The sequence below is a fragment of the Schistocerca cancellata genome, chromosome 1 (assembly GCF_023864275.1).
Source record: "Schistocerca cancellata isolate TAMUIC-IGC-003103 chromosome 1, iqSchCanc2.1, whole genome shotgun sequence".
Lineage (NCBI taxonomy): Eukaryota > Metazoa > Arthropoda > Insecta > Orthoptera > Acrididae > Schistocerca > Schistocerca cancellata.
This window is the reverse complement of record NC_064626.1, coordinates 421460870-422614302: the sequence shown is the minus strand read 5'-3', so window position 1 is coordinate 422614302 and position 1153433 is coordinate 421460870. Positions and strand designations below refer to the sequence as shown.

Here is a 1153433-nt window from a genome sequence, read left to right as displayed (position 1 = left end):
ACCATTAATTCAGGGTGTTTTTTCTAGAAAAAAATGAAACATGCAATTGTTAGGACACTATAAACTCAACAGGTGTCAGTAACAATTCTCATTTTAGTAACCATTCCCATTTTGTCTCCTATATCATTTTCTAAAAATTTTGGGAAGGTAATGTACTCCAGGGTTCCCACCCACCTGTGTCACAATGGGATACTTAGCCAGTCACATTTCATAAGGGCCATTCTACTGTGTCAGCTGTTCAAGCAATACAAAGACAGACGCAACATCTCTGTTGAAAGAAATTAAAATGGGAGCCCTCAAAGGGTCCGATCATTGGCCTGTAACTGTTCTTGCTCTATGTTAGTGATCTGCCATTTTATTTGAATCAGGAGGCAGACTTATTCCTATTTGCAAATGATACAATCATTGTTGGGAAGCTGAGCAAAGAAGCATCAACAGAGAAAGTAGTAAATGATGTTTTCATGGAAGTTACTGAACTGCACAAAAGGACTAGCTTTAAACTTGGAAAAAACAGAGTTCATCCAATTTTGTATTGTCAGAAATATTGAAGTAACCTTGTTTATTGACCAGAAATAATAAATGGGATAGAAAATTATAAGCAGTTAGGTGCGCATATCTATGAAAACTTAAAATTGTAATCACCATATAGTAGACATTCCAAAAACTTTAGTTTCAGTTGCTTTTGTCATAAGGATAATTGCCAGCTTTGGGGATACAGAAGTCAACAAGTTAATGTATTTTGCATATTTTCATTCACTGATATCTTATGGGATGATATTATGGGGCAACTGCTCACTCAGGCACAAAATATTCATTGCACAGAGTATAATAATTAGAACTATGTATGGGGTTCACAGACATACCTGTTTCAGGCATCACTTTAAGCAACTGGGACTATCAACCACATCACAGCCTCACAGTAAATTTATTCAGTTATGAAATTTGTTATAAACAATACTTCTAACAAGTAAGTTGGCGAGTAACAGAGATAACCATTACCCTTTAATGGATATAACATCGGCACAGAAAGGGGTCAAATATGCAGCTATAAGAGATTTTGACACACTGCCCAATATTTTTCAGATATAGATTAAAAGCACTAGGGTATAAAAAGTGCACACTGAAGGGTTTTTAGGGTTAGTGGTTCATTTGTCATGGTCATCAGCAATCGGATGGCTCTCAGGAGACCTGTTGCACACTGCAGGCAGGAGCTGTGCTGAATTTAGAGGTGAGTAATGTTGGCAACATTCATTCTGGGGTACAACCATGCCCCACCCATAAATATATATTCCTACTGAAAAGCTTCAGCCACTTGGAGATTGTCGCATTGTGGGCCTCTGGGTAGCTGGATAGAAGTATTGAAGGATTGCTGCACATGTTAGGGACAGTGTCTCAGTGTTGTGTCACTGCTTTCAACAGTGGCTGCGGAACATACACTTGAAGAGTAGGCTCTGGACATTCATGTGGCACAGGTGCATGCCAAGATTGACACATTCTTTGAGCAGTGGTGGCTGACCGAGCATCATCCAGGGATGAAATTTGGACATGTTTACTTGCTGTGTCATCAGGAACCATTGGGAAATAGTTAAAATCATGTGTATCTCTCTTGGTGGGTTACTACTGACACCATGACACCACCAAGCATGGCCGCTCTGTTGTCATGAAAAGAGTACACTGTCTGAGTGCGAGTGGTGGACATATACGTGTGTGATGTAGAGTTGGTGAGCTGCCTATTCGAGAGTGCATTGGTTCATGGCAAGGCAAAGTTACCAGTGCCCGCTACATTGCACAAGCTGTTATCACCACGCACCGGTACCGCGTGCCACAGATTTTGAGTCCATGCCAGATGGCAAGGATGTCCAAGACCTCTAGAGTTCTCTGCACCATCGTGCCATAAGGCGTGGTCGTGTGCGCCTCCTGGCCCACGTTTAATGTGAGGGCGCCACAGTGGGAACACACGGTCCCAGTGGCCAATAGCGGTGTCCCCAATCATGTATTCAAGCACCTGTCTCTCGCTCAGCCAGTCAGTGTAATCTTTGCATGCGTCTATTGACATCTCGCCTCACACAGTGTATTTACGTTACTTTGATCCATGTACGAGTGGACGTGGTTGATTTGTGAGGTCTTCTTGTGACTCCATTGTTTCTTGCTTGTTGTGGTTTGTAAGGTCTCACTCGGTTGTCCTTTGTTGTTTGTGTCCGTCCTCTCCCGTTTATGTTGTTCGCGGGCTGCTCTGTGGGTCCCATCATGCTTTCCTTCACGGCAACCCCGCGGCGGTTCCGGTAGCAGTTACAACATTTTTGGTGACGAAGTAAACGGTGGTCATTGCTAGCATGGAGGCGAAGTTGGTCTGTCTGCTGGAGCAACAGCAGCAGCTCCTGCAGCAGCAGCAGACATCTTACAACAGTCGCTGCGGTTGCTAACGGACAAAGTCGATGCCCGGGATGCATTACCACAACAGCTTTTGAGTTCTCGGGTGTCCAATGCTTTCCCCCGTCCACCGTTATTCCCACCATTTAATGACACGAAAGAAGACTGGGAAACATACTTACATCAGCTGAAAAAATGTTTCACGGCTTTTCAAGTCACAGATGACTCCTTGCAGTGCTCGTAGTTTTTGTCTTGGGCCTCCCCAGACACATTCTCTCTTTCCACGTGCACTAATCAGGAGTGTAAGGCTTCGTATGCGGACTCCCTGATCCGGGATGTGGTGGTTCAGCTGGGTCCCAATCCTGAGGTCCGCACTGCAGTGTTGAAACTCAATAACCCCTCCTTGGAAGAGATTCTCCGCATTGCACACTCCTTTGAAAGTGCTCAGGTGGCTAACGAGCATCTTATGGCACGATTGATGCGTCTCGGCGGGGTCCGCCCTCACGCCGTCGATGTGGCCATGCCAACAGAGGCCAGCGCCGTCGGGACTCCTCTTTGTCTGACGTCTCTATGGCATTGGCATGTCTGGTCTCCCCTCGTCACAGGTCACGTGGCCAACTTCCATCTTGCCCACAGTGCTTTATCGCACATTCTCGAGCTGATTGTCCGCACCGCTGGAAAACGTGCACACTGTGTAACAAGGAGGGCCACATCCGATCGGTTTGTCGTAGTCGCTCGACTCGCTCCAGTCCTGCCCCTCCTGGGCCTCAAGATTCTGCCCATGCTCTGCAATCGGTAGTCCCACAGGATGACCCATCAGTGCAGAAGCTTTTCCTCACGCCCTGCCTTTTAACTGAGGATGTCAGTTTTCAGGTCAACACTGGGGCCACCATTTCCCTGATTAATATGGCGACGTATACCCTTCTGGGCTCTCCTGAGTTGTCACCTCCCTCTCAGTGTTTGGTCGCCTACGTAGATGGTTCCATTCCCCTTCACGGGCAGTTTGTCGTCCAGGCAACTTACAAACGTGTTCCCGGCTCCTACCCATCCGTTGGCTTCAAATATTTTTGGCCTGGATGCGTTTCAGCTGTTTGGCTTTTCAATTTCCGATGAATTTAAAGTCGTTTCCACGGCTGTTCCTTTTCAGGAGTTGGACGATCTGTGCTCCGCTTTTGCATTGTTGTTTGCTCTGAATCTCAGATGTGCTTACGATTTTCAGGCGCACTTCACACTTCGGCCGGGTGCGCAGCCTCACTTTCTCTGGGCCTGGCCCCTTCCAGTAGCCTTACGGCCAGTGGTCAAGCAAGAACTTGATCAGCTCCAGGCTGCTGGTGTTCTGGAGCCTGTGACATACAGTGCCTGGGCAACACCATTGGTGGTCATACGGAAACCCGATAGGTCCCTTCGGCTGTGTGGGGACTTTGGCACTACTGTCAATGTTCAGTCCCTCGTCAACACTTACCCATTCCCCTACAGGAAGACCTTCTTGCCAAGCTTGCTGGGGGCGAGTACTTTTCCAAAATCGACCTGGCTGAGGCATACCACCAGTTACCCTTGGATGCCAAGTCCCAGACCATCATGGTTATCAACACACCTTTCAGGTTATACAAGTACAAGCGCCTTCCGTTTGGTGTCTCTTCAGCGCCAGCCATTTTCCAGTGGTTCCTGGAGCAGCTTACGCAGCCTATCCCCACCTGTGTGAATTATCTGGATGACATCTTGGTCACCGGGCATTCCCTTATTTCACACTCTGCAATTTGCAGGTTTACGCTGTTGGCTGGACAAGTGTTGTTTTTTTCAACCGGAAGTGGAAGACTTAGGCCACTGGCTTAGCAAGGATGGCCTTCGCCCTTCGGGTCACAATGTCGTGGCTATTGAGGTCATTCCTCGTCCCAAGGACTCGTCTGAACTCCAGGTGTTTTTGGGCAAGGTTACTTATTACTTAAAGTTCTTGCTCCAGGCTGCCTCTGTTGCTCAATGCCTCAATCAATTGCGTCGCAAAGGGGTACCTTTTGATTGGACTCCTGCGTGTGACCAGGCTTTTCTCCGTTTAAAGACGATGCTGAAGTCCGCCCTTTGCCTTACTCCCTTGTCTCTGGACTGCCCTTGGTTGTGGTGACCGATGCATTGGCATACGGCATTGGGGCCATCCTCACATCATCATGCATCGGGATGCCGATGGCTCCGAAGAGCCCATCGCTTATGCCTCTAAGACGTTGACCCTAGCAAAACGGAACTACTCCCAGATTGAAAAGGAGGCCCTGGTAATCGTGTTCGCAGTCCAAAAATTTCACACCTATCTCTTTGGGGCAAAGTTCATCCTCCTGACAGACCATAAACCCTTGGTTATGCTTTTCGGACCCCACTCTCACCTTCCAGAGTGGACGGTTCAACATCTCCAGCGTTAGGCATTATTTTTATGAAATTACACTTATACCGGCCCTCCTCGCCGCCGGGTGGATCGGCAGCTCCCTCCCCCGCCCTGGACTCTGGGTCGGCCATCATGGATACCTCGGCCATCATGGATACCTCGGCCATCCCTTCCTCCCCGCCCAAGGCAGTCGATGAGCGCGGCTCTTCTTCCCACTACTGCCCACCTCGGCACCATCCAGGGTGGGGAGTTATTGTGTACTGATGCAACTGTTGGGTCCCCTTTAGTGTGACATGTGTCTCTCAGTTGGTCTTAATTTGTCATCATGTACTCCTGAAATGATTAATTACCTTCACTTCGCTTGTGAATAAAATGACCTTGTCCTTGAGGGTGTTGCATCTTTTTTTCTGACAGTGTAAATATTATCTTTTATTTTTTTATATTTAGTTGTATGTAAGTATTTTATGTTTTCTGTTGGCACATTTCACATAATAATGTTTATTGTGAATTTGATCCATGGAACAGGTAACTGACTAACTGCAAGGATGTATACCATGGCAATACATTGTATTTAATCTTGTGATAGAGATGCTAGATAATGCAGGGGTCTCAGTGATACAGAAAAGTTTTGAAGTTTGCACATACACCCACACCACCTCCAGTCTGAGAAGTTACTAGCAGAAAGGTTTGTTCTTTGAGAGAAGATGAGAATTTTATCATTTTACCTGTCAAAAAGGGAAATACCTCTGTCGTTCTCTCATCTACCAAGTATAATGGCAAGGCACAGCAATTGTTTGACTGTACTGCATGTTGCTATTTACATAATGATCAACTGGCAGCTTTCAGAGGAAAAGTGTGGCCCTCATCAAGAAGAGTTCTCTTTCAGGAGTTTTGCCAGCAGGCAGTTGGTCTTCCTATACCTATGGCTTACTGAGCAACAGAAGAAAAATTTTGAGAGATTTTCGAAGCATATGGATGATTCGATTCCAGGCATTTCACGTACAGCTGTCAACCTAAATAAATTACTACTGGCTTCAGAGAAAATATATGTCTTTCAAAAAGGTGGGAATTTGGCTGTCATCTCCAGAACTTTAATTATGAAGAGTATAGCTGCCAGCAGTGAAATGACAATCAGGATCTTCCATTATGAAAAAGCTGAGGAACGCATACTGAAACCAAAGGGACATTGCGTTGAGCAAAACCAGCAACTGGGAAACAGAAGAGTCACAAGCTAACAACAGCGTTTATGCTTGCAAGAACATATTGGTTCCGCCTGCCAACAAGAGATATGTATGTGACTCTTGTAACGAGGACTGAAGATTATGAACCAAAGATACATGACATACTCGATTTGACAACATACCAAAAACTAGACAGATATCAGACACATTAGATGACATGCAATACAGATCATTTAATCAAGGTATCTTCTCTCCAGGGGCATGTGCAACACAGCAGCCCTACTGCCACAGTTGTATTGGTTACCAAAAATGTACAAAGATAATGTACTGTTATGGAACTGTCTCCATAGCAACTGTACATGGTGTAAAGCTGTCATGCATTGGGAGTGGTGTCCGGGCTGATGTTAAATGAGAACAGGAGATTTGGTCAAATAAAGAGGGTATAATTCAGTGTACAGAATATTTGGGATGTTTGCAGAGTGAAGTTATTTGATGTAGGTCAGTGTGGGAAACATAACAAACTAAAAATGTAGGCAATGGGAGAGGGGGCACTACATGTTAAGATCAGTTTGTGGTTGGTCATGGAGTGCACAGGCTGTGTCTCCCAAGAGAGACATGTGCTCTAGTTGAGGTCCTCTGGATCACAAGAGAGAAGCAACATTTTTTTTATCTCCAGAAGCCTCCAACAACCAAACACATGACTCGCCTCCCATGCTTGCTAAACTGATGGCATGAATTCGCCAGCATATTCAGCAGAGAGGTGAGGGCACCTCTTGTCAGTTGCTTTGACTGGACAGAACTGGTTCATTCATTGCGTATAGGCTTTCACGGCCGGCGTCTTCAGTAATTAAAACTTCCGGGCTAAGAGGCCGTGGTCCAATAGTAGAAATACTTCTCCCTGACGTTTCGTTGCCCGCAGCTGGCAACGTCAGGGAGAAGTATTTCTACTATTGGACCACGGCCTCTTAGCCCAGAAGTTTTAATTACTGAGAACTGGTCCAGTTCTGAAAGTCAGGCAGCTTTAGTCACAAAAGCACAGCAGACATTACCCTAGGAGAAATCTTGTACAGACTTGACTGGTGCTTTTGAAATAATTTTTTAAAAGTAAATCCCTAAATATTCCTCAACTGGGTGACACCTTTTATACAACATTAAATTTACCATTGAAGCAGAAAAGGATTACCGATGACCCTTCCTACTTGAGAAATGATGAGCACCTGGGCCACAGTGTAATCAGAAACTGACCTGCATGGACAAAGCTTACAAATCATCACCTAAACCAGAAAAGCATTATAATAAATATGTGAGTCACAACACCCCAGATGTGAGATGCACCACATGTATGTTCTGAGGGACAATGACTAGTCTACCAGCTGTATAAGAAGGGTCATGAAATGTAAGACCTCACTGTGTGACTTGAAGAAATATAGGGTACAACTTGAAGAAATATTGGGTACGACCTTTCTGACATACATCACCAGGTCAATGTAGAGAATCAACTGTTTATTGCACAGCAGCGGCATAAAAACTATGGTCAATGTAGAGAATCAGCTGTTTATTGCACAGCAGCGGCACAAAAACTATATACAAACTGACCAAGAAAATAAAGAGTGTGTGTTAGTTTGGCAAAGGACAAAGGGACCCACTTGCAGGGTTGGGAGTATACCATATACATGGTGGATTGGCAAGATGATCCATCAATACCAGGATCATCAAACAAAAATAATATCACAGGTTGGGACAGATGGAGAAATCGGTTGTGGTAGAGCACATGCTATGAGAGACTGACTGTATATTTAAATTTGCTGACATTTAGTTTCTTGCTGTGGAGAAAAGCTTCCACACCCATTTGTTTGGGGAAGCCAGTGAAATTCAAAAACATAACCACAGTTTTAGCAAGAAATAAGAAAAACCTCAAGATAAATAGATATTGGATTCCCATACGGTTACGAACAACAACTGCAAGTAAAGATGGATGTGTTACAGCAATACTACCCATGGAAATGCCTCCACAGATGTTAGTGCAGGGAGTACATCGAAGTTCCAGCCATAGGCTTGGGTCCAATCTACCACCAGTAATGGAAGGTGAATCTTTGAGAGCACCAACCACTGGTGATGGCGAAATGTTAGAAAAATCATTAAACAAATCTCAGCCAAAGATTCTGAGACAAGAGCCAAAAGGCAGTATCTTTTTACTGTTGACTGGTGTTATTTTGACCAAAAATAATTACAAACTTTGAAATGATTTTATCTAAGTGAAACATAATGTTTTTCTGACAAAACATTCTGTTGTTGTTGTTCCATATAGAAAGCATATACTAGTCACATCCACTCTTTATAGTAATTTCTGTTTGGTATGTATTCCTGAAGCATTGGCTGAACATAATAGTATTGAAGTTGGATGAGCTTTAGTGAGTAGACAATTAAATTGGTCAATAAGACATGTTGAATGTGTTGTTGTGTAGTTTATTTTTTCATATTTTGTAATTGTAGAATAACATGTTTGAAATGACCTGAGTCTTTGTAAATGTGCGTGTTCTTTATAAAAGAAGTTAATATCAGCCAAATCAGAGACAATTTCTCACTAACTCAAGTAATTTGATGAACTTTGTTCCAGAGTAATACTGCAGCCACACCTGAGGGTGAAGAAGATTCTTTATTGGAGCAGCTGCAGCAGCTGAGTGTGCCTCAGTTCTGCACACTAGTAATTCAGGTGGCTCTTCATCTCCCTCCAGCAGCTGAACTCTGTGGATCTGCTGTTATGCTCCTACGTGAATGTGTTACTCCTCAAAGTTGGAAGAGTCAAGACCCAGCAGCTACTCATTTGAGGCAGGATGTTCATCATTTGCTACACCAGTGTGCAATTTCCCTGCAGCGTGTTTCAAAGTGAGTTGTGTGCCAAACTGCAAACTGTTTTGATACCTACATGCTACTTACAAGATCATGTTAAAAGTCTGTTTAAATCTCTGGGTGAAGGAAGAATACGAAAACAATAATTTCTTTTGCTGTGGGAATGTATAAAAAGATGGATTTGTAATGTATCTTTCAAGAGGAATATTAAAGGTATGAATGGGGATGGGATCATCATGACAAAAGGAAGTAGCCAAATGTGTGAAAGGCTTTTCACATGGGAATGAAAGGTATTTGCAATTAGGCCGAAAGGAATATTCCAGGCTCCATTAATTATATAGACATATACAGGGCTATTACAAATGATTGAAGCGATTTCATAAATTCACTGTAGCTCCATTCATTGACATATAGTCACGACACACTACAGATACGTAGAAAAACTCATAAAGTTTTGTTCGGCTGAAGCCGCACTTCAGGTTTCTGCCGTCAGAGCACTCGAGAGCGCAGTGAGACAAAGTGGCGACAGGAGCTGAGAAAGCGTATGTCGTGCTTGAAATGCACTCACATCAGTCAGTCATAACAGTGTAACGACACTTCAGGACGAAGTTCAAAAAAGATCCACCAACTGCTAACTCCATTCGGCGATGGTATGCGCAGTTTAAAGCTTCTGGGTGCCTCTGTAAGGGGAAATCAACGGGTCGGCTGAGCGAAGAAACGGTTGAACGCGTGTGGGCAAGTTTCACGCGTAGCCCGCAGAAAATTGGCTCATGCCAGAACTGGAGACCGACAGCACCGACTTCATCTTTCAACAGGATGGTGCTCCACCGCACTTCCATCATGATGTTCGGCATTTCTTAAACAGGAGATTGGAAAACCGATGGATCGGTCGTGGTGGAGATCATGATCAGCAATTCATGTCATGGCCTCCACGCTCTCCCGACTTAACCCTATGCGATTTCTTTCTGTGGGGTTATGTGAAAGATTCAGTGTTTAAACCTCCTCTACCAAGAAACGTGCCAGAACTGCGAGCTCGCATCAACGATGCTTTCGAACTCATTGATGGGGACATGCTGCGCCGAGTGTGGGAGGAACTTGATTATCGGCTTGATGTCTGCCGAATCACTAAAGGGGCATATATTGAACATTTGTGAATGCCTAAAAAAACTTTTTGAGGTTTTGTATGTGTGTGCAAAGCGTTTTGAAAATATCTCAAATAATAAAGTTATTGTAGAGCTGTGAAATCGCTTCAATCATTTGTAATAACCCTGTACATATGCTAACAGTACAGCTAGTTGAGAAACGTGTCAAAGAAACTTATCCCATTTTAGAAATAATTGTAGTTGACAACGTAAAGTAATGTGAAATAGTAATAGGTGACTTACATACCATTGGGGGAGAGGGTATTGGAAGAACCGTAGTTAATGAACATGGACTTGTTGTAGGAACGAATGAGGTGGACAAATATAAAATTACAAGGAGATAGAATTGCTGGTTATGTTACCTATTCATTTTACAATTGCTGGTGGCAGAATGTGGAACAAAGCTTTGTTTACATACTGATGAGGTGAAGGTGTCCAGCAATACTCAATGATACATGAGTTAGCAAGTGTCTTGGGATTGTACAGGCTTGTTATTATCATATTGGGTTACTATTACTGTGTATTCTTAGCGTCTGCTGAAATGGATAGTATTTGTGCAAATATACATTATTGAAGAGTATGCTTAGATTGAAAAGTCTTGATTAACAACATAATTCAGTTCTGTTGAGAAGAAAAATGTAAAGGTTTGTTAATACCATTAGAAAGAGCTCTGGAGAGATTAGCAGCAGCTGCAGTAGGGAAGAGGATAAGGATAGTTAACAACATTGTGAATGACATTAAAAAAGCCAGATGGAGTGTTCAAAAAATTGTGGCACCAAGGAAGAAGAAACGGAGGAAGAAACCAAAGTGTCTTGTTGACTTTGATAAGTGTTTACTGAAAAGAAAGTTCTTGAAATATTACAATGTTAAAAAAGAGATACCCATTCTTGGAAAGCTTCACAACGAGGTGGAGGAGGATACAGACATTAATTTCTTTGGGAAAAGCATCACTTTTTGAAAAATTTTGGAAGATATAGGGTATTGTTTAAAAAAATATAAAAATAGGCAAACATTTCTCTTTGAGAGGGAGGACATTGTTGTGCGGTATGCATGCTTTCTTGCAAAGAAATCTGTCACATATACTGATGAAACATGGGTACAAACACACTATACTGTCAGTAAATGTTAGCAGCATAACGGTGTACCAGGTTTACGGAAAAACGAAAGTTCTGGACAGAGCAATAATGGTTGATGTGGGAGGAGAAATGGGGTTGATTGAGGGTGCAGAGTTCATCTGTGATTCAAGATCAACATCGGAAGATTTTCACAACAAAATGAACAGTGAAAATGGTTGCAAGAGCACCTAATATCAAATATTCCAGGTGGAAGTATTGTGGTATTAGACAATGCACCCCACTATTTTGTTCACAAAAATAAGGCGCCTAACACATCATCTCATAAAGCAGTACACAATCATAGCTGATTAAGCATCAGATTCCGTTCGGTGCAGATTTAACATGCAACAAGCTCTTGGAAGTTGTGAAATTTTACAAACCTGAGCCATAATGTGCTGTAGATAGAGTTTTAAATGAATCCAGGAAAGGACTTAGTGTTATGCCTTCCACCCTACAACTCTGATCTGAACCCCATTGAACTTATCTGGAATTTAATGAAACAGAAAGTTTCATCAAACAACTTAAAAAAATGACTAAGGCTGCAATACAGAGCATTACGAAAGATGACCAGAAGAAGGCTTATGATAAAGTGAAAACTATTATGGAAGAATACTAGCACAGAGAGACACTGATGGACAAAGCTACTGAGAGCATAATTATTCAACTTCGACCAGCAGACAGTGGCAGTGGAATTTCATTGCGTGGTTCTGAGGATATATTGGACAAGGCAAATTTAGACTCATTGGAGATAGCTGCTTTCAACCTCAGCAATAGCTCTGCCAAGTCAGCAAATGAGGCAGAACTGTGTGCAGAAGAGCTAGGTATTCAGTCCTTACATATGGGTTAAAGGTTGTTGAAAATATTGTATTAACTTTTTTTACTAGATCACATTTTTTGTTCCTGTCTCTCTTTTTCCATTTGGAATCCTTGTGTGTGTGATTTTAATTATTTTTATTTATGCATTACAATATTTAAATGTTTGAAACTGCTGATGTATTGATTAAAAAACAGAAGTAGAATAATCTGTTTCCACTGAGTGTGCAATGCGGTCAAAAATGTATCTTCTGGTACAAGATTTAATAATGTAGCGATCAAAGTTCATTTCAATAAAGATTTGAAAGTAAAGAAAATGTTCCAGTACCTGGAAAGATTTGAATCCACAACCTGTTGCACAGTATGCAGATGTGTTGTCCTCTGCACTGCTTCAGCTGATAACATGTGCTCTCTGTTGCAATGGTATTGATCCTCGCAAAGAATTCTGAAACTTTTTCTTTTTTTTTTTCCCCTCATCTATTATTTGCAAACAAGGACCCACTAGGGTGAATCACTCCAGGGTGTGATACATAGGACCCTAACCTACACCACTGTTTCAAAAGTTGATCCCCCCACACACACACACACACACACACACACACTTGGGACTTCTCTTTGCTAGTTATTAGATTGTACAGTAAAATTTCATTTTTATTTCTTATGCTTTCCTGTAGAGTGATGTCTTAACAGCAAATGTATTTTTATCTGCTGCATGTCCAATTCAAATTATTAGATCTAAAAACAAAAGCTTTATTTTAATTTCATATGATTCCCTGTAGAAGAATGTGTTACTAGCAAATGTGTTATGCATTCATTTCAGTTACTAGATTGTAACACAACAGTCCCCCCCCCCCCTTCCATAAAAGACAATATTAAAAGCGAATGTACCATTGTCTCTTAAATGCATACACAGTTCGACCGTAAAACAACAGTTTTATATTATTATTGTTCATTTTGATTGTTTTTCTGTACATGAATGTGTTAACAGAATGTATATTTGTTTTATCTGCTGCATGTATACCAAGTACAGTTCACAAACCACGTTTCATTTTTGTTGAGCACAGTTATGCCATTCGTGTATCATCCAAAACAACCCATAGCAGCACATATTGACAGTTCATAGTGTGCCCAGCTGAAACAGCAATTGTAGACTGAAAGGGGAATATTTACTTTCAAAAATTATTAGTTCCTTCCTTGGGAAGGGGAGCAAATGAAGATAGCTTGGTGGAGGTTAGAAAGGAGTGGCACATTATGAAGACCCTAAGATGAGAATAGAAAAAGATGAAGGGGCGATTAGTGACCTGCCCCACCTTTCTCACCTTTCCAAACCTGTCTCTCTATTCTCCTTGGGCATGGAGCTAATAGTTCAGAAAGGTAGGATGGTTTTTGGTACTTTTATACCTGTCTATTAGCAATACTCAGAATTTTGCCTCCTAAAGGTAAATAATTTTGTCTGCTTAAGGTACACCTAGTGCAGACATTGATATTAATCACAATGTCATGATGATGGAAGTCAAAAGAAAAAGAAAAAGCTGAGAAAAGCACAGAATAGGAAAGGAACCTAAAAAATTTTGAATGGAAGAACATAAAATATAAGCCCAGTCTCTGTCGTTAATAATAAACTGTAAGGAGTAGAATTTCCTGTAAGAGTTCTGTAAGATCTGACTAGATAATAGAGATGTATTTAAATGCTTGACTGAAACACACTAAAAGAAATAAGTTTTCCAATTAAATATTTGACATTAGTGAATAGCCATGAAGACTTACTTAAAACAGTAATGATCACCATCTCAAAGAAACAAGGAGCTGAGAGATAAAGTGAACAAAGAACAACTATCTGTATCTCACATTCAGCAAAAAATTGTGCTAAATCGAGCAGAAAATTGTGCTAAGAATTTTAAACCAAAGTATTGAGAACAGAATACTTAAGAATGCTGAGGAACAAATTGGATTCAGAAAAAACAGAGAGACATGAGATGTGATAGCTATGCTGTGGTTCTCAGGAGAAAGACTGTTTGTGAAGGAGAAGATCTTATGTTTTTAATTTTTGGGGTCATTGATCTTCTGACTGTTTTATTGCAACCTGACACAACTTCTTCTCTTTTTGCCATAATCTTCATCTCAAAGTAGCAATTACACCCAATATCTTCAGTTATTTATTGGTTATATCTCAATCTCTGTTTTTTTTTTTCACAGAATTTGTGGACTCTACAGCTCTCTCTAGTACCATGAAAGTTATTTCCTCACTTCTTAACATGTATTCTCATCCTGTTCTTCTAGTCAGTGTTTTCCACATATTCATTTTCTCACTGATTCTGCATTGAACCATCTCATTTATTATCTTGTAAGTCCACTTTTTTAATTCTTCTGTAACACCACACCTCAAACACATCAATTCATGTATTTCCCAAGTTTCCCACAGTATATGATTCTATTTAATACTGTGCAATGTTCTAGACATACAGTCTCAGAAATTTCTCCCTCAAATTAAGGCCTTTGGTACTAGTATACTTCTTTTGACGAGGAATGCTCTCTTTGTCTGTGCTAGTCTGCTTCTAATGTTCTGTCTTCTCTCTCTGTCATTCATTATTTTGTTTTCAACGTAACAGAATTCCTTCACTTACACTACTACATGGGCTCCAATATTGATTTTAAGCTATTTTCATCTTTGCTACTCCTCAGTGCTTTTGTACTTCCTTAGTTTACTTTCGATTCACAGTCATTGTACTATTCGTCTCATTCAACAGCTATGGTAACTGTTTCTCACTTTAATAGAGGCCAGCAATGTGATCAGCGAACCTTAGTGTTAATCTTATTTAATGCTGAATTTGAATCTCACTTCTGAACTTTCTTTTTAATTCCTCCATTGCTTCTTTGATATACAGGGTTGAAAGCATAGAAGGAAGGCCGTACCCTTCTCTTACATCTTTTCTCAATCTGAGCAGTAATTTGTCAGTCTTCCTTTCTTATTGTTCCCTTTCAAACATATTGCACTATTTTATGTTGCCAATGCTTTTTATATGTCAACAAATCCTATGAAAGCATCTTGATTTTTCTTAAGTCATGCATTGATTATCAAGCATAGCATTAGAGCTTCCTCTCTTGTTTCTTAGTCTTTCATAAAGGCAAACTGGTTGTCACCTAACATATACTCCATTTTTTTCCAATCATCTGTATATTATTCTAGTCAGCAACTTCAATGTACAAGCTGCTAACCTGATTATACAGTTGTTGTTGTTGTGGTCTTCAGTCTTGAGACTGGTTTGATGCAGCTCTCCATGCTACCCTATCCTGTGCAAGTTTCTTCATCTCCCAGTACCTACTGCAACCTACATCCTTCTGAATCTGCTTAGTGTATTCATTTCTTGGTCTCCCTCTATGAGTTTTACCCTCCACGCTGTCCTCCAATGCTAAATTTGTGATCCCTTGATGCCTCAGAACATGTCCTACCAACCGATCCCTTCTTCTAGTCAAGTTGTGCCAGAAACTTCTCTTCTCCCCAATTCTATTCAATACCTCCTCATTAGTTATGTGATCTACCCATCTAATCTTCAGCATTCTTCTGTAGCACCACATTTCAAAAGCTTCTATTCTCTTCCTGTCCAAACTATTTATCGTCCATGTTTCACTTCCATACATGGCTACACTCCATACAAATACTTTCAGAAACGCTTTCCTTGCCATTGCCAGTCTACATTTTATATCTTCTCTACTTCGACCATCATCAGTTATTTTGCTCCCCAAATAGCAGAACTCCTTTACTACTGTTGTTGACTGGAATACTCTCTTTCAACTTCTAAAGGTGGCAGGGATTATACAGTAATACTCACATTTATATGGTCGTGCTACCTTCTGTGTTGTGTGGATGACATTCTTCCATAAGTCTACTGGTGTATCTCCAGTTTCTGCAATGACTTTAGAAAGTTTGGATGAATGTTATCTTTGCCTTTGCCTTTGCCTTTTTTCAGCACAATCCTTTCAAAGATTGATGAAACTGTGACTCTAACACTGGATCCCTTATGTCTTCCAGATCACCACACATCTCTTCTTCTACCATGTTAGAGAGATAGTTTGTCCCATTTGTAGAGATCTTCAGTGTATTCTTTCCATTTACTTGCTCGCGCGCTCTCTCTCTCTCTCTCTCTCTCTCGTTTGTCTAAAAATTGCTTTGCTACTCTCAGTGTTTATGTTATTGTCTTTAACTTCTCCAAAAGGTATTTTAACTTTTCTGTATGCTGAATCTGTTGCTTCAAAGCCCATTTCCTTTTCAATTTAGCCATATTTTCCCTGCAGCCATTTTACTTTAGCTCTCGTGCACTTCCTTTGACTTCAGTAATAAGTGACTTGTGTTGCTGTATCCTTTTCACTTTGTAAACATTTTTGTAATTACTTCTTTTGCTGATCAGTTGCAGTGTTCCTTTTGTGACAAGTTTTCTTCACAATTACCTTTATTGTACCTATATTTGCCTTCTCAGTTTCTGCAATTGCCCTTTTTAGGGATTTCCATTGCTCCTTAATCGAATTGATAGATCTTCCTGTGTTCTAGGGCCTCTTCCAAGTGTACGTCCTTGTTATTCTTGAACAATGTATGACTCGCTGTAGTTAAAATATATGGCAGTGCTTAGACTGAAAGTGTGGTGTTACCTTTTTTTTTATTATCTCTTCTTCTCATTAATTATTGAAACAACATCACTTTGACATGTAATTTTAATTTTCACCAAAAGCACATTCAACACAGCGGGAAAATACACGTCTTTCGTCTCAAGACAAGAGAGAGAGAGTCCTCCATTAGTTCTTAAAAACAAAATACTACGCAAAAAAGGTAAAAAAAAAAAGAACAAAATTATTTACAAAACCGGTCGCTGGCGCAGCGCTCTTCTGCGTGCGCGATCGTAAATTATAACTTTGTATTGCGGAGGCGCGGACGTCAAAGTACCATTACAATGCCTCCTCTACTGACACGCTCCGCAAGCGAGCGTGGCAGTATAGAAAATTTACATAGATACATACATATAAGAGGAAATAAGAAATTTACATATTACAAAAAAATATTTCTGAGCACAATGCGCTTTGCATATCAGTCTTTGTATACAGTCTTTTTTGGTGTGTATCTTCTTTAGGAGTCGTAACATTAATGTCTTTGAATTGCAGCGTTGCTTAGCACAGCTTTTGAATTCAGTCCACATGATTCATGTTTACAATGGAATTAATTCTAACAATAAATGTTTCTATTATATTGCTCCAATGTCTTTAAACGTAGTATCGGATTCTGAGTGTGTGTGTACTGCCTGGATCTCTTACGTGTGACTTGAAGAAAATCCAAAGTTTGTTCAATGTGTCAACACGAAATTGTGATCTCCAGCAGTCGAATTTTGGTGGCGTCTACCGGGGTATAAATGGTCAATGAGGGCACAGGAAACACCTCACTGCCTACGACAGGTGATGAGCTTGTCTTTTACACCAACCTGAAGACCTGCCGGCTTCCACAACACCATACACTTCAAAGCATATTGACACTACGTAAATATTTCTTGACCAGTGTTCCATCACGTTGGTTTCTTCTTTGCATTTTCAGTTCCATTTATATGAATCATGTGCTACATGCACAAGTCCTTTGCAGTTCATTAACATCTCCTTAAAATACATCTCTCGATACAATAAGTACATGAATATACAAATATTTACAATTAATCATTACATGAGATACATTGTTGTCATATAGTACATATACGGAATTAAATGAAAAATATAGCAAAATTTTTTTTTTTACATTCAATATCATTGTGCTGACATGTGAATTACATTACATTCAGATTGAAATATACATTTTATTTGTTAGCTCATTCTTTTTCTGTTACACTTGCAACATTTGAAGATAATTGTGGCAACTCGCTAGAATATTCAACTTAAAATTCATCTTGCCTCCTGGAATAAAATTTACACATATTTCAAGCTTCAAGACAGCCCTCTGTAGGAGGATAGGTTCATGGGATGGTTGCTGACTACTTCGTAAATACTAGTAAAGTCATCTCCTACAGTGGACTACACAAAATAAAATATGCTAAATAAAAATCATGTTAACTTAATATAACGTAAAAGTTCCTATACCTAATACCGTTTCTAAGTGTGGTGTCCCCACTATTGCTGTTTCTAAGAGTGGTACCCCTCTATTACCGTTTCTAAGAGCGGTGCCCCTCTAAATATCTTAGGATCCTACAAGTATGTACATCAGTGTGGTAAGTGTGTGTGTGTATATATATATATATAGTTCAAGTCAATCATGTTCCTATAAAGTTTGTGTAGTTCATCTCCTTCCTTTCATGAGTATTAAGCAATATAAATAAATGTTTTACTTAATAAATAAATAAATCTTCTTAGATAATTGCTGCTGCGTTCCATGCTGTATATCCATTCTGTATTTACCTTGTGGTACCTGTAAAATTCTATTCATAAATAAATATTTGTGTATGTCTCTCCATACTGTCAGATAATCACTAATTATATAATGTCAAATATTTCATCGACATGTATAAATTTTTCTAAGGAAGGGATGAGAGTATGAGCCGCAACAGAGGACTGACGTTTTGTTTTCTCCTTATTCTCCTTTCTATTTAATGGTGCATCAGTTCAGTTCAGTAGATGAGCTTTAATTATGTCATTAGATGACTGCTAAATATGTTCTCTTAAATAGTTCTTCCAATCTGAAGTGTCAAGCCTACATAACTCCAAAAATTTCATTACAAGTTCCCATTAGATTAGTGTTAAAGTGTTATAGATTTAAATCTTCTGGTATATTTCCAACAGTGGCTGCTGTAAATAATTCTTTCCACATAAATCTATACTTTCACCTTTAGTTATAAGAATATATAAGACACCACATAAGTTATTATCTCAGGCATACCAATCTTTCAATAAATAATATTCTTTCCACTACTTTCATTTGTATTCCATGAGTACATGTGATATAGTGTTCAAATCTAGTTTCTCTCCTCTCAACATATTCTCAATTACTCATAACATTCTCACCTACCCATTATTCATTCTTCACAAAATAACATATACTTATTCCCTCAGCATTATATATATATTTTCCTCTCATTCATCATCACTTACTTTTTACTTCAACAACAACAACAACAACAATAATAATACCCTTTTTTCATCTTATATTCCATTTACCTCTCTCCATATTACTATTCATCCTCTTATTAGACTAAAATTACATTCACTCATCTCATTCAGTCACTCACATCACTCATATCAACATTACTATTATCACATGCCTCCTAAAGAAAATAATTCTGTTCAGTTCTCTGCCTCCTCTAATGTGTATATGCCTCGTCTAATGTGTATATGCCTCAATAGCAACTCCTCTTATAACCAAATATCTTATTAGCTATTGGATGGTTCACATTGCTTTCTAGACTTACCTGCATTCATTAGATTGTAAGTATCTGTATAACTTAAATGTAGGCTCATCATAACTGTATATCATATTCATTATCTTCTCCTCAGTATCTAACATTTTACTGTATGTATTTTTTCAAATGTCTGTGTGGGTGTAGACCTCTAGGTTTATGTGTTAATGGATATTCTAATGAATAACAGCCAGGGTGTGGAATATTTGCAATTCGGTATGGTCCAGAGTATAAGATCTGCCATTTCCTGTTTAAATGTTTCAGTTTTGTGGGTTTAGGATGTGTTCTTAGTAAAACTAACTCATCAACTTGAAATGTTTGTGCATTCCTGACACCTCTGTCATATTTCTGCTTTCTTTCCTTAGCTTTGTCACATAATGTCGTGTAAGCTTGTCTTACCTTCTCTTCTAAACTAACATGATTTGTTGTTGCTGTAAATTTAGGTAGAGGGTCTGTCCATTCATTTCTTTCTGTTTTATCCATAATTAATTCAGTTGGCGTGTACCCAGTAGAAATGTGAGTTAAATTGTTCACTATTTGTTCAAATGGTGCTAGGTATTCTACCCATTTTGTGTGCTTCTCTGGTGTGTGTGTTCTCATAAACTGTCCAAATTCTCGAAATGTTCTTTCTACTGGGTTACCTGCTGCATGAAATCTTGAAATTAAAATATGTTTAACATTCTGTTCTTCAATAAATGTCTTCCATTTTAAACTGGTAAAATATGCTGCATTATCCGTGATCATAACTTCAGGTTTTCCTATTCTTACAAAATAATCTGTTAATAGACGTCTGGTAATAGCAGTGGTAGAAACTGAACGTAAAGCATATAATTTTAAATACTTTGTGAAAACATCTAACACAGCAAGGATGTATTTCATTCCTCCACGTGCTTGTGGATAGGGTCCTGCAATATCTAAAGAAATTAGCTGTAATGGCCTCTTAGGTATGATTGGGTGCAATTCATTCATGCTTGTGCGATTAGAATATTTGGCTTTCTGACATATGATGCATTTCCTAATATTACTCAATACTCTTCGCCTTAAATTTGGAAAATAGCAATATTGTATAATCTTATCTGTACATTTGGTTACACCATAGTGTCCCCAAGTTCTGTGTGTAAATAAAATAAAATCATCAACATGAGCTTCAGGTAAGCAAACACACCAATGCTGTGATTCAGGGTTTCGTCGGTGAAATAATACTTCTTTGTGTAACGTGTAATATTTTTCAAGATGTGGGTCTGCTCCTGCACGTAATTTATTCTTTATCTGGATCCACCTGGGATCATTGTCCTGCAATATGGCTAACTTCCTGCACATGTTTTTGTAGTAAGGTGCAAATGTACCATCATACATGAGTAAAATTTTGAAATCTGATGTTTGTTCTGTCACATCTGAAAATTCTTGTAGGCCTTGTGGCAAACGAGATAGAGCATCGGCTATAATGTTGGATTCTCCTTTTATATATATAATATCAAAATCATATTCTTGTAGTGATGCACACCAGCGTGCAAGACGTGGATGTAATAACTTGCATGATAGCAGGAAAGAAAGAGCTTGATGATCAGTATAAAGCTTAGTACGTTTTCCCCATAGAAAGTAGCGAAACTTGCGAAACGCCCATACTATGGCAAGTGTTTCGCGCTCGGTCACTGAATATGACTTTTCGCATTCAGTGAGAGTGCGGCTAGCAAAACTTATAGGTTTGATGACTGTTTGTTCATCTTCTACATGAATTTGGAATAAAAATGCTCCGAGCCCATAGGAACTTGCATCTGTTACTAGGCAAAAGTCTGACGTCATGTCAGGATGACATAACAACGGTGCATTAACTAAAGCATCCTTAATCGCTTCAAAATCTGTCTGACAGAACTCTGTCCATTTCCAAATATTATTTCTTTTGAGTAAAGATAGAAGATGTGGGCTGTTAAGAAGGTGGTAGGGTACAAATTTCCTGAAGAATGAAGATAGACCAAGAAAGGCTTTGAGTTGTTTACGATTCTGTGGGGATGGAAAATTCTTTATTGCATCAATTTTTCTTGAGTCTGGATAAATGCCTTCAGTTGATATGATGTGACCAAGGAATTTGATTTCTCTCCTCCCTAATTTCGTCTTTGATAAATTGATAGTGACACCTGCGTCAGAAAATTTAGTCAGAAGTTGCTTCAAAAGATTTACATGTTCTTCCCAAGTAGTGGTGGCAATGACAATGTCGTCAACATAAACTGTGATTTGCGATAACAATTGTGGTCCAAGAACAGCATCTAAGGCTTCAATAAATACTGCAGCACTCACTCGTAGACCAAAGGGTAGAACACAAAATTGATAACTACGTCCCTCACATAGAAATGCAGTGTATTTACGACTATTTTTATGGAGGTTCACCTGCCAAAATGATGAGCGGAGGTCGATATTGGTTAAATACTGTACATTATAAAATTTTAAAAGTTGTTCTTCCAAATTAATAGGTCGTGTGTTGATTGGGATTATAACTTTGTTAATTTCTCGTGCATCCAACACTAACCTTACACTACCATCCTCTTTATTAACTGCTAGGATCGGACTGCAATATGGTGAATGTGACCTTTCAATGATACCCCAAGCTTGCATTTTTTCAATCTCTTTCAAAACTGCGGGTTTCTTTGACCAAGGAATATTATAATATGTTCTACAGTATGTTTTGTGTGGTTTAACATCCATCTCATAAGTATAGCCTCTAATAATTCCAGGTTTCTCCACAAATACCTCAGCAAATTGCTGCAAAACTTCAAGTAATTCAAGTTGTTGTTCCTTCGTCAGATATTCAGATTCTGTGCATTTCTCATATAAATTATTAGGTTTAATTCCCTGATATACAGCTTCATTAAAAGTTAAATCACATATGTTTATTGCTGGTGGATACACAAAATGTAACTGTTCAAATTTACCTTGTTTACTGTTTAAGTTTTTACCCTGTGTTAACTCTATTGTCAGTTGTTGTTGGTTTACGGTTAAATGACATTTCCCTTTTCCTAAATCTATGATTGCTTGATATTCATTCAAAAAGTCAATTCCTAATATGCAATGCATAACTAATTTGTCTACTACTAGAAAACTGTAATTGAGTGGTATATTTGAAAACGTGAAGTTAATTAGCACTTGAAATTTCACATTCTTTGATTTGTTACCGGTGGCACTTATAATGTGACAATTCTGTACTGGCAATGTTTGTATGTTCATTATTTGTTTGAGTTCATTATATAAGGACATTGAAATTACACTTGCTGCTGCTCCTGTATCTAACATTACTTCCACTTCATAGCTACCAATCATAACTCGTGTTATAGCCTGAATAATCTTCTTTGTTTTACTGGTACTATTAAAATCTACATCCTGATATAATTCTTTTTCTATTTTCTTACTGTCATCATATCGGAGAAAACAAATCGTCGGTTCCGTTGCGCTCTGCTCCCTACTGATCGTAACTCGAGCGCTTAGCTCGGTCGTCGTTCGTTTTCCGGCAAATTCGGTTGTTGCTGCGGGTTGGGTCCATTGCCCAACTCAATAATATTTACATTTCTGTCGCGCGTCACCCAAGTATCAGCTGTTTGGTTGTTGACATTACCCCGCGTCGCATTGGGAGTTCCGTTAGGTACAAATTGAGGGTTGCTGTATTGCATGTGTCGTGGCGGTTGTCTATTGTGATTTCCCCATACATTATTTCGCCCATGACTGTAACTGGTGTTGTCATTACTGTTATTCCTGCAATACATGTTTGGATGTTGTTGGATGTTGTTTCTCTGAAAATATCCTGGATGGTACCTGTTATCCTCTCTTTGATCTCTATAATTTCGGTTCCTCCTTCTGTTGTTGTTATTTTGAATATAACTGTTATTGTTCTGATTGTAATTATTGTTCGGATAACCATTATAGTAATAATTACTGTTTCCTTGCCAATGCTGCGAGTTGTTTCTCCTAATATTGAATGGATTTGTCCCAGTGTAGTGTGAAGTGTTTCTTTGAGTGTTTTGTTGTGGTGTCGGAGGCGGATTCCAATAGCCTCTGTCATTTCTGTTGTGCGTACGCGAATTGCTTGGATGGATCGGATACAATTGATTGAAATTCCTGATCTCATCTCTGTAAACAACATCTATCTCATCAACATAACTGAAAAAAATTCTTTATGTTGTCCTCGGACACTCCTATTAATTTATCACGGTAAGGAAATGGTAAGTGGCTTTTAAGTGTTCTAATTACATCTGGTAAATCTGCTGGTTTTGCCCAATATAATGTTTTGTCTAGGTAGCGTTCAAAATATTGTCGTAAAGTCTCTTTCTTCGGGTTGTAAATTTCTGGATTGTATACTTCTCGTTTTAAACTTTGCTGTTCTGTGATCGACCAGAATTCCTCAAGAAATGCTTGTTCAAACTGTTCAAATGTTAAACATCGTCTTTTAATTGCTGCTCCCCACTTAGCTGCTCTTCCACGTAACAAATTTGTAACATATCGAATTTTGTCGGCTTCTAACCAATGTCTCGGGAAAATACCATCAAAAGAGCGGATGAAAACAATCGGATGCACTTTGTCTTTCTCATCACATGAAAATGTCTGAAAGTATCCATGTCGTACTAATGTTTCATCAGCTACTCCCGATGGTATTATGGGTCCTGTATTTTGTGTCAAACTGTGCATAATATGTGGTGATGTCTGATAGTAATTTTGATCTTGTGGTGCATTGAAAATGGTTCATTGGGATTTGTATCACTCATTGGTAATTCTACTTCCGGCTGTGTGCTGTGTCTAGCATTATTATGATTCTCATTTATGTTTTGGTTGTCTGTTATGGGTTTTGGTATCACTGACGAACTTGGTATTACATTCTCTTTAAGTTTACGTACCTCTTTCTGAATATTATCTGTTTCTCCCTTTACTTGTTCCTTTGTCTTATCTAAAATGATCTGTGTCATTGTCTCAAACTTCTCATCTAAATAATCATCACATAATTTGCATTCATGTACAAGTTTTTCTGCTAGAGTAGTGTCATTCTTTAAAGATGCTACATCTGCTCTGTCTTCAAGCTTTTCTAACTTTTCCTGTAAGGATTTCTGCTCCAATGTTACATCATTTAATCTGTCTGAAAGGTCTATAATCGTCAGGTCTAAGTGTTCTTGGTTTATTTTTACAGAATTGTGTGACTGTCGTAATTCGTCAACTTGGGTACTGGTTTTCTGTTGTTCAAAAACTACTGTTAACAATTTCTCATTACATCGTTGTAAGTCAGTTTTTGTCTCGTCACTGAATTCCACAAATACCTTTTCTTGTCTCGTAACCTTGTCTGATAAGTCAGTAAATTTCCTTCCAAGACTACTGGTGGTTTCTGTCAAGTCGGCAATTTGTCTCGATTGTTTTTCAAAATTTTGTTTTATGTCCCGTGTCAGTTCATCGAATTTAGTGTCAAATTTCCCAATGTCACGTTTTAAATTGTCATTTTTCTCGTCTAAAGCGTCAAATCTTTTGTCTAAAGTGTCAAATTTTCTGTTTTGGTCACCAAGTAACTTCAGAATCTGGTTGAGCATGTCAGAGTCCTGTGTCTTAGTTTCGTCATTTTTTCGTGTCTGATTGATGTCTGGTTCTGAAGTTGACGTTGTCAATGTCACGTTTTGTCGCGTAGTACTCACTCTCCATTCGCCTGTATATCTGTTTAAATATAGGGGTTGTTGTCTTAATCGATCTGGTAGAATTGTGTCTTGAACATCCTCCCTATTAAGTTCAATATTCATTTGACTGTCGGACATGTTTTGCAATGTGTCACTTTCACTAAGCTCGTCCGCGGAAACAATTTCTACGCGTCTAGCGTCCATCTTGCGATTTTCATAATTAATTGCAAATAAAATTTTCCAATGGTAAAAAAAAAATTTTTTAAATATGATATGTTGAAATCTGAAATTTCTCTTATGGAAATGGATATTTCTATATGATTTCTAATTAGAAATTGACTTATTAAATTGGCACTGAAATTTCCCTCGCACAAATAAATGACTGCGAATATGCTCTTCACTTACATTTGCAATAATAGTAGTAAATCAATTTTAACTACAATTTGAAAAAAATAATTTCGAAATAAATGGATCGGAATAAAGGAAGTACAGATGGCTGCTTGAAACTGGAAAAAATGCAAATTGCTGTACTCACCATTTTTTCTTTGTCAGTCTTATGTTGCAAATGTAGCGTCAAATATACAGTTTTCAATCCAAAATTTTTCTTTCGCGTCCGTGCAAATTATTTTATGGAACGTTATTCTTTTCCATTTTTTTTTACCAAATTAATTTCCTCAACATGAAAATGAAAATTAACACAAATTAATAACAGGAAAACAATATTGTTGTAAATTTCATGCACGTAACATTACAATTTAAATGAATGAGACTTAGTCCAAATTCATTTTCTGATGCTATTAAGTGGTTAAAATTAGATAAAATGTCCAAAATTTATAGTAACTGCACTTGTATCAAATCCGAAAATTGCACTTGTATCAAATCCGAAGATTGCACTTGTATCAAATCCGAAGATTGCACTTGTATCAAATCCGAAGATTGCACGTCCTGTCACTAGGACGCCAATTGTGGTGTTACCTTTTTATTTTATTATCTCTTCTTCTCATTAATTATTGAAACAACATCACTTTGACATGTAATTTTAATTTTCACCAAAAGCACATTCAACACAGCGGGAAAATACACGTCTTTCGTCTCAAGACAAGAGAGAGAGAGTCCTCCATTAGTTCTTAAAAACAAAAAACTACGCAAAAAAGGTAAAAAAAAAAAGAACAAAATTATTTACAAAACCGGTCGCTGGCGCAGCGCTCTTCTGCGTGCGCGATCGTAAATTATAACTTTGTATTGCGGAGGCGCGGACGTCAAAGTACCATTACAAAAGGACAAAATTACAGCTTAAAATAATTGGGTAAAGGGTGTAAGACAAGGTTGCAATATTGAAATCAGCCTGAGAAAATCATTAACAAAATATTTCGTGTAGAGTTCAATTATACGATGGAAAAATTATGATCTTGAGGAAGGAGGAGAGAAAAAAGATGCAGGCCTCTGAAATGTGCGTGTGGCATTGAATGGTCAATATGTTGAGAAATAGAGATATGTTAAGAAAATTGGGAAAAGACAGGCAATTTCTGGTAGTAATAAAAACAAGAAAGGAAAATCTTCTTGATTGTACATACCTGTATGGTAAATGGGATAATAAAACAGAAAAGAAAATTAAAGTGAGGTGCTCAGAAGGTGTGGTTGGATGTCATTGTAACTTTGTACAATTATTCTTCATACAGTTATTCTTCGTACAATTACGAGAGTTGCAATTCTCTGTGATAAGTAGAATGGCCATCAGACTGTATTAGTGTTGCTAGTGTTTAATGTTGATACAAGGCCTGCTAAGATATGTAAGGGGTGTGAATTGCATCAGATGTTGCGTGATCACTGAAGAACACATAGATACTGCTTACTTGTGTGAGGCAGCATTATCAGCACTTGATTCAGTTTAATGGGGCTTCATTGTGGGTCTCCCATTTGGCCAGCTGGTTGAATTGTGCACTGCTCAGATTTCCAGGGTAAACACACAAAACTAGCTGTAGAAAAAGCAGATGTCAGATTGAATCATTATAATTACTGTTGTTGTTGTTGTTGTGGTCTGCACTCTGGAGACTGGTTGCAGCTGACCATGCTAGTATATCATTTTACCATGACAGTTCCCTCCATTATCAAACTGATTATTCCGTGACGCCTCCAAATGTATCCTATTAACTGATTCCTTCTTTTAGTCGAGTTGTGCCATAAATTTTATTTTCTTCACTTCGGATCCTGATTAGTTATTTGATCTACCCATCTAGTCTTCAGCATTCTTGTGTATTACCAAAATTGAAAAACTTCCAGTGTCATCTTATCTGAATAGTTTCTGTTCCACATTATAAAAAGTTAAGCTCCAATTAGTTGTCTTCAAAAAAGACTCAAATACATCAATTTATATTTGATTGTAACAAATTTCTCTTTTTCAGAAATTCATTTCTTGCTCTTCCCAGTCCGTGTTTTGTATCCTGTTTAGTTTGATCATCATAAGTTATTTTACAGCCCAAATATCAAAACTTCTCATCTACTTTTAGTGTCTCATTTACTAATCTTATTCTGTGAGCATCATCTTATTCAATTTGACTACATTCTATTACCATTGTTTTACTTTTGTTGAACTTCACCTCTTTTAAGGCACTAGTCATTCCATTCAACTGCTTTTCCAAGCCCTTTGACAGAATTACAATCATGTAAGTAAATCTTATAATATTTTATTTCTTCTTCCTGAACTTTAATTCCCTTTCCAAATCCATGTCACAGTACTGTACAGAGTGAGTACCATCAGGGGTAAGCTACAGTCCTGTCTCACTCCCTTTACAACCTCTGATTCACGTTCATGTCCTTCCAACTCTCTTTAACTGTTGTCTGCTTTCTATACTAGTTTTAAATATCCTTCTTCTCCTTATACTTTATTATTGTTGTCTTTAGAATTTCAGAGAGTGCAGTCCGATCAAGACCATCCAAAGCTTTCACTAAACCCACAAATCCTATAAACTCGTGGGATCAGTATTACCATGTGTGTATCTACATTTCTCCAGAACACAATCTGAACTTCTCTGAAGTTCTACCATTCTTCTGTAAATAATTCATGACAGTATGTTTTAACCATACCAATTAAGCTGGAGGTTTGGTGATGTTCACACTTGTCAGCCCCTGCCTTTTTGGAATTGATATTATTACATCCTTCTTGATTTTTGGGGGTATATCATCTGTTTCATTTATCTTGCACCCCAAGTGGAATAGTTTTGTTATCCTCTCCCAAGGATCTCAAGAACCACGAGGAAACATCGTCTACTTCAGGGGCCTTATTTTTGTCACCGAAGAGATCTGGACAATAGCAGATAAATAATCTGCACAAATAGTCTGTAAACATATATTTATGAAACTTTGATCAAACCAGAAACATAGTCCGATATACTCAGAAATAGACATCGACACTCAGCGATACAGTAGGAATACTACGTAGTCTGGTCACTAGCTCATGAAGAACTGTTCTGACTGCCACAGGGCTGTCCTACACCCAGTCTACAGATGTTTGCTTTTATCGGCACCTGGTGGAGGGAGACTGAGTAGAATACATCATTGGCTACAGTGGCATCCAGTGACTGCTATCGGCATCTATCGAAATTTCTCAGTATGCTACCAACTGTCACCGGATGGCAACTGCGGTAGTATTGATGGCAATGACACCACACTTATATCCTAACTTCATTAATTTCCTCTTTCCTTTCTAAAATATTGTCTTCAAATTCATTTCCCTTTCCACTTCCACCTTTCGGCATGCCTTTTTTCTTAGTACTGTTGTGGCATATGCGTTCTTGACATTCATACAAGTGCTGCCCTATTCTCTATAGGTCTCTCTAGTTTTACAGTATGTGGTGTCTATCTTTTCCTTAGTTTGCTTTCTTCTACAGCATTGCACTTGTTCTCTAGTCATACCTCGACATAGCTGTTTTGCACTTTCTGTCTGTGAAATTCAATATATCTTGTTCTGTCCAAGGGTTTCTGCTGAACCGTGTTTGTCTGCGCATTTGATCCTCTGTTACTTTCACTATTTTGTCTTTCAAAGCTACTGATTCATCTTCTGTTACATTCCTTTCCATTGTTTCAGTCAGTTGTTTCATACTGCTTCCGTTGAAAGTTTCAGCGACCTTTGGGTTTTTCAACGTTTCCAGGTTTTATCGCCCTAATTTCCTGCCTTTCTGTAGTTTCTTCAGGTTTAAACAGCAGTTCACAAAGATTTCATTATGGTCAGCCACTGCATCTGCTCCTCAAAATGTGTAACTGTATATATTCTGGTTTGGAAATACCTATCATAGAATTATATAATCTTTTTGAAGCCCAACAATGTCTCCGGGTCTCTGCCATGTACAAGATCTGTTCAAAAAATTCCAGAACTTTGTCCACAGACATTGTAGTTAGGGCAACCACAGCTATGTGTTGTCACCATGGGAGTTAATAATCACTTCAGCTGTATTTAGTCCTATCTTATTAGATCACTACTAGTTTTGTGGCACTAAAAATCATGTCTTTAGGTGAACATCTGTATAACAAAAAATCCAGAAGGAGTAATAGCCCTGAGATACAGACTTGTATGGCAAATTATTAAGATTTAAAAATATATATATTAAAAACTTTTACATGAGAATATGTTAGTACTGACGTGACTAAAAATTAGAGTGGAACCCGTTTACCCAACATTTGTTGTCCGTCAGAACAAAACACCACTAAAAGGCTGTATGACATAGAATAAAACACCCAGATTCCAATATAGTGGATGGGTCCTAAACAAATTGTACCATAGTGATCCACTGGTAAGGAGAAAATAAATGAAAACTATTAAGACATAATTTTGCACCACAATGAAAAACGAGGAAGTGGTTACCACAAAATGGAGGGATTTTCTACCTGACCAAAAGCATCAAGTAAATAGCTATTGGCGGAAAAGCAGAACCTGAAAACCGCACTTATTGTTTCTCTAATCTGTACGGAATTGCAATCAGGGATCATGACCATATGCTCTGTCATACTGACGGCAAGAAAGTCAACAGCTTGCCTGTGGATGGCTCGCAAGTGCACTGATGATGCTCGGGCTTGAGTGAATGAGTGGCGATCTCTTGGGGGATACACAAATGGTGAATGAGAACAAGGAATATTGGGATAAAAGGTACAAAAATGTTTTTGGAAAACCGTCTATAGAATAACAGTATGATAGTGACAGTTGACATAATTTTCGTTACTAATGCCCGTAAGTTATGCTAAAGCTAGGGCATAAAAGAGGAACAACATATGCATATATTATGGCAACAAAACAGATTTGCCAGAAGAGTCCACTGAATAAACCTTCAAACTTTATAAAACTTTTATACATTATAATACACTTCACCTCCCCACCTCCTGTGCATCTGCCTTGTTATCTTACAAGGGGAACTCCCCATTGCACCCCCTCACATTTGTCCGCCGCTCGTGGTCTCGCGGTAGCGTTCTCGCTTCCCGAGCACGGGGTCCCGGGTTCGATTCCCGGCGGGGTGAGGGATTTTCACCTGCCTCGAGATGACTGGGTGTTTGTGTTGTCCTCATCATTTCATCATCATCCAGGAAAGTGGCGAAATTGGACTGAGCAAAGGTTGGGAAGTTGTACGGGCGCTGATAACCATGCAGTTGAGCGCCCCACAAACCAAACATCATCATCTCCCCTCACATTTAGTGATAAGAAGGCCCAGTGGAAAGCCTATTAAAAACTCATCGCAGATCAAGCATGAAAACAAGAAGAAGGTGTACTGGACTGTGAAAAAAGAAAGCAAAATAGAAACAGTGAATGGTCCAAGTACAAGAAGTGCAATATATAGCCAGCTGGGAACAGAAATGGCACCGTGGTTAAGTGGTTACAATGCTGCATTGCCAAGCAGTTGGGCCATGTTCAAACCTCCTTCATGCCATTCGTCCCCCCCCCCCCCCCCCCTCGCTGTTTGCTGTGTTCAAATTTGTCTGTATCATGGTGTAGTGTCCATTTACAACAGCAAGTTGTGAGGTAGGGGCCTATAATGACAGACAGTTGTTTCTGCACAACTACACTGTTAGCAACGGAATGGAAGTGGCTTTCGAATGGGAACTGCAACTGTTTGATGTCAAGGCGACAAGTCGACTGAATCCTCCACCGGAAAACACTCCTGGTTGTTATACATGGGATTAGTGACAGTAAGTACGTCATATGGTAGGGATCTCTCTTCGTCAAACCTAATTTGTATGACTGGTGAGTGCGTGAGAGAGATATGCTTCCTTTCCCAATATGGGTGTTCATGTGAATGTGATCACTTCCAAGGTAATGATGAAAACATAATAGTTTACCTCATAAGCTGCAACAAATGAACGCTACAGTTTCACAATCGCACAGTTTCTCTGTTGGCTGTCAAAACTCATGTTTTCAACATTTTTGAAGTTGCATCCCGTTTTAGAGGTCTTGACTCTTGAACTCCTTTTTTGTAACATAGTTCACACCTGTTTATTTGTTGTTTTAATTTCTGTGAGACATCTGTGTGGTATTCGCCTGATCTCACTATTCATCACATTTACTTGCGGCTGTAACATATTCTTACCAGATGACTCATATTCTATAACTAATCTGTAGGATGATAACTGCCAAGACTATAGAAAGAGAACAAACATTTCAATGACCAGATGGACAGTTCATAATGTTGCAAAATAAGAAGAAAAATGGCACGAGGCAGTTTTGAACACAGCTAGTCTGCTTGGCAGTCCAACACCATGACACTGTTACTGTTTCAGGCTGCTCATTATTGCTCTTCATTTTCTTGGGCAGTTCACTGTTCCTATTTTACTTTTTTTTTTTTTCACAGTCCAGTACCCCTGCTTTTTGTTCTCTTGCTTGATCTGTGTTCAGTTTTTAATGGGTTATTCACTGGGCCATTTCACCACTAAATCGGAGAGGGATGCGATGGGGAGTTGCCCTTGTTAAGTTTTTCATGTCTTCCTTTCAAGTATGTTTTAAATTCTTTATAAATTTTCTTTAGTTTTATCTACTCTTGATAAGCATCAAAATTCACTAAAGTCTTGGATCCTTTTTATCTGTCAAAGTGAAGAATTTTTAAAATCATTTTTATGAAACATAATATTTGGTATTTTAATGTGCTTAAAATTTTTTTTTAAGTTTTAAGGTTTATTCAGTGGACTCTGCCAGCAGACCTGTTTCATTACCATAATATATGTGTATGATGATCCTCTTTTATGCTCTAGCTTTAGCATAACTTACAGGAGTTATTAATGAAAAATATGTCAACTGTCACTATCATATTGTTATTCTACAGATCGTTCTTCAAAAAAGTTTTTTTACTGTTTGTCCCAATATTCCTTGTTCTCATTCACCATTTGTGTGTCCCCCAAAAGACCACCAATCATTTGATTGAGCCTGCACATCATCAGTACACATGCGAGCTGTCTGCAGGTGGGCTGTTTATTTTCTTGCCATCAGTATGACAGAGCATGCAGCCTTGGCCCCTGTTTGAAGTTTTGTGTGGATCAGAGAAGCAATGAGTGTGATTTTCGGGTTCTGCTTCTCTGCCAGTGGCTGTTTGCTTGACGATTTTGTCCAGGTGGAGTGTACCTCTGTTTTGTGGCAGCCACCTCTGGTTTTTCATTCTGGCCCAAAATTGGGTCTTAGTGGTTTTCATTTATTTTCTCCTTAACAATGGACCACTATGGTACAATTTGTTTGCAACCCATCCATTGTATTGGAATCTGGCTGTTCTGTTCTGTGACATACCACCCTTTAGCAGCGTTTTGTTTTGACAAACAGCAAATGTTGGGTAAAAAGGTTCCAAGCTTTTCCATTCTAATGTTTTAGTCACGTGAGCACTAACATTTTGATGTTCTCATGTGAAAGGTTTTAGTATTTAAAAAAAATTTTTAAAGTCTTAATAATTTGCCGTATCAGTGTATATTTCAGTGCTGGTATTCCTTCTGGATTTATTGTTATACAGATGTTCACCTGAGGATGTGGCTTTTAGTGCCACAAAACTGGTAGTTACCCAATAATAAAGGATTAAATACAGCTGAAGTGGTTATTAATACCCAAGATTTGTCAACAAAATTTTTCTTTGCTAACCTATTACTTATTGTGAATGGTCTCATTCAAAGTATTCTCCTCTTCAATTAGTACACTGATCCAAACACCATTTCCATTTCTGGAAGCAGTCTGGGTATGCTTCTTGCTGGACCACACGAAGCACCTTCTGCGAATCTCCTTTTATCTCATTCATCATTTCAAATCTTCGTCCCATGAATGTGGTTTTCAACTTTGGAAATAAAAAAGAGTCCACAGGGACCAGGTCCAAAGAGTACAGAGGACGAGGCAGAACAGTTATTTTGTTTTTTGTGCAGTAGTCGTGGACCAACAGGGATGAATGTGTAGATGCACTATTGTGATGCAAGAGTCACGAATTGTCTCGCTGTATTTCAGGTCATTTCCTTCTCACATTTTCTTGCAGGCACCGCAACACATCCCGATAGTGCCATCTCATTTTCCCCGGTCTGTATTATCCAACCCCCCCCCCCCCCCCCCCCCTCCCCTCTTACTTTTTCTTGTATCGAATTTCAGTGCCCCATCACAATTAAATTTTTGCCTCCCTTAACTATCTGAATAATTTATTTCTTTCTCATTGTTCATTTGTTCAATCTCTTTATCAGCTACAGAGCAGTTAGGCTTATAAATGTGTACTACTATAGCAGGTAATGACGTCTCTCCTGGCTAAGATACAGTATTCATTATGCTGTTCAGCTGCATTCCTATTTTCATATACAGTATTAGATATACTTCTGCATCACCTTTATTTGATTTTGTATTTATATTCTACACTCATCTGATCACAAGTCCAATTGTTCCTGCCATCACACTTCCCTAATTTCCACTATAAATTCTCTAATCTATGTGCCTGTTTAAGGAATCTTAAAACTGCATGAGGCAACCTGTAGAAACCCACTTTTGGTTTTTCCAAATGACAACGTCCTACAGACATGGTGAGGCCATGACATTGGGATCACAGATTTACTTCAAACTTCGTACACTTTTATTAGGCCATAAAAACAAACACTTTTATTATGCCATAAAAACAACATGATATGTGAGTAGTAAGGTGAACTACTCTGGCAATTGCAAAAAATCACAAGAGAAGTTTTATGCGTGTATTACATAACTAATGTATCTGTGCATTGGTGGTGCATGTTAGAGTTCATGGTGCTGAAGTGGTCAACATTCGAGCTTCATAAGCTGAGCATGTATGAGGCGACGGTTTGAATCCCACCTAAACTTAATTTTAATCTATATTTTTCTTCATTACTGCCGGACATTAGTGTTCAAGGTGGTCAAGCAGTTACCGTTCGAGCTTCATTAGATGAATGTGTACAAGCTGATGGTTTGAGTCCCGACTCCCACTCAAACCTTCATTTTTGTAGTACAGGTGTAAATGCTGTCATATGCAAAAAATTTGCACGTGCACTATTCGTTCTTGCTACATCAGTAACATCTCACCGCCACACGGGTTAACTGCAAATGGGGCTTGCTTCTGTGTCTGCAACTCAAAGTGTTGAGGTGCAAAATAGTTCTGGGCACCTTACCAGATTGTATGTATAAGGGATTTTGCAAATCACAACAGGCATACATTTTCAGGAAAACTCTATGCATTTCTTCATTTACTTGTCGATAGTTATAAATATGTTTGTTCTAATAATTAAATTTAATTAAAAATAGTAAGTAGTCAAATAACATGATATTCACTAAAACTTCATGCACATTCCTGTGTTTTATTAAAATTATATCACCTCTCAAATGTCATATAAATTAAATAATGTGACCAGTGTTGAAAAATATATAGATTAAAAATTAAGTTTAGGTGGGGAGTTGAACTGTTGCCTCATACACTCACAGTTTACAAAGCATACATCCATTACATAATGGACACATAGAGCTTTTCTTGCGATTTTCTCGGAATTGCCAGAGTAGTGCACCTTACTACCTGCACATTGTGTTATTTCATTGGCCTACCAAAGGTGTATAAAGTTTGAAGTAAATCTATGACCCCAACATCGTGGCCTCCCCTTATGAGTAGGCTCTGCCCGGAGAACTGAATGAGGGACTGTTCGACTTCTGGGATATTTTACTCAACAAGATGCCATCATCATTGTGCTGCACAGTAGTTTCATGTTCTTGAGAAAAGTAACAGCTGTTAGTTTGCCTCATTCTTTCAGTCATTTACTGTATGAATTTAGCAAAACCATGTTGACTAACATTAAATGGCAAAATCAGTCAATCATCCAATGCAACAATTAATGAAAAGTGTGCTGCCCCTCTTCAGGAACTACAGGTTTCTCTTTCTTTCTTTTTTTCCCCTCCAGTCCACAGATACCCTTCTCTTGTCGTTTAACCTCTGTTATGGGCGTCTCTTTGGTTGAGGCACACAAGCCATCCTACTTTCGCAAATTCCATGGTTTATGGTAAAGAGTATGGGGTGGAGAGAACGAATAATCATACGGAAAATAGAAAACAAAATGTGATCTCCTGGATGGAATGATATGTAAAATAAGAGAAAGACAACTGCTCACCTAAACAGACAAAAGTAACAGAAAACAGGATTCAAATAGCTAAACAGACAAAAGTAACAGAAAACAGGATTCAAATAGCTTTTGAGCTTTTCCTCCTTTTCTAGCAAAACACACACACACACACACACACACACAAACACACATGCGCGCGCGCGCACGCGCGCTCCTGTGGCAACACTGATTACCTATTTTTGAGAGCTGATGGAGGTGGGGAGAGAGTATGGAAGAAAACAAGAGGCACAGAGGTAGATCTTTCCACAGATGACTCCGTGGCTGCACAACAAGATGAAAGGAGCTCAGAGGATATAGGATATAAGAGATTAGAGAGGGAGAAGGAAAGGTGGGAAGAAGAGGAACATGGAGATGAAGGGGGGGGGGGGGGGGAGGGCGGGAAGGTGGAGAGAAAGGGAAAAGGATGGAGAAGGGTGAGTGACACACACACACACACACACACACACACACACACACACACACACACACACACACACACAGAAAGAGAGAGATTCCCCAAATTAGGGGGTGATTGGTGTGTGTGTGGGGGGGGGGGGGGAAGGGAGGGGGGGGGGGGGAGTGATGGTAGAAGGCAGAATACAATCTGGACAAGGAAGGAGTGGAGTGGTGTGGACAGGAGGACAGAGGGAAGGGGAAAAGTATCGTGGGTGATGGCTGCGTTAGTGTATGGGACAGATCTTGCACCTGGACTAACTACAACGGAATGAACCATGGGGTGTAGCACTGAAAGAGCTAAGGTTTTCCATGCCAAGAGACCAGATCATGGCAGTAGTTGGGAGGTGTTGGTCAACAAAGGCAGAGGTTCATTACTGTGGAATGATGACGAGTAGGGAGGGCTATAGGTTTGGGTTTATGGAGTTTGAAGAGTAGGTAAAATGTAGCAGTGCAGGTGGTGCAAGGGGGCGGATGGATTCAGATCCTAGATTTTGGAATGGACCTAAGGCCTTGACAAACTGCTGAAAGTCATGACTTCTGGGATGGGATCATGATTATAAGCCAACGGCTTTGCCGCAGTGGTAACACTGGTTCCTGTCAGATCACCGAAGTTAAGCGCTGTCTGACTGGGCTATCACTTCGATAGGTGACCATCCGATCTACCGAGCACTGTTGGCAAGTGGGGTGCTCTCAGCCCTTTGAGGCAAACTGAGGAGCTGCTTGATTGAGAAGTAGCGGCTCCAGTCTCATAAACTGACATACGGCCAGGAGAGCGCTGCTGACCACATGCTCCTCCATATCTGAGGATGAGGATGACATGGCAGCCAGTCGGTACCGTTAGGCCTTCCAAGGCCTGTTCGGACGGAATTTAGTTTAGTTTACTCTAGTATCATGATTATAAGGTTTGTACACAAGTCCTTTACGAGTCCAGCAAGGTTACACTTCGCTTTTGGGCTAAAGATGAGGCCTTTAGAAACAGAAATGTTCACAACAGTGTTACAGGATGTGTGTTCAGGTGCAGTGTGTTTCGTGCACGGTGGAGGAAGATTTTGGGAATGTGGATTGCAGAGTAGGTCACTAGAGCATGGCTGGGGAGCTCCGAGGGGTTGACAGGGTGGTTAAATCAGAGTTCTAGGCTCTTTCTTGGGTCTAGGCAGTCCCTTGTGGGCATAGAACAGGAGTAGCTGAGATAACTTCCTCAGATGGTGCTATGAATGCAGTTCCAGGTGTTGTCGGGAAAGAGTTTCTGTTGCAGTGACAGCATTCAGAAAGTAACGGAGTAAAAAGATTTTACAAAAGGTTGTCAGGTATGGTTTGAGCCTGGACTGTATGATTATGGAGGACCAGACTGGTGATGGTGAGGGACTGGTGGAATTGGAGGTGGTGAAGGTTCTTGTGGTAGGATAGGTGACAACCCAAGATGATACTTTTAATGGCAAGCTCATTAGGTGGGATGCCATTGCTAGACAAGTTTCAGAAAGATCATGTGTGATTGGAGTTATGCTAGAGCAAAGGAGAGTTTTCAGAATTGGCAGAGGTAGAATGAGTAGTTAACTGTTTATTCAGTCACTTCTTTTTTCTCCCAAACATCCACTCTGAATCCACCCTCATTCAACCTCTGCCAGTTTTGAAAACTCTCATTTGTCGTAGCAAAGCTCCAGTCGCACATACTTTTTTTGAAATCTTGTGTGCACAAAGTATCCCACTTAATCGGTTTACCATTAAAATTGGCATCTCTAGCTGACAACCATTTTACCTCAAGAAGCTTCAATTTACCAAATCCATCAGTCCCTCACCCACACCAACATGGTCCTTCATAGTCATAAAATCCAAGCTCAAAGCACTCTCTCTATTCACTACTCCTTTTTCAAGATCCTTTTACTCTGTGATTACAACTTCCTGAATCCCATCACTGCAGTACAAACTGCAGTCAACAGTTGGAACAATGTTTCTAGCAGTACCTGAGGAAGCTGTCTGAGTTACTCCTGCCTTATGCCTGTATGGCATTACCTATAAACAAGAAAGAGCCTACTGTTCTGATACTGCCTCCCCATCAACCCCTTGTAGCTCCTAAACCACGCTCTGCTGACTTACTCCGCCTTCTACATCCCCAAAAAGCTTGCTTCACCCTCCATGAAACACACTGCCCCTGAACACTCATCGCATAACAATGTTGTCAACATTTCTGCCAAAACTCTGGCCCCTGTGGAAGCCGCAGTACTTTCTAAAGACCTCATCTTTAGCTCAGAGACATTTACTCATTATTGTCTGTGGAAATATTTCTTTGCTATGCACTCCACAGACAACAGCCAACCAAAACCACAAGTAGAACTTCATTTAAAACTGCTCCAACCTCCCTCCAATTGTAATCCTCCTTCCCTTCCACCCAATCATCCCAAGTCAATCTTGCAGGGATTCAACATCACTCCTATGGACAGTGCACAGCTATCTGTAACATGAAAACCAATCCATATCTTTGCATCTTTCCCACAGACAAAGACATGGCCATGAATTATAGTGACTATGTGGCTGAGGCAACTTTCTGACACCTCTGCATAGAGACTGTATGAATGTGATCCAATACCAAAAGTCTCTCTCAGCCCCCAGCAGTTTCTCAAGACCTTAGGTCCACCCCCAAAACCTGGCACCGGAATCCATTTACTTCCTCACACCAACAGTTCCCTGCATTGTGACCTTTCACTTACTTCCCAAGATCCATGCACTCAACCCCGTAGGCCTACCTATTGGTCATCCCATTGTGGCCAAGTACAATGCTCCCACAGAAAAAAGTCAGATGGAAAAACGGAATTGCAATGGACATGCAGTGTTGTTCGCACGCTTGTGCCATTCTTTGATTAATTTCTGTTCTCTGCACTCCTTCCATCAGAAAATGCACTCCATCCTTTTGCCCTTCTTTTGAAGTCCAATAGATGGTTGACATACGTGCAGTTTTGGTCTGTCGTCACATGGGTGTGTGCACTTGTTCATGTAGTGACAAGTTTAGAGTTTCAGCACTCTTATCGGGTTGATGCCTTCTTCCATATGTAATGACAGTACGCTTGTTTCTGTAGGTCATTTTACTTCCTCCATCTTGGAAAATTAGAGATAATATGGTGGCTTAGCAACAGTTGTCCTCCATATACACACAGGTTTGCCACAAAATCTGGAAATCAGGGAATTTCAAATGTATCGGGGAAATATCAGCAAAATTTGAAACAAAAACAGTGGAAAAATCTCATTGTCTCATTTCATGAATACAGTGTCTGTGACAAGTGAATAGCTGGACTTCCACCGCGGGCCAAAACTGAAAGCCATTTTTGTGGATATCTCTTAACAGATCGTGCCTGCCGATCTGAAGCCCATTATTTTCCACTAATGTGTAAGCCCTGTCCATCACATCTAGTCTCACCAATCTGCCTGCAGTCAGAGTCCATTTTTGTGTGGCATAATGTGGCAGATTTTTGTGGTTTATCCAAGGACCCAGGACTGGTGCTCCTCGGCAGGCCAGAGGCCACGGGCAATGGATTTCAGGAATTGTGACTGTCTCACCCCAAGTACAATGTACAGTGCAACGTTTTATTGACTTTTATTTATTCCAGGAAATTTTGGCACTTTAAAAATAATTTCTATTTGAGAAAGTATGGACGATAAGAAGCAGAAAATTGTGGCAGTCACTGGCAATTTGTACACGATGTACTCATATATTTCTCAAAAGAAAAATCACACACTACCTGTAATATAGTAGACATAACACAGTGACTAATAACTGACAATAATGAACATAGTAGAACCAACATTTTATTGGTGGTCACCCATAGTGTTGGTTTACACAACTCTTCCCTGCCTTATACACTTCTTTCAAGAGGTCTACTTTTTTCTGAGGTTATTTCTGAAATCAGTGAAGGTATTTTAAATCTGCCTTGCACCTCCAAGGAAATGTGTATTTTTGTCACAAATGTGTTTCATTTTATTGAAATAAAATAGCAAGAGTGGTCTCAGTGGGACACACCATTTGCCTTGCTTTCTCCATTTAAAAACAGTTCATTACGAAAGATGTTGATGTTAGTACTTAAGATATGTGCTCACACGGAGGAGAAATCTACTACAGGGCCCCAGCTTTTGCAGCATCTTTTCCCTTCCGTGCTGCATGTCTATCCTCTTGCTGTTCTTTTTCCCCTCCCTTGGGGAACATGTCTGGGGTGTTTTTGGGTATGTTTTGCACCATCCGTAGCTGACATAAAAACAATCTTACCACTGTTTTTCATTCCTTTTTCATTTTTTCATTTACCTTCTTGTATCCTTCCTCTGCTTCAGCATTTGAGGCTCCTCTTTTTTCGTCTTCCTTCATGTGCACACCTGAAGGCAGCCCCATGCGTCTGACGTATAACAGGTGACTGGGTAACATATAATTCCCAGCCCCGGGTCAACAGGTAGGGTTTGCACATACCCCCTGCTACAGACCAGGCCCAGAGAGGGGGGTGATTCCCTGAGCTGCTACCTTCCCAAATTGCCAATTGGTCCCTCTGTCAGGTGTTTGGGAGGTGTGACCTGAGGTGTGAACAGTTACCTGAGGCGGGTGCACCCCCTTATGAAGGGGGACCCCAGTTGAAAGGAGTGTTCCATTGGACCTGCTGGCAATCATGGGGGATGTTCTCGTAATGAGCCAATTATCTTCACAATCGACGTGTACAAATTATAAATGGAATGAGGCTAATGATTTAAAGACCTTCCTCGTGGTTTCGTTTATTGAAGACAGTCAGTCCTTCACAATGGTAAATCTGTTTATTATTCAGAAAGGTTTTGATGCAGTTGGCAGCCCTGTGAAATCCTGTTCTTGTTTATGGAATGACCCGTTGCTTTTGGAGACCAATTCTGGTTCTCAAGCACAACAACTGCTGCCACTTCATTTCTACACGGCTGTACTGTTTGTGTCAAGGCCCATCAAACACTGAATTCTTCCTGTGGTGTTATTTACACTAGGCTGCTCAATGGTCTGACCCAGGCCGAAATCCAAACATACCTCTCTGATCAGAATGTCATTGCCGTCCATAGGTGATGAAAAAGGTAGATGCCTCTTTAGTGCCCACACACACTCTTTTTCTCACCTTTGATAGAGTGTTGCTTCCATCCAAGATCAAAGCAGGCTATGAGGTCTCACAGTCTAACCGTACAGTCCAAACCTGATGCGCTACTACCAGTTTCATCATTTCAACAGCAGACGAATGTCTTGTCAACACCTTGTCCACCTCCTTCTCCCTGCTTTATCAACTGCATTGGCGACCATGCTGCTTCCTCTCAAGATTGTCCCATGTGTGTTGATGAGCGGGCTGTCCAGGAGATCTGGGTAATGGAAAAAGTTCCTTACCCAGTCACTCGCAAGTTATTGGCTTGTTGCAAACCCTGCACTCTACTGTCTGGCACTTATAGTACTTTTCTTGCTACATCTCACGCCACGAAGGTCATAACCACACAGACATGTGACCTCAAATTCAGCTCTGAAGCTGTGAAATCACCCATTGTCATGGTAGCATTGCAATCCCCTCGTCCAGCTGTGCAACAAGCTATCAATCTTTCACACAAGGGCAAAGTTACCAGCTACATAACCGGCAGGCCAGAAAGGACAAGAGGAATACTCCCATGAGGACTCCCCATGACCCTCCTGCCAACCAGCACCTGAGTCTTTCTCTGCTAACCAGAAAGGTTAGTCCAACAAAGGCAAATGGTCTTCTTTTTTGCCGACTTGAAGATCCTCATCTATGGTGTCGCCATATGATACCTTGCCCGGCTCGCCTCCGTGTTGCCGGTGCTTACCACCAACCGTTTTTCTGCGTTGGACTCCGCAGGCCAACAGCAGAAGAAAGCTGATGCTTCTGTGGACCTCATGGAGCAGGATCCTCATGCCTTGGTGCCCTGTGACGGTGAGTCTTCGCAGGCTGGTACTCAGCGGTCACCGAGATGACACTGCTTCTTTTCCTCATCACGACTCTATTCCAATGGAATGTTCACGGCCTTCAATCCAACAAAGAGGACTTATGGCTGCTTTTAGAATTACAGTGTCCACTTGTACTCTGCCCTCAGGAAACAAAATGTGTCCTCAAGACCGCTTTGAGCTTTCGCGTTTCTTCCTGGTACATTTTGACTTCCACCCAAGGTCAGAATTCGATCTTGTGAGGGAGTCTTGATGCTCATACGGGATGACGTTCATAGTCAACCCATCTCCCCTACTACCCGTCTTCAAGCTCTTGCAGTTTGCCTTTTCTTTCTCACTTGACCTTTCCCTTTGTACCATTTACATCCCTCCATCATTCAGTGTCACCACAGCCAACTTCCTCCAGCTTATTGGGCAGCTACATCACCTATTTCTGCTGCCCACCATTCCATTTGGGGTTCTCCCAGTAATCTTTCTTGAGAGGTGGCTTCTTGGCTGACCTTCTTAATCAACTTAACTTTTCTGCCGTAACACAGAAGCACCCATGTTATTTTCAGACTCCTCACACATCTATTCCCATTTGGACCTATCCTCCTGCACAGCCCATCTTGCCCATCATCTTCTGTGGTCCTTCTGTAACCTACTAGAGTGACCGTTTCCCGTGTGCTCTCCGTTTGCTGACTCCTACCGCACCTCCATGCACACCCGAATCACAGCTTACTAAGGCTGACTGGAGGCTTTACTCCTCCCTGGCAACCTTCGACGAACACAGTTTCCCCAGTTGTGATGACCAGGTGGAATATCTTACAAACATTATCCTTACTGCCACAGAACATTCCATTCCTCGCACATCCTCTTTACCGTACCATGTACCAGTCCCATGGTGGACTGAGACATGCCATGACGCAATTCTTGTGTGTAAACATGCTCTCTGTGCTTTTAATTGTCACCCTATGGCGGCAAACTGCATTCATTATAAACCGACGTGTGCACAGTGTTGTCACGTTCTTCGGGATAACAAAAAAGCTAGCTGGATTTAATTTACTAGTTCTTTTAACAGTTCCACCCCATCTTCCTTCGTGTGGGCCAACCTCCGACGGCTCTCTGAGACCGAGATCCATTACCCAGTTTCTGGCCTGACAGTAGCAGATGATGTCATCATGGACCCTATTGCTATCTCCAACACCTTGGGCTGCCATTTTGCAGAAATTTCGAGCTCCTCCCACTATCACCATGCCTTCCTCCATTGGAAACGAGTGGAGAAGGCTCAGGCGATACTTTCTCTTCTCAGAATCCTGAGTGTTACAATACCACCTTTACTATGAAGGAGCTAGATCATGCTCTCACTTCATGCAGATCCTCTGCCCCAGGGCCAAACGCTGTTCACATTCAAATGTTGCAGCACCTTTCTCTTAAGCACTTTCTGCATAATATGTACAAGTTTCCCAGACACTGGGGTGAAGCCACTGTCATACCCATACCCAAGTCCAGTAAGGACAAACACCTTTCTTGTAGCTACTGCTCCATCTCTCTCACCATCTGTTTTTGCAATGTGATGGTGGCTCGAGTCTTGCATTTTACTAACCACTGCACAGTGGATTTTGAGCTCACCGTTCTGCAGTTGACCATCTTGTCACTTTGTTCACCCATGTCATGAATGGTTTTGTGCAGAAATCCCAGATTGTGGCCGTGTTTTTCGGTTTGAAGAAAGGCTATGACACCTGCTGGAGGACTGTGTTGTTTCCGCGGTTGCCTCCCCGTATTTTTTTTAAGAATTTTTTTTGAAAACTGGGGTTTGAAAGTACGGGTGGGTTCTGCCTAGTTGGACGCCTTTATCCAGGAAAACGGTGTGCCTCAGAGTACTGTCCTGAGTGTTGTCTTCTTTGCTATCGTGATTAACCTTATAATGGCCTGTCTCCAGCCGTGCATCTCCGGCTCCCTTTTTGTTAACAATTTTGCCCACTATTGCAGTTCTTCATAGACCTGTCTGATTGAGTGGCGTCTTCAGCTATGTCTCGATTGTCTTTACTCATGGAGCATTGACAATGGCTTCCGTTTTTCCGCTGACAAAGTCATTTGTATGAACTTCTGTCTGCACAATTGATTTATTCCACTATCTTTACGTCTTGGGCCTATTGCTCTTCCATTTGTTGAAACAATGAAATTCCTGGGGCTCATGCTTGACAGAAAAGCCTGATTGAGAGTCTGCATGCAGAATCCATTGAACTACTGCTGTCCTATCACCATGATAGCCCCCTCAGCAGGTAAGCATGCCATTTGTCTGCCATGCATGGCCATCCACTCTACGCCTCCTTCTTCGATGACTCCTTTGATTGCCAGTATGCGGGGCATCCCTCTTCTCTGTTACCTCCTGGAGTTCACTTTTGGCTCGTGCTCTTTCAGGTTAACTTCACGTTCCCTGCAACTTTCCTGGTGGGTGTGGACCCCTCACCACCTTGGCTTCGTGCAGCAGCCCGTGTTCACCTTGGCCTTCATTCACTTCGTAAGGACACTACACCAGCCTTGCTCTATTGCCTTCAGTTTCACAACCTTCACATGGAATTTCGCAATAGTACCTTTGTGTACACTGATGGCTCTCAGACTGATCGTGATGTCGGGTGAACCTTCGTCATTGGTGCCAACGTTTTTTGGTATCGGCTTCCGGCACACTGCTCAGTGTTTATGACAGAACTCTTTGTCCTATGTCAGGCCGTGGAGTACATCCAGCGACACAGACTTTATCAATTGTGTCATCTGCTCAGACTCTCACAGCACTCTTCAAAGCCTCTGTGCACTGTACAGTGTCCATCTCTTAGTGCAATGGGTCCAGGAAAGCTTGCACTTGCTCATTCTTGATGGAGGCACTGTGATGTTTGTGAGTTCCTGGTCAAGTCGGTCTGACAGGAAATGAGGCTGCTGACGCTGCTGCCAAGGCTGCAGTCCTCGTCCCTCATCCCCCTAGTTCTTGCATTCACTTTGATGATTTCTGTGTTGCCTTCTTTCAGAAGGTGGTGTGACTTTGGCATCACCACTGGTCATCCCTTCATCAGAATAAACTCCAGGTTATGAAGCCTCTTGCAGCGGCTTGGATGACCTCCTATCGCCCCTCCCACCATGAGGAGGTCATTGTAACTAGGTTACGTATTGGGCACTGCCATTTTAGCCATTGCCATTTGTTAAGTGGTGCTCCCCCACCTCTTTGTGCACATAGTGCCCAACTTTTAACTGGCTGCCATTTCCTGACAGAATGCCCTTTATTTGACCAGTTATGTTCTTGTTTAAGTTTGCTGTCTGAGTTATCGGCCGCTTTAGTGAACAACACATGGGCTGTCGACTGTGTTTTTCCTTTTTATTCGTTGTAGAAATATGGCGAAGGCCATTTAATTTTTAGTTCTGGACCTCCATTTCTCTATTGTGTATTTTATAGACTTTTCTCCATGTCCCTGTTTTTAGATGTCTTCTCATCTGTCATTGGGGTTTGACATGTTGTCATTTTTAACTCCTCTCTTTGTCTTAATGTTCCACAGTTTTGACATGGGTGTGTATGACCCTAGTTGTTTTTGCACCCTAAAACAAAACAAAATGGGGGAGAAATATGGAAGTCCTTACATTTTTTGTCAACTTATGTCTTTACTTACCCTTGACATCTCTAAATTTGTCAGGGAAAAATGCTGGAAATCAGGGAAATATCAGGGAACTTCACTTGGAGAAACATGTGGCAACTCTGGACACTATTCACGAAAAGAACAGGAAGGAGAGAATGATAGTGGTGCCAGAAGTACCCTCCACCAAACACTGCTTGGTGGCTTCTGCAGTTTAGTATTAGATCTAGAAAACAGGTGCTTATATTTACCACTGGTAGAAAAAATGATATGGTAGAGAGTGACTTATTTACTCACGGATTGGTTAGCAAACATTAGACTTCATGTCTAAACAGCTATAATAGTTCATGTCTATACTAAATCAGATCTGATGTGACTTGCCAACCTGGAATTTAGCTTTCAAATTCTAGCAGCTTACAACTAATACATCCATGATAAAAACTTAACTAGTGCTATATTGCTGGCTACAATTAATATTCATAGACATTGATGGGTGTCTACTGAATGAAACAAGCTGTATAAAATTCCATGTCGTCCAGCTGGATGATGAGTTAAAATGAAGTCAACACACAGATAAACTAATCAAGAATCTCAGTTCACCCTTAGAAGCATGTCTCATGGTGTAGAGGCAGAGGTGTTGACATATTTTGCATATTTTCACTTTGCATTGTATTATTGAAATTATCTTCTGGGGCAGTGCATGTAAGGGAAATAAAGTGAGAATAATTGAGTAAAGCAGATAACTGAAAATGTTGCAGAAACCTTTAGAAGGACCTTGGAAGTCTTACATTCTTTTCTCAGTGCATTAAGTCTTTAATGGTTTTTGTTGCTGATGATAAAAAATCAGTCAGCTGAACTGTGATTTGCATACCACAATGCAGAACACAAAAATAATTTTCATATTGACTTTGCCACCTTGTGTAGTGTTCAGAAAGGAACTATTTGCTATGGCAAGAAGATATCTGACGAGCTCTCATCCAACATAAAAGCAAGAAATTGGGATTCTATAGCAAGTCAAAAGAAAATTAAAAACTTACCTCTTTAGGCATTCTTTTTACAAATGATCCGAATATCTAGATTAAGACTATCTGAATATCCAGATTCAGGGATTTAAAAGTTACATTAGCTACTTGGCAAGTAATAGTGCTCGCAGTAAAGCAGCATGACTGGTCGTAATGTACTGTTCATGGTGCTCAGTATTTACAATAAAGGTTCTTTGAATTATATTACATCAGGTAAATATTAAGGAACTAATAGCAGATAAATTGTAGTTTTATATAACAACTGAGAAGGCAGCAGCTTATTTCAAAGTAGCAGCGTTCTTTCTAATTTACTCTATCAGATACAGAAGGCTTAAATGTGAATAGCAATATAGTGATAGTTTAAAGTTTGCAGATTAAGTTTCTATGATTTCCTTGTCTTTTCATAATTGATACCTTGGCTTATTGTGCATCCTGAAAATTCTCCTCCATGATGGGATCTACAGAACATAATGAAAGAATGAATGAATGAATAAGTTCATGTTTCTGATCAAAGACAGTGCAGTTTCATGTTTCATAGCTATACCTATCCAGAGATTCTTGTTGTTATGTTCAGATACTACAATGAATTCTGAACCAATCAAGAATGGTTAGACAGTTGGTAGTACCATATCACACTGCCATCGCATCTGGGCCCAGAGCTGCAGAAGTATAATGCCTCTGCTTGTTGGAGTTTTGATATCTATGTGGGTCATGAGCTTTGCCTGAGGAAGGCTGTGCTGCGCCCTCCACATAAAACAGTAGCAGTCTACATCTGCAAGTTTTCAGCATTAGCCATTCAACACATAATGAAACTGCTAACATCCAGTCTTGTCACTAATGTTGAACAGATTTTCATAAACTGTGTACTGTCACACTTTCTATATTGCAGTCCTTTAAAATTCATTTATTATATATTTTTTATATTAGTCATATTAGCTTTAACTTTTCTTTGTCTTTTTAGAATTATTTCTCCTGGTTCAGTTATTTATAATTTGTGGTTTATTTTTCATTTTTTTGTATGGGTGTACTATGATAATGTTAGCTTTATGTGTGACTAGCAGCATCTGATCTCAGTGTTACTCATCTTCCTTTTCATGTTAGTAACAATTCTGTCTTGTTAACAGGTCATTAGCAGCAGACTCGAAAGTTATATACTTGCAGCTGTTATCAATAGTGAGAAATCTGTTGGTATACTTGATACCTGTGGAATCTGGTGACACAATACCCAGAAACTTGAAGGAGCAACTGTTGCTCAGTCTTTCTGATTTTTCAGTAATGAACTTCTACCCAAATCTGCACAAGGACATCAAAAATTACATTTTGGTTAGTTTTTTGATATTATAATTTCCTTTGATGTATTTTTGGTACTTTTATTACAGGCTTAAGCGTGTTCGCAGAAGTTTTCCATTTTATAAATAGTAACAAGTTGTTTCTGTCACATGATTACTGGAAAATAAAATCATTTTTAATTTGATGTACATAGAGGGAATGGGTGGTGGACAACATTGTTATTGATATTTGCGTATTGAATATTTATTTTGGTTTATGTTTACGTAAGAGTGAAATAATTGCAAGGTTCTCTTCTGACCCTGTCTTCAGTCCTCCCCCATAACCCTTTCCCTCACTTTTTTGATGTTGTTCCTACCCCTCCCCACCCTCACCCCTCACCCCCTCTCTTCTTCTTCTTCTTCTTCTTCTTCTTCTTCTCTCTCTCTCTCTCTCTCTCTCTCTCACTCTGTCTCTTTCTCTTTCTGCATTAGTGTTACCCTTCATAGCACCAACATAAACAAAAGAGATTGCAAGTCTTTTCCGTATCTCTTTCCATCTCACCCTAAGATGTGCTGTATGGAGGTGACTTCTTGTTGGGATAATGGTGTGATTTAACTTAAAATTTCTGGCTTTGACATGTATACAAATGCTAATGCTTAAAATTCCAGTTTCATAATTCCAAATGAAATTTTAGTAGTGAGTAATTAGTAATTAAAAGTGTTTCAACCATGACAGGATATTGGTGGGCTTATCTTGTTAAACTTATTCCCTGTATAACACTGTCAGAGATCCCCTTTACACATCTCATCACTCAACCATCTCACATGTGCTTGTAGAAATAGCAAAAATTTGAGCAGATACTGTTAAACCTACTGTGGTGGACCGGTAATTTAACAATACTTCAGCTGAAGCTCTGTTATCTCTTGACTTATACAGGTGATACGGGTGTCATTTTGTGAGTGACTGAGCAATTGTAATTTCAGTAAATCCCTTATGTGCTGCAGTTTCTTATCAGAAACTACTTGAACCATATGTAAAGGACTGACTTCATTCAACTTCTGCAGATTGATTGAATAACGCACTTTAGTTTTGCTGAGACATAGTAATCCTTTTGTGATGTATTTTACTACTTGTGGACAAGGATACACATAATGCAAGAATTCTCCACCAGAACAGAATGTGTGTGTGTGTGTGTGTGTGTGTGTGTGTGTGTGTGTGCGTGCGCGCACGTAGTTTTTTTTGTGGGGGGAGGGGGGGATAAATATACTAAGCTGAACTGCAATATTCTAGTTTTTGTCTGTGTGCCTGTCTGCCACTCATTACCAATTTACACTTGTGCTACCACACATTGATTATAACATTTTTACAGATACTACTTTGGTTTTGATGTCTTATAGGCCTCATGTCACTTCCCCTATTATCTCCAAGATGTAACAAACTTTCGTGTATGCCATAACACCAGTTTATTACTATTTTACTGTAGAAGTTCTGAAGGAGCAGATATAGATATAATGATTGATAAGCCTATAGCCATACAGTTGTCTTAGGCTAAAGAGAAAACTAGTCTGGGAACATTCCATGTAGACAAGTCTTTAGCTTATGTTCTGATGTCTGAGCTACTAGCAAAGAACCAAAGAGAAAGCCAAGAGAAATCATAACACTGGCCATGATCCAATAACTGGTATAGGAAAAAGGAATAGACATCACTCATATTAGACACAGCACTAATAGTACCCTACAGTGATGGCCGCTTTATCTGCAAGCAACAGCTAGAGGTGTTACCTACAAGATGCAAGGAGACCGCCACTAGTGGTGGTGTGTCAGTTCTCACACTGGCAGTGCCCTCAGTGGCGTGCAAACTCCGCATTGCTGTCTGTAAGGGATGCTGGACAGTCTCTTTACAAATGGTAGTGTGCAAACAATATAAGGAAAAATTGAAAAATCTAGCTTAAGAGTTATAGTGAAGTGAAGTTGAAGTGTATGTGCTTGATTCAGAAAAGCATGTAGTAAGGGGGAACTGAAGACCAGAACTGATAATGGTTTTTGTATGTGAAGGAAACGTAGCTGAGTGTTCAGCATGGCTGACTACCAAGTGGAGAACCCGTGTTTGATTCCCAGTACTGGCAGGGAGTTTTCCTTTGCGGGAGGACAGGAGGAAATTGCACTCAGCAATGATGGCATTGGCAAAGGATAAAATGCTGCTTGGTCAGTACCAATAGAATGAAGGAAATGATCTTTGTGTGCACAACAAATAAAAAAATTGAAGAGTTCAGATGCCACCTCTTTTTGCTGTATGAAGCTTCATTAAAACTATTAAAACTAACATTTCATCAAAATTATTTTTCTACTTTTGACAGGAGCAATATAAAGCATTACAAACAAATACAGTGGATATATGTCTGACAGTGTTGTAAAATTCCTGAGAATTTAAAATCGAAGAAATATTCCCAGGGAATATTGCCAGCAATATTCCCAAAATTCATAAATTCCTGGGTATTTATAATTAATTAGCAAGTTAGCTCAAAAACTGTTAATTAATAGGTAAAAGCAGTAATTATATGGTTAAATCAAACTCAAAAACAGAAATATAATTTAAGGTAAAGTTATAATTGAATAAAATTCCTGGGATTTTATAATTTTAATAATGAACTCGGTCAGATTAATAGGTCACTGTGATAATTTAGTTATTAAAAAAAACACGAACACTCTTGTTGTTGATGTGGTCTTCAGTCCTGAGACTGGTTTGATGCAGCTCTCCATGCTACTCTATCCTGTGCAAGCTTCTTCACCTTCCAGTACGTACTGCAGCCTACATCCTTCTGAATCTGCTTAGTGTATTCATCTCTTGGTCTCCCTCTACGATTTTTACCCTCCACGCTGCCCTCCAGTGCTACATTGGTGATCCCTTGATGCCTCAGAACATGTCCTACCAACCGATCTCTTCTTCTAGTCAAGTTGTGCCACAAACTCCTCTTCTCCCCAGTTCTATTCAATACCTCCTCATTAGTTATGTGATCTACCCATCTAATCTTCAGCATTCTTCTGTAGCACCACATTTCGAAAGCTTCTATTCTCTTCTTGTCTAAACTATTTATCGTCCAGGTTTCACTTCCATACATGGCTACACTCCATACAAATACTTTCAGAAACGACTTCCTGACACTTAAATCTGTACTCTATGTTAACAAATTTCTGTTCTTCAGAAACGCTTTCCATCCCTTTGCCAGTCTACATTTTATATCCTCTCTACTTCGACCATCAACAGTTATTTTGCTCCCCAAATAGCAAAACTCCTTTACTACTTCAAGTGTCTCATTTCCTAATCTAATTCCCTCAGCATCACCCGACTTAATTCGACTACATTCCATTATCCTCGTTTTGCTTTTGTTCATGTTCATCTTATACCCTCCTTTCAGGACACTGTCCATTTCGTTCAACTGCTCTTCCAAGTCCTTTGCTGTCTCCGACAGAATTACAATGTCATCGGCGAACCGCAAAGTTTTAATTTCTTCTCCATGGATTTTAATACTTACTCCGAACTTTTGTTTTGTTTCCTTTACTGCTTGCTCAATATACAGATTAAATATCATCGGGGAGAGGCTACAACCCTGTCTCACTCCCTTCCCAACCACTGCTTCCCTCTCATGCTCCTCGACTCTTATAATTGCCATCTGCTTTCTGTACAAATTGTAAATAGCCTCTCGCTCCCTGTATTTTATCCCAGCCACCTTCAGAATTTGAAAGAGAGTATTCCAGTCAACATTGTCAAAAGCTTTCTCTAAGTCTACAAATGCTAGAAACGTAGGTTTGACTTTCCTTAATCTTTCTTCTAAGATAACTCGTAGGGTCAATACTTCTTCACGTGTTCCAACATTTCTATGGAATCCAAACTGATCTTCCCCGAGGTCGGCTTCTACCAGTTTTTCCATTCGTCTACAAAGAATTCGCGTTAGTATTTTGCGGCTGTGACTTATTAAACTGATAGTTCGGTAATTTTGACATCTGTCATCACCTGCTTTCTTTGGGATTGGAATCATTATATTCTTCTTGAAGTCTGATGGAATTTTGCCTGTCTCATACATCTTGCTCACCAGATTGTAGAGTTTTGTCAGGACTGGCTCTTCCAAGGCTGCCAGTAGTTCTAATGGAATGTTGTCTACTCCTGGGGCCTTGTTTCAACTTAGGTCTTTCAGTGCTCCTTCAAACTCTTCGCGCAGTATCATATCTCCCATTTCATCTTCATCTACATCCTCTTCCATTTCCATAATATTGTCCTTCAAGAACATCGCCCCTGTATAGACCTTCTATATACTCCTTCCACCTTTCTGCTTTCCCTTCTTTGCTTAGAACTGGGTTTCCATCTGAGCTCTTGATATTCATGCAAGTTGTTCTCTTTTCTCCAAAGGTCTCTTTAATTTTCCTGTAGGCAGTATCTATCTTACCCCTCGTGAGATAAGCCTCTACGTCCTTACATTTGTCCTCTAGCCATCCCTGCTTAGCCATTTTCACTTCCTGTCGATCTCATTTTTGAGACGTTTGTATTCCTTTTTGCCTGCTTCACTTACTGCATTTTTGTATTTTCTCCTTTCATCAATTAAATTCAGTATCTCTTCTGTTACCCAAGGATTTCTACCAGCCCTCGTCTTTTTACCTACTTGATCCTCTGCTGCCTTCACTATTTCATCCCTCAAAGCTACCCATTCTTCTTCTACTGTATTTCTTTCCCCCATTCCTGTCAATTGTTCCCTTATGCTCTCCCTGAAACTCTGTACAACCTCTGGTTCTTTCAGTTTATCCAAGTCCCATCTCCTTAAATTTCCACCTTTTTGCAGTTTCTTCATTTTTAATCTACAGTTCATAATCAATAGATTGTGGTCAGAGTCCACATCTGCCCCTGGAAATGTCTTACAATTTAAAACCTGGTTCCTAAATCTCTGTCTTACCATTATATAATCAGTCTGAAACCTTTTAGTATCTCCAGGGTTCTTCCATGTATACAACCTTCTTTCATGATTCTTGAACCAAGTGTTAGCTATTATTAAGTTATGCTCTGTGCAAAATTCTACCAGGCGGCTTCCTCTTTCATTTCTTAGCCCCAATCCATATTCACCTACGTTTCCTTCTCTTTCTTTTCCTACTGTCGAATTCCAGTCACCCATGACTATTAAATTTTTGTCTCCTTTCACTACCTGAATAATTTCTTTTATCTCATCATACATTTCATCAGTTTCTTCATCATCTGCAGACAAGGTGTATACGACCCGGAACATCCGGGAGATCCGGGAAAAACCCGGGAATTTTTTCGTCCGGGAGAAAACCGGGAAAAACCCGGGAATTTTTTGGAATTCCGGGAACTTTTCCTTGTTTTAGTTACCAGTTAAATTTGTGTTATTTTGACTGGTAAGAACCAATACTCCAACAAAGGGTATTACTGTATTCCACGTCTGCAGGATAATATTGCAGCAACAAAACATTAACAAGAGGAAGAAAAACGAAAATAAAACTTGAGCGGCAAAGGAATTGCGCCATATACAACAAAACACAGTGCTCATACAAGCGTCTGCCAACCAAAGTGTGTCAAAGGCTTTAGGAAGAATATGCAGTGCTCCCTAACAACAAATTGCCTCCGATGAGTGTGGCATGACAGTTGTTTACATTTGATTCATTTGGGCAGTTGCGGGCGGGCTCTTGCGCATGCGCAGTTGAGTCGCCTATGGGTAGTACCTTCTCCCTCTTCTGGCTACAGATGTGTGGCTGAGCGCCACTATCTAAATTGCTCCGGTTTGGAAATATCGTAGATCCAGGGCTGATGCACAGAGCAGTCTGAGTTGTAGTGGGGTGGTGGGTAGTCTCCACGTGACCTGTGTTTACGTTTAGTGATTTTGCTGTTTCTTCTTCGTTTATCGCTCTCACATTAAATGAACACAAAATGGATTTCTGTGGCTGGGAGCTACCAAATAAATTAAAATACGTTCGCATAATTACGGAAGGCTAAAATATGTTGTTAGTTCCAGGTTTTATTTCCACCTTTCTGACAGTCAAGCATTAATCACCTTGCAGAACAATGAAGTTATTTTTGTCAGTTTGCTAAAGAGATTGGGCTTTTATTAATCTTTTGCGCTCAGGAAGTCAATTTATTTTAAACGAAGTGTTTAATCTCACGCTGTTGGCTAGTTTCAACTATTCGCTGCATTTCAAGTGCACGTTTTCTATCTTCTAGCTCGTATGACATTAGGCCATAATAAAGAACCAAACATGAGATAATACAGTACTGGTACTCTAGAAAATTTACATCCGAATCTGGACATACGATTGCGCACTTTAAGCCAAATTATGCATATTAGTATGGTCCACGAAATTACGATGCTCCTGAAGTATCCTTTGATGTCTTGTTTCTTTGGCGACATAATGCAAGATCGCACGTATGAACATACGGGCTTCCTGCATCATCGTAACTGCGCTGGCGCGGTGACGCCTGTTATCTGGCGCTCTCTGGCAACTGCTGAAACGAACCAGTTTCTAACAGGTCACGGGAAAATATTGCGAATGATGGTTTGAAAAGTGTTACTTTCAAAGTAAATTTCCTTTTACGCAAGATGAACTATGTGCGAGAATGTACGATGAATTTCTTAAACCACAGAGCGTTTGACTCTCATGTAAAAATCAACTCCTTGAGGACGACCATCTAGAATAATTTAGAGCCCAGAAGATCTGACGTTTACGTCGTTATTAAAAATTTTACTGGCACATTTGTGTCATGTATCTTAAAGTGTAACACGCACAAAATGATCAGCATTATATGTGGAAGCTTAGCTTCTCTTGCAGCTTATTAATCTTAGAGACCAATATTATTTGTGAAAGCTTTGTTTTTCTTCTATCAAAACTATGTGTACTTATTTAAACCGTTAACTTTTCTTTTTGTGTGTTCGCGCTACTTAAGAGTGATCTTGCTATTGGTTGACTACACTACGTGTCTTGTACTGTCGTCAGCTGTCGAGATCACATGACATGAGCTATGACTGGCTTAAAAAAGCACGTCGCAATCTCGATTTCATTGCTTCAGAAAGTAACATGCAGTGTTTGGTGGAATTCGAATTTATACCTCCGTAAAATGAAGAAATGCAGCGTACATGTTGCTGCACATCAAAGATCTTTCCAAAACGTGTTTTTTCCCCCTGGGTTTCGTTTTCTGAAGTGCCGGTAAATTCTATGTCTGTTTAGAAAACCATAAACATTCTAAGGATTGATAAGTTTTACAGTGCCGAGGAAAAGTATACTGTCATTTAACATGGAAAAAGTGTATTTTCATCCGGGAGAGAGTGTATTTTCAACCGGGAAATCCGGGAAAAATCTGGGAATTTGTTTTCCTTGTCCACGTATGCACCCTGTGCAGAGCTAGTTGGCATATAAACTTGTACTACTGTAGTAGGCGTGGGCTTCGTGTCTATCTTGGCCACAATAATGCGTTCACTATGCTGTTTGTAGTAGCTTACCCGCACTCCTATTTTTTTATTCATTAATAAACCTACTCCTGCATTACCCGTATTTGATTTTGTATTTATAACCCTGTATTCACCTGACCAAAAGTCTTGTTCCTCCTGCCACCAAACTTCACTAATTCCCGCTATATCTAACTTTAACCTATCCATTTCCCTTTTTTAATTTTCTAACCTACCTGCCCGATTAAGGGATCTGACATTCCACACTCCGATCCGTAGAATGCCAGTTTTCTTTCTCCTGATAACGTCGTCATCCTGAGTAGTCCCCACCTGGAGATCCGAATGGGGAACTATTTTACCTCCAGAATATTTTACCCAAGAGGAAGCCATCATCATTTAATCATACAGTAAAGCTGCATGCCCTCGGGAAAAATTACGGCTGTAGTTTCCCCTTGCTTTCAGCCGTTCGTAGTACCACAACAGCAAGGCCGTTTTGGTTAGTGTTACAGGCCCAGATCAGTCAATCATCCAGACTGTTGCCCCTGCAAATACTGAAAAGGCTGTTGCCCCTTTTCAGGAGCCACACGTTTGTCTTATATGTTAAAAAAAATATTATAATTGAATAAAAACATCAGAAAAATAACCAGAATGTAAAATGTTATAAAAATCACAATAAAACTACTAAAAGGCAAAAGGTTTAATACAGCATCTTTACTTTCCATATTCAATCTTTTTATTTAAGTCCCCTAGTCATTGTCATTATCATTGTCACTGTCACTCTCAATGTCCTTCTGCTTGCTTGCTTGTTTCTTGCTTCTTCTCATTTGGAGATGGAGCATTCATGAGTTTCCAGTTGTAAGAAAGAAATGTCAGTTTTGCTGCTCACTCAGAAGAAAGATGGTTCTTTGTTTGGAATGCAACCAAGAAAACGTACTAAATGTATGCTCTGTTGCAGCCGAAGTTACTGGTGCCCCCAATATTCTTATGGCTAGATCTGTCAAGTCACAAGTACCTCTCAACCCCCTTCACCATGACAGACGCCTGATAATTTTTTCCTCATCGTCCATCTCTTCCCAAAGAAACTTTCTGAGAATAAGCCTTCCTTGTAACTGTAGTCAGCTAAACTTTCTGTTACTTTTAAGACGTCCAAACCCATATGCTGAGCACAATTACTGGATTGTTCCAGTGCCAAAATTTTTTCTCTTGATTACCTTCTCCATGATTGTCTTGTCTTCGGATTTTTGCATGGGTGATGTTGGTAAGTTTTCCTTCATACTTTTATGTAGTTCATTTAGTTTCCTGGCCACACTGTTTTTGTGGGTCATTTGATTCAATGGATGTGATAAGATCAACAATTGGTTTCAGGAGATTTATCATTTTTTCTGTTCTAACCCAAAACACAGCATCGTCTAGCAGTTTTCTTTTAATTGATGGGTCTAGATGAACCTTTTCATTGACGGCCGATGTTTGGAGGACCACTTTGTTTGATTGGAAGCTCTCCAAACAAACAAAGGTGGCTGCCTCATCTGGTGTGCCCAGGCAGCTTCAGAGATATTCAGTCTTTGAATCTTTTCTCAGAAGAAATTTCATCAAACAAAGCTTTCAATATGTGATTGTTTTTGATAGTCTATACTGCAGTTATTACCTCTGCAAAGAAACTTCAGTCTGACATCATAAGATGTCAGCACAAAGTAAATGGAGAAAGTGAGCAATGCAGCCTAATGGTACTATATGAGGCTACTTTTCTTTCAACAGTGTTAAGGCTGCCTTCATGTTCGGAGCAATGTCGGCAATAACCACCAAAACACCAAAAACTTATCAAGACCGTAATTCTCGATGACAGATCTAATGATCTCTGCCAGGTATTCGGCATTGTCTCTCAGTTTTGGTCAGTTTGAAATCTACGGAAAATGGTTCGGGCTTTGAAATCATAAAATTAATTATAGACTCATTCCTGATATGATTCCAGCCTTCACATTGAAGATGTAATTTTTTTTTGTTTTCTGAATTATTTTTGTTTTTTCTTCTCTCATTTCTATATACTGAGCCTCAAGATAAGTTGTAGACATTCGAAATCTTGATGGTAACTTATATGCAGATCTCAATTTTTGGAAGAAAAAACCATCCACAGTGAGTGCTCTACGAAAGATAATGGGGGTCCGCTTACAAAAACCACTTGAGCTACAGATTGGTTCATCTCCTGGGGGGGGATAATGGTAATGAACCATTTAATAAAAGCACAACAAAGAATAAAAACTATTAACTTTTGACACCTAAAAAGTTTTTATTACTTTTGAGAAATGGAATAAACAAAAAACTACTTTTTACTTTATTCCCAATCCCCAGTAAAATTTTTTTAAAAAAGTAATCAATATATGACAGCTATACCTACAGCGTATCCAATTAAAATATTTCTATTGTACAAAAGACACAATACACACTACATTGTAAACTGTTTTGAGATTCGAAGGAGCAGTTTCAACCTAGGCCTACTACTCCTAAAGGCAAAAATAGTTATATGCAAACGAGAAATGAAGCCATATTCTATTAGCATGAGGGTTCAGTCAGGAAAACTTAACTACTTTTGTTTTACAAACTATAATGAACCTACTTTTGTTTTTGTGGTATTTAAATGGTGGGAAATAATTAGGGTAGGAGTTGCTAATGTATCTCTTTGATATGCTTAAGGAAAGTTACTAGAGTTTCCAGTTTGGCTGTTGATTTGTAATTTGCCTTCTTAATATAATGGAATACATACAACATTCTTACTGTTTAACACCACAAAAACAATTTAGGCCTACAATATAATAGGCTACAAAAAAGAATAATATAAATCACCCATTTTCATAGCAAAGAATAGTAGGCCTAAAATGATTTAAACTTAAATTTGTTTGGTTATCCATGTGATCCAAAAATGCATTTATTCCTATTGATTAACCTGGGTTGTAAATAGTTGCAGATCTTGAACTAGAAGAGTGGTTAGATAGGGGATTTTGGCAAGGCTTTGGTGGAGGTGGTGTTGGTGACTTAAAAGGAGATGTAGCTGAACTTAAATCAGCTGAGGTTAAAAAAGCTTGAGCTTGGATAATCTGGCCTACATTTGAATGTGCATTCACTGTCAATGGTTCATCGATATCCTTTGTGGTTGATGGTCTTGTCATTGGTGTACTGACAGTGAGAATATGTTTCAATCCTGCAGGACATTTGATACGTTTTTTTTTAATGTACTTTTCCATTTCAACTGAATCACCTAGCTTGTTTCTTGAGTGCAATACTTACAAACAACACCTTTTCCTTTAATATTAAAGAAGCCCAAACTGCCCCTTTTTTCCTTGACCATTTTGCAACAATGAATGAAAACACAACCATGAACAAAACAAGAAGCAAGCCTACTCAAAGTTATTTGATGCACTTGCCACTTAAATGTTAAAATTTCGCACTCTCATCTCACACAGAGCTCTAATGAAACTGGTTCTTTAACTTTCAGACACAACTATCAACTAAAAAAAACAAAAAACAATATGGCTATCTCTCTGAAACCTCTAAATGTTGTAGTTTTCAAGGGGGAAGGGAAAAATTCCCTCTTTTGTCTTGTAAGAACTAAATTTCTCCATTTCAGCTCATCATAATTATATTACCCTTAAGACCTAAACCATGGTTACAATTAACTTAATTAGCCTTTTTTTCCATTTTAATGCTGTTTTTTATTTGAGCACTCCTACTTTCTATTTTAAATTGTAAATGAAATATTTGGATAGGTTTTATGTTTAGTTTTATATGCTTAGTTTTATGTTATATGCTTAGTTTTATGTTATATGTTTAGTTTTATATGCTTGTTAGAAATAAAGACATTTATTGGTTTTCCATGTTTTAAATATCAAAGAATTATCCCTAGAACAGCCAAGCATTGAAATTTTATAACTATTACGTTTCCTAGAACTGCCAACATTGAAATAATTTATCTTTAGAAAAACTGAGTTTATAATATAGATATGCCATATAGTGAGTACCTAAAGATACTAAAATACACAGGGAAGTTTTTTTGTTCAGTTTGTTAAGTTTTCTGTCGATGTTAGAGATATTTTAGACTATAAACTTTACCTAAACTTGTGCGAATTTTGTAAACATTTGTCATTGAAAATGGAATTTTGGGGAAAAATTATGCAAATAAACCGCTCGAGATTTATAATTTACTTTAAAATACAAGTGATTTTATTGACATACAACTTGATAAAATATTAATTAATGATTCTAAAAGTGAAAGTGATAGCAATATTTTGGAAAATAAATTTATAAATCATAATTCATTGCAGGAAATGATGTTTTGCATGGAAATTAATGAATGGAATGATAAATCTTGGATTAAAATGTATGAATTTACTTAGGTAACCTAGTTTCAAGGTTCTTTTTCTGTTATTAAGTGTTGAAACGTTCAAAATCCAAACATTTTCATAAATTCCTCATATTTGGGAATCTTCCTGGGCCAAAGACATATTCCCAGCAATATTCCCAGTTTATAAGTTCCCTTCCACTGGGAATATACATGACCCAAACCCCTAATGGCTGAGAACCTAATTCCATGTAAAATCTTTGGTTGAGTTTAAGGTGGAGAGCCTCCAGGACCACAAAAGAAGCCTATAGAGGAACACACACACACACACACAGAGGGAGAGAGGGATAGAGATATATATATAGAGAGAGAGAGGGGGAGGGAGAGAGAGGAGGGGAGGGGGGGCTAGCATATATTCAAAGGATATGTTGCAAGGACAGTTCGACAGTTCTGATATATGTAATTCAGAGAAGCTGGTGTTCAGGTAAGAATCCAGATGGCACAGGCTGTAACACAGCCGTTGCAATAAAGTTACACTCAACAGCAAAATGCCCTACTGCTAGGTCGAGTCTGCTCTGGGCCACAAATTGGCAATGGTGTTTATTCTTATGGTCCACTGGTCGGTGGTCAAGCCTACATAAAATTCTGTGCAGACGTTGCAGCAGAGATGATATGGTATATGATATGGCTGCTTTCACAGGTGGTACTGCCTCTGATGCGATAAGTGACGGAACTGTAGTAGGATGTGCTGGGCAGGTGAATCGGACTGGTGTTGCACATGGGTCTTCCACAGAGATATGACCCATGTGGCAAGGTGTAGGGAATAGGTGGAACATAGGGATGGACTGGGTTGTTTTTTAGATTGAGTGGGCAATGAAATACAACTTTAAGAGGAGTAGGAAGGATTATGCGTAGGATGATCCTAATTTCTGAGTACAATGATAGATAGTCGATGAGCTGGTTGAGGATATGCTTCAATTGTTCCAGTCTGTAATGATAGTGGGTGATATGGAGTACTTGTTTGAGGCTGGTTCTTGTGGGTGCTGGGAGGATTTGGGGTTTATGAGGATATGGCACGGAAAATCTGCCTGAGGGTTAATTTTGGGGCATAGTGCTAGTCTGTGCAGGCCTTAGTGAGACTTTCAACATACTGCACAAGGACATTCTTGTCATTCCAGCTGCCAAACTGCAGGTATTGTTGACAGATACAGGGCTTGATATGGACAGAAATATGGAAGGCAGCACACTGAGCTGAGGAGGGTGGGGTAAAGTGAATAGGAGAATAGTATTGAGGTTGTGCAGGAATGAGGATATGGTGTTTTGATTCTGTTCCCAGATAGATTGGCACAGGAGGGTGCCATGCAGGTGCCCATGGCCATTCGGCAGATTTTGTTTGTGACTGTCTGCCTCTCCCACCCATCACCTCCTGGCTACCCTCCAGGAATTCCTTGCCTCCTACCTAGCCCCACCATCCCTACCAGGTCCCATCCCAGGAACACAGACCCTCAAATGAAGAAGGAACAGACAGGAAGAAGAAGAAGAAGAAGAAGAAGAAGAAGAAGAAGAAATGGGGGGGGGGGGAGACTCTTATTTAATCATTCTCTCTGCAGACAAAGCTTCTATGGCTGTCATCATAAATCACAGTAACTACTTGACAGAAGTCATCCACCAACTTTGTGACGCCTCTGCTTACAAGCCTCGCCAGTGTGGTACCTAGTCAACCTGCAGAACTGCAATCCTGTGCATTCAGCCAGTGAATTTAGTGGTGAGGGTAGGTGTGTGTGTGTGTGTGTGTGTGTGTGTGTGTGTGTGTGTGAGTGCTGCAGCTGAAAAATGGGTTCATCTGAAAGCAAAGTTTTTCGTCTTTTTTCTGTGCCTGTCAATGGCATATACTTTCTTTTATTTATTCTGTTCAGTGGAAGCATTCATTTACCATCTAGACTAATGACTACAGTTAGTCTGAAGGATACACTACACTTTTTTTTTACTCACTTCGATCTCCTTGCAGCTGTGATCCACATTCCTTCCATCTGGTCACGTTTTGCATCTTCGAAAACTCCTCACGTCACATTTGTTTCCCATATCATTTTACAGTGAGTCCAGTACCATAACTAAGTACATTAGTATTGGAAGGTGTCTTGTGGGGTGCCCATGACGGTGCTGCAGATTTGTTTATGAGCTAAAAATCAATCATGAGCTTATCAGTCTTTCAGTTGGCAAGGGTTCCAGCATTGTGGTCATGAACTTTACTGACCACTGAGCTAAGAGCTCTTACAACATTTGTCTTCTCTCTGTATAGATCTTCCCATTAGACCCCATCCCAAAAGTTTAACTTAGCCTCCAAAAAATCCTTGGGACCTGAAACTCTCACTTTCCACTGGCAATGTGCCAGGAACCTACCTTACTTAGAAAAAAACCTGTGACTGGTGACAATTCCCCAACAGAAAGATGCTTTGTCCACAACCTTGTTTCTTACGACCAAGAGACTTTTTACTTCCTTCACCACCTTTCCACAGTTCCTATCATATTACCACCAAATTCCACACTCTTAATTCCAGATGCTGCATGGTTGTGCATCAGCATTCCATATTCCTATGATCTTACTGTATATCACATGTCTGTCTCTTATCTTCCCCCAGATACAGAATGATCAATCTCCTTCCTAATCTTTGGCTGATCACATGCAGACTCACAATTATTAAGTGCCAAACAAATAAATCTACATAAATGTGATAAATGTTTAGATGCAATCTTCATTTGCCAATATGTTAATGGCTCTTATAAAGAGAGTTTCGACATTTATTCAACATTTTAAACCTCTTGTCTGGCTCAGATTTTATAATAATATCTTTGTGATCTAGGTGCATTGCAAGCCCAGGCTCTGCTCTTTCCTCCAGAATTACAACACCTAATTCCAAATCAACTTCACTTACCCCTTCTCAACTAAAGTTGCTGCCTTCCTGGATGCTGATATCCACCTCTCCACAGAAATCTCTATCGATACCAGTTACCAGCAGTACCCTTACTTTGAAACCTCTGACTTGTGCCCTATCAAAACACCACTCCTCTGCAACCCTGAAATGTGTTAGTGCCTCATGTGCGCTGGTAAACAGCAGTTACCCAGATATTCTGATAATTCTTCCAGAGCATTTGCAGGCGGACAATATCCTACCTAGCTAGACCCAAAACAGATGTTTTGCTCTGTTTCTTCTTGTGGCATCAACAAGTCTTTTGTCACTGTGAATCAACCAATGAGAGATTCTTCCATTAGTGCCCATTATCACTCTTACTTTGAAAAACTCAGCCATATCCTTCTCTAAAAATTTTACCATGTTTCACTAAGTTGTCAGGTTGGGGATATTCATCCAAACTGCTACCCTCAGCATCCAGTTTAGATCTCCATCACTCATCCAATGTATTAAATATCTTAGTTAATAGCTCCTAATTGAGTGTCCCAAGCATTATTCCTCTGTGCTGGAACTAGGTATAAGATGTGTCTCGTACAGCTCTACATATTGGTCTACATCTATACTTTGCAAGCCATCTAGAGGTGTGTGGCAGAGGTACTTCATATATCATTGTCAGTTATCCCTTTTCTGTTTTGCCCACAGATGGCTGGCAGCAAGAATGATCTGAGATTGAATCTTTCAAATTGTCCTTTGTGGGTAGGAGGAACCAAGATATTGGTTAGCTCGTTTAGGAACTTACACTCTCAGAATTTAACACACTGTTCCTCCTTTGTAGTGTCTGCCACCAGAGTTGACTGAACATATCCATAAAGCTTTTGCACTTACTAAATGAACCTATAATGAAACATGCTGCTCTTCTTGGAATCTTCTCCATAAAACAGCATCATCTGATAAAAAGCCTCATGGGACCTCTGATGTTATGCTTTACAACTGGTCTGATATTCCATACACTCATATTTTGTTCATTAATCGGCAGTCTGGCACAGTATAAAATGCCTTCTGGAATCTGAGGAACACCTTATTAACCTCAGTGCCAGGATTTACTGCTATAAGAGAATGTCTTGGACGAACCCACTGCCGCCTACTGCATTTCAGTTACATGCATTTCCTATCCAATCATAGGTGAGCAGTTTTTTCCTATACCACCTGGGCTGACAGTATCATGTAGTGTTCTACTGGGTGTACCAATGAACTAGTTGTACTTTTGCATGAATGGTCAACACCCGGCAGTGGAGAATGCAAAACTGACAACAGTACAACCTCTGTAATCCATCACCTTTTGGACTGGGATCTGGATTGAAACACAAAAATGTCCGATTATCATTGGATTTACATTAAAATAAACAATCTGTGAACCCAAAAATGAATACTGTACGTGTGTACATTGTTCTCTATAGGAAAAGCATTGCAATAAACAACCCAAAAACTTGTATTATTACATATTGAAGAAGACCAATACTGTATAGTATGTATTTACTGTATTGTACTGTACTGTACATACAGTTCATATGTACATTAATGCAAAAATTGGAGGTAGCTTATACACTAGCAAAAATTACTCAGGAAATGAAATGATATGATCATGTAGCATTGATGGCCAGGAGGCCCTATCCGGGGAAGTTTAGCTGCCAGATTGCAAGTCTTATTTCAGGTGATACCACATTGGGCTACTTGCGTATCGGAGATGATGAGGTGGTGATGATGACAACACAATACCCAGTACACAAGCGAAGAAAACTTCAAACCTGGCCGGGAATCGAACCTGGGCCCACTGCATGGTAGGCAAACAAATTACCACTCAGCTAAGCAGGCGGACATTACTTTGGAAGAAAGTCAGTTTTAGATTTTTGTGTAACAGATGAAATTGTAGACTTAGCTGCAGTATTCCTTCATTTCATGATCCCAGTTGAGTTCTGCTCAATGTACTGAATAGCAAAATCAAAAACATTCTTGGCATTGCCATGTTAAATCTGGGTAGGAGGGTTCATCCATCGTCACTGCCCAAGTCCTCATTCACAGTTTCTTCACAATTTTTTTTCCAAAACACTGGCAGTAATCTGATTGTCATTGAGCTCTTCACTGGTTTCACAGTTTTTGCCACATTGAGCAATCCACTCCTCAACTTCACTGGCAGAAACATTTGGCTGTATAGTTTGCAGATATTTAACAATTTCCTGCAGGTCTTTGTTTTGCACGACTTTGATCTGGTCACTTTTGGTCATAATTTCTGACCAAAGCTTATGCAAAGATTTTCTCAGCATGTCAAGTTTTAGTTCCTCCCAATATTCAACAGTTTTATAGATACCATCTATACTGTATACCACAGTTTCAAGTACATTAGAACCTTCTTGGGACTTTTCTAAAATTTAGCTTGATGTACTTTTTGCAGTACTGCTCTTTAACCATTCTATCACTCCCTGAACCATTGACCAGATAAGTGATACAACATTTGGTGGAAGGAAAATAGCTTTCATGCCTCTTTCACTAAATCCTCCTGAGATGAATGTAGTGGTGCATTATCCAACAGCAATAGAGCACAAACAGGGAGCTTTTTTTCTTTTGAGTCTTTTTCAAAAGAGGGAACAAACTCGTTGAAAAACCAAGATTTGAAAAGATTGCAGTTTATCCTAGCAGATTTTTGATTTCGGTATAAACCTGCAAGGAAGATATGTTAATAATGTTTTTGAATGTCCTAGGCTTCTTACATTTGCCAGTAATGAACAGAGGAAGCTCATGTATACCATCAGTGTTGCTGTATGGAGCAATGTTTAGCCTGTCCTTTTTAAATTTCGTTCCTGCCACAGTTTCATCTGATGTTTTGGCAGCATTTTATAGGTTAGACTCGACTCATCTATGTTAGACTTGGCAAGGCAACAGTTCATTTTCTTTGACAATTTCTTGAAACTTCACAGAAGACTCCTTAGACACCTTGGCATTATCAGATAGTTTTCCACCAGTAACTGAAACAAACCAAATGCATGAGAGGTTTTCCAGCTATGAATCCAGTCTTCTGTAGCTGCGAACTCAATTTTGGCCTCGAGATTTATGTGCAAACTTATTGTGTTTTGAAACTTCCTGGCAGATTAAAACTGTGTGCCCGACCGAGACTTGAACTCGGGACCTTTGCCTTTCGCGGTCAAGTGCTCTACCAACTGAGCCACCAAAGCACGACTCACGCCCGGTCCTCACAGCTTTACTTCTGCCAGTACCTCGTCTCCTACCTTCCAAACTTTACAGAAGTTCTCCTGTGTTTTCTTCTATAATGGGCCCAGATATCAGGGTTCCTTTCTTTCTTTCTTTCTTGGTGTAAGCACATCTACGGTGCAATGTCAGGCAGTTCAAGTTTAGGTTTTTTCAATGTTTTGTGATTCGTAAGAGGATATATTGTCACTGTACGTGATTTAATGTCTTTCCAATTTCTTCTCCAATATTTTATTATCTTAGTGCCTACATTGAGTTCCTTGGCAATTTATTGGACTGATTCCCCCTTTGATAGTCTTCATAGCACTGCTAATTTTTCATTTAACAAAAGAGTAACATGTTTATCTTTCACTTCTAACATCTTGAAAAAACACACACATCTGTACAATGTACACAAAATAAAACAAATACATACACTACTGCAATAAAAACAGAAGAACAGTGTCGTAAAGCCACAAACGGTAAGCACTAAAAACTTCACAATGCCGTACTGTACAAGAAACATGAACAATGACAGAAATGATACGAGAGATGGAGTACTCAACTGGACAAACTATAACAACAGTTACTTGTAAACAACAATACAGTAAGTAACAATGGCACAATTAGTAGTGAGTCACAGCCTTGAGTCAGGGCAAGTCTGACTTGAGCAGGGTCAGATCAAACAGAGCAATGGACCAGCCGAGGGTGGACAAAAGGGTATTTCTGTCACCCAATGGAAAATGAAGGTTTTCCATTTGTATTGATTATTTCATTACCACTCCAAGGTGACTGTTGAATCACTCCTCAAAGTAGCCTTGTTGCCATCAATCCCTGTTCCCTGGCAAATGTAATGATGGAGTCAGGAGCCAACCAATGTGACAAGCAATTCCAAACTAGGTAAGGCGACTTTCATGGTTGGTGCCAATCGCATCACAGAACACATGTTCTTCTGCAGGATCACTTGTGTTTATCATACCTATTCATCTGGGAATTTACAACAATTGTGAGTGATGAAGCTTAGAAAACCAAGAGTGCTACCTACGTACAAGATCTGTGGGCAGAACTTCCCTTTGCAAGACTTCTCAGCCATGTGTCTTGGAAGATGAGTTAACAACAATCCAATGGGTGTGAACAGGCCAAGAGAGTTGTAAAACTGAGCGGCAGCTCCAAGAATGTTTCTCTTGGTTGCCAATTTGTTGGTTGGGTCTTCTATTATCCTTTGGTAGTCAGTGGAGGTGGAGTTATCTTCTGTATTCTAGTCGATTCCAAAGAATCATGTTGCGAGCTTGGTTCCAAGGCTTTGGCATTCCATATTACCTAAAGTCTTTTGAATTAGTTTTCCATTTGGTAAATGCAAGTCTTATTTGCAGGAAGAGTACTGTCAGTTCCTGGTAAACAGTTGCAGTGTCCTCATTGTGTCTCACACTAACTACAAAATCATCTGTGAATGTAGAATTGTCAACGTGTGCTGACATTCATGGATATTTGCCACTATTTAGTTATGCTAGCTCCCTTACAGCAGCTGATAAAAGGAATGGGCTTGGCGCAAGTCCAAGTGGTAAGTGTTTGAAGCAATACGTTGTTACATCATCTATGATGGTGTAGGCACCATACTGAGTTTGTTCTACACGATACTAAAAGAACCTAGTGAGATCTCTGTCTTGTTCATTCAAGGATATCTGCAAGGAGGCTTGGTCCACATCACAGACTAGCACCATTAGAAGTTTGTGGGATCATAACAAGGTTGTGAATACGTCTGGCATTTGATTTGGTCCTGTTTCGAGAGTATCATTCAAAGATGAAGAGTCAGGTTCATGTGATGATGCATCAAACACAATCCTGTATTTGATGCATCCACTGCTGCACTTCTTCACTACATGGTGTGGCAGGTCAAATATGTTTCCCACTGTCTAGTCCTCAGGTGCAACTTCTGCATGAACCCTCTTAATGTAATTTTACATGGTCTCATGATAAACAAGCTTCAGCTTCTCATCCCCTTGCAACTTGTTTCGTAAGGAGCAAAGATGTGCTTCAGCAATTATGTCGATATTGGAGAAAAGTATATCCTTCTTTCGGAGCAGGCATCCAACCCTACGGCCATTCTCCATGCGGTGTGACTTGAAACTCTTGCCAGAGACAATGGTCCATGTGTATCAATACTTGCTCTTGACGCTTTGTTATGCCAGTTGCCTACAAGTCCCAAAGAAGTTGCACTGACTTGTCAGGGATCTAATTAAAGCTATCCTGAATGAAGCTGATGGTTGCCTTGTTAACTGCAGTACTAGTTGGTTTCTACTAAGAAAATAACTGAACATTGTAAAAAGGAGAACCAGTGAATGTGATACTTTAGTTGGTTGTTCCAAGGTAACAATTTCCCAGTAATAATCTGCTCAAGTCAGAACTTCAGTAGGGTAGATCTTCAGTGTCTCGTCTTGGATCCGCCAGCTGTGTACAATACAACAAGGCCATATCTACATCTACATCTACATCCATACTCCGCAAGCCACCTGACGGTGTGTGGCAGAGGGTACCTTCAGTACCTCTATCGGTTCTCCCTTCTATTCCAGTCTCGTATTGTTCGTGGAAAGAAGGATTGTCGGTATGCCTCTGTGTGGGCTCTAATCTCTCTAATTTTATCCTCATGGTCTCTTCGCGAGATATACGTAGGAGGGAGCAATATACTGCTTGACTCTTCGGTGAAGGTATGTTCTCGAAACTTTGACAAAAGCCCGTACCGAGCTACTGAGCGTCTCTCCTGCAGAGTCTTCCACTGGAGTTTATCTATCATCTCCGTAACGCTTTCGCGATTACTAAATGATCCTGTAACGAAGCGCGCTGCTCTCCGTTGGATCTTCTCTATGTCTTGTATCAACCCTATCTGGTACGGATCCCACACTGCTGAGCAGTATTCAAGCAGTGGGCGAACAAGCGTACTGTAACCTACGTCCTTTGTTTTCGGATTGCATTTCCTTAGGATTCTTCCAATGAATCTCAGTCTGGCATCTGCTTTACCGACAATCAACATTATATGATCATTCCATTTTAAATCACTGCTAATGTGTACTCCCAGATAATTTATGGTATTAACTGCTTCCAGTTGCTGACCTGCTATTTTGTAGCTAAATGATAAAGGATCTATCTTTCTGTGTATTCGCAGCACATTACACTTGTCTACATTGAGATTCAGTTGCCATTCCCTGCACCATGCGTCAATTCGCTGCAGATCCTCTTGCATTTCAGTACAATTTTCCATTGTTACAACCTCTCGATACACCACAGCATCATCTGCAAAAAGCCTCAGTGAACTTCCGATGTCATCCACCAGGTCATTTATGTATATTGTGAATAGCAACGGTCCTATGACACTCCCCTGCGGCACACCTGAAATTACTCTTACTTCGGAAGACTTCTCTCCATTGAGAATAACATGCTGCGTCCTGTTATCTAGGAACTCCTCAATCCAATCACACAATTGGTCTGATAGTCCATATGCTCTTACTTTGTTCAATAAACGACTGTGGGGAACTGTATCGAACGCCTTGCGGAAGTCAAGAAACACGGCATCTACCTGTGAACCCGTGTCTATGGCCCTCTGAGTCTCGTGGACGAATAGCGCGAGCTGGGTTTCACATGACCGTCTTTTTCGAAATCCATGCTGATTCCTACAGAGTAGATTTCTAGTCTCCAGAAAAGTCATTATACTCGAACACAATATGTGTTCCAAAATTCTACAACTGATCGACGTTAGAGATATAGGTCTATAGTTCTGCACATCTGTTCGACGTCCCTTCTTGAAACCCCCCTGCGGGTTCGGGGGTTAGAATAGGCCCGCGGTATTCCTGCCTGTCGTAAGAGGCGACTAAAAGGAGTCTCACGTGTTTTGGCCTTATGTGATGGTCCCCTCTCGGGTTTGACCTCCATCTTTCTAAATTATTCCGAAGAGCGAGCCAATTGGGGAAGGGCGCCTTACGTGGTGCACTGTATCCGTCGTGCAATTAGACCTTTAGCCGTCTTTCTCGTCGTTGCAATGGTGTCCCACTCGTTTTCGATCTCTTGGGCGATTACCACACTGCACTCTGCAGTGTTTCTTTTAACTGCGACGACGACCTTGGCCATTTTTGCACCTAAGATCCAGCACGGTAGCCAGTCCGTTGTGGTGGGGCCGCCATGTACCCTCTTGGTTGTAGCCCCCTGACAACACAGGGATCGCTCTACTGATGCCTGCGCCGTTCACTCCCCACGTATGCCAAGGAGTAGATGCCCATCTCCCTGGGGCATCAGGACTCCCGGCAATGGACATCCTGCCAGGTGGCTATTGCTGCGGCTGGGTGGCGCCCGTGGGGAGGGCCCTTGGTCGGAGTAGGTGGCATCAGGGCGGATGACCCGCAATGAAGCGTGGTACATCATCTCTCGCTGGCGGCCAGCCGCCAGCAGTCTCTAAGCGTTCTCGGGCTCAGTTTAATGCACAGAAGTACGATCCGAAAACGTTCCCCTCCCTGGCCACGCCGTGGGAAGAGCGTAAGTCCCAGGATGGAGGTAACAGTTATTCGCCCCGATTCTTAGTTTGCACGAGAGCTGATGGGGAGTCTTTTCTCTCCACAAAGCCTCAGTTCTTCGTCGAGCATTTAGAGGACAAGTTTGGGGAGGTGGAGGGCTTGTCTAAAATGCGCTCTGGCTCAGTACTGATACAAACGGCATCCTCCGCCCAGCCACGCAGGTTACTTCCTTGTGACAAGTTGGGGGATGTTAACGTTACTATTACTCCACATAAGAGTTTAAATATGGTCCAGGGTGTTATTTTCCATAGGGACCTCCTTTTGCAGTCTGATGACGAGCTGCGCGCCAACTTAGAACGTAGAGGTGTTCATTTCGTCCGGCGCGTTCATCGGGGTCCGAGGGATAATCAGGTTGCTACCGGTGCCTTCATCTTGGCCTTCGAGGGTGATACGTTACCGGAAAAGGTCAAGGTGATGGTCTACCGGTGTGACGTCAAGCCCTATATCCCTCCCCCGATGCGGTGCTTCAAGTGCTGGAAGTTCGGCCATATGTCTTCCCGCTGCACTTCCAGCCTCACATGTCGAGATTGCGGACGCCCATCTCATCCCGATACTCCATGTGCCCCGCCTCCCATCTGCGTCAACTGCGGGGAGCACCATTCACCTTGCTCGCCAGACTGCAGAATATTCCAGAAAGAGCGCAAAATCATGGAATATAAGACCCTGGACCGCCTGACTTATACTGAGGCCAAACGGAAATACGACCGATTACATCCAGTGCGAATGACAACTTCCTACGCCGCTGCTACAACACCTGTGCTAGCCCCATCAGTTTCGCGCCTTCCGGCCGGATCGACGAGTGGTACAACTCCTCCTGCCCCCTTGCCAGTGGGGGGCTCTACCCACCGGGTTGCTCCTGTGCCACCTACCTCAGGAGCAACACCATCCCCCCCATCGGGGACGTCGGTCCCCGCTTCTAAGCCGGAGAAGTGTCCAACTTCTTCGGCTTCTCACGCTCGCAAGGGGTCCCTTGGGTCCCTCCCTTCCCAGGTTTCCACCGGCGGGAAGGCTGACGATCGACAGTGGCGTAAGTGCCCACAATCTGCAGGTCGAAGGGCTTCCCGATCCTCCTCAGTCCCGGAGACTGAATCGGTGAAGCCCTCCCAGCCGGTTAAACCCACGGAGCAGCGTGAGAAATCAAAGAAGAGCAGCTCTAAGCCCAAGGAACGCGCGGTGGTAGCCACCCCATCGCAACCTTCTAGCTCTGTGTCTGGGGACGAGGTGGAGATTCTGGCGTCCGCTGAGGACCTCGATCTCGCCGGTCCCTCAGACGCCGTGAATAGCAATAGCACTAGCACGGGTGCTCAATCGGAGGCAGCAGGTGACCCAGCGGCGTAATCTGCCGTCCCAGTCCCAGCATGCCTTTCTCAGCCATGGACAAAACCATCCTCCAGTGGAACTGCAGCGGTTTCTTCCACCATCTAGCTGAGCTCCGCCAACTTATCAGCTTTCACCCTTTCCTCTGCATTGCTCTGCAGGAAACTTGGTTTCCAGCAATGCGCACCCCCGCCCTCCGTGGCTATCGGGGTTATTATAAGAACCGAGCAGCTTATGAAAGGGTGTCTGGTGGCGTCTGCATCTATGTCCTTAACTCTCTTCACAGCGAGTCTGTCCCTCTACAAACAGCTTTAGAGGCTGTCGCTGTTAGGGTGTGGACGCCGCAGGCTCTTACCGTCTGCAGTCTTTACCTTCCACCGGAGGGTGATGTCGCGCAGCATGTCCTGGCTGCACTGATAGCCCAATTGCCGCCACCTTTCTTATTACTGGGCGACTTTAACGCCCATAACCCTCTGTGGGGTGGGTCCGTGGCAACAGGTCGAGGCGCCACCGTTGAGCGTTTATTGTCGCAGCTCGATCTCTCGATTTTGAATGATGGTGCCTCCACACACTTCAGTGTGGCGCATGGCACCTACTCCGCCATTGACCTTTCAATCTGTAGTCCTAGCCTCTTACCATCTGTCCACTGGAGTGTGCATGACGACCTGTGTGGTAGTGACCACTTTCCGATTTTTCTGTCACTACCACAGCGTCACTCTTCTGGGCGCCCTAGCAGATGGGCTATGAATAAGGCTGACTGGGACTTGTTCTCCTCCACTGCCGCTATTGAGCCTCTCTCAACTGATGCCATTGATGCGGTGGTTACATCGGTCACCGCCGGCATCGTCACTGCCGCCGAGTCTGCCATTCCCCGTTCTTCTGGGTCCCCTCGGCGGAGGGCTGTGCCTTGGTGGTCGCCTGAGATCGCTGAAGCGATTAAAGATCGCCGGCGGGCGCTCCAGCGTCACAAGCGACATCCCTCCATGGACCACCTTATCGCCTTCAAACGGCTGCGTGCGCGGGCCCGCCTCCTTATCCGCCAAGGCAAGAAGGAGTGCTGGGAGCGGTATGTGTCCACCATTGGCCTCCATATCACTCCATCGCAGGTCTGGGCGAAGATTCGACGCGTCTACGGCTATCGGACCCCTGCCAGCGTCCCTGCGCTCTCACTGAATGGAGCAGTTTGTACAGACTCCGACGTCATTGCAAGCCGCTTGGCAGAGCATTTTGCTATGAGTTCCGCTTCTGCGAATTACCCCCAGGCCTTCCGCTCCATTAAAGAGCGGATGGAACGTCGGAGCCTTTCTTTTCGCACCAACGCTTCTGAACCCTACAACGCTCCATTCAGTGAGTGGGAATTTCAGAGTGCCCTTGCCGCTTGCCCTGATACCGCTCCCGGGCCAGATCGCATCCACTGTCAGATGCTGAAACACCTTTCAGTGGACTGCAAGCGACGCCTCCTCGACCTTTACAACCGTCTCTGGGTCGAGGGTGAGTTTCCGTCGCAATGGCGGGAAAGTATTGTCATCCCCATTTTGAAACCTGGAAAGAACCCTTTGGAGGTGGACAGCTACCGTCCCATTAGTCTCACCAACGTTCTTTGCAAGTTGCTTGAACGGATGGTGAGCCGGCGCTTAAATTGGGTGCTGGAGTCTCGGGGCCTTCTGGCTCCGTCTCAGGGTGGGTTCCGTAAAGGCCGCTCCGCCACCGACAATCTGGTGAGCCTTGAGTCGGCCATCCGTACAGCCTTTGCCCGCCGTCAGCACCTGGTCGCTGTCTTTTTCGACATGCGGAAGGCGTACGATACGACATGGCGTCATCACATCCTTTCTACGCTTCATGGATGGGGTCTTCGGAGCCCTCTGCCCATCTTTATCAGAAATTTTCTGTCGTATCGTACCTTCCGCGTGCAAGTCGCGGCCTCGTATAGTTCCTCCCTCGTCCAGGAGAATGGGGTACCCCAGGGCTCTGTCCACAGTGTCTGCCTGTTTTTAATTGCAATAAACGGTCTCGCTGCGGCAGTAGGAAATTCTGTCTCCGCTTCCCTGTATGCTGACGACTTCTGTCTTTACTATAGTTCTATTAGCATTGCAGCAGCTGAACGTCAGCTACAGGGCGCAATCCGCAAGGCGCAGTCTTGGGCTGTAGCGCGTGGTATTCAGTTTTCGGCTGCCAAGACCCGCGTTATGCATTTCTGCCGGCGCCGAACGGTCCATCCTGAGCCGCGGCTTTATCTTGCCGACGAACTTCTTGCTGTGGTGGAGACCCACAGGTTTTTGGGTGTACTTTTTGATGCCCGGTTGACTTGGCTGCCTCATATCCGGCAGCTTAAACAAGCGTGTTGGCGGCATCTCAACGCCCTGCGTTGTTTGAGCCACACCCGCTGGGGCGCCGACCGATCTACCCTGTTGCGGCTCTACCAGGCGTTAATCCAGTCTCGCCTGGATTATGGGTGCTTAGCTTATGGCTCAGCATCCCCATCTGCGTTGCGGGTGCTGGACCCAATTCTCCACAGCGGGATACGCCTTGCCACTGGTGCTTTCCGCACCAGCCCTGTGGACAGCGTCCTAGTGGAGGCAGGTGTACCTCCACTGCGGTTCCGACGCCAACGTTTGCTGGCCGCTTATGCTGCCCATGTTTTTAGCTTGCCCGGGCATCCAAATTATCGTGTCCTGTTCCCGCAGTCAGTCGTCCATCTGCCAGACCGTCGGCCCCGGTCGGGTTGTCCGATCGCCGTACGCATCAAGGAGCTTCTCTGCGGGCTTGGGTTTTTCCCAGTTCCACCTCCTTTCTGGGCACCTCTGCGTACACCCCCGTGGTGTGTTCCTCGCCCTTGCCTTCGGCTCGACTTGGCACAGGGCTCGAAGGACTCGGTCCCTCCAGAGGCCTTCCGCCGCCGCTTTTATTCCATCCTGGCCACGTATCAGGGCTCTGGAATTGTTTACACCGACGGTTCGATGGTTGCTGGTCGTGTCGGGTATGCGCTAACTCTAGGGGACCATTCCGAACAACGGTCCTTGGCGGCTGGCTGCAGCGTTTACACTGCTGAGCTAGTCGCCATCTTTCGTGCCCTAGAGTATATCCGCTCCTGCTCAGGTGAGTCCTTCGTTATCTGTAGCGATTCCCTGAGCGGTTTACGAGCTCTCGACCAGTGTTTTCCTCGTTCTCGTCTGGTGATGGCTATCCATGAGTCCCTGCATACTCTTGCGCGTTGCGGCCGTTCTGTGGTCTTTGTGTGGACCCCCGGTCACGTTGGTATCCCAGGCAATGAACATGTTGACCGCCTGGCGAAAGAGGCCACGAGTAAACAGTCTCTGGACGTTGGCCTCCCAGAGACTGATTTGCGGGCAGTCCTCCGCCGAAAAGTTTTTGCGCTTTGGGACGCTGAATGGCGCAATCGGATCGTGCCCAATAAACTCCGTGCCATCAAGGAGACGACGACTGTGTGGCGGTCATCCCTGCGAGCCAACCGCAGGGACTCTGTCGTCCTTTGTCGGCTCCGCATTGGCCACTCCCACCTGACACACAGTTATTTACTGCGCCGGGAGGACCCTCCTGTATGTCGCTGCGGGGCGGCTTTGACAGTGGCCCACATTTTGTTGGCCTGCCCCCTTTTAGCTGTGGTCAGGCAGACATTTGCGCTGCCTGATACGCTCCCTGCCCTTTTATGTGATGACCCTGGTATGGCTGACTTAGTTTTCCGTTTTATTCGGGCAGGGGGTTTTTATTATTTACTCTGAGTGTTTGTTCTGTTCTTTTGTGTTGATTCTGGCCATTGGCCTACGATTTTACGCTGAGTTTTTAATGTGTTCTCAGTGGTTGGCTTCTCCTTTTTATCTCTATGGTCGGCCAACCACTGTCACACTCTGTGTGATTTTAATTTGTTTCGTCTGATCTCTGTAGGAGTATTTCTTGTCCTGTGTCGTCTGACGTCTTTCCTGTTGTTCGTTTTTTTTTATTCTCTTTGGGTGGTTTTACTTTTTTTTTGGAAAAAGGGACCGATGACCGTCGCAGTCTGGTCCCTTTAATCCCCCCCAAACCAACCAACCAACCTTCTTGAAAACGGGGATGACCTGTGCCCTTTTCCATCTCCTGTGCCCTTTTCCATCTCCTGCATCTTGTGGTACTGACAGCTGAAATGAGAGTTTATTGCTGTTTTGAAAAGTTGTTACTGAAATGCAGGCATTGGAGGAGTTATACCATCATATCAAAATGAACCTTTCTCCTTGAGGGGTATGAAGCGCAGGATGACTCAAATGTCATCAGCTCCATAGCTGTGGTTTAACGACCTTTGGTTGGAGAGATTCTGTCAGTAAATGGTGTATAAAACTTGACATGATCCCCTGTGTCTAAGACGGCACATTTCAATTTACTCTACAGCTTGGTTCTTTGATACCTACGTGAGCAGTCTGTAAGTATTTGCAATTGGAAGTCATCATTTTGATATTGTTTACTGTCATGAGGTGGCTATTGCAAATGGAAATGTGGTGCTCATGCTTGCATTTTGCACAGGATTCCTTTCTCCATTTAAAGCTCTGAATTTTGTTGTGGCATCATCTAAGTCATAAGAGGTAGCAGTTCATTTTCTTCAGGGTGTGTATTCTAGCCTGTAAAATTGCAACATTTCGGCAACCTTGACACCAGTGCTCCCTTTCCTTACAGTACACACAGAAAGGGTCTGAGCTTTGTTGTTTCTTCTTCTTGTCACCTTTTGTCTTAACTTGCACATGAAAGGCAGATGCTGTGGGTACATATTTCATTTGCGGAGCGGTATCTCTGTGCATTTTGCGTGTGGTGAGGGCTCCCTCCTCCTCTTCGTTGAGAAACTCCATGAGTTGCATCAGATTCACTTTTTGAATCTCTTGCCTTCTTGTATGGAGAAGCCAGTTTTTGCAAAAGTCTTCTGGGAACGTATGTAGCAGCTTTGAGGCGAACACTCTCCCAGTGTTCTTAGTTCTTGAACCCATGTATGATATTAAATGTAGATGGTGTTGAAAGCCTCTGAAAGCATTAAGGTTCTTCAAGAAGTCAAAGTAGCTTTATATAATTCTGTTCTTATCTCTTTACTTGTAATTCAAAATGTGCTTTGTCTACTCTTATGTGTCAGCTGTAACAGCAATCCCATTGACAAAATCCTTAGGTTTCCTGTTTAAATATCCACAGGTGACTATGTGATTATTCATAAGCAGCACCATGAGTTTTCATCTATTGAGGCAGTGAGCTGCTCACAGAATAGGGGCCATGCTCCTGTGTCACCTGAGAAAGGGTGCAGCTTAATAGAAGACAACTTGATGTCCTGTAGGCATGCTGGTGAGCTGCTGAGATTGGCAAATGTGTATCTGCTGTATTTTTATCCCTTGAATGTGATCCTCCTAAAAGCCCTTCCTTAGATGGCATATTTGCATTTGTCGGTGTAGTCTTCACAAGTTTCTGTGTTGGCCTCGCATTATGCATCATCCATTAGATACTGTGTTGAGTCACTGAGTGTGATCAGCACTTTTAAGGTTTCTGCAGGTGCTCCTGACAATGTCTGCCTTCCTCTGATGACGTACAAACATCAAACCCATTCATCTGGCTCATGAAACACTTAGCATTCTTGAGTGGTGTGGCCCACTTGCATCATAGTTTGGGCAGTATTGTAGCTGCTGTCTCTGCCATGGTGTGGTTTGCTTGGTTGCTGAAGGGGTGCGTCTGTCTTTCTCAGCCCATAACGAGATGTCTGCGGTCACTAACTAAGAGACGGTGCTGCTGTTCAGTAGTCACCTTTAGCAGCCCCACGAATGCCCATTCTTACCAACAGACTGTGCTGCAGTCTACTAACGCTTTAGCAGTTCTCTTTGTACCATATAAATATTATGGCAAATACACAATATTGCTCTGCCACCAACAAGCATGCACCAATTAACACCATAGAACAGAACCAATGAGTAATCTCCTTGCGAGTGTAGTACAGCAATGTTGCAACTTACTTGAGTGTTCTGAATGTGATGTGGTGTGATTGTATTTTGAGACTGAACTAGCTCAGAATCTTCTCTGTCAATATCAAATCCTCTTGAATGTGTAGTAGCACCTATTCTCTTCATATATTCTCTGGTTTTGGCACCAAAATGTTGCTATTCGCTAGCCTTTTAAGGAATTCAACACAATAGCTTCTGCTCACACGTTTATTCACTGTCCACTACTAAAAGATACTAGAAGGTATCAGATAGATTATATAATGGTAAGACAGAGATTCAGGAACCAGGTTTTAAATTGTAAGACATTTCCAGGGGCAGATGTGGACTCTGACCACAATCTATTGGTTATGAACTGTAGATTAAAACTGAAGAAACTGCAAAAAGGTGATAAATTAAGGAGATGGGACCTGGATAAACTGAAAGAAGCAGGGGTTGTACAGAGTTTCAGGGAGAGCATAAGGGAACAATTGACACGAATGGGGGAAAGAAATACAGTAGAAGAAGAATGGGTAGCTTTGAGGGATGCAATAGTGAAGGCAGCAGAGGATCAAGAAGGTAAAAAGACGAGGGTTAGTAGAAACCCTTGGGTAACAGAAGAAATATTGCATTTGATTGATGAAAGGAGAAAATATAAAAATGCAGTAAATGAAGCAGGCAAAATGGAATACAAACGTCTCAAAAATGATATCGACAGGAAGTGCAAAATGACTAAGCAGGGATGGCTAGAGGACAAATGTACGGATGGAGAGGCTTATCTCACTAGGGGTAAGATAGATACTGCCTACAGGAAAATTAAAGAGACCTTTGGAGAAAAGAGAACCACTTGCATGAATATCAAGAGCTTTGATGGAAACCCAGTTCTAAGCAAAGAAGGGAAAGCGGAAAGGTGGAAGGAGTATATAGAGGGTCTATACAAGGGCGATGTACTTGAGGACAATATTATGGAAATGGAAGAGGATGTAGATGAAGATTATATGGGAGATATGATTTTGCGTGAAGAGTTTGACAGAGCACTGAAAGACCTAAGTCGAAACAAGGCCCCCGGAGTAGACAAAATTCCATTACAACTACTGACAGCCTTGGGAGAGCCAGTCCTGACAAAACTCTACCATCTGGTGAGCAAGATGTATGAGACAGGCGAACTACCCTCAGACTTCAAGAAGAATATAATAATCCCAATCCCAAAGAAAGCAGGTGTTGACAGATGTGAAAATTACTGAACTATCAGTTTAATAAGTCACAGCTGCAAAATACTAACGCGAATTCTTTACAGACGAATGGAAAAACTGGTAGAAGCCGACCTCAGGGAAGATCAGTTTGGATTTCGTAGAAATGTTGGAACACGAGAGGCAATACTGACCTTATGACTTATCTTAGAAGAAAGATTAAGGAAAGGCAAACCTACGTTTCTAGCATTTGTAGACTTAGAGAAAGCTTTTGACAATGTTGATTGGAATAATCTCTTTCAAATTCTGAAGATGGCAGGGGTAAAATACAGGGAGCGAAAGGCTATTTACAATTTGTTCAGAATGCAGATGGCAGTCATACGAGTCGAGGGGTATGAAAGGGAAGCAGTGGTTGGGAAGGGAGTGAGACAGGGTTGTAGCCTATCCCTGATGTTATTTAGTCTGTATATTGAGCAAGTAATAACGGAAACGAAAGAAAAGTTTGGAGTAGGTATTAAAATCCATGGAGAAGAAATAAAAACTTTGCGGTTCGCTGATGATATTGTATTTCTGTCAGAGACAGCAAAGGACTTGGGAGAGCAGTTGAATGGAATGGACAGTGTCTTAAAAGGAGGGTATAAGATGAACATCAGCAAAAGCAAAACGAGGGTAATGGAATGTAGTCGAATTAAGTCGGTTGATGCTAAGGGAATTAGATTAGGAAATGAGACACTTAAAGTAGTAAAAGAGTTTTGCTATTTGGGGAGCTAAAATAACTGATGATGGTCGAAGTAGAGAGGATATAAAATGTAGAGTGGCAATGGCAAGGAAAGCGTTTCTGAAGAAGAAAAATTTGTTAACATCGAGTATAGATTTAAATGTCAGGAAGGCGTTTCTGAAAGTATTTGTATGGAGTGTAGCCATGTATGGAAGTGAAACGTGGATGATGGATAGCTTAGACACGAAGAGAATAGAAGCTTTTGAAATGTGGTGCTACAGAAGAATGCTGAAGATTAGATGGGTAGATCACATAACTAATGAAGAGGTATTGAATAGAATTGGGGAGAAGAGAAGTTTGTGGCACAACTTGACTAGAAGAAGGGATCGGTTGGTAGGACATGTTCTGAGGCATCAAGGGAACACAAATTTAGCATTGGGGGGCAGCGTGGAGGGTAAAAATCATAGAGGGAGACCAAGAGATGAATACACTAAGCAGATTCAGAAGGATGTAGGCTGCAGTAGGTACTGGGAGATGAAGAAGCTTGCACAGGATAGAGTAGCATGGAGAGTGTTGTGGATTGGCAAGAGAGCCAACCCACTATGATAGGAAGCCGAAAGGCACGCGTTTTAGCTCACGCCGGCTGGCGTGAGGTCTGGAACAGGCCAAGGAAATTAGACTAGCAAAAAAGGACGTAGCTGTGGAATACTTAACTTTAATCCATAAATGGTGAACATCGCTCTTGACGGTATATGTTTTACAGCATCAATAGTAACTGGTAATGGCGCCTTGCTAGGTCATAGCAAATGACGTAGCTGAAGGCTATGCTAAGTATTGTCTCGGCAAATGAGAGCGTGATTTGTCAGTGAACCATCGCTAGCAAAGTCGGCTGTACAACTGGGGCGAGTGCTAGGAAGACTCTCTAGACCTGCCGTGTGGCGGCGCTCGGTCTGCAATCACTGATAGTGGCGGCAGGCGGGTCCAACGTATACTAACAGACCGCGGCCGATTTAAAGGCTACCACCTAGCAAGTGTGGTGTCTGGCGGTGACACCACAGAGAGCTGCATCAAACCAGTCTCAGGACTGAAGACCACAACAACAACACTACAGTTTCAGTCACAATTATATTACATACACTGCAGAGGTCAGCACATTCTACAGTTTTGTATACAATTGCCAAAAGATGGCATAAATGTCTCTTATTCCCTACCTGCATCGTGAAACAGGCACTGAGGTCACAACTGTCATGTTGTAGAGCATGCTCTGCAGCAGGATATTGTAGATGTGTGCCCAATATACACTCTCTGTCTATGCTATTCATCCTAACTGATAACTTGGTGGTAGTCATACCGATGTAGAAGGCCGAACAGTGTGTACTTAAAACTCACCCAGTGCAGTCCCCAACAGTCAATCTTTCCTTCTTATCCCATCTTATAAGTCTCCTCTGACCCAGGGTTCAGGGTTCTGTAACTCTCCCAATTTCTTAAACCTGACCAGTCCTTTTCCTTCATCCCTCGTCCTTCCCCCTTCAACCCTTTTGCCATAAGAAGGAGCCAGTGGTTCTGAAAGCTTGCACGTTTCCTTAACTTTTTATGTGTGTTTTCTCCTGCTGCCACTTGGGGAGTAGACTTTTTATCTGTCCAATTACGTTATAAATTTAATATCTTGTGTGTTACTGAAGCATTTCTACTAGGTCTTGTCTGATTGCCTACCTGATCTTCTGTTGCCTTTACCATATCATCTCTCAAAGCTACCCATTTATCTTTTGTTATATTCCTTCCCCCATTTCATTCAATTGTTACCCAATGCTTCCCGTGAAACACTCAACAATTTCTGGCTGTTTAAACGTATCCAGGCCCTATCTCTTTAATTTCTTACCTTTTCATTAGTCTTCCGTTTTAATCTACTGTTCGTAACCAATAAATTATGTCAGTGTCCACGTCTGCCCATAGAATTGTTTATTAAATTTATATGAAACCTTCTTGCTTCTCCAGGTCTTTTCCATGTATATAACCTTCTTTCATGATTCTTAAACCAAGTGCTAGAAGTGAGTTTCTCCTAGGTACCTTCCCCTTTCATTCTTTTCCCACAGTGCACATTTCCCTTTTTTTTCTCTCTCTCTCTTCCTCTTCCTACTACTGAATTCCAACCACCCTCCCCCCCATCACTATTAAATTTTCCTCTGCTTTAACTAAGTGAATAATTTCTTTTATTTCATCACACATTATTTCAATCTTTTCATCATCTTGGGAATTAGTCAGCTATGGTGGATATTGACTTTGAATCTATCTTGGCTAGGATAATTTATTCACTATGCTGTTCATTATAGCATATCCACGTTCCTATTTTTGTATTTATTATAGATCTAGTCATAAATTACCCAGGTTGGTCTTGTATTTGTAATCGTGCATCCACCTGACTAAAAGTCCTCTTCTTCTAGCCACCACATTTATCTAATTCACACTATATCTAACTTTAACATGTCCATTTTCCTTTTTACATTCTCTGATCTAACATCCTGACTAAGGTATCTAACATTCCACACTCTGACTTATAGGGCACCAGTTCCGTTTTTCCTGGTAACGATGTCTCCCTGAGTAGTCCCTGTCTGGTGATTCGAATGGGGACTATTTTACAGCTAGTATGTCCTACCCAAGGGGAATACTGTCATCTTTATATCATACAGTGAAGCTGCATGTCCTTGCTTTCAGCAGTTCACTTCATCATCATACTAAGACCATGTTGGCAAAAGTTACAAGGCTATCCATCACATCATCAGATTGTTGCCCTGCAACTACTGGAAAGGCTGTTGCCCCTCTTCAGAAACAGATTTGTCTGGCCTCTTCAAAGATACCCCTCTGTTGTGTTGCACCTGCAGTATGGCTGTCTGTATTGTTGAGGCACACAAGCCACCCCACCTTGGCTAGCTGAATAGATATAATTACACATGAACGAAATTTACTATATTATCTTTACCAGTATGGTTCTAATCATATACATTTTTCTGTTTATAACTTCAGATTGTGACATTTACATTTCTGTCATTGGGCTATTTCTTTTTAATGTATGAGTAACTCAAGTCCACCTGCTTCTTTTTTCCAACCGCATGCCCCACCATCCTCACACTCCTACCTCCTATTTACTTCATTACCCACCATGACTCAAACTACTGATATTACGTAATACAGAATATATTAGCATTACTAATTCAGGACGCCACATAAATGGAAACATCATCTTTCAGTTATCAGCAGTTTGATTGTAACAGCAATCTTTGTAATTAGTAAGCAGCTGTGTGGGATGGATAGCGTATTGTGTTGCAATCATAACTGTCACGCTGTATGAATTTCACACTCTGGATTCTCAGTTTTCATTTTGTGTTACAGGTTATCAGTGATTCAGATCTTCAAGCAGAACTGAATTTACAACTGCAGTGTTCTGCAGTTTGCAAATCATTTGCAGCAGCAGTGACTGTTTTGAAGAAATCTTACACATTTAAGGAAGAACAAATTATTACAGTGTTCTGTGATGCTTTGAAAGGCCTTGAATTTCATAAAAACTTGTCCTATGTAGATCTATTCATGGACAAATGTATCAGGAAGATGCACAGGTTAATATTTTTAATTTCTTCAAAATGGTTTATTCCGATTTACAGGATAATGTAAAAAGTATGCCTTTACACTCCTAATATTCTTTGACTAGTTCTTAGTGATGTGTGTAGATTTTATCGCTGTACAACTGTGTGTCTGCTCAAATAGGTGGTCTCTCACAGAAAAATACCACAACATCGTTGTCGATACAACACTTGGGCTATTAGCACATTATGATGTGGAAGTACAGCAGGCAATTTACGCAGGCTTTCATCAACTGATATTGGACGTTGTTGGTGTTAATTACACCCCTAACACATCTAGTCCTTTGTTATTGAAGGTTGCATTCCATACAAAATTTCTTACAGAAATAATTTGCTTTGGATTAGCTCATACTGACAGCAAGGTAATTTTGAACACTTGTAAATTTTAATTAAAGTCTTTCATATATTTGTAAATAAAATATTTTGGTGTAGAATTCTATAAACAACATATTAAAGTGAAATTAACAAAATTCCTCATTTAATCATATTGGAAAGCAATTTCTCTTCAGGTGAAACAGAGTGCATCTGAGATGATAATCCATTTACTGAAGAGCAAGCTCATTGTGAGTGATGATTGTTGGCAAATGTTCCTCTCTGGTATGCTTCCAAATCTTCCATTACTTCAGTGCTTTATGGAGAAAGAATCTGCATTAGGACGCTGCATAGTGGGTATATTTGATCCAAGAAAGAGTGACAGTATCATGATGCCAGAAAATGAGGTTTGTTTAAATAATTATTAAACCATTCATTGTGCAAATAAGTGTTTTTGAAGATAGTTATGTCTGTATGCTACAACTACTCTTGTTTTGTATCGCTGATTGTACGAAATCAAAATCTAAATTTCAGTCACTGTTACAGGTCTTGAAAGCAAATATCCGTGCACTTTTTTGTGTTGATGACTTTGTCAGAGAAGATGCAATTTCTTCTCTTACTTATATGCTATCAAAGGAGAATCAATCATTTGAGAAGCTTCCGAAATTGTCTTCAGTTAATCACAGTGTTATGAGAAACATATGCATCATTGAAAAGAAAGTGGATCTTTTCAAGACAAGAACTGTTGAAGGTGTCTACCAGGTAAAATAATATTATGGGATGATGAAAATGTATTTGAATGTGAAATTTAAATAAAAAAAATTATTTTTTGAAGTACAGCAGAGATTCCTTAGAACACAGTAATCTAAATAAATAAAATACAGCTTTACAAAACATGCGCTAGAGTTCATATCTGATTAAAATATTTAAGTTGGGAGCTTGTCGTAGTAAATGTGGGGTAGCCACCAGAAAGATTTATAATGTTGGGTTTACCCACAAGGAAGCCTCATGGTATCATTAACACTCAAACTATACATAAATGATGCAGCAGCCACTGCCATTTGTATTTACAGAAAAATTCTAAGTTTGATTGTTCTCAAGGTCTGTATAAGTTTGTGGCGTCAGAAGAAACTTTTTGAGTCTTTAGAATGAGTGGTCAGTTCATGATAGGTCTACTTAATTGCTACACCAGTGCACTGTCACGAAGATGGGACATACTTTTGAGAATAAGTTCCTTGTTCCTTAATCCAAACTAAAATCTGTGATCACAAATAAATATATAATGTTGCTATGCCTCTCATGAAAAGCTTTCTAGAAACGTTCTGTGAACCTGATCTAAATAATGTTTTTAACAGTAAATTGCTTGTCTAAGTTTACTTATAATTTGTTTCTAAGGCATATAATGAAGTAAACAGGAAACTGCTCTTTTCATGTCCATACCAGCACAGAATTTGAAGCTAGCTATATAACACAGTTGCTTGCTACAATTCAGTTGCACACAGCAAGACATTTTACATGTAGATATTAGTAAAAATTTCTTTAATGACTCAAGCCTTGCAAATTAATTGTAAGTGCATTTATTTAAATCTTGTTACAGGTGGGCAGTCTGTGCCAAGTAATGGAGCTTCTAACTAACACAAACATTGAAGCCCGTATTCGAAGGTCAGCCTTGACTCAGTTAAGTGTGATGCTTGAAGACTCGAATTTACAGACAGTATTCCTTGATCAAGGAGGACTTCTTCCATTGTTAAATATTTTTTATAACTCATTAGTAAGTCTACTTACAATTGTCTTGTTCCTTAAGCCAAACTAATATCTGCAATATGGGAAGAAACAGTGTATGATATCGTGCCTGGAACCAAAGATGTAGTTTCATGACCAGTACATTTACATGTGTTTGTTTATACCTAATTTTTCCTCAGTTTGAGTGACAGTGTTGGTGTGGTAACCCAATTCACATACTGCTTCTCATTGTCGTAGTATACAGAAACGCTTCAGTATCTAGTTGCTGTGACTTTTTGTCATGCTCTTGTAAATTCTCTTTATTCTTGTAATTTTTAGTGTTTTCAATATACCTGATTCTTTTGTTCCTTCCAGGTAGCTGCTTCCTTGTGACTTTGGATTCTGTGCTGCAGAAAAGTCTACCTTCTAAAAAATCTCAGGACACACTCATTTAAATGAAAATGTAAAAAAATTTCCCCTTGCTATCCATAGGACACACTCCCCACCTCTTATCTGTGTAGAACCGAAAATACATCTCACATTAATGTTAAACTTTTGAATTAAACATGGAAAATAGCTGTGATATAACATTATCAGCAATAATTTCTTGCAGTCATTGGTTTTTGATCGTATCTACATCACCTCATGTCCACAAAGCCACAGGTTTTGCTTATCAACCAAACCGAAATTTCATGTTATTAATCATATCTTTACCAAAAGCAGTACTGTTATTTTGGTTAAACAGACATTTCTGTAGTGATAATTGCTTGAAAATTCCCTTTCCAAGATAACAGCCAACTTCCAATAGTGTATCAAGTCAAATGGTGGCTTATAGGACAAAGACAACTCTCACCATCTCTACATCAAGGTCAGAGACAGAGGTGGATCACATTCTAAATCTTCACCCACTTGCAACAAAGTGTTTGTCCCTTACACAATGAGGTGGATCACATTCTAAATCTTCACCCACTTGCAACAAAGTGTTTGTCCCTTACACAAGGAGGACAATCATTGTGTTGTGGATTTCAGTCCCCCCACCTCAATCTCATTTCAAAGCTTTTCCTGATCTAACTGTTAAACAAGCTCTGATAATATACATACATGGCTTCAGAACATACTCTACTCAAAAAACATGACTAAGATGTTACCTAACACAGGCACAAATCAATCGATATGGAATTCCTCACAACATCCAACAAGTGTATTCAACTCTAGAGAAGTAGCTTGATGCTCTGCAGAAATCAATACACACTGAATAAAGTGTCTCATACATAGCTGAATGTAAAATGCAACTTCACCATACTACTGTTGGGCTTGAAACATGTTAACGTTTTTAAAAATGCAAATACATATGATCTATCACTAAATAATGGAAAATCCAAGATGGAATAACAACATTGTTCTGAAAAGGATAGATTACTACTAACCATATAAAAGAGACATTGAGTTGCAGCCTTTTTCCCCTCCTCCACTCCTCTCCTCTTCCACTGACCCCTCTGCACGTGGGATGATAATTGAGTTCTGCTGCCCTTGCCTCTGCTCCCAAATCAGACCAGGCCATTTAATTTGTATGGACATTAAGCATATAGAGTATGATGCTCCAACAGTGAACTATTTAAAAACCAATTGGCATAAAATAATTAGGGCACCCACAAAGTATGAGAAAATTCATAAATTTGCTGATAAGCTCATGGCTCTTTCCAGGAAACATGCTCTTTGACAAATGCAGATGAACAGAGATGCCGTTCATTATATTTTAAGTCAAATCTCACCCATGGGGGAAAAAAAAAAGAGGAGATAAAGCAATATTTAACAATATTATGAAAAGAAAAGTTGCTACGCACCATATAGTGGAGATGCTGACTTGCAGATAGGCACAACAAAAATACCGTCACAATATAAGCTTTAGGCCTACAAGGCCTTTGTCAAAAATAGACACCCCCCCCCACACACACACACAAATGCGCAAACGCACACACACACATGACTGCAGCCTCTGGCTGCTGAAGCAATATTTGTGCAATGTCAAAATCAGACTTGCTTGTTCCTTTACATACAGTGATATGAGCATTGCAGTTCTATGGGTAACCCCAAACCACGTACCTAAAACATACATTTTCCACCTAGACCAAATTGCAATAAACACAAAAAGAAAACAATAATGAGAATCTCTGGTGGAGCTATAAGTAATGACAATGTAAGTGTAACTATGTTCAAAAATGCAGCGAAGAACTTAATACCAGCCCTGAAAGACATTAAATTTTCTCCTAGTGAATGAAATACATCCAGCTTGATGGAAATGACCTATCCCTCAGAAGGAAAACCCACATCAACTAGTGATGACTAGAAATCATCATTTACTTATTGTACTCTTGGAATATATCATTCATGATATATATTCTCCTTGTGTCTCTATTTCTTCTTATCAGTTCTGTCATCTTGTAAATACCATTTCTGTAGTGATGATATCCAGCTACTTTCACTTGCAAGACATAGAAATATTAATGCTGACCACCATCAAAATGAACTATGACCTGCCTTCAGATGATGTCGTCCAGAAGTTTCTTAACTCATTTTTATAGGTCGTGAAAATAACCTAGTACCATCACTCATTTTGCTGGACCTTCATTGTTGTGACGTAATCTGATACAGTATGTGCAGTGAAAACTCTAGTGATTTTAACTAACTATACTTGAGTTACTTCAGTAGCCATGTATTTGATCATGTCAGTGTTTCATATGCCTAGGTAGGATGTTTATGTCACGAAAGTTATGTGACTACAATACGCTATGACTATTTCAACTCCTTGGTGTGCAAGTGCCCTAGTATCTTGTATCACCTGTCATCTTATCGTAATAGTAACCCAAGGTTTCATTTACCTACTGTCCAAGTTCCACCCATCCATAAAATAAATTTCTCAGCTTGCTTCTCCATGGCCTTTGGAACAAGGTACCCTATGCTAGGGTGACCAAACGTCCCGGAAAACCGGGATTGTCCCGGTTTTCATCCCTGTGTTCAGGTGTCCCGAAAATTTGTTTCGAAATGCTCAAAAGTCCCGGAATTCAGTTTTTAAATACATTTCGTGAAACTTTCTCAAATTTTTGGGATTTCGCTATATTAAAGGAAATACAACCCAAAAAATTAATATATTTTAGCTTATTTGCCTAAAACCTCGATTGTCCCATACTAGTAATCACAGTATCAGTATTGATAACACTCAGGCAATAATTTACTTTGACCGGTACTTTGGCCAACAATTAGTAAGTTGTATTATTGTAACAGAGCTATGAATCCGTCCGATTGTCGCGCCACTTACTCACAAACTCATTGTCAGAACAGTGTAGTAGTTGATGTTTCGTCAGACAAACTGCAATAGTTTTTCTCATATTAGTGGTATTATTGCTGCAGTACTGTAAAATGCAATGCCGAAACATGCCTGCAAGTTCAGTCACCGTTATTCCAAGGAATGGAATTTCATTAAGAAAGGTCGTTTTGATTATGAAGCAGAGTGTTCCGTATGTAACTGTTTTATTAGTATAAGTCATGGTGGACGTTCCGACATAGTTGATCACATCAGGTCAAAGAAACAGATATAGTGCACCGAGCTGCAGTAAAACTCTACAAAATTATCTTGTGAAACATCAGTCAAGTGAAGAGACGAAAGTTCGAGGAGCCGAGCTTACACTAGCGTACCACACGGTAAAACATCACCAAACTTATAGATCTAGGGATTGTACTAATAAGCTTAACAGCATTATATTTGATGATTCTTCCATTGCAAAAAAGTTTAGTTCAGCAAGAACTAAAGTGTCAGCCTTAGTGAAAGGAGTTATTGCTCCCCAGAGTGAAAAGGAAAGGCTTGAATACATCAAAAAGTCTTCTTTCTACGGGATATCCATTGATGCCAGCAATCATAAGGCCACTAAAATATTTCCGTTTGTTGTTCAGTTTTTCGATATTAATCAGGGAATTCAGACCAAACTTTTGAAGGTGAGTTCCCTACCTAATGAAACATCTGACGCAATTTCAAGATTTTGTATGAATACTATTGAAATGTTTGATCTTGAGAAAAACAAATGTGTGGCATTTTGTGGAGACAACACCAACACAAACTTTGGTGGTTTAAAAAGATACGGCAAATGCAACGTATTTACCAAATTAAAGGCAACATTGCATGAAAACATTGAAGGCATAGGGTGCCCTGCACATGTTTTACACAATAGCATGCAGACATCTGCTGACAGTTTAAGCTGTGATGTTGAAACTATCGTCATGAAGTACTCACACTTTTACATATATACTGTTGGAACAGAGAGGCTTAAGGAGTTCTGTGATTATGTGGGAACTGAATATATGAATGTAATGTGTCTCTTGAAAACTCGCTGGTTATCACTGTTTCCAGCAGTTGAAAGACTAATCCGCCTGTTTGAACCGTTAAAAGATTTTTTCCTAAATGAAGACCAAGCCCCCAAAATATTGGTTCAGTTTTCCAGTAACCCTTTAAGTGAATCCTACTTGTGGTTCATTCAGTCAACTTAGCACTTTGCAGAATGGGATGTAGGAAATTGAGGTAAGCACGGAAAGTGTAATAGAGGTAAATGATGTTTTGAAAAATACTCTGGAAACTGTTACTAAGAAGAGAGAACTGCAGTTCATTTCTTTTAATGTTAAATCTGTCCTTAAAAGAGTAGAAGTATCAGAAGCAGCGGAAAGGAGTTTTAGAGAAGAAGTTAACAAGTTTTATGACACTTGTGTAGAATATCTCAGCTAGTGGAGCGCCTCATATTTACCCTCATCGCCGGTGTTTGATTGGATGTTACTGAAGAGAGTGCCAAAATAGGAAAGTGTTGAAGAGACAGTTTCTTATTTGAAGAGTAAAGAGATTGAAATCGATAATTCCATTCTCTTTGATCAGTTCGGCATACTGACAAATTTTGTTGAAGAAAGTCTTCACAAGTGGAATGATGAAAAAAAAAAAAAAAAACACCATTGGAATGTCATGAGAAGTGGGTGAGTTTTTTTTAAAGCTGTGACTGTCTTCAGCATTACTCTGAGTTGGTAATAATTGCAAGGTATTTATTTGCAATCCCAGCCCATAATGCCAATGTGGAAAGAATATTTTCGTTCATGAATATCCAGTGGAATGATGAAAGAAACAGAATGGAGGTGGACTCTCTTGAAGCAATCCTGCAGATCCTGTACAACTACAAAATGGATTGTGCCGAGTTTTATCACTGTGTCTCAAAGAACAAAGACATGATCAAGAAGGCTGGAGGCAGTGAAAAATACCCTTTTCTCTAAGGACAGTCAATTCCATCTACAAGTGCTCAGTAATATTAAAGCTCATGTTAATATTAATTGATTAAAAGTTGAATGGCTGTAAAATTTTGTAAAATCGTAATACATTTCTTTATTACCGTATACGTTTATTAAATGTCATTAATTATACAGATAATCTAGATTATATCAATCTTTTGTATCCTCTTATTATTTATAATAATCGGGTTAACAAAATGTATCAACAAAACATTAATATTTAAAATTAAGAAACCTGGGTACATGTGGAATGAGGTGTCCATTGGCACCCGGGTGAATGTGTCCCGGTTTTCACCGAAAATAATTTGGTCACCCTACCCTATGCTTTATTCACGATCTAATGCCATTCTGCATTAAGAAAAATTTATCTTTCCATCTTCGTTATGTTTCCATAAAAAATTAAAATATATACTTATTTTTCTCTTACTTCTACATGCTGTGCCTCTTCCGCTTTTCATTTCTCGATCTATTTTTGTCTCCTGTCTTCCTTACTTGTGCTCTAGTACATTTGTCTTATGTTCATTGTTGCCATGACTCATAGTGTAAATCAGCCTACTTGTTATAATTCTTGTAATTATATTTTTCACAAATTAATTATATTTCTTTTACTAGTTTCACTATTATTGTCATAACTATTTCTAAATATTGGTTTCTGTATTAGGGGTGAGAGCCCTTATAACATGTGCATGATAATGAATGTAGTGTAAAGTACAGTGCCGGTATGAAGAATGCATGGTATTATATTGGAGAAGGTCTTATGACTCATCTTACCTGTATAAATAAATCAACAAATAAAATAAAGTAACTAAATTATCTGCATTTTCTTTCAGATAGAAAAGAACTACACATACTTTCCTGATTCAGTTGTTCCGATAATTAGTATTTTAAAAAATTTGTGCCTGAGACATACCCGCATCCGACAGGAACTTAGTCATCAGTCATCATTACACTATGCAATACTACGAGGTAAACTGTCAAGATTGTTTCTATTGTATGATACCGGGATATATTTAACAGCAAAAATTTTATTTTTTGTGAGGGGCACTGGAGTTGGGGGAATTATTTAAGTAAGATTCTGTGCTTGCAATTTATTTTAATAAATGAGTTAATAATCTGCGTTTAAACTGTTGTATGTTTGGTTGTTCTTAAAAATTGAGAATGTTTATATCATAGTGCCATCCAAATAAAATTTTCTAATGATCTATGTTTGTCAAACTGAACAATTCATTTTCATTAAAAACACTAATTTTAATGTTCTAAACTGTAAATATAGTATGAGCTGTTAAACTAAAATATGTGCAAGAACTATATAGTATTTCTACTTTAAGCAACTTGTCAATTATAAAATTAATGAAATCTGTAGCCACTACATAAATAAATAATATTGCAAAGTTAAAAGCAAGTCACAGTAAAACATTATTAATCATAAGACTAGAGCTTAAATTTGCCGTATTTGTTTTTAAATTTCCTTCTGAAGTCAGCTAGGTAATCTGCGGTGTTACTTTTTATAATTTTACTTTACTTGTGCATATGTCTTCACAATATTTGCTGTTTATCAGTGAGGGGTGTGGGAAAAGTTCTCACACCACTGAGGAAGGCTTTTGAATAACCATGTTCGTGCAGATAAAATTCCCTTATTTACATATACTGATTAAGATACTGTTAGTGCAGGTTCAGTGCGTGTGTGTTTTTCATTACTTCTCGAATAATCTACACTTCAAAGTGATTAAGACTTCTATATTTTAATGTTTTTTTTTTTTATGATGGAAAATAAAGATCCGTAATAATGGACTGAATGGCCGGCAAACTAATTGTATTTGCTTGCTTCTTTTACAGGCTTGTTTCTTTTTGGCAGTGATGACACATTCCGTATTGATGCTGCAATCCTGCTTTCTTTATTGATGTACAGTGAACATATATTGTCTACTTGGCCTTGTGACTCTCCTCGCTCTGATTCAAGTTTCTCTGTTCCTGAAATTGTGGCCATACGTATGAGATTACCTTTTATATGCAAAACTCATTGGAAAGAAAGCCATAACAGACAACTAAGTTTGAAAGGTAAAAGAACTTCCAATTTATGATTACATGGAAAATTAGGTGCAATATTATACGTGTATACAGGAAACTGCAAATTTTGTGTTATTTGACATTTATAGTAGGGTGGGATTTAGCGACACTAAATATTGAACATCAGTGACAGAGGGAAGCAAAGGTCATTATTTTGTCAGGCATGGCAGGTGGAATGGGTTCTTTACTTGGCTCAGTTGGTAATGTGTGAGAGAAATGTTGGTGGTTCCACCAACAGTCATTTACTGAGACATAAGGCTCTTTAAACAAACAGGGTAATACAATGTGTTTTTAACCCACTCAATTCCTCACGATGGCGGAGTAGTAGCTTGCAGATTCCATTAACTGCTGATACGGTGATGGCTCGTATTGCAGCAGTGCGCCAGCAGCATATTCTTCCTTTCAGTGCCGTATCCGTGATTCAGTGTGATGGCGGTGCAGTCTTCTCCTTGTGAATTTGCTCGTTGCGTTATTAACAAATGGCTATGGCATGGTCCAGAGTGCTCCATCCCAGAATAAAACCAGTGACCCTCATGTTCAGCATCTTCTGGTGGAGTTCATCAACCTCTAGGTTCACAGGTGACGCATTTGGTGAGGCCACAGTCCCTTTGTCCTTACCAAACCTGGTTAAGTACCACACAAACTTCTTTCTGGTTACATTTGGGATGGCATCTTCTGCACTGACCTATTGCCGCGGTACCGACATCTTTTGTCGAGCAGTGTAGCTGTTAAGTCATCATAGCGAAGTATGATGTCCACTGATTAACCATCGATCCATCTGTCCAGGCGACATTTCTTCATGCCTTCTTTCTCCACTCGAAGGACCGCCTCCTCCCATTTGTCGGAGATATTTATTTGATATTTTTTCCAATGTTGCAAAGTTTCTAGGGCGGTGACTGACTCTTCGGTCGTTGATGTATGATTCTCACATTGGGCACAAATGTGACCAATGTCAACACACGTGCTGGCTTTCCATTGTTTTACCTCTATGCTGGCGTGGTCAGGCATTGCCCTTTCGCCCTCCGTCACATCACCAGATACATCACGCACCTGAGTTCCGTATGCTGACAATTCCAGAGCATTTACCGTGATGTGCAAACTGCACTTGTAGTTGTTCTTTTGGGAAACATTGCCTGTCTACTCGGTCATTGATCTATCGAAGTGCTGACTGCTGCTGCCAAAACCGCACTGGTCATTGGCCTTCTCACATTGGGCAGAAATGTGACAAATGTTGACAAACCACTGGCTTTCCAAATATTGTGGCTTATCATGTCAAAGTCTCTAAAATGTTAACTTATAATAAGTCTTTATGTATGTGAACAACCATAAATAACACATAAATACTATACATAAATATTATACACCCTACATTCCTCCCCCAATCCGAAAAATTCATCCTCGAGTTTTCTCCCATGTTCATCTGAAAATGACTGACAAACAAGAAACAAAAACGTAGTGGCAACCTTAGTCTGTCAGGAAAATTATATAATACATTCATTCCATAATAGGAAGTACATCAGCATTAAGAAAACTTCTGAAAGTGATGTTAGAAATATGGTAGAATGACAGTCAGTAACAATACACTGAAGTAGTATTACACATGTAGGCTCTGGATTTCTGTAGCCATTCAACTGGAATTTGATGTAGTGATGTTGTTGTTTGTCTTGTGTTTTTGGTCTGATGCACAGGAAAGCAGTACAAAGTATGATTATAAACAAGAAGGATCCAGAAATACCTGTGCCCAATATCATAATTCGTGTTTCATGTTCCTCTATCAACTGTACGGTACGTTGCGTCATAGTGTTGGCATCAATCTTGGCTTGTTGTACAGCGATAAGAACATCTAATGACTGCAGGATAGAGAAATCAAGGGAATTGTTTAGGTAAGACAAATTTTGAGGAGCCTATAGTTGCATAGGTGATTCTAGCCAGTAAATATGTGGGTACAATGAGGTGGCAGTGGTTGAACTGGTTATAGCTGCGGGTAAGTGAAATTTCAGGCCTGAGAGAGAACATAATGTGTCTCTAATGTGGGAAGTAATATTGCTAATTGTGTCTTACATAATTGTGATTTTACAGCAAAAGAAAAATTATTGTGCACTTTGTACAACCTAGATACTTTTATCAATACATTCTACTGTAGGACTCATACTTCTTTAAGCACATGGTATCTAATCATATGTCGGTACTTCCTATTATCTAAAGCCCAGAATTCCCTTTTGTGTAGTTTGCTAATTCCCTTTTCTGTATCTGATTTCCTGCTAGCACATTATCGTTATAATCTGTACATTTGCATTAGAATGGTAGATTTTTTATTGTGGATGCGTAATTGACTGTGTGCGGATGAAGATTATATGGTGCCAGTTGCGTGTTCTGCATTATTGGATCAGCAGTCTTCCGGTTCCGGGGTCCAGCACGCTCCAGAACAGTATTTGCTACTGATGATGACATTACATCTGTTACTCCCTTAAAAGATTTCAACCGGCTTGCATGAATAATAGTTGCTTTTGTGGATAACTGTAACTTGGCATTAACAGGTGATGTGATTTCGACAACTGGTAAGGACCCTGGTAATTTGTCATAAATTTTTCATATTTCCTTTAGAAACATAGGGAGCGAATAATTTTGAAATCCGGATACTTAACGTGTACATTGCCTAATTTCTCTTGCCGTTCTAATGCTGTGGTATTTGCCTTCTGTATCTTTTTCCACACATCCTTAATGATTCAAGCAAATTCCCTAACTGCTTCTCCAATCTTTCCTTTCTTGGGCTTAATAACATCGAATGGCAACAGCATCTTCCTGCCATAAATAACTTCATAAGGTGACATGCCTGTTCCTTCATGTGTTTTGGCATTGCATATGCTTACACAGTATGGAATGATGGTATCCCAATTGTTGTGCAGGACATTGATAAAATAATTAAGCATTTTCCTGACACTGCAGTGGACTCTTTCTGCCCATCTGTTTGCCTGTGGTTGTAATGGGGTGGTGTGTAATTTACATCCCTTCAGTGAACGGCAAAGTTGTTTAAATGAGGTCGAAGTTATTACCAAGGTCAGTTATAAGTGTTTCTGGTATGCCAGATTTTAAAATCCAATTATTGACCATAGCCTGTGTTGATCAAGGACACGTATCATGGTTATAGAGATCTTGAGTACTGATCTATAATTGTTAGTACATACCTATTCCTGGCTAGTGTTCTATTAAAGTGACCATCATGTCCGTTCCTGGTATTTGAAATGGGTGTGATGCTTCCAGGAGTCTTTGTAACTGTATACGTTGATGGCAATAGTCTGCTTGCTGGGTGCATGGTATGCAATTGCGCACATATTGTGCCAGATCGTGCTTTCTGGTCTCCCACCAGAATTGTTCACCAATGCATCTTTCAGTAGTTCTTTGACTACCTTGACCTGAAAGAATGTGATCATGGGCCTCTGGCGTGACTTCCTGTCGGAGGTGTTTGTGTACCCCGACTCTCGATCTGAGTCTAGTTGTTCGACACAAGACCCCACACTGTAGGCAAAACTGCTTTTGTGTCGCAATCTGCATCTGGAGCCTGTGCCTTTTGTCATTCTTCTGCATCGCAACCTACTACATCAAATAACACTACCTTTCTACTAAGACAATTCGCTTAGGAATGTTTCTTCCCCAGTTAATGAATGACTTCAAAGACCATTTTGGAAAGGCACAGGGGCCAACACGTCAAACAACTTGATGGGTCTTTTAGTCAAAGTAACAACTTGAGAGTGGCATGGTCCATGATTATATTGAATTTATTCCCATACAGAGAGCATCTGAAATATTTTATACCACAGACGACACTCAGTAACTCCTTTTCTGTTGTTGAGTAATTCTTTTCTGCTGTATTTAATTGTGTGGATGCGTAGGCTAATGGATGTTCTGCACCATTAATGTTTTTACCCAAAACTGCTTCGATAGCATGTCTAGATGCATCACAGGACAGGATGAATTCTTTGGTGAAATCTGGATAGATTAATACAGAACTACGTGTTAATATGTATTTCAGTGTTTCAAATGCTGTGTTGCATTCTGTTTTACAGTGAAATTTAGTAGCTTTTTTCAATAACTGCATGAGAGGTCGTACTACTTCTGCATAGTCCTTTACAAATTTTCAATAATAATTTGAGAGGCCTAGAAACATCTGTATTTCCTTGGTAGATTATGGTGTTGGAAAATCTTTAAGTGCTGCTATTTGCTGTGGATCGGTTTTGATTCCATGTTCGCTGATAACATGGCCTAAATATATTACTTCCTTTAATGCGAAGTGACACTTTTCCAAATTTAATATTAATTTAGCATCCCTGAGACGTTGGAAAACTTCTCATAAGTGAATCGCGTGCTCTTTGATGTCTTTTGAAAATACGATTACATCATCGAGGTATATCATGCACTGTCAAAGTTTTAGTCCACATAACCCACCTTCTAGCAATCTTGGAGTGTTTCATTCTTTAATCCAAAAGGCATTCTTAAGAACTGCCAATGACCTGAAGGGGTGGAGAAAGCAGTTTTATGTCTGTCCTCTGGTGCAGCTTCTATTTGATGGTACCCGCTCCTCAAGTCAATTGTGGAGAAATATTTACTGTTGCCAAGATGGTCAATGGTATCTACGATATTCGGTAATGGATACACAACTGAAATTGTTTTGCTATTTAAAAGCCTGTAATCACAACAGGATCTATGATGTTTTGCTCTGTCAGCAGGTTTCTTTGGCACAATTATGACATTTGCGCCGCATGGCGAAGTCGAATACTCTATTACACCACATTTAACTGCCGATCCAAGAATTCAAATAACGGCTGTAACTGGTGAGGAACTCTGTATGGTCTCCTATAAAATGGGGCATTATCTCTTGAAACTTCCTGACAGATTAAATCTGTGTGCCAGACTGAGACTTGAATTCAGGACCTTTGCCTTTTGCAGGCAAGTGCTCTACCAACTGAGCTACCCAACATGGCTCATGACCTGTTCTCACAGCTTCAATTTTGCCAGTACCTCGTCTCTTACCTTCCAAACTTCACAGAAGCTCTTCTGCTAACCTTGAAGCTATGGGGATGGGCTGTGAGTCATGCTTGGGGAGCTCAGTTGGTAGAGCACTTGCCCACAAAAGGCAAAGGTCCCAAGTTCAAGTGTCGATCCGACACACTGTTTTAATCTGCCAGGAAGTTTCATATCAGCACCCACTCTGCTGCAGGGTGAAAATCTCATTCTGGTGTTATCTCTTGTTGGAATACTGCATTGTGTGGTGTTCATTGGTGGTAGCGGTCCCTGTGAACTAAACATATCCTGAAACTTGTCCAACACTGCTTTTAACATATCACTTTCATTTCCTTTAAGTGCAATATTTTCTGGTGCTATGCGGTTTTGCAAGCGGCTGGTTTGTCGTTATTGTGTACGTCAGATCAATCAAAATCATTTCCTCTAAGGAACCTATGTTAGCTATTAACATTTCCATTTGTAACTCTGTGTTCTGTCCCAAAATTATCTTTTGTACTCCATCAATTGTTGTGGCACAAACTATACTCCGCACACAAAACAATGTGCTGTGTCTAATTCAGCATTTTCCTCTTAATGGTTCAACTGTGCATAGTGTAAAGCAACATTAATGTCCACCCAAAGTAGCTTTCCTGTACCAAATGGTATTTTATCCCACGAATCTACATTCAAGGACATTGCTTGCAGTTTACTTGATTCCTCTTTCTGGGGAGATTTATTGCAGCAAAGCATCCTTGGCAGCTGTGTCATCTAATTGAAACACTGTCCCGCTATGCTCCACTGTTTGCTGCCCAAGGTTGATTATAGAATGATGTTTATTCAGGAAATCTAATGTTAGGATAGCATTGTATTCATCGTTTACCCTTGATATGACTTCCACAACCTCCTGGAATCTTACACCCTCAATGTAAAAGGTTAGTGGTGTACAGACTACTGAACGTGTATCACCTCCGCCTATACCACTTAACTTATATCTTGGAGGGTCATATCTCCTGACCTCAGTGCACTGTTTATTTATGATTGACACTTGAGCCCCAGTGTCGACTAATAGTCTACATGTTTTACCAGTAGTAGTGCCTGGTAACCATCACACCGCCTTCGCATGCGCTCTAATACTATAGAATTTTAATGGGAATGGGAACAACTGTCGGCGTTCCTGTTTAATGGGCCCCTGTTTCCAAATTTCACTCTTCTACTACACTCACAATATGTATGGCCCAACCTTTGACAAGTTGTATACTGTGGTTGGCAACTCCTTTTTGAGATGTGTCCCTACCGATTGCATCTGAAACGATGAACCCCTGTGGAAAATCCATTTTTTCTTTCCTCGTACAGCGTCACCGTGTCTATTTCCTCTAATTCTGTAGCAATGTTCACTCCATCAATGCTGCTTAACAAATGGTTATTCCCACAAATATACTTCCTATGGCCACAAGAACAAAGATTCAGTTATGTAACAAGTAACATTTGAAATCTGATTACAATTTCAATCAAAGTAAAAAGAACATCTAATACTATCTGACAAGAAATTTTCTAGTGTGAAATTTCTTTGAAAGAATGAGAGCTGTCTGCAGGTTGCCGTCTGCTGTCTGTGGGTTGTTCGTGGCCCGTCACTGGCGATTGCGTCATGAATTTCTTGTACCACAAATTCCCTACCATGTACACCTCAAGATAGAGCCAAGGTTATCTGACACCAAATATAGTACGTCGGGGTTTAGTGACACTAGATATTGGGTGTGAGTGACAGAGGGGAGAAAAGTGTTGTGACTCGCCGATTATTCAAAGTGCCGCCGCACAAATACGCACGTCCTCTACTTGCGGCGCTGTCTGCCAGCCATGCAGCAGCTGCGCCACCTAAGCGGCCAGCCGAGCAGCGGCCGCTAGACTGAGGCTCAGTGTTTAATCGAAGGCCGACTTGCACACAGGTCAACATACTCATTGACTTATCTGTGTTGTTGTGTTGTCCGAAATATGTGTTAAATTTGAAGATTTAACAATTGGCGAAAAGGTAGTGGATTTTTCCTTTTCACCGTTGACTCACAGGGTTCCATGGCTACTATCGAGCAGCTCTTGCAAAATCTCCTTGAACAGCAAACGCTTCTAACAGCGGCGATTCGCGTTTTGTCGCGGCATCAAATGCTGGGCGTTTCTCGTCGTTGGCTGTACCTCCTTTTCCACCTTACGACGAGACGGCAGAAGACTGGTCAGATTATGAAAAACGTCTTCAACAGCACTTCTTGGCATTTCATGTCACGGACGAACAACCATGTAAGTCTCTGTTCCTTTCCTGGATTTCACCTCAAATGTATCGGTTGTTGTCACAATTGGCTCCTTTGAAGGATCCTGCGTCTTTGTCCTTTGCTGAAATGTGCTCCCTTCTGTCTGTCTATTTTCAAAAGCAAACGCATGTGGTAGCCTCTCGTGTTGCCTTTTATTGTTGTCAAAAATAACCAAATCAGTCCTATTGCGCTTGGGCTGCTGAACTTCACGGCCTCAGTCGAAAGTGTCAATTTGTTACTGACGTTCACAGAGAATCCTATGCTGATTCCATGGTACGGGATGCTATTATCCGGTCGGCGCCCGACAAAGAAGTTCGGCAACGTGCCCTTCAGTTGGCGAATCCGACTCTAGATGAAGTTCTCTCCATTGTGCAGTCTTTTGAAATGTCTCGCGCTGATGGGGCGCAAATAGAAGCGTGGGGTGACGTCTAGGAAATACAACCTCTGTGCGCTGTTGACGACGCGTGCGGCACGTCCCCGCCGGCCAACGTGGCCGCAGTATGCTCCCACGCGCAGCCTCGGCCTAGCCGTAAACAACCCACTAAGAAACTGCAGCAAAATCCCCGGCAACTTCCTTCATGTCCGCGGTGTTTTACGAAACATTCACGCGAGGATTGTCCCCAACGTTGGGCTGTGTGTCACAATTGCAAAAAGAAAGGTCATGTGTCTTCCGTTTGTAAATCCGACTGCATATATGATGTTCATGAACATGACGATGATTCTGATTCTGTGTTGTCTGTCAATTGTACTTCTTCCCTTTCAGGGAAGTTATTACTCACTGTCCAAATCCTTGGTCGAGATGTTCGCATGCAAGTGGATACCGGTTCTGCTGCCACTATAATTAATTCTCAGACGTATCTTCAGCTGGGTTCTCCACTCCTGTCCCCAGTCACTCGGCAATTACGGACATACAATAAACAGAAGATTTCTCTCTTGGGACAGTTTAATGCTGAGGTATCTTACAAATCCGTCGTTCGCACTGTTCCCATATTTGTGGTCGACCAGAGCAACGCAGAAAATCATTTTGGTTTCAATGCCTTTCGCGTTTTTGGGTTCTCCATAGATGACTCTGTCAATATTGTCTTTGACGCTATTCCTTATGCTAAACTGGATTCCTTGTTGACGACATTTTTGTCCCTTTTTTCTCCTGGGTTAGGCCGTGCAAACGACTTTGAAGCTCATATCACGCTCAAACCCACTGCTCGGCCTAAGTTTTTACGGGCCCTTCATGATCGGGTAAAACGGGAGTTGGATCGTCTCACTGCTTCAGGGGTCTTGCTTCCTGTCACTTCCAGTGAGTGGTCCTCTCCTGTCGTTGTAGTTGCTAAGCCCAATGGTGATATTCGTCTCTGTGGCGATTTCAAAGCCACTGTAAATGCTCAATGCCTCATCGACACTTACCCTATGCCCCGTCCTGAAGAACTGTTCACTAAACTCGCTGGAGGACAGTATCTTTCTAAAATTGACCTGTCGGAAGCTTATCATCAACTTCCTCTCAACGCTGCTTCCCGGCAGTTTCTGGTCCTTAACACGCCTTTCAGCCTCTATCAATACCAACGCTTGCCATTCGGGGTTGCTAGCGCCCTGCTCTCTTTCAGCGATTCTTGGAACAATTATTGCTCCCTGTCCCGGGGTGTATCAATTACATGGACGACACTGTTGTCACTGGCTCCTCGTAATTGACGCCTACTCTAACTTTCCTTTCATTGTCCGTTGCACGTCACTTACTACCGCGGCAACCACCAGTGCTCTCGCCCGCATTTTTTCTTTGGAAGGCCTCCCCTCTACTCTTGTTACTGATAATGGTCCGCAATTTGCCTCTTCCGACTTTGCGGATTTTTGTGCTCGTCACGGCGTTACGCATGCCACGGCCCCGCCGTTCCATCCACAATCCAACGGTGAGGCTGAATGACTGGTCCGCACATTTAAGGCTCAGATGCGGAAACTTCTGACTTCTTCTGCTGCTGATGCGCTTCTCCAGTTCCTGGCGTCTTACCGTTTCACCCCCATGGGCGATCACAGCCCGGCTGAGCTCTTACATGGCCGACAGCCCCGCACGCTACTTCATCTTCTGCGGCCTCCCACCTCACGGCCGCGGGTGCCTTCACTTGGCCGGTTCACCGCCGACGACCTCGTCTGGGTACGGGGATATGGCAGGCGGCCAAAATGGAGCCCGGGCCGCATCTTACGACACCGTGGCAGACGCCTGTATGAAATCCAGACGGACACGGGTGTTGCAGTGCGTCATTCGGACCAGCTTCGGCCTCGGGTGCCAGCAACGCCTGTTCCGAATGCCGCCACACCACCTTTGGCTCTACCTGATGCTCGGGATCTTGGCATCTCTCAATACTCACAACACAGCCCTCTCACCGTCATCGCGATGCCAGCACCAGAACGGACGCCACCAGGAGACGTGCCAATGCAGGAACCAGAGGACCATCCTCTGTCAGAGTACATCTACTCGCCTCCTCCTCCAACGGACGCTGACACATCGCCCATGTCTCCTGTCATATCAACTGGACTTGCCGCAACAGGCAGATTGGGGCATGGGGCCCCAGCAGATTCGACCCCTACGTCTCTTGTCATCTCGACCCGTTATCATCAGGGACACTTCCGTCCGTACGGGAAGCCTCCTCCTCAAGACTTTACAGCGAGCCAAACAACGCCTATGGACGTTAGCGATCTCCAGGACACCTCCATCAAGACCAGTGCAACAATTTCAAAGGGGGGAAAAGTGTTGTGACTCGCCGATTATTCAAAGTGCCGCCGCGCAATTACACACGTCCTCTACGTGCGGCGCTGTCTGTCAGCCATGCAGCAGCTGCACCACCTAAGCGGCCAACCAAGCAGCGGCCGCTAGACTGAGACTCAGTGTTTAATCGAAGGCCGACTTGTACACAGGTCCACTTACTCAGTGACTTATATGTGTTGTTGTGTTGTCCGAAATATGTGTTAAATTTGAAGATTTAACAAAAAGGTCGTTATTTTCTCAGGAATAGTGGTAGAGAAAGCGACACTTTGTGGGTGGAGGAATGGGTTCTTTACTTGGTTCAGTGGGTGAGGTGTGAGAGAAACGTTGGTGGATCCACTAATGGTCATTTGTTCACATAATTTCCATTAAACGAACATAGTAATACAATGTGTTTTCACTTGCTTATTTTCTTGCAGTTGTGGAGCAGCAAAGTTGTAGTGTGCACATTCCAGTGACCACTTTTACAATGACAACTCATGTTGCAGCGAGGCACCAGTGGTGTATTCTTCCATTGACTACCGTACACGTGACTCATTGCGATGGTCGCATGGTCTTCTCCTTGTGAATATGCTCGTTGCATTGTTAACAAGCGGCTACAGTGTGGTGCGAGTACTCTGTCCCAGAACCTTGAGGTTCAGCATCTACATCTACATCTACATCCATACTCCGCAAGCCACCTGACGGTGTGTGGTGGAGGGTACCTTCAGTACCTCTATCGGTTCTCCCTTCTATTCCAGTCTCGTATTGTTCGTGGAAAGAAGGATTGTCGGTATGCCTCTGTGTGGGCTCTAATCTCTCTGATTTTATCCTCATGGTCTCTTCGCGAGATATACGTAGGAGGGAGCAATATACTGCTTGACTCTTCGGTGAAGGTATGTTCTCGAAACTTTGACAAAAGCCCGTACCGAGCTACTGAGCGTCTCTCCTGCAGAGTCTTCCACTGGAGTTTATCTATCATCTCTGTAACGCTTTCGCGATTACTAAATGATCCTGTAACGAAGCGCGCTGTTCTCCGTTGGATCTTCTCTATGTCTTGTATCAACCCTATCTGGTACAGATCCCACACTGCTGAGCAGTATTCAAGCAGTGGGCGAACAAGCGTACTGTAACCTACTTCCTTTGTTTTCGGATTGCATTTCCTTAGGATTCTTCCAATGAATCTCAGTCTGGCATCTGCTTTACCGACAATCAACATTATATGATCATTCCATTTTAAATCACTCCTAATGCGTACTCCCAGATAATTTATGGTATTAACTGCTTCCAGTTGCTGACCTGCTATTTTGTAGCTAAATGATAAAGGATCTATCTTTCTGTGTATTCGCAGCACATTACACTTGTCTACATTGAGATTCAGTTGCCATTCCCTGCACCATGCGTCAATTCGCTGCAGATCCTCCTGCATTTCAGTACAATTTTCCATTGTTACAACCTCTCGATACACCACAGCATCATCTGCAAAAAGCCTCAGTGAACTTCTGATGTCATCCACCAGGTCATTTATGTATATTGTGAATAGCAACGGTCCTATGACACTCCCCTGCGGCACACCTGAAATTACTCTTACTTCGGAAGACTTCTCTCCATTGAGAATAACATGCTGCGTCCTGTTATCTAGGAACTCCTCAATCCAATCACACAATTGGTCTGATAGTCCATATGCTCTTACTTTGTTCAATAAACAACTGTGGGGAACCGTATCGAACGCCTTGCGGAAGTCAAGAAACACGGCATCTACCTGTGAACCCGTGTCTATGGCCCTCTGAGTCTCGTGGACGAATAGCGCGAGCTGGGTTTCACATGACCGTCTTTTTCGAAACCCATGCTGATTCCTACAGAGTAGATTTCTAGTCTCCAGAAAAGTCATTATACTCGAACACAATACGTGTTCCAAAATTCTACAACTGATCGACGTTAGAGATATAGGTCTATAGTTCTGCACATCTGTTCGACATCCCTTCTTGAAAACGGGGATGACCTGTGCCCTTTTCCAATCCTTTGGAACGCTACGCTCTTCTAGAGACCTACGGTACACCGCTGCAAGAAGGGGGGCAAGTTCCTTTGCGTACTCTGTGTAAAATTGAACTGGTATCCCATCAGGTCCAGAGGCCTTTCCTCTTTTGAGCGATTTTAATTGTTTCTCTATCCCTCTGTCGTCTATTTCGATATCTACCATTTTGTCATCTGTGCGACAATCTAGAGAAGGAACTACAGTGCAATCTTCCTCTGTGAAACAACTTTGGAAAAAGACATTTAGTATTTCGGCCTTTAGTCTGTCATCCTCTGTTTCAGTACCATTTTGGTCACATGTGAACCTCTAGGTTCACATGTGACACATTTGGTGAGGACGCAGTCCGTTTGTCCTCACAAGCCACCTGGGTAAGCACCACAAAAAATTCCTTCAGGTAACATCTGTGATGGCATCTTCTGCCTTGACCTATTGGCACAGTACCGACATCATCTTCTGTCGAGCAGCATAGCGGTTAAGTTATGGTAGCGAAGTATGACATCCGCTGACTAACCATCGGTCCATCCATCCAGTAGACGTTTCTTCATGTGTTCTTTCTCCTCTCAAAAGACCTCCTTCGGTCCATTTGTCAGAGATATTTATTCAATATTTTTACCAATGTCGCGAAGTTTCTAGGGCAGTGACTGACTCTTCAATCATTGATCTATGCTTCTCATGTTGGGCAGAAATGTGAGCAACATTGACACATGTGCTGCTTTCCATTGTTTTGCCTCTAAGCTTGTGGGGTCAGGCATTACCCTTTCTTCCTCCTCCGCATTGCCAGGTACATCATGCACGTGATTTCAGTATGTTGACAGTTACTAGAGCATTGGCTGCTGATGTGTGAACTGCTCTGGTCATTGTTCTCCTTGGAAGCATTGCTGGTCTGCTCAGTTGTTGATCTGTCGAAGTGCTGACTGCTGCTGTGAAAACTGCATCTGTCATCGGCCTTCTCATGTTGGGCAGAAACGTGACCAATGTTGCCATTCCTGCCTGGTGTTCCTTGTCCGACTGCTGCCGCTTCCAAAGATTGTGGCTTAGAGTGTCAGAGTCTCTAAAATGTTCACTTAACGTATAAAAAGTCTTTACATATTTTTCTGCTTTGAACAGCCATAAATAATGCATAATAATTATACATAATTTTTATGCACCCCACACAACCTTGCAAAAAGTATTAGTCATTTGTTTGATAAATATTTATGTAAATATAAAATCTGAGGTCTTTATTACAATTTTGTGTCTGCCTGAAAAAAGCAGTTTTGAAGACGATTGTTGAGTGATCAGATTTTTGCTTTTGGAAGGCATACAACCTGTCAGCAGTATTATCGCAGATGAACAGACAATTCAGTAGTGGCACAAACCATACATGTTTTTTACGTGCAGGTGCAAAAAATTTAAAAGTGAGTGGAAAAGCGTAACTGACGGTCACTAACAGTATTGACCATGACATTGTAATGCCTTATTGATCCACTTAGCCAAGAAGATTGACATCTTAGAGTTGCAAAAATTGCTGAACAGTGCCAGGTAAGTGTAAACACAACTCACTCCAGCATTCAAATCAAACTGAACTACTGTAAGACTTGTGCATTGTGGATTCCCAGAGAGCTTACCATTCATCTCAAAGTAAAGGGATTTAGCATTTGCACCAAGCTTAGAAATCATTCTACTAGCAAAGGTGGTGGATTTTTGTACAGGTTTAACCTTTGATGAAATTAATACATTATTCTGAACCAGAGTCCAAGAGTGAAAACATGCAATGATAACTATCTTTTGTATTCCCCATTCTCTGATTTTCAGTGTTTTTTTTTTTTGGAGGAGCCATACATGGCCAATGGCTATGTTACTCATACATGATTGAGAAGAAAGTCAAGCAATGAAAAGAGGAAAGACACTCTGCTTCTTTGAGACGATGCTTTGACTTATGTGGGACAACTGTTATTGGAAACTATGGGAAAAGGCAGCTCTTACTTCATCCTTTTGCATTCTTGATGTGCCCTCTTTGGATTTTAATCTGTTCTGATGAAAGAAACTTTGCATGACTTTAAGTTCCATGGCGATGAAAAGCAAAGAAATAAGTACAAAACTGACATTGAGATCAAGGTAAAGAATTTTTTGCTGAGAGGACAAGTGCCATAAATTTGGTGGGGATTACATGGAAAAATATACAAAAAGTTGTATTGATTTAATAAACCACCTTTGCTGTACAGCTATTTGTTTAATTATTTATAACCACTGAAATTTAAAGTTACCAGTCCCACATTCTACTTTACAATTTTAATATAACTTTTTCAGTGTGTATAAATCTTTGTTGCTTGACATTTAGTTAGTTCCTATTAAAGTTTTACTTGTTATTTTAAGATCATTTCCACAGAATGGTAGCTGCAATATCAAATGGAAGATCGTGGTTGGTTGAGAAAGATAGCTCCACTTGTTGCTTGCATAAGCCTCTGTTTGGTGTGTTATATCTCCATTTCTCCTCACAGTTATCATTGTAAGATAAAATAGTTATAGAATCTATTTGTATATAAGCTGTCTACAAACTGAGTGTGACAATAACATCACTGTACCCACTGCATGTATTAAATTATATACTTGTTCAGTTTTTCCAGGGTATTACAAAAACTGCTTCATTCTTGTTGTGATAAAAATACTTCATTTCCCTCAGGAGAGGATAAGACAAGATAAGATAATTTTATTTTCATTAGATCTTTACAGCAGTAGAAAATATACAGGGTGGAGAAAAATTGTGTTATGAAATATTAACCCGGGATAGCAGATGCCAGTAGGAACCAAAATTAATAATGAAACTTCCTGGCAGATTAAAACTGTGTGCCGGGACAAGACTAGAACTCGGAACCTTTGCCTTTCGCGGGCAAGTGCTCTACCAACTGAGCTACCCAAGCACGACTCACGCCCCGTCCTCACAGCTTTACTTCTGCCAGTACCTCGTCTCCTACCTTCCAAACTTAACAGAAGCTCTTCTGCGAATCTTGCAGAACTAGAACTCCTGAAAGAAAGGATATTGCGGAGACATGGCTTAGCCACAGCTTGGGGAATGTTTCCAGAATGAGATTTTCACTCTGCAGCGGAGTGTGCGCTGATATGAAACTTCCTGACAGATTAAAATTGTGTGCCGGGACGAGACTCGAACTCGGGACATTTGCCTTTCGCGGGCAAGTGCTCTACAACTGAGCTACCAAAGCATGACTCACGCCCCTCCTCACAGCTTTACTTCTGCCAGTATCTCGTCTCCAAATTGGTAGAGCACTTGTCCGCGAAAGGCAAAGGTCCTGAGTTCGAGTCTTGTCCCGGCACACAGTTTTAATCTGCCAGGAAGTTGCATATCAGCGCACACTCCGCTGCAGAGTGAAAATCTCATTCTCAAAATTACTAATATTGTGTAAGTCGACAACACATAATGTTTTAAACCATGGAAACTTGGCGCCACGTGCTCCGATTCGCCATGGGATTGCCCTGTTGCCTTTCTTTGGTTGACAGGCAGCGCTATGGTTGTTGGTTCACACATAAAAACGTCCCTCACTCCCTCACTGTCCCAATGTGATACGCACATGTGTCGTATAGGTCTTGCTGTTTGCCTCCACCTTACATCAGAGGCATTCACACCTAAGCTTCACTTTGGAGCACACACGTCACCTGCGATTTAGTCATACAGTAAACATGGCAGCACAGTATTCATTTGAAGAACAACAAGATATTGTTTTTGTTTATGGACTAGCTGATGGTTAATTTGCTTGAAGCTCCATGGTTGTATGAGGAACAATACTTAGCAAGATGCCACCCACACCTGCAAATGTTTACAGCAAGTCACTGGCAGCTTGGTGAAACAGGCTCGTTAGTGGGATATCAGGGTGATGTTGGAAGACGTTGAACATGACGGGATGCTGCATATGAAGAGACTGTTCTCGAGTGCTTCAAGGAAGTACCTGCGACAAGTACTCGAGCGGCTGGACACGGCATGGGGGTCACTCATCAGTTAGTCTAGGAGGTTCTGAGGGATGATGGCCAGCAGCCATTTACTTTCCACCTTTTCCAAGACCTAAATCCTGTGGCGGACTATGATCACAGTGTAGGTTTTTGCCAGTGGTTTCTGTGACGTGTTGCGTGGGATCCCAATTTCCACACCATTGTGTTATTTACCGACAAGTGCACCTTCCATCGAGATGGCCTTTACAACACTCAAAATGTTCATTACTGGGCAAGAGGAAATCCTCACGTCATGTACATCCATGGACACCAGGAACGATTTTCAGTCAACATTTGAGCAGGCATTGTGGGTGACCATCTGATTGGGTTAGTCCGTCTACCTCCTCAACATACTGGGGCAAATTACCTTCACTTTTTGCAAGAAGACCTACCCAGCCTGCTGGAAGATGTTCCCTTGGACATATGGCTACGCATGTGGTTGCAGTATGATGGGGTGCCCACATATAACAGTCATGCTGTACGCGGATATTTAAATGAACTCTTCGACGACCGGGGGGAATTGGCAGAGGTGCTTGTAGGATATGGCCCCCACGATCACCAGACCTCGTGCCACTGGACTTTTTCCTCTGGGGATTTTTCAAAGTTCTAGTTCACCCACTTGAATGCAAACCACCTAGAAACAAAGAGGAATTAATGGATCACATTCAGCGTGCTGTCAATCACATCAGAGCAATGCCAGGAATCTTTGAAAGAGTTCGGCGTTGCCAAGTATGTGTCATGTCAGAGGGTCGCCAGTTCAAGCACCGCTTTAAGTACACAATGTCGTATCTACAAAAAAGGCCCTTTTCAGAGCCAACACAATTTGTAAAAGACTTTCTGTATGTGAACTAACAGCTGTTGATGGGTTTGTTCCCAGTACCTCTTATCATGAAACTTAAGTGGAAGTGTCAAGACCCTGACAGATTCGCCCCCAGAGTGGAAGGCCGACGCGCTACCACCGAGCATGCGGTCTACCTTGTATACATCGCGATCTCTGGCAGGCAAAGTATTCACTATCATGTGTTGTCCAGAGCATCTGGCAACAGTGCAATCCCGTGGTCAATTAGAGTGTGGGGCACCAAGTTTCTGTAGTTTAAAAATTGTGCGTTGTCGACCTACACAACATTAGTCATTTTGGTTCCTACTGGCATCAGCTATCCAAGGTTTATTACATTAGCAAATAGAACTGTTTCGCCATATCAGTATTTAGCTTACAATTCCATGTTGCAGTCAAAAAATTCCTTTAATTCATAGAATGGGTTGGCAACAAGCCATTTATTTAATGTTTTCCTAAATTCACACTCTGGTAGGTCTTGTGCCATATGCAGGAGCTCATTTAGTTTGTGGCCCACTAGCTCATAGCTATTAATTGACTTTGGTAATCTATGGTATGACATGTGTGGAATTATTATTTCTTGTGTTGTGACCATGAATATTATTTATAAGTTTTATTTCCTGTAGATTCTTTTTTACATAGGTTAACACTTGGTATATATACAGATTTATAACAGTCATTATTTTACATTCAGAGAACAATGGCTTACAGTGTGCTTTATGCTGAGAACATGTAATGTCTCTGATTGCTTTCTTCAGCAGAAATAATTTGTTTTGAACATGGCTTGAGTTTCCCCATAGAATAAGTCCATATGAAATAGTACTTTCAAAAAGTGCAAAATAAGATGTTTCAACATAAGCTTCTGGTACACATTTCATAAAGCATCTAAATAAGTAAATTACTCTGGATAATTTAACGCTAATGTATTTTGTGTGTTGCTCCAAGGACAAATTGTCATCTAAGTATACCCCCAAGAACTTTATATAACAGGGATCGTTAAAAGGACTTTTGTCCTTAAGGCTTAATACAATTTTTTGTGTTTAGTTGTCGTTCAGGACAAATCCATTTCACCTGAACCAATATGACATTTTGGCAAGTGTACTGTCAGCAGGATCTTTTAACTTATTTAGATCATTGCTGTAGTTTAGGAAGGTAGCGTCATCTGAAAATAACGCTGTTTTGGATCTCATAAAGGAGAGTAGGTCATTGATCATTACCAAAAACAGAAATGGTCCCAACACAGATTCCTGCGGAACTCCCACCTTAGTTTGTTTCTCAGTAGACTTTTCTGTGCTGATGCACACAACTTGCCTACAGTTTTGGCGATAAGACTTTAGTAGTTTTAAGCTGTTCTGCCTAAAGCCATAAAAATGGAGTTTCTCTAGAAATGTGTCATGCCCTACATAGTCAAATGCTTTACTCAGGTCACAGAATGTGGCATGAGCAAATCCCTTCTCAAATACTTTAAGAACATATTTAATTACAGAGTCTATTGTGTCTGCTGTTGATGGTTTTTTTCTAAATCCATATTCTGCTACATTAAATATTCCATGTATTTCAAAATGAGCAGACAACTGATGGTAAATGATGTATTTTATTATTTTGCCCATGACTGGAACTATTGATATTGGTCTGAAACTTGCAGATTTGTCTTTGTCACCCTTTTTGTACATAGGAACCATCCTAGATAATTGCAGCTCCTCTGGAAAGTATCCTTCTGATAAACATTTATTTACATAGTGAGTCAATGGATAAACAATGGAATCAATGGCTTTTTTCAGCAAACTGCAAGACATATCATAAATATCAGCACCATCTGATGATTTAATGTTCCTTACTATTTTTAATACAGTACTATGCATAACCTCAGAGAAAGCGAAAATATTATTGTAAGGCATCCCATGATAATTTTTTTCTAAGAGTTCTAATGGACTTGTATTACTTTTACTGATGCCATTTCTTACTTCCTTGATAGATTTAATAAAATAATCATTAAACTATTGTTGAGAGATATTGATTTTGACCTTATGTGACTCTTTGGCAATACTATTTATGAGATTCCAAGCAGCTCTGCATTTATTGTTAGAAGTCTCAATGTACTGGGCATTGTGTGACTTTTTCGATTCAATGACTGCTTTTGTATAATCAATTCTCGATCTTACATACAGAGATTTTTCACTTTCAGACTTGGTATTGCTGTGTATATCTAACGGCATCATTACATGCATATCAGACAGCATTTTAGTGTACCAAGAATTTTTCTTTTTTGACACCTTCTTTTTACAACCTCTGTCTGTTACCCTACATTTCCTAATGGGAATACAATCATTAAATATTTGCAGAAATGAGTTAAAGAAACGTTCAAAATTTATCTTAGCTGACCCATTATTTGATAGGCAAAGATTACCATCAATTCTCTGGCAGAACCAATTTCTATCTGCAAGAGTTTTCCTGAACTTGTCAATTTTTCCATTGGTCATTGGCCTAGTGATCACCATTTTTGAATTGGCCATGTCACTACTAACATTAACTGAACTGGTCCTGCCAGCATATGTTAGGGACATTGATTTGTGGTCAAAAAAGAGAAACATTGTCACATCACATTGGACTTGGACACATTTAAAATTAACAAATATATTGTCTAAGCACGCTTGTTCCCTAGTAGATTTCATTTAGGAATTTATTTGGATCTATGAACACTGCCCTAAATCTATCACACTGTTCTTTGATGGCACAGTTTATTTTGCAGACATATTTATCATTACAGATCATCTTTTTATTATTCCACTGATTATGAGCTGGGAACCTGGATAGACTGAACTGTCGTAGGAGGTTTTTCAAATCACTAACACTGCGCTTGGCAATTGACACGTCAAAATCAAAATTAAGATCACCACCTATTGTAATGTAAAAGTTGGTAAATCTTTTCTCAGTGAGTGCACACAAAAGGATGTCCAATTTTTCTAAGAGTACACTGCTAATACCATTGGGAGACCTGTACAATGATACTACTATTAGCTTCATACTACTTACGACTATACCAATGGCTTCAAAATTCAGTTCTTCACATAAATAATTTAGATCTAAGTTACCAAAGGTGCAATTGATTAATCTAACAACACATATTGCTACACCACCTCCATTTTGGGCCCACTGCTATTCCTCATCTTCATTAATGATCTTCCTCTTTGTTCTGAGACAAACAGCAAATTTATCCTGTTTGCTGATGATTCCACAATTCTAATTGACATTTTGATAGATCACAATCTTGAACAAACTACAAATACTGTTTTTAATGACATCTTAAATTGTTTCTCCTCAAATGGTCTCTCACTCAATCCAAATAAAACTCATTATATGAGGTTCCATACATCACAAAGTAATCTCGATGAAATTAACATAAAATGTAGAAATCAACCAATACAGAAAGTTGAAGATACAAAATTCCTGGGTGCTTATATAGACAGTAAATGTAATTGGTCAGTTCACATTCTTCATCTATGTAAAAAACTTGCTCGACAACATTTGCATTATGGATAACTTCTGCAGTGGCTGAAGTTGGCGCCATTATGGTTGCCTACTTTGGCTACTTCCACTCACTGATATCATATTCGGGGGAACCAATCACTTGCAAAAAAAGTTTTCACCGTCAAAAAAAAAAAGAGAATAATGTGTGGAGTCCATCAAAATCAAAGACACACTTTCAGTCACTTGTTTTGAAAGATAGGTTTGCCAATAACTGCCTCACAGTATATTTTTTCCTTGCTGACCTTTGTGTGCAAAAATTATTCTATCCACCAAGACAACAGTAAATTCCATGGCTATAACACCAGAAACAAAAACAATCTACATGTCGAAATGAAAAAAGGAGTTTACTACTCCAGCATTAAGCTGTTCAATGCTCTCCCACTACATATCAAATGTGTTCATACAGAACTGCCAAAATTTAAACAAGTTCTCAAAGATTACCTGACAGAGAAATCTTTTTATACTGTGGATGAATATTTGAAAGAAAATATATACCATCACTAAACTTATTGTGTCTAGAACTAGTTCAATTGATTTTATTGAGCATTATCACACTTTTTGTAACAACAGATTGCCTGTACTTGCATTTACTCTTGTAGGCCTAATATCTGATTTAACTTTGTGCTCTTATTTATAACCTTTATTTGAAACTCCTTTTTCTGTTAAATGGTTGTTATGTTATCTAGCTGACATTGTATCTATTACTGTATTTATAGTATGTCTTGCTTAAACTATGTACAATTTGGCATTGAATTGCCCTTGTATTTATTGTAAGTTTAAATTGAAACCTCTACAATTTGACACTTTCCATATCCTTATGATTGACTCACTAACTGGATCTATGGAACATGAAATAAATAAATCAATCTTGTGAACGCTTCTGCAGTAACTGTTTGATAAGCCATAATTTTTGAACTTAGAAACTGGAATTTCACCTTACGTGAACATTGGGCCACTGAAACACAGTAAGTCAAATTTATTCACTGATGAGAAGTCATTCAATACCATTGCCTTGTCATTCAAACCTTGAATGTTTTAAAACCCAGTTTTCAGGTCTTTATTCTACTCTCCTTCGGTTTTTAGATGATACCTGTTTTTGGATTTTTTTTCTTTTTTTTTCTTTTTTTTTTCTTTTTCTCGGGTTTATCCAGTTTGTCATCCCCATCAAGCCATTTTAGTTTTCCTTGTTTTTTGTTATTTTGCAAACATCTGTAAAATTCTGCTTAATGTTAGTCCATCCTTTCCTAGCCAGTTTTCATTTAGGAATTTATTTGGATCTATGAACACTGCTCCAAGTCTATCACACTGATCTTTGATGGCAAAGTTTATTTTGCAGACATATTTATAGTTACATTTAAGTTCACTTTCTGTAGTATGTTGCTTTGAGTTTTCCATATTTTTTAGATGGTTGTTTAGCTGTTGTATTCTAATTCCAAGTCACATGTCAATTTTCCATCCTGGAACAGCGACTTTTTCAGTAAAGAATCGCCTATCAATAGGAGTTCATTTTCATTTCTTGGTACACTTGAGCCACTGCCTTTCTCTTTAGTATATGTTACAGACTTCCATTCATATTTATGTACTGAATTTTTGCTTACTGAGGTTATCAGTAATTCACCAAGTACATGTGATACATTAGACCTAAAGTTTTGATTGTTAGTACTGCTTATACATGCATGCAAGTATTCATGTATTGTTTTGTTTCCATTTTCACCACCCACACACACTGGAATAGTTCTTTGTGACTAATCTACTATTTGTTTTACCTGGAGTCATCGTTTTGTTGTCTACCAACTTACTGCTGATGTGCAAACACGGATTGATGCATTGTTGTTTTTGTTTCACAGCTTTCTGACACACGGAACTCTTCTTCTCATAATAATTTACCGTTATCTCTTTTTAAAATCGAGATTTCACTTTTCAGCACTTCAACATCATTTTAAAGTATCTTGATAATTTCACTTTTGGTTTTCACTGCTTTTTCAAGTTTGGATGTTTCAAAATGTAAACAGCCAAGACATGTCCATAAAAAATCAACACTGACATATTTTAAGTTTATTTTGACACACTTTTCATACAACCAGTAATTACACTTAACACACAAGATTTATTTTATCACTGTCTTTTTACATTCTTTACATAATGAACTGTTCAATCTTTCCGTTTTTGATGAGAGTGAAACACTGACCGTTGTATGGGTGCCATCTACACTTACATTAAAAAAATAGCTGAAAACAAGCTTTAAAAAATGTGATTATTACGAGGGCAGTTCAATAAGTAATGCAACACATTTTTTTTTCTGAAACAGGGGTTGTTTTATTCAGCATTGAAATACACCAGGTTATTCCCCAATCTTTTAGCTACACAACACTATTTTTCAACGTAATCTCCATTCAATGCTATGGCCTTACGCCACCTTGAAATGAGGGCCTGTATGCCTGTACGGTACCATTCCACTGGTCGATGTAGGAGCCAACGTCGTACTGCAGCAATAACTTCTTCATCATCCGCGTAGTGCCTCCCACGGATTGCGTCCTTCATTGGGTCAAACATATGGAAATCCGACAGTGCGAGATCGGGGCTGTAGGGTGCATGAGGAAGAACAGTCCACTGAAGTTTTGTGAGCTCCTCTCGGGTGCCAAGACTTGTGTGAGGTCTTGCGTTGTCATGAAGAAGGAGAAGTTCGTTCAGATTTTTGTGCCTATGAACACGCTGAAGTCGTTTCTTCAATTTCTGAAGAGTAGCACAATACACTTCAGAGTTGATCGTTTGACCATGGGGAAGGACATCAAACAGAATAACCCCTTCAGTGTCCCAGAAGACTGTAACCATGACTTTACCGGCTGAGGGTATGGCTTTAAACTTTTTCTTGGTAGGGGAGTGGGTGTGGCGCCACTCCATTGATTGACGTTTTGTTTCAGGTTCGAAGTGATGAACCCATGTTTCATCGCCTGTAACAATCTTTGACAAGAAATTGTCACCTTCAGCCACATGACGAGCAAGCAATTCCGCACAGATGGTTCTCCTTTGCTCTTTATGGTGTTCGATTAGACAACGAGGGACCCAACGGGAACAAACCTTTGAATATCCCAACTGGTGAACAATTGTGACAGCACTACCAACAGAGATGTCAAGTTGAGCACTGAGTTGTTTGATGGTGATCCATGGATCATCTCGAACGAGTGTGTTCGCACGCTCCGCCATTGCAGGAGTCACAGCTGTGCACGGCCGGCCTGCACGCGGGAGATCAGACAGTCTTGCTTGACCTTGCGGCGATGATGACACACGCTTTGCCCAACGACTCACCGTGCTTTTGTCCACTGCCAGATCACCATAGACATTCTGCAAGCGCCTATGAATATCAGAGATGCCCTGGTTTTCCGCCAAAAGAAACTCGATCACTGCCCGTTGTTTGCAACGCACATCCGTTACAGACGCCATTTTAACAGCTCCGTACAGCGCTGCCACCTGTCAGAAGTCAATGAAACTATACGAGACGAAGCAGGAATGTTTCAAAATATTCCACAAGAAATTTCCGGTTTTTTCAACCAAAATTGGCCGAGAAAAAAAAATGTGTTGCATTACTTATTGAACTGCCCTCGTACACGCTGGCAGCGGGTTAGTGCTGGTACTGCTGTGCTCTAGGGCTATGACATCTGCGGGAATTATATTCTTAGTCATGACAAGCTGCAGATTGGAGTTCTAGGTTTGTTAGTGACTCATTTTTATGTAATACGCTCTTTGCGTTTTTATCACTATATAAATAGCAATTTGCTTGTACCCTGGACTTTCCATTGTTTAATTTGTTTGTCCAAGTTTATGCTTTGTACAGGATCTCAACTCACATTTACTTTCCAACACAGTGTTTCTTTCTCATGTTTTTTTTTTGGATTTATATTTTTTTCCGAAATCCCAGATAATTTTCAGAATCTCCTTTCAAAATGGAACTTTTGTTTTGAGATCTGATGAAGGCAGAGGCGATGAAAGAATAAACTGAATATTTAGTAGGGTGAAAAGTGAACACACAGTATGAATGAATGTGTTAGTAACATTCGTTCAGTGATATTTTTCTTTAATTCATCGTAAACCTAGCGTCACCTAAGAGCAATTTGTCAGAAATAAAATGTATCATGACATTTATTTTTATGAAGTGTTTTTTTAAACAGTTAATTTTGACTTTTGTAGGTGTTCTAATGCAGAGAGGTGAGTTCAGGAAGTTGTTGCGGCTAACATGGTCTTCTGAGTGGTTTGGTAGCATTGAAAATTTGCTCAAAGAAAAGGATACACTGGAAGAACTACAAGAATTGCCGTTCTGCTCAGAATTAAAAGCAAAAGCATTTGACATGGAAGAAGTGCAGATGTCGTCTTTTACTGTTTGCAAGCAGTATATGTATGATATACAGAATGCTACTACTCACGAGAATGCAGAGACTGCCTTATATGGTCTAACACGGTATTAAACAATTTATTTGTCTGTAGAGTAGTTATAATTACGATTTTGTTATTTGAGCCAGTGTAGATATAAACTACTGATCATATGGGTACCCAGCGTTATAGGAATGATGATCAGACTGTGCACTGCAGAATGTGAATTTGTAGTAATGTTGGTGTCATGACTTGCCGTTAAGTGCCAATATTGGTATGGTGATGTAGTGTTAAACTGCAAGCATCAGTGTACCTTACAGTTGCAGACAGTCAACATGGATTTGGACAAGGTGAACAGGGCTTAAGCTGTTTTATCAAAACAACAGCAATAGTGCTGCTGCTCTTTACAGGTATTGACGTGTTAAAAGAATATGGAGAGGTCATCTGTCAGCATGGAGGTTGAAGAACATGATTCAGAAGTTCCAATTACCATATTTACTCGAATCTAAGCCGCACTTTTTTTCCTGTTTTTGTAATCCAAAAAACCGCCTGCGGCTTAGAATCGAGTACAAAGCAAGCGGAAGTTCTGAAAAATGTTGGTAGGTGCCGCCACAATTAACTTCTGCCGTCGCATATATATGTAGCGCTACACTGGCATCCTTTGTAGGCACAAAGATAAATACTGGCGCCAAAACCTCTGCGTCAGTAAATAAAATTTAAAAAAAAATTGGAAGACGAGTTTCGACCACTGCATTTTCATACATTATCCAACGAAGTAAATACAAATTCCGTATTGTTCATCTTCGAATGTAGCAGAATTTCAATGTACTACGAAAGTCCGACTGGCAAGACTGGGATTTTTGTCAATATGGCCAACTCTACGTTCTGAATTTTTTCCTACCTGTGAGAAGAGATGGTTGCTAATAGGAACCTGATGAAATGTGAATCACATGCAGTATTCTCTTCACCAAAAGAATAATACGAATATAAACATTTTGCCATGTATTCTTTCGTGTTTGTTTCTATCTCATTTAAATCCTGTCTGCCTAATAAACTACGAAACTAGAGTGAGTCAACAGCAAACACGGAAGAATATACGTATCGTGTCATGTTTATATTCGTATTACTCTTATGCCTAATAGTGATACAGTCAGAAATGAAGCACGGCAACTGACTAGATTTTTAAATCGAAGATGACTAATTTCTGTGCAGAATTTGATGTACTAAAGAAGCGGCCGCAAAGACTTTCAAACGGAGAAAAAATTTCGCCAAACTCTCGTTCAGAACATGTTCTATCATACGCAGTCTATTATTTGGTTCTTGTTGATCATTATCAAAGAAAGCAGCAGTGTAAGTAACTACAAATAGCAGTCTCTTGCCATTGCTTCGCTAATGAGACGATTCCTCTCTTTTTTTTAATTGTAGGCGGCTGTAGCGCGCACAAAACCAAGCCATGCCGCGAGCAGCGACAGGCCGTAAACACGCACTATCAGAATGCGACAAACAATGCATGACACAATATAGTAATGCATTTTCAGCTTAGAGTGACTGACGTAAACACCTATAACACAGAAAACGCCACTTACCAGATCAAAGCAAAATAAGCAATTGATTCAAACCAGACGAAGCAAGTGAAAAAGGAAGAGTATCCGTGTAAATACGGACGGAGCGCCTGACGCATAGCAATGGCTACCTGGTAAAGCTTAACTGCTAAGCTTACGACTCGAACCAAACTACTGTAGCTGTATCGTCATTCATTCAACCTAAATTGTGTCTCATATTACAATGGACCAACTTTGTTTCGATTTGGAGGTGCGGCCTAAAACTTTTCTCTCCCCTTGAATATCGAGTCTCAAATTTCAGGTGCGGCTTAGATTTGGGAATTTTTTTTTCCTTTATTTCGAATCTCATTTTTCAGGTGCGGCTTAGATTCCAGTGCGGCTTAGATTCGAGTAAATACGGTAACTGGTGATTTGGGAATTGCTCCTGGAAAGAGGCCGACGGCCAACTGAACAACAAGTCGCTGAAGAAGTTACTGTTGCAATGGCTGAGAATCTGTATGCAATGTTCAATCTTTAAGCAGTGAGTGAGCTATATTGTGACAGCTGATCATTCCATGTCCACTGTTTGAAAATTGCTGTGAACAATTGCGAAATGGTATCTATAGTGTGGTTCCAGGCTGTCGTGGATGCAGATGGTCATCACATTGAACAGCATTTTTAACATGGAACGTTAATACGGTATACACCTAACATATGTCTCATGTGGAAATTAAAATTTGTTTCTTGCAATGATTTATTTATCATATCTCTTCCGCGTGTCCCTACAAGTGTTTCCACAAAGTTTCATTGTCCTGTGATCACTTGTTTTTCATGGGAGCCCTCTCAAGTAATGAAATCTTAATTATAGCTTCTCTGCATATTAGATTTATACTTCCCATAGTTTTAAAATATGAATGATGATAAGTTTGTGACAACATAAGATATTTCACATTTGTTTTTGGTTAATTTTACTTTGTTTCACATTCTAAATTTGAGTTGATTTCAATGGCTGCTTCACTACTTGAGTCATCTGGATCCCCCCTTCACCACAATCACTTCTCCTTTGAAGGCATTGCCCACAAACAAATCCGCGGTACGGCTATGGGCACCCGCATGGCACCACCCTATGCTAGCCTATTCATGGGCCATCTAGAGGAACCCTTCCTAAAAGCCCAGAATCCTAAACCCCTCACCTGGTTCAGATTCATTGATGACGTCTTTGCTATCTGGATTGAAGGTGAGGACACCTTATTCACATTCCTCCGAAACCTCAACAACTTCTCCCCCATTTGCTTCACCTGGTCCTACTCAACCCAACAAGCCACCTTCCTAGATGTTGACCTCCACCTCAGAGATGGCTACATCAGTACCTCCATCCATATCAAACCTACCAACCACCAGCAATACCTCCATTTCGACAGCTGCCACCCATTTCATACCAAGAAGTCCCTTCCGTACAGCCTAGCTACCCTTGGTCATCGCATCTGCAGTGATGGCAGTCCCTCTCTAAATATACCAAGATCTTGCTGAAGCCTTCACTGACCGTAATTTTCTTTCCATCCTTGTACAAAAACACCACCTCCCAAAGTCCCACAGAGGAGCGTTCCACTCGTAACTCAGTACCATCCGGGACTGGAGCAACTGAATTACGTTCTTCACCAGGGTTTCGATTACCTCTCGTTGTGCCCTGAAATGAGAAACGTCCTACACACTATCCTTCCCACCCCTCCTACCGTGGTATTCCACCGTCCACCGAACCTACACAATATACTCGTCCATCATTACACAACCTCTGCTCCCAATTCCTTACCTCGTGGCTCATACCCCTGTAATAGACCTAGATGCAAGACCTGTCCCGTACATCCTCCTACCACCACCTACTCCAGTCTGGTCACTGACATTACCTATCACATCAAAGGCAGGGCTACCTGTGAAACCAGTCACGTGATCTACAAGCTAAGCTGCAACCACTGTGCTGCATTCTATGTAGGCATGACAACCAGCAAGCTGTCTGTCCACATGAACGGCCACCGACAAACTGTGGCCAAAAAACAAGTGGACCACCCTGTAGCTGAACACACTGCCAAACATGATACCTCTCATCTCAATGACTGCTTCACAGCCTGTGCCATATGGATCCTTCCCACCAACACCAGCTTTTCTGAATTGCACAGGTGGGAACTTTCCCTGCAATACATCCTACGTTTCCGTAACCCTCCTGGCCTCAAACTTCGTTAGTCACTGTCCTCACCTATCCAGTCCCCTCCCTGTTCCCATTCCAGCACTACACAGCCGTCATTTCACCACCACACCCAGTCTTTTAATTTCTTTTATTTTTATTTCTCTCCTACCCTCCGTCTAAACTGCAACACTTCACTGTCTGCCACTCCCACCATACTATCCCTCCCCCTCCCTGCCCCAGCCTCCTCCTTACCCCCACCCAGTCGCCACTTCCATCATGCACTGGTGCTGCTGCTCACAGTGTAGTTTCAGCTCTCTGAGACTGCAGACTTGGGTGCAAGTTGCGCTTGCGTGAGTGTGTGTGTGTGTGTGCATGTGTGTATGTGTGTCTACTGCTGACAAAGGCCTTAATGGCCGAAACGTATGATTGTGTGAATCTTTTCATTGTGCCTATCGCGACTCAGCATTTCTGCTATATGGTGAGTAGCAACTTTCCTTCTCTCGTATTGTTCCCTTGCTTTTCTTTTGTTGATGTGCATCCTATAACCTCCTTTCGAGACACTCCACTCCATTCCATCTCTAATAGATTTACAATGCCATCAAGAAACCTCAAAGTTTTTATTTCTTCTCCCAGAACATTGAGACCATTTCCAAATTTCTCCTCGGTTTCTTTCACAACTTACTCAATGTCCCTTCTCAACTGTTCTTCCTGTTCATGTCCTTCAACTCATAACTACATTGTAGTTTCTGTACAAGCTATAGATAACATTTTGTTCCCTGTATTTTATCCCTAGTATCTTCAGAATGTCAATGAGTGTATTCCAGTCAACAATGTCAAAAGCTTTCTCTAAATTTACAAATGCTGTAAATGTAGGTTTGCCATTCTTCAATATGTCTTCTAAGGTAAGTCATAGGATCAGTATTGCCTCGTGTTTTTACATTTCACCAGAACCCAATCTGATTTTCCCCAAAGTTATCTGCATATAATTTGTGTCAATACTTTGCAACCATAATTTATTAAACTGATGCCTCTATAATACTCACACCTCTCCCCACTTGCCCTCTTTGTAATAGGAATAATTACATTCTTCTTTAAGTCTGGGGGTCACACCTGTCCCATAATTCCTGCTCATCAGATGGCTGGCTCTTCCAATGATCTCAATAATTCTGACTCCAGACAGCTTGTTTTGTGTTAGGTCTTTCAGTGCTTTGTCAAATTATTCTTCCAGTATCATGTCTCTCATCTCATCTTCATCTACTCTCCGCTCTCTTGTAGACTGCATATATTCTTTTCATCTTTCAGTATTCTTTCAGTAAGTGAAATTTTTAGTACTTTGAATACACACATATAAGAGATACAAGTATACAAAACTATCCTAGCTTTCAGAACTATTACCTGTAGTGCCTTTTTCAAGAAGAAAGGGCGATAGGGCATGGAACATTAAAAAGATGGGTAGGTTATGCAAACCCCAAGATGAGAGGGAGTCATCTGCCCTTCCTTTTTAATCTTTCGCAAAGTATTCCTCTTTTTTCTCCAAGGAACAAACTTATAGTTTCAGAAGCTATCACCTCCTAAAGATAAGATGACTTCAATGTAGTCTTTTTATGATTATATTAAACGATTAATTCAATTAATTATAATTAATTGCAATAAGACTTAATGCCGTGAGCTTAGTGCAGATGGTTCCAGTATATTCTGTTAACACGTCTTCCTCATTTTTCCTGGTTTAGTGATACAATAATAGCTCCCTTTATGGCTGCTCAGAATAGTTTTTGGTGGTATGAAGTAAGTTTTCTACTATTCTGAATTATGCTAATGGAAGCTGTAGGATTTATGTATGACTGGTCAGCCAGAAAATTCCAACCACCTACCTAATAGCTGATATGTCCACCTTTGACAAGGTTATCAGCAGCAGCATCTGGCATGAAAGCAGTGAGGCCTTGATAGGTCACGGAGGGAACTGGCACCACATCTGCACACACACACACACGCCACCAAATTCCCATAAATTCTGGGTAGGGGCAACGAGTTCTCATGCCATCTTCAATCATGCCCTAGATTATTTTCGATCAGGTTCAGATCTGGCAAGTTGTGGAGCCAGCACATCAATTGGAACTCGCCACTGTGCTTCTCGAACTACTCCATCATACTCCTGGTGTTGTAATGTGGTGCATTATCTTGTTGAAAAATGCCACTGCCTTCAGAAAACATGATCGTCATGAAGAGGTGTACATGGTCTGCAAACGGTATATGATACTCCTTGGTCATCAGCTCTACTGAACCCATGTATGCCCACATGAATGTTCCCCAGAGCATAATGGAGTCTCCGCCAGCTTGTATCCACCCCACAGTACAAGTGTCAAAGAGATGTTCCCCTGGAAGGCAACGGATTTGTGCCCTCCCATTGGAATGATGAAGAAGATATTGCGATTCATTAGATCATGCAACGCTCTGCCACTGCACCAATGTCTAGTGCTGATGGTCATGTGCCCATTGCAGTCTTAGTTGCCGATGTCGTGGCATTAACATTGACGCATGCAAGGGTTGTCAGCTGCAGAGCCCCATCGTTATGAGTGCTTGGTGCACTGTGTGTTCAGACATGCTTGTAGACTGCCCAGCATTAAAGTCTGGTGTTAGTTCTGCCACAGTTCCCCTCATGCCCTATTTTAACAGTCTGCCCAGCCTATGACATCTGACAGGTGTAATGAGGGGTGGCCGCCATAATGTCTGGACATGATTTCACCTTGATTCTGCCACATGTTGAAGACACCACAGCAGTTTTCGAACACCCAACAAGTCGTACACTTTTTGAAATGCTCTTGCCGAGCCTCCAGACCATCACAATCTGCCCTCAATGAGACTCAGATAGATCGTGCACCTCTCCCTTTCTACTCACAGACAGCATGCTCACTGATACTAAATGCATCATTTGTGTGTTTGACTGGCAATCATTCCTCACCAAGTGACGCTGCTATCACCAGGATAGGTTTATGTCGATAGTAGCTCAGTGGTCATAATGTTCTGGCTGTTTAGTGTGTATCCTTCAGTGTGCCAACAGAGTTTGAATCATTACCATATTTTCCCATGTGCTGTTTGTATAGATTTGGTTCAAGTTGAGTTGAAAGCTTTTCAAGTGTCTACAGATCATAGGAAAAGTGCTAATTCATGTGCTTTTCTCCTTCATTAAATTTCATTCACTGCTTACAAATGGTCTGTTGTGCTATATCTCCACCTAAATCCAGCTTATTCCTTATACGGTTAAAAATCAATGTTTTGATGTGGTTGAGGATTAATTTAGAATATATTTTGTATATTTTGGGGTGGAGGCTAATATTTTTGTAGGATTTTCTTTATATATCTTGCCCATCTAATTTTTTGGGGAGAATAGGAAATGCAGCATTCTTACTGTTTTGTAAATAATTTTGCAAGTTGCTTAGTAGTACTTGCGGTCAGACTTTATTCATTTCCACTAAAAAACAGTCACCTTCATGCGCTTTTCCTTTCTTAATAGCTCAAACGGCTTTACAAACCTCATCAGTCATTACTTCCAGAATGTCATTATTTTCGCTAATAACTATCTGTGTTTCTTTATTCATCTGTCGACTTTCATGTTCCCTTTACTGGACACCTCTTTCCATTTGAAATGTTCATTCCTTTGCTGTCTTCATATTTCCAGTATCTTTTTCTGTTTGTTTAAGTATTTGCTGTTATCAGTATTTCTCATGATGGTAAACATATTGCTAAATTTAATTTAGGACATACATCACAGAAGAAATTCTTATAATCCACATGGAAACGATTTGTTCAACCAGAACTACTCCCAACAGACCGAGTCTGTTATTGAGTAAGAGGTAGCCTCGCATAACCTAAATATCTGCAAAATTCACCATTGTGTAGTCATAAAGCTTTGGATAGATTTGTAGGTTTATGAAGTGTCGGCAGAATTGCCAACATTGTTTTTAGAGGAGACCGAAATGCACACTATAAGCTCACGCCGGCTGGCGTGAAGTCTGAAACAGGATACGTAATGAACGTTACTGTACAGGCTTTATCATCACAATATCAATTGGTAATGGCGCCTTGCTAGGTCGTAGCAAAAGTAGCTGAAGGCTATGCTAACTATTGTCTCGGCAATTGAGAGCGTAATTCTCAGTGAACCATGGCTAGCAACGTCGGCTGTACAACTGGGGCGAGTGCTAGTACGTCTCTCTAGACCTGCCGTGTGGTGGCGCTCGGTCTGCAATTACTGACAGTGGCGACACGCGGGTCCGTCATATACTAGCGGACCACGGCTGATTTAAAAGCTACCACCTAGCAACTGTGGTGTGTGGCGGTGACACCACATTCCTCCCCCGCAAATCGGCGGACGGTTGTGTTATAAGGCTTCCGCCCGCCGTGGGGAGGACCCCATGTTGACGTATGCGTCCACTGCGGGCGGCGCCGGCGAGAGAACAGGCGGCGGCGGTGGCGGCGGCGCGTCGCCATGGGGCAAAATGGAAGGCAGCGTCGGTAACACCTGGGGATGAGGCGAGCCAGTAGATGGGTCCCCAGGGTGCTGACCGGACGGCACCGTCGCTGAAAGCAGATGGGGAGCGGCAGATCCCGTGCGACGACAGAGGCGCAGCTGATTGAGATGCCGACGCACCTCACCAGAGGCCCCCAAAACCAGATACATAGCGCGGCCGAGGCAGCGAAGAATGCGCCCTGCGAGCCAACACCGTGAACCTCAAAAGTTGCGATAGTATACAACATCGTTGGGAGCAAAAGCAGGTGTCTGCCGCTGCACAGGAACTTGATGTGGCGGATGCAGCAAAGACATCAAGGTTCAATGAGGACGACTGTGGAGCAACTCAGCCGGCGAGTGACCACCTCGGGGCTGAGAGCGATACGAAGACAAAAAAAGCAATAACGCGTCCTCCCGAGAATGTGACTCTTTCAATTTCAACATCTGTGACTGGAAAGTCCGGACCAAACGTTCAGCGGCACCATTTGAGTGAGGCGAAAAGGGCGCGGATGTCAGATGTTGAATACCATTGGCCTCGCAGAATGACTGAAATTCTGTGGACGTGAATTGTGGGCCATTGTCGGAAACAATAGTCTGTGGAAGACCTTCAATGCAAAAGACAGCGGACAACGCTTGGATGGTGGCAGAAGACGTCGTGGAAGACATCCTGACAACAAAAGGAAAATTACTGAATGAATCGACCACAACCAACCATCGAGCATTCCAGAATGGACCAGCAAAATCGATGTGTAAGCGTTGCCAAGGGGAAGTGGCTTTTGGCCATGCAAAGAATTTCCGCGGTGGTGCGGATTGTTGTTCGGCACACGCCATGCAAGAAGAGCACATAGTCGTAATCGCAGCATCGATTCCGAACCAAGTACAGTGCTGACGAGCAAGTTGTTTCGTTCGCACTATACCCCAATGTCCTTGGTGGAGAAGCTTTAAGACAGAGGACTGTAACGAACCTGGGACCACGACCCTAGACTGATCATTATCCGAACGCAACAACAAAACACCACATCGTACAAAAATTCGCTCCTTGTGAGCAAAAAATCGGCGAACCAATGGATCCTCGATCCGTGACTTTGACAAGGGCCATTGCATAGCAACAAAACGCAAAACGGTAGCAAGGACAGGGTCAGCAGCTGTGGCTGCAGCTACACGACGAAAATCAATCGGAAACGATTTGACCACATCATCGGTTTCCGCATCAATGAACATGCAAGCAAGTTTGGAAGAATCGAATGCGTTATCCTCAGCAACAGGCAAACGGGACAACGCATCGGCGTTTCCATGCTTAGCAGTGGACCGATACAAGATATCGTAGCGGTACTGCGAGAGGAAAATAGACCAGCGAATGAATTTCTGCGCTGTACGTGGAGGTACAGGCTTCTTTGGATGAAAAAGTGACGTCAAAGGTTTGTGGTCTGTGATGATGGTAAAGTGACGACCATACAAGAAATCATGAAACTTGGTAACACCAAATACGAGAGCCAAAGCTTCTTTCTCGATCTGTGAATAATTTCTTTGCGCAGACGACAGCAACTTGGACGCAAAGGCAATAGGGCGATCATGCGAACCATCTTTGTGTGCAAGCACAGCACCGATCCCGAAATCCGATGCATCTACCATCAACAAAAGGGGTTTCTGGGGATCAAATGGCATAAGGCAAGTATTGGAAAGCAACACCGATTTCAGCTGGCGAAAGGCGCCGTATCCCATCCTCGTCGCCAATATGAAGTGTCGGCAGAATTGCCAACACTGTTTTTAGAGGAGGCCGAAATGCACGCTATAAGCTCACGCCGGCTGGCGTGAAGTCTGAAACAGGATACGTAATGAACGTTACTGTACAGGCTTTATCATCACAATATCAATTGGTAATGGCGCCTTGCTAGGTCGTAGCAAAAGTAGCTGAAGGCTATGCTAACTATCGTCTCGGCAATTGAGAGCGTAATTCTCAGTGAACCATGGCTAGCAACATCGGCTGTACAACTGGGGCGAGTGCTAGTACGTCTCTCTAGACCTGCCGTGTGGTGGCCCACGGTCTGCAATTACTGACAGTGGCGACACGCGGGTCCGTCGTATACTAGCGGACCGCGGCCGATTTAAAAGCTACCACCTAGCAACTGTGGTGTCTGGCGGTGACACCACGGTTTATTCATCAATAGAGAGGCTACAGGATCGTACACTTCTGATATGTCAGCAAGAGCTGTTAAAAGAAGAAGAAAAAAGACTATCCGGGAAGCTGCCCACTTCACACTCAGTTGCATTAAAAAGGTTGTGAGTAGATAAAATATAACTTCATTGAATGGCTTGACTCTGGTGAAATCAAATGTAATATTGAGTGAAAATTAAAGGAAGTGAAATGATACATTACTACTTTGTATTAGGGTTGGTTTCAAAAGCACTTGCAATATTTTCTGAAGCTTGCTGGATATGAAGCCAGACAAAGATATTCGGGATAATATCATTGAATAGCTAACATGATTGTAAAACTCAATATGTGCAACAGTAATAGAAGTGTGGGTGGCAGCATAAGGGTAAATGTGGAGCGTGAAATGTCCTCTAACCGGCAGTAGTAATCCCATTTTGAGATGTCTGCTTCAGCGATTCAAAAAGGTAATTAGCTATATTAGATATGTATCATAACTTGGATCCCGTACTGTCATTTATCGTAGTCTAATACAAATGTGAAACAGAGGCAGGAAAGTAATCAACAGCAGCAGCTTTACAAATTCCCAACCTTATGTTAAACAGCCTGTGAAAGATGAGAAAATCAGTTCTATTGTAATTTTTCAGAAGGAAGTAATTTCATTTTATTGTAACAGGACTAGCAAAGGAAGGTCAACTTTTTCAGAACTGCATCACCATTTTTATATACACTCCTGGAAATTGGAATAAGAACACCGTGAATTCATTGTCCCAGGAAGGGGAAACTTTATTGACACATTCCTGGGGTCAGATACATCACATGATCACACTGACAGAACCACAGGCACATAGACACAGGCAACAGAGCATGCACAATGTCGGCACTAGTACATTGTATATCCACCTTTTGCAGCAATGCAGGCTGCTATTCTCCCATGGAGACGATCATAGAGATGCTGGATGTAGTCCTGTGGAACGGCTTGCCATGCCATTTCCACCTGGCCCCTCAGTTTGACCAGCGTTCGTGCTGGACGTGCAGACCGCGTGAGACGACACTTCATCCAGTCCCAAACATGCTCAATGGGGGACAGATCCGGAGATCTTGCTGGCCAGGGTAGTTGACTTACACCTTCTAGAGCACGTTGGGTGGCACGGGATACATGCGGACGTGCATTGTCCTGTTGGAACAGCAAGTTCCCTTGCCGGTCTAGGAATGGTAGAACGATGGGTTCGATGACGGTTTGGATGTACCGTGCACTATTCAGTGTCCCCTCGACGATCACCAGTGGTGTACGGCCAGTGTAGGAGATCGCTCCCCACGCCATGATGCCGGGTGTTGGCCCTGTGTGCCTCGGTCGTATGCAGTCCTGATTGTGGCGCTCACCTGCACGGCGCCAAACACGCATACGACCATCATTGGCACCAAGGCAGAAGCGACTCTCATCGCTGGAGATGACACGTCTCCATTCGTCCCTCCATTCACGCCTGTCGCGACACCACTGGAGGCGGGCTGCACGATGTTGGGGCGTGAGCGGAAGACGGCCTAACGGTGTGCGGGACCGTAGCCCAGCTTCATGGAGACGGTTGCGAATGGTCCTCGCCGATACCCCAGGAGCAACAGTGTCCCTAATTTGCTGGGAAGTGGCGGTGCGGTCCCCTACGGCACTGCGTAGGATCCTACGGTCTTGGCGTGCATCCGTGCGTCGCTGCGGTCTGGTCCCAGGTTGACGGGCACGTGCACCTTCCGCCGACCACTGGTGACAACATCGATGTACTGTGGAGACCTCACGCCCCACGTGTTGAGCAATTCGGCGGTACGTCCACCCGGCCTCCCGCATGCCCACTATACGCCCTCTCTCAAAGTCCGTCAACTGCACATACGGTTCACGTCCACGCTGTTGCGGCATGCTACCAGTGTTAAAGACTGCGATGGAGCTCCGTATGCCACGGGAAACTGGCTGACACTGACGGTGGCGGTGCACAAATGCTGCGCAGCTAGCGCCATTCGACGGCCAATACCGCGGTTCCTGGTGTGTCCGCTGTGCCGTGCGTGTGATCATTGCTTGTACAGCCCTGTCGCAGTGTCCGGAGCAAGTATGGTGGGTCTGACACACCGGTGTCAATGTGTTCTTTTTTCCATTTCCAGGAGTGTATTTCAGTAATATATTGATGTTAAAAACCCATATTTAATACGCAGACAAAATTAGAAGTATTTGAACTTCTGTAACAACTGTGGCTATAAATCATTTCTGAAATATAATGCTATCAAAGCTAAAATTGTTTTAAATCCTTTTAGCTTTTAACAATACTCAGTTGTTAGTTTAATGGCAATTCTTGATTTATATTCACAGATACTTTAATTTGCTGCTGCTCTTGCCTCACAAAGAAAGCAAATGTAGAATAGATGAGCTTAAAGGGCTCCCTTGGACTGAAACATTTTCAAGATTTCTATCAGCAACACCAGCATCACCTGAAGATGAACATTTACTTGCTACGATTTTGCGGTTGTTCAATCTACATGCAAAGCTGCTTCTGTACTCGGGTAGGTCTGTATGTGTGTGTGTGTGTGTGTGTGTGTGTGTGTGTGTGTGTGTGTGTGACAGTTTTATGTTATCTATAATTACAGTAATTGTTATCTTGAAAATTACAAATTACTGAAAATAGTAATGAATGTTTCACGTGATAATATATTTTACATTTAGTTTCTGCTCCACTCTTCTGTGCTTTCTCTTTTGGAACTTTGTTCTAAACTTGTCCCTCCATCTATCCTAAAAAGGACCTCATGCCTTCCATTTCCTTTTTCCCTCTTCACCGTAGAGGTGGAAATTGGTTCTGTGAATGCTTGGGATATAACATATTATTTGTGTTTCTAGAATTAAAGTCATCTGGTACAGGTGTCAGACAAAATAATGTGAGAAACCTGATACGTGCATCTCATACATGTGACAGGTTTTCTAATTTTTTGTACTGAATTTCTTCTTTTATTTGTATTATAACATCTCCGTAAGTGATCAGAGTTCCAGTATATCTATGACTGTTTTATGAGTTTGTAGGATTTTGTCGCCCTGTGCAGACCTTAGACACTCAACATCCTTGTTAGTAGAGATGTGAAATTTTGTTTCTTGCACAGAAACCGTTGTAATAAAAACAGTTTGCAAAGCTGACACTAGGCAAAAAGTCAAGTGTACAAGTGGTCTGGATATCAGATAAATCACTCTGTTTCTGCACTATGACAATGACTGCACTGCTTTCCATGTCACCCTGACATGACTTCTCTACTCTCCACTGCTAGTGCTGCCACCTGCCATCTGTGAATGGTTTCTGCATATTGACATCAAACATAGGTGGTGGTCACATTAATGTAAATATATGTAATTGGGTGTTAGTGCTATCTTTCAACCAAATATTGTTGTTGGTGTTGTTGTGGTGGTGCAAGCTTCCCCAAGTACCTACTGCAACCTACATCCTTTTGAATCTGCGTAGTGTTTTAGTCTCTTGGTCTCCCTTTACGATTTTTACCCTCCACGCTTCCCTCCAATACTAAATTGACGATCCCTTGATGCCTCAGAAAATGTCCTACCAACCGATACCTTCTTCTAGTCAAGTTATGCCACAAATTTCTCTTCTCACCAATTCTATTCAGTACCTCCTCATTATTTACATAACCTACCCATCTAATCTTCAGCATTCTTGTGTAACACCACATTTCGAAAGCTTCTTTTCCCTTCTTGTCTAAACTATTTACTGTCCATGCTTCAGAAACGCTTGCAATGCCATTGCCAGTCTACATTTTATATCCTCTCTACTTTGATCATCGTCAGTTATTTTGCTCCCCAAATAGCAAAACTCCTTTACTATTTTCAGTGTCTCATTTCCTAATCTAATTCCCTCAGCATCATCTGATTTAATTTGACTACATTCCATTATCCTCATTTTGCTTTTGTTGATGTTCATCTTATATCCTCCTTTCAAGACACTGCCCATTCCGTTCAACTGCTCTTCCAGGTCCTTTGCTGTCTCTGACAGAATTACAATATCATCGGCAAACCTCAAACTTTTTATTTCTTCTCCATCGATTTTAATTCCTGCTCTGAATTTTTCTATTTTTTCCTTCACTGCTTGCTCAATACACAGATTGTATAATATCGGGGATAGGCTACATCCCTGTCTCACTCCCTTGCCAACCACTGCTTCCCTTTCATGCTCCTCAACTCTTGTAACTGCCATCCAGTTTCTGTACAAATTATAAATAGCCTTTTGCTCCCTGTATTTTACCCCTGCCACCTTCAGAATTTGAAAGAGAGTATTCCAGTCAACATTGTCAAAAGCTTTCTCTAAGTCTACAAAGGCTAGAAACATAGGTTTACCTTTTCTTAATCTATCTTCTAAGGTAAGTCGTAGGGTCAGTATTGCCTCGTGTTCCAATATTTCTACAGAATCCAAACTGATCTTCACCAAGGTCAGCCTTTACCAGTTCTTCCATTTGTCTGTAAAGAATTTGTGTTAATATTTTGCAGTCGTGATTTATTTAACTGATAGTTCGGTAATTTTCACACCTGTCAACACCTGCTTTCTTTGGGATTGGAATTATTATATTCTTTTTGAAGCCTGAGGGTATTTCGCCTGTCTCGTACATCTTGCTCACCAGATGGCAGAGTTTTGTCAGGGCTGGCTCTGCCAAGGCTATCAGTAGTTCTAATGGAATGTTGTCTACTGCTGGGGCCTTGTTTCGACTTACGTCTTTCAGTGCTCTGTCAAACTCTTCACGCAGTATCATATCTCCCATTTTACCTTCATCTATGTCCTCTTCCATTTCCATAATATTGTCCTCAAGTACGAGGGCTATCCACAAAGTACATTACGTTTTGGAATTAAAAATAAATAAAGTATTGGAATTTTTTTTTATTATATACAGATGAAAGCCACACTTAAATACTACTTTTCTACATAGTTGCCATTTAAATTAAGGCACTTATCGTAGCGATGGACGAGCTTGGAAATTCCTTCGTCGTAAAATTCAGCCGCCTGCGCCTTCAACCACGTGGTTACCTCTTCTTGAAGCTGTGCGTCGTCATCAAAACATTGCATAGCCAACCACTTCTTCATTGCTGGGAATAAGTGGAAGTCGCTCGGTGCCAGGTCGGGACTGTACGGCAGATGAGGAAACAACTCCCACTTTAAAAAATTTGAGAACTTCACGAGTGGCATTTGCCGTTTCGGGCCCGGGCGTTGTCGTGAATCAGCAAGATCTTTGAGCCTAAATTTCCCCTGCGCTTGTTTTGTATTACTCTTCTGAGGTTGTGCTGAGTTTGGCAATACCTTTGAGAGTTTATTGTAGTTCCTCTTTCCAGGAAATCCACAAAAATCACACCTTTTCTGTCCCAAAAGAGGTAACCACGTGGTTGATGGCGCAGGCGGCCGAATTTTACGACGAAGGAATTTCCAAGCTCGTCCATCGCTACAATAAATGCCTTAATTTAAATAGCAACTATGTAGAAAAGTAGTGTTTAAGTGTGGCTTTCATCCGTATATAATTATTTTTAATTCCAAAACGTAATGTACTTTGTGGATAGCCCTCGTACATTGCCCTTGTATAGACCCTCTATATACTGCTTCAATCTTTCTACTTTCCCATCTTTGCTTAGAAATGGTTTTCCATCTGAGCTCTTGATATTCATAGAAGAGGTTCTCTTTTTGCCAAAGGTCTCTTTACTTTTCCTGTTGGCAGTATCTCTATTACTCCTAATGATATATGCCTCTACACCATTACATTTCCTCTAGCCTTCCCCGCTTAAACATTCTGCACTTCCTGTCGATCTCATTTTTGAGACCTATGTATTCGTTTTTGCCTGCTTCATTTACTGCATTTTTATATTTTCTCCTTTCATCAATTAAATTCAATATATCTTCTGTTACCCAAGGATTTCTACTAACCCTCATCTTTTTACATATTTGATCCTCTGCTGTCTTCACTATTTCCTCTCTAAAACTACCCATTCTTCTTCTACTGTATTTCTTTCCCCCGTTCTTGTAGATTGTTTCCTAATGCTCTCTCTGAAACACTAAGCAACCTCTGGTTCTTTCAGTTTATCCAGATCCCATCTCCTTAAATTTCCACCTTTTTGCAGTTTCTTCAGTTTTAATCTACAGTTCATAATCAATAGACTGTGGTCAGACTCCACATCTGTCCCCAGAAATGTCTTACAATATAAAACCTGGTTCCTAAATCTCTGTCGTACCATTATATAATCTATCTGAAGCCATCCAGTGTCTCCAGGCCTCTTCCACCTATACTATGTTCTTTCATGATTCTTGAACCAAGTGTTAGCTATGATTATGTTATGTTCTGTGCAAAATTCTACCAGGCGGCTTCCTCTTTCATTCCCTGCTCCCATTGTACCTCTGGAATATTTTACCCAAGAGGACGCCATCATCATTTAACCATACATTAAAGCTGCATACCCTCAGGAAAAATTACGGCTGTATTTTCCCCTTGCTTTCAGCCACTCGCAGTACCAGCACAGCAAGGCCGTTTTGGTTAATGTTACAAGGCCAGATCAGTCAATCATCCAGACTGTTGCCCTTACAACTACTGAAAAGGCTGCTGCCTCTCTTCAGGGACCACATGTTTGTCTGGCCTCTCAACAGATACCCCTCTGTTGTGGTTGCACCTACAGTATGTCTATCTGTATCGCTGAGGCACACAAGCCTCCCCACCAATGCCAAAGTCCATGGTTCATGGTGGCAGGGGGATGCAAACATTATTATATTCAATTAAAATCCACAAATTAACTGTACATCAAAGTGCTACAAAGGCAGTGTGGGAATGTGATGATTTATTGGGAAAAGCATGAGTTCTGACACAGCCTCTTAGAAACTGGGTAAAAATAATATGCTTTGTGTCAATGAAGGAAACTATGGAAATATGTTGGAATATTGTTGTAGGAAAGAAACAGAAAGAAAAATTAAAAATAACCATGAGGATGTAGACATACTATTCCTTTGAAGATCATTATCATATAGGTGGAACACGAGCAGCTCATGAGTGTGCATCCGGATTCAGGTGGTGCATATCATGAATGACATTGCAACTTCTAAACAATGATCCCAATAAAAGTTTATTTCCAAAGGTGGGAAAACAATCAGTGCAAGAGAAGGGTTGATGTGGGGAGGGGAATATACATATATATATATTCTCTAAGTTCCTCCCATGGAAGGTGACAGCATTCAATAGGAGAATTGGAAATGTGGGTATTAACAGGACGAGCATTGGATGGCAAGAAAGTGATGTGCTCCCACATAGTCCCTTGAAAGAGGAGGTTGAACAAAGTCCACTGAAAGCACACCCTGTTAGCACTCCTCACTGTTGGAAATTTCATTCCACGGCATTCCACACTGAAAGCATGCAGCTGGGGCGGCTGTCCAGTGTCCAAGCTGGCTACCTCATCTCAGTAAGGAGCAATGGGAAAAATAAATAAAAATAATTTTTGTACTATTAAATGGGGTCAGTCTTCTCTCACACAGGGGGCAACTGTACATTATGTTGTAGAAGATAGCCAGTTTTTGATTAGAATTGATCCACATATCTGAGAAAAACATTTGAGAGGTGAGAGTTATGTGAAATTAAATACAGTAAGCTACATATTTATTTTGCCATATTTATAATGTAACAATATTATGTTAAGAATAGTTGCTACTCACTATACAGCGGGGATGCTGAGTCGCAGATAAGCACAACAAAAAGACTGTCTGAAAATAAGCCTTGGATCAACAAGGTCTTCATCGGAAATAGCCAACGCACACAGGTTCGCGCCCCCACCCACAAAAACACACACACACACACACACACGATCTCACTGTCTCTGGCTGCCGTGTGTGTTGTCTACTTCTGATGAAGGCCTTGTTGGCCGAAAGCTTACCTTTTGACAGTCTTTTTTGTTGTACCTATCTGCAACTCAACATCTCCATTATATGGTGAGTAGCAACTATCCTTTTCACAATATTATCATATTCCATCCTGGATTTTCCATTGTTTTACTTATAACATAAATTTTGCACATAAATGTATTTAAAAAGAATATAAGAAAGAATTTACTTCTCATTCAGAACTAGTCATTTTACACTTATTTTGGTAGTACTATGGAAAAGAAGAGACCAAAGCTGTTGAAACATTCACTGAAAGATTAAGTTTTAGAACTGACTGTGATCTCTCTTTCATAGATCTATCACATGGAGTATCTTTCCACACTCTTGCAGCTATCAGTTATGCAAGGTGTATTGGGAAAGCCTTTATTGCTTAAAAAAGTTTACATTTGTGATAAATTAAAATTATAACCACACTTAGAGAATGATGTGTATTTTTCTAATCACTGTCTATGTCAGAGGCCCTTCTGAAGCCAAAGTGCTGTATCTTGATTTTAACGAGAACAATCAATGTTTGAAACTATAGTATAGACGATAAGACATATACTCCCCATGTGGAGGCAGAAGAAAACATGTGGAAATGCACAAGTTTTCAGACCCAATGGCTTCTCCTCCTCCTGTTTGTAGGGAAAGGAAGAAGGCTGAATGGAAAGGACTGATAAGATTTAGGAAACGGGGAGACTTGGGAAAATTTGCCCAGAACCTGGTCAGGGGAGACTTACTGGAGGGGATGATAAGGAAAGACGTGATTGATGATGCCTGCAGTGCGCGAGGTAAAGAAACCTGAGAAAATAAAGGTGGAAAGGTTAATATTTTATATGTATTTTTATTATATGTACTGTTGTATTATATTATGAGTAATTGTATTATGTTATATTTAATTGTATTTTATGTATTTGGATTTCGGTATTCTTTCAATAGTTTTATAAATATCAAACAGTGGGGAATCCTGGGTGGAATAACGACAATATGTGAAGGATAGATTGCTACTCATCACATACAGGAGGCGCTGAGTCATGGACAGGCACATTGAAAAAGACTGCTAAAATATTAAGATTTTGAGCAAAGTCCTTCCTCTGAAACTGAAGACACATGCATGCAATTGCTTGCACACACATGCACGGAGCCACTGTCTCTGGGCACTGGAGCCAGTCTGCAACCACACTTGCACCCAACGTGAACAGCAATCTGCTGGGGTGATTGATGGGGTAAGGAGGATGCATGGATTTGGAAGGGGATGGATAGCAGGGGAGAAGCATGTAGGGTGCAGAGACTAAATAAGGACAAGATAGGGCTGCAGTGTTGCCCCACACCCCTCAGCACAGCCTCTTGATAATGCACTTATCAGCCCTATCCCCACCACATTCCTGCACATCTCCACGGGCAACATAGCATCTCCCCCCACCCCTATTGTGCTATCCCTCTTCTTCTTCGTCCCATGCCTCCTCCTTTCCTGCACCAACCATCCATATGGATTGCTATTCACATCAGAAGCAGATACTGTAGTTGTCAGGCTCCAGTGCCTGGAGACAATGGCCATGAATGTTTGACTTGTGCTTGTGTGAATGAGTGTTTGTTTTATGTTTTAAGAGGAGCACATTGTCTGAAAACTTAATATTTTAACAGTTTTTTTTCATTGTTGTACCTGTCTATGACTCAGAGCCGCCTCTGTGTGATGAATAGCAGTCTATTCTTTCCATATAGTTTTGTAAATATCAGACTGTCAGTTGTGATATATCTAACGTTGCTTTACAAAAACTGAAAATTCATTTATGGTACCTGTCTCCTGTTCTGTCAACTTCACCACCCTTGATCCTGATTAGTCTCCAGAGTAAACAGTGGAAATGGTCAATGCATTCAACCATGAGGCAAACCCATCAGATGAAAATGTTAGAAGTATTGAAGTAGAATCAATCAAATCCCACAAATTATCAATGAAGGGATTGAACATTTTGTTTACAATAAAGTATTTTATCAGATTTAGTTAATTTCTTAAGAAAGTTGTCCACATTTGAATGAAAATGAAGATTTTATCACTACTCTACCCTAGTCATTAAGGTGAAGTTGTAAATGATCTGACTGATAGATGACATTATTAAAATTAATATCACAGTATTATTAATTAGACTTTACACATTAGATATGACCGGTAAACCCTCACCACTGATTCAAACACCCATGAATAAAACATCATATCTCCTGAACTATATGCTGTACGGTGATATAATTTGGCATGTAAATTCAGTTGTACATGTGAATAGTGTTGCGAAATGTGTATCAAATAGAGCTAGCAGTAAAGGAGTAATAAATTAAAACATCATGCCTGATGCTGCTGTTTTACTCCATGAACATAGAAAATGTAGTAAGTCATAAACTTTTTTCCTCATCATTTTGTGGGAGAAAAAGTAAAGATTTGAAGTTATGTGTAATGGTTGTTGGAAGTCACTGAGTAGTCTGTCTCAAATTCTGAATGAATATAGTCTAGTTAATTTCTGCACCATGAGTTCTGCAGCCTCAAGATGGTATACACAGTTTCTAACTGTAATATTTGTCTTATTTTGTCAAACCTTTAACACAAGATTATACCTCCTAATGAATATATTATGACAACATTTTACATTTTAGATGGAGTCAATAATTATATGAAATATTGAAAATCAGTTGTTTTCCTCTCCCTGGAAGCCATTAGATAGGCAACTTTCAACTGAGACTGTGCACCATGGATGCAGTAGCCACCAAACAGATTGCGGGATGCGCAAAATGGCACGGCGCGTCACGGACGGTTGTGGCTGCAAGTAGAGTCCCGTCCACCAGAGGGCACGCGAGAATTCGGACGCGACCTCTGCCGGCTGAACAACAACAACAACAACTCGAGCAGCACGGGCCGGCCCAGTCAGTGATCATCGCGCCTGCCCAGGATACAGTCCCGATCCACAGAAAGTGCAGTGTGTGAACAGTGTTATTACACAATTGGCGACGAGTAAGGTCGTCCTTTCGCGTGTTGCGTCGTTGTTCCGGTTTCGCATCTTCTCCACGGCATTGAGGATTTGGTGCGAGTTTTGGTTGCGCAGCAGACGGAGCTCTTGGCCACCATGAAACAAGTGCTTCCGGCATTGCTCTCCACGCCGTCTGCTCCGGCACAGTTCCCTCCTCCCTTTCCCCCGTATGACGAGACGGCGGAGGATTGGGAAGCGTATGAGCATCGCCTTCGGCAGCATTTCCAGGCGTTTCATGTTGCCGATGCCGAGGTATGTCGTGCTCTCTTCTTGTCTTGGATATCTCCCTCGCTGTATCACATTTTGCGCCAGCTCACGCCGTTGCAGGAACCCTCGTCCTTGTCTTTTGACGCGTTGTGTTCATTGCTGTCTTCCTATTATTGCCGCTGCACGCATGTTGTGGCGGCTAGGGTCGAGTTCTATCAATGCAAGAAACAGCCCCATCAGTCTTACCGGGCGTGGGCCGCTACCCTGCACGGTCTTAGTCGCAAGTGTCACTTTGTCACAGAGCAGTCGCGAGAGTCGTATGCCCACGTTATGGTCCGCGACGCCATTGTTCGTTCGGCCCCTGATAGGGAGGTCTGGCAACGGGCCCTACAGTTAGAAGACCCTTCCCTCGAGGAAGTCCTGTCCATTGCTCAATCGTATGAAGTCTCTCACGCAGCAGGTCAACAGCTGGAAGCGTGGTGCGACGTCGCGGAGGTTCAGGGCGGCACGGCCGCGTCCGGGGTGGACGACGTGCGAGCGGTACAATCCGGCCGTTACGGCCGGAAGTTTGGTCCAAGGTATCGTCAACCTTCCTCGGCCCTCTTCGCTGAAAGAGTTACAAGCTTTTTTAGGCAAGATCGCCTATTACCACCGGTTCATTCCCAGGGCTTCCACTATCGCCCACCCCCTGCACTGCCTTCTGCACAAGGGTGTTCCTTTTGATTGGTCGCCTGCATGCGAGCGAGCGTTCACCTCGTTGAAGGGCCTCCTCACATCAGCCCCTTGTTTGGCTACTTTTGATCCCCATAAGCCGTTGGTCCTGGCTACCGATGCTTCGCAGTATGGGGTGGGGGCGGTCCTGGCCCATCGCAACGCAGATGGTTCCAAGCAACCACTGGCGTTTGCGTCTAAAACGCTCAGTCCCGCGCAGGCCCATTACTCCCAAGTGGAAAAAGAAGCTTTGGCCATTGTCTACGCTGTTACCAAGTTTCACCCTTTCTTGTATGGCACGAAGTTTCAGTTAATCACTGACCATAAGCCGTTAATATCGTTATTTGGCCCCGCCTCTCAGATTCCGGATAGGGCGGCCCACAGACTACAGCGCTGGGCCTTGTTCCTCTCTAAGTACCATTATGACATTCATTTTCGCCCTACGGGACAGCATGCCAACGCCGACGCTCTTTCCCGTCTTCCGGTGGGCCCGGATCCTACGTTCGATCGGGAGGATGTTATGTGTTTTCAATTGGATGTGGCGTCCCGCCAAGCGGTTGATGACTTTCCGATCACTGGTTCTCGAGTCGCCAAGGAAACGGCGGCGGACCCGGTTCTATGGCAAATAGTGCGCCTCATTCAGCAGGGGTGGTCGTCCCGCCCTCCGGGCCAGGCCTCTGACCCTCTTCGTAATTATTTTCTTCTACGAGACCGCCTCTCCATCTTGGAAGGAGTTCTCCTTCTGGCTACCGATGATGCTGCACCTCTCGTGGTTGTTCCTGCCAGTTTACGGAAGGAGGTCCTCACGTTATTACATGCGGGACACTGGGGTGTTTCCCGTACTAAAACCTTGGATCGCAGACATGTGTACTGTCCCGGTATTGACAGAGAAATTGAGCACTTCGTGGCAGCCTATTCCCAGTGTGCGAGCCAACAAGCCTCTCCCTGGGCAGCGTTCTTTTCATGGCGCCGGCAACCCAGGCATGGGAACGTGTTCACATCGATTTTGCGGGCCCGTTTCTCAATGGCTTTTGGCTCATTGTCATTGATGCTTATTCCCGATTCCCATATGTGGTTCGCTGCTCCTCAACCACTTCCGAAGTTGCAATCCAGGCACTCGCCAAAATCTTTTCTGTGGAGGGCCTGCCAATTACCCTGGTCTCGGACAATGGACCGCAGTTTATTTCGCAGACCTTCCAGGATTTTTGTAGGCGCTTCGGTATTCGGCACATTTGCTCTCCCCCTTCCATCCACAATCGAATGGGGAAGCCGAGCGCATGGTGCGCACATTTAAGACGCAGATGAAAAAGTATGTGCACGAATTTCCTGCGGAGGAAGCATTGACGTTTTTCTTGACGGCGTACCGGACCACACCAATGGGAGAACGTAGCCCAGCGGAGCTCCTCCATGGGCGTCGACCTAGGACTCTGCTGCACCTCCTCCGGCCTGGTCCTCGCCAGTCTTCACAAAACGGCGTCCCTGGTTTTCCGCTGGGTATGTCAGTCTGGGCCCGTGGTTTTGGTCGCAATCCACGTTGGATACCGGCGGTGGTCCTGCGCCGAAATGGCCGCTGGCTCTATACCTTGCAGGCGGGGGACCGGGTGATACGTCGTCACCAAAATCAGCTCCGTCCACGTTCAGGCCCCCACCCTCCGACCTCTCGGACGCCGACTTCCCCATTGCCGGCACCTGTGTTGGATTCATGGGGGACGTTACCTCCTTCCCTCGCTGTGACTCTGTCGCACTGCATTGGTTCTCCGCCTTGGCGGCCTCCAGTGGCTCCAGTACCGGCATCGCCATCATTCGAGATGCCCCAGCGAGAGCCGGCCACCCTAGCAGGCCCGGTTTCTCAGGAGGCTGGTTCCCCTGTGGTCGTCCCTTCCCCTTCGTCCTCGCCACGGGGTCTTGCCCCTTCCGAGGTGGAACAGGATCAGGAGTTCGACGACCTGTCGCCTGTTCTGTCCTGGGCCCCGGTTGTGGGACGACGGGGGCCTCTTCGTGTGGGTCACTTCCAGCCGTATTCGAAAGTTCCATCTCAAGGGTTGGCAGATCCCCTCGACTCCGGCCATCCAATGGATGTGGAGGTCATCGCTCCTGCCCACCGCTCCGCCTTCCGCCGCAGTGGCTCACAGTGGCGTCACCCCCCGAAGGAGGAGGAGTGCAGTAGCCACCAAACAGATTGCGGGAGGCGCACAATGGCACGGCGCGTCACAGACGGTTGTGGCCGCAAGTAGAGTCCCGTCCACTAGAGGGCACGCGAGAATTCGGACGTGACCTCTGCCGGCTGAACAACAACAACAACAACTCAAGCAGCACGGGCCGGCCCAGTCAGTGATCATCGGGCCTGCCCAGGATACAGTCCCAATCCACAGAAAGTGCAGTGCGTGAACAGTGTTATTACAATGGACATGTTCAGTAATATAGATTATATTGAAAGTAATAATTAATGGTATCAGCCTTTTCTGAATGATTTTTTAAGGTAAATGAGTAAATAAGATTTTTATTCATTTATCATTTTTATTTATTTACCTGTAAGTGCCAAGGGGTTAGCTTTTCCATTTTCCTATATAACCAGAATGACACACAACTCACGTTTTGTACAATGGAATCAAAAAAGGTTGGGGGTAATACAAAGAAAAAAATCAAACTTGTAAAATAAGAGCCACCTTAGTGACCTTGTTCATTCAGTGGTGTTGGGATTGTTTCCAGCAGAAGTTATATTTTCCAAGGTGATGGTCTCCTGCTCACAAAACTGGAAATGATTGGTTTGACGAGCATGAAGGGAACAGCTAACTAAGCTATATTTGTTTCATTTTATTAAAAAAATCAGGTACTCACACTTTAAGAGAGCTTATTTATTTATTTTCTGCAGACAAATACAAGATTTATTGTGGGCACAATTCAGGTCATATGATCAATTGCAAAAACACAATATAACTCAGTTTCTTATAAATAATATACTAGAAAAGAACATAGTATATTCTCCTGAGAGGAATTCATTAATGCTATTAAAACACTTGTTAATACAATACTACTAAAAAGCAGCTTCCCTTTAAATTTTAATGTACTGCACAAGTTTGTTAAACAATATTGTTTGCAGTTTTCATATTACACCTTGCCAGATGATAATCACAATTGCTCTTAGTGTTATAAATATGTACATATTAGTTTAAAATACTACATATATGTCTTAACATTAGTTTACAGTTTTAGAAATACAAGCACACTGGACACAAAAAAAGAAAAAAGTCACACCCAGGAAAAATCCCACTGGTACCGAGTAACACCACCCTTAAGCCTTGATAATGACCTCTATTCAGTAAGAAAGAGAGTTGTGAAGTTTCTTCATTTATGTCATATCCATCTGAAGCTACACATGATTAGATCCTGTAGAGGTACAAAACTGTAGGTATGTTGATTGTTATGTTTCAATCACTATTCCAAATAGTCTCAGACACATTGTGTGGGATTAAGATCAGGTAATTTAGCAGGCCAGTTGAGGAGTGCTATAGTTAATGAGTGTTTGTCAAACCACGACTATACCCCTGTAAACACAATTGCCCCCATCTTGGAAGTTGGGAGAGAAGTGTCCACAGCATTCTTATCATGAGAACATGGAAGAAAGGGCAACACTTGGACACCAACAATACCGAAATAAACAGCCTGCCTGGTTCATGTTCATGGTAACCTGAATGAACAGGTCTTTATCGTGGTATATGAAATAGCCCCGAAACCACATTGGTCTGAGCTGCCCCCTCCTCATACTACAAGTTAAATGCCTCATAGGACCATTGGTCCACTTGATGCCTTGCATCTTTTGAAATAAGGCAAAATTGTCTCTCATTGGACCACACTGCACACCTCCAGTCACCTGTTGTCTAGTTTCTCTGTTATTTGGCTCATTGAAGACATGCTGCTTTATGTACCAGTGTGAGCAGTGGCCAGTGGCTATTAAGGGATATTGTTTGTGTTACTGACATATCTAAATGAATGACAAGCACATTAATTATAAATATAACATACATGGTCTGACCAGTGCCTATATTAGATGTCAGTGTTCAGTAACTACTCATGGATGCAGCACTATCAGTGGATAGTATATAAAATGTTTCTTGGGGGGGGGGGGGGGGGGGACACGGAAAACAGTGCAGTTGTTGTCATAATTCGGAAATGGACTGATATATCTGATGTCCAAAACGGCATGATCATTGGGTTCATGGTCAAGGGTGGAAGCATTTCCGAAATGGCTACATTTGTAAATTGTCCGTGTGCTCCTGTGGTTAAAGTATACTGTGCAAGGCAACATAGCACTATACAAAACCGGCACTGAGGCGACAGATGACTGGAGTAGATGATGGCTGCAGAGATGCAGATGGTGAATAGAGTGAACAGACATGCTTCTGTTGAGCAACCCAGATGAACTAAGGGGCTACCAACAGTATCTCCTCCATATTGCTCAGAGAACATTGCTGCATATGGGATTCCACAGCAGATGCCTGGTTCATGTAGCTATGCTGACTGCTGCTCATCAGTGCCGAAGGCTGCAATTTGCATACCAGTACCTCAGCTGGACTTCCACTGAGTGGCAACGGGGGCCTTTCCAGATGAATCATGTTTCATGCTCCATTGGACAGATGGTTGTTGGCACATATGACCCTGCAACAATTGTTGTGAGGGTTCAGATTGGAGGAGGGAGGGTTATGGTCTGGGAAATGTTTTTGTGGCATTCCTTGGATGTTGTCATCATTCCAGAAGGTGCAATGGATCTGGACAAGTATGTATCTATCCTTGGGGACCATGTCCAACCCTACATGCAGTTTGTTTCTTCTTCGGCAGAGTGGAATCACCAGGAGGACAATGTAATGCGTCACACAGCTTGCAGTATATATGCATGGTTCAAAGAACACCAGGATGAGTTTATTGTACTCCTCTGATCACCAAACTCCCAGGATTTATAAACCGAACTGAGAATCTGTGGGACCACCTTGATAGGGCTGTTCATGCCATGGATCCTTAACCAAGAAACCTACACAGATGACCATGGCACTGGAGTCAGCTTGGCTGCAAATCCCTGTTCATATCTTCCAGAACTTCACTGGCACTCTTCCTGCAAGCCTAAACTCCAAAGGTGACAGGTGGTCACATAAATGTGACTGGACCCTGTATAAATTCTTACTTTCAGGCTTTTTTGCCCTACAGCTCATTCACATCTGCTACAAATTTCTTATTAAGTAGCTGTGCCTGATAGATTCCCTGCATAAAAATCTGCAGACTTTAATATATACTATTTTCTCTATGTAAAGTAACTTTAGAACACCTGCTAATATAGTATTCTGCACAGCATGCTAACTTGTGAGACAGTACGGTGAGCCTCAACCGGATCAGATCCGCAAGGCTGGTTAATGACTGTGGTTGGTGCATTGGACAGCCTAGGTGTGGTTTTAAGGCAGTTTCTCACACTGGTTTAGGCAAATCCTGAGCTGGTCTCCACCGTCGGGCTCAAAGAATACAATACACAGGCAGTTAAAATGTGATCACCCACACACAAGTTTCTAGCAACAAAATTAAATAAAATTTTAAAAAATGCCAGAACTTTAATTCAGTGGAGCAAGTACTAGATGGGGATAAACACTAACAAAAAAAGAAACAATGTAACTTTAAAGCCTCATTATATCACAATAAATAGCACAAATATTGATTAAATTTCGTTTGAACTAACAGAAAGCTCCATGGCTTATGTCAGATGAGAGCTCTATGTTCCTCATGTCTTTTGTTTGAACCAGTTTAGTGTGTAGTTCTGTTGAATACTGTTTAAACTTAAAAGACGATTTTTTCAATATTTTCTTGTGTTTTATGTTTAGTAGACAATTCAACAATGTTTTTTCTTTACAATGTTCTTCATAAATAACTGTGGTTGTTACATCGTCTGTGATATTTTCTGTCCAGGCACAGATGGCTCTGCATGGTGCATTTGGCTGTCAGATTTCTTTCAGGAGGAACGTCAGCCTCTTATTGGACTTCTGTTGTTGGATATGAGTAGTGACCATGACAGTAGAGGAGTCCAGGTGGAGCTTTGTAACTTACTGTTGTTGCTGTACAGACAGTGCAGTCTGCTTGCAAAACATTTGGAGCCAAGAAAGTGGGCAGCAGTTATTCGTACAATCATACGCAGCCTCCACTGCAGTGACACGCAACATTTCTACAATCTAGGTAAATTCCATTATTTCAGAAGTTAAATTATCTAAGTAGTGCCAATGTACACACATACTAAGAATTTCAAGATAATTCTGAATATTTGATCAAATATCTTACTGTCACAAAATTAGCCACTATCCTACTTACAGCATCTAACACTTCAGAAGCCTTTGTAACAGCTGAAGCTTTTGTAACAGCTACAGATTCCTATAACATGAACCGCACAAGATTCTGGGTGTAAGAAACAGCAGTGTCGAACTGTTTGTACAACACCCACTCTAGGGGATTTACCCGATAGAGTTAATATTGTCCCTGATGGCAGGTGCATTACTCCAGAAAATCCCAAAGATTTTCAGTGAAATTGAAATATGAGTACTTTGTGAGGCACTCAAGATGTGTTATAGCTCCTGAGCATTCCCTACATCAGGTGATCTCAATTTCAGCCTGGTGACCACAAAAATTGCCTTGCACTTCATTAAGGGGAAAAGCTAACTGCAAAAAATTATTTCAGCACTTTGATGTAGCCGTTCACATTAACTGTACTTGTTACCTGAACCCATCTGTGTCATTACAATCATGAACATATTATGGTCTCTTCCAGCTTGCTCTACCATTTTCATACCATCTTACCTTGAAGTTTCCTATCACAGTATCAGTCCTCTGTAACCTGCACAACAGTCACTACATCTACCATAAACACTGATGTCTTCTGAGAGAATTAATTTGGCCATTCTGCTTGTTCCATGACGGGAATATCGAGGGTGAGGGGGAGGGAGGTTGGAGTGTTTCTTCATCAAATAAACTACGTAAGGAAGCAGTCTTTTTAAGCGGTGACCACTACTCAGCAGTGTGCTTTTTAGACCAGTAAACAGATGATAACTAGTTCGAATAAGCTTTTATAATTCAGCTATTTTTTAACTATTTTCACCCCAGAGTATGGATTCTCTTCATTGTAAATCTATATGCCAGGAAAGGGCTGTGGATATGGAGAGTCATTTCTGCTGTTTCCAAGAGCGGAGTGTTAGTCATTGGGAACGTATAACTCTGATGCAAGTTTGAGTACCGAGGTACTGTATTTTATCTAATGTGGTGAGTGCTAACTTAATCCCACTTCGATGAAAGGTAACACTGTAATCTGATTGCGACCAGTGATCAGTGCAGGGTGAGCTTTGTGGCATGATGTGCACCCCACAAGGGATCAGCCAGTGCACAAAGATTACTTATTGCTTGTTCTAGCCTCAAAAGATGATGGCTGATGTGGTATACCATGTCTATAATTTGTGTGGCCCATGTCAGGAGAGATTATGTAGGCCACATTTCACTGTGGATGCTTAGCTGATGTAATGCTTCTTGTGGCCATTTTGTGATTTACCATGTAGCAAGTGTTGTAAATCCTATTGTGTTGTAAATCTTGCTGAGAGGCAAAGTTATGAAACTGTAACTGAACTACCTATTAATTTTATGCATACTGCACTAGTTCCAGTGGTATTTGTACTGTACACAGTAATGCAGTTACTGGTATTCTGTAGTTTTGTGGAGAAATGAAGTGGTGCCTTCATTCCCATCTATTATTTCTTCTTTAATTATTTTATATTTGGAGTGGCTAATATGGGAATTAGACTTGAATCTTGCCTCTGTAATCGCCACGGGCAATGGATAACATGTAAGCATCACATAGAACAACGTTGCTCTATTAGATCTCACTGATCATGTGTTCCATTGGAGGTTTCTAAATCTCATCGACTGTATGTATGTGTAGGAAAAATTGGATTGGGGTTCCTAGCTTTGTTGGATGTACACGTTGGAGTGAACTCTGGATTCTGCTAAGATTTTCTGACATTTTCAGGACTGGTTGAATAATTAAACATTTATTCATTTTGCGAATTAATTATTCATAATGCCTAAGTTACCGGAAAAGTGTAAAATGAGGTGTGTAACAAGATCAAGCACTGTACACAACCTTGTCTGTTTATGAAGACCATAATAATGCAGTGTTGCATATTTGCGATGAACATATAACTTCACTTATATATGGAAAATGATATGTCATGAATAAATCTTTCGCATTGTACAAAATGCTAGTATACCTGGTGAATGCAGTGGCAGTTCACATAGCACTCTGTGCCAGTTTTTCATGCTTGGAAGCTGAATTCATTTGTACATATCATTGGAAAACAGCTGACAGATACTTGCAACACGGCTGTCGTCCATAGTTTTTGAGAACTTGGAGAAAAGCAGCCTGGAATGTACCAGCTGTACAAAACTGTTAACTTTCAGAATTTGAGCATGAAAATGTATGGAGCTCAGTGAGGGTTTCGAAACCACAGTCTGTAACTACAGGATATATTGATTACTTTTTAGGTGTGTTGAGTCCTATATCCACTGCATGATTTCACAACTCATGTTTGTATTAACATTACTTTTCCCTTTCTTTCCATATGCAGTAAACTGCTATATCCTTTTGAAAAGCAAACTAGTTGGTTTACTATTATGTCTGAATATATATCAGTCCTTTCTCAGCATCCTGTTATGATGAATGAGGCAAAATGTGTACACATAACAGTCTCTCAAGAAAGAGATTTTGAAATTTGCGTCACAATAATGCCAGCATCTTGTCAAAGATCAAAGCAGGCTATGAAGTTGATCCATGTTGTCCTGCACTGTGATCTGTTACACATTAAACTATGCATTTTAGAAGTTGGATCTCCAAACTTGAACAACTATTTATAAAAAAAATTCACTGTAACAAACACTTCCATTATAGATGGCCCTTAATTCAGGGCACAGAATTTCAGGAGAAAACCTTGTATTGAATTCAGAGATAAGCAATACATACTTGCATACAGACTAATTTTTAGTTTTTATTGTTCTTCAGTCCATTCAAATCTCTGACACTTTTTGGATCTGTATACTTTTCTGTTTCTTTTACAGCATTCCTGAATTCAATGCTGAATTGTCTTACACAATTGACAAGTGTACGAGGCTGGTCTGATTCTGTGTCTGATCATCTGAACTCATTTGTGAGATGTCTTGTGGAACTTGTTAAGGCCTTTCATTGTGGCAAGGGTGGTGATGGGTCTGCTTCCTTCATGGGCTTAAGCATATCACAGAGAAGTATTGTGTGTCTCAATCACACAATTTCTGAACTGCATCACTTTCCACCAAAGAATGAAGTAAGTAATCGAAATTAAGTATTATGTGAATGTAAATGTTTCCTGTAACTGTGATACAAAGTTTATTTAAAGTTTTAATTGTAAATTACTATGCAAAGTTTTGATATCAGGAGCATCCAATACTTATTACCTCACAAATGCAAGCCTCAGAAATGAGCATGTGAACTCTGATCAATTTTTTTTACTTTTATGATACAAGGCAAGAAATCACTTTTAGTTTCATTACGTCAGAATAATGACCTCCTTCATAGATTACTTTCTCAGTTAAAAACTAGTTGGATACTTCTTATTTTGTTACAGGTTTAGTCATAATCAGCGATAGTGTCCGATATTGTATGTTACCACATGGCACTCTATGGTGTACTTATTTTAAAGTGATCAATAACCAAGATTTATTGTAATTAGGAAATCTGCAGTCACATGGAGGGACCTTTAACTTCCAATGAGAGAACTGGGTAGGCCAACCTGGAGGATGTAACATTGAACAATGTACCATTTGTTTTTCTCAAGTTAGAGGATCCTCTTAGTGTGTACTGCTGCCTTCAAGTTTAGCTAATGACTGCACATTATGATGTGAATTTATTTTATTTAATTTTAATTTTTTCCAACCCAAATGCCTTTCTAAACTTTCATGAGAGAAGTTGCAATGTGGTGCAGAAAGACTGGATCAGCCACATTTATTTTAGTTCTTTGTCAGCCCCTCATATTAAAAGCTTGTAAAATCTGCACACAAAGGTGAAAGGAGGTATCCTGTGTGTTGATTGAAATTGCTAGTACCATGACAGAAGTGTCAGAGTAAATCAGAAAATTATAAAAAGTGAACATAAATTGACATGCTGTCAGTGCATAGAAAGGCACCACAAAAAACAAAATAAGAAGATCCTTCCCCCATGAAAATGAAAAAATAATGTATGTGATAGTCAATTCAAAATATCCAGAACTTCTGATGGAGTGTCAAGAGCTTGAAAAGAAATATAAATCACTTGATTGTAAACATCAACTATCCCTAGCCAGTGTTGTCATTCCTCACAGAAAATGGGGTGTGGCACTAGGACGTGATTCTGATAATACTATCAGTTAGGCAAACCAAAAAACAGTAACAAAACTTCTAATACAGATTCAAAAAAGAACTTTACAGTGCAAAACAGCACTTCTACTTTGTGCTGAAAATCAATCAAGAGAAAGCATTTCCACACACATTCAGGTCAATATATGTACAAAACATTGCATCGTTGTGAAAGGTAAGCCTAGTGCCAGATTAAATGCAGTGATGTATAATTTTACAACAAAAACATTTCACCTGAAAGAAGCCAATTGTATTGTGATTATAGGTGGTGGCAGTTATGTACATAATAGTGATAGCAAGAGAGCTCTTCAGTGTTTTAGAAGTTTATTGCCAAAACTTGGTAATATGAATGTCATTATCACAAATGTGCTGGTGTGACATGTTTCGCCACAATGGCTGTTGTGATGTAATCAAGCCTAATGCACATTATAAACTCTCTGATACTGACGGGTAATGATATTTACATTTGTAAGGTAAAAAGCTCACACAAAACTATGTATACTAAAATTCCATATTTGTTGCAGGGCATTTCTGGTAGAATGTGCATATTTCATTCCTTGCTATTTCCATTTTATTTGATTAGGATAATTTACAAGTTTTAATGCAAAAATACATAAATCTATATTGTGCTAAGTTTTGTTGAATATTTATCAGTTAATCTAAATAATGTCTTTGGCTGCAATATAAGTAATTTAAATTCTTTGTCATACAAATGTAATTGTTTATCTTTCTCTCCTACAACAGGAAGAGTTGTAAGAAGAAATTATGTTTTAGATGCTTTAGGAAACGAATGGGTGTTTAGTTATTCTAGGGAGTAGACATGTTTTGTGTACAGTTTCAGTTTGTAACTAAAGGTAGCAAACAGATGATAGTTGTTGTCAACCAGTTGAATCAAAGATTTACAATCTTGGAAAAATACATAATTCTTGAAAGAGAAGAACTTGAGACCATAATACCCATGAGAAGAGACAATGAGACCAGTAAAAGAATCAACTAAGTAATAAAACTGTAATTTATCCAAGTGGATACATCTTTCAATTTGACCCAAAAATGACTTAACATCTGTGCAGTGAATATGTCATGAGTTAGATACTCATTAATGAAAGAGCATGTTACATTATATGTAAATAAAGAAATTCAGTACTAAAATTTAAGCTAAAAAGGCTGTGTGATAAGTTCAAATGTGCACATTTGCTAGACATAAGTAAAATGAACCCTGATGAACACACAAACCATGGACTGCATATACAGACGAAGGGAAAGATCAAGCTAGTTACCTGTATAAGTGAACTAAGTAACCCCCTGATTAGGAGGAGGGTCCAATTGCTCAAGGCTACAAACATGTTACTCTTTTAGGATAAAGGATCATTACACTAATGTTGAACATGTAGTTCAGATGCACCTTAATTCTGTTAGTTTGGAGAACAGACAGGCCATGGAGTAAATAATCAGGCATTGTAATGTGTCCTAAAGGCACAGTTAATTGAACAGGTTATATATTTCACGTGTGTGTGTGTGTGTGTGTGTGTGTGTGTGTGTGAAGTAACTTAAATAACAATATTATGAAAAGAGTAGTTGCTACTCACCTTTTAGTGGAGATGCTGAGACGCAGATAGGCACAACAGGAAGACTGTCACGCAATAAGCTTTCAGCCAACAAGGCCTTTGTCAAAAATAGACAACACACACACACACACACACACACACACAAACACACACACACACACACACACACACAAAGGACAGCAGTCTTCCAGCTGAAACCAGACTACATTCCATCCTGGATTTTCCAATTTTTGTAACTTAAATAATGTACCGTGAAACGGGATGATTTCGGACACCGGGGCAAATTCGGACAGTATGGCTTATTTGCTCTTTGCCACTGCATAGAAACAAAGAGTTACTTATTTTAACGTCTGTGCACCAGTTATTTTAAGCGCAAGATTGCATTTATCACTTTCCACAACTTTTATTTTGCGTCATTTGTTTCCCTAGGTGAATAATTGACGAACAGTCTCAGTGTTAAAAAACCATGTGTTATCATAAAGTGGAAACTTTCTATTGTTGCGTCGAGTGGGAAGTTATTGTAACCATAATTGTTGAAGCACTCATTAGCTAACAGCATTGAGACAATTTCTGTACAAGTTTGTCGAATTTCTCATGCGAGGTTATAAAATAACGACGGTTTTTGTAAAACTGTGTACTGTGTGGGGTGATTTCGGACAATGCCAAGAACGTATAAGAGCAGGAGAGGTGCTACAGTATGGTGTAATTATGACCCGGAACTTTTACATAAGTGTAAATTATCGTACAGAAAAGCGTGTGATTTGTATGGTATACCTAAATCAACCCTACAAAATAAAGTGCAGGAAGCACATCAGAAAAAAATGGAAGGACAGCCAGTGCTAAATAAAGAAGAAGAAGAAATGTTGAAGCAAGGTATCTTGAGGGCTGCACATTGGGAATTTCCCTTCACTAAATTGGATATTAGATATTTAGTTAAAGGCTACCTTGATAAATCTGGCCGAAAAGTGAAGAAATTTTGTAATAATTTGCCAGGAGAAGAATGGGTGCATTTATTCCTCAAACGAAAGTGAGAAGATCTTTCCGTTCGCTTAAGCGAAAATATTAAGTGAACAAAGAGACTGTTTTTCTCCAATATCAAGGCAAAGCTGGAAAATCTCCCACCTAGCAACATGATCAACTATGATGAAACCATCATTCCGTATCACTTATTCGTAACAAAGGGCTACCTTAAAATGTGTAAAATGTCACCAAAATCAAATAAAAAGCATGTTGTTGTTGTGGTCTTCAGTCCTGAGATGGTTTGATGCAGCTCTCCATGCTACTCTATCCTGTGCAAGCTTCTTCATCTCCCAGTACTTACTGCAACCTACATCCTTCTGAATCTGCTTAGTGTATTCATCTCTTGGTCTCCCCCTATGATTTTTACCCTCCGCACTGCCCTCCAATACTAAATTGGTGATCCCTTGATGCCTCAGAACATGCCCTACCAACCGATCCCTTTTTCTAGTCAAGTTGTGCCACAAATTTCTCTCCTCCCCAATCCTATTCAATACCTCCTCATTAGTTATGTGATCTACCCATCTAATCTTCAGCATTCTTCTGTAGCACCACATTTCGAAAGCTTCTATTCTCTTCTTGTCGAAACTATTTATTGTCCTGCATGGGATGACTTCAGACACTTTATTTAACTGCCTCAGATAAATATACCTACACATACACTTTCTGGTTCTGGGATATTTTATTCGTTACACATATACCCTACCACTTCCATAACAATCAATTTAATCTAACAATATATACGAAAGTTACAATCAGAATAACAACAAAACCATCCAAAATCATCCCGTTTGACAGTAACTCAAACAATGTTCTTTATTTCAACAAGAACTTACTGCATGCTCACCACTGTACACATCACAGTTTCATATGCTGATGATCTGGAACAGAATCCATGGACATCACTCAATCATAAGCTTGGCAGTTTGTCCATAAGACAGAGTCCGTTAGGCAATGCAGGCCAGTGTGTGACACAAAGCAATAAGTCATTAGTCTGAAGGTTAATCTATAAGCAGATTCCAAGTCACACTGATGTCAACAACAATATACAAAACTTGATGCAGGTGATGTACAGTGAGATTCAAACACTAATTGGCTGCAGTTGATGTCAGACCTCATATATAGCCCTGAATGAGTGGAACTGGCCAGCTCGAATGGTGCTGGAGGCGTGTCCTATGGTACGATTCCACTGATGCAACAACAAGCAACATGTGGCATGCTAAACTTATTATTTTGTTGCTAGATATTGCCATCCATTTCCATACTTTCATTGCAAGTCGAATGTCAACCAAGAATCTGGTGGCAGCTGTCATTTGCTACTTGTTTCCTTTGCTTGTAGCATGAGACAAAAGCATTTCAAGTTATTCAACATCTGTTTGTCAATAGTGTGCATCATGTCGTCTGAAGCAGAGGCAGCTGCTACTTATTTTATCCCCACAAATGGCAATAAAACAAGAAAATGAAAGAATGCTATGTGATGGAGCAGAGATCCATTTGTTAAAAGTAGTGAAAATTGCAAGGAATTTTTCAAATTTTGTATTTGTAATCTCAAAGGGGATATAGCTTCTGTTCCATCACTAGTTAAATTATACCATTAAAAATAATTAGTTAGAAATGTTAATTAACATTCTTTATAGTTTTCATCTGTTGAAAAAGTTTGCCATGAAATGTCAACATCTAATGAAAATTTCAGTAGATTATAAGCAAAACATTTCTCTATTTTAGGAGATGAGCCACTCCTTGGCTTAGTATGCCTTTTATGTCCCTGATCTCGTTCTCGATTTTCTTTTTTATTTCAGCTACTGAACACCCATACCTGTTACCAAGTAGTTTTAATTTGTCACCTTTCACATCCTGTCTTTATATGGAGCAGTTTTGTTGTTCCACAACTCCAGTGAAGTATGGTAGTCCTCAGTAAATAAGGTTGTTTTCTGTATATTCCACTCCATGTCACAAATTTTCTGTCACTTCTTTCCACCACCACTTGGATACTGGTACCACTGTTCAAAACATTTTACCTATGTTGCATAGTGGCCTATGCGCCTGGCTGCATGTCGCAACATGTGGCATACATCATTGTTTCCTGTTACATACTGTACCCAGTAGCTTCACCTAAAGTACTCCTTGTCATGTGTGTCAGTGCCGCATGCCATGTGTTGCCCAGAAGTTGCACCTTTATAGACCACATGAAGATTGGCAGCACCCTCTCAGCCATGTTAAGATAGTTTGCGAACCAACATCATGTTGTTGTTGGCAATTTCCATAGCCACCTCTGTGTTTATGTATGCTGGCTGCACACCTGTCTTGGTGGTGCCCTCTCTGTTGTTGGGGTCTGTGTCTGGAACTAGTTCCATATTTTGTGTCTGCAACTTATGGTCTAGAGGGTAGTATCTTTGATGAGTTATCATAGCATCCTGGGTCCCAGGTTTGAACCTTGCCACTGCTTAAATTTTGAATAAATATCATTGTCAGTGGCAGCCGAAAATTTCTGGCGTAAGAAGTCACCCCATTCTGCCAAAAGCATCATCAAAGAGGGCGGCAGAGCAGACAGAGGTTTAGAGCACTCTCTTGTCCTTGGGGTGGGAAACTGCCTGTAAAGGTGGAAGAGTCAGCAATGATCAGTGGAATGAGGATACAGAAGGCAATGGGAACTACTGCATTAAAGACACACAACATGTATCCACAGCAAATTTGGTCTATAATTGAAAAAGTGTCATGATGATCTGTCCATTGGCAAAAGATTCCAGAATAGTCCCCCATTTGGATCTCCAGGAGGGGACTGCCATGGGGGAGGTAACCATGAGAAGAAGATTGTGTAGCCAATGAAAGGATAAGTTTCTACACGTCAGGGCACGGAATGTCAGGAGTTTGTATGTGGTAGAGAAACTAGAAAACCTGAAAAAGGAAATGCAGTGGCTTAATCTAGATGTAGTGGTGTCAATGCACTAAAATGAAAAGAAGACAAAGATTTCTGCTCAGACAAATATAGGGTAATATCAACAGCAGCAGAAAATAGTATTATTGGAGTTGGATTTGTTATGAATAGCAAGGTAAAGCAGAGAGGTGGGGAGGGAGGGGGGGAGAGAGAGAGAGAGAGAGAGAGTGTGTGTGTTACTGTGAACAGGTAAGTGATAGTATGTTTCAACGTTCTGTGATTTGTCCAACATGTTTCTGAAAATTTTAGGGAGGTGTTTTTAACGTGTTAACATGGAGACTGTCTCACCCATGTTCATTGTAAGTGGTCAGCCAGTCGCAGTTCTCTGCACCTCTCTTTTAGCTCCTCTGTTGTTTTATTTCTGTTCTAATCCCAGGTATAGCACTTGCCACCCTTTCTCCATTGTCTTAAAGTGTGTGAAATGGACTGATTGTGTGATCAACGAAAGTGAGGCGGGAGTGAATACATGAGTGTCATTTTATAGATTTCCTCCTCACTGTGCAATACATTTTCATAATTTTATCTGCATTTTTTTCTTTTAATGTGCATAGAGCAATGATAACCTCGCCATTGAATGGATGTTGAATGGCCAGTTCAATGATAGGGTTGTTGTCATCAGACTCAACAGCAAACCAACACCGACAATACTCCCCCCCCAGAGGGCTCGCCGCTTGTTGGCGGATTCGTGCTTGGCTACCAGGGCGCTAGAGCCTTTGCAGCATCTTTTCCCTTCAATGCTGCACGTCTATCATCTTGCTATTACTTTTCTCCTACCTTGGGGAACATGTATGGGATGTTGTAGGAAATGTGTCCTGTGTATTCAATAGCTGATATCAGAACAGTCTCTCCACTGCTTTTCTTTCCCTTTTTTTCCCCTTCTCCTATCCTTCCTCCACTTCTGCGTTTGTGGTTCCTCTTTTTCTTCTTCCTCCCTGTGCTCTCCTGAAGGCCAGCCTCTGTGTCTGACACACAACAGGTGACTGGCTAACATGTAATTCCCAGCCCTGGGTTGACAGGTATGGTTCGCACGTACCCCCTGGTAAGTGCCAGGCCCAGGGAGGGTGACTGCGTGTGCTGCTACCTTCCTAAATTGCCAATTGTTCCCACTGTCAGGTGTTTGGGAGGTGTCACCTGAGGTGTGAACAAACACCTAAGGCGGGTGTGGCCACTTCTGAGGGGAGCCCCCAGTTGGAAGGAGCGTGCCATTGGAGACGCTGGCAGTCATTTCATGTACTGAAGATGGTCAGTCCTTCGCTATAGTAAATCCATTTATTATTCAGAAAGGTGTTGATACAATTGCTGGCCCTGTGAAATCCTGCTCTCATTTACGAAATGACACTTTGCTTTTAGAGACCAGAGATTCTCAAGCACAACAACTGCTTGCAGCTTAGCTCCTCCACAGCTATCCTGTTCATGCCGAGGCCCATCGAACGCTGAATTCTTCCTGTGGTGTTATTTACACTAGGCTGCTCAATGGTCTGACTGAGACAGAAATCCAAACTTACCTCTCTGATTAGGGTGTCTTTCCAGTCCATCGGGTGATGAAAAAAGTAGATGCATCCTTAGTGCCCACGCACACTCTTTTTCTCATTTTCGATAGAATGGTGCTTCCGTCAAAGATCAAAGCAGGCTATAAAGTTGTCACAGTACAGCCATACATTCCAAACTCAATGTGGTGCTACTGGTGTTATTGTTACAACCACACTTGAGAGTACTGTTGGCACCCAGCCAAATGTGTAACCTGTGGCAGGGATGCTCACAAGGTCAATTGTCTGCCTCCTTGTCCCCGCTGTATCAACTGCGATGATGACCATGCCACCTCCTCCTTAGATTGTCCTAGATAGAGAAGATCCAATGGAGAGCACCACGCTTTGTTACAGGACCATTTAGTAATTGCAAAAGCGTTATGGAGATGATATATAAACTCCAGTGGAAGACTCTGCAAGAGAGATGCTCAGTAGCTCAGTACGGGCTTTTGTTGAAGTTTCGAGAACATACCTTCACCGAGGAGTCAAGCAGTATATTGCTCCCTCCTATGTATATCTTGCAAAGAGACCATGAGGATAAAATCAGAGAGATTAGAGCCCACACAGAGGCATACCGACAATCTTTCTTTCCACGAACAATACGAGACTGGAATAGAAGGGAGAACAGATAGAGATACTCAAGGTACCCTCTGCCACACACCATCAGGTGGCCTGCGGAGTAGGGATGTAGATGTAGATATAGATATCTCAATGAGCAGGCTGTCCAGGAGATCCAGGTGAAAGAGAAACTGCCTTACCCAGTCGCTCGCAAGTTGCTTGCTAGTCGGAAACCCTGCATTCTACCATCTGGCACCTACAGTACTGTTCTTGTTCCATCTCACTCCATGAAGAACATGGTCATACAGACATGCGACCTCAAATTTAGCACTGCGGCTGTGAAATTGCCAAGTGTCATGGTTGCATCCCCGTCTTCTCCAGCTGTGCAACAAGCCACCAAACTTGCACCTCACGAGGAGAAGTCACCTACTATACAACCAGCAGGCCAGAAAGGAGTACTCCCACAAATACTTCCTACGTCCCTCCAATCAAGAAATATCTGAGTCTTCCTCTGGCAACCAGAAAGGCTCCAGGAAATCAAACAGAGGGTAGCAGTCTTCTCCTTCACCATCTCTGAGATCCTCTTCAACTGTGTCACCATGTGATGCCCTTGCCTGGCTGACCTGTGTGTCGCCGACATGCACCAACAACCATTTTTTCTGCCCTGAACTCCACAAACTGACAGAAGGAGAATGCCAATACCTCAGTTCACCTCACCAGTGAGTCTTCGAAGGGTGGCATTCGGCAGCCACCAAGGTGACACCACTTGATTTTTTCCTCATCAGACTCTCCTCAAATGGAACGTTCATGGCTTTCGATCCAACAAAGAGGACTTACTGCTGCTCTTAGAATTGCAGCATTCCCTTGTACTCTGCCTCCAGAAAACAAAGTTGTGTTCTCATGACCGCTTTGAGCTCTCGCAGTTCTTCCCGGCCTGCTTTGACCCTCCCCCGAGGACGGCATTCCATCTCATTGGGCAGTCATGCTGCTCCTCCGGGATGGTGATCATAGTCAACCCATCTCCCTGACTACCCAGCTCCAAGCTGTTGCAGTCCTTGTTTTCCTTCCTCACTTGATGTTTACCCTTTGTACCATATTCATCCCTCCGTCATTTGATGGCACCAGGGTAGACTTCCTCCAGCTTATTGGGCATGGGGCTCACCCAGAACCTGTCTGATACGTGCCCTCTTGTCTGACCTCCTCAGTCACCTTGCACACCCAAATAGCATCTTTCTGAGGTTGACTGGAGGCTTTACTCCTGCCTGGCACCCATAGACGAACAACATTTCTCCAGCTACGATGACAGATGGAATATCTTAGAAATGTTATCCGTACTGCTGCGAATGTTCCATCCCTCGCACTTCTTCTTTAGCATGCCGTGTGCCCCTTCCTTGGTGGACTGAGCTGTGCTGCAATGCCATTCATATGTGGAGACATTATCTCTGCAATTTTAACCGTCATTCTACAATGGCAAATTGTGTTCGTTACAAACGGTTGCATGCAGTGTCATCACATTCTTCAGGATGGCAAAAAAGCTAGCTGGATTTCATTTACTAATTCTTTTAACAGTTCCACTCTCCCTCTTCCGTCGTGTGGGTCAGCTTCCGACAGCTCTCTGTGACCTAGGTCCATTCTCCAATTTCCGGACTGACAGTAGCAGACAACGTCATAGTGGCTGCCATTTTGTGGATATTTTGGGCTCCTCTCACTGTTACCCTGCTTTCTTCCATCGGAAATGAGTGGAGGAGATTTGGGCAATACCCTTCTCTTCCCAGAATAGTGAGTGCTACAATGCCACCAATGAGGGAGCTCCATCATGCTTTCACTTCATCCTAGTCCTCAGCCCCAGGGGCAGACAGAGTTCACATTCAGATGTTGCAGCAGCTTTATCTTGCAGGCAAGCACTTTCTCCTTTGCATGTACAACCGCATCTGGGCAGAGGGCACATTTTCCAGATGCTGGCGTGAAGTCACTGTCATACTCACACCTAAGCCCAGAAAGGACGAATACCTTCCTTCTAACTACTGCCCCAGTTCTCTCACCAGCTGTTTTTACAAGGTTATGGAACATATGATTCATGCCCAACTGGTATGGTGGCTTGAGTCTCGTAATTTACTAACCACTGCATGGTGTGGATTTCGAGCATGCTGTTCTGCAGTTGACCATCTTGTCCACCCACGTCATGAATAGTTTTCTGTAGAAATACCAGACTGTGGCCATGTTTTTCTATTTGGAGAAAGCCTACGACACCTGCCGGAGAAATAGTATTCTCTGTACGCTCTACATATGGGGCTTCCGAGGCTGCATTCACTGTTTCCTTCAAGAATTTTTAAAACACCGAGTTTTCAAGGTACATGTGGGTTCTGCCTTGTCGTACACCTTTATCCAGGGAAACAGTGTGCCTCAGGGTTCCATCCTGAGCGTCTTCATCTTTGCTATCACCATCAACCCTATAATGGCTTGTCTCCTGAGGGGCATCTCTGACTCCCTTTATGTTGATGATTTTGCCTTCTAGTGCAGTTCTCCACAGACCTGTCTCATTGAGCGGCATCTTCAGTGATTGATTGGCGACTCCATGTTGTCTTGTGCACTACGACCAGGTAACAGGTATACTTGAAAAAAGAGACAGCATTGGTCGTATATTTTTCTATTGCAAAATCGATTTTCTGTCACTGAGTGACCATCTTCAGTGCTATATTGTATAACAAATTGGGATGCACTGTTGTTACTAGGCTTACGGCAATCACATAGACTCATGTGATTGCCGTAAGCCTAGTAACAACAGTGCATCCCAATTTGTTATACAATATAGCACTGAAGATGGTCACTCAGTGACAGAAAATCGATTTTGCAATAGAAAAATATACGACCAATGCTGTCTCTTTTTTCAAATATACATCTTCAGTGATGTTTCTATCATCTTTACCCATTGGCAGTGGCTTTCATTTTTCCACTGACAAAACCGTTTGCATGAATTTCTGGCAGCGCTATTGGATTCTTCTACCGCCTTCACGTCTTGGACCTCTTGCTCTTCTGTTCGTAGAAACTACAAAATTCCTGGGGCTCACGTTTGATAGGAAACTTTCTCGGTTCTGCCACATGGCTTACCTGGCAGCCTGCTGTATGTGGTCCCTCAGTGGCGTATGTGTCCTCAGTAGTACTTCCTGGGGAGCAGATCAAACCACCCTCCTCCACTTGTATGGGTCCATTGTCTGTTCGAAACTAGACTGTGGGTGTTTCGTTTATGCATCTGCACATCTGTCCGTCTTACACCGTCTCAATACTATCCGACATCATGGCACCCGTTTGGCCACTGGCACCTTTTACAGTAGCCCAGTTGAGTGTCTGTATGCAGAAGCTGGCAAACTACCGCTGTCCTACCACCATGATTTTCTCCTCAGTTGATATGAATGCTGTTTGTCTGCCATGCGAGGCCACCTATCCTGTGCCTCCTTCTTCAATGACTTCTTTGATCACCGGTATGAGGTGTGTCCCTCTTCTCTGTTACATCCTGGAGTTCGCTTTTCCTCTGGCAGCTTAACTTCATGCTACCTGCCACTTTCTCAATGGGTGTGAACCCTTCACCACCTTGGCCCCATGTGGCAGCCCGTGTTCACTTTGGCCTTTGTTCACTTCCTAAGGACACTACTCCAGCCTCGCTCTATCGCCTTCAGTTTCACGATCTTCGGATGGAACTTTGCAAAAGTACCTTTGTGTATACTGATGGTTCTCGGTCTGACCATGGTATCAGGTGTGCCTTCATCGTCACCCATGTATTTTGGTATCGGCTTCGAGAAACTACTCAGTATTTACAGCAGAGCTTGTCACCCTGTATCAGGCCAAGAAGAACATCCAGTGACATAGACCTTTAAATTGCGTCATCTGCTCCAACACTCTCAGTGCCCTTCAAAGCCACTGTGTGCTGTACACTGTCCATCCCCTAGTCCAGCGGGTCCAGGAAAGCTGTCACTTGCACACTCTTGATGGAGCCACTGTGATGTGTATGTGGGTTCCTGGTCACATCGGTCTGACAGGAAATGAGGTAGCTGCAGTCCTTGTATCTCAGGCTGCTAGTTCTTGCATTCCCTCCCATGATCTCTATGTTACCATCTGTCAGCAGGTGGTGTCACTTTAGCATCACCGCTGGTTGTCCCTTCTTGGGAATAAGTTTCGGGTTATGAAGCCTCTTCCTGTGGCTTAGACGACTTCCTCTCGGCCCTCTTACCAGATGGTCCACCATTTCCTGAGGGAATGCCCTTCTTTTAACCACTTACGTTCTCATTTGTGTTTGCCGTCTGAGTTATCAGCCATTTTAGTGAACAACGTGTGGGCTGTCAGCCGTGTTTTACTTTGTATCCATTGTGGCAATAATAGCAAAGGACATTTAATCTTTAGTTCAGAACCTCCGTTTCTCTATGGCGTATTTTATGAACCTTTCTCCACGTCCCTGATCTTAGCTGTCTTCTCTTCCATCGATTGGGATTAACGTGTTGTCATTTTTAACTCCCCTCTTGTCTTCGTGTTCTGCAGTTCTGACAAGGCATGTAGGACCCTAGTTTTTTTTGTGCCCTAAAACAAAACAAAACTAGCAGAACCAACAACAATAGTTTAGGTATACGCCTCAAGCAGAAAATGAAGAGCTGGAGGAAGTATATGAGGATACTGAATGGGTAACTCAGTATGTCAAGGGAGGTGAAAATCTAATCGTCTTGGGAGATTGGAATACGGCTGTAGGAGACGGAGTAGAAAATAGGGTTATGGGAGAATATGTGCTTGGTACTAGGGATGAGAGAGGAGAAAGACTAATTGATTTCTGCAGTATTTTTGTGGTAGTAATAGCGAATACTCTGTTCAAGTATCATGAGAAGAGGACATATACTTGATAAAGATCAGCAGGTACGGGAAGATTTCAGTTAAATGACTTCACTGTCAGGCAGAGGTTCTGGAATCAGATATTGGATTGTAAGGCATACCGAGGAGCACATATAGACTCAGATCACATTTTAATAATGATGAAGAGCAGGCAGAAGCTCAAGAGACTAGTTAGGAAGGATCAGTGTGCGAAAAAGTGGGACACAGAAGTACTAAGAAATGAAGAGGAGCACTTGAAGTTCTCTACGACAGTAGATACTGCAGTAATGAAGAGCTCAGTAGGCAGTTCAGTTGAAGAGGGTTGGAAATCTCTGAAAAGGCAATAGGAACATAGGAAGGAAGGTAACTTCGTAGAAACCATGTGTAACAGAAGAAATAATTCAGTTGGTTGATGAAAGAAGGAAGCACAAAAATGTTCAGGCAAATTCAGGAATACAGAAATACAAGTCTCTTAGTAATGAAATAAACATTAAGTGCAGGAAAGCTAAGGCAAAATGGCTACATTAAAAATGTGAAGAAATTTAAACAACCTTTGGTGAAATTAAAATTGTGGCTGGTAACATTAAGAGTGCAATGTGAAACTGTTAAATGCAGAGGAGAGAGCGGATAGGTTGAAAGAGTACATTGAAAGCCTCTATGAGGGGGCAGACTTGTCTGATGACATAGCCGACTGGCAGGAGATAGTAGATCCAATATTAGAGTCAGAATTTAAAAGAGATTTAGATGACTAAAGATCAAATGAGACAGAAGAGATACATAACATTCCATCAGAATTTCTAAAATCATTGGTGGAAGTGGCAACAAAATGACCATTCATGATGGTGTTTAGAATATGTAGACTGATGATATGCCGTCAGACTTTCGGAAAACCATCATCCACACAATTCTGAAGCTAGACCTGACAAATACAAAAATTATTGCTCAGTCAGCTTAACAGCTCATGCATCCCAGTTGCTGACAAGAATGATATGCAGAAGAATGGAAAAGAAAATGAGAAGCTGTTAGATGACGGATCAGTTGGCTGTAGGAAAGGTAAAGGCACCATAGAGGCAGTTATAACATTATGGTTTGTAATGCAAGCTAGGCTGGCAAAAAATTAAGAAACATTAGCAGGGCTTGTCCTGGAAAAAGCATTTGACATTGTAAAATGGTGCAAGATGTTCAAAATTCTGAGAAAAATAGAGTTAAACTATAGAGAAAGACAGGTAATGCACTACATATATGACAACCAAGAGGAAGCAATAATATTGGAAGACCAAGAACGAAGTGAATGGATTAAAATGGTTGTAAAACAGGGATGTAGTCTTTTGCCCCTACTGTTCCATCTACATATCAAAGAAACAATGACGCAAATAAAAGAAATGTGCAAAAGTGGGATTAAAATTCAAGGTGAAATGATATCAGTGATAAGATTTGATGATGACATTGCTAACCTCAGTGAAAGTGAAGAAAAATTACGGGATGTATTTTGAGAGGAACGAACAGTCTAAAGAGTATAGAATATGAATTGAGAGTGAATCGAAGAAAGACGAAAGTAATGAAAACTAGCAAAAATGAGAACAGTGAGAAACTTGGGAGTCATGAAGTAGATGAAGTTTGGGAATTCTGTTACCTAAGCTGCAAAATAATTAATGATAGATGGAGCAAGGAGGATATAAAAAGCAGACCAACACTGGCAAAAAAGACATTCCTGGCAAAGAGAATTCTATGGCATCAACATAGGCCTCAATTTGTGGAAGAAATTTCTGAGAATGTACAGTTGGAGCACATGAACTGTGGGAAAAGCAGGACAGAAGGGAACTGAAGTATTTGATATATGGTGCTACACAAGAATGTTGAAAATTAGGTGAACAGATACGGTTAGAAATGAGAAAGTTGTGTACAGAATCAGCAAGGAAAGGAATATATGAGGAAAACGTGCAAGAAGAAGGGACAGGGTGATAGGACATCTGTTACATCAGGGAACAACTTCCATGTCACTAGAGGGGGCTGTAGTGGATAAAAACTATAGGAAAAGGTTGGCACAGGAGAGGAATTCATGGTGGACTACATCCAACCATTCAGAAGACTGATGATTCAAAAATTTTTTTATTATTATTTACACATCAAATTCGGTGGGACCAAATTAAGGAGCAGATCTCCAAGATCATGGAACATGTCAGTACATGAAATTACACCATAAAAGTAATAACAGATAAAAATAAATGTTAATGAACCCAAAAAAGGTCAGTCCATAAGTTTAAGTAAACACAATCAACAATACAACACAATAAGAATCAGATTAATTTTTCAAGGAACTCCTCAACAGAATAGAGGTAACTCTTCAGTTTTGATTTGAAAGCACTTGGATTACTGCTAAGATTTTTGAATTCAAGTGGTAGCTTATTGAAAATGGATGCAGCAGTATACTGCACGCCTTTCTGCACAAGAGTTGAGGAAGTCCAATCCAAATGCATGTTTGATTTCTGCCAAATATTAACCGAGTGAAAGCTGCTTATTCTTGGGAATAAGCTAATATTGTTAACAAGAAATGATAGTAAGGGATATATATACTGAGAGGCCAATGTCAAAGTACCCTGACTCGTGAAAAGGGATTGACAAGAGGTTGCTAAACTTACACCACTTATTGCCCGAACTGCCTGTTCCTGAGCTATAAATATCCTTTTAGAATGGGAAGAGTTACCCCAAAATATAATACCATACAACATAAGCAAATGAAAATAAGCAGACTAATTTTCATGTCAAACGATCACTCACTTCAGATACCATTCAAATAGTAAAAGTGGTAGTACTAAGTCTTTGAACAAGGTCCTGAACATGGGCTTTCCACGACAGCTTACTATCTAGCTGAACACCTAGAAATTTAAACTGTTCAGTTTCGCTAATCATATGCCCGTTCTGTGAAATTAAAATGTGAGATTTAGTTGTATTGTGTGTTAGAGACTGTAAAAACTGAGTCTTACTGTGATTTAGTGTTAGTTTATTTTCTACAAGCCATGAACTTAGGTCATGTACTGTTCTATTTGAAACTAAGCCTGTGTTGCACACAACATCCTTTACTACCAAGCAAACAGAAATATTTTAGAGTTATCTGTAATACAAGAGGGCATATGATTATATAAATAAGGAACAGGAGCAGCCCCAACACTGATCCCTGGGGCACCACCCACTTGACAGTACACCACGCAGACCCCACATCACAGCCATTATCAACATTGCGAACAATGACCTTTTGCTGCCTTTGCTAAAGTAAGAGGTGAACCAATTGTGAGCTGCTCCTCGTATTCCGTAATGGTCCAACTTCTGGAGCAATATTGTGTGAACAGCACAGTCAAATGCCTTAGTTAAATCAAAAAAAGCATGCCAAGCATTCGAAACCTTTGGTTAACCCATCCAGTACCTCACAGAGAAAAGAGAATATAGCATTTTCAGTTGTTAAAGGACTTCTAAAGCCGAACTGTACATTTGATAGCAAATCATGTGATATAAACTGATCAATTATCCTTACATACACAGCTTTTTCAATAACTTTTGCAAACAAACATGGCATAGAAATAGGTCTAAAATTATTTGCATTATCCCTTTCTCCATTTGTATAAAGCGGCTTTACTACTGTTTTAATCGCTCAGGAAACTGACCATTCCTAAAGGAAAAATTACAAATATGGCTAAAAACAGGGCTAATATGTGCAGCACGGTACTTTAATATTCTGCTAGACACTCCATCATAACCATGAGAGTCTTTAGTCTTCAGTGATTTAATTATTGACTCAGTCTCCGTCTTGTTTGTATCGCGGAGGAGTATTTCAGACATCAATCTCGGAAAGGCATTTGCCAAGAAAGTTGTATGATTCCCTGTAGAAACTAAATTTTTATGTAATTCACCAGCAATGCTCAGAAAATGATTGTTGAATACTGTACATATATCTGATTTATCAGTGACAGAAATATTTTTACTGTGAACTGACTTTATATTGTCGACCTTGTGCTGCTGACCAGACACTTCCTTCACAACTGACCATATGGTTTTAATTTTATCCTGGGAATTGGCTATTCTATTTGCATATCACATACTCTTTGCCTTCCTAATAACATTTTTATGCACCTTACAATACTGTTTGTAATGGGCTACTGTAGCTTGATTGGGGCTACTTCTAACATTTTGATATAATTCCCACTTTGTTCTACAAGATATCCTTATCCCATTAGTCAGTTACTCAGGCTGCCTATTACTGCTAGTGTGCCATTTAGAATGTTCTAATGGAAAGCAACTCTCAAAGAGTATGAGAAATGTGTTAAGGAAAGCATTGTATTTATCATCAATGTTATCGGCACTATAAACATCATGCCACTCTTATTCCTTGAGAAGGTTTAAAAAACTACCTATTGCTGTTGGATTAACTTTCCTTCATAGTTTGTAATTAAATATGACATTTATAAAAAAAAACACACAAACACACACAAAATTTCAAGCTTTCGCAACAAACGGTTGCTTCGTCAGGAAAGAGGGGAGGAGAGGGAAAGACGAAAGGATATGGGTTTTAAGGGAGAGGGTAAGGAGTCATTCCAATCCCAGGAGCGGAAAGACTTACCTTAGGGGGAAAAAGGGCAGGTATACACTCGCGCGCGCGCGCGCGCGCACACACACACACACACACACACACACACACACATATATACAGACACAAGCAGAAATATTTAAAGGCAAAGAGTTTGGGCAGAGATGTCAGTCGAGGCGGAAGTGCAGAGGCAAAGATGTTGTTGAATGACAGGTGAGGTATGAGTGGCGGCAACTTGAAATTAGCGGAGGATGAGGCCTGGTGGGTAACAGGAAGAGAGGATATATTGAAGGGCAAGTTCCCATCTCCAGACTTCTGATAGGTTGGTGTTAGTGGGAAGTATCCAGATAACCCTGACGGTGTAACACTGTGCCAAGATGTGCTGGCTGTACACCCAGGCATGTTTAGCTACAGAGTGATCCTCATTAGCAACAAACACTGTCTGCCTGTGTCCATTCATGCTAATGGACAGTTTGTTGCTGGTCATTCCCACATAGAAAGCGTCACAGTGTAGGCAGGTCAGTTGGTAAATCAACTCCGGGATTGGAATGACTCCTTACCCTCTCCCTTAAAACCCACATCCTTTCGTCTTTCCCTCTCCTTCCCTCTTTCCTGGCGAATTTTGTGTGTGTGTGTGTGTGTGTGTGTGTGTGTGTGTGTGTGTGTGTGTTATTGTGTTATTGTGTCTATCTATCAGCACTTTCCCGTTTGGTAAGTCATGGAATCTTTGTTTTTAATATCTTTTTCCCATGTGGAATGTTTCTTTCTATTTTAAATATGACATTTGTTTGAGTACAAAAGCCTTTAGTTAAAATTTGTGCATCATGGTCTGAAAGGCCATTCACGCAATTGCTAACAGAATGCCCATCTAGTAATGAAGAACGAATAAAAATATTGTCTATGGCTGTGCTACTGTTTCCCTGCACCCTAGTTGGAAAAAAACGGTGTCTGCATAAGATCGTATGAATTTAGGAGATCTACCACCACCTCTCTCTCTCTCTCTCTCTGTGTTTTTTTTTTTTTTTTTTTTTTTTTTTTTTTCACCATCAGAATTGTGTATTCTGTTTCTGACCATACAAGATCCCTCCTCCCCTTTAACTAGTATGCTCAGCAAGGGCCAGCATGGCACTTATGTCTTTGTGGAGGGACAGAAGTTGCTGGCAACCTGGCCAGAATCTGCATGGATGTTGGAGCAGTTCCAGAGGGCCTGTTGCTGCAGCAGGGTTGGTGGTTGGTTGTGGGCAGGTAGTCTCTGCTTTCGGAATAAGGACCTGGGGTGGTTCCCCCAGCACCTGAATATTGGCCTGCACTTCACTTGTGGTAGTGGTTGTGTGGTTGCTAGTAGGTCAGGTAGTGCCGTGCCTGGTAGTGTCCAGTTGGAGGAGAAGGAGGTGCCTCATGCAGCATGCAAGTCCTGTGGAGGTGGCAGCATGTGAGTCTCCCACAGTAAACAATACAAGTGTGTTCCTGATGCCAAATTATTATCGCCAGACTCTGCCTGTTGTGGCACTCTGTGTAGGCCTGTACCTTGGCCATCATGTAATAGCCAAAAAATGGGAAATGCATCTATGCAACCAACCATAAGGACAACATGAGCAGTTGCAGAAGGGAACATGGTTGTTGATCATGGAATACTTCAGCAAGGCTGCAATCGTTTAGTAGCATTGTCCTGAAAATGTGAAGAAATAATGTTAGCCCTGCCTCAAGTCACATTTCTCCCATTGCCTTGACATTCGTTGTTTGAATATAAGCACCATTCTAAATGTCTTGCTGTGAGATGCTAACTGAAAAGGCGCCACTGTGACCTGCATTATGTGATTCCAGGTGTGGAATTCTGTGAAAATTTTGAATGTAATTTGAGGTTGTTTCCCATTACTATGGTGCAGAGTAAGCCTTCTATTGCTAATATTTTTGCCAGCACCCGGGGCATAGCTCCTTTGATGGTGGACCTCATATCAACCACATAATGATAGTTGAATGATGCTTTCCCCATTACGAGCCATGCTGAATATAGGACAGACCCTGCAAAGTCCAAGTGTATCCTATTCCACGGATGTTGTGGTGGTGGGCATACTTGATGTTTAGAGCACTTGGTACATGCACAGAACATACATTTGATGCCTCCATCAATCTGAGGCCAATACATATTTTGGCATGCTATGTTCTTCGTGTGGGTGATTCCCAAGTGGCTCCAACAATTGGGGAATGACAACATAAAAGCCATTGGTGGCCAGTAGTACAACCAAAAGATGACCTTCAGGTGAAAAAGTGTCCGCAATGGAGAAGCTGTGGAGGCTGGTAATGTGGGAGGCCAGCCTAGACAAAACCAGTGTAGGATGTGCTGAAGCATTGAGCCCTGTCTTGTTGCTGTGTTTGTGGCCATTATTGGAAAGTTTTGCACAGTATCCTGGGCTGACAAGTTGATATGGAAGCAGACCTGTGCCCTACTATCAAACAATTGATTAGAATCCACAGGCAGGTATGACAACACATTGGAGTCAGCATGTTTAGTTGTGAACTGGTTAATTTCGTAGCTGTATATATGGAGGAGTAAGGCTCATCATTGCAGGTACTGTGCTGTCTGCTTTGATAGCCTGTAGGGTCTGGCAAATAATGATAACAAGGGTTTATGATCAGTGATTAAGTGGAATTGTGCTCCATAGAGATAAGTATTGAATTTCATTACATATACACTTTGGCTCTACTCTAATTGTATCTAGAAGTAGTTTCTTTGGACAGGTGCCGACATGTTTGAAACATATTCAATCAGTTTTCTTGACACAGTACTTACCCATATGTCATCGGGTGATGCATTGGCTGTCAATATTAATGCTTGGCCAGGTTTAACACTTAGGCGCCGACGCCCGTAAAAATACGGGCGTGCGCGACCTGCCCGAAAGCCCGGCGCCCGTAATTTTACGGGCGCATGTTCTCGTTCTTCCCCTTCTTTCCTTTGTGTGTTCTTACGGCTCCCGCTTGCCTGGAAGGCGCTGCATGGACTGTAGTTCGAGTATTGGCCACTAGATAGTGCGGGCATGCTGTGGAAGGATGTGCTTCCCTATTTATTTGTCGGGTTTGGTAAACAGCGATTTTGTCCCGCGCAGTCTCAGTAGCGTCGACATGGCAAAGCGTGGCTTGACAGACGAAGAAATTGCTCGTGAGTTATATCGTGACTTAGAAGCAATTGATGTTGATTTGTCAGAGGAAGATATTGTAGATGACTCTGATGATGATGTGGACTATGTTCAAGAAGAAGTTTCTGGCAGTTCAGGTAAAGAGTTCTGACAAAAAAACATCTATAATTTTTGTTCAGATTTTCACTGAAAAAACTCTCAGTACGTAATTATGATTTTATTCGCAAATACTACTCTTCTGATAGACGCAGAAGAGGAGAGCAGGTGTCCAAGCACTTGCCAGCAGCAAGTAATCCCGTCGATATTGTGCCTGAAGAACAAGTGAGACTAACAGCGAGGGAGAAGCCAAGACATGCACGCCACACCGATTCTGAGGAAGGTTGGACGACTACTGATCGTGCACCAGATATCGATCTATTCTCAGGACAATTTGGAATATGCAATGTTGTCAGTTTAGACCATAACAGTGCACCTCTAGAATTTTTTTCATATTTCCTGAGAGACAGTATGATGAAACATATAAAGGAACAAACTAATCTATATGCTCAATAATGCATCAGGAAATTACGAAGCACAAATTCCCTTTCACCCACCTGCTCATTATCAAGGTGGAAAGGAGTTACACTTATGGAAATAAGGAAGTTTCTGGCAAAGTGTGGCGAAAAGACAGAAGCTACCAGGGTAGTGAATGTAAAGTAGCATTATGCAAAATGCCGCGCTTCAAAATTTACCACACAAAGAGCAAAATTGGATCCTACAATAGTTACAGGAGGTTACTGTAGATGAGACATACTGTATCCATCATAATTACAATTTTTGTGTAAAATTTAAAAAAAAAAATCCTTCTAGAAAATACAGTGAATATACCTTTGACCAATTTTTCCTTTTTTCAAAAACAATGTTATAATAATAACACTTGTCAAAAATATGTATTAATTCAAGAGATAGATATTATATATGGTTTTAAACAAGAAAGTCTAGGTTTTTCAATAAGAGTAATTTTATTAATGATATGAATATAATAGAGGGAAACATTCCACGTGGGAAAAATATATCTAAAATCAAAGATGATGAGACTTACCAAACAAAAGTGCTGGCAGGTCGATAGACACACAAACAAACACAAACATACACACAAAATTCAAGCTTTCGCAACAAACGGTTGCTTCGTCAGGAAAGAGGGAAGGAGAGGGAAAGACGAAAGGATGTGGGTTTTAAGGGAGAGGGTAAGGAGTCATTCCAATCCCGGGAGCGGAAAGACTTACCTTAGGGGAAAAAAGGACAGGTATACACTTGCACACACACACACACACACACACACACACACACACACACACACACACACACACATATCCATCCGCATATACACAGTGACTGTGTATATGCAGATGGATTTGTGTGTGTGTGTGTGTGTGCGTGTGCGAGTGTATACCTGTCCTTTTTTCCCCCTAAGGTAAGTCTTTCCACTCCCGGGATTGGAATGACTCCTTACCCTCTCCCTTAAAACCCACATCCTTTCGTCTTTCCCTCTCCTTTCCTCTTTCCTGACGAAGCATTCGTTTGTTTCAAAAGCTTGAATTTTGTGTGTATGTTTGTGTTTGTTTGTGTGTCTATCGACCTGCCAGCACTTTTGTTTGGTAAGTCTCATCATATTTGATTTTAGAGTAATTTTATTGTTATAACTGAAAGCTTTCATGAGTTGTAGTAGTTTAAAATATGTTAAAATCAGCCAGTCTTTATGGTAGACAACTGCACGCAATGGCTCAGGACCCAAAGTGTTAAATGATCCTAGGGATGAGGCAGATTCGAGATATTCCTTCAGCTTTTCATAGGCTCTGTCACAGGTTATTTATTGTCCACTTCAACTGTACCCTATTTTTCCATAGCTGGTTGAGAGGATGGGCAGTAGTAGCTACATGTGGCATAAATTTAATATTATAGTTTATTTTGCGCATGAAAGATTTTAACTTCTTTATGTTTTTGGGTATTGGCAACTTGTCAGTGACTTCTAAATGATGCACAGTAAGAAATATGATGTTTTTGTTTAGTATATGGTTTAAATATTCAGCTTCTATCTGGAAGAATATCTTTTGCACAAGTTGTAGTGTTGCCTGGCTGCCTGCAGTTTCTTCAACCAGATGTGTGGGTTTGATATGTGTTTCTGAAGATTAGCTCCTATGATGACGGTGTCACCCACATAGTTTATGCGTGATGGTATGTCTCTCATCAGTTCTTCTAAACATTGTTGGAACAGTGCTGCTGCATTAGCAATTACTGAAACCAGGCACTGAAACTGGTAGAAACTGAATGGTGTATTAGCCACAGCTACTTTTTGAGACTCTTTGTCCAAGGAAAACTGCAAATATGCATCTACAAAGTCAATCTTTGAGTAGCAGTGGCCACAAGGGAGCTTGGCTCAAGAGTTATCCTGGGCATGGATGTTGGTTGACATCAATAAGTCCAAAAAAAACATCCTTACCTCCATCTCCCATGCTAGAAAGGAGCAGTGGATGAAAATGATAACAGAGCTGGACCTGAGCAGGAGCAGCCAAGAAGCGTGGAGATTGCTAAGATGACTCAGCAATTATCCTTCCCAAATGAACTCACATCTAACATGAAGACCAACCAAATACATCATCACTTTCTGTTAAATGGAAAGCCAACTACAACCACAAAAATAAGAAAGAATACTGTTGTGACTCGCCGATCTTTCAAAGTGCTGCCGCACATTTACGCGCGTCCTCTACATGCGGCGTTGTCTGCCAGCCATGCAGCAGCAGCGCCACCTAAGCGGCCAGCCAGCCAGCGGCCACTAGACTCGGACTCAATTATGATTTGACTGTTAAAGTGTACACATGTCTTACTCTGTTTACTTGATCTGTGACTTCCATGTATTGCTTCTTCCTTGAAATATATTTGTTCAACTTGAAGTTATAACAATTGGCGACGAGGATGGGATTTTTCTTTTCCATCGTTGACCCACGTGTTTCCATGGCTACTTTAGAGTAACTATTGCAAGGTCTCATAGAACAGCAAACGCTTTTCACAAATGCGATTCGTGATTTCGTCGCGGCATCAAATGCGGGGCGTCTCTCATCGTTGTCTCTACCTCCTTACGACGAAAGGGCAGAAGACTGGTCTGATTACAAAAAACGTCTTCAACAGCACTTCTTGGCATTTCGTGTCGCGGACGAACAAACATGTAAGTCTCTGTTCCTTTCATGGATTTCACCTCAAATGTATCGGTTGTTGTCGCAATTGGCTCCTTTTAAAGATCCTGCGTCTTTGTCCTTTGCTGAAATGTGCTCACTTCTGTCCGTCTATTTTCAAAAGCAAACACATGTGGTAGCCTCTCGTGTTGCCTTTTATCATTGTCAAAAACAACCGAATCAATCCTATCGCGCTTGGGCTGCTGAACTTCATGGTCTCAGTTGAAAGTGTCAATTTGTTACTGAAGTCCACAAGGATTCCTACACCGATACCATGGTACGGGATGCTATTATCTGATCGGCGCCCGACAAAGAAGTTAGGCAACGTGCCCTTCAGTTGGCTAATCTGACTCCAGGTGAAGTCCTATCCATCGCTCAGTCTTTTGAAATTTCTCGCGCCACTGGAGCGCAAATAGAGGCATGGGGCGATGTCAGGGAAATACAACCTCTGTGTGATGTTGACGAAGCGTGTGGCATGTCCCCACCGGCCAACGTGGCCGCAGTACGCTCCCAAGTGCAGCCTCGGCCTAACAGTAAACAAACCTGTACAAAACTGCAGCAAATCCCACGGCAACTTCCTTTATGTATGCAGTGTTTTACGAAACATTCACGAGAAGATTGTCCACAATGTTGGGCCATGTGTCACAAATACAAAAAAAAAGGGGTCATGTGTCATCCGTTTGCAAATCCGACCACATACATGATGTTCATGAACATGACACTGATTCTGATTCTGATTCTGTGTTCTCTGTCAATTGTACTTCTTCCCTTTCAGGGAAGTTATTCCTCACTGTTTAAATACTTGGTCGAGATGTTCGCATGGTTCTGCTGCCACTATCATAAATTCTCAGACGTATCTTCAGCTGGGTTCTCCAATCCTGTCACCTGTCACTAGGCAGTTACGGACTTACAATATACAGAAGATTTCTCTCTTGGGACAATTTGATGCTGAGGTATCTTACAAATCTGTCATTCACACTGTTCCCATATTTGTGGTCAACCATAGTAACGCGGAGAATCTTTTTGGTTTCGATACCTTTCGCATTTTTGGGTTCTCCATAGATGACTCTGTCAATATCGTCTCTGATGCTATTCCTTATGCTCAATTGGATTCCTTGTCGACGACATTTTCGTCCCTTTTTTTTTTCTGGGTTAGCCCATGCAAACGACTTTGAAGCTCATATCATGCTCAAACCCACTGCTCGGCCTCAGTTTTTTCTAGCTTGGCCCATTCCTGCGGACCTTCGTGATCAGGTCAAACGAGAGCTGGATTGTCTCACTGCTTCAGGGGTCTTGCTTCCTGTCACTTCCACTGAGTGGTCCTCTCCTGTCGTTGTCGTTGCTAAGCCAAATGGTGATATTCGTCTCTGTGGCGATTTTAAAGCCACTGTAAATGCACAATGCCTCATCAACTCTTACCCTATGCCCCGACCTGAAGAATTGTTCACTAAACTTGCGGGTGGCCAGTATTTTTCTAAAATTGACCTGTCAGAAGCTTATCAACAACTTCCTCTCGATGCTGCTTCCCGGCAGTTTCTGGTCCTTAACACGCATTTCGGCTTCTATCAATACCAATGATTGCCATTCGGGGTTGCCAGCGCCCCTGCTCTCTTTCAGCGATTCTTGGAACAATTATTGCTCACTGTCCCTGGGTGTATAAATTACCAGGACAACATTGTCGTCACTGGCTCCACCACTGACGAACATCTTCAAAATCTCCGCACACTTTTTCATGTCTTACAGACTGCCGGTCTTAAGTGTAATCTTCAGAAATCAAAATTTTTTCAGGCATCTATCCCCTACTTGGGGTTTCAACTCTCTCGGGATGGTATTCGTCCGCTTCAGCAAACTGTCGCAGCGATCCGATGCCCTTCCTCGCCCTACATCTGTTAAGGAACTGCAGACCTTCTTGGGGAAAATAGCATACTATCACAAGTTTTTACCGTCTGCTGCTTTGGTGGCTCAGCCGTTGCATCGCCTGTTGCATAAAAACGTGCCTTTTCACTGGTCTGCGTAATGCGATGCGGCTTTCGAGAAATTGAAGACTATGCTGAAATAGGCCCCGTGCCTGGCTACTTATCGACCTGGCTTGTTCTTGCCACGGACGCCTCTCAATACAGGGTCGGTGCAGTCCTTGCGCACCATTTTTCTGACGGTTCTGTACAACCCATTGCTTATGCATCCAAAATGCTCACGGATGCCCAACAAAAGTATTCTCAAATTGAAAAAGAAGCTTTGGCCATTATTTATGCTCTTCATAAGTTTGGTGTTTTCCTCTATGGATCCAAATTTCATCGTGTTACGGATCACAAACCACTTATTTCCTTGTTTCATCCATCAACGTCACTTCCCGACAAGGCTGCACACCGCCTCCAGCGTTGGGCTCTTTACTTGTCTCGTTTCAATTATGAGATTCATTTCCAGCCGACGGCGCAACATGCGAATGTTGATGCACTGTCTCGCCTTCCCATGGGTCCTGATCTGGCATTGGATAGGGACGAACTTTTGTGTTTCCACCTGGATGTTGCCGAGCAGCGGGTTGTGGACGGGTTCCCCATTACCAGGACTGGCTGGCAGCTGCTACGGGTTCTGACCCTACCCTCTCCTGGGTTTTACGCTGTATTCAGAAGGGTTGGCCTGATCGTGCGTCCGCTAAGACTTCTGATCCGTTGCGGAACTACTACGCTTTGCGTTACCGCCTCACGGCTAGGGATGGTGTTATCCTCCTTTCCACCGAAAATGCTTCGCCGCATGTTGTGGTACCTGCGTCTTTACGTGCTTTGGTCTTGCGCCTCCTTGACCAAGGGCACTGGGGTGTCTCTCGCACAATATCTCTGGCGCGCCGTCATGTGTACTGGCCCGGCATCGACTCTGAAATCGCACACATGGTCGTTGCCTGTTGCCCTTGTGCGTCACAGGCCGCCGCCCCTAAGCCATCTTTGTCACCGTGGCCTTCGCCTGAGAAGCCCTGGGAGCGTATTCATGCTGACTTCGCGGGACCTTTTTTAGGTACTTATTGACTTCTCGTTATTGACGCCTACTCTAACTTTCCTTTCATTATCCATTGCATGTTGCCTACCACCGCGGCAACCATCAATGCTCTAGCTTGCATTTTCTCTTTGGAAGGCCTTCCCTCTACTTTTGTTACTGATAACGGTCCGCAATTTGCCTCTTCCGATTTTGCGGATTTTTGTGCCCATCACGGCGTCATGTATGTCACGGCCCCTCCGATCCATCCACAGTCAAACGGTGAGGCTGAACAACTGGTCCGCACATTTAAGGCTCAGATGAGGCAATACCTGACTTCTTCTGCTGCTGATGATGCGCTTCTCCAATTTTTGGCTTCTTACCCTTTCAGCCCCATGGGCGACCACAGCCGGGCTGAGCTCTTACATGGCCGACAGCCCCGCACACTACTTCATCTTCTGCGGGCTTCCACCTCACGACCGCGGGTGCCTTCGCTTGTCCGGTTCACCGCCACCGACCTTTTATGGGTACGGGGATATGGCAGGCAGCCAAAATGGAGTCCTGGCCGCATCTTACGATGCCTCTATGAAATCCAGATGGATGCAGGTGTTGCAGTGCGTCATTCGTACCAGCTTCAGCCTCGTGTGCCAGCAACGCCTCTTCCAGATGCCGCTACACCATCTTCGGCTCTACCTGATGCTCGGGATACTGGAATCTCTCATTACTCACAATGCAGTCCTCTCACCATCATATCGGTGCCAGCACAAGAACTGACGCCGCCAGGAGACGTGCCTGTGCAGGAACCAGATGACCATCATCTGTCGGAGCAACTCTACTCGCCTCCTTCTCCTGCTGTCGCGGACACATTGCCCATGTCTCCTGTTATAACAGCCGGACTTGCCGCAATGGGCAGATTAGTGCACGGGGCCCCAGCAGATTCGACCCCCACGTCTCCTGTCATCTCGACCCATTATCATCGGGGACACTTCCGTTCGTACAGAAAGCCTCCTCCTCGAGACTTTACGGCCAGTCAAGCAACACCTATGGACGTTAGCAATCTACAGGCCACCTCCATCAAGACCTGTGCAAAAACTTCAAAAAGGGGGGGGGGGGGGTGAAGTGTTGTGACTTGCTTATCTTTCAAAATGCAGTGACGCGCATCCTCTACATGCGATGCTGTCTGCCAGCCATGTAGCAGCAGCGCCACCTAAGCAGCCAACCAGCCAGCGGCCGCTAGACTCGGACTCAGTTATGATTTGACTGTTAAAGTGTACATACGTCTTACTCTGTTTACTTGATCTGTGACTTTCATGTATTGTTTCTTCAAAGGAGCAGTTGGAGGAGAAAGTGTGTTGGCACCAATCTGTTTCACATCTATACTAATGACCAGAGCCCCCCCCCCCCCCTCCCACTCCCCCAAGAGAAAAAAAACTTTTGTGCAGATGATCATGCCTTCAAATCTCATGGAAAATCCTTTGAAAGCATTGAGCAAAAGCTGTCAAAAGCCCTAGGCTGCATGCTGTCCACCTGCTGGAAGATGAACCAGCTGAAGCCAAATCCTTCTAAGAACCAAATGTGTGTAGTCTGCCTGAAGAACAAGGAGAGCACTGTAGTCCAATTAAAATTCCTGGATAATTGATACCTCATGCATTGAAGTTGATTTCCTCCAACCAGAGCACTCAACGTCATGCCCGAACCACTCATTGTTGCCATTCTGCCACAACATGTAGTCATTTCACTTGCAGTTCCTTATCTGACTTTTTTTCTTGATGTCTTGGATCCCAAATCATCGGTGTGCGGTGTGGCACTTTTATTTCATATTTCATCACACATGATAACCAAAAACCGTGACGATTTAGTGTCACATATACAGATATCACAGTCACAGAGATGGAATTGCAGTAGATAAGCTTCAAGTGACATTGCATAATGCCAAATTTTTGAATGCTGCAATTCATCATTGCTACTAGGTCATCCCCAGTTATAACTGCATAACCCAGTGTTGTGGCATGGCGCAGCGGTTAGTGTACAAGCCTGATGTGTTGAAAGTCATGCGTTAGAATCTATCTAATGTAGGAAAATCTTTTATTTCTAAAGTTAATCAAAAAACTTTGGTTAATGTTTTATTCAGTAATTGGTTTAAATGCAATTTTTTATTTCTAATACTTGCCCAAATGATTTTCATCATTCTATTGACTTTTTAATTTGGTCTTATTTTTCTTCTTCTAGTACCTTTTTCTTTTGTAATCTGCCTTTGTTGCATATAATCTGCAGCAACTGCCAGCGAGGACTGCTCATTGGTTGGTAACGCAGTGTATACAGTCTCGAGCGGTGAACGATGTAGCTATAGTAATAAATGGCAGCTCATGTAGCCAGTGTGGAGATAGTTTCAGCTAACAAAGGATAAAGAAAAATTATATTTTGCTTTTAGCACTGAAACTGAAGTTTTTCTGTATTGAATTTGCTTGTAGAGGTTGGCTTTAATTGCCATGAACAAAGTGATCATGATTTTAGTTCTGCTGCAGATTGTTGACTGCCATTTTCATGGGTATGTTGCACATGACAAAGTTGTGGTTAGCTTAGAACATGAGTTTAAATTCAGGGCTACAAAACACATCATCTGCTGCAGTTTACTCATTGGTGACTTTAAATCAGCTGTCGACAGAGCGTCTCGCACATCCAGCATACCTCACGGTGGCCACTTCCAACATTGCTCCAAGTTACATGTTAACAGCATTTGTGTAGTGACCAACCGTGTTTGTGTGTCACCTACAACTGAGCAGTAGTCAGCAGCAGATGGGCAACCCTATAGCGGCAAGTAATGGGCATCAGCTATCAAATAATTTTAATCAGACTATAGAAACCTACACTTTACCTGAACAGGAACTCTGCTAGAACACTGTGCAACCCTTCAATATCTTGGGGTCTGTTTAGACAGAGTGCTGACCTATAAGAAACATTGCATAAATACCATCTGGAAAGTGGCTGCAAGGAACAGTGTGGTACAGAAGATCACGGGAACATTTTCGGGATCACAGCCAAAGACAGTAAAAACATCGACATTGGCCTTGTGCTGCTCCACATCAGAATATGCTTGCACAGTGTAATACCAGTTTTGCCACTCTAGAACTGTTGATTTATCTCTTAATGAAGCATTCAACATCATCATAGGCTGTGTCTACCATACCCCTCTGTAGAAGTTGCAGTGCCTTGCTGGAATAGCAACCCCAGGCATACGAAGGCTTTCAGCAGCCAGGAAAGATAGGACTAAAGGCTTATCATTTGCAGCCCACCCACTTTCTGGATACCTGCAAGCACAACCAACTGTTGGGTATATGACCAAAGCTTCAGCCAACACCCTCTCTGTGGCCAAATATAATTTTTTAATTAGGATTACACATGTACATAATTTTTCATATATTTTTGTTTTAATTATTATGGCACATGTAACTAAGTTGATGTACGTTTACTTCTGACGCAAGAAATAAATAAATAAATAACTGCTTATCAGCTGACTGTTACTTTGAAGTCACCATGAGGTGATAGTTTCCCATTTGACTCTTTGATAGTCAGTAATGGAACTGCCCATTACCTGGAAGAAATTTGTTTGTGAGTGCCTTGCTTGCCTAGTCAGTCCAATTTAGCTTTAAGTTTGTCTTTTAATGTAAACAGAGTGGGTTGAAGATGAAAGAAATGTGGTATAGTTAATGGCTTTAAAGGGAAATGGGCTCCAGTGTTAGTTGCACAGCTCAGTTCAAGTAAAAATACGGCAAAAAAGTCTGTCCGCAATTCCTCTTAATTATTGAAATGAAATTGTGTCCAAAACTAGATTTACTGTATAAGTGATAGTAAACCCTGAAGCTGAAAAGGCATCTAGTGTAGAAGTAATCTCTGATGTTAAGTGATCTACTATCAGAATGTCTACACGTCAAGTCACATTCTCATGATCACTGTTCACTGAAAACACTGTCCTGAGTGAGAATTGATGTTTACCATGTCCAACTACCTAACTTGGAGATTGTCACAGTGCTGGGGATACTGTATGTTGGATAGCGAGCATAGTAGCTTTATATTATACAACATGTACATTATGCAACAAATGGTGTGGAAGTCTGGATTAAACACACTGAAGTTTATATAATGCATTGTATTCATTATCTCGTGACACATATCAACCAAGAAAATCATTTCACAAATACGATAAAGTTGAAAGTCAAAGAGTAAATGTTTTTTTTTTTTTTTTGTTTTTTTTTTTTTTTTTTTCCAAAGAACAAAGATTTTTTCCTAATTCGCAAAAAAAATCTTCAAATCAGTAATTATCTTGTACTACACACTATACCCATCAAAGATTCTATAAACCTGCTCTCTCAGTTATTTGACAGCACCATTGTGGATTTATTTAAGCACTCTCTGATGCCATCACATTTTTTGTATGATAGAGAATATTTTAGCCAGAGAGACGATGTCACGATGGAAGCCCATTACCTTCATTTATGGACAACCCGTTTATGGAGTGGACATTGCCTTGGACACTCTCCTAGTGTTGTTTTTATCATTACGTCCCCAATGACACGTTTGTTATTTGGTGTCGTGGACATGAAAAGCTGGGAGAATTCTTGGACCGCATCAACAGTATGCATGACAACGTAGAGTTCACGATGGAGATAGAAACAGGTTCCTTGAGGTCCTTGTCCCCTGCTAAGAAAATGGATATCCCAGCCACAGTGTTTACTGGAAACCCATGCACACTGACTGGTATATACATACTAAAAGCTATCACCATCTCTCACAGAAATGTTCTGTTGTGATAACCTCAGTGCCATCTCAGATGCTGAAAACTCACTGAAGGAACTGAAACACTTACAGAAAGTATTCAGGGAAAAAGACTACAACAATAATCAGATTGTGGAAGCCATCTTTCTGAAAACACACAAGCAGAAGGACTGCAAGGAGCACTTGAAAAAGCTTGCATTTTTGTCATTCTGTAGCATGGTAACAGGAAAGATTAGCCGACTCCTAAAAATACATAAAATCATTTTAGTCCCCAGGGCTCCAGCAATAATTCAGCAATTTGTAAGGTCTGTGAAAGACAATGTAGTCCTCAGAACACAAAGATTATATAAAATACAGTGTGGGTATGCACAGTTTTACATCAGACTCGGTGTATGTACTACTGAACAGCACTGTGTAGAACATTAGAGATGCTTTCACCTTCGATACCCTGCAAAATCAGTGGTAGGAGAGCATGCCCTAGAAAAATGGACATGGTATTGCTTTCAATGAGACTTCTGTTATTACATGGACTAATAGTTTCTGGGATAGCCTAATAAAAGAAGTGATAGAATAAAAATTTGTGACAACACTTCCAGTAAAGATGGCGGCCTGCAGCTAAGTTCATCTTAGGACCCAGCCATCAGATGCTTGAAGCGGGCACAGTGGGCACGTAACTAAAACATTACCTTATGTGGTGCTGGAGGGAGCACCAGTGATGTTGCAGAAGGCAATGTGACTGTATATGGGTGGTTGCAGCAACTAAAAGACTTTCATCACTTGAGAACTGACAAGGAGTGCTTGGCCAAAAGCTTGTGGATTTTAAACCACTTGACACAGTTGGAAGTTTGAAAGAATTTTATCTTGTACCACACACTTTCTCAAGCAGTCTATGTTCTTCCTCAGGGTTCTAGCTATTCCTTAGCATATTTCATCAAAATCGGTTCAGCATGTTGGTAATAATAAATGTAAACATAATGCATGATGTGGTAGTTTTTCACACATCTCAGTGTTTATGACATTGTATCTCCTGAACCATATGTCATACAAGGCTATAATTTTGCATATCATTCAGTGGCATATGTGAACATTGTCTGCAAAATGTGTGAGAAATACAATCAGTAGTAAAGAAGCAATAAATTAAAACATCATGCTTGGTGCGAAAATGAACAGTGAAGATGTTGTAAGTGATAAACTTTTTTCCTTTCATCATTATGGGGGGGGGGGGGGGGTCAGTGAGGAAAAGTCTCATAAAATTGCAGTCACTAAGTGGTCTCGTTCTCAAATACAGGATGACTAATATCTGGGTATCAGCATGCCGTGCTGTGGCCTACACTTCATTATTACCCAAACCCTTCTCTGTTTGATGGGTAGGTGGTTCTTACCCCACAGCGATTCTTTACAGACATTAAGTGATATGTACATACTAAGTTTGGTCAATATCAGTCCAGTGGTTTCAGAGAAAATGTGTATCTTAAAACATACACACAGACATACATTTTTATGATGTGTATGGATATCTTTTTCTCTTTGATCTGATTTTGATAAAATATAGCCTATACAATCCCCATGCCTATGCTGAAGTTACCAGTGAAAACCTATAAAAATCCGTCTAGTAGTTTTGGAATTAGCATTTTCAAACACACAGACAGACAAGAAAGTGTTAGTAAAACTTTATCTTTTTTCGCCATGATCCGATTTTGATGAACTAAAGCCTATACAGTGCCCCAAATTGTGCTCAAGTTACCATGAAAACTCATTTAGTAGTTTTGGAGATTAGCATGTTCAAAGACAAACAGACTCAACAGTTTTACAGATTTATTGTTGGTATAGGATGGATAGAATTATGGAGCAGTACAGCTAATATTCATTTAAAAAGATTATAGCTGTTACGGAAAAGAGTAATAATATTTATACGTGGGGTTGACCACAGAGAATCACAGCATGAAGTGTTTGAACAGCGCAGAAATGTAATATATGTTATTTGTACATATTTACATTAACTGCACTTTTGTTGTTGTGGTCTTCAGTCCAAAAAATGGTTTGATGTAGCTCTCCACACTGCTCAATCCTCTTCATCTCTAATAACTACTGCAACCCACAGTCTTCTGAATTTGCTTATTGTATTCATCTCTAGCTCACCATCAACAATTTTTACTCCCATCACTTCCCTCCACTACTGAATTGGCAATCCTTTAATGTCTCAGAATGTGTCCTATCACCCAGTCCCTTCTTTTAGTCAAATGGTACCACAATTTTCTTTTCTTCCCATCTGCATTCAGCACCTCACTAGTTATGTGTTCTACCCATCTAATTTTCAGCATTCTTCTGTAGCACCACATTTTGAAAGCTTATCTTCTCTTTTTTTCTAAACTATTTATTGTCCATGCTTCACTTCCATAAATGGCTACACTTCATGCAAATACCTCCAGAAAAGACATCCAAACACTTAAATCTATATTTGATGTTAACAAATTTTTCTTCTTCAGAAATACTCTTTTTGCCATTGCCAGTCTTCATTTTATACCCTCTCTGCTTTGGTTGTAATCAGTTACTATGCTTCTCAAATAGCAGTCTTTAATTTCCTAACCAAATTCTCTCAGCATCACCTGATTTAATTCTACTACAAGGGTTGTACCAAAAGTAAGGTTTCCAATGAGCTACAGCCTCAAGGGAAGATGCGAGGCTAAATCTTACAACAGTGCCATGCGCATTGGTTCCCCATCTCTTGAGCCCGCCTATCCGCAATTCGCTACATCGCTCAGTGTTGACTTGGCAGCTGTCAGAGATGGAAGTGTTGATAGCCACTCCTGCCAAGTGCAAGGTTTGAGCAGTAATCAGGTTTCTCCACGCAAGGAAGTTACTGCCTGTGGAGATTCATCGGCAACTGACTGAGGTTTGTGGTGAAGAGTGCATGTCAATTCAGCATATCCACAAATGGTGCAGGACTTTTGCTGAGGGTCGCATCGAAGTTCACAATGAAGAATGGGCTGGAAGACCACCGGTTTTGGATGCGATTGTCCAGAAGATCAACTCCTCATCGATTTCATACAGCCTGGGATGAAAATAAATTCAGACGGATATTGTGAAACATTGACCAAACTCCAGTGAGCAATCAATAATAGCCAGAGAGGACGACTGACGGAGGAAGTAGTGCTTCTTCATGACAACACTCAACCCCACGTTGCTTGTCAAACACAGGAGCTTTTGAAGAAATTTGGGTGGACTGTTATGCCCCATATCCTGTACAGCCCGGAATTAGCCTCCAGCGATTATCATCTCTTCCCCAAGCTAAAGGAACACTTAGGTGGCAAACACTTCAAGAGCGATGATGAAGTCCAAGCAGAGGTCAGACACTTCCTCAAAGGGTTGGCGGGAATGTCGAAAAACAAAAGTTGGAGCCCTGTCTTCAAAAATGTGTCGAAAAAAATGGAGACTATGTTGAAAAATAGACAAAAGTGTAAGCTTTTCAATGATGTATAAATTAATAACAATAAACAATGTTTTCTATTTGTAAAAAATATGGGAACCTTACTTTTGGTACAACCCTCATACATTACGTTATCCTAGTTTTGCTTTCTTGATATTCATCTTATGTCCTCCCTTCAGGACATTGTCCATTGCATTCAACTGTCCTTCCAAGTCCATTACTGTCTCTGATTTTCGAAAGAGAGTATATCATTTAACACTGTTGTAAACTTTGTGTAAGTCTATAAATGCTATGAACATAGTATAACCTCTCCCTAACCTATCTCCTAAGAGAAGTCGTACGGTCAGTTTTGCATTGTGTATTCCTACATTTCTCTGGAATCCAAACTGATATTCCCCAAGATTGACTTCTACCAGTTTTCCATTCTTCTGTAAGGAATTCGTGTTAGTATTTTGCAGCCACAATGTATTAAGCTGATAGTTTGGTAATATGACACCTGTCAGCATATGCTTTCTTTGGAATAGGAATTATTACATTCTTAATATCTGATGGTATTTCATTTGTCTCACACATCTTGCACACCACATGGAAGTATTTTGTCATGGCTGGCTCTGCCAAAGCTATCAGTAGTTCTAACAGAATATCGTCTATTCTAGGGGGCCTTGTTTCAGCTTATGTCTTTCAGCGCTCTGTCAGATTCTTCTTACAGTATCATATGTCCCATCTCATTTCATCTACACCCTCTTCCATTTCTATAAAATTTCATTCAACTTTATCTTCCTTGTACAGACGCTCTATATACTCCTTTCAGCTTTCACTTCTTTGCTTAGTACTGGTTTTCCCTCTGAGCTCTTGATATGCGTACAACTGATTCTCTTTTCTCCAAAGGCTTCTTTAATTTTCTTGTAGGCTGTATATGTTACCGGCCAAACCCAATTTTAGCATGAACTACTTTCACCTAGGTCATACTCATTCATCCTGTTACCGATAGGATAAAACAGTTTAGCCTAGGTCGAATCAGTTTATCCTAGTTAGAATTTACATGCTTTAGGATAAACTGGTACGTCCTAGTCTGAACTGATTTCACCTGGTTTGTATCTTCTATAAGCTTTTTAAAGTAAACTGAATAAAGCAATAGAAATAAGATAGTCAATATGAGTCAATAAAGTTATTTATTAACTAATCAGTAATTGCACATCTATCACTAGATCAACTTACATATATCCATCCACAGAAATCACCTTATCTACAATTTGCTTATTTACTTATTTTTGCAAGGTTTACTTTGGTGACACACGAAGCCTTGTCTTGATCCAGCAGAATATTTGGGACAGCAGTTATTAAAGATATTTCAATATCCTGGTTAATATCTCCCACATCTAAAAACTTCTGAATTCAGACGTCGAAATCGGTTCTAAAAAAATAAAAAATAAATTAAAACAAATATTTTTTAATATTTTGTTACAAAAAATTGTGGAAAATTTTAATAAAATTATATCTGCAGTAATGTTTTTGAAGTATGCCATGTTTGGTGCCAACTTCGTAGTAGCACTCATCAGTCTTTTGAAGTATTACTCCAATTATGTTTCGAAGGTCACCTCTGTCTTTATCTACATCTGGAATAGGTATGGTTACGTTGTCTCCAATGTAAAGCTGGTGGATGGGATTTGTCAGAGGAAGCTTTCATTCTTTTAGCTTGTTTTTTAAATTTTCTGTCACAATTTTTCTAGCGTTTTGAATGTCGTTTGTGTCAATTTTCACAATGTTATCGTCACCACTGTCTTCGTACTGTTCGGTATTGCTGTCATCTCCAGTTGTTTCTTTAGGTCATCTTTATCGTGAATATAATTTATGATTTCTTGAGGAAATGAGGAAGTGAAAAGTCCTACTCTAGGTGATTGTTTTATGCCAGAATGGTAAGCTCGATTTTTCATGAATTGGCATACCTTAATCCTTCCGACCAATTCATCAAATTGTTGTCCTTTAACCAAGAACTTATCATATTTTCAATGTCTTGGCTGGCACGTCCAACAGACTGTGCCTTGGTTTTCCATGCACAATTTTTAGTTCTGACAAAATCTTTAAGAGTTCACTTGTAACATTATTGACAAATTCCCTGGCATTATCAGAGTGAAGAATGCACGGCACTCCTACAGTTAGGAATATGTCATTCAAATGGGAAGCCACTTCTTCAGCCCTCTTTGATGTTAGCAAATGAAGGAGAACAAATTTTGTGAGATGGTCTTGGTAAACTAGAGTGAATTTTAAATTCCCGTCTGATTGTGTTTGGAAATCAATGAAATCGACTTGGCATCTGCTATTCATTCCCAAATGGAGGATTGGCTTTGAAACTAGCCCTCTTTTCTTTTTGTCTTCTCTTATCGACAGACATCACACATTGATAAGTAGAGGCATATCATTTCCTTTGTGATATTGGCATATTTTTTTGATGTCGCGGCTAACATCCTATCGCAACTACCATGATCCACAGCTACATGAGCTGCGTCAATCACATCATAAAGTGCATCAACTGGAACAAACTATTTTATATTCATTTCACACCGTGCAATGAGTTTTTTTCACATCACCAATTTTCAAAACAGCAAATCGCTTCAGTCTTCTTTTTTGTAATGATGTTCTTTTTTTCCGGCTTTTCCGCATCTTCTACTTGTTTAACCTAATTCGTCTACTGAGAACATGTTATAATGAGAATTCTTTTTGTTTTCACTCTGCAAAATTTCCTCCAGAAACTTTTCTCTCCACAGCTTTGGATTGGCTTGTCTACTATACGAAGGCTCGTCCGTAATGAAATGCCTCACAATAATTATACTAGGATTATAATAAAATCTTTTAAATGCAACCGTCAATGAAAAATACCATTCAAAACAAAGAACAGTGCAAGCGAAGAACGGTTGAGAGGCGTGAGGGATGAGCCAGAAATGATTCAGGGATTCTCTGTTCATACAGGCAGTGACATGCGTTCCGACTAGGCAAAATTAGCTCAGACTAGCATGCAGCAGTTTATCCTAAAGCACGTAAATTCTAACTGGGATAAACCGATTCAACCTAGGCTAAACTGTTCTATCCTATCGGTAACAGGATGAACGAGTTTGTCCTAGGTGAAACTAGTTCATCCTAAAATCGGGTTTGGCCAGTAACATATATATTTTTCTCTATGTGATATATGCTATATATGGTTCTAAATCTTTGCATTTGTCTACTAACCTGCTTAGCCATTTTGCACTTTCTGTATTTTTTAGAGGTTTGTATGCCCTTTCACCTGCTTCATTAGGTGCATTTTTATATTTTCTTCAATTAAATTCAGTATATCCTCTGATAGCCAAGAAATTCTCCTAGGCCTTGTCTTCCATTTCATTTCTCAAAGCTATCCATTCATTTCTACTGAATGTCTTTCCCCTGTTCTCGTCAATCATTGCCTAATGCTCCCTCAAAAACTCTCAACAAAGACTTGTTCATTCAACTTTTCCAGGTCCCATCTCCTTAATTTCCTACAATTTCACAATTTCTGTAGTTTTAATCCATAGTTCATAACCAATAAGTTGCAATCAGAGTCCACATTAGCCCATGGAAATGTCTTACAATTTAAAATCAGGTTCCAAAATCTCTGTATTGCCATTATATAATCAATCTGAAACCTTTCAGTGTATTCAGGTCTCTTCCATGTATACAACTTTTTTTCATGATTCTTAAAGAAAGTATTAGTGACGGTTAAATTATGTTTTGTGCAAAATTCTACCAGGTGTTTGTTCTTTCAATTTTTCCCCCAGTCCATATTCACCTACTATTTTTCACGCTTCCTTTTTATAATATTGAATTGTAGTTCTGCATCAGAATTAAATTTTTGTCCCCCTTATTAAATCTCCTCCTGCATCACCCCTAATTGATTTTGCATTTAAAACCCAGGATTCTTGTGACCACAAGTCCTGTTCCTCTTGTCACCAAACTTCACTAATTCCCTTTATATCCAGCTTCAACATATCCATTTCCCTTTTCAAATTTTCTGCTCTTCCTGGCCAATTAAGGAACCTAACATTCCACATTCTAATCTGTAGAATGCCAGTTTTGTGTCTCCTGATGACAACATCCTCCTGAGAAGTCTCCACCCAGGTGTCCAAACGATGGACTATTTTACCTCCAGAATATTTTACCCAAGATAATGCCATTATCATTTAACCATACAGTAGAACTACATGTCCTCGGAAAAAAATTACTGCTCTAGTTTCCCCTTGCTTTCAGCCGTTTGCAGTACTAGCACAGCAAAGCCATTTTGGTTGATGTTGCAAGACCAGATCAATTGATCATCCAGACTGTTGCCCTTACAACCACTGAAAAGGCTGGTGTCATTCTTCGGGTAGCACACATCCATCTGACCTCTCAAAAGATACCCCTCAATTGTGGTTGCACCTACAGTACAGCTGTCTGTATTGCTTAGGCACACAAGCCACCCAAGCAGTGTCAGGGCCCATGATTTATTTTTATCCTCCATCAGACTGAAGGTACCCACTACAGTGACATCAAGACTAAATATAAGCACTTTCAGAAAAGAACAAACTTAACAATAGCAGGTCAAAGACCATACATAAAGTGTTTTATTTGGTTTAACAAACTATCAAACTCTCAAATAACATCTGAGGGATAATTTCTACACAAAATTAAAATCTTTTCTGGTGGAAAAGTGACACTGTTTGTGGTATGAATCAGTACCATGTCTACTGTAAAGCAATAAATGTATAAAATAGTGAAAAGTTGTGATGCATGTTGTTATGAAAAGGGTAGATTGCTACTCAGCATGTAGAGGAGATGCTGAGTTGCAGACAGTTGTGCATGTCTGTGACTTAGCATCTCCTCTATATGGTGGGTAGCAATCTATCATTTTTGTAATGTTGTAAATGGATAAAATAAACATAAGATGCAACATATGTTTTATGTAAGATATTCTGTAAGTGCAGTTATTGTAATACTATTATTTCTCATGTTTGCAAAAGCCATCATTTAGACAGCTACATGCAAAGAAAATGTAAATAAATAAATACAGCATTTCTATTGTATTCTCACCTTTATTTGTATGATCATTATTTAAGCAAGTGTAAAATAGTGGACTTTCGTGCCTCAAGCGTAATGTATAAAAATTGTGATCTACTCTTGTCCAATATTTAAATAGGAAACCATACACTAGGTAATCAACATTCTATTTACTTTCCCTTCTTCTTCTTCTTCTTCTTCTTCTTCTTCTTCTTCAACTGTTTCCATTTCTGTTCAAGTTCTTTGTGTGGTCAGCATTGTTATATTGTTTGTTTGAAGCAATGCTAGCGTCAGTTGGTGCCCTTCCTAATGTCACAGAATCTGCGTACCCGTTGGGACAGAATCTGTGTACCCCATCTACCTGCATCTAGAGTAAACCTCATTTCAGATGTGAGAATGCTTTCAAAATGTGTGTTAACATTTATCTGAGATGGGATGTGGGTACCAACCCGGTATTTTTGTAGTCAGATGTTGGTAGAGTGCTTATATATAGAGAGAGAGTGGCCATTGCCCAATTGTAGCTTGTTATTTAATATATGGTTTCTATACATTTAATGTGGAGTAAATTGAAGTGTAGCGTGATGTAACGTATTAGCATTTATCACAACATTCTGGGGCAAAAGTAATTGACCAGGGGAAAAAGAGTTTCATTTGTATTATTTTAGATGCACTGAAGTGATTTCAGAATTTTCTGCTTGAATATTCATTGTTGAAGTTAGTACTACTTTCCTTGCAAGCTTAATATATTTTAAATGAGATCATTGCAGATCTAGAAACTGTGTCTTATACTGTAAAAATCTAGGCAAAGTAATTGTATAATGATGTTTAGAAATGTTAAAGAACAGAACCATGATAAAACAATTTCACAGTCACTGATTTTTGAAAAGGAAGCTGCTCTTATTGTGGACACACACTTTCATGAGATTAGTAACTAAACATAAAAAAAATTATTTTGCAGGGTTTGTTGATTGACATTTCGCCTCAATAAATCCAATTCAGGTAAAAGTAAAAATAAATAATTTGGTGACAGCAAGAATCAAATTGCTGATGGCACGATTTAGAATATTGAATACTACTTACTGAGCTACACACAACATTAGACCAGATGGGCAGATATTTTGTACGTACTAGTGCTCAGAAATTTTTTAAGTTTATTCTTTTCTTCCCAACACAAAAAAATCTGTTGATGTAGCATGCTATAGTCTGAAACAGTTTTCTAAATGTCTCCAAAACAATAATCCAACTCCAGGAAGCACTGTGGACATATGGCTCATGAAAAATATGTGGCAAAAAAAAAGGGGGGGGGGGGGTGCGGTACAGCTGTTCAGCCAGTCACATGTGATTTCACCAGTGGCCATTCTGACTCTGTATATAGGCTCTGTAGGTGTGTGAAGGTGCTTAAAAACCACACCCACACTGACCAGCTCACCAGCTGTCATGGTTTATCCAAGAAGTGGGTTTGACCCAGGATAGGCTCATCTCCCCAAATCCTAGAAGCGGAAAATTGAAGCAGTTGGCTATCTGGGGGGTCAAAATCCTGTTGTGAAATATGAAAGTAATATGGAATGTTATAGAATATCTTCTGTTAGCAATCTCACTTACTTCACACATTGTTAGTGTGTGTTCTGGGCACCACAGCTTTTATTCATGATTGGTATTGACTTACTAAAGCTGCTCATTAGCCATGACACAAGGCTTGTATTTTATGTAAATAAACTTCCTGTTGGTTTTGTGTGCAGACAGTCCATTAATTGAAGGTAATGATCATAAAATATCATGATGTAATTCTAACTCCTTGAGTGCCCTATAAAAATGTTTTCATCCAAAGCTGAGAAATGCTGCCATCACAAAATTCTTGTGGCACTAGCAGTTTCTAATTTTATTTTCATTTTAATCTGCTGATAAGCATTTAAAGGTGTGGTTAATGATACTGCCACATATGTTGGAAACGAAACTTCATCATTAGAAATGAGCAACCAACTTTGTAAATATTTGGTATAATTTATAAATTACGCTGCATAGATGTTTAGACTCCCTATTCCTGTTTCATGTAAGTTTTAGGGTATCCAAAAAATGCCGGACTCTTAAATAAAGATAAAGTAAACCTGCAGCATAATGATTGGGAGATTTTTTGTAGTGTTTCTGTCAGGACCAACAGTTATCATATTTCCATTGGTTCTGCCCCTGACCTCAGATCACAACCTGTTATACGGTAGTTTAGCTTTGGTAAAAAAATGTAATTTGGATAGTGTCAGTACTTTGCAGCACTCTAAGTAAGTACAGATTTACAGCAACTGCATTATTTTCATAAATTGTTCATTCCTTAACTGATGAAAATTTGTAGTATCATACTGTTTGACTGGTCACAGTTGCACATGTAACAAGTGTTTTCGCAATTATGTTTCAAATATCTTTCTGGGACCACTTTGTGCCATCCAAAAGTTTTATGACTGTGCTACTTGTTCTACAGATAGGAAATTTGTTGTAATGCTCTTTGAAAAGATGCAATTTTAATTAAAAGAATGAATAATACACCATTACTAATTGGTTTATGAGCAATGTTTATCGAAGTTACACTTACATTTGTGTCTTGCGGAACATCAGAAGAAATTTTACTGTGATGTATTGTATGAAAAATTTTTATACAGCTGTATACAATACTGGTTCATGGCATTCCTATATCTCCTAAAAATTTAATTAGTGACTATTTGAAGACTATTGTGCTTACCGAATGGCTTTATGAGTTTCTTGCCTCGCTTTTCATCGATTGTTAGCCAAATTTCAGTATTCACTACAATATTTATGTTTGAATATATGCTATTAACACAATAATTTTTGTTCAGGACTGGCGTGAGATGTTGACATCTGCTATGGGGGAGGAAGATTTCTTGTGGCTTGCCTCTTTATGGACAAGTAGAGATCCAGTTCTTCGTGCAGGAGCTATGCAGCTACTGGCTGGACTAAGCTTAAATCGTCAAGGATGTATATTTCTGCTGCACAGACTTCGCAATTTCCTTGTGTGGGAAGCTTCCCTGGGGTGAGTGAAATGTTTTTGGAATGCAACTTGTTGTTTATAGGCAATAATAATTCCTTTTTTGTGTTCATTGAAGGTATTAGTTATTGTGACGATAGAGTCACATACTTCCCTGTTGTCATAGAACTGTTAAACTCTTGTGGATCATAGAAGCAATGCAGATTTACATAGAATATTAGCAGTCATACACGCAAACCATTTCCCAAGCTGAACAGAGGTTACATTCAGGTCAGTCTCCAAATCCATAAAAGATATAGTATCACAGTAAATTGGAGTGCGGACAATCCTTGTCAGGAAGGAAGTGGGCTTTCGCAGAAGAAAACTACAGCTGTCATACAGGAACACTTTTCCATCGAGCGGGGCACTGCTTCTTGCAGTGCTTTATGTAAATTATGTTTTTCTGAGCGATGTTTCTTGTGCTATTTCTGTATTTCATGTGGTGTTAACACGTTTACTGAAAAGATAGACACTCTTATTCATATTAGCACACTGCGTCACCATCGATGTAAATGTTATGCTGAAGAAGAGTCGGATGTAATCTTGTGAAGCAGCTTGTGACATAGTTGAGTTGAGTAGGAACTCACTTGTTCATTCTTCAGATTGGAGACAGGCTGGAGATGGCACTGCTTGATAGCATTTGAAACATCTAAACAATAATTGCCATCCTTTAAAAGATTGATACCTAAGTTTCCAAAATATTTTCCTTGTGATAACTGATCATTTCTCCTATTGTTCTGTATTACATCTTGCAGAGATGACTTTTGGTAAGATGAAACGGGAGTGCGGGGTGGGAAGGATTTACATTTCCTGAACAAAGGAAAAATTAGTAACTGAGGGTCAGATTCTCATAATCGTAAGTAACAGGTTATAGTTTATGAAGAAAGAAATAATTGGGGGAGAGGGGGGGGGGGGGGGGGCACACGAATCAAAGGGAGAAAAAGTAGAAAATAAAAAAAGAAAGATAATAAAGAGAATACATTTAGAGACGGGATAAATGCTAGTGTATAAAGAGAAGATCAGTGGGGGAAAAAATGGTTCAGATGGCTCTAAGCACTATGGGACTTAACATCTGAGGTCATCAGTCCCCTAGACTTAGAACTACTTAAACTATTAACCTAAGGACATCTCATACATCCATACCCGAGGCAGGATTCGAACCTGCGACCACAGCAGCAGCGCAGTTCCGGACTGAAGTACCTAGAACTGCTCGACCACAGCGGCCGGCTATGTGGGAAAACAGGGAGGGATGAAATATAAATAGGAAAAGGAATGAAACAAGTCTGTAGAGTACGGTGGAGAAGGCCGTAAACCTTTTAGTTTCTCTTTCAGCTTGGGTAGTATGTTAGAGGTGAGTTTTGGACCAAATGTTTGTAAAGAGAGTAACTGAAGTGTTCCCACGATATTGCATTTGAATTCTCTATCTCATGTATGGAGTGTTCACCTCATATAAGGCATCAGCTTGTGGCAAGGCTTCTCAGTCAAAAAAATAGCAAAATCTTATTCTTACAATCTTATTACAACACAGCAGTCATACTATTTTGAAGATACTATTAAGTCACCTTATTTGTATTTAATTTCATATTTCTGATGACTTCAGGTTTATATGTTCTTTTAGCAAGAGTAGAATAATTGTCTTTTAAGATTAGTGCCAGTTAAAGTTCAGCCAGGATATGTGTAACTTCCAATTTATTACAGTTATTCCTTCCAATTTTTTAAATTATTCAGTCAGCAATTACCGATCAGTTTCCATTTCATTGCATTAATCCCCCCCCCCCCCCTTCAGCCACTAATCAATAGCGACCGTGTAAAGGATGGCGCCTAGTGGGATATGAGCAGACCTTTCAATTGTTGAGATAAAAAAATTTTTTGAAATAAATTATCCATTTTATCGTTACAAGAAACTAATGAGACTTTCGTTGTATTTGTTACATGCCATGAGATTGGGACCATAAATACTTGTAGGAGCAAATTAAAATTAAATTCTACCTACAAATGAGACACATCTAGAATGCTGATTTCAGTGGTAAAGGTAGGAAGCTGCTATGCTGTATGTTTATATGGCTGCGCTTGGCGGCGTCTCTTTCTTGCAGTAGATAATCTCTTATCCTTCCAATTAATATCCTTTATGGAAAGTGCATTTCTAAATGAAAGTCAAAAATTTGTATAAAGTCAACATTTAAGTACAAGACAGCTCATCAAGTTCTATGAGACTGTATCAGAAAATAATTAGGTTCATTAGCGAATACGCAGATATATCTACTATAATTGAAAAGTGCTGATACAGGCATAGCACATTTTTGGAAAAAAAAAATCATAATTTTGTTAAACACTATTCACAATAGAGTCAAAGGAATTGGCCATTGTTGAAAAATCATCAAAAAATGCAATATGCCAACATGTCAGAAATCCAAGCTTGGCAACAGTTGAAAGTAACATGCCAACTTGTGAACTGGACAATGGCTACCAAAAGAAATAGATTGTTATCCCACTATTATAAAATGATGACACTGGTAATATAACTAATCAAGATGTCACTTTTATTATGTTCGCTGAGACAATTTCTCAGTTCTCACAGGGAAACATTTTTTCAAATACTGAAACTTAAGCATGCGACAGCGAAACTTTCTCTGACTATTTGCTCACGATGTTGTGAACGCAAGAACAGGAAACAGTTCGTAAAAGCAGTGTGAATACTAGTGAGACACACAGTTTGACACAACTCATACAACTTACAACACAACAGTTTACAAAACACAGCAACTTGAAGGTATAGGACAATGGTTCACACACCAAAATCAGGAATTTAATGTTTTCAAGTGTAGTATTAGTCAACAGTTCATTGAGGTGAGCAAAACTATATGCACTGAATTATCGGACGTACTATCCGGGAAGTTGGCAGAGCTAGGTAAACAGCTAAAACAAGAAATAATTACAGACATGTTAACAATGTAAATATGTTAATGGAAAAATTATCATCCATAGACGATAAACAGGAACAACTTGTAGATGAGTTACAAAACCTAGTAAAGCATGTTCTCAAATTCAGGAGGCACAATCCCAAGTGGATGCTTTGGTAAAAAATGTGATGAATGCAGTCATCAAGCTGCAAGACGTATGCAAAAACTTACCTACATACATACACAAGTTGAGTCTAAGAGTAAACCAATAAAGTTTAGAGTCAGAATTTCCCAAAAAATGGAGAGATAAGATATGTGCAGATGTAAAGGAAATAACCAAAAAAGCTGAACCTGGGATGGTGGATAAGGGCAGCACCCTTGCTCAAAAGGTAGTGCCGGAGTGCAAAATTTATGTAGATACCGTAGAAGCAGCTCTAAAAGACAAAATATAAGTCAGCTTGTAGCTAAAATAGATTCAGGTTTAAAGGAAGCAGAGGAACAGTATGAGGCAGTGCTAAAACTACTGGCATTCCAAAACAACAATTTACAGAAAACAAACCCATGCTTATGGAGAAGTTAGATACCCGCAATATGGGGCTAGCCCGACGAAGGAAAATAGTAAAGGTTGCATGACACGGCAACACTTGCCGGCAGCTGTAACTGTCAAGCAAGTGCAATTGCCATGCACTGCACCACAAGCAAACATAAACACGTCTGTCACTGATAGCACAGTGTGTTTGTCAACATTACTTACAGATGAGGGATTACTTAGGCATCGACAACTTCCGATATTTACCTCTGAAGGGAAAAGAACACACCCCACACTCTTTATCAGAGCATTTTGAAATGTTTCACTTTGTAGCTAGACCAAAGCCCAGAAAATTAGTTTGTTGTTGGATATACACAAGGTGATGCTCTGCTATGGGCTACAGACATGGCAGAATGTTGCCACTACTATGAACAATTTGAGAGAGCCTTTCTGTATAAATATTGGTCTGAGTCTGTACAAGTGAGGCTCACGTGAAGTATTCAACACAGCTCTGTTCAGTAGCAAACATGGAAGCTTAAGGGGCAATTTTGAAAACTATTTGAATAAAACCAGATACTGGGCAAACCTGGTATCTCAAGTAGACATGCTGAAAAATTTAGAGTGTCATCTTCCTGCCCACATTAGGGAGAAACTCATTACTGTTCCAGAACACGATACTGAATACTTTCTATCTGTACTGGACTCAATAAATTTGATACACGAAGAGAGACCAGTACAATCCTAGCCTGTTAATATGCAGATAGTGCCTCAAAGATTTACAGACCAACAAGTAAACAACAGATTGGTAGTACAACATGAGTGGCCACCTTACCTACATGAAACTGTGGTAAAGGTAACAGTAATCACAACAGAAATGGAGAAAGCCATAAATTCAAAGGTAAATATAAAAGAAATGAGCAAAAATTTAGCAAAAACAACTACAACGGGCAAGTAGCGTATGGCCAGCCTGTACAATATGTATGGAGACAAGTTACCGGCAATAATCAGACGATTGCTTGGCAAACACAAAAGAATACCAGACAGCCAAATAACCCACAGACAGCAGGATTCGGCCAGCAAAATAACGCACATATGCCATATAACACGCAGAGGCAAATAGAATTTCAGTCGAGAGCTTCACGGGTTACTAATTGGCATAATCAAACAACAACAATCCATATAGTGGAAGTTATGCCTAACCCAGGAACCGATGCCACCACAATGCCAGAAAACTTGAACTGGTCACAGTAGGCCCCCCATCGGTGACCTTGCAGGAGAGTGGGGGCACAAGCTAGATCGACAGTTGCTTTATCAGATGTGATCAAGGTAGTGATGTGAAAGATGATCTGTATCAAAGTAATGAGGGTACACAGGAAAACTTGACAGAGAGCAAGGGGCAACCTACTACACTCCTGGAAATTGAAATAAGAACATCGTGAATTCATTGTCCCAGGAAGGGGAAACTTTATTGACACATTCCTGGGGTCAGATACATCCCATGATCACACTGACAGAACCACAGGCACATAGACACAGGCAACAGAGCATGCACAATGTCGGCACTAGTACAGTGTATATCCACCTTTCGCAGCAATGCAGGCTGCTATTCTCCCATCGAGACAATCGTAGAGATGCTGGATGTAGTCCTGTGGAACGGCTTGCCATGCCATTTCCACCTGGCGCCTCAGTTGGACCAGCGTTCGTGCTGGACATGCAGACCGCGTGAGATGACGCTTCATCCAGTCCCAAACATGCTCAATGGGGGACAGATCCGGAGATCTTGCTGGCCAGGGTAGTTGACTTACACCTTCTAGAGCACGTTGGGTGGCACGGGATACATGCGGACGTGCATTGTCCTGTTGGAACAGCAAGTTCCCTTGCCGGTCTAGGAATGGTAGAACGATGGGTTCGATGACGGTTTGGATGTACCGTGCACTATTCAGTGTCCCCTCGACGATCACCAGTGGTGTACGGCCAGTGTAGGAGATCGCTCCCCACACCATGATGCCGGGTGTTGGCCCTGTGTGCCTCGGTCGTATGCAGTCCTGATTGTGGCGCTCACCTGCACGGTGCCAAACACGCATACGACCATCATTGGCACCAAGGCAGAAGCGACTCTCATCGCTGAAGACGACACGTCTCCATTCGTCCCTCCATTCGTGCCTGTCGCGACACCACTGGAGGTGGGCTGCACGATGTTGGGGCGTGAGCGGAAGACGGCCTAACGGTGTGCGGGACCGTAGCGCAGCTTCATGGAGATGGTTGCGAATGGTCCTCGCCGATACCCCAGGAGCAACAGTGTCCCTAATTTGCTGGGAAGTGGCGGTGCGGTCCCCTACAGCACTGCATAGGATCCTACGGTCTTGGCGTGCATCCGTGCGTCGCTGCGGTCCGGTCCCAGGTCGACGGGCACGTGCAGGTACGTCCACCCGGCCTCCCGCATGCCCACTATACGCCCTCGCTCAAAGTCCATCAACTGCACATACGGTTCACGTCCACACTGTCGCGGCATGCTACCAGTGTTAAAGACTGCGATGGAGCTCCGTATGCCATGGCAAACTGGCTGACACTGACGGCGGCGGTGCTCAAATGCTGCGCAGCTAGCGCCATTCGACGGCCAACACCGCGGTTCCTGGTGTGTCCGCTGTGCCGTGCGTGTGATCATTGCTTGAACAGCTCTCTCGCAGTGTCCGGAGCAAGTATGGTGGGTCTGACACACTGGTGTCAATATGTTCTTTTTTCCATTTCCAGGAGTGTATTAAGACCAAAATATTTGACCTTGATGTACCCTTGGTGCTTGACACAGGTGCTACAACTAATTTGATGTCACAGGGATTCTTTCAAGAATTAAAGATATGTGGGCATATACCCACATTGCCAGTGCAAAATTGCAAGGTATAAACTGCCACTGGTCAGAAATCAAAAGGAATCAAGATACAACAAGATACAAGCCTTAATCCCATACAATTAGAACAGTTTTCTGTACGATGCAATTTTTGATAGTAGATAAATTAATAGTTGATTGTTTAACTAGTATAGATACATTTAGGACATATCAAGTACACATCAATATAGGAAAAGGCCAATGTCATTTCACAGTAAATAACCAATTATTTAAAATAGACCTAATCAGGGGAAGTTACTCACGACTTTCAAGATCAATTGGTAAATCCTATAGTTATATTTATCGACACATACAATAACGAACAGTTGGCAGCAGATTAAGTAAATGTCAACACAATAAGCACAAAGGTAAGTGAATCAAAGTGCTTGTCTCAAGAACAGCAAGCAGAACTTAGGGAACTGATACTTGCCTATATACATGTATTTTGGGGGGGGGGAGTATTATTAAGGATTTTGTGTACAAAATGGAAGTATATCCTCATGAAACTTTTAGTTCTACCTCATACCCTCTAGCATGGACAAAGAGGGAAGCAGTAAGAAAACATATTAATGGGATGCTTGAATGGGGCATAACACAACCATCATTTTCCCCTTCCTGTAGTCCTATTTTGGCCATGAGTAAGTCAGATGACGAGGTGCGCTTGGTCCTTGCACACGTAACATTAATAAGATTACTGTGCCAGTCCGAACACATCCAGACAATTTAGAGGAACAGCTTACGAAATTCCATAATACTAAATTTGTTATTGCAATTGACCTCTGGCTTTCATATTGGCAAATAAAGCTGCATGAAGAAAGTTGGAAGTACTCCACCATCATATGTGGGGGCAGGAGCTTCGAACTTAAAGTATTACCATTTGGATTGAGCATAAGTGCAGGTGTATTTATCTTTGCACTGGACAGAGTGCAAGGGCCCAAACTTTTTAGTAAGGTAACAGTATAAGTGGATGACGTTTTAGTCACTACACCCACTTGGGTAGTTTTATATCTTCAAATTTAACACATATTTCGGACAACAACACATATAAGTCACTGAGTAAGTTGACCTGTGTACAAGTCGGCATTTGATTAAACACTGAGTCTCAGTCTAGCGGCCGCTGCTCGGCTGGCCGCTTAGGTGGCGCAGCTGCTGCGTGGCTGGCAGACAGCGCCGCACGAAGAGGACGTGCGTAATTGCGTGGCGGCACTTTGAATAATCGGCGAGTCACAACACTTTTCCCCCCTTTGAAATTGTTGGACTGGTCTTGATGGAGATGTCCTGGAGATGGCTAACGTCCATAGGCGTTGTTTAACTCGCCGTAAAGTCTCGAGGAGGTGGCTTCCCGTACGGACGGAAGTGTCCCCGATGATAACGGGTTGAGATGACAGGAGACGTAGGGGTTGAATCTGCTGGGGCCCCCTGCACCAATCTGCCCGTTGCGGCAAGTCCAGTTGATATGACAGGAGACATGGGCGATATGTCGGCGTCTGTTGGAGGAGGAGGAGGCGAGTAGATGTACTCTGACAGAGGACGGTCCTCCGGTTCCTGCATGGGCACGTCTCCTGGTGGCGTCCGTTCTGGTGCTGGCATCGCGATGACGGTGAGAGGGCTGCGTTGTGCGTATTGAGAGATGCCAAGATCCCAAGCATCAGGTAGAGCCAAAGGTGGTGTGGCGGCATTCGGAACAGGCGTTGCTGGCACCCGAGGCAGAAGCTGGTCCGAATGACGCACTGCAATGCCCGTGTCCGTCTGGATTTCATACAGGCGTCTGCCACGGTGTCGTAAGATGCGGCCCGGGCTCCATTTTGGCCGCCTGCCATATCCCCGCGCCCAGACGAGGTCGTCGGTGGTGAACCGGCCAAGTGAAGGCACCCGCGGCCGTGAGGTGGGAGGCCGCAGAAGATGAAGTAGCGTGCGGGGCTGTTGGCCATGTAAGAGATCAGCCGGGCTGTGATCGCCCATGGGGGTGAAACGGTAAGACGCCAGGAACTGGAGAAGCACGTCATCAGCAGCAGAAGAAGTCAGAAGTTTCCGCATCTGAGCCTTAAATGTGCGGACCAGTCGTTCAGCCTCACCGTTGGATTGTGGATGGGACGGCGGGGCCGTGACATGCGTAACGCCGTGACGAGCACAAAAATCCGCAAAGTCGGAAGAGGCAAATTGCGGACCATTATCAGTAACAAGAGTAGAGGGGAGGCCTTCCAAAGAAAAAATGCGGGCCAGCGCACTGGTGGTTGCCGCGGTGGTAGGCGACGTGCAACGGACAATGAAAGGAAAGTTAGAATAGGCGTCAATTACGAGGAGCCAATAAGTACCTATAAAGGGTCCCACAAAGTCAGCATGAATGCGCTCCCAGGGCTTCTCAGGCGAAGGCCACGGTGACAAAGATGACTTCGGGGCAGCGGCCTGTAACGCACAAGGGCCGCAGGCAGCGACCATGTGTGCGATGTCAGAGTCGATGCCAGGCCAGTACACATGACAGCGTGCCAGAGATTTTGTGCGAGACACACCCCAGTGCCCCTGGTGAAGGAGGCGCAAGACCGAAGCATGCAAAGACGCAGGTACCACAACACGCGGCGAAGCATTGTCAGTGGAGAGGAGGATACCACCATCCCTAGCCGTGAGGCGGTAGCGCAAAGTGTAGTAGTTCCGCAACGGATCAGAAGTCTTAGCGGACGGGCGATCAGGCCAACCCTTCTGAATACAGCGTAAAACCCGGGAGAGGGTAGGGTCAGAACCCGTAGCAGCCGCCAGCCTGTCCCCAGTGATGGGGAACCCGTCCACAACCCGCTGCTCGGCAACATCCAGGTGGATACACAAAAGTTCGTCCCTATCGAATACCTGATCAGGACCCGTGGGAAGGCGAGACAAAGCATCAGCATTCACATGTTGAGCCGTTGGCCGGAAGTGAATCTCATAATTGAAACGGGACAAGTAAAGAGCCCAACGCTGGAGGCGGTGTGCAGCCTTGTCGGGAAGTGATGTTGATGGATGAAACAAGGAAACAAGCGGTTTGTGATCCGTAACAAGATGAAATTTTGAGCCATAGAGAAAAACACCAAACTTATGAAGAGCATAAATGATGGCCAAAGCTTCTTTCTCAATTTGAGAATACTTTTGTTGGGCATCCGTGAGCGTTTTGGAGGCATAAGTGATGGGTTGTTCCGAACCGTCAGAAAAACGGTGCGCAAGGACTGCACCGACCCCATATTGGGAGGCGTCTGTGGCAAGAACAAGATGTTGGCCAGGTCGATAAGTAGCCAGGCACGGGGCCTATTTCAGCACAGTCTTCAATTTCCGGAAAGCCGCGTCACATGACGCGGACCAGTGAAAAGGCACGTTTTTATGCAACAGGCGATGCAACGGCTGAGCCACCGACACCGCAGACGGTAAAAACTTGTGATAGTATGCTATTTTCCCCAAGAAAGCCTGCAGTTCCTTAACAGATGTAGGGCGAGGAAGGCCATCGATCGCAGCAACAGTGTGTTGAAGCGGACGAATACCATCCCGAGAGAGTTGAAACCCCGAGTATGTGATAGATGCCTGAAAAAATTGTGATTTCTGAAGATTACACTTAAGACCGGCCATCTGTAAGACATTAAAAAGTGCGCGGAGATTTTGAAGATGTTCTTCAGTGATGGAGCCAGTGACAACAATGTCGTCCATGTAATTGATATACCCCGGGACAGGGAGCAATAATTGTTCCAAGAATCGCTGAAAGAGAGCAGGGGCGCTAGCAACCCCGAATGGCAAGCGTCGGTATTGATAGAGGCTGAAAGGCGTGTTAAGGACCAGAAACTGCCGGGAAGCAGCGTCGAGAGGAAGTTGATGATAAGCTTCCGACAGGTCAATTTTAGAAAAATACTGTCCTCCAGCGAGTTTAGTGAACAGTTCTTCAGGACGGGGCATAGGGTAAGTGTCGATGAGGCATTGAGCATTTACAGTGGCTTTGAAATCGCCACAGAGACGAATATCACCATTGGGCTTAGCAACTACGACAGGAGAGGACCACTCACTGGAAGTGACAGGAAGCAAGACCCCTGAAGCAGTGAGACGATCCAACTCCCGTTTGACCCGATCACGAAGGGCCACAGGAATGGGCCGGGAGGCCGAGCAGTGGGTTTGAGTGTGATATGAGCTTCAAAGTCGTTTGCACGGCCTAACCCAGGAGAAAAAAGGGACGAAAATGTCGTCGACAAGGAATCCAGTTGAGCATAAGGAATAGCGTCAGAGACAATATTGACAGAGTCATCTATGGAGAACCCAAAAACGCGAAAGGCATCGAAACCAAAAAGATATTCTGCAGTGCTCTGGTCGACCACAAATATGGGAACAGTGCGAACGACGGATTTGTAAGATACCTCAGCATTAAACTGTCCCAAGAGAGAAAACTTCTGTTTATTGTACGTCCGTAATTGCCGAGTGACAGGGGACAGGAGTGGAGAACCCAGCTGAAGATACATCTGAGAATTAATTATAGTGGCAGCAGAACCGGTATCCACTTGCATGTGAACATCTCGACCAAGGATTTGGACAGTGAGGAATAACTTCCCTGAAAGGGAAGAAGTGCAATTGACAGACAACACAGAATCAGAATCAGCGTCATGTTCATGAACATCATGTATGCGGTCGGATTTACAAACGGAAGACACATGACCTTTCTTTTTGCAAGTGTGACACACAGCCCAACGTTGGGGACAATCCTCGCGTGAATGTTTCGTGAAACACCGCGGACATGAAGGAAGTTGCTGGGGATTTTGCTGCAGTTTCTTAGTGGGTTATTTACGGCTAGACCGAGGCTGCACGTGGGAGCGCACTGCGGCCACGTCGGCCGGCGGGGACGCGCCGCACGTGTCGTCAACTGCGCACAGAGGTTGTATTTCCCCGACGTCACCCCATGCTTCTATTTGCGCCCCAGCGGCGCGAGAAATTTCAAAAGACTGTGCAATGGAGAGAACTTCATCTAGAGTCGGATTCGCCAACTGAAGGGCACGTTGCCGAACTTCTTTGTTGGGCGCCGACCGGATAATAGCATCCCGTACCATGGAATCGGCATAGGATTCTTTGTGAACGTCAGTAACAAATTGACACTTTCAACTGAGGCCGTGAAGTTCAGCAGCCCAAGCGCGATAGGACTGATTTAGTTGTTTTTGACAACGATAAAAGGCAACACGAGAGGCCACCACATGCGTTTGCTTTTGAAAATAGACAGACAGAAGGGAGCACATTTCAGCAAAGGACAAAGACGCAGGATCCTTCAAAGGAGCCAACTGCAACAACAACCGATACATTTGAGGTGAAATCCAGGAAGGGAACAGAGACTTACATGGTTGTTCGTCCGTGACATGAAATGCCAAGAAGTGCTGTCGAAGACGTTTTTCATAATCAGACCAGTCTTCCGCCGTCTCGTCGTAAGGTGGAAAAGGAGGTACAGCCAACGACGAGAAACGCCCTGCATTTGATGCCGCGACGAAATCGCGAATCGCTGCTGTTAGAAGCGTTTGCTAATCGCGAATCGCCGTCGTTAGATGCGTTTGCTGTTCAATGAGATTTTGCAAGAGCTGCTCGACAGTAGCCATGGAACCCTGTGAGTCAATGGTGAAAAGGAAAAATCCCATCCTCGTCGCCAATTTTTATATCTTCAAATTTAACACATATTTCGGACAACAACACATATAAGTCACTGAGTAAGTTGACCTGTGTACAAGTCGGCATTCGATTAAACACTGAGTCTCAGTCTAGCAGCCGCTGCTCGGCTGGCCGCTTAGGTGGCGCAGCTGCTGCGTGGCTGGCAGACAGCGCCGCACGTAGAGGACGTGCGTAATTGCGCGGCGGCACTTTGAATAATCGGCGAGTCACAACAGGTAGAACATTTAAGATTAATTGAACAAGTATTGAGCTGCTTTTCCAAATATGGAGTAACAGTAAATCTCAAGAAATCTAATTTCGTACAAGAAAAAGTAAAAATTTAGGACACTTAATCTCTTTGGAAGGCATACTGCCAGATCCTAAAAAGCTTGATGCCGTTAGGTGCTGCCCTGTTCCTCAAAACAAGAGAAAATTAAAGGCATACGTAAGCAAATGCCATTTTTCAGGAAAATCATCCCTAACCAACTTATGAACAGTGTTGCTTTATTCAATCTTCTCCAGAAAGACAGACCTTGTTTATGGGACAAGCGATGTCAAACCGATTTCAAGGACATTAAGCAGGCCTTATTAAATGGTAAAATTTTATCTCAACCAGACATGAATTTTATCTCAACCAGACATGAATTTTTGTTTATACACCAACACATCTTGTCACCGTCTGGGTGCATGCCTTTTTTAAATGGTAGAACAACAGAGAAGTCTCATCCCAAAAGTAATTAGCTTTGCCAGCCACACTTTATCTGAAGCTCAAAATTTATAGTCAATTACGGAGTTGGAGGGTTTGGTTGTAATTTTGTCCTAAAATGAAGAAAGATAAATGCTTGTAGTATGTTAGGTACCATATAAAAATAAGGAGGACTGCACCGCAAGAAAAATTTAGTTAAAAGTTTATGATACATATTAATGTGAAAGTGTGAAAGTATGTGAAGAAGAAAGGAGTTGCAGTACGTCACATATCATGATGCTGAACTAAGTTTGAGCTCTACCAAGTAATCAAGGGGTCAAAACCAAACTATGGTGAACGTCGACTACCCATGAAAGCATGATTTACATTGAACTTTTTTTTGCATGTTTGTTACTTATGTAAACAATGTTTTACACTCATTGTACATAAGATGTTGTATTGATGATACAACTCTGAACACCTCAGTATATGAAATGGTTATCCTTTATACAATGAACATAACAAGTAAATGTTGAGCTGCACTTTAAACACTGAATAAGTACTTGATATGATTGGTATCGTCAGATTTGCATTGTATTTATAAACAACAAACCATTTTGTTCTTGAGATCACTGTTAAGTCTAGTAACGAGACATAACTGAGCACATAAATGCCTTTCCGTGGAATTTCACCAACCCTGTAGTGTGTAGATGCTTCCTGGAGAATGCTAGAGAAGTGAGGCCAAGTGTAGTTATTTGAGTAGTGCGTAGTGTCTATTGTAATGACTCTTGTTTACTTCATTAATTCTTTGCAATAGATAAATATGCTCCGACAAGAAGTTACTGTGAGTACAAATGAAATGTACATCAATTTATGCCATAAAGGAAAGTGGAATCTATTATTGTATCAATGTTATGTAAAGAATGTAAAACGAGACAAGAGTAAAATGTGTAGTCATGTATTAGGAATTGAACAATGTAACAAAATTATAATTTAATAAAATGTACTAAAACAAAACAACAAGCAGATAGTAATGTGTATAAGCGATGATAATGGCATGTTAGCAAATGAATAGGAAAAGTTTATTTTTGTAATTGAAATATTATTTTTTTTTATGCTATGTGTGTAGTATTTGGAAAAGACACTGCAGGAACTTTATGTAATGCAACTGTATGAAAGACGCTCAAAAACAAAGCGCAAAAACATATGAAACTTGGCTGCAAAGTGTTGAGTGTGTGTGTGTGTGTGTGTGTGTGTGTGTGTGTGCGCGCGCAATAAACTAAAGATGACAATACTTCGTGTAACATGAATTTTCTGTGCTCGAACATGTTGTAAAAACATGAATTTTCTGTGCTCAACAACGTCGTAAAAACATGAATTTTCTGTGTTCGGAAGTGTCATGAAAGCGGCAAGAAAGTTACCTTGTCAGTGGATGTACGGCTGGTGTCCCCACTGAATAAGTGAGAGTGATGAAGTGAAATAAATTCCTTGGGACACTGATATGGAAACCACTTGTCACCACATCGAAGATCACGCCACTGAACCAACACCACCTAAATCACGTCATTTAGATGGCATTGGCTGAACACAAGCTTCATGAATTTGTGCAGTGAAAGCTACTGTGAATGCACAACATGGACATTCTGGCTTTGTATTAAACATGTGAGAGCAAGCTGGGATGGTAACGGGCGTCGATCTGCACATGCAAGCTTAGCAAGCTAAACGCTGTGCAGATATTGACTGACAGTAATGGGACTATGCAGTTACAGCAAGCACTTTTTTATGAAAGAAAACATATGTATGTATGTGTTAAAGGAAGCTGACATGCCCATATAAATTGATAACCATACGGGGTAACTCCAATGCCTGGAAATAAAGGCTATGCCCACTGGCCAGTGTTATGAACCCCCATAAAGGGAAATAAGCTCAGACATGGTGGACCTCCATACAACGTCAGTACACAGTGGGGGGAGGGGGGGGGGGGGGTAAGAAGCCAACGGCAAAGTAATAAGTTATTTTATGGAAAAGATAATGTTTTTATAGAAAGAAGAGCAGAGATACACTTTTCAATTGATTAATTTCTGTATCTTCACCTAGTTCATCATTTTGCCCGCTCTGAGAACCCTGCAGCATTAAGAAGATTGAAGCAGACAAGAGGAATTTGCATGAGCAGCCGAGAAAGCAATCTGCTAAAAGCATTTTCATAATCAGCTTTATGCACAGTGGAATTGTTGAGGAGAAGTACATCACTTTAAATAATGAATGTTGATTTAAAATGTATTGACATTGAAGGGTTGTTTATATTAGTGCCAGTTAAACTTCACCCAGGATATGTGTACCTTCCAATTTCTTTCAATTGTTCTTTCCATTTTTTTAAATTATTCAGTCAGCAGTTACTAATCAGTTTCCATTCCATTACATTATTTTGCCTGCCCCTCTATTCTGCCACTATTCACTACACAATCCCCTGACAAAACGTACTTCTTATAACTGAATCTTCTATATCTCCCCTATCAATCCAAGAATTGGTTCAAGAATCATGAAAGAAGGTTGTATACATGGAAGAATCCTGGAGATACTAGAAGGTATCAGATAGATTATATAATGGTAAGACAGATTTAGGAACCCGGTTTTAAATTGTAAGACATTTCCAGGGGCAGATGTGGATTCTGAGCACAATCTATTGATTGTGAACTGTAGATTAAAACTGAAGAAACTGCAAAAAGGTGGCAATTTAAGGAGATGGGACCTGGATAAACTGACTAAACCAGAGGCGGTACAGAGTTTCAGGGAGAGCATAAGGGAACAATTTACAGGAATGGAGGAAACAAATACAGTAGAAGAAGAATGGGTAACTCTGAGGGATGAAGTAGTGAAGGCAGCAGAGGATCAAGTACGTAAAAAGACGAGGGCTAGTAGAAATCCTTGGGTAACAGAAGAAATATTGAATTTAATTGATGAAAGGAGAAAATATAAAAATGCAGCAAATGAAGCAGGCAAAAAGGAATACAAACGTCTCAAAAATGAGATCGACAGGAAGTGCAAAATGGCTAAGCAGGAATGGCTAGAGGACAAATATAAGGATGTAGAGGCTTATCTCACTAGCGGTAAGATAGATACTGCCTACAGGAAAATTAAGAGACCTTTGGAGAAAAGAGAACCACTTGTTTGAATATCAAGAGCTCAGATGGAAACCCAGTTCTAAGCAAAGAAGGGAAAGCAGAAAGGTGGAAGGAGTATATAGAGGGTCTATACAAGGGCGATGTACTTGAGGACAATATTATGGAAATGGAAGAGGATGTAGATGAAGATGAAATGGGAGATACGATACTGCGTGAAGAGTTTGACAGAGCACTGAAAGACCTGAGTCGAAACAAGGCCCCCGGAGTAGACAACATTCCAGTAGAACTACTGACGGCCTTGGGAGAGCCAGTCCTGACAAAACTCTACCATCTGGTGAGCAAGATGTATGAAACAGGCGAAATACCCTCAGATTTCAAGAAGAATATAATAATTCCAATTCCAAAGAAAGCAGGTGTTGACAGATGTGAAAATTACCGAACTATCAGTTTAATAAGTCACTGCTGCAAAATACTAACGCGAATTCATTACAGACAAATGGAAAAAATGGTAGAAGCCGACTTCGGGGAAGATCAGTTTGGATTCCATAGAAATGTTGGAACATGTGAGGCAATACTGACCTTACGCCTTATTTTAGAAGAAAGATTAAGGAAAGGCAAACCTACATTTCTAGCATTTGTAGACTTAGAGAAAGCTTTTGCCAATGTAGACTGGAATAATCTCTTTCCAATTCTGAAGGTGGCAGGGGTAAAATACAGGGAGCAAAAGGCTATTTACAATTTGTACAGAAACCAGATGGCAGTTATAAGAGCCCAGGAGCATGAAAGGGAAGCAGTGGTTGGGAAGGGAGTGAGACAGGGTTGTAGCCTCTCCCCAATGTTATTCAATCTGTCGAAGTAGAGAGGATATAAAATGTAGACTGGCAATGGCAAGGAAAACGTTTCTGAAGAAGAGAAATTTGTTAACATTGAGTATAGATTTAAGAGTCAGGAAGGCGTTTCTGAAAGTATTTGTATGGAGTGTAGCCATGTACGGAAGTGAAACATGGACGATAAATAGTTTGGACAAGAAGAGAATAGAAGCTTTCGAAATGTGGTGCTACAGAAGAATGCTGAAGATTAGATGGGTAGATCACATAACTAATGGGGAGGTATTGAACAGAATTGGGGAGAAGAGGAGTTTGTGGCACAACTTGACAAGAAGAAGGGACCGGTTGGCAGGACATGTTCTGAGGCATCAAGGGATCACAAATTTAGCATTGGAGGGCAGCGTGGAGGGTAAAAATCGTAGGGGGAGACCAAGAGATGAATACCCTAAGCAGATTCAGAAGGATGTAGGTTGCAGTAAGTACTGGGAGATGAAGGAGCTTGCACAGGATAGAGCTGCATCAAATCAGTCTCAGGACTGAAGGCCACAACAACAACAACAACAATCCAACCTGGTAATAGTACCAGACTGATGACAATACTCAAGAATAAGTTGAACAATAAACCTCTTCCAATCAGTCTCATACTGATGTGTGTTTCCCACTAGCTTTCATTATATTTTTTGTTTATTACTTTTTCCAGTGATTTATCGCCAGTAATGTATTTAGACAGTAACTGATCTCTTCACCTGTTTCTGCATACAATGTTACTTTTATTTATGTTCTAAATGAACTACCTGCCAGCCTTGTGAAGATTCTGTTATTGTTCACTAGCTCTTGTATAATATGCTTATTATCCTGGAAGGTACTGCTATACTCAATAAATCACAGCTTTGTCATCAGGCAACTGTTTGGCTCCAGTCTTAAAAAGATGTGGATATCAGTAGGTGTGGGGTCAGAAGATGGTTGAATGTCATACCTGCAGGACCTTGCTAATGCTAGGGTTGCATGTATTTGTTGTTAGGTAGATCCTTACTTCATAGAAAGCATATGCCTAAGATCAGCACATATGATCCACCAATCAGTTTCAATTACCTATAGTTTCTCAGGCAGTGAAGAAATAGTCTAGTAAATATGATAACATATTCTTACAGTGAAGGAAGGGTGAAGGTGTGGTGCAGAATAAATTACTTGTGAGGATCGAGAGATTGGTTGACTGGGGTAAACACGTGGAATGGAGGCCACCGTTAATGGTTTCTTACTCTCACAGATATCATAGTTAACACAAGCTACAATATAATTCTACTCTGGATTCCATAGTAGTCATTATTAACAAGTTCAACTATTTCAAACTGCTGATCCCTACCCAATTGCCCAACTATCACTCTCAACCTGCTGCTGGTAGATGCTAAAATCTCTGCTGCCAAATACAGACTCCCCTGTCTTTGTGCTATCCTCACAGATGAGTTGTCTCTGTGACACCAGGCAGCACCACAACATGGTGATGCCAGTGTATTGGCTGTGCTCTAAATGAGATTTTAAAATGTGGTGGAAGATTTGTTAGAAATGGGAGGGGATAAGGGCGACTGTAGACATCTCAAGTGACCTGCCCCTTGATTTCTAATATGTTATTGCTGGGGTTAGGTCAGGCCAGGAAGGTGTCCAGCATCACTACTTAGTGCTGAAATAGTGGCAACTATTTATTCACAACCGATACAAAAGAGTTACATGTTTGCACATGTTACTGTCTATTAAAAGCAGTCACCAGCGTTGTGTAGAACCCATTGCCAGCGATGTGGAAGGTGTAGTATACCGTTGGCAGAGCCTGTTCTGTTGATGGTGCGAATGGAGCAGTCTACTGCCTGTTGAATCCCTGGAACAGTTCTGAAGCGAATGCCACAAAGTGGTTCCTTCATCTTTGGAATCAAATCAGAGTCACAAGGACTTAAGTCCGGGGAGTATGGTGGATGGGACAGTATTTCCCAGTCCCATCGACAGAACCGAGCAGCCACAGCTTGCACTGTATGTGCCCGCCCATTGTTGTCCAAAATGATGGGTGTGTTGCGCAGAAAGTGTCGCTGCTTCTGTCTTAAAGCTGGGCGCAGGTGATGCTCCAAAAACGTGCACTGACCATCTGCCATGGAGGAACATAATGCATTAGGATAACACCATCACAGTTGTACACGAGAATCACCATGACTTCAGACTGCTCCATTCACACCATCAACAGAATAGGCTCTGCTAACAGTATACTACACCTTCCACATCACTGGCAACAGGTTCTACACAATGCTGGTGACTACTTTGAAGGACAGTAACAGGTGCAAACATGTAACTTTTTTGTATCACTTGTGAAAAAATAGTTGCCACTATTTAAGTTCCAACCCTCACATAATTATTTTTTTTCACTTGACATGGAAAAACAACTGTGAATGATGCCATATGTAGTATGTTAATGAAGCCTATAAACTTGCGATCAGCTCTTGTCTCTGGGAAGGAATAATCTGTTGTTATAACCATTACATGTTGACATCTCAATGCTGTCAATTGCTCAATGTCATTTTTTTATTTTCCATAGCTTCAACTCTTACATAGTTTCAGCTAAATTGTGAGGAATTACACAGTGAACCTGCAAGATAACATTCTCCATTTACCACCCAACCACCTAATGTTATTAGCCACATCCCATAACCAAATAGCCCTTTTCATTGAAGACAATCATACTTGGAGCTCTGAGTATACATTTATACTCAGCAGTTCACCTTGCAATGTGTGACAGGAAGTACTTCTATTGCCACTGTCATTTATTTCGTTCCCTGTTACAATTGAAAAAGGTGCCAGGGTTGCCACAAGTTCTGGAAATCAGGGAATTTCAAACATACCAGGGAAATTTGAAGAAAAAAAATACACTGGAAAAAATCTCGTTTTTATCTCAGTTGCCTGAAATTGTTTGTATACTGAGATGCCATTCTTCGTTGGTGGCTGGGCACGGCTGAGTATGTGCGCCATTCCTGACTCTCTCATTCTTACTGCTTCTCCCCTTCCCACCCTCCTCTCAGCTAGCAATCAGTGCTGCCACCACTACTTGCTGCTAGTCTAGCAGCTGCCAATTAGAGGCAGGGCGGCGTGAGGAGTGGTTTGTTTGTATTTGATTCTCAGAGCTTGTTGACGCAGCAGCCAGAGACAAAGATCATATGTGCATGAGGTGTGTCTGATTGAATGTGTGTTCGCTCTTGTTTTCTGACAAAGGCTATGGCCAAAAATTTAGTTGTGAGTGTGAGATTGTCTTTTCTATGTGCCTGTCTGTGATTCAGCGATCATCTTTATGGTGAGTTGCTACCTATGCTCATTAGTATTGATTCTCACAGTATTTGCGTATGCCATCTGTTGCCTGGGTGATCACCACGGTCTCGTTTCATCAACATGTTGTCTGTGACAAGAGAATAGCTGGCCACATGAGTGAACTTTCATGACAGGCCAAAACCTCAGGCCATTTCTGTGGGTATCTCTAACGGATCGAGCCTTCTGATCCGAAGCACATAGTTTCCCACTAATGTGCAGCCCCTGCCTGTCATATCTAGTCTCACCAATCTGCCAGCAGGCTGGGTCTGTCTGTGTGTGGCATAATGCAGCAGATTTTCACGGTTTATCCATGGACCCAGGACTGTGGTGCTCCTCGGCAGGCCAGAGGCCACAGGCGATGGATTTCAGGAATTGTGACTGTCTCACCACAAGTACATTGTACAATGTGGCATTTTATTGACATTTTATTTATTCTAGTACATTTTAGCACTTCAACAGTAGTATATTTGAAAGTATGGACGATAAGAAGAAGAAAATTGTGGCAGTCACTGGCAGTTTGTACGCTATGTACTCGTGTATTTCTTGAAATAAAAATTACATAATACCTGTTGAATAATAGACATAACGCAGTGGGTAATAACCAACAATAATGAAAAGGTAGAGCTAACATTTTATTCGTGGTCACCTACAGTGTTGGTTTACACAACTCTTCCCCAGCTTATACATTTCTTTCAAGAGGTCTACTTTTTTCTGAGGTTGTTTCTGAAAGCAGTGAAGGTATTTTAAATCTGTCTTGAAACTCCAACAAAATGCGTATTTTTGTCACCAGATGTGTTTCACTTTATTGAAATAAAATAACATCAGTGGTCTTAATGAAACATATATACAATTTGGCTTCTTTCTCCATGTAAAAGCAGTTCGTTACACAAGATGTTGACATTAGAACTTAAGATTTTTGCTCACACATTTAGAAATACAGAAGTCCTTACATTTTTTTATCAGGGAAAAATGCTAAAACTTGTCTGAAAATCAGGGAAACATCAGGGAATTTCACTTGGGGAAACTTGTGGCAACCCTGGGTGTGTGGTAAGGACAGCTATCAGTAAGTTTCTGTATGACCTCTGATTACTCTCCCTCCCCTCCTACCCCAGTTATTTAATCACCATTGTATAACTTATTCTGTGACCACAAAGAATAGCATCTACAGCATTGGAACTATTTCCAAGAACCAAATACAGAAACATGGTGGCCGTATATAACATTGAACCAGTATTTTATTGATATAGAAAACGCTTTTTCTCTACAAAAAGGAACTGTGCTTATCAAATGCTAGGAGTAAGAAAAAAGCCTGCTTCTTTCCACCTTTTTTTCCTTTCTGTAAGTTATGAGTCGGTCTATTTTCAATATTTTCTGGATTTGAGAAGTACAGTTATTATATATGCATGCAGTCACGCAAGTAGTAAAAGGCATTTGTTGTTGTGTTCTTCAGCATGAATACTGGTTTGATGCCACTCTCCACATTATTCTATCATGTGCAGGTCTCTACATCTCTACATAATTAACACAGCCTACGAGGGTGACTCAAATATAGATGGGATTTTATTTTTTTAAATTAATTTATTGAAAAACAAAAGCCAGTTTCAATTTATTTTTCCACATAGTTTCCTGCTTTAGAGACACATTTTTTATAGCGAGAAGGAAGGTTTTTCATTGCAGCATCGTAGTGTGAAGCTGGTTGTGTCAGGAACCAGTTGTGCACAAATTCCTTCATACCTTCATAATCTCCAAATTGGTGCCGACTTGTAGTGTCCATAGGCAGTCGAAACAAATGGAAATTGCAGGGTGATAGGTCTGGGTTGTAAAGGGGATGACCACATTGAATCCAGTGCATTTCCTGTATTTTGGAGACTGAGAGAGATGGAGTATGGGGTCCGACATTGCTGTGGATGAGGATTACCCATCGAATTGATTGGTCTCATCTTTTGTGGTGAAACTTGCCAGCTGACAGTGAAGTCTTGACTCTCACTGGGACTTCCTCCCCTCTCCTCCACCATTCTTTACTGGCTTGTTTGGATTTTAGAGTGTAGTAGTGGACCCACATTTCATCGCAGGTGACAGTCCGACTCAAAAATGCATCACCTTCTTTCACAAACTGTGCTGTAAGCCTCTCAGGCCTCCAAACATCTCAACTTATGATTTTTTATCATAATTTGAGGAACCCATCTGGAGCACACTTTATGGAACTGTAGGTCATTTGTGATGATCACTTGACATCTCCCATAACTTATTCCTGTGCTGCGATTTCTGATATTCTCAACCATCAATTGCCTTCAAGAATGCCTCAAACCACATGAATGTTTTCGTCTGTGATGCTGGTCCGAGGATGTTGATCGTGTTGTTGATTTTCCACATGTTTTTGTCCCATACAACTCTTTATGCCGGGTAAACACAGATGTCCTTGGCAATGTTTGTTCACTAAACTTTGCAGTCAATGTCTAAAAAATTTCTGTCGCTTGAACTCCTTCATGAGCAAGAAATTTTGTAATTATGCCTTGCACAGTGGAGTGGGTGCACGTGTTGTTCAGACATTGTGTGTGTTGCTGATGAAGCTGTTGGAAGTATGTAACATCCGGCTCTCCCACTCCTAATGGTCCCACCCAACACTACTAGAAGTGCGTGTCCAGTCTGCCCAACTGCTTATACTCAGGAACAAAACTCCCATTTATATTTTATTCACCCTCCCACATACACTTTAACTTGCTTACTGCAGTCATGTGTTGGTCTGTGTGTACAGTTCATAACCACCCACACTTCCCTCCCTTAGCAAATTAACTATTCCATGATTCCTCAAGTTGTGTCCGATCAAACTATCCATTCATGAAATGAATTTCTGCCTTAAATGTTCTTTTCTTCTCAATTTGATTTAGTACCTCTTCATTAGTTAATCTGTCCATCTAATCTATAACATTCTTCTGTAGTACCACATTTCAAAAGCTTTTACTCTTTTGTTCTCTGTATTGTTTGTCATTTACGTTTCACTTCCCTGTAAGGCCACACTCAAGCAAATGATTTCAGAAAAGTCTTATCGTTGACCTATCTTCTAACCTATCATTGCACATGTTCCTACACTTCTCTGGAATCCAAATTGATCTCCCTGCCACTTGTTTCATCCTTCTGCTTATAATTCATGTCAGTAACTGGTGACACCTACTTACTAAACTCATAATTCAATAATTCTGATATTTGTTGACACCAGCCTTCTTTGGTAGTAAGAGTATTACATTCTTCTTGTGATATTTCTTCATCTCGTATATGATATGTGCTAAGTGGAACAGTTTTGTCATGGTTGATAGTTGCAAGGATCTTAGTGATTCTATGATATACTCCTGGTGCCTTTTTTTGACTTAGGTCTTTCAATTATCTCTCAAGTTTGTCTCGCAGTGTTGCATCACCTATCTCAACTTCAACCCTGTCCCTTTCCATAACACTGTCTTCAAGTTCCTTTCCTCTATATAACGTTCTTATGTATTGCTTCCCCCTTGCACCCTTGCCTTCTTTGTGTAGTTCTGTGCCACTATCATAGTTTTTAATGTTCATACATCAGCTTCTCTCTTCTTCAAAGTTTCTTTAAATTTCCTTTACACAGCATCTACCTTTTACACAGTCATCCATGCCTCTGCAGCTTAGCACTTCCCCTCTAGTCATTCCTGCTTTGTCAATTTGCACTTTCTATGATAGCCTCATTTTTTAGACATCTGTGTTCACTTTTGCCTGCTTCATTTATTGCATTTTTATATTTTCTCATTTCATTGATTATATTTATTATCTTGACTGTTATTCAAGGTTTCCTACTGGACCTTGTGTTTTTGTCAACTTGTTTCTCTGCTGTCTTCACAATTTCAATTTCAGAACTGCCCATGCATTGTATTTTTTATACCTATGTCAGTTATATTTGGTTGTTTTAAATTATCCATGTCCCATGTCTATAATTTTCTACCTTTCTCCAGTTTCTTCACTTTGTCTACATTTTGTTACTAATAAACTGTGGCAACCGTCCTCATTTGCTCCTGGAAATGCTTTGCTGTTTAAAATTTGGATTATAGATCTCTATATTAACATGATGTACTCTAAACCCTTCTGGTGTCTTCAGATCTCCTTCACCTATACAGTCTTATTTCAAGATTCTTAAACTAAGTATTAGCAAATGATTAAATTATGCTTTGTGAAAAATTTTATCAGATGGCTTCCCCTTTCATTCGTTGCTCCCAGTGCATGCTCTCATTCCATTTTTTCCTTCTCAGCCTTTTTCCACTTTCTAATTCCTTTCCTGCCAACACATTTACACTTTTGTCTCCATTAATGTTGTGAACAATTTCTTTTATCTCACCATCCATTTATTGCTGAACTGGTGAGCATACATACTTGTATTACTCTGGTGGGTAATGGCATTGTATCTATCATAACTGCAATAAGCTGTTCACTGTGCGTGCATAGAAGTTTCCAAGTATTCCTATTTTCTTGTTCATTTTTAGGTCTGCTCCTGCATTACATTAATTTGAGATGACCGCCTCTTGTCAGCAAGTGCATGCTAATCAGGCCTTTTAACAGATGCCCATCTAATGTGATTGCACCTATGCTATGGCTACCTGTTTCATTGAGGCATGCAAGCCAGCCCACTGCAGTAAGGTCTTGAAGTGGGGGGTGAAGTGGTGAAATGTACAGAAATATAATTGTTTTGTACCTACTTTTATTAACTTTTGTGTGTGTGTGTGTGTGTGTGTGTGTGAGAGAGAGAGAGAGAGAGAGATTACAGCAATTACAGCGGTTGGAGTTATCCTTCAGTATAAACTCTTTTTTCCATCAGGCACGAGTTTGGATCAATTAATACATAACATATTTCATGGTCATATATTACAGCTTTCTGTTAGACCATGCTGAAGCCAACATTGTAAGAGAGCAGTCTGCAATTGTACTAACAAATCTGAGCAGCCATATACGAGGAAAAACATCAGCATCTATTACTGCCCTAAAACAGGTAAGTACAAAGTTCAGACTCTAAAGCAGTGCAGAATATCATTGTAGTTTCCTGGTGTCATCATTTCATTCATACTGATAAAAATTATAACCATTGTATTCTGTATCCTAATCATTCCAAGCATAGTTTAAATTGTAAGCATATTGTTTTGGATTAATGACTTCTGTTTCCCATTCCAGTACAGTCACTTAATAAATTGACAAATAACAGATTTTTTTTTAAAAAAGATTGCTTTTGAAACTTGTTCAGCTATAGTATATACCTCCAAGCATTTCAGAACCCATATGCACATGTAGCAGGATCTACATTGTTTTCAACCTTCATGACAGGTTAAAAGTGTGTGCTGTACCTATATTCAAGCCCGGAATCTTACTGTTCATAGGCAGTGCTCTTTGTGAATGGGTGATCCAAGCATGACTCATGACTTGCCCTCACAGCTTTAATTCCACTAGTATCTCTCTTGAACATTACAAACTTCACAAAAGCTCATACATTAGAAAAAAAGCATTATCTTTTGAAGCCTAGGCTGTAAGCCAATAATGCACTGAACGAATTAAGACTCCTGCTCAAATTCATCAGTGTCACTCCATGTCAGAAACCACCTTTCTTTTTTATCAGTCACATGACCATTTTGATGCAGCCCACCACGAGTTCTTCTCCGGCACACACCTTTTCATCGCAGAGTAGCACTTGTAACCACACCATGAATTATTGGCAGGATGTATTCCAATCTCTGTCTTCCTTTATAGTTTTATCCTCTACTGTTCCCTCAAGTACCATGGAAGTTATTGATTGATGAATTAGCAGATGTCCTATCATCATGAACCTTCTTCTTGTCAGTGTCTCCTGTATATTCCTTCTCTCACCAATTCTTCAGAGAACCTCCTCATTTCTTACCTTATCAGTTCACCTAATTTTCAACATTCTTCTGTAGCACCACATCTCAAATGTTGCAGTTTTCCCACATCCTTCACTACCATACAATGCCATGCTCCAAACATATATTTTCAGAAATTTCTTCCTCAAATTGAGGCCCATGTTTGATACTGGTAGACTTATCTTCGCTGGGAGTGCACTTTTGCTTTTGGCCAGGTGTAGTCTGCTTTTTATGTCCTCCTTGCTCGATCCATCGTGGGCTATTTTGCTGCCTGGGCAGCAGAATTCCTTAACTTCATATGCTTCGTAATTCCCAGTTCTGAGTTTAAATTTCTCACTGTTCCCATTTCTGCTACTTCTCATTACTGTTGTCATTCCTCAATTTAATCTCAATCCATATTCTGTACTCATTAGATTGTTTATTCCAATCAACACATTCTGTAATTCTGCTTCACTTTCACTGAGGATGGCAGTGTCATCAGTGATCCTTATCATTGGTATCATTTCACCTTGAATTTTAATCCCACTCTTGAATCTTTCTGTTTTTCCATCATTGCTTCTTCGCTATATACATTGAACAGTAGGAGCAAAAGATTACATCCCTGTCTTACACCCTTTTTAATCTGTTCACTCATTCTTAGTCTTCCAGTCTCTTTGTTCCCTCTTGGGTCTTGTACATATTGTACATTACTGTTGGGGATATATGAGTAGTAATTTTGTATGTGACTGTGTATGCAGCAAAGTGCTGTGCACGGAGTGTAATAGACCTCTATGACTGTTTTGTATGCTCTGTGGCGTCACCTGAACTATCAATTGTGAATGCACTCTTCTGTGTAATGGATATTAAAATATAGTTTGCCTTGTTCCCACATTTTCCGTGTTCAGATTTACTTATTTCACTGCGCTAGCTCCAATAATTACCCATCTCTCCCTACTGCTTACTCCTATTTTTCTTCTCAGAATTTTGAACATTTTGCACCATTTTACATTGTTGAAAGATTTTTCCAGGTTGACAAATCCTATGAACATGTCTTGATTTTCTTCAGCTTTGCTTCCATTATAAATCATAATGTCAGAACTGCCTCTCTGGTGCCTCTACCTTTCCTAAAACCAAACAGATCATCATCTAACAGACCCTCAGTTTTCTTGTCCATTCTTTTGTATCAAAGAGTAACCACTCTAAATGGCAACATGCTGAACAGTAAATACTCTCGGGTGTTCTCAAAGAACTGTAAAAGCAGTGTTCACAAAATAAGTGACGGTATTTCACACAGCTGTGTTTTACCCACTTCTTTTTAATACGACATTCCAGAATCAAAGTCCAAGAAATTTATTTGCGCTGATGATATCGCTATGATTGCTCAGGATCAAAGCTGTAGGGAAGCGAAACAACGCTAACATCAGACCTGAAGATGTTGAATGAATACCTCAGACACAACTCTCTCTGACCGGATCCTCAAAACACCATTGTATCAACATTCCACCTGCAGAGTAAACAAGCAAACTACAAACCTAACATCACATTTAGACACTTGACTCTCCAATACTGCAACACTCCAAAATACGTAAGTGTGGCCCTAGACAGATGTGTGGCATATAAATTCCATCTCCAAAATGTGGCAGCTAAAATCAAGGCTCAGAACAATGTACTCCATAAGTTAAAAGGAACTGCCTAGGGTGCCACTGCAACAGTCCTCAGATCATCAGCTGCAGCACTTTCACACTCAGTCACAGAATACAACTGTTCCAGCACTGATTACCAATACTAACTAGTATTCGGCCACTATCCATAAGAAGACCACAGTCATTGCTGAACATGTGGACAAGAATCAGAATTTATAAGTAACAATCCAAAGTTACCAATTCATTCAGGAATTTCATTATCAAAACCCCAGTGACTGAGGTCTAAAAAACCATCATGACAAATTGAATCAGTTTGCAGGACAATAATTTCAGCATGTAAGAAACCTGGAATGATCAATGGCAGGAGTAGTCTTCCATGAAGTATCACCAATACTCAAATCTCTCTGGGAGTGACCAGGAGGTTTTCACATACGCTGATGACACTAGTGCATACTAAATTGGATCAGAATAGACTGGGGCAGATGTGCAACTTTGCTACACCAATGGGTATGGAAGTCCTCCACTGAATGTTTGCTCAGGGCATTCAAAGGGACAATGGAAGACCTTCACAATTTGTGAAGCTGCAGAAGCTTCTGACTGGATTTCCATCTGGATTTAGTGCTATGAACCATTTAAGTACTTAAGAATGTAACATCAGAAGTCTTTGATGCCATGTGAAGAGAGAAGGGATGAAGCTGTTAATTGTAGTGCAGTTAGGCATTGGGCAAGCAGGTAATATGGTGACAGCTGGCATTCCAATACTGGGAACATCCTATGTAGCAGCGGACTCCTGACTAAGTGTATGAATTGTCAGTCCAAGTGGAAGTATGAGAAATGAGTGTGTGCAGAGTATTGAGAGAGATGAAGTGCAAAAATAAAAGCCACAAACCACATCATTACCTTCACCTAGCCCACTAGTAAATGTGTATGATGACAATGCAACCCATGTTGGGCAGGACCAACAATAAGATAATTTTATAAGAACCATTGCATTCAGTGTGTTTAGATCAGACACTTCTTTACAAATACCTGTCTACATCAGATAGTGTTCCTATGGAACATAAAAGAAATACTGCCAACATTGTGAATGAAGCCTTATGTATTGGCTTATGCATATAATCTTGAAATGCAGTTTGATTGAATGGCAGTAATGTATTTAAATTTGGCATAAACAATTCAGTGTATTGTTGTTAGCTAATGATTTTCACACAGTTCATCATCCAAAAATAGTATAACTGAAAATCATGTCCTGTCATAATTGCCAAATATAACAATTTCTCAGTGCCATCCTTTGTACTTTACCAGGTTTTTCTAAAGTAACTATCCCTTTTGCAGCTATCTGTTTCACTGTTGAATGGACCCATATATGGTTGTTGAACTTAAAACTTGTGTCCAAATTTTCCAAATAAAATATTAGTTTCTAATGATGGTGTCTTTGCAAATAATAATGTCACATGAAGTAAATAGAATTTAATAACACCAGTTTTTAGGAAGTTAAATTTTCTCTCTGATGTATCACTTACTGTTAGTACATTCACTGTTTGTGTGATCTAAGGTTTTCTGGCATACAGAAATCTTCAAAATTTCTCAGATATTCAGCGGGTAGCGTTACCCAAAAGGCACGATATTTCGGCAAGCAGACTTCGTGCCATCTTCAGGCATTCTTGGCGCCGTCAAAAAGGCGCAATATTTGGGCAAGTAGACTTCTTGCCATCTTCAGGCATTCTTGGAGTCTGATTGATCTCTGATGGATGCCGGCTTTATATAATGTCCACCCCTCTCCCGCATCCTCCGTCTGGGCACTTCCGAGCAGTCCACAGCCGGTGGTGGGGTAAGAGTGGCACTGGGTGGGTGGGAGAAGTGCGGCGCCCCACGACAGATCATGGGCCAAAGCCCTTCCGCAGCCACGGCCACTTGCGGAACTCTGCCATTGTGGTAACAATGCTTCGCCTTCTTCTTCAAGTGTCCTGACAGGAGTGGATTTCTGTGTAGACTCTCGTGTTTGAATCATTCTCAAAGCTGGATCCCAGGCCTTGCTTTACTGGAAACTGCTGTCTTTATTTATTAGTTCGTCATGCAGCTGGATCTACACTGCCTCTTTGAGGATACAGTCCCAGAAGGTGTTCGATTGCTGTAACACCTTTGTGCCATTGTAGTTCATGTCATGTCTATGTGAGATGCAGTGCTCTGCCATGGAGTACTCAGTCGGTTGTGTGTTGTCTGTGTGCCATTTATGTTCAGTAAATCTCTCCTGTACTGTCCACATGGTCTGGCCTACATACGTTTTCTCGCACTGGCAAGGGATGCTGTAAACTCCCGGTTTCTAAAGTCCTAAGTCGTCCTTGACTGATCCTAATAATGTTTATGTTTTTGATGGAGGGTGAAACACGCTCTGGACATTGTATTTTCTGAGTATTCTGCTGATCTTTGCCGATGTGTTCCCGGCATGTGGTATAGTAGCTGTTGCAACCGGTTTGTCTTCGTCTGTACGGCCTGTTTACGAATGTGTCGTCTACATATCAAAAAAAGCAAGAGGGCTTGTAGACTGCCAACTAGAGAGCTTCTTCTCCAAAAGCCTCCATAAACATATTGGCCAATACTGGTGATAGCGGACAGCCCGTGCTACTCCATCTGTTTGTCCATAGTAGTTCCCATTGGACAGAATGTATATTGACATAATTATGAATTTGAAAACTTCCGTTACTGTTTGCCAAATTTTTCTCCTATGAGGCATAGGGAATCTCTTAAAGGTACCCTAGTAAAGAGGGATACCAGGTAAAAGCTCACCATGAGGTCATCTCGGCCCAATCGCAAGTTCTGGAGCTGCTGGATGAAATGCGCGGAGTTTCTGGTGTGGCGCTGACATTTGCCCACAAAGGGACTGAGCATCAATGTCAGGATAAAGGGAATTGCACTGTCCTACTGCCATGTAATGTATACAAGCAAAAATTGTACGACCTATTAGAAGATGACACCCACCAGAGAATCAAAGGCAATCCTACCGACAGAGTGAAAAGGAAGACTATTGAGCTTCTCCAGCACACCTTCGAAGATAAGAAGATGCTGAAGAAACTTTGTTCATGAGCAGCTGCACCTCCTAGACTTTATGGACTACCTAAAGTCCAGAAGGATGAATCACCTCTCTGCCCAATTGCATGCAACATTGGAGCACCAACATAACAATTAGCAAAACATCTGGTGCTCAGTCCCTTTGTGGGCAAATGCCTGCACCACATCAGAAAGTCCACGCATTTCATCCAGCAGATCCAGAACTTCTGAATGGGTCAAGAAGACCTCTTGGTGAGCTTCAATGTGGTATCCCTCTTTACTAGGGTACCTATAAGAGATTCCCTAAGTCTCATATTAGAAAACTTCGGACCAAAAGTAATGAAAGTTTTCAAATTCGTACTTACGTCAACATACTTTCTGTTGGATGGGAACTACTATGAACAAACAAATGGAGTAGCGACGGGCTGTCCGCTATCATCAGTAGTGGCCAATATGTTTGTGGAGGCTTTTGAAGAAGAAGCTCTGTAGTCGGCAATCTACAAGCTCTCTTGATTTTTTTGATATGTAGACGATACATTAGTAATCTGGCCGCAAGGACAACAATGCTTCCAAGACCTTCTGCTGCACCAGAATATCAAGTTCACAATCTACTGTAAGCCGACACATACAGATTTGTACCTGTACGCCTCCAGCTGTCATGCTCCTTCACAGTGAGTGGTTGTTCTGAGCACACTGGTGCACAGAGCACGCGAAATCTCGGACTGTGAGAGCCTAGCAGTTGAATTGCAGCCCTTGTAGGCCATGTTCTGCACCAACGGTTTTAACAACCGGCAGATAAAATGCACCTTAAGACCGAAGAAGCCGAAACCCCCAGCCTTCCGAGAATGAAGATGAACAGGTTGCGACGACGATTATACCATATGTCTGGAACACATTGGCAAAGATTGGCCGAATACTCAGAAAATACAATGTCAAGTGCGTGTTTCGCCCTCCATCCAAAACAAAAACATTATTAGGAACAGTCAAGGACGACTTAGGACTCTGGAAACTGGGGGTTTACAGCATCCCTTGCCAGTGCGGGAAAGTGTATGTAGGCCAGAACATCTGGACCGTACAGGAGAGATGTAGTGGACATAAACATCACACAGACAACACACAGCCAACCGAGTACTCCATGGCAGAGCACTGCATCTCACATGGACATGACATGAGCTACAATGGCACAAAGGTGTTTCAGCAATCGAACACCTTCTGGGACTGTATCCTCAAAGAGGCAGTTGAAATCCGGCTGCATGACGAACTAATAAATAAAGACAGTGGTTTCCAGCTAAGCAAGGCCTGGGATCCAGCTTTGAGTATGATTAAAACACTATGACAGTCTACACGAAAATCCGCTCCTGTCAGGACACTTGAAGAAGAAGTACAAGAAGAAGAAGAAGAAGAAACATTGTCACCATGACGGCAGAGTTCAGCAAGCTGCCGTGGCTGCAGAAGGGCTGCGGCCCATGATCTGTCGCAGGGCACTGCACTTACCCCACCACCCAGCGCCGCCCTTCCCCCACCACCGGCCGTGGACTGTTTGGAAGCGCCTAGACAGGGGATGTGGGAGAGGAGTGGAGATTATATAAAGTCGGCATCCATTAGAGGTCAATCAGATTCCCAGAATGCCTGAAGATAGCAAGAAGTCGGCTTGCCGAAATATCGCGTCTTTTGGACGATGCTACCCGGCTGAATACCCGAGAAATTTTCAACATTCAGCGTTTCTTCCCTAGCTAGGTATCACTTTTATCATTTTAAGTTTGCATTAGACAAATGACCAAATTCTTTGTCACATTGGAAATAATCTTTAAACTTCTGAGAAATATATTAAATTGTGAAATATTTTTACCATTACTCAGTATATGCAGAGGTACAAATAATACAATACCATTTCTGTGCACTTTTTTACAAATTATTACTAATTCTGATATATTCACTCGTGGACTGCAGTGCTAACAGACAATGTTGTTCCAACATTGTAAACTATAACTGGTGTCACACTACCATGAATCTGACTGGTTACCTACCACTACTGGCATGAACAGTGTGGAGGAATCTTCACTTTCGTTTACACGTCCCATCAAGAAATTTGCCTGCGCAGTTTGCAAGCCAGTTCACCCTACACAACTCCTGATACTGTCAAATTTTAGGGATTACGTACATCATAGGAAAAGACATCAACTTTTTCTGTAACCCACCACAACACCATAGGTGCTCTAACTATCAGAAAAGTAGGAACTTTATGGAGAGGGAAGGTGACAATATTGATAACCTTAGAACTTTCAACATTCACATCACATTTAGACATCACTGTTCCTGAAAATTACGCTAACAGCTCTTAGCATTGTGGAATTGGTAAGATTTATGGGCCTTGTATTCTTGGATATCAGCCATAAGGGATTTAAAAGCAGTGTCTCTTAAGGCACAGAGAATTCTAAAATATTTTTCAACATTATTCTACACTCAGTTGGAGAAGTGATTATCCAGACAAATTCAGTCTCTTTTTCTTTCTCTCTTGTCCCCAGTATTGTTGAAGCTGTTTCCAAAACTGTGGATAGAATAGCATTCATGCATCTCAAATAGAGTATTATTAAATTATGTGTGTTTCATGTCATGTTTCAGCCGAAAACCCATTCTTATCTTTTGTGTGCAGTACAAGGAACAAGCCTGAAAAGAATCCGGGAACAGTGAGCAGACTCTTCAATTTAATTATGCACTTTATTGTATCCACAATAGTGTAATACTTAATATATTAGATCATCATCAATGTGTCTTTTAGTGCCTTTGCTTTACATTTTGACGACATGGGGCTAGATTGTCCAATGTTTTAAACTCTTCTTTTTACCATTGAAACATATGTGAACAAATAAAAGCTCTAAACATTTCATGGTATTGTGAAAAAAAGTAGTAATCAACCAGTACCATGGTAGCGACCTCATTTCTGGAAAATTGCTTTCATTAATGACTTGGCTGGTCTGATTCATAATGGTATTAGATAGAGCTGGTCTGATTCATAATGGTATTAGATAGAGATATAAGCTGTAAGTGCTTGTCTACATGGTCATTTCACAGTTAAGCTGTTGATCCAAACACTGCCGTGGAACTCGCTACTGTTCTTAACAAGTTTCCTCTACCTGTTGTGGTATTAAGGGAGCTCCTCCGATTTGTCATATTTTGCAGTTGATATTACAAGGGTTGTCCAGAAAGTAAGTTCCGATCTGTTGCTAAATGGAAACCACAGTGAAAATCAGAAACATTTTATTTTCAAGAGTTAGCTACACCTTCCTGATACTTCTCTACACAATCGCTGCTTCGACTTAGACATTTGTCGGAGCGTTATACCAAATTTCCAACACCATTGTCATAGAAGGCAGCTGCTTGTGCTTTCTGATAATTTTCTATGCTGGTCTATAGCGCATAGCTTGCACCCAAGTGTTGTCTTCGTATCTAGCGTTTCATGTGAACAGAGATGATATTCAGGACGAGCCAATTAGGGCTGTGTTGTGGGTGATCGAACACTTCCCATCGAAAAGGCTGCAGGAGCATCTTTACTGCTCCTGCAGAGTGCGACTGAGAATTGCCATGAAGAAGGAAGTGCATGGCAGTTGTGTTAGGTGGGCTGCATTCATTAAGGCGAAGCATCTCAGTGGGCCCTCCTACTTGGCGGGAGACATCATTGTTCTAGGCACCTTTACTCGCTCAAAGTGTGCTCACAACTGAAAAGAGCACCTTGATGCAATTGACAGTCATACTAGAGACACTACCCAACACATCTGTGCAAAGCTAAATCAGGTTTTCACTGTGGTGTCCATTTCGCGACCGATCAGAACCTCCTTTCTGGACAACCCTCGTAAATGCATTGATATCATGCTTGGCACCAATCTTCAAAGCAAAGTGCTTGTTTCAGGCAGTCTCTTAGCAAATGCTGTCTCACTAAGTAGCATGTGTCAGGGAAAACAGAAATGGTCCATACGATGTAAGCATCATAGCCATTGAAGGTGACTTTCCTTGAGAGTGGCACTGATACTCGGTACCTTCACAGTATTCAGCAGCATCTCTTTTGTTACATGGTCACTTCATGTTACATCTAGGAAGTTTCTTAAGCACCACAGGCAAAAGGTGTTGAACTTACATTCTAGTTTAGCATTGATGCCCAGGTCTCAGCACCATACAAGAGGGAGCTCAGTGCACATGCCTGATAGTGTGTTTTTGTTGTCAACATAAGATGTATGTTTTTCCACACTCTTGTGTGGAGCTTCCTGAAAGTATTCGCTGCTTTCCCAATTCTCGCATTTATTTTGTCATCCAGAGAGAGATCTTCTGACACTACCAATCCAAGGTAGCATAATTTGTTGACTACATTCAACAGAGAGCCATCTAATCTTATGATAGGCATATCCATGTATGCTTGTGCCATGATCACAGTCTTCTTTACATTCAGAGACATAGACAAGAGCTTGCATGCAGCAGGAAATTTGTCCATAAGACTTCGAACATCCTCTTGTGTAAGAGCTAAAGTTATGCATTGTCAGTGAATAAGAAGTTGCTTACATTAAGTCCTCATCATGATAGCTCTTGGATCTGAGTAACAATATGTAGTAAAGTTCCCTGTCAATTGTACTGTGTAGTTGGATGTCCATATTTGTTGTGCTGAATATGACTTTGTGAAGTAACGAGGAGAATGCACTAAACATTGTAGAAGCCAGTAAATCCTGATGAGCTCCTGTTTGCACAAGAAATGGATGTGATGTGCTTCCTGTAAATGTCACAGTACCCTCCATATTGCTGAGAAAAGTCCTGACCATCTTCAGGAGTTTTGGAGGACACCCTGTTATCACTTGTAAAGTATACAAAGTATACAGTTCCTCCCTGTTGTCTGTGTCATACGCCTTATTCAGGTCAACGAAAGCAGTGGACAATGAGGTCTTCTGGTTGTAGCGCTTTTCTTGAGTTTGCCAGAGTGTATCAATAGTAGATCACTGAGCTCAAAACCCACACTGAGACTCAGGGTAGACACACTGTGCAAGCTTCCCCAGTCTGCCCAGCCCAGCTTTTCCGAAGATACTCAGCAGTGAAATTCTGCAGTAGCAGTCACAGTCACCACTGTCGCCTTTACCTTTGTACAGAATGACAATGTTCACATTGTGCACATCCCCCAGCATAGTGATGTCAGCCTAACATTTCAATAAAATTTTGTAGAGTGTTGGGAGAAGTGATGTCAATGTGATAAGTTGTGTGTGGATGTTGCCTTTACTGGGGCATTTCCTGCATTTAAGCCATGCAACAGTTCTCTGAAGCTCTCCTTTGTAGGTGCAGCTCCCATCTTGTGAGAAGTTTACAGTTGAGAAATTTCTCCTGTTGCCTTTGGGGTTATGTTTTCCAGATCCCAGAAGAGGCTGGAGTAGTGTTTGAACCATAGGTGCAGTTGCCAATTGCAATCCATGTTGGCTGTTCCATCAGTCCCCTTAAGTAAGACATTTGATTTGGGGATGAGCCCTTTGGCCCTTTTGATACCCAGATACATCTTCCCAGCATTGATACACTCCTTTATACAACACTTACACAACGTTTTCCCAATATGTGCTTTTTTTCATGCAATAAAAATGATGTACATTTTATCTTATGATGCACAGCTATAGTTGATTATCAGGTTTTAACTTAGAGCTTTAATAAGAAACAGAAGTTGTATCTTAGGAAAACTTACTTTGTTACATGCAAGATTTCTTCATGGAGAGTTAATTTCATTAGCCTCTTTAAAACAGGAATATAGTGCTAAAAAATTTTTCACTGTTATGTACATTTTTATAACTGCACTAGCAAACTTGGGAATGCTTTGCAATTGCTAAATATGTATGGGAATTAGGTATATATACTAATAGAACCTTCATTAGGATGTAGTTGCTTAAAATGACTGGAGTAAATCTATTGGAATCGTTGATATGGAGGCATGAGAGAGACCTCTCCAGCTGCTGGGTCTGTGAAGACAGTATTCTACATAGTTTTAATCTGCGAATGAGCAGGATTTAAACAATTTCCGACGTTCAGATTCCATAATACTTTCCAGATAATGAGCCCCTAAGCTATAAATTCAACTTTCCTGTATTCTGTTAAAATCTGCCGTGAGGAAGCAATCAAAATAGCACATAGCTGTGCATACAATTTTTGTGTTAAATTATATGTAAGAAAAATGAATATATGTGTGGAAAACAATTTGTCTAATGGTTTACATGACTTGCTGTCATAGTTGAAACTGACTGCAAGGAAGAAAATGAAATTACACATTTTCAAAGAACAACATTTTCTTTTTCACAGTCGATTTTAAATAAACACTTTACATTGTTGTTTAAAGATTTTTTTTAAATTTTATTTTAGTTTACACTGTCAACAAATGATCACCTCATGATTTTGTTTTGTAATATTCTGAAGTATTTTTATTTTAGTTTTCATGGTCAACAAATAATCATTTCAAGATTTTGTTGTTTTTTTACTGTAATAGTACAGGCCATTAAAAATAAATAAAAGTAATAGAAAATTTTAAACAGTCATGTAGTAGTTTAGAAAGGAATGAATACTGTGCAGCTGCTGTTGAAAAATGAAATTGAAATTCTTTTATTGTGTTTTTCAGCCTCAAGTCACACAAAAAGTACCATGACCAGTTTGAAGTTCTTAGAAGGTCATCATAAGATGACATTAGAAGCAGTTCACATGCTGCCCACCTACAGACATAATTGCACAAGTTGAAGTTGAAACCAGTTAAGATATTGTTTGTGTGCCCTGAGCCTGAAAATGCAAGAAAATAAATTTATTTATATTAATCACTGTGCTCCCCTTAGGCAGTATACATAGTCTCTGTAATTTTGTGATTGTCTACTGATGTTATGTCTAACATGTTACCTTATCTTGTGGTAAGTTTCAAGGATTATGTTGACTTTGTTCCAGAACATGTTCTTGAAATCTTTCATACTGTATTTTAATTTTCTTCTCTGAACTGAGCATGTATGTTGTCTATTGATAGGATGCAGTATCTAGTATGCTAGAACTGCTTAAGGAAAATAACTTCTATAGGGAAGCAGGAATTGTAATATCCAGACTGTTTTTGTGGTGACAAAATTACTCCAGGAGGATATGTTCCAGCACCAGTCGAGGCATATCAGCAACAGGATGTTTCTGGTTCTAACCACCTCTTTGGCCATTACCTGATGATATATGGAGGTACACCATTGGCCGAAGGTCAGTGACAATTCAGTGTTAACTATTCCATTTCACATATTTATTGTATCATTAATTTGAAATTAAAGGAGATGATATGACAGAGGGGATGGAAATTGTTGGACAAAGTTTGGGGGGGGGGGGGGGGGACACCTGGGTAGGCTAAAGCCAGGATAATTTTCAGAGATGTAAGGACATCTTCCATCTGTGCAATTCAGAACAGCTGGTGATGGGATAGAAGGATTGAGATAACCTGTGTTATGAAGCAGCCAATTGAAATCAACCATGTTACATTTCAGCACAGGGTGGTCCACTATTGCTTTTAGCCACAGGTTTGGCAGTGGCCGTTCATCCTGTTGGACTAGCTGGTATAAAAGATGACTGCTTTCACATGTGGCCTGGCTTCTGATGGGGGTTAAGATAATCCAGTGTCAGGACTGGAATAGGAAGTGCTGGGTTAGTGGATTGGGCAGGTCTTGCACCTGGGTCTTCCACAGGGATATGATCTCCTTGGCAAGGGATTGGGAATGGCATAGCAATGGATTAGGATGTGGAGATTGGTTGGGAGATGGAAAACCACTTAAGAAGGGTGGGAAGGATCTTAAATAGGTTGTCTCTCATTTCATAGCAAAGCAGTGATAAAGGATATGGTGGAGTTGTTTCATTCCAGAGTGTTATTGGGTGATGCTGGTTCTTGCTGTTGTTGGAAAAGATTGGCAGTATGTGGTGGGATACGACGGACTGTGTCTGAGGTTAGTGCCTGTCGGTGAAGGTCTTTGTGAGACCTTCAGCATACTGGGAAAGAAAGGTCTTGTCAACAGATACGCCATCCCTGGCTAGTCAAGCTGTACGGGAGAGATTTTTTGGCATGGAAGCTGTCGAAATGCAGATATTGTTGGTGGGTATAATGTGGACGGGGGTGTGCACGGAACTGTCAGAGAGGTGGAGGTAAGTGTCCAGGAAGGACGGGGGTGAGAAGGATCAAGTGTTGCGAAGGGGAGAGAAGGCATTGAGGTTGTGAAGGAATGGGGATACAGTGTTTTGGCCCTGAGTCGGGATCATAAAGATATCCTCAATTAACCTGCTTCGCAACCTGGCCCATCTGGATCCTTCTCTCTAGCATCAGCTTTTATTAACTGTGCAGATGGGAGTTATCCTTACAATACATTCTCCTCTCCCGAAATTATCCGGACTTCAATCTACAATAACATACCCCACCACCGCCACCACCACCCACCTAACATTCCCCCCCCCCCCCCACCCCCCCACCCCCTCTGTCCTATCATCTTATCCCATTTCATGTCTCCTCACCCTCATTGTGCACTGTTCTCTAGCAATGTACCCATCTTTCTTTCCTCCTTCTCTTCTCCTCTCCTCTCCTCTCCTTTTCCACTCCCCGTATCCCCCATCACTCCCCCAGAGCCTCCTGATGAGGACCTGGCTGCCTTGTCCTGTTGCTATCAGTCTCTGCATGCTTCTCCAGACAACAGTTTCTCTCCCCCCACCCGTACTCCTGCTATCCCTCCCCCTTTCCCAACTCATTCTGGATTGCTGCTTCTGCTCAAAGTGACTGTTTCATTGTGGCTACAGCGGATGGAGATTGCAGTCATGTGTAAGGTTTGCTTACTTGTGTAAATGTGTGTGTGTGTGTGTGTGTGTGTGTGTGTGTGTGTGTGTGTGTGTTTTCTTTTCAGAAGAAGTCTTTGGCCAAAAGCAAATGTGTAACAGTCTTTTCATACTGCCTGTCTACGACTCAGCATGTCATCTTTAATACGGGTAGCAAGCTATAATTTTCACAATATTCTTGATATTCCAAATTGTACATTCCTTTGTTTAGTAGGTACAGTAAAACTTGCTCAGATTAGCGTGTGTATAATTCAGAAATCTGCCCAAACTGTACAAGTATTTCAATCCGGACGCATTCAGTGCACTTTTATATGCTGATTTTTTGTATAAAGCAAAACGTACCTAACATGGAAATGGAAAGCAAATCTTAGAACATACTTAGTAATTCACTGCATAAAGTGGAAAAGAGCCTATACAGTACTACTGTATTACTTCATTAGTTATTCACAACTCTACAAGGGCGTTACTTTAAATACCTCTGTTAAGCGACACAAAACCAAGAAAAGAGGTCGAGCACAGCTCGCCGCTGCTGGTGTGGACCTAAAACCGCACCGCTCTGTGCAACAATGAATAAATTATGCTCAGTGTTGGTACAGTACATCAAAGGAAACGGTTCGTTCATCAGCGCTGTTTTTACCGGCTTTCTTGTTTTCCTCATTATTGACGCACGCCAGCACATACAGGAACATTGTTGCGCATCTACAAACATTCTGCTGCAATGTGCGCAGTGAAGGAGATGGATATTGTTCCATTAAATGATGGTTTAGCCCGGCAAGGTCGTCATTTTCTGTCAGTTTCAGTTGACTAGTACTGTAGCACTTTAAGAGACACAGTAACATGGTGTTGAACAAACGGTATGTGTTGTTAACACTGAATGAAAAGATTAATGTAATCAAGACAAGTGTGCGCAAAATTATGTCACGTTTCATATGCAGTAAAACACAAATTTATAAGAATTTAAGAAACAAGGATAAAATTTGGGACAAATGTATGAAAGAGAATGGGCAGATGAAAAGAAAGGCAAAGAAGACCGGAAATGAACAAATTAACGAATTAATGTGGGAATGGTTTTTTTTTTTAGGGCGCAAAACTTCAGTGGTCATTAGCGCCCAGACTACGTTAGGAATGCACCGCCAGGCACAAGTTTAAAACAGCAACTAAAAGGGAAAACACGATAAAAGACAGACTGACAGGCATAGGATTAAAAAAAAAAACAGCATAATCAAAGGTCCTTAGAGAGGTTGGTCGAGTTGATAAAATGAAGAACGCGAGCAGCTGCTCATGGGTCATCCGCTAAAATGGCATCTAGACTACAGGGCAGGCCAAGATCAAGATGCAGTGTGTTAAAATCCGGGCAGGACATTAAAATGTGGCGGACCGTCAGCAATTGCCCACATGGGCAAAACGGCGCAGCCGTCAGCAGATGGCGATGGCTGAACCGGCAGTGTCCAATTCATAACCGGGCCAAAACGACCTCCTCCCGCCGAGAAGGGCGGGACGATGACGTCCAAGCCACGGGAAGAGGTTTCAAGGCCCGAAGCTTGTTGTCTGTAAGTGCAGCCCAATCGGCATGCCACAGCGATAAAATGCGCCGACAAATGACCCTGCTTCAATCTGATGAAGGGACACAACAAGAAGCTGTCCGAGGCTGGAGGACCGCAGCCTTGGCCGCTGCATCTGCAGCTTCGTTCCCAGGGATACCGACATGGCCAGGAACCCACATAAAGCTAACCGGAGAACCGACGTCCACCAGCTGCTGAAGAGAGCGTTGGATCCGGTGCACGAAAGGGTGAACCGGATACGGATCACTGAGGCTCTGGATGGCGCTCAGGGAATCGGAGCAGATGACATAAGCAGAATGTCGGTGGCGGCATATGTAAAGAACAGCCTGGTAGAGGGCAAAGAGCTCAACTGTGAAGACCGAACAATGGCCATGGAGCCGGTATTTGAAACTTTGTGCCCCGACAATAAAAGAACACCCGACCCCGTCATTGGTTTAGAGCCATCTGTATAAATGAAGGTCATATTAATGAACTTCGAACGAAGTTCGACAAAACGGGAGTGGTAGACCGAACCGGGGGTAGCCTCCTTTGGGAGCGAGCTGAGGTCAAGGTGAACGCGAACCTGAGTCTGGAGCCAAGGTGGCGTGTGGTTCTCGCCCACTCGAAAGGTTGCAGGGAGTGAAAAATTAAGGTGTTGAAGGAGGAGACGAAAGTGAACTCCAGGGGGTAGCAGGGCAGAGACATACAACCCGTATTGACGGTCGAGCGAGTCGTCAAAAAAGGAACGATAAGACGGGTGGTCGGGCATTGACAGTGGCCGACAGGCATACCGAAAAAGCAGTATATCGCGCCGGTAGGTGAGTGGCAATTCACCAGCGTCAGCATGAAGACTCTCGACGGGACTAGTATAAAACGCTCCGATCGCAAGACGTAAACCCCGATGTTGTATGGAGTTGAGGCGGCGTAAGATGGATGGCCGTGCAGAGGAGTATACGAAGCTCCCATAATCCAGCTTGGAGCGGACGATCGACCGATAGAGACGAAGTAGGACGGTTCGATCCGCTCCCCACGACATACCACTGAGAACACGGAGGACATTTAGAGAACGGGTACAACGGGCAGCCAAATATGACACATGTGGAGACCAGCTAAGTTTCCTGTCAAATGTAAGACCTAAAAATTTTGTTCTCTCCACGAATGGGAGAGCAACGGGACCGAGTCGTAAGGACGGTGGGAGAAACTCTTTGTAATGCCAGAAGTTAATACAGACCGTCTTCTCGGCAGAAAAACGGAAGCCATTGGTGACACTCCAAGAGTAAAGAAGGTCAAGAGAACGCTGAAGACAGCGCTCCAGGAAACATGTACGCTGAGCGCTGCAATAGATGGTAAAATCGTCCACGAAAAGGGAGCCCGATACATCAGCTGGGAGGCAATCCATTATTGGATTGATCGCTATGGCGAAGAGAGCGACGCTCAAAACGGAGCCCTGTGGCACCCCATTCTCCTGGCGAAAGGTGTCTGACAGGACAGAACCCACACGTACCCTGAACTGGCGATCCATTAAAAAGGAACGAATAAAAAGAGGGAGGCGACCGCGAAGGCCCCATGTATGCATGGTGCGGAGAATGCCCGCCCTCCAACAGGTGTCGTAAGCCTTCTCCAAATCAAAGAACACAGCTGCGGTCGGGTGCTTCCACAAGAAGTTATTCATGATGAAGGTCGACAAGGTAACCAGATGGTCAACAGCAGAGTGGCGCCTACGAAATCCACATTGTACATTGGTAAGGAGGCGTCGAGACTCGAGCAGCCAAACCAAACGAGAGTGAACCATTCACTCCATCACTTTACAGACACAGCTGGTAAGCGAGATGGGTCGATAAGTGGAAGGCAAGTGCTTGTCCTTCCCCGGCTTAGGAATCGGGACAACAATAGACTCGCGCCAGCATGCGGGAACATGTCCCTCAATCCAGATGCGATTGTAAGTACGAAGAAGGAAACCTTTACCCGCAGGAGAAAGGTTCTTCAGCATCTGAATATGAATTGAATCAGGCCCTGGAGCGGAGGACCGTGACCGGGCAAGTGCGTTTTCGAGTTCCCGCATGGTGAATGGGGCATTATAACTTTCACGATTCGAGGAGCGGAGGAAGGCAGGGTGGTAATGAGCGGAGCTAGAAACCTCTGCGAAAAAGCGGCTGAAGGCATTGGAGACATCCTCAGAGGCCACAAGGACGTCATTCGCGACCGTCAAGCCAGAAACTGGTGAGTGGACCTTAGTGCCAGATAGCCGGCGCAGGCTACGCCAGACAACAGAAGAAGGAGTAAAACTGTTGAAGGTGCTTGTGAAAGCAGCCCAGCTGGCTTTCTTGCTTTCTTTAATAATACGACGACACTGTGCACGTAATCGTTTATAATTGATACAATTCGCCACTGTAGGGTGGCGTTTAAAGGTGCGTAAAGCACGTCGACGAGCACATAAAGCGTCTCTACATGCTGCGGTCCACCAGGGGACCGGTACGCGACGTGGAGAAGAAGTAGGGTGAGGGATGGAATATTCAGCAGCAGTGAGAATGATTTCAGTGAGGTGTGCGACCTGATGATCGCAGCTTGTGAAGGTTTCATCCTGAAAGGTCGCCCTGGAAGAGAAGAGCCCCCAGTCTGCTTTCGAGATGTTCCAACTAGATGAGCACGGAGATGGGGTATGCTGCAGGAGATGGATAACACACGGGAAGTGGTCGCTCGAATATGTATCAGAAAGTGCATACCACTCAAACCGGCGTGCAAGTTGGGTAGTACATATAGAGAGGTCTAAATGGGAATAGGTGTGAGATGTGTCCGAAAGAAAAGTAGAGGCGCCAGTATTGAGGCAGACAAGATTGAGCTGGGTTGAAAAGGTCTGCTAACAGGGAGCCCCTCGGGCAGGATGCTGGAGAGCCCCAAAGGGGATGGTGGGCATTGAAGTCTCCAGTTAACAAAAATGGTGCAGGGAGCTGAGCTATAATTTGCATCATGTCTGTCCTGGTAACGGCAGACAACGATGGAGTGTAAACGGTACAAATGGAAAATGTGAAAGTGGGGAGAGTAATTCGGATGGCAACTGCCTGCAGGCCGGTGTGCAATGTGATGGGATCGTAGTAAATATCATCCCGGACCAGCAACATAACCCCTCCATGAGCCGGAATACCTACCACAGGGGGTAGGTCAAAACGCACAGAGGTGTAGTGTGCCAAGGCAATTTGATCGCATGGGCGTAGCTTCGTTTCCTGGAGGGCTACGACGAGCAGACGGTGCAAGCGGAGCAGCAACTTCAAGTCCTCTCGGTTGGAGCGAATGCTGCGAATATTCCAGTGAATAAGTGCCATCGTAAGAAGAAAAGGAAGATGAAAGAAGGGGTCACCTCGAAGGCCGCTGAGGGCCTGGCTTCGAGCGAGCACTGCCGCCGCTATCAGTAGGTGGACAGTCATCGTCCATTGGGTCTATAGGTTCATCGGCCATCTCGGTAAGATGGCCGGGAGGGGGAGCTTCCTCCGCTGGTGAACGGCCAGATGTTCGGCTACCAGCGGTGCGACCAGGCGAAACGGATGACGGCCTGGGGCGGCAACCGCTGGGTGGCGCAGGAGAAGAAATGCGCCGTGGCGGAGAAGGAGAACTGTGCTTCCTATGAGCCTTCTTGGAAGGTCGTTTGGTGGAAGTACTGGTCGATGGCTGGGAGGTCGAGGTACGTAGGAAGTCTGCACGGGACGGTTCCTTCTTCAAGGCCCGTGCATCTGACTTCTGGGTCTTCGTCTTAGCAGAAGCTGATGAAGGGGCTTGTGTCTATGGGGTGATGGGAGGAAGAGGAGACGTCGACCACGCGATCTTAGCACTGGCCGAACGGACGACCGTGGTGCTGAAGGTCAGATCGCATGTCTGGGTTGCCACCTCCCTGGTAGTCCGAGGAGAGGCGAGGACAGTACTGAATTTGCCCGCTGGAAGCAGCGTGGGCTTCCTACTAGCAAATAGCCTGCGAGCAGCCGAGGTGGACACTTTCTCTTTGACCCGAATTTCTTGGATACATCGCTCTTCCTTATAGATGGGACAGTCACGGGAGGACGCTGCATGGTCACCCTGACAGTTCACACAACGAGGAGACGGAGGTGGACAGTCACCCTCATGGGCGTCCCTGCCACAAGTGACACATTTAGCCGCATTGGAACAAGACTGGCGAGTGTGATTAAAACGCTGACACTGGTAGCAGCGCGTAGGTGTCGGGACAAGGGGCGAACAGAAATAACCTCGTAGCCCGCTTTGATGCGCGATGGCAGCTGAACACTATCAAAGGTCAAGAAAAGCGTCCGGGTCGGTACAAGGTCATTGTTGACCTTTTTCATGACCCTATGGACAGCCGTCACGCCCTGCTCAGCGAGGAACAACTGAATCTCCTCGTCAGTCAATCCGTCGAGAGATCTAGTATAGACCACACCACGAGACGAATTCAAAGTCTGGTGAGCCTCCACCCGGACAGGGAACGTGTACAGGAGTGTGGCTCGAAGCAGTTTCTGTGCCTGAAAGGCGCTCTCAGTTTCTAGTAGCAAGGTACCATTACGCAACCTTGTACAAGACTTAACAGTACCGGCTATGGCATCTACGCCCTTCTGGATAACGAAAGGGTTGACAGAGGAAAAATCCTTTCCATCCTCAGATCGAGAAACGACGAGGAACTGTGGGGCAGGCGGTAGTACCTTTGTCACTGGTGGCTGGTCATGTTTCCGTTTGTAGGCAGAAGTCGAGAGAGAAGAAGAGAAATCCATTGCGGAGGAATCCCCCATGATTGCCAGCGTCTCCGATGGCGCGCTCCTTCCTTATGGGGACCCTCTCAGAGGGCACTCCCGCCTTAGGTGAATGTTTACACCTCACGTCACACCTCCCGAGAAACAGATGGAGGGACCAATTGGCATGGTCAGAAGGTATCAGCTCAGGCAATCACCCCTCCCTGGGCCTGGCCTTTACCAGGGGGTACGTGCGTGCCTTACTTGTCTACCCAGGGCGGGGAATTACGCGTTACCCCGTCACCGGCTACGCGTGCGAACGCGTGGGTCGGCCTTCAGGCGCGCACAGGGAGGAAGGAAGAAGAGGAAAAGGAAGAGAGAGAGGACAGACTGTCTCAAACGCCGAGGCGGAGACCAGAGAAGGCAAGGAGAAGAAGGCAAGGGAAAGAGTAAGGAAGACAGTGAGATGGAGAAGAACAAAGAAAGGAACCTACCAAAGGAAGGAAGAAACGAGAAGTGAAAAACCAAAAAGACCACAATTATAGGTCGTGGAACCGTCCGTCTCTGGACGCAGGCGCTAACTACCCCCGTGACGGGGATGGACTCCTTTTAGTCGCCTCTTACGACAGGCAGGAATACCGCAGGCCTATTCTAACCCCCGAACCCGCAGAGGGGTGGGAATGGTTTGTAAGTATGCGGTCAAAAAACTTACCTTTATCTGGATGCATGTTGCAGAGTGAGACTCTGAAAGTCACTAAAGAACTTGGAATTATAGAGTTTAAGGCATCCACAAGATGGCTGGACAGTTTCAAAGCTAGGCACAATGTGATGTGGAAATGAAGTGTGTGGGGAAGCTAAGGATGAGCAGGAAAGTCTAGCAACAGGATGGAAGACAATACTGTCCAACTTAATTGTGAATTGTGACCTGAAAGACATGTTTAGTGCTGATGAGACGGGACTGTTTTATCATGTGCTGCCCTCAAAATTGTTAGCAACTCAAGGTGAAAAGTGCAGCGGAAACACTCACATTGCAAATTATGCCTCCAAACTTGTCGCTTATATTTTTCTCTTCATCCCAACCATGTGTAATTATGGTGTGCACAATCTGGTTGTTCCCCATCAGAAGATTCTTAAATTTTACTTTCCTTTCTTCACCCTCAATTCCAAAATCCAAGCACCTTCCCACGCAGTGAAGCGAAGTTTTATATTTACATAAGAAATTTGTTCCCAGCACCACATCTTTTACAAGTCCATTCACTACAAAGCATCCTATACTAAAATGATTCTACTCGCACTTGAATTCAAAGAGCACTTCTTGACCTATGGGTGTACTTAAACAACCAACTGCCGTTTTGATTTTTATACTATTTACGGGTAATAATACTAATTTCTTATTCTTTACCCTATGTACAAATCCTTCTGACATTGCTGACACATTACATCCAGAATCGAGCAGTGTGTCTACTTTCTCGTCATTTACTTTAATTTCAATGATAGGCTGAACATTAATCTTTTTTTTTTCCGCTCCAAACACTGTTCCCTCAATAAATCATTTTCTATGTCCCGTCCCTACTCTTCCATCTCTAGAGTACACATATCCTGTTTGATCCACCCCTCAATTTCATATTCGTCCCAAAATAATTCATTAAATGCTTCTTTCGCCCCAATTTCTTTTATTCTCTCTTCTAGGCCTCTCACTACCTTAAACTTTTCTCAAGTCCACAAATGAGGCAATAACGATCATAATGTTCTACCGTACCATCACCAATCAGTTACAGTAAAATCACATTCCTCCTTAAGATACCATTCTGTCCAAATATCACTTTCTATATTAGAATCTAACTCACTGTATTCTCCCTTAAAATTATTGACATTAGTAGCTACATCATTATCATGAAATAAAGCATTAATTTTTACTTCCAGGTCATTACAAACACCTTCACAAACAGCACTTTCAACAGCCACTGATATATCATCCAACTCGCTACATAAAACCTCATTTACCTCTGTCGACAAATCACCAATATAAGAACTGCCCATAGTTTCACCATCCTCTGCCATTACATAACATAAGATTTAAACATAAGCATAATACCTTTTCCTCTCCTATACGCTCCTGCTCCACATTAATTGCAGATCACACATCAAATTCAGGTCCACATTCATTCTGAAACAAACATTCACGATCCATAGATCCATCCAGAATTTCGGCTTCACCTCCATTAGTAGAAAGATATGCACAGATTTCTTCCTCTGAAATATCAGTACTAGCAGCCTCAACTTACATAAGTTCAACACATAAAACATCATTACTACCTTCCTACAAAAATAATTCACCAATCTCCGTCAGTACACACACAGATTCAGCAAGAGCTGATGAGACTAGTGCTACGCTGGCTTTATTAACCTCCATAACAACTTTCATCATCACAATATCACCTGAAACATCGTCACCTTCATCACTATAATCATTACCACTGGTTAGTATCTCTTTAAAATTTTCTATACCGTCTAACTCCACCAAATTCAGCTCCACCTCAGTCTCCTTTTGGCACATAGAATCTTTCATTGTATTAACATTCACATAGTCTATCATCTCACATTCATAAAACAAATAATTTAGACCTAAATCGTCATCATTGCCTTTACCTTAGGATTACACCTTTTACATACGATCTGATTTGAAAATTTACCTATTTAATTCTCATCTCTTACTAATTTCATTTCAGAATTCTGTCACTTTTCTGCCAATTTATTTACACATATCACATATCCATTTACTCGTGTCCTATTCATCACCGGTTTATTGTGCCGTCTCCGGACCTGAGATGCGGTGAAACCTAGTTTCCTGAACTCCCATTACGTTGGTTCATTTTGCCAGGTGCTGTTCCCTCAAATCTAAGTTCTTGGTGCTGTTCCTTGTCAAGAAAGTATCTGTTCCCATTACCCCTTTGAAATTTATCATTGGATTTGTACCTGTTACCGTTTCCCTTATCAAACCTGTTGTTTGCATTCTATTGATACCTTCCAGGATGTCTTTCATAGTAGATACTCAGACTGTAGTTATGAATTCCACTCTGAAAACTATTTGTCTGCTTACTTTACAGTTTAAATTTCAACACCTGTTCTAATTTTTCTACAAAGTCCAAAAATTCATATATTGAGTTGCTAGGACTGTGCACTAGATCCTACTGCAAATTTTCCGGTAACTGCCTTTTCAACATTGTAATTTCAGTAAGCACTCACATGCATTAATCTCACAAGTCCATGTTTACAAAATTCTCGCATCAACTCGTCCCCTTATTTAAATGTTGGCCGTTCAGAAACTCATTTTGGAGTCACGTTTGCTTTGCTTCACTCCAGAAGTTGTTCAGGAAACTGCTCTCAAATATTTCATAGGTAGTGAACGCATCACTGTGTATATTTGATTGTGGCTCACCTTCCAAATTTCCTTTCACAAATTTTATGTTTGGCTCATTGGACATTCCCCTTATAAAACCATCCCTGCATGCTGCTAGAAAATTTACTGGGTGATATTTCCTGTTGCCTCCAAAACATTTGACCGATCCTGAGTTCATCCACACAGCTAAAAAATTCAATTCATTTTTTATTTCATTGATTTGTTTTTTAACTTCACTATTTTCAATTTTAATGCCAGATTCTAGTTGTTCCTTTATTTTATCTACTTCTTTCTCCCCTTTCCCTATTCAAACAGATAAGTTACTAATAGCCTATGTCGTCTCAGCCATTAGAGCATCTTGTCTACTCATACAATTTCTTATGTTGCCTCCCAGATCTGTATGCAACTTCTCCACCTTATCACTGAAATTTTTCTCCATTTGAGCTACCTTAGAGTCAAGTATCCCAACTTCATCTGAAATTTTGTCCATTTAATCTCGAATGGTTTTTAATTTTCCATCTATCAATTCCTCGATTCCACTAGCCATTTTACCTACTTCGTCTTTCACAACCAAAGCTATTTCGGATTGAACTCAGTCAATTTTTAAATTTACGTGAACCATATCGGTTCTAACAGAGTCAATTTTTATTAAATTTACGTCACCTGTATCAGTTTTAACAGAATCAATTTTGGATCCCAATCCTCTTATCATTTGCATTAACTGTGACATCATGTCTCCCCCAAATTCATCTCCCTTGCCTGGTTTCGGACTATTTGCCCTACTAAATTCACAGCCGATCATGCTCTCCTGCTCCGACTTCAAACTAAGTGACTCACTAGTATTTTCAGACCCACACAAACTGGCCGACTGCTTAATATTAGCGATGTATATTGTTAACAATTGAATGACAGAATTATACACAATCTCACTATCAGTGCAGGTACTTAGCTTTGTCCTGCTGGATCCTACTGCACTGGTATTTCTGCCGATGTTGCAGTTGAAGCCGACACTGAAGATCTCGTACCCTCTGCTGTGGTACTGCAACCGCCGCTGCACGATGAATTGCCGTTGAAGATGCCACTGCTGGCTGGAACCATGTGCTTTCAATGTCACCTCTTCTTCCGCGCTACTTTTTTATCACTTCTAACCACTGCTAAACTCAGTGCACACAACTGTTGAAAAATTCATAGCTCAGAGCCCCCATGCAAACTGCCGCAGACTTGGGGCCTAGATCACAGTATGTTTTTAACTGTGAGAATTACAATTGTAATCTCACAACTATTAAAGAAACCTAATATTCAGTCCTGAACCGAACTCACATTTAACTTTTGCAAGAGGTTCTACCTTGCAGAATTCAAATCCAATTCCAAACTTTCCAGAGTTCATATTCTGCAACTAACCCTTTCCAAAATCAAATCCTGTTCCAACACTTTGCAAGATTCTTATCTCTCAACTAACACTTTCCAAGTTCCTATCCCAGATGTCTTGGCTCAAACTCATGTAGGGGTTGAACCACACGTGTCACATTACACACCCTAAATTAGACACTTGTGACCCTTTGGTTAAATTGTCTGGCTGCTGGCAAGTTTGCGAAATACAAAGTTAATATAATATATCATAACAGTAATAATAATACCGGGAACTAAATCTACAACCCATAAATGATGTAAGCCACACAGTTGCGATTTGTTTAGAATAATGTTTATTCAGAAAGCAAACTAACAGCGAAAGTGGTTGTATTTTGAGTTACTGTTACACTCGAGCGCATATCCATTTGACACAGTTTGATCATTCACATTCTCATCGCGAAATACAAGTTATCTACATGAAAAGTTAGAGTTCACACCAGGCGCACAGCTTGTCACCGCTCAGAGATAAGTCCCGCGATGCCACACAGAGCAAAGACTGACAGTCTGCTTTCACATCTGCATCCGAACTGTACCCTTTAGTGTCTCCAGCCAAACCGTCCCTTTCCCGTCTGCACCAGCACTCTCTCTGCCCATCCCTGGCCGCGTTGCCAGCGCGATGAGCATCATCGCTCAACTGACTAGTGCAGTTCCCTCTCCTGAAGCCATCCATCTGTTTGGCTACAATTTATTCTACATTATTTTACATTTTAACATATTTAAATAATCAAAGCTTGACCACTTTCACATTCTAAATAAAGTAAAAATAACATCTATTACATAATAAATGTTTAATTCCTTCTTAGCTTTGAATGCCACAGCCAGTAGCCTTGCACCAATGTGCTTTCTGATAAATAAATAAAGAACAAAAGTAACTATTATGCACTAAACTTTACAACAAATATTCTATTACCTAATGATTCAGTAAGGTGTCATGCTGTCATCGCTCAGTGTGTTTTGTGTGGAGGAAATGATGATCTGATGCTTAACTGAAAATAGTGATAATTTAAATTTACTATATCTTTTAAAACATATAAAGTTACAGAGTTGATATTTACAATGTTTGTCATTTTAATGATTCACTTCTATATGAAATGTCAGTCATTAAGATCGACCAAAGCATTCAGATTTTATCATTCAGGCCTTTGCTATACAAAACTTGTTAATTTCACTTTAACAGTAAATCCTAAACTATTATAGATATGACCAGTATTCAAGTTTTATTTTGATCCCCACGAAAATTTATGGAGGATGGCAGATTGAAATTACTGTGGCTTCATTCCCTGCATCACCACATAATTAAATAGTTTCCACAAATTTTTCCCTTTGTAGCCAATCTTAGGTCTGCCATATTTAACACTGCTGCGTCTCCTCGGCCACAAACGGCTTCTCATGGGTTTCCCTATGATGTAGGTTCTCATCTGTCTCACTCGCACACTACGGCGCTTAGGCCTCAATAGACAATAGACAGCTGTGAATTTCCCCATCTTGTGGTGAATCTGTACCCCCTGTGGCACGTGGTCCCGGATGACAGGTTATGTTTCACAATTCCTGTAGGCTGACTTTTTCGGCCATATATTTAAATGAGAGCACAATGTTCACCTGACCTCATGCCATGCAATTTTTTTCTTTGTGGTTCTTTTAAAAGATTGTTTCTATGTTTCCCGAGGGCATGCAGCTTTACTGTATGATTAAATGATGATGGCGTCTTCTTGGGTAAAATATTCCGGAGGTAAAATAGTCCCCCATTCAGATCTCCGGGCGGGGACTACTCAAGAGGATGTCGTTATCAGGAGAAAGAAAACTGGCGTTCTACGGATCGGAGCGTGGAATGTCAGATCCCTTAATCGGGCAGGTAGGTTAGAAAATTTAAAAAGGGAAATGTATAGGTTAAAGTTAGATATATTGGGAATCAGTGAAGTTCGGTGGCAGGAGGAACAAGACTTCTGGTCAGGTGACTACAGGGTTATAAACACAAAGTCAAATAGGGGTAATGCAGGAGTAGGTTTAATAATGAATAGGAAAATAGGAATGCGGGTAAGCTACTACAAACAGCATAGTGAACGCATTATTGTGGCCAAGATAGATACGAAGCCCACACCTACTACAGTAGTACAAGTTTATATGCCAACTAGCTCTGCAGATGACGAAGAAATTGAAGAAATGTATGATGAAATAAAAGAAATTATTCAGATAGTGAATGGAGACGAAAATTTAATAGTCATGGGTGACTGGAATTCGAGTGTAGGAAAAGGGAGAGAAGGAAACATAGTAGGTGAATATGGATTGGGGCTAAGAAATGAAAGAGGAAGCCGCCTGGTAGAATTTTGCACAGAGCACAACTTAATCATAGCTAACACTTGGTTTAAGAATCATGATAGAAGGTTGTATACATGGAAGAACCCTGGAGATACTAAAAGGTATCAGATAGATTATATAATGGTAAGACAGAGATTTAGGAACCAGGTTTTAAATTGTAAGACATTTCCAGGGGCAGATGTGGACTCTAACCACAATCTGTTGGTTATGACCTGTAGATTAAAACTGAAGAAACTGCAAAAAGGTGGGAATTTAAGGAGATGGGGCCTGAAAGAACCAGAGGTTGTAGAGAGTTTCAGGGAGAGCATAAAGGAACAATTGACAGGAATGGGGGAAAGAAATACAGTAGAAGAAGAATGGGTAGCTTTGAGGGATGAAGTAGTGAAGGCAGCAGAGGATCAATTAGGTAAAAAGACGAGGGCTAGTAGAAATCCGTGGGTAACAGAAGAAATATTGAATTTAATTGATGAAAGGAGAAAATATAAAAATGCAGTAAATGAAGCAGGCAAAAAGGAATACAAACGTCTCAAAAATGAGATCGACAGGAAGTGCAGAATGGCTAAGCAGGGATGGCTAGAGGACAAATGTAAGGATGTAGAGGCTTATCTCACTAGGGGTAAGATAGATACTGCCTACAGGAAAATGAAAGAGACCTTTGGAGATAAGAGAACCACTTGTATGAACATCAAGAGCTCAGATGGAAACCCAGTTCTAAGCAAAGAAGGGAAAGCAGAAAGGTGGAAGCAGTATATAGAGGGTCTATACAAGGGCGATGTACTTGAGGACAATATTATGGAAATGAAAGAGGATGTAGATGAAGATGAAATGGGAGATACGATACTGCGTGAAGAGTTCGACAGAGCACTGAAAGACCTGAGTCGAAACAAGGCCCCCGGAGTAGACAACATTCCAGTAGAACTACTGACGGCCTTGGGAGAGCCAGTCCTGACAAAACTCTACCATCTGGTGAGCAAGATGTATGAAACAGGCGAAATACCCTCAGACTTCAAGAAGAATATAATCATTCCAATCCCAAAGAAAGCAGGTGTTGACAGATGTGAAAATTACCGAACAATCAGTTTAATAAGCCACAGCTGCAAAATACTAACACGAATTCTTTACAGACGAATGGAAAAACTAGTAGAAGCCGACCTCAGGGAAGATTAGTTTGGATTCCGTAGAAATACTGGAACACGTGAGGCAATACTGACCTTACGACTTATCTTAGAAGAAAGATTAAGGAAAGGCAAACCTACGTTTCTAGCATTTGTAGACTTAGAGAAAGCTTTTGACAATGTTGACTGGAATACTCTCTTTCAAATTGTAAAGGTGGCAGGGGTAAAATACAGGGAGCGAAAGGCTATTTACAATTTGTACAGAAACCAGATGGCAGTTATAAGAGTCGAGGGGCATGAGAGGGAAGCAGCGGTTGGGAAGGGAGTGAGACACGGTTGCAACCTCTCCCCAATGTTATTCAATCTGTATATTGAGCAAGCAGTAAAGGAAACAAAAGAAAAATTTGGAGTAGGTATTAAAATCCATGGAGAAGAAATAAAAACTTTGAGGTTCGCCGATGACATTGTAATTCTGTCAGAGACAGCAAAGGACTTGGAAGAGCAGTTGAACGGGATGGATGGTGTCTTAAAGGGAGGATATAAGATGAACATCAACAAAAGCAAAACGAGGATAATGGAATGTAGTCGAATTAAGTCAGGTGATGCTGAGGGTATTAGATTAGGAAATGAGACACTTAAAGTAGTAAAGGAGTTTTGCTATTTGGGGAGCAAAATAACTGATGATGGTCGAAGTAGAGAAGATATAAAATGTAGACTGGCAATGGCAAGGAAAGCGTTTCTGAAGAAGAGAAATTTGTTAACATCGAGTATAGATTTAAGTGTCAGGAAGTCGTTTCTGAAAGTATTTGTATGGAGTGTAGCCATGTATGGAAGTGAAACATGGACGATAAATAGTTTGGACAGGAAGAGAATAGAAGCTTTTGAAATGTGGTGCTACAGAAGAATGCTGAAGATTAGATGGGTAGATCACATAACTAATGAGGAGGTATTGAATAGAATTGGGGAGAAGAGAAGTTTCTAGCACAACTTTACTAGAAGAAGGGATCGGTTGGTAGGACATGTTCTGAGGCATCAAGGGATCACCAATTTAGTATTGGAAGGCAGTGTGGAGGGTAAAAATCGTAGGGGGAGACCAAGAGATGAATACACTAAGCAGATTCAGAAGGATGTAGGTTGCAGTAGGTACTGGGAGATGAAGAAGCTTGCACAGGATAGAGTAGCATGGAGAGCTGCATCAAACCAGTCTCAGGACTGAAGACAACAACAACAACCACTACCTAATGATTTTCCAGAGTTGAGACACAGTGTGAAAGAGACTATTGCTTGTGTTACTCCCAACTTGTTAAGTGAAGTGTGAGAAAAATTGGGTTTTAGTTTGGATGTGCGCCATATAACTCAAGGTGCACATTTTGAAAGTTTGTAAGAAAAACTACATTACCTTCAATTTGAAGTATAATTTGTTGTAAATTGTCTCAGTTAAACTGGTATAATACATCATTGAAACCAGGACATTCTTTTATGGGCACCCTGTACATAATATTTTGAGAATTGTAATTGTTGATAGTTAAACTATTATTTTGTTGTATATATTTTTTCAGGATCAAGTAGTTGGTCAGATGGCAATGAGCCTCATTTGCTCACAACACCTGGTCTAGTTAAGTCATTGTGTTGGTTCATACTGAACATAGTGACAATAAATCCAGAGGAAACTTTGTGCGAAATTAACCATTGGGGACTTATACGAATTTTATTGAGGTAAATATTCAATGGCTTTATTCAAATATTTTAGTGTTATTTGTAATGGATTTAGTTTTGTTAGCCTTTATGGAACAGTAGTTATTGGTTGGGTGCTGAGTTGTATATTTATATGTATAGTACACTTTTGAATGTAACACTAGCACTGGATATTAAATTATATATGGCAGATTTTCTGCTTTTAGAATTTTATCCTTGTACTTCCTTTGTCGTGAAACAAAGGCCAAAATTTTATACATATTGTGCTGCCTGTAAATTGTTCCTTCACCTCTCCTCCTCCTCCTACTCCTCCTCCTCCTCCTCTCTCTCTCTCTCTCTCTCTCTCTCTCTCTTCCACTCTCTAGGAATGAAAATCAGGCACCTGACTTTAACACTGTCTTATTATGTCATTCCTGCCTCAGTTTCTTCTTCAGCATTTGTGTGAGGGATGTAGTTATCAGCATCAGTTGAATTTATATGCATTTTTATGACGTGGAAGGTACATACTGTCCATTTTGTTAGAAACCACGTTCATGAAACAGATGAGGCTTCTTTAACAGAAAACAGAACAACATATGTGCAAAACCTGTTCATGCAACTGTGATAAAAATGTTGAATAAGTATTCCACAAACTGGAAGAGGTAGACTATGTCAGTTCATGTAGCACTATTAATTGTTTAAGACTTTTATTGGCAGTGCCATTGTAGCTCTGGTCAGAGCGGCCAGAGATAGGTGTACCTACTTGTGTTTGTGTGTGTGTGTGTGTGTGTGTGTGTGTGTGTGTGTGTGTGTGTGTCTTTTTTTCTTTTCTGAAAAAGACTTTGACTGAAAGCTTGGTGTTTCTGTTTGTTTTGCACGTCAGTAACTCAACGAATCATATTTATGGTGAGTAGCAGTCTATCCTTTTCATAATTTTTAAATGAGAAGAATATTACAAAACTAGGCTGTCTCCATGGTCTGGTGGCTAGAATTAGTGTCTGCTAATGCAGAAGCTACGGATTCGATTCCTGTTGAACCTTTCAGATTTTTTTGTAGTAAAGAGGTCTGGCACACCTTCTGAGGTGAAATAAGAAGCTGCTCAGTAATATAAGAAGCAACATTATGTGTAAAGGATAGACTGCTATTACCACATAGAATAGTTGTTGAGTGGCAGACAAGCACACTGAAAAAAAGACAGCTAGATATTATAAGCTATTGGATGAAGTCTATCAACAAAGACAAAAACATTCATAGATGCATAACTCTTGCGCGCGCGCGCGCACACACACACACACACACACACACACACCACTGTCGTTTCCAGGTGCTAAGGCTCGGCTGTGATTTGTGTGATTGTGCCTGCCTTGTTTGTTTTTTAAATAAGAAAATTGACACACAAGCCCCTGGAGGCTTGTACCAGGATAATTGCAACATGATTATTATTTTATCAGAAAAATTGATGTAGGGTAATTGGTGTATGCCATAGTGCCTGATGAGCCTATTATTTAAGCGAGTTTGACACTATTTATTGACCAAAATGAAGCTTTATTGCTACTTGATACACTACTTTAAAGACAAGTAAATGGTAGAGTAAATGGTATGTGTTTCAAAAAAAAAAATAATAAATAAATAAAAAAACTTATCCCCTCTTATTTGAATTTAGATTTTTCATTTTACAACAGCATCTGATCTGCTGCATTTTACAATTTGTTTTCATTTTATCGGTAGGCTCAAGCTATAGATAATGAAAAGGACTTTAAAAGTATTCAGCACTGTCAGCTCTTGGTAAGGTACAAGTAACAGGATTTATAACTTCGCAGGCTCTCAGTAAAAACTCAGAATGAAGTGATTGAATTGTCCATTTGATTTGCTTCCAGAAATGACACAAAACACACTCTCTCTCTCTCTCTCTCTCTCTCTCTCTCTCTCTCTCTCTCTCTCTCAGTTGCAGTGAATCACCTTCCCTTCCTCACGTTGTTCTGTCCTCCTTTTTCCTTTCATATAAAAAATAAAAAATCAGTAGCTCCTAAATATTTGATGTTACTGACTTCAAATTTGTTTGGCTTGGTCAAGAATTTTACAAGGTCAGTAACACACTTCTGAATAAATTAGTAAAGGTAGGTGCTGTACAGAAAAAAAAAATCTTTAATTGAAGGCATTGCTGCAATAACCTGATATGTCCACTTCTGGCTGAAAATAAGCATTTACTACTATTGCTTAGTATGAATATTGCTCAATCATCTGGTGCAAGAATGAGACTTGTATATGGGACCAATTGAGAATAATGTAGGGACTGGACGTGTAGATGTCAGGTGTTTGGGGCAAGAATCAGACATGTCCCTGGATTGCCTTGTCATTGCACCAAACAGTAGGTAGATTATGGCTTGTGAAATACACCCAAGGAGTTCACTATGGTTGATGCTATACAAGATCCATTTGTTTAGACTTCTTGTCCCACCTAAGAAAGCTTTTCCAGTCTAACATTAAGAGTGCTCATAACAAGAAGTTTACTATATCAGATCACAGCTTCTTTGAGTACTCCACTGCACACAATCATGTACTTCACGGTAGTACATCATTATCACAACTTAACCATAATGATTTTGTCATTCAGTAAGCCTCAACTACATTGACTTTTCCTGATGAAAAACTTTACAAAGCACCTCTGCCAATTAAAAGCACCACTGTCAATTAAATCTCAGAAATATAAACATGTAACCAAGCTTGCCAAAATTATGTGCAGTTTGAGACATGTAATTCTATTGTAATTTGGTCAGTAAGAGAATTGTTACAGAGACTACATACAGTTCATGTGACATGCTAATATTTGTTGTTTCTTTAGTTGTTTGTTTATTTATTTGACATCATACTAAAAAAAAAGTTGTTTTGTGTAAGTGAGAGGCAAGTGCAACATTTTAAAAGTCAATTAATATCATAATAAAAACTTTGTTGGCATTTTTTCCCCATTTTTGCACTGATTCTTGTGTTTGACTTGAAATTATGTAAAGATGATTTACTTGGTTATTGCACCAGAACATTCATTTAATTACAGACCCTTTTAAATAGAGGTTTTCTGTACTGTTAATCATACACAACTATATTCTAACAATGAAAAGAATCAATTATTGATAATACAATGTAAATGGGTAGATAAAATATCTACTCACCAAGTGGCAGCTGAGGAACACACACACACAGGTGGCAGCTGGGGAGCACACACACACAAAAGGATTTAACTTTTACAAGCTTTTGGAGCCAGTGCTTCTGGCGGAAGAGTTGGATGGGAAGGAAGAGGGTTGAAGGAAAAGGACTGGAGAGGTTTAGGGAAAGGAGTACAGTTCAGAAAAGTCACCCAGAACCCCGGGTCAGGGGAGACTTACCAAACAGGATTTGAAGGAAAGACTCAGTTCCTTCTCATCCCATCTGATAAGTCTCCCCTGACCCAGGGTTCTGGGTGACTTTTCCGAATTGTACCCCTTTCCCTAAACCTCTCCAGTCCTTTTCCTTCTCCCCTCTTCCTTCCCCTCCAACTCTTCTGACAGAAGAAGGAGTCACTGGCTCCAAAAGCTCACAAACTATATTCTGCAGTAAAAACGTATTTTAGATACACTCATTCTATGTCATGTTATTTTTTTTTTCTCATTTTCATCAGCTTTCATGGTAGAATTTAGTTGTGAAAATTAGACACAAAATGTAAAAATTTGAAGTATACTACATATGTTTTCATTTCTCCTATCAAGTTTTGTATTTAAAATGCAGTAATTCTTTTTAGGAGCATCAGTGATGTACCAGCCTGTGGAGATTATCAGTGGAATAAAACACTGTACAGAGATGTTTTGGAGATGTACACAGCAGTGTGCACTGTGTTATCAACATGTGTATCACTCAATTCCAGCAGCCATGATGTCGCTGTGCATACACATGGCTGTATAAACACTTTAATTGGTCTTCTGAATCCCAGTGCATACTGTAAGTGACATATTTTTCTTTACTTGAATTTGGCCTCTCCCTCTTTTCTTTCTTCCTCCCTTCCTTCATTCTTCTTCATCTTCCTCTTCTTCAAAGCTCTGTAGATAAAGAACTTTCAGATTGTATCATGTACATGTTTTGTGTAGTTTCACCTGTTGTGTGCAACAGTTTTTAGCATGAAAAACATGCTACACTGATGAGTCAAAACATTATGATTACCATCCACTGTGAGGCAGAATGCCACCTGGTGGTGTTGTGGACATGTGATCTGGTAATGGAACTATATAACCAAAACAGAGATGAAGGAGGAATCATTCTTACAATGATCTGGGCCACAAATTGGGAAATCCACTGTGATAAGCAACTTTGACCAAGGACATTATGTTATAACCCAACACTTGATAACAAGTACTTTGGAAGTGATGAAGCTAGTTGGCTGTCCAAGACCTACTGCCATAATATCTACAGAAAGTCATTGAAGGACAAAGAAATATTGAGTAGATGACAAGGTATTATATGTCCAAGCATCATTGTAGAACGTGGATGTCAGGGTTTTCATTCTGTAAACCAGTGCCAGATCTGACAACAGAGTACATTGTAATGCTGGTACAAGCACAAGTGTTTTGGAGCACACCTTTCATCATATATTGTTTAACAAGGGCTCCACAGCAGATGAGCCCTGCATATACACACAGGGACAACAATGACATTGTCAATTACGATAGCAGTGAACACATGATCATCGAGATTGGATTGTGGATCAATGAAAATCTGCCACCTGGTCAGATGAATCAAATTTCTTGTTACACCAGGTTGGTGGTTATGTCCAGATACATGATCATTCAAGCAAAAAGCTGCTTGAAACAAGCACCACAGCATGGGTGCAGGCTGATGGGGATGGTATTATGCTATGGGAGATGCTCATCTCTGTCTCCATGGAAGATGGGGTAGTAATCGAAGGCAACATGATAGCTGTGGACTACGTAAACATCATTGCGAACTGCATGCATCCTTTTATACGTGATGTCTTTTCATCAGCAATGGAATCTTCCTGCAGATTAACTAACCAAGTCTCTGGGCCTGAATTGTGCTGTAGTGGTGTGAGGAGCTGAATAGTGAACTAAGACTGATGTCTTGACCTTCAAATTCGTGTGATCTGAACCTGATGAAAAACATCTTGGCTGCTATTTGGTGCCAGCTGTGTGCCCACAAACAACTGACCTGTAATTTACGGGAATTGCATGGCGTCTGCATAGACATCTGTTGCCACATACCTCTGGAAACCTACCATGGACTCGTTGAATCAATCCCACATGGAATCAATGCTGTATTGTTCTAAATGTGCTGTTCAGCAGACGGTCATAATTTTTCATCTTGTTGGTGTATGTTGGGGGATCGTAGACAGAAAAAAACAGTAGCAGGATAGTACATGTACTGGTAATCCGTACAAGTTCCTAAACTTTGAGTGTTACAGGCATATCTTTTTCACTGAGCTGGAACTCTCAGTCTCGCTTTTAGACTCACACTTTACTCAGCCTAAACTTTTAATACTTTCATACATCAGTGAATCAGATTCTGAGCACTTGCAGGGGCAGTCACGCTCAGCAGAAATGCTTGATGATAAATACAATAGTTGAAATATGGTTATATGTACGAGAGGAGGAGTTGAGAGTGACTGAAACATGCAAGTATTTATACTCATCAATTTGGCTATTGCACTGGTACATTTCACACGAATTTAAGTAAAAACACATTCAGCAACATGTCTAACGCACAAATACTTAAAATGTATGATTTCCTCAAAAGAAACATCATACTGCAATGAAGAAGGCAGATAAAAATTGTGGCACTGTTATATGTTTATGATCGTGAAACATGTGATGTCAGTAATGTGAAAAGAAAGCTAACAACTCACCATATAGTTGAGACATTGAACAGCTAGCATTCACATAAACAAAAGTAAAAATTTTGCTAAATTTTCATGTCTTTTTCGGAGCTCGTTAAAAAACACACACACACACACACACACACACACACACACATTGACCTAGTCCTGGCTTTACAGACATACCTTTACAGGCGTAAGACAATGAGACTTCAGGAAGTGCATACAGCTGTAGGAGTGTTATCAGGTACAAGACAGGAAACTAATATATAATCAGTTTCCTGTAAAATATGAGAAGCCTCCACAGTAACAAGGAGGAGGAGGAGAAGAAAATAAAGACTTTTGTACCAATCCAAAGGTGATAAGAAATAGAAAGAAATGCCAATAAACCAAGATATTGAGTATGAAATTAATAAATGTCAAGCAGAAATAAGGCTTGGAAAGAAAGAGAGAGAGTAGTTTTACAGTTACAGTACACTTCCTCCTTGAAATATGTGGCAACATGCTAATGATTTACAAGATTGTGTTAAGCTATGGCTAGACCAAGTAAAGCATCACATGAGGAAAAAAGTCCAATGCGCCCTTAGTCATTTGCTGGGAGGCCTCATCCAAATCGTGAAGGTGTGGTTATCAAGGGTGCAGGTGCAGTCATCATCAAATTGTGGCTCATGTTAGCACATATAACACCTGTCAGTTGGGTTCTGTGGCTGTACTCAGTTCATACAGCTGGTGGTGAACACTGCTAGCCTCACTTCTGGGTTGCAAGCAGAGCTTACAATTTGCAGTATTATACCCAGAATTGATGTGGGTCCTTTGGTTAGGAATCAACTGGAAAGTTTCAGCCAGAGGCTCCATCGATTTTGTGACAGTCTTGGCTGCAGCTTTATGGACCTGCTTTGTGGGGCAGAGAATTGTAACATTCCTCCTGATAGGTCAAGAGTGCACTACACAGAGGAAGCAGTTGCTTGGGTAGCAAGATACTTGTGAAGTGTTCATGAAGGCTTTTTAGGATAGGCAATGGTTTGAGGTCCTCTGATGAATGCTCATTAGTTGGTACTCAGAGAGCGAAATCAGATCACAAAGTAAAGACACTCCAGATGTCAAAAGTTCAACAGAAAACTGCCAAAGCATTCATAACAAAGTCACTGAATTTACTGCCCTCCAGGAAAGCTGTTGTGTACAAATTATATTTGGAACAGAGAACTAGATGATACCCAAAGTGGAAAGCCCCGAAATGTTTGACAGATCACAGAAGATATATCAAAAAAGCATGTTAGATGCCATAGGAGGAGAAGTTTTCGTTGCATTTGACATAAATATTGTCTCTTATCAGGGTAAAAATTGAGTCTGATTATGAAGTTATCTGGATGCAACTAACCTGCTTAGGGGAACTCAGGTTAATTACCATAAGTTTTTATCATTCATCTGATTCTAATGGAACAATTGCAGAATCATTCAGAGAAACTCTATGCTCAGTAGTGCAGAAGTATCACGATCATGTCACATTTATTTCTGACAACTTGATTGGGAAGTCTATGAATTAATTAGACTGTCTTGTGAAGTTGTTCTGAACACTTTTCTAAAAACCGTCTTAAGCAGATAGTCAACTCAAACATAAGGGAAATATTTTAGACCTTGTAGCTACACTCAGTCCTGCCCTTATCACCTGTGTCAGTATTGTAATGACAAAATTTAGGCAAGTGGGTCTGATGCCATACAAACAACACATCCCGCAACACACTGGCACAGCATTATGCCACGACACCTGCTGGGTATCAGCGCCCACTCCAGTCAGTGCCCAGTTAGTTACCACATTCAAGCACTTTCTAGCATGTGGTATACACAATTTGTGCATAAATACTGGGTGTCCAACCATGCATTTCATGGATTTGGTGTCCATCACAATGTTGGCTTCCACCATGAAGTCGCTACTGCTCCACTGCCATCCTGAGAGGACTGCAGGACAGGAGATTCAGCTGCATTGTTGATGGGTGGAGGGTTGAACAGAGGCCCTTCTAACCAGTGTGCTACTGGGTGTCCACGTGTATCAGATGCTAGCAGCCAGCCAGCAGTCCATATTTTGTTCCCAAGGCACTTATATTCCTGTCAGCCACCGCACTGGGGCAGGCTGCCAGCATGTCACGCACTCTAGCTGGCCGTGCCAGTCTGCCACACCACTTCGTGACACAGCTCTGCTACCGGCTGGGAATGCTTACCACACAAGATCACACTGTGACCGGGCTGCACTGGGCATAGTAGCTGCAGGCACCTTCATATTTCACTGCCGAGATCTGTGCGTTGATGCCCACCTCACCGCCAAGGCCAGATGTGGGCATAAGCTACTAATATGAGCTGTTGAAAACTGATGAAGGGATTATGCTGTCATCAAGTAGCTTGTGACTCTCATCAACCCATACCACACCATCTACTGTATAGAGACAGGAATTAGTGGTCATGAACTAATCATGGCAAAAATTATAAATAAATTCAGTAAATCCTAGAACAGTTTTTATGCTGAAAAAAGCAGATAAGCAGTTGTTGTCATCCTACTTAGACAATAATGGACATTATTTAGATCCAATTTGATGCATGTAGAGAAATTATGGTTAAAGTTGAAACTGATTGTAAGTCATGCTGTGGAGAGTATATGCCAAGTAAGTGGATTAAGGATGGGAAGGTCTACAGTGGTTTAGTATCAAAAATCGGTAAATGCTGAGGATACAGAGATTGTTGCACACACTGTTCAAAAAAGAATGCGGAAGTGATGGCAAGAAAAAGTTAATACAAATTCATGTGTCTTTAAAAGCATGATGCATGAAGCATACAACTTCCACCATCATATACCATCAAAAGATCTTGCTGAGAACAAAGAAAATTCTGGTCCTATATAAAATCTCTTAAGTCACACAAAGTCACTTGTCAACCAGTCTGGTGTGGCAATATAATACAGTAAAAGGAAAGTTGATGCTTAAAATACTCATGCAGGATGCTTGCACAGACACCATTGTTTGACTATCACACAGACTCCCATATGGAGAACATAGAAATAAGCATCCCTGACATTCAGAAGCAAGTAAAGGAGTTTAAAACAAGCAAGTGCCAAGTCCAGAGGGAATCCTTATTCAGTTTTACAGTGGGTACTCCTTGGCATTGGCCCATTACTTATCTTGCATTTATTGTGAATCTTTCACAACGTGCAAAGTCACAAATAACTCAAAGAAACAACTATTTCTTAAAACTAGAGACTAAATCTTTAACATGGTTTTGCTGCAGAATTATGGAGGGTATTGTAACTTCAAATTTAATAAATTTCCTTTAGACAGAAAAGGATCTCTGCACAAATCAAAACAGATTTAGGAAGCATCGCTCATGCAAAATTCAGCTTGCCCTTTTCTCATGCAGTATCCTGTGAACTACATAGAAAGGACAAGAGACAGATTCCATATTCCTCAATTTCCGAAAGGCATTTGACACAGTGCCCAAGTGCAGACTGTTAAGGAAGGTCTGTGTGTACAGGATAAGTTCTCAGATACGAGAGTGACTCTAAGATTTACTAAGTACTAGAACCTGGTACTTTGTTCTGGATAGTAAGTGTTCATCAGAGACAAGGTTATCGTAAGTAGTGCTCCATGGAAGTGTGACAGGACCACTCTCTATCTCCCTATACATAAACAAAATGACAGATAGAGAGATCAGTAAGCTGCAACTGTTGCTGATGCTGTAGTGCATGGGAGAATGTTGTGGTTGAGTTACTGTAAGTGGATACAGGATTGCTAAGACAGGATTTCTATTTGGTGAGGTGAATGGCAGCTTGTTCTACACACAAAAAAATGTGATTAATACAGATGATAAGGAAAAACAACCCTGTAATGTTTGAATACAGTGCATCGATTAAATACCTATATGTAACATTGCATTGCACATAAGGTCGGTACTAGGGTTGACTTTGATTTTTTGGAGAAATTATAAGAAAGCGTAACTCATCTATAAAGGAGACTGCATGTAGAATACTGCGACCCATTCTTAAGTACTGTCCAAGTGTTCGCGATCACCTCCAGATCCGATTAAAAGAAATCATCAAAGCAATTCCAAGGCATTCTTCTAGATTTGTTGTAGGTACGACAGAATTTCTCCGTGAACTGAAATGGGAAACCCTTGAGGGAAGATGACATTGCAAAACACTATTGAGAACATTTAAAGAACCAGCATCTGAGTGAGGGAAAGATTCTACTGCTGCCAATGTACATTTTATGGAAAGTCTGCAAGGATAAGATAAGAAAAATTTGAACTCCTAGTTAGGTACACAGGCAGTCATTTTTTCCCTCAGTCCCTTTGCAAGTGGAACAGGAAAAGGAATTACAAGTAATGGTACAAGATACCTCCTGATGTATGTAGATGTAGATGCAGAGGTAGATATAGATATTGATTTCATTATGGTCCCATTTCTTTTGAAGGGGATGACTTAAGGCTGAGGCCCAGCCTTGTGATAACATTTTCTTTTCCCCTATATGTTCTGAATGATTTCATTGCATTATTAGTATACAGTCAGTTGAAACAGTAAAAACTGTAAAATATGTAGGAGTAAGCATCCAGATATATCTGAAGAGGAGGAGGAACATGAAAATAGTTGTTGAAAAGGCAGGTGCCAGACTGAGAGTGGTTGGAAATGTCCTAGTGGAACATAATTCAGCCACAGAATAGGTGGCTTAGAACACCCTTGTTTGAGTGATTGATTATTGCTCATTAGTCCAGGTGCTTAAAAGATAGAATTAATCGAAGTAATGTTGTGGCTGTGTCCTCTTGTAATGCCTGGATAAGGAGAGGGTGGTATGATACGTGGGTGGCCAGTTTCCGCTCACTTCAACACAAAATGCACACATGGTTAAAATACACTTTAATACTGGAACCAATGGAGTACTTAACTTCAGTGATGTTCAATCTGAAGTTCTGTTGTTAACAGCAATCAGATTACATGTACCAATTCTTGAATTTTGTCCGTGTCCATATCACAACTATATACAATGACTAACGTTCCCTCACAGCTAGCTATGGTGCGAGGTGATGACTATCACTGTGGAAGACTAGAACATCATTCCTAGCTCTCAGTGCCAACCGGTGTGCTGGAGGAGGTGTATGCCAGTATGCCACCACATTCCCCCCCTCCCCCCCCCCCTCTCAAAAAAGCCACTCTGTTGTCATGTTCTGGAGATAGGAACCACAATGGGGGAGGCAGGAAGCTGGACAGAGAGATGAGCTGGGAGCTGGAGCTGTAGAGAATGGTATACTCACGGCCGTACCCTGCCATCTGGCTTGTGAGAGCACAGGAACGTTCTCCCGAAAACACTGCTCAGGATACATGTCCAGTTCTGGGGCGATGTTGACGATGACGGAAATGGTGGGTCCAGGTCCATTGGGTCGGAGAACAGTGACAGAAGACGCGAGGGCATGACGTCCATTGGCTCATCCTTGGGTTCCTTGGCAGTAATAGGGACGGCTGAGAGGGCCACATGGTCTCGTAAGGCTGTGAATCTGGGGGAAGAAAAGCAGCAGAATCACGAGGCAAACGACAAATGCGAATTTGATTCTGGTGATAGTGCTGCAAAAACCATCGGGACCTGCAATTAGATACATATATGTGCCAGTGCATTTCTGGATCTCACCTTGCTCCCAGTGCTGATGGCAGCCAAAAACCCTGTAAAGAACAAGATCACGTGGTGCAAAGTGTACTTACGGACCATCGGTGGCGCCAAATGCTGCAGTGGGTGGAGCAAGTGAAGCAGCATCCGATGGCGGTGCGCATGCAGAAGTTCCACCTTTGATGGTACATGGCATGGGTGGGAGCTATAGGAGGTGAGAAAGAGTTGGCAGCACCTGTTCCTGTGTGTGGGAGGCGCGAAGCTTGGCCATTTGTTGTTTAAAAGTGCAAACAAAGCATTCCGCATCTGGCAGGGGGTGAAATGGAGCACTTGTTAGATGACGAACGCTATTTCAGTCACAAAACTGTTCAAAGTCATGTGACGTGAACGAGGTCCGTTGTCTGTAACAGTGACTTCAGGTAATCCTTCATTGCAAAAAATTGAGGAGGCCAAGAAGTACAAATTTAATGCAACAAAATCTTCAGGTCAGCATCCACTTCTTTGATCTGTGCAATTGTTCTGTAATTTGTTGCAAAAGATTGCAGCAATTCAGAGTCCTGCACATCGATCTGCCAATAAGATGCAACAGAGGAATCAAAATCAGAGTCAGGGCCAATCGGAAGGTGAGAAAGGGTGTCAGCATTGTCGTGCTTTGCTGTAGTTCTTCTAACAATGTTTGACGATAAGAAGCGATGTGAAGTTGGATTGCAAAATTCACACCTCTCGTACATCTGTTGAGTTACTTGATCTGCACAGACGATCTTCTTCTCTGGATAGCTGGCTATGTTGATCTCCAAAAACTTCTGCTCCGAAGAGTACTGTTGGTTAATGGAATTTATCACTCTCTCTCTCTCTCTCTCTCTCTCTCTCTCTCTCTCTCTCTTACTCAGTCACTCTCTACTCTTGAAATAAGTGGATACTTGCAGAATACTTTTAATTTAGTCTTGGTATATTTCAACTTCCACAGAGAACAAATTCTCCACTTCTCGCATAAATATTCGAATGTTTGCAAGTCAACTGATTCATCTAGCATTAGACTCAATTAAATACATTTACAATAGCGTAGTTTTTACAATCAAGTAATTTATGAACATGTCTTGATTCTAGCAAGTCCAACACATGAAGTGCAATTAACAATTTTTCAACTGTTCTTCTTTTTTCTCATTACAATAGTCAACGATATAAAACACCATAAGATACATAAACACTCCTTGTTCTTCCAATACGACTTCCGTGGCGTGAGCAGCAAACACTTGTCGATGCCGTTTAACTGTCGCATCTACCTTGTGCTCGTGACTCCTTTCCAGCCTGCACACAGAAACATGTGTCACCCAGTATGTACATTCTCTCACATTTATTTTTAAAATATCATGTGTCCGAGACAGTAGAAGTACGAGAGGTTCTAGAATTTATGCGGAAATTCTCGAAGCACTACATATTCCTCCCCTCAGCTCGAACACGCGATATTTTATACATACTCATTACATATATTAGTATTACATGTAATAACAATTCATATTTCAAAAGTATGCATTCCACATTTTTTTATTAACTGTGCATAACCCTTTTATTTACTATTTCGCTTTTCTTTTTTCATTTTACTTTGATTATAAAACGGGAGTATTTCACTCAATGTTTGAGTCAATTCTTTTATATCTAGGAGTCATGGGACCTAAACTTTTGGTTACCAATCGTAAGCTGAAGGTGTTCATGACGCTTTAGTATTTTCTCTTGTACTGTTTCTTTAGTACGTAATAGTCTCATTAATTATAGGCTGGGACTGATGACCATAGATGTTAAGTCACATAGTGCTCAGAGCCATTATAGACTGTTTGTGGTCTGGAGGAACTCTGGGCAAATGAGAGCGTTCTTCTCGACACTTGTAAACTCACATAAAACATAATAATGCTAGTGGAATATAGAATTCAAACTCACCAGAACAATTCCTACAAAATGTGTGACTTCTGCCACGATTCTGTCCTTTTCCCCTAGGATCAGCACCTATACCTTACATGTGGGTTGACCCCATGGGTAAACTTCCTCCATCTGTTCCAGTAGGTAGGCCCCTTTATAACAAATCCCTATTCTTCAGGCCACAGATCGTCCTATCTCTGTGTAAGTATGCCTGCCCTAAATCTTTAGCAATGCCGGGTATGCCCCCATTTTCCTTTATGAGTAGACATCATGGTTCATTGCCCTAGTATACATTTTATGGACACTACAATTAAATATTTTCAGGAAAAAATAAAAATCTATTTCACACTACACACTCACTTCTTAACACTTCTTTTAATACCCTAGAGTCCTCCTCTACTTTTCAACTTCTGTAATCCTTAGTAGATACTATGTCTACACCTAATGATCAAGTCCCACTACTGTATGACACATAACTCCATCAGAGTATTTGCTACACTGACTTTACTTAATTAAGCATCATAATTAACCCCAATCTGACTTGCATTCTCCTTCATTACTCATGCCTCCATCTTATGTATACTCATAAAATCATCATACTTTTTCTATACTTACACTTGACGGTTTGTACCTCTCGAGCGGTTTCTAGGTAGTAGTTTCATTGTTTGTGTACTCGTATATCTTTGTGTGTATGATGATGTGTGTTTTTGTAGCCTGATTCTTCGGCCTTATTATCTAAAGATAAGTTGTAGGTTATTGGAAACCACGGATAATATGAAGGACTTCTGTGACAGAAGTGGATGAATATGGAAAGAGGGAAAAAATAGGCAGGTACTCAAAAGAGAAGTAGGGAAGGAAAAAATAGAAATGGTTGTGAAGATCGAAGAAGAGAGAGAAGATAGCCCCAAAGACACGAAAACCTTCCCAACCCCCTTCCCCAGGATCCCTACCTCGCCGGTACTTGAGTGAGAAGCCGGAGGAGGTATGGTGTTAAATTGTCTCCTACAGAATGAACATTCCCACCTTCACCCTTGAGGTCCCCAAAGAAAACATTAGCAACCCCTATGGAATGGCAGATGGTGAAGAATCAGTCACATCTGTTTGCGAGGGTTGTTTGAAAGGTGTGGTGTGTTTTCTGTGTTAGACATGATTTATATGTTGGTGTAAATCTTGTTTTAATCTATAATACCCACCCCTTCCAAAAATTATACAAACCCTCCCATTTACATCACATTTCATAAAAGGTATAAAATATTCTATACCAAATAGAAAATTATACACTACTGTAAAATAGTTGTCTAGTTAGTCACTTTATATTATCTTTTATACACACATGAAATCCTCTATTCAGTTTATGTCGTCTCGACATCACTCTGTTTAAATAGTACCATCATATTATACTTTTTGCTAATATAACATTCTATTCGTTTCATTTCATGTCTAGAAATCACTGTTCATTCGTGATTCTCTTAAGTTTTCTATTTGACTGTTATATCTGCTTTCCTACACACTAAAATTATAGGATAGTTTAAGATTTTAAGAGAATTCAGTGCAGGAAAATTATCTTGGAAGAAACACCCAAAACAACTCGACATCCGATGGTCATCACTCCGCCCATTAACTCGGAATGTTAACGTCCCTGGGGGATAAATGTGACTCCGTCTGGATCCCATGGATCTGATATTAACTCCACTTGTGCAAGTGCAAACCAGTACTTCTTATGAAATTTTGTGTGAAAGTCTTCCCACAACAAAACAATCACCACTTTACTAGGCAACATAACATCAGGTAAAGTTATTCTATTTTCTACTCTATCCTGGTCAAATTTAAATCCTTTCCATACCTCTCTTGGCATTACTAAACTCAGAAGATAAAACAGGAGATGCGCTCTCAGAGATTACTCTCGCGGCAGCTTTTCGGTCTATCATCTCTTCTACCTGTTCCTCCAGGCTACTTATATTTTTCATATCTAAAGTTGCTTGCTTCTCTTTAAAGTTTCATTTCACGTTATCTACTCAAGTGTTAATGCCTTCAATTTGCAATTGATCTACTGGTATTAACTTGTCCTGCTTTTCAACATTTTCTTTTTAGGTATGCAATCTATGTTTTACAGCATCAAACGTAACATTACAGACACTTTGAAATGATCCTAAATTTTCACCAAGTCCAACTCCTACAATATTATATTTATCTTCAGTATCCAATTCTAACTTTTTAGCTAAGCCCCAAAATTGGTTACTCTGTGTCTGACTAAAATCAGTGAACAGTTTGTTTACATGACTCCTTAATGAACCTGTTAATTCCTCTTTCAAATCTATTTTAAAATGTTCTACTTCAGTAGTTAAAGCGTCAAATTCAGTCTTCAAATTTCCCATACCTTCACATAAATTACTAAAGTCTTTACTTTGTGAATCTACCTTAGCACTTAACAATCCTAAAGTTTCATTCTGAACATCCAATTTATTGTTTAATAGAGTAATTATTGAATCTAATTTAAGACTTTGAGCACTTAAAGTTGTATTCTGATCATCCAATCGAGAATTTAAAGTTTCATTTTGAACATCCAATTTATTATTTAATTGAGAATTTACTGCGTCTAATTTAAGACTTAGTTCCTTTCTTAAAGCCTCTGAGTCTGCCCTTTGTGCTTTTATTAAATTTACTACTCCAGACCAGTCAGGCAGCACCTTACTCACTTTCATTGCCATGGCTGGTTCTGAAGTGTCCCCAATTCTCTGTGTATTATCCATATTTCTCTTAATTTTTGAAAGAGTAATCATCAAAAAAATTCTACATTGAGTATAATAACTATACTAACAGTCTATTATTCAACAGTTTCTTTAACTTTACACTCCAACAATTATTGTTTTGCACTCACCCGGCATAGAGTTCTGGCTGCATTGGTGAGTGGATGCGTAATCAGCACTGGTGAACAGCACTGCCACTGGCGGCGTCAAATGCTGGTTTCAGTGTCGGAATCAGCAAGCGTATGTGGAATCAGCACTGGTGATCAGTGGCTGGTGTCGGCGCAGTCAGACATAGGCTGGTTTCCACATCTGCGTCCCTGTGATGTGGGTGAGAGCCGCTTATTCCCCACACCGGATCTTCTTCGATGAATTATTTTCGTCGTATTTCTTCTTAGTCTAATATGTCAGAATCTTCTCTCTTTTCTTTTACCATAATATATTTCTTACGTCTTATCTTTTATTGCATTTATTAATTCTCACCATTTGCACTTTTAATCCGAATCAAATTCCATAAAACAGTTCTCTTGTCTTGTTATGTCTGGTTGCTATGACAACACATATCTTCTGCTTTGATTTCCTCTCAAAATTCCCATTTTTTTGGGTCCTTTTCACTGGTTGCCACGTTCAAACGTTGTCGACGACCTGGAGTGTGGTGCGAAATTGGTTTGCGTGCAAAATTCACACCCCTCTCACATCGATTGACTTACTTGATCTGCATAGACAACCTTCTTCTCTGGATAGCTGGCTACGACAATCTCCAAAAACTTCTTCTCCGAAGAATATTGCTTGTTAACGGAACTCTCTCCCGAACTCTCTCTCTCTCTCTCTTGAACTCTCTACTCATGAAATAAGTGGATAGTCGCAGAATACTTTTAATTTAGTCTTGGTATATTTCAACTTCCACAAAGAACAAATTCACCACTTCTCACATAAATATTCGAATGTTTGCAAGTCAACTGATTTGTCTAGCATTAGACTCGTTTAAATACATTTACAATAGCGTAGTTTTTACAACCACGTAATTTGTGAACATGTCTTGCTTTTAGCAAGTCCAACACATGAAGTACAATTAACAATTTTTCAATTGTTGTTCTTTTTTCTTGTTACAATAGTCAACAATATAAAACACCATAAAATACATAAACACTCTTTGTTCTTCCAATCTGACTTCCATGGTGCGAGTGGCAAACACTTGTCGATGCCGTTCGGCCGTTGTGTCTACCTTGTGCTTGTGACTCCTTTCCAGCCTGCACACACAAACATGTGTCGCACAGTATGTACGTTCTCTCACACTTATTTTTAAAATATTGTGTGTTCGAGATGGTAGAAGCACAAGTGGTTTTAGAATTTACCTGAAATTCTCAAAGCACTACAGTTTGTACACAATTTCGTTCTGATACTGGGATAGAAGCAAAGCCCAATGTTGTAATTTTTCGGCGGTACATGTAGGAACTGGCTTTGACAGATGACACGAGGACTCCAAAGGCTTTTGATCTGTCACCAAATAGAACTTGTGACCAAACAGATAGTGATGGAATTTTGTCACACCGTACAGAATAGTGAGAGCTTCTTTTTCAATCTGTGAATAATTGCATTGAGTTTGAGTTAACAACTTTGAGGCAAAAGCAATAGGTCTGTCTTGTGCAGCAATTCTTAGCAAAAACACAGTGCTGATTCCAGGGGAAAGCTTCTACTTGCAGAATCACTTGTTTGGCAGGATCAAAATGTAGTAAACATTTGTCACTGAGAAGGCATTTTTAAGGTTCTGAAATGTGTCATGACACTCTTTGGTCCATACGAAACGCACATTTCTCTGACGCAGTGATGCAATGGGGCCGCAATCTGTGAAGCATTTGGAATGAAATGAATGCAGTGTGTCAACTTACCTAGCATGGGCTGCAGTTCAGATACATAGCGAGGAACATGTAGGTCACAGATTGCAAGCAAATATGTTGGAGAGGGTGCACACCCTGACAGTTGATCACATTACCCAAATACTGTAGTTCCGCCTGAAAAAAGTCACACTTTTCGAGATGACACTGGAGTCCTGCATCTTACAACACTCAAAAAAGAGTAAGCAAATTAGCAATGTTTTCCTCTTTCATATGACCTCACACGACAATATCATCAGGGTAGTTCGAACAGAACAGCACTTTAGCAGTCACTGTTCCAAGTAATGTTGTAAAATGGCAGGTGCGGAGGCACTGCCAAAGGGAAAACGCAAATACTTGAACAGGCCTAAGTGTGTAGTAACAGCCAACACTTTTTGCGATTCTTCAACTAGTGGTGTTTTCAAATAAGCATCACGCAGATCTCTCTTAGAAAAGTAATGGCCTGTGCCAATCCTGTCCGTAAGTTCCTCATAGCAAGGCAATGGATAAATGTTCATTTTTGTGTGTGGATTGACTGTAGTTTTCAAGTCAACACAAATGCGAATGTGACGAGAAGGCTTGGGCATCAAAACCAATGGACTTACCCTGACTAGCTTGTATCAGAGCAATCACACGATTGTCTTGCAATCATTTTAATTCACTGTCTACTTTGTCTCATAAAGCAATGGGAACGGGCTGAGCCTGGAAAACCTTAGGCTTTGCATTGTCTCTCATGGTAATGTGTGCTACAAAATTATTATCTTTTCCAATGCTATCAGAAAAGAGTTCAGGAAATTCCTTAAGCAAACTAACTAACTGTCTTCTGAATTAAAAACAGTCACTGAAAGTACATTGTCTTGGATGCTAAGGCCCAACAAGTCAAACGAATCTAAGCCAAAAATATTTTCATGGCTGTTGATTGCAGCATGGTAAATTTCACCATCCTAGTGTGAGACTTGTAAATGGCAGGCAAACTACACTGTCCAACTATTGGAACTTCCTGTCCATTATATGCAGTGAGGTGCATGCTAGATTTTGACAAGCGTGGTGAGCCTAACTGTTTGTATGTGAGAACCTGTAGTTGGTTTTGAAAACACTGCATTCACAGAATGTGCATGAGACCAATTGTTGTGAGAGTGGGCAGAATCGGTGTTCTTTTACCGTTGCAAGCAAACTGCCTGGACATGACATTTCTTTCCACATGAGTAGCATGTCATGTTGCCCAACAGGCAATCTTGCCACTTATGGTGAGCAAAACAGTGAAGACAAGACTTCATTAGATTTACAGGCCTGGCTACTTGTTTACTAAGCTGTCTGCACACCTCTGTGCATGCCCATTGTGGCAGCTGAGGGGGGCCGGTCACGGGCAAGAGGAGACTTGACCCAACAAAGGACCTGATCAAATTTATCGGTGGCTGTGGCATCAGAATCAAATTGTTCTAATATTTGCAACACTCGATGGAGCAAAGGATCTGAGTACTTGAGAATCTGTTCTTAATTCTGCTGTCAGGGACTATGTATGTGATCGCATCACAGATCATCATGTCACTATAAAAGTTGCCACAACTACACTTGAATTTACACTTCCTAGTGAGGCCCTGTAAGTCAGTATACCACTGACAGTACATGTATCTCGGCTTTTTCTTAAGGGGAAAGAACTGAAATCTGGCAGCCACGACCTGGATCTGCTGCTTGTAATACTGACTTAATGCACCTACTATTTCATCATAAGAGAGTGTGTCAGGATACAACATAGAGAAGAGTTTTTGAATTAAGGAAAACACAGGGGTTCCCGCGACAAACAGGAAATAATGAGATTTCACAGTACCGTGAATTTGATGGGCTCGACAGTGGGCCTGGAACTGGGTGAGATATTTGAGCCAATCCTCTTCTTTTTCACCGAAGTGCCAGAATGGTGGAATGTTGTTTGGTAGCACTTGTTGGATTGGTTGGTTGGTCAGTTGGGCAGCAAGAAATTGCTGTACAGTGGACAGCAATGTGGCAATTTGCTGGTTCTGAAACTAAAAAAATCTGATTTAGCTCCAGAGCAGGAGCAGCCTGCGGCTGAGGTGCCAGCAACCTAGGACACATTAAAGCAAACAAAACTCATTGATCAAAGCCATCGCCACTTGTGGCTGTGCCCTCTTGTAATGTTTTGTGGATTCTAGCTGGATGAGGAGAGGGTGGTATGATATGTGGGTGGCCAATTTCGTCTCATTACAACACAAAATGCACACATGGTTAAAATACACTTTATTACAGGAACTGATCATGTACTTAACTTCAATTGTATCCAATATGAAGTTCTGTGGTTAACAGCAATCAAATTACATGTACCAATTCTTGAATCTTGTCTGTGTCCATATCACAACTATATACAATGACTTACGTTCCCTCACAGCTTGCTAAGGTGCGAGGTTACAATTATCACTGTGGAAGACTAGAGCACAATGCGATGTATTGAAGTGCAATGGGAAGTGAGTCCCGATGTGATGTACTGAGATTGAGACAGCTCAGTCTGCAGCAGTGGCCTGTATGCAAGCTGCCCAGGGGCCATTTCAGCGCGTAGCGTGTCTTGGTATTCTCTTGTCATAGATGCGCCTAGTTCAGCGCCTGCTATACAATGTTTTCTAGTGTTCTAGTGCTGACCAGTGTGCTGGCGAAGGTGTATACCAGCACAGATAATAGAGTAGATCAAAACATGAACATGTGCTTCATCATGGGTTCATACGGCACGAGCAAGTGTATCATATGGACACTCATTGAACTCCAACAGCAGTGGAATTATACATTACAAAAAGTTACAGTGTTAAAATACTATGTGTTTGCAGTCCAAGAAAAGTCACTCAGTATTGCTTCATCTCATAAACGTGTCATGAAAGGACAATAATGAGAAAAAATGAGAGATATTTCAAGTCATTTGGAGACCTAATGTCAGTATTTCTTCCTTCCTCTGTCCAAGCATAGTCATGGCCTTTCAATCTTCCACTACTTATTTCCAACTTCGCAAACTTCTTACAAGTTCTCCTATCTTCTGTGATGGATTGGTACTACTAGGAAAAAGAATTAGTGAAAAAATGTCATAGCCACAGTGTAGTAGTTTTTCCTAGATTGAATATTTCTCTCTGTGATGGAGTGCATGCTTTATGACTTGAACATGATATCACAACAACAACTAATAAATATTTCCAGTGAAATCTTTTTTTTCTGGCTAGCCACACACTTACACACACACACACACACACACACACACATTGTTAATTTCTGTGTATGATAATTTTTGCCACAGATGAGAAAGAAGAAGAGTTCCTGCATCTTCACAATGATTTGTGGTCCAAAGTATTTCACTTGCTGTCAGCACTGGCTACAAAATATGAAGGATATAAGATGATTTTACAGGAATTGTTGGATTGTGGTGAAAATACGTATATTTGTGCTCTGCATAAGTGCCTGAAGATAGACTCTCCTCCAGATCTTGTGAGCAATGCCCTTGGTTCCCTCACAGCCCTTTTGTCACAGGAAATGGAAGAGCTGACCAAGGTAAATAATTACTCCTTACTGCTAGTCTAAACATTTTAGGCCTTAGATGTTCTTTCACAGGAAAAGAAAGTAATGTAGAAAATCCACAAATTAATTTGTTTTCTTAAAACATTATGTTGAGAAATACAATATGTTAGCTCACCACTTGCCTGGTTCAGTAACCTCCCATGAGATTTAAGATGATTATGAATGCTGAACTTGCGATGAGGTTGAGTTTATGACAGCTAATCTTGTAAGTTTACCTAGTCTGCACTTTGCTAAATTGATTGCAGATGAAGGAATTATAATGCAGAGTAAATTAACCAGTATTCCTTCATTTATTAATTGATTTTATGTGTTTTGGTAGTAGCTATGATCAGAATCTGTACATAAAAATTAATACATATGTAAAATAAAATATGTATGGAGGCACTTAGAGATAGCGTACAGCAAAACAGAAGGTATGTCAAAAAATCTACAGATGAGACACATGTAGCAAAATGGAACCATACTACATATGAAGACTAGAAACATTCAGAATCTTGCAAAAGATACCTCCCCTGATTCAGAAAAAAACCAGAAGATTACATTTTTATGTGGTCGACTTGATATGAACGAATTCAGATTGCGAGTATAGAGATGTACAACAGCTTGGTCACTAGGTGGTGCCACTGTACGATCATGCTGACAACTAGCACCACCCAAGAAGAACAAGAGCAATGCTATTAACTATTTATAACTGTAAAATATGTCATCAGTTCATTGGATAATCAGGTTAGGTAAAGTGAAACTAGTGGAATGGCCAAAAAATTAAATCATTGTAACCTATGGTTTACAGTTAGCTAATGTCTAAAACATTTCTATAAAGAAAAACAAAGAAACTTCTTTATTCCAACACAGCATATGTACAGTAATAGAATTTGTCAAATTATGATAACAATAATTATTATAAATGGCGGGAGAGGATAAATATAATAGAGGATATATTGTCAAGTAAAAGAAGGTGTAATTAGATGAAGGACAAACACTAACTTTCAGCACTTTCACATACAAGAGTACGGAGCGAACTGCCTCCGGCCAGAACACATGCAGTATATATACTGTTGTGGCGTAGCAAGACAGCCACGCCACTCGGAGGTAGCCGAAAGGCACGCTAACTAATGCAGACGGGCGTGAAGTCTGAAACAGGACGCTCAATGAATGCTAATAAGAAAAGGACATATATAAATTAATACTCAACTTTTACTTTATCCTTGTGGTACATCACTATTGGTTATACAAGCACTGTAAGGCTAATGGCGCCTTGCTAGGTCGTAGTCATGGACTTAGCTGAAGGCTATTCTAACGGTGTCTCGGCAAATGAGAGAAAGGCTTCGTCAGTGTAGTCGCTAGCAAAGTCGTCGTACAACTGGGGCGAGTGCTAGTCCGCCTCTCTAGACCTGCCATGTGGTGGCGCTAGGTCTGCAAGTACTGACAGTGGCGACACACGGGTCCGACACGTACTAATGGACCGCGGCCGATTTAAGCTACCACCTAGCAAGTGTGGTGTCTGGCGGTGACACCACATTCCTCCCCCGCAAATCTGCGAACGGTCGTGTTATAAGGCTTCCGCCCGCCGTGGGGAGGGCCCCATGTTGACGTATGCGATGAGGTGGGGAGCCTAACAACAGGCGAGGCTGTGCCACCCGCACCCGGCCATTCGGTCCGAGGGGAGCTAGGAAACGCCTGGAAATCTACTCCAGGGTGCACATCAACATGCGGCGTATGCGCCCGTAAGGAGACAGGAGGGGCCGAAGGGTCGACCTCCATTGCGTCGGGGCATCCGACGCGCGATGACGCCATGTGGTCCGGAGCGGGCAACAGATCCATGGCGGAGGACAGCTGGTCACGGGAAGCGATCGGCGGCGCGTGACCCAGGGAGGCGGTTGGCGGCTGCAGCGAAGCGTCCACTGCGGGCGGCGGCTGCGGCGGCGCGACGCCATGGGGCAGAATGGAAGGCATCGTCGGTAACACCTGGGGATGAGGCGAGCCAGTAGATGGGTCCCCAGGGCGCTGACCGGACGGCTCCGTCGCTGAAAGCAGACGGGGAGCGGCAGAACCCAGGCGACGACAGAGGCGCAGCTGATTGAGATGCCGACGCACCTCACCAGAGGCCCCCATAACCAAATACCTCGCGCGGCCGAGGCAGCGAAGAATGCGCCTTGCGAGCCAACGCCGTGAACCGCGATAGTTGCGATAGAATACAACGTCGCCTGGAGCAAAAGCAGGAGTCTGCCGCTGCACAGGAACTTGATGCGGCGGATGCAGCAAAGACATCAAGGTTCGATGACTACGACCGTGAAGCAACTCAGCCGGCGAGCGACCATCGCGGGGCTGAGAGCGATACGAAGACAAAAAGAGCAACAACGCGTCCTCCCGAGAATGCGACTCTTTCAACTTCAACATCTGTGACTTGAAAGTCCGGACCAAACGTTCAGCGGCACCGTTTGACTGAGGCGAAAACGGCGCGGATGTCAGATGTTGAATACCATTGGCCTTGCAGAATGACTGAAATTCTGCGGACATGAATTGTGGGCCATTGTCGGAAACAATAGTCTGTGGAAGACCTTCCACGCAAAAGATAGCAGACAACGCTCGGATGGTGGCAGAAGACGTCGTGGAAGACATCCGGACAACAAAAGGAAAATTACTGAAGGAATCGACAACAACCAACCATTGAGCATTCCAGAATGGACCAGCAAAATCGATATGTAAGCGTTGCCAAGGGGAAGTGGCTTTTGGCCATGCAAAGAATTTCCGCGGCGGTGCGGATTGTTGTTCGGCACACGCCATGCAAGAAGAGCACATATGCGTAATCGCAGCATCGATTCCGAACCAAGTACAGTGCTGACGAGCAAGTTGTTTCGTACGCACTATACCCCAATGTCCTTGGTGGAGAAGCTTTAAGACAGAGGACTGTAACGAACGTGGAACCACGACCCTAGACTGATCATTATCAGAACGCAACAACAAAACACCACGTCGTACAAAAAGTCTCTCCTTGTGAGCAAAAAATCTGCGAACCAACGGATCCTCGATCCGGGACTTCGACAAGGGCCATTGCGTAGCAACAAAACGCAAAATGGTAGCAAGGACAGGGTCAGCAGCTGTGGCTATAGCTACACGACGAAAATCAATCGGAAACGATTCGACCACGTCATCGGTTTCAGCATCAATGAACATGCAAGCAAGTTCGGAAGAATCGAATGCTTTTTCCTCAGCAACAGGCAAACGGGACAACGCATCTGCGTTTCCGTGCTTTGCACGCATGGGTTCGTATCCCATCCTCGTCGCCAATCTGTTGTGGCGTAGCAAGACAGCCACGCCACTCGGAGGTAGCCGAAAGGCACGCTAACTAATGCAGACGGGCGTGAAGTCTGAAACAGGACGCTCAGTGAATGCTAATAAGAAAAGGACGTATATAAATTAATACTCAACTTTTACTTTATCCTTGTGGTACATCACTGTTGGTTATACAAGCACTGTAAGGCTAATGGCGCCTTGCTAGGTCGTAGTCATGGACTTAGCTGAAGGCTATTCTAACGGTCTCTCGGCAAATGAGAGAAAGGCTTCGTCAGTGTAGTCGCTAGCAAAGTCGTCGTACAACTGGGGCGAGTGCTAGTCCGCCTCTCTAGACCTGCCATGTGGTGGCGCTAGGTCTGCAAGTACTGACAGTGGCGACACGCGGGTCCGACACGTACTAATGGACCGCGGCCGATTTAAGCTACCACCTAGCAAGTGTGGTGTCTGGCGGTGACACCACATATACAACTACAGAACATTCCAGTACAACGATTCTTGACATTTGTGGATACCTCTCGAAGGTACTCAAACCGAATATAGTAATTAAAATTGTACAGTCCAGGTGAGTTTTGAACTCATGACCCTCCATGCAACAGTTTAGTAACATAACCACTACACCATGCTGCTATTCAGCTTCTTCTGTGACAATATTACTAAAAACATAATTACATGATTCAAACCATACATAAAAACTAATTATGTCATGAAAAATACAAATGGACAGCAATATTAAAAGAGGGATTAGCTGTACATATGTCATGTTATAATAAAGAAGTATCTTTGTTTTTCTTTATACAAATGTTTTAGACATTTGTCAGCTGTGTACCATCGGTTAAAATAATTTTGCTTCTGTTCTTCTTGGATGGTGTTGGTTGTCAGCTTGAATGTACCATGGCACCACCTAGCGACCATGCTGTTGAACCTCTCTCTTACTTACAGTACGAATTCTGTCATTCTGCTCATGTTTGTTGCAAGTCAGCCATGTAAGTATGTAATCCTGTGGTTTTTATCTGGATCAGGGTAGCAATTTTTTGTGAAATTTTGGATGTTTCTAATCTTCATGTATAGTATGGTTTCATTTTGCTACATGTGTCTTATCTGTAATTATTTGGTGTGCCTGCTGTTTGCTATGTGTTAGCCGTAAGTGCCTCCATACATTTGTATTACAGTGTATTCACTTTTTTATATACAGATTCTGTTGATGGCTAATACCAAAACACGTAAAATGGATTAATAAGTGAAGGAATACTGGTTTCTAGTTTTCTCTACATTATAATTCCTTCATCTGTGACCAATTCAGCAAATTGCAGACTAAGTAAATTATTCACAATGGTCGCCTCCCTCCTGGATGCCTTTATGGCACACCTCTATCAGTCTGACAAAATCATACTGTATTACGAGTAGTTACTTTGCTTTTTGGAATTCTGTCTCTGCTTACATTGCTGGAGATTAAATATAATTTACAACAAAAATGGCTCTAGCACTAGTGGCAGCTGTACACATCTCCACTGTTTTGGTAAGCTCAGAAGTGTGTATGCAGTTCCATGTCACATGGGGAAGTGAGTCTATTAGCTGAAATGTCCACATTGATTAGTTAAACAGGTGTTAATTTGTTAGTTTTATTCATTGTAATCAACATTTTTTGAAAGCCTGTGGCTATGTCAAATATTTAATAAGAAAACACTGCATTTGTTATGTTCTTTTCTCACGCATGGCACAAGCTGTTTCAGGAATTTGTTCCCCTTATGAAGTGCACCTATTTACATAACATAAAATTAGTGCTGTAAGTAGTTGCACTCGATAGTGGGAGTAAATTTATGAAACACGCCATGCTATGCATGAGGAAAAAATGCAACTGGTGCAGTACTTCGTTTTTAAAAATTAGTTTTTAATGTCAATTATTTTCTTAAAGTGGTAGTATCTGTTAACACTGTAACTTTGTGTATCGTTGTGAGAGTCAAGGGACATGAGACCATTGGTATCTCGTGTATCCCAATTGCTTTCAAGATTGTTCCCTTTTAAAGTTTTTTATTTATTTATTTTTTCAGAAAAAGTTCATGAGGCATAAAAAATCCAAGGAAAAATTACTGTACATAAAATCAGAACTTACCTAAAGATGCTATGTACAAGTTATTACTGTTTGTTTTGAATTGGTGGTGCCCGATGGGTGTACTTGTTATTTATTAATGTTCATTGCCATCTAATAACACATTTCTTTATGCCATCACTGAAACATTTACTGTGTACAGATACTTGAATTCTGCTCCATTCAGCATCTCATCTCTCCTTTCATAATTTTTTAGGCCATTGACTTAAATTCTGCTTGCCAACATTTGCTTCAGCCTTTCATCGCTTTCTTTGTCAGCACCTTCACACCCTTCTCATTCTCATTGTCAGTAAAATTAATGACATTAAGAGCAAATTGTTACGGCTTCCCATGAAGATATTTTCTGCAATCAATTTTAGCATTCATAGTCCAAAGTAACTATGCACTACTTTGTATTGGAACGTGACCATACCTAGTCATGTGACCAGATTAGTTCCCACTGTCACCAGATAAACAGTTGGCCTTACCGAGTAATGCACATACTATTAATCATCAAAAACTAGAACCAAATTATTTTGACTTGCCCACATTTTAATTATGGAGTAGTGTATAATTTATCGCATGTGTCATGACAGTAATTTATTTTTGTTTGGACAGTCAATCACAGTTGTTAGACACCCCAGTTTGGCAGTAGCTTTGGATCCTACAGTAAGAAATTGTTCTACAAGCTTCCAACTTGAAGCGACTTATTTTGATTTACCTGTGTGCTTTCCGTTTTAAATTCTTTAATTGTTTTGCAGGTTTGCATGTATACTGTACACAGTTTTAATAACTGTGTAGTGTTTCGTTCTATCGCTCTGTAGACTTCCAGTGTCTTTAGTATGAATAGCCTCTGACTGTTGTATTCAAATGCAAGTTGAGTTGGTGACCCATTACTCATAGCTCCGTGCAGTTCGGGCTTTAGTCACGCAGCTTGAGGCTGTTGCCAGTGGGCATCACTGTGGGGGTCTTCACCCATGGTCAAGTGGGAGGTTGTTTGAAGGTGTGGTACACAGCAAAAGACTTTGGTGAGAGGGGGGATATAAATTCTTTTTCAATGGTAAACTGGACATTTTCATGGATGGAATTCAGATGTTCTTATAAATGCTGTAGTTGTCAGGTCCATATTATCCAAATAACAAAAGTGTCATTAACATACTGAATTCCATCCATGAAAACATCCACAGAGCATACTCTGTCTGAGGTAAATAAAGTCTGACAACCATGCTGCGGCACCTGGAAACCATCTTCCACGTGAATGGATGCAGCAACTGACAGATTCGAGTGGCTTTGTGATGCCAGAGCCCTAAGAATCACATAGAACATGAAATCACGGAGGAAAAAGAAGAAGACAAAGAGACCACTTTTGTACCATTTTCTGGCAATGTATTATCAAAAATTGACAGACTGCAGCAAAAACACCACAGAACACAAATTTTCCGCCTGCCAGCCAAAACATAAGCTTTCTTAGTGTGACCTGGGTCTCAAAAAAATGGAAATGGGGGTGTACCAAGATTCAGAGGACAGCTGACCATTGATGAACTTGTTACTGGAAGTTACGTAATCCAGTTGATTTTGCCCCCACTGCACTCGACTCTTGTGGTTGCACATGCTGGTTTATTATGCTTAATAAGGTGTAGTGTTTCCATTTCAAGACTCCATTGGTCTTTGTCATTGTCGTTCATACATTGATGGCAGATTATGCTTGGGGCCTGAAAAGTGAAGTTTTTTCACATCAAAACTGGTAGCATGTATTAAATAAATGATATTTGAGTTACAATATAGCTGTTGGTTTCAGACTGTATTATTCAAATACTTAATGTCCCGCAGCTGTCCCACCATCCTTAATGGATTACCATCCACTAGGATGTTCTGCTGGATGTTGGGTGGGAATGGGCAACACTGTAGGTGGGGTGGAAAGGACCTTGGGTGGGAAATTCCTCATTTCAGGACATGATGATAGGTAATCCAAGTCCTAACAAAATATGTGTTTCAGTTATTCCAGTACAGGGTGGTATTAACAGGTTCATGGGTGGGGGTGTGTGGGGAAATGGGAAGGGGGATCTGTTTGGCTACTAGATCTTGGCAATTGTGTCTGTCTGTGAAGGCCTTCTTGGTGTGAAAGGGATGACAGGTGTCGAAATGCAGGTGCTGTTGGTGGTTTATGGGTTGAATTTGGACAGACATGTGGATGGAGCCATCAGAGAGGAGATGATCAATGTTCAAGAAGGTGGCATGCTGGTTTGAGGAGAACAAAGTGAAGTGGATGGGAAGAAGGTGTTGAGGTTATGAAAAAATGAGGATATGGTGTCTTGGTCGTGTGTCCAGATCATGAAGAGATCATCAGTGAAACTGAACCAGACCAGGGGTTTGGGGTTTGGAGGGACTAGAAAGGTTTCCTCTAGGTGACCCATAAACAGTTTGGCATAGGAGGGTACTATGTAGGTGCCCATGGCTGTGCCATGGATTTTTTGTATGCCTTCTCTTCAAAGTAGACGTAGACGCGTGTTAGGATAAAGTTGCTAAGATTTATGAGGTATAAGGTAGTGGGTTTGAATGATGTTGACAAAGGTAGTGTTCAATTGTGCAAGACAGTGAGTTTTAGGAATTACGGTGCATTGGGATGTGGTATCAACAGTGGCAAGTACAGGTCCAGAAAGGAAATGGATGGGGTTAGTGGAGAGACTGTGTAGGAGGTGGTTGGTATCTTTGATGTGGGAGGCTAGATTTTGGGCAACTGGTTGGAGGTGTTGGCACCTATAATGGGGTGGCCAGGATTTTTGGGTTTGTGGAATTTGGGAGCATGTAGAAGGTGGGTGTGTGGGGTGTCATAGGAACAAGGAGGCAAATGGATTCAGCAGAAAGGTTCTGGGAATGGTGTAAGCAGGGACTGGAGGTTATGTTGGATGTTTAGTATTAGATTACTCTGGCAGAGTTTATAGGTGGAGATATAAATATCAGATAATTGGCAGATGACTTCTGCCAGATAGTCATTGCGATTAATAATGACAATGGTTGTACCTTTGTCTGCAGGTAGGATGATTAGGTAAGGGTCAATCCAAATGAAGTGGTCCAATAAAAATTAAGTTGGTTGCCCTTGACCATTTTTAAATATTTTAATTTTTTATATGTGATTGCCCTATAATTGAGATGTTCAAAACATTTTTTAAAAAAATTTTACCTTTCGCCTTTACTGCATGGCGGCCATTTTTGTTTGAAAGCACGCGACGATGTTTCAGTTTAGAGACGTTAGCAAAAATATGAATATCTCTGCACTGCGCATTGCAATTGACACCGCGCGGCATTAGCCGAGCAGTCTAAGGCACTGCAGTCATGGACTGTACGGCTAGTCCAGGCGGAGGTTCGAGTCCTCCCTCAGGCATGTGTGTGTGTGTGTGTGTGTGTTTGTCCTTAGGATAATTTAGGTTAAGTAGTGTGTAAGCTTAGGGACTGATGACCTTAGCAGTTAAGTCCCATAAGATTTCACACACATTTGAACTCTCTCTCTCTCTCTCTCTCTCTCTCTCTCTCTCTCTCTTTTTCGGTTGACATGATTGTTTTTAGAAAAGTGTTCTCTACAACATTGTCTGTTACCCAAAATACCCTACATTCAAAAATAACCAGTCAAAATAACCTCACAAGTTTGATATCCAAATTAAAAAAAAAATAATAATTAAAAAAAAAACTTTTTAGGACCAAAACTAACAACCAAACAGTGATTTATGAGAGTCTAGTTTTTCCTATAGTTACATATCACACACTACTAGCCTCATATAGAGCAAGAACACTTACAAATGTTTCCTCAATTTTTTATGAATTTTTGAAATTTGAAAATTTTCATTTTTTGTAAAGTTTAGGGTTAATCATCTCAGGTGGGACTGAATGTAAAAATATGATTTTTGCACAGTTTGTACACCTATGTGATAGCAAAGTACTGTAAAAATTTCAACATCGATATCTGACTGTGAACAAAGATATGAATTTTTTAAAATGAGGAGATAAATCACATTACTCTACAACTGATCTTATGGCTGTTGTCTATTCATGTGTGATATTGGCGGGATATAATCAGTTGTTATTGAAGTAAGGTATTAAATTACATACAAAAAGTGGAAACATCCCTGAAATTAACATTTATATTATTTTGACACACTTAAAATAAATATTTTCAATTAACGTCCTTCGAGATGCAACTGTTCCTAAACCTGGTGGAGCATGTTACAAAAACATATTACTTCAGACAGCTTCTGTGATATAGAAGAAGACCTCCCAGTTGCTGTGGTAAGTTCATGTACAGAAAGTTTCCTTAAAACATTTTTCATTGGTATCCAAACTTTGTCACTAGTAGATTTCTTGAATTATGTTCTTGGGCCAGCTGAGTGATGATAATGCACAAAAACATCATTGTTTTCAAACTTATTCTTTCAGCGTCTGCAAGCCACCACTGTCCATCATGCACACATGCCACTATGTCATTCAACATTAAAGACAGAAATGTAATTTTACTGACACAATTATCCTCAGAAATTTCGGTTTCTGATGTTACATAGCATCAAACTAAGTTTTCTGCAATGTCACGGAATTTGTGGAAATGTCCTGTTTCTTTTATTGCTGTACACTTTTCAAATCTGGTTTGAAGTGTTGTTTCATATGCAAAACCCCTTCTTCCTTGATCAGAAAATAGGTAATGCCTTTAATATTATCCTTGCAAAAGATGTACATGTACTGTACTGTGAGAATTTGGTCTGTGGTTGGTCTTTGTAGGCTGGCTTTACTTACTTTACGTTTTGTTGTACCTCCTGCTCCAACACATGCATTTTTACCATGGCAAGATGCAAAAAAGTGCCATTCAGCCTCCAACCCAAAGTCTACTTTATGGTTGCACAGATTTGAAAAAGTCTTTTTGTTCTTATACTGACTACCACTTCCATCTGAAAAGTATATCAGCTTCTCAACACTGGGAAAGTTTTATTTTATGTAATTTATTACATACTTTTGAAACACATGTACAGCCAAAGTTTTGTGCTCCAAATAGTCACTTAGAATGCAAATTGAAGAACTGCAAACTTCATCTTTCGCATTTTTAATATAGAGAATAAATGGATGCACTGTTGCCTGGTCATTGACCCAGTGGTACTTTTGTATTGCATCCTGAATCACACCTGTAAAATATTCTGCAAAATCAGCTAGCACTATGAATTCACTTTCATGAAGTTGTGCTTTTTTGTCCTTCAAAAACATACTTTGGATTTTAGAAACATAGTGGTGACTTTTGAGTTTTTGTAAGTTATCAGTTGAAGATTCCAAGTGCTCTTCCTGAGATTTAACCACTGTTATCATTTCTGCCCTGTCAGTAGTGATCCACTATTTGAAGGTAATACTGTCTGGCATTTCCTCATCATATTTGTGAAACAATTCACTAACGGTTTCCTTACCGGGGCATTTATTACACAAACTCATCATGCAGTCATAACTGTTAGTGTCACAGACCATTAAATCTAGTAACTCTTTGTAGTTAAAGATAACTGAGTTTTGCACCCACAATCATCAGTTCGACATTTTGATGATATAAACAAACACATACGGAGTGTGTCCCTGAGGATCCAGCCAAAATACACCATTTATGGTGGAAGTCACAAAATTTTGACCTTCCAGTTTCACATTCAGGATGAGAATTTTTGAAAGCTGCATAAAGTTCATTTAAATTTGACAGCACTAGTCATTTCTGCTTTGTTACTTTAACTCCATTTATAACAATTCTTTTGCTATCTTTGCAAGTTGGGCACATTCTACTGTTTTCATCATCTTCAAAAAACTGTTGGATCTTTTTAATTGTTTCTTCACTTATACCTACTCCTTTCTTCTTTCCTAAAACTGGCAGAATGCCTTGCTCTTTCACTAATTTTCAGGTTAGTTTAACCAAACAATGAGAAACGTTGAATCCATGAATAATTTTTCTCTTGACCATAAGTCAGGGAGCAAACTTAACATTTCCTCTTTAGAAGTCAGTGAAAATTTAATTTTTAATTTCTCTATTAAGCTCAAATATTCAGTGTCAGATGATGCTAGTGGTAGGTTTTCTTCTTCTTTCGAAATAATGTTGGTATCTGTATTATTAAAGCATGATTCCAAATCTTTTCTAATTTTGTCTAAAATTTATTGTACCTTATTTTCAATAGCTGCTTTTGTTTTTCTGCTATTTATTATTTTCAAAGCAGGAGATATGTCTAACTTAGAACAAGCAAAATCCAATATGCTAACAGCTTCCTCATTAGGAATATAAATGTCATTTACAAGGTTACATGATTCTGATTCTAGATTCACAACAAATATTTTTGAGTAATAATTTGGGCACAGGGAATTTCCAGGAATCACATTACGTTTCACTTGGGAAGCTGTTTCACTCTCTCATAACAAGGACAAATTTTTAGGTTTTATTTCCCTCAAACCTTTCGTAACAGGCTTTTTATGAACTTTAAGTGGATCACAGCACTTTCTTCCAAAAATTTTGTTTTAGTTCAGAATATATTTCTTCTCGTGATACTCACACACTGATGGTACTTAAGAACTTATGCGAAATTTAAACAAAGTTTGTCTAACTTCATCAAAGTCATTGACATTTTTCAAGTTTTTTGAAACTGAACCATAAACTGTTTTGTGACAAACTTCACTTGCTATCTGTCCAACAGAGCACTGTTCATCCATGTTATTGCATTCCAGCTAATCTCTCAAAATTAATTACAAATTACACACAGAACAAAGCACGTAACACATTCTGCACTCTCGATGAAGTATGTACATCCCCTCTAACAGAGGTTTCAGAACAGACTGACTACGACAATGTCACACCCAGCAATAATGTACTTCTACAGTGTCACACACAGAAATAATGTACTTCTTTATTGACAATAAAGTTAAATGTAAAAGGGGCATTTCATTACCATAGAAGAAAAGCAAAAGCTCCTATTGTTTAATATTGCATTATTAAAAATAAATAAACTAAATTAATATTGGGTGATAGTGTTAACTAAATAAATGTCACAAATAAATTTTATTACAATGAAACAATATACCATTTAAATAGGCAACAGCCCTAAGATCAGTTGTAGAGTAATGTGAATTATCTCCTCATTTTCAAAATTTTTATCTTTGTTCACAGTCAGATAGCAATGTTGAAATTTTTGCAGTACGTTGCTATCATATAGATGTACAAACTGTGCAAAAATCATATTTTTATATTCAGTCCCACCTGAGATAACTAATGTCAAACTTTTCAAATTTCAAAAATCCATAAAAAATTAAGGAAACTTTTGTAAGTGTTCTTGCTCTATATGAGGCTAGTAGTGTATAATATCTAACTATAGGAAAAAATATACACTCGTAAATCACTCTTTGTTTGTTATTTTTGGGCCTAAAAAGTGGATTTTTGAAACTTTGGAGGTCATTTTGAATGGTTATTTTTGAATTTAGGGTATTTTGTTTAATAGGCAGTGTTGTAGAGGACACTTTTCTAAAAAGAGTCACATCAATTGCAATGGTGTAACTTAACCCAGTGCAGAGATATTCAAATTTTCACTAATGTCTCCAGACTGAAAAATTATCGCACACCTACAAATAAAAATGGCCACCATCCAGTAAAGCTGAAGATAAATTATTTTAAAAAACTGGTTTGAATTTCTCAAATGTAGGGCAATCACATATAAAAAAGTTAAAAAATTTAAAAATGGTCAAGAAACCATCACTAGACCACTTCATATGGATTGACCTGTAAGGATGTGTTTTGTGGATGTGTGTGGCTGCCTTTGTGCTGGTGAGAGGTTGGTGTTCTGAGAAGTGGACTTAGGGAAGGATGGTGAGGCCAAGTTGGAGGTAAGGAATTCCTGGAAAGTGACCAGAGAGTGGTTAGGTGGGAGGGGATAAGGATCACAGTTGGATGGTCATATGAACTGGGAGATGCAGGGTTCAATTTTGGAGCTATATCGCTTTGGTTGTAGGGATTAATGGTGAAGAAGTGTTTCCATTGCAGGAATTGGGAGAAGGAGAATAGATCTTTGACATGTACAGCATGGTTAAATTTGGGTGTAGGGCTAAAGATGAGGCCTTTGAGTAGGGCTGAAATTGCTGTGGGACTGAGGTTTTTGGTGGAAAGGTTAACAACAGAGTTCTGAAAATGTTTTGGATCTGGATTTAGTGAGTGTTTGTAGGGAATGTTGTGGAATATGGCAGCAAGACAGTGTCTGGTTGTTATGACGGTTTGATGAGGAGTAACACTGTGTGTAGAATAGGGATTGGCTAGTGGTGCCTGAAGGTGGCTGTAGGATCTCAGCAGGTTGGATAACTTATGGAGGTGATGTCTAATAATGCTCATACAGGTGTTTGAAAGCAAGGGGTTCAGTTTCAGAGATGTATGTTGTAGAGATCAACAATAGCTCTGTCTTGTGGAGGAGCAGAGGTGTATCTGGTGGGATACCTATGCCATGGTTCTTCTTCTCCCCTTTTTTTCCCAGGAGGTTTGTGATTGCCAGGGTCTGGCAGAATCTGAAAAGGTGAAAGTCGTTGTGAAAGGAGGAGTGATCCCATCCAAGAAACCAACCATAAAAATTCCTGTACCTACAAACTATGCCAGAATAATCCCATCCCAGAGGTCCAGCATAGCCTCCAGTCCTTGCTTAAACTGTTATGCTCTTTCCAGAACCTTTCCTCTGAATCCATTCCTCTCCTTGCTCCTATGACACCCCACACACAAACTTTCTACATGCTCATCAAAATTCACAAGCCCAACAATGCTGGATGCCCCTTATAGGTGGTTATTGTGCCACTACTAAAAGAATTTCAGTCCTCATTGACCAATACCCCCAACCAATTGCCCGAAATCTACACTCTTAACATCAAAGACTTTCTTCACCAACTCTTCACCATACTGACCCTTTTACTTCATGGATATACTCATTACTGGTGATGACACTTCCTTATATACCAACATCCCTCGTGCCCATGGTCTTGCCACTATTTAACCCAACCTTTCCCAGTGTATTTCAGACTCCAGAGCCACTACTTCATCCTCATACAACTTACTAACTTTATCCTTAAACAGATCTACTTCTTCATTGAAGGGAATGTATGCAAAGAAATCCACAGCACAGCCATGAGGATCCACATGGCACGCTCATTATGTTTCAGGTTCACTGATTATATCTTTATGATCTAGACTCAGGGCCAAGACATCCTATACTCATTCCTTCACAAGCTCAACACCTTCTCTGGCATCCACTTACTTGGTCCCCCTCAACTCTGCATGCCATCCCACATTATACCCACCAACCACCAACATCCCCATCTGTCGTATCACCTCCTCCCTACTCATATGACTTCATCTTCATTGAGCCACCCTCTGCCACTGCACCTGTGCATCTTTCTCCTTCTCCTTCCCCACTCCTCTCCTTTTCCATACCCACTTCCCTGCCACACAGCCTCCCAATGCTGCAGCTGGCAGACTTGTCATGCCTCCATCCATGCATGCTCTGCCAGACAGTGCTCTCCCCCCCCCCCCCCTCCTGCCACCACCACCACCACCACCACCCATGTTCTCTTATCCCTCACCCTTCCCTGCCCAACTCCAAATTGCCGCTCAACGTGACAGTTGCATCCCGGTCCAAGCTGCCGGTGATGGCAGTCATGTGCATGAGGTGTGCTTGCTTGTGGGAAAGTGTGGGTGTTTTCTTTTGTGAAGAAGGCTTGGTCAAAAACAAAATGTATACCAGGTGTACAAGTATGAAATCCTGATGTTTCGGTTAAAAAACATGTTAAATTCAGAAGAACAATAAATAGTGTTTTATTCAAACTATGCTCCATCATTTGTTATACATTTTTCACATCTTTGTACGAACCATCAATGCAAATAAGTGGTAATAAGAAGGAGCCAAGTCAAGTGAGTAAGGTGTGTGGGTTAGAAATCCCCAGCCGAGTGCTACCTACGAGTCGCGAACCTTTTTTCCGTATGTGAAGCAGTTGGTAACGTTTAATATTAACCATTTACCCAGGTTTTAACAGCTCATAATAGACCACTCTCCCCTGGTCCCACCAAACGCAGACCATTGTTTTTCTCCCAAAGCGATTCGGTCTTGCGGTCGATGTGGATGGTGTGCCTGATTTTTTGCACTTGGAGTTATCAGTGGAAATTTAATTTTCATCCCCTGTAACTATACGATGCAAAATTGACTTCCTTTTGTACCGGATGAGCAATATGTCACATGTGTTTTTGCACTTTTCTATTTGCCTGTCATTCAACTGAAGTGGTACATATCTACTGGTCTTCTGAACCTTTCCCATGTCTTGTAGCTGACTGCAAACAGCTTGTAGATTAACGCCCACTTGCTCAGCAAGTTGTTTTTGTGTTTGCAAATCACCTTTGTTCAACAATACTTCCAATTCCACATTTTCATAATTTTTTGGTAGTTTTCCAAGTTCCTTATCTACAACATTGAAGTCATCATTTTTGAAGTGCTGAAACCATCATTCACACATACCATGTGATGGAGCATGTTTACCATAAGCTTAATCGGTATGATTCAGCAGCAGTTTTCTTCAAACGAAAACAAACAATTAATGCTGTCTGCGAGTGGTCTTTCGTCAGTATAAATTTTGACATACTGAACACAACAGGACAACACTATGTACAAAGTTTTCCAATTTATCACTTGTGCACATCTGACTCTCATTGATGACTCAAAAGAATGGTGCAGTGTCAAATATTTATAGCACAAACTGCATTGGTGTGACATCTGTTGTCTGAAATCCACATTTCATACTTGTACACCTGCGAACAGTCTTTTTGTTTTGCATGTCTGCAACTCAACATGTCATCTTTATACTGAGTAACCATATACTGTTTTCCTAATATTGTTGATATTCCTAGTTGGTGTTTAATTTGGTGTATCTTTAACATGACTGTACTGCTTTTGTTCTTTAGTGTCTAAGTGTGGACACTTAGACATCACAACCATTATCTCAATGAAATTTCCTTTTGATCATGACAGTGGGACATTTAAATTGATTGCTATTATCTCACATTGTCTCAAAGGAATAGAACTGTGCATGAAACTCTAAACTCATCTGGTGGTAACCTCCCTTTCCTGGCATTAGTTATAGGGTTTTGGTGTTGTGGTTACTTTACTGGCTGCGTTCCAATATTCCTGCACTAAATACTTCTTTGTTCCAAAGTAGATGAAACTCTCATGTATATATCGGATAAGTTATTCTACTCTCTGGTGTTAGGAATTGGCTCCAATGATTTGAATTCAGGTTCACTCTTTAATTCAGTGTGTAATGAAGTAATTTGTGCCATTAAAAGGAACAATGTCCTGTGAGCAACTATAACTACGATACATTGTCCCAGCAAATAACATTAAAATTTTTTTGAAGCTCCATACAATTGCTTTTACAGGGTGTCCATACTTAAAATTTCAGATTTCTGTGGAAAGGGAACCACTGTTCAGAAAGATGTCAAATTTGAACAGCATATCATTGATGCAGAGAGAGACAACAAGTGTGTGTGTGTGTGTGTGTGTGTGTGTGTGTGTGTGTGTGTGTGCGTGCACAGGACATGACTCTTCCTCAGTTTGTGTGCCAGATGCCCGACATAACTGTCTCCATGATGAAGGCTTGCATGCTGCTGGTGAAGCTCTTTTACAGGAACAGGACTGTGCGCCAGTAGTCCTGCAGAAGTTCTGGACACCAAAGGGTATGGAAAAACACATCAGTCTGATGTCTGCTTCTAGAGGAAATAATTACGAAATTTGAAAAGACATGTTCCTTTGAAGAGAGGAAGGAAACCGGTAGCCACAGCATTACAGGAGGGGTCGAGCAGTGGTGTGCTAACATGCAGTGCAAGGGAAATTGCATGAATGTTGGACATGCTACCAAGCACAACACATAAAATCATAAGAAATATCCTGCATTGCTATTCATACAAAATCACCCATGTTCAGGAGTTGCATCCTGCTGACCTGCCAGCAACACATATGTTCTATCTGTAATTTCTTGCTTGCATGGAAGTGGACAGAATGGCTATGGAACATTCTGTGCACAGACAAAGCTCATTTCCATCTCCAAGGATATGTCAGTATACAGAATTTCAGAATATGGGCAATGGAAACTCTACACACACACACACACACACACACACACACACACACACACCAACCATTACCACTTCATTTTGCAAAAGTGACCGTGTGGTGCGAGTTGATGGCATCATTTATCAAAGGGCATATTTTTTCGAGGAGGCAGGTCCTGTTACCTGTACCGTCATTGGTAAGTGCCATGAGTCTTTTGCCCACAAACAATGTCCCAACCATTCAGTGGCCTGGATGTGTGTAGGATTAGTTTTCTATGCAAGATGGCACGCCTGTGCACATTGCACAGCCAGCGAAGAGGCTGCTTCCGTGATACTACTAACCATGGTGTTATCTGAAAGATGATGTCTTCAGTGCTTGAATTACAATCATAACTAAGTTGTAGGCATTTATAGCGCAACATGTTCTGAGCGTGACCCCCGAGATGCTCCAATCTGTTGTGTAACATGTTGTTTCTCATTTTCAACTTGTGGATGAAAACGGGAGACAGCATATTGAACATGCCATGTGCCAGCCTCATGACGATTAAAAATCAATGTCATTTTGCTTTTTGTGCAGTTTTAGGCCTCTGTACAATTAAAAACCAATTTTTGCCCTCCGATGTGGTACAGTCTTGCTGTGGTCCACGGTGCCACAACTGTTGACTGCTGAACTTGTGTAGTCATGCACACTGAACTGTACATATGGTGTAATGTGCAACTCAGCCCATACCCATTGTATTGTGGTTCATCTGTCAGTTGTATCCAACCCCATTTACATTAAGACCCTTACAGCACCATCTATTGGTAAAATTTTCATCAATAATATGCCGTTCATCAATAATATGATGTTCAAATTTCATGTCATTCTGAGCAGTGGTCCTCTTTCTACAGCATTTTCAAATTGGAACTTTATCATATCAGTTACTGTCAGTGTGTAGAAAATATCTTTCTACCAAATCAGAGATATATGCAATTTGTGCATAGCATAAGTATGATCTTTGTGCCTGCTACTTGTTCTAGATTCCACCTTCAAAGAGTATTGTCTTGAGAAATTTGAATAATATTGGTTCTACTAAACATTGCTTATCAATAAACTCCCTATGGAAGCCAGATAGACCTAAAACTTCTTACTCTTAGAACAGCAATATCTGAAAAACAATTATAACACTGGTCTCGGTATACCTGATGTGCTTCCAGAACATGTGCAACTCATGTTATATGAAAATTAAAAGTTAACTAAAATGGACTCCAGATGTAAATATCCTTTTTATTCATTGAAATAATTCTACAGGTTTATACAAAATAAAGAGAAGCTTGTAAGGAAATTATAAGCTTTAGAATATTAATTATGTTGATGAAAAATGAAAATGAAAAGTAAATAGTTTCATGCGAATGCTTTGATGTTGTGTCCTCTGCAGTAAAATAGGAAAATTAATGTTCTTGCTATGCCAGAGTAGCGGTTGTAGAGCTACAGTTTACAATAATTTTCTTTCTGCATGCAACTTTGCTTTCAGGGCACTGATAATGTGAAGACTACTGGCTGTGTAAGACTGCAATCACTGCTAGATGAAAGCAGTGAAGGAGGAGATTTATGTTTGCTGCTTATACATGTGTATGACACAGTTACATTACAGCAGACCAACTGGAATGTGGGACACGTGGAAATATGCCAAGCCTTGGGAGGATTGCTGGCAGTGTCTCAGGAAGCAACGCGCATGGCACTTGCTCGAGGACTCCTTGGCTCATTACTGGCACGTCTGCGAGATCACCATGCCTTTCTGAGCCTAGAAGCAGTGGACAATTTGCTGAATAAGAGCAATAAGAAAAAGGTATTTCTGATTATATACTTAAGTTCTATACAAAAACAAAATTGCTGCTATTTTGAGATCACATGTAAATTCTGTAGCAATTTCCATATCTTCACTTAAACACACTATTTTGTATGTTGTTTTCTTTGTTTAATTTCTACTTCACACCACAATTTGTACAATTGTCTAGAAGCATCCAAATTTGCTATATAATAAAACTTTTAGTTGGTATTTGCTAACCCTTTCTTTAACTTGTATAATTTGCAAAGTCTGCTACAGTTGCCTATATTAAAATGGTTAAAAGTCACCTGACACTTGTTTTATTTTTGTACATTTATAACATTCTCATGTTAATCTGTACCATAGTAGTTGCAACTGCCTCCATTTAATCCTGATAGAAACTAGTGCACAACTCCACGTGTAGTAACATATTCTGGTACCTACCACCATACTCATAAAAAAGCAGCATTTGCAATATCATCTGCTGATGCTACTCTCACCTAACCAGAAATCTTTGCCCTGTTTTCATATTACCTTACTCATTTCTACTGACTTTTTGAGACCATGGCTGTATACAAAATACTAGTTGCTGCTTTACTTGTTTATTTTAATTGTAACTGATGCTCATTCATGGTAAACTGCATATAATGAAATGTATATAAATTATAAATTTTGAGTACTCACATCGGTGTACGTATCATAACACCACTGAGAAATTCTTTGGCACTGTTTTATATGTTATATCACCATCTTTGTTTACTGTCTCCCATTTGGCAAAAATAATTCACTGTGTGTGGCTATTGCTCTACACTGTATGCCATGTTTATATAACAAAATAATTTATTATGTATTTTTTTTATATTGTAAACACAAGCAGTTGGCATTGCAACATAATGGTGCAGGAATTTTGACACAAGTAACCTGAAACTAATCCAATTCTTTCTGAGAGATTTGTTTACAATTGTTTTCATTCATCATTAGGTACAGTTACAATTAAATGGGTTGTTTTATCATCACATTTTGCTGTAGGACACCACAACCCCACAGCTCTTTCATAGGTACTGTGTGGCCCAATGGGTCCACGAGCTGTTGCAGCCTGTCTTCTTTTGTGGGCCGCATTCCCTTTCCCATATCCACTCCTTCTCATCCTGCTTCTGCTGCCCCCCCTTTCCTACTTCTGTGTTTGGTATTTCCCTGTCCAACGACCTGACTGTTCCCTAGCTTTTGCTGTTCCCTTTCGCTCTTGTGCCTTGTGTTTCCACTCTGCCTTCTTTTTTTTTACCTTTCTGTGGTTCCTCTTGGGGTTTGACCACCCTTACTAAATTGTTTTTGTAGAGTGAACCATTTGGGGAAGAACTCCATTCCTATGGTGCGGATCCCTCTCCCACATTCTTCCTTCCCTGCCATAGCACCTTCCTGCCCCCTCGCTAGGTCACCAGCATTTGTAGCCAGTCTGCGTGGTGGAGCCGTTATGTATCCATCTGGCTGAGCCCCCTGACAACACAGGGTTCACACTTCTGGTACCTGAGATGTCACCACCTCGTGCCTGCTTAGGGGTGATTGCTAGTCTTTTTGGGGCACTAGAACTCCCGGCAATGAGCACCATGCCAGGCAGCCCTAGCCATGGCTGGGTGGCACCCATGGGGTGAGCCCCTGATCAGAGTGGGTGGTACCAGAATGGACACTCTGCATATGATGTGTGCTAAGCTCCATACTACTGGCCACTCTTCTGGGGCCATCTCTTCAGACGGTAATAGATCTCTCTCTGCTCATACTTTTACTTCCTCGGTCTTACCCTCCCTGGCGACTACATGTGAGGAGACAAATCTTCTTTGCAGTGACTGTGGCTCCCTTTCCATGAGGAGAGTCCTTGCACCCTACCGTCCAAGTGTGTGAACTGTTCTGACCCACATTCTCCTCACTCACCAGATTTCCTGATTTATAAAGAGGAAAGGAACATTCAGGTATTCAAAACTCTTCAAGTGTCTATCCTCCTCTGTGGCCCAACAGCAATCTGACTGTCTCCACCCAGTATCTTTAATGTCTACCTTTGCTTCTATTGTGTCCTTTCCTCACCTTCCTTCCTCCCTCCCTCTCTCCCTCCCTCCCTCCCTCCCTCCTTACCTATGTCCTGTCCCCCTTCCCTATCCTCCTCCCTGGCGGTTCTCATTCCTTTCCCTTTCGAAACCATTCCTTGTCCTCAGCCAGAGAAGAAACCTTCTTCTCTAACAACACTCAGGGGTGAGGCTTCGTCAAGAAGAAGATGATGATGATGATGATGATGACTTAGGAAGAGGCCCCCTCCCGCCAACATCCCAGGTGATGTCGCCCCCTTCCTCTCCATAAGGATCTGATCTTACATGCGTGATGGATGTCACTCCATCCTTACCAGCGACGAACACTGAATTGGCACAATGATTAATTCTGGCCTGTTTTTTGTCCATCCGCCCTCTTGTACTACTTTCCTCCAGTGGAATTGCAATGGTTACAATTGTCACCTTCGGAATTACAATCTCTTCTTTTTCTCTACTCCATAGGTTGTGTTGTATTGGAGGAATCTGATTTTGTGATACTCATTTGCCGACTCAAAGTTTCCAAGCCTTCTGCTGGAACCATGTCAGCCCTTTGCAAGCCTCTTGTGGTGACTGTACATTGGTCTGCACAGACATTGTTTACTTCCTGGATTCCTCTTCATACTGCGCTGGAAGCGGTGGCTGTTTGGATCCATTACAACTCTGTGGTAATGATTTGCGATCTTTACCACCTCTTCTCTGGGCCTGCTAGCATACACATCTTTGGTGCATCTTTCGTCCACAGTTCTGTCTTGACCTATCACAAGGTCCAAAAGTCTAGGCTCATCCTGAGGCCTTCCACCCACAGTTCTTCTCCATTTTTGATGCATTTCGGGGTTCAAAAGTACTCTATACTGATGGCTCAATGGGTGCCGGTGAAGCTGGATTTGCTTACATTAATGCAGGATGTCATGGACTTTGCTTCTTGCTGGATGGCTGCAGTGTTTTCACTGCAGAGTTGGTAGTCATCTCTCATGCTCGTGTTTATATCCATTTCAGCACTGGTGAGTCCATCCTCATCTGTAGTAACTCTTTGAACTGATTTACAACCTCTTGACCAGTGTTACCTTCACCATTCCTTGGTCCTGACTATCCAGGATTCCCTTTTTATCCTTGGACAACATGTATGCTCCATTGGTCTTTGACTGGACACCAGGTCACATTGGGATCCCGGCGAATGAACTCACTGACAGTCTGGCCAAATTGGCTGCTAGCAAGCCACCTTTTGAAATCATTATTCCAGAACCAGAGCTGCAGTCAAGTTCTAAGGATTAGTAATAGAGAACAGCATACTGTGACATTGCTGAACATACTACAGGCAACAAAGGAAACCATGAATTTGTGGGCCATGCAAGCCTCTTGCAAGGTCTTCACCGTCCTTTGCCAGCTCTGCATCAGCAGTACTTGGCTGACTCATGGTCATCTCTGTTGTGATGATCCTCCTCACTATCATTGTGGTGCCCATTTGATAGTGGTCCACATTTTGCTGGGCTGTCCTAACTTAGCTGCCTGTGGTGGACTCTAAATTTTCCTGAGTTGTTATCCCTTGTGCTAGATGTGATACCTCAGTGCCTGACCTGATTTTACAGTTTACTCATGAAGCAGGTTTTTACCATTCTCTCTAAGCAAGGGCACCGCTGCCTTGTTGGTCTATTGAGGAATTGGCAGGATGCCCTGTTGCTTCCTCTGGCCCATACGAGCAGTGGCTGTCTGGTCCTGGTGATTTGCCCCAGTCTTTGCCCTACTCACTCTTTTGCTCTTCTTCCCCCTTTTCATGTGTTCTAATTGGCTTGGTGTTCTTCCTCTCCCTGTGCTTCTCTTGTCCTGTCTGTGTCAGTAATCTTTTCTGAGTATTGTAGGGTGGGGTGTCTTGTGTCTTTGGTAGATTTGGGGGGGGGGGGGGGGGGTGTATGTCCCACATTGCACTTTCTGACTTTGGGGCATCCAGCTGCTCCCTGGGCAGGGCACCTCGCTTCCATTCTTCTTTTCTCCCCTTTTCTTCTAATTTGTTACTTTCTCTACGCTTTATTGACCTTTGGTAGACTGGGATTTTTTTCCTTGGATTTCTTTGGTATGCAGTTATTTTGACTTTCCTGTTCCAGGTAGATGGGACTGATGACCTCATAATTTGTTCCGTTCAATCAGTAAACCAATCAACCAACCAAAAGCCCAAGGAACTTCCATCACAAAGGGGGAAACCGAACCAACAACTAATACAAACAACAACAAATGTAATTTAAATGTGAACAGCCATCAGGTGATGAGCCTGTCATCTCGAAACTGGTGACAGTCCTTTTTGCGTACATAAATTGCATTATTAACATGGCTGGTTGCTGTTTTCTCCTTTGCAAGATTCAACATTTACGTCCCCACTGAGTTTAAATACAACTAGTCAACTTCTGCATCTTCCTCTCATTCCATCTAGGTGTGTGATGCAGGAAAATGAGTGCTTAAATGCCACTGTGCACCCTGTAATTAGTCTAGTCTTGTCCAGTGATCCCTATTGGAGCAAGGCATATAGGGGATTTGTAATATAGGATAATCCAAAAAGAAGGAATAAATTTCAGCTGTTGCCTGCATATGAAGCCTTAAGAAGTTGGTTACTGCCCAGTGACCTAACAGAAGGTGCAAATTTTCATTTCAATTCTCCGTGATATGACAGAGAGCACTTTTTCCAAATGACTCATCTTTGCAAATGAACTGACGTTTCATCTGTGTATTGGCTAAAGTAAACCACCATAGTGTAAAAATGTGGTTATCATAGTGTAAGAATTTGGGTCACAGAATCCTGCCATCATCATTGTACACAAAAGACAGCCACCAAAACTGAACAAGTGCTGTGCCATTTCTGTTCACAAAATTTATGGGCCTTTCTTTTTTGCAGAGGAAACTGTGATGGGAGTGTCATACCCAGACATGCTGCAAAATTGGTTGTTTCCTCAACCTACAAAGATTCCAAGGATTTCATTTTCATTCACGTCAGTGTCCCACCTCACTTCCATCTTGAGATGTTGTGGTATCTTAACGACACCATCCCACAATATTGGATTGGAAGAGGTGGACAAGAAGATCTTGTTCATTGCTTTTGACCTCCCAAGTCACCAGACCTCACACCTTGCAATATTTTCTGTGGGGATACATAGAAGACAGAGTCTTTGTCCCACTTACAGCAATTACTCTTCAAGAGCTGAGAATCGTATTCTTGCAGCTGTCAATTCAATTAAGAGGGACCTGTTAATTCGTGTGTAGAATAAGATGAACTGCCATTTCAATGTTTCTTGAGAATTGCATGATGCCCATGTTGGGTGTATGGTATATTGTCTGTGTAAACATTAAACTTTGAACTGCCCTCTATCCAGTGGCATGCACAGTGTGTTTCTATCTGCCATAATATGTCTGTAATAAACAACTAAAATCTGTTCTTTATCTTTGAATCAGCATGTATATTTTTAAATTCCTTACCTAATGCTGCTTCTTGACACTTTTTAAGTAGTCTCTTGCAGTTTAGTTGATGTCTGTATTGCCGGCTGCGGTGGCCGAGCAGTTCTAGGCGCTTCAATCCGGAACCGCGTGACTGCTACAGTCACAGGTTCGAATCCTGCCTCGGGCATGGATGTGTGTGATGTCCTTAGGTTAGTTAAGTTCAAGTAGTTCTAAGTTCTATGGGGCTGATGACCTCAGATGTTAAGTCCCATAGTGTTCAGAGCCATTTGAACCATTTTTGGTGTCTGTATTTAAATACCTGTCACTTTTTTTTAGCGCCTCCTTTACACTCTCCTATATCAAACTATAAACATACATGGTATCCTTCTTTGTATATGTTCATTGTCTCATGGTAGTTCTATTTGGTATTGGTCTCCACAACTTAAACAGTATTCTAGGAGAGGTCACATGATTGTTTTGTAAGTGACATCCTGAACAGATTGATTGCTTTTTCCTAGTACCCAAACGATGTAGTCTGCCCCCCTGCTTTACCTACCTTTTTTTTTATTTATTTACAATTTTACATTTCTCAAACAATAGAGCTGCCAATGTTTGCAACACTACTTTGTTATGGATAATTGAATCATAGACAACATGCCTGAGATTAATATTGTCTGCCAGACTATTAATATACAACAGTAATTAGAAAGAGTCCTGAAGCATTTCCTGCGACATGCCTGAAGGTATTTCTATATCTGTTGGTGACTCTCCATTTGGGGTAACAAGCTCCAACCTCCCCAACAAGAAATTTTCAGCTCAGTCATAAATTTTGTTTGATATCTGTTACCATTGTTCTTTCATTAATAAGTGTTGGTGTGGTGCTGAGTCAAATTCTTCTCAAAAGCCAAAAAATATTCCATCTACCTCACTGACTTGATTATGGCTTTCAGGATATCATTTGAGAAAAACCACAAGCTGGATTTCACATAACCATTGTTTTCAGAATCGATACTGACTGGCATGGAGGACATTCCATTTGACATACCAAATTATGTTTGAACTCAGAATATGTTCTAAATTCTCTAAAATTCTACAACCTGTGGAAATCAATGATATTGAATAGTGGTTGTGTGTCATTTCTTCTATACTTCCTTTTTTCCCCCTAAGGTAAGTCTTTCCGCTCCCGGGATTGGAATGACTCCTTACCCTCTCCCTTAAAACCCATATCCTTTTGTCTTTCCTTCTCCTTCCCTCTTTCCTGACGAGGCAACCGTTGGTTGCGAAAGCTAGATTTTGTGTGTATGTTTGTGTGTCTATCGACCTGCCAGCGCTTTTGTTTGGTAAGTCTCATCATCTTTCTTTTTAAATATATTTTTCCCACGTGGAATGTTTCCCTCTATATATATATATATATATATATATATATATATATATATATATATATATATATATATATATATATATATATATATATATATATATATATATATATATATATATATATATATATATATATATATATATATATATATATATATATATATATATATATATATATATATATATATATATATATATATATATATGCAATGGCTTCTACTATTTACTCTGCATGCATTACTGATACTGTGCCTTCTTAGGCAATTTTTCTCCAGTTGCAAGGGATAGTGAGTGCCCTTATCATTATTCGCTCTCCTGTCTTCCTTTGAAAAAAACTCCTGCTAGAATGATCGTTACTATTCCTTGCATTTCCCTGCAGTAGGACCTGTCACCCACGATAATACATAAAGCTAATTCATTATATACACATTGTCTAGGTTTGCTATAATATTGCTACTGTCCACCAGTTAGCCTGATTTATTGCAGTCCTAAACACTGTTGATATTCGTTCAGTGACAGTGATGAATATCAACAGTGTCGAAGATTGCTATAAGATAAGGTGACTAATGGACAATTACAATATTTACATGTTGAGGTAGAGCATAAGAGCAGTAGGGAATTGTGGAATACTGTCTTGTTTATCTAAAGTGATCTGTCCCAACTTCGGAATCCTTACCAGTATTACTCTACTTCCAGTGTAATTCCTTGCTTGATGTGAACTCTCATACTGCCCCATTCTCACAGACATATTAAGTTTTAGGTATTGTCTGGTAGAAAAGGCACAAAAATATTATTTGGAAGCAGATTACTGTAAGTTACAAATTAATTTACCAGTATCTACTAGGGCCATCTTTCAAGATTTTATAGAAACAATTAAAGATTTTTTGTGCAAATCATCTGTGTGTGTCATATATGTTCAGATCAATTCTGGAACTATTTTTCTGTTCTGATGTTAGTACCTCAGAACATGGATCTGAGTGTTTCATATATGTTCAAATCAATTCTGGAACTATTTTTCTGTTCTGATGTTAGTACCTCAGAACATGGATTTGGAAGGATTCAACAGCTTCTTGAGATGATGAAAATCTCTCTTCAAACTTTTTGTTTGATATAATGGAATAAAGAGATGTCATCATGCAATAAATCTGGTGAACACAAACAACAACGCCCCCTGCAGGTCCGGGGATTACAATAGGCCAGAGGTATTCCTGCCTGTCGTAAGAGGCAACTAAAAGGAGTCACACACGTTTTGGCCTTTATGTGATGGTCCCCTGTAGAGTTTGACAATTTTTCAAAATTTCTGTGAACAGCGAGCCAATTGGGGAAAGGGCATCCTACATGATGCACCATGTCCATCATGCCTTGAGATCTTTAGCCCACTTTCCCGCCATCACACTGCAGTCCAGCTCATTCTCCATCTCTTGGGTGAGGGCGCTTTCCTGGGTGCGTTTTCCACCATGCACTATGCAGTGTCGTTTTTTGTGCCAACAATGACCATGGACTTCTTTGCACCTCATATCCAGCACGGTAGCCAGTCTGTTGTGGTGGGGCTGCCATATTCCCTGTTGGTTGTAGCCCCCTGACAACACAGCGATCGCTCTGCTGATGCTTCCACCATTAACTCCCCACGTATGCCAAGGAGTAGATGTCCGTCATCCTGGGGGATCTGGACTCCCAGCTGTGGCCATCCTGCCAGGTGGCCTTTGCTGCGGCTGGGTAGCACCCATGGGGAGGGCCTCTGGTCAGAGTGGGTGGCATCAAGGCAGATGACAAGCGATGAAGCATACCACATCATCACTTTCTGGTGATCAAACACCAGCAGTCTCTAAGCATTCCAGATCTCAGTACAATGCAAAAAAGTACGACCCTAAATCACTCCCCTCCCTGGCCACACCATAGAGGAACACCAGACTAAGGATGACAGCAAACCTTATTCACCCCGGTACCTCGTATGTACAAGAACTGATGGGAACTCCTTTGTTTTGAAGAAGCCACACTTTTTTGTAGATCATTTAGAGGACAAGTTTGGGGAGGTGCAGGGCTTGTCCAAAATGTGATCTGGATCAGTCTTGATTAAATCAGCATCCTCTGCCCAGTCACAGACTTTACTCGCTTGTAACAAGTTGGGTGATGTCTCTGTTACCATCACACCACATAAGAGCTTAAATATGGCCCAGGGTATTATCTTCCACAGGGACCTTCTTTTGCAGTCCGACAATGAGCTGCATGCCAATTTAGAGCGGCTAGGTGTTCATTTCGTGCAGCACTTCCATCGGGGTCCAAGGGATAATCAGATTGCCACTGGTGCTTTCATCTTAGCCTTCGAGGGTAACACCCTACCCGAGAAGGTCAAGGTGATGGTCTACCACTGTAATGTCTTCACATTGCGATGCAGTGCTTTAAGTGCTGGAAGTTGTCTTCCTGCTGTACTTCCAGTGTCACATGTCAAGATTGTGGACATCCATCACATCCCAATAATCCAATTTGTCCCTCCTCCCATCTGTGTCAACTGTGGAGAGCATCATTCACCTTGCTCACCAGACTGCAGGATTTTACATAAAGATGGGAAAATCATGGAGTACAAGACCCTGTACTTACTGACCTACACTGAGCCTAAGAGAAAATATGAGCGCCTACATCCTGTGGCTATTATCTCATCATACACCACCGTTATGAGAACAGTTGTAGCCCCATCAGTTCCACTAATTCCAGTCATCTCTCAGAGCCAGATGGCTACACCTGCCCCCTTGATGGTGGGGGGTACTTACCCCCTGTTGCTCTCATACTACCTGCCTCGGGAGCATTGCCCCCTCCCCTCCACTCCCCCCCCCCCCCCCCCACAACCTTTGGGGACACCAGTCCCCACTTCTCAGCCAGAGAAGCGTAAGTCTTCTTCAGCTCCTCTCACCAGGAAGGGGTCCGTTGGGTCACTCCCTTCTCAGGTTTCTGCTAATGGGAAAGATGACTCCCGCTAGTGGCTGAAGTGCCCAAAATAAAGCTGGTCTTAGGGCTTCACGATCATCCCCAGTTCCGGAGACTGAATGAGGAAGCTCTCCCAGCCAGAGAAACCCAAGGAGCAGCGAGAAAAGTCAAAAACGAAGACCCCTAAGACCAAGGTAATCGGCGGAGGCACCCACACCACTGCTACCTACACGTTCTGTGTCTGTGGATAAGGTGGAGGTTCTGGCTGGACCTTCAGACACAATGGATATAGACTGCTCAGGCAATAAGTTGGTGGCAGCAGGTGACCCTGAGGCAGAAACTGTCTCATTGAATGTTCCATGCCTTCCCAGTCTCACCAGGACATCATCCTCCAGTGGAATTGCAGTGGTTTTTTCCACCACCTGGCTGAGCTACGGCAACTGTTAAGCTTTACACCTGCTTGCTGCATTGCCCTCCAGGAAACCTGGTTCCCAGCAATGCAGACCCCTGCCCTCTGTGACTATAAGGGATATTACAAGAACCGTAGCAACTATAATTGAGTCTCTGGGGCAGTTTGTGTTTATGTCCTAAACTCAGTCTGTAGTGAAACGGTGCCCCTTCAAACCCCTCTTGAAGCTGTGGCTGTCAGAATTAGGACGACACAGGAAATAACGGTCTGCAATGTATATCTTCCTCCAAATGCTCCAGTACCCCTGAATGTATTAGCTGCACTGATTGATCAACTCCCTAAACCTTTCCTACTTTTGGGAGATTTTAACGCCCATAACCCCTTGTGGGGTGGCACCTTACTGGCCGAGGCAGAGATGTTGAAACTGTACTCTCTCAGTTCGACCTGTGCCTCTTAAATACTGGGGGCACCACACATTTCATTGTGGTTCATGGTAGTTACTCATCCATTGATTTATCAATTTGCAGCCCAGGACTTCTCCCATCTATCCACTGGAGAGCACATGACCTGTGTGGTAGTGACCACTTCATCATCTTCCTGTCACTGCCCAGTGTCAGGCCTATGGATGCCGGTCCAGATGGGCTTTAAACAACGCAGGCTGGGAAACTTTCACCTCTGCGGTCACCATTGACTTTCCCCCGCACAATAACATCGATGTAATGGTTGAGCAGGTGACTACAACAATCGTTAATGCGGCAGAAAACACGATCCCTCAATCTTTAGGGTGCCCCCGATGAAAGGCGGTCACTTGGTGGTCACCGGAAGTCACTCAGGCAATTGAGGAGTGTCGGTGAGCTCTACAGTGGCATAAGCGGCACCCTTCCCTGGAGCACCTCATAGCCTTTAAGCGGCTCTGTGCCCGTGTTTGTCAGCTTATCAAAAGACGGAAGCAGGAGTGTTCAGAGAGATATGTCTCAGCCATTGGGTGCCATACGTCACCTTCCCAAGTCTGGACAAAGATCAGATGTCTTTTTGGGTACCAGACCCCAACAGGTGTCCCTGGCATTAACATCAATGGCATCTTATCTACTGACACAAACGCGATTGCTGAGCACTATGCTCGAGCCTCTGCATCAGAGAATTACCCCCAGTGCCATCATTGCAGTGCTTAACCCCAATAAAAACCCGCTTGATGTGGATAGCTGTCGGCCCATCAGCCTCATCAACGTTTTTTGTAAGCTGCTGGAACGTGTGGTTTGTTGGCGTTTGGTTTGGGTCCTGGAGTCATGTGGCCTGCTGGCTTCATGTCAGGGCAGCTTCCACCAGGGTCGCTGTGCCACTGATAATCTTTTGTCCCTCAAGTCTGCCATCTGAACAGCCTTTTCCAGATGCCAACACCTGGTTGCCATCTTTTTTGATTTACGTGATTTACGAAAAGTGTATGACATGACCTGGAAACATCATATCCTTGCCACATTATACGAGTGGGATCTCCTAGGCCCGCTCTCGATTTTTATCCACAGTTTCCTGTTGCTTCATACTTTCCGTGTCCAAGTTGGTGCCGCCCATAGTTCCCCCCATATCCAGGAGAATGGGTCCCACAGGGCTACGTATTGAACGTATCTCTATTTTTAGTGGCCATTAATGGCCTACCAGCAGCTGTAGAGCCATCTGTCTCACCTTCTCTCTATGCAGACGACTTCTGCATTTTGTACTGCTCCACCAGTACTGTCGTTGCTGAGCGGCGCCTACAGGGAACCATCCACAAGGCGCAGTCGTGGGCTCTAGCCCATGGTTTCCAGTTTTCGGCCACAAAGTCGTGTGTTATGCACTTCTGTTGGCATCATAGCATTTATCCGGAACCATAACTTTACCTTAATGACGATACACTCACCGTAGTGGAGACATATCGATTCTTAGGACTGGTTTTCGACACCTGATTGACTTGGCTTCCTCACCTCTGTCAGCTTAAGTGGAAGTGATGGCAGCAACGCAATGTCCTCCACTGCCTGAGCAACAGCAACTGGGGTGCAGATCGCTCCACACTGCTGCAGCTCTACAGAGCCTTTGTTCAATCCCGCCTTGACTAAGGGAATGTGGTTTATTGTTTGGCGGCACCCTCAGCACTGCGTTTACTCAACCCAGTGCACCATTGTGGCATTTGCCTAGCAACAGGAGCTTTTAGGATGAGTCCGGTGACCTGCGTCCTGGTGGAGGCCGGAGTCCCTCCATTGCAGTTTAGGCATGCACAATTGCTCTCCAGTTACGTTGCACACATTTGTAGTTTTCATGTGCATCTGAATTACCATCTCCTTTCCCCCATGGCGGTTCATCTCCCTCATTGGCGGCCCAGGTCAGGGCTTACAATTGCAGTTCGTGTGTGATCCCTTCTCTCCGAACTGGAGATCTTGCCTTTACCACTTATACTTGAGGTTCATTCACAAACACCTCCATAGAGTACAACTAGGCTGTGGTTTCACCTGGACCTTTCACATGGCCCTAAGGATTCAGTTAACACTGCGACTCTCCGCTGTCATTTCCTCTCGATTCTCGACATGTACCGGGGCCACGAAATGGTTTACACCGATGACTCAATGGCTGATGGTCACGTTGGCTTTGCCTATGTTCATGCGCGACATATAGAACAGCACTCCTTACCAGGTGACTGAGTGTTTTTACTGCAGAGCTGGCGGCCATATCTTGTGCTCTTGAGCACATCTGCTCATACCCAGGCGAGTCATTTCTCCTGTGTACTGACTCCTTGAGCAGCCTACAAGCTATCAACCAGTGCTACCCTTGTCATCCTTTGGTAGCGACTATTCAGGAGTCCATCTGTGCCCTGGAATGGTCCAGTTGTTCAGTGGTGTTTGTCTGGACCCCAGGTCACATTGGAATCCCAAGCAACGAACTTGCCACAGGCTGGCCAAACAGGCTACGCGGAAACCGCCTATGGAGATCACTTCTTTGAAACTGACCCGTGTTCAGTATTACACTTCAAGGTTTTGCAGCTTTGGGAGATGGAATGGTATAACCTCAGTACGCACAACAAGCTGTGTGCTGTAAAGGAAACTACGAATATGTGGAAGACCTCCGTGCATGGCTCTTGCAGGGACTCTGTGGTTTTCTGTCGGATCTGCATTGGCCATACGTGGCTGACGCATGGTTACCTCCTCCGTCGCAAGGACCCACCTCGGTGTTGCTGTGGCTCACGAATGATGGTCGTCCATCTCTAGCTGGACTGCCCGCTTTTAGCCACTCTGCGGCAGACTTTTAACTTTCCCAGCACCCTACCTTCGGTGTTGGGCGACAATGCCTCAACAGCAGCTTTACTTGTACGTTTTATTCGTGAGGGTGAGTTTTATCATTTGCTCTAAGTTTTAGCACATGTCCTTTGTCCCTGTGTGTTCTCCACCCTAGTTCTTTCAGGGTGATGGTTTTAATGTGTTGCAGAGTGGCTGGCTTTTCCTTTGTTATCCTCATCGTCTGCCAGTCATGGTAACATCTTTTCTTGTTTTAACCTCTTCTACCTGTTCCTTGCATCTTTGTGGTTTTCGAGTCTCCTTTTGTCCATTTAAGTGTTTGTTGCCCTTCAGTCGTTCTTGTGGTTTCTCCTTTCATTCTGTTTTCTGTTGTAAGTGTCATTGTCTTATTCTCACCCTTGTGGCATTGTTTCCTTCAGAACAAGGGACTCATGACCTCATAGTTTGGTCCCTTCTCCCCTCTTTTAACCAACCAACAAACAACAAGACACTGATTTTTCCCCATCAAACTATCAATTGTTGGATAGCATGTATTGTCATGATTGAGAATGATTTGACATTTTTGCTTGTTTTTCCTGATTTCATTTATGACTTGTGGCAAAACAAATTACTCATTCTCTTCATGTAGGGAACCTCACCCAGGAATATGTTAAAAGATAGTGTCATAGGTCTACCACGGCTATTCCTTAATTAAAAAGTATTTACATTATTCTGTTTTGCATGATTGGCCAGTTGTGCAAAATCTAAACCATGATAGTATCCTAAACCATGATAGTATCCTTCAGCAAAACAAATTGTTGGACACTATTCAACATTAACTGATTTTTGACCCTTTAAGGCCAAGCAATACTTGCAACATGTCCAGTTGTCCAATGTGACCACAGAAACCTGCTGTCATTGGAAGTGGTTTCTGGTTTTGGTTCATCTTGGGATATTGAAACAATTGGTTGTTACATATTTTCTGGCTTGTAAAAATACATAATGTTTCGCATCCTGTTACAATGTAGTATATAGATTTTGCATTCCCTTAGTCAGACCTCTTCCCTCCCTCCCTCCCTCCCTCCCTCCCTCCCCCTCTCCCTCCCCCTCCCCCCTTTTTTTCTTTGTAGTGATTAATAAACAGAGGCTTCTTTTGAAGCTTTGGTTAAATTGTGCAGAATTGGTTGAAAACAGGTATTTCTCACAGACAAATGTTCAGGTAAAGTTGAATGTTCTGTAGTTTTCAGTATGCGTAAAGATACTACCTCTGTCTCACAATAAGTCTTGGGCCAATCGTCTCGAGTCATGTTGCACAAAACATGAATGTTTCTTTGGAACAACACAGTTTGGTCAACATTCATGTAATTTATTGCTTATACAAGATGACTATGACCAGATTCTGCAATTGTACCATTTCAGGGGAAATAGGTGGTTACCAAAAGTTGAACAAGACAATTTTAGGCACTGTTGTTTAGTTAGACCATAAAAAACATCATAAACAATTATCCATCAAAAACCTTCAACTGTTTCTTTAAATGCCCCCAGTAAACAAACTGCTTGTGTACTGTCATTGTTGTCCGCCGCTTGTGGTCTCGCGGTAGCGTTCTCGCTTCCCGAGCACGGGGTCCCGGGTTCGATTCCCGGCGGGGTCAGGGATTTTCACCTGCCTCGAGATGACTGGGTGTTTGTGTTGTCCTCATCATTTCATCATCATCCAGGAAAGTGGCGAAACTGGACTGAGCAAAGGTTGGGAAATTGTACGGGCGCTGATAACCGCGCTGTTTTGCGCCCCACAAACCAAAACATCATCACATCACACATACTGTCATTGTTTTAACAATAATAAATGCGAAATTTTAAAGCAATACTAATGTCACACCTCAATAGCACCATCTAGTGGTCATTTGTGTAAACTTAAAGTCACACTTCGATTTATGGTTCACTTTTCAAATAATCGTGCTTTGTATTTCCTAGGCATCCGGAAGATACTCTAGAGGAATGTAATTGCATTAATCATTAATTTCATTTTCTAATGTGACACTGTCAATGTTTTTCTTTATATGTTTTAATGTGTTTCCTGATTTGTCCTTTGTTCCAGCTTGCACCAGTGCTACGAGATGTAGAATTACTATTAGAGCTCCTCACAAATTTCCTGTTTGGCTCAATAAATGTGAAATCAGAGGCATCTGAAGCAGGGATGGCAGATCTAATTCATAAAATGTGGGTTTGGTTTTCATTTCAGTCAGCATGTTTATTAAAGGCCCTCAAACTGATGTGTACATTTACAACAGATTGTGTTTCTGGTAAGTATTAGTGTTCAGAATTATGCAGCTGCTGCTAATTTTTGTAAATGTGCTATGCTCAAAATAATATTCAGAAATAGATATGAAGGTTGTTCACCAAAATATGAAGCAGATTTAGTTACCAAACTTACAAGTTACTAATATGAGTCATCCAATGAAGATGGTATTCAGTAGCCAACAGGTTCAAAACTACAAGTTGATTATTATAGCTCAGTTATTGTACCCTTTTGACATGCTCTCCTCCATGGTTCCACCCCAAATACATCTTCTCTCCCGCTCCTTACTTATCTCCACTTCTGCTCTCCACCCTCTCTTCCTCCCCTTCCTCTCCATTCCTCACCTACCCCCACCCATCACCTCTTTTGGAATGACCTTACCTGGAGTGGGTATGATGCAGACATGATATAGAATACATGGTAGTATTATGCCTTTTCAAGGTCATATTTATTGAGAATGTCTCACTAATAGCCATACCTGTGTGACAAGAAGAGAACAAGCTACTGTTGTTTATAAGAATGGTTAAAGATCTGAGTCACAGAATTGTCTCTAACGTCCATCTGTTGCATGATTTTAATGGACATCCTAAGTTTTCAAGAACTAGAACAAGTTCAGAATCATAGAAAACTTCATTCACATCCATATTTTGCAAATAGTACATCAGCTGAATAGGTAGATACCATTTCCTAGATTTTTGAAAAGCATTGAACACCATTGACTAATAATGATGAAATCCTCATACAGATTATCTTCTCAGTAATATGATCCTTTCAAAACATTTTTCACTGATAGAATGTTCAACAGAAATGAAAGTCCATTGTACGTGTTCCAAGTAATAAGGAAAATAATTTAAGAATTAAAGATAACGCCTCATCAAATAGGATAAGTGTTGAGTCAGCACATAAAAAAGGCTAAGAAGTTTCTAGCTTTCAGACGAATACATTCAAAGTTTTCGGTCTTACATATTTACCTCTTTATGATTCAGAGCTTCTACTGTAACTTTGTAATTTTGTAATAATTTAATTAATAGGGTCAGCAGGACCTTCACTGGTTGATTGTATGTAACTGCAGAAATTAATGGACAACATTTCCATTTGCTATCCTCAAAGGAAGCTCTTTAAGTGCGAGCAAATGCAATATATTACTCGTAAAACCCAGATACAACTAATTATTGCGTGAATGTTAAGGTTCCCAACACTTTGTGATTGTAATAATACCTGTGAATAATACTATTAAAGGGATATGAAATTGAACAGTCCATTTAAATCAGTTGTAAAGAAGGTGAATGGAAACTTGTAGAGGCTTCTGGAAAAGTGAAATCTGTCAATGAAGGAGACTGGATTACTAGGTGTGAATATAAGTTACTCCACAGTATTGCTCCATTGTTTGGGGTCCATATCAAATAGAGCTGTCAGCAGACATAAGTGGAATTCAGAGATATGTTGCTATAAGCATAATAATGTCATATAGTTAATAGAATAGGGTAACAGTGATACTCACTGAACTTAAATGAGAATTATTCAAGTAAAGCCGGTGATATTCAAAACCATATCACAGAAATTTAGAGAACTAGTGTTATAGGTAGGCTTGCAACATTTCTGCTCTTTCCACCATATAACTCAGGGAATAGGTTGCCTAGATAGGTAGATAGGCACAATTCCAAATGACATGGAGTTGGAGGGAGAATGAGGGTAAATACAATATAACCTCTGCTATCAGTTACATTAGCCATATGAGGATATTTGCAGAAGTTCAAGAGAGGAGAAAGAGAGCTGTGTGAAAATACACACATAAAAAAGGTGACGTGCATAGGGATGACAAAGAACAGTTTCAGAAATGCCCACTGGAAGACAGGCTAGAGGAGATACATTAAGAAAACAATGCCAGAGGAGTGTAGAGAATCCATAATGGAAGACATAACAATGAATATTATAAAACTTCATTTAAAGCAGTGTTTGGAGGTTTCCTATAATAGTAGGACTTGACATTCCACATTGACAACATGGTTTCAGAGATGTTTCTCAGTGTGCTTGATTGTCCAGTAAATGGTCTGTTGCTGATGTGCTTTTGTTTGGAATATAATAGCAAAAGACACAATATATGACAAACATGAAAACAGCTCCTAGATGGATGACAGAAGGCTAGAAAATTCAGAAGGTAGAGTTATTTAAATACCTTACTGGTAGAAACAGGTCTGGCAGAAAGTGAAGTTACGGAAGCATAAATAACAAGGTGAATTAGCATACAAACTTGCTATGCACATGGACAATAAGAGGAATCTTTTGAACAATACTAAATTGAGACACAATTAGACAATAATCAGTCCTAAAATTTTATACACAGGCAGAAAGTCAGAACCTAGTAAGAACATGATTGCTTAAGAGGCTATAACTTATGGAACAAAGGATTCTCAGGAGGATATTTGGTCTCGAAGAATAAGAGATGGTCAATCCAGAAGATATAGATAGAGAGGAATTTGGATGTCATCAGGGAAATGAGGACTATGTTCTTCAAAAGCATCCTTAGAATGGATATGGGGAGGTTGACACATATTGCAGTTTCTTGTGAATAGCAGAACCAAAGTATACTAAATCCAAGAGATAAAAAGGAATCTAAAGAAACAGGAATGCAAAAAAACTGACTTTCAAAGAAAAAATCTGGTTGTCAAAGGTTTTCTTGTATTGATTTGCCATTAATAATTATTTTAATGATAAAAGACATAATATGCAGAGGAATGAAGAATGTTGTGTAGCATGAGAATGAAAGGAAATTGTACAAGGATAAAGACGGAATAAATTAAATTCATCTGCATTGATGTAGACTGCCAATGACCAAAACAAAAGAAGAAGAAGAAACAATGACAAAATCTTGTATGACAAGACCTGAATTGGACTATAGGTTCCAAGAATCTGAGTAAGTAACCTACCAAAATAAATATATTAAAAGGCGAATTCACTTTAGGAAACTGTAAAATTACCACGTGGCAGAATAGATGGCCTAGAAGACAAAATTCCAGTACTACCATTAGACAGACTTAAAAGTATAAAAAATAAATATATATTCACTATGTAGCAAAAGACAAATTGCTACTTCTTGTTGTTGTTGTGGTTTTCAGTCCAGAGACTGGTTTGTTGCAGCTCTCCATGCTACTCTATCCTGTGCAAGCTTCTTCATCTCCCAGTACCTACTGGAACCTACATCCTTCTGAATCTGCTTAGTGTATTCATTTCTTGGTCTCCCTCTATGATTTTTACCCTCCACGCTGCCCTCCAATACTAAAGTGGTGATTCCTTGATGCCTCAGAACATGTCCTACCAACCAATCCCTTTTTCTAGTCAAGGTGTGCCACAAACTTCTCTTCTCCCCAATCCTATTCAATACTTCCTCATTAGTTATGTGATCTACCCATCTAATCTTCAGCATTCTTCTGTAGCACCACATTTCAAAAGCTTCTATTGTCTTCTTGTCCAAACTAGTTATCGTCCACCTTTCACTCCCATACATGGCCACATTCCATACAAATACTTTCACAAACGACTTCCTGACGCTTAAATCTATATTCGATGTCAACAAATTTCTCTTCTTCAGAAACGCTTTCCTTGCCATTGCCAGTCTACATTTTATATCCTCTCTACTTCAACCATCATCACTTACTTTGCTCCCCAAATAGCAAAACTCCTTTACTACTTTAAGTGTCTCATTTCCTAATCTAATTCCCTCAGCATCACCCGATTTAATTCGACTACATTCGTTGTTTTGCTTTTGTTGATGTTCATCTTATAACCTCCTTTCAAGACACTCTCCATTCCTTTCAATCGCTCTTCCATGTCCTTTGCTGTCTCTGACAGAATTACAATGTCTTCGGCATACCTCAAAAGTTTTTACTTTTCCTCCATGGATTTTAATTCCTACTCCGAATTTTTCTTTTGTTTCCTTTACTGCTTGCTCAATATACAGATTGAATAAAATTGGGGATAGGCTACAACCATGTCTCACTCCCTTCCTAACCACTACTTCCCTTTCATGCCCCTCAACTGTTATGACTGCCATCTGGTTTCTATACAAATTGTAAGTAGGCTTTCGCTCCCTGTTTGAGACCCCTACCACATTCAAAATTTGAAAGAGAGTATTCCAGTCAACATTGTCAAAAGCTTTCTCTAAGTCTACAAATGCTAGAAACGTAGGTTTGCCTTTCCTTAATCTATCTCCTAAGATAAGTCGTAGGGTCAGTATTGCCTCAGGTGTTCCAGCATTTCTACGGAATCCAAACTGATCTTCCCCGAGGTCAGCTTCTACCAGTTTTTCTATTCGTCTGTAAAGAATTCGTGTTAGTATTTTGTAGCCATGACTTATTAAACTGATAGTTCAGTAATTTTCACATCTGTCAACACCTGCTTTCTTTGGTATTGGAATTATTATATTCTTCTTGAAGTCTGAAGGTATTTCACCTGTCTCATACATCTTGCTCACTAGATGGTAGAGTTTTGTTAGGCTTGGCTCTCCCAAGGCTGTCAGTTATTCAAATGGAATGTTGTCTACTTCCAGGGCCTTGTTTTGACTTACGTCTTTCAGTGCTCTGTCAAACTCTTCATGCAGTATCATATCTCCCATTTTATCTTCATCTATGTCCTCTTCCATTTCTATAATATTGTCCTCTTTCTTACTCCTTATGATATATGCCTCTACATCCTTACATTTCCTCTAGCCATCCCTGCTTAGCCATTTTGCACTTCCTGTCGATCTCATTTTTGAAACCTTTGTATTCCTTTTTGCCTGCTTCATTTACTGCATTTTTATATTTCCTCCTTTCGTCAATTAAATTGATTATTTCTTCTGTTACCCCCTCATCTTTTTACCTATTTGATCCTCTGCTGCCTTCGCTATTTCCCCTCTCAAAGCTACCCATTCTTCTTCTACTGTATTTCTTTCCCCCTTTCTTGTCAGTTGTTTCCTAATGCTCTCTCTGAAACACTCTGCAACCTCTGGTTCTTTCAGTTTGTCCAGGTCCCATCTCCTTAAATTCCCACCTTTTTGCAGTTTCTTCAGTTTTAATCTACAGTTCATAACCAATAGATTGTGGTCAGACTCCACATCTGCCCCTGGAAATGTCTTACAGTTTGAAACCTGGTTCTTAAATTGCTGTCGTACCACTATATAATCTATCTGAAACCGTCCAGTGTCTCCAGGCCTCTTCCACATATACAACCTTCTTTCGTGATTCTTGAACGAAGTGTTAGCTATGATTAAGTTATACTCTGTGCAAAATTCTACCAGGCGGCTTCCTCTTTCATTCCTTACCTCCATTTCATATTCACCTACTACTTTTCCTTCTCTTCCTTTTCCTACTATTGAATTCCAGTCACCCATGACTATTAAATTTTCGTCTCCCTTCACTATCTGAATAATTTCTTTTATCTCATATACATTTCATCAATATCTTCGTCATCTGCAGAGCTAGTTGGCATGGAAATTTGTACTACTGTGGTGGGTGTGGGCTTTGTGTCTATCTTTGCTACAATAATGCATTCACTGTGCTGTTTGTAGTAGCTCACCCGCGCTCCTATTTTCTTATTCATTATTAAACCTACTCCCTCAATACCCCTATCTGATTTTGTATTTCTAACCCTGTATTCACCTGACAACAAGTCTTGTTCCTCCTGCCACCCAACTTCACTAATTCCCACTATGTCTAGCTTTAACCTATCCATTTCCCTTTTTAAATTTTCTAACCTACCTGTGTGATTAAGGGATATGACATTCCATGCTCCGATCTGTAGAATGCCAGTTTTCTTTCTCCTGATAGCAACATCCTCGTGAGTAGTCCCCACCCGGAGATCCGAATGGGGGATTATTTTACCTCCAGAATATTTGACCCAAGAGGACGCCATCATCATTTAACCATTCAGTAAAGCTGCATGCCCTTGGGAAAAATTATGGCTGTAGTTTCCCTTTCTTTCAGGCATGCACAGTACCAGCACAGCAAGGCCATTTTGGTTAATGTTGCGAGGCCAGATCAGTCAATCATCCAGTTTCCCCTGCAGCTAGTGAAAAGGCTGCTGCCCCTCTTCAGGAACCACACGTTTGTCTGGCCTCTCAACAGACACCCCTCCATTGTGGTTGCACCTATGGTACGGCTATCTCTATCGCTGAGGCACGCATGCCTCCCCACCAACGGCAAGGTCCATGGTTCATGGGAGGGGGATTTTCTATTTACCATAAAGATAACACACTAAGTTGCAGACAGGTACAATTTAAAGACACCTACACATAAGTTTTTGGTCGCAGACTTCAACAGAAAAAGAGAAACACACATCATTCATTCACACAAGCAAATACCTCATGTACACATGACTGCCAATTCTGACAGCTCAGGCCAGAATGCAACTATCAGGTGAGATGGTAGTGGCAATGTGGACGGGGCAGGGAAGGTGAAGGGATAGGAGTATATGCGTGGGAGAAGAAGAGTGCTGTCTGGCAGAGTGTACAGGGACTTGAATGCCAAAAAGTGCAGTAGGTTGTGGGGGAAAAGGAGAGGAGTGGGAAAAGATGGGCAGATGCATTGGCAGAGGGTGGCAAAATAAGAGTGTAGGAGATGGAAATGGGGAGGAGGTAATAGGACAGAGGGGGATGGAAACTGTTGGCTGGAGGGATGGCAACAGTATATTACTCAAGAGCATGCAGCTTTACTGTATGGTTAAATGATAATGGCGTCCTCTTGGGTAAAATATTCCGGAGGTAAAATAGTCCCCCATTTGGATCTCCGGGCGGGGACTACTCAAGAGGACGTCATTATCAGGAGAAAGAAAACTGGCGTTCTACGGATCAGAGCGTGGAATGTCAAACCCCTTAATCGGGCAGGTAGGTTAGAAAATTTAAAAAGGGAAATGGATAGGTTGAAGTTAGATATAGTGGGAATTAGTGAAGTTCGGTGGCAGGAGGAACAAGACTTTTGGTCAGGTGAATACAGGGTTATAAATACAAAATCAAATAGGGGTAATGCAGGAGTAGGTTTAATAATGAATGAAAAAATAGGAGTGTGGGTAAGCTACTACCAACAGCATAGTGAACGCATTGTTGTGGCCAAGGTAGACAGGAAGCCCATGCTTACTACAGTAGTACAAGTTTATATGTCAACTAGCTCTGCAGATGATGAAGAAGTTGATGAAATGTATGAGGAGATAAAAGAAATTATTCAGGTAGTGAAGGGAGACGAAAATTTAATAGTCATGGGTGACTGGAATTCGAGAGTAGGAAAAGTGAGAGAAGGAAACATAGTGGGTGAATATGGATTGGGGGAGAGAAATAAAAGAGGAAGCCGTCTGGTAGAATTTTGCACAGAGCATAACTTAATCATAGCTAACACTTGGTTCAAGAATCATAAAAGAAGGTTGTATACGTGGAAGAATCCTGGAGATACTAGAAGGTATCAGATAGATTATATAATGGTAAGACAGAGATTTAGGAACCAGGTATTAAATTGTAAGATATTTCCAGGGGCAGATGTGGTCAGAGTCCACAATCTATTGGTTATGAACTGTAGATTGAAACTGAATAAACTGCAAAAAGGTGGGAATTTAAGGAGATGGGACCTTGATAAACTGACTAAACCAGAGGTTATACAGAGTTTCAGGGAGAGCATAAGGGAACAATTGACAGGAATGGGGAAAAGAAATACAGTAGAAGAAGAATGGGTAGCTCTGAGGGATGAAGTAGTGAAGGCAGCAGAGGATCAAGTAGGTAAAAAGACGAGGGCTAGTAGAAATCCTTGGGTAACAGAAGAAATATTGAATTTAATTGATGAAAGGAGAAAATTTAAAAATGCAGTAATGAAGCAGGTAAAAGGGAATACAAACGTCTCAAAAATGAGATCGACAGGAAGTACAAAATGGCTAAGCAGGGATGGCTAGAGGACAAATGTAAGGATGTAGAGGTTTATCTCACGAGGGGTAAGATAGATTCTGCCTACAGGAAAATTAAAGAGACCTTTGGAGATACGAGAACCAGTTGTATGAATATCAAGAGCTCAGATGGAAACCCAGTTCTAAGCAAAGAAGGGAAAGCAGAAAGGTGGAAGGAGTATATAGAGGGTCTATACAAGGACGATGTACTTGAAGACAATATTATGGAAATGAAGAGGATGTAGATGAAGATGAAATGGGAGATATGATACTGTGTGAAGAGTTTGACAGAGCACTGAAAGACCTGAATCGAAACAAGGCCCCATAGACAACATTCCATTGGAACTACTGACGGCATTGGGAGAGCCAGTCCTGACAAAACTCTACCATCTGGTGAGCAAGATGTATGAGACAGGCGAAATTCCCTCAGACTTCAAGAAGAATATAATAATTCCAATACCAAAGAAAGCAGGTGTTGACAGATGTGAAAATTACTGAACTATCAGTTTAATAAGTCACAGCTGCAAAATACTAACGCAAATTCTTTACAGACCGATGGAAAAACTGGTAGAAGCCGACCTCGGCTAAGATCAGTTTATATTCCGCAGAAATGCTGGAACACCTGAGGCAATACTGACCCTACGACTTATCTTAAAAAATAGATTAAGGAAAGGCAAACCTACATTTCTAGCATTTGTAGACTTAGAGAAAGCTGTTGACAATGTTGACTGGAATACTCTCGTTCAAATTCTGAAGGTGGCAGGGGTAAAATACAGGGAGCAGAAGGCTATTTACAATTTGTACAGAAACCAGATGGCAGTTATAAGAGTCGAGGGGCATGAAAGGGAAGCTGCGGTTGGGAAGGGAGTGAGACAGGGTTGTAGCCTGTCCCCGATGTTATTCAATCTGTATATTGAGCAAGCAGTAAAGGAAACAAAAGAAAAATTCGGAGTAGGTATTAAAGTCCATGGAGAAGAAATAAAAACATTGAGGTTCGCCAATGACATTGTAATTCTGTCAGAGACAGCAAAGGACTTGGAAGAGCAGTTGAATGGAATGGTAAGTGTCTTGAAAGGAGGATATAAGATGAACATCAACAAAAGCAAAACGAGGATAATGGAATGTAGTCAAACTAAATCGGGTGATGCTGAGGGAATTAGATTAGGAAATGAGACACTTAAAGTAGTAAAGGAGTTTTGCTATTTGGGGAGCAAAGTAACTGATGATGGTCGAAGTAGAGAGGATATAAAATGTAGACTGGCTATGCAAGGAAAGTGTTTCTGAAGAAGAGAAATTTGTTAACATTGAGTATAGATTTAACTGTCAGGACGTCGTTTCTGAAAGTATTTGTATGAAGTGTAGCCATGTATGGAAGTGAAACATGGACGACAAATAGTTTGGACAAGAAGAGAATAGAAGCTTTTGAAATGTGGTGCTACAGAAGAATGCTGAAGATTATATGGATAGATCACATAACTAATGATGAGGTATTGAATAGAATTGGGGAGAAGAGGAGTTTGTGGCACAACTTGACAAGAAGAAGGGACCGGTTGGCAGGACATGTTCTGAGGCATCAAGGGATCACAAATTTAGCATTGGAGGGCAGCATGGAGGGTAAAAATCGTAGAGGGAGACCAAGAGATGAATACACTAAGCAGATTCAGAAGGATGTAGGTTGCTGTAAGTACTGGGAGATGATGAAGCTTGCACAGGATAGAGTAGCATGGAGAGCTGCATCAAACCAGTCTCAGGACTGAAGACAACAACAACGACGACAACAACAACGATGACAACAACAAAGCCTAGATAATTACTAGAACGAAGAATGTGCTGTAAGGATGACTCCCATCTGCACAGCTCAGAAAAGCAGTCGTGGATGGAGATCCAGATGTCTCAGGTAGTGAAGCAGCCATTGAAATCAAGTGTGTTATGTTCAGCTGCGTGTTGTGCCACAGGGTGGTCTACTTTAATCTTGGCTACAGTTTGGCGATGGCTGTTCATCCTGGTAGACAGATGGTTGGTAGTCATACCAATATAAAGAGCAGTGCAGTGATTGTAGGATAACTGCTAAATGACATGGCTGCTTTCGCATGTGGCCTGGCCCCTGATGGGGTAGGATAAGCCTTTGACAAGACTGGACTAGGAAGTGCTGGGTGAGAGGATTGGACAGTCTTGCACCTGAGTCTTCCACAGGAATATGATCCCTGGGGCAAGTGGTTGGGATTGAGAATAGCATGGGTATCAACTAGGATGTTGTGGAGGTTTGGTGGGCGACTGAACACCACTTTAGGAGGGGTGGGAACAATCTCAAGTGGGTGTCCCGCATTTCAGGGCATGATGATAGGGAATCAAAGCCCTGGTGGAGGAGGTCATTCATTTGTTCCAGTCTGGGGCGGTATTGTGTGACGGATTGTGGCTGGTTCTTGGTGGTGGTGGTGGTGGTGGACGATTGGGGTGTGAGGGGAAATGGCATTGGAGATCTGTTTATGGACTAGGTCTGTGGGGTAGTGCCTGTCTGTGAATGCGTGAGACCCTCAGCATACTGCCCAAGGGAGTTCTTGTCACTGAAGGCTCTATGGGAGGGATTTTGTGGTGTAAAAGGTATGGCAGCCGTCAAAATGCAGTACTGTAGGTGGTTGGTGGATTTAATGTGGACAGAGGTACCATTTGAGCCATCAGAGAGAAGGAGGGCAACATTTAGGAAGGTGACATGTCAGGTCGAGGAGGACCCGGGGCAGAGGATGGGACAGAAGTGTTGAGGTTGTGAGGGAATTAGGATAGGGTGTCTTGGTCCTGAGTCCAGATCATGAAGACATTATCAATGAACCGGAACCAGGCTAGGAGTTTAGCGTTTTTGGAGGCTAGGAAGGTCTCCTCTGGATAGCTCATGAACAGGTTGGCATAGGAGGGTGCAATGTAGGTGCCCGTGGCTGTGCCATGGATTTGTTTATATATCTTCCCATCAAAGGAATAGCAGTTTTGGATTGGGATCAAGCTGGTAAGGTGGATGAGGAATGAGGTAGTGGGTCTTCAGTCTGAAGGATGTTGGGAAAGGTAGTTTTCAGTAGCGGTAAGATCACAGACGTGAGGTTTGTTGGTGTATAGGAAGGTGCTGCCAACAATGAGTAGGGATCCATGAGGTAAATCGGTGCAGATGGTGGATAGTCGGTGAAATAAGTGATTGGCATCTTTGATGTGGGAAGCTAGATTATGGCGTGTTGGTCGGAGGTATTGGTTAGTGAGAGCCAAAATTCTTTCAGTGAGGGCGCAATAACCAGTTGGAGTTGGCGGTCATGTGAGTGTGAGGTGCTTGCTTGTGTGAATGAATGGTATGTGTTTCTCTTTTGCCGATGAAGGCTGTGACCGAAAGCTTATGTGTAAGTGCCTTTTCATTGTGCCTCTCTTCAATTTAGCTGGCTATCCTTACGTAAGTAGCAATCTATCTTATCCTACATTGTTGAAATTCCAACCTGGAGTTTCCATTACTTGATTTTGTTGAATGTCTCTTCTTCCATCCTACAACTCTGCGATGTTTTCCTTTGTTACTATTCTCTGTGGTATTACTCTTCTCGGTGTCCATTCTTTCTCTTCTATCCTGTGGGTTTTTTTTTTTTTTTTTTCCCCTCCCCGCCAGACTAGAGCTACCTTCAAGCTACATTGTATCTTAGATCATCTGTGCATTGCACAGGCTTTGTGATCATGCAGATTGTTGATGCAGTGTCTGATGGCTCAGACTCTTCCCTCAAATAGTTGTTTGTAATTATTTTTATTCCTATTGATCCCACTTCATCCTCATCCTGAAGTACTTTGGTGTTTTATTCTCCACACCTGCTTGTGCCACACAACTCCTTACTGACACTCCACCAACTCCAGAGCCGAAACATTCCCATAACACTGTTGTTAACCTTTCCACCAAAATATTCCCATAACACTGTTGTTAAGCTTTCCACCAAAATCCTCAGCTCCACAGTTGTTTCAGTCCTACCCAAAGGCCTCACCTATATAGCCCCACACCCAAATTTAACCAATTTGGACTTGTCAAAGACCTACTCTCCTTGCCCCAAACTCTGCAATGGAAAAACTTCTTTGATGCAAATCCCTCCAAGCAAAGCCAACCTGTTTCCTGCCTCTCCCAGTTCATACCACTATCCAACCGTGATCCCCCCCGCCCAACCTCCTGCTAGTCACCTTCCAGGAATTCCTTACCTCCAGATTAGCTTTGTCATCCTTCCTTCACCAGGTCCCTTCCTCAAAATGCCAACCTTTCAGCTGAAGAAAGAATAGCCATACACAACCTCAAAACATCACTGGCCTGATCCTCCTAACTGCAGACAAAGGTTCCACCAGTACTGTCATGAATCACAGTGACTGCCTGATGGAAGGCCTTCACCTTACCTGGCTCCTCCACCTATAAACTATGCCACAGTGATCCCATCCCAGAAGCCGGACATAACCTCCAATCCCTGCTTAGAGCCTTAGGCCCTTCGCAGAACCTCTCCCCTGAATTCATTTCCTTCCTCACCCCTCTGACCTCCTACCCACCCACCTTCTACATGCTCCCAAAATCCACAAATGCAACTATCCCGGACGCTCCATTGTAGCTGATTGCTATGGATCCCCACTCATCACTGTTGACACAACTTCCCTATATGCTAACATCATTTATGCCCATATACCACTATTGAACATTACCTTTCTCAATGTCCTTTAGACCCCAAACCCACTACCTCATTCCTCATACACCTTAACGACTTTATCCTAACCCTAAACTACGTCTCCTTTTAAGGAAATATATACAAACAAATCCATGGCACAGGCATCGGTTTCTACGTGGCACCCTCCTATGCCACCCTGTTTATGGGCCATCTAGAGGGGACCTTCCTGGCCTCCCAAAACACCAAACCTCTAGTCTGGTTCAGGCTCATTGATGATATCTACACAATTGGACTCAAGGCCAAGACACTCTATTCTCGTTCCTTCATAACCTCAACACCTTCTCTTCCATCCACTTCACTTGGTGCTCCTCAACACAATGTGCATACAGCCTGGCTACCCAGGGACAGTGCATCTACAAAAACAAGAATCCTTTTCCCAAGTATGCTGAGGGTCTCACCTGCCTACACTGGCAGGCACTGTCCCCAGACTTACTCCACAAGCAGATCTCCAGTGCCATTTTCCCCCATGCCTGAAGTCCTCCACCACTTCCAAGAACCAACGACAAAGGAGTGTCCCTTTCATCACCCAATACCTTCCCGGACTGGAACAACTGAACCACAACCTTCAGCAGGGCTTTCATTACCTATCATCATACCTTGTAAAGAGGGTCATACTACCTAAAATCATTTTGTAAAGTGATGTTGTGTTGCCCACCCAACCTCGACAACTTCCTAATCCAACCCTATGCCACTCCTAATCTCAACTCCTTGCTACAAAAATCATATCCCTGTGGAAAACCCTGATACAGACCTGCCAAATCCACCCACCCAGCACTCCCAATTTCAGTCCTGTCACAGATTTATCCTATCCCGTCAGGGGTCACAGGCCACCTATGAAAGCAGTCATGTCGTTTGGCAGTTCTGCAGCAGTCATTCACGGCTTTTTGTATTGGTTGACTATCAGCCCCACTGTCTACCAGGATGAATAGACACCACCAGTCTATGGTCAAGCACAAAGTAGATCATCTTGTGGCACAACATGCAGCAGAACACGACTTAACTTGATTTCAATGGCTGCTTCACTACCCCAGCTGTCTGGATGCTCTCCTCCACCACCTGCTTTACTGAACTGTGCAGATGGGAGCTATCCTTACAACACTTTCTCCACGCCAGTAATTATTCCATCCTCAACCTACGTTAACATACTGTCCCCACCCCCTCCACCCAACAGTTTTCACCCCCTCTACCCTGTCACCTCCTCCCCATTCCCGTCTCCTACACTCTTTGTTTGCCATCCTCTGCCATCACACCCAACCATGTTTCCCCGATCCTCTCCTTTTTTGCTTCGTTTTTCTCACCTCTCTTCCCCACAACCTCCTGACACTGTGTCTGTTGACATTCTAATATCTGCACACTCTGCCAGACAGCATTCCTCTTCCCCCACCCATACACTGCTATCCCTTCCCCTTCCCTTTTTCCCTTCCTTACTGAATTGCTGCTACCATCCCACGTGATAGTTGCATTCTGGTCCAAGCTGCTGGCGATCATGTGTACATGAGGTGCTTGCACGTAGGGAATGAAGGGTGTGTGTTTCTCTTTTACTGCCAAAGGCTGTGGCTGAAAGCTTATATGTAAGTGGCTTTTAATTGTGCCTTTCTGCAGCATAGCACATTATCTTTATGGTAAGTAGTGATGTGTCTTTTCTTACATTGTTGAGTTTGTTAACTGGAGCTTCCATTGTTTAAAAAATATATTCTCATCTTTTGGAACTCTTGATTCCTTCCATGCCCTCACAACAGGTGGGTTTCTCTCTTCCTGGGGTATGAGTGGCCTAACACTCCTTTCTTTCTACCCTGAGGAACGAAGGAACAGTTCCCAGAGGTAGCAATAAGGTTTTTTAAAATACTGTTAAATGTATCTATCAGCAACGCTAAGATTCTTCATACATCATGTGTTCTATGTAATTTTACAGTAACAAGGACATCAGACTATCTTATTAACAGAGATAGGCATTAAATTTAAGTAAAACTTGGGAAATGGTAATCGTTTTTTAATGTCTCATTGGTCATTCAGTTCGTAAGTGCTGAAACAGAAGGTGTACACTTTTCATAGTAAAGGCATAAACACAGGAAAACAAACTGCATCGACAGACATAATGTCTGTTGACAGACCCAGGTCTGGTTTAAGGTCCAAGTGACGTAATTCACTGCTTGGGTTGCCAAGCTGAGAGGAGCACCAGTGGTGCCACAACTGTAATGTCAGTTAGTATGCAGGATGTAACACAATTAGAAGAGGCCACTTGGGCACCGAGATAAGAGGGGAACCAGGTTAGCCGAAGTGTAAGATTTATGTACAGTGTATTTCACAATTAATAGCTACAATTGACAGATGAATGTGTATGGGGGGAAGGAGGGGAGCACCAAATGATAAGTGGCTGTGTAAAAATGTTCTCGAACCGGCACTGGTTAGAACTCAAATATAAATGACAGCACAACACCAACAATACATTTTTCTGACTTCAGAGCATCAAGCATACATTGTACCTCTGCTTATCCCACCTAAAGAAGATGACTAGTTCTATCATAAAACTATTGTACACTAAAACGAATTGTCAACTTGGTTAGAAATTGAAAACATCAGTCAGTCTAGAAAAACTGATAATTGTAAATGTCTCTTTGCAGGACTCTACCTAATTTCCTTGAGCTAGTCTCTGTTAATGAATAAATACAAAGGAAAGGCGCTCATGGTCAGTACATGTATTATTCATATAAGAATAACAAAAATAGTATATGTCAATTTAAACTCTTAAACAGTGATAACCTGACTCAACTACAAACAATCATTGCTGTGGGTGATCGCCCAACATAAAAGTGATCTTGTAGGTATGTCTTGCAATGTTATAAGTGATCATCATCATGAACTAATTTTCCACTCATGCCAATATTTTGTGAGCTCGCCAAGGCTCCCCCACGTGATTGCAGCAGATCATATTGCTTGACAAAATGTGATCTACAACATCTGCTTGACAACCTGTGTGGTCAAGATTCTCCAGGTACCCTCTCTCTCTCTCTCTCTCTCTCTCTCTCTCTCTCTATCTATCTATCTATCTATCTCTCCACGCTGATGAGCAAAACACTATAACCACTGCTCATCACAAAATTACATGCCGCCTGGTGGTATTGCAGGCAAATGTTTCTGTAAAGAAAGTATGTAAGTGGAGCAGAGATAAATGGGAAAGGATTCTAGTGCTGATACAGGTCACAAATTGGTGTCGACTAACATAAGTGGCTTTAAAAAGAGCAAATTGTTGTGGCCCAGCTCCTGGAAACAAGGAGCTCGGAAATGGCAAAACTGTTCGGCTGTTCACATGCTATTGCCATGACCATCTATGGAAAGAGCTTAACCCTTTAACTGCTCTGGACGTTTTAACACGCCTTTGTACCTGTCCCTGTGTGCTCTGAATGTGTTTACGTGCGCTACCAGTCCTTCTACCTGGTACTCTGAACGTGTCTACGCGTAGACACCAGGTACAAAGGTTTGTGCGTTAACATGTCCAGAGCAGTTAAAGGATAGTGAAAATCAAGTAAGTGACAAAGTACTGAATGTCCACGTCTCTTCACAAAATGTGGAGGTTTTCTGCTATGGGGTACATTCACTAGGCTCCCATGGGATCTGTGGTAACAATCAAAGCCACCATGGGAGCTGTGGATTGTGTGAACTATTTTGTGTGCTTTAGTAGCTACAGCTGTCATTGTAATTTGAAGAAAGAAAAAGGAAACTTGCTGTCAACATCAGGCCATCATTGTTAAGCAATACTTTAGTGCCTATTTTACTTTGTAGCCTAGTTGCAGTGGCTGTATATTATTATTATTATTATTATTATTATTTCAAACACTTTCATGCAGTTTTCTTGATGATAGCTTGCAGGTCTTTGATCTTAACAAGTACTGTTCATGGTGTGGGTCTGAGGAAATCACCAAGCTCCATGTCTCTGCTCCACACAGTTGTGAATTTAGTTCTTCAAGAAATGTCATTGACACCACAGTCCAGTAATTTGCTACTGATGAAATTTGCTTTACATCTTCTGAAAAATGCCTGCCAATCCCAGGAATGCAGGACAGCAATGATTAAGGTATTCTGTGAATGTCATTTGTTAAATTGTTGATCAATTAAGTTTGTATTTGTCATTAACTCGTTTGTGTGTGTGTGTGTGTGTGTGTGTGTGATTATGAAGTCATACGAAAATACCATGTGATCAAAAAGTCAGTATAAATTTGAAAACTTAATAAACCATGGAATAATGTAGATAGAGAGGTAAAAATTGACACATGTGCTTGGAATGACATGGGGTTTTATTAGAACCAAAAAAAAAAAAAAAAAAAGCAAAGTATTGCTAGACGCGTGAAAGATCTCTTGCGCGCGTCGTTTGGTGATGATCGTGTGCTCAGCTGCCACTTTCGTCATGCTTGGCCTCCCAAGTCCCCAGACCTCAGTCCGTGCGATTGTTGGCTTTGGGGTTACCTGAAGTTGCAAGTGTATCATGATCGACTGACACCTCTAGGGATGCTGAAAGACAACACCCGACGCCAATGCCTCACCATAACTCTGGACATGCTTTACAGTGCTGTTCACAACATTATTCCTTGACTACAGCAATTGTTGAGGAATGATGGTGGACATAATGAGCATTTCCTGTAAAGAACTTGATCTTTGCTTTGTCTTACTTTGTTATGCTAATTATTGCTATTCTGATCAGATGAAGCGCCATCTGTCGGACATTTTTTGAACGTTTTTTGTTTTTTTTTCCCTAATAAAACCCCATGTCATTCTAAGCATGTGTGTCAATTTGTACCTATCTATCTACATTATTCTGTGATTTATTCAGTTTTCAAATTTATACTGACTTTTTGATCACCTGGTATATTGGAAGGACAGATGTTTCTTCACTAAAACTTAATGAACAAACAAGCAGACCAATTATACATTGTGACACTTTCAGAACTTTGTGTGACCATTGTATTAACTTGTCTCCCTCCTCTTTCACTTTTAATAGATTACTTACTTATTTATTTATTTCATTAGTCAGCCTTCTAGGGAGCACTGTAATTTTACAGCTTTTGTGACAATTGTTCACTGGCCACCATGTTTGTATGGCTTGAGCATGCTTTGGAGTAATTATTCACTCCTAATACAACCAGAATTGCCAGTCTTGTTTTTAATATTTTTTCTTGTGTAATGGAAATTCTACGAAGTAGGAAGACATGTGAATTGTGAAACATTCATGTTCAAAGAAACAAGTATAGCTTTGTGTTATTGTGTTCTTATTAAATGATGTTTGATGAAGCACAACATATATAATTAAAACAATATCAGGAAACAAGATTTCTTGCCAGTTATTCATTAGGAAAAGTTGGACTCTTCACTTATGTGTTAAATGCTATACAAACTATGGATTTAGTAATCCAGATACTATGCAAACTTTCTTAGTGAAATTCTTGCACAAAATGTTCTTCAGCTATTGGCCAACTAATAAGTTTATCCTGATGCAATGTTTTAACAGTTTTACCACCATTTGTATTTTGACAAAGTGATAGGTTCTGGTCAGAGATAGTGGGAACATGTGTGTGAGGTGTGATTGCTTGACTGTGTGTGTGTGTGTGTGTGTGTGTGTGTGTGATTTCTCTCCTGAAGAAGGCTTTGCCCGAAAGCTCAATGTGTAATGTTGTTGATATTCCAGCCTGCACTTTCCATTGTCTATTGGATTACCGTACACAGAAGGTTACCATTTATATATTCGAACCATGTCTCTTCTTTGCCAGGGAGACACCTGGAAAAATTGTGTTTAGAAGCAGAAGTCCAATCCATTAGTTCATTAGAAAAAACATTAGTTGAAAGTTTTAACTACATGGTAAAGGTCTATTTCAGCATAGTGTTTTTGGTATGGTAGATTGAGTGTGTGTACCATGTTTCAAGCTTCATGCAGTGAAGACATTAATGGAAAACTTTGTAAGCACTCCTGAAAGTCAGTTATAATAACACTAAAGTAATGTGTGATCGACATTCCAAAATGAAATAGTAATATTTGGTAATGAAGCAGTAGAACCAGTTGAGTTTTTGCGATTATGACAGTTTAAATCAGTGCGTGAATAAACTGCAAAAGAAATAAACAGATAAGTAAAAATCGCCAGGAACATGGTAGAGGAATTGAGCAGAACTTGCCAAATATCCAGTGCAGCACTGTGAAATGGCTTCAAAAAGGCGCTGACCCACACACCAATGGAAAGAGCGGGCACTGCCACATCTCCAGGAAGACAGAGTTCAGCACCCCCTTCCAATGCTGATTTAACCAGTTGCCCATCACCGGTTGGCATCAGATCTGTCGCAGACTTCAAGAATATAAGTATTGAGTAGCAAGAAGACGTTACTTAGTTTGCGTTCTGTATTAGTAGAGAGTAAAGTACTTGTAGTAGGAGGCACAGGAAGAAGTTAAGTTAATTTTCTTTTTAGAAATAAAGTGATCAATTAATTTTCAGGTGTTACGTACAGATCATTTTGCATTCCTGCCACCGGCCATCGCAACTTTGCTCCTTCCATGTTTATGTTGGTGCTGACTCTCACAGTGGCCGACACAACAAAAACAACATATAGAGTGCAGTGCCCAGAACATTAAATACTTACAGAGTGACTGCCATGAAATTTTGCGTAATTTTCTCACTATAGTCTGTAATGATGTCACTTGAATTTTAAGTTGCATGCTCTATACAGTTTCTTTCTTTTTTTTTAGAAGTTTAAAACAATAAGAAATGAGAAAGCAGTGTCACTGCTAGTGTATGTTATGTGGTAAATACACTTAATTTTGTATTTTGCAAGCTGCACATAGCGTATGATGATAGCATCTCATGTTACAATCACTTGATTCCCCCTCCTCATCCTACTCACAGATGAATAGCTGTATATTATTATACATGCTTTAATGTCTTTGATTTTATTACCGCCATCGTTATTGGATATATACTCCGATGAGCCAAAACATTATGACCACTGCCCACTGCGACTTTGGATGCCGCCTGGAGGTGTTGTATGTATGTGATACCGTAACAAAAGTATTAAAGCATAGCAGACACAGATTGGGGATCACTCTAGGGAAGATATGGGCTGCAAATGGGGAAATCCAATGAGATAAATTACTTTGACAAAGGGCAGATTATTATTAGAGAGAGCCTGTGAAAATTATCTTGAAAACAGCAAAGGTGGTGGAATGTTCCCGTGTAAGTGAGCATCTATGGTTAGAGGTAAAAGGACAGTGAAGCTGCCACCATGTCTTGTTTCTTTTCTCAGGGAGGAGATAGAGAGAGGTTGGGGAAAGTTAGATATGAAGTGTAAGTCACTTATATGCCAGAGAAACCCACTTTACATTACATTTATCATTTTCCATGGATCCCTTGGAGAGGAGTCTCTGGGATGTGGAAAGAGTCTTACTCAGATACATGGATATTGTACAATCCTAATGCAGACAGGGTTATTAGCTATAATCCTTGTGAAGATGTTCATCAATGGAGTAGAAGGAGTTGGCCAACAGAAAATTCTTTTATTCACTCTGAAATCGATCTTTATCACTTACAAGACCTTAGATATGCTCTAGTAAGTTATTGAATATATGAGTACCCATGTATTTGACTCCTTTTTGTACTAATGATAAACTTTTATAGTCCTTATACAGATTGTTTTTGGTTCTGGTATTATAATCATGTTTTGCACTATTTTGTGTAAAAAGAGATGTGTTGGAAATGACAAAGGGCATCAGTGAGTATATGTAATGAGAAGTACTAGATAGAAAACCAAGTTTCTTACAGAGGTTTCTGCATGATGATCCAGGACTGACACCAGATATAATTCTAATGACTCGTTTCTGAATTTTGAAAATGTTCTCTTTGTGACAGGAGTTTCCCCAAAAGATGATTCCATAACTCATTAGTGAATGGAAGTAGGCTGAATAAATTAACTTCTTCATTTTTAAATCACCTATTTCTGTTATCATGCCTACTGTCAATGTAACTGAACTAAAGCATTTCATTAAGTCTAGGGTGTGAGTTTTCCAATTTAGATTGTGGTCAATTTGTAGCTCTAAAAATTTAACACTGTCTACAGCTGTAATTTCATTGTTTGAATACATTATACTTACAGGGTCAGGTATTCTTTGTGAGGTACTGAACTGTATGTACTGGGTCTTGTCAAAATTCAGTGACAGTCCATTTGCTGTGAACCACCCATTGATACTTACAAATATTTCATTAGCTGATTGCCCAGTGAGATGACGGGTACTGTTTTTTATACCAATACTGGTATCATCTGCAAGTAAGAAAAAATTTGCATTTTGTGACACTGCATATGGAAGGTCATTAATACACTCCTGGAAATGGAAAAAAGAACACATTGACACCAGTGTGTCAGACCCACCATACTTGCTCCGGACACTGCGAGAGGGCTGTACAAGCAATGATCACACGCACGGCACAGCGGACACACCAGGAACCGCGGTGTTGGCCGTCGAATGGCGCTAGCTGCGCAGCATTTGTGCACCGCCGCCGTCAGTGTCAGCCAGTTTGCCGTGGCATACGGAGCTCCATCGCAGTCTTTAACACTGGTAGCATGCCGCGACAGCGTGGACGTGAACCGTATGTGCAGTTGACGGACTTTGAGCGAGATGGTATAGTGGGCATGCGGGAGGCCGGGTGGACGTACCGCCGAATTGCTCAACAAGTGGGGCGTGAGGTCTCCACAGTACATCGATGTTGTTGCCAGTGGTCGGCGGAAGGTGCACGTGCCCGTCGACCTGGGACCGGACCGCAGCGACGCACGGATGCACGCCAAGACCGTAGGATCCTACGCAGTGCCATAGGGGACCGCACCGCCACTTCCCAGCAAATTAGGGACACTGTTGCTCCTGGGGTATCAGCGAGGACCATTCGCAACCGTCTCCATGAAGCTGGGCTACGGTCCCGCACACCGTTAGGCCGTCTTCCGCTCACGCCCCAACATCGTGCAGCCCGCCTCCAGTGGTGTCGCGACAGGCGTGAATGGAGGGACGAATGGAGACGTGTCGTCTTCAGCGATGAGAGTCGCTTCTGCCTTGGTGCCAATGATGGTCGTATGCGTGTTTGGCGCCGTGCAGGTGAGCGCCACAATCAGGACTGCATACGACCGAGGCACACAGGGCCAACACCCGGCATCATGGTGTGGGAAGCGATCTCCTACACTGGCCGTACACCAGTGGTGATCGTCGAGGGGACACTGAATAGTGCACGGTACATCCAAACCGTCATCGAACCCATCGTTCTACCATTCCTAGACCGGCAAGGGAACTTGCTGTTCCAACAGGACAATGCACGTCCGCATGTATCCCGTGCCACCCAACGTGCTCTAGAAGGTGTAAGTCAACTACCCTGGCCAGCAAGATCTCCGGATCTGCCCCCCATTGAGCATGTTTGGGGCTGGATGAAGCGTTGTCTCACGCGGTCTGCACGTCCAGCACGAACGCTGGTCCAACTGAGGCGCCAGGTGGAAATGGCATGGCAAGCCGTTCCACAGGACTACATCCAGCATCTCTACGATCGCCTCCATGGGAGAATAGCAGCCTGCATTGCTGCGAAAGGTGGATATACACTGTACTAGTGCCGACATTGTGCATGCTCTGTTGCCTGTGTCTATGTGCATGTGGTTCTGTCAGTGTGATCATGTGATGTATCTGACCCCAGGAATGTGTCAATAAAGTTTCCCCTTCCTGGGACAATGAATTCACGGTGTTCTTATTTCAATTTCCAGGAGTGTATATAATTGGAACAACAAGGGACCTAAAATGGAGCCCTGGGGCACGCCTTGTCTGATGGTTTCATATTTTGAATGACTATTGTTATATGGAAAGCCTGATACAGACACACACTGTTTTCTATTAAAAAGATAGGACGAGAACCATGAGCCTGTCACTCCTGTTACCACCTAATATTTTAAATTTTGTATAAGGATATCATGCTTAACACAATCAAAAGCTGGCTTTAGCCAGATCACATAATATTCCAAGTGGTAATAACTTTTGATTTATTGATGCTAGTATGTTGTTGTTGTGGTCTTCAGTCCTGAGACTGGTTTGATGCAGCTCTCCATGCTACTCTATCCTGTGCAAGCTTCTTCATCTCCCAGTATCTACTGCAACCTACATCCTTCTGAATCTGCTTAGTGTATTCATCTCTTGGTCTCCCTCTACGATTTTTACCCTCCACACTGCCCTCCAATGCTAAATTTGTGATCCCTTGATGCCTCAAAACATGTTCTACCAACCAATCCCTTCTTCTAGTCAAGTTGTGCCACAAACTTCTCTTCTCCCCAATCCTATTCAATACCTCCTCATTAGTTACGTGATCTACCCACCTTATCTTCAGCATTCTTCTGTAGCACCACATTTCGAAAGCTTCTATTCTCTTCTTGTCCAAACTAGTTATCGTCCATGTTTCACTTCCATACACGGCTACACTCCATACAAATACTTTCAGAAACGACTTTCTGACACTTAAATCTATACTCGATGTTAACAAATTCCTCTTCTTGAGAAACGCTTTCCTTGCCACTGCCAGTCTATATTTTATATCCTCTCTACTTCGACCATCATCAGTTATTTTACTCCCTAAATAGCAAAACTCCTTTACTACTTTAAGTGTCTCATTTCCTAATCTAATTCCCTCAGCATCACCCGACTTAATTTGACTACATTCCATTATCCTCGTTTTGCTTTTGTTGATGTTCATCGTATATCCTCCTTTCAAGACACTGTTCATTCCGTTCAACTGCTCTTCCAAGTCCTTTGCTGTCTCTGACAGAATTACAATGTCATCGGCGAACCTCAAAGTTTTTACTTCTTCTCCATGAATTTTAATACCTACTCCGAATTTTTCTTTTGTTTCCTTTACTGCTTGCTCAATATACAGATTGAATAGCATCGGGGAGAGGCTACAACCCTGTCTTACTCCTTTCCCAACCACTGCTTCCCTTTCATGCCCCTCGACTCTTATAACTGCCATCTGGTTTCTGTACAAACTGTAAATAGCCTTTCGCTCCCTGTATTTTACCCCTGCCACCTTCAGAATTTGAAAGAGAGTATTCCAATCAACATTGTCAAAAGCTTTCTCTAAGTCTACAAATGCTAGAAACGTAGGTTTGCCTTTTCTTAATCTTTCTTCTAAGATAAGTCGTAAGGTCAGTATTGCCTCACGTGTTCCAACATTTCTACGGAATCCAAACTGATCTTCCCCGAGGTTGGCTTCTACCAGTTTTTCCATTCGCCTGTAAAGAATTCGCGTTAGTATTTTGCAGCTGTGACTTATTAAACTGATAGTTCGGTAATTTTCACATCTGTCAACACCTGCTTTCTTTGGGATTGGAATTATTATATTCTTCTTGAAGTCTGAGGGTATTTCGCTTGTCTCATACATCGTGCTCACCAGATGGTAGAGTTTTTTCATGACTGGCTCTCCCGAGGCCATCAGTAGTTCAAATGGAATGTTGTCTACTCCCGGGGCCTTGTTTCGACTCAGGTCTTTCAGTGCTCTATCAAACTCTTCACGCAGTATCTTATCTCCCATTTCGTCTTCATCTACATCCTCTTCCATTTCCATAATATTGTCCTCAAGTACATCGCCCTTGTATAAACCCTCTATATACTCCTTCCACCTTTCTGCCTTCCCTTCTTTGCTTAGAACTGGGTTGCCATCTGCGCTCTTGATATTCATACAAGTGGTTCTCTTCTCTCCAAAGGTCTCTTTAATTTTCCTGTAGGCAGTATCTATCTTACCCCTAGTGAGACAAGCCTCTACATCCTTACATTTGTCCTCTAGCCATCCCTGCTTAGCCATTTTGCACTTCCTGTCGATCTCATTTTTGAGACGTTTGTATTCCTTTTTGCCTGCTTCACTTACTGCATTTTTATATTTTCTCCTTTCATCAATTAAATTCAATATTTCTTCTGTTACCCAAGGATTTCTATTAGCCCTCGTCTTTTTACCTACTTGATCCTCTGCTGCCTTCACTACTTCATCCCTCAGAGCTACCCATTCTTCTTCTACTGTATTTCTTTCCCCCATTCCTGTCAATTGTTCCCTTATGCTCTCCCTGAAACTCTCTACAACCTCTGGTTCTTTCAGTTTATCCAGGTCCAATCTCCTTAAATTCCCACCTTTTTGCAGTTTCTTCAGTTTCAATCTGCAGTTCATAACCAATAGATTGTGGTCAGAATCCACATCTGCCCCAGGAAATGTCTTACAATTTAAAACCTGGTTCCTAAATCTCTGTCTTACCATTATATAATCTATCTGATACCTTTTAGTATCTCCAGGATTCTTCCAGGTATACAACCTTCTTTTATGATTCTTGAACCAAGTGTTGGCTATGATTAAGTTATGCTCTGTGCAAAATTCTACAAGGCGGCTTCCTCTTTCATTCCTTCCCCCCAATCCATATTCACCTACTATGTTTCCTTCTCTCCCTTTTCCTACTGACGAATTCCAGTCACCCATGACTATTAAATTTTCGTCTCCCTTCCCTACCTGAATAATTTCTTTTATCTCGTCATACATTTCATGCTGGTATATCATCTGTAAAAGTGAATATAGCTTGATCAGTTGACAATCCTTTCCGGAATCCAAACTGATTGTGAATGAGAATATTTTTCTATATTAAGTGTTTATAAAGTCTATTGTACATAACCCTTTCAAACACTTTTGAAAATATTGCCAATAATGAAATTGGACGGAAGTTTTCCACTGATGATTTGTCTCTTTTTTTGTGTAATGGTTTGACAATAGCATATTAAAGCCTATCTGGAAAAGTACCACTGTGGAGGGATTCATTACATAAGTAACTCAGTATGTCACAAAGTTCTGAGGAGCAACATTTAATTATGGTAGTGCTGATGTCATCATAACCACGGGAGCATTTGTTTTTAAGAGAGCTAAAATATTAGAAATCTCTTTTGGTGAGGTAGGATATAGTTGAATTATGTCAAAATGTTGTAGAATTGCATTTTTTAAATATTTTAAGCTGTCTTCTGAGGAACTATGCAAACCTAAGTTGTCTGCTACTGAAAGGAAAAAAGTTGTTTGAACTGTCTGCAATTTTGGAGGTTGTTATTAGAGGCATTTGTTTTTTCTTGAAAATAAATACATTTTGAGGTTCTGATTACTTTGTTTAGAATTTTACAATATAATTTGTAATGTGATTTAGCTCTGTAGTAATCGTTTTCCCTTGACATTAAGTAGAGTCTTCTTTTTCGTTTTGCAAGATACTTTTATTCCATTTGTAGTCCAAGGTTTTGAAACATTTAATCTATTTGCTTTGATTACTTTCTTAGGGCAGCAGTTTTCAATGTGACCTATGCCCGTATTTGAGAAACAGCTATATTTTTCATTTATCCTGGGTGAATTGTATACATCTTTCCAGTCTGTATTCCTCAAACAGTTTTTTATACCTCCAATTCCTGCTTCATTTATTATTCATATAGTTTCCCACTTCCTGTTATGAGTTGAATCAGACCCCACTATGTTAAATGTATGCAACTATGCATGATCTGAAAGGCCATTAAATATTGGATTTATACTATGATTTGCTAGTGTAGTAGTATCTACGAAAATATTATCAATGGTACCCGTAACCCTGGTTGGAAACTGTACTAAGGGAGTGAGATTATAAGAAGTCATAGGAGACTCTAGTACGGATCTAGAGTGACTATCCTCCAGAAAATTTAAATTAAAATCTCCACTTAGTATGAGTTCATTATTTTTAGAAGTTAAAAAATTTATACTGCATCAAGCTGTTTAGTGAATAGCTGGAAATTACCAGTTGGAGCCCTGTATATTGTGACTATAATTATTTTTCTTTTGTATGTTTCTACTTGTGTGGCACATGCTTCAAAATGCTGAACACTACAGTATTTAAGAATGTCAATGTTTTTATAATTGTGACCCTTTCTAATGTAAGTGGCAACTCCTCCTTCCTTCATCTCTTTTCTACAATACTTTGAAGCTAAGCTATACCCTTCCATATTAAGCATTTCAATTTCACTACCTAAATGATTCTCAGAAATACAAATAATATCAACAGGATTTGTAGACTGTAGCTCATCTAAACAAATTCGAAATTCATTAATTTTGTTTTATTTTGATGTAAATTTACTGTAACTCCCCCCCCCCCCCCTCTCTCTCTCCTCCCCCCCCCCCCCCCCACTTGAATTACGCTTAACATTTTCAGATACATCTTGTTTCAGTATTGAATGTGTAGATAAAGAGCTTAACCTAAAAAAGAACTACTTCGATGAGTTGCAGTGTCCCCCCTTAAAGAATTCTCAATCAACCTAGCCAGTATAGTCCCTATTTTATTGAGATTCAGGCGATGAGAAGTAAAGCCCCAGCTACCAATAGTGTCAACAGGAACCAAACCATTCCCTGACCCAGCACCAGCCCGAAGCAGTCGATCCAACTTCATATTGACCCTCTTCACAGAGCTGTTCAACTGGGGTCGATCGTACCGCTTGAAAACAGGCTCAAACTCAACATTAGTATGGTTCGTTGCTGATGCTATTTTTACCAGGTCACTGTTCCCTGCTCCACCCACTATTACAACATGATCCACCTTGGTGAAACCTTTACACAAAGATCCTATGCCCTCGATCACTTGAATGAGATATGCACTAGGCTTGAAAAAGTTTGAGACCTGGCAGCTGTCACCTAATTTTCCCTGCAGAAGTTGGCCTACACCTCTTCCATGACTGCTACCTAACAGGAGAATTTTCTTCCTACTTTTTGTGAAGCAACAGAATTCCTAACTGAATTCTGCTGAGCATCAGCTACACCTACATATACCTGAGGCTCTTCATTACGTAACTGTGGCAGCAGGGCAAATCTATTTTTTGTGCCAGCAATGAAACTGTCAGATACTGTCCTCTTTCTGTGGCCCCTGTTCCCTGCTACCACTTCCCACTTCTCTTCACCCTTCTCCCCCCTGAACCTAATTAGTTCCTCTCTAGCTTTATCTAATTCAGCCTGAAGGGCTGTAATCTTCCCCTCCTGTTCTGCTATTTTCATATCCCTTGAACACACTCTACAGTACCTAGGAAGAGTCTCATTTTGTTCCCCAATTTCCATGCCACTACATTCCCCCCAGTGAAACAATCTGTCACAATAGCTGCATAGCATCCCAGAACTAACTTTCCTACGGCAGCTAAAACACTTCACACTCATGATTGCTTACAATATAGGTCTACTTTTTAAGCTTTTGCTAAATAAAGATTATTTCCTATTTACTACGCTCTGTAGTGCTCTAATAGAAATATAATATTAATGCACTTACTTAATTACACTTCGAATCACTTAACTTTCGCACACAAAATTTAGGCCTAAAAATGGCTGTTAAGCAGTAACGGTTTTATGCTATTTTCTTTAAAAATGCAGCAGAGAACTTGAAATCTTCACTTCCCCAAACAGATATTACGCTGCTGAATGCAATTAAACCTAATAAAACCTAGACAGTGCACTTAATACTTCCTAAAACTTCAAAAGTAAGCACACACGGAGTAGGCCTACAAACGGCTATTAAGCGGTAACGGTTTTATGCTATTTTCTTTAAAAATGTGGCACAGCACTTAAAATCTTCACTTCCCCAGTTATTACACTACTGAATGCAGTTAAACCTAATAAAATCTAGACACTACACTTACTACTTACTAAAACTTCAAAATTAGCACACACGAAATATCAACACAATCGGTCGGTCCAAAGAGCTTAACTCACTTGTGAGGACAAGTGGCAACAGAAGGTTTTTCATCTGGTTTATGTTGCTTTTAATGTGCCTTCAAAGTATTTGCTAACCAAGCCTTCGACTGATGTATTTCACACAGTCATTATACAATGTTGTCAATTCATTTTATTTTTAAGATCACATTTATAGCACAGGATAATTCCTAATTTATATTCACTCAAATTACTTCAGTAAAACTAATTCAAGTAATGACATGTTTTGTTCTGCTTTAGTAAACATTATTTCATAAAAGAGCAGTCAATTACAGAAATTGACATTTGACTTTTAGGTGTGATACACTACTCCTATCTCCTTTAATGGCTGCTGTGAGAGTAAAACAAAACTGTACTAGATACAGGAAGAAGCAAGATGGAAATTATATCTAACTATATCTTTACTGCTTATCATTGACCGAAAGTTTGATTTGAAGATAAATATTGTGATATTTTTTTATGATGCAGTCAAAATTTATAAAAGGTTGATTCACAAACTTGTCTTTTTTTGTCCATTAGAGCAATTTGCTTCGAGGACTAACATATCTGCATACACACAGCCGAAAACCCAGCACTGAGATTGACTATTTGCAGAATATGTGGCTTGATTTCTTGACTGACTTTTCGTCATATCCAGAAGGACAGATTACAATTTCCAAGGTAAGCAAAAAGAATTTTGTAAAATTTTACAATTTTCCTTTTGTCAATATATTTTTCAGAATAAGTTTCTATTTACAGTGATTTTTGTTAATTTCTCAATGTTGTCAGTAATTTTTTGTTGCCCACATGTGATCATGCCACTGGTAGTTTCACAAACTAGGGCAAGGGATAATGACTTGGATTATGGACAAATTGTCATTCAATAGAAAAAAAATGTTAATGCAGATAACTTGGCTTTCAATATCTTACCAAACAGAAGGAAATACTACTGTGTGCCTTTGTATATACTGTACACTCACCCTTGTATTACGTAACATTAGTGCTACAGGTCTACTTTTCCAACATGTTGTTTTAAGTATTCTGCAGCTGACTCAGGCAGTTAGTTCTGTAACATGGCCAACTGTGATTTGAGCCTCCATGATCCGGGACCATGCAGAGACAGTCACTGTTTGAGTCTGCATGTACTTTAAGCTATGTATAATCTTGAAAGTAACTTTTTGAGAAAACAATCATGTTAACAAATCCCCAAGGAACTGTACAAATGAAGATAGTAACATTAAATATATTTCATGTATTTGTTAATTAGTATTCTTTATGTCATTAAAATACATATATCCTTTCCCACACTACTTTCAGTTATTTGCTGCGGTGTTATACATCACTTCGCAGGAATGATGGATATTCCTATATATTCTTATTGACAAATGATACTCATGAATGAAAAGCTGTAAAACCAATTATTGTGTAAGAGAGCCCACCCTAATGTTTTATTTTCAAGTGGAGAACCATGCTGTGAGTAGACGCATGTGTTCAAGGCAGGACTGCCATGGCATTAACTTTGCGAGCGGCACAAGATAAGGGCTCCATGTATCACTGGCCTATTTTGGGGAGGTGTGATATCACTGGAATAAATGCAAGGAAAGAGGACACTGACAATATTGATATTGAAACAAATGAATATGAATTGAACTTTTATTCTGAATTCTGAACCCATCGCCCTATGTAAGAACTTATACATAATTTTCTCAGTTGGACATTATGTTTGAAGTACTTCCTTACTGTTTAATAAGGTGTCAAAGGCCAAATAAATGTAAGGAACATATAAGGATTTTGCACATATTTGTGGACAGCATATGGAGTATATATACGAAAGTATATGACTGATTATCGAAGAAAAGTAGAAGTTGTTAAGTTAAATTTCATTCTAGCAGTAGTACTTCAATCATAATAAGAAGCATTGTATTACTACCCAAGGCAACAGTCAACTAAGCAGAACAGTATTAATTCTCCATTGAATACAGTAAATAAAAATCCAGCAGGGGACACTACATTGCATACATACAGTAATTATCATTTTATATTAAAGTTCCCTCCAGTAATAATCTAGAAGCCAGAATGACCTATACATTATAAAGTAATATTTTTATTAATAATTACTGTGTTCTCATATCTTAACAGCAGTGTCTGTTCTTTTGCCATAGTGTTTTTATGAATGTTGATGTCTGTCAGTACATTTTTATGTAAACAACCTTGGGTGCCAACGTTCCAAAATTTCATGAAAATATGTAAGCACATTGTCATTTCATTAATTATGTGGCAGAAAGACTGGCTATTTTAGAAGGTCCAGAAGCATTAATAAATTTTCCCGATATTCCCTACATTTCTATTTCATCAAGACTTTACCAATAGTTTTCTCAAAAAGGTAAATGTCACTGTCACCTCTTTGGTGACAAAATTCAGCTTACATTGCAATTTCAATTTCTTGTGACTCCAAAATTATCTACTCTTTGAGTGGAGCTTTCTGCTTGGTTTTTATTACACAGATATATTTAAAGCACTTTTTCTCACCACCCTGCAGAATAAAAAGAAAGTTACACATTGTAGCTTTTGGCCAAAGCCTTCTCAGCAAAGAAAACACACACACACACACACACACACACACACACACACACTTTCACACAAACAAGCACACCTCCCGCACATGTGACAACTACCACCAGCTTCTCCGGCCAGAATAATATTGTTATATATTGTTTGAATAATATTAATATTATATAATGTCATTGTGCCCTGCACGCCATGGAAGCAGGGATGCCCCTTCATGAAAAGGACAACCTCAAGTGAAAGCCTGTGTCTGCTGAGTGTATGGAGAGGACCAGTATTTTTTATCATGACATAGAGAAGCACACTCACCCCAACACCACCTCACTATATTCTACACTGGCATGACAATCAACAGGCTGTACGTCAGCATGAATGGCCACCAACAAACTGTGGTCAAAAAACAGCCTAACCATCCAGTTGCTGAGCACACTACCCAACATGACATTCTTCATTTCAATGACTGCTTCACAGCCTGTGCCATCTGGATACCCACTACCAACTCCAGCTTTTGTGAACTGGCCAGCTGGGAACTCTCTCTGCAAAATATCCTACATTCTCATAACCATCCTCGTGTCAACCTTCTGTAGTCATTGTCCTTTACCTGCTTATTGCCTTCCCTGTTCCCGTTCCAGCACTACACAACCCTCCATTCCACCAACACACCCATAGTCTTTTTTCTTTTTACTTCTATGCTTCCCCCCCCCCCCCCCCCCTCCCCCATCTATCTGCCCTAGCCTCTCTCCACCTCGTCACTGTACACCCTCAAAAGCAACACTTTACTGTCTCCACCCCTATCCTGCTATCCCTAACCCTCCCCACCCCAGCCACCTCCTTACCCCCATCATCCAGATTGCTCTCCCACCATGTGCTGCTGCTCACTGTCTGGCCTCAGCAACCACAGAGTCTGTGATCATGTGTGTGCGTGCGAGAGTTGCATTTGCATGGTTGTCTAATTTCAGTGACTCTGCGACTCAGCATCTCCACTATATAGTGAGTAGCAATCTGTCCTTTTCTTTATATTATAATTATTCCACCCTGGATTTTTCCATTGTTTAGACATTAATTTGTAGCCATTTTATTTATACATGTTTCTTAAGTCATGCTGTTATTGGCCGGTGAGATCATATGATGTGAGATATGACTGGCTGACAAAAGCACATCGCAATCTCGGTTTCAGTGCTTTGGAAGCAACCTGCTGTGTTTGGTGAAATTGGTATTTATACTTTCGTAATACAGAAATGTCTGCCCCTTGTGGTCTCGCGGTAGCGTTCTCGCTTCCCGAGCACGGGGTCCCGGGTTCGATTCCCGGCGGGGTCAGGAATTTTTCCTGTCTTGAGATGACTGGGTGTTGTTGTGTCGTCTTCATCATCATCATTCATTCCCATTATGGTCGGAGGAAGGCAACGGCAAACCACCTCCATTAGGACCTTGCCTAGTAAGGCGGTGCGGGTCTCCCGCATCGTTCCCCTATGCTCTGTAAAGAAGCATGGGACTTCATTTCCATTTCCAATACAGAAATATGCAGTGTACATGTTGCCACACATCATAGATGTTTCAGAACCATGTTATTTTTTGTGAGTTTCATTTCCTAAAGTGCTGGGAAGTTCTACACTGGTGTATGAAAACTTTACCATTCAATGGATTGATAAGTTTTAGAGCTCTGAGGGAAAATGTTATCACTTAACACTGAAAAAATGTCCCTCGCCCTGAAAAAAGTGTATTTTTAACCAAGAATTCCAGGATTTTTTTTTTTTTTTGGTCCACATGTACACCCTGACTATTGTAATCAACCCAAATGTATGTTTAGCAACAGAAGACATGGTAAATAATGTTCTTAAAAGTATTATTGTGTGATTTTCTGTAGGTGGCTTCACTCCCAATTTAAATAAATAAATAAAATTAAGTAAAATAAAATTTGAAAAGTTAAAAAATAATTAGTTCTTCATACCTAGGTGTATTACGCCATTAATAAATGTAACACATATTAGAAAGTAATAATGAGGGTTGAAACAACAACATTTTTAGGTGTCCATATTTATGCGAATTTAAACTGCATAAAACACCTTTTTGGAGTCCTAAAGTGTCAAACCATTGCAAGTCTTGGGGAGAGAGCAATCATTAAGTTACCATATTTTTCGTATTTTCATTCATTACTGTCCTGTGGACGATGTTCTGAGGGTGACTCGTCTTTAAGAAAGTATTAATTGCTTAAAAGCTGCTTGTAAGAGTAATATAAGATTTTCACCCATGATTGTCTTGTTCAGGTATGTTCAAGGAGTTATGCATTTTCACTATTGCTTCATCACATATGCATTTCCTCATAATGTTTGTTGTAAATTGTAAGAATAATATATGGTGTTTACTGATGGTCATCTTTGACAGGTATGTTCAAGGACTTGAGCATTTTGACTACTGCTTCACAGTAAATGTATTTTCTCATGACATTTGTTGTAAATAATCCACTACAGTTCAAAAGGAACAGTTGTGTACATAACTAAAGTACCAGAAGAAATAATAATATTCATTATTTCACATTAAGGACTTAGGACCAAAAAGGGGTAAACAGCACTGCCACCAAAATTTTTACCCACTGTCTGACAGACAGATGCATTTAGTGGTGCATACTGCTCGAGGGGAGTTAGGCATATCCCTGTGTCTTCTCAGCAATAAATGATACTCACAGTGAAAGTAATTTATATAGTAAGAAAATAATAACCTAAATAATATGGAAGGTATACATATGCAGATATTGTGTGTTGGTTTTATTTTTATTGTGCTTGTGGTTAATCATATTGTGAGACAATGCGTGTTTTCAGCAAGGGATGGCAGTCACAGCAACTTAGCAGGAGGGAATACCTGCTTGGATGCTTTTTGGATTTAAAGTAGTTATTATAGCTTTGTTGATGGAGTCCAGAAGATCAGTATGGAAAGCACATGGTCAAACTACTGTTATACAGATGTAATAACAACCCAATGTTTGACACAACACATAAAAACTAAAAAAAATTGCATCTTCTTTTGATGCTCCTTTCCTGAAGCTAAACTGTGAATTTTGCAAAATTTATGTTTGCTGAAAAGTGTTACTACACTTTGATACAAAGCCTTTTAAAACAATGATAGTGATGCAGTTGATACATAAAGAGGCTTCACTAATGAATCTCTGAATTTCAAAATTGCCTGTACCTATAATACATTCTGCATGATATGGGTATGGTGCAAAAGTATCTTTAATACCTTGCTATTTTGTCTTACTTGTGTGACCCACTATAATCTGATTTAAACTAGTTGTTACTTGATGTTTAAGCTCTAAAGCTGTAGCATTCTTGCGTCTAGTACAGTCTGCAGGCAACCTCCACAGCGCATCGCTCTCCACAGAGATAGAAAATTGCTTTAAAGCCTTTATCTTCCCCAAATCTCAACTAAAAAACCTCAAATTCACATACAATGTAGACCTCTATAGTCTCTCTCGGCATGACAAACACCTGTTCTTAATGTCAAGAATCTGTTCTTAATTTTAATTAGGAAAAGAGATATTAATTTTTTTTTAAGAGATCAAATTTTCCCATTCGTAAATAGCTTCAAACTTATCATGTCATATCTCAAAAACCAATGCTCTCTCAGCCATACTTTTTTTTCTGTTGATTACTAAAATATTTTTATGCAGTTTTCAGTATTTAACTCCTAAGAAGTCTGAAGTTTAATGTCTCAATCTGCTTTTTTTTAAAAAAAAAAAAAAAAAAAAAAAAAAAGAAGCAAGCTCTTAGATTACGTATAGTGTTCTTCTCAGTGTTATCTCTAAGCACGTCATTTTTTTTTTTTTTCATAGGGCCATTGTTATGTTGGTTATTTTAAAAAGAGAAATTTTTGCATCTAGAAAAGTTCCCTTCTTATCTTTGCATATCCTGAAAACTATTACACATGTGAAATAACATCTTGGAGTTTACACAAAATGAAATATTTAAAATGTAGTTTAACTTACCGTAAGGATATTATGGGAGGTGGCTGAACAGTATTCCTTAGTCTCACAACATCAAGAGAGAGCGATCAAAACAAAGTCACAAGCACAAGATTTAATGAAAGTAAGACAATGGGAAGACAACACTTCATTCAAAATCAGAATCAGTGTCGGCGCTGCTCGTTGTTACAGATATTATCCAGTCCTTGACACACTGTTATAACACCCCTTCATTATTCCATGCTTCCTGTATCACTCGTTTCACTTGATCCACTCCGTTTTGTCAGCCTTTGGCGCCACTTTTTCTACTGTCTCCTACAAAATCCATTCCACTTCAACCATGTAAATTTATTATTTTCTGAATCAACATGACACTTAACCGGGGCCAAAATCAGTTCTGTTGTGTTGAAGTGGCAATGGTAGGGCAGCAATCCGAGCACTTCATGCTGATATTTTTCTGCTGTTTCATCCACAATGTAAACTAGCTTCTTCAGCTTGTGTTGCAACACAATTTCTAATAGTTCTGCCCTTGCGAAGATATTGTTAAACTGTGTCTTACGTTTCTCTAGCCAGCAAACAATGTATTTTTCTTCATTTCCTTTGTGGGCACCTTGTATAACTGAACAATATGGAGTATTATGCATGGTAATTACAGAGTCTTTCATTAAGTTTTGAAGCACAGTGACTTCAAACCTTTTCACAAAAGTTCTTGGTGGTAGTTGGAGTCTTGTTTGAAGTGAATAACAGCAGACAATTAGGAGTCCTTTGAATTTATGGCATGTGCTACAATTATTCTTTCTTCTCTGCTGATTGGAGCTGCCATACTGCCACTGATGGTATCGTCTCTCCAAACTTTTTTTTTTAAATTGCCTCCAGTATTCACCCATGTTTCATGAAGCCAAATGATACTATCATAATTTTTCCCTACTAATTCTCTAAGAAAGTGACATGCTGCAATATCTTGGTGTTCCATTAAAAATTGTGCTCAGAAATGCTTTTGTAGCAGAATCCTAACTTTTTCATGACTAATAACGAGGACTATTTACTATTCTGAATTAGGACCACTGCTACAAAGGTAGCATGTAGCTTTTTGACTGTTAAATACACCTTCCTCCAATACTTTGCATATATCTGATGACAAATTGCACCTTCCTGAAAAGAGTCGAGATTTATTAACCTTTTCTCGACAAACCTCTTCTTCCAACATGTCTCCAGTTTAGATGACTCACATAATTCTTCCTTCACGAATTTCTCCTTGCAGATTGTTATCAGTGATAATTCACTGATTTGCAGAGCAATTGCAGTTTGCTGCACCAGTTTACCAAGAGGAAGTAGAGGCACCCCTGCAACCCTCTCTCTCTCTCAGAACACTCTGTCATAGAATACACGAATTCACATGACTGACTGCATAATCACACCATGTCCGACATTTTCCTAGGAGTGTGCGGTCTGCCCCTCTTTTGGCAACTTTCACCACACATCATAAGGTATGTGAAGCTGAGAGTCACTCAATGTGTCACTACAGTGGATCGTTGAGGACTGGCCGGCACATTGCTTTAAGGAGGACAGCTCTAGTGGCAACAGAGTGGCAGCCAACAGTACCAGGCTCCCTTTGCTTTGTTGGTGGTGGGAGACTCATAGCCTGTTACCTATCAAGTGACAAATAGTTTAAATCAGAGCATAGTCTTCAATGATTCAACAATCATATTGATTTTGTTTCCTCCTCACTAGTTTCTTTTAACCATATACAGCATAATCTATACCTGTAACATCAGCTTGTAAAAATTCTGCATAGTTGCCCATACAAATAAAATTTTCATTCAAGTTATCAGCTGTTGGCAGAGAGAATTTATAAAAAAATTTCCACAGCTTTAGTAGTTCACTAACAGTTTCATGAAGTTTCTACAAGGACTAATATTTCTGGAAATTTTTTTGCTTCATTAACCTATGTGTGTTGTACATGTTGTATGTGTACATTATCTAAAGGTGAAACTGTGTCTGCTTTATCAGGGATCATGGAATATCTATGAAATTTAATTTTGTTAGTAATATAACTGTGTGTAATAGTATTTAAGAACTGTAGTAGTGTCAGCCGAGAACCGAACACGGTATGTAGAGAACCTGTAGAAGTTAGAGATGTATCAAATGATGAAATATACAACACATTGATCTTGTCAAAAGCCAAGGAGTGATTTCTTCTCTTCTTTTTGAGTTACCCTGGGCCCTCATCACCTAAATATCCTGTCCTGTGGGAATCTCTGTAAACTCAGTGATTACATAATCTGTTGCGGCATGTTGATCTTGGCCACTGATAGCCATGCCGTACCATGCCAGCAGGAGTTTCATGTAACATGTTAAGATCTCACAGTCAGCCTTGATAATTCTTTGTAAACTGACCATATAGTTTTTAATTTTTCATGGGCCCATCTACTCTCTTAGTATATTGCATGGTTGTAAAGTTTTAGTGGCACTTTTCAGTGCTTCATAATATTATCGGTAGTGAAACTCTGCTGCTGATTTGTGACTTTCCTTCATACTACAATGCAGTTCCTATTACTCCTACATGATATTACAATACTCTTAGTTATTATTGCTGATATAAACACTAAAAAGTAGGAAGAAACTATACTTAGCTTTCAGAACTTGTATGTAACTTCTTCACGGAGGAAGGAGAGAGAGATTGGGAAAGTTTGGAAAGGAGTAGCAGGTCACTTGAAGTACTTGTGTTTCTATCCACAACTACATTGAATTTTGCATCCTATTGGTAACTACTGGCCATCCTTTTGCCTCATAATTTTTTGGTTTTCTAAAAACCCTTAGTTATAAGAAGTGATAGTTTGTAGAGTTACTCATATGTTGATTTTTAACAAAGTATTCATACAGTTTTTACATTCTGTGATACATGTTCCTGACAGGCAAATTATTTATTTATTTATTTGTTTCAGGCAAATGACTCATTAGATACACTTATGGTATTTGCTAAAACACTCAAAGAGCCGTGTCAGATTAAAGCCCTAGAAGTACTTCGCAATGTTACTTTCAGCCATTCAAATAGAGCTCGTCTGGTTGGGCATGGTAAGCATCTAATATTCTGTATAAAATGATTTATATGTTAATACCACACCAGCATCTGCCTGCTTAGATGAGTGGTAATGTATTTGCCTACCGTGAAGCAGGTCCGGGTTCGATTCCCGGCTCGGCTGGGTTGGAGATTTCCTCCACTCATGGACTGGGTGTTGTGTTGTCCTCATCCTTTTCACATCATCACCGACACGCAAGTCACCCAATGTGGTGTCACATGAAATAAGACTTGCAACCTATCGGCCGACCTTCCCTGCATGGGGCCTCCCTGCCATCAATGGCACATGATCATTTCATTTCATTTGCCACACCAGTTTTATTATTAATTTATGTGTGTTCATTCATTCGTTTGCCTGCTTTTGTGCATATGTGTATGTGTGTGTGTGTGTGTGTGTGTGTGTGTGTGTGTGTGTGTGTGTGTGTAAGGGGGGGGGGGGTTGGCAGTGAAGGGAGAAGTTAGATTTCCAGATTGAATGTGAACAATTGTTAGATAATTTAGAATTTAGAGAGTGGACATGAACATTATATCAGTGTCACTATGAGTGACACTTTTTTTCTGAGTCTGATATTTTTTCCCCCCAAATTGATTTGTCCATTGGTATCCTTCAGATAAATAAGGTATACTAAAATTTTCATTGGTCTCATCATTTCATGCTGGACATCTGCAGAGTATACATTTATCAGGAGCAGTCAAAATAATAAATCATTTGTGCATCTTAAGGTACTGTTCACTGTTACACATTTTTAGTGTTTCAGACCTCCTTCTTACTACATAGTAATCTTGGAAAAATAAGTTAAATAATAATTGTTAGAGTTGGCAGTGACTAAAGAGTTATATATAGATTCTGAATCAAGATTAATTTATGAACAGGATGAGTTAAGTATCAGCATGTGATAAATTCTTTGGTGGTCCCGTCTACACATTGTCTCAGCATTTAGAACCCAGTATCAAATGTCAGTGAGTTTATGATGTGTCTTTCTTGGAAAGTATTAAAATCTTGGAAACCAAGAAAATGATACAGCATTGGCCATTAAAATTGGGTAGTGAATATATAGTACAGTAGGAAGACTACATGATTAAATTTATAGGCAATTTGATGGTATACAGGGTGCAAAATTTGGCACACATGTAGTGGCTCTAACTTGGCTGGGCATTGCATCAAACTGAGCTTGGATGCCATATGTGGGTATGTCATTTCATGTGACTTCCACTGTACCAAAGTTCATCAGTGATAGTGGCTGGTGAGTGATAGCATACATGTCTCTCTCCAACCCATGACCAAATGTTTTCAATTTGTGGGAAATCTGGAGAGTGTTCTGGTCAGGGCAACCATGGAACTACCTCTCATTGAGGTCAGTCAGGAGAGCATGGACAACATGTAGCCTTCCATTATCTTGTTGGAAGACAGCGTCATGTAGACTCTGAAGACATGGAACAGCCACTGGCCTTAAACTTCAGAAATGTAATGGCTGCTACCCAAGTTACCAGCTCTGTGAATCAAAGGCAATCATGTTACACACTACAAAACCATCATTTCATATGCTTGGCCCATATAATGATGATGAGTACTATATGGCACCATTTATTCTCCTTGAAGCCTCCGGACATGGATACCTCTATTACAATGGTGACACAGAACTGAGACTGCTCTGAAAAGGTAACATCCTGCTCCGCCTTCATCCATTGTTGACAATGGATATGTTACTGTTAGTACATCTCTCTGCTGCCACATCAGGAGAAACCAGAACAATGGTCTCCATGCTGACAGTCTGTGATGCTCCACACAGTCACACTGTGAGCGCAAATAAGCCCATTTCATGACTTACAGGTACTTGACATGGTTGTATGCGATCTGCATGACTGAGTGAACATTCTGTCATCTCGGGCACTAGCCTCATGGGGCTACTGATACCCTGGTTGGCCCCCCTGAACCTGTCAGTGTCACATTTACATGACAGTAATGGGATCCTGACCAACATGAGCAGCATTATCACAGAATGATAAACTGCAGTCTCAGTAGACCATGCAGCTGCTGCAGTTGATTTCCAACATGTGCTAGTAAGTGTTTCTCCTTCCTAACACAAACTTTTCACAAACAACTGACATTCAGATAACAATGAAGACAATCAATTATTTACAAAATTATTTAATTGGATAGATAAAAACTCCACTCACCAAGCTGCAGCAGAACACACGCATAAAAGACGGTTGTAATAGGCAAGCTTTTGGCACCAGTGGTTCCTTCTTCAGGCAGAAGGGTTGGAAAGGACTAGGAAAAGGGGTAGGTTCCAGGAAAGTCACCCATAACTGCGGGTCAGGGGAGACTTCCGTACAGGATGAGAAGGAAAGACTCGCCAGTCCTTTTCCTTCACTTGTCTTACTTCCCCTTCAACCCTTCTGCCTGAAGAAGGAACCACTGGCTCCAAAAGCTTGTCAATTACAACCATCTTTTATGTGTGTGTTCTGCCACCACTTGGTGAGTAGATTTGTTTATCTATCCAATTAAATGACATTCAGATAAGATTTATGGATGACAAACCTACTGCATAATCTCATACTTTAGACAGAGTTACACCTACCTATTTTGCACTGAAATGCTGATCATTTGCATATCCAAGTGTATTTGGCATTTGTTCTTTATGTTCCAATTTTAGTGGCCAGCAGTGTATGTATAAATAACAGACAAGGTGGTTGCTATCCTAAAAAAAAATTCACTGAAGAGTTGAATGTTCAACCCTTCAAAATATTGGCCGACAGCCTGAATTATATTTTACAGAGGGCAAAAAGGCAAACAAAGAAGGTGGTTTATTTTAAGTGCCTGTCAATGCAGAAGACCTCTGAGCAAATCATGGGAACTTTTATGTGTGGAATTGAAATGAAAATACTGATAATTAAGTAGGTCAAGCATATCCTTTTGGGAAGGGGGTGGAGCTATTCGGTGTATTGTACCAAGAAGATTGATTTTACTACGTGGCAAAAACACTTAGGGAACTATTATCCTTTACAAAAAGAGAATGAAAATTATTAGAAGCAAGTATGCTGAATAACTGTTGTTAAGCATTCTTAATAAGACTAGAGTCGGATAAAAATTCATCTACAGTGTGGTCAGAAAAAGTCTGAAAAGCTTCTAAAGGTATCGCAAGCTACATTGTGCTGATAAATATTTGTGAAGAAAAAAAATTAATACATTGCACCATTTCCAAGTTAATTAGCATTTACGTTAGCCTATCAGGCTGTTGTGAGCCCAAATTCAAGCAACGCACCAGAGATTGTGTTGGCCAAACATATTCTTTGTTTGATTTCCTAAAACTGAACAAGAGAGTGATACAAAAATTGGGCATGGGATGGTAGTAAGGATTGAACCCAAGCCAAAGGCTGAGCAGTCTAAAGCACTACTATTTATGCTACGAGAACAACTGACATTAATTGTATCTGGCAGGCCACTTGAATTTGTGCAAGCAGTAGCTGATTTGCTAACATCAGTGCTAATTAACTCAGAAATTGCACAACATATCAAATTTTTATCTCAATGTTTATTCCTCAGCACAACCTACCCTGAAACACTCACACAAGCTTTTCAGATTGTTTCTGAATACATTATATATTAACCCAAGTGGAGAAGAAATGCCATCCCTGGAATAATGTGGTAACAATGGTGAAGTGGGCAGAACTGTTGGATTTGTAAGTTCTAAAAGAAAAGAATAACATAAATGACAAAGAACTCATCAGAAATGATTATGTATGCTCTAAATATTGATATCCATTACCCATATTGAGCATATTCCTTATGAATGTAAGGACACAAATAATTTTTTAAAATAAGCTACAAGGTTCATCAGACATGTACGCATTGCACTGATATACATTAACACAAGTTTTGGAAAACACGCAGATCAATTTGGACTTACAAAGAGGTATCAGCTTTGCCAAATACTAATGATTCCCAGCCATCTAGAAGGACAGTCAGAATCACTCTTTAGTGTTTTTTCCCTCTATATTGACCCTCATATATTTTCAGATACTCATTGGGGTAGAGCCAGGCATCTCAGCTTTCATACTTGCTCTTGCTCATCACACCCTTGTTCCATACGCGAAGTCACTGACAACCATGTGAGGTGCAGTGTGGCAAGAGCTGGCAATTGACATTGGTCAGTAAGCCTGCAATTTTACTCTGTGCTTGTAGAGCTTGTTAGACTCTTTGACACTCAAGTGTCATTTGTCACAGTGCTATGACTACTAAGAAGGACCTTCTATGAATATTACCAGACATAATGTACATACTGCTCAACTGGCCCATGATAAGCAAGAATAATTTCAAGCAACTAGTTCCTTAATTTTATTACGACTTTACATCATTTAATGTCAGATGAACAAAGCGCCCAATCTACAGTTATCAGATTTTCCTGGAGTTTTCTTCCTTCCCTCTTACTTTCATTGGAAATTAGAGTACTTAAGTTTATTTTCACAACTTACTTAGTTTGTGAACACTGATATGATAAAATTACAAGATCTGTGTATTTCTTTTGCTCATTGTATTATTTAAATTAAGTAATCTCTGTTCCACATCAAGCTGTAGAGTTCAGTTATGGCCAAATGTTTGGGAATATTGCAGATGTCAGTGAAAATGGAAGCTGTAGGGAATAACAAATTTTGAGACTGAATTTAGAAAACATGTTCCTTTGATTTCATAAAAAAAATTGAATAATGTTTCTTATCTGCTGAAGCAACTTTTCACGAAGTTTCATTTTGTGACCATAATCAGAATAATTATAATATTATTTTCATTTCTGCTTTTTTTCCTTTCTCATTAGTTATAAAAGAAGTTAGCTTCAATGTTTTAAATAGGTAAGAGAAACGGGTAGGACCTGTATTCAACAGAACAATGGTTATAGTGAAATTTTTAATTTCTGGTGGATGGTGAAACGGATATAGTGGTTCAGTGGGCTATGTTTAGTGCCAGAGAGAGGGATGCAAAGCATTACTCATATGTCACATGTGAAGGACTACTCACTGAACTCATGAAATGACTTCATGTATTGAAGATGACTAAACAGGACAAATATTTTCCTTACAGGCACATATTTAACAAATGAAAACTACTATGCTGTTTGTAACCAAGTTCACAAGAAAATGCAAAATTGAAAATATTATGATGATGAAATAATGACTTCACTACTTGTGTGCTTGTCATGCATGCAGTTTTTTTCCTTCAGCAATTTCCCTTCTGCTATGGGTATGACCAAATTGTCTTGCACATGAGCACTTGTGCACAAGCCATAAGTTCATTCTTAACCAACTCCCTAACAGGTGTGAAGGCCACAAGTAATAAGTGAGTTTTATTTAAGTCTGACCATCTCTATTCCTAGATTCCTGTCTGGCACCAGACTGCTAATATACTTTTCTTAAACAACATCTGCAGATGTTAAAGTCAGCATTCAGTTTTACTAATGGAAGGCTGCTCAGTAAACTTTTTGGACCTTCCTTTTTTCTATGTGAAGTGTTTCAGAAAGAAACTCAAACATTTTGTATGTTTAGGATCATATTATCACTTCTTACATCACTCTTTTTTGTCTTTAAAATTTCATATTAGTGCAACTTTTGCAATCATTTTCTGAGATCATTTTCTAACTTTAAATTATTTTTCTGCACTCGTTACCACAGTCAGACTCCTATTACATTTAACAAACACAGTCACAAATTACTCTTTTGTGGTGTTGCAGTAAATGACTTCCTTTATATATTTTGCAATGCATGACATTTATTGAATTTTTCTTTACAGGTGAATACATAAAACTTCTATTCAATAAGCTGTCTGAGGGGAGTTTAGAACAAAAATATTTAGTTGTGCTAATGGTATGGGCTGTGACTGCTAACAATCAGAAGGCTAAAATAACCATGAAATCAGCTGGTATAGCTACAAAATTGCAAGACATTGTGAACCAGCTCAATCTGTCATGCCACAGTGAAGAAGATGAGAAAAAGGCTGATATATTTAGTTATGTTCTTAGTGTTTTAAATGCTGATGACAAGAAAAATTTGATGACTGAAGATCTGTGAAGAAAAATGGGTATTAACTTCTATGAAGGTACAGATTTAATCTTCATAACTTGTGCACTGTGCACATGCACCTTAGTCACCACAGAGCTGTAGTGGTACATGTAAATGTTGATGAGTTTATACCATTTTTTATCTTTTTTATGATTATGATAGTATGTTTTACCTACTTCATCTGTGATAATTGTTTTATTGTGCTTCATACTATAATGATTATAACCTTGTTAAACGGGTATTTTTATGCATTGTGCCAACAGTGTAAAGAGATTGTAATTTTCATATTTTTTTATAAAATAAAATTTCTTTTATAATAACCGGAATTATATTATTTCACTGTCTTCTGTTATTGTTTGAACTGTCTACTGAGCAAGGAAAAAGTCATCAGATTCATATCAGAAAGTGTAAATGAAGAAACAGTTAGTGGTCTCATAATACATTTTTATGGCAATGGGCAAACATACTTTGATAGATCAAATCATTGTGATCACATGCTTAATAGCTTGCTGGTCCACCTCTGGACTGCAATAAAGCACCAGTTTTGTATGGCACGGATTCAACAAGCCCTTGGTTGAGCTATGGACGTACATGGCACAGGTCATGCAATTCCTGTAAATTATGAGCTTGTGGATTTAAGGAGAATGTGTCTTGGATACAATATGCAAGTCATTGCATCAAGATCTTTTCACAAGACTGGGTGTTTGTGTTGTCCTCATTTCATCATCATTCGTGAATGTGGCGAGATTGGGACTTTGTATGAGCGCTGATAACCGTACAGTTGAGTTCCCCACCAACCAAACTTCATCATCTTCTTCTTCTCTTCACGAAATTTCAATCTCCAATGTTCTACTCCTAACATGGAAGTATTTTGATGACACACACCTACAGAGGGAGAAATCACCATTCTAATAAAGCAAGAGAAATCGGAGCTTGCATAGAAAGACTTGCACAGAAAGACTTGAGTGTTCTTTTTTTCCGCATGCTGTTTGAGAGTGGAATGGTAGAGAAAAAGAGTGAAAGTGGTTTGATGAACCCTTTGCCAGGCATTTAAATGTACATTACAGAGTAGTCATACAGATGTAAAAGTAGGTCACTATCATGCTTCAGTTATTCTGCTGGAAGATGCCACTGCCATTGATACAGACATCAAACATGAAGTTATGCAGGTGATTCACAAAGGTGTTTACATAAAAAAATAAAAAATAAAAAAAATTGTAATAATAGTCCGCAGCTGTTATGTTGCTTAGGATTACTACTGCAGGTCCCTTGAAAGTTCATGGGGATGGCACCCATAGTGTAATACTGCCCCCACCAGCCTGTGTACATGGCACAGTGCATGTTCTGAGCAACCCTTCACATCAATAATGGCATATCTAGACATGACCATCAACCAGGTGTAATAGGAAAAGTAATTCAGCTAACCAGGCCACATGTTTCCATGGTCAAAGTCCAATGATCCTGTGCCCACTGCAGTTGTAATTGATGATGTCGCTGGATCAACATGGAAATATGTAGGGGTCGTCTGCTGTGGAGCACCACACGAAACAATGTGTGCTGATTTGTACACTCCAAAACACGTGATTGAACCAGCACTGTTCTCTGTTGTCAGATCTGCCACAGATTGCTGACTTTCCTGTTTTACAGGGCAGGGAAGGCTCTGAGGTGTGGACATCCAATATCTTGCCACCTACCCATGGTTTCATCATCCTTCAATTACTTTCCTTATACCCATGACAGTAGAAAGCAAACAGCCATCCATTCGGGAGGACGACAGTTCAATCCCGCGTCTGGCCATCCTGATTTAGGTTTTCCGCGATTTCCCTAAATCGCTCCAGGCAAATGCCAGGATGGCTCCTTTCAAAGGGCACGGCCGACTTCCTTCCCCGTCCTTCCCTAATCCGATGAGACCGATGACCTCGCTGTCTGGTCTCCTTCCCCAAACCAGCCAACCAACCAAACAGCCATCCAGCTTTGCCATTGCGAGATGTTCATTCTCAGGCACTGAGCCGTAACAATTTTCCCTTGTCAAAGTTGCTTAGGTCAGTGGATTTCTCCCTTTCCATACCTTACTATTGCTAGAATGACTCCGCATAGGCTCTGATCTGTTTATATACTTCCCTTATCACATGTGCCTGCAATGCCACCAGGTGGCGTACGTTCTTACGGTGGGCAGTAGTCATAATGTTTTGGCTCATCAGTGTATTTTCCAGTGACAAGTGGTACTGTTGTTGAAAGTTCATTTTATATCATGACAAAAAACTTCCTATAAATAAAAATGGGGCAAGGCAACCACTCACCTATAGGTGATTTGTGTGTAATGCATAGATACACCCAGAAGTACATGTACTGAACGGTAGTTGTATTTTATTTGAGTTGTTTAGTAATGTTAACTGAAATAACTCACTTCAAAGAAAGCAAATTCAAAACTACAACAAACACAAATGTGCATAGTAATCCACCTAGATTTTGTCTCACTGTACAAATTTAAATTTAAAATAATATTCCAAAAAACAGAACAGTGATGTAGATACTACTGCATGGAGTGACAACCTAGCTGTTTTAGTTACAACCTAGCACTGGTATCCAGTTTAGTTAATTATTATATATTATTCACTCCACTAAATTTTTGCCCTGCATTCAGCTGAAAAGATTATGACAATGTTTCAAACCTTGCTACACATCGTAAAAAGAATACTGTCACTGCCATAAATATAAATACTTTTAATGATGAGGTATTATGGAAATTGCAGAAATAATCTGTGAGTGCAGAAAATAAAAAGTAATCGCCATAGTTCTATGTGGGTCCCCATTTTCCAACTTAGTCATTTTTTATTGATGTAGCTGGCAAGCAGTACCAGACAAGGTGATGGATAGATATAATAGTAATTGGAGTTATCAGTATTGATACAGTGTCAGATTTTTTAGCATCTCATATGTGTAGTTAACACTAAATTAACTGGATTTAAAGTACTACAAAACAATGGTTTCTAGAAAGACTGGTGGAGTCTGTACATGCCTTATAATATAGCAACAAATAACATAAATTACACCAAAAATGCATCAGTAATAAAGATTTCCGTTCAAAAATGTTCAAATGCATGTGAATTCCTAAGGGACCAAACTGCTTAGGTCATCGATCCCTAGACTACACACTACATAAACTAACTTTATGCTAAGAACAACACACACACACCCATGCCTGAGGGAGGACTGAATCTGTTTCCAGCTAAAGGAAATAAATATATGACAGAAACAATATTGAGATGATGACTTCTTGCATTAGAGGGCGTAACGAAAATCACAACAACTTACAAAAATTGAAATCATTATTTTTCTTATTTCTTTGTTTTATTTGTCAACAGTCCAGCTACACACAGTCATAAAATAAAAAATAAAAAAACACTGTAAATATAATGAACTGACAATAGTCAGATAAATGCCAACATTATACCATTACACTATGCAAATGATAGAAAACTTCTCCAATTTCATGTAGAACTTAAGAAGTATTAACATAACTGCAAAACTTCCCTGGTACAGACAAGAGGTAAACATGCATTTCATAAGTTAAATCTTATTAGCAGTATGTAAGACATCATTTTAACTATGTAAATAAAGTTAGAAAATTTTTCATCCAGAATGACTCTGCAGGAATGGTTAAAAGTCTTTTCTGTAGAACCACATGTTCTCCATGCATCAAATATTCCTCAGTTACAAGTTCACAAAATGTGATCAAAAATTTCCTCTAGGAATTAACGTGTATTCTGCAACCAGCGATCATATGAAACTCAAACTGTTCTATTCTATGAGAGATCACTCTGGATTCATGAGATGCAGAAAGCAGTAAAGAGATAGCAGTACTGAAACTGATGAGTTTCCTTTTCTTCCAGAAGGCATTCCATGTGGTGATGCACTGTCAGCTAATAAACAAAAAAAAACTTATATATTGTGATATTCTCAAAAGGGAAAAACGAGTATATGTGAAAATAGCTGAGTGATATTTCAAGGGATATTTTTCTTACTAAAGAAGTTCACTCCACTCTCAAATCCTGTTGCACTCACTTTTGAGGATGTGCATTCCTTGCTTTAAAATTATTATTCACAAGGACTCCATGTGGTTGCAATGCACCTCATGTTCCATCAATACCACAAGCAACCTGGTCAGTCATATCACTTGTGGGTGAAGGATTTGCAAGGACTGAGTCACCATTACAATTTTGCTTCTGTGAACCTGGCTTGCAAAACTTCAGATACTAATTCACTGATCTGCAATGTAGTGGTACAATTGTCTCCCGATCCGAAAGTACGCTTGGCAGCCCTCAAACTGGATAACCCTTTCATGGACAACACTTTGAAAATTGCATTCCCTTTCAAGGTAACACAGGCAGCAAATGAATGTTCCATGGCTCAACCCCAAGTAGCAATGATCCAGCTGCCACCCTGGCGATAGAATTCTTGTAAGTAATTTTCCCAACAACATCGCTGTGATTAATCAATTTCGGACACGTCCGTGGCCTCAGAGAAGCCAGTCACATCCTGTCAGCATTGGCAGCACAGTCTCCCATCATGTATGGATTGCTGGTGCACCTGGGAGCAGACTGTCTGTATCGTTAGGCGCACTGCCCCGCCCCCTCTGTGGGAAAGATGGGCATCTCCGAACTGTATGTCAGAAATCGTTGGTTCACTGGGATCCTGCTCCCCACATGCATCAGTCGACATTTGCAGGAATTTCAAGCAGTTATTTCCTAGAGCGATTCTTCTGCTACAAAGATGTTTATCAGTCTTGTGATTGCAAACCACAATGTTTTTTCCAGTTGGACACAAGATCTACAGTTTCCTTGATAAATCTCCACATGTATGCTCACCCGGGATGCTGTACTTTTGCCCTGCCCTCCTATAAATTGATAATGAATGGTAACAATTTGATTCCCCTCCAGATGAATTCATAATCATTGCTGCATACAAAAAGGTCACATAGCTGATAACTCTGTTTGTTGTTAATAGTCACTCAGCTGGCAACTTTTTTGGTCTGGTTGCCTTCTTGCTGTTTGGATTCTCCATTACTGATAAGATTCAGGTCATCTGAGACATGGTTCCCTTTCAGCATCCTGATAACTTTTGTGCCACCTTCACATCTCTGGTTATATCTGACTTAGAGTGTGCCACAGATTTCCAGGCTTATATCTCCTTATGTCCAGATGCAGTACCCCGTTTCTGGCTGGACAGTCCTGTTCCCGTCTTATTGCGGATGGCCATTATGCACAAACTCAATCACCTCCATGAGCTGGAGTCATTGAACCTTAGCCACATCCCTAGTAGTGTTCAAGAAGCCCAATGGCTCGCCTTGGCTGTGCAGTGATTTTAAATCGACAGTCTATGTCCAGGAACAAGGGCAAATCTACCCCTTCCCCCATTAAGAGGACCTCCTCATATAGCTCATCATAGGCGAATATTTTTCTAAGATGGATCTCGCCGATGCTCATTTGCACATCCCACTGGATGAAGAGACACAAAGATTTATAGTCATTAATATTGCCTTTGGCTTATATAAATAACCAAATGCTTGCTTGTGTTGCGATCTCACTCACTCTGGTGATCTTCCAGAGTTACCTGGAACACTTAACCGTGTCCTCTCTGCTTGCACCAGCTATCTCAATGACTTAATTGTCAAGGGCACTACGCGTCAGAACCACCTGTACAATATTTGTACCCTCTTTAGTATGTTGCATGATTTTTTGAGTATTGAGTCTTCTGACTGGTTTGACGTGGTCCGCCACAGCTTCCTCTCCTGTGCCAACCTCTTCATCTCAGAGTAGCACTTGCAGCCTATGTCTTCGTTATTTGCTGGATGTATTCCAATCTCTCTCTTCTACAGTTTTTGCCATCCACTACTCCCTTTATTATCGTGGAAGTAATTCCCTGATGTGTTATCGGATGTCCTATCATTCTGTCCCTTCTCCTTGTCAGTGTTTTCCATATATTCCTTCCCTCTCCGATTCTGCACAGAACTTCCTCATTTCTTATCTTATCAGTCCACCAGATTATCAACATTTGTCTGTAGCACCACATTTCAAATGCTTAGATTCTCTTCTGTTCCAGTTTTCCCCCAGTCAATGTTTCACTATCATACAGTACTGTGCTCCAGTTGTACATTCTCAGAAATTTCTTCCTCAAATTAAGGCCTATGTTTGACACTATTAGAGTTCTCCTCACCAGGAATGCCCTTGCTGTCAGTGCTAGTAGATTAGATTAGATTAGATTAATACTTGTTCCATAGATCATGAATACGACACTTCGTAATGATGTGGAACGTGTCAGGTTAATAAAAGGTGTCTGTACAAGATATTACGCTACACAAAATATTGCATGACACTAATGTTTAAGGTTCTCTCCCCCCCCCCCCCCCCCTCTTAATTTATATCTAAAAATTCAGCCAATGAGTAGAAGGAGTTGCCATCTAGAAATTCTTTTAATTTATTTTTAAATGTTAGTTGGCTATCTGTCAGGCTTTTGATGCTGTTTGGTAGGTGACCAAAGACTTTTGTGGCAGCATAATTTACCCCTTTCTGTTCCAAAGTCAGATTTAACCCTGCATAGTGAAGATCATCCTTTCTCCTGGTGTTATAGCTATGCACACTGCTATTACTTTTGAACTGTGTTGGATTATTAACAACAAATTTCATAAGTGAGTATATATGCTGTGAGGTTACTGTGAGGATCCCTAGATCCTTAAATAGATGTCTGCAGCATGACCGTGGGTCGGCTCCAGCAATTATTCTGATTACACGTTTTTGAGCAATAAATACTTTTCTACTAAATGATGAATTACCCCAGAATATGATGCCATACGAAAGCAGTGAATGAAAGTAGGCATAGTAAGCTAATTTACTGAGAGTCTGCATTTGATGTCCTCACTGCTTCATCCGTCATTGATTATTTTGATGCCTAAGTAGTAGAATTCCTTAACTTCATCTACTTCATGACCATCAATCCTGATATTAAGTTTCTCACTGTTCTCATTTCTGCTACTTCTCATTACTTTCATCTTTCTTTGATCTACTCTCAGTCCATATTCTGTACTCACTAGACTGTTCATTCCATTCAGCAGATCATGTAATTCTTCATCACTTTCATTCAGCATAGCAATGTCATCCGCGAACCATATCATTGTTATCCTTTCACCTTGAATTTTAATTCCATTCCTAAAACTTTCTTTTATTTCCATAATTGCTTCTTCGATGTGCAGATTGAACAGTAGTGGTGAAAGACTATATCCCTGCCTTACACCCTTTTTAATCCAAGCACTTCGTTCTTGGTCGTCCACTCTTATTATTCCCTCTTGGCTCTTGTACACATTGTATATTACCTCTCCCTCCCCATAGCTTACCGCAATTTTTCTGAGAATTTCAAACATCTTGCACCATGTTACATTGCCGAACGCTTTTTCTGGGTTAGCAAATGCCATGAACATATCTTGATTTTTCTTAAATCTTGCATCCATTATCAAACACAACACCAGAACATCCTCTCTGTTGCCTGTACCTTTCCTAAAGCCAAACTGATCGTCATCAAATATATCTTCAATTTTCTTTTCTGCTATTCTGTACATTATTCTTGTCGGCAATTTGGATCAGGGTGTATATGCTCTGGGACAACCGGGAAAAACCCAGGAATTTTTTTAGAATTCCAGGAATTTTTCATTGTTTTGCAATTTTGACTGGTAAGACGTGATAAACAGCAAAATGTGTTAAAGGCTTTAGGATGAAGACTACGGAATACTTCATAACAATAAACTGCTGCAGACGAGTGCGACGTCACAACTATTTACAGTAAGTTTGTTTGATCAGTTGCCCGCGGGCTCACGGGCATGCGCAGTTGTTGCGTATGGGCTTCTCCTGCTATCGGCTACTTGAAGTGTAGCTGTTAGCTGTATCAGCAATAACACCCAGATGCTATGCAAAAAAAAAACTTTCTGGATCATCCAAGCTACCAGATTTGTGCATGCGCATAGCAGTCTGGGTTGTAGTGGGGACGGGGTCCACATAAGCCATGTTTACGTTTAGTGATTTTGCTATTTTATCTTCATTTAGACTTATCACATCAAATGAAAACGGAACAGTTTTCTATGGTTGGGAGCTATCAAGTGAATTAAAATGCATTCACTTAATCACGTGAGGCTAACATATGTTATTAGTTTCAGTTTTCTGATTTGATTTTGTTTCCTAGTTTTTGGCAGTTATTTGCCTTGCAGAACAATGAAGTTATTTTGGTAGATTTGCTAAATAAATGTAGCTTTTATTAATCTTTTCCCTAGATGCAGTCAATTTATTAGAAACAAAGTGCTTCATTACCCACTATTGGCTAGTTTCAACTGTTCATTGAATTTCGAGAGCACATTTTCATCTTTCAGCAGTATGCCGAAATAAAGAACCATACAAGAGATAATATAGTACTGACACTCCAAGAAAATGTGCGTGCTGAAAACCACACTTAAAAGCTTAATATCAGGTTGGGGCCTACTTCATTCTGAATCTCGACATATGAATGTGCACTTGAAGCCGAATTACGCATTTTAGTATGGCTTATGAAATTCTAATTCTTGTGAAGTGTCCTACTTCTTTTATGACTTGTGTAAGATCTGTTAATACAACCTCTGACAATCAACTTCGGTGAATGAAGTCAGAACAGTCAATCGGGCAACACTGGTGACTCACAGCAGTGCACCTGTGTAGCAGCCAGTGTTGACAACCTGCTCCCACCATAGTTCAGTTGAGCGTCGTTTGTGTTCCGTGTTAGACCTGTTGGACGAAGTGCTTGTTTAGTGTGTCGGTTCTGAACTCAGAACAGGACAATGAATGAGCAAAGGATCAACTTGTTTTAAGCTTGGCAAGACACCAAAAGAAAGGCATGCAGTGCTGGTATATGTTTATGGGGATCAAGCACTGTGAAAAGCGTTAGTTTCAAATTAACTTTACTTTTTACACAAGGTGAATTATGTTACAAGTCCGAATGTGCAATGAATTTCTTAAATCAGAGTGGGTTTGACTCTCATGTAAAATTTAACACATCGAGGACTAGCCACTTAGAAGAATTTCGAGCTCAGAATACCAGGCATTAATGTCATTATAAAATATTTTACTGGTATGTTTGTGTGATGTATCTTAAAGTGTAACACACGCAAAAAGACCAATATCATATGTGAAAGCTTAGTTTTTCTTATAGCTTATTAATCTTTAAGACCAATATTATATTTGAAAGCGTAACTTTTCTTGTAGCTACACTATGTACATTAATTTAAACCATTAACTTTTCCTGTTTGCGTGTTTATACTACTCAACAGTGATGTTGCTGTTGGCTGACTCCATCACGTGTCTTCTGCTCTGAATATATGCTGTCATTGGGTGGCAAAATCACTTGACATGAGCTATGATTGGCTCTCAAAAGGACTTAAATCTTGATTTCAATCCTTCAGAGATTAACATGTTATATCCAATCTATACTTTCGTAACACGAATACAAAAATATGCAGCATATCGTAATATTAAAATATGCAGCATAAATGTTGCTACACATCACAGATCTTTCTCCAAAACTTTTTTTGACAAGTTTATTCGTTCTCTGAAGCTCCACGCTTGTGTATAAAACCTTTACTGTTCAAAGGATTGACATTTTTACCTTGGGAAAAGTGTATTTTCATGTGGGAAAAAGTACTTTTTCACCAGGAAATTCGGGAAAAACCTAGGATATTTTTATTTTATTTTTTTTATTTTCTATATATACACACTGTTGGATGCATGAACTGTTAAGCTGATTCTGCAATAATTCCCACACTTGGCAGCTTTTGCAGTCTTCATATTCTACACACCAACATGAATAGTCATTCTCTTGCCACTTCCCCCAATGGTTTTAGAAATTTTGATGGAATGTTATCTACCCCCTCTGCTTTATTTGATCTTAAGTCCTCCAAAGTTCTCTTAAATTCTGATTCTAATACTGGATCCCCTATCGGTTCTAAATCAACTCCTGTTTATTCTTATATCACATCAGACAAAACTTCCCCCTCATGGAGGCCTTCAATGTACTCTTTCCACCTATCCAATCCATCCTCTGCATTTAATAGTGGAATTCCCATTGCACTCATAATGTTACCAGCCTTGCTGTCAATTTCACTGAAGGTTGTTTTGATTTTCCTATATGCTGAGTCAATCCCTTCAACAATCATTTCTTTTTCGATTTCTTCACATTTTTCATGAAACCATTTCACCTTAGCTTCCCTGCACTTCCTATTTATTTGATTCCTCAGCGACTTGTACATCTGTATTCCTGAATTTCCCTGAACATTTTTTTACTTCCTTCTTCGTCAATCAACCAAAGTATTTCTTCTGTTAGCCAAGGTTTTGTCACAGTTAACTTCTTTGTACCTATGTTTTTCTTTCCAGGTTGTGTGAGTGCTCTTTTTAGATATGTCCATACCTCTTCAATTGTACTGCCTACTGAGCTACTCCTTATTTCTGTATCTATAGCCTCAGAGAACTTCAGAAATTATCTCATCAGTCCTTAGTACTTGTGTATCTCACTTCTTTGTGTTTAGGTTCTTCCTGACTAATGTCTTAAACTTCAGCATACTCTTCATCACTACTGTATTGTGATCTGAGTCTATATCTGCTCCTGAGTACGCCTTACAGTCCAGTATCTGATTTTGGAATGTCTGCTTGACCAAGACGTAATCTAACTAAAATCTTCCCATATCACCCAGCCTTTTCCAAATATACCTCCACCTCTTGTGATTCTTGAACATAGTATTTGATATTACTAGCTGAAATGTGTTACAGAATTCAGTTAGTCTATCTCCTCTCTCATTCCTTGTCCCAAGCTCCTGTTCTCCTGTAACCTTTACCCTGTAACCTTCCCTTCTACTCCTTCCCCTATAACTGCATTCCAGTCTCCCATGGCAATTAGATTTTCATCTCCCTTTACGTACTGTATTACCCTTTCAATATCCTCACATACTTTCTCTGTCTCTTCATCTTCAGCTTCCATACCTGAATTATCATTGTAAATGTTGGTGTGCTGTCAATTGTGATAAGAACAACCCTATCACTGAAATGTTCACAGTAAAACACTCTCTGCTTAAACATCATATTTATAATGAATCCTACCCTCATTATACAATTTTCTGCTGCTGATGGTATTACCCTATATGCATCTGACCAGAAATCCTTGCCTTCGTTCCATTTCACTTAACTGACCCCTCTATATCTAGATTGAACCTTTGCATTTCCCTTTTGAGATTTTCTAACTTCCCTACCACGTTCAAGCTTCTGACATTCCACATTATCCTTTGGTTGGTTATTTGATCTTTTTTTCGTGTCACCTCCCCCTTAGCAGTCCCCTCCCAGAGACTCGAATGGCAGAATGAGGGTGACTTCTTATGCCAGAAATCTTCGGCCACAAATGCTGATTAGTAATCAAAATTTAAACAGTGGTGGTTTCAATCCCAGGACTGAGGATGTTTTTTGTTAACTAATCAAAAATGCTACCCTTAGGTCATGTGATACAGAGCTCAAATGCTGCTTACAGAAATGCGAGTTTTTTCAGGAGCAAGTGGAATACCTCGGACACTTGCTCAACAAAGAAGAGATACAACCCACTGACTGAAACATATCTGTTATTGACTCTTTACCCCACCCGCAAAACTTGCAGCAGCCACAGGCTTTTTTGGGGAGAATCAGTGTTCCTGAAGTTACCTATTTGGAATCAAGTTTACTAAGTTCCTCCCACAAGCAGCCCACATTATCAGTCAGTCAATCAGTTGCAGAAGAAGGGTATTCAGTACATGTGGAGGTCTGCCTGTGAGCATGCTTTCACACAGCTGAAGCATCTGCTATGCTCTGCACCATGCCTTATGCCCTTTACTCCATCACATCTTCTGATTTTGGCCTCTGGTGCTTCTCCCTATGGCATTGGTGCAGTGCTGACACATAGGAACAATAATGGTACTGAGCAACTGATTTTCTGTGTGTCAAAGACACCAACACCCGGTCAAAACAACTACTCTCAGAGTGAAAAAGAAACTTTGGCAATTATCTTTGCCATTAATAAGTTCCATGTTTACCTATTCAGGATCAAGTTTACCCTGATTACCAATCACAAATCATTCCTATCACTCTTTCCACCATGCTCCCGGCTTCCAAAGCGGACAGCATAACGGCTCCAGCATTGGGCATTTTTCACAAGCTCCAACAATTATACAATTAAATACAAGCCCACGGCACAACACGCAAAAGCAGATGCCCTTTCTCATCTACACTCGGGACCCAACCTGGTGTTTGCCAACAGGAAATATCATGTTTCCACATTGACATGGAACAGCAGTGCACCTTGGGTGGGTTTCCCATTACAGCCATTCACATCACTGTAGACATGCTCCTCAACCCCATTTTATGGCAGGTCTTACAGTATGTGCTCCAAGGGTGGCTTGCTTATTTTTCAGAGTCCACCAGTCCAGAGCTTGAGGTGTGGACTCACCTCTTCCACCATTTGTCAGTGATTTCCAATGTTCTCCCTCTTGACACAGAGGTGGATACTCATCCCTACCCTGCACCCCTCATGTTTTGCAGCTCCTCCCATCATGCGTATTGGGGCAAGTCACAGATAAAAGCCCTTGCCAGGTGATATGCCTACTGACCAGGACTAAACATGGACATGGAGACAATGGTGTGCAGCTGTCATGCTTGTGCCTGCCAGCAGGCTGCTCCTCTATGATCTTTCACCCCCTCACCTACACCCATCAGCCCAACCCCATCCCCCCCCTCCCCTCTCCCCACCCTCACCCCATTGCTATGGGACTGCATTCACCTGGAGTTTGCTGAGCTCTGTGTGGCTCATTGTCATCAGCTTGGCGAGCACCACCATCACTGACGCCACCTTCAATGTACTCGTCCAGATTATAACCATCAAAGGGCTACCCTGCACCATCGTGTCAGACAATGGGCTCTAGTTCACAGCAATGGTTTTTGAATGGTTCTGCACCTCTAATAGCATCAAGCATCTGTTTAATTCACTGTTTCACCTGTCCTCAAATGGCAAAGTGAAGCGTATGGTGCAAAAATTTAAACAAACATTAAAGGCAGTGGGCATTTCCACCACCTCTGCTGCACTCACAGTGTTTCTGAGCACCTTCAGAGCCACTCCTGTCCTCAAACATAAGCTGGTAAAGCTCCTCCATGGGTAGCCATGTATTCTCCTCCCACCTCCTGGCACCACAGCCCAAGAAGCCCCGGATCTGGCAAAGAGGGTGCTACCTGCTGGGCTCAGCTGTACAGGCACATTCATACAGGGTGAAACCCTCATGGATGCTGGCTATGATTGTTGCCACCCATGGGAGGCACCGTATGACAGTTCACACGCCAAAGGGCATGGAGAACCATCATAACAATCAGCTCCATCTGCTTTCTGACTGCACCACCATCAGTGGCTCTGCCAATCACCCACCTGCACCAATACAACATCCACTCCAGGGCACCTGTGGCACTTTCTGTGGATGCAGGCATGGAGGTGGATGCCTCACTACAGCTTCCACCCCCTCAGCCATCATAGCCTATACCATCATAGCCTACTTATCCATGCTCCAATGGGGTTCTTCCCACCAGCTTACAGGCTTTGGTACCACTAGTTTGCCTTCACCAGCATCACTCTGGGTGCTTCCAGCCCGGCACTGTCGTTTCATGGGTGGGGGGGAAGATCTTTTGCCTGCTGGGAAGGCATGGGCCTCAATGACATCCACTAGATGTCACAGATATAACCTGCAATTGCTGCCTATGGAGACACACTTGCCCTACTGGCCTATCAGATTTTGCACCTTAGCTAGTCAGTCAGTCGTGATTTCGATTCACTGTAGTACTGACTTTGCTACATGTCATTGCTTGGTTCTAGATTCAATATGTCATAGGTTTGTCGTGATTTCGATTCACTGTAGTACTGACTTTGCTACATGTCGTTGCTTGGTTCTAGATTCAATATGTCATAGGTTTCGGATCTTGCCGTACTTGCTGGACTCGTTCTTCCACAATGTCACCACCATTGTTTGTCCTTCTCTGTTGTCTTTCTGTTTACTTTTGGTAATTCGCTGTTGATATCCTCGGCTAGTCCTGCAGATTCATGAGTCGTTCCTGGTTTTTTCAGGTCCCAGTTGCTATACTGACCTTGTGTCAATACAAATTCACACTAAAAATAAAATAGTAATACAGATTGTATAAAAATGTTTGTTACTGACTGTTCATGCTATCTTCACATCATAACTTTTTTTTATTCTGTCAGAACTCTAATACAGCTGACAACAGTGCTTATATGCTGAAAGAATGCACACAGCCAAAGGTGTTGTGACAGTGCCACGACATTTAACAGTGCCGCCACGACAGTATGCGCAAACGGTGATAGAGGCGCTCCGCAACTCGGCTGAGCGCGGGAGCGCCACCTAGCTACAAACGGCGCCGGCTGCATGTCACGGCACGGCAGTCGAATGAGAGATACTGAGTTGTTATGTAACCAGCTGTTGTTTCTAAGTGAGCGTGTTTGAATATCCACGCAATTATTGGTGATTAAAGGTTATAACACTTTTTGGCGACGAGGTTGGATATTTTCACTGCGTTGTGGATTTGTGTGTTTGTGACGGGGCAGACATGGAACAGCTTATGCAAGCGCTCATTGAACAACAAACACAGCTGACGGCTGCTATTCAGGCGTTGTCGATGTCGCTTACTCATCATCTGTCTTCCTCTTCTCCGCCTCCATTCCCTCCTTACGACGAGGCCGCTGAAGACTGGGAGGATTATGAGAAGCGTTTGCGGCAACACTTCTTGGCTTTCGGCGTTGTCCATGTTCCTATGTGTAAATCTTTATTTCTATCTTGGATTTCCCCACGGATCTATCAGCTGCTATCTCAGTTAGCCCCTCTGCGGGAACCTGCCTCCCTGTCCTTCCAAGAAATGTGTGATTTATTGTCTAAATATTACCGCAAAAACACACACGTCGTTGCCGCCCGCGTGGTGTTCTACCGGTGTCGTAAACAGCTCCATCAATTTTACCGGGCTTGGGCGGCGGAACTACACAGTCTGAGTAGGAAATGTCAGTTTGTCATGGACACTCATCATGAGTCTTATGCTGATTCAGTGGTTAGGGATGCTATTCTACGGCTTGCTCCTGATAAAGAAGTTCGGCAACGTCCCCTACAACTGCCAAACCCGTTGTTGTCGGAAGTTCTAAGCATCGCTCAATCCTTTTAAGTGTCTCACGCTGCTGGCGTGCAGATAGACGCGTGGTGTGATATAGGCGCTGTACAGTCAACTTTCGACACGGACAATTTGCCTGTTTCACAGGAGAACGAAGATGTGGCGGCGGTTCACTCGCGTAAACAATGTCGCGTTGGGCCGCAACACTCTCAGCGAAAACAGCAACCACAGAAGCAGGTTCGTTCCACACTTCCTTCTTGTCCACGTTGTTTCGTACAGCATGACAGGGCCGTGTGTCCAAAACATTGGGCCACGTGTAATTCATGTAGGAAAAAAGGCCACATTGCTTTTGTGTGTCAGTCCCCTACAGTTCCTGTCGATGAGGACGTGGCATCGTACACGGATGTTAACTGTGTGCTTTCTCAAACAAATAAGTTGTTTGTTACTGTTCGTGTTCTGGATAAAGACATTCGCATGCAAGTGGACACTGTCTCTGCAGTAACTCTCATTAATTCTCGCACGTATTTGGAGTTGGGCTCCCCTCCCTTGTCTCCAGTTACGCGAAATCTGAGAACTTATAATAAACAGAAAATTCCTATCATTGGCCAGTTTGATGCTTCCACTGCCTACAAGTCTGTTGTTAGGCCCCTCACGTTTTATGTGGTGGATCATGCGGGCACTGAAAACCTGTTTGGTTATGAGGCTTTCCAGTTGTTCGGGTTCTCCATTGATGATGATGATGTGCACCTCATATCTGAGGATATTCCATATCAACAGCTGGATAGATTGTGTTCTGAATTTTCGTCCGTGTTCTCTGCTGGTCTGGGTCGTGCCAAGGATTTTGAAGCCCACATTACTCTTAAACCTAAAGCTCGCCCTAAGTTTTTCCGGGCACGCCCTATTCCGGTGGCGTTGCATGCACCTGTCAAGGCTGAGATAGACAGGTTAACAGCTTCAGGGATTCTCCTTCCTGTTACCTCCAGCGAATGGGCATCGCCAATCGTGGTGGTTTCTAAACCAAACGGGAGTCTGCGATTGTGTGGTGATTTTAAAGCCACTGTCAACGCTCAGAGCCTCATTGACACTTATTCTCTTCCCTGTCCAGAGGAGTTATTTACCAAGCTCGCTGGGGGCCAGTTCTTTTCCAAACTTGACTTATCGGAGGCGTACCATCAGTTGCCGTTGGATGCTTCTTCCAAGGAATTTCTCGTCATCAACACTCCTTGTGGGTTGTATCAGTACCAGCGGTTACCATTTGGCATCGCTAGCACGCCGGCCATTTTTCAGCGGTTTTTGGAACAGCTCACGGCTTCCGTTCCCGGCTGCATAAACTATCTGGATGACATTGTTGTCACGGGGGCCTCCACTGAAGAGCACCTTCGCAATTTGCATTCACTGTTTCGGGTTTTGCATTCGGCTGGGTTGAAGTGCAATCTGGACAAGTCACATTTCTTCCAACCCTCCATTGTGTATCTTGGTTTCCACTTGTCCCGTGAGGGTATATGTCCTCTACATCAGCACGTTGCGGCTATTAACGCTCTACCCCGGCCGTCTACGGTCAAAGAACTTCAGGCGTTTCTAGGCAAGATTGCTTATTATCACAAATTCATTCCATTCGCGACAGTGGTAGCTCATCCTCTGCATCAGCTGTTACGCAAAAACGTCCCTTTCTGTTGGTCCGACGAGTGTGAGCAGGCTTTTGTCCGCCTGAAGGCTCATTTGCAGTCGGCGCCTCGTCTTGCCACATTCCGTCTGGGTCAGCACTTGGCTCTGGCGACTGACGCGTCACAGTATGGCCTAGGGGCTGTTCTCGCCCATTGGTATGAGGATGGGTCGGAACGACCCATCGCCTATGCTTCCAAGACCCTCAACGATGCGCAACGGCGTTACTCTCAAATCGAAAAGGAGGCGCTCGCTATTATTTATGCTCTAAAAAAGTTCAGTGTTTTTTTGTATGGTTCTAAGTTTCACCTCATCACCGACCACAAGCCGCTGGTCTCTCTGTTCAGCCCATCGGCGTCGCTTCCGGATAAGGCAGCTCACCGCCTGCAACGTTGGGCCTTATACTTGTCTCGTTTTCACTATGAGATTCACTATCGCCCCACGGCCCAGCACGCCAATGCTGATGCATTGTTGCGATTGCCGATGGGCCCCGACCTGGTTTTCGATCGTGATGAACTACTCTGTTTCCACATTGATGAGGAAGAACGTCGTACGGTCGAGGGTTTTCCACTTACAGGTTCGCAGGTCGCGTCGGCTACTGCGCAGGACCCAGTCCTGCGTCAGGTGATCGGTTTTGTTCAACGGGGTTGGCCGGACAGGACCAAGGGCCGGGCATCGGATCCCCTTCGCAACTACCATGCCTTGCGCCTTCGTCTGTCTGTTCGTGATGGTGTTGTTCTCCTGGAGACGGATGGCGCATCTCCACAGGTCGTGGTGCCAACCTCTCTTCGCAAAGATGTTCTCAAACTGTTACATGAAGGCCATTGGGGATTTCTCGGACTGAGTCCCTGGCCCGCAGGCACGTTTATTGGCCCGGTATTGATTCGGACATCGCCCACATGGTTGCTGCATGTGGTCAGTGTGCTGAACACCTGGCTGCACCTCGTACAATGCCCTCTCCGTGGCCTGATCCAGCGCAGCCATGGGAATGGGTGCACGCTGACTTTGCCGGCGCCTTCTTCGGTACTTATTGGCTACTGTTGATTGATGCCTTCTCGAAGTTTCCGTTTGTTGTTCGATGTCCGTTGCCCACCACTGCGGCGACGACGCTGGCTTTGTCCAAAATCTTTGCGCTAGAAGGTCTTCCATCCACGATCGTCACCGACAATGGCCCTCAGTTCTCTTCACAGGCCTTTCGTGATTTTTGTACTGGACAAGGGATTCATCATGTTACAGCACCGCCCTTCCATCCGCAATCGAATGGGGAGGTCGAGCGCCTTGTTCGCACTTTCAAAAGCCAGATGAAAAAATTCCTTAGTGATTTTTCCACAGATGACGCTCTGCTGCAATTTCTGAGTTCTTATCGCTTCACGCCTCTGGGTGATCGCAGCCCTGCTGAACTCTTGCATGGCCACCAATCGCGCACTCTCCTGCACCTGCTTCACCCTGTCAGGCCTTGTGCTGTGTCCCCTAGTGCGGGAAAATACTCGGTGGGCGCCAACGTGTGGGCACGAGGGTATGGATCTCGCCCTAAATGGATTCCAGGGGCGGTCAAGGCTCTTCGCAGCCACCGGCTTTGTGAAATACATATGGACGACGGCATGGTTGTTCGCCATTATGACCAGATGCGCCCACGAGTGGTGGCCACGCCGGTGCCACCGCCTCTTCCTTCGCCTCCACCAGCCCAAGAAGCCAGTCCTGTCACTGCTGCCGATCTACCGTACGTGTTGATGCAGCCGACGTCGCTACCGCTTCCGAGTATGCCGGAACCGGCCCCAGTCGCGACGCCGCCTTCTCCGGGACTCATCTCGCTGGAGCACACCCCCAGGTCCACGACACCTATGGATGCTGGTCCGGAGTTTTCACCCAACATCTCGTCCAGGAGGCACGTCCCACACATGAGCTTTCGTCCTGGACATTTTCGACCATACTCTCGTGTCTCTCCGCGGGATCTTCTCAGGGCCTCACAAGAGGCCATGGATGTCTCCGCACTGTCCATGTCTCCAAGGAAGTGAGTGGTTTTTTTTTTTTTTTTAAGGGGGAAAAGTGTTTTGACTGTGCCACGACATTTAACAGTGCCGTCACGACAGTACACGCAAACGGCGATAGAGGCGCTCCGCAACTCGGCTGAGCGCGGGAGCACCACCTAGCTATGAACGGCGCCGGCCGCATGTCACGGCACACGGCACGGCAGTCGAATGAGAGATACTGAGTTGTTATCATATAACCAGCTATTGTGTGTTTGAATATCCACGCAATTATTGGTGATTAAAGGTTATAACAAAAGGTGCTCTTGAAACTTATCAACTACAAAGATATTACAAAACCACATGAAACAACACATTATAGTAACATTACATCCAAAGATCATACTAAGTGCAGCCACTTGCTATGTTTCACTACCCTTCACTTGCTATTACTTTGGACTATTTTAAACACGACACTGTAAAAGTCAGTGCAAAGGAAAAATTTTGTAGTTACCTGGAACAATATAGGAGTCCATCCAGAACATGTCATACTAATGAAAAATTTAAGTAATACCATAAATTTCCTACCAGTACCTGAAATTTCTAAGTATTTAAAGTCCTTTCCTTATACTCCACCTAATTAACACTTACACATACAAAAAGTATAAAAAATATACATTCATGTTTTCAATCACCCTACACCATTTTAGTGATAATATAAATTTTAATAAGACTTGACGAAAGTGGTACACCAAATCCATTGTTTCTAACTTTCTTCTCTCTCTGTATGTTGAAATAGTCTGTCAGTACACATAAGCCCTTAGTTGGTTTCTCCATGTCATCAGCATTGCGGTAGTTACTTGCTCATCATCAAGCTCTTGTCTCATACCACTTCCAGTGATTCAAGAACATGAAATACAACCAGTGTAGGAAAGCACTGGCATTAGTATCTGATCTATCAATCCACTAAAGATGAATAGAAACTTTTCTTGCATTAGCCCCTATTAGTAGTACAACGTATACTCTTTATACTAAACATAAACGTGTAATGAAATGGATCCTCTTAACCACACAGAGTATACACCCCTTCAAAGGAATTAATAAGCAAAGCATGCCAATAAAAATGCCTATTCCCATCAAACGCAGCCTCCAAAATAATTTATGCAGCATTTCAACCTTTCTCAATGTAGGAAAGCAAGCAAGCAAAATAAGTGTATAGCCACTAATGATTGTCACAACACATGTAACAAAAATATCTTATACTCAACTTTAAAAACTTCACTGAGTCTGTTAGGCAAATATATTCACAACTGTTCGAAGAGATTTCGGGATTGCAGCTGATTGCCATAAACTTCATTCCACAATATTTCAACTGGACGACTATCAGTTATCTTCAGGTGAGCCATTGAAGACTGATGAAGATGTTCTCTGCTCCACCTTATATAGTGTGCTGATAGTATTGCTGTGCATGTGTCAGAGTCATGGTGACAGACAGACCACACTGCCCAGCAGCAGTGTCCTCACTGGTGGAACTACAAGGATCAGCTGTCTTGGGCATTGCCACTTCCAACAGTTATTGGAGTATTCTGGCGTCTTTGTCTGGAGCAAATCTCGGAGATGACGGGATTCCTCGCATTGTCCAGCTGGTAGCTGCTGTCGTGGTTCATTAGAGTTTCTGTGATGTGTATTTCAATGGATTATTTTATAACAGAGTCCCAAAAAGATGTTGCTGTGGCCAAAATTAATGTTTTACCATACCCCATTGAATGTCTGTTGGAGATACAATGTTTTCCGCAACTGCAGACTTGCTGGGTTGCAGAAGGCAAATGCAACGTTTTTGTTCTGTGCAATGTTCTTCCATTGTGCATGTTGTTTGTCCTATAAAGACCATACCACACTGTCAATGTATTTCGTAAAGTCCTGCCTTCCACAGTAACAAATTATCCTTCACTGTTCCCAGCAGGTCCAAAATCTTAAGGCGGTTGACGGAAAATCACTTTGAGGTGAAAGCGATTTTCCACCCATCATCTAAGTTTTCGGATCTGCTGGAATCAGTGAAGGATAAGGTGCCAGCACAGGGCTGCAACAGAGTTGCCAGGTGGCTGCCAGGAGAGGTTGACAGCCTGGTGGCCACATTTGACAGCTGAAAGCACATGCCCCAGGCACTGCGAGTGTGAATCACTGATGCCTCCAGCATGAGAGCATGAATCAAATAATGCTGTTATGGAATGATGGAGGCTGTGATGAGGCATTAGAGCAAAATCTCTGCATCAGGCATAGGCTGCAGAAGATGTAGAGTGGCAGGGGGCCTGAGCAACCTTTGCATCGGGGATGTTGGTGCCTGTGATGTGGACGGCCAGTGGAGCCGGGGTGGCACTGATGTAGCACGGTGGATTTCCCATGGTGTCCTTGGTCATAGTGTGGTAGGCAAGCATTTTGGGGGTTCAGCGGTGGGGGTGATTGGTGCAAAGCTGGTGTTGGTGTCAGCAGTGGTGGCACTGTTGGAGGCCCTGGCATCAGCGCAGGTATTTGATGATGATAGTAGATGGGCGGGGTGGTGTGAGATCACACAGCATATAAGCAGGCTTCAGCCTGTCAATTTTAACACTGGTGGGGGGTGCAGGGTAAATGTCTCCTAGTCTCATTTCCGGACCTGGTGCAGACCAGAGTAGTGTGAGTGAGGTGGGGGCTGGTAAGCATCAATGTGCGCAGCAAAAAGTGGGTGTGTGACACAATGTCACTGTGAATGATTGCTCTCATTCATTGTGGCCACAGGCAAACCATGCAGTCTGCAAGCCAGGCAAACCATGCAGTCTGCAAGCCGGTGCCAAATTCAGAGATGACATCATTCGTGAGCACTTAGGTGGGCTCCAGAAAGTCACCAGATACACTGAATGGTGAACCATAAACAAGGTCACTGGCAGACATCTCAAGATCAGTCTAATGGATGTCAAGTGCAGGTAAGTCAGGTCTTTCAGCACACAGAAAAGGGCAGATGTAAACTGACATCCACAGTCTGTAGTGATGTGGCACGAGCAGCCAGAATGGGCAATTAAAGTAGACACGAAAGCGGCGGCTCCTGTGGCAGTGGTGACATCAGGTATTGGCGCTTCCTTCAGCCAGCAGGTGAACCTGTCCCACATGGTCAAGAGGTTGTGACAGCCATCAGAGGAAGGTAGAGGTATGAATCTGGAAGAAGCGATGCCTGACTTCTGGGAAGGCAGAAAAGGGCGTGTAGGTGGTAGCCAACCTTGACGCATTAACAGGTGATGCAGGTGCAAACCCAGCTCCTGCTTTCTCTCTGAATACCTGGCCACACAAAACATTGCATCACCAAAGTGGCTGATGCATTCGTGCCAGGGTGTTTCAGGTTGTGTAACAAGGTGAATGTGGCCTTGCAGAAGCCAGCAGGCAGGAACAGACGTAGTGAGCCAGTGGATACATCACACCAGATACTGCTGTTTAAGCCAGGACCTGACATACGTTGAAGGCAGCGTCTCAAAGTGGCATCCAGGCATAGGCAGGAGAGTCCCAGATCATGGTCCTGGCTGATGCTAAGTGCATTGTAGTCCAGGGAAGAGGCAATGGCACAGATGTGGCTGAGGCAGTTCGCAACAATGTGAATTCTGGAAATGTGACATACATCAGTAGTAAATTATAAAATGACCGATAACTGCCAGAACTGACATGGGGAGCATTGGTCAAAGCGTTTTGAGAGGGCAGACATTATTAAGGACTGTGAAGTGACAGGCCTCCACCAATAGCCGAAAGTACTCTATTTCCTCGTAGATGGTGAGGAGCTTGAGATGGTGTAAGCTGTTGCCAGCACACTGGTCAGCAAAGACGTATGAGGATTGGAACTTAAATAGTGGCAACTATTTATTCACAAGAGATATAAAAGAGTTACATGTTTGCACCCGTTATTGCCCTTTAAAGTAGTCACCAGCGTTGTGTAGAATCCATTGTCAGCGATAATTACTTTTTTATAGTATGACACATTACATAGCTTATAGTAGCCATTCATACGACATAAATAATGGTGCATAGTTTTTGATGCTTTCCACAACATGGCACATCCTGGCATAGAGGCTACCATCAGACTTATTAGGAGGAATCTCATATGGCCAGGAATGAAAAGGGATTGTCGCTGTTGGGAGCAAGCTTGCATAAGGTGCTTACAACGCAAATTTGGACGACATGTATTGGTGTTTTTGCGAACCTTCAAAATGCCAATAGCTCACTTTATGCGTAGGCCTCTCACTGGGTGCAAGTCTTTCGATTTGACGCCACTTCGGCGACTTGCGCGTCGATGGGGATGAAATGATAATGATGAGGACAACACAACACCCAGTCCCTGAGTGGAGAAAATCTCCGACCCAGCCGGGAATCAAACCTGGGCCCTTTGGATTGACAGTGTGTCACGCTGACCACCCAGCTACCAGGGGTGGACCCGAAGGGAGGCCCTCGTCACACGACTTTATGCGTATTCATATTGATCTACTCAGGCCAGTGCTATGCTCCACGTCAAATAACTATGTACTGATCATGATCGACAGATTCACATGTTGCCTTATAGCCTTACTGACAGCTGATGGGGTAGTGGCATGGGCCTTAGTGACAGGCTTGATTGCGAAGTTTTAAGTGCCACAAGCTATAATGACGGAGCACGGAAGACAGTTTGAATATGTGCTTTTTCATGAGCTTTAACGTTTGTGTGGCTGCACTCATTTAGGAACCACCAGCTAGCATCTCACCAGCAACGAGATGGTAGATAGATTTCAAAAAACCCTTAAAAGGACCTTAACATGCAGCAGGAAGAAATGGATAGATGCACTGTCATTTCATCTCTTGAGTCTACGAAATGTGATTAAGGATGACGTAGGCTGTTTAGTGACACAATTCGTTTACAGCGAACAACTAAGGCTACAAGTGGAGCTCCCTTCTGTAAAACCAATGCAGATCCCCGACATATGAGATGATGGTCTTCAACTTAGAGCTACTACACAGAATGGCTCAGCTTCAGCTAAAATCGCTGCAGCTATATTTGAGATAAGCCTCTTTTCTTCCATAAGGATCTGTGCCCCTTGTCACACGTCTGGCTCTGTGATAATGGTGTAAGGCCTTCACCTCGACCAATGGATCCGTACAAGGTACAAGTACTTCACTGGCACGACAACAAGTTCATCATTGATTGGCGCAACAAACAGGAAACGATCTCCATTGAAAGATTGAAACCACACTACTTGGACAACGATGCAAAGAAATGGCATCAGACAATCCTGAAGAGGTTCAGGAGTTCATACACAGAAGCTAATCTGAACGTACCATCTTGTAATCACCACGGCTGGCAGAACGGTGAGACAGAGTATTTCAGACATTCTCTTTTTTTTTTCCTTTATTGTGATTTTAAAACCTGTACAACAGGCAGGCTGGCAGCAGCAGTCTACGCTGCTCTTCAGCCATAGAATAGACAATGAGAAAAGACATAAGGAAGACATATAATTTACATAATGGTGGGTAATAAAACAGTAGACACATAAATACAAAAACACGGAGCCCTTCACACTAGACGATAATCCACTCTATACCCGGGCCGCTGAAACATTGCATTTGACGTTTGCGTATGAAGTTGGCAGTGTAACAGAGTAACAAGTGAAGAACAATAGGTGCTAGGCGTTCAGCGTGGGGTGCCAGCCAATCACAGCGCAGTGAGCACTGCTGTTACGCATGTGCTGTGACGTCAAAGTTCCTGCGTTGCCGGCTTTGTTTAGTGAATGTGTATAAACGTGAATTGTATGTTGTTTACCGCGTGTTTTCGTTGTACCGTGTGCTATATCGTTGTGACTTTTGTTACATTGTGAGTTTACATACTTGGAAAATGCCACCGAAAAGACTTTGTTCACCTAGTGCCAATCCTTTGCATCGAGGGGTGCCGCTAAACAGCCAGGCACTGGAGTTACTACGCAGAACTCGTGAGTTTTACGAGCAGGAGAAAAACTATGTAAGCATTCATGGACAGCCATCAATTCCTGCCGACAAAGTGGTGGAACGTACGTCAAAAACTCTTGGAATTAGTGCAAGAACCATAGTAAGTAAGGGAGTATAACTACAAAACTTGGAAGATACTGAAGTGAGCCATAATGATTCCGAGCTGTCTGGATCAAATAATACATTTTTATCAACCCCGGGAAAGAAGAAGAAGCGGCCTAGTCCTATCACAGATTTAGATTCTTTCCAGACATGCAATTCTTAGGCATGTTTATGCTTACTACAGCAGAAAAGAGTATCCGACTGTAGCTAAGTTATTAATCTCTTTAAAAGAAAGTGAACTCTTCAGGGTTGGTAAAACATCACTAAAAATTGTGCTAAAAATATGGGTTTCCGTTACAAAACGCTAGACGGACGCAAAGTACTGTTAGAGAGGGCACATATTGTTACCGCTCGTAGCATTTTCTTGCACAGAATTGTGGGCAGAGACATTCATTCCATAATTTGGCTAGACGAAACGTGGGTTAATGCCGTGGAAGCTGTCAGTAAATGCTGGATGGATAACACACCCAGCAATAGCGGCCATCAGCCGACGGGGAGAGGAGCTAGATTAATTGTGGTCCGTGCAGGCTCCTCCAGTTGTTTTGTCCCTGACGCACGTTTAATTTTTAGATCAAAACAGACTGATGATTATCATGAAGGTATGGATCATACACGATTGTTGAGTGGTCCAGGAACCTTTTAAAACAATTTCCTGTCCTTACAACAATTGTAATGGACAATGCTCCATATCATTCGGTGATACAGAACAAAGCCCCAACCACAAATGATCAGAAAGAAGTTATGGTGCAGTGGTTACAGGCTCAAAATATTGCAGCGGATATTAGTATGACAAAGGTTCTGTTATATTCTCTTGTTAAAGAAAATAAGCCTACGACACCTGCATATGTACTAGACGAAATTGCCAAGGAGCAGGGTCGTACTGTAATAAGGCTACTGCCATATCACTGCCATTTCAACCCTATTGAGTTAATATGGAGTGATGTAAAAATGTATGTAAGGAACAACAACAAGTCCTTTACAATAACAGAGGTGGAAAAGCTGTTGAGTGAAGCTCTTGTGACTGTGGATGCAGCCTCATGGAGAAAAAAAGTAGAGCACATCGAGAAGCTTATACGAGCAGCACAGACAATAGAAGGCATTATCAGTGGCCATGAACAATTAATGATTTGTCTTGCTGATGACGACGATGAAGACGGTTTTGGCGATGAATCGTACAACAGTGACGATGGCGAGCTGGATGGAATTTTGCCATTATCGCTGTAAATTGGTGAGTGAAAAATTACTAATATTGGTTATTTATTGCAATCTCGGTTATTATTTATTTTGTAAACTACGTACATTATTGATTTTAAAGTACCAGTCGTCAGATGCTTGTTTTTTGTATTTCTTTGCTCCGTTATCGAAAGGGTGCGCATTGTTATGCTTTTACATGCTTTATTATACGGTTGTTTACTTCCTGTCATTGTAGTACAACTAAAAACGAGTTTTTATATACACTGTAATTGCTCAATCGCTTGCATTTACGACACGGGACGGCAAACTGTATCGTCTACTGTGTGTATAGAGGCTGCTGTTGCAACATCGCTATTACAGTATAGCCAACCTAACTAGACGAAAAGCGAACTGTCAAGTGCAATGTTTCACCGGCGCGGGTATATAAACTGTTGACACGACGCACAAACACTGGAGATGTCGATGGCACATGTGAACGATGGAGTGTGACGGTGAACAATAAACACAAAACACGACGGCACACACGAAAAACAGATGGCGGTGATCTCCAGCGCACTAATGTTCACGTAATGTGTGAGAGTCCGGGGACCTGTCAAGAGGGGGAGAAGGGCGAGGCGGAGGGAGATGGGAGTGCAAAGATGCCAATGGCAGAGGAGATGGGAGGAGGAGTAGAGGGATGGGGGTCGGGGAAGCCCAGGGGAGGAGTGGGAAGAAAGGGAGGAGGGAGGGAAGGAGGAGAGAAGGGAGGGAGGGTGCCCAAAGGAAAAAACACAGGAAGTGTGAGGGGAGGATCAAAGTTGATAGGAGGGGTAGATGGAGGGGAGGAGGGAATCATCAGGGAGGGGGAGCTGGCGGAAGCCACCTTGGGAGAGGGTAAGGAGGGTGGAGAGATGGAGACCGGGTGGGATGTGGGAATACAGGCGCGGCAGCGGGCAGGGGTGGAAGAGGATGGGTGAGACAAGCGGGTGAGGAGGATCGAGTTTACGGGAGGTGTAGAGGATCCATATCCATTCGAGGAAAAGGAGGAGGGGGGGGGGAACAGAATTAGGTCATACAGGATCCGCGTGGGGGGGGGGGGGGGGGGAGATGGATGCGATATGCGAGGCGGAGAACATGGCTTTCAAGGATCTGAAAGGATTTATAAAAGGTAGAGGGGGGGGGGGGGCGGAGATCCAGGCCAGATGGGCGTAACAGAGGATGGGGCGGATGAGAGATTTATAGGTGTGGAGTATGGTGGAGGGGTCTAGATCCCACGTATGGCCGGAAATGAGCTTGAGGAGACAGAGTCGGGAGCGTGCCTTGGGTTGGATTGTCCAGAGATGGGGGCTCCAGGAGAGGCAACAGTCGAGGGTGACACCAAGGTACTTAAGGGTGGGGGTGAGGGCGATAGGACGGCCATAGATGGTTAGATAGAAATCGAGGAGGCGGAAGGAAAGGGTGGTTTTGCCTACAATGATCGACTGGGTTTTGGAGGGATTGACCTTGAGCACCAAGCGGTGAACTGGTCAAGATGGGATTGGAGAAGGTGTTGGGAACGCTGCAGGATGGGGGCAAGGGCAAGGAAGGCGGTGTCATTGGCAAACTGGAGAAGGTGGACGGGGGGTGACGGCGGCGGCATGTCCGCCGTATACAAAAGGTACAGAAGGGGGGAGAGGACGGAGCCTTGGGGCGCATCGGCAGAGGGAAAAAAGGTGTAGGAAGCCGTGTTATGGATGGTGACATAGGAAGGATGGTGGGAGAGAAAGGAGCCAATCAGACGGTCGTAGTTAATGGGAAGGGCGAAGGTTTGGAGCTTGAAGAGGAGACCGGAATGTCAGATGCGGTCATAGGCTTGTTCGAGGTCCAGGGAGAGGAAGATTGCGGAACGACGGGAATTAAGCTGTTCGGAAAGGAGATGAGTGAGGTGAAGGAGAAGGTCATTGGAAGAGAAGGACGGCCGAAAGCCACACTGGGTAACGGGAAGGAGGCGGTGCTGGCGGAGATGCTGGTGGATGCGACGGGTGAGGATGGATTCCAGGACCTTGCTGAAGACCGAGGTAAGGCTGATGGGACGGTAGGAGGAAACAGCTGACAGCGGTTTACCGGGCTTAAGGAACATCAGGATACGGGAAGTTATCCACAGGTCGGGGTAGTAGCCGGTGGACAGGACCACATTGTAGAGCCTGGCCAGGGTGGAGAGAAAAGAGACAGGAGCTTCACGAAGGTGGCGGTAGGTGACAAGATTGTGACCAGGAGCGGTATTGCGTTTTGTGTGTAGTGTAGCAATGAGATCCTGTGTAGTGATAGGGGCATTGAGTTCCGAGTGTGCAATGTTGTCCAAGTACTGAAAACCAGGTGCGAGGGGAGGGACAGAGGTGTCAGTTCAATCGCGGACATCCGGGAAGAGGGAGTAATCGAACTGGGGGTCGTCGGGGATGGAAAAGACATCGGAGAGATAGGAGGCAAAGTGATTGGCCTTACTAAGGATGTCTCAGACATTCTCGGCGCTACGGACTTTAAAAAGAAAAGGTGAAGGGGCGGGAGAGGAGGCGGTAGCGACCGCAGCTATCGATTTGCGAGACAAGGGCAAAATAACTTAATTAATGTCTTTGATCTTTCGTTTATCCCTTTGTTTACTGTTTTTCGCGGGCTTTGCCCATAACCTGTTCGTTGTAAAACGGGCTTTTATTTGTTTTCTGGATGTGTATATTTCACTTAGGATTGCCTCTCACATTTCTTGCTACCAAATAATAATCGTATACACGCATTACACACCTTCTGAGTACCGTTACAGATACTTCTATTCCGTCTTCATCCGCAGTCAAGGCAGCAATCCACAGAGCTCCTATGTCATTCCCGAGGATGATGGCTGACTTTCCATCTGAGGAATGCTAGTAAGCTTTTGCAGAATTTCACCTTCACCGTTAGAATTCGTGTCAGGAATATCTTCCTCGTTCTCAAACTTCTGCAGCCACATTAGAATTCGAACTTCTCGGCTACGATCCATGCTGTTGCTACAATTTAACGAAATTACACGATTATTTCAACGTTTATGCATTTTAGAACAAAATTAGTCAAAATAATAAAAGTATACTTAAAATCAAAGTTGAAAAAGGCAATAAGATAAAACTGTTTAAAAAATACTGACATAACTGGTCGCGCAGATTACAGTGGTACGTCGCAGACTCCTGTGACACAACTAAACGTGAAATGCTCTCGCACTAAGCCGAGAGCGGCCGCCAGTAATCCACCTTAAAAGTACAAAGAGGCCCGAAGCATAATCGCCACCCCACTTTCTATTTTATTCTATTTCTCTTTTTTTTAATTTCTGCAAGTGGACGTATACAATTACATGGATAACGCGACCACAACAGGATTAATATTTGACTGTGACATACTCAAACGGCTATCATAATAATTTACACGGTCTACTAAGCAGCGTTGTAGTATTTTAATTAAACAAATTTTGGAAATTTGTGTTAAGGTTCTATGGGACTAAACTGCTGAGATCATCGGCTCCTAGGCTTACACACTAATTAATGTAACTTAAACTAACTTACGCTAAGGGCAAGTCACACACGCATGTCCGAGGGAGGACTCGAACCTCCGACGGGGGTAGCCGCGCGAACCGTGAAAAGGCGGTCTATATAGATTGCACGGCTATCATGCGCGGCTAACTATCCAACATTGCTCATTGTCACATCTATTGTTGACACCACTGACATTTCTGTTAAAGAACAGACGTTCTCCTTATTCAAAAGACTCCTAGTTTGATATAGGCCTTAATGAAAATACGGATACGGGAAGAGAGCAGCATTTCTAACCAACAACGTAATCATAACTAAATTCCAATGGGATGAGGATAATTTGTGTGATTTGACGCTCTTGTTTACGCTACGCGTTCAAAATTATTTCTGCACTGATCTCGGTCCACGGAGCTTTCTTTACAGCTTGCTTCAAACAAATTCTATGTAAATTATGCAAACTATCCGAACTCACGACAAAGTTTGAGGAGAAAATGTGCTTATCTCTATTCATACACTGTCGTCATATCAAGAGATGTCTGAAGTATAATAGTGAGCCACGATACCGTATGAAGAAACAATATTCTTCAAGGGAGAATCAGTCATCGAACAATTCATATTTAATAGCAACGAAACCTCTAAAAGTAATAAAGTCACTCTTCTGTCTTCCTAATCGTGGTAGTATTTTACTTAATAGTAATCAGAGTAGTAATTTGCAGAAGCGGTGTTCGTTTCACTCAACTTAAAATATTTCCACATTCACTATGCTTCTGAGGGTGCGATATTTACATGCGTCAGTATTATTGCCGTTGCGTCCGTTTACACTTACGAGAGAGGAACATGGAAAGAAGTTATTTTTTGTGAAGAACGTTCTGTGGACATACAGAATAATATACCACGTTTTGTTATATACAGATGAAGGAAGCTATGTTGTCACTAGTAGACCAACTGCATTGGAGAAGAAAACAAACAATAGCGTCAAATGCTCGCTACTGTTTTATTTCCGAAGACACATGTGAACGACATTTACGAGAGACTATTGATGACTATGAGACTAAAGCTTCATGCAAGGAAAAAATATATTGTAAGCACTCATCATAAGAAAAACAGCGCGATTAATAATAAAAAAGATTGTTCTGCTTTGTGTTCAAAATACATGCTGCATAGGTAGTACAGAACTGGTTCGCGTTTGTCAAGTACCCTACATTTGTTTAGGGTTTGGTCTGACATCTCGCGGAAAGCATCGAAATTAGTCAGTGCAGTGTTTGCTACGATGGCATCTGTAGCGACTCAGTTCCCGCCTCCAACATATTCGTCTTCGTATTTTATACGAAATATATTCAAAGAGGTAAGCATGGGTATTTAACCCATATAAATATATACTAACAATCTGTTTCCATCTCATTACAATATTTGTTCTTTTTTCTTCTTTTGACATTGGTCGCTAACATGGTACTCTGCTGTCATATTTACACACGTTTGTTTTTGAATTGTCACAAAAAAATCCGACTTTACCATTGCAGTGTGTAGATTAATAAGCTGCTTCTTATCGGATTGATTTTTTTACACATTTTGTATTGACCGTGTTAATTAGCAATAAGGCGACATTGTTGATATATTCTTGTAATGTTGTCTTTGATTCATAATCGAAGAAAACTTAGTAAAGTACTTTCTTTGATGTCCTCTTACATTGGAGTCTTTCCCTTGGTTGTTTACATAGGCCTAAATTTGTTTTGGCATGTATATGTCTGGGGTGAATGTAGTTGACATTGAAAGACTTACATTGAATTTAGTATTAAAGAAACCATAAAAGTTCATGTAAAATGCTTACCGTATGTGTTGTCACCTCGTTTTGAGTCTGATTACATGATTTTCGTTGATACTTTAAAAGTGCTATAAAAACAAGCTCCGCCGCTACCCAACGACGAAATTGGTTTGCTCCAGTTAGTTGATAAGCGCAGACACGCCAAACAGTAACCACTACAGCAAATTAATTATATTGTCTATTATACCTAGCAGTTTCACTCAAAGTGTCTCGAAAGTTTCTGACGTTCTCATTGGGCTGCTGATATGTTCTAATTTAATCAATCAATTTTAACTAATTATTATAAATCTGGTTAATTCTCGATACTTAAATGCAATTTTTATTAGTATTTTAGGCCAAATCGCTTTGTGGCTAGTTACCATAACTATGATCATATCATTGTTATTTACTAAGTAAGAGAACCAACTTTTCCTCATATACAATGCCCCTTATGTGGCCAATATGTACAAACTACTGTCATCTTCCATAGCTATCTGTACGGAAATACGGAAGCGTCCGATCCCGCCCGTCTGCTTTGACCCATGACGTCACAAATATGGCGGAAACAAACACACACACACTCCACAAGAAGCCTAATGACACTAACGGGACAAGCGCGGGAAATGGGGTGTTTTGGGTGGGGGGCAAACTAAATAAAAACAAATTTAGACGCCTTGCGTAGCTACAACGTGTAAGTGAAGACAGCCATGCATGAATACCCACCCACCTCCCCAGGGGTCGTAACCCCAGCAACCCATAGAAGATAAAGATGCTTCAGTAGCTGATAAGTGTTTTTTGTCTTTTTAAAAAAAAAAATCTCACGGGATAGAACGAACAGATCAGAAAGATAAATATAATAAACTAAAACAGAAATTGGAGGAAATAGATAATTAAAATAAGTAATAAGCGTTTTTAAATTTTAAAAAAAATCTCACGAGATAGAACAAACAGATCAGAAAAGTAAATAAAATAAGATAAAACAGAACTGGAGACAGCCACACTCAAACCAAACTCCGTACCGTCATGACGTCACACACAACACCCTTACGTCACGGGTCAAAGCCGACGCGTGGGATCGGACGCTTCTGTTGACCCATCTGTACTCATGCCAATATTTTCTTTGTGTACTGTTTGGACAAAAGAATGTTTCAATAGAGTCATATTCTGTGAAATACATTAATGCCATCACAGATTTAGGCTACCCAAGTGAAGTTCCTTGGCATGTTACACCTTGCAGTATTGTTTGATATGATGACATTTCATCTGACTGTGCACTTGAATCTGAAATTTATGTGTGCAAGTTGGGGATAGTGTTGACACATGCTATTTAAAAGTTGCATTTTACAGATTAGTCATTTACCAAACAAAGGCTGATTTGAATATAGTAGTGTATGTGTTAACTACGAACAATCTTATTTATGCATTTATTAAAATCATGAATATAGTATTGAATGCGTATGACAATGTGATTTGGCATCACTATGTAACGTAAGGTTATTGTCCACTTGTCTTAAAATATTTATAAGACATTCGTACAGCTTAAAATGGCACCTGAACCTCTGGATAGGTGTCCTGACTTCAACCATATGAGACAGCAAGTTAGATAGCTATAAAAAATGCTCATGACGTTGAGTGTTTTCAAGAATGCAATGAGTATCAGTTTGCCTAACTCTCTGAGTCAGTGAGGAAGGAGATTACCAACACCATTCTCTTTTTGAGCCAGTAAGTTTCTTTTCGTTTCTGCTATGACAGCAAGCTAATTGACTCAACTGTGAAGTGTGGATGAAAGTTCCTGTGTGCATAAAGACTTTGAACAGTTCCCACTAGAAGGAACTGGTTATTATAAAATAGCTAATTTGTGATTTATAAAATGCAATAACACCTGTCTCGAGGCCCTAGTGTGCCAATGAAAATTGTAGATGTGGTGTAATCTTCACAGTAAACAACAAAGTAATACAGGTTTGTTGAATAAAAAAAAACATTTGATTGTCGAAAGGATATTGCGGAAAGCCTTTAACAATTGCTGTAACTTAATTTGTTAAAAGACCTCTCTTGAAACCCAATGAAGTAGAGGTTAAATGCTATAACTATCAGTTGTTCCACAAATGTGTCTGGACACTCATGAGTGCACTCAGGAGCTGAAATCAAGGATAACAAAGCAAAAGCATAAATGCTGAACTTCATTTTCAAACTTTCCTTTACAAGAGGGACCCAAGAGTATTTCTCCAGTCGAATTATTGAATTACTGCAAAGTTGAGTGATACAGATATTAGTGTCTGCACTCTCGAGAAATATCCAAAATCACCAAACTAAAACTTGCCCCAGAGTCTGATGGAATATGTTCTGGATTCTGTGCAGAATCTGAGACTGAATTAGCTCTGTTAACTTTGATATACTGTAGATTCCTCAAACAAAACAAAGTGCCTTTTATTTTAAAGGAAGTGCAGGTAACAATCATTTTCAAGAAAAGTAACAGAAATTGTAAGACTCTCTGTCGCCAATGTGATAAATGCTTTTCAATGCTGCAAAGCACAGTCTAATGAGACTAATGCCTCAGAATGTAATGATGGATGTTAGCTGTCAGTCCTTGAAGTGCACTTATCAGGTACCCATAGTGTCACTTGAAATATGGCTTTAATGTTCTATAATTTTAAATTAGTTGGTCATGAACATACATCCATCCATCCTTGTGCCCTATATCCAGCCAATGCTGGGTCAGACTGGCATGGTACTTCTCTAGCTTTACGGAAAACTATACCTGTATATATAGGCTGTTATTACGATGGGAACGCAACTCCCAAAGGCATTTTGAAGCTGCTGCCATAATGTCATTTTGATTACCCTAAGGAAAGTAGTTGCTTAAAAAGACTTGACTCTGTTCATTTGCTGTTTGGTTTTGCTTTGCAGTAATTAATTTAAAGATGTGTTTATACTTTTAATAACAATATGGAAAGTATTGATTGCTGCTTGCCATGAAGATGAAGTGTCGACTGGCAGCCAGGTGCACGAGGAAAAAAAAAGAGAGAGAGATAAACCATTGGATATTATTTAACGTAACAAAACAAAACACACATGCCAACAGTCATCTCCAGCCATTAGGGCCTGACTGTGACTGTGTCTGATGTGAGCAGTGATCTTTGCTGGGGTGGGTAGAAATGGTACAGAAGAGGTATGGATGGGGTGGGAAGGAGACGGATAGCAGGATCAGGGTGGGAAAAATGCTAGTGCTGCCTATGAGTGTGCAGGGATGTGGTGGGTGCAACATCGTATGCTGTTCTGGGGCGGGGGTCACGTGAGAAGAGAAGTAGAGAAAGGGAAAAGATTATGCAGACTGGAAGGTGCATGTAGGGCTATAACAGGAACAGAGAAGGGGATGGGCAGGACAGGAACTAGTGAAGGTTGAGCCTTGGGGGAACTAGTGAATGTTGAGCCTAGGGGGATAATGAGGACAATGAATATGTTGCAGGGAGAGTTTCCACTTGTGCAGTTCAGAAAATCTGGTATTGGTGAGAAGAGTACCGATGACGCAGGCAGTAGAGCATTCATTAAATTCAAGTACATCATGTTGGAGGGGCATGCTCAGCAACTGGATGCTCCAGATTTCTCTTAACCACAATTCAGTGATGGCCATTTATGTGTACAAGCAGCTTGTTAGTGATCGTGCTCACGTAGAATGCTGCCCAATTGCTGCAGCTAAGTTTGTAGATCACATGGCTGCTTTCACAGGTGATGCTGCGTTTGGACGGGTAGGAGAAGCCTGTGACAAGACTGGAGTAGATGATGGCAGGTGGATGTATGAGACAGGTCTTTCACCTAGGTCTACTGCAAAGAGATGAGCCATGGGACAGGGATTTAAAGCAGCAGTGATACAGGGATGGACAAGGTAATTACATAGGTTTGGTGGGCAGCAGAATACAACTGTGGGTGGAGTAGGGAGGATTTTCTCACTTCAGTGCACATTGAGAGGTTATCAAAACCATAGACAGACAACATGATTACCCAATTCAGTTGCTCCTGCCTGGAGACTCTGAATCATGGGGATCTGCTCCTTTGTAGCTGATGAGTGGGTAAGTGAGGGACTGTAAGGGATGGAAGACAAGATATAGGAGATCTTTTTCTGGACAAGGTGGGGTGGTTAACTTCAGTCTGTGAAGTTTTCGTGACACCCTTGGCATATTTAGAGGGGTACTTCTTGTCACTACAAATGTGACAAGTGGCTAGGCTTTATGGAAGGGACAACTTAGTGTGGAATGGGTGGTAGTTGTCAAAGTGGGGGTTTGTAAGTTTGATGTGAATGGATGTACTGATCTAGTTGTCCTTGAGGTGGAGGTTGGCATTAAGGAAAGTGGCTTGTTGAGGCTGAGGACCGAGTGAACCAGATTATGGAGGAATGTGGACAGGATGCCCTAAACCTCAGTCCAGACCATTAAGATTTCATCAATGAATATGAACCAAGTGAGAGGTTTGGGTTTCTGGGTGGTCCTTGGATTCCTCTAGATGGCCCATGAACAGATTAACATAGGGTGGTGCCATGCGGGTGCCCAATGCTGTATCTCAGACTTGTTGTAAGTGATGTCTTCAAATTAAAAGTAATTATGACTAAGAGGATATAGTTGGCCATGGTGAAAGGAAGGAGGTAGTGAGTTTGGAGTAACTCAGGCATTTGGAAAGGAAGTATTCCATAACACGAAAGTCATGATCACGTGGGAAATTAGTGTTGGGGGGGGGGGGGGGGGGGAGGAAGCATCAACAGTGACAAGCAGGTTGCTGGGTGGAAAGAAAAAGGAACTGCAGAGAGTCAGTGGAAGTGGAGGGTGTCTTCTATATAGAAGGATAGATTATGGGTAATTGGTTGAAGGAGTTTTTTTCACAGTGGGAGAGATTCTCTCTCTGGGGGGGGGGGGGGGGGTGCAGTAAACAGCCACTATGGGGCATCCTGTATGGTTGGATTTATGTACTTTAGGAAGCATGTTGAAGGTTGGCATGAGTGGATTGATGAGGCTGTCACCTTCTCTTGTGGCAAGTAGCATTCTATCCTTTTCATATTGTTGTTGGTCCATCCCCGATTTTACATTGTTTGTTTTGTTTGCACTGTACTTTTAAACTAGACATTAAATTCACTTTTTAACCTGTGCAAACACTGATAATTCCAATGTTGGTTGCTTGCTTCAGTGCTGTGGTGATGCAGATGCTACTAGTCAACAATAATACACTATCCTAAATTGCAAATTTGAATTTTGTATTGAATAGTGCTGTTGTTAATGGTTATAATCCAGCATTCTGTTTTCGGGAACTATCTGTTATAAAAGAGCAGACGATGGTGTGCCAAATTTCATGTGTGCAGTGTGTGTGGCCCAAGGGCTGGTCTGTCACACGGCCTTACTCATTCCTTCTCGAAAGTACCCGCAGCATCATAACACCATTTCATTTAGCTTTGCGGTGGACCATGTTTCGGTCGGTAACATTCTGAGTTCGGCAGAATCCTGTTGTCAGTGCTGTTTAACATTCACTATTTGTTTGTGGTTTTTAAAGGATATCCATAGGTCCAGTAACTGTTTGAACAAAAAGAGGCAGTCTAGTGCACTATTGTCACAATCCTTTAAAATGAGTGGAAATGACAGAATATAGGGACAAGAGTTCTCAATTTGCGTAAGTGACGGTTACTGCATACATGCTGAAACAACATTACAGTATGATGCGGAAAGAATTTAAAGAATTAGTTCACAATGAAAGACCAAGAAATTACAACAGTTCTGCATATCAAGAAGGACTTTATGTTAAATTTACAGGCATAGAACACGTGAAGAAATTGGTGGTACAAATAGTAAAATTTCTGAAGTTGCATGCATTATTCCATTGTCATTTGCAGTAGTTTTAAGTATAACTGAATGAAAAGTATGGAAACTTCATGTATAACTGCAAATTGCATTGTTTAAATCAAGGGGCATGCCTGGAGCAATTTTTTCGTTTAAAACTCGTTATTGTTGAATTAGTGAAGGGAAAAGGAGTGCAGGAATGAAAATAAAAACATCTGGAATGGATTACAGAATTCTGACTTTAAGTAGACGAGACTGCGCCTTGCCAACAGTAAGACATTGCAAGGTAACTTGTTTCTGATTTGATGGGGATGCATTTAAAAGCAAAATCGCATTGTACAACGGACACGTTCTGACAAAGACAGTCCAGTTCCCTAATTTCTCTGACATTAAAGAAAACACAAGGTTCAAAGAATTCATTGCGGCCTTAAAAGAATCATGAGAATAGTTTTATAAAGGTTTTGAGGACATTGTCAGCTTTGTATCTGTTTTCAAGCTCATTTACTATTTCAGTTGAAAGCGCTCATGTGCAAGTGCAAATGTAACTGCCTGACCTGCAAGGTAATTTCATTTTAATAACAAATCTTTTTGTGTTAAAACTGTCCAGGACATCTGCATTGCTTTCCTCAGATAGAGATCCATAACAATGTTGCCAAAGTGTTACACCATTTTGCTCAACTATATGTGTGAAAGACATTTTGTCAATTATGGAACTAAATAAGTCACAGTTAGTGGCAACTTGAGTGCGAAGCACTGTGAAATTTTCTACATCTGTCTGTATGCCGATAGTGTGTAACAAATAAAATTTACATCTTCAGTGTGTCAAAAATAAATAACTAATACTGGAAATTTGTTTTGTTGGTGATCTTTAATGTTAAGAAATGTGAAATATAAAAGAAAGTCATATGCAGTGTGACTGCTCTTCCATTTAAATTTGACACGTTCATGGAATTCCCCTTCTTCCCCCCTTCGTTCTCAGATGGCATTGTGTGGCAGTGGGGGAAACATGCCAACCAGGCTGAGTGCTTTGGCATTCGGGCTCAGGCATAGCCCATGAGCCGAAATCTTGGCTGCCCCTGTGTTATAACATAGCATTACGAATAATTTTCATAAAATGATGATGACCATACCACACTTTATACATAGCCTATCAGTTGTTGTGTACCTCTGTCCAGAAAGTTTGGTGAATGTGTCTGTATTGCAAAGGGGTTGTTGCCTTACCTGAAACAGCAGTAACTGTCATTTTAAATAAGCCCATTGATGGTAATGCACGTCTGGGAATGGTAGTACATTTCCTGGAAAGCCGGGCATAGTCATCTTTAGGGACAGCCTTCAGTTGGGTCATAACATTATGTTGGATGTCTGAAATGTTCAAAAACTTTTGGCATTTAAGGGCTGATCTCAGTAGGGAGATCAAGAAAAGGTGTGAGCAACTCAAGTCTGGGGAACAGGGTGGGTGATGGAGCGTCGGATCTCCCCTGTTGGCCAGGAACTGCTCCACCAGAAATGCAGAGTATGGCCTGGTATTTTCATGGAGCAGGGTCCAATCACTTTGTTTGGTGTACAGGGGGTGTACCCGCTTGATCCATCATGTGACCTATTTCCATTTTCTGTGCTTTCATTTGCACTGTTACACAATGATGCTGGGACAAAAGTTCCTTCATTTTCTGTACATTGCCCAGGGTGCGTGCAATGCAGGTCATTTTGAGGGTCATCTTCGATGCTGTTGTGCTCTTGTTGAAAGTGTTTAAACTACTCATAAACACTTTTCAGAGTAATAGTACTGTCTCGGTAAAATGTTGCTAACATTTCATGAGCCTCTTTCACTTATTTTCCAAGTTTGAAACAGAACAGTATATTTGTTCACCGATCCATTTTGAGTTTCAACCACTGCATGCACTACACCTTTACTCTAGCATGTGCTATTTACAAACGAGAAACACACTCGCAGCACTGCCCCTTGAGAACTTGTACAGGGGTACTGCTTTGACATTGTATCCTTCCAGTGTATGTTAGAAAAGTGATTTCCCATTGGAGTCAGAAAATTATAGTTAACCAAATGATTCAAAGGAAGAGAGGGACAGATTATTAAATATAATTTGTAAATTGCGAATAATGATCTTTTGAAATACATTTTCTCTCTTAATTGTTTCAACTATCAGAAAATTCAGAGAAAATTGTTGACTGGATGTATATGGTCCACAAAATTACATACCTGTTTCTGTCTGGTGGGTTAATAGTTTTAAGTGCTCATTGTGTTCTTTGGTGGCAGGAATTAGAGACAGATTATCTTTTCTCACTTCTTTCTCTTTTTCTTTTTTCCATTTGCTTTTTCAACACTCCAAGAAAAGATAATTGACGCTTTGGGAAATGGTTTTGGGATCATCAGTATGTACTCCAGTTTATGCAAATTCATGTTGTTATTAAGTGTTAAAATAAGCAAAACCTATTTGGAAACAATGAAGACAAAAAGCAAACTGCACCAAATTTTTAGCAAATCCAAGTTTATATGACAGAAATTGGTATTTGAGTATACATGTGTTGCAGGATAACACGAACGTGTCAGGAACAGATTCTAAAGCAAGACTTTCACAGCTTGGAGATTATTTAGCAACGGTAAGCAAATGAAGTTTGATGAGCGTTTCTCTTAGTAGTAGTGTCTTTCATATCCGTGATGTGTATTTGGTGGTATTTTTTCCTGGATAGTTCTGGGTTTCTCATTTGCTGTCAGCATTATATGTCTAATTAGAAAGCACTTTTCTAATTACTTTGCTGACTGTTGTGTTTTTTTGCCTGTCACTTGTGCATGTAACTTTTAGGAATTCATGCCTATGATGGTGTGTGACTATATATTCTATACTGGTAAATCACTTTTCCCCTTGTGAAACTATTCTCATATTCATAACTTCATTGTAGAACCATTCCTGTACTTGTGAAGATTCAAATCCTCGGAAATGAAGCAGTGCGTTTTGATTGACTACAAGTATTGAATTAGTATTATTCACTAGGGGTTGGGGGACATCATTTTGCAATCTGTAATGAAGAATATAATTGTTTTTTTCTACAAACTCTGGCTAGTCACAGATACCATAAAAATTTATCATTTTGTGAAAACCTCTACCAGAGAAAAGTGAAAAATGAAAACTGTAAAAAATAGAATAACAAAGATATGAGAATTTTATAATGTATAAATGTTTGATAATGACATTTTGTGGGACCACAAAGCTATTTATGGATCTGAGATAACAGGTGTATCCACCACTTGCGTACTCTACATTTAGCCTGCAGATAATATAAATTTGGAGTTGTTGGTATCACTGCATGTTTCCACATATTTGATAGTGTCTGCTGTATAAGACAAAGGATGATAACATTTCACTCCAATACAGACTGAAAATTAATTCTAGAAATGTTATTTTAAATTCATATTTTTATTTTTCAAAAGAAAAGGGGGGGGGGGGGGGGAGACTGAATTTACAAGTTGATAGCCAACTAAGAGAGACCGTGCATATATTTAACAGTAACAAGTATATTTTTTGCAGTGTTTCTTTTTGTGCAGTCACAATTAATATTGTTAAACAGGTCATATGGCTTAAAATACCTCAAAAGGGAAGACAATTTAATGCTGTATAAATGAGTGGTTGAACATGGAGTGTAGTTTGTGGCAGTATAATTAATAGAGTAGTTGAACAATTGTAACCAGAAAGCCAGTTGCATAAACTGTACAGAGCTGAGAAGAAGGACAATTGTAAATTGTTAGTTGTAAGATAAATTCTAGATGGGGAAATAAAGAAAGAGTCTTTCTGAAAATAATATTGTAGAGAACTTTGTATGCCACGTGATAATGTGGAATTGTGGATCCCCCTTGATTCATTGCACTTTTGAATGTACATACATCAACTTTCACTATAGCCAACATATTTGTGAGAAGAAAATTAATAACTGTGTTGATATATATAAAAAAAAAAATTGTATGATTTGTAGTTTCGATCACACTTTATGATCTTCAGATCTAAAAGCCCGTTGAATTTAACTTTCATCCCCCCCCCCCCCCCCCTCCTTGCTCCATCAGTTACTTGTTTAAGCCATAGACAACAGTTCGATGCCACAGTATTCTGTTGTATAGTTTCAGTACAGTCAAAACGTGTTACTTAACCAAAAACTAAGTATTCAGCAGCTGTGTACTATACTTTTCTACTTATTGTAAAATGATGGAAAGTACATCTTCTTGGACATTTTCCTTTGCCCTGCATTGACACATGGTGGTTACTATGGGTAAGTCATCATTCATTTAAAGGACAGCCAGAAGTCCTTCCTGTCACCACTCCATCATTTCCCAGCAGGGAACATGTTTAGCCCAAGTGCCTGCGTGCAGTGTTATCCATGTAAAAACATGTGGACAGTTTCTAAATGTTAGCAAATCATCTGTCTGAGGTGGGACTCAAGTACCAAGCTGCTGTTTACCTAGTCAGGTGTAGAAATGTCTAGAAACCACATCCAGGCTGGCCAGCATACCGACCCTCACTGTTAATCTGCCAGGTGGATTTGAACTGGGGCTGGTGCACCTCCCCGTCCTAGATGTAGAACTTTTAACAGGCATGGGTATCTGGGCAGGTTAAAATAGTGGAAAGTAAAAATTCAGGTTTTTTAGTTTCTTTTTAGATCTGAAGGTGGTCAAGCGTAATCAAACCTAGTCACATTGTTATAACAATGCAACTGAGATGGAAAAATAAATTATACAAATCATTTTTAAACATCAACTTTGTTTCCATATATACCTGCATCAAGATTAAAACAAGTTGGATTGTTACTTGCACTTGTAAATTAAAATGTTCTGAAGATGCTACACAGTAACTGAAATCAGTAATCGCCTGTAATAAATTGGAACTGTGATTGCAATAAATAATCAGTTATATATTTTATTTTAAAATACAGTCTGAACTACAGCATTTTAAACAAACAATATTGTTTTCAGTTTTTAAAATTCTGCTATATTTTAAAATAAAATACCTCCTAAATTAGAGTCCCTAAATAGCTTTAATAGTTATTTTTGATGAGTCATTTAAATGTGTGAGTAGATTATAATGTCATCTCAGTGAAAAAAACCTGCAGTTGCATGATTTTATGTAATTAGGTATTGCGTAATAATTCAAACAATCCAGTTACTTTTTTATTTCAAGACAGGCAACTGAATCTCCCAGCAAACTGAGCAGGGCTGATATAGTTCAGGGTTTACACTCCATCAGACCAAAAAGTTTCAAGACTGAAAAGTTAAGAGGGTAGTTTTAATACAGGTGTTCTATATAGGTTTCCCCCATTTGAATACAATATACAGAGTCCTCACATAACAATGTGAAACTGTCAGAAAAGTCCTTTATGTCAGTGATGTTGAACCAGTTGTTACAAAGACTTTCAGGACTATATAGAAATGGAGATATCACTGTTGATTGTATGCAGTACCCTAGTAATCCAGCAGATAAGAGCCATATCTTTCTAGATCATCTTGACCTACGTAAATGTACATACGGACACTGTAAATGTTACATTTTGCACTTGCATTGGTTTGAGTTTTAACTTCTTTGATTAGTAACCATGCTCAACAGCTATGATACTTTGAAATCTGTATTATTTGTAGAAAAGCATGGTCTTATGAAAGAATTGAGATCGTATATAATTGTGTGCTGTTATGTTTCAGATCTATTTTTGTGTATAAAAGTAGTAGTCTTTATATATTACAGTACTACTACAAATTTTATTTAATAGTGACTTATAAAAGACCAATTCTTAAAATGTAGGAGTTTATAACATGGTCTTTGCACATGGGGAACATAATCAACAAGACCTTGTGTCTGATTGGAGTCCTGCCATTGGGAGATGGACACCCAAAAATATATATAGCAAGACCTTTTATGCTGAATGAAAACTGATGTTCTGAATTTCAGAATCAAGATTTGATGGCTGTGTCAGCTTGTTCCTTTGTTCCATCATTGTGACGATTTGAAGAAAGAGTTAAAATAAATGTTCAGTATTTCATAGTATGAGGTGTCATTTCCAAGCTACCGGGGCATACTTTCATAGCAGTGGTAAGTCTGATGTAGGAAAGGAATATCTCCTTTTCCATCGTCAAGTAGTCTTTGATCAGTCTTTTCCCTAATTCGAGCATGGTTGACACTTAACACAAGCTTCAGATGCATTCTTGGAGTAACCCGTGTGTGATTCTGTGTCCCACAATATCCTTATAAACACTAGAATGTACTGAAAACATAAATTTAGTGATGAAAGATCCAACCAGGAGACAGCACAAAAATTGACAGAAGAGGAGTCAGCACCAACGGGAATGAAATTAATGAAATAAAAACTCTTCTATCTGTGAATAAGTTCTTAATGGCCGAGAAGACTTCTGTCAAATAGTATGTTTGGACGATATTTTACATGGTGTCCTTTGTAGATCCTTAAGAAGAGTAAATGGCTTGTTTTAGCATAGACTATAACTGCGAGAGTAAATTCCTAGTGTAGAGTGTTAACATGATACCTCAGTTACATCTCCTAAATCAAATAGCTGCTGTGTATGATGTCATTAGAGGGACTTGATTGTTTTAGTTTGCTGGGCCTTCCAGTGGCAAATCTGTGTTAAATTGGGGAGTTCATGTCTACTAGGTAAATAAACAGCATTATTCTGTATAAACTGACAAGTTTTGGAGTTGAGGAATGATTGAACTCAATTAAGTCACTGACTCTTGTACTACTGTAATGTTGACATTTTTCTGTTCCGAGATCCGAGGACATTGCAAGAAATCAGTTGGGACATAAAGCAGAGTTCATACAGTACCAAAAGCATGGAGAAGTAATCTTGATCCATGAGTGCTCAACCACCATCCTCAGCCCATGGAGATTGGTTTTAGGTGGCTGCAGCTGTAAGCCACACTCATCTTACACAGTGGCTTCCAGCATGTACTAAGTAGGACTGAAGATAGGTGGCTTGAGACCCCACAGCAGAGTTCTTTTGGCCTCTGAAATGTCTCTCAAATCATTCTGACACATTTGGGAGCAGTGGGTTGGTGAACTGTCTTACAGATGGTATGTGTTGCATGTGGAATCCTGTAGACAAATGAAGGGTGTACATAATCAGACAGTAGGTGAGGGATGATTCCAGGTGCAGCAGGGGTTCCATTTCATCTCGTATAAACATCCACCTCATGAATATACCTCAGTATGTAGGTTGAATGGGTTATGGGCCAGTCAGCATTAATCCCAGATTGTTGATGATGTATCAACGATGTCATTATGCAGCGCTACCAGGTTTTGCCTTCCTACCTCTGTGACATTACATGCCAATTGTCCTATGTAGAAAATGGCAGGAAATTCAAAGTAGCCCAGATGTGCTATAGGGTCCCATACCATCCTGACGTCACAAGCTACTCGTGCTAAGAGTCTAGTTATCCTAAGAGGTAAATGGTGTGAAATTAAAAAAAAAAAAAAAAAAATCCAAGATGGGAAATTGTCCTACTGGTAGGAAATCCGAGATGACGGACATAGGGACACTGTACCACACTGCGTGGTTGTCAGATTTTCTCAATATTACGATGTCAGAATACACAATGGCGGACCTGAGGATACTGAGACAGCCTACACAGTTGCCACATCACTGGTCGTAAGTATAGAGTGCAAGACGGCCTCTGGGTTTTCCCCTAATGTCACAGTGGAACTAGACCACTTGTCATAAGATAAAACCTCAAAGCTCAGTTTAAAATGCCTGGAAGTTAAAAAATCTTACTAGATTTCCCCAAGCCAGACTGTTCTAAATATAAACTGAATCACGTTAAACATTTATGGTGTATGTGTATTACAAATATGATAGGAACGATTACATCTTTATTTAAACAAATGCAGTGTCAGGGAAGGCTTCTGTGGTCTGTGTGCCATGTCCGCACACATCTCAGCCACCCGTGCACTGATGTAGATGCCTCAGTCGCCTCTGCGTAGCTGTAGATCATGGGCATCTAATCTCACATTGAGAATCCATGTCAAAAGTTAAAAGTTGCGGGCAATTCCAGTTTAGAACCCAAGAGACCACTTATGCTAAGTGTAAAATAGTGGGAAATTCAAAAATACAAGCCGGCTTCCCCAAGCCCAGTTGCCCTACAATTAATGTGATGTCAGTTGTATAATGGCCCACACATACTTTCTATAGCTCACTGTTATTTTATTTGTCCGGGAAGCAAATTCAAAGACTCACAGACACACATTCGTTCTAAAGTAAGAATGTGTACAATGACGCAGGAGTTAAAAGGTCCAGATTCTATGTTTTTTAAATCCACCACCAAAAAATTAAAATGCAGAGGGGTGACAATTATTAAGGGCAGGTGTAGGGAAAAATTGTGAAAAAATTTGAATTTTTTTCATTGCGTAATTTATTATATGGATTCTTTAAGAATAACTTCGCAGAGTTTAATAATTGATTTCTGGCTAGAGATATGTTTTAAAAAAAGTTTGTTTGGGCATCTGTGCTTGCCACGCCTCCTGTTTCTATGTTGTGGTCCACACCTCTACACTAGAAATTCTTTGTGCTTTAATTTTTTGCTCATATAATCGAAACAAACTGCAGACGAGTCTAGAAGGCTGTGAGAAAGATTATCTTTTTTGCTCGAAATGGGTCCTAACAGTGGACACATATTTTTAAAAAAGTGAGAAAATGTCAAATTTCACGTTTAAAGGGTACAGGAAATTTAAATAACAGTGTTACAGATGCTGCTCCTAAGTGTGAATCCTCAACATTCTCTTTGTGACGTGTTGTGATGCAACATTGGTTTGCCACTTGCTGTTATAGATGTTGTAAAGCCAACTTTCAGGCACCTAGCCAATCCTGAAACGCTGAAAAAATGGGTACATGGGAAAACAGAATGCAAATGAGACACCAACATGCATTGTCCAAAAACAGTATTTGTATCCTCAGCTGCATGTGATGCCTCTCCAGTGTACAGCAGTGGATGTGTAGGTAGGAGACTAGGCCTCCATCCAGTAGCATTCACACTGGAGATACTCAGAAGCATTGATGAAGCACTACTGGACAAAGCTCAGGCAGCAGAAGAAAAAATTCAAAAGTTGGCAAGGCAAAGGACGCAGGGTAAGAGGTTATTCCAGAAAGACAAGGAAGAGAATAAAGTTTTTGGATGTGGACAACATTAGTCACTAGAGGTATAGCAATATTGTCAAAAACTGAAAACAAACTTTAAATGCGAATTGCTGTAAACTAACTTTTGTGCTATAATGTATCATTTCTCAGGAACTATGAAAGCTAACATCCTAAAATTTGGCATAGTCCTTAAGAATTACTAACTGAATAATCCTGTGCAGCACTTTTCCGTTATCTTTTCTCTGAGAAAAGTTATCATTTAAGATTTGAGAAACATGGAGCTGTCACGAGTAACACAAAACTAAAAAATTAATTTCAAAGCAACTATGACCTTCAACAAAAATCTGTTCCACACATTGTATTAGCCTCCTATGCAGATGTAAACTGCGTAATTCCAGCTTTATTGCTTGATTAGCTTACGCGAAAGAGTACATTATAAAAACAGTGGTAATTAGAAATTCAAACCCGTATAAAATTAATGTCGACGCACATTTTCAAACAAAAATTGCACGGAATACCAAGCATTATGTCGTGCATAATAGTCTCAAGTTTAAACTATTTTAGCTGTAATATTTTTGGGGATATATATATGTTGAAGTACAAGGATGCGTAAACGCTACCATCAAAAACATCGCAGATATATGTGGCAGAGAGAACGGCGTGTTACGGAAGTGATAATCCGTACCCCTGTTATGGGGCAGTCCACAGCTCGTGGTCGTGCGGTAGCGTTCTCGCTTCCCACGCCCTGGTTCCCGGGTTCGATTTCCGGCGGGGTCAGGGATTTTCTCTGCCTTGTGATGACTGGGTGTTGTGTGATGTCCTTAGGTTGGTTAGGTTTAGGTAGTTCTAAGTTCTAGGGGACTGATGACCATAGATGTTAAGTCCCATAGTGCTCAGAGCCATTTGAACCATTTGTCATTTGAACCATTTGTTATGGGGCACATTTCCAGAAGAAAAAGTCACCAGTGCTTGGCGCACTGCTGCCTCCTAGCGAACGCTGTTGCCAACAGCCGGGGAAGGGTTCCCTATGCGTCACGCAGCCGGATCACAAGCTTCTAAAAATGGGTGTACCAGCGAAGATCACCACACTCTTGTCGAACATCCTCGAAAACCGCCCATCCAAGGTCGTCGTCAACCATGCGGAATCAGACCCTTTTATGCCAAAAGCGGGAGTCCCACAGGGAGCCATCATCTCTCCCCTGCTATACACATTGTACACGGCAGACATCCCACTACCCAACAAATGGAACGAGGGTCTGGCGCTGTACGCAGACGACACAGCGTACTGGTGCCATGCACCAACAACACAGGAAACCAATAGACAAACTCAAGACTACCTATCCCTACTGGAAAGCTGGCTCGGCCAATGGAAGATCAAGACTAACTCAACCAAGGCACAACTTATTCTTTTCAAACATAAACGAGTTCGCACGCGCCAACAGAAGCAAGAAGGCTGCAGATTACAACTATGGAAAAAACCCTTAAAGGCGAAAGATATGGCAAGATATCTGCGCATTACCCTCGATAAACATGTCATCGGAGGCACACAAGTGACATCACGACAAAAGCCAAAACAAGACTAGACCTACTCCGCCTACTCAAGAGGCAGTACAAACGGAGCCAAAAGGGAAACAATGATCAACACATACAAAGCTTTTGTTCGCCCCCATACTAGAATACGCCGCTCCAGTTTGGATGGCGATCAAAACGGTGACACGGAGGTTAATGGCAACTGAAAGAAAAATACTAAGGATAGCAGGCCAGATGAACCCCAGGACCCGAAATGAATTAGTATACAGAAATGCGCAAGTGCACCCCCTTAGGAGAAGATGGCTAGAATTAACCGCTAAAATCGGCGCCAACAGATTACAGAGTGGAACAGCCACAACAGACATTTTACTAAGAAATTACACAGTCCTGAGCTACACAAAAACAAAATACCCCTATCCACCTATAGTAATCAAAACCAGCATAAAGGCAATAGATGCGAATTCAGCAGCAAACTTTCCCAACAATGACGTACAACAGGACATGATAAAACACCTTCAGGAGGACGAATAAGAAGAGGAAGACGACACTTAAAAAAAAAAAACAAGAACGAAAATCACGACCACACACTAACCAGACACCAAAGAAGATAAAACAACTAAACACAAGAAAACGAAGATTCAATAGATCGTTGCTGAGGTTTTAGGGAAGTTTCCCTCAGCACTCGGGCAAATGCCAGGATCTTTTTACCCTCCCACGCGGCAGAAAGCGATGATATATGAGACGGGACTCAGAATAAGATTATAAAACCCACACCCCCTTTCTCCAAATAAAAACTGCCACCACAGCACACCTAAAGTTAATATAAGGCACCAAAGAGCAATAGGCTCTCCATGTGCCCCCCTCACCCCTTCAGGGTAAGCAATAAAAAAAATGAAAAAAGCTAAGGCCACCGTAAACGAGCAAACTTGCTTGTCAAATGCGCCATTGCCTAGCCGCAGATTTCTCAAAATGCCCGTACACGTACAAACGAAGTTGTCAGTTTAATCTCACTTTGAAGTAGACGCTGTTCGTGACTATTTTGACAGTAGTCAGAATGACCACAAATGCAGACAAAACAGTCCTAGCACTGACTTTGACACTGTGTTTCAATAAGAAGAAAAAACAAGACGCTGATCCAGGGAATGCGTTGAAATGAGAGAGAGAGATATGCCCATGAATTCTGCTGCTCTCAGAACCTGATTATTACATCAACTTTCTTCGAATGGAAAATGACAGTTTTAAAAACAAGTAAAGACCGTCGTAAAGGAGCAAACGTATCTGCCAAATTCGCTTTTCTCTTGCCACAGATGTGTGAAACAAGCGCCGCCCGTAGTGGCCGTGCGGTTGTAGGCACTACAGTCTGGAACCGCGCGACCGCTACGGTCGCAGGTTCGAATCCTGCCTCGGGCATGGATATATGTGATGTCCTTAGGTTAGTTAGGTTTAAGTAGTTTTAAGTTCTAGGGGACTGATGACCCCAGAAGTTAAGTCCCATAGTGCTCAGAGCCATTTGTGAAACAAGCCCATACACCTACCAAGAAACCTCGTCGATTTAACCTTACTTTTGAAGCAGATGCTTTTCGTGTTTGCTGTATTTTGGCTCTAGTGGGAACGGTTATAAATGCAAAAAAGCATTTCAAACGTTGACTCTGCTACTGTGTTTATAGAAGAGGAAGAAAGCAATACACGGATCCAGGATATGGTTTAAAATTAGAGAGAAATATACATGTAAACTTGTAAATAAAAATGTTATACTCAGAAGCTCGTGACTACACCAATTTTTTTGCTGATGGCCTGTGAAATGTTTAATAACGCGCTCAGATTTACTTCGTCCTCACATTGAAAAAGAAAACATAAGTATGCAAAAATTTATCTTTTTATACTTGGTCTTCTAATGAAAGTTCATTAAAATACTACAACGTGGGAACACATGTTAACGTGGTCTGTGGAAGAATCAGAGAACCTTTTTTATTTAATTGCTTTCCCGCTTGCATGTTATGCGTAAGATGCTGATTTTCTTCTTCACCTCTTCCTACGTAATACGTATATGGCAGAGGAAGATGTCACACTTGTACTTTTTTGGTGACGGTCAGTGCTATTTTGTTTCTCTCCTTGATAGTAATTTCCATAATTGTGGAAACTCACGATACAGTGAGATAAACTGTAATAAAACTATTGTTCACTAAACATACGCGACGAAACAGCGACACAAACAACGTCCTCCATCTTGTCATACTTTCCGTCAGTCAAAATTTCTCGAAAACATGTATCAAACACGATGTGTGCTTGGTAAACACGCCAAACAGCAACGCAGTACAGTTTGATCGTTTACGGGGGCTTCTGGTGTAGTGCACATGGCCTCGCGTGTTGCGGCTGATGTCCACCGCTGGGGCCGTCCACACAGTCAGGTGAGTCAACAGCCAAAGGATCGCATGCGAATCTAAGTGCAGCCTGCTATCAGTGTATAAGGCTAACGGGGCTACAAGTGTTAGTCTAGTGGAATTTGCAATCTTTGCTGGAGTGTGCATTAACGTGCACTGATGTATCGGTTTGTTAATATTTTTGCAATAAAAATTCTCGGAAAAAGAGAAAATACGATGCCCAAACAACGGTTTCTGCATCCACTCAATTCTTGTATAATCATCCACCGGTTTCGCGTCGTTGTCAGGTAGAAATCATAACATTTATTGACGAAAACAGAGGCAGGCTAGTAATATTATAACAGGTCAGTGCACCCATATGAAAATGTAACAAGATATGCTCTGAGAACTCAGATGAGGAAGTTTGGAAGAAAGGGAAACCGTTATCATAAAAGGGAGGTGCTATTGTTAGAAACTTGTAATGACGAAGATATATACACACTTATCCGGAGGACTTTCAGAAGACGACTAGGTCAGCTGTCGAAGTATTGCGAACTGAGTGAAATCGTTCGTACAGAAATCTGGAAACATACGATTAGTTAGCCACGCCGACAGAATTTCAGATATCACGTGGTTCATTTCGTCATTGCGAACACGAGAGTGAAGAAACAAATATGGTTGTGAAACCACCTATGGTGAAGTGTGGAAGAACGAAATATTTAGGGGTGTAGCTGGGAATAATACGATAATTTCGCATGTTTAGTGGTGCTTATCTCAATTATACTGTATTTACGATGATGTACATTTCTAATCTCGGATGACAATTATCATAGGGTTGTGATTCTTGAGTTTCTCCCGGCGTATTTGATAATCAAAATATCCACGGGTGTGCTGCCGGTCTATAGTGTCCAACGGGCACAATATTTCGGCGATCATACATGTCGCCATCATCATGTGAACTGACGGACTGAGCTCCTGTGAACGTGCCGGCACGGAGATCCGTACGCTATGGCTGCTCAGAGGGAATCCCTCTGAGGCACGTTCACAGGAGCTCAGTCCGTCAGTTCACCTGATGATGGCGACATGTATGATCGCCGATATATTGTGCCCGTTGGACACTATAGACCGGCAGCACACCTGTGGATATTTTGATTATCATAGGGTTGTTATCTAAGATAATTAGCAGTGCAGTACACCCGTTAGGAGACGTCACAGATGATGTGCAATGAGTTAATCGTGGGATATAGACTTCAGACTTTTCCGCAGGATTTCTAAATCATTTCTGATAAACACTGGTGTTATTCCTTGAACAAGGTCACTACGAATTTATGCGCTCCTCATTGTGAGCTAGCATCGTGTCTTAACAGTCTAGGTGCAGACAGTACGTTAAACTGGGAGAAATTGATCTAGCGTTCGGGTTAGCATGTGACTTTCAGGCGATTTCCCACATAAACTGTAATGAACGACTCAGTCACCGGACTTTTTACTGCATTTCTAAATTATTGCTGACGAATTCAGGTGTATTTCCTTCAACATAGGCTCATGTACTGGAAGTCTTTTGCTGATCAACGTTGCGGATGGTAATGATAACGAGTGTCAGAAGATGAGTGGTAAATGGCCGTGCGTGCGGACTTCGACGGGTTCTACGGATCTACTAGATTGTGGGACATTGAAATATGTTCGATTGTGGTCAGAATTTGAAATGAAACTTCCTGGCAGATTAAAACTGTGTGCCCGACCGAGACTCGAACCCGGGACCTTTGCCTTTCGCGGGCAAGTGCTCTACCAACTGAGCCACCGAAGCACGACTCACGACCGGTACTCACAGCTTTACTTCTGCCAGTACCTCGTCTCCTACCTTCCAAACAGTTTGGAAGGTAGGAGACGAGGTACTGGCAGAAGTAAAGCTGTGAGTACCGGTCGTGAGTCGTGCTTCGGTGGCTCAGTTGGTAGAGCACTTGCCCGCGAAAGGCAAAGGTCCCGGGTTCGAGTCTCGGTCGGGCACACAGTTTTAATCTGCCAGGAAGTTTCATATCAGCGCACACTCCGCTGCAGAGTGAAAATCTCATTCTGGAAACATCCCCCAGGCTGTGGCTAAGCCATGTCTCCGCAATGTCCTTTCTTTCAGGAGTGCTAGTTCTGCAGGTTCGCAGGAGAGCTTCTGTAAAGTTTGGAAGGTAGGAGACGAGGTACTGGCAGAAGTAAAGCTGTGAGTACCGGTCGTGAGTCGTGCTTCGGTGGCTCAGTTGGTAGAGCACTTGCCCGCGAAAGGCAAAGGTCCCGGGTTCGAGTCTCGGTCGGGCACACAGTTTTAATCTGCCAGGAAGTTTCATATCAGCGCACACTCCGCTGCAGAGTGAAAATCTCATTCTAGAATTTGAAATATTTCCGATAATTGTCGAACTTAATGATTACGAGGTTTGATGATTGAGTTGTTCGTTACAATTTTTGTGGAAAATCACTTAAAAATCACGTACTAGCCCGAACACTAGATCAATTTCTGCATACAGAAATGATGAATTTGGCTTAACCTACGTTTTACAGCCAGTTCGTTGGACACACAAAGCTAGCTCACAATCAAGAATGTGACCTTGTAGAAGGAATCACGCCAGTGTTTGTCAGTTATGATTTAGCAATCCTGCAGAAATGTCCGATGTTTGTATCTGACAGGTAACTCAATTCCAAATAGGTTACTGTGCCGCAAGTTATCTTGATCCATCCTGGGAATTGAGAATCTCGACGATTTTTACCCGTAATCGATATCGGCAAGATATTGGTCCCGAGGTCCTGGGAATTCCAAGGCCGTATCAAAATCTGTTCAGTAGCCTGGACATACAAGAAGAAGGAAGCAGGGGTTTTCAGTTTATATATGTAAAGATTTACTCTTAAGAAAACATTTTTATTTGCTACTAAAACGTGACTGCAACTTACATTGTGTGTTTGCGTGCAGTAATATTCGTCGTTTATGCTTTTGACAGACAATGAAAGCATTGCTCAAATTGCAGAAGATATTTTTTTGTGTGGTATAATTACAGTTTAGCAAGTTTCAGATTTTTACTTACCTTGTGATGTGAAACCTTGCTTCCTGCAAGATTTCGTGATTCTATGTCAATGGGAAGCACCGTATGGGTTTTGGTGAGTGAGTTTTCGAGTGTCAAAATATGTGACATAAATAGCTGTATCTTTTGATTGTTTCGACTTAAAAGCTTACAATTTTTGCGCCAACAAGGGACCATATACCTTAATATGTGGCCTAAATTTGAACTTGATATGCCAAACTGTTACAGAGAAAAAAGTCTACACTGACGGACAGATAAATGGATAAAAAAGTGACAAAATTTTTTTCGTGTTGTATAATTAAAAGTTAACAATTTTCTGATTTTTCGCTTTACTTGTACTGTGGAAGCTTGCTTCTTGCCGAATTTCATGAATCTAGACCCACAGGAAACACCCTATAGTTTTGGTGAGTTTTCGAGTATCAAAATTTGTGACATAAATGCCCATATCTTTTGACTGAAGTGACTTAGAAGCTTAAAATTTTTACATCGCTAATAAAACCTAGACCGTAATATGTGACATAAATTTGAACTCTATACGAGTACCTGTTTATAAGGGAGAGACACAGACAGACAGACAGACGGAGTACCAAGCGATCCTATAAGCGTACCGTTTTTACAGATTGAGGCATGGGACCCCAAAAAAGTAAGTAAATGGTTTGTTATTTCAAAATTAATCGCCATAACTCTTAATACGTTTGTCCCACTGTGAGAAAAGACATTCGTGGTCGTCAATTTGCTTCGGACCAACAGGTGTGGAAGTAGATACAATCATTGTTCCCTATATTTTCTCAGCCTGAGTGACTGCTTGTATGTTTTCGGATTTTTGTACAAGCTATTTTACTCAGGTCCCAATATTTCAAGAACTGACTCACAAGGGGAAGGCCTCAGACACGGCCAACCGATTCGGCTCAAATTTTGCAGGTGGCTTGTGTACAACATAACACGAAGGACTCTAAGATATTTTGGGTCAACACCCCCGCAATTTTGAGAAAATCACCCCTAAAGGTTATGACGAGCAATCGACTCAAAACTGGAGGGATCGATGGATAATTGTAAATAGAGCATTTTTCATCATCAGGTATGGGGTCCACAAACGAAAACTTTTCCATAAATCGAGGTAAGAAACTTTTACAACTGTCACTTCCGTACCCTCATGGTAAACGCTGTTCACCGATAGCGGCGATAGCGCAACGGCCAAGGTAACTGGCTGGGAATCGGAAAACCCGGGTTCGAATCTCGAAGACAACTAGTGGATGTTATTCTTTTCGTTTGTATTTTCCCATATCTCAATTGTTAGGGATATTATGGTTAATAATAAGTAAGTCAATAAGGAATGATATAAATAAGGGTAGGCAAACTAATTTCCCAAACGCCGTGAGTTAGTTAAGTATTAAACTTTTAAACCTTGTCGCATGAAAACAACTGCGAGTAAGAGTGCTGCGAATTCCTCACGATGGATCACAGATAGCCAACTGCGGGACGCTTGTTTACAGCGAGGCACGGGATGGAATGCACGGGACATATGACGAGTACTGTATGTAGTTTGTAGTAATTAGCTCGTCTGTTTATGCCGTAGTAACTAGTTATTGTTTGTTGTGCTATATCTTTCAGGTGCATAATCTGAATAATGGAGGATGTACACTCTTCGACTAGCGCTGTAGTATATAGTTGGGAGCCTGTCACAGACGATGTCAAAATTCAAATGGCTCTGAGCACTATGGGACTCAACTGCTGTGGTCATAAGTCCCCTAGAACTTAGAACTACTTAAACCTAACTAACCTAAGGACAGCACACAACACCCAACCCTCACGAGGCAGAGAAAATCCCTGACCCCGCCGGGAATCGAACCCGGGAACCCGGGCGTGGGAAGCGAGAACGCTACCGCACGACCACGAGATGCGGGCAGACGATGTCAAGCTGGAAGTTACTGACGCTGTGTTTTGGTTTGTAAAAGTGTTGCAAGACAGATGCATTATCAATGCACTACCGGAAGCAGGCAGTTCTGTTTCTTGGTGTTCCAGATTGATAGGAGCGGCTATCGTCGAGCGATTTTTGGAATTGACGAACGAAATGACTTTTGTTGATACTGAAATACTATACCATGAAGACGAAGCAGAAGGTGATTCAGTGAAAGATATCCCGAATAGTGAATCGCAAAATGGTCATAACATTTTGGAAATCTCCACGTCACTGGGAATATGTGCTTCATCTGTTCCCGATGAGTATTACGAACCGGTTACTAAACGATTGAACTACGGCGCTATATCCCTTGAAGTAAAAGTAAAGGCGGTAGCGCTAGACAGGAATCATCCAAATTGGAACTTACAAACACGGCAAAAGAATGGAGCAACAACAGCCCTGAAAAGGAAGAAGGACTTGAAATTGTGGGAAAGTGATATCGTTAAAGGAGGGACAAGATACGACAAATACCAGGCGATAAATAAGTGGACATACGACCGATTTGTCAAATCTCGTTGTCGTAACGAGAATGTAACAACGAGAATTCTTCAGGAGTGGGCTGCAGGTGCAGCGCTTCAATATACGGCCAACAAGGATTTTACGTTTGCTGCATCATTATCTTGTGCAAGAAATTTCAAATCGGAGTATAAAATTCGTCAACGGCACGTCACTAAATACGTCTCTCATAAGGAGGTACAAAATATAGAAGATATACAGAAAGTGGCGGCTCTTTTCAGCATGAAAAAACGGCGTCACTTATGACCGGTTTTATACGTGATTACGTGATCAACACTGATCAAACAGGATGCGAGTATGGGGTGAACATTCGACGCACGTTATCGCATAAGGGAGAAAAACGACCCCTTGTCGCAGTTGGTAGTTTATTTTTTTATTTAGCGTATGGCTATACATGCAACATTAATACATCAAGTGTTAGACATTAAAATCTTATAACAATCATGAATATAATTTATGTTTATATTGGTCAGTTAAAAGGTTATATCGAGGTTTGAGATCCATTCTAGCGCCGATGGGGATGCCTCCAGGAAGTCGGACCAGTTCCCTGCATATGCTCGCAAGGAGCATTCATCATGGATGTGTTGGATCGTCTGTCTAGGGGCACCGCAGTCGCATTCTGGTGACATCGCTCTTCCCCATTTGTGTAGTGAATCCGCACACCTGCCATGTCCAGTACGTATTCGATTTAATGCGGACCATGTTTTCCGTGTTAGTTCCATTCCAGAGATGTTGCAGTTATAGCTCTCAAACCAGGCCTGTAGTTGGTCATTTGTCTTTTGGTTCCAATCTAGTCTCCATTGTTTCATGTGGTCATAGTTATAATTTTGAAGCTCCTCAGCTGTGCATATGGGTGGCTTTCTTCATTTCAATCGAGTGTGTCGCAGTTGTGAGAATTCTTCTTTAATTGGTAGTTCTGGTTTTGTCTCAATCTTTCTGAATTCGTGCAGTAGGGCCGCTTTTCTACGCAGGTCCGGGGGCAGGATATTACATAGCACCGGTAGCCAGTACGTGGGCGTTGATTTAACGGTTTCAGAAATCAACCTCATTGTGTTATTTAATTGCCTGTCAATAAGTTTGGTGTGACAGCTATTAATCCAGACTGGAGCGCAGTACTCAGCCACAGAGAACACTAAGGCGATAGATGAGGTGCGTAATGTTTTTGCGTTAACTCCCCAAGTAGTACCGCAAAGTTTTTGAATGATGTTATTCCTTGTTCCAATTTTTGCAGTGGTGTTCTCCAGATGTTTTCGGTAAGAAAGAGTGCGATCCAATGTTATACCTAAGTACTTTGGAAACTTATTATGTTTGAGGTTGGTGTTTCCGAGTTTTATGTTAATAATTTCATTTGCCATTTTGTTATTAAGATGGAATGTAGATACTTCAGTTTTGTTAGGGTTTGGCTTGAGTCTCCATTTCTTGAAATAATTGTATAGTATTTCGACGTCATTATTAAGGACTTCCTTTGTATTGAAGAGATACTTGTCTCTGGTAGCCAGTGCTATGTCATCGGCATAGCAAAATTTTCTTGACTTTGTGTTTGGGAGATCTGCTATATAGAGGTTAAACAGAAGAGGGGCCAATACGGAGCCTTGCAGAAGCCCGTTGTTAATAAGTTTTGTTTTGCTTGTCTTTCCGTTTAGGGGTGACCTGGAAGGTTCTGTTACTCAGCATATTATGTATTAAGGATGTTAAAATCTGGCAAGGAATCACTCTTAAGAGTTTGTAAATTATTCCATCTCTCCAAACAATATCATATGCAGATGTTAAGTCTAGAAATACAGCACTTGTTTTCAATTTCTGTTGAAAGCCAGCCTCTATGTAGGATGTTAATGCCAGAACTTGGTCACAGCAACTACGGCCTGGTCTGAAGCCTGCCTGTTCTATAGGTAAGTTCTCCATAATGATGCCGCTAATTCGATTATGGACAAGTCGTTCGAGAAGTTTGTATGTACAGCTAAGAAGTGCTATTGGTCTGTATCTTAGCGGTTGGTCTGCTGGTTTCCCTGGTTTCAGCAAGGCTATTATTCTTGGCTTTTTGAATTCTCTAGGGAGATGGTTTGTAGTCAGAATGTTCGAAAATAAATTTGCCAGCCATTTGACTACGTTCTTTCCAGCGTTTGTTAGAAATTCTGGATGTATGTTGTCAAAACCTGGGGCTTTGCCCGGTTTCATATCCTTGAGGGCAGTAATGACATCATCCTCAGTGAATGGTCTGGAAAGCTCTGATATATTTGGAGTATTCTTTTTTAGTGTTCTGAGTTCGCGCTTAATCATCCTGGTATGTGGTTTGTAGTAAAAACAAACTAACACATTCGTACACGGCGTAATATGCCATCACAGCCTTTGGAAAAGTGTTGCCTGTGTTCCTGTGTTTACAAGAAACGAACGTTACATTTGGTCGTCGGGTTATAGAAGAGGTCAATCGTTTAACTGACTCGTTGAAAAATGTTTACATTACCTGCTCCAAATCCGGGAAACTGACGAATGCGATTTACAAAACATTTCTTGAGAATGTTTTAAAACCATACGTTTCTGATACCAAGTTTTGTCTAATCTTGGATTCCTGGAGTGGACAAATTAATACTACAATATATGACACAATGTTTATAGATGGCGAGGTTCAGCCGATGTGCACAGTAAAAGTACTACCGCCCAACTTACTTTCCAGGTTTCATAATTGCAGTGTGCTTCTGGAAACCCAGCGGGAATTGAACAGTCGCACGGATGGAAATAACTATTCACAGCATAATTCATAACCAACTTTCAGCACCGATTTTTCAGGCAGTGATATCGTATGTGTGGCACGCATCAAAATTAATTACCGAAAAAGACGTATTTTTCAATGTAAACCAAGTTTGTTTTCCGCTGACTCTTCGGAATGAACAGTGTAGCTGTCGAAAGATTGCATTCATTAGATGTTCTTGGTGCCGTGAGTACATTTGTTTCGAATGTGTATATGACAAGTACCATCCATCTAGTTGTTCGAAGAAAAGTGAGAACACGTAACAGTGACTGGAAAGGCCATTGTAAAGTGACCTGGAGTATCATTTTAGTTGTTTACTATCTCAAAAGGTTTGAGAAATTTATTTGCCTACCTTATTATTATCATCATTCCTTATTGATTTACTTACCTTATTAACCCTCCTATCCCCATCAATTGAGATATGGTAAAATACAAACGAAAAGAAAAACATCTGGTAGGTTTCTTCGCGATTCGAATTCGGGTTCTCCGATTCCCAGCCAGCTACCTTGGCCGTTGCGCTATTATTTTTTTTTTAAATCTCATTTTGTTCTATATTGTTCGTTTGATTTGTTCGTGGCGGACGTCCGATGATACCCTTTCAGGTTCTTTGTTGATCCGTTCACTCAGTTTTTTTTTTTTTTTTTAATTACAGAGGGTAGCTAACCCTCTGACCGAGCACGCTAAGCTACCGTGCTGGCACCCTATCGTCGCTGTCGGCGAAAAAGCGTTTACCATGTGGGTACAGAAGCGGCAGTTGCAAAGGTTTCTTACCTCGATTTCTGGAAAAGTATGCGTTTTCGGACCCCATACCGGATAATGAAACATGCTCTATTTACAATTGTCTATCGATACCGACAATTTTGAGTCGATTGCTCGTCATAACCTTTAGGGGTGATTTTCTCAAAAACGCGGGGGTGTTGACCAAAAATATCTTAGATTCCTTCGTTTTAGGTTGTACACAAGCTACATGCCAAATCTGAGCCGAATCGGTTGGCCGTGTCTGAGGCCTTCCCCTTGTCAGTGATCTTCTGAATGTATTCCTACAGGGTATGTTTGTCTCTGTTTCGCTAAGTTTCCAGCTAGGACCTCCCTGTATACAGCTACAGGGCACGAACAAAAATATGGAAACATCAAATACCCTCCGTATTACCATGCCTCATACAGTGTAGGAAAACCGTTGGCGTTCTAAACAACTTCCATTCATCTCGGAAATGATACATACAAGTCCAGTATATTTATCAAGGATATCCTCTACCAATCGTTCTGTGAAACAGTGGTAAGTCCAGGTAATAGTGATGGAGGTGGATAGTGATCAAGCACACTTCTCTTCTAAGTAGACCTGAAAAGCTCAGTAGGACTGAGCGAGGTGGTGCATTCGGGAGGAGTCACATTCGGGAGGACGGCGTTCAGTCCCTCGTCCAGCCATCCTGATTTAGGTTTTCCGTGATTTTACTAAATCGGTCCAGGCAAATGACAGGATGGATCCTTTGAAAGGGCATGGCCGACTTCCTTCCCCGTCCTTCCTGAATCCTATGAGACCGATGACCTCTCTGTCTGCTCTCCTCCCCCCCCCCCCCAAAAAAAAAGTCTCAATAATATTGAAATCCTGTGTCTATGGTGGCCAGGGCAGATACGTCAGTACATCCTCATGCTCACAAAACCAGTTCTGGATGATACTGGCTTTGTGAACAGGGTGCCTTTCATCTTGGAATACAGCATCACCATTGGGGAATAAACATTGCAGCATCGGATGAACCTGATCAGTCAATATGGTCCCATAATCCTTGGCAGTAATGCGACCTTGCAGAGTAACCATGGGGCACATGGAATGCCATGATATGGGTGCCCAAATCGTCACTGTACCCCCACCATGTTTTACTCTTTGGACATCAACTCGGCCAGGAGTTCGGAACAGGGTTAAACAAGACTCATATGTGCAAATAAATTTGTTCCTTTGCAACATAGTCCTCGTTTTGTGGCTTCAGCGCCATGTTTTCCTATTATGAGCATTTGTATCACTATTGAGTGGTCACAGAGCTCTTGTTGCGGCACGGTAGCTCAGCGTGTTCGGCCAGAGGATTAGCTGCCCTCTGTAATAAAAACTGAGTGAATGTATCAACGATGAACTTGAATGGATGTCATGGGATGTCCGCCCTGAACAAATGCAATGAACGATAACGAACAAAAAAAGGGGGTAGCGTCTTTGATTAGAAATCAAAACGTCCTCGGTCTTGGGTTCAAAACCCGCCACCGCTTAAGTTTTGATAAATAATCACCAGTGGCGGCCGAAGACTTGTGGTTTAAGAAATCACCCTCATCCTGCCAACGGCCTTGCAAATTGGTTGGAGGAGCGGACAGAGGTCCAAGGCACTATCTTATCCAGTGGGGTTAGTAACTGCCCCTAAAGGCGAAAAAATCAGCAATAATCAGTGGCATGAGTATGCAAAAGGCAATGGAAACTACTGCATTACAGATACACAACATGTATCCACAGAATATGTGACCTGTAATTGAGAAAGTGTAATGATGATCTCTCCATTGGCACAAGATTCCAAAATAGTCACCAGTTCGGATTTCTGGGAGGGGACTGCCGAGGGGGTGACCCTGAGAAAAAGATTGAATAACCAACGAAAAGATGATGTTCTATGAGTCGGGGCATGGAATTTCGGAAGCTTGAACATAATAAAGAAGATAGAAAATCTGAAATGGGAAATGCAAAGGCTCAATCTAGATATAGTAGGGGTCAGTGAAGTGAAATGGAAAGAATACAAGGATTTCTGGTCAGATGAGTGTAGAGTCATATCAGCAGCAGCAGAGAATGGTATAATGAGGGTAGGATTTGTTATGAATGGGAAGGTAGTGCAGAGTGCATGTTACTGTGAACATTCAGTGATAGGGTTGTTCTTACCAGAATCGACAGCAAACCAACACCGACAGCGATAGTTCCGGTACACATGCCAACATTGCAGACTGAAGATGAACAGGTAGATAAACGATATGAGGACATTGAAAGGGTAATACCATACGTAAAGGGCGATGAAAATCTAGTAGTCATGGGGGACTGGAATGCAGTTTTAGGGGAAGGAGTAGAAGAAGAGATTACTGGAGAGTATGGGCTTGGGACAAGAAACGAGAGAGGAAAAAGACTACTTGAGTTCTGTAATAAATTTCAGCTAGTAATAGCGAATACTCTTTTCAAGAATTACAAGAGGAGGAGCTATCAGTGGAAAAGGCCAGGTGATGAGGGAAGATTTCAGTAAGATTACATCATGGTCAGACAGAGATTCTAAAAAGAGATACTATATTTAAAATGTGCCCAGAAGCAGATAAAGACTCAGATCACAATGTAGTAGTGATGATGAGTAGGCTGAAGTTTAAGAAATTAGTCAAGAAGAATCAATACGCGAAGATGTGGGATACAGAAGTACTAAGGAATGACGAGATAACCTTGAAGTTCTCTATATATATACAGCAATAAGGAGTATCTCAGTAGGTCGTACAATTGAGGAGGAATGTACATCTCTAAAAAGGGCATTCTCAGAAGTTGGAAAGGAAAACGAAGGTACAAAGAAGTTAACTGCAAAGAGACCATGGGTAAGAGAAGAGGTACTCCAGTTGATCAGTGAAAGAAGGAAGTACAAAAATGATCAGGGAAATTCAGGAATACACAAATACAAGTTTCTGAGAAATTAAATAATTAGGAAGTGCAGGGAAGCTAAGACGAAATGGCTGTATGAAAAATGTGAAGAAATCGAAAAAGAAATGATTGTCAGAAGGACGACTCAGCAGATAGGATAGTCAGAACTACCTTCAGTGAAACTAAAGGCGAGGGTGGTAACATTAAGATTGCAATGGGAATTCCACTGTTAAATACAGAGGAGAGAGTTGATAGGTGGAAAGATTACACTGAAGGTCTGTATGAGGGGGATGATTTGTCTGATGTGATAGAAGAAGAAGAAACAGGAATCTATTTAGAAGCGATAGGGGGTCCAGTATTAGAATCAGAACATAAGAGAACTTTGAAGGACTTAAGATCAAATAAGGTAGAGGGAGTAGATAACATTCCATCAGAATTTCTAAAATCGTTGGAGGAAGTGGCAACAGAATGACTATTTACATTGGTGTGTAGAATAGATGAGTTTGGTGACATACTGTCTGACTTTGGGAAATACCATCCACCCGAGGACTGTAAAAACTGACAAGTGTGAGAATTATTGCACAATCAGCTTAACAGCACATGAGTCCAAGTTGCTGACAAGAATAATACTCAGAAGAATGGAAAAGAAAATTGAAGATGTGTTAGATGACGATCAGTTTGGCCCTAGGAAAGGTATGGGCACCAGAGAGGCAATTCTGACGTTGCGGTTAATAATGGAGAGTAATAAAGAAAAATCAAGACACACTCATAGAATTTGTCCACCTGGAAAAAGCTTCCCACAGTGTAAAATGGTGCAAGATGTTCGGAGTTTTGAGAATAATAGGGGGTGAGTTTAAGAGAAAGAGACGGGTATTATACAGTGTGTACAAGAGCTAAGAGGGAATAGTAAGAGTGGACAACCGAGAATGAAGTGCTCAGATTAACAAGAGTATAAGGTAGGGATGTAGTCTTTCGTCTCTATTGTTCAATGTGTACATCAAAGAGGCAATGATGCAAGTAAAATGAAGGTTCAAGAGTGAAATTAAAATTCTAGGTGAAATGATATCAATGACACAATTTGCGGATGACATTGCTATGCTGAATGAAAGTGAAGAAGAATTACATGATCTGCTGAATGGAATGGACAGTCTAATGAGTACAGAATATGGACTGAGAGTAAATCGAAGAAAGACGAAAGTAATGAGAAGTAGCAGAATTAAGAACAGCAAGGAACTTAACATTAGGATTGATGGTCATGAAGTAGATGATGTTAAGGAATTCTGTTACCTAGGCAGGAAAATAACTAAGGATGGATTGAGCAAGGGGGACATCAAAAGCAGACTAGCACTGGCAAAAAGGGCAATTCTGGCGAAAAGAAGTCTACTAGTATCAAATAGGCGTTAATTTGAGGAAGAAAATTCTGAGAATGTACGTTTGGAGCACAACATTGTATGGTTCTGCAACATGGACTATGGAAAAACCGGAACAGAATAGAATCGGAGCATTTGAGATGTGGTGCTACAGACGAATGTTGAAAGTTAGGTATTGATAAGGTAAAGAATGAGGAGGTTCTTCGCAGAATCGAAGAGGAAAGGAATATGTGGAAAACACAGACAAGCAGAAGGTTAGGATGATAGGACATCTGTTAAGACATCAGGGAATGACTTCCATGATAGTAGAATGAGCTTTAGGGGGCAAAAACTGAAGACGAAGACAGAGATTGGAATACAGCCAGCAAATAATTGTTGATGTAAGGTGCTAGTGCTGCTCTGAGATGAAGAGGTTGGCACAGGAGAGGAATTAATGGAGAACCGAATCAAGCCAGTCAGAAGACTGATGACTCAAAACAAAAGGAAGAAAAAGGTTTGTGAGTGCTGCAATCGTCTTTACAGTGACTTTTGCAGCTATCATCCTCTTATTTTTCGTCACAGTCCTCTTAACTGAGAATTTGTCACAATCACTTAACACACACTTTCCTCTGTTGTGACTTAGCAGACGGTGTTCCTCTGTTTTCCAAGTGTGCAATATAAATCTTCAATACGGTACCGCTTGAAACATCAAACACTTCAGCTACCTTGATTGTGGAAGCACCCACCATGTGGGCACCAATCATGTACCCACATTAACATGCACGTGGCTCTGACATAATGTTTCCATATCTACACAAAACACTGTTCTTATCACAACGGACACTTGTAACTTATTGAGAATATTTCACAGACGCTGTTCGTGAACAAATACAATAACACAACCTAAAGGCTTGGCTAGCATCTGCATTTATGTTCAGGCATGCATTTCCATATTCTTGTCCAACCTTTGTATTGTCTTCTGCAAACAGTTTCCATTCCCTCCAAACTGTCTTGTTTGAGTTCTCTGTGTACCTCTTCATCTGAGAAATGCTATCAGGCATTGATAATTATACCAAATGATGAGCACTCTAGAACAGAGTACACATAGAAATCAGTGATTGGAGATCACATTTTCTCATTATCTGCCTTTTCTTCCAAGAACTTACATTGCCAAAATGTTAACAAGTCGTTATATAACTGCATGTTAACCCAGACTTCAACAGACATTATAAATTCTGCTAGAATACGGCTTGCAGCGCCATTAGCGTCACACTACCGAGTGTGGGCTGCTCTTAACGTATGCATGTTATTGTATGGCTGTTTGCTCACTTGAGTGGGTGTATGGCCCCAGCGACAGTTTCTGGCCACATGACACCTTGAGCTCCTCCCAGAGGGTTCAAAATTCTTTTCTGAGTACGTGCTTGGTTGCCATGGTGCCTCTGCCTTTGCAGCATTACTTCCTTTCTGTGCTGTAAGTGTATGCCTCCAGTATGCCGTTCCCCCTCTGCCTCCCTGTTGGATGGTTTTCTTGGTGCAGACCCTGCTTGGACCTGGTTTATGATTTGGGACTCAAGTGTTCACTTTCAGTGTTTTCTACAACTTTTTATTAAATAGACACATAGTCACATTGTTGGATTTGACCTGTCCCAATTTTCAAAATTCTCCAGAAGTGCAGATCGTTCAGGGAAGGTGACCTAATGCAGTGTACGCTTCACCTTTGTGCCTTTCTGTTTGCACACTTAGCTTTAATAAGGTGATACATCCAAATCCCAACACAGAAGCCATCCCATTGTAGGGATTCTTCAAGTACCTGCGGGGTGGTAGCCTCTCGGCCATTCAGGGATGGCACTCTTGGTGCCTGAGCTCAACCCCCCCCCCCTCCCCATATGCCAAGGCATATATGCTTTTCATGACTAGGGCACAGGGACTCTGAGCAATGGATTACTGGCCAGGTTGCTTTTGCTGAGACTGGGTGGTACTCGTGAGAAGAGCCTCCATTCGAAGTGAGTGGCACCATGGCGGATAAGCTGCAAATGAAGCTGATGAAGTTATCTCCCACTGGTGGCCATACAGACCCAGTAGCGTCTATGGAAGCACAGTCCTCTTTTAATGCAGAAAGAGATGGCCCTGGCTACACAATGAGAGGAATGTAGGGCTAAGCAGCAAGCAGAAAAATACTCCGCCCAATACTTGGTTTGCACAAGGACTGATGTTAATTACTTTTTGGCCACAAAGCTCTTACCTTTTGTGAATAACTTAGAAGACAAGTTTGGGGAAGTGGTAGCCATCCCTAATATGAAAAGTACACTATGTGATCAAAAGTATCCGGACACCCTGAAAACATGTTTTCCATATTAGGTGCATTGAGCTGCTACCTACTGCCAGGTAATCCATCAGTAACCTTAGTAGTCATTAGACATCGTGAGAGAACTCACGCACTTCCAACTTGGTCAGGTGATTGGGTGTCACTGGTGTCATACGTCTGTACGCGAGATTTCCACACTCCTAAACAGCCCTAGGTCGACTGTTTCCAATGTGATAGTGAAGTGGAAACGCGAAAGGACACGTACAGCACAAAAGTGTACAGGCCGACATCGTCTCTTGACTGACAGAGGCCGCTGACAGTTGAAGAGGGTCGTAATGTGTAATAGGCAGACATTCCAGGTATTCCAAACTGCATCGGGATCCATTGCAAGTACTATGACAGTTAGGTGGGAGGTGAGAAAACTTGGATTTCATGCTCAAGTAGCTGTTCATAAGCCACACGTCATGCCGGTAAATGTCAAACGACGCCTTGATTGGTGTAAGGAGCGTAAACATTGGACGATTGAACAGTGGAAAAACGTGGTATGGACTGAAGAATCACGGTACACAATGTGGCGATCTGATGGCAGGATGTGGGTAAGGCGAATGCCCGGTGAATGTCATCTGCCAGCGTGTGTAGTGTCAGCAGTAAAATTCGGAGGCGGTGGTGTCATGGTGTGGTCGTGCTTTTCATGGAGGGGGCTAGAACTCCTTGTTGTTTTGCGTTTCTCTTAATTTATTATGATGATCATTTCTCCCTACGTTGGTGGGTGTCAACAAAATATTTACGCATTCGGTAGAGAAAGCTGGTAATTGAAATTTCGTAAATAGATCTCGCCGCAAGGAAAACTGCCTTTGTTTCAGTGACTGCCACCCCAACTCGGGTATCATATCAGTGACACTCTCACCCCTATCGCGCGATAACACGAAACGGGCTGCCCTTCTTTGCACTTTTTCTATGTCCTCTGTCAATCCTACCTGGCAAGGATCCCACACCACGCAGCAATATTCCAGTAGAAGACGGATAAGTGTAATGTAGGCTGTCTCTTTAGTGGGTTTGTCGCATCTTCTAAGTGTTCTGCCAACAAAGCGCAGTCTTTGTTTCGCCTTCCCCACAAAATTATCCACGTGGTCTTTCCAATTTAAGTTGCTCGTAATTGTAATTCCTAGGTATTTAGTCGAATTGACAGCCCTTAGATATGTGCGAGTTATCGTATACCCAGCACCGAGCGAGGTGGCGCAGTGGTTAGCACACTGGACTCGCATTCGGGAGGACGACGGTTCAATCCCGTCTCCGGCCATCCTGATTTAGGTTTTCCGTGATTTCCCTAAATCGCTTCAGGCAAATTCCGGGATGGTTCCTTTGAAAGGGCACGGCCGATTTCCTTCCCCATCCTTCCCTCACCCGAGCTTGCGCTCCGTCTCTAATGACCTCGTTGTCGACGGGACGTTAAACACTAATCTCCTCCTCCTCCTCCTCGTATACCCAGAATTTATCGGATTTCTTTTAGTACCCATGTGGATGATCTCGCACTTTTCTTTATTTAGTGCCAATTGCCACTTTTCGCACCATACAGAAATTCTTTCTAGATCATTTTGTAATTGGAATTGATCGTCTGATGATTTTACTAGACAGTAAATTACAGCATCATCTGCAAACAATTTAAGGGGGCTGCTCAGATTATCTCCTAGATCATTTATGTAAATCAGGAACAGCAGAGGGCCTATGACACTACCTTGCGGAACACCAGATATCACTTCTGTTCTACTCGATGGTTTACCGTCTATCACTACGAACTGTGACCCCTCTGAGAGGAAATCACGAACCCAGTCACACAACTAAGACGATACTCCATACGCACGCAATTTGATTAGTAGTCGCTTGTGAGGAACGGTATCAAAAGCCTTCTGGAAATCTAGGAATATGGAATCGTTTTGAGATCCCTTGTCGACAGCACTCATTACTTCATGGCAATAAAGAGCTGTGTTGCACAAGAACGATATTTTCTGAATCCGTGTTGGTTATGTATCAATAAGTCATTTTCTTCAAGGTGATTCATAATGTTCGATTACAGTATATGCTTCAAAATCCTACTGCAAATTGAGGTCAGTGATATGGGTCTGTAATTCAATGTGTTACTCTTATTTCCTGTCTTGAACATTGGTGTGACCTGTGCTACTTTCCAGTCTTTAGGAACAGACCTGTCGTCAAATGAGCGGTTGTATATGATTGTTAAGAAAGGCGCTATTGTGTCTGCATACTCTGAAAGGAACCTGATTGGTATACCATCTGGACCGGAAGACTTGCCCTGCTTAAGTGGTTTGAGTTGTTTCACAACACCTGGTTTCGAATTCTGGAGTATTTACTTCATCTTCTTTCGTGAAGGAATTACGGAAAACTGTATTTAGTAACTCCGCTTTTGTGGTACCATCATCGGTAACATTTCCATGGCTATCGCACAGTGACTGTATTGACTGTTTTTTGCCACTGGTATACTTAACATACGACCAGAATTCTCTTAGGGTTTTCTACCATATTTTGAGACAATGTTTCATTGTGGAAACTATTAAAAACATCTTGCATTGATGTCCACACTAAATTTCGAGCTTCCGTGAAACTTGGCCAGTCTTGGGGATTTTGCGTTCTTATGAATTTGGCATGCTTTTTTCGTTGCTTCTGCAACAGTGTTCTGACGTGTTTTGTGTACCATGGTGGATTAGTCCCGTCTCTTATTGACGTATGCGGTTTGAATCTATACATTGCTGTCGACACTGTATCTTTGAATTTGAGCCATATCTGGCCTACACTTACATAATTAGCTTGGAAGGAATGGAGACTCTCTCTTAGGAAGGCATCAAGCGAATTTTTATCTACTGTTTTAAATAGATATATTTTGCGTTTATTTTTAGTGGCTTTGGTCGATATGGCTTTGAGGCTCGCTACAATGACCTTTTTTTCACTAATCCCAGTATCCGACACAACGCTCTCTAGTAGATCGGGATTATTTGTGGCTAAGCGGTTAAATGTGTTTTCGCAACCATTTACAATTTGTGTGGGCTCATGAACTAATTGTTCAAAGTAATTCTCAGAGAAAGCATTTAGTACAATTTCGGAAGATGTTTTCTGTCTACCACCGGCTTTGTACATGTATTTTCGTCAACAAATCGAGGATGGATTGAAGTGTCCACCAGATGTAACTGTATGAGTGGGGTACTTATTTGTAATGAGATTAAAGTTTTCTTTGAACCGTTCAACTATCATATCTCTTGAGTCGGGGGGTCGGTAGAAGGAGCCAGTTATTATTTTGGTGCGCTGTTGAGTATAACCTCTACCCATAGTAATTCGCAGAAACTGTCTATTTCAATTTAACTACAAGATAAACTACTACCAACAGACACAAACACACCACCACCTACTTTATTTAATCTATCCTTTCTGGACACGGTTTGCGCCTCTGTAAAAATTTCGGCAGAATTTATCTCCGGCCTTAGCCAGCTTTCTGTTCCTATAACGATTTCATGTTCAGTGCTTTCTATCAGCGCTTGAAGCTCTGGTACTTTCCCAACACAGCTACGACAATTTAAAATTTCGGCAGAATTTATCTCCGGCCTTAGCCAGCTTTCTGTTCCTATAACGATTTCAGTTCCAGTGCTTTCTATCAGCGCTTGAAGCTCTGATACTTTTCCAACACGGCTACGACAACTTACAACTACAGTACCGACTGTTGCTTGGTCGATTCTTGTCGTTTCTTTGCCGTGTACCCTTTGAGACTGGAGCCCTTTTTGATCTTTCCCGGAATTGCCTAACCTAAAAAACCGCCCAGTCCACGGCACGCAGCCCCTGCTACCCGTTCAGCCGCCTCCTGTGTGTAGTGGACACCAGACCTATTTGGCGGAACCCGAAACCCCGCCACCCTATGGCACAAGTCGAGGAATCTGCATCCTACACGGTTGCAGAACCGTCTGAGCCTCTGATTCAGGCCGTTGACTCGGCTCTGTGCCAAAGGTCCGCAATCGGTCCTGTCGATGATGCTGCAGACGGTGAGCTCTGCCTTCATCTCACTAGCAAGACTGGCAGTCTTCACCAACTCAGATAGCCGCCGGAAACCAGAGAGAATCTCTTCCGACCCATAGCGACACACATTATTAGTGCCGACATGAGCCACCACCTGCAGTTGGCTGCACCCTGTACCCTTCTTGGCATCCAGAAGGACCCTTTCCACGTCTTGTATGACTCCCCCCGGTATGCACATGGGAAGAACATTGGCTTTCTTCCCGTCAGTGTAATGTTCCATTCATCGAGTGGTAATTTATCACTGTCCTAGCCCACTGCCCGAATACAGCCCGAGGGCTGGATGCATCCACTAAGAAATGGCCAAGCACCTATTGGTTGATTGTCAGCATCGTATCTGTGTCATCTTTAACTGCATCTGGAGTGAGGGACAGTTACTATTTCAGTGGCGATATAACATAATCATCCCAATAGTGAAACCGGGTAAGCACCTTGTAGAGATGGACAGTTATCGCCCAATTAGCCTCACCAATGTTCTCTGTAATTTGCTTAAATGTACGGTGAGCTGGCAACTGTGTTGGTTCCTTGAGTCTCCAGGTCTTCAGGCCCCGTCCCAGGATGGTTTTCACCAAGGCTGTTCCATTATTGATAATCTGGTTTACCTACAGGCTGCCATCCAAACAGCTTTTGCCCAGTATCAACGCCTTATAGCCATCTTCTTCAACCTGCAAAAGGCTTATGACACCATGTGCCAGCTACAAATCCTCTCTACCTTACTCAAGTGGTGTCTCTGGGGTCCACTTCCAATTTTTATCGAAGAATTCTTGTCGCACCGTACATTTTGGGTTCATTTTGGTGCTTCCCACAGAATCCCCCATTTCCAAGAAAATGGATTGCTGCAAGGCTCTGTTCTGGGTGTCACTTTGTTTCTAGTAGCCATCAGTGGTCTAGCATTAGCTGTGGGGTCCCTAGAATCACCCTCTTTGTATGCTGACGACTTTTGGCTCTGCTATTGCTCCTCTAGTGTGGGTATTGTTGAACATTGACTGCAAGGTGCCATACAAAATGTGGAGTCATGGGCCCTCACTCATGTCTTTTAGTTTTTAGCAACCAAGACTCACGCCATGCACTTCTGCTGACCTCATACTGTTTGCTCATAAACAGAAGTTTACTTCAACGTCCAACTACTCAGTGTGGTAGAGACATATTGCTTCAATGCTTGGTTACCATGGATTCCCCATTTTCTTCAGCTTAAGTGAAAGTGCTGGCGGCACCTTAATACACTTCCCTGCCTGAGACACCTCTCTGCCTGAGTATCATCAGCTGTGGTGCAGATTACACCACCTTTCTGTAGCTTTACAAAGCCTGATAGTGTCATGTCTTGATTTTGAGAGTCTGGCATACAGTTGGGCATCAACCTCAGCATTGCAGATACTGGATCCGATACACCCCTGCAGGGTTCGACTTGCAACAGGAGCCTTTCGAAGTAGTTCTGTAACAACTTATTTGCGAGTCTAGGGTCCCTCCATAGTGGGGCAGATGTCAACAACAGCTTTTCAAGTATGCTATACACGTTTGCAGCTCTCCTAAGCATCTGAATTACCATCATCTCTTTCCAAACACAGAAATCCATCTCCCACAGTGGCAGCCCAGATCAGGGATTATGATGGCAGTCTGCATGTGGTCCCTCCTCTCTGAACATACACATCCCTAGTGCATCTCCCGACCACAGCTTCGTTTTGACCTATCACAAGGTCCAAAAACCTCGGTTCAGCCCAAGGCCCTCCGCCACCCATTATTCTCCATCCTTGATGCATCTTGGGGTTCGAAAGTAGTCAATACTGATGGCTCAGTAGTTACTGGCCACATAGGTTATGCTTATACTCTTGTGGGACATACTGGACTGCTCTCCTTGGCAGATGGCTGTAGTGTTTTCATTGCAGATTTGGTAGCCCTCTCTCATGCTCTTGAGCATATCCATTCCTGCATCAGTGAGCCCTTTCTCATCTGCAGCGACTCCTTGAGCAGTTAGCTCTTGACCAGTGTTACCCTCGCCATCCTGTGGACAGGGCTGTCTAGGAATCCCTGTATGCTGTGAAACAATGTGGATGCTCAGTGACCTTTGTTTGGACCCCAGTCCATATGGGGATTTCAGGGAATGAACTCGCTGATAGCTTAGCCAAACTAGCTACAAGCCGACACTTGAGACACATATTCCGGAAACAAACCTTTGATTGGTATTATGCTATCAAGTTTTATGAGTCTGGAATACTGAATGGCTCAGTACCACTTCACCAAACAAACTACAGTTGATGAAGGAGGCTATGAATTTGTGGAGGGCCACACTTGGCTGACTCATAATCATCTCTTCCATCGTGAAGACCCACCCCACTGTTATTGCAGTTCACGTTTAATGGTGGTCCACATTTTGATGGACTGTCCCAACCTAGCAGCCCTTAAGTGGACTCTCAAACTCCCTGACTCGCTACCTCTGGTATTAAGAGACGATGTCTTTTCCAATGTGCCCCCTTTCTTCTTTTTTCCCTTATCTTCATTGATCTTTGGTAGATCTTGTGGGTTTTTTCCCCTGGGTTCTGCACTGGAGGCCATCTCTGATACACGGTCATGTAGAACTGTCTGTTCGAGGAAAAAGGGACTCATCACCCAGAAATTTGGACCCTTTAATTATCCAGCCAGACAACCAAATTCTTGAGTTCTCAAGCCAGCCTGTAACAATCCAAACTACATTGACGCATAGTCACATATGTCACTGAACCACCGCATTCTTCCTGATAGTAAGCTTCAGCATCCATCCTTTAGAAGGTGCTAATGATACTGCATCTAACACTGGAACTGTTTTCCTCCTTGAAATGTATCGCATAACAAGGCTACAGGCTATTACTCCTGTAACATGTTCTTCTTTTCGTCACATTTATATGGCAGAGATTCCAATTGGCCACTACATATAAATATGTTCAACTCTCAAATGCGACATACGTGCCTGGGGCATATAACTTAAACAGTTTTTGACAGAATTGATTGGCGGCTATTGGCGAGACTAGTTTCTGTAATAGCTGCCACCCCACCACCACCACATTAATTTTTTAGTGGTGAATTAAAAAATGCATAGATCCTGAATCTTTCAGCTCCTGAGACATTGCACAAATTCTTACTATAGGATGTACACTCCTGGAAATTGAAATAAGAACACCGTGAATTCATTGTCCCAGGAAGGGGAAACTTTATTGACACATTCCTGGGGTCAGATACATCACATGATCACACTGACAGACCCACAGGCACATAGACACAGGCAACAGAGCATGCACAATGTCGGCACTAGTACAGTGTATATCCACCTTTCGCAGCAATGCAGGCTACTATTCTCCCATGAAGACGATCGTAGAGATGCTGGATGTAGTCCTGTGGAACGGCTTGCCATACCATTTCCACCTGGCGCCTCAGTTGGACCAGCGTTCGTGCTGGACGTGCAGACCGCGTGAGACGACGCTTCATCCAGTCCCAAACATGCTCAATGGGGGACAGATCCGGAGATCTTGCTGGCCAGGGTAGTTGACTTACACCTTCTAGAGCACGTTGGGTGGCACGGGATACATGCGGACATGCATTGTCCTGTTGGAACAGCAAGTTCCCTTGCCGTTCTAGGAATGGTAGAACGATGGGTTCGATGACGGTTTGGATGTACCGTGCACTATTCAGTGTCCCCTCGACGATCACCAGTGGTGTACGGCCAGTGTAGGAGATCGCTCCCCACACCATGATGCCGGGTGTTGGCCCTGTGTGCCTCGGTCGTATGCAGTCCTGATTGTGGCGCTCACCTGCACGGCGCCAAACACGCATACGACCATCATTGGCACCAAGGCAGAAGCGACTCTCATCGCTGAAGACGACACGTCTCCATTCGTCCCTCCATTCACGCCTGTCGCGACACCACTGGAGGCGGGCTGCACGATGTTGGGGCGTGAGCGGAATACGGCCTAACGGTGTGCGGGACCGTAGCCCAGCTTCATGGAGACGGTTGCGAATGGTCCTCGCCGATACCCCAGGAGCAACAGTGTCCCTAATTTGCTGGGAAGTGGCGGTGCGGTCCCCTACGGCACTGCGTAGGATCCTGCGGCCTTGGCGTGCATCCGTGCGTCGCTGCGGTCCGGTCCCAGGTCGACGGGCACGTGCACCTTCCGCCGACCACTGGCGACAACATCGATGTACTGTGGAGACCTCACGCCCCACGTGTTGAGCAATTCGGCGGTACGTCCACCCGCCCTCCCGCATGCCCACTATACGCCCTCGCTCAAAGTCCATCAACTGCACATACGGTTCACGTCCACGCTGTCGCGGCATGCTACCAGTGTTAAAGACTGCGATGGAGCTCCGTATGCCACGGCAAACTGGCTGACACTGACGGCGGCGGTGCACAAATGCTGCGCAGCTAGCGCCATTCGACGGCCATCACCGCGGTTCCTGGTGTGTCCTCTGTGCCGTGCGTGTGATCATTGCTTGTACAGCCCTCTCGCAGTGTCCGGAGCAAGTATGGTGGGTCTGACACACCGGTGTCAATGTGTTCTTTTTTCCATTTCCAGGAGTGTATATGCATTGAATTTCCCGCCTGGGCAATTGAAATAATGCTGCGCTGCAAAAGATATGGGTTGGTCGTTTACATCTGACATCACGTTAAACTTAGAGCAACTGGGGAGGTCTGGTTGGGTTTCTGAATTTACTACTATTTTAAACTTAGCAGAAATGGGCTCTTGGCTTCTACACTTGGGGGCTCAGTGACTTTGGTCAGGGGTGGAGGCGATGCAGGAAGGACAGCTCGAAGGATGAGCACAACTGTTCAAGTTTCACCTTCTTGGATTATGAATTTCCCACAGTTTTTAACATAGAAAATGTGGCTTCTTGGAGTCTAAACTTGGGACGGGATGCGCAAATTACAGCTACATATGGGTGACATGTGTCTACGGCGATCCAGGGGTGGCATACAGACTGCAGAAGCCTTCCCCATGTCGCATTTGTTTCATTAAAGATATAGTGTTTCCTACCATATTTGCACTGACATGCACGTAAATGTTTAATGTGATACTATTTTAAACTTAGAACAGTTTGGCTTCAGGAAAGCCAGTGTGGTTTTTGAACCTGCCATGTTAAACTGAGTTTATGGATTTTGTATTCATGACAAGTGGCCTAGTTCCATTGTGGCTTAAGGGAAAATCCAGTGACCATCTCGGTTCTATACTGAGGACAAGTGACCTGGCAACTATGCAGGCTGGCCCAGTATCCACAGGTCTGCCATTTTGGATTCTGATGTCAAAGGGCTGAGGAAAATCTAGGACATATGGCAACTATGAAGACTTAACACAATATTGTCAGGACTACCACTTTGGATTTAACTGACCTGGCAACCATGCAAGCTAGGCCAGTATCGTCTGATCTACCATCTTGGATTCTGGTATTATAGGGTGCGGAAAACCCAGGAAATCTGAAAACCATCCAGGGTGGTACAGTATCCACAGGTCTGCCATCTCGGTTTCTGATGTCATAGGATTGCGGGAACCCAGGCAATCCGGCAACTGAAGGCTGACTCAATACCCACAGGTCCGCCATATTGGAACTTAATTAACATGCAAGCCATGCAGGCTGGCCCAGTATCCCATCTTGAATTCTGATATCATAGGGTTGGGGAAAATGCAGGAAATCTGAAAACCCTGCAGGATGGTCCAGTATCCCCAGATCCACCATCTGGGAATTACCACCAAAAAGGACAATTGCTTATCTTGCATTTTTTTTAATTTCCCTGCCATTTTACACTTAGGACAACTGGACTCTTTGCACAAGTGGTCAGTGACGTCAGAGGTATGGAGGAAACTCTGTAGCCAATTGTGCTATTTTTTATTTCGTGCCATTTGGCCAGTGACGTCAGAGGGGTGGGTGGAGAAATCTAGCAATGTTGCAGAGTTACATCATTGATGATGTCGTGAGAAATCTGAAATCAGTGTAGCCTGGTCCAGAACTGGTTCAGCCCGCTTACCTCTACCACTTGTGTGAACAAAGTCTCATGTGGCATGCTCACCTCACTTGTCATTGTGTCACATTCACTTTCATGACACAGACGTTTGAGTAGTCACAATCATTCTTGTTGTGGATCCATTCTTCTTCAGTAATGATTCCTTGTCGTGTACCTTGCTCTCACATTAGAAACTGTTGCTCACCTTATTCCGCCAGTATTGGTACAGTTGCTCAAAATAATTAACTATCTGCCGTCGTTCGAAATCGGCTATCATTCTGCCGAGCTGCTTCTGCTCAGTTGCGTTGATGACTACGAAGAAAGTATGAAATTTTCTCGCTCTGGCTGTGACTGTTTGCAGAAGTCAATGAGGCACTTATTATTCGACATAGACCATACATTGAAGTAAGTATCAGCTCGCCAGACAAAATATTAGTCACGCACACTGGCCACTTTGGCGGACTGTGTGTAGTGTAGAACTGGCAGCTGGCGGGCATATGATCCTCCACCACTGACATAGGAGAGTCACAGCAGTGAAACATGTATGTACAGGGTGTTTCAAAAATGACCGGTATATTTGAAACGGCAATAAAAACTAAACGAGCAGCGATAGAAATACACCGTTTGTTGCAATATGCTTGGGACAACAGTACATTTTCAGGCAGACAAACTTTCGAAATTACAATAGTTACAATTTTCAACAACAGATGGCGCTGCGGTCTGGGAAACTCTATAGTACGATATTTTCCACATATCCACCATGCGTAGCAATAACATGGCGTAGTCTCTGAATGAAATTACCCAAAACCTTTGACAACGTGTCTGGCGGAATGGCTTCACATGCAGATGAGATGTACTGCTTCAGCTGTTCAATTGTTTCTGGATTCTGGCGGTACACCTGGTCTTTCAAGTGTCCCCACAGAAAGAAGTCACAGGGGTTCATGTCTGGCGAATAGGGAGGCCAATCCACGCCGCCTCCTGTATGTTTCGGATAGCCCAAAGCAATCACACGATCATCGAAATATTCATTCAGGAAATTAAAGACGTCGGCCGTGCGATGTGGCCGGGCACCATCTTGCATAAACCACGAGGTGTTCGCAGTGTCGTCTAAGGCAGTTTGTACCGCCACAAATTCACGAAGAATGTCCAGATAGCGTGATGCAGTAATCGTTTCGGATCTGAAAAATGGGCCAATGATTCCTTTGGAAGAAATGGCGGCCCAGACCAGTACTTTTTGAGGATGCAGGGACGATGGGACTGCAACATGGGGCTTTTCGGTTCCCCATATGCGCCAGTTCTGTTTATTGACGAAGCCATCCAGGTAAAAATAAGCTTCGTCAGTAAACCAAATGCTGCCCACATGCATATCGCCGTCATCAATCCTGTGCACTATATCGTTAGCGAATGTCTCTCGTGCAGCAATGGTAGCGGCGCTGAGGGGTTGCCGCGTTTGAATTTTGTATGGATAGAGGTGTAAACTCTGGCGCATGAGACGATACGTGGACGTTGGCGTCATTTGGACCGCAGCTGCAACACGGCGAACGGAAACCCGAGGCCGCTGTTGGATCACCTGCTGCACTAGCTGCGCGTTGCCCTCTGTGGTTGCCGTACGCAGTCGCCCTACCTTTCCAGCACGTTCATCCGTCACGTTCCCAGTCCGTTGAAATTTTTCAAACAGATCCTTTATTGTATCGCTTTTCGGTCCTTTGGTTACATTAAACCTCCGTTGAAAACTTCGTCTTGTTGCAACAACACTGTGTTCTAGGCGGTGGAATTCCAACACCAGAACAATCCTCTGTTCTAAGGAATAAACCATGTTGTCTACAGCACACTTGCACGTTGTGAACAGCACACGCTTACAGCAGAAAGACGACGCACAGAATGGCGCACCCACAGACTGCGTTGTCTTCTATATCTTTCACATTACTTGCAGCGCCATCTGTTGTTGAAAATTGTAACTAATGTAATTTCGAAAGTTTGTCCGCCTGAAAATGTACTGTTGTCCCAAGCATATTGCAACAAACGGTGTATTTCTATCGCTGCTCGTTTAGTTTTTATTGCCGTTTCAAATATACCGGTCATTTTTGAAACACCCTGTATCAGCCGATTGTATGGGATCATCGTACGAAGAGTGCTCGACGTGGAGATGTGACAGAATGCCAGAAAGTAGCTATCGTTTTTGGATGTACCCATGACCACACCATGAATATAGTCACTTGATTTGTTGACGCATAAATGTGGTGTCCAAGGTGTCAACAAGGAACGGTATACCACTTGGAGCCACGTAACACTGCATAAGAACAATATTCATAAAGAGCTCAGAACCGACAAGATCCAGAGACTAGTGGCCTATGCTATCAATGACAGTCGTTTCTGACCCTAAGGCGCATAGCGTCCACTGCAGTGGAGAGAGCATAGCTCGGGCTACAACTTTGTACTAAAATCACCGCTTCCGAGTATAGGTCGAGCCACGCCACCTGTCGCTACAAAACTTGATTCTTTCGTATGAGAATAGTGTACGGACGGCTCGCTACCTGCCCGTGTGTGGTGCTGCCTTCTGTTGTCAGTTTCTAGAATTATTTTGAAAGAAACAGTATACTCCGCTCATCATAAGAATAAACCTCATGTAAGCATTACACTATGTATTATTCTGCGTTTGCTGGAACCTCATTGGACTTCGTTTCACGTGGAGCGGAAGCCAAGCCGTATCGAGTACAGTCAAGTACGATAATGAGGATACGTTTTATGCTGTGCGTTACGTCGACTCAGTGATAATAGGGGCAACCGTATTACCGCCGCATTTAACGTGGACAGCACTGGCCACACAACTGATCAAACTAACTTGCAGTGATGGGAACAATTGTAGTAAAGACGTAAAATGAGACGAGCAGAGAACACTATGGCTTTGAATGTCATTTAATTTTTAAACAGCAGGAAATAATATATGGCAAAACTCAGGCGATATGCTTCTTAGGTGACCGGACGGAAACCATAACACGTTCTCGATGTTAGCTAACCTAGTATCGTAATTAAAAATTGCTAACATAGTATTTTAATTAAAAACAAGAGTGCTGAACATTCTGACTTAAACAAGGGCAATTTTTCTGCATAATTATGTGTAGCATAAAAGCGCACTGCTGGGATTTCATCATGTAGTTAGTCCGCAGCTTGTGGTCGTGCGATAGCTTTCTCGCTTCCCGCGCCCGGGTTCCCGGGTTCGATTCCCGGTGCGGTCAGGGATTTTATCTGCCTCGTGATGACTGGGTGTTGTGTGCTGTCCGTAGGTTAGTTAGGTTTAAGTAGTTCTAAGTTCTAGGGGACTGATGACCATAGATGTTAAGTCCCACAGTGCTCAGAGCCAATCATCATGTAGTTAAATATTGAAGCTAGTGAAGGTATTATAGTCAGTCGTCTCAGTACTCTCTGAACTCCTTCCATATCGGACTCCGAGGAATACGTTTCAGTACTGCTACGTTGATAACGACGTGATCAGCATAGAATCCAAAGCCACCAAAAAATCCACATTTCCTCCTCTTCCTTTATGACGTGCTCTTCTGCATTTCGCTATCGTTCGTAAGTGACATGTCAGAAAGCGTCGTGCATTAGTGCCAGTACGTTTGGCAGCTGAAATGTCTTGTTATTTCTCGCGACAAATCCCTGAACTTGGCCCCAGATCAATACTGTTGCAGTGTTAAGATGACAACCGTAAAAATGCAGCTTTTGTACAGATTGCTTGACGCGGTGAAAAGTGTTTTCTAAGTTTCTACGATGATTCTCACTCTGGCTCTTGTGAGACCACATCTGTCCTACAAAACAATGGGCATATTCAAACAAAGAGTATCTGATTTTTCATTTTTCTCCAAAACATTCAATTGCGTAATGTTTTCTTAAGTTCAGCAATCTTTAACAATCTTTTATAAAATAGAGACAATTAAGAATGTGTATTTGCAATGAAAACCAGACTTTTTCATGCAGTATGTAATTAGAAATTAGAAGACGTGCATTTTTCTTGAAAAATCGAGGCTAAGTATGAGTTAATTACCAGATATTTGATTAATTTCATACGTAAGTGATTTAGGTATTCAAACCGAACAACAACAAAAAATCATAGAGATCAAAGAGCTTCGAAACGCCACCCGCCAGCACACACGATTAACAATGCACGACGCTGCCTATTAGGCCACGCATATAATTAAAATACGCTACTTTATTTTTATTATATACTGTTTCTCGAAAAACGTTAAAGCTGATTTTTTTCTCTGTAATCTTGTGGAAAACATTAACGACAATTTGTTTCTCGCCACTAACGGGACTGATGACCTCAGATCTTGAGTCCCATAGTGCTCAGAGAGCCATTAACGCTGTTCCGCGCGTTGTGTTTCACTACGAAGCAGAGCCCCGCGGTTTGAGGCGCAATGCATGGATTGCGCGGTCCCTCCCGCCGGAGGTTCGAGTCCTCCCTCGGGCATGGGTGTGTGTGTTGTTCTTAACATAAGTTAGTTTAAGTAGTGTGTAAGTCTAGACACCGATGACCTCAGCAGTTTGGTCCCTTAGGAATTCACACACATTTGAGCTACGAAGCAAGAAGCAGTGCCATTCATTTTAACAGTACGTATGAGCAGCGAGACAATCAGAGCACAAGTAGCGTTTGCAGAGACTGTGACTATACACGATTTTTGTAATAAAAATGACGTAGCTAAAGTATGATTAAGAAAAACTGTGATAGCTGTTAATACAAAATGGTTCAAATGGCTCTGAGCACTATGGGACTTAACTTCTGAGGTCATCAGTCCCCTAGAGTTAGAACTACTTAAACCTAACTAACCTAAGGACATCACACAACACCCAGTCATCACGAGGCAGAGAAAATCCCTGACCCCCGCCGGGTATCGAACCCGGACTATTAATACATCAGAATGTCTTTAAGTTTCATTTACAGTGACGTAGTAATAAGATATTTAATACATAAGTTGGCCCTACTTCCAAGAGCGGAACAACACCAGTATGAGAGAGCTATGCTTGCTGACCAATCATCGCGGTTGTGTTTGTTTACGTCAGGTTTATTCTTATGATGAACAAAATATAGCGAACATAACAGCTGGTGTCGCGGCTGGCTGAGCCAGTAACGATCGCATTGATGTGACTAGTGCGTCTACTTGTTAGGTTTCGAATTTTGCTTTAATTCTGCTACAAATACGTCAAGTTTGCTGAGAGTGAGCAAGAAATTTTGGAAACTCAAGAAGGAGAAATTGCTCAATATCTCACCTCACACTGTTTATTTGGGAGGATGATTGTACTTTCTGCCATCATTATTTTAAAATTTGTAATCTATCAAAGAACTTAAGTAAATGTGAGAAATAAATCTTGAAGCTTGCTTTACTTTTGGTGTGTACTGCTCGTGAAAGTACATCAGTTACATATGTGCCAGTAACGCTTCGAATAACGACATAAGCGACCGTTTCCTAGGCCCATTATTCTACTAAGTGTCCAGTCTCCAAAGTATTAACGGTCGGTTCTTTGATTTTTCAGTCAGTCATGAGGCTGCAAATGCACATAGTTCACTGCAGTGGGCACTCTCGCTAATGGTGTTGCGCCATACATGCATTTGCAGCCTCGTGACTATTGAAAACGCCAGGGAAATGACCATCAAGAGCTGTCCACTGCAGTGAAAATCAAGCACCACAGGGGTAAACTCAACAGGAATTCCGTCTGTCAGTGAATGCAGGTACACCTCAACCAGTTTCCTAGCGAACATTGCAAAGGGGACAGCATGCAACGGACATTTAAGAGTCGAGTACCTCGCACAGCGGCACATAAAGCTAAGCTTCTTAACCACACAGAACTGGACCCTAGCTGACTGGACACGTCGTCCAAAGAGTCGCGAATTCGTCTGTTTTCAAATAATGCAACGCGGAGAGTGCTGCTACGCCCCAAAGATGCGTTAATCCTTTAATGTCTAGAGGGTGTTGTTTAGGCCTGGAGGTGGTTGTGTGGTGCTTAGGGGGTGTTTTTCATACCGTAATTTAACCACACATTCAGTTTACCGTGAAAATGAACCATAATGTTTAATTTAGCACGATCGGTGGCCAGATGTTCCCTTTCTTCTGCATCTTCATGATGAACGCTGTGGATTCTCGTGCGTTCCAAAATTACAGCATCTGTCTTCACAGTGGGAATATGACATACCCGAAGAAATTTGTACACGCACTTCCTCGCTGAATTGAAGCCAGGTTAGAGATGATGTTTCGAAGTATTAATGTCAGTTTCATGGGGTAGCTAAATTTTTGTCTGATTTACGTACTTTGCCTAAAGGTCACCGTAAACAAGCAGTCTTGTTTATCAAATTGCCCTATTTAGTAGTTGATTTGTCAGTCAAGCCCGTAAACGTATAGAGTTTGCCAGTGTAACCTCACTTTGAAGTAGATGCTGTTCGTGCTCGTGAGTATTTTGATTGTAGTGAGGATGGCCACAAATGCAGACAAAGCATTTCTGGCATTGTCTTCGACACAAGACACCGGTACAGGGGAATGGTTTAAAATGAGAGAGACGTTTACCAATGAAAATCTGCTAAAAGAAATATTACTCTCAGAATCCGACGATTAATCATCTTCCTTCGATTGGACAATGAAACTTTTAATAACTTGTTAATGCTCTCGTAAAAGAGCAAACTTGTTCGTCAGATTCGCTCTTACCTAGCCATGGATGTGTCATAAAAGCCCGTACACGTACCGACAACGCCTATCAATTTAAACTTACTTCTGAAGCAGTCGCTTTTCAGTTTGATACTAGTTGCACCGGCTACAAAAGCAGATAAATCATTTCAAACATTGATCACAACATCGCGTTTAAAGACGAAGACGCTGCTCCAGGGAGTGGTTTAAAATGAGAAATGTATACATGAAAACCTGTTAAAGGAAATATTACTCTCAGAACCTTGTGAGTACATCAACTTTCAGCGGTTGGGTAAAGACACTTTTAATAACGTGTCTAGAGTTACTTCACCTTCACACTAAAAAACACGATAGTAGTATGCGAAAACTTATTCTCTTCTAATTGGTCCTCGAATTACAGTTCATTGTTGTTCTCGTTGATGTGGTCTTCAGTCCTGAGACTGGTTTGATGCAGCTCTCCATGCTACTCTATCCTGTGCAAGCTTCTTCATCTCCCAGTACCTACTGCAACCTACATCCTTCTGAATTTGCTTAGTGTATTCATCTCTTGGTCTCCCTCTACGATTTTTACCCTCCACGCTGCCCTCCAATACTAAATTGGTGATTGGTGATCCCTTGATGCCTCAGAACATGTCCTACCAACCGATCCCTTCTTCTAATCAAGTTGTGCCACAAACTTCTCTTCTCCCCAATCCTATTCAATACTTCCTCATTAGTTATGTGAACTACCCATCTAATCTTCAGCATTCTTCTGTAGCACCACATTTCAAAAGCTTTTATTCTCTTCTTGTCCAAACTATTTATCGTCCATGTTTCACTTCCATACATGGCTACACTCCATACAAATACTTTCAGAAATGACTTCCTGACAGTTAAATCTATACTCGATGTTAACAAATTTCTCTTCTTCAGAAACGCTTTCCTTGCCATTGCCAGTCTACATTTTGTATCCTCTCTACTTCGCCCATCATCAGTTATTTTGCTCCCCAAATAGCAAAATTCCTTTACTACTTTAAGTGTCTCATTTCCTAATCTAATTCCCTGAGCATCACCCGACTTAATTCGACTACATTCCATTATCCTCGTTTTGCTTTTGTTAATGTTCATCTTATACCCTCCTTTCAAGACACTATTCATTCCATTCAACTGCTCTTCCAAGTCCTTTGCTGTCTGTGACAGAATTACAATGTCATCGGCGAACCTCAAAGTTTTTATTTCTTCTTCATGGATTTTAATACCTACTCCGAATTTTTCTTTTGTTTTCTTCACTGCTTGCTCAATATACAGATTGAATAACATCGTGGAGAGGCTACAACCCTGTCTCACTCCCTTCCCAACCACTGCTTCCCTTTCATGCCCCTCGACTCTTATAACTGCCATCTGGTTTCTGTATAAATTGTAAATAGCCTTTGGCTCCCTGTATTTTACCCCTGCCACCTTCAGAATTTGAAAGAGCGTATTCCAGTCAAAATTGTCAAAAGCTTTCTCCAAGTCTACAATTACTAGAAACGTAGGTTTGCCTTTTCTTAATCTAGCTTCTAAAGGCGGGTCCACACTGAGCGCGCCGCGCCGCGCAGCGCTGCTGCACTCCGCGCACAGCTGTGGCAGAGAGGAGAGCGCCGTCCGCGCCCCGCCGCGCCGCTCCGAGGCGCGCACTGTGTTCCAGTTGGGTCGCGCGCACGGTCTGAAGATCGAGCGAGCGAAGCCCCGTCTAAACTGAGCGCGAGCAAACGCGCCACTTGCTTTGATGTACCGACAACAGCCGGAACACTGCGCGGCACGGCACGACGCGGCGCAGCGCGGTTCGCCGTCCACACTGAGCGCGCAGAGCCGCGCACAGCCGTTTTGCGCAGCGCGGCGCGCTCAGTGTGGACCCGCCTTAAGATAAGTCGTAGGGTCAGTATTGCCTCACGTGTTCCAACATTTCTACGGAATCCAAACTGATCTTCCCCGAGGTCGGCTTCTACTAGTTTTTCCATTCGTCTGTAAAGAATCCGCGTTAGTATTTTGCAGCCGTGACTTATTAAACTGATAGTTCGGTAATTTTCACATTTGTCAACACTTGCTTTCTTTGGGATTGGAATTATTATATTCTTCTTGAAGTCTGAGGGTACTTCGCCTGTCTCATACACCTTGCTCACCAGATGGTAGAGTTTTGTCAAGACTGGCTCTCCCAAGGCCGTCAGTAGTTCTAATGGAATGTTGTCTACTCCCGGGGCCTTGTTTCGACTTAGATCTTTCAGTGCTCTGTCAAACTCTTCATGCAGTATCATATCTCCCATTTTAGCTTCATCTATGTCCTGTTCCATTTTCATAATATTGTCGTCAAGTACATTGCTCTTGTATAGACCGTCTATATACTCCTTCCACCTTTCTGCTTTCCCTTCTTTGCTTAGAACTGGGTTTCCATCTGAGCTCTTGATATTCAAACAAGTGGTTCTCTTTTTTGCCAAAGGTCTCTTTAATTTTCCTGTAGGCAGAATCTTTCTTACTCCTAATGATACATGCCTCTACATCCTTACATTTGTCCTCTAGCCATGCCTGCTTAGCCATTTTGCACTTCCTGTCGATCTCATGTTTGAGACGTTTGTATTCCTTTTTGCCTGTTTCATTTACTGCATTTTTATATTTTCTCCTTTCATTAATTAAATTCAATATTTCTTCTGTCACCCAAGAATTTCTACTAGCCCTCGTCTTTTTACCTACTTGATCCTCTGCTGCCTTCACTACTCCATCCCTCAAAGGTACCCATTCTTTTTCTACTGTATTTCTTTCCCCCATTCCTGTCAATTGTTCCCTTATGCTCTCCCTGAAACTCTGTACAACCTCTGGTTTAGTCAGTCTATCCAGGTCCCATCTCCTTAAATTCCCACCATTTTGCAGTTTCTTCAATTTTAATCTACAGGTCATCACCAGTAGATCGTGGTCAGAATCCACATCTGCCCATTTAAATGTCTTACAATTTAAAACTTGGTTCCTAAATCTCTGTCTTACCATTATATAATCTATCTGAAACCTGTCGGTATCTCCAGGCTTCTTCCATCTATACAACCTTTCATGATTCTTGAACGAAGTGTTAGCTATGATTAAGTTGTGCTCTGTGCAAAATTCTACCTGGCAGCTTCCTCTTTCATTTCTTGCCCCCAATCCATATTCACCTACTACGTTTCCTTCTCTCCCTTTTCCTAAAGCCGAATTCCAGTCACCCATGACTATTAAATTTTCGTCTCCCTTCACCATCTGAATTATTTCTTTTATTTCATCATACATTTCTTCAATTTCTTCGTCATCTGCAGAGCTAGTTGGCATGTAAACTTGTACTACTGTAGTAGGCGTGGGCTTCGTATCTATCTTGGCCACAATAATGCGTTCACTATGCTTTTTGTTGTAGCTTACCCGCATTCCTATTTTCCTATTCATTATTATACCTACTCCTGCATTACCCCTATTTGATTTTGTGTTTATAACCCTGTAGTCACCTGACCAGAAGTCTTGTTCCTCCTTCCACCGAACTTCACTAATTCCCACTAAATCTAACTTTAACCTATCCATTTCCCTTTTTAAATTTTCTAACCTACTTGCCCGATTAAGGGATCTGATATTCCACGCTCCGATCCGTAGAACGCCAGTTTTCTTTCTCCTGATACCGACATCCTCTTGAGTAGTCCCCGCCTGGAGATCCGAATGGGGGACTATTTTACCTTCGGAATATTTTACCCAAGCGGGCGCCATCATCACTTAACCATACAGTAAAGCTGCATGCCCTCGGGAAAAATTACGGCGGTAGTTTCCCCTTGCTTTCAGCCGTTCGCAATACCAGCACAGCAAGGCCGTTTTGGTTAGTGTTACAAGGTCAGATCAGTCAATCATCCAGACTGTTGCCCTTGCAACTACTGAAAAGGCTGCTCCCCTCTTCAGGAACCACACGTTTGTCTGGCCTCTCAACAGATACCCCTCCGTTGTGGTTGCCCCTACGGTACGGCTATCTGTATGCCTGAGGCACGCAAGCCTCCCCACCAACGTCAAGGTCTATGGTTCATGGGGTTCATTAAAATACCACAATGTGGTATCGCGTAGACCATATCGTCCGTACCGAGCGAGGTGGCGCAGTGGTTAGCACACTGGACTCGCATTCGGGAGGACGACGGTTCAAACCCGTCTCCAGCCATCCTGATTTAGGTTTTCCGTGATTTCCCTAAATCGTTTCAGGCAAATGCCGGGATGGTTCCTTTGAAAGGGCACGGCCGATTTCCTTCCCAATCCTTCCCTAACCCGAGCTTGCGCTCCGTCTCTAATGACCTCGTTGTCGACGGGACGTTAAACGCTAACCACCACCACCACCACCATATCGTCCGTGGACGAGCGGCAGGACTTTGATTTTTTTTTTTCCATACCACTCTCGCTTGTCTGTTGTGCTTAGACTGCTGATTTTCTTCCTAACGTCTCTCTGAGTAAAATATAGCAGGGAAAGATGCGACACTGCTTCCATTTTGTGCAGCTGATCCCGGCAGAGGTTCGAGTCGTTCTTCGGGCATGGGTGTATGTGTTTGTCCTTAGGATAATTTAGGTTAAGTAGTGTGTAAGCTTAAGGACTGATGACCTTAGCAGTTAAGTCCCATAAGATTTCACACATTTTTTTTGCTACCATTTTGGTAACTACCAGTGCTATTTTGTTTTTATCCGTGATCGTACTTTCGATAGTTGTTGAAGCTAACGATAAAGTGAAATAAATTGTAATTATAATAAAACTATTTTTCACTCAACATGTGCGGCGAAACATCGAAATAAACAACGGCCGGCCTCTTGTCAAACTTTCCGTCAGTCAAAGTTTCTCGCAAACACGTGAAACACCATCTATGTTTGATAAACTTTTCAAACAGCACTGTACACGGCCAGTGTTTGGCAAAGTGAAGCCTGACAAATTGTTTGAACATGTACGGGTGGCTTAACAGTATTCCAATGTGACAATTTTGACCTTGAAGTGAGATTTGGAAAGTCTGCTAAGTACCCACGTACGGCTGCCATAACCTACTACTTGATAAAGTTTTCTTATATTAAGATGTGAGATTAAATGAAAATTTGGTGTGACTAATGTGGTGAGAAAATTTCTGTTGACAAAGCATGATTTTGAAGGTAGTTGCATTGCCTGAAGAGACAAATTTTCTTATCATTTTGCTGTCCAGGGCCCTTCGCATGTATTGGTAGTCCATAAGACTTGCATTACATCCGTCAATATACCACCCTTTGCTAGCAGTATTTAAGAAGATCGCCTTTTGTTTCCCAGAAAACACTGGTCAGAATCGTTCTGGGCGATTAGATGGATTTGTCCTTTTTTGCGCTGGGCTGTGACTTCCATCCATTGCTTCCACTGCTGTTTCGGTTTTGGTGTAAACTGCTGGCTGGCATTACATCTCATTCTGACTAACAAATCGCCTCACAGAATCGGTTGGATTCTCATTAAATCATTGATCAATAATTCATTTTCACGTTATGTTTCAGATTAACTTTGAGCAAATGCGACACCTATCTTGCAGAAAGCTTCCCTATTGCTAATTCTTTACGTAGGAAGAACAGTACTCTTTGCTTTGCCTTACTTGTGCCGCTAGCCATTTCATACAACTTTAATCGCCAGTCATTTACTAGCACATTGTGTGCATTTTCTGGGTGTTCTCGGTCGTCGTCGCAGTTTGGGGACGCTTTTCAAGTGGATCTACTTCACAGAGAAGTTCGACCAAGTTGAATTTAGCTATTTATTCCTTTTCAGAAGGAATTTTTACTGTGCAGCGGAGTGTGCGTTGATATTGAAACTTGGTGATAAATTAAAACTGCGTGCCGGACCGGTACTCGATCCTGGGACGTTAGTCTTTTGCGATTAACTGCTTCCCAAGAGGTATGCAGGAGAACTTTGGAAACTAGGAGAAGATGTACTGGAGGAAGAGGAGTTGTGTGGATAGAGCGTAACTCCATGATAGCGTTAGGTCGCAGGTTCGAATCCCGGTCCACCACACAGTTTTATCGGAAATGTAGGAACAAACTTCTTACCAACTTTCCTTCGCCAAGTTTAGATGAATTATCGTTTATAATATATGAAACACACAAAAGATCCTCAGTAGAAAAAAGCCGTACAAACAAGGCTACTCCGGTGACAGAAAAACACTGAAATTTACACTATTGTTGCGGTCGGCTGATAACATGTTCACATCACACTCTTAGTTAACATGCAGCATGTAGCCAGTCCTGTGGTTTACCGTGCTTTACTGCAATATCAAACTACTGCCATATTGCACGATGATGATCGTTATCGCATCGCAGTCATGGTGTTTTGTAATATTCGTATTCCGATTATTCTCATACCATACAATGTACGTGGCATTTTTTAAGTAAAGACGTTAGATGACGGTGGTGATGACTCTAGAGCGCTCAACAGCATTATCTTCAGTGCCCGTAAAAGCACACACCTCGTGGTCTGAACGAGATCCAAAGCGCCGTAGAAATCGGCGTCCAGATTGATGCCGTGCTCCTTTAAGTTCGGGGAGGCATATGGTATGGTTCCCCACTGTCGTATATAGTAAATACGAGCTTACCGAGTGCCGGACCAGATTTGTGACTGTATACAGGACTTCCCTGCAGAAAAGATGTAAAGGTAATTTCAAGAGTACCGCAAAGGTGTGTTATTCTACAAATTTCCTTTCTCCAGAACTCGCTATATCAGAAAACATCTCTCTTGTACACCTGTAAATTCATTTTATATCTGCTGCTATCATTATTGTTATTATCGTCTCTATTAGTGGCAGGAGCTGCAATAGCACAAGTACTGCCAGTATTAACTTTATTAGTTCTTAGTATTATTCACCCATACTGCTGTTTCAGACATTCGCATCACTTTAATACTATTTATCACATAAAAATTGTTATTTATTAGGAAACTATGATGTAAAAAAAGGTACTGAATGTGTGAAACCCAAGTCTGATGTAAGAGGGGCCTGGCAGCTATAATCAAATCAGGTTAAATGAGTAAAAAAATAAATAATCCCGTAGATAACGTCAGAAACTCAAGAAGACGTCGGAAACTCAATGAGGCTGTTTACAGATCGCATTGCACATAAATACGTGAAGAAATAATAAATGCACCATGGTACGAGTACTCTGTTGGTGGCAAATCACTGGTAACAGTAACTACCGTAAAATACCTAGGAGCGACCTAAAGTGGAATGATCACATAAAACAAATATTAGGAAATGCAAATGATAGGCTGAGTCTTAGGAGGAATCTTAATGAGGTGTAATTAATTGAGAAGAGTAGTGCCTTAAAAATGGTTTGTTTGATCGATTCCGGTGTATTGCTCTCAGTCTGTGACGCTTACAAGGTTCGATTAATAGAAGAGATGGACAAGCCCAACACAGAGAGCGGCGCGTTTCGTTGCGGGATCGTTTAGTCGTTGCGAGGGAATTAGAGATCCTCAACAAACTGTAAGGCTGACTCTACAAGAGAGGTGTTTGCAGTATCCTCAGGATTAATAGTTACCCTCTCTGTTCATTTGTAATTAAATCTCAGATTATCAGCTTACGTTTCGTTAATAGGATAAAGTTTTTACTCTCTATACTTCCTGAATTGTTCACAATAGGACGCCCTAGTCTCTCTTTGAGTGAAAGTAACTTTCACGCAAGTATTTTATTAAACTTCCTGGCAGATTAAAACTGTGTGCCGGACCGAGACTCGAACTAGCGACCTATGCCTTTCGCGGGCAAGTGCCCTACCAACTGAGCTACCCAAGCACGACTGACGCCCCGTCCTCACAGGTTGGAAGGTAGGAGGCGAGGTACTGGCGGAAGTAAAGCTGTGAGGACGGGGCGTAAGTCTTGCTTGGGTAGCTCAGTGGTAGAGCACTTGCCCGCGGAAGGCATAGGTCGCTACCAAGCTACCCAAGCACGACTGACGCCCCGTCCTCACAGCTTGGAAGGTAGGAGGCGAGGTACTGGCAGAAGTAAAGCTGTGAGGACGGGGCGTGAGTCTTGCTTGGGTAGCTCAGTGGTAGAGCACTTGCCCGCGAAAGGCGAAGGTCCCGAGTTCGAGTCTCGGTCCGGCACACAGTTTTAATCTGCCAGGAAGTTTCATACCAGCGCACACTCCGCTGCAGAGTGAAAATAATGAAAAACTATAGATACATCATATCGTAGAACATGGATGCAATTGTAATGTCACTGATGAACGTAATAGAAATACAGAATTTTTTAGAACTGAAGTACATGTTCTGCGTCACTGAGAGGTTTACTATTGAAGCTCCGAGAGAAAACACTCGGGGAAGAGTCGGGCAAAATATACTTCATCGCAAATTCGCCTCGCAAAATAAGAAAAATGAGAAAATCCAACAAATTAGAGCAAACGTGGATGTTTACCGATGCGCCATTCGCAAATGGAACAGGGAAACGGAACAGATAGTAGGTGGGCGCTAATGACCATAGCAGTTTTGCGCCCTAAAACCACAAACAAAAAAAACAAAAAAAAAAAAGGAACAGATAGTGGTAGCAGAAGTACTCTCCACCACACACCGTAAGGTGACTTGCAGAGTACTGATGTAGATATAATTGTCTGTTCTGACAAGAGATATTTCTGCGCTGATTCTCCAGGAACACACATTAGTAGTTTTATTCAGAATGGCTGGCAGTGTCGACAGAAGTATGTAGTTCGGACGTGTTACAATCCTTTAATCTGTTGGAAAAACGCCCTAAGGACTCAGCCCTTGTTATATGGATGGCTGACTACTTAAAAAAAAAAAAAACTGGCTTTCTCTCCCTACACTTGTTGTAGGAGACTGACAATTCACGAAATTCTAAAATTCGCGTTACACAGTTGCCATTGAAGTAAATGATACGACTCACGTGCGGAAAATATTGGTACACAACTGAGACAGAAAGTTTCCGATATCGATTTGGTGCAATGACCGTCGATGTATGTAGGTTCTCGGATTAGCACCTGTAGCAATAGTGTGGAGTACGGTACCACGCAGCTGCCGACGGTGGAGTCCAGAATGCGTCTCGTCAACTTTGTAATGCCATCTACCGAACAGCAGGCGATTTTCGATTCTATGTAGTGCTGTGGAAACCATCATTCATCAAGAATCTGCACTTATATGACAGTTACTTGCGGAAATGGGATAGTGTTTGTTTGGTACCAGCGGTGTCGTGACGGTCTCGTACGTACTGAAGCACGTTTATCAAGTGCGACATGTCACAGCATATTCTGGATGGTGTTTTTAACTAGTATCGTAGGTTTTTGCGCATTCTTCCGAGAATGCTGCCTCTTAATCAGAAATTAATTGTGATGTCCGTGATAAGTGGTTTCATTATAGTTGCAAGTGCAGATGGCAGCTGTTAGAGAACCGTTGTGACACATTAAACCACCGTTTTTCTTCCACGATCCAGTGAAGAAATATCAGTCAATCCAGTGAATGACTAAAACATATCAAGGTAAGTAAAAAACCCTGAGTGGACGAGAACAGAGAGTGCCGTTAACGAAAGTGCCACAACTTATTCATCGCAGAGAGGCCAGACAGTGGTTGAGACATTGTGTGTGGACATATTCTGCCACCTTCGAGACTGTAAGGCAGGGATTCTCAACCTTTCTTAGGCCATTATCAATGAGGCATTAGGTAGTACCTCCGCCCCTACTGCCACCCCCCCCCCCCCTCTGCTGCATGTTGACGCCCACTCCCCTCCCCGTCCTCCACACCATCATCAACTTTAGCACCACCTAACTAAACTGTAGAATGAAAGACTTGGAATTATCTTTAAGATAACGAAAGATGAATGATGTGTGTGTGTGTGTGTGTGTGTGTGTGAGAGAGAGAGAGAGAGAGAGAGAGAAAGAGAAAGAGAGAGAGAGAGAGAGAGAGAATGAGGAAGGAATTCGAGGTGCATCCCAGGTGCTCCCGATAACTTCTTCTCATATAAGAAAGCTAACTATCCACATTGAGGATAGATACTTTTGCAGAACATACTTCCCCAGCATTACTCCTCTCCATTGCGGCACTTGCGTGATCTGCACACTGTAACCCCACTTAAAATCAAACAAGTTAAAATGTGTGCACTATTTTATTGTTCGTAAATCACGTGATTGCTGCTCTCCTTACTTCTGAACTGTCAGAATTTGGAAGGCTTCAGGCTGTTACTGCTTTGTGGCTGACCACAGCCACTAATAGTAATGATAATAATAATAATAATAATAATAATAATAATGTATGTTCTGCCAGTCGTAAAAGGCAACGAAAAGAACAAACCACTAATAGGGCTAACCCCCCTTTTAGTGTGATTACTTGGTTCAGGGCAGAACTAAAGAAGCCTCGGACAAGCGCCGTCATGGTCGGGGACGACGCTTGAACCCTATGCCCGCCCACAATTGTAACGACACTGCTAGCCAACTGGAAAATGATTTAAATCCAAATAGAGGTGTTTTGCAGGATATGCTTCCTGCAACCACCCTAGAAGGAAAACAAAGACAGAGGATGAGATGGTCAGATGAAGTTAATCGACGCCTCATGTTCTGTTATTACCAAGCAACAAACCTAGGAACCAACACAACTGGATACACATCACAAGTATACACAACATTTATTACCAGATACCCGGGATTAAAATTTTTAACAGAACAACGACTAGCTGATCAGATCCGTGCAATAATAAAAAATAACAGGATACCCCAGTCAGAAGTAGAAAACATCAAACAACAAGTACAACAAATACTGGAACAAAATAATGTGCAATCAGAAGAAGAAGAAAATACAGTAATGGACTCAAACATCCCAGAGCAAACAAACAAAGACCAACACGCATCAATTAAACAATCAGAGGAAAACGAAATCTTAAGACAGCCACCAGAACAAGCACAAATAGAACACGAAGAGACACACGTGTTAGATATAGAAGAGAAATTTCAGGTGACATATATAGAATACAAAGACACAAATACAGACAGTAGACCATTCTTGTATAGACCGCCAAATAACCCACAAGTCGAAACAACAATAAAAACTATCAACACAACCATACACAACAAAATAAATGAAAATACAACTATGGAAGAGTTACAACTACTGGTTTATATAGGAGCACTCACTACACTAAATATACACACTAGGCAAAGATCAGAACAAACCAACACACAGAAGAAACCCACAAAACCAGCATGGCAACACAGGCTACAGATCAGAATAGAAAAACTAAGAAAAGACATTGGACAGCTAACACAATTTATAAGAAATGAAATATCAGACAAAAAACGAAAAAGGTTAGGTAAAATCTCACAACAAGAAGCAATAGAGCAATTAGATGAAAAGAAGCAGAAATTACAAGCATTGGCCAAACGACTTAGAAGATACAAAAAAAGTGAAAATAGAAGGAAACAAAACCAAACATTCAACACAAACCAAAAGAGATTTTACGAAACAATAGATAACACACACATTAAAATAGACAATCCACCAAACATAACAGACATGGAACACTTCTGGAGCAACATATGGTCAAACCCAGTACAACATAACAGGCATGCACGGTGGATACAAGCAGAAACAGACTCATACAAGATGACACCACAAATGCCTGAAGTGATAATTTTGCAACATGAAGTCACCCAAGCAATTAATTCTACACACAATTGGAAAGCCCCTGGAAATGATAAAATAGCAAATTACTGGCTAAAGAAGTTCACCTCAACACATTCACATCTAACTAAATTATTTAACAGTTACATTGCAGACCCATACACATTCCCTGATACACTTGCACATGGAATAACCTATCTCAAACATAAAGATCAAGCAGACACAGCAAACCCAGCTAAATATCGCCCCATAACATGCCTACCAACAATCTACAAAATATTAACTTCAGTCATTACACAGAAATTAATGACACATACAACACAGAACAAAATTATAAATGAAGAACAAAAAGGCTGCTGCAAAGGAGCATGAGGATGTAAAGAGCAACTGATAATACACTCCTGGAAATTGAAATAAGAACACCGTGAATTCATTGTCCCAGGAAGGGGAAACTTTATTGACACATTCCTGGGGTCAGATACATCACATGATCACACTGACAGAACCACAGGCACATAGACACAGGCAACAGAGCATGCACAATGTCGGCACTAGTACAGTGTATATCCACCTTTCGCAGCAATGCAGGCTGCTATTCTCCCATGGAGGCGATCGTAGAGATGCTGGATGTAGTCCTGTGGAACGGCTTGCCATGCCATTTCCACCTGGCGCCTCAGTTGGACCAGCGTTCGTGCTGGACGTGCAGACCGCGTGAGACAACGCTTCATACAGCCCCAAATATGCTCAATGGGGGGCAGATCCGGAGATCTTGCTGGCCAGGGTAGTTGACTTACACCTTCTAGAGCACGTTGGGTGGCACGGGATACATGCGGACGTGCATTGTCCTGTTGGAACAGCAAGTTCCCTTGCCGGTCTTGGAATGGTAGAACGATGGGTTCGATGACGGTTTGGATGTACCGTGCACTATTCAGTGTCCCCTCGACGATCACCAGTGGTGTACGGCCAGTGTAGGAGATCGCTCCCCACACCATGATGCCGGGTGTTGGCCCTGTGTGCCTCGGTCGTATGCAGTCCTGGTTGTGGTGCTCACCTGCACGGCGCCAAACACGCATACGACCATCATTGGCACCAAGGCAGAAGCGACTCTCATCGCTGAAGACGACACGTCTCCATTCGTCCCTCCATTCACGCCTGTCGCGACACCACTGGAGGCGGGCTGCACGATGTTGGGGCGTGAGCGGAAGACGGCCTAACGGTGTGCGGGACCGTAGCCCAGCTTCATGGAGACGGTTGCGAATGGTCCTCGCCGATACCCCAGGACCAACAGTGTCCCTAATTTGCTGGGAAGTGGCGGTGCGGTCCCCTACGGCACTGCGTAGGATCCTACGGTCTTGGCGTGCATCCGTGCGTCGCTGCGGTCCGGTCCCAGGTCGACGGGCACGTGCACCTTCCGCCGACCACTGGCGACAACATCGATGTACTGTGGAGACCTCACGCCCCACGTGTTGAGCAATTCGGCGGTACGTCCACCCGGCCTCCCGCATGCCCACTATACGCCCTCGCTCAAAGTCCGTCAACTGCACATACGGTTCACGTCCACGCTGTCGCGGCATGCTACCAGTGTTAAAGACTGCGATGGAGCTCCGTATGCCACGGCAAACCGGCTGACACTGACGGCGGCGGTGCACAAATGCTGCGCAGCTAGCGCCATTCGACGGCCAACACCGCGGTTCCTGGTGTGTCCGCTGTGCCGTGCGTGTGATCATTGCTTGTACAGCCCTCTCGCAGTGTCCGGAGCAAGTATGGTGGGTCTGACACACCGGTGTCAATGTGTTCTTTTTTCCATTTCCAGGAGTGTAGATACAGAGGTGACATATAAAGCTAAAACTAAACAAAGATCGCTACACTACGCATACATTGATTACCAAAAAGCCTTTTATAGTGTACCCCACTCATGCTTACTACAGATATTGGAAATATACAAAGTAGATCCTAAATTGATACAGTTTCTAAACATAGTAATGAAAAACTGGAAAACCACATTTAATATCCAAACAAATTCTGATAACATCACATCACAGCCAATGCAGATTAAGCGTGGAATATACCAAGGAGACTCATTAAGTCCTTTCTGGTTCTGTCTTGCTCTGAACCCACTATCCAACATCCTAAATAATACAAATTATGGATATAATATTACTGGAACATACCCACACAAAATCACACATTTGCTGTACATGGATGATGTAAAACTACTGGCAGCAACCAATCAACAACTCAACCAATTACTAAAGATAACAGAAGTATTCAGCAATGATATAAATATGGCTTTTGGAACAGACAAATGTAAGAAAAATAGCATAGTCAAGGGAAAACACACTAAACAAGAAGATTACATATTGAATAACCACAGTGACTCCATAGAAGCGATGGAAAAAACAGATGCCTATAAATATCTAGGATACAAACAAAAAATAGGAATAGATAATACAAATATTAAAGAAGAACTAAAAGAAAAATATAGACAAAGACTAACAAAAATACTGAAAACAGAATTGACAGCAAGAAACAAGACAAAAGCTATAAATACTTACGCTATACCAATATTGACCTACTCATTTGGAGTAGTGAAATGGAGTAACACAGACCTAGAAGCACTCAATACACTTACACGTTCACAATGCCACAAATATAGAATACATCACCATACATTCAGCAACAGAAAGATTCACATTAAGCAGAAAGGAAGGAGGAAGGGGATTCATCGACATAAAAAACCTACATTATGGACAGGTAGACAATTTAAGAAAATTCTTTCTAGAACGAGCAGAAACTAGCAAAATCCACAAAGCAATCACTCATATAAATACATCGGCTACACCACTGCAATTTCATAACCACTTCCACAACCCTTTAGATCACATAACATCAACAGATACGAAGAAAGTAAATTGGAAAAAGAAAACACTACATGGCAAGCACCCATATCATCTAACACGGCCACACATTGATCAAGACGCATCCAACACATGGCTAAGAAAAGGCAATATATACAGTGAGACGGAAGGATTCATGATTGCAATACAGGATCAAACAATAAACAGCAGATATTACAGCAAGCATATTATTAAAGATCCCAATACCACAACAGATAAATGCAGACTTTGCAAACAACAAATAGAAACAGTAGATCACATCACAAATGGATGTACAATACTAGCAAATACAGAATACCCCAGAAGACATGACAATGTAGCAAAAATAATACATCAACAGCTTGCCTTACAACATAAACTTATAAAACAACACGTTCCCACATACAAGTATGCACCACAAAATGTACTGGAGAATGATGAATACAAATTATACTGGAACAGAACCATTATAACAGATAAAACAACACCACATAACAAACCTGACATCATACTCACCAATAAAAAGAAGAAATTAACACAACTAATCGAAATATCCATATCCAATACAACAAATATACAAAAGAAAACAGGAGAAAAAATTGAAAAATACATCCAACTGGCTGAGGAAGTCAAGGACATGTGGCATCAGGATAAAGTTGACATTATACCAATTATACTATCAACTACAGGAGTCATACCACACAATATCCACCAGTAGATCAACACAATACAGCTACATCCAAACTTATATATACAATTACAGAAATCCGTAATTATTGATACATGTTCAATTACCCGAAAGTTCCTAAATGCAATATAACATATACCGTACAGTTAAAAGGAAGTGACGCTTCATCAAGGTCCGCGTCACTTCCCATTTTTAACCAGACTTAACGTCTGAGAAAGTAAAGAAATAATAATAATAACGCTATGTACATCACTATAGTAGCCCTTATGTAGTTACTGCCGTGTCGTGCTGTCAATTAATTCATTTATCTGTTTCGAAGCGAGTTATGAAGCAATTTCTAGACTATTGCAGATATTATGTACAACTTGAAGAAGTCATTTTCTTGAAATATTTAGCGTTTGTTACCCTTTTATCATCAGCGATGTATGGGACAAAGCACAACATATGTGCGTAGTGGGTGAACTATGAGAGGAACCTGTAACCTCTACTGCATTAATGCTACTAATTGAGAAAAAGTAAGTATTGATAACTTACATAATCACTATTAGAGTCTTACAAAATTATGATAATAGCAATGAGCTTTTCAAAATAATTTAGTTTCGTGACTGTAACAGAAACGAATAGTTTAATTTTTACCCCTCAGAAAATTTCATTTTGCTCTCAGGGGGTAATTACCCAAATTAGGAACCACTGCTCGAAGAGTAAGCAACTTTGTATCGGAATTTGCAAGCGCCTCTATACACTTCTCATTACTGGTTAAAATGTACCTGATAAACAATAGCAGTTCTACGCTGATACGTCCACCCTTCTCGCCCTAATTTGAATCTATGAACTTCGACCTGGTCCCGCAAATAAAAATGTAGGGGTCCGCTGATTTTGAGGAAGTGACGGAGGTTGCAATCCAGTATCTGAAGCCATTTCCTGCTTACAAGTACAACGAGTATTTTGAATAATTATGTCAACGTCGCTGCGTGTGTATGGATGCAGGAAGGGAGTACTTTAAGTGAAAAGTCGTGTAAAGTGATCTAAGTACATCAAAATACTGTTTTTAATCACTTACTGGATGTTTCTGACTCTTCTTTATATGTCCTTCATTGCTCAGGTTGTTATTAAATGCTTCTGGGCAAAGGGTAGGATAGTTTTTTGTAGGCATGCCACATCTGATTCTGTGATTCATTCTTGTGAGGCTGAACTGTTGCTTCATCTCTGCCCATTCCTCCGTCGCAAGAAATTTGAACATTACCTAAAAATTACCCAGGTTACAGAAGTCAGGGCATAGTAGCGCCAACTGATAAAATGTGAATCATGTATCCCAAAGAAGTGTTAAAGGCTGTTAAAGCAGTGCATTAACTATTGTGTATAACTGATTTTTTTAATGAGTGGCTGACTGTACTAAATTATAATTACGGTTAATGGTTCTTTTGAAAAAAACTGGAAGCGGAAAACACTTCAGGAAGTTTAAAGCGCGGCAAGTTGACCACGCTACGTAAAAATTTTTGTGAATAGCGAATAAAAAGCCTACTAGTAATTTCTATAACGGAGTTGTTCCAACTAGTTACGATTATTCCAAATGTTTCTATTTTCTTTTTGTTGTAGGCACAGTATTCGGGAATTCGGTCTTACTCAGGAAGTATCAAACTATTGTGTCATACTTTGGTTGTGGGTTTCTCACTCATAAAAAAAAAAGAAGAAACTGTTTAGAGCAAACTGGAAAGCTCTTTGTTTATCGTTTAGTATTGAAATAACATCTTCTGTGATGTTATCAACGCAAAACATCATGTTGGCAAGCTCATTGTTTACTGGACGCTGCTATGATGCTATTTCGAGTTGTTAGCAATTTTCTATGCATTACGAATACATCTTAGTCAAACTGTTCGAGACGCCAAACTGCGATTTCTCCCGTGTCAGATGGGTAGTTTGTGGTGGATCTGATGCTAATCTTGCTTCTTTACCTGATACAAATGCGTAGAATTTTTAACTACGGCGACACAAAAAAGACTTAGTTAACATAAAAGATCATCTAAATGCATGGACGCGTTATCCACCTGTTAAAGAATCCAGAAAAACTGTTCGACGCCACTTAAGGAGCTTTTTTATTGTTATGAAACTTATGCAATATCCTATGATCCGATCAGTATGCGGATCTTTAGGAGCAAGAGTAAGATATTTTGTTCGCGTTCATACAAGCTACCGAGCGAGTTTGCATAGTGCTTAAGCCTCTGGACTCACATTCGGGAGGAGAGGAGGCCGCTCAGATCTGGGTTTTCTGGAGCTTCTGCAGCAAATGCTTTGATGCTTTCTTGGAATAAGACACAGCCGATTTCCTTTTCCTTCCTTGTCCATTCTGAAATTGAACTCCATCTCTCTTACAGTCTTCGTCGACGGCACGTTAAAACCTACGGTACTAAGCAGATTATGTGCCATTCTACTCGGTCAATAATAATGGAAAAAAAGTTTCCGAACTTATACGTTAATCTGACACTTTATTGAACCGTTTGGATATGAACAGCCTGCTTCCAAAGTTTCCCTAGAGTATTTTGTGTATCTTGTGTGGAAAAAGACATGGGCGAACTGTCGTAAGCAAGCGCAGGCATGCTGACACAAGGTGTTATTGGCGCTTATATGTACCATTGCTAACCGGCATGCTAATGACAGAGGGCAACTGAAGTCACTTGTAAAACAAGAACGCATACAAACGGGTGCGTGCAAACGTGTTGTGATGAAGTGTCTTGTGAATGGAGACATAAAACCAAGTGCAGTTTGCAAGAAAGATCAACCACAGGACGATAATGGACACTTAGCTGCTAAAAAATATTTGAATGGTGCGAATGGACGAAACTACGTCATTTGAGAAAAGTCGTATCCGAGTTGCTTGGACAACGCCAAGCTCGGTGCTGTGAGCATTCGACACATACACCAATTTACCCTTGTATCCGATTTGCTGCGGACGTGTGTAAGCGTCGTTTATTAAAGCATTTGTAGTCACGGACATTTTGTGCACGTTGGTTACCGACTAAGTGGGAAGAACGATAGCGAGTTTTCAAGTACTTCGGTCGCTGTCACTCGATGCATCCTCCACCTCCACTTCAGCTTTACGCTTAGCCCATTTCCGCCGTACGCTTAGCACATTTTCGAGGCTTTATGTAATTTTCGCACTCACCGGAGACGGTGTTCATTTTTCGGATCGTTATACTTCTCACATGTTTGTTAATTTATATATTATTCAGCTGATTGTACCATTCCAAGATGTAGTGTCTTCGATCTTAAAGTACAATTTCAACGGTCGCGCGGTCTGCCGCGTGGTCGTCTGTCTTTTTCTGGGATTCCACTCCGGTACTGCCTTTGTCCATCTCCGGACATTTCTTCGTGCGATACGCCCTGCCGATTTCCATTTTAGAGCCTTTGCCCTTCCACCTCCTGAACGCCTGTAATTGCTCTCATGTTGTCATTTATTTTCCGAACTTTCTTAGTGAGACCTAGTAGTGACCTTTCCTTAACACTCTGGTCTGTTCGTTGTTTCCTTTTAAAAGACTTGTTTAAAATCCAAGTTTCACAGCCATATGTTAGTACTGGAAGAACACACTGTTCGAAAACAACCCCTTTTTTTAAAGTTCGTTGGCGATTTAGATTTCAAAACGGTTGCGTTTCTTCCATAAACCCACCAACCTTTGATTCGGCGAAAAATTTCGGACAAGTCTCCTTGGATATTAGTAAACTGTTCCGGATAAACATATTCGTTAACATTCATAGGCGGGTGTTGTTCAGTATTATTTGTCTTGCAGTTGTGCATAGTATTTGTTTTGGACAGATGTATTTTAAGGCCAAGTTTTACGCAACACTCTGGTAAATCCTTTATAGAGGACTATTTTTGGCAAGGATCACTATTAGTCATCTGCAAATCTCAAGTTAATGAGTCTCTTCGCATTTATTCTAATTCCTCCTCCTTTCCAAGTAATTTTGGACGTAACCATCTCAATGACTGCAGGGAACAGTTTCGAGGATAACGTGCTTTACTTCTCTTTCAGTGGAAAATTCCGTCATGTGTTTTCATATGCTGACAGGAGCCATTGAGATATCATAGATGTTACGTAATATGTTTATGTATTTTGTTTCTACACCTTGTTCGGTTAGTGTATATTATAGTTATAACTGCAGTGTAGCTGAGCGGAATGAAAATCTTATATGATGAGTAACGCTAACTTATCACAAGAATATTTAAGTAAACTTCAGACACTACATGTTATTTACTTCAGGGACCAGAGGATTCTCCCGGCACTTTCGGCTTCAAGCTTGTGATGTAATTCCATTGAACGCGCCGCTCTTTTCATAAATCCGATTGCGAGCGCTCGGTCTGTTCCGGATCAATTGTTTCAAATGAAAACTGATTTTTTCGACTTAATCTAAATTCTATGCAATAACAGTTTGTTCTGATGTGTGTATTTACTTTATCGGCTTTTCTCGTTTAGCTAAAGTTTTCGTATTTGGTCTCTCTTTCAGTAACTATCCCTAGTTTTACAAACATGTATTAGAAGTCAGAATCACATCTTATTTAGAATAACGTAATACGGTTTGTGGGGGATAATTTCATCAACTAACCCAGCAAAGCCTTACATGATAACGCTGCCATCTTAATTTCGACACGTTTTGGAAAAGATTTTTTTAAAGCTGTTTATGAATTTCAATGGAAGCACTAGGTCAGAATACCTCAGTTATGATAGTTATACTTAATTAATTTATTACCTTATTCAGTCAATTATAACTTCGATAAAGAGACATCGATACCGGTAATTTTTGTAATACTAGACAATATAAGGTTTCAGTTTCGTAATTCTGTAATCAGACGGAGTCGTTTGGTGTACATTGCAATAATATTTTGTTTGATTTTTATTTTGAAAGTTTTCTGGTGATTTTCATATTTATATGTTAATATCCCTTGCATTCCCTCCCAACCCACTTCAGTCAATATATTATAACCAGATTTGCATGTGAAAAGAACGGGCAATTTGTAGGGCTCCCAGTGTTATTTGAACGTACTGAATTGTCAATTTAATTACCCGTCAGTATAGTTCAAATTTACACGGAACCTTATTTGATTTGGCCGGCCGTGGTGGCCAAGCGGTTAAAGGCGCTACAGTCTGGAACCGCGCGGCCGCTACGGTCGCAGGTTCGAATCCTGCCTCGGGCATGGGTGTGTGTGATGTCCTTAAGTTAGTTAGGTTTAAGTAGTTCTAAGTTCTAGGGGACTGATGACATTAGAAGTTAAGTCCCGTAGTGCTCAGAGCCATTTGAACCATTTTTGAACCTTATTTGATTCATAAAACGCATCACAGTTCTGACGTAGGGCTTGTCTCACGCCATGGGAATGACGTTCCTATGTAGAATAAAAACAACAGTCTCGGCTGAAGTAAGGCAGTTGTGGTGACAGTTTTGACACGCTAAAGAAGAGTGTAGCCGACAGACGCTTTGATAGCTACAGATGTGCCTGTGCTTTCAAGATGACAATGTATTGTTTTTGCCTAGGGTGAAGGTGGCAATACTTAGCGAGGTGGTTCACTGCATCGATCCCGTGTTATTGTTTTTGTACTGAACAATAATAAACAATCATTACTAGTAGAAACTGGTCGTTTTTGATAAAGTTAAAAAAACGACCCAGTCAATCCGTGGAGCTGCAACCCTGGACCTCGAACGACTAAAGCACATCTACAGGAGTTACGGATTTGGGGATCTGCGTTATTAGTGTGGGGGGGGGGGCGCCTGTCAATGCCATTTCAAGTAAAATATACACTGATCAGCCAGAACTTTATGACCATCTATCTAACAGCCGGTATGTCCACCTTTGGCACGGATAACAGTGGCGACGCGTTGCGGCGTGGAGGCAATGAGGCCTTGGTAGGTCGCTTGAGGGAGTTGGCACCGCATCTACACACATACAAGTCATCTAACTCCCGCAAATTCGGGGGAGGGGGCCGATGAGCTCGGAGGCCACGTTCAATCACATTCCAGGTATGTTCGACCGGGTTCAGATATTGCGATTTGGGGTTCCAGAACGTCAGTTGGAACTCACCGCTGTGTTCGTCGAAGCACTCCATCACACTTCTCTCCTTGTGACATGGCGCATTATCTTGTTGAAAAATCCCACTGTCATTGCGAAACATGATCGTCGTGAAGGGGTGTACTTGGTCTGCAGCCAGTGCACGATACTCCTTGGCCGTGACCGACCGTGCAAGGTGGCGCAGCGCTTAGCACGCTGGACTCGGATTCGGGAGGACGACGGTTCAATCTTGTGTCTGGCCCTCCTGATTTTAGGTTTTCCGTGATTTCCCTAAATCGCTTCAGGAAAATGTCGGGATGGTTCCTTTAAAAGGGCACGGCCGACTTCCTTCCCATCCTTCCCTAATCCGATGGGACCAATGACCTCGCTGTTTGGTCCATTCCCCCAACTCAAACAGCCAGCCAATCTTGGGCGTGAAGGTGCCTTGTACGAGCACAATTGGACCCATGGATTCCCACGAAAATGTTCCGTAGTGAGTAATGGAACCGCCACCAGCTTGGCTCCGTCTCGCAGTACAAGTGTCAAGGAGCTGTTCTCCTGGAAGACGACGGATTCACGCCCTCCCATCGGCATTATGAAGAAGGTGTCGGGATTGATCAGACCATGCAACGCTCTGCCACTGTTCCAACGTCCATTGCCGATGGTCACGTGCCGATTTAGTCGTAGTTACCGATGTCGTGATGTTAACCTTGGCACAGGTATAGGTCGTCGGCCGCGGAAGCCCATCTTCAATGGTGTTACGGTGCACTGTGTATTCACACTTACTTGTACTCTGCCCAGCATTAAAGTCTGATGTTGGTGCAACGACACCTGGACGTGGTTTCACCTTGGTTTCGCCACGTGTTGAAAACACTCACCACGGTATTCCTTGAACACCCGACAAGTCGTGCAGTTTCCGAAATGCTCGAGACGAGCCTCCGGGACATCACATTCTGCCTTCGGACAAACTCAAATAGATCTCGCGCCTTCCGCATTCTACGCATGGACAGCACTCTCACTGATGCTACATACGTAGACGGGTTTATATCGATAGTAAGTCGGTGGTTATAATGTTCTGGCTGATCGATGTATGTAGATGTCAAGTTCAATGCCTCGCAGCAAATTTCGTACTGTGACTCTTCCGGTTTTCCCGGCGGATATCTGTTGGATATACGGCTCCCAGATATGCCGTCGCTGGATCGCGTTGTATCTCAAATATCTCTTCGAGGCAATTGCTTGACATCGTCAGGTGGTTGTTACTGTTTACTGCCAGCAAGTAGCAGTTGCCAGTGTCCACACTGCGGCCGTCTCCTCATGAAGACATTGTGCGGAAGCCGCACGTGAGCGACCTCGTTGCTTTCGAAGACCCCTACCGGGAGCACCTTCCCACGCGTACGATGGCTCACCAGTTTTGCTGTCGAGCTTCGCTACGACCGGTGGCTGAAATGAAAGTGATAACCATGAGGATCTGCCGCTATATTATTGCGAAGCTGTTGTCGGGAATTCTTTTTCTCTATATCTAATGGCAGCAAGCGCGGGGTTCCAGGCTGCACTTACATTGAGCCCTGAGTCCCTATTTACAAGGTTATGAATCGCGCAAAAATGTTTTTCATACTTTAAAAAATGTCTCAGAAGAACGAAACCGATGACACAATCTTCTTCTTCTCGCACGTCTTGCGATCTCTAGTGCTAAGGCAGATTTCAGATTGCCTGATTGGCCTGTGTCGAGACTCGGAACCAAGGTTCGGTTCTGCAGCAGGGGGTGTCAGCTCATTGCTGTGTCTTTCCCTTCCTTTCCTTAAATGTAACTTGCTATCACCTTCACTTTTAACGTGCCACAGATGCATTCGATTTTAATAAAAATAACAATAAATAAATGTGTATTATAATAAAACAGTAATTTGTTTATATCAGTACTAAGCACTTCGCTTTAACACAACGTCGCAGGACTTTACGTCCGAAAATTTCAGAATTTCATGTGTCATGCAGTTAATTTAAGAAGTATTATGGTAACAAGTAGTGATAAGTAAATGAGTAAATGGGGGGAAGGGGGGGGATAGGATAATTATGAACGCACGAGTTTAAAAAATGGTTCAAATGGCTCTAAGCACTATGGGACTTAACAAATGGCTCTGAGCACTAAGGGACTCAACTTCTGAGGTCATTAGTCCCCTAGAACTTAGAACTAGTTAAACCTAACTAACCTAAGGACATCACACATCCATGCCCGAGGCAGGATTCGAATCTGCGACCGTAGCGGTCTCGCGGTTCCAGACTGCTGGGACTTAACATCTGAGATCATCAGTCCCCTAGTCTTAGAACTACTTAAACCTAACTAACCTAAGGACACCACACACATCCATGCCCGAGGCAGGATCCGAACCTGCGACAGCAGCAGCAGCAGCAGCAGCAGCGCGGTTCCGGACTGAAGCGCCTAGAACCGCTCGGCCACAGCTGTCGGCTCGCATGAGTTTACGTAGCTGGTATGTTGCCGGTCAGATAGCATGTCTTAACCACGAGGTCCTGCCATGATGGAAGTAACTGAAAAGTTTTGACACTATTTTATGCTCCGAAAGTTCGCAGTGAAATTTGGAAATTGCTAAATGTGAAAATATTAGCTCTTTTTTTCCGTGAAAACGTCTATTCACTCGTCGGTCTAACTTTCTTATGTGTCATAATACCGTCAGATTTGAATTGCTATTTCTACGGGACATAACTCGTCAAGAGTGCTTGGGCCCGTAACGGATAGATCATGTCTTTTACCTGCGACGTTATCGCACTATTGTAGCGCGCGCTCGAGATTGTTGAGTATTAGCCTAGTGTGAAGTTTTAAATTGTTAAGGCGGTTTTTTGTAACCAAGAAATCATAAATCTTTTCTTTATTTGCGACAATCGGTGTCGACAGGCTGCTGTCATCTTGTGGTCGTCAACAACTTTCGTTACAAAACGTGTTCATTGTTAGTTGGAAACTCATGCCAAGTTGTCATGTTAGTGGATAACATGTAGCAGATTATACAAAGATTCGTCTAAAATAAAACATTTACAATCAAAAAGCACCTTGTACACATGGCCATTCCTGTGTATGAGGCGCTTACAGATAATTGTTAAGTCTTAACCCTTTCAGACCCAATGGATATAATTGTGTACGTTAAGATCTATGTCTGTTAGTTGTAAAGAAAATATTTTCCCCAATGAAAACCTCATGTCATTATTTGTGAATGTTCATTACAAGTGCTGCTATCTGTTGGGCTTCACTGCAAAAATATCAACAACTTTGCATGGTTGTTATTAAATGATGAGTTTATTTATCCAGCAGTGAATATATCAAAATTAGTTATTTTAATCCATAAAAAGAAAGCTAGTGTAGGAAGTATAATTTGAAAACAGGTACACATTTTTGTAGAAATCTTACATCTGTCATTAAAAAATCACCTAAGAGTATAAAGTAAAGAGCATAAAGTAAAATTTTCCTTGCTCCAGAAAAAGTTCAATTCTGAAAGGGTTAAAAATTACAGTATACAGATACTAACATTAGGACATCTGTTTAACGTTAGCTTAACATATTACATTCATTGACGATCCACATTAGACGGCGTATACGGTGCAACTGGACCGTAAATGGATGTACTAATGTGCAAAATAAATGGATGTGCTAATGTGCGTTTGATGTATGTTGATTTGCTGTATGTTGTGATTTTTAAGACTTCAATCATCTGTGAGCGCTACATACACAGTGATGGGCATGTGTACAAGATGCTTTTTGATAGCAAATATTTTATTTCTGACAAATCTTTGTATAGTGTACTACATTTTATCCACTGACAGCAAAGTATGTCGAAACCGGTTGTCGAAAATAAAGAAGAATTTTTGCGAGCCGGCCGGGGTGGCCGAGCGGTTCTAGGCGCTATAGTCTGGAACCGCTACGGTCGCAGGTTCGAATCCTGCCCCGGGCATGGATGTGTGTGATGTCCTTAGGTTAGTTAGGTTTAAGTAGTTCTAAGTTCTAGGGGACTGATGACCTCAGAAGTTAAGTCCCATAGTGCTCAGAGCCATTTAAATTTTTGCGATGTTGGCTATAGAAAGCTTCGTACCAAGTGAAACAGATTACTACTCCTCATTTCTCAACAAGCGAAAATTCAATCTTCTAAACTGTTGTAACGAGGAAACGCGTTTAGTCAGAACAGTGATTTAGGTGTTAGGAATAGTTTGAGGAGCACAATTAGGGACCAAAGTGAGACAATAAAAATATTCACAAAGTACTGAAAGATGTCGTCTCATATGACTCATAATATGCTCGGAATTATAGAAAAAGCAAATCAGACGAAAGCGCGCGTTGAAAGAAATCAAAAAAATCTACTGCCGAGCGAATACGTGAGCTACGGCGGCGTCGAAAAGAAAATGAAAAAAAAAAGGCGCAAAGCAAAGATGCTTCTACTGGGGCCATATTTTATGGCAATATTTGGCTGCAGTAGCGTCGTCGGCAACATGACTGCAATGTGGCTGCAATACACCAGAATTTTAAAGTGTAGCCTGGCAATACTGCTGATGTTGCCGATGGATTGCCGGTGTTGTCTACCAAGGGTGGAGATTATTTCGTTTTGCAAGGCAACAAGCGGGGTGGTCAGAAACAGTCTGAAAAACTTGTAAGGGAGTTGCAAGGGACGTTGTGCTGAGAAATAATTATTAAGAAAGAAATTCCATATGTTGCACCGTTTACGACTTACTTAGCATTGAAGTTAGTTAATCAGGTCGTCGCGCGCGCAAATTCAAGCAGCCTGCCATAGACGAACGTGTATTACGTTTCATTTCCTCAAACCGAAAAACCTTGCGCTTGCTCATCTAGCTTAAATTCATCACTTCCGAAAAAGGCACATTTTAATTAGTAATGTACATTACAGCATTTTAGCACGTACAAGTGCTTGAATTTGCGCCACAACGATCTAATTGTCTAATTTCATTGCTAAATAACTCTGAAACGGCCCCGTAAGGTATTGAATTTTTTTCTTAACAATTATTTCTCAGTTCTACCTCCCTTGCAACACCCTTACAAGCTTTTTATACTGTTTCTGATCATCATGTATATATCTGTACTTGTCTGTAGATGCTTCCCTCAAGCTCTTCCCGTTAGACATTGTTTCCTGGTACCCTCACCAACAGTGCTTCAGTCACATTTCTGATTGTGAGCCGAGCTTGGTCTGAGAGAAAACAATATGGTTTCGCTTTTGTTCGAAAGTTTCTACGCACATACATATAGCCATCTGTTTTGTTAGCTGTTTGTTGTTGTGTATACCAATGGAGACCTAGATAAACGAGAGGTCTATAGAATTAGTAAATGCGATTCGTCTGCGACCAGAACTATGGGGACGTCGAAAGTAATGTATAAAAAGTTCGCTGTCTGAAAAAGGACAATTGGCAAGCTATTGCCTATGAGCTCGGAAGCATGCTTCCTGCAGCACACAAAAAGTTTGAAATAATTAAACTTACGCCAAATGCAAGGCAAAAAAGTTGCATAGGAAGAGGAGAATTGCAAGTGGCTCTTCACCCCCATGGTTTGCATTTAAACCCATGAGTTTCATACTATCTCGGGAAGTGCCAGATGCGGGGATTGGTAGTGTAAACGGTTGTGTGTGTCGGTGAACAAAAATGAAATATAAATAAAATTGTCTTATTATTTCATATATAAATCGATACTAGAGAGCTTAGTTGTGTGTAGAGTGAAGACGTGGGCTGCTAATCTGAACCCCCCCCCCCTCCCACAAAAAAAAAAAAAATACTGCAAGTGGTAGAAATGGACTCCTGGGGAAGGACAGGAAGAATTTCTAGAAAAGAAAAAGTAAGAAACGACGAAATAATAAAGAGAATGGAAGTAAGAGACAGGTTCGAATCCTGCCCCGGGCATGGATGTGTGTGATGTCCTTAGGTTAGTTAGGTTTAATTAGTTCTAAGTTCTAGGGGACTGATGACCTCAGAAGTTAAGTCCCATAGTGCTCAGAGCCATTTGAACCAATTTTTATTTATTTATTTATTTTTTTTGGGGGGGGGGGGAGTAAGAGAAAGAATACATGAAGTGGTGGATAAAAGGAAGTTACAATGGTACGAGGATATAAGAAGAATGGAAGAAAATTGATCTTGGAATGGGAACCGGAGGGAAGGAAGGGAAGAGGACGCCTTGTGACCACCCATCCCAATTCAAAAATAACAGAGAAGAGCATAGATACAACGTTAGAAGAAAGAATGATCTTCACTATTCTGGATTAAATCTCTCTTTGGCACAGAAAGGGGTGAATTATACTGCCACAAAAATCTTTGGTCATTTGCCAAATAGCATTAAAAGAGTGACAGATAGACAACCAACGTTTAAAAGCAAATTAAAAGAATTTCTGACTGACAACTCCTTCTACTGAATAGATGAATACTTAGATATGAAGTAGTAACGGTAAAAAAATTAATTATTTTGTGTAAAGAAAACTTATGCTAAAGTGACACGTTCCACATCATTACGGAATGTCGTATTCATGATCTATGGCACAAGGATTAATGTATGTATGTATGGCTCCAAAATGTATAGTTAACAATGAGAAGTTTTAGCGCAGAGGAAGAAGGTATAGAAGATCGAAACACGTGGAGGGACATCCTGAGGAGATAAATTAATATCCTATGTAACAGATGTAATAATTTCTGGGTATTTGTTATGTTGGAGAAAAACCTTTGTTTAGAGAAAAATATCAGTAAATAATAAAAATTCTTATTTGAAAATTACCCTAATCCTTTAGTACATCTACCAAAGCATTGCAGACTTCTGGTAAACTAGAGGCGTATTGACGAGTAATGCACTTAAAAAGGTACATTAAATTTATGTACGAATCAGCAGCTAGTTGGCTTGTAATTAGCATACACTGACTCACATTTATATCGGTTTTAGCAATCATTGACCAATTGTTTGTACGAGATATTTTAAGTTTTGTTTCGACATTCTGGTAAAGTTCTGGAACAGATATATGCCCAGCTTCAGTGTACGAGTTACGTTTTCCGAAGCATTCCACTTACTTAAAAAACAACGCACTCACAATGCCCCATTTCTCTTATTCTTTCTGACGTCATTCCCTGTATGATACAAAAGCAGGAGAGCCGCACTCACTCCCATATAGCTTGCGTTCGCCCATTTTATGTCAATATTGTGGCCCCGTGTAAACACTTCTAGTCCTAAAGTGTACTGCCGTAAACATCACTGTGGAACAATGGCCGTTACATTCCCGGACAACTTTCTCTGGATGTATTGCGGGCAACATTCCCGTGTAATCGTCCGTTTACGTAGCTGGGCCATCGGGCATACAGCAGCCAGCCACAGTCCAAGCTTGTGATTTATCTATTATGTAACTATTATACTTTTCTGAGTATTCTTTATATTAAAGATATTGATTATTAAATTATATATTAATATGAATCATTTGTAATAAAAATATTCTGACGTTTTAACGAAAAATGTATGTTGTGGACCCGAACCGCGCGCACAGATTTTTTTGCGGGTGTTTATGAATCCCCGCTCCCGTCCTCTTGGTTCCGCGCCTACATGTATGGTGATGGTGCTCAAAGTATTGATTTTGCGCCGTACGTCTTATCTGGTCAATATAGGAAATTCCAAATTCACGCGAAATTTTTTCTGAGACCGAGATCGTGTTTGACAGCGCCGAACAGGTTCGTGAGCTTCGCTGGGGGACGAAAGAGACATGTTTTGTCTATTGAGAACTCTGCCAATTCTTGACAAGATTCCTCCAAAATATTGCAAGAGCTATGACAATGAGTGGCCCCGTTTCTTCGTTTTGTTTCCTTCATCTGGAATCTTTTTTGCTGGAATGCGCGATGGATTTGTTTTTGAGAATAACTATTCTGTCGGAAAACTGTCGTCAGATGTTGAAATTCACCCTAAAGGGTACCAGGATCAGACACAACGCATTCTGTGGAAAGGTGAGTGTGCAGTACACAATAGCATTGTGAACGATGCTGAGAACTAGCATCCGTCGAGTATAAATCGGTAGTAATTGACCCGCGATGCACGCTATGTCTCAGTTGTCTGTTGGCTTTCCTTTGTGCCACGACCCCTTAGAAGGGTAAAGTTCCATCTTTCTCCATTCCCTTCGTTCACTGCATTTTGAATAATGCGAATTTAAATGCCGAAGATTTTAGGGAATAGGCTCACTTCTTCGTCTTCCTAAAACGTTTCGGCTTATACGGGTCAATCACAGAGCCTCTTCCAAGCTTCTCTTTTCTATCAGTCTTATCATTTAGCATTTCCTCCCTGCAACTTCAATATACAGTTTGGGATAGGAAACAAATCACATGGAATTTTGGGACCACAATCCTTGCATCATTTGTCCTTTGAATGATTACATTTAGTTACAGTACACGTGATAGCACAAAATAAAATGCAGTAAACACCAAATGTCTCTGAACTTAAGAGGTGTATAAATGAAAATAGGTCTTTTTAAATTTTAACCACACATTGACATGACTAAACTTTCGATTCTTGCTACCCCAAGCACTCAGTACCAGCAACGAATAAAAAAAATCATAATAAAACCTTTCTTAAACAGTAAGTAAGTAAAAGATCTTTTTAAATAGTCTCACGGTTATTAAGTTAAGAACTGGTAATTTTGAATAAACACCCAAACATGGTAGGTCTGACAAATTTTCTTACATCAGTAGAAGGGATACAATGATAAATTAAGCTCAGGCAAAGAGTAATGAGTTGTAATTAAAAATAGAAATGTAATGAGATGGCAATCCACAGAAAGTGTATACGCAAATACAGGCAAAGGAACTACCTCAAAATTTAATTACAACATCGCTCACATATAGGCCTTTAGGCAGAATATTGAGAAGTTAAAGCATGTACGTCAGAACCTAAAGAAGGGAAAGACGAAACTTAAAGAAGGCAAGCCGCCAAGGTAAACAGTTGCAGTATAGCAATAGCGGACACGCCTCAAACACGGCCGGAAGGAAAGTGCAGGGGCACAAAAGCAACAGGCCCTCACGCCCGGCAGCCGCCGAAAAATCGGCCTCGTGCTTCACGAGGCCAGGAGGCTCTGTTTACTAACGCCGTATAGGTGAGACATTGGATACAGAAATGCAAATTACGTGAACAACAATCACCATCTCATTAAGAGATCACGGCTATAAGACCAAAAATCCATCATAAAATTAGGTACCAAATATTACTCGCAAAAAAAAAACTGCCTGAAGGAAATAGATTGTTAATCACTGGTAAGGGAGCATAAAAATATAATAATTAACGTCTCCCCAAACAATTTATGTAAACTTTACACCAAAATTGCATGGCCAGATGCTTACTTGAATGAAACAGAAAAAGCAAATAAATGATTAAGCTTACCCTTCCTAGGAAATACACGGTGATTAGCTATTAGAAACAGTGTTTCTTAGAACCAGTCCTCAGGCTTGACAGACATCTAGAACCTAGTTTCAAAACACACATTAATAAAGGGAATCCCCCATAAAATAATTAACAGGTAAAATTACAAGCCTTTCAAAATTCTCAAACTCAGTGAATGCTCTTCGGTTCACATCATCCTTCCCCTGGTCTCTCCACCTCGTTCGTGATCTTCCAGTTGGTCTTCGTCCGGATTCTGCCCATACTAGGGCTCTTCTCGGAAGGCTTTCTGGTCCCATTCTGTTAATGTGGGCAAACCATGTATGCCTATTACTCTCCATAGATTCTTTTAGGGGCTTTATCCGCAGCGTGTTTCTAATTATTTCATTATTTGTCCTGTCCCTTCACATCTTACCAAATATCGCTCATAGAAAGCGCACCTCTGTTACTTGTATTCTGCTCAGATATATCTTGCTTCATGCCCAACATCCTGATCCATAGTTTAAAATTGGCATATAATGACTTGTACATCGTGTTCTTTGCTTTGGCAAATATGTTCCAATTCTAATTACGACTGATACACAGTGATAAAATTTCGAACACTTTTATATTCTCTCGAAAATTTCATCCTCGAGGTTTTCTTTCTTGGTTAATTTATTGCTACATACTAGAAAGTATCTACTTCTTTAATAATATTTAAGTTGCAGGTTACACCCTTCATGTTTTTCGTTTTTCCTGTTGATTTTCGCCGGCCAGGGTGGCCGAGCGGTTCTAGGCGCTACAGTCTGGAACCGCGCGACCGTTACGATCGCAGGTTCGAACCCTACCTCGGGCACGGATGTGTATGGTGTCCTTAGCTTAGTTAGGTTTAAGTAGTTCTAAGTTCTAGGGGACTGATGACCTCTGAAGTTAAGTCCCATAGTGCTCAGAGCCATTTTTTTGTTGATTTTCATTACTTCACTTTTTGTTAAACTTAATTCCATGCTTGCTTCTTCAGTTACTCACTGCCAGGTGTTTAGTTGTTCTTCCAGTTTCTGCTCATTTTCTTCCCAAATCATCACATCGCCTGCATATGCTATGATTTTCATATCAGCTGCTGTTGACCCTTTGCGAACTTTCCTTGTGATGTTGTCTATGACTATATTAAAAAGCACTGGTGAGCGCACACTTCCTTGCCAAACATCTCTGACCGTTATAAACCGTACTGTTTTCTTGCCTGATTCTCAGCTGCATGCCTTTCGACAGTTCCAGTCTATTCAGACATTGCCATATCTAACTACAAAGCCGATTTTTCTGTTCCCGGGAACCATACTGCAGAGTAACGTGCTTACAAACGTCGGACGACCAGCTGCGGGGTAACTTCCTGGACATTGTGGCGAGATCCTGCCAAACCCACCATTTCCATACAATCAGTGACGTCAGTGGTTTACTCATGCGGCCACTTCCTGCCCACAGGGCTCAGGAACTAGCGGCGATTCGTGCGTCCCCGTGCCGACGGCGGGAGGACGCGGAAGGTGAACGGCATCAAGTAGGGCCCGCTCTGCTCTCTTGCAGATACGTTATGGAAGGGAGACAATGCTTTCTATTGTGACTGATAATTCACAGCGTGTGAGTACTTTTCGTTCAGTTGAAGATGCAAGAGAATACATTAAAAATGTCATTCCACAAAGCTTTAAGCAACTAGTAGTAGCACCAACATCCTGTACCGAAATTAATGGAATCACAAAAATTCGAAAAAACAAAAGCTCATATGTTGTTGATGAAATTTCAAACAGAATTCTGAAAAATTATTCTAAGTAATTAAGTAATGTCCTTAGTGACATTTATAATGCATCACTGGTACAGCGATTTTTTCCACGCAGATTAAAATATGGAATTTTCAAACCTCTTTATAAGAAAGTTAACAAGAATGACAAATTAATTTCTGCCCAATTTACTTACTTACATCTTTTTCAAAAATATTTGAAAAAGTAATGTACTTAAGAGTAGTCACATATTCAAGTAGAAACTATTTATGTAGCATATCACAGTTCGGATTCCAGAAGGGTTGCTTGACTGATTTGCTGTTTGTATATTCACCCACCAGATATTACAAACCTTAAATAATATCGCCAGTTGCTATTTTTTGTTATCTTTACAAGGCGTTTGATTGCGTAGATCATGTTGCACTCTTAAAAAACTTAAGTTTTGTGAATTTGATGGCTTTACACACAACTTTTTGAATCATTTGAAACAAAAAGAAAGCAGAAAGGTCTGCTGAATAATTGAAACCGTGTTTGAAAGGTAGAGAATTCTAGTGACTGGGAAGGAATCACGAAAGGAGTCCCACAAAGTTCAATTTTGGGTCCACTCCTAGTCCTTATGTATGTGAATGACTTTTCACTTAACAATCAGCTAGTAGAATTGGTACTTTTCGTGGACGATGCTAGTGTTATAATAAATTTGATTAGAGAGGAGGCAACAGAAGATATCGTTAATGATTTTCTTCTTTCAATGATGAATTGATTCTCAGACAATGGAATCTTCCTGAAATAATAATAAAAAAAAGAAAACCGCGCTATATTGAGCTCTGCACAACAAATAGTGATACCAAAATCGATGTTGAACATGAAGAGGAGTCAGTAAAAATAGTGGAATGCTCCAAATTTTTGGTAGTACATATTGATGAAAACTTGAAATGGAAGAAGCATATTACTGAGCTGAGCAAAACATTGTGTACGACCACCTTAGCCCTTTGTACAAACAAAAGAATCAATCTCCTTAAATATTTTGCGTATTCCCACTCAATAACGCTTTAAGGAATAATATTCTAGGGTAACTCATCACTTAGAAAGAAAATACTGATGACACAAAAGCGAGCAGTGAGAATAATGTTTAGTGTTCACTTGCTTCTGTGATGTAGGTACGTGTTCAAGAAGTTAGACATTTTAACTGCACCATCACAATAAATATTTATTCGTTAATGAAATTCTTAATAAATAATCCACCAAAATTTGTGAGGAATACTGATGTCCACACTTGCAAAACTAGAGGAAAAAATGACCTTTATTACTCATTGTTAAAGCTGTCAGTGTCTCAGAAAGCCGGCCGAAGTGGCCGTGCGGTTAAAGGCGCTGCAGTCTGGAACCGCAAGACCGCTACGGTCGCAGGTTCGAATCCTGTCTCGGGCATGGATGTTTGTGATGTCCTTAGGTTAGTTAGGTTTAACTAGTTCTAAGTTCTAGGGGACTAATGACCTCAGCAGTTGAGTCCCATAGTGCTCAGAGCCATTTGAACCATTTTTTTGTCTCAGAAAGGACTTGAATATGCAATAACAAAAATTTTTGATTATTTGCCCAATAACACAAAAGTCTGACAGGTAGCAAATAAAGTTTTAAATCGAACCAAAAATCATTTCTACTGGACAGCTGCTTCTATTCCATGGACGAATTTGTATTTAAAAACTATTAACCTTTAAAAACATCAAAAAATCCTGGTTTTTGTGAAGTTACAGGAGTAGGGCTAAAAAATGTGTCCACTGATGTTAACACTAAACTGTAAATTGACATGTTACCCATCATAGTTCTTTTAAACGCCAACAAATACCATAGGACCAACTTTTCAAAATAAAATAAAAAATAAAAAGTCCAGGAACTATGCGATACATTATGATTATTTGTTCACATCCTCTTGATCGCTTTCCCTTTGACATACTATAGAGTATGCAGTATGTTCATTCATTCACACATCGTGTTCCATAATTCCCGTCACGAAGGATATTCTTCAGGGATGTGGAATGAGTCAAGCTATACATTAACAGACAGGAGTAACTGATAAAGTAAATTACGAACAAATTATGGTTAGCACTAATCTTCTCAAACTGATAGTTTTAGTACTTATTTCGGAGAAATCTTTGTACTTTCAAAGGCTACAGCTTCTCCTCCGACATTATCAGGTTTATTGGTTTGACAGTTCTGCTGTCAGATGTTTTTATAACAAAAGAAATGTGATATTCAACTTGACAGTTCTGCTGTGACATGTTTTCATAAAGGCAATAAATTCCGCATTGAATATTGATATTTTCCAAAAAAAGAATCTAGTTGAAAGCAATAGTTCAATGTGCTATCGTTGATGATCATATCTTTGGCTTATTACAAAGATTGAATTGATGTCACTTTGTGGTATTTGGTGTGTTCTAAACATTCAACTGAGGTCAGTTAGTGGTTTCTTTCAATGGAGAAACTGCCACCAATGAGGCATCAAAATAGTTCTGTTTCAGTTCACACAAATTCAAGAAATGATTCGGTTGGATGAATCCCTTCTCGACCAGCTAGCCGGCTGACTGACAGACAACGCACAGCCTAAACCGCTGGAGATGTAGGCATAAAATGCAGGGAAATATTCGGCTGCATGTATTTCTTAGCGACACCCAGGCTGACTGACAGCCTAAACCACTGAAGAAATAGACGTGTTTTACAAGAAACACTGTCTGTTAAACTGGCTGTGAGGAAGAACGTGCTAAACTGTGCTGTGAAATAGTGATGTTTTGTTTTTCTGGAGCCGAGCGACCGCTACGGTCGCAGGTTCGAATCCTGCCTCGGGCATGGATGTGTGTGATGTCCTTAGGTTAGTTAGGTTTAATTAGTTCTAAGTTCTAGGCGACTGATGACCTCAGAAGTTAAGTCGCACAGTGCTCAGAGCCATTTGAATCATTTTTGAACCCTGACAGCAACGCCACCATGTTGAATAATGCTTTTCGTGCAGGCACAGGACGTCGTGTTACGACTCAGACTGTGCACAATAGGCTGCAGGATGCGCAACTTCATTCGCGACGTCCATGGCGAGATCCATCTTTGGAACCACGACACCATGCAGCGCGGTACAGATGAGCCCAACATCATGCCGAATGGACTGCTCAGGATTGGCATCACGTTCTCTTCACCGATGAGTGTCGCATACGCCTCCAACCAGACAATCGTCGGAGACGTGTTCGGTGGCAACCCGGTCACACTGAACGCCTTAGAGACACTGTCCAGCGAGTGCAGCAAGGTGGAGGTTCCGTGCTGTTTTGGGGTGGCATTATGTGGGGCCGAAGTACGCCGCTACTGGTCATGGAAGGCGCCGTAACGGCTGTACGATACGTGAATGCCATCCGCCGACCGATAGTGTAACGATATCGGCAGCATATTGGCAAGGCATTCATTCGTCTTCATGGACGACAATTCGCGCGCCCATCGTGCACATCTCTTGAATGACTTCCTTCAGGATAACGACATCGCTCGACTAGAGTGGCCAGCATGTTCTCCAGCCATGAACCCTATCGAACATGCCTAGGTTAGATTGAAAAGGGCTGTTCATGGACGACGTAACTCACGAACCACTCTGAGGGATCTACGGCGAATCACCGTTGAGGAGTGGGACAGTTTGGACCAACAGTGCCTTGATGAACTTGTGGATAGTATGCCACGACGAATATAGGCATGCATCAATGCTAGAGGACATGCTACTGCGCATTAGAGATCCCGGTGTGTACAGCAGTCTGGACCACCACCCGTTAAGGTCTCGTTGTATGGTGGTACAACATGCAATGTGTGATTTTCATGAGCAATAAAAAGGGCGGAAATGGGTATGAGACACGAATTTAGAAGTGGTTGATTTTACAGCCTAACATTAATCCAAATATAACGGAGAAAAACTAATTTATTATAGTGAACAGTAGAACACATTATTCGCTCATGTGTTAGGTTGCTTACGTATAAGCTTTCATCATTAAATGAACGAGCAAATACTTTGAACGTCTCCACAAAATTAACTGTACCATTTTACCATTTATGCCAGTGTCGGTTTCCAGCATTTATATCATTAGACAATTGTACACATTCTTTAGTTTTGCACAGTCGCAAAATTTTTCAGCGTTGGGATGTACCTAGAATTATGCTTTTGGTGGTCAAAATTGCGTACAATGTGAATTATGTATTTTTGTGGTAGAAGTCTCACACTTGAAGCGGAGTTGCCTTCAAAACTGATGTCGAATGCGTATTTATGATATGGGACAAGAATTGTAAAGCGAAACCTGTGAACAATGGATTACTGACTGGGAAACTCGTGGGCAATTATAAAAAGTTAAGGCTCCCGGCGGAGTTGGTAGAAGCGTATATGTTAAGTACAAAACTCGATCATGACGTTTTCTGAACCTGTGAATGGCATACGGGATGTGGCTGCTATCTTTGTCCGTGTGTTGGGTGCTAAACATAGATGACTGGATTAAGAAGTCAGAAATGCTTAAGAGGAGGGGATTAGGAGATCAGTGTTAAACGCCTCGTCAACAACGAGGCGATTAGAGGTGGATCACAAGCTCGGATTAGGGAAGGATGGAGAAGGAAACCGGCCGTGCCCTTGTAAAGGAACCAATGCCTGAAACGATTTAGGGAAATCACGGAAAACCTAAATCAGGATGGCCGGAGACGGGTTTGAACCGTCGTCCTCCCGAACGCGAGTCCAGGAGGTAACCAGTGCGCCACCTCGCTCGGTAAATGCTTAAGAAGTCGAGGATCAATAATAAAAATTGTCAGTTGTTCTTACTTTAGTAAACGATATTCATATATAATGAAAGTTGACGTAAAACCAACAGCGACCGAGTTCCAGTTGCCAAGTGTGATGGAAATTGAACTGTAAGCCATTAGACGTAGAAACACGAGGAAATATGAATGACTGCAACCAGGACGGGATACCAGTTTTAAGAAAGGAAATTTCATTTGTTGCTGGCAGCGGCCTGCGAAGCAGTATTGTGGCAACTGTGGATTACAGATATTTAAAAATACTTTACATTTACTCACAGCCTACTGAATTTCCTGTAATCTGCAAATGCGCATTGAGGTGACGAAAGTCATGGGATACGTTCTAATATAGTGTTGGACGTCCTTTTGCCCGGTATAGTGCGGCAACTCGACGTGGCATGGACCCAACAAGTTGTTGGACTTCCCTTGCAGAAATATTGAGGCATGCTGCCTCTGTAGTCATCCATAATTTTCAAAGTGTTGCCGGCGCAGGATTTTGTGCAGGAACTGTTCTCTCGATTATGCCTCATAAATGTTCCGTGGGATTCATGTCGGGCGATTCGGGTCGCCAAACCATTGGCTCGAATAGTCCAGAACGTTCTTCAAACGAATCGCGCATAGATGTGACATGGCACGTCATCTATAAAAATCCCGCCGTTGTTTGGGACCATCAAGTCCATGAATGGCTGCATAGGTTCGCCAAGTAGCTGAACATAAATATTTAGTCAATCACGGGTTCAGTTGGATCACTGGACCCCGTCCATTCCAAGTAAACACAGCCCACACAATAATGGAACCACCACAAGCTTGCATACTGCTTTTTAACAACTTGAGTCCTTAGCTTCTTGGGGTCTGCGCCACACTCGAACCCTGCCGTCAGGTCTTAGCAAATAAACCAGGCCTCATCTGACCAGGCTACGTTTTTCGATATTGTCACGGGTCTAGGAGAGGCGCTGCAGGCGATGTCGTGGTGTTTGCAACCGCACCCGCATCGTTCGTCTGCTTGAATAGCCCATTAGCGTCAAATTTCGCCGCACAGCCCTAACGGATACGTTCGTCGTACGTCCCACATTGATTCCTGCGGTTATTTCAAGTAGTGTTGCTTGTCTGTTAGCACTGATAACTCTACGCAAACGCCGCTGCTCTCGGTCGTTACTGAAAACCGTCAAGCACTGCCTTATCCATGGTGAGATGTAATGCCTGAAAATTCGTATTGTCGGTACCCTCTTGACGCTGTGGATCTCGGAATATTGAATGCCCTAACAATTTCCGCAATGGAAGTCCCATGGATCTAGTTCCAACTACTATTCCGTGTTCAAAGTGCGGCCACAATCACATTGGACATCTTTTCACATGAATAACCTGAATAAAAACGACAGCTCCGCCAACGCACTGTCCTTTTATACCTTGTGTATGCGATGCTACCGCCGCTTTCTTTGTGCAGCCGGCCGCTGTCGCCTAGCGGTTCTAGGCGCTTCAGTCCGGAACTGCGTTGCTGCTGCGGTCGCAGGTTCGAATCCTGCCTCGGGTGTGTGCTGTCCTTAGGTTAGTTAGGTTTAAGTAGTTATATGTCTAGGGGACTGATGACCTCAGATGTTAAGTCCCATAGTGCTGAGAGCCATTTGAGCCATTTATATGTGTATATCGCTATCCCATGACTTTTGTGACCACAGTGTATTTCGTATCTAGCTAGAGAGATGAATTTTAAATTAGTTAATGAGGTGATAAAAACTAATTTTTGTTTCTTGCATTTGATATCCTCTAGTTATAATTCGTGAAACTTCAATACTAGCAGCCACTGTTTACTATACTTACTGACGCTTCATTTTTACGTACTTACGATAACTTGACTGTCCTTCTCTCGAAGTGTTGTATCGGAGGAGATTCGTAAAATAACTCGCGATAAGAACGAACTTCGGCCGTACACTGTTCAGTTACACTTGCGTGTACTGGATAATATTCCATTTCTTACGTTTTGTTCATCGAAAGTTACTTCTTTCGTTATGGTGCGTTACTTCTCTCATAATTAGTTCGCAGTGTATACTCACAGTTATGGCGAAATTCCGTTTCTTATAAAAGATTTTCCGTTGTTATTTTTGTCGATTATTTTCTCTATTTTTTTATACCTTTACGAATAAGCATACAAATAAGCTACGAATGTGTTAGTAGTGTAAATATGCATAAAATTATTTTCCGTTCTGTGTGTCGCATATGTGCATATAAATTTTAAGATTTATTTCGCATGTCGCCGAATTTAGACACTGAAATTACGTGGGGTATTGTAATGAATTATTCATTACGGTAGTCCTTTCAAGAAGCAGTAGGATAATGGCAAACTTTGTATTTAAATACAGTGTTTTCAAATGTATAGCCAAGACAAGGCTGTGAATAGTCTCTTTTGACATCATTTTTGTAATTTTAATTACTTGTGTGGTATCCCGTCATTGGACTCTATATTGTTAGTCCAGCATTAATAGCATCCCCTACGTGAGAAAGATTAGTTATGCCGCGTAATCACAAAATCCCAGCGGTACAGTTAGCAAAGATCTCGGTCTGTTGAAACTGCGATATCGACTTTATTACAACTTGGAGTCGTCTTGGTTGCTATGAATGTTTTCTCGTGACCGCACACGAGGGAATTAGAACACCAGTTGTAATGTACGCATTGATTCATTTTCATGTATACACCGTTTTCCGTAGTTTTCGCCGGCGGCGGTGGTCTAGCGGTTCTAGGCGCGCAGTCCGGAACCGCGCGACTGCTACGGTCGCAGTTTCGGCTCCTGCCTCGAGCATGGATGTGTGTGATGTCCTTAGGTTAGTTAGGTTTAAGTAGTTCTAAGTTCTAGGCGACTGATGACCACAGATGTTAAGTCCCATAGTGCTCAGAGCCATTTGAACCATTTGAACCGTAGTTTTCATGAGTGGAAACCTCCCAGGAAAATAAAACTTGTTGGAAAATACGTTACCACAGAAATGTAGCTATAATGAATTCCATCCGTAGGATACATTGGTAACTGTATTGTAGTCATTTTGTATTATTGTATTTATAATCGGTAGAGGACACATTTGTTCAAAGAAGCTGTTACTTATCTAATTACACAATTAAGCTGATGTTCCCCAACCTTGCGATTATAAAAAATTGGAAATGCAAGCAAATAAATAAGTGGAAAAGTGCGGTTGGTATGGAAAGTCAGTTATACTATCGGAATCAGTGCCCAGTGATCTTTGCTATAACATGTAGTACCCAGAACTGACAAATCTCCAAATAAGGAGGAACATTGTGTATGAAAACTATAGGCTACCAAAAAGCGAGGCACGACTCGGAGTGCAACTGTAATACTATTGCTACTCCAAGTGTTCAGGCGCAATCCGTACCTTGGAGTTGTGGCTTGCGGTAGACGTTTTATGAGTGTCACAACCCTACTCCGGATCATGCTGTAACCTTATCGATCCGCTGTGATGCTGATTTGACTGCCAGTACTCACATATTTTCCGTTCTGAATGCACGAAGCAGTGCCGTCCATGCATGGTACTCTAATAATAATGTACCACCTCACGACAGCAGTAATCGTACAATAGAGGTTTTGACGGTAATCATGGGCTTCCGCGGACGTTGTCACAGTCAGTACAATTCTTCTGGATATGTGACCGCATTGTCAATGAGTAAAATTCTCTAACGTGCCGGCCACTGTTCCAAATGGCCTTCCTCAGTTTTTTCTCCCCTCGCTGAGCGTCAGTGCGCTCGCGTACCCAGAATACCCGGAAGAATTGTGTTGAATGTTTTCCTATCGTGGCTTTAGTACTCTCTTTGTATAAGAGTTGTTCCCAGCTTTTCTGAGACCATTAACCTTTAGTACAGTCAGATGTTAACTAGTACCTCCACACTCCACATCCCCCCCCCCCCCCAAACCCCACCCTCCCGCCAACCTCCACCTTCATCATTAGCATCTAACTAAATTTTGAAATGAAAATAATTTGCTTTACACAATTTCATTTTATAAATGACGAAAGATAAATTAATATAAAGTTATTGAAAATTAGTGAGACAATTGGTACTACTTATTTCTAACAATCTCTTTTTATAGCATGATCAAGCAATTCTAAGTGCTTTACGAATGATATCTACAATCCCTTCCCAAGAAAGAAAGCTAGCTACCCTTATTGAGCGTAAACACTTGTAGCAAAACATGCTTCATCTTCACCACAGCCTCTCTAGCAACATTTGCTTCACCCACAGGCTGCACCCCATTTTAAAGTTAACCAAATTAAAACGTGTGCACAATACTTGGTTCTAGTGTCCGTTAACCACTTGATTGCTGGACTTCCCGCTCCCGAACTGGCGGAAATTGGAAGACGTCAGACTGCCAACTGTTAGTTTCTCACTACTGGCAATAATAATACGAATAATAATAAATTGTAGGTCTTACAGCAGTGTAGTACTTGTTATGCTGTCAGTTAGTTCGTTTATTTTTGCGAAGTTAATAATGAAGCAATTTCTGGTCTATTTGGGGTACTATGTACAACTTGGAGACGACAGTTTCGTGGTATACCGAAGCACTTGTGATGTATATATCTCAAGTTTACTACCATAGATGCTTGGCACAAAGTAAAAACTGTGCGTGAAGGGGGTGGACTACGTGAGGAAGATGATGTTCATATATTTGTTTCACAAACTGTAACCCACACAACATTGTGTGACGTGTTAATGTTAGTATTTGAAAAAAAATTAGTCATTGGTAAATTTTGTGTTGAGTATTACAGTCTTACGAGGTAGTGATAATGCTAATGGTTTTTTGAAAATAATTTAGTTTCATTACTGAAACACAATGGAACCCTTTTGTTTTTCACCCCTCAGAAAATCACATTTTACCCCTTAGTGTGTGTGTAATTACCCCCAGGTTGGGTTGGGAACCACTGCTCTATAATTATCATTCTGATGAACTTGAAAGAATCGTAAAACCTTTATTCACGCAGCTGTACCGATATCTCGTCTGACGTCCGTGTCCCACATCCGTTATCGCGGTAGCAGTAAAGTTAAGCTGTTTGCCGGACTGCAAACCTACAATAAAAAATTTGTATGTATTGAATGTGGATTGTTGTTCGCTACCTCAGTGGTTAATTATGTAACTCTTGAACCCCAGTTACTGAATTCCAGACGATCCTTCTTTTTGCATCCGTATCATTTGTAGCAGAGTGCTTATCCGTCAAATCCTGCTTTTTCTTTATTTATGTATTCCTTTTATTAATCATTATAGAGAAAGAGAGGTAGTATAAGGTACTAGTATCAGTTTGCTGCCTTAGCTGGCGGATAGTGCTTGAGAAGAATCAGCCCCATAATCATTCACGTAAGATGAAATTTCTCTAAGTTCATCTTCAGGATCGTCGTTCGTATATGATGTAACTCGACAAAGTGTACAGCGTGACAAAAAACTGAAGAACCAAGAGGACATGAGCATATGCCAATGTTATTTCGTACCCATGCATACCCTCGGCTGTATGTAAATGATTAAGAGTTACGTTTGTGTGTAACACGTAGACAAACTGCATTAGTGTCTTTCGTGTTTAGAATTGTTGCGAGGCTTAATAGGGTATTAAGGAACGTTATCAGATTTAAATGTTGAGTGATCACTGTGAAGGACACGAAGAGAGACAGCGCTATCAGCACCGGAATGAGTTTGAAGGGGGCTCATTGTGGATCTCCATTCGGGTAGCCGCTCGATTTGTGCTGTATGAAGATTTGTACGGCATTCGAGTGCGACAGTGGTGCCATGTTGGTCCACATGGGAGCGTCAAGGCAGGCACACTTGTCGTCAAGGTTCCGATCGACCACGTCTGACCACCGAAATGTGGGCTCGCCTGATTGTGCACCAACCACAGCATAAAGCCTTCATACCAGCGTTATCATTCGAGTACAAGTAGTGGACTTCCTACAACATATGGTACTGCCCCGCACCATTGGTTGTAGAACAGCAGCAGTCAGACGAGGCAATTACCGCCCGTTGCGTAGGTCGCCATTAACATCACAGTACAAAGGGCTGCGTTTGCAGTGGTACCGTGGCTGGGAAGCAAGGATTGTTGATGAATAGGTAGCGTTCAGCGATATATCGCGGTTCTTCACTACCGTGGATGACCATCGTCGCCGAGTATGGCAGAAATCTTCCCATTCTTCCCATCTCTTGTAGTGGCGGTATTACCCCTGGCATCATCGTACCGGAAGGCATCGGGTATTGGTCGAGGAAACTCTGGCACGACAACGGTACGTCACGGACATCCGTGCATCGTGGTGCCACTTTTCAACACGATGATGCTCGTCCACACACGGCATGTTTCTCTATAATTTTTATGGCTGACCTTGAGGTAGCCCCATGGCCAACGAGATCTCCAGATCTGTCCCAAATGAAAGATGTGCGGGAGCAGCTGGACGTGCACTCTGTCCCTGTGCCAGTGTCCAAGGCATCACGGACCAGTTACAACAGTCGTGAGACAGCTTGCGTCAGGAGGAGACTCTACGGCATGACACACTACCCAACTGAATCGGTGAATGCATCGAGCCAGAGGGTTGCAATGTCGCACTGACAAATCGGTCCATACTGCCATGTTCTTTGTAAATTTGAGTCAGTTTTGAAATCACTGTAGAAACATCCCCTTCTGGGTGCTTCACTTTTTTTTTGTCATACAGTGTATTATGTATCTTGTTCTTCAGCTTATGAGATGAGTAGGAATGTTCGCAACCTGGTACACGGATGGCGTTGATACAGTAAAATATCGTTATTATTGTGTTGGTACGTGTCGATCAAAAATGCAAACCAGTTGTCAAACTCGATCTGCGAAATAGATTCTATAGTCTCTCTCTCTCTCTCTCTCTCTCTCTCTCTCTCTCTCTCTCTCTCTCTCTCTCTCTGTGTGTGTGTGTGTGTGTGTGTGTGTGTGTGTGTGTGTGTGTTAGAGAAACATTAATATCACAAAATCTAAATCTACATCTACGTGGATACTCTTCAAATCACATATAAGTGCCTGGCACAGGGCTCATCAACCACCTTCACAATTCTCTATTATTCCAATCTCGTACAGCGCGTGGAAAGAACGAACACCTATATCTTTCCCTACTAGCACTGATTTCCCTTATTTCATCGTCGTGATCGTTTCTCCCTATGTAGGCCGGTGTCAACAGAATATTCTCGCATTCGGAAGAGAAATATGGTGATTGGAATTTCATGAGAAGATTCCGCCTCAGCGAAAAACCCCTTTGTTTTAGTGATGTCTATCCCAAACCCGAACTTTTTCGATGTACTCCGTCAATCCTGTCTGGATGGATCCCACACCGCCCAGCACTATTCTAGAAGAGGACGGACAAGCGTAGTGTAGGCAGTCTCCTTAGTAGATATATTATATTTTCTAAGTGTCCTGCCAATAAATCGCAATCTTTGGTTAGCCTTCCCCACAACATTTTCTATGTGTTCCTTCCAATTTAAGTTGTTCGTAATTGTAATTCCTAGGTATTTATTTCAATTTATAGCCTTTAGATTTGACTGATTTATCGTGTAACCGAAGTTTAACTGATACCTTTTAGCACTCATGTGAATGACTTCATACTCTTCGTTTTTTAGGGTCAACTGCCAATTTTCGCATCATTTAGATATCTTTTCTGAATCGTTTTGGAATTTTTTTTGACCTTCTGATGACTTTGATTGTCGATAAACGACAGCGTCATCTGCAAACAACCTAAGACGGCTACTCAGATTGTCTCTCAAATCGTTCATATAGATAGGGAACAGCAAAGGGCCTATAATACTACCTTAGGGAACGCCAGAAATCACTTCTGTTTTACTCGATGACTTTCCTTCAATTACTACAAACTGTCACCTCTCTGACAGGAATTCAGTCACATAACTGAGACGATATACCATAAGCACGCAATTTCAGTACAAGTCGTTTGTGTGGTACAGCGTCAAAAGCCTTCTGGAAATCCAGAAATACAGAATCGACCTGAAATCCCTTGTCAGTAGCACTCAACACTTCATGCGAAAAAAGAGCTAGTTGTGTTTCACAGAAAAGATGTTTTCTAAATCCATGTTTTCTAAATCCATGTTGACTGTGTGTCAGTAGTCCGTTTTCTTCGAGGTAATTCATAATGTTCGAACACATTTATATGTTCCAAAATCCTGCTGCATATCGACGTTAATGATATGGGCCTGTAATTTAATGGATTACTCGTACTACCTTTCTTGAATATTGGTGTGACCTGTGCAACTTTCCAGTCTTTGAGTACGGATCTTTCGTCGAGCGTACGGTTGTTTATGATTGTTAAGTATGGAGCTAATGCATCAGCGTACTCTGAAAGGAACCTAATTGGTATACAGTCTGGACCAGAAGACTTGCTTTTATTAAGTGATTTAAGTTGCTTCACTACTCCGAGGATATTTACTTCTACTTTATTCATGTTGGCAGCTGTTCTTGATTCGAATTCTGGAATATTTACTTCGTCTTCTTTTGTGAAGGCATTTCGGAAGGCTGTGTTTAGGAACTCTGCTTTGGCGGCACTGTCTTTGTTTTGGACGCCTGTTCGTCAACGGAAAGCCACATTAAGAAGTCTCCTTCATTCTCAAAGGATAATACCGAGGGAGCTACAGCAATGGTAAGACAAAAATGGTTCAAATGGCTCTGAGCACTATGGGACTTAACTTCTGAGGTCATCAGTCCCCTAGAACTTAAAACTACTTAAACCTAACTAACCTAATGACATCACACACATCCATGCCCGAGGCAGGATTCGAACCTGCGACCGTAGCGGTCACGCGGTTCCAGACTGTAGCGCCTAGACCGCACGGCCACTCCGGCCGGCAATGGTAAGACACTGGGCACATATTCGGGAGGACAGCGGTTTAAACAGCTGATCGGAAGTCCAGATGTACGTCTCCGATATTTCCATAAATCGCTTCGTCTAATGTTGGCTTGCTTCCTTGAAAGGACACTAACTCGGAATGGGGAAAGAAACCGGCCGTGTCCTTTTCGAAGCTATCATTCCGAAATAAGCTTTAAGCGATTTATGGAAATAACGGGAAACCAAACTGTGCCTGTGGCGCATAGCGTCCACTACAGTGGACTGCTATTAATGGTCGCTTCTCTAGTGTTTTCAGTCAGTCGTGAGAAATATGTGCCTGTGTATTGCCCACTGCTACAACGGTTACAGGAACAGATGTAAGAGGTACGGTCGGTTACGCGACAGACTCTGCTGACGTGACATCAGACACTGGTAACGTAATTGCTCTGGCGACTGTCTTATCTCATTGCACTCGGGCGCCGTGTTATCTACGTCGTTCTGTTTGCATTCTGACATCGTGTGACCCTTCCAGAATTAGCTGCCCTCGAGCTCCGCGCTACACGGAGTACCCCAGGTTTATCTCGATATTCTTCAGATGGCAACCTGAATTACTACGGTTCTCCGCGTTTAAATGGGGAGCCCTTTGTTTCCGAACGCGGACAGCAACGACAGTTAAAAGTTTTCTCCATCCATACCGTCCGGGTGACAGTGGAGACGAAGATGTTTACTGTCATCTCTTCATGCCGATTTTATTAGTTTTTGTCGTGAAAATATCGCACTCATTTCGGCAGTGAAGCTTCCAGAATGTCATATTGATGTCGAATTGCATGGATGTACAGACTTGATATTGCTGCAGGCCGTAAGCCGCTCACGGCGACTAAGAGCTACAAGCATTTAACGATTTTTGTCCGTTATCAACGTTAATATTGGCAAGTTATTTGTCCGGAAAATTCCAAGACTTACGACAGTGTTTTGATTTTATGTTTGAAGCAGTTTAACAAATGACAAAAGAAATATTTTTTCGTGTGACATAATTTAAAATTAACAATTTTCTGTTTCTTATTTTTTCCGTTCACTCACACTGTGTAACCTTGCTTCTTGCAAAATTTTATGTTTCTAAGGCTATGGGAAGTATTCTAGAGATTTTAATGACTAACAGTGAGTTTCCGAGTACCAGATGTCGGATTTAGAAGCTTACATTTATTATAACTTCAAGATACTATAAACCTTAGCATGTTACATATATTTCAACTTCATACGTCTACCAGTTTCTGAGAAAAACGGACGGATTGAAATACAGACAATCGGATGACAAAAACAAGAAAAGATTTTCCTCGCCTGATATAACTACAAATTAACAATTTTCGGATTTTTTCATTTATTTTCTTCTGTGAAACCTTGGTTCTTGCGAAATTTCACGATTCTATGGCAACGAGAAGTATCCTATAGGTTTTGGTGAGTGAGTTTTCGAGTACTGTATCAAAATATGTGACGTAAATGGTCGTTCCTTTGATTGTGTTGACTTAGAACCTTCAATTCTTTACACCGCCAAGGGACCGTGCGTCTCATATGTGAGGTGAATTTCAACTTGATAGTCTACTTTTTCCGATAAAACGGGATTTTAACAGTTGGACAGATGGACAACAGTGCTCCTATAAGAGTTCCGTTTTCACCGATTGAGATACGGAAACCAAAAAAATAAAATATTCATACACATAATTAGCTCACATCATTTGTTTCAAAAATTTTCGTTTTATTTAACAAATATATTTCCGGCAATGTATTTGTACCGAACCATTATTTACACAGTTTAATTTTAAAGCTAATACTCCACTGATTTCACAATTGCTTTAATGGATGGATCAATTTTTGTCGTATACAAGCGCGTAATTGACACTAAATTGTCATCCGTCAACGATTCCCTTTATTTATTTATTTATTTATTTTTGTATTCGCTGTCTACCAGTAAGTTATAATTATTTCCACAAAAACAACGAAAGAAATTCAACAGATACGCTTCATAGCGAAAGAAGATTGGGGCAGTGCAAATCGCTGGTTAGAGGCTAACATCCTAAGTTATTGAAACGGTCGTTCTGTCGGTGGCGGTCGCTGGTAACAAATAGCATTATACACATGATGCTAGGAGGAAATCAGTTTCCGAATAGTCCTTTTTAGGGTTCCATACCTCAGTCTTAGGGGATCACTTTGTTTCCATCTGCATGTCTTTTTCTCACGAACGAGTAGACGTGTCAAGTTAAAATTTATGTCACATGCTAGGGTCTAGGGTCCTTTAACGTTGTAATAAATGTAAGCTTCTAAATCAGTGCAAACAGAAGATAAGGCCATTTATGTTACGTATTTTGATACTTGTAAACTCACTAGTCAAAACCTATAGGGTGCGTATTATTGACCTAGAATCATGAAATTTGGCAAGAAGCAGGGTTTCACAGTACAAGTAAAGGGAAAAAATCTGAAAATTGTTAATTTGTAATTATATCACAGAAAAAACTTTTGTCGTTTGCTATCAGACTGCCTATCTGACCAGTAAAGGGAAAAAATCTGAAAATTGTTAATTTCTAATTATATCACAGAAAAAACTTTTGACGTTTGCTATCAGACTGCCTATCTGACCAGCCTATCTGAAAATTGTTAATTTCTAATTGTATCACACGAAAAAACTTTTGTCATTTGTTATCAGACTGACTATCTGACCGTCTGTCTGCCAAGACCCCTTTTCTCTGTAACGGGTTGACGTATCAAGTTGAAATTTATGTCACATACTGAGCTCTGTGTTCTTTTGGCGGTACTAATGTTTAAGCTTCTACGTCAGTGCAATCAACTGGTACGGCCATTTATGTCACATAATTTGATACTCGCAAACTCTCTATTAAACACTGTAGGGTACTCCCCGTGATGTGGAATCTTGAAATTTGGCTGGCTGTGAGCACTGTGGGACTTAACATCTGAGGTCATCAGAACTACTTAAACCTAACTAACCTAAGGACATCACACACATCCATACCCGAGGCAGGATTCGAACCTGCGACCTCTGCAGCAGCGCGGTTCCGGACTGAAGAGCCTAGAACCGCTCGGCCACAACGGCCGGCTGAAGTTTGGCAAGGAGAAAGGTTTTCACAGCACAAGTAAAGAGAAAAAAATCAGAAAACTGGTAATTTCTAATTATATTATCGAAAAAATATTTTTTGTCACTTGTTATCTAACTTCAAGCAACAATTTAAAACATTATCGGTGTCTTTTAATCCGTGGAACTGATATCTTGTTAGTATCAATGGCGATAACAGGCAAAAATCGTCGAGATTGTCGATTCCCGGAATTGGTGGACTGTCTACAAACATAAATAAGTTTTCACCGAACCCTCAATGCGCGAGGCCTACTCACACCTGGCCAGTTCTTTTTTTAAACTACTGTAGTTCTCCCATTCAGGCTAAAGATGCATCTTGTTCTGGGACGAGTGTGGCCAGTTTTACCTTACAACATTCCATAGCTCTGCACTCGGTGAACGTCGCTGACTTTCCAACACGAAACATACACATATGTGCAGTAAACATTCGACTCATGCTGCATCCACAAGGTTGACGACTTATAAGTAGAATGGCTTCTTTTAGGTAATAAAAAATGCCTTCTGTTATTTGCAGACCTTTCGGCTGAATACGCATTGTATTGAAGTAGTGTTACGCACGAACAGGAGAAGTAGTGCCATTGAACTTTAACATCCCGTTGACGTCGAAGGTATCAGTGACTCAGTGACTGAACGTCTACTGAGGTGGAGTAGACTGGGAACGAATATCGGTAGTGACCTGGGTTAAATTAATCATCTCGGCGTTCTCCATTAAGCGACCTAAGGGTAAGCACAGCAAACCTGAATCTAGGTGGTCCAGATGATGATTTAAAGTCTGCTCGTTGTGAATGCGACTCCACTCAACCATCCCACTCGATAAATGATTTGTCGTTCGATCGCCACATGCTTCCACCAAGATTGCTAACGTTTGCATTGTCACACTGCAAATGTGTTGTTTCGTCTGAGGATTAAGTATTTTGTTTTTTTGACAGAAAGCAATGTGATCGTAAACGCGGTGATTCATCCACAGACGTAGTAGGTTGACTGAAGTGTGATAAGACCTTTGCTAACGAGCGAGGTAGCGCAGTGGCTAGCACACTGGACTCGCATTCGGGAGGACGACGGTTCAAACCCGCGTCCGGCCATCCTGATTTAGGTTTTCCGTGCTTCCCCTACATCGCCTCAGGTAAATACTGGAAAGGTTCTTGTGAAAGGAAATGGCCGACTTCCTTCCCCATCCTTCTCTAAACCGTTGGCACCAATGACCTCTCTGTTTGGTCCCCTCCCCCAAGCAACCAAGACCGTATTAAGCATAATACATACCAAGAAATTGACCTAATATAATATTCGCAGTAACTGGTTTCTCGAAGAAAACGCGATTAACTAGGATGACCATTCATCCAAAGAAACGTGCATTAATATAGAGAACTGGACAGAATTGTCATCTGTCGCCAGAAATCATGAGTAGTTCTAGATGCGAGTGGAAAGTATAATGTTGCACATCACTAGACGTAAAACAGTAGTAAACCTTGATTACAGTCTTATACCGAGAACCTTTCAAGTTACCGTGAGTAGGCGTCTTTTGCGATTTTTACATCGCAATTTGTATGGTAGTAACTTACCATAATCATAGAGAAATTTTTCTCTTAGAAAAATTTTCGTTAATATTATCATTTATTATAGAAAAAGTTTTATTGTAGAAAACATTTTCGTTAATATAGTCATTTAAGTGTATTTTACTGGAGAAAAACGAGAATTTTATAAATAATATGAAACATATGATGAATCATACATAAATTCGTCAGCTTCCAACCGAATTTCAATTTCACATTGAACACTTGTGTACGATATGTACGATATTGCGGTGGTGTATTGTTAAGAAGTGCTATACAATGTTCTTTCGGACATGTAATGCATGTCTGAAGGAACAAGCACTGCGGCGACTACAGCCGTCAGGAAATACATGAAACGTATTCGCAGTTGCAAATACGGACAACCATCAACTGTATAACTGAATGACGACAGTGAAAAATGATACCAGACCGGGACTCGAACCCGGATTTTCAGTTTTACCCGAGCGATCGCCTTAACCGCTTTGGCTATCCGTGCACGACTGATGATCAGATCCAAACTTGTGTTAGCAAACAGAAGGTTGGACGTCGTTTTAATACATGATCGGTGATCGGTCACTCAATTACTATTCACAACCATCAGACCGAGAGCGAACAGGATCTTGGGGGGATTTACACTAGCGTCGCCATAACATCAAATAAAACGGGACTACAAATCAATAAACAAAAATCAGATCACATGAATCGGGCAGAATTCAATACGAGCAAGAGCACTTCACAGCTGATGAAGACAAGTTCAAATCTTTTATCAGTTCACGTACCTGGGTAGTGCATTTGTTATAATTAAATACTCATTGATGAAAATGGAAGAATCGCTCCACATGTCTCTCTGTCCTTAGAGGTACGTTCAAGTCTAAAGCCATATCACATTCTGCGAGAATTAAGATTTACAACGCCGTGAGACGCCCCATTGTCCTCTGTTTCTATGGTTCAGAAAGCTGGACACTAACTAAAAAGGAGATGGAAAAACTTGTAACATTGGAAAGAAAGGCGATAAGAAAAATCTCGAGCCGTGGTAGGAGGCGGAGATACTGGGAGAAGAAGAAAGAATAACGAAATTTATGAAATCAAGAACCAGCCCAACTTTTACAATATCAAACTATGAGGTTCATTCAATTGAAACCTGGCCAGTGCGTTTACCTTTGCTGTAGACGTAAGGTGGCACCACATAACTGCAGGGATAGTGGCCCCATCTATTGGTAGAGAGACTGACGCGTGCGCATAGTTTGATGTTGCATAGCGCCGAAGAGAAGGTGGTCACACAAGTTATCGTCCACTACCGAACATGCAGGAGAGTAAGCGGGAACAACGAGGAGTGACTCGAGTTTTGGCGGCGGAGGGAGTTGGAGGCCGTAAAATGTATCGACGGGTAAAGGCTGTGTACGGTGAGTACAGCCCGCAGCTCGTGGTCGTGCGGTAGCGTTCTCGCTTCACGCGCCCGGGTTCCCGGGTTCGATTCCCGGCGGGGTCAGGGATTTTCTCTGCCTCGTGATGGCTGGGTGTTGTGTGATGTCCTTAGGTTAGTTAGGTTTAAGTAGTTCTAAGTTCTAGGGGACTGATGACTATAGATGTTAAGTCCCATAGTGCTCAGAGCCACGGTGAGTACAGCCTGAGGCGTTCATGTGTTGTGGAATGGCGCAAACGATTCCTTGAGGGGCGCGAGTCACTGGAAGAAGATGCTCGTTCTGGACAGGCTCATCGTTTCATCACACCAGAAATGGTTGCGAAAGTGAATGCTTTAGTCTTGGACAGTCATCGTGGATGAGATCCATCGGTTACTGGGTGTTGGCGTGGACATCAACACTTGAACTTTCGAAAAATCTGTGTGCAGTGGGTTTCCCACCAACTGACCGCCGAACAGCGCAATACTCGAATAGCGTTGTCTTTGAGTCATCTGCAACGTTATCATGAGGAGGAATACGGCTTTTTGTCGCGTATTGTCATAGGTGGCGAAACATGGTGTCACCATTTTGAACCGGAAAGCAAGCGTCAGAGCAAGCAGTGGAAACATGCGATTTCACCACCTCCAAAGAAATCAAAGGCCTTGCACACCAGTTCTGGTAAGGACATGATGTCCTTTTTTGAGCACAAGAGTCCACTGCTTGTCGAGTTCCTGGAACGTGGAACCACTATCGATGCCCAGCGTTATCAAGCCACTTTACAGAACCTTAGACGAGCCATCAAGTCGAAACGCCGAGGCGTGTTGTCCAGTGGCGTTATCCTCCTGCATAATAATGTCCGCCCACACGTGGCCAATGCGGTGAAGACGACATTGCAGCAGTTTCTGTCGGAAACGCTGGAACATCCACCGTACAGTCCCGACCTTTCACCGTGTGACTTGTTTGGACCTCTAAAACAAGCAATTCGCGGACACTGATTGACAACGGACAACGAAGTATGTGACTGGTCCAGGCCTGGATCTGACAGCAGTCTACTGGCTTCTTCAAGGATGGAATCGACTGGCTAGTGTCGCATTGGGATAAATGTACCAACGGTTTTGGCGACTATTTTTGAGTATATGTACTTTGTGCAACTACATTTTTGAGTTAAAATCGTTACCGTTAGTTTACACTAGTGACCGGGTTTCATTTGAATGCCTCTTATAGCAGACGACTCCAGTGGGCAGATCACATAGTCTGTATGGCAGGGACTTGACTTCCCTCTGAATGTAGTCAGTTGAGAGGAAATAGCAACGAACCGACTGTTGACATAGTGCGTGGCGTACAGAGTCTGTGATCGCTGAATAAGTACCAAATATCTAGGAAAATATACGAGTGTTATCCAAAGACTCAGTTTACAAGGCATGTAGCTTTAGCATGGAATGCCCGTGGGGGAAGCTGGTACCACTGCCGTGTAGCGGGAAGCCAGCGGAGGGAACTGACATTCCCAAAATCAGTAGCTCGTCGATTAATGTTGTGGTTATTGTTAGAAACGAGCATTCTCATTCCTGCTCCCGCTCAATGCGAAGTGCGCGCTGTAATTCGCTATCTAAATGCCAAGGGCATGAACACCGCTGCGATTATTCGCGATATTGCTTTCGTTTATGGAGAGGACGTAACTTCAAAACAGCATATGACGAAATGGATACGGAATTTCAATTTTGGAAGGACGGAAATTCACGTTGTTGAATGAAGCGGAAGGCCGTCTGTTGTGACTGATGACGTGGTGCAGAAAATTGAAGAACATCATCTCTCTGATCGCCGTTCGACAATTGACGACCTGCAAACATTTCACGAACTGTTGTTTATGAAATAGTAACAGATCGACTAAATTATCGCAAGCTGTGTGCGTAATGGGTGCCCAAGAAGCTTCCCGAATCACACTAAATGAAAAGTCAGTGCCGCTCGCGAATTTCTTGAACGTTTTGAGACTGAAGGCTAGGCTTTTCTTGACTCTGTAGTGGCAGGAGATGAAACGTGGGCTTATCACCATACTCCAGGGAGCAAAAGACAATCAATGCAGTGGCGCCATACTCATTCTCCTTCAGCCAAAAAATTCAAAACTCAGCAAACAGCGAAGGAAGTCATGGTGTCAAGTGTTTTGGGGCAGAAAAGGGTTCTGTTCGTTGATTTTTTGGAACGAGATGAAACAATAAATGCTGCAAGATACTGTGAGATCATGAAGAAGCTTCGCAGAGCCCTACGAAACAAACGTAGCGGGATGCTGACAACAGTAGGCTCTCCCCTTCACGACAACGCGCGTCCGCACACCGCTCATGCAACGCAAGAGTTGGTGACTTCGTTTGGTTGGGATGCTTCAAGCCACCCCTCTCACAGCCCCGATCTCGCACGTAGTGACTATCTTCTCATCACCTTCGTGGAAAATCCTTTTCCGACGATGACAAGGTTGAAATAGAAGTGAACAACTGTCTGAAAAAGACGGCGGGAGACGTCTGTGACACAGGAATCGAAAAGCTCGTCCCACGGATGACAAAATGTATTGAGCTAAATGGTGATCATGTGGAAAAATAATGCCAGACCTATACTAAGATTTTATTAAAATAAATTCATTTTTTGTATTTCAAAAAATTCCTGTAACCTTAGTTTCCGGATTAGCCTCGTATCTATCTGAAGTGATTTAACGCAGAACGACCACCACATAAATCTAGTCATGGAGAAGACAGATATGTGGCAGTTTCATCGGTATAACCTTAAGGATGTGTAAGTCAGCCACGGAAGTGGTCGGTTACAAATCTTTCGTTCGACTACTTTCTTAGTTGTGTTCGTCTGCGTGAGACCCTTGTCAAGCAGAATTAACGGAAGAGATAGCAAAGATTCAACAGAGGTTTGTGTTAGCTTAACGAAAGAGGGTCACAGAAACGCTCAACTAACTCAATTGGCTGACTGTACAAAACGGGGTTTGTGCCTCAGGTGAGCCTTACTCTCAAGATGTAGGAAGCCTACGATCCCATATGAGTCAACAAACGAGTGAAGAGTTTACAGACGGAGCACACGAACGTGTTATTTTCTCCAGTTTATATCTCGACCGATGAACGCGTGAGTAAAATTAGTGATGAACGCTTGAGTAAAATTAAACAACTTGTCACGGAAGGAAGATCAGATTTTGTGTCACGTCAAGGATGAGTTTAAAGACAGAGCACAGTCTTGGATGCGATAAAGGATAGGGATGGAAATCGACCATGTTCTTTTTAGAGAAACTATTCTGGTCTTCACGTAAATAGGTTTAGCGAACTCACGGAATACCTAATCTAGAATCCGTTCCTCCCAAATGTACTACCTCCTGCGGGGAGAAATGTGGGAGCATAAAGAGGGGTACTGACAGTCTCTAATCTCACTCACCACGCGTGAATGGAACAGGAATGAGGGAAAACAATTCGGATACATCATGTATCCTTCACCATAAACAATATGTACATCTACATCTACATGGATACTAAAAATTGAAATTTATTGTAAGGTCTTATGGGACCAAACTACTTAGGTCATCAGTACCGAAGCCTACACACTACTTAATCTAACTTAAACTAACTTACGCTATGGACACACACACAACCATGCCCGAAGGAGGACTCGAACCTCCGAGGGGGGGAGCACATGGATACTCTACAAATAACATTTAAGTGCCTGGCAGAGAGTTCATCGAACCACCTACACAATAATTCTCTATTATTCCAATCTCGTACACCGCGCGGAAAAAACGAACACCTATATCTTTCCGCGCGAGCTCTGATTTCCCTTATTTTATTATGGTGATCTTTTCTCCCGGCGTAGGTCGGCGTCAACAAAATATTTTTGCATTCGGAGGAGAAAGTTGGTGATTGAAATTTCGTGAGGACATTCCGCCGTGACAAGAAGCGCCTTTGTTTTAATGTTGTCTACCCCAAATCCTGTATCATTTCAGTGACACTCTGGTGACCTGTGAAGCAGATGTAACGTACTAGCGTCGAAAGACGACGTCAGTGGAGGAGGGTGACAAAGTAATATGCATGTACAGCGTTGTCAGCGAGGTCATGTCGCGTAGTTGCGTTGATCAGTTACAGCGACGCTTAAAACGCACAGCATAATCAGGACGTCACTCTTTTCTGGCCGTAAAATATTTGCATCTGGTGTTTTTCTTTCAGTTATTGTTGCGATGTTGATGTTCCTTTTTGTAACCCTGTCCTTAAAAAACCAACTAAGAAATTTACGGCAGACTCAGAGTCCAACATGGATTACCTGCTTATTTCCAGAAGCGACCTAAACCTTTCCGCTGTCTTACCAAGCCTCCACACCTGTCTAAAACATCCATTGTCACTGATATCCCTTTGTGGTGTGCGAGGTTGGCCCCACTGGGAGATCAGATTTGTTGTTGTGTCGTGGCTTACCCTGCCAGATGTGTTATATACCGGTTAAGATAATTTAACATATTCGCTACATTATAAGTTCAATATTTATCAACATATTTCACTAATAATATTTCATGTCGTTGAGCCTTCATTGATTTCATCACTTTATTTTCCCCAATCATTTCAGTGAATTTAAATTAAATATGTTACGGTATCCCATATATCACGACCTGAAGAAATTTCTTTTTGTCCAGAAGCAACCATTGACCAGTCTGAATGCCCTCCTTGTGCCTCTGTTCATTATGAAGATATGAACAGCAGTGCGTGATTTTTAATAGCGCCTTACACTGAGGCGACTAACGTAATGGGATAGCGATATGCACACATACAGATGGCGATAGTACTGCGTACACAAGGTATAAAAGGGCAGTGCATTGGCAGAGCTGTCATTAGTACTCAGGTGATTCATGTGAAAACGTTTCCGACGTGATTATGGCCGCACGACGGGAACTGAAACAGTTTTAACGCGGACTGGTAGTTAGAGCTAGCCTCAGGGGACATTCCAGTTCGGAAATCGTTAGGGAATTAATATTCCGAGATCCACAGTGTCAAGAATGCGCCGAGAATACCAAATTTCAGGCATTACTTCTCGCCGTGAACAACTCAGTGGCCGACGGCCTTCACTTCACGACCTAGAGCAGTGGCGTCTGCGTACTGTCGTCAGTGCTAAAAGACAAATAACCTTGCGTCAAATAACCGTAGAAATCAATGTGGGACGTACGACGAACGTATCTGTTAGGACAATGCGACAAAATTTGATTTCAATTGGTTATGACAACAGACGACCGACGCGAGTGCCTTTGATAACAGCTCAGAATCGCTTGCACCGGACTCGTGACCATAACGGTTGGACCCTAGACAACTAGAAAACCGTGGCCTGTTCAGATGAGCCGGCCGCGGTGGTCTAGCGGTTCTAGGCGCGCAGTCCGGAACCGCGCGACTGCTACGGTCGCAGGTTCGACTCCTGCCTCGGGCATGGATGTGTGTGATGTCTTTAGTTTAGTTAGGTTTAAGTAGTTCTAAGTTGTAGGGGACTGATGACCACAGATGTTAAGTCCCATAGTGCTCAGAGCCATTTGAAACATTTTTTTGTTCAGATGTGTCCCGATTTAATTTGGAAAGAGCTGATGGTAGGGTTCGAGTGTGGCACAGACCCCACGATGTCATGGACCCAAGTTGTCAACAAGACACTGTGCAAGCCGGTGTTGTCTCCATAATAGTGTGGGCGTTGTTTACTTGGAATGGACTGGCCCCTCTGGCTGAACTGAACCGATCATTGATCATTGACTGGAAATGGTTATGTTCGACTACTCGGAGACCATTTGCAGCCATCCGTGGACTTCATGTTCCCAAAGAATGATGGAATTTTTATGGATCACAGTGCGCCGTGTGACCGGGTCACAGTTGTTCGCGATTGATGTGAAGAACATTCTGGACAATTCGAACGAATGATTCGGTCCCCCAGATCGCCCAACAAGGCTCCCATCGAACATTTATGGGACGCAATCGTGTGCCAGCCGGAGTGGCCGAGCGGTTAAAGGCGCTACAGTCTGGAACCGCACGACCGCTACGGTCGCAGGTTCGAATCCTGCCTCGGGCATGGTTGTGTGTGATGTCCTTAGGTTAGTTAGGTTTAAGTAGTTCTAAGTTCTAGGGGACTTATGACCACAGCAGTTGAGTCCCATAGTGCTCAGAGCCATTTGAACCATTTTTGGACGCAATCGTGAGATCAATTCGTCTACAAAATCGTGCACCGGCAATACTTTCGCAATTATGGATGGCTGTAGAGACACCACAGCTCAATATTCCTGCTGGGGACTTCCAACGACTTGTTGAGTCCATGCCACGTCGCGTTTCTGCAATATGCCGGGAATTAGGAGGTCCTGTACGATATTATGAGGTATCCCACCACTTTTGTCACCTCAGTGTATGTTTTTCGTTCAGTATCCACGACCGCTCCTCAGGACCTATTTAAAATCATATCACGCATTCACGTAAACACAACATTCAATTTAATAAGAAAAGCAAGTCGCGATCTTTAAGACCATTTTTTGGTACTGTATTCCACTGTGGGCACAAGAAGATATAGAACATACGAAGGTGCCCAAAGTGGCGTCCGTGGACAGTGAAATACTCTTCAACACGATGGATTGAAGAATTCATCGCTGCTTCAACTGTTGTCTGCTGAAGTGAATTACAAGCAAGCTTATACGTTCCTGGAGTTGTTGGAATATCGTGATAGATAACGTCTTTTATGCAACCTCGAAGAAAAAAATCCAGATGAACGAAGTCAGGAGACAGAGCAGGCCGATCCACTATTTCTCTACGACCAGTTCGTCTGGCAGGATACCTTCGATTCGGAACAAAATGTGCACGCATGACATTATGTACGGGACATCCACCGTGTTCGTATCACATAAACTTTCTGGTTCTTAGTGGCACTTCATTTAGAAGACGGGGAAGAATTTGTTTGAGAAAGTTTACATATGCCCTGCTCGGTAGATTACCATTGAAGATATAAAGGCCAATAATTGCAGTACAAATCATCTTGCAACAGGAATTGTCTTACATCAGATATTGTCTACATTGACGCTGAAGTTCCACCTGACTTAGCCCTCGTGCGTTTCGGCTGTACCAATAACGTATATTCTATGATTTACATGTGCTTTGCTTGAGAAGAAACATTCAGCGATAAAAAGCAAGTCGACGTTCTGGTTGGCGAGGATTTGCCGCTGTGCTCACTGATAAAACTGTACACGAACTCGAAACCGTTCGCTTGCAATTGGTGACTGTTTACACAAGGTTGCAACTTATGACGTGTTAGTGGCGATATGCACTGGTTTAAGGAATGCCAATCTCCTGTGCAAACTGTCGTGTTCTCACATCCGCAGAAGCGCGAACAGTAACTTCGGCGGTTTCGTCTGTGCTATTTCTACGACTGTTGCGTTGTCTTGGTTGGAAACTTCCCGTTTCCTGAAGCGCCAAAAGACGAGAAATTTCCTGAAGCGTCAGAAGACAAGACGGGAAAACATCCTTCAGAAAGGTGGGATCTGTTAGGATATCGCCGTAGAGTTCCTCTGCCTAACATTACGCCTACCTTCACCCCCAATAAAACAGTTTTTACTCAAGGACTGCCTTTACTGCACGCAGCACATTGTCTAAAAGGTTTATAGTACTGTACTACATTTGCCAGTATAATGAATAAGAAAACATTTTTGCAGTTATCGTTCTGCTAATTTGTTCTCCATTTGCGAGTAGCATTTCGACAATCTCTTCGTTGGCGTACATTGTTTGTTTGTTTATTTACAGCATGCTCCATTACAACTTTTTTGTAATGCGTCATGTAGGCATTTGTGTGTGTGTGTGTGTGTGTGTGTGTGTGTGTGTGTGCGTGTGTGCGTGTGTGCGTGCGTGCGTGCGCGCGCGTTTGAGTGTATACGTGGAGTATAGTGTAATGTTTTTGTTATGTGATGATGATGATCATGATGATGATGAGAGAAGGGAGAGGGTGAAACATGGTGCCGGCACATAGCCAGCTGCTCGCGAATAGCGCCAAAGGGAACGCCACGCTTAATTTCCCCATCCGACAGACGGGTCAGTGTCAGTGTCAGATGCCCTCACTTCATGAGACACTGCGGAGAGGTTTGGTGTCCACACCAGTAGAATCGGCGCAAAGTCTGGTGATCAGGAACTTTACACCACCACCTCTCCTCCACTTGCCGGCCACATACTGGCAGTGAAAATTTGGTGTACGTTGTACCCACACAAACGTAACTGAAGACGTTTGAATGAATGAACGCCTTGTTTACATGAACGGTACACTGTGATACGTTTTTGGACAGGTGTTGAGGAGAGGAAGTGATTAATGAATAAGAAATGTAGGGTGCTATTTTTAAAAAGGCGTAATGCTGTTTATATCGTCGTAACGTACAAAGTTATAATACAGCCTGTTAATGCAGGTTAATTAACTATCGATGGTTTGGGTTCACAGTCATGTATAATTCTTTAAAATACATAATTAAATGTAGATATTATTTATTTTAATCATTGCTGTTCTCCGACGTGTACATACGTCATCGTCGTGTCCGAGTCTTTTAACAGTGTTAACATCCACTGTAGTCCACCCACTCGTTCCTGCAGTGGTGCTATTCCCACATGTTCCGCGGGAGAACCTACGGTAGTGGTATTCGGAAATCGTAATTGGAAATATCAGAGCCAAGTCTGTAGGTATGTAGGGAGTAACTTGGCGGTGTAGGTCATAGGTTTCTGAGTTTTGCTGGAACTTTTGAAACTTTCCGACCAAAGACTCAGCATATGATGGAGTAGCCGGCAACGGTGGCCGAGCGGTTCTAGGCGCTTCGGTCCGGAACCGCGGGACTGCTACGGTCGCAGGTTCGAATCCTGCCACGGGCATGGATGTGTGTGATGTCCTTAGGTTAGTTAGGTTTGAGTAATTCTAATTTCTAGGGGACTGATGGCCACAGATGTTAAGTCCCATAGTGCTCAAGAGCCATTTAAACAATTTTTTTATGGAGTAATGTAATTGTTAAGGCGACTATTCACGAAAAGTAGGGAATCCAAGCTCGAATCGTGGTGTGGCACAATTTTTTGTTAAGTCACGACATTTTTGCCTGGTTTTCGCTGGTAACATACCATTTTAGGACGAATTCATTTTTTCCATTCTCATCATTCATTCATTTCATCGCTGCTGCTACGGTCGCAGGTTCGAATCCTGCCTCGGGCATGGATGTGTGTGATGTCCTTAGGTTAGTTAGATTTATGTAGTTCTAAGTCTAGGGGACTGATGACGTCAGATGTTAAGTCCCTTAGTGCTTAGAGCCATTTGAACCATTTGACAGATATAACTGCCATCCAGTTGCACCATATAACTCGTCTAAGGCGAAGCCTCAATGTCTGGAACAGGTTACGCTAACGTAAACAGATGTACAAGTGTGCGTTTTTCCGTATATTATGATTTAAAAGAGTGAACAATCGTCTGTGAGCGCTACGTATATGGGCACGGCCATTTGTACAAGGTGCTTTTAACAGTAAATGTTTTATTTTTAACAAACCTTTGTGTGAAGTGCTATATTTATGTGCCATAATGACAACATAGCATGAAGCTCTAACCTAAAATGAACACGTTTAGTAACAAAAACTTTTTGAAGACCAGAAGATGACAGTTATATCTGCCGAAACCGGTTGCCACAAATAAAGGCGAATTTTTGTGATTTTTGGCTATTTAAAGTTTTTTTTACGGCGTAAAACAGATTTCTGCTTCTAATATCTCAACGTGAGAAAATCAGTGATGATATTTCCTTGTCGCAGCGCTCATTTTTGTCATAAATCGGGTGCATTCCTTCTATGACACGTATGTGAGGGTTTATATTTTCTGTAGCCGGCCGATGTTTTCTCTTCCTCGTAGAACTTCTGCCACAGAACGAACCACTTGATGGACCAGGCCGATGCATGGCGGATGAGCGGTAATTACGCTGACGTTCCCCAGTGCTCAGCTGTGTACTTAGACAACACGTGAACGCAACCGTAGACGGCAGGCTAGCGTGACGCCAAGATAGCGCACAGTCGCGCCTCACGACACAGGAGGACCGCGCGCTCTCGTGATTGGCGGGCGTAGGAGACAGACTTTCCGCCTGGTGCTACCTACAGGAGTTAAGGCTCACTGAGAGAAGCGATTTCTGAATGAGGTGGCCGTGCACTCCATAAAGATTCAATTGTCACTGTGAGCTGCTCCTAATCGCCTGACAAACGACAAGATTGTCAGAAATTACACATCTGTGACTCGGCGCCATGATCCGTTAAATCAGCTGAGTGAAAAAATTGAATTACTCCCAGAAAAATTGCAAAAATATGTGTGCTTCACACTTACCACGAATATTGAAAAAACATTGTAAAGATGGCGGAAGCGTGAAATGACATAACAACGGAACTGAATATTACCAGTAAGTACCATTTTTAATAGCAACGAAATAGTTATAGTAAAAAGGGACTTAGCGAAGACCAGAGGACTACGGACCGCCGTGTCAGGCTCTGCTGATTGGCGTCATTTGTCTGCGGAATGGAGGGGCATCGTGTCATCCACAGATCTTCTGGCCATACTAGTAGTAGTAATACTTTTATTCATCAGTAGACCACTTTCACAAGAATATTACATATTCTTCAATTACAGTCGAAGGACAACAAAAATGAGGTAATTCATATGTACACGTCTAGCTTGACAAGCAAGCAATAGATAGTAGGCAGGGGCGTTGTTGTGGGAACCAACCCGACATTTGCTTGAAGTAATTTGTGGAAACCATGGAAACATAAAGCAGGATGACTGGACGAAAATTTGAGCTTCCACCCTCCCGAATACAAGGCCAGTCTGTTTAAAATAGTACCACCTCATTCGGTTTATCCCTAGTGTACAATACTGTTTTTCAAATAAGTTCATTTAATATAATGTAAGAGACTAATGCGACACTGTTCATTCATTTCTCTCTCCCAGTCACTGCATACGTTACACATATGTTGTTTCGTAATGCATTCGCTAGCTTGAGAAACTGAGTCAGCAGCCCTCCATAATGAGTGAGGTATTGACCTCAGAAAGAGGATAAGCTGTTGGTTTTGTACACTGCATAGCTTTGGGAGGAAGTTTTGTCAGAAAATAAAGAAAGAAAAACCATATTGTAAAAGTGTTACGTGAAATGATACATGTTTTAATATCGTATAGTAATTAAAATTTCAAACTTAGAATTGCTTTTTCTTATTTTAGTTTGACCAGCTAGGATCACGTAACAACCTCAGTTACTCTTCCTTTTTGTTTTTCTGTTTTTCCAGTACTCCTTCATCTTCATCCCATGTTATCTTTTCCTTTCTTCTGTCCATGCTGTTCCCGATGTTTTATTTCTTCTGAATTGAAAGCCTTCTAAATTTTATATTTTATTCCTAAAATTTCCGTGTGGTATTTCCGATTCTTTAATACTGTTTCTCTCCTCTCTAGATAGTCCTCATTTCTGTAATCCATGCTATTGTCGACTTCTTCTTCCAGAAACACAGGAATATTTGTTCCTTGAGCCAGTTATCATTCATTCGTTAGATGTGTCCAAAAAAGATTAATCATCTTTGAGCCATTACTTCTGATATTTTCTGTATATTTTTGTAGATCTCCACATTACTTCACCTTTTCCAACCATCTGTAGTTTTGATTGAACCCAGTATTTTTCTAATTACATGTCTTTGAGGTACCTCTATCCTGTCCTGCTCATAATTCATTGTTAGGCATTCACGTCCATATAAAGATTATGGTCATACCACTGTAGTATAGTGTTTTAGTTTTGTTTTTCTAGATGCGCATTTCTTGTTGTAAATGTTCTTTGTCAATCCATATGCTCTCTCCATTTTGTTAACTCTTACATCTAATGCAATTTTTCTAGTCCATTCTGTTGTATAGTTTTTCCAAAATATTTGAATTTACTTACTCGTTCTATTTTAGGTATTTGAGTTTATATGAATTTTGGTGCATTTTTTATGTTTGTCATGAATTTTGTTTTTTTGAGACCAGTTTTATTGGCTATTTTTCCCAGAAGATTTATTTGAATAACTGCACCTGTCAGGTGTTCTGAGAGTATTGCAAAATCGTCTGCAACAGCCAGGCAGTTTACCGTTATTCGATTTGTTTTCCTTCCTAGAATTATTGGTTCAATTTTGTGTTTCTTTAGCTCCATATTCCAGATCCTTACAGTTTTTTCTAAACACCGCTAAACAGTAGATATGATAAACCACCCCCTTGTCTAACACCAATTTTTATTTCAAATGGCTGAGATACTTCTCCCATAAATTTAACTTTAGATATCATATTTGTAAAAGTTTCACGAATTATATAATTTTGTTTTAACACTAAATTCTGTAATGATTGTATCTGTTGTTTCTATGTCTACCGAATCAAATGTTTTTTTGAAATCAATAAATGTTACTGTTATAGATTTGCTGGTTAGCATTCTGTGAGAATTATTGAATTTAAGTTAAAAATCTGTTCTGTGCAGGATCTTCCCTTTCGAAAACCTCCCTGATATTTTTCCAATTGTTTATCTAAGGTTTCTCCAACTCTGTTCAGGAGAATTTTTGATAATATTTTGTATGCCACTGGCAAAAGTGACACTCCTCTGTAATTTTTGGCATTTTGTTTGTGTCCCTTTTTATGTAGCGGATGAATTAACGCGATTTTCCTCTCGTCTGGAATCTTTTCAGTTCTCTAGATGTTCTCAAGAAGCAGTTGTACATCATTTATAATCTTTGGTTCTAACTATCTCAATAATTCTGCTGTAATGGAGAACTTCCTCTCCTCTCTTGCTTTGTTGTGTTTGAGTGTTTTGATGGCTTCATGAATTTCTTGCTCTGTTAATCCTCTTATTACTGACAGGGTGTCTACGACCCGGGAAATCCGGGAAAAACCCGGGAATTTTTTCATCCGGGAGAAAACCGGGAAAAACCCGGGAATTTTTCGGAATTCCGGGTATTTTTCATTGTTTTAGCTTTCAGTTAAATTTTTGTAATTTTGACTGCAGAATTGATACTCTAGCAAAGAATGTTATTGTATCCTGCTACTGAAGAATGATACTGCAGCAAGAAAATATAAACGAGAGGGGAAAAAATAAAACTTTAGTGGCAAAGGAAATGTGCAATTTACAACAACAAAACAGCGTGCACGCACAAGCGTCTGCAAATAGCAAAAATATGTCAAAGGCCGTAGGGCGCAGACTGTAATTCTTCGTAACAATAAACGACTTGCTATGAGCATGACGTCACAACTGTTCATGTAAGGTTCGTTTGACCAATTGCCAGCGGTCTGTTGCGCATACGCATTTGACTCGCGTATAAGCAGTATCTTCTCCCGCTACTTGAAGTTTGGCTGTTAGCTGTATCGGTAGTAGCAGCAAGCAGCCAGATGCAAACGAGAAAATTTTTTTCCCACGCCCTAGCTGCCAGATTCACGCTTGCACAGAGTTGTAGTGGGGAGGGGGTTCTCCACGTGACCCTTGTTTACGTTAAGTGATTTCGCTGCTTCTCTTCGTGTACAGCTCCCACATGAAATGAAAACAAAACGGATTTCTGTGGCCGGAAGTTATCAAGTGAATTAAAATACATTCACATAATTACGGAGGGCAAAAATATATTAATAATTTCAGTTTTCTGATTTTATTTTATTTCCAAGTTTGTAGCAGTCAAGCATTAATCGCCTTGCAGAACAGTGAAGTTAATTTTGCAAGTTTGCTAAAGAAATTTGGCTTTTTTAATCTTTCCGCTGAGGCAGTTATTTTATTTGGAACGAAGTGTTTCATTCTACAGTACTGCCTAGTTCCAAGCGAAGCTGAATTTCAAGTGCACGTTATCATCTTCTGCCATATATGGCATTATGCCATAATAAAGAACCAAAAATGAGATCGCAGAGTACTGGTACTCCAAGAAAATTTACATTCCAAAAACCACACTGACAAACTTAATACACACGAACATGCAGGCTTCCTACACCAACACAGTTGCACTCGCACAATAATGCCTGTTTTTCTGGCGCTCTCTGGCAACTGGTAAATCGAACCTATTTCTAACAGTCTCCGGATAGTATTGCGAACGGTGGTTAGAAAAGCGTTACTTTCAAAGTAAATTTCTTTTTACGCAAGATGAATTATGTTACGTGTGAGAAAGTGGGATGGATATCTAAATCACAGGGCATTCGAAACTGAACAGTTTGAGGACCAGCCACTTACAAGAATTTCGATCCGAGACATTTATGTCAGAATTTTAAATTTACTGGCACATTTGTGTGATGTATCTTAAAGTGTAACACACGCAAAAAAAAAAAAAATTACATGTGAAAACTTAGCTTATGTTGTAGCGTGTTAATCTTAGAGGCCAAAATTATATGTGAAAGCTTAGCTTTTCTTGTAGATAGACGGTACTGTGTACATTAATGTAAACCGTTAACTTTTCCTCTTGCGTGTTCGTGCTATGTAACCAGTGATCTTGCTATTGGTTGACTATAACACGTGTCCTATGCTCTGAATAACTGCTGTCATCGGCTGGCGAGATCTCGTGGCTTGAGATACGACTCGCTTACAAAAGGACATCGCAACCTCGGTTTCAACGCTCCAGAAACTATCGCGCTGTATTTGGTGCAATTCGAATTTATACTTTCGTAATACGAAAATATGCAGCATATATGTTGCTGCAAATCAAAGGTCTTTCCAAAACATCTCTCCTTTTCTTTTAAATTAAAAGTCTCTCCATAACTTCTCTGCCCCGTCTTTTCTTTTTTTTTCCGGGAAGTTCTGCGCGATTGTATAAAACGTTAACCATTCAACGGATTGATAAGTTTTACAGTTCCGAGGGAAAATCTACGGAAAACCTACTGTCACTTAGCACAGAAAAAGTGTATTTTCGCCCGGGAAAAAGCATATTTTTTAAACAGGATATCCGGGAGAAATCCGGGAATAATCCGAGAATTTTTTTCCATGTCCCCGTATACACCCTGTACTATTAATGTCATTATTATTTAAAGTCATTCGAAAGAAAGTCTACAGTTGCTACGAAAAGCACGTAGGGGTCAACAGTGTCCATGAGCTTGAGCAGCTATGTATTGTTTATTAACGTTGTTCCATGTAACGTATTTGACTTTCCGCGAACAAATTTCACGAGAGCAGGTTGACGGAGTAATTCACGGGGTTCCGAGTGATACTGAAACATTTGGAACATTCTGACCAATGACTCAAACTACGACGAAATAACAACTTTTCACTCAAGTCTCACAAAGTGAAGCGAATTAACTATGTGAGATACATCACCAGCAACTCCGCCAGCACTTTCAAATAACTCTTCCAGTCTTCTTACTGTGTGCAGTCCTTCCCCAACGTATTACAGTAATATAACTAAGTATGAAAGTTCCGTAAGGTTGCAGGAGAACTTACGTGAAGTTCAGAAAGTAGCAGACGAGCTACTGTCGGAAGGAAAACTGTAAGGACAGGTTGCAAGTCGCCCTTCGATAACTAAATCGGTACAGCACTTGCCCGCGTAATGCAAATATCCCAGGTTCGAATCCCGATCCGGTGCACAGTTTTAGTCTACCAGGAAGTTTCAGGATATGATAGTACGCGATCATCTTCGTTCAACAAATGATACACGTATTTGTGGCCACGGTATGTAGGAATCCTTGAATATTTGGTGAGATTGTTTGTGATCAGACCAGCTTGTATCTCATTATGTAATTTCTGATTTTAAAAAGTGATTATAGTTGATTGAGTCAATAAATATATGTCTACATAATCCACCTTAAAGAAAATGGCGGGTTTTTCCGTTTTCTGCTTTTCTCTAATTGTGGGGTTCTGAATGTTTAATTTTATTGGGTGATGCAGTTCCTCGAAACATTCTTGTGACGTGCAAGATTTCTTAGAAACTATCTTAAGGTGGTTACGTTTCAATACAAAAGCAGTAGTATTCGCCGAACTGTTTTTCCATCGTACTGGTATCATACACCCAACATCGTTATCGTATAATTTCGAAACCCTAATACAAGGAGTTGCTTCTTGTCTAAACTACTCATTACCATATAAAATATAAAAGAAACACTTAACCAATATGAAAAGGCTAGGTTTTTATACGTTTCCTAAAAAAAAAAGCAATCAGACAGGGTCACTAAACAGAAGTGTGGATGACACCGAGTTAACGTTGCAGTATCGTCCACCGCCACGACAGATCGCTTCCGGTGTAGCTGCGACTTTTTATTTTTAGATACTCTGCTCTGCAGAACTTAAGGGCGAGCTAGATAAAGGAACATAAATTCTTAACTACTCGGCGGAAATGAATGTAACTTCTGGAGTATGTCGCCAGAGGTCTCCCTGTAGGGCATAGAAAGTTGGACAAAACACGATGTGCGGTCAGCATGACTGGAATGCCAAATAGGACTGGCGCCGCAACACTAGGCGAAAAGCGTTTGTAAAACGGAAAACACACAAAGAACATTTAATAGGTGGGCGGAGTGCCCTCAGAATGCGAAAGAAGAAGGATCAGTCAAAACAAAGCATGAGTAATAACAAAATATATACGTAAAACATTTTGCCACACAAAAATCATGTTTTTAAAAATCAAGGTATGGGTTAACAAGCTGATAAAATTCACATTTAAATCGTTTGGTTCGCAAATGACAAGCTATCAATGCAGGACACCATACAAATGGTCCTGCAAAACCATATAATGCAGAATCAAGGTAAGGACAGATACGAACAAAAACTCTCTTTAGGACTTATTTTTATCTTTATTACAACCTATAATTAGTTCGCTTTCTACAATTGTTCTATAAACAAAACCCACTGATGATACCACAGAGGTACCGAGATATCTTTGGCTAACAAGAAAAAATAGTGCTTAGCATAAAAGGCGGAATTTATATCCAATAATTTTAAATGCAGACACGAAAAAATACAAGAGCTGCAAATAAAAAAGACGAATATTTGGATGACTGCAAACGGAAAGAACCATGGGAAAATCGGAAGATGAACGAGGTGTCAGGACTGTATCCCAGGAATTTGGTAACGCTAACAGCATTGTTTCATGTGCGTGGGGAGCGTTCCGAACCCTAGGCTCTGATGCCCGAAGGAGAGGAAGTGGTCAACCATAGCAGCAGATGATGGTTGGTACATTATGTAACAGGTAAGAAGAGACCCACGCCAAACAGCTGGTACAGTTGCAACTGCCACGAACTGGTATCACCAGCCAACCCTGAACTTCATCCCAGTTTGGAGAGACATGGCTGTAACGTATGTGCTCTTTACTAGGTTGTTTACCCACACTTCCAAGAACATTTAAGAGGATTGTAAAGTACGCAACCTTACGCTCCACATTGGCATGGCGACTACGTTGGTTTGGTCATTTTGCCCGACCAATTGTGTTCCATTGACGCCCGCACATCGGCAGCACCATAGGGACTGGGCCAATGAGAAATTGGGTTGCGTGCTCTTCTCAGATGAGAGCAGATTCAGAGTAGCTATCCTGGACGTACGCTCCAATGATGGGAAGCGGGAACGCGTAATTCACCCAGTAACATTGTCGAACATAATCGTTTTGGTGATCTAAGTGTTATGGTCTGGGGAGGGATGGTTTGCATGGGCGTTTTAAGCCCCCAAATCTTTGAAAATGGTACACAATTCGATCAGCCTCATTGTGACACTGCACTCCTTTCACATGTGCATCTTTTCAGGAGTGCATTCGGCAATGACTTGATTTTTATAGATAACAATGCGCGAGAGCATCGAACAGAGCAGGTGGAGGAGCTCTCGTAACGAGAGAATAAGCGGCAAATTGACTAGCCTGCCAGTTCCCCCGACTTAAACCCCTTCAAGCACGTGTCGTATGCTGTGGGGAGGCGTGCTACAGCACACCCATATGCACCAGCGATAATCCAGCAGTTGTCAACCGCTTTGGTGGAGGAATGGAACGCCCTACCACAACTTTTGCGATGAGAATAATTGCCAATTTTGAGGAAATAGAAATGAGTAAGCTAACATACTTTGCATGCTTTCACTCTCTGATGTCATACGGAATAATATTTTGGGGTAACTCAACATTTAGACAAAAAGTATTCACTTCTCAAAAGAAAGTGCTCAGAATAATGTGTGGGGTTCATAGTCGCACATCTTGTAGGCATCTTTTTAAAAGATTGGGAATTCTTACAACAGCCTCACAATACATCTATTCGCTAATGAAATTTGTTCTCAGCAACATGGACCAGTTTAAAAACAACAGTGACATTCATGATTATAATACCAGAAAAAAGAAGGACTTACGCTATCCTGTGCTCAACCTATCTTTGGCACAGAAAAGGGGTAAAATATGCTGCTATAAAACTTTTCGCCAAATTACCGGGTGAAATAAGGTGTCTGACAGACAGCAGTAATAGCTTCAAAAACAAATTGAAATCATATCTCCTTGACGACTTCTTCTATACCATAGATGAATTCTTGAATAGGAATAAATAAATCTATAAATATAGTATATGCATTTTGTGCCATTTAAGGGAATGGGGTAAATAATAGAAATATTAATCTTTAACTCCGTATTGTAATATATATTAAAAATTTTGTTTCATATGTGCATTTCTTGTGCACTTAACACGTTTCACATCATAACGGCTACTGTACCATGGGATTGATCAATGGAACACGCAACAAGCTAACTAACTAACTAACGTGGTGCGTAGTATGGGAGCACGTTGGAGAGCGTACGTTGCCATCCATGGTGATCGCACACCCTGTTAAGCACAATGTCTTGCCTTTCGTGATGTCCAGGGGCCCATCATAAATCGCGGTGACTGGGGTGTAATTATTCTCTTTGAATAAAAGGACATTTTTGTTTGTCTCATTGCGTATTTCTTTCATTTACCTTTTATATGATACTGTTGCATTTCATTGTGTGAATGGTCCTAGTTCCACCGAGCTATGTTACTTGAGAGTGACACAGCATGCGGAAGTTACTTTCGTCCTTAAGTTTGCACACCAGTGTAGTTCTCATTCTCCAGGTAGTAATCAAGCACTATAGTAGAGTCAGGGACGTTTGGGACCACATATGGGTAAAGAAAGTCGCGCTTTTGTTCCTTGATGGAGAATGGGAAAACGTAGCTTGTCTGCAAAAGAGTTTGCTGTGAACATGGGTGCATATGATTGAGTTTGTCTGGTTCCATACGAAGTTGAAGCAAGAGGGATTGGCTAGCGTAGCATAGGAAGGGTAACGTGTGTGGTACCAGGTATGATTTGAGGAAGACGCCCGATTTCTCTCGAAGAGAGACCATTATTACCTCACGAAAAATTTGATAATATGATTTCAAAAGCTGGTTTTTATTGAGGATTGTAGGAACACCTGCCGAGTGACGCTATTACGACCACTATCAGTAGCGGTGTAGCTCATGTTGTATGTCACGTGACGTGCACTGCTGGGACTGATAACGGCTGTCTGCAAGCAAGCCGCATGCAGCTATTATGGTTAAAGAAATGGAAATATGCGAGTTTTAAGAAGAGGTTGTCATCGCTTTTCGTGGCATGGAATACAGTGTTTTTAAAACAGCTGAGTTGTGTGTGAACAACTTCGCTGCGTCTGCGCCGAAAACTTGTAGAGAATAGACTAATGGCACAGTCGCGGATTATTTCGTGAATACTGAAGAGATCCACATGCCGCTGGTGTCACAGGTGAACAATTACGACTGTGCGTGGAGTCCAACCAACATGATGTGTTGAAACCGTCCACCGTCGATATGAGTTGGGATGCAGCCAGATACGCACAAGAGCACGGTGAATCGTACTGCTGTGAGACGCCAACGGGAAAAAACTCTGGTAAATTTTCTCCGTAACTTGGCCACACATTGACACCCTCCCAAGTTTGTTAGCTCTCCTTATCCTCCTTCTTGTTTTAAGAGTGTGGCGGATCATCGCCGCCGAGAGCTAAAAATTGTTGTGTAGTGTTTCGCATAGTGTCGCGAGCGAGTATCTGCTTTGTCTTCAAAGTACAACTCTCTCGCAAAGCGTCCCCTCGCCTGGTAATGGCGGCTTGTGCGTTCATTCTAATGGCTACAGCTGCGCAAATAGACTTCGCCCTGCTTGTATATATGGCTTTAGCGAGTTACACTACTGAGGCAGCACTGCGAACTTTTCCTAGTTGACTGCGGGGGAGCAAACGAGAGAAAGCAGAAATCGACCTCTACGTTTTGATTTCGACAGATCGAAGAAAATTTCATTCTAAAGCGAGTCACAGAAGCGTTTAATACGTTTTCACTCAACAAGTTAAATCTTGAATAAAATCAGACACCAGACGAAACATCCACTAAAAGATACTACATGACAACTATATTCCTTTGAAAAAATATATATAGCCGCGCGGGTAGCCGTGCAGTTTAAGGCACCTTGCCACGGTTCGCGCGGTTCCCCCCGTCGGCGGTTCGAGTCCTCCCTTGGGCATGGGTGTGTGTGTTGTCCTTAGCGTAACTTAGTTTAAATTAGATTATAAGCCTAGGAACCGATGACCTCAGCAGTTTGGTCCCATAGAACTTACCAAAAATTTCTATTTTTTTCCAAAAATATAAAAAAATAAAGACACATCGATGCAGGGCGCATGTCGTAGCTGTGCCGAAATCGCAAATATTTGAGATGATTTCAGGTTACCTGAGCTCGCCTCCAGGAGTGGTTGGATCTTCTAAGATTGTTGCACACGAAATGTCGAAATTCGAAATAGCTGAGTATCGGGATTCCGTTGAAGATCTCATGTATTATCATTGCGTCGGGAATCGATAAAGTCCTAACATGCAGTGTACAGTTTGATATCTTGAACGTGGAGTCAGGACTCTCAGTTTTGCAAAAACGGTTTAAATTCGCCTGAAAATGATGGAGACGCATTCCATCGAAACGTTGCCACGAGACGACGACGTTACTCGGCTCACAACCCGTGAAGACTTCATAAATGCAATTCGCCGAGAAAGCCTGCACTCACATATGGTTTAAATTTTATTGTAGCGTTGCGAAGTAACCTGGAATAACAGTCCCTTTGACAGACTCATTTCCGATAGAGCAACTGAGCCTTACACCTTTAAGGTGCTAACCAACGGGAGACGGATTAAAAAATACCTTTCCGGTGATACGAACGTTGAAAGGAACGCACTTACACAGGTATTATTATTAGCCGTCAACTGCTGCGAACTGGTATCACCAGCAACCTTGACCTTCAACGCAGTTAGGAGAGACACGGCCGTAACGTAGGTGTTCGTTACTACGTTGTGTACCCACACTTCCAAGAACTTGCAAAAGTCAAGAGGCTGGCCGAGTAGGTAGCGTCTGCGTGCATTGGCAGGGGACGACAGCGATGAGATGCCTCGTCTTCGACAGACTGTAGACGCTGTTGCTGAGTGTGCATTGTTCCGCAGTTCCAAGAATTGGAGAAAGTCGAGTAACTGGATAAGCGGCTTGCCCCTGGTCTTATTAGTCAAATGAGAGGCGCTTGGAAATGCGCATTTTTCTGCGCTCCAAGAACAGTAGCTTCACCTTTCTTTACACACGTAATTGACGTGGTGCGATGATTGGATTTTATGCGACGACATTGGTAGCTGTGAGCATTGAATAGACAATGCGGCAGGGTTAAACCTATTCATTTACTGGAAAACGCTTCTGTTATTGATTCTTCGTCCTCGATATCTGGCGGAGTAGTCTTTACTGGTAAATACTGGGTACAACTGAATGAATTGCGCAGAAAATGAAAATTAATGGATGTAGGTTGCTAGACGCAAATGATAGTGGAGGCTATAGTCCAATTACCTTCGCCGTGTGCGACGTTTCTTTGTGGGAACATTTTTTTGTATTTGGAGTACCAGTGGAATCTCAAGCACCTTTGCTAGTTTTATTACCGTGTTAATTTGTTGGTCTGTGTAAATCAATTTCCACTTTCGTTACAACCTATTAAAGCCGTTCACCGTATTGCTTTTTCCAATAGTTGAGACAGTGAATTATTTTTGTGGAAGAACATTTCATGTCTTTATTCCGCCAGAACATCTTTGTTCTTTTTTTTTTTCATGATGTCCTGGCCATTTTAATTACCCTCCCATGCGTTTCAACTTAAATAACAATTGGGTGATGATTTCCTACTTTAAAAAATCGCGAACCCATGACTGGGTTAAGTAACGAAATGTTTTCTATGTTCTGAGTCACTGAAATCTTTTCACATCGAACTAGCACATATTCAGTAAGTGCTTGATGCTTTATTTAGCATTGCATTTGAGGGATTCTGCAGTATCACAGCAACGCTCAATCATGCCACTCTCCTCTCAACGAATAACGCGATTAGTGTAGCTCTTTCTGTTATCTCTAAATGTAGCTCTCAGCCATAAAAGTGTCTTAGCTATATAACGTCAAAGTGAAGGAGTAACTTGGCTTGCGGCCGTTATTTCTTCAATACGATCTCTTTCGGTGGCAGTGATGTTCTCCTTCGGTGGCAGTGATGTTCTTTAAATCTGCTACATATAAATTATTAGTTATTCTGCAGGACGAAACTGTGACTGAAAAAATGGTGAAACTATATATAGCTTACACGGGGTATCTTTTCGCATCTAGCCGGCCGGAGTGGCCGAGCGGTTCTAGGCGCTAAGTTTGGAACCGCGCGATCAGTACGGTCGTTGGTTCGAATCCTGCCTCGGGCATGGATGTGTGTGATATCCTTAGGCTAGTTAGATTTAAGTAGTTCTAAGTTCTAGGGGACTGATGACCTCAGAAGTTAAGTACCATAGTGCTCAGAGCCATTTGAAACTTTTTTTTTTCGCATCTACCGTTCTCTCGAGTTTTGTTTCAATTTGGAGTAATTTTGGTTGTAAAAATGCTTCACTAACGGAACAATTGTCAGAGACGCTTTTACGCTATTGCCGAACTTATTAGAAGATGCACTAGTTTCTCCGAAATGTATACCACTCAGTAGGCCTTATATTCCCTACAGTTGATTTGCTGGTATCTGAAGTCTCGCTGCGAAATGGACATTGCATGTGAAATAACCTGAAAAATTGTACAATTGTGCCTGTTCTCGAGGGAAACGACTCCCAAAATGGCAAATGAAACACCAGCTAATGCTTTTCAGAAGAAGAAAGGAAGGTTGTAAGCTCGTTTTTTATTTATTTATCTCATTTTTTAGTATAGTCGTCATCTAAGTCGTCGCAGATGAAGCACAAGCTTAATAGGACATTTGAGGGGCAAGAAATCGCCTGAAGTTGTGAAGGGAAACGTAAGAGATCTTAAATAAGTTACGCGGGGATTTTAACTCCCGTCTCCTAAAGTACAACTCTAGTTCGTAACCCGTGTGCTGTCTTGGTTGAGATGTTTCTGTTTGGATTCGCCTACTCCAGTTGAAATGCAGAGATCTGGTTATCTTTCTCCTCTTGGATTTTCTTTCTTACGGCAGTGTAAAAACACTGTACAGGTAACTGCAGACAGCGTTAACTGCGACTATTTGCATGAAAGTAAGTACATCCACGAAGAGGACTTTTTTTTTTGCATATCTGAACATTTAAAGCAAGTTTCCAGAAGAAGGCCACCGTTTTCGATATACCTCATTGTGTTTGAGCTCAGGATATGTATAGATGTCACTGAGTTTCCACATGCTATGTTTTCCCTTCATTATCCACCCTCTGAGGTGACTCATGATTGATTCTACTTCCAGAACATCGTACATTGGACAAACCAAACGTTGTAATTGGTGATGGCGAAATTCGGTTACAATTACCAGTCATTTCTCCTCTTTTTTTATACAACTCGGTAATGAACATCCCTACGCGCTCTCTACATCCCAGAGAGTACCAGCTGTGAAAGTCATTTCTTCGCTTGCAATTTTCCCGGGCTGTCTCAGACAGAAACACGTAGAACCTATGCGTTTGGTTGTAGGAAGACAGACGTGATGTAGAGCAGGACGCCAACATTTCAATTCATCGTTCCCAACGGACGCTGTGCATACTTGCATCTCGCGTTTTCACGACTCCATTCCAGTATGCTTTCCATTATTAAATATTTTCTTACAAGTGTGCTGCGTTACACATATCTGGTTTATCGAGCGAGTTGGCGCTATGGTCTGGCCACAGTATTCTCTTTTGGGAGTAGCAGGGTTCAAATCCAGGTTTAGGTTATGTTTCGATTAAAGTGAATGTTAACATGGATCACATGTAAAGGACACCTCGAATTCGCTTCCTCATCCTTGTCCTCCAACTTTAAGACCCACGTCATTGACGACGAGGTATTAAATCTTAGTCTTCATTGATTTCTTTGAGCCTAGTAAACGGAGAATGGCTCCTGGTGGTCGTAGAGGTCTAAATATATATAAACGCAAGGAACTACCCATCTTAACTTGCGAAGTATTGGTAATTTATCGGCGGGCACAAAAATTAAATTAATGTCGTGCCAGAACACATTGATCAAAGAGTCTGACCGAGCTGGGTGCAGAAGTGGTTAAAGCTCTGGACACGCATTCGGATGTGACACGATTCAAATACCTGTCCGACCTCAAGTCCAGATTTTTCGTGGTGCAGCTAAGGCGAATGATGGGATCGTTCTTTGAAAACGACGCGGCCTGTTTCCTTCTCCTTCCTTCCCAATGCTTCTACCCTAATAACCTCAATGTTGACGGGCCGTAGACTCTACAACTTTTTTTATTAGTCTTCTGATTGATTTTATGCGGCTCGCAAAAAATTCCTCTCCTGTACTAACCTCCCCATTTCAAAGTAGCACTTGCACCCTACGTTCTCAATTATTTGTTAGAAGTATTCAACTCTCTGTCTTCTCTTACAGTTTTTACACTTTACAGCACCTTCTAGTACCATACAATTTACTCTCTGACGTGGTACACATGTACGATCATCCTGCCACTTTGTCTTGTCAGTATTTTCCATATTTTCCTTTCTTCGTCGATTTTGCGGAGAAATTCCTAATTTTTTACTTTATCAGTCCACCTAATTTTCGACGTTCTTCTGTAGCGTCAGATCTCAAACGCTTCGATTCTTTGCTGTTCCAGTTTTCCCACTGTCCATAATTTGCTGCCGTACAATGCAGTGCTCAGAAATTTCTTTCCCAAAGTACGTCATATGTTTGATGCCAGTAGACGTCTCTTGACCAGGAATGCCCTCTTTGCCTGTGCTAGTCTGCTTGTTACGCCCTCCCTGCTTCGTCCACCAAGGGGAATTTTGTTCCAAGGGAGCAGAATTCCTTAACTTCGTCTCCTTCGTGATCACCAGTGTTGATGTTAGTTTTCTCTATTCTCATTTCTGCTACATCTCATTTGCCTTTGTCTTTTCCTGTATACTCCCAGTCCATATTCTGTAAGCATGAGATCGTTCATTCCATCCAACAGATCCTGTTATTCATATTGTGTGAGGATAGCAATGTCATTAGCAAAGCTTATCATTGATTATCTGTTACCTGCGGCTGCATTCACATAGCAGTTGTCTTATTATGATAAGTTGTGGTCGGGAAATATGCTACTTTACGTGCAATAACATCAGCTGCCCTCACTTGTCTACCTGTTCGAGTAAGCACAGCTCATGACGTGCGCCCCGCTCTCTCCCCTTCCAAGCTGTCCCAACGAAGCATTAGCATGTGCAGTGTTGCTGCCGAGCAGTGTGAACAGAGGGACATGTGCTGGAACGCGGTGCATTGTGCTGCTGACGTAGCTGTGCATTATACAACGTGTACACTATGCAAGAAATAGTGTGGAGGTGTGGATTAAACACACTGAAGACTGCAAAAGAATTGTATTCATGACTTTGAGTCGTATCACGTAGCACATATCAACCAATAAAAGCATTTTTACAAAGAGTAAATATTTTTCCCTAAATTAGCGTGATATTCTTCAAATCAATAAGCATCTTTTACTGCACCCTTCCTAAAGCTGCCTGTTTTCTTCCTCTGGATTCAAGCTATCTCCATACCATGTTTCATCGAAATCTGTTCAGCAGATTAGTCGTGAAAATGTAATAGATAGAGATACTTTTGCATTTATAACATGAGTATGGATAAATCTTTCAATTACGGTACCTTTTTACATTACCCGATTTTGATGAAATAAAGCCTGTACGTTGCCCAGGCTACGCTCAAGTTAACTGTGAAAACCTCATGGAAATACGCCTAGTGGTTTTGAATATTAGCATCTTCAAAAAGAGAAAGAGACATACGACTGATTTAAATGAAACTTTAAATCTCGATGTCTCGAGCTATGCTCAAGTTGCCTGCGTAAACTCCAGAAAATTCTTGCGATAGTTTTGGAGAAGCGCGTTCAGACAGACAGACACGACTGTTTCACATATCTACTATTAGTGTACATATCTTTTCACCCTGAATTTTAATCCCACTCTTGAAACTTTCTTTGATTTCCGTCACTGCTTCTTCGATGTATAGATTGAACAGTAGGGGCGAAAGACTACATCCCTGTCCTACAACCCTTTTAATCTGCGCTTTTTGTTCTTGTCTTACAATATTATTATTTCCTCTTGCTTCTTGTACATATTGTATATTATCCGTCATTCCCTATAGCTTGATCCTGTTTCCTCAGAATTTCGAACGTCTTGCACAGTTTTAAGTAGTCGATTGCTTTTTCCTAGGTCGACAAATCCTATGAACGTGTCTTGATTTTTGTGTCAGCCTTACTTCCATTATCAGGCACAACGTCAGAAATGGCTTTCTGATACCTTTACCTTTCCTAAAGCAGTACTATAACTTACATCTCTCAAATTTACGGACAGTTCGTAATAATGGACAATCGGTGTGGACATCTTTCAGACACTTCGTCAATGCCATTTATTTGTCTTGTTTCTAAAGACGATTCTTCGTAGGTTAACGAAACATTGTGTAGTCGGTGTAATTACTTAATTTAGAAGACAAAAAAAAATGCACACATTATTTCATAGATATAGAACTTAATGCGAAATGTGTTATGCTTCAGTTTGATTATACTCTTGTACGCTATGGTTTTGTAGGTAAAGTTAACCTTTATATAGAGTGTGCATTTATACCAGCCATGCCCATTTTGCGTGTTTTATACGTATTACGTTTATAACCTCATTTAAAAATAATTAATTTTGACCGCGAAGTAGACCATCGTAAATTGTCATGTTAATTGACTGACTGTTGCCCCTGTCTTAATATCGCTACACCGGCCACCCTAATTGATGTTTGAAAGAGAAAATAATCGTTACGCGTTACTTAAGGCCCCTTGAATGGAGGTTTATTACAAATTACTGTCTTTAACTAGGTGCCTTTAAAGGCACTTTCAAAATTCGGGTCACTGCATATTTAAGAAGTGTTATTTGTAACTGTACTTCAAAGCGCCGCGCCGCCTAGACTGGGCGCCTTTCTCGCAGACAGTTCTCTTCCTTGTTTCTGAAATATGAAATGATGTGCACTCTTAGGCAGTGCTTCCCAACCTTTCTTAGTCCATTACCCCTTAGTGCAATCAAAGATTAGCTATTACCCCCGCCCTCCCTTCACATTATCACCAACTGTAGCACCCAATTAAACTGTAGAATGAAAGGCTCTTCTTTTGGAACACTAGTATTTGTAAAGTAATGAAAAATGATATTTAATGTGTGTGTTGGGGGGGGGGGGGGGAGGTCAAACACTTGTTACAAAACATACTTCCCCAGCATTACTACTCTCCATTACGGCACTAGCTTGACCTCCAACCAAGTTAAAATGGGTACATTATACTTAATGTTCGTAAATCGCTTCATTGCTGCATTCCTTACTTCTGAACTGACAGAAATTGGAAGCCTTCAGGCTGTTAATGCTTTGACTCCGACCACAGCCATTAATAGTAATAATAATAATATTGTGTACAGCACTGTAATAGCCCTTATATAGTTAGTGTTGTGTCGTTCTGTCAGTTAATTCATTTATATGTTTCGATGCGAGTAATGAAGCAATTTATGGACTACGAGGTCTGTTCAGAAAATTCCGGCACATTCGTAATTTCGTGCCAGTGGTTTGTTGGAACGAAACACGCCTGTGTTTAATGTATAACTACCGTAACTTTCAATGTTATAAGTCTGTTAGTTATTGTTTAGTGCTGTGCCCAGTAGAAAGTTGTGCCGCACAGTTTGCTAATTTCGAAATGGCAGAGTCAGAGAAGCAACGCGTGTGCATTAAATTTTGCGTGAAACTCGAGAAAACATTTACGTGACAATTGAAGGCTGACTGTCCGAGAGATTGGAGAAGAATGTAACATTTCAGTTGGATCATGTCACGAAATCCTGACACAGCATCTTGGGTTGCATCTTGTTGCCACCAAGTTCGTCCTACCGGTCGTGAGTCAAGATCAGAAAGACCTTCGGTTTGCAATCTGTGACGAGCTTTTGGATCGCGCAAATGAGAACGAGATGTTGCCTAAGAGTATCATAACTGGTGACGAGACGTGAGTCTACGGTTATGGTGTTGAGACCTAGGCTCAATCTTCACAGTGTGTCGGGAAAGGTTCTTCGAGTCCAAAAAAAGATCGTCAGGTCAGGTCAAATGTCAAAGCCATGCTGGTAGTTTTCTTTGACTTTGAAGGATTACTTCGTCATGAATTCGTGCCGCAGGGACAAGCTGTTAATCGACGATAGTATCGGGACGTGTTGCGACACCTGCGAGAAAATACCAGAAGGAAATGGCCTGAAATGTGGCGAGACAATCCGTGGCTCTTGCATCACGATAACGCATCCTCACATTCATCCTTGCTGATGCATGACTGTTGCACAAAAAATGAAATCACTGTGCTACCTCATCCTCCGTACTCTCCACATCTGGCCCCTGCGGACTTTTTTTATATCCAAAGTTGAAAATCCTGTTGAAAGGACGAAAATTTGCAACGATAAACGAGATGAAAGAAAATTCGCAGATGGCGCTTCGCGCAATCCAGTAAGACGCGTACCAAGACTGCTAACGGAAGTGGAAACGGCTTTGAGAGCAGTGTGTCAATAGTGGAGGAGAATATTTAGGAGACCATACACAATAATTAAAAGGTAACAGTAGAAAAATTTTGTGGACGAAGTTCCGAAATTTTTTGAACAGACCTGGTATTGCAGGTATTATCTACTTCTTGGAGAAGACATTTTCTTGGGATACTTAGCATTTGTTACGTATATGTCTCACTCTTTATCATCAACGAAGTACGGGACAAAGCACAACGTATGGGTGTATTATGTGATGAACCTGTAACCTCAACCGCATTAATGCTACTAATTGATAAAAAGGGATTATTGATAACTTACATAATCAGTACTAGAGTCTTACAAAGTTGTGATAATAACAATGATCTTTTGAAAGTAATTTAGTTTCATGACTGAAACAGAATCGAATCGTTTAGTTTTTATCCCTCAGAAAATTTCATTGTACCACTGAGGGGGTAATTATCCGCAGGTTGGGAACCACTGCTCTAAGACAATAAAAACGACGCACCACGAAGGAATGATCCGAATGGAAAGAAAATCGGTAGTTGTGGTGTACATGTTCAAACAAACTGATGGTTACAGTTTCAGAAAAAAACGATGATTTATTCAAGAAAAAGACCTTCACGAATTGAACAAGTCAGTATTGCTTTGTTCCACCTCTGGCCCTTATTCAAGCATTTATTCGGCTTAGCGTAGATTGATAGAGATGTTGGATGTTATCGTGAGGCATATAATGCTGAATTCTTTCCAATTTGAGCGTTAGATCGGCAGAATTCCGAGCTGGTTGGAGGGCCCTGCCCATAATGCTCCAGACGTTCTCAATTGGGGAGAGATCCGGCGACCTTAATCGCCAAGGTGGGATTTGGCAAGCACGAAGACAAGCAGTAGAAACTTTCACCGTATGCGAACGGGCCTTTCCTACTGAAATGTAAGCCCAGGATGACTTGCCTAAAAGGAAACGAAACAAGGCGTAGAATATCGTCGAGGTACCGCGTGCCGTAAGGGTGCTGCTGATGACAACCAAAGGGATCCTGCTATGAAATGGAATGGCACCCCAGACCAGCACTACTAGTTGTCGGCTCATATGAAGGGCGACAGTCAAGTTGCCATCCCACCTCTCTCCAGGGCGTCTCCAGAAACGTCTTCTCTGGTCATCGGGGCTCAGTTCGTAACGGGACTCACCGTTGAAGACGTACTCACCGCTGAAGACGTACTCCAATCAGTGTGATTCCAGGCCTAATGTGCCGGGCACCACTGCAAACGAGCTTATTGGTGTACAAAGGTGCAAGGGGCGGCCTGAGTTCTGCCCCCTTTCTGTGAGCCGCCTATTGATGGTCCATATGGTCACTGAAGCCCCAGTTGCACGCCGGATCGATTATAATGATGAATCCGGTAGGGGCTCTGAGTGCCTCTCTGACGGTTTCTCGGTCCTCACATTCTGTCGTCTCTCTACGTCGACCCTTCCTTCTTGACGCTGTGTTGGGCCATTGTTCACCCATTCCTGTCAACATCATCGAATAGTGGCATCATCCCTAATCAAATATCAAGTGATTCGCCGATTACTGCAACCGGCTTCTTTGAGCCCAACAACACATCCTATCTCAAATCAGCTTTTATTTTTCACGCTCCTGTATGTAAGGTACAATTGCTGTTCAACTGAATATGCGGATTGTGATCCACAAAGACTTTATGCCCTGGTGTCGGCATGTAACCTGTTTACTATCCTTGCGACCTGCGCGATGAAATTGCGCTGCAGCGTCACACATGCATCCATCAGCCGCCGAAGTTCACAATTTTGCATTTTCCGTCGATACCTTTATGAATGTCAATTTGTGACCAGTTTACGTAAGTCCTTCTTGGTGCTCCGACTGATTTTAGATTGTACTCGTATATAAATACACATTGGCGTAAATTTATATTTTTTTTACACCACGAAGCAACAGTTAAAACTTTGTAGAGATATTCATCACATAACGGGTATTAAATGAATAAAGGTTCTTTCCATTCATAACTTGGGTCAGTAATCAATATCAGTATGAGATGTGACCACCACGGACATAAAGACAATCTCTATATGCTATCTTGACGAATTTATTGCCATACTTGCAACACATGCTGTGCCAGTTTATTTATATTGCTGGATAGAGGCGCATGCGAACGTACATATCTTTCCATCATGATAATGTCATCCGCTTTGCTCTATAAATCAGGGGACTTAAGGGGAACTGTCAAAGACACGTACATTCTTCAAGGCCAGGTCGTGTACGGACACATTAGCGTAGATCTGGCCACTACAAACAGAAATGAGATCCGTCGCTGACACCACAGAATCCCAGTCATTGTCCCAGCTGACTCTGGCAGTACCTAATGAAACTCTGTTGTCTGTGGTATACCAGTGGTAAACAACGCATGGCAACTCGCGATCTCGACGAAGCTCCAAGCAATCTGTTCCCGACGGACACTCTGCTTGTAATCTCTGTCTAGTTATCAGCTGTTGTCCTCCGTCTGTTCGTTAGGTCCAGTCGAACCATCCTACGATCTTCATGCCTTGTAGTCGTTTCAGAGGGACCTGCACCTACTCATTATGCCAAACTCTTCTCCTGAGTTCACCTCGTCACACTCGTTCTGCAGCCATTGCACTAAGGTCACTGTCTCTGCGATCTGTTGGTATGAAACTCCTATGTTCGTTGTGCTAAAAGTACAACCCCATGGATTTGAGGGTATCTTCAGTGCGACTATTCATTCTCGTGCTCACCAGCTCTGCACGATACGACCTGTGTGTTCAGGAACTCTCTCTTGTCTCCGGCCGAGGTGGCCTAGCGGTTCTAGGCGCTATAGTCTGGAACCGCTACGGTCGCAGGTTCGAATCCTGCCTCGGGCATGGTTGTGTGTGATGTCGTTAGGTTAGTTTGGTTTAAGTAGTTCTAAGTTCTAGGGGACTGATGACCTTAGAAGTTAAGTCCCATAGTGTTCAGAGCCATTTTTTCTCTCTTGTCTTGGAGCGCACATCACCATTGACGAACAAACGGTATACCACTGGATGCGTCACATCAGCTAAAATGGTCATATAAGGCAGTAATACGACCTTGCAGAGTAACCATGGGACCCATGGAATAATTCACTATTGCTGCTAAATGATCACCGAACACCCACCATGCTTCACTTTTGGGACGTAAACGCGACCATATGTTGGAAACAGTGTGAAACAAGACTCATCCGACCAAATGACTTCTATTCATTGCCGCATAGACCAGGTTTTAAGGCTTCGGCACCACGTTTTCCAGTTACGGTTATTTGCATAAATGATTAATGGTCTTGGAATTCCAGTTAACCCTGGAATTCCCTGATTATGGAGTTCCCTTCGTGTTTATTTTGGCGCTGAAATTGTTCGTAAGTGCGACTTTTAGTTTTACAGCTGTCGTCCTCTTATTTTTCATCACAATTCACTTCAATGACCGTTTGTCATAATAACTCAACGGACACTTTTGTTCGCTGTGTGACTTAGCGGCTGATGTTTTTATACAGTATGGATCTTCGATACGGTGCCTTTGGAAAGAGCAAACAGTTCGGTTCCCTTGGTTGCGGAAGCATCCACCATATGCGCACTAATAGTTTGCCCTTCACTAAGCTCCGACACAATGCATTCACACGGAACACTGTTTTGAGCATCTGCATTTGTCTTCAAGCGTGCATTTCTCGCGGCGTTCCCATATTTTCGTGCGACCCCTGCACATCCTACTCGCACAGAAGAGAGCGGAGTGTGTTAGCAAGAGGAAACTGTTGGATGGTTGCAGAAGGAGAGTGCTGCGACGGATTTCACGGCGGCCAGTTCTTTTACATAACACTAATAATGCTTCTTATCTAAAGATGAATCAGGCTTCTTGTAACCTTTCCTGCAACCTGTTTCCAGAGCTGTGATTGCGGGGTGGATGGAAGCAATCAGAGGGATCTGATAAGTTGTTCATAGCAGTTGCAATATTCGCATGGGCAACATGGCATGAGCTTAGAAATCCTGCTTTGGCCAGTACTGTCACACCTATTTGCTAAGCTAACGGTTCAATGTTTCCAGAACATCGTATAGTACAGTATAATAGACAAAACGCGTTTTCACGATGCGATTTATTATCCGTTTCTCTCTTTCCTTCTTTATTTTTCATAAGGTCATATGGAATTTGAGGGAGCGTGTGTCAGAAAATAGGTAATTTTAGATATTCGTTGCATAATTGGAACGATTGCTGTTCAGGTCACGTTTGACTGTAGAAAATCTGCCCACTTTAGTTGGTTAACTTTCGTCGTGTTTGGCTGCTGTGACACTGCACACACAGTCAGAAGAAACATTTAGTTAACAATGAAGAAAGCGTTCGCCATCATCATCTTGGCGAATAGCATAAAGGGAGACGTGATTCACAACGATGTAAGGAATTCCTGTGCTTTTATATGTATCATGCGGACTGCAATTATAGCTATCTGACGTGAGCAGCCTATGTAGATCAACAGTTAGTGCGCCACTTTTATGAACCGAAAATTGTAATTGTGATGCAGTGAGAAGTGTTTTCTTCCGATGCTTTTACAGCTCTCTTGCCATTCATTGTTGCTACCGGAGTCTTTCTAAACAATAAAAACAATAAAAATTTGTTTAAGGTCATGGTTTGTGTTTGGCATTGGCAGATTATTAAGAACCAGTAACCCCCAGCCGCACCCTCCCCCCGAAAAAAAAAAAGAAAAATAACTCAGGTCTTTAAAAAAAATAGAACTCTCATGTACAGAAATCATGTCTCCCCCTTCTGTGTGTCGGACTGTGACATGGTTCTGCAAGTACATTCAGTGTTTTACGTGGCTACTGTCTGCAATTTGTGTTCCGAATAGATTTAGTAGTAAAACAATAGTACATTAAAACGTCGTGCCTGATGCTAAAGTTTTACTGTATGAACAGCGAAAATGTGCTAAGCGATAACATTTCTCCTTTCGTTATGGCCACCGCCTTAGCTGAGTGGTCAGCGCGTCTGACTGCCATGGAGCGATCCCGGGTTTAATTCGCGGTCCGGTCGGAGATTTTTTCCGTTCGGAGACTGCGTGTCGTGTTGCCCTCATCATCATTTCATCATCGTCACAGATACGCAAGACGGCCATTGTGGCGTCAACTAAAAGACTCGTTGGCCGAACTTCCAGCTCCTGGCCATCAATGCCATACAATCATTTCATTCAATTCCTTTCATTACTATGTATGGAGGAGGATTTAAAATAATGTGTGAAGTCTGTTGGAAGTCGCTGAAAGTTATCATTCACAAGTTATGGCTAATTTGCGAGCCGTGAGTTTCGCTGGCACAAGACATATACACAGGTTGTTGCTTTAATAGTCGACTTATTGTGTTAAACCTGGCACGAAATGGTTCAAATGGCTCTAAGCACTATGAGACTTAACATCTAAGGTCATCAGCCCCTAGAACTTAGAACTACTTAAACCTAACTAACCAAAGGACATCACACACATCTATGCCCGAGGCAGGATTCGAACCTGCGACCGTAGCGGACGCGCTGTTCCAGACTGTAGCGCCTAGAACCGCTCGGCCAATCCGGCCGGCAAACCTGGCACGATTCAGTTTCTTAATGAGCAGATTATGACAGCATCTTAAATTTTTAAATTTGGTCAATAATTAGGTGAAATATTGAAAATTAAATTTCTGTTATCTCTGAAAGCCATTTGATAGGCAACTTGCTATCGGAGCCGTGTGCCCTGCACAGTCTCAGCCGTTCGTAATACAGATGCTGCCCATTGCCGAATGGTGCAAGATGATCAGATGATCACCTCATCCCAGTACTCGCTGTGGATACATCATGTGCGTAATAAGGTGAAAGCCGCTGAACCTTGTCATATAAATCGCAGGAGTCTCTGTGCGTCCTGGCGATGGCTGGGCCTCATGTGACTATAGTTCAGTTGTCTTGGAAGACACTGATCCATTTGATACATTCTCGGAAGTTACGTTGCTCAATTGCGATTTTTTTAACTAACTGCAAGAGTAACAGTCAAGAACGTACGACAAAATAAACCTTGCCATGAATGAATTATTTGGAACACGGTTTACTGATATCACGAGTGGATGATTAGGACGGATTCGGAATGCCTGCAAATCTTGTGTAACATATGTTATAGAATTTTAGGGTATCACTTCTCCCCTGCCATACCCAGAGAAGACTGTTGACAGTTAACTGAAGAATTAGAAATAAAAAAATTATCTGTAAGATGCGTGCCGCGACTCTTGACGCTGGATCATAAACGCATGAGAATGGACATACCGTAACACTGGGCAATCCATTACTGTAGAATAATATGCCAACCTCCTGGACAAACTGCAACAAAAGATACGTGAAAAAAGGCCAGGTTTAGCAAGGAAGAAAGTCATCTTCCATCAAGACAATGCGCGCCGGCACACATGTGCCGTCGCCATGGCAAAATTACACGAACTAGGGTATGAATTGTTGCCACACCCGCCTTATTCACCTGATATGGGTCCGTCAGACTTCCATCTCTTTCCAAAACTGAAAATTTTTCTTGGTGCACGAAGAACTTTTCAGACCAGCCTCGTATACGTTCAGTGTTCCATGTTAGCATCACTTTTTACTTGTGTCACATACTACAGTAATATTCTGGGATGAGTCGCACGAGTGTATTGGAAGCAATCTCCTTCGCTGACTGATTGCATTTTCCTACTATTCTGTATGTGAACCGAATTCCGCCAACCTCGTTTATCTACTACGAGCCCATGTGATCGTTCCATATCATTTTCCCAAAAATTATATACGCAGGCATTTGTAGGAGTTGCCCGATTGCAATTGTGACTCGATTTTTTCGTTTTGTCAAGTGCACCATAATACAGAGTGCGGTGCAGGAACTTCCTTATTTTTTAAAAAAGTAATGAAACAAAGTATTGAAGATGTCCGTTTAATTCTCTTTTCTTTAAATAGAGGTACATTTAAGGAGTTATTTCATTAGGTTTTGAATATGATATCACGATTGAGGCCTCCGTTCCGCTCAGTGCATTTGGAGAATCGAAATCGGAAGTTTCGGTCCACATTGTCCAGCAATTCTCCGTCTCTGTTGGCAATAGCAGCACGAATATTGTTCCATAGCTCGTCCAGGGTCCTTGGACCATTGGTATGCTCCAAGCATTTAAGACAGCACCGCAACAAAAATTCGCAGGGTGCTAAATCTGGTGAGCGTGCTGGCCACTGAAGATTACCCTTCAAAGAAATGATACAGACATCGCCCACGTCTATTTATTCAAGTTCGGGAAGAAGAAATTCTTCAATTTTCTGGGCGTTCTCTTCGGGAAACCGTGGGCGAATAATGCCAATTTTGGATAATACGCACCAAACAGCCACGAGTTTCTGTAACCAGCGGTCGCTCATGAAGTAATCGGGGGTTCGTGCCACTCCAACATCCCAATATCTTGACAAAAAAAATGTGCCTCGCCGCTGAGCGTCATGAGGCAGGTTTTCGACCGTCGCATGAACGAAATGTGCGCACCACTGCCAGTTTTCGTGGATGAAATTTCAGGTCGTCATGAAGAATTCGTCTCACTATATGTTTACGTGCAGATCTCCTAACGGAATTCAAAATCGTGAGCTTCGGCTTTATCGGGTGTCCTGGTGGTTATCGAAGGCCCTGATTACTTTTTCTTCATATTGTCGGTACACATAACATTCCCACCCACATAAAAAGTAACTTTCGGTCATTAACACGACCTGGACGCACGTAACCTGAAACATAACATAAGGGCCCGCCCTTTCGAATGTGCTCATCCTCACATAACTATAAGTAACATCCGCCTCACCCTACACATTTCTGAACGTTTAAAATAAGTTGCCAATCTTTGTACAAATTTGAAATTTTATCAAGATTTGACTGAACATTTGTGCAGATCTTGGATTACACAGCATTACAGGTAATTGCATCATCTGCAAATAGTCCGAGGTTACTATTAACGTTTGCTGCCATGTCATTCATATACCCCACAGACAGGTATGCTCTCAACATACGTTTTTGGGGCGCACCTGAGGTTACTTATAGATATGTGAATGGCTCTTCATCCTAGATAACATGCTGTGTGCTATCGCTCAGACATCGCGGTGCCAAACCGAAGTCGGCAATGCGAGTTGATACCACGGATATTAGCGAGGGCTCGCTGCAATCCGCAACAAAACCAGTGGGAGACACTCCAGAAGACACGCCTTCCCTCTCAGTTATAGCACAGCCCCCGCGTTGAGGCTAATAAAGTGTCGAGCATCCAAGATCTCTTCCAGTTTGTGACCTCAGCCTCAACAGTCAACATCATCTAGTAGGGCAGTGTTAACAGAAGTCTCAGTGGAATATTTACTTCTGTTAATGTTGAACGTAGACTTAGAGAAAGCTTTTGACAATGTTGACTGGAATACTCTCTTTCAAATTCTAAAGGTGGCAGGGGTATAATACAGGGAGCCAAAGGCTATTTACAACTTGTACAGAAACCAGATGGCAGTTATAAGAGTTGAGGGACATGAAAGGGAAGCAGTGGTTGGGAAGGGAGTAAGACAGGGTTGTAGCCTCTCCCCGATGCTATTCAATCTCTATATTGAGCAAGCAGTAAAGGAAACAAAAGAAAAATTTGGAGTAGGTATTAAAATCCATGGAGAAGAAATAAAAACTTTGAGGTTCGCCGACGACATTGTAATTCTGTCAGAGACAGCAAAGGACTTGGAAGAGCAGTTGAACGGAATGGACAATGTCTTGAAAGAAGGGTATAAGATGAACATCAACAAAAGCAAAACGAAGGTAATGGAATGTAGCCGAATTAAGTCGGGTGATGCTGAGGGAATTAGATTAGGAAATGAGACGCTTAAAGTAGTAAATGAGTTTTGCTATTTTGGGAGCAAAATAACTGATGATGGACGAAGTAGAGACGATATAAAATGTAGACTGGCAATGGAAAGGAAAGCGTTTCTGAAGAAGAGAAATTTGTTAACATCGAGTATAGATTTAAGTGTCAGGAAGTTATTTCTGAAAGTATTTGTATGGAGTGTAGCCATGTATGGAAGTGAAACATGGACGGTAAATAGTTTGGACAAGAAGAGAATAGAAGCTTTTGAAATGTGGTGCTACAGAAGAATGCTGAAGATTAGATGGGTAGATCACATAACTAATGAGGAAGTATTGAATAGGATTGGGGAGAAGAGAAGTTTGTGGCACAACTTGACCAGAAGAAGGGATCGGTTGGTAGGACATGTTCTGAGGCATCAAGGGATCACCAATTTAGTATTGGAGGGCAGCGTGGAGGGTAAAAATCATAGCGGGAGACCAAGAGATGAATACACTAAGCAGATTCAGAAGGATGTAGGTTGCAGTAGGTACTGGGAGATGAAGAAGCTTGCACAGGATAGAGTAGCATGGAGAGCTGCATCAAACCAGTCTCAGGACTGAAGACCACAACAACATCAACAACAACAATGTTGAACGTTGTACTTTAAGAGACAATTTTGTGATTGTATGGATCAAGTGATGCTTTCATAGTCAGTGACAGTTCTAAATGTTCTACGATCTCCTGTGGCAAAGAACTGTCTCAAGTTAACTTAATCTTTTTATTCATTCATGTAATAACGTGAACTAATATTTTATCTGTTGTATTTAAAAATAAACCATTTCCCAGTACTCTCAGAGAACCCACAGTTGTGGCCGGACGATTGTAGTTTCGTCTGGTCACAAAATTCTGCGATCTCCCTACCAAGAAATGCTCAACCGAGCCACAAATTTCCCCTGATACTTCGTACGATGGGTCTTCCGAAAACAAGTGTAGGTGGGTAAGATTCTTTTTGGGACTGTAGAAATACTACAGCTACCTTGGTCCTTGGCATTCACTATTTCACGTGAGAAAATTTGCAGTACTTCAGAACGGTGCGAGTCGGGCATTGTGACGAGTGCGGCGCTGTCGGCCTTGTTTGCCCTGGCAGGGCGCGCACGCCCTCGGTTATCACAGGAAGCGCCTCGCGTGCCAGCCCGCGGCTCGGTTTTCAGTTACGCCCCAGCCCTTCCCTTGACGTCATCTCGTGCCGCCGGGGTTCGCCGCTTCCTCCGGCATTTCGAAACGCGACGTGCCCAGCCGCGCCGCCGGGGCGGGGAAAAAACCAACCTCGCTGTCGCTGCCGCCCCGACGTCGCCGCATCAGCTGAAGAAACGCTCGCAGGCTTCCCATGTCGCCGCCTCAGCGCCTTTAAATGCGCCGTTGTGTCGCCTCACTCCCCGACTGCTGTGCGCCGCATCACAAAATGTCGCGTCGGACCCCCTTTTGCCCGGCGTAGCGCAGAAACTCGATGTAGTGTCGTTGGAAATCAACTGCAGAAATACTGAGCCATGCTGCCTCTATGGCCGTCCTTATTGTGAATGTGTTGCCTGTGCAGGATTTTGTGCACGATATGACCTCTCGATTATGTCCCACAAATGTTTGGTAGGATTCATGTTGGGGCATCTGGGTGGCCAAATAATTCTCTAGAATTCTCCAGAATGTTCTTCAAACCAGTCACGAACAACTGTGGCCTGGTGACGTGGTGCACTGTCGTCCATAAAAATTCTATCGGTAAGCAGGCGAGTTCGTTGCAAACCTGCTAATTGCGCGCTATTTATTGTTCACTTATTGTGACCGTAAATAAAATTTAGCACCAACTGAGTGTACGTTATGGGACGTTAGAGTTTTTCGTCGGAAAGCGGAGCGTTAATTTAGATAAGCCATGGATGGAGGGAGCGAATCGACCTGGCTTTATTGAAGGAACCGATCCTGATTTGTATGAAGCGATTAAGGAGAATCATGGATAACGTCGAACACCATACTATAAGATAGCCACCTTCTTTCAATTATGCATCTGCTTTACTTAGCTCCAAGTTTTAGGAGATGCGACAGGCTTTACATTTTTCAGCGGTGCATCGTACGTCCCGAAGGGTAAACTAAGAGCAGCGTCGTATGCAGTACATGTGTACGGACGATAATACGAATCCTGGTACTCATTTATAAGAGTCCAGTTTCTGAGCTACGATCCCACCCTGCTCGGCAATACAATTGGTGATCAATGCTCTTGTTCTGTCAGAAGTGAACTTGTCCATATAAGATGGCAACGTTGATATGAAGTAGATTATCTGTAGGAAGAAAAGTCTGCTCGCGAAGCTCTTTTTTTTTCGTGACGAACAAGGGGGCGAGAGTAAATGCATGTCACAAAGAACGAACTGTTTGTGATAACGTTGGCGCAAACGCTGTCCGCTCTTTTAGTATGAGGCAGTCAAATGGAAACGAGAAAGATCGGAAAAAAGTAAACAGTTTATTATTTCAGAAGTAATGCCCTCAGACTTCAAGAAGAATATAATAATTCGAATCCCAAAGGAAGCAGGTGTTGACAACTATCAGTTTAATAAGTCGCGGCTGCAAAATACTAACACATATTCTTTACAGTTGTTGTTTGTTGTTGTGATCTTCAGTCCAGAGACTGGTTTGATGCAGCTCTCCATACTACTCTATCCTGTGCCAGCTTCTTCATCTCCGAGTAACTGCTAGAACCTACATCCTTCTGAATCTGCTTAGTGTATTCATTTCTTGGTCTCCCTCTACGATTTTTACCCTCCACGCTTCCCTCCAATACTAAATTGGTGATCACTTGATGCCTCAGACGAATGGAAAAACTGGTAGAAGCCGACCTGGGGGAAGATCAGTTTGAATTCCGTAGAAATGTTGGAACATGTAGGGCAATACTTGACCCTACAATTTATCTTACAAGCTAAATTAAGGAAAGGCAAACCTACGTTTCGAGCATTTGTTATAAGAGTAGAGTGGAATGAAAGAGAAGCTGTTGTTGGGAAGGGAGTGAGAAAGGATTGTAGCCTATCCCCTATGTTATTCAGTCTTTATACTGAGCAAGCAGTAAAGGGGAAAAAAAAAGAAAAATTGGGAGTAGGTATTAAAATCCATGGAGAAGAAATAAAAACTTCGAGGTTTTCCGATTACATTGTAATTCTGTCAGAGACAGCAAAAGACTTGCAAGAGCATTTGAACGGAATGGACATTGTCTTGAAAGGAGGATGTGAGATGAACTTCAACAAAAGCAAAACGAGGCTATGGATGTAGTCGAATTGAATCGGGTGATGCTGAGGGAATTCGATTAGGAAATGAGACACTTAAAGTAGTAGATGAGTTTCGCTATTTGGGGAGCAAAGTAACTGATGATGGTCGAAGTAGAGAGGATGTCAAATGTAGACTGTCAATGGCAAGAAAAGCGTTTTTGAAGAAGAGAAATTTAATTCGGTTACTGGTGTCCATAACGCCAAATGGGGGTGAAGAAGAGCGAGTGCAAGCCATCGCTGCAGGAAGTTTGGAACTGGAAGAAAGGAAAATAACGTATATGAACAACTAAAGAAAGTTGCGGTAGACAAACATACAACATCTGCAGAACGTGGAAGCAATAAGAGAAACATAAGAAGAAGCAAGTAAAATTCAGTATGACGATGTTAAACAGGTATTAACAAAGCCTTTGACGCGCCTAGGCACTGCTATTCAAGGCAATCGTATGACTTTATGTCATTTCTCACTAGGAAATGTTTTAAAAGACCAATATAATTCCAATTTCTTTTTATCGCTGGTAGATATGTAAATTAAAAACTGCAGTATCAACATCACAACGTTTCTAGAAATAATATGTGTAATTTATCCCCTCTGAGGATGAGTTTAGAGATTTAAAACCAGCCTAGTGTTATTGGCCATCTACATAGTAAAGCAGTGAATGTATTACGTATGCGCTTTCCTAAATGGCCATAAAAATGCGCAACGGGGATTTGAACCTCTGTCCTCCATAACGCGACTCCAGGGTGCTGCGATTGCGTCGCTTCGCTCCAGGTTTGGATTGAAGAGCCAATAGGTTTACTAACTGAAATCGTAAAGGAAATATATGCGCTCTCGTTCCCTCTGACTTTTGAATTAGCTCACTCAGCCACGCCGAGATTTGTTATTCTTGGCATACTCAACACTCTGAATCACGCCAAGCGTTGGAAAAAAAGTTTAGCCTCTACCAGGTCCTGAATCATCTGCAGTTTTTCATGATGTTTCATCCGACTGAAGCTCTTTCTATTTGAGATAGTATATCTGTAGAGAATTATATGCGGGGTAGAGAATTTCCCTGTCTTTATGTACAGAAAAAATAAAAACGTGACCGTTTGTTCGGCGACTGTCCATATAATCGTGGGACCACTATTCCGAGTTCTCTCGTCACTTCGTTCATCATTCTCACTTCTTCTTTCTTTCCCAGTATATATTGTTGAGCTTTGCTTAAGTCGTTAATGATGATGTTTGGTTTGTGGGGCGCTCAACTGCGTGGTTATCAGCGCCCGTAAGTCGTTAATTTGAGTAAGTTTACGTTTCTAAAATTTACCCCTCCCTCCGGAGGTTCGAGTACTCCCTCGGGGATGGGTGTGTGTATTGTTCTTAGCGTAAGTTGGTTTAAGTAGTTTGTAAGTCTAGGGACCGATGACCTCCGCAGTTTGGTCCCTTAGCAATTCACACTCATTTGAACACACTCTAAAATTTACTTTCTGCTTGAATTTATGACTCTCAAAAATGTATCAAGTTATTTTATACACTCCTGGAAATGGAAAAAAGAACACATTGACACCGGTGTGTCAGACCCACCATACTTGCTCCGGACACTGCGAGAGGGCTGTACAAGCAATGATCACACGCACGGCACAGCGGACACACCAGGAACCGCGGTGTTGGCCGTCGAATGGCGCTAGCTGCGCAGCATTTGTGCACCGCCGCCGTCAGTGTCAGCCAGTTTGCCGTGGCATACGGAGCTCCATCGCAGTCTTTAACACTGGTAGCATGCCGCGACAGCGTGGACGTGAACCGTATGTGCAGTTGACGGACTTTGAGCGAGGGCGTATAGTGGGCATGCGGGAGGCCGGGTGGACGTACCGCCGAATTGCTCAACACGTGGGGCGTGAGGTCTCCACAGTATATCGATGTTGTCGCCAGTGGTCGGCGGAAGGTGCACGTCCCCGTCGACCTGGGACCGGACCGCAGCGACGCAAGGATGCACGCCAAGACCGTAGGATCCTACGCAGTGCCGTAGGGGACCGCACCGCCACTTCCCAGCAAATTAGGGACACTGTTGCTCCTGGGGTATCGGCGAGGACCATTCGCAACCGTCTCCATGAAGCTGGGCTACGGTCCCGCACACCGTTAGGCCGTCTTCCGCTCACGCCCCAACATCGTGCAGCCCGCCTCCAGTGGTGTCGCGACAGGCGTGAATGGAGGGACGAATGGAGACGTGTCGTCTTCAGCGATGAGAGTCGCTTCTGCCTTGGTGCCAATGATGGTCGTATGCGTGTTTGGCGCCGTGCAGGTGAGCGCCACAATCAGGACTGCATACGACCGAGGCACACAGGGCCAACACCCGGAATCATGGTGTGGGGAGCGATCTCCTACACTGGCCGTACACCACTGGTGATCGTCGAGGGGACACTGAATAGTGCACGGTACATCCAAACCGTCATCGAACCCATCGTTCTACCATTCCTAGACCGGCAAGGGAACTTGCTGTTCCAACAGGACAATGCACGTCCGCATGTATCCCGTGCCACCCAACGTGCTCTAGAAGGTGTAAGTCAACTACCCTGGCCAGCAAGATCTCCGGATCTGTCCCCCATTGAGCATGTTTGGGACTGGATGAAGCGTCGTCTCACGCGGTCTGCACGTCCAGCACGAACGCTGGTCCAACTGAGGCGCCAGGTGGAAATGGCATGGCAAGCCGTTCCACAGGACTACATCCAGCATCTCTACGATCGTCTCCATGGGAGAATAGCAGCCTGCATTGCTGCGAAAGGTGGATATACACTGTACTAGTGCCGACATTGTGCATGCTCTGTTGCCTGTGTCTATGTGCCTGTGGTTCTGTCAGTGTGATCATGTGATGTATCTGACCCCAGGAATGTGTCAATAAAGTTTCCCCTTCCTGGGACAATGAATTCACGGTGTTCTTATTTCAATTTCCAGGAGTGTATATTTCTCAGATTATTGCTATTATACTACTCAACGAAACATAGAGTTTCGTATTAAAAATCAATCTTCCTTTGCTGCCAAGTTTTAATATTAGCAATTGCTTTCGTTTCAATGATAGGTTTTAGGTACCGGTACCTCTATGTACCTACGTTGATGTACGAGAAATTTTTCGATCCATTAAGTGAGATAAAGATTTAATATGATGGAGCACTGGAATTCAGTAGTAGGTAAAGAAAGAAGGAAGAATAGTATAACATGCACCGGGGGAAATGGTCAAAAGGAGAAGCTGTCTGGTAGAGTTTTGCATGATTTAACCATTGCAATCACTAGGTTTAAGAAACATGAAAAAAATTATATAGGTGGAAGAGATATGGAGACAATAGAAATTTTCAAATGCATTATTGAATGCTAATAAATATTTAGAAACCACACTATAAATTACAAAATTTTTCCAGGGCCTTAATTTATTGGCTATAAAATGCAACCTAAAAGCAGAAAAAATGGCTGTTAAAGAGATGGGACCTGGATAAGATGAAACAGACAGAGATTGTCGAGAGTGTCACAGATCATAAGGCAATTACTGAAACGAGGAGGGGGGGGGGGGACGACACAATAGAAGAGGAATTGGATAGCTTTGAGAGTTGAAGTAGTGAGGCCGTAGGGGAAAAAACGAGGCAAAAAGACAAGGCCCAGCAGGAATCCATTGAGAATGTAGGAATTATTAAATTTGATTGCTGTCAGGAAAAAATACAAAAATGCAACACATGAACCGAGCAAAAGGAAATATAGACGCTTTAAAAATGAGATTGACAACGAATGCAAGGAGGCATATCAAAAATAGCTAGAACAGAAACGCAGAACTGCAAGAAATTTGGATGGCGTGTCTGGGTAACGTCATATACAGATTGAGGTAGCAGCAGACATATGAAAATAAAGAATCCTTTCGCCGAATCAGGATAAATAAAAGTTACAAGTAATAAAAACTGTAAAACGTTTGAAACGCTAGCTAGTGCTCAGTAGTCTGACTCTTAGCTACGTAGCAACTCTGCTTACTAATATTTCGTGCAATCTCGGCTTAAGGAAGTAACTACCAGTTTATATATAAAAGTAGCTATTTCTTTAAACTCCTACACAGAAATAGTATTATATGACAGACAAATATACACTGGTGTGCAAAACTTACGAACTAAAGTAATTTTCGCATGATGTGCCACTGCGAAATAACACAGCTCGATGAAACTTGGACCGTGCACATACATAACTTCTACAGTGGAATACAGAAGGTAACTGAAAGAAATACGCAATGAGACGTACAGAAATAACACATTTATTCAGAGGCAATAATTACACTTAAGTCACCGCGATTCGTGATGGTCCGCTGGACATTAAAAAAGGTAGGACATGGTGCTTAATTGGGTGTGTGATCAACACGGACGGCAGTATATGCTCTGCATGTGCTCCTGTGCGGCCACAAGGTTGGCAAGGAGTTCTCGTGGTAGGGCGTTCCATTCCTCGACCTGCGTCGCTGACAACTAACTGCTGGATGGTCGTTGGCGCATGTACACGTGCTGCTAGATGTCTCCACAACGCACCCTACACATGCTCGATGGGGTTTAAGTGTGGGAGGAACGGGCCGGCCAATCCATTAACCGAATATTCTCCTCTTGTTCCAAGATCTCCACCTGCTCATTTCGTTTTGGTCGCGCATTGCCATCTGTAGAAATTAAGGCAAGGATTGCACCTCTGAAAAGGCGCATTTGCGGAAGGAGTACGATATCACAATAACGTGGACGGCTGAGTGTACCGTGTTCAAAGATTTGGAGGTCAGTACGCCGATGCAGCATACTGCTTCCTCACTCACTTGGATCACCTAATCGATCGTATTCGCGAATGCCCCTGGTTGCAGTACGTGTTCCGTATAGGAGACGTCTAGCACTGTCGAACATGATCGTTTCGGTGGCGCAGGTGTCATGGTGTGGGGAGGCGTCTGCTCATTGTTCTCCAAATCCCTTAACGTGGCACACTTACCGGTCAACATTACTGTGACGCTGTACTCCTTCTCCTTGTGCGTCTTTTCAAGAGTGCATTCGGCCCCGGATTTTATTTTTATTGATGACATGCGCGACCTCATGCAAGTGGAGGATGTCTTGGAACGAAACGATATTTGGTGAATGGACTGAGGTGTCCGGTTCCCCGACTTACATCCCATCGAGCACCTGTGGGATGCATTGGAGAAACGTACTTGTATTACAGCGCGCCCACGTGTACCAACGACCGTCCGGCAGTTGTCAACAGCAGCCGGTCTCTGTGGCCGACCGGTTCTAGGCGCTTCAGTCCGGAACCGCGCTGTGCTACGGTCGCAAGTTCGGATCCTGCCTCGGGCATGGATGTGTGTGATGTCCTTAGGTTAGTTAGGTTTAAGTAGTTCTAAGTCTAGGGGACTGATGACCTCAGATGTTAAGTCCCATAGTGCTTAGAGCCATTTGAACCATTTTTTTGTCAACAGCACTGGTAGAGGAACGGAACTCCTTACTAATCTTGTGGCCAACATGGGAGCACGTTGCAGAGCATGCATCGCCATCACTGATGATCACACACCCTACGAAGCACCATGTGCTGCCTTTTGTGATGTCCATGCGATCATCCTGAATCGCTGTGACCTAAGTGTAATTATTGAATAAAAGAATTATTTCTGTACCCCTCAGTGTTGTATTTCTTTCAGTTGCCTTCTGTACTATACTGTAACAGTCCTTTTTATGCATGGTCAAAGTTTCATCGAACTATGTTACTTGGCAGCGACACATCATGCGAAAGTTACTTTTGTTCTTAAGTTTTGCACACCAGTATGTACAATGTGTGTGTATGTGTAATATAATACGACATGGCACAAGTGTAAACGCTAGAAAATAAATATGCGACCTGGGCGCCGCTTGAGGGCAAGAAGGGTGGCTACAGCTTTAGTCCAGCACGCACTGTCGCCGTGCTCTCGACCGATCTCCTCCAAGCCTCCTTTGCTCCCAGCAGGATTTTCCATTCCCTGCACATAACGTGGCTGCAGCCAAGTATCTCGCCCCGCTGACGTCAATGCAATCTTAATGTAGCTTCCCATCAGCGTTGCGTTCACGTGGAATGTTGCTGAGATCGCCAGTCCGTGGCACAGCGGACGAGACCAGACCGTTTTTATAGCGCCCACAAACGTTAGTGGCATTGAGATTGATGGGGCCATCTTGCCGTACTCGGAGTACACATTCTGTGAGTTGGTTCCAACGCACGCTAAGTGGTGATGGTAATCACTGAGTTGTGTTCTGGTGACTTTTCATTTTAACACGTACCTTTTTTTTTTCAGAAGAGTACATTTGAAGAACGCCTTCCCTGCTAAATCTTATATATGTGGCCACAAAATAGCAAGCAAGGAAAAACGAAATGGTAATTTCCAACCACGAAACCCTTATTTTAGTCCTAGAAGACGTGTAATTTCATTGATACTTTTTACCATGCATACCATTTTTTTTTTATTTCCTCAACGTGCAGGATTAAAGACGCAGGGAACTGTGTTTATTTTATCTTTTCATAGGAAATATATCTCACACGTTCACGGAGCATGCCATTATATTATGTGATTGATAATATATTTTTATTTTCACAATATTTAATTAACTGAACTACATAAAATGTTACATCGTTCCCCACTGCTGACGAGAAGTACCAATCAGAACTCCCCACGACCGACGATCATACCAGTCAGAACTACTAGAATAGGTAACAACGCCGTAAGAATATATCCGTTGTCCTGTCCATTTTAGCCAAAATAACGACTTCATGGATCTTAGGCATTCGTGCAGATATACGAATATTGACCAGTAAGTAAAAGTTCGAAAGCTGGTCTTGGAGATATTAGTTTATAGCCATCTTCTTTTGGCTGTTACAGGACTACACACGTTTCTGAACGATGGACAGGGTTGTGTTGCCCACGTAAATTTTCTAGATCGCATTTACTGAATGAATGCAGCTTGCGACGTAATCATCCTCCTGGTGTTAACGGGTAAGCTTCGGATACCTGTGGCGTTGGTGCTGCGTCACCGAAAAGCTGAAAGATGTGGCAAGAATCACAGTCTCATCTTTCCCGCGAAGTAAGAGCTGCCACCCGGGCACTTCCTGGCTTTTTCTGTATGACGTACCTTAGGGAAACTTCGCAATGGAGTGTAGAAGTACAAGACAAATTTACAAATATGGCGAATGCTGCCTAATGAAGAAAATACCATCCCTCCTACGGAGAACCACAGGAAGGCCAACATCTTCAAAAAAAAAAAAAAAAATTGAAGTATCTAAATGTGTGTGAATTCCTAAGGGACGAAACTGCTGAGGTCATCGGTCCCTAGACTTACACACTACTGAAACTAACTTTACGCTACGGACAAAACACACACACACACACACACACACACACACACACACACACACACATCCTCGAGGGAGGACTCGAAACTCCGGCGGGAGAGGCCGCGCAGTTCATGACATGGCGCCTCTAACCCCGCGGCAAAGAAGTCTCTGTTGATAGCTAGTAACAAGACAGTCAATGTTGCCAAATACTGAATGTACATTGTGCAATCCATTTACGAAAAACAAAAACAAATTAAGGAAAATTGAATTACTGTGTTAACGATTGCCCTGTTAAGAAGAGACTATTTCATTCCAAAATAGGCAGGACAAAGAAATCAGGCCAACAGCAAACAATTGAAATCAGTTAGGCCATTCATCCTTTTCCTTAAAACTGGTTATATTGTTAACCCAAACAGAGATGCAATTGAAATTTTTATTCTGCCAGTTCTTGCTGTAAGTGCTCTAATGTGTTTATTTCCGCATATATACATACTGAAAGTATTTCAGAAAAGTAAAGACAGTATAAATAAGTCGGGGAAGAGTATAGAGGACCATTGAGATATATTGCTGTTTATACACAGGAAACTCTTAGGGAGTCACCCGTAAAACTATTAGTGAAGCTTGTATGCTATCCGCTGCGAAGAAAACGGTTTGATGCTTTCCCACAGAGTCGCCCTATTCTGTGGAAAATAGTTATAGTGATTTAGTGAAGAAGGCTGGTAACAGAAGTGCATATTCTCCACCGGGCGACGGCATGATTACAGTCAGCCGCCAACAGCGAGACTGTGCGAGGCGAGACTTAGGTGCAGGTGTAGGCGTGACGGGCAAATCCACAGCATGTCGCTTTGGGTGCCACTGGTGCGAATTTGCACTTTCACTTGTGAAATATTCGTGTTGATAAAAGGGATACTTAGCAATCCAAAACATTATAAGCATTCTGTAAGTGTCTCAAGTAAGCCAGTTTTCAGCTATTATACATATCGCTGTCCATATCCAGCAGTGGGAAAGATGAAATATACTGGCTTGAGCACACTTTACATGGTGTTAGAGAAAGTCGTTTTAAACATTTTGAGGTCGTAGAGGATGAAATTTTAAACGTTTCGATACAAGAAACATGTACACAGAAATGTGAAATACAGTTTCTGCAGCCACCACTGAAAATCTACGCACTGCCTGAGATGCTACCAGGTGAGATTCTCAGTCAACCCCCATTTGGGCTGTAATTTTTGGAAATCACCTTACTGGACCACACATCTTACCAAAACGTTTGAATAGTGCATGGTGTTTGAATTTTCTTGCCTGAACAAGAGGACGTTCTCTTACAACTGCGCTCTCATTTGTGGTTTCAGAATGATGGCCCTCCAGCGCACTTTGATCGTAGGGCCAGGACATATCTCACAGATAACTTCAGGCAGAAAGTAACTGGAAGAGGTTGCTCAGTCCCTTGGGCTGCGCGCTCCTCCGACTTGACTTTTTCCTTTGTAGTTACGTCAAGTCCCTTGTGTACTCATTTAAATATACATTCAATGCAATTCACAATTAAGTGCCTGGCAGAGGATTCATCGAACCACCTTGAAGCTACTTCTCTACCGCTCCACTCTCGAACAGAGCGCTGGAAAAACGAACACTTAAATCTTTCCGTGCAGCTTTGATTTCTCTTGTGTTATTATGATGATCATTTCTTCCTATGTAGATGGGCGCAAGCAAAATATTTTCACACTATGAGCAGAAAGTTGGAAAAATTTCATGAGAAGGTCCTGCCGCAACGAAAAACCCTTTGTATCATGTCCGTAGTGTTCTCCTCCCTATTTCGCCATAATACAAAACAAGCAGCCCTTCTTTGAACTTTTTCGATGTCCTCCGTCAATCCTATCTTATGCGAATCCCACAGCGCACAGCAGTACTCCAGAAGAGGGCGAACAAGCATAGTGTAAGCAATCTCTTTAGTAGACCTGTTACATTTTCTAAGTGTACATCCAGTCAATCGCAGTCTTTGGGTTGTTTTCCCCATAACATTACTTTTGTGGTCCTTCCAATTTAAGTTAACCATGATTGTAATCCCTAAGTATTTAGTTAAATTTACAGCTTTTAGGTTTGCGTGATTTATCGTGTAATTGAAATGTAAATGTAGCAGATTCTTTTTAGTGTTCATGTGGATGACATCATACTTTTCATGGTTTAGAGTCAACTGCCAGTTTTTGCACCAGACACCCACCTTATCTGAATCATTTTGCAATTAGTTTTGATCATCTGATGACTTTACATGACAGTAAATGACAGCATCATCTGCAGACAATTTAAGAAGGCTGCTCAGATTGTCTGCTAAATCGTCTATGTAGATCAGGAACAGCAGAGGGCCTATAACACTTTCTTGGGGACACACCAGATACTACTTCCGTCTTATTCGATGACTTTCCGTCAGTTATTATGAAGTGTGATATTTCTGACAGGAAATCACGAATCCATTCACACAACTGAGATGATATTCCATAGGCACGCAGTTTAATTAAAAGTCGCTTATGAGGAATGGTGTGAAAGGCCTTCTCGAAATCCAAAAATATGTAATCGATTTGAGGTCCCCTGTCGATAGCACTCATTATCTCATGAGAAGAGCTAGTTGTGTTTCACAAGAACGATATTTACTGAATACGTGTTGGCTATTTGTCAATAAATCGTCTTGTTCCAAGTGATTCATAACATTCGAGCACGGTGTATGTTCCAAAATCCTAATGCAAATTGACGTTAGCGATATGTGTCTGTAATTCATCGGATTACTCCTGTTTCCTTTCTTGGGTATTTTGACTCTGGTAAACTTTCCAAGCTTCTGGTATGCCTTTCGTCGAGCGATGGTTGGAAATGATTCCGAAGTATAGAGCTAGTGTATCAGTATTCTCTTAAAGGAACGTGACTGGTATTCACTCTGGACCGGAAGCCTTCGCCTTCCGGAAGTGTTTTAAGCCGCTTCGGTACACCGAGGATATCTACTTCTAAGCTACTCGTGTTGGCGGTTGTTCTTGATTCGAATTCTGGAGTATTTACTTCGTCTTCTTTCGTCAAGGAATTTCGGAAAACTATGTTTGGTAACTCTGACACTGTCATAAATAACATCACCATTGTTATGCGTAGTGAAGCTATTGATTGCGTGTTGCCAATGGAGTACTTTACATACGACCATAATCTCTTTGGGTTTTCAGCCAGATTTCGAGACAGAATTACATTGCGGAAACTATTAAATGTATCTCGTATTGAAGTTCGCGCTAAATACCATAACTTTCAAAATTTTATTTCCTACAATCTCCCAAAATTTTGAAATGTCGTTCTCTAATACCCTGTATATCACTTGGTGGAAGTTCGTTGGAAGTTTGTACGTCAAGAGGCTCTTTTCTCATAACTCATTGAAAGGGGCTTGACTGTTTTCAAAATATTGACGCCATTAAAGAAAAGCGGATGAGTTACTGGCGTAAATAAATCACTGCCATCAAAAATTTTTCAGTAATTAAAGTACCCCAAAATTTTGTACACGTATTGTTTGTTTCTTCCGGGAAATTTTTCCATTGTTTCTACTTTCTCATCCTAAAACATACTGCTAAAACTTAATAAAACGCTGAGTACATGTTGTCAGGCGCAAGGCGCAGTTCCTATTGCAGCTTTGCGCGACCTCTTTTTCTTCTAGCTCAGTTGTTTCCTTTTCCTGTACGGAACGAGCACGGGTAGATTGTGCCTGTGATAACATCCGCTGCCGCGTGCTGTGGGACCTGGGTGCGCATTTCCAACGCTGAAACTAACGGCCGAGGACGTGGCGTGAGCGGACTTCAGCACCGTAATAAAACTGCACGTAGCTTTTCTACACAAGAGTCCCCTTCGTAACTCATTTCCCGATTTGGCAGCAATAGAGAGCTGTGACTGCATCACCTTGCGCTGTATTAGCCAGCGTACTGGTCTCTGGTAAGCTCGGGTACTTGTAACGTTGACAGAAGGGAGAGAAGGAAACAAAACTTCACGGGTTGAAAGGGTATATGATGTGAGTGTTGTGAATACCAAATCGAATCAAGCTGACAAAGAACATGGCAGTATGAGCCCACTCATGAGTATGACGTTGCACACTCTTTGGCATGGATTCTTGTATGAGGCAAGCTAGTCCACAACTGTGGAAACTGGACTTCGTTATCGTGGATACTGGCGGATGGAGCTGACGTCTGAGTGGGTGCGATACATGTTCTAAGAGGGACATATATGGCCACGGGAGTACGTCGACATCACGCGGACATGTCTTAGAGACAGGTGGTATGTATAGACGAGCATTGTCTGTTGAAACATGGCATCACGAAACTGTCTCACAAGAGGTACTGTCAGTGTTCCCTCAGTTATTACCAGCCGTGACAAGAAGTCATACCTGATGCCTCTTCACACCATGACGCCAGGAGTAAAACCGCCGTGTCTCCCTAACAGAATGAAAGACTGGGAAGTCTCCGCAGATCGCCACCATCCTCGCAGATGATGGTCATCTCGGGTAGTGCAGACTCGCCTTTCGTCACTCAACACAGTGTGACGCCATCCGTCAACAATCTATTCTTCTTGGTCACGGCGCCTCTCCAAACGCAGCCGTTTGTATTGTGGTGTTAAAGACAGCTTAGGCATGAGATGGTAATTCCCTAGTCCAGTTGATTCTAGTCCCCAGATAATGGTGAGGAATTACACAGCATTTAGCAGCAGGGAGTACATTACTTGTTCTCAGATGGAGGGCACGCATTTGAATGGGTTACGATGTGCTTGGTGCACAATGCGGCAATTATCCCTTGTGGTGATCAGAGGTGGTCAGTTGGTACTTTGGCAACGAGTAAGGCTGCCCGCATCTTCCCATACAGTCCACCATCGGGCCCTCGAACAGCTGACCAAATGGAGACCCACACTGAGGCCCCTTTCAAACTCTTTCAGATGCCGTTAACGCTTTCTCACAAGAGTACGTGGCATCTCCGTGAATTCACAGGATCGCTCAAGATCTCGCGCTGTTCGCGCCCATTATATGCCATACCAGGTGTTTTAACAACACTAATGCACTCAGGTGGCCGTTGTACAGATCACAACGAATTGCAGCTTTAATCATTTACGTGCCCGTCGATGGTGTGTACGTAGACGAGGTTATACTGACAACCGACCAAGTGTTCTGTGTGTTCAACTAAATAGATATTTCCTAAATGTATATTACTGTCTCCTTACTTGGCCTTTTCAGTATTGCACTCACAGAGAGATCGTAAAGTGGGCTGCGGATTTGCGAGTGTAGGTACCAAAGTTATTGAAAAGAGTGGTCACGCCTCAACAGTTTCTGAAAGAGAGAGTTCTTACTCCTTTATCAGCGTATTCTTTCATTCTGTTCTTGCCACGCGTTTGTACTTGGCGGTGACAATTAAACTGACAGTGGTCCGAGTGCTGCAGTGCGGGCTGCATACATCGCAGGACGCTGAAACATCGTAGGTATGTTCATTAATCGCTGCGCTAGCCGTGTATGCTGAAAAAAATAACAGTTCCACTTTGTGCCACTAGGTGAAGATACGGCGTAGTAAGCAGTCAGAATGTAAAATGTTCCCTGTTTTGACGTCGGTATGCTGTTTGTCTCTAGGCGGCCGGCGTTAATTTCTTTTATGAAAGTGATTGTTGGTGTAAAAGGTTAATAAGGTTGAAGTCACATGGATTTAGATTGGGGGGGGGGGGGGTCTGGAAGGCCACACATTTTGAAATTGCCTAAGAGATGATACTGACGTTGTCGAAGGTCTCTCGAAGAAAATCTTGCACCTGGCAAGCGACATGTGGTGTCACCCCATCTTGCGTGAAAATAGTGATGTGAACACAGTTGTTTCCTTGCAAAGCTCGAATCACGTGTTGCACAAGGAGGTCCTTATAAGGTGCAGATGTCACTGCACAACTAACGGGTCCGCGAGTGTCATCTCCTGGACGTAAAACGGACCGAGAATGAAGGAACTTGTGAAACCATGCCACAGTCACACAAGCTAAGTGCAAAACACGTGCTCAACACGTGGCGAAGTAGAGCTCCGTATGCGACAGTTCTGTGAATTCCCGGACCGTGCAGAGGAAATTCTGCCTCGTCTGTCCAAAGAATATTTGCCGGCCACATGTCATCAATTTCCATACGTACCAAGAAACGAATTGAAAGTCATGCCTTGTAGCCTATCTTGGGGCTTTATTTCGTGCGCATTCTGAATCTTGCAGGGATACATGTGTAAAATGCGCCGCAAAATCTTTTGAACTATCGAATTGGAGAGACGCGATTCCCGCGATACAGCTTGAGCACTAGCTACAGAATTTGAGTTATGTGCTGTACGGTCAACTATAGCTAAAGCAACTTCATCGACAATGAATGGCATGGGCAGCCTCACTCTCCCACTCTCCCTGCTGTACCACCTGATTCACCTGTTTATTCAAATTTCTTAATCATGTTCTTTAGTGGATTTATTGACATGGGGCCCCATCGCAGCTATAGGCGATATTTCTGCTATGCATCGCTGCTAATGCTGCCGTCCTGGTAAACAACTTTAGCGGCAATGCACAATCTTTCTTCTCAATAGCCATTGCGTTTTGTACGGAAATCTTCTGGCTTCTTAAACCAGTACACCAACAGTCACTTCACAAAAGAAATCAACACGTGCCTCCAAATGACAGATAGCATACTGACGACAAAACAGGAAAATTTTCATGTTCTGACTGCTTACAGCGCCACATTTGCACCTGGTGGCAGAAAGCGGAACTATTATATTTCATCATACTTTGTGAGCGCACCGATTAATGAACATGCCTACGATGTTCCAGCGTCTTGCGTTGTATGCAGCCTGCACTGCACCTCTCGGTAGATATTAATTCCCGTCATCATAAACGTGAGAAGTGTTACCTGTTAGTGTGAGCCCGATTACTCAGGAGATTCAAGACTCGCTGTCGTTGCCGCTCGCTTGTCAACTCCCGAGGAAAGCATGATCTGTAAAGCCCGTTTTACACTAGACTCTCACAAGAAAGTCGTCGTCTACTGCAGGTCTCCATGCGGTAGAATGCCCAACCACAAAAAGCGTTCTACGGCACGTGTCTGTCACGTCGTCTGCTGTACGTGTTTGCTGTGAACTTCCAAAACGTGAATCGACGACTTTAGTTCACTTTCGAGACTTTCGGGTATTGTATGTCTTTCTACGTTTGTTTATACTTTAGACGATCACTATGATGTTGCATTAAATTGTTTTCACGCATTTTAGATGAATCTATAAGTCGCTCACATTTGTAAACGCCCTCGTTATAAAAGCCGTTTAAATACTTCCAGAAGACAAGACTCAGAAGGATGGAAGGAGATTGGTTCTTATTAGCGTAGCTGCGGCTTTCATCATAAAGAAAAAATCCGAAGAAAGACGAAAAAAAATAGAAGCTGCTGGGTTCGGCCGTGGCTTCAAAGAAGGGACCAGGAAAAGGACTGTTATGCCTTATTGATGAAGGAGTTGGGGCTGGAGGAACCACTACAATTTTAAAATTTTGTGAGAATGGGTGCAGCTTCTTTCGACAAGCTGCCATCCTTCATTCAGCTTGAGAGACGCCGTTATTGAAGCAATTTCGCCAAGCAGAAAGCAAGACTTTAATTTTGTATTTATATTTTTTCATTTGATTGTTTGTTCAACTATATTAGCTGAAAATTGTCATGTTTTATTCCTTTCCAGGTTAACAATTACACTGCGATTTCTGGCGACCGGCGAATCTTACAAGAGCTTGTCATTTGTGCATCGTATTTCAGTTTCGTGCCTGTCTAAACTGATAATAGATGTATGCTGTGAAATCCGTAACTCTTTTAGGGATAGGTATTTGAAGGTACTTGTTTCCTGTAATTACTGAATCAAAAAAGTGAGAGTTTTCACTTCGCTTTTACTTTCTTACAGGCTCCAACAACTAAAGAGGAATGGCTTAGAATGGCGACAGCTTTTGATAAATTGTGTAACCGAGATAAAGCTTGCAGACATTTCAAGCGTTAATTTTTGTGAGACGGGCAACCTGCTGTACTACGCTTCACTGAACAGGAGTGAGTTACATAATTCACATAGAAATTCGCGCCGTTTGTGAGCTGTGCTCCCTCCTTGGTCGTCTGCGCATCCGCGAAGCACCTACATACGCGTGAGAATAGGATCCATTCTGTTCCGCCTTCTAGTGATCATACGCGTGAATCTCGTGCAAGTGGCTCCGTCTACACGGTAGGCGCCGGCGGAAATGGTGCATCATGGGTAATCTTGCAAGCTCATATGTCCCGTGTAGAATGGGCTTAAGGAACACGACTGCAACAGCCGCCCCTCAGTCGGTTGCAGTGACGTCAGCGACTGACCAAACTATGTTCATCCCTCGCCAGGGCCGACTTAAGGGCCAAGCGGCACAAATGGGCGCCGAGCCAAGAGGGACGCCAGAGACGCTAGTGCAAATTTTTGTACAGGCTGCATCGCGGTAAGAATCGAGAACTGTAACTGATGGAAGTATACAATAATAGAAGCAAAAACAGAAAGAATTGCGTGTAGGTGGTTACGAACCACCAATGATTTCAGCATAAAATATTTTCCTGGTTAGAAATTGAATCCAATTTGATGGATAGTAAATAGAATAGTTTAAATTTCAAATACATTTGTAGGATAGTAGTTCATACTGAAGTCAATGGCGCTTCGTGACGACACTTTCGTTAGTAGGTTACGGTACATCACAAACGGTTCGTTTGCGTATCCATGTTTGCTGGAACTTTTTGCTTTCGCTTTTTGTATACTTTCACAGTTTTGAGTTTTCGATGTTAATTGCGATCCACTCTGTACGTATAACAAGAAAATTTTTATTATAATTTTTACAGAAAAATAATAAATGTCATGTGGCACACAATTGGGAGCAAATATTTTCATCTCTCATCATTTCAGTGAACTGTATGTCAGTTTAAATTGGTACTGTCATCAGTAATCGAATCCAGGCTCCAGCCTGATTTCTCTTTTAGTATCGGAGGCAAATTTGTCATCCTTTTCATTTGCATACATAAAAAGTTTGACCATGTTATGAGTTTCTTGTACTTTCTTGAAAAAAGTCCTGAAATTTAACTACTGACTGGTGAGTTCTACTATTTACGTAGATAAACGTGCCTTAAATTTAACAAGTCAATATAAAGTTGGATAATATGATTTTGTTTTCTTGTACAACTTTTTTTCCGGTGTAAAGGGAAATAATTTGTAAATTACAGATTTAAACAGTTACATAATTAAACTGAAAAGTAATATTTTTTTTATTTTCTTTCGTTCTATTCAGTGTCACAGATTGCAAATTTTTACTGTAGGAAGAGCAGTGCAATAGGTGTAGTTATTTCTGGCTTTACTGAAAACTTTTACATATCGTAGGAATTACACTAAAATGGAAATGAATTCTTTCTTCTTTTCATGTATATCACTGGAATAAGATTAAAAAAAATGTTTCTGGTATAGAGACATGTCTACGTAGAACTTACTTGAAAAGAAAAAAGAGCCGATTTCCAATATCACTAGATTTAGATTTATTTTTGAAGTTCTTACTAAGAGCTCAAGGAGAAGCAACACGTCCCCAGGGAGGGGGTGAGGAGGGACGGAAAATATTATCGTCGCTTGTGTAGATAACTTTTCTCGAAGCGGCGCTGGTTCTCGTCCCATTTGAAGGTGTAGGCCGCAGGGTCTGAAACGGCGACAGAGGAACAAATGGAGTGACTACTGACAACTCCTGTCGTCGATCGTCACATTCTTTTTTTCCTTCTGGTGCGAGGCTAAGGGCTATTGTGTAGTCTCCTTTGGCCTTTGTTGATTTTAAAATCCTGCCTCCACAGCACTTTAATAACGTCTCTAAAGTTTGCTCCTAATGGAAGCGTTTTTTAACATGTCAAGTAAATATATCGTTCACCAAGTTCACAGTGCCTGATTAGCTGTTTCTTTTCGTTGCAATAACGTCAACCAGCAATGAATTTTGTCATCTACTGAACGCCTGAGATATTATTCAATTTATGTTTCCATTAATTTTTTTCCTTGATCTTTGGTATATTCAGTACTTAACACATGATGTTTTTGCCTTCTTTTAGCCGTTTAATTCTCGTATACGGTGTATCTTTTTGTAGTAATGCTACAGCGATCTATAATAATGTAAATGTTCATTTGTTCGGAATAGTGTATCTCCGAAAGTTCTTGACCGAGTCTTTTGGAATTTTGACACAACGTTGCTTTCTGATACAGGCGTGTTTTTAGGTACCCGTATCTTATATATAACGTTTCCCTGTTATTAAATTTCTGCAAAATTGTATATTACATATATTAAAAAAATAGTTATGTAAAATTATGCGTATTATAATGCAACGTTGTGTCAAAATTTCAAAGCATTCGGTCAAATACTATCGGAATTTTGCGATGAGGAACATTTACAGTTTCTATGTAAGTACAAATCGCTGAAAGTTCTTCACGAATTGCTTTGAAATTGTGACACAACATTTCTTTCGAATAATCACGTGATCTTATATACCTGCTGGAACGCCATTTGGTATATATGTGATACATACGTTATAAAAATGTAAATGTTGCCGCGCGGAGTGGCCGCGTGGTTTGAGGCGCCATGCACGGATTGTGCGGCCCCTCCCGCCGGAGGTCCGAGTCCTTAGCGTTAAGTTAGTTTAAGTTGTGTGTAAGTCTAGGGACCGAAGACCTCAGCAGTTTGGTACCTTAGGATTTGAGGCACATTTAAACATTTTTGTAAATGTTGATTAGTTCAAAACCGTTAATAATCTCCGAAAGTTCTTGACCAGTTGCTTTGAAATTTTGACACAACGTTGAATTCTAATACGGGCGAGTTTCACGGTACCTAATTTTTAAAGCACTCCGTCTTCAGGCCACGAGTGGCCTACCGGGACCATCCGACAGCCGTGTCATCCTCAGGGGAGGATGTGGATAGGAGGGGCATGTGGTCAGCACACCGCTCTCCCGGTCGTTATGATGGAATTCTTGACCGAAGTCGCTACTATTCGGTCGAGTAGCTCCTCAGTTGGCATCACGAGGCTGAGTGCACCCCGAAAAATAGCAACAGTGCATGGCGGCCTGGATGGTCACCCCGAACACGCCCGACAGCGTTTAAATTCGGTGATCTCACGGAAACCGGTGTATCCACTGCGGCAAGGCCGGGAAAACATTATATACTGGTAGAACGTTAGCGAACAGGAAGGTTATATTTATTAATTATTGGTTATTGGTTAGCAGAGTGCTAAAAATCTGAATTTGCGATAACAGTGAACGAGGCTCAATATCAGAAAGAGTTGGGAAGAGGAGGTGGATAGATGGGTGGACATAGAAAGAAGGAGATGGACAGAGAGAGGGGGCAAGAGGAGATGGAGAGAGAGAGAGAGAGAGAGAGAGAGAGAGAGCGCGGAGGAAAAGATGATGGACATTGAAAGGGGGGGGGGTTGTGATGGACTGAGAGAAGGGGAGAGAGGGAGCAGGATGATTGGGGGGGGGGGGAAGGTGACGGACAGAAACAGGCGAAAGGAGGAGGAGACGGACAAAGAACAGGGGAGAAGGGGATGGACAGGGACAGGGGAGACAAGGAGATTACGAAGTATATCGAATTCCCATACATATTAGAAACTTATGCTTTTTATCTTTACTTCCTTTTCTACTTACGCAGACAGCCACAGCAAGTTTTGGCCTGATGCAGGTAGTTCCTTATATTTGACAGCTTGCTATCTCGTAGCTGTGTAATAAATTGTCAAATTAAACACTTCGGACAGTGAAGTTTAATTTTACGCACATTACATTCCACACATTAAAGCAGTATAATTTCACAATTTACAGATGTATTGTTGTCTGACCAATGTTACAGTGCCCTCCGTAAAGCTATCTGACAGCCTTTCGGTACCAGATACAGTCTGAAGACCAAACATTACAGAGCTAAAATTTTTGCAGCTTTTACGTGTTATTTTTGTTTTGAATTACAGTTAAATTATTTATGGTCAGAGGACGCTAGAACAGGATGGCAGTACCTTCTTACGATCGCTGGCCGTCGGTTAAATGTGTGTCTCCGACCGGCGCGATGATGGTTCGCTCCTAATTGAATACTCGAGGCCGCATTGCCGTGAACCCCGATCGTTGAGCATGAAGCGCGAAGAAATAAATATTTTGTAATTATTTCATCATGGTTATGGATAAAAACTCCTAAATTATGTTTTAGATATAAATTATTACCTTACCTCTCTCAGGTGACAAAAGACAGTGGTGTAATCGAAGATTCGGTCACACAAAAAATTGTCACCATTGTTTATGACACACAGGGTGGTTTCGTATTTCCCAAGTGGTGTCATGGCAAAGAAACAATATGACAGGTTTCTCTCCAGCTTGTATACCTCGCCAGATGTGGCTCCAGAACGCTATAATATACTCGCCTTCTGATCGCCATATTGGTTCTTTGTTCACTCATTCTGTCCTGCTATATTGGACAGTGAAAGTTGTCATTAAGCGCAGCCATTCCCTACCTTGGCCACTAAAATAATACTCTTCGCGAGTATGCTAGTTAAAGTGTACAATCTTGTTGTTGTTGTTGTTGCTGTTGCTGCTGCTGCTGTTTTGATCTACAGTCCGAAGACTGGTTTGGTGCAGCTCTCCTTTATATTCTATGCTGTGCCGGTCTCTTCGCCTTCGAATAACTGCTGCAGTTTGCATCCAATTGAACCTAGTACCTCCTCATTGGTTATGTGATCTACCAATCTAATCTTCAGCACTCTTCTCTGCACCATTACACTTCAAAAGTTTCTACTCTCTTCTTGTCTGAATCGTTTATCGTTCACGTCTCACTTCCATGCAAGGCTACACTCAGCACAAATACCTTCAGTAAATACTACCTCACACTTAAATCTATATTCGATGTTAAAAATTCTCTTCTTCAGAAACGAACTGCAGTCTGGTTTCTGTACATGTTGTAAATAACCTCTCTCTTCATGTATAGTTTACAATAGGCGTCATATTTCAATAATTTATATGCAAGTTAAAGATACTCACAGTTTGATGCAGGGGCCCCGAGTTCGATTCCCTGCCGGGTTGGAGATTTTCTCCGCTCGTGAACCGGGTGTTGTGTTGTGCTCATCATCATTTCATCACCACCGAAACGCGAGTCACCGAATGACTTGCAACTCGGTAGTCGAACTTCAGTTCCAGTTCCACAGGACAATTTCATTTTACTGAGGCAACTATGTGTAGGTTTGGTCCTGCGAAAGAAAGATTTAGATCGCTGTTTCCTCTGCTCACGCACGTGGCGACCGATTTAGCAACGTGGCATAGTCGTTAAAGGCATTGGAATTCCAAATCGTCTTTCGGCCGTCCAGATTTAGAGTGACTTGTTTCCTCAAGTCACTTCAGACGAATGCTAGTTGACCCCTCAGGAGAGACCACGGCCAGTTCCTCAACAAGTAATCTAGTGCTCCGTTTTTACTAACCTCGCTGTCGATGAGACGAGCTCAACCCTATATTTCTTCCGTAGGAGAAGTAGTTTGCTTCATCTACTATAAGCTACGCTAGACTGAAAACGTCCACAGATTACGTCAATAGTAGTAAAGTCTGACGAGTCATGCGAGCGGCAGCAAGGCAGCAAACTGAACTAGCGATGCAACTGCACAAAAGGGGAGAGAGAGGGGGGCGGGGATTTTTTTTTTTTTTGGGTGGGGGGAGGGCGGTCATCTGTTGTGAGCTTTAGGTGCAGTGTGAAGGGTAAACTGGAATGATTATTATTGTTTACTACTGAATTAATACTTACTGCACGATTTAAGACTGTGTATTAGTATCCAGTCAGAATGATTATCGTTAAGTAAGATAATTATACTTGCGACTTACAATCATACTACATATGCGAACGCAGGCTTTGGCGGCGATTTGCTCTGATGAGTTCTTTAGGGATATCAGCCGAGTGCTAGTTCGGTTCGAACCGACCTTTCGACAAGTATGTTATATGTTATCTTTTGGCGGAACTAAAATAGTACTCAGCCGATTTTCCGAGAGTAAGACTTGAAGAAAAATACTATATGTACAGGAATCTGCACGTCAGTAACACAAGTGTTTTGGGACGACGTGTATCAGCAGTCACTCGTCTCTTAACAATCCAGTCACTCGTCTCTTAACAATCATACCTTTTGCCAACCTCATACTTTTCCCCGAAATTGAAACAACTACTTCACTGTTACCAGTCATAATTTATTTTCGTTTCAGTGGGGCTCGAACGCGCAAAATTCTCTATCGGTCAAACAGGAAGAAATTTTAACATTAGATTCAATGAACATAGAAGAAATTGCGATAGCAATCCATCAAGCGTTTACCAGCATCTCAAAAACCAAAACCACAAAGAAGAACATACCGAAAATACATTACAGGGCCTACACAGCATACAAAACGGACGTACGATATACATCTGGAAGAATTAGAAATATACAGAGTGGTCCATTGATGGTGACCGGACCAAATATCTCTTGAAATAAGCAACAGACGAAAAAACTACAAAGAACGAAACTCGTCTAGCTTGAAGGGGGAAACCAGATGGCGCTATGGTTGGCCCGCTAGATGGCGCTGCCATAGGTCAAACGGATATCAACTGCGTTTTTTAAGTAGGAACCCCCATTTTTATTACATATTCGTGTAGTACGTATAAAAATAGAAATATGAATTTTATAGTTGGACCACTTTTTTCGCTTTGTGACAGATGGCGCTGTAATTGTCGCAAACTTATAAGTACGTGGTATCACGTAACATTCCGCCAGTGTGGGCGGTATTTGCTTCGTGATGCATTAACCGTGTTAAAATGGACCGTTTACCAATTGCGGAAAAGGTCGATATCGTGTAGATGTATGGCTATTGTGATCAAAATGCCCAACGGGCGTGTTCTATGTATGCTGCTCCGTATCCTGGACATCATCCAAGTGGCCGGACCGTTCGCCGGATAGTTACATTATTTAAGGAAACAGGAAGTGTTCAGCCACATATGAAACGTCAACCACGACCTGCAACAAATGATGATGCCCAAGTATGTGTTTTAGCTGCTGTCGTGGCTAATCCGCAAATCAGTAGCAGACAAATTGCGCGAGAATCGGGAATCTCAAAAGCGTCGGTGTTGAGAATGCTACATCAACATCGATTGCACCCGTACCATATTTATATGCACCAAGAATTGCATGGCGACGACTCTGAACGACGTGTACAGTTCTGCCACTGAGCACAAGAGAAATTACGGGACGATGACAGATTTTTTGCACGCGTTCTATTTAGCGACGAAGCGTCATTCACCAACAGCGGTAACGTAGAGCGGCATAATATGCACTATTGGGCAACGGAAAATCCACGATGGCAGCGACAAGTGGAACATCAGCAACCTTGGCGGGTTAATGTATGGTGCTGCGTTATGGGAGGAAGGATAATTGGCCCCCATTTTATCAATGGCAATCTAAATTGTGCAATGTATGCTGATTTCCTACGTAATGTTCTACCGATGTTACTATAAGATGTTTCACTGCATGACAGAATGGCGATGTACTTCCAACATGATGGATGTCCGGCACATAGCTCGCGTGCGGTTGAAGCGGTATTGAATAGCATGTTTCATGATAGGTGGATTGGTCGTCGAAGCACCATACCATGGCCCGCACGTTCACCGGATCTGACGTCCCCGGATTACTTTCTGTGGGGAAAGTTGAAGGATATTTGCTATCGTGATCTACCGACAACGCCTGACAACATGCGTCAGCGCATTGTCAATGCATGTACGAACATTACGGAAGGCGAACTACTCGCTGTTGAGAGGAATGTCGTTACTCGTATTGCCAAATGCATTGAGTTTGACGGACATCATTTTCAGCATTTGTTGCATTAATGTGGTATTTACAGGTAATCACGCTGTAACCGCATGCGTTCTCAGAAATGATAAGTTCACAAAAGTACATGTATCACATTGGAACAACCGAAATAAAATGTTCCAACGTACCTACGTTCTGTGTTTTAATTTAAAAAACCTACCTGTTACCAATTTTTCGTCTCAAATTGTGAGCCATATGTTTGTAACTATTACAGCGCCATCTATCACAAAGCGAAAAAAGTGGTCCAACTAAAACATATTTCCTTACGTACTACACGAATATGTAATTAAAAAAATGGGGGTTCCTATTTTAAAAAACGCAGTTTATATCCGTTTGACCAATGACAGCGCCAACCACAGAGCCATCTGGTTTCCCCCTTCAAGCCAGACAAGTTTCGTTCTTTGTAGTTTTTTCGTTTGACGCTTATTTCGTGAGATATTTGGCCCGGTCACGATCAATGGACCACCCTGTATATACAGGTTGTTTCTCTTGGAGAAATCAAAAATTTAACAGGACATAGAGGATGCACCACTGAACAATTTGAGGTAGGGAACCTGGGGTCGGAGAAGTCAGCTTAAGGAGATAATAGGAATAAAACCACACTACTGTGAATTTTTTTTACGCTAGTTAGAGACACCTGCAAATACCATCATTGACATAATGAAAGTACCATTTCTATTGCATCTTACAAAGTGTGCTGAAACTGCCGGCCATCAGCCTCAATGTAAGCATGACATCGGCGAACAAGATTCTGACAGATACCCCTGGTGTGTTGGAATCACATCACAGGCAGCTACAATTCTGACAACTAATGCCCTCTCCGTAACACTGGGTCTCATACACAGGTGACTTCAGATATATCTTAGTAAATAATCAAGGGAATTCAGGTCAGGTGACCTCGCAGGCCATGGAATAGGACCTGCCCTTCCAATCCAGCGACCAGGAAATACCAGCATTGAGATGGTTGCGGATATCCACACTGCAGTGAGGCGGTGCACCGTCATGTTGTATCCACATCCTCTCACCAACAGGCGAGGGTACGTTCTCCAACAACTCAGGTAGAACTCTGCACAAACCTCAAGTACAGGTGGCCATTCAGGTGGCTAGGTAGAAGATATGGCCAAGTGAGATTGTCGCCCACAATGCCGGCCCAGACATTCAGAGCAAAACGTTCTCGGTGGTGTGACTCCACTATAGCGTGAGGGTTTTCCTCATCCCTCACATGGTTATTCCTGCTATTCGAAATACCATCACAATCAAATTAGGTCTCGTCAGTAAACAGCACTGTTCGGAGGAAATCTGGTCGAACAATCCGTTGTTGGAGCAACCACTGACACAAAGTGACCTTTGGTGCAAAGCCAGTCACAAGCGCTGCATGGACTCGTTGGTGATACGGGTGTAATTGTTGTTCGTGGGGTATTCGCCACACGCTGGTGTGTGCAGTGCCCATTTTACATGCAATACAACTAATGCTTGAAGTGAGGTCCGCTGCGACACGTTCCAGCACCACCTCTTCAAAATCGGGCGTGCGAGTGGTCTTCATGTTGCCAGGTCCGTCGTTCCTTCTTTCCAATGAACCAGTCTCCCGCTTTCGTAGATCGAGAGAAATAATCATTCGTCGTGACGGATGATGCCTGTTAGGAAATCGTTCCCTGTACAGCTTTTCAGCAGCGAGTGCATTGCAACGTACTTCCCCATACACAATGTGCATGTCAGTGAGTTCCGCGAAACTGTACCGGTACTGCTCCATCGTATTGTACTGTACGTCTCTGCATAGCACTGAGTAATCGATGTGTCTGTTGTTGATTCATAGCACATTCTGTCATGGGACAATGTAAATATGATCCAATAGAGCCAGCTTATGGACAAATAAAGTAAACAAAACCTGCATCATGACTTCCTAATAATCAGGCTCGTCCTCCTTGTTTCCTTGCGAGGAATAAAGAATGTACATGTAAATAAACAGCGCAGTACGTGTAAACTTGTACACATGTTAGTTGTAAATTAGCTGGAAAACAGTAATGCTAGACAAAGCGGTAGACAAGTTCCATATCTCCTTAAGTTGGGTTTTCCGACCCCAGGTTCCCTATCTCAAATTGTTCACTGGAGCATTTTCTATGTCCTGCTACATTTTTGCACGCTCTTATGGAAACTCCCTGTACACACACACACACACACACACACACACACACACACACACACACACCCACCAAACGCGCGCGCACACACACACACACACACACACACACACACACAGAATTATTCAAACAGTATCCTTAATGAACAAATCGATTTCAAACACAAAAATTATCCAGAAGATTTTATTGCCATTTTGGAAATAAAAACCAGATAAAAGTCACACGAAACTGAAGACCACAGGTAGCCTTAGATACAAATGATAACAAAATTATAATAGCAGTGAAACTTTTAGTACAAATGATAAAAAGATTATAATAGCAGTGAAACGCAGCTAAAATCATTGACTAGCAAAGATTGCACTGTTAACATATAGCATCAATGAGAATAAACTGTCGCCGGCAGGAGTGGCCGAGCTGTTCTAGGCGCTACAGTCTGGAACCGCGCGACCACTACGGTCGCAGGTTCGAATCCTGCCTCGGGCATGGATGTGTGTGATGTCTTTCGGTTAGTTAGGTTTAAGTAGTTCTAAGTTCTAGGGGACTGATGACCTCAGAAGTTAAGACCCATAGTGCTCAGAGCCATTTGAACCATTTTTGAATAAACTGTCGTTCCAGCTATCAATAGTATTTCGCAGTGGTATTCTAGACAAACAAAACTTACGTGATTATAGCGATCTAACAATATACAGTCAATGGTTTACTCACTGAGGCAATATCGACATGTGTTCCAACTAGATGTAAGTCTATATTCGACCTGACATTTCTGTACAACGTCTATAAATGTAAGTATACTCACAACATGTAACATCTACAGGTTACCTTGAGAATGGCATCATGGCCGAAACAAGCTTGTAGGTAAGAAGATGAATTACTAATGAAACCATTAGCAGCTCACCCGGAATTATTCAGTACAAAACAATTTCTTTTGTTCCCACCATGCGTTCCAGAGGTTTAAACTTCCATCAGGTGGATTTATGTGAATTATTATGTCACATACAGGTGGTGGACAAAAGTATGGAAAAAAACAGGAACACAAAACATCACCATTCCTGACGTAGTGTAGGAAAACCGTTGACATTGCAGTCTTCTCGGAATGGATAAATTCACGTCATGTATGGCTTTCAAGGGAGTCTTCTACCATTCTTCCTGCGAAACAGTGGCAAATTCTGGTAAAGATGCGATCACGCACCCTTCTCTCCAAGTAGACCACAGAAGTACGCTGAATGGAAATGGGCACTGTCGTCTTGGAACAAAGCATCACCATTGGCGAACAAAATGTTCGTATAATCTTGGGCAGTAATGTGACCTTGCAGAGTAACTAAGGGGTCCACGGAATACCACGATATGGTTGCCCAAATAAAAGCCGAACCCCAGCAATGTTTTACTCACAGGACGTAAACTTGGCCATTAAGTTGAAAACAGTGAGCAACAAGACTCATCCGACCAAATGACATTCTTCTATTGCTCCACAGTCCACTTCTTATTGCTTTGGTACACGTTTTCCTGGTACACGCATTTGCGTCACTGATGTGTGGTTTTGGAATTCCAGCTCGCTCTGCAGTTCCCTGTTTATGGAGCTTCCTTCGTGTTGTTTCGGTGCTGATAGGGTTCGTGAGTGCGACGTTCAGGTCTGCAGTGAATTTTGCAACTGTTGCCCTCTTCTTTTTTAATCTTAACCCTCTTCAATGATAGTCCGTCACAATCGTTCAGCAAACACTTTCGTCCGCGTTTTGACTTAGTGGATGATGTATTTCCGCTTTCCCTGTATATAATTCGTCTACATTGGTTACGAAAGTACCACCATATGAGCACCAACGACTTGCAGACCTTCGAATTCACGTAGCTGTGACACAGTTCACTCACAACTACACAGAACACTGCTCTGCCCATGACAGACATTTGCAACGCATTGAGGACGTTGCACAGGTGCCACTTATGGTCAGATACAATATCGCAGCCTGTAGGCTTTGCTAGAAAATGCATTTTTGTCTGAATCGTGTATTTCTCGTGTTATTTCCGAATTTTTGGTAAGGATTATGGGACCAAACTGCTGAGGTCATCGGTCCCTAGGCTTACACACAACTTAATCTAACATAAACTAAGTTACGCTAAGGACAACACACACACCCATGCCCGAGGGAGGACTCGAACCTACGAGAGGAGGAGCCGTGCGAACCGTGATAAGACGCCATACACCGCACGGCTACCCCGTGTACGTATTTTAGTACGTGGCTCATAGTTTTGTGAAGTACTTTGATTACAGAGATGAGCAAAAATACAAATACAACAGTGAAAATACCTCCAGTAGTTAAAATTGCCTTTTTGTGTCGTGTTACATTATACGCACTGTGTACACACTGAAGTATGCAAGGTGGTGTCTAGATCTGTAAATCCAAAGAGCATATAAAAAAGTAATGTTTCGAACGGTAACAACAACAAAAGAGAAGAGTCTTTTCTAAAGTCAGAAAGCATTTAAGTGTCTTTGGTTGTAAAATTGAAACAGAAAGAGAATCTTTGACGACTGGAAATACTTTAGGTTTACAGTTATATTTCCGTACTTCTTACCAACCAAAGACCTTCAGAGCGGTCTGGAATTTTCCAAAACATTATTTTATTTTTGCCGCCGTTGGAAGCATTATTTTATGTTCTTTGCCTTTAATATATATTTTAGTCGCCATCTTTCGTTACTTCAGTGTTTACAAAGTGCATGGTATGAAACACTGCAGGAAAAGGAGCCTTTTACCACTGGAGGTAGTTTTTATATTCTTGTTCATCTTTTCAATTAAAGACCTCGACAGAACTATGAGCCACGTACTAAAGAGTGTTTTGTTTTTGTCTTCTGCTACTAGACAATGCATAGGTTTGCGTAAATACAACACATGGATGTCGTTTAATTCGCATAAACCCATTGTATGATGGAGGTTTAAATGTCTGAAACGCATAGTGCAAGTAAATTGGGCCCGCTAATAGTCAACTTGTTTCAGTCGATATCAGTAAGTCACGGTAGAGCCTAACCTAAAATATTTGTATTTTCCCCAAAAACTAATGTATGTGGCTAGTTCCCCTCTGTCATTTTTCAGTCAGTGACGCCTCGTCCTTTTCCCCTAGCTTCATTACTGGTGTTTTATCACCTCCTCTTCCTCTTCCACCCGTTCCATTGCTGCTAGCTCTCGTAGTTAAATCTACCTGTCTGCAACTTGTCTTTGTTGTTGTACTTTTCAGGAAAGAATATCAACTGTATGTCACGCACTAGCGTCTACGCTCGTTTGGCGGTGAGAAAAATTTAAGCTTCTAAGTCAATGCAATCGAAAGTATTGCGATTTATGTCACATAGTTTGATACTCTGAAACCGACTCATCAAAACCTATAGTGTACTTCTTGTTGACCTGTAACCATAAAATTCGTCAAGAAGCAAAGTTTTGCTGAACACATAAACCAAAACTGTTGATTTGTAATTATATCACATAATTTTTTTTCGCCATGTGTTGTCCGTCTGTCAGACAAGACCCTTTTTTCACAGGAACGGGTAGAGGAATCAAGCAGTAAAATACTGTAGTCTAGGCCCCTTGGCGGGCAATATAATTTAAGATTGAAATTCAGTGCAGTGTAAAGATACGGCATGTATGTCACATATTTTGATACTCACAAACTCACACATCGAAACCTATAGATGAACTACGTGCTGTATATGCATGTCGGGCCTGTTGGTCTAGCGGCGAGGCATCGTATACTCTTTCCAAATTATTTATGCAGTGTTTTCGTAACTAGTTGGGGAGTGCCAGATTCATTGTGACGTTCCACGCAGCATCACATCGAAGAAGACAGAATGACCTGAATTGTATAGAACCGAGGAAGGAAAGAGATTTGCTGATTCACGTATAGCTACATTCATTGAGATATTAGCATTGCAGCATGTTTCTGTTCTAGATATTTTAGACGGCATTGCTGGAGATAGAAAACGCCAATGGCAGTGGACAAGAAAACTCCAGTTGCACCATTTCTTGAAGAAATATTCTTGTAGCTGAAGTTGCACAAGCAGTCTACGAATGTTACTTTTGGTTTCTTTTGAATCACATTTGTTCGTAAGATTCTGTTTTATAGAATTTTCATTTATACACATTCACTAATTGTAATCATGTTAGTAAAGGATAAAACAAATAAATAAATAAATAAATAAATGTAGACTCTTGGAGCCTATCGTGCTTGGAGAAATTTTGGGAATAGTTAGGGGAACCCCTGGAGAGCGATACTTCATTTTTTTGTGCTAGGGTAAAGGTAACGGTGACAAGTAGGGGTAGCTTTGGTTTTCGTTTAATTGTTTTGGAGATTAAACTTAGTTAGATAAGGAGATAGGATCACAAAAAAGGCGATAAAGCGCTTGCCTGGCAAACGGGGGTCACGGGATCGAATTTCAGTCGGACCACTGATGTTTCAGTCTTCGTTTTAACCTATCTTCACTTCGCAACGATGTGAGCAGTCGCCAGAAACAAAACATGTTTCGAATTCCACGTTAAACTGTAGGTCATCCTTCCCCAGGTGGGCAACTAGGGTAGGTTAGAGGCACTCAAGTCGCCGAAGTGGCATCTAGTAGAATGACTTGCACCAGACCATTGAGCCAGAAGAAATAATAATAGTAATAATAATAATACAAATACAAATACAAATTATACTGGAACAGAACCATTATAACAGATAAAACAACACCACATAACACACATAACAAACATGACATCATACTCACCAATAAAAAGAAGAAATTAACACAACTAATCGAAATATCCATACCCGATACAACAAATATACAGAAGAAAACAGGAGAAAAAATTGAAAAATACATCCAACTGGCTGAGGAAGTCAAGGACATGTGGCATCAGGATAAAGTTGACATACCGATTATACTATCAGCTACAGGAGTAATACCACGCAATATCCACCAGTACATCAACGCAATACAGCAGCATCCAAACTTATATACAACTACAGAAATCTGTAATTATTGATACATGTTCAATTGCCCGAAAGTTCCTAAATGCAATGTAACATATACCGGACAGTTAAAAGGAAGTCACGCTTGATCAAGGTCCGCGTCACTTTCCATTTTTAACCAGACATAACGTCTGAGAAAGGAAAGAAATAATAACAATACATAATTAAGTTTGTGTAAGCGTAGGCTTCCGCGGCCGTTGTCATCTTCAATAAAATTCTTCAGGGTATCAGACCGCATCGTCAACGTTTCGGCCAGCGTTGCAGCTAGCCTTCATCAGGGCCTTACGTTAAACTGCTAAATGAAACACACTTGGTTCCTTAAATAGCTGCACGAGAAAACCGTGTCGTTACTTGATTGGCTGTAAAAGGAGGAGGAGGAGGTTTTTTTTTTTCCTTTATTGTTATTTTAAAACCCGTACAAAACAGGCAGGCTGTCAGCAGCATGGAACGCCGCTCTTCAGCCGTAGAGGAGATAAGAAAAAACAGAAAGAATACACAAATGCGACATAACGGTGGTTAATAAAAAGGAGACACATAAAGACAAACACGGAGCCGTTCACACTCGACGATAATTCACTACAAACTGTTGGCACGACGCACGAACACTGAAGATGGCGATGGCACAGGTGAACGATGGAGTACGACAGCAACACTGAACACTAAACACGACGGCACACACGATACACTGATGGCGACGACCTCCGGCGCGCGAATGTTCACTCAGCGTGTACGAGTCTGGGGACCTGCCAAGAGTGGAGGTGAAGGAGGAGGAAGGGGAGATGGGAGAGGGGAGAGCAGAGATGCCATGGGCAAAGGAGAGAGGGGGAGGGAGGAAGGGGGAGGGGAAGCCCGGAGGAGAGGGTAGGAGGGAGGGGGGAAAGGAAAGAGAAGGGAAGGGAATGGGGGGGAGGGAGGGTGCCTAAAGGAAAGGACACAGGCGGCGGGGGGGAGGATCAAAGTTGATAGGAGGGGTATATGCAGGGGAGGAGGACATCATCAGGGAGGGGGAGCTGGCGGAAGCCACCTTGGGAGAGGGTAAGGAGGGTGGAGAGATGGAGACCAGGTGGGATGTGGGAATACAGGCGCGGCAGCGGGCGGGGGTGGGAGAGGATCGGGGACACGAGCGGGTGAGGAGGATCAAGTTTACGGGAGGTGTACAGGATCCGTATCCTTTCAAGGAAAAGGAGGAGGTGGGGGAAGGGGATGAGATCATACAGGATCCGCGTGGGGGAGGGGAGACGGATGTGATAGGCAAGGCGGAGAGCATGGCGTTCAAGGATTTGGAGGGATTTATAAAAGGTAGGGGGCGCGGAGATCCAGGCGGGATGGGCGTAACAAAGTATAGGGCGGATGAGGGATTTATAGGTGTGGAGGATTGTGGAGGCGTCCAAACCCCACGTACGGCCAGAAAGGAGCTTGAGGAGACGGAGGCGGGAACGTGCCTTGGCTTGGATTGTCCGGAGATGGGGAGTCCAGGAGAGGCGACGGTCGAGGGTGACGCCAAGGTACTGAAGGGTGGGAGTGAGGGCGATAGGACGGCCATAGACGGTGAGAGGAGGAGGGGTGAAAGGTATGCTTTATTGGTGTTTCCTTTATTAACTGTCATTGGCTGAAATAGCTGTGTTCTATTGGTCTTTATATTAATCCACCCCATTCGAGGAGACAGACGAATAGCGAACAGGTGATGACTGTGACGTCACACTGTTTACATGCTATCCAGAAGCCGGCTGCGGCGTGCCATTGCTTTGTGTGCTCGCGACCACTACTGCGGCTCTCCGCGTGTCTGCATGGGCCGCCACGGCTCTGCCGCCGCTCCGTAGCCCTGCTATTGCAGGCAGCCAAGACCTCGGAAGCTTGTACCCGTCCTCTCTATTCATGTTGGCGGGTCTTTTGGCTATTTCTATCGCCTCTCTAATCTTTCTTTTGAAAGTGAGAGGCTGTTTCGCCAGGACGCGGGCTTCTTGAAAAAATATTGGTTTCCCGCACTCGTCTCGGTGTTCCGCCACTGCTGACTTAGTGTGTTGTTTCAGGCGGATATATCTTTCATGTTCCGAGAGCCTTGTGCTAATCGGACGTCCCGTCTCACCTATGTAGACTAATCCACACGCACAAACAATTTCATACACGCCAGCTGTGTGTAGTTTGTCAACTGCATCCTTGGTAGAACCGAGCATGTCTGATATTTTGTTTCTGCTTCGGAAAATTGGTTTGATGTCGGCTTTTCGTAGAATTTTGCCAATACGTTCGGTGACCCCTTGTACATATGGTAACACAGCAATGCTCTGTGCCTCCTTCTCCTCTTCCCTATTAGTCTTCTCCCTTGTCGACATGGTGCTGTCTATCGTCTGCTTCCCATAGCCATTAGTTCCGAAGATGGACCTGAGGCGTTCAAGTTCTGTCTTCAGATGTTCTTCGTCGCTTATCCTGTACGCTCTCTTCGTTAGCGTGTGCAGGGCGGACTTCTTCTGCGTGGGGTGATGGTGGGAGGAGACGTGAAGGTACCTGTCCGTACTGGTTGGTTTCCTGTACACTTTGTGGCCAAGTTTACCATCAGGTTTTCGATAAACTTCCACGTCGAGGAAAGGCAGCACCCCTTTCTTCTCTGTTTCCATTGTAAACTGAATTTTCCTATGCTGTTGGTTAAGGTGCTTGTGGAAGTTCTGTAACTCCTCTTCTCCGTGGGGCCAAATGACGAAAGTATCATCGACATAGCGAAGCCAACAATTTGGACGTAATGGTGCGGACTGGAGGGCTGTTTCCTCAAATGCCTCCATGAAGATTTCTGCTGCGATAGGCGATAGGGGTGAGCCCATAGCTACACCGTCAGTTTGTTCATAAAATTGACCTCTCCACTTGAAATAGGTGGTCGTCAGACAGCGGCGCACAAGCTCACATATATCAGGTGCCACGCGTTCTTCTAGGATGTTCACAGTGTCTGACACTGGGACATTCGTGAATAGGGATTTGACGTCGAAACTAACCATCAGATCTTGGTCCGTAACACGCATTTCCTTTAGGAGAGACACGAAGTGAGTGGAATCCTTAACGTAGGACTCGGTTTGATGCACTAGGTGTCGGAGCCTAGGTGCCAGTTCTTTCGCTAGGTAGTAGGTCGGCGAATTTATACTGTTTACTATGGGCTATTTCAGCCAATGACAGTTAATAAAGGAAACACCAATAAAGCATACCTTTCACCCCTCCTCCTCCTCCTTTTACAGCCAATCAAGTAACGACACGGTTTTCTCGTGCAGCTATTTAAGGAACCAAGTGTGTTTCATTTAGCAGTTTAACGTAAGGCCCTGATGAAGGCTAGCTGCAACGCTGGCCGAAACGTTGGCGCATTTTAAATTTTGACGGTGCGGTCTGATACCCTGAAGAATTTTATTGAAGATAATTAAGTTTGTGCGGAACCCTCAGAGCGCGATTTCTACTCGCACTTGCCCGCTCTTTTAAATTATGTGCTCTTTTGTAACATGTTTTTCATCGCTTGCTTTTGAACGTCTACTGCATTACGCCAAATGACTTTTTGAGACAGATGTTTTTATTAGCTCCGTATCTTATCCGTTGCATGCTAAAGAACGTATATCATTTCATGATTGCCAACAAACAAATAATTATAATTTTAGAGTTCAGTCGGCGAAAAACGAATATAAACTGTCAGTATGAAATATGCCGGAAAGCTTCAGCACTTTTGAAAGGGGACATGCACAAGAAGACGCCGGAATGTGATATGCTACTTTTGTCATTCCCAGCTTGATTGGTGTTAAATTGTCATATGGTCGTCCGGGCGGTTTAGTTTCGTTGTTATCACGGGAATGTTTCTTTTCGCAATTTGTATTGATGATTCATTCGGTTATAGGTATCAAAACGGAAGAGAACCATAAATGCAAAGAAAGCAAAACAAATTCACGTGCGGAAAGCAGGTGACGCGTTTTAGTACAGTTATAATTCGAACTAAGTCTGACAAAGTTTGCAGAGCTCATTCATTTGTTCCTGGTATCAAGTTTGACTTTATGTATTAGTCTTACAGTTGCGCATTGAAAAAATGGAATAACTGCCGCTGCTGTTCGATGTGATGCAGATTTTTTGGATAAAATAATAAGTTTGGAAAGAGTATCTACTCAAGCCGTCGTGATCTATAGAATATTAAGTGAAAAAGGAGGAACACGATGTTTATGGATATGAAAAAAGAAAAAAAGGTTCTTGAAAGGAAACGTTGCTTAAAAGGGAGTGATGGAATATATTGGAATATATCGTATTAGTGGTTGTGGAATGATACACAACTTGGAACTAGGTGACGTTAATTATTAAATTCCTAAACGGGGCTGACCAATCAGTGTTGTCGCTGTTATCTATGTCTGTTAGATAGTTACGATTCAGCGGTCCCAGACTCACTTTTTTCTACGCAGAAACAAAAACTAGTGTACTCGGATTTGTGACAGTATTATTGTAATACCTGTTCATATTTCGTAGGTCTGAAAAGCAATATGAATGTAAAAAATGCAATTAAAAATAAGAGTTCATTTTGCAGGTGGGGGGGGGGGGAGGCGTTTAATGATACCCCACGTGGAAGTCAATGCCATTTTCAACAGAAATATGCATTGGTGAGATAAGAGCTTCTTGATCAATAAAAATTTGACCCACAGTAGGTGACACACAGGTGTCGAAACATGTCTGGGTAAATATAAAAATAAACTAATTGTGTTTGCATAAGGTGGATTTTCAAAACAACTCAATTCCTGATCAATTGTGTATTGACTTTTGAAGGCTTCAACTGAACCACAGAATTATCACGTGTGGAGAGATCGAGTTTGGTGTGAGATACGCCGAAATTCTCTTTCAGTATCTCGAAAACACTTATATCATCATATTTTCCTGTTGTTTCGAGAAGCGGCCATACTAAATAAAAGTAACACTGATAATAAAAATGCCAGTTAATAGCAGGGTGTGTTTTATCCTATGGCTTTCTGAAAACAGTACAGACAGTTTTATTTTCTGCTGTTTGATGCCGAAGGGTATTGATAATATCGTTGTGTTTCGTAGACTGTCTTCTGTGCTGCTTGCATGCACTGTAGTCGACCTGATCTATGCGAGAATACTAAAGCAAGTTCACCGCTCTAAATACACATTGAGACATAAAGCTTTCGAAACTGGGGCAAATATATTGGTGCAATAACTTGTATACATATTTCAAAACGAGTGATTTATATCTGAAATAGTAAACGACATTCCCTGTTAAGCAACTGCTCGTGTCAGCTTAAGGTATCATAATGAACACAGTGCGTCAGCATAATGTCAAGGCCAGATCCCTTGCGAGAGTGGGCCGTTGAACTCTCTTATCTGCAAAGCGCTTCCTTGCTGCATCGGCCTTAGACTAGCTCTGCCATTTGAATGCTTCCTACGGTGCGTGCGTTAGTAACGAACTTTGCCTGCCAGTTCGTGGTTCTTATCACAGTGGCGACGGCACCAGCCTCCCAAACTTTGCAGTGTCCGCTTTCGTTTCTCATGCTCTTCTCCCACTTCAGTTTAAGACACTCCTTCGGAAGCAAGCCTACCAGAAGGAGTTAAACCAGACCTAATTATATTAAACCGAGATAAAAAAATCATCTGCCAGTGATGCAAGTGATATTTATTGGGGGTTTAACTTATCTTGCTAACTATAATTGTTGTGCATGAACTCAGAGATACTTTGCAGTCAGGCAGTAACCGTTGTTCTAGGTATGATCTTAGTGGAAGATGTTTACTGTTCCTTTTCTCCGAATAGTATGAAGTGGATCCGTATCAGTGCATTGAATGCATAAGAAAAAAAGGAATCGTTACGTTTATTTCTTGTGGATGGACACGGTATTGAATAGAGTGTCACAATTAAATCCATTGACAGCACATGAACAGTACCAAGAGTGTCACCGAACTTAACGTCGTCATCCATCGAACGAATCACTATCAAGTGTGATGCTCTCACTCGACGATACTGCGGTAAGGTTTGGAATTTAACACTGGACCCTGATCCAAGGTCTGGTGATCACCACCACCACATCTTTCATGCCTGCCAGATACGAGCGATGAAAATTTCATTCACCGCGCTAGCTACTTAAAAAGTAGATCAGTGGATGAAATTGCTGTTCGTTAGAGATACTGCTTATCTCTCAGTATTTCGCTTTTTAGATTAGAACGTTTCTTTTTCTCCCCAGGTATCGTTATCAACTGAAGCAGCATGTCGTAAATTAATTCAATTCAGGATATTCTTAATATACAGTGAAGGAATAATAACACGGTAAGTTAATAACGTTTTTTGTATGCTAGTCATCATTCGTTACTGGCCTTATTATACACACGACATGTACACGCAGAGTACTAGTTTAGAGACTGGGAGATGAACCAAACTAGAATTGGAGAAAAGTTTGTTACATCAGCCAGCCAGAGTTCAGGTAGTTTCCTCGCTCATTTACGCAGACGTGGAGTGCTCTCCAATCTCTACCTCAAAAAAACACAGTTCACTAACTGATTATTTACGATCTACCAATAACGAAGTTCATACGATTCACAGAGGCCTGGCGCACACGACTTACATTCCCTAAGCACTCATCAAACTGAATGTGAAAGCTAACGTATACGAGGATCGGGACGAGTAGTGTTACATCAGCACATGGAATTTCACGGTGCGAAGGAATCAAGCAGGCCTGCTTAGCCATTTCGCAATTTTTGTCAATCTCATTTTTTAGAATTATCTATCCCCTTCTACCTGCTTCATTTGCTGCATCTTTATATTTTTCCTTTCGTCAGTTCAGTATTTCCTGAGTTTTTCATGGATATCTTCTTGGCACTGTCATTTTACCTATTTGATCCTCTGCTGCCTTCACTATTTCATTTATCGAATCTATCCATTTGTCTTCTATTGTATTCCTTTCCTTTGTTTAAGTCAAACAGTCTGTAATGCCCTCTTGGAAACTCTCAGTATTCTCTGGTTCTTTCAACTTATCCAGATCCTGGCTCCTTATTGTCCTACCTTTTTCAGCTTCTTCAGTCGTAATCTACAGTTCATGACCGATACATTATGGTCAGAGTCCAGACATGTCCCCGGTAATGTCTTACTGTTTAAAATCTGGTTCTGAAAGTTCTGCCTTACCGTTATATAATCCATCTGAAACCTTCCAGTTACTCCATATGGCTTCCAGTTATACAACCGTCTTGTGTGACTCTTAAAGCAAGTGTTAGCAATTATGAAATTATGCTCGAAGCAAAATTGTACCAGGCGGGTTGCTCTTTCCTTCCTTCCCTCCAGTTCATACCTTTTACTATGTTCCCTTCTCTGCCTTTTTCTACTGTCGAATTCCAATCCCCCATCACAATTAAATTTTCCTCTCTCTTCAGTGTCTGGATAATCTTCTGTCTCGTCATTTATTCTTTCAATCTCTTCATGATCTGAGAAGCTAGTACTAATGTGGTGAGTACTGGCCTCATGTCTGTCTTGGCTACGAAAAAGCGTTCGGTATGCTTTTCACATTAGCTTATCCGGATTCTCATTTTCTTATTTATTGTTAGGACTATTCCTGCTTTATCCATATCTAATTTTGTGTTGATAACCTAATACTGACTTGGCCAAATATTTTGGTCTTCCTGCCACCGAATTTCAATTCCCTCTATATGTAACTTCAACCTATCCATGTCTCTCTTAAAATTCTATAACCTACATGCCTGATTAAGGAACCTTACATTCCACGCTCCGACTTGTAGAATGCCACTGTTGTTTATCCTGATGACGATATCCTCAAGTAATCCCCAGTCGAAGATCCGAATGAAGGACTATTTTACTTCAGAATATTTTCCCCCAGTGGATGCCATCATCATTAAGCCTTACAGTATAGACACATGCCCTGAGGAAAACATAGTGACTGTAGTTTCCCCTTGTTTTCAGCCATTCGGAGTACCAACACGGCAAGGCAATGTTGGCTAATGTTACACAGTAATATCATTCAGTCATCCCAACTGTTGGCCCTGCAACTACCGAAAAGGCTGCTGTCCCTCTTCATGAACTATATGTGTATTCTCCACCTCCACAAATATCCTTCCGTTGTGGTTTCACCTACGCTATGGGCATCAGTATCGTTGAGCTACGCAAGCCACCCCACCTCAGCGGTGTCCATGAATCATGTATTGGACCTCATAAACTATGAAAACATGCTGTTTCGGACCTCCCACACCTAAAAATGCTTGAAAAGGCGTCCTTTTTTATTGTGATATAATCATATGTTTGGAAATAGTACATCGTTGGTTAAAAGTACCACCATACCTCTAACAAGGGTAGTACCACTACTCGAACAGCTGAAACCAAATAGAAATTGCTTTCAAGTACGAAGATGTGTTGTTCTGCCGCCCATCAAGGTCATTTATCTGTAAATCTCCGTAGTTATGCATAATTGCAGTTTTAAGGATAAATAATTGTAACTAACAGATTTACAAGAGTCATAAATGAGGTATTGCTTAGCAGAAAGCTAGACACCTGCATGAAACAATATACGAGGGATGATCAATAAGTAATTCAGTACAGTTTTTTTCTGAAAGCAGGTTGCTTCTATTCAGCATTCTGGTGCACCATATTTTTCACCGGTCTTTTGGCTTTAAAACCTTTTTTTTTTTTCAACATAATCTCCGTTCAATGCGACGGCCTTACGCCACCTTACTGGGAAGGCTTGTATGCCTGCATGGTCCTCTCTACTAGTCGACGTTGGAGCCAATGTCTTGCTGCATCACTAACCTCCCCATCATTCACGTGCCGCTTCCCGCGGAGTGCATCCTTCATTGGACCAAACAGATGGGGTCATAAGGTGTGAGATCCGGGTTGTACGGCACGTGAGGAAGAACAATCCAATAAAGTTTTGTGAGCTCTTCTCGGGTACACAGATTTGTGGGAAGCCTAGCGTTGTCATGGAGTAGGATAAGATCGTTTGCATTTTTGTGGCGACGAAAAAGCTGAAGTCATTTCTTCAGTTTCTTAAGGTTCAAATGGCTCTGAGCACTATGGGACTCAACTGCTGTGGTCATCAGTCCCCTAGAACTTAGAACTACTTAAACCTAACTAACCTAAGGACATCACACACACCCATGCCCGAGGCAGGATTCGAACCTGCGACCGTAGCAGCAGCGCGGCTCCGGACTGGAGCGCCTAGAACCGCACGGCCACCGCGGCCGGCAGTTTCTTAAGGTTAGCACAATATTCTTCAGAGGTGATCGTTGCACCATGAGGGAGGCCATCAAACACAATATCCCCGGCAGGATCCAAGAAGCCAGTCGCCATGATTTTACCGGCTGAGGGTGTGGCTTTGAACTTTTTATATGGAAGAAAGGTGGTTGGCGCCACTCCGTGGATTGCCGTTTTGTTTCCGGTTAGAAGTGATGAACCCATGTTTCACTGCCTATGACGATGTTCGACCAAAAAGTGTCACGATCAGCCTTTCAACGCGCAAGCAGTTCCACACAGGTTGTCCTTTGTTCTTCATGATCTTCTGTGAGGCATCGAGGAACCCAGCGTGCACATCCCTGTAAGTACCTCAACTGTTGGACTAATGTGTCATCACTAGCAACAGAGACGTCCAGTTATGAGCGACTTGTTTATGATCCGTCGATCACCTCGAATGAGAATGTCCGCATGTTCCAACATTCCAGGGTCACAATTGTGTGCGGCTGGCCGACCGGCGCGACCTTGTTGCGACGACGACAGACGTCTTGCCCAACGACTCGCCGTGCTTTTGTTCATTACCACGTCTCCGTAGACAGTCTGCAAACGCCTGTGAATTTTTGCGATGCTCTGGTTTTCCGTCATAAGAAAATCAATGCTAGCTCTCTCTTGGAACGAACTCTCATTTTGAAGGCCATCATCTATCGGAAATTTATGAAACTGTACGGTCTGAAGCAGGAATATTGAACGATGTTCCACAACAAAATCCACCTTTTTTCCACCGAAGTAGGGCGAGATAAAATATATGTTCCAGTACTTATTGAACGGTCGTGTTATATTCCACACTTGCCTGTGTGGTTTTAACACGGTTATTTATTTTGCTGTCGCCATTACACACGCATTTTGTGTGATTTGTCAGCCAAGCACAGAACTTCGCCACCATTCCATGTGTTGTAATGTCTTTTTCGTGTTTATTTCTTTCGTTTTATGTTTGCTTGGAGCGAGGCGCGCGAATTTGAGGTACTGTGACGTTTGAGATGTTTAGCAAATTTAATTTTGGAATTTCACCATTTGCAATTATATTTAGAGCTACCAGCACCCGTACTTAATGGCATTATGTAAGATATGTAAATAAATGTATGTATCCACATTTTTTCCGGATTTAGTGCAAAACTAAAATCTTTAAACATACCGTAATGAGCAACATAAAAGCAAAAAGGCAGTGGCATATGTCTTAACCTTGTGGTGTATGCAAACTAATGTAAAATATTTGAAACTTAATCGCTCCTTTTGCAATTGTAAATACTTCTGAGCCAAAAGTTTATATAATCTACACAAGGGGGTAAGATATACCAATAATTTTTCAGAAAGAATACAAACAAAATCCAGCTGAAGATAGCATGTAAAGTGCTGAGACATGTCTCGGTTAAAAACAAAACCGTAAATAGCTGATTTGCATGAGGCGGAATTCCTCTCCAGTTTTTCTTAGGAAGCACGGAAATAAAAAGAACTAGAACATCTAAAACATGGATATTGTGTTCTAAGTTATGGTATACATACACAAAATATATGTCTTGCAAAAATTACAACGATGTTAAGGAATAATGCAAATACTACTCGACTGAGCTGAGTAACACCATCTGATGGGCTCTGTCAGCCGATTAATATATGTAATAACTCTGATAAAATATTTTAATTATGAGCATCAATGTCTTGCTGACATGCACCTTTATTAAAATCGATTGCTGGTTTAGGCTTTGCGGACACTCATCAACTCTGATTATTAGTACAGCGACACGTAGTCGTGTCGGCAATACTTGTGTCTGATCATTAGATCTGATTATAGCTGCGAAGCCGGAACCGGTAAGCAGTGTTAATAAAGGTGCATGTACCGCAAACTAGAAAACGGATACGATAATCAGGTCCCAGCTGCAGGTATCTAATTGCTTCCAGAAACGAACGAAATTATTGATTTTCGTATAATTATTGAACGAATTTAAATATTTAAAATGCTGTCATTATCTACTCATTGAGACGAGTAACTCGTGTCACAACCCAAGACAAGTATTAAAGATAGAAACTGTGTGTGCCGCGCGGGATTGGCCGAGCGGTCTAAAGCGCTGCAGTCATGGACTGTGCGGCTGATCCCGGCGGAGGTTCAAGTCCTCCCTCGGGCATGGGAGTGTGTGTTTGTCCTTAGGATAATTTAGGTTAAGTAGTGTGTAAGCTTGGGGACTGATGACCTTAGCAGTTAAGTCCCACAAGATTTCACACACATTTGAACATTTGAGAAACTGTGTCTATGTCTTGAGGCTGCGTAACTCATTGCGCGCTAATTACACACATCAAAAAAAGTTTTGCATCTTCGGTTCCGAGATTTCTGAAACCTTTACAGGAAATTGGAATAGCGATCAACATAAACATCATTTCCGCCCTTTTTATTGCTCATGAAAACCACACATTGCATGTGGTAGCACCATACAGCGAGACCTTCAGAAGTAGTGGTCCTGATTGCTGTAAACACCGGTACCTCTAATACCCAGTAGCAATTCCTCTTGCGTTGATACATACCTGAATTCGTCGTGGCATACTATCCACAAGTTCACCAAGGCACTGTTGATCCAGATTGTCCCAATCCTCAACGGCGATTCGGCGTAGATCCCTCAGAGTGATTGGTGGATCACGTCGTCCATAAACAGCCCTTTTCAATCTATCCCAGGCATGTTCGATAGTGTTTATGGCTGGAGAACGTGCTGCCCACTCTAGTTGAGCGATGTCGTTTTCCTGAAGGAAGTCATTCACAAGAAGTGCACGATGGGGTCGCGAATTGTCGTCCATGAAGACGAGTGCCTCACCAATATGCTGTCGATATGGTTGCACTATCGGTCGGAGGATGGCATTCACGAATCGTACAACCGTTATGGCGCCTTCCATGACTACCAGCGGCGTACGTCGCCCACCTAACGCCAGCCCAGAACAGCAGGGAACCTCCACCTTGCTGCACTCACTGGACAGTGAGTGTAAGGCGTTCGGCCTGACCTGGTTGCCTCCAAACACGTTTCCGACAGTTGTCTGGTTTAAGGCGTATTATGCGACACTCATCGGTGAAGGGAATCCTCAACGGCGATTCGGCGTAGATCCCTAAGAGTGATTGGTGGATCACGTCGTCCATAAACAGCCCTTTTCAATCTATCCCAGGCATGTTCGATAGTGTTTATTGCTGGAGAACGTGCTGGCCACTCTAGTTGAGTGATGTCGTTTTCCTGAAGGAAGTCATTCACAAGAAGTGCACGACGGGGTCGCGAATTGTCGTCCATGAAGACGAGTGCCTCACCAATATGCTGTCGATATGGTTGCACTATCGGTCGGAGGATGGCATTCACGAATCGTACAACCGTTATGGCGCCTTCCATGACCACCAGCGGCGTACGTCGCCCACCTAACGCCAGCCCAGAACAGCAGGGAACCTCCACCTTGCTGCACTCACTGGACAGTGAGTGTTAAGGCGTTCGGCCTGACCTGGTTGCCTCCAAACACGTTTCCGACAATTGTCTGGTTTAAGGCGTATGCGACACTCATCGGTGAAGGGAACCTTATGCCAATCCTGAGCGGTCCATTCCGCATGTTGTTGGGCCCATTTGTACCGCACTGCATGGTATCGTGGTTGCAAGGATGGACCTCACCATGCACGTCAAGAGTGAAGTTGCGCATCATGCAGCCTATTGCGCACAGTTTGAGCCGTAACATGACGTTCTGTGGTTTCACGAAAACCACTATTCAACATGGTGGCATTGGTGTCAGGGTTCCTCCGAGCCATAATCCGTAGGTAGCGGTCATCCACCGCCGTAGGAGTCCTTGGGCAGCCTGAACGAGGTGTGTCATCGACAGTTCCTGTCGCTCTGTATCTCTTCCATGTCCGAACAACATTGCTTTGGTTCACTCCGAGACGCCTGAACACTATCCTTGTTGGGAGCCTTTCCTGGCTCAGAGTAACAATGCGGGCGCTATCGAACCGCTGTACTGACCGTCTAGGCATGATTAACTACAGACAACATGGGCCGTGTACCTCCTTCCTGGTGGAATGGTTGGAACTGACCGGCTGTCGACCCACTCCATCTAATAGGCGCTGCTCATGCATGGTAGTTTACATCTTTGCGTGGGTTTAGTGACATCTCTTTAACAGTCAAAGGTACTGTGCCTGTGATACAATATCCACAGTAAACGTCTATCCTCAGGAGTTCTGGGAACCGGGGTGATGCAAAACATTTTTTGATGTGTGTACTAGAATACATTCATACAATATTTGAGAGTGGCTTCCAACAAACTTTGCGTATGATTTCAAACATTTTCGAAACTTTTTCTCGCTGACTCCCTCCACAAAATAATGAAAGGAAATCAAAATATCTTTTACTACATTTTGGGTGTTCTCACAGTAAAACTTGAGCGTCAGTTGTGACATAAATTTATTACGTATTTACGATTAACTCTATTCGCAACACAGTGTGTAGACAGTGTCCAAATACAAAACCGAAAGTACCGGTAGCTACAAAATTATATCAGTGGTCAACTAAATAGGAACGGAGATACGACGTCATAAACATTGAGAGATGTTGGACAATTAGCTTTTCTTAAAGTAGAGTTTCACAGACTATACGCATCGAATATTTGATAACGAGAACACTTAGCGACTTCCGACAAACTTTATACATAATTTGAAGCTGTGTATTCATCGGAGTTCGATTCTTTAAAAATCGCGTGTGAGGGTTAGTGGTTGTAATCTAATCTGACACAAAGGTCACAGGTCCCCTCCGCTGGTCCAGACGGCCTTTATTCGCGTAAATATTTAAAGCTGGATGTCTGTGCAGCTTATGTATCTTGAAATCGCTAATTTGATGATAAATCTGAAATGTGAAACTTTGTTATGAGCAACAAATCACGTCATATATAGTTAAATACTGTGCTACCAGATAGAGATAAGTAGATGGTAAACAGTGATTTAAACACGAAGTATTTTGTGGCAGTTCAGTGATTAAGAAGGTCGAGTGAAAATATATATTTCGTATTGTTCTCACTGACTGATCGTAGTGTTCTCACTGACTGATCGTAGAGTTATCCATCACGCGTCACTCATAAGGTATTAGGTTTCCTTATCGGAAATGGATCCTTTGTGTGTGGTATGCCGTGGCTCAGAGTTTCTTGGTTATGCGCTGAAACGCTGTTATAACGAAAGCGATAAATCATTTATATCAGCAACAACGGCTAAATTTCCAACCGTGTTCGCAGGATACTACATGAAACGAAACAGTTACGTGAGTATGTCAGCCGGCAAACGAATACCAAACTGAAGAGTATTCAGTCGAAGGACGTCGCTCACGAGAGCCCTCTACGAACCATGACTGAGCGTTTTTCGTCCGTTAAGGACACTGAAAGGATTGGTGTGACTAAAAATGTTGAGCAAAAGTCGGAGGAATATACGAGAAACAATGGCTTTATGGCACACAGCGCACTTAAAATTTTGAGACATTGTCTTAAAAATGTAGTTAAGAACACACACAAAAGGTAGTCGTACCGGTGTGAATTATGTCAAGGGCTGGTTTAAGACCTATGCGGCAAAAGCCATCTTTTGGGGCACCAAGCTGAGAGGGGCGCTAGAGGCGCCTAATTATAAGATTTCTATACAGGACGTGTCACAATTAGTAGCGGCCACTTGGAGCGTCCAAGTGTAAAATTTTTATAATGCGTGTAGCGCAGTTTGTAGCGAAAACTGACAACGGCTGCGAAAGGGGAAGGGGGGGGGGGAGGCAAATGATAAGTCGCCTGTATTGAAAAATGTTCTCGAACCAGACCTGATTATGACCTCGAAAAAGTCAAGCTGTTACCGTGAAACTTGGTGTTAGTGTCTTTTTACATACTTTCCTTACAGTGCGACACAGTTCTCCCGACAATAGACGACGTAGCGGAGGTCGTAGTTGTAGCAGACAGCATTTTGGCAGTTCAGTAAACATTCCGCCTCTAAATTCACCTCTTCGTCACTGTGGAAGTACCTGACACGCAGTGATTTATTCGTCCGAGGAAAGAGGAAGTTTCTGATTCTGAGCATAATGAGCCGAGGCATTTTTGTGAAACGAAAACACCCCTTTCAGATGAGAATTGAGTATGGAGATTTTATTATTGTGTCGTCTGTACAGCTCCAGAAAATGTATCATGTTGAACAATACTCTTGCACGTGAATTTTACGTTAAGGATAACCAGTTTTTTCTAGTTTTATATCGACTCATTGATTTAATTTCCATAGTCCATTTTAACATATCATGAAAAAGCTTTATTATGAAGACTGCGCTGATTGCCATCGAATGTTACACAAGACTCCGCCCCTCCTCTCCCTTTTTCCCCGTCCAGTCCTCGCTCTTCCAGTACCGCAATTCAGAGCAATCCAAACAAGCTTCAGTTCGAGTTTGCCATACTGTGCGGTTAAACGTCCCTGTATTTTGGTAAACTTGCGCTCATCATCATTATTATTGATGTTTTCCATATTTACAGAACGATATGTTTAAAACAAAACTTTTTGTGACAACGTATTACGTCCCCCGGCAAACAGCTTGAACAATGACGACGACACGAAAATTAGAGGCAAAACAGATGCTTAGCGACAATCATTCTTCTTACATGCCATTCGCGAGTGGAACAGGGAATGGGGGAATGAGTAGTAGCAGAAGTACTCTCCGCCACACACCGTTAGGTGGGTTGCGGCGTGTGATGTAGATGTTATATACAACTGGTACAGAAAACGGGCTGCAGCGATATCAGATTCGAAAGAGGAGAAATGGGCGTGTGACAATGTTTAGACTATCCCCATGTTCTTCGACATGGAGCACACGGTAAAGAACGCCAAGCAAAGACGACAAAAAGGAATTCAATTTCAAGGGGAAAAAAGTTTAAAAAATCTTTGTTGCCGATGACATTTTAATTATTATTATTATTTAATTATTAAAAAAGCAGTTGAAAAGAACGAATAGTGTTTTGAAATGAAACTATTAGATGAACATCAACAGAGGTAAAACAAGAGTAACAGAGTGCAGCCGAATTAAATTAGGCGGTGCTGAGGGAATTGGATTCCAAAATGAGACACTAAAAGTAGTAGATGATTTCTGCAGCAAAAAACTGACGATGGCCGAAGTAAAGAGGGTACGGAATGCAGACTCGCAATAACAAGAAGAGCGTTTCTGGAAAGGAGAAATACTGTAACATCCCATTTAATATATAAATACTTCTTATTAAAAGTCACGTAGTAAATTTGGTAGCGAAAGGGCGTGTGGAGTGTAAAAATTGCAGGGCAGGGCTTGACTACAATACGAGTTACAAAGTTCAAGTGATGGTAGATTGCAGTAATTATACAGAGAGGAAAGTTCTTGCATCAAACCAGTCTTCGGACTGACGGCCGCAGCAACAGTATATTTTTTATTCCAGTTTTTATCGTATAACTAACGTGGTCAAGCGTCATAAGACGGTCAAGCGTCATAAGACTGTACTGTTGGTATATTCCAGTTCGGTAACATTGAATGGAGCTTGTAGCGGAAGGGTATGCTGGAACAGGACTGGACGCAAACGGACCGGTTGTGAGCGCCGACTGCCTACGCAAATGCGAACTCTAGGATAAGTAAACCTGCTGGCGTCACAGCGCAGGCATATATAAAAGAGGAGTGGAGATAAAGAGTTTAGGATCCTGTCGACGTCAAGGTCATCGGACACGGGAGCACAAGCTAGAATTGGATACACATGGAATAATTTCCGTGTTCCATTTGAAGACATCATCCCGCCATTGTCCACCTCGATAGCTGAGTAGTGGTGATTTTGGCACGGAAGCTCAGCGTGTTCGGTCAGAGGTTTAGCAGCCCTCTGTAATAAAAAAACTCAGTTAATGGATCAGTGATGAAATTGAACAAGCGTCATGGAATGTCCGCTCCGAACAAACAGAATGAACAATAACGAACGGCCGGCACGGTAGCTCAGCATGTTCGGTTAGAGGGTTAGCTATCCTCTGTAATAAAGAAACTGAGTGAACGGATCAGCGAAGAACCTGAACGGGTGTCATCGGACGTCCGCCCCGAACGAATTCAACGAACAATATAGAACAATGTGAGATTAAAAAATTTAAAAAAGAAAAAAAGTGGTCCGGGTGACGGAAGCCATGCAAAGAGGCCCGGATTTGATTCTCGGGTGGGTCGGAAATTTTCTCTGCTCAGGGACTGGGTGTTGTCTTCATTATCATCTCATCCCCATCGATGCGCAAGTCGCCGAAGTGGCGTTAACTAAAAACACTTTCACCAGGCGACCGGTCTACCCGACGGGAGGCCATACCCACACGACATTTGATTTCATTCCGCCATTTGCCTGAAGTGATTATGTGGTCTCCAACGATGGCACGGTGCATTTATTTCGGTCATGTAGCCACCTCCCGCGGTTAGTTGCGCGTGGTTCATATTTTACTAATTGTCTACTCGTATGATGCAGATGTTTTCATAATAGTACAAGATCCTGACATAAATAGACCTTCCCTCATGGAGTGTTCTAATAAAATTTATATTTTATGCAGTGTAATATATAAAATAACAAAACGTGCCAGGGTTGACGTTCCATATCGCTGCACAGTTATTTTTAATTAAAAATTATTTAATGATTTTTCGGTACTTGCTGTTATGCACCAATTAAAAGTGAAACATGTAAATAAAACGCCAAAGTAAGGTAGCCTACCCTCTTCCAAGCACTAATGAAAGATTGTCAGGTGGAAACAGGTAAGCGCGTATGAGTAAATTACCTGCATCTAATTTCCTTACGTATTTTTTGAAAAAAGTAGATACTTTCAATTGCAAATTCGAAAGTATAGGGTTGCCTTAGCAAAAATAGGCAAACCGTAGGGTTGTCGCGATTTTAAGTTTCAGTAATTGATTACGAGTGCGTGTCATGCCGTTGGAACACTGAACGTACAAACCTACGAGACAGAAAAAGATGCAGAATAACTTCTGCTTGTGAGACAGTCACCGAGTAATATAAAGAGTTCGTACGCTCATTTCTGTGTGTAAAGAGAAAGACAAATCAGGTATACCTCCGAGAATCTGTTTTGGAGTAACTAATGTTGATGTTGATAACAGATGAGTGTTTAACGTCCCGTCGACAACGAGGTCGTTAGACGGAACACAAGCTCGGATTAGGGAAGGATGGGGAAGGAACTCGGCCGTGCCCTTTTAAAGGAACGATCCCGGCATTTGCCTGAAGCAATTTAGGGAAATCACGGAAAACCTAAATCTGGATGGCCGGACGCGGATTGGAACCGTCGTCCTCCCGAATTGAGTCCAGTGTGCTAACCAGTGCTCCACCTCGCTCGGTGATATTGATAACAGTAGCATTTACAATAAATATAAGATGATAATAGTGCATAATACTAATAATTATGTAAATAGTAATGGTTTTTAAACTAATAAAAAACTATAACTATACCACCAAGAATCTAATTTTTAGCAGAAAATATAAATAAGAATGATCAAATTAATAAATATGCGCCCACCAATATCGAAAACAAAAAAGTTGCGAAACCGTCGAAAAATTTTGGAACAAGCTCGAAAAAACTATGAGCAAAATTCAACGACACGACGTGAAAATCCGTATCGGAGACTTCAACGCTCAGCTCATGAAAGAAAAAAAAATCATCGAAAATAACCAACAAAAATTATGCACACCAAAACACTAACACTAGTGGCACACGTCTGATTGACATATGCCAACAATTCATCCTCAAAAGTTATATCCACCCACTTAAGAAAACCCCCACAAAAACAAAGCATGGCGATCCCCAATCCAACATCTTGGTGAATATCAGATCGACCACGTTGCCATCTCCTACGCTCACTACAGAATCATTCACGACATTCAAGTCCGAAGAGGTGCAAACATCGACTCGGACCACTACCTCACCCGAATTAAAGTAAAATTCTCTCCGAAGAGAGTACAACATAAAAAACCGCATATCCATAGTTCGACTCACCTAGAATTCAAGAAGAATGGGAAGAAGAATCGACAAGAAACTGGACTGACTTTTTTAGCAAAATAATAAGAAAAGCGAAAGAATTACTCCCACTTAAGAAAAAGGCAAAACACCCGAGGCGGGATTCCAACTGCTACCAAGCCATCATCAATAGCCGAATCGCCTTTCAAAAATACAACAGCAACAAATCGTCGGAAACCCTACACCACTTCCTCGATATCCGCAAAGAGACAAACTGAACCATCAGGAAAACCGAACGCAACTACATCACCGAATAGCTCAAATCAGTTGAGGACAGCTTCAGAAATTATAATAGCAGAAATTTCTATAGAGCTTTCGCTAACAGAATTAGAGATTACTCACCACAAAATTTGACCTTCAAGAAAAACTCGCATTCACCAACCAAGAAAATTGCATAGAACTGGCACTGTTTTTCCGGCTTTCTTATTTACCCCGAACCATCCGAAAGATTCCTACATACATCCCCAAGTCACCAAAACCCGACGACGATACACCGACACAAGAAGAAATCCGACACCACATCACAAAACTGAAGAACTGGAAGACATCAGGAGAAGATGGAATCAGCGGAGAATTACTGAAAAATCTCGGAACACGATCATTACAGGAAATCACATAGATCATTCAGGACATATGGCGAAGTGAAAAGCTCCCAGACGACTGGAAATGCGCACTCATCCACCCACTTCACAAAAAAGTGAATAATTACAAAGGACTGTCCCTCCTTTTCACTCCTAACAAAATCCTCTCTGCTTGCTTCTTACAACGCGCACAAGAACAACTCGAACCCCTAACAGGTGAATATCAAGGCGGATTCAGATCACACAGATCAGGCACCGAACAAATTTTTAACCTAAAGTCTACACTGAAAATTCGAGCTACACGAAATCTCCCAACCATCTACACATTTGTCGACTTAAAGAAAGCTTACGACTCCATCGACCGACAATCCCTCTTTATTATACTCAAAGAAAACAATCTGGACCCAAAAACACAACGGTTCATTCCATAAAACCCTAATAGACTCAAATTCCAAAGTCAAATTCAACGGAGAAATCTCTCAACCTGTTTCCATCGGGACTGGCGTCCGGCAGGGCGATGGCCTCTACCCACTACTTTTCAACATCATTTTCATCGAAGTCATCAAAGAATGAGAACAAGAAATGAAAAATCGAAACATCTGGAGAGCCAACAGCCTGAGAAAAAAGATGGATAACATCGACGTTAGATGCCTAGCCTTCCCTGATGATCTCGCGATCCTTTCTGGTGACGAACAAACAGCAATCCATCACATTGAAGTCCTCAAAAAATGTGCTGAGAAAGTTGGACTGCAAATTTATTTTTCCAAAACCGAATTCAAGGCTACAAAACAGATCAAAACACAAAATTTAATCGCAAAATATGGCACAGTAAACAAGATTAACCACTTCAGGTAGTTAGTAGAAGTTATTGAGCCTACAGGTACAGGAAGATTAACACCAAAAACACGGGAACTCAAAATGAGGAAAGCATATGGGAATGTTGCGAGCATCTACAATAAAAAAACGCATAAACATCAACACAAAAGTTCGACACTACACGATTGTTATCAAACCTGAAACAATCTACGCCAGCGAGAATATAAACCTTAATTACAAAGGAGACCTCGAAAATATCAAAAAGGCTGAAAGAGAAGTCATCCTTAAAATCCTTGGCCCAGAACTCACAGACGAAGGATAGCGTCTACAATCACACACTCACAGAAAAATATTCCAACTTCGAAACCGATTTCTGCAAACGACGACTGAAATTCGACGGACACATCATGAGACTAGATGACAACCGACTAACAAAGAAAATTTTGACCTACTTAACGAAACTGAAAACGATGACAGCCTGGATAAAACAGGTCCAAATTAATCTAAAAAATGCCAAAATCTCACCGACAGACACCGAAGATCGAAACGTGTTCAGACATAAGGTCTACAGCTGTAAAGTTTCATCAGAAGACAAATCCAAGATACTTAGAAGAAAGTGGTCAGATGAACGTCGAGCTAAGCATAGCGAGTGATGAAAAAATTCTGAAAGAACAAGAAAAATAACAGCCACAGGTCATAATTTGCTTTATGGCTCTAAACAATGTAATTAAACAAATAATAAATATGAAAAAGTGCATTTAAAATATATACCTAGTGTTTTGCATTTTGAAGCTTACAGTAATTTATGCTACATAAATATACAATAATAATAATAATGTGTAAGTAATATCATGTACCTTTCAAATTAACACGTTTGTGATAATAGAAGAATTTTAACTCATTGTGCAATTTAAAATACAAAGAGTGCAAATACTAATAGTTATTCAGAATGTGTGTATCACAAGTTGTAATACTGAAATCAAATTTTGAGAGATTGTTATCATTATTATCGCTGTCAGCCTTGTATACTTCATAAGCTTATAAGGGTATTACATCCCCGATGAAACCTGTTGGTTTTAAATAGCCGTTCATGTATCGTACGAAAATTTCAGAATTTGTGGCTTTAATGGTTTCCAGCATGGTGGAATAATGTTTGAATCATATTTTTGATTTGTTTTTCATGAATTGCTCAATAACTGTCCTGGATGAATAATTTGTTTGGAAAATACGAAATCTTGCCTCATTAACAGTTGTGCACTGCTTTATACCACAAGTAAGAGCAGTAAACTCCTAAACCATCAAATTATTTGGTCGATAAAAACGTTGGCATCGTCTGTTAATGACAGAAAAGTTATGTAAGGAAATAATAAGCAACCAATTACTTAAAAGAAATTTAATTTCTTTACCGGTTTTGGCACTTAGTGCCTTTCTTCAGAAGGGTATAGAAATCAAATTTCTTTTATGCAACTGGTTGCTTATTATTTCATTATATACGACTACAGTTGCTGAAAATGGATACAATACTAGACACGAAAATTCTTTTGCTAGTTTCGTGTTTTTAATTTTTTCGCAAAGGTCTGACTTTTTCTTTATTGTAGAAAACAATGGTGTAATCTCAGCCTGTTTGATGGATTAGGGATAATGTGGGTCGCAACTTCGACGCCAATTCTGTGCAACCGACGCAATTATGGTGTTTGTTATTTTCTCTCTTAACTGCTGAATGTTATTTTCTTTCTCGGTTGCTGAACCGGCCAACCAAATTTCAGAGCCAGAAACTTTATGCATATTGACCAGAAAGATTATTATAACGCCAATGTCAAAGACTTCTTTCGAAAGTTTTGAAGTTGGTGGCACTTTGCTAACATGAAACATAAGTCGCGTATCCGCTTCTTTAAGTTGACATTCATAATCGATTTCTTCCATTACGACATGAATTTCCTTTATTTGATAAGAGTAGCACGGTTGTAAAGATTTTCTTCGTTTGCATTATTGATACCAAATGGTCATTCTCCTAATAATCGACTAAAAACTTTACTACCAAAGCCTTCTTAAAACGACAATTCTAAGACTTCCCAAAGAACTCGGTAGGAGGTATATGTCCCGTAATTCAATATGGAGTATCAAACCCATGTTGACTTCGTCGTTCACAATCTTTTATTGAAAGCGTTAAATAATGATTAGTATAATATGTATCTCTACAGCATTCCTTGAACAATGTTTTATGAGAATCGATTCAACTACTCTATGAAAGGTTTGTGGCAAAGAGGATCCGATCTTGTGTAAGAAGTAAAAAATCCATCAAAATCCATCTGTTATTCCAATGTCGATTCGTGTCGGCTGAACCATGTAAACGTAAAATTTCAGTGTGTCGGATAATTTGGACTTGTTTGTTTTTAACATTTCACCTGTACATGAGAAAAGTGCCAGTGTTAGTAGAAATGTCAAACAGTAATTAACATTTTTTTCAGGGCTAATTGCGAGTAGGGAACCAAAATGTCTCGTTTTATTTTTGATGCTGCCTGTTTATCAACCTGGGCTTTAGAGCTGGACTGTGATGCGAAATTAAGAATTTTGTTTCGTCATATCTGTGTTTCAAATCTCCTGATAAAACGGATGCATTCAGAAATAAAAGTTAACTTAGAATTCCTACTGAATGAACAGCAAGTAGTAAATCAGTAACATCGGAAGATGCTACTTTACCAGTAGAAATATACCATAAAGCAATTTTATCGATGCCTTATCAGATGGATTGACGCTATTTTTAATCGTTTCATCAATACCGTGAAGACTTACTTTATCTTTTGTGTGTTCTGCTTTTTGTGCGAAGGATGTTATGTATCATCTTGTTAGGACAGATATTCTCCTTGACAGCAGTCAGTATTTTTGTTCTCATATTATGACTAAGAGCATGTTAAGATTATTAACCAATTGATTACTGGTATTAGCATTAATGGTCTGCTCTAGCCAACAGGTGATATAGCAAAATAGAGCTTTGCATGTCTAATTACAAATACGCTCGTCAAAATTCGGTAACCGGGGTTGAATTTTCTTGGTGCTGCCTAATTAATTTAGTTAAGTACATTAGCGATAGTCTAGCGTAATCCACTCTGCTTCGTGAGACCAACTGAAGGGCTACTTGAATAAAGAACCAGCGTTATCGCCAATATTCATGTACTGGCAATAAATGGATGGTGGGATCGGCAACATACTGATCACATGCCCCACAATCATAGATCGCCCTTATTATTGATTTATAGGCAGCATTCGGCCAGTCGGAACAGACATAGGGCCTAATACCTGAGTGGTATTTAGTTTAGTTAGAACAGCAAGAGTCCCAAACACTTCCCTGGAGCAGATACTTAAATTGATGATTCTCCATCCAAGGTAAAGTGCTGTGTCCTTAACAATAAATCCTCATTCCACTCACAAATTTCGCTCGATATGCTATACCTACTGTGTCATACGTTTTCAGGAGTCAAGAAATACACCAACTACCTTCTTGGTAGGTTTTCGGTATGTCATGTGGGAAAAGCACAAGTTGGCTTTCGCATGACCGATGTTTTCGGGATTCAAACTGGACCGCATGAAAGAGGTCTTTTTTTTTCATCAGTCTACTGACTGGTTTGATGCGGCCCGCCACGAATTCCTGTCCTGTGCTAACCTCTTCATCTCAGAGTAGCACTTGCAACCTACGTCCTCAATTATTTGCTTGACGTATTCCAATCTCTGTCTTCCTCTACAGTTTTTGCCCTCTACAGCTCCCTCTAGAACCATGGAAGTCATTCCCTCATGTCTTAGCAGATGTCCTATCATCCTGTCCCTTCTCCTTATCAGTGTTTTCCACATATTCCTTTCCGCTCCGATTCTGCGTAGAACCTCCTCATTCCTTACCTTATCAGTCCACCTAATTTTCAACATTCGTCTATAGCACCACATCTCAAATGCTTCGATTCTCTTCTGTTCCGGTTTTCCCACAGTCCATGTTTCACTACCATACAATGCTGTACTCCAGACGTACATCCTCAGAAATTTCTTACTCAAATTAAGGCCGATATTTGATATTAGTAGACTTCTCTTGGCCAGAAATGCGTTTTTTGCCATAGCGAGTCTGCTTTTGATGTCCTCCTTGCTCCGTCCGTCATTGGTTATTTTACTGCCTAGGTAGCAGAATTCCTGAACTTCATTGACTTCGTGACCATCAATCCTGATGTTAAGTTTCTCGCTGTTCTCATTTCTACTACTTCTCATTACCTTCGTCTTTCTCCGATTTACTCTCAAACCATACTGTGTACTCATTAGACTGTTCATTCCGTTCAGCAGATCATTTAATTCTTCTTCACTTTCACTCAGGATAGCAATGTCATCAGCGAATCGTATCATTGATATCCTTTCACCTTGTATTTTAATTCCACTCCTGAACCTTTCTTTATATTCCATCATTGCTTCCTCGATGTACAGATTGAAGAGTAGGGGCGAAAGGCTACAGCCTTGTCTTACACCCTTCTTAATACGAGCACTTCGTTCTTGATCGTCCACTCTTTATTATTCCCTCTTGGTTGTTGTACATATTGTATATGACCCGTCTCTCCCTATAGCTTACCCCTACTTTTTTCAGAATCTCGAACAGCTTGCACCATTTTATATTGTCGAACGCTTTTTCCAGGTCGACAAATCCTATGAAAGTGTTTTGATTTTTCTTTAGCCTTGCTTCCATTATTAGCCGTAACGTCAGAATTGCCTCTCTCGTCCCTTTACTTTTCCTAAAGCGAAACTGATCGTCACCTAGCGCATTCTCAATTTTCTTTTCCATTCTTCTGTATATTATTCTTGTAAGCAGCTTCGATGTTATCAGCTGTTAAGCTGATTGTGCGATAATTCTCGCACTTGTCAGCTCTTGCCGTCTTCGGAATTGTGTGGATGATGCTTTTCCGAAAGTCAGATGGTATATCGCCAGACTCATATATTCTACACACCAACGTGAATAGTCGTTTTGTTGCCACTTCCCCCAATATTTTAGAAATTCTGATGGAATGTTATCTATCCCTTCTGCCTTATTTGACCGTAAGTCCTCCAAAGCTCTTTTAAATTCCGATTCTAATGCTGGATCCCCTATCTCTTCTAAATCGACTCCTGTTTCTTCTTCTATCACATCAGACAAATCTTCACCCTCATAGAGGCTTTCAATGTATTCTTTCCACCTATCTGCTCTCTCCTCTGCATTTAACAGTGGAATTCCCGTTGCAGTCTTTATGTTACCACCGTTGCTTTTAATGTCACCAAAGGTTGTTTTGACTTTCCTGTATGCTGAGTCTGTCCTTCCGACAATCATATCTTTTTCGATGTCTTCACATTTTTCCTGCAGCCATTTCGTCTTAGCTTCCCTGCACTTCCTATTTATTTCATTCCTCAGCGACTTGTATTTCTATATTCCTGATTTTCCCGGAACATGTTTGTACTTCCTCCTTTCGTCAATCAACTGAAGTATTTTATCGTTAAGGATTGTTGACTGGCGCCTGTGTAGTAGGGAAAGGAGTTCTGCATTTATGCAGAGCCGTATGACGACGCCGCCGAAGGTAGACCGGCATATACTAAACAAATTCACAATGTCTCTATTAGAAATACTCTTTTTATAGTGAAAGTTCTCCATCTGCCGCTGATCGAAGTGTTGGAGCATCTGTAGCGATGAATGATAATTGTTGGGATACACAGTAAGAAATGAGGTCTCCAAGTGCTATTTAGTACAGTTTCAAAGAGTGTAAATGCGCTAGCGGTTTTCGGTGGCCGAATATCGAACTGAGTAATTTGGAGTCATTTAAAGAGCATGAAGGGTAGTATTAACGCCTGTTGTGGATAACATACTTTGAAACAGTGAAGGTAAATATTTCTGGTAATAGTTTGTGACGGTATAAACTGTGTGTGTTTTCTGAATTGCTGACTTTACGGAGTTCTTTAAAATTAGCTTTCCGGACAATGGAATCTAATGTGGAAAGTTAGAAAAGTCTTTGGCTTTTCTAGGAAAAAAACCGCGGAAAACTGTAGAATAACACGTGGGGAGAGGCAGTGCTAGCCGTAGCATCACTTGCTTATACAGCCAGTCGCAGCAGGAACTGTTTTGCGGATGACGAGACTCGCGACCTTTTTTTGTTTGTACACGAAATGCCCTTCACGTAACATGAGCTGACCCCAAATATGCAGACACTCTGCTCCCATGTTCTACATCCCGACGGCCGGCAACACTCGCCACGCGTGAGCTGCGTGCCTGTGTGAATAAGAATCTGTTCAAACCAGTTTCTACAGGATGAACATAATCTCTAAAGCAGAGCTGCCCGTTTAGCGCACCAGCGGCGTTTCAACAGGCGCTCTAATGCGCAGGTAGCGTTTGCTATCTCGCAAATAGCGCGTTTATTGAGTGTATTGACTGTGGAAACGCGGACCACGGTTCGCTGTGACAGTCCACCGTGGCATTTATAACTGTTCAAATAATAAGATGCTACTGAATAACGAGATTGAGCAAGACTGTGCCATTGTTTAAAACGCTGGCTATTCTCATAAACGTCACATAACCAGGGATGTGTAAGGGGTTCAATTTATTACGTCATACTACTATAGACCGTAGTACCCCTCCAACGTTAAACACTAGTACTCCTTTCCTTTCAGTTGTCGGGTGGACTAGCACCAAATTCCTGTTCATCTATCCCGATGTGGATTTTCCGTAGTTTCTCTAAACCACTTCCGGCAATTACTGGGAAATTCTACCACGTACTCTTATTCACTATCGTTCACCTCTTCTAGGACTCCGTTTCGATACCGACGACGTCGACTGCACGTTAAAATTTCATCCCTTCCTACAGGAGCTACTTAAAAGAGAGAGAGAGAGAGAGAGAGAGAGAGAGAGAGAGAGAGAAAGAGAAAGACCTTTAGTTGGGATTGTGAGGTCCAAAAATAGAAAAGCCGGACTTCCTGTTTTAAACGGAAATAGTCATGGGTATTTTCAATCGTTTATTCTTAATAAATTACGGTTTTTTGCTTCATCAACCATAAACGTGCTTACAGAAGAAAAAAAAAGAATCAGCACTTGCTTGTCTCGACATAGGAGCGATGTACGAGCGTTGTGGGCACACTCCGCTGGCTCGTTCAAAAAGAAAGAACAGATTTCAGTTGTTTTTTGCAGACAGACTATAAAAGGAAACACATTGCGCATGTCACTGAATAGAGGAAGGTCCCAAGTTTTGACACAGTTGCGCTATTGTTTGCCTGTAGCAACATGGCGATTACACCGCAAGAGAAATCATATTGTGTGTTGGAATTTGCGCGAGGTCAATCCATTGCTCAACTGCAGCGTGCATGCCGCCGTCGATTCAGTAAGAAGCCGCCTCCGCATAAGCAGATTTATGACTAGCATACAGAATTTTTGGAAGATGGTTGCATAAGCAAAAGGAAGAGCACTGGTTAGCCACGCACGTCTGACGAAAATTTCGACCGTATCGGAGATGCAGTCACACGGAGCCTCCGAAATCCACAGATGGGCCAGCCAGGAACGTCAACTTCCTCAAACGACAGTGTGACGTCTTCTGAAACGACACCTGCATATGAAGCGTTACAACTAGCAGTTACTGCACAATTGCGTGCCGGCACCGTAACGGAAACTACGAATTTTCCACGTAAGTTCGCCAGGTTATATAGCAAAGGACACTATCCGAACGCCTCATGTTGGCGGTAAAGTAAACCGCCATAATATAAGAATCTGGGGGTCCGAAATACTGGCATCGTCGTCGAACATAAAAGCGACTCACCGAACCTGAATGTGTTTCATGCCGTTTCTGTTCACAAAGTTTAAGAGGACCTTTTTTTCTTTTTTTGTGAAGGGGACTGTGATGAGGAATGTCATACCAGGACATGGTACAAAATTGGTAATTTCCTCAACTCCACGAAGATTACAGTCACAGATGTTAGAACACACGGTAGGGACGTGGCGTATGCGCAGTAGCAAGACGCCCTTCGCTGACACGTCAGAGTATACCGAAACAGCTCTCGGTAGCCGGCAGTTTCCATAACGTACCGTGTTGTAACAGCGTTTACGAGCGAAAACGAGCTTTTGTATGGCAGAGTGAAATCATATTAATGACCGGGGATTGACCTCAGAGTTATGCCATAAGTATCAGAGTAATGAGGGATTTCATAGAGTAAGTTTTTAAGTGAAAAATAACGGTTTGCTGCGCGATCGTAAGTTGTACTGACCACAGCAGACAACTAAGTAAGTTAGAAGTAAAGTTTCATATATTTCCTAAAAATAACGAGACGAAACGATAATGGTAAATGCTTGTAAACGTGCTAGTTCGTTTCCAGATCAAAATTCTCCTGTCTGCTCAGTACGCTTTACTGATTCGGATTATGCAAGTGACGTGAAAAATGAACTGTTGAGTATTCCTTCGAAATGCAAGTTGAAAAATGATGCTGTTTGAACTCTAAACCTACCCCCTCTGGTGCTGATTTAAGACTTAGTAATGAGCCTAATAATGAGAGAAATATAGAGGTACAAAGACGAAGCTACCGTGAAGAAGATGATATTTCACAGCGAACTATATTACCAAGTAATGAAGAAATTACCGCTAGGCAAATGAAAGCAAGCACCATGAAAGCAAGCACTGCTGTAAATGCGACAATACGTGCTTACGCCAACAATTTGAAATTATGGAATCAGAAATAAAAGACGTTAGGCAAAAGAATGACAGATTTACAGGATCCCTCTCGATGTAGCACTGAGATACATGGAATTAAAACGTGTTCAAAAAGTGATTGAGGGCTCTTTTTCTGACTGCCAGTAACAAGGGTTTATGAAAGGACGAAGTACTAAGTTGTCATCTAAATATACTTCAATTGCTGCGTCTTTACGTTGTCGATGTTACAATGCATTATCGTCTCTTACAGACCTATTGAAATATCCTCTTCCTAATGAAGTTACTATTAAAATGGAGACAGGCAATTTAGCGTTCCATCAGATTGTTTTGATTTAAAGGTTAGCGTTTTGAAAATTTAAAGATATTAACAAAATTTGAAAAATACATAGTTCGGCGACTTCATACTGGCATTTTAGCAAATATAGAAAAATGTGTAGCTAGTATAACAATAATAATAATAATAATAATACACTAAAACCCCGAAAATCTCAATTACATTCTTACCTACCTACGCGTTAAACATGTGTGCGAGTGAGACCTACCGTGTATTCTAATAACCGTGATTACAATTATTTCATTTACATGCGTGACGGCGCCTTTTCCCCTCGTGTCCACCCCACCTCCCCATGCGCGCTCCCACGCCCCTCTATTTTACAGAGGCGTGGCGTTGTCTCTACTCCACGATCCCTCAATGTTGGATTTTTCTGTGGGCGTACAGAAAAGACAGTGTTTGACCTACCTATGGCAGCTACTGTTCAAGAACTGAGGAACTAAATGGTTGATTCGTGTGTGGCATGAAATGTACCATCGTTTCGACGTTTCTCGAGCTACCCATAGTGCTCAAATAGAGTCTATGGTATAGTGTCTGTGCGAACATAAAACTTTGAAACGTAGTGACATGTACAGTGTATTCTACCTTTCATAGTTCGTCTGTAATGAAAAACTGAAATCTGTTCTTTCTTTTTGGATCACCTGATACTTTATCTTCCACTCTCTGCGCACGGTATTGTTGTGGCATTGTGTGTAGTTCGCTTGGCCCAGGGAAAGAAAACGTACAGACATAAGAATAGCATGGGTTGATATATCTATTCCTTTCGCTTATGTCATTAGCTTGGAATCGGCCTGTGTTGTGCGTTCTCTACAAAAGCTAGACAGACCAGAATTGCATGTAGTATGCCGGACACTACCGTAAAAAGCCGAGCGCAACCCTTTCTACAGAAAGTTTGCTGGGAAACCCATCTCGTTGTCACTTACCCAGCGACGCCTCTGTGCCTCTATTATTAAATGTCATACATCCATGTACAGGTGTAACATGTATCCCTTGCCTGGAGTTCATCGTGTTTCGTAAGTTTTGTACCTGTACAGGCTGCGGTTGAAGATGAACTCGTTGAAAGACTTAAAAGTAAAATGACAGATCAGTGAGGCGAGCGTTGCAGTCGGTTTCTCAGCTTGCGGTCGGCGCTGTGAGTGCCCGCCAATTTACAGTTTCGTTTGCGCGATAATTTGTTTCGTCCGAGTAGAGGAGCTCTGATCTCCAGTTAAATTATCGCCATAGAAGCAGCTCACAGTATTTCCATGAATACTCCGCTTGCAAAATGGAATCAACGCTGTACGCCTTTTCAGCCTTCATTTGACTTGCTGTGGGTAAATCCATTGTGGGACGACTGATTGCGGTTGCACGATATCTGTTGCCACAATATGCACCACTAGCATTGTTCAGTATTTCTTTTTATATCACCGCCACAACCAAGCGCTTCGGGTTTCAGTGCGGCTTGAGAAGTGTGCCACTCATACGTGATTTCTGACGCCACACATCCATTGTAAAATATAGGAGTAGGGTCCGATTGGACTGCGTGCAGTTTATGTAGGGTAATTTCATATTCAGATGTGTATGTGTTGCTGGCCGCAGTGGCCGAACAGTTCTAGGCGCTTCAGCCTGGAACCGCGCGACCGTTACGGTCGCAGGTTCGAATCCTGACTCGGGCCTTGATGTGTGTGATGTCCTTAGGTTAGTTAGGTTTAAGTAGTTCTAAGTTCTAGGGGACTGATGACCTCAGATGTTAAGTCCCATAGTGCTCAGAGTCATTTGAACCATTTTTGTGTATGTTTTGCTGCGTGCCAAAGTGAAAAATGGCGGAATCAGTAGTTTAAGTACAGTAATAATTTGTTAGTTAACATACAGCAGTCGCGCGTGCGCGTGCACACACACACACACACACACACACACACACACACAGCGGGTGATCTGTTTCAGGCAAACTTTCAGAAAATTAGTACTCAAAAGTAAGAAATAATAGTAATAATAATAAGGAAACATTAACAAATAAAGAATCCAAAGTAAAATTAATGGCAGAGATCTCGGAAACACTCGATATCAAGACTGGAGTGAGACAGGTACATGCCCTGTCACCCACTGTGTTTAACTCCGTTTTGGAGAAAATAATCAGGATATGGGACAAAGGAGTCAGTGGAGTAAAGATGGAAAGACACAAGGATAGAACCGTCAGTATATATGATATAATCATTACAGCAAATAACAGAAATTAAGCCAAAGACATTGTAGAGACACTACACGAAGTCTCGCCCAAAACAGAACTACACATCACACATGAGAAAAAGCGGCATATGGACACAATATCCACAGATATCCCAGTAACGAAGTAGGGGAAGATAGCACACGTACAATGTTAAAAGTACCTGAGAGATTAATATACAAAAAAGCACTAAACACGACGTCCAGTGGAAAAAATGATCACAAAACACTGAACAGCAAACAGACTTACATGGAACCGTAACAGCAAAAGAAGTATTTCCACCAATGTCAAATTAACATTCTATTATACAGTAGTCTCACCAGAGGTCTTGTATTCATCAGAAGCATGAGTAATCGAGGGAAGAACGAAAATCAGAGAGATGAAAAAGCAAGAGAGGATAATACTGAGAAAGAGCGATGGGCAGTTTCAGAAAGAGGGGATCTGGATAAAGAAACCAACAGTAGAACTGTACGGCCGGCCGCAGTGGACGAGCGGTTCCAGTCGCTATAGTCTGGAACCGCGCGACCGCTACGATCGCAGGTTCGAATCCTGCCTCGGGCATGGATGTGTGTGATGTCCTTAGGTTAGTTAGGTTTACGTAGTTCTAAGTTCTAGGGGAGTGATGGCCTCAAAAGTTAAGTCCCATAGTGCTCAGAGCCATTTGAACCATTTTTGAAGAACTGTACGACCAGACACAGACGATCACAAACAAAATCAGGATGGGCAAAGTTCTTCAGACACAAACATATGATTAACGAAAACAGAGTGACCAAGAAGATTTTTAACATGGTGACGACTAATACAGTGAAAACCAACTGGATAAAGGAAACCATGCAAAACCTCGAAAACTAAACATCTCCACAGAAGACATGACAGACAGAAAAAAATTCTGAGAAAATAATCAGAAGCAGAGAAGAAAACAGAAACGAAATGGACAGAAGAGAGAAAGAAGAAACACAATGACTGTATGAGAAGTTTCGTGAAAGAAGAAGGAAAGAAAGAAGTGTCGTGAAAATTGATTTTTTTTTTAAATTGACGATAGTTATAATAACCAGAGGAAAAATCCTGTCGGAGTGTAAAAAAGCGAATGTGTTCCTCTTTTAACGACTCTGACAGAAAGTAGAGAATCAGCTGTCTCAATCCTCCTTCCTTACCAGAAATTTTGTCATTCGAACATATTCATACTCTTTTTAACACAGAACATTCTAAATCCTTTTACCCAGTCTGTCTTTGTAATTAAGCGTCCATAATCATCATCTCCCTCTCACTACCACTGTCTACATATGTCTCTGTGCCACTGTCTCCTTTTCCTCCCATTGATTTACAGTACACCCCTGTGCCACTGTCTCCTTTCTCACTTAGACTGTCTCCTTTCGTCGTTTCTTCCCGCCCTCCCTCTCTCCCGCGCACCGCCCCTCTCCCCCTTTTCAAGCCAATGTACGGCCTCCAATTATCTGTATTTTTCATTTACACTGTCTCCACTCTCTTGCTCTCCCACTGCTTGTATCTCCATCCACCACTCTCTTTTAGTGCCACTATCTCCCACTGCCATCGTCCTCATCCATCTCTCTCCGCTTTCACTGCCATTGTCTTTCTCTCACCATCTCTGTCTCCTCACTCTTCCAGCGTCACTGTTTTTTTGTTTTTGCTTTCAGTACGGAAACGCGCGACACCAAAAATTTTGGTTAGGGAGGCGGTATGAGAATTGAGGCAGCTAATTCTCCACTTTTTTGTCGGAGCCTTTTAAAGAGGTACGGTACATATTTGTGTTTTTTGAGCTTCGAAACCAATATTTTCCCTTATTTTGCGTGCTAGAGCTGGGTGTGCTGCTTCTATAAAACGAGTTATATAGATAAGTAAAGTGTTGACAGTTTATGTTGGACACATTTATGTACTTTAACACGGAAAAACAACAAATAAGTACGCGTAAAAAGTCGTTTGCTTTGAATTTTTTCTGGATGTTTTGCTGATCGATCGCAATATATCGAAAATGCTTACCTTATGATTTGTATCCTAAAAGAATAAAAATGTAATTAGAAATATTTTACTGAGTTCGCAGTCTTTGCAGTTTTACATAATTTTGGCAGTCATTTTGTTTTTTCAGGGATGTTAAGACTCTTTTTAGCTAATTTTTTGTCCCTGTAGTACCACTTTGGGCATATTTCAGCGCAACATGAAGTTTTATTGGTGAAAAAATTGGCAATTAAAAACATAGTTTGGTGACACCAGAGCCCTTGTCATGACGCTACAACCATTGCTATTTGTTCACGATGTCATTTAAAATTACACTTGCACCGTGTATTACATGTATATTTTACGTGAATATGTGCGGTAACATTGAACCTCTGTTTCTTGGTAACAGATAACCGCGATTGACGAAAAGTCTTTTTTGAAACAGCGCGTGATTCTTCCCGCTCGTTTAACTCTTTGTTGCTTGAACTATGAAAAAGACATAAATTTCCCAGGTTTTTCATGGATAACAGCAGCATATACACAGAAGAGCCAAAGAAATTGGTACACCTGCCTAATATCGTGTAGGGCCCCGGCAAGCACGCGGAAGAGCCGCAACACGGCGTGGCATGGACTCGACTAATGTTTGAAGTAGTGCTGGAGGGAATTGACACCATGAATCCTGCAGGGCTGTCCATAAATCCGTAAGAGTACGAGAGGGTGGAGATCTCTTCTGAACAGCATGTTGCGAGGCATCCCAGATATGCTCAATAATGTTCATGTCTGGGGAATCTGGTGGCCAGCGGAAGTGTTTAAACTCAGAACAGTGTTCCTGGAGCCAGTCTGTAGCAATTCTGGACGTGTGGAGTGCCGCATTGTCCTGCTGGAATTGCTCAAGTTCGTCGGAATGCACGATGGACATGAATGGATGCAGGCGATCAGACAGGATGCTAAGTACCTGTCACCTGTCAGAGTCATATCAGGGGCCCCACATCACTCCAACTGCTCACGCTCCACACCATTACAGGCCTGCACCAGCTTGAACAGTCCCCTGCTGACATGCAACATCCGTGGATTCAAGAGGCTGTCTCCATATCCTTAGCCGGCCGGTGTGCCCGTGCGGTTCTAGGCGCTTCAGTCTGCGTGACCGCTACGGTCGCAGGTTCGAATCCTGCCTCGGGCATGGATGTGTGTGATGTCCTTAGGTTAGTTAGGTTTAAGTAGTTCTAAGTTCTAGGGGACTGATGACCACAGATGTTAAGTCCCATAGTGCTCAGAGCCATTTGAACCATGTTTCCATATCCTTACACGTCCACCCGCTCGTCCGACCAGGCAACATGTTTCCAGCCACCAACAAACAGTCCAATGTCGGTGTCGACGGGCCCAGGCGAGGCGAAAAGCTTTGTGTCGTGCAGTCATCAAGGGTACACGAGTAGGCCTTCGGCTCCTACAGCCCAAATCGGTGATGTTACGTTGAATGGTTCGCACGCTGACATTTGTTCATGGCCCAGCATTGAAATCTGCAACAATTTGCGGAAGGGTTGCACTGTAGTCACATTGAACGATTCTCATCAGTCGTCGTTGGCCTAGTTGTTGCAGGATTTTTTTCCGGCCACAACAGTGCCAGATATTTGATGTTTTACCGGGTTCCTGATACTCACGGTACACTCGTGAAACGGTCGTACAGGAAAATCCTCAGTTCATCGCTACCTCGGAAATGCTGTGTCCCACCGCCCGTGCGCCGACTATAACATAACGTCCAAACTTACTTAAATGTTAATAACCTGCCATTCCAGCAGCAGTAACCGATCTAACAACTGCACCAGACACTTGTCGTCTTATATTGGCATTGCCGACCGCAGCGCCGTATTCTGCCCGTTTACATATCTCTGTATTTGAATATGCATGCCTATACCAGTTTCTTTGGCGCTTCAGTATAGTAGCTCAACAACATTGTTTATTTTCGGAATTTTAATGCAGCTCACAGTACAGTTTATATGCACTTACGAATACTTTTTGGTTCTACCCAGCCCGTAAGCAGCTGTCTGTCAGCATGGTTCACAAATCCTTTGTTACAACTGTAGTCTTTTACTACAGAATAGCAATGAATGTTGGTTTTAATGCCATCCTCCTGCTTTCTGGAGAAAAATAATACTCATGTTCCATGATAATTGGAAGCGAGACACACAGTTTTCGTGTCTTTCAACAAAGTATCCCAATTCCAGAAGATGACCTTTTATAATGAAAGTCACCTCTTTCGTTTCCTTAGAAAGTGAAAGGCACGACGAGATACTTATCCAATTTATTCCCGTTATACCACAAACCAAAATTGTCGTACTTTTGCCCTCCTGGCAGCAAAAAATAAATAAAAAGATTACCAAAGTCGGTTTTCCTGTATTTGGCGCAAAATTTCTTTGAAAACCTAATATTGCCATAACACATAATTTTCAGATTTCCTTCCAAGGCTTTGATTCTGCCTTCATAAAAATCAAAGGCAAGAATTTAGCCTTTCAGGTCTCTAGTATGCCACAGTTTGCAACAGCGTTGTACAAGCTTCATTGCGTTGTACTGTTTCACCAAGATTCTTCCTTTGAAGGACATAATTGAGTTACCTACATTTTCTCCTTCTTCTGTCAGCTATAGTCTGAGACATCTTTTTACTTTTGAGGGAGTTTTCATGTAAGCAGTTATTTGTTCCTTGTTATTTATATTTCCCTACAGTTTCAGGCAAATTGATTTCGCGCTCCACTAGTTCACATTCTATCAAAAATTTTCAAAAATTGCAACCAGATCTCGAGAAAATCCAAAACTGCGGGATTATTAGCATTATTTTCATCAGTAACATGCCTTCATCATCATCATCATCCTCTACTTCCATAACAACTTTATCATCCGTCAAATCTTTCAGAAGAGCTGCAACAGTTCCGTCATCTGTTGGTATTGCCAGTGCCCAAAAAGTGGTACTTCTGTGTGAAACAACATTTACGATTATGAGAACCGTGCTATGAGAATATCAAATAAAACAACAAACTACGTTTGTGTGGCAGTACACGAAAAGTGCACATACGACCAGACGGTACTGTAAAGTACCGCGTGGTTTTCAGCTTATTTCGTAGAGGCACACGAGAAGAAAGGGGATCTAACGTTCATCATATCTATGCTAGCGAACAGAGTGCACGCATGTTGAAGTTTTCAGTGAGAAACGCATACTTTTTAACACAACGTCGACACAGAATTAGCTTTAGATGCTCATTCCAAAGAGATCAAATTTTCTTGCAAAGTGGAAGATAATCTGCAGGCAGCGCTGCAAATGGAACTCATTGCTGTGCAAGCTGATGAAACCATGAAGGACAAGTTTAAAGAAGGAATACTTGTTCAGTTTTACAAATTTCTTCCAGAAGAAGAAGACTACCCCAAGATCAAATACTTCGCACGAGGTTTGTTAGCTGTGTTTGGCACTGCCTACGCTAAATACAGAAATAACCTGACGGGCGAACCTTTACGAGATATTTTGTCCAGTAATTTGAAGACCACTGATTTAGATAATTGCGGCTCAGTGTGCAAAAACGGCAAAAATCGGGTTTTTATGATTTTATGTGCCAAGTACGATAACTTCGAACCTCTAAATTTTGGTAACGGATTGTAATAACGAAAAATGTTTTGAAGTTCGCCGAGAATATCAACTTAAAAACATATGATAGACGTTACGACGATCTGACATGAACAGAAATTATAGAAGTGACCATCGCCACAGTTGGTACTTTTCGCACCAAAAATCACGGTTCTTCGGGGTTTTTCTCGGGAACCACTCATGAACAAATAGTGCTTTTACAAGCTGCCTAGCCGGCTGGAGTGGCCGTGCGGTTCTAGGCGCTACAGTCTGGAACCGAGCGACCGCTACGGTCTCAGGTTCGAATCCTGCCTCGGGCATGGGTGTGTGTGATGCCCTTAGGTTAGTTAGGTTTAATTAGTTCTAAGTTCTAGGCGACTGATGACCTCAGAAGTTAAGTCGCATAGTGCTCAGAGCCAGTTGAACCATATTACAAGCTGCCAAACCAGACCTAACGCAATGGAACCGACCGATTTGCTCAATTTGTTTGGGCTGGAGATTTGTTTGGGCTGGAGGAAGTGTGTAATGCTTAAATTTTAACCCTGTACAGTAGAATAGCTATTGTGTGCCCGTTCTTCCGACAGCTAGGCCTAGAGTTATCCAAAGCACTTTACAACTGCTTTAGATAATTGCGGCACTGCCGCGCAAGGACCGATGATAATAATAATAATAATAATAATAATAATAATAATAATTAGAATGTATAACGTTATCTGTGTAGCCGACGGTAGTAAGAAATCAAAAAATAGCTGCTTTGGTTGATTTCAGATGAAAGTGGTGTTTTTGTGTATATGACTCTCAAATATATCTAGTAGATATAGTCTTGCGATATCAGATGAATCTCTTTGAAACACGCTGTACTGTGAAGACTATTGTGTCAAACAATGGTGTAACGTTTGCACACGCAGGAATTTTTTTTTGTCTTTAGCATTAAAATATTGAGTTCTGCTTCTTCATATCTATCCCCAGACGATTTGTTTCCAGTTATTAAGGGAACTGCTTTCTTGTTTTTATTTGTGTGAACCTTCTCGGCGCATTAAAACAGCACTGACCGGCATGAAAAACGCAACGCTTAATAAATTATGTGTACTTACCTATTTAATCAGAGCGTAGCATTTTATGCTATATTTTTAAGCAATTTGTGTTATTGGCGTTTCTTGGCGCGCAAACACTGAAACGCCAGTTGTGTATTGCACTAGCCACAACTGTTTTTCCCGTGCCACCTGAAAAACGTATCACTGAATGAGCTGCTCTTGCAGCACTTATTGTTGTACCTTGTATTGTTCCCCTCTCAATTACACATGGTTGTAGGATCTTTCTATGACTGTTGGAATTAACTCTGTGGAGTGAACATGTCGTTAAGCCTGAATGTGCATCAAAAGCGATTGCTTTGGTGGAGGATGAGCGTAGCATTACGTTGGAGAAGTGTTGGAATTACACCTTCTACGATTTCCAGAACTGTAAGAAGGTACAAGGAATGGAAACCCGGATCAGGGTCGAGAAGAGCAACATGTGCAAGAGATGACCACATCTTATAACTTAAAGTTCTCCGCAACCGTCAGACCACCGCCACTGAAGCACAAAATCGGCTCCACCAAGATCGGGAGCGTCAGTGTTACGAGAAAGAACAAAGTGTTAAAATGTGTGTGAATTCCTAAGGGCCCACACTGCTGAGGTCATCGGTCCCTAGACTTCCACACTACTTCAACTAACTAATGCTAAGAACGACACACACACCCATGCCCGAGAGGGAGGATTCGAACCTCCGGCGGGAGGGGCGGCGCAATCCGTGACATGGCTCCTCAAACCGCGCAGCGACAGAGAACAGGCCAAAGAAGAATGGAAGACTATAATCTTAAATCCAGAAGGCCTGCTTCAATCCGAGAACTCACCAGCAAAATTAAGCAAATTCCAGTGTTACATTGTTGATTTTATTTATTTAAACTTAAGACTTATCGCCTGAATATGTTTTTTTTATATTTCATTTTATCTGTTTCTACTATCGTGTTATAAATCCATGTATTGACTCGTTCCATGACCATGGAGACTTCTCCTTAATTTGATCCCACGGAACAATAAATAAATAAATCAGAGAGTATTGCACAGCTCGACTGCGTTTTGCAACGGATTATCGCGGCTGGAGTGTGCAACAGTGGCAGCAAGCGTTGTTCACCGATGACTTGCGATCACCTGGTGAAGCCGGGGGAAATTCACATCCACAACACCTTTTCAGGGTGAATCTGTCACGGCGCGGGCAGGAATGCGTACGACTTCAAACGACGGATTTGGTCTTCGTGGGGCACGGGAGCTTAAGAGCACATTGGTACGCGGAGGAAATCCTTTTGGAGCATGTTGTGCCTTTCGCTCCATTTATTGGTAATGATTTCACACTAATTCATGACAATGCACGCCCATATGTTGTGAAAATTGTGCAAGATTTCTTGGATGAAGCAGAGATTCATGTCTACAACGCGGCGTGGCTCGAAGCCCTGGTTTGAATTCTATTGGGTTTGTAGGGACCAGTTGGGGAGAGGGCCCGTCAGCACTGTTCAGTGTTCAATTAGAAAAAAAAAACTGTGTGAATATCCCAGAATCTCTCATTTATTAAAATAACCGGTCGATTTGGGCTTGTTCAAGTGGACATCTTCAGATTATGAGCACAATTTCGTTGCAGTTGGCGGCTTGGTGAATAACTGTGTGCGGTCGCAACGGTAAATGCTACAGTTCCAGAACTCACAAGAGAGCATTGCACAGCAGGTACCGTTGGGAGCACAAGCAAGCAGTTGTTCACCAGCTCCAGCCAAATGGTGCCCACAGTCTGAAAATGGTCGTTTAAAGATGCCTAAAACGATCGATCATTTTAATAAATGAGAGATTCTGTTATCTTGACTTTTTTCTAACTGATCATCGAAAACAGATCGCTCTCACCCCTTTACCATGTTCGCTAAATTATAAGTATTTAGTAGTACAGGAACTGTGGGACGCCCTCCCGAGGTGTTTCCTCAAACCCTCAAGAGGACATTGCAGCACTCACCAGAAACGTGCCTACCGAGCAGGCAGCACAGTGTTTAACACACTGGCGTCGCACTCGGGAAGACGACGGTTCAAGTCCGCGGCCGGTAATCCTTATTTAGGCTTCCAGAATGAGATTTTCACTCTGCAGCGGAGTGTGCGCTGATATGAAACTTCATGGCAGATTAAAACTGTGTGCCCGACCGAGACTCGAACTCGGGACCTTTGCCTTTCGCGGGCAAGTGCTCTACCATCTGAACTACCGAAGCACGACTCACGCCCGGTCCTCACAGCTTTACTTCTGCCAGTATCTCGTCTCCTACCTTCCAAACTTTACAGAAGCTCTCCTGCGAACCTTGCAGAACTAGCACTCCTGAAAGAAAGGATAGATCACTTGCCCGCGAAAGGCAAAGGTCCCGAGTTCGAGTCTCGGTCGGGCACACAGTTTTAATCTGCCAGGAAGTTTCATATCAGCGCACACTCCGCTGCAGAGTGAAAATCTCATTCTGGAAACATCCCCCAGGCTGTGGCTAAGCCATGTCTCCGCAATATCCTTTCTTTCAGGAGTGCTAGTTCTGCTGGGTTCGCAGGAGAGCTTCTGTAAAGTTTGGAAGGTAGGAGACGAGGTACTGGCAGAAGTAAAGCTGTGAGGACCGGGCGTGAGTCGTGCTTCGGTAGCTCAGATGGTAGAGCACTTGCCCGCGAAAGGGAAAGGTCCCGAGTTCGAGTCTCGGTCGGGCACACAGTTTTAATCTGCCAGGAAGTTTCTTATTTAGGCTTTCCATTATTCCCCTAGATCGCTTAAGGCAAATGCCGGGATGGTTCCTTCGAAAGGGCATCGCCTCTCACCTTCTCCATCCTTCACTAATCCTAGCATGTGCTCCGTCTCTAAAGATCTCGTAGTCGATGGTACGTTAAGCACTACTTTCCTCCTCCTCCTCCTCCTCCTCCTCCTCCAGAAGCATGCCTGAAAGGTGCCGTGATTGGTGAAGCGGGAGAAAATACATAGTTTTGAAAAAGCGAAGAGAGGTCTTCGAAGTAATCAGTGAAATGTAAAAAACCAAAACAGAATTGCATTATCTTCATGGGCTTCCTCAAACTTTCCTTGAAGTATGTATCCTTTCGTATTGCTACTGCATCTCTGGCTAAATTTGTTTGAATCGTCGTTTTTTTCATTGTTACTCCCGTAGATGGTACTGTACCATATTATAATATTATAAAATAGTATATTAGTGTAGCAAAAGTGACTGCAGTTTAAAATAAAAAAAGAATAATCAAATCTTTTTAAAGAAATTAGCGTTCCGTTTTTTGTTCCGGTCAGTGAATATTTAGCAAAAGCATCAAACTCGGATGTTTTCCTTTCACGGACATCATGTGTCCGAGCCTCAGTTAGACGCACTATAGAAACCCCCTAGAATTCAGACATTTTCACACTTTGCTGCTGCTGAGTGGTATTTTATTTCTGCTCCTTCAAGGTTTCCTCCTTATAGGAAAGAGTTTATCTCATTTGTTGTTCTACGTTCCTTTATCCAACATCTCTTCTTTTGTTGCAGTTCTTGTCCAAGCGGCTGACGAACGACTCAGCAGAGAAACGAAAGGCGCCTTGCGACAATGCTACCGTAAGTATGCTCGAGCTGCGCCATAGGGTATGTACCTGCGACCTTTATCTGTCGTCGGTGACTGCTCACCTACCAGTATCTGGTGCAGCACCTCGTTTTCAGTGAGCCGTAACAACCGATCGCCGCGTTCTTCATTTACGTCAGCTTTATCGCAAGCGATAAGTCAGTATCTGAGTCAAGTGCCGTTGGCTCTGTCAATAAAAGCGACACCGCTGTGCGCTAAGCGATGTCGCGCTGCTGCGAGGTATTTCATGGAGAGACTGGAGGTAGTCTTCCATTTATTTGTGGAACTATCTTCTGCTTTCTCCTCCACTTTTTCCCGATGAATAACTTACAACAACTAAATAACGTGTCATTTCTGTACTTCTAAGCGTTCCTATTCTCACTAGCGAACAGACATAGATGCACAAAGAAAAGAAGGCAGTGGGGAAAAAGAAATTTAAAAAAATCTTTGTGGCACTGACTTTCAGGAAACATTCCTCACACACAAATAAAGAAAAGATGTTATGTGGACATGTGTCCGGAAACGCTTAATTTCCATGTTAGAACTCATTTTAGTTTCGTCAGTATGTACTGTACTTCCTCGATTCACCGCCAGTTGGCCCAATTGAAGGAAGGTAATGTTGACTTCGGTGCTAGTGTTGACATGCGACTCATTCCTCTACAGTACTAGCATCAAGCACATCAGTACGTAGCATCAACAGGTCAGTGTTCATCACGAACGTGGTTTTGCAGTCAGTGCAATGTTTACAAATGCGGAGTTGGCAGATGTCCATTTGATGTATGGATTAGCACGGGGCAATAGCCGTGGCGCGGTACGTTTGTATCGAGACAGATTTCCAGAACGAAGGTGTCCCGGCGGGAAGATGTTCGAAGCAATTGATCGGCGTCTTAGGGAGCACGGAACATTCCAGCCTATGACTCGCGACTGGGGAAGACCTAGAACGACGAGGACACCTGCAATGGACGAGGTAATTCTTCGTGCAGTTGACGATAACCCTAATGTCAGCGTCAGAGAAGTTGCTGCTGTACAACGTAACGTTGACCACGTCACTGTATGGAGAGTGCTACGGGAGAACCAGTTGTTTCCGTACCATGTACAGCGTGTGCAGGCAATATCAGCAGCTTATTGGCCTCCACGGGTACACTTCTGCGAATGGTTCATCCAACAATGTATCAATCCTCATTTCAATGCAAATGTTCTCTTTACGGATGAGGCTTCATTCCAACGTGATCAAATTGTAAATTTTCACAATCAACATGTGTGGGCTGACGAGAATCCGCACGCAATTGTGCAATCACGTCATCAAGACAGATTTTCTGTGAACGTTTGGACAGGTATTGTTGGTGATGTCTCGATTGGGTCCCATGTTCTTCCACCTACGCTCAATGGAGCGCGTTATCATGATTTCATACGGGATACTCTACCTATGCTGCTAGAACATGTGCCTTTACAAGTACGACACAACATGTTGTCCATGCACGATGGAGCTCCTGCACATTTCAGTCGAAGTGTTCGTATGCTTCTCAACAACAGATTCGGTGACCGATGGATTGGTAGAGGCGAACCAATTCCATGGCCTCCACGCTATCCTGACCTCAATCCTCTTTACTTTCATTTATGGGGGCATTTGAAAGCTCTTGTCTACGCAACCCCGGTACCAAATGTAGAGACTCTTCGTGCTCGTATTGTGGACGGCTGTGATACAATACGCCATTCTCCAGGGCTGCATCAGCGCATCAGGGATTCCATGCGACGGAGGGTGGATGCATGTATCCTCGCTAACGGAGGAAATTTTGAACATTTCCTGTAACAAAGTGTATGATGTCACGCTGGCACGTTCTGTTGCTGTGTGTTTCCATTCCATGATTAATGTGATTTGAAGAGAAGTAATAAAGTGAACTCTAACACGAAAAGTAAGCGTGTCCGGACACATGTCCACATAACATATTTTCTTTCGTTGTGTGTGAGGAATGTTTCCTGAAATTTTGGCCGTACCTTTTTGTAACACCCTGTATATGGTAGTTTCCAGTGGAATATATTTGCACACATACATTCACAAGAAATAATTTAGAAACTAAGGGTGAGAAATATGTTGTTCGTATCTTCTGCCTACGAGAAGGAGCTTTTCCCTTGGCCTGCGACGGTAAACGCACTTTGTTGTCACAGTGGAATTTCATCCAAATATCATCACAAAGAAACGACTTCTTCCCAACAGACGTCTATTGTAAAAATGGTTTGTGTGGAATTTGTGTCCTTGATTCACACAACTGCTGTCTACACAGTTCGGACGTGTTCAGCAGCTCTTGCTACTACTTCGCTAAATGTACTGTGCGACGTCAAAGGTTCTAAACGGGTGCTGAAGCAAATGTGGTGTTCGACCGAAGGCTTTCAATTCCAGGCGGCAGAGGAATGGAGCGCAACACGACGCTAGAAGAAGGAAACAAGAAAAGTGGAGGGAGCATTTAATTTACTTGCGCCTCCATCCAGAATAGTTGCTGGTCGCAAGTTTCGGTTGGTACAGTGTGTTGTTTAGATAAAAATAATTCAAGAGTAAGACTTTAATACACTGACAATTGCTAAGGAACAGGTGACGCTTACTTAGGGACAGCTGTCAATTGCTACCAAACAACCAAAATTGCTACGGAACGCCCTACCAGTAATAGCAAAAGGAAATGTACTTGTAGAGGGCGACACGTGTTAACTGCAGCGAAGGGTATGCACGAATGTTTCAATAGTTCATGCAGTACGGTGTTTGAGAAGGTTGTTGGAGAACCGATTAGTGCGAAATTCCGTGCAGTACAGCAACATGTCAGCGAGGCATAATTTAAGTGGACGCGCAGTTGGACGGCTCGAAGCCGGTCAGAGTGTCACTACTGTGGCCACAGTAAAGGGTGCGATGGTCGTAAACAGACCACCACGCCACAAGAAAATCGATTCGTAGTCCTAGTGGCGAAAAGGATCAGTCATATCACTCCAAGGCAGATCACTGCAGACCTCGCAACCGCTACCGGTACACGTGTCTCCGCCAGGACCATTTTGCGGCGATTAAATTAGGCTGGCTTGTATGCTCGGAAGCCTGTGAATTGCATGACCCTTCGTCCACGCCATTTTCGAGAAAGTGTTCGTTGGTTAAGCGAGCGTGTTGGCTTGTGTCAACATCAGTGACCCAGAGTGATGTTCTCCGACGAGCGTATTGGTTTCTGTCAGCATGAGTGATCTAGAGTGAAATTCTCCGACGAATTCCGCTTCGCTGTGGCAAGTGATTCGTGCCACCAGTTTTGTTAATGGGGAACACGTTACACATCACAGAATGTTCATGAATTTCGTCGGTATGGCCTAGGTGCTATGGTGTGGGCACACATTATGCACAACAGCCGAAATATGCATATATTTGTGCGAGGTACCGTTACAGCACAGCAGTATTGTAGGGAGATTATTCTGGATCATGTCCATATGTTCAGGGATAGATAAGTTTCCGACATTCTGTTTATGGACGACAACTCCCGCCTGCAAAGGACTGCTGAGGTGTCAGACATCCTGGAAAGTGAATATATTAGAGTATGGAATGCCTAGCCTACTCCTAGGACTACCTAGCGAAGTGGAGCAGTGGTTAGTACACTGGACTCGCATGCGGGAGGACGACGGTTCAATGCCGCGTCCGGCCATCCTGATTTAGGTTTTCCGTGATTTCCCTAAACCGCTCCAGGCATATGTCTGAATGGTTCCTTTGATAGGGCACGGCCGAATTCCTTCCCCATCCTTCACTAATCCGATGAGACCGATGACCTCGCTTTATGGTCTCCTCCCCCAAACAACCCAACTCCCCGGACTGAAACCATATAGAACATGCCTGGGATGTTCTTGACAGATGTGTTTCTCAACAAGCACCACCTCCCCGAACAGTGCAAGAAATGAAAACCGTGTTGAGAGAGGAGTGGGTCAATATTCTCCAAGGACTCCTCAACAGTTTGGTAGCCAGCACGAATAACATGTGCAAGCTGTGCGTTAGTGTCCGCGGAGGGCATATTCGTTATTGAGAATCCGATATCGACCTGTATGTTGGGAGTCTTACCTGTGTCAAACATGGATGTTATTTATGTCTGCTATCCTGCTTTCCCATGTGGTGAAATCTGAACCTTTTTCGTTATTAACGTACCGCTCCACCTCTATTACGCCTGTAGTGATTTTCCTGTCGTCCATTATTGCCTATGATTATTCGTGTCCAGCAATGTCTCTGTTCCGTAGCAGTTGTCAAGCAGTATAATATTAGAGGAGCAATAATACTTGATTTATATTAAACTTACTAACGCAATACGCTAAATCTGCTTATGAAAAAAATAAAAGACTACGAAAAGGTTGATTTATGGGGAACCGGGACGCAGTTTTGGCAGTTATGCCAGGGTGCAGGATCACCTCGTTGTTTTCGTGTTGACATATTCAAACAGTTTCTCATATCAGTGCTGTGTACTCTCCGTTCTGGACTTCAGAAAAACCCAACGGAACCAAAAACAAAATTTCCCCCTCATTAGCCTAAGACGCCACTGCCAGACCACTCTGGCAGTTTTTGGTATCAATATGGGCAGGTAACATTTTTATAAAATAGAAATGAGGCCAATGATGGAAAGGATTGTATACACTGTTTGCAGGCTCATTCCAGAAGCTGTAATGGTTGTCTTGAGCGACGCCATATAATTTGTGTGTGTACTACTGATCTTGAAGGAGATGCCTGGGATTGTTGAGGCTTTAGGTCGCCAAGTCGCGGCACATCTTCTTCCGTGGTACCACGGTAATTTGCACGACGGTGCCGCATCACCCATGATTGGTCCGGATCCTGTTAAAGTGTACTCCCAGCCCTCCGGGACAGATCAAGTTCACATGGTTTGTTGTCGGCATGGAGAAAGCTCTGGTCGCTTTTGCTTCCAAGCTTTGTGGAGACTGGAGTCACGTTCCGCCAGGTTGCTGGCTGTTCTGAGTGAGGGATGCGGTGACCTGCTGTACAGAGGGGGAAAGACCGCCGCTGCTGAGTGCACCTGTGGCCCTCCAAGACAGATTATCAGACACACTGTGGAAGAGTGTTCTCAAAATCCGTATCCTGCAAGTGCTTCGGACTTCTTGGCCAGTAAAGCAGATTTGACAAATTATATGAATATTATATATGGAAATTATGTATATTGTATTTGTATTTCTACAGTTATTTGTATTTGCCATACGATTAATAATAATAATGTACGACAGATCACACTTGCTAACTCAAACAGAGAAACATATAAAGTGGCAAAGTACTAGCAGAGAAATTCAAATATGCATTTTCTCCTTATATTATTCTCGAAGCAGTATCGGTTTCACTCCAGCAGAACCCTTTGAAAAACGAAGAAAATGAACTAGACTGTCAACAGACCAAGAATGCATATAACGATTTGTGATGATTTAGCAGCCTGATACAGAAAGAACAACTTATTGAGCAAAAGTACTTAAATCAGTTCGTACAGAAGGAGACAATATTTTCTACATCGACTAGGTATCTAAAGTTTTTCACCTTCTATAGAATTAGACAAAAATTCTCTGCATAATCGAAATTTCAAAATCACGATATCACATTATCAAGACAACTGAGATAATATGAAGATATATAAGCCAGAACATCAGGCAACCAGTCCCAGCTGGGTTTTTTTTTTCGACCGATAGGTATCTCCCTCAGCCGCAAGGCGAACGCCGGGTTTTGTAACAAAAAAATCCTAAACATCATCATCTTCCACCTATCCATTTATAAACAATGAAAAATCCTACAAAATGAAATAAGCACCCAATTGCCCTAAATAAATGGTGTCACAACAGAGCGAACTACAACTACCAGCTGAAAAGGGCTATGCTCTTCTACAGAGGAGAAATGCAAAAGAGTCTCGGAATCCATTCGACACTCATATTGCTTTTATTCGCCTTTTTTAAAAATATACAAACATGGCGTGTTTTCGACGAATAGCACTTTTGCTGTGTAGCGATAATGGATACTTCCTAGCACATCGGAAGACAACCATTCCGCAGGTATTATGCAGCTCCGAATCGTAGAATACGGGACCGTAAAACAAGTCCAGCTGTCGAAACATAACTTGTGACTAAGATAAGATAACAAACGAACAGAGAGTAGTGGTGTCAGCTCGCTTGTGACACTTCCTGCCGTGAAAGTTCTTACCGTCTGACATTTGACACATTAGCGCCCCCTAGCTGCAAGAAAGTCATACCCCGTCAGTCTAGAAAGTTTTGAAACTGGGTTTATAAAGAAAGTAGGTGAGATGGTAGTTTCTAATGCTTCAAGTATTCTACATAGTCTCCCCACACTCGAGAACAACGTACACAACTTTCATACAACCATGTGAAATTGTCCATCTTTCGGATGTTTATCAAATCGCGCATCACATTGGCTGTAAAGTCGGTTATATCGCCAATGCTTTGACGCTTCATAAGAATTTCTGCACTTTATCGTATTGCAGTAGGTTCCTGTTGATAACACAAGTCTGTGATGATTTTTTCCAGAAAAGAATTTTTAGCGTTTTGCATTCCAATCAAATCACAGTAGGGGTCCTTGTTTTTTTTTCCTTTATTTCGGGAGTCAAATTGTGCGGTACAAACTTTGTACACCACTTTTCTCTTCTTAAAAACACTCTGCAGAATGTCTTGAACACTTTATCCAGAGATGCTGCTCCATTGCGATTTGCTACAAAGGAACGTTGACACGGACTGCAGTACGTCCACTGTTTAGTACTGCCAGCTCGTATCTTTGTTTACAGTTTCAGGCTGCCACCGTAACCACTGCACTGACGTCGCTTGTACGCCAGGAATAAACTCAGTCTCTCAGCTTTCTAGATGGTGTATCTTATTTGAAAGCCGCGTGCTTATGTTACCGATTACTTTATGAGCTGCATCATTTATATTATGTTCCACGTCTTTCACGATAACACTTGTGTCATCTCCATAGAGAAAATGTTTTGAGTCATCTGTCATGATTATTGGCACGTCATTGATATAAGCGTGTTGCAAAAATAGTGACGTGATATCAAAACTACATATTTATTGATAAAAATGTAGTGCAAATACGGGATGAATTGCAAAATTTTCATAAAAAGTTTTAGCTATGCTATTAAAAATGCTCTATGTGTCCACCAGCAGCAGCAGCACGAATAGCATCTAGACGATAGCTGAATTCGTCATAAACTTTACACAATGCATCTGCTTTTACAGAAGTAATGGCGGCAGTGTCTCATGGAATGACGGAATGCAACACCTGATGGTGATCGGTCCGTCGGATGGGGATGCTAAACTCGGCGGTCCCCTTTGTGCTGCACGAGGAGAGTAGGTTACGTACCGACACCAGGTTTCACCCTCTCCAGTCTCTCTTTCATCGTTAACAACAACACAAACACACTCCACTATACATTCTGTCACGTACACGTTAAAGATGCAGTTCTCACAAGTAAAGGTGCCATTGTGCGCGAGGAAAGAAAGCCTTTCCAATTATCTGCCTCTCATGATCAACCAGCCAACAGTCCCATTGTATTGGTCAAATGCACATCTATTGTTTACTGTTATTAGTTCAAGTGTTTACAGTTATTAGTTCAAGCTGCATTGTAGTTACTGCACTGACGTCACGTTTACACCAGGATTAAAATAAGTATCGGGACTTCGTGAGCGGACGGTGTGCCACAATATTAATGTTCGTTTTTAATTGTTTGTCTACTTAATTTACGAAGTAGTTATTATATTTGTTCGTCCCAAGCGTCAGTAAAATATCAACAGACCTGGATAATCGCAACATAAATGTAAATAGAGCATAAGCTTATGAATGTATTTGAATAAGCTACAATGCCTTCGCGAAGAAATACTCTCTAAACTGAATATAACTGAAATTCATCCCAGTGAGGCGTCTTGTCGCGGTCCGCGCGGCTCCCTCCGTCGGAGGTTCGAGTCCTCCCTCGGGCATGGGTGTTTGTGTCGGTATGGGTGTTTGTGTCGTCGTTAGCGTAAGATAGATTTGGTAGTGTGTAAGCTTAGAGACCGATGACCTCTGCAGTTTGGTCCTATAAGACCTTACCTCATATTTCCAAAAATTTCCAAGAGTATATAAACAAAGTATTGCATCAATAAGAAGCATATACACTGATAAGCGAAAACATTTTTTTATGGCCCACGGTGACGTCGGATGCCTCCCTGGTGGCGTTGCGGGCACGTGACGTGATAACAAAAGTATGTAAGCGAAGCACACACGGACGGGGGATCATCCTAGCGAAGATATGGGCTGAAAGTGCGGAAATCCATTGAAATAAGCGACTTTGACAAAGGGCGGATTATTATAACGAAGAGTCTCTGGAAGGGTATTTCGAAAACGGCGAAGCTGATCAAATGTTCGCGTGCTACTGTCGTGTGCATCTATGGAAAGAGGTAGGAGGACAGTGAAACTACCACCAGGCGCTAAATGATTGGACGTCCACGACTCTTCACAGAACGTGGGATTCGGAGGCTGGTTGCTCTGTAAAGTAATATATATGAAGAGTACAATTCTAGCCCACGCCCAAATGTTTCGGAACACACCGTTTATTGTACACTTGAACATGGAGCTCCGCAGCAGACCACCCCTACGTATTCATATGTTGACCCAACATCGTCAGTTACGGTTGCAGTGGATTCGACCGTCGATCAATGGACACGTGTCGGCTCTTCGGGTGAATAACATTTTTGGTACGCTAGATCGTTCGGTTGAATCACATTTTTGCTACGCTAGATCGATGGTCGTTGAGCGGACGATTTGAATAGGATTCGGCTAATGAAAAGGGGACATACAATACAAGGTTTATTTCCCCGAAACAATTAATTAATTGTAATGAATTACACTATGGTTTACAAATTGCAGTGACAAACAGTCAAACTACTTACAATATGAGGTAATAAAAATGTGAAATGTGAACAGAGAAACTTATTTGTGTGGTTTGAATCACTGCCAAACGAACTTTACAATTTGATACTTTGGCAAATAATCGTTGTGCATTAAACTACATACTTTCACCTAATACAGTTAAATTTTTAAATGTGAAGCACAAATGTATAATTTACAATTAAATTTTCAGTTGAAGTTACCCCTTCCTATACCTACTTTAAAAGAGTGATAAAATTTCAACAGGTATCTCAGCTAAAAATGCCCTAAAATCCTTAACACATGAGTAAATATATGTACGGCAAGGCCCAACATTACCAGCGCAAACACATACAAACTTTCGCCAGCATGGGCCGCTTGCCGGTCAAAACATGTTACGACTACAGCAGCGGGCAAACTTACATAGGTAATAACACAGGCCACCTTGCAATCTTCCCAAAATCAGTTTACACGAAGGAGGAAGAAGAGGGGTGGGAGGGGTAAACACAATAAATACCATACGCAAGTGCACTTGCCAAACCTGCTACTAAAAATACAGTATAAAAAGCTCTCAATTAATGACAAATCCGGGATAAGCCCGGCAATATTGCACCTGACCGCTAGTAGCCAAAATAAGGTTGACAGATACCAAGGTCTGACATCATCTTAGGGCTAACTGGCACAACAAATAAATAAGAGTAAAAGAACAAGCAAATGCCAATGCTCAAGAATTTAAATAGGATTAAGTACACACGAGGCTAAAATCAGTTGCTAGCACCTTGGACATCGTCTTAGGCTTAATTGACACTACCAATAAAGGTAAAAGGACAGACAAACGACAATGCCCAGCAATTTAAATAAAATAAGTAAGCACAAGGCTAAAAGCAATTGCTAGCAACTTAACAAGCACACATAAAATTCTCAGACTGCTGCCACATCACAAACGGAACAGGCGCGCGCGCAGTCCCCAGCAAACCCCGAAAACCAACAGCACACACTCCAGCAACCGAGCCAGCCGGACCACAGTAATTTCAACTCAGAATCAGGGCGCGTGAGCACACCGGGTCCACGCAAAACACACGCCGCTAAATAATTCCCACCAACATATACGGCCGCCACCCGGGCGGGAAAACAGGGACGACGACCGGGTACACACCAGCAGAAAACTCGACACCCAGACTCCGGCTAAAACGGAAGCACGCAGAATATATGAACAAGCTGAAGTAAGGTGAAACGAACCCCGCCACGCAGACCGGACAGAGCAAACACACACAAATACTGCCCTGCAGTCCTTACAACTCCTGAGTGCGGAAACCCAAGCGATATCGTGGCACCCTTTTCAGAGGCTGAGAACCTCGAGCGATCACGTGCGGGAATCCAGCAGTTCTCCACTACACCACATCATCAACACGGCACACTGCCCAATGCCCAAATCAACGAGGCCCGCCAACAACGAGACCACACCTCCGTGCCGGAGCGGAAGGCAAAATACCGCCAGTTCGGTGCGAATCCAACTGCCGAGCCGAGCGCGCGCGCGGCCCCTCGCGAGAAACGCTCCAGAGGGCAACAGCCGCCTCAGCTCCTGCGCAGGCCGAACCAGACGGAAGCAGAAATACAAGTGGCTATCGATAGTGCCGGATACGCAACGCCACAAACGCCGTCGTCGAGGTGAACGGCGGCTCGAAACGTGCAGCGCGCTACAGACGCTGGCTGGTGGGAGCAGTAGTATGCCGTGGTAGACATTCTCCTGCACTTGCGTGGGATCTTTGGTAGTAATTGAAGACACACTGGCAGCTGCGAACCACCTGCATCCCTTCATGCTTGAAGTCTTCATCGACGGCGATGTCATCTTTCAGCAGTATGATTGCCCATGTCTCGGAGCCAGAACCGTGCTACAGCGGTTTGAGAAGCATTGTAGTGAACTCACGTTGATGTCTCGTCGACCAAATTCGCCTGATGTAAAACCTGTGGAGCCCATCTGGTTCGCTATCGGGCGCCATCACCGTGTACGCAAATCAGCGACCCGTTATTTAGGCGAATTACGTGACCTCTGCGTAGGTATTTAATACCACATACCTCCATAAACCTACCAACAAACAGTCGGGCCCGCGATACGCAGAATCAGTGATATATTTCGTTCCAAAGGCGGACAAACAAGCTATTAAGTAGTAGGTGACCATAAAGTTTTGGCTCATCAGTATGTTTCTGTTACTTTTTTTTTTTTTTAATTGGTATGTAGTCCGCCTCCGTAGCGTAGCGGTAGCGTTACTGCCTACCACGCAGGAGGCCCGGGTTCGATCCCCGGCAGGGGACTGGGTGTTGTGAGTCCATCATCATTTTCATCATCATTGACTCGCATATCGCCGATGTGGTGTCAACTAAAGAGACAACTCCCGCGCATAGGGCTAACAATGCCATACGAACATTTAATTGGTATGTAAACCGACAGACGGCCGGGAGAGCGGTGTGTTGACCGCATGCCCCTCCGTATCCGCGTCAAATGACGTCTGTGGGCTGAGGATGATACGGCGACCGGTCGGTACCTTTGCTCCTTCATGGCCTGCTCGCGCCGAGTTTAGTTTTCGTATTAGAGTATGCACTTTTTTTGAGGTGCAATAATGTTGCACGTTGTTTAAATATTTTTTCGTTGTTGCACATGGCTTGACTTTGCAATTCATAAACATTTGATATAATCACTACTTCTTCAAAAGACGACAGTGTTAAATGATTCTCAATTGCAGAATTGATTCCTTTTAAACTAGGAAGGAACTGTTGTTATTGGTGTTGTTTTATGATTTCGCCTATGTGGTAGTTTTCTTTTCAGTTACATTTATGGCGCCTTTTCTTGTATGTTAGATAACGTATGTCCTGCATTCCACACCAGTTTCCTATTTTACGCATTCATAAACTGGTTCATTTCAAAGTGTAATGAACAAAACTACACTTAGTTTTGTAAATATAGACGTCATTCTGCAATTCATGTTGTCTTGTACATTTTACTATGTATTTCGTATTCTTAAAAAGAATAGTTATTCTTCAGTAAATGTCTGTGGGTTACAAAAAGATCGTAACTAAACAGTTCTTGACTTTGCTGTTTCATGCCTCTTATGGTTCTTAATAAACTTGCGTAACAACAAATTTGTTGTATCCTTTTTGCTGTTGCTACAATTTATTGCGCTACGTACGCTGACTCCTGATACTTCTAATGACGTTGACTGTTGACAAGGCGATACTACCTTTCAAGATAAGTTGTGAAAAGCTATGAGTTGTGGTTGTCTTATTCCAGTTATCTGTTCATTTTAAAGATTGCCAACAGCCATTTCATGTATTACACGGTTCATTTTACTTTTCATAGCAAAAATGATTCGGAGTGCAAATAATTGACGCTCATAACTGCAAATAATTGATAAACGAATGTCATATCTCTGTTGCAAAATATATCTGGTTTAGTGGTTTGTAATTCCATCCTAGTGCTACACTGATGTGTACAAAAGTGGATGGCTCCGTTGTCAGAGTGCGCTTGACCCGGCGTTAGAACACACATCATGAAGAGGCAAGAGTTTTCTTTGGCCTTGCCACACAGTTATATCTGTAGCACTGTAAAAAATTTTGCTGTGTGTGAGACGACGGGTGACCGTTGATGGATGGCTATGTTCGACAAAATGGCGGGTGTCACCATCTCTCGATTCCGTGCTAGTTTTTGCTGGACTGGCTCAACGACGTATGTGAGTGAGGGATACTCGGTTATCTACTTATCCTTGGCGTAGTCTAACTTACTTGTCAGAGCGTTGTTTGATGCGTGTTATAACTGTTGTATTGTGTTGCTTTCAGTAATCCAAGTTTTTACCGCAGACAGTTGCCAGTGGAAACTTACGTGACTTGCTGCATCTAAATTTGTTAAAATTCATGACGTGACAGATACAGCTCGTTATTTAGAAACGACTAACATCGATCGAAATAGGGGTGAGTAAGCCGCTATAATATTCCTTCTTTCTTTGCGTAATGATATGTGGGTGTACTAATTCTATACCTTAAAGCATTTTTATTTTTTTATGGCCATGGCCATGTTTTGGACGAGGAATATTATAAACAAAATTACATCTTCGAGGGAACAATCTCAATGTAGATTAATAATATTCGGAAGGTACTGAATAGATTTTAATGATGCGTTTTTATTTGTTTTATATCTGTACTTGATATCAATTATTTCGTTCAAATATTAATAGTATGTGCCGCTGTATCCATAAGCATCCATATAATGGTGGATTGTAGTTTCCATTTATTAATTTACGCCTGATGGCGGATGAGTTCGTGAATGAATCGTATCAGTTTGAATGGCATATTAGAACACAAGGGCAAGGCCCGTATTCGTTAAAGAAACAGTGAATGACATTAGCACTCGTCATGGCGTGGCAGTGAACTTTGAATACTAGAAAATATGGCGCGAAAAGCAGTATATTTAATTCGAAATACGCGATTTAGATAACATTATTTTTTGTTCATACTTCATGTGTAGGCCTCGTCGTCTAGCAGCAAAGTGCGTGCCTGGAAACCGAAATGGTTCAAATGGCTCTGAGCACTATGGGACTCAACTGCTGAGGTCATAAGTCCCCTAGAACTTAGAACTACTTAAACCTAACTAACGTAAGGACAGCACACACATCCATGCCAAAGGCAGGATTCGAGCCTGCGACCGTAGCTGTCGCGCGGTACCAGACTGTAACGCCTAGAACCGCCCGGCCACTCCGGTCGGCAAACCGAAATGTTTCTGTGACTTTGCAAAGTAATAGTTTCGAGAAATCTCGACCAAACACTAAGATTAACTTCTCGTAGCTGGGGTTCACTGGTTTTCCCCCATCGCATTCTGTTCGTGAGTAGGACTTCATGTCTGTATTGCCCTCTTTGAGTTGCATTGTCAATATTATTTTGCTCGAACTTTGCTTTATTTTGGATGGATGTGTCATATAGTTTGAAGTAAATGATTCCATATATGTAACTTCTCGATTTAAATGCGTTGAAAGTATATTTATCGTATCCTACTTTACTTTAGTTTGCATCAGTTTTTCGTACTTTTTCACACCTGTTTTCGCGGCTTTTGACAGAATTGCTATTTAATTTACTAAATTTCTCACGGAATAAGTATGTATTTCTGCTCTGAATGTTGTTGCTTCTTGCTACTGAGTATGCTTTGTAGTCTTGAGTCGGCGTTCTTCCTTGCAGATACTAAAAACGCACCAGTAGTTACGCGGATGTGTTCAGACATTATTAGCAGGTATTTCAAACAATATACTTTAGCAGATATCAATGTACAGCGTATTATCCTCCCGCTCAAATGGAAATTTAAAAGCAAGTAATACACACTCTAATGCTTTCATCACTGAATATACTAGTGAATTATGTGTAACTAGAGTTTACTAAAGTCGCATTAAGCACGGCAAAAGTATGTTGTCACCATGCCATACAATCCCATACAAATATGTATATCGATGTTGAATATTTTTTCTGCATAGTATTAGCTTGCACAATAACTATTTACTCTGTCACTAATCCTACTCAGTGGTAAGAAGCAACACCAGTCAAAGCAGAAATACATACTTATTCCGTGGCAAGATGTAATAAAGTACCAATTCTGTCAAAAACTGCTGACGCAAGTTCTCCATTAAATGCGAGAAAGTACGAAAAACCGGTACGAACTGAAGTAAAGCAGAATAAAGAACAGTATACTTACAGAGCATTTAAATCGAGCAGTTCACACACGGATTCGTAGGCGGGAACAGATGTTCGCAAAACGCTATGCTGCGAAATCAGCTTCAGTGTTATATAAAACAAAAATAAATATGGAATCACTTACTCCATGCAGTCGTACAGATGCGAGCAAAAAATCAAGCAGATTGCGAGCAACATATTCACAATGCGAATCAAAGAGTGCAAACCACACACACACACACACACACACACACACACACACACACACACACACACGCACGCACGCACGCACAAAGTCGTTGTTAGGAGCACAATGTTATGAAACCAACTTGTGTTTTGAACGAAACCAAAACAAATAAGGAAGAAAAGACTTTAGATCACGCAATAAGAAACCAAAATGATGGGTTAATAAACTTGCAGCGCGCAAAGTAGCCTGACAGCGAACCAAGGCCGCGTTACCTTAAGCCACAGTATGAGTTTCACCACCGTGACTAGTGCTGTCTGCCTTTATTCATTGTCTCCGTCTTCGGAAAGAGGGAGACAAAAGAAGGGAACTCACTGATAAACTATTATTGTGACTAAATGGCGTAGAATCAAAGTCAAATAATCCAAAAAAGAAAAGGAAAAAAGATCTGTGGCTCACGTGATCACCGTGAGCTTACTACACAGTTCACTGCGTAATCGTCATCGTAGGATGTGTTTACTTATTGTTAAATTGCTTTATTTATTTCAAAATTACTGATATGATTCATAACTAAGTGGAGGCGGAAAATAGGTATTATATAAATCTGTAGCCAAACTGTTCTTATTATGAAGATTTATGTGGATTTGATAGCTCTGCTTCTAGCGCCGACTAAGATCCTCGAAACGTTCCTGTATTTTGTAGCGCCGAGACCTAAAGTCCCTAGTCCCTAGTACAATAGCAGTGTGCAAAATCGTTCGATCTTTACTATGTACGAGGGGCGTTTAATAAGTAATGCAATTTAATATATTCGGAATGTGCAAGATCCAGGCTGTCGGGTGGATGAGGAAGAACAGTCTAAGTTTTGTCAGCTCCTCTCGGCTGCGCTGATGTGTGTGAGGCTTAGCGTTGTCATGGATAAGGAGAAGTTCGTTTGCATTTTTGTTGCGACGAACAGGCTGAAGGCATTTCTTCAGCGTTTTGAGATTAGGACAATATACTTCAGTGTTGATCGTTTCGCCATGAGGGAAACATCAAACACAGTAACCCGGTTAGTGTCCCAGAAGACCGTCGCCATCATTTTAGCGGCTGAGGATGTGGCTTTGGACTTTTTATTTGGAGGAGAGTTTGTGCGACGTCACTCGGTGGATTGCCGTTTTGTTTCCAATTCAAAGTCATGGAACCAAAGTTTCATCGCCTGTGACGATTGTTACGATAATCCTGGTAATGCGCAAACAATACCGTACAAATTGTCCTTCTTTGCTCTTTATGGTCTTCTATTAGGCGCTAGGAACCCAGCGGGCACACACCTTTGAGTACTTCAACTGGTGAACAAGCGTGTTAGCACTAGCAGCAGGGACATTCAGTTGAGCGACGAGGTGTTTGATTGTGACTCGTCGCTCACCTCGAATGTGTGTGTCCACACGTTTCAACATTGCGGGAGTCACAGCTGTGCGCCGCCGGCCGGCTTGCGAGTGATCGGACAGGTTTGTGTGACATTGTTGCGATGATGCCCGGCGCCTCGCACAACGACTCACCATGCTTTTGTTCACTGCCAGGTATCCGTAGACATTCTGTAAGCGCGAATGTAAGTCTGCAATGCTCAGGTTTTCCGCCAAAATGGCAGCTCTTTGTTTGGAACGCTCTTCCCTTCCAGGCGACATTTTTAAGGCGAACTTAAAAAAAAATGGTTCAAATGGCTCTGAGCACTATGCGACTTAACTTCTGAGGTCATCAGTCGCCTAGAACTTAGAACTAATTAAACCTAACGAACCTAAGGACATCACACTCATCCATGCCCGAGGCAGGATTCGAACCTGCGACCGTAGCGGTCGCTCGGTTCCAGACTGTAGTGCCTAGAACCGCACGGCCACTCCGGCCGGCAAGGCGAACTTCATGAAACTATAGGGACTGAAGCAGGAATATTCCTATATGTTCCACAACAAATCCCTATTTTTTCATCCGAAATAGGCCGAGAAAAAAAGAGGGCGTTGCGTTACTTATTGAACGCCCCCTCGTAGATTAGTGTTTACCGCCGTACACTGAAACAGTTACTTCCTTGTGTTTTTCAAGTGCACAGTCTGGCTATAACCTTACAGTTGTTCGCATTGTAATGGCTGCAGATTTGATACAAGCGTTGTAGCTAAATGTAAATGAACGACACGACTACCCTCTTGATGTAAACAAGCGACTTTCGATATTACTATCACTCTTCCGTGAAACAACTGACGATGTGCTAGTAAATCAAGTAAACAATTGTACATTAATTTGCAAAGACAATCTTAGCTACCTAACTTTAGATGACATGCCTGAAAATGCAAAATGAATATTTCTGGTTCCATCATTAACGCGGATCGTTATTCAAATACGTAGTGTTTCTAAAATGCTTGTTTTTTTCTGTGTAGTGTAAGAATCGATTTGCTCTTCTTTTGGCGTACAAATTATGTCTAACGGTTATAACAATTTAAACAAGACAAAAACAGCTGATTAAAACAATTTGTTCGAGTATGGGCTGATGGGTCGCGCAAATCTGTATGAAACAGTGGAAAAGTTTGTGAAGTGGTAAGACTATTCGCAAACGGTAACTCCTGTTACAACTCTTGACTTTCGTATTTTCAGACAAGTAGCTGTTTGTTTGTTAATTGCTGTCTCAAGTGACCGGTATCATACGTTTCGAAGAATTGGATAAAACGATGAAAAATTGCTTGTTTTTGAAAAAAGTGAAATATGTGTAAAGAGAAGTTCATGAGGTTTCTGTAACCAGCACTCAGGACCATTTGTTACAGTATAAAGGAATTCAGAATTTGACTTGGATGCGATTCACTTTTCACTAATTTTAGGTGCTTGTTTTAAAGTTTCTTACGTGCTAACGATCGATAAAATGTATAACGATAGAAGAACGCCACATTAAGATTAGACTATAAAGAAGTTGAGGGGTGCCAAATTTGCTTACTTAACAACAAAATCATTTGAGAAGGGACTCTTGGTTGGGAATACTGAAGTGTAATCCGTTTGGCTTCTGGCTTCGGCATGACGCTCTGCAGTCTAGACCATAGGTAAATTTGCTAAGCTGTTTACTCTTGCAGCTGTGGTTGAAGGTGAGCCGCATTGTAGTGATCGTGAATCTTGTGGAGCATTGATGTTTATCTTGGCAGTAGAAAAAGTCAAGGTTTGTTTAGTTGTTATCTCGTCCTCTGTATCTCCAAGACCCTTGCAATTGTACTCGTATTGCTGTTTCCTCTCTGACGTAAATTGCTGGTGATATATATTATTGCAAGAAATATTATTTATTACATTTGTTGCCAAATTTAAAAATCAACGCCTCTCGCACATTGACGTTCGGTGCGACCTCTAGCAGCAGCTTGATGGCGATCCATCAGGGTGAAATTGCCTCGCGATTTGAACCACTCGTTTCTGCGTTCGTGACTACCCATACGGTTATAATTTGTTTTTACACCTTTGGAACTATCAGAAGTCTGCTTTCCCTATTCGCGCCTCATGCTGTTTCTTCACAAACTACGTATGGCTGGATACGATGTTTGTTTGAGCTTCCGCCGGCAACCTGCGTCATACTCGTGGGGCAACGTTTTCGAGGTCGACAAGGTTCGGGTTGACGTGCTCCAAGAATCCGGACAAACTGTTGACCGCAAAGTCTACGAATGCTTTCCTACACATAATTACGTAGCAAATGATCTGTTAATGGCTCGAACAGTGTGGTCGGAAAATTTGATCGCTATGCCATTGTCTCGTCACTGTGTGCTTTCTGTATTAAGTGCATAAAAGTGAGCCCTCTTTAAGCTGTTATTAACACAGTTCCAGCGCAAGGCTTTAATAGTTAGTTCAAGAAAGTAGAACGATTCTGCATGGGTTTGTTTCTAGTACTTAATTGGGAATCCCAACAGCGTACGGATTTTGCAGCCTTCAGAAATGAAGAATTTGTGTCTGCATACTAACTAACTATAAGTCCCACAACTTCGAACATGGAAATTCGTTGCATCTTATGAATGGGTTGGGGGTGGGTTGATTTGGGGGAGGTCATCGGTCACATCGGATTCGCGTAGGATCGGGAAGGAAGTCGGCCGTGCCCTTTCAAAGGAACCATCCCGGCATTTGCCTGAAGTGATTTAGGGAAATCGCGGAAAACCTAAATCAAGATGGCCGGACGCCGGATTGAACAGTCGTCCTCCCGAATGCGACTCCAGTGTGCTAATCACTGCCTCACCTCGCTCGATCATCTTGTGAAGGCTGACTGCAACTTATACAGTATATTATTTCGGTCTTGAAAGCTGACAGTAAAATATTCTACATAATTTTCAACATTACATGTCGCCAAACAAAGGCCTCCGACCATTTTCTTCTTTAGTTTGTGTATGAATTCGTTGAAAACTGGTTGTTGCATAATTAAGGGGAATACGTTTTCACAGATTGTCCGCATGTGAGTAATTTGAGGCACATAAAGGGTGTTATTCAGAAAGTAAAGAACGTTTGTCGTACAAGTGCGTCTACTGTGTTTCTATTGCATTTATCGTCGAATCCTGCACTAGTCTAGACACTGTGAGCGCAGCAGTCATAGGTTCAATAGCGATACATCTCTTGTTGGCGCTGCATGAGTACACAATGTCGTTTGGAGCGTACAATGTGTTCCTCCTTCGACTTCTAGATAAGAGGTTCGGTTCTTGTGTGGTATCAATTAAGTGGGTTACAGCACAGCGACTCACCAGAAGGAGGCGGCCTGGTGGATCTCTAAAAAATTATATTGAATTCCATTTACGATCTAACCGAAAAGACAACTGGATTAGAACCAGTTACCACACCTCGAAAGACTTAGGTAGTCACAACAGCAATATTAGCAGTACGAGACATTCGTTCAAGTAGCTTCTCTTCACACGATACAGCCGGCGCCTGGTGATCCAGCCATCCCGTATCAGCTTCCTGGCAAGAAATTGAGATGTCTACGTTTCTTAGTGTAAACATTTCTTCCTTTCTACCGTGATGTCACACAGTTGCCCTGATCTCTCATCGACTTGAACGCCTCTTCCGGTCTCCTCACGTGTGTAGCACCACTCCCAGATACTGATTCCATTCGTTAACATTTTCTCCATTGGGTCCTCCACGTCTACGCTCAATGCCGCAGCACCTGACTCTTTCCGCGTTGACTTCCACCTCACTGTCGGGCCGTATCCCTGACAATATCTCTTTGGAAGTACAATGCAACTAAAACAGCATGAATTCTTAATTAGTAAGTAAGTGATGTAGAATATACATAATTTTAACTACTAAGTAGTGTTTTCTTGGCAGTTAGGGAGTTAGCAGGAATATGTTATTTCTCTGAAAACATTGAATAAAATTATGGAATAACTCTTATTATAAACAATAAAAAGTTACTTTGTGCTTTAGTTTCCCGGTAGACACCAGAAGTATCTATTTAAATAAAAATCAACTGCCGCATTTATGAAAGATCATCACTTGAGAACAGCTGTATCGATTTAACTGTGTTCTTTGAAATTGTCTACGTAACTAAGGACAAGGTTTTTATGAAAGAAAATTGTTGGAAAATCCACAGGAAAAGTCGGAAATTTGAATGGTATTTTTGTATGAAAATCTCAATGAAAGAAGTGCGACTGACAGTTTGGTGTCCCCTTTTTTCACAGGAAGAACAAATTCCACATTGAATAATGATATTTTGCGAAAAAAAAGTACGATTGAAAACGATACTTCAGTGTGTTAATGGTGGCGATAATATCTTTGGTGTGTTGCAAAGACTAAATTGATGCCAGTTCGTGGTAATTTGGTGTGTTGCAAATATTCAGTTGATTTCAGTTCGTGTCTTATTTCTTTGGAAAAAAGGCCACCAGTGAGGCGTCGAAAAATCGGTCGACGTACGCGTAACGCAGGGCAGCCACATGAACGTCGAGTGAATGAGACTGATGAAGAGCGTTTTGTTTCAATTCACACAATTTCAAGGAAAGATTCAGTTAGATGAATCCCTTCTCGGCCAGCTGACCGTCTGACTGACAACGCAAGCCTAAATCACTGAAGATACAGGTATGTTATACAATAAACACTTTCTATGTAACCGGTTGCGAGAAAGAACATGCTATGGTGTGCTGTGAAAATGTGCTGCTTTGTTTTCCTTTTCGCAGTCATTTTTAACAGCAAACAGGAAAGTTGGGTTTATGGCTAACTTTATGATCCTACCTGTTTGTAGATTCAAACCATGTAAAATACTGTCATTAAAACTACTATCCTCACAGATCCAGCATCTGGAAAGGTCTCTTTCATACCCCGCGTACTAATCGTTCCAACCCGTTTACCCATTCATTTTGACATCTATTCCCAATCAAGGTTCCGTTTCCAATAAAAATAAATAAGGTCAGAGATACGGGGGAGGAGGAGATGGACAAAGAAGGGGCGAGAAAATGGATGTAAAGGAGGCGAAGAAGGTTATGGACAGGGACATGAGGGAGGATGAGATGGATGGAGTGAGTGTGGGATAAGGGATATACAGGGAGCAGGAAGGAAGGTGATGGACGGAGGTAGGGGGAAGAGAAGAAGATGGAGAAAGGCAGGGAGAAGGAGGAGAGAGGGGAGAAATGGAGATCAGGACGCACATCCAATTCGCATATATACTGTATTTAGCAATATCAAAGCATTGCCTCGTTCGATAGTAAATAAATAAACTTCACCGTGGTGTCAACTGCGGTACACGATTCTCTACTGTGTATGACGTAATCAGATTCAGGGAACGAATGATCGACCGCCGCGGAACACCTTCTTTGCATCTAAGTACAGATGTTCTTAAGCGTGAATGCCGTCGTATACCAGTGATACCCAACTTTGAAATGAAATGTCATATGGCATTTTTGGCCGGGAGACGCCATCTGGGGTTGTTCCGCCGCGTAGTGCAAATCTTTTTATTTGAGGCCACTTCGACCACTTGCACGTCGACGATATGAAATGATGCTGCGGATAACATAACACTCAGTCGCCGAGCGGCTAAAGTTTCCGACCCGGCCGCGAATCGAACCCGGACCCCCCGCCTGGCAGTGAGCCTCGCTGACCACTCAGCTACGGAGGCGGACGTTCCAACTTCGAAACGTAGTATCTCTCGCTGGCGAGGAAACAATAAATTATGGCTCTTATACAGCATAAGCCAAACTAAAGTGATAACGTTTCTACGAGCAGGTTGAAGTCACTCAGTCTTAAAACAGTTGTGATTCTTTGTGAAACGAAAAATTGTGCCAGCTTCTGCACGAACGTACGTGATCGATATACGAAGAGAACTGCGGTACTACAAAACGATTAGAAGCACAGCAGTTGTCTCTAGTCTCATCATATTTCCCACACTGAAGTTACGTGTTAAATAAGTGAAACGCGCTACGACAGAACAAAGACTCCTAGTAGTTGCAAAATATATAATAATGCAGACATCAATCAAATACAAAATTGTCAACAAAACAAACAAAGGACGAATGAAATGTGAATTGGAGCCACCAGATTAGCAAGGAGGAAAAGGCGGCTATTTATTGTGATGAAAGAACATCTCATACGATGTTCCAACAGATAACATCACTGGCATTTAACAGGAAACTAAAAAGTTAATGCCTTCGAAATATGTGTGCAGTAACAGATGCGGAAAATATTGTGGAAAATACCTATCTAAATGTAATTACAGTTGACAGGAGTGCTCATTTAAAGATGGTCAGTGATATCTTAGTTTCAGATTATATTTATAGTAGCAGGAAAAACGAAACATCGGTCAACCCGGATGTTGTCTTGAACACGGAAGTGCTTTAACAGGCATGGTATTATTACGAGTGATGTGCCCTCGTCTTCGTTAGGCGTTAATCAATCAAAACAGCGGATAAACAGCGGAAGTTGCAAATTTCACTTTCGTTTACTTAATGACTACTTTCTGATCGAGACCCATTTTCAGATCATCCAGATTGTCAAAATGGTATTTTCCATAATATAAGAATCATATCAAGTTATCATACATACAGGGTGTTACAAAAAGGTACGGCCAAACTTTCAGGAAACATTCCTCACACACAAAGAAAGAAAATATGTTATGTGGAAATGTGACCGGAAACGCTTACTTTCCATGTTAGAGCTCATTTTATTACTTCTCTTCAAATCACATTAATCATGGAATGGAAACACACAGCAACAGAATGTACCAGCGTGACGTCAAACACTTTGTTACAGGAAATGTTCAAAATTTCCTCCGTTAGCGAGGATACATGCATCCACCCAACGTCGCATGGAATTCCTGATGCGCTGACGCAGCCCTGGAGAATGGCGTATTGTATCACAGCCGTCCACAATACGAGCACGAAGAGTCTCTACATTTGGTACCGGGGTTGCGTAGACAAGAGCTTTCAAATGCCCCCATAAATGAAAGTCAAGAGGGTTGAGGTCAGGAGAGCGTGGAGGCCATGGAATTAGTTCGCCTCTACCAATCCATCGGTCACCGAATCTGTTGTTGAGAAGCGTACGAACACTTCGACTGAAATGTGCAGGAGCTCCATCTTGCATGAACCACATGTTGTGTCGTACTTGTAAAGGCACATGATCTAGCAGCACAGGTAGAGTATCCCGTATGAAATCATGCTAACGTGCTCCATTGAGCGTAGGTGGAAGAACATGGGACCCAATCGAGACATCACCAACAATACCTGTCCAAACGTTCACAGAAAATCTGTCTTGATGACGTGATTGCACAATTGCGTGCGGATTCTCGCCAGCCCTCACAAGTTGATTGTGAAAATTTACAATTTGATCACGTTGGAATGAAGCCTCTTCCGTAAAGAGAACATTTGCACTGAAATGAGGATTGACACATTGTTGGATGAACCATTCGCAGAATTTTCCCCGTGGAGGCCAATAAGCTGCTGATAGTGCCTGCACACACTGTACATGGTACTGAAACAACTGGTTCTTACGGTGGCCCTCTCCATACAGTGACGTGGTCAACGTTACCTTGTACAGCAGCAACTTCTCTGACGCTGACATTAGGGTTATCGTCAACTGCACGAAGAATTACCTCGTCCATTGCAGGTGTCCTCGTCGTTCTAGGTCTTCCCCAGTCGCGAGTCATAGGCTGGAATGTTCCGTGCTCCCTAAGACACCGATCAATTGCTTCGAACACCTTCCTGTCGGGACACCTTCGTTCTGGAAATCTGTCTCGATACAAACGTACCGCGCCACGGCTTTTGCCCCGTGCTAATCCATACATCAAATGGGCATCTGCCAACTCCGCATTTGTAAACATTGCACTGACTGCAAAACCACGTTCGTGATGAACACTAACCTGTTGATGCTACGTACTGATGTGCTTGATGCTAGTACTGTAGAGCAATGAGTCGCAGGTCAACACAAGCACCGAAGTCAAGATTACCTTCCTTCAATTGGGCCAACTGGCGATGAATCGAGGAAGTACAAAACATACAGACGAAACTAAAATGAGCTCTAACATGGAAATTAAGCGTTTCCGGACACATGTCCACATAACATCTTTTCTTTATTTGTGTGTGAGGAGTGTTTCCTGAAAGTTTGGCCGTACCTTTTTGTAACACCCTGTAGTGTCATGCGTATGCTGCCATTAACACCACAACACTAACGGCAGCGTTTGAGGAAGTCCGCGACTGGGAAGCGTGCTTGGGCTACTGATGAGAGGCGTCGCACATCGTTCAACGAATAATTACGGTTTTGCACTACCTCAGACGAACATCGTCGGCGAGTATGGCTGTGACCTGATAGTGTTACTCGAGGCGTCATTCTGCGGGGAACCGTCAGGTATGATTTCGGGTCACGGATGGCAGTGATGACGGAGCTCTGGTGGCACAACGGTAAGTCTTGTGCCCTCGTGTGTTACCTCTTGAGCGACAGTGCCGTAGTGCCATTTTTCAACAGGACAATGCTCGTCCACGGATGGCACTTGTCTCTGTGAGCTGTCTGCGTGGTGGTGAGGTAGTCTCGTGGCCAGTAAGATTCCCAGATCTGTCACTGACAGAGCATTTGTTGAGTCACCTCTGCTGTGAATTACACCTTAGTTCCAGTATATCCAAGGTCAGTTACAACATATGTGGGCCAGCTTGCCTCAGGAGATAATAGAAAGGCTTTATGACACGCTTCCCAACCGAATCACTGGATGGCCAGAGTGTGAGCTGCGTCACAGTGGTGAGTGGGGTCGTCAGGTCCTTGTAAAATTTACTCGATTCTTGTAAAATCTTCGCCTACCTGTCCTCTTCCCCTCTCTCATTCCTTTCCCCTTCCCTCCTCCTTTTCTCTCTCTCCTTCTCTCTCTCTTTCTCTCTCTCTCTCTCTCTCTCTCTATATATATATATATATATATATATATATATATATATATATATATATATATATCAGTCACACACAAACAAAAATAATGTTGAGTTGTAACATTTAAAAGAAAAACGTACAAATCAACAGCGAAGTCATACAACCAGTTGACAGGGAAACAAAATAGGATTTTCGAAACAAAGTTGCCAGTGCATCTGAAAAGGAAAGTTTATAGTGAGTGCGTTTACCAGTTTTGGTTTACGACTGTAAGACATGAACTTCTAAAGCGAAAATCACACGAAAACTAAGGGTACTCGGCGAAAAATGGATTGATGCATATTGGGAATTACTAGGAGAGACATGAATACAAAATACTGTATATCAGCCACATAACAGAAGCGGAAGGCTTATTTATAACTGCGGTTGGACTATATATGGGCAAAAAATGCAGTCAAGCGAATGAGTGTTAGAGAGACCATCAAGTTGTCCGCTGGATTCTAAGAGGTAAAGGAAAGACCAAGGCCACGATCTAATGGGAGATGAGTGGATGGCATTGTTTACGTGTATCTTTTCTGCAAGTGATGTCAGATTGCCGGTCCAGTAACGTTGCCATGATTACTGCATTAGTTGGTAATTACCAGCGTCACAGCAAATTACCGGTGCTCTAATTCAATAGGCCCAACAGACGACGGAGACTGCAACATATTGTCTCACATTTTCGTTCATGTTGCTCGGAAGTGAAGTGTACCTGGATACCGGTTGCTGTTCATATGCCAGCTATACGCACAAGGACACTGAAATGCGAATTTATAAAAGCGCTTGGTATATTTTATTGTATTTCTCTCTCTCTCTCTCTCTCTCGACCCCTCTTTTCCTCCCTCCCTGTTTTTTCCCCTTTTTTCTCAAAATACGGCGTCTCTAGGTTTACGTTGTTCGTTTTAAATGTTACTTGTTTCCGCAAGAATGAAGTCATTGACTTGTCGTATTGACGTCACGCAGGTGAAAAATAGCACATGCATTCGCACGCCTCTCCATCCACAAAATCAAGCGCGCATGCGCGATTTCGGTTGCATCCTTCCTCCTACCTTTGGGAGCATCGTGTTTGTTCTGTACTAGTTTTCAGAAGGAAAGCAAGCATATATCAGACCAGTGATATTAGCTGGTTTCGGAGCTTACGCAACGAGAAAACTTGTTTAGGTTACAAGTTGTTGAGCTTCAGTCCAGTTGGTAAGCCTATTGATACTTCCATCCCGCTCGCAACTAAAATATGTATTTTGCTGTCATATCGCTTTAAATTGATTGTGAATTTAGCACATTATGCAAGTATCATATTGACGGATGATTTTATGGGTTTTTCTCGTCTAGTGTCGCGCCGGACTCACATTGAAATGATAACAGACGTAATTTTTTTTGTGTAACACTATAGCGACACAGGACTATGCCTGATCGTTGGACTTACCTATGCTTTTCTGTTTTTAAATATTAAACTGAAGTGAAGGTCATTTTACCTGAAAAACTAGAAGAGCTCCTTGGAATTTCGGTCTGTTAGTGACATAGATAACGTAAAATGTCATGCGTACGTGGGAAAACTGTGGTGCCAGCCAGTGTGGGGGGACTGTTTCCGAAATTATTCCGTCCACTGTTATAAGGAACGAGAAGTGTACTTCGCGGCTACGTGTCGTGTCTTTTCCCCTTTAATTTGGTATGTTTGCATGGAGACAGGTTGCAACAGCATTGTTACATTTGTAACGAAATGCCTGTACAGATTGACATCATAACTGTCGATTTGACGATTGCGTTCAGAGATACGATGAATGGAGTGGGGGTTACAGACTAATAACGTGTCCTCTACGTCAGAGTTATTAAAACCGGTGCTAGCTCAGTTTGTCGAGGACTGGTTATGGAGTAGGTCATGGTTATGTTTCATGTGATGTAGAGAAATCACGGAAAAAATAAATCATGAGGGGAATACAGGGCTTCGAATCCCGCTTTCCCGAAAGAAAGTCCAGTGCCTTAATAGCTGCGTCATCTCCACTCATCAGATCAACGACTTCTGAAGAATTTCACAGTTAAGATGTGTGTGCGAAATAAATCTTTTCATCTAATTCTGAATAGCACCCAGTGCATTCTTCCGCATAAAAAGTATAAAACTAACGTAGGTAGACGGGCGCAAATTCTTTTACACATAACTTTTACCTTTTTACCTGACGCTTAACATAACTTTTATGTTTGTAGAAGATTTGGGTTGTGCTTCACTTTAATCTGCGACTTCAGTTTACGAGCAGCTCCGTTGGCCGGAGGAAGGCGAGAACAAACTGGTTTTATTAACAGAATCGTGCATGGTTAAAAGAGACAGAGGTGCTATGTTGGTAAAAATAAAGGGGTGTCTTTGCTATTATAAAATTAAATATCCGTTTAGTGACTTTCTTATGCACTGGCAAAGTTAACGATTCTATAGGAGGCAACTAATCGTCCTAATAATGTAACTTCTGACAGATTTTACGGATGCTTCATTTTTCTCATTTGCAGACATAAAGAGGCCATTAGAAATACGTTAACAGCGTGTACCACATTCGACCCCCGTTGAAACAGCGAATTAGTAACATTTTGGAAATTGTTTATTTATTATTTACTCTCGTCTGGTTAGAATCTATGGGCCCTTTTTGAGAATGTGCAGGACACTAAACATTTTGTACTACAATGTAGATGAGCATATTTTTACGTATTAATGAATGGAACACATATTAACATTTACAACTGTTAGGGAAAAAAAAACAGAAAAGGGATTTTAAAATATGTACTACAATTTCGCTGTCAGTTTCGAGACTGTAAAATCTCATGTGCACTGACTTGGTTGTAAGAAAGAAAGTAGAGCTATGTTATTTGAATTGGTGGCTCAGAAAGGTGTTTCTGTTTAGTTATTTATTTTGCAACACCAAAACTCTTAGTGTAACGCTTGCGAATGATTTTGTAGGAATTTGAGACCAAGTATTCGACGTTATCATTACTAAGAGAAGCACGTAGGAAATGTAGCGTGTGATAATCGCGCCTTTGAACTGTTAAGTAATCAGGACGGTTTCTGTAGTGAGGGGGAATGTGATTGTACAGGAATATGTTTTTCCCACAAGAAATTAAGATCAAGTAAAATTGCTGCGAGTTCTTTCTACAGTACGGTAATGTTATGCTGCACCAACCCCTAAACCATCGTCGTTTTGATACATCTGTAGAAAAACTTTGCGTGTTTACATAAAATATGAAGCGGCTTGCCTGCATTGTCGCACACATGATTGTGCATTAGAATGATACTTTCCTTTATCCTCGTACAGGCCAGACTGTCGTGTAAACGTGACATCTTAATCGAAACAGTCACGTTCTCAGGCAAGTAGTGTTACCATTCAAGCTGTGCATGTGTCGTTTACTGTTTGATACTGTAAAACCGTGGACGGATAGTAACAGCTCAGACAAGCACAATACTAATATGTCGAAAATAATGCACAGCTTGTTAAGGATTACTAGTGATTACATACTGTCAATTATTGGATACTACTTCAATCATCATATTTTTATTTTAACACCGCTGCGCGTTTCGATGGCCGTGCCATCATCAGGCGGGCTATGATAGTTTTACATAGTTGGCTCAAATGGCTCTGAGCACTATGGGACTTAACTTATGAGGTCATCAGTCCCCTAGAACTTAGAACTACTTAAACCTAACTAACCTAAGAACATCACACACATCCATGCCCGAGGCAGGATTCGAACCTACGACCGTAGCGGTTGCGCGGTTCCAGACTGCAGCGCCTAGAACCGCTCGGCCACTGACATAGTTGAATTTGTTTGTGGCAGGCACATATGTTGTTTATTTGGCAGACAGCGCTGTGAGAGGGAGGTTGTACGTCATTTTTCACTCCTGGAAAAATGTTTGCGTTATTTAGAGCACTGAAAGGATTTGTAAACATTACTATATTTATGTGGAAGCTGTACTTATCGCCGCCCGCATCTCGTGGTCGTTCTCGCTTCCCACGCCCGGGTTCCCGGGTTCGATTCCCGGCGGGGTCAGGGATTTTCTCTGCCTCGTGATGGCTGGGTGTTGTGTGCTGTCCTTAGGTTAGTTAGGTTTAAGTCGTTCTAAGTTCTAGGGGACTGATGACCATAGATGTTAAGTCCCATAGAGCTCAGAGCCATTTGAACCATTTTTGTACTTACCACATACGGGGGCTAATATATTTATCATCATAAAGACACGGATAATACGGTGAGATGTGCTTCAAAAATATGGAGATATGTTAATGTTATTAATTCATAGTTCTGCGTACACCGGGATGACAAAACTCATACAATACCTCTTAATATCGTGTCGGTCCTCCTTTTGCCCGGCGTAGTGCAGCAGCTCGACTTGAATGGACTCAACGAGTCGTTGGAAGTCCCCTGCAGAAATATTGAGCCACGCTGATTCTATAACCGTCCGTAACTGCTAAATTGTTGCCAGTGCAGCATTTTGTGTACGAACTGACCTCCCGATTATGTCCCGTAAATGTTGGATGGGATTCATGTCGACCGATCTGGGTGGCCAAATCATTCTATCGAATATTCTTCAAACAGGTCGCGAACAATTGTGACTCAGTGACGTTAGTCATTGTTATCCATGTTTGGGAACATGAAGTCTATGAATGGGTAACATGGTCTTCAACTAAGAGAATACAACCATTTCCAGTCAATGATCGGTTCAGTGTGACCGGGGGATCCAGTCCTTTCCATGTAGCCAATACCAGCTTGCACAGTGCCTTGTTGACAGCTTGGATCCATGGCCTCATGGTGCCTGCGCCACATTCGAACCCTATCATCAGTTCATACCAACTGAAATCGGGACTCATCTGACCAAGCCACAGTTTCCAGTCGTCTAAGTCTGAACCGACATGGTAAATAAAAAATGTAAATGTCGTGTGACTTGGGCCTCCTGTCGGGTAGACCGTTCGCCGGGTGCAAGTGTTTCGATTTGACGCCACTTCGGCGACTTGCGCGTCGATGGGGATGAAATGATTATGGTTAGGACAACACAACACCCAGTCCCTGAGCGGAGAAAATCTCCGGGCCAGCCGGAAATCGAACCCGGGCCCTTAGGACTGACGTTCCGTCGCGCTGACCATTTTTTTCCTCATTGTTTGATATTGTTCTTTGCATTTGGTCGGTGCGGATGCCCCATGACACCCGTTCAAGTTCAATGTTAAGCCGTTGACTCAGTTTTTTATTGCATCACTCAGCTACCGGCGGCGGACAACCGACATGGTGACGAGCCAGGAGAGGCGCTGCAGGCGATGCCGTGCTGTTAGCAAAGGCATTCGCCCATTAACGCCATATTTCGCCGCACTGTCCTGACGAGTACGTTCGTCATACTTCCCACATTGATTCTGCAGTTATTTCACGTGGTGTTACTTGTCTGTTAGCACTGACAACTCTACGCAAACGCCGCTGATCTCGGTCGTTGAGTGAAGGCCGTCGGGCAGTGCGTTGTCCATGATGAATGGTAATGCCTGAAATTCTATTTTCTCGGCACACTAGTGATGTGGATCTTGGAATATTGAATTCCCTATCATTTGCCGAATTGATACGTCCCATGTGTCTGATTCCAACTAGCATTCCGTGTTCAAAGTCTGTTAAATCCCGTCATGCGGCCATAATCACGCCAGAAACTTTTTCACATGAATCATTGGAGTAAATATGACCGCTCCTCCAATGCACAGCCCTTTTACACCTTGTGTACGCCATACTACCGCCAATGTACATGTGCATATCGCTACCCCATTACTTCTTTCACCTCAGTGTGTGTTACACTAATATGCAATTTGTTATTCTAATTGAAAAAAGAAAAATAATGCTGAAAATCAACCTGCAGATTAAGTACATGATATAGTAATATAAACTCCCTAAAGTAAGGTATCCAAATTGCCGATTCTCAGTGCTTTTCATTTTGCTTTAAATTAAAATAATCAATTTCGGATTACCGCACTACTATGTAGAGCGGAGGCTTTCACATAGTGTGTGTGACTTAACGTATTTAATTTGTGTAAAGTATATCGTTAAGTTTTAACTTGAAGTTTCTTTATGACTCATGTATTTGGAAGTTAAATATGAGAACACTGTGCGGACATCCGAAGCGACAAGATGACGGCAGCAGAAGACTTTGTGGTCGCCATTTGCTTCCTGTTTCGTCTGACAGATCAACGTGTTGTGAAGAAGAGACAACGTTGTGACAATTTTCACGGCGCACAATCGTTTCTTCCTGTTGGTTCTATAATTGGGTGCTATTCCGGAGAGTGGGCGACAGCGAGATTTGTGAATTGCGGCACTACATCTACATCTACATCTATACTCCGCGAGCCACCTTACGGTGTGTGGCGGAGGGTACTTATTGTACCACTATCTGATCCCCCCTTCCCTGTTCCATTCACGAATTGTGCGTGGGAAGAACGACTGCTTGTAAGTCTCCGTATTTGCTCTAATTTCTCGGATCTTTTCGTTGTGATCATTACGCGAGATATATGTGGGCGGTAGTAATATGTTGCCCATCTCTTCCCGGAATGTGCTCTCTCGTAATTTCGATAATAAACCTCTCCGTATTGCGTAACGCCTTTCTTGAAGTGTCCGCCACTGGAGCTTGTTCAGCATCTCCGTAACGCTCTCGCGCTGACTAAATGTCCCCATGACGAATCGCGCTGCTTTTCGCTGGATCATGTCTATCTCTTCTATTAATCCAACCTGGTAAGGGTCCCATACTGATGAGCAATACTCAAGAATCGGACGAACAAGCGTTTTGTAAGCTACTTCTTTCGTCGATGAGTCACATTTTCTTAGAATTCTTCCTATGAATCTCAACCTGGCGCCTGCTTTTCCCACTATTTGTTTTATGTGATCATTCCACTTCAGACATGTAACACACCGGTAGACATTGATTGAAGCACACACATTTGGATTTTACCGTTCTGTTTAGAAGCTAGCGTATGAAAAGAAGGTGACGGTACGTGGCACAGAACCCGTTAGATATGCAAAACATGGAGTTAGTAACAGATATCTAGAAATGATTTGTACACTCCTTAATTACAAATGTAGCCATCCATTGTAGTTGTGCAAGCAATTAGGCTGTCATGTAATGCGTTTGACAAACAGTATATGTCCGTCTGGAGTACAATATTACAGGCTCGAAGATCCAGGCATAGTTGGGCGAAGGTTTGTTGTGCGGGCGAAGCAGGACGTCAGGGGTTCCCAAACCAAATTCCAGACGTGTTCGTTGGGCATGAGTGCACTTCAGAGGCCTAGAAGAGTACTTTGCATATTGAAAAGGAGGGTTGCTTATAACATTATCTCTGCAGTTAAACAGCAGAAAGGTTCGAATCCTGTCTCGGGCATGGATGTGTGTGATGTCCTTAGGTTAGTTAGGTTTAAGTAGTTCTAAGTTCTAGGGGACTGATTACCACAGCAGTTACGTCCCATAGTGCTCAGAGCCATTTGAACCATTTTTTGTATATTTTTTACTTGTAAGTTATGAGCAATTGTTGTGAACCATACCCCGTGGGAGTGTGCAAGTGTTAATATTTCATAGTTTAAACAACGGCGACGAAATTTTTTCACTGTATATGCATTTATTTTCTTACCATTATATAAAAAAGCGCATCAGTTATCACCTTGCTGCGTTCCAGGAGAAGAATATTGTGGTCACATTAATAGTTACTGAAACAGATGGAACAAGATACGAGTATATTTTCAGGACGAGCGCATTCTACCAATGACAGTGAGATACTGTTTGCCTGACTCAGGCACTAAAACATCTTAATGACAGTGTAAGAATTTGGAATCGGTTATGATATCTTTTGTGTGACCCGAGGCTTAGAAAATACAATAAAAGAATTTAGTTTACACAATGGCCTCTATGTTTTGCTTGAGAAGTATGACTAGTCTATATATGTGACACATTACCTTAAATGTACATTGTCTCATATCGCTGTTCAGTGTGAGGGGTTGTGCAATTTCATTAACGCAAAACAATGGGTATCATTCAGACGTAAGTAGACGTAAATTAATCAAAGCTTGCGAAATCGGAGTTATTTGAAATTAATTTACACCTAACCTGCCGGCCGATGGTGGCCGAGCGGTTCTAGGCGCTTCAGTCTGGAACCGCGCGACCGCTACGGTCGCAGGTTAGAATCCTGCCTTGGGCATGGATGTGTGTGATGTCCTTAGGTTAGTTAGGTTTAAGTAGTTCTAAGTTATAGGGAACTGATGACTTCAGATGCTAAGTCCCATAGTGCTCAGAGCCATTTGAACCATTTGACACCTGACCTAAGCTAGACATTGTGACAAGGCTGCTACCTGGTGTTCACTACTGTGACGAACAACTTCTGTAACAATTTATTGCCTTCAAGAATTGCTATACTTTCAGTTATTTCCGCAGCTGACGATGGAGTATCTTGAGAAGTATCTTAACGGTGTAGGGATGCGCTTCGTCATCACGTCCTTGTTTTTGCCGTCACAAATTGACTGTAACTATTGCTATCTGACTTTTTCGTGACATAGACTGTCTGATAGTCAAAGACCATGGTAGTACCCTTCATATCATTGTTCCTTGTAGAGCTGTTCTTATTAAGACAGAATGTAGAATCTTAGAGTATTTTGAGCTCATACGTAATGACAATTTGAACAGAATGACTTCTCCATGCCAACCAGCATTGATTCCAAAAACATCGATCATGTGAAACCGTACTCCCATTTTTCTCACATGACGTACTGAAAGCTTTGGACCAAGGCATTCAGATAGACGCAGCATTTCTCTATTTTCGAAAGACGTTTCACTAAGTACGTCATCTATGTTTATTATCAATTAAACGATCACATGGGGTATCGATCTAAATTTGTGACTGGAGAGAGAGTCTTTTGGTAAGGAGGAAGCAGCAAGTTATCTTGGATGGAGAGTCGCCGACAGATGTGGAAGTAACTATAAGTATATCCCGGGAAAGTGTTTTGGGACTCTTACTGATCATGTTTTATGAAAGTGACCTTCCAAACGATATTAATAGTAACCTCAGACTTGTTGCAGATGATGTAGTTATCTACAATGAAGTATAGTCTAAAAGAAGCAGTATAAATATTCAGTCAGATCTTGATAAGATTTCAAAGTGTTATAAAGATTGGCAACTTGCTTTGAATGTTCAGAAATGTAAAACTGTGCACGTCACAAAACGCTAAAACGTTGTATCCTGTGACTGTAATAGCAAGTCACAACTGGAATCGGCGAACTCGTACAAATACCTAGGTATAACACTTTGTAGAGATGCGAAATGGAATGATCGCATAGGCTCGGTCCAGAGTAAAGCATGTGCAGTCTTCGGTTTATTGGTAAAATATTGTTGAAATGAAATCAGTCTACAAAGGAGATTCATTACAAATCACTCGTGCGCCTCATTCTAGCATAGTGCTCAAGTGATGGACCCTTACCAGTTAGGACTAACAGTGGATACTGAATGTACACGAAGAGGGGTAGCACGAATGGTCACATATTTGTTTGAACCACAGGAGAGTGTCACAAAGGTGCCGAAGAAATGAATTGGCAGACACTTGAAGATAGACAGCATGCACGGCGACATTTAAATAATCATTCTTCACCCGCGCCATTCAGGAAAGAATAGGAAAAATAACTTGTATAAGGGGACTTTCCATCTGCCAGTGGTTCGCAGAGTATAGATGTAGATGTAGATATAAATAAGTTACTTCTCGTGCATGGTGAGTTTGAAGTTTGCGACCGAGCGGGTGTCGCAGCAGCTGAAACTTTTCGCTCGCTTTCGTGAGGAGCGAAGTTCAGATCCCCATTCAACTATGAAAATTTAGCTTTTCCGTAGTTTCCTTTAATCGTTTTATTTCAGGATGGTTCCTCCGAACAGAGCACTGTGGACTTCCTTCCCAATCATAATCAGTGCTGCGTCTTTAATGACCTCGACATCGACAAGACGAAAATCCTAAAATTCCTTCCTTTTAAAATATACGCATCCTGTATGCAATGTGCAGATGACCACGACAACCACCTCTTCGCTCATGTAAAAACGGAGCGACAACCTTCCCACTACTATTATCTACAAACGGGCGCCAACTTCCCAAAATTTTTACTTGAATCTACAGGGAAACAGTAATGTCGGGTTGTAGGAACGCTTCTCGGCATTATTACCTATTACAAATACTGAGCGCGTCAAAAACAACAGAGAGCTTTCCAGCATGACGTAACTGTTGAGATACTATTAGCTGGTTTATCCTGTTACCTGTCTGTCGCACGTAGGAGACGACCGACCAGTAGACACGCGAGGAAATAGTCAGTAACCAGCTGAAGGAACGCGCATACCGATGTCGTGAACCGGGTGTAGCAATCGCACGACTGATACGGAGGATACGTATCCTTGTCAGCACAGTCCACTGACGTAAAAGTGCGTGTATGCTCGTGAGGCCCTAAGCGCGAGACACCTGCTATCTGATTTTACAAAGTGGTGCTCATTACTATGGCACTGTTACGTTCTCGTGAAGCCTGGCTGACACCGGAGCGGACACAAGCAGACAATTCGTTAAGTGTTCACTAACCGTTCACCTGTATCTGTGAACAAGCGTTTACACCAGAGGGAACGGGAGAGAACACGAGACAACGACCACAACCTACGAACGCTGGCTGCGTTGTTGTTCTTTGGCGCTAATAATCGGCAGACTGGGCACAACACTGTATAGTTCGAGCCACGAAGCAAAACTTTTGTATTCAAAGACGAATATTCATGCACAGCTTGCGCGTCGTTTTTGACGAAGTAAGCAAAATGTCGTAGGAAAAAATTAAATTTATGAATCTGTACGTGAGCATGGAATGTTTGTAGCTCCAACTCACCTAAACATTATTCCAAAACTTTACCATGACACTTTTCGTTGGCTTTTCATTACAATTGAGGAAGAAATAGAAAAGCAGAATTCTAATTACTGAAGGCCAGTATAATCTGAAGACTCCACATTCAGGTTATTAGCAGCTGGAGACATTACATTTTTGTTTGCTTCTCATTTCAGTAGTTGCTTTATCTCATATAGGCCTAGTTTCTGATGTCAACAGTGACGTTTGCTAATAATTTCAAGTATTCTGTTGAAGTAAATTATGCGAATAAAATGTGATTTATGAAATGTGAAATATAAATACAACCTGTCCCAGGAGCTGCTTGGTAAAATCTGCTATACATTGTTGTCAGAATAGCTCGTAAGGGTGCTACAGGGTAGGTAGTGCTGAGAAATAAATGTTAAAAAAAATCGATAAGTTGAGCCGTTTCATTGAAGTTAGCCAAACAGGCCGTTGCGCGTACAAATTAAAGCGTCCCGCCAGATGCAATTAGCGTCAATTGTTCTCATAGTGTAGATGATTACAGACAAGACTACTCAGTCTTTGGCTCGGGTTCGATTCTCACTGCCGTCCCATGTCCAATTTTTTTTTTTTATCGCTCTCTTGTCCGGTTTTAGGAAAACAAACGAAGAACGCGTTTGGCGACGCCGTCGCTGGTGCTAATTAGCTCGCAAACGGCGCAACGTATGCAAATTTTTCCTTAATTATTGCTCAGAACAACCTACCTTGCAACACCCTTGCAAATTTTTCAGGCTGTTTCTGATCACCCTATATCGTTTGTTAGAGGGCAGATAGCGTGATCCCGGATTAACTGTTTTTATTTATCATCAGAAATCTCTGACATACTGATATAGGGAGTGGACAAAAATATGAAATACCAAAAACAACACATTACCATCCCTAATACACTGTGGGAAAACCTGTGGCACTCAAAACAGTTTCCAGTCGTCTCGTAATGGGTAAATACAGATCCTGTATGGGAGTCTTACACTATTCTTCCTGCAAAATGGTGCCAAGTCCATATAACGACGATGGTGGTGAACAGCTGTGACACACACTGCTCTCCAAAACACACCACAAAGGCTCAATAATTTTGAGATGTGGTGACTGTGGTGGCCTGGACGATGCGACTTGTGTGAACGGGAGCCCTGTCGTCTTGGAACACACCGTCACCGTTGAAGAACAAAGTGGTTACATAATCCTTGGCACTAAAGCGACCTTTCAAAAGTTCAAATGTGTGTGAATTCCTAAGGGACCAAACTGCTTAGGTCATCGGTCACTAGACTTACACAGTACTTAAATTAATTTAAACTAACTAACTAAGAACAACACACACGCATGCCCGAGGGAGGACTACCTCCGGCGGGAGGGGCCGTGCAGCCCGTGACATGAAGCCTCAAACCGCGCGGCCACTCCGCGCAGCTAAAGCTGCCTTTCAGAGTAACTTCGTGGCCCACGGAATATCGCGACATGGTTGTCCATATCGTCTCCGAACCCCCGCCATGTTTCACTCTTGATAATAAGCAGTCAGCAGCGTATGCCTGCGACGGCGTTGTCTCGTCCAGAAATTGGAAACAGTGTGAAACAAGACTCATTCGACGAAAAAACTTCCTTCCATTGCTTCGTAGCGCAGGTTTCATGGGTTCGGCACGAGATTTTCCTGTTAAGGGCTTTTACGTATCTGATGAATGGTTTTGGAATTCCAGAACGCCGTGCGGTTCCTTGCGTATGGAGTTCTCTCCGTGCTGTTTTGGTGCTGGCAGAGTTCGCGAGTGCGACATTCAATTCTGCTGCAACTTTTGCAGCTGTCATCCTCTTATTTTTCGTCTCAGTCCTCTCCAGTGACCGACTGTCATGATCACCCAACATACAATTTCGTCCGCGCTGTGATTTAGTGGAAGATGTATTTCCGCTTTCCGTGTATGGGGTATAAATCTTCGATTGGTGCCTTTTGAAACGCCAATCACTTCGGCTCACCTGGTTACAGAAGCACTCACTATACGAGCACCAACAATCTGCGCACGTTCGAATTCACTTTGTTCCTACACAGTACTCTTAGAGGTGCACAGAACACCGTTCTGAACACGTCTGACACATGCAAGGTGTCGAGAGCATTGTACAGGTTCCGTTGTGGTCAGATACAATAGCGCTACCTGCATTTCTCGCGGTGTGTCCATATGTTAGTCTAACCCCTGTAAAAGACTCTGTGTTTGTCTGCGATATGCCGTTGGCTCTGTTATTTATGAATGAGCATTGTGAGTGAGCCATTTGTGACGGTTCATAAATAGAAATCGAAACGTATGTGGTGTACAAGGAAAAATACTTTTATCTGATACGAGGAAGATAACCAAATGCGTTATTGCAAAGAAAGTAATGAATTAATGTACCTTTATGGTGAACCTGTAATAAAAATCAGTTCCTCTCTACGTCGATCTTTATAAAATGGTTGTGGGTTATTTTCGCTACTTTCTTTTGGACATTAAAACTTAATTTCTTAAAGATGTGTTAGCCACAAAAAAGTCAGTAACATATTATTGAATGAATATTAGTGAATACACTGACTACCCGATTTATATCTAGCGGAGACTTCCAGTGATACGGTGCAAAAGTCGTTATAAAGTTTTAAAGTTATATTTATTTCAGTTTAAATTCTGTTCAGTATGAACTTTGTAAAATTTTGTTTCATTACCATAACTAACTAATTCTTGTCACATTTTGAATTTATGACATACATGTAACTCGAAATCAGATACACTTGAGAACAATGACTTATCAGAATAACTGCATTGATATATACGTATCTGAAGCGACAATCTTACATGAGAGCCGTTACTTATCGCAGTGATCGCGTTGGTATCTGAAATAACAATTGAAAATTTGTGCCAGCACCATGATTCGAAAGTCGATTTCCTGCTCTTTGCAAGCAGTTGTCTTATCGGTAGACTATCGAAGCACGTACTGTGTACAAGTGTTGGGCATGTAGAAGGGATTTTGAATGAGATTTAAAATTTGCTTCGGTCCAAGAAGCGCGCCTTTTTTCCCTTAATGATAACGCCACTGTTCACAAAATTCAGGAAATCTAGATTGCAGTCGTGGACGTTATTTTAATTAAGATCGAGGCCATTTAAAATTTCTTCCAATGTTGGATATTTACAGTTCAGTAATACTACGCAGGTCACTGCACGCTGCGCGGTGGAGGGTAGATCGTAAAAAAGTTATTGTTTTTCTGTTCTTCCGTTGGCGTACTGAGCGGGGATCAAATGACAGCTACATGTGTTTGTACGCGCCCTGTCCCCATTACCTTATTCTCGTGATCCCTACGGTAGATACACTGTAAGACAAAAGAAAGGGGGGGGGGGGACCACGAGACCACGAAGGATTATCCGAATGGGACGAAAATCGGAGGATTTGATGTATCTGTACAGACAAACAAATGATTACATTTCCAAAAAAATTGGATGATTTATTCAAAAGAAACAGCTTCACAAATTGAGCAAGTCAATAATGCGCTCGTCCACATCTTGCCCTTATGCAAGCAGTTATTCGACTTGGCGTTGTCAGAGTTGTTGAATATCCTCGTGAGCGATATCGTGCCAGATTATGTCCAATTGGCGCGTTAGGTTGTGAAACTCCTGTGCTAATAGGAGGGCCCTGCCCATGATGCTCCAAAAGTTCTCAATTGAGTAGAGATCCGGCGATCTTGCTGGCCTTGTTAGGGTCTGGTAAGCACGAAGACAAGCAGAAGAAACACTCGCCATGTGCATGCGGGCATTATCTTAGTGAAATGTATGCTTAGAATGGCTTGCCATGAAGGGCAACAAAACGAGGCGTAGAATATCGTCGTCGTACCAATGGGCAGTAAAATGCCATAGATGACAACCAAATGGGTCCTGGGTGTGAAATAAAATGGCAGCCCAGGCCATCAGTCCTAGTTGTCGAGCCTTATGGAGGGTAACAATCAGGTTGGTATCCCACTGCTGTCCGGGGCGTTTCCAGACACATCTTTGGTCTGAAATCTCATTGACTGGGGTAGAATTGTCTTTATAGTGATGAGTCCCGCTTCGAATAGAATCTCTATGATCAGCCAGCGATATGTCTTGAGAAATCTTTAATTAACTCAAAACAGTACCATATTCGGGTTTCTTGTAAATACGTCCTCAGATGGCTCTTACAGTCTTTCTTACAATCCTGCTGGGACCCTCTTTTGTACTAGTTATTATTTTTTTCAGTGGTGTGTATTTCTGTGGGTCGCATTCGTCGTCTGTTTCCGTTACACATTTTAAAAATTTACGTATTGTAGTAGGTGCACTATGCGAGTGCTGTTAAATTCTGGGGAAGGAAAACTGGTTGAAATTGTTTATTGCTTGTGTGAAGCTGGGTCATATTATGGAAATTTGTGGTAAGATCTTATGGGACCAAACTGCTGAGGTCATCGGTCCCTAAGCTTACACACTACTTAATCTAAATTAAACTAACTTACGCTAAGGACAATACACATACTCTTGCCCGAGGGAGGACTCGAGCCACCGACGGGGGGAGCCGCGCGAACCCACATTATGCTAATGTTGAGTGTGTGCTGCTACGAAATGTATGTGTATATTCATCAGTTTGCCGGTAATTTAACGGCCCATTTCTAAGCCTCGATGTAGAAAATTTAAAATGTATAACAGAAACAGGCGACGGATGCGTCGCATAGAAATAAGACCGGTGCAAAAAACTAATTAAGACTGTAAATGGGGGCCCCTGCAGAAAAGCGAAAAACGCTCTAAGAGCCATTGATGATGGGTTTGTAAGAAATCCGAACTCGGTAATTGTTTGATTTAAATAAAAATTTTAAACCATATTTGTGACTGTGTGCACAAACCGTATTCAAGGATTAAAGATGTGAAGCAGCTGGGACATATACATTGGTCAATGGGGTGAAAGGAATGGAAATTAATCAGTGTGGGAAAAAGGGGGGGGGGTGGTTGGGAACGAAGTGACGACCTCCAGCCGCACAAGGCATTGCGGCAATGCAACGGCGAGAGCTGAAAATTTGTTATTACAGAAACTCGAACCCGGATGCTCAGCTTATGTAGAACGAATGCCTTTAATCGCCTTTTTTTCCTTTTTTATCGTTCAGTTGGATTGGGCGGAAGTCCCATGACTGTCGTTCAAGTTCATCGTGGACCCATTCACTCAGTTTTATTATTATTATTATTATTATTACAGAGAGCAGCTAACCCACCGACCGAATACGCTGAGGTACCGCGGCCTCGGCCCTACGGACACGCTTTCCCTCAGACCAAAATTCCCAACGTCTCGCTCGCCACACCGCAAAGACCCCCGCACTTTAACGCCCTACTCGCAGATTTCTAACTCCCGGAGTTCAAGCGTTGGTTGTGCATCCGCACGGAATCTTTTTCATCAGACAGCCTTCGCGCCCACAGAATTGTAGATACCGGTGGTGTCTGTCCTGTCGGACATGCGGGAAGTTGGTAACTTGGGCCTGACGGAAAGCGTGTGCTGGTGGCTGAGGAGATCAAGGTAGTCGTTTTAGAGAAGCGGAGTCTCCGGGTTCCAGTTCCAGTACGACACAAATTTTCAACTTCGCCGTTGCATTGCCGCAATTCCTTATGCGGTCGGAAGTTATTATTTCCCTCCTGTCTCTTTTTCCCATCCCGTTGCCTTCTCATTCCTTTCACACCAATTATTCATGCTCATGAAATACTCGTGTAATGCGTCCATGACTTTTCAAGCGTGCCAAATACTAAACTTTAAAATATCAGTGCCTAACTCCACCTTTCGCCTTTAACTTTCTTATGCAGAACTGAGTATCGGCGATACATACACTCCTGGAAATTGAAATAAGAACACCATGAATTCATTGTCCCAGGAAGGGGAAACTTTATTGACACATTCCTGGGGTCAGATACATCACATGATCACACTGACAGAACCACAGGCACATAGACACAGGCAACAGAGCATGCACAATGTCGGCACTAGTACAGTGTATATCCACCTTTCGCAGCAATGCAGGCTGCTATTCTCCCATGGAGACGATCGTAGAGATGCTGGATGTAGTCCTGTGGAACGGCTTGCCATGCCATTTCCACCCGGCGCCTCAGTTGGACCAGCGTTCGTGCTGGACGTGCAGACCGCGTGAGACGACGCTTCATCCAGTCCCAAACATGCTCAATGGGGGACAGATCCGGAGATCTTGCTGGCCAGGGTAGTTGACTTACACCTTCTAGAGCACGTTGGGTGGCACGGGATACATGCGAACGTGCATTGTCCTGTTGGAACAGCAAGTTCCCTTGCCGGTCTAGGAATGGTAGAACGATGGGTTCGATGACGGTTTGGATGTACCGTGCACTATTCAGTGTCCCCTCGACGATCACCAGTGGTGTACGGCCAGTGTAGGAGATCGCTCCCCACACCATGATTCCGGGTGTTGGCCCTGTGTGCCTCGGTCGTGTGCAGTCCTGATTGTGGCGCTCACCTGCACGGCGCCAAACACGCATACGACCATCATTGGCACCAAGGCAGAAGCGACTCTCATCGCTGGAGACGACACGTCTCCATTCGTCCCTCCATTCACGCCTGTCGCGACACCAGTGGAGGCGGGCTGCACGATGTTGGGGCGTGAGCGGAAGACGGCCTAACGGTGTGCGGGACCGTAGCCCAGCTTCATGGAGTCGGTTGCGAATGGTCCTCGCCGATACCCCAGGAGCAACAGTGTCCCTAATTTGCTGGGAAGTGGCGGTGCGGTCCCCTACGGCACTGCGTAGGATCCTACGGTCTTGGCGTGCATCCGTGCGTCGCTGCGGTCCGGTCCCAGGTCGACGGGCACGTGCACCTTCTGCCGACCACTGGCGACAACATCGATGTACTGTGGAGACCTCACGCCCCACGTGTTGAGCAATTTGGCGGTAAGTCCACCCGGCCTCCCGCATGCCCACTATACGCCCTCGCTCAAAGTCCGTCAACTGCACATACGGTTCACGTCCACGCTGTCGCGGCATGCTACCAGTGTTAAAGACTGCGATGGAGCTCCGTATGCCACGGCAAACTGGCTGACACTGACGGCGGCGGTGCACAAATGCTGCGCAGCTAGCGCCATTCGACGGCCAACACCGCGGTTCCTGGTGTGTCCGCTGTGCCGTGCGTGTGATCATTGCTTGTACAGCCCTCTCGCAGTGTCCGGAGCAAGTATGGTGGGTCTGACACACCGGTGTCAATGTGTTCTTTTTTCCATTTCCAGGAGTGTAGTAATTCACAGCACATCCGCGTAGTGACGTCAGTATGACTCACACCCAGGCACTTTTCTAAACAGGTGGACGCGAAACTGGAAGACATTCCCCAAGCAGGGTAGGGCACCGTGCGAGGTCGTGCGACACGCTAGAAATATATCGACCGCTCGTTGCCTGAGAGCGGCAGAGTGGGTACCGCGAGGCGAGCCCCGCGCGGGTGACGTCGGTGCATCTGATGCATATGCACGGCGCGGCGCGGCGGCCGTGAAGGCATGCTGCCGCCACGGCGCTCTCCCGGGGCGCATGCTGCCGTCGCTGGCACGAATAAGCGTCGTGATGTAGGGAGGAATGGCATCTTTTGCGCCGCTCTGGTAAAGCGTCCAAACAGATTTATAACTATAGCCTTCGCGTATGTGTGTGTGATCACCAAATAATTGTGTCTTTTTTAATCTCTGCCTTCTCCTAAGTTTTTACCCTCTAAAACTCCTGAACTGACACGGAAGTCGCTCCTTCTTCTCTTAATACCGGATGATTATAATTACTGAAGATGTTCTGATGCTGCATTGCAGGCTGTATGCGTCGCAGGACACTGAAACAGTGCACTTGGTTCATTGATCGGTGCGCCCGCCGAATATACTGAAAAAAAAAGTTCCAACCAGGTGGAAATACAGCAGTCAGAATGTTGTGTGGGTGCAGGAGAAAAGTAGGAATGATCAAACACATGACAACGGTGGTACTGGCACGTTTATTAGGACATGATGACAAGTTACAAAACGCGTTCAGTACTGTCTCCCGACGCAGCGGCATGCTGCATCCGTAGCACGGCATGGTTGACAGTTGGTCGCAACATATCCGGTGTGATTAGAGCGATATGCTGTCGTATATTATCCTTCAGATACGGAAGGGTCCGCACACATTCCTGATAGCCACGATCTTTCAGATATTCCCGCAACTGGAAGTGATATGGATTTAGGTCGTTGGATCTGGAAGGCCACACGTCTAGAGATGATGCGGTCGTTACCGAAGGTTTTTCGGAGCACGTATTTCACCTGGCAAGCGACATGTGGTGTCGCCCCATTTTACGTGAAATAGTGGTATGGAGACAGTTTCGTTCTTTCAAAGCTGGAGTCACGTGTTTGCACATCGAGGTCCTTATAACGTGCAAATGTCGCTACACACCTAACAGGACCGCGAGAATGTCATCTCCCCGACGATAAACAGACCGATAATGAAGGAGCTTGTGAAACCGCACAACACAGTCACATAAGCTGAGTGCAGTGGATGTTCCTGCACAACGTGTGGCAGAGTAGAACCCAAAATGCGACAGTTCTGTACATTCACGTCATCGTGCAGAGTAAAATCTATCTCGTCCGTCCAAAGAACACTCCTTGGCCACATGTCATTCATTTTCATGCTTGCCAAGAGACGAAGGACAGTTATGGCGCTATAGCCTATCTTGGGGATTTATTTGGTGCGCGTTATGAATCTTGTAAGGATACCAGTGTAAATGCGCCGCAAAATCTTTTGAACTGGTGACCAGGGTGAAGACATTTCGTGTGACACAGCTCGAGCCTGGCTGCAGAATTTGAGGCATGTACTGCACGGTCGACTGTAGCTACAGTAACTCCATCAACAACTGCCTTGGGAATGGGCCGCCTTTCCCTCCGTGCTCCACCACGTAATTAAATTGTTTCTTCAGATTTCTGGAGCATATTCTTTAGCCCATTTATTGGCATGTGTCCTCAACGTAGCTATTTCTGTTTGCCATTTATCCCGCAATACAGCGCTATTATTGCTGTCTTTCTGATAAAACGATTTCACCAACAGTGAAAGGTCTCTGTTGGATTCCTTTCATGTTAATTTCTTAAATTTGTTGTCATTTACGGCATAAATTCCTCTTCTAAATTTACTGTGGCGTTTCTGACTATCTGGGAGGAGACTGAGTAGTGGAACGTGTTACTTTTACACATAAACAAGAACGATCTGTCACACTACTACACTTTAAAACACAGTTTATATGTAATTCATGTCACACAGTCTCATACGGAACCTACATCCGCTTGCTTTTATATACTGTATATGATAAGATACTGTCATCCCCCTTCCCTTCTGTGTGAGAGGATGAATGAGCAAATGTATTTCTAGTTGCATGCTTGAGGGTAGCAGACAAGCCTGTCTGCTAGAGAAAAGTAGGACCATCGTCGGAACAGATAGCTACGCTTTCTAAAAGCAAAGAGGTTTCTATCCTTAGTATGGTTCTGTCCGTCTCTTGTCATGTTGGTATAGGAAGCTGCCCCTCTGGCCACTTCCGTTTGTATTTGTGAGCCACCCTCAGAATGGGACCAGCGCAGTCTGTCCGTGGCGAGCGTCTGAAGTGGTAAGATCTCCGGCTAAGCGCGTGTCTGCTAAGTCCGTAGGACAATGGATTTCTTAAGTTCAGCCTAACTGAAAATTTAATCACCTTTATTTCAGGTTTAGCTCTAAAATATCTAATGTTATATTAAATTGCAGCGCAGTGTAATTCTCGTGTGAAGTTCAGAATATATTCCGGTAGTTGCTTTGTCACTACTTTGTGAGTAAAGTGGAACCACGTGTTGATCAGTAACTCTAACTAAGTTCATCACTCTTAAATGCGAATGTGCGTGAGATTATAACATCTCGTCTTGACAATTTTCAATATAGCAACTTTTCTTTATGTTCAACCCACGTGGGGTGTACTTTGTGAAACCAGTACCACATGCTTATACAATTTTTGACCCATCAGGTTAATAGTAAGACGATAGTAACCAGTTCGAGGTTTTTCTTTTGTAAATTGCTTTTCGATCTAATTTATTTTAATTATCAAAATTATTGTGGAGTTACACTCTTTGTGTAAACCAAGTTGACCACGTGAAGCATGTGGTGTAATCATCAAAGTAGCTCTCAGCTATTCTTTTCGGGAAGATTTCACAAAGAGTTAATATGAATTTAGTATACCAGTGTGTGGTAATTACATGACGGACAGGATTGTGCTACGAACGTAACTTCTTTGGGTGAAAATTGAATCGGTTGGTAGTGGTTAATTTTCTCTTGCCTATGTTTCAACGTTCTTTGTGTGTTGTTTTATGAATGCAGTGTTGTATGCAGTCTCCCAATCTTGGCTCCATATTTGATGTGTTCCGTAAGATTACAAACTCACATTTTCACAGTCCTAAATAAGGCACCAGCTTAGTTATGACTCACGTTTAATATGCTGAAATTTCAATGATCAATGTTAAAATAAATTTCCAAATATAAACTGATTTATTTCTTTTTATTTAAATTCTATCACCGGTTGTCGTATGACTATTAAAACATTATAATTAATGTTCGTCTGGTTGGGAATTTGGTAAGCTAGACAGGGTACCTGGTGAAACAGTTGCTCAGTAATGCAAGATTAACTTCCCCAGACAGCTCACAGCTTTTAACCCGCTTTTATTGTCTTATCACCACCGCTTACACCACAAATAAAGCAACAACGTTACAACAGTGCAAGTTTTTTCCTCTCAATAGCCATTGCGTTTCGTACCGAAAACTTCAGTCTCCTTAACCGTTTACATCAGCAGTCATTTAACAAAAAAAAAAAAAAAATCAAAAAACACGTGTCAACAAGGGATAGACAACATACTGACGTCAAAACAGGAAACATTTCACATCCTGACTGCTTACAGCGCCATATTTTTACCTGGTGGCAGAAACTGGAAATATAATTTTTTCTTCTCCTCTAGCGCACCGATTAATGATCATACCTACTATGTTTCAGCGTCATGCGATGTATACAGCCCGTACTGCAGCACTCAGAACACCCGTCAGTATAATTATAACCACTCGTTACACAACCTAGCACCCCGTCCCTTCTTGTCAATGTTTTCTATATGTTCCTCTCTTTGCCAGCTCTGCAGAAAACCTCTACATTTATTGTATCAGCCCACCTAATTTTCTATATCCTCCTATAACGCCACGTCTCAAGAGCTTTCAGGTTTTTTTCTGTTCCAGTTTTCCACTGTCCATGTTTCACTTCCAAACAATTCTGTACCCAACCGCGCATTCTTAGAGAATTCTTCCTGTGTCTGTTACTAGTAGACTTCTCTTAGCCACGAGTATCTTCTTTGCCTGTGCTAATCTGCTTTTCATGTCCCCTTTGCTTCCCCACTTCGTATTACCTAATTTTGATTTTAAGTTTACCACTAATCTCCTTTCTGCTGCTTCTCATTTCTTTCTTCGGTTCATTCTAATCCATGTTCTTTACTCATTCGACTGTTCATTCCATTCGACAGATTCACAGAGGATTACAATGTCATCAGGGAATCTTATTATTGATATCCTTTCACCCTACATTTTGATCTAACTTTTGAGCATTTCGGCATTTCTTCTTTGATGTGTAGATTGAACATTTGGGGCGACAGAGTACATCCATGGGTTACATCCTTTTTAATGAGAACACCTCGTTTTTGGTCTTCCATTTATTGCTCGCTCTTTTTTCTTGACTGTATTGTATATTACCTGTGTTTCCGTATAGCTTAGTCCTATTTTTTCAGAATTTCGATTATCGTGTCATTTTACATTGTCTTTACCCTTTTTCCACGTCTACAAATCCTATGAAAGTTTCTTCAGTCTTGCTTTCTTTATCAATCACGACGACAGAACTGCCTCTTCCTCCTGTGCTTTTCCTAAAGCGAAACTGATCGTCATCTAACATTCTCCAATTTTTGTATCCATTCTTTTTTACACTACTCTTTTCAGCAACATGGATGCATGAGCAGTTTAGCGATCGCGTGATAATTCTCGCACTTATGTACCTTCGATGTCTTCAACATTGTATGGATGATATTTTTTCCGAAAGTATGACAGTATATCTCCAGAATCATAGATTCTACAGACCAGTTTGAATCTCCAATCTCCGCGAGCTACTTTCAGTATATGGTGGAGGATGCCTTTGGTACCACTGCCTCCCCCCCACCACCCATTCCCCATCCCACCCTCCACCCCCGCTTTCCCTGTTCGGTTCCACAGTGCCACGTGGAAAGAACGATTCTCGGTATAAGGGGTAATTTCTCTGATTTTCCCGTAGTGGTCATTTCGCGAGACATATGTGGGAAGATGTCATATATTGTGTTTGATTCTTCTTAGAAGGCACACATTCGAAATGTCTTTGGTAAACCTCTCCGTGATGCACATCGCCTCTCTTGTAGCGTGTCTCTTATTAATCCCACCTGGTAAGGGTCCCATGGTGTCGAGGAGTGCTGGAGAATCGATATAACTTTTCCTAGTCCGGCTAGGTTTAGGTTTTCAGTTATTTCCGAAATCGCTCCAGGCAAATTCCGGGATAGTCCCTTTGAAAGGGCACGGCCGATTTTCTTCCCTATTCTTAAAGCAATCTGAGCTTGTGCTCCGTCTCTAATGACCTCGATGTCGACGGGACGTTAAACCAAACCTTAATTTTTTTTCTTTTACTGGCGTGCTTTTATGTAAATGACGACGAACCTTGTTCTGCACTGCTGACAAAAAATAAATTAATTAAATACCCAGAATCGAAGGAAGAAACGAAATAAAACTTCACTTGTAGAAAGGATATGTGATGATTTTTCAGTGATTACAGAATCAAGTAAATTTTACAAGGACCTGACGATCCTACTCACCACTGTGATGCAGCACACACTGTGGCCTGGATGCCATCCAGAGATTCGGATGGAAAGCGTGTCATAAAGCCTTTCTATTACCTCCTGAGGCAAGCTGGCCCACAAATGTTGTAACTGATCTTTGATATACTGGAACTAAGATGTAATTCAGAGCAGAGGTGACTCAACAGATGGTCTTTCAGGACAGATCTGAGAATCTTACTGGCCACGGGACTACCTCACCACCACGCAGACAGCTCATAGAGACAAGTGCCAGCTGTGGACGAGCATTGTCCTGTTGAAAAATGGCACCATGGTACTGTCGCACAAGAGGTAACACACGAGGGCACAAGACTTACCGTTGTGCCACCAGAGCTCCGTCATCACTGCCATCCGTGACCCGAAATCATACCTGACGGTTCCCCACAGAATGACGCCTCGAGTAACACTACTGTGCCCGTCCTTAACACTGGACGTATTGTTTCTCTCCCCAGGTCACAGCCATACTCGCCGACGATGTTCGTCTGAGGTAGTGCAAAACCGTAATTATTCGTTGAACGATGTGCGACGCCTGTCATCAGTAACCCAAGCACGCTTCCCGGTCGCGGACTTCCTCAAACGCTGCCGTTAGTGTTGTGGTGTTAATGGCAGCATACGCATGACACTATAATTCCCTAGTCTGGTAGTTCCTAATCGCCGACTAATGGTGCGGTATGATATAACATTTCAGAGAGTCCACTACTTGTTCTCGGATGGCAGGTGCAGATGTGAAATGGTTACAGTATTCTTGATGTACACTTGGGCGATTTTCCCGTATGGTGATACGACTTGTTTAACCAGAACGTTGACGATGAGTATGCGGTCCAACATCGGACCACTACCACATCCAAATGCCCCACAAATTTAGATATTGCAGGATTCGACCAGCAGGCCAAATGAAGAGCCACAGCGATGCCCCCTTTCAAACTCTGTCAGGTGCTGATATCGCTATTTCACAATATTAAGCGGCATCTCCGGTACTAACACTGTTCACGTCCCTCATGTACAGGTACCTTACCAGGCCTTTTAACAACACTGAACACGAGTGACTCTAATTAATGGTTTTAAAGTTGTTAAAATTGCAAGAGATAAAGGTATATGTGTTGTGGGTCAATTGAGCGAGTTACTGCAGTGTTTAAGACAGTATGTAAGGGATACGACAATCGGTAGTGGTATGGCGTAGTCTGTGCTAACCATTACGCATCGCTCGTTCTCTGGAACATTCATAGCTGGCCTTGGCAGCCAGAGACAGTGGTCATTTGTGTGAGCGTTGCATTTGCGTGAATGTGTGTGTGTGTGTGTTTTGTCTAAGTCAGAAGAAGCTCTTTGGCCGAAAACCTACTGGTTTAGCAGTCTTTTTGTGTGCCTGTTTGCGACTCAACGTTCTGTCCGTTTCATAATAAAGTCAGTATTCTATCCTGGATTTTCCATTGTTTCAGTGTTAAGAAGTGTATTACTTACGAATTCAATAAACGAAGTCATTTTTAGGAACTGTTATCTTTTCAAAGCGACATTTTCACTTAAATCGAAGCACTGACTTAAATATTCTTATTCAGTACGACCAAGTTACGCACGAAACGTGTCCTCTCAATTAACCATCTCCTACCTATGTCGTGTCGCCACAAAGAAAACTGTTTCATTTAAGGATCAGCAGGAGATAGCGGGGCTAAGGGTGCAGATAAGACCGGTATTTGTTAAGAGTGCGCTCCAAATCTTTGTCAACTCATCCAGACGCTTTCTTCTTCCACGATTTCCCTCAATCATTATAGCCTGTAATCCATTGATGATTTGCGATTAAGCTAGTGCTCCGCCTACAAGTACCTCGATATCAGCTGTTGGCGCAAGTGCTATCTTTATTTTCCTCCTCTTTTATCATTCATTTGTTTTCCAGAACTTGATTTTTGGAGTTTAAACGGGGAAAACTTCGCTGTCCACCTCCAAGGTCCCTCAAGAACGGTACATATAAAACTTATCATTTCGGTGAATCGAAAAATCCACTGTTTCTCGTCATGGTTGTTATCACAGGCAATACGAGCGGACAGTGTCGGTTTCAGTGTTGGGCACGTGTGTAGGCCACTGTGGTGGGGCGGCCAGCGGATGTGGAGGCCCCCTCATGGAGTCAGTGACGTGTATGCGTCAGCGACAAACATTATACGCCGGCTGGCGTGTTGAGAAAGCGCTGCGACGCGACTCCTGTGAGCGGCGTGTGGCTGCCGCTTTGTTCTGCGTCCTGTTGTTTCAGCACAGCTCAGGCAACTGCGCACCTCCTGCCTCCAGGAAGCGCGCAGGAATTTCCGCAGAGACTTGCGTGTGGTACACCACATGAAAATATTAAAAAGAAAAAGGAGGAGGTGGAAGGAGAAAAAGCAAACTCGTTGAAAACTAGTAACGTGCAAGAAACCGAGTGAGCAAGGAACCGATGGAATTCCTTTCATTTATTAAGTGCATTAATAAATAATCATAAACGGCCGCCTATGATCGCATTACTCGATAATGATTATTTATAAAAAGAGTGGGAAAAGTGATAAGAGGCCTACCCCTCTACTCCGTCCGTCGTCAGTTATTTTGCAGCCCAAAAAGCAAAACTCATCTGCTACTTTGTGCATCCCCCTCGGCATCGCCCGACTTCGTTCGACTAGCTTCCAGTACCCTTGTTTTGCTTTTGTTGGTGTTCCTCTTATAACCGCGTTTCAAGACGCTATCCAATCTGTTCAGTTGCTCTTTTTGAAGTCTTTTGGTCTCTGTGACAGAATTACAGTGCCATCGGTAAACCTCAAAAGTTTTTGTTTCTTCTCCCTGAACTTGAGTTATTCATTTCTATTCTACTTACTCAATGTACAAATCGAATAACACTGGGGATAGACTACAGTCGTGCCTCACTCACTTCTCAGCCACTGAATCCCTTTCGTGTCATTTGATTCTCGTAAGTGGTTTCTGCACAAGTTGCGAACAATCTTTCGTACGTGGTGGACCGTAATACAAGGCGTTCGGTCATGTTTCCCATGTGGTACTGGGGCGCCCCTCGCCCTGTTGGCTGCTAAGTGGCCATACATGAGCGGACAGCAGCAGTGATGTCACAGATGTGTTGAAGCTCTTCATTGTGCCCCTGAGAAAAAGCAGCTGCGATGGACAAGATTGATGTCATCGCTGACGTATGAATCACTTGTCACTAATACAGATACGATAAGGACGCGAAGCTGATTACGAAGGCCTGCTGAAACGTAATGCCGCCGATTCTTAAATAAAACAAACCTTTTTAACATTCTAGAAATTTTTCTGTCTACATATTTATTTCTCAACATAGCCACCCAAGCGACGAACACATTTCTCTGGCTGAGAGACATGTTTGCCGATACCGTCACTGTAGAACAGGAGTGTTCAGTCTTTTAGCTCACTTGGGCCACATTGGAAGAAGACGAATATTTATGGGTTGCCCATAATATTCTTAACACTAACAGTAGGTACCGAGAGAAAGGGAAAAAAGGGAAAGGGCTAATGAGAGAATAAAATCACATAGTGAGTTTCAAATTGAAAATATTCAATTTATTATAACTTTATGTAAACGGAATTTTATGGATTTTTTTAACCGTTCGTGTGATAGACGCTCGCTTATTGGACCGCATGCGGCCGCGAGCCGCAGGTTGGACACTATTATAGAATGACTTCGTTCACGGAACCACAACCTCACCTCTGCTTGCACCGCTTCAACACTGTCGAGGCGAAGTCCTCGAAGATTTTCCTTAAGTTTTGAAAACAGATGAAGCCTCTCACACGCGTTAATGTTAACACGACCTTTTCTTTACTTACGGGCACGAATAACCCACCGTTGCACATTAGTGACGTCGATATTACGATCACCGTACAGAGCTTTCATTCTTCTATTGATTTCAGTTGAAAGCTCGTTTTCTGCGATTAGGAATTCAAGTACAGTAGACTGTTTCCCACTCACCGACGTGGTTACGTTACACAGTGCCAAGTTGCACACCACAATTCAGAGCCCTCTTGCGGCAAAGCGTTGCAACTTGAAACTTCGAATCGGAGAAGTCGACCGAGTAATATAAAAGACATGTTGTACCTCAACCGATAGTGAGAACAGAATAGGAAACCCGGAGGCATTAGTTTTTAGGACGTCCTCGTACATCCGCTATCACAGTTGGCGATGTTGGACGTGACTGGCGGGTGGAAGGAGACTGTGAGTTTTCCTGTTGTCCAGTACATCTAAGGAGAGGAACAAGACTACAGCTGTATATCACAGAGTGTATCCGAACTTTCATACCCTTTCCCAGTGCACTTTACTCCCAACACCTTGAGAGACGTGGTCGTCAATGAACCGTCGGCAACGGTACCGCAAGAACGGCGAACAGCAGGCCCACCTGAACAAGTGATTGTTGTTGATACGAATGCCGGCCCCAGCCGCTGTTGCTCCGTTTTCTCTGTCGCTCGCCGGACACAAGCGGGGCGACGTAAACGAGCCTTCTGCGCAGGTACCCATCAGTGCTTCGTGGCAGCACTGGCGGAAAGCGTCCGCTGTGGGAAACCACTGCCTCCCTCCGACGCTAGCACCGATGGATCAACGGCACGACACCACCCACGTGAGTTGCAATTTAACGGGACTGTAAGGTGATCTCACGCCAACTCCCCTGTTCGTCCACACTCTAATTCACTTTTGCCGTAGTATACGAGGATCACTTGTGAAATGGTAATTATCATGATGAAAAATTAAAGTGATATATTAATTTTTTGTTTGTTTGGAAGTACGTGTTTGCAGCGTTTTTACACACTGAAATCTCCGTGTCAAAGAGTCGTACCACCGCGCTGGAGGAGCCAAAACAATATCGCGCAGTCAATTAATAACTTCGATTATCGTCTGTAATCCGTTTTTGGCAGCAGCGTAAATGTTGCAGCTATGGAAGGCCAATCCCGACGGCTAAGGAAGTCACCAGGATTGGCCTGAAACAGCTGTAATATTATTCGACGTTATTAATTGACTGCGCCATATTGTTTTGGCTTCTCCAGCGTTTTGGTACGATTCCATGACACGGGGATTTCAATGTTTGCGAGAATTGCAGACACGTGCCTGCAGATGGACAAAAATAATTACGTAACATTAATTTACCATGAGATAATTTAAATTTGATGACTGCCCCATGTAAGTGTTAACTGTCGTTTCCTTTACATTACTGAGTCCTCTGTGATGACAAGCATAACGGAAACCCACCCTTTTTCCCTGAAGTGAGACGCCATCAAATAATGGACCAAGTCTAAAGTTGACAAGTCACTAATTATAGTAACGTGCTTGTCAAAAGTTGACAATTGCTCGCTCTGTACTTGCACACGCTGTGTTGCGACACGCGCTCGTATCTCACGACATTCATTGAACGTGAAAACTACATTTTTCCACCAGACTGTATATGTTTTTGTTTCATTTATCACACTACCGGTTTCGAGCATTGCCCATGTTCAAGTGTGTCTGAAAACATGGCAACACACACTACCAAAAAACATCTAAATACAAATCGTGTAACCAATTGGACCACGATGGGAAGATAATATTTACCTCTAGTAACATATGTGGCTACATCATAGTCATTATTTAAAAATTTTAATTGTGAACAATTTGTTTTACACTAAAGATGTGGACATATTTGTATATATTTTTGTACTTTACGCATAAGATGCTACCTTTGATTTGTTCACTCCATGAAATATGCCTCGACGTAGGTATTAAAGATTCTGTAGTGGTGCTTATGTCTGGCACTGATTTATTTATATTGTATATTTTTCGCATAACTGTTACTAAGAAACGGAGATATCTTTCAAATAGTGTCGATAGTTGTAAGATCCTTATATTTTTATTCTCTGACTGACAGTTCAAAGTTTCCTACGCAAATTCCACATGTGACAGTTCGTTGAGTGATTGCAGACTGTCTAGTACGAAATATTGCAAGATTTGTTTTTTTATAGTGCTTCGGGATGGGTGTGACATTTAAATAATGTAGTAATATTTTTGTTCTCATAAGCACTTTTTTTTTCTTTGTGTAATGGTACGTGCAATTAGTCACATGATTTGTATTTCGCTGTTTTTTGCTACCGTGTGTTGCGATGTTTTCACGCTTTAAGAATGGGCAATGCCCCAAAACGGTAGTGTGAAAAAAGATTATACACAGTGTGGTGGAAAAATGTCTTCCTTCAAATTTATTGAGGCTGTGAACCTCATGCAGAAAAAAATGATAGTTCATTGAATACATTTTCACCATTGTATTTTTCACTATTTTTGTAGTGTGTAAAGGACAAAAGGCACCTGTCTAGTGTTACGAAGATAAGCTACCAGCATGAGCACGTGTAAGAGAGCAAAAGGGATACTATTTGAAAAAGTTTTATACACCTCTCATTATTCAAAATGGAGAAGCGGATGTTTAAAATTTTCTTTAAAACGTTTAATTCGAGTAAAAGACACTAGAGATTTCCCAAAGGTTAAAAAAAAAAAGACGCTTTGCTATGCAAGACTATTAGTGAGAGAACAGAAAAGACTAAACAGACCATTCCGACATACTCATATGTACTTCTCCACAGTGAAATTTTTTTCGTACCTTGTCACTCGTTGAAAGGTTACCTATGTAGATAAGATTACTAGTCATTCTCCATAAATTTTCATTTAATATCAGTCAATTTGTTAAAAGTGAACCACGGCAACCAATTTCAGAGACGGGATTTTGTCGCCGTCTTCCTTATCGCAGCTACATACTATATATAACTAGGTGACCGGCAAACCTACACGCTTAACCAAGCAAAGGGGATGCAAATTCCTTTTTGCGAATTTTTTGCTTTTCTTGCGTACGCTCTTAGAAACACATTCTGCTTACTATTCGCCAGTAACAGGATCGCACGTAAGTGCAATCGAGTTTAACACCATATCCTGCAGGAATCTTTTAGGAGTCAACACATTCAGGTCTCAGATTTAAAAAAAAAATTCAACAGAGATTCACTGTTCTATTTTTTCGTGTTGTTCACCGTGACTTCTAAACGATACTCATAAGTGGAATTTTTGCATATCCGTTATATCTCATTGACAAAAACTTTCCAGCAGTGTTGTATTTGGATGATCAGGAATGAGTTTAGCTTGACCATAGCAAACCAGGAGACGCGTAGCTCTTTTCTGCGCACCGCAGAAATACAGAAGGTCGTCCTCTGATTGCAAAAACCGTCGCTTCACAAGATTGTCTTTGGAACGACCAACGGCTGCAAGGAACCTGTTTTAAGATTTCCCACACGTCCGGAGCTCTTGCTGACTTTGCATTACATTTTCTAGTGTAGTCGATCTGCTTTGTCTGTATTGCTATTCCTTCAGAAATGTTAGAAGTACAGTGCATTTATGATGATATTTCGTAAGTTTAGTCGGAGATTAAGTGGAGTATGGTCGAAAAGTAAATGACATTGGTCAGTCGGTGCTACATTGAGGAGTAATTCAATCTGTCCTGTCCTTGTGTGTCGGCCTTAGACTCCCGATCTGTCCTTAGCATTATTTTAATACGACGTATACTTTATCGCACGAGAAGAATTTCACCGCGTGACTCACACCGTGTTCTCAGGTATCATCATAAAAGGAAAGTGCAAAAGAATTTATGATATTTACGTTTCCGACCAGTCGTATGAAGACAGACGCCGAATTATAACACTGCGTTGAATTATTTTCTACTTATTGTTGTGACAATGTTTCTTAAACGAAGTGAAATGGTCGTAGATATAACACAGGTATCCTGCACCCTCGCCACAAATGAATTCTGTGTTGCAGCGTGTAACCACACTGTAGTATGTGCTTGGGGGATGGATGTTGGAGCTCATTGACAGTATTTACTTGCGGAAGTTTATCGCATCGATCACCGTGCTAAAGTACACGAGTATGAAACCGTAGTTGCTTTGAAACACAGCTGAGTGGAAAAAAGTAGTAAAAAGATACCCTTCATTCTCTATAAGTCCATAATTTCTAACGCCATAGAAGAACAAGATAAATAGCGTAAGGCGAGCACATGGATGGCCCATTCTTCTTTAATCCTAGCTTCCTCTCCTACCCTCTGCTTCTCTAATTACTCATCGTCGACGGACCGTGAAACCTAAATATTCTTCTTTCCTTCCTTTAAAGGCTCTGATTGAAGCATTTGGGGACTTCACACAATTCTGAATTCGCAAAACCAGAAATCATGCATAAACAATCATTTGTGTACTGCCGTGTGGCTAACGAGTTGTATGAAGATGATACCGATGTTCGTTATCCATTTTGGCCTTACTAATTTCTCAAATAGTGAACACTAGTACAAAGCTCTGTTAACTAATTGATGCGTCATTCTTTCTCAGTGAAGTTCGTGTGAAGTTACGTCCGACGGTGGAGTATGTGTTATTAACAAAAGTGGAGGCAAATGGTGTGTTTGTAGACTTCAGAACCTCTAGTCTAATTGCAAATTTCAGCTCAAATGTGAAATCAAAATGTTCTAAAGTTACCACCCAATGAGATTTGAAATTCTCCCATTCCAACTATTGATAATGGAGACATGCTGCGTTCAAGTTCAAAATTTCCGTGTTTAAAAGTTGTCTCCACGTATTGAATTGTTGTGGTCATCAGACTGGAGTCTGTTTTGATGTAGTTCTCCAAATGGTTCAAATGGCTCTGAGCGCTATGGGACTTAATATCTGAGGTCATCAGTCCCCTAGAACTTAGAACGACTTAAACCTAACTAACATCCATACCCGAGGCAGGATTCGAACCTGCGGCCGTAGCAGTCGCTCGGTTCCAGACTGAAGCGCCTAGAACCGCTCGGCCACCGAGGCCGGCGATGTAGTTCTCCACCCTCGTCTCTTCTGTGCAAGCGTGTTTATCTCTGCTTCCTTCGTAGCTTTTACCTTCTTCACCTTCCTCTATTACCAGATTGACGATTCTTTGATGTCTCAGGATGTTTCCTATCAGCTGACTCCTTTTAGTAAAATTGTACCAGAAATTCTTTTTCGCCCAGTTTAATTCGGTACCTCTACTTTAGTTATCCGAAACACCCGCTAATCTTCAGTATTCTTTCGTAATACCGAGTTTCAGAATCTTTTATAATCTCCGTGTGTGAACTGTTTACTGTCCTGTTACTGTTGACTAGCCTATACACCAGACAAATACTTTCAGGAAACATTTCCTGAAACTTAAATTTATATTAGGTGTTACAATATCTGTGTTTTTCAAAAATTATTTTCGTGATATTTTCATTGTGCGTTTTGTGTTCTGTTTACTTCCACTGTAGCCAGTTAATTTGCTGCACAGAAAGGAAATTTATTTTATTAGTTTTAGAGTGTCATTTCCTGTTCCAGTTCCCTCAAGACCTACTGATTTCATTCCAGTACATTTCAGTATCCTTGTGTCACTTTTATTTGATAACCTCTTTTCAAGACACTTTCCATTGAGTTCAACTACTTTTTCAAGTAGTTTTGAACGTGGCTGCGTTCTCAACGACCGTTTACAAAGTAAAATTAAAGCAATAACAGCCCTCGGTCGCAAAAATGAAGTCTTTTCATCTACTGAGAGTGCCTTCATCAGAAGTAAAACACTCAAACTAACATGTCACGTATAAAATAAATAACAAGTGGTCAAAAAGACTTCATTTTTGCGACCGAGGGCTGTTATTGCTTTAATTTTTCATTTATCAACTCTAACAGACCTGAAGTGTGTTCAGCAAATTTCTGAGTTTTTTTCCTTCTTTCTGGACTTCCCATATCACTTAGTAATTTATTTTATTGCTTGTTCAATGTACTGATTGAATAGCATTGCGAATAGACCGCAGTTCGTACTAATAGACGAGAAGTCGTCAAGTGAAACCGAAGTGTTGTCTGGGGTTCCTCGATTGATTCCATATCTTTAAAGATCCAGAATGCTTTTGACATCGTTCCTCACAACCGACTTCTATTCAAACTGCGTTCCTGTGGAGTATCGTCCCAGTTGTGTGACTGGATTCGTGATTTCCTGTCAGAAAGATCAGACTTCGTAGTAATTGACGTACAGTCATCGAGTAAAACAGAATTAATATTTGGCGTTCCCCAGGGAAGTCTTATAGGCCCTCTGCTACTCCTGATCTATATAAATGACGTAGGAGAGAATCCGAGCAGCCCTCTTAGATTGTTTGCAGATGATACTGTCATTTACCATCTTTTAAAGTCATCAAAACGAATTGCAAAATGATTAAGATACGATATCTGTATGGTGAAAAAAATGGCAGTTGACTCTTAAGTATTATGAAATGTGAAGTCATCCACATGAGCACTAAAAAGAAAGAAAATTTCAGTTACAGGATAAATCACACAAATTTAAACGCCGTAAACTTAAGTAAATACTTAGGGATTACACTTACAAATAACTTAAATTGGAACGATGATGTAGTTAATGTTGTAGGGAAAGCAACCCAAAGACTGCGATTTATTGGCAGAACACTTACAAAATATAACAGGTCTACTAAAGTGTCTGCTTACACCACACTTGTCTGACCTCCTCTGGAGTATTGCTGTGCGATGTTTCGATCCGCGTCGGGTATGATCAACGGAGAACATCGAAAAAGTTCAAAGAAGGGGGAAATATGGGAGAAATTGCCACGTATATGGTACACGAATTGGGGTGGCAATCATTAAAACAAAGGCGTTTTCTGTCGCGACAGGATCTTCTCTTGAAACTTTTGTTGACTCCCACCTACATAGGGAGAAAAGACGATCGTGAGAAAATGAGAGATCTCAGATTTTGGTGTTCGTTTTATCCAGCATTCCATGCACCCTGTGCCAAACACTTAAGCGTGGATTGGAAAGTAATGACGGAGATGTAGGTGTACCCGAGTAACCGAGAACATGTACGGCAAGTGCACCATTTCGTGTTGGGCAGAATATTGGAAGCAGCTGGTTCGCGTGTAATTTGGGAGGGCCACGGGCTGATTGGCCGCGAGGAGGGGGCGGAAGCCACCGCCAGCGCCGGCGGGCCTCGGCCAGCGTGACGTGCGACGCGGCGCGTGGTCTCGCCTGTGATTCGCCAGCTCCTTGCTGGCTATCCGGCTTCCAGGTCGGTGCAGTATTTCTAATCAGCACTGACGCAAACTGGCCACGTCCACAGGTTACGTAATTCCTACACTTTGGCTGCGCCCGGAACAGTGAATCTACGAGGGTAACTCTAAAAGAAATGCACACTATTTTTGGAAAAATACAGTTTTCATTCTGCATGTGTGAGAGTTTTACAGTGTGTAGATACATCCCTCCCGCTTGTTTCCAAACTATTTTCATGAGTGGCGCCGTCACAGCATATCTTCAAGATGGCTACTACACTTGACGTTCGTCAGAAGCAACGTGCTGTCATAGAATTCCTGTGCTGTGAAAACGAGACAGTGGCAAACATCCACAAGAGGTTGAAAAAGATGTATGGAGATGCTGCTGTCGACCGCAGTACAGTTAGTCGGTGGGCAGCAGGTTACGTGAAGAAAGCGGGCACGACAATATTGAGGATTGTCCTCGCAGCGGCAGACCTCGTACTGCACACACTCCAGACAATGTGCAGAGAGTTAACGAATTGGTGACTGCTGACTGACGCATCACAGTGAACGAATTGTCACGCTACGTCGGGATAGGGGAAGGAAGTGTTTGCAGAATACTGAAAGTGTTGGTGTTAAAAAAGGTTTGTACCAGGTGGGTTCCCAGTACGTTGACAGTGGCTCACAAAAGAAGAAAAAATTCTAAACCACACCTTCTGCTGGAAAAGTTATGGCTACGGTGATTTCGATTCCGAAGGACTCCTGCTTGTGGACCTCATGCCAAGTGGAACCACCATAAATTCTGATGCATATGTGACGACACTGAAGAAACTTCAAGCTCGCCTGACTCATGTACGACCACATAGGCAAAAGCAGGATGTTTTGCTGTTGCACGACAATGCACGGCCACATGTAAGTCAAAAAACCATGGAAGCGATCACAAAACTCGGATGGACAACACTGAAACACCAGCTTTACAGTCCTGACCTGGCTCCATGTGACTATCATCTCTTTGGGAAACTGAAAGACTCTCTTTGTGGAACAAGGTTTGAAGATGATGACCCCCTTGTGCACGCTGCCAAACAGTGGCTCCAACAGGTTGGTCCAGAATTTTACTGTGGGGGTACACAGGCGCTGGTTCCAAGATGGCGTAAGGCAGTTGAGAGGAATGGAAATTATGTGGAGAAATGAAAATATTGTTCCTAAAGGATATATCTACACACTGTAAAACTTTCAAACTTGTAGACTAATAGATTGATCTTTAAAAAATTAGTATGCATTTCTTTTGGAGTGGCCCTCGTATTTAACGAACAAAACCGTACTGAGGTGATTGTGCACTTTTGTCAGAACTACAAAAACTACCTTCCCCCCAGCGGTAATATTAGAGAGGTGTTTAGTAACTAATGCAAAACACTTTTTTCCTAAAAGCAAGTTGGTTTTATGCAGGATTCCAGTACACCATATTCTCCTTTGGCTACAAAACCCTATATGTATGCCCCCGAGGTATTGCTCTGTTGGTCGACGTCGGAGCCAACGTCTTGTTGCCTCACTAACCTTCCCATCATCCACATACTGCTCCCCGCGGAGTGCATCGTTCGGAACTCCAAACAGATGGAAATCGGAATGTGCGTGATTCGGGCTGTAGGATGGATGAGGAAGAACAGTCCAGTGAAGTTTTGTGAGCTCCTCTCGTGTGCGCAGGCTTGTGTGGGCCCTTGCGTTATCAGCAGAAGTTCGCTTGAATTGTTATGGCGACGAAGCACTTCCGACTTGATCGTTGCAACATGAGGGTGAACTTCAAACAGAATAACCCCGCCAGACTCCCAGAAGAACATCGCCATGACTTTACTGCCTGAGGGTGCGGCTTCGAACTTTTTCTTCGGAGAAGAGGTGGTGTGGCGCCACTCCATGCATTACTGTTTTGTTTACGGTTCGAAGTGATGAATCCATGTTTCACCGCCTGTGACCATGTTCGACAAAAGTTGCACGATCGTAACGCGCAAGCAGTTCCGCACGAAGGGCCTTCGTTGCTTTTTATTGTCTTCTGTGAGACGACGAGGAACCCAACGGGCACACATTTTTGAGTACCCTAACTGGTGGACGATGTGTCAGCACTACCAACAGAGACGTCCGGTTGAGCAGCGAGGTGTTTGGTTGGGATTCCTCGATCATCTCGAATTAGTGTGTCCACACGTTCCTACTTTGCGAGAGTCCCAGCTGTGTGCGGCAACCCGGCACGCGGGAGATCGGACAGGTTTGTCGACCTCATAGCGATTATGATAGTCGCCTCGCCCAACGACTCAACGTGCTTTTGTTCACTGCCAGATCTCCGTGAGAATTCTGAAACCGCCGAGGTTTTCTGCCAGTAGAAACTCCATGACAGCTCTCTGCTTGGATGATGTCGATGATGATGTTTGGTTTGTGGACCGCTCAACTGCACAGTCCAATTTGTTCATATTCCAATCTAACCACTGTCACAGTTGATGATGATGATGATGATCTCTGCTTGGAAAGTACCTGGGCTACTATAGTCAGTTTGAAGCCTGCTAATATCACCGTCAGCCGCGCGGGGTAGCAGTGCGGTTTAAGGCGCCTTACAACGGTCCGTGAGGCTACCCCCGTCGGAGGTTCGAGTCCTCCCTCGGGCATGGGTGTGTGTGTGTTGTCTTTCGCGTACGTTACTTTAAGTGAGATTAAGTAGTGTGTAAGCCTAGGGACCGATGACCTTAGCAGTTTGGTCCCATAGGAACTTACCACAAATTTCCAAAAAAATTTATATCACCGCCACCAGTCGGAACTTCAAAAAACTATAGGGCCTGAAGCGGGAACATTCCGCGATGTCACAGAACAATTTCTGCATATTTTCAAGCGAAATTTCCTGAGAAAAAAAGTATTGCTTTACTTATTGAACGCTTCTCGAACTTTCCTGCTACCTTTTTCCCCTACGCGGATTTACAAAATTTTAATAATTTTGTAACTGCATTTAATAAAGTTAGACAGGATTCGAAATTTTTGTTAAATGAATTATATTAGTGGAAAAATGTTGCAGACGATAAATTAAATGTATCGTTGTAGTAAGTAAATGACAAATTGCCTAAACTTTATAGAAGAAATGAAATTAAAATAATCTGTATCTTGTGTATTTCAGCTCCTGTACATGGTCTGAACTGTGACATCTATCGGGCTATACATTTTTTTATCACTCGCTTTGAAAATTCAACACAAATCCGGTGTAGATTTCAAATTGTTCTATGACTCAGTAGTAGCAATCACCTCATAAATCCATTGACATTGTAGGCGACCTCATTGAAAGTGGGGAGGGGGGAGAAGAGCAAGAGGGGAGACTACATGTGTCTCCTCGCGATCCTGTCTTGAATCTGGAGTAGATAGTTTTTATTCATTACACTGGTAGAATTAAGTTCCCATGATTCCACTAAACTCGCTTAGTTGATCGCAGACACACATAGTGTTGCCTTTAGCCATTGCTGTATAAAATGACAATTTTAATGCCCGCGCCCCCCTCATTCTGCCTCCTTCCCTCCCTCCCGGATAAATTTCTGCAGGTGCCTATACTAGAAACCGATCCGCATCGTAATCGGTAAAAACCCAAGGGGGCTAGAAAAAACTAGGACTGCTACTAGCCAGCTGATGGTGTAATTAAATACAGCAGTTTCGCGGAAGATGTTTCTGCGAGTTCTGTGCTGAGAGTAATTTGCGATTTGAGATACTGAGCGTAGACATGTGCACAATGTTCTTGATTGATTATGTTATGCCGCACATAAGAACTGGAGGAAAGGAGTAGTCGGGCGACAGAAGATAGCGTGCCCATTTTAAGGACAAAGATGCTACGAATGGTTCAAATGGCTCTGAGCACTATGGCACTTAATTTCTGAGGTCATCAGTCCCCTAGAACTTAGAACTGCTTAAACCTAACTAACCTAAGGACATCACACACATCCATCCTCGAGGCAGGATTCGAACCTGCGACCGTAGCGGTCACGCGGTTCCAGACTGTAGCGCCTAGAACCGCTCGGCATGTTGATGAATATTGGAAATAGAGAGAACATACAGGGTGTTACAAAAAGGTACGGCCAAACTTTCAAGAAACGTTCCTCACACACAAAGAAAGAAAATATGTTATGTGGACATGTGACCGGAAACGCTTACGTTCCATGTTAGACCTCATTTTATTACTTCTCTTCAAATCACATTAATCATGGAATGGAAACACACAGCAACAGAACGTACCAGCGTGACTTCAAACACTTTGTTACAGGAAATGTTCAAAATGTCCTCCGTTAGCGGGGATACATGCATCCACCCTCCGTCGCATGGAATCCCTGGTGCGCTGATGCAGCCCTGGAGAATGGCGTATTGTATCAGAGCCGTCCACGATACAAGCACGAAGAGTCTCTACATTTGGTACCGGGGTTGCGTAGACAAGAGCTTTCAAATGCCCCCATAAATGAAAGTCAAGAGGGTTGAGGTCAGGAGAGCGTGGAGGCCATGGAATTGGTCCGCCTCTACCAATGCATCGGTCACCGAATCTGTTGTTGAGAAGCATACGAACACTTCGACTGAAATGTGCAGGAGCTCCATCGTGCATGAACAACATGTTGTGTCGTACTTGTAAAGGCACATGTTCTAGCAGCATAGGTAGAGTATCCCGTATGAAATCATGATAACGCGCTCCATTGAGCGTAGGTGGAAGAACATGGGGAATCAAGACATCACTAACAATGCCTTCCCAAACGTTCACAGAAAATCTGTGTTGATGACGTGATTGCGTGCGGATTCTCGTCAGCCCACACATGTTGATTGTGAAAATTTGATCACGTTGGAATGAAGCCTCATCCGTAAAGAGAACATTTGCACTGAAATGAGGAGTGACACATTGTTGGATGAACCATTCGCAGAAGTGTACCCCTGGAGGCCAGTCAGCTGCTGATAGTGCCTGCACACTCTGTACATGGTACGGAAACAACTGGTTCTCCCGTAGCACTCTCCATACAGTGACGTGGTCAACGTTACCTTGTACAGCAGCAACTTCTCTGACGCTGACATTTGGGTTATCGTCAACTGCACGAAGAATTGCCTCGTCCATTGCAGGTGTCCTCGTCGTTCTAGGTCTTCCCCAGTCACGAGTCATAGGCTGGAATGTTCCGTGCTCCCTAAGATGCCGATCAATTGCTTCGAACATCTTCCTGTCGGGACACCTTCGTTCTGGAAATCTGTCTCGATACAAACGTACCGCGCCACAGCTATTGTCCCGTGCTAATCCATACATCAAATGGGCATCTGCCAACTCCGCATTTGTAAAAATTGCACTGACTGCAAAACCACGTTCGTGATGAACACGAACCTGTTTTTTTTTTTTTTTTTTTTTTTTGGTTGGGTTTAAGGGCGCTCAACTGCTGAGGTCATTAGCGCCCAGTCACTGTTGTTTGAGCACATGGAATCTGGTAAAACTCAAGGGGATGGAGGGGACACCAGAAGGACCCGACAAAGATGCAGACAAAATAAGTAAAAAGATTAAATGTCCTTGGACAAGCCAGTTAAAGTTATAAAACGCAGAACACGAGCAGCTGCTCGAGCGTCATCAGCTAAAACATCCGGTAAAGTAGATGGCAGGGACAGGACAACACGAAATTGACTAAAACGGGGACACGACAATAAAACATGGCGCACTGTTAGTGCCTGACCACAAGGGCACTGCGGGGCTGGGTCACCGGAGAGCAGGTAGCGGTGGCTAAACCGGCAATGCCCAATCCGCAACCTGGTCAGAAGGACCTCCTCGCGCCGAGATGGTCGGGAGGATGTTGTCCAAGCAGTAGGTAGCGGTTTTACTGCCCGGAGCTTGTTTCCTTGGAGGGATGACCAAGCATCCCACCACAACGACACAAGCCTCTTACATACATCCCCACGAACGTCGGATGACGGGACACAATGGGAGGCTGGCCGAGGCAGGAGGACTGCAGCCCTGGCTGCAGCATCCGCAGCCTCATTCCCAGGCACTCCCACATGTCCGGGAACCCACAGAAAGCTGACAGAACCACCATTATCAGCCAAAGAATGGAGGGACTGCTGTATCCGTTGTATCAAGGGATGGACCGGATAGGGAGCTCCAAGGCTCTGAAGAGCACTGAGTGAGTCAGAGCACAGTACATATGATGAATGGTGGTGGCGGCGGGCATACTGAACGGCCTGATGGAGAGCAAAAAGCTCGGCCGTAAAGCTGGAACACTGGTCGAGGAGCCTGTATTTAAATGTGGCGGCCCCGACGACAAAGGCACAGCCGACACCATCGTCAGTTTTGGAGCCATCGGTGTAAATAAAGGTGTGACCGGCAAGTCGAGCACGAAGTTCGGCAAACCGTGAGCAATACATTGCAGCCGGAGTACCATCCTTCGGGAGTGAGCTGAGGTCGAGATAAATATGAACCGGAGCCTGGAGCCAAGGTGGTGTCGGGCTCTCACCCTCTCTGAAGGTGGTAGGGAGGGCAAAATCCAATTGTCGAAGCAGGCGACGGAAGCGGACTCCGGGGGGCAGCAGGGCAGACACATACAACCCATACTGACGGTCGAGAGAATCGGCGAAGAAGGACGTGTAAGTGGGGTGGTCGGGCATAGACGACAGCCGGCAGGCATACCGACACAGCAGTACGTCGCGCCGGTAGGTCAACGGTAACTCGGCAGCTTCAGCATAAAGACTCTCGACAGGACTAGTGTAGAAGGCTCCGGTCGCAAGACGTAACCCCCGATGGTGGATGGAGTTGAGCCGTCGTAAGAGGGACGGCCGAGCGGACGAGTAGACGAAGCTCCCATAATCCAGCTTCGATCGGACTATGGACCGATACAAGCGAAGCAGGACAGTGCGATCCGCTCCCCAAGATGAACCGCTAAGAACTCTGAGGACATTAAGGGAACGTGTACAACGGGCCGCCAAATAAGAGACGTGTGGAGACCAACACAGTTTCCTGTCCAACGTGAGCCCTAGAAACTTAGTTGTGTCCACGAATCGGAGAACAACGGGACCGAGATGTAAGGATGGCGGAAGGAACGCTTTATATCGCCAAAAGTTGATACAAACCGTCTTTTCTTCGGAGAACCGGAAGCCATTTGCCACGCTCCATGAGTAGAGGCTGTCTAGACAACGCTGAAGGCAGCGCTCCAGGAGGCATGTTCTCTGGGCACTGCAGTAGATCGCGAAGTCATCGACAAAGAGAGAGCCTGAGACATTAGGTGGAATGCAATCCATAATGGGATTGATCGCGATGGCAAAAAGGGCTACGCTCAAGACGGAGCCCTGAGGCACTCCGTTCTCCTGGAGGAAGACGTCGGACAATACGGAGCCCACACGTACCCTAAACTTTCGTTCCGTTAAAAAGGAATCAATAAAAAGGGGCAGGCGACCGCGTAGGCCCCACCTGTGCATAGTGCGGAGGATACCTCCTCTCCAACAGGTGTCATAAGCCTTCTCCAAGTCGAAGAACACGGCTACCGTTTGGCGCCTTCGCAAAAAGTTGTTCATGATGAATGTCGACAAGGTCACGAGGTGGTCAACAGCGGAGCGGCGGCGACGAAAGCCACATTGGACATTAGTAAGGAGCCGTCGAGATTCAAGAATCCAGACTAACCGAGCATTAACCATGCGCTCCATCACCTTACAGACACAGCTTGTAAGAGAAATGGGGCGGTAACTAGAAGGAAGGTGTCTATCCTTCCCGGGTTTGGGTATAGGAACAACAACGGCGTCACGCCAACGCATGGGGACTTGACCTTCGGTCCAGACGCGATTGTAGGTACGGAGAAGGAAGCTTTTGCCCGCCGGAGAAAGGTGTGCCAGCATCTGAACGTGAATGGCATCCGGCCCCGGAGCAGAGGACCGGGACAGTGCAAGCGCACGTTCGAGTTCCCGCATAGTAAAGGGGGCATTATAGGTTTCCAGATTCAGCGAGTGGAAGGAAGGTCGCCGAGCCTCTTCTGCCTCTTTCCTGGGAAGGAAGGCAGGATGGTAATGGGCGGAGCTTGAAACCTCCTCGAAAAAGCGGCCAAAGGCGTTGGCGACAGCCACCGGATCAACAAGGACCGCATTACCTGAGGTCAGGCCAGGTACCGAGGAGTGGGCCTTAATGCCCGACAGCCGGCGCAGGCTACCCCAAACGACGGAAGAAGGAGTAAAACTGTTAAAGGAGCCGGTGAAAGAGGCCCAACAAGCTTTTTTGCTGTCTTTGATGACTCTACGGCATTGCGCTCGGAGTCGTTTGTATTCAATACAATTCGCCAACGTAGGATGGCGGCGAAAGGTGCGTAAAGCACGTCGTCGAGCACGGATAGCGTCCCTACAAGCCTCGTTCCACCAGGGGACGGAAACGCGACGTGAAGAAGTAGTACGAGGAATGGAACGTTCGGCAGCATGGATGATAACAGCCGAGAGGTATTCGACCTGACTGTCACAACTGGGAAAATCGTGGTCCGGAAAGGTTGCCAGGGATGAGTAAAGTCCCCAGTCAGCTTTCAGTATGTTCCAGCTCGAAGGACGTGGGGATGGGGTGTGGTGCAGGAGACGAACGACACAGGGGAAGTGGTCGCTCGAATAGGTGTCAGAAAGGACATACCACTCGAACCGACGGGCAAGAGTGGTAGAACATACCGAGAGGTCCAAGTGGGAGAAGGTATGAGTGGAGTCCGAGAGGAAAGTCGGGGCGCCGGTATTGAGGCAGACAAGATTGAGATGGTTGAAGACATCTGCCAAGAGTGAGCCTCTTGGACAGGATGCAGGAGAGCCCCAAAGGGGATGATGGGCATTGAAGTCGCCAAACAATAAAAACGGCGGGGGAAGCTGAACGATCAGGTGCATCATGTCAGCCCGACTAACGGCAGACGACGGTGGAGTGTAGATGGTACAAACTGAAAAAGTAAAAGCAGAAAGAGTAAGGCGGACAGCTATTGCTTGGAGTGGGGTGGTCAATGGGATGGGATGGTAATAGACGTCGTCCCGAATGAGCAACATGACCCCACCATGAGCTGGGACACCGTCCACAGGGGTAAGGTCATACCGCTCCGAGGTATAGTGGGTAAAGGCAATACGGTCAGTCGGGCGCAACTTGGTTTCCTGGAGTCCAAGGACGAGCGGACAGTGCAGGCGGAGGAGCAGGTGTAATTCCTCCCGATGAGATCGAATACCTCTTATGTTCCAATGAAACAACGCCATCGCTAGTCAAAAAGTTGTGGGAACGAGACGGGGGAAGAGCTGGTCACCTCGACGGCCGCGGAGGGCCAGGTTGCGAGGGAACAACGCTACAACCGACGGGAGGCGGATCCGGTTCCATCGACTGGTCGCCAGCTGCGGCCGCTGTCCCTGGTTGTGTAGGAGGGGCAGCATCATTTGCCGACGAAAGGCCAGCTGAGCGCCTGGCAGCAGAGCGTCCCGGCGAAACTGAGGACGGCCGGGAGCGGCGACTCACGGATGGAGCGTCAGTCGAAACGCGCCGGGGTGGAGAGGGGGATAAAGATTTCTTCTTGGAGGCCTTCTTGGAAGGCCGAGGAGGCACAGGGACGGTGGGCTGGACCCGAAGAAGGTCCTCACGCGCGGGGTCCGTTTTGGAACGCCGGACCTCGGAAGCCGGGGTCCGGAACGTTTCCCCGATGGACGCCTGAGAAGAGGATCGCTTCTCAGGTGGCGTGTGGGGGGAAGGAGGAGGAAGGATGGCCCCTGGGGCAGAGGGGGTGGGGGCCACGGGGGAGGAGGATTTGGAAGGGAGGGATTTGGGAGGCGGAGGCAGAGCCCCCTGATGGGCGGAGGAGGCGGAGGGGGGATAGGAGAGGGGTGAGGATACCGCGGAAGGAGTGGACACAACTGAGGCAAATGAAGTGGTCAATGGCACGGGATGGAGGCGGTCGTACTTCTTCCTGGCCTCAGAATAAGACAGCCGATCCAAAGTTTTGATTTCTTGTATTTTCTTCTCCTTCTGATATGCGGGGCAGTCTGAGGATCTAGGCGAGTGGACGCCAGGACAATTAACGCACCGAGGTGGTGGGGTGCATGTATGTTCCTCACGAAGAGGACGGCCACAATCGCCGCAGAGGGGCTCAGCCTCACACCGTGACGACATGTGCCCAAAGCGCAAACACCGAAAACAGCGCATAGGAGGCGGAACGTAGGGTCGCACGTCACACCGGTAGCACATTACCTTTACCTTCTCTGGGAGAACGTCCCCCTCGAAGGCGAGGATAAAGGCCCCAGTGTCGATGCGACGGTCTTTGGGGCCGCGCTGGACTCGCCGGACGAAATGCACGCCTCGGCGCTCCAGGTTGGCCCTGAGCTCCTCATCAGATTGTAGCAGGAGGTCACGATGAAAAATAACCCCCTGCGTCCTATTGAGTGCTAGATGTGGGACAATGGAGACTGGGATGTCCCCTAGGCGGTCGCACGCCTGGAGCGCCGCCGACTGTGTGGCGGACGTGGTCTTGATAAGTACGGACCCTGAACGCATCTTGCTGAGAGCCTCGATTTCCCCGAAGATGTCCTCAATGTGCTGAACAAAGAACATGGGCTTGGAGGTGGCGAATGTCCCCCCATCGGTCCGAGAACAGACTAAATAGCGGGGGAAGTACTTCGCTCCAAGCCGGCGGGCCTGTCCCTCCTCCCATGGAGTGGCCAAGGGGGAAGGGGCAGGAGAACCAGAACCAGAAACGGTACTTTTTCTTTTAAAAGACTCGGCCGCAGAGCGACCCGATACGTGGTGACGTTTCATCTGCGAAACGTCCGCCCCGATACCACCCACTCCGACCAGGGGCTCTCCCCACGGGCGCCACCCAGCCGCAGCAAGGGCCACCTGGCAGGATGACCATTGCCGGGAGTCCTGATGCCCCAAGGAGACGGGCATCTACTCCTTGGCCAACGTGGGGAGGGTGCAGCTCAGGTATCGGCAGTACGATCCCTGTGTTGTCAGGGGGCTACAACCTAGAGGGTACATGACGACCCCACCACAACGGGCTGGCTACCGTGCTGGATTTCTGGTGCCATGGAAAGTCCATCATGATCGCTGGTGCAGATGGAGACGCACTATGGGCGTAACTGGGACAACCCAAAAGGCGTTTAGGCCCAATTTGAGCAATAGTGGGTATGGTTACAACGCCGGTGCAATGCTGAGTGCCAAGGTCTGAGTGCACTTAGGACCAGTGGTACACCACGTAAGGTGTCCTTCCCCAAAAGGCTCGTACTTCTGTAGAAATTTAGAAAAATGGAGGTCAAACCCCAAGGGGGACCATCACATGGAAGGCCGAAACGGTTGAACTCCTTTTAGTCGCCTCGTACGACAGGCAGGAATACCTCGGGCCTATTCTTACCCCGGACCCGCAGGGGGGACGAACCTGTTGATGCTACGTACTGATGTGCTTGACGCTAGTACTGTAGAGCAATGAGTCGCATGTCAACACAAGCACCGAAGTCAACATTACCTTCCTTCAATTGGGCCAACTGGCGGTGAGTCGAGGAAGTACAGTACATACTGACGAAACTAAAATGACCTCTAACATGGAAATCAAGCGTTTCCGGACACATGTCCACATAACATCTTTTCTATATTTGTGTGTGAGGAATGTTTCCTGAAAGTTTGGCCGTACCTTTTTGTAACACCCTGTATAAAAGAAGACAACAGCAATTACACAATGCAGAATGGTTGCTGTTCCAACGCATACATGTTCGCGATGAGTACGCACTGAAACTAGAGTCCGGATTTTTGTGTAACGTCGACATATAAAATATGTAAAGATTTATGTAATGAAAATTAGTAAAATATGTAATATCGCGAAAACATTTCATTAAAGAAATTATAAAACAAATATCTAGTGAAATCAACTTCTGAATTGCACCATTGAATATTATCTTAATATTGACTTCACCAAAAACATGAAAAGTACATTAAGAAGGTGCAGCTTACATTACGAAGTTTTTTATTTTTTAAATTTATACTCGGCTAATAAATTATTTTCTATCACATCCGTTTACTAACTGTCCAAGTTCACTGAAATTCGTAAGATACTCTTCTTAATCTTCCAGTTTGAAGCGCAATGAACGACAAGGTACGTATCCAAATTCTCTGTTGTCACAGAATGTCGCCGATCAGAAATAACTTTATTGTAAGAGGAAAATTAACTCTTCACGTCACAGGACGTTGATGGTGCAGACTTTGAGAGATGTAATATTCCTAGGGAGATTTCCGCTGAAGCTTCTTCTTCTCCCACACTGAGGATATTGAGAACAGTAGCAGCTGATGGTGTGGTGAAACATGAAGAATAATATGTAATTTTATATGGCATTAAGTTAAAATATATAATAATAATGATATATGTAAAAATATGTATCGATAAAGTGAAATATACCAACGATGGCAATATAATTCGTGAACGTTTACACTTTTCACATGCGTAGGAGCGAAGGAAAACAATATCTAATTACAAAAAAATCCGAGCTCTACTGATAACTATTGTAGAGTGCAACAAAAGAGTATAGAGAAAATACGAGTGTCGCCTCAGTAGTGGCGGTCTAGCAGCTGCGTAGATAATAACCGGTTTTCTCGTGAGAAGTTAGGTAATTATTTTTTGTTTTCGCTTAGGAAACGTAGTATATAGATTTGTAAAACCTAATAAGATACTTGAAAGTATATTGTGCTCACAAGTTTCCTTTATGTTAATGTCCCATGTATACGATTTATAGTAGCCGTGGTCTGTGTGCGTCAGATCTGCCACGATTATAGTGAACGCGTTAGGTGAGAATCAGGTTTGGTGTAAACTGTCCACGGCCTTCCTCTGTACCTTCTTCCCCCGTTACTAAATTCGCACGAATCTTGCATGTTCAAACCTAATAGTTTCGTAACAAGTTCTTAGACAGCCAGTCTGCTTTTTTTTTTGTAGTTCGTTTTGTTACGTTATATTTGAAAGGAGAGGAAGTAATTCGTCGTCATTCGCAAAAGCCTGTATAAACTCATCAAAATCGGCAGTGCCTGTGCGTTGGACGTGCGACTGAAGCTATACTGCGCATGGAAAATGCCACTAAATTCGAAATTTAATTTTATACTCAGTGGCAGTTTACAGCAGACGAAGTGGTTTTATTGGAGACTATTTTCTTGTGATACACGATATAAAACAAGAGAGGTAGTCGTTTTTTTTTTCTTTTTTCTGAAAGTACAAGTTTTTCAACCGGTTACTACTCTTCATCTCTATCTTGCCCCTCTATTAATATCTCTCTGTGTCTGCTACACCAACAGTCCTGAATAATGTTTTACATTGTTTTACATAGTCCAATGTTTGATCTGCCACATAGCTTTTCACCTTTTTCTGCTCCTTCTCTTGTCATGATAATTATTCCTGGTTGCCTCAGCAACGTGCCACTAACTTGTCCTTTTTTCTGCTAGGACTAGCTAATTGTACACGTCTTCCCAAATAATTTTTTGTGTTACTTCGTATATGGCATTAATTTCCTTCTATAACATGACATTTAAAATGCTTCCAGATTCCTCTTCTCTGGATATCCCGTGATCAACCTTTTTTTAATACAATGCTGTGCCTCAGGCGTACAGTTTCAGAAATATCTTTTTCAATTTCGTATCCGTATTCGGTACCAAAGAGCTCTTCTTCGTTTTTGTTATTTTCAAAAAGGATTAGAGTTTAACTCTCCGTCGATGATGGAGTCATTATAGACGGAGCATATGCACGTTTTGTTGATGCGTGGTGAAAGAATTCGGCCATGCCCTTTTCAAAGAAACCATCCTGTCATTAACCGCTGGCCACTGTGGTCGAGCGGTTCTAGGCGCTTCAGTCCGGAACCGCGCTACTGCTACAGTCGCAGGTTCGAATCCTGCCTCGGGCATGGATGTGTGTGATGTCCTTAGGTTAGTTAGGTTTACGTAGTTCTAAGTCTAGGGGACTGATGACCTCACGTGTTAAGTCCCATAGTGCTTAGAGCCATTTGAACAATTTGTCATTAACCGTAAGCGATACAGGAAAATCACGTAAAAACAATAAAAGGACGAAATTTGCTTGCTATGCGAGCACGAGAAAAAACCAATTAATTTATAAGCTAACTGGTCAAGATATTGGGCACCCCCTTTAAAATGCACCCTAATCACTTAGAAACATTGGACGTGGTATAGAAATGCTACTAGGCGGTCTGAAGACAGTCACCGCTGGCGTAAGTCAACCAGTGGGCATAGTACCTTCAGATGAACATGGACTGCCTAACGTGCCTACAAGAATATAATGCCATATCACACGGCGTAAGAACAGCGGTCGTAAAAATATCCTAACCGACGCGGCCGAAGACGAATATCACGCCTCGTCAATGATAATCGGTTTCATACCCGGCAGAAATTGCTGCTGCCAGTATTCGCAAGTTCATGTCGACTAGTGTCCGAGAGAACGTTGCGAATGGAACTGCGTGCAGTGACGGGCACTCGCAAGAGGCCATTGCTCAGAGTGGTACATAAAGCTGCAGTGAGCCACACAATTCATAGTTAGGTGGCTAGGGCATTTACGAGGGTAGTGTGATAAGTCTGGTGAAAAGCAAGAAAAAAATGCTTGTTTCTTAAACAACTTACTTTATTTCTCAACATAATCTCCTTTGAGGTATATACACTTGGTCCAGCAATCATCTGGATTTTTCATCCCATCAGAAAAATAGGTTCCGTCAAACTGCAGTTGACTGCAGCTATTACTTCGTCACTTGATGAAAATTTCTTCCCAGCATGCCAATGTTTGAAGTTAGGCAAGAGAAAGAAATCATTTGGGGCTTCTTCTGGTGATTAGAATGGAAGAGGAACCAATTCGAAGCCCAATTCATGTACTTTTGCCATTGGTATCGTTGTAATCTCTGAGGAGTATTCGTTGGATATGTCAGAATAACAGCGGCAATCGCTTTACCGGCTGACAAAGTTGCCCTTGTATTCTTTGGTGCACTTTTACCAGCCTTTGTCCATTGCTCTGACTCCCGTTTTCACTGTGGTGTGTAATGAGGAATTCAGGTTTCATTAAGTCACGAATCGGCGCAGAAGTCTTGCGGATAACGATTAAACATCGCCAGACATTGTGTTGAAATTTTGTCCCGGATGCGCTGCTGGTCAACTGTAAACAATCGCGGCACCCACCCCGACGTAGCTTCCTCATAGCCATTTCTCCGTGCAGGTTATTCTGCACTCGCTCAGTTGTGATGCCTACAGTCTCAGCAGTCTCACGAATTTTTGTTCGGCGGTCTTGCATTACATTGTATTGGACGGGCGCAGCGCACATCGTCGTCGTTGCTTATCCGACCGCGTTTAAATTCATTAATCGAAAAGTAAATGGTCTTCAGTGATGGAGCAGAGTCCACGTACTTCATTCAGTTCTGTTTTGATTTGTGCGGTAGTCCAACCCTTCAAATAAAAATGTTTAATAACAACTAGAAACTTGGTTTCCTCCATTTTTAATTACAGTCGACACATTGACTAATTCAAACGGCTATCGACAATGAACTGTACGCTGTACATTGTTTAAATTCTTTGTACGACACTTGGAAAAATTAAGTTTACTAACCACAGAGGTGCAACAAAAATGCACCATTCTCTTTAATGGAAATTTGCCAGACTTATCTAACCACCCTTGTAGTGTAGTCCGACGAGTCGCGATTTTACGGTTTTACTTTTTCAAGGTGTCGACTGCAGCAACGTCCTAGTGAGCCTTTCAAAGCTCAGTGTGTGGAGGATGCAGTTTAGATGGAGGGTGGATCTGTGAACGTTCGGGAGTTTTTCATACCATGACTGGAGCCCACTCATTCGGTTCACCGTGAACATGTAGCTGAATGTTTATTTCAAAATTCTCGGTGACAAATTATTGCTATTTGTTGTATGTCGACATACATACTCAGCAAGCCACCTTACGATGCATGACGGAAGGTGTGCAAGTACTAATTATTTCCTTCCCTGTTCTCCTCGGAAATGGAACGAGGAAAAAACGTCAATAATGTGCTTCCGTACGAACCCTGATTTCTCTTGTCTCCATACTCTTTATGTTGGTGGCAATACTACCGTTCTGCAGTCTGTCGCAGATTCCAGTACTCTAAACTTTCTCAGTAGTGTTTCGTGAAAGGAGCGTTCTTATATATTTATTACATTTGAATATACAAGATACTCAAGAATTCTGCAGCAAACCGATGTTATGGATATTGACCTGTAATTTCATCTCTTCGTGATAAGTATGATGTGGACACGCCAATCTGCCAAGATAACAACAGTCATTCTCACAGGGCTACACCAGTCGTCGCTGGTTTGACGACCAGTCAGACACCCCGTCGCGTCTCCACTGGTGCACTAAATCACCCGATTGTCACCCCATAGAAAGTGCCTGAAGCCAATTGGAACGTGGGTGAAACACAGCAACCAACATCCCCGAAATTCAGTAGTTCCACGGGATCCAGTCATCAGTGAGATGAGACTGATGTGGCATACCTGAAGAAAACAGTCGACTGTCATTCTACCACGGTTGAGGCCATTATCAAAATTAGAGGCTTTGGTTATCAGTATTAGCGTGATGTCTCCTGGGGGTGACCAATATTTTCTTAGGTGTACTTATTATATGGAACCGTGGACAGCACCTTGTTGTATATCGTGTATCATCATTTCAAATTCAGGTAGCGTAGTGCTACATGCTGGGCATGGGACGTATGCACAATGCTTTCCGTGATATGGCGACAATAAAAATTTTGCTGGATCCTGTTGCATGCATAAGAGACTATTTTATGTATGTATTTATTGTTGCTAACAAACTGAATCTGCAGTCTCATTATATAATGCAGGTTGTATAATGTTAAAGTACACATTCATACAATCATTATTTGGTATTGAATAAATTTACTATAGCTGTTATAATCTCTCCTAAGAATCCACCATCTAAGCCCTGAAAACTAAATATCAGTTTTATGTCACTTTGAACACATGGGTTGTATTATACAGAAATTATGGCTTTGTATTGTTGGAGCAACTGGTGTTGTGGCACACAGAATATATAGTCAAGCCTTAAAGAGAAACTAAATATAACTACTCATGTAACTATACACTAAAACACTACAGCCAGAATACCAACGATTTACTCCGTCCGATGTCACATTATCGAGCCCTCTTGACATGTTTCGGAGACGGTATAGCTTCCTTTTGCTGACCGTGAAACGATTGCTGTGACATGAGGAAAGTCTTGCTGGTATCACACCAGTGACTCTATACAAGAGCCGACCAAGACTTGGGATCGCAGGCTGCGTCTTGCTCAGCCTCTCTGCACATTTCCACCACCGCGATGGCTCGCTGTCTGAGCAACGTGTAGGGGGGGGGGGGGGGGGAGACTACGAATGTACTGCAGTTAAATGACAGTGCAGTACGACTTGGTTTTATATTTCATATTTGTCAACAACATGTATCACAAACAACACAAATTTTCAGTGACGTCTTATTATTTTTCGTGAACTGTATAATTTTTATCTGGTACAAACTGTCGGCATACCGACATACGCAGAAAATGTTAGATTTTCGCACTCAGGTTGCCACATAACGGTGACTTATTTAGCTTCATAACCGAAAAAAGTTCTTTCAAACAAATATGTCGATCAAAATATTGTAACGCTCTTGCAGCCTCATTCTGGAATGATCGAAACTGCCCGTATAGTTTTAACGTGAGGGGAATCTCCATTAAAACGGGAATTGCCTTGCAGGTCAGTTATTTACATTTGCACATGGACAAATGCGCTTTTAACTGAAACGGCAAACGATCTGGAAAACAGGTCGAAAACAGATGTAAGATTAGCAGTGTCCTCAGAACGTTTAGAAAACTATCCTTGTAATTGTTTTAACGCCACAAACCCCCATGTTTTCCTTAACGCCAGTGACCTTAGGGAAATAGACGGTATTTTTTGTCAGAATGCATCCCTTTTATAACGCGATGTTCTTTTTAAATGCATCCGCATCAAATAAGAAAGAAGCTGTGTCTCACCTTGCAGTGTCTTACTGTGGGCAGTGTGCAGTCAAATCCACTTAAAATGCGAGCTCTGTAATCCATTCCGGATTTTCTAATTTTCGTTCCTGCAATTTTTTTCTTTCATAAATTAATCAGTAGCGAGATTTAAGTCGTAAAATCGTTCCAGGCATGCCCCTTGACATGAACAACGCATTTTGCAGTAATATATAAAGTCTCCATACTCTCCGTTCAGTTTCATTAAAAGCAGTTACAACTGATAGTGGAATAATGCGTGCAATTTCAGAAATTTTACTTTTCATATCACCAATTTCTTCGTGCTACATGCCTGCAGATTTAGCACAAAATGCTTCTTGATGAACTGAACAGTCAATCCCGACACTCGATCGTTGCAATTTTTTGCTCTTTCGGTGTCCCCTAAATTTTTAAATTCTTTCTGTGTGGTATTGTAATATCGTTTCATAGTATATTTGCAGCACCCATTTGCTTATACGATTGCATAACAAATGTTGAGAATTCTCATCCCTCCCTCCCGTCATTTCTATTCATTTTTGAAGGCGTATGACCTCAGACTGCTAGACTGCCTTGTGCAGAAATCCGCAGGGTCTACGAATGTCCTTTATACCACGAACAGGGTAAACAGCGCCGATACCACGAATATGCCGAAATAAAGGAAGTTGCGCCGACCTAAAAGCATAAAAGTGCCACACTGCAGTACCAAATGAAATTTTGCGATGTACGCTGTACTTCCGGGAAGGAACGACCAAAACCGATACAAGCCCACACGCGGTCTTGGCACGCCGTACCCTCAAAGTGGTGCTGTGCCGGCTTCCAACATTACAGACTCATCAAGACTCATTACTGCTGGAATGTCACGGGAGGACATGTCAGCAGACGCCAGCCTCCCTCACCCTGTTATATTCACAAAAATTGTCTTCTGTTATTATTTCTGTTGTCGTATACTCTAGAGTACTCGCATCATTGGAAAGGCCACCTCAAGGTCTTGACATTATTACTAGTGTTGTTTCTCCATCTGTAACTGTGTCTGACGCTTAAACAACTGTTCTGACTGTTGCTGACTTCACTTTCTTGCTGAGACCACTGTATTTTGATATATGTCTAGTTTTCGCAAGAGATAAAGGATTTGGCACTTTTCTTCATTAAGCGTTATGCCACGTACACTATCGTATCTTATCTGCAGTTCCTGTGTCAATTTATTTTATTGATCTCACTCAAACAAATCATGTTCAAGTGTGCTTACCACTATACATTTGCACACCTGTGCACTAATCTTATTAATTCTACATACACCATCCGTCCTAAAAGTTGCAAGACTGATTGTATTTCTGGTCTATAATCGATATCGGCGCATTTACTACGGTGGCAGTTTAAACTAACAGCTGCAAACAACAGATATGTACTCGACCAGTCAGTTGTAAGCAGCAGTCTTACGTAGTGGGCGTGCGGTCATAGTGTGTCACCGTTGCTGTGTCACAAATTGCAGCGGAGCAACGTCTCTAGATCGATTGTTCAAGGCATTCTCTAAAATGTATTCCTGCTGCGAATGATATAAAAGCAAGACGCGGACTATTCTTTTCTGAAGAAGAAAAGAAAGAAGAAGAAAAAGAAATCACGAGTGATCAATACGAATCTGCCACAAAACGACAAAGTGCAGAAGTTCACGTGAAGGACCAACGCAAGCGACATTCAAGCCACAATGTGAAGCACGATTTGAACAACATTCAAAAGAAGCACTTTTCTGATAGTTTCTCATGCTCGTATGACGGTTCGTTGCGTTGTACTTAAGTGGGGAGGACGACTATGTGGACCACATGAAGTATGAAAACCACCATCTTAACTTTTTCGCTATTTTTTGTTAATCCAGCTCGAAACATTCTAGCTGACAGGGCGATGGTGCCCTGTTGAAAATGCATCGTCTCGTAGGAGGGATTTACACAGGGTGAACATTAATAAAACTGACAAACTGCAGGGACGGATTCCTGATTAAAAATGGAGGAGAAAAGGTGGACGGAGCGCGTGCAATGACAACAATTAATCTCGGGACACAGAACAGAGCTGCATCGCATCCATATCACAACAGGTGTTGAAAGTGACCTCCGAGGGATGCAATGCATCCGTTCATAGGTCGCATCATAGACTGCCGCACTCTGCATACCAGGAACTAGTTCAGCATACACATCGCTTTTCAGATTCCCAGAGGAAAAAATCCAGGGCGACATAGTAGGCCATGCTAGAACGCCTCCGCATCCTATCCAGTGTCCGGGGAAGTTGCTGAGGTGTCGACGAACTGTAATGCGGAAGTGGGTTGGTGCTCCATCATGCAGAAACGACATAACCTGTCGTATTGTCAAAGGCACATTCTCAAGGTACCCAGGCAGAGTATTCTGCAGGAAATCTAGGTACGTTGTGGAATAATAATTGGTCGCCAAGAATCCCTGCCCACACATTGATACTGAACCGATGCTGATGAGACGCCTCAACCATTGCCCGAAGATTGTCTGAGGCCCACAAATGAGATGACGATTACGCAGATTGATGATGCCAGTTCTGATAAAGGTTGGTTAGTCGGTAAAGAGGACTGATGATAGAAATCCCATAGCTGTGATGGTCTGGTGCAGAAACCATCAAAAACTCCTTCCCGTGGATGAAATACACTGCTGATAATTCTTGCACTCGTTGTAGGTGATAGAAATAGGAGCAGTTATCATCCAGGATACACTTAATCGTACTTTGGCTTACACCCTGTTGTCGGGCCACTTACCTTGAGCTTGTACTAGGACTCGTATCAAGATCCTGTAGAGCCCGCTCCTCCAAATGTGTTGTACGCACAGTCAGCCGCCTCCCTGCAATTTCGTTTGCTTGAAAGGACACAGTATCACATAAAGGCCCAAAACGGGCGTGAAGTATTGTGTGATGTGATTTGGTGTCTGTGAGGGTACTTGTTTTGGTATAGCCGTTTTGCCTCTCGACCGTTACCATCTGCTTGGCCGTACACAAACACCATCTCGGGTTTTTCCCGACAGGAATACAGGGCTATTCTGCTGCTTATAGTTCACTACGGCAGTCACACAGCCGGCAACAGAAGGAACGCAAGACACTTAGTCACAGGAACATTCATTCCTCAGCGCCCTCTACCGTGGCAACGATGCATTTCCGGGGACATGTTTATAGAACCTTCTACATCTACGTGATTACTCTGCTATTCACAATAAAGTGCCTGGCAGAGGGTTCAATGAACCACCTTCATGCTGTCTGTCTACCGTTCCACTCTCGAACGGCACTCGGGAAAAACAAGCCCTTAAATTTTTCCGTGCGAGCCCTGATTTCTCTCATTTTATCGTGATGATCATTTCTCCCTATGTAGGTGGGTGCCAACAGAATGTTTTCGCAATCGGAGGAGAAAACTGGTGATTGAAATTTCATGAGAAGATCCCATCGCAACGAAAAACGCCTTTGTTTTAATGATTGCCACTCCAATTCACGTATCATGTCTGTGACACTATCTCCTCTATTTCGCGATAATACAAAACGAGCTGCCCTTCTTTGTACTTTTTCGATGTCATCCGTCAGTCCCACCCGATGCGGATCAAAAAAATGGTTCAAATGGCTCTGAGCACTATGGGACTCAACATCTTAGGTCATAAGTCCCCTAGAACTTAGAACTACTTAAACCTAACTAACCTAAGGACATCACACACACCCATGCCCGAGGCAGGATTCGAACCTGCGACCGTAGCAGTCCCGCGGTTCCAGACTGCAGCGCCAGAACCGCTAGACCACCGCGGCCGGCCCGATGCGGATCCCACACCGCACAGCAGTACTCCAGAATAGGGCGGACAAGCGTAGTGTAAGCAGTCTCTTTGGTAGACCTGTTAAACCTTCTAAGTGTTCTGCCAATGAATTGCAGTCTTTGGTTTGGTCTACCCACAATATTATCTATGTGATCGTTCCAATTTAGGTTATTTGCAATTGTGATCCCTAAGTATTTGGTTGAATTTACAGCCCTCAGATTTGTGCGACTTATCGCGTAATCGAAATTTAGCTGATTTCCTTTAGTACTCATGTGAATAACTTCACACTTTTCTTTATTCGGGGTCAGTTGCCACTTTTCGCACCATACAGATATCTAAATCATTTTGCAAGTCGTTTTGATCATCTGATGACTTTACAAGACGATAAATAACAGCTTCATCTGCAAACAATCTAAGACGTCTATTCAGATTGTCTCGTATGTCGTTAATATAGATCAGGAACAATAGAGGGACTATAACGCTTCCTTGGGTAATGCCGGATATTACTTCTGTTTTACTCGATTACTTTCCGTCTATTACTACGAACTGTGACCTTTCTGACAGGAAGTCACGAATCCATTCGCACAACTGAGGCGATATTCCACAGGCACGCAGTTTGGTTAGAAGACGCTTGTGAGGAACGGTGTCGAAAGCCTTCTGGAAATCTAAAAATATGGAAATAATTTGACATCCCCTGTCGATAGCACTCATTACTTAATAAGTATAAAGAGCTAGTTGTGTTTCACAAGAACGATATTTTCTGAAACCGTACTACTATATGTCAATAAATCATTTTCAACGTTAGTGATATAGGCCTGTGATTCAGCGGATTACTCCTACTTCCCTTTTTGGATATTGGTGTGACTTGAGTAATTTTCCAGTCTTTAGGTACGGATCTTTCCGTGAGCAAGTGGTTGTATATAATTGCTAAATATGGAGCTATTTTATCAGCATACTCTGAGAGGAACCTGACTGGTATACAATCTGGACCGGAGGCCTTGCCTTTATTAAGTGATTTAAGCTGCTTTGTTACACCGAGGATATCTATGTTTCTCATCTTGGCATTTGTTCTTGATTGGAATTCAGGAATATTTACTTCGTCTTCTTTGGTGAAGGAGTTTCGGAAAACCGTGTTTAATAACTCTGCTTTAGTGGCACCGTCATCAGTGACATCAGTGACTTCCCCCATTTCCAGTCAAGAATACGTCCCTGCAGTTTTTATTAATGTTCACCCTGTATAAGTTAGTTGAAGTCTTTCAAGGTTACACGGACAAAACTCATACATCCACCGTGCCCTACTTCCCGCATCACAGTCGCGTTGCTATTCGCTGAGCATCCGTTTTTCTAAATTATATCAGTGACGTACTGGCGAGTAGTCTTGCACTTTTGCCGGATTGCCTCTGCCAAACCAGTGGCAAGCTCCTAGAAATGGCGTGGGCGGCGGATGCGCCGAGATTCCCAAGCGATCCACGGGCGCGTGCGCGAGCCCCGTTACGCCTGCGGCCGGCGCGGCCCGCCACGCCCCCACGGGTTGGCTGTGAGGCACGCACGGCGGCCGCTCGGCGCTCGCCCTCCCGGAGCCCGCAGCCTGGCGCGCGCCCGAGGTCACCATTGACGTCAACGGTCACGTGACACCGCCCGGCTGCCGCCGTCGCCGCCGCCACCGGCGACGCTGCGGCCGCAGATAAGCGTGTATGCCCGTCAGCGGAACTCCTTCTTTTTCCCCTTTTGCTCGCTTCAGCAGAGGCGCTTCCGATGTGGATTCTTCTCGAAAGTCACGCATTTCACTTTTCTTTGCTGCTGCTTGTGTACAAATGTTGTCTCGACGCGTACGGTAATTGTAATTCAAAGATTAGAGGAATTACGAGTGAAGAAGCTGTCTTCAGTCACTCTTCACTTATTTTTTGCTTTTATTGAAAATTATGTTGTACCTCTGTCAGCCACTATGAGAAAGTATTACTACATATTCTACTATTGATTTCATTTATTTCATATTTAAAACATACTGTTCGCTATTTTAAGAAGCACGTCGTACATTTTACAGTTTTACATGTAGGTGGATGAAAACAAAATGTCCAGACACTCTGTGACCAAAATGATACTGAAACAGAGGATGACAGACTAAAGGCCGAAATACTAAATGTCTTTTTCCAAAGTTGTTTCACAGAGGAAGATTGCACTGTAGTTACTTCTCTAGATTGTCGCACAGATGACAAAATGGTAGATATCGAAATAGACAGAGGGATAGAGAAACAATTAAAATCGCTCAAAAGAGGAAAGGCCTCTGGACCTGATGGGATACCAGTTCAATTTTACACAGAGTACGCGAAGGAACTTGCCCCCCTTCTTGCAGCGGTGTACCGTAGGTCTCTAGAAGAGCGTAGCGTTCCAAAGGATTGGAAAAGGGCACAGGTCATCCCCGTTTTCAAGAAGGGACGTCGAACAGATGTGCAGAACTATAGACCTATATCTCTAACGTCGATCAGTTGTAGAATTTTGGAACACGTATTGTGTTCGAGTATAATGACTTTTCTGGAGACTAGAAATCTACTCTGTAGGAATCAGCATGGGTTTCGAAAAAGACGGTCGTGTGAAACCCAGCTCGCGCTATTCGTCCACGAGACTCAGAGGGCCATAGACACGGGTTCACAGGTAGATGCCGTGTTTCTTGACTTCCGCAAGGCGTTCGATACAGTTCCCCACAGTCGTTTAATGAACAAAGTAAGAGCATACGGACTATCAGACCAATTGTGTGATTGGATTGAGGAGTTCCTAGATAACAGGACGCAGCATGTCATTCTCAATGGAGAGAAGTCTTCCGAAGTAAGAGTGATTTCAGGTGTGCCGCAGGGGAGTGTCATAGGACCGTTGCTATTCACAATATACATAAATGACCTTGTGGATGACATCGGAAGTTCACTGAGGCTTTTTGCAGATGATGCTGTGGTGTATCGAGAGGTTGTAACAATGGAAAATTGTACTGAAATGCAGGAGGATCTGCAGCGAATTGACGCATGGTGCAGGGAATGGCAATTGAATCTCAATGTAGACAAGTGTAATGTGCTGCGAATACACAGAAAGATAGATCCTTTATCATTTAGCTACAAAATAGCAGGTCAGCAACTGGAAGCAGTTAATACCATAAATTATCTGGGAGTACGCATTAGGAGTGATTTAAAATGGAATGATCATATAATGTTGATCGTCGGTAAAGCAGATGCCAGACTGAGATTCATTGGAAGAATCCTAAGGAAATGCAACCCGAAAACAAAGAAAGTAGGTTACAGTACGCTTGTTCGCCCACTGCTTGAATACTGCTCAGCAGTGTGGGATCCGTACCAGATAGGGTTGATAGAAGATATAGAGAAGATCCAACGGAGAGCAGCGCGCTTCGTTACAGGATCATTTAGTAAACGCGAAAGCGTTACGGAGATGATAGATAAACTCCAGTGGAAGACTGCAGGAGAGACGCTCAGTAGCTCGGTACGGGCTTTGTCAAAGTTTCGAGAACATATCTTCACCGAAGAGTCAAGCAGTATATTGCTCCCTCCTAAGTATATCTCGGGAAGAGACCATGAGGATAAAATCAGAGAGATTAGAGCCCACACAGAGGCATACCGACAATCCTTCTTTCCACGAACAATACGAGACTGGAATAGAAAGGAGAACCGATAGAGGTACTCAAGATATCCTCCGCCACACACCGTCAGGTGGCTTGCGGAGTATGGATGTAGATGTACTGTAGATGTAGATGTAGTAGTACTATTTTCCACGTTATTAGCAAAATTTGTTTTGAGCAATAAAACAATGAGTCATGAAGAAAAGTAAATTATTTGGAAGAAACGAATTGTTAAAATAATAAATTTTAGACATTTGGAACAAAATAATAAAATGATAGGAAAGGGACGAACTACAAATTTTCATTTGCTGTTAAAAACAAAATGTAACATATAAATTATGGTTTGTATTGTTGCTATTACAGGTCGGCAGAAACATCGAGTCTGTTCCACGTGAAGTAGCGTACAAAATTATGTCTTCAGACATTGCTAAATGAAATATGTCATGAGTGATTCTATGTGTGTTTCTTTCTACTGTCTAAGAACTACTATTACATATTACACCTTGCAGTTGCTTATGTAGGGCGTACCCACAGCACTATTTGTGCTACTATACGCGGTGGTCTAGTGGTTCTAGGCGCGCAGTCCGGAACCGCGGGACTGCTACGGTCGCAGGTTCGAATCCTGCCACGGGCATGGATGTGTGTGATGTCCTTAGGTTAGTTAGGTTTAAGTAGTTCTAAGTTCTAGGGGACTGATGACCACAGAAGTTAAGTCCCCTAGTGCTCAGAGCCATTTGAACCATTTGTGCTACTATATCTAGACATAGTTCTACGTGTTGTATGTGTGCTAGTATGTTGTGTGTTTGTCTGAATGTTGCTGTTTTCCTTGACCAGTGCCATAGGCAGGAGGTTAGTCTCGGACCTTACAAATTCGAGCCTCGTCTCCCCTGTATGGCGCATTCCTTAGATACCGGGTGATCAAAAAGTCAGTATAAATTTGAAAACTGAATAAATCACGGAATAATGTAGATAGAGAGGTACAAATTGACACACATGCTTGGAATGACATGGGCTTTTATTAGAAGCAAAAAAAAAAAAAAAAATACAAAAGTTCGAAAAAGTCCGACAGATGGCGCTTCATGTGATCAGAATAGCAATAATCAGCATAACAAAGTAAGACAAAGCAAAGATGATGTTCTTTACAGGAAATGCTCAATATGTCCACCATCATTCCTCAACAATAGCTAAAGTGGAGGAATAATGTTATGAACAGCACTGTAAAGCATGTCCGGAGTTGCGGTGAGGCAATGGCGTCGGATGTTGTCTTTCAGCATCCCTAGAGATGTCGGTCGATCACGGTACACATGCGACTTCAGGTAACCCCAAAGCCAATAATCGCACGGACTTTGGTCTGGGGACCTGGGAGGCCAAGCATGACGAAAGTGGCGGCTGAGCACACGATCATCACCAAACGACGCGCGCAAGAGATCTGTCGGACATTTTGTGAACTTTTTTTGTACTAATAAAACCCCATGTCATTCCAAGCATATGTGTCAATTTTTACCTCTCTATCTACATTATTCCGTGGTCTATTAAGTTTTCAAATTTATACTGGCTTTTTGATCACTTGGTATAATAATTGTCTCATTTATACTCGTCATTTTATGATATTTAAACTGCAGTTTAGATACATAAATCAGTTACCTGTTGCGTCTGTTTTTCTTATAATTATCTTATTTATCCATTTTAGGTGTTACACTGCTATGTGTTATGCGCCTGTGTCTAGTGTTCTTGTGGTGTTTGTGTCATTTTTTTGTCTCTGCATCAAGGGTCCTGCCATCGTGTTTGTTGTGTGTCTGTTCGGATCTGCCTCACGGATTTTCTTAGCTATAGATGTCACGCAGTGTTTTTGAAACCTGATGAGCGATGTTGTCAGGAGCACACTATTTGCCTGAGTTGCTTAACATTTATTTGCTGCTCTTACGTGTGTGAGGGTGCTGCAATGTAATGCAACGTGTTTCTACTATTACAGATCATTATCAGGAACAGTAAGGTTTTTCAATGCAGTATTTGTGTGCAATCAGACCTAACGTTCAACCACGCTGTACATGACGCGAAAAACGCAAAGTAAAAATTTTGGCTGGTTGAACGTTACACATGAAGCCACACAAATCCTGTGCCTTATGAGGATTTATGATAGTAGGAACGGCAAACCATAATAAAGGTTTTTTACATCTGTGGGGCGCCACTGCTTAAAAAATATTTTGTTTTGGTTTTGCACGCGTTTCGGAGCTAAGGCGCTAAACTCTTTTTCCGAGCTCCAAAACTTGCGTTTTTATGCAGTGCACAGGCTTTTGTTTTCCACATGCAATTAGCCAAAGTGAAACAGCTGTTACTTTTGCGAGAATGATCTCTTGGATGAAATCTCATCATCGGAAGCCAAAAATAAAGACAACGCCTTGTTGATGTAGTCAACTGCCTCTGTTTCTCGCCATCTCTACCAGTTGGTTGTAGCTTTTGCTTCCTCTGCACTTTTCCTTCTAAGATGATTTTTTAAGCTATTATATCGACTTAGGTATCCAGTTAATTTAGTTTTTCTTCACTGTATCATGTTAATCATTTGTCTTTTCTCTTGAATATATTTTAATGTTTGTTTATTGGATTTTTTTCAGTCTACGATGTTTTTATGACTCTTCGTATATCCACATCTCCATTACTTCTATCTGTATATTGAAAAAATTGTCACTGTGCATTAATATGCTTCGCTCCCCTCTGCCACTGAATATATGCATCTGCGGTGGTGAAATCCATCGCACTTGCCTTCACACTTAAAAAGTTTGGCAGTTCTAAAAGTAGTGCAGTGCTCAAAGAGGTTTGCATCAGTTACTAATTCGTAGTTTTAAGTTGTTAGTTTGTCAGTTTGTGGATGGGATGGTATGATACAGGTTCTAATCCCGTAGTACAAACGCGGAACTTTTACAACGATGCAGGCTGCAAATATTCCATGAAGGAAGGATGGTAAACGTTGTAACTCATATTCATATTCGCCGATACGTTAGATTTAAGGTGAAATGCAATTTATTTCAAAATCAACTGTAACGAATTTAGTTTAATGCTATGTGAAAAACTGAAACAGATAAAAAACCGAAAGTGCTATGGCATGCTTTAGGAGTAGTGAACACAAGAGATTCGTAGTGACTGGAGAGATTATGAAATATTGTAGCCTGTTTTTGGACTTACTATGTAGTCTGTTACATAAAGCGTAAATTGATATAACGACACAAACACTCCACAAACAGCTACTTCAAGCTATTTTTATCGGTCACAATGCATTTAGGTGACAGTCTACTATTCTGTGTAGCTCGTCAGCACAGTTCTCAGCAACGCAACGCTGCTATAACTTTCTTCCGATATGGAGCTTACTAGGATAATGCAAATTACCAGTGAGGCAGCGCAAAGAACTCAGTCGACATTCTGCCGAATTAAATCGAAAGTGTGTTGCACTTGAAAATAGTGCTATAGCGTCGAAACGCCTCCTGTCTGATAAATATGAATTTGAATGGCTCATTGAGGAGTGTTTATTCCGCTTCGACACTGTTTACATATAGTCCTGGACATTACTTTCGTAAATATGGTTGTGTGTTAAAATGAAAGCTATTGTTGGAAAAGTTTTCACTCTCGAAACTTTAAAGCGATTGTTATTCCAAACAAAAGTCACATCTGCTGTGCTATATAAATTGATAATTTTTCAGCTTGTTTGCGCCTGAAGAAGACGTTTTGCAGGATTTAGGTAGGTAGGCGTGTGAAAGCAGCCAGATAGCATGACTAGTTGTCTCTCCTGGAGATGATCTCTTTTAATACTAAGTAAACCGTACTTTGTTCTCTTATATTGGGAAGCAGCACGTACATAAAAAATGATTACTTTGTGACATGGACACGTGGTTTAAAATCTTGCTTATCGTAAAAAATGCGGCCATCGTGTCAAAAACGAGTGTGGATATTGAGGTGCCAAAGTCGAGACACCATGGCTACTGTATAGATTTTTTTCACGAGTTATGCAGGCAATTGTCTATAAGCAGTCGACAGCTTAGCCATGACCTACAAGGCACACTGTGAAATTTGTTCTATTGCAGAATGTCATGTACAAGTATTCCTGTTAGTTAAATATAATGTGCGTAAATAATTAAGGGTGTATTGGCCAAACGACGTAGTGCTGATTTTGAACTCCTTTCCAAATCCTTGGAACCTGTACATCTTGTAAACCGTTCAAGAGTCTTCTTTTGGGCTGGTACTGCTGTGCATAGCCACACAATCACGTAGGCCATTCTCATTGAGGCTCCAGTTGTGCCTGGAGTAGTTGCTGTCCGGTATAACGCCGACTTAACAGGATCCACAGTTTCTCGTTATGTAGTCAACAGAGAGACCAGCTTTTGGACTTCATGGAAGGTGACAGTTATGTGGCTTAGCTTCTTGTCATTCTCTCCTTTTTCAATCCCCCTCCTGTCCATACTCACCTAATATCAATCTAGTGGCTTTCTCGTACGCTGGTCGCATTGGCTTCAGCCACGTCTGTAGTAGGACGTAGGATCAAACCAACTTTCTTAGCCGTTAGTTATCTTTGTCCCCCTCATTTACAAGGAAGTGTTTTTTGGAGGTAGGGTAAACAAATTATTGACAATATAAATTCAAATGGCTCTGAGCACTATGGGACTTAACTTCTGAGGTCATCAGTCCCCTAGAATTTAGAACTACTTAAACCTAACTAACCTAAGGACATCACACACATCCATGCCCGAGGCAGGATTCGAACGTGCAACCGTAGCGGTCTCGCGGTTCCAGACTGTAGCACCTAGAACCACTCGGCCACCCCGGCCGGCTTGACAATATAGAAAGAAATGTGAGGGAACTCGTGTGGATTGTATAGCTGCTTGTTCTTTGGTAGAGTTTCCACTGCCATTACATATACAAAAGTAATATCAGCAGTGTTAGCCTTTTTTTCGTGGACGTTCAAGAAGACTGCTGTATCGTCTGCCGTCAGCTTACTTTGGTTTAAGCAGATTTTAAAGACATCTTAATAAAGAGTATCTGACCTTTAATTGGATTACGTCTTTCGCATTACAATATTCAAAGGACGCGACACTGGAGTTTGCTTGGTTGTTACACACCAACAAGTTGAAGTGTGTGCTTTACTGGACGATAGTAAATTGTGGGACAGCTTGAGATGAATAGTGCCATTGGAGTCTTTCTTCTTTATTGTTGTGTGTGCGTTCCTCGTAGCGTAGAATAATTCAAACCGGAAAAAAGTAAAATGTTCCACCTTGAGGTTGAAGCTCTTTTGTCTGTGTTTGCTTTTACAATAACACGTGTTTTGGGTGGGGTCCGCCTTTGGCAAAACACAATTTTGTTTTTTGTCCCAGACATGTTTACTGCAGTTGCAGCAGCATCAGTGGTTTTTATTTTTATTTTATGGCTGTTAAACGTAAGGAATGTTCTTTACTGTTTAAATACATGTAAATATTAGTTTGTAAATCGTAATTACAGATGTTTGAAGAGCACATAAAATTGTGTGTTCATACCTTCCTACCACAGTGGTGTGGTTTTCCTGCTGTATTACGTTTTTACAATGTCTGTTTTTCTTTACAGTTTGTCACCTGCAACTATATACAACTTAATGTAGGCAAAATATTTACGATTTCTAAACTTATGACTATGCCTTAGATTAATAATTTATGTGAAAGGTTTTGTGTGTGTGTGTGTGTGTGTGTGTGTGTGTGTGTGTGTGTGTGTGTCTGTATCTATTTACGTTATGTTTCACTTACGTTTTCCTTTTTCGTCATCTTCTTCATTGTCAAGTTCTGTGTACTGCGTTGTCACTGTCACTGTTTACCAATTGTAATAACAAGATGGCGGTCAGTAGAAACCGCACTTTATGCGTAAATATTTTGCCTACATTAAGTTTTATATAGTTGCAGGTGACAAACTGTAAAGAAAAACAGACACTGTAAAAACGTAGTACAGCAAGAAAACCACACCAATGTGGTAAGAAGTATGAATACACAATTTTATGTGATCTTTATAAATCTGTAATTACGGTTTAGAAACTAATATTTACATGTATTTATTTATACAGTAAAGAACATTCCTTATGTTTAACAGCCATAATAATAATAAAAAATACTCACTGACGACGGCAGCTATATGAACAGCAGCAGAAATAACAAAAGCGTGATGAATCTCAGCAGCAGAAACAGCCTGATGCGGATATCGAACGTGTGGAATCATCGATGTTATTCGACACGTTAATTAATCATCAGCTGCAAAAGTATTAATCATTGTGCTGTCCAGAGTAAAATTTCTCTGTACAATCTCTATTAGCCACAATGAACATAAGAATAAGTGTCTCAAACCTGTGGTGTACAGCCGTTCCGCTTGACAAAGAAAGCATCATTAAAATTCATTATGCACCTAAAATATAGGGCGTTTTTATAGTAATGGAATCAGCCATCTCACCGGTTTTTAATGTGTGCTAAGGCACATATAGCATAAGTTTTGAAAACCATGGCCTTGAAAATACATGGAATGTCTTGGCCAGAAAATCCTGCATTGGTACGCGACTCCAGTTATCAGAATAATGGGCATCCTATAATCGTGAAGTCGCAGAATGCGCTGTCACTGCCAGACAAAAACGCTCCGCAAGTTATTCCGCCGTGTGTAGCAACTTTTCAGCAGTACGATCTGTTTTGTTGGAGGGCAAGCAGATGTATGTTTGAATTGCTATGTATGAGGAACCGGTACTGGCTTGCGTCACCTGTTGTTTCTGCTCCGTGATTTGGTTACAGGTTTGCTGTCGGGCTCCGTCGGGCAGACGTGAGCTTTCTGCCAATGTTCCTGTAACCACAGGCTCAAACAAATGTAAACAACTTCTGCGGAAGATTACTGTCTTTCTGTAGTTAGTTTTATCTGTTCCAGAAGCACTTCCGGAGTGCTTAATTTGCCAAGTTGGGTAAACTAAATGCTGAAAAACAACCCCATTAACAAAGTGGCTGAAGATAGTCTTGCATATGCAACCTTCCTCCAGGAAACAAGAGGCACATGCGGTCTCCTGAGCGGAATAGAAGGGAGTGCCTCATATGTCGGTATTTCAGAAGTTATCAAAGCTGATCATGGAAGGAGTAAAGCTTCCAGATGACTGTAGAGCGTCAACAGTTTACTCAGCGATGAACCATGTGTGTGTGACAACTTACACCTGTGTCACTGTACTGGTTATCGACTATGAAGCTATAACTGTACGTCTGATATACCAGCATTAGAATGCAAGTTTGTATTTGGGAGGAGCAGCAGATCAACAGTTGACCACTTGGCAACATTGAAAGAATTTTATGAAAAAATTTGACTTTGCGATGATAATCATCCTTTCTTTATATTCCTTTCAGAAAACGGGTACAATATACGCAGACCACCACTGCCCCCCCTCAAACATATTTAGAAAATTTCAAATTGATTCCGTGATCACTCAGTCGATAGACCACAAACATTTTGCAAATTTGGAGTCAGTTGAGAAATATCATGTGTGTCTAATAAATTATTTTGCCTCTTCTAATCTCAGCGTGTTATCCACATGGAATGTGATCAGGTTGGGACATTCAGAAAGACCTCAGGTAAGACAAGACACTGTATACGAGAGTGGAATTTTTCGAATATGGGGGAAAAAAAACTTAAAGAGTATCTGCCCCAATGTACCAGCAGTTCAACTGTTAGTTCTGCATGCGTAATTCTGTTAGAGACGATATTCTGTTGCCATAAAGTGATGGTAAGCTCAGTGAGGTGGAATACACCAGATTTAATATTGCGATAAGATGGAATACTTTCATGACAGCACTTCCTGCAGAAGTAAAAACGCAGCAACTACTTTTCGGTCAAAAAAATGTACAATGTTAGCATGTACACTTGAGTATGTTTACTTTCAAGACTTTCACTTATTGAAGTCATATAGGTTAACAGTTTGCGACAGAGGATATTTCTAGTTCGAAAGCTCGTCTTCCATGTCGTATATGGAGTAAATGCGCGAACCTTACGTAGATCAGAATTAAAGAAGCTGGGCATATTTTAAACTGTCATAACTGTTTATCTGTTCTCAAATGAGATTGCTTTTAAGTTGATAATTAGTTATGACAACATGCAGTTGTTTCACAGCAGCTGCGTGCAGTGAACTACATTACTTGAAAAAATATGGTAACGAATCAAAAAAGTGGTTGGTTTCTGAATTTTTGCAGGTAATTTACCGCACATCCACTGAAATCAAAGGCCGCTATTCAGTGAACTTTTACCAGCTTGTGCAAGGTAAGAAGAATATTTTCGATCGCAAGTTGAAAGTGATTTTATGGAGAAGCTCACCGTATTATTTTCTAGAATATCTGGGGTCCATTTGACTGTTCGTAAAAAGAATGGAATTTATGACCAAAGGATCTGGATAGTATCTGATCCAGCAGTCGTGATTAGGGTTTCCCACTGTTTTTCCAAATCATTTTAGTTGAATACTGGAATAGTTTTTGACAGTTAGTCAGCCTTCGCCTTCACATTTGCAACAACTGTCGTAATTCGTTCTGTGTTATCCGAACATGAATTTCTTTCCGTAGTATTCTGTTAAAAGTTTTTACGAAGCAATTCTCAACTGAGCCGAATTTTATATGCAAGATCGTGCACTTTACAGTCGCAGGAGACACCTCAGTGTTCTGCTCCGGGTGAAACCTTGTTGCATGTGCTGTTATTCTCGGAGGAGAGCGAAGCAGCCATTAAAGTAGTGAAAATGTTTGACTATGTGAGCTACATTTCTGCAAATAAGAAACCTAACCTCAGTTACAAATAACGACTATTTAATATAAGAGCGCTCACACAAAGAAGAGAAAAACATTTACACCTCAGTTGGAAGAAAACCATTGCACATCAGTATAATGTTTTTCTATTACTCGTCATTTGTGGGGGAAAGATATGTGTCACAATCATTTAGTAATGAATGATCTGAATTGTTTCAGGGCGATGTCTTATAAGTTGGTACCGACATGTTAGGATGCGAACACTTAAGTTGTTGCAGTGCCAGTAGCAAAAAACCTATTATTTTGCAATATCAATGTTAAAATAGTAGGGTGCGGGCCTTTTACGTGCGTGTGCATTGCATTCATGTCTTCTCCGCGAGTTGGAAACAGGAGTGTAGCTCGGTCGTTATGCCACAGATTTTTCCGACCGTCAGTTGGAAAACTGCTCTTAATGACTCCGATTTACGTCACTTGCATTAAATTGGTGTGGGTCGCGCAGCCGCCGTTCTTGTCAACAGAGATTCCGACTTACTGATATGACCTTCCTCGTCTTGGATGGTCGGTGTCGTTCGTATAGACAGAATAGTCAGTACTCACTTACTCTCCGTACTCCGTGACATATTTTACGCATTTGGCAGTAACATTTAATCGACGGTGAAAGCGGTAAAATGTAACCAAACTTCGTTGGCCAAACAGTTTTCGGGGAGAATTATAATCTAATTTGTTGAAATGTGGGCAGTTCCTGAAATCGTCGAGATAATAAACTGATAGTAAAAATCTAACAGAATGTCAACATGCTGAGTTGCGGGGAATGAATACCTAATATAGCAAGTGTTAAAACTTTTCACGTAAACATGAAATGAAGGAAGGGGAAGGAAAGGGAAAGGACGCGTGGGAAATCGTGACAGTAAGACTCACAGGGCATTTTGGTAATGCAGTGGCAAAAGTTGAAAATTTGTATCGGACCAGGACTCGAACACGGGCGTACTGCTTCCCACGAACGGCTACCTTAACCGCTTCGCCCTTTCGGACACGGTCTCTGACGACTCAAATTTCAAACTTACCACGCCATGCGGCGCAGAACCACTCGTCCATTAAACTCTCTACTCGCAAATTCCTGATACCTGTAGGAGTTTGGACGATAGTTGCGCGTTCGCACTGAAATAAACGTCGAGGAGCTGTAATCCTCTTTTTCAGATACATACGTTAAAAATTTTGATTCAGTTTCAATAGAAATAAGTACTTACATTGACACAAACTATTACAAAAATGTGGAAGCTTTCGTGGCCAAATCTTGATGTATATCAATTCGCTTTTGTCTCGGCACCTTCGACCGACGTTTTCTAAAAGATTTTTTGGCGTTTCTCCAGCACTAGTGCTGGCATTGTCAAATGTTCACCCGCCATTGCTGGTGGCACCCAGCGTCTTTGATAATGCCAGCCACTCGTGCTAGCGAAAGGTCAGAACAGTCATTAAACAAACGTCGGCCGAAGATCACAAGGCGAAAACTAACAGGCAGTAGGCTTCAGAATAGGGAGAAGAGAAGAATGAGGGGTCCGACAAGGAGAATCCATGTCACCATAACTAACTTCAACAGTCCCAGAGGAAGTGAAGCGATCAGATCCTTAAACTGAAGAAACGAAGAAGAAAAGCGTGATTACAGAACATATTTGAAGCACCTCCATTTTGTGAATGACAGTATACTCATTGCCGCTAGTGCAGATAAGCTTAAACAATGAATGGCAGAACTTAATAGAGAACTTTGAAGTTAGGTCTGAAAATAAATTATTGTAAGACTGAAATAATATAAAACAAATACATCCAGAATAAACCGGTGCAAAATAACTATGAAGTCACAAAATTAGTTGATAAATTATTGCATTTATTGAAGGAGAGAAAAAGGACTAAATGGAAAGGAAAAGAAATAAACAGAAGAGTAAAACTTGCAGGAGTGCCGTTGGTAAACGAAATAGGTTTCTCATTACTAATCTTCCAGTGTGTCTGAAAAGCAAAGTTTTCAGTCAGCGTGTATTAAAAGTTTTTACTTGCGGAGGTGAGAAGTAGACTTTTAATGCAAAAACCATGGAATATCTAAGAGTTTCTTAGTGAGAATAACAAAAAGAGACAGGAAAACAAATAAAAGGATCAGGGGAAAGATCGTAATTAGAAGGCGGTATAACAAATGAAAGAATCTGTTGTAGGTAGACCAAGAACATTATTTGTTTGGATCCCAAGAGAAGAGCATACAAAGAAATGTGGATAGAAATGCGTGATTATGATGAACGTTTAGCGTGAAATAACGTAAGGACATACAATACCTTGCTCTGCCCAGATAGGTAACATCCCCCACATTAAACGTCAGCTGATAACGTCAGTTAAAAACCAATAAATAAGAGAGAGAAGAATAAGACATCCTCGAACCAAATCTCTAAATTTCATTACACCACTAACCATTTATATATGCTTCTACAGGGACATAGATGTAATTCACGTGCCGGCCGGTGTGGCCGAGCGGTTCTAAGCGCTTCAGTCTGGAACCGCGCGACAGCTACGGTCGCAGGTTCGAGTCCTGCCTCGGGCATGGATGTGTGTGATGTTCTTAGGTTAGTTAGGTTTAAGTAGTTCTAAGTTCTAGGGGACTGATGACCTCAGATGTTAAGTCCCATAGTGCTCAGAGCCATTTGAACCATTTTTTGTAATTCACGTGGCAGAGACTGGATGGGAAATCTAAAAGTCTGTTTTATTTTTGTTTATGTATGTATTTGCTGAAATTTTAAGCTCCTCCTGACGGAAAACTTAAATAAAGGACATACACCGCAGGACATACACCGCTAATACTCTCGAAAATATTTCAAAATTAAAAACTCTCCCGACTACTTTACAGATGACTGGTTCTCGACCCATATAAAGGTATAAAGAAATGTCGCTCTGTACAAATCCACTTTCACTTTTAATGTAGCTTTAGGTGAGCAGTCAAAACTAAATTTAAGAAATGTGAGGTGTGAGTACCTTTAAAAAATGTACGCCTAAAAAAGAAAAAAACAACCATGAAATTTGTATAACATTTTTGCAGAAAAAAGTGGAAACACGCAGAAGGTGGGGCGTAGTATCGATTCTAATTTGAGTGAGTAGAAAAAAGAAATATATTATTGTAGAAAGAAGAGTCTAAAAATCACAATTTAACTGTATATTATTTTTTGGGCCTCATGTTTACTCGCAGCTGACTTAATACGACTGGGAAGTATTAGGACGAAATTTGCCTGGAACTTAATGAGTTGTGACTCTCGATGAAGGTGGAATACACTATGGGAACCAGTTCACGAAAGAAAAATCGACGTAATTCCGAAAGAAAGTCGTATTTTTTTTATTTTTATGAAGTTTGCGTCGACTAAATCGAGCTCATAAAGTGGACAACAATTTAAGCACGAAATCTTTCGAATTTTGAAAAGTACCAGTTTGTCTTAACGACGCAAATACCGTAACTGCATTCGTTATTGCTTAAAGAAAAGTGTTGAAGAGAAAAAAAAGTCTTGAAGAGAAAATGAATAAAGGAAGAAGCAGTGTGTGTGATGGCAGTGGACAGCAATTGGTGAAGACACTGTGTAACTGGACCCAATTATGCTTTTGCGAACTCAGAAGGCGGAAGATCGGTCCCCGCAGCCTTGAAACGGCGGCGCTGGAATTCGAAACTCGTTCCGCGCGCAGTCTCTCACATTACCGGCTTTCCGCGAGTGGGCGAGTTTAGCAGCTGCTTGTCTCTTATCCTGCACGACAGGAATTCAGCGACGTTGGCATAGATTCGAAGCACTTTGCGTCAGGGTCTATATCTACTGCACTTTGTCTCTTGTGCGTGCAAGAGGAAGAAATTTTTTTAGTTTTAGTATTTACTGTAACGTTTGTATTTAAATACATTCGAAGGCAAAAAAAGGTGAACCGACGCACCACGAAGGGATTATCCAAATAGTACAATTCCAGAAAAAATGGAATAAAATGGATTATTTATTCAAGAGTAAGAGCTTCACAAATTCAGTAAATCATTAACGCGTTGGTCCACCTCTGGCCATTATGCAAGCGATTATTCTACTTGACATTAATTGACACAGTTGTTGCATGTCCCTCTGAGGCATATTGTGCCAAATTCTATCCAATTGGCGTGTTAGATCGTCAGAGCCCCGAGCTTGTTTGAGAGCCTTGCCCTTGAAGTTCCGAACGTTCTCAATTGGGGGTCCGTCGACCTTGCTGGCCAAGCTAGAGTTTAGCAAGCAAAACGGCAAGCAATACAAAGCCTCGCCGTGTGCTGGCGGACATAATCTTGCTGAAATGTAAGCCCACGATGTCTTGCCATGAGGGGCAACAAAACGGGCTGTAGAATATCGTTGACGTGCCGCAAGGATGCTGCGGATGACAACCAAAGGGATCCTTCTATGAAAAGAAATGGCAACCCAGACGCTCACTCGTGGTTGTCTGAGACTGTGGCCGGCGACAATCAGGTTAGTATCCCATCGCTGTCCGGGGCGTCTCCAGACCCATCTTCGGGCTAGAATCTCATTGACAGGACTAGAATGGTCGTGATTGATGAGCCCTCTTCGTACTGAAGACTGATGACCAGCGAAGACGTGTCTGGAGAGGCCCCTGAGAGCGTTGGGATACCAACCTGACTGTCGCCCGCCATACTGCTCGACAACCACGAGGCTGAGCGTCTGGAGCGCCATTTCTTTTCATAGCAGGATCCCTTCGATTGTCATCCGCGGCATCCTTACAGCGCAGAGGTACGGCGACGACGTTCTACGCCCCGTTTTGTTGCCCTTCATGGCAAGCCATCCTGGGCGTACATTTCAGCAAGATAGTGCCCACCCCACACAGCGAGAGTTTCTCCTGCTTGTGTTCGCGCTTACCAAACCCTACTGTGGCCAGCAAGGTCACCGGATCTCTCCCCAATGAGAACATTTGGAGCAATACGAGAAGGGGCCTCCAACCATCTCGGGATTTTGGCGATTTAACGCGCCAATTGGACAGAATTCGACACGATATTCCTCAGGAGGGCGCCCAATAATCTTATCAATCGATGCGAAACCGAATAACTGCTTGCATAAGAACCAAAGGCGGACTAAAACGTTATTGACTTGCTCAATTGCTGGCCGGTGTGGCCGAGCGGTTCTAGGGGCCTCAGTCCGGAACCGCGCGACCGCTACGGTCGCAGGTTCGAATCCTGCCTCGGGCATCGATGTGTGTGTTGTCCTTAGGTTAGTTAGATTTAAGTAGTTCTAATTTCTAGGGGACTGATAGCCACAGCCATTTGAATCATTTGAACCAACTTGCTCAATTCTTGAAGCTCTTTCTCTTGAATAAATCATCCAATTTTTCTGAAATTGTAATAATTTGTTTCTGTGTACATGAAATTTCCCGATTTCCGTCCCGTACGGACAGTTCCTTCGTGGTGCCTCGTTTTATATTTTTGTTCTTTGAGTGTATTTCCCTCTCTCCTGTCACGATCAGAGTGTTCAGGTGGCGCTTTACCCAAAAAAAAAAAAAAAAAAAAAAAAAAAAAAAAAAAAAAACTGTTCCTGTTTTACAGCTGTTTATATTTACATCGGGACCCTCAGCGTGTAAAAGTGTGTAATTGTTCATTCCCAGTATCCACATTTGATATGAGGTGCCATAGAAGAATTCAAAAATTTTATGAACTTATAACGTACATTCGACTTTCGCGATCAGTAATGTCAGAATTATTCTCTGCGCTCCCTGCCGTTGCTACGAGAAGAAACGATGTGGTGGTATCGTTTTCGCCTCCACAACCGTCATTTTACTCCCATTCGACCTGTAGCGACACGGTCTAGAAGTTGAAGATGAGGTACAGAAAGAAGAAATACTAAAGAGAGGAGGGAGAAGCGAAGAAGTCTGTGAATGAATTTACCTTGGCGCTGCAAAGTACAGTAGAAGTGAAAATATAAGACACAGACAGAGGCTAGAATACAAGAGATATAATAGGGAGTGTTGGGAGTAGTAACAGTGTAGATATGAGAAGGTAAGATCCAGGTAGGAAGGTGGAGTTCGGCATCGAACCAGTCGAAATATTGATTACTTCAAAAAAATTACAAGCTCTAATAACTGCTGAATCCATCGCTTAGGCTCGCGATCGCCATAGTACTAACACCTGAGAGTAAGCACAGGGTAGAAAATCCGTCGCATTGACTGCACTGCATACGTCATACAAGCTTTGGCATAAAAAAGTTATACAGGTGTCGTGCGATGGATAGAAGTAAAAATTTAATGAACATAAAATATCGGGGAATGTTGCTGAAATAACTGCGTCAGAAGCAGAAATGCTCAAGATAGCCGAAGAGATCTCAGAAGGAGATTTGCACAGGCACAGAAAGCTTTCTTTAACGAAGGAGCTCTGTTTGGATATGATGTTCACGGATCTTAGAAAAAAGATTTGTGAAACTAAAGATACAGAGCTCAGTATTGCGTGAAACTGAACATACACTATGAGCAAACGGAGTACAAGAAACTACAGTCATTTGAAAATTGGTATTAAATGACGTTAACAGTAAATGGACAGATAAATAACAGAGTAAAGAGATGCTGAAAGAACTAGGCAAGGGAACAAATCCGTGGAAACTGCTTTACAAGAGGAGTGAGGTTTTGCGGCGCGTGCAAATAATGCATGCGGTAATTGTTAACTTCACGCTTGAAGAATCAGTTGTAAACATTACAGGGGCAAAGATAATACTACATGAAGTATTTATAAAATAAAGTCGTTGCCATTGAGTGATTGTTAACTTCACGCTAGAAGAATCAGTTGAAACATTACAGGGACATACAAAGGTAATACTACATGAAGTATTGATAAAATAAAGTAGTTTACCGTTGTCGGCTGGTTGACCCAGGGGAAAGGTAATTGGTAGAACTTCCTTTCTTCGTGCACCGTGGCACCTTTACTTGTGAGAATTGCTTCTTACGTGACTTAAGTCTTGGTGACAAGTGCGTAACGTAGTGTATTTGTGTTGTTGTTAAAGACGAAAAAGAGAATGGGGAGGGAGAAACCGGGTGCCACTACATAACCTACTCCTCCTGCATAGCACGAAAGGGACTGCCGAGTTGGTCTCCGTCAAGTATTACAGACCGTCACTCCGTGAAACACTGCGGAGACGTTTGTATTTTAATCAGAGACATTGCCTCAGAGTCCAGTTACCAGCGGCTTTACCGCACGTACTGTTCTCCCCTGCGACCAAATCATAACGGAGAATATTTCTTCCACCACCCAAATTCGAACTGCCTGCCTCCAACTTGAGCGACACCATAGAAACGTGCGGTAGCTACTTCGATTAGAAAGGTGGATCAAATTGTAGATTAACGAAGATGTTGGATGTGGAAGATACGTAAAACTGAATTAGCATAACTTTGGTTAAAACAACAGTAGAGATTGCAATAACATTTGTTTATTACGACCGATTTCGGCTTATGTTAAAGCCATCCTCAGATGGTGCTGGCGGTACCTCGGTTTTTCACGCGATAACCACAATCGTGAAAAACCGAGGAGCCGCCAGCACCAGCCATAGGGGCCCATGGCTTTTAACCTAAACCGAAACCGGTCATAATAAACAAATTTTATTGTGATCTCGATTGTTGTTTTCAAAGTATAGCACCAGATTGCTGCGCTCCACAATGTTGTCTAAATTTAAGTCCGCAGCTCGTGGTCTCGCAGTCGCGTTCTCACTTCCCGAGCACGGGGTCCCGGGTTCGATTCCCGGCGGGGTCAGGCATTTTCACCTGCCTCGAGATGACTGGGTGTTTGTGTGGTCCTCATCATTTCATCATCATTCATGTCTGTGGCGAGTTTGGACTAAGCAAAGGTTGGGAATTTGTACGGGCGCTGATAACCGCGCAGTTGAGCGCCTCACAAACCGAAAATCATCATGATCACCTGAATTTATGAATCAGCATAAAATAGAATCCTTATTGAAAGCGACTGAGGTGGTTTTGAGCTTGTTGGAAAGATAATTACTTAAAAATAAAGAAGGCTAGTGGTATTCTCCTTTCCTATTCAGGATCCGTTGCTTTATATAATATATATCAGTGATTTGCTATTGAGAATTGCATATGGCAGAAGAACTGTTGTGAAAGAAGTGGAACGTAAGTGATGTAGTTGAGTGGTCTTGAAACGTCAACTGATATTAAGAAATTCTTAAGAGTATAGTTTTCCTACCCAGTAACAAAATACTTACAGAGACAATAATATTTTAAAATGCACTTAATTTTAGTTGACGTTGGTGAATTCGACCGTGAGCGAAGTAAAGTTGGCCGCTTATCTAAGAGGCAGAGGGATAAGTGGAGCGGCCATAGCGGGGCTAGAGGATGTGAGAGTAGGGATGTTTTACTGTGTGTCTTCCAGCGTGGACAACTTATGGGCGTGCGCGACTCGTATCGATCTGCTGTTATGGTATAAGCTTTGGCACGGAAGTAACATGAGTTCGTGAATGCGAGTTATAGAGACGGTTATTTTCAAATATGATGCATATTTGTAGCAAGAAATGTGAAATTAAATTAAGGCTGTTATATTACAAGAAAGTGAGTAGAAGAAAATGACACTCAAACCATTTAGTAAACATGTGTGATCGTGTCTCGTATTGCATAGTACATTGAAGTATAAGTACAATTACGGATATAATCAAGTATCCGCTCACACAGAGCACACCAACGCAGTCAGTGACAGTGTCACAAGTTCGGGGCCGCTGAGGGTGACAGCAATCTGTAACAGAGAACAGTCGACCCGATTCTTCCGACTTCAGCGTTCACTACTGACCAGCAGCCGAATTATCGCGCTCTTATTACAGCTAGCTATTGGGGGGCTCATAACATACTAATTTATGTAGATTAGTAATTAATAATAAGATGGGTACATATGCAGCCCGAGGCGCCGTCCTACATTGTCAGTATTGGCTCTCGAGGAAGAAGAGTTTGACGACCACTAATGTAACCAATAGGGTAGTCAGTAACATAAGCTCATGGTTTTCAGAGAATAGGTTAACACTTACCTGCAACAAACGCAGTGCATACATTTTCTTAAATTGAACTCTTATGAAAGTGCAATTTCCCTGTGCAAAGGTGGTCAGTCACTGAAGTCGAAGGATTCAAGGACTGAGGAAGGGCAGATGAAAAGCTTTCTGGAGGTATTACATTTAAGATCTCGTGCAGAAACTAAATGCTGCTATCTTCCTTGCAAGAAAGATCTCCAATGTCTCTGACACTGAAACAGGAATATTCGTTTAATTTGCTACTTCCTCTCTGTTGCCGCGTACGGTGTTATACTTTGGTGCCACTGTCCAGAATATTCTTAGCTCAGAAAAGAGGTGTTCAGACACATCCAGGTGTCAGTTCGCGAACTTTATACAGGCCGTTGTTCAGACCTGTAGGAATTCTAACGCTGCCATCCCTGCACATATACTTCTTAATGGAATTTGTTGATGACAATATAGATTCATTCAGAAGAAATTGCTACATCCATTCAGCGAATACTAGCCGGAAAAACAGTATTCACTCGAATAAGACTTACTTAAGCATTGTAAAGAGATTTTCAAGAGACTACCTGCAGAACTGAAAAAGTTGAGTGACACTCCGTGTATCAAAATTCAAGTTGAACGTTTGATTATCGCAAACTCCTTCTGTTCTACACTGGAGTTTCTCGCAGTAGTTGAGAACTTTTTTCTGTAATAAGTTATCTAATCGTATACTCTTTCACAATATATTTCGTGTTTTATTATTTCTTTAATTCTTTTTTATTAGTTAAATAATCAGCCTTATGTGAACTATGTACTGACTCGTTCCATTTAGCTCGGGCTCGCATCGACCCACGGAACCTCAAAAATAAATAAATAAGCTTCTAAAGTTAGTAGTTGTAGGAAAGGCTGTGAAATTCGATGCTGAACGTAATGAACTCCTGTCGAACGGCACTAAGAGTGCTGTATAGATTGTCGTTCCAACTTAAAGCTGTGGCTTCACGAATGCTGTCTTACGCCTTGAGCCCATAAAGTAACGCTGAAAGATTTCAGTCTCAATACAGTACACTGAGGTGGAGTCTCTTGACTAGAAAAGAGATAAACAGCACCTCTTCTGCGTAGCGCGGTTAAACTTACCAGCAATGAAAATTTTCTCCTTCCCTGAAATTCGGAACGGCTAATAAAAATCGTGATTTCGCTCACAGAAAAGGGATTTATCGCCCTTAAAATGGATACCAGTTACCGGAAGAGATGTCGTTGTACTAAGAAGGTAGACCTTTGTCGAAGAAACTTGCCTAGAATAACCAGATAACGAGGTGTGTTATACACATTCACCAGGAATGTGGTATTTTCTTCGCTTTAAAAGTACGTATGTTGAGTGAAGCGAAACAAAAGTGAATATTTTGAGGGTGATATTGTCTGCGCGAATATTATTGCGAGCCATAAGTGACTTCTCTCGTGAAACAATCTCTCGTGTCGTGAAACGATGGGCAGCCGCATATGTAGATGGTAGTGGACTCTTTTACGACATAAAAAAGTATTGATTCTTTAAAGCATTAACTGAATTTTCCGTCACTACTTGGCAGAATATGATAATATAGAAAGCGAAAACACTTCTGCAGAACATTAGGAAGTGTTTCACTTTTTATACCAACATAGATTCATTCAAGGATAGATGCGGTGACGTAGTTTTGATTACTTCGTTTGTTCCTTTAGATCACTACACTTTGATGCTGGGGTGGTTAAACTTTGTTTTTACAAGTGGTAGTCCATTACTGTTCTCGTTCCTGCCTGGTCTCGGGCATCGTATCCTTTTAAATAGTGCCATGGGCGTATGTCAAAACACAGTGTAAGGATGCTACTGTGCTCTCTAACGGCGTTATCGGCGCGCCAGGAATGCTTCCTACGTCACTATTCTTGAAAAGCTGCTAATGGCAACAGTTTTGTCGTTGCCTAACCGCCGTGCAGCAGTGGGTGTGGAATATTTACAGCTTAACGCGGTTTCCGGGCGACCGGCGTTTCGTGCATGCGTGTGCTACACAAAGAAACTTTGCCAGTGGGGTAGACTGAGGCCTTCTCAGAAGGTTGACGCTCATCCAAGTTTTCACACTAATTACCTCATTCTTGCTGGGTTTCCCTTCACCACATTCTCCTGCTTAAAATCACACGGTCCTCATGTCAAACTTGCGAGAATTTTGATCACGTTTTAAAAATAAATTCACATTTATAGTATGCATGATAGCTGAAAATACGTGTTGCACTAACTTGAAAAAAATAGTTGTAATGTTAGCAGAATATGGTTAATAATTGAGGTATACAGACGTTGCGGGACTTGAACATATCCCGGCGTATTGAATGTTCAAACAACTAAAATGAATGCGGCCATCAACGACCTCGACAACCACCGATACTTCGACACTCAGATGCATTCACATTAGTTGTTCTGATATTCATAAATTGTTAAAATGCGTTTACGTGTTGGGGACATCTCTGAAAGGACACTGTTTACAAAAACACTTGTAGGCACGACCTATGTTGAACACCTCCCTCCCCTCACCGAAATTCCAGAAGAAGAAAACTAAATTTCGCCAACTGTTTTCCGCAGTTGTGTTTAAATGTTAGACGTAAGTCGATTTTTCAAGCCCGATCAAATATAGAATTCCCGAGCGCCACTGGTTTTTTAATCGAGTAGTATCGGTAAAGCAGCTGATCCAATTTTCTCAGCACTTTTCAGTGAGACTATCAGTACTTTTGTATGGACTCCAGTCAGCATGTAAGTAGGAAGAAGCAGAAGAAGATTGTACCAGAAGGTATCTTAAAAAATCGTACCCGGCGAATTAATTCATTCGAAATCGTTTTATTACTCTCACCTAATTCAGGAAATATATCATTTGTATATGGCGCGAATACCGATTGTGGAAGCAAAATTCCGCAACCAAAACATCATTTCCAGTATCAGTGTGGTAGTGTTTATATGGCCAACCGAAAGTGGAATTTGGAAATCAACTAACGAAGAACAGTGATTGGGGTCCCATGTAAACGTAGTGACGAATACCTTCAAATTGCGTGTCAAGCATTCGTCTCCAATCTGAATCCGTTGACTGCAACACACACACAGTTCCTCATCATTCACAGCCGCCGCTGCCGCCGCCGCCGTTTTCACGATTCTAAAGACAATGCTGTAGACGGAAAAAATGTGTCCAGTCTCAGACAGAACAAGGAGTAGACAAAGAAGAGGTGCAACCTTTTTGGATGTTATATCACGAGAGTGTAGTGTTCTTCATTAGTGCGGTGTGTATACGCAAATCTCCTTGCAGGGAGTACTTTTAACAGCAGCTACCACCTAAGCATTGCTGGTGTAATCATTCCTCGGCTATGGAACTAAGAATTTTATTTTATATTCGTAACACGAACGCCATTTCCTACGATCGGTCTATCTTCTTTTTGTGACGAATCCGACCAACAGTAGACCTCGTAAAACACTTACTCCGAGAAGTTCTTTCGAACAAGATTCTTCTTCCTATCTTTCCAGTACTCCTTCATTCTCTTCCTCTGCTGTCGTATTTCTTCTTGGGTGAACAGTCTTCCACTTTCCTCTTTTTCTCGAAAACCCTTAAGTTGTTCGTTGTGGTTCTCGATTTTTTTCTGTTTTGAATGTAATCTCAAGTCTTTATGAGTATCTTTGATCTATTGACTTTTGTTATTGAAATACTGGGTGAGTCTTTTCGTTAACTTATTTCTTGTTACTGAAATATTGGAAGAATATTTAATTACTCTGTTGTCCTTCATTGTTTTCGCAAGTCAAAAGAAACTGATCCACCTTCTCCGGTATGTTTTGTTGATTTCCTGATACTGCTTTGTTGCTTCTAAATTTATATTTGTCATTTGCTCTGTGTTAGGTCCCAGAATTTAGGATGGATTTCCCTCTCTTTTATGTCCATTTTTCCTACTTCAATAAAAATACCTTCTCAAATTATTTCTCAAAACTTAAATTTATATTTAGCGTTAGTAAATTCCTCTTTTTCAGAGACTCTTTTACGCTGTTGCCAATCTGCATTTTATATATGCTCTCTACTTCGGCCATCGTCAGTTACTTAGCTGTCCAAATAGCAAAACTCATCTACTACTAATTTTCGTGTCTCTCTTCTTAATCTAATTCTGCCAGCTTCACATGATTTCACTACATTCCATCGCCCTTACTTTTGTTGCTGTTTATCTTATAATCTCTTTTCAAAACACTATACATTCCATTCAATTGTTCTAGCTGTGGTGTACAACGAAAACTGTCATTTCGCGTACTACAGTGCATGTAGGCCCAGCGAAGGCAGTACAGCTGTTTGCATGGAGTCACACATAACAGTGTCTGCCATAATTTTTCTTAAACGGTGGATGCGTCGAAACAAAATTTTTAATGGTACACAAAGAGATGAGTTCTTTGCTGTGTAATTCGTGAACTTCTTTTCCGTCGAGATACTAAGGCAACAAAGTTTTCTAAAAATTATAATGGCGCATTTCTTTCGACAAGGTTTCTTAAAGGAACAGTACAGTGATGTAAAGATCGTTCGTGCTCGTTTGTTAACTATGTTTTAAGCTGACAACACATTTCAGTTACCTGATTATGCGATGTTTACTTGGTTGTGGAAATGAAACTACGAATATTGTCAGTCTTGGCTTTCACATATATCCTTCTTGGGAATATTTTGTCCAAAACGTTGCACTGGGGACATTAAATAGCTTGATATAACTATTATCGTCTTTTAACAACGGCTGTATAACAGTGTTAAAAGTACCTTCCAGTGTACAAAACATCGTAGCTTCAGTATTTTGACAGGTAAAAACGCAAAGATTCTCATTCAGCATATTATAAGTATCTGTTAGAAGGGCGTGCTGTGGAGGTAACTGAAGGTACTTCAGCGATGGAAGTCTTTTTCGTGGTTATGTCACATAGTATTGCAATATTCCCGGAGGCGCCTTCTTACCGTCCCTTCTAATGAAGCGTTTATTTGCCGTCATGCTGCATTCAGGCACCTCAGTTCAGCGAACACAGTTATCTCGTTTGTCGACAGTCGCTGATGACCAGAACGGCAGGAATTTATAACAGTCCTCACGCTTTGTACTAAAAGACCGATTTGTTGGATCAGCTGTTTCCCTGATCTTTTTCTCGATGGTAAGTGATCGACTAGCAAGAAATCGTGCTTTTCTATACTGCATTACTCTGGTTCGCGTGACTCGATGCTCAGCCGTCGTCAGTCATGTTGATCGAACCGCAATCTGTCTGCAAAATGGAGCGTGTACGACACATTTAGAGAGATATATGCATTACAGATCACATGGCGCCACTGCTACGTCAACGCTACCCCAGCTTCGTTCCGCGAGTGTGACGAGCCTGAAAACGATGGCGCTACAGTCGCTTCCTAGTCGTCGACCAGTTTGCCTCGTGAAGTGTGCAGGATATAAGGCTAGTTGTGACTAAGTACGGAAGTTAACGTGTTATCTTCCAGTTGTAAGGTAGTAGTGGTAGGGCGAAATTACTGACTTTCGGGATCAGATGACCTGTAACGAAGCGGTGCTTTGAGAGACTGTGAAGGGTGTAAGACGAAATTTGAGTGATGCAGTCAATACAGTTGCAGATGCGCTCCATTTAAGAAAGAGTGATGTCTGATCCACGCTTTAGACGACAAGCAAACAAATTTCGTGCAGTGGAAACAATGAGTTGTTATTCTTGTTTATTCCACCTTCACCATGAGAAAATATTTGTGCTCTGTCGAATAGCGAGTTGTGTAGCTTACCTTTAATTTCTGAAACTATATCGGAGAGTACAGTAAATTTATTTTAATAATTAATCGCCATTTAGAGACAACATAGATATTACTCTGAGCTGACTGCTGCACAAACCTCGCGGCCTGTTCTCTATAAATAGGACAACGCTAAGAGAGTGGACTCGTATTCGGGAGGACGGCGGTTCAAATCCACGTCGTGCTATCTAGATTTAGCTTTCACGTAATTTCCCCAAATCGCTGAAGGCAAGTACCGGCACGACCGCATTCCTTCGCCAGTTGGAGTTTGTGTTCTGTCTCAAATGATGTAGTCGTCGACGGGACGTTAACAACTAAAGCCGTCCCACACGAACCATGAAAGCGTTCGTGGACGACAAGGCGAGAGTGTTTTATGACGTTCACTTTCACGTTCACAGCATTTGGAAGCAGGAAACGCTGAATAAGATATGTCAGATTTTTGCCTGGTAGAGAGGAACGTGACTGATGAGATGCAAGATTCCGCTGCACGGCACTAGCAGACGGCAAACTAGATTATTTCGTTTGTAGTTGACGCCCATGATTGATGAGTTTTATATTACAACGTACGTCCTGTGAATATATGCTGTTTCAAAGCGCTCGCACATCGAGAATCTCTCGAAAAACGCTTCTTTTTGTGTATTTTGTTGCAGTAAAATAACAAAAACGTCGAAGAATTTCTTGGGTGGTTGTTTTCATATTAGAACTTGCGCGTTGTGAAAATATGCCGTTTCAAGGCAAAGGCGCATTGATGATTGGGGAAAGAAAAAAAACCTCGACGTTTTCCAAAAGATTTATAATCAATAAAAGTCAGGCGCGGGAATTTGAAGTCAAATATACTCGTAGTTGGTTCAGGTCCTACTATCCCCAAATGCTTTTTTATTCACCTTCTCGTTTTCTAAAATATTCTTGGATATTCTTATTAATTTAATGGAAGTATTCGTATGTTCTGTAATATTCGATGTCATTCTCTCTCTCAGGAGAGGATTCGTTCGATTTTGTGGACATGGCAAGGGAAATGGACCAACGAACTGTAAAATTCCTTTTTGCGTCTTTCCAGATTTGATCGTATTTATGTATTCATCCAAACAGCTTTCCAGATTGCGGGATACGTAATTCCCGTATAAAATTTGTGGAGTACACACACACACACACACACATATATATATATATGGCTTCATCTGAAAGGTAAAAAAAAGTGTGTGAAATCTTATAGGACTTAACTGCTAAGGTCACCAGTCCCTAAGCTTACACACTACTTAATCTTAATTATCCCGAGGACGAACACACATAGCCATGCCAGCGGGAGGACTCGAACCTCCGCCGGGACCAGCCGCACATCCATGACTGCAGCGCCTAAGACCGCTCGGCTAATCCCGCGCAGCATCTGAAAGATAGTTTGCACTACTTACAACAGGAGATTTTGCACTTCCTCGTATAATTCTTGTAGTTCACATGTTCTAAAAATACTGCTACTGAGCAGAAGCAGTGATCTACTAAGGGTGACGTTCGAGTTTTAGAAAAAAAGAAAAGTGAGAATGATGAAATAATTTTTAGCTGATACAGAAGACTACTGTAAATTTGTATCGCAGCCATTTGTAATGGTAGTTTAAAAGCTGATGTTCTTAGTGACTGAACTGCAACAAACAGAACGACGAAGGTATCATATGGACAATAGAGGTTATGCGTGGTACAATAAAACTAACGTAACAGTTTTTCTCGCGTCCCTTCCCCCTGCCGGCCGGAGTGGCCGAGCGGTTCTAGGCGCTACAGTCTGGAATCGCGCGACCGCTACGGTCGCAGGTTCGAATCCTGCCTCGGGCATGGATGTGTGTGATGTCCTTAGATTAGTTAGGTTTAAGTAGTTCTAAGTTCTAGGGGACTGATGACCTCAGAAGTTAAGTCCCATAGTGCTCAGAGCCATTTGAACCTTCTCGTACCCAGCTGTGTGATTTGCGAGCAAGACACTATTTCCTGTGATGCTCCAGCTCGTTTCCGAGCGTGCACCGGCCACGATGGAAAAGACGTCTGGCGTGCTTCACGGTGAGAAACGCGTCCTTCTAAACAGGGTGAGCTCCGGCGGGCGCCTCGCTGCTTGCATCAGACGCGAGGATGCCCGCTCGCACGTGGAGTGCTGCTGCCTGGCCGCATGACCTCCATTTCCCGGCAGTGCTCCGCTGGCGGGACCCGCAGCTCCTCCTATAGCCGCCCGAGACACCTGCGGCACGCGCGCACACCTTCCCGCAGTTTGGTAGCGTGGCGACTTTGTAACTGGTTTATAGTCTACGTAGGTTCAAGTCACGAGTTCACTGGCACAATAATTTGTCAACCCGACCGAACACCTAATTCCGTGTAGTGAAACATATTTGCGTTATTCAACACAGAGAGTTCCATATATTTTCACAGCAAGTCTAACAGCTACTGCCCACGGTAGAGATGTTCTCAGATCTCTTTAAACACTTACGATACGCTGACAACAGCCTCAGTCAACGACCAACCACAGTTCGAACACAATACTGACGTTCTTAAATCCACTATTACTGAATGGCATCTCGATTTGCAAGTTGTTTACCTAACGACTTCCAGGGGGAAAAAAAGGTTCAAATGGCTCTAAGCACTATGGGACTTAACATCCGAGGTCATCAGTTCCCTAGAATTAGAACTACTTAAACCTTACTAACCTAAGGACATCACACACATCCATGTCCGTGTCAGGATTCGAACCCGTGAACGTAGCAGCAGCGCGGTTCCAGACTGAAGCGCCTAGAACCGCTCGGTCACAGAGGCCGGGCCAGGGGCAAAAAAACTTAATTTTCAGTGTTTCCCATAATTATTGACTGAGTTTGAAAACTAAAAATGATTCCGTAGTCTACCCATTAAGAAGTATAATCTTATGTTAAAGGTTTAACACAACAAGACAAGTTTTACTGTTAGAAACTCTGCTCATGTCTTGAGGCAGTATAGCTCACAGCGCGCACATTACCCTGGTTATCTTTATCCAGTGACTGTGAATGAGAGCGCTTAGCGACTTCCAACGAACGTTACACATAATTTCAGAACCTCACGAAACTGTATTTCGCTGAAATCATCGCGAAATGATGAAAGGAAAAACGTTCATCGCTTACTACATTTTAGATGCTCATGCAGTCAAGCTTCACCATCAGGCACGACACTTTATTAGTTCTTTACTACTAACTCTGTTCGCAACACATTTTGCAGACAGTATCCACATTACCATTGAATGTACCTGCAAAATTGTATCATAATGCGACAAATAGTTCAAGAGATGTGACGACATGAACATTGAGATGTGTGAAAAACTAGTTTTTGCTTCAAAATGAGCGGATATTACCAAGACCATGCCTATCCAGTGTTTGATAATGAGTACTTAACGACTAACAAGAAGTTTTCAATATACTTTCAAACGTTTTCGGAACTTTTTCCGGTTACATGCTCAATGTCAAATATTTAACTCGCTGTAACTCATGTGTAAACAATTCAGACGTTTGAAGCTGTTTTGCACCTGGGAGTTCGATTCCTTAAAGAATCAGGTGTGGGTGGTTTAGTGCTATAATACTAGAAGGAGAAGTGATTCAGTCTACCCATCACTCTGCTTCCGTGTCTCATCGGAACGAGTGAGGTATTCAGCCATAAATCTCTTTCATCATCAATCCATTGATGTGCAGAACTTAATAATGAAATTAGCTTCAAACACAAACCGAAATCATATCTGCTCGACAATTGCCTGTACCAGACGGAAAGAGAGCTTGGAGTTAGTTAAGTAAAAATCACTATATGTATAAAAAAAAATGAAAGTCATCTAAATTGTCAGCATGGTGCCATCCTTTTTACTGAGAAACAATGTTATAATTGTAAAACGGACTCGTTTCCATGTCACAGCAATAGTTCGCAATACTAAACTTGCGAGGATGACTTATTACTTTATTACCAGCGGCGTCAATTGCCGAAAAGACCGCGAAAGAAGGTTCGAGGTCATTCTGACTGTGTGTGTGTGTGTGTGTGTGTGTGTGTGTGTGTGTGTGTGTGTGTGTGTGTGTGTGTGATAGAGAGAGAGAGAGAGAGAGAGACTACACAGACCTGACATAGAAACTAAATAACTGAAAGCGACACATAATACGCTTGTTGTGTGAACTAATGCAATAGTCTTACAAGGATTCGATGCCATACCAATAAATAATTTCACGCCCCACTTTCTCCGTACAACATTTTTCGATTATGGTACCAGCGAGTGGCGTAGTAGAGTAACTGTTGTCCATGGCATATTTCGATTGTGCTCTTCCCTCTCTCCCTTTGACTTCATCCTATTTTTACTTAATCCACATCGCTGACTAACTTCTTGGCTTGATTCTGCAGATAAACACGACTTTACAATGAAGTAAAAGATACACCATTAATAATTCTCTTTTGTATGATACATTTCGAAACGTGGAAAACAGGCAGTCCAAAGTCACCTTCTTTCGAACCTAATGCGATTCCAGTTTCATTGCTGCCAATAAAAAGCCTTAACAGACTAAGTAACTAAGGCAAAATAAAATACACTCCTCATAATTCCGTTGCGTTGGGTGCCTTATCATAACGAGAGTGGCTCCAGTTATTAGCCAAGGACATTACACTAGTGTTTCCGTACGTGGGAAAGGTTGATCTTACGGGACGTCTTCGCCCCGTTCCCATTTTAGTGTCCTCCAATCCTATTTCTTCTTTCACCGTTTGTCATTTTTGGTTAATCACAAACCTGTGCCCCCAAGGAAACAGCGCCTAGGGGCACCCAACCCGGTTGCCATACCTGTGCCACTGGTAATAGCCTATAATACGTGGCAGGTGTCTGTACCTTTCTCACACGTTTGATGTTTTGTGTTAGCTCATTCATTACGTATACATTAGGCCTATGTACTCGCAGCTTGGTCGCGCTCATCTATGCAAAGAGTATTCTCTGGCCAGTGTACCGAGTCGCACTCTCATTCGCTTGCTGACACGATAAATACGACCTGTTTTACTGTAAAATATGTCTTGCAGCAGCCTCAAAATAGCGTCTTGAGTCGGAGAAAAGATATTGTCTTGTTTTTTATTCGTTTTCTTGTATTAATATAGGGCAAAATACACTGCGGGCATCAGATTGCAGTCTCACGTAGATATATTTGGACTAATTAGAAATCTGTCATTATTGACAGCATCCTTACATCTACATCGATACTCCGCAAACCACCGTACGGTGTGAGGCGGAGGCTACCCCGTACCACTACTTGTCGTTTCCTTTCCTGTTCCACTCGCAAATAAAGCGAGGAAAAAGCGACTGTCTGTATGCCTCCGTATGAGCCCTAATTGCTCATGTCTTATCTTCGTGGTCCCTACGTGCAGTGTATGTTGGCGGCAGTAGAATCTTACGTCAGTCAGCTTCAAATGCCGGTTCTCTAAATTTTCTCAACAGTGTTTTTCGAAAAGAGCGCCTTCTCTCCAGGGTTTCCCAGTTGAGTTCCTGATGCATCTCCATAACACCTATGTATTGTTCAAACCTACCGGTAACAAATCTGTCAGCCCGCCTCTGAATTGCTTAGATGTCTTCCTTCAGTCCGGCGGGCCTCTGGAATTCTACGATATCTTCCTTCAGTCCGACCTGGTACGGATCCCAAACACTCAAGCAGTACTCAAGAATAGGTCGCACCAGCGTCCCAAATGCGGTCTCCTTTACAGGTGAACCACTCTTTCCTAAAATTCTGCCCATCAACCGAAGTCGTCCATTCGCCTTCCCCACCACAGTTCTCCCTTATACGCTTACGCTTTTGTACTGCCTCGTGGCAAGTACGGATGTGAATAATTACAGGCAGTTCTTCAGATAAGATATACTTTTGTTCCATAGGTCCATAGTGTTATAAACCAAAATTACATAATACGTATTTAAAAAAGAAACAGATATGTTAGTGTCCCTTCCACAGATAGTAAGTAAATTGTTCCTAAAAGATGACTAATAAGTCAAAATATCTTAAACATGTTTTTATTTGTAAATAATAGATTTCAGCTGTCAGTCGTCCTTTTTAACTTTTATATTGGCAGATCTAGATTTCAGCTAGAAACTAGCCATTCTCAATGCACTATCATCTATGATATGCATGTAAAGCCTGTTGGTCGGGCTTCATCCACAGTTCAGTGAATACATTGAGGTGCATAAGATAATACTTAGGCCATGCTTGATAAAAAAGAAAGAATTTCACAACAATTGTATACAATTATCACGTTATCGCCCTGAAGATGGGCAGAAGTCAGACATTTTACGGAACACTCGCTTTACTTGATATCACATATAGATATCAACTGTTTCTTCCACGAAATTTGTCAGTGGCTTCTCCTAAAGTGAACTCTATTTGTAACTAAACTTTTTATGGCTACAGTCAAGTTATTGGAAATCTGTGTTGCTGAGTTATGGACACCTTCATGAACCAACGTAACTGATTTCTATTATTTTTCCGTGAACTTAACTGTTAGTTTGAAAAGATAGATATTATTTATGACATATTACTTTAAGAGTAAATATATTGGGAAGCAGTAGTTAGTACATCCAATTTCCGAACGAACTTCTACAGGACGCTCTACAGTTCACACGAACGCATCCCGCAGGCGTCTCGACAGATTTCGAGGTTACCGATAGCAAAAACCTCCGACACAGGCAGGATACCTCCAGCTTGTCGCCATAAACGCTGCAGTTTTCATACGTACTGCTTGTGAGTGATAGCGCCGAGACCGTCGGATACTGCAGCAGCGCCGGCTGTGACCATGGTGACCGTCGGGCCACAGCCAGAGCGGAGAGCACGAGGTGAACAGCGATGCTCCGCCTCCTGCTTATTCTAGCTGTAATCGGAACTCAAACTGGTCGACTTTCGCATTCTTTGTAGTTGTGCCCTTCCTAACAAGCCGACTGCAAAGTCGTCGTGACCTTCGTAATACGTGCGTCACAAGCCTCCTTCAGGTGACGGTAATCGTTATCCAGGCCTCTCGCCAAGTTTTCACCTGTGCCATTCGCTTCCCTTCCTGCACCATTTATTCGTAGATTTGAAATTACGGCGGAGCCAGGTAACGCAGTGAATAAGGTTGTTTTCGTAATTGTCAGAAACCGTCTGCAAATTGGAATACCGCTATCCTCATTAAGTTGTTAGGATTGTAGGGGAATGCCGTCAGATTAATTTCTCATGTGGCTTGTCCAGAATACGTTAGTGTTTTGTCTTTATTGACCTCGTCTTCGCCATTCCTAGATTGTGCAGTAGCTAAAGTTAAGGAGAAGCTGCGTTCAAAACGCCATCCGCAATCCTTGATTTAAGTTATGTGCGATGTCCATCAGTCACTTCAGGCCAATTCTGGGATAGTTCCATCGATAAGACCATGGCTGATTTTTTCGCCATCCTTGTTTAAATACTTTGCTCAGTTTTGACGCATGTGATGATCAATTTTGACTCGTATCGACAAAAGCTGCGATCTGCTAAATTTCTTTTCCTTATTCAAATATTTTTACCAGATCAGTTTGATATATTACCGCCCATAATCTGCGGCTACAGCATATATGGTCAATAGGTATTGAAGTGTATCATATGTTTATTTCCTCTGTTACTGTTATCTCTTATGTACGTTTGTCTAGGAAACAACATGCTGCTAAGTGATCGGACTGTACATGTCACAAATCGCATGTAGCAAAGTTAACATTGTGCTTTGCATCAATCACCGCTCGAAATAGGTTACTGTATCGGGTAAACTGGCATCGATGTAGCCGTTAAGTTACAGACATCTTTTCCTTTCTACTATCGCGGAAGGGCAGACTTTTATGGAAATTTTAATCGCTTACTGGTTCCAAAAATTTTTAATCAGTGGTATCCGTTCAGAACTACTTCACATGGCTTCGGATTCATTTGGTACGAATTTGGAATCATTCAGCACGGTATAGCCTCTTTTTTCAGTCGTTAATCGGTAATTAATAATAAATTTTTTCTTTGCTGCTAATCGTATCCTATTCATAAGATTTTATTCGTATGTCGTAAGATCTTTGTTTCTTAAATTTTGTCATGTAGAATTATTTGTGAAGAAGCTGTGATTACGTTAGTGGTCACTTACAGTCAACATCAGCCATATATGGTCGAACTTACGCACTGCAGGTAACTACGCACTTTATATTCAGGAGCCAAGCAAAAATCGTGGTTACTCAACTTCAAGTGGGCTACCCTGCGTTTATTAACACAGGCTATAACGCTAACTGGCATTTGCTATTTAAGAAATGTCAACGCAAAATTAAAAACAAGTCACAGCTGACTGGTTCAGATACACGCCTGGGAGATGATCTAATGTTCGGCAATATCAGTTATCGTGGTAGTTCAACTACTTTAAAGTCTTTGCAGCTAATTTTAGTTCTTGTTACGAAAAATATTTATTCTCTTTTACCCATAGAGGAAATTTGTGTACTATATGTGGCACATGGATACAACAACGCGTACAGGTGCGCGGAATTTCTGGTGGAGGGATACGACATGCACCTGCAATATCCTTGAATTTTTTCAGAGTCTGTAAAAGTCTTCTAAAGTCTGGTAAATAAAAAGATACTATTGCAAAGTTATACGGCGAACGTCAGAATGAGTGCTTAAAGGAGGCTTCGCGCCTCAATGGTCGAGAAATGGGCCTAATTCTTCTGGATATCAGGGTTTGTGGAACTGTGTGAAATTGATGCTCAGATGAAACAGTTAAAGATTCCTGTGCGGAAAATATTGAGACACGATGTGCCATCCCTCTACAAGGAGTTGCCTCGCTGTGGGGTGCAGGTTCACTTGTCGGCGGGTGGGTGTGTGGCAGGCTTGAGGAACAACGTGGCACCTTTGGTGACGTCAACTGTCCAGCTGTGGCGTACCTCCTTCCAGCCACCGAACAGTGATGAAGTAATTTCACGGGCTTACAGATAAGACATTGTCCTGTGACGCATGGGTCCCTCCTACCAACAGAAGACTCACCAGTATACATATGTTTAGATTCCAGTATGCCAAAATTTACCAGACTGTATTTTATATCATGAGAAGTACGTTTACAGTAACCATCAATTTAGTTGATATTGACGTGAATGCGATATATATTTTAGATGATGTCTATTTTTGTGCTTCATCAGCAAATGTGATTCTTTGCCCCACACCCCCACCTCCAGAAACACAATTTTTCCTCATCGGTTCTAGGCTGCTGGAAAAAGTATACGCTTTTAGATGTTTCCAATTCACTCAAGATTTATTGTTGCAACAGTGCATGTGGATTTACTTGAAATGATTATATTTACAGGCCAATGACACAGGCGATTCTGAGGTACCAGGTATCGACCCATTCTGAAACACTCATATGAAGACGTGGTATAGCGTCCACAGGCGGCAGAGCAGGCGCTGACTGTGGCATCCAGTCGATCGTAGAGATGGCCAATACTGTACTGGGATACTTAATGCCACCTCTGCTCGACCTGTCCACGTAGCTCTGTAAGAGTTGTTGGTTAATGAGTCACAGGAGTCACTTCTCGTCCCATTACTTTATGACTGCCGCTGGTACAGGGTCATTCAAGAGATTTTTAGAAGCTCGTAAGTGAAGGCCCTAAATCCATTCTCTGTTTACCTATCTATTTCCGTGTTGCTGTAACTGGAAGCATAGGATACCAAATAATAGACACGGTTACTTTGATGTCCCATGAAATCTAGCGTTTATAACGTATAAATGCGGATCGTTTGCGGTAAGTGACATTCATCTTGCGCCGTTGAACATCATACGAATTGAGAAGTGTTGTATTTAAAAAAGGTACTTCATGTAGATGTTCCTTGTCATTGGGTAAAAAGGAATAAAGGATTTCCTCGACTCTCTCTCCCTCCATATCTCCCTTTCCATCCTCCTCCTCGTTTCCTATAAGCACGTTTGCTGCAGCTTCTTTTCTGCCTTACAACGCAAGGAAAGAAAATCTCTTGCTCTGCATTTGTTAAGTATTTCCGTCGGTCGTGCTGGCTCGGACTTGAGAGTGGCAATTATTAGGTGTATGACGCATTTCCTTGATATCACTCGTCGGCGCTTTCGTAATGTGATTGATATAAGCGAACTAGTATAATATTGGAGAGGGGGGGGGGGAGATATGACTGACTAATCAGTGCTGTGGCCGACGCTGTATATGTACTTTTTACAAGAAAAAAAAAGTTTCCCTAAATTTTCCTATGCACATGTTCATTACTCTGCCTAATATAACATCGTCTGTTGCGCAGACACTGAATTCCTGTAGGCGCTGATATCGTTTACTTCAATCTTCAACGACAGCTGCCACCGTACGTCTAAACTCAGATCGATTCCTTAGCTCTTGGTATCTGAAACAAATACCTCGTATGCGTCACTGAGCAGGTGTCGTCCCATTCACGATAACTGCGTGCAAAACGAAGGAGCACGTACGAATCAAAATATACGAGGTTCGAATTTCGGCAAGGAGAAGAATGCAGAAAACTGAATTTATGAGATTGTGAGCCTTTAATTTAGCTGTGTGTTTTGTATTTGGTTTCAGTAGTGTCTGCACTAGTACTTGATTTTTGTCGATTGTTTTAATCTTAGTTAACGCAAAACTCACTGATGCAGTGCTGCAAAATTTGTGCTTTTGTAGCGAGATTCCAGAAACAACAGTGGATGGCTTTGTAGTACACATTCGTGGTTCGTTTTTCCAAAGACTTGAAAGTCTCTTGCCATCTATTTACGAACAGTTTAAACTGAGTATCATTTGTGAAATTATATCGTTTTCAAAGTTTGAGCACAAACCAATTTTTGTTTGTTTATGTACTTTGATTAAAACAGCTTGTGATGGACGTTTCGGCGAATCGATTAGTAGGGGTCAGCCACCAGTAATTGTAGTTCTTCCTCGAGCTCCGCACTCTCGCTGTTTTGCCTGTTTTGTCGGTGTGTACAGGGCCTTATCGAGTGAGGCTGCTTGCATGCAGGCAACGCTGCCTCCAGCCACTGCCATCTGTTAGTCACAACAGGAGATATTGTGATCTCCAGGGGATGTTGTGTATGTGTACAGAGAATGGCAACAGGAATGGCCATAGGTTTCTTCGACTAAACGCAGAGCGCCACGGAAATGCTGAAAAGCCTGAATTGGCAGACGCTTGAAGACAGACAGAAATTATCCAGCTGAAGCCCATGATGTCTTGAACGTTTGTTACACTGCATGTTGTAGAAATTGTAAATATGTCGTCTTATTAATTAATTTTTCGACAAAAGCTCCTTTCGTCGTAGACTTAATTAATAAGATGATAGCCGTCCGGGGTGGCCGAGCGGTTCTAGGCGCTACAGTCTGGAACTGCGCGACCGCTACGGTCGCAGGTTCGAATCCTGCCTCGGGCATGGATGTGTGTGATGTCCTTAGGTTAGTTAGGTTTAAGTAGTTCTAAGTTCTAGGGGACTGATGACCTCAGAAGTCAAGTCCCATAGTGATCAGAGCCATTTTTTTAAGATGAAATGTTTACAACCTACGTGCAATGTTCTAGGGACCAACTTCAGATGATGAATCTAGGAATATACTAGAACGTGCTGAAAAGTAATGCCTCTGCATTTTTATGTGAAAATTCTTAAAGCTTTTTAAGTAAAACAAACGTTATTTACATTCTGCGTCTTTATTCTTCACGTGTACATGTTTTTTTCCCAACAGTCACTCTGGGGACGAACACATAGTTTGTTGATACGTCACTGTAGAAAGTTGGAATTTGTTGAAACCACAACCTCATCTCTGCTTGCACCGCTTCATCACTATCAAAGTGAAGTCCTCGAAGGTGTTCTTTAACCTTTGGAAGCAGTGAAAATCTGACGGTACCAAGTCTGGCCTGTATGGAGAATGATGGGTGACAGTGAAACTAAGAGCGTCGGATTATTGCAGATACAGCGCTCGTGTGTGGTCTGTTATTGTCATGTTGGAGGAGACGGTGCTTCATGTGCCAAAGAACTCTTCGAATTTAGTGCTTTCAGTTTCCTGAGGTTCTCACAGTACCTTTTTAGTCCTTATGCTGGTGCATTTAGGCATGAATTCTAAATGCACCAGACCTGGAACATCTCGGAACAATGTGAGCATGACTTTGCCTGCTGATGGCGTGGTCTTGACCTTTTTTGGTATCGGTGATCCTGTGTGACGGAACTCGATTGATACTCTGGTTTTAGAGCACGAACAACCCAGCGTCGCACATCACAATCATCACTGCACACGGCTTTCTTTCTGCTATGGATTTCAGCTTGAGACACCTTTTCTGCGGTTAGAAGCTAGGCTACAGCACGCTTTTTCTCGCGCACCGACATGGTTAAGGAACACACCACCATGTTACACGCTACAATTCGGATCCCTGTAGCGGCATAGCGTTTCAACATGTCAGCGAAGCGGGAAAGTTGACCGCTCAGCCGATATTGAGAACAGAATAAAAAATATTCGGAGGCATTTTTTTTTTCAGGAGACCCTCGTACTTCAGCCGCCTGCGTAACGCATAGGCAGGGACTGAGAAGCAAAATTAAAGCAATTACAGCGGGCACAGAGCCATTTAAGTAGTGATTCCACCCGCGCTCCATATGCGATTAAAATGAGTACAGTGCTAAGTGCCTTGTGCCACGAACTTTATAGCGAGTCTCAGAGTTTGTATAGAGATGGGAGTATGCCTCTGCCCGCGCCCTAAGCGTTCTTATCTTATTGTCACGAACCCCACACGACATAAACGATGGTGGCTGCAACGTGATCGCACGGTTTTCTTCAGGTACAGGCCATTCCTACGCCTCCGACGGCAAACGGTGCACCAGTATTCCAATGGGTCACTCTTGCGTCTTGCATGTAATTTCCTTTACACATGCACTGCACGTACCCAGAACCGTTCCAGCAATTCCAAGGCTCAGAAAAGATATCTTCAAACCACCATAAGTGTTTTATTGGCGATTTTTTTATTTGCCACTACTTTCGGTCTTAAATCAGCATCAAATTTTTATCAACATAATGGTTGAGTGCGGTTCATTCATATCAAAAATGCAGGCAGAAAAGATCATTGTATAAAGAGTCACGATTATACAATATAGTTCAGTCACGATTATACAATATAGTTAAGTTTGTGGACGTATGAACATATCTTCCATTCGCCTTCCGTAATATTTGTTTTACGTGATGATCGTGTTTCATGCTCTTTCTTACTATTATGCTAAAAACAGGGTGATTCCGTGATGATTTTACAAACTTAGAGGAATCATGAGGAAGAGTAAATGTGTCATTGTCGGAAACTGTCGCCGGTAAGAGAAAATACGAGCAAATCGAAAGTTACAAGCCAAAATCGTTCTGACATCTTTGACATTGTGCTGCTAAAAATGATAACCCTTTGCTTTCCATATTTTTGGAGGAGGCAGTATGGACCATAAAAAGTAGTCTAGTAAACATGGGCTGTAAAATGCATCTTAAGAGCTATGACCAATTGTTCACCAGAAGAAATGTGTTCCACAGCTCTTAAGGTAAACATTTTAGAGCGCATGTTTACTGGACAATTTTATCTTGTTCTGGTCGATACCACTATCTCCTCCCAAAATATGGAAAAGCAAAACGATTGCAGCAGAAGAGGTCCACTGTCAGAGGTATCAAAACGATTTTCGGTTATGACATTCGATTCGGTTGTTTCCAGACCAGTCTCCCTTCCCTCAGATTGTTGAATTTACCCTTCTTCATCATCCCTAAAAGCTTGGAAGATGACCACGGAACTACCCTGTATTCAAACGATTTGAAATGCTCAAAATTTTAACCTCTAATGTTTTTAAGCAAGCCTCTCTTTGCTACAGACATGGTCTTTCATTCATCCACGTTTCAAGAGAGCTACCATTCATGATGCCAAGTGATTTTTTTTAGATAAAATAATATTCACTGCCTTGGGTATGCCTATTCGAGTGCGTTTAAATCATTCACGCTCTCTGGTACAGATATAATTGTTGAACGGCAGTCTAATGAGAGTAAAAGAAAATTTGGTACCGTGGGACGTCTAGCCGTATGTGTGTGTGTGTGTGTGTGTGTGTGTGTGTGTTTTGTTTACTGCCCCCTAGACAACAAGGTCGTTAGAGACGGAGGATAAGCTCGAACTAGCAGAGAATGGAGAAGGAAATTGACTGTGCCCTTATCAACGGAACCTTGTAGAGAAATCAGAATGGCAGGAGTAGTAATAGGGTCTTTTTATTTTTGTAACAATCGTATTGTTTGTTCTTGTAGTAGTAGTAGTAGTAGTAGTAGTAGTTGTTGTTGTTGTTGTTTTTGTTGTTGTTTTGTAACAGTACTGGTAGCAATAGGCGAAAAGATAACTGTAAGGTTTAGTCAAAATAGTTTGAAATGACGAAAACCGCCGGCCGGGGTTGCCGAGGGGTTCTAGGCGCTACAGTGTGGAACCGCGCGACCGCTAGGGTTGCAGGTTCGAATCCTGCCTCGGGTATGGATGTGTGTGATGTCCTTAGGTTAGTTAGGTTTAAGTAGTTCTAAGTTCCAGGGACCGAGCGAGGTGGCGCAGTGGTTAGACACTGGACTCGCATTCGGGAGGACGACGGTTCAATCCCGCGTCCGGCCATCCTGATTTAGGTTTTCCGTGATTTCCCTAAATCGCTCCAGGCAAATGCCGGGATGGTTCCTTTCAAAGGGCACGGCCGACATCCTTCCCCGTCCTTCCCTAATCCGATGAGACCGATGACCTCGCTGACTGGTCTCCTTCCCCAAAACAACCATGTAGAATGTAGAACCAACCAACCATTCTAAGTTCTAGGGGACTGATGACCTCAGCAGTTAAGTCCCATAGTGCTCAGGGCCATTTGAACCATTTTTTGATGAAAACCTGTGGCTGTTTTTCTGTCACAGGAAAGCAAGACGCGACTGAGGGTGGAAAAAGATGCCGTAAGAATACTGAGACTGGAAAAAAATGCCCTCAGAATACTACGTGTAGAGGAACATAAAGGTAGCCTCCTGAGTGTGGAAACGACAGTAGTAGGAACAAATGAAAAATAGTACGACATACAGTGTAAACTTAGTTCAAGATTCAGAATAGGGAAGAAAAATATTATCTTAAAGACTCACGTAATTGTAATTTTGTATGGAACGATTCGTTGTTGCCGTCAAGAAAGGGGATTACAACTAATAAATAAAGGTTTAAGAAACTGTGTGCGATGTTAATTTCCCGACTGGATGCTCGAATGATAAGACGGCGGACGGTCGTACAGACGGTCGTACAGAGAGCGTCGACGTAAGAGGTGCGCAGTGCTCGTATTTGGGTGAGAGCAACAGCTGACGGCGTCGGCGATTCACAGGGCTGCGATCATGTATTATGCATCGAGGCTAACGCATTGCGCCCAGCAGACGGAGGTCGCGGCGCTCTGTCACAGCCCTGCTGCCGCCGCCTGTCTGTCGCGTGCTGGTGCAGGCTGCAGCCGCAGCTGACAACACATTCCTCTCTGCCTGTTTACTGCCGCCTCTCTACTACGCACGCACCGGCCCGCCCTAGTCGCGGCTTCGCGCAGCCAAACTGCTTGCTCAGGCGAAGCGGTAAAGACAACAACCCGCAAACAACCGTTGCAAACATGTTACGGAATGCTGAGAGATTTGACCAAACATTTGTATAAGGCGGTTATAAACATGCAATAAATAATTTATAACGTTCACGATACTCCTGCTCTCTGAAGATATTTGGTGTAAAAAAAAAAAAAAAAAAAAAAAAAAAAGAGAGAGAGAGAGAGAAAAGAACCTACGTATGCAAGAGTTGAGTATTTAGAGGAGGTAAAAAGATGGTTCAAATGGCTCTGAGCACTACGGGACTCAACTGCTGTGGTCATAAGTCCCCTAGAACTAAGAACTACTTAAAACCTAACTAACCTAAGGACATCACACACATCCATGCCCGAGGCAGGATTCGAACCTGCGACCGTAGCGGTCGTGCGGTTCCAGACTGTAGCGCCTTTAACCGCTCGGCCACTCCGGCCGGCCAAGAGGTAAAAAGAAGCACATTTTTCTGTATGACAAGAATGTCACACGTGGTAGGAGTCCATGTGCCATTTTGAGGCTAGTGAAGTTCAGAGATGTTGCTGAATTTCTATGGATTAGGTTTCGTGGGGAATTAGGAAGCGTTTGATGTCCGAGACACCGACAGACACTCCAGGACAGCTGCTTGTCGGATTTGGCTGAAGGTATACCTGTAATTTGTTAAACGCCGGGTTGTTTAGAGCGTGTTAGACGATTCAAATGGTTCAAATGGCTCTGAGCGCTATGGGACTTATCTTCTGAGGTCATCAGTGCCCTGGAACTTAGAAGTACTTAAACCTAACTAACCTAAGGATGTTGTGGACTGACAAGACAGCCAGTCCACAGTGACGGGTAACCGAAAGGCACGCGTTTATACACGCCGGCTGGCGTTAGGTCTGAAACAGGATACGTAATGAATGCTATAAAGAAAAGTACGTAGCTGCTGGAATACTTAACTTTAATCCATCATTTGTATACAGCATTCTTGATGATACAAGTGAGACTCTTTCTAGAAATGGTTAATGGCGCCTTGCTAGGTCGTAGCCATGGACTTAGCTGAAGGCTATTCTAACTATCTCTCGGCTAATGAGAGAAAGGCTTTGTCAGTGTAGTCGCTAGCAAAGACGTCCGTACAACTGGGACGAGTCCTAGTACGTCTCTCTAGACCTGCCGTGTGGTGGCGCTCGGTCTGCAATTACTGACAGTGGCGACACGCGGGTCCGACATGTACTAATGGACCGCGGCCGATTTAAAGCTACCACCTAGCAAGTGTGGTGTCTGGCGGTGACACCACAAAGGACATCACACACATCCATGCCCGAGGCAGGATTCGAACCTGCGACCGTACAGGTCGCGCGGTTCCAGACTGTAGCGCCTAGAACCGCTCGGTCACAAAGGCCGGCTGTTAGACGATTGTTAGCACGCGTATGTCACTTTCGCGTTAATGTAAACGGATGACATTCTCAGCGACATCTTTAAAATAGCATTCAACGGACGCCTGTCTGAACACTGTCCCTGAAAATAACTAGAGTCAAAACCTTCATGGAGACCTAGCTGAGAAACAGTTCTCCTGTGACGTTTTTGTTCACAAAAAGTATTGCACTTACACGTTGTATATCTATATTCTACCACCATTTTCGATCCCAGGTCATCTAATAAAATTACTTATAATGGAATAAGAGCTTGCAGCACTTAACGCACTTTGAATTTAGCGAGTGTATCAGAACTTCGTGGAGAACAGTTGCAAAGCACAGCTCAGAAAAGAAGGCGGGAGAGAGAGAGAGAGAGAGAGAGAGAGAGAGAGAGAGAGAGAGAGAGAGAGAGAGAGGGAGGGAGGGAGGGGGAGAGAGGGATCGTGAGATCCCAACCGTCTCCTCCCTCACCCCCTTTCCCTCATACACAAACGCATTACCAATGTAATATTATAACAACAATAATAAGTAAAATTCTTATATGAACTTTACTGCTACTGGAAACATAATAATCCAATAGTTTTTACACTCAATGTCTCTAACACGATATAATATTCTGTGACCACTACTGATATTTAAATTTCTGTGTCTGTTCATCTACGCAACCAAAGAGTTGCACGTTCCTTTGAGACTTGTCCAGAGTAAAAAAAAAATATGGCTCTGAGCACTATGGGACTTAACATCTATGGTCGTCAGTCCCCTAGAACTTAGTACTACTTAAACCTAACTAACCTAAGGACAGCACACAACACCCAGTCATCACGAGGCAGAGAAAATCCCTGACCCCGCCGTTGTCCAGAGTAGTGTTTTGTTTTGTTTTTGCCACTTTTGCTAGCGTTATTATTTTATGTGTTCTGTGAACAAATTATATTCTTATTAGATCTTTGCTCACTTCAGTATTTACAAAATGCATGTGGCGGGTTATCTAAAGTAACATGACAGAAAAAAGAGCCTGTCACCACTGGAGGTATTTTTACTTTTACATTTATATTTTTGTTCATCTTTTCAATTAAAGATCCGTACAAAACTATGAGCCATGTACTAAAATAGTGTTCTGTTTCTGTCTACTTCTATTAGTCAGTGCCACAGATTACCTCAATGTCATAAACACAACACGCATGGCATAATAATTCACATAAATCCAGCTTATGATGGAGGTTTAAACCCCTGAAACGCTTAGTGATGGTAAAATAAAATAAATTGTGGCAGGTAATATTGAACTTAAAATTTTTGAAAACATTATCAGCGATCTTAGAATTAAAATTTAAAGATTAAAAACAGTCTTGATCGCAACTTATTTATTTTTATTGGAGTGATCGGTTTCGATTCTATTTAAGAACCATCTTCAGACTCCAGAACGGTGGGTGGACTCCGTGGGGAAGTTGTGCCGACCCTCGACGCTGGAATAACTGCTCTGCAGTCTTAAATAGAATCGAAACCGGTCGCTCCAGTAAAGTAAATAAGTTGCGATCAAGACTGCTTTTAATCTTTAAATATTGAACTTGTTTCAAAAATCGGTTTACGGGAGAACTTTACGAAGTTCTGCAACATTGAAGCACTTGCAGGTACTGTAAGCTCTTGCTCCATTATGTTGACTGACTTTTAAGCGTAACTGTGCTATGGGGACTACCATGTTTCCCTGTCGTATTCGTGTTTACAAAACATCGTCAAAATCTGAGACCGTAACTGCATGCAGTAAAGATATACTTTCAGACGGCTTGAATACCGTAAAATTTATGTAACACATGCTCTCGTCAGTGTAGTACTATTCGACTGGAATATATGGACATAAAAACTGACCATGGGCAGGACTGGTTTATGGCATAAGGCTGAATTAAGAGGAGCGCCAGAGATGCCCCAACTGTAAGGTTTCTACAATCCTGGAAATGGAAATAAGAACACCGTGAATTCATTGTCCCAGGAAGGGGAAACTTTATTGACACATTCCTGGGGTCAGATACATCACATGATCACACTGACAGAACCACAGGCACATAGACACAGGCAACAGAGCATGCACAATGTCGGCACTAGTACAGTGTATATCCACCTTTCGCAGCAATGCAGGCTGCTATTCTCCCATGGAGACGATCGTAGAGATGCTGGATGTAGTCCTGTGGAACGGCATGCCATGCCATTTCCACCTGGCGCCTCAGTTGGACCAGCGTTCGTGCTGGACGTGCAGACCGCGTGAGACGACGCTTCATCCAGTCCCAAACATGCTCAATGGGGGACAGATCCGGAGATCTTGCTGGCCAGGGTAGTTGACTTACACCTTCTAGAGCACGTTGGGTGGCACGGGATACATGCGGACGTGCATTGTCCTGTTGGAACAGCAAGTTCCCTTGCCGGTCTAGGAATGGTAGAACGATGGGTTCGATGACGGTTTGGATGTACCGTGCACTATTCAGTGTCCCCTCGACGATCACCAGTGGTGTACGGCCAGTGTAGGAGATCGCTCCCCACACCATGATGCCGGGTGTTGGCCCTGCGTGCCTCGGTCGTATGCAGTCCTGATTGTGGCGCTCACCTGCACGGCGCCAAACACGCATACGACCATCATTAGCACCAAGGCAGAAGCGACTCTCATCGCTGAAGACGACACGTCTCCATTCGTCCCTCAATTCACGCCTGTCGCGACACCACTGGAGGCGGGCTGCACGATGTTGGGGCGTGAGCGGAAGACGGCCTAACGGTGTGCGGGACCGTAGCCCAGCTTCATGGAGACGGTTGCGAATGGTCCTCGCCGATACCCCAGGAGCAACAGTGTCCCTAATTTGCTGGGAAGTGGCGGTGCGGTCCCCTACGGCACTGCGTAGGATCCTACGGTCTTGGCGTGCATCCGTGCGTCGCTGCGGTCCGGTCCCAGGTCGACGGGCACGTGAACCTTCCGCCGACCACTGGCGACAACATCGATGTACTGTGGAGACCTCACGCCCCACGGCGGTACGTCCACCCGGCCTCCCGCATGCCCACTATACGCCGTCGCTCAAAGTCCGTCAACTGCACATACGGTTCACGTCCACGCTGTCGCGGCATGCTACCAGTGTTAAAGACTGCGATGGAGCTCCGCATGCCACGGCAAACTGGCTGACACTGACGGCGGCGGTGCACAAATGCTGCGCAGCTAGCGCCATTCGACGGCCAACACCGCGGTTCCTGGTGTGTCCGCTGTGCCGTGCGTGTGATCATTGCTTGTACAGCCCTCTCGCAGTGTCCGGAGCAAGTATGGTGGGTCTGACACACCGGTGTCAATGTGTTCTTTTTTCCATTTCCAGGAGTGTATTACAGGACGTATCACAATTGTTGCGGCCGATTGGAACGCCAAGACAGGTGCGCCCAAGTGCAAGGTTCGTATACAGAGCTTGTGCGGAAAATTTTTCTCGAAACGGCCCTGACCATGGGGAGGAGCTGTGTCTTCCATGATCGTAAATGGTCAGTGGGACTTCGTGCGTGAAATACATGTTAGAATATGACCAGAAACGAACTCGCATGGTTAGAATTTCAGAATCGCTGATACACGGAAACATGAATCTGGAAAGCTCAGCATACCACCAACTGCGAGAACATTTTTCATTTGTAATAATAAATCACGATTCAAAAGCACTTGGGACGGATACAATCACGACTCTGAAGAACGGATCCGTGTCATATGCAGGCCTAGCGCCCCCTTATTACGAAAAAGTGAAAGACCTAAGAAATTGTCGATTTCCGAGTCCCTTGGAGTAATTCAACTTGGAAGCTGGAGAAAATTTACGCTTGCACCTCAACTACGCGCGATGTTGAATTTTGACTACTTCCTTAGATGTGTGTGGGTACAGTTCTGTGTTCGTGTTCTTAGTAGTAGTGGAAGAAGGAAGAATGTGAAATCCCATGACAGAAAGTACCTGCGCTTCAAGGAAAACACTGAGGCGGGCATTAATTTTCTGTCCGTGGGGTTCGGCCCACTATTGACTTCGCCAGTAGTGTTTGGTTACCTCATTCCACTAAACCTTCCAAAAGATTTCAGATTCATCCAGGTCATTTGGTGACTGAGAATTGGACACCCTCACCTCTCACCGACCAGGGGCCTAGTATTCTAGCAATGACAGCGGTCTTGGAATCTGCGAACCTATCGCTTTTAATGTGCTAGGACCCTAACGCGAAGCAGTAGGCAGTAGGTATGTTGATCGGTACCACTTGCATATACTGTACAACTTAAAAAAAAATTAAAAAAACACACTCACGCATCGTACGTATTTAACACTGTTAAGATTGCTCTGCCTCGGGCATGGCTGTGTGTGAGTCTTTAGGTTAGTTAGGTTTAAGTAGTTCTATGTTCTAGGGGACTGATGACCTGAGAAGTTAAGTCCCATAGTCTCAGAGCCATTTGAACCATTTTTTTAAGATTGCCCATATATTTTAGGTTTCATTAAGTTTCCTTGTTCATAGATTGCCTTTCATGCAGATACTGCAAAATGACATTCACTCTTGCTTTCCTCGTTAGATTCTAGGCCGGAAGGCTTGAATGACAAGACCCTGTCTTATCAATGAAATGTTGTGTGGAGACCGTTATGGAGTGAATGGTTCCTTTGAAAGAACACGGCCGATTTCATTCCCCATCCTTCCCTAATCTGATGGGACCGGTGATCTGGCTCTTTGGTCCCCTCTCCCGAATCAACCATACAACCGTTGTGGAATTGGTGTCTAGACTGCCTACCTGCACATTCCTACCTTTATACCATTCCTGACATATGTTATCCATTTCTGACTTTCGACAGGCCTTGATGAGTGCGTATTGCCTGCTCTTCGTGTCGGAAGTGTTACCATTAGAAGGCAATGGGTATGCCGGTATCGAGTGCTAAATCTTTCGCAGGAACAAAACATTTTAAGCAGCTACAGTTTCAAGTGAGGTGTAATTCTAGATTAAATACTGGAGTCACTTTTTCAAGTAATATATAGTGACAAGCTCTGTGTGCCCTGAGGAGTGGGAAACAACAGTGAAAAGCCTTTGTTCCAGTAGTATGTACAAGCGTCATTGCATGCATAAGACAAGGTTCCCACATTGTGTTTGAAATTTCTAAAGTACCGGAGAAGCAATGGCGGCGTTTCGAAATAAACGTGATCTTAATCGATTTTCTCGCGTAGAAGGCGACAACTATGCGTCGTTGTCAACGCCTTCTGAATGAAACGCTCTGTCGAATGCCGCCCAGAAATCTAATGTCATATCGCGGTAAAACGAGACGGGTGTGTTTTTCTTTCCTCTAAAAAGTCAATAGCTGAAGAATTTTGAGCTTTACGTGTTAGAAATTACGAAACAGTGTTGCAAAAAAAGTTAGTCTCATGTTGAAACACTAATTGTTTTGTGATTGGTGCATAAACTGACTTTGATACAACATTCAGTATTTTATTTCATAATGTTCCTTTAATAAAATGCTCCTGTGTGTAACATATAAAGTATTTGGCAACACCGTATATAAATTTATGGCTATGGGTCAAGAGGATACCCTACTCTTTTTACCCAGTGAGCCGTAATTCAGGTAAACGGTTCGATTTTAGAAATAATTCGGAAATACTCATATGGCTTAAGTTAGATCTGAGTTTTTTAATACCAGTTATCACAACAATAACGTGCGATTTTCGTCGATTAACCGTCTCATTGACTGACACGGTTATCGTGCGCTTCCGGGTGTTCTGCCGAGTTTACATTTTCTGCGGAGCATTCCGACGAACGGCCGTCAAACATCCGGAAGCACATCACTAACCATGCCGAGAAGACCTGGTTTTCGCTTTATGAGTTTATTCACAAGCTGTCGCCAAAAGAGAAATATGGGTTGGACATAATCATCTTGGGGTTGAAGCTCTTTTTTTCTCCCTGTTTGCTTTATAGTCCAGTCAAATAGCAGATATACGTTGCAAAAGGTGGGGTAGAAGATTTTATTTTTTTAACTCGTTCATATTGTTGGAAAGATTAGAAAACTAAGTTTTGCCAACAAAATTTCTCTTGGGAAAACTTTCTGCAGTCAAAAAACTTCGAAAATTTCGGACTTTTTTAATTTTTTCAAAATATCTCAGTTTCATTTGCTCCTATCGCTTTGACGTCTAGTTTCTTTTTTACAGAGCACAAAATTCTCTACAAATTTGATTCTTACCATTTTTTTTCTACTCCCAGTATCTAAGGCGCTACAGCGTGTCAAAAAATACCAATTTTTCAAATTTCGAACAAAGTGACAAATTACCTAATTTTTTAACTCTGTTATTTCAGTTTCTATTTGTGTAGTATAAACATATTACTCATCATGTTATTCATTGGAATTTACCATCTCACTCTGCTGCACGGCCAGGACAAACAGCATCATATTCAGTAACTACGAACACATTCACGTCGGATTGCGTGAAGTTTATTTGTGTTACAATATGTAATACGATTGCATGCAGGTTCCGTACATTTTCTACAGTTGACTGACGTTAGTGATCAGTTATAAGAAAAAGTATGTAGGAATTGTTCTTTAGCGGACAGAAGCGTATTTATACTTTGGCGGGCGGAAGGCGATTATCTCTGGTGATTGTTCACAGCGCGCTGACAGCTATTAGCACACAACAATAAGGGTCCTACAGTTTGGAATCGCTTCCATTCGGTATATGTTGTGGTGCTGAAAATGAATATGTCTGACATGAATTTGTGTTTCATTTGCGAAAAAACTGTGGGGAGTGGTGCACGCAATGTGAAGGTATAGGCTTTTTTTTCTGACAGTTTCACTGGACTATTAACAATATGTATGTTTTTGGATAGGGTCCGCCTTTAGCAAAACACAATTTTGTTTTTTAACCCATCTTTATTATGCATCTTATTTTTTCTGCGACTAATTCTCTTGTCAGACCTGCATTGAAGTTTGGGTTATTGTTTCTTTCTTGTTGTTTTCTGATGTACTCACTTTCTGTGATAAGATTCGCCATTGATTTGTGTGTGATGTGTGTGTTGATATTGTATTTTAGGCCTTTTTCTAGAAAATTGTGTTCTGCTATAGGCGGACCCTATCCAAAAACATACGTATGGGTTGGACAGTTTTTGAGAATGTGATAGGCACAGAAAGGGACCGTCGAGCATTGCAGGAGTCTCGTGCAAAAATGTCACGAAATCAACGGAAAGAATCACTCGTGAGTCTGTGTGCTGCCAGCAGTCCGTCTAGCGCAGTGACTGTGTGGAGGAGTTAAAAGAATGTGGCACGATGGGCGGGCAGCTCCTCATTACCACACATTCCTGTAGTCAGTGCTGAGCGACGATGGAGGCGGTGTGAAGAGCGACCGACGCAACTGAATGATGGATGACTGGAAACGAGTGATTCGAAGGGATGTATCACGGTATATCCTGTGGTGATCCGATGGTTGCAGGTGTCGGACAACAAACTGTGTCGCTCAAACCGACCGCAAAAGCTTGGCGGACTTTGTGTCAGCCTCGCCGCCCGAAGGAGGTTTTGCTTACCAGACTGCGCATAGGGCACAGCCCTTTCACACATGGCTTCCTCCTCCAGGGGGGGATCAACCAAAGTGAAGTTTGTGGCGTGCCGCTTTCAGTTAAGCATATTGTGGCTACGTGTGTCCTGTGTACTGATATTAGGGCAGCCCTTGGTCTCGCGGGAGACCTGCCCACCGTCCTCACAGATACCGATACCAGTGTTAACAGAGTGGTGAAATTTTGTGAACTATCAGGCCTCAACCCTAAACTGGTGGGGAAGGGCGGCAGACTTTATTACGTTATAAACTGCTCTGCATGTGGGGACAGCCTTCGTCCCCCACCCATGAGATTACATGTTGACTTTTCGTCGAGCGCCCCCTCAACCCAACTCATCATCATCACCGATGGAACTGTTTGGGCTTGGCAGTCGCTGGAAAATATTACTACTCTCAACCACAATATTGTTGCACTTGGCTGTTATCGGAAACACGCAGTGACGTTTCGGTAAACAAGTACAGGGTGTACATAAAGTCCGGGAACACTTTCAATTATTTATTGCACAAGAACTAAACATTGTACAGATGTCATACACATTGCAGTTTGAAGAGAAATTCTGGAAGTTGTGTTTTTTTTTTTTTTTTACAAACATTCGATATGCGAACCATGAGTGACCCGGCAGACGTCAATACGGTAATCGAATTCTTACCATACACGTCCCAGCATGGCATCGTCGGCTGTGGCAATCGCTTCCCGTATTCTCTCCCGGAGCTCTGCTACACCACATGGTAGAGGCGGTACATACAGTAGATCTTTAATGTGTCCCCAGAAAAAAGTCACACGGAGTGAGATCTGGTAATCGAGGAGGCCATTTCATGAACTCCAACACACAGAAAGCTCGCTCCGCACCTGAACTCACCATGTTTGCGACTAGCGCTGATCATCGGCATATTACCAAACTTCGCTGTGGCGGTATACATGAAGAAAAAAAAAACTTTCAGGGTTTCTCTTAAAAAAGACATATGTATGATATCTGTGAAATGCTTGGTTCTTGTGCAATAAATAATTGAAAGTGTTCCCGGGCTTCATGTACACCCTATATAGTGGTGACTGTGAAAAACTCATCGCACTGTGAATGCTTTCATCTCAGTTGTGCGTATATTATCAACCACGATTGCGCGCAGCCTCACGATAAGTTGACCGAAGCGCTCTGGCTCCCAGGCGCAGTAATATTGTGGGCGACTAATACCTGGCATCATGTGTAGCGCCAACATTGAAATACAGAGGATGTGGTGTTTACAGTAGAGGTATGGTTTTCGTGGTCAGGGTATAACCCATTATTGCGCTTTAGAAAACTGTAAAAGCGGAAGTATTTGATGAACACCTTTACAGCACTGTGTACGACTTACCTTAGAAGAAGAGTAAGGAAACAGTAGTCCGCCCGGTTAGCCGTGAGGTCTATGGCACTGCTTTCCGGGCGGGAAGGCGTGCCCGTCCCCGGTACGAACCCGCCCGGCGGATTAGTTCAAATGGCTCTGAGCACTATGGGACTTGAAATCTGAGGTCATCAATCCCCTAGAACTTAGAACTACTGAAACCTAACTAACCTAAGGACATTACACACATCCATGCCCGAGGCAGGATTCGAACCTGCGGCCGTAGCGGTCGCGAGGTTTCAGACTGAAGCGCCGAGAACCGCTCGGCCACTCCGGCCGGCGGTGGATTAGTGTCGAGGTCCGGTGTGTCGGCCAGTCTGTGGATGGTTTTTTAATGCGATTTTCCATCTTCCTCCGCGAATGCGGGTTGGTTCAATTATTATGTCTCAGCTACACTATGTTGGCAGTTGCTGCGTAAACACTGTCTCTACGTACGCCTATACCATAATTACTCTACAACGCAAGTATTTGGGGTTACACTCGTCTGGTTTCATATGTTCCCGGTGTGGGGTCCACTGGGGGCCGAACCGCACAATAAACGAGGGTTCGGTGTGGGGCGGTGGTGGGGTCAGTGGATTGCTGTAGCCTGTTGTGGGATTGTGAACCACTGAGAGCTACGGCGGGGACGAAGCCTCTCCGTCGTTTCTAGATCCCCAGTTCAATACAGTACAAGGAAACAGTGATCCTTCGTATCAGCATGACAACACGTCTTGTTATAAAGTAGCCAGCATTTGTGAGGAGATGGTTTGTAAACTATAAAATTCCCGAATTGGAGTGGCTGGCCCAGACTCCCGACGTGAACCCAGTAGAGCACTTTCGGAATGAGTCAGAACGTCGACTTCGCTCCAGACCCCAGCATCCAACATTACTTTCTTGTCCGCTCTTGAGGAGTAATGGGCTGTCGCTCTTCCACAAACACTCAAGACACTTCGCCGCGCGGGATTAGCCGAGCGGTCTCAGGCGCTGCTGTCATGGACTGTGCGGCCGGTCCCGGCGGAGGTTCGAATCCTCCCTCGGGCATGGGTGTGTGTGTTTGTCCTTAGGATAATTTAGGTTAAGTAGTGTGTACGCTTAGGGACAGATGACCTTAACAGTCAAGTCCCATAAGATTTCACACACATTTGAACATTTTAACTCAGACACTCCATTGAAAATGTCAATGGCACAGTTCAAACCGTCATAAATGTGAACAATGGAAACTCCCATATACTTTGGCCGGCCGTTGTGGCCGAGCGGTTATAGACGCTTCAGTCTGGAACCGCGCGAACGCTACGGTCGTAGGTTCGAATCCTGCCTCGGGCATGGATGTGTGTGATGTCCTTAGGTTGGTTAGGTTCAAGTAGTTCTAAGTTATTGGGGACTGATGACCTCAGATGTTAAGTCCCATAGTGCTTAGAGCCATTTGAACCATCAGATACTGTTTGTAAACACGGTTAACACGACTACAGTGTCCTAATAAAAGAAACGATTATGCATTGACGCACGTCATAGCGACCTGTCATTCGAGAACAAACGAAATCACGAGTGTGAATAAATACAATGCTGGCCATTAAAATTGTTACACCAAGAAGAAATTGCAGATGATAAACGGGTATTCATTGGACAAATATATTATACTAGAACTGGCATGTGATTACGTTTTCACGCAATTTGGGTGCATAGATCCTGAGAAATCAGTACCCAGAACAACCACCTCTGGCCGTAATAACGGCCTTGATACGCCTGGGCATTGAGTCAAACAGAGCTTGGATGGCGTGTACAGGTACAGCTGGCCATGCAGCTTCAACACGAAACCACAGTTCATCAAGAGTAGTGACTGGCGTATTGTCACGAGCCAGTTGCTCGGCCACCATTGACCAGACGTTTTCAGTTGGTGAGAGATCTGGATAATATGCTGGCCAGGGCAGCAGTCGAACATTTTGTGTATCCAGAAAGGCCCGTACATGACCTACAACATGCGGTCGTGCATTATCCTGCTGAAATGTAGGGTTTCACAGGGATCGAATGTACGGTAGAGCCACATCTGAAATGTAACGTCCACTGTTGTAAGTGTCGTCAATGCGAACAAGAGGTGACCGAGACGTGTAACCAATGGCACCCCATACCATCAGGCCAAGTGAGACGCCAGTATGGCGATGACGAATACACGCTTCCAATGTGCGTTCACCGCGATATTGCCAAATACGGATGCGACCATCTTGATGCTGTAAACAGAACCTGGATTCATCCGAAAAAATGACGTTTTGCAATTCGTGCACCCAGGTTCGTCGTTGAGTACACCATTCCAGGCGCTCCTGTCTGTGATGCAGCGTCAAGGGTAACCGCAGCCATGGTCTCCGAGCTGATAGTCCATGCTGCTGCAGATGTCGTCGAACTGTTCGTGCAGATGGTTGTTGTCTTGCAAACGTCCCCATCTGTTGACTCAGGGCTCGAGACGTGGCTGCACGATCCGTTACAGCCATGCGGATAAGATGCCTGTCATCTCGACTACTAGTGATACGAGGCCGTTGGGATCCAGCACGGCGTTCCGTATTACCCTCCTGAATCAACCGATTCCATATTCTGCTAACAGTCATTGGATCTCGACCAACGCGAGCAGCAATGTCACGATACCATAAACCGCAATACGACATTTATCAAAATCGGAAACGTGATGGTACGCATTTCTCCTCCTTACACGAAGCGTCACAACAACGTTTCGCCAGTCAACGTCGATCAACTGCTGTTTGTGTATGAGAAATCGGTTGGAAACTTTCCTTATGTCAGCACGTTGTGGGTGTCGCCACCGGCGCCAACCTTGTGTGATTGCTCTGGAAAGCTAATCATTTGCATATCACAGCATCTTCTTCCTGTCGGTTAAATTTCGCGTCTGTAACACGTCATCTTTGTGGTATAGCAATTTTAATGGCTAGCAGTGTACATTTAATTATAGGCAAGGCCGAAATGTTATTTCTAACATACTCGACATCTTTAGACTCTAAAAAACGAAAAGTAATCCAATCAATACCCTTTTTCGCTACAAGCTGCACAAAATTACCTCATCGTAACGCTGAAAGACACAAAAGCGGAAGCAATCGTAGATGCAGTAGAAACTAATTTTCATTCGCACTGGGTGACAGCATGCCGCTGACGGTTGAAAAGCTGCAGCGAATGATGAAATGCTGTATTCTGGAGGTATGTCGTACGTCAAACGTTTGATCATCACCTCCTTGGTCAATCCCATTGTGCCTTTGCTACAGCTGCTGGTCTCAGCAGATCGATTCATTTGATCTGGAGTCGTGATAAAGTTGAGATAAAGCAGGACAGTGAAGGGAGGCAATGGTAGTGGAGTAGACGAGGCTAGATAACGAAGTATCTTGGGTGTGACCTGTATATGACTGGCTACCGGTCGCCATCAGCCTTAAGATACTGATACCGACAGAAGCGGTTACGTAACTCTATGACGAAGGATGGCGAAAGTAGTTCATCGTAGTAGATTAATTCTGGCGTAGAACCCCATCAGTTTCGGGAGTGTGATGAAAAATTCCGCACAGTAACGCAATATGAAACTATGATTTTGGCTGCCTGCAATGGCCGTTTTGTACTTGTGCATATTATGCAGCAACATTGTAGACCAAAACTGTGCAACGTTACAGTTATTAGGTTGCTTATTTTCTTAGTATAACGGATCGCGAATAAGATCATGAACATCAGTCCACAAACGCCTCAGTGAAAAGGTACAAGCCGAACTATTTTCCAACAGCAAGTGGTTGTCTAACATCGACTTAGTAGTAACCACAACGATAACAAGTAGTGAAACACAACGATTGTTTGGCGAAGGTGCACATCACTAGCTACATTGATCAGTGAATCGTGCAATTTGTGTGTTAACCTGCAGTAACCTGGGAACATTACAGTATTTGCTTGCCCACACCCAGTATTTTTACTTTGAGGAGTTGGCTCTGTAACACTGTTTGATTCATGTGGTACATTTATGAGTATTTTTTTTTTTTTTTTTACGAATAAGTGTAGTGTGAAAGATAGTGTTGAGAGAATCGACTGGCTTCGAGAACCGATTGGCCGATCTATTGTTTTTTCGTTCGGTCGTAGTTGCTTTATTTCCAGTCGAATGAAACTTATATCTAGATGTGGTAGTCTCTGCGACCGTGCCTGCTATACGGATGATTTCACTGGCTCTCTGGCTTTGAGTGGTTTCACTTGACGTTAGAACCTACTCATACGTCGCATTCGGGAGGACGACGGTTCAGTCCCGCGTCCGGCCATCCTGATTTAGGTTTTCCGTGATTTCCCTAAATCGCTCCAGGCAAATGCCGGGATGGTTCCTTTGAAAGGGCACGGCCGATTTCCTTCCCCATCCTTCCCTAATCCGATGAGATCGATGACCTTGCTGTTTCGGTTATACATGAACCATGAGAAGCGTTGCCAGCTTTTTTAGATACAAGTAACGTATCTTATTTCAAGGAGATATGAATAAAATGTATATTTCTAGGAATGAAGTATTTTCAAAATTTATGTGTTTATGTATGTAACTGCTGACACGAGCGACGAGGGTCGATGGAACTCATCTGTCAGTGTCCATCCACCGCTCCGGAGTCTGAAGATGACTCTTTCATAGAGTGGAAACCGGCCACTCACGCCAATAAAAAAATATTTTAACAAGATTGCGATCAAGACCGTTTTAAATTTTAATTTTAATTTAGAAAAGACCGCAAGAGTAGCAAATGCTTAAAAATCGTTTGGTTAAAATGACACAAAAACATCCGCCAATATTTTAATTCTCTTGGCAACTATGAATACAAACATTTTATAAATTACTCAATAAATAGTCTACCAGTTTTCTCTCTCTCTCTCTGTGTGTGTGTGTGTGTGTGTGTGTGAGAGAGAGAGAGAGAGAGAGAGAGAGAGACATGGATGTATGTTTGCGTATATAGTGGAAAGGGGCCGCGTGCCTTACCTCAGGTGTCAAGGCCTCGTAGTACCTGTACCTGACAGACGAAGTGAAGCACCCAGAAGACACGGTCGGACATCGATGTAACTTCGTAAACGTACAGACCGTCAACGGATATGTAAATGATTATAGAGTTACAGTTCTCTCTGACAGGTAGAATGGCCACCAAAGTGCATTAATTGCTTTTATCAGGCCTGTTAATTATAAAGGACGTGAACAGCGGTATGTGTTGGGTGATCACTGTGAAGGACACGGAGATGGCGGGTACTCGTATGAGATAGCGTTATCACCACCTGACAGAGTTTCAACTTTGAAAGGGGCTTCATTGTGGATCTCCATGTGGCCGGCTGGTGGAATAGTGCATTAACGGTTTCTGATGTGCCGTGTTCGTAGCTTAAGGTACGTGCAACGCGCAGTTCTTACCCCTACCTGGTGTATATGGTAGCCTCTCGCTGTCGTCACCGGGCATCCATTGTAGTGCAGAATGGCACCAACCCTGTTCTGGAAATATTTTTACGAACTGACGTAGCAATGAAGTGTAATGCTTCATTTGTCTTAAAAGATGAAAGTTTTGTCTCCATTTCCATGAAATAATAAAACAGGAACAAAATTATGGTGACAGGAATAAAGTAAAAACTTAACGCCGATTGTCATAGCTTACTATAAAAATAGAAAGTAGTGATCTGCTGCTGTGTCTACTCAATACTCGTATGCCTTTATGTGCTTGTAACCCACGGAAACGGAAAAATTAACATGAAAACAAAATTCTTCAACCCCAGTTTTCAATCTTTAGCACTAGTTATTCGTAATGTCCAAATAGCGGTATGTTCCCCGATTACAATATGATTTTTGAACCATCACCGTTTTTCTCTCTTTTCGCTTGTAACCTGCGTACTCAATTATCTGCCGGAATTGCCATCTACAGCTTCCTCTAGTACCATGGAAGTCAGTCCCTAATGTCTTAACAGGTGTCCTTCATCCTGTCCCTTCTCCTTGTCAGTGTATTCCACATATTCATTTCCTCTCCAATTCTGCGCAGGTCCTCCTCATTCCTTACACCTAATTTTCAACATTCGTCTCTGCACCACATTTCAAATGCTTCAATTCTCTTCTGTTCCTGTTTTCCCTCAGTCCGTGTTAACACTGCCACGCAATGGTGTATTCCATACGTACATTCTCAGAAAATTCTTCCTCAAATTAAGACCTACGTTTGATACTACTAGACTTCTCTTGGCCAGGAATGACCTTTTTGCCATTGCTAGTCTACTTTTGATGTCCTCCTTCCTCCGTCCGTCATTGGTTATTTTACTGCCTAGGTAGCAGACTCCCGTAACTTCATGTACTTGAGGCCCTGTGTGCTGATGTTAAGTTTCTCATTGTTCTCATTTCTGCTACTTCTCATTATTTTCATCTTTCTTCGATTTACTCTCAATCCATGTTCTATACTCAGTACACTGTTCATTCCATCGGCACATCATGTAATTCTTCTTCACTTTCACTCAGGATAGCAGTGTCATCAGCGAATCGTCTCATTAATACCCTTTCACCTTGAATTTTAATTCCACTCCTGGACCTTTCCTTTGTTTCCATCATTGCTTCTTCTGTGTACAGATTGAATAGTAAGTGGCGAAGTGGTCGCCCACTGTCATTATTCCCTCTTGGTATTTTACTCAGAATCTCGAACATCTTTCACCATTTTAAATTGTCCAACGCTTTTTCTAGGTCGACAAATCCTATGAACATGTCTTGATTTTTCTTTAGTCTCGCTTCCATTATCAACCGCAACGTCAGAATTGCCTCTCTGGTACCTTTACTTTTCCTAAAGTCAAACTGATCGTCATCTACCACATTTTCAATTTTCTTTTCCCTTCTTCTGTATACTATTCGTGTCAGCAACTTAGATGCATGAGCTGTTAAGCTGATTGTGCGATAATTCTCGCACTTGTCACCTCCTGCAGTCTTCGGAACTGTGTGGATGATATTTTTACTAAGGTCAGGCGGTATATTGACAGACTACACAACAACGTGAGTAGTCGTTTTGTTGCCACTTCCCCGAATGATTTTAGAAATTATGATGGAATGTTATCGATCCCTTCTGCCTTATTTGATCTTAAGTCCTCCAAAGCTCTCTTAAATCATGATTCTAATACTGGATCGCCCATCTCTTCTAAATCGACTCTTTTTTCTTCTTCTATCACATCAGACAAACCTTCCCCTCATAGAGATCTTCAGTGTACTCTTTCCACTTATCCGCTCTCTCCTCTACATTTAACAATTTAATTCCGGTTGCACTCTTAATGTTATCACCCTTGCTTTTAATTTCAACGATGGTTGTTTTGACTTTCCTACATGCTGAGTCAGTCCTTCCGATTATCATTTCTTTTTCGATTTATTCACATTTTTCATGCACATATTTCGTCTTGGCTTCCCTGGACTTTCTATTTTTTTCATTCCTCGGCGAATTGTATGGATGTATTCCTGAATTTCTCTGAACATTTTTGTACTTCCTTCTTTCATCGATAAGATGAAATATCTCTTCTGTTACCCGTGGTTTCTTTGCAGTTACCTTCTTTGTATCTATGTTTTTCCTTCCAGCTTCTGTGATTACCCTTTTTAGATATGTCCATTCCTCTTCAACGGTACTGCCTACTGGGCTATTCTTTATTGCTGTATGAACAGCCTTATAGAAGGTCAAGCGTATCTCGTCATTACTCAGTATTTCGTATCACACTTCTTTGCGTACTGATTCTTCGTGACTAATCCCTTAAACTTCAACCTACTCTTCATCACTACTACATTGTGATCCGAGTCTATATCTGCTCATGGGTACGCCTTACAATCCAGAATTGATTTCAGAATCTCTGTCTGACTACGATGTAATCTAACTGAAATCTTCCCGTATCACACGGCCTTTTCCATGTATACCTCCTCCTCTTGTGATTCTTGATCAGAGTATTCGCTGTTACTAGCTGGAACTTGTTACAGAACTCAATTAGCCTTGCTCCTCTCTCATTTCTTGTCCCAAGCCCATATTCTCCTGTAACCTTTTCTTCTCCTCCTTCCCCTACAGCTGCATTCCAGTCCCCCATGATAGATTTTCATCTCCCTTTTCGTATTGTATTACCCATTCAGTATCCTCATATACTCATACACTTTATCTCTTCATCTTCCGCTTGCGACGTCGGTATTTGGTATTTGATTTAATACAAGCATTTTGACTATGTGTATCTTGAAACGAAGAGAGCAAATTTTTCAGTTTTTTTTCGATTTCTACGTTTTTTACAGGAAGTAATAGGTTAAAAACAGAAAATCTTTTATTTCGGAAATCGGCTATTTTGAGCGGTTTTAACACTCAGATTAACACTACTGTGGAAAAACCCGATGTAATCGAAAACTGGTTGTTTCAACGATAACCGCCACCCCTAACTGCATGCGACTGCCTGTAGCGGTCACACTCGTCTTCAAGGTTCCGGTATTCCATGTTTGATCAACACAAGGAAGGATAGCTGTACCTTGTGCACCGAGCACCGAGCACATCGTAACTCCTTCACACCTGCGCCTGCCATCCCAGTACAAGTAATGGACTTCCTGCAACTGTCCGTTCACCGCGCGCTATTGGTTAGAGATTAACCACAGACGGACTAGGAACTTATCGTCCCTTGAGTCCTCTGTCGTTAACACAGCGCAGACGGCTGTGTCTGAAGCGGTGTTTTGGCCTGGAAGGCCGGACAGCTGAGGAATGGCGTCACATTGTGTCCAATCGCGATTCTGCAGTTCATTTGCAAAAAAAATGGTTCAAATGGCTCTGAGCACTATGCGACTTAACTTCTGAGGTCATCAGTCGCCTGGAACTTAGAACTAATTAAACCTAACTAACCTAAGGACATCACACACATCCATGCCCGAGGCAGGATTCGAACCTGCGACCGTAGCGGTCGCTCGGTTCCAGACTGCAGCGCCCAGAACCGCACGGCCACTCCGGCAGGCAGTTCATTTGCATGCCAAACGTGAAACAACATTAGGCGAATGCTCAGATGTTAAAGCAGTTCATTGTATTAGTGTAATGCATAACTTCCTAACGTTTTCTATTTTTTTTATTTTTCATGTTGTATTCCCGTTGCTACGGGTTTATTTATCGATTATCATTTTTTATTTGTAGTTCACTGTTGGTATTTGAGTTTACATATTGTCATTTTGTCATTTAGACTTAGTGAGTGGAGCTGTGGACGCTAGAAAATGGAGCGCCAAGTGGAGAAATCGGAACATTCCCAACGTATTCCTCTGTTGGAGTTCAGTAGAGCGGTGATAGTAGCGGAGGCAGCCGTGCATGGGGACAATGCTATCGGATACAGCACGGCAAGAAATCGGTTTTCTCACTTTAAGCAGAACTGTTTTGATGTTAGTCCTTCTCCACATTCAGGAAGTCCTTGGGGGTTTGATGAAGATCGTTTGAACGCATTAATCCACATTAATCCACGTCAGTGTCGTCGAGAACTGGCAAATGTGATGAACTGTGATCGTTCCGCCATTTGCATGCAATGGGATTCAAAAACCGGGTATATTGGTACCGCACGCTCAAAGCCAAAATCACGCCACCCGGCAGGTGGCGATATGTCCATCTCTGTATGTTTGTCGTCAATTGGCTAGTGAACAAAGCCGATCATTCCTGTCATGTATCGTCGCTAGTAACGAGAAATGGAATCTTTGATCTAACATAAGGGGGAAAAAGGAGTGGATGAGCCCAAACAAAGCAGCAATTCACCGTACAAAGACCTGTGCTCTTCCACAAAAGATAATGTTAGCATCTGGTGCAAAAGCGACGGTGCAGTGTACTATGAATTGCTTCCCCGAGACGTAACCATCAGTGCTGACATTTATTGTCAACAACTGAGACGTCTTGCAGACGTAGTCCAAGACCAGCGATCAGGAAGACTGCGTGAAGTGATGCCACCCTACGATAACGCCCGCCAGCTTTCTGTTTGACTGACAAAAAACACTGTACGACGTATCACATTTTCCGCTCTCTATCGAACAATCTTCAACGACCTTCCTCACAGGATGAAAATGGGCTGCGAACATGGTTCGACGTGTTCTTCGCCACGTGATTTCTACCGTCGCGGAATGCAAATGTGACCCTAGTCTTGGCATATTGTTGTAAATAGTGAAGAAGAATATATTATTGATGACTGAAGTCTCTGTTATGTGTATCTGTTGTGTTTATGAAACGTACGAAAAACGCTACGAACTTATGCACTAAGTCCTTAAACACGAACTCATTAAAATACTATTGGCACCAAAGAAACCCGTTGTTCACCTCTTGATGAAATAGGTTGCATTCTCTGCAGAACCTCCACTCGACATTCCTACTGTAGTCTCTGAGAGCTACTCGAAAGCGTGTCTAAGACCACTACTAGTCAGACATCGGAGGTCACATGAATCCACAAAATTATGTTGAGGTTTTTTGCCGCTGGTTCTTGGGTTCCATGTATTCTAAATTTCTTTTATGTGTAGGCCACCCAACCCATAAGAATCTATATAGACAGTAGCCAGGTCCGTGTAATAGAATTAAAAAGCAACATGGAGGGACAAAGAATTTATCCTTTGGCCAGTAGCTATTTTCTTCGCAGTGTCTGTTATCTCTGACGCAGATAAAGTGCGATATTAGTATCTCAGTTCGTGCGTAATCGTCAGCACGAGTGTCGGGCATTTTGTGTTTGTGTGTGCAGACGGGCAGCGCGGCGACTACTGAAGAAGCTGTCAGCAGGCGGGCCTTTCGTAATCTCGATATCGCAGAGCGCGAGTTGGCGATTGACGCATATTTACTGATTTGATTATCTGCCTAAACTATAAACTGTCGTAGTGGCATGGCCTGTTCAAGTCTGTGGCGTGCTTACAGCTGCTTCTTTTGTCGTTGACAGCCGCTACACACTACGATAAACGAAGTTGTGACGGATTCTCACTGTCTCACTTAATTATTTTTATTTTGGCTTTGGGCTGCGTAATCAACCTTTGTGACCTCACATCGGACTTACTGGACATCATTGAATGCAGTAGAGTTTACATGCAGGGTGTTTCAAAAAGATTGACGTGATTTCGAAACTCCATATTTATTGATCAAAACATGCTACAAACATGGGATGGATTGCAAACATAAAATCTGCAAGTTTTAGCTCTGAAATTGCAAATGCTGTCTGTGTGTGCCCACCATCAGGAGCACGAACATTTAGACGATAGCTATATGCGTCATAAACTTTACACAGTGTATCTGCTTGTACAGAAGTTATGGCGGCCGTTATTCTGTTCGTAATTTCTTCTATGTCACGAGATAAGGGGGAGAGGAACACATTTTCTTTCACGTACCCTTACAAGAAAAAACTGCATGGGACCATGTCTGGCAGTCTTGGAAACCAAGAATGCAGAGCAGTGTCTCGGGGTCCCTTGCGCCCTATCCAGCGTTGAGACAGAATGTCATTGAGAAACTGACGTACGTAGTTGTGACAGTGCGGTGGACTTCAATCCTGTTGGAAAGTGAAGTCATCGGAGTCCTCCTGAAGTTGTGCAAAAAGCCAATTCTGCAGCTTTTGAAGACAGCTCATTCCGTACTTCCCACCGTGTCATCAGAAATGTGAGGTCGACCTGGACTCTTACATTTGCACAATTATACTGTCTCCTCAAATTGGGACCGAAATCACCGACTCACTCTTTGCAAACTGCAGCACACACACCACCTTTTGTTGAGCGGACGCCACCTTACTTCTGACTGCCTGAAAACTGAGAAGAGGCATTGACTGACGTCTAGCGACGATTTTATAAAACTCTAGGTCACGCCCATTCAAACAATACACATTTCCTTACCGGGATGTCCCATGTTTCGTAATTATTGTCGTCGAGAAGCAGATCATTCTTTTTGAAAAAAACTTGTATTCTTTATTATTTAGACTTCCTTATTTTTATTTCATATTCTGTGTCTTAGTTGGATAGACCTACTGCTCTTCGTGGTAAAAGTTTTGCGTATTCCCGACGTACTGTCGGCTTGAGTAGTAACCAACAGTCAGAAGCCATCATTTAGTTTAGTGTATAGTCGCTCTTTTATGTTGAATAATGACTACCCGTTTCGGTAGCAACTACCATCATCAGGCCATCCTACGGTCAAAAAGTCTCAGTAAATAATTAATTATTATTTAAGAAAAATTTACAAAATATTTTTCTAAATGAGAGCTAAAGCACGATATCAACTGCAACCCCATAATATTGGCCGCCCCTTACCCTGGCACGCAGTCGTCACGTTTGACTACTCAGGTAGGTAGGTACATCATATACTAAAACTAAAGGTAATGCTATGTACTAAATAGACGCAAATTGCAGACATAAATGCTATGAATTTCGATCTGCCCCTGAATCTTTTTGGAAATTTGTGGTAAGTTCCTATGGAACCAAACTGCTGAGGGCATCGGTCCCTAGGCTTACACACCACTCAATCTAACTTCAACTAAGGACAACACTCACACCCATGCCCGAGGGAGGACTCGAACCTCCGACGCGACGGGGGGAGCCGCGCGAACCGTGGCAAGACGCCGCAGACAGCGCGGCTGAATCTTCTTACCAAGTGTGTGTCGTCAGTAGTAACGGCATTATTGACTGCTATCCGACTGACGAATCACCATCATCAACCCTCGTTTAGACTCTTACTTCATGACATACAATTTGTACAGGCTAACGAATTTAACTGCGTCGAAGGGACGGCAGTCGACAGGCGTCCACAAGTAACACATGGTTTCTTAGTGATTAAAAAAATTGTAATAAAAAACTTCCTGTCTCAATCGTAAAGTTATTTTATTAACATACTAGTGTTCCCGGTCACGCATTGTTGTGTCTCAGTCTGGTTAAATAGGAAAAGAAAGAAAAGAGAAAGCACACGTTTCTAATTTATAGGTTACGGCAGGGAGGTATTACGTTTTAGAGTCCGTCTTAACTTAAGGGATAGGGGAACCAGATCATGCGCAAAGGTTGATACGCATCCGTTATTAGCTGCCATTTCAGTAGCCATGGAGCCTTGTTCAACTAAACAGTGCGTCTTTGTTTGCGACACCTTTATTGCAACAGATCATTTGGTAGTAAAGACGCAGCGAATACTTCGCGGTCAGTTCAATGTTGGTCGACACAGTGCTGTTCCATCTCACCCAACAGTAATAAAGTGCTTCAATAATGTCAGAACGAGAGGATCGGTTAAGACCTGGAACAGCTCCGTCAGGTGGCCCCACAGTCATAACAGCAGAAAACATCGAGAAGTTTGACAATCTGTGGAAGCCAGCACTCGACGTTCAGCGGTACGACATGTTCCCGCTTTGCGCATTTCAGGCACGTCAGTTCGCCGATTTTTGCGCTTTGGCCTCCACTTTCACCCAGGAAAATGACTGTACGGCATATGTTTGCAGAAAGGATGCTGGAAACCTTGGAAACTTACAGTATTCTGATAGTGAGTGACGAGGCTCATTTTCACTTACCGGGTACTGTGAAAAAACAAAATTGCCGGCACTGATCGGAAAATAATCCGCAGGAGCTCCACGAGAGGCCCTACATAGTGAGACAGTAACTGTGTGGCTTGGATTAGCTCGATTTGGCATCATTGGACCACAGTTTTTCCTAGAAATGGACGCACTGTAACTGTCATCTCACAGCGTTACCCCACGGCGTTGTGAGAATTTTTTATGCTGTAATTGAGAAGATACCAGATTGACCTCGTGACCATACCTCAAGACCACCCATAGCTCTTCTAAAGGAGCATTTTCCATGTGGCCTCATTTCTTTGCGTCGCGATGTGGAGCGGCCTCCTCGATCTCCAGAGGGTTGTTTTGGGGGATGAAACCAGACAGCGAGGCCATCGGTCTCATCAGATTAGGGAAGGAAGTCGGCAATGCCCTTTGAAAAGAACATCCTGGCATTAGCCTGTGGCGATTTAGGGAATTCACGGAAAACCTAAATCAGGATGGCTGGACGTGGGATTGAACCGTCGTCCTCTCGAATGTCCAGATCTTTCTCCGTGTGATTATTTCTTATGAGGCTACCTGATACCGTGGTTTGCATTGAAATACCACGGATTCTTTAAGTTCTTCCTGAAGTCATCTCTCGAGAAACTCCCTTTGCCGCGATTGAAGGGTGTATCGATAATTTTTTCACTTGCCTGCAACAACGCCTTGACAAAAACGGCCACCACTTGAATGATGTCATTTTTCGCACCTGAAATGCAATGCATTCTTGTTTGTGCTTTATTTTCATTAAATTTCATTGTATTTGTAACCTTTGAGAAAAATAAAAACTGAAATGTATTAAAAAATTGAATGTGTTAGAATGTTTTGAAAAGTGTAACGCCTCCCTGCCGGCGGACCAGTATACGGGAATTGGATAAACTGTACGTTCTAAGGCTTTTCTCCCTCCTGTCTCTGCCCATCTCCTTCTTTCCTCTCTCTCTCTCTCTCTCTCTCTCTCTCTCTCTCTCTCTCTCTCTGTCCATCTCCTCCTTTCTGCCTTCTATGCCCATTTCCTCCCACCCCTCTATTCACCTCCTCTTCCAACCCTCTCTCTGATCTTGAGTCTTGTTTATTGTTATTGCAATTCATGTTCTGTAGTAGTATTCGTATCATAAGCCGATAAGCCATAGATACAAGTTCCCTGTTTGCTGACAGAGTATCACATATATAGCCCACGTCCGTATTAATGTTCATTAGAGTATTGCGTAATAATTTAAAGTAAACTGGTCAAGTACTTTTAGAAAAGTTTCCCTCCAGTAGGTACATAAAAACATGCTCGTATTTTAATGCAACATTGTGTAAAAATTTAAAAGCAATTGATAGAGAACTTCTATAGATTGATGATTTTGAACAAACGAACATTTACATTTTTGTTCCATTAAGTTTCGGGTGTGCAGCCGCAAGAAATCTCCTTCTTGTTCTAATATTTCGGCTGTATACCGTCCAGCCATCTTCAGAGTGAGTCGCAAGACTGCCGCTCCACGCGGGCTGCAGAATATATTGGGGCATCAAGGATTGCCCAGTCTGAGAATAGAAGTTAAAGCCATGCGGCTACGCCTTCAATAATAAAAATTGACATTAAAACAATAGTTTTTTGGTTGTCATGTTTTTTCTGCTTTTAAATGATTTAAAAATACATTAGCTGTATGGTAGATTTTATTTATTCATTTATTTATTTATTTTATGCTCGCTTCGTCCCTTTATACTCGTGGACCGCGCGACTGCGCATGCGGCCACAGATGCAAATGCGCCAGAGACGTTTGTCGGCGGCAGAGACGTGCATAACGCGGGAGTTGTATCTATAACTCCGCAGTCGATCTGTGTTGGAATATCGATATATCATTGTGAGCTGCACTGTGACGACGTCTTTGTGAGTTTATTACAGCAAGTGCCGGATTCCATGATTTATCAAGGTTGAAACCACTATCTCTATTAATTAAATTCGTCGTCAAGCGAATTTCAATTGCCTCCTTCACTATCGAGTCCCAAAAGGATGATGTAGTTGCCAAAATTTCGACGTTGTCACACAACATACTGTGACCATTATCAATTGATAATGATCCATCATTATTAAATTTTGACCTTTGTTGTGGTAGGGTTGTTAGAGGCTGGCCGGCGCACTGCCGGCACTCTTCGCTAACCCGCCGGGCGAAAGCGGCATGCTGACTAGCGCGGCTATCCCGGCGGATTAAACCGGTCGTATGTTAATAAAATCTTCTCTTTAATTCCGCCCTGGAGAAGGTGATGAGAAACGCAAACCTTCTGGATAGGGGAACGATCTTCTATAAATCAGTGCAGATACCTGGCCTACGCAGATGACATAGATATAATAGCAAGAACCCTAAAAGCAATGGAAGAAAAAAAATGGTTCAGATGGCTCTGAGCACTATGGGACTTAACACCTATGGTCATCAGTCCCCTAGAACTTAGAACTACTTAAACCTAACTAACCTAAGGACAGCACACAACACCCAGCCATCACGAGGCAGAGAAAATCCCTGACCCCGCCGGGAATCTAACCCGGGAACCCGGGCGTGGGAAGCGAGAACGCTACCGCACGCAATGGAAGACACATTTACAGTAGGAACATGGGGTTAATTATTAATGAACAGAAAACAAAATATATGGCAGCTGGAAAAGCACATAGAGAAAATATGCTAAATGCAATAACAATGGACAGTTATACATTTGAGAGAGGTGAACATTTCACGTACCTGGGCCCGACAGTTACACATCTAAATGGTACCTCCTATGAAATTAAGCAGAGATTAATACTAGCCAACAGAGCCTATTTTGCCCTAACAAGACTTCTATCCTCAAGGCTCCTGGCTCGTACCACGAAATTAACTATATATAAATCACTTATACGACCAGTGCTTACATATGCCTCTGAAGCCTGGACATTAACAACTAAAGGTATTGAAACACTGGATGCATTTGAAAGAAAGGTACTTAGACGAATTATCGGCCCAGTCTGTGAAAGAGGAAGATGGAGGAGGAGATACAACCATGAGCTGTATATCATGTACAAAGACCAACCCATCAGAAGGATAGTATAAACCTCCAGACTGAGGTGGGCGGGACATGTGGCTCGCATGAGTGATACAGAAGTACCAAAAAGAATATTACAAGGAAAGCCAGGAGGGCAGAGAGGACGTGGTCGACCAAGAGCCAGATGGGAAAATGGAGTAATCGAAGATCTTAGGAAGATGGGCTATAGAAACTGGAGAGTATTGGCAAAGGACCGAGAGAGATGGAAGGAAATTGTAGACGAGGCCAAGGCTCATCATGAGCTGTAGAGCCAAGAAAGAAGAAGAATGTTAATAAAATAATAGTATTTCTGGAGTCTTTCGTCAATTCTTGTTAGAACAATTTTATATTTAAGATTAGAAAACAAATTCGTTTTTGTTATACTCATATTTGTTTATTTCGAACCGGTTTTCGGCTTACTGGTGCCATCGTCGGGAAACAGCTAATTTTAGCCCACAAAAGACAATAACGTGTAGGAAACGATACCACAGAAATTTTGTGATCTCCATCTTTCGGCTATTCTGTTTTCGCCAGATGATAGTAAGTAGATATTCTTCGAAACATCGCGGTATTTTAATACTGCCACCTGGCTGTAAACCCAGGAGCTTTTCATCAGCGAAGCAGGTGATGTTTGCCTTTAGGACTTGCCTACTCGGGTAGCGTAAGCGCATATGGCACTTTCCTCTCACTGTCCCATCGTCCCTCTGACAGCAGAGTTTTCTTGTTGCGACCAATAGTACGGACGTTTCAGGGTATTTGTATGACCTCCCCAAGGTCAGCTGTTCTCAGTCCAATTGAGCACATCTGAGATGTCTTCGAGCGTAATGTGCGCCCTTTGGACACTGTATCTGCCAGTCTCCGTGTGTGGCAGTTCGCGGTTGAGAGGTCGTGGATCGGGAAGTCTCCCCTGCACTCTCTGTATGTCGTGGAATCCATGAACCGACGCGCTACAGCGCGGTGGTGGACAAGGAGGAAAGGAGACTCACGCGCTACTCAGTAGGTCTCTCGCATTCAGCTGGTCAGTGGACGAGTATTCACACCGAATATTCGATGGACGAGTATTCACACCGAATATTCGATGTCGCCGAACCACAGCCAAACGTTTTAGTCAGCCACTCAAGAATTGTGACGCCAACGTCTCTCTTATCATAAGATGACGAATTCTTCAGACAATCACATTTTCACTGATCAGCGATGGAAACAAATTGGCTGTTATTGATAACAGAAAAAAACGCCTACGTTTGACAGAACCACTTAATCGTTTCTCAGGGTCTTGTTGTTATCTTAAGTTAACCGTTGCACAACTAATAGATTTTCCCATATTCTTCACTTGCTTCGGGAGATAGTTTACCAAATAATAATTCTCATCATATCCCCTTGACATTCCCTGACTTCATTTCTAGAAACTCGACAAACAAGCTGCTTTTTCTCCGCTTTTTTCCTATTTTGATTGCCAGCGACTTGCTCACATTGTTTCAGGTTTTTGGTCGCATGCTGTTTGTTTTTGTATCCTCCACGTGAGGTCACTCGCAAAGAACTTGCATTTTATATTAACATGACAGGTACTTCCAGGCTGAGGCATAATTCCTCACATGGCTAACTAAGCTGGTTGCGAAGAAGATTTATCTCGAAAGGACTTTAAAAATAATATGAGCCTTATTGCGGACATTATTCATTTTTGTTGTATACATTGTGTGATACGTGTAGCAATATAATAAAATTATTTCTGGACCGATACATTTCATCTCATTCGGATTAGTTAACTGCGCGGTAACGTCATACAATTTTTCGTATTTGGATTGCGTATCTTAGGCTTAAAGCAGTTGCACTGTTTTTAGTTCTGTCTATTCTGAACACTGATTTTCTGATTCTTTTTTCCAGTATTTCTTGCTGTGCTCTACTTTTCGGTTTTAGGACAGCACTAATGTGATCACTCAGATAACCTGATTATTTACATCTTATCTATCAGACGATTGACATTTTGTTAGATTACTGAAGTCAATAGCTGAAATTTGTGAGGTATGAGGTGGCCAGAAGTGTATATAGCAGCTGTGACCCCATATCTGTAACATTTTCAGTTGTGTTACTCCCTGGAGTATAGATAGCCTGGAAATTCCAATTCTCTGCCCAGTCGATTCGTTGATTTCGAACTGTGTCAATGATTTAGCGTGAAAGAAACATTTCAGTATCATTAATTGTTAATTTAAAAATCCGTTTGTCCTTGTGATGCACAATTTCCTGAAGAGCTTTCAGTGACGCCAAATTTGAATGATTATTGAATCATGACTCCACTGTAGATGGTAACCTGCACCAGTGGGAGGTTAAAAATAAGAATATTTCTCATAGAGCTGTACGCTTCTTGTAAGTCTTCACTGAAATGCCACGAGACGAACAACGTCTCCACTACGGACCATCTCCATTGCGGACCCTCCAGGGTGTAGGAATTTCGTGTTCCCGTAAATCATTCCATGGAAAAGCCGTGACGGCTCCTTTGAATGGACAACGACGGATTATCATCGTCATACTTAGTATACAGGGTTTCCCAGGGGAAATGGTAATATGTAAGGATATGACAGATATGTGTAAATTAAGAGTTGTGACCACTTTTTCATCTTCGATACTGTGAAACAACTCTCTTCTACCGCAAGCTCATGTTTTTGGAGGAGGTAGTATGGACCAAAACAAGAAAAAAAATTGCCTATTATAGATTGGCTTTAAAATGCAAACCTAAAGAACTATGAGCATCTGTTCAGCAGAAGAAATGTCTTTCACAGTAACGAAAATGAACTAGAGTTCTTACCTCTTAGGGTATGTTTACAGGACTTTCTTATTTTGCTGCATACAACTCCTCCTGAAATATGGAAAGAAAAGAGCAATTGTAGTACAACATATGATAATATTGATAATATGCCAATGCGATGTAGAAGCGGTGTGGTGATGTAGATAAGCAATAAATTTTTAAAAAAGGAAAACATATATTCGGTGGCAGCAGAGTAGTCATCCAAAGACGGAAAGCTGCAGATCGTCTCGTCTTGGAGGTAATGAGATCTGAAAAGCATGAAGGCTATTGTAAAATTTCCTCATGGTAATTGCTGGACTTGTGAAACCTCACGAAACTACTGACTAAATCATCCAGCGCTGCATACAATCCAGCAGATATTCCGAGTTTCAGCTTGAACTGTTTTCTCTTTCTGGATCGGTGTTCGAATCTCTTTCCGACATTCTGATGTAGGCATTTCGTGATTTCTATAAGTCGCGCAATTGTTATTGGTTGACCGTCGATATCTGGGCAGGAATTAAGCGGATAGCAGTGACAGATGAGTTTCATCGGGGGTTTCATCTCAAAGTAATGCTCTGATGATGGAAGTGCTCATCCGGGAGGTCTGATAGCAGTGTTTGAAGAAATGCACAGTGTAAGTAAAAATCACACAAGTCGTGGTAAGTTGAAGCACTGTGAATAAATCTGATGGTTTTTATGTCGCACAGGAACATCCACTTTACTATGTGTTGCTGATAGCGTGCTGTGTACCTGTTACGCCCCTCCAGTGCTATCGACCCAGAAAGAGCACCTGCCACTGACGAACGTTGCAAGAGGTGCGCTGGTTTGTAACAGGCCTGCTTCGCGAGGAGAATTTCGTGCCGCCTAAATAAGGCTGCGTCTTCGGAGAAGGAGCCGGCTTGCGTGTGCACCAGGCCGTTCTGTATAACTATCGACGGTTGCGTCAAACATCTTCAGAGAGGAGGGCATATCACTCCTTATAAGATGACATCGACTTACGGGTTGGTCTCAATCGCTTCTGGGAAGTAGAGAGAGGAACGACTGCATCTCTGCAGAGTGAAATACCATCTGTAAGACTCTCCTGGTTATGTGACGCTATCATTGCGTTTGGCATTATTATTATGTCCATATTAGCTGAAAGATTAAAGTCACAAGCATATGCTATTATCATACAGGTTATGCATCGTCTTTTGTTACTGTAATAAGTTTTATTTAGACTATGCCTTTTCGCTTTATTTCAAAGCATCCTCATGGTCAGATTTTTGCTTTCTATTTCATTGCTGAAGTACTTTCACACATAGGTGCTCAATTTTTAGAAGATTACACTTCAGTGACGCTGGATGTACCGGATGGTCATAATTCAAGTGCAGCCACTCACGGAGCGGGCTGTAAATATCATATGACTACGAAATTTGGCGTGTATGCTAATTCCTTAATGCGGAACCGAGTTACATTGGAAAAAAATAGTTCCAGTTTTGGCCACCAGGTACAAATCTGGCACTGTACAGCGTCTCGTCGACTCTCAAAAGCTCATACTGAACAATTTGTGTAAGCGGCGGTTAATAATAAAATAAATATTTGCCTTTCTCAGTTCTTTGACCTTTTCTGCCCACGTCCTGTTCCTAACCCATTACATACGGACCCATTTCTGTAAGTCTTTCTTGCATTCACAGCGCCAGATTTGCACCTGTTGGCCAAAGCTGGAACTAATTTGTTGCAGCATAAGTCGCTTCCGCATTAACGCATTAGGATATCTACCAGGTTTCGCTGCCATACAGTAACTGCAGCCCACATTGGACCCTTATGAGTAGCTACACTTTAATACGAGTAATAACCACCGGTATTTACGTTTTCATATTGTTTAACTTCAATTACACTACGTGTAGGTGTAAGTGTACGTATACATTATGAAAACATACATATACCCAGTGTCAGTGGAGAGCAGTGTTGTATAAATCGAGAACCTTTGTGTGAAAAACATTAGGAATGAAGTAGAAAGCAAAAAACCTAATAACTGAAGATGCTTTGAAATGGAGGGACACACATGTAGCCCAAGTAATACTTTTATGATAGTCGTAAAGAACGGTACCATGTATAACGTATATTTCTTGTATAACTGCGACTGCTTCATAAATGAGACCTAGAAACAAAAAAGACAAAATATGTATGCGATTATATTTCGTTTTCCTTTTGTTTGGTGCCTGTGTCTCATTGGAGTTAGCGTTTTAGACGTCACAGGTCCTGTGGGAAGACGCTAACACCTTCTTCAGACAACAGCCTTTATGGGCTGGATGCTTATTCGCGGATTGTTCTCACATCTCGATACGCCAATCAACTCCCAGAACAGGACGAAAGACAGTGCTGCGCCTGTTATAAGCAAATGTATTGATATGTTTCATTTAACTTCAGTGCCTATGTCTTCGTCACATCCTATGTCTAAATTACAGCTAATATTTGCCATCAGAATTGTTATATAATAAATTTTACTAAAAAAAATTAACACTTAAATGGTATAACATTTCTGGATGAAACTACCCGACACGTCCGAAAGCAGCAAATAGATTTCGGCGTAACTATTCAAAAAAAGTTTTATACTACATGCATATCTGCGATCGTGTGGGGTCTTAACATTTGTAGTGGTCGAGGTGTAGGATGTCTACGTTGACTGGTGAAACTGGCTGTGACGTGTCAGGGTGCTATGCAGTTCACATCCCTGGACGTGGCTGTGGTGTGATGGTAATTTTTGGACGAAGACCCATCGTTGAAACATTTACGAGTATAATTGAATAGGTCTTCTGTCCCTTGACAATTACATGTTGTCGTCGGAGCTGGAGCAGCGATCAACGGCATACGTGACGTTGACGGCCACAGTCGGCGAAGCTTGCAGGTGTCATCAGCAACAGGTAGACATACGAATGGAGCGTGTCGTGTAGCCACTGGCGATGGCGGCCGAAGGCAAGGTGTTGCTCTCAGCATGGCAGCAGAAGCGCTGACGGAAAGCGGCGAGGAGTACACCGGTTGGCAGCGGAAAGCGGCCACGTCACAATCACTCCGAGGCAGGCGGGATCAAGCCGCTGACTCTGGTATCGCTGATGACGATGGCGTGAGTGCCCGCACTGGGCGACGGGCAGCAACAGAGCGTATACATGCCCAGGGTGACGAACAATGACGGTGTGTCCGCACGGGCGTTGGTGGTTGGGAGGCTACGTGGCCCACACTCGAACCCACGGCCCACCAGGAAATCGCGCAGACGCAAAGTCGACAGCATTCTGGCTCAGCTCAGACATCGGCCTGCAGCTTACTGGTTAATCTCGTGTAGCAGACGGATGTAGACTACTTATCGTCTGGCATCGACTACATAACTGAGCAGACTGAGACCGACAGTCTAAATTAGATGGTATTATATGAGCTGGGCTGGCTAGTGTTTCTCAGACGGCAGCAACCCTGGTGACATAACAGGCAGAAGCTGCCGGGCGTAATCATTGGGGAGTCGGGGAGTCATGCCATCATTTGCTCTGGCTCTCATGTCCTGTCACTTGCTTCAAAAGCTCTGTCGGCGCTGTAATGTGTCACAACTCCGACTTTCAGAAGCGCTGCGGGGCATCTTCTGCACTGTTAGAATACTGAGTAAGTCTTCTTGGGTACGGTGTGGCACCTAGTTACCGAGCTAACTTGTGGGCTCCTCCTTAGGACGCCGTTCTGCTGATTAGACACAGGAGCTGCGCATTTCGTCAGGCGGAAGTATAGCGCAACAGATTCCAGGGAAGCAGAAGAGAGAGGAGAGAAAAGAGAATCGAGAAAGAGAAGAGATGACTGACGTGGAGAAGAGGGAAAGAGAGAAGTTGGAAAGAGCAGAGAGGAAGAAAAAAAAGAAGTGTGAAGAGAAATGGAAGAAGAGAAGAGAAAGGGGGAAGAGAGAAGAGAAAAGGGGAAGAGAGAAGAGAAAGGGGAAAGAGAGAAGAGAAAGGGGGAAGAGAGAAGAGAAATGCAGAAGCGACAAAGGAGGAAGGAGAAGCGAATGAAGAGAAAAGACATAACTGAGAAGACAGCAGAAAAACAATATGAAATTAAAAATATATCTTTACTGCGATTTAAAAACGAAACAGTAACCAAAATCAAGGCTGTCTGTTCTAACGTGCACATTTGAAAAATCAAAATCGTGGTACTCTATTCTGCGCATGGTAACACGCTTGGATCCTACCCGACATGCTTTTCACAAGGTAGTGGAGACGAATGTTTCAACTAGTCCCAAAACGGCCATTTATAAGTTCACGTCAGGAGGTACCGCCGGCTATTCCATTTGGTTCATTCTTCTTACATCTTCCTTAACGAGATACGCTTGATGTGTTCATTTATAATAGTATTTGAAGATGACTGTATCGCCGAAACGTCGACTTTGAGGAGGGACAAGGGACTGAGTATCCTGATCCAAGACTGCACAGCCTCAAATTCACCCCCACCCCCACCCAATGAGAGGCGTCAGACATTGATAAATGAAACTGGCCTTTAACGCGACTTGCGTACTTCCCAGCTGAACACGTGGGACTGAATGCATGACGTGCGTTGGTACCTGCTCATACTCTTCCATGACGATTATCAGGCGTCAGACAAATCCTGCACTTGGTCCTGAAGAGAGCCGGATACCATTGATCCAGGTTCCATGCCGACCAGGTTCAGTGCTCACCTTCTTTGCATACCATTGTTCTGGGAAGTTTGTATAGTTTTTCCTAATGAACGCCTGGAGACCAAATCGATGGTGTGGAGACTGTATAGGTCCACACAGATCTTCCTGTTGGCTCCAGAAAGACAAATGGTTCATATGGCTCTGAGCACTATGGGACTTAACTTCTGAGCTCATCAGTCCCCTAGAACTTAGAACTACTGAAACCTAACTAACCTAAGGACATCACACACATCCGTGCCCGAGGCAGGATTCGAACCTGCGACCGCAGCGGTCACGCGATTCCAGACTGTAGCGCCCAGAACCGCTCGGCCACCACGGCCGGCCCAGAAAGACAGCCCGCAGTTCTGTTATATTTTCCTAGGGGTACCTGCAGTCAGTAATTTGTAGCAGCTGTCCTAGCTGATGTTCTTGACTATAGGCGACCACCGCGAGGCAGATGTTCAGTGTTTTGTGTGTGACGATAGCGTACGTATGTTTGAATGACGTCGCTGTAGTGTAACCCAATTCTGGGAGCAACTTCCCGGCCGACAACGCTTGGCATTAAGTGACAGTGCGCGCGCTGTCAGGCATGTAGACAGACTGAACAGCTGACACAGCCCCCATTGTGACGTTCACGATCGGAGACAGAGTAAGCTCTATTTCACTGCACTGAGATTACAGGTTTACATTTATCACCACTGAACACGTGACTGTACGTAGCGACTTTCTATGTTGAAGAGAGTATTGAGAAATAGGTTTCAGATATTTTAAAAAGCAACTCATTCCGATAGGAAGCGTCTCCACGAAGAAAAGGCGCGCAGACATGCCGATTGCCGCATAAGGCAGTGAAAGAGTTCGGTTCCATCGAGGAATTGCGTTCGTGGCCGATCGGCACACTGATTGTGCCTCTGAAACTTCCGCAACGTTCCCCTCGTGAGCCATTCCAGGTATCCATTCGTAGCAAGTCCTACTATAAGGGTAACTAAGATGCCAAGCTAAAAATATACTGGAGACTAGATTTAATCTGGCACAGAACAAAATAATTGTTAAACGTAACTTTGGAAGTTTATTGCGCCACATGCAAGCCAAAGATTCACATTCCTTTCAATAATAAGTTTTATCTGCCTCCTTGTCCGGCCGAATATTAACACAGCTTTGTTACTTCGGCCGGCGGAGAACTGCCGTAACGCAGATACAAAACAAGTTTTGCTCCATTTTAGATGACCAGCGGAGGCAACATACAGTCGCAGTCTCCGTGGAATACTGACCATTGCTGCTGCTTCCTCAGCAGAAACCGTCAAAAGCTCTGTTTAGCGATAGCATAGCAGTAGCGGACGCCAGACTCCAGTAACTTCAACTGCGGTCTCGGCTGTGTTAAATTTGGTTCCAGCGGTGCGCGACGCCGGCCACACTGGTATAAACTGTTATTCCTACGTTGCACCGTGCTTTGTGGCTGCCATATGCGGCATTCAGCATGTCTGCGTGCGTATTCTTCGTGGAAGCGCTTCCTATCGGAATGACGCGACCAAAGTACGCGGAATGCAGCACAACATCCTGCCTATATGTCTATAGGAAATGCGTGGTTTTGCCGGATTCTTGCGTCAGGTCAGGATTGCGATCGTCACAAAGAAACTATACGATAGTTCACATGTGACAGTTTCTCCGCCACTGGGTTCCGCGTTCCGGGCGAGCGATCGCCCACAGCTGGAGGAGAAACACACATTTCCATGCCATATCATTTGGAACATGTTACTCATTTCGGGAGATAAATCAGTAATAATAGTTACAAAAGCAAGTGTATCTATACTAATCATAAATCTGTAAAACCGTTGTGTCTGTCCGTCTGTGTCTTTCAACGTGCTAATCTACGAAATACTATACCAGTTTTCGTAGTGCTTACTAAAACTTTGTCTGTCTGTTTAAATACGCTAATCTCCTTAACTGCTACAAGAATTTTATAGCGTTTTCGCAGGCAACTTGAGCATAGCTTTTGGGACCTTGTAAGCTTTATTTCATGTAAATCGGATCACGGAAAGAAAAGATGTCCATACACATGATAAAAACGTATGTGTGTTCCACATCTCCCCCAAAACCACTAGAGCGACTTCAATCGAACTTCGTACACATAACGCTTACTGTCTGGAAAGAATCTCTGTGGGATTGAGAACCACCTATGGCCACGACGCGCGACTACCCAGATTTTATTCATCCAGTGGTTGAGAGTGAGTGCACTTAATGACTTGCAACAAACTTTGTACATAATTTCAAACCTGATAACCCCCCACCAAATGAAGAAAGGAAAATAGTTTATAGCATACTACATTTCTGTTGTTTATTTCGCAACCGACCTGAACGTTTCAGTTTATTATTTCTTTACCACTAATTAAATTTATTATACATTTTGCAGACAATGTTTACATACACCACTGGCTTAACACGCAAATAATTGTACGACAAATACTTCAGGATATACGACGTCATAAACAAATAGATGCGTGAAAAACTTCCGCATCACGCATTTCTAACACAGTGAACCAATTCGATGAAATTTGGTAAGGAGATAGCTTGAACCCTGAGGAAGAACAAATGCTACTTAAGAAAGAGTGTCGTGCAGTATACTTAGTGATTTTGGATAATATTACGCGAATTAGGGAAAAATATTTACCTTTTGAACATCATATTTGTGAAAATGCTTTTATTGGTTGATTACGTGATACGAACCAAAGTAATGAATACAGCGCTTATACAGTCTTCATTGTATTTAATGCCGTCTTCCACGTTACTTCAGTAGCACGATGCATAGATGCACGCTCCTGCCCATGCCCCCCTGTACGCACGGTCGGGAGTGGGGAGCACATCATGAGCTATGCTTACCCAAGCAGGCAGACACGTGAGGGCAGCTGATGTTATTGCACGTACAGTGGCGTACACTCTCGCCGTCACTCATCATAACAGAATTACTGATATGCAAGCGCAGGCGCGGCTAACAGCAAGTTGTTAATAAACCTGTTTCGCATTAGTCACTACCAGTCATGATTTATATAGGTTATACATGTTTTTGTGGAGGAAAGAAATTTCTACAGGAACCAACATCACTAAATATTATTTATTTCACGATGACAGGTTGCTTTTATCATCTGATCTTCAGGAATTTAAGGTGCATACATGTCAATCACAATGAAATTTCCGAAAATCAGGTGATTACAGCAAGCTTCTGTCGAAACCGATCATCGTGAAACAAATGATATTTAGCGATCTTGGCTTCAGACGAAATTTCTTCCCAGTCACGATTTGTTAGTATCTTGACATAAGTTTTGTTAATACTATATGTTTCGAAGTGAAAAAAGTCATTTGACAATTATGACAAAATAAATACGTACAGTATTTTCTGAGCACTCTTCGACTCACAATACAACACCTTTTCTGATAAGTATTGACCATTAGATAATGACCAACGGCCAAAACAGGTTGTGTAAATACGTACGTTTTAACGCACCTAGAATTTCTTTTTAAACTGATGACAACACTTGCGGATGCCCAGTGTCCGAAATGGGGAGCATGTCAAACAAAATATGAAAACATATATCTTATACACAAATGGACTTTTTGTGTTATTGATACAAGCTCGAGGTAAAATGCTCTGCCCTGTTGTACCTCTGTTTTATGCCAAGCTACTGCAAGCTAAGACAATCACATCACTGAGAAACCATAACGTCCTTTACATACACTACTGGCCATTAAAATTGCTACACCGCGAAGATGACGTGCTACAGACGCGAAATTTAACCGACAGGAAGAAGATGCGGTGATATGCAAATGATTAGCTTTTCAGAGCATTCACACAAGGTTGGCGCCGGTGGCGACACCTACAACATGCTGACAGGAGAAAAGTTTCCAACCGATTTCTCATACACAAACAGCAGTTGACCAGCGTTGCCTGGTGAAACGTTGCTGTGATGCCTCGTGTAAGGAAGAGAAATGCGTACCATCACGTTTCCGCCTATCGCGGTTGCAGTTTATCGTATCGCGACATTGCTGCTCGCGTTGGTCGAGATCCAATGACTGTTAGTAGAATATGGAATCGGTGGGCTCAGGAGGGTAATACGGAACGTCGTGCTGGATCCCAACGGCCTCGTATCACTAGCAGACGAGATGACAGGCATCTTATCTGCATGGCTGTAACGGATCGTGCAGCCACGTCTCGATCCGTGAGTCCACAGATGGGGACGTTTGCAAGACAACAATCATCTGCACGAACAGTTCGACGACGTTTGCAGCAGCATGGACTATCAGCTCGGAGTCCATGGCTGCGGTTACCCTTGACGCTGCATCACAGACAGGAGCGCCTGTACTCAACGATGAACCTGGGTGCACGAATGGCAAAACGTCATTTTTTTCGGATGAATCCAGGTTCTGTTTACAGCATCATGATGGTCGCATCCGTATTTGGCAACATCGCGGTGAACGCACATTGGAAGCGTGTATTCGTCATCGCCTTACTGGCGTATCACCCGGCGTGATGGTATGCGGTGCCATTGGTTACACGTCTCGGTCACCTCTTGTTCGCATTGACGGCAGTTTGAACAGTGGACGTTATATTTCAGATGTGTTACGACCTGTGGCTCTAGCCTTCATTCGATCCCTGAAAAACCCTACGTTTCAGCAGGATAATGCAAGACCGCATATTGCAGGTCCTGTACGGGCCTTTCTGGATACACAAAATGTTCGACTGCTGCCCGAGCCAGCACATTCTCCAGATCGCTCAGCAATTGAAAACGTCTGGTCAGTGGTGGCCGAGCAACTGGCTCGTGACAATACGCCAGTCACTACTCTTGATGAACTGTGGTATCGTGTTGAAGCTGCATGGGCAGCTGTAGCTGTACACGCCATCCAAGCTCTGTTTGACTCAATTCCCAGGCGTAGCAAGGCCGTTATTATGGCCATAGGTAGTTGTTCTGGGTACTGATTTCTCAGGATCTACGCACCCAAATTGCGTGAAAATGTAATAAAATGTCAGTTCTAGTATAATATATTTGTCCAATGAATACCCGTTTATCATCTGCATTTCTTCTTGGTGTAGCAATTTTAATGGCCAGTAGTGTATATCTTTTTGTTTTGCCGTAACTGCTTGATGACATCTTTCACCTCGACACCTATAGCGTTAATCTGTAAGATATTACTAAACGCCTAATCCGGTTCATCGTTTATGCTTAATGAAGCACAGTTGTTGGTTGCCTATCTGACTGCTTCCAGGGGTAAGAAAAATTTGATTTTCAGTACGTTATATAATTATCGACCAAATTTAAAAATTTGAAATGCTGTCAATCTACTCATGAAAAGATTTAATCTATCGTTGAAGGTTTAGCGCAGTAAGACTCGCATTATAGTTAGAAATAGTGTAGGCTTGTATGTCTTGAGGCAGTGTAACTCACGGCGCGCAAATACCCAGGCTATATTCATCCAGTATTTGAGAATGAGAGCTCTTAGTGATTTGCTACAAATGACCTTTATGAAACTTTTTCTCGCTGACACCATCCACGAAAATCGGAATGAAAACGTTTATGGCTTACTACATTTTCGCTGTTCGTGCACTCATATTTCAATATCAGGCATGACGTTTTAATTTATTATTTCTTTACTACTAACTCCATTCGCTACACATTTTGGAGACAGTATCCACGTATACCACTGAGTACCGCTAAGTGGACCTACAAAATTAATAATCGTACGGCAAGTAGTTCAGAAGATGTGACGTAATAAACATTAAGATGCGTTAACAGCTAGCTGTACTTTAAAAGGGCAAATTAGCCAGACTATATTCATCCAGTGTTTGATAATGAAAGCACTTAGTGACTTCCAACCAACTTTAAACATAGTTTCAATCATTTTCCAAACATTTTCTCCCATACATCCTAAATGTCAATGCTTAACACTTTAACTTATTTGTAAAATGATCAGAAGTTTGAAGTTGTTTTATACAAAGGAATACGCTTCTTTACAGAACAGGTGGTTTACTGGTAAAAAACGAAGAGAGATACCAACAGAGTGTGAGTAGCAGTTACTGTGAAAAAAGTCTGATTAATTTTAACAGTCTTGATCGAATAACACTCGACATGGGTATATATTGAAAATCGCCCTTGGTTAATAACGAGCATGGGTACATTGGTGCTGGAAAACGTCACACATGTAGGACTAATTTGTAAATAACGCAACTAGCTTACGCGGAATGTCGTCATAAATTGCTGAATTGCACGAAGAAGTTTTAGCAGGAGTAATCTTCTACGACTGTGTCAATTAGTCTGCTCTACAGTTGCTGCTGTATTTAACTGTGTACCAGCCTTATCTGATTCAGTACAAGAAACATAAGGGAACAGCCCGTGATAGCAAAAGACGTTATGAAGGTACATCAGATGTGTCAGATATTTAAGACCTTGTCAAGTATCAAAACGAACTGTTTGTAAAGTAGTCGCTTTTGTGTTGGACACCTACCTGCCTGTTTTTACAAGTTGAGACATCATCTGCTGTTATCTACATCACAAATTGTTTATGAAACGTTAAATAACTAAAGGGAAAAATGCGTATAAAGAGGACAATATGTTCACGATAACTATATTTGTTTGTCTTTCACGTTATCGTTATTTTTTTAATGACAACATTGTCGTCATCGTGCGTGCTTTATTTAAATTCCAGTAATGCAGTCCGGCGTCAAGTAGTTATCCGCGAGAACACGAACGATAAAAATACCAAAATCTGCAGAAAACAAAAACCTTACAAAAGCGCACTGAAACAATACAACAGCCCATACATGGGGCAAAATGATAGCCTACTCAGTGCTAACGAAAAGCATTAAACTTGCGTCAGCTAAGACCGTCTTTTCAGCATTAATTACGGGCACCAACTGTAGTATAACGTAAAACTGTCACCTGCTATCCGAAGACTCTCTTAAGCATCGCAGTGAATTACTAGGATTTGTCCTATTAGAGACGATAAGGCCTTTCCTTGCTCTGATATTTGAACTAACTTCAGTTTAAGCTGACTCGCAACCTAGATGCAATTGGCATTTCTCACACTTGCAAATCATTGCCAGATGTCACAGAAGCTATAAGTGTGATAAAGAAAATATTAGGGCAGAGGACTGAACCTTTGATGTTCGAATCTGTAATCTGGCACTTTTTTAGCCACACACGAACTGTCCATGCAAAATTTGTAAGTGTTCGCATGAAGTATTGTTCTTCATATACATTAAGTGAATGCGAAAGCTTCAAATTACATCAACAATTATCAGAACATTCTACATATGACTGCTAAGACGAAAAAATACAACCTCATAAGAGTCAGAAATTTTTCTCTTGTGGTTTTCTCGTTATTGCTTTTGTCTTACTTTGTTTATCTTTGGCGCAACAGAGATTTATTGCTTTCAAGCAGAGCGGAGCCGTCGTTACCAGAGTTTCACAGATTTCGTCTTCTGTTGCTTCCATTTATTTTCTTCACGTCTACCTCAGGATATACTTTTATAGTATCTCAGCTGTTCTACACATCTGTTATTAAAGCTATATTGAGAACGTTTCCTGAAGCCAATTAATTATTTCAAAGTGAAACTAAACGTTCTGTATTTCAGTTTTCAGCAACTTCGAAGATCGTAATTCACTCTGGTTTAGCTTTAGAACGCTGCTTAATCCACCTAGTAATGTAGTATCTACGTATGCTGTGGGAACTTGTTTCTTTTTATCGCGCCTCAGGGAAACGTGCAGTACATTCTTTTTGTAGGTGACATAACATGCGAGCTATATACATATCTTGCTTTAAATAATTTTACCAGAAGAAAGATTTCCCTTTTGGGAGATCGTCCTTGACGAGATCTTCCTTCTGATTCTTAGGTTCATAAAACTCGTCTGCTATCAGTTTTAATGATGCCGATATTTTAAACTGTGGCTATCGTGGAAGAGAGAAGGGGAGGGGGCGGCGGAAGTCCCCGACGTGTGTTGCAAACACTTTTGCATCGCGATGGTTGACACGTTGTCAGAGATCATGGCGGTATCACTTACGTAACGAAGAACAAGTTCAGCAGCACGGCTGTCATTTTAGTTATCACTCACTACACGATACGTTATTCCACAAATAGACATTTTTAGCCGCAGTAATTTCAGTTGGTGGTTATTTTTACTTCTGATTCGTCATTCCGTTACGTATTAAACTTTTTTTTCTTCCTATAACGTGTCGACTAGGTAGGAACCTTCGACGGAGCGTACATGGTAGTTCGCCCGCAGTAATATTTTGGCATACCGCCGGTCGTCAATAGATTGAAACAAAGTGAGCCGTTGTTCACAGCTGCGTGTACGTAAGTTTTTGTTTTCTGGTAATCAAAATCTCTAACTAAAGATTGCTTTTATAACTACTAAATAAACATTATTTTAATTGGAACGCCTGCCGAGATGGTGCACCAAACTTTCAAAAAGTTAAACTCACATTTACACTTCCGCTCGTGAAATTTTTAAAACCGTATAAGGAGAAATCATCGGAATTAAAGTGAATTTAACCCACATCATTGGCTGTACAGCGCCGTAACAGTAGTGCACTCCCAAAAACAGTTCATGATGTAGTCCACACGTGCTGCTAGAAGAGCCTGTGAAGACGCCGTGGAATCGAAAGAAACAGGCTTTGAATATGTCCCTGAGCTCTGGTGTTAGACGCGAATTTCTGTTCGAATTCCGGTCAGCTAAATTCGCTACTCGACCAGGGACTTAAGCTACAGATATTTACCGAAAGATGAAATCTTGATACATATTCATCGATCTTGAACAAACTTGTAAACATAGTTTACCTTTCTCCTGGTGAAGTGTAGCAACAAGAATGCATCAGAGAAATCATACGACTTTGAATTTCCTCTACGTGGCATTTGAAATTGCTGGTACGTACTGTTCGGAACAGGCGACGCCATCTTTGATACCTAACCTGCCCATCGCGCATATAAAATTGCACTATAAAAATATTTTGTTTTTAACGAGAAACAAATCGACGTCTTCCGTTGACCTGGATATCGCGTGAAACGTGATATACAGTATTTGTGTAAGCTGACTCCATCTACACGTTGTCAAAATTAATTCGCAGAGACCTGCCGAAACACCAGAGAAGATGTGTCTTTGTTAGAAGAGACACCCCGCATGTACTGATTCTATCAGAATTAATAACTAAAAATGAACTGCTGAAAATACGAGGGTAAGTCAATTATTATTGGCAATTTATTTATATTTTTGTTTATTTTGGTAGTACTGTCGTTTTACGTTGATGACGCATGCTTTTTTTATTTGTTGTTATATCTTTCCAATTTTCAAGCTGCTAAGGTAGTTTCGTTATCGCTGTCGTGCTGTTAATCATGGCTGCTCCGTTGTCTATTTGCACCAAAGAAGAGCCGTTCAGTGATTTGTTTTTTGTGGTCGGAAGGCGTATTAGGGGCCGAAATTCATCGAAGACTTTCGGTACAGTATGGGAACAGTGTTTTGCCACAACGGAGTGTCTACGAATGGATTGAAAAATTCCGAAATGCTCGCACAAGTGTTACGCACGATGAAGGAGCCGGACGACCTTTTACCGCCACAAATGAAGAAACCATTGAACGTTCACGTGAAATGATTCTCTTAGACAGACGCTTAACTATTGATGAAGTGGCACATCGTCTGCAAATTTGTCACGGTTCTGCCTACGAAATCATCCATAACAGAGTTGGATTTCATAAAGTTTGTGCAAGGTGTGTCCCTAAACATCTCACGCAGTTGCATTAAAAAAAAAAAAAAAAAAAAAAAAAAAAAAAAAAAATCGCTATGGTAACGAAGGGCAAAACTTCTTAGACAGGATCATTACTGGTGAAGAAACATGGATCCATCATTACGAGCCGGACAGTAAACGGTAGAGTATGGAATGGAAACATCCAAATTCGCCGTGCAAGAAAAAGTTCAAAACCCAACCGTGCGCAGAAAACTGATGCTTACGGTATTCTGGGACGCACAAGGTCTAGTACTGGGAATTACGGGGAAAGGGGCACAACAATAAACAGTGTATGTTATAGTGATATACTTACTGCCAGGCTAAAGACTGCAATTCGAAGCAAACGCCGAGGATTGCTGTTAAAAGGTGTTGTGTTGTTGCACGACAATGCCCATCCGCATACTGCTGCCCACACTGCTGAAGCGCTCCAGAAACTCAAATTTGAAGTACTGGATCATCCTCCATATAGTCCCGATCTCGCCGCTTCTGACTATCACTTGTTTGGTCCACTCAAACAGGCATTAAGGGACTGTCTATTTGCCTCGGACGAAGCAGTGAAAGAAGCAGTGCATTCCTGGCTCGCAGTTCAACTGAGAACCTTTCTTTGAGGGCATCGGGAAGCTTGTGCAACGATGGACCAAGTGAGTTGAAAAGCAAGGAGACTTTATCGAAAAATGATGTTCTTGTAAGTTTCCTGTTTGATTAAAAGAAAATTTTATAACTACTTTGCGGATAATAATTGATTTACCCTCATACGTTTTAGAAGAAGCAAATATGTTCCTGTATGTAGGAGCCCGGAAACGATCCGTAGAATTATATTTGAAATGTAAACTTTTTTTATCAAGTTTCCATCAAATTGTGCTCCGATTTCTCCCATGGGCCTACCGTAACACCCTTCTGTACGTTACAGTTTACTTACTGTCGTACCTGTTACATGAGGTGTTCTGCGTGTGTACCTCGCATTTGGATACAACAGTAAAATAGTAGGAATGGCTATATGACAAATGCAAGGCTGCAGAATAGCGCATAACCAGGGGAAAAAGAAATGACGGCTATAACAAAATTGAAGAGAACTTTGGAGAAAAGAGAAGTAGCTCTGTAAATATGAAGAGCTCACATTGAAAGTCAGTACTAAGCAAAGAATGGAAAGCTATTGGGTGGAAGGAATACATAGAGGATCTGTGTACTTGAGGACAGCATGGAAATAGAAGAGGAATTAAGTGAAGATGAGATGAAAGATACGAATAATTTGACAGAGCACTGAAAAATCTAAATGGAAACGAGACCCCTGGAATAGACGACACTCCCTCAGAATTATTGAGATCCTAGGGGGACAAAATTGCTTGTCCATGACAGAATTATTCACCTGGGGTGCGAAATGTATGGGACTCGCTAAATACTTACAGGTTTCAAGAAGTAGTAAAAATTCCAATCTCAAAGAAGGAAGGTGCTGACCGATGTGAATAATACCGAATCCTCAATTTAATTAGTCATGTGTGCAAAATATTGACACGAATTATTTACAGAAGAACGAAATAACTGGTGGAAGCCAACCTCGAGGAAGATAAGTTTGGTGGTTTCCGGAGGAATGTAGGAACATGTAAGGCAATACTGACCCTGTGACTTATCATAAATGATTGGTTGAATAAATACAAACTTATAGCATTTGTAGATTGAGAGAAAGTTTTTCAGATTGTTGATCGGACTACACCCTTTATAATTTTGAAGGTAGCAGGGGTTAAAATACTGGGGTAGAAAGATTGTTTACAACTTGTACAGAAACAAGATTGAAGTTATAACAGTCGAAGGACATGAAACGAGCCATAATTGAGAAGTAAGTGAGACAGGTTTGTAGCCATTTCGAGATGTTATTCAGACCGTACGTGCAGCAAGCTATGTAGGAGAAAATTGTTAAGGAAATTAAAGTACAGGAAGAAAAAAGTAAAATTTTTAAATTTGCCATTGCCGTTCTAATTCTGTAAGAGACTCAAAAGGACTTGGAAGAGCAGTTAATGGAATGGGTATTGTCTTGGTGAGCTTAAAAGATAAAAACACCAACAAAATGAAAACAAGGCTAATAGAATGTAGTGGTCAATTAGGCGATTCTGAAGTAAATAAATTAAGAAAAAGTCTATGAGTTTTGCTATTTGGGCAGTAAAATAACTGATGATGGCCGAAGTAAAAAGGATACAAAATGCCGACTGACAACAGCACGAAAAGCATTTCTGAAAAAGAGGATTTTGTTAACATTAAATAATATCAATTTAAGACTTCGAAAGCAATTTCTGAAGGTATTTGTCTGAACTAAAGCTTCGTATGGAAGTGAAACATGATCGATAAGCAAGAGAATTGAAACGTGTGAAAGTGGTGTTGTAGAAGAATGCTGAAGATTCGGTGGATAGGTCGAACAGCTGATGAAGGGGTACTGAATTAAATTAGAGGAAAAAGAAATTTATGGCACAACTTGACTAAAATAAGGGGTCGGTTGATAGGACATATGCCGAGGCAACAAGGAATCCTCAGTATGATAATGTAGGGAAGTGTGTGTGTGTGTGTGTGTGTGTGTGTGTGTGTGTGTGTTGGGGAGGAGATAAAATTGTAGGGGGAGGAAGCAGGTTGAAATGGGTGTAGGCTGCAGTATTTATGCGGAGATGAAGAGGTTTGAGCAGAGAAGGATTGCACCAACCAGCCTTCGGGCTGAAGACCACTACAACAACGAAGTCACCCGTCTCTGCAGTAAGTTACGAAGTTTGTCGTGATCGTGAAGACCAAGGTGTAGATCCTACCCGACATATCCATCTCGGATTATATTGGACATTCCTATCGTCAGCAACAAAATGTGCCGGTGCCGCATAATACATGTAACACATTTCCGTACAATGGGCCATGGGTGAAATTTGAGCCCATGTAGATAGGGATGTAATCGGAATTCAAATTTATTCGTACTAACTAGGACAGCACTCGATACTGAAGTCAGTGGAGGCTCGTAGTCGTCCGCTGTGACCGATAGGTTCTAGGCGCTTCAGTCCGGAACCGCGCTGCTGCTACGGTCGCAGGTTCGAATCCTTCCTCGGGCATGGATGTGTGTGATGTCCTTTGGTTGGTTAGGTTTAAGTAGTTCTAAGTCTAGGGGACTGATGACCTCAGAAGTTAAGTCGCATAGTGCTTAGAGCCATTTCAACCTTTTTTTTTTTTTTTCTCGTATCCACACATTCGAAGTTATGTCGCAAACGGCACATTTTTCGTGCTCATCTTAACAGGATAATTTTTGCTTCTACATTAATGAGCCAAAACAGTATGACCACCTGCTTAGTAGTTTTTTTGTCCGTTTTTGTAACGAAACGCATCACTGATCAGGGATCCGACAGTTTGTTAGTGGGTTTGTCTAGGTGTGTGACATTATATGTGTACGCACATGCCATGTAATTCGCGTCAATAACGGGCTGCTGATTTGCGTACGCGGTGGTGGCGCCCGATAGCGAGACAGATGGGTTCCACAGGATTTACATCAAGCGAATTTGGTCGCCGAGACATCAATGTGAGTTCACTATAATGCTCCTCAAACCACTGTAGCACGGTTCTGGCTCCGAGATACGGACAGTTATACTTCTGAAAGAAGACAACGCCGTTGAGGAAGACATCAAGCATGAAGGGATGCAGGTGCTTCGCAGCTGTCAGCGTCTACTCGATTACTACCACAGGTCCCACGCAAGCGCAGGAGATTGTCTCACATAGCATAATACTGCTCCCATCAGCCTGCGTTCCAGGCGCGCTGCTCGATCGAGCCGCGCTTCACTCACCTCGATGACGGTGGTTGTCGAGACGACCATCGACCTCGTGTAGTAAAAATATGATTCACCGGAAGAGTCAACACTTTTCCATTGATCGACGATGGAATCCCGATCGTTTAGTGCTCACTTCAATTGTAATTGACGATGTTGTCGCGTCAACATGTGAACAGGAAGTGTTGGCCTGCTGCGGAGCTCCGCGATCAACTGTATACAATGAACAGTGTGCTCCGAAATACTTACGCGTGCACCAGCATTGAGTTCTTTCGACAGAGATGCCACAAATCACCACCTGTTCTACTTTACAGAGCAGATAAGCTTCCGAATTTCACGTTGTGTGAAGAGATGTGGACGTCCAACCTTGACTTGGCTGCCTCATATCCGGCAGCTTAAACAGACGTGTTGGCGGCATCTCAACGCTGTGAGATGCTTGAGCCACACCCGCTGGGGCGCCGACCGCTCTACCCTGTTGCGGCTCTACCAGGCGTTAATCCAGTCCCGTCTGGATTATGGGAGCCTGGCTTATGGCTCAGCATCCCCATCTGCGTTACGGGTGCTGGACCCAATTCTCCACAGTGGGATACGCCTTGCCACTGGTGCTTTCCGCACCAGCCCTGTGGACAGTGTGCTAGTGGAGGCAGGTGTACCCCCACTGCGGTTCCGGCGCCAACGTTTGCTGGCCGCTTATGCTGCCCATGTTCTAAGCTTGCCCGGGCATCCCAATTATCGTGTCCTGTTCCCGCAGTCAGTCGTCCATCTGCCAGACCGTCGGCCCCGGTCGGGTTGTCCGATCGCCGTACGCGTCAAGGAGCTTCTCTGTGGGCTTGGGTTTTTCCCTGCTCCACCTCCTTTCCGGGCGCCTCTGCGTACACCCCCGTGGTGTGTTCCTCGCCCTTGCCTTCGGCTCGACTTGGCACAGGGCTCGAAGGACTCGGTCCCTCCAGAGGCCATCCGCCGCCGCTTTTATTCCATCCTGGCCACGTATCAGGGCTCTGGAATTGTTTACACCGACGGTTCGATGGTTGCTGGTCGTGTCGGGTATGCGCTAACTCTAGGGGACCATTCCGAACAACGGTCCTTGGCGGCTGGCTGCAGCGTTTACACTGCTGAGCTAGTCGCCATCTTTAGAGCCCTAGAGTATATCCGCTCCTGCTCAGGTGAGTCCTTCGTTATCTGTAGCGATTCCCTGAGCGGTTTACGAGCTCTCGACCAGTGTTTTCCTCGTTCTCGTCTGGTGATGGCTATCCATGAGTCCCTGCATACTCTTGCGCGTTGCGGCCGCTCTGTGGTCTTTGTGTGGACCCCCGGTCATGTCGGTATCCCGGGCAATGAACATGTTGACCGCCTGGCGAAAGAGGCCACGAATAAACCATCTCTGGATGTTGGCCTCCCAGAGGCTGATTTGCGGGCAGTCCTCCGCCGAAAAGTTTTTGCGCTTTGGGACGCTGAATGGCGCGATCGGATTACACCCAATAAACTCCGTGCCATTAAGGAGACGACGACTGTGTGGCGGTCCTCCATGCGAGCCAACCGCAGGGACTCAGTCGTCCTTTGTCGGCTCCGCATTGGCCACTCCCGGCTAACACACAGTTATTTACTGCGCCAGGAGGACCCTCCTGTATGTCGCTGCGGGGCGGCTTTGACGGTGGCCCACATTCTGTTGGCCTGCCCCCTTTTAGCTGTGGTCAGGCAGACATTTGCGCTGCCTGATACGCTCCCTGCCGTTTTATCCGATGACCCTGTTATGGCTGCCTTAGTTTTACGTTTTATTCGGGCAGGGAGTTTTTATTCTTTCCTCTGAGTGTTTCTGTTTTATTTTATTTTTTCTTTTGATTCTGGCCTTTGGCCTATGATTTTACACTGATCTTTTAATGTGTTTCTAAGTGGTTGGCTTTTCCTTTTTTATTTCTATGGTCGGCCAACCACTGTCACACTCTGTGTGGTTTTAGTTCGTTTTGTCTTGTCCTTGTCTCCGTTTCTTTTGTTCTGTATCGTCTGTGTCTATTCTGTTCCTCGTTTTTATTCTCTGTGGATGTTCTTTGTCTTTGGAAAAAGGGACCGATGACCGTAGCAGTCTGGTCCCTTTCATCCCCCAAACCAACCAACCAACCAACGTCCAACCATTTAGCGCCTAGTGATAGTTTCAATGTCCATCTACCACTTTGTAGATGCTCACGAAAGTAACACTTGAACATTAGATCTGCTTCGCCGTTTTCAAAATACTCTTTCGTAGGCTCTGCTTAATAATAATCTGCCCTTTTTCAAAGTCTGTTACCTCAATGGATTTCCACATTTGCAGCCCATATCTTCGCTAGGTTGATCTCCCGTCCGTGTCTGCTCCGCTTACACATTTTAGTTACCGTGTCACGTGCTCGCGATGCTACCAGGCGCCATCCAACGTCTGGTGGACAATTATCATAATGTTTTGGCTCATCAGTGATTTCGCTATTAATTACGATACAAACGTAGAGAGGGAGAGAGAGAGAGAGAGAGAGAGAACTTGCAATTATATTACGAGCATTAGGCCGAGTCTCAAGGCGTAATACTATACCTAACGTTTCGTCTTCCAATCCTAGAGACATCATCAGAGGTTTTAACGACTCAAAAAGCTCAGTAATACCGCGAATACGAGCCTTGAAAGCCTGCATTCTATGATTAGCATTCCAATTCGATAAATGAAAAGTTCAGGCGTTCAATTGTTTATCTAAACAGAAAAGTACACTTCCACAAAGAAATCTACTGACGAATTCGTCTTGGGATCTGGTGCGACGTTTTCGACGAGTGTTGCATTCGTCATCTTCTAACGATATCTTCTCCGGAGGATTACGATTGGAATACTCGTCGAAAATACCGCATCAAGGCGGCGACGTTACTCAGCTCTTCAGCAAGATCCGTTCAAGCGAATAACAGCCGCTCGTGCTCACAGCGTCATAAAACATTTCAATACACAGAAAGCGACATCGCAGCGATTATCACGTATCAGTAGTGTATTGGAAAGCAATGATTATGGACGTAGTCGAAAGAAAGCAGGCAGGGCTTCATAATTTCATTTATGAATACATTTATAGAAGTAACAGAGGATTTCGCTCACACACACTGGTTAGTTTGCGGCTGCTGAAAGGAGTGTTCGTGGCGCAATTTGTGCTAAGAGTAGACTAAAGTTTCGTTCTCAGATCCTTCGAAAAACTTACCACACACTTGTTACCATGCGAAGCTCTTCTTATCATAGTTTTCCTTGCGAGGCGTGTCTCATACACTACTGGCCATTAAAAATGCTATACCACGAAGATGACGTGCTACAGATGCGAAATTTAACCGACAGGGAGAAGATGCTGTGATATGCAAATGATTAGCTTTTCAGAGCATTCACACAAGGTTGGCGCCGGTGGCGACAGCTACAACGTGCTGATATGAGGAAAGTCTCCAACCGATTTCTCAAACACAAACAGTAGTTGACCGGCGTTGCCTGGTGAAACGTTGTTGTGATGCTCGTGTAAGGAGGAGAAATGCGTAGCATCACGTTTCCGACTTTGATAAAGGTCGGATTGTAGCCTATCGCGATTGCGGTTTATCGCATCGCGACATTGCTGCTCGCGTTGGTCGAGATCCAATGACTGTTAGCAGAATATGGAATAGAGGGTAATACTGAACGCCGTGCTGGATCCCAACGGCCTCGTATCACTAGCAGTGGAGATGACAGGCATCTTATCCGCATGGCTGTAACGGATCGTGCAGCCACGTCTCTATCCCTGAGTCAACAGATGGGGACGTTTGCAAGACAACAACCATCTGCACGAACAGTTCGACGACGTTTGCAGCAGCATGGACTATCAGTTCGGAGACCATGGCTGCAGTTACCCTTGACGCTGCATCACAGACAGGAGCACCTGGGATGCTGTACTCAACGACCAACCTGGGTGCACGAATGGCAAAACGTCATTTTTTCGGATGAATCCAAGTTCTGTTTACGCCATCATGATGGTCGCTCCCGTGTTTGGCGACATCGCGGTGAACGCACATTGGAGGCGTGTATTCGTCATTGCCATACTGGCGTATCACCCAGTGTGATGGTATGGGATGCCATTGGTTACACGTCTCGGTTACCTCTTGTTCGCATTGACGGCACTTTGAACAGTGGACTTTACATTTCAGATGTGTTACGACCCATGGCTCTACCCTTCATTCGATCCCTGGGAAACCCTACATTTCAGCAGGATAATGCCCGACCGCATGTTGCAGGTCCTGTACGGGCCTTTCTGGATACACAAAATGTTCGACTGCTGCCCGAGCCAGCACATTCTCCAGATCGCTCAGCAATTGAAAACGTCTGGTCAGTGGTGGCCGAGCAACTGGCTCGTGACAATACGCCAGTCACTACTCTTGATGAACTGTGGTATCGTGTTGAAGCTGCATGGGCAGCTGTAGCTGTACACGCCATCCAAGCTCTGTTTGATTCAGTGCCCAGGCGTATCAAGGCCGTTATTACTGGCAGTTGTGGTTGTTCTGGGTACTGATTTATCAGGATCTACGCACCGAAATTGCGTGAAAATGTAATAAAATGTCAGTTCTAGTATAATATATTTGTCCAATGAATACCCGTTTATCATCTGCATTTCTTCTTGGTGTAGCAACTTTAATGGCCAGTAGTGTATTTCAGTGTATTTAGACGGCGACATTCATGGGAGGCAGGCTGACGCCAGCTGTTGCTAGGGGGTGCGAACATGCGTAGACTATCCGATTCTCCCACAACGATCGCTGCGAAGCAGCAGTGGTTTGGGAGCACAGTTCTACCGCCGCGCCCTCGCTGCTAGTTCATAGTTTCATTGCCGTAGAATGTATGACACCAATGATTCGTGTGTGCCTCTAAAAGACGTGATAAAATGACGCTGCGAGCTCACGACAACAAATCGCTCGTGTACATCGAACCTTAGTCCTTGAATTCGCCACGGTTTTTTTTTCTGTCATATAATGGTCAGCGTGTGAACAGATTGCGCCGTTATTAACTCTTTGGACAATGTGATGTTCTGCTGTGCCTTCACACAGCTTTCCGCCCAACTGTTGGCGGAGACAGCTGGAAATTCACAGCGGCCAGCGAAGTCCCACTACTGGAGTTATTTGCATATCTGGCAGGCAGCTGCCGCGCTGGCGGCCTACCTCTCCGCCTGCTCGTTCTTCTGCCGCGCCCGCAACTGCTACTGCTGCTGCTGCTGTTACGACGTGCGCCATAAAAACGCTGCCACACATCACTCCGCAGTTATCCCTCCGCTTTTATTTTGCGCTGTTCACTTTGCTGCGGAAGGCACCTCGCAGCAAGTGTTTCAGTATACCAGCGGTGGCGAAGGCTTACTACTAGAGCTCATTTGGACTGGAGGACAATAATACTTTAAGTCTAGAAAGGAACTGTTAAGTACCTTGAACGAACAGTGAAGCAACTCAGAATTGATATACTTTTTAAGAACAAAGTTGTCTGATTCAGAGACGTTATTGGGTAGTTAACTGGTCGTTCCACTGCTATTTGGTGGATCAGCTTCATAATTATAAATGAGGAGCACAATTTTGTAGATGTTCAGAAGTATTAATTTATTTCGCTGGCTGGTTTTTGGTTTGCAAGGACATCATTGAACTCTGTCTTTCGTCGTCAGAGTATAATACTGGTGAACAACACTGAAAAAGATGTTACCCATCGAGAGTGAGACACAAACACATAGCAAGTGTCATCTTTGACAGTGCAGTGGTAATGTAATTAAAAATGTTTAAGTTTTAAATGAACATAAAGGGAACCAACTAGAAAACATTAGCCCTAAACCTCGAAAAAAGCCGTGTGTGTGGGAGGGGGGGCGGAGGTGTTAAAAAATGGTTCAAATGGCTCTGAGCACTATGGGACTTAACATCTGAGGTCATCAGTCCCCTAGAACTTAGAACTACTTAATCTAACTAACCTAAGGACATCACACACATCCATGCCCGAGGCAGGATTCGAACCTGCGACCGCAGTGATCGCGCGGTTCCAGACTGTGTGTGTGTGTGTGTGTGTGTGTGTGTGTGTGTGTGTTGTGCGCGCTCGCGCACACGCTCATCAGGAGTGGATGTAAATATGATAAAACATAACTATTTAAATTAACCACGACAATAAAAATTAATGTAAAACAAGAGGACTGAAGAACAGCTTGAAGAGGTATTGCACATGGAAGGTGATGCAGAAACAGAGTACCATTGAACAGGAAATACCTGCAGTCAGAAACATTATTAGCATATTGCTCTTTGACCAGCTACATACAGTTACCTTTATGGATGGCGTACATAAAGTCCAAGAACACTTTGAATTATTTATTGCACAAGAACTAAACATTGTACAGATGTCATACATATTGCATTTTATGACCCGGTAGACGTCAATACGATAATCGAATTCTTGCCATACCCGTCCCAGCATGGCATCGCCGACTGTGACAGTCGCTTCCCGTGTTCTCTCCCGGAGCTGTGCTACATCGTGTGGTAGAGGCGGTACGTACACCAGATCTTTATTGTGTCCCCACAGAAAAAAGTCATACGGAGTGAGATCTGGTGATTTGTTTGCGACTAGCGGTGACTGTTGGCAAATTACCAAACTGCGCTGTGGCGGTATACATGAAAAAAAGCTTTCAGGGTTTCTCTTGAAAATGACATATGTATGATTCTGTACAGTGTTTGGTTCGTGTGCCATAAATAATTGAAAGTGTTCCCGGATTTTGTGTACACCCTATTAAGATAAAGAGGCAAGCATCAGTGTTGTTATTACTTGTCATGAATCAATTTTGTTATCTGCATACATCCGTACTTTCATTACAAAAGGTGCTTCTTTGAAGACAGGAGTAGCTTCCCTTTTTCACTTACCGGCAAAATCTGTATCTCTGTCATTAGTAAAATTTTCTAATCGCTCACCAGTACTACACATGATTTTAAAAGTAGGGAAGTAGCTTTATAAAACCAGTAAGGCAGAGTTACAACAAGTTAAACCATATAATTACTTCCCTAATACTTTATGCCAAAATTTACGAAAACCTAATGAAAATCTTTTTAACGCTCCTATCGGCTACCGCCCACCACGAAAGCTGGAGCGTCCACTAATGGGCGGCAGGGACCAGGTTGACTACCACTGTTATAAGACCTTCCTAAGTTATTCATAATATGCTCATATTGTAACCCTGCTGAAAGCTTCTTTGGTGCACAGACGAAAAATATATTCACCTTGTCTGAAGGCTGTTGTTTTTATCCACATATATTTATGGACACATTTTGTTTATGGATGAAAACATGTACACAGTAATGGTTGAACTGTGTAAGCATTCACTTGAGCACGAACAACTGCTACAATTCCGCACTGCATTGATAATGACCTGACACAGGTCGAAATCTGATCTGCTTTGTGACTGTAAATGTCATATTAAAGCAACTTAATTCTACGACTGATTGCTGCTCTATCTAACCCGAAAACATACTTGTCTGTAGGCTATTGTTTTTATCTATGGAGGAAGAAAGTTTTTGTCGGACTTGCGATATGAGCATTTTAAGAATAACTTGTCAGGTCTTACAATAAATGTATTTCCCCCTTATACAACGAAAATACAGATGTTTCGCGAAAAGAAAAATGTATTAATGACGTGTAATAACAACACCAATACTTGCCTGTTTAGCTTAATATTAAGCTAAGCATATGTGTAATGCATCAGAATATTTGACCAGTGCCAAAAGAGGTTCGCATGTATAAATCGAAGCAAGTAGCAACTTATGTTTTCTCTACAGCAGATGATGGTGTAGCTTCCTTCATGAAATACTGACGAGAATTAAAATATTAAATCAGACATTTATGAAGTAACTTGATGAGCTATCTAGTCTAAGCCCACACTAAAAGTTCGTCTTTAATAATTTATGGAGAGAGCTTGATATAGCAAAAATTTTTAATAAATTTTGTCTCATTATTAGCTAATATAAAGGACAACTTTAGTGTTAGACTAGAAATTGTCTTCCTGACTGAGTATAAAATACACTAATTTAAAAATCGCATTCTGAAATTTGTGCTTTACGAGCACTTCACACGGGCTGACACGTCTCGCTGGGCAAGAAATCAATATATCATGATCACTGTCCAGTAGTTCGGAATTTGGTACGGTTAACTTCATCCTGCCGCAGTGCTCAGAGGAGATATGCCATGGTACATATAACTGACTGTGCTTTTGTCCTGAAATAGCATTCACTCTGTCTCATGTTGACGACACTTTGCCTCGACAGTGAATTCGATGAGTATAAGAAGATGGCACATTTGTTGAGAGGTCCCCTTTCCAGGTCTCCATGTCCCCGAAGAGCATCAACTGCAGAGTCCCGTTCACGTAGTGTCGCTTTAAGTGTTTTATTACATGCGAAAGAGGGCAGAGAGGCTTCTCAAGGAACTATGAAACGACATACAACACATGTAGACCGACTGTTAAGAGGCTATTGGTAAAGGTCGCGAACATTCCGTTTACTGCCGCAGGAAGCTGTAACAGACTTCTGAGGCTACAAGGGGAACCTGATGAGCAATTGTGTAAGAATTAAGGAAGGAGGATTGTTTTACACTTCCGCCTACTCAACTTTTACTTCGTTCGTGTTCCTTTCGTTACAAACTAAATACCTGTTTTACGTATAAACTTACTAGAATAATAGATTTTGTTAGTTCACCAGCTAACAAAAAATATTCAGATGTAATCGTCGTGACATGATAACTGGGCTGTTGACATCCTGCCGACTATCTGCTGTTTGGTTTGTGTCTCCGGCAAGCGATGGGCGGCCGCGTGTTGTTGTGAGTCAGTGGAGGCGCGACCTTCATCGTCAACTCCACATGGCGCCCGCTCCCCTGTTTATTTGGTAAGTCGTGTAACACGCTCCGGTCTACAGCCCACAGCTCGTTTTATGTCGTAGTGTAGCGTCTCTCAGCCCATAAAGCTACGACTTGATGGTAAACTCGCAGTCTGAGTGAGTCATCACCATCATCAGCAGCAGCAGCTGCTGCTGCGCCGCCGCCGCCGCCGCCGCTAGCTGCGGGAAACCAAACCATTTCGTCATTGCATAACGCAGATTGTTCAACCTCGTGCTGACGAGCTTACAGCTTCGCCTGTCCGTCCCCTGTAGCTGAGTGGTCAGCGCGACAGAATGTCAATCCTACGGGCCCGGATTCGATTCCCGGCTGGGTCGGAGACTTTCTCCACATACGGATTGGGTGTTGTGTTGTCCTAATCATCATCATTTCATCCTCATCGACGCGTAAGTCGCCGAAGTGGCCTCAAATCGAAGGACTTGCACCCGGCGAACGGTCTACCCGATGGGAGGCTCTAGTCACACGACATTTATATATATATATATTTATTTATTTATTTATTTATTTAGCTTCGCCTGTGGAGGCGATAATCTTGCTGTTTCTTGGATGGAGTAATTGTCGTGCTTTGCTTCTGCATGGTGGTCTCGTTGTAAATGCACTACCGCTTACATGTCACAGCTGAAAGATGAAATAGGGAAGAAACAGGAAAGAAGTAGACAGGCATTTCACTAGGCGCAACGGCTTGTGCTTTGTTCTGTCCGTAGTTATTTCCTCCGTTTCCATTCAAGAATAATTTTACTGGCGCGTCCTTAGCTGACAAAGTATTGCAATGCAATTTTAGTTTGGCTGTGGTCATCTGTGATGCCGGATTCCTGCCCGTCGACTTGGCCGATGCCAGGAATAATTCCTTCAATGCGGAACCACGACCCCGAAACAAGCTGCAAAGTTGGAAGATAAGTAAATAAAGTAAAAACAGCGTAACAGTGAAATAAAGTAAAAACAGCGTAACAGTGGAACATTTCCAAAACAAACATTTAAGATTTCATCACCCGAGTACATGTTGTCGACTTTCGTTACATGGTACCATCTAACGCTGTTGCGGAATGCACAGTTCACTCACATGAATGAGAGCATTGTTGCTTTAGAAGATGCTCTGCAAGGCAAGGGGGATTTCCATGGCGGAAGAAAAAGGAAACGTGACATAGATAACTCGAGCCGGCCGTGGTGGCCGAGTGGTTCTAGGCGCTCCAGTCCGGAACCGCGTTCGGAAGGACGACGGTTCAATCCCGCGTCCGGCCATCCTGATGTAGGTTTTCCGTGATTTCCCTAAATCACTCCAGGCAAATGCCGGGATGGTTCCTCTGAAAGGGCACGGCCGACTTCCTTCCCCATCCTTCCCTAATCCGATGAGACCAATGACCACGCTGTCTGGTCTCCTTCCCCAAACCAACCAACCAACCAACCGGAACCGCGCGACTGCTACGGTCGCAGGTTCGAATCCTGCCTCGGGCATGGATGTGTGTGATGTCCTTAGGTTAGTTAGGTTTAAATAGTTCTAAGTCTAGGGGACTGATGACCTCAGATGTTGTCCCATAGTGCTCAGAGCCATTTGAACCATAGATAACTCGACAACTCTGACAAATACGGAAGAGTCTTTGAAAATCGATGGCTGCATGCCAGAACATCTTTACAGAATTTACAGATGCTTCACTGTGTATGTTCTGAGACGCTTTTTTTCTAAAAGACTTGTCGAAAATGAAGGCTCAGAATTATCATGTAAAAGCGAGGAAAAAAGTCTACATATTTATGGGTCCAAAAATAAGTTTGTTTCAGATCGGTTGAAATGACTCTGAGCACTATGGGACTTAACATCTGAGGTCATCAGTCCCCTAGAACTTAGAACTACTTAAACCTAACTAACCTAAGGATGTCACACACATCCATGCCCGAGGCAGGATTCGAACCTGCGACCGTAGCAGTCGCGCGGTTCCGGACTGAACGCCTAGAACCACTCGGCCACCACGGCCGGCAATAAGTTTACAATTTGTGAGACTGTCATTCGTAGTACTCCAGTCTACGCAGCTGTTTATTACGCTCATGATTTTTAGCAGTGGTTCACAACACCTCACACAGTGTTAACGTCTCAGTACATGATCAAGCTTGTTTGTCAAACTCGCTCGTGTCTACCCACGGATTTGTCAAACAAGCTCTTATGCGATCCAACAAGTTTGGAATTTAACATCATTTTTGTTGCAGACTCTGTTCGCGTATACCGTATTTCGAAACTAGTGAAAATGATTACAAATGCGGAGAAAGCGTTTTTAATATTGATAGTATCGTTTCCGGAAAATCACCGAAAAAAGTGAACACGACAGTGGCTCAACCTTCTGGTGACACCAGTGGAAACCTGAAGAAGATGCCAGCAGAGACGAATCGAAACGTCGAGCACTGGAGAAGAGAAATATGACGCAGCCTAAGGGCTCGCAACATTTTACCATAAATGACATCGGCATGGAAGTCCGCAGGTCAGCGTGATAACTTTTTGTACTGAGCAATTACGTCGTTAAGTAACGTGTAAATTGTAACTGTTAAAAACTGAACGTGCATACGTCGCCTCAAAACTGAGACTCTCCTCTTCATTACGACGACTCCCGCCGTGCCCGGAGAGTGCGACCTGCGCCGACGGGACGAGAGAATACGTTATCGGCCGGCGTGACGTCAGCGGGCGGTTATTGTCCACTATCTGTGGCGTCGAAAGTGCCGTGAGAGAGGCGCCTGCACGATAAGCGCGCCAGTCGCAAATGTCCGCCCCCGGGCTGCCTGCCGCCGCTGCTCACCTTACCTCTGCTCGCTTCTCCCAGCGTTCGGTTCGCGATGGCTTCCCGCCCTAGCGACCGCCCCGCTCACCCCGCGAAGAGGTAGCGGCCACACCCTGCGATGGCCGTGCTCGTCAGGACCGAGTGCGCCTTTTCGTGGCCGGACACGACCAGTTGCGAGAGGACGGATGCGAAAGGACGGCGCGCCGCGACCGCGGCGCCACCTGCGCTCTGGGAGTGCGCAGACACGATCTGCTTCCCCGATCTGGCGGCGCAGGTAAGTTGCTCCTTCCAGCGGAGGGAACAGCCGAAGCAAAACAGTACTGCAGCGAGTGATACAGAAACCTAAACAAATAGTCAACCTTCCGAGCTATCACTATAAAGTTCTCCGGTTTTCGAGCGAAGGATGTACAACAAGTATATTTCGCAAACAAGTGTTCAGTACTCGGCGTAGGATACACCGTAACAATATTTTTTACGAGCTGCGACATAGTCGCTAGCAAAGACAGTAGTCCAGAATTCACAGAATTTCTTTGTGTCCATTCAGCGATCACAAACAAATCGTCGGCAGGCTATTGATTTCGACCCACCTTCCTCAGACCATTGAGGGAAAGAAATCAAATCCAACTGCTGGACACACTACAGCTTATAAACAGTTAATTACAAAATAATGAAATAAACGGACGGAAAAAAGATGGCAACACAAAAATAGTCATGGAATTTCGGAAATACATTTGTCTAGGTAACGTATTCAAGAGATTAACATTGCAAGATCACGAGTTAATGTAAACGCGAGATACGCCGTTGCAAACGTGAAATGCTGGTACATTAATAACCGACGTGTCTGCCAGAATGCAAGCAGGCAGACGTGCGTGCATTGTGTTTTACAGGTACCCTATGTGAGGTTGTTAGGTGGAGTTCCATGCCCTTTGTACTTGGTCGGTCAATACAGGGACGGTTAATGCTATTAGTGGATGACGTTGGAGTTGTCGTCCGATGATATCCCACATGTACTCGGTTGGAGACAGATCTACTGATCGAGCAGGCCAAGGCACCATATCTACACTCTGTCGAGCACGTTGAGTTACAACAACTATATGTGGGCGAGCGTTATCCTGTTGCAGAACACCCCCTGGAATCTTGTTCACGAATTGCAGCACAACAGATATAATCACCTGATTGACGTACAAACTTGCAGTCAGGGTGCGAGAGAAAACCACGAGAGTGCTCCTGCTGTCATATGGAGTTGCATCCGAGACCCATGACTTCAGTGTTGGTAACATGCAAAACAGGTTGGGTGCAGCTACTTTACTGGCCTCCTCGTAACCAACACACGGCCAACACTGGCACCGAGGCAGATCCAGATTTCATCAGAAAACACAACACACCACCCTGTCCTCCAGCGAGATCCCGCTTGACACCACTGAACGACAGTGGTTTAGTGGAATGCACACTAGAGTGCTAATGTGGTAGTTCGTTGTGTTACTGTGGTGCCACCTGCTCTTCTTGCGATCATACATTCTCGTGACCACCGTAGCCAGCAATAATGTACAGTGGCAACATTTGTGCCATGTCTTTCTGATCTAGCTTCTCGTACCCCTATTACACGACACCGTTCAAACTCATTGAGGTGTTGATAAAGGCGTCTTTGTCGCCTTAAAGGCATTGTTGTCTAATATCAACTCACCACGTCCAGTCAAAGATGATGAACGCTCATGACCATTACAGCGTGTATTCAAAGCAAACCTGATTTTCATGCTCATAGTGGCGCTAGTACAGCCACTCTTATGCGATTGGCGCTAAATCTGAACAGACGGATTGTTGCAGGTACAGATATACGCCTGCCGCCTTTCGGTTCTGTCGCATAACTCCTTTTTGGTATTGCAATTTTTCCGTTATTGTACACAGAATAATAATAATTTATTCTTTACAACATGTAAACTGTCTAGCATTTGTATTTGGTTTTCCTTTCCGTGACAGATCAGAAGATGGCCATTATTTACCGAAATGGATAGTTTTGACGAAAGTGTGTTAGTGATCATTGACTAGAATTAAAGAAGGAAATTCGTACCAATATTATAGATTCTGTTTCCTGCTCCATTCGCACACTTAACGACGGACAAGTGACTGTCTGTATGCCTGTGCACGCGCCGCAATCTCTTATCTTTTTCTGTTGATCCCTAACGAGATGTACTGCCGAGGCAGCAGCTTGGCCGCAGTCTTCATCTGATACAGGCTCTCTAAATTTACCCATCGGAGTTTCGCGAGAACAACGTCTTTTCTCTTCCAAGTATTTCCTCTTAATTACCCCGTGCACTTGTGCTGAATTTTCGTATGGACTATAACGACGTGTAATGATCCTAGCAGCTCGTCTCCGAATTCGTGTACGACGTGGCGTGCCCAGGACGTTCACCACTAATCTTGTAGCGGGATACTACATCGTCCTCTTTCTAAATGTGTCTGCATTTAAAGAGAACTGCTGTTCTTGAAGATCGTCCAACAGCGATAATTTCTTAGTCCTGCTATTTCTGCTTGATAAATTGTTAATATTTATTGACAACATTACGCCCATTACGTTTCCTTGATGTACCCTGTATGTTACTATCATTTTTGCCTAACGTTCGCCGTCCATTATCACGTACTGTGCTTTATAAATCATAAAGGCTTGACTCTTCCAAAACGTCCTCCCTCAGCTTTAGCAAATGATGGGAAAGAATTTCATCGAAAAATCGCTCCCTTTTAGCTACTCCACATGACCGTAAACCCAGCACTTTTATAGTATAAAATCATTTTGCTTGATAGACCGCATCATTCATAGGTTAGTCGCCATGAAGAGGACTGCTGCGGATACGGTCGAAAAGTCGGTGGTCTAGTTACTGTTCTGTAATGACGCAGCACCCGAAATGATTTTATTTACGTTGATACTGGGCGCGAAAGCCTACGAACGTAAACTTCGTATTAATTTATCTCGCTGGAATAATTACAACAGCATGCATATCTTCTATACTAATCACGTGACCGTGATGCTTCCTAACCATAAATTGTGCAGAAGAGTCACCTCACATTCGGTATTGTGTAGTCAGGGTCCCACTTGATCCAAGCATCTTTTCTGACCTTGAGAGAACGTGCCTTCTACTTTTCACAGTGTTTCGTCTTTGTTAAATTTGATTCCGATTTAGATTGCACATGAAAAATTGTTGTCTCTGTGTTCAGTTGACGGACGCTGTTGTCAAGACACAGGAAGGGAGTCGTGTTCTAACTCCCGAGAGAGGGTTCGCAATGTGTAAGATACTTGGCTAGTACTCGGAAGGATTTGCGTTGTAAAGCCGCGTCCTCCCCATTACGATTCAGCTTCGCCGCGCCGTTACTCTTACTTCTTGTGAATGCTGGGATGGTTTCTCAATAGTGACTTGTTCGATTCTTTTCCTTGTCCTTACCGAATCCATCTTTAATGACGACTAGATCGGCTACAGACCATTAAACTCTAATCCTCCTTCCGCCCTTCTCGCAACGGGACCATGCACTGTAGAACGCTGCAATGTTCAAACCAGCCATCTGTTTGCTCCCTGCTTTGCTTTTCTTTTCTTTACTTATGATACTTTACTGTACTATAGGAGGAAGTAGTCCGTTCTTCTCTTGAGCAACATACGTACTTAGCCCGACGCTAGTAATAGATTCCTCAGGCCACGTAAGTGAGAAACCTGAGTGATTTTTAATTAAGAGATGGGCTGTTTTGTCTTACTTCTTTGAAAACATCGCAGAAAACCGCTCTGAACTTCTCCGTTGCAACACTGTGGCACTTACTGTTGTCCTGTATACAAGGACATACCTTTAGCTTCTTCTTATAATGAATATTTCTCCAAACGCGCCAATATTAGACAAACATATTCCAATTTTTGCTTATATTCACCAAAGGTCAGTACTGAAACCACTGTACAACTGCCAGTGAAATAAGTTCGCTGCAGAGAGAACACGTGATTAGCAACAAGATAACAAAGGCCACGCCTAAATCTCGCGAGTGAACAAAGTTACAGTACCCTTTCTGATTCAAGGGCAAAAATATCGTACTGAAACAAGTCTACTGTATCGTAACATTATGGCAAATCGCAAAAAAAAACAAGGACGCACCACTGAGGAATTATCCGAGTGGGTCGGAAATCGGTAGATATGACGTACATGTGCAGACAAACAAATGGGACGCAGCAGTGGGATATGAACCTGAGTGTCGCCTGCCATACTGCGCGACAACCAGTAGTGATGGTCTAGGGCGCCATTTCTTTCCATATCAGAACCCCTTTGGTTGTCATCCGCGGCACCCTTACGGCACAGCGGTACGTCGACGATATTCTACGCTCGTTTTGTTGCCCTTGACGGCAAGCCAGCCTGAGCTTACATTTCAGCAACATCGTGCCTGCCACACATGGCGAGAGGGACATCCAACAACTTTGTCAATCAATACCAAGTCGATTAACTGCTTGGATAATAGCGAGAGGCGGGCCAACGCGTTTTGACTTGCTCAATTTGTGAAGCTATTCCTCTTGAATAAATCATCCAATTTTTCTGAAATTGTACATTTGCTTGTCTGTACGTGTACGTGACGTCTACCGATTTCTCTCCCACACGGATAATTCCTTCGTGTGCGTCGTTTCTTTTTTTGTCTTACAGTGTTTCTTGTACGTGGAAAACTAGGCTGGCGATCCTTGTGTGCACAATACGTTGTACAATAATAATTTGCTTTTGTCATAATTGCAAAATCGTCATCAGTAGAATATAAGTAAACCATCTACTTAGTTGTTGAGAGTCACAGATGTTTATAAAGAAAGTGTGGATCCCAGCTCTAGCAGTAAATATTCAGAGCTAGTTCAAGAGTGTTTTCGCACAAGGATCTCCTCGTGATCTCTATTAAAGTATCTCATTTACATTTTTGTCCCAGTCATGGACATGGGTATCTACGTTTAGAAACTTTTGTTCTGTGTTGTAAGGTAATAGTATTGCCAAATAACTGTTTTATAAGTTATCGTTTTCTTTTCGTGTGCACTGTACATGATGACGTGCTTGTGTTGAAATCAAGACGGAAAGTAGATTAGGTCTTAACGTCGACGTGAAACTGACTAGCGACAGAGAGCAAGCTTCGAAAAACGTTCGACTTTGTACCAAGTCGTTGACTGATAACGAAAGATGGCGATCATACGGAAAATCTTCACGTATATCTCGTCGATTGGATGAGTATGTGACTAATAGAACACAGTACATTTACTCGACGGCGAATGTTCAACGTAGACGAAAGTAACGTCAGGGATGCTCCAAAGAAACTTAATAGGACCTATAATGCTCTCAGTATACAAAACGACAGTATATAAAAACGATTTATCAGACTTGGTCAGCACCAATATCGGATGGTTTACTGACGATACTGTTACATACAGGAATGTATCGTTGTTGAAGGATCATAGGGAAATTCAGGAAGACGAAGAAAAAAATTACGCTCGGTGTAATGAATGACAGCCCTCTTTAAATGTCGATAAACGAACGATAATTCCTACGAAAAAGAGAAAGAAGCCGATAGTATCCCGTTACAAGTTCAGTGACGAAAGTGTGGACCATGTCACATTGTTTAAGTAGCAAGAAGTGATATGAAAAGATATGAGGACGTAATGTCAGTCTTAGACAAGGTAAGTTCCATCTCCATCTTTCTCAGTTCTGGCCACATGCTCCGTCTCTAAATTCCACGACGTCGATGCTGCGTTTGATTGCAACGGCAGTTCAATGGTTGAATATCTGATAAGAGATTAGTGCTGTGCCGTCGTTTCACAAAACAATAAAAAACATAGCCAAAATTAACAAATGTTATGCAAATAAATAAAGTGTTGGTTAAGATATGAAAAAGGTATTGATTATGTAGCAGCAGTATTAAAAAAATACTTCTGGCCACTAAAATTTCAGCATTATGAATGCGACGTGCAGGAAACGTTTACATGCTTGGATATGAAGTGACTAGCATTTCAGCAGAACTGCACAAAGCAGGCAGGAGTAAAGCTATCTAGATTCTGCACATACGGACAGATTACGCAGCGGATTTGTCATTAACAAATCGCATTGACTATTGGTTGTTGGGAGGACATCTTTTTATGACTCGTGTCAGGAGGAGAAATCTGTTTGTTGGAATTTGACAGCTGCAGGATCGTGGGCTAGTGACACTACAGGTTATCGTTACGTGATTTTGCATCTTACATTGGTTGGGACCTCACGACTGTCAGAAGAATATTGTTCGATGATTTCAGAACGGCTTTGACATCTCGGTATCGTTATCTTCCAAGAAGATAACGCAAGACATTATGTTGCCAGTGCTGTCCTCCCGTGCTTCAGGATAGTGGGTGTTGGACTGTTGCCCTGGCCAGCGAGTTCTCCAGATGTATCACCCCGTTTGTGAGTTGCCAAGACGATTGATGGACTATGGCTTAGATTTGAAGCAGCGTCCAGTGACGTACCAGCATCAGTTATTCAAGCTCAGTTCGAGACTTAAGCCCAACCGGGTTACAGCCGTTGCTGGTGCCAGAGAGGGCAGCTCTCTGTACTAAATTTTGCGCCCTGTCTGCCCCCATACCACTTACAAATTAATCGAGTATTCTTCCTGCTATGCTTTATACGCACGGTTTGTCAAATTTCATTATTTGGTATCCTTTTTGAGATTGCCTATTTAATGACCAGCAGCATATAATTCTTTTAACGAAACAAGATGAAACATTGGCGGTTACCATTCATAACATCACTTATATTTTTCTTTTCCCTGTTTTTCTTCCACAACTGTCATCAAAAGCGGGCCAACATAAATTTTCTCTGGAAGAAATGAGAATATGAAAAAGGTAACATACGGAAGCAACTGCAAAACTATTTAGAAAATTTTATCTGTTTGGTGCGAAAATTGACAATTGTCCCTAAATAATGAAAAGTGTGAAGCCATCCACATTAGTGCTAATAGGAATCCATTAATCTTCGGTTACGTGGCAAATCAGCCATGTCTAAAGACTGTAACTTCAACTAAATACCTAGTAGTTACAAGTACGAACAACTTAAATTGGAAAAACACATAGAAAATGTTGTGGAGAAGGCGAAGCAAAGATTTTGTTTTACTGTCAGAATACTTAGATGATGGAACAGACCTACTAACGTGACTACCTACACTACGCTTGCCAGTCCTCCTTTGGAGTATTGCTTCGTGGTTTGGGATCGTTACCAGATAGGATTAACGGAGTACATTGAGAAATTTCAAAGAAGGGCAGCACGTTTTCTTTTATCGAGGAAATAGGGGAGAGTGTGTCACGGTCATGATACCGGATTTCGGGTGGATATCATTGAAACAGAGACGTTTCTCGTTGCAGCAGGATCTTCTCACGAAATTTCAATCACCAACTTTCTCCTCAGAATGCGAAAATATTTCGTTAACGTCGACCTACACAGGGAGAAATGATCATCTTAATAAAATAAGAGAAATCAGAGCTCGCCTGGAAAGATACAGGTGTTCGTTTTTCCCTCGCACCTTTCGAGAATGGAATAATATATTGTGAAGGTGGTTCGATGAACCCACTGCCGGGCACTTAATTGTGAATTGCAGAGTAACGATGTACATCTAGATGCACAACGCCTCTTTTGTAACGCCAACCACTGAAGTTTGTTGAGCATCTCTGTTATGCTCTTGAACCGACCAAACGATCCCGTCACGAAACGCGCTGCTCTTCGTTCGATCTTCTCTATCTCTTTTGTCAGTCCTAATTCGTAAAGGCCCCAGACTGATAAACGGTACTCAAGAATCAGTCTAACAAGCGCCTTGTAAGCCACTTCTTTAGCGTAGGTCTTATATTTCCTTTAGATTCTTCGTATAAATCTGTCTGGCACCTGCTTTTCCCACATTTGTTTTACATATTCATTCCACTTAAGGTCGCAACGTATAGTTAGTCGTAGATCTTTTACGGTGGATATTTTTTTCCAGCAATTTCTCATCAACAGTGTAGCTATACAGTAGTGGATTTCTTTTCCTATGTATGCGCAAAATGTTACATTTATTTACGCTCATTCTCTGCTGCCCTTCCCTACACCATTCATCAACCGTCTGTAGGTCATCCAACATATAGTTACTGTCTACTGTCGTGTCTACCTTTTTATAGACAACCGCATCATCAGCGAATAGCTTTACAGAGCTCCTGACGAATTCTACTGGATCCTTTACAAAAACTGTGAACAGTAACGGTCTGAACACACTCGTTGGAGCACCGCCGAAATTACCTTCTCATCGGTCGATTTTGTTGCCTTAAGAGCGACGTGTTTACTTGTGCCTGCAAAGAAGCTTTATATCCAGTTGCAAATCTGGTCCGATGCTCGGTAAGCTCGTTTTTTTTCACTAAAAGGTAATGCGGAACAGTAATAAATCCTTTCCTGAATTCGAGGAACACGGCATGAACCTGAGCACCGGTGTCTACGGCGCTTTGGATCTCATGGAGGAACAGAGCGAGCTGAGTTTCGCAAGATCTCTGTTTGCCGAAACCATTTAATTTTTTATAGAGGTGTTTTTCGTTCACCAAAAATATGACACATGAGCACAAAACATGTTCAGTAATTCTACAACAAATTGATGTCAACGATACAGGCCTATAATTATATTACATGTGCTGTACGACCCTTCTTGAAAATAGGAATGACTTGCACCTTTTTCCAGTCGCTAGGTACCTTCTCGTACCCTTCGTTGCTCTAGCGACCTACTATAAATTGCTGCTAACGTGCATAAAGTTCTTTCGTATAATCTCAGTAGAATTTTACAGGTATCTCATCTGGTGTTGTTGCCTATCCACTACAAAGCTATTGTAGCTGTTATCTCAGTATTTGTCATCTTATGCGGTGAGTTTCGGAAGACCGATTTCAGTATTTTGGCCTTCTCTGTATTAACTTCCGTTCTGGTGCCTGTTGATCATTGAGTAACTGAACAAATGTTCCGAAACGCTTACTGATTTTACACTAAGACCGAAACCTGGTAGGGTTTTACTCCGATCGTTTGACAAAGTTTTACGTTCAAAGTCATTGAAAGCTTCTCTCATTGTTCTTCTTGCGCTCATTTCTGTTTCGTTCAGCTGTCGTTTGACAGCTAGGTTTTGACTTCTCTTGAATCTATGATGCTCTCTTTGTTTACGTAGCAGTTATCGTTGGACCATTAAACGACGGTAAGCCTTCCCCATCGCGTAAGACTAGCTCGAAACATACTTGTTAAAGGCATATTGAACGATGTATTTGCATTTTTTTTTCAATTTGTGCTCAATACTTTCGCCCCAGCATTGAATATTTGATGTTAGCTAATCACATACTCTGGAATTTGTACCCTGTTACTCTTGGCTAAGCAAAAATATTTTCCTGTCTTCTTAACATTCCTTGCAATACCTGTACATATGCTATCACAGCCTTATGATCGCCGATACCCACCTCTACGAAAGTCGATTCGAGAAGTTCCCGATAGATTTGGTGGAACGACGCAAACACTTGCATTTTGCTTCAGATGACCTTGTGGACGTTCACTATAGTAACGGATATAGTGTACAGCAAAGTACCTCACGTCAAATCCAGCAACAGTCTTCTGGTACGGTGTGCTGCGGAAATATTTCCAGGTGATTGCAAACGGTGCTGTCGGCTCTCGGCAATTAGCAGCAGCCAATGTTGGGTATAAAACAGTTTCAGAAACAGCCACATGTAAAAGTGGAAAACTTATGCTGACGACTTACCCCGCGGCGCCGCACGTCCAGAGAAAACACCATATCACTGCACCTAGAGGAAACTTGCACCATTTGCCCATCGACTAAATCTTGTGAGGAACAATGTCCTACAGCAGTTTAGTGTTCTAGCGAAATACCGAGTTCTGGCACAGTGGTACACTGGAGTCGAAATCGGGAGTACTCTGGTTCAAACCCCAGTTCTGCAATCCAGATTTGGATAGTTAGTGGTTCCTGTAAATGGCTTAATGCGAATGACGGAGGATTCCTTTGAGAAAGTCACGCCCACATACTGCCATTAGTACCGAGCTGGGGTTGCTTTTTCTTTAGGTCTGTGGAGCGATGGAGAGGAATATCAACTATTAATCTTTGTGACCGTGACGAGTATATCAACGAAACCTTGAGCCTATCTCGACTAATACCTTTATCAACAGATCCATCAAAGTAGGGGGGAGGTGCTCTAAAGCGGATTATTATATTAATATGAAAGAAGTGTACTTCCAGCTTTTCAGTGACTATCTTTCAGTGTCTTCCAGTTTGTAGTATACTTCAAGAAGAATGTAATATTTTCTGTTCCAAAAAGAGCAGAAAATGCAGGTGTGAATATTATTGACTCAGTACTTAAACAAGTGGGCCTTGCAAAATACTGACACGGGTTGTTTAGAGAAGACTGAAAAATCTGGTAGAAGCGAGTCATGAGGGAGGTCAGGTGGGATTCCGGATAAATGTAGGAACACGCGAGGTTGTAATTACGTTACGACTTATCTGAGACATAAATTGAAGAAAGGCAAAGCCACCATTGTAATATATTTAGATTTAGAGAAGGCTTTGATAATCTTAACTGGCATACACTCTTCGAAATTCTGAAGCTGATAAACTTAGCGGTATAATACAGGGAACGGAAAGTTACCTACAACTTGTAGATTTTTTCTGAAGTGCAGTGTTGTACGAAGTGAAACGTTGGCGATAAGCATTTCAGGCAGGAAGAGAACTGAAGATTTCCAAATGTAGTGCTGCAGAAAAGTGTTGAGTAACTAATGAGAATTTACGGAATAGAATGGAGGAAAAAGAAATTTGTGGCACAACTTGAGCAAAAGAAGGTATCAGTTTATAAGGCACAATCTGAGGCATCAAGAAATCGTCAGTTTGGTAATGAGAGGGAGTGGAGAGCGTGAAAATAGTATAGGTAGACCAAGGACTGCGTACACTAAACTGGTTCAAACGAATGTAGCCTGTAGTAGTTACGCAGAGATGATAACGCAGTTTGCAGCTTAATATCGCATTATATATTATACACGCTTGCACCACAACTGGGCCACAATGCACTCTGCACATGTTCAGCATGCAGCTTTTAATTTTATTTTGTGAGTTGGAGCACTGCATTTTTATTGTGATTAGTAGAGGGTGCGTCGTTTACAGAACTGTAAGCACTTTAGAACGTGCAGACACGCTGTAGCATCATTGTAATGGGAGCACAACGGATACTATGACACTTTTTGATGGAGCGTTATGAGCAGACAGTGACGGTGTAAGCGTAAAACAATAATATTGAGGAATGCCGAAATGTGTATAGTATTCCGTTATCTATTCTAGATATGACACCCTTCCTAGCAGCTACATAAGTCGTCCGATTTATCAAGCACATAGTGCTGGGTCTTACATTACATTAGTGAATGAATCCTACGTTACGGGCGTCTGGGATGTGGAAAGACGCCAAAGATGCAATAGTATGAAGTGATTTGATATTATTAATATTGATAATATTGTTTATAAAATAAGGCGAAACATGAATTTCAAGATTTTTGTGAAAGTGTTCTACGGTGGCGTAGAAGGAGCTGTGCAACGATTTTTTTTATTCAGTCTTAAATTTTAAGAGATTATGTTCCGGTAGATGCTTGTATTCATATGTAGCCAAGTAGCAATAGCCACGTACCAGTACGCAGTAATTTAAATTTTTGTAGAGGATGTTTTTGATTCTAGTATTGTATCCACTATTTTCACTATTCTTTGAGAAAAGAACAACATTAGTAATAGCAAAGAATATTAATGAATATATGTTGTTCGGAGCACTTGGCAGAATACCGAGATTTTTGAAGAAATTTCTTCGAGATGTTCTGGATCCATTACCATATAGCTGCAGCAATTGAAAACAGTGCTGTTCGTGATGAATACTTCATGTATTACTATATGCTTTAAAAAATCCCCAATTTTTTTAAAAAAATCATATTTTTATCTTTTTTTAGACGAAAGGGAAAGCGTTAACGTGTTTATTAGGGACTTTTTTTAATGAAAGTGTATCCTAATACATGAAGTATTCAATAATAGCACTGTTTCAGATTGCTGCAGCTCGTCCGTACCATGTTTTTGGCGAAACTCAACTTACAGAAATAGCGTTTTCAGGATACAGAAGCGTTTTATAAGAACTCTATTTGGTGTTGATTCTAGAACATCCTGAAGAAACTTTTTGAAAGACGTCGGTAAAAACATGAACTTCTCACGTGAACTACGGGCAGACACGCAATTTCTTGTCAGGTCGCCTCTCAGGGGTTACAGTTAGGGGGATGAGTGCGTTGCATCGCAACACTACGTAGGCTGCATGTTATGTTCTTATAATTGCATGCGGGTCTGGATAATGGCTGGTGGACCTTTGTGCGTGTGGATCGACAGCTGCTCCATTTTATTTTACATCGCTCTCGAGGACACTCCAAACAAGCAAACTGTGCATCTTGTGTTGTGTTCTAACGCAGAATTTGTAACGGGACATCCTCCTCTAGCATTACTTTTCGTCAACAGTATTGTCGATACCAGTATTATTTTTCGAATTTTGGACAGGTCACTATTATCTCATCTGCTTTTCTGGAAACTTTCATGTAATTTTATACACAATATGTTATATTTCAAGCTAAAATTTATGAAATGGAATTACTTTATTTTCGATGTTACAATCGACACGTACTAGCTCTGAATGTACAGTTAAAATTAGTTTTTAGAAAGATTTGAAATTACGAATTTTTGACACACTTCAAATTTGTCACTAATTACTCAGTCTAGTGATGTTTACTATGTTTATTTCTGGATTCATTTATGAAATAATAATCGAAATTAATAGAAAGTCATTTGTCACGAAAAATTGTAAACACTTTGGAATATGGTTATTACCGCAGAGTGAGGTAGTAGTAAGCATGCGTCTGATGTAATCGGACATATTTTTTGTATTTTGAGCGAACAGTGTAATTTTGGCTTTGTTGACGTAAAATTTCGAAAATCCGTATGATATACTAAAATGTAACAAAATGTATTAACGTAACAACAGAAATACTGCATTAACAATCTTCAAATTTATTTTGACCAATTCAACCACGTGGACCTAAAATGTGAGAATTTCAACTTCAAGAATCAGACCTCTAGACAAGAAGAACGGGAGCCAATTCCACACGAAAAGCTAAGTAAACTAGAAAGTTTATTGTAATCTTCGCTCCTCTCAAATTGGTTATTGTGGACAATAGCTGCAACTAGGAAGGATGAGGGAGATTACAAATTACAGCGTTCCGCATCGAAACCGCCAAAGCAGTAATTGTTGAAAGAGATGCTATTGAGGCTGCACACACAGAGATTCTTCGAAACCTACGTTGTAAAAGAAATAGTGGGTGATCCATTGCCTGCTAACTAAATGAATGTGCCTTCTTGTGTCATTCAATTTCGTAAGTTAGTTATCTGCATAGTTATCTGGATCATAATTAAGGCCTCTGTTTATGATATAAACACACACACACACACACACACACACACATACTACAAAAAACGTACAGAAATTATGTGTGTGGTAGTAGCAGTTGTCCAACAGATAAGATTTCAGTTTGTGTTTGAAATAATTTTTTTTCATCCTATAAGTTCCTTGTATCGCTTGATAGGTGACAAAAGATTTTTATGACTGGCAACACGGAACACGACTAGGAATTTAACGTATGTGAACAGGAAGACGCAACTCTCAATTGTTTTTGAGAAAATCGAGTTTGAAAGTTATAGGCGTGCTTGTGCTGTATGCTTTGTAGACCGCTAGGGTTTACGGAGTCCGCAGGCGAGCGAGTAAGCGCTTACTTCATAAGGGCGAGGTCTCTGCATCGAGGCTCACTGCCTGTAGTTTTTTTGTATTCACAATCTAATTCTAGCAACAAATTTATGATGACCGTGCAGAGCTCAATATTTAACCTCTCATTTATTATTTTCCTGATATTTAACATGACAAAGAGAGAAAAAGCTATTTTCCTAAGGAGATTGGAAATAAAAAAGGATATATGAGAACTTTGAATCAAATCAGTATAGTAATTTTATTTATATTGTTGTATCTAAATTTGTGACAAATACAGGGCTATTACAAATGATTGAAGCGATTTCATAAATTCACTGTAGCTCCATTCATTGACATATGGTCACGACACACTACAGATACGTAGAAAAACTCATAAAGTTTTGTTCGGCTGAAGCCGCACTTCAGGTTTCTGCCGCCAGAGCGCTCGAGAGCGCAGTGAGACAAAATGGCGACAGCAGCCGAGAAAGTGTATGTCGTGCTTGAAATGCACTCACATCAGTCAGTCATAACAGTGCAACGACACTTCAGGACGAAGTTCAACAAAGATCCACCAACTGCTAACTCCATTCGGCGATGGTATGCGCAGTTTAAAGCTTCTGGATGCCTCTGTAAGGGGAAATCAACGGGTCCGCCTGCAGTGAGCGAAGAAACGGTTGAACGCGTGCGGGCAAGTTTCACACGTAGCCCGCGGAAGTCGACGAATAAAGCAAGCAGGGAGCTAAACGTACCACAGCCGACGGTTTGGAAAATCTTACGGAAAAGGCTAAAGCAGAAGCCTTACCGTTTACAATTGCTACAAGTCCTGACACCCCGATGACAAAGTCAAACGCTTTGAATTTTTGGCGCGGTTGCAACAGCTCATGGAAGAGGATGCGTTCAGTGCGAAACTTGTTTTCAGTGATGAAGCAACATTTTTTCTTAATGGTGAAGTGAACAGACACAATGTGCAAATCTGGGCGGTAGAGAATCCTCACGCATTCGTGCAGCAAATTCGCAATTTACCAAAAGTTAACGCGTTTTGTGCAATCTCACGGTTTAAAGTTTACGGCCCCTTTTTCTTCTGCGAAAAAAACGTTACAGGACACGTGTATCTGGACATGCTGGAAAATTGGCTCATGCCACAACTGGAGACCGACAGCGTCGACTTCATCTTTCAACAGGATGGTGCTCCACCGCACTTCCATCATGATGTTCGGCATTTCTTAAACAGGAGATTGGAAAACCGATGGATCGGTCGTGGTAGAGATCATGATCAGCACTTCATGTCATGGCCTCCACGCTCTCCCGACTTAACCCCATGCGATTTCTTTCTGTGGGGTTATGTGAAAGATTCAGTGTTTAAACCTCCTCTACCAGGAAACGTGCCAGAACTGCGAGCTCGCATCAACGATGCTTTCGAACTCATTGATGGGGACATGCTGTGCCGAGTGTGGGAGGAACTTGATTATCGGCTTGATGTCTGCCGAATCACTAAAGGGCCACATATCGAACATTTGTGAATGCCTAAAAAAACTTTTTGAGTTTGTGTGTGCAAAGCATTGTGAAAATATCTCAAATAATAAAGTTATTGTAGAGCTGTGAAATCGCTTCAATCATTTGTAATAACCCTGTATAACCTGTAACTTTTGTTGCACTACATGAATCAGGAAGATACTGATGGTAGAATCATGGAAAATTACACTATGTGATCAAAAGTATCCGAACACTCCCAAAAACAAACGTTTTTCATATTAAGTGCATTGTGCTGCCACTTACTGCCAGGTACTCCATATCAGCGACCTCAGCAGTCATTAGACATTGTGAGAGAGCAGAATGGGGCGCTCCGCGGGACTCAAGGACTTCGAACGTGGTCAGGTGATTGGGAGTCACTTGTGTCATACGTCTGCACTCGAGATTTCCACACTCCTAAACATCCCTAGGTCCACTGTTTCCGATGTGATAGTGAAGTGGAAACGTGAAGGGACACGTACTGCACAAAAGCGTACAGGCCGACCTCGTCCATTGACTGACAGAGACCGCTGACAGTTGAAGAGGGACGTAATGTGTGATAGGCAGACATCTATCCAGACCATCACACATGAATTCCAAACTGCATCAGGATCCACTGCAAGTACTATGACAGTTTGCCAGGAGGTGAGAAAACTTGGATTTCATGGTCGAACGGCTGCTCATAAGCCAAACGTCACGCCGGTAAATGCTAAACGACGCCTCGCTTGGTGTAATGAGCGTAAACGTTGGACGATTGAACTGTGGAAAAACGTTGTGTGGAGTGACGAATCATGGTACACAATGTGGCGATCCGATGGCAGGGTGTGGGTATGGCGAATGCCCGGTGGAAGTCATCTGCCAGCGTGTGTAGTGCCAGCAGTTAAGTTCGGAGGCGGTGGTGTTATGGTGTGGTCGTGTTTTTCATAGAGTGGGCTTGCACCCCTTGTTGTTTTGCGTGGCACTATCACAGCAGAGGCCTACATTGATGCTTCAAGCACCGTGATGATGTGTGTGAAATCTTATGGGACTTAACTGCTAAGGTCATCAGTCCCTAAGCTTTCACTCTACTTAACCTAAGCTATCCTAAGGACAAACATACACATCCGTGCCCGAGGGAGGACTCGAACCTCCGCCGGGACCAGCCGCACAGTCCATGACTGCAGCGCCCTAGACCCCTCGGCTAATCCCGCGCGGCTTTAAGCACCTTCTTGCTTCCCACTGTTGAAGAGCAATTTCGGGGATGGCGGTTGCATCTTTCAACACGATCGAGCACCTGTTAATAATGCACGGCCTATGGCTGAGTAGTTACACGACAATAACATCCCTGTAATAGACTGGCCTACACAGAGTCCCGACCTGAATCCTTTAGAACACCTTTGGGATGTTTTTGAACGCCGACTTCGTGCCAAGTCTCAACGACCGACATCGATATCTCTCCTTAGTGCAGCACTCCGTGAAGAATGGGCTGCCATTCCCCCAAGAAACCTTCCGGCACCTGACTGACCGTATGCCTGCGAGAGTGGAAGCTGTCATCAAGGCTAAGGGTGGACCAGCACCATAATGAATTCCAGCATTACGGATGGAGGGCGCCACGAACTTATAAGTCATTTTCAGTCAGGTGTCCGGATATTGTTGATCACATAGTGTACAAGTATCGCGACACGCAGCAAATGTGATGAACGCCGAATTTTTGCATGTCTGTCGTTTGTTTTCAGTGGGTCTGTTACAAAACGAACTTGGTTTACATGCATAAACGGTTCTCAGTCGTCGCAAAATTTCGCGGCGTACCAAGCATGTCGAAGCGTAGCACCGGATATTGGTGCAGAGAACTCACAAAAAAAAACCCTGTAGTACTGGCAGCGCGGTTCGATCCACAGATCTTGCGCGCCCGAAACTAGGCGCTTACTCGCTCGGTTGCTGATTCCGTGAACATTAGCGGCCCTGCGCAGGATACTACATAATCATAAATTTTGACTACATAGTCCACGCACAGCAGCGACCTGATTCTACACTTAAAAATGAACAGTCGAGATCGCAGTAATATTTCTTTATTAACCCGTTTCGGCTTATCTACAAGCCATCTTAAGAATTTTTTGGGCCCCAGTGGCTGGTGCTGACGGCTTCTCGGAATTTTTCGTGATACCACGATCGAGGAGCCGCCAGCACCAGCCATACAGGGCCAAAAATTCTGAAGATGGCTTGTAGGTAAACCGAAACGGGTTAATAAAGAAATATTTTTGCGATCTCGACTGTTCGTTGTTAAATATACATACGACATAAGCATGGCTGTAATTTTCAAACCCGATTTTCTCAAAAACGGTTGAGAGTGGCGTCTCACTCGTATAAGTGTTGAAATCCTACTTGTGCTCTACACACCCCGTCAATACGAATTAAATCGGTGAGGGGAAGCACATAGTGCCATTTTGTGAGCACCTCTATCCTATGTTGCCACCCTAAGGCTGAATGATGGATAGTGTAAAACATTTCTCATTGTGGCATTGTACTTATGAATGTCGCTGTTCCGGCCATCCTTTTTTAGGTTTCCGTAATTTCCGTGAATTACTTCCGGTAAATGCCGGGATGGTTCTTTTGAAAGGGCACGGCCGACTTCCTTTTCCATCCTTTCCTAATCCGATGGGACCGATGACCTCGCTGTTTGTTCCGCTCCCCCGGATCAACCAACCCAACCAATGTCACTGTTGTTCTCAAACTGTGATTGGTTGTTGATAACAAACTTCGGAAAGGAGTAAAAATAATGTCAGAGTGTTGTCAGTATCAATATGTCCAACTGTTTTGAGTGTTGTCCGCAGTGGACACCGCACATTATCCTAATTACTCGCTTCTTTGCAACAAACTCTTTTTTTTCCTCAACGACGAGTTACCCCAGAATATGATGCCATAAGAAGTTAGTGATAGAAATAAGAAAAGTAAGTCAACTATTTTACATTTTCATTTCCAAAATCTTACATAATCCTTTGTGCGAAAGAATTTTAGAATAGTCTGGTTCATTTATTGATTAACCTCATGCATCATTAGCATCTACAGAGAACTGATAACTGGTTATCAATTTTCAAGAAAATATTATTTGCATTTTCAGATGTTAAAGTTATTCCATTAGACTTGATTATGTATTATGTGCATCGTTATCAGCCAGAACTATTTCTGCTCCTTGAATATGTGATGTAAGATAATTTATATATAACAAGAACAAGAGCGGACCCAATATTGATCCTTGTATTACACCGATAGTGTTATTCCCTATTCTGAAGATAATTGTGTACGACTCTGAGTTTGTTATACTATAGGCATATTCTGAGGTTCCACTAAACGCACTGTATACGCCTTTTTTATGGCACGAATTGTGTCTATCCATAAATATTTGCTCGTTATCTCCGTAAAACTCAAATTATACAGGGTCTCCCAGGAGGAATGGTCAATTTTCAGGCATACGGGAGGTTTGGCCATCCGAAACAAAAAAAAGTCCTTAAGCTCTAAAACGCTTTTCTTTAGAGCCATGGCCACTTATTCAAATTCGATGATGTGTAACATCTCTTCTACTGAGCAAATGCTCATTGCTCATAGGATACACAGTTCAGAGTCTACTAGACTTTTTTGCTTCAAATGGTCGTTCCTGTCATTTTCCTGACTACTGACCATTCCTTCTGAGACACCCTGTATAGAACTGTCACTACCGAAAACAGTTCGTTTTCTGTCATGGAAAAGAGCAAATTCGGCTCCAGTTGCAAGTGCTTTTAGTGCAGCGCGACCGATTTCAGCCTTAGGCCATTATCAGGTGTCAGGTGTGACCACCGCAACGCAGTAGGGCAGACATCCCTGACTTTCGACAACCAACTGCTTTGCTCTTCTACAAGCAGTGTCATCTCCTGAACAGATGCGTAATCCTCGCAGTGTTGACGGAGAAATGTCGCCGCTGTCACATTTTTCTCGCTCATAAAATAAACGATTGTCCGAAAATCCAACACTGTGGCCATTTTAATTAGGCTTATCTTCATAAACCCTGTCACAATGCAATTAGCCACTTGTAAGTGTCGCATTCCCAAAATATTGGCTGCATCGCAGTTTATTCTCGATCAGTGATCAGAAGTTACATAACAGACAACCTGTCGTGTAGCCACGTCAGAAGTGAAACTATATGTTTGTGTAATTCTTTGTTGCAAGAAATAATGGAACTCAACTTGGTTTGTTAGACTCTGAAATATGCTGTTGTTGCGAATTCTGTTGGTCTGAGAAGCATTTATTTTCCCACAAAATATTATTACCGCTTTCCACTGACCATACTGCTTCAACTGAGCCAAACAATAGGTTTTCCGAAGATGCTTGAGCTATGCATGTGGACATACAGTTCTCAGACACTGCATGGGTTGAAGTAAAGGAGAAATAACCTATAAGGTGGTTGACACAATGTCAACTGGAACTTTGGAATGGAAGCATGAAATGTGATTTCATACCAGTTTAGAATGGAGGCGGCTAAATACTACTACTCCCGGGACCTATTCTCGCGTGGAGAGAGTACGCCGCGTTGTCCCTATCTACAATAGTACTCGTTTCGCTGCCAGTTGAGCGATAGAATAGTTTCTTCCTACATGTGCATGCGGACGAAGAATGTTAGCGGTGTAGTACTGCACGAGTTTCGGAAGAACCTTGCTTGTCTCAGAATTGACGCAATAGCACGTACTACTAGCAATCGAGGACTATGTCCCGTTCTAAGTGTGTGTGTGGGGGGGGGGGGGGGGTAGGTATTGTATTGCGGATGTCTGACACATGCTATTAACGAAGCTGGTTATGAATATTACTGAAGCGCTGTAGTCATACGCACGTAAGCAGTGCCCTTGTGTAAGTGCTCCAACACTTGCTGACCTCAAAAAGGAGACTGTTGCCTGCTCGTGGCACCGGTACACCTACTTCGCTGTTTCCCAAATAAACTGCTACCAACGGGTGAAACACTGGCATCTCTACACGATGCTTTCTCACGTAGGATTAGTCGCTTTGGTCAGACGTACCGTCAGTATGTATAAAAACTGTTCTGCATAATACACCCACCTCTCCCCCTCCCCCCTCACACTGTGTGTGTGTGTGTGTGTGTGTGTGTGTGTGTGTGTGTGATAGAGAGAGAGAGAGAGAGAGAGAGAGAGAGAGAGAGAGAGAGAATTTTGGTACTAGCCATTAATGCATTGTACTACTGCAAAGGCTACGTATGGATCGGTAGAAAATTGAAGAACGACGTATCTGTGAAAGGAAAATGTGAAAAATAGAGGCGTGTTCATTACGCTAGTATTTTCAAGAAATGAAGAGAGACTCAAACAGTGAGCATTGAATAATATTAACTGGTAACGCAGGAATCATAAGGATGACTTGTTGAAACCGACAGGTAACTTTTTATGCGGAGTATGTACAAATGTGGCATATCGAAAAAATAACTTTCCATAAATTTCTAACAAGCATCGGAAGTACAAGTATCGGAACAGTTGGGGAAGTAAGAGGACAAGGAATTGCGAGACAGGCTGATGATTTCTCTGGTTCGTCCTTATCCTCGTATTATGCGTATTGTTATTAAAAAGAAACGAAAAGTGAACAACTAAAAAATTGGGCTGTACCCGAGCAACAGAATTACGTCTTGCAGATGCCACGTTTTTGGACTTTTAATTGATTTACACAAATAACTGATAAACAGGGGCCTCTCAGTTTGGATGGGTTTACAGTAGATACAAAAATTACGATTGTACCAATGGCGTCGTTTTTACACTAGCCTTTTCTTCCCCTAATGTGCACTGACAAAGAACGTTGCATTTGGCACTTACAATACTATCTCTCCTTTCGGAAGATGTCTTGCGCAATTTCTCAGTAATACATTTGCGGTATTGTTTTTGTTTTTTTCATTTGCCTGTATAGTACACTAAGATAACTGTATGCAGTATTTTGGGGAAAAAAATATAATGCACCTAAACAAGAGACAGATCTTCAACAGGTTCGGATTACAATTTGTTGTAGTAGTCCCGTCTATTTTATTGCACAACAAATTGAATGTGATAACCATACCTAAAAGTACTAACGGTCGAATAATGTTGTGTCCAGTGTCTTACGGAGTGAAGCACGCTTTGAAAACTGAAAACTGTATTGGTCACAAATATTTGGACTGACGTTGAATCGGCACTCTTCTTGTTCATTTAGAAATACAGCACGACTTGTGCGAAAACCAGGGACTTTGCATGTCCCATTAATCTATAATCCACAAGTTGAAGAAATGTAGTTCTTATTGTATTGATTACAAAGGTGAGGTGAAGGAGCGCCCATCAACGGACTAACATTTGACCATTAGGCACGCAGGACTATGTTAGCATAATTACCTTGAACGTGTTAATGTAATGTAAGCTCTTTGTTCGTTTCACATTGGGTATGTCGTGAGAGACTGGACTCACGGGCTGTTCTAACAACAGTCTACTGCACTGTATCTTTGCGGACAAAGCATTTGTCTTTAGGTGTTTGCGTGACTCTTTGCGGTGTCTATTTAGAGGACCTTACGCTGAACACATCCAGTAAACGTTTATTCATGCCTCAAAGAGGTCGTAGGTCTCACATGCATTATAGTATTGTTTCCTGCTTTGATGCGTGCAGTTACTTCTCGGAATTTAACACGCCTCTTAAGTTCCGTCAGTGTTTTCGATAAACCTGAATTTCTACATTCACGCGGTAAAAGTTGTAGGAAGTGTTACAAATATTGTTAACAATACAAGTCGCGCAAACAGAGCAAAACTAGGTCATAAAACTAAATTAAAATTCACTCTGCGCAGACAGTTTATATTTGTGAAGTCGATAATGCCCCGCGTCGTCGATTGGCCGGCTGGAAAATACAGCAAAAGCTATGGCCAGTCTTATCGACGACGCAGAAACTAGGTAGTAGGTCACCCTTGACTTCGAAGACCGCACCGTGCTATTCTAAACCTCAAGCGGATGCAGGAGACTGTTGTTAAATTTCTGTAACAGTTTACTAACGGGAATTGCGGTCAGCGATGATTTATAATTGTTCGACCCTGTTATCGTGGTGCTTGTTTTGACAGTCTGTGCGGAAGATGCTGAAGTTTGCCAACCGCACCTGTTGAAGGAGCACTCTTTCTCAACAATTATGAAGTAGCTTCCTGCAACACACTTCACACGACGCAGTTGTGTGGAGATTGAAAATACTTGGCAGACTGGCTGTGATTGCTTTCAGTTTTGTTCTGTTATCCGTCTAGGAAAGTTAAAAATAGTCACAGCTGTGTTACGTTTCACTGTACTGAGTTACTTTAATGTTGAATGTGAAATGCTCGGAAGTGGAAAACGAACACAGTGCGAGTGCGAAGAGGCTTACAGACAGACGTAGGCGAGTAATGTAAGAGAGATGGAAATGGAATTCGGAGACAGGATATCACTATAAGACTTCACCATGAATTACGTTTACATAATGATCTTCGATTTGATTTTCGCACGTGTTACTCGAGATATCTGTTTTCCGGTTCTGCCTGCAAATCTTTTGCGGACAGCAGGTAGATCAGGCCGTGCATATGCGCCTGTTTCTGGCTGAAATGTTGACGGTCAGACCGCAAGCCCATCCACGTGGGCACGCGGTCACGCAAGCAACTGAAAGGTATTCCCCGTTAAACGTATCTTGTAAGTTCTAAAATTTCATCCTTCCTCCGGTAAACATAAGTAATAGCTATTCGCAGCACAAAGTACATACTCCGCACAGAAAGTTATCTGTCGGTTTCAACAACTTGTCTTTACGATTCCTGCCTTACCAGTTAACTACATTCACTGCCCACTGTTTACGTCTCTTTTCATTTCGTGACAATACTAGCGTAATGAACCCACCTTCACTTTTCACAGTCATTAGCGGAACGACCTGACATAGCTCTTCAGAGACCTTAATAATTACGTACACCATAATAATTACATTCAGTAAATCTCCATCAACTAAAATTTAGTCTCCAATTCTAATGCGAAAATTATCGCTGCACGTCCGACACACCACATTTTTTTTTCGGTGCTAAATTGCGTAAAATGAAGCGACAAGAAACATGGGGAAGTGTATGTTTAACTGTAGATAATTACACCACGAAATAGATACCGGTAACTTCAAAATCGGTCTAGAATAGCACCGCGCACACTAATTCAGCCACAGTAAACACGAGACAGTTAAAAAATGGTGTTCTGAACTTTAAGCCAATCAGCGCCGATTTCGCCATCGCCCCCGCCCCCCACCGATTCCCCCCCCCCCCTCTCTCTCTCTCTCTCTCTCTCTCTCTCTCTCTCGCCTCCCAAAAAGAGAGAGTGGACGCCACTTTAAGCGCCTGCACAATCTTACGAACTGCGCAACAGTAAAAGTTCACGGGATGCATAAACTTCCAGGCGCAAGCCGTCCAAGCAGAAAACTTTTTGTAAGTTCAATAATCTAATAATTAGGTATACACAGCTTTCGTCGGCTGGCTATGAGTCACTTTTGTTAACAGAATTCTATCCTATCTAAGATGATGACAGCTCGTCACGAAACTTAACATTCCTTTCATTTTGATGGACAACAGTCGGTCAGCTACTTCTCGAGTTTGTTCCGGTGAGGCACAACAGATAATGTGTTTTGAGTCTTTCATGCGAGGAGGAGCATTTACCGGTCAATCTAGTACCCACCTAGTACCGCGGAGTAGTGTTGGACTGGATGTTGGATTCCCCCTCATTTTCTCCAGTAAAGTCTGTTGTCTTAATAGTAAAAATGTTCAAATGTGTATGAAAACATATGGGACTTAACTGCTAAGGTTATCAGTCCCTAAGCTTACACACTACTTAACCTAAATTATCCTAAGAACAAACACACACACCAATGCCCGTGGAAGTACTCGAACCTCCCCCGGGACCAGGCGCACACTCCATGACTGCAGCTCCTCAGACCGCTCGGCTAATCCCGCGCGGCTCTTAATAGTAAAGAATGAGAAAGGTTAGCAGTATAAAACGTTAATCAATCTTCCCTACAGTTATAAGTTAACTGGCATACACCCATTATCGAGCCCCTATCTGCAATAGCGCTTTAAACTTATGACCTGATTGCGTAAGTGCAAAGACCAGAACAGTTCGTGTCCGCGCTACAAAAGTGCCAACCAACAAAAGGAGGTACAAATCTTTGCTCACTGCTGCAGTTCACGTCATGTCAGAAGGCGTCTGCGGACACCGACAGAGAGAGAAAAAGGGGGGTGGGGTGGAGAAGGAGAGATTAATGGGCGTGGAGGGGTTGAAGTTTGTTTATGCGTTATGGCAAAGAGGCGTAACGCTTTTCAGATTACCGACGTCTCAAAGTGTATTGAGGACAAGAATGAATAAAAACTTCGTATCGCCCGATATCGCCTCTTAGCGCTGTTCACGGCAAGACGTTCGGAGGAATAAATTTCGTTGGCTGCTGGCAGTCGTCAGAGATTGGAGGCACTTAACGGTTTAAATATGAGCCGCTTTCCTACGCAGTGCTCGCTGTCGGTAATAAGAACTCAAGAAACTCAAGCGTGAAAGAAGTAGTCCTTCATTGTACTCCATTTAGCCGCGCTAAGAGAAACTAAGAAAGTGAAACCTTTGAAAGAATTCTTTGGTGGCAAATAAAATGGGGGATGTCTCGAAGCCTGAAATGGTAAACTGATTAGTGGAATCATTGCCCCTTGAAACGCCCCCATTTAATGTAATGGTCTCGGGTTTCAACGCGTAATACAGTTCGTTATACGAAACTGTCAGTTCACGAATTTTCTATTTATTTCGTACGTAGTTTCAATGACAGTTACGTAAATACGACCTCCGATTTCGATTTCGACAAGACAGTTCCGTATCCCCCCGACTTTGTCTTTGATACTGATACAAACACACAGTATTGTGCAGTGTGTCCTGCGCTCGAACACAAAAGTGTGGTAATAACGACACACTCCGCCTGGACTGTTATTAGATTTTTATTCACGATCGTGATTTCGGCGAACTATTCCATTTTCAAGTGACAGTTCACTGTAAAGTGCGCTAATGTGCTGATAATTCCGTGTAAGAGAACACTGTTCTCGTGACAACCGTAACATAAGCGTCTTTGTCGTTTATGTAAAAGAACAGAGCACTTTATGGAATAATTGATATAGCATTCATGTCGTATACACACTTTCTATGCGTCCACCAGGTGTAGCATTTTGCAGTTGTTGACAGCTGTTATCAAATCTCACATTTTATGGACGCACAGTGAAAATTAAGCGTGCAGACGACAGGAATTCGATAGTAACTAAATGAAGTGACACATTCTTTTATATAAACTTGTGAAGACACCTGTCTTATTGTGTGTATGGAATATGTAAACATGGGTGACACGAGAATAGTGTTTTCATAAAACAGGGCTTCAAGGCAAACGTGTTTCACGAGCAAACGCTGTGCGAAGGCCTGTGATCGTCACAGCGACTAGCGTGGGGAGCCGTGTGGAGACTTGCCTAAACGAGGAAATCGGCTCCGAGGGAAATGCTGGGAGAAATTTTGTTTGTCCTTGTATTCTCTATCGCACAGCATATCATCGCGAATTGGATATGGAAGCGTTTTCATTTTGCCATTCAGTAGCACTACGAACCTTGGTTTATTACCCAACAAGGCTGACGATCTATCTGTAGACACATGAACTTACAAATTCCATAAAAAAACCTTTTTCTACGATTTCTTGAACACGGCTAAGAGTGTCACATCCGGCTGTGTGCCTGTGGCGCCTACATGTTCCTAGAGCGCTGAAGAATATGCAGCAAACATTTTACAAAGATTTTTCAGGCTGGCCCTGAACGTCGTTTCCCATAACGTTTATGGGATGCGTGGTTGTAACGTTCGATGAGAGCACCATGCGAAACTGTTGTACCTAAAGTGGAACTAATGTTCAGCTGCAACTACCATGTAGTCATTTCTTAAACCTCCATCTACGAAAGGGCGCAAGGACTTTGCTAAAAGTAGTGTAATTTTGTTGGTCATCCAAATGGCACACTTACTTAATTTTTAGGGTTCCGTACTTCAGTCGGTAAAAACCGAACCTTTACAGGATCGCTTTGTATTCAGTCTCTCCGCCTGTCTGTCTGACCGACTGTTAAGAACCCTTCTTCTCGGGAACGGGTAGCCTTATCAAGTTGACATTTATGTCACGTTCTAAGATCTACTGTCCCAAATCGACGCACCAGTCAAATATTTTAGTTTCTGAGTCAATGCAATCAAAAAATACGGCCATGTATGCCCATCAAAACTCATCAAAACAGGTAGCGTGTTTCCCCGTTGGCCTAGAATCATGGAATTTGTCAAGATGCAAGGTTTCACAGTACAAGTAAAGAAAAGACCTATAAATAATTAATTTGTAATTATAACACACGAATAAACATATTTTGTCATGTTATCTGACTTGTCTGTCTGTTAAGACATGTTCTCTGGAACGGATGGACATATCAAGTTGACATTTATATGAAATACTAAAGTGTATGCTCCCTTGGCGATGTAAAAAATTGGAAATAGAAAATGCAAGTGGTATAAGCGATATGACAAATGTGGGTGAAAGAGCGCCAGAAATTGGCCAGCTGGAGCATGGAAACTAACGAATACATCTCCAGGACCACATGCCTGTGTACCTAATCTAACCTAACCTAACCAACAGCGCCGGAAATCGCCACTGACGATGCTTCCCAAATAAAAGAAGCGAAACACGTCTGGCAATAAACAAACTGCATAGATGGAACATACCTCCACGAATGTCAAGCTACCCAAGAATGATGGAAAACAGAAATAATGAAGATAAAAAATTTAAGTTTCTACGCCAGTGCAACCAAAAGATACGACCATTTGTGTCACATATTTTGATATCTTGCCGAGATCGATATCAGGCAAAAATCGTCGAAGTTATCGATTCGCGGGACGGATGAACTGTCTGTACTTAATTCAGTTTGTACCGAACCCTCTGTGTGCGAGTCCTGCTCGCTCTTATCCGGATTTTTTTTATTCATCCTCTTCTTCTTCCTCCTCCTCTTCAGTGAGATTCTTTGTAAGTTTTAAAACATTTGTGCACGTTCAAGTCCTTCACGTTTCCTGTTTCCATATTTTTTGACGCGCAAAGGCATCTAGTGGCTTTGTGAATTAAATTTCCTTAAACTATTCAATGTCTAATCATGCACTAAACGATGAGCGAACCCATCTTTGTGTAGAAAGACAAGATTTCTCGGACTCCAGATTGAAATGTGTAGACATTGTCGGTGTTGCATTTTACCGACTCGTCAATTACATAGCACCGCTGTCGAAACTGACCCTCCCCCCTTGCACAGCTGGCCCTTCTCCGTGTTTTCGTGACCACATGGTACGTGCAAATTTTCCTCACTCCCAACAACAACGCCACTGCTCTGCTCCGGACAACAGCCTGAGCAGGCTCGAACGCTCGTGCTCAAAATCAGCGAAATGTTAAGCCCTATCTGAAAAGGAACGATCATGCATTAACGCTCTTCATAGTGAGCTTCCACATGCGATTGGCACAGCAGACGGTAATCGTGATTGTGAATGAGTGCAGTACGGGCAGGAAATGTTGACATTTCTAAAATATTGCAGGGCTGTGGACGCAGGTAAACAGGAAGTAATAGGAGTACGATATCCGTGAGGCAAGTATCGAAATATTTTTTGTTACAGATCATGCATGCTAGACGCTACAGTGTCTGCCTGGAATGGGAATATGCAGAGTTTGGACAAAAATTTGGAAACACCGCGAGAAATGTATGCTTGAACAGAAATGCAGATTCTAGCCAAGCCTGGTTGCGCCGTTGTATTAGACTACGAAAGGCACCTGTGGTATGTCCCAAATACAAGGGTTGTCCAGAAAATAATGCACCGCATTTTTTATTCAACAACTCTTTATTGAATAATGAGAATTACACACACGAAAGAATGGTATTTTATCTACACACCCTATTTTCCAAGTAATCTCCATCCCGTTCTTTGGCCTTCCTCCAGCGCGAAACAAGGGCCTGTATGCCGTGTCGGTACGAATCTTTGTCCTGGTGGCGGAGCCAGTGCGTCACTGTATGAACGACCTCCTCATCGTCCTCATAATGTCTTCCATGGATGGCATCCTTTAATGGGCCAAACAAGTGGGAGCTAGGTCAGGGCTGTAGGGTGGATGGGAGTAACACTGCCCAACCTTGTTTTGCGATGTGTTCTGCAGTCCTCAGACTTGTGTGGGGCCGAGCGTTGTGGGGCCGAGCGTTGTCGTGTTGTAGCAAAACATATCCTGGATTACTGTGGCGCCGAAGTCGCCGGAAGCGCGTCTTTAGTTTTGTTAATGTGTTGACATATGCTTCTGAATTACTGGTACACCGCCTCTTGGCATCACTTCAATGAGGGACGAGAAGGCCTGCCCCTCAGCTTCGAAACATTGCAACAAATCAAGACAAATGTTTTTCTGTGCTATTCGCGATCCACCTTTAGACATTGTGGAACCCCAAGTCACTGGAGAACTGAATGTCGCACTGGCGAACCTTGTCAGCACCAGAACAACATAAAGGGATGAGTCTTGGTGCACACCGTTTCCAACTTCTCGCGAGGTTAACGCTCCTAGAGTTAAAAATGACTGGGGTTTGGTGATGATTTGGGCAGCATATCGTGTTATTCCATGCGGAACAGGTGGCTTTCGTGCTCAAATTTTGTGCAAAGTCACATTACTACCAAGGATTTGTGACCATTTTGGCTGTCCACGTCCATCCCATAGTTCAATTTTAGGGCCCTGATTTACACAGGTCGCCCCTCTTTCAGGACTGGTTTTGGGAGTACGAGGATGTATTGTGGCATCTCTCCTTGCCATCACACTCGCCATATCTCAATATTAGTGAACCTTTGTGGTCTGCTTTGGCGGGAAGGGTGCGTGATCGCTATCTGCCGTCATCGAACTCGCCACTAGTTTGCAGGAAGAATTGTATAAGATTCCTTTGGAAACCATAATGGACTTGTATTTATCAATTACGAAACGACTGGAAGGTGTTTTAAGCGCCAACGCTTTATCTGCGCCATATTAGGCACGGTAAAATGTTGTGTTTTTGGTGTTTCCATATTTTTGTCCACCCCTGTAGATACGAACGATACTGCGAGCCTTCTCGGGTGATTGAGGCACAGAGCCGCGTTTGTCAGCAGCTGGAAGCGGTCGCGCGGACGCGTGCCGAATTTGTAACTTGACGCGAAAGTGGCATGCAAATTGATGAGTTGGGCCCACCCTGGAAAGGAGGCACATTAAGTGGATTTACTGCCGACCGGCTCAGCTGAACGGTCCTGCCGATATTTATGCCGGCGCAGCGCGCCCGCTAGACTCGGTGGCGACTGCGGAACCGCCTGCCATTAGGAGCGCCGGGGGCGGCCGAGGACAGCGATTACGTCGGAGGCGTCCTTCGGCGCTGCTCAACGAGGGCCTACCGCTCTGTGGCCGCCTTGTCTCGCAGCGGGCAGGCCGCAGCTGCGGTGCGGGCCGTCTTCAGTTGCTGTCATATTAGGACGCCTACCTCGCGATCTCATTTTAAGCGTGGTGCATTTACACCTGTGCGCCTCGCGCTTAGTTGTCGTGCCCCTTTGTTTTCCTCACACGCAAGAAGAGGCATGCGTGTAGTTGCAGTGTTCTTGTCATATGGGCATGTGTGATTCCATTCCCACCTAGAAAGGCCCACGCACGCTGTTCCAGTGACCGAAATGTCCGCTTTGTTAGAAGCAACTGTCGCCGCAGCTGGTACATTTTGAGACGGAGACGAAATCGTAGAAAAAATGTCAAGTATTGGGATCATTAACACCTTTGCATAATGCATGTGTATGGTGGAAGAGATAAAGATGACAACGAGTGTTTTGTTTAATTACCGTTCTCTAGATTCCGGAGTAACATTTCATCCTGTTGGGCTACTTGGCAGCGAAGGAAAATACAAAATATGGAGGCGTTGTACCATTCACGACAAGGTTACTCTGGTATAATGGATCTGTACAACCCTCGCCAGCATCCCAAAGTTGGCAACAGAAACGCACGTTTTTGATAGACGCCGATAGCGGTCGGGCGGGGACCAGGAGGATCCAGTGATGCGCGCCCTCTGAGCCACACCTTCAGCGGCTCCGACTATGAGCGTCCTCTACCGCAGCGGTATAGGACGACCTTCTCCGGCTGAATGGCCCAGTCTCAGTCGCAGTCTTCAGCCTTTGTCAGTTCACTCGTAACGGGACCCAACACTGCACGACGCTCATTCGGCTTCTTGTAGTAGCTGGAGTTTATTCCTGTTTGTTCTTGTGTAAAGTTTCGTCGCAGTGCTAGGAGAAAGATTGAAGTTAAGTAAACCTTGTGTTTACTGTATTTAGGTATTCGCTAATCATTTCTGCTCCTGTCCAGCTTACTACGGCGACAGCTGCTGCAACACTCTATAGGCCATCTCTCTTTACCGTTATGTACAAATAGTGCACAAAAGTTAGCTCGGATTCTTCGAACTTTCGCCACCAGGGACAATTATTTCAGTTTGAATCCCCTGTTCATGGTATCTGCTGTATCAAAATCTGACACATTCCAAAAGTTTTCCATGTTCTGCTGAAGTCCCTGGAAATCTACATTAAGCTAGGTTGAGGAAGATGTTATATTTCTTTCTCTGGATAACGAAACACTAATTTCATACTTACCGTTTATATTCAGTAGACCAAGAACGTGACAATACTTCTTCCTTTCTCCAGCGGTTATCCCATCTACTAGTGGGTTCACGTTTCCAAGATTTTACGAGTTAACTTTGTAACCTGATGTCCTTTCTTGACGCTAGTCACCAAGCTAACCTAAGGTGGATGTACACGTGTATGCCTAGTCGCCGTGTGCCTGTGCTTGTCTCACACGCAAATACAGGCGCGCATGTCAGTGCATGCCTCTTTCTCAACATGTGCGCATGAGTGAGTCCATTCTTTCACACTTAGATGGAACAACGGTATTCCAGGGATCAAGCGAAGAACAAAACACTAGTTAGATTCTTAACATCTACAGTGAACGGGTGAAGAATATGGAAATACGTATATTTTATTTGCGTCGCGAACCAACAGCATGTAAAGTCCTTCAGTTTGAATAAAATTTAATAGCCAGTATTGCATTCAGTACTATTTATTCCTGATCACCGGTTTCAGTAGTTAAGACTTTCATCTTCTGACCGTAAAAAAAAAAACTTGTTGTTATACGTCCGTTCCATTATCACTGTATCACACATGCCATGTTGACGTTATAATGGTTAGTATGTAGCACATTCCACACAGGTTTTCATTTTAACGAACCTGTGCGTGGAATGTGCTACATTGATATACACACATCAAAAAAAAATTTGCATCAACTCGGTTCCGAGCGTTCCGGAACCTGTACAGAAAATTGGAATAGAGATAAACATCATTTACAACCTTTTTATTGCTCATGAAACCCACACATTGCATATTTTACCAACATACAGCGAGACTTTCAGAGGTGATGGTCCAGATTGCCGGTACCTCTGATACTCAGTAGCACGTCCTCTTGCATTGATGAATGCCTGTATTCGTCGTGGCATACTATCTACAAGTTCATCAAGGCACTGTTGGTCCAGTTTGTCTCACTCCTCAACGGCGATTCGGCGTAGATCCCTCAGAGTGGTTAGTGGGTCACGTCTCTATAAACAGCCCTTTTCAATCTATCCCAGGCATGTTTGATAGGGTTCATGTCTGGAGATTTGCTGGCCACTCTAGTCGAGCGATGTCGTTATCCTGAAGGAAGTCATTCACAAGTTGTGCACGATGGGGTCGCGAATTGTCGTCCATGAAGACGAATGACTCGCCAGTATGCTGCCGATATGGTTGTACTGTCGGTCTGAGGATGACATTCACGTATCGTAAGGCCATTACGGCGCCTTCCATGACCAGCAGCGGCGTACGTCGGCCCCACATAATGCCACCCCAAAACAGCAGGGAACCTCCACCTTGCTGCACTCGCTGGACAGTGTGTCTAAGTCGTTCAGCCTGACCGGGTTCCCTTCAAACACGTCTCCGACGATTGTCTGGTTGAAGGCACATGCGACACTCAATGGTGAAGAGAACGTGATGCCAATCCTGAGCGTTCTATTTGGCATGTTGTTGGGCCCGTCTGCACCATGCTGCATGGTGTCGTGGTTGCAAAGATAGACCTCGCCACGGACGTCGGGAGTGAAGTTGCGCGTCATGCAGCCTAGTGCACACAGTTTGAGTCGTGACACGACGTCCTGTGGCTGCACGAATAGCATTATTCAACATGGTGGCGTTAATCGTTAGGTAGCGGTCATCCACTGCAGTAGTAGCTCTTGCGTGGCCTGAGCGAGGCATGTTCCTGTCTCTCTGTATCTCCTCCATGTCCGAACAACATCGCTTTGGTTCATTCCGAGGCGCCTGGACGCTTCCCTTGTTGAGAGCCCTTCCTGGCACTAAGTAACAATACGGACGCGATCGAACCGCGGTATTGGCCGTCTAGGCATGGTTGAGCCACAGACAACACGAGCCGTGTACCTCCTTCCTGGTGGAATGACTGGAACTGACCGGCTGTCGGACCCCCTCCATCTAATAGGCGCTGCTCACGCATGGTTGTTTACATCTTTGGGCGGGTTTAGTGACACCTCTGAACAGTTAAAGGGATTGTGTCTCTGATACAACATCCACAGTCAACGTCTATTTTTAGGAGTTCTGGGAACCAGGGTGACGCAAAACTTTTTTTGATGTGTGTATAGCCGGCCGCGGTGGCCGTGCGGTTCTTGGCGCTGCAGTCCGGAACCGCGGGACTGCTACGGTCGCAGGTTCGATCCTGCCTCGGGCATGGATGTGTGTGATGTCCTTAGGTTAGTTAGGTTTAAGTAGTTCTGAGTTCTAGGCGACTGATGACCTAAGATGTTAAGTACCATAGTGCTCTGAGCCATTTTTTGATGTGTGTATATTATATAGTCAATATGGCATATGTGACACAGTCGTAATGGAACAGAATGTAAAACAAAAAGTTTAAAAAAAATAAAAGATCACATTCTTAAGTGTTGAAAGTAGTCATCAGGAATAAATAGCATTGAATTTGATCTTGGCTATTAAATCTTCTTCAAAACAATTAAAAATCGCTCCTTCTTATCCCTAATTATGAAAATTTTCAACCCTCAGTTTACATCACGGTTCTGTATTTTAGCTTCTCTTGGAGAGCTCGAAGTCTGCAGCTTCACAAAGTGTCTGAAACGTCTGGAAATTTTCCTATTGCTCTGATGAATTCGACGAGCTGTGTAAACCGGATGACAACGTACAGGGACTGATTGGCGGCTAATCAAGGAGTGCCAGATTTAAGATGTCACCTTTCCGATTCCATGTTTGAAATCAAAAACTTGTTTATGGATGCGCATTTCTGCTACAGATTTTAGTGTTCTTTTATTTGCTCTCGCCGACGCAAACTATTTGTGAATCACAATAACTAGTAAAATGACCAGGGCAATTTCGGCAAATCAGGGGCCTCAGAATCACTCTTCTTATTCAGCATGTTTTCATCTGAAGTACGAACGGAAGTTTTGTAATTTGCTCAGTTTTGCCGTCGAGGTTTACAGATTATTTGTGTTTGTGAAAAACTGTAGACAGTTATTTACTTTCACTCTGTCTTTATTGTTAAATCCTGGCCTAGTCGTCAAATGTGGGGTGTCTAGGAAACCTGCTTTTTCGGATCGCTAGTCAACAACTCAAACAGATCGTATTAATGACAATACTTAACTTTGAGAACTACATAGATACACTATGTGATCAAAAGTATCGGGACACCCCCCAAAACATAAGTTTTTCATATTAGGTGCATTGTGCTGCCACCTACTGCCAGGTACTCCATATCAGCGATCTCAGTAGTCATTAGACATCGTGAGAGAGCAGAATGGCGCCCTCGGCGGAACTCACGGACGTCGAACGTGATAAGGTGATTGGGTGTCACTTGTGTCATACGTCTATACGCGAGATTTACACACTCCTAAACATTCCTAGGTCCACTGTTTCCGATGTGATAGTGAAGTGGAAACTTGAAGGGACACGAACAGCACAAAAGCGCACAGGCCGACCTCGTCTGTTGACTGACTAGAGACCGCTGACAGTTGAAGAGGGACGTAATGTGTAATAAGCAGACATCTATTCAGACCATCACATAGGAATTCCAAACTGCATCAGGATCCAGTACAAGCACTATGACAGTTAGGCAGGAGGTGAGAAAACTTGGATTTCATTGTCGAGCGGCTGTTCATAAGCCACACATCACGCCGGTAAATGCCAGAAGATGCCATGCCTGGTGTTAGGAGCGTAAACATTGAATGATTGAACAGTGGAAAAACGTTGTGTGGAGTGACGAATCACGGTACACAATGAGGCGAAACGATGGCAGGGTATGGGTATGGCGAATGTCGGGTGAAGGTCATCTGCCAGCATGTGTAGTTCCAGCAGTAAAATTCGTAGGCGGTGGTGTTGTGGTGTGGTCGTGTTTTTCATGGAGTGGGCTTGCACCCGTTGTTTTGCATGGCACTATAACAGCAGAAGCCTACATTGGTGTTTTAAGCACCTGCTTGCTCCCCACTGTTGAAGAGCAATTCTGGAATGGCGATTGCATCTTTCAACACGATCGAGCACCTGTTTATAATGCGCGGCCTCTGGCGGAGTGGTTACACGGCAGTAACATCCCTGTAATGGACTGGCCTGCACAGAGTCCTGACCTGAATCCTTTAGAACACCTTTGGGATGTTTTGAGACGCCGACTTTATTGAATTCCAGCGTTACCGATGGAAGGCGCCACGAACTTGTAAGTCATTTTCAGCCAAGTGTCCGGATACTTTTCATCACATAGTGTATGTCGCAAGTAAAGGGCGACATGCAAAATAAACAAGCATTTTCAGTGTATACAATTCCTAATACAAGTGAAGTAATACAGTAGACGCTTCTCTTCGACTGGCCGCGACCAGTCGGGCACGACGCTCGTGTCCTCTACGCATAGAGGCCGCTGCTGTCGCGTTGTGGTCCTGGAGAGGGGTCGATCAGCGTGCAAATGGGCTGACGTCTTCTTCACAGCCCTCTCTGCTCTCTGGTTCCCGACTGGCGTGCCGGCGCTTGACTTTACCCCGTAACATTTATAATCCAGGGATTTAGCTAGCCAGGGAAAAAAGGAAATGCACGATAATACTGTTCAGATTCCACGAGTTTGTCGTTAGACCACTCGGCTAAAGTGCCAACGCAAAGGCAGATTTGAATTCGTGCAATAGACCGTATCTTTTTAATTGTGACAGATCACCAAACGGAGAGAGTCACTGACAGGCGCCCGGCTGTTGCACGTGTCTCCACGTCTGGAGTGGGAAGAATCCTGCGCCAGTGCACGGTCACTCGTGCGCGCAGTTCAGAGGCAGGCGTGACTTGGTACCGCCTCCTTGCTTCTGCGGGCAACGGCCGCTTACACGTAGTGCGCAAGAAAAATTGCACAGGTATAAATGCACCTCAAGGGAGGGAGTCGTGTAAAGTTTGTTGTGTGTGGTATCGTATTTTAATGGTATGCGTAGTACATGCTCTGAGGCGGAATTTGGAGATCAGCCCAGCATTTCCCTATACGTAGGAAACCACCTAAACTCAGGTTAATCAGCGTTCCATCCCACGGTCGTGAATTCAATCGGGGTCTGCCTCACCTCCATGTATCGCAAGGTAGCACACTGCACGTTAAGTTGTACAAGCAGGTCAAGAGCATGACACACTGTTGAGGCATATCGAAAGGAAGTACTGAAAGGATAACGCATTTCTGTTTATACTTCTACGTCAGTCAAATCGCGTGTGCATTGGATTGGTGTGTGTGTGTGTGTGTGTGTGTGTGTGTGTGTGTGTGTGTGTGTGTGTGTGTGTGTGTGTGTTCTACCCAGATAACTGTGGAAGCTGCTGTTCCAATTATAAGCGCTGTTTCAGTTTCCTTTATTTGCTCTCGTCGATGCAAAATATTTATGAGTCAAACCAGAAGAATTAACCAGCCACAAACAAGGAAACGCACCATAATACAGTTCGTTAGACCACTCGGCAAAAGTGGTAACGCAAAGGCAAATTTGAATCTTTCAACAGACAGACTTGGGAGGAGGGGGAAAAAGCACCAAACGAACAGAAACTTGCGAACAGGCGCGCGCGACTGTTGCACGTATCGCCCGTGTATAAATAACATTTTCGTGTCAATGGATGGGCTGGTGTAAATCTACCAATAGGACGCCTCTTCGGCGACTTGCATGTTCGTAATAACTTCAGTTATCCAACCGGGGAAAGGAGACCTACAGTTTATCGTGGAATCCGAACCACGTGTCGTTTCCGTTGAATGTCCACATCACTGAGATGCGAATGCTATGTTAAAACGCAGACTGGAATGAGGTCATTCCTGCGCCTGCACGTGGTGACCCATTTTACACTCGCAAATCCGAGGCATGCGTGAATCTGCACCGTTGCATGCGTCCTCTTACTTGTTCGTGCGACGGCTGCGTGCACCTTGTGTGCCCGGAATGTCGCACAGACGTAAACGTACCTTTTTTACCATTTTGAAGAAATTTTTATTTCCGTTTCCGGTTTCGGGCACCTAGTGTCCCCCTCCAGAATTATATAAGTATTGTATTATTTGCGTCTGTCAAAAATAAGATGTATGCTGTAATCATATGCTGCATATACAGTATGCTGCATACATCTTATTTTTGATACAAATAATATGATAATTATGTCCTTCTGAAGAAGGCACCAGGGGCCTGAAACCTCTGAAGGAAGTAAAATTTCTTTTGTGTAACTGGTTGCTGACAGTTCAACAAACAGGAATACAGTTGCTGAAGAGGGGTAAAGTACCAAAGGTGTAAGACATTACGTAATTAGTCAAGGAGACACAGCAGATTGTCAAACGCTCAAAATACGCCCATTGTATTGCCAGCATGATAAACAGACTTCTGGTTTGCAATGAACTTTAATGGTTACAGCTCATAATGTGCTTAATGATGCCACTTTTATTACGAGCCATGGCTTGCTCAACAGCTGAAAGCTGTTAGCTGCTTCTTTTTATTACGACCAAGAAAAATAAATTTTTGGTAAACAATGATTTGCTTGACAATACTGTCTATAACTCACGTAACAGTGCAGCGTTATTATAGTAAGAATGCCTTTATTTGCAGTAGTGCTTATTTCTGGAACCGCGACTGAAACTTCACGTTTCAGAACCAAAGGTGGTTTTTATTTAAAGCGCAGTCGATTTTGACTCCTGAACGGCCATATTCAGCAACATAACATATTAACGTCATCTCTTTACGTGACAGTTTTCATTCCTTTTGCGTTAAATGTATACTGCTGCAAAATGTGTGAATCCTTTACATATACGTCAGAGGGCCACAACGAATCCTTTTCCTAGTAGATAACAGTGACATGAAAGTTTACGTTGTTATTCAGCATGTAGGAATGGGTATCCTCTATATCTAAACATCACCCTAAAAAAGTTGATCTCTTAATTTATCTCTAGGTAGTCAACATCGAGATCTGAACATTATTCAAGAGTTGCTTGACCTTCCGAATGCCTTGATTGTAGAAGTTTGCAGATTTTGCCGTAAACCACTCTCCACTTCATTAATGCTGTCATCTGTACTGTAATTTCTGCGAACAAGAAAAGTCACGTGGTGCGAGGTCGGGAGATTAAGGCGGATGCTGCAAGATATCAGAGCCACAAGCCCTAGTTTTCTCAACTGCAACTTGAGATTAATGAGCCGCTGCATTGCCAGCCAGAAGACGAACGCCTCTCGAGCGTATACCGCGGCGTTTCTTAATCAGAGCTTCTGGTAACATGTCCATAAGACTTCTGTAATATCTACAAATGATTGTTTCACCCTTGGCAAATAATCTCTTAAGGATCACTCCACATGAGTCCCACAAAGCTGAATTTTGCACTTGGCTTGTGTGTTAGAGACATACGACCTGTTTCAAAATACCTTTTCCACCTCACAATAGTATTATAAGATGGACATCATTTCCACAAACAGCACACATCTCATTGTTATTTTCCCGGGCACTTCTACCCTGCAAATGCGGGAACTTTGTCACGCTAAGAGCGTAATTTTTTTCCGTCTTACACCTCAGTAACTTCTGGCACTCTGTGTAAAAAAAAAATAAAGGACACAAATAACTGAAATTTTCAACATCTTGCGCCGAGAAACCAATAAACACTGACAAAAGTTCGTCAAGTAGCGTAATAATTCCCTGGTGATAGAGCTGTTCAAATGGTTCAAATGGCTCTGAGCACTATGGAACTCAACTTCTGAGGTCATTAGTCCCCTAGAACTCAGAACTAGTTAAACCTAACTAACCTAAGGACATCACAAACATCCATGCCCGAGGCAGGATTCGAACCTGCGACCGTAGCGGTCTTGCGGTTCCAGACTGCAGCGCCTTTAACCGCACGGCAACTTCGGCCGGCTGATAGAGCTGTACGATATGCACAACATCCAAGGTAAACAATTCCGAATACGGCGAAAAGAACACAAAATAAAGAAATCGTATGGAAATTAAAATCCTCTTAAATGAAAGGACAACATAATCTCTGTAGATTTGTATATGCAGTGCTGTTTGTGGAACATTGTCGAACACCAAATATTCTGTGGCATTGATTTGTTCAAAGGCGACTGAAGTGTAATATATGTTTGAATAATGCAGGAAGAACTAGTCTGTTGAAAAACACGTCGCCAACGTAAAAACACTCCACCATGCCTGTGAGATTCTCCCTCCCCCCTTTCTCTCTCTCTCTCTCTCTCTCTCTCTCTCTCTCTCTCTCTTTCTCTCTGTCTCAGTTGAAGTCATTGGTGTGGCCTTTTTTCTCAGAGAGGTCACAGTTCATAGTGATAGACGGTAAATCACCGAGTAGAACAGAAGTGATATCTGACGTTCCGCAAGATAGTGTCGTAGCACATCTGCTGTTCCTGCTTTACGTAAATGATGTAAGTGATAATCTGAGCAGCCTCCTTAGATTATTTGCAGATGACGCTGTAATTTACCGTCTAGTAAAATCATCGGACGATCAATTCCAATTACAAAATGATCTAATGATCTAGAGAGCATTTCTGTGTGGTGCGAAAAGTGGCTATTGGCACTAAACAAAGAAAAGTGCGAGGTCAACCACATGGGTACTAAAAGAAATCCGATAAATTTAGGGTATACGATAATTCGCACAAATTTAAGGACTGTCAATTCGACTAAATATCTAGGAATTACAATTACGAGCAACATAAATTGGAAAGACCGCATAGAGAATATTGTGGGGAAGGCGAAACAAAGACTGCGCTTTGTTGGCAGAACACTTAGAAGATGCGACAAACCCACTAAGAGACAGCCTACATTACATTTGTCCGTCCTCTGCTGGAATATTGTTGCGCGGTGTGGGATCCTTACCAGGTAGGATTAACGAAGGACATCGAAAAAGTGCTAAGAAGGGCAGCTCGTTTCGTGTTATCGCGCAATAGGGGCGAGAGTGTCACTGATATGATAAGCGAGTTGGGGTGGCAGTCACTGAAACAAAGGCAGCTTTCTTTGCGGCGAGATCTATTTACGAAATTTCAATCACCAACTTTCTCTTCCGAATGATTAAAAATTTTTTGTTGACACCCACCTACGTAGGCAGAAATGATCATCATAATAAAATGAGAGAAATCAGAGCTCGAACGGAAGGATTTAAGTGTTCCTTTTTCCCACGCGCCATTCGAGAGTGCAGTGGTAGAGAAGTGGTATGAAAATTGTTCGATGAACCCTCTGCCAGGCACTTTAAGTGTGAATTGCAGAATAACCATGTAGATGTACACGCAGTGCTCTGCTTCTCGCAGACGTGTAAAATAATTTAAAAAATACTGGCTGCATCCACATATTTAACAGGATACCCTAGTACTACTGGCCTTTTAAGTTATGTATGAAATACAATCCAACTTACTTGTTCGAAGGTTAGTAAACACTAATGTTATTAACAGCTGCCAAATAGAATGCGCTCCCCATTGTCTCTTTCACACAGTCACCACTAGAACTCATTATTCAGACACACTCATATACATGGCTTGATCTGAGCAATTAACTCCTCAAAATCACCAGAAATTGTGTGAATAGATGGCAGAAGGCAGCGTTTAGTGGCAGAAACTAAAGAATTGTTAATTTGACTTCTGTTACCTGGGATATATCAGCTCATACTTTTTAATAGGAAACCGTACTCTACCCTAAACAGCTCCGTGAAAGGCGAAGCTGTATAAAATCTACCGTGGGTCTGCTTTGCCGTACATTGACTACATGACAGCAGCAACAAACGTAGTGCAGATTTCGAGATGGGCTGCTCTGTTTCTTCTTCTTGGGACATTATTCACTGACAGTCAAGGAAATTTACTGCTGTCACTACATTTTACGGCTCTAGTCAGGGGTGTTTCAGCCTCAAAACCAAACAAAATGTCAGTGAATATTCGGGGCGGAATGCCTCCCCTCCCTTATGACTCACTGTGATGTGAACCAGCTGGCTTACTAACTCGTGCCTTCGTAAAAGTTTGTGCGATCACGCTCAACAGTTTTCATTAGCCAGGCGCACTGACGTCAGCTACGGCGTATATAAGCGCGTTTGCTTTCATCGGTTTTCAAATACTTCCTCGTGCTTTTTAGAGTTCTCACATAAAACTTCATATATTTTGACAGGCATGATAATCGTCATCTGTGTTTGAAGGATTAGGCTACAGACCTTGCTCCTAAAACCATCGTGCTTTCAGACGTTCTATACTGCGAATAATGAGCGCTCTACGTGCTATTGTTGGTGGTTCGGTGCAAATGTTAGAGATATCGGACAGAGTTGATTCTCGGTTGTGTTGTGTTTTCATGATAAAAAGCTTCCCTCTATCTGAATACTGCTCTACACCTGAGGAAATACGAGTGCACAGGAAGTACAAATCGCTTCTGGATAAAAACGGCTTTGTCGTTGTCTTACCGTTCGACGGTACCTTCTGCAGTATTCATCTTTTAAGAAGCGTCTGAGTATATTATTAGCATCAAATGTAATTATGTTTTAGATACTTGGTCGTTCGAGAACATTAATCTGTACCAGCAGACAGAGGAACGATGAAGGATTACCGGAAGTCCGAACGTAGTCTTTACGGAGTGGAACATTTAGCAATTCTTCCCTCGGTTTTATTAATCGGAAAAAAATCAGGTTTGTGGTTGAGACTCCAAGCGCATGATCAAGCGTACTCTAACATATTGACACCTAAGGAATGAACCTAATGTAAAAGTTCTTCCAAATTTTGTTCGCGTCGGTTTTACAATAAAGTGTTCATACCGACCGATCATTTAGTCTTTTAGGTAAACATCCAAGTGAGATACTGAACCTACCTCACTTTGCAAAATGGTTATAAGAATACATCAATTTTTGTCGTTTTATCACTTAGAAATGACGCTTTTTCTATGATTCACTTTTTTTCATCTCTCTAGGCTTGTGTGATCAAGTACATTTTCTAGAAATTAACTTATTCCAAGACGAATTTCGACTGCTAGTTAAACATGTTGTTTCTCGCAATACGATACCGGCAAGTCCCCAAAATTTTCTCCAGTTGGGGTCACAATATCTATTGATGGATTTTTGTATTAGTTGTATAACTGAACACTACGCAGTAGGTTGTTCAGAAACCATTAAAGGTAAAATGGTTTGTGAACAATACTAAGGAATAATCTAAATACCTCTGTACGCGCCCTAATCTCTCTTATCTTATTCTCATGATCCCTACGCAAGAGATACATTGGTGACAGCATAATAGCCTACAATTACTTTCGAATAAAGGTTCTCTAAATTTACTCTATACGGTTTCGCGAAAACTGCGTCGTCTTTCTTCCAAGGATTCCCATTTAATTTCCCCGAAAATTTCTGCTGCCCTTTCGTATGGGATATGCCGAGCTGTAACGATCCAAGTAGCGCGTCTTTCAACTCGTTCGGTATCTCATTTGTACCTGATAAATACTCCAAACAGCCGAGCAATGTCTTAGAATTACTCGCTCTATCGTGTTATTTGCAATATCCTTAACAGTTACGTTACATTTTCTCAGAAATCTCCCAAAAAATCTACATCTTACAGTGACTTTACGTAATCATTCTAGTCCATATCGCTTCTTAGTGTTACCCTTAACTACTTTCATGATGAAACGTACTCAAGAGATTCATCAGTAATATTATAATGAGGGATTATTTGGTTCTTTCTCTTTATTATATGCATTATCTTATATTTTCCGCATTCAAACAGGGGCATCATTCAAAACAACAAATGGAAATTTTGTCAAAATCTTTCTCCAGCTCCTTGCAATCGTCCAATGACAAACTCCTGTACACCACTCCATCGTTAGCGAACAGTCTCGTAGTGCTGTTGATCCTATCCGATATATCATTCTTATGCACTGAAAACATTTTGAGGTCATCGCATCCTTGAGGCACAGCCGATGTTGCTTTCTTTTATGTGTAACATTTGCCGTCCAGTATAATGTACTGGGTTCTGTTAATCAAACACTCCTTCATTTTCGAGGATACTTCGTATGATCGTACCTTGGTTAGTATTTCAACAGTGTGCCACGGTTTCGAACGCATTACGGAAATCTGTATCTAGAGGCAAGCTACGGAAGGATAATACCGGATAAGGAGCAGTCTATAAATTACACGTCTTAAGAAATCTAAAGTACGCCTAAAAGGTCGTATGTTTAGTACGCTGCACCGTGACGAAGTGTAAACACCAGATCTCATAGAAACACGAAATTATGCTACTGCTACTGTGCCGAAGTTGTGTTTGAATGCAAAGACTACCTGTTGCTGGCGGGCAAACGTATTCTGTCTGCAGAAGAAACGCCATACACACAAGGCGCTTCAAAATTCTTATTATAGGCTTCTAGGAGTTGTAGAGGGGACCTGTTAGATACAGACTTTATACGGGTTCTCTTTTACATGATGAAGGACGTCCTCTTCAAATACGAGAGTGGAGCAGCACATACAACCCTCCTAGTTTCGGACGTTCCAATTCTCGCAGTAGTTGTCGTCGGACGAAGGTGTTATGTGATGTCAGAATTACAGCAAGGACCGACGATGTCGCCATCTTTCAGCCTCTGTGCGTACCGTCAAGAGGGACCCTTGTAAATGATCCAATCTTTAAACTATTTCACATCAAAACGGTACATTCCCGGATGTCGGTTCCTCATCAAAACCCCATCTACTAAGTCCCTTCTACAATCCCTAGAAAGGTGTAATAGGAATTTTGAATCACCCTGTATAAAACGAAACACATATGTCGAACTGCAAGGATGAATACTGCAATTTCGCATTCGAAAGTATAGTAGCGAGACCAAATAAAGTCACAAAATCTGGTGGAAAACACGTAGGTAACAGTAATCAAGGTATCCACAGGTCGAATACTATATTATGTTCAAATAGTGCACGGCTTGGCAACTACGAGTGGTAGGAGACTATCAAAATGACGGTAATGAATTGAAGACTGTTAAGGCGGGTGGCTGAGGGACCCCATTTATCTTCTTATCACGGAACAGCGGCTACAGCCGGTGCAACTGATAAAAGTGGAAGCTCTACACTGTCTCCATTGTTCTCCCAAAGTATCCCACGTAACGTTCATAAGCACCTTAAATCACAGTGTGAACTATTAGATGTTTCTGTGCGAACAATGGTGAAATTAACATCACGTTCAACAGAAGTGGTCAGTGACCGAATATTTGTGATAATATTCGCATTCGCTACTAAGAGAACAAACTAGTTACATGTGATGTAATAAATCCGTGAGAACCGAGAATAGTCAGGCAGACGCAAGATAAAGTTAGTGCACAGCTATCAGAATGAATAAATTTATGTTTTTACACACACACACACACACACACACACACACACACACACACACACACACACAAGAAAGGAGCAAGAAATTATTCAGCGGCGTTGAACTATAGAGACGGGCAATGCCCAATGTCGAATGCATGAAGAACACTCGCTCGAGGTGGGGCTCGTATAACATAACAGAACTATGAAGATTTTTCTGCACCAGGTGAAATGGGAATCCTTGGAAGAAAAACGACGCAGTTCTCGTGAAACCCTACAGGGTAAATTTAGAGAACCTTTATTCGAAAGTAATTGTAGGATATTATGCTGTCATCAACAAATCTCTTGCGTAGGGATCATGAGAATAAGATAAGGGAGATTAAGGTGCGTACAGAGGCATTTAGATTAGGAGTTTTCTAGCTCAATACACGAATAGAATGGGAAAGGAAATCAGTACTGCTGCTAACATGTACCCTCAGTCATGGACTGTACAGTGACAATTTTTATCTACACTTATCCTGCTGGGCCCCATTCCTCTAATTGCCGTCATTAACTCGTTCAATCAGTTCTCAAGTAGTGTTCGTCTGTCAGGAGCACTTAACAAGATGGATCAAGGAATTAGGTAGAAAAGATTCAGAGAAAAGCTATGCATTTCGTTAGGGGTTGGTTTAATTCACGCTTTGCTCTGAAAATTCATAGAGCCCGTGTTACGATTCAAGAAACACGCGAAGGTAAGCCGCAGATGTCACAGGACTGCATACAGTTTAAACTTTGCATCAATGTGTATCTTGAAGATCGCAACACAGAGCAAATAGCCGATATACAGGGTATTTATAAATTAGTTATACGAAACTAATCTTTAATTGGGAAAAGGATACTTAACTTACAGAAATATTTGATACAGGACTGAATGAGGTATATCTTCAAGTTTTATGGCCGGCCGGAGTGGACGAGCGGTTCTAGGCGCTACAGTCTGGAACCGCGCGACCGCTCCGGACGCAGGTTCGAATCCTGCCTCGGGCATGGATGTGTGTGATGTCCTTAGGCTGGTTAGGTTCAAGTAGTTCTAAGTTCTGGGGGACTGATGACCTCTGAAGTTAAGCCCCTTAGTGCTCAGAGCCATTTGACCCATTCAAGTTTTATTTCCGTCCAAAATTGTTATAGTGGGAACCACGAACGACGGCGGTCGAATTTAGACTTGTTGTGCGCACCTACGTCACGTGTTCTCAGACAGCCCGTAAGCATCAGTAGTGTTGTGAGCGTTCTGCTGTGAATCTTGTATGCAGTGCGTACATTAAACGTGATCTTAGCGAGTTATTTAGTGAATTTTTATTCCATTGGTTGCGTTTTGTCCTGGTCGATGGTGGTGGTGAGCGACAAATTCCACGCAAGCAAGCGAGACATAATTTGCTAGATACATGTTTTCATCAAGCGCAAAGCACGTGTATGCGCATACTGCAACTGTCGCTCGGAACCGAAAACAATGAACCCCTTGTCCTTGTCTCGAACAGCGGGAACAGCCATCGTTCGTGGATGTGACTAAAGTTTCCGATGATCGCGGTGGGTACCATGCGCGAAATGAGTTAATCAATGTGGAGTGCAGAGCGTGCGCAGTGTTGTTTATGGTTTCGTGAATCCTAATCTGCTAATACAGTTCAGAGGCAATTCGGGACTAAATATGGCAAGCTACCACCTCAAAGACAAACTGTTATTAAAAGATACAGCCGCTTCACTTAAATTGCCTGTGTATTACACAGAACGCCGGTTCAGGGCCGGCCAGCAGTTCAACAAGTTTGGCGATCATATGTCACGTATCAGCTTAGAACTGAATATGCCTAGTGTTACAGTATAGAAGGCAAGATTGCTCAACTTCTTTAGACTGCCGACCGACCCTAACTTGACGTCCTATGTAATACACAGCCAGCTTCGGAGAACAATTGTACCAGTTTATTAACAGTTTGTCTTTGAGGTGGTGGCTTGCGATATTTAGCCCTGAATTGTCTATGGACTGTAGTAGCGGATTTGGATTCGTGGAACCGCAAACAATACTGCGCACGCTCTGCGCCGTAATTACGACTCCATGACGAATGTTCACACAACTCGTTCGCGCAGGCGCCAAGCGGGAACATCAGGAACTAACAGTTTTAGGCGGGAATAAAACTTGAAGTTATACTGCGTCCAGTGCTGCATCAAAAATTTCTATAAGTTATTTACTCGTTTCACAATTAAAGGTTACTTTTGTGTAACTAATGTATGAACAACCTGTACATTATTCGTTGTCGGCTACTAGTAAATATCAACCGTGACTCTGTAGTTCAGTGATTAAGTGCCAGACTAGGAATACAAATGTCTTTGAGTCGATGCCTGGTCAGTCCTAGGATTTTTATCTATCACTTTTTTTACTTCTGGCCAATGTTTTTAATATGAAAAATTCCTAGTTGCATAGTGGTTCTGAATCCACGTTAAACTGTTAGACCTTCCTGTAACTGTGTGGCTAAGTCTGTTCACCTCAAATAGGACCATGTCTAGTAAATCACTTTGGCGTTCCAACCCAATTTTCGGGTTGATGACAGCTTCACTCAACCATTGCAAAGTGGCAGATCTGTTACTGGAGTTAGCGTACCACAACAACTAGCAGTTGTGCCAGATAACATTCATCGAACATTGCGTCCTGTGCATGGGAAGTACTGTATTCCAAGAAAACTGTATCTAAGTGTTAAACTTATCCATTACGGATGTTTAAGAACCTGTAACTGTTTATTCGTTGTAAATACAGAATACTGCAACCAGTCACTTCTTTGAAACAGTTATTTATTCCATGAACCGGTTTTCGAAACTTTTCAGTCTCGTCTTCATATGGTGTACAGGAGGTTACATAGCTATTTCAAAGCATAATGCTAAAGGATGGAGCATGCTTTTCCACACAAGCGCCATATGATTTGACGCCACTCTCATGCCGCCTCTCCCCAACACCTTACCGCCCTCCCACATACGTTAGTTGGCGCTCCTTAGACTCCTGGTAAAACCCTTAGAAATAAATCTAAATTTACAGTCGACAAGATTTATTTCATTATTAATTATGATGCATCATCTGTACAAATTTTGCACTGGGGTGCCTCTGGCGGCCGTCTCAGCTTGGCGTCCCAAGCGGCCTCTTGTGTCTGTTGTGTCCTAAACCGACCCTGGTTTTGAGAGATGGAGGGTGTCTTATTACTTAAAGTCCAGCCTCGTGGTGCGACTGTAAACTTCGTATCCTAATGTACCACCGTGCGTGAAACGCTGCGGTCCATACGCTGCATGACCTGGTCTGTTGACTAGGAGCGTGATTCTGCTGAGTGACAATGTCCCCCTCACACAGCAGGTCAAACGCAGGAGTTACCATAAACATGTCATTGAGAACCCTTATGACATCTGCCTTGCGCCTCGGTGATTTTCATTTGTTTGAGGCCATCAGAAACGATCAGCATGGCAGACACTTTGGAGACGATGAAGCCGTAGCCCGAGAGATGACTCATTGGATACGACAACTGCCATAATAATTATTTGCGGCAAGCTTTCGAGGCCCTGTCAAACGATGAGATCGATGTTTCAGTTTATAAGTGAATATGTTGGAAAAACAAAATAAATATGAGGCTCATTTTCGCGCCACGGGTGTTATTTTACGACGTGTTCATTGAATCATCGGCGTATATGTTCCTTCAGCTCGCGTAAGAGTAAAATGAGAGAGAGATACAGGAGTATAGCAACTTCTCTTCCCTCTCACCATCGGCGAATGGTATAAGTAACGAAGAGGGGTGGTTATTCTGATATACATATGACGGTAGCTTACGGAATAAAAATGTAGATACATATAGAGTTAACAACGTCGGGTCTCTCTCTCTCTCTCTCTCTCTCTCTCTCTCTCTCTCTCTCTCTCTCTCTCTCTCATCAATTGTCCATTAGGTGATGACTGCTGCATCAACATTTTTGAAACAAAACTATTTCTTCTGTGTTAGGCTGGATAAACGAGGCGCACTCATAAGTAATTCAACACAACACATTTTTTTCTTGGTCACTTTCGGTTGAAAAAACCTGAAATTTGTTTTGGTACATCGTAGAATACTCTCACTTCAACTCATGTACTTTCATGAAGTTTCGATAGCTGGCGGCGCTTTACGTAGTGTTTAAAATGACGTCTAACGGAGGTGTGTTCCAAACAGAGAGCTGCCATTGAGTTTCTTTTGGCGCAAAACCAGAGCATCGCAGACATTCATAGGATCTCGCAGAAGGTCTACGGAGAGCTTCCAGTGAACACAAGCACGGTGAGTCTTTGGGCTAAGTCTGTCATCATCTCAACAAGGTCGCGCAGATCTGTCCGATTTCCCGCGAGCCAGCCGGCTACACGCAGGTGCGGCTCCTGCAGTGTTGGAACGTGCGGACATTCTCATTCGAGGTGATCGACGGATCACGATCAAACACCTCGCTGCTCAGCTGGACGTCTCTGTTGGTAGTGCTGATGCACTCGTCCACCAGTTGTCGGATTGAAAGGTGTGTCCCGGTGGGTTCCTTGTGGCCCGGTGGAGGATGCACTCCGCGGGAAATAGTACGTTGATAATAGGGAGAGTATTGATTCAACAAGACGATGGCTCCGACGTTGACCAGTAGACTGGTACCATGCGGAAATACAAGCCCTCTCACTAAGATAGCGTAAGGCTGTCGTATTGAACGGAGATTATGTTGAAATTGGGGTTTTGTAGCCAAGGGAGTGAGGAATAATATGGTGTATTGGAGTCCTGAAAAACACGAACCTGCGTTCAGAAAAAAATGTGTTATAATAATTACTGAATGTCCCTCGTACATTGACATATTGCGGACATGTTTACAGAATGAGTTATTTTCGAAACACTAAGCTCGATAAATGTAATTCCGACAAATATTAATTTCATTGCTCCTTGAGGCATTCCGTAGATGTAATAGAGTGGCAACTCTGAAACGAAGAGATAGGAATAATTGCATTCTCTAAAATCACATATCTTCACAAAGTTTTCTATAAGTTTTATGCAGCAATACATACCCTTAGTGTAGGTGCCACGGTATCGTTGCGTTGTACAGTTTAGGAACGCGTCGTGGTCAAACACAGTCGCTTCCAGGAACTCAAAACCACGTTCTTGTGTGTTGTGGTAGGGCCAGATGTGGGCTGTGAGGCGGATGCAGAAGTCACTCGCGTCGGGCCGCTGTGTGGTCACTCGCGTTGTGATGACTCATCACCTACCCGCAGTTGGCTATTTCTCTCTGATTCCTGTGATAAGTTTAGAATAACATACTCCAGTGCTTGAATTCCAAACGCGATGTTGCGGATAACTTATTAATCAAATTACGAGGTCTCAGTGCTTTCGGGAAGAGCATCACGTTTATTTACACGGCATACATTTCCTCCGGCAGAGGTTGTAGTGAAGGTGATGAGGCTGTTATTCAGGATAGCCGGAAATCAAATCTGTGTTGGGATATCCTGTTTTTATGTTTTACATGGTTCATTCGGAGCGTACGCAAAGTACGATGTTTCGGACCATTCGGCACTCACATTACGAAGTCTGTAATCCCGTCGTGTTCTAGGAAAGTTAAACACTCTCCTCTCTTTCATTTGCGAAACATTTCAGATGGTTTCCAACACGTCACTTCTACTCTTCTGTTGAAAAAAGTCTACTCTTCTGTTGAAAAAAGTATTTCCTGTCATCATAAAGCTCGTTGACGGCATTCTGCCTCAAAGTTTGTACACCATTCCTTCCTGTACTTTTATTTTACTCCGAAGTATTAAAAAAAATAATGCTTCTAAATCTGTGCGAAGCCGTGTCGTAATATAATGCAACAACAATGAAAATTGTGGACATCTACCTTTATAACCTCTGCAAGCCACTGCACAGTGCATGGCGGAGAGTACGTTGTTACAGCATTATCGACTATCTCTCCTACGGATTATACCGTTCTTTTACGATTCTAACAGTGAGTCTCCGAATTCATTCTACGTATGTTGCCTTGTCTGTTCGATAAGAACTTCAAAAACTGGAACAATAATGTTGAACTGGTCGCGCTAGCCTCTTGCCTGCGATTTACGTTGCAGATGCATTCCATTTTCGCAGAACTCTTTCAGCAAATCTATGGCTTTCATTCACCTTCCGTAAAAGTGATTTTACGTGAGCGTTCCAGTTGACGTCCCTTCTTAATATTATTTCTAAATCATGACTGCTCGAGATGTCTACCATTAATTTTATAACCAGATAGTATCGGTTTCTTTCTCTTTGTTATGTGCATTATCTTACATTTATCCGCATTTTAAGAGGGTTGTTATTCATTACAGAGTGCGGAAATTTTCTCCAAGTCTTTCTGTAACTCCTTAAGATCGTCCAACGATAATACTTCCCTGCACACAGATGCATGCGAAGAGTGTTTTAGTGCTTCTGGTTCTGCGTCATCAATCGTTTATGCTTATTGAAAAAATTAGAGATAAAGTGAACTTCCCAGGAGCACGCCCGATGGTACTGTGTTCTGTGCAATATTCGCCGTTCATTGCAACGTACTGGGTTTGTTATCAAACATTCCTCGAGACAAAAAAAAAAAAAATGGTTCAAATGGCTCTGAGCACTATGGGACTTAACATCTGTGGTCATCAGTCCCCTAGAACTTAGAACTACTTAAACCTAACTAACCTAAGGACATCACACACATCCATGCCCGAGGCAGGATTCGAACCTGCGACCGTAGCAGTCCCGCGGTTCCGGACTGAGCGCCTAGAACCGCTAGACCACCGCGGCCGGCCATTCCTCGAGACAATCAGATATTTGCGAAGATATTCCTTATGATTGTATCTTGAATAGTAGTCGACAGTGCACTATCGAATTCCTTTCAGAAAAATGTAGGAAGATAGAATCCACCTGTTCAACTGCATCTCTTGTCAAGATGTCGTATATGAATCTATATCTACATAATAGTCCGCAAGTCACCGTACGATGCGTGGCAGAGGGTATCGTATACCACTACTAGTAATTTCCTTTCCTGTTCTAATCGCAAATGGATTGAAGAAAAGACGACTGTCTGTCTGCCTACGTTCTAGCCAACGTACCTTTTATGCTGTATTTGCGGCCCTTGCGAAGCGTACGTTGGCGGCAGTAAGATCGTTCTGCAGTCAACTGCAAATGCTGGTTCTCTAAATTCCCTCAGCAGTGTTTTGTGAAGAGAACGTCGCCTTCCGCCCAGAGATTTCCATTTGGGTTCACGAAGCACCTCCGTACTACTCGCGTTTTGATAGACCTTCAGGTAACAAATCTAACATCACGCCTCTGGATAGCTTCGGTGTCTTTCTGCAATCCGATCTGGGGGGGGGATCCCAACCACTCGAACACTCGAGAAGTGCTCAGAACTGATCGCATTAGCTTTCTATACGTCCTTTATAGACGAGCTACACTTTCCCAAAATTCTTCCCATAAACCGAAGTTGAGCATTCGCCCTGCTTACTGTCGTCCATACGTGGTCCTTCCATTCCATATCGCTTTGCAACACTACGCCCAGATATTTAATCGACGTGGCTGTGTCAAGCAGCACACAACTAATGCTGTATTCGAAAACATACGTGGTTGTTTTTCCTACTCATTTTCATTAACCTACATTTCCATAAATTCAGAACAAATTCTGCCTAAGTCATCCTTTAGCCTTCCATAAAGCAAGCTGTACTAATCCCTTAGGAGAAGTGTGGTGTCACCGCCAGACACCACACTTGCTAGGTGGTAGCCTTTAAATCGGCCGCGGTCCGTTAGTATACGTCGGACCCGTGTGTCGCCACTGTCAGTGATTGCAGACCGAGCGCCGCCACACGGCAGGTCTAGAGAGACGTCCTAGCACTCGCCCCAGTTGTACAAACGACTTTGCTAGCGATGCTATACTGACAAACTACGCTCTCATTTGCCGAGACGATAGTTAGCATAGCCTTCAGCTACGTCATTTGCTACGACCTAGCAAGGCGCCATTACCAGATTATATTGAGATTTTAATTATGTATCATCAAGAGCGATTTTCTCCAATTATGGATTAAAGTTAAGTATTCCAGAAGCTATGTACTATTTTTGGCTACTATAATTCCTTGTCATTTTCCAGACCTCACGCCAGCCTGCGTGAGCTTAAACGCGTGCCTTTCGGCTTCCTCCAAACTCCGTGAAATGGCTCCTGCCAAATCACAACAAGAAGCTCCTTTTTCTGCAAGAAAGTCTTCGTCGTCTAGGTCCACAAATGTGAACCTTCGTTCATTTTTTTTCCACAAATACGTGGATTTTTCCGCGTATAGAACGACGGTCCACAAGCGTGGGCCTTCTAATTCTTAGTTTTAACATTAGAACGCAGCATCTTGCAAAGAACGTATCGTGTTAGTTTAGGGTTGGTCGTAAGCTAAAAATGGCTGCTTCCACAAACCGGAAAGATTTGTAATCTGTGTTTTTTCTCTGAAGTTTGCAAACTTTTCTACGGGGTAAGAATAGTTCGCATTTGCATAGATTTAATTCACTACTATAAAGGAACACTTAATACACTTCCTGAGCGTTCTCGTCCGTGGGCTTCAGATCATAATGCAGATTGGAAAAAAAGAAATCAGATGTTCCACAACCAATGATAGTTAAATACTATAATGAACACATGGGAGATGGTGATCTTTGACAAATTTTTATCATATTACAGATGCTACATTCGCACAGAAAATTGGCCAGTATAGATTTTTAATCATTTTATAGACCATGTGTTTGTCATTGTTGTTTGATGTACCATAGATGGCGTTCAGTCAAAGAGCTAAACAAGGAAGACTGTCAGTGATTGACTAGAGAATACATGTTGGCAAACTTATATTTAATTATAAATGTGTCATGCTAGTTGCTAGGAGAAGAGGACATTCTGGTACAGTGAATTTCTCTGACAACGAAGATTTAGATATAGAAAATCTGAATAGCCAAAAATAGCTGTTTAGCTATCAACTGCTGAAGTGCGGTTTGACAATATTGAGCACCTACAAAAATTTCTTCACGCAAAGAATGTTTCACAATGCAGGAAACCTAGCCGCAGCTCGAAGACAATATGCATCAAATGTGAAATTTACTTATATAGTGTCGAAAATAATTATTTTGAAACTTCTGCTAAATAGTAAAGATTTGTTTGCTAGTAGTTGCGGCTTATTACTGGCTATAAATTATTGTATGATTCTTATTTCCTTGCATTTATGAAGCTATTTCAGAGCATCAACGAAAACCTGTATTGGAAATCAATACTTCGAAAATATTAGCATTAAGAAACCTATTTTCTGTGTACGTTAACATATGCAGTTGACTTTTTCAAATAAAATAAATATTTTACTGTTAACAGGAAGAGAAAATACAAAACAAAGGCTAGTATGTTTTCACGATAAGTGAGACTGGGCGTCCACACACATGGACTGCCAATTGTACCTTTGCGAATGATCAAAAAGATATATCTTCTGCATGTGTGGCATGCTTGGAGAATTGGTTTATTGGGAAATATGAAAAGAAAAATGTCCTTTTTTTAAATCTCGGAGTGAAGAGGTTAAATTAGAATATCCTGTAGGAGCCTGCAGTAAAGGAATGTCAGCGATATTGGTATGTAATTCTGTGAGTCATATCTTATTTCCCATTTTGTAAAAGCGAATGACCGGCGTCGTTTACCAGGCAGCGGGACTATTCGCTACGCAAGAGATTCTTAAGAAATTTGACTTGGAAAGTTGGTAATTCCGCGGCGCATTCAGTGTAAAATGTAAATGTATTCCCTTCGTGACCTGGTCCATCGTCATTGCGACGTCGATGCTGCCATTTCGCTGTCAGTTCTGCCGACTGCTGAAGCCACAGTAACGTAATAATACCGCAACGGCACTGCTTCGCGTTGCCTCCCGTGCTTCTGCTTGCCTCTGCTGCCGCTGACTGCCCGTACGTCCCGTTGTGCGCATGCGCGCGAGTAAGGAGGTCACGTGACAGCACCGGCGCGAAACGGAAGTAGTTGGTCAACGCGGACGAGCCCACAGTTCTCGTCGGCGAGGGCCGCAAGCAAGACATGAGTAGTGCGTGTTGTATCGAAGCGTGCACCCCGCGCGTCTGGATGCGCGCCGTTCAGCAATACGACCGCCTGCTGCGCCTACGCACCACGAAAAAGGTACTGCAGCGTCGTGCGCATGGCAGCTGCCCACTCAGCAAAGCCCTTGTTCAAACTTTCGATTTAAATACCACACATATTTATAGCTGAAACATCTTACTAAGATACAGCGTCGCGGACGACCGCGCGTAGCCTCGCTGCATACCTGCGAGGCTGCGCTCGCGCAGCGCACGTGCAGTTATTTCTGGTGCCATTGTTGGGTGCGCTCCGCGGCCCGTAAGCGGATCTGGAACGGGACGCGGCATCCTTTGTGGACCAAACCGGTTGCCTCTTTTGTTTGGGCTGCTCTGCTAGCTCCCTCACCAACTACTTAGTGTGGACACCACTGCTGTGCGCTTCCTGTTTGAATTAATAGGCGCCGGGCGTCTAGAACCGTGTGTTTCTACCGGAATTACATATACCCGATAATCATATTACGTTTTGAGGTTCGCATCAGCCATTAATTTTTAGGTTCACACAACCAGTCACATCCGTTGGAAGAAGTTTGTTTTACAAAACTTTAGACACTTTTTAACGTTCCTGATCATTGTCATTACTTATGTTGCAGATTTTTTCATCATTTGAAGATGTGTTCTAAACGCTAAATTGCACTTTTACGGTGGGATGAATCATGAAAAGAAATAAATAATTAAGGGTTCTAAATCAAGACGATTTTGGCTAATATCCTTCACGAAATTTAATTCTGCGGTGTAGGTACCATATGTCATGATCTAGCATAAGTGCGAAATTAATTTGTATCTGATGTCTTATGGTGTGATGAAGTGGTTTTTTGCGCTCAGACATCTTTTTCTAGTTTTACCTAAAAGTGACACTGATGTGTTGGAGTTGTCTTCAGGTGACATAAGACTTTTTTGCCGTGGCTGCCATCAGTGTGACAGTTGAACTCTTTGGTTCTCCCCGTGGTTGTTCTAAGCACTTTGTTTCGGTTTTCAATTTTATTATGTATGAATGCCGTTGCAGTGTGCGTTATAATATTCCAAATTTGGGTCTTGAACTTGTTAATTTTAAAATAATTTTGTATGAGCATTTATTCAAAAATTTATCGCTGTATTTTTATCTTGGAATTCTGTACTTTTGAAGTAAGAGAAGATTAAATTTAGCAGGATTTTCGCAGAGAACGGCTAGTACGGACCGAAATGTTTAGAAACCTTCACTTTAACTAAAATCACGCAATCGTCACTGACAAGCAGTTTACACGACAGTCAGATTTTTGTAATTTTATTTTATGTTTATGGTGAGTTAAGTTTAGAACACAAGTATGTCAGCCAAGCCATTCGTGCAACTCTCAAAAATACTCCAGAAAATCCACTTCGAAGCTTTCAGATTTTACCCTAAAGCACTGCTTTCCAAACTTTTCTACCTGCTGCCCTCGTTGCAACGCCAGTATATTATTTATTTTATTTATTTATATTTTGCTTCTTTCGAAAAACTGTTTGATTCAAACCTGCAATCTACACTTTAGTAAGAAAGGGTTATTAAATGTAGATTAATACAAAGCTAACTCGAATACTTAATGATATGTTTTCACTTGAACAACACTTTTCGCATCCATCATATTTTTGTGTGATGAGATTCACTAGACAAAATCAGAACTTCAGTAGATGCTTATTAGCCGAGTGGTCTGAGGCGCTGCAGTCATGGAGTGTGCGGCTGGTCCCGGCGGAGGTTCGAGTCCTCCCTCGGGCTTGGGTGTGTGTGTTTGTCCTTAGGGTAATTTAGTTTAAGTAGTATGTAAGCTTACGGACTGATGACCTTAGCAGTTAAGTCCCATAACATTAAAAAAAAAATTAAATGCTTAAAACTGTTTACAGTTAAGCAGCTCCTGAATGTTAGGTTTCAAACTAGTTAAAGCACATCTAAGGTCATTCTCCACGTTCAGACAACTGCGGTGTTTTGTTTTTATGATGGCTAATGTCGAGAATCACGGTCTCACATAGGTCTGTAGATGAAAACTGCAAGAGTACTTTTTAAGCATTGTTTGCCACTCCTGGATAATAGAGGGAAAGTGGCTCAAAATTCATCCAACCCTATTTGTTGGAACTGTTCTGTAGCACTCGAATTACGTTTCAATTCAGTTTCATCTTCTTGTATTTCATCAGAAAGTACATGCACATCAGTTGTGAACGGTGATCTTGTTAATTTACAGTGCTGGTCTTCTACAGTCAGATGTGGAAAACAAAAGTATGATCTCTTGTTGAAGCCGTTCCAGGTGTTTATTGGAATCTTGTCTTTTTTAATGAACGTGAATCCGTACTTAATACAAATATATTCTTCATTATACAAACTTCTTTTAGCAGGCATTTTTACTCGACGTACAAAACCAGTAAAAATACTGTTTTCTTCTACTAAGCACAAAGGGCTTAATATTGAGTTATGATTGCGAATCGCACACTGAAGATTGTGTTGTCAGCAATAACTCGGTGACGCGTGAGGCAAAGCTGATGCTACCAACTCGACAAAAAAATGTACTCGGTGACACTAATAAGAATATAAAATTTTTAACTTGTCTGACTGCGTGTTTATGGTTTTCTCTGCGCCCCTACGCCCTCAGGTTGGGAAGTAAGTCCATTTTTCGAGAGGCAGCGTGACATTGCGGTGCAATGCTCGTCTGCCTGAGGAGGAATCGGGCTAGATTTCGATTTCAGGCTGATACAAATTTTTAAAGAATGGCGCGTGGTCAAAGACCATTCCCGTGAAGCGTAAAATGCATATAAAAGTGGAAAGAAAATTGGTAGCGCTTAAAGATTGGTAATCGCTAGTTCCAGTTTCGTTCCTGTCGTATGTTTTCGTTTCTACGTCTCCCTCTTCTACTTTCTTCAGCGAATTGTATAACCTGTGTCATTTGATAGTAAAATTCATCAAATATATGCTAATTAATATATAGCTAATGGTTATTTTTTATGAAAACTGCATGACTTCTTATTTCTAATTACACGCTGCACACAAAAATCCAGTTTTTATTTGAAATATAAATTCAAATTGCCAATATTTCGTGTAAAATAGTTAACAAAGATTGTTTAAATTTAAAAAGTCACAATTTATTTTTTCTTCTTTATGTACTTTACGCTTCACGAAAATGCGCCTAGAACATGCGCTGGTTTAAAAATTTACCAGAGCCGGTAAATGAACCCAGGCCACACACGTGGCGGGCCATCATTCTGCTACGGGGCCCGTCTTGTTTTTGGGTATTAAAGACGCTCGAAAACTTCAAAGCTGATTTTCTCGAGAATTTTTGAAAGTTGTAGCGAACTGCTTTCAGAGATCGTCAAAGGAGCTCTGAACTTAACATATCTTGTATATGAAAAAGAACAAAAATGCGATTGCGTTGTGGTACTCTTTTGAGTGCGATCGTAAGTGCTTCTTCACTGCAGGAGGAGGTGGTCTTCTACATCTACATCTACATCTATACTCCGCGAGCCACCTTACGGTGTGTGGCGGAGGGTACTTATTGTACCACTATCTGATCCCCCCTTCCCTGTTCCATTCACGAATTGTGCGTGGGAAGAACGACTGCTTGTAAGTCTCCGTATTTGCTCTAATTTCTCGGATCTTTTCGTTGTGATCATTACGCGAGATATATGTGGGCGGTAGTAATATGTTGCCCATCTCTTCCCGGAATGTGCTCTCTCGTAATTTCGATAATAAACCTCTCCGTATTGCGTAACGCCTTTCTTGAAGTGTCCGCCACTGGAGCTTGTTCAGCATCTCCGTAACGCTCTCGCGCTGACTAAATGTCCCCATGACGAATCGCGCTGCTTTTCGCTGGATCATGTCTATCTCTTCTATTAATCCAACCTGGTAAGGGTCCCATACTGATGAGCAATACTCAAGAATCGGACGAACAAGCGTTTTGTAAGCTACTTCTTTCGTCGATGAGTCACATTTTCTTAGAATTCTTCCTATGAATCTCAACCTGGCGCCTGCTTTTCCCACTATTTGTTTTATGTGATCATTCCACTTCAGATCGCTCCGGATAGTAACTCCTAAGTATTTTACGGTCGTTACCGCTTCCAATGATTTACCACCTATGGCATAATCGTACTGGAATGGATTTCTGCCCCTATGTATGTGCATTATATTACATTTATCTACGTTTAGGGAAAGCTGCCAGCTGTCGCACCATGCATTAATCCTCTGCAGGTCTTCCTGGAGTACGTACGAGTCTTCTGATGTTGCTACTTTCTTGTAGACAACCGTGTCATCTGCAAATAGCCTCACGGAGCTACCGATGTTGTCAACTAAGTCATTTATGTATATTGTAAACAATAAAGGTCCTATCACGCTTCCTTGCGGTACTCCCGAAATTACCTCTACATCTGCAGATTTTGAACCGTTAAGAATGACATGTTGTGTTCTTTCTTCTAGGAAATCCTGAATCCAATCACAAACCTGGTCCGATATTCCGTAAGCTCGTATTTTTTTCATTAAACGTAAGTGCGGAACCGTATCAAATGCCTTCCTGAAGTCCAGGAATACGGCATCAATCTGCTCGCCAGTGTCTACGGCACTGTGAATTTCTTGGGCAAATAGGGCGAGCTGAGTTTCACATGATCTCTGTTTGCGGAATCCATGTTGGTTATGATGAAGGAGATTTGTATTATCTAAGAACGTCATAATACGAGAACACAAAACATGTTCCATTATTCTACAACAGATTGACGTAAGCGAAATAGGCCTATAATTATTCGCATCTGATTTATGACCCTTCTTGAAAATGGGAACGACCTGCGCTTTCTTCCAGTCGCTAGGTACTTTACGTTCTTCCAGCGATCTACGATAAATTGCTGATAGAAAGGGGGCAAGTTCTTTAGCATAATCACTGTAGAATCTTAAGGGTATCTCGTCTGGTCCGGATGCTTTTCCGCTACTAAGTGATAGCAGTTGTTTTTCAATTCCGATATCGTTTATTTCAATATTTTCCATTTTGGCGTCCGTGCGACGGCTGAAGTCAGGGACCGTGTTACGATTTTCCGCAGTGAAACAGTTTCGGAACACTGAATTCAGTATTTCTGCCTTTCTTCGGTCGTCCTCTGTTTCGGTGCCATCGTGGTCAACGAGTGACTGAATAGGGGATTTAGATCCGCTTACCGATTTTACATATGACCAAAACTTTTTAGGATTCTTGTTTAGATTGTTTGCCAATGTTTTATGTTCGAATTCGTTGAATGCTTCTCTCATTGCTCTCTTTACGCTCTTTTTCGCTTCGTTCAGCTTTTCCTTATCAGCTATGATTCGACTACTCTTAAACCTATGATGAAGCTTTCTTTGTTTCCGTAGTACCTTTCGTACATGATTGTTATACCACGGTGGATCTTTCCCCTCGCTTTGGACCTTAGTCGGTACGAACTTATCTAAGGCGTACTGGACGATGTTTCTGAATTTTTTTCCATTTTTGTTCCACATCCTCTTCCTCAGAAATGAACGTTTGATGGTGGTCACTCAGATATTCTGCGATTTGTGCCCTATCACTCTTGTTAAGCAAATATATTTTCCTTCCTTTCTTGGCATTTCTTATTACACTTGTAGTCATTGATGCAACCACTGACTTATGATCACTGATACCCTCTTCTACATTCACGGAGTCGAAAAGTTCCGGTCTATTTGTTGCTATGAGGTCTAAAACGTTAGCTTCACGAGTTGGTTCTCTAACTATCTGCTCGAAGTAATTCTCGGACAAGGCAGTCAGGATAATGTCACAAGAGTCTCTGTCCCTGGCTCCAGTTCTGATTGTGTGACTATCCCATTCTATACCTGGTAGATTGAAGTCTCCCCCTATTACAATAGTATGATCACGAAACTTCTTCACGACGTTCTGCAGGTTCTCTCTGAGGCGCTCAACTACTACGGTTGCTGATGCAGGTGGTCTATAGAAGCATCCGACTATCATATCTGACCCACCTTTGATACTTAGCTTAACCCAGATTATTTCACATTCGCATTCGGTAATAACTTCACTGGATATTATTGAATTCTTTACTGCTATAAATACTCCTCCACCATTGGCGTTTATCCTATCCTTGCGGTATATATTCCATTCTGTGTCTAGGATTTCGTTACTGTTCACTTCCGGTTTTAACCAACTTTCCGTTCCTAATACTATATGCGCACTATTTCCTTCAATAAGAGATACTAATTCAGGAACCTTGCCCTGGATACTCCTGCAGTTTACCAATATTACGTTAACTTTTCCTGTTTTTGGTCTCTGAGGACGGACGTTCTTTATCAACGATGATAATGTCCTCTCTGGTAAGCCGTCAGGTATTTTATCGTTTCGCCCAAGGGGGGGTCCCTCTAACCTAAAAAAAAAAACCCCGTGTGCACGCCACACGTACTCTGCTACCCTAGTAGCTGCTTCCGGTGTGTAGTGCACGCCTGACCTGTCTAGGGGGGCCCTACAGTTCTCCACCCAATAACGGAGGTCGATGAATTTGCAACCATTATAGTCGCAGAGTCGTCTGAGCCTCTGGTTTAGACCCTCCACACGGCTCCAAACCAGAGGACCGCGATCGACTCTGGGCACTATGCTGCAGATATTAAGCTCAGCTTGCACTCCGCGTGCGATGCTGGTTGTCTTCACCAAATCAGCCAGCCGCCGGAAGGAACCAAGGATGGCCTCAGAACCCAAGCGGCAGGCGTCATTCGTTCCGACATGTGCTACTATCTGCAGCCGGTCACACCCAGTGCGTTCAATAGCTGCCGGAAGGGCCTCCTCCACATTACGGACGAGACCCCCCGGCAAGCACACCGAGTGCACACTGGCATTCTTCCCCGACCTACCCGCTATTTTCCTGAGGGGCTCCATAACCCGCCTAACGTTGGAGCTCCCTATAACTAATAGGCCCGCCCTCTGTGACTGTCGGGACCTTGCCGGAGAATCGGCCACTGGCCCAACAGGCGAGGCATCCTGTGGTGGCTCGGAAACGATGTCATCACCACTAGGAAGCACCCCGTACCTGTTGGAAAGGGGTAAGGCAGCTGCCACGCGGCCAGATCCCACCTTCGCCTTTCGGCCAGGCACGCGAGAGCCCACCACTGTCCGCCATTCACCCTGGAGTGATGGCTGACCGGTAAGATGCTCACTGCCGGAAGACGCAGCGACATCAGGGGTTCCATGTGATTCCAAGGCCACCGAAGTAGGCATAGGTCTCACCACAGTTGCCCCAACGCCACTACGAGCCGACGCCTGCGCCTCGAGCTCGATGAGCCTAACAGACAAAGCCTCCACCTGCCCCCGAAGAGTGGCCAATTCTCCTTGCGTCCGCTCACAACAACCACAGTCCCTACACATGACTATGTTTACCCTACCCTATACGGTGACAAATTCCCAAGATAATCTTCTGATGAGCTACTCTGATAATCAAGAAACACTCACTGAAATACGAGACGCGAAAACTACGCTAGGTTTTCCCAGAAAAACTATTTAAAAGCTAAGCGCAGCAAATAAGTACAAAAACGCTTTATACAAACAGTACTCGCTGCTGCTGGTGCTCTCGCTCTCGCTGTCACAAGACAACTGCTGATTCAAGTGACTAGTGGCTAACGGCCGCGAAACAAACAAATGACGGTTTTAGGGCGCTTTCTGTTCTAAACGATCAAGAAAACACTAAGAAATCTAACACGAAAACTACGTAAAGTTTTATCAAGAACTGTTAGTTACTATGCAGAGCAGATAAACACAAATAGAATCCCTTCCTTAGTGGAAGGTCGTAAACAAAATGCAAAATAAACGCTTTATACAAACAGTACTGTGCTGCTGCTGGTGCTCTCGCTCTCGCTGTCACAAGACGTTCTAGTTTCTAAAGTTGCGGTTTGGCCGAATAAGTTTGTTTATTTGAGCGGTCAGTATCTGTCTGCCTTCATTTTTGTGGTAAGATAAGAATAATTATGATGCACACGGGAAACCAAGTACAATAAGTGCTGTTTATTTTTTCCTCAATATTACCAAGTGCGTTCTATTGTGTTGCTCCAGTTCCTTAGCTCTACAGTACCATTGGCAATTCTCTCACCTTCCTATGGCGCTCTTCGTCAGGCCTGTACGGTAGAGGGTCGGTAGTGCCGATCTTCAGGGTATCCGGATACTCATAATCAGTTGTTAATTTTGCTGTGTGAGATGATGCGCTGTCATAACGTAATTTTTTTCACAAAACTTTCTAATAAATTTGTGATAAACAGAGATTCGTTAATCGGCAGTAACGACCCATTGAGTCGATTAACTTTTCTTTTCAGGATCATAACATTGAATCCAAGATTCATCACTAGTTATGATATTCCAAACCAAATTTTCCAGAGTTTTTCTGAAAACAATCAGGGCGTTGTTGTTTCTGATTGGGAGTCAGTTCATGTGGAATCCATCGACAAAAGTGTTTTCTAACGTCTAACTGTTGATGTACGATGGTTGGAGCTGTAATAATGACAACGATTTATTAACAATTCAAAGTTTTGCAGTCCTTCAAAGTAGTCACCAGCATTATGCATAACCAGTTGCGAGCCACTCCGAAGCGCCAAAGTAACTGATATAGGCGTGCTTGTTCAAATACAGAGATACGTAAAGAGCAGAGTACGGCGCTGCGGTCGGCAATGCCTATAGAAGACAAAAAGTGTCTGGCGCATTGTTAGATTGGTTGCTGCTGCTACAATGGCAGGTTATCAAGCTTAAAATGAGTTTGAACGTGGTGTTATAGTCGGTGCACGAGCCACGGGACCCAGCATCTCCGAGATAGCGATGAAGTGGAGATTTTCTCGTACGACCATTTCACGTGTACCGTGAATATCAGGAATCCGGTGAAACATCAAATCTCTGACATCGCTGCGGCCGGAAAAAGATCCTGCAAGAATGGGGTCAACGACGACTAAAAAGAATCTTTTAATGTGACAGAAGTGCGACCCTTCCGCAGACTGCTGCAAATTTCAATGCTGAGCCATCAGCAAGTGTCAGCATGTGAACTATTCAACGAAAAATCATCGATATGGGTTTTCAGAGCCGAAGGCCCACTCGTGTACCCTTGATGACTACACGACACAAAGCTTTACGCCACACCTGGGGCCGTCATCACTGACATTGGACTGTTGATGACTGGAAGCATGTTGCCTGGTCGGATAAGTCTCGTTTCAGATTGTGTAGAGCGGATGGACGTATACAGGTAAGGAGACAGTCTCATGAATCCATGGACCCTGCATGTCAACAGGGGACTGTTCAAGATGGTGGATGCTCTGTAATGGTGTGGGGCGTGTGCGGTTGGAGTGATATCGGACTCCTGTTAAGTCTAGATACGACTCTTGACAGGTGACACGTGCGTATGCATCCTATCTGATTACCAGCATTCGTTCATGTCCACTGTGCCTTTCGACGTGCTTGGACAGGACAGTGCGACACCCCACACGTCAGGAATTGCTGCAGAGTGGCTCCAGAAACACTCTTCTGAGTTTAAACACTTCCCAGACATGAACGTCATTGAGTATATCTGGGATGCCTTGCAACATTCTGTTCAGAAGAGATCTCCACCCCTTCAAACTCTCACGGATTTACGGGCAGACGTGCAGGATTCATGGTGTCAATTCCCTCCAGCACTATCTCAGACATTAGTAGAGCCCACACCACGTTGTGTTACGCCTTTCTTCGTGTTCGCGGGGGCACTACACGATATGAGACAGGTGTACCAGTTTTTTTGGCTCTTCAGTTTATATGGAACTCGGAGGATTCCCTTAGCGGCGCCAGTTGTGTTGATAGTTCGATTGGGGCCATCTGTTGCCAGTTTTGAAACGAATACCGTGAAGGGCGTCCTTAATCTTAGGAATCGAGTTGAACTGACAAAGGCTGAAGCACAGGCAGTATGGTGCGTGGTACAGCACTTTCCGCCCCCGTCGATCGAACAAATCAACCACAACTAGCGCCATATGCGCCCGAGCGTTGTCGTGAAAAATGATGGGCGGGTCCTGTAGAAAGTGTCACCATATCTTTCTCTAAGCTGGTTGCTGGCTGTGTTAAAAAAATGACAAAGAAACGGTGACACTTTCTGCAGGACCCTCACATCACACAATGCTCGGACGCATATGGCCCAAGTTGTGCCTGGTTTGTTCGATCGATGGGGCTGGGAAGTGATTTACCATACACCACACTGCTCCGACTTAAACCCTTGTGACTTCAACTTGATTCTTAAGATGAAGGAAGCACTTCATAGCCTTCGCTTCAGAACTGTTACAGAGATTCGTCAGACTATAGACCACTCGAACTATCTACAAAACTGGCGCTGCTAAGGTATCGTGAGACTTACACGTTATTAGTAACAAGTTATACACAATGCTGGTGACTGGTCTGAAGTACAGTAAAACTTTGAAACATGTATTTCGCCCGAATAATTTCGGAAGATGTCCGTCGATTCTCTTCAAACATTGCCATAACAGCGGCAATATTTTCATCAATAATAGCACTTCTTTCGTGTCCTTCACGAGATTCATCGATAAGAAAAAATCGATCTTCTTTGAGTTCGCTGTACCAATTATAAATTGTTGCCTTAGAAGGGGCTTCCTCGCCAGATGAGTTTCTAAGGCGGTCTTCAAATTGTATAGGCGTTAATGACGATTTATAGTCGTAAATGATCGTGGCCTGAAAGTATTCTCTAACATTCTTTTTTCGGCGCTTACAAAATCTTTAAACGATGTTGATTAACGAACTGTTTTAGGAAATCGAACAAACTACACAGAAAATTACAATTCAAAATGTCTGTCTGGCAAAGTTAATAAAATCTTCGTAAAAATTTGCAGCATATCATGGTTAAAGTAAATGTTCCTGCAAAACAACCACGTGAAGCTGTTAAGTCTTTACAATAACTCGTCATGTGGACTTATTATCGGAAACGAGTGAAGGGAATGGGAATTTTGTAGTAAATAACGTGTCGCGAATAGTGTCCGCTATCGTAAAGACGGCGTTCCACTTTCCCGATAAGGGATCAGTTCCAGATTATCTCGAATTCCGAGTTAGTGAAGCCTGACTTACTGTATGGTTAAATTATCATATTGGAGTTTTGAGCACAGTTCCCGTGCTTGCAGAAAAATAGTAATGAATTAAGGATGGATCCGCCTTTTTGCAAGTACACACATTATCGTTTCGTTTTGTCATCCAAACGTGCTTCACCACAGTTGTGGCACCCTCAGCGGTTTTATTTATTATTATTTTCCTTTTATTTTACGTTATGTGCGTCCTATTGCCGCCAACCAAAATCAGCCACAGGTCTAAATTAGTGCTCCATGTCGCCATTGTAGTATTTTGCTATTCCTTAGCTGTGAGAAGTTTGTTTTTATGTACCAAACATGATTTTGTGTAGTTGAGCTGAAAGTTTTCTCCTGCACGTTTGTACGTACTGCATCCTGTCATGTTGCTGTGGCTTGGGCAGACGTTTCATTGCGCAAATTTACAAAACAGAACAATAATTTGTGTACTTGCAAAAAGGGGAACTCATCCCTTGTGTATTGTGCGTATGGAACTGGGTACCTAGAAACGACAGAAAGGCTTCGTCCCGCCGTAGCCCTCAGTGGTACACAGCCCCACAACAGGACACAGCAGGCTATACATCCCGCCGCCTCCCCACACCCAACCCTGGGTTATTGTGCGTTCGGTCCCAGTGGACACCCCCCCACCCCACCCCCACCCCACCACCCCGGTCTTATACCAGACGAGTGTAACCCCAAATGTTTGCGTGGTAGAGTAAGTACGGTGTACGCGTACGTGGAGACAGTGTTTGCGCAGCAATCGCCGACGTAGTGTAAATGAGGCGGAATAAGGGGGACCAGCGCGCATTCGCCGAGGTAGTTGGAAAACGTTTTAAAAATCATCCACAGACTGGCCGGCACACCGGAACACAACACTAATCCACCGGGCGGATTTGTGCCGGGGACCGACACACCTTCCCGCTCGGGAAGCAGCGCGCTAGACCGCGCGGCTAGCCGGGCGGGCCGAACTCATCCTTAATTGACTAGTATGGTTCAAATGGCTCTGAGCACTATGGGACTTAACATTTGTGGTCATCAGTCCCCTAGAACTTAGAACTACTTAAACCTAACTAACCTAAGGACATCACACACATCCATGCCCTAGGCAGGATTCGAACCTGCGACCGTAGCAGTCGCGCGGCTCCGGACTGCGCGCCTAGAACCGCTAGACCACCGCGGCCGGCAATTGACTAGTATAGTTAAATGTTTCTCGACGACAGAGGCAACTCGCTCAGTGCGTGTACCCAGAATCTAGGATGAGGGTCATTTTTACTATATAAGAAGTGTGGGCGGTCTCTATTTCTTTGTGTGTGTGTGTGTGTGTGTGTGTGTGTGTGTGTGTGGTTTTCCTGGAGCTGATGTGTTTGTGGGAAGTACGAGCTTAGTGGTCGCGGACGACGTCAGTCGTCGAGTCAGTGAGGGAATACCTTGTATCCGCCTACACGGTCGCCAGTTTCCGCAGCGACTGAGTGCCGCAGCTGTGTTAGAAGCTGTGGCAGCGTAGCGAACACGTGTCTTCCGTTTCCCGCTTGAAGCTGACAGGCGAGGCGGGAGCAGCTCCGCTGTGGCCGAGTTCCGGATGGGGCGGGCGCTGGGAGAAGGGGCCAGGTGTGCTCCTTGGCACAGCCCAGCGCCTCGCGTCGCTGCGCATCCGGCACCTTGGAATTCGGCTTGCGGACGCTTATCACGCACCGGTCACGGCCGCGGCGCCTTGCCTCTCGTTCTTATTGCTTTCCTTTGTTTGTTCTTAACAGCTGCCCGTGTTGCACGGGCGAGGAAACGGCCTTCCTGCTGACTGGGACACTGGAGCCGAGAACACGTTATTTCGCCTCCAGATTTTGTCCTAAATATCGATGTTTTGCGAGTTTAACCCTAGCAATACCGAAGCATTTTCCGTAACGCGCATTGCCGGGAGGGAGTTGGAGGAGGACACTTTATGCCCGGCCTAAAAATGTTAAAAAAAGAAAACTCTTGGTTGTTGTAAACATATATCGACAACATACTTTTTAAAGAAGTACTGAGGCGTCCGAAAGGCCCATACCCTGAGAATATCTTTTACCACACTCCCTGCATTTGTGATCAACACAAAAAATTTTAGAAAGGACTATTTCGTTTATTCTAGTTGATTTAGACTTTGATGTGTTGGTGAGTCCTGACTGTGAAAATATTGAATAACGTTCATAATGTAAAGTGACATCAACTAGTCAGACTTAAATTTTTCGGTTCGGTGTAATTGAAAGGTCAGACTTTTAGAATATCCAGTTTCCAAGAAGATTACTGTATTTCCGAAAGGCGGGCATAAGGTAAGCACCCCCGCCTAGGTATTATGAAGATTAAACATCGATCATCGATGTTTCGCCAGTGCAGTGGTTGTAGGAGTAGAAATAGTTTCTGGGAGAAAAAGACGTATATCGTTAGTCTCCTATAACGTGTTTTTGTCCACTTGCTCACTTTTGGTATCACAAAAAGAAAATCTACTGGAAAGACTGACAAATTGCTTGGGTTGGTTACAGTTGTGAAAAGGGTAATGATCTGCCTTCAGAAAGCGTGTGTGATGAAATAAGAATGGTAATCAGACCTCAAACCAATTTAAGAAGTATCCACAACAGTGTGCTAACTGGAAGTTGACCCATCAACTGTCTTGTACTATATCGGTAGAAGTCTGAAGTCTCCGGGCTGTAAACATTTCTTTTCGGCTGCAGCCAACTACAGTATGAGGTAATAATTATTGTCCGCTGTGGTAGTGTTCTGTACTTCACTGTATTGTTTCTCTTCCTTGCGATGACTCTGCCCAAGTGTTACAGTTACGATCTTAACTAAAAATGTTAATATACAAGACGACTTCAGTTTCGATTACGAACAACATTTAAAAAGTCTTCACCTCCGTGCGTGATTATTGCTTCTCCGGAAGCGCCTAGCACAGTTCGAGATGTCTACATTGCAGTAGGCAGGCAGCGCTTCTCTCCACTCCCCCTCCCTCCCCCCTCCCCCCGCCTACCTCACCAACCCTACACAGATAATCACCCTGCCTATGTGGGGGTTGGCTCCGCTCCCCGCAAGCCCTTCTCGTAATCGACTAACTTACAGTTAACACACGGTAAGTGGAATTCAGCATTCTGTATGACTGAAAGATTTTTGCAGCTGCGTCGAGTGGTTTATATAATTAATTGCCTTGCTAGTGCACCACCCATGCTAATAACCGTCTGCGAAAAGTACGTTGGGCAGTAAAGTAATGCCAACAACTGCCCGCCCGGCTAGCCGCGCCCTCTGACGCGCTGTTTCCCGAGCGGGAAGGCGTGCCGGTCCCCGGCACGTATCCGCCCGGCGGATTAGTGCCGAGGTCCGGTGTGCCGGCCAGTCTGTGGATGGTTTTTAAGGCGGTTTTCCATCTACCCCGGCGAATTTCGGCTGGTTCCCCTTATTCCACCTCAGTTACACTATGTCCGCGATTGCTGCGCAAACACTGCCTCCACATACGTGTGCACCGTAATTACTCTACCATGCAAACATTTGGGGTTACACTCGTCTTGATTTAGCATGTTGGAAGGCAATCAAAACCATCAAGGATTTGCCTGAGTGGTTGAAACGACTGTCAGTAAAATTAGCAAAACGTTGACATAGCAGAGGAAAACAGAGAAACCAAATTTGACTTATACGGTGAACATTAAAACAGCGCGAGAAAAGAATAATTTACAAAATGGAGCAGTTCAGTTATCTTCCACAAGATTGCGTTCTAAATCTTAAACAAGTTCCATTAGAAGAATGGAATCACATTATCGATACTACCTATCTAAAACTACAAAAAATTGCGATGGAGTGTTTTGAGTTGTATAGCCATATCGTCAGCATCTGAGATACTGTTTTCAATAACAGGATATGCTTCTTTTCAATAGCGCAGTAGACAGAGCAGGAAACTTTTCTCAGTAATGTTAGTCTATCTACAAAAGAGGCGTGGAAGATGTAATGTTAATTACTGCTTTGTTTATTAATTAGTAAGTATGGTAAAAATGCAACCTCTCAAAGTCAACACACAAACGCCGAAACAGCGGCACGTCTTGAGATAATTGTTCGCGGAATAGAATATCAACTACAATCACGTAACGGTGGAAAGGCATGTGGACCAGATGTGGTACCTATGAGGGTCTACATGAATAGTGCGATACAACTTGTTCGTTTCTTGCATCAGTTTGTCGTAGGTCGTTAGAACAACGAAAGGTATCAGACAATTGGAATAAAAGCGTAGATCATTTATGTTTTCTAGAAGAATCGTGGGACAAATGCGCATAATTATAGACTTACGTCGTTGACGTCAGTATTAGTTATGGCAGTTGTTTTATGCTCATGGATTATGACGAAATCTCGTCTACAAAAATCAACGTTGGGTCTCATAAGCAGGGCTCTTGAGGAATGCGTAGCGTCGTATACAAAGGCGACAAGGTTGATGTGGTTGGTTATTTGGCTGGTTAGTTTATTCATTCGCTGGTCGTTTTATAGCACTGTGTAATTTTATTACAACAATAAAACCTAACACGTGGCGAATAAATGCCTCGTTAATTCAAAGACTATTACAATATTTATTCACATCTCATCACGAGTTATTGCACCTATTGCACTCGCTGCAGTGACATTCATGTAATCAGTATTAGACCCTACAAGACTCTCCCTAATTAAATAGTTTATGACAGCGCCATGAATTGTTATCCTTGACTATATAATGGAATAACGGTTTAAAAGAACTAATTAAATCCAAACCAGACTTGGTGGACGATTCAGAAATACACTTTTCAATAGTTCTTACCTGTAGAGTCATCTATAAGGGAAGCAAGTCGGTAACTGGTAGATATTTGCATAAAGTCAAATTCTTATTTAATATATGTAGATCTAGACAGCAATATAAATTCTAATGCCACATTTTCTTGCAATAATGACATCAATAGCATGTTAGGTGCCTTAAAACATTCTGCTGATAAGAGACTTGAGTATTAGGGATGACGCTGTCACAGATTTCCGAAAGAATAAAAGTATCTTTTGTGCAGTTCATTCACATTAGCTTCGACAATTGGGTACCACATCTCTTGCTACCAGCATTTCTTACCACCCAAACACTTGTGACTATAGGCTTTCTTTCTTCATATTCACAGTTATATGCTACACATCAAATAGGTCTTGCGAATAAGGCTGACGTGAACGGCTTCCGATTGACAGAACCTATTAAACCGCAGCGGTCCATCGTCATCGTGAAGGCATTCAAAGACTGTAACACTAGTCCCACCTCCCATTACATTGTACATAGCACATCACGAACTTGGTGCTCTCTAACGCTTCATCATTCCGTACATACTCGACACGGCAATCTTTGCTGCATCTGCACAGTGCTACAACTCTGCACTAGACTTGTGAGTAACTGAACTATAGCGAAAAAGCTGCATCTCGCCCAACATGAGTTACCACCTATCTGCCCTTGATATTTCGTGGGGGAAAACCACCTCCATTGGCTGTCCTGGCGAAAAAACACTAGATTCTGGTTTTCAGTTGAACTTTTTGTGGCATCTCGAACAAGTTCCTCTGTGTGTAGTTCCCTCTTCCAGCTCTAAAGAGAGCAGCTGCAGTGCTCGAGAAACAGCAGACCGTGCCAGCTAGGAACGTGTCTGTCCTCGGCCAGAAAATTACAACATGTGTGCTGCACCATCAGAAATGCGTCATCCATTTCATGACCTGATGTGCCATTTATGGCGAAATATAACGTCAGACACGAATCGGTGAAACGCGAATTATCTGTATTGTGTCTGTGTTACTGGTCAGCATTTCTCATCTGCGCTTGATGACCTCTATTATAACATCATTCTGCGCAGGTAAATTGGTGACATTATGTCGTGATTTGCTCGTAAACACACATGTACAAGCTTTTGGGTAATTAACTCTTTATTATTATTATTATTATTATTATGCCATCGTACCATGGAGGGAAAGTTGCCTTTCCCCGTAAGAGACTATTATGTGAAAAAGCGCGAATAATACAGTTATTTATCGTCACTGAACAATTTGTAGATAATTTTCTGTATACATATTATCATTAACAGTATGTCTCCTCACTTGGTCTTCTACTCTTCGTATCCACTCTTCGCAGACGCGCTGCGTTAAAACTACGTGATCAAAATTTTGTACCCGCGCCTTTCTCAGCAGGGCCTGAGTAGCTAAAAACGTCCCCCAGTCGCAGTACCTATTTGCCTCCTACTCTTCTTACCGAACTCCTCCTGCATACTTTTCCAAATAGTGGCGGTCCTGGGAGAAATTTTATTCTGGAGGAAGGTTAGCAACAACCAATGGATTGTGTACCTCGAAGCTGATACTCTCCTTTCGCATCAGACTGTGTATAAAACGCATCAAAATCTGAATCAGGATGTTCAGTACGATATTCCAGAAATCGATTCCTTCTTTCTCCTTTGGTCCCATCTCTCGGTGATAGCATCGAGGGAACTGCTAGGAAATGCTTAGTTGAAAAGCGCATTGAATTTATTTTCCCTCTAGCAGCTTATGCTAAATTCTTGAACACTTACAGAATTATTATTTCTTACCATTCCTTCTTTTCCCATTACATTTGTCCGTAGATATCTCAGTCAAATATAAACGAGGTCGTTTTTCCCTTATTTTTGATAGCATGTTATTCCTCAACGCTTGTTTATGTGGAACTGAGTGGTTACCAGACTGCGTTAGCGTCACGCTATTGTTTCGTTGGAGAGTTGCTTGCCAGCTATCTTGATGTGACGTAGAAGTTCACGTGCCTGCTGAATAGCGCGTTATTATTCCGTTCTACGGCCACGAAGGTGTTGAAAATATCAACAAGCTTAGAACGGTGTAAAAGACTTCCCGAGTCAAGAGGCGTAACACTGTATGGTGAACCATTGATGAAGCAACTCCATTAAAGAGCATTTAGTTAGCTACGATAGATAAGGTGCTCATTTTTAGGGTGGCAGGGCGGCGATCTATCCCCATTGGTGTTACCTCCTTAGATGTTTTGCAGGAACGTAGCAACGTAGTACACTTTACTGCCGCACGCACCTGGGAATTATTGAACAGACGTACTGCTTGAACAAAAAGAATCATAATATTTATGTGTGTAGCTTCTGATTAGTTCACGATGTATAAGCACACACTACTGTAATAATGTGAAGTAAATTGAAAGAATAAACACACTAGACATATGCAGGAAATTTTAAGCCGCGAATAGGTTCATTTAAATGATATTTCATTAATGAGTTACCAGATTTTATGATTACCATAAGTTATAATAACATTAAAACGCATCGCGTTTCAAGTGGGCTCCCTTCGTCTTCAACCGTACAACATACAGTAGTAGTTCGTTTCTAGTAATTAAGCTTGGCGTGCCCTACGTTCCTGCACAATAATATATAGCTTGGGGAGAGGGCCGGGATATTTTGTTAATATACCTACCGTAAGCATCCACATATATCTGGGATGTTTTGTTAGTATACCTACAGTAAGCATCCACATATATAATTCGCGAAGGAAAAATAAAAATACAAAAGATTTGGTGCCAATGTCGAGGAAGTGTGATAGTCCTAAACGCACCACTTCACGAAGCAATGATATTTAGTCCTCAGTATAGGCTTGACACTGCTACATGATTTCCGCTGCTACCGAAAACGAATTACCGGACGCTTCGTCAGAGGGCAGCGCCAATTTATTTTGCCACCTGTAGCGGCTTACTGTGGCACGGGAGTTTCAATGTATACCAGGACTGCAGACATGTCACCTGATGACAGACAATAAGTTAATCACGTAACGTTATTTTTTCGAGGTGATAATTTATGACTACCCCTCAGATTTGCTTCAGAACCTCCCTGTGATAAACATTGTTTCGATACCTTATACCGTTTATTATCTATTAAATGTATACATGTCACGTGAGGCATAGTTTTTGAGTGGCTGTCATAGGTGGACGTGCAGCCAACTATTGAGCTGACCTCCAGTTTTCTAAACGTCGTCGTATCGATTGTGTGTCAAGTGAATTTATCACCGTTGTCTCTTCTTTTATGTGGCAAGGAGTAATAAGCGTAATGTGGCAAGGAGTAATAAGCGTATACTGTGCTCATTTAATCGCACAGTGAAAGAGAAGAGACATGGGCTAGCTGGCGGGACGACAGAATTGGCGAGTGGTTTGATCGTTTTGGAATGAGCATGGCGTAATTAGGAGTGAAATCCGCGCCGGCCAACGCGTCCGATGCATCCAGGCTGGGGCCCGCTAATGAGAGATTTCCCGTTTCGCAAGGAAGACACAGCTGATTGAGACAATTGCGCTCGCCAAACTGGTGCCAGCCAGCCAGCCAGCAAGCAAGACGCATTTGAATGGTGGATGCGCCGAGCGATGGTCGCCCGCTGCTCCAGGCTCCGCCGCTGCGCGTCCCTGGTGAGTACATTGTCCAGCACCGTGCCTGGATGGCTACCTGGTGAAACTGCCGTCTGGACGGTCGAGCGTTCGTCTGGAGCCGTAGTACCGTATAAAATGTTCTGCGCACCGTGGCTAACCAGAGAAACAAACACTCAACGTGTCTCCGAATTTACTCACCTTGGGCGCGATTGCAGTACACAGTTATATGTAACAAATTCTCTTCTGCTACTGTGCACGCGTCAAGCGTTGGAGAGAAATAGAGATTCAGAGTTTCACGAATCTCTTGAATAGCGTACGACAGCACCAGCCGTCCATCAGTGACGTTAGTGCAACCGGTTAAGGCGGTAGACGTCTGTCGATATTATGTCCATTTTCTTTTCTAATTTTCCTCCAAACACCTGTATCGCTGCAAGGCATCAAAGTCCTTTCTGAAAGAAATAATAATAATAAATAATAATGGCAGATTCGAGGCGAATCGTAATCGACTTGTGATTAGGATGATTATCTGTATACCAATACTCTTTATCACGTATATGCATTATGTACATTATTTGAAATAGAAGTACCTTGGTATGACATCATTGTGATATGTGCATGAATTATCGATAAGTAAATGTTCTTTTCATCACGATTCCTTGTTATAACTTTATTGCAACTCACCATGAATGTACCACTATGATTATCACTATTGTTATTGTTAGTTTCTGGAGAAACAAGATTTGTTGTAATGGTTCAGATGTTGGTGGAAGATTAGAAACAAAATGACGTGAGTCGAACGCAGTACGGGAAGACTTATAGTCTGCCGCCTTAGTGTGAGAAATTTGCTGGTCTGCGCTTTTTTTTTCCCCTCTGGCTTTTGGATATACCAATAGAGCCACTGTTTAGCGCTACTCTATGCGTCCGCAGTTGCACACTAAGAACGCTGGTTGGCTTACCAGTCGGTGCAGCAATACTAGTATTAGCAATGTGTCGTGCACACGCCTGCTGCATTGCAAACTTTCTCAAACGATTTAACAGAAACTATCCGGAAAAAAATATTTGATTCTTTCGTTACTTACAGCCTCGTGTGCCAGATTCATAGTGAACTGCCTATTTTCTCTGTAGCGCTCATAGTTCTGCGATGTTTCAGATTTACACAATCCACAACACGAAATTCAAGTTGTTTCCAAAGCAAAAAACTCGCTATGCGTTTACATTTCACGCACTTTAGGTCATACATTGCTGCGTATAAAAGCCAGCTAACATGCTCACTTTTTCTTTAGGAAGAGGTCTGTGTCGATCTCCAATCTCCAGAAGATGGTCTTTATGTAGCGCGCGAACAATACGGCGACAGTGAATCACTCATAACATCCCTCATATCTTATAAATAGTTGAAGACATCGAAACAAGTTTTTTTGCGAATGGTGCCGGTTGCGCTAACCAACGTTGCTGCTCGACGACTCTTGCAAGTCTTGGGTGGTACTCGAAACGCTCGTAAAACTTGGACCTCGATTTCTCGAAAACCAACGTTGCTGCTCGACGACTCTTGCAAGTCTTGGGTGGTACTCGAAACGCTCGTAAAACTTGGACCTCGATTTCTCGAAAATGCTTGGGGAGAGGATAACGCCAGAGCAGCATTTGTCACATCTATGGATGTGCTGCGAATAAGCGAAAATACATCGAAATCGCTTACCCCTTGGTTATATACTTCCTCCGTAAGTAAAGCTGACCTTAACCCAACGGTTGGTGTGATCAAAGCAGTTTGTTTACTAAGCTTGGTTCTGTTGGAGGTGGTATGCCTTCCTCCGATCTTTGGACTGACTTATCAAACCATTTACAGGGAGGCATTCAGCTTAAAGGGGACTCCGAGTTGCGATGCAGCTTGGCATTTCACTTGCTTATATCACTGCCAGAGGCAAAAGAAGTGAAAAATGCAAGGAATAATCCTATGACGTATTGAGAATCGAACTCCAAACCTTCGGATTTGTAATATGGAACTTAGCAGCCGAGGTACCGAACCACACCACACTATGGATAACGGAACAAAATTGCTATATTGCTTTCACTTGTGCCTCAGTTTCTTTAACGATAATGTCAGTACTTGCGTTTTGGGACATTCATGCTACAGCAATTGTTGCAGGTATTTTGGCATGTTTTAATAAAGATGCATATCTCTAATGATGCAAAAAATTGTCTTGAGTACTGTTAATTGTTTTCGATGCAGTTTGTATAATCACTTAACATTCAGTTTTTATGACAACGCATACTAGCCAGCTCGAAATTATTTTTGGTGTGTAAGACGTTTTTGCAATCGAAGGAGTGAGATAGAAAAAACATTAATTCACGTGGTGAGTTTATGTAAAACTGTGCTTAAGCTGCTCGTATTTACTATACCACAGCTGATTCACAACTAAAAGTCCACTTTCGTGTTATGAGGAAGCTTAGGGTGCGAAGTTAAACACAAAAATGCTTTGACGTTTATCTTAGGCGAAATTTTACGTATTGGATTTGCTCCATACTGCGATTAATTCAAAATGATGAAGATAATGTGCTTATTTAGAGGAATTTAGCGTACATCAGATCATTAAAATGTTGTTGTTTTTTTTTTTACATAATGTGATATAGTTTGAAGCGTGAAGCCTAGGCTTTCTTTCACTGCTGTCTCACAGTAAAGAATATCCTTCTATAACGCTACCTTCTTCATTTTTGCGTATCGTTGTATCACCACCGATTACATACTGCCTTCCATACTTCCTGCAGATAAAACACCTATATTGGTGAACGTCTGTTTCTGCTAAACCTCATAGCCTACCGTAAAAGACTATAAAGTATTCACAAATAGAAGAAACGCATTGGATTCCGCGATAAAGGTGCAAACAAGCACACACTACCTGACTTCATGTATTGTAGCGTAAGCTAAAAAATCTTTACGTTGAATTACGCTCTGCATAGATTGGAGAGGTTATATCTAGTTCACTTTCTTATGTTTATCACGTAAATCATAAAAATGCCTCTGTTCGGCTTGTCCATTTTTTCACCTTTTTCATCGTCAGTCGGCAGCTTGAGTGTCACAGTCGTACGATGAACCCAGTTCAACGAAGACTGGGTAGTCAGCCATGAATTTACCGAAGGAACCATCCCAAGATTCAGTTGACGTGATGTAAGGTAAGCCAAAAAACAAAATCGCGTGCTCTCCCAGTTCTGTTTGTTACCCAATGAACTACACTGCTGTTGCTAAGAACTACTTATAGTTATACCGTTCGAAACAGCTTTGTTTCGATAATCAGGATTCAAGTGATTTCATTGTGTACAAACTCATAAGCTTTCAGACAGAACAAGAGTCTATTTCATCCAAACAGAGTCGTCTTGAAGAGTCTTGGCAATAGCTGCAACTTGCTGAGACATGCACTAAACGAAAGTCCAGGTATAGGAAACATCGGTTTTCAACATCATCTGCTTTAAAACTGGCACACGTCAGCTAATCCTTCGCTTGCTGAAATTTACATGTTACAGGGTTCCTTCACACACTGCTTTTCCGTAGGGTCTGTGGCTACCAAGGAGTCGAAAATATAGCAGAAGAAAAAAATTATCGCTATAAGCGACAAATCCGTCTCGTGAGAATTAGCAACTGTCTGGATATTGACCATAATTCCCAGTTACACTTTTAAACTAGATTTTGTTAAAACTTTTACGTAATTATACCTTCTGTAATTTTAACAAGACCCCTCTTTTTAAACTCCTGACGTTCTTCTCCCGACCCCCCCCCCCCGAGCCCCCCCCCCCCGAGGCCCCCCCCCCCTCCAAGCACACCCCGCTTCCTTTTTCCCTCTCCCAATCACTTTCACTTCATTGCGCCCTCCCCCTTTCCTTCCGACATATACCTATTTAAAACATTGACCACAGCTGCAGAACAACACAGTACTTTAACGTGTGGTTCTCAACAGACAAGACAGGTTGCTGACGCAACTACTTAGATAAATCCCAAATTTATTTACGATTCTTTTTTCTATTTATTGTAAAATATTGGCACATACTTAGTTTCACTTTGTTTCAGATCTGAAAATGATCCTGAGTGATCGAAACATATAATCTAATTAAAAATTGCATCTGAGACTGAGCAACAAATGAAAATTTTCTTAAAAGTTATGTTTTGCGGTTAGAGAGGCTTCGAATTTGAAGGATAAAGCAAATGACTCGATGGACAGCATCATAAAAAAATGGATAAAAATAAAAGAGAGAGAGAGAGAGAGCTACTCTCCACGTGGTGAAGAAAACATAGCTCCCCAATACTGTTACAAGAGCAGTTGAAAATATGACGTTGTCCTGGAGAAATCATAAATCTCGAAGCAAGAGCGCGTAACCCAGTTTTCCTTCCGCACAAGAACAGTTCATTGACGTCAGCACAAGCTGAGAGAAACAGAATTTCATACGATGTTTCGGACAATACAAGCACGACTGCAAAAAAAGAATTTCTTCCAGTTTTGGCTTTGAGTTTGATGTTCTGTTAATAAAAAAAATTGATTTCTGATATTGTGTGTGTGTGTGTGTGTGTGTGTGTGTGTGTGTGTGTGTGTGTGTGTGTGTGTGCGCATGTATGCATGCATGCATGTGCGCGTGCGCAGTGAGCGAGTAGAGAGAGCTTAACGATCACAACGAGGAGTTAAAATGCTGGATTTCGTGACCCGAACCCTAAGTCCACCCATATGGATACGAATATTCATTGACGTTACAGCAAAGCCATGATGGAAAACCATTGATGTCACTGAGCGGACGTAGGTTCGAAATCGTGCAGATGACGGAGTTATCTACGAGTTTGCTTCGTTCGTACAGAACTCGTCACATCAGATAAGACTGGTGTAAGTGTTCTGCGTATCGTTGACGCAGAATGAACCTGTCAGACTTTCGAAACTCTTCGTTGTTTGGCATTGTTTGTGCCTGGTGGTGTTGCAGTACAGCACGTGCCTGGAACCAGAGAGAACGCAGTATCGAATCCCGGCCGGACCAAGGATATTTTTGGCCCACCTTTAATCTAGCTTTCATCTCTCAACGTTGCGAGGAGTCGCCCGTAGCGACAAGTGGTTCGGATTCCACGTTAAAGTATCGGTCCTTTTGCCTCGGTTGTGTAATTGGGGTAGGTTAGGGTTGCGCAAGTCGCCGACGTGGCTTTCGATTGAAGGGCTTTCACCAGGCTATTATTATTATTATTATTATTATTATTATTAATAATATCATTATTTGTGAAGGCTGACCGTAACTTCTGTTGGCATGCTTCTCTGGAATCCGAAACTGAAGCATAGCGTTTATACCGGCGTAATATAAAATATTCGAGCGTCAGGTTCATAATTTCAGCCTCCTTAATTTCTACTCTGGTACTCGCCATTTCAGAATTTCAGATAACCACGTAATTCATGTAAATTGCCCAGATTTAAATCATTGAAGTAGCGTCAGTTATTCCGCACCCCACCGCTCTCTCTCTCTCTCTCTCTCTCTCTCTCTCTCTCTCGCAGAGGCGCACGCACGTATTTTGAGTGGAAGAATGGTGCTTTTTTTATTACTGTTGAAAGTATTTATCTGCCTGAATTCAGAAACATTTTAAAGAAAGAGTGTAGCACTGATGTGGTCTAAGTTAATTCTTACAAACAGTAACAAAATAGCAATGACGCACTGTTAATGACGGTAATATCGTCGTTATTGGTTTCGAATGACAGATTCGTCATCAGATGGCCGTTCACGTATATTTTTTCATTGAAATTACGTTACATATAAGTCGTCGACTGTTCCTGGCTGTGGCGAAAGTTTCTTTGGGAGAACATGACAGCACGAATCTATATGATAAAAATGTGACTACTTATGAGCTTTTAACAGTTGTTCGTAGATGCTGTTTTACTTTTTATAAGAATAAACTTGTATCTTTGCTCAGCAGCGGTCTCACAATGTCAATTCAAAAAACTGGGAATACGAATTCTGTTCATGCGGAATAAGTACAGATTATCCCTCGAGGTTAGACTTAACAGTGAGTGCTGCTTGAACACCTGCTCAGGATGAATATAATGAGTTTATCTGGGTATCTCCAATCGTTTGTGAACCAGAATAATTCAGGAGCCAGTCAGAGGTAATGTGACCACAAGGAGTTCAGAGGGATGTCCATGCTTTGCCAAATAACTAATCGAAACTGATTTGCGTGCACTCACTTTATCGTCTTGGTGTACGCTATGATTACTTTACCGTTAATAATAGTCCGAGCAGTGTGGAGCAGCAGGTAGCAGTGTATACGCAGCTGCACCTGGGGAGGTGGCGCAGTGACAACACACTGGCCCCGCATTCGGGAGGATGGCTGTCCAAATTCCCTTACGACCATCTAGAATTTGGTTTCCGTGCTTTTCCCTAAATCTATTAAGTGGAATTTCAGGTTGGTGCTTGTGAAAAGCACACGGCCAGTACCCTCCTCTATCCTTACCCGAATACGGGCTTGTGCTAATGATTACGTTTCTCGTAGTATCTCCTTTAAATCGTACTTCGCAGCAAACGCATATACAGGGTATTTCTAAGTCCTTGCATTAAACATCTAGGGGTGATAGATCACAACTTCTGTTACAAACAAAATGTCTACTGACGCTTCCCGGCTACACTAGCCGTCAAGTCGTGCTATACACCAGGCCCACCTACATCCACAGCATCAACTATGTACATGACAATTTCGCAATAATGGACATGTGATAAACACAGAGCTTTAGGTCATGGGATGCCTCTTAATATCGTGTCGGACCTCCTTTTGTACGGTATAGTACAGCAACTCGACGTGGCTTGCACTCAACAAGTCGTTGGAAGTTACTTGCAGAAACAGTGATGCCTGCTGCCTCCGTAAGCGTCCACAGCTGCGAAAGTGTTGCAGGTGTAAAATTTTGTACATGAACTGACATCTCGATTATGTCCCATAAATGTTCGGTGTGATTCACGTGGGGCGATCGGGATGGCCAAATATTCGCTCGAATTGTCCAGAATGTTCTTTAGACCAATAGCCCAATTGTAGCCCAGTGCCGGCCGCGGTGGCCGTGCGGTTCTAGCGCTGCAGTCCGGAACCACGCGACTGCTACGGTCGCAGGTTTCGAATCCTGCCTCGGGCATGGATATGTGTGATGTCCTTAGTTTAGTTAGGTTTAAGTAGTTCTAAGTTCTAGGGGACTGATGACCTCAGATGTTAAGTCCCATAGTGCTCAGAGCCATTTGAACCATTTTTTTGTAGCCCAGTGACATGGCGCATTGTCATCCATAAAAATTCCATCATTGTTTGGGACCATGAAATCCATGAATGGCTGGAAATGGTCTCCAGGTAGCCGAACATACCCGTTTCCAGTCAGTGATCGGTTCAGCTTGATCAGTGGATCCAGTCCATGTAAACATATCCTACACCATTATGGAGCCATCACCGTCTTGTGCAAACTTTCTTAACAACGTGGGGTTTGCCCCACACTCGAACCATATCATCAGCTCTTACCAACTGAAATCGGAACACATCCGACCAGGCCAGGGTTTTCCATCGTCTAGGGTCCAACTGTTGTCACGAACACAGAGACGCTGAAGGCAATGTCGTGAAGGCACTCGCCTCGGTCGTCTGCCGCCATAGCCCATTAACGCCAATTTTCGCCGCATTGTTGATTTGTGCAGTTATTTCATGCTGTGTTACTTGTATGTTAGCACTGACATCTCTAAGCAAACGCTGCTGCTCACGGTCGTTAAGTGAAGACGACGGCCACTGCGTTACCCGTGGTGAGAAGTAATGCCTAACATTTGGTACCCTCGGCACACTCTTGACACTGTGAATCTCATAACATTGAATTCCCTAACGGTTTCCGAAAAGGAATGACCCATCTGTCTAGCTCCAACTACCATTCCGCGCTGAAAGTCTGTTACTTCCTGTCGTGCGACCATAGTGGAGTCGGAAACTTGTTCCCATGAATCATGTAAGTACAAATGACAGCTGTGCCAATACAGTGCCCTTTTGTAATTTGTGTGCACGTTACCACCGTCATCTTTGTACGTGAATCTCACTTTTGTCACCTCAGTGTCTTGTGTCCCGTACCATTAATGTGACAAACTCTCAGAAACCTGAATAACCACCATTTGCAGCGCGAACCCCTGCTAGACGTTCAGGAAGAGTGTCATTGAGGTTCTAGAAGGTACCGACTAGTATGTGGAGTCATGCTAACTCTAGTGCCGTGGACATCTGCACTCGGTTTCCCAGTTGACGTGAACAGCTAGATCGAGGTGGTCCCAGAGATTTTCGATTGGATTGAAATTCGGGGAGTTTTTTGGCCAGGGAAGTGCGGCAAAGTCATCCTAGTACCCTTTGAACCACGCACGCACACTGCGAGCTGTGGCACTATGCATTGTCCTGCTGGTAGATGCCATCGTGCCGAGGGAAAAGGAACTGCATGTCAAGTTGCAGTATTGGCGTGAAAATCCCAGCTTTCGTTGCGTATGAACAGCAGTCAGCATGAGTGCGTGAATCAGGCACCTGCCGCGGAGGCTCATACGCAGCAACGTTCGCTGACTGGTCGTTCAGGAGACACTGTTGGTAGCCCCACTTGGTTCACTTGGGCGGTCGGTTCCTCAACAGTTACACGTCTGTTCGCCCATACACACCTCTGCAGCTGTCATTCACCACTGTGGTTTCCGCAGTACGACAACGACTGCACTGTTTTCCGCATCCCCCGACGTGCGTTGTATACCCTTCACTGATAATGCTGCTAGTCGCCGTCTGTGAGTGGCTATTCCACGTTGACATAGAAGATAGGCGATGGAAGCATTAAAGCTACTACACCATGTTCATACCATTATAAGCCTTAAAGTCTGCCAGATTACGACAAAATAGTCAGAACTAGTTGCAGTAAAATAAAGTTGTACTGCAGCTTCGGTCGAAAAAAGACAGCAGCATATCGCCTTCAACGGGACCTTGATTAATGTTCAAACCAATTTTCGAGGTGATGACAGCTCTGCTTCGTAACAGCTTTTTGGCGGTACAGTAAAAATGTATTTCCTTAGTATCGGCCGGCCGTGGTGGCCGAGCTGTTCTAGGCACTTCAGTTTGGAACCGCGCGACCGCTACGGTCGCAGGTTCGAATCCTGCCTCGGGCATGGATGTGTGTGATGTCCTTAGGTTAGTTAGGTTTAAGTAGTTCTAAGTTCTAGGGGACTGATGACCTAAGATGTTAAGTCCCATAGTGCTCAGAGCCATTTGACCCATTTGAACCTTAGTATCGTTAAAGGTACTTCTGAAACACGTCATCATCCCGTCCTTCACCCATACTCTTCTAAATAGGCGTACATTCTGTCTCGAGAGACCAGGGGAATAATCCCGCGCTGTGGTGAAGTCACGGTACTCATATTTGGAAAGAGCCGGCTCCATATATCAGTTCACCATTTAGTTTTCCTCAACTACCTGAGGCGAATGCCCCAACATTGCCCTTGGAAGGGCGACGATCGCCTTTCTGCCCCATCCTTGGAACAGCACCCCCTAGTTCTATGCTCCGACCGTGGTGATTTCTTCTAATGAACTAGACGTAATTATTTCGTCCTTTCGGCCATACTCGCAGTGAGCCGACAGACCGAAGCTACGGCACTCGTTCCGTCGTTTTAAACCACACACAAACGTTAAAGACGTTGATCGGTGGCAAAGAGCATCCATAAATCGAATCTGTGGCCATGCGAGGATGTTGTTGATGTGTCGTTGTCGTTATTAGCTGCGTAGCGACGCCTTTGCAAGTTTATTAAAGAAACTGCCGGATTCCATGACTATTTGTCCAAGTTAAAACCGCTATCTCTGTTAATTAAATTCCTCGCAGACGAATTTCAACTGCTTCTTCTACCACTGAGACCAAAAAGATGAAGTCGACGGTAGAGTTTCGACAATTCTTATAACGTATAGTGTGACCGGTATCGATACACTGTTGTGCCACAGACGATTTATTGGGCTATGAGTGCGAAGTGTACCTTCGGTGCTCCATGCATCTATGGCGGGTTGTACGAAAGGCCAAACTCTCAGGGAATCTTGTAAACCACACCCTTGCGGAGTTTCGAGTCATCTTTGACGGAAACCAAAAGTGCTGTCGTCTTCGGTGGAGGGCGAAAAATCACCCTGCGTCAGTTGTTAATTGTACCACTACGCGTTTCGTGACTCACCATCATCTTCTACATCTACATCCATACTCCGCAAGCCACCTGACGGTGTGTGGCGGAGGGTACTTTGAGTACCTCTATCGATTCTCCCTTCTGTTCCAGTCTCGTATTGTTCGTGGAAAGAAAGATTGTCGGTATGCCTCTGTGTGGCCTCTAATCTCTGATTTTATCCTCATGGTCTCTTCGCGAGATATACATAGAAGGGAGCAATATACTGCTTGACTCTTCGCTGAAGGTATGTTCTCGAAACTCCATCAAAAGCCCGTACCGAGCTACTGAGCGTCTCTCCTGCAGTCTTCCACTGGAGTTTATCATCATCTCCGTAACGCTTTCGCGATTACTAAATGATTCTGTAACGAAGCGCGCTGCTCGCCGTTGGATCTTCCCTATTTCTTCTATCAACCCTATGTGGTACGGATCCCACACTGGCGAGCAATATTCAAGCAATGGGCGAACAAGTGTACTGTAACCTCCTTCCTTTGTTTTCGGATTGCATTTCCTTAGGATTCTTCCAATGAATCTGTCTGGCATCCGCTTTACCGACGATCAACTTTATATGATCATTCCATTTTAAATCACTCCTAATGCGTACTCCCAGATAATTTATGGAATTAACTGCTTCCATAAGGGATCTATCTTTCTGTGTATTCGCAACACATTACATTTGTCTATATTGAGATTCAGTTGCCATTCCCTGCACCATGCGTCAATTCGCTGCAGATCCTCCTGCATTTCAGTACAATTTTCCATTGTTACAACCTCTCGATATACTACAGCATCATCTGCAAAAAGCCTCAGTGAACTTCCGATGTCATCCACAAGGTCATTTATGTAAATCGTGAATAGAAACGGTCCTACGACACTCCCCTGCGGCACACCTGAAATCACTCTTACTTCGGAAGACTTCTCTCCATCGAGAATGACATGCTGCGTTCTTAAGGCGAAGAGTTGTGTGGCTATGTTCTTGGTGAATTTTCTACCTGAAGATGATGGTGGCGTCCCTTTCTTTTCCGAGCAGTCTAAAAGTGACTGGCGTAAGTCTTTTTTTTCACCTAATTTCTGAGCAATGTATGCTTATTTTGGTAGGTAGTTGCACCACATAGAAGGAAAACTTCTGTGAAATCCGAGTGGGTTGCATATGACCCGATGGCGGCGTTTGCGTCAGAGACGCGTTATCTGGGAGGTCGCGGGCCCTTCTGTTCCAAACTGTGACGTCCGTCCGATAGAGAAAAGAAGAGGGCCTGTTTTATGCGTGCTTTGCGGGAACGGCGGCGCCCCGCGATGCGATGCGCCCCGCCTCTGCTGTCGGCCGGACGGACAGACCGAGACCGCTACACGCGGCCGGGGTAGGAGCGCTCGCACGTCATCGCGTCCAGCCGTAGCGGACGTACGAGCAGTGCGCCAGTTTCGTCCACGTCCGACGCACCTCCAGACTCTGGCAGCGCAGACCGACTGGCGCCTATATGCTGTTCTTCGCCCCGCTGCGACGATTGTTGCTCCGTAGTAACGATGCGAATCAATCTCAATGTTGGCAACCTTATGGGGGCGTTTCCAGCGTTTTCATTGGTATGGACGTGCAAGCAGCAGACTAAGGTACTCGCAGCAGTTCAACGTGCGTTCGTGCGTGCGTGCGTGCGTGTGTGTGTGTGTGTGTGTGTGTGTGTGTGTCGGCGTTATTGTATAACATACCAGTAGCCGCCCCCACCCCATTCTTTAAAGAATTGAATTCCCGTGTGTAAAACGGCATATCTCCCGAATTATATGGCGTACAATGGCGTAATATTTCAGGCACGTCCACTGGTATATGTGGATACTGGCTGCAAAATGTGTTGGGAATAGAGTTAGTCGCGAAGAAGTGATAAATCAAAACGTCATTCCTGACTTGCAGTTTTACTGCATGAACAGCGAAAGTGTAGTTAGCGATAATAATTTTTCCTTGAATCATTTTGTAGGGGGTGGCAGCGAGAAATGGTTTCGAAAAGAATTGAAATGATATGTAAGGTTTGTTGGAAGTCGCTAAATGTTCTCAGTCTCAATTACTGGATGAACTGTTTTCCGGATAATTTGCGCGCCTTGAGGTACGGTACACTGTTTCAAGTGTAGTACTTCCCTTATTGTGTTAAACTTTTAACTTAAGACCATAGCTCTTAACGAATTGATTTTCACAACAATGTAAATTTTTAAATTCGACCGATAACTGTACGAAATACTGACAGTCATATTTTTGTTGCCCCTGCAAGCCGTTAAAAGGCAACTTTCAACTAGGACCTGCGCCGGGTTAGCCGTTTAGTAATGTAGATTAAAAATATAAACTATTTTTGACCCACGTTATGCTTACGGGTGTTTAGCTGAGTCTTTGATACCGTTTTTCCGCGTATACGCCTAGCAGCACAACTCTCGGCATCTGAAGAAGACGAACTGGCCCGTTCGTCTAAATATCCAGAGAAATGGAATCAACAACTTTGCTGACTGGACGTCGTTAATCTGTCTCGCCGAGGAAACTTGAGAGTTAGTATCTTTGAGAAGTCATTAAGGAGGATACGAGTTCGCCAACCACTTGTCTCGTTCTTGAAACACACTGTAAAATATTGTAGTCTTATATTACGAAAATTTTAATAACGTCGCCATCAAACTAATATATTCACTCACCATTATTTTCGTTAGCAGTATGAATATTGTTTGATGATGATGTTTTTAGGGTTCCGTGCCCTAGTCTGTAACAACGTAACCCTTACAGGATCTCTTTGTTGTCCGTATGTCCGACTTTTAAGGACCCTTTTTCTCAGGAACGAGTGGACGTATCAAGTTCAAATTTATGTCAGATATTAAGGTCTATGGTTCCTTGGCGGTGTAAAAATTGTAAGCATCTAGGTCAGTGCAATTAAAAAATACAGCCGTTTATGTCACTATTTTAATACTTGAAAACTCATTCGTCTGAACACATAGGGTACTTACCGCTGACCTTGAATCATTAAATTTGGCAAAAAGCAAGGTTTCACAGCACAAGTAAAGGAAAAAAATCCGAAAAGTGTTAATTCGAAATTACATAACACGAAAAATATTTTTGTCCTTTTTTATTCGTCTGTCGGTCTGATAAGACTTTTTTTTTTATTCTATCTTTTCAGGAACGACTAAACGCGTGAAGTTCAAATTTATGTCACATATTAAGGTCGATGGTCTCTTGGCGGTGCAAGATTTTAAGCATCTAAGTCAGTAGACCCAAATGTTGCGCCATTTATTCACATATTTAGAAATTCGTAAACTCACTCATCAGAACCTATAGGGTACTTACTGTTGACCTAGAACCATGAAATTTGGCAAGAAGAAAGCTTTCAGAGTACAAGTAAAGGAAAAAACTCTGAAATTGTTAATTTTTCTTTTGCCATTTGTTATCCGATTTCAAACTTGAAATTAAGACATTCTTGAAAGCCTTGGAGTCTCTGAGACAGATATCATACCAGTATCAATGTCAATAGCAGGCAAAAATCGTCAATATCCTCGATTCCCGGAATGGATACAGTGTCTATGTACACATAATTAAATTCGTATGGAAACCTCAGTGCGCGTGTCCTGCACGCACCTAGCCAATTTTTTGTTTTCCTGTAACAACCATGTTTTCGTACTATTTATATTTTTACGTGCGACTCGTTCCAGAATCCGATCAAGCTGTAATGGCATGCGGGAGGACGTGTCAGATGCTAAGTCAGTCGCCAAAATCTCAAAGATTTCCCTTGTTCGCACCAGTCGGCACTTTTCCTTTGCGAAAAGTGTGTGGCGTTGTGTTTTAAGTACTTTGTCAGAACATGTCTGAGAGTGTGCGTGAATGGTCGAGCAGGGTGTGCGCATACCCATGAATGTGCCTTCAATGTTGCGGAGTGGGAAAACGTATCGAAGATTAAAGATCTCTCTCTAGTGCCGACACAAGCTGTTTGAGATAACGGCGTTGTCACCCCATGTGCACACTTTGCTTGACTGGACTTAGGATATAATTCAGTGTCGTACTTATGTTCTTCGCGGCGTGGGGGGGAGGGGATGAAAACTATGCTGGTGAACTGCCGAAGAGTTTTAGTATGATGTGAAAATCAGTTATAATTATTCCAGTGTGTGTGAGGATTTTTTAGACACTTTCGGAAGTTTCGTTACAATCATTTATTTGCACGAATGGTGCACAAGCTTTTGTGTGTGTGTGTGTGTGTGTGTGTGTGTGTGTGTGTGTGTGTGCGCGCTAGTCGGAAGTTGTGAACTGTTTGTTGGAGCCGCTGTCTGACGTTGTAAGACGTACAGTTTACTCCAATTACCCGTGCGAGCAGGAAGAGCTCTCCCTTCCGCAGGAACCATATCGGAGTGGTTTGCGGTGAAAGGCGTTGCGACAATTGACGACACTAGTGCGTCATTGGAGGGTCCTATTCCCGGACGGCTCCTGCGCAAGCGGCATTGCGGTACTGTGCGGTTGCACCTGTGCGTGCCACTACGAAACTTAATCCAAGCGTACAGCCATGCCCTATCTGAAAGACATGTCGACACGCTGCTCAAATTTGTGCTGTAGCCTCCTTCCTTCTACCCACCCACCAACTCGTTGTCTCAGGTTAGTAATGACGGTTCGAATCTCTCCTCAAGTGCGGAAATAGGTCCAGTGAGCGATTAGTACCCTTAAAATAAATTCCGATGTGTGTGTGTGTGTGTGTGTGTGTGTGTGTGTGTGTGTGTGACATCAGACGGAGGAGCTGTGTGTGGCCACATACACCCCATGCCGTTATTAGAGATTTTGGCATGTGTCGTATCCGTTTTTGGCGGAACTAGGCAAGTTAGGGGTATCCTAGGAAGGAAGTAACGCAATTTAACACTTCAACTTGTGTGTCGATGCCAGTGACAGTATTGTGGGGACAGTTTGTCATCGCAAACACATGGTAAAACTGTCAGATGCATTGGCGGATCACGCTCTTGCATCGCCCTGTATGAAATAACTGTAGTTTTCGTTGTTAGTTCTCTGGGAGAGGGCATTGTAGTATATTAGTTATATATCTATCTGAAGGTGTGGGTTGGAGGAAAATGAGCCCAGTAATTCGCGTTGCGCTAATTGCACACCAAACTCGTGTTCTCACTTCACGCTGAGGTTCTTGGTGTAACAGGTGAGGATTTTAAGAACTCTAAGGTCGACAGTTCTGCAAGTTCACGTACTCCGATAAATGTAGTCATGCTTCATCAAGGTGTAGCAGGGAAGAGGTATATCAGGATAAGTCTCACTGGCAGGCATCAGAGTGCAACACTTAGTTGCTGCACGGGCGTCGAGCAAAAATATCTAAAATGGTCAGTCGATGCTCTACCGTTACTTTGTCAACTTTTAGTTTGAGTTCGTGCACAGCTTTCTGAGTAGATGGTGCAGACACAGCAGTCTGAAGTGCTAGTGCTAAATGCCGTAACAACTTTCTCGGCCTTACAAAATTGTTGAGGCTTTCGTGGCCACTTGTTGACAAACTGCCTATTGGCTTCCGTCTCGGGTTCTTCGGCCGACGTTCATCTAATGATTTTTCTGACGTTTCGCCAGCACGAGTGGCTGGCATTGTCAAAGCTTCACCCTCCATTGCCGGTGGTGAACTGGAGGCGAGCTCGCGGCCGCAGACTATATGTACCTGGCGCGCCAACGTCCGAGGGCTTCTCCACGGTCATTTCCGGTGCGGTTCTCCTCTTGCTACCTGCGACGGTCGTTCGCTGCAGTACGGGAAGCCAGGATCCGTTTACCTTAAGGCTTTCCTCCTTCTTGTTGAAACTGTTCGCGTGTTTTTGGATTTCTACAGCTTCTCTGAACAAGCGCGTGTGATAGTGCTTCTCTACAGCCAGAACTTCCGTGTCGGCGAATTTTATTGCGTGGTCGGTCTCATTCAGTGCGTGCTCTGCCACGGCCGATTTCTCCACCTGCCCCAACCTGCAATGTCGCTTATGCTCTTTGATCCTGGTGTTAATGGATCGTCCAGTCATTCCGACATAAACTTTTCCGCATGTGCAAGGTATACGGTATATTCCCGACATTGCAAGTGGGTCTCTTTTCTCCTTCGCCGATCTAAGACACTCTTTGATCTTCCTTGTCGGTTTGAAAATCGTCTTTACGCCGTGTTTGCGCAATATACGGCCGATTCTGTCCGTCACTCTGGGAATGTATGGCAGAAATGCCGTACCCGACATTCCTTTTTCTGGTTCCTTACTTCGCCGAGTGTTTGGCTCTGTTACACTTCTAATGTAATTTGTGGAGTACCCATTGCTCCTCAGAACAGTTTCCAGGTGTTGTATTTCTCGTTTGAGGTGTTGAGGCTCACATATTCGTCCTGCTCTCTTTACGAGCGTACTAATCATGCCTCTTTTCTGGCTCGGGTGGTGGTTTGACAGTTTGTGCAGGTATCGGTCCGTGTGTGTCGGTTTTCGATACACGCTGTGTCCCAGGTTTTCGCCGTCCCTTGTGACCAGCACATCTAGAAATGGCAGTTTCTTGTCCTTTTCTACTTCCATGGTAAATGTTATGTTGGCATGGAGGCTGTTCAAGTGTCTCAGGAATTCACCGAGCTGTTCTTCACCATGGCTCCACACCACGAAAGTATCATCGACGTACCTGTACCACACCTTAGGTTTGCAAGTCGCCGAGTCCAGTGCCTGTGCTTCGAATTGTTCCATGAAGAAGTTGGCCGCCACTGGACTGAGAGGACTACCCATGGCGACGCCTTCCAGCTGTTCGTAGAAATCGCCCTTCCACGTGAAATAGCTCGTGGTGAGACATGCATGGAAGAGCTTTTTGATGTCTTGCGGGAACATGGAACCGATGTGCTCCAGAGCGTCGCTGAGTGGCACTTTCGTAAATAACGAAACAACATCAAAACTGACCAGGATGTCGTTTGGCGCAAGTTTCAGTTTCTTCAGCTTCTCAATGAAGTGTCCTGAGTCCTTAATGTATGTGTCGGTCTTTTCCACGTGTGGCTGGAGCAGAGAGGCCAAGTGTTTCGCCAGTTTATACGTTGGTGAGCCAGGAGCGCTAACGATCGGTCTCAGTGGAACGTTGTTCTTATGGATCTTGGGTAATCCATACAGCCGAGGTGGTAGGGCTTCTGTGTTGCGCAGGTTTCTCTGTATGTCCGCCGGCAGAGAAGACGCCTTGATTAATCGATTCGTATTCCGAGTGATACGCTGCGTCGGATCTGCGCTTAGTTTTCGGTACGTCGTCGGATCTAATAGGTCTCGGATCTTTTGCTCATAATCTTCGGTCTTCATTACGACGGTCGCATTCCCCTTATCGGCAGGCAGTACCAATATACTCTTGTCGGCGTTGAGCTTCTTAATGGCTTGTACCTCTTCTTTCTTCAGGTTGCAAGCTGGTGGTTTTGCTCGGCGCAGTATCCTGGATGTTTCAGTGCGTATTTCCTCTGCCCTTTCACAAGGAAGGGTCCGAATGGCTGCACCGAGCGGCAAAAGAAAAAGTTTGAAAGATGCCGGAAGCAGACCGACAAGGCGATTCCCGACATGTCACACACAGTGGTCAACCTCACTGAACGACAACTGACCGAAGAGGAAGTGTCTGTTCTTCAAAAAGGAGGGAATTTCGCTATCATTCCGAGAACTATACCTATGGAGGACATCATTGCCAACACCGAAGCAGCCATTCGGACCCTTCCTTGTGAAAGGGCAGAGGAAATACGCACTGAAACATCCAGGATACTGCGCCGAGCAAAACCACCAGCTTGCAACCTGAAGAAAGAAGAGGTACAAGCCATTAAGAAGCTCAACGCCGACAAGAGTATATTGGTACTGCCTGCCGATAAGGGGAATGCGACCGTCGTAATGAAGACCGAAGATTATGAGCAAAAGATCCGAGACCTATTAGATCCGACGACGTACCGAAAACTAAGCGCAGATCCGACGCAGCGTATCACTCGGAATACGAATCGATTAATCAAGGCGTCTTCTCTGCCGGCGGACATACAGAGAAACCTGCGCAACACAGAAGCCCTACCACCTCGGCTGTATGGATTACCCAAGATCCATAAGAACAACGTTCCACTGAGACCGATCGTTAGCGCTCCTGGCTCACCAACGTATAAACTGGCGAAACACTTGGCCTCTCTGCTCCAGCCACACGTGGGAAAGACCGACACATACATTAAGGACTCAGGACACTTCATTGAGAAGCTGAAGAAACTGAAACTTGCGCCAAACGACATCCTGGTCAGTTTTGATGTTGTTTCGTTATTTACGAAAGTGCCACTCAGCGACGCTCTGGAGCACATCGGTTCCATGTTCCCGCAAGACATCAAAAAGCTCTTCCATGCATGTCTCACCACGAGCTATTTCACGTGGAAGGGCGATTTCTACGAACAGCTGGAAGGCGTCGCCATGGGTAGTCCTCTCAGTCCAGTGGCGGCCAACTTCTTCATGGAACAATTCGAAGCACAGGCACTGGACTCGGCGACTTGCAAACCTAAGGTGTGGTACAGGTACGTCGATGATACTTTCGTGGTGTGGAGCCATGGTGAAGAACAGCTCGGTGAATTCCTGAGACACTTGAACAGCCTCCATGCCAACATAACATTTACCATGGAAGTAGAAAAGGACAAGAAACTGCCATTTCTAGATGTGCTGGTCACAAGGGACGGCGAAAACCTGGGACACAGCGTGTATCGAAAACCGACACACACGGACCGATACCTGCACAAACTGTCAAACCACCACCCGAGCCAGAAAAGAGGCATGATTAGTACGCTCGTAAAGAGAGCAGGACGAATATGTGAGCCTCAACACCTCAAACGAGAAATACAACACCTGGAAACTGTTCTGAGGAGCAATGGGTACTCCACAAATTACATTAGAAGTGTAACAGAGCCAAACACTCGGCGAAGTAAGGAACCAGAAAAAGGAATGTCGGGTACGGCATTTCTGCCATACATTCCCAGAGTGACGGACAGAATCGGCCGTATATTGCGCAAACACGGCGTAAAGACGATTTTCAAACCGACAAGGAAGATCAAAGAGTGTCTTAGATCGGCGAAGGAGAAAAGAGACCCACTTGCAATGTCGGGAATATACCGTATACCTTGCACATGCGGAAAAGTTTATGTCGGAATGACTGGACGATCCATTAACACCAGGATCAAAGAGCATAAGCGACATTGCAGGTTGGGGCAGGTGGAGAAATCGGCCGTGGCAGAGCACGCACTGAATGAGACCGACCACGCAATAAAATTCGCCGACACGGAAGTTCTGGCTGTAGAGAAGCACTATCACACGCGCTTGTTCAGAGAAGCTGTAGAAATCCAAAAACACGCGAACAGTTTCAACAAGAAGGAGGAAAGCCTTAAGGTAAACGGATCCTGGCTTCCCGTACTGCAGCGAACGACCGTCGCAGGTAGCAAGAGGAGAACCGCACCGGAAATGACCGTGGAGAAGCCCTCGGACGTTGGCGCGCCAGGTACATATAGTCTGCGGCCGCGAGCTCGCCTCCAGTTCACCACCGGCAATGGAGGGTGAAGCTTTGACAATGCCAGCCACTCGTGCTGGCGAAACGTCAGAAAAATCATTAGATGAACGTCGGCCGAAGAACCCGAGACGGAAGCCAATAGGCAGTTTCTCGGCCTTGTTACGGTACACCACATACTAAAGTTTGAGGAACGGGATGGAGCCATTTGTTCACGGATTGAAAAGCACTTGGCGCTGACTTCAGTTGAGGATTCAAATAGTTCTGTATTTCACAGTGGTGCTGGTGCCATGCGAAATGTATCAGTCGTGTGATGTGCGTTGTAATTCCTATTGTTATACCCATGTACATTATAACGGATACAATCAGGTTTGAATCGAAGCCTTGCGGAAGGCACATTCATACTACCAAGTTTGAATCGGTTTCATTTTCTCGTGGTATTGTCATGCGTAATAATATAGAACACCTGGCTGCTTCCTACTCATTTGTTGATTTTCATTAAATTAAACCGCGTAAGCTTTTAATTTAAACGCCAGCTCGTCCATGATCGATAAGCATTTTCGCTGTTTCCGGAGTCAAACTTTCATCTTACACCAGTCCTTATGTTGTCACTTTACCTCTTGATAGAATAAAATTGCTTGTCGAACCCGGGCACTAGTACGGAGCCGCGCGGGGTAGCCACGAGGTTTGGGGCGCCTCGTCACGGTTCGCGCGGCTCCTCCCCCCCCCCCCCCCCCCCCCCCCGTCGGAGGTTTGTGTCGTCCTCCCGCGGGCGCGCGTGTGTGTGTGTGTGTGTGTGTGTGTGTGTGTCGTCTTTAGCGTAAGTTAGTTTAAGTAGTGTGTCAGCCTAGGGACCGATGACCTCAGCAGTTCGGTCCCATAGGAACTTACCACAAATTTCACTAGTCCGGAATGAATTAAATCAGGTGCAGGTAAAGCTCTAACTCAGTCGACAGTGCCTCGCTCCTGCCCATCCACTCTCCACTACGTCTTTCATGCTTGTCTGTCGCTCTGTGTTCTGCAGAAGGAATGTGTGTTTGAGCTTCCTTCCTCCCCTTCAGCCTTTCGTTAGCCACACTTTCCTTCTACATTGTACTTCACTGCCATTTACTTTTTTATGTAATTATTTTATACACTGGACGAATGTAAAATAATCATTGCCTTTCTTCACTTGTAAGATGCAACAGTTTGTTTTATTGACTAAACCGAAATATTATCTTTCTTTCTATTAATGATAAAATAAATTTACTTGCTTGAATTTAAAATTTCTTCGTTAGACGTAAAGTATTTCCGCGATGTTGTGTTCATAATTTTTATTAATATAAGTAATTTTACTATTCTACATTAACATTTCTTCTTTGAATAATACTATGAGATCATCGGGCCTCCTCTACCATCCAGTGATTTACAGTATGTATACTAAAGTACTTACAACTTAATTTGCATAACATGCAAAATACTGAATTATACGTCTTGAGGCGGTTCTTATTACTGTGTAAAGTAAAATTTTGTCGCTCAGTTCTTACTGAAAGAGGTACTGCATGTATTCTTGAGCTAAGTACTGCTGATACCATGTTATTAGGCAGTCTAGCTAGCACTCCGTCTTCAGGCCACAAGTGGCCCATCGGGATCATCCGACCGCCTTGTCATCTTGAGTTGAGGATGCTGATAGGAGGGGCATGTGGTCAACACACCACGGTCGTTTCTTTGACCGGAGCCGCTACTATTCGGTCGAGTAGCTCCTCATTTGGCATCACGAGGCTGAGTGCACCCCGAAAAAATGGCAACAGCGCATGGCGGCTGTATGGTCACCCATCCAAGTGCCGGCCACGCTCGACAGCGCTTAACTTCGGTAATCTCACGGGAACCGGTGCATCCACTGGGGCAACGCCGTTGACCGTTATTAGGCAGTGGCTGAGCATTTCTCGGCTGTTTCCTCTCTCGCTAGAGTCGTAGTCCAGCCGAGCTGAGAGAGGCTGCGCGCCGGCGAGGAAAGCCGCTCAGTGGCGCGTGGGAGCAGCGCGCCTCCTGTGACGTCAATGGCGGCGGGAAAGCGCGTTCCAGCGCCCGGCGACGCTCCCCTTCTGGGGACCCACCACCACCACTTTCCAGCCGAGCAAGCACCTGAAGACGAAAACGAACTTCGGAAACGGTTCTTCGCTGTCTTGTTTACGTGTTAAGGCCCGAATTGGAGAGCTGAAACACTTGTGCGGAGTGAAGCTTCTGTGGGAGACATTTCTGCGGAGCGCGGGGCTCTTGCTGGGATGTGCGGCTTTTCGCAGGTGGTTGTGGTGACACATTGATCTGTAGCTTAGCCAGAGATCTAGATTATGTTGGTAGGTGATAGTTTAGCTGTGAATTAGCGAGGACTACGAAATCTAGGATACATTGGAATGTGATAGTTTATTTGAAAGTTGACAAAGGCAACGAATGTGAAGGAAAGAAACAACTGAAGTGAAGGAAAGAAACAACTGAAGTGTCATGGGCTCCGCAGTAATGTTAACACATTCCATATCCGGCCACGCGGGGTAGCGTCGCGGTCTAAGGCGTCTTTCAGCAGTTTGGTCCCTTAAGACCTTACCACAAATTTCCAATTTTTTTTTTCTGTATCCGCACAAGTGTCGCTCCGCGCAACGGTCACAGATTACTGAATCGGTTATGTTAGCCCGATCAGCTATCGACGTTTCAGTTGTCTACATCTACTGCTATGCAAGTCACTGTAAAGTGCATGGCAGAGGCTACTTCCCATCGCACCAGTTTATAGTTCGTCTTCCCCTTTAATTCGCGTGAGGAGCATGGGAAGAATGATTGCTTAAGCCGCATCCCCTAATGAATTACTATAATCTTGCATTCGCGATACACACTGAAGCAGTCCGTAGAGGGTTGTAGTATATTGCTACATTCCTAACTTAAAGCTAGCTCTTGAAACTTTGAAAGAAGGCTTTCGCAGGTTACTTTGCGGCATTGCAGGTTTTTCAGAATCTCTTTGACAGTCTCTCAGGGGTCGAAGAAACGTGCGACCAACCGCTCTCTGGTGCAGGACCCTTCTCCGATCAAACTACAGGAAGATCATGAAGCTCTGACAGCTGACCATTCGTGCTGTCGGCCTTTGTATACGTTCACTATCCTATATCATACGGGTCCCACAAACTTGAGCAGTATTCTAGGATGGACGGCACGAATGTTTCGTAAGCATTTTCTTAATATCCTGCTGATGAACTGATTTCGACCACCTGCTTTACTTAGAGCTGATCATTACATTTCATAACCTTACACAAATTGTTGTAACCAGTGCCTTACGTGTATGGACAATGACGTAACCATGCCCACCTACTCTACCGATTTAGGCAGGAGACTCCATATTTTCCACTTTTCTCCAGCCTCCAGATTGTATCATTATTTTTCCCGTTTTTTTTAAATAATTATTGTCGAACCTAATACATTTGTTTTGAACACCCGCCATTTCAGTTTTGCTAAATGGTCAGAAGTCTAGTGTTCATTAATCATTGTTATTCAATATACGTATTCCCGCGCATTTTGTTGAGTGTCTACTCGTGTTGTGCTCCGTTTGGACTTGTTTGTTTGTTGTCATTATGCTTAATTGCAGTCGTTTATTATTCAACGTTTTTATAGTCCGTCTAAATCTTTAGAATGAATGTTTGAGAGTGCTATTTTGTTACCGGAATCCCGAAAAGACTTTATTCTTGTATAAGCGGTCATTTTACAAGCACCATAATCGTAATATTCATAGTATTAAGAAGTTGAAATGAGATGATTAAAACTTATGGTCGAAGTGTTATGACGGAAATAAATAGGTTAACTGTTTTCTGTGCACCACGCACCAGTCCGCTATAGGTAAGTGGTTGCCTTTTCCTTATATTACGAATCAACATTTTGCGATAGTCTCAGTGAAGTCATTCTCGTTTTTATGGATGTTGTATTGCTTTGTGACGTGATTGGGAAAGACACATCAGTTGTCTCGTGATTATAGTGAAAATGAGCCGGGGTTTTTTGTCATTTGCACCTCCAGATTTTTAAAACTGAATCTCCCGATTTTTGATTTTTAAAAGTTGGCATCTATGCGTAACGATGATGTGCTTTTGTGTCCACCGCGGAACACACAAAAATTGGTTTCTAATCGGCAACAACTTTATTTGTATGAGTTGACTGATTCCAGTTGACTCATTGATTTTGTAGTCCTAGGATACTACTGGTTTGCTTTTTATGGAGTACATAATTTTTCATTTTTGTACAGTGAAAGCAAGTCCTCTTTGATACCTATATCGTATCAAGATCGGACGAAATATTTTTTAATCTTTCTCCAGACGATATTTCAACACAGATAACTGCATCAAGTGCGAAAAGTCTTATATTATAAATCGTGGTCATTGATATAAAATATTGTCAATTGTTTAGCACAAATTGCCCATGAAAATTAGATTCAACTGAAGAGAAACGGCCGGCCGAAGTGGCCGTGCGGTTAAAGGCGCTGCAGTCTGGAACCGCAAGACCGCTACGGTCGCAGGTTCGAATCCTGCCTCGGGCATGGATGTTTGTGATGTCCTTAGGTTAGTTAGGTTTAACTAGTTCTAAGTTCTAGGGCACTAATGGCCTCAGCAGTTGAGTCCCATAGTGCTCAGAGCCATTTTTTTGAAGAGAAACGGCCATCAGAACAGCTAAGAGTTAAATAACTTCCTGCTCAGTCTAATATTTCTATTTGCCCTTCGCTGCAGTTACTCCGTCAAGTTCAGCCGACAATTATAAAAAACTAGTTTCAGCCTGATAAAATGGTTGAGTGTTTGCATTGGAGCGAAAATTGATTCTGAAAGAGGAAATCCAGCAGCTAGGACCTCTTTTCCAAAATCGGTATTGCAGTGTTTAGACGACGTGCCCGAAGCGGCATTGGCAAATTGGTTTGCAAAACCGAGTTTGGACTCCTCTTGTAAATGTAGCATCTGAAACGTAATGTTATCGAGTGTGTCACTCCATTGTGCTACGACCTTGCCTTACCCATTATGTAACGGTTGTTGGATGGCCTCCGGTTATTTTAATATACGGTTACACAGGAACTTAACGAATAGAGTTCCATGCTTTTACCCTAAAGTGGATGTTACAACTACTTTAACGTAGTAGGCGTCAAAGGTGAGACAGACCTGGATCAAATTCACTCATTGGACTGACAACTATTGACCTCGTGCAGCAGTCTACTTGTATGTGTCTTTTAGAACTTTTCTACGCAAATGCTGAGCTGATTCCGCATCTCCGACTCAGAAGCACATTCCATGAAAATATGAACAGTTGCACAACAAGGTTTATATTTCACTGATAGATTGCCGACAAGAAAAGCACCCACCTACGAAATAGCTCTGTTACAGCCGTCAAACTTACGTAAACCACTAAAATTCGGTCTAACGATCTTTCCGGAACCTGTGACCATTTCACGAAATAAAATTTCAGCTGCAGACTAAAACAAATAAAAAAAAATCCGATTTGCTGGTCGCTGTAAATGAGAATTAATAAAATATGTAAGAGTTATTTAATAATGCAACACTGTTTGCAAACGCGAATGTTTCAAGTCGCTCTAAAAAAAAATACAGAAATTATCATCGAATTGAATGACCTTCTCTCCCACATTCCCTCTCTCGTATTTAAAATCTTACAGCGCTTTTTTAAAAAAATTCGGAACTCTCCATTTTTGCTGAGATTGGCGCGTTAACTGGCAGAAGTTTCTCGTTAGCAGAGACTGTCACACGCGGACTAAAGCTGAGGAGGAGGAGAATTAGAGGTTAAGTAAAGTACTGACGATTAGGAGGCCGGAAGGAGTTTACAGTCCCGTTCCTCCGGGTCACGAGGCCAGTTTTCTTAATCCTAGCATTAGGGAACGATTGACAAGAACGGTGGAAAGAAGTACAGTAGAAGAAGAATGGGTAGCTTGGAGAGATGAAATAGTGAAGGCAGCAGAGGATCAAGTAGGTAAAAAGACCAGGACTAGTAGAAACCCTTGTGTAACAGGAGAAATATTGAATTTTATTGATGAAAGGAGAAAATATAAAAATGCACCAAATGAAGCAGGCAAAAAGGAATACAAACGTCTCAAAAATGAGATCGACAGGAAGTGCAAAATGGCTAAGCAGGGATGGCTAGAGGACAAATGTAAGGCTGTAGAGGCATATATCACTAAGAGTAAGATAGATACTACCTACACGAAAATTAAAGAGACCTTTGGTGAAAAGAGAACCACCTGTATGAATATCAAGAGCGCAGATGGAAACCCAGTTCCAAGCAAAGAAGGAAAAGCAGAAAGGTGGAAGGAGTATATTGAGGGTTTATACAAGGGCGATGTACTTGAGGAAATATTATGGAAATGCAAGAGAAAGTCGATGCAGATGAAATGGGAGATACGATACTGCGTGAAGAGTTTGACAGAGCAAGTCCCAAGTCGAAACAAGGCCTCGGGAGTACACAACATTCCATTAGAAGTACTGATAGCCTTGTAAGGGCCAGCACTGACAAAACTCTACCATCTGGTGAGCAAGATGTATGTGGCAGGTGAAGTACCCTCAGACTTCAAGAAGAACATAATAATTCCAATCCCAAAGAAAGCAGGTGTTGACAGATGTGAAAATTACTTAACTATCAGTTTAATATGTTACAGCTGCAAAATACTTACACGAATTCTTTACAGACGAATGGAAAATCCCGTAGAAGCCGACATCGGGGAAGATCAGTTTCGATTTCGTAGAAATGTTGGAACACGTGAGGTAATACTGACCCTTACAAGATAGATTAAGGAAAGGCAAACCTACGTTTCTAGCATTTGTAGACTTAGGGAAAGCTTTTGACAATGTTGACTGGAATACTATCTTTCAAATTCTTAAGGTGGCAGGGGTAAAATACAGGGAGCGAAAGGCTATTTACAATTTGTACAGAAACCAGATGGCAGTTATGAGTCGAGGGACATGAAAGGGAAGCAGTGGTTGGGAAGGGAGTGAGACGGGGTTGTAGCCTCTCCCCGATGTTATTCAATCTGTATATTGAGCAAGCAGTAAAGGAAACAAAGGAAAAATTCGGAGTATGAATTGAAATCCATGGAGAAGAAATAAAACTTTGAGGTCTAGGACCTGGAAGAGCAGTTGAACGGAATGGACAGTGTCTTGAAAGGAGGATATAAGATGAACATCAACAAAAGCAAAACGAGGATAATGGAATGTAGTCGAATTAAATCGGGTGATGCTGAGGGAATTAGATTAGGAAATGAGACACGTAAAGTAGTAGATGAGTTTTGCTATTTGGGGAGCAAAATAACTGTTGATGGTCGAAGTAGAGAGGATATAAAACGTAGATTGGCAATGGCAAGGAAAGCGTTTCTGAAGAAGAGAAATTTGTTAACATCGAGTATAGATTTAAGTGTCAGGAAGTCGTTTCTAAAAGTATTTGTATGGAGTGTAGCCATGTATGGAAGTGAAACATGGACGATAAATAGTTTGGACAAGAAGAGAGTAGAAGCTTTCGAAATGTGGTGCTACAAAAGAATGCTGAAGATTAGATGGGTAGATCACATAAGCAATGAGAAGGTACTGAATATAATTGGTAAAAAGAGAAATTTGTGGCACAACTTGACTAGAAGAAGGGATCGGTTGGTAGGACATGTTCTGAGGCATCAAGGAATCACTAATTTAGTGTTGGAGGGCAGCGTGGAGGATAAAAATCGTAGAGGGAGACCGAGAGATGAAAACACTAAGCAGATTTAGAAGGAAGTAGGTTGCAGTAGGTACTGGGAGATGATGAAGCTTTCACAGGATTGAGTAGCATGGAGAGCTGCATGTTACCAGTCTCTGGACTGAAAACAACAACAACCCACCCCATAATACCTTGATCAGTGCGTTAAATACCGAGGAGGAATTCCCATCTGGCCACTTTAGTAGTGGAATCGTGTCAAACAGCGAATTGCGACACAGCACGGTCCAGAGCCGAGGTGAAATTGCGCCTCTGGCAGAACTGCCAGTGTCCCTCCCGCTCCCTTCCCCCATATCTCATTCTTTATGGCAGCTGCTGTTTTAGTGTGATGTACAATACAGAACAGATTTTATTTGATCATGGCAAATTGTTAATAATGCGTAAATTATTAATTAGAAATAAAAGAAAAGGGGTCAGAATTTAAGAGTTCAGAAAGTGGTCCTTTCGAGGAATTGTGTTTTCATTGTAATTTTACGTTGCGTTTCCTTGCTTTGAGCGAAGTGAACTTAGTTATTACGTCATTTAAGTCAAGTTTAGCAAATGTGTAGGACTCTACCGACAGTGCAGATAAATTTGACTCTCACCTCTCACCTATACTCGACCGTAAGTATTTTTTTTCTCGTCTCTGATTGTTTTGAAACTGCTTTCACAATATACTGCAGTCACTTCCACTGTCATAAATATCCTGAAAGCTATTTCATTGTTTGGACAAGCATATCTTATCCTTTACTTTGAAAAGCCTCTCATAATACCGTAATGGCATGCCGAGTGAACACTACTATTCATCAGCTTTTTCACATGGAACTGTAAAGTAACTGTTTCGGCTGTATCTATATCTCTGCTATGTTTTGCAGCATCATCATCTGCACGAAGTTAGCGTTATGAAATTGGATGATATATGTGAGATCTATTTACACATTGAATTATTATTCCCTCAGATGTTTCGAAGCGCTCTAATTCAAACCGTCTCGGTCCTCTTCTCAGCCGACGCAAAACGGCAAAACTCGAAATCTTCGGTCAAAGAACATATTTGCTTCAGTAGCCGCTTACCGATGACAACAGCAATGCCGAAAAACATGATGTTGAGAAATACGTGTTCAAACTGAAGTGTGTATATATATACACACTGAAGAATTATTCCCCAAAATATTATGCGCGACATATATATAGCCGAATACCGTAATAAAAAAAACGAGTTGTTTCGACCGTCGCCCTTTCGTGTCCCCTTAACAACGATCAGTAGTCTGGGATCGGAGGCCAACTTATCCCACCCTTACCACAGTTAGTCCATTGGTGGCTCGTAACATACTAATTTATGTAGGTTACTAATTAATAATAAGATCGCTACATATGCAGCAGTAGGTGCCGCCTCAGAACATCAGAATTTGCTTTTGAGCAAAAAGGTTGGACGACCACTGAGTTAACCCTTCGCGCGGGGGATGAGCGGTGAGGGGGAGGCAGCGCCGAGTCCTACCTTCAGTACTGCCGCAGTTGCCCGTGTTTTATGCTTGTGCGAAGGTAGAACTGACACACTCGGAAGGATCGGCAACGCTCGGAGACAAATGAATATCTTTAAACTAACGCCGACATTTTCCGACAATGGCAGCACCAGTAAAAAAGAGTCAATTTGTCGTGGCCAAACATGTGCGTATCCCTCTTGGTTAATTCTTAAACCGTCTTCTTAGTCCACTCCCTCCCTCCCTCCCTCCCTCCCTCCCTTCCCCCCTCCCTCCCTTCCCCCCTCTCTCTATCCCTCCCTCTCTCTCTCTCTCTCTCTCTCTCTCTCTCTCTCCGGTCAGTTTCCGCGCCCTTGTCTGGAGCGTATCTCGTCACCCCTTCGGTACGGCCCTGGCACCGTCCTCTCGGGAGCTGTGCGTTGTCGCGCCCTGCCTGACAGCTGGCGGCCGGCTTATCGTTATGGCTGCGGCACCGGCGCAGCAGCGGCGCGACCGCGCAGCCCGCCTGTACGCGCTTCCGGCGGCTGCCTTATCGGCGCGGAGGCCGGACGAGTGTCTTGTGGCGCGCCATCGACATTTCCGGCGACCACGTACCCTAGCTGGCAGTGCGGCGGTGATTCAAAACGTTTCGTCAGCACCCTTTGACGCACGCTGGCCGGGAAGCCGCGTGCGTTCCTCGAAACTTTCGTACAGCCGTCAGCGACAAAGCTGCGTAAGCTTCTGGCTGCCCGTTAAGTGTGTGCTAACTACCACGCATGAACTGCTGTTCGCGACACCTCACCATCACCCCAAGCCTAATTAGTTCCCTTCCACTTGTGTCTAACTTGTTGGGAGAATCTGTAATCGCTTGCGAATGTCAGGCGACCCGCCTTAGGTACGGGAGGGGGTTACATGAACCTCCACTTTCTAACTTAATGCAATACAGCTTGTTACACTCCTGCACACTTTGCTGTCAGTTTTCTGTTGTTTTACACTACTGGCCATTAAAACTGCTTCACCAAGAAGAAATGCAGATGATAATCGGGTATTCATTGGACAAATATACTAGAACTGACATGTAATTAGATTTTCAAGCAATTTGGGTGCATAGATCCTGAGAAATCAGTACCCAGAACAATCACCTCTGGCCGTAATAACGGTCTTGATACGCCTGGGCATTGAGTCAAAAGAACTGGGATGGCTTGTACAGGTACAGCTGCCCATGCAGCTTCAACACGATACCACAGTTCATCAAGAGTAGTGACTGGCGTATTGTGACGAGCCAGTTGCTCGGCCACCATTGACCAGACGTTTTCAATTGGTGAGAGATCTGCAGAATGTGCTGGCCAGGGCAGCAGTCGAACATTTTCTGTATCCAGAAAGGCCCGTACAGGACCTGCAACATGCGGTCGTGGATTATCGTGCTGAAATGTAGGGTTTCAAAGGGATCGAATGTACGGTAGAGCCACGGGTCGTAACACATCTGAAAAGTGCCGTCAATGCGAACAAGAGGTGAGCGGGACGTGCAACCAATGGCACCGCATACTATCACGCCGGGTGATACACCAGTATGGCAATGACGAATACACGCTTCCAATGTGCGTTCACCGTGATGTCGCCAAAAACGGATACGACCATCATGATGCTGTAAACAGAACCTGGATTCATCCGAAAAAATGACGTTTTGCCATTCGTGCACCCAGGTTCGTCGTTTAGTACACCATCGAGGGCGCTCCTGTCTGTGATGCAGCGTCAAGGATAACCGTAGCCACGGTCTCCGACCTGATAGTCCATGCTGCTGCAAACGTCGTCGAACCTTTCGTGCAGATGTTTGTCGTCTTGCAAAGGTCCCCATCTGTTGGATCGACACGTGGCTGCACGATCCGTTACAGCCATGCGAATAAGATGCCTGTCATCTCGACTGCTAGTGATACGAGGCTGTTGGGGTCCAGCACGGCGTTCCGTATTACCCTCCTGAACCCACCGATTCCATATTCTGCCAACAGTCATTGGATCTCGACCAACGCGAGCAGCAATGTCGCGATACGATAAACCACAACCACGATAGGCTACAATCCGACCTTTATCAAAGTCGGAAACGTGATGGTACGCATTTCTCCCCCTTACACGAGGCATCACAACAACGTTTCACCAGGCAACGCCTGTCAGCTGCTGTTTGTGTATGAGAAATCGGTTGGAAACTTTTCTCATGTCAGCACGTTGTAGGGTTGCCACCGGCGCCAACCTTGTGTGAATGCTCTGAAAAGCTAATCATTTACATATCACAGCATCTTCTTCCTGTCGGGTAAATTTCGGGTCTGTAGCACGTCATCTTCGTGGTATAGCAATTTTAATGGACAGTAGTGTGAAAAGCGCGGCTTGGCGCCACTCTTATTACCACTCTTGTGTCCATTATAATCCGTATTAACCGAAGTTCAAGGATCTGGATGATGCCCATTAAAGGTTGGTATTTAAATGGCGAAAACAATTGTAGCTTAGACACTTCGATTTAATATGCTGCGGGCTTCAATAAAATCATCGTCCGCCAAAATAACGTAAATGAGGATACAGTGTGGAACACTAGGAGTAACTGACAACCCAACATGAATTGCAATTAATTTACCCAGGTTCCTAGTGCGATCACAGGTCAATCCTAGTGTTTAATGTGTCAGTTGTCACTTGTCACACGTATGGTAATGTTAGTTGATGGGAGAAATGCCGAGTTACACGTTACACTGTAGGTCTCCCTGTATCTGGCTGGGTAAGTCACTTCATAGGTCGGAGGAAGGCATCGACACAATACCTCCAACAGGGCCATGCCTAGTAAAGCACTGCGGAGTTCAAAACAATCTTCAGGTTGACGGCTGATTTACTTATCACTTTCATAAGCGGGAGAGCGATCCTGCCTGTCAGCTAAGTAACTCTCTCATATACATATGTGTTGCTTAGCTGACAGGCAGGAAGTGTCACGTGGCCTATTCCTCTCTCATAACACCGAGGGAGCCGCCGAACTTAATGCCTCCACTTAACGCAGAGATTGGACGGCCAATACATCCTCTCTCCCTGAGATAGTCGGACACAGTTTGTTGGGCAGTGTCCAACATGTACTCTCACTGCTGGCCAAAACGTATTGACGAAAATTCCTTCCCCCACTAGGGTCCTAAGTAGCCACATCACGGTCGAGTAATATTATGCTACGTGCGTTAGGGACCTCTGTTAGGAGGCGACTATACGCGCTGTAGGAAGACTCTCAGCGAGGTGGTGTATGGGAGTAGATGAATCGATGGAAATGGAGCTATACTGACCGGTATTTGTTTCTTTCTATTCGACTAGTAAGCAACACTGTGTTTAGCGAGTCTGCGTCCACGAAAGGGAAAGTGATGCTAAGAGTTAACAATCGCTAAATTGTTATATGTGGCAGAGTTTGAAATAGACCTCTTCACTGACATTCAGGTCCATTAAACACAACGCTGTTTGCTAGCTACATTTTGCAGCCACCGCGAAAGAGTCAGTAACGGTCAACACCATTCGATTTATATCGATTTGGTTACTACCATTAGCAACCTCATTTCTTAGAGCGCGCTTAGGGAAAGATTCTGTCGAAAATCTCTACCCTCAATCTTTCTTTAGCAGTCAGCGGCATGAAAGGTTGACGGGCACAATCCTGATGAATATCGATTGGATGAGGCAGCTTCTGAACATAACCAAGCCCATAGCAGCATTTGTTTATTGTTTTAGTTCTTTCTTTGCTTTTGTACGTCTGTTACGGTGCGCAGGTATTACAGTATAAAAGAGTATACAGGGTGAAGAAAAATTCACGCACTCGGACTTCGCAGCGCAATTCCTAATATATTGGCGGTATAAAAATCTCTCGCAAAATTTCGTCTTGCGCGTATTTCGGGCAGTAAATGGACGTTAAATATCGGCAATCTGGCAACACTGTAATCTTGTGTACGGTAACTACCTCTGTCAGGATAGAACAGTAGTGCTGTGCATGTAAATGTAAATGTGTGTGAATTCCTAAGAGACCAAACTGCTGTGATCCTAACGATTAATACTGTTATTCTTGTTATCCGTTAGGGCCTCAGATCAGCAGTATGGCTAGAAACGTCCTTCGCAAATAATTTCTTAGGGACCATTGGGGCAGAGTACCCAGAAAACAGGTTTGGAATCTAGTTGATGCAGCAGCGCGAGACAATTCGCGTCCACGACGTACAAAAGGCTTCTTGAAAAGCTGACCAGTGAAAACGTCAATTTCTGTGTTTGTAGTATGTAATTGCAAATGTTTTATAGAAGACCCACTGTAATCGTTGAATGACGATTAAGAAGCCAGATACCGTACCACTCAGACTATATTCAGCAAATAAAAACAAACACGCCTCAAACCAGAATCGAACTCTCGACCTCCTGCATGCCTACCCAAAACACTGTTCATTGCACCAACTGCACAGCACTGCTCTGTCTGCTGAGAGCAGTAGTTACCGTACATGTGATTACAGTGTTGCCACATTGCCAATCTTTAACGTCCATTTGCTGGCCGAAATACGCGCAGGACGGAATTTTGTGCGAGACATTTTTGTATTGCCAGTATGTGAGGAATCGCGCTGCGAAGTCAGAGTGCGCGAATTTTTCTCCATCCTGTGTGTGTGTGTGTGTGTGTGTGTGTGTGTGTGTGTGTGTGTGTGTTAGGGAAAGTAAGAGTCTTGTATTCTAAGAAGAAGTGGGTTATTTTCTGTAGGATAGACCAAAATATGACAAATGTTAGAAATTTTGCAAAACAGTCGTCTCCTTGGCCGGTAATATCTTGGAAGCAAAAAACTACAAACGCGATTTGTTGAAATATGCATAGACTGATTCAGTACCATCAGAGGGAAGAGAGAAGAGAAGGGGGGAGGGGGCAAGTAGAGAAATTAAATCAGCCAATTAAGAACGGGATGGACTGGTTTTTATGACACTGTATGCATTAGTATGAGAGCTGCTGGAACGAAATTACAAACTATGTAGAAAACGGAGATAAACGTACGGACAAGGGTACTGAATATATAATGAACGAGGTTTTTGTCTGTCGCAGGAACAGACACTTGACTGGCACGAAGAGCTTAAAGTGGAACGTGTTCGTCAAGCATTAGATATCCACGTACATTCCCCCATTTGTGTACTTATTACATTACGTAGGAGCCACTCAGACACTCCTTGTGCGACCTAAACAGTAATTGAAATGTGCTGCAATTGAAATTACTAGCGTCTGACTCGTCTAAGTAAGCGCACATTCATTAATAGAAGCTAACCGGATGTCATATACATTGCGGGTATGTGAACACCTGCACGCCGTGAAGCGGTAACCTGTACTGCCCCTTTCAAGCACAGGCAGTCAAATGCGATGAAATTTAGTGCGGCTTTTCGTGGAACTGCAAGCGTACGTGACTCAACCAAAACGTTCCCTGACGTCCGTCTCTTCATTGGAACTGATGGCGCAGAAATCGCGGCGCCGGGAACGGTACTCGTGAGCTTGCGTCCTCTCGTCTCGCTAGCTTCTTTGTGCCGCTCTCACGGAGCTGGCGGCAGTCTCCTATTGTGCCCGTGGCTTCTGAATCAGGTTGCCTACAGACTTGGAGAATGAACACGCACTTTCACAACTGGCAATGTTTTATTTTCCTATATCGAAAGTTGTGTTATTGTAACTGTAGTTGGGTGGTTTATGGGATAAAACAAAGACGCAATTTCTCTTTCCCTTAACACAGTAGCAGAGAAGTCGTATCCAAGAGGTGGAAGAAAATTTTCTTGTCAGAATGTAGACAGGTAGTAGTAAGTTAAGGATGTGTTCATGATAACTATATTATGTACCTATATTTAATTATAAACATTGCTTGAGTTTAGTTTTGTAACGTTTTTGTTAATGATACTAATAATAATCGTGTCAGCGAGTCGGAATCATCATACAAATAAAAAATACACGTTACATTTGGGGAAAGGAAAGACAGCAGATATCAAGAGTTTAAAGGAACTACATATTTTCACCCAGAAACTAGCCACAGCATTTCCACTGGGCTATGCAGATATGACCAAGATCAAGGCACACGGCATAAAAGAAAGGCATACTGAAGTTCAACATGGTGCGAAGAGCAAAGGCAGTGACGATTAATGCAGTGGCTCGTGTACTACGGGCGCATAGTCCTTCATGCCTTGTACCTTGCTCTGGACATACTTGCATAGCCTCGTGGAGTGGCTGTGGCCAGTTTTTGAGCTGAAACTGTGTCGATAGTAGTATGTGCAATTAAGGCTTCTTGAGCGTCGCAAGTATCTATCAAACCAACACGATTGGTAGGATATCGTATGACTTCGCTACCATTTTCGTTCGTATGGCACCTTGTTCTGGGCACACATTCGAAAACGGCATTTTAAGTTCGAAACTACTCAGTCGTTACGAACTTTTTTGACAAAGCGTAAGTGGAAAAATGTCACCTTCATTCAACAACTTTGACTGTGGGAAGGAAGATGTGATACAAGCTGACACCAGTGGCGCAGGAGGGCTTTTATGTTGTTTGACACCACGGTTTCAATATTGCTATTTAAGCTGTTAGAAATAACTTTAAGATACCTGAAGATTATCCGAAGATTGAAACATGTTGTTAATAAAGAATTGTTTATCGACAGCTGTTTTAACGGTTGGAATATGACGTTCTTCAAATACTTCCGAGCTTTGGTTCACCACTTGTACAAAATTTTGTGTTAAAATTGGAACTTTGTCAATAATCAGAGTGTATCATACAGTCCTACATCCAACATACCGGGATAGCCGTGCGTGTTACAGCGCCGCTTCCGAGATAGGGAGGTGCGCCGGCCCAGATCGAATCCGCCCGGCGATTAACAACGAGGGTTGATGTGCCGGCCAGCCAGGACATGGTTTTTAGGCAGTTTCGCTCATTCCACTAGGTGAATACTGGGCTGGTTTTCAAGTCCCGCTTCAGTTACACGATTCGAAAACATTTAGAAAACTTTCGCTCAATTTCACATGACGCATGCGATTAGGCTACCCATATTCCGTTCTTAAATTAAACACGCCGAGTACGTAAATAAGCATGCGGACCTTGCGCCGATGCGGGACAAAGGCGCAAGGAAAAGATCAGACTTTCCCACAACTACGTACATACTCTGCAAGGCGATATACGGTGCATGACAGAGGGTATCTTGCACTACTGCTAGTCTTTTCCTTTTCTGGTCAACTTGCAAATGGAGCGAGGGAAAAAACGACTTTCTGTATGCCTCCGTATCAGCCCAGATTTCAATTATTCAATTACATTGTCATTGCGGTCCTTTCGCAAATGTACATTGGTGGCGGTAGAATCAATGTGCAGTCCGTCGCAGATGCCTGTTACACAAAGTCTCTCAACAGAATTTTGAGGAAAGAACGTCTCTTTCCTCCGGGGATTCCCATTTGAATTCACTCAGCATTTCCGTAATATTCAATGTCTTCTCCTTTAACCCGTCTTGGTACGGATCCCAAACATTCGAGCAGTACTCAAGAATGGGTCGCACAAGTTAAACCGAAGTGGCCCATTCGCCTTCCCTACAACGGCCTTCACGCGCTCGATTCATTTCATGTCGCTTTGCAACGTTACGCCTAGATATTTAATCGACATAACCGTGTCAAGCAGCAGACGATTGATGATGTATTTCTATGATTGCAGGCTGCGGATGTGAGCGACTTCTGGCGACAAGCGTCGCCCGGGCCCACGGCGCTGAACGCCTTCCGCCGCTGGCGCCGAGGTGGCAGCAGCAGCAGCGGCAGCAGCAGTAGCGGCGGCGATGGCTCGTCCGGGCGACAGCCGGGCTCGGACGCGGCGCCCGAGGACGACCGCGCTCTCCTCAAGTTCCTCGCGCTGGTGAGTAAGCGCCTCCCAAGTACCAGCCTTTAGATTCCTGTAAACGATCACTCGATTTGTCTGACTTCACTAGTTTGTCAGATTACTTGGCAGTGCGCTGCTTTGTTTGCTTGTTTGTCAGATAGACTGTGTTTGAGAGAGATGTTCATCGACGGCCGGTTTGATAAGTTAGACTGACCGTTTACGCACGCGTTTGTCAAAAAATAGCCAGTTGCTTGCCAGAACTTTATCTACAGGGTGTTCGGAAATTTCTGTTACAAACTTCTGGGATTTGCGGGGAGTATTGCGTACAAAACATTTTGACTAGGAACCCAAGTTAGGAAACGTATCGTTTGCGTTGTACGACTGTTTCGGTTCAGATGTGTAACGCGTCCACGTCTGTTGAGGGAAAGAAAAAAGTCGATTTGCTTGTATATATATGAAGATGGTATCTGTTCTTTCGGACATCTCCGAAAGAACAGATACCATCTTCATATATATATTTAAGGCTCACCGGCCATTTGACCATCTTCTTCTGTGCAGATGCACAAACAGTGCCCGAACTCTTACGGGAATCGGCAAAAAGTCGCGAGTAATGAGTATAATGGGCAGGGGCACTGTGAATATAGTGCGGGACAATAAGTTGGGAATGTGGGTCTCACGGGAGGCTTGCCACAGATAAGTCCCTGCAGTCGCACTATCCTCTGTGTCCTCGGTGGCTCAGATGGATAGAGCGTCTGCCATGTAAGCAGGAGATCCCGGGTTCGAGTCCCGGTCGGAGCACACATTTTCAACTGTCCCCATAGACTTATATCAACGCCTGTATGCAGCTAGGGGTATTCATTTCATTGTAATTTGAGTTGCTTGTCCTGGTATGCAGTATGGTAGACAGGATGATGTGTACTACGTGAGACAGTTACCTGACGTCACTTAACGTTTGCCTTGCTGCGAGACTCCTGTAGAGACAGAGGCACGAGGTCTGGCCGTTGCACAAGAAGCTGAAGAGACACCAGGTGGGATGAAGAGTGTGTACCAGAATATGTTTCATAGGTATGGAAACTAGAGCAGAAATCGAAGCGCTATCGTATCCTGCCTCGCATCGCGTACAGTGCCCACTATGGTTTCAAAATACTTCGCGAAACAGTATTCACAGTTTAACATCTGCTTGAAAAGAGATGTTAACATGTACACGCCGGGATGTACCACCAGTGGCTCACTCTATATCCTCCCATCGGCCAGTGTGTACCACTCACGCTCGACTCTACCAATTATGCTACTAGCAATACAAAAATGTATGATGTATTACCTATAAGCCAGGCGCCACGAATAGCTTGGATACAATTTTGTGTGACCCTTCAACGAGAGAGCTTTCTGAATAAATGAGGTATCACATAATTTGTGATTAGTAGGAAAAAAAAGAAAGAAACGACTTCTACCACTTTCAGAGTAAAAGTTCGTGACATTCAAAGCCTGGGGCATTTGAATACGCGCGTTGCCCCACAGCGAGAAACACAATTCTCAGCGACTGCGTGAACGTGTTACATTTGAGAAATTTGTTTGGTTTGTGTGCGTGTTTGACATTTCTCTGGGTAGTAAACAGCAAATCTGACAGCAAAGTTTTGCCATTTACAGGAGCTTTCACAGGCGGCAGGAGGAAGAAGAGAAATCTCAACTAATTCCAGAACTTTGCGACCAGTTCTTTCGAGTACGCAGTCAACTGGTTCTAGAGGTCTACAGTTACAAGTCGCGCAGATTCATAGATTAGACAACATAGTCTTTTGACCATAAATTAAGGGATGTAAAGCCCTCTTTAGATGAGCGACTTTCTTGTTTCGACCGCCTACCGGTGACAAGTGAGTGTACTGCAGCGCCCCTGGCGTATATATGATGGAATAAAGTTCATCTGTAAAAAAATCTTCTGACAGCCAATTGCGGACACCAAATATGGTTTTAAAATTCAGAAATGACAATAAAATTTATTAATGACAAAAGCAAATTTCTTAGTAGATGCTGATATACATTTATTTCCCCGACAAAATATAACCTACAAACAATATATAAAAGGCAGTAAATAGCGCTCTTTTACGTTATTCGTTGCATCTTGTTTTCTTCCTGACAAACACCATCCAAAAGCATTTTTCTCATTCAGTAGGTCCGACATTTTTATTGTTGGAATAACTTTAATTAAAAACAGTTTATGCACAGTGTAGGCTTTTTCTTTTTTCCTGTATTCTAAAATCTAACCTTTATGCTTTCAGATACTCTTGTTGGAGATCGCTAGTAGGAAAATGTCAAGTTCTCGTGCAACTCTTGCAATGTCACGAAAACAGAACAAATAAGAAATATTACGCAATAACTGAGGATCATGACCAAATTCAGCGTAAAACGAACGAAGACATCAAAAGATCCGATAAATAATTATAATAATATAAATCTGCATTTACAGTCGTACTCCCCAAGTGGGGGTGTGTTTTGGTTACCTCTTCATTTCCCCCCCCCCCCTTTCCCACTCCCAAAAGGTGCGCAGGAAGATCCACTTAACAACGATCTCACTTATGAACTCCAGTGTTTATGATTTTACTGTCTTCGTCAATTCTCAAGATGTATGTGAGAAGAGGTAGTATGCTTCTTTAATCTTCTTGTAAAATCAGACGTAAATCACTAATAATTACGACGGATGTACATAGAGCACTCGGATGAGTATGTGAAGTAATTACGGTGTTAATACAATGGGCAAACAAAGTGCCAAATGCTATTTCCCGGAAAAATTCTACGGAAACGCAATATATCTACAAAAGTGCTCGTTTACGATACACTTTCATTTAGTTCTTGAATGTACTCGCATTAAGTAGGAAGGACTAGAAAAAAATCAAGATGGTATGCACAATTTTTAATGAGTTGCTTTTTTAGACTGTAACAAGAGTACACCTGTTACACATTCGATAACTAGGTTTTTTGTGTAGGAGATAACGGCGAGGAACAGATGGTGGCGAAAACACAAGGAACTTTGCATCAGAGTTATCACTGCTATATTATTGTCGTCGTCGTCGTCGTCGGCCGTTTCTCGTAACATCGTATCCAAGCCTCTGGATTCATGTATAAATCTTCTTTCAAATGTCTTCGTTACGTATCCTCCTGCACTTGATTTTTCCTTTCTGCACAGGGCTGTCGTCTTTTTCTCTTGCGTGGAGTTTGCCAGCATAGTACTTCTTTTGGCCGTCGTTCATCCCCTAATCTCATCGCATACCCATTCCATTTTAAACGCTGTTTTCCCACATCTTCGGTGATTTACATGGCAGCTTTTATTCGCTTCACGGTTTCTTTATTTGGGATCTTCTCTCGTCTTGAAACTCGACAACGTCTACTCAAAAAATCCAATAGCACTGCTTAAAGTCATCTTCTCCATATAAACATTTTGTATTATTGGCTCTGAGTACTATGGAACTCAACATCTGAGGTCATCAGTCCACTAGAACTTAGAACTACTTAAACCTAACTAACCTAAGACATCACATACATCCATGCCCGAGGCAGGATTCGAACCTGCGACCTTAGCAGCAGCCCGGTTCCAGACTGAAGCGCCTAGAACCGCTCGGCCATACTGGGCGGCATTTTGTGTTATTGATTCATATAAATCTTTATTAGTCTTTCTTAATTTTCAGTGGCCAAAGGATGGACTTTGGTTTCATAGATCGTCGCGCCCGCCGTGTAGAAATCGCAGGAGGGGGGGGGGGGAGGTGTGGGCAGAGGGAATTTACAGTAATGTTTTTGAATGCATGTTAGTTTGAACTGCTGCAGAATATATAATATTTCTGCCGTTTTCATATTTGGTCATCAGACGTGAAGACAATACTTGTATAATAAATGAATATTGGATAAGATACGTACAGGAAAAGGGCACTGCTGTCTGAATTCTTGTGAAACTAGCGCCAGCGGTGTAGGCCCCCCTTCTCGTCGACGCTAGCAGATGTGCGCTCACGCCTGCCGCCTGGGCGGGGAGGGTCTGTTTGTTGTTTATAGCTATTGAGTCGCCAAGGCCCCTGCTGTTGAGTCCCCGTGACACGCGCCGGGCACGCAAGACCTTCCTTCCGCCTCTTCCCTTTTCTTGTCACGTTGGTGGCAGCGCCATCTGTCAGGCAGTCATCGTATCCGGCCTTCCGACCACCTTGGCTGGCTACCGGCAACGATTGGTGACTTCGAAATCGCCGCGCAATTATCTATGCCGTTCGCGATGCGGCTTCATTACGCGACGCCATGTGTGCTGGTAATTGCTGCTGCAGCCCAAGTTGGTGTTTGAGATGTTTCCTTGTTAAAAGTGTGGAATTCCGCGGAAACTATTGGCAATGTTCGAAGTGATTTGAGTAGTCACACGTTAACCTCGGATACGGTTGCGATGTCTTTTGCAGTTGAAGATCTGTTACAATTTTGCGTCGTCATCACATCACCGTTATTGCACTTACGAGAGCAAGGTGAAAATTTCTTGATCTGGTACTGATATGATGTTGATACCGATGAAATGTTTTTCTTGATACAAGCTACATAATAACGCAAGTGTCGACTTTCTCTGCGGGGTAATTCAGTGTGGTTTTTGAAGTAGTAATGCTGTATTTTGTTCTAATGGACGAACCGTAATATTGTTTAAATATGCCTCGAAATCGCATTCTCAAATAAAAACATCGAGAAAGTACTCAGTACGGAATTTGAATATATCGTCTTCGTTGTGGTTTCACTGATTTGTAGCGTACCCAAGTTAGGCGACGATTTGATTGTGAATTGGCGAAGTCAACGAATGTAGATACGAAATAAACGTTGATGAACTCTCTCGTCATAGCTAGTTCGTTGATCTGCTGCACAGCCCGAAATCTACGTTCGCCGTGAGCAGAATTTGCTCCATGTTTCATACTCGTCAGTAGACCTGTGAACCCTGTTTTGTGATTGATACTATCGTTTCAAATTTTTATTTGCATCTGTCTTAGTCAACACTCGTTCTACATTTAACGCAATTTCTTTAACAATAAGTAAAACTACACTTTGCAACTTTGCACATTTTGGTGCTTGATATGTGCATGTATCGCACATAAAGTCTAAAAAACACAACGGGGCCTCATTACGTAACTAATAAGTATAGGTATATCAGAAGAGAGAATGCTATACATTTTGCTTTAAACAATAATAGATAAATATTAGGCACGTTTTGTCGGCAGTCTTGATTGTAAATAACCTCGCGAGAGGCCTGGATAGCGAGGTAGGGGAAAAAGTACTCGTCTTACATCGGTACTAGTACAGACTCACAGAGAGAATGGAAGGAACTGAGTAATTTGAAGAACAAATCTGTGGTAGATTAAACTTAATCTTCCACATGTAAGCTCGTGGTTAAAAATTCTTCAGGCTGGTGAAGAGGTTGTGCCTGCTGCAGATGGGCATCTATCTTTCAGACCCTACAATATCACATTTCTCAGATGGATCTGCTCGCTAGAAACGCGTTGCGTTGACAAAAAATGGGATTCGTCGAAAAAAAAATCTTCTTTTAGATATAAGCATTTCCCTATCATGTTGAGTAATCTTCATTTTGCTCCTGTAGTGTTACCGACATTGCGTATTGTGCGACCCGCTCCAAACGTGTTTTATCTGACAGTAGATCCGTTTCACTTCTTATTTATTACAGCATCCCGCTGACTACCGTCGCGTCTGTGTCGCTGTAGTATCGAAGCAGTTGCTAATTAAAAGTATAGTCAACTGTAGCTAATATCAGTTTGTGGATCAATATACTAAACAGGACAGTTATTTCTCTGTAGATTTACTTAGTCGGGCTGTGATGTAGTTGGAATTCATCATCAATAGCTTACTAAAATCTTGGTATATCAGTTCTGCGTGAGAAATTATCGGAGACGAAGTTTAAAAAGTTCCCGTCGGGAGATTGTTTAAACTAGCCTCCCAACGCACGTTTCAAAAGACATTAGAAAGGACACCTAACAGCGAAGGCTTTGTAGAACGAAGGTTTGGTAATGGCGAGTGTCAGCCACCACAGACGGAAGGCGGAATATTTAGACTGTTTCCGTGCTTTAGAACAGAAAGACTAGAAGAGGACTTTCAAAACATCTTTTCCACAGACTAGGTGAACTACCGCACTCCAACCACGCCCGTGGCGTCAAGTGGTTCAGACAACCTTAATCGATATCGATATAGATGCTACTACACTCACCACTCCGTCGACGTTTTAATCTGTGGTTGCTCTTTCGGGATAGCCTTCACTTTGATCATCTACAAGAGAAGTACGACCGTGTTTATGTTCAGCCGCCCATTCTCTAAGTTGAGGATTCCGGATAAATCCTCACCAGCTTTTACTCAACGTCGACGATAAGCACTCCAAAGGAAATAGCTTTTATGGGGGAACAATAGTATAGTTTTATCTACTAGAGCAGTGGATGCCAACCTTTCGTAGACCATTGCCCCTTGAATCCAAACGGACATAAGCTAGTACCCCCACCCCAACTTTACTACGAAATTTAGCACCTAGCTGAACAGTAGAATGAAAGACTTTCCTTGGAACACTTTTATTTTTTAAATGATGAAAGATGAATATTATTTAGTTTGTGCACTATGTTGTTCGTAAGTCACTTTACTACTGCGCTCCTTACTTCTGAACTTCAGGCTGTTAATCCTTGGTGTTTGATCACAGCTACTACTACTAGTACTACTAGTACTACTACTACTACTACTAGTAATAATGCTGTGTACAGCTCTATAGTAGCCTTATGTTCTTACTGCTGTGTCGTGCTGTCAGTTATTTAATTTCTTTTTCGAAACTAGTAATGAAGCAATTTCTGGACTACTGCAGGTACTAGCTACATACTCGTATGTGTGCTGTGGGTGGACTGTGTGTGGAACCTGTAACCTCCAGCCCATTGGTGTTACTAATTGAGAAAAAGTAAATGTTGTTAACTTACGTAATCAGTACTATAGTCTTACAAAATTTGATAATAGTAATGACCATTTGAAAATAATTTAGTTTTGTGACCGAGACAGAATCGAATCGTTCAGTTTTTACCGCTCAGAAAATTTCGTTTTACCCCTCAGGTGGTATTACCGCATCTTGGGTACCTCTGCACTAGAGCGAAATAACCCGCTCGGATAGCCGCGCGCGTTAGGACGCCGCTTCCCGGATTCGGGGAGAGGCACCGGCCCCTAACGCCCAGCGATTTAATGACGACGGCCGGTGTGCCGGTCAGCCTGCATGTGGTTTTTAGGCGGATTCCCATATTTGGCTAAATTAACACAGGGCTTGTACCCACGGGGTGGCGACAAGAAGAGCATCTGGTCACCCTCTAACACTAACATGGCTAAATGCGATAATCAACATGTCGACCATGGGACGGTGCGGGATAAAGGTCAGGAACAAGAAAAGATGATATGTTAGAAAAAGTATTGCGCAGCTTATACCGACAAAACAAATAAAATTTCATTGATATCAACACTTTCCTTACCAGACAGAAAATATGGTTACGGACGTAAGTGTATGTGAGGGCTGAGGAAGGGGAGGTAACAGTTCGAAAACAACACGCGTGAAAATCCGTTTTTTCAGGGGATTATGTATAGCGTTCTATTGATCAAAGAGTGTTTGGCATAGACCTTGCCCAAGTGACCATTTGTATAGATATCGGAAGAAAGGGCGTACTGCAGCTATCCTACAGCACCGGGATAAAATTTTAACATACACTCTTCCTCCAGGCTAGGCAAACTGAGCAACTCGATTGGTTCTTTTGCCTTAAGTGTGTTCTAGAGTGGGCGTTAGACTGCTTACAAAAACACCATTCGTTCGTGGTTAGTTACAGAGAAAACACCATGATTTTTGGTTACCAAAAGTACACATTATGGGGATGGCCAGTTCTGTGATTTCTGTTCGTGGTAGATCGTCGAAATGTTTCCTTATGTTCCTAAGATGACGATATCGGGGAACTTCGAAACTTTTTTTCGATATCATCATTCGTTACAGAGATTCGGCGGTTCAAAGTTATCGTACTTACGCACGTAAAATATGCACGCAATATCGTGTGATGGGTAAATGTAGTTTTAACTGACACAGTGATCACATGGCAAGGGTTCTAGGTCCCAAGGGTTCTGAGGCCACCAAACTGTTTTCAGACAGTATTTTTCACCAATAAAACGTTATTACGCGCTCTCTCTGCATAACAGGCACTTCACGCCTATAGTAATATGCCGAAAGTGGGACTGCAGTGACAAAAATGGGCTAAAAAGGGTCTTCAACATGCCTAGAAAGAACTAAAAGTGAGTGCCAAAAATTACTAAACTGAGAAGACTACAAATTCAATAAAATATTTCTAATAAAATTTTTACCATTTTAAGATACAACTTATAACCCTGGTGTTTTCGATGAATTGCGATCAATGAGCAAAATACCCATAAAAAATATAAAGCAAACGATTTTGTTTCAACCTTCCATTAGGCGTACTGACTTGTTGTTTATATTCGTGTCAAAGTGTGTAAATGTGTCGAAGTGTATAAATATAAACTCTCAAAATTTCACTGACATATAGAATTCATTTTATATAAGCAGCTCACCTTGCTGCCGCAGGGAAAAGAAGGGAACCAGCGGTAAAACACCCCTGTCGGAGCGCAGAAAAGACGAATGTATTTCTCTTTAAAAGACTCCGACGCAAAAGTGGGGAACCACATGCCGCAATCCTCATTCCTCACTAGAAATTTTGGCATGCATACAGCTTACACTACACTCGTTCGTTCTCTGTTAGAATATTGCTGCGCGGTGTGGGATCCTTACCAGGTGGGATCGACCGAGGACATCGAAAGGGTGCAAAAAAGGGCAGCTCGTTTTGTATTATCGCGTAGTAGGGGAGAGAGTGTGGCAGATATGATACGCGAGTTGGGATGGAAGTCATTAAAGCAAAGACGTTTTTCGTCGCGGCGAGATCTATTTACGAAATTTCAGTCACCAACTTTCTCTTCCTAATGCGAAAATATTTTGTTGAGCCCAACCTACATAGGTAGGAATGATCATCAAAATAAAATAAGAGAAATCAGAGCTCGAGCAGAAAGGTTTAGGTGTTCGTTTTTTCCGCGCGCTGTTCGGGAGTGGAATGGTAGGGAGATAGTATGATTGTGGTTCGATGAACCCTCTGCCAAGCACTTAAATGTGAATTGCAAAGTAATCATGTAGATGTAGATGAGGGGAGACCATACATGGCTTGGGGGGGGGGGGGGGTCTCTGGACCTCCCAGACCCGCGAACTTTAAAACGTGAGTATAGGGAAGGGCGCATTTGGACCGAAATTTCAAGTACGTTGTTATAGGAGAAATTAAACGTGAGTATAGGGAAGGGCGCATTTGGACCGAAATTTCAAGTACGTTGTTATAGGGGAAATTATAAGTTGGAGCCCCCAGAACTTTTGAGCTATCGAGATATGCTGGGGATAATGGCAGTGGGATATACTGTAAAGCAATGGGAGAGGATGGAAACAATTGGGGGGGGGGGGGGGGGGAGACATTTACAGACGGTGGCAGTGGGAGGGAGATGCTAAGTATGAAGGTTTGATTACAGAGTGAAAGGATTTAGAATTATCCATGTTAAAAAAGCGGTAATATGTTCGCATGCCGACATTTTTGGTAAGGAAGACGGGGTGAGAACTGAGGCAGTTGGTTCCCAAATTGTCTGTCCGAATCCTTTAAACAGCAACATAACTTTTTTCCGACAGAAGCATTTTTCCGCTTGTGCAGAGACAAACAGGTTTCCTCGGCATGGAGAATTGCGTGAAGCCAGTCATCGTTTACCAATATGCCTTTAATTACGTTACCGCCGAGCTCTGGAGTTGGAGGGAGCCTGACGAGTGTGGTGTCTGTGTGTGCCGGCAGAATGCGCTGGAGCTGAGCGCGCCCGCGACGGACGTGCTGCTGCAGAGCCGCGCGCGCTGGTTCCAGCTGTCGGGCCACCCCGACTGCTTCGCGCCCGCCGGCCCGGGCACCATCTGGAAGAAGCGCAGTGGCGGCGAGGACGACGCCGAGCGCCGCGTCTACGAGGCGCTGGGCGCAGACCCGCTGCTGCGGGACCTGGCGCCGCGCTACTTCCGCGAGGTCACCTTCCGCGGGCAGCGCTTCATCGAGCTGCAGGACCTGCTCGCCGGCTTCCGCGACCCCAACGTCATGGATGTCAAGATGGGAACGCGCACCTTCCTCGAGTCCGAGGTGTCCAAGACTACGGCGCGGCACGACCTTTACCAGAAGGTCAGTCCTCTTTCTGTACAGGTAACGATCGTAGCAGGAAAATAACGCGTGAGAGTGTATTAGGAAATTTGTATCTAAAGGCGCATTAGGTTTTCCACACGCAACTTTTTCTTATATTTTGAGATGGATACCTTAGATCACTTGAAACGAATCAGTAGTGTCTCGAAAAATAGGTTATAAGGTGAATGTCAACAAGGTAAAACAACGGCAGTGGAGAAGACAGTCGAATCAAATCGAGCGACACTAAGGAAACTGGATTGGGAAATGAGACACTGAAACTGGTAGATCAGTTTTGCTATTTGAGCACCAAACTGATGACGGCCAAAGTAATGAGCGTATGAAACGTGGATTAGCAATAGCAAGAAAAGCCTTCCCGTAAAATAGGCATTTGTTGACATTGAAATAAATTTAAATGGTACCGAGTCTCTTCTGAAGCTATTAGGTCGGTACGTAAGTTCGTAGCATTTTTGAGCAGCATGTTAGTTTTCCGGTTGCAATGGGTTTGTTCGTTGATTGTCTCTTTTATTATAGTTCACTAGTGCTGTTTGAGTTTACATATTAACATTTTGTCATTTAGAGATAGTGAATGGCGCTGTGGATGCTAGAAAATGGAGTACCAAATGGAGAAACCTGGTTGTACTCGAGAAGTCACAAATCTGATGAGCTGTCCCCGTTCCGTCGTCGTGCGACATTTGCGTGCAGTAGGGTAGGGCGGCCGTGTGTGCATCTGTGCTTACTCGTCATCAATTGGCTCGTGAACAACACTGACAATTCCTATCCTGTATCGTGACTTCTGATGAGAAATGGTGTATTTATGCTAACATAATGAAAAGAAAAGAATGGTTGAGCCCAAACAAAGCAGCAACTCCCCATATGAAGACCCGTACACATATTATACAAGATGGAACAGCTACAGTTCGGTGTGCTACGAATTGCTTCCCCACAGTGTAATCATCAGTGCTGACATTTATTGTCAAAAGTTGAGACACCTTGCAGATGAGATTCAAGAACGGTGACGAAGACTGCTGGAAGGCATGTTACTCCACAATAACGGCCATGCACGTTCTGCTAGACTGACAAAAAATGCTATCCAGGAGTTGGGTTGGAAGTCACTTTGCACCCACCTTATTCACCTGATCTGGCACCCTCATCTTTTCACATTTTCTGCTGTCTATGACAGACAGACTTCAAGGAACTTCCTTTCTGGATGAAAATGTGCTCCAAACATTTCCCAGCGAGTTCTTTGCCTCAAAACTACACGATTTATATAGTTACGGAATTGAAAAGTTACCCCAGCGTAGGCAGACTGTTGTAAATAGTGAAGGAGAAAATGTTATTGATGACTCAAGTCTGTTATGTGTATTTGTCATGTTTATTAAACTTATGGAAAAACGCTATGAACTTGGGCACCAACCTAATATTTGTGAAGTTTGTAGTCATCTGTAGAAGTGAAATTTGGATGATAAACACTTCAGATCTTGTATTACATTGAATTTGGAAAAAAATAATAAATTTATGGCACACCTTGACTAAAAGGAGGAGTCATTTGACAGGAGATATCCTGAGGCATCAAAGAATCATTAGTTTGGTAACATAGATGAGTGTAGGGGGCTAGAGTGTGGTATTGGACTTGCCCTGAAATCTAGACATACTGAAGTAGAGGTTTAGGTTAGATTGGTAAATTATAATTAAGTTGACTTGTTGCAGCCAGCAAATGTAATGCCAAATAAAGGTTGTGGTAACACATTTTTAGATGTAGCATAGTCTAACGTAATAATGCCTTTCCTTATAACAGAGGAAGTTGCAACTAACTTCAGAAAACCTGTATTAGAAAATGGATAAGTCTCCAACAAGTATTTTCATGCATGCATTGTTACATAAATTATGTTAGATGCAAGGGTGGTCCACTGTGTAACTTTTGTTTGGGGGGGGGGGGGGGGTAAAATGAGAGGCCAAGGCTTGACTACAATAAACTGGTTCAAAAGGATGTAGGGTATGGTAGCTATTCAGGGGCGTGGAGAGACTTGTACAGGATAGTTATTGTGGAAAGCTTCATCAAACCAGTCTTTACACTGAAGACACCACCACCAACTTTGTATCAAAGGAAATGTAGGTTACAGTTTAACATCCTCAAACATATCTACATTCATTGAGGATGGAACTCTCATTAGTTGGAGAAGCATGGAAGAAGAAAGTAGCTGTGGTCTGTTTTAGGAACCACCCTGATTAATTGTTACTCTCATGATATCACAGTCTTGGATACTGCCGTGTCAAACCAGACTGTCATTTTTCAAATTAACATATACCTCAAGCTACACTACACATCTTCACTATAAATAAGATTTTGTATTAACATTTGTTGGCTTCACAAGCTCACAACCAAGCTATCACCTTTCAACCTAAACTAGACCTTTGGCTACACTATAGATAAGTCTGTCACCATTCTCTAATTATAAAAATAGAAGAAACATACATTTTTTCGTTGTTCTACTGTGTGTCTGTTTACACACACATGACATCACATGTCACACTATCACTGCATCCCAGGTCAAAGACAACACACAGTATCGGTAGTTTCAGTCATACTTTTAAATATCATAACTTAGGATGTTTGATTTGCTTTCGTAGCCACTAACCATCCACAGCTTGCTGATGGACTGTCACTAACTGTGCCCACTTTGTAGTATTTGGTACTAAAGCTTGAAGATTCAAAGATACAGCACCAACAACAAAGACTGATAAGGTTAGTCACGCAGCACGTAAGTTCAATGGAGACTTACCATTATGGATGAAAGGGTACCATGGATTTTAGGTGCTGGATAAGATTTGAATACCTGTAACTTCCTGGTGGACTACAGTTGTGTGGTAGACTAGGACTCGAACCCAGAACCTTGGCTTTGGTAGACAATGCTCTTATCAGCAGGTGCCTCACAAGATTCTGGATTTCAGTCCCAGTTGGGCATATGTTTTTAATTTGTTTTTAATTTACTAGGATGTTTTGAAACAGTGCACACTCTACTTCAGAGTGAAATATTCATTTGAAAACTTTTGTTCCAAAATCAGTTTTACCTCTTTCTATAAGATTACGTCTCCTGCTACTTTTTATAAGTAGAATTTTCTCAGTCAGATTTATAATTATATAATTATTATTACACACTTTCTATCATATGTTGACATATCTGTACCAAAAACACAGTACCCAAACAGTTTCATATGAAAACACACACAATATGGCTGTTACAATTGGAATACATAGAACTTCCATTTCTGTCTTTTTAAGTTGTCGTGTGGCCTGCAGGGAGACTAAAACTGTCTCTCAGTGCTACCTGTAGTGATAGTTAAGCCAAGGATAAAATGTGGAACAAGCAGATATCACTGTATGAATGTCGTGACCTTAGTCTGACTTATTACTGCGTAAGAAGCAGGAAATGTCATATAAATGTGATTGTGTAATGGCCTCAACTGCACCAGATGTCAAATTCTTATGTTGTATTTGTGTTTAGTTGCAGAACTCTTATTTGTTACATTTCTGAGAGCCTTTTCTTTTCACATAGATGGTGCAAGTTGATCCAAGTGCTCCAACACCAGAAGAACATGAAGCTAAGGCTGTTACGAAACTGCGTTACATGCAGTTTCGAGAACAACAGAGCTCTACTTGCAGTCATGGATTTCGCATAGAAGCAATGAAAGTGAGTGTTTAGATTTGTTTTTCTTTGCACTTTTCCTTTTCACTTGATAGGGAACATGTTGAAATTAAGTGAATATTGTTTGTTTCTTTCAGTTTCGTGGATCACCACCAGTCACTGACCTTAAGAAAGTAAAATCTCGATCAGAGCTACTCGCAACAGTGGCACTTTTCTTAGGAGGTCGTGAAGATGTAAGGCAGAGGTTGGTTGCGAGACTACGAGAAATAAGAACGAAATTCGAGCAGTCGGAGTACTTCAAAAGACATGAGGTAAAAATCTCATTGTAACAGCGATACCTTTTAATTCTGTTGAGGCTCATTTGCAGTTGCTTGTTGCTATGTCCATGTGTGTTCAGTATCATTGTCTTTTTTTCCTCATCTTCATGTGTATGTAGTAGTTGATGTAAAACATAGTGAGATAGAAACCATTGTGACCAGAAATGATCCCATATTCTTAACAAACTGTCAGCAACAATGTTTTATAATTAGTTAGTTTGATCCGTGGCTATTGACACTCCACTAAGGCTGTGATGTGAACTTACTGTGAAGTTTTTTAATGCACAGCACCATTTTATACACTGTATGAAGCAGTGGATTGTGTTATTTGACTTGCAATTAAGAAAATAGCAAGCTGAAATATACACATCATAATATTGACTAGGAACCATTCTGCCATTAAAACATGTTGCACCAGAAATCTTTCTTTGTAAAGTTGACCAGAATTTGGCATGCCAAAATCTAACCAAAATACTTTGGAAATTTGGTATGTTCATTGCAGAAATGACAGCTACTCCATGACATAATCTGTGCCAAAATAATTAGGTTGTACACAGCTCTTAATGGTTAATGATAGCCACAATGAAAAGTTATTTTCCTACCCTGTTAAGGAGACAAGTAGCTGGAGAGAGACTGTGACATCCGATCTACTTGTATCATATGTCTATTTTTTTATGTAAAGTTGGGTATGTGTCTGTGAACTGTATGATTTACAATTTGTCTTGAGATGATATACAGCATAGTTAAAGAAAACTACCAACTCTGGTTAGCTTCATAATGGCTGTTTACATCATTATTTCAAACACTATCAGAACAAACAACTGCTTACCCTCAAAAATTTTAATTTCAAAGACTTTTATTTATTTAATAAGTTTTACTGTTGTAGTTCTGTCTCATTGATTGGAAGGCAACAGTTTTCACATCAGTTAAATATTAAATATTTTTAATTTGGTCTGTAATAGTCGCTCCACCTTGTCTGAATGTATTTCGTTGTGTGCAGATTGTGCAAAATGTTATAAGTCATTTCAGTATATGTTTAATGTTTGAAGCTTACACCATGGACACATATTCGGTTATGAATTCTGCATGTTTCCTCATAGTTTAAACAGATGTTTTTTTAAGTAGATAGAATATGCAAATGGTGTTTCCATCTTTGTAATGTGTCTAATTTCTATAGGTTGTTGGTAGCAGCATATTCATGATTTATGATGATACAAAAGTTGGAGCATGGATAATTGACTTTGCCAAGACTCACCCTGTGCCCCAAGGAGTGGAAGTCACTCATAGGAAACCATGGATTCAAGGGAATCATGAAGAAGGTTTCCTGTTTGGTCTTGATTCACTCATTCGTGTATGTATATTTGAGATAGTACTGGAAATTGTTAAGTTTAAATTATGAGATTTGAATGGAAGCTGTGTGAACAATTAAACTGTGTGCTGTTTTACTGTGTAATACAAATTCATTCTTTACTGAGAAGAAATTGTGGAACAGCTAATTTTGAAAAAATACATTTGTATTATTGACAACATATTTTCAGCCGATGATGTTTTGTTTCATTATTTGTCATCTTTCTGCAGGTAATGGAAGAAGTAGATCTGAAACAGCCTCCAGATTTTAAAAATCCCATCATCCCAACTACCTCAGTTCAATTGAAATCCTGAATGGATGGACAGTAATTTAAGTGCCAGTGTAAAGACTGCATAATGGGGACCAGATGCCAGTGAAGCAGTAGTGATGTGTTGCTACAGTTTCCTGCAGTGTTTTTTTGTGAGAAAGTATGAATTAGATGGAAGGACAGACTTTGGGAGTCTCTGATAAACTGTTTACTCAGTGCAGAGAGATCTTTCATAATACGTAGGAAATGTATGGACATTAAAACTGTAAACAAAGTAAGGTATATTAAATTTCTATGAAAATTTGCAAACAGCTGTATCTCCAAAAATTACAGGTGATTGTAAATTTGTACATTTTTGTATTTATTGTTTTTATATTTTTTCAGTATTTATTATAATGATTGTTATTTCCTGTCCTTAAATGTATCAAACATTTTCTAGTCGTCAGAAACTAAAACTATAAGTAAAATTTATATATAAAACTTTTATGTCAGGTAATAACTTTTACATAATAATACAATTTTCATTTAAACAATTGCTTAATGTTTATTTCTTGAATAAGTTCCACAGGAACTTGTTCCAGTTTAACATAGCTGCCTGTTATCAGTCCACTGTAGTGCACATAAAGTAAAATGTCTTCTGCTGTCAGTTTCAAAGTGCAGTATGGGCAAAATAAAACTAGCCCAAAAAATTATTCATGCACCTTAATACAGAAAACTTAACTTACATCATCTGCTCCAGTTAAGATGACTTAAGCTGAGTTCCCTGTTTGAAAGCACAGGAAATGTTTTCCACACCTGTTTTATTTGTCCATGCTATACCTATATAAAATGTAATTATCAAATGAAACATTTCATCAATGAAACCGAAGTTCACATACCAGTGAAAACCTGTCTTTATTACTTCAGGGTGCAATTCACAACACAAAATTTTCATATAGTTATTACTGCAGGTCGTTTACCCACATTTATGTTTGATTAAAGATTTTATTCAATATTGGCAGAGATCAGAAGAGCTATTATAGAGCATTATATTTCATATTTTGTACATATCAGATCTCATCACTCAAACTTAATACCCTGAGCTAGAGGCAGTTGCTTGCTGTGATTGATAGTCACAGTAGCACGTCTCATGTATTGTTTCCAGGAATCTGAACCAGATTCACGGCCACCACCAGTGTGCTTCTCCCCACCAAATGCTCCTCCAATTTCAGCTCCACTTGTTGGTATATTCACATTCACGATCCCACAGTCAGAGCCTTTCGGACCAAGCCACTGGAAAAAAAAAGTTACTTTGGCCTAGATACTTATTACATAATAGAAATAATTCTTGTATGTTTAAGAAGAATTAAAGATGATATTAAAATATCTCAACAACTTGAAATAGATCTTCTGCATTAAGCACAGGTGATAAAGGTAACCTAGTAGAGTAAGGATTTGGAAAAATGGCTGGTTGTTACTGTTTAACTGAGAGAACTTTGCTGCTTCTGTGATAATGATTGTAGGACTACTATACATTAGGCTGATATGTCAAGTAATATTTCCTTTGTATGCATTTACAGCAATTATGGAACGTAAATTGTTGATAATGACAGAGAATTTAGGGCAAGTCTTAAAACAGGATTGCTCAGCTGGGCAAGAGTTATGGTGTAATCGGGAATGATGGACCATTATAGGATCTAGCAAATGTATGGTTGAATTTAGGTGAAGAGAGAAAGGTCATTTGGAAGATTTTGGCACTTCAGGTATTCGATTCTTGTTAAATGGAATGCCTAAGGGAAGCTGTTGATTGGTAGGTGACAGTTGTGAGTGATATTATAATAAAATGAGTCAGAGATCCATTCATGAAATTCAAAACTACACCCATTTCAGAAGGTAAGAACAAATCTTCCTCATAAAATCAATGCCCAAGTTAGCTTATTGTCTCAGATATCACAAAGTGGAATGGAGAAATGTTGTTATAAAAATTTTAAAACAAGTCACATGCCATATTTGACCAGAATTGGTATACTTACCTTTGAGAAAACAGTTTCCATGCTTGATGTGAAAATGCTGGATGATAAACCTTGCTTAACTTCATTATTCCATCTTATTGCCTCATCAACATTTGCAGTTTTCAGGACGTAGACAATTGGTGCAAATGTTTCCTTGTGCACTACACTGGCATCATGTGGCAATCCCGTTATGATCGTTGGTTCGACATAAAATCCTGGCCCATCCAAAACCTGTAATCCAGTCACTCTGTTGTAATGTTTTGAAAGCTTGCCTAGTTATCAGATGAAATGCTAATCAGTTAGTTAGTTAGTTAGTTTTAACATTAATCCAAATATTTTTCAGACATACCCATGCAACTACACTTCAGAACTATGGATTTTTTATGGCTAGAATAAAAATTAGTCCATGGAATAGAAGATGCTGTCTAGGAGAAGTGTTTTTAGGTTAGATTTAAAACTTACTTTGCTACCCGTCAGACAATTTGTTAGTGGACAAATGATCAAAAATTTTTATTGCTGTGTAATGAGCTCCTTTCGGGTAATAAAGGTCTCTTTCTCCTCTAGTGTTGTATCTATGAACATCACTGTTCTCAAATTGTGATGGATTGTGTATAACAAATTTTGTTAGCGAATGTACGTATTGTGATGGTGCAGTTAAAATGCTTTACTCCTTCAAGAGATACCTATGTGACAACTCCAGATGACAACCACATATTGCTTTTGTGCAATCTATACTTTATTTCTAATTGATGGATTACCCAAGAAAATTATTCCACAGGGAATTATTGAGTGGAAATATGCAAAATATCTAAGGAGGTTGATTTGTTCGTTTCCAGAATTAGCAGTTAAACAAAGAGAAGAAAGTAGCTATACATTTTTTTTTGAGCAGCTCATAATATGCTGCTTCCAGATCAAGCTTTTTTTCCCCCTGCCATTGTGATACGGGTGGTTGGTGCTTATTATGCTTTGTCACACAATTGCAATTTTGTTTTGTTTCACACAGGTTATTGTCAAAGAATTGTCTAGTGCTCACTCTGAAGGAGTAAACTTTACGGTTTAGTTCTATTTTTAATTCAGATCTGTTTGATTTTACTAGTTTCATTGCTACTCTGTTCTACATCTAATTTTGTAATATTTGTTCCAATTTTATTTGTGTTAACTTATTTCAGTATTACTTTTGCAATTGAGTTTATGTCTTATGATTAATTTCTAAACATTAAGATTATGCTAAGTCTGTGGCTACGTCTTCGGTCACTTTGGCAGTCAGCATTGGCATTGACTGGTCAGGTCAGGATAGGCATCTCACTGGCAGTAGTGTGCATAACATCTGTCATCGTGTGTTTTGGTTATTCTCGTCTGCTTTGATGGGTGCAAGGTGTGGTGGTGGTGGTGGTGGTGGTGGTGGTGGTGGTGGTGGTGGTGGTTTATGGGGCACTCAACTGCGTGGTCATCAGTGCCCGTACATAGCCCTAATTTTTTACACAGTCCAATCTAGTCACTGTCATGATGATGATGACGACGACGACGACGCTGCCGACGACGACAACACAAACACCCAGTGGCCGGACCGAGAAAATCCCCAACACGGCTGGGAATCGAACCCAGGACCCCCTGATCCAGAGGCAGCAATGCTAGCCACTAGCCCACAAGCAGTGGACTAAGTTGGTGAAGGAGAGTGAAGTTTATTAATAGATTGTCCATTTTGTCGTTTATGTCTTTGAAATTGTCCTTTGTGATGTGTGCTATAACCGGGAGGGGTATATGTATTCGTATTTTGATTTGGTTGCGAGTTGTGGTTTTTGAGTGAGTAGAGTGACATGTCCAGTCTGTCTTTGGTTATGCGCCATTCATATCTGCACAAGGTTTGGCAAGTCTAGTTTTCGTGGGAAAGACCTTCACTATAGTGTCCAAGGTATTCTTAGTATGCTGCATAACAGCCACTTTTCTGTTGCATAATATTTTCTGGTGCAGGTCTTGTCATGCCAGCCAGTGGTGTTGCTGCATATTCTCTTACCGGTCTTATATAGGCTTTTAAGTGTCAATGGCTGTGATTGTGCTGCACCCATGGAAGCATCCTTGTACTAGTCTGATTAGTGTTTGTCTTTTGCGGATTTTGTCTATGTTGTGCTTAACTTCAGTCTTCCAGTTTAGTTATTTGTCTAGGTGGATTCCTAAGTATGAGGTTCATTCAAATGAAACCTGGTCAGTGCGTCTACCTTTGCCTTACCACATAAGGTGGCACAATATAACGCGTGTACACAGTTTTATATTGCATAGCACCAGTGTGGTTTCACGCTGAAGAGAAGATGGTCACACAAGTTATCATCCACTACTGAACATGCAAGCAAGTAAGCAGGAATACTTTGGCAGCAGAGGGAGTTGGAGGCTGTGAAATGTATCAACAGATGAGGGCTGTGTATGGTGAGTACAGTCTGAGTCATTAAAATGTTGTAGAATGGTGCATACGATCCTTGAGGGGTGTGAGTCACTGGAAGACGATGCTTGTCCTGGACTGGCTCATTGTGTCATCACACCAGAAATGGTTGTGGAAGTGAACGCTTTAGTCTTGGACAACCGCAGGATCACCGTGGATGAAATCCATCGGTTACTGAGTATTAGCATGGGCACTGCCCACACCATAATGCGTCAACACTTGAACTTTAGAAAAATCTGTGCGCAGTGGGTTCCCCATCAATGGACCGCCGAACAGGGCAATACTCGAATGGTGCTGTCTTCGAATTGTCTGCAACGTTATTATGAGGAGGAATATGGCTTTCTGTCGCGTATTGTCACAGATGACAAAACGTGGTGTCACCATTTTGAATCGGAAAGCAAGCGTCAGAGCAAGAATTGGAAACATGCAACTTCACCACTTCCAAAGAAATCAAAGACCATGCACACCAGTTCTGGTAAGATCATGACGTCCTTCTTTTTTGACCACAAGGGCCCACTGCTTGTCAAGTTTCTGGAACGGGGAACCACCATCAGTGCCCAGCGTTCTCAAGCCACTTTAAAGAACCTTAGACAAGCAATCAAGTCGAAACGCCGAGGTATGTTGTCCAATGGTTTTATCCTCCTGCATGATAATGTCCGCCCACACAAGGCCAATGCAGTGAAGACGACATTGTGGCAGTTTCGGTGGGAAGCACTGGAACATCCACCACACAGTCTCGACCTTTCACTGTGCATCTTTCATGTGTTTGGACATCTGAAACAAGCTATTCGTGGACATTGATTCGCAACGGACAACAAAGTGTGTGACTGGGTCCAGGCCTGGATCTGACAGCAGTCTACTAGCTTCTTCAAGGATGGAATCAATCAGGGATAAATGTGCTAACGGTTTTGGCAATTATTTTTGAGAATGTGTATTGTGTATAACTACATTTTTGAGTTAATAAAATCGTTACCATTACTTTATACTAGAGACCAGGTTTCATTTGAATACTCCTTATATTTTGTTCTGTCAAAGATGGTGAGTCTGGTTCACATAGGTGGAAGTTGAGTTATTCTTGTAGTTGTTCTCATTTGTGGCTTAGATTTCTGTGTGAGAAGAGTATGATCTGAGTCTTATCTGGTTTAGGTCTTATTCGCCATTGTTTCATCAATGTTTCCTCTCAGAAGTATGTATTGGTTTGTCACTGCATTATTGTGGTTAATTATACTTAGCACCATTAGGCTGTGTTGCCAGTATACATGGATAGATTTTCATTTGGTCTGGCTGTAGTTGGAATGTCTGTGTTGTATTGGATGTTGCATGGAAGATGAGGACAACCCTGTGTAAGTTTTTGTGTGTAAATTCACCAAAAAATGTGGAGTGATCTACCCTTTTTATTGACACCCGTTTATGTGCTACATCAGTTGTTAGTATGACTATTTGTTGCACAGAACTGAATACAGTGTTTTTTTCCAAAATAAGCAAGTTTGTTTAAAAAAACCATTTAATTGTTTGAAAACTTCATTAACAATCTTTTCTGTTGCTTGCTCTCTAACGGGATTCATTATAACACTAATAAGTGCCATTTCTGCTTGGTGGTTGTTAAGTGGAAGATCATTCACATATATGAGCAGTAGGAGTGGACTCAAAAGTTGAACCCTTGTGGGACTCCCTTTGTGCCTTCTCCCCAGTCACTAAAATTTTCTCTTTCCAGCATTATTTGAGCGGATTTCTATCATTGATAAACTGATGATTAGTAGAATGCTCCATGTGTTGTTCACAGGCTCTAGGTGACTGTTGAAAAATAGTGTCATGTATCTGTGCCACTGTGTAGTGTAATGCAGCGTTGAGTAAAGGTTACTTGGTCTGTCATAATAAAGTGTAAATAACTTTTTGAAGTTCCATTTTATTCGTGGTGGTGGTGGTGGTGGTGGTGGTGGTATGTATAGGGCATTCAACAGTGAGGTCATCAGCACCTGTACTCAGTGAACAGAATACAAGTGTGGTTATGGCTTGTTAGAAGCATCAAATATAAATTAGAAAATGTAACCTGCTACCATCCTGGGACACTCTTGCTAACACTGTCACACAAAACAGTAAAACACCTATGCCCCATTGTATGTCTCAGTGTGTGAGTAAAATACATAGACTATAACCACACATCATCTAAAATAGTGGAGCAAGAAACTGAGTCTACACGAGCAATTGGAAAACAAAAGGTGAAGCAACCACCCTAGAAAAACATTCTACCTAAGATACTGTTGAGAAGACTAGACATCACACACTCTTAAAACATTAATCGCGTTCGGTTCATCATCACCTAAAATAGGGGGCAGATCAACTGGTAAGCAGGTTGCAGACCTCATGGCTTGGTATAAAACACAATCAGTTTATGTAGTGTACAGAAAACTGTAGACCACATGCACTGCATACAGATGAGTCTTCCTGCTGAAGGAAGAGTCCAGGTGTTGGAGGACAGTGTCGTATCCGAAGATACATTAAGAGTATGTGCTCCCGCTGCACTGGCTGGAGGGAGACATGCCACAATCATATCACTGGTTTCACAGCCCTCAGCTTGTTGTTCTCCAACCCTAACAATTTCTCCCCCCACAGACACATGATGTTTCTCAATAGTGAGGCAACTGCATGGATAGGGGCAGCACATTCAGAAATTGTAACTTCCAAGCAGGCATCCTTAGCTGCTGCATCTGCTGTTTCATTACCCCAAATGTCTGCGTGCCCTAGTACCCAGCAGAATGACACATTTTTCCCTGCCTCTGTAAGTGGAAAAGGGTGTCGTGGATCAGCTGAAGATATTTTTGGGTGAATACATGTCGTTGATAGCTTAAAGGACACTTAGGGAGTCAGTGCAGATGAGGAATTTGTTAGGAGAAAAAGGCACTGCATCTCCTGTAGAGCCCTCAAGTTTGTAGATGATTCAGCATCATACATTGTGAATGTATCAGGTAAGCAAATCTTGATAACACAGCACAGCTGATGGAATTATCCTGCTTAGACCCATCAGTGTTACGGTCACAGTGCTCAGCTGAAATACTGCACAACATCGATGCAAAAACAGAGGGTGGAGTAAAAAACTTGATGTACACTGACAGATCCAAAATAATTTTGGAGCTCCTTATTAACTGAGGCAGCGAATGACTCCAACCTCGATGAAGCATACAAGAACTGCCTGCACCAAGAGCCACATGTGAATACTGAATGGCATCATTGCTTGTGGCCTTTGTCTAAATAGTCACTCCATTGAAGAGCCAGTAACAGTATGGAATGCTGGTGATTGTGATATGGTGAGTAGGCTGCACACATGATGCATCATGAGGACCTAGAGGCTAGGAATTTGACTCATCCTATATGCTCCTACCAGATCCAAATCCTCCATGATGAACAGCATCAATTATCTTAAGATAAGATGGTCAAGCTGAGCCATAAACTGTGCAACCATAGTCAATGCAGGATCACACAAACACTTTGTAAAACAGACAGAGATGTTCAGTCTGCTCCCCATGACCTGGATTGAGGCTTTGTAAAATATTCAATGCCTTTAAACCTTTGGCCTTAATAGCCTTCATATGCTGTAACCACGTGAGGAGTTCATCAAAAGTGAAACCCAAAAACTTCACTAAACTTTTAAAATTAAGAACAAAGTGTCTCATTGTAAGAAGAGGCAGGTTAAAGAGGCAAGAACAAAGATTCAAATCACCACAAATACATATTTTTTTTTCTTGAGGCAATAATTTACCAACAGCCATATATATTGTAAAAATTTATTTTATTTTATGAACTTCTGTGTGCTACCAGTTTTGGCATTACATTGATACCATCTTCAGGCTCCACTTCTCATAGTCGTAAAATTGCTATACACGGAAGGAGCCATATAACTGGATCCGTGAATCAAATCGTCCTGCAATAGCTCTTGGTGGCCACCAATCGTCCTGCAACAGCTCTTGGTGGCCACCAAGAGTTGTTGCAGGATGATTTGATTCACGGATCCAGTTATATGGCTCCTTCCGTGTATAGCGATTTTACAACTATGACGAGTTGGGCCTGAAGATGGCATCAACGTAATGCCAAAACTGGTAGCACATAGAAGTTCATAAAATAAAATAAATTTCTACAATACATACGGCTGTTGGTAAATTATTGCATCAAGAAGTTCTTGCCAGCCGTCGTGCCACGATGCATAATGGATCGACGAAGAACAAATACATTTATCTGTATCGTAAGCTGCAGCTGACGAATGGCTGTTGCAAGGATTGAGGTGGAGCAGAAGATGGCAAAGTCGTCCACAAACAATAAACAACTAGCAGGCGGTTTAACTGTGGAAGTAACACCATTGATGGCAATAGTGAACAGAGGTACACGTAAAACAGAGCCTTGAGGGACCCAATTTTCTTGCTCGAATCACTTGGAAAGAGCATCACCCACCCAATATCGAAAAAGTTTTCTGGAAAGGAAGGACAATATGAAAATTGGTAATCGTCCCTGGAAACCCTATTGGTGAAGTTGTCTCTGGATGTGACGCCTCCAAGTAGTGTCAAAGGCCCTCTCAATGAAGATCAAAGAAGACACCTGTGAGATGCTGTCTGCTTATAAAGGATTGTTGGATTTCTGCCTCCTGCAGAGTGAGGTTGTCAATGGTTGAACACCACCACCAAAACCCACTTGAAAAACAACTAAATAAGTCCAGAGATTCTAGGACCCAAATCAGACACTGGTTCACCATGGGTTCTAGGGTCTTTCCGATGAGCCAGTGAGGGCCATGCTATGGTAACTACTGGGAAACATGTGGTCCTTTTCTGGTTTCAGAAGGCCCACTAAAATCGCATCCTTCCACAAGTCGAGAAAGTTCCTGGTAAACCAGATCACATTAAAAAGGGACAGAAGTATTTCCTTCGCATCCTGGTGAAAGTACTGTAACATGTTTTATGGGATCCAATCCTTACCCAGGGCAGTCTCCTTGACCTGGGACAGGGAACACTCAGGTTCCCACAAAGAAAAGGGGCAATAATAGTCCTCAGTGTTGGTAGAATTAAAATTCTAACCTCTCCACCAGTGCCCACTAATGGCGGAAAGCTGGATCTCAGTTTGCAGTGGCAGTGATCAAACTGAACTAATCTGCCATGGCATTCACAGTGTCCCAAGTTTGGATTGTAGACATTCCTGACTCAGTAGGTCATTGGGCACATTTGCTAGAGATCCTCTTTATGGCTTCCCATACCTTTAAAGAAGTAATTGAGTCCAAAAACGCTTGCCATGACCTCTTCTTGTTCTCTGTGATTGTCCATCATGCCTTTTCCCTTACAATTTTAAAGTCTGTGAGGTTCATAACAGGAGGTTGGCATTTGAACGCGGCACAAGGCCATGCGTCTCTCCTTGATGATGGAACAATGCTTATCATTCCACCATGGGACATATCACCTCTGAAGTCAGTCTGAAGACTTAAAGAAAGCAAGGTCTGTGGCCAAGAATAGTCCCATGGCAGTGCTAAAGTGTGTGCTACCACCAGCATTAAGAAGTATAACTATCCTGACACTATAAAGCTTTTGACAACGTAACCTCTGGGGCTCACTGATAGAGATCCCCATAGCACACTGTGTATATTAAAATCTCCTACAGGTAGGAAGGATGGAGGGAAAGCATTTGTTGGGCTGCAGATACACACTACAGATTGCAACAGAAAATGAGACATGGACCATGACAGCAATTGCCTGAATAGCTCTTCTGAGAGAGAGAAAAGTGGTTTGGTAAGTGTCATTCACAAAGATAGCCACTTCACCTTTAGCCCTGTTCCACTGAAGTCTGATGAGAGCTGTATCCCCTGAGTCCAGTGGTATCAACTGTGTTTAAAATGTGTTTCCTCTAGACACAGATAGGGAGGTCTCTTCCATGACAAAGAGTTTCAGCTCCTCCACATGTGTTCTAAACCCATTCATGGTCTGTTGAAGCACAGGAGCCATTTATCTGGGAGGTTTATATTTTCCCATTGCCCTTCTGCATCTAGGAGAACCCACTTCACTAGGAGGAGAACTGAGTGGACTCAAGAGTTCATTGAAGCAGAGATCTAAGTCCATTCAGAGTCAACATCCTCTGAATGTTTCTGGATCTGATGATCCACCTGTTTCCATTCTGCCTTCTTGACAGTAAAATTTACCTTAGTCTTCACCCTCACATTCAATGACACCAAGGTAGGCTGTGCGAACCCAGTGTGCAGCAGTTGCCCTGCCAAAGTGGCACCCACAGCAGGAGCAGAAGCAGTGCTCTCTGTTGGAGTTTGCTTGGAGGTGACAACCATTCCATCTATACTGTCACTGCCACAGATGTACTTGCAAGAGCATTTCTTGGTATCAAGATCCATCTACATGTATGTCTACATCTACATGGATACTCTGCAAATCACACAAGCACCTGGCAGAGGATTCATCGAACCACCTTCACAATCATACTCTATTATTCCAATCTCAAAGAGCATGCAGAAAAAACAAAAACCTATATCTTTCCATGCAAGCTCTGATCTCCATTATTTTATTGTGATGATAATTTCTCCCTATGTAGGTTGGATCACAAAATATTTTATCTTTCAGAGGAGAAAGCTGATAATTGAAATTTAATGAGAAGATTCCCCTGCAACAAGAAACACCTTTGTTTTAGTGATGTCCACCCCAAATCCTGTATCAAGTCAGTGACACTCTCTTCCCTACTTCTTGATAATACAAAACATGCTGCTCTTTTGTCACCTTTCTCAATGTACTTCATTAATACTATCTGGTAAGGATTCCACACTGTGCAGCAGTACTTTGAAAGGGGATGGACAAGCATTGTGTAGGCAGTCTCTTCAGTAGAACTGTTGCATCTTCTAAGTGCTTTGTCAATAAATCACAGTCTTTGGTTTGCCTTCCCCACAACATTTTTTATGCGTTATTTTCAATTTAAGTTGTTCAAAATAGTAATTCCTAAGTATTTAGAAAGTCTTCCAATCCATATGTGACATACAGCAAACCAGTGCTTAACAGTATTGGTTAAAAACAGTCTTGGTTGCAATTTTAGTTTTTTATTTTTCAATGATGCATTTCACCGTATTTATACATTTCAGGTTATCTTTTCAAAATGGGTTATCTTTTCATAATTGGACGGGAGAGACACCAATATTTGCATAACGCGTTCGCGTTCACAGGAGTGAGTAACAGAATAAAATGGGGGCTCAGGTAGTAAACTAAGTATTTAGTCCATAGGTGATGTCTAGGTGGAAATACTTGTGGTCACAAGTTTCTTTGTGAGTACAGCAAATGAAGGGGAAAAGTATCTGGGCTGAAAGGATTTGTACATCATCTTTGCTTCAGTGTAAGGCACATGCTTAATCATCTTTCCTTCCTGGATTTTCTTTTCTTTCTTAAACACCATACACACTCAGCTCCAAACTGGATGTGGACCTGAACAATTGACACCAAAGTCAGGGCAGGTACACACAGTTCCATCAGCGTGAGCAGCCATACGACATGTACCATACAAAGCTCATCCATTACACCCTAGAGAGGTGTGCCCGAATTTCTAGCACGTGAAGCACCTTCTAGGGTTGGAGAATTATGGTCTGACTTTCAATCTTAAAAATTCAGTTTTAATATAATCTGGGTAAACCAGAATATAATCTGGGTAAACCAGCAAACCAAACGTTGTAAATTAGTCTGATTTTTCCAGTTTTCCACCCACATGATAGTCAGCTCATTCTCCTTCCAGCTCGGAAGTGTCCATATGCATGATGTCACTGCATGTGACCACTCCTTGACTAGTTAGGGGTATGGGGTAGTTCAACTACAATAGGATACTCACCCAAAAATTTGGGCTTCAATAGGTTGTTAACTTGCTGTGAAGTTGCTGTTTCAACCATCTGTTTAATATATTTGGGGATTCCAGTCAAAACATTAAGGCCTTTTTGGATATAGAAGAGCAATACCTTCTCAAATGTACTATCTTCTCCCCTTATAACAAGATGCACATTTTGACACATTGGACACACTTTGTTATGATACAATGCCTGAACTTTAGATGAAGATTGGTCAGGAGGGCTATTCTCCTGTGCTGCCTTTGAAGGGTGGGTGTTAATACTACCCAACAGACCACCTGAACTGTCAGAAGCAAGTGTGTGAGAAGTCATGGATGCCGTAGTGATAGCAGGAGCAGCTAGGGAAACAAACAGTCCTGGGAGACAGATCCCTGCTTTTCTGAGTAAGCCGCATACAACTGAGATGTGGCAAGTTCCCCATAGGTTGCCCACTATTGACTGTTCTACCTCAACAGCTATTCATCTCATTGGTGCACACCACACCTTAAGATTGATGATTTTTTTTTTTTTTTTTTTTTTTTTTTTGGGGAGGTTTGTACCATCCTCATAGCCCCCATGACGCACAACGTTCCACCGCTGCACCACACTGTGGATGTTGAAGCTTACCCAGAGTTTATGGTGACAGAGGACTAGTGGCACTTACCATTTCCTAGCTCAGGAACCTGGGGTCACCAAGTCCATACCCAGCAAACGGACGAATGCTAAGCCCCGCGAGGGGGGGGGGGGGGGTCATTGTTGTATTTCTATTGTAGGGTGCTAGAGCAAAGAGAGCCAAGTCAGGCAAATTAAATTAAAAAAAGTCGCACATTGAAATGTCATATATTAGCCCTAATAAAGCTCTGTAATTGAATTTCCATTAGGCCTACACAACAGGTGTTTTGGCTTCAGAACTACAGTTTTGTTTTTGTATATTATAGTAAAGTGACTTGTTTGTCGGCTGGATAAATCTAACACTGTAGGTTCACAGTCCAATTCTTGATCAGTTCCAGGACTTTCTTTCACTTATCAGTTCTTCTTCTAAATCAGGCAACAACTCATATTTGTGAAAGTGCTAGGTAGTATTATGGTTTGGAGTCCACCTGAACGGTAGGGCCCCCTATAATTGGGTAGATAGATCATAGGAAGACAAGGACATACCATTTCCAGTAGGACTATGCCTAGAAAAGTACCTTGATTTTCTAACCCTCTATCAGGTCAGAAACAGCTTTACTTACCTACCACATTATATTTTCACTATTATAACTGCATCTAAGTTATAATAGAATATACCCACAGAGTGATCTGTGATAATGTTACAAACTTTCAGGGATGATGGAGAGGGATAAATACATCAATGTGAGATAAGGGTCCCTAGTCCAGAAACGACCGAGGCAAAAGTTATAAGCAAAAATCATTCTGATATCTATGAGGGTGGACTATGTGTACCGGTACAGTTGTTGCTAAGGTTGTATGGTAGACAGCTTTATGAGGTAATAGTATGGACCAAAACAAAAAAGTCTAGTAAATATAGGCTCTAAAATGCATACCTTAAGAGCTGTGAACACTTCTTCACCTTTGATTCTGTGAAACAAATACCGTCTTCTGCAGGCTCTTTGCTTTTCATGTTTTGGGAGTCCCAGAAATGACCACACCCAAATGAGCAGAGCACATCAATGAATACATGAACTTTCAACCTTGGGGACGTCTGGTACCCACTTGCTCTATGTTTGTATATAATGACTCCAGACACCTGAGTATCCGAAACGCAACTTTGGCCCTTTACATTGACCCAATCCTTGCAATTCAACATAACCCCTCATTCCACCATTCCACCTGATTCAGTCTCTATTAGCCTACTTCTATAATCTTTGTTCCCCTCATCCTGAGAGAAGGTTGGTCTGTCATAATCTGGACTGTAAGTAACCTGTTCGCACAACTATTTCCTCATGTCTTTGATGAAGAGGGGATCTTTTGTTGAGAAAAACAAAAATACTTTCCTTCTATATTTTTGTGGCTATTGGCTTTAGTGAGAAATGTGCTTTTTGAAGGTAAGTACAGTACTACAGTATGTATAGTCTGCTAAAGCTTCTTTCAGCATTTGCTACTGGAGATACATAGTTAACAACTTGCTTGTAAAGCTTACCTGAAAAATTTCGCTGTCCTTTTTTGTAGCGTTTGTACTTTTATTGTTACAACTGTGTCTTTTGTCATTAATCCCAGTTTTAATCTGAACATCCCCAAGTTCCATTCCCTCCAAACAGTTGTAGTATTGTTCCTTAGTGACCTGTGTTCACTTGTAAGTAAATCTGTGAAATGCCTTTGGAAATATTCCACAGGAATTTTTGTCTTACCTACAGCTTCTGAAAGCAATTATGAAGGTATTATTTGCTGCAAAAACACTTACATTTCCACCAAATTCAATAGTACCACCAGCAGCCAGTGCTTCTTTAATAGTACTCTGGAATGCAGATACAGACTGGGAACTGTGTAGTGGTCCATACAGAACACCTTCCTGCAGAGGGTCTCCCATCCTTTTAATAATTTGAGCATATGCTTTTTTCAGTGGTTCAAGTACCTTTTCATAAATCTGAAATAAAAGTAAAATATTTGAAGCAAATAGTTCAAAACATACAAATAAATTTTATCTGTATAGAAATACCAAAATTTATTAACTGATCACAAGCTTTTGCTGGGCTCTAAAATGTTACCTACAAGGTATATATGGTGTTTGTGTGTGATATCAACTGTTTCTGCTTACATTCTCCCTTGAATGTCATGAATGATTATTATTGCCGTATCACTTAAATTCTGCATAATCTCTGTGACACCATTCCCTACATCCCATTTTTATTTCTTCTTCTTCTCATTCTCCGTCTTCCCTCTTTTCATTATTTCTACAATCTCTTATGTACACGTGTTCCACCAGCTCCTGCCTGTGTCGACCTTTCATTATTCTTCACTTATTTGTTTATTTTTTTCCATGTTTTGGTTCTTTTTCTGTCTTTACATTTATTTCTACTAGAAATGAAAACAGAAAATGAACTGTGCTTGTAGTGTAATATTGAAAAAATTAAGGAGGCAATTGAGATTAATTTAGCGAGTAACCTTGTGAACAGGGATGGAGGTTTTTGCTTAAACTCTGCCTGGAATCATGCTCTCTCCCTTGTCAAAAAACAGAGGGACAGAGTTAATGTTACCTCACTTGCTAGTATGTAGTCTCACTATCGACATCTCTGGCTTTGGTCATCTTTGGTGGAACTAGTTTTCTGTGTGTGTGTTTTTTATCTTTCCTGACTTACTCCGAGAACCGAGGTTTTAAATTTGCCTGTACATTGCTTGTCCATTGCAGTTTGTGCCCTGAAAATGCCTGGGTGTTTTCCTGCCGAAATATCGGCGGTCACTGTAAATTTTACCTGGCTGATTCCCATAAGTTGTTTGAATATCAAAAAAGTTCCTTTCCATGTATTCGTGGAAACACCTTTGAAATTTTGAAACAGTCATACAAAGATCCAAGACATTTTCTGCACAGTGAGCACAGCTGCTTTATGTGTCTACAACTTGATTTTGTGAATGTCTCTAAGACAACACCTTTCGATAGCCCTGTAGAAGGCTATTGTTTATGCCTACAGCTGTTTGTGCTTCAGAGTGGAAAGCTGTTAAAAGCACTGAAAGGTGCCAGGCACTGAAAGGTTTCAGGGATTTTAAGTTGAGGAGTGTCTTACTAGTAAAGAACAAATTTTTTGAAACTTCATGCATGATGAGACATTTTTTCATACATCTCAGTGCTTATGACTTCATATCTCTTGAACTATGACAGTAGGTGGTTCTTACTGCGAAAGTGAATGTTGCCTTACAGTAAGGGATATACATACCAAGGTTGGTTGAGATCGGTCCAGTGGTTTAGGAGGAGATGTGGAACATACACAGACATATGTACTTACATACATACATTTTTTATAATATGTATGGATTTTTCTTTGTTACATACTCATCTCATCTCATCACAATCTACTTCATCTTTAGCTTCACTCTACATATTGTCTGTCTTCATTAACTGCTACAGTTTTCTGGTGAACCATATGCCTCATAGCATAGGATGGCCAGTCTAATTCTTGGAATTCAAATACTGATTCCATTATATGTGTCCAGTCGCATTAATGTCACCATCGCCTGTGTTTGATGTCAGTGCCCAATAACCACTCACAGACATCAGGTGGTAGCACTACCAGTGGATGGTATATAAAGCATAGTGGGGGGACGCAGAAAACAGTACGTTGTTGTAATGTGGAAACACAGCAATTTCTCTGGTGTCCAAAAAGGCATGATCATTGGCATTTGGCCAATGATGGAAACACTTCCGAAATGCCTATGTTTGTAAACTGTCTGCAAGCCACTGTTGTTAAAGTATACTGTGCATGGGAAAATGGCACTATCCAAAACTGGCAGTGAGGGAACTGTGGTGCACCAATGGCCATAGGTGATGTGTCAACAGCAGTTGCAGTGATGAGTATGGTCGAATAGGCATGCAGCAGTTAAGAAGCTGACTGCCAGATGAATCAAGGAGCTACCAGCAGTGTCTCCTTAACAACCATTCAGTAATTGTCGTTGCATATGGGCCTCCACAGCAGCTGATGTGTTCATGCACCCATCTTGACTGCTGTTCATAGGCAACAAAGGCTGGAATTTGCACACCAGTACCACAATTGGACATCCACTGAGTGGAAAAAGGTGATCTTTTCTGCTAAATATCATTTTATACTCCACCGGACAAGTGTGTATGGCATGAAACATCTTAAAGCAAATACGCTGTAAGAATCGTTGGAAGGGTCTGGACCAGAGGAGGGAGCACCGTGATCTGGGGAATGTTTTTTGGCATTCTCTGGGTGATCTTGTCATTCTGGAAAGCACAATAGGTCAACAAAGTATGCATTTAAAATTGGCAACTGTGTCCACCCTACATGCAATTTTATTCCCTTGACACGATGGCATCTACCAACAGGACAATGCAACATGTCATACAGCTTGCAGTGCATGTGCATGTGCATGACCACCTCAATCGGGCTGTTTGTGCCATGGATCCTTAACTGATAAACCTAGTCCAGCTGGCCACAGTACTGGAATTGGCATGGCTCCACATCCCTTTCAGGAACTTCCAGAATCTCATTGACTCTCTTCCTACATGTCTCGCAGTGGTCCATGCTGCGGAAGGTGGTTATTCAGACTTTTGACAGTCGGTCACATTAATGTGGCTGGACAGTGTACAATGAAGCCAATGGATGCAGTACAACTAAAGAGGAGCTAGCTGCAGCTGTACACTCAAGAATCATGGTGGTTGCACAAAGGCCAAAGTACTGCGACTTCATTTCATTTCACTTACAGTTCTAACATGTATTACTATAAACACTCTTGCAGTGACCTTTGCTGTAATTGAGCATTATCTACTGACCTAATTCGACAGTACTGTGCAATTGCTGCTGCTGAATTTTGACTGTCTGACCGGTCAAGAATCAGGCAGTGTCAGAAGCATGTCATGCTACTCTCAGTACTGTAATTTCACCTTCCCAAGTCTGTCTGTTTATACTACTTGATTCACAGTGTTTGTGTTCAATAAATGTCTGCCTGCTGCATGCTCAACATTGACAAGAAGTTGGAGTATACTTTTCTAGCAAACAGTTCAAGTATGAAATGGTTATGTGCTACCAAACTCTCAGGAACAGTTAGAGCAGCAGTTTGGGGAAACAGCCCAATGGCTTTGACTGTGAACTACCTCCAGCACTATCTGTTCTATTTGTTTTTCCTAAATTGTCTCATGCATCATGGGAAGTTTCATGTTATCTTCATTATACCTCTTGTTGCAGTTGCTACAAACTGTGATATCTAACTAGTACTTGCCATAACAGACCCTTGAACCTCATGCCTATTTGTGATGGAAATTCACTGCTGCAAACAGCTCACTGCAAGGATGTGAAGATTTCAGGACCACTAAAAAAACACACTCTGTTGTTGACTCTTATCCCATATCATGACCAGATGAATTTGAAAACAGCAGTTGGCAAACTTTTTTTAAGATAGACTCTGATGAATCATATAAACAAATCATGGCCATCAATATTTCTTTTGGGCTTTATCAGTGCAAGAGGCTCTAATTAAGACTGACAACACATTTGCAGTTTGTAAAGGTTCTTGGAACACCTCATTCACGATATACCTCTCTTTGCAAACTACCTTAATGATAGAATTGATACTGTGATCAAACAACAGAACTACTTGAACAATGTTCTGCTCTTTTCTTACATCACTATATTACAGGTTGTAAGTAACTTAAATAAGTTTAACTCTATGAATTAGGATAGATTGCTACTCACCACATAGAGGAGGCATCGAGTAGCAGATATGCTCATTTAAAAGTAGACTAAACTATTGGGCATAGCCCTTCTTCAGATACAATTTAGTTTACTATTACATGGGCTTTTCTGCCACTCAGTGCTTTCTGTATTTGGTGAGTATCAATCTATCTAATTCATATTGTTGTTAACACATCGAGTGCCATGAGGCCGGCAGCAGTCAAGTTGTTAAACAAGTCTACATTTTTCCAAGAGTAGATCAAATATTGGGGCCAGATTCTCACTGATCATCAATATCACCTACAGACTTCTATGTGGCAACCATTAACTCACTTACAAAGATATCAATTAGAAGCTTTCTTAGCAAAGTTATTATTACACAAAAATTAATTCCCAAAGCTGTCAACTTCATGTATGCATTGAACTGGCCCTATTGTAAAGATGTTCAGTATCAATGGTCTTTTGACTGCAACAAGACATTTCACCCATTAATACAAAAGCTACATTCAGCTCCCTTAAGTGGCCTACATTTTATAAAATAATTCTTTTTCATCCAGCAGCAAATGCTCATCAGCAGGGCATTAGCATTGTGTTGGCATACAGAGTGCTCATTTCTACTGAGTAACCTATTGTGTAGAATTCAAGAAGCTTGAATTAGGCCCAAACCAATTACCCATGAGTTGGAAAAGGGGCTTTTACAATCAGTTATCTGTTTTAAAAAATTCCAGTTATTATTACACAGTATGTAGCTCCATTTAATAACAGACCATAAGCAACAAATGGTGACTTTTGGACTACAAAAGTCATTCTAACTTGATGGTGCAGCGCTGGACAATTCCTTGAGCTCTTTTAATCACAATAATTACAAAACCTGTCAGATTCAGACTGGGTTCCAGACCAGAACTTGAACCCAAAACCTTGTTTTTTCATGGCCAGTACTCTTACTGACAGAGCTGTGCAGGCACAACTTAAGGCCTCTCCTCACAGCTTCAGTTCTGCCCATACCTCACCATTTATCTTCAAATCATCATAAAAGCTCTTCTGCATCCCTTACTGGACTGGAGCCTAAATAAAATAACTTTTCGATGGACAGATGCCAATGGCAGAGGTGATGTAGCTGGCTACAATACAGCACACCACATACTCACACAATGATTTTAAATCGCTCTGCTTTGCTCTCCCCCTCCAATCCAACCTCTCATCCAGTAAGACTCTGTATTGTGGTGTAACTTGTTGATTCTGTAGAAAAACGTGTTCCACTTCTAACCACTCAGGCTGACAAAAGATGTTTGTGGAAAGCAGAAATGTTGCTTTGGTAGTTTTGAAGTGTGGAACCACTGTGCACTCTGTTTGTCATATGTAAAGATGGATGTAAAAGACATTGGCTCTGAACATCAACAAGGTGTGATGACACCTGCTAGGGAGTGCCGTTTGTGCTTTGGTTTTGCAGCTTGACAGTGCCTGGGAAGTCAAGAACAAAAGGTGTAGATGATAATGTTAATGCCAGAACAGTTGAAGAATATACATGAGAACTGTCCATCTGAATTTCAGATCAGTAAATCAGGACATGTTGTGATCTGTTGTGAGATACAAGTTTAGAGAGATCTGTTTAATCCACAACTGTACATATCAGCCAGGTGACCAGGTCGTGTATGGAGTGGAACTCATCAAACCAGAACGAAACTTGTCCCATTGCAGTATGTACCTCAAAACAGGCAACACTGTGAGCATGTGGAGCCCAAGAAAGAGCTGTGGTTGACTGATGTCTGGCCTCACCATCCAGTTCACTGAAATGAGCATCACAGTCTTTTCTAGTCAAGTGTAGCCTTCTGAAAAAGGGATATTATAAAGAAATGGTGTAGCTACAGTGTACAGCTGTTTCTGGAATGAGTTTCTCACTTTACAATGAAGTGAGACATCCATTCTAGCTACAAAACATATTACAAATTGACAGCAAGAAAGAATTGTCTATTTTATGCCAGACGATAACCTCAAACTGTAACAAAAGGTTTTCTTTTCATTTCACATACCATTGTGGATGCCACTGCTGGTGATTCACTGCTGGTACAAGGTTGAACAGAGAAGGCATCAAAAGATTTGATTTCTGTGCTATTCCACATCCAGCACAATGGTTTAGCAGAGCACCCAGTCCACACTAGAGATTCAGATGCCGGCCGGAGTGGCCGAGCGGTTAAAGGCGCTACAGTCTGGAACCGCACGACCGCTACGGTCGCAGGTTCGAATCCTGCCTCGGGCATGGATGTGTGTAATGTCCTTAGGTTAGTTAGGTTTAAGTAGTTCTAAGTTCTAGGGGACTTATGACCACAGCAGTTGAGTCCCATAGTGCTCAGAGCCATTTGAACCAAGATTCAGATGACCAAGGCATTCAGCAAAACTTCAACAGAGGCCACACTTATACCCACCTTGAATGCATATATTGCCAGGCCACAACTATGCCATGTCTCCTTCTCATACTCACCTTGCACAGGTATCCAAAATCTGCTCCTCACCTCTGTATGGATGTGGTCTTTTGGCAGGCATCTGATACCACACATGGCAACTTCGTGTGTACTGTAGTAACTAAAAGTGACACTTCCAGGTACCACTCCAACCAGTTATGCCCACTGTGCCTCATCCATCAATCACACAGTTATTGGGAGCTCCAACGTTAGGCAGGTGATGGAGCCCCTTAGGGAAATAGCGTACAGGGCTGGAAAGAATTCCAACATGCACTCAGTTCATCTGTCGGGGGGCCTCAACCAAGATGTGGAGGCGGCCTTGCCTGCGGCTATCGAGCATACGGGGTGCAGTCGTCTGCAAGTAGTTGCTCACATCGGCACCAGTGATGCCTGTCGCTTGGGTTCTGAGGCGATCCTCAGTTCGTACAGGCGGCTGGCAGATTTGTTGAAGACCGCTGGCCTCGCACGCGGAGTGCAAGCAGAGCTCTCTATTTGCAGCATCGTTCCCAGAGTGGATCGGGGTCCTTTGGTTTGGAGCCGAGTGGAGGGTCTCAACAAGAGGCGTCATCGACTCTGTGACGGTCTTGACTGCAGATTTCTAGACTTGCGCTATTGGGTGGGGAATTGTAGGACACCCCTAGATAGGTCAGGGGTGCACTACACAAAGGAAGCGGCTACTCGGGTGAGCAGAGCACTTGTGGCATGCACATGGGGGTTGTTTAGGCTAGGCAGTAGTGCGAGGTGTCCTGATGAACACTCACCAGTCGACGTGCAGGCAGGGAAATCAGGACGCGCTCAGTGTAAAGACACTTCAGCTATTAAGATATTAGCAGTAAATTTTCAGAGTGTTCGGAATAAAGTTCCTGAATTTACTGCCCTCCAGGAAGCATGTGGCACCCAAATTATACTCGGGACTGAGACCTAGCTGAACCCTGAGATAGGCAGTTCTGAAATATTTAGGGAGGGTTGGAACTTGTATCGGAAAGACAGATTAGACACCGTAGGAGGTGGTGTCTTCATTGCAGTTGACAAAAATATTGTGTTTACTGAGGTCGAAGTAGAGTGTGATTGTGAAGTTATCTGGACAAGTTTAACAGGGCTAGGAGAAATAAAGTTAATTGTTGGGTGTTATTACCAGCCACCAGGTTCCACTGTGACAGTTCTAGAATCATTCAAAGGGAGTCTACAATCTGTATCGCAGAAGTACCTGGATCATGCTATATTAGTCGGAGGTGACTTCAACTTACCTAGTATAGACTGGGATGTCTATGGATTCATTACAAGTGGTACAGACAAGCCGTCGTGTGAATTACTTTTGAACACATTACCCAAAAACTGTCTTGAGCAGCTAAATCAACTGCCAAGGTGTAATGGAAATATTTTAGATCTGGTAGCCACGAACAGACCAGACCTCATCGACAGTGTCAGTGTTGAGACAGGGATTAGTGATCATGATGTTGTCATTATGACTATGGTTACGAAAGTTAAAAAGTCAGTCAAGAAGGCTAGGAGAGTATTCTTACTAGAAAGAGCAGATAAGCAGTTGTTAGCATCCCACTTCGTAAATGAATAGACTTCATTTACTTCTGGTATGATGGACGTGGAAGAATTGTGGGCAAATTTTAAACACATTGTAAATCATGCATTGGAGAAGTATGTGCCGAAAAAGTGAGTTACCGCGGTTTAACAGCGTAATTCTGAGAATGCTCAGGAAGCAAAGGCAGTTGTACTCGCGGTACAAGAAAGATCGGGAGAAAGAGGACAGGCAAAAGTTAGTAGAGATTCGTGCTGCTGTAAAAAGACCGACGTGCGAAGCATACAACCACTACCACCATCATACCTTAGCGAAAGATCTTGCTGAAAACCCGAGGAAATTCTGGTCTTACGTAAAATCGGTAAGCGGGTCGAAGGCTTCCATCCAGTCACTCGCTGATCAGTCTGGCCTGGCAACGGAAGACAGCAAAACGAAAGCTGAAATTTTAAATTTAGCATTCGAGAAATCTTTCGCGCAGGAGGATTGTACAAACATACCGCCATTTGAGTTTTGTACAGATTCCTGTATGGAGGACATAGTGATAGACATCCCTGGGATTGTGAAGCAGCTGAATGGGTCGAAAATAAATAAATTGCCAGGTCCTGATGGGATTCCAATTCGGTTTTACAGAGAGTACTCTACTGCATTGGCTCCTTACTTAGCTTGAATTTATCATGAATCTCTTGCTCAACATAAAGTCCCGAGTGACTGGAAAAAAGCGCAGGTGACGCCTGTATATAGGAAGGGTAGAAGGACGGATCCTCAAAATTACTGACCAATATCCTTAACATCGGTTTGTTGCAGGATTCTAGAACATATTCTCAGTTCGAATATAATGACTTTCCTTGAGACAGAGAAGTTGCTGTCCATGTATCAGCACAGCTTTAGAAAGTATCACTCCTGCGAAACGCAACTCATTTTTTCACATGATATCTTGTGAACCATGGATGAAGGGTATCAGACGGATGCCATATTCCTTGACTTCTGGAAAGCGTTTGACTCGGTGCCCCACTGCAGACTCCTAACTAAGGTACGAGCATATGGGATTGGTTCCCAAATATGTGAGTGGCTCGAAGACTTCTTAAGTAATAGAACCCAGTACGTTGTCCTTGATGGTGAGTGTTCATAGGAGGTGAGGGTATCATCTGGAGTGCCCCAGGGAAGTGTGGTAGGTCCGCTGTTGTTTTCTATCTACATAAATGATCTTTTGGATAGGGTGGATAGCAATGTGCGGCTGTTTGCTGATGATGCTTTGGTGTACGGGAAGGTGTCGTCGTTGAGTGACTGTAGGAGGATACAAGATGACTTGGACAGGATGTGTGATTGGTGTAAAGAATGGCAGCTAACTCTAAATATAGATAAATGTAAATTAATGCAGATGAATAGGAAAAAGAATCCCATAATGTTTGAATACTCCATTAGTAGCATAGTGCTTGACACAGTCACGTTGATTAAATATATGGGCGTAACATTGCAGAGCGATATGAAGTGGGACAAGCATGTAATGGCAGTTGTGGAGGAGGCGGATAGTCATCTTCGTTTCATTGGTAGAATTTTGGGAAGATATGGTTCATCTGTAAAGGAGACTGCTTATAAAACACTAATACGACCTATTCTTGAGTACTGCTCAAGCATTTGCGATCCCTGTCAGGTCGGCTTGAGGGAGGACATAGAAGCAATTCAGAGGTGGGCTGCTAGATTTGTTACTGGTAGGTTTGATCATCATGTGAGTGTTACGGAAATGCTTCAGGAACTCGGGTGGGAGTCTCTGGAGGAAAGGAGGCGTTCTTTTCGTGAATCGCTACTGAGGAAATTTAGACAACCAGCATTTGAGGCTGACTGCAGTACAATTTTACTGCCGCCAACATATATTTTGCAGAAAGACCACAAAGATTAGATAAGAGAGATTAGGGCTCATACAGAGGCATATAGGCAGTCATTTTTCCCTCGTTCTGTTTGGGAGTGGAACAGGGAGAGAAGATGCTAGTTGTGGTACGAGGTACCCTCTGCCACGCACCGTATGGTGGATTGCAGAGTATATATGTAGATGTAGATGTAGAAGGGATATCCCTGCCAATAATCCAATATGACATTTAACATTTACTATCTCCACTGCTACCGCAGCTATGTCCAAGAAGGGCACTTCAGAGTATGTGTCACTGCGATACTGTCCCTCAGCTGTTGTCATTGTACTTGTGTGTGTCAATACTTTGTTATGAAATGTCAGATGCATTACAACCAGGCCCTTCGACCCCTCATGCCACTTGTGCTCAAGACTTGGCCAGCCTGGTGGAAGATTTCACAGATTCCAGTTTCCTCCACTGAGTGAGGTGATGCAGTAGTTAAAAAGTGGGGATATGCTGTGGGTACAGTAGGGAAAAGGTTATTTACAACTAGTAAAGAAACCAGACTGCAGTTATAAGAGTCGACAGGCATGAAAGGGAGTGGTTGAGAAGGGAGTGAGAGTAATGTTAGTGAATATGTGCACTGAGAAAGCAATAAACAAAACAAAGGTCAAATTTGGAAAATGAATAGCTCAGGGAGAAGAAATAAAAACTTTGATTTTTACAAATGACATTGCGATTCCATCAGAGGCAACAAAGAACTTGGAATGACAGTTGAATAAAATTAATCATGCCTTGAAAAAGATTACAAGATGAACATCACAAAAGTAAAACAAAGGTAATGGAATGAAGTTGAATGAAATTAGGCAATGGGGAAATTAGGTTAGGATGTGAGACCCTAAAAGTGATACATAAATTTTGCAATTTGGACAGTAAAATAACTGACAATAACTGAAGTAGAGAGGATATAAAATATAGAATGGCTAGAGCATGATAAGTATTTCTGAAAAAGAGGATTTTTAAAAAAATCTTATATGCATTAAGTGTTAAGAAGTATTTATGGAAGATATTTTCCTGGAGTATTATATGAAAAGGGAACATTTATTCAAGAAAACTATAAAATTATGAGATAGAATGGCTGACCCTAATACACACATTTAAAAGTGCATATACTATCCTAGCTTTTGGTACTAACAGTTCCTTCTTCAGCAAGAAGAGCGAGGTAGATTTGGAAAGATTAAAAAGGAAGGGGCAGATCACTCAAACTCCATGTTTAGAGGGACCTGCCTGTTGTGAGAATGAGGAGATACAAAGATGTCTCATCTTGTGTCCAAGTGATCTATTCTTCCTTTTTAACCTTCCCGAACCTATCCCTCTCTTCCTTCTGATGGAGGAATTATTAGTTCCAAAAGATAGGATTAAAAATTATATGCATTCACAGCTATATGTGTTTTACCATGTGAAAAAATGAACATATTTACTGTTTTTTGATAATGTTTTTATTATTCTGAATCATGGATCATGTTCAAAACTTTTTTTTATTTTTGATAGAGGGAATATTATAATTTTCTTTTGTAATTCATTTCATCATCACTTGAAATACATCTCATCAGACTGCTTTGAAGTAAGTACATAGAACCAAGAAATGTCAATTCAATAACTTTCACTGATATGCTACAGATAAATAATGTGACATAGCCCTTTCCTCACCCTAAATCATACATATGGAAAGTGAAAGGCACACAGCATTTTTAAACTTTTGATTTCCTTGCTTTGAAAGTGAGGAGGAAGAAACCCATTTTAGTAGTTAAAAAGGGTCAAAGCAGAATCAGGTCCCTCATCTTGAATTTATGATGAAAGCATGTGGGGAAAATGAGCATATTATAAAGATTAGATAGAAATTTCTTTCATGACCACACATCAACAGGAACAAAGCAGAATGAGACAAGATGGAAATTAACAACAAAATTACTGCATATAGGAGACATCTTGTACATGCTTGGTAATTCATTGTTAATTTCCATTATATTCTGTCTTACTGTACCTCTATAATCCATGGTTATTAACTTTTTTGACTTTTATTAAGGTGAAAGAATCTGAAATGCTACGAGTCTTTCACTTTTTGTGAGTGATTGTTTACTGATCAGTTGCCACTGATAAGTATACTATCCTATGGATGAGTAGAATTTTGTATTAGACATATTAATAAGTGAAGTTTTTTATAATATCATAAATAAGATAAATATATTTACCTTCTCATGGAGAATCAGTCTCCTAGTAGAGGTACAGCGCTGTCCAGCAGTGCCTACACATGCAAATACCACAGAACGGACAACCATTTCCAGATCAGCATCTGCATCTACAATAATAGCATTGTTTCCTCCAAGTTCTAGTAGATGTTTACCAAACCTTTCTTGCACCTGCAATGCAACCTAAAAATCAAATCAATCAATAATTAGTTTTTTAGTAAGATAACAAATATTATTCATATAAGTAAGTGACACAGGTATAAAAATTACAATAGGTAAAATTATCCCCAACATTACTAATAAAATATGTCTACCTGTCTCTGGTGACCACTGTTATACACGCAAAGCAATTAATGAATGATTCTGGGTGCAGTGTTAAACTTTAATCTTCTGTGTGTTCTTTTGTGGATCTACTGACTTCCCTGGCAGTGCTTCTATGATATCAAAGGGTTGGAATTCTTCAACAAAAGATTTTGCATGAGATGGATGAAATAATATCAAAATCAATGACTATAGATTTTTGCACCTTACTTTCTTTCATCCTACTCCTGTTTCTTTAACATCCTAGCTGAATATGTAGTACCAGCATTGTAGCTCAACAGGAGTATGAGTTTCATCAGATGGAGTGAGCAAAGGAAAAACGGAGATAGGGAGCAAGAGGAAGAATTGGGGAAGAGTGGCTGATAAACTGGAGAGAGAAGCAGTGGGTGCAGAGGATAAGAATGTGGCACCAGTAAGCTCATTCTGACCTCAGGCTGAGGAAACTGTGTGCAGGGCGTAATGATGTGATTTGGGATGGAGAGATAGAACAGAGAATAGAGAGCCTATGGAGAGAAAGGTGAAAGTTCAGGATGAGTGAAGTCTGGGTTGTGGAGGTGGAGGTGGGTGTGGGGCATGTGGCTAGCAGAGACTGAGGCCAGGAGGGTGATGGGATCAAACAATGTGTTGGGAACACAGTTTCCATCTAAATAATTTGGAGAATCTGGTGGTGTGGGGAAGGACTGAGATGGCACAAGTTGTGAAGAAGCCATTGAAATCAAGCATTTTGTGCTCATTGGTGTGTTTTGCCATTGGCTGGTCAACTTTGCCCTTTGCCACAGTTTTTTAGTGGCCATTCATTCATTTAGTCAGCTAGTTGGTGATCATACCCATATAAAATTCTGTGCACAAGTTACAGCAAAGCTGGTATCTGAAATGAGAAAAAGAGAGAAGTAAAAAGACTGTGAGTGCATAGCTGGAATAGAGGGCTGTGTAGTGCTGGAACGCAGACAGGGAATGGGATAGATGGGTGAAGGACAGTGACTAATGAAGGTTGAGGCCAGGAGGGTTACAGAAACATAGAATACATTGCAGGAATAGTTCCGACCAGAACAATCCAGAAAAGCTGGTGTTGGCAGGAGAGATCCAGATGGCACAGGCTGTGTAGCAATCATTAAAATGAAGAACAGTATGTTGGGCAGTATTCTAGGTTCCTACATTAGCAACAGGATGGTCCAGCCATTTCTTGGCCACAATTTGTCAGTGGCCACTCATGAAGAAAGACAGGTTGTTGGTTGTCATGCCCACATAGAACGAAGTACAGTGGTTGCAGCTTAGCTTGTAGATCATACGACAGTGTGACAGGTAGCCCTGTCTTTGATGGGTTAGATGATGCTTGTGACTGGACTAGAGTAGGTGGTGGTGGTGGTGGTGGGATGTTTGGGACAGGTCTTGTAACTAGCGCTATTGCACTCCTTTGCAGCTGGTTCCTTAGGTGCTCAGAGCATTGAGGGTATGGCACAGAAACCAGGGCCAAGTTTGGGGGACAGTGCCTGTCTGTGAAGGTCTTTGTAAGTTGTATCAATGGCAGAGACCATGGACATTGTAGGTTTGGTGGCTTCACAGTAAACACTGGTAACTATGCCATGTGACCTCTGGGCACGCTATTTGACTGCCTGAGGAACTACCAATATGACAGTACAACTGGCCATAGATGAGGCGAAAGCCAATCCTCTTTAGGCAGCTGCCTTAAGCAGATCACTGTCAGCTGCACCAAGCCAACATCTGCTCGCTGCCATTGCCACTGTCACTGGATTCTGAGTATGGCATCATTCTAGCCTGTTGGACTCTGCTGAATTTGTCCTCTTGACCTGCTGCACTACTGTTGGAATCTGACTTTGTCAGCAATGCTTGACAACAGAAACTTGTCCTATGGATATTTTGCTGTTATGGTCTAAGTTGTGTTGAACACTAATGACTCACTCACATTATTATCAGGAGCCACAGATTAATTCCTGTGAAAGATGCTGACTTTCTGGGACTTTAGTGCCAGTCCCTTCTACTTCATTTACATTCTTGTGGAGCACAATTTTTTTTGTCATATATGGGGATCCAGAAATTTAAATTGTATTAATGTTCAGTGACCAGTGAAGACTGTAACTGTAAAAGTCTTTATTTATTACTTCAGAATACAGTGAATAGTGATGAGACATTAGTCTCATGTGTGCAAGACTGCCACAGTACCAGTGACCTTAAACATTAACCTTGGAGGACAGTATCTATACCTAGACAGCTGATAAGAACAAGAGAGTGTGCCAAAGATGGATATAGCATTTGTTAATCTCATCAAAAACAGCAAAAATAACTGGAACTGTGTGAAAAATAATAAGAGCAGCAGCAGAAGCTGATATTACATCAGCAGCACCAGCAACAATTGCAGTGTGATTTACATTAGCAGCAGAAAATAGAACAGCAACAGAAGCAACATAAGGAGGAAATGTTGTCTCACTCCAAAGTGGTTCCACTCCTCCAGCACAGTCACACTGGCCGCACCCTCTGTGTTCAATAGTGAGTGTGACAAAGTAGTTCATATATGGCATACCTATGCCATCATCTCACGATGGGGCATATTACTGATGCCGCTTGTCACCGAGACCACTTCCTTGCTTGGACCAGAAGCATGTCAAACGATACCGAAGGTCCCTCCCAGGAACCTTTTTGCCTTCACTCTGGATGAACTCGTGGAGAGACTGTCAAAATACTTTGACTACCAAATGCATATTGTACTAGTAACTCGTAAGGATGTCCCAAACATATTTGGCATGGCCTGTTTTAATCCATTCCATTTCTCGATTCCCCCCGGAGGCTCGCCACTCTTTGGCGGGTTCATGCTTGGCTACCACGGGACCCCGACCTTTGCAGCATCTTTTCCCTTCCATACTGCATGTCTATTCTCTTACTATTCTTTTTCCTCTCCCTTGGGGAACATGTCTGGGGTATTATTTGGAATGTTCCGCATTGTCTGTCGCTGACATAAGAACAGTCTCACCACTATTTATCATTTCCTTTTCCTTTCTTTGTTTCTCTTCTCCTATCCTTCCTCTGCTTTGGTGTTTGAGGTTCCTCTTTTTCTTCTTCCTCCCTCTTTGCTTCTAAAGGCTAGCCCCCATGTTTGACGTGTAACAGGTGACTGGGTAACGTGAAATTCCCATCCCCGGGTCGATAATTAGGGTTTGCACGTACCTCCTGGTGCAGGCCAGGCCCAGCGAGGGGTAATTGCATGAGCTGCTACCTTCCCAGACTGTCGATTGGTCCCTCTGTCAGGTGTTTGGGAGGTGTGACCTGAGGTGTGAACAATCACCTTATGAAGGAGGTCCCAGTTGGAAAGAGAGCACCATTGAAGATGCTGGCAACCATGGGGGATTTTTTGCAATGAGCCAATTATCTTCACAATCAACATCTACAAAAAATAAATGGAATGAGGCTAACGATTCGAAGATCCTTCCAGCTGCATCATGGTTCCTCGTGGATTCATGTACTGAAGACAGTCAGTCCTTCACAACGGTAAAACTGTTTATTATTCAGAAAGGTGTTGTTGCAATTGCCATCCCTGTGAAATCCTGCTCTAGTTTATGGAATAGCACTTTGCTTTTGGAGACTACTTCTGATTCTCAAGCACAACTGCTTGTCGCCTCACTTCTCCACAGCTATCTTGTTCCTGTTGAGGCCCACAGAACTCTGAATTCTTCCTGTGGTGGTATTTACACGAGGCTGCTCACCGGTCTGACTGAGGCTGAAATCCAATCCAATCCTCTCTGATCAGGGAATCATTGCCATACATTGGGTGATGAAAAAGTTAGATTCCTCCTTAGTGCCCATACACATCTTTTTCTCACCTTTGGTAGAGTGGTGCTTCCATCCAAGATAAAAGCCGACTATGAAATTATCACAGTCCAAATGTACATTCTGAACCCAATGCATTGCTACCAGTGTCATCGTTTCAACCACACGAGAATGTCTTGTCGATGCCCAGCTTCACTCCTCCCTCGCAACCTTCGAAGAACAAAATTTCCCCAGGTGTGATGAGTAAGTGGAATATCTTACAAATGTTATCCTTACCACTGCAGAACGTTCCATTCCTCACACTTCCTCTTTACCATACCATGTCCCAGTCCATTGGTGGGCTGAGGCATGCTGCGACACAATTTGAACACTGAGACTTGCTCTCCATATTCTTAACTGTCATTCTACAATGGGAAACTACATTTGCTACAAACAAATGTGAGCATAGTGTCATTGTGTTCTTCGGGATGGCAAAAAAGCTGGCTGGATTTCATTCACTAGTTCTTTTAACAGTTCCGCCCCTTCCTCTGTTGAGTGGGCCAAACTCCGACAGCTCTCTGGGACCAAGATCCATTCTCCAATTTCTGGCCTGACACTAGCAGACAATGTCATAGTGGACCCTATTGCTATCTCCAACCCCTTGGGATGCCATTTCACGGAAATTTTGAGCTCTTCCCACTATTACCCTGCCTTCTTTCATTGGAAACAAGTGGAGGAGGCTCAGGCAATACCCTTCTCTTCTCAGAATTGTGAGCGCAATGTCACCTTTACTACGAGAAAGTTTGACCATGCTCTCAGTTCATCCTGATCCTGCACCCCAGGGTCAGGCACAGTCCACATTCAGATGTTGCAGCACCTTTCTCTTGTGTGCAAGCACTTTCTGCTTAATACGTACAACCGCATATGGGCAGAGGGAACATTTTCCGGACACTGGCATGAAGCCATCGTCATACCCATACCTAAGCCCAGTAAGGACAAACACCTTCCTTCTAGCTACCACCCTATCTCTCTCACCAGCTGTGTTTGCCAGGAGATGGAACCTATGATTCATGCACGGCAGATATGGTGGTCCGAGTGTCGCAATTTACTAATCATTGCTCAGTGTGGATTTTGAGCACACTGTTCTGCAGGTGACCAACTCATCACTTTGGCCATCCATGTCATGAATGTTTTTCTGTGGAAATCCCAGACTGTGGCCATGTTTTTCGATTTGGAGGAGGCCTACGACACCCGTTGGGGAACTGGTATCCTTTGTACTCTCTACATGTGGGGCTGTGGCCACCTGCCCCATTTCCTTGAGGAATTTTTAAAAGATTAAGTTTTCAAGGTGTGTGTGGCTTCTGCCTTGTCAGACACCTTCATCCAGGAAAATGGTGTGCCTCAGAGTTCTGCCCTGAGCATCATCCTCTTTGCTATCACCATTAACCCTATAATAGTGTGTCTTCTGCCGGGCATCTCCGGCTCCCTTTTCATTGATGATTTTGCTATCTGTTGCAGTTCTCCATGGACCTGTCTCATTGAGCGGTGTCTTCGCGATTTCTCGATTGTCTTCACTCATGGAGCATCGACAATGGCTTTCATTCTTCCACTGACAAAACCATTTGTATGAATTTTGGATGGTGCAATTGGTTTCTCCCACTATCTTTATATCTTGTGTCTGTTGCTCTTCTGCTGAAACTATGAAATCCCTGGGGCTCATGGTCAATAGGAAACTTTCTTGGTCCTCCCATGTGTCTTACCTGACAGCCCACTGTACGCGGTCCCTCAGTGTCCAACATGTCCTCAATGTTCTGCAGTACAGATCACACCACCCTCCTCCATTTGTACTGGGCTTTTGTCTGTTCGAAGGTAGACTATGGGTGCTTTGTTTATGCATCTTATGCCGTTTCATCACTATCCACCATTGTGGCATCCACTTGGCCCCTGGCGCGTTTACAATAGCCTGGTTGAGTGTCTGTATGCCAAAGCTGCTGAACTACCACTGTCCTACTGCTGTTACTTTCTCCTCAGCAGGTATGCATGCTGTTTGTCCGCCATGTGTGGCCACCCATTCTGTGCCTCCTTCTTCGAGGACTCCTTTGATCAGCAGTATGGGGTGTGTCCCTCTTCTTTGTTACATCCTGGAGTCTACTTTTTTCACTTCCTCCGGTGGCTTAACTTCACACTACCTGCATCTTTCCTGGTGGGTGTGAATCCTTTACCACTTTGGCTTCATGCAGTGGCCCGTGTTCACCTTGACCTTCGTTCGCTTCCTAAGGACACTACTCCAGCCTCACTCTATTGCTTTCAGTTTCATGACCTTCACATGGAACATTGCAATAGTACATTTGTGTACCCTGATGGCTCTTGGACTAACTGTGATGTCAGGTGTGCTTTCGTCATTGGCGCTTGCTTTTTCCGGTTTGGCTTCTGGCACACTGCTCAGTATTTACAGCCAATGTCTTCACCATGTATCAGGCCATGGTGTACATCCAGTGACACCATCTTGTCAATTGTGTCCTCTGCTGAGACTCTCTCAGCGCCCTTCAAAGTCTATGTGTGCTGCACATCGCCCATCCCTTAGTGCAATAGGTCCAGGAAAACTGTCACTTGCTCGCTCTAGGTGGAGCCACTGTGATGTTTATGTGGGTTCCTGGTCATGTCGGCTTGCCAGGAAACAAGGCTGCTGATGCTGTTGCCAAGGCTGCAGTCCTTGTACCTCAGCCCACTAGTTCCTATATTCCCTCCAATGATCTCTTGGTTGCCACCTGTCAGGAGTAGGTGTCCCTTTGGCATCGCCGTTGGTCCTCCCTTCATGGGATTACGCCTCTCCCAGAGTCTTGGGTGACCTCCTTTCAGTCCTCCCACCGGGAGGAGGTCATTTTACCTAGGTTGCATATAGGGCACTGCCATTTTAGCCAATGCCATGTGTTAAGTGCCACTCTCCGACCACTTTGTGCACATTGCACCCAAGTTTTAACTGTCTGCTATTTCCTGACGGAATGCCCATTTTTTTTAACCGTTTACATTCCCACTTGGGTTTGCCATCTGAATTATTGGCCGTTTTAGTGAACAATGCGTGGGCTGTCAACTGCATTTTACTTTTTATCCATTGTAGCAATATGGTGACGGCCAATTAATTTTTATTTCTGGACTTCCATTTCTCTATGGTGTATTTTAAAGCCCTTTCCTCATGACCCTGTTTTTAGCTGTCTTCTCTTATGTCGATTGGGATTGACAGGTCATCATTTTTTAACACCCCTCTGTCTTTGTGTTCTGTGGTTTTGACTTGGGTGCATCTGACCCCAGTTGTTTTTGCACCCTAAAACAAAACAAACAAACATTTCATGATTATAGACGCTGTTCGTGTAATATCAGAAGTTGTTCCCTCTCAAGAAAGCAGCAACATTTCTAATGATTTATGCTCCCTTTGGCCATGAGGTTTAGCGCACTCTTTGTGCTGATGCTATTCCACAGTGTGCAGGTGTTCATCCTATAGCTTATGCCATCTTGGAGTCCATACAGAGCAAACTTAATGGGCGTACTGAACTGTATTCCACCAGGTCCTTGGTCGTCTCCCATTGTATGGTCCATAAACTACATGGATCTCATCATACCTGTGTCAACTTCAAGTCCACTGTGAACTTTCAGAAAAAAAATTAGTGTAAATAAATTATACACAACTGCAACCAGTCACTTTTTCATTAATAATGCTTTATTACATTAACCGGTTTTCGAACCCTTTCAGGTTCATCTTCAGATGATTTCGGGAGAATCCGGGAAGTTACATCATTACTGGTAGTAGCATAATGCTGGGTGCTGGTTTGCGACAGTATAGGCGGCTTTTTCCGTATCTGTCTGCCTCCATTTTGATGTCCAGAACACTTTCACACGAACTATATTAGTTCACACTTTAACAGTGACACTTTACGAGCATCCAGCATGCGCTTTACAACTATTGCTTAAGCAACAGTTGTAAAGCGCATGCTGGATGCTGGTAAAGTGTCACTGTTAAAGTGTGAACTAATATAGTTCATGTAAAAGTGTTCTGGACATCAAAATGGAGGCAGGCAGGTACGGAAAAAGCCGCCTATACTGTCGCAAACGAGCACCCAGCATTATGCTACTACCAGTAATGATGTAACTTTCCGGATTCTCCCGAAATCATCTGAAGATGAACCTGAAAGGGTTCGAAAACCGGTTAATGTAATAAAACATTATTAATGAAAAAGTGACTGGTTGCAGTTGCGTATAATTTATTTACATTAATATACAGTCACGGTTCTAAAATATCCGTAATGGATAAGCATAAAAAAATAGTGAACAAAAAATCTAAATCTATTGTATCGCTTGTTGAATATGTCCTCTACAATGTTTATAAATTTTTCTTATTAACATAAAATAAATTTCTCTCTGCCACACTTAGAATGATACGCTCTTACCTTATGACCCACATGTGTGCTGCCTGTAAATGACACCAGTGGCAGTCTAGTATCCCTTGCAATGGCTTCTCCAATATCACTTCCACCAGAGCACAAAGAACAAATGGCACCAGGTAGATTATTTCTTTCTAATACTGATGCTAAGATTTTTGTGGTAGCAACAGACACAAGAGGTGTAGTTGGAGCCCCTTTCCATAGTAAAGCATTTCCACAAACCTGAAACATTTTATGGATATAAATAAAATTTGTTCCAGTATTTAAAAACTGATGTTTATTTGTGGGTCAGCTTCAATTTTTAATCAACTAAACTGATACTATGACAAAGAAAGCACTCAACTGAACAAAAAGATATTGGAAGTTGATTTATGTGCCAAGTTACGTGCAATAAAAATATGCAATAAAAATGTCATCATTGGAGAAGCAGAACTCAAATGAAACTGCTTAGCATTAATGCTGCAATAAGACTAACATTTACTTTCCAATGCTAATGATTCAGAAAGGCTGGTGCTTTTTCTAGATTAATTAATGTCAGGTCACTAAATATTAGTTGGCCAAGTCACACAATTCCATCATAAAAACAAACACATTAAATTAAAAAGAAGGTGGAAGAAATTGTAACTTTGTAAGAGACCTGCAACCAACAATAAAACTGAAAATATTAAAATAATGCAAAAGTTGTTCATCACCAGGCTAGAAATCAGCATTTGCAGTTGATGATAGGCTGCAAAAAATAGCTGTTAAGTGAGAAGATATGAAAATAAACATAGAAGGGAAAAAATGGCAGTGAGAGGCAAGAAAAAGAATAAAAAAACCATCAAAAATGAAAAGCAGTCACAATAGTCAATGTTGTTACAAAATACTGTATGACAGAAACAGAAAAAAGGAAAAAAAAGTGGCAGTGGTTGCAGTAGGAAACCGACAGTGGTGAGACTGTTGGGGAAAATTTAAGTGTGTACCTACTTAGTAGAGAAATGGGAAATGGAGGTGGCATATTTGTTGCAGTTAGACAAGACACTTGAACTCACCAAGATAAAAGTTGAAGCTGCATGTGAGATAGCTGGCAAGAATAAGTATCAAGGGTGAGCAAAATATTATAACAGGGTCCTTCTATCAACCACCAGATTCTCCTCCTGATGTAACCAAAAACTTAAGAGAAAACCTCATTTCATTTTTACTTAAATTTCCTAATGATCCTGTAAGTATTGGAGGAGACTTTAAATCACCTAACAATCAACTGGGATGATTATAGTTTTGTTAGTGGTGGGTGTGACAAGACGTCCTGTGAAATGCTACTAAATACCTTCTCTGAAAACTACCAGGAACAGTTCGGAAACCCACCCATGATGTAAATATATTAGATCTAATGGCAACAGAAAGACCTGACCTCTTTGGGAAAGTCCACATCAAAAATAGTATCAGTGACCATGAGGCAGTTATAGTAACAATGGATACCAAAATACAAAGGCAACTGAAACAAACAGAATGATATATACAACCTCTGACAATAAAGTTTGGTAAATAGTCCTGTAACATTAATGTAGATGAACTATGAATTACAGTTACCTTACTGTCCTTCGAAATAGCCACCTCCCATAACCATGCACCACTGAGCTCTGCGAATGTGTCTTGGAAAGTTTGCACAAAGTCTTCCTTTGGGATGGTGTTCAAACGTCGTATTGTTCAAATGCTTTGTCACGTTTTGTTGGATGTCAGGAATATCGTCAAATCTCTTCCCTTTCAAAGCGAATTCAAGTTGAGGGAATAGGAAGAAGTCTAGAGGATTGAGATCCGGCGAGTATAGTGGATGTTCAAGTTGCATCATCCCTTTTTTTGCCAGGAACTGTTTGACAATGTTGGCTGTGTGTGGGCGAGCGTTGTCGTGAACAAAAACTCAGGAACCCTGTGCATATTGGGGTCGTACCCTGTGTAGGTGTTGCATGAAATGGGTCAAAATTTCAATGTACCATGCAGCATTCAGCGTCATTCCATCAGGTAGAAATTCCTTGTGGATAATGCCTTGACTATTGAAAAAGGTGATGTGCGTTGTCTTGATGCGTTATTTTTCGGCTCTGACCTTTTTCCAATGAGATGATGTTGGAGAACGCCATTCCACGCATTGCTGTTTCATTCCAGGGTTGTACCGGAGACACCAGGATTCATCCTCAGAGACTATATGACAAAATGCTGTGAAGCCTCTAAACATGCCTGCTTCTGGTCATCAGTCCTCTTCCCTAACTCCTGGGTAAAGATTTGTCATATGGATTCATGGTTCATCCGCAGTTCATCTGCTATAACAAGCACAGTTAATCGACAGTTGTTCATGATTAATGTCCTCACTTTCTCAATGTTTTCGTCACTGATGGTGGTCGCCAGTCGTCCACTATGGGGATTGTCAGAAACACTTTCCTGGCATCCTCAAAAATGGGCAAACCATTTCTACACACACTTCATGGACAGTAAATGATCCCCATAAACAAATACCAGCATAGCACACATTTCTTTTGGTGTCTTTCCAAGCTTAAAACAAAACTTTAAATTCCAGAATGAGATTTTCACTCTGCAGTGGAGTGTGCGCTGATATGAAACTTCCTGGCGGATTAAAACTGTGTGCCGGACCGAGACTCGAACTCGGGACATTTGCCTTTCGCGGGCTAAGGTCCCGAGTTCGAGTCTCAGTCTGGCACACAGTTTTAATCTGCCAGGAAGTTTCAAAACTTTAAATTGATCCAATTTTGTCATATGATGACATGTTGGAGACCGTGGCTGTTTTTGAAGACAATGTTGATGGTGTAATGACAGCAACCAGCCACAAATTTACTTTGAGTTCCTTTATTCAAAGGAAACCGTTACCGGTTTCGAATCGTTGCGATTCATCATCAGACGGTTTACATGCTTTCTTTCTGACATTTGTTGTGTTTTTTATAGATTAATTGTCCTAAAATATAAATAAAACATAATTACAAACACGCCACACACAGATGGTTGCGTTGCAGATTTTCGTTGTATGTGACTTACGATCTATAAAAAACACAACAAATGTCAGAAAGAAAGCATGTAAACCGTCTGATGATGAATCGCAACGATTCGAAACCGGTAACGGTTTCCTTTGAATAAAGGAACTCAAAGTAAATTTGTGGCTGGGTGCTGTCATTACACCATCAACATTTAAATTGATCATTTTCTCATTCACTGTCCTGTTCTCAGTTCAGAACCAATGCATTAACAAGCACTTCATCTAACAGGTCTAACACAGAACACAAACAATGCTCAACTGAACTATACCGGGGGCAGGTTGTCAACACTGGCCACTATGCAGGTGCAGCGATGTGAGTTGCCAGTGTTGCCCAATCAACTGTTCTGACTTCATTCACTGAAATTTATTGTCAGAGGCTGTATGTTCAGCAAAATAGATAGAGAAACAACAGTCTCATACCTCAATGAGAAATTTGAAACTTTTTTCTCAGGATATTAGTATGCCTCAAGTTTAAAACAATAGTTGACTACGCGCTGGGGAGATATGTACCCAAAAGAACAGAGCAAAATGGGAGAGATCCACCATGGTATGCAGTAACTGTAAAGAAACTTCTAAAGAAACAGAGACTGCTGTATAATATGTATAAAACAAAGCATAGGGCTATAGATAGAGAGTTGCAGAATGAGACAATTTGGCAGTCAAGAGAGCAATGCATGAAGTCTTCAGTGAGTACCATTGCAAAATACTGCCAAATGATCGTTCACAACAATGCAAAGAAATTCTGGTCATATGTAAAAGCTTTTAGTGGCACCGAAGTTAGTCTCCAGTCATTCATGGATGAGACTGGAACTGAAGTTAAGTGTAGGAAAGAAAAGCAGAAATGCTTAACTGTATTTTCAAATGTTCCTTTACAAAGGAAAATTCAGGAATATTGCCCCAACTTAACTCCCATATAACTGAAAAGATAAATGAAATGGATACTAGTGTCAGTAGCATTCAGAAACAGCTGAAATAGTTAAAACTGAACAAAGCCCCAGGGCCTGATGAATCCCTATCAGATTCTATACTCTATTTACAGCTGAGTTAGTCCCTTGTTAACTATAATCTGTCATAGATCCCGTTAACAAAAACCTGTACCCACTAGTTGGAAAAAAGAACAGGTCACACTCGTCTACAAGAAGGATAAGAAAAGTGAGCCACAAAATCACCATACAAAATTCTTGACATCCATTTGTTGTACAATCTTAGAACATACTCTGAGCTCAAACATAATGAGGTATCTCAAACAGAATGACCACCTCAATGCGAACCAGCATGGATTTCAAAAAGATAGATCATGTGAACCCCAACTTACACTTTTCTTACATGGCATTCTGAAAGCCATTGACCAAGGCAGTCAGGTAGATGCAGTATTTCTCAATTTCCAAAAGTATGGTTATAAAGGGTATCAGATGAAATATGTAACTGGATTGAGGATTTCTTGGCAGGGAGGATGCAGCACGTGATTTTAGATGGGTAGTCATTGACAGATCTAGAAATAACTTCGGGTGTACCCCACAGGAGTGTATTAGATCCCTTGCTATTGAAGTTGTATATTAATGATCTTGCAGACAATATTAAAAGTAACCTCAGACTTTTTGTAGATGATGCAGTTATCTGCAATGAAATACAGTCTGAACACATCAGTACGAATATTCAGTCAGATCTTGATAAGATGTCAAAGTGGTGCAATGATTTGCAGCTTCTTTTAAATGTTGAAAAATGCAAAAATTATGCACTTCACAAAAAGAAAAAAAATATTTCCTGTGGAAATAATATTAATGAGTCACAGTTGGAATTTGTAAACTCATACAAGTACTAGGGTGTAACAGTAGGGACGTAAAGTGGAATGATCACATAGGCTGAGTTGTGGCTTATTGGTAGAATACTAGAGAAATGCAATCAGTCTGCTAAGGAGATTGCTTACAAATCACGCGTGTGACCCGTCCTAAAATATTGCTCAAGTGTGTGGGATCCAAACCAACTAGGACTGCCAGGGATATATTGGACATATACAGAGAAGGACAGCACAATGGTCACAGGTTTAGTTTGATCTGCAGGAGAGTGTTGAAAGAACTGAACAGGCAGTCTCTTGAAAATAGATGGAAATTCCCCCAGGAAAGTGTATTATATAAAGTATCAAGAACTGGTTATAAATGATGACTCTAGGAAAATACTACAATGCCCAACTTATCACTCCCTAATGGGAAAAAGTCCCAATCAAAGAGCTACAGTGGGACGCATCCTCTGGCATGCTCTTCACAGTGGTTCGCAAAGTGCAGATGTGAATGTAGAAATAGGAGAGAGAGAGAGAGAGAGAGAGAGAGAGAGAGAGAGAGAGAGAGAGAGAGAGTGTGTGTGTGTGTGTGTGTGTGTGTGTGTGTGTCTTTCTGGGGGGGGGGGGGGGGGTTGGTATAATAAAGTCAGTGTATGAAAACATAAATTTAGGTGGGAGACACAGAAGGTAAACTTGTGGCTGAGATCTGTTACTGCTTCATTGGAAGAAAGTGAAGGTCACACCAAATTTACAAGAAGGGTAGGAAAGGTGATCCAAAAAACTATTGTCCAGTGCCTTTGTGATCCATACGTCCATCTGTTGTAGAATCTTACACCATATTCTGAGCTCAAACCTAATAGAGTATTTTAAATAGAATGACATTCTCCAATGCCACCAATCATAGATAAACTAAACATTAGTCATGCAACACCCAGCTAGTCTTGTTTTTGTGTGAAATGCTGAAATCCATGGACCAAGGCAGTCAGGTAAATGCCCAAATGAAATTTGTGGTTGAATGAGGAATTCTTGGTAATAGTATATTATACATAGTAACTTTTGTTTCATTAGGTACTATTTTTTAAGTGCAAAGTACAGAAGTATGACTGCTATGGCACTGTAGTGCAATTACATGAAGCATCATTGTCTAGCGCAACGCATGAATACTTTGGTGTATTCTAGCCACTTGCAACTAATATATAGTCATGGCTTTTCTGATATTGCAGTGTGAATGAGGGTCATCATTTATGCCATGTACACAGCAGCTTGGGTTGGCCTATACGTGTCTTTTCTGTATGAAAACAGTGTAATGCAATTTATGTGTGCTAATACATGGCATCCATGGACAAGATTAGATAATAAGAAGTTTAATCTGCAATAAGAAAAGATTTGTTATTTTATGATGTATTTCAAATGTTGTTAAGTAATGTAATTTTTGCTTATCTATCTGGTTTTTGCCAATTGACAGTTTTATCATAACTTATTTATGTTTTAATATGGTGATGTGCTTTTGCTCCAGTTTGCACTGATCATAAGTTGAGTTGTATAACAAGTTTAACCTATAAAATGAAAGGATTTATTATTTTTATGATGTACCTTAAACATTTTTTTAAATGCATTCATTTCCATGTGGTGTTCACCAATTGGCTGTGTTTTAAGTTTCAATATTGGATGTGCTGTTGTGCTAGTTGTGCAATGGAGTCAATTTGTAAAAAAGAAACATAATTTTTGCTCACTGCAGTGCAGTATGTAGAACCATGTAAATTTGTTGTAAATGTCCTATTACTTCAATATTAATTGTGTTGTTGTGCTAGTAGCAATATTGATGTAACATGGAAAAATGAAATTTTTGCTCATTAGAGCATGGTAACTTGCAGTTATTCTTTTATCTTTGAGCATAATGTTGCACGTTGTGGCTTCAGGTTATTATAATCAATATGACACTTTTCTTCTCTGTTAGAAGACTGAATATGAACCAATGAATTATCATGGTGATGATCTGCTTAATGGGCAGCCTTCTTGTAAATTGGCAGGTTAATTAATTTATTTTTGAAGTGGGGCTGCCACATTTTTTGATTTTGAGTTGCACATGTAATTTTTTAGTGACTGGACATATTATGCACATGAGCATAGCTCATGCAACTGCAGTGTCTTCTGGAGGTGACGTCATGTAATGATGTAACACATAGCAGTTTGGTGCAATTCAACACACTGGAGACAATGAGTGGTCTTAGAAGAAATAATTTTTGGGATTGTAGGATTTTAAATCTATATTAAGTTAATAAAAAGAAAGATAATGTGTTGTTTAGTCAGTAAACATTTTATCTTTGACATGTGCCACTGTCAGTGGCCACTAGAATTTTACCTGGTAACCACTGGCGTCTCTGCACACCTGCTCTCTAATGTCCATTATATGTGGTGTAATTTGCTGGTGTTAAGTCGGCTGTATACTGCTTTGATTACTGCAGGAGTAGTTTCTATACATGGGCTATCACCTGTACTTGTCACACTTAAATCACGGTATGTGTCTAGTAAGACAACTTATAAAGCAGAACCTTGACAGATTTATATAGCTTACACATATATTAACGTACTGTAGTAATACGAATGAAGGATGTAGGTTGCAGTAGGTACTGGGAGATGAAGAAGCTTGCACAGGATAGAGTAGCATGGAGAGCTGCATCAAACCAGTCTCAGGACTGAAGACCACAACAACAACAGTAATACGAATATATGCCTTGTTTGTATAAGATTGTCAAGTCACCTGTAATCTCTTCTTTAGGATGGTTTGAAGGTGACCACAGGTATTCAAAACTAGTCACCATCAATAAATAAAAAAAATAGATATTTCTCAATGCAACTTATGATGAAGCTACAACCATTTATTTCAATTATAAGACAAGTTGCAAAAGTGATTTTCACCTGCAGCATGCTTCAAGTTTGTAGATCACAGTTTTCTTTGATCCATTACAGAGGATCATGGAGATACTGAAAAACTGAAAGTGGTATATGCCTGAAGATAAACACCAACTGTCCTGCGAGAGCCTACATGAAATGTTTCAACGACCAGAACCAACTGATATTCTAGGAATATAGTACAATCCCGCTACATATTGGTTACACAGGGAATGCAAAGACAATATTAGACTAATTACACCACACACAGTCAATTAAACAATCATTCTTCCCGCTCTCAATGGAACAAAGCCCTGACAATGGTTAGGAGAGTATATACCTAGATGTAGCTTTAGAGATTTATCATAGGGAAGGACTAGGATTATCATCTCAGCAAGCAAGGGTCTATGTAACAGAATTTTATGATGGAAGATAAAAATGTTCTAGCCAATCCTTGGCAGATATTCCTTTTTTCATATAACTGACCTCAGTCTCAAATAGATCTGCTCTTTAAAAAAAATGTAAGAAAAGTTTCTGCAAGTCTCCCTTGCTAAGCAATACATCTCTCTCTCTCTCTCTCTCTCTCTCTCTCTTTTATTTTTTATTTTTTTTTTAAGTTCAGACTCAAAGGATGTCACCTTAAGTGTCATGAGAGATCTATGTTATGCTTCCAGATTGGAATAAAAAAAAGTTTTCTGCCGACAATATTTCTTTTCTGCATATTAAATTAAAGTGCCTGCAGAATAAGATAATTGTCATTGCATGCTTGCTAGTCCTTTCGCTGATTCAAACTGATTAGTAGCCTAACCAATCTATAAGCCATGTAGCAATAAAATATGTATGTCTTAGTTCATGTTAAGTCATTTTGATCCTCTGTTCAAGGCAGATCTATAGATGTAATTTTGTATTTTTCATTTATGCATGATAACATCACTTTTAAGCTTTGCTCACTTGAAAATTGCAATTTATATTTTCTGCAACTTTGTAAAACTGATACATGCTTAGGAAAATATGTAAACTGTAAATTATGACATAGATGGTACATTATAATCATTTTGTCATATAATACAATTACACATTCTTACTATTTTATGTGCATTTTAATTCCCGAAAACTCAGAGATAAGACACTTGAAATTGAAACTTACCATGGCAATAGCACTGTTCCAGCCATACACTGCAATAGGGAAGTTGAATGCACTGATTACTCCAATAACTCCCAATGGATTCCACTTTTCAATCAGAAGATGTCCCTCACGTTCAGAGGGAAAGAGTTTCCCAGCAAACATACGGGACAGGCCAACAGCATAATCACATATATCTATGTATTCTTGTACTTCACCAATTCCTTCTGGCAGTATCTTCCCTAGAAATTTAAAGTAGGAAACAAGTCTGATTTTATTGACTGCTCTGATATGCACAACCCATTAACAGTGCTCAAGATCAGAAGAAACTCTGTGGTTCTACATATCTCTGGTATCATTATAATTATATAAGCGGTATGAAATTTATAAAAATATATTTTAAATTTGGAAATGAAAAGGGCAGTTTATTCAAGTGTGTGTGTGTGTGTGTGTGTGTGTGTGTGTGTGTGTGTGTGTGTGTGTGTAGAGAGAGAGAGGATTTCTAAAGAATTTTCTTTGAGCACAGCTGTCATGAAATGACATCTTTTAAAATTGTTACAGACACATTTTTGTGGGAGTGAAATGCAGGTATTCCTTCAGGGAACGCTCAGCTCAAAATCAATATTAGTGAACACTAAGGTGAGAAACTATAATACAGTGATATGCCCAGTATTCATCTATGGTTCAAAAACATGGAGCATGACTAAACAAGAAAAGGAAAAATATTAATATTTGAAAGAATAGTAATGAGGAAGCTATGGGAACTGAACTTAGATAAAGGAGATTGGAAGAGGAGGAAGAATGTGGAAATCTATCCCTTGATGCAACAACCAACTATCCTACAGAAGCTGAAGAGCAAAAGTATCCAGTGTGTCAGAAGGAAGACAGGTGAAGAAGGTACTTGAGGGGAAACCAAACACCAGAAACTCCATAGGATGACCAAGGAAGTGTGGATGGACAGCCTGGTGAAGGACTCGGCAGGCCCGGGGATTGATGACATCAGGAGGAACTGAGGACAAAACAGAAAGGAATGGAGGAAGTTTGTGCAAGCAGTGCATGGTCTGCAGGACCTGTAATTGCTGGATGTGTATGCATGTGCTTTTTTTGTTAGAATGATGTAGCTTCATTGATCATCTGTTAAGAAAAAAATATTAAATTTCAGCAGAAATTCTAGTTGGTCTCTCTATACAATTTAGAGGACCTTTTTTCCCATATATAATGGCAAATGAGGTGCGAGTCACTTAGATTCAGACTGATTGGCCAGATATGTGACAAGTAGTTTGGTCATGCATGTGGCTCCCATCACACTTACTGAGATCAAGAAGAAAATCAAAGAAACGAAAATAAAAAATGCTTCTGGGGTTGATAATATTTCCACAAGGATGGAGGCTTTATTCTGACTATGTAAGTGCAGTACTATGCCATATATTTAATTAATCCCAACATCAACATATTAAAATATGTATGGTGAAACCACTTTTCAAGAATAGTCGAAAACTGATGTAACAGATTACTACCCAATATACCTGCTATAAAATTTTTCCAAGGCCCAAGAGAAACTGATGATCAGGAGACTTGCTGATCGCCTAAATAGCCACAACATTCTCAGTCAATATACATTTGGTTTCTGGCAAAGCCTATCAACTGATGATGGTATTTTCTCCTTCACTGATCAAATCCTGCAATCTCTTAAAAGAAAATTGATACTAATCAGAATCCTATATTATTTTTGAAGAATCAATTTTGTCAAGATCAGTAGTAATTCTTTTCATTATTATCACCAGTTTTGACAGATCTAGGCTGTCATCATTCTGTCTTATAACATTATTAGACAAACTTGCTTTTTACAACACTTAAGACACATAGTGATGTTGCATCAAAATGTAATAAAAAGTGGCAGCAAACACCAGCTAATGTCTCAGCATATACTAATCACTTGACACTATATGTCAAGTGATTAGTGTATGAGCATATACTAATCACTTGACAAGTCAGGTGTTTAGAGTATTCTGGGACATCAGCACAATATGTAGTATGTTTTAATTGTCTGGTGTTTCATTTGTGACATTCTGGTGTTCCCTGTCGCTTTTTATTACATTTTGATGCAAAATCACTATGTGACTTTCAGTGTTGTAAAAAGCATATACATCTAACTAGGTTACAAGATCCAATGATGACAGCATAGATTTGTCAAAACTGGTAATAGTAATAAAAAGAATTACTAGCAATCTTGTCAAACTTGATTCTTCAAGAATAAAATAACTTTCAGATCGCTCCCAAAGACTGACTCAATATCAATAATATATAATCAGAATTCTATGTGATCTTATCTTACGGGTTGACAGGCAGGAAACAGTTGGTAAAAATTACTGACAGAAATGGAATTCCATCATCATCTAAGTGAGCATAGTCAACACTGGAATGCCACAAGGCTCAGTGCTGGGACCCTTACTGTTTCTTATATTTATAAATGACCTCCAACTCTGAACCACTGTAGTGAGCAAGTTCACCCTCTTTGCAGATGATACTTCTCTCCCAGTGGATAAAATAACAGGGAAAAATCTGGAAACCTCTTTTAATTCCTCAACTGATTTAGCTGTAATTGACTCTCACTGAATGTCAAAAAAACTCATTATGTACAATTTCATGTTACACATAAAGAACAAGAGGACACAAATATAACATGTGGACTTTGCTAAGTTCTTGGATGTAATATTTATAGCAAATTAGATTGGTCCAAGCATATCTCAGATCTGGCAAAAAGCCTTCATTTTGCAGCTTTTGCTTAATGTATAATTGCATCATCTACACATAAGGATGCCTTCATAACTGCTTATTTAGGATATTTTCATGCACTTTTGTCTTAAGGAATCATCTTTGGGGGTAATCAGCTCCTGGCAAAAACAAGCTTTTCATCACTCAGAAAGAGTTATATTCATTATGAGTGGTGATCATCCAAGCCAGTCTTGCAGGAACCTTTTCCAGAAACTACAGGTTATTACAATGACATCTCAGTATATCATCCCCATTGTATGTTTCATTATTAAAAACTACTCTCTTTTCAAAACCAATAGGGCATATCATGGCCACAATCCAAGGTTGAAACAGGACTTACATAGTAACTGTACTCTTGTGCAGAAAGAAGCAGTTATTCAGGCATGAAAGTTTTCAATGCTCTACCTAGAGACATCAAAAGTCTTCTTCTTGAAACACCTAAATTCAAGAGCGATTAGAAGAATTATACTCATTCAGTAACTTTTTTTTAACATAAATATGTGTGTGTATAAATATGAATTATTTTTTGCTCTAAAGATATATTGTTTTTCAAATATTATGTCCGCCCTGGTAGCTGAGTGCTCAGCGCGACAGACTGTCAATCCTAAGGGCCCGGGTTCAATTCCCGGCTGCGTCGGATATTTTCTCCGCTCAGGGACTGGGTGTTGTGTTATCCTGATCATCATCATTTCATCCCCATTGACATGCGAGTCGCCAAAATGGTGTCAAATCGAAAGACTTGCACCAGGCGAGCGGTCTCCCCGACGGGAGGCCTTGTCGCACGCCATTATTATTATTATTATTATTATTATTATTATTATTATTATTCAAATATTATGGTATTGCTAATGTCAATGTCTTATAGTGTAAGCATAAATATTAATTCTGATGTCTCATATTCTGTACCTTATTTATTTTCGTGCATTATGTTGTAACATTGGTTGATATAAATTATTAACATGAATTTGCTATATTGTAATTTACCGTATCCATTATTGTAAATTTTATGAAAAATTAATGATTGTAAATATTATAAAAACAATGACTCCTTCCATGTTCTGGCAACTCTAATGCTATAATCAACAGAACTTGCAATAAAATAAAATAAATTTTGTAGCTCAAAAGTCTCACATTGATTAGAGGTAGCATGTGTATTGCTTGATAGATGGCCTTACTGAAATTTATAATAGGGTGGAACTAAATATTTCTGATACCCACCTTGCTTGTAAACACTTTTCTCTTGTTCTGAAATTTTAATAACTTTCATCAAAAGTAATATTTGTATTCAATTCCATATAATTGTTTGTGGGTTTAGCAGTCCTGTCATGAAATTACTACATGGGCATATCTGAATAATGAAATGTACATTGAGACACATATCTGTAATTATATTTACCCATTTCAAGGGATACTAATTTTCCAAGTGGTATCAGCTTCTCTCTTAGGGCATCTCCAATCTGTCGTACAACTTCCCCACGCTTGGGTGCTGGTATATCAGCCCATATCTGCCAGGCTTTCTTGGCTTCCTGTACACACTCATTGTAGTCCTTTATGCTTCCCTGCTGAACTTCGGCTATGGGCCTCCCATTTCCTGGACAGATTGAAGCTATTACCTGCAAAAGCAGACTCTTGTTGGTAAATGTGCTAGGAGCTATACAACTTGTCTAACAAAACTTTATCCCTGAGCTGTAATGGTTAACACTGAAACTTCACAATGTAACAAATGAGGAAGTGGAGGTTGCCAGCATAGTTTGTTTCAAAACAATTTTCACATATACAGTATATGAATTTTAGACATTCATCAATAATCCTAACTGATCACTATACACAGGTTTACATGCTTCAGTAAATAGTAAGTATGTAATAAGTGATAATTTTTGTGTGTCATTTAGCATATATAGACCATACCCACCACACTAGACTATAATCTTCCTCTCTGTTTCTTATATTATTCACAGTTTGTGTAGCTAGCTTTTGTAGCTGTTGCAGTAAATCAGACTTGTTATACCATAGTTCATCATTTGCAACTATGCCAAGTTTCTGTTGCACAGATTCTTAGTAGTTTCAAGAAAACTTAGACTTATATACTCCTACCTGAACAAGCAAACCACTAATATACTTAGGCTTGAGGGCAGATGGATAGTGGTGGAGGTGGGAGTTCTCAGCACAGAAATGAAAGACTGCATACTTTGGGTAAAAAATGTACTCTATGTAGTTCATATAGTCACATCTCAGGTCAGTGAATTATATACAGCTTTTTTTCGAATGAGTGGATTCCATCTCTGAAGTATGATTTTGGAATGTCTGTGAAATACATACCTTGTACTTGTCAGAACATCTTTATTGAACTCATAATGATTTTCAACTACAAGTTATTCACACAAGAGGGGGGAAAAAAATCTTTTCCACTCCGGAATACTTCTCACACATTCTATCATTCAGATAAAGAAAAACTGTATATTTGAGGCATGAAGTAGTGAAATAAAAATAAGTTATATTCTTTTTCTAATCGTACGGCTTTGCTGAGAAATTAATTTTCACAATTCCCTCTTGTCAGCTTTCAGTGGATGTGACTTCTGTCTTGCACAAAGCTTTCTCATGGAAAATTCTTCATGCAAACTGTGCCACACTGGCAACAGTTACTTCAAAAATATTTAATGTTGATCAATCAATACTATATTGTACATTTTCAGAATAAATTTCTACATCTACATCTATATTCTGCAGGGCACCATACAGTGCATGATGGAAGGTACCCTGTACCACTACAAGGCATTTCCTTTCCTGTTCAAACTGCAAATAGAATGAGGGAAGACCAGCTGTCTATATTCCCCCATAAAAGCCCTAATCTCTCTTAGCTTATCTTCGTGGTCCTTACATGGAAAGTGCATTGTTGTGCAGTCAGCTTCAAATACTGGTTATCTAAACTTTTTCAGTAGTTTTCCTGGAAAAGAATGTTGCCTTCCCTCCAGGGAGTCTCAAATAAAGTCCCAAAGCATCTCCATAGTACCTATGAGTTGTTCAAACCTATAGGTAAAAAAGTAGCAGCTCATCTCTGATGTCTCCCTTTAAGCCTTGAACATAAGCATTTCTGTCCATTCACATTAATAAATTAATATAAAATTCTATCACAGGTAATAGAGCTCAGAAATGTCCACATGAAACAAATATCTTTCAGTTAATATCTTTGTCCTTAAAAAGATTTCCATGTAGTTGCTTTATATCTCTATAGTATCTGTTAAAGAGACATCTTCCAGCAAAAAGTGGACTCTGATTTGTAGCCATGTTTATAACTCAGTTTCCCATAAAGATAACAAAATATCATGTGCAAGGAAAAGGAAATTGTTTGTAACAGTTCGTACAAACAGTGAACTAGGACTGATTGCATATTGTGGAAAATACTTTCCTTACTAACCTTGTACACATATCCCTATGGTGCACTAGCTTGTACAGGTGTTAGCAGAAAGAAAAGAAAGGTGAACAGGACTTGGAAAGTACTTTTGAATTTTTTGGCTCTTTATTGGAACAGGGCCCAATTATATAAAAATTAATAGAGGAACATAATATAGGGAAACATTCCACGTGGGAAAAATATATCTAAAAAGAAAGATGATGAGACTTACCAAACAAAAGCGCTGGCAGGTGGATAGACACACAAACAAACACAAACATACACACAAAATTCAAGCTTTCGCAACAAACGGTTGCTTCGTCAGGAAAGAGGGGAGGAGAGGGAAAGACGAAAGGATGTGGGTTTTAAGGGAGAGGGTAAGGAGTCATTCCAATCCCGGGAGTGGAAAGACTTACCTTAGGGGGAATAAAGGACAGGTATACACTCGCACACACACACATGTCCATCCGCATACACACAGACACAAGCAGACATTTGTTGCGAAAGCTTGAATTTTTTGTGTATGTTTGTGTTTGTTTGTGTGTCTATTGACCTGCCAGCACTTTTGTTTGATAAGTCTCATCATCTTTCTTAATAGAGGAACAGTAACACATAAAGTTACGTAGCTGGCTGAGCGGTTCTAAGCGCTCAGTCCGGAACCGTGCGACTGCTACGATCACAGGTTCGAATCCGGCCTCAGGCATGGATGTGTGTGATGTCCTTAGGTTACTTAGGTTTAAGTAGTTCTAAGTTCTAGGGGACTGATGACCACAGCTGTTAAGTCCCATAGTGCTCAGAGCCATTTGAACCATTTTTTAGTTACATAGCTATAAAAATAGATGCAGTATAAATAATTCCTATAGCACATAGTAGCCTCACAGATCTGAAGGTTTCAGTGAGTGGCAAGTAACAAATCACAAATGTCTAAAATTATACACAGCTATTCCATACTTAGCAAATACAAGAAAAGAAAATTTGGGGCCATGATTGTGGTAAAGTATGGCAATCAGACGACATGTGACACAATATCCACTGTGATACAATTGTTACTGAGAATTCTGCATGCTTCTCTCCAGAAAAACTCTGGTGCTGCTCCAAGGCAGTGTGTGGCAGAGAGAGATTCCTCTACTTCAGTCCATTTTGCTTGCGATCAATCCACGTCATCTGCTGTTACACTGTAGCATGTCACCACGCAGTTTTCTCCCTGTGAGAAGGAAATGGTGGGCAAGAGTCAGCGACAGTGATGGTAGTGGTGGTGGTGGTGGTGGTGGTGGTGGTGGTGGTGGTAGTGCCACTGCCACTGGCTGTGACCCCCTGGTCTGATAGTGGTGTTGTGCTGATGAGGTGTGGCATCAGCTGTGGAGGTGAAGGCAGAGGTGGTGACAACAAGCATCATGGTCCCTGCGGCTGGCTGTTGTGTGAAGTCAGCTGGCTGTTTATGCTGTGGATGCAGGTGTGATGATGGTGTGCACAGTGGACCTTGCAGTGTCTTGCTGTGAGCCTGGCACTCACACAATGCATCACTGGGCTGTCAGATGGGGCAGGTGGCGGCATTGCACCTCAGTTCACCGATATGATGGTCCATGGTGAAGTGCAGGGCAGGGTTTGGCAAAAGAGGTGATAGTGTGCTGATGTGTGGCCAGGTGACAAATGGTGGGTGGTGCATAGTTCATCCTGTGCAAGTGATATAGTGCCATGGGCCTCTGCTGTGGGCATCCCGTGCTGGTGGGCCAGGTCACATGTCACCACAGCAGTGGTGAACAACCCTTCAGTGCCAGGGGCTCAATGTTCTTGCCTGATGACTCAGGTTTTATGGCCAGGGTAAGGGCTAACACCATTGGCGGCTGTGTCGGCTTAGTCAGTGGGGCAAACAGCTAGGCAGCCTCCTCTCTGGGGGTCCCACAGGCCATCACTTGGATCGGCAGTGCTGGTTGAGACACTGTCACCATTGCTTGGCACCACCTTGATCTTGATGTCTGGTGGCACACACGGGCTCAGGAAGCTGAACATATATGCCAGCTTCAGGCAATGAATTGAGACCTCGGTTGTGGTGCTACAGAGCCACAAGCAGAATGTCTTTGCGCCATGTGAGAGAACAGGGTGCAGACCTGAGAAGTGCAGATGGAGGGGAAGATGGCAGACATCTACCCAGAGCATCACACACATACATGTGCCTGAGATCCTGGTGTATGAAGGGCTGGCATTCACTGTGTCATCTGTGAGGTACCAGGTGCAGGCACACCATTGAGTTGTGGAACTGCTGCATGAAGACTGGGATGCAGGTCATGGGTGCCAGGCGATGTGGCTCTGTGAAGTTGCCTGGGAGGACAAGCAGCTATTCATATATGTGCTTGGCAGTGGGCATGCCCAAATCTGCCTTCTGTCCCACTTGATAACCTAAAGGGATTAGAAGAAGAGAAGTAGATCAACTTGTAGAGTCGTATATGAGGGTAGCTTTTATAGATCTGTGTAATCACTCCACCATGTCATTAGCAGCAGGATGGCAGCTTGTTGTGAGGTGAATGTGCTTGCTGCAAGTTAGCGCAAGATTCTTAAATAAACAAGACATGAACTGCCACCTGCAGTCAATGGTGATTTGGTGGCGGCACCTAAAACATGAGACCCACATATCTATGAAAGCCTTTGCCACTGTGTTTGCACCTATGTTGGACAGAGCTAGTACTTCAGACCACTGAGTGAACCTACTGATGATAGTAAGCAGACACTGGTGGCCATTTGACGACAGCAGGGGGCCTTCAATATCATATATGTGTGGGAGAAGCAATGATCCAATGGGAGTGAAAGAGATGATGGGGGTATGCAGGTCTCTGCCTATTTAAGAGTAATGGCATGGGATGCAGGTGTTGTCTCAGTTGGTGCAGTTGTGCTGGATATTGGGCCAAACCACACACTCCTGCATGAATGCGGCATAAGTACCAACACAGTGGTGGGCCAGGTCAAGCAACTGCAGAAATCCAGGGGAAGAAATGGGTAAGCATACTCTGAGAGTGGTCAGTACTGGCATGGATGTTGTACCAGATGGGTTCGTGGGCACCTAGTATTGTGCATGTTTCTGGGTTGAGACCTACATTTATGTCACTTTGCACCCATAGGAGTTTGGTGTTGGCAACCTGGTCAGCTGTGAGGGCCACATAAATAAGGGGAGTGGGAAGGGTGCATGATCAGCTAAAGCAATTGGTGACTATGTTGTCCATTCTGGCTATATGCCAGACTTCAGTGGGGAACTGCACAATATACTCCTGCTTCCTGAATTGGCGGAGTGAGAGCTACATGCCCTCTTTGTGGCAAATACCCATTGTCAGGAGGTGATGGTTGGTAAAAATTTCAAATTGGCACCCCTACACTGAGGAGCATAAATACTTAACCACCTTGTACACCGTGAGGAGCTCTGTGGCCCAATGTAGCTGCGGCTCCATGAGCTTCACTGAGAAAAACGCCAGGGCTACCAAATCCTTTCAAGACGTCGTTGCAGGACTGCACCTATGTCAGACTGGCTTTTGTCGGTGATAACTGCAAGTGGATCAGTGGGGTGGGGGTATGCTTGGAGGGCAGCTTGCGAGAAATTGTGCATTGTCGGTTCAAACTGCTCGACACTTGTAGCATCCAGGGAACAGGCCTGTTGCCTTTTGTTTGGTTGCCAGGACAGCTGTAAACAGCGCTTGCATACTTCCAGTGTCCTTTAGGTGGCGCCTGAAAAACTTTACCACCCTGAAGAACTTGCAGATATCCTTGTATATAGTGGCATGTGAGAAATCGGACACAGCAGAGACCTTCTCGTCAATGGGGCGAGAGCCTATGAATGGTGTCCTGTGCCCCAGGAAGTTGGACTCCAGAACACTGAAAATGCACTTCTACTTGTAGAGGTGAGAGAATACCTCCTGGAGACAGCGTCAGTGCTCCTTGAGACCATGTGACTAAATAAGGATGTTGTCAAAATAGGTGAAACATCTCAAAACATCCTGTATGATGTTGTTGAGGGAACATTTCCATTTCTGGGCAGCTTGTTGGAGGTTAAATGGCAGGAAGAAACCAAAAGGTATATATAATAAAGGCCATCTTCTCTATGTCCTCAGGGGCAACTGGTAACTGTGTGAATATTTTTGTGCAGACCACTTTGCTGAAAATGGTTATGCCACATGAGCCGTCTCTATAACTATGCAATAGTGGAACAGGGTAAGGATTGGGCTCCCTTCTGGAGTTAAGAGCTCAGAAGTCCATGCATGGGTGCCCATACTGCCTTTCTTTGGCATGAGATGTAGGACAGAAACCCACAGGCTGTTGGAGTGGTGGAGCACACCTGTCGTGACTGCTGCCTCAATCTCAGCCTGCATGGCTCTCCATTTGTCAGGCACAAAGGGACAGGAGGAAACCAGTGGCCCAGGCATCCTGATATTGTAGTGACAGATGTCAAGGTGAACCTCACAAAGAACTTGGAGGTGTGGGTGAGGAGGAGGAATGTGGTGAGAAGGTTGGAAAATGGCCAGAGTAGGAGAGCTGTTTGATGGAACAAGAGATGGTGGGGAGGACTGACACAGCCCGGAATGATGGAAGTTGGTATCAACAATACAGCAGTCTTTTAGGTTGAGGAGGAGGCTGTAGTGAGAAATAAAATCAGTGGCAAGGATGGCGTCTGTTGCATCAGCCACAGTAAAAGCCCATAAGAAATCTCTTCCGAGACCAAGGTCGATGGATCGGGTCGGGTGTGCAAGCAGTATGTTTAATGGCTGAGCAGTTTGTTGCAGTGAGGATTGGGGGGGGGGGGGGGGAGTGGACGGCAGCCAGCAGAGGGCAGTAATCAGCAGGGATAAACAGAAAGGTCCAAATCTGGGTCGATGAGGAAGGGTGGCAATGAGTGGAGGTTACCATGATCGCATACAAGTAGGTGGTGCAAAATCACAGAGCAGACAGGCGTGCCTACTACCAATTGCTGTTGTTGGTGTTTGAGGCCCATGCACATGTACATGTCAATCTGCAGTGTGTCTGCCGTAATGCTATTGGTACCAACAGTACTTGTCAGCCCCACACACACCATGGCTATAGTGAACTGGCTGCAGTGGAGAGGGGTGCCTGCATGAGTGTGTACACTGGTAGTTGTAAGCACCACTGGGCAGAGGTGGGCAATGCATGGTGTGAGGCAGGTGCATGTGCTCCAAGGCAGCAGTGAGCTCACCCACCTTACTAATCATCTTGGCTATCAGCTACACTATATCTGTGGAGGACTGGGGGTGCTTGGGATGCTGCAGGTTGTGCTAGCATGTGATCATGCACATGGATGTTGTGACATTGCATTTGGCGGCAATGTTTTGTCCCTCAAGGGCTTTGAAAACCCTGTAGTGGTGGCAGCTGCTGCATCGGGCAATGTGAAACTCCTGCACAGCTAACACTATGTACTGCAGTGGGCACAAGCATGCACCAATTTGCTATTAGCAGTGTTTCATGAAGCACTGATGGCTTGGCCAGGTGCTGAAGGGGTTGTGAGGGCCACTTGTAGGCACACTCCTGCATTGAGAACAGTGCGAAACTGCACTGCAATTCTGAAATAGTGAGTCGCTCTTTGAGCCAGACATGTAGGGCGCTAAATTTGCCAGACTGTAGCATGACATTGCATGCCTCTGCTGTAATCAATGGTTCCACTTGTGTCATTTCTGATGGAAGAGCCTGGAATATCATCTCCACAGAAACAAACCACAGGCATGGGTCATGCACATTGAACAGTGGCAAGTGCATCATGGCACAGTCAGATGGAGGGCTGAGAGAGAGTACATGTATCTGCACAGTTGGGGTATCTGTGAGCTGCACAAAGCAGGTTAGGAACAATTGCAATCTGTCCATCTGTGCCCGCAGGTGGAGGTGGCGGGAGTAGTGGGTCTCATTGGTGAGGGCTAGACCCACCAGGGATGATGTAACGTGATTGTTCTGTACCATGGTGCATTGCTTGTTCACTAGCAGTGGTAGGCAGAGGGGTGGGAATGGATCTGCAATGTGTCTGCACAATGCAAATGAGCTGGTGTAGCAAGCGGAAGCCAGGTAGTGGGTGCATTTCAGTCGAGGGTCACCAGTGTGGGAAGCACTTTCCTCATTAACCCTGCATACATATTCCTATGGTGCACTATCACATATAGGCACTAGCAGGAAGAAAACAAGGATGATCAGGACACAGAAACAAATATTAATACTGCGAAGTGTGTGTAATAATAACTGTAAGACAGTCACTAGATGGGCTTATATAGATTATAGGACATGCCTGAAATATATTTTTTTTATATAAAACTTAGTTTCTTCATGCAAAAAATTAGCCTATGCAAGGTTTATAGACACTGCTCGAAACAAATGCAAAGCAGCATGGCAGATTATCACACAAGAACACTTTCCCAACAACACACAATAAGTGTCACTTGAACCAGACCAAGCAAATGAATTCAAAGAAATTGGAAACACAATCAACTCAGCTGAGAAGTCCGCAAGTGAACTACTTGGCAGCAGTTTCCAGTAAAACAGTCTTTTCACTGGAAAATTATAAAATCCACTGATGTCATGTTGTTGTGGTCTGCAGTTTAAAGATTGGTTTGCTGCAGCCCTCCATTCTACTCTGTCCTGTGCAAGCCAACCTACATCCCTCTGAATCTGCTCGCTATGTTCATCCCTTGGTCTCCATCTAGGATTTTTATCCCCCTCCCCCCTATTTGGAGGAACAACTAATAGTATTCTTAAAGGATCTATTTGGCTCTATTTGAAAAGTTGTTAGCAAAACCAGCCCTTAATTAATTTCAAAGTAATTAACAGTTTTGTCAAAAGTATTGTTTACATAACTACATATGTTAATTTCATGATTTAAACAAATAATTCAGCCTAACCCTTGTAGTAGAAGAAACTGTTAAAAAAATCTGATGTATTCAATTAATTTAATGAGTTAAATTTTAATTGTAATTTCTGTAAATTAAACTTCAAACAAGGTGTAGTTTCAGCACCTTTTATTGTGGGGATATATAATGGTCCAATTTTTGGTCCCGACAGTCAGTTCACAGCTGAGTTTCAGATGAGAAACCAACAATACTTCAACTTAACTGTGAAATAATTAGGCCATGTGTTAAAACAATGGCTCCATACATACCTTTCTAATCTTCAAGAACTGTGAACTTTGTGGTTATGTTTTTACTGCTCGTAGATGTTCAATAGTAAACTATTGTAGTAATATGTGGATGTTCACTTGCAAACTATTAATGAGGCTTATCGAAAGTTAAACAATACTGCACTGGCCATATAACTGTGTAATATAGGGGGGTTGCAAACATTGAAAGTTAAAGACTGTGAAATGCAACTGTGCATGTGCTGGCTACATCATATACAGTAGACAGTAGTTGCACTTCCACTCCCTATTTTTTCAGCCAGTATGTCTACACAGAGGACAACCAATGAAGAAATAAAGCAAGCAAGCACCATCACAATTCCATTTCATCTGCTTCATTTACTGCACTTTTATATTTTCTCCTTTCATCAATTAAATTTGGTGTCTTCCGTGTTACACAAGGATTGCTACTTGTTCTCATCGTTTTACATGTTTGATCCTCTGTTGGCTTCACTATTTCATCTCTCAATACTATCCATTCTTCTTCTACTGTATTCCTTTCCACTATTCTAGTCAACCATTGCCTAATGCTTCCTCTGAAACCCTCAACAACCCCTGGTTCTTTCAATTTATCTAGGTCTCTTCTCCTTAATTTCCTATCTTTTTGCAATTTCTTCAGTTTTAATCTACAGTTCATAACCAACAAGCTGTGGTCAGAGACCACATCTGCCCCTGGAAATGTCTTACAATTTAAAATCTGGTTCTGATATTGACTCCAAGTTGGTCTGAGGAGAACTCATCAGTTTTATCTGCAAAAAAGTATCAATGATAACATATGTAATATGGAAACTGAAAGATTCGGTTACTTCAGAAAGTAACCTCTTTTTGACTGTTCCAGTCTCACATTTTGTATGGTCTGCAGTTACTGGGGAATTCTAAACATGTAAGTGAGATATTGAAGATACAAATAACAATCATAAGAGAAATGTGTAGAGCTTGACAAAGAGATCACTGTTGACCTGTGTTTAGTAAACTTAATATACACTGAAAAGCCAAAACATTATGAGCACTGCCCACAGTGACACTGGATGCCACCTGGTGACGTTGCAGGCATGTAATGTGGTTACAAATGTATGTAAGTGGAGCAGACAAAGATGGGGGATCATCCAAGCAAAGATATGGACTGAAAATGGGGAAATTCATTGAGATAAGCAACTTTGATAAATTATCATGCAGAACCTGTGAATGAGTATCTTGAAAATGGCAAAACTGGTAGAACGTTCATGTGCTACTGTCACGAGCATTTCCAGAAAGAGGTAGACGGACACTGAAACTACCACTGGTCTTAAATGGTTGGATGTCCAAGACTCTTCACAGAATGTGGGGTTCATAGGCTTGTCTGCTCTGTAAAATAGGATAGATTGTGATCAGTGGCATCTCTGCTGAAATATATAATGCTGGTGCACGCACAAGTATTTCGGAGCACACTGTTCACTGTTGAACATGGAGCTCCACAACAGACCATCCCTACATGTTCACATGTTGACTCAATGACGCTGTCAATTATGAAACCACACTGGTTTCAATTGCCTGAGACTGCAGTCGTGTATGTAAGTTGCATTTGCGTCAGTGTGTGTGTGTGTGTGCCTATAGTTGAAAAAAGTCAATGGCCGAAAGCTTTAATTGTGAGGGTCTTTTTGTTGTGCCCATCTGCAGCTCAGCATCTCTACTTTTGTAAATCTACATATTTATGTCTCATCACTCTACATTAAACAAAATGCAAGAGACTTTATATAATAGGAGGTATACGGCAGTATGGTACAAGGGGAAACACTAAATAGATATTCCAAGACACAGACAGGTAAAGGCAGCTCACTTCACCAGTCAGCTCACTAAAAATCTTTAACAAATTAACACCCTCAATGTGGCTCATGTCATGTAAATTATTTTTTAAAAAGTTGCATTATCATTTAGCTGAAAATCCTTTTTATAATGTAAAATAATTTTTTGATGTACAGTTTGTGAATATATGTTAAAGTTTAAAATGTATGCTAAATTCTGCATTTGTGCATACCATTAAGCACATTGATAATGTGAATAAGAGATGAACCATATTCCATTGTGTCAATGGCAATACAGATGAATAAAGATGAATATGCAATGTACTCAGTCAAATATTCAATACATCACTACCAAAGGGATTATTTATAGGGACAGTGAACATCAATATTTTGGACCCCTTTAAAAGAAACATAGAAAGACAATTATTAATAATTACTAATCAGTTTCACTACTTACCTACTTCTCGAAGGTATTGGGTTATGTCTGCAAGAATCATAACAGATCTCCCTCAAAACATAACACTTGGTCAGTCTCAATTTTTGTTTCAAAAGTATCTGTCCAATGAACATGCTGTTTTTTTGTTCACAAGTTAGATTATATAAAATTTAAGTGATGGGACAAAATATTGTGAACTGGTATTCTCTGTGACTTGTCAAAAGCATTTGATTATGCAGTTTTCAGTATTCCTCTAAAGAAGCTCAAATATTATGGTATTAAAAAACTTGCTAGTAACTAGTTTTCACTTATCTTACTAACAGAATGCACAGTGTTGTAGAAAGAAACTCAGAATGGTGCTACTCATTACATGTATACCACAGGGCCAACTTTGGGTCTGCTCTTGTTCTTGTTATATACCATGTGGCAGCTACTCACAGAGGTCCAGTGTGCACTGTCATCATTGCGTGCGAGCAAAACTTGGTAGATACACTAATGTGTTAATGCAGAACTGATGTATGCTGAAAAAGAAGTAGTTCCAATTCAGGCCACCAGATGCTAATCTGGTGCAGTACACTATGTGTATGATGGTATGACATCCACGATGTCATTTGACAAGCCCTAACATGGGTGAACAGTATAGCTATAGAAAAGAAAGACTGTGTGCCATCTGTTAGGTGGCAATTTCAGTGCTGTAGTGATCACTAACTGAGAGGTCTGAGGAGGGGCCCTGTGTCATTAAATGGTTTAAAGAATATGATAATGAAATTCAAAAACATGAATGAGCTTGGTGTGGCACCTGGAAGAGGAAGATGTCTTATCCTGGTGGAAATTATTGATGAGGTTGCTTGTGCGGTGTCATGAGAATTGTCCATCCCATGGTCAACAGTACAGAAAATTTTCTGTACAAAGATTTGGCACAGATTGAAGTTGATTATGTATTTTTTATTTTTACTGGATAGGTGCACCCCACCATGAATTCCTCTCCTGTGACAACCTCTTCATCTCGCAGTAGCACTTGCAACCTACATCCTCAATTACTTGCGGAATGTATTCCAATCTCTGTCTTCCTGCACAATTTTTGCACTCTACTGCTCCCTAAAGTACCATGGAAGTCATTCCCTGTTGTCTTACAGATGTCCTACCATCACCTTGTCAATATTTTCCATACATTCCTTTCCTTTCTGATTTTGTGCAGAACCTCATCATTCATTACTCTATCAGTCCACCTAATTTTCAACACTCATTTTCCACAAATTCCTTTCCCTTCCAATTCTGCCCAGAACCTTCTTGTTTCTTACCTTACCAGTCCACCTAATTTTCAACATTCATCTGTAACACCACATCTCAAATGCTTTGATTCTCTTCTGTTTCAGTTTTCCCAGAGTCCATGTCTCACTACCACACAATGCTGTGCTCCAAATGAACATTCTAAAATTTCTTCCTCAAATTAAGGCCTACGTTTGATACTAGTAGACTTTCTCATGGCAGGGAATGCTCTTTTTGCCATTGCTAGTCTGCTATTGATGTCCTCCTCGCTCCATCTGTCATTGGTTATTTTCCTGCCTAGGTAGCAGAGTTCCTTAACTTCATGTACTTCGTGGCCATCAGTTCTCATGTTAAGTTTCTCATTGTTCTCATTTCTGCTATGCATTTTGATTTACTCTCAATCCATATTCTGTACTCATTACACTATTCATTCCATTCAGCGCATCATGTAATTCTTCTTCACTTTCACTGAGGATAGTAATGTCATCAGAAAATTTTTTCGTTTATACCCTTTCACCTTGGATTTTAATTCCACTCCTGAACCTTTCTTTTACTTCCATCATTGCTTCTTTGATGTACAGATTGAACAGTACAGGCGAAAGACTACATCCCTGTCTTACATCCTTTTTAATCTGAGTACTTCATTCTTGGTCATCCACTATTATTATTTCCTCTTGGCTCTTGTACATATTGTATATTACCTATCTCACCCTCTAGCTTACTCCCATTTTTCTCAGAATTTCGAAAATCTTGCATCACTTTACATTGTTGAATGTTTTTTCCAGGTTGACAGATCCCATCAATGTGTCTCGATTTAACTTTAATCTTGCTTCTATTATCAACCACAACATCAGAATTGCCTCTCTGGTGCCATTACCATTCCAGAAGCCAAACTGATTGTCATCTAATGCATCCTCAATTTTCTTTTCCATTCTTCTGTATATTAATCCTGTCAGCAACTTGGATGCATGAGCTATTAAACTGATTGTGTGATAATTCTCGCACTTGTCAACTCGTACAGTCTTCAGAATTATGTGGATGATATTTCTCCGCAAGTCTGATGGTATGTCACCATACTCACACACTGTACACACCAACGTGAGTAGTCGTTTTGCTCCCACTTCCCCCAATGATTTTAGAAATTCTGATGGAATGTTATCCATCCCTTCTGCCTTATTTGATCTTAGGTCCACCAAAGCTCTCTTCTGATTCTAATGCTGGATCTCATATCTCCTCTAAATCGACTCCTGTTTCTTCTTCTATCACACCAGACAAATGTGTCCCCTTTAGAGGCCTTCAATGTACTCTTTCCATCTATCTGCTCTCTCCTCTGCATTTAACAGTGGAATTCCAATTGCACTCTTAATGTTACCACCCTTGCTTTTAATTCCACCGTAGATTGTTTTGACTTTTCTGTACACTGAGTTAGTCCTTCCGGCAATCCTTTCTTTTTCAATTGCTTCACATTTTTCATGGAGCCATTTCATCCTAGCTTCCCTGCACTTCCTATTTATTTCATTCCTTAGTGAATGAGCATTTTTAAATGTGAATTTATATTAGAAATAAAAAAAAATTATGCATTTCACTGTTTTTGGCTACTCAATCCCTGCAGCAGGGAAATAGGAGGTGAAATGTTTTATGAAAATATTTCACTGTGAAAGCAATTTTAAAGTTATATCTATGTCAATTGCTACACAGCCCAAACTGTTAATGATAGAAACTTGAAATCTGGAGAGAGTTTGTATCTTCTACACGGCATTGTTTAATAAGGGATTGTTTGAAATTACACTCGTAAGGGGGTGGGGGGTAATAAGGGATGAGAGTCTTTTTGAAAATGTATCACTGTTAAGGCAATTTTGAAGCTGGAACTACGACAATTGGTATCTAGTTCCTCAGTCAGAAATTTAAAAAATGTGTTTCAGCAGGTTTGGAAATTCAACCCTTGAATGGGTAATACAGAAGATGAAAATTTTTAGGACAATATTTCATTATGATAAAAATTTTAAAGCCAAATCTACAAAAATTGGTAATTCACTTCTTGGTTAGAGGTAAAGAAATATGTGTTAGGGGTTGATGTTTCTATGGAGATACTACCACAAGAACACAAAGGAAAGATTAACAAAATCCTTGGACTCCAGTGACCACAACTGCTTATTTGTCAGATGTACATTTGGCAAAGACAGTGCTTGTATGACCTTATTTAGTGAACAAAGTTTAGAAGGTCATGTGATTTGTTAACAAGATAAAAATCAGTTAAAGAATTACAAAATAAAAATCTATGTAGACCATACAGTATAAATGAGCAAAGCAGTAGGTGCAGTCCTCAAACTCTGCTTTAGTTTCACATTTCCCACCGCTCCTGGGCACATTGTTGTATACATTGCTAACGTATGTTAATGTGTTTTACATCCAGTTTCTTCATTCTCAATTGGAGTGCCTGGTTCATCCCTATTAACTCACAAGGATAGGTTAGATATAAATAGGGGTGGTGTATCTATTGCTGGAAAGAATTCCATCATTTCTGGAAAGATTGTTATGGATTTTGAATGTGAAATAATTTAAGTGAAATTGAGCATCAAAGATGGTCGAACATAGTAAGCAATTGCTTTTACAGAGCATCTGACTTAATAGTTGTATTGGCAGATCACTTCAGACAGTACTCGGAGAAAATCATGAGTACATTTTCCTGTCATGTTATTATAAGAGGCAGAATTCAACTTGCCAGCTATAGAAAGGGGGAGTCATACAATTAAAACTGGTCCAAAGGTGGGGTACATGTTAGTTTTTTTCTGAATACACTGCTTGAAAAATGTTTTTGAGCAGATAGAGAACCGACTAATGGGACAATGTCATAGACCTCCTAGCAACTGTAGTGCCACTAACCAGTTTTAGTGAAATTAATAAGAGGTGTTAAGATAGCCACCATGGAGTACTCCAATAACAGCCATGGGCTGGTAGCCACAGTGTGGCAACATGTGGGTCATAATAACATGTACACCTAAGGATTATGAGATGGGCTGGCCAGCCGCTCTCGGTGGAAAACTGCACTGCACAGTGGTAATGGTAACAGTGAGTGGGTTGATGTTACAGCACCAGGGCGAGACTTCTAAATGTATAAAGCAGATGTAGGAAGCAAATATTATAGTATGTAACGCATTTTTTAAATGTGATTTTTATCATATTAAGTCTGACATTTGCAGAAGCCATCATTGTGCTGGCTAGATGCAAAGAAAATCTAAAAAAGGAAATAAATGTATACAATAAATGTATCATCTGCTTGTTGATGATGCAGGTTTTATAACCAGGCCTAATGTAGTACTTTCAGCACCTGAAAATGTAAATGATGATTTTTTTTTTTTTCATTAACAACTGATTCGCCAAAAATGAGCTGTGGGTGAATTTAGGTAAAACACAATACATGCAATTCTTTAATGCACAAGGGCTGACCACACCATTAGAAATAATGCATGAAGATAGATCAAAAAATTAAACAGAATATTTTAAATCATTAGGTACTCAAATTGATAAGAACCTGCAGTGGAATTCACGTTACAGATCTTCTTAAATGCCTAAGCTCTACAACTTTTGTATTACACATTATCATCAGATTTTGGAGCTGGTTTACTTTTCCTGTTTTTATTCACTATTGTCCTATGGCATCATATTCTGGGGTTTGCAGAACATGTACATTTGTAGATGCAGATAATATGTGGAGTCCAGTCTACAACTTTTTCAAGACAGCTCTTTAGAAAGTTGTGTGTACTGACAAAATCCTCACAATAAATTACTGCCTTATAAAGTATGTTGTCAGCAGGAATTCTCAATTTGAAAATAATAGTAATATTGATAAATATAATATTAAAAGGGAGATGATTTACACTCTCCATCACTCAGTCTTAGTGTGGTAAAGAAAGGACTCAGGTGTAAAGAATTTAATAGATATTAAAATTAACTTCAAATACAAACTAAAACCAAATGTACTTGGCAACTCCTTCCACTCTATAAAAGAGTTTCTGAATTTGTAGCAGTGTGTATGTATGTGTGTTTCTTAAGAGGAAGAGAGAGGTTAAACGTATTAAAGTGTAAATCACTGTAACCATGAAAAAGAAACCTCAAGAAATCACATAAATTGTCAACATGCTGCCATAATTTTCACTGGAAAATTGTATTGTAATTGTGAATGTGGTTCATACCACAACATAGTAAGAGGTCACAATCATGACCCATAGAAAAAAACTAACAAATTAATTATGCTAATTATCTATGGTTTATATATTGTAAGGTGACTGTCTTTAGTTATTATTTTATTTTCCACATTCACTTCCATGCACATAACTGTCTTAGGAATATACAAAGTTTATACATTATTCACATTTTAAAGATATTATATTTAATAAAATAGTATCTAAAGGATTGACACAGACTTACATCAACAATAATTCTGACTGACATCTTCTGGAGTCTGCATACTTTATGCTGATGGACCACAGGTGTCCAACTTAAAACAGAATTCCATATTGCAAATGTGAGTGCATTAGTGTGTAGGAATTTCATTGAAAAATGTGAGACATTTTAAGAAGTCAAAATTGCAGATAATATTTTTACAGGTGGAGCTGATAAGATGCTCATCCATCAGAATGCCTAGAAATTTACATTTATCAAATTTTTTGCCTCAATACAATAATTCAGAACTTACACACATGCAAGATGCACTATAACTTTTTTAAAAAAAAACTTCATCATGTCTGTCTTACTGTCTTTCAGTGTCAGTTTACACATTATAAGATATTTTGTGATCAAAGCAAAGATCCCTTTATTGTTTTGTGTTGCTATCTGTTCAGTACAAACCACAGCTAATAAAGGAATTATCACTAACATTGTTTACAAACTTTAAGTTTTGTTGTCTGTTATGTCATTGGTGAAAACAGACTGCAAAAGTGGCTTCATAATACTTTCCTGTTGGGTCCTACAGCTGAAATATCTTGTTTATTGATTTCACTGTTGGTGTGTGTTAATAGAGGAAGAGAGAAATTGAACATGGTTAAGTATAAATCAGTGTATGCAAGTTAAACAATAATAATAAAAAAATTAACTTAAAAAAATCATGTAAATGGAAGCATGTTGCTATACTTTTCAAAGAAGACATGTAGGCTCACTACAGTTGTAAAACTGACTCATTCCACATCACAGTGAAAAGTCATAATTATGATCCACAAAATACATAACTAACTTCATTATTGTAAATAGTGTGGCCCAAAGTCCTCTCGTATGCAGATAAGAATTTAAGAAATCTAGTGCAACTCCTCTTATACCTTAAGTTCCTCGTTTGACGAGAGTACTGAATGATCACAGAATCAAGGTTATAGAAAAATGTAGAACTGTCTGCCACAGATTCCTCTACTGTGACAGTCTCTTCATCTCTGAGCAGCACTTACAGTTCATTTATCAAGCCTGTTGAAGACTTAATTGATATGAACACAATTGCTGTCCCATGCTCAGAAATTTTCTTCTTTCCCTTGTACTTACAAGACCCTGTTTGATTGTCATGTACAATGCCATGAAATCATGCCATCATTTTAATGTAATGAGTAAGATTTTATTTAGGATAAGGCTGAAATACTGCCCACATATAGTATTTACCTCTTATTTGATGCCACAAGAGTTAGTTAAGAAGTACTTTTTTCATCAATTAACATACTGAGGCTACCATGGACCACATGCTCCATTCTTTTTAGTACAGTATATCTTTGGATGGTGTGTAAAGAGTTAAAAAAAAGAAGAAGAAAAAGAAAGAAAGAAAGAAAGAAATGAAGTTCAAAGTGTTGATCAGGATATCATACCAAATTCCCTGTCTATCACCATCAATTCAATAGAGAAATTCAAATTAATGTACAGTATCGCACTGTGTACTCTACTACAGATAGTGGAGTATGTAGCCTCTGATGGGCACATGGTATCAGGTGTGAACCTCTGCTGTTTCTGCCTGCAGCCTCAGAGCGGTCAACGTATAAAGTCAAGAAGGATGGAATAGCTGATTCACAGTTTGAACTGTGGCTGTCGAAGACTGAAATAGCAAATATCAACAGAAGAGTGTTTTAGATCCAGAAATCAGCAGGAGAGAATGATATCCAATGCCAGAAAATGAGAGTAAGGGAGGCAAAGAAAGAAAATAGGTTCAGAAGTTATAAAGAAAATAAGAATTATATGTGCTATATACAGTCTTTAAAATATGTTATCCTAAACTTAGAAGGGCAAATTATCTCTGGTCTAATGAAATATCCCTGTTACATCAGCTCCTCAGAATCTGAATTTCATATGTTCATTCCATTGTCTTCTTGTTTTCTTCTCTAAATTCAAGCTTCTAAGTGACTGATTTATTTATCTGTCTTTATCTTTTTCCAGACAATGGAAAATACAGGATGGAATGTAACAATACTATGAGAAGGAAAGCTGCTACTCTGCATATAGTGGAAATGCTGAGTCACTGATACACACAACAGAAAGACTCTTACAATTATAGCTTTCAGCTATTAAGGTCTTCATCAACAACACACACACACACACACACACACACACACACACAAATGCAACTCACACACACAACAGTGGTTAGCACACTAGACTCACATTCGGGAGGATGATAGTTCAAACCCATGTCCGGCCATACTGATTTAGGTTTTTCATTATTTCCCTAAATCACTCCAGGCAAATGCCAGGATGGTTCCTTTTACCCATCAAAACCTTTCATTGTACTCATAAAGCATAAAATAATGAAAGAAAAACAATTTCAACATAATTTCGCTCAGCAATGAAAGACATCTAATTCAGATTTCATGGAACTATATTGTATATCTGATTAGCTGTCATAAACTGCTTTAAATTTCTTTTCATCAATGAGGTACTTGCTGTTTGGTTCATTCACAATGTTAACAGAATACAAAGGTGAAATGACAACACAGTAGTGGCTCAAGACTTTTGTAACAAAGCAATGAGCAGTACCAGTATTGTGTGTATCTGAATGTATCAGTTTATATTAAATAACATTAATAATTAAATATATCTCAGAGAGCTCAGAAAAATTTTTCACTGTGTTTTATGTAAAGAACCAGCAAGTTTGTAAGTGCAAACAATTTTCTTGAAAAATCTGATAAGATGGAGTATTCAAAATTTTTGTAACTACCTAATCCTAAAAAGAAATAGGTGTTGCAGCCATATTCTATTCATGTGGACTGAGTATCTTTACTATACATCACATTTTACCAAGAATGTAGTAACAATTTTCAGCCTAAAAGGTAAAAAAAATTCTTCCGTATGTTGACAGATATGTTTGTTTATAGCACTGTAATATAAAGCAAATATCTGAAAACTCTTTTTTATAGTGGTGCACAGATTTAAATTTTTCTCTTTAAAAGCAGTTGATCATTTTCTGTTTGTGATGTCTCAAAGAAAAATTATAATGACTATTGCAAAGGTGTTCACTGAAGATGACGCTTCATTGACATGTTGAAGATGTCATCGAAGACACTCATACATTACCTCCCCACTAGCAGTCCACTTCCCATTGTAAACTCCTGGGTTTACTTTTTCTAAGCCTAGTTCTTGAAGAAATGAATATGAAGTTTCTTCAATAAGAAATTTTGGTTTTGACATCATTTGTCGAACTTGAATGAGACTTATAAATATCTTCTTAAAAGTCATCACACTGCCAGAGGCTGTGTTCCTCTCTCTGACTGAGTACTTGTGGCATAGGCACTCCAGTGAGCTGTTCAGAGAGGTCATAGGGGTTACTACCAAGCAACTGATAAACAGCAAATAAGATAAGATAATGTACTGTACGAAAATACTGCAGGCTTAAAACAGAACTGTCTTCAAAAGAGACTCAGCTTGTTCTTCAGTGACTTTCAGTTGAAAATTTAATTAATTGTAGTACTGCCATATCATAAAACTGCTAAAGAGTTAACAAAGCTTTGGGCAGTGAATCTGTTCACAAATACTAACACAATACTTCATGAAGGACTGCTAATTGCAACCATTATTTAATTGTACATATATGTATAGTGGCAAACAATGAAAAATCAAAAAGGCAAATTTACTGCTTCAGCAACTATATTGAATTCTTGGAGAAGAGCTCACATTAATATTAAAGAATTCACTAATTTCACTGTTACAATTTCAAAATATCTGTTAGATATCTGCTTCTTCTACTGCCAGTACAAGATGACTATATAAAATTGCAAAGTATTTTATATTCAATGGCGTTGATGTCTGAAATGCTTGTTAAAATTTAATGACTTGTTGTTATGAATAAAACGTATTTCTTCTCTCATGATTATATCTACAAGCTTTTCAGTTTTATATAATGTTTCTTGAATTAATGGTACCCTCACACTGTTTTAATGTTACAACAAGGTTGTAAAATATGGGCCCACATCTTCACATAATTTTCTGAAAACAAAGAATCAGTCTACCTTATATTCTCATGAAGAAAAAGAAAAAGAAGAAGAAGAAGAAGAAGAAGAAAAATAACTGTTAAATTATACACATACACAAAATTATTTTACACATGTGCAACTTCAGTTTGATTGTAGCCTGACATATTGCTGCAATGGGAAAATGTCAATTTTTCATGATTTTAATAATGAAGATTGTTAAAACAAAGAGTAATCAAAGAAGCATTCAATTTTAATGCAACATATTGCACATCGCCAGCCTCAGTGTTCAAGAATGTAATTTGTAATTCTACTACTTACACACACACACACACACACACACACACACACACACACACACACACACACACACACACACACACGGCAATGTTATGTAATGTCAGTAAGTCTATAACAGAGGAAAACACACTGAGCTAAGTTACGGCACAATACTCTGCTATTTATGTAATCAGCTAACCTGTTTGATAATTTCTGTATGTAAAGGTTGACAGTCATTCTTTTATTTATACATAAGATACCAAACTCCCATGAGCCAGAAGAAACTTCAGGGAAGTGGGACAAATCATAGTACACATTAGCTAAGTAAACAAACAGTCATAAAGTTCTGATTTATTTAAATGTCTAGAATAAAAATGTGTCATTCAAGACTATACTTGTACAAGTGATACTACCTGAATTACAAAGGTAAAGGATACATAAATGGCATTGAATTATAAACATTTGAACCATTAAACATATTTCAGCCGATAATTGTAGAGGATCCAGAAATGTCATTTAATTACAAACATTTGAATCACTAAACAAATTTCAGCCAATAACTGCAGGTTCATCATAACAGAGCTCTTAATGAACTCTTTTAGTAGTGTTATAAGCCGGTGAATGGCCCTTCTCTAAATCAGCTGATATTCATATAGATTAATTAATTTGAAAAGTCAGTGGTTTGTAGGTTTGATATTTTATAAGCAAACTAGTGTGTGTGTGTGTGTGTGTGTGTGTGTGTGTGTGTGTGTGTGTGTGTGTGTGCGCGCGCATGTGAATGGGCATGCATGTGCATGCTCATGTGCGTCAGTGACACACAACCAACATATCATATCGTGCACTTTCTCATTTCTTTCAAGTGTGATTATTCTTAGGAGAAATTCACCTGTCACTTAATAAATAACAAAAGCATTAACAAAATCAAACAACGGAACTTTTAGGATGGAATATAACAATATTATGAAAGGACAGCTGCTACTCACCATAGAGCGGAGATGCTGAGTTGCAGATAGGCACAACAACAAAAAAGAGACTGTCACAAAATGAGCTTTCAGCCAATGATGCCTTTGTCAAAAAAAGACAACACACACACACACACACACACACACACACACAGTCTCTGGCAGACGAAGACAGACTACAAGCAGCAGTGCATGATGGGAAGCCAACCAGGTGGGGGTAAGGAGGAGGCTAGGGCAGGGAGACGGAGGGATAGCAGGGTAAGGATGGGGGACAGTAAAGCGTTTCTAATGGGAGTGTGCAGGGATGAGGTGGTGAGAGGGTAGGACAGCTAGGTGCAATCAGGAGGTTAGGGGGGTAGGGAAGAGAGTGGGGGTTGTGGAAAAGGAGAGAAGTAAAAAGATTGGGTGAATTGGTAGAATAGAGGTCTGTGCAGTGCTAGAATGGAAACAGGGAAGGGGCTAGATGGGTAAGGACAATGACTAATGAAGGTTGAGGCCAGGAGGATTACAGGAACATCAGATATATTGCAGGGAGAATTCCCACCTGCACAATTCAGAAAAGGTGGTGTTGGAGGGAAGGATCCAGATGACACAGGCTGTGAAGCAGTCACTGAAATGGAGAATGTCCTGTGGAGTGGCATGCTCAGCAACAGGGTAGTCCGTCACCTACACCAGTCAGGTCACAAACATCACCTATCCCATCAAAGGCAGGGCTACCTGTTAAACCAGTCATGTGATCTACAAGCTAAACTGCAGCCACTGTGCTGCATTTCACATGGGCATGACAATTACGAAGCTGTCCATCTACATGAAAGGCCACTGACAAACTGTGGTAAAGAAACAACTGGACCTCCCTGTTTCTGAGCACACCGCCCAACATAATGTTCTTCATTTTAGTGACTGCTTCACCACCCGTGCCAACTGGATCCTTCCCACTGACACCAGCTTTACTGAATTGGGCAGGGGGTAACTGCCCCTACAATATAAGCTTACTATAACCCTCCTGGCCTCAACCTCCATTAGTCAGCACTCATCTAGTCCCTTCCCTGTTCCCATTCCAGCTCTACACAGCCTTCTATTCCACCAGTGCACCTAGTCTTCTTACTTCCCTCCTTTTCCAGTAATTCCCCCTCTCTCCTCCACCCTCCATCTAACCTCCTGACTGCACTTAGCTCTTCTACCCTCTCTCCATCTCATCCCTGCGTGCTACCACTACCAGCAGTTTACCATCCCCATCCCTACCTTGCTATCCCTTCCCCTCCCTGCCCAGCCTCCACCTTACTTCCACCCAGTTGCCTCTTCCATCATGTGCTGCTGCTGTGTGTGTGTGTGTGTGTGTGTGTGTGTGTGTGTGTGTGTGTGTGTGTGTGTTTTTGTGTGGGCGCGCATGTGCATAACAAAAGCAATAGGCATGTCTCTAGTTAATTCTCCATAATATTTTCAAAAAATAAAAGACATACCATGTTTAATTCATAATGAGTTGATAATTTTATGGAAAAAGATTATTACAATATTTTTGTTGACAGGCATGTCATCTGTGTGGAATATGTCAAAATCAAATCACAATTTTCTCTGTTATGAATCTTGAGGAGATGCAGAACAGGTATGGATATTAAGTGTAGTTCAACTACTGAACATATTACTGTTACACTTGCCTATTGTGCTAGTGTATTATTTCCAAAATTTCACACAGAAAAGACTTAGAGTAAAAGTGTTTCATTTAAGAGAAAAGAACAAAATGTTCACTGAAATGATCAAGTAATGATACTGAACTGCACATTTTTTTAAAAAGAAAGAAGAAAAACAAGTGTCTTAATGTAAATGTTAAACAGTAGAAAGTCCAGGATGAAATAACAACAATATGGAAAGTATAGATTGCTGCTCATCACATAGAGGAGGCACTGAGTTGTAGACAGCACAATGAAAGATTACTAAAATATCAAAGCTTTTGAACAAGATCATTCTGCAGCAGAAAATACACACACATTCACATAAGCACAACCCGCACAAACATAATGACTGTCTCAGGATGCTAGAGCCTGACTGTGACTTTATGTGATGGAGCAGCAGTTGGCTGGGATGGGTGATGGGGATAAGGAGAGGCTTGATGTGGACAGTGGACAGGATGCCAGTGTAGAGGCAGGAGAAAATGTTTGTCTGCCAGCTGGTGAAGAGTGCAGGGATTTTGGGGGGGGGGGGGGGTGGAGACAGGGTTGGACTGTTAGGTGTAGCATTGGGAGGCTGTGCTGGGAAGGGGTGGAGGAGGAGGGGAAAGAGAGAGGAGACAAGGACAAATAGAGATGGAGAAAGGACTTCTAGGTGCATTGGTGAGATAGCAGATGTGTATAGTACTGTAGTGGGAGGAGGGAAGGGGATACGTAGGGGAAAACAGGGACTAGCAACTGTTTTCGCAAGGGGGGTTATGACAATGAAGGATATGGTTGTAGGGAGGGTTACAGCCTGTGTAGTTCAGAAAAGCTGTTGTTAGTAGGAAGAAAGCAGATGGCATTGGCTGAGAAGTAATCATTAAAGTAAAGCACATCATGTTTCATGGCATGTTCAGCAACTGAGTGGCCCATTTGTTTCTTCGGCACAGTTGGGTTGTGGTCATTCAATTGGACAGACAGCTTGTTAATTGCCGTACCTACTTAGAAAGCAGCACAATGGTTGCAGCTTAGTTGATAGATCATGTAGCTGCCTTCACAGGTGGGCCAGCCTTTGATGGGGTAGGAAGTGCCTGTGATAGGACTGGAGCAGGCTGTATTAGAAGGATGTATGAGACATGTCTTGTACATATGTCTATTACAGCGATGTGAGGCATAAGGTTAGGGGTTGGGAACATGTATCCACCAATCTGCTTGTAAAAATAGCAATTGGCATAAAATCCAAGAACATACTGCTAATGGTTCATCAAAATAACTTCATGCCCCAGTATATAAAAGAACTGCTTACAATTCCCATCTTTTATGCCCTTATATAATATGAACATCATTGCATTTTAACATATTTGATAAAACATACATACAGGAGTCTTTAAATAGGCACTGTTAACAATGCCGAAGACAATTGCAGTGTAATACAATAAGTAATTATCTGAACATTTAGTCTGCACTCAGTTCTGTAAAAATAGTATTGTCAAATTTCTGACAAAAATTGTTCTGTGAAGTTGATCTATGTTAAAATCACACTAAATAAGTAAAAAAATGTCAATGAATAACAAAATGGATGAATTCATTTAAATATTAAAGGTAAATCTGTCATCAACTCAAAAGCTTGGTTTGAACAGCACAGTGCTTTACTAGGCATGATCTTATTAGAGGTGGCATTATGTTGCCTTCCTTTGACCTTTGAAATGACAGACCCAGAACCTACAGTTTAGAACAGACTTGAAAAGCATGGTGCAACTCGACATTTTTCACATCAACAAACCTTGTCAGGGTAAAAATGTGACTAGTGAGAGGCAAAAATCCTAAGAGTGACCAGGGATCAAACTCTTGACCTTTGGATCTGCTGTCTGGCAAATTGCCATTGAGCTACCTACCCAGGTTATTAATATGTCCATTCATTATTGGAAAAACAGGTCACAACAAGGTCTTTATTACTGCTGTAAGTGTGGTGTCTATTCTTTGAGACACATCCAAAATAACAGACATCACATGTACATTTATTTATTTATTATTTATTTGTCCTGTAGATCAAATCAGTACAATGGCTTGTACAACTGATATGGGATAAGTCAATACAAATATACAGTTTACAGGAGTCTAAAACAGTAAACAAGAACACAGAAGAATGATTATTTTACATTACCTACAAATTATGTTACTTAAAGTTACAGCTTTACAGAGAATTGTTACATGATGTGACAAAATTGACTTAACAACATTCAGCTTTGACACATTATCATGCACTAAGACAATTTTGATTCCAAATATTCCTTTTTAGTCTTTTATTAAAAGAGATTTCACTGTCTGTTTGAATTTATTTATTTCCTGGATTTCTTGTATAAAAGTTGGAAGATGGTTATATAATTTTATTCCCATGCACTTGACACCATCACTGTACAGTTTTGTTGAGTGGGGAAGTATTCTTAGAGACAACAGTAATACTAAGCCTTGACAGCACTACATCATATCTTCAGTGTGGACATACCCTAGGTCCAACCTCTTGGAATCATGCGAGATGCTAGACACTGTGAGCAATGAGGAAAATGGATTTTTTTGTAGGGAGGGGGTGGGGTGTGGGGGGGGTGGGGGTGGGGGTGGGGTGACAAAGCAATCTAGAATAATTTTATTTCCTCTCTTGTTTTGCCATCTGCCTCCTTAAAATTCATTTTTTCACTTCTGAGTAATTATCATTAACATATGTGAGTATAATCTGTATTTTCATAAAAGAGAAAGGTCAGCCCTTAGTTTTAAAGAATATAACACCAAATCTAATTTTGTGCTTAGTTTTATGTATGTAATTGATTTTCTAATTTATATTTAATATTCCTAGTTAGTATATTTTGTTATAGGGTGAAATCAGTAATTGTTTCGTAACTTAAATTCTATTGTTGATGTATAAACAGATATAAATTCTGTACTAATTATAAACATTTGGAGGAACAACTAATAGTATTCTTAAAGGATCTATTTGGATCTATTCGAAAACATGTTAGCAAAGCCAGCCCTTAATTAATTCCAAAGAATTAACAGTTTTGTCATAAGTATTGTTTGCATAATGATATATGTTAATTTCATCATTTAAACAAATAATTTGGCCTAAACCTTGTGCTAGAAGAAACTGTTAAAAGGAACAAATTTTTCGATGTATTCAGTTAATTTAATGAGGTAAGTTTTAATTGTAATTTCTGTAAATTTAACTTCGAACAATGCATAGTTTCAGTACCTATTATTGTGATAATATATAAGGGCCCAATTTTTGGTCCCAAGACAGTCAGTCCACAGCCAAGTTTCAAACAAGAAACCTGTGTTGGTTAGATCAGCAACAATGCATCAAGTTAACTGTGAAATAAGTGTAGCACAATTAGGCCATGTGTTAAAACAATGACAGTGTCTGTTTCCATACGTACTTTTTTTATTCTTCAAGAAATGTGAACTATGTGGTTAAGCTTTTACTGCTCACATATGTTCAACAGGGAACTATTGTAGTGGTATAAGGATGTTCACCTGCAACCTATTAATGAAGCTTATCGAAAGTTAAACAATAGTGCACTGGCCATATAACTGTGTATTATTGGAGGGTGGTAGGGGGGGGGGGGGTGAACAGTGAAAGTAAAGTACTGTGAAATGCAAATGTGCATGTGTCGGCTACATCATTTAAAGTAGTCAGTGTTTTACTTCCACAACCATTTTTCAGCCAGTGCAGCAACGCAGTATGTTGCCACCAAGGACAATAAACGAAGAAATAAAGCAGGCGAACACTACAGGTGGGAGGAGGGGGGATTGTTACTTCCGAAGTAGAGTGTGACAAGTTGGGAATTTGTGCTGGATGTGAAGTGTGAAGCATGCTTGGATAGTGGAAGTGACAGTTTGCATAAAGTGGGAAATTCGGGTTCAAGTCCTAGTCTGGCACAAATTTTCACTTGTTGCCACTGAATTATTCCAATAACCTAATGTGGCTGACATCAGTATTTCTCTTTCATCATAAGAACTTTATTAACTACAATAATGAGAACAATCAATTAACATCAAGAAAACTGATTTGAAAAGGTAAGTACACCTTATTATATTAGAATTGTGCTACTTTGCCTCTTCAAGAAGGCAACAATGCAAATATTATGCACATTTATTTGTGGGCACTTGGTAGAGTGAAGTGTTAGGTAGTTGCATGGGTCATCTGGTAAACTGGTTAGAAAGGCATCATTTCCGTTGTGAAGCAGTTATTATTCTTTTCTTTCAATAGGGAATTGATATTGGTGCAAAGAAGCTTGTGTAGGTTAGTCAATTTCCAAACAATCAGTGACTCCACAGTTAGGAACCACTGAAATATAAATTTATCTACCAGGAATTAGCACCAAATATGAAGAGGTAATTTTACAACATTTACGAGTGGACATTGGTTGCAGATTCTAATGCAGTGGTTTTGCATTTTGTCTAATTTAATGAGTGCTAATTTGCTGCCAGTATGGTAAAAATTTACAACAAAATTTAATTGAGGTTGGTCTAGCAATCAGTACAGGGTGAGCATTGTGGCAGACATCTGATGCAGGCAAATTACATCTGCACTAAATCATAATTTAGTCCCAGAATTGTGCAGTTTAGGCTACTGATTTCATGTGGGCTTTCACCTTCATCCATTGAATAAGATGCTATACATGTTTGTGATTAAACACCACTATTTTGGGTTTGGAAGGTGATACTTGCTAGTATTTTTGCTTTTTAAGTCACCAGTCAAGCAATACGGCAGAAAAATCTGTGCTGTTGTCCATTAAAACCATAACACCATGAAGAAGGCATCCAACAAACATCAGTTTGGCATTAAGTGCACTATACGCCTGGATAGGCAAATGGTAACCATTTCAGCACAACTGCATGAAGTTGGTAGGTGTAACACTGTCTGTATTCTGTATATAAGGAAAGATTGAAAGAATATGCCATAGGACTCTTATTCAGAAACTGCATTTGAATGTTGGTTGTAAGTGATAAGTCATGTTGTGCCTCACATAAGAAGGAGAAATGGCTACAAGCATGTGTCAGAATTTGACAGTGGCAGAATCAAGGCAGATTGAGAATGTAGTTTATTTAGTGCTTATTTGCTAGCATTTCGGCATGTTTAGCATGCACTTGGCTTTGTTAATTCAAGTTATACATGTACATGTATGTTTTAGATAAACACATATGGTTCTTAAAGCATTTATACTTTGATGATTCTGCTTAAATAATTTACATTCTCGTATGTCTCATAACATATATGAACAATTGTGTATGAACAGATACACCAGATGAATCTGCATATTAATTGCAGAAATACATACACCTTCTTTGAGTTACAAACTATAGATGTATATGGCCTCTCTACATTTTACATGACTAGAAGTGTATTATGAGTTGAATAATAATATTATAAAAAGGAAAGTTGCTACTCACCATACAGTGGAGATGCTGAATCACAGATAGGCACAACAGAAAGAGTGTCACAAATAAATAAAGCTTCAGCCAGTAAGGCCTTCATCAACAATAGAAGTACACACACACACACACACACACACACACACCTAAATGTAACTCACACACACAACTGCAGTCTCAGGCAAACTGAAACCACACTGTGAGCAGCAGTACCAGTGCATGATGTGAGTGGTGACCAGGTGGAGGCAAGAAGGAGGCTGGAGTGGGGAGGGGGAGGGATAGTATGGTGGGGTGGTGGACAGTGAAGTGTTGCATGTTAGACTAAGAGCACAGAAGAGGTGGAGAGGGAGTGGGCAGCAAGGGGGGGGGGGGGGGGGGGAAGAACGGAAAAATAAAAAGACTGAATGTGATAGTGGAACGATGGCTGTGTGGTGCTGGAATGGGAACAGGGAAGGGGATGGATAGGTGAGGACAGGGACTAACAAAAGTTGAGGCCAGAAAGGTTGCGGGAATATAGGATGTATTGCAGGGAGAGTTCCCACCTGTGCAATTCAGAAAAGCTGGTGTTGGTGAGAAGGATCCATATGGCACAGGCTGTGAAGTAGTCATTAAAATGAAGGGTGTCATGTTAGGCAGCATGTTCAGCAACACGGTGGTCAACTTGTTTCTTGGTCACAGTTTTTCGGTGGCCGTTCATGTGGACAGACAGCTTGTTGGTTGTCATGTCCACATAGAATGCAGCACAGTGGTTGAAGCTTAGTTTGTAGATCACATGACTGGTTTCACAGGTAGTGCTGCCTTTGATGGGATGTGTGATGTTCATGACCAGACTGGAGTAGGTCGTGGTGGGAGGATGTACAGGATAGGTTTTGCATCTAGTTCTATTACAGGGGTATGAGCAATGAGGTAATGGGTTGGGAGTAGGGGTTGTGTAAGGATGGACGAGTATATTGTGTAGGTTTAGGGTACAGCAGAATATCACTGTGGGTGGGGTGGGAAGAATAGTGGGAAGGACATTTCTTATTTCAGGGCACGATGAAAGGTAGTCAAAACCCTGGTGGAGAATGTAAAGCAGTTGCTTCAGTCCTGGGTGGTAGTGAGACAAAGGGAATGCTCCTCTGTGGCCAGATGGTGGGACTTTGGGAGGTGGTGGGAAACTGGAAAGATCAGGCATGGGAGATTTGGTTTTGTACAAGGTTGGGAGGATAATTATGGTCAGTGAAGGCTTCAGTGAGACCTTCATTATACTTCAAGAGGGACCACTCGTCACTGCAGATGTGACGACCATGGGTGCCTAGGCTGTATGGAAGGGACTTCTTGGTATGGAACGGATGGCAGCTGTCAAAGTGGAGGTATTGCTGGTGGTTAGTAGGTCTGATATGGATGGAGGTATTGATATAGCCATCTTTGGGATGGAGGTCAACATCTGGGAAGGAGACTTGTTGGCTCATCTTTGATCCAGTTCACAAAGATGTCATAATGAATCAGAATCAGAATCAGGTGAAGGATGTAGGGTTCAGCATTTTTAGGAAGGATTCCTCTAGATACACCTACATCTACATCTACATTTATACTCCACAAGCCACCCAACGGTGTGTTGCGGAGGGCACTTTACGTGCCACTGTCATTACCTCCCTTTCCTGTTCCAGTCATGTATGGTCCGCGGGAAGGACGACTGCCAGAAAGAATCCATGCACACTAGAATCTCTCTAATTTTACATTTGTGATTGCCTCTGGAGGTATAAGTAGGGGGAAGCAATATATTCGATACCTCATCCAGAAACGCACCCTCTCGAAACCTGGACAGCAAGCTACACTGCGATGCAGAGCGCCTCTCTTGCAAAGTCTGCCACTTGAGTTTTCTAAACATCTCCATAACGCTATCACGCTTATCAAATAACCCTGTGACAAAACGCGCCGCTCTTCTTTGGATCTTATCGATCTCCTCTGTCAACCCGACCTGGTACGGATACCACACTGATGAGCAATACTCAAGTATAGGTCGAACGAGTGTTTTATAAGCCACCTCCTTTGTTGATGGACTACATTTTCTAAGGACTCTCCCAATTAATCTCAACCTGGCACCCGCCTCACCAACAATTAATTTTATATGATCATTCCACTTCAAATCATTCCATACGCATACTCCCAGATATTTTACAGGAGTATCTGCTAGCAGTGTTTGTTCCACTATCATATGATCATACAATAAAGGATCCTTCTTTCTATGTATTCGCAATACATTACATTTGTCTATGTTAAGGGTCAGTTGCCACTCCCTGCACCAAGTGCCTATCCACTGCAGATCTTCCTGCATTTCACTTCAATTTTCTAATGCTGCAACTTCTCTGTATACTACAGCATCATCTGCGAAAAGTCGCATGGAACTTCCGACACTATCTACTGGGTCATTTGTATATATTGTGAAAAGCAATGGTCCCATAACACTCCCCTGTGGCACTCCAGAGGTTACTTTAATGTCTGTAGACGTCTCTCCATTGAGAACAACATGCTGTGTTCTGTTTGCTAAAAACTCTTCAATCCAGCCACACAGCTGGTCTGATACTCCGTAGGCTCTTACTTTGTTTATCAGGCAACAGTGTGGAACTGTATCAAATGCCTTCCGAAAGTCAAGGAAAATGGCATCTACCTGGGAGCCAGTATCTAATATTTTCTGGGTCCCATGAACAAATAAAGCGAGTTGGGTCTCACATGATCGCTGTTTCTGGAATCCATGTTGGTTCCTACAGAGTAGATTCTGGGTTTCCAGAAATGACATGATACGCAAGCAAAAAACATGTTCTAAAATTCTACAACACATCGATGCCAGAGATATAGGCCTATAGTTTTGCACATCTTCTCGATGACCCTTCTTGAAAACTGAGACTACCTGTGCTCTTTTTCAATCATTTGGAACCTTCCGTTCCTCTAGAGACTTGCGATACACGGCTGTTAGAAGGGGGGCAAGTTCTTTCGCATACTCTATGTAGAATCAAATTGGTATCTCGTCAGGTCCAGTGGACTTTCCTCTGTTGAGCGATTTCAGTTGCTTTTCTATTCCTTGGACACTTATTTCGATGTCAGCCATTTTTTCGTTCGGGTTGTGATTTAGAGAAGGAACTGCAGTGCAGTCTTCCTCTGTGAAACAGCATTGGAAAAGGGGTTTAGTATTTCAGATTTACACATGTCATCCTCTGTTTCAATGCCATCATCATCCCAGAGTGTCTGGATATGCTGTTCTGATCCACTTACTGATTTAACCTAAGACCAGAACTTCCTAGGATTTTCTCTCAATTCGGTACATAGAATTTTACTTTCGAATTCACTGAACGCTTCACGCACAGCCCTCCTTATGCTAACTTTGACATAGTTTAGCTTCTGTTTGTTTGAGGGTATTTGGCTGCGTTTAAATTTGCAGTGAAGCTCTCTTTGCTTTCGCAGTAGTTTCCTAACTTTGTTGTTGAACCACGGTGGGTTTTTCCCATCCCTCCCAGTTTTACTCAGCACATACCTGTCTAAAGGTAGCATGAATAGGTTGGCATAGGATGGTGCCATGTGGGTGCCAATAGCCATACCCTGGATTTGTTTGTAGGTAGTGCCTTCAAAAGAGAAATAACTGTGAGTGAGGATATAGTTGGTTATGGCGAGTAGGAAGGGGGTTGTTGGCTTGGAATTCATCGGGCATCAGCAAAGGTAGTGTTCAATAGCAGTAAGGTCATGGGCATTAGGAATGTTAGTGTAAAGGGAGGTGGCATCAATAGTGATGAGCAGGGCACCATGTGGTAAAGGGACAGGAACTGCGGAGAATCAGTGGAGGAAATAGTTGATATCTTCTATATAGGAGAGAAGGTTCTGGGTAGTAGGTTGAAGGTGTTGGTCTATGAGAGCAGAGTTTCTCTCAGTGTGGGCACAGTAACTGGCCACAATGAGGCATCCTGTTTGGTTAGGTTTGTGGACTTTAGGAAGCATGTAGAAGGTAGGAGGGCAGGGAGTCATGGGGGTGAGTAGAGAGATGGACTCTGGGGAGAGGTTTTGGGATGAGCCTAAGGATTTGAGTAACGACTGGAGATCCTGATAGATATCTGGAATGGGGTCATTGTGGCAAGGTTTGTAGGTGGAAGTAACTGACAGCTGGTGAAGTCCTTCTGCCAGGTAATGCTTGCAGTTCAAAACAACATGGTGGAGCCTTTGTCCAAAAGTTGCATTATAAGCTCGGGATCAGTTTTTAGATAGTGGACTCTGGTTCTTTCTGTGGATGTAATGTTAGTTTGCATGTTGAGGGATTTGGGGAATGATAGTGAGGCAAGGTTAGAGGTTAATAAATCTTGGAAAGTTAACAGGGGGTGTTTTGGGGACAGTGCGGGTGGATCACAGTTGGATGGAGAAGTGAACTGAGTTAGGCAATGTTAAGCACTGGTCTTGATTGAGTCTGATTGGTAGGGTTGGAGGCGAAAAAGAGTTTCCACTGCAGGAATCAGGTGAAGGAGAGAAGATCATTAACAAGTCTTGCATGGTTGAATTTGGGAGTCGGGCAGAAGGTGAGGCCTTTGGAAAGGACTGATATTTCTGTGGGTCTAAGGCTTCTGGAGGAATGGTTCATGACTCTGTTATGGGTCTGTTTAGGTTATGGATTCTGTGTTGTGGTGGGAGGGAGTTTTGGTGGATGGGGTAAGAAAAGTAGCTCTGTGAGACAGGGTTTGTCAGCTATGAGGGGATGTGGGGGGGAGGTTTGGAGGTTGTTGTAGAGATGGTGGACAGTTGTGCTCCAAGGTGGGAGTAGGAAGTGAGCAGCATGGAGAGCTTTCTGAGATGGCATTGTGCATGTTGCTCAAGTTCCTCCAGGCAAGAGTTTCAATGCGTGTTATGGGTTCCAGGAATTTGGGATCACATAGCAGGAGAATTTTGTGGATGAAGAGAAGGTACTGTAAGGAGGTTTGCATTAATGAATGCTGTGGTGTTTTGTTTTCTCAAATAAGTGAGTTGCTCAGTGCTCATTATATTAAGCAAACTCCTGTTGTGGCTTCCCATAGAGACTTCTGCCAGAGAAAAAAGAAACTGAGTTAGTCCTATCAAGCATGGGTAGCCAACCTCAGGGGTTTAAGTCAAAAGTGCAGATTTACTTGTGGTCATTGTCAACAGTCCTGTGCTGTCTCTATGATACAAGACATTGTTGTCATTTGGCTCCAGACAGAGAGGTGCATCGGGATGCTTTGTGCATAGAAGATCCCATGATTGAGGAAATCCTGGCGTTCAAAGAGTTCCAGGCAAAATTCACCGACATCCTCATTGTTGTCCTCTTGTTTGCATCATTTGCCATTAGACTGTGGCTCTTTCTGATGCCATTTCCTCTCCTCTCCTGTTGTTTATGAGCTCAGGTCTGTCATCTCTGACCACATCAGCATGCATGGTGTGCAGCTTGCCATAAACAAGCTTATGTGGCAGGTATCTTACAAAGTTGCCCAGTCCTCGGATGCAGAGCTTCTGGAGGTTCATAGTGTCACACTGGTACTCAGCTAGGAGCTTACTGTTCTCAACAAGATTTATATTGTACTGAAAATTTGTCAGTGACAATTCTGTTTGCAGGTCAGTATCGGTACCTCTGTGTCTCTTATGAGTCTGTATGTATCATCGCTTGGGTCATCTTTCCCTTTCCTCCTCCAGTCATCATTCAATCAGTTATGGTAATCATCCAATTCCTACTCAACTGAAAGTGTGATTTCTGAAAACATTTTCGGTCCTGCTGAATTCAAGGTTTTTAGTTTTCAAATTCAGGATGCAGTGCATCCCATTTCTGACTCCATCCCATTCGATGAGTTAGATAACCTCTACAAGTTTGGGTTACTGTTTTCACCAGGATTAGCTTTTGCAGAAGACTATGAGATCCAAATCACCCTTAAACTGATGGCAATTTACAAATTTTGTTGTGCTTGCCCTATTCCATTTGCTCTGTGGATGGCAGTTGAGGGCGAAATGGACGGGTTCCATGGCCTAGGTAGCATTGAACTCATTCGTTCCAGCTGTGCCTTGGTAGTTATTCAAAAGCCTACAGTAGCACTTAGATTATCCAGGGATTTAGATCCACCACTAACAACCAATTTGTATTTGGTAGCTACACTCTGCAATAAAATCCTACAGTACTGGCAGGTGGTGAGTGTTTCTCTAGTACTGACTTGATGGAGGCATACCTGCAATTTCATCTGGATTCCACCTCTCAAAAGATAATGAACATCAACATTCTCCTTGGGTTATATTGTTATACAGGACTGCCATTGGGCATCATGAGAGTGCCCGGCATTTTCCAGGGATTTTTATAAGAGTTAATGGAAGGTGTTCTGTGCCGTTTAAACTATCTTCATGAAATCATTGTCATGTGTTCCTCGTAGCAGTTACAGCTCGCTAACTTATGGATTCTGTTCACTAAATTGTAAGAGGCAGGCCTTAAATGCAGTCTGCAGAAATCAAAGTTTTTCAGACAGAAATTAAATATTTAAGCCACTTTTTCTTGAAGGCTGATGTTAAACCTACAAAGGACCACATAACACATAGCAGCTTACTGCAGAAAGTTGTCTCTATTACTGCGGCTATAATTTATCCACTGAATGAATTGCAAAGAAAGGCTGTTCCTTTCATTTTGTCAGCACATTGTGACTGAGTGTTTGCCCACATCAAGTTACTGCTAAGGTCATCGCCATGCCTCAGTACCTTTACACTGGACAAATAGCTCATCCTGGCAATGGATGCTTCACAATATGGTGTTTGAACAGTGTTAGCTCATAGGACTGTAGACAGCTACGAATAGCTGGTTGTTTTACCTCTGAAAAGTTAACAGCCACTCAACACAATTATTTTCAGACAGAAATTGAGGCTTAAGCCATAACATACATCATCCAGAAGTTCCCATGTTCTTCTATAAGACCACAACTTCTATCTCATCACTGACTACATCCTGCTTGCTGTAGAGTTTGGCCTCTGTTTGCAACTTCCTGCCAGGACTGTGTGACAACTCCAGCATTGGGTTTTGTTTTTGAGTATGTACCATTATAAGATTCATTGCAGATACAAGACACAGCATGTCAATGTGTCATGCCTGCCCATGGGACCTGATCTGGCCTTTGACAAAACTGAAGTTGTCTGTTTCCAGATCACGGTTCACCTCCAGCAAGTGGTGGACAGACTTTTGATGTTGGCCCATCACATACCATAGTTCACCCAGCATCATCCCATGCTCTGACAAGTAGTAAAGGAAGCACTTGCTATTATCTACACCCTCAAAACATTTCATGTGTTCTTCTATGGGTCTAAGTTTCAAAATATTACTGCCCACAAGCCCTTGGTTTCTTTGTTTAACCTTTCTCCTTAATTGTCCGATGAACCAGCACATCACCTCTAATGTTGGGCCTTGTTTCTGTTGAACTACAACAATTAAATATATTTTTGGCCTACACATTCCCTAGTAAAAAATGTACACACATCAAAAAAAGATTTGCATCACCTCAGTTCCAAGAGTTATAGAACGTGTACAGAAAATTGGAATAGAGATCAACATAAATATCATTTCTGCCCTTTATATTGCTCATGAAAACCACACATCACATGTTGTACCACCATACAGCGAGATCTTCAGAGGTGTGGTCCAGATTGTTGTGCACACTGGTACCTCTAATACCCAGTAGCATGTTCTCTTGCATTGATGAATGCCTGTATTTGTCATGGCATACTATCCACAAGTTCATCCAGATTATCCCACTCCTCATCGGCAATTCAGCATAGATCCCTCAGAGTGGTTGGTAGGTCACGTCATTCAGAAACAGCCCTTTTCAATCTGTCTCAGGCATGTTCAATAGGGTTCATGTCTGGAGAACATGCTGGCCACTCTAGTCGAGCGATGTCGTTATCCTGAAGGAAGTCATTCACAAGATGTGCACAATGGGGATGCGAATTGTCATCCTTGAAGATAAATGCCTCGCTAATATGAAACCGATATTGTTGCACTATCGGTCGGAGGATGGTATTCACGTACCGTACAGCCATTACAACACCTTCCATAACCACCAGCGGCGTACATTGGCCCCACATAATGCCACCCCAAAACAGCAGGAAACCTCCAACTTGCTGCACTCGCTGGACAGTATGTCTAAGGTATTCAGCCTGGCCAGGTTGCCACCAAACACGTCTCCGACGATTGTCTGCTTGAAAGCATATGTGACACTCATTGGAGAAGAAAACATGATGCCAATCGTGAGCATTCCATTCGGCATGTTGTTGGGCCCATCTGTACCATGCTGCATGGTGTCATGGTTGCAAAGACTGACCTCGCCATGGACGTCAGGAGTGAAGTAGCGCATCATGCAGCCTATTGCACACAGTCTGAGTCATAACGCGACATCCTTTACTGCACGAAAAGCATCATTCAACATGGTGGCGTTGCTGTCAGGGTTCCTACAAGCCATAATCCATAGGTAGCAGTCATCCACTGCAGTAGAAGCCCTTGGGTGGCCTGAGCGAGGAATGCCATCGACAGTTCTTGTCTCTCTGTATCTCCTCCATGTCTGAACAACATTGCTTTGGTTCACTCTGAGACACCTGGACACCTCCCTTGTTGAGAGCCCTGCCTGGCACAAAGTAACAATGCGGACCCTATCGAACCATGGTACTGACCGTCTAGGCATGGTTGAACTACAGACAACACGAGCTGTGTACCTCCTTCCTGGTGGAATGACTGGAACCGATCGGCTCTCAGACCTTCTCTGTCTAATAAGCGCTGCTTGTGCATGGTTGTTTGCATCTTTGGGCGGGTTTAGTGACATTGCTGAAGAGTCAAAGCGACTGTGTCTGTGATACAATATCCACAGCCAATGTCTATATTCAGGAGTTCTGGGAACTGGGGTGATACAAAACGTTTTTTGATGTGTGTAGAAGACCGGTAAGAAGCCAAAGAACTAAAACTGGCTCAAACTCAGCTTTTCCCAAAAAGTATAAATTTCATAGAGCGGTATCACTGTGCTTCCATTGTAGCTATATCAGTGTTCACTGGGCTATATACATGTGTCACGTTTGAAGGAAACTCAATTGCTATCCGCCATTTTTTCTGTCATCGACAGCATCATCTGCTCTGTCATGCACTCTTGAAATTACATTTAACTAACTTCAAATAGCTTATGCTAGCTTTATTTGTCATCAAAAACCTATAAACATTGGTGATTTCTGTACCACGGGTAGCAACAAGTGCAAGCTTAATCTAAATGTGGATATACTTTTTGATGCATATAGAACTGAAAGACAGCTCAAAACATCATTGGCAACACACGATAACTTCTAGTTGTTCACAAACTGAACATAAATCAGTGCAGTTTCAGCAGGTTCCACCTGAAGATTATGGGTCAACTTCGAAACACGTTTTGGTCATCTAACAGAAATGGTGACTGGCGCAGAAATTCTGTATTTTTGTTTGTACTTTAAGCATACTTCCACTGCCACATAAACAAGTTCACTATGGATGATATTTTAAAAATGTTATGTATTACAAGTAATTAAATAATAATAATTATGACTTACAAGACAGTAAAATAATATACTGCCACTTCATTTTTACAAGTTTTAATGTCATTTCATTTCTACGGTGTTTTCATTGTCATTTTATTATTATGGTGTTTACATTGATATTCTGTTTTTGCATTGTTTTCATTGAAATTTAATAAAATAAGCTTGGTATATAGCTTGTTGTCTTGCAACTTGAGCTGTCTGCTCAAAAGGTTTAGATTTACTTGAATGTTTTATTCTGCAGATAACATGATAGTTGAACTAAACTTAAGTCTGCCCGAACTGGTCATGAAGGCCCAATAGTACTGACTGACCACTGTGTCATCCTCATCCCACAGGGATCACTGTGTGCAGATATGGAGGGGCAGCACACCGCTCTCCTGGCTCTATGTCAGTTTACGAGACCGGAGCTGTTACTTCTCAATCAAGTAGCTCTTCAATTTGCCTCACAAGGTCTGAGTGCATCCTGCTTGCCAACAGCACTTGGCAAACCAGATGGTCACCCATCCAAGTGCTTGCGGAGCCTGAGAGCACTTGACTTTGGTGATCTGATCGGAACTGGTGTTACCAGGCCAGTGGCAAAATGATACTTGAAGTGCAGATTTATGTTTCACGTAATGCACTTCTTCTCCTAATCTATCTACATCTACATGGTTACTCTGCAATTCACACTTAAGTGACTGGCAGAGGGTTTATTGAACCATTTCCATACTACTTCTCTACCATTCCACTCTGGAATGGTGCGTGGGAAAAAGGAACACCTAAATCTTTCTCTTCGAGCTCTGATTTCTCTTATTTTATTATGGCGATCATTTCTCCCTACGTATGTGGGTGTCAACAAAATATTTTCGCATTCAGAAGAGAAAGATGGTGATTGAAATTTCGTAAATAGATCTCGCGGCAAAGAAAACTGCCTTTGTTTCAGTGACTGCCACCCCAACTCACATATCATATCATTGACGCTCTCACACCTATTGCACGATAACACGAAATGAGCTGCCCTTCTTTGCACTTTTTTTATGCTCTCCATCAATCCTACCTGGTAAGGATCCCATATCATGCAGCAGCTGCTGTAGTAAAGATGGCCACTGTTTATGAATATAGAACTTCTCAGTTGTTGCAATGAAGTTTAATGGGTAGATAATTGCGTAAACATTCATAAGTAAATAATGCCTCAGCAGAATTAAAATGTAAGATCAGGGCCAATTGACATATTTGCTGAGAATGTTGTGATATTTCACTGCTAGATTGTAGGTCCACATGCTCCTTGAAAGGTATGTTACATTTCGAATATTTTACAGATGAGTAACTGTATTACAAGATCTTATTTTCAAACCAGCAACTCAAGTTTCTAACTGCACAACTGATCTTTTGTGACATACCCTAAAGCCAGGTTCACACATGCAACTTAGTGTCACCACAGCTTGTGACATACAGTAGTTGCAAGGCAGTTGCGTGTTTAACTCCCAGTATATTTGTGGTGCAACTTAAGAGACGCAACTTTTGTCATGCCACATGTTCATTTTGGTTGTATTTTGTTGCGCAGCTTTCTTTCCACAATTGCTCCCTGGGGGCAGTATTTCAAAACAAGAGCATTCTGTCGCACTTATCGTGGAGTAATTGTTGCCCCATTCAACTTCAGTGTGTTTTCATTTTATTACTGAAAAAAGTGAAAATAGAGGTTGGGCAAATACACTTAAGCAGCTTCTAGAACTACAAGAACAGCAACCTATGTTTGAATTTTGTGTGTGTGTGTGTGTGTGTGTGTGTGTGTGTGTGTGTGTACGCGCGAGTGCCCACACAAACCAATGGTGTATGCCAGAATCTTGAAGATTTTAAGATGAATAAATAAATAAACTTGTAGCCTCTATGCAACCAAAAGTCCGAGTTGTATGAAGTTCGTCATTTGTGAGACCAAGCATTGTGTAAATTGTAGAAAATATTGCAGGAAATAGCTCCTGAGTGTGATGTGGCGCGTTTCAAATTAGAAATGAGTTATTCAAAATGCCTTTATCAATGAATACAATAAGATTTCAAAATCTTGGAAGACTGGTATGTCTGCAGACAATATTTATATGCCAGCTATTGGTTATTTGCCATTACAAACAGCTTTTTCGTCTCTAAGTATTACTGAATTTATAAATGTGTTTGAGGGCCCTGATTTACCTCTGTGTGGTCTGCCAGCTTAGCTGACTGATAACGTGTTTGCCTCCCATGCAGCGGGCCTGGGTTTGATTCCCGGTCAGGTTGGAGATTTTTCTCCGCTCGTGGGCTGAGTGCTGTGTTGTCCTCATCATCATTTCATCCACATCACCGGCTCGCGTGTCAATGTGGCATTGACTGCAATAAGACTCGCACTCGGCGGCCGAACTTCCCTGGATGGAGCCTCCCGGCCAGAAATGCCATACGATCATTTCATTGTTTTCTTTCTTTCTTTTTGTTTTTTTTTTTTTTTTGTCTCCATGCGAAATCTATTTTCGAATGCAGCATTTGGGTTTCGTCTTCCCTGTATTTAACTCTTGTCACAGCTCTAATGCCATAACCTCCACTATAACATTCATACCTGCGCATATGATTTCAGTTGACGCCATACTGAAAACTGTACAACTGCGTAGAACTTGTGATGTCCTGTGTGAACGATAGCTCATGATGCCACTACAGAAAGCAGCTGCTGTGGTGCCACGTTAGTTGCGTTTGTGAACACGGCTTTACTTTATGTGCTTCTTCAGCAGCACATTCTCTGCTTGTACTCTGTTACATTGTACGTACAGTTTTTTGGACTTGGTAGATCATTACTATGATCAGAACAGGTGTACTGGACATATTATAACAATAAGTTTACTGCATAAAAGTTAGTAATTATCAGGAACTGTTGGTGTCTTCAGAGTTACTCAAAACCGGGAATTTACGAGCCTGGGTTCCTATTAACATTCTGTCCACCATGGAAATGGTGACCGAGTTAACATTGCTTGCCAAAAGGAGTGCTGTAGCTCCTATGTTAGGCACTTTAACCCGTTGATTTTTTTCACACAGTATTTTTGAATCAAAGATATTGATTAGGAAGCACGATTTTAAAACATTTTACAAACTGACACTCATCCCACTTACATGGGGCTGCAAAAACCGGGTATCGTAAACTATGCTTATATGCAACTCATCTTCCAAAAGAAGAAAACTTAATTTCAGAAACAATTTTTCACTATCGTGTTTCCATGTTAAGCCAGGTTCACGCATGCATTTAACGTGGCATTACAGCTTGTAGTAGTATTGTGAGTTACCATTCACACAGGATGCCACAAATTCTGCGTAGCTACACAGCTTCCAATATGGCATCTGCTGAAATCATATGAGCCGGCATGAATGTCAGTGCAGTTTATGGTCTTAGAGCTGTGACAAGAATTAAATACAAGAAGAAACCCAAATTATTGATCCGAAAACAGATTTCACACAGGGATAGATTGGGGGAAACAAACACATCACATTTATAAAAGAAATAGCATTCAGAGATGAAAATGCTGTCTGCCATGGCATGTAAATATCGGCAGAAACGTAATTCCTACAAGATTATAGAATCTGATTATATTTGTTGATATAGGTATTTCGAATAACTAATTTTTATTTTAACAGTTGCTACAACACACTCTGGGACTATTTCCTATGTATAATCCACAATTTATGCGATGCTTGGTCTCACAAATAGCGAAGTTTATATGACTCTTAGTGAAATATATTAAGTTTCTTTATTCACTGAAAAATCTTTTTAACACTGTGAGATACATCATTGGTTTGCAGACACACACACACACACACACACACACACACACACACACACACATAGATGCAGAACATCAAATGTAGGATGCAGTTCTTGTAGTTCTAGAACCTGCAAAAGTGTGCCTGCTGACCATTGTTTTCACTTTTCTTCGGAAATAAAATTTAAAGAAACCACTGAAATCGAATGGTGTACAGCAGTAATTATGCTGTGATAACTGCAACAGAATCCTCGTCTTTCGAAAGACCAGGGAGCACTGGTGGTAGGAAAGTGGCGCAACAAAGTACAATCAAGTTGAACTTTGCGTGGCATAACAAAAGTTGCATCTCCCAAGTTGCGCCACTAAGAACTGGAAGTTCATGCATGCAACTGCAGTGTAACTGTAGTATGCCACTATCTGTGGCACCACTTTTGTTGTGTGAGTAAACCTGGCTTAAAGGTCTGAAGTGGATTTGCTGGACCAATTAAATATGATGCCTGGAAAACAGCTGATACATTTTATGATTTAGTCTGCGCTTTTGAGATTTCTCTTCAATGAGGCGAGGTATAAACAGCTTCAGCCTAATATTTCTACTTCTCCTTCATTGCACAAAAGCCACTCTGTCCATATTAGCTGAAAATTTTTAAAAACAAGACGAAACCTCACCGCTCAAGCACACCACAGAACTGCAGAAACACCTTAACAAATCTGTATTTGCACTTCAAGTGTTAGCAGACATAGGCGACATAAAAATGAAAAAGCTCGAATACTTTGCCTAATTTCATTCCATAATGTCATATGGTATAATATTTTGGGGTAACTCTTCAAGTCAAGCAAAAGTTTTCAGACTCCAAAAGCGTGTAATATGTATTATTTGTGGAGTAAATTCACGGACGTCCTGTAGAAACCTCTTCAAAGAAGTGGGTATACTAACTACTGCTTCTCAGTATATTTACTCCCTAATGAAATTTGTCCTAAATAACATATCTCTTTTTCCAACTTACAGCTCAGTTCATACATACAATACCAGGAAAAAATGATCTGCACAATGACTTAGAAGCACTTACTTTAGTTCAAAAAGGGGTCCACTACTCAGGAACACTCATCTTCAATAATTTGCCAGCAAACATAAAAAATTTAGTTAAAAATAAAGATCAGTTTAAAAGGAGCCTGAAAGACTTACTAGTGGCCAACTCCTTCTACTCCATTGACGAATTTTTTAATAGAAACAAATGATGTATATATTCATACAATTAGAACTGTTATTTCAGCTTTAAAAAAAATGACATGAAATTGACATGTTGCACATCCATGAGGATCTCCTGAGCACGGATCTATGGAACGAAATACTAATCTAATCTAATCTAATCTGTTACAAAACCGGTTGCGTTTACATGGGAGTGAAAATCGATTGCGGAATTGGAAAACTGGCAATCAGAAGCGGATTTACAGAATCGATTTTGAAGAGTTTACATGACCAGCAGCAAGTGGTGCTTGGAAATCACTTTACGAAATCCGGTTTTGGGAGCCCCAAGTAAACAGGGTGAGTGAGTGCTACGGACAGATGACGTCATTCTGAGTATAATATAGACAGCTGTGACAAAATTATTGTGTCCTCTTATGTTCCTGGCTAATCACATCCTCAGAAATTTGCGACTATTCGGAAATAAATTTGTGACAAGCAAGGAACATAAATGTCATTCCCGCTCGTTTCAGTGGCAGCAATTTTAGCTGCATTCTCAGGTTCCTGCCTAATCATCCCCTCTGAAATCGCGACATAATAAGAGGCCTACACATTCTCAGTATTTATCTACAATACCAGTTTGTCAAACCTTCAGTTTATTGAAGAGACCTCACTCCAACCATAATACTGACAAAAATTGTCAGTTGACAATGCAGTTTTATAAGATTAAGATGTCGACCATCCAAAAGAAAGTGAGTACTGCAATTTGTTAGCTACAGCTTGCTAGCAACACAAAACAGTGAAAAAGAGCAAATGGGTCCAAGAATTGTTGAAAAAACCTTATTAATGTTGATATGAGATAAAATAAAGAAACAAAATACGTTAATAGGAGAAAAAATCATAGTCGAAAGAGATTAGGACTAATTTGAGATTTCTGGTGACAAGTAAGTTATTTGAATTTCCCAAGTTTTGTTCTGCAATATTAGCAATCATAATTAATAAAATTCTGCGTAAACCTGTGAATCAATTGCCTTGCCTGGAAGGGTATGTTCAGGCAGTTAATATATATATATATATATATTTTTTATGTTTTGTAATAATTTGGTGGAACTAACATGTACACTCCTGGAAACTGAAATAAGAACACCATTGTCCCAGGAAGGGGAAACTTTATTGACACATTCCTGGGGTCAGATACATCACATGATCACTCTGACAGAACCACAGGCACATAGACACAGGCAACAGAGCATGCACAATGTCGGCACTAGTACAGTGTATATCCACCTTTCGCAGCAATGCAGGCTGCTATTCTCCCATGGAGACGATTGTAGAGATGCTGGATGTAGTCCTGTGGAACGGCTTGCCATGCCATTTCCACCTGGCGCCTCAGTTGGACCAGCTTTCGTGCTGGACGTGCAGACCGCGTGAGACGACGCTTCATCCAGTCCAAAACATGCTCAATGGGGGACAGATCCAGAGATCTTGCTGGCCAGGGTAGTTGACTTACACCTTCTAGAGCATGTTGGGTGGCACGGGATACATGCGGACGTGCATTGTCCTGTTGGAACAGCAAGTTCCCTTGCCGGTCTAGGAATGGTAGAACGATGGGTTCGATGACGGTTTGGATGTACCGTGCACTATTCAGTGTCCCCTCGACGATCACCAGTGGTGTACGGCCAGTGTAGGAGATCGCTCCCCACACCATGATGCCGGGTGTTGGCCCTGTGTGCCTCGGTCGTATGCAGTCCTGATTGTGGCGCTCACTTGCACAGCGCCAAACATGCATACGACCATCATTGGCACCAAGGCAGAAGCGACTCTCATCGCTGAAGACGACACGTCTCCATTCATCCCTCCATTCACGCCTGTCGCGACACCACTGGAGGCGGGCTGCACGATGTTGGGGCGTGAGCGGACGACGGCTAACGGTGTGCGGGACCGTAGCCCAGCTTCATGGAGACGGTTGCGAATGGTCCTCGCCGATACCCCAGGAGCAACAGTGTCCCTAATTTGCTGGGAAGTGGCGGTGCGGTCCCCTACGGCACTGCGTAGGATCCTACGGTCTTGGCGTGCATCCGTGCGTCGCTGCAGTCCGGTCCCAGGTCGACGGGCACGTGCACCTTCCGCTGACCACTGGCAACAACATCGATGTACTGTGGAGACCTCACGCCCCACGTGTTGAGCAATTCGGCGGTACGTCCACCCGGCCTCCCGCATGCCCACTATACGCCCTCGCTCAAAGTCCATCAACTGCGCATACGGTTCACGTCCACGCTGTCGCGGCATGCTACCAGTGTTAAAGACTGCGATGGAGTTCCGTATGCCACGGCAAACTGGCTGACACTGACGGCGGCGGTGCACAAATGCTGCGCAGCTAGCGCCATTTGACGGCCAACACCGCGGTTCCTGGTGTGTCCGCTGTGCCGTGCGTGTGATCATTGCTTGTACAGCCCTCTCGCAGTGTCCGGAGCAAGTATGGTGGGTCTGACACACCGGTGTCAATGTGTTCTTTTTTCCATTTCCAGGAGTGTATTTTACAAATCTTTTACTAGGTGTTGCAGTTCTATGATGTACCTATTTTCCTAAGTGGAAGTGCTTTTCCAAACTGCTATGCAATTCACAAAACTATAAGATATTTTGAAATTAATAAAGTAAGCAGTGTTATAGAGAATCCTCTGTTGGCATCCTAAAATACTACATACAATGATTACCCTCGCATAGGTCTATTAAAATTTTTTTGTTTTAAAAAACTACTAGAAAAATTGAATCTGAGGTATGACGTGCACAAAAGCGAATTGAAAACACAAACAGTGCACACTAATGCTATGTGGCTGGTTCATGCTGCTCTGCCAGAATCTGAATTGAGAATATTGTCAAATCATCAATACCTCAGACTTTCCTTATGTATTGCAAATACTGAAAATGTTTTAAGGCCATTTATACCACTTATCAACATGTCTAGTTTTGGCGATATGTCAATATGTGCCCTCAAATGTATTGATGGCTGGACAATATTACTGAATGTAAGAGGGCCCCTTTAGGAAAAATGCTCCAAATATTTGAGATAAGCACAAACAGAAATGTCATTACTGGTCACTTCATCCACAGCAATTTCATCCTTCATTTTCTAAGCAGACAGAAGTCATAAAATCAAAGAAATTAATTCCTCAGAGATAACACTCTTATATGTAAATAGCATAGAATATTGCAGAACACATTTATATTACTGGTACATGAATACGAATGTTCTCAAGTGCCTTACAGACTGTTGTTGTTGTTGTTGTGTTCTTCAGTCCTGAGACTGGTTTAATGCAGCTCTCCATGCTACTCTATCCTGTGCAAGCTTCATCAACTCCCAGTACTTCTTGCAACCTACATCCTTCTGAATCTGCTTAGTGTATTCATCTCTTGGTCTCGCTCTACAATTTTTACCCTCCACGCTGCCCTCCAATGCTAAAAATTGTGATCTTCTGATGCCTCAGAACATGTCCTACCAAGCGGGCCCTTCTTCTTGTCAAGTTGTGCCACAAACTCCTCTTCTCCCCAATTCTATTCAATATCTCCTCATCACTCCCTTCCCAACCACTGCTTCTCTTTCGTACCCCTTGACTCATAACTGCCATCTGGTTTCTGTATAAACTGTAAATAGCCTTTCGCTCTCTGTATTTCACCCCTGCCACCTTTAGAATTTGAAAGAGAGTATTCCAGTCAACATTGTCAAAAGCTTTCTCTAAGTCTACAAATGCTAGAAACGTAGTTTAGCCTTTCCTTAATCTTTCTTCTAAGATAAGTCGTAGGGTCAGTATTGCCTCACATGTTCCAACATTTCTACAGAATCCAATCTGATCTTCCCGAGGTCAGCTTCTACCAGTTTTTCCATTCGTCTGTAAAGAATTCGCATTAGTATTTTGCAGCTGTGACTTATTAAACTGATAGTTCGGTAATTTTCACATCTGTCAACACCTGCTTCCTTTGGGATTGGAATTATTATATTCTTCTTGAAGTCTGAGGGTATTTTGCCTGTCTGATACATCATGCTCACTAGATGGTAGAGTTTTCTTAGGCCTGGCTCTCCCAAGGCTATCAGTAGTTCTAATGGAATGTTGTCTACTCCTGGGGCCTTGTTTCGACTCGGGTCTTTGAGTGCTCTGTCAAACTCTTCACGCAGTATCCTATCTCCCATTTCATCTTCATCTACATCCTCTTCCATTTCCATAATATTGTCCTCAAGTACATCGCCCTTGCATAGACCCTCTATATACTCCTTCCACCTTTCTGCTTTCCCTTCTTGGCTTAGAACTGGGTTTCCATCTGAGCTCTTGATATTCATACAAGTGGCTCTCTTTTCTCCAAGGGTCTCTTTAATTTTCCTGTAGGCAGTATCTATCTTACCCCTAATGAGATAAGCCACTACATCCTTACATTTATCCTCTAGCCATCCCTGCTTAGCCATTTTGCACTTCCTGTCGATCTCATTTTTGAGACGTTTGTATTCCTTTTTGCCTGCTTCATTTACTGCATTTTTATATTTTCTCCTTTCATCAATTAAATTCAATATTTCTTCTGTTACTTAAGGATTTCTACTAGCCCTCGTCTTTTTACCTACTTGATCCTCTGCTGCCTTCACTACTTCATCCCTCAGAGCTACCCATTCTTCTTCTACTGTATAGTATTTCTTTCCCCCATTCCTGTCAATTGTTCCCTTATGCTCTCCCTGAACCTCTGTACAATGTCTGGTTTACTCAGTTTATCCAGGTCCCATCTCCTTAAATTCCCACTTTTTGCAGTTTCTTCAGTTTTAATCTACAGCTCATAACCAGTAGATTGTGGTCAGAGTCCACATCTGCCCCTGGAAATGTCTGACAATTTAAAACCTGGTTCTTAAATTTCTGTCTTACCATTATATAATCTATCTGATACCTTGTAGTATCTCCACGATTCTTCCATGTATACAGCCTTCTTTCATGATTCTTGAAGCAAGTGTTAGCTATGATTGAGTAATGCTCTGTGCAAAATTCTACCAGGCGGCTTCCTCTTTCATTTCTTATCCCCAATCCATATTCACCTACTACATTTCCTTCTCTCCCTTTTCCTACTCTCGACTTCCAGTCACCAATGATTATTAAATTTTCATCTCCCTTCACTACGTGAATAATTTCTTTTATCTCATCATACATTTCATCAATTTCTTCATTGTCTGCAGAGCTAGTTGGCATATAAACTTGTACTACTGTAGTAGGCACGGGCTTCGTGTCTATCTTGGCCACAATAATGCATTCACTATGCTGTTTGTAGTAGCTTACCTGCACTCCTATTTTTTTATTCATTATTAAACCTACTCCTGAATTACCCTTATTTCATTTTGTATTTTTAACCCTGTATTCACCTGACCAAAAGTCTTTTTCCTCCTGCCACCGAACTTCACTAATTCCCACTATATCTAACTTTAACCTATCCATTTCCCTTTTTAAATTTTCTAACCTACCTGCCCCATTAAGGGATCTGACATTCCACACTCTGATACATAGAACGCCAGTTTTCTTTCTCCCGATAACGACGTCCGCTTGAGTAGTCCCCGCCCGGAGATCTGAATGGGGGACTGTTTTACCTCCGGAATATTTTACCATACAGTGAAGCTGCATGCCCTTGGGAAAAATTACAGCTGTAGTTTCCCTTCGCTTTCAGCCGTTCGCAGTACCAGCACAGCAAGGCCGTTTTGGTTAGTGTTACAAGGCCAGATCAGTCAATCATCTAGACTGTTGCCCTTGGAACTACTGAAAAGGCTGCTGCCCCTCTTCAGGAACCACACGTTTGTCTGGCCTCTCAACAGATCCCCCTCGATTGTCGTTGCACCTACGGTGCGGCCATCTGTATCGCTGAGGCTTGCAAGCCTCCCCACCAACGACAAGGTCCATGGTTCATTGGGGGGGGGGGGGGGGGGGGGGGGGGGCTTACAGACTATGAGATGAAAAAGAATTACCGTATAGCAGGACACAAACCTAATGGCTTATATACTTCGTAAGCCACTATCTGTAACGCTATAGCCTGCTTCACATTGGATGGCACTTCCTCGCATTGATGTGGAGCGATAGGGAAGTGTGGAGGGGATGTGGCAGAGAGCGGGCAAACGAAGTCTGTTTTGCCAAACTGTGTTGCTGCGGACAATAATAAGGTTCGTTTGCCTTTGACACATCGTAGTATATGTTCAAATCTATGAGGGAGTAATACATTTTAAAACCGATTTCGATCATTCATCTATGTTAGAGGAATTTTACTTGTGAGCCTTGAGGTTGTGTCCACTGCTCCATGTGCTTCTGTGTGATGTCAAAAGACGACAACAGCTGATACAGCTTTGTGAATATGTCAAGTACAATTTTTCTCAAAATGACGATTGTCTAAAGACAAGCTCATCGAAAATAGTTGCACTAAAATGCATTTATTGCAACTTGGACTATAATTAGAAATATAATACATGACAAAATAAAGTTCAAACTCAAACCAGAATCACTATATTTGTTTGACAACTTCTTCTACTCCATATGATTTTTAAATGGGTAAAATGCAAGTATGTGGGTGTGTGTCACTGCAGTTAAATGTAAATCACTATGAGTAAAAAAGAATTACTGGTAGCCAACACTAGTGTAAAAGACTGTCGTAAAAATTGTCAGTATGTTATCATAATTTTTGTTGTATGTTTATGAGTATAAACTAACTTGTTCAACATTATAGTGGGGGACTGCATTTATGGTCCATTGAACAAGCTAACAATTAACCATCTTCTGTGAATATCTCGACGGATAACGTTGGTAATGACCGATATCTCAACAGGTAAGTCTCCCTTTCATTTTAAGGCCTTTCTCCAATTCAGGCCCTGACAATGACAGGGATTTACGTGTCAAAATACTAGAGTTTTTGACGAATTTATTCAACGGTATCCTCGCGAGTAATACAAGAGGCTGGAAAAAGCTTAATTTCACCTTTGGCATGTGTTACACATTACAGTCTGAATACATCACAGGCTACATATTCCTAATCAATAAAAACTTGGAAGTTCTCATATATAGTGTATACAATAGACATGTTGACAAAAAGGTTTTCAAATCATGAGTCTTTAAAACCCAGAAAGATCATTACTTTTCTTTCAAAGCCTACATCGTAATACTTTCTGCTATCTGAGTCCATGTCCGAACTGACTGTAAATTTAGGATGATAGTTCAAGGACTTTATCCATCTTCACCTATCTGTGAGAGTCTTATTTCTGAAACTTTTCAGTGTGGCGCACACAATATGCCCATGCTGATGGGGGATACTGTCTATTGCTTCATGCAGAAGCCTTTCAGTGTCTGCTATCTGCTGGGAAAGTTTGAAGAGTCATGTCTGTTATCTTGATCGTTTTATTTCCCCACATAGCTTGTAACCTGTGCACAAATTAATTCTATCGGATTATACTTGACAGTAATTTGTGGGTAAACGCAAAACTGTGTGACCACAGTCACATGCAAGAAAGTCAAATTTGTGCATTCTGTTGCATGACTTTTATAAATTAACAAGCTGTAGGAATTCAGCAGGAGTCTGGCTTATATTTTCCGGAATATTTTTTATTTTTCAGACAAAGCAAAATACCCCTATCCTGGTGCGTGTACTTGGTCATTTCTCTGTAACAGCTGAATGATAAATGGCATGGTAATTACAATGACCGATTTCAAAGCTAGGTTCAAATGGCTCTAAGCACTATGGGACTTAATATCTGAGGTCATCAGTCATCTAGACTTAGAACTACTTAAACCTAACTAGCCTAAGGACATCACATACATCCACACCTGAGGCAGGATTTGAACTTGCGACCGTAGTAGCAGCGCGGTTCTCGACTGAAACGCCTAGAACCGCACGGTCACAGCGGCCGGCTCAAAGCTAGGTATAGCAAGAATTGTTCAGTGAATCACTTCTTGAAAGTAGCAGCATTCACTTCAGAATGGTAGTCACTACTGTTTTCTTACATCTAAATAAAAGTTTACACACAGGAACCGTATCAGATGAAGAGCCAACATACAGAATAAGTGGCTGAGAACCTTTTCCTAAGGGAACTTTAAAACTGCCAGTACCATCACACATTTTCCAGCAGGTATTCGTGGAATGATTCTGATTCATCCATGTTTCATCAAGTAGAACTATCTCCTCCTCTTGTATCGAACACCTTTATAATGGTTGTGTTTTGTGCTGCTTCTATGTCACTTCCTTCAATTAAAAACTCTCTTCTTAACATATTTGAAACCAATGTATTTTAAAATTCTGTGCATTGACGAAGCGCTACCTTTGAAGCCAGTTTGCTCAGGCATAATTGTAACAAGTTTTTGTGATGTTAAAACCTTGTTGCCGAAACCCTATTTGTGTTACAGATTTCTTGCGATTTCGATTACTTTCATGCGACCCGAAAACAAATTTTCCTAAGGTTTCTACAACTCCAATACTTTTGTTTACTATTATTTCTACAGTTCTCTTCCCAACATGTGCTACTGCAGTTCATTCTTGAGTCTTCAAATTGCCAAAAATAGAAGTATCACTTTCAGATTCACATTTGAAGTTACAAATGCGGGACATAAACCTCCTCGACTGCTTGTGAAGCATCTGCATTACATCTACATCTACGTGATTACGCTGCAATTCACAATTAAGTGCCTGGCAAAGCGTTCATAGAACCACCTTCAAGCTATTTCTCTTCTGTTCCCCTCTCATGGGGTGCATGAAACATGAACGCTTTAATCTTTCCGTGCTATTACTAATTTCTCTTTTTTATTATGATGGTCATTCTTCCCTATGAAGGTGGGCGCCAACAAAGTATTGTCATGCTCTGAGGAGAAATTCATGGCAAAATCCTGCCACAACGAGAAACGCCTTTGCTTTGACGATTGCCACCCCAATTCGCATATCATATCTGTGGCAGCCTCTCCCCTACTTCGTGAAAATACAAAATGACCTTCCGTTCTTTGAACTTTTCCAATCGATCCTATCTGTTGTGAATCTCACACCTAACAACATTACTCCAGAAGAGGGCGAAAAAGCATAGTGTAAGTAGTCTCTTTTGTAGATCTGTTGCATTTTCTAAGTGTTCTACGAATAAATCGCAGTCTTTAGTTTGCTTTCCACACAGTGTTGTCCATGTGATAGCTACATTTTAAGTTATTCATGAATGTAATCACTAAGTATTTAGTAGAATTTTCAGCCTTTAGACTCGTGTGCTTTCTCCTATAAACCGATTTTAGCAGATTCCTTTTAGCATTCATGTGGATGACTGCAGACTTTTCATTATCTAGAGTCAATTGCCACTTTTCTCACCATACAGATATATTTTCTAAGTCGTTTTCTAATTTGTTTTAATCTCTGATGACTTTATAAGACGGTAAACCACAGCATCATCTGCAGACAGTCTAAGAGGGCTGCTCACATTGTCTCCTAAAGCGTTTATTAGATCGGGAACAGAGGAGTGCCTACAACACTTCCTTGCAAACGCCAGATATCACTTCTGATTTTTCGTCGATTACTACATACAGTGAACTCCCTGACAGGAAATCATGAATCCAGTCCCACAACTAAGACGATACTCCATAGGCAAGCGCCGGCCTTGGTGACCGAGCGATTCTAGGCGCTTCAGTTTTGAACCGCTCGACTGCTATGGTCGCAGGTTCGAATCCTGCCTCGGGCATGGATGTATGTGATGTCCTTAGGTTAGTTAGGTTTAAGTAGTTCTAAGTTCTAGGGGACTGATGACCTCAGATGTTAAGTCCCATAGTGCTCAGAGCCATTTGAACCATTTTCCATAGGCAAGCAATTTAATTAAAGTTGCTTGTGAGGAACTTCATGTTTATTGCCATCACTTGACATTTTCATTTGGAAATCACACTAAAACGTTTACAGATACACATTCACAGCTATAGTGCTACGAGAAAATAACATCGATATCTGAATAAATAATTCGGTCGCCTTATGAATGAAACTGCATTGTCGCAAAATACTGCAACAGCGGAGCATGTGGGAGAGAGATTCTCGCAGTCTAGTTTGAAACTTAAAGATGGCCGCTCGGAAAGAGAATGAATCTTATTGGCTGCTAGCGGTTAATTGTAGGGGATACGCAGAACGCCTGAAAATTGGGCAGCCTTCCAACGCGACGCGAACTGCACATGGAGTATAATAGATATTCATACTCTAAGGAACTATACCAATACGCGAGAACGGAAATGACAGGGTTTTGTACTAACGCACAGCGTTGTCCCAGCTCGAACCAAACGAGCAATGAAATCTCAAAACTGGAAGGCCAATTGGAAAGCGCCATGCTACATCACTCTGCATGAAAACTGAGTTAATTTCCAGTTTGGAAACAGCTGGTTTTTGTTGACCATATAGAGCACTACTGTTTCTTTGAAAATTTGCCTACTTAGGTGTGAAAAATGTTTCTTCTGAAAATTATATTTATTTGCGATAATTGTGCTTCTTTGTGAAAATTATGTGTAGTGTCTTTTTCGTATTGCTGTTTGATACAGTGAAATCAGGTAACATATGTATGTATGAAATCTGAAGCTTTGAGAATAGTTTTTACCAGAAATGTTTAGTGTGTCTTACAGCACAGTTGCAAAAACAAACCCTACATCGTAAATGCTATCAAATGGACGCCAAATAGATGATATAGAGTGCAGTTATTTTATACAAAGTGTAAATGCATAGCACTACATGAAAAATTGTCACTTTTCGTTCTAATGTTTGATACAGTATTCACACATGGCATATCGCTTGTACTTCAACTAATTTATTGTATCAAACCTTTTTGCATTTTTATTTAGATGTTTCATTAAAAAAATTAGTCTCACAAACTGGACCTCCTACTGCTTAATCTGAACCCCTTACTTTTTTCCGTTTGAAGTCCTCCTGTATTAGTACACACCCTTATTCTCTTGTTGATTCCAAGAGAGTAATAGGAAGGGTTGCTCAAAGAAAGTGGAGCCTGTCTAAAATGACTGAAGTTACTGATGCAGTTCAGAAACATGTGAGTTGGAAGAAGGCCAGTGAGCAGTTTAATGGTAAAGAAACAACTTTCATGAGTGTGACCATCAAGAAGTACAGTACATCTGAGTAAGCAGAAAAACAAAAAGAGCCAGAGCTACACTTATGAGTGAAGATCTTGAAGAAGAGCTGGTTTAGTACTGTCTTGCTATGGAAGATTCTCTCTTCGTGCTTACTCACAATAACTTGTGAAGAATGGGTATACAATCGGCAGGGAGAAATAACATGGAACATCCTTTCATAGACGAAATTGCTGGGAAAACTTGGGTAGTTCCGAAACAGTACTAAAACAAACCGTTAGTAACAAATCCAACAGGATTATTCTACAGCAAATCTCTTTGTTTCAGCAAAGAAAACACACAGAAATTCTACAACTTTCTGGAAGATGTTATATTATACCTACCCTGCAACTAGATTATGTTTTCTCTGAGTTAATACTTTCTTCTAATTTTGTTTAGCGCTAATTTGATTATTTGTACTTGGGACCCGATTTTGGCAGCTATTTTTTGGACTAGCTTAAGTGTAAAATTTTAAAAATGTTTTTTGTAGTAAATGTCCGTTTATTTCCTATAACTAAAACTTAAATGGTGTATAACATTGAAACATAAATATTACATGCTTTTAAAGCAGTTTTTACGCTTTTTATTTGTTAAATAAAAACGAACAGGGGTCAGTTTCTAGGCAGTTTCTTCGGTATATGTCATTGCTGCTCATTCATCCACAGCAATCTAAGCTGTAGTTTCAGGTTCTTGCATACACATGTCAAATGCTTATGGCAAGTACGAGTACAAATACCATTGCTGGTCTCAGAATACGTTAAAAACGCGAAGTTGAAAAAAAAAAAAGTATGTAACCAGCGCTGAACCTATGACCTGCGACAGAGGAATGCGACGCCTCTAACCTCATGGCCACACCGAACGTTGCGCATTATAATCGAAGTAATTTTTCTTCTTTAATTTCCTGATGGCATTACTCTTCGATGCATTGTTAACTGATATTTACTTATAAGAAATCCTAACAAGGGTGATATGTTTGTGACAAATCTTCAATGGGTCAAAAATAACTTTAGTATGGAAACGAACATAAACCTGTGTGTAGCTGAAACCTAGCGCTTTCCAATTGGCCTTCCAGTTCTGACTTCTCGTTCTTCACTTCGTTAGAGCTGGGACGATGTGGTGGGGAGAGTGCAAAACTCTGTGTCATTTCCTTTTTCGCCTACGAACACACTGTCCGAGAATGTGCAACCTGCAACTACTGTATCGTTCAACTTGGAATCTCTTGAGGCTGATGTTACTAATACATCATTACTGACATTTTATTATTAGAAATCAAGCTGAGATCGTTAGTTTGCAATAAATTTTCAATGTGATTTTGCCTTGAAATGACGTACAACAGGTATGCAGATATGACATGCAAATACAACGAATCGATATGCCACAGAAGCTCTCTGGCTCAGTAACCACTCATTGGCTAATAGCACACTGACTCTCATTGGTGGGAAACAGCCACATTCATTTTGGCTTGTTTAGCTGTTTTGTATTCTAACTTACAGCATGCTGTTTCCAGACAATGGTGCATTGAAGATTTATCATGGCCTTGTCACCTTTATCATTAAATGTCAGTTAATAAAGCTTCAACGAGACAAATTATGATAATCAAGGCAGGAGATGAAACTCACTTGACACAGGCCTAGTGTAATGGATAAGGTCGTTGATTATGGGGTCAAAGGCTGTAGGTACAGTTTACACTATATGCAAATTTGCCTTAACATTGCTAACATATTCTGCAACTGTCTTATGAATGTTATAAACGTATGATCTGCAATATTCTATGTTATTTATATTTTCATCTGAGTAGAGATCGACGGATGAAATAAATATTTAGCTCCTTGTTTCTAAACATATGGCGTTTTCTGAGTGTATGGTTAGGCAGAAATCGAATGACAACAGCTTAAATTACTGTGATAATATTCATATTATTCCTTGTCACAAAGATTTGGATGTGAAACTCATTACTTGGATATATATTTATGTAAGGATTTATAAACTGCATATCTAGTGCTCAAATCTTGATCAGATGACTGCAGAGAAAAGCTAGTCCATTGCAAGCGTGAAAGGATTCTGTTCCATGCGACACACATTATTCCTGCTTCCAACTTATTCATTTTCAAAACCAGTCCGTAAGCCTGATTGCGGCACTCTACCTTTTGATGCATACTAGTAGACATGTCATTCAAAACTTTTCACCCTATGAAAATCAAATAAAAGCATCTTTGTAGTATCAGCTCTGGCCGACCACCTAGTGTCCGATAACCTTTTCAGAATAGGAAATTTAGTACCATCATTTTTCAGTGCTATCAAAAGAAGGCCCTCTCGACAGGTGTAAGCGGAATAAAATGTATAGAGGCTTTCAAGGAAATCAGAGACAATGGATGCTTCCGTACAACATTCTGCAGCACACTTGGCGACCAATGTGAAAAACAGAGAATATATTCAGCGTACTTACTTATATCTTTAATTCGTGCTTCAAAGCTGGTGTACCTGTCACTCAAGTTACTGGCATTGTCATAGCTGTGCCCCCGACAGTCTTTGACATTAATGCCATTCTCTATTAAAAAAGATAGTAAGCTTTGGGAGAGTTGTTCTGCAATACGACCTTCTATATCCAAAAACTTCACAAATCTTTCCACTGGTCCGGATGGTAGGACATAGCATAGAACCAGAGTCAGTTGACCTACATGAGATATATCACGAATAGAGTCCAATGAGACTGAATAGTATTTGAATCTCTTAAATTAGCAAATAATATGATCCAGTATGACTGATGCAATTAGATGAATCAATTCCTGACACGTTTTTGACAAATGTGGCCTATATTCCTTTCCTTTATTTGCATGAATAAGTATATGTAGGGCCAGAAACATATCAAAATTTGGCAAGTAATTCTAATAACCCTGAATAATTTCCATTGAGGGGTGAACCTACAATTTCATCACTACCTCGAAACGCTAGCCCTCGCTCAGTTCGTCAACCCTTTTGTTCACTCTCAATTTGGCTTACAAATTGAGAATCGACATGTGCATCCTTGTTTTTTAGAACTAACAGGGAATTTAGTGCTTTTCTATGTGAACTGCTTTCTTCATGTCTCTTCAGCAAAATATTTGCTTTCTTCCAGTCATCTAATCCGTCTTTCATAAACTGTGGCGAGCCAGCAGAATATGCCAATCTGCAAACAAAATAGAATAGGCGCCCTTCGCTTTCTGAGTAGCACAACCGATCTCTCATGTGAGTTTTATTCGTTAATTTATGATTATATGTGAAAAACGACTTTCTGCAGAATCTTAGCTTTTTTTTCCTTCTTATATGTTTTCACTGTATACGAAAAACTAATGTTCATATGCTGAACTTCGCTACTTCCTTTCATAATCCCACAATTATCTGTCACAGTTTTTTGGCCACTCACCAATATCGTTAGAATACATTTTACTTTCATTTTGTGTCCCACTTGTACAAGACGCAGTAACATCAGAAGCCTGTAACATTTTTTTCGATTGGGCCGATAGGACTTCCTATGCTTTTCAATTCAGTTTTCTTGGGGATGATGTGGCTGAACTGGGACTTGCCATCTGTTCAATTGCTGTATCACTTGTGGAAAACATAACTACATCGGAAAAAGTTGCATTTCTGATGAACCTTCTGTAGCATAACTATCATCGTTACCATCAACTACAGCTTTTGTATTTTGTACTTCGTTTTGTGTATATTCGGCAAAATCATTCTGAACATTAAAAAAATCAGACAGTTTACGTGTTTTAGATATAACAGCGTATGTCTTTCTCTCCTTTTCATCTCTTGCTTTACGCTTTGCACTTCTAGAAGCGTAGTGGTGTCCATTATATCTCTGTCTGCTGCTCATGGTGGCTGGCTCCATCTGTGTGGAAGGGAAAATAGATTACAAAATAAAATTGAACACTACTATTTAATTGGATTGTGTAAAGCGTAAGTATCATAAATAATATACGTCCATTCTCTATTGAAGCTATAGCTCGCATCACATAGGACGCATTTTCGCACATAGAGGCGGAGCCCTAAGGAAGCGTGGAGGGATGAGAACGACGCATGCGCGGCAGCAGAGAGCGGGCAAACAAAGTCCATGTTGCCGAACTGCGTTACTGCGAACAACAGTGAAGCTCATTTGCCTACGGTACATAGAATTGTACGTTCATATCTATGAGGGGAATAGTAGATATTAAAACCAATTTACATCAATAGTCATGAGAGAAATACTAATTCACGTCTTGATGACGTTGCGCCCACTGCTCCATAAATTTAATCTGCATGACATCGGGAGGCGACAACAGCTGACACAGCTTTGTGAAGTGCTTCTACTCAGAACAATTTTTAAAAATGTGTAAGATGTGTGTGTGTGTGTGTGTGTGTGTGTGTGTGTGTGTGTGTGTGTGTGTGTTTGTGTGTGGTGTGTGGATGTGTTTAACTACAGTTAATTATAATCACTGAGCGTAAAAAAAAATTAGCGGTAGAAAAGACTATGTAACAGAATATCGTAAAAATGGTCAGTAAGTTGCCACATTTTTTGCTGTTAATGGGCATTATGAGTGTAAATTAACACGTTCGACATTACAGTCAGAGACTAAATTTATAATCTATTGAACAAGCAAACAATTAACCAACATCTCCAAATAACTCCATGGAATGTCGACCAATACCATCGAAAACCACCGATATCTCGACAAGTAACAGTTACTGTCATTTTAGGGCCTTATCCAGTTGGTACCTTGCAAACCACAGGGGTTTATATGTGGAAATGTCGGACTTCTGACGAATTTATCCAGCTGTATTCTCGCATGTTACTAGAGCATACAATGTGATGGGAAAAGGTTAACTTCTCCTTAGGCAGTATGTTGAACATTACAGTCTGCATACTTCAAAGGATACAAAGTCCTAATCAAAAAGGCTAGGAAGCTCTCATTATTACATATGCAATTGATACGTTAACAAACATAGTTTTTGAATTATGTGTCTTTAAAACTAAGAAGTATTATTATTTTGTTCCAAAGTCTACATCGTAATACCATCGTCACATCTATTTGAGTCTGTTTCCGAACTATCTGATTGTACATTTACGATGATTGGTTAAAGGCTTATATCCATCATCTCTTCCCTGTCAAACTCTTCTTTCTGAAGAAGCCGCACACACTGCTGCCAAGCTACAGGTGAGATATTGTCTATTGCCTTATGCACAAGCGATACAGTGTAAAATATGTTATCTTGAATGCTTTGTTTGTGTCTCCCATATAGCCTTCGCCCTTTGTCCAAATTCATTCCACGGGGCCATGTGGTTAGAGGCGCCATATCACGGATTGTGCAGGCCCTCCTGCTGGAGGTTCGAGACCTCCCTCAGACAAGGGCGTTGAAATATTACTGTATCTCATTGCCCTATCAGAACCCCTCGAAGAGCATTAAAGATAAACACCAGTCCTAATTGCCTGATTGTAAAGTGATCTGTTTCCAAATTACATACAAAAATAATCACTATTTCAGTATACATATAATTCGAAAATGATGGTTTGCTGATTAACATTGTTCTTATGTGAAAAACACAATATAAATGTGAAATTAATACTGTAACTAATCGAACGAAATGTAGCACATGGTCAGGATGTACCAGTAAACCTATCATTATAAAATTACTACAGCAAATTAAATAGAACATATAAATGAAGCATGTTAATTGAATCTCCGATATATGTTAGCACTAAAATTCAGGCACTAGTTGATTTGTTATAAACAAATTTAGAAATGTAATTGTTACCCGTAATATAATTAGTCAGAAAATGTTATATTAACTCGTAACTAAGTTGAAAATAGGTTCACCTTGTTCAGCACTGAGATTGTAAATTTTTAGCAATGTGCATCTCATATTCAGTTTAACTTTTAATTGTGATCTTACATAAAATTGTAATTTTCATTGTAGGTAATTGTTAACAAAAGTATAAATAGAGGTCACGCAGGCGCCTTGGGGCACACGTTTTTTGGATAGGGTTGTGAGCAAATGTATTGTAGGCTCACTCGTTTGTTGATTGTTGTGAACTCTGTGTCGATTGATGTCAACTTTGGGTACATGTGATGTAACCGGTACAGTTCATCAGGCTCGGACACCAGAGTCCTGGAAATATATTGGTGTTAAAACTGCACTGTACTTTGGAATTTATTTGGGAGTCTTCCGCAATCCTTTTCATAGGCTGCACAGCGACGAGACGAATCCAGGAATTTTACAACACCCCGAGAACTAAACAACTCTCACTGTTGGTAGAATTGAGTGAAAACAACAGCACATCGACTGGGCATTTCACTCAAAAGTCAAAACATTTGCAACGCGGAGGTGGGAAAATATAAACATCTCAGTGTGTGCATCTTTTTAGTATAAGTTAGTTTAAGTAGCGTGTAAGTCTAGCAACCTATGATCTCAGCAGTTTGGTCCCTTAGGAATTCACCCACATTTGAACATTTTTTTTAATTCCATGGGACTACACTGACAGTGACACATGGGTAAACATAAAACTGTGTGACCCCATTAACGTGCAAGGAAGTCAAGTTTGTATGTTGTCACATGACTTGTATAAATTAACTAGCTGCAGGAAATCAGCCTGAGTCTAGTAAATACTGTGCTTTATATTTTTATTTTTAAGCCAGGGAAAAATATCCGCTTTTCTAGTGTTTGTGCATTGTGTTTTCTCTGCAACAGTTGAATTATAATCTGCAATGGCCGACTTCGAAGCAAGGTATGACAAGCATTGTGAATCACATCTCGAAACTGACAGCGTTCGTTTCAGAATGGTAGTCACTGCTGTTTTTCTTACATTTAAGTATAAGTTTATTCTCAGAAACAAAACCAGAAGAAGAGTCAGCATGCAGAATAATTATCCATGAACCTATTCCAATGAGAATTTTAAAACCGCCGCTACCATCACCCATTTTCCAGCATATCTTCGTGAAATGATTATAACTGACCCATGTTTCATTAAGGTAATAGACTGTTGACCTACCTCCTTCTCTTGTATCGTGAATCTTTGTGTGAGATATAGTTCGTGCTTCACCTATGTCACCTCTTTGAACTAAAATCTCTCTTCTTAACATGTCTGGAACCACCATCTTTTAAAATTCTTTACATTGACGAAGTGTTTATCAAGAAAGGCAATTTTCTCCTGCGTAACTGTAGCACGTTTTTGTTTTGTCCGGCATTCATCATTCTCAAGGAGCTCTTTAAAAAATCGTTGTAACAACAATACATTTGTGTTGTGACTGACAATTCGCAATTTTTCACAAACACAACTTTTATTGAAATAAGTTCACCAGGTTTATGACTGAACAACAAAAGAAAGATAACAATAACGATGCCATAACAGTCTCACAATTGAGGCAAACAAAAGTTCACTTCTAAATTTCCACAAAGGCTCGTGCTAACACACACACACACACACACACACACACACACACACACACAAGTAAGAGTCCAATTCAGAGACGAAGACGTAATCTTCATCGGTCGAAGTTCTCGAGGTTGGCATCCAGAGTGAACCGAACTTCGCGGCTGGTTCTAGCCCGTAAATAGCTGTCTCCAGCAAATCAGGTTTTGGCGTAGTGATACTTCCTGCAGGCTGTAGTGCTCGGAATGTCTGTTTCCATAATCTTGTATGTAAATAGCCGGTGTTTACCATGGTGCTTTTGGTACACCTTGGACATAGACAACCTCGTCCTCTGTGGTGTAATATGGGTTGCCGGCCCTCATGTGCTACCTTGGCTCTGGTATAACAATTTGTGTTACAGGTTCCTTGCGATTTCGATGCTTTCCAGGCGACACGAAATCAACATTTTCTACGGTTCCTACAGTCTACAGCTCCGACACTTTCCTTTACAATTCTCTTTACTGTTCTCTTGCCGACACCACATGGTTCTCAAGTCCGTTCTCGTGTCTTCAAATGTCAACCGTAAGAGCCCTGCTTTCAAATTCACATTTTAAAAAGTTATACACATAAAAAAAAGTTTTGCATCACCTCGGTTCCTAGAGTTCAGGAACCTGTATAGAAAACTGGAATAGAGATCAACATAAACATCATTTCCGCCCTTTTTATTGCTCATGAAAACCACACATTGCATGTTGTACCACCATACAGCGAGACCTTCAGAGGTGGTGGTCCAGATTGCTGTACACACCAGTACCTGTAATACCCAGTAGCACGTCCTCTTGCATTGATTTATACCTCTATTCGTCGTGGCATACTATCCACAAGTTCATCAAGGCACTGTTGGTCCAGATTGTCCCACTCCTCGTCGGCGATACGGCGTAGATCCCTCAGAGGTTGGTTGGCCAGGTCGTCCATAAACAGCCCTTTTCAATCGGTCCCAGGCATGTTCAATAGGACTCATGACTGGAGAACATGCTGGCCTCTCTAGTCTAGCGATGTCGTTATTCTGAAGGAAGTCATTCACAAGCTGTGCACGATGGGGGCGCGAATTGTCGTCCATGAAGACGAATGCCTCGCCAATACACTACCGATATGGTTGCACTATCGATCAGAGGATGGCATTCATGTATCGTACAGCCCTTACAGCGTCTTTCATGACCACCAGCGGTGTATGTCACCTCACGTAATGCCACTCCATAACAGCAGGGAATCTCCACCTTGTTGCCCTCGCTTTGCAGTGTGTCTAAGGCGTTCAACCTAACCGGGTTGCCTCCAAAAACATCTCCGACGATTGTCTGCTTGCAAACGTTTGCGACACTCGTCGGTGAAGAGAACGTGATGGCAATCCTGAGCGATCCATTCGGCATTTTGTTGGGCCCATCTGTACTGCACTGCTTGGTATGGTGGTTTCAAAGATGGACTTCGCCATGGACGTCGAGAGTGAAGTTGCGCATTATGCAGCCTATTGCGGACAGTTTGAGTGGTAACACGACGTCCTGTGGCTGCACAAAAAGCATTATTCAACATGGTGGCGTTGCTGTCGGGGTTCCTCCGAGTCATAATCCGTAGGCAGCGGTTATCCACTGCAGTAGTAGTCCTTGGGTGGCCTGAGCGAGGCACGTCATCGACAGTTCCTGTCTCTCTGTACCTCCTCCATGTCCAAACGACGTCCCTTTGGTTCACTCCGAGATGCCTGGACATTTCCCTTGTTGAGAGCCCTTCCTGGCACAAAGTAACAATGCGGAAGCGATCGAACCGCGGTATTGACCGTCTAGGTGTGGTTGAACTACAGACAACAAGAGCTGTGTACCTCCTTCATAGTGGAATGACTGGAACTGACTGGCTGTCGAACCCCCTCCACCTAATAGGCGCTGCTCATGCATGGTTGTTTACATCTTTGGGTGGGTTTAGTGACATCTCTGAACAGTCAAAGGCACTGTGTCTGCGATACAACATGCACAGTCGACGTCTGTCTTCAGGAGTTCTGGGAACCGGGGTGATGCAACACTTTTTTTGATGTGTGTAAATGCGGTAAATAATCCCTATAGTGCTTATTGCCGTCACCTGACTCTCACACTTAACATTTATAGATACACATTCACAGCTATACTGCTACAAGAAAAAAAAGAAAACGAAAAAGAAATTGACAGCTGGTTGAATAATTCGGTTGTTGCGAAGTACGTGAACAGTGCAGCATGTAGAGCGAGATTATCGCTGTCTATCTGTAACTCGCTGCTAGCCCTCTGAAAGAGAATGAATATTATTGGCTGCCAGTGGCTAGTGGAGGGGGATGCGCAGAACGGCTGAAAATTGCATTGCTACATGATGCGGGCTTAGTGCCAGTTGAATGTGCAAATGATAAGCTATATATGAGGGCGAGTCAAATGAAAAACATAAATATTTTTTTAAAATATTATTTATTGTACAGAAGTGGTACAAAGCTAATAACTTTTCAACAAAATCTCCCCCACGCTCAATGCAACTCCTCCAGCGTTTACAAAGTGCATAAATTCCTTTGGAAAAAAATTCTTTTGGTGTTCCGCACAACCACTCATGCACCGAGTGGCGTGCGACTGCTACGGTCGCAGGTTCGAATCCTGCCTTGGGCTTGGATGTGTGTGATGTCCTTAGGTTAGTTAGGTATAAGTAGTTCTAAGTTCTAGGGGACGGATGACCACAGGTGTTAAGTCCCATAGTGCTCAGAGCCATATGAACCATTTGCACCGAGTGGCATACCTCTTCATCAGAACGGAACTTCTTTCCTCCCATTGCGTCACTGAGTGGTCCAAAAATATGAAAAGCACTTGCGGTAAGGTCTGGTGAGTATGATGGATGAGGAAGACAATCAAAATGCAGGTCTGTGATTGTTGCAACTGTTGTACGGGCAGTGTGGGACCTTGCATTGTCATGTTGCAAAAGGACACCTGCTGATAGTAATCCACGTCGCTTTGATTTGATTGCAGGCCGCAGATGATTTTTTAGGAGATCTGTGTATGATGCACTGGTGACAGTGGTCCATCTAGGCATGCAATGCTCCAAAATGACGCCTTTTTCGTCCCAAAAGAGAGTCAGCATAACCTTCCCTACTGATGGTTCTGTTCGAAACCTCCTGGAGTCTTTAGTTTTGGTGATGAGGAATGGCGCCATTCCTTGCTCGGTCTCTTTGTTTCCGGTTGGTGGAAGTGAACCCAGATTTCATCCCCAGTAACGATTCTTGCAAAGAAACCACCACCTTCTCGTTCAAAGCACCGAAGAAGTTCTTCACAAGCCTCAACACGTCGTTCTCTCATTTCAGGAGTCAGCTGCCGTGGCACCCATCTTGCAGACACTTTGTGAAACTGGAGCACATCATGCACAATGTGGTGTGCTGACCCATGACTAATCTGTAAACATGCTGCAATGTTATTCAGTGTCACTCGGCAGTTTTCCTTCACTATGGCTTCAATTGCTGCAATGCTCTGTGGAGTCACAACTCGTTGTGCCTGACCTGGATTAGGAGCATCTTCCACTGAAGTCACACCGTTTGCGAACTTCCTACTCCATTCGTAGACTTGCTGCTGTGACAAATATGCATCACCGTACTGAACCTTAATTCGTCGATGAATTTCAATATGGTTCACACCTTCACTACCCAAAAACCGAATAACAGAACGCTGTTCTTCCGTAGTGCAAGTCAAAGTGGAGCGGCCGTCTTTATACTGATACTGCGACGGTATGTGTGGATCTGCACTATGCTACCAGCTACAGGCCATTCTGCACGCTATTTGTAGCACGCTTACCAACTTACAGGATAACGGGGCGAAATTTCGTTTTGTCATTACAAATTTAAGGTTTTCATTTGACTCACCCTCGTATATGAGAGTTTTTCACCCATAGAGCTTTTGCGATTGATATGTACTGTGTAAGTAGAAACGAGTGTCTGGTCACTAGCACTATATAAAAGTGCGGCGAAACTGACAGTCGCCTTACAAGAGTTTAGACTACTACAGCTTCCCGCTTATCAAAATCTATTGAATCTCTTCCCATGAAAGTTAAGCAGGAGGAAGAAGAAAATGGGTTGAGAGTAAGCTCTCAGCTGTTATCTACCCATCTATGCAAACTCATCTTTAAATTATTCGTAATTAGCGCTCTCAACAGAACATCTTCCACTTGGCTTCATGCTTTATATTTAATAAGTGAAGCACGCTAGGAAAATGTCAGCTCCCACAAACGACCTAGCTTGAGAATGTGGGCTATACAGTGAACATATGCAGTTAAGACCTGACTATACTCGTGCACACTGGTTGTTCGTCACTCGCTCAGCCACGCTGCAGTAATTTTAAGCCTGAGCACAAAGGGCTTATTTCAATAGTGGTAAAGGTCCATTTTTGTTCATTTTGAGATACAGAGTCCTAAAGTTAAACCAGTGCTTAAAAATCTGCAGTCGAGATACCAGAAATATTCAAGCATATGGTTTCTTGCTAGAGATGAACCTTTTTTCCTGTTTGTTTGTATCATTAATTTCAGAAGCATTATAGGCAGAAAAGTGGAGGTAATAGACTTGTACCACTATTGAAATAAGCCCTTCATTTGTAGCGTTGAGTTACCGGCTACCCATCAGCTACAGTGCGGCATTTCCTGAATTTGAATGGAAAGATGGTCAGATTGAAATGGTTCAATGTGAAATAGTAAGAGCTAGTAAAGACACGACTGACTAAAATAATTATTTTCTGGCTATGTCACATGCAAATGGAAGTGTATGGGCTTTTCTTGTCACTCTTATTTATACGTTTTAGTTTCGTTGCAGATATCATAGACAACTTTCCAAATGAAGATGCAAATAATGGACTGACGTTCCTTGCTTCTTTACAACTTCCAATGGTGCAAGGGCAATGGACGCTAAAATGAGGAAGTAAGTGATAATGAAGACTGTTCTGACGATTTAAAATCATCAGCAATATCTCGAGATGATAGCGAGGAGTATGCGAAACGGTATGTCACTTTCTGGAAGACTAAAAACAAGAGAAACTTTCAGGGTCGTTAAGAAGATTTTTTAATTATTATAACAAAAACGATTTGTAAATTAACAGTAATCAGAGTAGAAAGCGATGTAGGCATGTGAAAATGTTTTCAAAGGTCAACATAATCGATCTACATGAATTTAATGTCGTATGCCACAATAACGTGATGATACGCGACGTTAACTTGTTGACCAATGGGACGTTATAGCCACAATACAAGTGGGCCCAAATTTTGAAATAATCTGTTACGTGGGTGTACATATTCAATAAAAGTTCTGTTGTGGTGTGAATGGAACCTGTCTTACTACAACAAAACAAGTAGGCATCGTTACGAAACAGTCATATTTACTGTATATGAAGAATTTTTCAACGATACCCTAGCTACTGTGCCTATGTGAGTTTTCGATAGACAGAATATGTATAAGCGTATTTTCATTTTAGAAATGACGTAGGGTCGTCTTCCTATCAAAAGGTGCAGTCTGTGCGTCAGTAATAGTGTACAGGGTGAGTCACTAACTACTGTCACCTAGAATAACTCCGAAAATATGATAGTAGCCGAATAGTTTGTGGGACAAATTTTGCATGGGACAGCGGGGGCCATGATATGACATTGATTTTTTTGTTGCTAAGTGGGGTCGGGTCAGAGAAATGAAGGTCAACTTTTTTTTTTAATGGGATGCTTTAGTTTGTTACTTATTTCCTGATAGCGGCTATCGAGACGAATCCAATGAAAGGGAATCTGGCACGAGCCATTATAGTGTTGTTCGTGTTCTGCATCGCCATAAATATCATCCTTACCATAAGTGTCGATGTAATAAGGAATATCACTCAGTCCATGATAAGAATATTGCAGCACTGCATTGATGCCAATGGTCATCACTTCGAACACCTTTGTGACCTTCGTTGACCTTGTAAGACCTTACTGTTACACATCATTGGATTCGTCTCGATAGCTGCTATCAGAAAATAAATATCAAACAACAGCACCCCATTAAAAAAAACAAAGTTGTTCTTCATATCTCTCAAGCAACCCCATCTAGCAACAAAAAACCAACGTCATATTATGGCCCCTGTTGTCCCACGCAACTTTTGTCCCACAAACTTTTTAGCTCCTATCATACTTTTGGAGTTATTCTTGGTGGCAATAGTTATTGACTCAACCTGTATAAAGCCACACAACATGCCAACGGTATCTGCAGATCGACACTTGCTGTGGCCTCTGCTTCTACTTTTAAAAGAAGCGATGTACATACTAGTGGCATGAGATGAGCAAAGTTTGTTTTATGAGGATCATATTTTAACAGACAGATCATTTTATAGACAAGGAATACCGACGGATTACGCGAAAAGACGTGTTTCCTAAAATCATACAAGATTAGTTTTTATTCCATCATAGTTTTCAGGTCAGAAAACCTTGTCAATGAATAAAGAACATGGAACTAAAGGGTCTGCCGTTTCCGGAATGACGATGTAAATGTCGGTGACTAGACCGTTCGCCGAGTGCAAGTCTTTCAAGTTGATAGTACTTCGGTGACTTGCGCGCCGATGGGGAAGAAATGATGATAATTAAGACAACACAACACCCAGTCCCTGAGCGCAGAAAATCTCCGACCCAGCCGGGAATCGAACCTTTTTTTTTTTTTTAAGGTGGACGCAACAATTTCACATACTTATTAATGAGGCAAACGATGTATAAGGTGAAATATAATAACACACAAAGAAAAAACCAACATTTAGGCATATGATGAAGAGAAATTTACATCTGTATCACATGAACAAAATACATAACTTGAGAGAGAGAGAGAGAGAGAGAGAGAGAGAGAGCATATTAATACATGAAAGACACCACTTAAATTACATTATTACGTTGATAAACTTATTAGATACCCTTTCCGTTGTATTTATAGGCGATAATTTTTTGCCCGATTTATGTGGCTATGAGGAAGAGACGCTGTAGGGATAGGGCTTGCACATGTTACATATATTTTGGGACTGCGACACTTGCAGACTTTCACCTTTCACCTTGCACTTTGCTTGCTTGAGCACACAGTTTGGCACATGACATTGCCCTTGACTTTAGGTAGGTAGAGGGATGGGAGGAAGACATGGATGGCGGTGAGCTCGGACGTTGGTGATGATGGCGGTCATGGCGTGCGCGAAACGTCTCTGAAGTTGGCGTCCAGCGGGACCTGCGGGAAGCTCAGAAAGTTCTGGCCGTACATGGTGCCTTGTTTGGCTCTCTTGTGTTCCTCCCACAGGCCCGTGAGGCCCCCAGGCTCTTAGGATTGACAGTCTGTCGCGCTGACCACTCAGGTACCGGGGGCGGACGGAATGACGATAAAACCAGGTGGAAGAAGATTGCCTACTGGTTTAGAGTTGCCACAAGTCTGGCTTTCTCCAGATTTGTCTTCGCATTGACCACATCCAAGGCTGTCCATTGCGGGGAGGGATTGTCTGAGATAAGCCCTGACTTGTTTCTATTTTCGGAGAAATTAGAATGATTGAAAACAACTCATTAATAAACACTCTATACTAAAAATTTACTAAATGGTGACAGTAGCGCGCGTCGTTTCGTTCAATGGACATTAAAAAAAGCCAGTGTCACGAACACTTAACCACCCTCCTGTACACGCCTTTTTTTCGCCACTTCCCGCGAAATATACTTTTGAGATAACTGGTGCCAGAGACATTTTTGCTTGGTACATTTTTATACTGCGACTAGCTTTTACCCGTGACTTCGTCCGCGCATAAAAAAAGACATGGCGCAGGCGGCGGCTAACAAAGCTTCGGCGTCCTACCGGCACATTTGATTGTTTGCAGCAAGCGACAATCTCCTATGGTGTGTAACAGCACGTACTTTTATGGCAAAACTGTGATAATGGATTCTACCCGGCATGTCAAAATGAAACCTGTTAGACCTGCAAAAATACAACTGAAAATCGCATCCAATTCCGTGCGTTAGTTTTAGCGTGTGCGCATACAGACATACACGCAAAAATTCTAAAAATATATTTTTTTTCGCTTCGATAGCTGTTATAAAAAACACCCTCATATTCAATTTTCTTAAATATCTCCTACGTACAGACATCTTCAAGTAACAATTTTACTGTTGTTGTTGATGTTGTGGTCTTCAGTCCTGAGACTGGTTTGATGCAGCTCTCCATGCTACACTATCCTGTGCAAGCCTCTTCATCTCCCTACTACAGCCTATATCCTTCTGACTCTGCTTAGTGGATTCATCTCTTGGTCTCCCTCTACGATTTTTACACTCTGCGCTGTCCTCCAATAATAAATTGGTGATCCCTTTATGCCTCAGAACATGTCATACCAACCGATCCCTTCTTGTAGTCAAGTTGTGCCACAAATTTCTCTTCTCCCCATTTCTATTCAGTACCTTCTCTTTAGTTATGTGCTCTGTCCATCTAATCTTCAGCATTTTTCTGTAGCACCACATTTCGAAAGCTTCTATTCTCTTCTTGTCCAAACTATTTATAGTCCATATTTCACTTCCGTACATGGCTACACTCCTTACAAATACTTTCAGAAACGACTTCCTGACACTTAAATCTATACTCGATGTTAACAAATTTCTCTCCTTCAGAAACGCTTTCCTTGCCATTGCCAGTCTACATTTTATATCCTCTCTACTTCGACCATCATCAGTTATTTTGCTCCCCAAATAGCAAAACTCCTTTACTACTTGAAGTGTCTCATTTCTTAATATAATTCCCTCAGCATTACCCGACTTAATTCGACTACATTCCATTATCCTCGTTTTGCTTTTGTTGATGTTCATCTTATAACCTCCTTTCAAGACACTGTCCATTCCGTTCAACTGCTCTTCCAAGTCCTTTGCTGTCTCTGACAGAATTACAATGTCATCGACGAACCTCAAAGTTTTTATTTCTTCTCCATGGATTTTAATTGCTACTCCGAACTTTTCTTTTGTTTCCTTTACTGCTTGCTCAACATACATGGGGACTCCACAAATAGCATCGGAGATAGGCTACAACCCTGTCTCACTCCCTTCCTAACCACTGCTTCCCTTTCATGTCCCTCTACTCTTATAACTGCCATCTGGTTTCTGTACAAATTGTAAACAGCCTATCTCTCCCTGTATTTCACCCCAGCCACCTTCAGAATTTGAAAGAGAATTTTCCAGTCAACATTGTCAAAACATTCTCTAAATCTTCTAATGCTAGAAACGTACGTTTCCCTTTTCTTAATCTTTGTTCTAAGATAAGTCGTAAGGTCAGTATTGCCTCACGTGTACCAACATTTCTACGGAATCCAAAATGATCTTCCCTGAGTTCGGCTTCTACCAGTTTTTCCATTCGTCTGTAAAGAATTCCTGTCAGTATTTTGCAGCTGAGACTTATTAAACTGATAGTTCGGTAATTTTCACATCTGTCAATACCTGCTTTCTTTGGGATTGGAATTATTATATTCTTCTTGAAGTCTGAGGGTATTTCGCCTGCCTCATACATCTTGCTCACCAGATGGAAGAGTTTTGTCAGGAATGGCTCTCCCAAGGCTGTCAGTAGCTCTAACGGAATGTTGTCTACTCCTGGAGCCTTGTTACGACCCAGGTCTTTCAGTGCTCTGTCAAACCCTTCGCGCAGTATCATATCTCCCATTTCATCTTCATCTACACCCTCTTCAATTTCCAGAATATTGTCCTCAAGTGCATCGCCCTTGTATAGACCCTCTATATATTCCTTCCACCTTTGTGCTTTCCCTTCTTTGCTTAGAACTGGGTTTCCATCTGAGCTCTTGATATTCATACAAGTGATTCTCTTTTCCCAAAGGTCTCTTTAATTTTCCTGTAGGCGGTATCTATCTTACCCCTAGTGAGATAAGCCTCTGCATACTAACATTTGTCCTCTAGCCATCTCTGCTTAGCCATTTTGCACTTCCTGTCGATCTCATTTTTGAGACGTTTGTATTTCTTTTTGCCTGCTTCATTTACTGCGTTTTTATATTTTCTCCTTTCATCAATTAAATTCAATATTTCTTCTGTTACTCAAGGATTTCGACAAGCCCTCGTCTTTTTACCTACTTGATCCTCTGCTGCCTTCACTATTTCATCCCTCAAAGCTACCCATTCTTCTTGTTCTGTGTAGTATTTCTTTCCCCCATTCCTGTCAATTGTTCCCTTATGCACCCCCTTAAACTCTGTACAACCTCTGGTTCTTTCAGTTTATCCAGATCCCACCTCCTTAAATTCTCACCTTTTTGCAGTTTCTTCAGTTTTAATCTACAGTCCATAACCAATAGATTGTGATCAGAGTCCACATCTTCCCCTGGAAATGTCTGGTTCGTAAATATCTGTCTTACCATTATATAATCTATCTGATACCTTCTAGTATCTCCAGGATTCTTCCATGTATACAACCTTCTTTCAGAATTGTTGAACCAAGTCTTAGCTATGATTAAGTTATGCTCTGTGCAAAATTCTACCAGATGGCTTCCTCTTTCATTTCTTAGCCCCAATCCATATTCACCTACTATGTTTCCTGCTCTCCCTTTTCCTACTATCGAATTCCAGTCACCCATGACTATTAAATTTTCGTCTCCCTTCACTACCTGAATAATTTCTTTTATCTCATCATACATTTCATCAATTTCTTCGTCATCTGCAGAGCTAGTTGGTCTATAAACATGTACTACTGTAGTAGGTGTGGGCTTTGTGTCTATCTTGGCCACAATAATGCGTTCACTATGTTGTTTTAGTAACTTACCCGTACTCCTATTTTTTTATTCATTATTACACCTTCTCCTTCATTACCTCTATTTGATTTTGTATTTATAACCCTGTATTCACCTAACCTAAAGTCTTGTTCCTCCTGCTACCGAACTTCACTAATTCCCACTATATCTAACTTTAACCTATCCATTTCCCTTCTTAAATTTTATAACCTTCATTCCCAATTAAGGGATCTGACATTCCACGCTCCGATCAGTAGAACGCCAGGTTTCTTTCTCCTGATAACAATGTCCTCCTGAGTAGTCCTCTCCTGGAGATCCGAATGGGGAACTATTTTACCTCTGGAATATTTTACCCAAGAGGACGCCATCATCATTTAATCATACAGTAAAGATGTTTGCCCTCGGGAAAAATTACGGCTGTAGTTTCCCCTTTCTTTCAGCCGTTCATAGTACCAGAACAGCAAGGCCCCTGAAACTAATGAAAAGGCTGCTGCTTCTCTTCAGGAACCACACGTTTGTCTGTCCTCTCAACAGATACCCCTCCGTTGTGGTTGCACCTACGGTACGGCTGTGTGATTGAGGCACGCAAGCCTCCCCACCAACGGCAAGCTCCATGGTTTGGGGGGGGGGCAGTTTTACTATATGTGTAAATTCACAATGCAGTGGAAACAACTGAGCCTATCATTCAAAGAGTACCGGCTTATATGCAGCAAAGCTATGTCCAATATTGAATGATTTTCGCTGCTAATGTCTTGAGTAGCTGGGTGGACGTCACTCCAGATCACCATCCGTTGAAAAATAGTTAGAGGTGTCGTTAAGGGAATTATTCCTTTGAATTGTAAAGCTTACAATATTACTATGAAGTACTGATTCAACACTAGGGATTTGTAAATTGAAAATTTTTAACCTTTCATTAAAATAATTGTTTAACAAGTTAGCTGTGTTCATGCTTTACCATTAAGAGGATACAATGGGGTGGGGTACTGCAACATCACAGAAAGGTCAAAGCTACACTCTATCAAAATTATTGCTCAAATTTTGACGCAAAATCGATTGCAGGTTGTTATTTCACCAGTGTTCTTTTTTCCTCTGTAGAATATGACTTCAAGTTGATGGCGTTCCATTGTTGTATTAAAAACTCTAAGTATATACCAGTACTAAGGGTGAACAAATTCTAAGTGCAAAATAAATGTTTACTGTATTCATCCAAATAAATGGTACAGTGTTTTATGGTGATATCAAACACAATATCTGATTCTTACATAGTTACATACTGAGCAGCAACATACATTTTTATTGTTTAATCTTAGAAGTATAGATGAATAAACGAGGACCTTACTTTATGATGCAGCCGCGCACAGTGGCTGGGTTATTTCGGGAGCCATGTCATGCATTGTGCGGCCCTTCCTTCCAGAGGTTCGAGTCCTCCCTTGGGCATGGATGTGTGTGTTGCTCTTAGCATAAGTTAGTTTAAGTAGTGTGTAAGTCTAGTGATTGATGACCTCAGCAGTTTCGTCCCCTATGCATCAGTGGTTCCTTCTTTTCAGTCAGCAACTTTGGAATCACTATATAAAATCGATGTCACCCGCTTAACATCTTCTACTTTGTAAAAGAAGTTGACGATAGGACTCCAAGCACCGATTATTAGATACCTGTACCTCTCGGGACTTGTGTCGTCTGCCCTTTTCAAATCGCTGTTGCCAACGTCAACACACCCGGATTTTTATATTGCTAATTGTTGTGCTGTGTTGTGTTGGTTACATGCAAGGGGCTTGTTGCGTGAATTAAATGTCACTAAGAAGCTATTGCTGGCCATTGAGGTTAGCTCCGACACACCGATTACCCTCTTCTTCATTGTGACTCCAGAAACATTATTAATCAGTTGCAGAATGTTGCGGATTTAACCAAATGGCGAGATAATTCACCTTTGTCACTAGTCTACTTGCAACAAATAAATGCTATACTTGAAATCGCTGTTAAAAAAAGAAAAAAGGAAAAAACCCTCTTACTTGACAAGAGTTTTCTCCCCCGGCGCCTCCGCCCCTCCCCCAATGCGCGGGCCGATAGCATTTACTAACTCATGCTATTTGGCTAATCTGGCACTGGCCCTGATAGAAGAGAAGGAAGAAGTTACGAAACAGGACCTTCACTGTGTGATAACTGCCACCATAGGAGACATTTGGCTGCACCGAATTCTAAATACTGGCAGGTGCTTTACGACAATATCAGAGGCACCTTACTAGTGATGCACTAAATAGAGGAGCTGGTCGACATGGTCTATGAAAAAGACAAAGACAAAAGGGCTCTGGAAGGCAAATGTATGGAGGTGAATCTTCAAACCCAGCTAGAGTACGTGTGTCTAGGAACAAACTTGAAACGAATTTCCTTGTCATATCAGTTTTGGCAATTGACCTAATTATAGACCATTCATGACCCCGGCAGGAGAGAGGTCATCCTGTGAAAGGGTGCACTATCTGTACCAAGTCGAAGAACACGCTATACAAGCACAGCTTCCTGCCATCCACAATTAGACTCTAGTACACCAACAACAGCAATGGCGAGGAGTGCTGGTCCGATCACTTGACTGAAAAAACCACCACCAAGAAGAGGAGGAAGTGACGAAAGCAGTTATGGAGGTAATAGAAGAAAAAGTAAAGACAGTTTGAACAGCCAAGTCTGCAGACCAGAAAGATTTGCAGGCCATGTTCTTGCGGAATATGGTGAGTTTTCTGCCAAAAAACCTATGACAACAAAGAACTTTCATTATGAATTCAAAGTGCAGCCACAAAAAATTCTTTGTACCACCTTATTCAATTCCTGTCGTTTACAGGGATAAAGTAGCAAAGCAGATATCCAGATTGCTACCTGATGCGGTGAATGAACCTGCAAGTTCAACTTTTATCACGTGTAAAACCTTTCATAGAATAAGATTATTGTTGCAAGGTCATATGTGTCAGGATTAAATTAATTAGTTTTGATTTTAGTTGTACATAATATAGGAGTATATGTTGGGCGTTACATTCTCTCTTCATATATAATCTCTGTAATGGCCGATGACAACGACCGTCCCAGCATGTTATAATACACGACTTTGATGTCATCAGTGATGGTGTAGAAAGAGATATCCGAGGCATGCTCATCATTAACAAGTAATGGCTTACTGTTACGTGGCAGCATTTCCAGCCTATTTTGGTTTGAGGCAATCTGGTTTTTTCTTTTGGTGTTTCAAAATGTTGGCCAGCTATGCATCACTGATCACGTTGAGGAGCACCTTGCTATCTCGTATGAATATGGACACGCCTCAGATGTGTCATGTTATTTTTGAGTAGGTGTGGGAACGTCTTAGATGCGTTTCCTCAATTTTTGTGGAAGTTGTGGATGAGTATGGCTACGCCTCAGTAGCACTGTGCCGGTATTTCCAGAGAGTATGGTGCTAAGGGCCACTGAGCCTGCCCACGCCACTGCAGTATTGGTTCCATCTTCGCTTGTATCACGAGTTATTTGCAAAAATGCCACATCTGCAGCCGTGTGTATTCTTTAGATTGTAATCGGCAGTCAGTGCAAGATTTATGAGCAGCGACTCCTGGACAACATCATGACTAAGGGTCTATTAACAATAATAAACGCCAGATCATGGCTCTGTAGTATTTTGATCCCGTTCGCTTTGGTATCAACGTCTGGACTGGAATATTGGGCGACAGGTGGTTGGGCCCCTACATGTAGCATGAAGGTATCATGCATTCCTCTCGAACTATCTGCCTGATGCGCTGGAAGATTTTCCACTTCATGTGCGGCAGAGGATATGGTTTCAACATGATGATGCACCTCCACACTCTAGAATTAACGTGCGACAGTATTTGGACAGCACATTCCCAGGGAAATGGCTCGGATGTGGAGATCAAGTTGTAAGCCCAATGCTTTCAGCTGACCAAAATCCTGAGGATTTCTTCCTGTTGGGACACACGAAGGAGCACATGAACTCTACTCCATCGACGAATGTGGAAGAATTGGTAGCGAGTGTTCATACTGCTCTTGTTACTGTGGATGCTTTGAGCATTTCTTGTTCTGAGGACAATGTATTCTATTGTGAAGGTCATGTAATCATTAATATTGACATTATTATTGTCACTGGTTGCTAATGTGCGACGTCTGAGCCCTCATATTACATGTAGTATATATGACACGTTGATGTTGTGTTATTGTACTGTGCTGTCATCTTTAGCATTTCGAAACTGAATTTGTTTTTATAATCATTCTGTCCTATGTCAAGTCATTTGTTTCAACTATCTATTTCTTATTTGTCTAACCACAAATTTGTTATGTTCAGCATTAGAAAATGGTGTAAATTTAGGATACACGTGACCTAAGAAATGGTGTATATTACGAAATAAAATGTCAGAGTGAAATTAGTAAATAAAAAAAAATGCGCCCCAACCTAGGATCGAACTCTTGACCTATTGTATGCTAACCCAAAACTCTATACCCTGCACCAACTGCACAGTACAATTAAAGTGTGCTGACAGAGTTAGTCACCACACATGTGGTTACAGTGTTGCCAGATTGTCACTCTTTAGTATCCTTTCTCTGCCGGATGTATTTGCCACACGAAATTTTGGGAGAGACATTATTTTTATCGCTGGCATGTGAGGAGTCGCGCTGCGAAGCCTGAATGCGCGAATTTCGCTTCCCCCTGTATACCTATATTTCCAAAAAACAGAAACAACACTGAAAAATAGTTTAAAAAATGTTATTACTGCGCAAAAAATTTAAGAAAGATGAAAACATGTAACACCTGTGGAGCGTTTTATGTTGTAATGTGCATACACGTGTGTGTGTGTGTGTGTGTGTGTGTGTGTGCACTTTTCTTTAAACATACATGTATGTTTTATTAGGCATACAACTGTATCCATTGATGAGTCGCCAGTGGTTCAATCAAATGAATGTATATGGCATGTAATGAAGCAATAAAAATTCTGTTCTATATGCTGTGGATGTAACTGTAAATCTGAGACATTCTGGAAAATTTCCATTACCAAGAACCAAATACAATTGTATTCATTGATGAGTCGCCAATGTTTCAATCAAATGAATGTATATGGCATGTAATGAAGCAATAAAAATCATGTTCTATATGCTGTGGATGTAATTGTAATTCTGATACATTCTGGGAACGTTCCATTACCAAGAATTATATTCGCAAGTTAGAGGAGGGTATTCTGTTTCATTAATCATATGTTTTGAAACATAGTTAGTGCAACCATTGTAATCCCTAGTCTAGAATTATGCAGCTTATTTATAGATTTAGTCATATTTCTTGGCGTGATTCTTCTCCAAGTGACTCTTTAATTTATTTCTCACTGTGTAATCCCTATGCATTGTTTCAGTACACACACTGGTACTTCATCTAAGCCTACTGACTTTTTATTTTTTAGTTTTTGAATTGTTTTACTGACTTCATTCTCTGTGGTTGGCAGTATCATCGTTATATTTAGTGCAACATTGTTTACAGGTGTTATATTTGTTTGGGGGAATTTTTGCTGTAACTTCTGTGCAATACTTGAAAAATGCTCGTTTAGATAGTTTTCTAAGTGCTGTGGATAATTTATTAATTTATTCCCCTCCCTTAGCAGTATGTTATTCTGCATTTGTTTGCCTCTCCCCGTTTCATTTTTTTAGCATCCCAGACCGATTTGCTTTTATTCTCTGCATTATATATTATTTTGTCATTAAATGACTTTTTTGAGCAATCAGCACCTTTCTATAGATCTTTTTGTATCTATGATAGAAATGTAAGGGTTCTGGATCATTGTGAATCTTTTTAATGGAACTGAGATGTGTAAGTGTTTGGGAGGACTTCTTAATACCTGCTGTTATCTATCTGTTTCTTGTGAGATGTTGATACAGACATGCATACTTTTGGAAATGCATTTTCAAAGTTCAATTTAAACAATGTGGAGAATTTAGAGAATTTCATATTCACATTGGTTTCCTTATACACTTCATCCCAGCTTTGTTTTTCTAATTATTTTGAAAAATCTTTTATTTTGATATCTGAGAGATGTCATTTTTAGGCTCGTAGTTTAGGGAATGAGTCGATGCCTGACTTTACTGTTGTTATTTGACAGAGATGGTCTGATAGTCCAAGACCTTCTACAGCTACATCACATTTTTCCCTGTCCATATTTGTCGCCACATGGTCAATTACTGATGAAGTCATTGTGGTAACCCTTGTTGCGCTATTGACCAATAGGGACATGCTAAAACTGTAAAGGATGTTTATGAAGATGCTGCCGGATTCATTTATGATATTAGTGTTGATGTTAATATCCCCACACAGAATTATGTTGACCTTTGTACTTGAGACTTTATCTAGAACTTCTGTTAACTTATTGAAAAAAGTGTCCACACTACCACTGGGAGATCTATACATATACATAATGATAAATTTCTTGGTGTGGTGATATCAAGCCATTAATTCAATAGCTGATATTTCAAAGTGTTTCTCTTCAGTTACAGTACTGAGGTCATGTCTTGATTTGAACTGTGTTTCTTTTCTGATATAAATGCATGATCCTTCACCCCTTGAAGTAGTTCTGCAGTAAGAGTTTGCCTTTTCATACAATGATAATGCTACATGGATTTCTGCGTCTCTACACCAGTGCTCAGTAATACAAACTACTGTGCAGTTCAAAGACAGGGGCGTAACTTATAATAGTTGTATATTATTTTCTATTGATTGCATGTTTTGGTGGCGGATTGTTAAGTCTGTGAAATTCCCCATGTTACTTTTTCCAATGGTTTGTTTTTCTTTGTGACATCTGGTATATGTGATGTTTGAGGTGTTAAAATCTGTCTTGTGAGTGATTATTTCAGAATTTTTTTAAAGTGCTTGAGATACTCTTTAGGCAGAGGAACCTATTGTCTGGGTTTATCCTAAAAAATACCTACTTTTCCTACCTGTGAGAACAAGTATTTGACCATGTGTGGCCCGAGATCCACTCCCTATACTTTCATGAATCAACTGTACCAATCTTCCTTTCCCAGTCCTGTTTAGGTGTAGGCCATGCCTAGTGAAACCCCATCTGTTGATAGTCTCGACATGCACCAGAGAAATATGAGGAAAGTTGGCTGTCCTCAGAGCCATCCCTAACCCCACATTGATTCGCCTCACAGCACCATCAAGGTGTGGTCTATCATGACGCCGGAACAGCTCAACAAAGTGTACGTTGGTGCCCTGAGTCAGGGAAACTATCTTGTCCAGGTCACCACCTATGTCATATGCACTATCCCTGTCCAGACTGTTTCCTGCCCCACCCACTATCACTATATGGTCCTCTTTTGTAAAGTCCTTAGATAAAGACCCTAGGCCCGCTATCACATGACTTAGCCCTCCATTTGGCTTGAAGATACTGGTGGCCTGGTAGCTGCCCCTAAACTTTCCTGTAACCAAGGGCCTACACCTCGCCCATGGCTACTACGCAGCAGCAGCACTTTCTTCTTCCTAACAGTTTGTACATTCCTAGGCTTCTTGGCCTTGGCTGAAGTGTGCTGCACATTTCCTGTTCCTCGTTCTACCTGAGGCTCTTCTCCACTTAACTCTGGCAGTGGTAGATACCTGTTTTTTGTGTTGATGATGAAACTGATAGATCGCGTTCTCTTTCTTCCTATCCTCCTACCAGCTGCTAGTTCCCAACCACCCTCCTCCCCCCGTATCTCCCTTGATCATCATGAGTTCCTTCCTCCAATTGGGCCTGAAGGGCACAGATTTTTCTTTCCTGTTCCCCAATCAAAATGTTCCTACTGCATACTCTGCAGTTCCAGGAGAAAGCCTCTTCTGTTCTCCCAACATTCTCCCCACTGCATCCCCCCACAGTGAAAATATTTCATACAAGATTGGCAACAAATCCCTCTACTCATTACCCTATAACAGCTCCGACATTTCTCACTCATGGTCAGTTTCGGAAGGATAATTTAAGTTTAAAGAATGTTTTAAATTTGTTAAGGAGGCGAAATTGGCTGTGTGTAAAAAAAAAAAAAAAAAAAAAAAAGACACAAAGGTCTTATGCGCGGTGGCTGTTTTTCGAAGCGATTTAGAGATATAACGACATAAGAATGAACTTGTAATTAATTTGCTTTTAGACAATTTACGTTTTCAGGCGTGTTTGGTCAGGTTTTTAAACGTTTATAACTCGGAAAACTAACTAGTAAACAATACGAAATGTGTTAGTTAAATACGATTTAGAAACGTTTAATTATACTTTTATTGCGACAGTAGAAACTAGTAGCAGTCTTTTTTAAACGAATTTTTCACTATCAAGAAAACTTGATATTTTTTGTCTTTATTTGATTTCGGTTCTCCTTCTCTCAGTGCTTACATCGTTAATAAATCCACCCTTTTGAAGTTCGCTATTGTACAGCGACTCTGATTGTTTTGTCTTCTTTTATATATGGGCAACTTCCTTTAAAATTATCAGTCAACAGGGTTTCTTAAAAAAATTGTGTCAATTCATTGGCACCCGCATTTGTTACTCGATTTCATTGAATTCGTTTATTTATGAACTCATTCTCTTCCGTGGAAGAATTTCAGTGTGTGTAATCAGTAAAACGTGATTGGTAGCAATTGTGAACTTACATTTATATTTTATTACAAATTAAACCTTGTAAATTGTCAGCAAGTAACCACATTATTCGTTCCACATCATTACCATTAATCATATAAATGATTCATGGTACATGAAACTAACGAGTAATTAATTGGCCGTTTAGTTCTTCCAAGTTAAGTCCAAATTCTATTTAGTTAAGATTTTATCTGATCCATAGGTTCTCATTATTATAAATGCATAGCCTGACAGGGTCAAATTCTGTCTTGTTTACTTTAAAATAACGTATTATTTTACCCAGGAATACTGCGGTGGTGGGTGAAGGACTAGTGGTTAACTCTAGATATCGTAATAGAAAAAGGGTGTCATTTGAGTGGCGCTGTTGAACTCCAGATCATTTTTAAATACCAATTCTTCAGCACTTCTGTTTGGAGTCACATCTGAAACCCGCTTACCTGGGGACACTGGCTCACACAGCATGACAGCAACATTATGTATAGATAACATTTGTCAAAAGCAGGTAGTTCTTGCCTCTTGGATATCTTTGTCACATGTTTTGTAGTTGTGTCATTCGAAACATCTGTGAGTGTTTTTGAATTGTTTGTGTTGAACAAATATTTCAAAATTAAAGGATTGCCAAGTTGTCGCAAGTTAAAATCTCTTTCATTACGTTCTGTGAAAAATGTGCACAGTTAAATAAGAAATTAGTGACTTGACAGCTAGTTATTATGGCCAACAGATTAAGTAACAACCCATTCGTTGCACTTTTCGGTTCTGTAGAAGCTGCAGAAAGATATATAAGTTTAAGAGAGAGTGGATTGTTGAGGCTATTAGAGTACCGACCGAGAGCTGAGAGGAAAGTAGTTGCCAACGAAAACAGAGGCGTTTCAAATGATCGACGACTACAAGTAGAAACAGAGAGACCTGTATTCAATGAAGAAAATAGCCCTCGTGACATGACCAAAGGAATAGAAACATGTATTACGGATTGCTCTTCCAGGATAACAGAAGAACTTAAGAAAACTGGTATTGCAAGATTGACAGAGGAAATTTTTGGCTTTACTGTGAATAAAGTTGTAGATGAAGGAAAAAATCTTATTTTTCTTGAAGATCTTGCGTCAGAAATTGCCCCCAAAAATTGGATTGATATGGAAGTGTTGGAACAGGCATTATTCCAGAGGCTTTTGTTGGAGGAACCCAGTACATATTTGCTGAATAAAACTGTTAATCGGCTTGAGAGAAGTGACAATCATGTGACTGAGAAAGAAGTTATTTCATATTTATTTGAATGTTATAAAAGGCTTTGTAGTCCATTAATTCCAAAGGATGTGAAAGAAGAAGAAATTGAGGAAGTTAAAAACCTGATTTTGAGAAATGCTGCAACGGCTCTTAGGCAACCTGCCCTGTTTGAAGCCCAGGAACTACATCTCCAGATTATTAACCTGTTCAGGGATACAAGTGCTCCACCTGAAGACTTCATTAATTTTTTCACTGGCATTTCAGAACAATTTGTAAGGGATGAAAGTGAACCTATAAATGTTCTTCTGGAAGCTTTTGCACCTACTCTCGATTTTATACAAAATGATGTGGCACAAAGCAATATTATTACCTTTAATCGATGTTATTTACATATTTTACAGACATTTTCTGTGAGTCCTGAGTTAGGTGCAGTACTTCTGTTGCATAGTACCCCAAAAGAGACAAGCCATGGTAGGTTATATGCTGATACTCTGATTGGTAGTATTTTATCATTATCTTGTTTACCAAAAACTCCGAATGGGCCATATGAATTTTTCCAGGATCCTTTACAATCTCCAGATATAGAAGGAGCAAATATATGGCCAGCATTATCATTCATTTGTGAAAATATGCACAAAATATTCTATAATCTCTTGAAATCGTCAACTCAGTTGAAACATGAGACTTTATCTTGGTTGGCAAACTGTCTGCACTCAAATTCAGCTCGAGGAAAACTATGGACTGCTCACAACTTAGGCCTTGGCGCACCAGCTTGTGTTTCAGATGGCTTCATGCTTAATCTTGGCTGTGTTTTATTGCATTTGTGTCAACCAATCTGTTCAAACCTGAATGATCTAAAAGTAAATCGCATTGACCCTACCTATTGTGCTGTAAAAGTCAAAGATGATGCTGAGGCCCATTACAGAGGTGTGCACATGAAAGGACTTGATTCAGAGACATGCCTTATACCTATTGCAGAAGATGAACAGAGGCCTACTGCAGAAAAATATAGTTTTGTCACAGAATGTTTTTTTATGGCACATCGTGCATTAGATTTGGGATTCAGGGTTGCTCTGGAACGTCTTATGCAATTATATCGTGAAGTAACTCAAATACAAAGAGTTTTTGTGGAAGTACAAGAACAAGGAAGCTTCCAGTCAGAAGTAGTACAGACAATACGACAACGCTTGGAAAGAGAAATGACAAGGCAAGTACTGCCATAAATTCATATTTTTGAGATTCTATGAAAAGGAATAGATATTTATGTGAAAATTACAGTGTGTTTGTGCAATCTTTTGTAGTTACTTCAGCACTTGTATGGTACACACACTTGGATGAGATCTCAGTACATTTCACTCTTCACCTTGTTTGTTTACACTGCTGCTTTTGAGATACCATATTTATATAGTTCTCCTGTTTCGTTGGATACAAGCCACTGCACCAACAATTGTGAAGTATTCTAAATTTTCTTTCCATTTTGTCTATTGTCCGAATCAAAATAGATTGATATAAATTAAGTACAATTGAAATGTTCAATGTTTTAAGAAAAAAACTCTAAATGTGTCATTAAATGTGAAAATTTCGTAGCAATTCTGATGAAGATTACAGACAAAAGCAGTAAATGAAAGGCTTTCAAAGGATATGTGAGAATGAGCTGCATGTCTTTCCACTCACTAGGCCAGTTGCATGTGAACTTTCAAGTCTTGCATACAATTGTCCTACATACAATTCAAGTTTAAAAGAGAATTGACTCTTCTGCAAGTGTTATGTTCACACAACTTATCAGGGTTAAACCTTTTTTAGCCTCTAAGTCCTTGCTATCAGTTTGCCTCTGCCCTCATGCCTTCTCCCAAAGTTATGTTTCAGTTTTGTCATCATAAAATATTGTTACTGGCTTACTCTGTGACAAGTGGTCTAAGGGTTCCCACTCCCTTTCTGATTTGAATCACATTTTGTATGTGCATTCTTGTTAAGAAATCAATAGAAGATGTAAAATTTTTTAACCTACATATTTAGTGCTTTGCTAGTAGAAGCATCTTAAAGGGTGACAGAATGTCATGGTGACATTTCAGAATTTTTGGGTCAGTTTGGGGGGTGTATTTCACTGGAGACTAGGGGTACTGGCACTAAATATGGCAAGATGATAGAACAGTTCGCATTGTGAGCAAAATGGCCTTGTGAAGAAGGCAGATCATACGTAAATAACCAAACCTAAGGCAAGAACAACTTAACTACAGTTCAGGTGAAAAATCTCCAATTTTGTGCAGCCTTTTATCGAAATTATGCTCCCACAAAAAACACCTTGAGACAACCAGAGTACCAAAAGTACACATCGGCAGGTCATTTTCACTTCCTGAATCCAACAGATTTTCAAAGCATCAATATGAAATGTTACCTGCAGTAATAAAATTCGATTATGGAACTAAAATTTTCCATAGTAGATTACTTTTTCCTTGTGATAGATGGTAAAAGAAAGGGTCCAAAAATTAGATAATAAACCCCATTTTTCATTCAAGGCACTGTGAATGCTATTTCTTTCCAGCAAGTACATTGATCTAGAATATGTTGTTCCAAGATAGTGATTTGTGTGGGAAAGTTTATTGAATGTTTGTAGACTTCAAGGGAATGAAGAAATTGTGGAAATTTCTTATTATGTAGAGAAAAGAATGCTCTTTCAAATGGTTTTTAATAAAGAATCCTTCTTCTACTGTATAGTATATCTTTCCCCCCTTCGTGTCAGTTGTTCCCTTATGCTCTCCCTGAAACTCTGTACAACCTCTAGTTTAGGGAAATACAGAAGCGTCTGCTCCTACCCGTCGGCTTTGACCCATGACGTCACAAATATGGCAGAAACGACCATAAACGACAATTCCAATATGGCGGATATAAAAACGTCGCATATGTATCATAAAGACGAAAATACATAGAAAAACAACACACACACAGGTTTCACAAAAAGCCTAATGACTCTAACGGGACAAGCGTGGGAAATTGGGGGTTTTTGGGTGGGGAGAAACTAAATATACACAAATTTAGCCACCCACCGCCATACAAAACCACGCAAGACGACGAAAAAAATCGACATCACAAAACTCACCAAATACCACAAAACACATTCTTATCCGGAATCGGACACTTCCCTTGACCTATATAGATCTACAGTAGCTCCCGATCCCATAAATTAGGATCGAACACTTCCCTTGACCTATATAGCTCAACAGCATCTCCCGATCCCATCCCCCAATACAAAAATCAAAATACACCGCAAAACATTGCGAACAAACACTTCCCTTCACCTACATATATCTAAAGCAGCTCCCGACCCCATAAATTGGGATCGAACACTTCCCTTGACCTATATAGCTCAACAGCAACTCCCGATCCCATCTCCCATTACAAAAATCAACATACTCCACCAAACATTGAGATTGAACACTTCCCTCCAACTATATAGCTCAACAGCAGCTACCAATCCCATAACTTAGGATCGACCACTACCCTTGACCTATGTAACTCAAAAACATCTCCCAATACGAATACCAAATATGGCGGATATAAAAACGTCGCATACGTATCATAAAGACGAAAATAGCCTTCAACCGAGAACTATTAATCCGGTCTTTCATATCCATTTCTGAACAAAAAACCACAACTGAATACACTTAATAACAAACTCAGCCGACGTACAGCAATCATCAGTACATTAACCGTCACACAAAACCGTTAACTCACTAATACAAATTCCGCTTCAAAAAGACGCACGCAGCACTCACCACTGACCAACAGCAAACTGAGCCCAACACACCAAACAAACGAAAACCATGAACATACCACCAGAGGGCACAACAAACAACAACACATCTACAAACACGCCACACTCACAAACCAAACTCCGCGCCGTAATGACATCACACACCACAACACCCTTACGTCACGGGTCAAAGCCGACGCGTGAGATCGGATGTTTCTCTTGACCCTAGTTTAGTCACTTTATCCAGGTCCCATCTCCTTAAATTCCCACCTTTTCGCAGTTTCTTCAGTTTTAATCTACAGTTCATAACCAATAGATTGTGGTCAGAGTCCACGCCTGCCCCTGGAAATGTCTTACAAATTTAAACCTGGTTCCTAAATCTCTGTCTTACCATTATATAATCTGTCTGATACCTTCTAGTATCTCCAGGATTCTTCCATGTATACAATCTTCTTTTATGATTCTTGAACCAAGTGTTTGCTATGATTAAGTTATGCTCTGTGCAAAATTCTACCATGCGGCTTCTTCTTTCATTTCTTACCCCCAATCCATATTCACCTACTATGTTTCCTTCTCTCCCTTTTCCTAGTCTCTAATCCCAGTCACCCATGACTATTAAATTTTCATCTCCCTTCACAGCCTGAATAATTTCTTTTATCTCATCATACATTCTGTCAATTTTTTCATCATCTGCAGAGCTAGTTGGCATATAAACTTGTACTAGTGTTGTAGGCGTGGGCTTTGTGTCTATCAAGGCCATTTTGGTTATTGTTACAAGGCCAGATCAGTCAATTGCCCCTGCAACTACTGAAAAGTCTGCTGCCCCTCTTCAGGAACCACATGTTTGTCTGGCCTCTCAACAGATACCCCTCTGTTGTGGTTGCACCTACGGTACGGCCATCTGTATCATGGGGGGGGCTTACAGACTATGAGATGAAAAAGAATTACCGTATAGCAGGACACAAACCTGTCTGCTTGTGTCTGTGTGTATGCGGATGGATATGTGTGTGTGTGAAAGTGTATACCCGTCCTTTTTTCCCCCTAAGGTAAGTCTTTCCGCTCCCGGGACTGGAATGACTCCTTACCCTCTCCCTTAAAACCCACATCCTTTCGTCTTTCCCTCTCCTTCCCTCTTTCCTGATGAGGCAACAGTTTGTTGCGAAAGCTTGAATTTTGTGTGTATGTTTGTGTTCGTTTGTGTGTCTGTCGACCTGCCAGCACTTTCATTTGGTAAGTCACATCATCTTTGTTTTTATATATATATATATATATATATATATATATAGTTATAATAGAAGGAAACATTCCACAAAGGAAAAATATACTTAAAAACAAAGATGATGTGACTTACCAAATGAAAGTGCTGGCAGGTCGACAGACACACAAACGAACACAAACATACACACAAAATTCAAGCTTTCGCAACAAACTGTTGCCTCATCAGGAAAGAGGGAAGGAGAGGGAAAGACGAAAGACACATCCTTTCGTCTTTCCCTCTCCTTCCCTCTTTCCTGATGAGGCAACAGTTTGTTGCGAAAGCTTGAATTTTGTGTGTATGTTTGTGTTCGTTTGTGTGTCTGTCGACCTGCCAGCACTTTCATTTGGTAAGTCACATCATCTTTGTGTATATATATATATATATATATATATATATATATATATATATAATAGAGGGAAACATTCCACGTGGGAAAAATATATTTAAAAAGAAAGATGATGAGACTTACCCAACAAAAGCGCTGGCAGGTCGATAGACACACAAATAAACACAAACATACACACAAAACTCTAGCTTTCGCAACCAACGGTTGCCTCGTCAGGAAAGAGGGAAGGAGAAGGAAAGACAAAAGGATATGGGTTTTAAGGGAGAGGGTAAGGAGTCATTCCAATCCCGGGAGCGGAAAGACTTACCTTAGGGGGAAAAAAGGACAGGTATACACTCGCACACACACACATATCCATCCACACATACACAGACACAAGCAGACATTTGTAAAGGCAAAGAGTTTGGGCAGAGATGTCAGTTGGGACGGAAATACAGAGGCAAAGATGATGTTGAAAGACAGGTGAGGTATGAGCGGCGGCAGATTGAAATTAGCGGAGATTGAGGCCTGGCGGATAGCGAGAAGAGAGGATATGCTGAAGGGCAAGTTCCCATCTCCGGAGTTCTGACAGGTTGGTGTTAGTGGGAAGTATCCAGATAACCCGGACGGTGTAACACTGTGCCAAGATGTGCTGGCCGTGCACCAAGGCATGTTTAGCCACAGGGTGATCCTCATTACCAACAAACACTGTCTGCCTGTGTCCATTCATGCGAATGGACAGTTTGTTGCTGGTCATTCCCACATAGAACGCTTCACAGTGTAGGCAGGTCAGTTGGTAAATCACGTGGGTGCTTTCACACGTGGCTCTGCCTTTGATCGTGTACACCTTCCGGGTTACAGGACTGGAATAGGTGGTGGTGGGAGGGTGCATGGGACAGGTTTTACACCAGGGGCGGTTACAGGGGTAGGAGCCAGAGGGTAGGGAAGGTGGTTTGGGGATTTCATAGGGATGAACTAAGAGGTTACGAAGGTTAGGTGGACGGCGGAAAGACACTCTTGGTGGAGTGGGGAGGATTTCATGAAGGATGGATCTCATTTCAGGGCAGGATTTGAGGAAGTCGTATCCCTGCTGGAGAGCCACATTCAGAATCTGATCCAGTCCCGGAAAGTATCCTGTCACAAGTGGGGCACTTTTGGGGTTCTTCTGTGGAAGGTTCCGGGTTTGAGGAGATGAGGAAGTGGCTCTGGTTATTTGCTTCTGTACCAGGTCGGGAGGGTAGTTACGGGATGCAAAAGCTGTTTTCAGGTTGTTGGTGTAATGGTTCAAGGATTCCGGACTGGAGCAGATTCGTTTGCCACGAAGACCTAGGCTGTAGGGAAGGGACCGTTTGATGTGGAATGGGTGGCAGCTGTCATAATGGAGGTACTGTTGCTTGTTGGTGGGTTTGATGTGGACGGACGTGTGAAGCTGGCCATTGGACAGGTGGAGGTCAACGTCAAGGAAAGTGGCTGTCCTACAGCCGTACTCTCTGCTGGAAATATCACTTTGCCACGAAGAAAAATGATCCTAATCCTACTCCCAATGATCCAACTCCCCAAGATACTATCCAAATTGAACCATGCCTGGAACAGTTCCGTCCTCCGTCACAGCGGGACCCACCTCCTCTTCCTCAAAATCACCCTCTCCTAACCTTCCAGGAATTTCTGACTTCCAGCCTTGCCTCTCAATCCTTCTTAAAAAACCTTAATCCTACTCCCAACATCACCACTGCTGAAGCCCAGGCTATCCGTGATCTGAAGGCTGACCAATCCATCGTCATTCTTCCGGCGGACAAGGGTTCCACGACTGTGGTACTTGATCGTCGGGAGTATGTGGCTGAGGGACTGCGTCAGCTTTCAGACAACACTACTTACAAAGTTTGCCATGGTAATCCCATTCCTGATGTCCAGGCGGAGCTTCAAGGAATCCTCAGAACCTTAGGCCCCCTACAAAACCTTTCACCTGACTCCATCAACCTCCTGACCCCACCAACACCCCGCACCCCCACCTTCTACCTTCTTCCCAAAATTCACAAACCCAATCATCCCGGCCGTCCCATTGTAGCTGGTTACCAAGCCCCCACAGAACGCATCTCTGCCTACGTAGATCAACACCTTCAACCCATTACATGCAGTCTCCCATCCTTCATCAAAGACACCAACCACTTTCTCGAACGCCTGGAATCCCTACCCAGTCTGTTACCCCCGGAAACCATCCTTGTAACCATTGATGCCACTTCCTTATACACAAATATTCCGCATGTCCAGGGCCTCGCTGCGATGGAGCACTTCCTTTCACGCCGATCACCTGCCGCCCTACCTAAAACCTCTTTCCTCATTACCTTAGCCAGCTTCATCCTGACCCACAACTTCTTCACTTTTGAAGGCCAGACATACCAACAATTAAAGGGAACAGCCATGGGTACCAGGATGGCCCCCTCGTACGCCAACCTATTCATGGGTCGCTTAGAGGAAGCCTTCTTGGTTACCCAGGCCTGCCAACCCAAAGTTTGGTACAGATTTATTGATGACATTTTCATGATCTGGACTCACAGTGAAGAAGAACTCCAGAATTTCCTCTCCAACCTCAACTCCTTTGGTTCCATCAGATTCACCTGGTCCTACTCTAAATCCCATGCCACTTTCCTTGACGTTGACCTCCACCTGTCCAATGGCCAGCTTCACACGTCCGTCCACATCAAACCCACCAACAAGCAACAGTACCTCCATTATGACAGCTGCCACCCATTCCACATCAAACGGTCCCTTCCCTACAGCCTAGGTCTTCGTGGCAAACGAATCTGCTCCAGTCCGGAATCCTTGAACCATTACACCAACAACCTGAAAACAGCTTTTGCATCCCGTAACTACCCTCCCGACCTGGTACAGAAGCAAATAACCAGAGCCACTTCCTCATCTCCTCAAACCCGGAACCTTCCACAGAAGAACCCCAAAAGTGCCCCACTTGTGACAGGATACTTTCCGGGACTGGATCAGATTCTGAATGTGGCTCTCCAGCAGGGATACGACTTCCTCAAATCCTGCCCTGAAATGAGATCCATCCTTCATGAAATCCTCCCCACTCCACCAAGAGTGTCTTTCCGCCGTCCACCTAACCTTCGTAACCTCTTAGTTCATCCCTATGAAATCCACAAACCACCTTCCCTACCCTCTGGCTCCTACCCCTGTAACCGCCCCCGGTGTAAAACCTGTCCCATGCACCCTCCCACCACCACCTATTCCAGTCCTGTAACCCGGAAGGTGTACACGATCAAAGGCAGAGCCACGTGTGAAAGCACCCACGTGATTTACCAACTGACCTGCCTACACTGTGAAGCGTTCTATGTGGGAATGACCAGCAACAAACTGTCCATTCGCATGAATGGACACAGGCAGACAGTGTTTGTTGGTAATGAGGATCACCCTGTGGCTAAACATGCCTTGGTGCACGGCCAGCACATCTTGGCACAGTGTTACACCGTCCGGGTTATCTGGATACTTCCCACTAACACCAACCTGTCAGAACTCCGGAGATGGGAACTTGCCCTTCAGCATATCCTCTCTTCTCGCTATCCGCCAGGCCTCAATCTCCGCTAATTTCAATCTGCCGCCGCTCATACCTCACCTGTCTTTCAACATCATCTTTGCCTCTGTATTTCCGTCCCAACTGACATCTCTGCCCAAACTCTTTGCCTTTACAAATGTCTGCTTGTGTCTGTGTATGTGTGGATGGATATGTGTGTGTGTGCGAGTGTATACCTGTCCTTTTTTCCCCCTAAGGTAAGTCTTTCCGCTCCCGGGATTGGAATGACTCCTTACCCTCTCCCTTAAAACCCATATCCTTTTGTCTTTCCTTCTCCTTCCCTCTTTCCTGACGAGGCAACCGTTGGTTGCGAAAGCTAGAGTTTTGTGTGTATGTTTGTGTTTATTTGTGTGTCTATCGACCTGCCAGCGCTTTTGTTGGGTAAGTCTCATCATCTTTCTATATATATATATATATATATATGGGAAATAGCAGGGGACCAAGGGAAGAACCTTGTGGAACCCCATAATTTACCGTTCCCCACTCGAACTCTACTGCTTCTACCGGTGTATTATTGTAGTCTAACACTATTTTCTGTTGTCTGCCTTGTAGGTAGGATTTGAGCCAGTTGCCCATTTATCCTCAGAGTCCATAGTGGCACGCTTTCTCTATAAGTATTCTGTGATTTGACACAGTAGAAGGCCTTAGACAGATCGCAAAATAAGTTCACAGGCAATGTCTTCTTGGCAAGGCATTCCAAAACGATACTGTAAATGAAACTATAGCTTCAGTTGTGGAGAGGCCTTCTCGGAATCCAACCTGGTTTTTACTAATTATTGCAAGGTTTTCTGGGTACATATTAATTTTTCAAGGACTTTAGAAAATGTAGTCAAAAGAGAGATAGGATGATAGTTTGTAACATCTGAGACATCACCTTTTTTGTAGAGGGGCTTTACAATAGCACACTTCGTCCCATCAGGGAAGGTACCTTGTTTCAGAGAGGCATTGAATATATGAGCTAGGACTCCACTGACCTGATTGCAGCAGGTTTTTAGCAGTTTGCTGGAGATGTCGTCGACACCAGTTGAATTTTTCCTTTTTAAAGAATTAATGGTTTTCCTTACTTCCTTTGCTGTTACAGGGGCTGTACCTATCTGCTCTGTGGAGTTTGGAAAATGGCCTTTCAGTATTTTTAAGGTCTCTTCTAAGGAGCATTTGTGTCCTGTTTTCTCAGCAACACTTAAAAAGCGCTCATTAAAATTTTTTGCCACAATCTCTTGATTTTGTACTTGTCTACTTTCATTACTGAGAACAATGTTTTGGGACCTGAGGCAATTTCCACCAGTCTCACTCCTTGTCACTTCCCAAACTGTGTTGATTTTGTTACTAGATTTATTAATTTTGAGCATAGATACAAACTGTTTAACTTCTGAATAACTTTATTAATTAAAACTACTGGGCTGAATTGCCATGGTCCATATATAAAACTACCGAAAGTTTTATATATGGACCATGGCAATTCAGCCGGGAAGTTTTAATTAATGAAGACACCGGCCGTGAAAGCTTACATGCTATGATTCTGAATAACTTTACTTAGTATTTTACAGTATTTTTTTTATAGTGATTTAGCTAGTTGTGGTTGTTTGAATTTTTTGTGTTGATGTAAAGTTCTCGTTTCCTTTTGTATGAAATCTTAATACCGGTGGTAATCCAGCCCCCCCCCCTTTTTTTTTTTTTAAAAGGTAGGCCTACTTTCAAATATCAGTGCCGGTGCCACTTCATTGCTGAATAGATTGTATTTTTAGTTGACATTTTCTAAATTATACACAGATCTTCAGTCTGTGGATTGGAGATGTGATTTAAAAGTCTGAATAGTTTCATCATTAATTGTCCTTGCTATTTTCCAATTGGGGCCACTATCATTCTCATAGATACTTGCACTTTTTGCAGTCTTTTAGTTGGCAGTTGTCGTTGTATCAGGTGTCAAGAGTCGTGTGTTTTCTGTCTAGTAGAGTGTGTGTGTGTGTGTGTGTGTGTGTGTGTGTGTGTGTGTGTGTGTGTGTGTGTGTGTGTGTGAGAGAGAGAGAGAGAGGGAGAGAGGGAGAGAGAGAGAGAGAGAGAGAGAGAGAGAGATCATCAGGATGGCGGGCATCCCTGTTTCAAGTGTATATTATGGTGACCATGACACCGTTCATTACCTCTGAAAAGAAACATAAATAACACATACAATATTTAATTCCAGCAATAAAATAATTGCAGGAAGTAGGGGGTGTTAGATGGGGACAAATTAAATATGTGACAATCAGGATAATGACACATTCAAGACAAATATTAATCCAAAACTCAAGCACAAAAAATTCTCAACTTTCAGCACAGCTATAAAATGCAGACATGAATACCGCTTGTATAGTAAATTTCAGTTCACCTATATAGCTCAGACGAATTGCCACACAACTCGAAAACCCAGTATCACAAATTTCACTAGAACTATGTAGCTCAAATGAAGCCCTCAATGCAAGAAACCCATAAACAGCTTGAAAACCCAGTACTGCAAATTTCACTGGATTGCCAACACACTCAAACTGTCAAAGCTGTTATACAAACCTCCACTTGCTAAATTTATCTAAAACTAAGTCTCACTTACATAACTGATATTAAAAAGGAACTGGACCAGCAATGGTAAACCAATATCGACGATACCTACTAACCACAATCTGACACAGTTACAAAAGGCTAACAAGGAAACCCCCGAAATTCATCGAACCTTTGCATCATCATCATCATCATCATCATCAATTTCAGTACATATCTTAACTCACTGCAACAAGAAATGACTTGCTTTGAGATTACTCTGTTATATCTCTTGCTGACAAAAAAGAAAAACATCATTAAATTTCCGACTATAAGAAGCACACAGCACTAATAACACCAAACACAAGCACAAAGCCATCACCCAGAATACACAAAATCAAAGTAACTAACTAGCAAACCCATATAAATTCTTCCATTGACAACCTCTGACCTTTATGTTGTATCTCAGTGGATATCCATTTATGTTTGGCCTGATAAAACAAACAATGGAAAATACACTATAGAATAATGTCAATATTATGAAAAGGGTAGATTGCTACACAGCTTATAAAGGAGGCATTGAGTCACAGACAGGCACAACAAAAAGACTGCTATACATGTGAGCTTTCGGCTAAAGGGCCTTCATTTTCTACATTAGAAGAAGACCTTTTGGCCAAAAGCTCACGTGTATAATAGTCTTTTTGTTGTCCCTATCTGCAATTCAACTTCTCTGTATGAAGAGTAGCAGTCTATCCTTTTCATGGTACTGTCATTACCGTAATAAGTCAGTCCATAAACGGCAGTCTGGCTAGGTTTCGTCCATACATTCTGTGGGTTTATGAATCTGTTTGGTATTCATTTCTTTGTTAAAGAATGGTAGAATTTTTTTTACTGTGCATTTTTATCATAGCTCGTATATTTGTTCCAGTGCGTTACTAAAACTTGTACTCAATTTCTGAAATTTCAGTGGTGTTTTACTACGGACTGCAAATGTTGAAGAATCTGTCTTTTTGTTTTGTATATCATAGTTTCGTTGGTTAGTTACATGTTCCATGGATCATTTTGCACAATAGATTGTAATGATGTGGAACAAGTCATTTTACATTCACATCGGAAATTAATTTGTACATTTGATTACAATCTGAACATTTCTAAAGATTTTTCCATTAAAAGGAAAAAAATGCAGACGTGAGTTTGTAACTCCTACACATCACCTTTACATAAGATGGTAATACAAAATAGAAAGAGTTGTCAAGAAGAAACTTTCTCAGTTTGTTATCTGATTTTACTTTTCTGTGTAAGACATTTTATATCACTGGGAAAATGGTCAAACGTTTTTGTTGCAGCATTGTGTGTCCCTTTTGTGCTAAAGACAACTTTAATGTGGAGTAAAGAATGTCGTTCTTCCTTCTGGTACTGTAATTATCTACCTCATTGTTCCTTTTGAAATGTAGTGGATTATTTGCAACAAACTTCATGAGGGAATAAATATACTGTGAAGCAATAGTTAGAATGCCCAACACCTTAAACAGATGTCTACGAGATGATAGTGAGTGCCACATATTACTCTTACATGAAGTTTTTGTGCAATGAAGACTTTCTTAAAGCCGAGTTACTCCATAACGTTATTCCGTATTACATTATTGCCTGAAAATATGTCAACTTACTGATTTGCCTCTCCCCAAGGTTTGCAATGATTGTAAGTGCAAATGTGGCTGAACTAAGTTGTTTTAAGAGTTTCAAAATATGTTTTTTTTTCAATTTAAATTCTCATCAATATGGGTCCCTAAGAATTCTGAAGTTTCCACACTGTTTACTAATTCCTTGCCATATGTTACACTTATCATTGGTGTAGTACCTCTAGTTGTGCGGGAATGAATATGTTGTGTCTTTTTAAAACTGAGTGTGAGACCATTCACAGAAAACCAACCAATGATACTTTTAAGAACTTTGTTTACCATTTCTCCTCTTTCTGTACATACACTTGGATTGGTTGAAATACTAGTGTCATATGCAAAAACAACTAATTCTGATTGTTATATACTAGACGGAAGTTCATTAACAAATATGAGGAACAGTAGAGGACCTAAGACTGAACCTTGGGGAATCCCATATGTGATTTCTCCCCAGTCAGAATTATGTCCCTGTACTATATTGCTTGAATTACTGAGTACAGCTTACTGCATTCTTTTGGATGGCTATACCATCAAGCCCATAAAAGTAAATTGATCTAGGAGAATACTGTGATTCACATAGCCAAATGCCCTAGAGAGTTCGTAGAAAATACCAAGTGGCACTATTTTATTATTTAACACTTGTAGAATCTAGTGAGTGAATGTGTAAATGGCATTATTAGGAGAACAGCCCATCTGAAACCCAAACTGTGGTTTGCTAAGGATACTGTTGTTGCTAAGGTGAGATGCATCACCTTTTTAAAAATGTTGGAAAATGATGTCAGCAGCCGGCCGGGGCGGCCGAGTGGTTCCATGCGCTCCAGTCTGAAACCGCACGATCGCTATGGTCGCAGGTTCAAATCCTGCCTTGTTCATGGATGTGTGTGATGTCCTTAGGTTAATTAGGTTTAAGTAGTTCTAAGTTCTAGGGGACTGATGACCTCAGAAGTTAAGTCCCAGCAGTGAAACAGGTTGGTAGTTGTTGACATCTCTCTTATCACCTTTCTTAGAGAGGAATTTAACAGTGGCATATTTCAGTTTGTCTGGAAAAATGCCTTGAGTTAGTGATGCATTACATATCTCAGATAAGACTGGGCTTATTATATGGGAACAAATTTTTGGTACTCTATTGGAAACACCCTCAGAACCAGATAAACTTTTATTTTTGAGAGAATGTGTTGTTTTCTTAATTTCAGAAGGAGAAGTTGATGACACACTCATATGATTGAATTTTGTGACAAGTACATTTTCAACATATTGCTGTGATTTTGCACTTGAACTGTTTTCCCTATGCTTTGTACTATATTTAATAAATAATACATTTGCTACCTGTGACTCATTATTTGTAGTCCTTCCATTCAATTGAATAGTGATGATATCTTGTTCTGTGGCTGGTTGTCCTGTCTCTCATTTCACTACATGCCATATAGCCTTAAGCGTTGTCGGAAGTACTGATATTATGTGCACTTTCCTTGGTTTTTGAAAAACAGTTCTTATTAATTTTGAGTAATTTTTGTACTGTGCAACTACTTAACGATCCCTACTTATTCTCGCCAAAGATACATTTCCTTTTCGTCTCACAAGATACTTTAATCCCTTTAGTGATCCACAGTTTTTTACATGACTGTTTAGTGTCCTTTCTGATTACCTTACGCGGAAAGCTGTTTTTAAATAATGATATGAATTTGTCATGGAATATATTAAATTTTATGTTAGCATTTGGTTCATTATAAATTACATCACATGTCATCTCCTGTAAACTGTTCATATAAACATTTGTCTTGGGGGCATTATTTATTCTAAGTGGTAACTGTTCATATATACATTTGTCTTGGGGTCATTATTTATTGTAACTGATTTACTTAGAGGAGTCATACACAAGTGGGACATTACATTGAAAGGGTCAAATGAACCTACCAATACCAGATGTCGGTTCCATGTCATGATGTAGTGGTGATATGGCATGTGGCATCATCCATGCACAAACAGAAAGACAGGAGAACACTGACAGTATTTCTTTTGTGTCTGCATTAGCTTTGCTTCATGAGTTGTAGTTACAGATTGACTTGTTGCGTAGTATGGGGTCTAGGTGAGGTTGTTAGGTGACAGTTGCCTTGTGAGTTGGTCAAGCAGTTTTGAACTTGAAGGATATTCCCACTTGTATCTATTCTTGGGAAGCTGTGTGTTCTACAACTCATTGCAGATATCATGAAATGTATTCAAAAATTGTGAATGTGATACTACAACTACTATACAATTTACTGGATGCATAAGAAAAATTGTGGTGGACTGGGACTCAAACCCAGATTTCCTTTTTTGTCGCAAGCAGTTGCCTTAACCACTTTGGCATCTGAGTACACTTCCAGGACCGACCCAGATGTCCATGAGTCCTCGTATTTGCATCTTGTAATGCTTGCACAATCATGTGATTCCTGCAAGGGAAGAGACTTAATTATGCTTCTCATCAGGTTGCCTTGGCTTTGGCACGAAATACATTAGTGCAGTATCTGTATTTGACAGTGTCTCTATAGTACAGTGCAATGTGCATTCGGACATGCATGCATACGTGGCAAAAAAATTCATATTTGTCACTGGATCCATTATCATCACAAACAGTTGGCTTTCCAATTTTGCCTTTATCATTATAAATCACAGTGAAATGCACTAAACACAGTTCAAACAATTGAAAAAGTAAAAACCTATTATTCGAACTGCCAAAGATCTAACTTGCAAAGCTGATTGAGAAGACTCGCAAGTGCATGACATCATCTGTCAGCACTGAGACACATGTGGAAAGGCAGCTACCGCATGAGTAAGCTCTGTTGAGCTTTGTGTCATGTTCGAATATTGCTCCATCTTTGGTGTGTAAGCACATGAGTAATGGTGATGCTACGTATGTGCTCTCCGTCAGAATGTCAGCTTATGGAGCTAAAATTCAGGTGCCAAATTAATAAAATTAACTGTTGTGAGGTGTGTCACTAGTCGTAGAATGTTTTCTTTCTGAAAATATTAAAGAAATCACTGGGTACTGTGCCTTATCCAGTTGAGAGCTCTCATCATGGTTAATCAGATCTTCCGCTACACGTATTTCCACTGACTCTTTAATAATTGAATACCAGAAAGACTACAGTGCTCAGTTATGGCTGACTTACTCAGTTGCGAAAGGTGAGTGTGACAATCCTACTCAATGCGTGTTTCGTGCACTGTAAATTTTGTCTGACCACTGTAGGTTTTGTCACACTGGCAAAGTGTTCTGTAGAGTCCAGTCCTTCACAATCCCAGATCATCCTTTGCCGAACCAAGAAGAGCACAAGTCTTTGTAGGTATTACTTTGAAATACTGCCTAATTTAGATGAAATATTGCTGGCGTGTGGGGGAGTTGCCCTGGATTCCTCGTGACTTTGTGGATGGTCAATTTTCTTCCTCCTTAAAGCTATGCTGATCTGATGTGGAGAATACTTATTATCTTTAAACAGAGATTTTAAATGCCCCAGCTCCTTTGCAAGGCTGTCTCCAACAGATACATGTGGCTGGTGCACCAACATTCGAATGACGCCCATAGTTTGTGATGACTGATGGCAGCTAGACATGTGCAAATACAGGTATGTATGTGTGGGATTACCGTACATGCAATGCTCCAATGATCCATCCATTTCCCGACTGAACAAGACATCCAAAAATAGCCAAAAGTTGCCTTGCTCCCCTTCCATCATAAATTTGATATTCTTGTAGATGGAACTCAGGCACTGCAGAAAGCGTGACAGTTCTTCTTCACTGTGGGGTGAAACTACAAAAGTATCATATGCATATCACCAGAAAACTTTTGTTTAATTTCTTCCAAATTGAGTACCCTCTCCTCAAAGTCTTTCATAAAAAAGTTTGCTACCAGAGGGAAGAAAATGTTTGACGGAGGATCTGATGAGTCGTGATGGTAGCTTTTGGATGAATAAGTGATGGGAACAGGTGATTTCTTTAATATACCCAGAAAGAAAACATTTTATTACTAAAGACACATCTAATGACGGTTAATGTTATTGAACTGACATCTGAATTTTAACTCTGCTAGTGACAGATTTTATGTATGACACAAATTTCTGCGGGTTTTGTGAGAAGTCTTTTGATAAATTTCTGCTATGCCGAAGGCTTCATGCATTGCCCTTCTGACAGCCAAACATGTTACCTTTAGGAGCAGTCTCTTTGCAGCCCAAATGTTCTTCATGGGTCAGATTCCAAAATATTTGTTCTAGCTAGTCTTCAGAGAAGTTAGTTAGTATTTTTCACACCATTTATATAATTTTAATTATCACAGTAGATTACTGGATTATTTAAGTATCCTCCAGCGATATCATTACGATTGGGGAACATATGTATAAGGTTTATTGTAATAGTAAACAATGTATTTGATCTGAAGATCTGTACAGTTCTCCCCCCCACCCCCCCCACCCCCCACCCCGAACCTCCACCCTGCGTCTGTGTCATAGACCTTCCTAAAAGATTACGTCAGGATGATGCCAGCAGAGACCAGGAATGGTTGTTTACTGTTTATTCATGCAAGTTAATGAATGTGCAACAAATTTACCAATCCTGCCAAGTGTGAGATTTGTTGTGTAATATTCTATCTGAATGCAAAAGGTCCACCCTATTGAAATTTACAGACACATAACCAAAGTTTATGGAAATGTAATGAATGAAACTTCTGTTCAAAAATGGAGCAACATGTTTAATCATGGACAAATGGGTGTTCATGATGAAGGTTGATTCGACTGTCCTCCTGTTGTGCCTGATGAACTCAAGACAAGGTTTTAGGAAAAAGTTCTGCATGAGAGATTTTTCACTGATGTGGACTGAACTTTTTCTGTCCTTAAACTTTAAGATTAGTTCTATATCCAGTTGTTAGTGGTGATTTGGACATTAGAAAAGTGTGTGACAGGTGATATCCTCAACCTTTGACAGGTGAATACAAAAAATAATGAATGGGAGCTCCACTACCTTTATTGCTGGGCGCAACAAGGATGCTTAACTTTTGAACCACATTCTCATGGTGATAAGACATGGGTTCTACATAACTGTCAGGCCCTTCACCAGCTGTACCATGCTGTTGAAACCAACGGTAGGCATTATTATGTAGTGGAACTCTACCTCTTCACCATAACACTTGCTGCTCACATTCTGCCTTGTTGATGAACGATTTGCTTTGACAATTTAAGTGGCAATGCTTTGAACATCCTCCTTTTTCCAAATTGGACTATATTTTGGGTGGGAAGCCCTATGGCAATGACAACAAACTGAAAGAGGACATTAGGGACTGGTTCAACAACTTTGCAGCAATTGAGTACACAGAAGGCATAGGAAAGACTGTGTTTTGAAATCAGTTTTCTTTCATTATCATGAATAAACACACACACACACACACACACACACACACACACACACACACAATTCAAGTTTTTGCAACCCACGGTTGCTTCATCAGGAAAGAGGGAAGGAGAGGGAAAGACGAAAGGATGTGGTTTTTAAGGGAAAGGGTAAGGATCAGACTCTGAATGTGGCTCTCCAGCAGGGATACGACTTCCTCAAATCCTGCCCTGAAATGAGATCCATCCTTCATGAAATCCTCCCCACTCCACCAAGAGTGTCTTTCCGCCGTCCACGTGACCTTCGTAACCTCTTGGTTCATCCCTATAAAATCCCCAAACCACCTTCCCTCCCCTCTGGCTCCTACCCTTGTAACCGCCCCCGGTGTAAAATCTGTCCCATGCACCCTCCCACCACCACCTACTCCAGTCCTGTAACCCGGAAGGTGCGCACGATCAAAGGCAGAGCCACGTGTGAAAGCACCCACGTGATTTACCAACTGACCTGCCTACACTGTGAAGCTTTCTATGTGGGAATGACCAGCAACAAACTGTCCATTTGCACAAATGGACACAGGCAGACAGTGTTTGTTGGTAATGAGGATCACCCTGTGGCTAAACATGCCTTGGTGCATGGCCAGCACACCTTGGCACAGTGTTACACCGTCCGGGTTATCTGGATACTTCCCACTAACACCAACCTATCAGAACTCCGGAGATGGGAACTTGCCCTTCAATATATCCTCTCTTCCCGTTACCCACCAGGCCTCAACCTCCGCTAATTTCAAGTTGCCGCCGCTCATACCTCACCTGTCATGCAACAACATCTTTGCCTCTGTACTTCCGCCTCGACTGACATCTCTGCCAAAACTCTTTGCCTTCACATATGTCTGCTTGTGTCTGTATATGAGCGGATGTGTGTGTGTGTGTGTGTGTGTGTGTGTGTGTGTGTGTGTATACACCTGTCCTTTTCTCCCCCTAAGGTAAGTCTTTCCGCTCCCAGGATTGGAATGACTCTTTACCCTCTCCCTTAAAACCCACATCCTTTTGTCTTTCCCTGTCCTTCCCTCTTTCCTGATGAAGCAATTGTGGGTTGCGAAAGCTTGAATTTTGTGTGTGTGTGTTTGTGTTTGTTTGCGTCTCTATCAACATACCAACATTTTCATTTGGTAAGTTACATCATCTTTGTTTTTATATATTACTTGTATTTCCTTTCTCGTGTATCAGTGTGACCAGTACAGTTTTCCCAACATAGTTTCACGTGATGAATATCAAATAAGAACTAGGCGATAAAATTTACTGTAAAGAATCACACTCAGATGATAGCTGTAAGAATTAATACATCAAATGCTTTGTGGCTGTGTGTAATGTAGATTACAAATTAGAGGTAAAGTTTCTTTAGCAATGACGATTGTGGGGGAATTTTCTTTTCATTGATGTCCTCTTGAAATGGAACATACTTATGTGCTTATCCTTTATATGTAAGTTCAGGAGAACACACACAAGCTGCTGGACCAGTCTTTTTCAGTAGCACTTAGTTGTTTCAAATGATTTGTATTAAGCCTTAGGCATATCACTATAACATGTCAATCTGTTGTTAGGAATCCTTTTATTCATTTCATTGTGAAATGTATTTTCTGAAAATGCATGTCGTAGAGCCTGTTTCAGTGTTTTATGTCTTACACAAATCTTAACATGCCTGACAGAAAAATGTACTCACCTGAAATTCCAATGATTGTTCTGAATAACACATCAATAAAAAGGTAAAACTGTCCTCAATCCAAAGATTGGTTTGAACACCACAGTGCTTAACTAGGCACGGTCCTGTTGGGTATGGTATACCATTGCCTTCCTCTGACCTTTGAACAGCTATTTGTAGGAGGACCTGCAGTTTAATGCAGACTCCCAACTATGATGCACCTTAGCATTTTTCATATCAACAAACATTTCCAGAATGAAGCAATAAGTGACAGACAAAAATCCAAGGATTGACCAGCAGTTGATCATGAGATCTTTGGATCCGTGGTCTGGCACTTTTCCACAAAGCTACACAACACATTAATATTTCATCACAATGTGTGAGTAGAAACTGGATAGTCAGGTTCTTCTACTGCCTGTACCTGTTCAATAATGAGTTGAAATTTGGCAAGAAATCTTACAAACTCAACTATTAAATGATGCATTTCTACACACTGAAGTAGTGACTGTGCAATGTTTTTCTGTCACATTTGCAACTAACTCGGGCTTGTCAACAACTGTCTCTTGTGTGTCTGCACCATCATTTTATCTGTGGTTTCAAGGCATATATGCAGGCTAGTTCTTTTTAAATTTGTGTTTTTAAGTTTTCGCATGCCTGCAGTAAATTTAGTGCTCCTGGAGCATTATCCCCCACCCCCTCCCAATCTAACCTGTGATACAAAACAGTTAATAGAATATGTGCAACACAAGGGAGATGCTTAGAATTTGATAGTGCAAGTTTCAGATTTATTGCTTGCTCAGTAACAAATGTAGTGTTTTACAAGTCATCAGTAGTGATGACTGCTCCATTTCTATAAATATTTCTTTTTTAACACATATTACCATTTTTGTGCCCTCACAAGGTGTCTTCATTTCCCCATCCTTGTATATGTACTCTGGCCACAAATCTGCATCAAAAGCAATGCCTATCTCTGAAAGACACTGCTTGAGTTGCAGTGTAAATTTAGCCTTAAATTTCAAAGCAAATTCAGAAATATTGCTGAATATTATTGGAACAAAATGCCATGGATATTTACGTGGTCTATTCTTGAGTACCTGGTACAGACTTCAGTATGTTGAGCTAGCTGATACAAGTTGCCTTTGTTGACAGAGTTAAATGAGAATGGATCCTGAGTACACAATTCCAAATAAGCATTAGTATGACTCTCTTTCTTTCTTTTGCTGTTGTTAGTGGTAAGGATGCACTTGCTCAGTTTTTCCTGTGGATAACTTGTGCATTTGTGCCTCATTAGCATGGAAGTCGAAGAGCTTGTTTTGTATCAGTAAACGAATTCAGAACTACTACACTGCAGAGATATAAGTGCCATTGAAAATAACTTCACTGTTATGTCTGAGTAAGGACTTGAGGGCCATTAAAGTGTGCTTATGGATCTAACCACTTGCTAGGAGCGAGAAGTATTTTTAAGTTGGCTTTTCGTGCACAGAGATTTATAAGTCTTTAGCATGTGTTGAATAGTTATTACACCATGCCAAATGTGAATGCAGTATATTTGATTTTTTGAGAAACTGTAGTAGCCTTTGGGTGCTTTAGATACTAATTAACTGTGCATTTTAAAAACTTGTGATAACTTCTTGGCTTCCAAACTTGGTAGGTGAGAAGTCTCATTGTGTTTCAAGCCGTCTTATTTGGCATTTACTTCTAATAGTTAAGATACAAAGTGAGAATCATCTTTGCTTGGCGGCTATCACAAAATAATACAGAAATACTAAGTTCAATAGTCTAGTCTATAGATACGAATATGTAAAAATTGTGGAGGAAATGTTACTGTAATCTTAGGCTAGGCAGTTCAATTCTGATAACTCATGGAGCACTGACACTTTATGAAGCACAAAGACGTGTTTTAAAAACCGGGAATCATGTGGGTTGGTTGGTTTATTCGGAGGAGGGGACCAAACAGCGAAGTCATCAATCCCATCAGATTAGGAAAGGACAGGAAAGGAAGGCAGCCATGCCCTTTCAAAGGAACCATCTCACAGTTACCTAAAGCAATTTAGAGAAATCATGAAAAACCTAAATCAGGATGACCGTATGCGGTTTTGAACCGCCGTCCTCCTGAATGCGAGTCCAGTGTGCTAACCACTGCGTCACCTTGCACGGATGTCATGTGGGCACACCAATATTACAGCCATAACAATGTGATACAAGTGCAAGCTATTAACGCAATTCATTTCTGTGCACTAACACATCTTATCCATTTATGATTATTGTGTATGTGTGTGGACACGATAAAATTTTAGTACATGAAATTATTTATGCTGTTCTTTTATCTATAAATTTCTGAATTAAAAATCCTTTGTGAAACAGATTCGTCAAGAAAGAGAATTTTCAATTGTATTTGTATGTAACTGTGCTAGCTGTCATTACATCGGTGGGGGGGGGGGGGGGGGGGTGGAAAATTTTTCATAGAATAATTCATGATTTATTAAATAAAATATATGGAATGTAGTAATGTTTAGTTTTGTTCTAGGCTGTATGTTGCAAATTATCACTCTTATTGTACTGTGATTATTTCCAACAAATTTTACAGGAGAATATGTATGTTGTGAGAATATGTGCACCTCATGTAATTGCATGGTTCCTTAGTACGAGTAACTTACATATCAGCAGATGCACTGTTTAAATAACATACCCACTTACATGCAGTGATGCAGTGTTGTGTTAAAAAAGGACCATTTACACACTGAAGGAAGAGAAGCGATATCTGTGGGGGCTGAGTGACTTCTAGTATAGTGAAGATAGGAAAATGATGAATTCATTTCATAATGTGTTTCAGTACAGCATGAAAATGAATGTCACACATTGAGTTCGCTTCTTCTCTTGTTCACCTCTCCCCTGTTCCTCTCCCCACTCTGTAGATGTAGAAGTAGTTAGAGTTTTGTGTAATTGTGATTGACAGAAACTGAATTTATGGTTGTTGATGTTCTGTCAACAACAATACCCTACTTGATACTAACATTTGGCAGTTTATAAAGAATGCTAAAACATTAAGTGATTATGGCACCACCACTTAATGTTTGTGTGTCTTTTTTGAATTGCCATAACTTTCAAATATCTCACAACATGAAAAAAAGATCTTACTGGTATGTTCTGTACGATAGGTGTTTCAGCATACGGGCAGCATTGTTGGAACCTCATTCACTGTCACTTATGGTGCAGTTTCATGTGGCGACAGCTGTATGGCTGGTGCAGGTGGCCACTGATGCAACTAATGAGACCGAACGAATATCATTCGTGCCAGCCAAGTTGCGAGAGATCACCTTTCCATTGCCGGAACAGGTGCCATCAACACTAAGGTTTGTATATGTATATAAATATTTGAAATCTTTCTGTGTAGATGGTTGATTAGTTTATAAGTAATTTGTGTTCTTCATGATATGGACTATACTAACACCTTTAAAAATAGAACAGAAAAATCCCAAATAAAGGCACCCAAGTGAATTAAAAGACAAATTTCACACGAAGGTACAGTAATGATGGAATCTTTTAGGAGCTAAGAAGAGAAAGGGAATACAAATTTGAAGCAGTCAGTACGATCAGAAGTGAAGGCAAATTGACAGATATTATATTCAGATGCTAGAATAATTAATAATGAAGTTGTGCGTATACTTACTAACTTTCTGAGATAACAGATAATTCTTTGGAAATACCTGTGATTTACAAAGGTAATAGCAGCTAAAAGAGGTAGGAGAAAGAAAGGTAAATCCATAAGGAGATATAGACTGGGACACTCAGATGTTTAGGACGGGTGGTAGGGACAGAGCATCGAGTGACATTATACTGAGTGCATTATACGAAAATTACCTCGAGCAATTAAACAGAGAACCAACTCGTGGAGATAACATCTTGGACCTACTGATAACAAACAGACCCAAACTTTTCGACTCTGTATGTGCAGAACAGGGAATCAGTGATCATAAGGCCGTTGCAGCATCCCTGAATATGGAAGTTAATAGGAATATAAAAAAAGGGAGGAAGGTTTATCTGTTTAGCAAGAGTAATAGAAGGCAGATTTCAGACTACCTAACAGATCAAAACGAAAATTTCTGTTCCGACACTGACAATGTTGAGTGTTTATGGAAAAAGTTCAAGGCAATCGTAAAATGCGTTTTAGACAGGTACGTGCCGAGTAAAGCTGTGAGGGACGGGAAAAACCCACCGTGGTACAACAAAACTACTGCGAAAGCAAAGAGAGCTTCACTCCAAGTTTAAATGCAGCCAAAACCTCTCAGACAAACAGAAGCTAAACGATGTCAAAATTAGCGTAAGGAGGGCTATGCGAGAAGCGTTCAGTGAATTCGAAAGTAAAATTCTATGTACCGACTTGGCAGAAAATCCCATGAAGTTCTGGTCTTACGTTAAATCAGTAAGTGGCTCGAAACAGCATATCCAGACACTCCAGGATGATGAAGGCATTGAAACAGAGGATGACACGCGTAAAGCTGAAATACTAAACACCTTTTTCCAAAGCTGTTTCACAGAGGAAGACCGCACTGCAGTTCCTTCTCTAGATCCTCGCACAAACGAAAAAATGGCTGACATCGAAATAAGTGTCCAAGGAATAGAAAAGCAACTGGAATCACTCAACAGAGGAAAGTCCACTGGACCTGACGGGATACCAATTCGATTCTACACAAAGTACACGAAAGAACTTGCCCCCCTTCTAACAGCCGTGTACCGCAAGTCTCTAGAGGAACGGAAGGTTCCAAATGATTGGAAAAGAGCACAGGTAGTCCCAGTTTTCAAGAAGGGTCGTCGAGCAGATGTGCAAAACTATAGACCTATATCTCTGACGTCAATCTGTTGTAGGATTTTAGAACATGTTTTTTGCTCGAGTGTCATGTCGTTTTTTGAAACCCAGAATCTACTATGTAGGAATCAACATGGATTCCGGAAACAGCGATCGTGTGAGACCCAGCTCGCTTTATTTGTTCATGAGACCCAGAAAATATTAGATACAGGCTCCCAGGTACATTCTATTTTTCTTGACTTCCGGAAGGCGTTCGATACAGTTCCGCATTGTCGCCTGATAAACAAAGTAAGAGCCTACGGAATATCAGACCAGCTGTGTGACTGGATTGAAGAGTTTTTAGCAAACAGAACACAGCATGTTGTTATCAATGGAGAGACGTCTACAGACGTTAAAGTAACCTCTGGCGTGCCACAGGGGAGTGTTATGGGACCATTGCTTTTCACAATATATATAAATGACCTAGTCGATAGTGTCAGAAGTTCCATGCGGCTTTTCACGGATGATGCTGTAGTATACAGAGAAGTTGCAGCATTAGAAAATTGTAGCGAAATGCAGGAAGATCTGCAGCGGATAGGCACTTGGTGCAGGGAGTGGCAACTGACCCTTAACATAGACAAATGTAATGTATTGCGAATACATAGAAAGAAGGATCCTTTATTGTATGATTATATGATAGCGGAACAAACACTGGTAGCAGTTACTTCTGTAAAATATCTGGGAGTATGCGTGCGGAACGATTTGAAGTGGAATGATCATATAAAATTAATTGTTGGTAAGGCGGGTACCAGGTTGAGATTCATTGGGAGAGTCCTTAGAAAATGTAGTCCATCAACAAAGGAGGTGGCTTACAAAACACTCGTTCAACCTATACTTGAGTATTGCTCATCAGTGTGGGATCCGTACCAGATCGGGTTGACGGAGGAGATAGAGAAGATCCGAAGAAGAGCGGCGCGTTTCGTCACAGGGTTATTTGGTAACTGTGATAGCGTTACGGAGATGTTTAACAAACTCAAGTGGCAGACTCTGCAAGAGAGGTGCTCTGCATCGCGGTGTAGCTTGCCCGCCAGGTTTCGAGAGGGTGCGTTTCTGGATGAGGTATCGAATATATTGCTTCCCCCTACTTATACCTCCCGAGCAGATCACGAATGTAAAATTAGAGAGATTAGAGCGCGCACGGAGGCTTTCAGACAGTCATTCTTCCTGCGAACCATACGCGACTGGAACAGGAAAGGGAGGTAATGACAGTGGCACGTAAAGTGCCCTCCGCCACACACCGTTGGGTGGCTTGCAGAGTATAAATGTAGATGTAGATGTAGATGTAGAGTTACTGCTAAATACAAATCAGTCAAGATGCTTTCAGCAAGGGGAGATTATACTACTGCAACAGCGAATGGAATTGTAGTAGGTGAAAGAGAAATGGCAGGTTGGATTAAACTGTAATGAAGACAAGCAAGTTAATCTTGTATGCTGGTGCAGAACACATGTTACAAAAAGCAGGTACCCATTTTTCAAATGCAGCCCTGCCAATGCATTGTCCTTTTATGCCTTGTGTATGCGATACTACCGCCACCTGTATGTGTGCGTGTCGCTATCTGATTACTTCTGTCACCTCAGTGTAAATCTGTGCCATACATAGTTCCTCGGTGTGCTCTTATTCTGAGCTAAAGGTTTGAACTTCCTCATTGACAAATGACATTACTGTATCTCTGTCTAGTTTGCTGAACATATCAATCTTTTGCTTGTTATTTGTAATTCACTGTTGATAAATTTAGGTGACAAAAGTCATGGAATAGCGATATGCACATATACAGATGGCTGTAGTATCGTGTATACAGGGTATAAAAGGCAATGCGTTGGCAGGGCTGTCATTTGTACTCAGATGATTCGTGTGCAAAGATTTGCAATGTGATTATGGGCACACAACGGGAATTAGATATTGAACACGGAATAGTAGTTGGAGTGAAACATATGGGACATTCCATTTCAGAACTTGTTAAGGAATTCAGTATTCCGAGATCCACAGCATCGAGAGTGTGCCAAGAATACCAAATTTCAGGCATTACCTCTCACCATGTTCAATGTGGTGACGATGGCCTTAACTTAGTGACCGCAAGCAGCAATGTTTGTTTAGAATTTTCAGTGCTAACATCCAAACAACACTGCATGAAATAACTGCATAAATCAATGTGGTAAATAAGATGAACATATCCGTTAGGGCAGTGTGGGGAAATTTGATGCTAATGGGCTATGGCAGCAGACGATTGGCGTGAGCGGCTTCACTAGCAGGATGACATCACTTGCAGTGCCGCCTCTCCTGGGCTTGTGACCATATTGGTTGGACCCTAGATGACTGAAAAACTGTGACCTCGTTAGATGAGTCCCAGTTTCAGTTGGTAAGAGCTGGTGATAGGATTTGAGTGTGGCACGGATCTCACGAAGCCATGGACCCAAGTTTTCAGCAAGACACTATGCAAGCTAGTGGTGGCTCCATAATAGTGTGGGCTGTGTTTACATGGAATGGACTGGGTTCGCTGGTCCAACTGAAGAAGTGACTGGAAATGGTTATGTTCGAATACTTGGAGAGCATTTGCTGCATAATCGATATGATTCAGGCAGTGTAGGAAAAAATCTTACCTTCATAGTCACGGATTTTATTGAATTTAGCATATGTTTAAATGAAGAACTAAGTAAGGAACACAAATTTTTTCGTTTTCTACAAAAAAATTCTACTCCGAGATACAGCCCTCGAAAGATGACAGTGTGCATACCATTTTGAAGATGCAAATTTTAGGAAAAATTTTAAAATGCTGTGTCTCTGGAACAGTTCTAGATATTTTGTTGGGTTTTTTATTTGAAAGATAATTGCTTTATGATTACAAACAAATCCTCCATTTGGTCTTACCTGTCGAAGTTCTTTTACTGTAGCGTTCTGAACTTTTTTTTATAATTTATGGATTTTTTTTTTTTCTAAAATATCAATCCATAAAATTTTGATTTTTTTTCTATTGATCAGTACCAAATAGTTCTACATTCCCTGAAAAGGAGAGCTTCCACTTTTAGGTTGAACAAGTTTTATAAGCAACTGAAATTTTTGCCATACATAAAACCTGTTTTATAACCACATTATCACGTAACAGTATCGTAAAAAAAAACCTAGCCTTATTTAACATAATTTTAGTTTTTAAAGATGAGTAAGTGACTCATTTTTCAAGCATTTTAAATGGTACCAAAACGTATTTGAAAGGTCCAAAGACTTAAAGGTTTCAGTTTATACGACTTCTATGCACTCTGTTTTGCACTGAAATTAGCCAGTCACTGAACTAAAAATGTGGTCCACTGCTTCAGTATCTTTATTTGATATAGAGTGATGCCTTCCTGTTGAACCAATAGGAACTGGAACACTTACAATCTTCAAAACATTGTGAACAGGAAGGGAGCACTGATGGCATTCTTGCTGTCCTTCACCTGGAAACCTATATCCAGCAGCTGGTCCATGCAGGGCATAAAGTTCGCTACAGTTTCGTTTAACTCATAACTGGTGTCTATAATCTGCAATCCACCGGTCACAATCATACACACATGCCACAAACATCCCCCTTCTCAGGTCATGAATCTGAATATTATCCTGCTGTTTCTGAGATGTTGGCTGAATGAACGAAATCTCTTCTTTCTTGCTCTTTAAAGTGCGTGCAATATGAGTTTACCCATCACTTTGAGTCCAAAAATGTGTCTTCTGACTTTCTTTCACAGGTGTAGTTTGTCTGGACCATTCTTCTTTCGTCTGCTCATGGAATTCTTCAATTTTCTCTTTGGGTAAAAGAATGAGGGCTGTGGATGTGTGAGATTTCATGACTCTCGTAAAATCCTCAGCATTCTTAATCACAGCTGTATTTGGTCTGGAAAGATTATGTTTTGTAGCATGATGCTTTAGCAGGCCGCCTACACCATCACAAGGCTCCTACCCGTAATCAGTAGCACTTTATACCCAGTCAGTTGGCACAAGGTGACTTACCCATTTCAAACAGCTGGTAACAATTTTTAAAATGACCAGGAGCACCGTCAGAAATAATGATGATCTTCTCTGCCCCTGTTTACAGTTGAAGAATTTTGTGCATTGCTAGCAAAGCATGTGTCAAATCATGTCCTGTGTCATCACTTATAACTGCAATACTTGTAGTCTTGTTTTGAAAATATGTCACTTCCGTAAAAATTGAAACCTGGTCATTACTCCAATGATACCCTTGTACTTCTTGTGATAGAATTACAAACCAGTTCTCAGCAAAATCACAGTGAAGCACTAAACATAGTTCTTCAGCCTGTACACACCCTTTCACTTCTGCAATGTGTTGTTGTTGCAGATTCTTCAGATGCTGGTGTGTTACTGCTTTCACTGACCATTTATGAAGTTCATCAGTGAAACTGTCAAAGGCAACAGTTTTCTTAATTAATTTATTATCCTCCCATGTCGCATATGTAATTCCTGCAGAGTTACCTGGTATGTCTTTCAGACCAAGTGTCTGTAAAGACAGTCCTCCCTTTCCAGGGCAGTCACCACATTCTTGAAACAAACAAGTCTCTCGCATTACGTTACAGACTACTAATGACTTCACACACCCAACCAAGCTTTCATATGTAATGTGCTCCAGTAAGTTCTTCAAAGTTATCACACAAAGTTCAAAATTTGCACAGTACACACATAAACATATGTCTCTAGGTGGGTGTAGAACTATCCTCTTAGGTCATAGTGCATACAGTTTTGATCTTCAAATATGTGAAGTTGTATACCTGCTTTTATAAATTGCAAAAGTTTCATTAATACTGCGAGTCATGTACCTCTTCACTTTCACAACTTTTTGACCTTCAACTGTTACAAAATAGTGTCTCTTTTTTTGCGCTCTGGTGAGTACAGCCCCATTTATCTTCCAGATGAAATGACTGCACTATTTGAATTTGAGCTGCTTCTTCAGGATGACCATAATAGGGATTTGGTCTTCCAAAGACTCCTTTACAGACTTCATGTTTCTTGATTTGCCTACCATTTGCTTTGATAGTGATGGAACGTGGTTCAAAACTGTTTTCTTTGAAAATGTCTCTGGAATAATAGTTAAAACTTGCACCTTTCACTGTAGGATGCACAATATTCGACAGCTAAATTGGTATTTGTGAAAAATTCCTGGCAAAAAGTGCAAGAGAGCTTTGGTTCATTTTCTTCTGAAGATGGAATTTCTACTTTGAAGAGTGTGGTCAGTTTTGCTGTAGTGTATTCATCCATAGCTTCAGTAATTTCTCTGTGCTTTCTTGATGGGTAGAGCTTATGACTCGACTTCACTGACCATGGTTTCTTAACAGGACTAGCACCTACCTCTGTAGTTGACTGATTCAGGGTATTTAATCCTTCCTCTATTGATGCAAAACCTGCAGCATCTGCACCATGGGAGGCTTCACGTTGTTCAGATGGTATCATTCTTGTTATTCTGTCAAACATTTAGAACACAAAAAGCCGTCACTAGAAACATCTTCTCTTTGAAACAGAGTCTTCAAATGAGAACACTTATTCTCAACCTGAACAAAGTCTGTATTTTTTGTTTGTCTTATATATCACATATATAGTGGGAATTAGTGAAGTTCGGTGGTAGGAGGAACAAGACTTCTGGTCAGGTGACTACAGGGTTATAAACACAAAGTCAAATAGGGGTAATGCAGGAGTAGGCTTAATAATGAATAGGAAAATAGGAATGCGGGTAAGCTACTACAAACAGCATAGTGAACGCATTATTGTGGCCAAGATAGATACGAAGCTCACACCTACTACAGTAGTACAAGTTTATATGCCAACTAGCTCTGCAGATGATGAAGAAATTGAAGAAATGTATGATGAAATAAAAGAAATTATTCAGATAGTGAAGGGAGACGAAAATTTAATAGTCATGGGTGACTGGAATTCGAATGTAGGAAAAGGGAGAGAAGGAAACATAGTAGGTGAATATGGATTGGGGCTAAGAAATGAAAGAGGAAGCCGCCTGGCAGAATTTTGCACAGTGCACAGCTTAATCATAGCTAACACTTGGTTTAAGAATCATGATAGAAGGTTGTATACATGGAAGAACCCTGGAGATACTAAAAGGTATCAGATAGATTATATAATGGTAAGACAGAGATTTAGGAACCAGGTTTTAAATTGTAAGACATTTCCAGGGGCAGATGTGGACTCTGACCACAATCTGTTGGTTATGACCTGTAGATTAAAACTGAAGAAACTGCAAAAAGGTGGGAAGTTAAGGAGATGGGACCTGGATAAACTGAAAGAACCAGAGGTTGTGCAGAGTTTCAGGGAGAGCATAAGGGAACAATTGACAGAAATGGGGAAAGAAATACAGTAGAAGAAGAATGGGTAGCTTTGAGGGATGAAGTAGTGAAGGCAGCAGAGGATCACGTAGGTAAAAAGACGAGGGCTAGTAGAAATCCTTGGGTAACAGAAGAAATATTGAATTTAATTGATGAAAGGAGAAAATATAAAAATGCAGTAAATGAAGCAGGCAAAAAGGAATACAAACGTCTCAAAAATGAGATCGATAGGAAGTGCAAAATGGCTAAGCAGGGATGGCTAGAGGACAAATGTAAGGATGTAGAGGCTTATCTCACTAGGGTATGATAGATACTGCCTACAGGAAAATTAAAGAGACCTTTGGAGATAAGAGAACCACTTGTATGAACATCAAGAGCTCAGATGGAAACCCAGTTCTAAGCAAAGAAGGGAAAGTAGAAAGGTGGAAGGAATATATAGAGGGTCTATACAAGGGCGATGTACTTGAGGACAATATTATGGAAATGGAAGAGGATGTAGATGAAGATGAAATGGGAGATACGATACTGCGTGGAGAGTTTGACAGAGCACTGAAAGACCTGAGTCGAAACAAGGCCCCCGGAGTAGACAACATTCCATTGGAACTACTGACGGCCTTGGGAGAGCCAGTCCTGACAAAACTCTACCATCTGGTGAGCAAGATGTATGAGACAGGCGAAATACCCTCAGACTTCAAGAAGAATATAATAATTCCAATCCCAAAGAAAGCAGGTGTTGGCAGATGTGAAAATTATCGAACAATCAGTTTAATAAGCCACAGCTGCAAAATACTAACACGAATTCTTTACAGACGAATGGAAAAACTAGTAGAAGCCGACCCCGGGGAAGATCAGTTTGGATTCCGTAGAAATGTTGGAACACATGAGGAAATACTGACCTTACGACTTATCTTAGAAGAAAGATTAAGGAAAGGCAAACCTACGTTTCTAGCATTTGTAGACTTAGAGAAAGCTTTTGACAGTGTTGACTGGAATACTCTCTTTCAAATTCTAAAGGTGGCAGGGGTAAAATACAGGGAGCGAAAGGCTATTTACAATTTGTACAGAAACCAGATGGCAGTTATGAGAGTCGAGGGACATGAAAGGGAAGCAGTGGTTGGGAAGGGAGTGAGACAGGGTTGTAGCCTCTCCATGATGTTATTCAATCTGTATATTGAGCAAGCAGTAAAGGAAACAAAAGAAAAATTCGGAGTAGGTATTAAAATCCATGGAGAAGAAATAAAAACTTTGAGGTTCGCCGATGACATTGTAAATCTGTCAGAGACAGCAAAGGACTTGGAAGAGCAGTTGAACGGAATGGATGGTGTCTTGAAGGGAGGATATAAGATGAACATGAACAAAAGCAAAACGAGGATAATGGAATGTAGTCGAATGAAGTCGGGTGATGTTGAGGGTATTAGATTAGGAAATGAGACACTTCAGTAGTAAGGGAGTTTTGCTATTTGGGGAGCAAAATAACTGATGATGGTCGAAGTAGAGAGGATATAAAATGTAGACTGGCAGTGGCAAGGAAAGCGTTTCTGAAGAAGAGAAATTTGTTAACATCGAGTATAGATTTAAGTATCAGGAAGTCATTTCTGAAAGTATTTGTATGGAGTGTAGCCATGTATGGAAGTGAAACATGGACGGTAAATAGTTTGGACAAGAAGAGAATAGAAGCTTTCGAAATGTGGTGCTACAGAAGAATGGGTAGATCACATAACTAATGAGGAAGTATTGAATAGGATTGGGGAGAAGAGAAGTTTGTGGCACAACTTGACGAGAAGAAGGGATCGGTGGGTAGGACATGTTCTGAGGCATCAAGGGATCACCAATTTAGTATTGGATGGCAGCGTGGAGGGTAAAAATCGTAGGGGGAGACCAAGAGATGAATACACTAAGCAGGTTCAGAAGGATGTAGGTTGCAGTAGGTACTGGGAGATGAAGAAGCTTGCACAGGATAGAGTAGCATGGAGAGCCGCATCAAACCAGTCTCAGGACTGAAGACAACAACAACAACAACATATATCACTCTTTTATGGATATGCAAATAGCCAGCACACTTCACTCTCCTGTAACCCCAGTCAGAAGACATTTCAAACAGTCCTTTTCACAAAACACACTGCAACTGTGTCAACTGATAAATTACTCATGAAATGACAGAACTCACTGGATGGTCTCAGATTTCTTAGAAGCCTCTTCAGCACTGAAGAACTACAATACGAACTCCTGCAATGAACATCCACAACAAAGAAACTGACAAGAAACAAGAACAAAGTGTAAGAAATATCTGCAACAATGAAAGTGAAAAGAAATAACTGCAACAAAGAAAGTGATAAGAAATAACTGCAACAAAGACAATAGAAATGAACATTGTAACAAAGAAATTAATAAGAAACAACTTCAATGAAGACATACATTACCCTTGAAAGGTAAAAAAAATAATTTTTCAAAATAAAACCTGTCCAACTTAAAAGTGGACACTCTCCTTTACAGAGAATGTAGTACTACATGGTACTAATCAATAGAAAAGAAATCTAACTTTTCTGGATTGGCATTTGTGGGAAAAGAAATCTGTAAATTATAAAAAAGAAATTCAAAAGGTGACAGTAAAAAAACTTTGAAAGATATATTGAAATTGAGGACACTACCGTAATCATAAAGCAATTATCTTTCAAATAAATAATAGAAAAACATTAACAAAATATCTAGAACTGTTACAGAGATACAACATTTTAAAATTTTTTCCGAAATTCATATTTTCAAAATGGTGTTCGCAGTGTCATGTTTGGAGGTCTATATATTGGGGCGGGATTTTTTTTCACTGGGTCACAATTGTCTCCAATTGGTTTGAAGAACATTCCGGACAATTCGAGGGAATGATTTGGCCACCCAGGATGCCTGACATGAATCCCGTCAAACATTTATGGGACATAATCTAGAGGTCAGTTCATGTACAAAATCTTATACTGGCAACACTTTCACACTTATGGATGACTATAGAGGTAGCATGGCTAGTGGGCAAAAGAGGACCTGACATGATGTTAGGAAGTATCCCGTGACACTTGTCACCTCAGTGTATTTCAAAAGTTACTGGTACATTGTTGTTGATGTTACCATTAATCCTTTTGCTGCTGTGGGTTTGTGTACACACGCTGCTACACCATTTCCCCAGGTGCTGTGTACGTTTATACAAGTGCCGTTTGGGTTTTCCTACAGTGCTATGGACATCTGTTTGCGTCCTGAGCAGCCAGCCTCTCACTGCTGCGGATGAGTTACTTCCATGTCTCGGTGAATAAAGAAGCTTTGAGCATTTATCATAGAACATATGTGCCTCATTGTGTGGTCTCATTTCTAAAAACCTTATTGTGATACACTGAATTGTTTATGAGATATGACGAATGTTAAGACCACATGATTCACGATGCACAGAGATGTGAATGGGTGGGTGGCGTATGACTGTCCATCAGATATGAAACACAGTAACTTGAGACATCATTCTGCTCTCAGTTTTAAATAAAATTTTGATGTCCTACCTACATTTCATTCACTGCGATTTATTAGCTAAAATCAACTACACGCAAAATTTACACAATGCATTTCTACCACTATAAACTCTGTAAATATGATGGATAGCAAAAAGAAATTCAGTACTTTATTGAGTGAAGATATCAGACTGTAAGATGTGCAAAAATCAAATTGGGTGATAATTATTTTGTATGGATTAGAATGCCATCTCTCAACACAGGCTCCAGCATTTGGCGAGCAGTATGCCCATAACAAAAGCTGCCCTCAGCATGGAGCATAGAAAGCACTTTTGTATCGAAAAAATATTTATGCTATTAATTAAAACAGTAGATGCAACTTACCTGAACCGTGGAATTTTGACCTCAAACTTCAACTGAGATACCTGAATTCCTTCAAAATGTTCTTTCAGCATAGTGTCATAAAACAAGTTGTACTGTGCTCTCATATCAGACCTGATAGGATTAGTCATGAAAGCTATCCCCCACCAAACTATTATGTCACTGTGGATAATAAATATTAGTAATGTTGGGCATAATTTCTAGAAAGGAAACCAAAAGTGAAAGCTCAGATCACCTATTGAGAACTGATGGAGTAAGTATAAGTGAAATAGTTGGTAAGAAAAGAGGTGGATAATTTCAAGCTTTTTTATGTTTTTAAAAGCGTATGTTACAGTACATCAGAACCAACATTTATTGTCTCAATATTTATGTTGTGGTGAGCAAAGATCCTTCCATTTTATTGATTAGATGTAAATGAAATGCTTGAAATTGATTGTACATTGAAAAAAAGTGTGGAGAATTCAACACAACCTTCCAAAAAACTCTTTTTGAGTACTCACTTGTGTTCAGTTCCATTATTTGGATCTTTAACCGTGTACTTCAGATTTAGCAAACAGCAGTGACAGCTGCAGTGTAGATTCAAAAAAAGCTGAGTTCTTGAATAGAATGAACTGGGCCCATCCAACATTAACTATAGATGTATGTATACACCTATATTTTTTTTCCTTGCAGGGGTTGAGAGAGAAGAATTGCAAAAATATAATGCATAATTCAGAATGAGAAAGTACACTGTTATTAAGGTAGTTGTCAAAAGATGGATATGTTGTGAATTTATGTCATGCATAAGGCTGGTAGATGCGAAGTGAGAAGGGAGGGGGGTGGACAGAGGGGGGGGGGGGTGGAGGGGGGGGGGAGATCTGCAGCTAAAGGTATGCATTCTTGAAAAATAAACCACAAGCAGCCATTGTAGGATCCTTTAATAGTACTACCAGTTTCACAACATGAGAATTGCATCTTCATATACATCTATTTTCAGTTCATTTACAGTCAAAATTTGAATGCATTGGATGTCTCATCATCCCAGTCAGGTCATATTAATTCGTCAAAATAGTGACGAAAGTCAAAAATTAAAACAGGCGGGATAAAGAAGGTGGTCATAGAATGGATTTAGGTCAGAATGGGTCTGATACATTTTGGTGACAACTGTCATGGATGGATGCTGGTGGTATACTGAATGTATATGTGAGCACTGTTGACATATTCGCTAAGTATTCTGCCAGCATTCACCCATGACAGTTCTTGCCAACTTGCATCAAATCCGTTCTGAGCTGACTTCCTCCCGTGGCCATCTTCTTCATCCTGCCAATTTAATAGTTAGCTTTTGTCACTCTCTTGACAAATTAATACAATGTGACTGGGAATGATAGGATGTCTGATGCACTCAACTTTTGCCTGTAAATGATCTGAAAATAAATGTGTCTGAAGATGCAACTCTAATGTTCTGAAACTGGTAGAGGTGTTAAAGGATTTTACAACAGCTGTTTGCAGTTTATTTTTCAAGAACTTACATTGGTGTTAATGCTGTAGCTATCATTATGTGTAATCTCTACTTTGTTTCATGGCACTTGAATTATTCTCTTCTCTTGGTGGCCCATTACAGCTGTGTTCCTGAATTTCTGATTGAGAATACTGTTGGATTTCTAAGTTTCTTACGGCGATTTAATCCAAGAACACTGGAAGAGCAAGGATTTGATTTTTTGAGTCCAATATTAACAGAGGTATTAGTGTTTATGGGGTCTCAGCAAAGGATGCGTAATCCTCATTTAAGAGCACGATTGGCAGAGTGTTTAGAGTCACTACTTCCTCATCATAAAGAGAATCCAGCTTTCAGCACCAGTTCATATGGAGGATTTTTTCGTGAACGCCTTTTTAAAGAACATCCTCATCGCAATCAGGTAAATAGTGATCTTTTTAATGTATATTTATATATAGCGAGCTGGTAGATCTGTACTCTGTTGTTGATTTGATTTTCTTCTGTACATTCAGATAGTGCGCAGTCTTCTGGAAGTTTTTGTGGGAATTGAAATGACAGGTCAGAGTGTTGCTTTTGAACAGAAATTCAATTACAGACGTCCTATGTATGTTGTAATGGATTATTTATGGCAAATTGAAGAGCACAAGGACTGTTTCAGGTAAGTATAGCAAATTATGAGAAATGGAACATATATAACACAGTGATATTCAAATTGACACAGAAAAAATAAAAAAATAAAATTACTGTACACATTTGGTGTACACTATAATTGTTTTGCTCCTCAATACAAGCTATAAAATAAAATAGAATAGAATAAAATAAAATAAAATAAAATAAAATAAAATGTAGGTCTCTAACAAACCAAGTATGAAAACTTCATGTTAATATTCCGGTTAGAAATAAAGAAGAAATCTCAGTTTTTTCCCTACTTTTTGAGCAAAAAGGAAAACCAGAGATTGGAAATCCTGGTTGAGGGTGGGATTTTATAGCAACTTTCTGTTTATTACTTACACCTCTTATTATGAAATATTGTATCCGAAATTATTAAGAAATCTCACAGATGAGTAACAACTGTGAGACTTTTACTATGTGTATGTTCTCTGTAAATCTTTTCCTTTCTGCTCCCCCTCCCCAATGCATATTCATCTCGTCCTGAATTTTTCGTCAGAGCTTAGTAGTGGCGATCCTCCAAGGTTGCTACAAAAACTCTTTAATTGCCTTTTTTTACTTATTTTTCTTTGTACACAATGAAATTAGTAGCAAAAATAAATGTGGTATTGATTGTTTCTTACTGTATCATTTCTCTCTGAAAAAAATAAAGAAATGATTAATTGCAAGCAGTATTACGTAGTGGTCCCCCGATATTACCGCTAAAACTGAGTATGTGGTACAGTATTGCTATTGACTGCTGTGGCACCACCATTCAGATCGCTTTGATCCTCAGGTGCACTCTCTGATGGAGCTGTGCTAGACTCTGGCATATAAGCCAGCCCAGGGTTGAGATAAGCAGTTAGTGAGTGCATACTACAAATATTTTCATTTTGACTATGGTATTGTTGTGGTTGATTCCATTTGTAATCTATGGAACTCTCACATGTCTTGGACTGTTTTTTGCTTGGCAATACAGACTTTAAGATAGCTTGCACTGTTCCTATAGAATTTTATATCTCGTGTTATGAGTAAACATCCTTTTTTGTTTAAGTACATTGCCTTTTTTACAAAAGTGGCACTGAATCGGGACCTATCACATCTGCATATCGGCCTTTGAACAATATTATGAGAATATGGGTTGTAACCAGAAAACATTTACAGCTACTCCTGGCACAAACCATCCAATGTTATAAGGAGCTAACAACAGCTGTTACAGGCAGTGCAAGTGTGAACGACTGTAGAAGGGACGTCTCCCATGTCACTCATGTTTACGACCTTTCCACCGCTTAACGTGAAGAATGGGGCACTTACTGCTGATGACTGTAAATGTATTTTCAGCTTGTCAAATTCCTGACTCTGAGAGACAAAAAACACGTTCTTGTCCGGTATCCCAGAACTGTGCCATCTAATACAAAAATTAGAGGCTTCAGTGAATTCTGCAGAACTTAAGATGCCTACATGTTGGAAGAACAGTTTTCAAAAAAGCATATCTCATTGCAGCCATCCTACAAGGATTAAATACAAAACACAATTTGAAATGTTCATGAGGGCAGGATTATGCAGACACTCTAATCAGGGACATTATAATGTTGACTTACATCGACTCAGAAGTGAGGAACCGTGTGTTGAGGAAATCAGATCAGTCACTAATGAAAGTTATATTAATAGCTCATGGCCACGAAACTACCCATGCAGCTCAGAGTTTGTTTGTGATGGAAGGAGACATTGTGGCTGTGAACACTCTGGCACTGGTTATATAAGGTGTCCTTTCACTACTTATGGGACCCCCAACGGTTCTGTGATCTTGTGAACGACCACTCTAGTTACGAAGTGCCACATCAGAAGCTGTGTCACCACATGGCTGTAAACATTGTTCCCTTCACCTCGCATTCAGTGCGTGCTCTCCAAGAGGTATGTTGTAGCGGTATGTTCTTAGGATGACCACTTTCCTTTGGAAAAAATTTCAGAGATACATTTTACCTTCCAGTTTGAAACTGTGGGCAGTTGTTCTGTTGGAAGTTATAAGGAATAGGATGAGTAAAGCTAAGATTCCACAAGTTGGGCCATGAAACATTATAATACTGATGTTGCTAGGTAAATGAAAAAGTGAAGAAAGGATTAATGAACTAGAGTTAGACTTGCTGAAGTGAACTGGAAAACAAGTTATAGATTTATGGTCAGATTGTCATTGGCTAATAACAGCAGTTGTTCAAAACTGGACAAAAGTAAAAAAAGGAAAAAAGGCTAGGAGGAATGTTGGTGGGATAGAAGGCATTTGTAGTACTGGAGTGGGAGAAAGGAAGAGGGTAGGTTGGTGGAGGACAGGGCCTAATAAATGTTGAGGCCAGGGGGGTTATGGGAATGAAGGATATGTTATAGGGAGGGTTCTCAACTGCACAATTCAGAAAAGATGGTATTAGTAGGAAGAATCCAGATGATGCAGGCTGTGAAGCATTCATTAAAGTGAAGTACAGGGTGTCCACTCAAACCTTCCTGATTTCAAAGGCCCAGGTTTTTCCTAACCACAGTAGATACGAAAACGAAAAATGCACCACATTGTACAGCACCTCAAGAAATTTATTTATCATCAATACACGTCTACCTGTGACCCATTTGTAGCATGAAGAATTGACCCATTTGTAGCATGAAGAGTATCGAGTCTATATTCAGTTTCTTGCCAAGTTCTTTGTAACATTTCCTCTGTTATTGTTGCAATTGCATTAGTGATAATGATGTCACAATGTAGGAATATCGTCCACTTTGGTTGCACACACACGGTCCTTCACAAATCCCCACCTGAAGAGATCAAGCGGCGTAATGTTGGGTGAACATAGTGGCCAGGCAATGGGTCCTCAGCGTCCGATATGACGATTGGGAAATTTCCTATCCAGGAACTTGTGAACAGCTGTTGACTAATGTGGCGGAGCTCCATCTTGTTGAAAAATGATGTTGGGGTGCAAGTTTTGTATCTGAGGGTACCGTATTTACTCGAATCTAAGCCGCACTCGAATCTAAGCCGCACCTGAAAAATGAGACTCGAAATAAAGGAAAAAAAAAAAATTCCCGAATCTAAGCCGCACCTGAAATTTGAGACTCGAAATTCAAGGGGAGAGAAAAGTTTTAGGCCGCACCTCCAAATCGAAACAAAGTTGGTCCGTAGTAATATGAGACACAATTTAGGTCGAATGAATGACGATACAGCTACAGTAGTTTGGTTCGAGTCGTAAGCTTAGCAGTTAAGCTTTACCAGGTAGTCATTGCTATGCGTCAGGCTCTCCGTCCGTATTTATACGGGTACCCTTCCTTTTTCACGTGCTTCGTCTGGTTTGAATCGATTGCTTATTTTGCTTTGATCTGATAAGTGCCGTTCTCTTTGTTATCGGTGTTTACGTCAGTCACTCTAAGCTGAAAATGCATTACTGTACAGTGTCATGCATTGTTTGTCGCATTCTGATAGTGCGTGTTTACAGCCTCTCGCCGCTCGCGGCATGGCTTGCTTTTGTGCACGCTACCGCCGCTTACAATTAAAAAAAAAAGAGAGGAATCGTCTCATTAGCGAAACAATGGCAAGAGACTGCTATTTGTTGTTACTTACACTGCTGCTTTCTTTGATAATGATCAACAAGAACCAAATAATAGACTGCGTATGATACAACATGTTCTGAACGAGAGTTAGGCGAAAATTTTTCTCCGTTTGAAAATCTTTGCGCCCGCTTCTTTAGTACATCAAATTCTGCACAGAAATTAGTCATCTTAGATTTAAAAATCTAGTCAGTTGCCGTGCTTCATTTCTGACTGTATCACTATTAGGCATAAGAATAATACGAATATAAACATGACACGATACGTATATTCTTCCGCGTTTGCTATTGTCTCACTCAAGTTTCGTAGTTTATTAGGCAGACAGGATTTAAATGAGATAGCAGCAAACACGAAAGAATATATGGCAAAATATTTATATTCGTATTATTCTTATGGTGAAGAGAATACTGCATGTGATTCACATTTCATCAGGTTCCTATTAGCAACCATCTATTCTCACAGGTAGGAAAAAATTCAGAACGTAGAGTTGGCCATATTGACAAACATCCCAAACAGTCTTGCTAGTCGGATTTTAGTAGTACATTTAAATTGTGCTACATTCGAAGATGAACAATACAGAATTTGTATTTGCTTCGTTGGATAATGTATGAAAATGCAGTGGTCGAAACTCGGGGCGGAGAAAAAAAAGCTCGTCTTTCACCGTTTTTTTTTTTTTTGACGCAGAGGTTTTGGCACCCGTATTTATCTTTGTGCCTACAAGGCATGCCTGTGTAGCGCTACATATATTCGACGGCAGAAGTTAGTTGTGGCGGCACCTACCAACATTTTTCTGAACTTCCGCTTGCTTTGCACTCGATTCTAAGCCGCAGGCGGTTTTTTGGATTACAAAAACCGGAAAAAAAGTGCGGCTTAGATTCGAGTAAATACGGTACACAAAGTGCTCCAACATGTTCAGATACACTGACCCATTCATTTTTTGTTCCACAAAGAAGAATGGTCCAACAATCCTGTCGTGCATTAGCTAGCACCAGATGTTTAGTTTAGGGCTATCACAAACATGTTCAATGACAATGTGCAGATTTTGCGACCCCAAATCCGAACATTATGCCTGTTAACCCTTCCTGACAGATGATAGGTTGCCTCATCTGAGAATAAACATCTTTCCAGGAAGCTGACATCCATGTCAATATGCTGCAGCATATCCACAGCAAATTGTTGTCGGCATGTTTGTCATTCGGCACCAGATGTTGCAGAATTTGCACTTTGTGAGACACACATGAAGACGCAGGTGAACTACACAATGCAGTGTTGATCGAGGTACATCAAGTTGTGTAGATGTTTGACGAATTGACTTAGGTGGGCTTCTGAGAAACCTTTGTCTGATGTCCTCCAGTGTCTCATCTGAGACTGTGCAACGTGCCCCGCCAGAATGTTTCAGAACACTTCCTTTTGTCAGAAACTTCCTATACCATTCCTTAATTGTTTTCACATCAGGTTGATCACATTCATACACAACGATAATTTCTTTGCACAGTAATCGGCAATTTTGTTTCTGCAAACCACACTACTGCTTGCGCGCTGTGCTGTGGAGTAGCCATTTTCACTTCATGCAATGATGCTGCACTCTGGTGACAATACTGGGCACTTCTGATGCGGGAATATACATTCTTTTAGATGCTTTATGATGTGGTGCATTTTTCATTGTTATATCTACTGTGACGGCATCTCGGGCATATTCTGAGTCGTGGTCACCTTTGTGGTCATAAGGCAAAGACTACCAAATCCACCGGTTAGTCCCTCAGCCGTTAGGGGTAAAACCCAATGGGACTCGGGGCAAGTAAGGCTAGCAACCTGCTTCCCTGGTACTTTAAATATGATGCTGCAACAATCAGAGCAAAATGCCTCGGACCTTTTAAGGTGACGGAGTCCCACCTCTAACTGACAAACCAGGGACTCCTAAGATACGACTTGGCAAACAAATGGTAATGAGATGGGAAGCTATTAGTATCAATGGGGGCTACTCTGGGAAGAAAGTAGAGCTGGCAGAGGCTGCAAGTAAGATGGGACTGGATGTTTTAGCTGTTAGTGACATTCGGGTAAGGGGTGAGAAAGAAGAGGAAGTGGGAGAATACAAGGTCTACCTGTCAGGAGTCAAAGCAGGAATAGCACAATGGGGTGTAGGGCTTTACATCAGGAAAGAAATGGAACCCAGCGTAGTTGCAATAAGGTATGTAAACGAACGACTGATGTGGATAGATTTGACAGTGTCTAGCAAGAAAATTAGGATTGTGTCAGTATATTCGCATTGTGAAGGGACAGATCAAGATTAGATGGATAGTTTTTATGAGGCACTCAGTGATGTAGTTGTTAGAGTAAAGGACAAGGACAGTGTTCTGCTCATGGGTGATTTTAACGCCAGGATTGGAAATCGAACAGAAGGGTATGAAAAGGTTATGGGTAAATTTGGAGAGGATATGGAAGCCAACAGGAATGGGAAACAATTCTTGGATTTCTGTGCCAGTATGGGCTTAGTAATCACAAACTCCTTTTTTAAACATAATAACATTCACTGGTATACTTGGGAAGGCAGGGGAACCAGATCTGTCATTGACTATATAACAACAGATCAGGAATTCAGGAAGGCTGTGAGGGACACACGTGTATTCAGGGGATTCTCTGATGACACTGATCATTATTTAATCTGCAGTGAAATTGGGATTGTGAGGCCGAAAGTGCAGGAGGTCAGGTCCATATGTAGGAGGATAAGAGTCGAGAAACTTCAGGATAAGGAAATCAGGCACAAGTACATAACAGCGATCTCAGAAAGGTACCAGTTAGTTGAATGTAGTCAATTACAGCCATTGGAAAAGGAATGGACAAGGTACAGGGACACAGTACTAGAAGTGGCTAAAGAATGTCTTGGAACAGTAGTGTGTAAAAGTAGGATGAAGCAAACAGCGAGGTGGAATGACACAGTCAAGGCAGCCTGTAAAAGGAAAAAGAAGGCGTATCAAAAATGGCTACATAGTAGAACTCAGGTAGACAGAGAAAGTTATGTTGAAGAAAGAAACAAAGCCAAATAGATACTTGCAGCATCCAGGAAGAAATCTTGGGAAGGCTTTGGAAACAGGTTGGAGACTATGGGTCAAGCTGCTGGAAAACCATTCTGGAGTGTAATTAACAGTCTTCGAAAGGGAGGTAAGAAGGAAATGACAAGTATTTTGGACAGGTCAGGAAAACTGCTGGTGAATCCTGTGGATGCCTTGGGCAGATGGAGGGAATATTTTGAAGAGTTGCTCAACGTAGGTGAAAATGCGATCAGAAATGTTTCAGATTTCGAGGTAGAATGGGATAGGAATGATGATGGAAATAGGATCACATTTGAGGAAGTGGAGAAAATGGTCAATAGATTGCAGTGCAATAAAGCAGCTGGGGTGGATGAAATTAAGTTGGAACTCGTCAAATACAGTGGAATGTCAGGTCTTAAATGGCTACACAGGATAATTGAAATGGCCTGGGAGTCGGGACAGGTTCCATCAGACTGGACAAAAGCGGTAATCACACCAATCTTTAAACATGGAAACAGAAAAGATTGTAACAACTACAGAGGTATCTCTTTAATCAGCGTTGTGGGTAAAATCTTCTCAGGTATTGTTGAAAGGAAAGTGCGAGTATTAGTTGAGGACCAATTGGATGAAAATCAGTGTGGGTTTAGGCCTCTTAGAGGTTGTCAGGACCAGATCTTTAGCTTACGGCAAATAATGGAGAAGTGTTAGGAGTGGAACAGGGAATTGTATCTATGCTTTATAGATCTAGAAAAGGCATATGACTGGGTTCCTAGGAGGAAGTTATTGTCTGTTCTAAGAGGTTATGGAATAGGAGGCAAACTTTTGCAAGCAATTAAAGGTCTTTACATGGATAGTCAGGCAGCAGTTAGAGTTGACGGTAAATTGAGTTCATGGTTCAGAGTAGTTTCAGGGGTAATACAAGGCTGCAACCTGTCTCCACTGTTGTTCATATTATTTATGGATCATATGTTGAAAACAATAGACTGGCTGGGTGAGATTAATATATGTGCACTCAAAATAAGCTGTCTTGCATATGCGGATGACTTAGTTGTGATGATAGATTCGATTGAAAGCTTGCAAAGTAATATTTCAGAGCTAGATCAGAAATGTAAGGACTATGGTATGAAGATTAGCATCTCCAAAACGAAAGTAATGTCAATAGGAAAGAAATATAAACCGGTTGAGTGCCAAATAGGAGGAACAAAGTTAGAACAGGTGGACGGTTTCAAGTACTTAGGATGCATATTCTCACAGGATGGCAACATAGTGAAAGAACTGGAAGCGAGGTGTAGCAAAGCTAATGCAGTGAGCGCTCAGCTATGATCTACTCTCTTCTGCAAGAAGGAAGTCAGTACCAAGACTAAGTTATCTGTGCACCGTTCAATCTTTCGACCAACTTTGTTGTATGGGAGCGAAAGCTGGGTGGATTAAGGTTACCTTATCAACAAGGTTGAGGTTACGGATATGAAAGTAGCTAGGATGATTGCAGGTACTGGTAGATGGGAACAATGGCAGGAGGGTGTCCACAATGAGGAAATCAAAGAAAAACTGGGAATGAACTCTATAGATGTAGCAGTCAGGGCAAACAGGCTTAGATGGTGGGGTCATGTTACCCGCATGGGAGAAGCAAGGTTACCCAAGAGACTCATGGGTTCAGCAGTAGAGGGTAGGAGGAGTCGGGGCAGACCAAGGAGAAGGTACCTGGATTTGGTTAAGAATGATTTTGAAGTAATAGGCTTAACATCAGAAGAGGCACCAATGTTAGCAGTGAATAGGGGATCATGGAGGAATTTTATAAGGGGGGCTATGCTCCAGACTGAACGCTGAAAGGCATAATCAGTCTTAAATGATGATGATGATATCTACTGTGACTTTTCTCTCCTGAGTCCTTGAAAGCAGGGAAGTTTGAGTGGGACACCCTGTACGTTATGTTGGGCAGTGTGCTTGGCAACCGGATGGTCCAGCTGTTTCTTGACCACAGTTTGGCAATAACCATTCATATGGACGGCTTGTTAGTTTACATGCCCATGCAGAAACCAGCACAGTGATTGCAATTCAGTATCCTTGCCATTGTCACAGAGAATAGGATGGGAATCCATGTGAAGACTTGTGTAAATGAGGAAATCGATCATGAAGGATATGCTTTGAGAGATATAGACTGTCTTTATAATTACTGTCGCACAGCAGATCAATTACTTCAAGCTGCATATCAGTGTGGTTTAGATACTGGATGTGTTTTCATTTTCCCATTTAGGGGTGCTGTAAATTCTGGTTTCTTTCCCTGCATGAATAGTGCTGCATCTGCAGAAACATAAATGTTTAAATTCCATGAGAAACCTATATATTCTACATTCTCTTCAATGTTGCTAAAAATGTTACACCTAGCTGTGTGTGTCTACACTTTAATGGAGCACTAAAGTATACGCAACAGACTCTTTGCAAAGGTTTTGCAAACCACCTCTGAATATATTCTACATGGGATATGTGGTTGCCATTTTTGATAATGGCACCACGTGAAACATTTCTACCTGAAGTGGACATAAATGTCCAGCAGCAACTACCAAATATTCCTTTATTAAATCACCGTCCATGAAAGAGCGCAAGGACTTTGCTAAAAGTAGTGCAGCTTTGTAGCTCATGCAGGTGTTACACTCAGATAATTTTTCTTTCTCTCTTTTCTTCTCCTCAGGTGAGCTACTTTTTAAGTTTTAAAATTTTTTTGTACATGCTCAGGTCCTTCACAATCGTTCTTTGAGGTGGTAGGGCATTTAGTGTCTTTGTAAATTGTTTCTCTTGGAAGTATTCAGTGTCTTATGAACACTCAACATTTTGCGATCTTTTTGTGTAAAATGAGATTTTATGCAGTGTTGATTAAAATGTGAAGAATTTCTTGGCGCTACACAATTCCAACTCACCATTGCTGCTACTAGACTACACCACTATCAAAACTGACTCTCCCGCATTTTACTATTTGTTCTTTTCCTGTGTTGTTTTGACTGCTTGGTGCATGCGCATTTCCTTCACTCCCTACCATGCCATAACTGCTCTGCTTGCAAGCAAGAGCCGGAGAGGGCACATGTGCTCTTGCTCATAATAAGTGAGTTGTTAAGCCCAGAAGTAGAGGCACAACTCTTGCCTGTTTTAGATGTTCTGGAAAGTTATCTGAGCTGAAAGACTTTTGCACTGTGTCAGTTAATCGGCCATTATAGGCTGCCTAAGCATGCTTGAAGTACACAAATTGGCACTTCACCTATGCCTACCGACATAAATTTTTGTATTGTTTTCCTGACTTTATATTGTGTGTTGGGTAACAGTGTCATTGTACTTTCCACAAAATTTTTTACAGGAACATCATTTGATGTTGAGATTTTTTGTTTTAGTTTCTCTGCCAGACCTGAAAATTATTCATTCAGAAAATTTACTACTTTCTGGTGATCATTTTTCACCCCACACCTGTGTTTTATCTGTAAGTTGTTATGATTCTTTCTCTGTTTACCTATTTGTTGTTTTACGATATTCCATACTGCTTTGTTTCATCTTCAGCATTAAGTATTGTTTTGTCATTTGCTGGCGTTTTTGCAGCAAGTGATGCTTTCCTGTACATGTTTCTGCATCTTTGATAATAGCTCTTACAGAATTGAGATATTTCATGATCCAGGGTGAGATCTTATACCTGCTGTTATTCACGTGTTTTTATTGGTCATTGATCGAATTTTCAGTACATTACTGGTCATATAAATTGCTACACCAAGAAGAAATGCAGATGATAAATGGGTATTCATTGGACAAATATATTATACTAGAACTGACATGTGATTATGTTTTCATGCAATTTGGGTGCATAGATCCTGAGAAATCAGTACCCAGAACAACCACATCTGGCTGTAATAATGACCTTTATACGCTTGGGCATTGAGTCAAACAGAGCTTGAATGGCGTGTACAGGTACAGCTACCCATGCAGCTTCAACACGATACAACAGTTCGTCAAGAGTAGTGACTGGTGTATTGTGACGAGCCAGTTGCTCGGCCACCATTGACCAGACGTTTTCAATTGGTGAGAGAGAGATCTGGAGAATGTGCTGGCCAGGGCAGCAGTTGAACATTTTCTGTATCCAGAAAGGCCCGTACAGGACCTGGAACATGTGGTCATGCATTATCCTGCTGAAATGTAGGGTTTCGCAGGGATCGAATGAAGGGTAGACCCATGGGTCGTAACACATTTGAAATGTAACGTCCACTGTTCAAAGTGCCCTCAATGCGAACAAGAGGTGACCAAGACGTGTAACTAATGGCACCCCATGCCATCACGTCGGGTGATACACCAGTATGGCGATGACGAATACACGCTTCCAATGTACGTTCACTGCGATGTCGCCAAACACGGATGTGACCATCATGATGCTGTAAACAGAACCTCGATTCATCCGAAAAAATAACGTTTTGCCATTCGTGTACCCAGGTTTGTCATTGAGTATATCATCGCAGACACTCCTGTCTGTGATGCAGCGTCAAGGGTAACCGCAGCCATGGTCTCCAAGCTGATAGTCCATGCTGCTGCAAATGTCGTCAAACTGTTTGTGCAGATGGTTGTTGTCTTGCAAACGTCCCCATCTGTTGACTCAGGGATCGAGACGTGGCTGCAAGATCCATTACAGCAATGCGGATAAGATGCATGTCATCTCAACTGCTAGTGTTACGAGGCTGTTGGGATCCAGCATGGCGTTCCGTATTACCCTCCTGAACCCACCGACTCCATATTCTGCTAACAGTCATTGGATCTCGACCAACGCGAGCAGCAGTGTTGTGATACGATAAACTGCAATCGCGATAGGCTACGATCCAACCTTTATCAAAGTCGGGAACATGATGGTACGCATTTCTCCTCCTTACACGAGGCATCACAACAATGTTTCACCAGGCAACTCCGGTCAACTGCTGTTTGTGTATGAGAAATCGGATGGAAACTTTCCTCATGTCTGCACGTTGTAGGTGTCGCCACCGGCTGCAATCTTGTGTGAATGCTCTGAAAACCTAATCATTTGCATATCACAGCATCTTCTTCCTGTCGGTTAAATTTCGTGTCTGTAGCACGTCATCTTTGTGCTGTAGCAATTTTAATGGCCAGTAGTGTACTTTAGGAAATAACTGCTCAAAGTTAAGTTTAAATACTGCACAGAACTTGGTTGCTGGTGTGTGTGTGTGTGTGTGTGTGTGTGTGTGTGTGTGTGTGTAATACAATTGGATAGATAAAAAAACCTATTCAACAAGTGGCAGCAGGAGAGAACCCATTTAAGAGATGGAAATATGCAAGCTTCCAGAGCCAGTGGCTCCTTCCAGCAGAATGGTTGAAGGTAAAGGAAGAGGGATGAAGAAAAAGGACTGGCAAGGTTTAGGAAATTGGGAGAGTTATGGAAAAGTTGCCCCCAACCCTGGGTCAAGGGAGACTTACTAAACAGGATGAGAAGAAAAGTTTGATTGTTGTTGCCTGCACCAGATGAGATTTGGAAACCTGAAAACATGATGGTGGAGACAGGATAGTAAGCAAGACAGGGATCACTAAAAACACATCTTGCAAGGGTCTCTATGAGCAGAAAGCCAAGTGCATTATACTTGTAGACAAGAGAAAGGGGGGGGGGGGGGAGAGAGGAAAGGACAGAAAATAAAATATATAGTGAAGAAAGGGAATAATTACTGAAAAGAAATGCTGAGACCACGAAAGTTAATGGAAATTTAGGCCACGTGGGTGAAAAGCACCAAGCACACGTTGAAATGCCAGTTCTCTCCTGCAGAGTTCTGAGAAACAGGTGTCGAGGTGTGGGGGCAGAATCCAGATATCATACATGGTGAAACGGGCATTGAGGTCACAACTGTCATGTTGTAGCTTACTCTGCTACAGGACATTGTGTGTTGTCAGCATACAACCTGTGCCCATGCCCATTCATCATAATTTATAAGTTTGTGGTAGTCATGGAAATATAGAAAGCAAAATGGTGTTTATATAACACTGGTACATGACATGACGTTTCACAGGTGGCTCTCCCTTTGATAGTATATGTTTTGCCATTTGCAGGACTGGTATAGGTGTTGTTGTTGTTGGTGGGTGCATATAGAAAGTCTTACAGTGGGGACAGTCACAGGGATAGGAGCCATAGGGTAGGGATATGGGTGCAAAAGGAGTGTAGTATCTGACCAGGAGATTCGTGGTGGGGGGACAAAAAGCTATTCTAGGTGTGGTGGGCAAAGTATAAGACAGAATGGATCTAATTACAGGGCATGATTTTAGTAAGTCACAGCCTTGTTGAAGAAGCTGATTACTTAATTCAAGAGTAACAAGAGGTTACGCCTAAGTTGTTTTTTGGAGGGATGAGCAGTATTAGGATTGGATGTGATAGCTGAGGAAGTCTCCTCTTGAACTGGTGAAGTAGTTACATCCAATGAAGGCTGATGTGAGAATACTAAAGAGTCTGCATCTGAACAGATATGTTTGCCTCAAATGCAAAACTTGCACGGGAAGGAACATTTGTCGTGGAAAGTATGACAAGTATCGAAATGGATGCACTGTACTTTATTTGTAGGTTTAATGTGAAAAGAAGTGTGTATCTGACCCTCGATGAGGATGAGGTCAACATTAAGGAAGTGGCATGAGATTTGGAACATGACCATGTGAAATTTAATTGGGAGAATGTATTTGGAGATTCCAACAGTTTTAACTGGCCAGCCTCACAATGAGTCCATATGGCAAAAATGTCATCAATGTATCGAAACCGAACCAGGAGCTGAAGGCTTTTGGATCCCAGTAGATCTTTTTTTAAGTGACCCATGAAAAAGTTGGCACAGAAAGGAGCTATCGTGGTTTCCATGGCTATACCTCTGATATGTTTGTATGTCTGCCCCTGAAAGGTAAAGTAGTTGTTGCTAAGTATAAAGTTGGTTAAGGTGTGCAGGAAGTATGTCATAGGTTTGAAATCAAGTGGACGCTGGTCGCACTAATGTCCAGAAGCAGACCGACCATGTACATCGAGAGTGTTATTATAGAGGAAGGTGGTATTAATGGTAACAAGCAAGGCTATGTTGTGGGTTTGGGATGGACACAGATTTCAGACACTCTAGGAAATTGTTGGTGTCTCTAATATAGCAGGGGAGTCCTTGTACTATAGGTTTCAAGTGTTGATCAACCAAACAGTATTAGGTTCGGTGGGTGCTTTGATGTCAGCAAGTATGAGACGGCCAGGGTGATTTGGTTTGTGGATCTTAGGAAGAGGTAAAAGGTGAGACCGTGTGGTTTGGATGAGGTAAGTAGTTCTGTGGATTGAGTTGTTAGTTCTTGTGAGGGATCTGTGGGTTTAAGGTGGGACTGTAGACCAGTTTGTAGCACAGGGATGGGATCTTGATGGTAGATGCTGCATGTGGAAGCATTAGGAAGCTGTAATAGACCCTTGCTTACATACTACCATCAGGTAAGTACCATAGTGGTAGATTCCTTGTCTGCTGAGAGGAGTCATCAGTTTTTAGGGAACGAAGAGAATGGAATTCTGCAGAGGACAGGTTAGGCTCATGTTGTTGGGTCCTGAGAAAGAGTGGTGAAGAAATGCTGTATATTAGGAATTCTTGGAAGGCGTGTGAGGTAGTGGTGGTGGTTCAAGTTGGGGTCTTGGTCAGAATGTCCAAGACAGGACTCAATGTCAGATGTGCTGTTGGAAAAGTTTTGGGATTCTGTTTGTAAAGTGATACTTCCAGGTTATGTTAGTGTGTAGGAAAAGTCACTTGCTTAATAGTTGTGAAGTAGAAATGAGCCACGGAGTTCATTTATTATTATGTCCACAGTGGTATATAGAGAAAAGTGATATTCCTTGATATATGAATATTGTAAGAACATGGTTGTCTTTTTCTGATGCTTCCATTGTGTGATGATGAATTTTTATAATTAACAGGCAGCTGGCTGCTGAGGCTGAGAGCAATATGGAAGCTGTATCTCCACCCATCTTTCTGCGTTTCATTAATCTTCTAATGAATGATGCTGTATTCCTTTTGGATGAAGCACTTAGCAACATGGCACAGTTGAGACAGATGCAAGCAGCAAGGCAAGACAGTTTAATGGTTTTTTGTTATTTTAATTTGTTCGTGAGAGAGTTATTTCAGATGTATTGTGGATGATGTGCCTGTATGGATTCATATATTCCTCATAAGTTAATGAAAGAAATTAAAAGTGTTTAAACCTATTATCATATAACAGATATCTGATTTACAAACCATTTTTGTTTGTGTTATCTACAGTAAATATAATATATATATATATATTTTTTAAATTTCACAGAGATTCTGGAGAATGGAGACAACTTCCAACTCACGAACAAGAACAGAATGAAGCACTGTTTCAAAATACTGGCATGATTGCACGGTAAGTGTATTAGGCTAGTACTCATTGCACTGCAACACAACTGTAGCTTACCTTCCTCTGTTATTTATGATCAACAATAAAAGGAGCTTCATGCTCTTTTAATCTATGTGACCTGTGGATTAGAGACTACTTTAAGCATACAAAAACATGGTAAATTTCCAGGAGCACACATACCTTGAAACTATAATATGGATGACACTTGAAAGATTTAAAGTTGTTTAGTTGATAAGAGTTGTCTTTAATCATATTATCAGCCCACATTTTGCGTAGGTGTAATTGGTTTTATTACAGTTTTGAAGGGCTGCTGATTGGACTCATAAATTATAGTAGCTTTGTATGCCGATTGGCACAGCCGAATGGCAACAAACCAGTAAGTTGCCATTATTTTCTGGCAATTGTTTTTCACTAACATAGCTTTGATCTGGGCACTGTTTCCCCCACTTTGCTTCTCAGTTCTGTTGTTTAGAATTGGAAGATTTGTCTTTAACATAATTTTACTGTTATCTACTAACCCATGAAATCAAACACTGCCATGTCACATTAGCAGCTGCAGTACTATGGTTGAAAACTTGGTTCATTAGTTGTGCTGCAGCAGAGCTTTCATGTGAAAATGAGAGTTTGCTCTATCTGAGAGAAATGGTTTCAGATCTGATTATGAAAAAGATTTATTTGTTCACTAGCAAGTACCTCAGATTTGTTGCAGTGCTACTCGAAGAAAGTGTTTGTGTTTAAATTCTATTTATTGAAGTGCTTCTGGATACAAAATGTTTTTATTTCACCATTTAGTGTGTACATGAATAAATTTGAAGGCTTTCCAACACATAAGCAGACCATTTACAGGTGTCTATGCAAGAAACCAAATTTAGCTCACACACTTGTAGTGATTGTCCATGTGCTTTGTTCATGGTCATTGGAAATGCAAATTGCCCCAAAAACTGCAAACATTTGAATACAAATCGCATATCTGTGAGAATCATTGGGATGTGTGGCAGAACTAAATCTTCTCTTGTAAATTTTCCATTTCAGATTTTAGCTTCAGTGATATCTTTCAAGTCCTTTTCACTGAAAGCCTGGTAGGCCTACATCACAAAGGCATAGTGGATGTATGTTTTGAAGAAGAATAATGGACTTGTCCATTTTCAGTATTAAAACGTGTGGCAGCATGCCTGACAAATCAAGTGAATTCAAGAATCCTGTTGAATAATTGACAACTTTATCTTGATTCATTACAGTACTGATGGATTCAAATGTTGTTACTTGACCTAGTGTTTTGTTTTGAATACTGAATTTATGGCATTGTCATCATTATTTTTGGCTGACAATACAGCACATGCTCTGAACACTGATTATTTCTGTAATTCTGTGTGACATTTGGGAAAACTTTGTTAATCACTTTGTGTTTGTTGTGATTTTACAGAAGTTTGTGGTAATGTCATGCATTGTGTGGATTCATCAGTTGCCAATTTCCCCATTCCCAGTATCCAGCAATTGTTTTGTGAAACATTCAGCAGATACGTCATGTTGTAGTTGTACAGACATATTGGTCTTCAGAGTCAGTTTCTGTATGTCACCACACCCTTATCGTTGCCTTCCAGTACCTCATTGACTCTCTTTCTGCACTCTTTGAGCCATCCACACTGGAGAAGGTGGTTATTTAGGCAATTGACAAGTGGTCACAGTAACGTTACTGGACATTGCATAATTATTACATCTATGTCAGAGAAGTCGCTATGTAATACATACTCAGTGCTACCTGAGTGAAACTGGGCTAAGTCACTAGTAGTTAATAATTAGAACAGCAACATTCCAGAGACAAAGTCAGATTAATGAAAAGCTGTTCCTGGCACGAAGAAAAAAAGATGCTTGGAGAAGGTGTTCAACAGAAGCAGTTAAATATGGAGGAATAGTAATAAAGGAACAACTTCCAAGTATTATTTGCAGAAGGTCTGCATAGGAATAGGCAATGACCTTGCCGCAGTGGATACACTGGTTCCTGTGAGATCACCGAGGTTAAGCGCTGTCGGTCATGGTAAGCACTTGGATGGGTGACCATCCAGGCTGCCATGCGCTGTTGCCATTTTTCAGGGTGCACTCAGCCTCGTGATGCCAATTGAGGAACTTTGAGGAGCTGCTCGACCAAATAGTAGCGGCTTCGGTCAAGAATACCATCATAACAACCGGAGAGCTGTGTGCTGACCCCACGCCCCTCCTATCCGCATCCTCCACTGAGGATAACATGGCGGTCGGATGGTCCTGTTGGCCACTCGCGGCCACAAGACGGAATGCTTGTGCTGCATAGGAATACTATTCTGCAAATCAGGAACGCCATAATTAATGTAGTTCACAAGTCAGAAGATGGACAAGACATAAGAAAGAGCAGGCCTCCTGTCTGTTATGTATAAAATGTTCTCTGCTATTAAAAGCTGCACAACAACATGTGTGTTTTAATCAAGGAAAGAAATGAGCTAGTGTTTGGACTGGATATAGCACAATTGGTTATTTGCAAGCTATCAGTGAAATTAGAGAGTGTGGCTTACAGCTTTGCCTATTTTGAGAAGGCCTGTGATTTAGTTTCAGTTTCAGAAGGATGCTGAAGATTAGATGGGTAGATCACATAACTAATGAGGAGGTATTGAAAAGGACTGGGGAGAAGAGAAGTTTGTGGCACAACTTGACTAGAAGAAGGGGTTGGTTGGTAGTACATGTTCTGAGGCATCAAGGGATCACCAATTTAGTATTGGAGGGCAGCGTGGAGGGTAAAAATCGCAGAGGGAGACCAAGAGATGAATACACTAAGCAGATTCAGAAGGATTTAGGTTGCAGTAGCTACTGAGAGATGAAGAAGCTTGCACAGGATAGAGTAGCATGGAGAGCTGCATCAAACCAGTCTCTGGACTGAAGATCACAACAACAAACATGTTCCGTACTACTTGCACTTGAGAAAAAGCTATTGATTAAACCTATTGTAGTACATTGAACAGTATCTACAGTGGACCCGAAACATTATGACGCAAAATTGAATGTTGCCTGGTCACGAAGTGGGCTCGTGAATTGGTAACAAAAGTATGTGAGCGGAGTAGAGATGAGGCAAAAAACTGGGAAGAGCTCTGGCATAAATGACTTTGACTGTTGATTTGAGACATCTATTAAGTTCATCAGTAACTGTTGAATGTGGTATAACTGGTAGAGTTTGTCGAATATCACCAGACAATAAAATGAAAGAATAATTGAAGAGCTGTTTGTTTTTTCTCAAATCTTTTGAGTGTATGATGAAGCCCTTCCATTGCTATTTTCTGTGCCATAGTACATTCGTCCCATATATTGAGTGGACATGATTGGAGTAATTTATCTATTCCAGAATTTTTTAAATATTATGACGGTTGAATGACAAATAATGCCTCCACCTTCATTAATTGGGTCTGGATGGGAATATTTTAATAACTCAGACGCAGAGATAATCCTTAGAATGTGATCTTTAATTACCAATATTCACTTTTCCACATAATCATCAGCCAATTGGATACATTTCTGCCAACTATGAACAAGTTTTCTGAAGCCATCATGGAAGAAGTCGACACACTGTTTCCGCAGCCACAGTCTCACAGTTCTCTCGATGTCTTCATCAGAAGGATAATGATGTCGCATGATTGAATGGAGAAAGACGTCACCTTAATTCTCGTAACACGAGAAGAGTTCCTGGCAAATTTCAAGTCTGTGCGCTTTCATTTCAGGACTCGGCATCGGGGTACCCATCGTGCTCAGATCTTCCGGTAGCCAAGCAAAGTAATAATGTGACTGACACGTTCTTGTGAAATGCCGATTGTGCTTGCAGTTTCTCTCCGACTGATACGACGATCGTCCTGAATCATCTGACAACATTTTGCTTGTGAAATTCGGTGGTTACTGTCACAGGACATCCAAATCTTTGTTTGTCATGCAGGTCAGATGTTCCCGCCTCAACATTTTTAAACTTACTCGCCCAACGACGCACAGTACTCACATCAACACAATCACTATAAACTGCTTTCATTCTCTGATGAATCTTCTTTGGGGTGACTCCTTCTGCTGTCAAGAATTCAAGTACTGCACGTTACTTAAGTCGCATTGAACGACCGTCTGTGCAGGGTTCCATACTTTACACTATAACAACACAACCGTTCAGTGCTGAGGCTTCCTGCCAACTGGAGCTGTAGAGATGATGATACGGAACAAGCCAGTACTTGCCTCATACCAATGCTGCCGACTGTTGAAGAGTTACCAGTCAACTCACGCACATGTTGGTGTCTCGTGATTTGTGCATCCATTTGCAATTTCAGTGATGAATGCACTTTGGCCACCTTCCAAAAGAAATGACACAATTCCAGTTGATGTGATTGTCACTGCCAAATTTTTTCTTGATTTTATGGTTGTCAGAATAAGTGAAATGAGAGAAGATTTCCCTGTACCTTTGGGCACATTAAGGAAATACTGTCTGCCTATTTGGCTTATAAGTGTATGTATAGTTCTATTAATCACTATCTGTTGTACTGGAACCAATCTTGGAGGATTCATTTGGACAACTGTACATAATTCATCGACATCAAAGTGTGTTTCTCATTGCAAGGCATGATTGAAGATGCTTGCTGTTCGATTCATTTATTCAAGGTTAGCATTAGACAAAAACAGAGTAAGTCATTTACCATAAAAAATGGGCTTCCCCAAGGATCCGTTCTAGCACACTTCACCCTGAATACCAGTGACATGCCAAACACTACTAGCAAAATGTTTTGCTCTGCTGATGACCTTGCCATAGCCATAGAAACAAGTACACTCAAGGAAGGAGAAAATATATTGTCTGCAGACTTAGAAAATCTCAACACATATTACAAAGCACGGATACTCTGACCAAATGCAGTCTGCACATTCCACTTAAACAACAGAATCACAGCCCAACAGCTCATAGTGAATTTCTGCCACCAGAGGATTAGACATAATTTCCAGGCTAAATACCTCAGTGTCACACTCGATTGGTCTTTAACATAAAAAAAAACAACACCTGGAAAACACTAGCAAAAGCTTAAGAATCAAAGGAACATAACAGTGTAACTGGCTGGCCCAACCTGGGGTGTTGAAGCTTCCACTCTATGGACTGCAGCACTGACACTAGTATATCCAGTAGCTGAATACTGTGTCCCAGTATAGCAACACACTGCTCATACAAGGAAACTAGACATCCATCTGAATGAATAAATAAGAATTATCATGAGTACACTAAAATCCACACCGATCCCTAGGATGCACACCATCAGTAACATTCCACCACCTGAACTGCAATGCTAAGAAGCAACCGATTGAGAATGGAGGAACCTGCATCATCTCGACTACCCCCAAGACTATCCAATTCATACAGTTTTAAATGGAAAAAAGCAACAAGAAGTTTGACCTTGAAGTAGTGTGGTGCAGGGGATGGAACACTCCACCAGTAAAACATCAAGGTGTTCAAGATCCATCTCCCAGCCTACCAGGATTTGATCTGAAGAGAAGGTACTGGACACGATTGGATAGGATAAGAACTGCTTGCACCAGGTTAATGCTCTGATGCATAAGTGGGGACCCTGGGACTCTCCAGCGTGTGATTGGATGGCCCCAAACAAATTGTTCAGCATATTATCAGAGACTGAGAAAGTACCCAGGACTACTCAGTGATTTTATTAATGCTGCTCCCTCTGTTATCAACTGGCTTCATTCAGCAGGTGTTCAACTCTAATTGTATCTGTTTTAATTAACAGTCCTAATTTTATAGTTTAAATGTCCCTTTTTAATATTATTCAATTATTAACTTTAAGAATTTGAACATATTAGCTTTGTGCCTAAATCCTTAAATGTATAATTCTACTATGTCTGTATTTCTCAATATTTCCTGTTGTTTCCATACAATAAATAAACTCGTGTAGGCTTGTATTTTTCCCAAAGAACTTTTGGATTGGATGGGAAGCACATTGTTGATATGATTGCAATTAATTTTTTGATCAACCAAATAAAAATGTGTGCATGTGGCAGTCCTCTCTTTTACCATTCAGAGGAGTACTTACAACATTGTGCCTTTCGAAAAACATGGAGCTTGACAACAAAGTCCATTAACACTCAAGCAGGCGTGCTTATGTAGAAAGTGCACCAAACACAAATCAAATTGTTTTGCACCATTCCATAGTTGTTTCACAATTGCGAGCCCATACCTGTTTCTTCAATATTGCTTCAACTAACATAGTGATAAATTATGTTGTGATATTTCAAATGAGCAGAAGTAATATATCTTGAAAATTTCTTGGGTATTCATCCAGGTAGCATCGTCCAAAAGGTGCGATATTTCGGTAAATCGACTTCTTGCCATCTTCAGGCATTCTTGGAGTCACCTGAAGAAGGCAAGAAGTCGACTTGCCGAAATATCGCACCTTTTGGACGACGCTACCTGACTGAATACCCGAGAAATTATCAAGATTTCTGTACGCTGGGAAAACCTCAGATCACACAGCATTAATATAAAATAAACAGCAAGATAGTTCAGAAGAAATTATGATCAAGAAAATGGCCCACATTATGAGGTAGCAGCACAATCCCACAATGAAGCATTTTTCTACGAGGTAATGAGTAACCAGATAAGCTGTTAGCAGGGATCTGATGCAGCTGTGCTGTTTAATGCTTCGAGTGGGTCATTGCTATGGGCAACACCCGTCCGTCCATGATATAATAAAAGTTTATTTCATTGTTTTTTAATTAAACTAAAATTAAACTATGATTTTGCTCTTACATGTTTATTTTGGTAACATAAAGACAGCTATTCTTTCACGTGTGTGCAAAGTACACCATGCGCCTACTCATGTTATGAAAATTAGTGCACCCACTCGAGAATTAAAGATTTAAATTTTTGTGTGAACACACATGGAAATGTCATGACAGTCCAGTTATGATTGTTCAGTTAACAAAAGTTATTTTATTTCATCCCAAGTAGGGTTGTATGTGAATGTAATAAAAAAAATATATGGCTGGCCATTTGCATAAACATTTGTCACTGCATCTTGTGCATATTCATAAAAGTGCCATGGTGTCAATGTTAATGTGACTGGTAGTATGATATTTTTCCTAAATAATTGGGATTCACTTTGCAATTGTTAACAACTGCATCACTTAAATGTACGTACTCTTCAGAATGCAAATTGCTGTGATTTAATCGAATGTTGAGAAGTAGTTTGGTTTTGATTTTTGCATACATATCGACAATGTGGCAATGGCACTGTTGTCGACATTTCAAGATATGATTTTCAGTGTTTTCATGAATCGCCATTAAGCATAAAGAAATTCATGGCACTGACTTTTTTTATTCATTTTCTCATGTTTGTGGATTCTCAGTTTTATGTTTAAATATTACCCAAATTCTCCTTGCCAAAATAAAACTGGATAGCAATCTGTTGTATGAGTGAGGAGTTTCTGAGACTTCCTGAACATCACCATTTCTGCAATGAAGAAATGTATCACATGAGTTAAATTCTTCACCAACTATAAAGATTGCCACTTCATCAATTGTTGGTACATTGTAGACCTACTGTCTTTTGTTAGGCAGGCAGCTGTTTTGTCTGCTCTAACTACAACTTTGTAGTCATCAGTTGGCAATTGTTCAAGGGTAGGTATGAACAATTGAATTAATTGATTGTGTTGATTGAAATAAGTTTGAAATGTAGTGGCAGTTTCTCATGTAGTGCCCATATTGAATTGACAGTGTCAACTGTTCGTCAGTGTTTCCCATGTAATAAATTTGAAGAAATTTGTAATCTGTGTTTGAGAGTGGCAGTTTTCATCATGCAGAAGATAAATTTGCCCTTGCACTTTGAATATAGTCATGTAATTCTCAAGCACAATATTTGTTGCATCAAATGTGAATTGTACTTGTGTATAGTTGCCAAAAAATGAGAATATTATGAAAAGAGTAGATTGCTACTCACCGAACAGAGGAGACGTTGAGTCACAAACAGACACAACAAAAAGACTGCTGCCGGCCGCGGTGGTCTAGCGGTTCTGGCGCTGCAGTCCGGAACCGCAGGACTGCTACGGTCGCAGGTTCGAATCCTGCCTCGGGCATGGGTGTGTGTGATGTCCTTAGGTTAGTTAGGTTTAAGTAGTTCTAAGTTCTAGGGGACTTATGACATAAGATGTTGAGTCCCATAGTGCTCAGAGCCATTTGAGCCAAAAAGACTGCTATATTAAATGAAACAACAAGTTAACTGTTACCAGTCACAGTTTATTTATCTCCACGACACGTTTCAAAGGTTTAAACCTCCATCATCAGATGGATTTACATTTGTTAGTATGACATTTGTGTGTGTGTTGTGTTATGATATTTAGGAGGAACCTGTGGCATTGTCTCCAGTGGTCACAGTTTCCTTTCGCTGTTGTAACACATCACATGTAAATCCGCCTGATGATGGAGGTTTAAACCTTTGAAACATTTTGTGGAGATATATAAACAGTGACTGTTAATAGTAAATGTGTTGGTTCATTTAATGTCGGTAACAGTCATGGTAAAGCCTAACCTAAAATATTCGCATTTAAAGACTGCTATACATTTGAGCTTTCGGCCTAAGGCCGCTATTACACTATCAAATTTCTTTGTCAAAGTTATTTGATGGTGTAATAGGCGACTTTGTCAAATGTCGTCCAATATTTGATCAAATCTAGGGCCTCGCTGTAGATTTGATCAAAGAAGTCACTTGTCTTCTGTTCACTGCAATGTGACATGTTACCACATGGAGCGCTAGCATCGCTGCAGCATTCTGTCGTCTGTAGTGTGATGAGGTGCTTTACAAGGTGAGGCACGCTGAATACAAAAATAGATTAAGAAGATTGGAGACCTGACCTGAGCTAACCTAACCTACCCTAACCTAACCTAACCTAACCTAACCTAACCCTCTCCTGTAGCAAGGAATTGAAGTGTTACAGTGTCTTCTGCAGATGTAGCAGTTCTTAAGTGAATATTGTACTTTGTGTTATGAGGATACACTTCATTGAGCACATACAGAAATGTATGCTCATCCATTCTTAAGTAATTGATGTACGACTTGACATCCTCCACTATAAGCTCACGTAACAAGTTTCATTGAATGCTTTTATCGTGTCATCGTAAAACCCACGGCTTCACCCAGGCATGTTTCCTTTTTTTCCCGCCCGCTTCTCTTCCGCATGTGCACACAGTGCAATTGTGGTACATGCAACTGCTGCGGTTAATAACAAGTTGTCGTTGCCAGCCATCTTGAAATTTGACAAAAAATATGATGACAATGTAATACCCCTTCTAGCGCTACGTTAAAGATCTTTGTCAAATATACACTCCTGGAAATTGAAATAAGAACACCGTGAATTCATTGTCCCAGGAAGGGGAAACTTTATTGACACATTCCTGGGGTCAGATACATCACATGATCACACTGACAGAACCACAGGCACATAGACACAGGCAACAGAGCATGCACAATGTCGGCACTAGTACAGTGTATATCCACCTTTCGCAGCAATGCAGGCTGCTATTCTCCCATGGAGACGATCGTAGAGATGCTGGATGTAGTCCTGTGGAACGGCTTGCCATGCCATTTCCACCTGGCGCCTCAGTTGGACCAGCGTTCGTGCTGGACGTGCAGACCGCGTGAGACGACGCTTCATCCAGTCCCAAACATGCTCAATGGGGGACAGATCCGGAGATCTTGCTGGCCAGGGTAGTTGACTTACACCTTCTAGAGCACGTTGGGTGGCACGGGATACATGCGGACGTGCATTGTCCTGTTGGAACAGCAAGTTCCCTTGCCGGTCTAGGAATGGTAGAACGATGGGTTCGATGACGGTTTGGATGTACCGTGCACTATTCAGTGTCCCCTCGACGATCACCAGTGGTGTACGGCCAGTGTAGGAGATCGCTCCCCACACCATGATGCCGGGTGTTGGCCCTGTGTGCCTTGGTCGTATGCACTCCTGATTTTGGCGCTCACCTGCACGGCGCCAAACACGCATACGACCATCATTGGCACCAAGGCAGAAGCGACTCTCATCGCTGAAGACGACACGTCTCCATTCGTCCCTCCATTCACGCCTGTCGCGACACCACTGGAGGCGGGCTGCACGATGTTGGGGCATGAGCGGAAGACGGCCTAACGGTGTGCGGGACTGTAGCCCAGCTTCATGGAGACGGTTGCGAATGGTCCTCGCCGATACCCCAGGAGCAACAGTGTCCCTAATTTGCTGGGAAGTGGCGGTGCGGTCCCCTACGGCACTGCGTAGGATCCTACGGTCTTGGTGTGCATCCGTGCGTCGCTGCGGTCCGGTCCCAGGTCGATGGGCACGTGCACCTTCCGCCGACCACTGGCGACAACATCGATGTACTGTGGAGACCTCATGCCCCACGTGTTGAGCAATTCGGCGGTACGTCCACCCGGCCTCCCGCATGCCCACTATACGCCCTCGCTCAAAGTCCGTCAACTGCACATACGGTTCACGTCCACGCTGTCGCGGCATGCTACCAGTGTTAAAGACTGCGATGGAGCTCCGTATGCCATGGCAAACTGGCTGACACTGACGGCGGCGGTGCACAAATGCTGCGCAGCTAGCGCCATTTGACGGCCAACACCGCGGTTCCTGGTGTGTCCGCTGTGCCGTGCGTGTGATCATTGCTTGTACAGCCCTCTCGCAGTGTCCGGAGCAAGTATGGTGGGTCTGACACACCGGTGTCAATGTGTTCTTTTTTCCATTTCCAGGAGTGTATCTGACGGAATATTTGATCACATCTTTGATCAAATCTTTGACAAATAAATTTGATAGTGTAATACCGGCCTAAAGGCCTTCTTTGTAAAGTGGAGAACATAAACACCTATTCACAGCTCACACACACATGACCATTGTCTCTAAAGCTCAAGTGTATAGCAATCTTTTTGTTCTGCCTATCTGCAACTTAACATCTACTGTACACGGAGAGTTACAACCTATCCTTTTCATAATATTGATGTTAGTCCATCCTGAATTTTCCTTTGTGTGCTTTTATTGGGAATGTTGTGATTGGCGTGTATCACCAGATAGCAGTCTTGATAATGGTTTGGCTGGTGAATGTAATTCTGCCAGTTTCATTTTTCCACCCACCCAGCATGTTCTTGGTGTTTCATTCTTAAATTTAGGGGTACATAGATAATTTATCCATTTTTCTTGTAACCACATTAGGATGAAAACTACAAACATAATTAGCATTGCACTGTAATTCTTCCACGATCGAGCAGTGTGGTGGTGGAGGTGGGGGGGCGGAATGCCAGTTGCCTCATTCTACCTTCCTCAGCACCTTTAAAAAAAATTTCCAAAGATACAGATTTCAACATATTTGCTCTCTTTTGTGCTGAGGGAGAAGACTGTGGCAGTGGTAAAGAGATGGAAAAAGTAATAAATACTGCAAGACAGTAGACAATGGATGTGTTGTAGAAAGAGTGAAGGAGACAATGGCAGTGTGAGAGAAAGAGAGAGAGAGAGAGAGGGGGGGACGACGACACTGGCCGTGGAACATAGTGGCAGTGACAGAACAGCACTTGGAAAAGATGAAGGAGACAATGTCAGGGGCGGAGGAATAAAGAGGTAGTGGAAGTGGGTGAGAGCCAGTGATAATGAGAGGCAGAGTGTAATACAATGATGGTGGAAAAGATAGAGTAACAGTGAAAAGAGACAGCAGCAGCAGGAAGGAAGGAGTGTGATATTAGCAGTGAGAGAGAGCAAGAGGAAGACAGTGACAGTGACAGGAGACTGAAGGGAACTATGGCTGTGATGCAAGAGACAATTACAGACAGATGTAAAGAGATAATTACAATGAGTTGCGCTGAATGAGTCAGTGACTTACAGTGATCGACTAATGGGTGTGAGTGAGTTCCAGTTAGGGGAGATTGTGGGAGTTTCAGATAAGTTGCATGTTAAAAAATGTGTGAATATGTTTTCACATCAAAATTTTTGTGGAAATTTTTAAAAGCACTTGGGAAGCTAGAATGAGGCAGCTGGTACCCACTTTTCATTTTATTATGATTGACCTAATTCAGAAACCTTCACAGGTGCACCCACATCATCTCACAATAGTTTCATTGCAGTTGTATGAATAATAATTGAATGCATATCACACACACACACACACACACACACACACACACACACAAATAACAGATCACTGCAAGATGTTGCAAAGTCTCTCTTTCCCACCCTCCCCCCCCCCTCCAATCTCTCTCTCTCTCTCTCTCTCTCTCACTCTGCCTGCATCTCGTGGTCGTGCGGTAGCGTTCTCGCTTCCCACACCCGGGTTCCCGGGTTCGATTCCTTGAACCATCTCTCTCACTCTCACACACACACACACTCACTCAAATTCACTCATACATGCAAACCCCCCACGCACACACACATGACCTCTCACTCAGTTTTGTGGTAGTTACCAGTATTCATGTAAATTCTGATACTCCTGCTGAGAGCCACCTGTCACCTCCTCTTGCAGCTCCCAATACTTTGTCTCCTATCCATGCATATCTACAACTTTTGCCTCTCTCTGTCATTATCTTTACCACTCCCCCCCCCCCCCCCCCCATATCAGCCCAGAAAACTACTCATAAGCAACTAGTGTTACCTTGGAGATGTGTGCATGTGTATGTACTAAATATGGAGGAAAATTACTGGCTTAAACATTAGAATTGATCTTCTTTAAGTATGCTCATGAACTATATGCCATTCATATGCAGGTGTTTTGTTGCCTGTTTCCATTTTTTGTTAATTTTGTTGCATCAGATTGGCAAGACGAAGAACAACAATCATAATAGTAGGATTCAAGGTGTATATATTGGCTTAAAATTATGATTTAGGTTTTACAAACTCTTTAAAAGTCAGTAAGGCTGAAGGATCTGTCAAGAAGAGGGAAACTGATACTGTCATCAGATAAGACTAGCTAATAACTGATATCATCTTTGATCCTGTCTAAGATGCTCATAGGTCTCTAAGTGATGTCATTTTAATATAAATGTAAATACAAAATGAAGTTACGTTTTTGTTTGCGGCAGTGTCTGGCAGTTGGTTGAGGCTTGAAAGTAATAGGAAATATGCACCTTAGTCACTTTGTTACAACAGGATTTTAACATAGAGAGTAAGTATTGATTGCAGCACACAAGTCAGTTAAAGTGTGCATCATGTTGGAAGGCAACCCCCATGGGGGAGAGAGAGAGAGAGAGAGAGAGAGAGAGAGAGAGAGAGAGAGAGAGAATAGGGATGAGTAGAGGGAATTAGGTTTGCGTATGTTTGGTGGCAAAGGGGGAAGACATCTTCTCCATTGTCAAGATGTAAAATGTGTTGTTGTGGCCAGTGATTAAGTTTATTTGGTAACAGCACGTCATATCACTCATTCTAATTTATGAGAAAAATAACAAATGTTATAACAGAGTTCATTCAGTTTTCAGTTTGCCAACCATCTACGTGAGAAAACTGTATTTCATGTCTTCACAGTGCTTCCTTCGCTGATCAGCTATAGAGCCAGACATTTTCTGCTGACACTGTCAAGAGATGCAGAACAACGGACACTGTTGCATTTACATCTGAAAACCTTCAACCAACAAATTATTGTGAAGATGTGAAGTATTGCTTTTGTCATTTGTAATTTTGGTGTGATTCGGACTTTATTACAAGTAAAATATTAAGATACAGTTGCTGTATTACAAGCTGTTTCTCTTTGAGAGATATGTCCAAAATGACGGAAATGCCACTTCTACGAAGGACATGTCTGAAAACTTCTTAGCATAAAAATCCACAATCAGGAGTACTACCATATTCTCATATACCATTTGTGCAGTTAATATTTTGACAAAAAGTAACAGAAAAAAATTAAAAAATTGATTGTAAATGTATTGTGATAATTTCAAGGCTATGTCCAACTTCAGGCCCCTCTCAGATTCCTGTTCTTGAAGCTTTACTGTGGGTTACATGCGTCTGCCCAGGCTGAAAGAGAATTATTGTCTATTGCTTCATGCACAATTAATTCAATGTTTGCCTTGGCCTTTCTCTTCCCCCCCCCCCCCCCCCCTCCTCCCACCACCACCACCACCACCACCACCACCACATAGTCTGTACCTGTGTCCAAAGTAATTCAGTCAGTTCACACTGGCAGTAGTATATTGGTAAATGCATGACTGTGTGAGCATACTTGTACACAGATGAGTCAAATCAGTAATCTTCTTTGCTCATCCACTCTTCTTAATACCTCCTCAATTTTCACTCTAATTATCCAGCTTGTTCTTATCATCCTCTATTGTGTACACATCTCAAAAACCTCCAGCATTGCTCTGTCTTTCTTCCTCAATGTCCACATTTCAGCTCCATACAGGAGGACACTCTGAAGAAAACATTGTATTAGTTTTTTCATCAAATCTTTGTCCTTATTGCTGCAGAACATCCCCCTGCCCCTGCACCTATAACGCTTCTTTTATCATTGCTATCCCGGTCTATATCTGTGTTGCCCTTCAGATTGGTTTGTATCCTGCTTTGTAGGTATTTAAATCTTTGCATGTTCTAATATTTCTCCATTTGGCATTATCTTTACCCTTTTATTTCCTCCAAGAGCCTTTACTTTATGTTTTCTTTGTATTGATTTTCATTCCATAAATCTTTCCTTGAATTTCAATGATATGCAGTAATTTTCTGTATTAATTTTTCATCTGTTGTTAGATGGGCCTTATCATCTCCAAACCTCAAACACTATATTCTTCTTCTGCCAAATTGTACCACCTTTTCACCCAGTAGACAGTGGCAAAAATTTTTCTAAGTAGAAATTGAGAAGGGTAGGAGACAGATTACAGACTTGTTGTACACCTTTTCCTAGTTCTAACCAGTAGGTTCCTTCTCCATCCGCGACAGTTTTTGATTGAAATATAGTAAGTGTACATATAGGTTGTTTGGTTTACCAGTCCACTCTCTTTTCCCTCATTATGACTGCAAGCTTATATCAAAGGCCTTTCCCCAATTTATAAAATGCATATAAAGGTTCATCCATTTTTAATAAACCTCTCTTCCAAAATTCACACGAGTCCTATAGTATCTCTTGTGCCTGTATTCCATCCAATACCAAAGTGCTCCTCAGCCAGATTCTGCTCCATTGTCTTTTCCATTCTTTTATTAATGACTCTGACTCTTAACTTTTGCTGTGAATGAGTTTTAAAGGGTTGTTCCTATGCTAACTCCATTTCTTGATTCCTTCTTTCTTTGGTAGTTGAATCATTGCTGTTGTCAGAAACTCCTCTGGCCTTCACCACTGTCATATACTTTGTCACATAATGTCAATATTTCTCTTTCTCCTTCTTTACATTACTGCTTTTTCATTTGTCATATAATAATATCAGCTTTGTAACAGCTCAATAACAAATGGCATTGAACTGCAGAGAAAAGTATGATAAGAGTCATTCAGTGAATACTTTGTGAAAGTGACAGCATTTATTTCATAATTAGTAGTCATGTCATAGTCATACTTTAGATTACCAGTTCTGTCACTTATTTTCAGTTGGCTTTACTACAATTATTCTGGTTGACTCAAATTTCAGTAAGGCACAACAACTAATGAACAACCTTCTTTCTTTACTTTGCACATTTTCCTTGGTAATGTGGCTCATGTTGCAGTTATACCACTTTGCTCCATAAAAAGTTATGTTCCTTTGTTATTTATAATTTGCCACTGTTAAAATTGCATAAAAGCAATGCCTTGCGTTGATGTAGCACTACCTTTCAAGCTGATTGTCTCATACATCATTTTCACAAGTTTATGTGATGTTTGATACTGTGTCTAAACATCTGTGTCAAAACCAACCAGCTCTTGCAATCTGGTTGCTTTGAAAGCTAATTCTAATGCTTTTATTTTCAGTTTGCTGTACAGTTGTACCACATGTTTGTGCTGCCTGTTCTTGTGTCTCCAAAATGTCACCAAAAGTAGTCCTGCTTTCAGATTCACAGTTGAAAAACTTATGAAAAATTAGACAATCTCTCTCACATGCTCATGGAGTACTTCATATTTACTACCTGACACATTTATTTACAGATTCCATTAGAAGACCTACACATGCATATTTACAGCTATATCTCTTCTTATGCGACAGCCACAGCTGTATAAATCCATTTTGTAAAATGAAGAAATGGTACAACAGCTGCTTAATCAACAATATTTTATTTTATACATGACCTGTTTCAGAACACTTAAAGTTCCACCATTTTATGTGTTGTACGGCAACAGGAGGGGATTCTCAAGTCTGAAAGGTCAGATAAGGAACTGCATAGCTAAAATTTCCAAAATGAAGTAAAATAAATTAAAACAGAGAATAGGATGATATTTACAAATAAAATCACTTAACCATCTGAGATCATCCTCATCCCATTGTTGTCACAGAACCCAGTAGGATAAAAGGGACCTAGAAAAACTTGAAAAAATGGACATCATGCCGGGACACCAAAAGTAACCAGTACCCCAAAAATGCAAAATGCAATAAACAGGGGAAATCACATATTGTGTGGAATTACTTACAGGAATTCCATAAAAACCGTACTTCTGTGCTGCTCAGCTGCGAACACATACAAGAAAAGCATACCACCTTAGTGGCCTCCTCCAGGTACTTCTTTAAAAACTCATACTTGAAATGAGACATAAAAATATTTACTAAAATGCAAGCTATTGGGGAACTTATGACCAGACTTTGTTGCTGCCTGTACACTTTGTCACCAAATTTAAAATAATTAAAACCCAGGACCAAAGTTAAAACATTAATAACCTTCTTGATCTCATCCAATGGCCTGCCACTAAATCTGCTGAGATTTATTCTTAAGATCTATAATTAAATCTTCCATGTTTTCTTTTTTCTTTGATCATTCTAGACTCCCTGAGATAAAAATGTTCTTTAAGCAAGGCTGCAACCACGTGTAATGGGTACCTGGGGCCAGTGATTGATAAATTGAACTAAAAAGTAGTAGTGAAGTGTGAGGATTGTGGAAAGAATGACTCTGAATCCAGTGGAGAAAAAGAACTTGTTTTATAAGAATGGATATGCATCGGAGAGAGGGCTGGAAAGAAACTGATGTCAGCCAACACAGCTCCAGCGTTTTTCATACTAAAATATTTGATCAGTAGGTTAAGGAACAGTGAATCTTCAAAAAGGATCCTTTCTGCTATCCTGGAGTGTATCATATTGAGTGTTGGTTGTGTAAGAGTAAATACATTGGCCAGACAGGCCAGAACTTTTATATGAGATTTAAAGAACATGAAGACCTAGACAATTACAGATCAGATTTGATAATGCATTTGATTGATAACCAGCATCAGCTGTAGCAGGTTAGCGATAACTTAAGTGTCTATACATTGCAGAGAAAGGATACTCAATATCCTGCAAGAAATTGAAGTCTCAAAAAGTCGTCATTCCCATCTTCTTGATAAAATTAATGAACACACTTGCCTGTAGCATAAAAATATATTAGTTTTATTCAAGCACGTTAAAGTGTGCATATAATGAAACATTTTTACTGTTCTATGTACAGGTTCTCTTCCCTGTTAATGTTGTGATGGTTCTGTCTCCTTTCAACTGTTACTTCCAATATCAGTTCATCAATTACGTTTGTGCTTCATACTGTGCCTGCACTATGGGTTATGTGTGGCCTCAGCATTCGCGACTGGTTTTACTATTACATAGTTTCCTGTTCCCTCCCCCCTCCCCTCCCCCACTGCATTGTGAATTTACACATATAGTAAAATTGTCCCCCCCATGAACCATGCACCTTGCCGTTGGTGGGGAGGCTTGCGTGCCTCAGCGATATAGATAGCCGTACCTTAGGTTCAACCACAACGGAGGCGAATCTGTTGAGAGGCCAGACAAATGTGTGGTTCCTGAAGAGGGGCAGCAGCCTTTCCAGTAGCTGCAGGGGCAACAGTCTGGATGATTGACTGATCTGGCCTGGTAACACTAACCAAAACGGCCTGGCTGTACTGGTACTGCGAACGGCTGAAAGCAAGGGGAAACTACAGCCATCATTTTTCCCGAGAGCATGCAGCTTTACTGTATGGTTAAATGATGATGGCGTCCTCTTGGGTAAAATATTCCGGAGGTAAAATTGTCCCCCATTCAGATCTCCGGGTGGGGACTACTCAGGAGGACGTTGTTATCAGGAGAAAGAAAACTGGCGTTCTATGGATCGGAACGTGGAATGTCAGATTCCTTAATCGGGCAGGTAGGTTAGAAAATTTAAAAAGGGAAATGGATAGGTTAAAGATAGATATAGTGGGAATTAGTGAAGTTCGGTGGTAGGAGGAACAAGACTTTTGGTCACGTGACTACAGGGTTATAAATACAAAATCAAATAGGGGTAATGTGGAGTAGGTTTAATAATGAATAGGAAAATAGGAATGCGGTTGAGCTACTACAAACAGCATAGTGAATGCATTATTGTGGCCAAGAAAGACACGAAGCCCACGCCTACTACACTAGTACAAGTTTATATGTCAACTAGCTCTGCAGATGACGAAGAAATTGAAGAAATGTCTGATGAGATGAAAGAAATTATTCAGATAGTGAAGGGAGACAAAAATTTAATAGTCATGGGTGACTAGAACTCGATAGTAGGAAAAGGAAGAGAAGGAAACATAGTGGGTGAATATGGATTGGGGGTAAGGAATGAAAGAGGAAGCCGCCTGGTAGAATTTTGCACAGGGCATAACTTAATCATAGCTAACACTTGGTTCAAGAATCGTAAAAGAAGGTTGTATACATGGAAGAATCCTGGAGATACTGGAAGGTCTCAGATAGATTATATAATGGTAAGACAGAGATTCAGGAACCAGGTTTTAAATTGTAAGACATTTCCAGGAGCAAATGTGGACTCTGACCCCAATCTATTGGCTATGAACTGTAGACTAAAACTGAAGAAACTGCAAAAAATGTGGGCATTTGAGAAGATGGGATCTGGATAAACTGAAAAAACCAGAGGTTGTAGAGAGCATTAGGGACCGACTGACAAGAATGGGGTAAAGAAATACAGTAGAAGAAGAATGGGTTGCTTTGAGGAATGAAATAGTGAAGGCAGCAGAGGATCAAGTAGATAGAAAGACGAGGGCTAGTCGAAATCCTTGGGTAACAGAAGAATTATTGAATTTAATTGATGAAAGGAGAAAATATAAAAATTCAGTAAATGCAGCAGGCAAAAAGGAATACAAACGTCTCAAAAATTAGATCGACAGGAAGTGCAAAATGGCTAAGCAGGGATGGCTAGAGGACAAATGTAAGGATGTAGAGGAGCATATCACTAGGGGTAAGATAGATACTGCCTACAGGAAAATTAAAAGAGACATTTGGAGAAAAGAGAAACGCTTGTACGAATATCAAGAGCTCAGATGGAAACCCAGTTTAAGCAGAGACGGGAAAGCAGAAAGGTGGAAGGAGTATATATAGGGTTTATACAAGGGCAATGTTCTTGAGGTCAATATTATAGAAATGGAAGAGAATGTAGATGAAGATGAAATAGGAGATATGATACTGCATGAAGAGTTTGACAGAGCACTGAAAGACCTATGTCGAAACAAGGCCCCGGGAATAGACAACATCCCATTAGAACTACTGACAGCCTTGGGAGAGCCAGGCCTAACAAAACTGTACCATCTAGTGAGCATGATGTATGAAACAGGCGAAATACCCTCAGACTTCAAGAAGAATATAATAATTCCAATCCCAAAGAAAGCAAATGTTGAAAGATGTGAAAATTACCGAACTATCAGTTTAATAAGCCACAGCTGCAAAATACTAACACGAATTCTTTACAGACGAATGGAGAAACTGTAGAAGCCGACCTCAGGGAAGATCAGTTTGGATTCCGTAGGAATGTTGGAACACATGAGGCAATACTGACCCAACAACTTATCTTAGAAAATAGATTAAGGAATGGCAAATCTACATTTCTAGCATTTGTAAACTTAGAGAAAGCTTTTGACAATGTTGACTAGAATTCTCTCTTTCAAATTCTGAAGATGGCAGGGGTAAAATACAGGGAGCGAAAGGCTATTTACAATTTGTACAGAAACCAGATGCCAGTTATAAGAGTCGAGGGGGCATGAAAGGGAAGCAGTGGTTAGGAAGGGAGTGAGACAGGGTTGTAGCCTATCCCCGATGTTATTCAATCTGTATATTGAGCAAGCAGTAAAGGAAACAAAAGAAAAATTTGGAGTAGGTATTAAAATCCATGGAGAAGAAATAAAAACTTTGAGGTTCGGCGATGACATTGTAATTCTGCCAGTCAATGACATTGAAATTCTGTCAGAGACAGCAAAGGACTTGCAAGAGCATTTGAATGGAATGGACAGTGTCTTGAAAGGTGGATGTGAGATGAACATCAGCAAAAGCAAAACGAGGATAATGGAATGTAGTCGAACTAAATCGGGTGATGCTGCGGGTATTAGATTAGGAAATGAGACGCTTAAAGTAGTAAATGAGTTTTGCTATTTGGGGAGCAAAATAACTGATGATGGTCGAAGTAGAGAGGATATAAAATGTAGACTGGCAGTGGTAAGGAAAGCGTTTCTGAAGAAGAGACATTTGTTAACATCGAGTACAGATTTAGGTGTCAGGAAGTCGTTTCTGAAAGTATTTGTATGGAGTGTAGCCATGTATGGAAGTGAAACATGGACGATAAATAGTCTGGACAAGAAGAGAATAGAAGCTGATGTGTTGGCAGATGTGCCAACACCTTGTAGTTAGAGGAGGCCGAAATGCACGCTATAATCTAACGCAGACTGGCGTGAGGTCTGGAACAGGATACGTAATGAATGCTATAAAGAAAAGTACGTAGCTGCTGGAATACTTAACTTTAATCCATCATTTGTATACAGCATTCTTGATGATACAAGTGAGACTCTCTATGGAAATGGTTAATGGCGCCTTGCTAGGTCGTAGCCATGGACTTAGCTGAAGGCTATTCTAACTATCTCTCGGCTAATGAGAGAAAAGCATCGTCAGTGTAGTCGCTAGCAAAGTCGTCGTACAACTGGGGCGAGTGCTAGTACGCCTCTCTAGACCTGCCGTGTGGTGGCGCTCGGTCTGCAATTACTGACAGTGGCGACACGCGGGTCCGACATGTACTAATGGACTGCAGCCGATTTAAAGCTACCACCTAGCAAGTGTGGTGTCTGGCGGTGACACCACATTCCTCCCCCGCAAATCGGCGAACGGTCGTGTTATAAGGCTTCCGCCCGCCGTGGGGAGGGCCCCATGTTGACGTATGCGATGAGGTGGGGAGCCTAACAACAGGCGAGGCTGTGCCACCCGCACCCAGCCATTCGGTCCGAGGGGAGCTAGGAAATGCCTGAAAACCTAATCCAGGGTGCACGTCAACATACGGCATATGCGCCCGTAAAGAGACAGGAGGAGCCGAAGGGTCGACCTCCATTGTGTCGGGGTATCCGACGCGCGATGACGCCATGTGGTCCGGAGGGGGCAAGAGTTCCATGGCGGAGGACAGCTGGTCACTGCTGGAAGCGATCGGCGGCGCGTGACCCAGGGAGGCGCTTGGCGGTTGCAGCGAAACGTCCACTGCGGGCGGCTGCGGCGGCGGCGCGACGCCATGGGGCATCGTCGGTAACACCTGGGGATGAGGCGAGCCAGTAGATGGGTCCCCAGGGCGCTGACCAGACGGCACCGTCGCTGAAAGCAGACGGGGAGCGACAGAACCCGTGCGACAACAGAGGCGCAGCTGATTGAGATGCCGACGCACCTCACCAGAGGCCCCCGAAACCAAATACATCGCACGGCCGAGGCAACGAAGAATGCGCCCTGCGAGCCAATGCTGTGAACCGCGATAGTTGCGATGGAATACAACGTCGCCTGGAGCAAAAGCAGGAGTCTGCCGCTGTACAGGAACCTGATGCGGCAGATGCAGCAAAGACATCAAGGTTCGATGAGGACGACCATGAAGCAACTCAGCCGGCGAGTGACCATCGCGGGGCTGAGAGTGATACGAGAACAAAAAGAACAATAACGTGTCCTCCCGAGAATGAGACTCTTTCAATTTCAAGTTCTGTGACTTAAAAGTCTGGACCAAACGTTCAGCGGCACCGTTTGACTGAGGCGAAAACGGCGCGGATGTCAGATGTTGAATACCATTGGCCTTGCAGAATGACTGAAATTCTGCGGACATGAATTGTGGGCCATTGTCAGAAACAATAGTCTGTGGAAGACCTTCAATGCAAAAGATAGCGGACAACGCTTGGATTGTGGCAGATGACGCCGTGGAAGACATCCGGACAACAAAAGGAAAATTACTGAATGAATCGACAACAACCAACCATCGAGCATTCCAGAATGGACCAGCAAAATCTATGTGTAAGCGTTGCCATGGGGAAGTGGCTTTCGGCCATGCAAAGAATTTCTGCGGCGGTGCGGATTGTTGTTCGGCACACGCCATGCAAGCAGAGCACGTATTCGTAATCGCAGCATCGATTCCGAACCAAGTACAGTGCCGACGAGCAAGTTGTTTCGTCCGCACTATACCCCAATGTCCTTGATGGAGAAGCTTTAAGACAGAGGACTGTAACAAACGTGGGACCACGACCCTGGACTGATCATTATCAGAACGCAACAGCAAAACACCACGCCGTACAAAAAGTCTCTCCCTGTGAGAAAAAAATCGGCGAACCAACGGATCCTCGATCCGCGACTTTGACAAGGGCCATTGCGTAGCAACAAAACGCAAAACGGTAGCAAGGACAGGGTCTGCAGCTGTGGCTGTAGCTACACGACGAAAATCAATCGGAAACGATTCGACCACATCATCGGTTTCCGCATCAATGAACATGCAAACAAGTTCGGAAGAATCGAATGCTCTATCCTCAGCAACAGGCAAACGGGACAACGCATCGGCGTTTCCGTGCTTAGCAGTGGGCCGATACAAGATATCGTAGCGGTACTGCGAGAGGAAAATAGACCAGCGAATGAATTTCTGCGCTGTACGCGGAGGTACAGGCTTGTTCGGATGAAAAAGCGATGTCAAAGGTTTGTGGTCTGTGATGAAGCACCGATCCCGAAATCTGATGCATCTGCCATCAACAAAAGGGGTTTCTGGGGATCGAATGGCGTAAGGCAAGTATTTGAAAGCAAAGCCGATTTCAACTGGCGAAAGGCGCGTTTGCATTCCATCGACCAGACGAACGGAACACCTTTACGGCGTAAGCGACGAAGCGGAGCTGAAATGGAAGAGGCATGCGGAATAAAGGTGTGATAATAGATAATTTTTCCCAACACACTCTGTAGCTGCTTCAAATTCTGCGTCGAAGGCAAGTCTTGTATGGCATGGAGGTGCTCTGGACTCGGATGTACGCCTTGGGCATTGATTACATGTCCCAGATATGGTAAGTCACGAGCAAAAAACACACATTTGTCCTTCCTCAAGCGAAGACCATTTTGTCGCAATACCTGAAATAACGTTCAGAGGTTGGATAAATGTTCTGCTGCTGTCTTTCCAGAGATCACAATATCGTCCAGATAGTTTGCAGCAATAGGGACCGACGCACAAACAGTTCGTAAATATTGCTGAAACAATGCAGGGGCAGATGCACACCCGAATGGTAGTCTTTTGAATCGGTACAAACCAAGATGCGTGTTAACCACCAAGACGCGCTGGGATTCTTTGTCCACCGGTATTTGAAAGTACGCATCTGCTAGGTCCAACTTTGAAAAGTATTTACCCAGGCACAGTTTGTCAAAAAGGTCTTCCGGGCAGGGTAAAGGAAAAGTAGCAGGCACTAGTTGTGGATTCACTGTTGCCTTGAAGTCCACACAAAGTCTCAGTTTTCCGGAAGGTTTTTGGAAAATTACTAACGGTGAGGCCCAGAGAGAAGCCTGCACACGTTCAATTACACCTTGTGATTCTAAATCGTGTAAAGTTCTTGCGACCTCATCACGCAATGCGTGGGGAACATTGCGCGCTCTGAAAAATTTCGGTTGTGCGTTTACTTTCAGTTCCAAATGTGCTTCATAGTTCTTAGCGCAACCAAGACCCGGTGCAAAAATGTCTGCAAATTCTTCACATAGACGAGAAACACTGGCGGAAGGCACAGTCTGGTTCACTGATAGGACCTGATTTACGATGGACAAGTTAAACAACTGAAATAAATCTAAACCAACAAGTTCACTGCAGAAGAAGAACGAAGAACGTAAAAAGACACAAGTTTTGTTTGTCCCTTGTATGTTGCAAGAAGGCTGCACTGTCCTAACACAGGGATTTTCTGTCCTGAATAACTAGTGAGCTGAACATTTGCGGCACGCAACGGAGGTGCGCCCAGTTGTTTGTACGTGGAGTGATCGAGTAGTGAAACAGCAGCTCCGGTATCAAGCTGGAATGGTATCACGTTGCCATTAATTCCCAAGTCTACAAAAAGTTTATTGTCCTGCTGATGACAAGAGCGACTGTCTCGTGCAATTGGAACTGTTTCTGGGACAGAAGCACTGGCGACTTGACGGGATTTCCGTCGACGTCGACGCACATTTTTTGTGCGACGAACACAGTCACTGTTAGAGAGAGTAGCACTGGACGGTGTGGAATTAACTACATGAATGTCCATGGGCGAAGGTTCACGAGCCTGAGTGTCCTTGGTTCGATTCCGGCGCGAAGCAAAGGGCCTGGAATGGTTGTGAGTGTCCGATCTAAGCTTTTTCTGGCAAACGCTTTGAACATGTCCTTTTTTATTACAGAAAAAGCAAATAGCTTGGCGTGACGAGCAATTCACACGCGAGTGTCTAGTTGCACACCGCGGGCATGATTTCACTGCATTTGTGGGCTTGCGCGGCACACGTGGCTGTGCGGACGTGCGTGAGGGCTGTTTACACTTCCGTGCAGCTCGCCCGGCGGGCCGGTTAATGTGACACACAGCTGGCGAAGGTTCAAAGGATCCTTGAGCAAAGTCAAGTGTGTCTTGCCTATCCAATATGTCTATCACTTGTTGAAGGGAGGGATTGACTAGTTTCAAAATCTGTTCCCGTATGCGAACATCAGAAACGTTCTGTGCAGTTGCATCACGCACCATAGTATCTGAATAAGGGAGTCCACATTCACACTCAAAGATGTGCCAACACCTTGTAGTTAGAGGAGGCCGAAATGCACGCTATAATCTAACGCAGACTGGCGTGAGGTGTCTGGAACAGGATACGTAATGAATGCTATAAAGAAAAGTACGTAGCTGCTGGAATACTTAACTTTAATCCATCATTTGTATACAGCATTCTTGATGATACAAGTGAGACTCTCTATAGAAATGGTTAATGGCGCCTTGCTAGGTCGTAGCCATGGACTTAGCTGAAGGCTATTCTAACTATCTCTCGGCTAATGAGAGAAAAGCGTCGTCAGTGTAGTCGCTAGCAAAGTCATCGTACAACTGGAGCGAGTGCTAGTACGTCTCTCTAGACCTGCCGTGTGGTGGCGCTCGGTCTGCAATTACCGACAGTGGCGACACGCGGGTCCGACATGTACTAATGGACTGCGGCCGATTTAAAGCTACCACCTAGCAAGTGTGGTGTCTGGCGGTGACACCACAGAAGCTTTCGAAATTTGGTGCTACAGAAGAATGCTGAAGATTAGATGGGTAGATCACATAACTAATGAGGTATTGAATAGAATTGGAGAGAAGAGAAATTTGTGGCACAACTTGACTAGAAGAAGGGATTGGTTGCTAGGGCATATTCTGAGACTTCAAGGGATCACCAATTTAGTATTGGAGGGCAGCGTGGAGGGTAAAAATCATAGAGGGAGACCAAGAGATGAATACAGTAAACAGATTCAGAAGGATGTAGGTACTGGGAGATGAAGAACCTTGCACAGGATAGAGTAGCATGGAGAGCTGCATCAAACCAGTCTCTGGACTGAAGACCAAACAACAGTTTCCTGTTTGTGTACCTGCTCATGCAGCACGTTTTTTGTAGAGTTTATATAAGTAATTCCATGCAATATGTGATTCCTCTACCCCCCCCCCCCCCCCCTCCATTCCCACCCTTTTTTTCACATTATCAATATTCTGGTAACTTGTGGTATCTGCTCATGATGTCTGTTTTTTCAGATTTTTCTGGGTCTCTTTCATCATTTTGACACGGAACCTTAGGTTCCATGTCCAAACTGGGGTGAGGATGACCTCAGATGATTAAGTGATTTTATTTGTAAGTAATGTACTGTTCTCTCTTAATTTACTGTAGAAACTTTAGCCACATAGTTCCTTATGTGACCTATCAGACTTGAAGATACAGTCCAATTGTCGTGTAACACAATATTTTCATTATTACAGTTTACACCAGATGATAGAACTTAAATAAGTGTTCCAAAACTGCTTGTGTATATAATAAAAGGTTGTTGATTAAGCAACTGTTGTGCTGTATCTTCATTTTAAAAAAGACACTACTACCACAAAATATCACTGAGAATTAGACTTTAATGAATAATTTAGTCAAATTGCAAATGAAATTTTATCATTCCTGAAATATGACAACAATATGGTCTGGAGGACTGCCAATACGAGGTGTGACATAACTCACAGCTAATAGTTAGGAACTAAAGTAAATCTTATTTGCTGTTGGCAATTAATCCTTAACTCGAGAGATATGGTATGAATATTTTCATACTCTCTCTCCAAGGTCAGTTCTGGTGAAATTCTTCTATATCCTCCCCTACCCTCCTTAAGTAGCCAATTCTATGATATTTTGTTGTCAGCTGTGTTATTGCCTTCTTTGTTTGTTGTTGACATGTGTTATTGACATATGTTGTGGTCTCCTAGACCGCACCTTGTGAACTATATACCTGTTTTCTCCAGTTTAGTACAGAATATGCTCGCATAAATGCGTTAGTTTTAATGATCCTAAGTTCGATGGAATTGTTTGTCAGTGGATGGACGAATATGTTGGTGATATAGATCAAGAAAGAGCCAGAAAAGATGATGATCTTGTCATTGCTCAGTTTCTCGAATAAAATACTGAAAGTGCTAGTTAAAATCAAATGTATTCTCTGTGGTGATAAAGAAAATTGTGGATCCCTGCATTGAATATCACTTTTGCAGACTTTCTTTTTGTAGCTATTGAGAGTAGTTTTTATGTGCACGTTTACACCCTAGAATTGAGTTTTATGTGAAAATATACTTGCTACAGAGATACTATATTTCTTCAGAATGTGATATTCTAGGGTTAATTTATCATGATAAGATCAACAAGTAGTATTCAAACAACACTTAAGTAATTGTAAAACTAAATGTTATTTAACTTAAATTAAAAATTTCAAATGATTTGTACCTTAAATATTGGTTTAAACACAGGTATCCCAGAGACCTTGTCTTGTAGTGTACATTACAGAGAAGTCAGCTCGTGAGTTAAGGGTTAATCGAGGTGTTGCGCAAAATGGTGGGAACCATGACCGCCTTCCAACGTTATGAAAACTTTGGATGAGCTGGAATTACTCAAGAACTGACATATCTCCTTTGGTATCTGAAACCATGCTATTTGCAGTTTTTTCTACAGCTTTTGAAGAGCACATGGTGTGTAAATTAAAAAGGCTGCACATGGGTCGAAGTGTTCTAATAAATATTCACTCTGGATGGACAATTTCCAGGTGCAAACTAACAGTTATGTGTAAAAGCTTTTGTACTGAATTCTGTAATGACTTTTATGAATTGTTGTATTACAGGTTTGATAACATCTTAGGTCGTGAAACAATACATACTCTGGAGTTTTTAACATCGGAAATCACTTCAATTTTCACACATCCTACAATGGTTGATCGAATTGCTGCAATGCTAAATTATTTCCTTTGTCATCTAGTTGGACCAAAGAAGAAAAATTTTAAGGTAAAACATAGAACATTATTAATAGTTGTACATTTAAGCCCCAGAGTTGTTGTTTGCAGTTGTGCCATTTATTATATGAAGATTCAGGGGCTTATTTTGTGAAAATACTCCTACAATATTTTTCTTATAGTGAAAAGCCATTAGAATTTAATGGATAGCTTCATAAACTCAAACAGAACTACATGTATGAGTAATAGTTAAACAAAGATCAATGATATAAGCAGAAAAATACCTTTTATTGGTTTTGTGCTAACCTTCATAATTGTGGTAAAACAATAACTCAGCTTATACATTCCAGAAACAGTGTTTTATTCAGAGAGCATTGCTAGACATGATGGTGTGTGACTGGGAGAAGGATTTTGACTCAGGCCTGTGGGAATTCCAGCTGGCAATGCTTGCAGCAAGAAGCGGAATGCCAATAACTGCAATTAACACACATTTCATTACTAAACACAGACATACAAATGGGAGTGCACAGTACAGTTTTTCCCATTGAACTGTGCAAGTCAAAGACATTATCCCTCAAGAGGCTAAACATGCTGCATTGCCAGAGAGTCTTGTTTTCTGATGTTTTACAAACCTGCACCACCAAAGCTTTGACAGAAGGAGGTCGCTGAAGGTTGCAGTTGCTAATGTCATCTTTGTATAGTTGCGCATGACCAGCCGTGCTGTGGATGGCTGCAATGCAGAACTCTTTCTCAGAAAGAAGAAGAAACATAGTGCTGGTGTTCCTTTCCCCTTCTTAGTACAGGTGATAATGGATAGAGTGAGGGGCCGGGGGGGGGGGGATGTCAGTGGGGACAATTGTAAGAGTATTGTTGATTGGCTTTGAGATTATCAAGCTGTGATGCAGAGTGCTCATCTGTGGAGGTGATGGGAGAGGATATGTGATTTTATTCGTCTGTGTCTGTCTGCTCACTGGCAGCAGTCGTTTCCAAGAAACCATGATCATTAGGAAACCATCAGCTGATAGTTGTGATGCTATTGCTATAAGTTCAGTGCCATTGGATAGTTTGTAGCACCACACAAACTGTCTAGAAATAAAACCGTTCTCAACATGTCATTCCTCACGCTATCCTTCAACCACAATGAAGTCCTCTATCAGTTTCATGTTTGTCATTTGGCTGGAATAGTTGCACATCAAGGCTCATCTTGAACACATTCTCAGTATTCTCAATGCTTGGTGTTCTAACCTGCTGTGGAGTGACTTGAATGTTGTCGTCAGTCCAAGCAGTCCCTAAGACAGCTGTGGTGGTTATACCTCATAAAATCCATATGGTTTTGAGGTGATGCATTGAATGTGACTGGCTCCCATGTAGTAAAATGTTGAAAGTGTTGTCTCCCTGTTTCCAGTACCTGATGTGGGCCAGAACACTGTGGCTGCACTGCTAGTCTTGTTGTATCTCCCCATAACATGATGTACTAGCAGTCTGCTGAAGCCTTGTGCACGAAATTTCTTGGTGAGCCATGGGGCTGGGGGCCACTATTCTTAGTTGTGTAATGTGTTGTTTCATTCACCGGACTAGAGCTAGTAGCTCTGTAGTCATCAGTGGTTTTACCAGGAAGATGAAATCTGCTGGTAGATTGAGTGGCTCATCATATAAAATCTTTACCAAAGAGGAACTATGGTCTTCTTTAAACGCGGAATGCTTGCCTGAAAGAACCTAGGGTAACAAATGTGTCTACTGGCCCCCATGACACACAAATGCTTTCTAAATGTTTGATGCCAGATTTCCACCAAGCTGTTGTTCTGTGGATGATAGACTGTGTTGCAGTAATGCTGGATGCCGCAAAGGTTACATACTTTGGAGAATACTGCAACTCAATTGATAGCCTTGGTCAGTAGTGATGGATGCTGGGCAGCGGAAACACTCTTTCCACAACTGTACAAAAGCCTTTACTTTGAATCCTCCATTATGTCTGAAAAGTGTGCTGCCTCAACCCAGCAGTTGAAGCTGTTTTTCGTGGAAAGAATATACCAGGAACCTTCTGACTCCAATAGGCCAACCAATTCTGGGGGGGGGGGGGGGGGGGGGGGTACATTACAACTGACCTTTGAGTATTTCATGTCGCCCTTGTTGACTAGCCTTGTAGCATTGGCAAGCATGCAGGGTTGGGTCCACAGTTTGCAGTCTTGCTTCACATCTAGTCCAAAAAATCAGTCTGTAACAAGTTTAGTAGTGTGGCATACTCTTGGGTCTGACAGACCGTGCAAGCTATTGAAAGTAGACTTTCTCATGATGGGTGGATCTAGCAAGCAGAGGCAGTTTTGAGACATGTCACTCCAGACTTGCGCGGAGGAACCAGGGATAGTGTGTTGCTTGAGCTTCAGACACGTTATAATATCTTGTAGTAGACTGCAGATTTGCGTATCCTGTTGTTAGGCGTTGCTTGAGTTTGTCATTGTCAATGTCAAGTGATAGTGCACTTACTTGAGATATGTAATCAGCCATGTCATTGGCAGCCTTGAAATGCTGAATGTTAGTGGTAAATTGTGCAACATAATCAAGGTAACAGAAATGGCAAGAAGAACAGTCTTCTGCTGGATAAGTATAGAATCTGGCTGTCAGTGGTCTGTGCAAATAGTGGGTGCCTACCTTCATAGTCATCCTTGAAGTGCTGCACTGCCTCATATATAGCGAGCAGTTCTCTATTATAAGCTGATCGCTTACCTTTAGGATTAGTTAGCTTTTGTAAGAAGCAGTGTAATGGTTGTTGCTTGTCTGCGACTGACTGTTGTAGCACAGCTCTGAGTGCAGTGTCACTCACGTAAAAGGTAATTGAAAAGGAGCTTTTGCATTTGATGGGTTAATGTTGTACCCTGTACAAAGGTAAGCTTAATTTGAGTGAATGCTTGTTGCATGTGAGGGTCCAAGCGAGTGAGAGCCTGCTTGCCACATGTGTTTCTGCCAGCCAACAAGGCTGTCAACAGTGCCTGTATGTCTGCAGTAAATGTGGCAAGTGATGTCTATAGAAGTTAACCATGCAGAGAAATCACCACAGATCATGATAATTCTTGGGTCATTGAAGCTGACAGAGTTCAATACATTGAGTCATAGGTTGAACCCCATTTGGACTAACAGTGTCCAGATATGTGACTCCGATTGTCAAAGTTGACATTTGTCATTGTTTATCACTACACGGAAATGTTCAAGGGTCTCATAAGTGAGTGTAAGATGTTCCTCTTGTTCTTGCAGAGATGCCAAAAAACTAATATATCATCTAGGTATGCGTAGTAAAAAGGAAATTTGAAGAGAGAGGCTCAACTGTGTTATCATTCTTTTGGATATATCCTTAGTAGCCATGAAAATTTGCAGGTAAACATTCTATAGCCTAGAACACTAAACACAGATGCACCTGCCAAGTTGCAAGTAAAATCTTGAATGTTCGGTGTCGGGTAACTGTCAGGTACTGCGCAATTGTTGAGGATCCGATGATCACCACATAACATGTATGTTCCGTCTTTTTTGGAAACTAAGTGTGTGGGTGGGATATCTGACTCCCTACTATGCCAGATTGCAGTAATTTGTTGATAACAGTTTTAGCTGTTCGTAGTCTGTCTGGTGCCAGTCCATGCACGTTGGTTGTGGACTTCGTGTCATGTCCAATACCTCTCCACTTAAATGCCACATTTGTCGTCTGGGGAGTACAGGTAGGAGATGTGCGCATACTGTTGGAAAAATTCATTGTACTGACCTGTATTGGAGATGACTTGTGCAGTGTCCTAACTATGTGTGTCATTTGCTGGTGTCAGGACAGGTACTGTCTCATTCATGCTAAGTCTGCATGTCATCTGCTGGTGTCAGGGCAGATACTGTCTTATTCATGCTGGGTATTGATGCTGTTCCTGCCTTAAGTGCTGCTACCTAACAAAAGTATTTTTGTGTTCAGTTCGAGATTCTCACTGCGAAGCCTTTGAGCTCTTGCTTTCCCCTTCCTTCATAATGCTTCATCACTTTTTGTATTTCCAATTCTAAAGTCTGAGGGTCATTAAGTAGTTGCAGATGGATGTCATGTGTAGGGATTGAGGAAGACACTGTTAGAATAGACTCCTCCTGAACTGCCTGTGGATGTGGTGGCGGACTGTTAGTGATGTGGATATCCACTCTCTGCTGCTGCTTTGCCTGAGATACCTCGTGTTAGATTTGGGGAGAAATGAAATTAATGGAGAAAATCTGCACTCAATATCTAGTATCAAACGTCAGTGACCAGAAAGTTCCATGGAAATTTCTCATGCCAACTGACAGCCTTGGTGCACATGACAATTGCAAAAAGTTTGATGAGAGTATAATTTGCTACATGAAGATAGACGGCAGATGTCGCAAACTCTGCTGGTGGTGGTTTCTCTGGGGATGTCCTCACTTCTGTTCTTGTGTCGATCAGGCAGTATCGACTTTTTTTAGTTATGTAACACATGCAATCTACTATGTCACTTAGAAATGGTGCAAAACTAGCTTGGCCCATGTTTTAGCTGTAGGTGATTTACCTGAGTGCAGTGTGATCAAGAACAGTGTTTGTGTGGTTGCTCTACTTGTTGAAGTTGCATGCCCCATCGCAAAAGCAATTGTGAAACCAACACAAATGTTGTCCCATCGGCTTGCCTGTGTGAGGAATGTTACTGTCAGCCATGGGTGTGGCTATCGTGGCTGGCTCAAGGTCGCTGCTCTCGTGGTGGAGGCTAGTTACATCAATCTCAAGAGTGTACGTAATTGCTCAGGTCGCATCGGCTATTGTCTGCCACATCCCTCTATTGTCATCGCTGCAGGACAGAAAAAAGTCTATCAGCCAGGACTATGTTGTGTTTCATCATTTCACTCTCATGCATGATCACTGCCAATCAAGTCTGAGGCAATAGTTTGAAGAACCATAGTGTCCATAGCATGTTTTCTGGCATGACGGTCAAGTTGATTGATGTACGGAGATGTTATCAAAGCTGTGATGGTGTCCTGTTGCCTAATCTGTCTTTGCTAATTACTATCACCACTGTTGTTGTAGTACGTTGACCAGTTGGTGGACCAGTGCTGCCTTCACAGTGGCAATTTGCCTTGGCTGGAGGTTGCTTGTATGATGTCACTGATGACCTGGACATGTTCCCCTATGTTACACGAACTTAGAAGTGTCATCAAGGGTGCTGTAGTTCTGTAGTATGAAGTTGATGATTGTAAACCTCATTGCAGGGTGTTCTAGTTGAAAGGCAGTAGTTCAGGATGAAACCTCAGTTTTACATATGTTCCACAGAAATTTTGTCATTTATGTTCTGGGAAGTGTAGCCTGAGGGCGACCGTGGACAAGCTTCCTGGTACCTCGCACAACGTGGATTGAAACATGAGAATTTTTTCTTATGGCACAGCTGGCTGGGTGCTGTCTGTGGTTACAGATCCCCGTATGAGGTTACAAACAGATTTGGCTGGCCTGTACCCAATTTGTGGATGGACTGTTAAGTTTGCAAGAGGTGATGCTATGTAGACCTGAATTAGTTGGCAAAATACTGTCTTATTGGTTGAAGAAAGATTGAACTCAGCATTGAACTCACAAGGAGGTCAAAAGTTGTTACAAATTGTTCATGCAAGCATTCACCACTGTTGTAGCTGAAGGTACAACACTTTAGAATGTTACTTTCATGTTTCATACATAACATATCCAGGTGGTAGAAGACATTACATGAGCCACCAATTTGTCTAAGTTGCTCTTAAAAATTGTGATGTCTCCATTTGACAAAGTACACTTATTATGTTCAAGTAGTTGGCTGCTCTTCATTTTGGCATGACCACTGTGGGAATCCTGTCTGGGAATGCTCACAGGAAGAAGAAGAATGCTAGTAAATGCAATGAATACACACTTCATAACTAAACACGGATGTACAAAGAAATGCATGTCGACAGTGCAGTTGTTCAGAATGAACTGTGCAAGCCAAAGATATTCTCCTAACAGGAGGCTAAACTGGCTGCTACAGAGTCTTATTTCGTACTAGTATTTTACATGATGGTGAGCTTCTCACAGGGCTGACTATTTATATTGTGAGGATTATAGAATCCTCTGTAAAATAAATAAATAAAATAAAAAAAAAATCCTCTCAGTATCAAAGTAAACACTTAGCTAAAGAAATGGTTGGTTATTAATATTCTTTTATGGGCAACTTTGGAGGTATATCTAACCGTGATTGTATCTTTGGCCTAACCAAAGTAAGTCAGGTTGTGAATGGATGAGTGCACCAGTATTTCTTTTATCCTCACATTTACATCACATCTACTTCGACATAGATATTCTGCAGGCCACCATATGGTGTATGGGGGAGACTTCCTTAAACCACTATTAGTCATTCCCTTTCCTGTTCCGCTTGCAAATGGAACAAAGTGAAAGTGACTACAAGCCTCCAAACAAACCCTAATTTTCTCTTATCTTTTCTTCGTGGTTCTTACACAAAATGTATGTTGGCAGCAGTAGAATTGACTGGCAATCAGCTGAAAACGCTGGTTCTCTAAATTTTCTCAATAGTGTTTCACAAAAAGAATGTTGTCTTCCCTCCAGGGATTCCCATTTGAATTCACAAAGCAGATATAATATGTGTTGATCGAACCTACTGGTAACAAATATAACAGTTCTCCTCTGAATTACTTTGGTGTCTTCCTTTAATCCAACCTTGTGGGGATACTTAACACTTGATAGTACTCAAGAGTGGGTTGTATGTGTTCTGTATGCAATTTCCTTTATAGCTGAGCTACATTTTCGTAGAGTTCTCTCAATAAAGGGAAATTGACCGTTCACCTTGCCCACTACTGATGTTACATATTCATTCCATTTCATATCACAACATTACACCTAGATATAGAAACAAAACATTGTCAAACAGCACACCACTAACACTGTCTTTGAGTACTATAGAATTGCTTTTTGTACTCATTCACATTATCTTACTTTTTTCTACATTTAGAGCAAGCCATCATTCATCGTACCAAATAGATATTCTGTTTAAGTCGTTCTACAGTCACTCAACAACACTTCTCTGCACACTAAGGCAGCAGCATCAAACACTCTCATATTTTGTTGCTCACCCTATTCGTCAGTTCATTTATGAGGCATGTCCAGAAAGTAAGTACAGTTTTGGGAAAAAAACTCAATGAAAACATTTTTTTCAAACCAAAATTTATTTTTACAAGAAAGAGAATTTCTTAGACGATTTTTCTACGTACATTAAATGTATTCAAAGTTGCGAATATGGACAACCATCAGCTGTAGAATGGAATGACGCCAATAAAAATTTGTGCCGGACCAGGACTTGAACCCAGATTTCCCACTGATAGTGAGCAGTTGTCTTACCATTCGGATATCCATGCGTGACTAACAGCCAGACTCAAACTTCCACACATTGTCAACCATGTGTCTACAACCTGTCGTCATACATCCATTATGTATATTCCCGTACAGATTAGATTAGATTAGATTAGATTTACTTTCATTCCAATTGATCCGTAGTGAGGAGGTCCTCCAGGATGTGGAACATGTCAGAAAAACAACAATACATGACAAATATTTACAACTAAAACAAATAAGCTAATGTACCATTCCACAGGTCCCAAGTGGAATAATCGTCATATTTTAATGAACACTAAGAGTCATTTTACAAATACTAATGCACTGAATTTAAAATAAAAAAGTTTTTTTATTTATTTATAAGGTAATAAACATGTAATACAACTACTGAAATACTTATTTACAATGAACACATTACTGCACTGAAATGGTGCAGAAGTTAGATTATACTTCCACACACACACACACAGACACACAAATTTTCAGTGAACACATTACTGCACTGAAATTGTGCAGAAGTTATGTTGTACTTATATACAAATCAGTTGGTTTTACTAAGAAATTCATCAATGGAGTAGAAGGAGTTGGCCACCAATAAATCCTTTAGGCTTCTCTTAAACTGAATTTCATTGGTTGTTAAGCTTTTTATGGCTGCTGGCAAGTTATTGAAAATGTGTGTTCCTAAATAATGCACACCTTTTTGTACAAGACTAAGTGACTTTAAATCCTTGTGAAGATTATTCTTATTTCTAGTATTGATTCCATGAATTGAGCTGTTGGTTTGAAAAAGTTATATATTTTTAATGACAAATTTCATTAAGGAATAAATATATTGGGAAGCTGTAGTTAGTATCCCTAGTTCCCTAAACAGGCTTCTGCAGGATGTTCTTGAGTTCACACCACATATAATTCTTACTGCACATTTTTGTGCCCGGAAAACTTTAGCTTGGCTTGATGAATTACCCCAAAAAATAATCCCATATGACATTATGGAATGAAAGTAAGCATAGTATGCCAGCTTTTTCATTTTTATATCCCCTATGTCTGACAAAATTCGCATTGCAAACAGAGATTTGTTAAGACGCTTCAGCAGTTCTGTGGTGTGCTCCTCCCAGTTGAATTTATTATCAAGCTGTAATCCCAAGAATTTAACACTGTCCACTTCTTCTATCTTCTTGTCATCATATGTTAGACATATACTCTTGGGACACCCCTTACAAGTTCTGAACTGCATGTAGTGTGTTTTTTCAAAGTTTAGTGACAAAGAATTGGCTAGGAACCAGTGATTAATGTCCACAAATATTTTATTGGCTGATCTTTCTAAGACTACACTTGATTTGCTATTTATTGCAATGTTTGTATCATCGGCAAACAAAACAAACTTGGCATCTGGTAATGTTACTGATGAAAGGTGAGAGACTTTACTTGAAAGTTGCTTGCCCGTTGTCAGCAGATAAATACGATAGTGCAATGCTTGTATTATTGAACTGTGCATCGTAATTCAGAATAAAACAGGCAATGCAGTAACATATTTTTCTATATAGTTGCCACGATTGTTCAGACGTTTTATATGCTGTCTTCATAGAAAGATGCTGCTGAATACCATTTTTTGAATCGTCATCGCTGTCAGAGCGCCATCATCCAAAATTAAGCTTCAAGTCAGAAGATGTGAGACCAGAGCTGCTTGGTGGGTGACACAATTTCTCCCAACCAAATTGTTGAATAAGGTTCGAGTGACACCGGCAGAATGGGGATGTGAAATTTTCTCAGTGTTTCACAGTAACATACCACATTGACAGTTTAACCTCTGGGAAGGAACTCAACAAGCAGAGTGCCTCCACTCCATCGACTGTGGGTTTGATTGTGGAGTGACAGGATAAATCAAAATTTTATCACTGGTCACAATTCTGTTTAGGACTTCATCTCCCTCATCTCTCTATTGGGTAAGAAATATCAAAGCACTGCCAAGTTGCTTCGTTTTGTGGACATCCATAAGCATTTTTGGAACCCAAAGGGATTCTTATTGTGAACTGTCTGTTTTCACATAGTTTCTCATCCGCTTTCTTAGAGAAACAATTATTGACAACAGAAGGCAGCCCACCTTGTGCTTCGTCATGAACATTGGTTCGTCCATCTCACCAGTATTCTCACTATTCCATCACTCATTACATTCCACCATAAATCTCGACACATTGATGGTGAACTTCAGCTGGCTTAGCATTCTTTGCATTCTAAAATCATATTGCACAACACAGTTCACAGTCAGTGGGCTCAGATACTGTCTTAAAACATTTTGAACGATCACTGACAAGAGAATACACAACTCAGTCCAGCCCCAATGGCATCAGTGGAAAGACAATGAACCAGAGAGTAAGTTTGAATGTGTGGAACTGCGACACTAGTGCTGCAGTGGCAGTAGAGTGAAACAGTGCTTACTTTCCGGACATCCTTGTATGTACTGGGTGTCTCTCCTAAGAGTCATCAGGTGCATTTCTTTGCTGTTTTGGCAGAAGATATATGCAATTTTGTTTTTGCATGGTGTAGCTGTAGTCAGCCCAAACAAATAGTGCTCATCATGTTTTTCATGTGAGTCCATTGTCAACAAAAAACTCAGTTTGTTTCCCATTAAAAACAGAATTATTTTAAATCAGAATTTGATGTGCCTATTCAATAGAGCACTCCCAAATTAATATAGTGAAATATTTATTTTATCAATATGTATTGAAAGGAACAGTAAAAAATGAAAAATAAACAGCAGCAACTCAGTAGCACAGCACGCTTGGCAGTAGCAGTCAGCACAGGCCAGGGCATTGTTTTAGCTGCTTAAGTACTGATTATTCTTCAGGTTTTACTATCCTTCTTAATACATATTGATAAAACAAGTACCGCACTAGACTAATCCAGGACCACTCTAGTGAATGGGCTTGTAAAATTCCACTTCAAAAATCATTTTGGTGAGAAACAAACTGACAGTTTCCGTCCACACTGTACCTCACAGGGAAGACATGATGAACACTATCTGATTGGGCTGACTCCAGCTACACAATGCAAAAACATAATTGCAAATATCTGCTGAAACATCAGAGAAAATGTGCCTACCAACTCTTAGAAGAGACACCCTGCATAGAGGGAGCAAGAGCTATTGTATCGCACTCCTCTAAACCACTCTTGACAATACCCTTGTCGCTGATGGACACTCCTAAGAAGTCTGTGAGCCACTTGCATTTTTGGGAACCTGTTCTGTATGCTTGGACCTCCATTAGCAGTCTGCACTGGGGCACTGTATTTTATGGCTTCCAGAAATTTAAGAATATGGAGTCCGGTTGCTATCTTTCATCCATGGTTCACAGGATATCATGCAAGAAAAGAGCGAGCTGTGTTTTGAGGATATCAGGCAAAAAAAAAGAGAAAGCTGTGGTTTGCTTTAGCTATGCTTTTAAAATCACTGGTGATTCCTGGGCAGAAGCTTTCCTGTCTTAACAAAATTTATTAAATTCCAACTTAAAAAGTGCTCAAGAATTTTGCAGCAAACCACTCTTAAGGATATTGGTCTGTAATCTTGCAGGTCCATTCTTTTATCCACAGGAATCAGTTGCACATTTCTCCAGTCACATGGGACTTGGCACAGTGGGACCAACACGATTTCTGTGTGTCAGAAATCAGGATTGAAGACACATAGTCAGAGAGTTATATTAGCCAAACCTTGAATGTATATGCAATGGAATGTCTTCCCACAGAATCGTGTAAAAATAAGAACCATAATAGAACATTGGTCATGTGTCATTGTTTTTGTTACAGTAAAAAGGATATCATTTGGACACTAATTTGTAGTATGCAATGACTGCAAATGGGCGAGTCACATATCTGTCTCAGCAAAATTGTATGCATGACACTCAGTGTCATTACAGGGCTTTGGCTATGGTCCTGGTACAGAATCAGTATAATTGTAGACCAATATGAGGAGAGTCAAGAGTAACAGCACCATAGCATGGCCATAATTGCACAGTGAAATTAGATTATAGGTTTGCAGAGTTTACATCTGACTCAGCATTTGAAGTTTCCTGACAAACAAAGTATCATATGGGAAGCCTTGAGGGAAGTCACTTTCCTGTGTAGGCTGTTTTGTTTTGAAATAACACTTTACCGAAAAAAAGTAATGCATATATCATGGTGTATTTCACACATCACAGCATATGATGGTGACCCTAACAGCGGTTTCGCGCAACCATAGTAGTTATGGGCACAACTGTCTCAGATGTGAAATTCATATTTAAAAAGGAAAAATTATGACCATTGAGTGAGTTTTGTCACTGTTTTGCAACCCAACAATTTAAAATACATTCGCCTATATAGGAAAAAAGATTTCTCTCAAGAAATTCACAGCAGCTGTGGACCCATCCATACAAAAGATAATCTGAGAAGTATTGGAGAGTGCAGTCCATCAGCTAGCACCTTTTTTATCTTTGATTATAATTTTGTAGACAACCAGACTTAATAGGTCCAGTCTGCCTTGGAAATTTAATGGCTATATACCAAAACCATGACCTAATACTATAGCGGCAGGAGAACACGCATATAAACACACACACACACACAAAGGTTTTACTTATGCAGACTTTTGGAACCAGTGGCTCTTTCTTCTGGCAGAAAGACTGAATGGGAAAGAAGAGGGGGGTGAAAGAAAAGAACTGGAGAGGTTTACCATCTGGTTAAGTCTCCCCCTCACTTGGATGGGTGACTTCTGAACTCTGCCCCTTTTCCTATACCACTTCAGCTCTTTTCTTCCACCCCTCATCATTCACACTCAAACCTTCTGCCGGAAGAAGGAGCCACTGTCTCTGAAAGCTTGTATATGTGAAACCTTTTCTTTATATGTGTATTCTCCTGCCGCCACTTGGTGAGCAGATTTTTCATCTATCCAATTACATTATATTGTCAAGAACTGATTATTTTCATTGTTATAATACTATTAACTGTTATTTATTATTATTAGGTGATTTAGGTATTTTCAAGTGAAAGATTTTGTCATTAGCTGATTTTTATGGTGAAATATTTCACATGCACATAAAATTGTTCTTATTGCACCCATACTGACTACTTTATTAATGCTGCTCCTGCCTTCAATGTTCCGATTGCCAAAAATATTTACATTATTAATTCATTTGGCAATAACCAATTGCTTCTCATCTTGCCATATATATTTACTTCACTGTATTTATGGATTCTTCTGTTACTTCTTGGTAAAACAATTCCATATTTAAGGTTACATAACAAGTCCACTGTTTTTGTTCTATTGATTTTTGTTTATTTCGATCTAGTTTTCAGCTTATTATCCCATCTTCAGGAAACAACTTATTAGTAAAACAGAGTGAAAATCTCATTCTGGAAACTTATAAGTATCTTGAAGGGACACTGATTCTTAGGTAAGGATTTTTGTTTATTTCAAATTAGTTTTTGGCTAATTAGTCCAGCTTCAAGAAAACAATTGACTAGCATCTGGAAGGGACACCGATTCTTAGGTAAGGATTTTTGTTTATTTCAAATTAGTTTTTCGCTAATTAGTCCAGCTTCAAGAAAACAATTGACTAGCATCTGGAAGGGACACTGGTTCTCAGGTAAAGCCAAAAATTAGTTCAAAATAAACAAAAATCAGTGTAACAAAATGGCGTACTTGTTATTTAACCTTGAATACTTCACTTCAGTTAATCCCACTTTACTCAGAATTATATCGGGTGCACTGATCCAAATCAACACAACTATTCCTTACGTAGAACATTGATATACTTGGTGGTCTACTTTCTGCCCATCTAACTGCACACTCAGCTGACCCCACCAGTGCATGAAATACCCAACGCTGTACCGAGTATAGGAGAGTAAGGTGTGGTACTCTTACACACTTTTGCAGACACCCAAACAACTATTTCTCAGGAAGGGATAGACTGCCAGTAGAAAGAGCTGTTGAATCATGTGAGAGAGAGCTTGCCATATTGCTGTCAATCATTTATGGCAGGTAGGGTTACCTAATCTTTCATTAACTGTTTTGTTATTGTGGAAGAGATGTTCCGGTTTTTACTGTTTTGTGTGTATCTTCCGTTTCAGGACTTTCCTAATTGCTTGTTTTGCTTATCGCTTTTTGCCAAATGTCTAAGTTTTGCTTTCCTACATCTTGTTCAGGAAATATCGAGCAAGGTGGCATTATGGTTAAGCCACTGATTTTGGATTCAAAAGGCAGGATTCAAATCACCAGGAGGCCACCCAGATTTAAGCTGTCCATCTAAATCAGTAGAAATCAGATGGTGTCAATTTGTATGGCCTGCTTTCCTAACATTACCACTCCAGCTAGAAGACAATACTGTATTTAGCCTGTTTCCATCTACGAAAACTAAAGTTATGCATGGATTATCACTTGCATGTTATGTGTAATCGATGTTGAAATGACATTATTTATTAATATATGCTAGGCTTGCCAAAGACCGATTGATCTGACAGCTAAGTTGACAGTGACAAGAAATCAGTCAGTACCAGTCATTGTTGTTAGACTCCAGTTGACTCAGGCACTTCCATCAGCCACCTTACTAAGTGTCAACTTAGAATGCATCTTTAATATTAAAAGTCATAGAAAGAATTTTTATGATTTTAATTTGTAAGAGGAAGGAAGGACAACAAAATGCACATTCAGCCATACATATAGCACACATGAAGGTGCAAAGTGGGAAATTAGTGAATTGTCTTCCAACTAAGATGAAAGTGCCAATAAGAGTGAGCATTCTGAAGAAACAGCCTGTATTTAATATATTCTGTTGGTCACAAAATGAATCCAATCCTAAAGTGATCACTTTCACTAAGGAGCATGCACTGCTATTTTTGTTATCTGCTCATAAGATCCTCATTGTTGTAATGTTTCAGTTATTTGTACAATTTATTGTTTCCCACATGACCACATAGGAATAACATGACCTGTATCAATTGTTTCACATTATGCATATTCATGGCTCACATAAAAAAAAGTTGTCAACTAAATAATGTATCAGCAAAAAAAAAAAAAAAAGAAAAAAAATCACCTATTTTCAGATAGATGAAGACTGCTTTTAGTTGATTCTCATTGTAATGAATTGTGCTGCCTTACTTTTATCATCTGATGAATATAAGCTTTCCAAAAAATATCAGTAAAATATGCTGGATCTAGAGTGTTTTCCCCCATAATTAAACTGTATATCAGGGGAAAAAAAATCCTAGATTTCCCTGTTAAAAATAATTTTCTGCATAAAAATACACTATATCCCACATGAAATTACATTTTTTTCTGTGTTAAGTGACAATATACTATCCTTCAGAGCTGTAAAATGTAGGAATCCTTTGAATGGTAAAAGTTTTATAAACCGCTGTAGCACTCCCAGCAAAAAGCAACACATTTTGGAAAGATCCTTAATGCGCGGCAACACAATTTGGTATTACAAAAGAATAAATATGAATTCATCAAATACAGCATGGTAGTTTCTGAACACAGAATACCAAAATATAAGAAGTGCGATGCCCGTGTTATAACAAGGAAGCAGAGACCATAGTAGCACTCCGAGTGGTTTGGCAGTGAACTTCAAATTCGGGAAAAACTGCACGATAATTTGTAGTCTTGCTATGTGAAATATGACTACAACATGGTACTTTTCATCAGTAAAAGCTAACCTTTCACCAATCATAAAATTTTTTACTGTTTTTCTGATCGCGTGCTTTGTCAGGATCCTAAGGGCACAGCGTAAATTGCAGCAGCTGAATATTTCTGACAAGCACAACTGTAAATTTCATTGCTGTGCAGCGAACATTTTCATGGGTCACTTGGCTGAATACATGTTCTGTTGAACACTTTGGCTTTTCCAGAGAAAAGCCGATTACGTGTGAAATTGCTCAAGAACTCACCTTGCACTTTTTTTAAGGATAATTATTCTTTTTACCATCATTATTGCATGATTTGTAATCTATGAAAGAAATAAAATAAATATGTAAAACTAACCATGAAGCTTGGTCATTTTTTTAGCATGTGCTAACCTTTAAGATATACAGGGCGTATACGTGGACAAGGAGAAAAAATTTCTGGATTTTTCCCAGATCTCCCGGTTAAAAATACATTTTCTTCCAGGTAAAAATACACTTTCGCATGTTAAGTGACAGTATACTTTCCCTCGGAACTGTAAAACTTAACTTATCCTTTGATAGGATATGGTTTTATACAGCAGCGTAGAATTTCCTGGCACTTTAGAAAACGATACTCAGGGGGGGAAATACACATTTTGGAAAGATCTTTGATGTGCAGCAACATGTACGCTCCATATTTTCGTATTATGAAAGTATAAATTCGAATTCCACCAACAGGATAAGTTAAGTTAAGGATTAAAATTAATATTCATAGTGTTGCTACAAGAAAAGCAAAGCTTTTGTATATAATATTTGTCGTGAAGATTAATAAGCTACAAGAGAAGCTGAGCTTTCAATTACAATGTTGATCTGTTTAGCACATGTTACACTTCAAGATACATCACACAAATACGCCAGCAAAATTTTTAATACCGACATAAATCTCTGATCTTCTGGGCTCAAAATTCTTCTAAATGGCTCGTAATCAAAGAGTTGATTTTTAAAAGAGACCAAACACTCAGTGATTTAAGTTCATCTTGCATAAAAGGAAATTTACTTTGAACGGTTTCCAAACAACAATTCGCAATATTTTCCTGTGACCTGTTAGAAATAGATTCATTTCAGCAGTTGTCAGAGAGTGCCAGATAAGAGGCATCACTATGCTTGCACAGCTACGGTGATGTAGGAAGCAAGTATGTTCGTACGTGTAAAATATTAAAAGATCTTACATTATGTCATAAAAGAAACAAGACATTAGAGGATACTCCAAGAACGTTAGAATTCATGAGCCGTACTAAAATGCATAGCTCGCCTTACAGTGCACATTCGTATGTCCAGATTCTCAATGACGTTGGCCTCCATACATGCTAGAAGATGAAAACATGCACCTGAAATGCAGCGAACAGTTGAAACTAGCCAGTAGTGTGGAATACATTGACTGCCTCAGCAGGAAAGCTTTAATAAAAGCCAAATTTATTTATCAAACCGGCAAAAATAACTTCATTGTCCTGCAAGGCGATTAATGCTTGACTGTCAGAAATGTGGAAATAAAATAAAATCTGAAACTAGTAACATAGTTTACCCTTCCGTAATTATGTGAATGTATTTTAATTCACTTGATAGCTGCAAGCCACAGAAATCCGTCTTGTTTTCATTTGACTTGAGAGCAGTAAACGAAGAGGAAACAGAAAAATCATTAAATGTAAAAATGGGTCACGTGCCATTCTGGCAGTCTGAATCTATGGGTTTCGCCAGTAATTGTAACAATGCTGAACATTCGCAAACCGAATCAACCACATAAACAAGCAGCACTTGACATTCACCGGTTCGGCTTTATTCCGCTCTGTAGCCCCATCCTGTTTTGTCTGCAGGAAAGTTTATTTCTAGATGTGATGAGGATTCCTCTGGCAGCGACATCACATACACTATGCACGCATTCAAACATCAACTTATAATTCATTCAGAAATCAACTTAGAATGTGTTCAAAAACTAGTAGGAATGGGTTTCAAAATAATGTGAATAACCGATAGACCGACGTGCGCTGGATGCTAGGTGCTTTGTGAAACAAGGTTTTTTTTCTCAAGAATATGAATTTGCCCCCTCCCCCTGAAATTGCCACCCGGTTCAGATACCCCGCTTTGCCCTTACTCCCCACTAGATCCGGGCATGCTGCACATGCGTGAATCTGGCAGCTTGGGCGTGCCAGAAAAATTTTTTCGGGTACCATGTGACTGGTTGCTGCTTACACATCCAACAGCAACATTTCTGTAGCCAGAAGCGGGAGAAGGTACTACCCATACGTGACTCAGTTGCGCGTGTGCATGAGCTCGCTTGTAACTGATTAACTCAGTCTAATGTAAACAGTTGTGATGTCAGCCTCATCGAAGGCAGTTTGTTGTTATGAAGCATTGCATAGTCTTCCGAAAGCTTTTGACACATTTTGCTATTTGCAGACGCTTGTACGAGCACTGTGTTATTTTATATGGTGCATTTCCTTTGCAATTTAAGTTTTATTTTCGTGTTTTTCTCTCATTCATGTTTTAAAGCTGCAGTATTATTCTGCAGTAGCGGGATACAGTAATATCCTTTGTTATAGTAACAGTTCTTACCAGTCAAAATTACAAAAATTTAACTGAAAATTAAAACAACGAAAAATTCCCAGAATTCTAAAAAATTCCCGGATTTTTCCCGGTTTTCTCCCGGATGAAAAAATTCCCGGGTTTTCCCCTGATCTCCCGGGTCGTATACACCCTGGATATATTAAACACAAATTTGCAAGTAAAATTTTAAATGATTGCACAAATGGCTTGTCTTCTGGACCTGAAATTTTTCTAAGTGGCTAGTCCACGAAGTGTTAGGTTTTGAAAGAGTCAAATGCTCCATCACTTAAGAAATTCATTGCACATTCTCACATGTAACATAATTCGTCTTTCATAAAAGATTTGCTTTGGAAGTAACACTTCTCAAACCATCATTTGCAATGTTTTCCCGCGGTGTGTTAAAAATGTAAGCAGTTTGTTGTTACATAGTATTGCACAGTCTTTTTCCTAAAGCCTTTGCACTGTGTTGTGTTGTTGTAAATAGCGCTTTTTCTTTGCAACGAAAGTTTTATTTTGATGTTATTCTCTCGTTTATGTTTTATTGCTGCAGTATTATTCTGTAGTAATGGGCTAAAGCCAAATTCTCTGTTAGAGAATCAGTTCTTACCAGTCAAAATTATATAAATTTAGCTGAAAACTAAAATAATAATAAATTCCTGGGTGTCTCCCAGATTTCCCGGTTTTCCAGAAGTGTAAACACCCTGTATATAGATGAGAGTTTACTTCATTTCATTTCATAGAATAGTTATTCTTCAGGCAATACACTACTTCTGAGAAAAGTAAATCTGGATTATTATTATTATTATTATTATTATTATTATTAAAAAGTCATGTGATTGTGAGACAGGCGGTGTACTCTGGCTGTCATTGTTTCTGTAGAAGTCTCTGGTGATATCAAAGGATACGGAGCAAGAATGTTGAGATATAGTGACCACCATTCTAAAATTGTATCTAAAGAAAGGACATACTGTTTTTCACGCAGTTAGTAAATGACTCATTCATCATGTGGTTGCATGACAGGGCTGGTAATGGTTGTGGCACTGTTTGCAAAGGTAGTGATGGAATAACTGGAAAGAGGTGAAGTTCGATTTGGGTTGTCTGCTGCACTTTAGTAGTCAAATGCACCAATACTTTGCTACATAGCTTAATTAGTGTTAATTTCACCTGTGTCTTGGAAATTATTGCAAGGAAAGAAAAAAATGGTAACAAAAATCTTCATTAGCTGCACCGCCTCTCTGCAACATTCAGAATATGCTCTTCCATGCTAATTCAGGAAAAACACATCATTGTAGACAGACTGTGTGTACAGAACAGAAGAAAGGAATTTAGGAATGATAATGACATCTCTTATGAGGAGTGGTACATTAAGCCTTAGAACAATGTCAAAAATTTAAAGCTTCTGCTAGAAGACAGGAATTTTTATCATTGCTAATGTGTATCAAAAACCATTTTTAAGAATAGTAGATGGGATTTTCACATTATTGGTTGAATGTACATTGTCTGTGAAGGGTGCTCATATATCTAGAAGACCAAGCATTGATGTTTTTGTATCTTTGTATATGAAATGTATCCTGAATTGAGGAATTAAAGAGTGCCCTGTTGTTGAATAATCCTTCTGTAATCAGTATTAAATGGGAAAAAAAAATTAATTGTACATGCCCTGAAATTTTCAATTTCTATAAAGGTATTTTTAATTTGTTTTGAGGTTGGGTACTCATCCTTCATCAGTGGTAAGCAAGATACAATTTTCTGTTATATTATTTTTTAGTTTTCCTTGTGTTACTTTAAAGCAAGATTTGTGCCGAGTTTTTAGTTTTGCATATTTCATTGTGAGTTAGTATTACATTGTGGAAGATCATATCAGATTTTATTATTGTTTTTTAATAGTTAATCATACCTCAAAATATTTTAGCAAATACGAGTGGTAATAGTGCTGTCAGGGCCCTCATTCAAAAATTGTAAACACCATCACCATGACTTCAAGTTATTGATGTATACCCATATATCTATATGCAGACTATGATTACCTTTTTAACACCTGTTGCATAACAGATTGAACAGTTACACAGTACATACAGGTAACATTCATTTTTACCTCCATCTTCAGTATTGTAAGTTGTAAATATCGTACAGAAAGTTCTGGTGATTAAAGACCACTCATGGAATAGTAGAAGCATTGAGTCATCGACAAAGAATGAAAACTTGCTAGCTTTTGGACAGATTCTTTAACGAGCTGGAGAACACACACACACACACACACACACACACACACACACACACACACACACACACACACACGTACAACTAAACTGTGCCAGTGCTTTAGCTTGTTGAAAGAACTGTGCAAAAGCTAGCAAGTTTTCATTCTTTTTTTGTGTACGTGTCAATGACTCAATACTGCAGCTATTCAATGAGTTGTCTCCTTTACTTCTAAATTATTTATACTCTAAGGCATGAAAAATTTGATTATCTTACCTTTGTAGACACTCCACAAGAAGCCACATGTTTTGTAACACAGACTTGTTGTGTTTCGTTTTTCTGATTTGTTTTAATGCAACAAATGTATTTTGTTGGTTGCTCACCATATAGTGGAGATGCTGAGTTGCATATAGCCACAACAAAAAGAATGTCACAAAAATAGACTCCCCCCGCCACACACACATAAACACAATTCTCTCACTTCTGACTGCAGGATCCAGCAACTGAAGCCACACTGCGAGCAGCAGCACCAGTGCTTGATGGGAGTGGCGACTGAGTGGGGAAGGTGGAGGCTGGGGCGAGGAGGGGAAGCGGGACAGTGAAGTGCTGCTAGGGAGAGTGCAGGGATGAGGTGGAGAGGGGGTGGGGAAGCTAAGTGTAGTCAGGAGGTTAGATGGAGGGCCATTCAAGCTGCGACCACCGTGCTGCATTCTGTGTGGTCATGACAACCAACAAGCATTCTGTCCCCATGAATGGCCACTAACTAACTATGGCCCAGAAACAAGTGGACCACCTTGTTGCTCAGCATGCTGCCCAGCAAGACATCCTTCATTTCAATGACTGCTTCGCAGCCTCTGCCATATGCATCCTTCCCACCAATACAAGCTTTTATGAATTGGGCAGGGAGGGAACTTTCCCTGCAATATATCCTACATTCCTGTAACCCTCCTGGCCTCAACCTTCATTAGTCATTTTTCTCATCCATCCAGCCCCTTCTCTGTTCTCACTCAAGCACTACCCATTCCCCTCATTCCACCAATGCACCAAGTCTTATTATTTCTCTCCTTTTCTGTCCCCCCCCCCCCCCCCCATCCACCTCTCCCCTGCCCTCTATCTAACCTCCCAACTGCATGTAGCTTCCCTACCCTCTCTCCACCTCATCTCTGTGCGCTTCCCAGCAGCACTTCACTGTCCCCCACCCCTCCCCTACTATTCCTCCCCCTCCTCGCCCCAGCCTCTGCCTTCTCCCATCCAGTCGCCATTCCCATCATGCACTGTTTCTGTTCCTCGCAGTGTGGCTTCAGTTGCCAGAGACGGCAGTCATGTGTGTGAGTTGCGTTTGCATGAGTGTGTGTCTCTGTCTGTCTGTATTTTCATAATACTGTTCCATTCCATCCTGGATTTTCCATCGTTTTATTGTGTGGTTTGTTACAGGTTAAAGATCAGAAGGAATATGAATTTGACCCTGCAGCTATCGTAATGAATATCTGCAAGATATATGTGCATTTATACAACAGTGATGAATTCTGCACAGCAGTCTCCTCAGATGGTCGTTCCTACAGTCCACAACTTTTTCAACTAGCTGAGGATGTTTTAGGTAAGCAGCATGTAGTTATCTATATGCGGGCAGAATTAATACATTAATTGAAGATATAATTTAACATCATACGAAGATTACTAATAGTGTTTTGTTGTTTCTTAGCTGAGTTTGTACATGTTTATGCCTATAATAGGTAAATAAATAAATAGGGAGAGAGAAATTAGTTACTTTTCTAAGGTGAATAATACTTGATGTATTAAACAGCTCGCATTGGAGGGGGTGCTCTTATCACCGATCTACAGTTAGTTGCGAGCAAAGTGGCTATGATGGCTTCTCGTCAAAAAACTGAAGAGGAGATACTAGCTGAAGCACCTGAAGAATTCTTGGACCCTATTATGTCTACTCTAATGATGGATCCTGTGATCTTGCCTTCATCAAGGAAAACTGTTGATCGCTCAACAATTGCCAGGTACAGTGCGAAAATCATTTATAATAATAGTACAGTTCCAACATGTCTTCTGGTCTTATCCAGTTGTCTCTTTATCCTTGGGCAACTGTTAACTGAAGCATGTCATTTACGTTACTGACAATTGGACAAATGTCTGCAGAAAGAAATGCACAAAATATGTTAACTGAGAAAAATAATTGAACTGAAGCAGAAAATACTCAAAACAATTTATCTATTAAAAATCAGTAAAATAAGCATCATGAGACATAATTCTCAATTAAATATTGACCCTTAGATTGCTTAATTCATTGTTGCAGTACATGTGTAGAGGTTTCGTTCTTCTTTTCATAGTTGTTAGGCTTTAAAGGAACTGACTTGAAAAAGCACAAGTGTCAACCATAAAATAAGCTCCAGTGGATGAACAGACATTGTACACATTCAGTAAGTAAGAAATATGCATTTCAGAATTGACAGAGATTCCCTAGTTACTTCCCTACAATTTACATTGTTATTACACCAACATTTTTATGCTGATTTCAAAGGAGTCTGCTGCCTACGTCTGGGGTAGCTGTGAAGCTACTGCTGTCTGTACCTCACCATTGTTGTAGAAACATTTTCCAGCCAGAAATTGCTTCAGGAGGCAGAACAAAGGAAAGTCATTTTCTGCATGGTCAGGACTGTTGGCTGGATGGTATAAAAATCTCCTGTCTAAACTGAAGAAACTGATTCTGTGTGGTATGGGCTGTATGTGAATACATGCAAAGGTGTGTCTCTACTTAGCTTTACATGTCTCTTGTTCTGGATCATCCATTGCAGGCACCTCAGTGAGCTCAGCCTTCATTGCCTTGGTACAGGTTTGGCGAGCCAGATGTTCTGAGCTAGGAGCTAGTGAGTACTACCAGAAATTAATCCATTAAATATGGGCATGTTTCAGTGACCACAGTGGGGGCACAATTGTGGAAAATTGTGTCTCGGGGAATGGGGTGCTTGGCTCAACTGGCCTGATTGTGGGATGCTACATACTTGCACAACAACGTGGGGCTCTGTCTTGGTGGACCTTTATATCTGTAGCTACTTGTGGGAGCACCATGACAAATTCAGTACACAGCACTCCCAAGAGGATGGTTGTTCCACCTGGGAATATTCACACTCACCCAACAAAAAGAGCAAGGGACACTAGTCCTCCTCATAGTCTTGATTAAAATTAGTCAGTGTATTCATCCATCACTTCAGCTCTATTCATCGAAGTTTCACCTTGCAAATTAATCAAGAGTTTCGTGGATTTAAAATGTCAATCAACTTATCTTAATTTTTTAAGTTTTTCATGCAAACTATGCATTCTGAGACATCATTGTTGCAAAACACCACATATTTGGTTTATTTCTGTAGAATGTTGAAAAGCAGTTCAGTCTTTAAAAAAAATATGCTTAAAAAAAATCCACACACAGGAGAGAGAGAGGGGGGGGGGGGGGGGGCAGTCTAGGAGGGTATATTTGAAACCACAGGCTTGTCTTGTAGTCATTGCAGTCGAGTCTGGACTGTGAGTTAGTTCATCTAAAATGTTAACTAGTTCTGGACAGTTTTCGTGAATGGTAGATATTATTCTGGCATTACAGTTCTGTCTCATTTGACTGCTGGAAGGAATATATGTTTAGAAACAATACTGTTGAGAACTGCTGTGCATTTGAAGGACCAGTGGAAGAAAGCAGGAATATCCTGAAGTATGGACAAAAAAATCCTTAATGGTTTTATACAAGAACAGCTCTGCTGCAATACTAAATTTACACAATGTGTAAAACAGTGAGTAAAAAGAACTTGGGGCCTCTATCTCACATATCTTAGCGTGAAGGCCATTTAACTCTTCTGGCAGAACAGAAGCACCATAATAGATTTGGGCCACCAGTTTCTTCTTCATATCATAATTCTGAAAAGGCCACTCAGCACAGTGAATGAAGAATAAAGCAAAAAATATTCTTGAATGTCGCTGATGGAATCCACTAGTCTCACATCAATAAAGCATTGTAACTTATCTGAAACATCTGTTGCTTCATCCACGATGCAGGCATAAAATGAGGTTTTAACCAAAACCTGTATGTATCTGTTCACAAATCTACTCATTTAAATGTTTAATCAGTTTGTTCTGTGCAGCTTTTAATGGCTCTGAAATTTTCAGAATTTAGGGAATATTCTATCTCATTGTGATCTCTGAAAGCTAACTCCTGCTTGCACAAAAGATCTGTGACATCAGTCAGAATTTTCTTGATGTCTCTATTAGTTTTCACTACATTGCTGTGTTAGATTTTCATCAGTTTCTGATGTTCTCTAAGTAGCTCTGAAATACTAAACACTTGTTTGGGTAGTTATTTATGCGAAATAAAACTGCTTTGATGATTTTTAGAAGAAGCATGCTGTGCTAAATCTCTAAACAGATTGTCCAGATCATGAAAACCCTCAGCGGATCATACAGTTTTTCTTGTGCTTAACAGCTAACATGGCTGGGAGATTAATTTATGTTTTGCAGGGATAGCACATAACTACTTGTGCTGCTCATACCACAAACTTCAGAATGTGTTTTGAACTCAACTTTTTGAATGTTATGCCATTAACTTTTTGAATGCAGTGCCAGTGGTGGACATCCTTTCTTCAGAATTTAATGTCTTCCGGTTTTACATCTCCTTGAAAATGAAAGCTTCTGAAAGGAAGTGATGATGTCCTCACACGTAAGCATTGTATCAGTACTTGTAAGGCTGGGATTCATTCCATATTCACTGCACACGAGATGTAATAGAAACCTATAGAGGTAACACCACAGCTGCTGGTTTCCCGTGCCGCGCGGAAGCACACTGCAAAACGGCTATGACGGTCTGTACTCCTTCTTCTGTTCCCGTGAGGCCTCGTTGGCCCCACATTTCTGTTTGTGCGTCACGGCTATCACAGCACCCAACGTTTGCAGGCTGCCTGGCACGTGCATGGCCTTCTTGCCATATGCTTTGCACTTCTAACAACGAGAGAATAACAAAAAACTGTAATGCAATAACATACCTGTAATTATTATACAATGCTATTAGCCATATGGGTCAATGGCCTTGCCACAGTGATAACACTGGTTCCTATCAGATCACCGTAGTTAAGCGCAGTCGGGCTTGGCTTGCACTTGGATGGATGACTGACTGACAGTCTGCCAAGTGCTATTGGCAAGCGGGGTGCACCCAACCCATGTGAGGCCAACTGAAGAACTACTTCACTGAGAGGTAGTGGCTCCAGTAACAAAAACTGACAACAGCCAGGAGAGTGGTGTGCTGACCACACACCCCTCCATATCTGCATTCAGTGACACCTATTGGCTGAGGATGATATGGCAGTCAGTTGGTACCACTAGGCCTAACTGGATGCCTTTGTTGTTAATGCTGACACACTTGTGTGTCCGCTTGATTCCTCACAGTCTAACAGAAGACCATAAAGAGCAATGAAGGACCATATGTGCAGAATTGCTTATGCATTACGAGCCTGATTTTGGTTGAACATCATTGCATGTGATGAAACATGGGTTCATCACTTTGAACTGTAAACAGAATGGCAATCCGTGGAGTGGCAGGCACCATACCACCTCTCCCCTTAAGCTAAAGTTCAAAGTCACACACACAGCTGGTAAAGTCATGACAACAGTCTTCTGGGACTCTGAAGGGGTTGTTGTGTTTGATGTCCTTCCTCATGGTCCACGGTCCACTCTGACGTGTTTTCTGCTACCCTCAGGAAGCTGAAGAAATGACTTCAGTACGTTGATCATCACAAAAATGCAAACAAACTTCTCCTTCTTCACAATAGTGCAAAGCCTCACACAAGTCTGTGGTAGGACTGTTGATATTTTTATATTTTTAAAAATATCGGTATTTAAGAAACATATTAATATTGGCTCTCAACAAGTGGGCTTTCTGGGGACGCCTCCCAACTTTCATACAGCCCTTCTTATCAGATACAGGGTTAGGTATGATCTGTCTGAATGTCTTAAGCAGGAAAATTACATTTGTCAAGTAAGTGTTTTAAGTGTAATGGTGTTTGGCAGTGAAATAAACAGAAGTACATCCATTGTAAGGAGTTCCACACAATGCTCCTTATTTGTAGATTATTTCTCAGTGTCCTCTAACCTTTCAACAGCTACTTGTTAGTTGCATTTGATGGTCAAGTGGCTGGAGGAATGGGAAAATGCCACAGGATTAAGTTCTCTTCAGAGAAAAGATTTGCAATGATTTTAATTGCTCCCACTTTCTAATGTAACTGTTTTAGAGCAGGGGGATACTGTCCTCACTTTTAATGAAAAGGTGAAATACATGACCCCACTTTTTACGAAAAACTAATATGGCCGTCACACATTAAAGACTTGAAGTCAAGATACCTCAAGGTTTTTAAATATTTTAAAATGTGTCATTAATACGTGTTAGGTAACAGACAGGGCACATCTGCTCCAATTTTATTGAGCCTTGTGACTTTAACATGGATACCATAGTTATGACTCGCAAGACCTTTGAAACTTGTTGGATGTGGCACAACATTTGGGTATTAAGATTTCAACAGGTGCTTATCACACAAGCCCTGTTCATGGCTGGGCTAGCAGCTGGCGAGTCTCCACTATCCATTCAACGTCTTCTCATGGTGCACCAAGAATACAGGACTCTGTCTGTCCCAGAAGGCAGCATCCATCTCCATTGGCTGGCCACCACTGAAACATCTGTTCAACAATCATCCACAGGCAACGCAGCATTAGGGAGCAGTGTGGGGTAGAGCCTTGAGATATTACACGTGGACAAATTAAGGTGCAAAGACAGAGGTAGAGTAGGGGATCCCCCTGTCTACTAAAGATGTCCTGCAAAATTTTAGAACTGAAGGATTACAGGAGGAATTGTATTCCAGATTACATCTTTAAAACAAAATTTTATGAGATTTAAATCAACTTGAATTTTATTGTTGTTTACTGATGGGTCTACATGGGGGAACTTTATCGGATGCTTAGTCATGGTCCCTGAATGTGTCCTTTGAATAAGCTCTCAGAACGGTTGTTTGCATACAGAATTGTTTTTCTATCCTGAGATGAGATCGTGGTAAGAAATTCCTCATCTGCTCTGATTCCCAAAATGCCCTTTTTGCTGTTGGTCAGCTTTACACAGCAGATGGGATGGTTCAAGATAGCAGCAAAGGTGACAGGTTTCTCTTGCAAAGGCAGGTGAAGGAAATCATTTTTTGTTGGGCTTGAGGATACATAGGGATCCAGGGAAATGAAATGACTGGTGCAGCTGCCAAGGAGTCTCTCTCTCTCTCTCTCTCTCTCTCTCTCTGGGTGCCAATGAGGCTCTGCAGTGGTTGGTTTTTCAATCGCTGGAGGTGAGAAGCAGTAACCTGCAGTCAGTGAAACCTACAGTGCAACCATGGTTTACCTCCTTCCAACAATGAGATGGAAGTCTAGCCTTTACAGGATTATACAACAGTGTGTCAAAGTTGTGGAATGTAGAGGTTGATCCAGCATGTTTTATTTGATGACCGGAGGGCAAATCTCTCCCCCACTGGATCACACACTATTTTAAATGACAGTGAGATGAGTGTTGTACGTGTTTTAAAGTTTTGTGTATTGTAGGGGCTCCTTCCCAAAATATTGAGTGGGAGATTTCAGGGTTGCCACAAGTTCTAGAAATCAGGAAGTATCAAGGAATTTCAAATATGTCAGGGAAATTAAAAACACTGGAAAATCTCGTTTTTGTTTCAGTAGATGAAATGGTTTGTTTACTGAGACATCATGCATTGTCACTGGCTGGGTGCAGTTGCGTATGTATGCCGCTTCCCTACTCCCTCATTATTACTGCTTCTCCTCCTCCTACAACTCCCCTCAGCTTGCCGTCAGTGCTGCCACCGCTTCTTACCGCTAACTTAGCAGCTGCTGACGGCAGAGCATGAGGAGTGGTTTGTTTGGATATGATTCTCAGAGACTAGACGCAGTGGTCGGAGACAGCAGTCTTGTGTGCACGAGTTGTGTCTTGAGTGAATGTGTTTTGTGCTCTCATTTTGTAACAAAAGCTATGGCTGAAAATTTAGTTGTGAGAGTGTGATTGCCTTTTCTATGTGCCTGTCTGTGGCTCAGCGATCATCTTTACAGAGAGTTGCTACCTTTCCTCATTATTATTGATTCTCAGAGTATTTGAACAAGTTATCTGTGGCATGGATTAATCACCGTGGTCTCATTTCATCAACATTCTGTCTGTGACTCATGAATAGCTGGCCACAAGAGTGGATTTCTGTAACGGGCCAGAACTGCAGGCTATTTTTGCAGGTATTTTTAATAGATCGGACCTGCTGATCTGAAGCCCTTCAGTTCCCACTACTGTGCAGACCCTGCCTGCCGGATCTAGTCTCATTGATCTGCCTGCAGGCCGGGTCTGTGTGTGGCATAATAAGGTGGATTTTCGTGGTTTATTCACGGACAAAAGACTGCGGTGCTCCGCAGCAGGCCAAATGTCACGCACAGTGGATTTCAGAATTGCAACTGTCTCAATTGCAAATATGTTGAACAATGTGGCATTTTATAGACATTTTATTCATTCTATTACATTTTGGCCCTTCAAAAGTATGGGCGATAAGAAGGAGAAAATTGTGTAAGTCACTGGCGATTTGTACACTAAGTAGTCATGTGTTTCTCAAAAGAAAACTCACACAGTACTGTTAAAATAATGGATATAACACTGTGGGTAATAACTGACAATAAGGAACACAGTAAAACCAACATTTTATTGCTGTTCACCTACAGTGTTGGTTTACACAATTCTTCCCCGCATTATACACCTCTTTCAAGGGGCCTACTTTTTTCTGACATTATTCTGAAATCAGTGAAGGTATTTTAAATCTGTCTTGCAGCTCCAAGAAAGTGTGTATTTTTGTTACCAAGTGTGTTTTGTGTTATTGATATAAAATAATATCAGTGGTCTTAATGAAATATATACAATTTGGCTTGCTTTCTCCATCTAAAGACAGTTCATTACAAAATATGTTGATGTTAGTACTTAACATTTTTGCTCACAGAAAATGCCGTCAGCTCGCAAGTTTGATATTTCTTCATTTGCACTATTGTTTCTTGTACCATAACTGCAAAGACAGATTGTCAACTTATGTCTTAACTTATCCCTGAGATCTCAATATTTGGCCGTAAATAATGCCAAAACTTGTCTGGAAATCAGGGAATTTCACTTGGGGTAACTTGTGGCAACCCTGGATTTTAGCATGTTGCGTAATGGCTGAGTCATCCAGTCACAATAATCTGCCCATTTTTAAATATATGTGACCTGGTAGTTTGTAATTGATTTTATCTACACAGTTATTTCTTGTCTTTCTGATTGCATTTCATTTGTTGTCTTTTATTGCCCTCCATACTTCAATGTTCTTCTTTTAAATTGTTATTTATTATGCTGTGTATGTTGATATAGTTTGATTTGACGATCTTTTGTTGTTTTAAATGATTTGCACCATCCTTGGCTCTTATTTCATGCAAGGGTGTTGACGACATTGCAATTTACCATCCAAAAACCCTAATCACTAACAAACAGACACGTGTGAGGCACTCTTAAACACTCTCTCTTCACACTGCTGGAGGAATGTCAAAGCTGCAATCAAACAATTTTCAGTCTACCTGTCTGCTGCCTTGACACACATTTTGTGAAATACTCTGGTGTTGGGTGGTGATTCTGTGCAGCAATGAGTTAGAAGTGAAGTGTAATTGACTGGAACATTCTGAAATTGTAAGCCCTGCTTCAGCAAAACTGCTTGCCCAATACTTTCCACCACTTTGGTCTTTGTCATTCACATTGGTTGAGTTTCCAGTGAATTGCCCACACCACTGTAAGGCTTTACCATCTTCTCAGGTTTATACAGGTGACACAGTTGAGTGTATGTCTGCTGGAATTTTGCTTCTGAGCCCTTAGAAATCTAATAATTACATGAATCTTGCAGACAAAATTGCTGCTCTTTTTCTCTCCTTAACCTGCCATTCAACACTGAAACTGCACACTTTATTGCCCCATTCTCCTCTCTTCTACCACAAATGCACTTTCAGATGGAACTACTTGCGTCATATTTGGATGTAATCAGAACATACTTTTTGGTCACCCTCAACCTTGGTATCTCCTCAACCTTATCTACATGCATCCTCCATAACCTTATCTACATGCATCCTCCATTGTCCCAGTCTCACATCATTGTACAGTAAACGTAAGGCTTCAGACGTATATACATATTTTTTTCACAGCATGATGCAACAGTGCACGACATGAGCTCAACACAAGATTATGGCTATATATTTGGGCATCTGTAAGTACATTACTAAGTGTGGACTGCCAGTGAAACCCTTGCAGTACTAACACAGGAGGCTCCAGACAGCTGGAAAAATGTTGGTATATCTGTCTGCTTACAGGTTACTCATATGACCAAATGATCAGTAATTTGTGAGAACTTTACATTTTTACAATATTTGATTGATAAGTAAGATAAAAGAAGTCTCAAAACAGGAGCAAAATACCTAATACTTCTGTTCAGCCTCTTATGTGTATAATATGAATTTATGAATACTATGAAGTAAACCATTAATTACATTTTTTTCTGGATTACTTAATCAAAATAATCTGAACTTTGCATATTTATGCATATGTTGCCAATAGAGTGATTAGTTTCAAAAAATCATTATTAGCAGAATACATCAAACAAGCCGCAGATGAAATTTAAAGCGCTTATGATGTGACCTTTGAGTTTCGTTGAATGGTTATGTGGTCTTCAATTAACCAGTTTGATGCAGCTCTCCACACTAGTCCATTCTGTGAATGCCTCTTCATCGCCAAATAATTACTGCAACCTGCATCCTTTTGAACATAATTTCTGTATTCATCTCTTTACCCTACATACAGCATTGACAATTAATTGGTGTCTCAATATGTGTCCTATCAACTGACCCGAATTTCTTTTCTCCCCAGTTCTCTTCAATAATTCCTCCTGGAGTAGATGGTATCACAGTGGAAATGACTGAAGCTGCTGGCCATATCAGAATTCAGTGGCTTTGTAGAATAATGAGAATAGTGTGGACATGCAGAAAGATTCCTGGTGACTGGACAGTCAGTTATTGTATCTACTTTCAGAAAGGTAACACTGTGATCTGTGAGAATCACATAGGAATAGCACCACTGTGCCGCTGATATTAAAATGTTTATGGCACTGTTAGAAGGGAATAGATATGGAAAGGTCTGAACAGACTGGAATTATCAAAAGGAATGCAACTGAGAATCAGAAACATGGTCAACAAATGCCTGAATTGTGTTGTAATAGGTGGCAAGAACTCAAGAATGGTTTAGAATGGACAGAGAGGTTTGGCAAGGAAGTCACGGACGTCGTCATAAGGAAAGTTCACCAAGGATCAACACCTGATGATACGATGTAATGAGCAGGAATTGGAAAAACGACTAAAAGACCTGGCAGAGAGTAATTGAAGAAGCAGGTGTGGAAATAAGCTTAACTAAAAGTGAAATAATGAAAATAAGGAGGACAAATGCAAAAAAATGAAGGCTGTAAATTGTAATGGAAAAAGCTTTAAAGAAGTTGATGATGCTTCCAAGTATTCAGAATGTAAATTAACCAAAAAAAGGAACTTCAAGGATGAAATTTCAGAGGGATAAAAAATTGTTCAATATTTATTGCTAAGAAATAATAAGTAATATTATCTGCCACTTTTCAGAATGTTTGACTTGGACAAAGAAAGATCTGAGCAGAATACAAGCAATAAAAATGTTCTAGAAAGGACTTCAAAATACTTAAATTTATAATTGATGTTAACAAATTTCCATTCGACAGAGATTTGGACCTGTAATTATTACTGTCTTCCTGAAGACTGAGGGTATTTCCCGTCTCATATATCTTGCAGGTGGAATGGTCTTGTCATGACCGGTTTTACCGAGGATCTTAGCAGTTTCGAGGGTATGTTTCTACTCCAGGGGCCTTGTTTCAACTTAGGTCTTTCAGTACTTTGTCAACTTCTTCTTGCAGCACTACATATCCCATCTCATCTACTTCTTCTCTTTTCTATAATTTTGCCTTCCAAGTCCATTTCCCTTGTATAGTCCGTCTATGTATTTCTTCCACCTTTCAGATTTCCCTTCTTTGCTTATTACTTGTTTTCCATTTGAGCTCTTGATATACACATAATTGCTTCTCTTTTCTTCACAGGCCTCTTCAATTTTCCTATAGGCAGTATCTGTATTTCCTCTAGTTCACATGCTTTCATAGTCTTGCAGCCAATCATGCTTAGTCATTTTGCTCTTTCTGTTACTTTCATTTTTAGATGTCCTATAGTCCCATTCACTGGCTTCATTTGTTGAATTCTTATATTTTCTCCTTTCATCAATTATGTTCAATAGCTCTTGTCATATCCGTTGATTTCACTATTTCGTCTCTCGAAGTAACACAGTCATCATCTACTGTATCCCTTTCTTCTGTTCAGTGCGGAAATCTCTGTCTTATCCCTATGTAATCGGTCTGAAACCTAAAAGTATCTAGGTCTCTTCAGTGTGTACAAACTTCTTCCATGATTCTCAACACAAGTGTTAGTGATATTTAAATTACACTTGGCACAATTTTCTACCACCTGGCTTTCACTTTCGTTCCTGTCCCCCAGTCCGTATTATCTTATCAATTTTCCTCTCCCTTATCTATCTGAATAATTTCTTTTATTTCATCATACATTCTTTCAATCTCATTATCATCATCGTCTGCGGAGCTACTTCGCATATAAACTTATACTATTGTATTGGGTATTGGCTTCACATCTATCTTGGCTACAGCAATGTGTTCACTACGTTGTTCATATTATTTTACCCACTTTCAGACTTTCTTATTAATTATTAGACCTACTACTGCATAACCCCTATTTGATTTTGTATCTGTAACACTGTACTGACCTGACCAGAAATTCTGTTCATCCTGACATGGACTTCACTGGTTTCCATTATACCTAACTCCAACCTATCCATTCACATTTTTAAATTTTCTAACCTGCCTATCTGATTTAAGGAATTGAACATTCCATGCTCTGACCTGTAGTATGCCACTTTTATTTTTCCTGTCAAAGACATCTTCATGAGTAGTCCCCACCCAAGGATGCAAATGGTGGAGAATTGTACCTCCACAATATTCTACTCAAGAGGATGCTGTCGGTGAAAGTAAGAGCTGCACAATTTCCCCTTGCTTTCAGCCATTCACAGTACCGGCACAGCAAGGCCATGTTGGCTGATGTTATATGACCAGATCAATCTTCCAGACTGCAACCAATGAAAAGGCTGCTGCTGCTTCCTCTTCAGGAAACAAACAGTTGTCTGGCCTCTCCACAGATACGCCACTATTTTGGTTGCACCTATGGTACATCTTATCTGTTCTTTGAGGCATGCAAGCCAGCCCACCTTGTCAAGGTCAATGGTTCAAGGGGAGTGTGGTTGAATACCGTTGCGAACTCTCAATCTATTATTTGCCATATGCAATAAGTATGGAAATGCAGTCGGCACTCATTTATCCAGAATTAAATATTGAGCCAATCACAATAACACATTTTACAATGAAAGTGAAGTAAATTGGAACACATTGTGTAGGGTTTATGATGACTTTTGGTTGCACATTGGACATAAAATATTAGATTATAAAAGCACTTCATTCACACACCACCACCAACAACACGACTACTAGTTATGAAAACGTTGCTTTGTTAAGGATGAAGCAGGAGAAGGACAAAACAGTTTTGGTCTAGTTGTAATTGGCCTGTTAAGTTCCCTTCACATTTTTGAGTACTGAAGTTCAATGCAATTTGAACTAAAAAGATTGCGTATTTTTAATTTTACATAAAATTATTTTATTGCAAAACTAAAGATTTGCTTTCTGTAATACAGGCATCTGCTGAGTGATCAGACTGACCCGTTCAACCGCTCTCCATTAACTATGGATCAAGTCAAACCTGATGAGGAGCTCAGACTTAAAATTGAAGCATGGGTGAGAGAGAAGAAAGAACAGCATCAGAATAATTGAAGTGGCTGAAGATTTATTGTGCACTCATACAAAAAGACACAATCATTTTTTAATCATACTTTCATCTTATACTGTTGATTTGTGTAATCAATAAATATATATTTTTAAAAACACAGTTATACATTAGTCAAAATTCATCATATCTCTCATTCTGCTTTTGATCTTTTTAGTGTTGGGGCTGTGTGCTCTAATGGAGATGGGAAGGTGGATGTTAATACTAGTTTGTAGATACATCTTTAAATTTTATGCCTTGTTTGTAGGGATGTGTTGATACCTTTCTGAATTTTTAATTACCAAAGGAATGAATGTGAACATAATAGAAGGAATTGTATTAGGATCCACAAGTTCGAAAGCTTATACAGAGACTTCCAGTAACAAAATACTGGATCACTTGCAGTGCCGCAGGTTTATTATTGAGTGTTATAAATTTTTCCATACTGGTTTCATCCCACAATGTTACACAGGCTCTCACATGTGTGTGCATGCACTTTGCACTCTTTGAATTGTAAGTGCATTGCTCCGTTCTGCTTGGTTTTTGTTCACATTGATAATATTTGGTAATTTACATGACTCCACTTTGGTTTTGTTTCAAATAAACTGGTTTTATCGCACGGTATTCTGTGGACTTACATATATTTGCATGATTTAATTATGTCGTACGTGTATAGCTAGTATTCTGCTCAATTTTTGTTCACATCTCTTACTCAAATTGTCCTGTATTTGATCGAGTATGCATGTTAGCAGCTTCTGACAGAAACAGTATTCAACTTCTTTACATTTTAATCCATGATAAGTAAGCAAGTCTACTTTGAATGGTGTGTGTGTTGCTTCTTGCCACAGAGTATGCTTTGTAATCTTTGTGACAGACTAAGCAGTTATTGTGCCAGGTACTATTGCACAGCAAAAATATAGTGAATGTACTTCCACTGCACTGAATGCCACTACAGTCAGCAAACTAGTTACACAAAATTCGCTACTACATCCAATCATGAAACCCTGAGGATGGCGAGGAGCGGTGCCCAATATTTTTTAAGTGCCTTATTCACTTAAAAATTTTCATTACAGTAGGAGCATGATTCTAGCACACTGATTTCTCATAAAGTTTATTACTTGTGATACCTGTTAATAACATAGGAACATATCTGTGTTAAGTACTGTTGATCTTCCACATTTGTAATGTAAAATGCTTACATTCTTACTGTGCTATTCGACATTCAAGTACAGTGTAAACTTGGAGATGAAATGGACTCCATTTAATGTCATTAAGGTGCATTTACTCTGAGCTCAAAATAATGTTCACAGCCTGGTATGAACACGAAAACAGTGTTCCACGGCTGCAGGAAAGATCAAAGGAACATTGTTTATGAGTGTTTGCTTGTGCTCTGTCCTAATTCACAAACTGCAGGAACTATTTGAGATATGGATGGCTTTGAAATTTGGAATAAATATGCAAGGCTTTGATAGGAATCTCCTGTTGCCAAAAGCCGAAGAGTAACAGTAGGTCTTTGCT

At 41.8% G+C, this 1153433-nt stretch overlaps 4 protein-coding genes and 1 non-coding gene across 10 annotated transcripts in view; 4 read left to right on the top strand and 1 right to left on the bottom strand.

Annotated features, from left to right (window-relative positions):
• LOC126176097 (rotatin) overlaps window positions 1-348828 on the top strand; it is a 443859-nt gene extending 95031 nt beyond the window's left edge. The window contains 26 exon segments of the mRNA XM_049923237.1: window positions 8540-8808; window positions 47608-47806; window positions 82775-82998; window positions 83147-83384; window positions 83532-83741; window positions 83881-84096; window positions 84932-85105; window positions 91203-91338; window positions 92209-92430; window positions 117027-117294; window positions 129936-130126; window positions 145368-145631; window positions 148548-148789; window positions 192283-192476; window positions 217263-217380; window positions 229943-230022; window positions 230024-230157; window positions 247810-247966; window positions 251697-251893; window positions 269236-269486; window positions 288523-288837; window positions 304360-304564; window positions 321035-321246; window positions 333464-333604; window positions 342389-342518; window positions 348305-348828. Of these exon segments, the coding sequence (XP_049779194.1) occupies window positions 8540-8808; window positions 47608-47806; window positions 82775-82998; window positions 83147-83384; window positions 83532-83741; window positions 83881-84096; window positions 84932-85105; window positions 91203-91338; window positions 92209-92430; window positions 117027-117294; window positions 129936-130126; window positions 145368-145631; window positions 148548-148789; window positions 192283-192476; window positions 217263-217380; window positions 229943-230022; window positions 230024-230157; window positions 247810-247966; window positions 251697-251893; window positions 269236-269486; window positions 288523-288837; window positions 304360-304564; window positions 321035-321246; window positions 333464-333604; window positions 342389-342518; window positions 348305-348582 (5265 nt within the window). The 3' untranslated portion in view covers window positions 348583-348828.
• Window positions 348829-379425: 30597 nt separating this feature from the next.
• On the top strand, window positions 379426-907459 carry LOC126176062 (inositol-trisphosphate 3-kinase homolog). Of its 5 annotated transcripts, XM_049923199.1 has the most exons (9): window positions 379473-379570; window positions 388390-388458; window positions 596529-596594; window positions 890780-890974; window positions 900838-901206; window positions 904761-904895; window positions 904988-905161; window positions 906345-906518; window positions 906746-907459. In XM_049923199.1, the coding sequence occupies exons 1-9, from the start codon at window positions 379496-379498 to the stop codon at window positions 906827-906829; spliced, it is 1341 nt and encodes a 446-aa protein (XP_049779156.1). In that variant the 5' UTR covers window positions 379473-379495; the 3' UTR covers window positions 906830-907459. The 5 variants fall into 5 exon arrangements, with proteins under 5 accessions (XP_049779170.1, XP_049779156.1, XP_049779163.1 ...); XM_049923213.1 differs by lacking the exon at window positions 388390-388458 and having other exon boundaries at window positions 379426-379570; XM_049923206.1 differs by lacking the exons at window positions 379473-379570; window positions 388390-388458; window positions 596529-596594 and adding an exon at window positions 780625-780808.
• On the top strand, window positions 607743-607814 carry Trnag-acc (transfer RNA glycine (anticodon ACC)). Its single transcript has one exon. It is a non-coding gene; the product is annotated as a tRNA-Gly (tRNA).
• A 199-nt stretch (window positions 907460-907658) lies between the features above and the next one.
• On the bottom strand, window positions 907659-975392 carry LOC126176053 (alpha-aminoadipic semialdehyde dehydrogenase-like). Its single transcript, XM_049923189.1, has 8 exons — window positions 975135-975392; window positions 954971-955187; window positions 950824-951041; window positions 941995-942210; window positions 933476-933655; window positions 921447-921629; window positions 908796-909005; window positions 907659-908055 (listed from the first exon to the last, which is right to left on the bottom strand). The coding sequence occupies exons 1-8, from the start codon at window positions 975375-975377 to the stop codon at window positions 907843-907845; spliced, it is 1680 nt and encodes a 559-aa protein (XP_049779146.1). The 5' UTR covers window positions 975378-975392; the 3' UTR covers window positions 907659-907842.
• Window positions 975393-1037204: 61812 nt separating this feature from the next.
• LOC126176036 (ubiquitin conjugation factor E4 A) lies at window positions 1037205-1152038 on the top strand. 2 transcript variants are annotated; one of them, XM_049923170.1, is made up of 10 exons: window positions 1037205-1039112; window positions 1061218-1061412; window positions 1074678-1074972; window positions 1075064-1075209; window positions 1089747-1089896; window positions 1090130-1090213; window positions 1117949-1118108; window positions 1139283-1139445; window positions 1139653-1139857; window positions 1151788-1152038. In XM_049923170.1, the coding sequence occupies exons 1-10, from the start codon at window positions 1037395-1037397 to the stop codon at window positions 1151921-1151923; spliced, it is 3252 nt and encodes a 1083-aa protein (XP_049779127.1). In that variant the 5' UTR covers window positions 1037205-1037394; the 3' UTR covers window positions 1151924-1152038. The 2 variants fall into 2 exon arrangements, with proteins under 2 accessions (XP_049779127.1, XP_049779135.1); XM_049923178.1 differs by lacking the exons at window positions 1139283-1139445; window positions 1139653-1139857; window positions 1151788-1152038 and adding an exon at window positions 1116342-1116438 and having other exon boundaries at window positions 1117949-1118086.
• Window positions 1152039-1153433: the final 1395 nt, after the last annotated feature.

Coding starts and splice junctions, on each gene's coding strand:
- LOC126176053 (XM_049923189.1), bottom strand. CDS start 975,377: ATGACCTCTCTGAACAGCTCACTGGAGTGCCTATGCCACAAGTACTCA. Junction 933,656..941,994: donor GCACACATGTGGGTCATAAG/GTAAGAGCGTAT, acceptor TTTGATTTTTAG/GTTGCATTGCAGGTGCAAGA. Junction 921,630..933,475: donor GACTGATTCTCCATGAGAAG/GTAAATATATTT, acceptor CTTTTATTTCAG/ATTTATGAAAAGGTACTTGA.
- LOC126176036 (XM_049923170.1), top strand. CDS start 1,037,395: ATGGCCAACAGATTAAGTAACAACCCATTCGTTGCACTTTTCGGTTCT. Junction 1,075,210..1,089,746: donor GAGCACAAGGACTGTTTCAG/GTAAGTATAGCA, acceptor TATAATTAACAG/GCAGCTGGCTGCTGAGGCTG. Junction 1,139,858..1,151,787: donor GATCGCTCAACAATTGCCAG/GTACAGTGCGAA, acceptor TCTGTAATACAG/GCATCTGCTGAGTGATCAGA.
- LOC126176062 (XM_049923199.1), top strand. CDS start 379,496: ATGGCATCTGTAGCGACTCAGTTCCCGCCTCCAACATATTCGTCTTCG. Junction 596,595..890,779: donor CGCCTTGCGACAATGCTACC/GTAAGTATGCTC, acceptor CTATGATTGCAG/GCTGCGGATGTGAGCGACTT. Junction 901,207..904,760: donor GGCACGACCTTTACCAGAAG/GTCAGTCCTCTT, acceptor CTTTTCACATAG/ATGGTGCAAGTTGATCCAAG.